Consider the following 1,114,932-nt stretch of genomic DNA (forward strand, 5'->3'; position numbering starts at 1 on the left):
CCCAGACACCTTCAGCATGGCTTTGTTTTGAAGCCTTGGAATCAAACCACTCGGCCAAAGAAAAGCACTTGATTATATTTGGTATTTCTTTAACTACTGGACTGCGAAGAGCGGCATCATAAGTGCGAAAGTGTGAATAAAAGTGCGGGAATAAATCAAATCACTTTAGTGTCTTCAGAGCACTTATTCTCTGATTTACAAAGAATAAGTGCCCCGAAGACACCTACCCTATTTGATGCCATTGCGCACTTTTATTGGCATTTCCGTACTTGTAAAAACTTTTGCGATAGTCCAGTGGTGAAAGAAATGTGCAATATTACTTACATTCTAGTTTGTGACCGCTCACTTCAAGGCCACAATAAAATATTTGTTGGAAAGGTCAGTCAGAAGTTTAGCTCAAATATTTTATTATTTATGTAATGTGCCGTATTGAAAAAGTAAATGTCCAAATTTGAAATAAAAGTCTGTCTCCATTTTATTGATGTTTGAGTGACGTTTATTTCACATTTATTTGCTTTTTGGTTGATGTCTTCTTAGAACTATTTTTATTTGTTCATTTTGCTCAGATAGCACAGTACTGTCTTTAGCGAAGTTTCAGTACTAAGTACGATTTACCTTTAGGAGTTGAGGATCATTCATTTAGTTGAGAACTTGGTCGAGGGCGCTTTTTCGGATTTACACTATATGAACCTTGAGGGATAAGGATGCAACTCCTGCAGTGTGGGAATCGCGATGTGAATCGAATTGATTAGCCCACGGAAACTAAGAAGATCAAGAGAAGAAGAACACCAAAAAAAGAAATAGAAGAAGAAAAAAAAGAAGCCCGGAAGAAATGCCCACAAGGACATCCAGAGAACCAGCATGTCGACCAACCCAACGATCGGCCGCAACGGTGAGCGCTGTAATTGTAAGTAAATGGCTAACCAAAGTTATTTACTTTATTGATGATTTAAATAATAAATAATTATATAAGGCCTGCTAAACTCTGCTGTGTGTACGTTAATTTATTGTGTAAAGAAATTCTTGTTTCCGCCATTTTGTATTTGTATTGACCGCTTTGCCACCAAATATTGTTGGGAAAATTATGTGGTAGCACCGTATCAAACTACCCTGAAAAGGTTTGTTGAAAACCGCTGTTTCGTTGAATTTCCCTGTAGCAGAGATTCCCACCACGCTTTGGTAGAGTATCAAGTTTTACCCTTCAGCTCTTCCAGAGGAACAAATTAAACAACCATCCTTATCCTAAAGGGCAAAAACGAAAAAACACATTTAGCTTACTTTTAAATCTCATGTATTTATTGGATATAAACAGGGGGCCTTCCTTAACCGAGTGGTTAGAGTTCGCGGCTACAAAGCAATGCCATGCTAAAGGTGTCTAGGTTCGATTCCTGGTCGGTCCAGGATCTTTTCGTAAAATAAATTTCCTTGATTTCCCTATCATCGTATCTGCCACACGATATACAATCAGTTAATAACTGTGGATGTGCTCATAAGAACACTAATCTGAGAAGCAGGCTCTGTCCCGGAGAGGACGTAATGCCAAGAAGAAAAAGAAAAGGAAGAAGAAGAAGAAGAAGAAGAAATTGCAGGGCAGTTTCATATACGTATTAGGCCTTTTGGTGCATCATCGCAAAACGGCTTCCTCTACAATCATTAACATAGTGTTATGGTAATATTGGTATTTGCAGCATCGATAAAATATAACTGCCCATCACCTGATTTTATGGATAATTTATACGAAAAAAAAATGCTTCAGGTTGTATTACAATATTTAATGCACACAACTACACTTGTAAATAGAGTACGCTTACCTTTTTCATTGTAGTTGTGCAGCAAACATTTGTGTTTTGGATTTCATATTGCGTTCACAACACTTCCACTAGACAAATCTTTCATTCACTTGCCTTAAAGGAGCACATTTCAAACGAGAATCAAATATTTATATAGTTTTGTTAACCGCAGCTCTCAAAACTATGATTGCGGTGATTTTCACTTGCTGCAAATCGACCACGTCGCCGCACACTGATATATGCCTATGTTTATTACATAAAATTTCCAACATTTTCATTTTTTTTCAGCTCAGAAAGGTTGGGCAAAGCATGGAAACTTGAAATTCATACGTTATTTGTTTCCAATTGTTTCAAATTACAGAAACCAGCTCTACGAAGCATAAAATCATTCCAAGACTTTAGCAATTTGGACCACTCAAAACAGGCTAGACAAACGTCACCGTCAAATGGAAAAAGTCGGCGACGAAACTAAAAGAAGCGTCGTCATCGTCACTCAACCAGCGTCGGATGACGATTTGCCGCAGAGTTCCGCTCCATAGACTCAGCGTCATGACGAACGAATACGATTCCTTCGTTACGGGCGAATCTTCGTTCGGGAGCACTGAGCCGACTAAAAATATGAATCGTGTCTTCGATAGATTATGAGCATTTTTTGAATAGATAAAGCAAACACAAAAGAACAAAACGCGTCTGGAATCTAACACACGATCTCTGAACCGTCAACTCCACGCGCTTACCAACAGAGCTATTGAAGAATCATGAGGAGGGTGGGTTCATTTGCCAATACAAGCAATTATGTGATGGTAAACGCCTTCTTCTTGTGAGTAAGGGTAGGAAGCGGAATGAAGAAAGGTTTGCTCGTTGACAATTTTGGATTGAACTTAGTCGTGCATTCTTTTGTCGATGCCGAGACGACGACCTGGCTGAGTTGTTATGGATGACGATGTCTTTTTTTATTTCGTCGCCGCACGCCGCACGGTGACGAATCTGACGATTGTCTGCCCTGACTTTAATAATGACAAGCTCTACACTGAAATGAATTTTATTGTAGAAACTACTGAATCCATGGTAAAATTAAGAACTACACCAACGATTTTCAACCGACTACATTAATCTGTTAACTCTACCAAAACATAGTCAACATCACTACACAAGAAAATTTCTTCTGTTGATTTAACCAGAGTTGTAGTATTTTTGACTAGAAACATTCTTGATTTGAGAAGTTTAGCATCATACTTTTGACCACACTGTGTTGTACGGTGTGTGTCACGGATTGAAATACAATGCTTTGTAGTGGATGCTACTATGGACATAGTCAAATTTACTGCACTGCTCAGTGATTTTCACCAGATTATAGTAAACTTAACAGATTTTTGTAGTCGGTTGAAAATCGTTGGTGCAGTTCTTAATTCTACCATGGATTAGGTAGATTATGCAACAAAATTTGTTTGCGTGTACAGTGCGATGCGTCGGGACGCGTCTACCGTGTGTACACAATCATCGCGATTGTTGAGCGCAGTGATGTCAGAGTTGCTAACTGTAAAATCATAGCATTTATTGTGAATTGATCACAAAAAATCATTTAAAATGTATTAAATCAGTGATCTTGTGATGAAAACAATTTGTAAAATGATAAGTTTTAATTGGTAGAAAAATCTGTCACCAGCCACATGGCACCACCGTCATCTCTTGCAAACATAAACCGTGCCGGTGGATAACAAAAATATGCGATAAATCCAATAAAAACAGCGAAATTCAAGAGAAATTCCATTGCCCTTAATTAAATTATAATGTATTCCTTTTGATATGCACGATTGAAGAGCAGGTTTTGATTACCAATACTCGTCAATCTACTAAATTTCCCATGTGTTTACATAAAAATATGCTAAACACAAATGTTATATTTTTTGTATGTTTGTTTTGAAAATGTATTTGGAAAAGCGATGATTCTGATGATTCTTTGAGTTACACGCCGCTTCACCTTAAGAATAATTGGTTGAAACTATATCCGGCCAAAATAGTGGCTTTTTATTGTGCTGCTCTAAAAAATGGCAAGAGACGTTTTTGGAGGCATTCAGTCTTGAAAATTTCACCATTGATGATGCCTGTTGTGACGAAAATTTCACTTCGCTTTCCACAGGTGAGATGGTCTGCAAAATGAGGTATCATCCACCTTGAATTTATCTTTTCCGATGTAAAATTCATGCCCTGGCATTTGTTGGATGTCAGCTTTAACGTATGTTTCGTCATCCATCACACAGCAACTGTCTTTAGGCAGTGTAGAGCTTCCTTGTACGGTCTTGGCCACAGTTTGCTGCCTTTCATCGCGGTTTGGGAAGTTTCGAACCTTAAGATGAAGATAAATCGAAGCCAAACCTCAAATTTTCAAGAGCACAAATTTGGAGAACCAACCATCAGTTTAAGCTGAAAACCTTATCGACATGCTGGTGGTGACCAATCGAATAAGTTCTTATCTTAAACGGATGTTTGGTTCTCCAGATTTCTGCCCTTGAAAATTTGAGGTTTGGCTTCGATGCATCTTCACCTTAAATGTATATAATCCAGCTCTTGTCTTCATCTTCTGGATGTAAGTTTGCAAAACGCTGCCCTTTCTGGCTACATCACGTGTTGAAATGTTCGTATTTCGGCTAAATTGATCCTTAACCTTCTGCTGACATGCTGCTTCGCGCTTGTGATCGATAGTCAACCGGTCGTTGAACCTTTTTATTACTCTTGAGACGGTTGGATTACAGGTTTCCAGTGTTTTTTCCCAAAGTTCGATGGGACTTATTTTGCATGTGAGCGTACAAATTTGTTCCACCCGTCTCCACTTGACTCACTTCTATCTTTGCCGCAAGATACTACACAACTAAGCAATTCACAGGATGTGAACAATACACTTCAAAGATAAACTTTTGAAGTTTGGGTAATTTCTGTCCAGTGGGTAAAAAAAGTTATAGCCAGCCAGACAACCAGAAGTCGCATAAAAGATAACGCAATAACTCGTTTATTCATACAACTTACATCAAAGCCGCAAAACACGATGGATAACATCGTTAGATTGATGAGTTTCCTCGCATAAAACGTTTTTTTTCCTGAGGTTATTTGTACATTTTGTTTCGTCCCGTACACTCGTACAAAGTAAGTCGAATCAATCCGTAGCAGCTGTCAAATCAACATTTGTTATCATAAGTTAAGTCACATAAGATCACAGGTTAGTTCGGTACAAAATTTATACACTCGCATTGTATGCTTTTATTCATCACACAATGTATACACGTATATCGCCTCCACTTTTGTGCGTAGAAGGCCTTTTCCCGACATCTTATAAGTGAAATTTTGCACAAAGCCTCCAGGTGATTTTATTTATAAGTACATTCTGTTTGTCTGGGTAGTTGTAAGTGTTGCAAGAATTTCGTGTTCGCCATTTATTTCTATGAGTCAACAACTAATCTACTTCAATAAGCCATTTTACGAGACGTCGAAATACGTTTGTTTCGTATTGAGAACAAATGTTGAAACAAAATGTAAGAACCTTTCGTAAAACATTATGAATGTTTCAGCTTTTGTTCATTCAACCGGTTCATGTGTTTATCAAAAAAACGATAGGATGGGTTAAAAGCCAAGTGTTTCTACTAAATGAGTCTACGGAACCATTTCGTTGCAGAAAACAATGAATATTTCATAAAGTTGCTGATCCTAGAGATTGTGTCACGTGCAAATATTTCGTATTGTGAACAAAAATGGTGGAGGACATTTAAAAAATACGAAACATAGATTGCAGTGCGTAAGAATGTTTTACCCGAAAAGATCCTCGTCTGGCCGAGATTTGAACCCATCATCGTTTGATTGGGCCACAAATAGACGCAAATAATTACATATGTGATTTAACATAATTAGTTTGTCTGTGACGGGTAAGCACTTTCAATTATGTCTTAATATATATCGAACTAAAACGGGCAAATTCTTGAGTTCCCGACCAAATAAATCAAGAGAACACTGGCCTAGAAAACTTTTGCAGACATCGCAAAACCATCTATGCAGCAACTGACGCAAGAATTCGCAAATAGACACATCAATTATGTTCCCCAGCCGAACACTAACCATTAACTGGCGTTGTACGTGTCGTGTTAGGAGAGTACCATTTTTTTGAGGACGTGATTCTAGGGAAGCCTTTTAACAGTTATTGTGTGCTCAATATTCGACCCCGAACACATAACTCTATCTAGAAAACAAAGTTTTCAACTTGGGAATGGAATGGAAATTCACAGTAATAATATTCAATATGTTTTTAAGCCAGCTTAGCAGTGCACATTTTTGCAGGTTTATCATACCAAACCAACAAAAGGCATTCGTTCGCACGAATCAATCAGCCGACAAACTTTGGCATGAAATGTGCGCACCGAGAAAAGCTTTTTATCAATCATCCTTGAAAAAAAGGTGGGTTGGCTTAAGAAAGCAGGGAACTCAATAAATAAGCAATATTGAAGAAGAAACGTGTCACAATATCAAGCATATGAATCCGAACCACACATAAGACACATTCATAAATTACGTTACGTTAAAATAGTTTTCTGTGTTACGTAAGTTGGGCCCAATACAGATCTGGAGAAGGAAATGAGGGCCAAAAGATATGCGTATGCTTCCATTGCCACCAGAACTACGAATCTCGTCAACTGATGTCCTCAATCGGAACGTTCAATGCCATGCCGTAAATCGTATCTGTACCCTTATCTTTTTCCTGTTGGCTGGGCCTACGTGTTCGTCCTTCTTTGACTGTGATATATACGCCCGAGGAAGTTTAATTTCTTTGCCACTCCACTGTAGCTGGCCCATGAGAAATGGTGGCAATCGTTAGATGGAATCATCATCAAGGTCACACGATAATTCTGGTCCATCACTTGCAATCGTTTGTGGAAGGAATACATCAAGCTCATTCAGGATTGGTTGCGAAAAGGTTTTTTGTGTTGACCAAGACGTATAATAATGCTAAATTTGCTGGGCATGCTGTTAAAAGACATCAAATGTTTCGCAATCGCATAATTTTATAGGTGTATTGAATTAACCTGCTCGTAAGAGAGAACAATAACTTTTTAATAAACTTAACCTAACTCAACTTTAATTCATAAAGAACTGGCAATAGAAGTTGGCAAAGAATTTTGTCTAAACATTGTTGATAGTTCTACTCAACATTTTCTCCAATGTTTTAACATTGACAATTCCTGCAACACTTTCAAGCGTCAATCAACCAAAAACATCGAAATCATTCATTACTAATTTCAATCAGTTCAACCTTTTGGTAGTAGCATCCTAGATTAAAACTTTCTTCTGTCATGTTGTTCAATGATCCAATTTTGTCATTTTTTCGGCACAAATTTACTAGCAGAATTGCAGAAAACTTGTTTGAGCAGAACTTCAATTTTGTTTATTACACTCAAACCTCAATACCTTTTTTTATTATCGGTATGCCAATGAACCAAAATTCAAAGCACTGACATGTAGTTCTTTCGACATTGATTTGATTAGAAAGAAAAATTGGAGATTACACTCAAAACTTATTTAGATTCAAAATTTTTAAAAAATCCTATTTTTTAGCCTGTTTGTTAATGAATTAAATTGCAAAGCGATGACATGTAGTTTTTCGACATAAATTGAATTTTACATGTTGGAGAGTTGTGTTTGATCCTTCGACCTTGACGCTTGCTCCTGCGGGGGCCGGCGATGAGGGCAGGATCAAACATGTAGCGCGTCGGTCGAGTGAAAGTGAAAAAGTGACGTGATCGCTTAGTCGTGTTTGATTCTTCGACCTTAATGCTTGCTCCTGTGGGGGCGGGTGATGAGGGCAGGATCAAACAGGATCAATGTGCATTTTCACTGACTTCGGTCAATCACGGAATAGCAACCATTGATATGTGTAGCTTAGCTTAGCTTAGCTTAGCTAAGCTAAGCTAAGCTAAGCTATAAATTGAATTTTACATGTTGGAGCAGAAATAAACATTTTAGATCACACTCAAAACTTACTCTACTGAAAACCTACGAAAAACTTTAAATTTTCATCACGTTTGCCTGTAAAAGTTTCAGTTGAGTCAGTCGTCGGGTGTAGACGCATTTTAAGCGCTCCGTAGTTATTTTAAATTATTTTTTTTTTTGCTGTTTACAAACATCGCGCGCGACCGGTAAAAATGCAGTGTAGTGTTAAATCATGCAACATCAGTGACGATCGCTTCCTATGGAAGTGCGAGTTCTGCTGTAAAAATTACCACGCGGCATGCATTGGTGTGCAACGCCATCAGGAGAGTTTTATTTTATCATTTATGATACCTCTCTGCGGTGATTGCCAGCATCATTTGAAAAACGGAATTGACACCCGCAAAGTGCTCCATCAACAGCAGCAGCTAATCGATTCAATTAGGGCACAAACTGACGCCAATCTTCGAGTAGCCGCCGATCTAAAAAAGCTCAGTGCAATGGGGGATTTATTTGACCAAATTGAGCTTCACCTAAAGGAATCGGTGCTAAGTATTAACAACAACACATCGTCGATCGTCTCAAATGCTGTGTCGGCATTATCGCGTGTGGCTGAAAAAAACTCAACAATAAAAAATGATACGCCCAACAGTGATTTACTCGCAATAAAAAATCATTTGACCGGGCTTTTAGACATATCTATGAAATCTTCAAAACAGCACATTGAAGATTTTGTTGAAACGTTGACTACAGATCTAACCAGCGAACTAAAAAAGATCTGTTCTGAAGTCCAGTCACTGAGCAGTCTAACCATTGAGATGGCTGCTCATTGCAACGATCATAATGCCAGTCAGCCACACATGACAACGGATGCGATAGTTGAAATGCAATCGATCGGCAATGAAATTTTGAGTGAAGTTAAAGTTTTAATCGATACTGTTAACTCACCACAAACCAACATTGGCGCTGTTCGATTCGTGGAAGATGAGTCACCCCCTAGCCTTTTAGATGAGTTGGCTGATCAAGGAATCGAAACTTTGAACCCAGGCCGAAATTCGAATGGCACTGCAGGTTGGCGTTTGCTAGGAGCAAAAAAGGTTTGGCGCTCTGATTGGACAGAATATGACAATCGTCAGCAGCGTCGTGCATCACAGCAAAAAACTAAGGAAAAGGCCCAAAAACGGAAGAAAGCGAACAAACACAGAGGCTATAACAGCAGTACCAATCGAAAAACAAACTCTATTTTTTCAAAAACTCCCTCCAAGCACACCAGAAGTAAAAATGAACGTGAAAATATGAAAAACAATACCTCTCAAAAATGGAATAATGGTGTATGGGAAAGTTGTAGATCTAGTTAAATTCTACATCTTTGCTGAAGACAGCACGCCCTTTTTTTAAATCTTGTGAGTTACAAGTGAATTTCGAATTTTTCAATTGTATTTTTGAAGTGAATTTTCGCAATTTACAAAGATTACGTTCTCACAGTTTTTGCATCAAAAGTTGCCTATTGTATGGCCTTTCTAATGTCATTAAAAGAAAAAAAAATTATCGAACCAACTCCATCAGTTATGGGCATCTAAAGATTTCATAGTTTTTAACTTAAATTTGCTCATAACTTCAAAGTCACAAGAATCACAAACTTGCGATGTTCAGCATAAATGTGTATCTTTACTTCCTCAGCAACTCTTCCGAAGACCACATTCACGTGAAACTGAAAATAAAAAAAGTTAGATCAAAATAACTGATTTTTTGGGTCCACCCTAAGTTAAAACTTTCAAAATCAATTTACTTAGTTCAAATGAAGAGTTAGATCAAAAGTGTTTTCGACAAAGTTGTTCAAAATAACATTTTCTAGAAGTTCGCAGAAGAGCGCAGCCACAAATTTCATCAAATAAAAAAGTTTGAGTCAAAATTTTAACCTAAATAAGGGCCACCCTATTCAATTTTTTTCTTAAAAGTTGCAAAACTCAATGACGAATAACATCTAAAATCGAGAACAGAGAAAACACTTGTTTCCGGATAAATTGTCGATTCGGTCCATTGTGCACTGCAAATTCAGATGGACAGCTCTCCAACGATCTCCCATGCTGCTATAGCAGTGCAGTGGTTATCCAGCAAAGCAGGTAGCCACGAATGTTTGTTTACCATTGTCTGCTATTCATAGCCTGCATGGCTACTGTTATATCCTGCAAATAAAGAATAAAATAATATGTTAATCAGTCCACAGTCCGGGAAGTCTCCATTTTTGTGCCTACGGTAGCCAGTATTTATAGCTCAGAAATTCCGTAGGTACGAACAAGTAAAAGGTACCAGAGTCATAAGGCATATCACTTGAGATAGGTAGACATGACAGCTACCTGCCTGCCTACCTGCCAAGGAATTCCTGGGTCCCTGGGAGGAAATGTGAATGAATTAAAAACATGTACAGGCAGAGAAATTCTCGCAGGGTTTCTTGAAAAAAAAAAATGCCCTTATGCTATTTTTTCGAAAACTCTGAAATAGTTCTTTGTAGATTTCTCGGAAAAATACTTTGGAAATCTTTGGAAGATCTCCTACTGTAACAACTGGAGAATTCGGTTGAAGGATTTGTAAAAAATATCTGGAGGAAATTCTGGGATAGTTTTGGAAAAAAAAAATCATAATAATATCTGAGGGAACTACTGGAGGCAGTTGCTTTGGAGTTCTGAATCAGCCAAGGACTTCTTGACACTCTGGGAATTTTATAGGAATTGTTCTGAAAATCGTTAAGAGGTTCAGCAATGCTTTGATAGATTATATCAAGAGTGATCACACGTTCAGATATCGCTAGTACCACCACACTCGTGCTTTGTAAAACACGATGCGACTGGTCTTGAATTAATTTAAAGCTTCTTTCAAAGATGGTTCAAGAATCTTCTGATAATTCTTTATGAATATTTCAAAAATATCTGATCAACTACTTCCAGGAATTCTCACGCGAATTTGCCCCAGGACATACACAGGGTTGGTCGTTGATAATTTTAAGAAACCATCCATTGATTCATTCAGAAATGCCATAGAGGATTGTTCCATTAGTTTTTCTAACGATTAAAATAGTTTCTTGCAACAATTCTTACAGTTAGTTTCCCAAGATATACAATATAGATATTCTCAATTGTTCTTCTGACGAGCCAGTATATTTTGAGAGTCATGCACAAAACATATCACGATATCAGATGATAACTAGTTTAACTTATTTTTCAAGCTGTCTGCTGATCTTGTTTTGATTTTCTATATGTTGAATCGTGGGTAGGACAATACTTTGACCGGATTTGATTGTGCGTAGTACATGTCCTTCCTGTCCTACCTACTTCCCGCGCCACTGGTTATCGCCATAAACTACAAGTTGAGTGCGTACAATCGCAAAATTTCGATTTTTTAGGACTTCCTCTGTTGTTTTAGTAGTACAAATCAAACAATTGATTCTAAAATAATTTCAAAAATTGCACATGAGCCCGTACATTTTTGTAGGTGTCAAAATTTTGTTAATTGAGCTTAGATAAGCTGAGAAATAGTGGGTTGAATTTAGTGTTCCAGCTGATTTTAAGGCTCCATCGTCCGTGTAAGTAACTGCAAGTGTTATGGAGGGTAGCGAATCAGGAACACCATGGCAAAACAAGTTGTAACGGAGCAAACATTTTAAGGAAAATGATTTTTTTTTTCTATTATTTTCTAAGCATTTTTTGAGGTTTCTAAGAATGTTTCCGTATATTTAAAGCCATTTAACGAGCACTAAACAATTGGCAACCATTTGGGTCGTAAAACGATTTCCATAGCCCGGGGCGGCGAATACTGGTACACCTTCGTTGATGGGTAATGCATATGTAAATGTTGAAAACATATTTAAAATAATTTATTCGCTTTGATATCAGAGATTCGTCTTCTAAGCATTGTTGATGTTACGTATATATAACAGGTTATGAGATGGACATTCATTAATATGAAATAGTTTTCATCCATCTTAAAGTGTTATGATCTATGACAAACAAAAATAGTAAATTTTAAAGGGCATTGTTTTCAAGCACTTTTCAAATATTCATTTGAAATAAACCACTTGTCCCATATTTTGATGGGTATCTTTTTCCATCTTAAAACAAAACATCATTATAATCATATGATAATATTATTACCACCTTGACCTATTGTCACCTCCATCGACGGTTTCCAATTATGGTATAATATCAAAATATAGGATGCAATAGACAGGCGCTTGTTATGCATCCCTGCTCGGGTAAGTCTAATTTCAAGTTTTAGAGCTATTTACTATACATAATCAAAAATAACAATGTTGTTGAGTGAAACAGAAAAGAGCATCTCAATTGATTCCGTTCCAGGAAAGTAGTCCAAAGTAAACCTCCAATCACCAAATGCATTTCATTTCACCGAGTAATCCTTGGTTGTCACTCCCACTGCAAATAACATGCCCAGCAGTTGACCGTGATTACCTTCCTGAATATAACATATTCCCAGGAGTTAAAAGTTTACCAACGAAATGATAGGAGAAAAGTGATTACATGAGTGCCAAACTGTTGTTCTCTCGATAGCTTCGCCATGCTTTCCTAGTTGATGCTAGGTATCTGGAAATCAAATTACAACTTTTATATCCCATGAAAATTGAATGTAGTACTACTTCCACGGCGACCGATTGTCACTTGTCACTCCTTGAATATCCTACGATCCGACTTCCGGCTGTTGTTCCATCCGCATTGCCTGTACCTACATTTGTAGGAGGTAGCTGTGGGATTTGCGAGCGGCAGTGGTAAGTCTGAGCCAAATGTGAAATGCCGAAAGAGTAACTGCTGCTATTTTTCCACCCAATTTCAGCATGACAGCCACTATCAGCAGGAAAAATTCTCCGTGGGACCAGATGAACTGGGAAGCATTAGCGTTAGCAAGTACAGTCGTATGTCGGTTTGCATATATGTATGTTGAAGCGGAAAAAGTGCTCCGTTCATGTCTGTGACACGAAGACAAGGTTTGTTCCGCAGAGGAAAGGAGAAAATATTGAACCTTATTTTTATAGTTGGATTCTAGGATCGTTTGCTTGTCCGTTGGCGTTGGAATCAGGGCTGGCTGGAAGAACAATGTTTTGTATGTAGATACTCGAATTGACGAGTGTAATCTTCACAAGTACTGATCATCGATTTAGAGAAAGAAAAAAATAGCATGATATCGTCTAGGGTAAAGTTTACTATGCATGATTGAAAGGTGGCACTGAACATTATGGATTTCTCATTCGATTTGATAGAGAAATTCATAGTTATACTGAACTATCGTGGGGAAATTTTCCACTCCAGCATATTCTAAAAGATATTTTATGTGTTTTGCCCACATATTCTTTCAAAATAAAATTAACTGAAGCCAATACTAAACTGACATGCCAAAGACGCCATCTTTCTAAGTGGTCAGGCAGGCAATTCTTCATAATAACACAGATAAAAATATTTAATTGTCAATGTTGTGTAAACTGAACAGTACTGTAAAAATAAGCAAAATTCATGAACTTTCAGAGCATTAGGTAATCCTATATGAATATACATTTACTTTTTAAATAAGAATGCTCAAATGTTACATGATCGTGTAAATTCAAAGTGAATATAATTGAAAAATAAAAGATTGGTCGTTGAAATTTTTGCTCTTTTTGATGCTCCAAATTCACAACTTTTTTTTAGCTGCGAAATGTGGTAAAATCAGTGCGCATCGTTGCTGTGCGTTCACAACTTCTTTCTGCTCTCGGAAGTTTTCAAAACTATTCAAAGCAATTAAACCGTACTGCTCACTGCTAAAAAAACAGTACTGTTCAGTGCTTCAAAACAGTATTTTTCAGTGCTATGTGTTCTACTATTTATCCCATTTCGATCCGTGCCATTTTGGTTGGAGCACCAAGTGCTCCGCGGAGCACGATATGAAAACCGCTGGTCTACCGAAAATTCTAATGGGAAATCATCAGACAATGTACCCACTTCAAGTGATATGTCTGCCCCTGATTTTAATTTTCTAACTGAACAATTGAATCTAATGATTGATGCAATGTTTAAAGCCACCACTATGACTGAAGCAGTCCAACTTGGTATAAAATTTACTAATCAAATTGTTATTGGATTACGTTTTTCTAATGGATCCAAATAATAATTTAAATATTTTAAATTGGAATGCTCGTTCTCTGAATAGTAAAAAGGACGAGCTGTTTAATTTTTTTTACAGTTACACGCAACCCGAGCCTGTAAGATTTCATTACAATTCTGCATGATTCTAATACAGAAATTGTATTAGATCGTTGCATATACAGAAATTGTAATGGTCGACAATACAAGGCATTGTATAACAAAGAACATGGAAAGAAGCGGAAGAAATCGGAAAAATACGCTTGTGTCCGCGCCGAGTTTGAGATGCATGATAAACAGGTTGGCTGCGTAATGACGCAGCCATGAGGCGTTTAAATTATTTAAAAAAAGATTTAGATGCCGCGGTCGGGAATCGAACCGGGAGTCTTGGCTTTATCATCCATCATATGGCGCCCCATCTATCACGGCTATATCAGTCTCTTAACGAGACCAAGTTTGAAGACTATTATAAACAACACCCGGCTGCTGTTGGCGAAATCGGAGAGTGGAAGTAACTACAGTCAGGTCTCCAATTAAACACACGGTTGAGGAGCGTAATAAATATCAGGGTTATATATGGGATTTCATCTTCGACAATATTCCCAAAATATCTTATATGTATTAGAAGATAGTTCAGTACTGTCTGTGGCGATGTTTTAGTACACGATGCGACCTACTTTGAAGACTTGAGGATAATCCTTTTAGCTGAGAACTTGGCCAGTAAGAGTGCTGCTTCTAAATAGATTAATATGAACCTTACAGGCGAAGTATTTTCTTCTTTTTTCAGTTTGAAAAATTGCCAAGCACACGGAGTTCCATAGCCCAACTTAGTAAGTATAGATATTATATGTTACATACATGTCCCATACTGCCCATAACTGCATATTTGCAACATTCGATAAAAGTAGGCATGGAGTAAATGGAATACCAAGTGTGCATTATACGGCAGTATGGGAGGAAACTTAAATTCATAAAAATTACCATGAACTCAAAAGTGCTTATTCGAGGCTGAAATGTTGTACATTTCATATCGTATACTAGGTGAATAGTCAAAAAATAATTCTGATTGAACTTTCATTGCTACTACATTATGAGGCTCATTATAATCTCAATGTGACTGTTATGCAGTTACAATTACAAAACACCTTGGTATTTTAAGAACAATCTCACAGATTTCAGTAAGTTGATCGAAAGTATTTATCATTTGATGACTCTCCACGGTATGAACCCAAAATTGTCAAAAATGGTGAATGTGACAACTATGCAGCATAAGAATCTTATAAAATCATATAAGGCCAAGTTCTCAATTTAAATGATGATTTTCACTCTTAAAATTAAAACGTACTGATTATTGAAACTTCTCAGATATAGTACTGTGCTATCTTATATCACATACGAGTTATTCGATAATGAAACCTCTGAAAACCTCCGAAACGATGAAATCCCAAATTCACTGGTTTTGAATTTCGCGTTGTGAGAATGCGTTCAATAGGAGGCGCGACTGATTTGAAAAGCGGAGCAGAGTTGTTTTTAGATATGAATTCGTGCGTTCCACGCTGTAAGGGAATGTTTGCATGTTAGCGATGGACGATTTTGAATCGATGTTCCGAACATCGATTTTTTCGTTTAGATTAATCGATTTTTTTAATCGATGTTAGGATCACTCAAAATCGAATGAATCGATTTTCTTCATACGATTTTTTGTTTCGATTCAACAAATATGAAATTGATTAGAATTTTACAATGAGTTGATAAATCTTAAGCATTGAATGCATAATCTTTAATTTCAAACGTTATTAAATTGAAGGAATTAAATACTCAAATACAATAGCATTTGGTCTTATTTAAGGAACTTTTTTTTGTAGATTTTTATACGAGCTTTAAAATTGAATCGATTTGAAAACATCGATTAAAATGATTCGATTAAATCGATGTTCTGGTTAAATTTACCCAACGCTATTGCATGTATTGGATAAAATGGAATAAAACTTCAAATATGAAGAGCTACCGGAGGACACAATACAATTCTTGTATAATTCTTATGCAGGAATTGTAGTAGATAGGACCTTGCATCTTTTGTAAGCTACCGCGAGGCAAGTGGGTAAATGGGGAAAGTGAAATTAATATTTTACTGAATATGTGAATATACGTTTTAAAATCTTGAGTAGACCTTTGACACCATTTATATAATTACGATAGGTAAGTGATTCTTGAGATTTTAAACCATTATTGCATAATAAGAAATAATTGTCTGCCTGTCAACTATTACTCCGTAACAAGTTGGCATCGTGCAATCTTATTTTAAGATTTTCAGTGGAAAAAAGATGCGGAAAATAATTTTCTGTACCACTTTTAAGTTGCCTCTCTGACAGTTTTAAACAGAAATAAAAAAAGTTTTAGAATTAATTTGACGTTGAACCAAAAATAACTAGATTAAAACACCGTCAATTTTCTAATCACTTGGGGTAAATGAAAAGTGTAGTATTAGAAATTGAATTTGTGTTTGCTCTTTATGCAGCTATAAGTAAACAAGGTTTGCAATTATCATAGAAAAAAAAGAACGTGCTGATAATCCAAGAAGCACTTTACTCAAGCCTTCAAAGCTTTTAGAAATCATAGAACTTCTCTAAAAGAGGTTGCCAAACATTACGATATTAATGTGTCTACTTCGGACAGCCAATTGAAAAGAAGACGTTGATTGAAAAAATCCAACATAAGAGAACACATGGAAATAACGTAAAGCTATTCCAAAGCATAAAATGGGGTATAGATCTATCAATATAAGAAAGGTTCTAAGTACTTTATTAAATGATTCCGTTCCAAGAAACGAAGAAACGATCTCTTTCAAAGAGTTATCCGACGTCAAATCCAACTTTCGTAAAAGCAATTAACAGATAAATAAAAATCTACAGAGCAGGAATGCAATTGCTGTCTCATGATGTAAGAAATAACATTGAAAATGTTGTAGTAATGTTGTTGTCGAATCACTTAAACATACATAATTAAACAGAAGAAAACTTAACTGACAAGAATAACATTACATAACATCTTTGTTTACAAGTTATTAATGTGATTGTTTTTTTTTGGGATTCCTTAACAAATGTTAAAGTTGATAGAAATCGTAAATATAACTGTTGGTATTTAAATTTATTGTTCAAAATGATAAACTTAGGGGGGTCCGTAGCCTTGAGGTAACGCTTTCGCTTCATAAGCGGAAGGTCATGGATTCAATTCCCAGCCCCTCCAAAAAAAGTAACCCGTCCAGCCACCAGAAGAGGCCGCACGGAGGACCGTGCTTAGGAGGGGAGCACATCCATCCTCCGTCAGTTTCAGATGGTGACTGAGACAAACTGACCCACTTCGCAGGCAGCTAGCCTCAAACGACTCAGGAACACGGCAAAACGAACCACCGCAAGAGCAATTGACTATGGCTTATGGAAATCGATTGGACCAACAGCAGAGCACTCTCCTACCTGCTCGGTGTGAGAGCAAAAAAGCAGAAGAGAGTGAAAGCAGATGTAAATATAGATTAGCTAAAAATAGAACTGTATCGGTAAGGAAGATACAGATAAACTGATTCCGGCACAGTAGTGGCCACGAGCACGGAATGCCTTAAAAAAAAAAAAAAAAAAAAAAAAAAAAAAAAAAAAAAAAAATGATAAACTTTTGAAATTGCTCCATTTATGAGACAAATGAAAAGAAGGGATATATTTTTTAAAAGCTTTGTCTGCATTTTTTCAATTTTACATAAAAATCAATTTCAGCATACCGCTTATATTTGGTGATAGTCAAGTTAAAAAATAAACACGACCTTATTTATTTGAACTTAAAGTCTTTAGAATTGGAAGAATCTCAACTATACACTTTCCATTACATCACTTGCCCCATGGTACCTTATTAGCTTTTTATTTTGCGTCTACATGTTCCTTTCATTATTTCCTTGCTGACATTACGTCCCTGCTGGGACAAAGCCGGCTTCTCAGCTTAGCGTTCGTATGAGCCCTTTCACTGTTATTAACTGTTGGGGCCCCATACATATATATTATAGTTATATATATTATGTTGGAAACAGTACCCCTAAAGGCCAAGCTCTCAACTTAATCATCCGATCATTAACTCTTTAAGGTAGATCCAAAGAGTACTGAAACTCCATCGAAGATAGCATTGAGCTATCTCTTAGCACGTACGAGATAAAATTAATTCTCATAAGTTCTAATGTTCGCGTAGTAGTAGTGCGCTTAATTGGAGACCCGACTGTATTCGAATGTCAACGAGACACGAAAGAAGGAAAACAAACTGTGGAGCTGATGTATCACAAAATGCTATCCCACTTCGTCCTGAAGAGAATCGAAGTTATTTTTAGACATGGCTGTGTGCTTTTAAGTTTAAAGGGGGATGTTTGCATGTGTTGGATAAAATGAAGTAAAACATTATAATACAATGAGCTGCCGGTAGGCACATTACAATTATTGTATTGTTCTTATGCAGAGATTGTATTAGGTGGGACCTTGCAATTTTTGTAAGAGATTTTTATTTTGCGTGTAATAACGTGCATATAGTAGTTATTACTGAAACGCATTTAAAACCTGGATCTAAACTCAAAAGAGTTCCTAACTTTTTTGTTTATCGTAATGATCGACTTGATGGGGCATGTGGGGGAGTTGCAATCATCATTCATAGGCGTATAAAATATCAATATTTTTGAAACTTTAGGTGTTTCAGTTGAAACACAACTTGGTAAATATACTTTCATAGCTGCCTATTTGCCTTTTCAATGCTCTGGACAGCAAGTTAATTTGCTCCAAACTGACTTACGAAAATTGACTCGCAATAAGTCAAATTTTTTTGTCATTGGTGACTTTAATGCCAAACATCGGTCATGGAATAATTCTTGAAGTAGTTCCATTGGCAGAATTTTATTTGATGAGTGCTCTTCAGGATATTTATCAATTTAATACCCTGATAGCCCTACGTGTTTTCCTCTTCTAGAAATCCATCTACGATTGATTTGGTCTTAACCGACTCTAGTCATCTTTGTAGCCAATTAGTTACTCATGCTGCTCATGTCCTTGTTACAATTCAAATATCCCATGAAGCGATTCTAAATCCTATCAGCTCCACTTTCAGTTACTTTCGCCGACTGGAATATATATGAAACATATATTGACTCTAATCTTGATGTTAACAGTTCATTACAAACTTGAAGGTTTCAAATAAAGAGCTTTTGGTTTATGTGGGAATATTATTAGTTGAGTTTTGGAAGCATTAGGAGAAATCTTCCATTTTTGCAAGTATGAAGAAAAAATATCCAAACTTTTTTGCAATCGACTACAGATGACACGCAGGCTTCGACCTTTGGCGGAGAGGCCTGTGTCATCCGCAAATAAAGATTTTTGACATCCCTGAGGTAGCTCAGGTAAGTCAGATGTGAAAATATTGTATAATATTGGTCCCAAAATGCTGCCGTGAGGAACACCAGCTCTTACAGGAAGTCTTTCAGATCTGGAGTTCTGATAATTAACCTGAAGTGTACGATTTGACAGATAACTTTGAATTATTCTAACAATGTATGTTGGAAAATTAAAGTTTTTTAATTTTACAATCAAACCTTCATGCCAAACACTGTCGAATGCTTTTTCTATGTCTAGAAGAGCAAGACCAGTAGAATAGCCTTCAGATTTGTTGGAACGGATCAAATTTGTTACACGTAAAAGTTGATGAGTGGTCGAATGTCCATGGCGGAATCCGAACTGTTCATTGGCAAAAATTGAATTTTCGTTGATGTGGGCCATCATTCTGTTCAAAATAACCTTTTCAAAAAGTTTACTGATGGAGGAAAGCAAACTGATTGGACGATAGCTAGAAGCTTCTGAAGGATTTTTGTCTGGTTTTAAAATTGGAACAACCTTAGCATTTTTCCATTTGTCAGGAAAATATGCTAATTGAAAACATTTGTTAAATAAATCAACTAAAAATGATAAGCTACTTTCTGGAAGTTTCTTGATGAGGATGCAGAAAATTCCATCATCGCCAGGAGCTTTCATGTTTTTGAATTTTTTTAATAATAGTTCTTACCTCTTCCAAATCAGTCTCCCAGGCATTTTCGAAAACGTTCTCTTGATTGAGAATATTTTCGAACTCTTGAGTAACTTCATTTTCAATTGGACTAGTAAGTCCTAAATTAAAATTGTGCGCACTTTCAAACTGCATAGCAAGTTTTTGAGCTTTTTCGCAATTAGTTAGTAATAATTTGTTTTCCTCTTTCAATGCCGGTATTGGCTTCTGAGGTTTTTTCAAGATTTTAGATAATTTCCAAAAGGGCTTAGAGCCAGGGTCCAATTGAGAAATTTTATTTTCAAAATTTTTGTTTCTTAATTGAGCAAAACGTTTTTTGATTTCTTTCTGCAAATCCTGCCATATAATTTTCATAGCAGGATCGCGAGTGCGTTGAAATTGCCTTCTCCTCACGTTTTTAAGACGGATCAAAAGTTTAAGATCATCGTCTATAATCACGGATTCAAATTTTACTTCACATTTTGGAATTGCAATGCGCCGGGCTTCAACAATGGAATTTGTTAAAGTTTCAAGAGCATTGTCAATATCAAGTTTAGTTTCTAAAGAAATGTTAACATCAAGATTAGAGTCAACATACGTTGTATATATAGGGGAACTTACGTATTGTCGGCAGCCTAAGCAGCTGAACTTTTAAGAAGGCAATTTTACGCAACAATGGAGCACAACAATTAGCAGGAGACACCTGAACTACACTTGAGCACTCTTCGTTTATTGATTGTTATACTTAAAACACTATTTTATTCTCTTAATCTTCTATTTTTCCTCACCAAAGTCACGAGGCACTTGTTCTTTTATCGGCAATGCAATTACTATTGTCGGCAACAAAAATGTTCACTTCGGCAATCCAAAACTGCGCAAAAACTAGTTTATGTATTGGTAACGTTTCGTATTTGTTGACAATTCCTGACATTAAACGTCACTCATTATGTTCTACTCGTTGAAAGGGCCAATGCAGAAAAATACAGACTACACTGAGAAAATAATTGCATTTAGAAATAAAATAGCGGAGATTCAAATTAAATACACAACGCCATTAAATTTATGCAGACTAAGGCGCCGTCCACATATTTCGTAACGCTCTAGGGGGAGAGGGAGTAGGCTCAAACGTTGCGGCTCAAACACAATTTTTTTTTTATGCAAAGACCGTTGCGGAGGGGGAATGGTCGAAAACTGTACATTTTAACGTTATGTCATAAATGGACACTGCCTAATTTCATTTTCATTTATTTTATCGAATAAATTTTGTATTCAATCTCACTATGGCAGCATTTCGGCTTTAAAAATTGCCATGTCATGGTAATAAACTTGCAGCAGGTGCGAATCCAACCTAGAAGTTGCAGCGTGACGTCAAGGTTAATTGATTCATAATATTGTGCTCTGCAAGAAAAATCCACGGAACGCGATTTTCGGATTACTTGAATTTCAGAGTTGCGTTTGTATGAGTTACATGCATGCTCCTATTTGCTACTCGCACATGCGCTACAGTCTATTTAGGGTGCGGCTTATTTTTCAAAAGTTCTCAAAACCAAAAATTCGTGTACTCTTCTGAATTTGAATCATATTAGTAGAGAAACCTCGAAGTTTGAGCCAAAAATATTAAAATTTAGAGGTGCAAGCGTCTTGGAGGTGAATTTTCAAGTTATAAAAAATGGCCTTCAGTGAAGTCACCATAACTTCGGTAATTTCAGCACCATTACCTTAAAAATTATTTTTTTTTTTTGAAAACTTTGTAGAACATCAAATTTGTGTAAAATCAAAACTAGTTTCAATAAAAAGTAGTTTACTCCAATTTTTTTTTATTTTACTGAAAAAATATCTTTGTTTGACCATAATTTCATGAATACTCAACCGATACCAAATCTTTTTGCATGGTTTTGAAGATTATTTAATTGTGTTCAAACTTTGCATACACCGCATTTTACGGTTTTGACCAAGTTATTCAACATTTTAATTTTTATCAGTTAAACAATATTCTTAAAGCTGAAACTGGTTTTCCTTATTTGTTAAACTTTTGAAAAGGACTTGGCAACATTTTTTAAATAATTTTGAAACAATGATATATTTGCACATGTTAAAAAAATACACTATTCAACTTGTAATTCAAACAAAATGCATTAGAAACATAAGTTTTATATGAAACATGTAATATTCGGCAAAAAAAACTTAAATAATCCAAAGATTTTTTCTTTAAAAAATCATGTTTTTGGATAGTTTTTGTTACAAAACTAAGCAAGGTCCTTGGTTCGATTCCAGGTTGCCGCGAAAACTATTTTTGTTTTCAAATTTCGGTTCCATGACGTAAATTTATGAATTTCAATCCAATTTCTTGTGGCGAATTTTCATATGGGGTTCCTATGTTTATCGATAGTTCGTTTTCCTGAGTGTAGTTTGTTTGGCCCAATGTCACCTTCTCGAAGGGGTGAGTTTGGGCCAAATTTCAAATGATTCCTATTTAAAGGAAAATAATCAGATTTCAATTATTTGTTCAGCATTTGCAACGTATTCTCATATTTAACCGAACATATCAAGTCAAATTGCGGAAGTTATTTAAAAATAAATGAGAACTTACGCATTTTTGGCCAAATCTCACCCCCAACGATGGTACTTGCATAGTTGTTTTCATTTGTTTTAAAGTCAAGAATTTAACCGTGAATTGAACTATTCACTGACAAGCTGAATGACTCGATATAGTTTTGGTATGTAAAGGTTGCTGCTCTTGAACGCTCTTTCACCAAGTTATTACCGAGAGAATGAATGGTGTTACAGTCCAACCTCTTTTTACGACCGTTTTTTTACCGACGGTTCGTTTTACGACCACTTTTTAACGACCGAAATTCAGATTAACGACCGTTTTTATGTAGTCAGGCCTATGTAGTCAGGATCCCGCAAAACAAAAGTTTCATGCTCACTAGCGTCGCCAGGAGGCAAAATTTTGAATCGTATAGCTTTTATAATGATAGCGCTTGAGTTTCTGAATAACTTTGCCGAAGGCGCCATCTTTCTAAGTGGCCAAGATCCTGAGACATCCGCAAAACAAAAAAATATCGTGCTTACTAGCGCTGCCTGGTGGGAAAAACCTTATATCTTTTGACAAAAATAATGATAGCCCTTGGCAAAATTTTGAATCGCATAGCTTTTATAATGATAGCGCTTGAGCTTCTGAACAACTTCGCCGAAGGCGTTATTTTTCTAAGTGGTCAGGATCCTGAGATATCCAAAAACAAAACAAAAATTCTACGCTCACTAGCGCCGCCTGATGGCCAAATCTCGAATCTCTTGGACAGAATAATGATAGTCCTTGAGCTACTGAATAACTTTGCCGAAGACGCCATCTTTCTAAGTGGTCAGGATCCTGAAATAACCGCAAAACAAAAATTCTACGCTCACTAGCGCCGCCTGGTGGACAAATCTCGAACCTCTTGGCCAGAATTATGATAGTCCTTGAGCTACTGAATAACTTTGCCGAAGACGCCATCTTTCTAAGTGGTCAGGATCCTGAGATATCCGCAAAACAAAAGTTGCATGCACACTTGTACTGCCGGTGACGCAATTTCACGTAAGCAGTGTTGCCAGCTACGACAAAATTTTGAACACTTCATGAAAAACTGGATTACAGTTGAAGAGTATTGCTATGTTGCTAAGCATTCTATTTTTCTGTTCCGCTCAAGTTTTATGGTTTTGATCTTTTCTTTATTCTTCTTGAACAGTGCTGCCAGCCATGAACATTTGTGATTCGGCCGACTGTATAGCACGCAACACTTCCTTCAACTTTGGTCAACATTCGGTACCGTCATCTTTGAAATTTTTTGGTATTTGCATATCACACCCCCATAAAATTGGCTCTTTTGATAACAATCGAGCAGTGTTGCCATCTATTACCAAAATATGAAAACTTGAACGGCCATTTTGGAAAGTTCTCAACCCATGCTTCAACTTTGCCGAATATCCCGAATCAGTATTTCCGCATATAGACGTTGCATTTTTCAAAAACATAATTATTACCCAGATTTTTTTTACGACCCCCCGATAACGGTCGTAAAAAGAGGTTGGGGTGTATTAAAAAAAATCCGATTGCGATTGTCCCAGGATTTAATTTTTTTTTGTTTTTGAATATCACTCTCCGAATATGGTTCGATCAGCAAATTCGCATTAATTTATGGCAAACCTTGCCATTAATTTTTAAGGTTCATATTCTTCTCAGTGTGTGAGAAAATCAGAATAGACCCTTTTCAAATCTACTCACTTTTGATTTGACACAATCACATCATCCACTGATTGCCTGTAGAACAACAGGTGTGTTGCCAAAATAGTTAACCTATTAAAAGACGTATATTTTATATGTTTCTCAGTATTTTGAAGTTTATGCGCTAAAATCTTCAAATAAGGAAGGCATTGTAAGACTCAATTATTACCCATGCATGCTTTGTTGCATAATTCCAATAAATCAATTAGTTGTGTTCGATCTTTTCTGTGAATTTAAATCGTCAATAATAATTACACCGCAATTGAATATGGTTTTCTGGCAACCTGGTGCAGTAATAAAAAGTGATTGCCGAGGAAAACAAAGTTCATTAATTTTTACTTGTGATTTGAAGCATAAAAATTAAGTATTTTCGAGTGCTTTATAGACCAATCAAAAGTTTAATTGTGCATAAGTGATCGGTGCATAGATTTTGTGAAAAAATTGGCATTGGAGCGGAGAATTGGACCTTTCGAAGTAATGAGTTTTTCCTAAGCTGTTCTTGTGTTGTTCTGTTCGGCAGCTCACGAATGACGATGATTTCGTAAGCATTTATTTCATTTAATAATAAAACCCATGTTATATAATATTTTCGTCAAGAATGTGATTTATATGGAAGATTATAGTTCAAGGAACATGTTGAGTACATTGAAAGTAACCCTTGTTCCGTAGATAAATTCTAACAAGGACGATAAGTTAGTGTTGCCGAAAATACCCTCAGGGTGCCGAAGCCATCATTTACCCTATTCCAGTCAGCTCGTAAATAATTGAAAGTGGAGCTGATAGGATTGAGAATCGCTTCTTGGGATATTTGAAATGTAACAGGGACATGATCAGAATCAAAATCAGCATGAGTAATCAGTTGGCTACAAAGATGACTAGAGTCGGTTAAGACCAAATCAATCGTAGATGGATTTCTAGAAGAGGAAAAACATGTGGGGCTATCAGGGTATTGTATTGAGAAATATCCTGAAGAGCACTCATCAAATAAAATTCTGCCGTTGGAATTACTTTGAGAATTATTCCATGACCGATGTTTGGCATTAAAGTCACCAATGACAAAAAATTTTGACTTATTGCGAGTCAATTTACGCAAGTCAGTTTGGAGCAAATAAACTTGCTGCCCAGAGCATTGAAAAGGCAAATAGGCAGCTATGAAAGTATATTTACCAAACTGTGTTTCAACAGAAACACCTAAAGTTTCAAAAACTTTAGTTTCAAATGATGAAAACAGTTGATGTTTTATACGCCTATGAATGATGATTGCAACTCCCCCACATGCCCCATCAAGTCGATCATTACGATAAACAAAAAAGTTAGGATCTCTTTTGAGTTTAGATCCAGGTTTTAAATACGTTTCGGTAATAACTGCTATATGCACGTTATTAACCGTAAGAAAATTAAACAGCTCGTCCTCTTTACCATTCAGAGAACGAGCATTCCAATTTAAAATATTTAAATTATTATTTGGATCCATTAGAAAAACGTAATCCAATAACAATTTGATTTGTAAATTTTACACCTACTTGGACAGCTTCAGTCATAGTGGTGGCTTTGAACATTGCATCAATCATTAGATTCAATTGTTCAGTTAGAAAATTAAAATCAGAGGCAGACATGTCATGTGATTTCCCATTGGAATTTCCGGTAGACGAAGAAGCGGAGTTACCTGTGGCGGTAGGGTTTTTTACATTTGATTTGAAACAAGTAGAATGGGTACCCATGGATCGAACAGGGGAGGAGTTCGAATTTCCTGCTACGATATCGGCAAAGGATTTACCGTGGGTAGATACATTCGAAATTGAAAGATTCGAACGGCTACCCGACGGATTAAAATTTGTTTGTGAATGAGCATGATTATGATCTTCCTGATGGGTATGATTCATGATCAAGCGATCGTTAACTGAAAAATGAGCATTGTTCGATACTCTACTAGGCAAATTCCGGAAACGACCGTTATCGTAACGGATATTATCTTTCATCTGCCTGGCACGAGCCTCAATGACCCTTTTGCGTGAAGGACAATTCCAAAAATTGGACTTATGGTTAGCCCCGCAATTACAGCATATGAATTTGGTGGTATCTTCCTTCACTGGACAGACGTCTTTGGCGTGAGAAGAACCTCCGCAAATCATGCATTTAGCATCCATGCGACAATTTTTTGTACCATGACCCCACTTTTGGCACCGACGGCACTGAGTGGGGTTCTGGTAATTTCCTCCAGGTTTCTGGAAATGTTCCCATGTCACACGGACATCAAACAAAAGTTTTGCTTTTTCTAAAGCTTTAATATTATTTAGTTCTTTTTTGTTAAAGTGAACTAAATAAAATTCTTGAGAAAGCCCTTTCCGAACAATGCCAGATTGGGTTCTCTTTTTAATAATGATTACTTGAACTGGGGAAAATCCAAGTAAATCATTTATTCTATTTTTGATCTCTTCAGGTGATTTATAGTCACTTGAGAGACCTTTCAAGACAACTTTGAACAAACGTTCAGTTTTGTCGTCATAAGTAAAAAATTTGTGCTTCTTCTCTTCAAGATGTTTGAGAAGAAGTTCACGATCTTTAAGAGTTTCCGGCAAAACGCGACAGTCTCCTTTCTTTGCGATTTGGAAGGAAACCTTGATTCCCCTAATGGAGTTCAAGATCTCCTGCCTAAATCCCGCAAATTCGGAACAACTGACCACGATAGGCGGCACTCTTTGCTTCCTCACTTGAATCAAAGAGCCTGGGCTAGAGGCTGCTTCGATTTGGTGTTCGGAAAATTTGTCTAGAGCATCGAACTGATTGCTCATTTCGATACAATTATTCATTTCACCCTTGGAAGAAAGTTCGCATTCCGGGGAAACGTCCTTTCTTCCATTCTTGCCACGTGTAGTGACAGTTTTAAAACCCACTTTTTTGGAAGGAAGTAGTGAATTCAGAGATTCACCCTTCCTTTTGTTTGTTGTTGATACCATGTTTAGTTAATAAACGAAAGTAGACGTGACCTTCGAGAGGTTTTTTCCCTAGACGGTGTCCAACAAGGATTACCACCGCTAGCTTTCGCCAACGGGTCCAACGAAAAATCGAAGGCACGGGTCCAAACAAGGATCGTAAAGGGATCAATAGTAGAAAAAATAGTACTGAAAAGTACTGTTTTAGTAGCACTGAAAAGTACCGTTTTTAATTTTAGCACTGAAAAGTACTGTTTATTTAGCACTGAAAAGTACTGTTTTTGTAGCACTGAAAAGTACTGTTTTATTGCTTTAGGTAGTTTTTAAGAAAACTTCCAAGAGCAGAGAGAATTCGTGTACGCACAGCACGAAGGTACGATGCGCACTGCACAAACAAAACTTGATATTGACAATGCTCTTGAAACTTTAACATATTCCATTGTTGAAGCCAGGAGCATTGCAATTCCAAAATGTGAAGTAAAACTTGAATCCGTGATTACAGACGATGATCTTAAACTGTTGATCCGTCTTAAAAACGTGAGAAGAAGGCAATTTCAACGCACTCGCGATCCTTTTGAAAATAAGATTTCTGAATTGGATCCTGGCTCTAAGCCCTTTTGGAAATTATCAAAAATTTTGAAATAACCTCAGAAGCCAATACTGGCATGGAAAGAGAAATACAAATTATTACTAACTATTCGTGAAAAAGTTCAAAAATTTGCTATGCAGTTTGAAAGCGCGCACAATTTTAATTTAGGACTTACTAGTGAGTAACTTCTCAGGGCTTCGAAAATATTCTAAATCAAGAGAACGATTTCGAAAATTCCTGGGAACCCGATTTGGAAGAAGTGAGAACTATTACTAAAAAATTCAAAATATGAAAACTCCTAGCGAAGATGGAATTTTTAACAACCTCATCAAGAAACTTCCAGAGAGTACACACCAAAAAATCTTACAAAGCAGCTCGGTTTACATGATTTTCACGCTGAAAATTCAATCGAATATAATGCACATGGAATGACAAGCCGTCGATCCATCCATGTGCATTAATTTTGATAAAATATTCAGCGTAGGATCATGTAAACCGCGCATTCTTGTTTGCAATTTCACTTTCAAGATCAAGAAAGCATACAATATTGGCGAATGTTGGATGTAAGATCCTGAAATGTTTCAGTTTCACTCAAGATTGCAAGCATTTTCGAATGCAATGGGACAGTTTACATTAATTATCGTTGAATGTTCAGTTGCAACTCCTTTTACATGATTATCATAAAAAATTACGTGCCATGTAAATTTGATTTTTTTTTGCTGTGTAGCTTATCATTTTTGGTTGATATAATTTACAAATGTTTGCAGTTGGCATATTTTCCTGACAAATGGAAAAATGCCAAGGTTGTACCAATTTTAAAACCAGACAAAAATCCTGCAGAAGCTTCTAGCTATCGTTCAATCAGTTTGACTTCCTCAATCAGTAATCTTTTTGAAAAGATCATTTTGAACAGTATGATGATCCACATCAACGAAAATTCAATTTTTGCCAATGAATAGTTGGGATTTCGCCATGGACATTCGTCCACTCATCAACTGTAACAAATTTGATTCGTTCCAACAAATCTGAAGACTATTTTACTGGTCTTGCTCTTCTAGACATAAAAAAAGCATTCGACAGTGTTTGGCATGAAGGTTTGATCGTAAAATTTAAAAAACTTTAATTTTCCAACATACATTATTAGAATAATTTAAAGTTATTTGTCAAATCGTACACTTCAGGTTAATTAGCAGAACTCCAGGTCTGAAAGACTTCCTGTAAGAGCTGGTGTTCCTCACGGCAGCATTTTAGGACCCATATTATACAATATTTTCACATCTGACTTACCTGAGTTACCTCAGGGATGTCAAAAATCCTTGTTTGCGGATCACACAGGCCTCTCTGTCAAAGGACGAAGTCGATTGCAAAAAAGTTTGGATATTTTTACTTCATACTTGCAAAAATGGAAGATTTCTCCTAATGCTTCCAAAACTCAAATAATAAAATTTCCACATAAACCAAAGGCTCCGATGCTTGTGAAAAATGTTATTGAGCAGAGACTATTCGGAAATTTTGCTCGTTTTTGTTATTATTGTTATTCCTTTACGTGTTAATCAACGTCGCCTTGTCCTTTGGTGTTCATTGAATAACTTTTTTCACATGTGTCGGATTGTTTCGGGGTCTTCGGCAACATTCTTCATCGTAAAAATACCTATCGGGGTCTGTGTTCAGAATTTTTATAGAGGTCAATGGGCGACCTCTGGCGATTTTTCTTTGCAAAAGTAAGTTTTCCCATAGTAAATCCCATACAAACTTTGAACGGCTGGCGCTAAAATATAGTTTCTCCAATCGAGCTGAAATTTTGCACAGTTGTTATGGGATCTAAATGCAATCCAAAAAGCGGACTGGAGCGGGAATCTACATTTTGTCCCACACTAATGTCCATGGCGGAATCCGAACTGTTCATTGGCAAAAATGGAATTTTCGTTGATGTGGGCCATCATTCTGTTCATAATGACCTTATCAAAAAGTTTACTGATGGAGGAAAGCAAACTGATTGGACGATAGCTAGAAGCTTCTGCAGAATTTTTGTCTGGTTTTAAAATTGGAACAACCTTGGCATTTTTCCATTTGTCAGGAAAATATGCTAATTGAAAACATATGTTAAATATATCAACTAAAAATGATAAGCTACTTTCTGGAAGTTTCTTGATGAGGATGTAGAAAGTTCCATCATCGCCAGGAGCTTTCATATATTTGATTTTTTTTAATAATAGTTCTCACTTCTTCCAAATCAGTCTCCCAGGCATTTTCGAAAACATTCTCTTGATTGAGAATATTTTCGAAGTCCTGAGTAACTTGATTTTCAATTGGACTAGTGAGTCTTAAATTAAAATTGTGCGCGCTTTAAAACTGCATAGCAAGTTTTTGAGATTTTTTGCAATTAGTTAAGGCCTGTTCATTTTATAAAGTGGACACTTTGTTTATGCTATACCGGGGGCTACTTTGGACACTCACCTTTTGTATTTATTTGCAGCGTAAATATTAATCTGAGAAATGTTGTGTCTTCAGCACTTTTATTAACCAATGTAAGCTCTACCACTAGGCATGATTTGTTTTTGGAACAACATCAACAATAACAGGATAAACAAGAAAACATTTAAAAAAAAGTCCGAATAAATATTCACAAGGTATAAAACATTGGCTATGCAAACATTGTATGAATTTTTCCCATGTCGTGGAATGTTATTGGGAGAACCACAAAACTATCGAATGGTCATGTTTCATAAAAATCTTGAGATTTGTTTTGCTTAAAATTGTTGTTTTACTAAAATAATTGATCAAAGGTCTTATTGAGACGGCCCGTCCCTTTCCTCGTACTTTGTAGTTTGATATCTCTCACTTGCTTCTATCTTCCATTCTAAATATATCACACTCAAACTATTCGTTCATAGCAAACGCTAGAACCAGAGACGGACATGAAACCGTTTCCCTAACGCTTCCTACTTCCACGCGCACGCCTTTCTTACGCCTGATACATGGGCAGTCTGCTAACCACAAAAGCAAACCTCTCTGCCATGCCTTTTCCCCAATCCATACACTCCCGCATGAACTGGCGTGGATGCAGTGGAATATACGGTCTACGTGGGAGCCAGTTCAATGCATCATCAATTCCTCCCCCTTCGCCGCATTGGTCTGCATTCTGACGTGGCAGGTGCCATTGTTGCCTAAAAATAGAAGATCACCAGCACTTATACACTGAGGATGCCTGTTAGTCCCAAGCAGTCATTCGGTTGGTTCCTTGTGTAAGTGCAGCTGATCTGGCGATACTGGAGTGCATCCACGGGCGGCCAATCAAGCTCAAGCTCAAGCTCAAGCTCAATAATCGATCAAAGGTCTTATTTTTACGACTTTCATTTTATTATAATATTTTGTTCTATATATTTTACAACATAAAAAAAAAATAAATATTTGGAAACGTGAACAGATATAGAACACACATATTTCAATACGTACCAATGACAAATTCACAACATAATCTCTAAAAAAATATTTTCCGTCGTATTTCAAATGAATTTGCAGTACAAAACAATTGCATTCTTCAATTGCTAAAATAAACTACTTTCAAGCCAACTCTAAACTGTTAAGAAGCTAAAAGCATATTATAAAAGCAAACTTTTACTTCTCTGCCAGCTTTACTTCATAGGTTCATTGCGTTTGTAATGAAAATTACTTTTTTGTTACAGGTATTAATGTGATCCTCCTGCACATCGTTCATATAACAGTAAGAATAGAAAAAGACAGTACATAACTCACCAATCATCGCAGTATCTAGTAGTTACATCATTTGTTTATGTCAACTTGAAAATCAAGCATTCGTAACTGATAGTTCCATTCAAGAGGAAGTTGAAAATTTAAGTCTCATACTACAAATTGAAAATAGTGAATATCATGTTTCACTGAAATTTGTTATATAAGTGTAATTGTTTCGAGCTTTGCTTTGCAATCATTCTAAATTATGTTTATCATTGAAAAAACGATCAATAACATCACAATGGACGATAATCTATAAAACCAGTTTGAAATTTGTGAAGGAAAATCATTTCATTATCATATTGTGAAAATGTCCAAAGTAGCCTCTTTTTTGTCTTGAAGGACACGTTTTTTTTTCGTTTTTCAAACATTTTTGTTATTCCTTGATGGATTTGCCTCATATTTTGCACATTTGTTACTTACATATACAACTTAAATATATGCAAGAATCATCAATGTCCATTCATAATTCTAAGAGTTACAAATCCTCAAAGTGGAAGAATGTGGAAATAATGTCAAAAGAAGCCCCGTTTGACGGTATCTTTTTTATTTATTGATAAAATCGTAATCGGGTTTCTGTGTATCGTTGAACTATTTTCTAAAATGCTATGAAAATATAAAATCTTTGAAAATGCTTTTGGTTGAAGAGCTAAATATTTTTTCCAAAAACTCTTAAAAAAAGCTGTCCGTCAAAGTTTAACATTATTTTTCGCAAAACAAAAATCCTTATTTTTATGAACAAATTGTATGTTTGTATCCTCTACTATTCTACTAAAGGTAAAGCTTTAAAAATATCAATTATATTCCACCATTCTATGACATTAGGTAACTTTAGTGATTTACCCATTTATGGCCAAATTTGCTGATACACCATCCTTTCACTCCCAGCAAAAAAGAAAAGTAAAAAGCGTGTTCAAAACTAGTTTGGATTACTAAAGAAACTATATTAGTATAAACGAAAGCTAAATCGTGGGACTGTAGCTTAGTCTTAAGCATAAATTTTACTGTTTATGGTAGTTTTACTAAAAAGTCTCATACTTTTAAAATCATGTACGCATATTTATCGATCTACAGCAAATTGTAAACAGTTTTCTCCTAATTTTTCAATTGGTAATCTCAGAATAACATATTATGAAAATAATATGTGGAAAATAAAATCGATTTTATTACAGCAGTGTTGCCAATTTTGATGATTGTCAATGTACTTTGATAGGTCTTCTAAGAATAAAACAATTGTGTTTCTGTTGTGCTTTGAATGTGACGTGGGGACTTACTAAGTAACTCTATGAAGGCGTAAGTTATTTTTCATATTAATACTATATTAGGACTTCCGTCAGGACGTACTTTTACACAAAAAATTCTACTCATATCAATTCCCATCAAATTTAAAAAAAAATTCTTTAAAAATATACGGGAAAATTGATTTTATTATATCTGTAAAATTGTTGCTCCAAAAATAACTTGATTTTTTCCATCAGGCTTCTGATTGATGATGCTTTCGAAGAACAAGCCTTTTTTGAAAATAGAAAATATAAATTATCGAATTTTCCAGCCAATTTCTTACAATCATTGATTTTGATAACCTCAAAAAATCGACCGATCTAATCGTTGTTTCATATTCGTGTGAAATTTAATTATTTTGGAGAATTTTTATTATCACAACATTGTACAATACTAGTCGAACGATGTGCAAAAAACCGATTGAAATTTCATTGATTAATAAGAAAGATACAGCATGCACAAGGTGTCCACTTTATAAAATGAACAATCCTTAGTAATAATTTGTTTTTTCATTTATTCTAATAAGACCGAGTGTAGGTCGACCCTGGCTAGAACAGTATACAGAAGAAGCTATCCCGGTAAGAGCATTAAGATACGAGCAGGTTAGATGAAAGATATCAAAACAATTGTTCTAACGGGTTTTTTCGCTTTTGGTGACACACTCGACAAACGCGACGTCGAAAATTATTTATTGACACAAATGCTTGGAATTTGTTTCGTCTTTCGAATTGATCTTTAAAACTCGCTGCTTTTAGCAGATTGTCACCATTGAGCAAATTTTACCTTCCGGAATCAAATTAACTTTCATGTGAAATATGTAAACCGTAATGTATCCTATCACACGCTCTACGTCCTATTTGCTCCACAGTAAGTTGTGTAGCAAATGAAAGGGCAAAATTTCCATTTGATTCGTAAAAGTCGTTACACAACATTCAATTAGTTTGTCCCTCGTTTGGCAAACTACTATGCAGGGGACCTGGGTAAAATGTAACTTTCCGATTTATAACGGCATCATTTATTTTCATTGTCATTGGCAGTCAGTCAGGGTAGGCGAACGGGACGTCATAGATGGTAGTTGATGACCCATTTAGAGAAGATAGCAGAAGTTTTCAAGCACATAGTGAAGATACGGTGGCTGCAGAGAGCGGTTTGCTTTAGGCCTGAAGAGGGAAATAAGTGTGCTTTTTAAACGAATTGCTCTGCAGGATATTTCTATTGAAAATGTCTAATCAGTCAACTACATTTGACATCGTACATAAATTACATATAAGTTTTTAACTCGATATGAGTGCGAAATCCTCAATGAAAAATAATTTATCAGTTTATAATTTTACTGAAAACACTTCCACATTTATTATCGAAAGACTTTTCTTGCTAAAGTTGCAAATTTTGCATTGGTTGTTGTTGTTTGAGGGGGACTTTAACCCAAAGGTCATTTGTACATTGCAATCTACCTACCTTGTACCTAGATGGCTCTTGAGCAGCTCCTTTCGAGGACTGCTGGAGTAGTGTTGAAGCAGCCATTTGAGCAGGTTGGTTCGATGAGGAGCGTCAGACGGTTTTGGACGAGAAGAATGCAGCGATAATGCTACAGCAAGTTTCCCATCAATATGAGGAACGATACAAACGGAAGTTAAGTGTAGCATATTATCTTTCAACCTTTTTCCAATAACTAAAATTAAACATGCAACTATCTCAAATTCCATGGAGATCTGCTTTTAGCAGACCCTCCAAGTTGACATGTAAATTGTAAACTTATAACAACAAATAGCAAGTATCTTCCGCACTTGCTGTCCCAGAAAAACTGTCACATTTGAAATTATTGTTACCAAATGTTTCTTTTCCGGTGGTCTAGAATGCAAGACCCAAACCCAGCACGATTGTTGTAATAACATTACCCACATTTCTTGCCAACTTCTTTTGGTAACCTTCGTCACCAACACTTACGGAAAACATACGGGATTGGTTGACCATGTTTTGAACCATCTTTTGTAAACCGACTTAAGTACCCCCTCCTAGAATAAGCTGTCTATAATTAAGCTTCGTAGGTTAATACTTTATGAATAAAAATCATTCGAATTCACCACGTAAACCTGTGCGTAAAAGTATATCACAGCCAGACGTTACATGGCGACCGTAAAAGTATATCACAGCAAGACGTTACAAAAGGCAGCGAACACATCTATTCCGGGAAAAATGCGTCGCCTGGAAGAGTTAGAGTGCGAAGGGATGAATCATCTGTATCATTTCAAGAAACGCGTAAGATCTACAAGAAACTCAATGCATTCCGCAAAGACTTTTGGGCCGCGAGCCGAAATGTACACGAACGTGAGGTGATTGTAAGGTGGAAGCAGCAGTAAGATGAACACTTGAATGGCGCAGAGGCAGCATAAGTTATGGCTTCATCGGTACGGTGGGGAAGAATGAGGGAGACGTGCTAACTCCCACAATTAGTGAAGTTTGGGTTGCTATCGAACAGCTCTAGAGCAACAAAGAAGCTGGGAAGAATGGTGTTAGAGTGGAACATATTAAAATGGACCTGGATAAATTGGCTACTTATTTATTTGGTTTTACATCAATTAGCTTGATAAAACCTCGCCAACAATATTTCGCCAATTCTTTTGGTTCATGGCCGCTTTTCTCCATCCTCGACTTCGTCCCACGCTCTTCAGGTCCTAGAGCACCAATCCACCTGCTTTAGCCACCTTCAGGATACTGGGTTCGCCGTAGAGTTGGACGAGCTCGTGGTTTTTCTTTCTCCGCCGTTTTAGTCATTGACCAAATTGAATGGGCTTCTCTACGAACAGTAAAAGCCACTTAGGCCTTAGTCTGACCAGTTAGATAATATAACAGACGAAGAAATTTATATAGATAGAATATTTCCTCCAGGGTACCTGGAATTTGAATCACTGTCCCCCTGAACTTCTTCAGCTGCATAATTCCATCCTGTGTGTGGCTTTCATTGATAACATCCTACATTATAATATCATTACATGAGTATATTGAGTTGAGAAGTATTGTAAGTCTGTAAAATATATGAATACAATGCAATATGCAACGGTAATCTTTATACTAGGAAAAGTCCTGCATCTGTTTACGTGCAACCACATAGAGCAACAGCTCTACCTGCGCGTTTGATTGGAAAATGTTGTTTCTTCTAGAAGCTGCGGTGTTACACTTCCTTCACTAGCACAAAAATAACCTTCAGGGTAGGTGTAACAATCCACATCGTTCATTGTTAACATTAAACTCCTTGCAGCAGCAGGATTGTCAGGGGTTTTTGTGTAACCGGTAGCATCCATTATTCCTTACAGTGAAACATTATCACCCGCAGATATACATGTACGATTACTTTTTATCCCAGAGGCTACCACGAAACTAAAATTCTCATTCTCGTTCCGATGCATCCATATGCCGTTATGTTTTTTTTTCGTATGAATCCAGATTTGACGTGCATGCCTTTGCATCCATTGGCGCCTAATAAGTATCCCTACACTGGTTAATTGGTAATTTTACTTTCAAATCACAAAAGTGGTTTTCAGTCTCATAGTTTATTCTGAATTAATTTCTCTATAATGGTCAACTGGACACCAATAGCTTCACACATCATCCAATCACTATTTTGCGCTCAATTTTATAGGCGATAGTGATGCGGAAATATTCGAAGCATTAAAATTGTTTTGCACCCGGTAGTTCGCATCATCATACTTTGAATTTTTGCCGTCACATCGAACTGGCGTAGGATTGGGGTAAATTGTATGGCAAGTGCTTGCTACACAGCAAAAATTAAATCGTAATATTCAGTCGTTTTCGCTGCACATCATTCGAGTTGCGATTATTACGCAAAAATTGCACTAGAATGATTGTAATATGAAAATAATTTTACGAAATGATCTCGATGTGAGCGATGTGCAACGAAAACGACGTGATATTACAGTTTATATTTTGGTGTGTGCACGGAAATCATGAATATCTACGTACATGCATATGAGAATCAGCCTCCTGACACCGCCCATACAACCCCATTGGAAAATAACGAGCAAACATCTCTGGTTCCCACTGGGAAGTGGTTCCCACTGACAGCTCAATGTTTGTAAACAAATAGTCGTTTAAGGACTAACCATCGAGGAAGGCGTAATCTTTTTTGCCGAAAAATTTATTTTTCTCACAATAACAGTTATATCAGCACAAACAAACGGTTGAAAACTATTCGTTTGCAGTACAGCAAGTTAATTACAGTTGATATGGTGAGCGTGGCACTCATTCAAATATCGGAGAAAAATGTCCCTAATATGATTACGCCAATGTACGTTGTTGTTCTCGAGTTTGATGCTGACCTCGAAAACATGGCTGCCTAGCACCAGGCTGATGAGAATACCTACATGTTTGCAAAATGGATTTCCACTGTCGGTTGATGGAAAGGATAGCAAAAGTGCAAATAAAATGAATTAGCATTTACCTATATGCCAGTTGTAGATGCTATAGATTCTATAGATATGCAGACATAAGGTGGGAAGTATTCATATTTCTTTACGTTTCAGGTGACATTCACTATCCATCTACCGAACTTAACATTAGCTGAATATTAAATTTCCTTGATTGTATGGGATGAACCGCAGTTCTATCAACTCTCAAGTGTCTATAATGCTAATATGTCGCTAGCATCGCCTCGGAAGGGGATAAAATGGGCTTCCTGTTTAATCAAGCGAATAAAAAGCTTTCCCGATTAATTTTGTCCCGTTGGTGTTGAGATTAGTGGCATTGATTTACTGTCCGGCACGATTTTTATCGGGGTGTGAATATGATTTATTGGCATTAATGATTGTATTATGATTGCGAAATATTTAATTTATCATGATATATTAGCTGCCACCAGTATCTGTTATAATAGGCTTATTGATTCAAAGCATTAGTAACAAAAGTTCATACTTCATGTCGAACTATATAAAAAACGTTTCTAGAAGAACGACATTTAAGTTTTTTAGTAGTGTAGAGTATGTTAAGTGTAATATTTTACCTTTAATATAATGAATCATAATAAGAATGTCAGTATATTCAGTTAGGGTTTCCAGTGATGTAGAAGCAACGACGGATTAACGAAGTGATCTCGAATTTTGCCACTTTTTTGCGAGCAGGATGGCTGGCTGTAAATTGAGCACTCCCCACACTTGACCCTGTTTTTGTTTTCCCCCTCCATCCACGTGACTAGGAAAGTAGGAAATAAATACAGCGCTGTAGGAAAAACAAGTTTAAAAATGGACGGAAATCCATTTGGAAAAGCGAGAGTAAAATACTGGAATGTGCTGGTCAAGTGAGGAAAAACGCCATAACAATAAAAATTATGTTGTTCGTTTTTCTTTCTCGTTCTGCCGAATACGGGAGCTGTCCATTTGTTGGTCGGAAAGTGGCTCGAAATGGTTTCAAAAACTACTTTATATGTAAACATTAGCTAATTGATTAGTACGATCAAAATTTATGATAATAAATCTTCGAGTTGTTTATGTGAAATACCTATAAATAAATGAAAAACCGAGTTTAGTACTATACCATTTAATTTTACTAGAGTTTGTATCCTTTGACAGATACGCGTATTTTGACCTCAACTGTAAGGCCTTCAGTGTCGTATACTAGACACGACTCAAATTCATCACAAAATCAGTTATAAATGAACTCAATAATTTCAATAATAAACACTACACCAAAATATAAGACGTAATGTGAAATCTATATTTTATGCTTACATTTGAACAGAATTTCCATTCATTTATTTGGTTAAAATATGAACATATAACACTAAATTACTATCCAACATTCTTGCTACATGCCCTGCTTCCGTATTCTTTCAGCTCTCGCTCTGAATACTGGGGTCGCCGTAAAGTTGTTCCCGCACGAGGTTTATCCCTGCCGCCATACAGATGGTGCTCAGCACCCGACGTTCGAAAAGCCGAAGAGCTTGCAGATCATCGTCACCTATTCGGTCGACAATACCTATATCATTCGTGAAGCAAACAAGTTGACTAGATCGGTGGAAAATCCTGAAAATTTAATGCGTCCGAATGCAGGTCAATTTGGGAATGGGAGGAAAATGTTGACGTGTTACTTGCTTTATGGAAGCCGAGGAGTCATCTGCACTTCCACAAGAAAACATTGGGAGTTTGGATATGGGAAAGGATTCGTTTTGGTAAACGATAAAGATGTAATTTTAAGAAAAATGTTTCACTCCCGTCAAAATTAACATTTTCATTCCATTTCTTAGTTTTTTTAAACTGTAAACTATATACATCTATTGAAATGGGAGTGTTGAGTAGTGTGTCCTGTAAATGAAAAATGAAACGAGATTCAAGTGACTTTTGTTTGTGTTTTTCGTGCTGTGATCAATGTTGAGTTTCGGCCTACGATTCGGATGACATTATGTTCCAGAGGCTGCAGAAATCAATTGGTGCCATTCAAATAATTTGGTGAGTTTGTTTCATTGTAACAAGGCCTACGATCAGTTTAACCATTGCAAAAGTGAAGTACTGAAAATGCTAAATTTAAAGGACGAATAGGAGTAATTTTTAAATAACATTCATTATTGTTTTGATAAGACTGCGTTTCTACCCATCGGCACATTTTCGCGTTTTTCGGTTACGGAATGCATATGCAGGAACAGAGATTAAAATGGCAGGGCGTTGTAGATCTTCGGACCGGGATTTTTTTTTTGTTTGGCCGTTCAATTGTCAAAAATCTGGAAGATACTCGTAGCTTCTGGACAGAAAAGTTTTGTTTTTGTTTTTGGTATTCATGTACGCAGATTGTTTCGTATTTTTAGTTTTTTTTCCCATACGTTTGTGAAATAACCCGGTATTTTCTTTTTCGCAATTCACTAACTAGTAATCAATCAGTACTACGCCAAATATAACTATCCAATCTATAACTAAAAGTCAGTTTTCTTTTGATTGTCGGCATTCAAAAGATTAAATAAGTAACACCTAAACAACAAATGCATCGTGTCTATCGCCAGCTTTTCAGGCGAATCCCGACCAAATACCCCTCTCAACCCCTAACTCCGTAGCACTTATGAGGGTGTCACTGAGTCGGAGGCCTCTCATTGAGTAAGTGCTACAACAACATTTCCTTCCCCTATCCCAAGTTGCGGTAAAGATGGGCGTGGCCAGGAATAGCGATATTTATGCTTTTGGTATTCTTGTTGAAGATTGATTCAAGGTTCACTCCCCAGCCTTGTTCCTGAAAGTAGTCTAGATGAGATTATCGAAAGAAACATAAATGTTGTTAGTATCCAATCTACGAAGTATACTGTAACTACGCTAACGCTAACGATAAAGATATGATTTTAAATTTATACGTGAACATATACACAGATGATCGATACCGATAGTGCGGTTACTATGCGAACCGGACACGATCCAAATTCCGTCGCTCGCCCTCAAAGGAGCATGCAACAGATTCAACGAATCAAACACTACTGACCCGTCTTTCCTTTTTTTCACTCCCTAATAATAGCACAATATCGACCAAAAAGATCAAAACTCATTTGTTTGCTTCACTGATAACATAGATACCGTGCACCCCCGCTAAGTTGAACAGCTTTGCAAACCATAGGGGCTCATTTTTAATTTAAACTTCTTGTCACCCCACAAAAAAAAAAACAGAATATTGTGCTCCTGATTCCTCTTTGGCTGTTTTGTTTCGATTCTGCGTTCCATTCCACAAAGTTTCGTTTAACTTTACTCTGTGCCATGAGTTTAAATAATTTTTAATCTGAACGATGTGCAGATTAATGGGGTACAAATTATTATTAAATGTGGTCAAACCAACGGAAGTATTCGGTACTAAACTCGACCATTTCAATTCATTCCATATTAAAAAAAAAAAAAAAATCATTAGTCAAATAGTATTTGGCCACATGGTTTCAGAGTTGTTATTGCATGCAGTGTGGGTTTTGAGCGCAGAGAACTGTGAACACTACTCGGTGGGAACTATATAACACTTAACGTTAGGCGATTTTGAATTGATTTTCCGAAAATCGATATTTTCATTCCGATTAATCGATTTTTTGAATCGATGTTTCAAGAATGCAAAATCGGATGAATCGATTCTCTTCATTCGATTTTTCGATTCGATTCATTGTGTTGAAATCGATAAGTATTTCTCATTGAGCTGCTGGAAAAGAAAACAAATTTTGAAATAGCCTTAAAGTAGTAAACCTGTTCATTTGATTTTCTTAACTAATTTGATTGAAAGATGTCAAAATCGAAATCAAATGCTTTTGGTCTCATTCCAACCTTCATAAATTTCAATTTGCATCCGATTCGAAAACATCGAAAACATGTGAAGGATTCGATTAAATCGGTGAATCGATTCGGCAGTTCAAATGTGAATTGATTCAGTAACATCGATGTTCTGGAAAATAAATGCCCAACGCTAATAACACTGTGTGAAGAAGATGCATGAATCACGAATTATATCAAGCGTATAAAGATGCGAATATTAACCCGTAAAGTGGCAGGACGGACCTTAGTTCACAAATATGCTTCGATATCAATCAATAATCACCCGATGCCAATTCTTTAAAAAGTTATCGAAAGGGGATTTGACAGGAAACCCTTAGGATTATGATTTTTGAGGCGCTGGAAGTTGACGCATCCCCCTTAACCCATTCCCCTACATGTGTAATTTGGAGTATCATGACGCCAATCCTACATTTAACGAACAGTCAGTCACAAATGTGACTACTCTAAACATACCAATCGAAATGGAAACACTTATTAGTTTGGGACCAAAATTTGCACTTCCTACCAACGATCATCAACCCAGTCCTTTTTACCATCTCATTGCTGATGTAGAGTCTATTTTACAACTCTCATCGGAAGATTCAGTACAAAATCGCAATAGATGCAAAATCGTAAGCTCCGGTACAAAAATTCTGCATGGAAGCTGTACAAATCACAAAACGATTCCTCGTCGAACACGACAATGTGGTAATCCTGGAATCGGACAAAGGCAAGAAATTGGTTATGATGTATAGAGAAGAGGCGCGGTAAATGGCTGGGCATGGCGTACCATTGGTACCTCGCGTACCTGCAGGAATAAAATAGACCCCTTTGTGCGGTCCTTAGCCTCTTGCCCAGCAACTCCTATCCCTACCTCCTCGTGGTACTGGCCGGGGTACGAGTAACCTTGGGGAAGATCGGGTAACCAACCCCCGGTGGGAACTTTGGTCGTATGCTGACAGGGAAGGGGGGGTTTGCTTTTGCAAACCTGGAGCGTCTGTACTCCACGTTAGGAGCGGCTCACAACAGCGTCTGTTTCCCATGTCAGGGGCGGCTGATCATCGTCCGAGTGCCAGAGAAGGACTCTAAGCTAAACTGCGCACTATGGCCCTCCGAACATTTAGGGGGAATGGTCCTCCGGTTATCTAGGGGGTTGGTGTCAGGCCCTGCAAGCCAACCGTAAAAACACATCAGAACAGGAACGTCAACGAGAGAATACGGACCGGAACAATCGGCAAAGACCACAGCGACGAAAATGGACTAGCGATTGGAAACTCGGTACGTGGAACTGCAAATCTCTCAACTTCATTGGAAGTACTCGCATACTCTCCGATGTACTGAAGACCCGCGGTTTCGACATCGTAGCGCTGCAGGAGGTGTGCTGGACAGGAGCATTGGTGCGCACGTTTAGAGGTAATCATACCATCTACCAGAGCTGCGGCAACACACGCGAGTTGGGAACAGCTTTCATAGTGATGGGTGATATGCAAAGGCGCGTGATCGGGTGGTGGCCGATCAATGAACGAATGTGCAAGTTAAGAATCAAAGGCCGATTCTTTAACTTCAGCATAATCAACGTGCATAGCCCACACTCCGGTAGCACTGATGATGACAAGGACGCATTTTACGCGCAGCTCGAACGCGAGTACGACCGCTGCCCAAGCCACGACGTCAAGATCATCATAGGAGATTTGAACGCTCAGGTTGGCCAGGAGGAGGAGTTCAGACCGACAATTGGAAAGTTCATCGCCCACCGGCTGACGAACGAGAACGGCCTACGACTGATAGATTTTGCCGCCTCCAAGAACATGGCCATTCGTAGCACCTATTTCCAGCACAGCCTCCCGTATCGGTACACCTGGAGATCACCTCAGCAGACAGAATCGCAAATCGACCACGTTTTGATCGATGGACGACATAACCGACGTCAGAACCTATCGTGGCGCCAACATTGACTCCGACCACTGATGGTGAAACTGCGCCCAAAACTATCCGTCATCAACAATGTACGGTACCGACGCCCACCCCGGTACAATCTCGAGCGGCTGAAACAACCGGATGTCGCCAATGCGTACGCGCAGCATCTTGAGGCAGCGTTGCCGGATGAGGGCGAGCTCGATAGGGTCCCTCTTGAGGACTGCTGGAGGACAGTCAAAGCAGCCATTAACGACGCTGCCGAAAGCGTTGTCGGATATGTGGAACGGAGCTCAAGAAACGATTGGTTCGACGAGGAGTGCCAGGAGGTTTTAGAGGAGAAGAATGCAGCGCGGGCTGCAATGCTGCAGCATGGTACGCGGCAAAACGTGGAACGATACAGACTGAAGCGGAAACAGCAAACCCGCCTATTCCGGGACAAAAAGCGCCGCCTGGAAGAGATGGAATGCCAAGAGATGGAGTTGCTGTACTGTTCTCAAGAAACGCGGAAGTTCTATCAGAAGCTCAACACATCCCGCAAAGGCTTCGTGCCGCGAGCCGAAATGTGCCGGGATAAGGATGAGAGCATCTCGACGGACGGACGCGAGGTGATCGAAAGATAGAAGCAGCACTACGATGAACACCTGAATGGCGCAGAGAACACAGGCACAGAAGGTCAGGACAGCGAAGGCGATGGCTACGTCAGCACAGCGGACAGCGGAAATCAACCAGCTCCCACGATGGGGGAAGTTAAGGATGCCATTCAACAGCTCAAGAACAACAAAGCCGCTGGCAAGGATGGTATCGGAGCCGAACTCATCAAGATGGGCCCGGACAGGTTGGCCGCTTGTCTGCATCGGCTGAAAGTCAGAATCTGGGAAACGGAACAGCTACCGGAAATGTGGAAGCAAGGCGTTATATGCCCTATCTACAAAAAGGGCGACAAACTGGAGTGTGAAAATTATCGTGCAATCACCATCCTAAACGCCGCCTATAAAGTGCTATCCCAGATTCTCTTCCGTCGTCTATCACCTATAGCAAACGAGTTCGTGGGAAGTAATTAAGCAGGTTTCATCGACGGCCGCTCGACAACGGACCAGATCTTTTCCGTGCGGCAAATCCTCTAGAAATGCCGTGAGTACCAGGTCCCTACGCACCATTTGTTCATCGATTTCAAGGCGGCATACGATAGTATCGACCGCATAGAGCTATGGAAAAACATGGACGAGAACTGCTTTCCCGGGAAGCTCACAAGATTGATCAGAGCAACGATGGACGGTGTGCAAAACTGCGTGAAGATCTCGGGCGAACACTCCAGTTCGTTCGAGTCTCGGCGGGGACTACGACAGGGCGACGGACTTTCGTGGCTGTTGTTCAATATTTCGCTTGAAGGTGTCATACGGAGAGCCGGACTTAACAGTCGAGGCACGATTTTCACGAGATCTGGACAATTTGTTTGCTTCGCGGACGACATGGATATTATTGAGAGAAAATTTGAAACGGTGGCAGATTTGTTCACCTGCCTGAAACGCGAAGCAACAAGAGTCGGGCTAATGGTGAATGCGTCGAAAACAAAGTACATGCTGGTTGGCGGAACTGAGCGCGACAGGGCCCGCCTAGGAAGCAGTGTTACGATAGACGGGGATATCTTCGAGGTGGTGGACGAGTTCGTCTACCTCGGATCCTTGGTGACGGCTGACAACAATGTTAGTCGAAAAAAAACGAAGACGCATCATCAGCGGAAGTCGTGCCTACCATGGGCTCCAGAAGAAACTGCGGTCAAGAAAGATTCACCCCCGCACCAAATGCACGATGTACAAAACGCTCATAAGACCGGTAGTCCTCTATGGGCATGAGGCATGGACTATGCTCGAGGAGGACTTGCAAGTTCTTGGGGTTTTCGAACGCCGAGTGCTAAGGACGATCTTCAGTGGCGTGCAGGAGAACGGCATGTGGCGGCGAAGGATGAACCACGAGCTCGCTGAACTCTACGGCGAACCCAGTATCGTGAAGGTAGCTAAAGCTGGAAGGGTACGCTGGGCAGGGCATGTTGCAAGAATGCCGGACAACAACCCTGCAAAGATGGTGTTTGCAACGAATCCGGTCGGAACAAGAAGGCGTGGGGCGCAGCGAGCTAGGTGGATTGACCAGGTACACCAGGACCTGGAGAGCATGGGTCACAGTCGAGGATGGAGAGAAGCGGCCATGAACCGAGGGAATTGGCGAAATATTGTTGGCGAGGCTTTATCAAGATAATTGATGTAAATCCAAATAAGTAAGTAAGTTAGTAAGTAAGTATAGAGAAGAATATGATAGGAAAATGATAGCACTACTAAATGACTCCACCTACAAAATCGTACCAAAAGACCCAACATCAACAATACAAACAGCCAACAATAGACTTATATCTAGACTACTAGATCTCAAACTCATAGACAAGTTGATAGCAAGAAACCTCAAATCAACCACGGCAGCACGGCATAAAAATTAACAAGGCAGGCTCTTTACTGATGTAAATATCAAGTTTGATTGTAAACATGTGACGTCACTCCTATCGTACCATATATCTTCCGGACCACTAGATCATTTTTTTCGCAAATTTGTTCGAGGTGGATAGGAATGACGTCGTCAAGTAGCTGTCAGTTTTCGGAATATATCACCTTCTCAATGTAGTACACCGTGCACGGCAGTATGTCCAAGGATTTATGGTCAACAGAAGGCACACAAACCAGAACTACCCGTACGTCCAGTAGTGCCAAACTTGTCAGCCCCCACATACAAACTCTCCAAATACATGGCATCCATCCTACAAAAGTCTGCACCAAACAATTTCAACATCAATGACAGTTTTGAGTTTGTAAGAGACATATCCACCATCAAACTTCCACCAGGATACGTTCTAGTTTCTTTTGATGTCGTGTCCTTATTCACGAATATCCCCAAAGAACTGGTAATAAGGGACATCATTATGACCTGGCATAACATCAAGAATATCACCTAGACCTCTTCTTAGAAATCATAGAATTCTGTCTTGATAGTTCGTATTTCCGCTTTCGAGATAAATTCTATGTACAAACATTCGGAACTGCGATGGGAAGTCCGCTATCACCGATACTTGCCGATCTTGTAATGGATACCTTACTGTGTACTGTCATCAAACTAGTTCCATTTCCAATACCCATCCTTAAAAAGTTTGTCGACGACTTACTACTTGCATTACCAATGGATCAGATACAAACAATACTGGACCTCTTCAACAACTATAACCCCCATCTGCAGTTTACGTTTGAAACAGAAAACAACAACAGACTACCATTTCTGGACACAATAATAACCCGGCATATCAGTTGCTCTCCAACAATCAACGAGATCAGTCGTGTTCGTTTTCTCTCTTTCTTCCCAATTTGGTTTATTTTGCCGTGAATATGCCGGTGCAAAGGAAAATTTGTGTCGTGATAGATATATCGGTGCTCCCAAAACGACCGAGCTTTGGCGAAATCAAGACATTTCTAGAAGATGAACTTCAATTAGATATGTCCGTCGTCAAAACCGTTCAGTCACACAATGTTAAAAACATTGTGTACATCAGCTTTCTTAGTGAGGATGTGGCCACCAGAATTGCTTCGAGTCACCATTCGGATTAGCCTGAAGAGATGGATAATCTCGTCATCGTAAATCATATGCGACAATATGGCGAGGTCATTGGAATAAGAAGTGAGGTATGGAGAGACTTCTTTCCGGGCCTTAGCAATGGCGTACTTTACTGTGGTGTGGTTAGAATGAAAATTGAGAAACCAATCCCATCATACATCACGGTGGACCAGGAAATAACTATGGTGAGTCATCTTAACCAGATTCGCACCTGTATAAATTGCGATCGTAAATCCCACCCAAAACAGCGCTGCACAGAAATTGTTGCCGCCGAAAAACAGCGTATCATTTCTAAAACCGCGATACCAGCCACCAAACAAAACTCCGTCGAACAACCACTGGTTGTAAATGAAAAAGAATGGCCACATCTCTCCAAACCAACCACTGCGAATGATGACAAAGGGACCAGCAAACCCTCAGCGTTAAATAGGAAATCCGAAACAAAGCGACAACTATCACACGATTCAGATACCGACAAGCAAGTAGCGAAAAAAACACCACCGGCACCTCAAACCTCAAGTGGAAGCAAAAGCAGCGTAACAACAGTACCTGAAACTGCACCGTATCCCGAGGAGGAAAGAATAACTCACCAATAACTTATGCATACCATATTTTGGTATCATACCACAATTAGGTATTGTTCAGTTATCAATACCTCATTTTGATATTATAATGGTATTTGAAAAAAATGTTAAAAACAATTAAAAATACTTCATTTTGGTATTCGACAGCTATTGAGGACTGCTGGAGGTATTGAACTAGTATTGAAAAATTTCACTTTTATATGAAAATCCATCAAGTATTATTTAGGTATTACAATACCTGATCTAGTTATCGGCTTGGTATTTGTAGAATATGCAGAAGGTATTATTTGAGGTATTTTACCTCTTATGCAGGGCTCATTCATACCTCATTCAGGTTGTAAGTATTGGAAATTATCTGGTATGGAATACCTCAATTTGGTATTCAGTAGTTATTTTCTTCTGCTCGGGATGGCTATCGGACTTGGAGGCCCAACTCATTTTCGTTTGTAGAGGATGAAAGCTTCGACAGGAATACATTGATGAGGAATCCAGACGTATTGAGGAAATCATCAGACAGCAAAATATGATGTAATAATAATTATATCCAGTTTCTCGGCTCCGTTATGCTTTCCCGCGCTTGAGCCTTTAAAATAAATGTTTAAGAAAAAAAAACCCGGCATATCGATCAGTTACTTAGCACCAGTTGGTACTGCAAACCAATTGCGTCAGGACGACTGATAAACTATCATTCCTTCCACCCGACCGCTCTAAACATGAACGTTGCCTCAAATTTTATCGACCGGGTAACGAAACTCTCAACGAACCAGGATATCCAACGTCAAAAACAAACAATTTCCCAACACCTCCGCCGCAACAATTTTCCATCAGCCCTCATCAATAGAATGATAAACCGCAAACTTCCGATAGTCCTACAAAACACAACAATTAGAGACGCAAAACCATCCAATCAAACATCACCTCAGCTCAACACCAGATCGATGACGAACGGACAACATCAACTCCCATTAGCATCACCGGTCAACATGATACAACCATTCCAGAATCCGACGACACAAGCCAGCGAAAACAACAACTCAAATCAACAAAGACACACCACCCATTCAACAGTGCTCCCAAATTCTTCACCGACTCAGATAACATACAGATCCATACCGTTTATCCCACAACTATCAACAAACATAGCCCATATCTTGAAAACCGACTTCCCCCACGTAAAGTTAGCATACCGTACGATCAAAACAACTAAAAGTCTACTCAAACCAGTAAAGGATCCGATTCCAAAAATACAACACTCTCAAATAATTTATAGCATTCCATGTAACGATTGCAGTGAATCACAGAACAGATATAGACAATCTAAACACAGCTTACGCAGGTGTATTACACTCTCTCAAAAACCAACAAAGCAGAAAAAATCGATAAATTATACAAACACAAACACACTGACCATAGTATAAAAGCACAAATAAGCTCAAACAACCATAAAGCTTGAATAGAAACTCACCATTTTGAAACAACCGTTAGTAGTAAGTGCAAGTTTAGATTGTGACCAAAATCAAATGAAGTTACTTCTCAGACAAATAGTACAAAAGTAAGATTTAAAATAGTGCAAATTGACAGAAAATTTACGTTCACACTTTTTAAAAATTCTACAGAAGCAATGACCACAAAAAACTGACAGAAGAAACGACGATTTCAACCAGGACAGAACGATAGACAATGTAAGACAAACTAGACTATATTAACTAAGCTATATATATTAACTGTGTTTCGTACACAATAGTTTATCCTTGAAAAAGGCCAAAATCCGTGGCCGAAACGTCGGGCAGAATTAAATAAAATCGTTGTGAAACATTAAGACTGAGATAGCCGAATAAATTAGGAGGTTTATAATTATGATTTTTTGTGCTGACCTATAGAAATTATGCTTATCACCGCAAATAGGTTTACACGCATATCTACCACGCATTCATGGCATTTATGACCTGCCTGGTCCATCTGGAACTGATCTAAGCAGCAGTAAATACGGATTTATTTAGAAGTGCTTATATGGATGGCTATATTATTGTAAATACTTCATAATGGACGGGAAATCCATTTGCTAATAATGTCGGAGAAATCACGTCGTGCCTGCTGGAGGCTCCAAAGTTTACTGACTTTGACGGAAAGCATTCGCACTCGGGTTCTGCATCACGACGACAGACACGATCATCACGCCAACAATTGAACTGTCAAAGATCTCTTATTCGCAGATGGCATTGGAGACTGGACGAAGAAGCCTAGTATACACCTCACAATTTTGATCATAAGTTATCTGAATTCATTTATCCAAAAACATTCGGAAGGTACGTTGTAGGTCTACTTTTAGAAGAGTGCGAGTCCAATAGGAAGTATTGCATCCGTTAGGGATTCTGTATCATGTAGAGTATTTTTGGAGTCCTGTAGATATTTTGAAATACTTATTATCTATTACCTATTACAGAGTCCTTCCGATGATACTGGAAGAAATCATAGTGGGGAAGTTTGGGGGCTCCTGATTCCAATGCCAATTTCCCTAGGATTTCGGTTAGGTTTTCTGCGGCTCAGGTTGGAGTTCTGTGAATCTGGTTGGAGGTTGGTATTTTTGTAGGAGTTCTGAAATATCGAAGAACATTCGGAAACATTGGAGATAGTTTTGTGATTCCGAAGAGAATCCTGTGGTTTCAAAGGAAATCTTGGAATTTTGGAAGCTATGATGGAATTTTGGTAGAAATCTTTCTACTTCTGAAGGACACCAGAACTACCGACCTACGGATGTTTTTAGATTCTGTTTGAATATTCTACGATTTCAGTAGAAGTTATTCTGAAATTTCGGTATGATTTCTTGGGATTTCTGGTGGATCTCTTGGGATTCCAACTGGCCTTCTGCAGTTCCAATGAACATCCTTGACCCTGGAAGAAATACTGGGATTTAAATGGGAATTCTGAAACATAGTTCTTGGGATTCAGATGAACTACACGGATAAAAATCTGATTCCCTAATCATGATTTACAAATCATGAAATTCATAATTTGGTTATGTCATAATACCAGGACCACAAATCAGTGTTGACCAGACTCATTTCCCCGAAATTCGAATTGTGAAGCCATGAACTTCTATAACTGTGCGTTGTATTCCTGAGATGGAGGGGGTGGTGGTTGGACTTGAGTGTTGCACATGGGATCCGACAGTTTCGATCTCGGTGGGCCGCAATTTAAGTTTCGGTGAAATGATTCGCACTCACTCATTCACTCATTTCATTTCACCGAAACTTGAATTGTGGCTCTCTAGGATCAAAATTGATCGATTTTGTGTGCAGTACTCAAGCTTAACCATCTGCTTTTCTATCTTAGGAGGATAGAGCATGGTTCTAATAGTTCGGAAAATGTTATTTTCGGGGAAATGAGTCTGAGAAACACTACCACAAATCATGGTTCCTGGAGTCATAATCATGATTCCTCAAGCGTAACATGCAGAGTGGCAACACTAAACGTGGTGCATTGCATGATTTCATTCGTTTCGATCATCTGCATTTAAACATGTTAAAGTGGTAGTGTGGCATGGTACGGGTCTCTCAATCAAAAGGTTCTAGATTCGAATATCGCTATAGCTTTTTTTGTTTTTCTAATGTTGTCGATCATAAACGAAGCGCGACTCATTTTAGGCATGTGATTCATGATTCCAAGCAATCCGCAACAAAAACATAACGCGTGTGTTGAGTTACGGCAATCTGACTCATGATATCATGAGTCCAAATCATGGTGTATTTTCATAAGCTGAAAACACTCTGAAATAATGATATCATGAGTCATAATCCTGTTTTTTTATTCTGATTTCTACCCGTGTACAGAGCAAGTTCGAATTTTAGTGGATGTTTAATAACTTCGTGAAGACTACTGAAAATCCTATAGATTTTTATACAATTTGAGACCCTGAGATTTCAATACGAGTTTTTGCATTCCGGAAGCAATTCGGTTCGATTCTTGAATTCCGATAAGAGTTCTAAGATTTAAAAGAGGCTTGAGATTTCGGTAGGAGCTCCTGTGATTTCCATAAAATCTACTGGTTACCGAAAGTTATTCTGGTAAGATTTAAGATATAGTTTTTGTAAAAATGACAGTCTGGAGTTGTGTACGAAATTGTATGATTCTGATCATCATTCCTGAATTTCGGAGGGAATGCTAAACTGTCAAAGAGAATCCTTCCATTTCAATAGCAACCCTGGAATTATGAGAGAAATCCCGAGTTTTCACTGCACGATTGCAATTTGCGATTTCAGTGGTAATTTCGATGGAAGTTCTTGTTTTATGATGTCCACCATTGATATTTATGTGAGAATGCTTTAATTCCGATAAGTAGTGTAATTTGAATGGTAATGTTATTAGAAGGAATCCTAGGATTTCGAAAGGAACTCCTGATTATTCGATTGGTTCTTGATTTATTCAAGAATTTTTGGATTTCGGTTCTGGAAGTCTAACAAGAATTATTACTGAGAATTTTTGGAACGAATGTGGGGCCCAAATGGCCGTAGCGGTAAACGCGCTGCTGTTCAGCATGACCATGCTGAGGGTCGTGGGTTCGAATCCCGCTGGTCGAGGATCTTTTCGTAAAGAAAATTTTCTCGATTCCCAGGACATAGAGTATCTTCGTACCCTGCCACACGATATACACATGCAAAAATGGTCAATCGGCAAAGAAAGCTCTCAGTTAATAACTGGAAGTGCTCATAAGAACTGTTACCGGCAACACTGTTGACCGCGTAACGGTAGTGGACCGCATCCCAAACCATGCGGGTTTTATTTGGTTTCTTTGGATTGATCACTACACCCAAAGGTATATACCATACTCGGTGGGGTTTCAGACTGTCGACTTCTTCCTGCGATGATTTACTGATGTACTGCTTTTGCTCATAACTGTCGATCTGTTCATTCATCCTTCTTCGAAGCTCCGGGTCTCTGGACAAACGCTTCTCCAGTCCTAAGAGCCTATTCTTTGCCGGAAACTGAACATCATTATTGCGCAGTAAACCTGTCTCGATTCTTGATCCACGATGTACACACTCAATCTGTTCGGTAAAAATAACTGGGTTTTTGAACTACCGAAAAAGTCAGTAAACTAAAAAAAAATGTCAGAAATCGAAAAACAGAGATTTTTCACTGAAATTTTGCAGCGAGCCTTCTTTTTATATCATATATCGATAAAAAATAAAACATGGTGAAATTTGCTTTTCAATTACGCGTGGCGACAGTTTTCATTTTACTGACTTTTTCGGTAGTTCCAAAACCCAGTAACATTTTACCGACCCCAGTAATTTAATCTAAGTGTGTACTGTTGTTGCTTGCATGATACTGCGAGCTTGTTTGTCTTGTTCGGATTCAATTGTCGATGTCACTGCAGCTTCCTCGACGGCGAAAAACTTTTTCATAGAATCGTACAAGTCACTGTTGCTCATTTCTTGTCCGATTTGTAGGTTTAACTGTTCTACGGATGCTTCGCTTCCGGAATTCCTTCCGTAGATGCACCAGCCGAGGCGAGTCTTCGTAGCCACTGGATCACTTCTCCCACCTTCACGAATCTTCAGACTGGTTATGAGATGCACGTGCTCGATACCGATGATCATTCCAGGTTTTGCATCGGTATAACTGCTGACTGGAAGACCCTGTAGATGTGGATAAGCTCTCGACAAATCGGTGTAGTTCACTACTCCCTGAGAAGACGTGTAACTTTTTCGCAAAACTTCACATCAATCGCAAAACTTCACATCATTTAACCCAATTGCAAAGTATATGTAATGTTTAGCTTTTCGGTAGTTGTTAAACTTCCACTCGGCTGGTTAGCTGTAAACCACGATTCATAATTAAAAACAAGTTTAAAATATTTTAAAAATCAGTGGGGGTTGTGTACAAGACACGACCGCATGACATTAACTACGCCATGTGATTCACTGCATTTGAATTCAAGTCTATTGTCATAATTGCAACCTTGCTTTAGTTATGATTTAAAATGTAATGGTTTGTGAATTTAAGAACAGTGAGGAGTAGAGATGGGCGACTCACTCGTGAATCGTTCAAAAAAATCGACTCTCAAAAATGAGTGAACGAATCACGATTCTTTTCAAGAGAGTCGCGATTCTCTAGCCTTGCAATATTTGGAAGGGAGTTTAAAAACTAACCTGTATAACATTTTTGAGTTGGATTTATCGTAATCAAGAGTACTAGACATGTATAAATGTTTTGGAGTTGCTTCATACATAAAAATAATATCATTCAGAAAATATGACGTTATGTTATGTTATGTTGTCATGATTTATTTTTGAGTTTTTTAAATGAGTCACTGAATCGATCAAAAGAGTCGATTCACTTTTGTGAGTGAGTCACCCACGATTCGCTCCCAAAATTGGACCAATTTGTCCATCTCTAGTGAGGAGCTCTCCGTCCGGAGAAGTGCCCCAGTCATCCATATCATCATCGCCACCGTAAATTTCAATTTGCCGTATAGTCAATTTTTCTTCTTCTTGGCATAACCTCCTCGTTGGGACAAAGCCTGCTTCTCAGCTTAATGTTCAATGAGCTCTGCCACAGTTATTAACTGAGAGCTTTCTTTGCCAAAGTTGCCATTTTCGCATTCGTACATCGTGTGGCATGAGTACGATGAGACTTTATGCCCAAGGAGATCAAGTAAATTTCAATTACGAAAAATCTACACATTAGGGAATATTACACAATTAACTCTTTAGTACATATTTGTTGGCCCTGAAAAGGGCCGATAGAACGGTGATATTTGAGTAACACGGACACACATTTTGACGGTGCATATGTTGGAATCCTCCTTATCCGATGAGGTTTGCGGTGGCGATGACGATGGGTGTTTCTACGAGCGGCTTTGGCTGATTTTCTTCAGCCATCTCGTACAATCTTGCGTTGGCGTTGCGATTCCTGAAGGGCCAATTCTGGAAGCGCGAGTCAATCTACAAATCTTGCACTATTTCACAAACCTGGATTTGCAGATCAAGAGCTCTGTGGCACAGGTAGATAGGAGCTGAGTAGGTTCGACGGACTCTTATCAGCTCGAAAGCGAAAATGGGATGAAGCCGAATTCGACAAAGGTGGTATTAGAAACAGCAACGAAGGGCACTGATCTTTCAGCAGGGCATTAATAAAGCATTGCTGTTTGCACATGCTATAAAGCTATAAGTTTATTTTTAATTACAGTAAGTTTTAAAAATACATCACATTTAGGGCCGATTTCTTCACCATGGCTTAAGCCGTAAACCATACTTAACCATATAGTTAAACTAGGTTTAAGGCCTTAGTGGTGGTGAAGAAATCGGCCCTTAGTTACTTACAACTTCGGTGGTTTTGCCTCGGAACAGGAAAGTTGGTTCCATTGCACCCGTGCTGTTTCTTGTATCCTTACTTCTGTTGTCAAACAGCACTTAATGCAAGCAAAACCACCGAAGAGTATGCTCCTTCGCTATCTATATCTGTGCCTGAGAATCACGTCCGGTCAGAGCAAGCCGGACTCGTTTGGCTGCTGAGATGCAATCCAAGCGGAGAGTGAAAAGCAAATGATGCCAACTTTTCTCTAGCACCCCTATTTATAAATTTGCTTACAATCAACGTTCTCTTAAACAGTTATTAAACTATTTGGACAGGTATGTGGGTTTCAGTTAGTAATCGACATGAACCTTTGATGCCTTGTGTTTCGATTGAGTTGCTAATCAAGGAATGTCGTTAAGGTGAAGGTTCATTGAGCACGTAAACATAATGTTGCCACCCTAACCACCCTCTCGAGCCACCCAACACGGCGGAGCACAATGTTATGAGCGTCGGCCAAAAATAAATCATCATGTATACCTACACCAACAGAATTATGTAGGCAGTATTTACTTGCATACGTTTCATACAAATGTATTATTGTCGATATGAATTCTTCAATAACTTTCTTAAAGCTCAAAATCACAATTAATTTCATTTGGTAGTGGAAACATGTTTTTTGACCAAAATTATAAGCATTTTTCATACCATGCGTGTGTTGTTTACTTTTTTTGGCAGTTTTCTCCTCTTTTCTCTCGCTTCTCACGGACTGAGAAAGTTGCCATCAGTATGCATTTGAATTCTACAGTCAATTGGACCGTATAATATCTAATATCAATTATTGCCGTTAAATTGGGTCGTACATTGTTTTTCTCACGCTTAAGAATGTTTTGCAACACTTGTGACATTGTGTACACCTTTTGAGCGTTTTGAAATTGTATATTACGAGGTTGAATCAAGCGTATGAATATCCAAACAATTTTAATTCCAAACATAAAAACTAACATCACTTTCAATCAGTGAGAGCTGCGCATCCGATTCATAAACAATGTTAGCCCAGTGAATTTTTCGAGCACAATTCGGTGAACTTAAGTGTTTTATTGCTACTAGGAGCACGGCGCGAGAAAACATAAAGTGTTACAAGTATCGCATCAGATTTTTGAATTGTCACGGTGAGTAGAAATACCATGAAAAGTGAATTTTAGAACGGGCACCGAAAAGCCTTCAAACAACAACACGGTGCATGAAGAAGAAGTGATTCGGTAGAGCGTGAGATTTTACAACACAAATCAGAGCAATAACTACTTGTTTGCATTCAAAAACAGGTGATTTGTGAAAAACACATTATGGATGCTTTCAGTTAAGAAATCACCGCTCTACAATAAGGTTAGCAACTTCAAATAATCATTTTGTGTGATCGCTCTCCAAAACACTGTGAGAAGCGTGGGAGGAGGTAGTGGAAAGTGAAGGGGGAAGTAAGGTGCCATATTAGAGGCCATTTTGGTACCCATGGAGATATGTCCTTAAGCCAGCAAAAAGTTATAAACGTTTAAAATATGTCATGCCAACGTAACGCTCTTGGTTTTGAAATTCCAATTTCATTCCTGTATAGAGAAGAAAGACGTAGTCCTACGTCAAAACAAAACCGCGATAGAATTCAATTTGCATCTGATCAGGTGAAGTATGTAAGCATCATTCTAGATGTCTATTCCTAGACACCGTACATCGAATTCAGAACAAAGCCTTCGATTAATGCCTGTGCTCTCCAGGACTTTTGGTTCTACGCAGGATTAAACGCTAATTCGCTGGATTTATTTTTCAAACATTTAAATTCAAATTAACATAAATGTGGACCACTGTACCCTGGTGGCGTAGCTGAATCCTAGCAATAGGATACATCCGGAAGTGGAGGCAAAGTGGCAAAAAAAAGAGCATCTAGCAGTATGTATTGCAAACGATCATGAGTATGAGCTCCACCGGAGTAGATGCAGAGACACGATTGAGAGCGGAAGGTGAAACGATTTCCTCCGCGACACCCTCATGAATCATGTAAAACGAGAAGCATAAAGTTTTTATTTTCATTGTCTGAAATTATACCGCGTAACTTTCTAAATCACATCTCACGACTGGTGTTCAGCTTCGCGATGCAGTTTTCTTTTGGATGGCCATAGTTTTATTTTATCTAGTTTTTTTCTAGAGATGGGTTTATTAGATTAAAAGTTTATTGTTCAATTTTTAGGTAAAAATGGGGAATTCATCAATCGATAATGTTTTTGCAAGTAATCGCTTCGGTATATCGGTTTCAGTAAAAAAATCCGTTGTTCTTGATACGGTTATTATATTCTCATGTATGATATAGGGGAACTTACGTATTCTCGGCAGCTTAAGCCGATGCCGTGCTTCATTTGTAATTTTCTCGGACATCAGCAGATAAATTTCATGTTTGTCTATTTACATTTATGCGTTGCTCAATCCTCTATCGATTCACACCGACAGACTTGTCAAAATGCTTTTGGAAACGTTTTTACAACGCTGCGAAAATCTCTTGTCAGTGTGACTATTGTCGGTAGCCTCATTCTCTTCGGCAACTTTCCCATAACAACTGCTTGTGAATCACTTCGGCAGCTCCAAATCAGTCGCATTTTGAGGCGTGCTCATTTGAATTGATGGTATCTCCGGCGATATTGTTTGTTTAGTCTCGGAAATCTCGCCAGCGGGAAGCGGGCAGAACAAGGAATCATCTGAATGTTTCCACTGATGTGTTTTGATAGATAAATACTGTGTACTTGGCGTTTGAAATTTGGTTGCCGATAATAGTCGAATGGTGCCGAAGCCGTAAGTCTCCCTATTTGAAACACTAATTGAATTTTAACACTTCACTCTACTTTTGCAAAAGATAAAAGAAAATGCTTAAGTGATTTTTAGTATTTTGGTAAGGCGAGCAAATGCTATCTAGTGATAGATAATGCTTATCTAGTGACATATAGGCCTATTTCATCTGCGACTTACAGAGTCGAGCACTCAACTTTAAGACGTCTGATCAAGACGCTCACCTTTCAATTCATAATCTAGACATATGATACGTTACAAAGGATAAATTCTTATCCCTAAGGCTGTATGTAGTGAAAGTTAGAAAAAGCATACCTACCGGCTTAACCCTTAACTAAAAGGACGATCATCATTCTCAATGGTAGATCGTAGTGCCGAACACATTATTACTGTGCTACATCTTCACGCATACGAGATATTGAACTCCAAATTGATAAATATCCCATAAGCCCTGGGTCTCATACAACGTTGAACTGTTTGAAGGAAATGCGTTCAATAGGTGACCCGTCTGTATAATCACTCGTGAGTCTATGATTACGAAATAGGCGACAGGAAAAGAAACATTCTTTATGAATCCCAGTAAATCTTATTAAAACACATCGAAGTCGTTCGTTTTCCAGCCAAAAACATGAAAGAAATATTCTCACTTTTTTCTCTTAATAATCATAACTATGGTGCTTGACTGAACCAAGTTAAATTTTCAAATATATGTGTCTCACCATACCAACGCTTATCGTCTCGTTATGTGCATGCTTTGCGGAACACTCGAGGGACCTGTTAATGGGAGGAATCCCTCAGTGACCTCGATCAGGCGAAATGTGTTTGAAGGAAAAGGAAAATCCACACCCGTATGCATTCCATCGTTCGGTAAGATGCCTGGGAATGTATACTGCTTCCAGTGGCTCCTATGGAAAGCTGAGGCGAGACGACAACCCCAAGATTAGAGAGCCAACTTTGGAAGAAATTGTAGACAAACAAAAACACTCGGAACATTATGAAGGCGAGTCAACGTACAAACACACATTAGGGTGCGGCTTATATCTCAGAAATTCTCAAAACCATAAGTTCGTGTGCTCTTTTGGAATCAAATCAAATAAAAAGAGAAACCAATTTTGTGTAACTTCATCCAAGCGTGAATAGTTAAAAACATAAATCGTGAAGAGCGTTAGAACCATAGAATTGCTTTCAAGCTAAATTTCGGAAAGTTTTCTCCTAATGCTTCCAAAACTCAACTTATAGTATTCCCACACAAACCAAAAGCTTTTTATTTGAAACCTTCATGTAGACATGTTGTCACTATGAGAGGGGTTCCAATAAATTGGTTCAATGAAGGACTCATGCTAGGCAGAAAATAATCTTTCATAAATCACATCATAGACCTGATATCTTCCACATTATATTTCGGAATTCACTCACCAGGTGGCACTTCGAGGAAGCCCAAGCATAAGTATTCGTTCTATTCTTGTGTCTTCGGTGGTTCGGTTCTCTTTTCTCTGTTTGCGCGCTATTTGCTGGGCCGTGAGGTAGTGTGTGGTCGTTTGAATCTGTTACATGTTCCTCTTGAGCGCGCGATGGAATCAAGGTCAATCGTGTCCGGTTCGCGTTGTGCGAGTGCGAAAAGATATTCGTGTTCAGTTGAGGATGGATTAACAACTGGTGAGCTCGTTTCATGTTTATGACTACACGTTTATATCGACGCAACGTTTTGTATTTTTGTATTTTACAAACAAACTATAGATGGTTCGTCACTACAAGTTTTAGCATATAGCCTTGTTTTGTTCTAAATCATTTTAGTATACATTTTTTTTTTCGTTTTTCGTCATTTTAATAACCGTTGAGTAGTTCGACATAATGAATGTTGTAGTACTATAGGTTACGTTTTCTTAAAGATAAGCTATACGGTTTCTTTTTAAATTTTTATGACTACTTCACTAATTTAAATTGAACTGCATTGAATTAAGAAGATTGATTAGTGTTTAAAGCTTATTTTTTAAAATTTTATCATTATCGTTCTTGTATTTTTCAAACTAACTACGGATGGTTCGTTACATCAAGTGTCATCAGTGGCATAAACCCTTATTCTTATGCAATATAATTTTATGATACACAGCTTTCTTTTCATTTTGAATGTCGACGAATTTTCATAATCTTGTATCTAAAAATATCTTTTCACCGCGAGATAAAATGCAAAAATAGTTTTAAGTTAAAGTCGTATTCTTCCTCCTTATCCATGGAACGCATCACCGACCAAAGGTGACTCCTAGATCTTTTTCCTGCCTCACTAATAAACACCCTTCCTGTGGTGATTACGGAGATGCAGAGGTTTTCTCGGTCTTTAGAAGCAATTATGATTACATCCTAACATTCCTACCCATCCCAACTGACTGTAAGGTCTTTGCCGGCGCCGTTATTGATCAATAATAAGATCTGCTAAAATTCTACTTCGAGAGTAAGCGGAAACTGCCATCCCTTATTTATTTGGATCGAAGTGAAATTCTTACCAGTTCCGATCAATCACGGAGTAGCAACCATTGACATGTTCAGTCAGTTTATGCTATGCTATTATATTTCGAAATTCACTCACCAGGTGATACCTGTACATTAGGCCGTCCCTTATTTTTAGAAATTGCAAAATGTTATAGGTTTGTCATTGTAAAGTGCTTTTTTTATAAGAAAAAAAAAAAAAATCAGGTGAAAATTTGAAGTCCGTGCGTGGCCGCTAAGTGGTCCTCCAACGACCCTAAAAATATTATGTGTAGATAACCCCTGTGCGCCAAATCGAGCACGCTGCTCTAGTGTACGCAACACGAGTACGGAAAGCTACTAGTAACAAATTGATAATCAGCATTGAATTTTAAGTGAAATAATATTTTATACTGTGGATATCTTCATAACACTCCACGCTGACATAAAATTTATAACTACGAAGGGATCGTTCAAATACTACGTAACGCAACAGGGGGAGTAATCTACGTCATGGACGTAGGCATCTTTGGCTCGGCCTATTCTTCCAGCAGTACACAGTATATTGAAAACCTGAACGCCAGAGAATTCGAAGCAGAGTATCCACGAGCAACAGCAGCCATCGTTCATCGCCACTACGTGGACGATTACCTGGATACCTTCGGAACAGTTGGGGAAGCAGTGAAGATCGGACACTAAGTGAAGAATATTCACGCCGAAGGTGGGTTTGAGATCCGCAGTTTCTAGTCAAAGAACCCGACGATTGCAGCACGAGTTGGCGACGAATCATCAGAAGCGGAGAAGCGTATCCACGTAGAGAAGAACGAGCGGATCGAATCCGTACTGGGCATGAAGTGGATCCCAAGCAGCGTCATCTTCACATTCACCGTTTTCTTACGAGACAATCTTCACTTTACTTTGCTTTTGCTGGCTTTACGTCCTTCAAGACATGACCTGCGCCACAATGTTACGCCAAATAACTCGGTCTATGGCTGCTAGCTTCCAGTTTCTCGATCGTCCGACACTTCCAAGATCATGCTCCACTTGGTCAAACCTTGGCTTCCCTTCGTCTTGAACCGGCCGGATTTGAGGTGAACACCATTTTTGCGGGATTGTTGTCTGGCATTCTCACATCGTGTCCCGCCCATCGTACCCTTCCAGCTTTGGCGACTTTCTGGATACTGGGTTCACCGTAGAGTTGCGCAAGCTCCGCCGAAGATCGTTCTAAGCACACGCCGTTCAAAAACTCCTAGCGCTTGCAGGTCCTCTTCGAGCATTCTCCACGTCTCATGCCCGTAGAGGACTACCGGTCTTATCAGCGTATTGTACACGACAAACTTCAGCATGTCCTGAATAGGTTGAATGTTCTTACGCGAAACGAGAAGTCTTGCGCAACGTAATGAGTTTTTTCGACCCGCAGGGACTGATCTCGTTCCATCTGGCTCACGGGCGCATTTTGGTGCAAGACATTTGGGCGATTGGTATTGGTTGAGACGACCCGATCAACTAGAAGATCTGCATGCAGTGGAAGAAGTGGATCGATCTTACCCCAGAGTTGAGCAATCTCCGCATTCCGCGTTGCTACATCCGGCCAGAAGATTGTTGGGACGTTGTGAGCCTTCAGAAGAGGAAGCAGCCGCTTCTGGAGGCACTCTTTCATGTACACCTGTCCATTCATCGTGTCCTGGGTCACGAAAGGTGCACTCCGCTTCCCGCACGTGCAGATGGCTTGCCAAACCAGGAGTTTCTTCGCAAATTTGGACATCTTCTGAACGCGGACATGCTCTGGAACGCTGAACTTATTCTTGGCCGTGAAAAACAGGTTGCCGGGGATCTGTTTGAAGTCGGCCTTCACATATAATAATCACAGGGCTATCGTGATTGGACTTCAAAAAAAAAAAAAAGATTTAATCACTGTTACATTTACTTTATCGACAATTGTTCAATTTTACACAATTAATCAACACAATTCGACTATCTTCACATAATAACCACTGATAACTGCCTGATTGGAATCCTATCGGCCCTATTTAATAGCTTAATCTGCTGATTCTGCATGAAGCCTAAAATGTTGACCAACCGATGATGCGTCGTCGTTGTCGTCGTCACTCGTCCCCGAGCAGAAGAAAATAACTAGGGTAAAAGCACCGGTTTTGGCCAGCCTAAGAGAAAATGTCAATAAAAACTGAATGGGAAGCCGTATTTATACAACAAATATGTCAAATGCAAGCTTTCAATCCATATTATATGTGTAAAATATCAAAACTGAGCCAAAACCATTTTTTGGCTTTGAAAATCCCGTTGGTCAATATAGGCCAACGGAACTAGTTTCGGCCAGAGATTTAACTTCGGTTCCTAAATTGGCCAATTGCATTGATTTCTCATGAGAGTGGCCAAATAAGGAGTGCCCTGGCCAAATTAGGTGTATGGGAGTTAAAATTATAAGGAAAATTAATTGTTTTTCTTATGTTTTGAATCGATTTGGACAAGTAAATGAATATAGCTCTATCATATGAATGTGATCTACTGCACACAAAAGGTTTCATGCTGATTGGCTTTGTAAAACGGTGTATAATCCACTATGGCTACAACTGGCGTATGGCCAAAACCGGTGCTTCTACCCTACTGAATACTAAATTGAGGTAGTCCATACCAGATAATTTCCAATACTTACACCCTGAATGAGGTATGAATGAGCCCTGCATAAGAGGTAAAATTCCTCAAATAATATCTCAAGCAGATTCCACGAACACCAAACTGATAATTAGATCAGGTATTGTAATACCTCAATAATACTTGATGGATTTTCACATAAAAGTGAAATTTTTCAATAGTAGTTCAATACCTCCAGCAGTCCTCAATAGCTGGCGAATACCTCAGTTAAGTATTATGATTTTTTTAAAAGATTTGTTTTCAATACCATCTTACTACCAAATTGAGGTATTGAGTACTGGACAATACCTAATTATGGTATGATACCAAAATATGGTATTCATATGTTATTGCCAAGTTATTCCTTCCTACTCGGGTCGTTGTTGCTAGGTGCGCAAGGTGCTTACAATGCATCTAGTCGCATGTTGTGCATCGGGGTTAGCTGCCGGTACTGGTGGAGTGTCCACGGTAACTATATGTTTCGTCGTCAATGATGCAGAATTCAACTTTCGTCTGCATGTTGAGGTACAACTTCCTGGCACGGGTTTTGGCGGACTTGTTCTGCTTCTCGTCGCGATTGGGGGCCTTTTGTACCTTGAACGTTCGAAGCCCAGCCTTAGTTTTGGCCTTCTGGACAAAACTTCGGCTTAGGTGCAGGTTCTTAGCCACATCCCGAACGGAGGCGTTCGGGTTTCGTTTGAAGGCCCCAACTACGCGGTTGTGATTTTTGGTGTTGTACAAAATAGTTTTTCCTTCACTTCTGGGCTTCCGATCGGTGGTCAGTCGTTCCTCGAACCGCTTAATCACTTGCGACACCGTGGAATTCGCGATTCCCAACGTTTCAGCAATGGAACGATGCGAGAGGTCCTTGTTCTCGTAATGAATGCGCAAGATTTTATCACGCTCGAGCTGTTCTTTCGACTCCATTTCCGCGAGTTTTGATCACTGGACTTTAAAACTTTCAGGATGTTAAAAATGCACTATGAACTTAATCCACCCAAATTTTCATTAAATTCTACCCAACGGTTAATAAGTTATTGCAATTTCATAGTGTTGCAATTTCATCGTGGACACCCTTTTATAGTAGTGAAAGCCGTTTCTCATACAAAATGCTCAACTTTGGCATGCTGTAACATTGTTTCCACATGAGCAATCGGCATGAAATTTCGGCAGTGAACTACAAATATACTCAATTTTATTAGCACAAGATTTGAAAATATTCACACTACCGGCTTAAAAGTTAGGCACCAGGTGAAATCGCTCAAAATAATAATAGTTTTAATAATTTAAATATCTGCTGCATTTTGAGTTTTTGAATTTTTCTTTATTCATCGTTTCAACCATTTCCAACCAAGCTATAAATGTATAAACAACAATTTTTTACAAAATTGTTGCTAAACAAAGACAAAAATTTATAAAAGAAAAAATCCTATTATTTAGAACGATTTGGTGCTTAACTTTTTAGCCGATAGTGCGAAAATTTCCAAATATTGTGATAATGAAATTGAATATATTTGTAGTTCACTGCCAAAATTTTTTGCCGATTGCTCATATGGAAACACAGTTACAGCATACCAAAGTTGAGTATTTTGTATGAAAATCGACTTTCACTACTATTATTCTGAACACAACTGTATGTCAGTGATAGAGTGTAAGTGTCTTCGGAAGAAATGTCAAAAATGTGTCAATGAACATTTTTTCAGAACATTTATTTTGCTTGGACGTTCCTGTCAAAAGATAAAAGTGATCAAAATTATCTAGATTAAATCCTAATAAGTCAAAATATACTACAAATTATTCTAAAATATTTTTTCGAAAACACCAAACCTCTAGGATGCATATTAGCGATGGGCATATTTGACCAGAACATCGATGTTACTGAATCGATTCAAATTCGATGTGTCGAATCGATTCACCGATTTAATCGAATCATTTGAATCGATGTTTTTGAATCGATTCAATTTTTGAACTCATATGGAAATTTACAAAAACCATGATCTCAAAATAAGACCAAATTCAATCATAAAATTTCATCAATTAAATAACGTTAGAAATTGGAAATTATACATTAACCGCTTCAAGGCAGGATCAAAACTAGGTTTACGGTTTATCAACTCATTAAAAAAAATTAATTAATTCCATTCTTTTGAATCGAAATAAAAAATCGAATGAAGAAAATTGATTCGCTCGATTTTAAGTGATCTTAACATCGATTCAGAAAATCTATTAATCGGAACAAAAAAATCGATGTTCGAAACATCGATTCAAAATGGCCCATCGCTAATGCATATCCAGAGTAGTAGAAGTTTTGGCCGTTGTAAACAGCGATCTGCTCCAGTGTGCGACGTGCTGGACGAGATTTGTATAGTGCGTGTCATGGGTAAAAAACAGATTTTGAATGATTTAGTTGTTAATGCATGGGAAGCTGTTTGAACTTTGATTCAGTTAAAAGTAGTTTTTACAAAATTATTTCTATTTTTTTTTCATGTGATTTGTTTTGAGAAGAGCACACTCACTTTTGTTTCGAGAAAGCCGCACCCTAATACAAATTCACATGAACCATGGAAAGTGTGTCGATTGCGGGACGACGGTTGGGGAAAATTTCTCGTTTGAACAATTAACAACCCTTTCTTCCGGCTTGTTTCTTTGGCGTTGGCGTGTGTACGAAGCACTCGATTGCTCGTTACCAACAGAATATGTGGCGGATATACACAACACCGAAGAGTGGTGTTCTACTGGTCCATCCGTAAGCCATACGTTAGTGGGAATATCTTAATCTATAATGATGGCGCCCACATTTTTCCCGGTTCTTGGGTCGGTATTGATCAGCAGAAGTAGGAATTCCTTTTAAGGTTCTAGCAACCGTTTGGTTATGAATGTGAATGGGATTAGTTATCATAGACGTATCCTTTTTCACTAGAAGAAGGAAGCTTCCACTTACTGGTAGTATAGCAGAAGCACTGTTGAGTGTACTTATGTTTAAGCATTATGGAATGTCATTCTCCAATTGGTTTAGTTCAAATATAGAGTAAGTCGGGGCAAAAGTTCACTGTGAGCTCTTTTAAGCACAATATAAGATACTTTGGCAACATTCAATCGATTTTACACAAATATCGTGCTCTGTATTTCGTTTTTTCGTGAAATCAGTAAACAACAAAGCCACTAAACGTTAAAAGCCTGTGTCGTCAGAAATTTAGTCGCATCGCGTCATAGAGCATGGAGTCGATTCTCACTTGAGTTCTGGAAACTTTTAGTGAGAAATGTTTAATGTGCGGATTAACGCGCAGCTATTCAGCTAGACCTCGCTAATTGTCATGGGTTTGAAACTCACCCTTTGATGATTTTCTTGGGTCAGGAATTAGTCGAACATTTAGTCAGGGCATAGAGTACCATTGTGCTTACTATACAAAATACGCAATGCAAAAATGGTCGGTTGTCCAAGAATGCTCTCAGTTAATAACAGTGAAAGTGCTTATAACAACACTAAACTGAGCAACACGCTTCGTCCAATTCGATGCGTAATCGAGTTTTCATCGAATGTCTCATTTTTACACCATAACACGCCTACGTTTGAAAACCACATTTATTTAAGATTTGAGATTCAAACGTATTATGGGTGAGCTAGGGCCACTGCATGGATTTTCCTCAAGTCGACAACAGTAATGTAAATCTTCAACACTTTTCTGTTTATCTTGCCTGAGTTCCGAGCCCTAAATCGAACGTGTAAGAGTAACATACAGTTCCTGCTGGTGTGGAAAAGCGTACGACAAGGAGCTACTTCAAACATCGGCATTAACACCGTTCAAGGAGAAAGACCAAACCAAGGAAGAAATAGAAAGGTAATGGTGCGAGTAAAGTATAGATAACTGAAACGATAGATTCAGTCGGTCGATAGGAATAACCAGAAAGGTAGTAGATTAAATCGTCGGATTCATTAACCCATTTATGCGCCCTGGTGAGAAGGATTCCCTCGTCTGTGCGCTAGGGATATTCGAAATGGAATGCATAATCCCTGGAACGACAATCAAAGGATGTTTCAGATGAAACATTTTCTACTGCATGCCTTCGATTTTGATTGTTGCCTTCATGTTGATAGATAATTGCAAAGATACATTCGTCTGAACTCATTTGCAATATTGCTAATCTTCTGAAACAGTAGCATTGTCGATTAAATATGGGTCTTGGAAATAGGAAAGATGAGAAACCAAATCAATGCACCGATGCACGAGTTCACTAATTTCACGTTTGAGCAGTGCCGAATTTGCTCGTTGCCATGGTCACGTAAATAACACGGCACCGCTCAAACGTCAAATAGTGAACTCGTGCATCGGTCCATTCATACGATTTTGGCCTGCTTTATATTTGAATCCCAATTTCCGGATTCTTGTACATCGAAAATTAGTGCTTGTCCATTAGGATTATTCACGATGCATGAGTTCACTAATTTGACGTTTGAGCGGTGCCAAATTCACTGGTTTCCATGGTCACATAAATAACACGCACCGCTAAAACGTCAAATAGTGAACCCGTGCATAGGTCCATTGTTTGTAATGAATCTCAAAGCTGAATTCCAAAGAACAGGTAGGCCTTAAGGCGAAGTAGGCCGTCATTGAAATTTGTATGCGTCGTTAATGATTGTTATTTATTCATTTCACGATTTCGAATCGAAGAAAATCAGTTGGTTTTGCACTGACACAGTTGAAAAAGTATCAGCATACTTTATGCATGTAAGGGCGTAGAGTGATACTTTTTCAAGTCAATATAAACTATTAAGACTGAGTTTTATCAATTTGAAATGCAAGCTGAAAAGTAATCATTGTTGCCAAAACGAATGATGAGCTACTTAGCCTTAGAGAAGCATAAATCATCATTGTGTTCTTTAGTGTTAGTTCAAGGAATAGCCATTGCTGAAAGTAGAACATTCTAAATGTACGATATTACATATTTCTCGATTACTTTTTCAAAACGACGTAAGTAACTTCCATACGCTTTTGAGAAAATTAATTCAGAAGAATCACAACCTGTCTTCTAAAACTGTTTTGAAATGAATCACTTTTTTGACATATTTTTACCGTGTTCATTGCTTAAATTTTGCATACAATGACCTCGCGTTCAAAAGCTACGGTTCTAAACGTGAAAAATCGAGTTGATTCAGATCAAAACGTGCAGATTTTCGTCTGCGAAACACGTAGAATCGATAAAGTAAGTTTGTTCACTTTTTTGACTTGAGTCTGTTTGAATAAGTTTTCTAGATTTGATGCTTAAAAACTTCCGAGGCAAATGTTTGAAAAGGGCCTGTAGCGAAATATGGCGTTTTGTCATTAATGATGTATATAAGCCACCAATGTGATTGGTTAGAGTCCGCGGCTACCCATACTAAAGGTTTCTGGGTTTGATTCCCGGTTGGTCCAGGATCTTCTCGTAATGGAAATTTCCTTAACTTCCCTGGGCATAGAGTATAATCGTACTTACTACACGATATACGAATTCGAAAATGGCAACTTTGGCAGAGAAAGCTCTCAGTTAATAATTGTGGAAGTGCTCATAAGAACACTAAGCTGAGAAGCAGGCCCTGTCCCACCCAGACAACCAGAAATCGCATGAATGTTCACGTTATAACTCGTTTATTCATACTAATTTCATCAAACCCGCACAACACCGTGGATAAACTCGTCAGATTCATGAGTTTCCTCGCATAAAACACTGTTTTTCTGATTTCATTTGTACATTTTGTTTCGTCCCGTACACTCGTACAAAGTAAATCGAATCAATCCGTAGCAGCTGTCAAATCAACATTTGTTATCATAAGTTAAGTCGCATTAGATCACAGGTTAGTTCGGTAGAATATTTTTACACTCGCATTGTATGTTATTATTCATCACATAATATATGCACGCATATCGCCTCCACTTTTGTACGTAGAAGGCCCTTTCGCGACATCTTATAAGTGAAATTTTGCACATACAAAGCCTCCAGGTGATTTCGTTATACGTACATTTTGGTTGTCTGGGCAGTGCGGACTTAATGCCAAGAAGAGAAAGAAGAAGATCATGCAAAAGTTCAAGCCTTATTTTGTTCTCTCGTTGGATCGATTTATCAATGTTTTTCATGAACCATGGAGTAAATTAATTTCAAACATAAATAACCTATAAAAAATGTGACGCGCTGGAGCATTTTTGAAAACGGCAACGGATTCAGCAACTCCAAATTTAATAGAGACACATTATTTGATTTTCGAGACACAAGAAAATTAAATATGTGTTCCACTTTGTTATCAGTATTTTTAATAACATCCCGAATAGCAGATCATATCAAAATTATACCACAAATATATCATATTGAGTTATACATATCTCCTTTTGATGAAATTTAGATATGATGTTCTATTTTTCCAATGGTTCATAACAAGATAATATCACAATGTGTTACAATTATTTTTAATTTCAAATACGTCAGTGTCTTATTTGGTGAATGTCGATCACAGTGTCATCGTTTTCGTGTCCTTTATCATGTAAAATTACATGTTTTGTTCAATACATCTTCAAGAATACGTTTTTGTTTCGTTCCATCCCTTACATTATGCGTCATTCAGTCGTAACGTGAATTACGTCCACAGTAATTTTCATTATTTTTAAGAGTGTAATTGTGTTGTATTGTATAAAGAATATTTACCAAGAATGAGTAAGTTTATCGTTTATATACGTCATTAACTGTGACGTCATGTTTTTCAGCTCAGACGCAGGAGCAAATTGAAAAACACCAAGTTCATTCATATGGGCTGAGTAGCGCCTGTAGTAGCATCTGTTGGTTCCCTGTTTAAGTACAGCTGAGCTTGCAATAACGCAGTAGCAACTGCGAGCGGTCAATCATGCTCATGCTCATGCTCACTCATAGCCTCAATAGGGGCGGCAGGTTCATTTCAGTGGTTTGGTACATGTCTCGGTTTGATTCCCGTTAATGATTTTTTTTTAAAACAATGTAATACTTTTTTTATTTCTGTCATTTAAAAAAAAAACACTAACACACTTCAGTTTCAAAATCGAGTGCTGATTTGTGGAAGTTCAGAAGTGGTTTTAAATTCATGAATATAAAACATTTACCGAAATCCTGGTTTTTTTTAACGTGAAAACACCTAACAAGTTAAATAAAACTTTCATCATTTAAGATGATTTTTTGTTTTATGTTGTTTAAATAAAAATTAGTCGGAAATGAAGCTACTAGTGAAAAGACCACAATATTTTAATTCGGATCTTCTTTGTTATTATGAGTTTCAAATGATAGTATATAATGTATATTTGAAGCTGCTCGGAAATCCTATCGATGTTTCGAAAATTGCCTTAAAAAGATCTACCTAGGTAAGAAATGAACAAATATTATTTTGATTTGAAGAAGTTATCTATGAGTGTTCAATCCAAAACGTCAATAAAGCATAGTTTAGTCGCAAGCGCTATTATTCATTGTATCTAACATGAAATGTTCCACTACGGCGGATGTTCGAACTTACCTATAGATTCATTTTTCAAGTATAGTTTTGTGAAAGTTTTTGATGGTACGTTCACTTGTTCACCAAAAAATCAGTAAAACTACTGTATTTAGAAAAAAAAAGAAAAAAAATGGGGTTGCTCAATTCATTACCGTTTTCAAAAATATCACAAAATTTGACTATTTCAGTGAACTTGCAAGCAAGTTTGCCAGCTTGTATGTAGGGTTACATATTTCTCAGGAGTACATAAATGTACTAACGAGTCTCCAGCCAAGCCGTCTCTCAGCTCATCGGAATCCGTGATGTGCTCCCAGGGAGACTCGTCTCATGCGTTGCTTGGTGCTACGGCTCGCTATCGGTATCCAAGTTGTGAAACAACGGCTTAGTGACGGAAAGTCTCTACAACTATTTTCACTTCATTAAGCAGGTGTCAAGATGGTCTACATGGTAAGGTCGAAGACTCGCGATCCGAAAGTTGCAATTTCGATCCTCGTTGGAAAATTTTGTCATCACTTCAATTATTGCGCAGACTTTTAAACAGAACATGTGACGGAGCGCATGAGATCGCATTGAGACACATCTCAAGAAAAATGAGGCGCACCAAAAAAGGTCTCACAATGAACAGCGCTCCCGTGCGCTTGCAAGTAATGAGGCTCCTGCACCTAAGGCTACATCACGTGCACAGTAACTCTACTTGTATGTCAATTTATTTGATTAATTTTCCTCAGAATTCAAACTGCATGTGTTAAACAATACTTATCAACAAAAATAATAATGTTTTCGATGCTTAAAAGTTATTTTTGATGGTTGAGAAAAGTATTGAATTTTGCCATACAAGAGAAACGGAAAAAATTGTATTGAGACTGCAAACATGTGGAAAAAGTCGATTTAAGCAAGGGTTAACCCTGAAATTTAAATCAAATTATATCCTAAAAATAGTTGCTGTTGTATTCTGCATGTTTAATGCATTAGATCAAGAAAAAAAATAAGATAAATCATACTTACAATTTCATGTAAACATCAATGAAACCAGTGTTTTATAAAATTTTGGCGACCGGTAGCTCATAATTGTGATTTGTGTATTCCACCAGAATAGATTCAGATTCTGCAACACCGAATCTACTAGAAACACATCATTTGCTTATTGAAATTAGCGAAAATGTTATTAAACGTAAACAAAGTTTTTCATTCGTCCGGTCTGGACTGAGAAAAAACTTGTAGGTACGCAACAATCTGTGAGTGATGTTTGGCGCAAAACACGATTTCTTTGATTGTTATTGTTTTCGCTGCACTGAGAGCCATCATGCATTTGTTCGGTCAAAAGTAGTTGTGCTGATCCGCTTGGGCCAAAGAATTTCAAGCTAAATCTACATAGTTTATCATGCTGTAGGATTGGAGGAGGATGCCCGAAGATGTAAATAATTTAATTAAACATTCTATTATAACGGTTTTTGACCACTCATTATATAAAAACTGATTACGATCGATTTTAAAATGGATACGACGAATGTAGGTAAAGGTAAGAAATAATTTCATTGCATTATTTCTACTAATCGGTCAAGATTTAATAAAATCTTATAGCACAATGCGAAAGCCGTCTTGAGAAAGAATTAATTGGCATCGGTTTGTATCAGCATCATTCACTCCAATAATTAAAATATTATAGGTTCTCACTGATCAAAGCTTAATGCGATGAATATTAGCACATCACCCTAATTGAGATAAAATCGATTTAAGGCTGCCTTCTATGTTCATAGGTGATCTTGTGGTAACGCGTCTGTAGCTTGATTCACACAGAGAAGATGTGCATTCAGAAATAAATATAGTCATTAAATTACTAAAGTTTATGACTATTTTCTATCTGCCTCTCTTTCATTCTGCTGTGAATTTTTACACTTACTGTCATTTCGACTGGGTTCAGGCTTAGCGATGCCTTAACTCAGGTGAATTGACAAATATTATAAAAAATCCAAGCAGAGATCCAGATATTACTAAAATTTATTCGTTCTGTGACTTCCCGTGTTTCTGAGTGTGTTACTTTTTAGCAAATGTCACTTAAATTCAATCCAATTGCAAAGTGTGTGAAATGTCCTGATTTTTGGTAGGTAATTATTAGAACTTCCACTCTGCTGGTTAGCCGGGAGCGCGCTCGATAAAACTTACAACACGCGATCTAAACCTAGTCAGACTATAATCAAACGAAAATTTCAACAAACGCATATCCCCCTGAAGGCTACCTGTAGTAGTTTAAAAGTAATTCGGAGGATTGAAAAACGAGCAAATGTTTTCAGACATATTTTATGCTACGATCAATCATTCATCCCCCGGAACGAGAGAATAGGCCCGTGTGGGTGGAGGATGTTCGTGGCTTTGGTGAAGCGGATAGCTACAGCAACAATAGGGTGCAGAGCTACATGGGCACTTCCATGATTCACTTTGGCATGGGGGGTTTTTCTCGGCAAAATTAACTCAAACTTTGCAATAAAAAGCGCTTCAGTACGACGCATACTGTGGCCAAATATGAGCTCCATAGTTTTTGAAAAACCCCTCTGCCGAAGTGAATTAAAAGTGCCAAGAATAGGATCCGGCTCCCTATGTGTGGAAATATTGGCGAGCCCTTGCTGCTCACCTGCCTGTTTCAGCAATCCTGATCTGAATTGGCAAAAGGATTTCAATTTCATATTTTGAATGAATAAATAAGCATCACATCCGTATACACGTACTGGACAGAGACGACCATAAATGAAGTAACTCGATAAGGTCTAATTGTTACAGTTATCACAAACATTCTATTAGCCAAGCGAAAAATGTACCAATGAGGAAGAAACGGTAGACAAAGCTGTTACGTCATTTATGACCTGCGATACGCTGCTATGGCACTAAAGGTAACACAAACTATCTTGGAAAATCGAAAGGAATAGTATGTAGTCGTATCTGACTAAGCTCTGTTTTAGTTCGATATCGAAAAAATGGTGCTATGTTTGCTTTTCGGGTTTGAGGCTACTGAAATGTGAAGAAAGTGTTTAAATATTTATTTTACTCCCTATTTTTACATCCCATCACCATCATCATCATCTTCATTCGATTCTCGTTTGCTTCGTTCGCGTTTCGCCATCAGATTATAGGTACCCACAGTGTAGCGGTAGCGGTTTGGTTTGGGAAAGCTTTTCGTTCGATTATGAACAATTCACATGCTTCAATCAACTTCGTTTTTGGCATACTTTGCATTCTTTGTGGTGTTTTATATATTAATTTTCATCGAATATGGAATTGGATGAATCGTTTTGTCAAGTTCATGTGTATATTTTATGCGAGTCTGTGTATAGTAATGACAAATTAATAATACATTTATACGTGTTAGACATAATACTCAAAAGGAACTGTTTCAGGATCATCTTCATAATTTTTATTGTGTAGAAAAAATCAATTTTTAGTCCCCGCTAAATTAACCCGTATAGGCCTGAGTGAAAGAAAAATTACTAAAACTCTCACCGCTCAGTGCATACTTAACGGATTTAACGATCAACGCTCCGTCATCCTAATCATCGTCATCATCGAAACTTCAAAAGCAGTTTATCTGTTCATTGTGTTTCGATTGGAGAATAGAATACAGTGAACACATTTTCCTGTAAATTTTATTGATTTTGAACGAATAAACTGCTTTTGAAAATTCCGAAATCAATGACGGATCCTGCCCCCTTAAATTATTTTTTGTTAATATACGGGTACACACATCTAGTTTCTAAAAGTGGCCAAAGGATTTCGGGAATGTTCATGGGTCCGGAGTTATTCAGGCGGGTTACTGGGTCAGGTCGGCTGAAAAGGATTCTGTACTTCTGTGCCCCAGAAGGTAGGCACATTACAAGTAACAGATAATTCCCTGAATCGGCTATAATGTGGCCACTATATCAAGGAATTTTAAGAAAAACGCATCAGCGTAAACCAGTTGAGAAAATATTGAATTGGATAACCTTGTGTCCTGCATTTGTTTGACCCTTAAAATAACCATTTTGGGTCCCCAGGATGCCTCAAATTTACGACAAAGTGGTTAATTTGTATCTAAACATATGTGTCAAGCCCAGGGGAACATATTTCAGTAAATTATTATGTTTAATCTCTACTGTTACAAATCTATAGCCGGTTCTTTAGGGCATTAATCCATAAACCTGCTCTCTCGGTTTGATAATTTAATGTAAAACTCTACTCAGATTTTCGATGCCCAATTCGACTCTACTAAGCGTGCCTACGAATAACAGTGAGAGATCTTATCTAAAAGAGCCGAAAGAGATGTAGGGTTGTGAAGGAAAATATGGGGTCGTGACGGACTTTCAGGTTGGCCGATTGCGCTGCAGAATCGTTTCCCGTTCTGTGACGTAGTAGGCTAACGCGCCCAGTCTAGCGTATTGGGAGTCGTGGGATCGAAGCCCACCAGAACGATTCTATAATTTTTCAAAATTTTACATCTCAATTAGTCCAAATTGACATTTGTGACCTTCAGGTTTTTCAAAAAAAAAAAAAAAATGCAATCTACGAAATACTTTGTTACTACGCAACGCAACCTTCAGGTTTGTCCAAAATACTGTCGGCTGATTTAAGCCGTAATAGACATGACATCCCTAGTTGCGTAAAATCGAGCGGCGATCTCTCTATCGCAGAAGAAGGCGATTTGACCAGGGCAGACAATCGCCACCGTCAAATGGGAAAACGTCGGTGACGAAACTAAAAGAAGCATCGTTATCGTCACTCAACCAGCGTCGGATGATGATTTGCCGCAGAGATTCGATCACATAGGCTCGACGTCATGACGAACATATACGATTCCTTCGTTACGGGTGAATCTTCGTTTGGGAGCACTGAGCCGACTAAAAATATGAATCGTCATTATTGTTATTAGCTTTATTAGGGAGATTTTCAGCCCGTGGCTGGTTTATCTCCAAAGAATATGAATCGTGTCTTCGACAGATTAAGAGCATTTTTTTGAAAAAAAAAAAATTAAAACAAAACAGCAAAATGCGTCTGGAATCGAACAAACGATCTTTGAATCGTCAACTCCACGCGCTTTCCAAAAGAGCTATTGTAGTGTTATGAGGAGAACGGGTTCTCTTGCCAATACAAGCAATTATGTGATTGGAGGTTGGTGCAAAGCAAGCGAATATACAGTAGACGGCTTCTTCTTGTGAGTAAAGGTAACAAGCGGAATGAAGAAAAATTTGCTCGTTAACGATTTTGGATCGAAGTTAGTCGTGCATTCTTTCGTCGTCTATGACGAGACGACAACCTGCTAGAGTTATTATACTGGATGACGATGTCTTTTTTTATTTCGTCTCCGCACGATGACGAATCTGACGATTGTCTGCCCTGGATTTGACGACGAAAGGCGGCAGAGGAGGTACGCCTACCGTTCATGTTTTGTGAGTGCGTTAGTGTGGCTAACAGTGAATCAATTGTCACCCAACACGCAACAACAAAGACATTGTCCTCTCCGCTTCTTGTTGCAACAATTTTATTCCGCAACACCAGTTTATCATCACTTGAACAGAATATGACAATGATCGATCACCACGAGCGCAGCGATTTTCTGGGCTTCGCATTGTAATTTTCGAGAACTTTCTCCGTGTTGGTAAACATTGACACATTATCGAACAACATCCATAAGACAAATTTGGTTTTGTGTTTAAAATAACTGATTAATCGAAAGTTGAAAAGGTTGCAACAATGTTGCGCCCAGTGATTGTCATGACAATTTTGCTTTTGATTGTATACCTATCCGCAAAAGTTGGGACACACGGTTGTGAGCGAGCTTGCTTTGTTGTTTGTTTTTCGTCTGTTTTGATGACAATTTGCTTCACTGGTGGCTAATAACGCTGCTAGACATCCCGTTTGTAGAATGATGAAAAGCATCTGCGTTTGCTGCCTAGCTTGGCCCTGCGTGCTGTTTGGACCGGCCCGCGTAAGAGATGATTGTTACGCGAGCTTTGTTTGTAGTTGACAGTCATATACCCACCCTGAAAGCCGGACCCATACTAACTATTTCATTGAGCCAACGTTCACACTTAAAATAAATCGTAGTATACTGTGAAATAAATCATCGAATATGAACTGTAAACAACAAACATACAGATTTTCCTGCTAAATCTAGAATTTTACCGACAAAATCTGTGAACACAAACAAATGTACCATAATTCAGTAAAATACCAACGAACGGTTCGGCATTATTTTCACCGAACTTCTGTGAAATCATTTGACAGCCGCTCTGGTAGGCACGATCTCCTTTTGTTCCACTTTTTGCACCCCACTTATTTATTTATTTATTTATTTCATAATTCATCGAACAAAAATGTCTACATGAATATTCTTAATTTTAACATTAAACATCACAAATTTCTAGAATATAAACGATTACGGAAGACATCAATACTCATATTAAAATCAAACAGGTCATACACACAGTTAAAAACTTCGCACATTCTTCGAATTGGCTCATGCTGAGCGTAGTCAGTTCGTTGGAAATCCAGCCTAAGGAAATTTCGAGTACGTAGAGGTCTGGGTACTACATTCAAATTGATTCTGGATAGAATAAAAGGAGCATCAATGTTCGCGGTAATGATTTTTCCAGCGAAAACGGCTATCATCATCTTTCTCCGTTTTTCAAGTGTGTCCAGTTCCAACAAGCGGCATCGGTTCTCATATGGAGGAAGCTCATCAGGGTTGCTCCATGGAAGAAACCGCAATGCGTACAGGATAAATTTAGCCTGTATGGACTCGATTCGCTTTATCCAGACGTTGTGGTACGGACTCCACACAGTTGAAGCGGTTTCAAGAGTTGAACGTACCAAAGAACAGTAGAGAGCCTTTAAACAATGTGGATCGGTGAACTCCTTAGACAGACGAAAGATAAATCCTAAGCTCCTGTTGGCTTTAGCAATAATGTACGAGTAGTGTTCTCTGAATGTAAGCTGACTATCAAGAATCACCCCGAGGTCTCTAAAGCTTGCAACTCTTTCAATCGCATTTCCTCTGATTGTGTAAGGCCATATCAAAAGATTCCTACATCGTGAGAATGATATCACAGCACATTTTCCAACGCTTATGCACATAAAGTTGGCCTCGCACCACTGGGAACAGTGGTAACAAGCCTGCTTCCTGATCGGTAGGTCGAGAGTTCAATTCTCGATCGAGCCATTTTCGTGTTTTTCTTTATGATTTTGTTCAACGATTTCACAGATTGTTCGGTGAATTTTCACCGAATTTTCAGCTGTTGAGATTTCGGTGAAATTTCACAGGAATCCGTAAAAAAAGTGTGATTGGCCTATGAGTAGTGTGGTACAAGCAAGGCAACGGTGCGGCGCTGAAAATAAAATCTCTCACTGTTGTTCGTAGGCCGAATAGGAGAGTTGAACTGGGCATTTAAGAGAGCCGAAGGAGATGTAGGGTTGTGAAGGAGAATATGGGGTCGTGACCAGGGTGGGTATACGACTGTCAACTACGAACGAAGCTCATCTCTCACGCGGCCGACCCAAACAGTACAGGTCGTAAACGCGGGCAAAGTTTTTCAGAATGTCGAGGACATTCGGAACACAGACAGTTTAGTTCACCATTTTGCCGCTAGGTGGCACTAGTGAATATGTAAAATTGGGCATTTTAAGCAAGTTCTGTCATGTGATCTACATAAGATAGAATGTTCATGTTTTCGGCATAGTTCAGCAGGCCAAAGACACCCAAAAAGTAGACATTTTAATTCAAAAAAATTCTGGCTGGTGTCACTAGAGATAAAATAAAATTAAGAATTTCAAGCGAGTTATATCTTCTAATCTAGATAGTATAGAAAATTGGAGTCTTGAAATTCCTATGATTTAATTTAAACCAGAATCACTAGGAAATGAAGTAAATCAAGACTGAATCACTAATGGATCCAAATAATAATTTAAATATTTTAAATTGGAATGCTCGTTCTCTGAATGGTAAAGAGGACGAGCTGTTTAATTTTCTTACGGTTAATAACGTGCATATAGCAGTTATTACCGAAACATATTTAAAACCTGGATCTAAACTCAAAATTGATCCTAACTTTTTTGTTTATCGTAATGATCGACTTGATGGGGCATGTGGGGGAGTTGCAATCATCATTCATAGGCGTATAAAACATCAACTGTTTTCATCATTTGAAACTAAAGTTTTTGAAACTTTAGGTGTTTCTGTTGAAACACAGTTTGGTAAATATACTTTCATAGCTGCCTATTTGCCTTTTCAATGCTCTGGACAGCAAGTTTATTTGCTCCAAACTGACTAGCGTAAATTGACTCGCAATAAGTCAAAATTGTTTGTCATTGGTGACTTTAATGCCAAACATCGGTCATGGAATAATTCTCAAAGTAATTCCAACGGCAGAATTTTATTTGATGAGTGCTCTTCAGGATATTTCTCAATTCAATACCCTGATAGCCCTACATGTTTTTCCTCTTCTAGAAATCCATCTACGATTGACTTGGTCTTAACCGACTCTAGTCATCTTTGTAGCCAATTAGTTACTCATGCTCATTTTGATTATGGTCATGTCCCTGTTACATTTCAAATATCCCAAGAAGCGATTCTCAATCCTTTCAGCTCCACTTTCAATTATTTACGAGCCGACTGGAATAAACATAAAACGTATGTTGACTCTAATCTTGATGTAAACATTTCTTTAGAAACTAAACTTGATATTGACAATGCTGAAACTTTAAACTTTAAACTTTAATAAATTCCATTGTTGAATCCAGAAGCATTGCAATTCCAAAATGTGAAGTAAAATTTGAATCCGTGATTATAGACGATGCTCTTAAACTCTTGATCCGTCTTAGAAACGTGAGGAGAAGGCAATTTCAACGCACTCGCGATCCTGCTATGAAAATTATATGGCAGGATTTGCAGAAAGAAATCAAAAAGCGTTTTGCTCAATTAAGAAACAAAAATTTTGAAAATAAAATTTCTCAATTGGACCCTGAAAAAACCTCAGAAGCCTATACCGGCATTGAAAGAGGAAAACAAATTATTACTAACTAATTGCGAAAAAGCTCAAAAACTTGCTATGCAGTTTGAAAGTGCGCACAATTTTAATTTAGGACTTACTAGTCCAATTGAAAATGAAGTTACTCAGGAGTTCGAAAATATTCTCAATCAAGAGAACGTTTTCGAAAATGCCTGGGAGACTGATTTGGAAGAAGTGAGAACTATTATTAAAAAATTCAAAAATATGAAAGCTCCTGGCAATGATGGAATTTTCTACATCCTCATCAAGATACTTCCAGAAAGTAGCTTATCATTTCTAGTTGATATATTTAACAAATGTTTTCAATTACCATATTTTCCTGACAAATGGAAAAATGCTAAGGTTGTTCCAATTTAAAAACCAGACAAAAATCCTGCAGAAGCTTCTAGCTATCGTCCAATCAGTTTGCTTTCCTCCATCAGTAAACTTTTTGAAAAGGTTATTTTGAACAGAATGATGGCCCACATCAACGAAAATTCAATTGTTGCCAATGAACAATTCGGATTCCGCCATGGACATTCGACCACTCATCAACTTTTACGTGTAACAAATTTGATCCGTTCCAACAAATCTGAAGGCTATTCTACTGGTCTTGCTCTTCTAGACATAGAAAAAGCATTCGACAGTGTTTGGCATGAAGGTTTGATTGAAAAATAAAAAACTTCAATTTTCCAACATACATTGTTAGAATAATTCAAAGTTATCTGTCAAATCGTACACTTCAGGTTAATTATCAGAACTCCAGATCTGAAAGACTTCCTGTAAGAGCTGGTGTTCCTCAAGGCAGCATTTTGGGACCAATATTATACAATATTTTCACATCTGACTTACCTGAGTTACCTCAGGGGTGTCAAAAATCTTTGTTTGCGGATGACACAGGCCTCTCCGGCAAAGGTCGAAGCCTGCGTGTCATCTGTAGTCGATTGCAAAAAAGTTTGGATATTTATTCTTCATACTTGCAAAAATGGAAGATTTCTCCTAATGCTTCCAAAACTCAACTAATAATATTCCCACATAAACCAAAAGCTCTTTATTTGAAACCTTCAAGTAGACATATTGTCAGGATGAGAGGGGTTCCAATAAATTGGTCAGATGAAGTTAAGTATTTAGGGCTCATGCTGGATAAGAACTTAACTTTCAAAAATCACATTGAGGGCATTCAAGCCAAATGTAATAAATATGTAAAATGTCTCTATCTCCTTATTAATAGAAAATCAAAACTTTGTCTTAAGAACAAGCTTTTGATATTCAAACAAATTTCCAGGCCAGCCATGTTGTATGCTGTACCAATATGGACTAGCTGTTGTAATACTAGGAAGAAAGCTCTGCAGAGAATTCAAAATAAAATTTTGAAAATGATTCTGAGGCTTCCTCCCTGGTATAGTACCAATAAGTTACATAGAATATCCAATGTTGAAACATTGGAACAAATGTCAAATAGAATAATAAATAATTTCAGGCAAAAATCGTTACAATCTTCTATTACCACGATTAATGCGTTATATGTTTAAGTTAAGTTAGGTTAAGTATATTTAAAGCATTTTTTTTTCTCTTATAAGCAGGTGAAATCAACTCACCTGTAAAAAATCTGAACTGCTACGGCAAATGAAATGTAATATGTTGTTAACAAAATGTTAATAAAATCTTAAATTTGTTTTACCAAATTAGGATGATAGTGTTGTCTAATAACACAGAACATCTAGATATAAGAAATAAATGTAATGTTTGGAATGATACTAATAAAGAAATTAAAAAAAAAAGACTGAATCATTGGAATATTAAGTGAATCATACCTATTTTTTCTGTAACTGCTTGGAAGATATCTTCTTCTTCTTCTTCTTCTTTCTTCTTTTTTCTTCTTCTTCTTCTTGGGCATTACATCCCCACTGGGACAGAGCCTGCTTCTCAGCTTAGTGTACTTATGAGCACTTCCACAGTTATTAACTGAGAGCTTTCTATGCCAAAGTTGCCATTTTCGCATTCGTTTATCGTGTGGCAGGAATGATAATACTCCATGCCCAGGGAAGTCAAGGAAATTTCCATTACGAAAAGATCCTGGACCGACCAGGACTCGAACCCAGGCACCTTCAGCATAGCTTTGCTTTGTGGCCGCGGACTCTAACCACTCGGCTTACGAAGGCATAAAGAAAGACATAAATCACTGGAAAATGCAGTTGCCAAAAATAAATTACTTAAACTCGAAATGAATCAGACCTAAATTACTTGAATATGAAGTAATGCAGATCTATAAAGTGAATCATACCTGATGTTCTTGAACACGCAATGAATCCGACTTGACCAATTGGATATGGAGCGAATCTAACATGAATCACTTGATTATGAAGTGAATTTGTCCTGAATCACTTGAATATAAAGCGAAACTGACTTGAATCACTTGTATTTGAAGTGAATCTGACCTGAATATCTCAAGTATGCAGTATGCAGACCAAAAACATTTAAATATAGTAATCAGCCCTAAACAGCTTAAACATGAAGTTAATCATACCTGAACAACTGTAAAATGCAGTGACACGAAACAGAATGACCTAAATACTAGGTGAATCGAACCCGAACTACTTGAATATCAAGTATTTCGTACTTGAAACAGAGAAATATGAAGTAATTCAGACCTGAATCATTTGCATATGCAGTGAATTCGACATTTATCACAATCACTTGTTATTGTTATTATTAGCTTTATTAGGGAGATTTTCAGCCCGTGGCTGGCTCATCTCCGAAATTTGTCACTTGTATATGGAACGAATCTATCATAAATCTCTGGAATATAAAGTGAATCAATCCTAAATCACTTGAATATGAAGTGAATCAACCCTGAATCATTTGAACTTGGGGAAAATCAGGTCTGAATCATTTGAACATAAAGTGATTCCAACATGAAACCAGTGATGGAAAGTGACGAAAATCTCTGCCACACTGGAACGAAAACAAAACCAAATGCTCCCGAACGTCAGAGTGCTGCTTTACTCGCTTCCCCTCCGAGATCTCTGGTTTTCAAGGGTTTTTGACTACAAACTGGTAGTTTACTGTCGATTTGTTAGTTGTACAATTAATTTGTCTGTCAAAACAATAAGTAATCACACCTTGCTCGGTTGCTCGCGAGTAAACGTTCCCGAGCTTGTCGCTACTTCTTTTGATATGTTCTCCCGAGCAGACGGGTGCGGACTTTCTCACACCTAGCCTGTTCGCGAGTCTGTCATGTTTGCTATGCTTTGGTATACACTCGTGAGCTGCTTTGTGATGCGAACTTTCTCACCACTGCATGAAACACCGAAAATGAATCACTTAAAATCATTTGAATATTGAGGGAAACCTGCAACAGTTGAATATTGAGTGGATCAGATATGAATCACTTGGATATAGAGCTAATCAAATCATTTGGAAATGAATCAATTATGAAGTGAATTGATCCAAAATCACTTGGATATGAGGTTAATCTGACGTGAATCACGTGGATATGGAGCGAACCGATCCTGAATCACAAGAATATGAAGTGAATCAGTCTTGAGTCACTTGGACATGCAGTGAATCTGACGTGATTTATTTATCATGGAGAGAATCAAATCCGAAACACATGAATATAATCACTTGGGTATGGAGTGAATCACTTAAATATAAAGTCAATCAATCATGAATCATATCATTATATGAAGAGGTTCTGACTTGAATAACTTGAATCATTCGCTTATGAAGAAAATATACCTGAATCCTCAAAAGATATCAGATCTGAAATACTTGAATATAATATGACTCTGACCTTAATCACGTCATATTCCGAATTCCCAAAAGCTTCCTGAACAACATTCTGGGCATTCTATCTTTTTTAATCATTAGATTTAATAGCAGTCAACCCTAATAACTTGATGTATCTCGACAGAGAGTTGAACAACCAGATAAAAGTTGGTTTTTGTGGCAACCTCGGACCTCAATAACACTGATTATGTGTTTTATACCGGGATCATCCCTCTAATTTTAAGTTCATGATGCTCAATTCCACATGCTCATTAGCGCCACCAAGCGAGAGAATAACGCATCGAACTATTTGCCGTCCAGATTACCGCGGACTCTAACCACTCGGCTAAGGAAGGCCCCAACAGATGTAATTTGGTTAGCTTGATTATCAATGTTTTCTGTTTAATTCATACCCGAGCATACCAAGTTAAGCTGTTGAAAACTCAGTGGAACCGAACTAGAAAATCAAAATTTTCCATGTATGGTTACATACATTTTAATAAATGTTTGTGCAAATTTTCATGGAGTAATATGATTGATCGAAATTCAAATAAATTTACCAAACAATTATATATTTGCAATGAAAACAGTTTCATACAATAGGTCACGTATTTTAAGAGGTCGTTTATGTCGAACGTTTGTTCTACGAAATGTTGAACTTTCATCTATGGGGGGACGCAGTATATCCATAGACAAACTTCCATCGGATCATGTGGCCCAATTTGTTCAATAATAAAAAAAGTTCATTCAATAGAGCATCGAGTTCGTTTATGAGTTAGGATTTATTGGTACAGAAAACTATTTTCTACGCCATTACGGTTTGGTGCATAAAACATTATGAATCCAAAATCCCCCGGTTCAATGACATCACTCCCGTTTAATCCGACCCAACAACCAGTGCGAAAATCCCTTAACAATTTCACTCCGTGTGTGGCCAATGCTGCACCCATTCGTTTCGGTTAGTGTCGGTGAAAATTGGGTGAAGGACATTGCACACACTTTTTTTCATGCTCTCTCTCACCACCCATTTCAGTGTAGCTAGAGTTAGGTATTTATGTACACAACAGATTTTCTCTGCATAGGACGAACCGCTACCTACAGCAAGTCCATACAGATGCCCAATCTCTACCATAACAATACTGTGGAGCATTTCCAGCTCAAAACGCAAATATAAATGACATTTTCAGACTGACTTTTCTCTATGTAAACGAAACTTTGCGAATGTATTAGTAACTATTAAATATGAAAATTCCTATAGAAAATTTTGTTGTTTTTTAAATTACGTTTTGAAAAATATCTATCAAAAAATACGATTTTTATAATATAAAATTATCTAACTTGACCGCGACCGCCTTTTTATTGATCAGAAAATTCCTCTCTCTTGCATTGCACATGGAACCCAGATAACTAGAAGTCGCATAACAGTTAACGAACAAAGTCGTTTATTTATACAACTTGCATCACTCTCGCACTACATAATGGATGAAATCGTTTGATTGATGAGTTGAAATCAACTCAAATCGCATAAAGGTACAAATTAGTACGCAGTAAAATCTTCACACTCGCATAGCATGCTATTTTTCATCATATAAAATATGCAAGTATATCGTCTCCACTTTTGTACGTATAAAGCCTTTTCCCAGCATCTTTTACGTGAAACATTCTGGTTGTCTGGGAACGCCATTAACCGTTGCATAAAATCTCAGCATATCGTTCCTGTTCAGTATCATCAATGTTCATCCAGTATTCATACGGATTCTGGTGACATTCTTCATGCCTGTCACTCTATGGCATTCTTTATCGAACCAGTTGTATCGTCTTCTTCGTTGATCAGTGCCAATCACTTCCCATGCCGTTGTTGCCGCAATTTCATGGATAGACTCCCATAGTCTTTTGACATCTCCAGAAACTTTGATTCTTCCCAACTACTCGTCTAACTGCTGGCAATACTGTGCAGCTACCCCATCCTTCAACAAACGTTGAACATTGAAGCGCGTCGTTCTGTGCCTTCTGGTACTCGTGATGCTGGATAACCGCGCTCGATATAATGATCCGAGTCAATATTAGGGTCCCGAAAGGTCCTGACATCCATGGCACCTGAAAAATGTCGCCAATTAATCAGAATATGTTATATTTTACAATTACTGACTTGTGTGCAATATTTGGTTGGAGTGCAATAATTGGTGATTCACCCTAATACATGTACAAAGTTTCAATCAATTCGGGAAAGGTAGCATCTACGTGATTTTCGTTTAAAGCTGGAAATGCTCTGTAGTGATTTGCTCTAGGGCAAATGATTGCCTTCCAATGTACCAATGTGTAGTTCATCGTAAGGCGGGATTCATTCGGTAAATGGTGTGTATCGGGGTTCATTCTGATAACAGCGAGCTTATCAGTGATAACGCCTTTGGAAGAAGCGGCCAAAACAAACACCGTTCCGTCTGGGATGGGCTCCGAAGCATGCGCAGCTTCTGCACGTGGTCTGTCCTCTCGAGAGGACCGTTCGGGATCGTGCCCACTTCGAAAGTTCATTTTCGAAATTGTAGTTTGGGAGCGGGAAAATCTCAAAAGAGAGAATTTTCCCGAATGCTAAGGATGCTGTGTGAGGGCCTAGTGGTCCGAAAAAATGTGTGCTGCAACCTTGGGTGCTGCCGTTGGTCGTTTTGCGAGTGAGTCTCGTGTTTGCATCATTGTCGGTCACGCAGTTTTCGTTTGCTCCGGTGCGACCACATGGGAGGATAATTGAAGACGGCCTCTAGGAAGGCGTTATCGGTGCTGCTGCTAATTGGTGTGGGTGGTTCTAGGAATTTGGTGACACTGACTGTTGGTGATGTAATTGAGAGTGATAGTTTTGTTTCCGGGATTTCAGCGGAATTCGATCCTATGGTTAATATAGAAGATTGTATACACTTGCAAAGAAATAATATGTAATCTAGTGTGAAAAAAAAGTTCTCGGTAATAAAAGTGTTGTGTGAAAAGAGTTTCCAAACGGACTTGTTTCACTCACACAGTAGCAGTCGAATCAATTGTCAAAAACAATATTTCTTTTTACTAGTGACACACAAAAAGCAATGAGGATGCATCAGTGATTCGCAACCGTTTGCAAACCTTGATCGAGTTGTACACATCAAAATGTAATTTGACTGTGAGGAGAATTGTTGTGAATGATGAAGTCATTTCAGCGATAAACTATACAGTTACTCACTTCAATAATCGTAAAGGGTGTCCTAGATCAAGTTGTATCTCGGAAGAGCTTTGTAGTTGACAGATACCGTTTTGATTCATATTACGGACAGCTTTTAATTCCGGGCACTCTTCTTTGTATGGGAAACATTTCACACGAAATGTTTCAATTTCTGCCATTCAAAAGTTCGCACTTAGGGGCGGTCCATTAATTACGTAAGGGTTTATGGGGGGAGCGGGGGTCTGAGATTTCTTACGTGCCATACAAATTATTTTAAATTTTCATACAAAAATTCTTACCATGGGGGGAGGGGGGTTTAAAAAACCCCGAAAAATGTCTTACGTAATAAATGGACAGCCCCTTATGTAGCTCGTTTTAATAAGCATTTTTCATCGGTATCTATGAAAATTAATATTGCTCAATAGCATTACACGTTTGTTTAGTGGTTTAACGATTTCAATTCATGATTTAACTTCTCGATTTATGGTTTTCATGAGCTGTCCGGAATTTGAATCAAAGTGTCTGGAATTCAAAGCAAAAGTAAGGAAGCGTCCGGAATAAGAATCATGGAAAGTCCACACATTTGTATTTATTTAAAATTATTCACGTTACGAAATCAAAATCTTCGCCCACAATTCGAAAGCTAAGTGTTTTCAAGGCTTGATAATGCGGAGGAATCATATAAACTGATTTATTTTAAATGCTTTTAGATCAGTTATACTCCACTGAGGCCTTAAGTGTCCGTAATATGAATCAAAACGGTACTTTTTGAAGTTTCAGACAATAAAATATAACTTTTATAGCATAACAATTCGCATCACTCCACTCATTAAGTTCTGTACAACATCTGGCTTTAGGTTCTCCTGTACGGAAATATACTTTTTTTTATCGTTTGCCGAATCACGCATTTCTTGGAATGCTTTGAAATTCTCTGCTTCCCTACTTCCTTCGGGTCATCAAACTTGTTTTTGGCGGTGAAGAACAGTAGCACAAACTTGTGCTGGGCGGTGAAGGAAATAGCCGGAAGTCCACCTTGACGTAAGTCTCATCATCCATGTTCATCATTCAATCACACGACTCAACGTTGACTGTAAGATTCAGATTAGTTCTCCGATATTCTGATGAAAGAGTTCAAGATTTTTCAGGTACTTGCGCGAAATTTGTAACGTTGCATTTCCGGTGACGCCATTCATTTTTAATTTATCGAAAAACTGTTAACGATTAAAACCAGTGTGAACAATACACTCTTAACTTCTTCTACCCAAATTATCAAGGAAAAGTACGCAATGGTAATTTTTGTACAGCGTTTTCTTCGTGGGACACTCTTTACAGGGCACGTCACGTAAAGTTGCTAAAAAACCATCAAACTATGTATCAAACTCAAAATACTTTATCCATTTATGGACTTCGTGGCCGTGCGGCTAGTGTCGTCAGGCAGTTAAGCGTATCGTGTCATGGGGTGTGGGTCCGATTCCGCTTCGGCCATTGAAATTTTTCGTCAGGAAAGTTACTCATCTGTGCCACTGAAGCATACTTTTTTTTTCTATCTTTATTAACGAGATTTTTAGTGGTTTTCATCCAATTTAATGTTTGATTTGGGAATGCCGGGATTCTCGGGACGTCAGAACATGTATCCAGGCAAACGGAAAATCCCGTAACTTGTCAAATTTCGGGATTTTTGTCCCAGGATGCCCCGGGATGGACACTCCACAAAATACTAAACGAAATGACGTGTTTTCTGTTAATCAATTAAGCAAAACGAATGCGGAATTGGAGAGCCTTTCATGTTAGCGCTATTTTCCTTGCAATCGAGAACATTTGAGGTTTTATAATCATATATTAAAAATTGATGAGATTTCACCGTTTCTGAAACACTTACAAACAATCGGTACCACGATCACTATTTGATGAAGTTTTCAAAATTTCGTCATTTATCCTTGACAGCCTAGTAAAACTTTTAAAAAATCGCTTAGTGAGAACAATCTTACAGGTTGTAGCCAATTTTGTAATAAAAGTAATGAATTTCCATACACTGTGAAATGCCTAAAGGTATGTAATACCATATACACTTATTGTTATCGATTTAATTTTCTTCAAAATATGCTTACTTTTGTTGCATAAATAATTGATTTATGATGAATTCAATATTGAAACACGAGAATTAATCGATATCTATTCAGATATATAATTGTATACAAATTTTGTACAGCCTCATAATGGTGTTTATGAACTAAAACACTTTTGTAGGTGATCTATTTTCAATAATTTTTGTACTTTAACCTTCGGGCTGCTACGTTGTAGTACTTTGTACAACAGTTGTGATTCGTATGCTATCATTTCACGACAAAGGTATCTATCGACACCAAACCAAAAAGTATTCATCTAGAATTTTCTTAAGAACAATATTCGACAGATTTTATGTATAGAATGGCCCTTTATAATACGGTAAAATCAACAAATGTACATGAGAGTCGCATAACAATGAACGCACTATGTACGGTTCGAGTAAACCACAGTTTGAAATCGGTGTATCTCAAAATCCAGATAATATAGAAACATGGGCTCTTTAGTAAATATGTTCTGGAGGTGAAGTGCTATCTGATAGTACCTCATTTAATTCGGAATTTGACCACATGGTGGCACTAGTGGGCATGGAAGTTTTACTTTTGTTTTGCAGATATTTCAAGATCCTGACCATCTAGAAGGATGGCGTCTTTGGCAAAGTTGTTTAGTAAGTTAAGGACTATCATTGTTCGAATGATTCCCACCCTTATTTATATCGCTGGAATCATGGAAGGACATCCACTTAACTTAAACACATTTACTTCCCGAAGTTCTCCAAAATGAGCTAAAAGTCTTAATAGGAAAACAATATTCAAATTGCTCTCGCGAGAACTCCGTCATTGCGACGTGACGAAGTGAGCATAAGAAATATAGCGTCGTCTAGTGACAGTGAGAAGACTCGTTTCATCAGTGCCGCAAGTCAGTCATGACTTAACAGTCCTGACTCCAATCCTCAGTCCATCATCTTTGATTTCTTCTTTGTGTAAATGTTACTTTGATAACTGACATGTACTAATCTAATAGATAGTGCATTTAGTTTTTCAACTACTTTTTTTACACTCATTCTTATCCACCTATTGACATTCGGCGGCAGCAAATTAAATTTATTTATTAGTTCAACATCTTTGGCGAAAGCCACACAGACTGCTTAAAATTTGGCCTGCGAAAAAGATCATGCCTACATACAATACTCCACAAAAACATCCGCAAATTGCAAAAGTTGTACTTTTTATAAGACATATGATTCATTAGCCGAGTGGTTAGAGTCCGCGGCTACAAAGCAAAGCCATGCTGAAGGTGTGTGGGATGGATTCCCGGGCGGGACAGGATCTTTTCGTAATAGAAATTTCCTTGGGGGAACATTGGCAAAGAAAGCTGTCAGTTAATAATTTTGGAAGTGCTCTTAAAACACTATGTTGAGTAGCCGGCTCTGTCCAAGTGGGACGTTAATGTCAAGAAGAAGAAGAAGATGATTCATTTATCATAGCAATAATATAAAATTCATTAACAATTTTTTATATTCAATTCTCAATGTCAATGCCTCTAGTTGAAATTGAATATTGAAAAGACACTAACTGTGGGAGACTTTGAATGGTGCGTGTGTTCGTACCCTATCTCTCTCTCTGCCCGCCACACGACTTGCACATGTACAAATGGTCAATTGACAAATTAAGCATCCAGTGAATAACTGTGGAAGCAGGCAGTGCCTCAGTTGGGACCTGAATCCAGAAAGAAGAAGACAAGGGCGTTGCATATCTCTAGGCGTTCAAAATATGTATGAAAATAAATGAGTGCGAGCACATGATTGTTCTCAAATCATAAAAATGCTTATTGATAACAGATTGAAAGCCGATCTCTAGGCATCTACTATGTGTGATTTATCGAGAACAATTGACGAATCCTCGAATAGAATATCTAATATCAATCAAAGTGCAGTTTGTTTTAAGGCATCACTGAAATGGATGGATGCCACAAATTTTTGTTTGAATAAAATGCTTTGAATACCTTAGATTCCAATTAAAATTTATCATATTTGGATATGTACATGTAATGACACAGCCGAGTAACAAATCTTATGATCACAATCATTCGGTCGACAATGATTGAAATGGGAATCGAACCCATACCCTATGACAACTATTACCTACCATAATTCGGATTGAAGTTGATCGGTACAGTAAAATGCATCACTTCGACACCCACGTGTATTGATGTTCTGTAATTTCTGCTCTCCTGGTATCAATTCAAAAGCTAGAACCTGTGACGTTTCATCACTGTTTACTAAAGATATGGACGTCAGTGAATTATCTTTTTGCGTAATGCTGGTTCTATGTTAAATGTATTCCAAAAATCTATACCAAGAATAAGATATTTACAAATTTTTGGCACTATTACTGTGGGAACTATATGAGTAACCGAATTGAATGTATACGGAATATTTGCATATCCTAAACACTCATGTGCTGTCTTGTCAGCAGTGCTTATCTTGATATTTGTGGGGAGAATTTTCAAATAAAGTTTATTAATTAAATCCAGCGAACTATTACTGAAACTGCAGCTCCAGAATCTAAAAGGGCTTCGCAAGTTAAGCCTAAAATGTTGACGTATGTATGTGGGCATTTATTTGTATTTACAGCAATCCTGAACACTTGGCCTTCGAAAATTTGGGGCAGTTTAAGTGCACACAGGGAATGACTACCCCTTGTCTTTCCCATACTCAGTTTTTTGGAGAAGAAGGTAACTGAAAGTCCCTTTCCTCATCATTATTATTTGGTGCACCCTGTGGCAGAGACAAGTGATAATCGAGTTGATGAACTGGATAAGCCACATATTGTACTCCACTCTCTGGTTCGCAAAATTCCAAAACATGAATGTTGCGTGATGGCTGAAATCTTTGATTTTGCGTAATACTGGCTGGTCCTGAAACTCTATTGCCCCCCTGCATTGATGGGTGGTTCAGATTTGCCGTTGATCTACTAGCTGTTTGCGAAAATGTCCTAGTTTGATAAACCGGATTGCTAGGAATAAACGCCAAATTAGGTTGACTCTGGCTCCGATTGCTCGTTAGTCTAACCGGTGGCAACGCTGATTGACTGACTGGATTGAACGAAATATGGTTTTCGCACGTATTGGCTGTCCTACCGGGATTTCCACACAAATGACAAAAAATAATCTTTTGTGCAAGACAAACACTCCACAAATGCCCTGTTCGGTTACAGTTCCAACAAATCATCCTTTCCTGATACTGAGGCGTGTTTTGAATCAGTAAATTAGGAGAGTTCCCTTGTTGAGAGGATCTTAGCTGAGCCAGGTTATTCCTAATTGGTATTATTGCATGTACGTTCTGCTCCCCTGTTATGTCAAATCGATCTGCTAGTCAGTGGCGTAGCTAGAGTTTTGGGGGCCCGGTGCGGAGGAAGATTTGGGGGCCCTTCAAATAGAGGTTTGCCAAATATGACACTTATTGCCAAACTCGTTCCCTCAACATATTTTTCGAAAACGTTAGTAGAATATTTCGCGGTTAAATACTTAATAGTTATATACTTCTACAGTTCTGCCCATACAAGGGTGCAGTCAAGATTTTCTCCAAGAAGTAGTTTTTGATGCTAGTCTTTTAAAATCAAAAATATATATAAAGGTTTTGTTTCAGAAGTTTCTATATGTTTCAATTTAAAAGAATCTTCGAAGGTATTCTCGAATAACTGTCTTTATATTGTACGTACATGTACGGTATTATATTACCGGCTATTCCTAGTTGAACTCTAGGACACACGTGAGAAAAATCATGAAACAATTCATGGGAAAATATCTAGTAAAATCGCTGAATAAATTCCTTAAATTCTAGCATTGAGCGAATCATTGAAAATCTTTTGTTGCCAATTCTAAATTATTTTTAAGAAACTTCTTATAAAAAAGTCTTAGAAGATATCTTGCAGGACTATTTAAATACACCGACACGTAAATGCTTCCAGTGGACGGATTTGCCCTTTGAAGGAAGCACCATACTAGACAACGGACTAGCATACAATGCCCAGTGGCACAGTCAAAATACATTCCTGACGTTTCCGGACTGAAGCGGGTATCGAACCCACACCCCTTGACTCGATGCGGCTAAATGCTTGGTAACAATAACCGCACGGCCACGAAGCCCACTAAAAAAATATGGAAAAAAAACTGGTGGAATCTTAAAACAGTTTTTGGAAAAAATCACTGCTTGAATAACTCCTTGCAGTAATGAACGAATCCAAGAAGAGCTCACCGGAAAATAATGAAGGACGAATCTTATAGGATTTCCAATTATCTGAGGAACTAAAACTTCTAAAATGCATACCAGAAAAAAATTCTTCAAATAAACCTCAAAGAGTACATTTGAAGTAAGTAAAATAATTCCTGGAAGATTCCCTGGAGTTATCAATGTAGAGAAACTTGTGTAAAACTCGGGATATATTAGTCAAGGGAAATCCATTCAGAAAATGCTCAAAGGTCTTTTAAGAGAAATTCTTAGTTAAACCTTGATGAATTCATAGAATGATTCCTGTAGGAATTCTTAAAGAATCCTTGAGAAATCCGGGTAGAAATATTTGGAATCTCTGTGACAATTTCTTTAAAAATCCTTTGACGAAATGACGTCTATATAGAGGCGCCCATAGCAATATTATGGTAATTTTACGCCCACAGCATTGTTTTTTTCTTAAAAAAAAACTAAGAAAAATTCTGGTTGCAGTACTTAGAACATTCTGAAAAGATTTTTAGTCATGAGTCATGGGAGTCATGAAAGCACTTGAAAAAAGTTAGAATTTCTGCAAAAATTCCTGAAAGAATTTTTAAACAAATTCTTGGAAATATATTCTCCTTTTTGCAATGAAATCTTAGAGGAATATTTGGATACGTTTGATAAAAATATGTCGGTAAAATCTATGGCATCCATGGTAAAATTCATATTCATATAAATTACAGGAGCAGTTGTTTAAGAAATTTCCTAATGAATTGTTTATGGTCACCCGAAAATTAATTTAGACGGTTTTTTGGTAGGTATGATCTACAAAATTATACCAGAAAGAATTCCAATTTACATACACTGTTTAAAATAAAAACTTAAAACTATCTTTTTTAGAATCAACATTTTAGTATTTTATTTGATTGTACGCAAGTTTGAACCCTAAATATTTTTTCCCCGCCTCGAAGCTACCAAGTGGTCTTGGACATACAAGAAAATTAATAGTTACCTTAGTAAATAAAAAATCAAAATCTTTGGCTGGTTCATTCTACAAAGTTGATGATTTTGAAAATATCTCAAACGTTGAAATCCAAAATAAAGGTGCACCTTCAACTCACGTAAACAGGTACCATCAGTGCACCGGATTCCGATCATTTAAGGAAAGATATGTGTTCAAATATTTAGTTTAATATAACAATTGTGTCAATCAATACTATTTTTATGGCACAATGTAGCCCCAAGTATAGGTAATCACCTGCAAAATAAAAAATAATTTGAAAACCTTTCATAAAAAAAATATTTAATGGACCATTGAAGGTAGTTTTTGTCAGTGCTCACCGCATCAAAATAAAGGCGCCACTGTATATGGGATTTAACATTGTGACAGCATTACTGTTCTGTCAAACGCACAAGGCTACGGTGGTGCTATCTATGCTTTCCATAGCGGCCGTTTTGGTTATTTTAATGATCCATTGCATTTGGTAATGAATCTAAGTGTTCCTATTTCCACTCACGGTAAACAGATTTCGTGACGAACTTACTAAAAATGCATTATTTTGAATTTCGTTATTTAACCTGATATTTTTGTACGGTCAAACCATAGCTACAACTGCAATAAAGAATGCTGTATGCTAAAATCGACATTTCTTTAAAATTTTGTTCAATTTTTTTGCATCAGTGGTTATTGGAACACACAAAAATACCTTGTGTCCCAGTAACCGCTCACGAGGACTTGTGTTTTCAAAATAAAGAATTATTTTATCAAATGAAAATAATGTCAGACGACTACATTTGAAAGTTGTTAATATTGCTAGAATGTATCCGTGCGAAAAATGTTGATTTTTGACACGAAAAATCCATTTTTACACTTCTTCTTCTTCTTTCTGGCATTACGTCCCAACTGGGACAAAGCCTGCTTCTCAGATTAGTGTTCTTATGAGCACATCCACAGTTATTAACTGAGAGCTTTCTTTGCCGATTGACCATTTTTGCATGTGTATATCGTGTGGCAGGTACGAAGATACTCTATGCCCTGGGAATCGAGAAAATTTCCTTCACGAAAAGATCCTCGACCAGCGGGATTTGAACCCACGACCCTCAGCATGGTCATGCTGAATAGCTGTGCGTTTACCGCTACGGCTATCTGGGCCCCATTACACTAGTGAGCGCAAATAGGGGCATGAGCGAGCACTGGTATACTGATGGTACTATTGAGAACCATAGCGATGGGAATGGTTCAAATCGTCAAAAAATGTATACAAGTTGGAGGCTCACCAATGTCCCAGGTTTTTGGAGGTTTGCAAAATTGAGTAGATTTGACTGGAAATCAGAATTCATGCATTATTATATAAATATATAACTGTCCATAACTCGATATTGAAGGGACCATCGAGTTATAAAAAACAAAACCAGTGCAATTGCGATCCAAATGACCATCAAGGTAGCCATTGAATCTAAGCAATCAAATGGTTCTCTAACTCGATATTGAGATACTGAATATCGAGTGAGGGGCAGTTGACTGTATTTATGAATTCAAACTCGTAATTCGACTCAACATCTTTAAAATAGGTACATATCCAAGCCTACTTAATTGTCTACATCGAGGCCGCTTCTAGCTATTAAAATGCTTAGTTCTCTTATGTGTGCAATCGATTGAACAGCAATAAGGAAAATAACCTACAAAACAGATATTTTTGAAGGTCCCAGAAATGTGGGGACCCAAAACCATGGACTCACGGGGCCCTTGTCCCATTCTAAACCTAACACTTAAAATATTACAAATAAGGTAAAATCAAGGGGCTCCTGTTCATAGCCGATCCAAGTCTCCTCCAAAACTTTATACTCATTTTCTTTTTGGGATCTTACAAATTGTCAATTTTCTATAAGCTATGTCGCTATGTGCTATGAAAAATTCGCACTGTGATTTTGGGGCCCCTAGGAGTTCGGGGCCCGGTGCGGGCCGCACCCACCGCACCCCCCTAGCTACGCTACTGCTGCTAGTGTTAAGTTCTGCACGTTTTTACTTAATTCCTCTGATTCTGTTTTCTTCTGTGAAAATAAGTAGTTTACTGATTTCTTGCTAGTTTCTTGTTCTTTTTTCTTCAAATTCTGGTCTTCTGCATCAATTTTAATGCAAAGTTTAATAAGGTGGGTCAAATTTCTCACCTTAACCAAAGCAAGGTCTTTTTTGTAAGGTGGTCTCATATTTCTCCAAATTATTTTGAATTTTTCATCTTCTCCTAATTTTTTATTTGCTTTAAAATTTCCCTTACTTTTTAACTTATTTGTATAAGTATAAACTTCAGAGGTTTCAACTAACTTTCTTATGAACGCACTAAATTTTTGGTGAAAATAATTTGGACCAACTTGTCGCTTCTAGATGAAGTTTAGAAATGGACGAGTTTTAAGAATTTGGAGATAGATGTGGTCCATCTGACCATGAAATTTTACTGATACGAACGCGATCGTTGGCGGAAGTTCATCATTTTCCTTTTTTTTATCAACAGTTGTCCTTCTTCCTCCAACATGCTATTGAACCTGTTCCCGATTGCCTGTCTCGTTTTAAATTTTAGTTTTTTGTCCAAATCTCGTCGCGAACCCCAATACATTGGTGCCCCATATAAGTTATTTGATCATAGGTAGATTTTTTTTAGTATTTTAAAGTGCTCACGCCTACATGTAGGTTATTCGAATGAATCTGTTATACATTCGAGCTGCCCGATTATACATGGTTATTTTCGCTATAAAATTCATCGATTTTTAATTTCGGCGTTTTCTGGCAAACAGTAAACGCCTGATTTTTCAACTGTTACAGTTCAAAGGTGCTTGTTCAAAGGTGTTTTAAATCATCAAATTGGAGACTACTCTTTTGTATAGTTGTTTTGAAAATGTGTGATGGATTGGCCAAGTCCATGTCAAGGTTTGTTTAAATTGACCCATTTAGGTTTAAAGTTGATTTTCGGACAAATCTTTAGTCTTATCGTGAACAGGTTGTCGCTTTTAACATTCACAGTACTGGGATTAAAAGATTAAAATTGATCAGGTTTTGTGCTCTTGAAAATTTGCGGTTTGGCTTCTATTCATTTTCACCTTAAATTCGCCATCATTCGGTCGATTTTGATTAAATATTTGGAGAAAATCACAGATGAGGCATATTTATGATGAATGCATTCATTGTATTGTATTCGTTGATGGTCTCAGATAAAGAGCCAATTTTTTTTGGGGTACCTAGTATTTCGAAATGAAAATGGTGGAAAAACGCAAGAAAACCTCATCAAGTACTTAAAAATATCAATACAATTTTATATACTTGACAGAATGTTACACCTGTTTCAGTTTTTTAGACTATGACATACACAATAGTTTTTAACGATTGCTAAATCTATAATAGAAAATTATGGCTTCAGCATCGAGACAATTAAAATACTGCTAATTTATCTGGTCTAACGTTTGAGACCATCTTCAGGGACTCGATTCAACAGATTTCTCTTCTGGTGTTAAATCATGTCACTGAAGAAGGTAACAATCAAACCGAGACGTTGGACAAGACAATATAGCAGTATTTTAATTTTGTCGAAACTGGGAAGCCACAATATTGTATTATTGCGTACAAATGCAAATAATGATTTATTTTAATATTATGCTCTCAGATCATTAATACTCGAAACACCAAGTTCTTTCAGGACACAAAATTTCAACTTGAAAACATATGTCACGTTAATCTCAACCAATCTTGACAAGGTCCAGTTTTTAATGTAATTTTCTAACATGCATATATTCGAAAAGTCATAATTTGGTATAATTTGTGTACCATCCCTCAGAACAGATCATGTGACAGCTTTTTCGGCATGATTTTTAATAAGAAGGCTTCCAAAGCATTTGAACGATCCTTGGTAACATTGGCTCTTTTCTGGAATCATTGAGAGGCCCTTAGGGAACCTGTGACAAAGGATATTGTCGTTTCGACACCAAAGCATGACATACCACAGCTTTTGCTTCATGACCTTTCTTAAGATGACTTTCAATGTATTCGGACAAAATAATTGGCAACATTGGCCGTATCTGGCATTACAAGAGTTCCTCCAGGGATCCTTTGACAGAGGAGATTTTTGTTTCTTTACTAAAACAGGCTTGACAGCTTTTTCTTCATGATATTTTATGAAAAGGCTTTTAAACGATTTGAAGAGAATCATTATGGGCACGATGGCTGCTGCGTACTACCGAGATGCCCTCAGGAGACTGCTTCAAGGGGACAGTTGTATTTTTTAACTCAATAGGTCTTGAGACAACTTTGCTTGTTCTTCTGTGAAAAAAAATACATTCAAATTTTTTGTATAGGATCATTGGCGACGTTCGTCATTTTTGAGACTACCAGAATGCTCTCAGGGAATTGCTTCAAAGAGTTGATTTAACTTCTGTATGGAAAATCATGAAATTCAAGCTGTCACATGAAAACGGAACATGAGGTGTCAAATAGTCGGTGACAAAAGTCAGTAACCAAAAGCTGTTATTTCATACAAAATGCTCAAGTTTAGGGATCTGTATCACAGCTTCTGGTAGTCCCAATTGGCTGAAATGTGGATGACGAACTACAATTAAGCTGAAGTTTTGTGTATACTGAGCTTATTGAATTTCAATCATTTTCCAAAGAGTTTCAGAGGGTTGTTCAAAGAAAAAAGTAAGTAGGGTCGGTGTTCCCTTAGTGGACAGTCCCCTATAGTCGCACTAGTGGTTTTTTACGGCCGTTTTGCTATAAATCTATTCAAAACATTTTTTGACATGAATGTTAGGAGCTATTTATCTAAGTACCATTGATACACATATTGATTTTGTTCAAAAAATGATCGAAATAATTAGTTTTGCTTAAAATTTAAGCTCCCTTGCGCCTATAGTAAACCTATTGTTCCTATAGAAGCACTACTGAGAGAAACTATTTTTTATCATACAAAATAATTGATGAATTAAGAACTTTTTTTTACACCAAACGAATGCTTTTGATCCACACTTTGTAGGAAAAATATAAAAGTTTTGTTAAAATACGGTTTTGATAAGTATTTTGCCAACGCCGTGATGCTAGTGCTACTATAGGAACAGAAATTAGAAATAGTGCTACTATAGGCACATGTATTCCTATAGTGGCACACGTGATAATAAATACAAACATTTGAGTTTTCGTAGTTTTCATATTTTTCCCACAAAACCAAGATAAAAAAACTTTCAGATGATGTAAAAATAATGACGCTAACGTTATTTTTCGATTATATACGAATTTTTGTTCTTAGCTATGCGGCTATTGGTACATTGACCCTATCCGAGATATTTTTCGATTTAATTAAGAAACAATGAGCTGTAAGTTGTTTGCGTGTTCTGCAAGTTTATGTTACTTCCGAAAGTGAACAACTTTGCAGAAGAAACTAACCAAATCAAACTTACCTTTTTTAATTAAATCGAAGAATCTTTCGGTTAGGTAATCTTTCGGTTAGGTTTTCTATTTGACCAACCATCTGAAACTTAGTGAACTCAGTATATACAAAATTTCAGGTTATTTGTAGTTTGTCATCAAAATTTTAGCCAATTTGGACTACCAGCTTATATTCTTCTTCTTCTTTCTGGCGTTACGTCCCAACTGGGACAAAGCCTGCTTCTCAGATTAGTGTTCTTATGAGCACTTCCACAGTTATTAACTGAGAGCTTACTTTGCCGATTGACCATTTTTGCATGTGTATATCGTGTGGCAGGTACGAAGATACTCTATGCCCTGGGAATCGAGGAAATTTTCTTTACGAAATGATCCTCGACCAGCGGGATTCGAACCCACGACCCTCAGCTTGGTCATGCTGAATAGCTGCGCGTTTACCGCTACGGCTATCTGGACCATATCACCTGATATATAGATGCCCGAACTTGGGCATTTTGCATGAAAAAAACAGCATTTGGTTACTAACATTTGCTCCTGACTGTAAATGTCAATTTTGAGTGGACATTCTGGAAGGGTCCTTACAGCAACTGATACTGCGTGACCATTTTCCCTGAAAAAAAAAAAAAAACAAACAGAAACAGAAAGTGATACGTTCTGTCAAGTTTATAGTTTTTGTTACGGTTTCTTGCGTTTTCCCCATTATTTCCATTTCGTGATACCCTAGGTACCCCTTAAAATGTAGACTTTAATCCGAAACCATCACCAAATTCAAAATGTTTAATATATGATTCATATCTAGGTATAAATCATTTGTGATTTCTCCAAGAAATTTCAACAGAATCGATCGAATGCGAAATCACAGAATAATGAAACTTTGATATCGGCACCCAGTACTGTAAAAGTTACAGAAAATTTCCTACATTTAGGTGTTTAATGTAGTTTATTCTGTGATTCACAAAACTCAATCCTAAAACTTTCAAAGAGTAAACTCTTCGTTCTCCATGGCTTTAATAACTTTCCCAAAGCGCCTAGTAAGACCTGCCTGCGATTGGAAACCGCTGGCTAGAGCAAAACACATCTCTTGCATTTCCCCAGCATCCACCCATCGGGGGCCCACCATCGACCAGCTGTGCTTTTCGATGTGTACGTGCGTCCTAGCAGTCAATGTGGGGCTGTTGTTCGAAAGAGTGCGCATCCAGAACGCTAGATGGTGTTGGTGTGCCCCAACAACGTATACCGTATACTTAGTGAATTAAGAGTTCTGGAGCGCGCCCGAAAGTCTGCACAAGTCGGTCGCGTGTAAATCAGTTCGCTCGTGATCCTTGCCGCAGTTGGTCGTGTTTTTTATCCTGGCCTGAGAACTCGGTCGGTGGAAGGCCCAAACCCATTGGTTTACCACACCCCGGTACTTGGTGGTACTTAGTCCTTGAGATAGAGACACCTACAATAGATGGGGCTGGAAATAAAGTGTAGTGTCTTCTTCGTGCAGGTCCAGAGACGTGCAGCTTTTTGACTACATTTAGGAGGAAAAGTGTGATAAAAACGGTTCACGTTCTAGTTCGCTTGCTGCTGGAGATTCCAACTAGGACAAAGTTGCTGAACCCAGTGAAGAATCGCGTGTGTTGGTCTCATTATGGTGTGGTATTAAAAATTGTTTAAAACCGGAAAAAAGTGCTACCAGATAATAGCAACTACCAGTGTACACGTTGGCGTAATGCTAGTTGCATGATTCCAGGCGAATCTTTTTCTTCTTGCCAACAGTGAGTTTGGTGTGGTGCATGAGTGTCTAAGGTGAATAACATGGGGATTATTATATCAAAAGTATAAGAAGCAGTTTGTGAAGAAATTGGAAAATATAAAATTGAGCACGCCAGCGGTCAAACCATCGTCTGCAGTGGGAAATTGTGGTTCGATAGTTCAAAGTGACGTGACTACCGTTAATGCAGCCATAGCACCGTTTGATGGAAAGTGAATATGAGGAGAAGCATTTTTGGGAAGGAAATCCGCTTTCATGCAGCGTGTGAACGCTATAGGGAAAACTGAATAGCGAATTTTCTGACGCAGCGAAGTGGAGTGTGTAGTGAAAGTATATATACATTGTTTGAAGCTGGCGAGAGAACGCCATCGCCAATGTAGGCAGAAGCACAGATCTGTGGTAATTGTATCTGAATGGCTGGGTGAATGGTTTTGGTGATTAGTGCAATTAGTCGACGAGATTTTCCTGCGCTTAACGCAATTGGTGTAATTATTAACTTAAACTAATTGGTAATAGTAACTACTAGCTGCGTCACCTGTGACAGCAGATTTAATTGATGGTACCGGTTACAGGACTGCTCCGTGACTAGATAAGGTAAGCAAGTGTTGTGAAAATGTCATTAGCAACATTTACATTTAAATCCGATTTAAATCCGATGCGTTGAATTTATTAAAAGCAGGGATGAAAGAAGTGAAATTAAACCTAGAACCTACTCCATTTGTTGATTGAAGCACGTTGGATTTCCAACTAGGGTGGGATTTATCGAGGATTTTCAGAGGATTTTTCGGCAGTACGCTTTTTTGGCATTACGTCCTCACTGGGCTGTCCCAGCCTGCTTCTGAGCTTAGTGTCCAGTGAGCACTTCCACAGTTATTAACTGAGAGCTTTCTTTGTCTAAGTTGCCATTTTTGCATTCGTATATCGTGTGGCAGGTTCATACGATGATACTCTATGTCCAGGGAAGTCAAGGAAATTTCCATTACGAAAATACCCTGGACCAACCGGGAATCGAACCCAGACACCTTCAACATGCTTGTAGTCGCGCACTCTTACCACTAGGTTAAAGTTTTTTCGCCACAACCTTACTTTTGCATTAAACGCCGAGAAATAGTGTTTCTTTTTTGCACAGTTTTTGAATTTTTGAACTGACATCTTTTTTTGCACGGTACGCATCCTTCGTGCCAAAACAGAATCGGGTGTACTTGTTTATAATCATAGGCCTACTACACCAGTTAATACTTCTGAGAGACCCGCTGATTTTTTTTTTCAATAAAAACATGAAATATTAAAAAAAATATGTATGCTAATACTCCCGTCAGGAAAATCTTTCCAGAAATCCTCAAAAGCATCCACCTAGATCATCCATTACGAATTTCTCTAAAAAGATTTCCATAAGGAATTTCGACAGTAGCTTCTCCATGGATTTATCTAGAAATTTCTTTTGTATCGTCAGACAGTTAAAGACTGGAACGCGCAAAAGTTGATCGACCAAAAATCGTATCTTTCTAATCTAAGGACTGTTCATTTTATAAAGTGGACACTTTGTTTATGCTATATCTTTTTTATTTATTGATAAAATCGTCATCGGTTTTCTGTGTATCGTTGACCTATTGTTCTAAAATGCTATGAAAATATAAAATCTTTGAGAATGCTTTTGGTTGAAGAGCTAAATAGTTTTTCCAAAAACTCTTAAAAAAAGCTGTCCGTCAAAGTTTAACATTATTTTTCGCAAAACAAAAATCCTTAGTTTTATGAACAAATTGTATGTTTGTATCCTTTACTATTCTAGTAAAGGTAAAGCTTTAAAAATATCAATTATATTCCACCATTCTATGACATTAGGTAACTTTAGTGATTTACCCATTTATGGCCAAATTAACTGAAACACCATCCTTTCACTCCCAGCAAAAGAGAAAAGTAAAAAGCGTGTTCAAAACTATTTTTTATTACTAAAGAAACTATATTAGTATAAACGAAAGCTAAATCGTGAGATTAAACTACAGTCTTAAGTATAAATTTTACTGTTTATGGTAGTTTTACTAAAAAGTCTCATACTTTTAAAATCATGTACGCATATTTATCGATCTACAGCAAATTGTAAACAGTTTTCTCCGAAATTTTCAATTGGTAATCTCAGAATAACATATTATGAAAATAATATGTGGAAAATAAAATCGATTTTTTTACAGCAGTGTTGCCAATTTTGATGATTGTCAATGTACTTTGATAGGTCTTCTAAGAATAAAACAATTGTGTTTCTGTTGTGCTTTGAATGTGACGTGGGGACTTACTAAGTAACTCTATGAAGGCGTAAGTTATTTTTCATATTAATACTATATTAGGACTTCCGTCAGGACGTACTTTTACACAAAAAATTCTACTCATATCAATTCCCATCAAATTAAAAAAAAAATCTTTAAAAATATACGGGAAAATTGATTATATTATATCTGTAAAATTGTTGCTCCAAAAAAAACTTGATTTTTTCCATCAGGCTTCTGATTGATGATACTTTCGAAGAACAAGCCTTTTTTGAAAATAGAAAATATAAATTATCGAATTTTCCAGCCAATTTCTTACAATCATTGATTTTGATAACCTCAAAAAATCGACCGATCTAATTGTTGTTCCATATTCGTGTGAAATTTAATTATTTTGGAGAATTTTTACTATCACAACATTGTACAATACTAGTCAAACGATGTGCAAAAAACCGATTGAAATTTCATTGATTAATAAGAAAGATACAGCATGCACAAGGTGTCCACTTTATAAAATGAACAGTCCTTAATCTAAGCGCTTGCACAGCCAATATAGAAAAGCAGCCTGGAAATACTGGAAATTATTCCAGTATTTTCTAGTCAACATTATTAATTGCAGCATACCGTCAATATGTTACAAATATTAAAATGGCCAGGCCCACTGTGCAGACTTGGCTTTGAAGATAATCAAAAAATTACGGCGAACAGATTATTCACGTATGAAACACGTGATTGACGAAAAAATTTCAATTTTATGAGAGAAGAAACGGGGACTACTGTACCAACCGTTTCATTTAAGGGGAGGTGATGGGACATAGGTATTTCTCCTTCGTGTCCTGGCTGGAAAAGCCTAGGCTATAGCGCCACTGATCGCTCTCTGAAACGAAAAGAAATCGATCCCTCGACCTTTAAACAGCAATTATTTATCCCCTTAAACATTTCAACAATCAATTTTTATGCAAAAAAAATATATACGCTGCTAGTTAAATTAAATTCAATGGTAGTTTCGAACTATGTCGGAAGGATCTCACCCTTTATACTAATACATCCAAATTCCTTCTTGCCGATGAACACGTTGCGCTCGGCCGTTGTAATTTGCCTCGCCTACCTCTTGGTTTATTGAATATCATCCGCTTTTGTCACTTCACAAGGTTTTTTCTTCAAATCATTATCCGGGTGGTATAGCGCCATCAGCCGTTTCAATGTCTTTCCGGCCGAATAAAAAAAAATAATAATCGCGAGACCGAGTTAAAAGCGACAGAAAATTTTCGATTGACAAAAAATCGTAAACCTGATGTTGTTTTTTTGGTAGTTCAAATCATATATTTAAAGGAAATACATTCGATTTTTTGGTTTGCCAAATCCGAGTTGTCGTGCCTTCAGGTTAACCCCTTCCATAAAAATTTGCACAGTGGTCTCATCGACCTTATTCGCCGCCAAACGCCTGTTATTTTTACTGCTGCTCGTTTTGCATGGATTTATAACTTTTTTGAAATTTCATCAGACCAAGATCCTTCGAAAGAGCGGAATTCTGGGCTACTATGAGGGTTGTGGTCTATGGGTACCAAAACCACATTGTTCGCATTGTACCACTCGATTGCCTTTTTCTCATAGTGGCAGCTCGTCATATCTGGCCAGAGCAGCACAGGTCTAACATGTTGCTTCAGGGATGGTAGCAGCCGCTTTTCGAGGTATTCCTAGACATAGATCTCTTGATTGGTGGTTCCCGTAGTGATAAAAATGTCACTTTTTAGAACACACGTGCATATGGCATGCCGAACGAGTTAGATAGTTTTGAAAATTTCAGCCACCTTCTCTTATCCTGATGCGGTATAAAACTCTTGTCCCGGAATTTCTTATATTTAAGTGTTCACTGTTATTAGACAACACAATCATCCTAATTTGGTAAAACAAATTTATGATTTTATTAACATTTTGTTAACAACATATTACATTTCATTTGCCGTAGCAGTTCAGATTTTTTACAGGTGAGTTGATTTCACCTGCTAATAGAAGAAAAAACACGTTTTCAATTTATTTAACCTTACTTAACCTAAATATATAACGCATTAATCGTGGCAATAGAAGATTGTAACGATTTTTGCCCGAATTTATTAATAATTTTATTTGACATTTGTTCTAATGTTTCAACATTGGATATTCTATTTAACTCATTGGTACTATACCAGGGAGGAACCCTCAGAATCATTTTCAAAATTTTATTTTGAATTCTCTGCAGAACTTTCTTCCTAGTACCTATTACAACAGCTAGTCCATATTGGTATAGCATACAACATGGCTGACCTGACAATTTGTTTGAATATCAAAAGCTTGTCCTTAAGACAAAGTTTTGATTTTCTTTTTATAAGGGGATAGACACATTTTACATATTTGTTACATTTGGCTTGAATGCCCTTAATGTGATTTTTGAAAGTTAAATTCTTATCTAGTATGAGCCCTAGATACTTAACTTCATCTGACCAATTTATTGGAACTCCTCTCATCGTGACAACTTGAAGGTTTCAAATAAAAAGCTTTTGGTTTATGTGGGAATATTATTAGTTGAGTTTTGGAAGCATTAGGAGAAATCTTCCATTTTTGCAAGTATGAAGAAAAAATATCCAAACTTTTTTGCAATCGACTACATATGACACGCAGGCTTCGTCCTTTGGCGGAGAGGCTTGTGTCATCCGCAAACAAGGATTTTTGACATCCCTAACTCAGGTAAGTCAGATGTGAAAATATTGTATAATATTGGTCCCAAAATGCTGCCTTGGGGAACACCAGCTCTTACAGAAAGTCTTTCAGACCTGGAGTTCTGATAATTAACCTGAAGTGTACGATTTGACAGATAACTTTGAATTATTCTAACAATGTATGTTGGAAAAATAAAGTTATTTTAATTTTACAATCAAACCTTCATGCCAAACACTGTCGAATGCTTTTTCTATGTCTAGAAGAGCAAGACCAGTAGAATAGCCTTCAGATTTGTTGGAACGGATCAAATTTGTTACACGTAAAAGTTGATGAGTGGTCAAATGTCCATGGTGGAAAGCCAACTGATTGGACGATAGCTAGAAGCTTCTGCAGGATTTTTGTCTGGTTTTAAAATTGGAAGTCGACTGTAACTGCTATATATAGAGTAAGCTCAATTCAAAACCAAACTTAGAAATGTCATGGTGGTTCGAATGCTATTCAAATAAGAGACTTTCACTCCAAATATCATAAAAATCGATTGAGATTTGGAAAAGTTATGGCTATTTGTTGTTCTTCGACCTAATATTGTAATATTTGGTCAAACTTTCGATGCATGGAACCAAATGAAGCTAACATATTTTTCAATATTTTATGTAAGAGCGTTTCTAGGCCTATCATAAGGATGGTTTGACGTGTATTAGTTTTTGCATAAATGCTTGGAAACAATTTTTGGTCCATAGCGGGGCAAAAGTTCGAATCTGCGGAGCAAAAGCTCGACCCATGTATAAACTCATGGACAAATGTTCAGATTGCCTAAAATCCATATATTATCTTCAAATTTAGCGGAATTTGCCTGATCGTGCGAAAAGTGACATAAAAATTTTACATTTCCGCTTAGTTTTGTGAAAAACTGCTTTTTTTGGGTGTATTACAATTAACCCTGTTTTGGGCATTTTTTCGATGAAAATTTAGTGTGTATTTTTCGGCAAACATAAGTTTACGGCGTGTACAAAGTATGCCTGTCATAAAAGTATTGATATTTTGTGCTTTAGCCAACGAACTTTTGCCCCAAACTAGATTCGAACTCTTGCGCCACCGGTGGGGCAAAAGTTAGTTTAAGACAATCCATTTAGAAACTGTTATAAATAAAAATGTTTAAATATTTTGACACAAGTTTGTTCAGCAAAATTATAGCCAATATGTTGAAGGTTCGCTGTATGGTATTTGTTTTGTTGCATCTGCTATTGATTATACTTTGATTATACGGTTTATGGACAAAAGGTCGAAAGGACAAAAGGTCGAAAACGATTTGCATGGTGGGAAATTTTTCCTTCTTTGAAAAAAGATTTTCGACCTTTTGTCCCTTCATTTTTGTTCTTCGACCTTTTGTCCATTCGACCTTTTGTCTTTCGACCTTTTATCCTTTCGACCTTTTGTCATAGATTCGATTATACCACTAAGGTCGAACTTTTGCCCTACCTTACTCTATGTTATTATCAGTTAGAAAATTAAACAGCTCGTCCTTTTCACCATTTACAGAACGAGTTTTCTAATGCAAAATTAAACTATACTTGGATCCATGAGTGACACGTTATCCAATAACAATTCTATTAGTATAATTTACTCCACCTTGGACTGCTTCAGTCATAGCGGTGGTTTTGAACGTTGCATCAATCATTTGATTGAATTGTTCAATTAGAAAATCAAAATCAGAGAGAGACATGTTACTAGAAGTAGGTGCATTTTCTGATGTTTTTCCGATGATGAAAACACAGAAAAAAAATTACCTGCAGTGGCATAAGCCGTGGTGTTTCCATTTGCTTTGAAACAATTCTCGTATGAGCCTTATATTCGTTTACGAGAAGGTCAACCCCAATAGTTAGATTGGGATTGCCCCGCAATTTACGTATTAACACTTTTTGGTATCTTCCTTCACATGACAGACGACTTTAGCGGGAGCAGAACCTCCAATACGATAACCTGAAAATTATAATTTTCGTGTAATTATAATATGGCTCTCATACAAGTATCGATATTTTGTGATTCAGCCAGCGCACTTTTGCCCCACACTCGATTTGAACTCTTGCCCCATCGGTTGGAGGAATAGGCTAAAACGTTGCGGCTTATAGAGAAATTTTAAGAGTGTCGAAAATTTTCAATTATATTGTTACGTAATAAATGGACGCTGCCTTAGAGTACACTATCAGAAACAATTGTGTGATGAGTAGATTTAGATTGAAATTCGGTGTAATTTTTTTTTTTGAATCAGTATTTAATGTTACATGTTAGTATTTCGTAAGATTCATTTCATAACTAATGTAACGATTTCTCAGATTTGAAGTCCAAATAGGTGTCGAACCAAATTTAGTTTAGAGGTTGTCCATTAACCACGAGTTGAATGAGAGTTGGTAGTCGATTAACGATATTTAAAACGAATGGTTTGTTTTTGGTGCGCAGTAAATTTATTTGTTTCGGTGGGTTTTTTATTAGTGATCAGTGTCTTAGTTTACCAAATAGCTTGGTCTGGCAGTGTGTGAATTTTAGTAGTTCGGTGGCAATAGGGTCCTAAAGCTCTGTCCCAATTTTAGGGTCAAACGTTTAAGTTTTTTTTGTTTTCATTGTGTGGGGCTAAATCTTCACTTTTTATGTATCGTTTTAGCATCTCGGCACATTGAATGGTCGATAGCCGTGTGGTGTACGCACGGGCCTATCAGTCGTAAGGTTTTTGGTTCAATTCCAGGTTGTTGCTTATTTTTTGATTTCAAATTCTGGTTTCGCGTAAGACAATTCTACGAATTTTAACATGTTTTTTGTGGCAAATTTTCATAAGGGATATTTAAGTATTTCTATAGTCTACTTGCCTGAGGAAGGGAAAGATAATAAATAGAGCAATGAAATCTTGCGATGAAGCATTGAGTAAGATGGCGCAATGAAGCATTGAATGGTGACCGTACACTCAGGCAAATGGATTATCGAAATACATAAGAATCCCTTATGAAAATTCGCCACAAAGAATCGGGTTGAAATTCATAAATTTGCCTTATGAAACCAAAATTTCAAAACCAAAAATGTTCTCGCTGCAACCTGGAATTGAACCAAGAGCCTTGCGATCGATAAGCCCGTACGTATACCACGGGACGGTACATAAAGCGCTCGTATTGCAATAATCGTTCCGCCTTTCATAAGGCAAAATTTATGAATTTCGATAGTCCAGTTTGCTGCGTGTATATCACCCATTAATGCACATTTCATTGCTACAATACAACAATGCTACATTGCATTCATAAAATGGAATTAAAGCATTACTGCACGCATATTGCAGAATAAAAGCAATGATGCATTGCACTCGTTGAATTTAAGTTGAAATACGGTAATACCCTAATGCTTGTGATTACTTGGGTCTTGACAAACATTAGAAAAGGGCACATCGAAATTGGTAAACAATGGCTTTGCACGACGCTGTTGAGCCCAGTTCAACTCAATCACCCTTACCAATACCACTATCAGGAAGAGCTAAAACTAATCTTCCTGGTAGTGGTGTCAGTTTGCGTTGGCTAAATATTTCTTGAGCCCTGTTCACATGTTTGTACAGAATTGATTTATTTGATATAAATTATAAGTATAGTTGGTGTTTGTCTAATTCAAAATGATGTTCGATCGGAGTTATTTCAATCATATCCACATGTGGTTATGTTTCAAAAAATTTGAAAGGGAAATAAATTGAACTTATATCGACTGATAAACTACTAGTTGTTTGTTAATTGTGGTATGCGTATCATGATGCGATTCGTCTTAAAATGGAAACCGAGTTGAGTTTTATTTGTTTTTAAAAGATGTTGGATTATGTTTGTATTATTTAATTTGACAACTACCGAAAAACCAAACATTACATATACTTTGCAATTGGATTAAATGGACAAATTGATGTTAAGTTTTTGCGAAAAAGTTACTTGTCTTCTCGGTGAGAATCGAACTCACGACTCCCTGATCTTTGGTTAGGGAGCGTTACCCCTACGGCCTGCAGAAGTTAACATGAATTCGATTTCAGCACAACAATCACGTGGTCCTTTTGGTTAGCCGTAAACCACGAATCATTATTTATTTAAAAACAAATTATTTAATTTATTTAACGTGCTGAAAAAAGTAAATGTGGTACATTCAAAAGCAGGGTCGTCGTGGTAGTAGAGTATCTGTACAAGCGAATATATTTTATCCCGTATATACGTATATATTGCGGTTATTAAGATTTTTTGGTTTACAGAAGCTTTTCATTTAGCCGTAACACGGAGTTTTCTTTCTTCATTTAGAAACAACAGTAATAGAGCAAATTGGTCTCACGTGGTTGTGAAGCAAAACAGTCTTGAATAATGAAATACTTTTTAAGCGGATATGCAAATAAAAAACACAAATCGTGAAGCATATATTCCAATGAAAAAGTAAAATAAAATAAAAATGGAGCGTATTTCTTTAGAATGATAATTAGAGCGAGTAAGTCTCTACATAAAACAAATCGAAGTGAATAGGTCTCCCATGAGCAAAAAAAAAAAGATATCGTAGAGCGAGCAGGTCTCCTCTCAAAAAAACGAGACAAGTTGGTCTCCTGTGGAAATGAAATTGTAGTACGACCTTTTGTCATAGATTCATAATATGTAGCGAGTAGGTCTTCCATTAAAATTGAAATTAAAGAACAATTTTCTGGCTTTGTGCTTCATGGAGTCTTCCGGAACCTGCAAAGCTCCATTCAAGAGAGCAAACCAAAATCAGCTCTAAAGTTATGTAACAGACAGTAGAATATGTGAATAATTTGGAGAAGAAATTAAAAACATTTGAAGTTTCTTGATTTTTTGCTTCATGGAATTTTATGTAGCCTGATAAGCTCCATCCTAGAGAAAAAAAACAAGCCAAAGTCAGCTATTGTTGTATCACAGTTAGTAATTTGAATATTCAGTAAAAGACACCGACACGTTAATGCTTCCAGTGGACGATTTGCCCTTTGAAGGAAGCACCACACTAGACAACGGACTAGCATGCAACGCCCAGTGGCACAGTCGAAAAACTTTCCTGACGAAATTTTTTCCGGACTGAAGCGGGAATCGAACCCACACCCCTTCACTCGATGCGGCTAAATGCTTGGTAACACTAACCGCACGGCCACGAAGCCCCCAGTAGCAGAATACATTTGAATATTAGTGAATTTAAGTGGATCGGCAGCAATTATGGTTTGTGTACTATAGATATCTCCCCGAAATTTCACCATAAATTATCAGATCTAGAGGTTGCTTATGGGTTCCATGAGAGACAATTATAGCACAGACAAACAGACGTAACACTTAGATCAAATCCCGATCAACATCATACCACAGACAAACAGACGTCACACTCTCATCATTGTCCATCGACCACCTTTTTAACGGTCGATTCAAAAATATGGTAGGTGGCCAATCCGCCACCCGCAGCGCTCGCATCGTTTTTGTTCGCGTTTGACGTTTGCACACTACCGCCATCTGTTGGCCCGTCGGCCAAATACAATAATTTTAGCATTGGGCGCACATGTCCTCGTAACTATGATTTTGATCGAGATTTGTTCTAAGTGTTACGTCTGTTTGTCTGTGATCATAGTCACGAGGACATATACGCCCAATGCTGAAATCGGTGTATTTGGCCGACAGGCCAACAGATGGTGGTAGTGTGTAAACGTCAAACACGAACAAAAACGACGCGAGCGCTGCAGGTAGCGGATTGGCCACCTACAATATTTTTGAATCGACCGTTAAAAAGGTGGTCGATGAACAATGATGAGAGTGTGACGTCTGTTTGTCTGTGATTATAGGTTATGCAGAAATATGCCTATAAACAGGCTATATGTCTATAAACTGGCTAAAAACATGTCAGGAAACCTTGTTAGATGTTGAAAACTGCGCACAAATCTACCAAAGATCATATGCTGATCAATAATTTTACAAACAAATCTTAATGATAGATTTGTGGGAGATGGTTTGGTGGAAGCAGAATTCTAAATGCTTTGAATCCTTCTCATAACCACTAGAGTCTTGAGGATTTCTTAGAGGTCCTCGCCAGAAAGCTGGCAAAATATTCTATGGATTAAGTTGAAGACATATAAGCGTTTTCGTTTGAACACTTCCAGTAAGGATCTTCCCTTTTAGTTAGCAAAAACACACCACTTAGCGTCAGAACAGTTGCACGTTCCTGACGTGCAATTTTTAGGTGGCTCGATTATATTAAAAGTATTTTCAGGTATTTGCACATTCACAAAAAAAGCATTTTACATTTTCAAAAATATTATTAATATCATTTTAAAAATATTATTAATATCAATGATAAGTTCCAGAATATGGAACTCGGTGTAAATGCTCTCTTGAAAACAAGCTTCCCGACTAGAAGTACATAACTAAAATATAATAAAATTTTATCAAAATATGATATGCATATTTTATTATGATATAATTTTGTTAGACACCGTTATCCGCAGGAATTTTTGAAACAAAAATATATCATATTGTGTAATATTTATTTGAAATATATTTCCTTTTGTTTATTTTTAACAATTTTATAATAAAATTAAATACACATCTGTGCATTTTAATCAACTTGAATTTTTGAATCAAGCGAAATATATATTTTTGACAATAATGAAAAAAAAAAACATTTTTTTTTGGGTTTGTAGAACCAGCCAAGCGGTAACAAAATGGTATGATCTTAATTTAATTATTCACTAATTGCACGTGATTAAAAAGTGACTTGTTGCGACTTTGAATTTCATATAATGTATTGCACCGTATATGAAGTTTTACTAGAATTTTTATATATGTAATTGATAAAAAAAACTGGTTATTACCATATATGTTTCTGTCTATTGCACGGAATATCATTTTTTGTTAGAATTTTCCTTTTTATGATCAAAAAGCTCGTAACTTAATGAGTTACCCCGTATATTATACAGTATTATTATTTTGATACTTTGTATCAAAAATTATAACTGGACTTGTTATGTTATTGATAGATTAAAATACATTTTGTTATATTGATGTTACAATTCATAGAACTTTTTGTTATACATTTAGTGATTTTAACAAGATTCTGCATCAACATTGAAACAACTTATGTTCGATAAAATCTTCGTATCATAAAAACATAAGCTGATATAATTTTGTTATGTACCCATAGTCGGGTTGGTAAGAGATTCCTTTTTACTATTCGATCAAGAAAAATAACACTTATTCTTAATGGCTTCTCGGACTCCCTAGAGATCCTTGAAACACCGGTTGGGACGCCCTGATACAAAATGTATGGACATTAACATATTTTGAAAGAAGAACTTGATGAGCAAAATGTGTATATTTGTACTGCAACACTTGCGCAAATCAATCAATTTTAATAACGTATTTGCGAATTGTATTCCACGCTCGGTCCTGCCTTTGGTTTCCTGAGATTGAACCGTTTAGGCCGTAAATTGTCATGTTAAGCGCAGTTAACATATTTTCCGTGCTCTGTTTGCCCATATATTCAACCGTACAATGACCCCCATTTGCCGTGCTATTCGCTGGTTGGGTTGGATGGACCACTCTCGTCTCGAAAACCCGAACAAATGGCCTTTTGTGGAGAACCCTCCAGGGAAAACTCCTTGAGCAAACATTATTATTTCTTCTATGCGCTACACTTTTCACCAGCAGGCGCTTGCACAGTCGGAGTCGAGTCGTACGCACGCACGAAATAACATAATTTGCATTCGTGCTGGAGGGAATAAGCTCGCAGGAAAGCGTAGGAAATATGTTTTGGTGACGATGGTTGGAGTGCTTTCTGATTGTTCACGACCGTTAAAATAAGATTGCGAGTTAACCGAGCGATGAAGAAACTGCATGTAACTGCCGGAAACAAATGGAATTTTAATGGGGGAGCTTTGCCCAGTTTGGAATGGGGATGTGTTTGTTTGAGTTAAGTGCTCTTATGGAAAGTTGCATTGCCCATAATTGCATATTAGAAACATTTAAATACATTTGACATAGGCATAGAGGAAATATATGAGCAGTAAATACTTGTGTTGAAAATTCAAGCTTTACTCAAATTAACGTTGACAATATAACTCCGTATGAGCTCAAAACTTCACATGGCATTTAACCGAAATTATATCCTTATCAATCGTGATTCTCTCCTGGGGTTCTGGTCTCTTTCTGTTTTCCTTTTTTTTCGGAGAGCACAAACATGTTCAGTATGACACCGCGAAATAAACGGTGTGAAAAAGTTTCTCTTGTGTACCCAGCCTCATGAATGTACTACGCGACCCGGGCAACCAAAGAGTTCGTTTGTTTTTTCGACGAGTTTCCTCCTCAGAGATTTCCGATCAAAAATGAACGACCGGGATACAAGCCTCTACATGCATGTACAATAACAGAGAAGGTCATTTAAAAATTAATAGAATAATAAAATAATGCTGAAGTCACGTTTTGGCACATTTGCGGAGAGCAATCCGTACGAACCTTCCGTTAGAGCCTACCTTAGCCTAGCAGTAAATTTCACAGCCACAAAGCTAAGTTATGCTGAAGGTCTAGGTTCGACCTCCAGCCGGTCCAGGATTTATTCGTAATATTTCCATTACATTACATTTCTTTCACTTCCCTGGGCATAGAGTGTCATTGCACCTGAAATATGTTATACAACGCTAAAATGGCTAACTTTGGAAGTGTTGATTGAGCACTAAGCTGATGAACAGGCTCTGTCCCAGTGGGGACGTATTTCAAAGAAGAAGAATCCGTTCGAACTTGTATGAAATAAAGAACTATTTGGATACTTTCATGATTTACTTCAGCATGAACGGTTTTTTTGACGAATTGTCAGAGCTTTAGAAGAAGATTTAAGAATTAAGAAGTACTTAATACGTCTCATACTGTGGAAGAAATCAACTCAAATAAGTGAATTGATTTGCAAAGGGCCTATTCTGATTTTCTCATACACTGAGAATAATAGAAACGCAAATTAATTTTACTGGCAAACGTGGAACATCGCAATCGGATTTTTTTTAAGCTACCATTCATTCTCTCGGTAATAACTTGATGATAGAGCGTTCAAGAGCAGCAACCTTTAGAGACCACAACCATATCGAGCCATTCAGCGTGTCAGCGAATAGTTCAATTCACGGTAAAATTTCGAATTTAAAGAATTTTGAAAACAAATGTGCAAGTACCGTCGTTGGGGGTGAAATTTGGCCAAAAATGTGTAAGTCCTCATTTATTTTTGAACAAATTTCGCAATTTGACTGGATGTGTTCGGCTAAATATGAGAATACATTGAAAATTCTGAACCAATAATTGAACTATCGATAAACATAGGAAACCCTTATGAAAATTCGCCACAAGAAGAAGGATTGAAGCATAGCATAGCATAGCATAGACTGACTGTACATGTCAATGGTTGCTACTCCGTGATTGATCGGAACTGGTATGAATTGCACTACGATCCAAATGAATAAGGGATGGGAGTTTCCGTTACTCTCGAAGTGCAATTTTTGCAGATCTAATATTATTGATCAAAAACGGCGCCGGCCAAGTCCTTACAGTCAGTTGGGAGGGGAAGGAATGTTAGGGTGTAATGATTGTTGCTTCTAGAGACCGAGAATACCTCTGCATCTCCACAATCACCACGGGAAGGGTGTTTATTAGTGAGGGAGGAAAAGATCTGGGAGTCACCTTTGGTCGGTGATGCGATCCATGGACGAGGGGGAAATATACGACTTATATTTAAAGCTTGTTTTGTATTCTTGTCTCGAGAAGTTTTTGGTAGAAGATTAAAAACATACGTCAACATCTATAATGTCGAACAATTCAAAATAAGTTTTTATTAAAAGCAAAAGCTGAGAATTACATGTATATATTTTAAATCATATGAAAAAGGATTAATGCCGACTTGTAGTGACAAACAATACATAGTTTGATTGAAAATTAAATATGAGTATTACTGTGCATTTTTGTCTCGAGATGGTAGAAGTTTTAAAAAATACGTCAACATTCACAATGTCGAACAATTCAAAAGATATTTTTAATAATGTCAAAAAGAGAATAATATGTGTATATTGAAATTTTATAAAACAAGCATAATGCCGACACTTATAGTGACGAACCATACAAAGTTTGTTTTAATATTACATAAAAGTTATTCTTTCAAGAAAAAAATGTGTTATCATAAGCATGAAACGAACTCACCAGTTGGTAATCCATCCTCGACTGAACACAAATATATCTTCGCACTCACACTGTGCGAACAGAAAACTTCTTGGCGTCCCGAAAACAAACAGTCTTGCTTGGGCTTTCCCAAATACCTCCCCAGCAAGACGCGTAAACAAGGAGAAAAGAAGTTCTCCGGTAATGAAAACACGCGCGAAACCGAGAACAAAACCTATCCGACGACGCAACAACGAACCATTCTGCTTGGGCTTCCAATTCGCCACAAGAAGAAGGATTGAAATTCATAAATTTACGTTATAACACCAAATTTGAAAACAGAAATATATTTCACGGCAACACATCAACACAATTATCACATCTATCTTTTGATACTATCAAACACTATGGGTAGTGATAGGGATACTATCACTTCTTGAAAAATGATGAATATAAGATAGAGCTAAGCTAGACTATATTATCTCTATCAATTGATAGACGGATGGATATACTATCAGCATTTTTTCATCACTTATGGATCACGCATATCGTTATCAACTATCTTTGGGGAAAAATAAACTATCTACAAAATTCTATAGCTATCCCTATCCTATATGATAGTATATTGATACAAAAAGCGAAATCAAAATCTTGCGCATAATGGAAAAAGCTAATAGAAATAACTCAAGGTATGTTCTCATGGGTATTTTCGGACCGGGCACGTTGAGAGGATGACGGAAATCGATGTCCGATGCCATTTTGAAATCCAAGATGGCGGCCTCCGGTTAAGGAAAATTGTTGGAAACCCATGCAATATGAGTATTTTTGAAACGGGCGCGACGGAGGGATGACGGAAATCGATGTGCGACGCCATTTTTAAATCCAAGATGGCAGCCTCCGGTTTGGTAAAATCATTGAAACCCCATGCAATATGAGTATTTTCGGAACGGGCACGATGAGGGGATGACGGAAGTCATAAATCATTCATAAATCATGTTTTTGATAAAAAAAAATGGAAAAAATTAATGGGAGCCAAACAAAGTTACGTTATATTGAGGTAAAAATAACGTTATATCGAGGTATGACTGTAATTACAATCCCTAGCTGTTACAGCTGTTGGACGTAGCTAGGAATAGGGGATTTGAAAAAAGGGTTTTTTGTGTATGCTGATAAAAAAAAATATTTTGTTTTCGGGGCCCTAATGCTCCTACTCCCATAATTATCCGGAGCAAAAAAAAATCGATACTCCGGATAATCGAGTCCGACCTGTATAGGAATTAATACCTACGTTACAAGTGATACTACCATAATGTCGAAAATTCAACTCTGAGGCATTAGAAAAACATAAGGCTTGCTTCAAAATAAGTATTAAGTTTACCTTTAAACATTCCGAAAAATAAAAAAAATTCAATATTTTGGTGTTGATAAAAACGGAATACATTGTGAAAGAAATCGGAACGTGACGAAAACGGAACATACCTGTATTGCATGAGAAGTGGTGCTACTATAGGAACAACAGGTCTACTAGCGGTTCAAGGGAGCTTAAATTTTAAGCAAAACTATTTTTTCGATATTTGTTGTTAACAAAATCGTGCTGTGAACCAGTTGCACTTACAAAAATAGCTCCGGACCTTCATGTCGAAAATATTTTGCAACGGTTCAGTGGCGTAGCTAGGGTTTACGAGGCACTAGGCAGAGTCAGATATGGAGACCCTTCGAAATAGGAGTGTATGCCGCTAAGCCAACATACAATCGACATGTGACTATCAATTAATCGAAATTATAATACACTTTCAACAAATATCAAGATTTGATTAAAAATAATGAATTTTATGTTCATTTATTGTTGAATTCATTGTAAGCTCAGATTTCTCAGAGATTCCGAAAAGACATCTCTCAAAGTGTATCTAGGTATTAAAGTTTCTGTGGGAATAACGTTAAGTCAGAAATCGCTACATATGATAAATGGTGTTCTCAGAAATTTAATCGGAATGTTATTCAGGAGTTTGCCTAAAGTTTGCATCAGCTATTAATATAAAGATTTCTATGAGCGATTATGTCCCAAACTTTTCAACTTTCCAGAATTAAACCAGATTTTTTTAATGATACTCTCAGTTTCTTTCCAATGATACCCTTAAAAAATTACCGGAATTTGTCGAAGGTGATAAAGAAACTTTCAAAGAAAAAATTGGTGAGAATTTCCAAAAATTATCCGGTGGATATTTTTAAACAAAACTCTCATGACATCATTGATAAAATACTTAAAAATCCCCACCAGAACGAAGTTTAAAGGTTAATTTAAAGAGAATCTCTTAAAATAATTATTGCAAAATTTACCAAACGAAACCTTGCATAATTTCCTGCAGGATTTTTTAGAGCAAATCCCTGGAAAATCTCGACTGGAACTTTTGGAAGAATCATAGGAATAATTTCTGTAGCATTTTGTGGTTTTGAACGTAAATAAATTTTTAATTTGAAGAATCAATGTAGATTAAACTTTTAAAATAATTCAAGAAATCTTTGAAAAACATCGAAATAGTAGGAGAAATTTATGAGGAAAATCCTGTTATCATTTATATAATTCTTGAAGGATTTGTTTTGAAAACGACTGGTAGTATATCTAAAAACTGCCATGAAAGGGTTAATCTTAGAATAAATCTTTATTTGTTTGACCTGGAAAAAAATCTGTAGGATTATTTTCAAGGTATCTCAGAGTAATTACCATAAAAATCAATACACACATTTTTGAAAGAATCTTTCTATGAAATGCTGTAAGAGTTTCTGAGTTGAAATTTCATTCTTGGGCTGCCGAAGGATTTTCTAGAGAAAAAAATGAAGAAATTCCTCTTAGCATATCTTGAGCAATCTATTGAAAAATTTCAAGATGAATTCCTTAAGGAATCTTTAAAATAATTTCTAGAGCAGTCTTTGTTTCAGGCATTTTCGAAAACGTTCTCTTGATTGAGAATATTTTCGAAGTCCTGAGTAACTTGATTTTCAATTGGACTAGTAAGTCCTAAATTAAAATTGTGCGCGCTTTCAAACTGCTTAGCAAGTTTTTGAGCTTTTTCGCAATTAGTGTGTAATAATTTGTTTTCCTTTTTCAATGCCGGTATTGGCTTCTGAGGTTTTTTCAAAATTTTAGATAATTTCCAAAAGGGCTTAGAACCAGGGTTCAGTTGAGAAATTTTGTTTTCAAAATTTTTGTTTCTTAATTGTGCAAAACGTTTCTTGATTTTTTTCTGCAAATCTTGCCAAATAATTTTCATAGCAGGATCGCGAGTGCGTTGAAATTGCCTTCTCCTCACGTTTTTAAGGCGGATCAAGAGTTTAAGATCATCGTCTATAACCACGGATTCAAATTTTCACATTTTGGAATTGCAATTCTCCTGGCTTCAACAATGGAATTTGTTAAAGTTCAAGAGCATTGTTTGTAAAGAAATGTTAACATCAAGATTAGAGTCAATATACGATTCATATATATTCCAGTCGGCTCGAAAATAATTGAAAGTGGAGCTGATAGGATTGAGAATCGCTTTATGAGATATTTGAAATGTAACAGGGACATGATCAGAATAAAATTCAGCATGAGTAACTATTTGGTTACAAAGATCACTAGAGTCGGTTAAGACCAAGTCAATCATAGATAAGTTTCTAGAAGAGGAAAAACATGTAGGGCTATCAGGGTATTGAATTGAGAAATATCCTGAAGAGCACTCATCAAATAAAAATCTGCCGTTGGAATTACTTTGAGAATTATTCCATGACCGATGTTTGGCAAACTTTCAATGATTGTGTAAGCACTCTCAAGACCCCTCCAACTTTAAAACGCTTTATTCCAAACGAAACTTATACATATTTTATCAACCAATATTGAAGTTCAATCTATTTCCAATTCAGAGGGTAATGACAGCTGTTAATTGTGAAAGTTATTAAAAAAATCGCCAAGAAATTCTTACGTAAGATTTCTCCCGAACCCCCCATCCCAACCTGCCTGGTAAGAAGAAGTAAGATTTTTCACCACTCTTTGGTGTATATTTGGGAAAAACATTGAACCAGCAGTGAGTTCAGTGAAAAAGATCTAAACAGCGACCATTCCCGGCAAGTGGAATCAAGTTGACGCCAGAGACGGCAGCGGCGAATGGGTGTGAAAGGAAAATCTTGTTCCGGAAAAGAGCGTGTAAACATCGATTCTTGTCAAGCAACTTTGAAGGTAGAGGCAAAGCCAAAGGCTTTTATCCAAGTTGTGTACTTGACGAGAAGCATTTCTTTTCTTTTTTGCTGGCTCTTATCTCATCGGTTTTCTATGACTACACGAAGAAAGCACTTATGCTCCGCCATGTTACGCTATATATTTACATGATTTTCATATTCGTTTTGCTGCATGAAGTACTTTTAGCGTTTCGGCGAATGATGCAGACGCTATAAAAGCGAGCAGATAGAAAGCGTTGTTTTGGTCGATGGTATCTAAGATATTAAATTTTATCGGGAAAGTTATTTATGTGCTGACCATTTTTTCGTAACCACCCGCTGAACCAGTCCATGTGATGAATGTTCCTGCTTCTAAGCAGAGTCATACATAAAATTATGATATTCATCAAATAATATCCCAGAGCATCTAGCCAACCATGAACGACGCGCACGTAAATCTATAAATTTAAGTTGGTCGATTCCCTGGTCTATTCTCAGACCCATCAGCTCACGGAATTAGGATATCATCTACTTTATGTGTGAATATAGTGCTAGCTATTATTGTCGTAAATGCAGCTTGCGTAAGACTTTTAATAATAGTAGTACACTAAGCCTCGTGTAATGAAAAGTTTTTTAACATAATTACGATTCACGTAACTTTTTTAGGAACGAAGTTGAAGTTACGTTGCAGAATATTTTCAAGTTTCACCATGCAGCCATCGTGTTCAATATTTTGGTGATTGCAGGAAATAATAAGATTGAGATGTAATTTTTCCAATAGTTTATTGCGTAATGGTCATTGTCAGTCATTAGTCTGAGACAATGCCTATTTCAATTCAGATTCATTCACCAAAGTCTACTACAACTCGGCCATTCTGACACTCGATGTCCTCGATGTCCTCATACAGGCAACATTAATAAACTGCTATTAGGAATTCAGTATTTCTTTAGGAAATTGCCTACCTTTAGGCGTATTCCGTAATTCAAAGTGTTATTCTTTTTAAAATAACTCAAAAAGTAAATGACTTGTAAGAGTTTGGTCTTCATATTTTATCATATTTATGATTTAGGTAAGTAACAACATTTTTAATATTACCGAACGTTGTTTACATGGGTGATCAATGTTACCCTATATTGGCTGAATCAAAAAATCACATAAAACATTTACTCAAACCAGAAGACAGTATTTTGTTATTTGCGATGGATACCAGTACTTGTTTTAAACATATAAAACAGGTGACATTTGCATTTCCAAATGGAAAATTTAAGAAATATCCATAAAACTGATCAATGTTACTGTCACTAAACGTGGCAAGAATGGAAGATAGGACGTTTCTCCGGAATGCGAACTTTCTCCCAAGGGTGGGTAATGGGTAATGTTGATAATTACATCGAAATGAGCAATTAGTTCGATGCTCTAGACAAATTTTCTGAACACCGAATTTTCCCAATCGAAGCAGTCTCTAGCCCAGGCTCTGTCGCGTTTTGCCGGAAACTCTTAAAGATCGCGAACTTCTTCTCAAACATCTTGAAGAGAAGAAGCACATTTTTTTACCTATGACGACAAAACTGAACGTTTGTTCAAAGTCGTCTTGAAGGGTCTCTCAAGTGACTGTAAGTCACCTGAAGAGATCAAAAATGGAATAAATGGTTTACTTAGATTTTCCCCAGTCCATGTAATCATTATGAAAAAGAGAACCCAATCTGGCATTGTTCTGAAAGGGCTTTCTCAAGAATATTATTTTGTTCACTTTAACTTTTTTACCCGACCTGACCCAGTGACTCACCGGAATAACTCCGGCCATAGGAATATTTCTGCGTACCTCTGTCCACTTCTAAAAACTAGATATGTGTGCCAGTATACTGACAAAAAATCATTCGAATCCATTAAAAATTCGCTGAGCGGTGAGGGTTTTAGAATTTTTGCCTTCACTCAGGCCTATACGGGTTAATATTAGACTGGATTAATGGTCCAATTGCTACCGCTTCTGCTTCATAAGCAGAAGGCCATGGGTTCAATCCCAGGCCCGTTTTTCTCCTCGTACTTTGTAGTTGCATCTTTCACTTGCTAATATCTTCTACTCTCAGTATATCACAGTTAATCTGTACATTCATAGCATTTGCAAGAACCAGAAACGGGCGAAAAAAAAAAGTTTCTCTACGTTTCCGTTTTTCTACCATTATAGCACGCCACTCCTTACGCCTGATACATAGGCAGTCTACTAAGGGGTGGTCCATTTATTACGTAAGGCAATTTTAGAGATTTTTCAACCTCCTTTCCCCATAATAAGATTTTTTTGTCATCCTGCATCATAAAGTGTTTCGAAAATCGGTTGAATTTCGTTCACTAATTCAAAGAGAAAGCCAATGAAGAGAAATAGAGCACTGCGGTTACCTCTATATGTTAGCATACGCTAGATTTTATTGAATAGGCGATAGGTCATTATAAGGATGAAGCAGCACGACGAATACCCGAACGACGTGAAGACCTAAATAATTGATTTGAAATGTTTGGTTGTCTAGATTTGTGCTTCATCAAATTTAAGCTGTGGGTTTGATTCATCTTAGCTCAACAACAATTTGTAACAAAATACATTGTTATCAACAATTTTTGGAAAAATATATTTGCAGAATATATCATATTTGGTATGCCTTACATTTTCCTCACCGATTTATACTGCTTGTTTGTGTACAATTGAGGGCGATGCCATTTTCCCACACATGTCAAGATAAATACAGTCAAGCAACAAAGTTACACAAAAACCATCATCTGCTGGTCTGCGTCTGGTCTGGCCGTCTAAATAACGCAAAAATATGAATCACAACGTTGGAGCAAAAAATATTTTGCTGCATGCTTTTTCCTCCCTTATAGCTACTATGGGTGTTACAGAGCCGGTCCCTGTGTCGTGTGTTTTGCGGACGAATATGAAAAAGGCGCAATGTCCTCGGCGGATGAATATCTTTCCATAAGAGTGGCCCAGTTTTACATGAAAAAAAAACAACTTGAAAAATCTTAAGTTAAACCCTCAAATTTGTTCATTTGGGGGTGCAACCCAGAAGATACTGTGATAATTTGAGCGGAATCCGTTTCATATATTTGGTCAATATTCTTAATACAAACTTCAAGCTCATTTTGACGGATTCTGCTCAAATTTTCACAGTAGCTTCTGGGGGTCCAAATGAACAAATTTGTGACGTGTTACTTAAGATTTTTGTAGTTTGATCCTTATGGGCCACCCTACTTTCCGTACACATGCCAGGCTCGTCTTTCTCGTTATCATTGCTGGTGCGGCTCGGAGTAGCCAGCATTGGAGAGTTTCAGAGTGGAAGTGTCTTTTCGCATTTACATTGGGGTTTCTAGGTCAGCCACAGCCTCCCAGTCAGCGGCTGTAATATGTAAACGTAAAGATAGAAGAGGACGCTGAACGAGGAGTAAATGTTGCTGATGGTGCCTAATAAGTTTAGGGCCCACATGCCGACGCGGAACGAAAGAACGAACGTGAGATAAACGTCTGAAGATGGTTCTGGATGTTGCTAACGTCAAACAAAACATTAAACTGATTGTATGCTGTCTAATACAGTTATCTGAGAGGCTTTATTTGCGGGACTAGTACAAAATATTCAATGGGGTGCGCAGACCTTAAATTGGACTAGTACGATATGATCTTGATACCTACGTGTCTGACGACAAATTTAATCAAAGTTTTCATTTTCAATATTATGTTTCTCAGCCGTCTTTCTACGAGATTGTGTCAAATTTACAGCGTCGAACACACATTTGTTTTGAATGGTATTTCAGATACATAGTGTTTGAGTCAATTCAGTCAACCAGAAATTCCTGTTTTTTCAATTTTTCTAATTCCTATATATTTCCTCAAGTATTTCCTTTGCCAATAAACATAGGAATCATCTCAGTCATTTACAAGGACTTCGTGAGCAAAACCATGAAAATTGATATGTTACAACCTAGGTGAATAAATTTGGAAAGCTACCACTGGGAAGCTGGGGATTGCCATCAGATATCTAAAACAATCAGGATGCTGCCGATCCATCTGAATGTTCACGAATTGACCTTCTCCAGTAATGGTTTTCCAAATCATGAAAATTGATAAGGCGCAAGGCAGGTTTCAGATCCGTTAATGAAGCATTAACCTACTTCCTCGGGGAAGAAAACGGTGCAAAGGCCCTTACTTACCTTACCAGTCAGGCTAAGGCCTGGGTGGCCTCTGCTGTACGTAGGAGACGTCTTCATTCGACTCGGTCCATGGCTGCCCGTCGCCAGCCACGCATTCTGCGAAGGGTCCGCAGATCGTCCTCAACTTGATCGACCCATCTTGCTCGCTGCGCACCACGTCGTCTTGTGCCTGTCGGATTGTTTTCGAGAACCATTTTCACCGGGTTGGTATCCGACATTCTGGTGACATGCCCGGCCCACCGCAGCCTCCCAATTTTTGCGAGGTGGACAATGGTTGGTTCTCCCAGCAGCTGGTGCAATTCATGGTTCATCCGCCTTCTCCACGTTCCGTCTTCCATCTGCACTCCGCCGTAGATGGTCCGCAACACCTTCCGTTCGAAAACACCAAGGGCGCGTTGATCCTTGATAGTTTAACGAAGTGTGGTTGAGAACCCCTGTAGGCTTGAGCTCCACTGCTCTGTATTGTTTTCCACTAGACAGAGGTTCACAGCACACTTTTCACGGGTCGTGTTAATTGGGCGATCTGAGGAGAAACTTCAACCCATTAGGTGGACTTTCAACCCACTTACCGGTAGTTTTCAGCACATAAACTAACAACAAAAAAAAGATGGCAGCTTGAATTGTGGGGACCATGCAATTTAAAGGGCTTGTTTGGAACAAAGAAAATGCTTAAATTATGTTTTTTTTTACTTGCGCATTTTATTCACTTGCGAACCACTGTGAATGATCGTTGCGGCCGATGTGATGCTCGTTGGTCGACATGTTCCACTGGGAGACGCTTCAAGGTGCAGGGGTGATGCTGGGACGGACGCAGCCGGCGAGGGGTTTCAACCGGATCCCTTTACGTTTTGGACAGGGAGTCCAGATTTTCTGCGGCAACTCGGCCCGTGTAACGGTGGGCCTGGCGTTTCACTTCAGTTTGGGCCCGGGGAACGGTACCGTGTGCACTTTTTCTTTCGCGAGTGTCTTTTGCCAATCGAGTGGGATTTAACTGTTTGGTCGGGATTACATGCGGTTTTTCCCTCCAGTGGTTCTACTGTTCGTGTCTCTTCTACCAATTGTTCGACACACACTATGCCAGTACCGCTTCTGGCAAGCACTTCCTCGACCTTTTACACTCACGACGTATGGCGTACGATTTCAGTTTTTCTGGAACCACTGGATTCGAACTTCACTTCACACTAATCCCACTCGATGAATCGGTTAGAAATTTAACGATTTCGTGTGGCTTCGCTAACCGATACTACCTTAACTTTAACGTTTTCGAAACGCGTGGTCACTAAAGTTCACTATGTGACGAACGCTGCCGCTGTCTTCGTTCCTCCGGGCCAAATCACAAATTACAAGAGGACGCTTGGGAGTCCCAAGGTCTTATATATCTTTCCAGATCCCAAAAATCCGCCATATCATCTCCATGTCATATCCGTTCCGATGGTCCTTGCACCACCCCAGAGCGTTGATGACAGTTGATGCTGGTTGACATTTCTCCATACAAACGACGAGGGTATACATTCATTCAGTTGGTGCCATTTCAAATTTGAATATGTTGTATGCAAGTTCTTCTTATAATGTTGCAACATAATTTTAAGGAATTTAATTTTAATTTTAATTTAATAGTATTTTAAATTGAATAACAAAATGACAAATAATATAAACAAACAACGGAAATAATATTAACATTAAAAAGGGAATATTGGCACCAACATAGGCTAATAAATATATAATTAATGTCACCCAAGTAACACCAAATACTTCTTTCTAAGCAGCAAGCATAATATCTTGTTATATAAGAGCTTTATTGGTGAAATCAGGATAGCTTGTGTATCATAAAAGCAATAAAAGTGTTATCAAAATACATATCACGTTTAAATACTAGACCAAAAAGTCACAAATTGTTTAGGTAGTAATATCGCTATATGAACGTTATTATAACTTCATTCAGATTTATGCCTCACTAGTAAACATAAACAATATATAAGCTGTAATAGTGTATTCTAAAATATTTTTCAGCTATGTTCAAACATCCGCATACAGATGGATAACCATCGAAAAATTATTCCATTGACCCGGACTGTTCCCCACTCATTTTTGCAATGCTTTACGTAGTACCAGTAGCCACCAATCTGATGTTTTTGCGAGGATTTTTGAGAGGGGGAGATAAAGCTCATCTAGCACAAACTCTACAGAGGACAAGCTGTCATGCATCTTTTCGAGGCATTCGAATCTCTGCTGAAGTATTATTATCAGGTCGGATCAGGAGACCCACAGCGTTTCTTGCATGTGATCAACCAGTTCCTTTTCCCGCTTTTTTCCCGACCCTTCGACAATTGTGTGACGATAATCAATGGACAGGCGTTTTGCGTTTGCCGGTAAATCCACGATTCAGCTTCAGACACTTGGGTTTGACTAGTTCCATGATAATATTTGCGTCTGTTGCCGTGTCACCCGCGTTCCATTATTTTTTGGATTCGTGTACCACACTCACGTTTGGTTTGGTTAGACCTTTGCATTTTGCGATGAATAAGTCTCTATTTTTATTTGCTCGTTTCGATTGTTTAATCTTTTACGCTTTAGAAGCATTTTTTTTTTCAACTAAAATCAAAATACTGTACTAGTTACACCCGTATTTGTATTTACAATGTTTGTAAACAAATTAAATTTTGACGTTTTGATACATTTTGATCAGTTGGAAAAGAAGCTGTAATGAGGTTATTTTGATGTTATTTGGATCATCAAAAAACGAAACAGTAACTTATTTTGAAGCATATTGTGGATATGCTGTAAAAGTGTATTATAAACTTATATTGTAAGCTTTTCAACACATTTAATGAAGCTGCTCCAAAAACATTATTGAAACGTTATTTTAACCTATTTTTAAATCTCTTAGGAATTGTTAATTTGGCAAATGTGTAGATAACAGTGTTGGCTAAAAATATGACATCATGTCACGAGAAAGGAATATTTTGGTTATCTGGATTTGATGAGGAGATGCCATCAAGTATTGAGATATTTATTTTAAATTCAGTAACAGTGTTCGACACAATCAATGTATTTGAATTTATTGGAACGTAATAGTTTTTTTTTCCGTACATAAAATAAGTATCCAATTACTTTCAGATTTTAATATCTGCTTTTGTTGGAAATGTTAGCCTTTCCAAACATATATGAATGGCACTGTAAGCTTCGTAGACAAGACGCCATATTATTTCTCCATGCGGATCAGAACAAATCTCACAAAATAACAGAATTTCAATAATTCTATTCTTAATTTTTCCATTTAAAATGCTGGCGCGTAAGTTTTTTAAGAGTTCAAATGGGTGTTTCACCATAAATTTTGAGCCGCATTGAAAATATCACTACACATTGCTGATGATATGCATTTTAACATCTCGTATTGTTATCCGAATTACTATTTAGGTCATCACTTTTCGGATTAAGGTAGCCATATATTTCGAAACACATTTTCAATTCTTTGTTTTCGTGCTTCAAATATAGTTGGATTTACAAATGATTCGCTTGTCATACAAAAGTATTCTGCAAGTTAAATCACTAGCAAATAGCCATTTTCCAACTAATATGTCTGGCTGTAATAAAAAATAATCAGTTTGTTATATAGATGAGTTTTGCTAGTAATAGCACTTGCAAACTGCTCGATTTCAACAAATAAATGTGGAAGATGTATACAAGTTTTTTGCAAGTATTGATTGCTGCCAAATAGCATTATTATATCTTGTTATTACTCTTGATCCAATGTATATTTATAATATGTTGAAAATACGTTCGTGAATCGCCCGTTGGATTGATTTCGTATATCTTTTGAGATGTTATATAAGCCGCCATTTTTTGCGCTTTTTCAGTTATACAAGTGTAAAATATTAAATCATAAATGCTATAAAAATACTACCGAATATGTTTGTAACGTTAATTTTAAACTCTTATATAACAAGCTGTGTTACTTGGGCACTCAAACGTTTATGAAACGGATCACAAACATTAATTTTATATTTAAACATTTACTAACAATAATATTTACAAAAAAAAATACAATTTATTTAAACAAATTCAAGCTGTTTAAGCTGAAAACTATGGTTGAATTGTAACCATAAAAACGGTTGGTTACATCCTCTGCACGTAGGGTCCATGTTTCGTACCCATAGAGGAGTACCGGTCTAATCAGCGTCTTGTAGATGGTCAACTTCGTGCGATGGCGAACTTTGCTCGATCGGAGCGTTCTGCGGAGTCCAAAGTAGGCACGATTTCCAGCAACGATGCGTCTCTGGATTTCTCTGCTGGTGTCGTTGTCGGCGGTCACCAGTGAGCCCATGTACACGAAATCTTCGACAACCTCGATTTCATCACCGTCAATATGAACTCGAGGTGGGGGGCGTGCCGTGTCTTCTCTTGAGCCCCTCGCTATCATGTACTTCGTCTTTGACACATTGATGTTCAGTCCGATTCGCCTAGCTTCAGCCCTTAGTCGGATGTACGTGTCCGCCATCGTCTCAAAGTTGCGTGCAACAATATCAATGTCGCCGGCGAAACCAAGTAACTGAACGGACTTTCTGAAAATCGTGCCACTCGTGTCTATCCCCGCTTTTCTTATCACACCCTCTAAAGCAATGTTGAACAGTAAACACGAAAGGCCATCACCTTGCCGTAACCCTCTGCGAGATTCGAAGGGACTCGAGAGTGTCCCTGATACTCGGACTACGCACATCACTCGCTCCATCGTCGCCTTGATCAATCTTATAAGTTTGTCCGGGAAACCGTATTCGTGCATAATCTGCCATAGCTGTTCTCGATCGATTGTATCATAGGCCGATTTAAAATCGATGAATAAATGATGTGTGGGTACATTGTTTTCGCGGCATTTCTGCAACACCTGGCGGATGGCGAATATCTGGTCCGTTGTTGCTTGTTCGCCCATAAATCCTGCCTGATATTGTCCAACGAATTCTCTAGCAATTGGTGATAGACGGCGGCATAGAATTTGGGAGAGTACCTTGTAGGCGGCGCTCAAAATTGTGAGCGCACGATAATTGGCGCAATCCAACTTGTCGCCCTTTTTGTAGATGGGACACACGACACCTTCCATCCACTCCTCCGGCAATACTTCCTCCTCCCAAATCTTGGAAATAACCCAGTGCAGCGCTCTTGCCAGTGCATCACCACCGTATTTTAGCAACTCGCTCGGAAGTTGGTCCACTCCAGCGGCTTTGTTGTTTTTCAACCGTCTAATCTCCGTTTCTACCTCTTGGAGATCTGGAGGCGGAAGTCTTTCGTCGTCCACGCGTGCTCCCAAAGTTATTTCCGTGCCACCTCCGGTACTGGCCACATCACCATTAAGGTGCTCGTCGTAGTGCTGCCGCCACCTTTCGACCACCTCACGTTCGTTCGTGAGAAGATTTCCGTCACAGTCTCTGCACATGTCGGCTTGTGACACAAAGCCTTTGCGCGAACGGTTAAGCTTCTCGTAGAACTTCCGTGTGTCTTTAGCGCGGAACAGCTCTTCCATCGCTTCGCGATCTCGTTCTTCTAGATGGCGCTTTTTTCTTCGGAAGATCGAGTTTTGTCTGTTCCGCGCCTGTTTATACCGTGCCTCGTTCGCTCTCGTGCGGTGTTGCAGCATTCTCGCCCATGCTGCATTCTTCTCATTCTTCAACTGCTCGCATTCGCCGTCGTACCAGTCGTTTCTCTGATTCGGGCCCGCTGGACCTAGTGCTGCTGTTGCGGTGCTACCTATGGCGGATCTTATGTGCCTCCAGCCATCTTCAAGAGTGGTGGCGCCAAGCTGCTCTTCCGTTGGTAGGGCCACATGCAACTGCTGCGCGTATTCTTGGGCTACTTCTGAGTCCCGAAGCCGCTCGATGTTAAGCCGCGGCGTTTGGCTTCGACGCGAGTTGTTAACCGTCGAAAGTTTTGAGCGCATACATACAGCAACTAGATAGTGATCCGAATCTATATTCGCACTGCGGTATGTGCGAACATTGGTAATGTCAGAGAAGAATTTTCCGTCGATTAGAACGTGGTCGATTTGGTTCTCGGTTAGGTTATCGGGTGATCTCCAGGTGGTCTTATGGATATCTTTGCGGGGGAAGAAGGTGCTTCGGACAACCATACCACGAGAGGCTGCAAAGTTGACGCATCGTTGGCCGTTGTCGTTAGATACGGCATGCAGACTGTTCCGCCCGTGCAAAGGCCCATATTGATATAATTCCATACATGTTTTTAATTGGTCACTTCTCCCAGGGCCCATGGAATCTACTATAGAGTGATCAGCATATCTAATTGTCCGGGCTATGCTCTCGGAAGCTTCATCTTGAAGTTTGAGGCCCAGTTGGATATGGTTTTGGATAATATATACGTCACAGTGGTTCAAAAAATCGTTTTCATTCCCCACCGATTATTCGATTCTAAATTAAATTCCTGATTTATTTTTCATCATTTATTTAGTGATGAGCATGAGCATATATGACCGTACAATTCGTAGTTGCTACTCCGTGATTGACTAGAGCAATCGAAGTTGCACAGGGAATTAATGAATGGGGCTTGGGATTAGCTAACCATTCTTCAATGTGCACAAATCGAGAGCTCAAATTTTAAAAGTCAATAACGGCGCCGGCCACGTCCTTACGGTCATCGGGGAAGGGAAGGAATGTTAGCTAGACAACCGTTGCTACTAGAGACCGAAGAATCTTCTGCATCTCCACAGTTGTCATGGAAAGGATATTGGGTTAGTGGGATAAGGTAAAGATCTGGGAGTCACCAGCGATTGGTGATGCGATCCATGATACATTCACGCCTAACCCGTTTAACGCCACTGTTTATTCATGCCGCGCGAGCGACGCGCAACACGATTGATCCTGCTCACATCACCCGCCCCCGCAGGAGCAAGCGACGCGAGCAAAGGATCAAACACTACTGACCCTATCCGCGAATCACGCCACTATTTATTCATGCCGCGCGAGCGACGCGCAACACGATTGATCCTGCTCACATCACCCGCCCCCGCAGGAGCAAGCGACGCGAGCAAAGGATCAAACACTACTGACCCTATCCGCGAATCACGCCACTATTTATTCATGCCGCGCGAGCGACGCGCAACACGATTGATCCTGCTCACATCACCCGCCCCCGCAGGAGCAAGCGACGCGAGCAAAGGATCAAACACTACTGACCCTATCCGTGAATCACGCCACTATTTATTCATGCCGCGCGAGCGACGCGCAACACGATTGATCCTGCTCACATCACCCGCCCCCGCAGGAGCAAGCGACGCGAACAAAGGATCTAACACTACTGACCCTATCCGCGAATCACGCCACTTTTTATTCATGCCGCGCGAGCGACGCGCAACACGATTGATCCTGCTCACATCACCCGCCCCCGCAGGAGCAAGCGACGCGAGCAAAGGATCAAACACTACTGACCCTATCCGCGAATCACGCCACTGTTTATTCATGCCGCGCGAGCGACGCGCAACACGATTGATCCTGCTCACATCACCCGCCCCCGCAGGAGCAAGCGACGCGAGCAAAGGATCAAACACTACTGACCCTATCCGCGAATCACGCCACTATTTATTCATGCCGCGCGAGCGACGCGCAACACGATTGATCCTGCTCACATCACCCGCCCCCGCAGGAGCAAGCGACGCGAGCAAAGGATCAAACACTACTGACCCTATCCGCGAATCACGCCACTATTTATTCATGCCGCGCGAGCGACGCGCAACACGATTGATCCTGCTCACATCACCCGCCCCCGCAGGAGCAAGCGACGCGAGCAAAGGATCAAACACTACTGACCCTATCCGTGAATCACGCCACTATTTATTCATGCCGCGCGAGCGACGCGCAACACGATTGATCCTGCTCACATCACCCGCCCCCGCAGGAGCAAGCGACGCGAGCAAAGGATCAAACACTACTCTATTTTTCATCATTTATTTAGTTAACATCTAAACAGATAATACTGAATCAACAATTTCACGCCACAATACTCGGTTCGTGGCCGAATCCCTCCATCCTCGGTTCTGCCCCACGCTCGCCAAATCGAAGCGCACTTGATCCTCCCACCTAGCTCGCTGCACTCCACGCCTTCTTGTACCAACCGGATCCGACGCGAACACCATCTTTGCAAGGTTATTGTCCAGCATTCTTGCAACATGCCCTGCCCATCGTATTCTTCCAGCTTTGGCCACCTTCTGGATACTGGGTTCGCCGTAGACTTGCGCGAGCTCGTGGTTCATCCTTCTAAGCCACACACCGTTTTCCTGCACACCGTAAAATATCGTCCTAAGTACCCGACGTTCAAAGACTCCAAGTGCTTGCAAGTCCTCCTCGAGCATCGTTAACGTTTCATGCCCGTAGAGGACTACCGTCCTTTTAGGCGTTTTTACATGGTACATTTGGTGCGGCTGTGAAATTTTGACCGCAGCTTCTTGTGGAGGACATAGTAGGCCCAACTACCATTGATGATGCGTTTCCGTATTTCACGGCTAACATTATTGTCAGCCATTAGCAAGGATCCAAGGTAGACGAACTCGTCGACCACCTCGAACGCCACATTTTCAAATGTTCGGCCGACAATGTCCATATCATCCGCGAAGCAAACAAATTGACCGGATTCCGTAAAAATCGTGTCCCGGCTGTTGAGCCCGGCTCTCCGCATAACACCTTCTAGCGCAATATTGAAAAACAGGCACGAAAGTCCATCACCGTCGTCGTAGTCTCCGGCGGGATCCAAACGAACTGGAATGTTCGCCTGAAACCTTCACACAATTTTGCACACTTTCCATCGTCGCTCTTATTAGTATTGTGAGCTTCCCGGGAAAGCTGTTCTCGCTAATTGTCCATAGCTCTACGATGTTGATATTGATATCGTATGCTGCCTTGAAATCGATGAAAAGGTTATGCGTTGGCCCCTGGTATCCACGGAAGTTTTGAAGGATTTGCCGTACAGCAAAGATCTGGTCCGTTGTCGATCGACCGTCAACGAAACCGGCTTGATAACATCCCAAGAACTTGTTTACTACAGGTGACAGACGACGGAAGATGATCTGAAATAAAACTTTGTATGCCGCATTTAGAATGGTGATCGCTCGGAAGTTCTCACAATCTAACTTGTCGCCTTTCTTGTAGATGGGGCATATTACCCCTTCCTTCCACTCCTCCGGTAGCTGTTCTGTTTCCCAGATTGTGTCAATCAGCCGGTGCAGACAAATAGCCAGCCTCTCTGGGCCCATCTTAATGAGTTCAGCTCCGATATCATCCTTACCAACAGCTTTATTGTTCTTGAGCTGGTGAATGGCACCCTTAACCTCCCTCAAAGTGGGGCTGGTTGGTTTCCATCGCCCGCAGTACTGACGAAGGCATTTCGTCCGTTGTCCCGTCCTTCATTGCCTGTGCTCTTAGCGCCATTCAGGTGTTCGTCGAAGTGCTGCTTCCACCTTTCGATCACCTCACGCTCGTCCGTCAATGGCTCCCACCCTTATTCCTGTACATCTTGGCTCGCGGCACGAAGCCGTTGCGGGATGCGTTGAACTTCTGATTTGGCTTATGTGTTTCTTGAGACCGGCGCAGCTGTTACATCTCCTCCAGGCGGCGTTTTTTCTCCCGAAAGAGGCCGGTCTGCTTTTGCCGTATCCGTCTATAACGCTCCACGTACTACCGGGTTCCTTCTGCAGCATGACCGCCCGCGCTGCATTCTTCTCCTCCAGGATCTGCCTACATTCCTCGTCGAACCAATCGTTCCGTCGACTCCGTCCCACGTACCTGACGTTGCTCTCAGCTACATTGTTGATGGCTGCTTTCACTGTTCTTCAGCAGTCCTTAAGAGGGGCTTCATCCAGCTTACCCTCTTTTGGTAATGCACCCTCGTGGTGCTGCGCGTATGCCGGTACCGTACATGTTCTTAACGACGTCGATAATGTCGGAGAAGTGCCGTCTATCAATCAGAACGTGGTCAAATTGTGATTCTGTCTGCTGTGGTGATCTCCAGGTGTATCGGCATGGAAGGCTGTGCTGAAAGTAGGTGCTACGAATGGCCATATTCTTGGAGGCCACATTGGTACAGTTTCGAAAAATAATTGCAGAAATAGCGCATTCTCAATATTTCATTATGTTGAGCCATTACAAGTGTTTTGGGACATGATTTAGGGCTGAAGACTTTATTTTGGGCATAGTCACAATATTTTGGTTGTCATAGGGTAAAATTTTAACAAACATGCTGTTCATACGTTTTTTGGCTCTCAACTTTTTCAAACAACTATCGTTTATGCAAACTTAGGCAAGAAGAATCTTCTTCAATCGATTCCTTAGTCTTGAACGCACGTTTGAGCAAAATATCTCCGCGGGGAGTGGCGGGGAACGATTTTTATGGTATAAAGAAGCTCTTGCAGGGCCTGACACCAACCTCCTAGATTTCCGGAGAACCATTCCCCCTAAATTTTTGGAGGACCATAGTGCGCACACGGATAAAAATCTGATCTCCACACCATGATTTACAAATCATGAAATTCATAAATTGGTTAGGTCATAATATCAGGATCACAAATCATGGTTCCTGGAGTCATAATCATGATTCCTCATAAGCGTAACATCCAGTGTGAAAACACTAAGTGGCGCACTTTGCTTCATCTCATTCGTATCGATCCCTCGAAATTCAAGATGACGAAGTGGTTAAGTGGTAGAGTACGTGGCTCACAAACGAAAGGTTCTTGGCTCGAATCTTAATGTATGCTATTTTTAACTTTTTTTTTATTTTGTCGATCATAAACGGATGCGCGACTCAGCATTTTTGGCATTTGAATCATGATTCCGAGCATTCAGCTACAAAAACCTAACGCGTGTGTTGCGTTACGGCAATCTGACTCATGATATCATGAGTCCAAATCATGGTGTATTTTCATAAGACGAAAACACGCTGGAATCATAATATCATGAGTCATAATCTTGTTTTTGGATTCTGATTTCTACCCGTGCAGTTTAGCTTAGAATTCTTCTCTGGTACTCGAACGATGATCAGCCCTGACATGGGGAACAGACGCTGTTGTGAGCCGCCCCTAACAAGGAGTACAGACGCTCCAGGTTTGCTGAAGCAAACGCTAAAGCAAACCCCCCATTCCCTGTCAGCATTCGAAAAAAGTTCCCACCGGGGTTGGTTACCAGATCTTCCCCAAGGTTACTCGTACCCCGGCCAGTACCACGAGGAAGTAGGGATAGGAGTTGCTGGGCAAGAGGCTAAGGATCACACAAAGGAGTCTATTTTATTCATGCAGGTACGCGAGGTGCCAATGGTTCGCCATGCCCAGCCATTTCCCAACCATGATTGAACTTAATATGTATTGAATTAAAGAAATTGCTATTGAGTTAATTAGAAGCTATTTATCAGATAGAAGACAATTCGTAACGTTAAACAGGATCTGTAGCAACCTGCGTAATGTAAATATTGGATTGCCTCAAAAGAGCAAGTTAGACCCTCTATTATCCCTAGTCTTCATTAACGATTTTCTTTATCCACATGTGGGTACCCAATCTATAGCACAAGCCACTGAGTCAGACCTCGTGAATTTCGTTAAATTCATTAGCTGTAATCTACTCTCCTTAAATATGTCCAAAACAAAATATATGGTTTTCCATTCGGTGAGAAAAAAAAACGCAGCTCATACTAGGGTAAGTGTTCCCTTAGTTGTGGGTGCTCCTATAGTTGCGGTAGTGCCGTTTTCACTGATTTTATTGCATTAGTCACATAACCGACACTGCCAATCGACGTATTGGCTTGTTGATGCACAGAATATGAATGAATATCACTAAAATTGATAAACTTTTTCTAACTTGTACCAATAGTTGCGGTAAAGTGCTCCTATAGTGGAGGATCCCATTAGAAAACAACGGATACCGCAACTATAGGAACACAAATTAAAAATATACCGCAACTAAAGGAACAGTGTACCAATAGTGGAAGTATTATTTTTCACTGACATGCCGTGGATTACTGCGATGAAATTATTTTTCTCATTGAGTAAATGGGCGTTACTTCCTGTTACAACATTAGTTTGTACATTAATTGCGCTTCTTGAATTTAGGCGTTTGAATGAAGTTCAATCGTGCTTAATACCTCCACTATTGGTACATCTACCCTAATCCATGCGACGGGAATCTACGCATTGAAAAATTTCAACGCTTCAATACTTCGGTCTACACTTGGACTCTTGTCTATCATGGTACAGTCATATACTTCACATGTCCTATAAAGTTTCTTCTCAATGTGGACTCACGAAGAGGGTGCGTTCCTCTCTGCCAATTGAAGCACTTTTGCGTTTTTATTACGCTAGTATTCACTTCATGCTGCAATATTGTATTATTTTTTGGGGTGACACTGCAAAATCAGAACTGAAAACAAACTTAAGTCATTACATGTTGTTTAAAAATAATATTTGATTTGCCTCATTTATTCTCAACGGTTTTACTATATAATTCCACAGATCACAAAGTCTGCTCTATTCTAGGCTTACGTGATTCTAAATTAATTATATTTTTACATTTTTCATTAAATAAAATAAAATTTCATCGTAATCTTGTTTTCCCCCTTTTCAATTCTGGAATAACTAAGCAGGCTAATGAACTTCTGAGAAGCAATGCATGTATCAACATGGGCTCTGCGCAGATTACCAACAATGGCGCGTTGAAGTTTAATTAATTGAAAAAACATCTAGTAATATTATTTTCAAAAGCAAGCTGAAACAACATATCGTAAGAAATGTGAATGAATATATTCTCTAATCGTGTCAACCTTTTGGGCATGCAGGTTTTAGTTTTTAGCTTATATTTTTTTTGTTTCTTGTTACATTATTAGTTTGTAGTCACAATTGTGATTGCTGAGTTATTTATTTTAATTATTTACTTATATTTTGATTCATGAGACCTTCAAAGGAACTAATATTCCACTGGGATGCCACTTTAGTTTTTGTCGTTTTTATTTTTTCTCTCCGCGTTCTTACATTTGCTTCGTTTGCAGTGTACACGACCAATGAGTTCTCCGCGCACTGTTCGGTATGGGGATCATAGCAGGGTATTAGGGGAAGACGGGGTAAGAGCGCCCGCCGGGGTAAGACGGGCCACCTTCAGTTTGGCATGAAAATGGCAATTTTTTTAATAGTTCACCAAGCACTTTCCATAAACACAAGACTTTTTGACATTCCAGAGCATTTAGTGTGATATTTACATCACATTTTTCATAACAAATGTCAAAAACAAAGTTTCTGCTCGTCGATATTGAATTTGATCTAAATTTAACAAATGCTCACTTAAGGATTTCGGAAGGGATTTTTTTGGAAAAACATAACAAATTACCCGTCCATGCTTTAACAAAAATGTAAAATATGCTTCGGTGAAGTGAAATATGAATTGTAAATATTAAGCTTTGAAATAAGGCCATAGTTGTGAAAATTGCGCAAGCGGGGTAAAACCGACCACTGTTGACGGGGTAAGACCACCACCCCTAATTTATACCAAATAACTGTATAAACCGTTTTGAAAATTGTAACTACGTTGTACATTACTGTTCAAGTAAAATGAAATCAATTTCGTGAAAAATACAAGCCAAATCCACATATTTTTTCTAAAATATGGGTGTCTCAAGGTAATAATAAGTATATATTTAAGTTTTTTTGAAATAATTGACCCTAAAAATGATTCAATATCCACGTTAATCCATGTACAATTCATAAAACATTATACTTTTTAGAATCACAGGGAACATATATATATTTTTTTTGCAAAATTGTGTACGAAAATCGTGGTGGTCGCTCTTACCCCGTGCTGGCGGTTTTACCCCGTCGCTAAAAATAATCGTGATAAGACATCACTTTTATAAAGCTTCAAGAAATAAATATTTTTTAGAAATACAACACCTGTGATATTTTTTGATCATGCCTAAGGCTTCAAAAAACGACATGCTGCAACGAAAAAGGATTTATTGATTCTTGATTTTGACATATAAATTATATTGCTTAGGCGGGCGGTCTTACCCCGTCTTCCCCTATAAGAAAATGTACCTTATATATTCTAGATAATCTACTCAACTAGGTATTCTACTCAATGTTTCAAAGCCATCAAGTCTCGTATTGATGCATATTTCCGTTTCTTCTTTTGACATATACGTCTCTCTGTTTGCCGGTACATTATTTTACAGCTAATATCTGATCAACGTACATTATGCACGGTCTATGAAATTGACTGTCAGTGTAACTCGAAATCCATTAATTAACTTTATATAAAATTCCGAAACCGCAAATATAACTGTTATTTATTAAAAATAATCGAAAATCAAACAATTGCAGGTAACTACTAAGCTTATAACTGAGTTTATTTAGGTTTTATGATCAATTGATTACAGTTGCAAGATTGCATAACAATTCACACGGACATATATTTTTGCATATAATCAAAAGTAAATTCTCGATTTTTGTGTAACTTTGATAATGGATATGTAAAGACTGGAAAAATTAGTTGCGCAAATATTGGTTGACAAGGAAATCGTATCTTTCAGTCAAAAATCGTAGTACAAAAACCTTCTTTTTTTGTTTTGGTAGCTCAATTCATATATTTAAAGAAAAAAAAAAGAAAATAGCAGGAAGCAGCTTGAAAATCGACTTCACATAAGTTTCGTGTGAAAACTTCGGATTTTCTTACTGCGCGAGCAAAATTTTGACACGCTGCTCCTCTTACTTGAACGTAAATTTGAAAACTGAAGTGCAAATGGTGAAAACTCATCGAAGCAACCATTGTATATACACTCAACTTTCATACGCAGCATTTCAGGTTTCTTAAATGCATTTTCAATACAAATACATTAATTTGAAGTTGACCAATTTTTGCACGTTCCAGTCTTTAAGCATATGGAACATCGAATCTATGACATTTGATCGAATGACATTTTGTCGAATGACGTTTGGTCGAATGACGTTTAGTCGAAAGTAAATTTGGTCAAATGGACATTTCGTCGAATGTAAATTATTTCGTTTGGTCGGAAATAATTTAATTGCTTCAAGAAGCATATGATATTTGGTTGAAAGGATTTTTATTCGAAAATTTAGTCGAATATAAATTTCTCAAATTACACTGCGGAACACGTTTTTGTCTTAAGCACCAAAATACCAATATTTACTTTATTAAGAGTTGCTGAATCCATTGCCGTTCTCATAAATATCATAGCACGTCTGGTTTTTGAGATATTAGCTGTTGAAAATGTGAAATTTGGCTATTTCAGCCAACTTGCATGCAAGTTTGCCATCTTGTATGGCAATTTAATTGTTTAATTTGCAACAGAAATGAAACTTAAGGTGTATAACAATACATATCAACAAAGCTTCTAATACTTTTTTTGATGATTTAGAAAAGTATTGTATTTTGCCATACAAGCGTAACGAAGAATTTTGTATGTAGACTGCAAGTATGTTGAAAAAATCGATTTAATCTTAATTTTATCGTGAAATTTCAACCAACTTATATCAAAAAATGAAAGTTAAAGTCCTATTTTGCATGCTTGGTAGATTAAACCGTAAAAAAAATTTGAAAAATCCTACCTTAAATTTCATGTCAACATCAATGAAACCAGTATTTTATACAACTTTGGCGACCTGCAGCTAAAAATTGTGACGTGCTGGAACATTTCTGAGAACGACATAAATTCAACGATCCCAAATCTACTGAAGACATATAATTTGATCCTTGCGACACGCAAAAATGTCATTTTTGTTACGCTGTGTTATATGTCAGAGTGTCATTTTGACGTTAATACATAGAGATTGAGTCATCTAAAAGGGGGAAATGGTGCTATTACTGGAGATCGCATATGCTAGGAAAACATGTTAGAGTGCAAGAAATCCGCATTGGTGTACAGGTATTTTTTGAACAATTTTCAAGGCTTCTATATGCGACGACTAATATTTTGGGATTCCAGTCACCCAGACTCCCGTGCATAACCAAACTTATTATCAATCGAAGTCATTGACGCCATTATCGAAGCCTTATGTTTGTCCAAGCAATGTAATCTAGATTGAAGTCGCAATAAAAACAATAATTCACCATAAGTAGGAAAACGTATCCCATTTACAAACTTTTGATGTACTTCGTCAAAATCCTTTCCTGAACACTCATTCTGGAAAATTTCATTGGATACTTTGGATAAAAATCAGCTGATTTATATGAAGAACGATGCAATTTTGAAAGAATAATAAATTCATCAATGTTTAATATACCCATAAAAGAGCGACGAAAATATTTAGGAACAAGAAATATACCAAAGAATGATGATATTTTGACAGAATAATAAATTCAACAGATCATTATGTTGCCAACGTTGAGCAACAAATGAGCATGAACATGAGCATAGATGACCGTACAATTCGTAGTTGCTACTCCGTGATTGACCAGAACAATCGAAGTTGCACAGGGAATTAATGAATGGGGCTTGGGATTAGTTTACCATTCTTCACTGTGCACAAATGGAGAGCTCAAATATTAAAAGTCAATAACGGCGCCGGCCACGTCCTTACGGTCATCGGGGAAGGGAAGGAATATTAGTTAGACAACCGTTGTTACTAGAGACCGAGTATACCTCTGCATCTCCACAGTTGTCATGGAAAGGATATCGGGTTAGTGGGATAAGGTAAAGATCTGGGAGTAACCAATAATTGGTGATGCGATCCATGATATAACCACGCCTAATCGAAATCGCGAAATAATTCGATTATCGCATTGTACGCCGAACAAGTGTTTATCACTCGGCCATGCAGGAGCAAGCGACGCGATCAATAGATCAAATACTACTACTTATTAAGATCCGCGGTGCTTTTTCGTTTCAGTACGCGAACAACGCGCGACATGTTCGATCCTGCCCTCATCACCCGCCCCCGCAAGGGCAAGCGTCAAGGTCGAAGGATCAAACACAACTCCCAACGTTGAGCAACAAATGATTCATAAACTTCTACAAAATTTTGGTTAAATAAAACGTCCCGTCTTCCAATCCAAAAATGGTTGAAGAATTAAAAAAAAAAAAATCAGGTATAATATATCCTAAATAAATTGTAGTACCTGTTTTATCCAGCGTAAAAGCTGATGAACCGAACGATTTTGCGATCAACTAAAACCAAATAATTTTTCGACGAAATTTTTTAGCCATTCGAACAAACGTCCAAATGTACTTTCGACCAAATGTCATTCGATCAAACGTCATTCGACCAAATGTATTTTGACCAAATGTCCTAAATCTATGTATTTGTTAGTGATTTAAAGTTATGTCAATATCTAGGATTTCGATGAGTATTCAAATGACCCTTTTAGAAGTAGGTTTTTGTACATTGACTGAAGTTTTTAGATAGAGTGAATTTATTATTCATTTAAAATATCATCATTCTTTGCCAAACTGATCAACGATGTAAACATGATGATTTGTTGAATTCATTACTTTTTTTAAATGTCATCGTTCTTCGTAATGAACTGCTGATCTTCATCTGATAGAAACATTCAATTTCGGATCTTGCAGCTGACGAACGTGGGTAAGATTATTGAATATGGAAATCAGACTTAAAACGGCAGGAAAAATTTGCTTCATGGAAAATCTTTATGGCTAAGTGAATGTTATGTGTCGGTAACTCTACTTATGGCCAATTGGCATATTGTGACTTCCAGCTTAATAACATTCCTCAAGCAAATATATGACTTTGCTCTCGGTGTTGATGACATTGGGTGCACTATAGAGTTTGCGGTAGAAGCCCTGAATAATTGAACCAGAAAATTGTATTTATTCTATGTATCGGGTAAGAATAGACGAGTTTGCTGAGGTGACAAAAGTTGGCTTGTCTCTATTTAAGATCATCTTATTCCAACTCGCAGAACATACCTAAATGAAAAAGCATGCTGTTGATCAGTATGATGGAAGAGTAGGGCCCATCATATTGAATAACAAAATTTTGCTAGCCGTATATAGATTGTTGGTAAAATGGTCGATACTTGTTTCAATTATTCAATCACTCTGTGTATTAGCGACAAAATGCTACTCTCGACGATAATGAGACTAAACGTAAAACTCTGGTTCCATACTATTTAGATTCTACCACATGTTCTTTCCACGTAATGTCGGTTCGATCAAATGTCTTATGATTTGTGTTACAATTAAACTTTTTCGACCAAACGTAATTTGAATAAATGTCATTCGACCACGTGTCTTTCGACCAAATGTCATAGATTCTAGATTTTATGCGTTTCTAGAATTTCTAGAAAAAAAAAACTACAAACGGATTTAAGTTGAAACACATAAGTGTGTTAGAATTTGTATTAAATTATTTTGTGAATACCTATATATCGGTTGAATATCTTGTTTAGATATCGACACATCGGCAGCTGTATGGCAGTTAAGTCAAATTTGGATTATTTCATGGAAGAGCCGAATCGAGCAAAGAAAAGAAGTCAATTTTAGGTTGATTTGTAGCTTGGTATAATGTTAATCCCTAGATTTATCCTCGAGTTATCGCCTTCTTTGCAATTCGTTAAAAAGCTGAGTACGATTTACCGAAACCACTCAAATAATGGTAGCAGTGAGCTGTCATTACGTTTTCCGTCCGAAATTTTACTTTTGTGATTTTTATTGATTTCTCGCATTTTAGAGGTGGAAAAAAAATCTGAAAATTATACTGTTGTCCCAGGAAACGTTAAGCTAGCAGGTGGAAATAAAATTTAATAACTTTTAAAAAGTCAAAAACCCAATTGCGGTGAGCGTAAAGTTGGTGGTTGCAGACCTGAATGTAAAACGTTGCTCCTTCGCAATCGAACAGACTATCATCACTTACAAAATAGTTTTTTTTTTGGTTGAAGGAAGTGCTTCCTTAGAGTAGAATTTTCACGCGACATCGCTATTTAAAGGTATGAACAAAAAGTATTTAGTTTACAGGCGTTCTGGTACGAATTCAAGCTACTGCTACCAGAATAGCAGAACCGAGTTCATAGTCCATACCGTTGCGGTGTCTTGTCTATAAGAGCATCCCCCCAAAGCTTTGATCCAGCGACAAACGACAGCGTCGCAGGAGACAATGAAAAATGGCAAACCGATGGGAGGAGGGACAACTTTTTTTTGCAATAAATATTTGAACATTCTGTGAAAGTGCTTTAGCAGCACAAAATGCATTTCGTTGTACACAAACGTCGTCGAAGAGCTTTCGCAAAAAGAGGGTGGAAAAAATGGATTCCATTCAATCAGCGTAATGCTGACAATGGCAAGTTCACATTCTCTTGTCGGGAGCTGCTTGATGAAGCAAATTTGTAAAATTGTAAGAGTTCTGATTCGTGTGCGATATACTGATACGGAGTAGAGTGGTATAATAAAAATCTCAACTACAGCATGTGTGAGTTGTGTGAGCTCGTGAACCAGACAGAGGATGTTTGAACTTGCATACGGCATGCCGGCTGAAGCGTATCATACATAATGCAGTACAGATTTTTAAATTTGTTTGCTCTTTGCTTCTGGTGTACTTTCATACCCATTTCTGCAAGAGAAACACGAGACACAAAATAAAGGAAACTCCGAGGAACATTTTCAGCATCACAACACATCGCTTCTTATCCCATAATATAAAAAGCTTTCCTCATGGAGTACAATACGATACATATTACGGAATAAAATGGTAATTCTCATGAATGAATGTGCACTTGACATGGGGCCGATGGGAAGCACGTTGCAATGGTTGTGATTCAGTCTTCAAAAAATCTCACTCCAAGAGCTGCTGAGATTCAAAACCACCAGAGCAGGATTTATTCCGCGCGCATTTTTGATTCAAATCCAGGCATGCAATGAATCATGCCACGTGTATGCGAGGATTGAATCCCAGGATTCAATCCTTGATTGATTGTTTGCTGGCAAAAATATCTAGTCGGCATTGATATTTCCGTCAGTTTTAATTGGAAATTTCTGCCTGACAAAACACTTGGAATGTGAAAGATGTTAACAGGAACAGTTGATTCTAGAGAACTATATCTGGGATATGACCTTCAGACTTCCGTCAATATCTGTTGGCCTCCTGATCTGCACGATTGCAACGCAACTCTCATGTAGACGGAACTCCTTGCTTCTAAACAAAGAGTATACATAAGATTTTATTAGACGGTTAGAGTGCTGAAGTATGTCAAGCAGGAGTAAAGATGTGACGGACAAATCCTGGACTAAATAATGTTTACCGATTTTGGTGATGACAATTTTCAGATATGTGATGCTATTTAAATGTTTCTAATGACCGATATAATTTAATTGCATTCATTACTAACCTACACCGCCTCCCGTTTGGTAGACTTTATTTCTTCTTATTCCCTATGAACTGTCTAACTTTCACATTCAAGACGGAGAGGATTCTATAATCATTCGATTGATTGCCCATGAGCTCAATGACAGGGATTCAATCTTCGGATTGAATCCGTGCACAAATCGCGCATGCTGAGATTTGAAAAATCAGGATTCAAAACGATCCCGCTCATTGAGATGAATTCAAAGCATGCTTGTTTGAATCTTGGAGTAGAAGGATGCTCTTGGAAGACTGGTTGTGATATGTAATGATGGGGAGTAATGAATGATTCCATTCGTACTGTTGGCAAAATATTTGTAGTGCACTACTGGTTAAAAGCTTCCTTTTCTTCCGTTATGAACTAAATTTACTCTAGGGTGAACTTTTTAATACAAGTGACACTCTTCAACTCTTTTATGATGTATCTGTGGTCATCGTGGCTAACTGATAGGAAATCCAAAAACTCCATTGACAAAATTTTAAAATTGTTTGCTTGATTTATGGACTGTTCTTCAAAATGTGACAGGGTTGGTGATCTAATCGCTACCGCTTCTGCTTTATAAGCAGAAGGTCATGGGTTCAATCCCAGGCTCGTACTTTTTAGTTGTATCTTACATTTGCTTCTATCTTCCACTCTTAATCTATCTCAGTTGATCATTTTCAGTTCACCAGATCTCCTGGAACAGACGAGTCTGCTGCTTCCGATTATGTCTTTAACTTTCCACGTTTTGTCGAGCACCTTGCTGAAGTATTTCTGCCGCGCTCATACCGAGGTGGGCGTCTGTACCGTACGGAGAATTTTGGGTAGTTTTACCATTACCAGGTAGTGGTTGGAGTCGATGTCAGCGCCACGATAGGTCCTGAGGTACATCAATCAGAACGTGGTCGTTTTGCAATTCTGTATGTATGCAATGTATCGGTAAGGATGGCTATGTTGGAAGTAGGTGCTATAAATGGCCATATTCTTGGAGGTCGTGAAATCAATCAGCCGTAGGCCATTATCTTTCGTCAGCCGGTGAACGCTAAACTTTCCAATCGTCGGTCTGAGCTCCTCCTCTTGGCCAACCTGAGGGTTGAAATCTTCTATGATGATCTTAATGTCGTGGCTTGGGAAGCGAACGTTTTCACGTTCAAGCTGCGCGTAAAAGCATCTTTATCATCATCAGTGCTTCCGAAGTGTAGGCTATGCACGTGGATTATGCTGATGTTGAAGAATCGGCCCTTGATTCTTAATCTGCAAATTCTTTCATTGATTGTCACCAAACCACGCGCTTTTGCATGTCGCTCATCACGATGAAAGCTGTCCTCAGCTCGTGTATGTTGCATCAGCTCCTACAGCGCTACAATGACGAACTTGCGGTCCTTCAATTCATCGGAGAGTATGCGGGTGCTTACGATGAAGTTGAGGGATTTACAATTCCACTTACCGAGTTTCCAATCGTTAGTCCTTTTTCGTCGCATGCTGATTATGTCGGTCCGTATTATTCTGTTGACGTTCCTGTGCTTGTTATTTTGCTGACACCTACCTTCTAGATTTCCAAAGGACTTTACTAGATGTTTGTGAACAGCCGATCGCTCATTTTTTGAATGAAATTTTGACAGATGTTTAGAGAACCATAGTGCGTAGTTAAAACTAGATATACACTGAAAATTAAAATACATAGAGTGCCGGTACCAATGGTTGTAATGTACCAATAGATTGGACTATGGAATAGAACGTAGATTTTTCGATAAAAACGGCTTGCGATATTTTTGGTGGATATATCGCTTCTAGTTTAGTCGATTTGCCAAATTTCAGCTTTTTATTATATCAAATAGCCATATAAAAAATTAAGTTCACGCAAAAAAAATGCTCTCTTGCACCAGTAGTTGCCGTCGTGTTCTAATAGTGGATCAACTGACCGAAGCAGTTTTTAAAATAAATATATCCACTACTGGAGCACTAGCGTAACTATCGGAACACGTGTACCAATAGTGGCTCAAGCGATTTTATGCTCAAAAAATAATTTTATCGCTCTTTACATACCTTTTCCCATATAGTAGAGGTTGAAATCTTTCTGTTGACGCCATAAGATCTCTGTTAAGACTTTTCGTTATTATGTTATGATTTTTTTTACCTTAGGTAGTCCACTTATGGCACCGGACCCATGAATCTTTTTTCAATGGTCATTTATTATACTGTCTTGAAATAGTAATCACCATGTAATACACAAGAAGAAATGTGCGGTGTTTCCCTCGAATAACAATTGTTCACGAGGAGCAATGAAAGTGTGATTGTCATATAAAATGGATGTTTATCTGGAGGTGGTAAAATTAATCAGCCATGGGCATGAACGTGATACCATATGTCATATTTGGCCGACGCTTATAGCGAGTAAATCATGTAAAACCATGTTAAGAATCTGGTAGTTATTCGGTACACACAACTCTTTCATTTGGTAATCAAAAATTGCATTCTGTATGTATTTTTGTACATGGTTATGAAACTTTACATTGGTAAGTGATCATAATTCCTTGGAAATATAAAACAAATCTCAGATCGGATCTTTCTTGAAGCCAATATTTATTACTAATGCCAATAACGCTAACACATTACCGTTTAAAATCAATCACATCCTCACATTAGGAAACTCCAAATTACATTCGATAAAAGTTGTTATGAGTCAATGCTTTCCACTGATGCTCACTGACCGACCGAAAATTGCGACAATAAAAGCAAGCTCTAATGCCCTCCCAACAAACTCCCGAGTGGTCTTGTGGCCATCACCAGAAACCGCCACCGAACGATAACCTTGAATTACACGCCATTATCCTTTACACTTGCCATATCATGGTCCTTGCTCCGCTAGAGCTAGTCCCCGGGTTTGATTCTAGAGCTACGTCACACAGAAGCCACTTCAATCATCCTCGCATGGTTACCCACAGAGCACTCGAAAATGGTATGGCTTATAAAAGAATTGCTGCTGAAAGCCACACGTTTTGCGAAAAACACGCTGACCATCCCGATGTGACATGTGGAGAACGAAAAACCGTCCCCAAGTGAAGCGGGTCGAACGATACCGTGATTTCGGGTGAAATGGATTACTTGTCAATGCGATTATTATTAGCTTTAAAATACTGTGAAAAATATCTTAATGCAGGCAATATTCTAAGCGAAGAATTTTACTATATCCAACAGAAATTCTATTATTATTATTCTATTATTTCAATAAAATGTGCGAACTGGTATGAATTTTGATAGTACTATCTAAATAAGTTTTTTGAGGTTGTATTTCAAGCATCCTCACAAACTTTCAGGTGTCATGTTCAAATCCTTGTATCGAACCTGAAGTGTATGTATATATGTATATGTGTGTATGGCAGTATTGAACATGATTCTGGATTTTTACATTATTTTCATGAACACAAAAAATACTTCACAACTCATAGTTCTACATAAAATTGGACAAACAAGTTTCATTTGCTATACTGCCCATAACTGCATAACAGTCACATTCGACATTTTTGACAAATTTGAGTTAATACCGTGGAGAGCCATCAAATGATAAATACTTTCGATCAACTTACTGAAATCTGTGAGATTATTCTAGAAAATTCGAAAAAAATACCAAGTTGTTTTGTCACATTGGTAATTATAACCGCATAACAGTCATATTGAGATTATAAATGAGTCTCGTAATGTAATAGCAATGAAATTACAATCAGAATTATTTTCTGGCTATTCACTTAGTATGCGATATTAGTTGTACAAAATATCAGCCTCAAATGAGCGTTTTTGAGTTCCTGGTAATTTTTAGAAATTTTAGTTTCCTCCCATACTGCCATAAAATGCACACTTTGTATTCGATTGACTCAATGCCTACTTTTGTCGAATGTTACAGATATGCAGTTATGGGCAGTATAGTTGTAATGATATTTGTGCTCTATTAGTAAAAATAAAATCGTGTGACACGGGCATCAATTTCACCAAAATTTACGGTACCAGTCTCGAAGACAGGCGGCAACATCAAGGGAGGCGGAGAAAAACATTAGGTATAGCAGTAACGGAGCATGTTTACCAACCAAGAATGGTTACTTTATTTCACTTTGTGCATATTTTAGCCATCATTTCAATGCTCTTTAAACAAAAACTATCATCTAAGCTACGGAACGGTGCACCCTTCTTTCTGGTTCTGCTGCACCGTTTACTGCACATAAGGGTGGCACAAAACAGAAAAACTGTAAAATATTTGTGGAATTTAAATAGACGTATCCGAATAGTTTTCGGATTATTATTATTTACGTTTATAAACATTTTACTCAATTAAAAAAACAAGAAGTATAAGAATAAAATTAATCAATTGGAGCTTGGTTCTAAGCCCATTTGAAAATTGTCTAAAATTAAAAAAAAAAACTAAGTGCGAACAAACTCAAAAACTGCGCGCATAGTTCAATTTAGGAATCACTTGTCCAATTTAAAGTCAAGTTACTCAGATTTCGAAAGCATTCTCAATCAAGAGAACGTTTTCCAAAAATTCCTGGGCGACTGATTTGGAAGAAGTGGGAACTATTGTTAAAATAATCAAAAATATGAAAGCCACTAGGATGATGTTTGTTTGATGGATGTATCCTCATCAAGAAAATTTTAGAGAGTAGCTTATCATTAATGGTTGATGTATTTAACTTTTTTTCAGTTCCTGACAATTGGAAAATTCCAATGTTGTACCAATTTGAAAACCGGATGAAAATCCTGCAGAAAAAAAAAACGATAGTGTTTGGCATGAAGTTATATTTCGCACGAAATATTCGGCAAAACACTAAGATTATGAGGGCTCTCTTTCGGGGATTATTCTGAGCAGTCATCGATATAGGAATGGCTATGGGAGTTTGTTTTTCTAACATTCTATCCAGAATCTTTTAAAGGTTTCCTTTAGCTATCCTACTCTGAAGTTTTTCCAGGAATCTATGGGTTATACTAGGGATTCCACTAAAAATTTTTCTTGGAATTCTACTAGGAGTTTCATCAACAAATCCTCTAGAAATTTATTCATAGATTCAACCAGAAATTTCTTCGGGAATAATCCTTTAGGTATACCTTTAGGGAGCATTCTTTCAGAAATTCCTCCAAATGATTCTCTACAAATTATTCAGGATTTCATCCACTGATTCCTTCAAAAATCAATCCAAAAAATTCTGCAAGTAGTTTTCTTAGCAATTCTTCTGGAATTATTTCCACGCAGCCTCCAGTTATTTATCCAGAGATTACTATAGCAATTTCTTCAAAGATTTCTTCAGGATTTCCTCCAGAAGTTACTTCTAATGGTTCCATCACTCATTACCCAGAAATCTCATCACGAATTCTATCAGATACTTCTCAAGGGATTCCTTAAGAAATTCATCACCAGAAATTCCCCCAAAAATTTCACCAGGATTTTTTTTAGGTCTTCCTCCTTGGATTCTTCCTTAAATTCCACAACGAGTTGCTTCAGGACTTCCACCATGAATTTCTCCAGCAGTTCTTTCTAGTAAATTTTCTACACATTCCTCTAGGGATTTGTAAAAAAACTTCCGGAGGGATTTCTTCAGTGATTCATTCAATGCTTCGTTCAAGAATTCCTACAGCGAAACTTCAAAAATTTCGAAGCAGATTCTATCATGATTTTTTTCTGCGATTCCACCAGGAATTCCTCAAGATTCTTAAAGAAATTGCTAAAAAAGCCCCTTCCAATAAATTAATACAGGAATTCCATCAATAATTTCCATCAGGTGTTGCTCCTATGAAATATTGTCCAGTGTTTTTTTTTGTGATTTCCTCAGGGATTTCTCCATAGATTCCATCGGAAGTTCCTCTAGGGATTTCATCAGAAGTTTATTTAGGGTTTTCATCGGAAGTTCCAATAGGGATTCCATCAAGAGTTCTTCTGGGGATTTTATCAGGGGCTGTCCATAAACCACGTGGACATTTTTGTATGGACAAATGACCACGAGGGGGAGGGGGGGCTTAGCCTGAAAATTCAAAAAATGACAACGTGGTTGACGGACAACCCCTGATAAAATCCCCAGAATAACTCTTGATGGAATCCCTATTGGAACTTCCGATGAAATCCCTATAGAAACTTCTGATGAAATCCCTAGAGGAACTTCCGATGGAATCGCTAGAGGGACTGCTGATGGAAGGAGCTCTAGATAGAATCCTTCGTTGAATTCATGATTGAATTTTTAAACGTACTTCTCATGGAATTCCTGGACGCACCCTTGAATAACTCTTGAACTCTAGAGGAACAACTGATGGAATCTTTATAGGAACTCCTGATGAAATCCTTGGAGGAAATTTTGATGGCGTTCCTGGTAAAATCCTCTCAATAATTTCTGATGAAAAATTTTGAAGTTCTCCTGATGGAATCCCTGAAAGCTTTTTTCTTCAAGGAATCCTTAGAAGAAATCCTGATGGAATCCCATGAGGAATTCCAGGTGAACTGTCGGAAGGAATTTCTGAAGGTATTCTTACAAGATTTCTTTGTTAAATCACTGGACAAGACCTTGATTCTGGAAGAAAACCTGATGGAATCATGCAGGAATTTTGGTAGAATTCCTAAAGAAATCCCTGCAGCTTTACCTGTAGTAATTCCTGGTAAAATACCTGATAGATACCTTATAGGAATTCCTGGTACAATCCCTGGAGGAATTCCTTATTGAGCTTTTGGAAGAGTCACAGGTAGAACTGCTGGTAGATTTGCTAGAGAAATAGGTTAAAGATTGTGGGAAATCTAGAGCGCACATTTGCTAAACAACCATTGCGATGACGCTGCGTAAATTCACCCATTATGACTTGCCACCCATCTGCATCGGCAGTTGATGGGACGTCGACGCCTCAAATTGACATGCAGACGTCGATGTTCGTGCAAAATTCCTACACACAGTACGATCAATTCGTCAAACATTTGGGTCCACCCACCGGTGGTTTGAGCAAAATCAAATTCGTTTACCATACAGGATATATATATTTAAAAACGGTCAAGCCGTTTTGCCAAGCATTCAGCCAAGCACCAGCATCCATCTGAATGTGGATCACTCTAATGAATTCATATCGCAAAAAAATCACATACTGCATCACCAACATTAGGGACGGCAGTTCTACCAGAGGATATGGGCTTTCGCTCCGGTGCTGTATGTGACCGCAGGGCGATATGGGCAGGCTGAATTGGCTGGATGTTTATAATGCTACAGATCCATATGTGGCAAACGATGCGGCGGCGGGCTAAACATGATGGTTTTCAAACAATGGTGAAAAATAACAATAGCAGGTATCTTTCTTTTAACGCCGTATTTATGTAAAATCCCGACTTTTAGTGCATCCGAAACATTGGTACATGGTTTGAACATGGAAATTGTGACAACAAATGCTATACTATTTATATGTTGTCTATTTCGACTATATTCCTCGCATAATGTATGAAAACGCACTGAAAGTCAATAGTAACAAAGTCTGTCTCACGTTGGTTTTGAGTAAATCCTTCATTCATTTCTAGCGCAGCGAACTAGATGGACCCATCTAGTTTGCTGCGCTCTAAGTCTAGTTGTACCAACCGGATCTGAAGCGAACATTCGTTGGTTCTCATCTGAGAGAGACTCGCGAAGAGGAAAAATATCAACGTCATATGCAGCCCAGATTCCCCTCTCACGAAACTTCAAATGCAGCCCACCGTTTTTATGGCTGAAAAAGTGAAAAGTTTTGTGTTCAAAGTAAACTGTTATTAAGAAGTTCAGTCGGCGGAGCAGTTTTTTCCAAAGTTGCTGATAAATCTTAGTAGAAGATTAATTATTTTTAATGTCTGCTACGTTTGCTGGCATGAAATTTCACTCAAACGGCTATTTATGATTCGATGTGATGCAAACTCAATCATTTTTTGCTGAGAGGTTCATGTGAGGATTTGAACAGCATGCGCATAATTGGTATAATCACAAAGTGGAATAAGAAAAATCTCAGCAATCATAGAAAAAGAAGACCGTCTTCGCGAGTCTCGTCTCAGGTTCTCATCACTCACTGATCCGACGTAGATCTTTATTATCATATTGCCATTCAAGTGTTTATCGAAGTGGTGCTTCCACCTTTTGATCACTTCATCTTCGTCCGTCAAGATGCTCTCATCTTTATCTCTGCACAAAAACTCGCTGCATGAATTGCCAAGGAGTCATTGAGAACACCTTGTCAACGCTAGGAAAATCTTACAAAGCCCTAAGGATTGTCTAAGCTCTGCTGATGAATCCTTGAGAACCCCTAATCGGTTCATAAATCCTTGGAAAATGTGACTCGCAAATCACAAACAGAGAAGTTTAAAGCTTAATAAAATTATTGAAATAAAAATAAAATGAAATGCGGTCTTGCTGCTGAGTGTTTTATTTTGTTTTGTTAACCTACATAGGCGTTAGCACGCGAAAATGTTTATTCCGTTGACTCCCAGTTTCAAAACACACTTTAACAGAGAGAGGCAAATATCAGAATTTGTTAAGATTTTGCAATCATCGCTTCAATCGTCAAAATTGTCGTGGCAGTACCGTAACTGAAGCACCAAAGCAATATGAAGGCATTTCTCGCAAATTCTCGCACCCTGGAAGACTGAGACAAAGTTCAAACAGCACTCAGGACCTTCGAGTGACAAAGGAATAAAATCGTTTGAATTGTAGATTTCTCGTCAAACGCTCCGGCTTGGCAGAAGGAAGAAATTCGATGCGCGAAGAGTTCGGAAAAAATATGCTATCCACGCTGGGGATGGAATATTAAATAGTCGTCGATGAAGAAGGAGGGAGACGAGATTTGAAGAATTTAAATTATCTTTAAAACGGGTGAGCAATTTCAAAACTATTTCATAGATGAGACTGATAGGATGTTGATAGAGAACGGATTTCGGGATTTCGTTTCAACTTCATAATCGGATGGTTGTGTCTCCCAGCTTAGTCTTTTGCGTTTACCGCTACGGCTATCTATGTCTCTGTAAATTTCTATGTTATGGAATTCGGGATAATGGCACTCCGGGTAATAGGGTAGAATCTCCTGTAGACATATATTCTATAGGTTTCTAAAACTCAGGGCAGGTATAACCAAAAATATTTATAACTAGATATCATAGTTCTGGATCAAAAAAAAAAACCCTACATAACGTTAAGGATTGCCAGATTTTATATGAGGTTCAATGTTCTTAATTTCAATGCTGTACGAATATTCATTTAAACAGATCTTAATAGTTTATGACAGTAAAATATCATTGAAGTATCACGGAGAAAATATTCAGGTGTGTAAATTAAAATCTTATAAAATCGATCAAAATCCACTAAAATACAATGCCATATTCTTGATGACACTTCAAAAAGCTTTCAACGGTACGTCCTTCAAAATGTTATAAATAAACTGTAAAATAGATGTGCTATCTCCATTTATTCTTTCTCTTAGTAGGAGTGCTAAACTTCCACGATGAAGGACCCCCATTGCAGTAAGGAATGATCCGGTCCGCCATCGCCAAGGAAGCAATGGTGGCTGCTGAGGGTAAAAGAAAGTGAAAAAGCACAATAGTTTATAACCCATCCATCCATGCCCATCCGCATTAACCCATCCATCGGTATTGGGTCTTGGGGAAGAATTCTTTCTCTGCACTATGGGCCAGAAATTAAAATTTCACGACAATGGCTCATTTTTTTCAAATCAGTTTTATGAGACGAATTTCTTATTATTGAGTCTACAATTCTTAAAAAAATATGCTCTGTTATTAAAAATGTCCAGAGTAATTGTTGTGCGAACATTTTTGGGATGCTTTTTAAAGTGTTTTGTATATCTGATATAAAGGGAACTTAAATTTAGATATTATCATGCATAATACAATTTAACTCACGTTATAGTTTTATAGTTAAAAGTTATAGTTTTCTGCCGTATTCGGCTTACAACTTTAGTTTGTATTACTTTGTGGTTGAAATTTGTTTATAATAAAAGTGCTCAGAATTTTGTCGTGGAATGTTTATTTCAGGCCCATAGTTCTCTGGCGACAAAAGCTCTTCGACTGGAGCGCTCTTGGATTTTCGCGAGGTGCTTCTCCAACACCAACACAAATTGAAAAGCGTCGATGTACCTAGACATGAGTTGACCGTCAATACTGACGGGTTTGTACGGAAATCCGAGACAGCGAAAGAGAGAGAGTGACAGCGAACGAACGGCTTTCACCAAAGCATATCTAAACAAAAGGGAAATCAAGTAGGAAGGAAATGTGTAAAAGTTATGAATAGGACCTTTTATCTGTCAAAAGCAGAGCTCTCTTCGGCAGCCGGCCCCATCCTACATACCTATCTACTCATCTTAACAATTTTCCCGTTCTTTTGAGTCTCGATTTCATCACCATCATTCGCATCGACATGGATGAGTGGATTGGTGTCTTGCAGACTGACTTTAGCGCCTGCCGTGCCTTTCCGGTGAAGTCGTCCGACCTTGCGAAGCTTTTCTTTTATTATTTTTATGAATATGCGGCGCACACATTGGCAATTCCAGGAAAGCGCGACTTAGAGGGACATGGTAGGTATCTCATGCTGATATTATTGCAAAACAATTTTGAAAACAGCATGATATAAATTTGTGTTTCTTCATACACAAATTCATCTCATGCTGTGGGTAAAATTAAAATGCAATTTTTTGATGTGATATTTGGGTAAGGATGTACAGTAAGGTCTTAAGTTACACCCTCGATACGGAGTCTCAGAAGTTACTGTTGTATATATTGAGTGCACTGCAATATATTGTAAGTATAAGTAATAGTATAAGTATAAAGGCAAGCCCCCAGAGTTTGGAATTTGTATTAGAAAACGGGCGCTTTCGATGGAATTTTTTTGTTAGTGACTTGAAGATTCCACAATCAACAGAAAAAGCAGCAATGAATAGAAAATTTGAAAATAACTCTTCCTAAATAGTTGTTCGTTTTCCTTCTTTGAGAAGTACTATCAATCAATATGCATTCAAAAATATCGAAAATCAGATGAGGCCCTCGTTATCAAAACGGAGGAAGCGAAATACGCCGAGGTTCTGAAGGCAATGCGAAGCACGTAGAAGTTGTCGCCATGGCGCGCAGATGTTCGAAGCATAAGGCGGATGGAGATGAGGATTGGTGAAATGATCCTAGTCTTAAAGAAGGATGCCAAGCAAATGGGTTCAGTCTATAAACAACTGACACAAGAAGTACTTGGCGACGAAGTTGATGTAAAATCCCTGACAGCAGAAGCGACTCCCAAGTCGTTGCCCTCAAAGAGCAGTGTGACATCGACATAGCCAGATAGGCAATCAACTTTAAAAAGTGCCCTCATGGAACCCAGATGGCGGCAATCAGGCTGCTGGTTGCAGAGTCAAACAAAGCGAAGAGCTTGGGCATATTCAAGGTAGGACGGTTTGTCGGCTGAGCGAGCATGCAACAGCTTTCTGAAGTTTGCTTCAAGTGTTTCGGGAAGGGCCATAAGTCGAGGAAATGCAATAGTCCCGACAGAATCACCCGACAGGCAAATCGACAACCAGTAGTGTGAGCCAGTAGAGGTAGCCGCTGCACCAATCAAAAAGGCCAACAGGCCGTCAGCGTACTGATGGTGCGAATCTATTGCAAATCTTCGAGCGATCTGCCTTTGAACTAGACGAAGAATGCAACGCGCACGCACAGAAGCACAAAGAGAAGAACGTGGTGCAGCATTCAGTGAGGCAACGTTAGCTCGCAAAAAGGAAATCAAGAGTCGAAAACGGGCATGCATTGATAGTCTATGCGAGAGTGCCATTTCGAGTCCGTGGGGTGATGCCTACAGAGTGGTAATAGCTAAGACCAGAGGTGCCATGGCGCCCCAAGAGAAGTCGCTCGAGTTGCTGCAATTAATAATCGATGTACTCTTTCCGTACCATCCCACAAGCCCATGGCCCCCAGCGCCGTATGCGGCAGATGAAGGAGAAGAAGTGGCGAGAGTGACGAACGAAGAGATGGCAGAAGTCGTGAAATCATTCACATCAAACAAGGCACCGAGACCCGATGGTATCCCAAATGTTGCCTTAAAAGCGGCAGTGAATGCGGATTCCGGATGTTCAGAACCACGATGCAACGCTGTATAGATCAAGGAATCTTCCCGGGTGTATGGAAGCGACAGAAATTGGTGCTACTACCAATGGCAGGGAAACCACCAGGTGACCCGTCGGCATATAGACCTATGTGACTACTAGATACGACAGGCAAGAAGTTGGAGTGGTTGATCCTCAATAGGCTAGCACCATATATGGAGGGTGTGGACGGTCTGTCTAAGAACCAGTTTGGAATCTGGACGCTATTCAGTTAGTCATTTGAACTGCTGTGGTGGCAATTGAGCATAAAAAAAGTGGCACTCGTTACTGCGCGATAGTCACTCTGGATGAAAAATACGTTCAACAGCGCAAACTAGGAAACGATAGTCCACTCAATTCACCGCCTCAAGGTACCGGTGCAGTTGTAACTGACGGTATTATAAAACATTTGCCTATGTCCTTGACGAATTTGTAGAATTCAGGATCGGTTAGCTTTGGCTTCAATCCAGCAGCACGCACTACCTTCTGCAGTGATTCTCCCATGGCAAGGAAGAGCAATAGGGTGCGTTGAGCAGGGTCATTAGCGTTGCTGAATGTAGCGGAAATTTCAAATGTAAACTACGGCAAGTTTCCCACATTTCTTTACACGGAACAAAATTGGGGATCGGCTTGATATCTTCTTCTCCTTCCACAGTTATTAACTGAGAGCTTTCTTTGCCTAAGTTGGCATTTTCGCATTCGTATATCGTGTGGCAGTTACGATTATACTCTATGGCCAGGAAAGTCAAGGAAATTTCCATTAAGAAAAGATCCTGGACCGACCGGTTGTCGAACCCAGACACCTTCAGCATGGCTTTGCTTTGTAGTCGCTAACTCTAACCACACGGCTAACGAAGGGCCTTTTATCGGCTTGATATGATCCAAGCATATATTATGGACTGGCTCATGGCTTGTTCCGACCATACTTGGCACACGTCAAGGGCTCTCAATGTTCCTGGTGGATAGCGTAATAGCACGTCTTTCGGTCGAACCATGGTTTTCCAGGATAGCTTCTGTCAAGCCCACAAAAGCTCATTCCAGGCGACCCATTCTCTCGGTTACAGCCGTATCTACTACATTTGCTAAACTTTCCGTTTGATGGCTGTAATTTCTTATGTCCAATTCGAGACTATACCCTTCCACCGTCTTTAAACTTACTTGCCTCTTAAGTTGGCTGCTCGTTGTCAAATCGTACACTGACGCCATCAGAGAGGGCGCGTACATAGCGTCCGTCAGCCATTACCACTTACGTATCCTAAACTGAAAAAATATGATATTGGTGCAAGAGGGGGGATATTGCATTCAAATATCCTTTCCGACAAATAAACTTCATTTTATTCATTTAGTTAACATCTAAACAGATAACAATGAATCAACAATTTCACGCCACAATACTCGGTTCGATGCTGCATCTCTCCTTCCTCGGTTTTGCCCACGCTCGCCAAATCGATATGTACTTGATCCGCCCACCTAACTCGCTGCGCTTTATGCCTTCTAGTACCAACCGGATCCGAAGCGAACACCATCTTTGCAGGGTTGCTGTCTGGTATTCTTTGCATCATGCCCTGCCCATCGTATCCTTCCAGCTTAAGCTACCTTCAGGAGTCGCCGTAGAGTTGAACGAGCTAGTGCTTAATCCATCGCCTCCACACACCGTTTTTATGCACACCACCAAAGATCGTCCTAAGCATCCGACGTTCGAAGACTCCGAATGCTTGCAAGTCCTCTTCGAGCATCGTCCACTTTTCATGTCCGTAGAGGACTATCGGCTTTATGAGCGTTTTATACATGGTACATTTGGTGCGGGTGTGAATATTTTTTGACCGCAGCTTCTTGTGGAGGCCATAGTAGACCCGACATTCACTGATGATGCGCCTCCGTATTTCACGAGCAACGTTATTGTCAGCCGTCAGCAAGGATCCAAGGTAGATGAACTCGTCGACCACCTCGAACGTATCCCCGTCTATCGTAACACTGCTACCTAGGCGAGCCCTGTCGCGCTCGGTCCCACCAGCTAGCATGTACTTTGTCTTGGTCGTGTTCGCCACCATTCCAACTTTTGCTGCCTTGCGTTTTGGGCAAGACAATGTTTATACCATCCGCAAAGCAAACAAATTTACTGGATCTCGTACCCCGGTTGTTGACCCCGGCTCTCCGCATAACACTTTCTAACGCAATATTGAACAACAGGCACGACATTCCTTCACCATCGTCGCTCTTATCAGTCTTGTGCGCTTCCCGGAAAAGCTGTTCTCGTCCATGATTTTCCATAGCTCTACGCTGTCGATACTGTCGTATGCCGCCTTGAAATCGATGAAAAGGTGATCCGTTGGAACTTGATATTGAATTGATGATCTACGCGGTCGATACTATCGTATGCCGCCTTGAAATCGATGAAAAGGTGATGCGTTAGAACTTGATGATGAAAGCTGTTGATGGATTTTCCGTAAGTGTTAAGATCTGGTCCGTTGTCGATCGACCGTCAACGAAGCTGGCTTGATAATTTCCCACAAACTCGATCACCTCACGCTCTCCTTCAAATTGCTCCCATCCTTATCCCTGCACATCTCGGCTGGCGGCACGAAACCGTTACAGGATGCGTTTAACTTCTGATAGAACTTACGTGTTTCTTGACACCGGAATAGCTGTTCCATCTCCTCGCACTCCGTTTCCTCCAGGCGGCGTTTATTTCTCCCGAAGAGGCGGGTCTGCTGTTGCCGTTTCCATCTATAACGCTCCGCATTCTACCGGGTCCCTTGCTGCAGCATAACCGCCCGCGATGCATTCTTCTCCTCTAGAATCTGCCTATATTCCTCGTCGAACCAATCGTTCCGTCGACTTCGTCCCACGTACCCGACGTTGTTCTCGGTTGCATTGTTGATGGCTGTCTTCGCTGTTCTCCAGCAGTGCTCAAGAGGGGCTTAATCCAGCTCACCCTCTTTCAGTAATGCAACCTTGATGTGCTGCGCGTATGCCGCTGCGACATTCGATTGCTCTAGATTATACTGGTGCGGCCGTCGATACCGTACGTTGTTAACGACGGAGAGTTCTGGGCGCATCAAAAGATAGTGGTCAGAGTCGATGTTAGCGTCACGATAGGTCGATTTGTGTTTCTTTCTGCTGTGATGATCTACAGATGTATCGGTATAGAAGGGTGCACCAGGTGCTACGATTGGGGCGGCGAAATCAATTAGTCGTGAGCCGTTTTCGTTCGTCAGCCGGTGGGCGCTGAACTTTCCAATAGTTGGTCTGATCTCCTCCTAATGGCCAATCTGAGCGTTTAGATCTCATAGGATGTTTATGACGTCATGGCTTGGGCAGCTGTCGTACTCGCGTTCGAGCTGCGCGTAAAAAGCGTCTCTGTCATCATCAGTGCTTTCGGAGTGAGGGCTGTGCACGTATATAATGCTTAAGTTGAAGAACCGGCTTTTGATCCTCAACTTGAACATTCTTTCGTTGATCGGCCACCTCCCAATCCCGCGCCTTTGCATATCACCCATCACGATGAAAGCTGTTCCCAGCTAGTGTGTGTTGCCGCATCTCTGGTAGATGGTATGGTTACCTCTAAACGTTCGCACCATTGATCCCACCGGGATCCCACTAAAGTTCCCACCGGGGTTAGCTACCAGATCTTCCCTAAGGTTACTCGTACCCCGGCCAGTACCACGAGGAGGTAGGGATAAGAGTTGCTGGGCACGCAAATTATACCTTCAGATACGCGAGGTACCAATGGTACGCCATGCCCAGCCATTTACCGTGCCTGGAAATCTATGCAATATGGGTATTTTCGGAACGGGCACGACGAGGGGATGACGAAAATCAATTGACGTCACTTTTTTACGAAGTAAATTTAAGAACATCAGTACAGATCAGTAAGTTTATCCATTTGCTTATATGAGGAGTCAAGAATTAATTCCATAACTAAGTATCATCAATAAACAACTACTTACGTTTGTAGGCCTATATTCCGTGGAGTCCTTGAAGTCCAAGAACCTCGACACATCTCAATACAATACTTCGTTTACTTATATGGATAGTTAGAGCCCTTCGCAATATTAAAGTACTATCTATTGATAATTGCTAACGCTTGTAGATCCAAAGGCCTATATTTAATATAAATCTTGGAGGATCAAGAACATCGGCACAAATTAATACAATACACCGTTTACTCACATGAATGGTTAGTGGCCTTTGGAGTATTTGGTAACTAATCTTAAATCACTTATTACGGTTGTATATAAGGCCTGTATTCAATAGAGTTCTTGGAGGACCAAAAACTTCCGATTAATCCAACAAAATATTCCGATGACATAAAAGTAAGGTTAAAGGTCTGTGCCATATTGAAAAACTATCGATGGGCCATTGATCACGCTTGTAGATCTTAATGCCTATATTCGGTGAAGTCCTTGAAGGACCTAGGATATTAGTTCAAATTATGACAATACTCATTTTACTGCTATAAAGAGATAAGCGTCTGTGTCATATCAAAAACTATGTTGAAGAATCGCTAAATACGCCAGTACATTGCAGGTATATATTCCAGGAAGTTTTTGGATGAACTAGAATACCTGTTGTACTCACTTAGTTACCAAAACTCAGATCTGACAATACAAAAACTTCTTCAAAATATAACAGTCTTCGAGGTTCTAGTATTGTGAGATATTTTTCTACATAGAAATGATAAATTGATTTTCATTAACTCATGTAAAACATATGCCCAAACTCCAAAGAGTTCTTCTTCTTAACTTGCACATATTCTAGCCGGATTAAGAACCAAATAAATCAAAAATATGTTAATAATACTAAAAGAGCATAATTTCAAAATAAAAATAAGTAATCAAGAAGACTTCAAAAGGCAAAACCGCGTTAGGCAAACTAAGCTCCCTCGTTTTACGCACTGATTCAATTGACGCACACCCGATCTAGTTCGTAAATTGAGGTTACAGTCTACCGTAAGGTAGGTCGGGGAAATAAGGGTTCAATGCAGAACATGGTTTAAATGGGTCGGCATTGGTGCACTGTACCCACACTTCTTCTGTTTTCAGAATTTCCACTTGAAACGGGTCGTCCATTAATTACGTAAGTGTTTATGGGGGGAGGGGGATCTGAGATTTCTTACGCGCCTTACGATTTATATATAAACTAGTGGTCCCGGCAAACTTCGTCTTGCCATCAAGTATGCTGTTGAAAAACGCTACGGATTGTCCCATGCAAAATGACAGTTCCGTTCACTCTCGGTTTTCAGACTTTCGCGATGAATATCCTGGGATTTTTATACACACAAATACGTCGGAACCCTTGACGAACAAAACGGAAAATGAATCATTCAAATTTGTTGACCCGTTCGTAAGTCATTTCGAGACATACAAACTCCATTCCATTTTAATTTTTATAAATTCCTTACAAAAACTCTTACAATGGGGGGAGTGGGGGGTGGTTTAGTTGGAAAACCCCGAAAATTGCCTTACGTAATCAATAGACCGTCCCTTAAAAAGATCTGTCTATTAGTCAGGTTTGATAGAAACTTTGCCGTTTTTCTGAGGAGAAAATATTGAACTCAGAATTTTCAACACAGATCCTCAAGTAATTCGAGTGAGAGTGCAAAAACATGCGAGGATTTTTTCTGGTACTCTCTCTCTCTCTCTCTCTCTCTCTCTCTCTCTCTCTCTCTCTCTCTCTCTCTCTCTCTCTCTCTCTCTCTCTCTCTCTCTCTCTCTCTCTCTCTCTCTCTCTCTCTCTCTCTCTCTCTCTCTCTCTCTCTCTCTCTCTCTCTCTCTCTCTCTCTCTCTCTCTCTCTCTCTCTCTCTCTCTCTCTCTCTCTCTCTCTCTCTCTCTCTCTCTCTCTCTCTCTCTCTCTCTCTCTCTCTCGCTTGTTGCGATGCTCCCCTTTACTCACACTTCAAAAGAACTCTTGAGTGTGCCGCCCGACCAAGGCAGTTCTCGAAGAGTTGTTATGGCAATCTTTTTATGGAATTTCACTCTGGTGTGTTTTGTGCTGCATCTTCCTCGCTCATTTTTCGTTGCCTCTCTACTTAGCATTTTTTGGCTCTCTCGCAAAGAGGCAAAGGCAGCACGCTGCTCTAGAGTATGTCACTGATCTCTGATGATGTTGAGGAGTATTATCAAGCCTGTTCTTAGCAAGACTATAAGTCTTCGTTGAACAGCCAATATTGGGAGTCTTTTTAAATTAACTGGATCGTTTGCCTGAAAATCGATCAAAAAACATTTATGGTTCCTTGAACTGAGCATTTGTAATATCCTCATCCTCATGAGCTGAGAAAAGAGGTTCATAATAAAAATTACAACCTAGAATATGTAGCGATGTGTCTGATAGCCAGTTCCCAGCAACATGAATCATGAATTGTAAAATAAACGACCTTCAAACGTCCTGATTCGTCGTGGAAGGAGATAAGGATTTGAAAATGGATAAGCCCCAGAAACAGCGCTACGAGTAGGAAGTGACTGTCAAAATTTGCCATTCTGTTAATACTATCACATGATACTTCACTATTCTGATTCCACCTATGGGTTAACATTTCTCGCACATTTCTCGCTTCCTTACAAAGAGTACTGGAACCGTCGTGCCTTTCATCCGGTCTGTCTTCGTTTTACCCATATCATCTCAAGGATAAATCCGTTGACATGCATATCGATGATGTTGGTAATGATGATGGTGATGCCTACTGCTTCTAGGCCGTTCTGCTTTTGACGGATTTAACCAAGGTATAAAGCAGCTTTTCCAATCTGGCCGCCAAGCGGAAACCGTTGACATGCAGATATAAATAGCACCATCATTCGTTCAATCGCGGGGTATGGATTACTTTCCCGTACGTGTCTTAAGCCATCAATGAGTCGATCTGAGTGATTAATGTTAGTCGTTAACTAGGTTTTTATAGAGCTTCCAGTTATATTCGAAAGCATAAGTATACCATAGAAAATAGTACTATAGGACGAATCCACTGTAAAATCGATCAGACACCGAAATCGACTATCATGGATCTAGATTAAATTTTAGACATATATGATATGTTTAAATATTCGCCCGTCAAAAGCATCCACTTACGAGGTTCATTTTATTAAGCATTTTTAATAGATTTTGATATAAACATTTTTTAATTTAGTTAACTGAAATTTAACTTTAAATTGTAACATTTAGAAAAAAGCACACTGAAAAAATATGGCTTACTTTTTCAGCATTGGATCGAATAAAATTTTAAATTAATGCGCCATTAGAATCGAAATCTCTCATTTTATCTTATTTCAGGACATCAGAAAAGTATTTGCATTCTGTGGTGTATAAATGAGAATTCGCTCAATGTATCCAATACTCTTCTTATCCCCAAGCTTATATCCTTGGTACCAAATGATAAATATATTCAGCATTTTCAACATAATATCAAGTTGCTTTGTCACTCTAGCACGTTTTCTCATTTCACTTACTTTTCAACGCAATACTGCATTACGATATAAATTTTCCATTATGATTTGATTCGAAGAAAGCAAATCATTTACGAAAAAGAAACCCGCAACCCCTATCTGCTTTGCAAACATCATTTTGATGGCGGTACCAGATGATAATTCTCCTGACTTCATTGCTAGATTATCGCAGGGCTGAAACCCGATATCTTCCTCAGTCAGTCGGACAGTTATGAAAAATGAAGTGAAACTCCCGCACTCGGGGGACGAACCCAAGTCGGGTTTGTTGAACAACGGCAAACTTAACTATGTAAATTGAAACAGTTTCTACGACCCGTTAAGGCTCTTCCGAACATTTCGAAGACTCTAAAGTAGGTCCTAGAGAGTGACGAAGTATATTGAATCAGAATAAATTGTTTTCTGTCAAATCCTGTCCAGCCCTGTAACGAGATCTCCGAACCGTTGTCATGGGACCACTTTGTCAATATATAGCGAATCTGTGTTTCTCAAACGAGAGTGTCTCAGAGACTTCTAAACCCGAGCGGAAAACCATAACAAACGAATTCCTTACTATTGCACTAAAATTGAATACAAACATTGCTGTTGTTGATCGGATATCCGCGACTGCATCTAATTCTTCTCAAAGAAGGGCACTTTGCGAAAAAGGACGACGTGATTATTGAGTAGAAATCGAATTCAGGTTTACTTCTGCGTTCATGGGTACTTTCGTGGCGTAGCGCTAACTCGCCTCGTCTTGTTAATTGCAAGTTGTAAGTTCCATTCTGATGGTTAAATTTCATTGAAGATTTTTCAAATTTTACAGAGGTGCAAAACTAATTGCTTGTGGACAAATTCATGAAACAGTCCGAGTGAAAATAGTCGATAGTGATTGTGGACTTATTTCGTAGAAAATTCGTGTTCAAATGTCAAAATAGTTAGTTAGCATTTCTGACATACTAAAAAAAAAACAGGGTTCTCTAGAGAAATTTGTACCACAATTCCAGAAAAATGTGAGTTTCTTCTCCTCTTATCTGCGAAGCGCTTTCAATATAAACCGAATCAGGTGAGTTGAAAGCATTAAGAATTAGTAAACAACTCTATGCATATAAGAAACATGTTGATTTCAATTGGTTGTTGCAATAATCATTTAATTGAAAATAATCTTTTTATCATTGAATTTTGCAACAATTTTTGTTGAAGTGCTTCTTATAGAAACACGTTTTTGGTAGGAACAGAGAAAGACGTGTGAAATAAAGGGACTTAGACAGCGTATAAATGTTTGCTCATGTGCTGCATTTTATAGTTCAATTTCTGATACCTACTATTTTTAGAAAACTACCGAAGAATACTGATTTCTAAAATAAAATTCAAGCGTAATACCTAGACGAGTTGAGGAAGAACTATTTAAATAATGTTTGATTGAAATCACCTTCTGAGTTTTCAGAGGTTCTTCAAAAAAGTAAGTTTAGGATTTCTTTTGACTTACAACCAAAAATCCTTGGAAAAACTGAATTTTCACTAGCTTTTCATTCAGCAGGTCTATTTGGAATTAACCTGGTTCTTGCCGTAAAAAAATGAAATATGTTTTCAAAATTTTGCTTGAATTTCCCCACAAAAATCAAACTTTCCTGAAAAATTTTCTACAGAATATTCAACTCAAAGTTTCTTTAGAATTTACTGTTTGAGTTTGAGAAGCTAAAATAATGCACATAAAGGGAATGCCAGATTTGTCGCAAAATTTACATGACACATCGTGTAACCTCACATCACTTACATTTTGGGGCCGGCCGCACACCTGGGCCATGTGAGATTTATGTTGATAGATGTTCCTGTGCTTGTGGTTCTCTGGGCTCCATGGCGCTGCTCGTCAAGCTGTTCGGGCGGACCGGTTCGCCCCGATGACCCAAAGCCGGCGATTCGTGATCGATACTACTGGGCGTAGTTCCCGATGGTGAAGCTAGCCGATGGTGAGTTGCCCAACGGATGAATATCTCCCGAAACCGGGAATGTTACGCGTTGTTCATACTCCGTTGTTGTCCGGTAGAGTGCCGAAGTCGGCCCAGCGATTCCGATTGGAGGATGGCTTCCGGTTCACTGATGCTCCGACGACTCAAGCCAATGATACGCTCGTATTACTTAGAATAGCCCACAACAGTGGATATATTCTCCTCCAACGAAGATTTTGTGGACGGTGGATGATCTCCCGACCCGATGCTATCCGGTCAAATGCCGAGGATGCGAAGGACGCTTTCGGTTCACAGGTGCCCCGACGATCATTTGCCGATGCTACTACGCGATTTACGCAGCTAGTCCCCAATGGTGGACTTAGCCTACTCCGAAGCTGGCCGGGCAAGTGACGAGATTACGGTGAACGGAATCTTCCGGTTCTCAGGCGCCCCGACTACCGTTTGCCAGTGCTGTTTCGTGATCTACTTTGCTAGTTTCCGGTGGAGGATCTAACCTACTCCGACTCTATGATGGTCGATTCTGCAATTTTGGTTGGAGGATGACTTCCGGTTTGCAGGCGCCTCGACGACCTATTACCGATACTACGTTACGCTCGTTCTACTGTGTCCGGTCCCCGACGGAGGGTCTAGTGCCGAAGTTGGTCCGACGATTCCGGTGTCGTCCGGTTCATCGGCACCCCGACAAACCGACCTCAAGCGCTGCTCTCTGCGTCTCGTTCCACTGCTCTGCTCGCCAGTTGTGCTGTAAGCCAGACATTATTTGCTCCATCATGTCGGTCCGCATTTTCCAAAGATCGGGATCGCTTATCATTCCGTGTACCACTTCTTCTACTCTGAAGTACTCACTAAAAGTTCCGACGTTTCTTCCATCTCCATAAACTCAGGACAAAATGGGGAAAACCCATGGCCGAATTAATATAGATACTGCTTGAAGCAGCAACTTGAAGCAGGAACTGTGTCAGGTGGAAGTTCACTTCCCGGTGCTCCCTGTTCAACCAGGCCGATAGATTCGGGATGTGCCTATGAGTCCACCTTCCTTTCTTGGTGGCATCCCATTCTTGCTGCCACTTAGCCAGCAAACAAATTCTTGCCAACTTGATCGCCTGCCTAGTGTCTCTTCGCTGATTGCAGTTGATATCTTCGGACAAATTGATGCTGATCGGGATCATTCCAGCAATTACGCATGCCACACTGTTTAACTTCACCCGATTGTGCATGGTCTACAGCGCCGCGCCTCAGGTTGTTACATCGTATCTTGTTGATACGTTGATACGCCAGCCAGAAGACGCCTCTTACTGCTTATAGGACCACCTATGTTGGGCATAGTTCTTGTGAGCGCATTGCTCGCCTTCATCACCTTATCACATGCATAATCGACGTGACTGTTGAAGTTCAGCCGATCGTTTAGCTTTACACCCAGGTGTTTTAGCGTTCGCTGTGATGCTATGGCATGATCCTTTACAGTGATCTCCCGTGCATAACTGCTTTGCCGTTGCTTACTAGTTGCACCTCTGTTTTGTGGTGGGCTGTCCTCAGCTTAACTTCCTCCATCGCATCCCTCAGCCTTGGACCCAGTAAGGAGTCTTGTGGGACTCCAGTCGTCATTCTTAACTCCTTCGGTTTCATACCTCAGTACTCGGTTTTGATAGTAGCTTTTCAAAATCTGGCACACGTAGTCAGAACCCGCATTCTATATAACGTTGTAGCAATGGCCACGGCTGGCGCTGTTGAACGCGCTCTCCACATCTATCGTGACCAAAGCACAGTGACGATCCCCTCTAGGCTTTTGTTTCAATGCTTTCTCGGTCCTCTCCAGCTCCGTCTGAATACCGTTCACCGTCGACCTTCCTCTCCGGAAACCAATCTGGCTTTCTGATAGTTCGTTCCAAAAGTTTACCGAGCGTATCTAGTAAACACATAGGCCTATCTGGTCCTGGATCCCCGGATGGTTTTCCTGGCTTCGGAAACAGTACCAGTTTTTGAATTTCTCATGTTTCTGGAAATTGACCTTCGTCCAGGCATTTCTGCGTAATCTTCTTAGCCATATCTGGATACGCAAGAACTGCTGCTGCAGGTGCCCATCTGGACTCGGAGCCTTGTTCAGCTTCAGCGCTTTCACCGCTGCTATAAGCGTATCGTTGAAGATCTGACGAGCTTAAGCATTTCCTACCTCTTCATTGCCATATAGAGTGGCCGGCCACATGCTTTGGGAATAGACCCTCGACGATGACTCTCAGTTTGACCGTATGCGTTCCGGCCAGCGTCAACAGGCTCTTGATTTTCGCTATTATCATTCGTCAGGCTTCCCCACAAGGATTGGCATCAGCTGCTCGGCACAGCTCTTTGAAGCAGTTAGACTTGCTCAGCTTAATCTCAACCCCTCTCTGGCTTGCTGGAACATAATTCTCCGCTCTTATCGGAAAACCCCGTTTATCGCACTCTGATATCGTCTCCTGGCTTGAAGTCAAGCGGCGGGAAGAGATCAGAGTACCTCTTTCCACCATTAAACGGGACGTCGGTTGTTTGGTGGCTTCCGTTTTTCGGCATTGTCATGTCACACCCTGACCATCATCCTTGTCAGCTCAACCGCATTGAGATCCGGGATATTGCTGTCCACACGAAGTGTTTTGACGAAAACGTCCTTGTCGAAGGCCTTCGTTTTCCACTGCTGCACGATAGTCGTGTTTCTCGGCGTTACCGCGAAGTCCCGTCGGCTAATGGTATAGCGGATTGCCTGGTGATCGCTATGGGTGTACTTCTCGCTTACCCTCCAGTTCGCCACTTACCCTTCCAGCCGCCAGTAATGGGCTACACCATGTAAATCGATGATCGATTGTCGTCCATTTTTCTTAAATGTGCTAACGGTAGTTTCATTGCATAGTTGGAGCGTATGGCAGCGTCCATTTATTACGTAACGCTAAAATTGAAATTTTTTAACCCCTCCCCCCCCTCCGTAACGCTTTTTGTATGAAAATTTTCAAAATTTTGTATGAGTCGTAACGCTTGTGCCTACTCCCCCCCTCCCCCTAGAGCGTTACGTAATTTGTGGATGCCGCCTATGGCGTCTCTCTTCGACCACTCACGCCGAGGGCGGCAAGTCACTTTCTTCGTACCCTCCTTTTTCTTTTCACTTCCTTCACCGTGTTTCTACTCTCTGTTCTTGTGGCTCCTGATGGATTCTTCATCCTTTTCTTCTCCGTGTAGCAGGTAGTTACCCTGTTTTTTCGAGCCCGCTTATTCTCCTGGAGAGTCTTTATTACGCTTCTTCAACGGCTTGTTGGCATGTGCCTTAGTGGTTTTATGCGTGTCAGCAACTGTTTGTTCCTTAGCATTTTGTACACGATAAACTTGCTCTGCTCAAAGATGAGTGCCGAGCGCACAAAATCAGCCTCTTTTCGCGCAGCACAGATTCTGTGCAAAGGGGGCTGTACACAGTTTTGTTCAAACGGTGGTAAACAAAACTGAATGAGTGAAATGCGCGCATAAGAGGAACGCTTGAAATGCGAAATTTGCTTCCATTTTTGTTTTGCTTCTGAAAACATTTAAAAAAACATTCCAATTTTCAAGTTTTTCAGAGATATTTTCATTTGAATAGCCGAAGCGGAAGCAAATGGGGAAAAACCTTTCGTATTTGAGACCAATTTACGGCTTTTCGCTAGAAAAAAATCCCAGGAAACTCCACATCTTACCAAAGGCCAACTGTTTGCTGCCGCGTGGGAGATGAGTGACTGTTCCGTTTCCATCTATCCCCGCACAGCCGAAGGCCAACACGTCGGCTTCTCACAGAATGAGTGCGACCTACATAGAATTTTCACTCAGTCAGCCAGTTCTACATTGGTTGCCTCATAATGTATAGTTTTAACACATGCGCTGCGTGGAGCAGGCTTAGCGTGTAGTGCCGTTTTGGCTGCCTCGGCTCTCATTTTTAGCACTTTCTGTTCATTTTCGGCTGCGTTTATGGTGGATTATACGCCCATTACTAGATTCCTAATCTTAAGAGGCACATTAGCCCTGTCCTTCATGTACTCATAGAGTTCATTGACTTTCTTTTTGACCTCCATCAACTTCGAATTCCCCATGAGGCCTTCCTGGAAAATTTCGGTGTGAATGAGGGGCTTTAAAACGCTAGTCCTTTTTGGAGTTTAGAATTCTCCCCTTGTAACACCCTGCTGCTACTTGCTGGTGTCTCCTGCTGTGCTACTGGCGAACGTTGTAGCTTTCCGCTTCTCGCGATCCCGTTTGCGTTCTCACCCTCTGCTGCTTCAACCTCCATTACGGTATTGTCTGAGATGTTCTCCATTTTGTTGTATCCCCCTCCAAGCCGATATCTTCCTCCGTCGTAAGTAGTCGCCTTTGCGATCCCATGGTGATCTTTGCAAGCAGTGAGAGCCATGCTAGGGTTGACACGGTCCTTCATGGGATACCGAGTCAACTCTAGTAATCGTGTCCATGTTGATTGCGGCCAGTATACCATAATCAGGAATCCATCCAGATGTGCCGGTTGGAATGCCAGGCGGTTAAGGCACTTTGAAAGTGGTAACAGGTCGCTTGTTCAGAGCTACTGTTTTTTTTTGCAGATTCACCACGGTCACCTCCCAGAGGAAGTGCCAAAGGTGGTATTCCATACGGCTGTATGTATGAATTTCGCTTAGAAAAGGCAAGAATCCCAAGCTCCCACCTAATCAGTTAATAACTGTAGAAGTGCTCTTTGAACACTTAGCTTAGAAGCAGGCTCTGTCCTAGTGAGGACGTAATGCCATAAAGAAGATCAAACAACATGCGTGTACTGTTATCAAACAATGATTTTTTTTCGCACGTAGATCCTATGAAATATCTTTCCGGAAGTTATTGGAATATTTAGAACTTCTGTTGTATTTACCAAGATGCGCAATTCAATTTTGAGCATGTACCAAATTCAAAATTCCCAAAATGTAACAAATTATGTCCGTTGGTTTGAAAAACTATATTTTTGGAAGTTCTTGGAAGACCGTAATTGCCCACAAATAATATTTTAAAGATATACATAATAATATTTAGGTTTCATTAAACATACTTCATTGAATTACTAAGAGTGTGTACTACATCATTAATAATCCAATATTTAACTGAACACCTATATTCCATCTAGTTTTTAGATGACTCAGAACATCTCCTCAATGAAACACAACAATTCAACAACAAAATCCAAACAACATGTTGCTCTGAACTCTTTTGCATATGCAAAGATTTCAAAAATTCATAGACCAAGCTTGTAGATCTAGAGATCCAGAGTACAGGCTTTGTAAATTGAGGTTTTAGTGTATGGTCTTCATCAGATCTTTATACTTACCCTAATAATAGCTAATCAAAAACAAGTCGAAATATCATACCTCACTCCGGTATGTGGTTGTTATAAACATGTCATTTTCTTCTGCTCGGGAAGACGTTTCCATCCCATCGACAACGACACACATCCACAAGTTCAGTGCTGCAGTTTGTTGTTCGGCATCATCGGAGAGAATCTGATTTAAGATACGGTACCGAATGGACCGAACCAGACCATCCGACCTGCAGCCATGAGGGAGAAAGTAAATAAATCAGTAAATCTCTTTGATCAAAATTTCAAATTTATTGCTCCACCAGCAGCGAATTTCCTTTTGGGGATGGCAAACGTTGGCTGGTTGGTCGGTCTACCGCCTTTGGTCGAAGGCACTTCTCGAAACGGTGCGGTGGTTTGTTTCCATCGTAAACTACACTTAGCTGCCGTTGCTTCTGCTGCAAGGATTCAAAGTTCGAAGAAACAAGAGACGAGTAAGTTTTCGGATAATGTGGTTTTTTTCTGAGCAAAGCAAAATCCATTTACCTTAGTTTGTGTTCTTATTTGCTTCAATCAGCATACATCAAATTGCATATTCGCATAATGTCGTTTTATGTTAATACATCAAAAGGAAGCAATTCGTAACAAAATGGTCTTATAATCGCAATATTTTTCGGATTTGGGTGATGAAATTATTACATCCACAGATATTGTTTCAATTCCAACTAAAATTAAACATCCTATCCCAAGAATTTCCTCAGATTCCCGCTTCCCAGAAAGTATTTATCGGTTTCCCTGGATGTCTGAATTTTCTGGGAAGTTTTCTTTGGAATCGGACATCCTATATTCAGACAATTGTTATCGTATAATCTGCTCCTACTCAACCAGTATCTTCACTAGAAACTTAAATTTTATACGGTTTCGAAGTTGGTCAATTTGATAAAACCTCATGACCGATGTTACGCCAATTGACTCAGTCCATGGCTGCGTCCCTCCAACTTCGATTTTGGCCCACGCTCTCCAGATCCTGTGCACCTGATCAAGCCATCTCACTCGCTGTGCTCTACACTTCTCGACGCGAACACCATTTTTGCAGAGTTGTTTTCTGGTAGTTTTGCAACATGCCCTGCCCTACGCACCCTTCCAGCTTTCGCAACTTTCTGGATACATGGTACGCCGTAGAGCCTGGCGATTTTGTGGTTCATTCTCTTCCGCCATACACCGTTCTCCTGCACAACATCAAAGATAGCTTAAAAGTCGAAATAATCAAAATTTCACCATTTTTTATAATCAGCTGATTCTGACAGCGTGCGACGGAAGATAATCTGGGATAGCTCTTTGTAGGTGGCATTCAGGATAGTGATCGCATGATAGTTTTCACATTCCAGTTTTTCGCCCTTTTTGTAGATGGGGCATGTTCCGTCTCCCAGATTCTGACAATCAGTCGGTGCAGACAAGCGGTCAACCTCCCCAGGCCCATTTTGATAATTTCAGCAGCAATATCATCCTTACCAGCTGCCTCGCTTTTCATGAGTTGGTTGATGTCATAACTCCCCTGAATGTGGGAACAGGTTGGTTTTGTTTATCCGCTGTGCTGACCTAGTCATTTCCTACGCTGCGGTTACCCTCTGCGCCTGTGTCCTCTGTTCCATTAAGGTGTTCGTCGTAGTACTGCTTCCACCTTTTGATCTGCTCACATCCATCCGTCAAGATGCTTCCATCCAAACCCCTGTTCATTTCTGTTCGCAACACGAAGCTCTTCCGGGATGCGTTAAGCTTCTCTATAACCATCTGACACTCCTTGTCAAACCAACCGTTTTGTCGATTTTTTTCCACGAACCCAATGGTACGTTCTGCTGCATTGCTAATGGCTACATAAACACTAACCCATTAGTCCTCAAGAGTAGCTTCGATGAGCTCTCCCTAATTCGGCAACGCTGCTTGAAGACTTTGCGCGTAATCAGATGCGACTTCGGGTAGCTTGCGTCGAAGGACAATCGTGCATGGAGAATAGACGCTATTTTGAGACGCTTTCAACACAGATAACAGACGTTCTGACGAGTTACACTCTCCGAAGACAAGAGCCTCCCTTCCCAGACCACATACGACGGAGGTTCCACCGGGATTGTTTACCCAATCTTTTCTATAGTTACTAGATCCCTTAGGCAGCCCATCTAGGAGATAGGGATAGGTGTTGGTGGACAAGTACCGTAAATTCGGGTGAAATTGATCAGTAGGGTGAAATTGATCACCATGTCACTCGATTTTATTTCTTCCTAATGGAGCACAAATATCAATGTAACCTGCAGTGAATGAACGTTGTTTGTCGTAACTATTGTTGAATTGTGTTTTGTTAAGTGTTTTGCATTAAAGAATGTTTATTTCTATGAAAATAATGTAAAATTCCAATATCATGTGCGGTGAAATATTGACGAACATCCATACACTTCTAGTTCTAAACAAGGATTTGAACATGGTATAAACCTGAAAGTTTGTGAGGATGTTTGAGATATATCCCCAAACCAGATTTCATAACCAAAACTCGTACCTATTTGGTCATTCGGTGGAAATAATTGAATTTCTGTTAGATATCGAGATATTCCTTAGGAAATTGCATACATTTAGGCGTTTTTCGCGTATTCTTCAAATTTAACCATTCATTATTTCTATAATTATTGTATTGTTAAGAATTTAGCAAGCATATTTGGATTCAGGGACCTCAAATTTATTATATAGAGTTGGTTTGAAAACTAACAATAATCTCATTGACAAGTGATCAATTTCACCCCGAAATGAGATTTCCCGATTTTTTATTTTAGAGATATTTCTTAGCACTAAAATTACATTTGTTAGAAAATTTTGGTACATGAGTCAATGAGACTCACCTTCGTATTTGTTTTGCTGCATTCAATTGTTTGGCATTGTCAACATTATAGAAAACGGACAAGAAAAACCGTGAAAAATGATCAATTTCACCCGAAATTACGGTAACTAAGGACCACAAGTTGGGTTATTTCGTACCTGCAGGAACGTGAAGTACCAATGCATGGGTACGCAATATCTAGGAATTTATCAACTAACTGAAATCCAACAGGATATTGCAGGAGGAGGAAAATCTCCAGGCTCATGGCGGCGCAGCCTCGACATTAAAATATAAGAGGCCGGATAAATTTTGACTTGGCAACATGTCGAGGCCACAGCAGCAATCCTCCAAGATGGAAATCTTTATCAACCTATGTATCACTAGGAGTGCCCAGGATTAGTCAGGATTCGAGAAACTTAAGAATCTAGGGGACATACACTCTTTCTACAAAACGAGCGACAATATTGAATATTAGAACTATCTAGCGATAACTAAGCCTTTCTATGACACTTATATGGTGATTGCGCAGACAAATTGGTGTAACCAAGTATGACGGAATTTCCATCAACAGAATTTCGTGCAACATGATCACCCGGATAGCCGTAGCGGTAAATGCGCAGCTATTCAGCAAGACCAAGCTGAGGGTCATGGGTTCGAATCCCACCGGTCGAGGATCTTTTCGGGTTGGAAATTTTCTCGATTTCCTAGGGCATAGAGTACCATTGTTCCTGCCACACGATATACACATGCAAAAATTGTCATTGGCATAGTAAGCTCTCTGTTAATAACTGTGGAAGTGCTCATAAGAACACTAAGCTGAGAAGCAGGCTCTGTTCCAGTGGGGACGTAACGTCAGAAAGAAGAAGATGATCACCAGGTGATGATAGTGTGAAACCGGGCGATGGATTTTAATGAAATTTGTTCCAAGTGATACGTCTATTTGTCTGTGGTGATTGTGTCTTGATAACATTTTCGAGTCTCTTTGTAAGGCAGAGCTGTTAAATTAATGCAAGAGGTGAACTTTTCCTATTTTAAGTTTATTAATTCAGCGTGAAAGGCGTGCGTTCTAACCACTATTCTAGTCCCTCCCCAGCCATATTAGCTTTATATTGTTAAGAAGAGTTTTTATTTTAGGAATATAGATTTTGACAAAAAAAAACATTAATGAGAACTTCTGCAAGTGTTTAGCAAATCAAAAACTGCCTTGAGCGAAAACTACGTTTTACACACTACATATTTAATCGGTCTAAATTATGACACATCTATCAAAGACGATGTGTGCCGCCTGTTCTTTTGTAATGCGCTAATGAAATAACTGTTGCGGGAATAACTTTATTATAACATTAATCCCCATCCAGCAGTGTCGACAACATTTGTACCTATAACACCACACCATAATACTATAAGCAGCAATTTCACCAAATTTAACTCATCCGCATAGTACGCGTACGCTGCTGCACACAAGTTTCTAATTTATTCAACATTACAACGGGTAACAAGCAATTCTGTTATTGCTCTACTGTTCCACTAAATTACACCACGCCTGGCAGACGTTGTGCCAAAAAAGCAGGTGCAAATACTCCGTGACGATATGCAGCAGCCACATTTACTCCAGTAAAGTTCGCCGTCTGCCATGCCAGCTTTCTCCCGGTCTTGGCGAATGATACAACAAAATATACAAACCGTAATTCATGGACAGACGGAAAACTTTAGAAAAATAAAATTGCGCCAAGTCACTAAATTGAAAGCGAGAAAAAGCAATTTCCAAAAGGCACCAGAAAACTGTTCTGCGAATCTATCCGGGTGGTGTGCAGGAAAAAGTAGAACTCGAAACTGGGCGTGATTCCTCCAGGAATACGTTTCGCAGCTTCATTGTCTGATTGAAGAAAATACTCCTGTCTACCTTTCTGGAATTTTAAATAGGCTGGCGGACAAGAATCATACCCATAGATTCAAGGTAAGTCAATTTTATTCAGCTTGGAAGAAAGTTTTCGTAGTTACAAACAAGGTGAATTTGAATTTTCGATAGATCTGCCATTGAGTTATATATGTAGAGCTACTTTTGCAATCCTCACATGTGAACATTGATATGAAGTTTTCTTCTTCTTCCTGGCGTTACGTTTTAACTAGAACAAAGCCCGCTTCATAGCTTCGCTTTCTTAGGAGTACTTCCGCAAACACTAACTGAGCTTCTTATTTTTGCATTAAAAATTACAAATTTTGTATCCCGAGAAGCACTTGCAACATATTTCAAGATGCCGTTTCCCAAACATTGTTTCAATTATGTTTCATTGAAGATACCCGGATCATTCTTTGTCTCAGTTCTGTTGTCAACAAGTTTTAGTTTTTCAACTTAGTTTAACTGAAATTGCAATTCACGTTTTTGATATAAACAATCTTTACGTTGTAGAGGCGGGTCTTAGATGTTTAATACAAACAGCAATACAGTTTCAGAAGATGCGTCATACACAACACTGCAATATCAAGCCCCACTGAACCTCCAACATCTTTAAAAATGCAGTTTCCCACGAACTAATACCGTTTATGATATAGAGACTTCATAAGATAATCCATAACTTCCGTTGCACCTAGTATCTGGGATTGGCACAGAGTAGCTATTCCCTTACTAAATTTCAACAACTTGGAGATTGTTTTGTGAAGAAAGTTGCCTTATATTGATAGAGTCTTTAACAATCAGCGTGAGTGGATTGTTCTTTCAAGTGATTATTTTTGAGAAAGGTCCAAGTGTCAAATTTCCCTTTCAATCATCGAAATGAACAACAGCAGATGTTGGCCATTGTATTAAAGTGTCATTGTCTTACCACCGATTCATCCATCTCTCTCAATCACATCTATAAGAACTTCAAAATCGAAAAGATTCAACGGGCACTTTGTCGGCTGTGACATTTGTCAACCGTTTGACATAATGTTAATTTCGGTGATAAACCTCTCCATTGCTGTCTAACCTTTTCAATTTCCTCGAGAGGCTCAATACATCAAACCCACCTTTCCAGTTGTCACCGTTCTTCTACCGGAGCACAGCCAAAAAGGGACAACCATTTCGGTTTCCTTATCAGCCGTAGCGACCAAAAAGGAAATTAGCCAACAAGCGGCAAGAGAAAAATCCATTAATTTTCGACGGTGGTCGGCTGCCCCGCAAGGCTTCAAGCGCGTGTCCCGCAAAGCTCCCAGTTTGTAGTGAAAGCCGCTTCAGTTTGGAAAAAGATCTCTTGGGAAAAGAAACAATACAATGGACTCCTGTTCGCACCATTTTTCTTTCGACCGTCTGGGTTGAAAGGAAAACATGGATCTATTTAACCTTAATCCAGGAGATTTTAGGTAACATTGATGCGCGTTTGACGCAACATTTTTAAACCCAGAGATGGATTACTATATAAACCATTAAATTTTATGTTGGCTAATACAGACACTTTCTTAATTCTTAATAATAAAAAATCGATGCAATAATATGCAGACCTCATTTACATCGCTTTGTTTCAGGCCTATCTAATCATGCTAGTTCATTACTTGCTATAATTTCAGTAACTAGCTGTGATGTTAAATTCACCAAAATGGCTTTGGTGAGTGAATTTGACGGATAGCGCCGACAATTTTTGTTGCATAGGATTCATCGAATGTAATACGGTTGTTGCACCGTGACCAGATTCATTTCCCGAGCACGTGCACGGAAAGAAATAACAATTGTGATTGAAAACAAATCTGTAAGGGGAAATCAACTGATGATTTTTGGGGCCCATTCACATATTTCATAACGATAAAGGAAGTGGGTGTCTTCAAGATGTTACAGGTCATACAAAATTCGGAAAATATTTTTACAAAATGCGTTATGAGAGGGTGGGTGGACACGGTGTCTCGGCATGTCTCAAATTTGGACCAATGAAAGACAAGACCTTCCTTTTTCATTTGCTGCTAAAATGAAAATAATCAATCGTGCAATTTTGTTTTTTTTTGAAATTTTGTTATTTGTAATATTATTTTAAATGCACCGTAAATTAATAAATTTTGGTGAGGTGAACTGCTGAAACGGATTTAGATGAAAATATTGCAAAAATCTAGTGTCAATATCTTGTTGATTATATTCTAGACAGCTCTAGACCTAAAAATTTACAGGCCGAGGCCGAAATTTAAATTTTTGAGTTGCCTCTCTTTTGCTTTCATCCATTGTTGAAATTTGCATTGCTTTTAAAACTAAGTATGTAAAACAACCTGTTTTCAATTTTCATTTGTAACTCAAGATATAATATTCATCTTTCTGACTTGGTATAGGAACAAGCGATCGAAAGACAAAAGGTCGAAAGGACAATAAGTCGAAAGACAAAAGGAAGACAAGACAAATGGTCGAAAATGCAAAAGTTCAAAAGGACCAATTACAGGTTTTCCGGTGGTCGTTTCGGTGGTCCAAAAGGACCAGAATAACCATCAATTCATTCTTTTGGCAAAATACATTCAACAATAATAAACCGTTATGAGTTGGACACAAGTCATTTGGTTTTTTGGCATCAATCCGAGTAATTTCATCGAATTGTCCAGATTGGGTACCTTCCGGGTCTCCAGGAACCGGTTCTGCATGGACCATACTGGACCGAGTTTTTCAAGGGATGTGCACCGGTAATTGGTTCCTTATTACAGAGAAATTTTATGACAAAATAACCATCAATTGAATAGTACCGATGTGAATTACATACACAAAACTGCGATGGAAACTTACTTTTCGGATGTTCCGGGTTTCCAGAACCGGGTATGAATAACTAAATGATTTGAGAATGTCTATTTACAGTCCACGTTAATACCTATTCAACAATATGAGGACGGTTCAGATTACTTGTTTAGTTACGGAACTACAGGTTGTCAAAGTAAGGGTATCTAAAGGGACTTTTTTTTCAGATGTGGCAGGCTGCCGGTGGCCACCGTGTCGCAATTCCGGATCTCCGGATGGGTTTCCGAAAATCGACATATGTACCTTTCATTTCAGCCCAACAGTACTAAATTAGGTCAACACACTGATTTTTCGTGCTCTTTGAATTTTGTAACTTTTATTAATGGAAGCTCATCCTTTTGTCTCCGAAAAAATAAATGTTCCCACAAAAAAATTGTCAGAAAACGTCAAATTGCAAGGTTATTTTAATCAAAAGTTACAATGATGTGAATTTTGAAATGGGTCGAAAACGACCCAAGGTCCTTACTAAGGTTAAGTTATATCTCAAACTCGGTAAAAAAAATTGAAAAAAAAAAAAATTGTTCTAGACCCCCCGACCGATTATTTTCGTTTTGGTCGCAAATGCTTTCTTGTGTCAAAATTTCAGACATGCCGAATTTTTTGTTTTGAAATTGCTCTACGAAACACACCGTGTGGATGTTAAAAAAGACGATTTTTGGCGTTATGAAATTTGTGAATAAACCCTTGTCGTTCTACTATTATCACACTTTGCGTGAAAAATTAATGCAAACAATATTATAAATAAAAACAAAATGCTTTTAAAAGTGCGCAGCAATGATAAATCGGTCTGATGTATTCTGCGCAGTTCATACTTACTTGCCACACGCTCTCTTATAATTGTTTTTAATCTACTTCGATTCACCCCCAAACCGGATGGTGTACAAATCACTCAGCTCGCCGCATGTAACCACAGATGTTACTTTCATGTACGTGACGTATATATATGCAATATGTTAAAAATATGTTAATATATTAGATGTGGTGCTAGACGACTTCCTGAAAATCCACTGAAATTAATATATGTAGTTATTTTCCAGATCGCTCTGAAACCTCCTTGGGGCTCCCTATTGGATTATCCCGAAAACCCCTCGTGGGTTATTATGAAAATCCTTTCAGGATTCTTCCGTAAAATTTCACCTGGAATTCTACCGAAAATGATTTTATGATTGCTTTCTGTCGGCGAGTTCGACGACCATTCCATCTCAGGCGTCGTCTCCGCGGGCGAAACCGATCGTGCGAAGTCGGATCCAGTCGTACAAACTCGACTCGGATGACGGAAGCGATCACGAGAAAATTGTACAAATTGCTATATATCTATTTTAAAAATATGGGTTACTTCCTCGGGATTTCTTCTGGTAGTCCATCCGAAATTATTATTTTAATCTTTCTGATATTTTACCCGAAATCCTTCAGTAGTTCTTTCGTGAATCTCTTAGAAATTTCTTCGAACATCCCTCTGAGATTCTTCTAGAAACATCTGGAATACTCTCGGAAAGACGTCTGAGACTATAATAAAAAAATCTATTATTTCACTTGGAATGGAATTCTTCCAGAAATCCCTGTGAAATACTTCCAAAAATCCTGTTTAGAAACTTCCAGATTTCCCTCAGGGATTTTTTGGAAATCTTTTTATATGGAAATCCCTCCGAAATTTTATACGAAATTTCTCTGAAATTCATCCGAAAATTCACCTGAAATTTTTTGGAAATCCTAATAGCACCTTTCAAGAAATCCTTCTTATATTCTAACAGAAATCATGATTTATTGTTTCAAGAAATCTGCCTGAGATAATTTTGAATACTAGGAAATTCCTTCGTGATTCTTGAGAATTTTTTTCCAAGGTTCTTTGAAAAAAAACTCTAGTATTCTTCTGGAAATACGTAAGGAAGGGTGCTTGATTTTTTTTCGTGATTTATCAGTTAATTTGCTTGGAAATTTTCTGAGATCCTTGGCGAAGTCTTATGAAAATTACTTTCGAGTTCAAATAGAAGTCCCTCAGGAAAACTTCTGGACCGCCCTCTGGGACTTTTAAAGAATAACTATAAGATTCTTTGATGATTTTTTTTTCCGAGAATTTTGTGGAAGTTACATTAAAATGGTTCCGGAAATTCTTCTTGACATTATTCCGTAAATCGTTCTGGAGTTCTTCTGGACATCGGAATTATTCCGGAAAATATTCAGGAAAACTTCTGTATGTCTGTAAATCTTCTTTAAATCTTTCAGGGATTCTAGCGAAATAACTTCTTGGGTTCTTGTGGATATCACTGTAAAAAAAACATTCAAAATCCATTTGTAATTCTCATGTTATTGTTTTAGATATTTACCAAAATCCTTAAATAATTCTTTTAGAAATCTCCCTGATAATATTTTAGTGATTTCTTTGTGATTCTTCTGTATGGCAACCTGGGATTCTTCCAGAAATCCTTCCATAATCCCAAAGCAATTTCCAGAAGAATTTTCAGTAGAAATTTTTTAATAATGCTTGATATTTTTCCGAGTGAATCTTAATGCAATTTCTGGGAAAATACTAATAATAATTTCACGAAAACTTCTGCTTGAATGATGTCCGGAAAAATTCCATAATTCCATTTTATTTTCAGATGAATCTCAGCAGAACTTACGGAAAAATTCCAGCAGGAATTTTTGTAAAATTCCAGTGAAATTTCTGGAAGAATTTCCCAAAGATATTTTGAAGCCTTCCAGCAGGATAACAGAAAGAAATCTGGGGGTATTTCAGAAGAATATCCGGAAGAATCCTAGAAACAATAATCACAGAGTTTTTTTTGAAAAGTTCAGGATGCTCCTGCATCCTAGAAGTAATTTGGGAAGAATTTCTGCAGGAATTTTTCAAAAAATCTAGAAGAATGAATTAAAAGGATCCTCAGAAAGATTTTCGAAAGAATCCCAGAAAGTTTCCCGAAAGAATCCTAGAAAGATATCCGGAAGAATTCCAACAGGTTTTTTTGGAAGAGTCCCAGAAGTATTTCCAAGATTTTGACGTAAAAATCTCAGTGGAATTTCTAGAAGGATTTCATAAAGATTTTCGGAAACATCCTCAAAAGTATTCAAAAGGATTTCTGAAAGCATCTTAGGTGATTTCCGGAAGAATAGCAGAGACATGCTCATAAGAATCCCAGAAGTATTTCAGAAAAAAAATCAGAGATATTTTCGGAGGAATTCCCGAAGAATTTCTGGTACCATTTTTTGGCAAAATCCTTTAAAAATATCCAGAAGAATTGCATCAGATTTTTTGGTAGAATCTTCCCGAGGGGCGGGACAGCTTTGCACAGAGCAACACTTTTGACATTGAGCAAGCTTGAGTTACTCACATTTTGCTCAAAATTATGTGCGATTACTTGGATCTCAATACCAATCGACATAAATTGTATGCAGTAGTCAATCTGTCAAATCGGTTTTTCGATAACATTGATTAGTACTCAATGCAAAGTTCCTAATATTGATGCAGAATATCTTGTGAAGGTAAAATCTTTCACGCCAGCCAATGTAAGTAAACCGGAAAATTATTTGAAATTAAATCAAAAACTGATCAAAACTCATTGGTGTCTTATTTTTCAGCTGGCTTATACTTGTATGAAATCTATGTCGGTCTTAACAGAGGCAACAAGAGCTATAAGCTGAGGCAGATACAGTACCGCGAAGATCGCCTGTCTCGTACCAATGAAATCCAAACTAAACTCACCAAACTCGTGCGCGATCTGATCCATGAGGTCGTCGTACATGCCACATTCAAGAAGAAAGACATGCTATTGCTAAAGGTGTTCCAGGATAAGCTTGCCCTGAGGTTTATGAGTGGCCCATCGCACATACGCGCCTAGAGTCAACATGAGGAACTGTCCAACATCCTGACCCATATGTGGAAGACTACCCGAGGAGGAACAAATAACTCCCCAATAACTTATGCATACCATTTTTTGGTATCATACCAAAATTAGGTATTGTTCAGTTGTCAATACCTCAATTTGGTATTAAAATGGTATTGAAAAAAATCTTTAAAACAATTAAAAATACTTCATTGAGGTATTAAACAGCTATTGAGGTCTGCTGGAGGTATTGAACTATAATTGAAAAATTTCATTTTTATATGAAAATCCATCAAGTATTATTGAGGTATTACAATACCTGATCTAGTTATCAGTTTGGTGTTCGTAGAATATGCTTGAGATATTATTTGAGGTATTTTACCTCTTATGCAGGGCTAATTCATACCTCATTCAGGTATTTAGTATTGGAAATCATCTGGTATGGAATACCTCAATTTGGTATTCAGTAGTTATTTTCTTCTGCTCGGGTACCCACAAGTAAATGACAGCTTCGGTTCTTATTTGTGAGATTTAACCATTCTCTCCTCTCTGAAATTGAAGGAATCTTTCTGGGAAGAAAAAACACTTTTGAAGTAGCAATGGGACATTCAAAGTGTGTAATAAATTCACGTCAATAAAATGATGAATTGTGAGAAAAAATCTGAAACATGAATGGTTTTTAATTTTACCCTACAGGAAAATCGCACTATGCAACGTAATACTCCACTGCACTGTGACGTCACGCATCAATTTTGACAGGTACTGGTCCTGTTGTTTACAGTTTGGACTTAGTACTTTTTTCGAATCATTCTTAATTTCGTGAAAATTTGCTGCGAGGAGAGGTCAAATCCACTGCAGATACCCACGGATCGTATTATTCTATCTTCCTACCGTGGAAAATTTTCACCATCAGCATGCTGGTGATAGAAGTGCGAAGATGAAAAAATGATGGAAAAAACGACTAAGTCCGAAACGTAAACAACAGGACCATCAGCTGTCAAATAAGTGAGGTTAGGCTCGTCATATGCAGCGCTCTATAGCGTGTAAGACTCAATTGGAACAGCCAGGAAAGGTTACGTTTTTAACAATATGTTTTTCGGAATGAGGTTAGCGTTCTATCCCCACATTAATTAAGAGATAAACATGAATTACGCGATACAATTATCTATAAGAGTAGTCTAGGGAACAGCTGGGAGGGAGAAACCGATACGAAATTTATGTACGTCAAGGTGAGCCGAGATTCTGCTGTCACGAACTGTCACTGTGAGCCCAGATCTAAAACAATGGACAAACATTTGTAATTGATTTAAACATATTTTTGCATTTCATCAAATGTGACAAAAAATCGATTGAAAAGCTATTCATGCTTATTCAAAAGTAATGTCACAATAGCACTTTTTATTCTGATTGAATACAAAGTATTGAAATATTCCTAATTTTTAATTTTTCCAATGAAAACGAAAATGAAATGCATAGAAAACTTTCGCCCTTTTTCCATGTTTGTCCAGAACGATCGAAGGAACACAACAAAAGAAAACTAGCGATTTTCATCAAGTCTGCCTTGATTGTCGTTGGCAAGCTGGAGTTTTCTTGCAGTTCAAAATAACTTTGTGTCATATTTCGTGTGTAGTATCGGTGCCTCCCTCCCAGGGGAACAGAATATTTTTTGGAAAAGTCAGCCATTTCAGAGAAGATCTCGCTGTTTGGTTTTATTCAGCCAGTTCATATGATGTGGTCATTAAATGTCAACTGACAATTCGTGCGTAAATGTAAACCTCTACGCTAATCCCTTTTGATAGAAAAGCGAAACTCGAGTCAAAGGCAGTGTCCGAACTTAAGTAAACGAAACTATATTCTTCAATGCTCAATTCTCATTGACGCATTTGTTTTCATTACACTAACGGCAGGTTACTACATGGGTTGCTATGCGCGCTTGATATCGAGCAACAAGAGTTACTCAGAGTTACTCTGTGTCGAGCTCAAGAGCTTGCTCAAAAGCAAAAGCTGTCCCGCCCCTAGAATCTTCCAAAGTATTTCCGAAATAATTTTCAAGAATTTCGAAGAATTTAATTTCTATGATTTCAAAAGTAATCCTTAAGGAGATACACGCAAAATCACATACAGATTTCTGCAAAAATTCCAAAAAGATGTGCAGAAAAATCATAAAGGGATATCCAGAAGAAAGAAGTCATACCGGAATGGTAACGGTTATGAATCCCAAAGCGATATCTGGAAGGATTCTGTGATTTCTAGAAGAACTTAGAGAAAAATCAGAAATTATCTCTAGATTTCCAAAACAATCCCAGAGAGGATTTGAAGGATCCATGAGTGATTTAAGGAAGAAACCTGGGAGAAACTCCCAAAAAATTCTAGAGAAATTTCTGGAACAATATATTTTTTAAATACTTTGATTCAAATTTATTTCTTGTATAGCATTAAGGTTTACTATAGACACAGCTCGTAACATCAATAGTAAATTTAATTTATAAATCTTTATCGAGGTGAATTTAAGCGCATCCAAATTAAATAACAGTTCAAAGAGTAAAACACCATGCTCATGAGTTTTCGAGGAAAAATATATGTTTGTTATATGATATTTAAATACTATAATTACGATATTTCAATATTTACAAGTAATTTTAATAAATAAGTATGTATGGAACAATAAAAAATAATGTTTCCCAATAACTGAACGAAAATTTTAATTAGAATGAGCTTCCACTACATAATCTCTCTCAGGAGGATTTTGATTCTCAATAAATATTGTTTTGCGGTGATTTAGAATTGAACATATCAAAAGTCTATTGTAATCACAAACTTGCATGTGTTGTTATTCAATATTTAAAATGAAATTCGTTAAGCCGAACATGTTGATGCTTCGACTAGATCCAACAACGAGCATTGCTGTAAGTAATGAGATTGTTTCGTAATACACAACCAGCATAAACGTTCTCCACCTTTTGTTTATTTACTAATTATAACTTCACATCATTTTAATTAAATTAGTTATGCTGTCTACTATTATACATGGCAACATGTTGCAAAATAAGTGGAGCTGCTTTTAAAACAAACTTTTTCATCGATCAATTAAACCATAGAACATCCAATAGAGCTTAGTGACATTTGAACACACGTAGACTAGCATAGGCTTGTCATACACAGTTTGTTTTTGTTTTCCTCAAAGAAACTTGCACACACTTTCCAGACTCATCAAATTGTATATGTAGAGATTACCCAATTTGAAAAATTTACACCCGGATTCTGGGTGTTTTTCGAGACAGAGTGCATATTGGTTTCCTCGAAGGTTCACAACTACATCTACACTAGGGCACCCATACCATTGGGCGTGATAACCACTATAGCGGAAAAATAATAATAACCGATCAGTTCAAATCGAGCCGACTGTCGCTCATCCCGTGCGCGTGCGCTTTCTGCAGAGCTGTCAAAACAGACTTTTGTGCCTTCCTTCTTTTCGCTCTCCTTCAACTCAACAACTCAGCACGATCCACCTCGGGGTGGATTGGTGAGCTGTCTGGTTGTTGCAGATGAACACTTATCGTGTAGCGCGACCAAGATCACAACTCACCAGAAAACGATAGGTATAATTAACAACTGCCTTACTATCTTGCTGACAGAGTTCCACGTGTTTCCAACTCTGCCTTTACCGCTTTCTACCGCTGTTCATCATTTTCGTTTCTTTTTCTTTTTTCTCCTGACGCTCTCAGCGTTAGAAGTGGTTGACCATTTAGGATTGCGGAGACGTCCGTACTGTCGGGCTAGGTATACAAACTTGTCTACAATCTCAAATTTATCGCCATCGATTGTCACACTTTACCCAATACGAGTTCTGTCGCGTTCAGTTCCTTCTGGCAGAAGATACTTAGTCATCGACGCATTTACTATCTCTGCTTCTCAGCCTAGAATACTCTCCAGCTCTTTCCAGCACCAATTGCGCCCACCTACGGCCTTCTTTCCGGCCTTCTTCTTTCTGGCGTTACGTCCCCACTGGGACAGAGCCTGCTTCCCTGCTTAATGTTCTTATGAGCACTTCCACAGTTATTAACTGAGAGCTTACCATGACAATGACCATTTTTGCATGTGTATATCGTGTGGCAGGTACGAAGATACTCTTTGTCCTGGGAAGCCGAAAAAATTTCCAACCCGAAAAGATCCTCGACCGGTGGGATTCGAACCCACGACCCTCAGCATGGTCTTGCTGAATAGCTGCGCGTTTACCGCTACGGCTATCTGGGCCCCAAAGGTTCTTTCCGGCCCCAGAACTTCTATTCCGGTAGTCCGTTTTTACTATTTGAACATTTAATTTCCCGGGTATAACCCGTTCCAAAAATTTGTCGAGTCTGAATTTCGCGTTTTTAAATTGCAAAGGCCATTAGAAACCACTCGTTGTACGGTTGTTTCCTTTCTCCGGCTTACAGAGTAAGCACATTGGTCGTTTCGAGCCATGTTTCCCAGAGTGCCTTTTTCCACCCAACGTTACACTAAGGTCGGGCCTTTACAGCTTCGGATCATTCACGCTTCGCTACATTTGACCTACCATTTGACGGTGGTTGCGTACGCGCACGTCACTCATGAGTGATTGTTGACATCAGTGAGTGACCGCGCACTGCTATAGCAGTATACTGGTTTCGGATGGGTTGAATGCTGCTGGTGATGATGTTGCTCCCGCATTTGACGTTTCTCCTCATGCAAGGAGTGTAGGGAACAGTGGGGCAATTTTTCCCGGGCTGGCCGCACAATTCGTATCGTATAGTCCATTTTGCGAAACTACAACACTGATGATATTGCTGTTACTTTCACACGTTACGACACCGCTTCATGTCAAAATTTGATTCATAAAATAAGCGATCAGCTGTTCAAAAACGTCTCGTAAAATGGACTATACGCATGCCGCCTCCGACGATACAGTTCTGTACGCGCTCACCACTCGCACTCGCAATACATGCTGGTAGGCGGAACTGAGCGCAACAGGGCTCGCCTAAGCAGCATTGCCACGATAGAGAAGGGTAATTTCGAGGTGGTGGACGAGATCGTCTACCTCGGATCCTCACTGACGGCTGACAACAATATTATTCGGGAATTACGAACTCACATCATCAGTGGAAGTCGTGCCTACTATGGGCTCCAAAAGAAACTGTGGTCGAGAAAGATTCACCTCCGGACCACATGCACGCTGTACCAGACGCTTATAAGACCGGTAGTCCTCTACGGCATAAGACGAGGGCTATGCTAACTCTTGGGGTTTTCGAAAGCCGAGTACCAAGGTCGATCTTCGGTGGCGTTCAAGAGAACGGTGTGTTGTGTAGCGGCGAAGAATGAATCACGAGCTCGCCTAACTCTACGGTGAACCAGTATCTTGAAGGTGGCTTAAGGTAGAAGGATACGCTGAGCAGGGCATGTTTCAAGAATGCAGGAAAACAATGCCTTGTTCGCGCTGGTTTTCGCTTCGAATCCGGTCGGAACAAGGAGTCGTGGGGTGCAGCGAGCTAGGTGGATTGACCAGGTGCACTAGGACCTGCGTTGTCCGCAGTAGAGGATGGAGAGAGGGGGCCATAAACCGAGGTTTTATCAAGTTTATTGATGTAGAACCAAATCAATAATATAAATAAATAAATATCATAAACAAGAACACAACCGAATGCAGTTTCTTAATTTACTCTTCAGGATGATTAAATTTTCATTTACAAGTGTAAATAGTAGTCCGGTTTCAGCGATAATTGCTCATATTGAATGATTGGAAAAACTTTTGCAAATAGTAGTATTTCCCGTTTATCTCTGGCGTATTTTGTCAAACACCCGAAAAATCCTACTCAAACAGATAGAGTCGACTCCGAGTTGGTAGGATGAATTTACAAAAATAGGTTGAAATGCGCATATCGTAGATAAGGAAGCTTTGATTTGCAATGGTTGTTTCAGCATCTTCACATGTTTGTTTAAAATTTGATTTTACTGACAATGACATGTCAATTTATCGAATGCTCGCATACTTCATAAATATTAAACTTCAGCTACTTTGCTGATTTACACACTAATAAGTGAGTCATTAGATTCTTAATGGCTCAAACTTTATGAAACGAAAATTTATCCTTCAATGATGTTCCAATTCCTGTACCTTCCTCTATGTTAAGTGTGAAAACGCCTGCCGTAAATCTTCCGGTGTTACTCCAGAACACATAAGCCGAGCAAAAGGCCCATTTTGCTCTCGCTAACGCGGTCACCGAGGGCTACGATTAAAAACAAGAGCCGAGAATGATAAATAGATTTGATAAAGTTATATAATCCCGCCACTCAACGGTTCGGATGGGTTCACGCACCAAAAAGAAAGGCGGAGGCCGCAGCTGCCTGTCGTGCTTAATCCAGCCATTTTCGCAGAATAACATCCCTCAGGCAGAGTGTGCGGAAGTGGCGGTGCTTTGTTTGTGCAAGGCGAGGGCGACTTTCGCAAGGACTGAGGGCAAAAGTGGCTCCATAATTTTGCTCTGGACCGTATGGTGTGTTGTTTGTAGTACGGATGTACACAAACTGAGCGCTGGTGCTAGGTGCTGGCCATGTCAACCTCCACCAGGCCTGATTATGGTTGATGATGTTTCAACAGATTGAAGGACAACCGTCAAGCACTGACGCCTGCAACATTAGCTTTTTTTTATTTTTAAAGAACATAGATTGTAGACGAAAGATGCTTTCTTATGTATACTGGTCATAGTATGTATGTTTATAGAAACATTTTGTTTTATATTTTGCAGGTAAATGTCGTCTCAACGATTGAGATCCACGAAGATTCACGTATGTATTTATGAATTTGTTTAAAATATTTATTTTTACTGTTATTGGTAAAACAAGATACAGAGCTTCTCATAAAAGTATGTGACACTCAACATGTTACTTAAAAAAATTATGTGACAATTTGGTAAAATATTTAAATGCTTGTAGGGTCGGTGTACCTTTAATAGGCAGCCCCCTATAGACGCACTTGTGTATTTTTACGGCTATTGTGCTATAAATCGTTGTAAATATTCTTCACTTGATGATCAGATGGTTTCTATCTAATAACCATCGATTCACAGCTTGATTTTGTTCAAAAAATGGTCGAAATAAATAATTTCGATTGAAATTGTAGCTCACTTGCATTTATAGTAGACCTAATGCGGCGCTACTGAGAGAAACTATTTTTTTTAAACAAAACAAAAGAAGAATTAAGAACATTTTACATCGATCGAAAGTTTTTGATTCATTCTTCACAGGGAAATATTGTTTTTTGTAAAAATACAACTTTGATTTGCGCTTTGCCTACGCCGGGGGCCAGGCTGCCTCCCCTTCAGAATTTTTCCAAGATATATGAAATGATTTCATGCATATTTCGTTACTTTTTTATAACAGCATCTCTAGGAACATTTCGAAACTCTTCTAAATATTCATCCTGTAATTCGATTTAACATAAATGACACTTTTAGTTGGAGCTCTTCAAGTATTTAAAACACTGTTTTCCATAATATAGCATGTTTTTACACATGTTCCCAAATCCCACAAACAGCATTCAGCAGTTCTTGAAATTTATTGGATTTTGAAACAATTAATCTTTACACAAATTTGACTGGAGGAATTTTTAACAAAACCACATACAAAACAAGAGCATGCTAAGAAATTCCACAGGGATATCGGTAATGAAAATTATATGTATTACATTGTTTTAGGAATTGCACCACTCAAAGTATTTCACTAGATTTTTATTTCATATTTCTCTCTGTATTTCTTTGAATATGTTCAACAAATCCGACTAGAAGTCACTTCACAATTTTTTTCAATCTTTCAAAAGAAAGTACATTAGAAATGTTTTTAAGCTCCTACTATGTATGATTATTCAAATTTCAAAACTCTACCAATATGTGAATCCCTTAGAAATCTTACAGAATTTTATTAAAAAATATTGTACTAAAAATTCTCTTACAAATCTTGATGATTAAAATAACAAAAAATGTCAAAAATATTACATCACATCCTTTTTAAATCTTAAATTATTGGAAAAAATTCTGGATTACTGATAAATCCCAGGAGAATTCTGAAGTTCAATGAAGGAATCTGGCAAATATCTTTTTAGAAATCGAGAAGTAATAACGTAGTCTTCAAGTAATTTTAGATGTTTTCATTAATGTTTGGTTGAACTTCTGAAGGAGCCACATAACTCTCCATAATCCATAAAGAGCTGTTTCCAGCTATTTCAATCAAATAGATACCTACTTTTGCCTTTCTTGGTTGGTGAAGGGTCTTCGATGGGCCACCTAATCAGGGTTGCGCTTCCTACATCATGCTGAAGGGGCTGCCTCCTCGGTGCTGACACGATACAGCATTGTCCGTTTGTTCTTTACATGATGACCACGGTCATAGCGATCACAACCATCCACCTTTATCAGGGCTTTGGACCTGTAGCTCTGGTTCTCAATAAATTCAAATTCTTCCGGACATGCTACTATGGTGAGTCGTCATGCGCTAGCGGAAGAATTAGTTCATAATCACAAAATAGTTTGTGCTATAAGTTCTATAATTTTTATTTGGTTATTCCATCAGGAACTTTGAGAGGTGACTCTTCCCCAGATATGTTTTGATAATCACATCAAGTTATTGGTTCAAGATTTCATCACAAAAACTGGCAAAATGTTGTCAAAAAAATCTCAAATAAGATCACCAGGAATTTTAAGAAAAAAGATTAAACCAAATTCAATCATTGTATGAGGATCGCGTCCTTCCCGTCCGATACTAAAGTTAGAGATTTGTGATTAACATCTGACTCTTATGCAGCCCATAGACGGTCAGACGGTTCGACTAACATTGATTTCATCAGATGTTCGTCTAGGGATTCCATCAGGAGTTCCTTCAGAGATTTCATTAGAAGTTCCTCTAGGTAGTTTCTGCAGGGATTCCATTCTTTTCATGGGTTCCATTAGAAAAACTTTCAAGATTTAATTTCAGAAGTACTTTCAGTGATTCTATCAGGAATTCTTTTGAAGATTCCTGCAGGAATCCCTCTAGGGTTGTTCTGGGTTTCAACAGTCTATTCATTACGGATTGTTCTTCTTCTTCTTTTCTGGCGTTACGTTCCCACTGGGACAGAGCCTGCTTCTCAGCTTAGTGTTCTTGTGAGCACTTCCACAGTTATTAACTGAGAGCTTACTATGCCAATGACCATTTTTGCATGCGTATATCGTGTGGCAGGTACGAAGATACTCTATGCCCTGGGAATTCGAGAAAATTTCCAACCCGAAAAGAACCTCGACCGGTGGGATTCGAACCCACGACCCTCAGCTTGGTCTTGCTGAATAGCTGCGCGTTTACCGCTACGGCTATCTGGGCCCCATTACGGATACTTTCCGGAATTTATTGGAGGATTCTACCAGAATTTTCTTCTAGGGGTTTCTCAAGGAAATTTTTCAAGAGATTCATCCAAGAACTTCTCAAGGTAGTCTTCCCGGAATTCCTAAAACGATTTCTCCCGGAATAAATCAAGGAAGGCCTCCCGAATTTTCTGAAGGAGTTGATCCTTAAGGAGTTCCTCCCGGAATATTTCCAATTATTAAATTTATTTTTTCCAATAATGATATTTTACTTGAAAAAGAACTCCAGGGATTCTTGGGAATTAACTGTTATTTACTCAAAGTATAAAAAAAAAAACATTTCTCTGAATGCCTTCAGGTTGAATTTCTGAAGTGGACCTGACAGAATAACTGGAGGAAGTTCCTGAGAATTCCATGGTTATGTTCCTTAATATATTTCTGGAAGAACTTCCAAAGCAATCCCTGAAGGATTCTCTAATGTAGTTCCTGGTGGATTCCTTGGTAAAAATCCTAAAAGGAATTGATGGGTAAATTCTTCAAGAAATCCTCGGAGAAAATTTTGGTAGATTCTTTATGTAACTTGCAGAAATCCCAGGATGAATGCTTCGTAGGATCCCTTCAGAGATATACGAAAGAATATTTGAAGGAAACATTGATGAAATTAAAGGAATATATTGAAGATTCCCTAGAAGAATACCGGAAATTAACGTGAAGAAACCTATCAAAAAATTGCAAGCGGAATCTCTAGAGGAAATCCTGCTGATATCACGAGAAAAAAATTCTGATGAATTCTTTTGCAATATTTCTCGTGGATTCCTTGAAGGTTTCCTGAAGAATCCTTGAAGGAATTCTTGGTGGAATCCCTGGAAGAACTCTTTGATGGATTAGTTCTGGGTAAAAGCATTGTTAGAAATCCTGGAGTTAATTCCGTAGGAATTTTTGAATGAATTTGTAATTAAAAACAGTGAAGCATTTTCTGGAGGAATCGGTGGAGATATTAATAGAAGAAATCACTGGAATTATTGATAGGAGCAATCCCTGGTGGAATTTTGGACAGTATCCCTCTATTAATTTCTTGGACGGGATTTTTATAGTAATCTCTTTAAGAATATCATTAGGAATTCTTGGTGGAATCGCGAAAAAATCTTGATATAATCTGTTCAGGAATTCCTGAAATTTCGCTGGAGGAATTCTTTAATAAGTCTTTGGAGGATTTTTGTTGTATTTTTTGAAGAAATCATTGGATTAATTACTTAATCCCTCAAAATGGGACGAATCACTGAAATCCCTCAGGAAGTTTTTGTATTAGTCCCTGGAGGAATCTGTAGAAAAAATACTAGAAAGAATCACTGAAAGAATCCTGGTGGAAATTCTGAAGCAACTCCTTATGGAATTTAAGGAGAAATCATAGAAGAAAGCCCTAAAAAAAGTCCTTGTGAAATCTTTGGGGGAATTTCTGGGAATAAATTTATTGAGGAATCCCTTGAGAAGCATCTGAAACAATTCATGAAGTGATTCCTGGGTAACGCGTAATGGAATCCTTGAAACTAACTTCTAGAAGAATTCCTGAAAGATTATCCTCGGAGGAATTTCTGGTTGAATCTGTGGATAAATTTCTAGAAGAATTATTGATAAAATTCCTGGTAGAATCCCAGGAAGCATTTTTAGTGGAATCCTAAAAGTATACCCCATGGATTCCTGGAAAAAATTCAAAGTAGAATAACATGAGAAAACCACTAAGAGATTCTGTATAGAAAGCTTGAAAACAATTCCCGTAGCCATTCCATATCGATGACTGCTCAGAATTTTCTCGGACAGAGACCCCTCTGAATTTTAGAGATTTGACGGAATACTTCGTGCGAATAATAACTGGAAGTCCTCAATAACATTCATTTCTCCCACTGCTTAAATGTTGGAAGTTCTGCTTTTCCTTACTACGAACACTGCAAAAAAAATCGTAGAAATATTCTCCCCCACAGCCACGAAATTCGAAACAAATAACAATCACATATTCACTGGACTAGCTGACATCATTTAAAACATGCGAAGAAATGTCGTGCTACTGCAACGAGCTCTGACAGTCAGTTGTATCAATATACATTGGTTCGACTTATTTGGGGGCGGAGTCAATGTTGGTCAAATCGTCTGAGCGTCTGTGGGCTGCATTAGACAAGATTGATGCATCCTCCAACAGTCGGGAGCTGTCCTGACCACGTCTTTGCGAATGCTGGAGGAAATGGGAAGGAATGGATAATTGAACACCTACCTAAGAACGATGCAGAAAACTCTACAACCTCTCATAGGTGTTACTCCGTTGAAAACAAATCAACCAAAATGATAATTGATAAATAAATTAATCAATTAATCAATAAAAGTAATAGATAAAATGTCTCAGGCTGTTACTCTTTTACGTCGAATGCATTTTTGTGACCCGTTTTGTTTGAAATTGTGCCACAATTAAATTTATGCGCGTTCTCCACGGATACGACGAGTCAGTTAGATGTCCTTCGTCATGATGCAGACTCAAACAAACCGATCAGTTAGGCCACTCGCTTCCTGCAGGACCATGACGGCCGAGCTCTGGAATCGTAGATTTGCCTCTACATTTTCCTGGATACCACGACGAAGCAGAAGTAGTTCTTCATGGTGCGGAACTTCTTCGAGTATCAAAATGAGATCATGCCAATCATCGTGGCTGGCAACTTTAACATCGATTTGAGCAAAGAGGAGAACATGGAGCTCGCGGACTTCATGGAGAAGTACCTCAACCTCAAACTGGCTTCGGAACCCACTAAAGCAACCAATCTTAGTGGATCATGCGTGGACCTAACGTTCAATCGGAATATTTGTATGGGGAGCAAGAGTGTGTTGAAGTGTTAATCGAACCAACCAAATAATAACACACAATGTCCATTATAGATCAGAATTGACTTGCAACAAATAGTGTTGAGTGTAGTATATTACTGGCCAAATCAATACAACCCTAGATAGGTAGGATTCGATGTTTTTGTAGAGTTTCTCGTTTATCATATGTCCTTATCACTCTGTGTATCATTGTATTGTACCCCAATAACGACATTACCCGAACCCGAAGATACGATCGATACGACTTAGCTAAGGAAAACGAATAATTAATAAATCAATTGGCTCTTGACCACCGCATGTTACGGTCGTTTTATTGAAGTCCGCGAGTATCATTTCAGTGCCGTCCGAGTGTCCCGAGTTCCTCAGTTTTCCGTGGCCACTGTCTACGCCGCATGTGCTGCTATTGCGAAGTGGTGAACATATAAAAGTGGTCCTTCGAGCCGGATTTGACCGGTGGATCTGTGCCGGACATTTGAGGCAGTTTGGTGAAGTGACCACAAAAAACGTGGAACTCGGACGGGAGTGCATGGGCATTGTGCGATTGTGAAATGGACGCTGGACATTGTGCGCCTTTTGTGTGCTGTGGAAGTGAACAATTGAACAATTGAAAAATCGAACGTTCAACAAAAAATTGAATCGATTGGATGCATGAGTGCTTGTGGAAAGAGTGAAAAATCAATGTACAGAGAGTGGGAAAACGTGCTGGGAAGGTCAGAAGTCTGCGGTGTTGTGCGCCATTGACAATTCTAGCTGGATCGCCGCGTAGTTTGATCGCTGATGCATGTATGTCTTTCATGCCTTTCAGGTCGGTCCTAAGTGAAATTGGTAAGGTTAGAAATCAGGTAATATCGTGCAAGTGGGTGCGTTGTTTCCGGAATAAAATAGCCAACAATGGCCGCCGAGAAAAAGATTCTCTTGTCCTTATATTCTCGCATGATGGACAGTATTGAGTCCCGTGCCAGCAAATTGCTCATTTTCGTTCGTTCTTTCGATTCCGAGAAGCAAGACAAGTCTCTTCTCGAAGATAAGCTACAGTCGGTTGATTAAATGCGTTCCTTTTTTCATGCGACAGAAGTGAAGTTGTACGGATTGCTAAAAGAAGACGAGGTAGAAGATTGGCAAATGACCAGTGAAAGGGTAGATGGAGATCCGCCATCTTATTCGTAGCCAGCTTCGTGATTTAGATCCCCCGAAACCCGTTTCTGCTCAAATTTCTGGGACCACGGCTCCGGTTTCCCATCCCAAACTGCCAGATATACCCCCACCCAGGTTCAACGGTCAACTCGAAGATTGGACCAGTTTCAAAAGCCAGTTCAATGCCCTTGTGAAGCACAATTGTGCTGGTCCGTCCCCAAGGCGGTCGATGTTCGAAAAAATAAATATATTTTTTTTTATTTTCTCTTTAAATTGTTCCAGTCATACCTTTTTGAAAAATTTTGGACCCGTATTTTTTATTTCTTCATTAGGGTGCTCTTTCGTGAAAAAGGGCGACCCAAAAATTCAGAAATAATTTTGTTTTTTTTTTATATGCATTAAAATTTAAAAAAAAAATACTGTAATTACATGTGATTAATATATATATGATTTTTTTTATAAATGGATCGAAAACAATGTACGAGATATGAAAACTCTTCATATTCCCTCTAAGATTCAAAGCATTAGGTGACGATGACCTTTATCGCTTTAATTCAAGAACTAGTCTACGTCATAGAAAAATGGGTAAACATACATGTGTGAAAACTTATTGTCTCAACCAAACCAACTTGGTTTTGCTATGTTTGTTAATATCCTCAATAATTGTATGAGATTTTTTTTCTCAAAAATAATTCATGGAATAAAATTAAAATTGAAAATAATTATAAAGCTTCGAATTGTTTAGTGGAATACTTATGAATAAATGAAAACCGAATTTAGTTCTATACCATTTAATTCCACTAGAGTTTGTATCTTTTGACAGATACGCGTAATTTGACCTCGAGTTTAAGGCCGATATCAGAGTCATGTACTAGACTCGAAAAGTAAGTTTATTTTTTTAGAGACACTTGGACCCTTGCCCGACAGCTTGGACGTTGATTACCAAGACGCATTTTTAAGCGTAAATAATTACCATCAAATTTCTTCTTCTTTCTGACGTTACAGAAGCCTGCTTCTCTACTACTCATGAGAACTTCCACAGTTATTAACTGACAGCTCTCTTTGTCAATCGACCAATTTTGCATGTGTATATCGTGTGACAGGTACGATCATACTCTACGCTCAGGGAAGTCAGGAAAATTTCCTTTACGAAAAGATCCTCGACCGGCTGGACTCTAACGTACGACCCTCAGCATGGTCTTGCTGAGTTTACTATTATGGCTACCTAGCCTCCAATATCAAATTTACTTTATTTTATTTTTTACATCGAGTATTTTGCTTGAAATTGAATTGACGTCATTATAATATTAGTTTTAAGTACTTGGTAGGAGTGAAAGAACTAAAACGAATAGCTAACATATAACAGGGAATTCAAAAACCCTTTTAAAAACGCATTGTCCAAATCAGGTCATTAACCATATTGAAGCATGAATTTGCTTTTTAAAATTGTTACATCTATTTCAGCTATTTGGAAAATTACATGAAACAATCAATTTTTTTTCGAATGTATTATATTATTTGGAATTTATCAGATTTGGAAATAAATAAACTGACAATGCTTCTAATAAGACAATCCATAAGACAGCTGCGATCAGCAGGCTTTTTTGTTTGCCATGAATTTTTAAAGTTGAGCAATCGGTGTGACCGTTAGATTACAAAAGAAAATGTTAAGCTCTGAGGGACGATTCAAATATGACGTCCATTGTTTTTCAGGATTTCTAGACCCCCCCTCCCCCATCTCTCACGCTTTTTGAATACCTAATTTTTTTAACCTAATACCTAACCACACTTTCATTGAACCCCCCCGCCCCTTCCTCTAAATGATGAACGTAATTTTTAATGACCCCTGACCATACTTGTAAGTTTTGATTTCCTTTTCGTTTCGGTTACATGGGTACTTCTAGCTGTCAACCCTACCATGGAAAGTTTCCTGGTAAGCATTATGCACGATTATGACCTTTGAAGAGAGCATCAAACGAATCAACGGACTAGCATGCAATGCCAAATGGCACAGTTTCTGACAAAAAACCGAGCTTAAGCGGGAATTTAGCCCACACTTCTTTGATCGATGCAGCTAGTTAGTTTGCAACACTATACGCACGGCAATGAAGTCCAGATTTTGTTGTTTTTTATTTATCTTTACCGCCTGAGGCGGAATTCGATTTAGTGAAGATTTTAATTTTCAATATATCAGTCTCAACAATAATCTAGGCTCTAGAACTTCATACATTGCTTTATAGTTTAGTTGAGTATTTCATAGTACTGCGAAAGCTTAAAGTTTGCCAGTTTAAAACAATATTTTGCAAGTAAAACCAGCATGGGCTGCATACATCAATAGAACGCCATTTAAAAGACTGCAGTTCAGAAGCAAATAGTAAGTAAAGGTTTTAAGCTCCAGTTGTCCAACTTCATAAATATTATAGCAGATATTAAACCAGCATGCATTGTAGAACACCAAAATGGATTATCGATTCAACATGGTATTGACAGATTATCAAAGCAAAGGGACATTCAAATATTACGTCCATTGTTTTTAAGTATATCTAAATCCTTCTTATGCTCACTGTCACGCTTTTTTCAAACAAATTTTCAGGCCAGCCATGTTGTATGCTGTACCAATATGGACTAGCTGTTGTAATACCAGGAAGAAAGCTCTGCAGAGAATTCAAAATAAAATTTTGAAAATGATTCTGAGGCTTCCTCCCTGGTATAGTACCAATGAGTTACATAGAATATCCAATGTTGAAACATTGGAACAAATGTCAAATTAAATAATAAATAATTTCAGGCAAAAATCGTTACAATCTTCTATTGCCACGATTAATGCGTTATATGTTTAGGTTAAGTTAGGTTAAGTATATTTAAAGCGTTTTTAGCTCTTATAAGCAGGTGAAATCAACTCACCTGTAAAAAATCAGAACTGCTACGGCAAATGAAATGTAATATGTTGTTAACAAAATGTTAATAAAATCTTAAATTTGTTTTACCAAATTAGGATGATAGTGTTGTCTAATAACACAGAACACCTAGATATAAAAAAAGAATGTAATGTTTGGAATAATACTAATAAAGAAATTAAAAAAAAATTGTCTCACTTTCGTACACCCCCACTCTCCTAAATGATAGACGTAATTTTTGAACGTTCCCCATAAAATTTACTGCTTCTTAACTTTGCAACAGGCGATTTAAGACAATAAATGTGATTCCCAATCTATTTCAAATATGGACTTATAAAAAAAGGTTTTAAACCAAAGCTATGGTTTTCTGTTACATAGTTTTTGTACGGTAGGGGAATTAGGGGCATAATGGACACGTTAAGCAAATGTTCGTTTTAAGACCCTTAAATGGCAATGTTTATAATTTACCCCCGGCTAGTTTTCAAGTTTGATGTTAGTACGACGTGCCACATTCATTCATAGTGATAAAAATCATATCATATGTCAGAAAAGCGAGATAGAAAATTGGGTCGAAAACAAGGCTGGTAAAAAGGTATCGGGGCGAAATGAACACCTGTATGAAATTTAGTTATTCCAACATATTCAATGACTGTCAATCATTCCGATATGCAAAAGGACTCTCCCTCAATCATAATAGCTAAAAAGAACCTTTCTGGGTTCGTTACTTTGCTCAAAAATTAGATGCTTCCACGGTCTTGCTTATATGCCAATTTGAAACTGAGAAAAATTTTAATTCAAATTTTAAAGAACAATTGAAGCAAAAAATATTTTTTTTACCGTCAAGCATTTCAAATGCATTACAGATTTCATGCAGTGAATGAACTTTTAATGAAATATGTGTATTATCAGATATTGAGAGGGTGTCCATTTCGCCCCGTATGTTCATTATGCCCCTAATCCCCCTACATAATTTTTATGATTCGTATGTAATCACTCATTCATGTTCCAATACTATATTATGCACTATTGTGGACATTAGAACCAGATTCAACCACTTAACTTGATCAAAATACTGAAAATGAAAATTTGTAGTCCACAACGAACATCGACCGGGTAAGGGCCGGCACCAGCACAATTGTGCTGGTCCCACTTTGTCTCTCCAGAATTTTTTGCTGTGTGAATTAATCACATTTGGTCTTCACCATTTCAAAGAATGACTCTTTCACTCTTGATTAATATCTGTGCATACCTAGAAAAAACGAATTGTTGAAAAGTTGCGACAGATAACACTTTTTCAATTCTTACGATGTTTGTTTACATTTTGTTTACCCTGAGCTTGTGTTTTCTAAACACGATGTAAACAAAAGTTTTTGCGCTTAATTACAAGTATCAATGATAATTCAATAATCGAAATCAAAAAAGTTTGGTAAAACAATGATTTATTGGCTTAAATAATCATTCTATGTCATGGGTGCCGAACAGCACAATTGTGCTGGTTCGTCCCGAAAGGGATATGGGCGATTTTTTGAGCGGAGCGGACACAATAGAAGAAGCAGTGGCGATGCAAGCAGAATTCGTCGAAATGATGGCGTCCGGAGGATTTGTATTGCACAAATGGGCCTCCAATCACCCAGCGTTGTTGCAATCCGTTCCCAATTCCGACACCGAACAAATCGCATTCTTCGAAGATGAGAAAACCACTCGAGCTTTAGGGTTGACCTGGCAACCCAAAAACGTCGTTTTTCTGACGAAGCTTCACGAGATCCAATTCCAAACCGGCCAGCCGAAACGATCTGTGTATTCGGACATTGCAAAATTGTACAACCCTCTAGGTTTGCTGGGTCCATTGATATTTGCTGCAAAAGTGAAACTGCAAAAACTGTGGCATCTGGAATCAGACTGGGATGAAACCTTGAGCACCGACGAAGCCGAATCTTGGGAATGTTTTCGCAACCAAATCATCTGAATGGGCGAAATCTCAATTCCCCGTTGTATTCTACCGTACAAATCACCAACGCAAATTGAATTACATGGCTTTTGCGATGTGTCCGAACTGGGGTACGGCGCATATGCTTATATTCGATCTGTGGATTGGACTGAAGATTGTTCGATACTCTTGCTCACTTCTAAGTCTCGAATCGCACCCCTTAAGAACGCAAAACTGACTACCGCACGTCTAGAACTATGCGGTGCGCTTGTACTTGCAGGATTGATTTCTAACATAACGCAAAACCTGAGCTTTACCTTTTCTAGAATCACCCTCTGGTCCGATTCCACGACCGCTTTAGCTTGGATTAGGACCGACCCAAGCAGACTAAAAACCTTCGTCTCCAACCGTGTTATCGACATCCAAAATCTGACTCCTAATATGGAATGGAGGTACGTCAACACCCACGACAACCCTGCTGATGTCCTTTCCCGAGGTCTAGTACCAAGTGAGATCAAAGACTGCGAACAATGGTGGACAGGACCACCGTTTCTACGCAAAACCGAGACCTTTTGGTCGTGCCGACCCCAGAACACACCCGCAGAGCAGCTCCCGGAAACGAAAAACATTGAACCAGTGATGCATTTTGAACTGAACGCGAGCCAAAAGTTAACGGATCCCGAGCCATATCTGCACTTGAACGCAGTAGTCAATGAATTTACGAGCAAGAGCCTGCCGTTGCTCAAGAACAGCCCGTTCAGTTCGCAATTATGATTGAAGCTCCCAGTTGGGAAATTAGTATATTAATCGTCGTAAATTATCATGAACAGAAAAAAAACATTCAGCCCTTGATATTATGTATATCAAAAATATAACTTTGACATAGATTTTTATTGTAAATCAGCCAAAACTAATTGGGTTCAATTTTTGGCTCGCACGGGTTTATATTTTTGAACTGATCAATGTTCAAGCCTACTTGATCGCTGAATTCAATAAAATGAACTGGAACGCGAAATGAACGCGTTCAAATGCATCACTGCATTGAACTAAGCCTCACAGTCACTGATCCTCCTGTACCGTTCCGGCTGTTCGAGACCGAAAGCGAGTTCCGGAAAATGCAACGAAAAATGGCATGGGTGCTACGATTCATCGACCACGTTTGTAAGGGAAACAAGCGAGAGCATCGACATGGAGAGCTGACTGTTCCTGAGCTCCAACAAGCAACAGTGGCGCTGACCAGCATTGCGCAGAGAGAGGCATTCCCAGATGGCATCAAACGCCTACAATCTGGAAAGGTAATTCATCCTAAAAGCAAACTAATCACCTCTTCTCTTCTTCTTAGAAGAGTCTCAGTTCAACGTTCTCCGAGTCAGTGGAAGAATCCCCCATGCAACTCTCCCCGTGGGTCAGAAACATCCCCCAAACATGGTCCTTCCATCTGGTCATCCGTTCACGCTGGCTTTGATCAGAGCATACCACGTCGAGATGCTGCACGCCCCTCAGCAAATGCTGAGCAAAAGCAAAAGCAGTGGCGATGCAAGCAGAATTCGTCGAAATGATGGCGTCCGGAGGATTTGTATTGCACAAATGGGCCTCCAATCACCCAGCGTTGTTGCAATCCGTTCCCAATTCCGACACCGAACAAATCGCATTCTTCGAAGATGAGAAAACCACTCGAGCTTTAGGGTTGACCTGGCAACCCAAAAACGTCGTTTTTCTGACGAAGCTTCACGAGATCCAATTCCAAACCGGCCAGCCGAAACGATCTGTGTATTCGGACATTGCAAAATTGTACAACCCTCTAGGTTTGCTGGGTCCATTGATATTTGCTGCAAAAGTGAAACTGCAAAAACTGTGGCATCTGGAATCAGACTGGGATGAAACCTTGAGCACCGACGAAGCCGAATCTTGGGAATGTTTTCGCAACCAAATCATCTGAATGGGCGAAATCTCAATTCCCCGTTGTATTCTACCGTACAAATCACCAACGCAAATTGAATTACATGGCTTTTGCGATGTGTCCGAACTGGGGTACGGCGCATATGCTTATATTCGATCTGTGGATTGGACTGAAGATTGTTCGATACTCTTGCTCACTTCTAAGTCTCGAATCGCACCCCTTAAGAACGCAAAACTGACTACCGCACGTCTAGAACTATGCGGTGCGCTTGTACTTGCAGGATTGATTTCTAACATAACGCAAAACCTGAGCTTTACCTTTTCTAGAATCACCCTCTGGTCCGATTCCACGACCGCTTTAGCTTGGATTAGGACCGACCCAAGCAGACTAAAAACCTTCGTCTCCAACCGTGTTATCGACATCCAAAATCTGACTCCTAATATGGAATGGAGGTACGTCAACACCCACGACAACCCTGCTGATGTCCTTTCCCGAGGTCTAGTACCAAGTGAGATCAAAGACTGCGAACAATGGTGGACAGGACCACCGTTTCTACGCAAAACCGAGACCTTTTGGTCGTGCCGACCCCAGAACACACCCGCAGAGCAGCTCCCGGAAACGAAAAACATTGAACCAGTGATGCATTTTGAACTGAACGCGAGCCAAAAGTTAACGGATCCCGAGCCATATCTGCACTTGAACGCAGTAGTCAATGAATTTACGAGCAAGAGCCTGCCGTTGCTCAAGAACAGCCCGTTCAGTTCGCAATTATGATTGAAGCTCCCAGTTGGGAAATTAGTATATTAATCGTCGTAAATTATCATGAACAGAAAAAAAACATTCAGCCCTTGATATTATGTATATCAAAAATATAACTTTGACATAGATTTTTATTGTAAATCAGCCAAAACTAATTGGGTTCAATTTTTGGCTCGCACGGGTTTATATTTTTGAACTGATCAATGTTCAAGCCTACTTGATCGCTGAATTCAATAAAATGAACTGGAACGCGAAATGAACGCGTTCAAATGCATCACTGCATTGAACTAAGCCTCACAGTCACTGATCCTCCTGTACCGTTCCGGCTGTTCGAGACCGAAAGCGAGTTCCGGAAAATGCAACGAAAAATGGCATGGGTGCTACGATTCATCGACCACGTTTGTAAGGGAAACAAGCGAGAGCATCGACATGGAGAGCTGACTGTTCCTGAGCTCCAACAAGCAACAGTGGCGCTGACCAGCATTGCGCAGAGAGAGGCATTCCCAGATGGCATCAAACGCCTACAATCTGGAAAGGTAATTCATCCTAAAAGCAAACTAATCACCTCTTCTCTTCTTCTTAGAAGAGTCTCAGTTCAACGTTCTCCGAGTCAGTGGAAGAATCCCCCATGCAACTCTCCCCGTGGGTCAGAAACATCCCCCAAACATGGTCCTTCCATCTGGTCATCCGTTCACGCTGGCTTTGATCAGAGCATACCACGTCGAGATGCTGCACGCCCCTCAGCAAATGCTGCTTGCAACACTACCCGAGCAGAAGAAAATAACTTTTTTTTTTTTTATTTTTTTATTAGTATCATTCCAAACATTACAATTATTTCTTATATCTAGGTGTGCTGTGTTATTAGACAGCACTATCATCCTAATTTGGTAAAACAAATTTAAGATTTTATTAACATATTACATTTCATTTGCCGTAGCAGTTCAGATTTTTAACAGGTGAGTTGATTTCACCTGCTTATAAGAGAAAAAAAAAGTTTTTAAAGAAGAAAATAACTTCTGAATACCAAACTAAGGTATTCCATACCAGATAATTTCCAATACTTACAACCTGAATGAGGTATGAATAGCCCTGCATAAGAGGTAAAATACCTCAAATAATATCTGAGGCATATTCTACGAACACCAAACTGATAACTAGATCAGGTATTGTAATACCTCAATAATACTTGATGGATATTCATATAAAATTGAAATTTTTCAATAGTAGTTCAATACCTCTAGCAGACCTCAATAGCTGTTTAATACCTCAATGAAGTATTTTTAATTCTTTTGAAGATTTTTTTCAATACCATTATAATACCAAATTGAGGTATTGACAACTGAACAATACCTAATTTTGGTATGATACCAAAATATGGTATGCATAAGTTATTGGGGAGTTATTTGTTCCTCCTCGGGTACGACGACAATTTTGGGTTCTTCACGGTCGCAGCATGGTCCGACAAGTCATCCGAAAGTGCGTCACGTGCTTCAGAGCGAAACCAATTTCGATCAGAGTTGCTTGCTGTCACTATCAACGCGCGAAATTAGCTGATTTGTACAGGCCGACTGCGATACAATTCGGATCATCCCATATCACATCAACGGTTGCTCTCTACTCCATCACCAGTGCATTGATGGCGATAGACTTTGGATATCACTGATGGCCCAAGTTTAGCCTTAAATTAAGCATCTAAATTGGCAATTTATCAGTACGATATTCTTGATAGTGCTGCAGACGGATTGAAACTGTGTGTTGGTCACTGAAAAACATTAATAGCGTGGGTAATTACCACGTGATCACTCATTCTGCTGTGATTGTGATCTAGAGTGCGATGTCGCATCACAGCTGTAGGTTTTCAGATCCAATTGATATTGATAGTTCGCAACTGATATTGATAGTTTTAGTCCATCAGCCATCAGCTGATATGACCGATATTGTGCAACTCTAATTTCGATGCAGCAGAAAATGGGAGATCTACCGAAATCTCGTTTGGAAGGAGTCTATCCTTTTCTCAACACTGGTGTGGACTTTTGTGGGCCAATTTAAATCCGTCAGCACAACAAGCGATCACCTACAAGGCATACGTAGCGGTATTTGTGTGTTTCGCTACCTGCGCCATACACCTAGAGCTGGTAGGAGATCTTAACGCAGACGCTTTCATCTCCGCTTTACATCGTTTTGTATCCCGAAGAGGTAAATGTTCCAAAATGTGTTCGGATAACGGTCTTAATTTCGTCGGCAGTAAGAACAAGCTCAATCAGATGTACGACATGTTCCGGTCTCAGCAACTGAAGGGCAAGCTAGATGACTTCTGCCCCAAATCAGCGATTGAATGGAACCTAATCCCCCCTCCGCCCCACACTTTGGAGGATTGTGGGAGGCCGGTGTGCGTTCTGCCAAATATCATTTGAAACGAATCACTGGCACAGCCAACATGAACTTCGAGGAGTACACTACCGTGTTCACCCGCATAGAAGCCCTGCTGAATTCTCGACCGATTATTGCATTTGCAAAAGACCCAAGTGACATCAGCCCGCTAACTCCTGGCCACTTTCTGGTGGGACGTTCGTTGACCGACATCGCCGAGCCTGACCTGACCAACCGCAAGGAGACTACACTATCACGCTGGCAACGTCAATCACAGATGGTGCAACATTTCTGGGCTCGTTGGTCGAATGATTATTACATCACAACACTGCAGAACCGGAATAAATGGCACAACCCTTTCCCAGTGAAGCCTGGACAGTTGGTGATCATCAGAGAAGACAATCAGCCACCGATGAGCTGGAAGCTAGGACGGATCGAGCTAGTATTCCCTGGTCCCGATGGATTGATACGAGTGGCCGATGTACGATCAAATGGCAAGCTGGTTCGGAGGCCGATCGCGATGCTATGTCTACTGCCGGTCGACGACAACGATGCGCAGCCTGACGATGACCTTCACGCAGAAGCAGACGATGGCGAATGACGAGATTGAAATGTGTTAATTTCAATGGGGGCAGCATGTTGAGTGTAGTATTACTGGCCAAATCAATACAACCAATACAGGTAGGATTCGATGTTTTTGTAGAGTTTCTCGTTTATCATTTGTCCTTATCACTCTGTGTATCAATGTATTGTGCCCCAATAACGACATTACCCGAACCCGAAGATACGATCGATAAGACTTAGCTAAAGAAAACGAATAATTAATAAATCAATTGGCTCTTGACCACCGCACGTTACGGTCGTTTTATTGAAGTCCGCGAGTATCATTTCAGTGCCGTCCGAGTGTCCCGAGTTCCTTAGTTTTCCGTGGCCACTGGCACTGTCTATGCCGCGTGTGCAGCTATTGCGAAGTGTTAAACAAATAGTATGAAAATTGATTGGATTTTTATCAGTAGAAATCTTTCATAAGTTCGTGACGGTCTCAAGCCAAGAAATAGAAGAAGTTAACATTATCCAACGTCAACTTGGCGGTTGTATCTCGGAAACAACTTCTTACTTTTTTTTGATAGTTAATGATAGCACTGCGGAACACGTTTTTGTCTCAAGCACCAAAATGCCGCTATTCATTCAATAAGGGGTGCTGAATCCATCGCCGTCTTCAAAAATATCATAGCACGTCTTGTTTTTGAGATATTGCCAACTTGCATGCAAGTTTGTCAGCTTGTAAGGCAATTTATTTGATTAAATTGCCACAGAATTCAAACTTTATGCGTAAAACAATACTTATCAACAAAGTTTATAATACTTTCGATGCGGAAAAGTTGTTCCGTTGCAAATCAATCAACTTTTAATTGAGAAGTTGATCAACAAAACGGCCTACTTTTCCTACTAAAAAAAAAACAATGCAGAAAAGTGCTACTTTTCAGCATTGCTGTTCTGTCAAACACACAAGGCTACGGTGGCGCTATCTATGCTTTCCATAGCGGCCGTTTTGGTTATTTTAATGTTCCATTGTCCCTCATTCGACTCGTATCGCCTCACATGCCGCGCAGAATAAGCATAATTGCATCTGTTTCTAGATCCGTTGTGCGATCTGATTCCGACAGGGGCTGTCCATTAACCACGTGATCGGTTTTTTTGTGATTTCAGGCCACCCCCCCTCCCTCCTCGTGGTCATTTGTCAATAGACAAATTTATAAAATTCGTATGGACCGTGATCATTGGCCAGACCCTCCCTCTCCCCATGAATGAATATGTGATTTATGGACGATCCACACAGACTGGCGATTCTGATTTGGAATCGAATAGTCCAACATTTGTGCTGTGCTGTCTTACCTGATATCAATGGGAGCATGAAAACTTGTGACATTCATGGGTAGAGGTACTACTGTATCACGGCCTACGTGATTGAAAAATACTGAATTGATACTACGCATGGATGTGTGCCCATGTGGGTTCTCTTGAAATGTTTGTTTGTGCTTTTAGAGTTCATCCAGCTGAAATTTCATTTTTCGAAATAGCAAAAAATGTTGTAGGCAACTCGTTGCAAAACTCGATTTTTTCAGCACTCGTTGTATTTATCCAACTCGGCCAGCCTCGTTGGATATATGTACAACTCGTGCTGAAAAAATCATCATTTTGCAACTTGTTGCCTAAATAACTATTTTGATGTTTTAAAAAAGTTTTGTATTTTTCCATAGAAGAGAAACGAAGAATTTTGTATAGAGACATTCAACATGTTGAAAAAATCAGTTTATTCTAAATTTAGTCGTGCGATTTCAACCAAATTATGTCTAAAATGAAAGTTTAAGTGCAACATCGCATTCTTGTTGGATTAGATCACAGAAAAGTTTGATAAATTATATATTTCACTAGATATATATTTTTCTTCTTTGCCTTCAACTCAATGGTTGCACAGACTGTAGCTTAAATTAATTATCTTATCCTACTTTTGAATGTCGTCTTTGTTATATTAAAATCGAACTTGTCATGAACTTCATTGAAATATCTACAGCAGCTATGGAGTGGATTATTATGACCGTAAAGAGTACGATGCGTCGGTAGATAAAATAACGTATTTTGTCGTAGACGACGAACCGGAGCATGGAAATTCATCTGTCGAAGAAGATTTGCGCAGTCGATGTTTCCTGTCAGTAAGTCAAAGCAGAAGATTCGTTGTGCCATAACTCTTCTCGACGCTAACGTGTCCAATCCTATTAGCCTGCAACGGTGATCGTAGGGAGGTAATCTGATGGGATCATTCCACGGTAATTGACGCAAAACATAACGCACAAAAGATCTCTGCACCCGTTCGATTCTGTCAGCTTGAACTTGATGATACGGTGCCCAGACTTGTACGGCGTACTCCAACACACTGCGAACTACTGAACAGTAGATCGATTTCATCGCATAAACATCCCGAAACGATTTTGTGATCCTTCGTACGAATCCTAGTAAGGAAAACGCTTTCGCCGTAGTAGTAGCAATATGCTCATTAAAGTTCATCCTGCTATCGACAATCACTCCAAGATCCTTAATAGAACTGACACGTTCAAGTGTTTGAGATGCCATTTCGTAATTTTGTTGCATCGGGGAACGTGAGCGTGAAAATAAAATACACTTACATTTGTCTGCATTTACTTCCATTCCGTTGGCGTGACACCACTTCACGATCGTATCCAAATCTCGTTGTATAATACAACAGTCGATACGGGATAGTATCGCTCGGAAGATTTTCAGGTCATCGGCGAAAAACAATTTTTCTGATTGAATTAGACCACACAGATCGGCAGTGAACAAAATGAAAAGCAGCGGTCCCAGATGACTTCCCTGAGGAACACCCGAAGGTATCCTGAAACGGGATGACTTACTACCATCAATTTTGACGAAAGCCCAGCGTGCAGTCAAATATGAGCGTAACCAAGATGTTGCCCACTCGGGGAGGCCCATTTTTTGTAGCTTTGCAATAAGTAATTCATGAGGTACTCTATCGAAAGCCTTTGCAAAATCGATATATACAGCTTCGACTTGACGATTTTTTTCCATTTTGGTTCTAACACTAGTCACAAACGTCATTAGATTCGTCGTTGTAGATCTGTTCTTGACAAAACCGTGCTGTACCTCCGGAATGACTGGCAAAACGGCTCGATACAAGGCCTCATGGAAGAAGCATTCGAGAATCTTGGAAAAACAGCTCAGTATTGAAATACCACGGTAATTTTCAGCATTCGTTAGGTTGCCCGATTTGTGAATTGGAGTAATAGATGCTTCTTTCCAAAAAGCAGGAAAAACGCAATTCGTAAGCGATCGATTAAAGAGAATTGATAAAGGTAGGGCAAGCGATTCGGCGCACTGCTTAATAAACAGCGGTGGAATTTCATCGGGACCTGGACCTTTAGTGGTATCCAAGTCAGATAAACGCTGGTAAACTTCGTCTACAGTTACCTCCATGGGTGGCATACGCAAATCATACGACAAAACACCATCGAGCACCTCGTGAGTAACTTGAGTCGAATTTTCGTTATACACACTTTTGAAAAATGCGGCTAAAAGATTGGCTGAGTCTGTTGCGGAACTAGCATGCTCATTCTGGAAAGATATCTCACGAGGCACGCTGTTTGGTTTGCGTTGATTTTTCACAAACTTCCAAAATGACGAAGGATCGCTTTTCGCTTTGTGTTCCAAGCCTGATATATACTCACGGAAACCTGTGCGACGCATGGATGAATACTCCCGTTCCATTGACTGAAGTGTAATCCAGTTCTCTTCGGATCTATGTTTAAAATACCTTTTACGGATTTTGCGTAGCCTGTTTCGAAAGTGTCGAAGATCGTCGTTCCACCACGGTTGATTGAAGCTGCGAGCTGCTTGGTTGTTTTTGCGAGGCACATGTTCACGGATGATGTCGTGGATTAGATTGTAAAACACGATGACTGCGTCGTCCACAGAGTTCTCATTCAGAGTTACATTCCAGTTGATGGCGGTTATACTCCTACAGACAGCACTGACGTAATAATGACGAAAATCGAGTCGGATGTCGTAATAATCCGTATCGTCATTTTTCAACGGTAGGTGAAAATTTAGGAGGATCGGCTTGTGGTGCTGGTCAACTTTTAACAGAGGCATAGGCGGCTCCAATACTTCCACACTTTGAGCATCATTTACAAACGCCAAATCGAGTAAACGACCATTTTGATTAAGGACGTTCAGCACTTGAAAGAGTCCGACTGAAAGCACTGATTCCGTCAACGTGATCTCTGATTCAGAAGATGCATTTGTCGGTAGGTACGCGTTGATTTCGTCATCATAACTCCAAATGAGATGCGGTAGATTGTAGTCGCCCAACAAAACTATGGTGTCGTTGATCGATGCTTTCTCGCAAACCACTCGTATGCAGGAAGCATGTTGGTCATAGATTGATGAATCGGAGCTGGGACTAATGTAGATACAGCAAACATAGACCGATTTTGATGGAAGCTTAATACGTACAGCAACTTGCTCAAGGCCGAACCCCTGACCGAATGAAACTATCTCGCATCGATGGTGCTTCTTAACAGCTATCATGACGCCACCCCCTCGTTGAAGATTGCTTGTCGAGGCGTTCCGATCACACCGATACAAATTGTATGCAGAGGACAGCTCTGAATTGGCAATACCTGGATGCAACCAAGTTTCCGTAAAAGCCAAAACCTCATAATCGCAGTCACTTAATTGTACAAACAGATCGCTCGTCTTTGTTCTTAGACCACGAACATTTTGGTAATACACAAGAAAGGAGGACAGGACAGACGACGTACGTGGCGGTTCGGTATCGGAATTCAGCATTAACCCATGCTCGGTTGCTGGGGGTCTGGTATGATGATCGTTTGTGGAACCGTAATCACGGGAACAGATGTTGGTCTCCAAAAATTCTGGCGTGTTAGGCTATGATCTTCAAACTCACGAAAACGAATTCCTCTGGGCCAGGTATCAGCAGACATTGCCTTTTCCCTCAAATCAGCAGAGACTCCAACTTTGAAAGAGACAAACGATAACGTTCGAAGATCTCTATTCCTTGGAATCAGCTTCACTACTTTCAGGTCGTTCGTCGCTAGGCTCTCCTGCACCATGTGACGCACCTGATCCTCTTCGACGTCGGGTTGAATACCAGACAAATACAACCAAAACTCTGGTGTTGTAAACATCGATAAAATCAATATTTTATACAACTTTGGCGACCTGTAGCTAAAAATTATGACGTGCTGGAACATTTCTGAAAATGGCAACAGATTCAGTAACCCCAAATCTACTTGAGACACATAATTTGGTCCTTGAGACACGCAAAAATGTCATTTTTGTTACGCTGTGTAGCTTGTGGCAAGTCATATAGTAAAAGAAAGACTCACATAAACTACAGAGGAAGTCTTCGGACGAGAAAGATTCCCTGAAGTTAGATTATGAAGCAAAGAAAGGTGTCCCCAAATGAAAGTATCGATCTTACCCCGAGTGGACACTTATTTTTCAATAGCATTTTCAGCTGTCGAAAAACCAAAATTTAAATTCTCCTCCATGTTGTATGAACGTAATAATAGTAAATGATGATGTAGACGCAGAACAAATAATGACATTTTAAAAATTTCACATGCGAAATAGTTGAGGAATAACAGTGAAATATTGCAACTGCTGTTGCTTCTATGTTATCCAATATGATTTTGTTGTTTATTGGTAGAGTCAGTTGTAATGTCATCCGAAACACAACATTTCACAAGTATAGGTAGAGCGTGGTGGAAACTGCATAAAAGTCTGCTCAAAACATGAAAAATCAAAGGGTGTCGATCTTACCCACAGTGTCGGTTTTACCCTGATTTCCCCTAGATTCGGAAATCAACCTCGGTCAATGGATTTGCCGAGAGCCCAACGCCCAGTTCACACCATCATCATCTGGTGAGCATGTTGCTTGAAATGCTGTTTTATGCAACAATACCGAAAGGAGGCGCAATACAAGATAGTCCTACTTCTTCTTCTTCTTGGCACTACGTCCTCTCTGGAGCAGAGTCTGCTTTACAGCAGTGTGCAATTATCACTTCCACTGTTATTAACTGTGTGCTTTCTTTGCCTAAATTGCCATATTTTTAATCGTTTATCATGTAACAGGTACGACGATACTCTATGGCCAGGTAATCAAGGAAATTTCCATTACAAAAAAAATCTGAACCGACCGGAAATCAAGTCCCAACATCTTTGGCATGGGTTTGCTTGGTAGCCGCGGATGTTACCGCTAGTCTAAGGAAGACCCTTAGGCCTACTATAAAATGCTCAATTGTGAACGCTCACTAACGCCACGTTATGGCAGAATTCCAGACCAAACTGTTTTCCTTTTGGTTGTCTTTAATCTTCGCTAAAACTCAAGATAACCAAAATTTTAAGATAAGGCCCACCCGGAAAAAGGTACAGTTTCAATGACTTGACTTCAATGTCTAGGTTTGGTCCAAAAATAGAATCCGCAACAATCGATTGAAAATTTGAGCTGTTTGCTAATTAAGAAAACTGGAGACTTTTAAATATAGAAATCTTATCTCATTCATTTTGTGGCACAGTTTATTTCTATCCACAGCGTGCTCCGTATATTAATTCGCAGCCATGACTTTGCGAAGCAACCCTTTGCTTAGCATCGCAAGGAGCCATACTTTAAAAACTATACCAAGACGCCAAAGCTTTAATAGTATGCCCCCAAGCGTACTCTCGTGCCAAGCTAATTGGGATTATGTTTTGCTGCTGCAATCTTCCCTGTAATCACCCTCATTTAGACGTACAGTCAGCTCACGGATTCCATATCTTTGCTGTCGATAAAATAACAACAGTTAATCCTCTAGCAAAAGGGGGAGACATCTACACCAACATCAGTCCCCTTCTAAATTCCATTGTCGCCGTATTTTCTCGCTTCGGCTGCAAGAGTGGATGTAGGGCAAAGTGGTTCAAAGTGCACTGATGGAGTAAAATGGCTTAGTTAACCTTTTAATCGAATTCAAGGGAAGGAAATACCGTAATTTCGGGTAAAATTGATCATTTTTCACAACTGAATGCTGGAAAAAAGTACGGCGGTGAGCGTCATTGAATCATATATCAAAATTTTCTAACAAATGTAGTTTTAGTGCTAAAAATTATATCAAAAATAAAAATTCGGGTGATCCCATTTCGGGGTGAAATAGATCACTTGTCAATGCGATTATGGTTAGTTTTGAAAACAACTTTACTTTCGTAATTACCTATTAGTACGCTACGTTCCTCATCTTTAAATTTCAAATTCTATTATGACATCAAAGTGACTTTTCGAACCATCTTCCCCTACTTCGAGCAACTCGACGTCGCCAGTTCGTACGCCGCCCCCCAGTTGTCCGTACTTATAATGTAATACGAAAGTTATATGGCATCTAGGCTCGGAGGCCGTCTTCACAGATTCACACCACACACCGGGCGCAGCTTTTCCAGACGAGGAGGCTGGCTTTCGATCCTCGCAAGTGTTTCCCTCTATTAGCATTTACAATGCAAAATAAGGTCCCATTTCCAGCAACCAACAACGACGATGGGGCTTCTTCTGCTGGGGGTGTATGAAGCAAAAATATTTGAAAAGATAATTGTTTCTCACCCCATAAACCAGCCACGGTGCGTGTATGCGCGCCACAAGGATCGTCACATAACTTTATGCCTCTTGATGTCATTGAAAGGGGACGTCAGACGTAGCGAATGTATTTTGCGGGAACTGGAGAAGAAAATTTCTTTTTTGGACGCCGCCGGGTATTGGATGGCACCAGAAATGGATGAATGAGTCTACTTTACGTGACAGCGATTTACCGATCCCGGCAGTGTGCGAGTAAGTTATTAAGAATGGAAGAGAGGTTTTAACATTTGACAGGAGTGATTAACTTCATAAAACGAATGATCCATAAAGTGCAGACAGAGGCGAAATAATAAGAAAATCGTTGGTTCCACTGATTAAGTTTTTAGGTATATTGTCAACTCTCCCTTACTCAATATTTTGTACATATCTCGATATTTCCTCTAACTCGATGAAATCCGCGGTCTCTTCTATTTAGCATACTTTGATCCCTCTGTAAGTCGATACTCTCAGGTCGATGTAGGGGAAGTGGTGGTAAAATGAACACCCTGACTTTTATCGAGAAAAATCTAATTTCGATGAATTTTTATCACGCACGGACGATTTATAGCATGAATCAGAGTGTTCGAGTTGATACGTAGGTCAATTGAAGTGAAAATCTCAACAAAAACTAATATTTTGGAAAATCATCATCATGCTAATAGTAAAATTTAGGGGCTTAACTTGTTTCAGGGTGATATGACTTTAAATTTTTGCTAACTATTCATAAGGTGTAAAGTAGGTGAATGAGTCAAAATTCTATTATTTTTAACGTTGAAATAACTATTTTGAATGTGTTTTGTAAAATTTACTGGGTTCGGTTACAATTACATTTTCGCGTGTCTTAAATATCAAAATATGTGTCTCAAGAGAATATGATGCCTTTCTGAGAAATGTTGCAGAACGTCACAATTTTGAGCAACAGGCCAGCAAAACTATTATTTATTTTATTTTATCTTTATTAAGGAGATTTTCAGCCAGTGGCTGGTTCGTCTCCGTCACCAGCCAGCAAAACTGTTTTTTTTATGTTCACATTAAATTTAGTGTATGAATTATCAATCTTTGTTGTGGTCTTATCCACCATACAAGCAAAATAGGACTCCAACTTTTATTGAAGATATAATTTAGTTAAAAATGCACGATCAAATTTAGAATACATCATCTTAGCATGCTTGCAGTCTCCATATTCAATTTTTAGTTTCTCCTATATGACGAAATAAAATACTTTTCTAAACCATTATAAAATTACTTTTGAGAATCGAAAGTATCATCAGCTTTGTTGATACGTGTTGTTTAACACATAGATTTTGGATTCTAATGCATTTTCGGAAAAAAAATTAGCATACAAGCTGCAAATTTCGCATTATAAAAGCCAATGTATCAAAAACTAGACATTTTATGATATTTTTGAAAACGGCATCGGACTTATCAACTCTAAATAAAGTAAGCTGTAAATTGGTGCTTGAGACAAAAAAGTGTTCCGCAGTGTTACCGATCAGTCCAGAATGTTTTTTCGAAATGTTTTTCCCTGAACATAGAATATCATCGTGCCTATCATAACTACCACATACCTGCTTGATACTTCTGGGCAAAAATTTCTTGCTCTTGCGTTGAATCTAGGCCCAGCCTACCGCTGCTTGCCGTGTTTTATACTCTTAGCAATATCCAATTCATATGACGCCGCAATGTGGTGGACACTGTGTACTCTAACCACAACACCAGGCCAGTCCCCAAAGATCATTGTTCTCTATTGCTGATTCATTACTGATTCACTTAGCCAATTTCTGAGAGTGAATTTCTTGAACACTTTAGATAAACTAGTATATGTGGTTTCCTTACACACCACAGAATCCAACCTTTCCAGTTGCCCCGACATTTTTTTTTTCATTTCACTCTATCTACGCAATTTTTATTACTCATTATATAACATTGCGGACTTTCCTCAGACAATTTTTATTACCTGTCTGTGGGAGTTGTCCCGACATGTCATTTTATTGGTAGGTTTTCATTACACATCCATTTTCAGATGGTTTCCATTACACACCATATTTTTTCAGGTGGTTTTCATTACAATTTTTTTTTTTCTGGTGATTTGAATTTTTTTTCTGAAGTGGTTTTTCATTACACACCCATTAATTCTCAGGTGGATTTTCACTATAAACCCTATTTTCCCGAGTGGTTTCCATTACACATCCTATTTCTTTCCGGGTTATCTTGCATTACACACCCTGTCATTTTCGAGTAGTTTCCATTACACACCACATTTTTTTCAGAGGGTTTCGAATACACTTTTTATTTTTATCAGGTGGTTTCCATTATAAACCCTGTTTTCAAAGATGGTTTTCATTACACACCATATTTGTTGAACTCAAGTGGTTTTCATTGCACACCCTTTTTTCTCAGGTGGTTTTCATTACAAATTATATTTTTTCCGAGTGGTTGTCATTACACACCCTTATTATTATTATTGTCTTTATAAAAGAGACTTTCAGCCCTTGGCTGGTTCGTCTATATAACACACCCTATTTTTCACGGGTGCTTCTCATTACATATCCTTTTCTCATCAGGTAGCTCTTATTACTCAACATATTTTTTCCCTAGGTGGTTTTCACTACTCACACTATTTTCATTGGGTGGTTTTCATTACGCACCCTTTTCTCCAGGTGGTTTTCATTACACGCCCTATTTTTCGGGTGGTTTTCATTACGCACCCTATTTTACCCGGCTAGTTTTCATTGCACACCCTATTTTTCCCGGGTGGTTTTCATTACGCACTTCAAACGGGCCTACTGTTGAAGTACGACGTCATCGAGTTTCCAGATAGTTACGTCATCACGGTGAAAAGGCTGGAGTACTTAGAACGCGACTAGAGTTGGTGACTAACCTGAAGAACCAAATATCAGAGTACTAGCAGAAAAACATGCACATCCAGCGACGCGGAAAGAGTAGCCGCAAACACATCCAAAGCGCGTGTTGAGCGTGGTAACGAATCCACGGAAACCGGACAAATCTCGGTTCATATGGGACGCGGCTGCCAAAGTGGATTGAATATTCTTGAGCAGCATGGAGTGCTCAAAGGTCCAGACCAGCTTACCACGCTTCCTGCAGTTCTATCAAGTTTTCGTCAGTTCAAGGTGATCATTTCTGCAGCATTAGAGAAATGTTCAACCAGCTATGGATCTATGAGCACGATCGTCATAACCTATTCCAACAAAACCAATAGAAATCTATTTAATGGATGAGACAATTTTCGGATCTACGTGTTCAGTTCACCTGCTTCGGCTCAAAATTTTAAAAACGAGAACGTCGAAAAAAATGTTGATGGTTTTCCGCGAGCTGGCAGAGGAATTCTGGGAAATCACTACGAGGAGAGGAGGCTGAACGAGTGTCGAGAGAAATCGGACCAATACATCAAAGAGGAGAGTTTCAACTCGATGTGGGGTATTAGGAAGTGCAGTCGAAGCATCAAATTAGTATTTGTTATAACTTCAGTTTTGAAGTGGAAGCTGTGCGTTGCCAACTTCGGCAAGCCGAGAATTCACGAAGTTGCCAAAGATGACGTTATGTTTGGTAGGTTTCGAACAAAACTTTTAGCATGCTTGTCGTCATCATCAGCTGATCGTTTTGTTTACATCTTTTTGGTCACTATTACAAGCAAACACATACTAAGAACTGGACCTGTTCTATAGGGCATTGGTGTCAACTCAGAAATTGGCTGGTGAATAGCGCCGTAGTTCTGCGATAAGGTTCTGGTCATGCAGTAGCAGACTGCTGAAGAATCAGGGATACACCGCACGTTGCCAAGTTTCCGGTGATCCTTCCTAGGAAACGTCTAGAAACGAAACTTCGGGTGGACGATTTCCATAGAGCCTTTCATCACGGTAAGTCCAAGACAGTTGTGAACGAGATTTGCAGGTATTGTTACATCTTGTAATTAAGAACCATACTGCATACCAAATGGTGCAAGGTAATGACAGCGGCTCCTTAAGTCCTGATAATGCCATCGCTACCTGCGACACGTTTGTCGGTGTTTGCTCGTCCATTTACGTACACCGGAATTGATAGTTTCGATCTGCTGCTGTTGAATATGGGTTCTACATATTCGCGTGCCTGACTACTAAGCCGTCCCTTATTTTTCGAAAATGCGAAATGTTGTAAGTTCGGCATTGTAAAGTACTCGTTTTGATAAGAAAAAAATCAGGTAAAAATTTGAAGTCCGTACGTGGACGCTAAGTGGTCCTCCAACGGCCCTGAAAGTATTAGGCGTAGATGATCCCGTGTGCAAAATCGAGCTCGCTGCTCTAGTGCACGCAGCATGAGTACGAAAAGCTACCAGTAACAAATTGCCAGGGTCGGTTCTGAAATTCCAGTTGGAGGCAGTGTTGTGAAAAACTCAATTTCTCATAGCTCACGCTTGAGATTTTTCATGAGTGAGTTGTCAATCGCGCAACTCAACAGTCATAAAATCATGGATGAGTTGGCTCACCTTTTTGACTCATTGTCTCGTTTTTTCACAGTTTACTTACACACGGCAATAATTTTTTGTTAGTCTGGTAAAATGAAAGTAATCCTTTCTAACGTAAACAACAACATTCGGGTTTCATGAGTTTTTGACGGGTTTTGTGATTGAATCATTTTTACGGTTTGAGTTGATTGAGTGATTTTGCATCAAAATCTCAAGCGTGAGATTTGCGAAGCTGATATCTAATGAGTTTGCTCTCACGGGAGAGCGTATTGATTGAGATTTGAGTGTGAGTCTATCAACACTGGTTGGAGGATGACTTTCGGTTTGCAGACGCCCCGACGACTTATTATCGATACTACGCCCGCTCTTTTCGGTCTACCCCCCGACGGAGGATCCAACTATCTCGACTCCATTCGGAAGTGTCAAGGTTAGCACTATGTTATACATCATATTCCACAGTGTTGGACCAAATATGGATCCCTGTGGAACTCCCGCCGTTAGTTCAATTGACATCCGTCCCCGGTTTGTGTCGTAAACCAGTACCCGGTTCTGAAAGTAACTTTGCAGAACTTTACAAAGATATTCGGGAAACCGCATTTTGTGTAGGGCTGTCGGCAATAGCATCCACCGTCGAAGTATTTTTATGGAATCCGAACCTGCCGTTCTCGCCTTCCGTGTAGATCGTCAGCCTGCCGAGAATGACCTTCTCCAGATGTTTGCCAAGAGTATCCAGCAAGCATATTGGTCTATACGAAGCAGGATCTTCTGGCAGTTTTCCCGGTTTTGGCAGCAACACCAGCTTCTGCACCTTCCATCTGTCTGGGAAGCAGTCTTCCACTAGACACTTCTGCAACGCTGTCCCGAATATGTCTGGGAACGCCAAGATTGCTGCCCTTAGCGCTACGTTAGGGATGCCATCTGGTCCGGGAGCTATGTTCAGCTTCAATTCTTTCGCAACCGTTATCAGCTTGGCGTTAGACACTTGGATACCGGCATTCTCTTCATCTACGTCAGCGTACGGTGTTGGCGGCCACGCGGTTGGAGCATGCGTAGGAAAGAAACCGTCCACTATCGCCTTCAGTTTGTCGGGGCACATTTCAGCTGGGGTAACTGGGCCCTTGATCTTCGCCATCACTACTCGGTAGGCGTTGCCCCAGGGATTTGCGTCAGCTTCCCGGTACAACTCCTTGTAGCAGTTCATTTTACTCGTTGCTATTTCCCATTTGAACGCGGCTTTGGCCAGCCGGTGGGTCCCCTTACGATCCTCCATGCTGGCTTCCGATCTTGCTCTCTGCACGCGTCTTTTGACTCTCAAGCAGGCTGCACGGAGGGTGCTGAGTCTGTCGTTCCACCAGTATGCAAAACGCCGCTGATTCCTTGGCTTCAATTTTCTCGGCATAGTTGCGTCACACGCTCTCGCCAACGCTTCTGTCAGCTCTCCTGCTCTCCTCCAGGTTTAGGGCGTCGCCTACTGCTCGGAGTGCTTCGTCGAAAAGATTCTTGTCGAAATGTTTCGTCTTTCGTCTTCGAGCTCATCCTAAGTTGTCACAGTCAGAGTATGGGCTGGTTTGAGTGGGTTGTCGGTATTGCAGCATCACCGCACTCCCTGAGTTATCTTCTCAGACGTATTTGTCTGGTTGCAGATTTTCCAATGGCACAAACAAGGGTTGAATTCTGAGAAAACTGAGAGTATATCTTACTTATCGCTCTCTGTAACAATTATGAGCCACTACACATCATGATGGTCTGTTTATCGTCTACTGAACAGCTCTGATTATGTTAGGGGCTAACAGTTTATGATAAAACCCATCTAAACAAGCTACTGACCAGGAGGACACTTTTGCTATCAGATTTTTATCATGTCAGTAGAGTAAAACACCTACCCTCAGTGGTGAATAAGCGAGAAAATGGGGTTTATCATCGCTCTTTCTTTGGGGCTCTCCATTTCTGCTGCTATTTATCATATTTGTGACAACTTGCAAAACATTGTCGATCATGGACCGATACAGATGGAATGTTTTTCTTCGCTTGCTTTGATCGTGCTTCGAAATTAATTGGCCGGTGTTCAGACAGACCGGACTAGATGAAGTAGGGGAAGTGGTGGTAAAATGAACAGGGGTGGTAAAATGAATTTTTATCACGCACGGACGATTTAGAGCATAAATCTGAGTGTTCGAGTTGATACTCAGGTCAATTGAAGTGAAAATATCAACGAAAACCAAGATTTTAGAAAACCACGTTTAAAAATTAGAACTGACGTAACTTTTAGCTCGGAAGACTTGAGGTTTTTCAGTGAGGTGAATATCGTTATGATATGATGTCAAATCTAATAGCTTTAGAATTCTTTTTGAATGTGTTACAATCATTAATGGATGTACGTTCGGTAGGGCAATGAAAATTTTCAAAAATATTTGTTTTGCTCACGTTTTTTGCGTGGTGTTCATTTTACCACCAACCGCTGTTCATTTTACCCACATAGTGCAGGTAAAATGAACATTTGCATCCCTTTTTGATAACGATGAAAATATGTGAAAATTTAGCTATTTTAGTCATAATCCTTGTCGTTGCTATAGATTACATCCCTATTTTTGATGTTGTGCGATAGAACTATGAAAAAAACTCATTTCTCTATCAGAAACAAAATGATTTCCTTAAGGTGTTCATTTTACCACCCCTTCCCCTATTGGTGTTCTGAAGACACTTTAAGGACTCCTGAAATGCTGTTATTTTCCTATGCGATTTTGATACAGAAGAATTATTGAATAGATAAGTTCCAGTGTTACATCAAATAATGCTAATATTTTGACTTTTCGATTACCCAGGGAACGTTTTCCTTAAATAATTTAAAACAATTTTGTCCAGTCTGTCTAAACACAGACCAATTGAGAACGCATTCTGCAATTTCTGGGCACAAGTTTTCCTTTTGGCGGCTGTATACCTGATACCTGAACTAAAGTAGGAAAAAGGAAAATATAGGTTGTAACCTGAGAGAGAGGAAACAGCTCACTGACAGATGGTATGTTTTCTTATTTTCTTTGTCTTCTTCCTTTAATATTTAGGTTGTGCACAACTGTCACATGAACATAATTTTGTTCAAAATTATTTTCACTCCTTATTCACTTTGACCCGACAAACCTTGTTTTGTTACGCAGTAGGCTTTTTGGTAATGCGAATAGAATTTTAACTAAAAAGTGTCAGTTTTATTATCCTGTTTTTCAAACTTTTACCGTAGAGTTCCTTGACTTTTTGTAAACACAAACACGTCGGAACACTGTGTAAGAATCAGGTAAATCCGCTGACTCGTTCTCAAGCTATTTGTTCCTCTGAATGAGGTCGCGAAAAATTAAAAACCGGCATAAACTCTCTACCTTATATCTAAACATTCTCAAATCTACAATCTGTAAACTCAGAGTTGCAGAAACGCAATCAAGCTACAATATGCCGAAGAAAAGATAGGCTAATTCGGTTCTTTCGGAAACAAATGCCTCAGTATGTCGTGCAATCACGTTATTACTCGTTATGCAATTTGAACCAACGGAGCTAATATGACGACATGTAGCACTGAATCCATACGAGGTAGGTGGGAGAAACAATTAAAATTTTATGCTTCCCCATATCCTGCCCCATATTTCCGCGTTACTGCAGTACACGTGTTACCCAGTGGATACACATGTTCGACTTCCGAACGGAATGCTGCCTTCCCAAAAAGTTATGCAAACATCCCTCCTACATGGTTCAGTCAATACACTGCACTGTCTGCAGCAGACAGAAGATACTTACAGCCATGCATAGTTTGAATATCATTGTCCCATTGCAGCTAAACTCAAACTCGATCGTATCCAGCTCCAGAACCGCAAAGGTCCCCAGGGTAGCCTAATCGCTCATGTAGGTCAGATTCCCTCCCCCTATCCCCATTGCTGGCTGCATTCTTGGCATAGGACAAAATGTGTGCGGAATCCGGGGTAAACATTAAATCTTTGTTCACCGACAGAATCCCATCGTCAAAAAGATAGTTGCGGTGCCTCTTATTGTCTTTGCTGCAGCTGCTTTGTGGATAAGGAGCAGCTTAATTTTCCTAAATCACAAATACTGACCGCCCACCCACCGGCTTTCGTTTTGCCGCCCAAGCAGGATGTTACGGTTGGTCAATGGTCAAATAATCTTGCAGCTCCTTGCTTCTCTTCTGAAAGTGTTCGTCGTGAATGATGAGAATGTGGAAAATTGCATTGCTCTCCGGGATGCATGCATGGCACAGTGGGCTAAAACATTCAAAGCAACAACTAATAGAAGATGCTTTTTTGACTTTTAAGGTGAAGATGAATCGAAGCCAAACCTCAAATTTTCAAGAGCACGAACCTGGAGAACCAAGCATCCGTTTAAGCTGAAAACTTTATCGATTGGTCACTAGCTGGGTGTGACCAATCGATTAAGTTTTCAGCTCAAATGGGTATTCGGTTCTCCAGATTCGTGCTCTTGAAAATTTGAGGTTTGGCTTCGATTTATCTTCACCTTAATGATCTTTATTTTCATGTTTTAGTTTAATTTTACATAACTGTTCATTTCAAATGATTCAGGGGAACCTTTTCATCTTTAGTTGTCGTGTTTTAAAAAGGAATAATCAAAATAATAAGGCAAGCTATTTAATACAAGTGTTAACCGCAAATATGCGATTGGTGGAATTTGGAAAATGTAAACTTAAAACTACTAAATACACCATGAATCTAACCTAATCTACTATATACAAAGTGCTTTTAAAAGCATGTTCAGATATACTACATTTATGTACAAATTTGTCTGTAATATCTCTAATTTTGAGACTGATTGAGGGGCATTTTGCCTCCTCATGTAGGTCGATGATCTCTGTGCCATAAGGGCTACCAGAGATCACCCTTAGCGCACGATTTTGTGCAACCTGGAGCCTGTTTTTGTGGGTATGCGATTGTTGTTCCCACACCGGAGCTGCATATAATAGTACAGGAGATATTATTAGCTTGTAGACCGCCAGTTTATTAACCCTCGAGAGGCGAGATCTACGGCAAATACGGCAAATAGCGAATACAGGCTTCTGGTTAGGGCGGAACATTTAGTCAGGGTTTTATCGACATGCGAGCGGAACAGTAGTTTGTCGTCGAACAGCAATCCAAGGTAAAATACCTCTGACGACCACTCGACCCTTGTGCCATCCATGATCACAGTGCAGTTTAGTGGGGGTTTCAGTCTGTAAAACATTCGATGAAGGGACATTACAGCCAGGGATTTGAACGCATTGATCTTAATCTTCCAGGTGGAAGCATATTCAACAAAGGCGTCAAGGCATCGTTGAAGTTTGACGGTGATTTCGGTACACGCTAACTTTGTAGTACCCTATAATGAGTATTTCGTACCCATTTCTAAGAAAAGTGGCATAACTCATTTAATGGGTATTGGCTATTTACTCATTAAAGAGTATTTGCCTCGAACTTCAAAACATGGGTATTATTTACCCCTCATCGATTTTACAAAAATGGGTAAAAAATACCCCCCTCTTGCCGGCACATACGGGAAAAATACGGTTTCAGATGAAGTTTTACAATCTTTCAGGGCCCAAAATAATACAGTGTAATGAAAATCATTCTATTAAATCACTTATAAAGGGTCAATTCGAACATTAATATGGTGACTTGCGCGTTAGTCCATCTGTATTCCTGCGTCTTGCTGTGTATCTTCCGATTCCAGATCCCGGATGAAAATTAATCCTTAAATTGCCGCTTCTCATGCTTCTTTCAGGGTTCTGCTGTAGAGAGAAGTCAAGTTAGTCCTTAATGTAAATAGTTTGTTCAAAAAATAGCTTCTTACCATTGTTCTTTCAATTGATTAATAAAATATGATCCGCGGCAAAAAAAAATCAATGTGGCTGCTCCAAATAACGACCAGTGACTTTTTTACCCATTATTGTTGACGGAGCTCATTTGTTTATTTGTTTATTTGTTTATTTGGAGCAGGGAAAAGCCCATTTGAGCAGAGCAATATTTAGCTCTTTCTCAAATGGGCGCAAACCCCTTTCTTCTTTTCGTATCAACAGACTATTACATTTGTTTCCAACTGATACAAAGATTACTTAAATCTACTTAATAACTATGACTAATTTAAACCTAGCTTGCCAGAACCAGATGAAATTTTTTACGAAGAGTTGAACGGGAAAGATGAAAATCAAATTCATTGAAACAACGGTTGAACGATCGGCACATACTTTTAAATGGTTCGTGATGCCCGTAATTTGTGCGAGCACCGTGCAAAAATAGGAAGGAGTTCGATCGAAGTTGACGGTATGGAACATTTATATTGAGGAGAGATAATAGTTGAGCGCAATTTATTCTCGATTGGAGAAGGTCGGAAACAAAGAGACTTTTTGAAACTTCACGGCGAACACTCAACAACTCTAAGCCGATTAACTTGCAAAGATCTTCATAACTGGGCAAGTTAATTGGATCGTTCCATGGGAGATGTCGCAGAGCAAAGCGCAGAAATTTCCGTTGAATTGCTTCAATACGAAATATGTTATTTTGATAGTACGGTGCCCAAACAACTGACGAATATTCAAGAATAGACCTTACCAAAGAACAGTACAATGATTTTAAGCATTGAATATTTCTGATATTTTTAGCGACGCCCAAACGTCAGTTTTGGGTCCAGTAACACACCAAGGTCCTTAATGACAGACTCTCTTTTGAGAGATGTGGATCTAATTTTATAGTCGTAATCTATTAAAATGCGTTTTCGGGAGAACGATATTACAGAGCATTTCAAAGCGTTTAGGTGCATGCGATTAGTTTCACACCAATTGGTAAATATCCCGAGCTGAGATTGCAAAAATAATGCATCATCTACATTATTTACAATCCAATACAGTTTGAAGTCGTCGGCAAAAGAAAGTTTGAAAGATTTAAGTAGAAGATTAACGTCATTGAGATACACGAGAAATATCAACGATCCTAGATGACTTCCTTGTGGTACCCCGGATGAAACGTGGAAGTAGGATGAAACAGCATCACCTAATTTAATGGCCATTTTTCGGCCGTTCAAGTAGGAGTGAAGCCAACTAAGAAAATATCCGGAGAAACCGAGACGTTCTAATTTTGCAATAGCTATCTGATGATTGATTCTATCAAACGCGGCCGAGAAATCGGTGTAGATAGAATCTACTTGCTTCCCTTTCTGTAGAGCTTTAGCGATGAAAGATTCTTCAAGAAGAATAAAATGTACCCTTATTCTGACAACTCAGTACTAGCAATAAAAATGGGTACAAGAAACCCATTAAATGGGTACTTCAAAGTTAGCGTGTAGGCATCGTCCCTTTGACAGCTATTGCGGTGTCATCTGCGAACAGAAAAAACACACAAGGTAACACCACCATAGCACGACACCAGTCAAGTAAAGGGCGAACACGAAGTTATTGCGACACATTCAGCAGGGCATAACTTTTCTATCATTGGGTAAAAATCAACCAAATTTTGCACACTTTCTCATAGATGTGTATTGTTTACATGCTGTCAAACTCGAAGTCGTGTTTTTCGATTCAACGAAAATGTAGGTGAACCAACGCGAGTCGAGAGAACAAATTCTTTCCAAACACCTGGAATTTCCTGACCTGTCGCACCGGCAGTTGGGAAAAATGTTGAACATTCACCATTCAACCGTCTTCAGGGCTTTGGAGCGGTTCCAGGAGCGGTTGACGTTGGACCACGGCAAAGGAGCTGGAAGAAAACCGGGACCGGAGAACAAAAAGACGGAGGGAAAGGTGAAGCGGATGATTAAAGCAAATCCCAACGTCTCAATCCGTGATTTGGCTAAAAAGATCGGCATGTCGCAGAGCTACGTCCAGAATGCAAAGAAGAGCCCTGGACTACATACATACAAGGTACAGAACTTCCCAAACCGCGATGCGTGGCTACAATCGACGGCTAAAACTTGGGCACGGAAGCTCTACGAGAAGATGCAAATTCCGGGGTTGGAATTTTTCACCGGCAAGAGCAAGTTCGATGTGGACGACAAATTTAAGAAGAAGATAATGTCGCAGTTCGCCTCCAAATGCTCTTGCGGACTGAAGAGTGAGTCTTTCTTGACAAAGGGCACAGTAAATGGCGAGATCTACAAATCTCAGTGCCTCGAGAAGCGCCTTTTGCCGTTCTTGCAGCAGCACGACGAAGCTCCGCTATTTTGGCCAGATTTGGCATCACTATTCTAAAAGTGTCCTGAAGTGGTATGAGGCCAATTCTGTCCATTTTGTACCAAATGACATGAATCCGCCAAACTGTCCGGAGCTGCGCCCGGTGGAGCAGTACTGGGCAATAATGAAGCGGGATTTTCGGAAGAGCAAGAAGGCAGTCAAAGACAAGAAGGACATGTTAAGAAAATGAAAAAAAAAAAAAAAAACTGAGAAACTGGTACCGGATGACACTTGATGGAGGACATCAAGTGGAAATGCCTTCAATATTACACTCAAGGCCAGGCTTGATAGAAACTCCTCTGCGAGGCAAAGAGGAGGCGATTTTGCCGTTTTTCTGAGGAGAAAAAAATAAACTCAAAATTTTCAACACAGATCCTCAAGCGATTCGAGTGAGAGTGCAGAAAAATGCGAGGATTTTTTCAGCCACTCTCTCTCTCTCTCTCGTTGCGATGCTCACCATCACTCACACTTCAAACGAACTCTCGAGTCTGCCGCCCGAACAGACAGTCCTCGGGGAGTTGTGAGAGCACCCTTTTTTGATGGAATTTAACTCGGTTTTTTTGTGTGCTGCTTCTTCCTCGCTCATTTTTCGTTGCCTCGCTGCTTAGCATTTTTTGGCTCCCTCGCAAAGAGGCACTGGCAGCACGCTGCTCTAGAGTATGTCACCGAATTCTGATGATGTTGAGGAGAATTATCAAGCCTGCTCAAGGCTCCATCGATCAACTTTTCTTTTGATTTTTGAAGTTAATATATGTATAAAACTATCCTAAAATTTTGGTTTGATTCTGAAAATTATAAAAAAAATGGGAATGACATTATATTTTTTTTTTAAATTAAGTTTTAGATCATAATTTATTAACTCACAGCCATCGTCAAGGGGAGGATGTGTAAATGCTGTAGAGCAGCGAACCAAGCAGGCTGCCTTGCGGTACTCCTGCTGGTATTGGGAAGGCGTTAGACAAATAGCCATTCAACTTCGGATAATTTTGATCTAGTGAGGTGGAAAGTTGAAGTTACAAAGCTTATATACAAGCCCGTCATGCCATACATTGTCAAACGCCTTCTCGTCGTCTAACAAGGCCATGGCAGAGGACTTGGATACAGCTTTGTTACTTCTGATGGTGTTCATCACCCTCACGAGTTGGTGAGTTGTGGAATGCTCCTTCCTGAACCCGAACTGCTCCGGCAGGAGAATGTTCCGTTCATCGACAAACTTAACGAGGCGGTTGAAGATGAGCTTTTCAAAGAGTTTGCTCAGCGCTGAGAGCAGGCGGATAGGCCTACAGCTCAATGGTAGAGTGGGGTCCTTCCCGGGTTTGCGGATCGGTATGATCTTGGCAACTTTCCAAGAGCTTGGAAAGCAGTGCAATTCCAAGCATCTGTTGAAGATGGCGCTCAAAAGTTCGTAAACTTAGATGTTTAAATGTTTGAGGATGAGGTTGAAGATCCCATCAAACCCGGAGGCCTTCATGTTTTTGGTTTGCCTCAGCGCTGAGGAGATTTGTTCAGAGGTGATCTTGTCTTCTGGTTGGACAGCATATATCGTGGACCCTTTGAGCAACCTGGTCTTCCATTGGACTGTAGATTTGCGATCCAAGCAGATGGGATGAAACAATGTGATCACCAATTGCATTGACTTTTTCGAGCGGAGCGATCAGAAGCGAATCACCGACATTGAGAGGTGGAACAGGTTTTGGGTGGGTTTTGAGGACTTTGGCTACCTTCTAGAATGGTCTAGATCGGTCAACAAAGTTTTGGATAACACGTCCGAGTCTTTCATTGCGGATTGACGCCATTATGGAAGCAATTTGCCTGTTCAGATGGGCTGTCTCTCTTTCTTTACACATATCTCTAGTCCTCTGGAACTGGCGTCTACGTATATTGCGCAGACGGATAAGCATTTGGGTGTGGGAATCAATGGCAACAAACTGAGGAGGGGTACTCACTGGAACTCGCATCACACACGTCTCGTCGGCCACGGTTATGGCTTGATGAAGCCCCTCCAGGGCCCGGTCGATGTCCTCCTCGGTGTCCAATGACTGGTTCTCGTCAACGCGGCGGTCCACCATTCGCGTGTATCCCACCCAGTTGGTCAGAGCTGAAGTCGTTGAGCGCCACAGGCTTGGAAAGTTGGACGATGGCCAGGAAAAAGGTTCAGGATTGAGGGATTTCCTGCCGGTGGGATGAAGGTGGGTTCGTCCAGGAATTGCACCGTGTACAATCTATGTTTTTCGTGGTCGAAGACAGCTTTCCGTTCTGGTTTCGCCGATAGCTCCGCCAAGCTTTGTGGCGGGCATTCAGGTCGTTACCGATGACAAAGCGATAGTTTGTCCTGGTGTGGGCAGTCAGCTCGTTCTTGAAGCTAGTTCCCAGGCCGTTGCTATCGGTACACTGGCAAGGACAGTACACCGCTGTGCATCGGATGCTCCCCGTCGATGTTTCCACCTCCACGCTGAGTGCCTTCAAGACAGACACGAGAATGTGGAGTAGAATGGAGAACTTAATGCCTTTCTTGGCAATAATCGCAACGCCACACCCCCTGGAGTTGGTGCGATCAAGGCGGATGATGTTGTGATCCGGCAGCCAGAAACTTTCGCCGGATTTGAGGTGGGTTCCGGTGATGAGCCCCACGTCGATGCTGTGCTTGCCGACGAAATCAGCAATCTCGATGGTTTTTGCCCTTACAAAGCAAGCACGCAGCTGCTCTGACTGGGTCCTGCAGGATCGCTTGATGAGCACCTCGGAGACCAACATGACCAGCTCCTCGTCGGATAGCAGGGATTCATCCGTGGCCTCACCGGACGGTTGATTCGCAGCGGCAGGGTAGGGATGCCGATGCGGCCAGGTGGGAGGCTCCTGCAGAAAATTGCCGCCTGCTGGAAGCGGCGGGAAATCCTCAGGCCTGAACGCCAGAGCCTTTTCCTTTCTTCGTCCCCGCTTGTTTGATGTTGAAGCCACCTTTCGGAATTGCTTGAATGTTTCTCGTTTTGGGCACCTGGGTATTCTTGCAGCGAGGCCGCAGGTGGCAATTTCTGGTGCCGTGCCCAAAGTTGAGGCACCGCTTACACTGGGTAACATCGCGGCGGCCTCCGCGATAGAGTTCCCAGCTGACGATGATGTTTCCGATGGTACGCACCGCCTGAACAGCGTTCAGCGAAGCCCTTACGAAAATGCACCAGATAAGCTCATAAGCTCATCACGCCGAGCCATTCTGTAGACGGCAATAGCGTCCAGCTTGTAGTGGTTCCGAAGCTCCGCTCGGATTCTCTTCGGGTCGGTGTTGTCCATGACCCTGATAACAGCCTAGAAGGGTTTGTCACCAAGGATGTCGTGGGTGTGGTCCACCCCTGCGTCCTTCAGGTTGGAACACACTCTATCGTATTCAGTTTTCGTGTGCACCATCACCTTGGTGCAAATCCTGGTAAGCTTGAATTCGCGGAGACGCGGAGAGCGGACATCTTTTTGGCTAGCTGTTCAATGGCAAGTTTTTTACCACCAGCGGAGGCAGCTTATCCTTCACGTTGTCGGCGACTGCTTGATGTTGGGTGGATGAGCGGGAAGGCGATTCCTCACGCTGGATTTTGACTTCGAGCTCCTCGCCGAAGCCTCTCAGGTCGCTGTCGTTGAGAGCGATGGCACCGGTGCTGTACCGGTTGATGGAGAGGAGCGATTCCATTATGAAAGCTTCATCGTCCATCCTCTTCTTCTCCGCCAGCTCTGGGGTGCTGACTGTGGTGTTTGCCGACTGATACGCGTCGGCCTTCTTGCAACGACGGCCCATGCTGTCGACGATTCGCACTAACTAACTACTTTACTTTCCCTAGCTATTGACTAATGCGTCCGTCACGGTCAATGAAAGATGCTACAGTCGCCTCTTCACATCTCGATATCGAAGGGACCATCGAGATAAGGAGAGATCGAGACAAAGAACGAATTTTTGAAGAATACTAGATTAAAAACACTCCGTTGCCAAGACAGTAATACACAAACAGACGTCATATTGCGCTCCTAATTTGTTTTGAATCCCAAAGCTTTGGTCTTGTAACGAAAGCTTTTTGCACTTAACAGCAGCAGTTTAAGCGCCACTCCCCTATGGAGAGACTGCTGTTGCTTTTTATAGAGGCCCGGCTTGAGACACTCGTTTGGGCGGGTCAATAGGCTCAAACAGTCGTCAATCTCAGCGTCACCAACAGACCAACAAAAATCTTTATACCTAACGGAATCTAAACGGAATGAAAAAAGAGGAAACTCAATATCGGGGCAAGAATCTTCAGCATCAATATCCCAATCACCCTGAGTGGAGGCGTAAATTACTGTCTTAGCACAACTAAACTGTCTAAAATTCTGAATTCAACATGTTCTATATTCTAGTTTTTAAATTTACCTAAGTGACGTCACTTGCTTTACATGGAGTTCTTCGAGCTCATTATGGTTCATAAAAAAATCAGATCTGACCTGTTATCCTGTTTTGGCGCAGAAGATCGGCAGCAGCAATCGGAAGCAGCGTGGCGGGAAGCATCTTGGTGGTGAAATCGTGGTAGATGGCGTGGTACTCGTTAACCCAGATACCAATAGGACTGGGCCCGAGTCGGAATGGCGGGTTGATATTCAAACGAGCGTGATGAAGGGCATCGATCAGCGGGCACCATTCATCCAACTGAAAGAGCGTGGTGGTAGTAGTCGTAACGCAGCGACCAATGGGCCGGGTGTCGGAAAGGCTGGCAGGTGATATTGGACTTGAATACGAAGACGGGCTTCGATCAGCGGGCACCGTACATCCAACTGAACGTAGTGTTGCACAATTCCTGCTCCGTGTGCACTAACGTGATGCAGACCCCTGGTCGGCGATTCCAGCAGATTCGGCTATCGAGCGGATCGGCTGATTATGTTGCGCTATTAGGTAGGCAACCCGTGTGACGTGTCGAGCAGTGAAACGCTTGGAGAATACTGCTGGTTCCTATGTTGGCCACCAGTGGCGCGGCCGTCTCTAGTAATGCGGTAGTAGACGATGCTCCCAAACGCTTCCACTCAGAATTTCCCCGGATGGGAGTGGGGTGGCTTGTCAGGAGGGAAAGCGATTAGGGTGGTCCTTCTGGATTGCTTATCGGATGTTTAACGGGTATCCGAACAACTTTCTGGTCCCAGACTGGCACCCACGTTGAGCAGTGGGGGTAATACCTGTTCAACGTGTCAATTTATGAATTTAAATCCTACCAACGCCATAGTACTAAATCTTACCAGCGAATACGGTTTTAGCCAGCTCGTCCTGTCTTTCCAGAACAGCTAAATCCCGATAGAGATCTTTTGGGCCTACATTGATTTGAAATCCAATCTAATCACCACTTTTGAATTCAAGAAACCAAACTTATTCTTACCCGTGAGTTGGGTTTTTCCAGCACGTGTTTTTCGCAACCCTATTCAATTTAAAGATTTGCCTATCACTTGGCTCTGCCGTACCTAAATTAATTTAATAATTAATTCTCAAAACGTTTGAACTTATTTTAATCACTACCTTGTTAAGATGTTCAATTCAATTTCACTTGGTATTAACTTTCAATACTCAGTTTTTTCCGATGTGCACTTGTTCACGATCTCCACTCGAATAAATTTAAAAAACCCATGCCAACTAAATTCTGCATTCAAACAGTGACCTTGAACACTGGACGCTATTGAAATTCCCATCTTTTCATAAAAAATCTACCTAAATTGAGGCTGTCTCATTCTGTTTTATATGCATGATGGACTTATACATTTTTTTAGTCCGTTTTCCACTGGTTTGTTTTTGAGTGCCAGCCTATCTTTTTCTAAAAATTTTGGATGGTTTGTTGCAACGTTGTGAGATCGCAACGGTACTCACGCCGCAGCCAAAAAGCTTTTGATTTGTTTTTTTTTTTCACAGGGAGGTGGCGCTACGCTTGTAAAGAAGCTAAATGCTTTCGTGCAGAAAGCTGCTCTAAACAGGGGTTATTCGATTTCAGTACAGTCTAGTTACCTTCGATATTGGTCATATCGACATACGGAGAGAAAATTGAGAACAAACAATCAACAGAAACACATCGAGATATGGAGATATCGACATAAGGAGGATATCGAGATATAAAGAGAGAAAATGTATGCAGACTGAAGGGACCTATGAAATCATCGACATAGGAAGAGATATTGAGATGTAGAACATCGAGATGTGGAGAGTCGACTGTAATTGAGAATGTTATAATATACACTCCCGAAAGATTGGATGCCCCCCCTCCCCAAAAGAACATACAAAAGTAATTTGTTTTGTGATAACACGTCTAAATGAAACTTTTTATGGCTCATTCGAAAGATTCGAAAGGCTATGAGTTATTCTCCGAAGGTATTTTTCCAACACACATTTTTTGATGTTTTTATACTAAATTTTCACTTAAAGTTGGGACCTTTTTCAAAAAAAACATGGTTAATTTCTTCAGCATTGGATCAATGAAAAAATCAATAAAACAGTTATTCAAGTCATCGTGCAAAAGTTTGAAGTGTGCTTCAAAGAATATAATATTACGATTCGAATGATGCATTTATTCAAAATTTTGTTCGATCCAGTGCTGATTTTTAGGTGTATTTTTTAAAAATGTCACAACTTTATGTAGAAATTTAGTAAACAAAATCCAAAAACTGTTTTTCAAAATACCTACAATGTAAGAATTACTCGTTGTTTTCCTAATGCGCCATAGAGAGCTTCAATTAGACGAGTTATCACAGAGTTAGCATAGCATAGCATAGACTGACTGTACATGTCAATGGTTGCTACTCCGTGATTGATCCGAACCGGTAAGAATTGCACTTCAATCCAAATGAATAAGGGATGGGATATTCCGCATATTCTCGAAGTGCAATTTTAGCAGTTCTCATATTATTGATTAATAACGGCGCCGGCCAAGTCCTTACAGTCAGTTTGGAAGGATAAGGAACGTTATTGTGTAATGGTCGTTGCTTCTAAAGACCGAGAATACCTCTGCATCTCCACAATCATCACGGAACAGGTGTAATTAGTGAGGGAGGAAAAAGATCTGGGAGTCACCTTTGGTCGGTGATGCGGTTCATGGATTAGGAGGGAGAATACGAAACTTAAAACTAGTGTTGCATTTTTGTATCGCAGTAAAAATATATTGAAAGAAATAATAAAAAAGTCGACATTCATAATATCGAACTATTCAAAGGTTATTTTTAGTAATGACGAAGACAGAAAGGATTGTGTATTTTAAAAGGGTATGTAACAGAAATGAGGGTATTGTCGACACATGTAATGACGAACCATTCAATGTATGTTTGAAAATTAAAATAAAATTGAAAAAGTTACGTAGCAACAAAAAAATGTCTTAAGTCGATATTCATAATTTCGAACTATTCAAAAGTTATTTTGACCAATGACGAAAACACCATTATGTTTAAATGAAACGCAAAAAAGTCGACACTTGTAGTGACGAACCATTCATAGCTTGTTTGAAAATACAGGGTGTCCGCAAATTATCCGAACAGCAAAATATTGGAAAGATGATCTCGCATTGAAAACATTGAAAAATCTATGTCCATGTACCTTTTATAATACTTCTATGTGATAACACAAAATTCAACTATAAAAAATTTCGAAATGATTGCTTTTCACTGAGATAGACACATTTATTTTTTTCGGAGACGTTTTGCCTGAGGGCCGCTAGTCATACTGGAGATGTGTTACCCCTAAAATCTAAAAGAGATGAATCCAAATGTCCTATTATTATTTGATGTTAACTGCAGTTTAGTGGCTTCAAGTTAAACTGGAAATAAAAAAATGTACGGTTCAAATCCAGTGAGTTCTATGGACATTTCTCTTCCGTCATGAAGCTTGAAAAACAGCTCATTTTAAGACACCTTAATACATTTGGCTTGGTTTTGCAAATATATCAAATCGAAAATGTGTCAAACGTATTTCTTAAGAATATAATAAGTCAATGTTTAAAACCGTGCGAGAATATTGAATTTATTATGCTTGATTGTACAGAGCCATGTCTTCAAAGCTTGTACGGATAATTTGCGGACACCCTGTAAAATAAAAGCTACTTATAGCAACGATAAAAATAAATTATCATAAGCACGAAACGATCTTACCAGTACTTCATCCTCGGCTGAACACGAAGCTTTTCGCACTTGATCACCACGAACCGAACACGATTGGTCTTGACTCCGTTGCGCGTCCCACCGGAACATGCAACCGAATCAAAAGACCACGCACTATGGACCGATGCACGAGTTCACTAATTTGACTTTTGAGCGGTGCCGAATTCACTGGTTTCCATGGTCACATAAATAACACGGCACCGCTAAAACGTCAGATAATGAACTCGTGCATAGGTCCATTGTTGATTTTTTTCTCCGCACTTGAATGACGTGAACCTATCACGATTTGTTTTGATTCCGAGTGCGCGAAAATTAATCGGACTGCTTGGATCTTCGCAAAGCACTGGGCAAACGAACGAAGCCAGCGAAAATACACTCCGAGCGCGCGAAAATGAATCGGACTGCTTGGGTCTTCGCAAAGCACTCTCAATGGACCGATGTACGAGTTCACTATCTGACGTTTGAGCGGTGCCGTGTTATTTACGTGACCATGGTAACGAGTGAATTTAGCACCGCTCAAACGTCAGATTAGTGAACTCGTGCATTGGTCCATTAGACGAGTTATCACAGAGTTAAGGCTAAGTAGCCCGTCATTCGTTTCGGCAACAATGATGATTTTTCAGCTTGCATTTCGAAGTGATAAAACTCAATATTGATAGTTTAAATTGACTTGAAAAAGTATCACTGTACGCGCTAACATGCATAAAGTATGCTGATACTTTTTCAGCTGTGTCAGTGCAAAACCAACTGATTTTCTTTGATTCGAAATCGTGAGATGAATTAGCAACAATCATCAACGACGCGTACAAATTCCAATGACTTTGCCTTAAGGACAAAACACTTTTGTATGTTTTTGAGGGGGGATGTACCCAAACATGTGCACGGGAGTGTATGTTCTTTTGATCGAATTTCATAGGCAAAACAGAGAACTCTTCAAACTTCAAGCATAATATGAAACTAACATCAATCGATTTCTTGCGATTTATTAACAAAACTTTGACGGAATAGATATATGATAAACTTTTTAGCCAACGGCTTCAGAAATTTGCGATTTTTGGTCCGCTTTTTTGCCCACTGTGCACTGTAGCAAGCACACATCATGAAACAGCACCACGTGGGAGGAGGCGAGATTGTGCTGAACACATGAATCAGTGACTATGGAAATGTACGTAGGTATCTGCCCAACCGAACACGTAACGTGTAGCCAACCGAAACGGAAATGGATAAGTGAAGAAAAGTGGATATCATCAGCTGAATTTTAAATTAGGGCGTGCCTCTTTCCCGAGGGAGAGGTTCGCTTGCTGGCTGCACTTGCTCGTTTAATGAAATCTGGATTCAATTCCGGCTGTCGAGCTGTGTTGATGGCGAACTGCATGCGGTTCAATCCGTGTGGTGATGTTTGTATAGGATGTAATGTATTTTAATGTCTGCCGTAAAAATTGCATCTAAAGTTCAAACTTTAAGCTGAATGAGCTTTTTCAAAAACCATTAGCTAATTGTAATTGACTTTCTCATGTCCACGAAATGGTTCGTAAAAGCTGGGCAAGGCGTACCATTGGTACCTCGCGTACCTGCAGGAATAAATAAGATCCCTTTGTGTGGTCCTTAGCGTCCTGCCCAACAAATCCTATCCCTATCTCCTCGTGGTACTGGCCGGCGTACGAGCAACCCTAGGGAAGATCGAGTAATTCACCCCGGTGGGAACTTTGTCGTATGCTAACATGGAGTTTGTACTCTATGTTAGGAGCGGCTCACAACAGCGTCTGTTTCACATGTCAGGGGCAGCTGATCATCTTCCGAGTGCCAGGGAAGGACTCTAAGCTAAACTGTGCACTATGGCGCTCCGAAAATTTAAGGGGAATGGTTCTCCGGAAATCTAGGGGGTTGATATCGGGCCCTGCAAGCTAGGAAGGAATCAATGGAGTCTATAGGTAACCATACCAGAGCTGTGCTACCGATACACCTGGAGATCACCACAGCAGACAGAATCACAAATCGACCACGTTCTGATTGATGGACGACATTATCTACGCCAGGACCTATCGTGGCGCTTAAATCGCCTCTGACCACTATCAGGTGATGGTGCAACTGCGTCCTAAATTCTCCGTCGTTAACAACGCACGGTACCGACGGCCGCCTCGGTTTGAATATGTAACGTAAATTTCTATTTTGGCAAAATAGTAAGGGTAACACATAGATTAACGTGAATTTGATAGTTAATGTCTTAAAACTGCGTCATTCTTGTACAGTTAAGTTCAATATGACTGAAAAGTTATGTGATTCGAACTAAATGAAATTCAATACAAAGTGAAATAGCTAACTTTTCTAAGTGAATATATTTATTGATTCGCATGTCTGTAATTATTTACTTTTCATATATATTTTTTTCAAAAATATTTAAGAGTTTACTGAAACGGTGATCGATAGAGTCAGAATAAAGCAATAATCATTTTGTAAGCTGCAACACCCGCCCCGACCATTTAACGCGATATTGCGAACAAGACACTTCTCGTGCGAACTTTGCCATAAGTGCTCTTCATGACATGCAATCACTTTTATGCTACTTCAATTGTTGCTCCAACTTCCACCACTGATGTGTACAGCGAAAAATAAAAACTGAAATTATACTTATCGCCCTTGTACACACATTTTCCGTACGGTCAACAGTCGAAACACCACGTTAATTGAATCGTTCATGTGCCATCGTTACACCGACATATTGAATCGCACCGTAGAACCACAGTTGGGCAATGCAGGTATGTGTACCCGAGCAGTGGATTACAACAGAATTGTATGACTATTATAAAAAAATGGTTACAAACAATAAATTTTGCTCCAATTTTGTAAGAAATACACTGCACTATTTCCCTCCCTATTAAACCTTTGACGCAAAACTCGCTGTATTTGCAAATACTATTTTAAATTTTGTTTAATTCAAAATACTACTATACCTAAAATATCCTAAACGTGCCAGAGAGCAATTTATTTTACAAGTGCAGCAAATGCAACGCAAACGTTACGTTGAATAATTTGTCAAATTGATACAAAACTTTACTAAGTGCATTAAAACACGTTCAAACATTTTTTTTCGTGTTTCAAATCTTTGAAATCTGGAGATTTAAGCTATTTCACAAGAAATTATCGATGCGCACAAATTTGTCAACTCCGAAATACACGTAAAACGTTTTTATTAAGATTCAGAGAATAACAAAATTTGATACAATTCATATGTGGGAAATGACACATTCTGTTATAATTTAATCTTATACCACCCTATTTTATGCTACTAAATAAATTTACAGCTTCTTTAAATTTGAACACAATATATCACAATATTGTTTTGTGAAGAGGGAATTTCGTTATTATTTTTGTTATTTTAACAACCAATTAGCCAAAATTCTAACACATTTCGTTAAAAATAAAGGCCGATGTAAAATAAAATGCCTGTTACAAATCTATTTCAATTCACTGGTCGGGTAAGAACGCCACAACGCCACAGCTGCAACACATGGTTCATGTTTATGGTATGTCGGGATGAAAACGTCAACAGTGCTTGAAGTCGTGCACTGAAAGAAGGATCCCACATAAACAGAATTGCAGTGTTCAACAACTTTAATCGAGCTAAATTGCCTGATACGAAAATACTCTTTATAAGAAGTATATGGAAGTTATAATAATTATTGGTAAAATAGATAAGAGCACCGAATGACCTTTGAAGAAACCAGGCTCAAATATGTCAACTAACTTATCAACTAATATCGGATGATCTATCATAAAATAACTCATGTAATCCACCAAAGTGCTGGGGTATCTGTGCCAACGATAGAGGCAAAGTAACGGATTGTGGAAGACAAAATCACCAAAAACAACGGAAGCTCGTTTTCCGTATTTGGATATGTCATTCGAAAGCTTTTCTATTCTTCTTCTTCTTCTTGGCATTAACGTCCCCACTGAGACAGAGCTTCTCAGCTTAGTGTTCTTATGAGCACTTCCACAGTTATTAACTGAGAGCTTTCTATGCAAAGTTGCCATTTTCGCATTCGTATATCGTATGGCAGGTACGATTATACTCTATGCCCAGGGAAATCAAGGAAATTTTTCATGGCTTTGCTTTCTAGCCACGGACTCTAACCGCTCGGCTAAGGAAGGCCACGCTTTTCTATTCTATTTCACGTAAAAAATATTCTTCGAGCGATAAAATCATTGAATTTTTTGAACAAGCATTTCCTCCATTACTGGAACATGTTCCAGTGATAGTGGTATTTGCTAGCTTCTGTTCCTATAATAGTGGTTTACATTGATTTCCCATTGAGATTCACTATTATAGGAACGCCCCACTATTACTGATGCAAAGTAGCAAAAAGTTAAGGTTTTTAATTGTTTTCTACTATTTTCTTACTAACTTCCAGATTTTTTTTGCACATTCATATCATTTTGACTAGGGCCATGTTAGAAAAATACTCACAATCACACCACAATGACCAAATATGAGCTAAGTAGCTTTTAAAACAAATAAATAATATAAAAATAAATGTGTCAAAGGTGCCAATAATAGTTTGTTTGTTTGTTTTATTAACGACACTGTACACCAAACGTTTGTGTCAGAATAACAATAAATACATTTTACAATACATTTTCTTACATTATTTACAATATTTAGCAATGAACTTCTCTTGCCCTAGCTTCCTAGTGGTCATTGTATTGCTTTGACTATAATTAAATTCTTAGGGTAAAACCTCACACAACAAATATTAAATAGTAATAACACGTCGTTTTCTCACTTTTTCTTTCTAGGTAAACCCACGAAACTAGTGGATGGACCAACTGGTGCTGCGTCGTCAGGTATCAAATTCTCATATATACTGTATATACCATCAATCCAACAAGTGGAGATATGAATTTTAGAAACTGAATGGAATATAATGTTGAAGTCTTATCATTGCTCTTTCACTTGTCAGCACTCGAGTATGGCATTTCATATATATTAAATATATCCACAATTAAGACAGATGATGCCATTACTACGATAAACCACTAGAGAAAGAGACCACTTTTAATACCAAGTGCGCCAGTTAAACCAGTTTAATAGCAGTTTTAAATACCAAGTTTGAATACCAGGATAACAGTATCTTGTAATAGTTCATTGGCATATTTTATATCGAGGAATCGCCTTAAATATGTTACAGTGGCCCAATTTTGAATTCATACAGGACACTGTTTTCACATCAAGTTGGTAAAATACTAATGAATGATGTATTGAGTTTAAAATATTTTATTAATATTGAAGGTCAAAGCTGTCATCTATTACTTGCCAATCATCATTTTTTTCCATTCATTCTTGGATCAATGAAAAAGTATTGAATTTGTGTCTAAAATTCATCCAATTCCAAATTCGTGCACGTATCAAATATTAAACAAACAACATTCAAAACTTAATTTTAATGCTTATTATTTTATAGCTGTAGTCCTTTATTATGTTGTTCAGATGTACTAAAGTACACTTGGACAATTTATCAGCGGACATATATGAGACTTAGGTAAAATTATGAGGAATACCAGCTTTCTAATGATTTTTGCCACAAAACCCAATAACTCGAGCAATAACGTTAATTTTTGTTGTTGGATCCAATCTATATACTATATACTTAAGCACTGAAAGAAGTCTAGTGGCAGTGTATTCAGATTACAAAAATTATAAGTAGTTTTTTATTTTTAATCAATGTATACCATATTTTCGTTCTAAGCAACAGGTTTATATTAATTTTGAACTTGTCTATAAAAAAGAAATAGTATCACGAACATTTTTTGCAACAAACTACCCAACACTACGTTGTAATACCTCCATATAATTGATGTTATCTCAATAGTCAGTTGTTTTTGAATTCATATTCAAATTATACTCAAAATAGGACCCTTTTTTGCAGTTTATTGATAAAAAAATCAAAAGAATTAGGATGAGCGGACAGCGTTTATACATGTTTCTACTAGAGTATATCTTGTAGCTTTCATCATTTCCAATAACGTTTGAGTTGCGGTAACGGCAACAATATTTATTCTATCAATCTCTATAATAATGTTTGGTAGTAAACTGGAAAACCAAAATAAAAGTTACGCAATGTTTCGATAGGAACATTAACTATGGATCATGCATATCCATTTAAGAGCCAAACTGAGAAAAATTGATTTCGGATTTGTTGTAAATGTTATATTATCCTAGATTCTAAAGTAATAGATGCCGATATTCACTCGTAGCTACTCTGAAACTGATTATAGGTTTTTGAAACTTGTTCAGTATTCGCAGTAACCATTTTCAAGGCGGTGATCTTGAAAAAAAGTACATTATTTTTGGACTCTCTGGCTTTGTTTAGCAGAAAACATTAATAAAGAGGTATTTTTTTTTAAGTTTCAAATATGTCCGCTTATTAATTGTTCAAAGGTACTCTACTACATCTAAACAACGCAATGAAGAACTTGAGCAGTCATCTGGCCCATTAAAAATGAATTTTGGAAGCTGTATGTTTGATTTTTGTTAGGTGTACAAATATGGAATTGGGTCAATTTCAGACACAAATCCAATATTTTCTCACTATTCCAAAGATTTCAGCAAATGGATACAGTTTATGATTGCCGAACAATAGATGACTCCCATGACCTCCGTTAATGATAAAGCATATCAAAATCCATAGATTCTTCAATAGTTTTATACCAACTTGACATGAAAACAGTGCCCCGTACGAAAATAGATTTGAGTCAATGTATAAAAAAAATCGGATAAACTGCGTTTAGTTTTAACCCGCATTTGGGTTGTCTCTCTCGCAAAAGCAGTCTGTTGATAACAACACCAAATAAGAAGCCGGGGAGCACTGAATTTCAAAGCCATTTATTGAGCGCTTCAAAGCCATTTATTGAGCGCTTCAAAGCTTAATTTCAATTAGAAGTTAGGAAAACGAATGAAGCGATTATTGTGTTGAGACAACCAATTGGCACCGACTTCGATTCCGTTCTATATAAATTAAATTCAAGACCTAGGGAATTGTAAGTGATCAATAGTACCATAATATTTCTAAACGTGTAACCAATATTTACCTTCTTTAAGCTTTTACGATTGGGAACTGCTAATAGCTATTTCACCCTGATTTAGCCTGTAATCAAATCTATTGTAATTCATGGCCAGTATTTCGAATTTTGTACCACTTACCTTAACTTCAATCAAACAAACTGTTTAGTAAACTTATATGAGTTTATTGCGATCTAATATTGTGGTTTCATATACGACATTGCACAAATTTGCCAGTCATTCTGTCATACAACAGGTATCTACTTCACCTCATCTGACAATTCGCATAAAACGACTCAACGATAACGCATGATGGTATTCTACGTATTAAATTTTGGTGTATGTGGCCGGGATGTCAAATCGTCCGCAGTTGTGGCAACATCCTCTTACAGATGGAACCCGCTGCCTTCCTCGGTTCCTTCTGCTTTGGCCACATCAAGGACAGCCATTCTGGCTACTGCTCGTCTTTGAATCCCTTTCGACGATTGAGCAATTACCTGACGAACTTTACCATCAGACGCAGTTATTGGTTCACCAGGCAACCAGAAGTCGCATAAGAATAAATGTTAAAACTCGTTTACTTGTACGAATAATATCACACTCGCACAAAACGTTGACAGAAATCGTTTTAGTGACGAGTTTCCTTGCATAGAATGCTCTTTTCTGAGTTCATCAGTGTATTTTGTTTCGTTCCATATAAACGTACAAAGTAAGTCGATTCAATCCGTAGCAGCTGTCGAATAAACTTTGTTGTCATGAATTAAGTCGCATAAGAGTACAGAAGAGTTCGCAATTAAATCTATTCACTCGCATTGCATGTCGACTTTCATCATATAATTTATGCACATATATCGCCTCCATTTTTGTACGTACATATAAGGCCTTTTCACGAGATCTTTTTTTTTTTTTTCTATCTTTATTAACGAGATTTTTAGCCCTGGGCTAGTTCATCTCGGGACCAACGGCTCTACTTCCCTTCCGAAGGAAGTCGTCACTGAATTTTTTAGTGACTATCTCGGGGATGGGATTCGATCCCAGGTCCTCGGCGTGAGAGGCGTGTGTTCTGACCACTACACCAGGTCCGTCCCTTCACGAGATCTTGTACGTGAAACTTTGCACATCATAGCATCGCATAACACAGAAGGTGATTTCCTTTTACGTACATTCTGGTTGTTTTGATTCCAATACAACCATTTCTTCTTCATTCATCGATTATGATGACCAAATCACCAGCTAGCACGTTTCTTGTAGGTCCGAACCATTTGGTCCTTTTCGTCAAAGTTGGCATATATTCTCGCACCCAACGTCTCCAGAATGCGTTGAGATAAAAATAAATAAATAAAAAGATTGGGCGTTATCACTTCTTGTTCAGCGGAGTCCAAGGGAATATATGTTAACGATCGACTCTGCTCCAGCGATCATTTTGTATAGGGCTTCGTCATCCATCTTATCGTTGTTGTACGTCGCTGTCAACGCCGTTTTTACCGATCGGACCAACCTCTTCAAATTGGTGCCGTTGTCGCTATGGATTTTTATAGGAGTAACTCTCGCTGAGACCGGCCCACTATTTATATGACATCCATCGTTTTTCAAAATTTCTTGACTCACTCCCTCCTCTCTCACGCTTTCTCCAATACCTAATACATGCACTTTCGTTGACTCCCTCCCCGCTCAAATTATGGACGTCATTTTTGGATGACCGCTAGCACCAACGTTTATAATATCTTATGTAAAACATCGTAGAGGGATTTTTGTGAAGCTTCTATGTTTTCTCTATCCAAAACCATGTTATTGTGGACAGGGTTGGAAAAAAATCTGAAATTCACTCTACAGTAGTCAAACAAAGCCAATCACAGTCAGCGAAGCCAGTGAAACTCACGCCCATCGCTGCTGTAGGCAAAGAGCCTTGAAAATTGCAAAAAACCCGTTGCTAAGGGCAACCCAAAATTACTGTAGAAAAATGTTCTATTTCCCGCTGCATTTCCCGCATTTAGAGCCTTCAATGACACTTCTGATTTAGAGAAATTCATATACCCAATATAGGCTACTTGATGAGATTCACGATTTTAAACTACTGTAGTGAGAGGTCCACAAGTAGAAGCATTAACCTAAGAATGCTAATGTCGCTACTGTTCGTGTTACCAACATCTAGTTTGCCACGCGCTGACAGCTTGAGTACCGGTCCTCAAAGTGTCAAATCAATTTTAAAATCATCCACTACAACATGGCATCGAACAAACAATGAAAACATACAGTCAAAGGTGATAAAACACTAATTCAGTTTTGTGAGAACTGCGCCATTAGCGTTCTACTACTAATATTTCTATTGGTCCACATGATTTTCGCGAAATTCAAGCCTACTACTATTACCATTCCCAGCACTGATTGTGAGGGAGTTGTTGAAGAAATTGCTGAGTTATGGCAGTTTGAGTGAGCCAAGCATTGTCAAAAATCGAGGTGTCATCAAAAACTATTTCAATTATAACTACCGAAGTGTCCATTAATTTGGTCAACCGAATGCAGTTTCTTTACTTACTCGACAGGAGCTTTAAATTAACCATAAATTTGAACATTTTGAAAAACCAAGTGTGGGCGGTCTTAGTGAGAATTACTCACCGGGATACTTCGGCGGCATAAAAAGCGACGAACACATGCAATACATGACTCGGTCGTGTGCCACTTCACGGCTCGCACGGTCATGCAGGTAAAAAGCGCAATCTACCTTTTAGAATGACTGCGCCCTACCTTTACCGATAATGGTCCAAAGTAATCATGCCCAACGTAGGTAAATGGACGGATAAATGGTGACAGTCTAGCTTGTGGTAATGAGGCCATTTGAGGGACGGTCGAGCTCTTCGAGTCTGGCATATTCCATCGGTAAACGATGGAACTTACAAAACTTCACAACTTCGGTATGCAGAACCGCTGCCGAATCTCGTTAACCAGGGTGTCTTTGTCATTTCTGAAGTTGACGATGTAGGTGCTCGGTTAACAAACTTGTCACATGGTGTTTTCTCAGTAGAATTACAGGATGTTTGACGTCGGCGATTGCGCGTTCCGCCGCTGCAATTCTTCCTTCCACACGGAGAATTTGCTGTTCGTCCAGTATTGGGGTCATCTTGAAGAAGGGAATGACTTTTTTGCAATTTCTCATCGTAATAGGCTGTTTTTCATCACGTCAATCTGTCATGAAACGGCCTACTTTCCTGCACTGAAGTATGCAGTGCGGGGATAGTCATTACCTAACTGAAACCAGTGCTGTAATGATTCATTACGCAACGCATTTTCATTACGCAACTGTTTTGAGTTGCGTAATGAATTATAACTCAACACTTTTCAGAAATTGTAAAACAACGGTGGATGCATTCCGATATAATTTCTGATACCCTCAAGTGGTATTCTACGAAATTGCAAAAAATGTTGTACGTAACTCGTTGCAGAACTCGATTTTTACAGCACTTGTCGTAATTATTCTACTCGGCAAGCCTCGTAGGATAAATTTACGACTCGTGCTGTAAAATCATCATTCTGCAACTTGTTCCGTAAACTACTATTCCAAGACACGTTGTTGACTTGGTGATAGAAGTCATCAAAGTTACCATTGCCATTGGTTCAACCGAAAAATCGAAGTTTCGGCTTTCTGCAGTTCGAATTTCTGCAATGGATCATTGTAGCGTTTTTTGTAACGACAGTTGTTGATAAATCTGTGGACAGATTACATTGCAGGCTGCAGACGCGTCCATTTGGAAAACCCGCTGATATCCACAATGTTTTGTGGGATAGGTTATTCCCGATGAATATAGCACACTCGTAGCACTTTATGTCCCACTGCATCGAGTGCACGTCTGATTTTTTTCTTGCCTTCTTGTCTTCTTGTCTTCTTGTCTTCTTGTCTTCTTGTCTTCTTGTCTTCTTGTCTTCTTGTCTTCTTGTCTTCTTGTCTTCTTGTCTTCTTGTCTTCTTGTCTTCTTGTCTTCTTGTCTTCTTGTCTTCTTGTCTTCTTGTCTTCTTGTCTTCTTGTCTTCTTGTCTTCTTGTCTTCTTGTCTTCTTGTCTTCTTGTCTTCTTGTCTTCTTGTCTTCTTGTCTTCTTGTCTTCTTGTCTTCTTGTCTTCTTGTCTTCTTGTCTTCTACCCATAATATAAGCTTTTTTTCTATTTACTTCAAATAAATTATTTATATTTCGTGGTCCTTGAATTGTTGCAAGCTGCCATCTTTATTTTGTTTTTAGATTAGTCCTTTTCGCATGTTTTTTTTTGGTTTATGTGCTGGAAACTATCGGTAAACGGGTTGAAAGTCCACCTAATGTATTGAAGTTTCCCCTCAGATCGCCCATATAACGAACCTGCTGAAAAGTGTGCTGTGAACCCCTGTCTAGTGGAATACAATACAGGGCGGTGGCGCTCAAGCCTATAGAGATTCTTCACCTCATTTCCTTATACAGGTCGTACTCGATTACCCGGAGACTCGGTTATTCGGGGACTCGATTATCCGGGATTCGATTATCCGGAATTTGTTTTTTGATGTTCTTGTTTTTTTTTAATTTTTCAACATAAATCAGAGATAATTTGGTATTGCAATTTACAATACCAATGGTTTTGCAGTTTAGAACGTATTTAAGGTGAAGGTAAATTGAAGCCTAAGTTCAAATTTTCAAAAGCACGAATCTGGAGAACCAAACATCTGTTTGAGCCGAAAACCTAATCGATTGGTCACCACCAGCTAGTGACTAATCGATTAAGTTTTCAGCTGAAACGTTTGTTTGGTTCTCCAGATCCGTGCTCTTGAAAATTTTGGCTTCGATTCATCTTCACCTTTAGAAAAGGGGAGTTAAAAAAGTGTTTTTTTTTTTTTGTTAAGACCCCTACTGTTCCTAGAAAAAATATCTGGCTACGCCACCGCATCATATAAATAAAAAAATGAAAAAAAAAAAAAATGTTTGAGTTCTTTTATCAAAGATATCCTTTTTTCCTAGTGATTCAATTATCCGGAGTGAAAAAAATCGATACTCCGGATAATCGAGTCCGACCTGTACTATCATTTCGAAAGATCAAAGATTCTGAAATTCCTGATGTACTGAAAGGGTTCTGGTAGAACCCCTGGAATCCTAGAAGGATTCTGATGAATATCCTGAAACGATGCTTTGCAGAACCCCGAAGGTATTTTTGAGATATTCCTAGCAGAACCACGATGATAAACCTGGAAAATTATTATGAGAATCCTGGAAAGGTTATGATGAGAAATCTGGATGGATTCTGATGAGAGTCGAGGAAGGGTTCTGATGAAAGTTCTGAAAGGATTTTGGTGAGAATCCGAGGAAGAATCAGATAAGACTCCGAAAAAATTTGAATGAGTATCCCGAAAGAATTTTGTTGAGAATCTGCAGACAAAAGGTTCTGTTGAGAAGTTTTAAAAGATTCGAATGAGCATACTGGAAAATTTCTGTTGAGAATTTTGAGCAGAGTACTTTGAGAAATTTGAAAAGATTTCTATGAAGATGAATCTAATGTTGATTTACTTAAATAAGTTTTCCTTTAATTAAAATAAAGTAGAAAAAATAATGAAAACTCAGGAAGAATTCTGAAAGGATTCTGATGAGAATCCTGGGAAAATTCTGATGAGAATCCGGAGAGTATTCGGATGAGTATTTCAAGAAGATGCTGATAGAAATACCGAAAGGATTATGATGAAAACCACACCCCCCTCCATAAGATATCGATGAGAATCCAGAGTTTCGGTATGATTATCGAACTATCCAATATACTCCAAATAATCTCCGGATTATTTCACCTTTACGAAACAGTTGGATTGAATATCTCTCATGATGAGGAAAATCTTTAAATTCGCATTGCACTTTTGACACAAGATTATTAATCCTTAAAAATAAATTTTTATTCCATAATCAAATACAGGAACTTTGATTTAAACCCAAAATACGTCCGGAATGTACCCACTTTTTCTCCAATAGTTTTTTTCCAACCTCAAATCCTTTTTTCAAACAAATATTTTCACCATATGGTATACGATGCCTGAAATAGATTGATTCCTACCTTTGTATGAATTACTATTCCAACGACTATTCATCCTAGTCTAAGAATCCATCGAACGTTCTCAAAACTTAATTACGTGTTTCGGATTTAATTCCAATGAAACTCTCCACATTAAGATAAGGTCCCCGAACCAATTCCTTCCCTGTCGTGTACATACGTAAAACCTGCACATCACAATCCGAACAAACGACTGAAGTTGAAAAGGCGATCATAAATATGTAAATGCGTTGGCACGCAGATGCACTTGGTCGTACGTTGTACGTGAAGAAGTGCACGCTCGTTCGTTTCGGAGGGTTGTATGTAGTTAGTTCGTGCGGAGAGCTTTTCACGTTCGCCCGTGTCGTGCATCATTATGAACTTTAATTTATTCATTTTGTTTTGGGAACTTACTGCATCACAACTACCGGTATAAATTTTCCCTTTTCGGGGATAAAGTTTAATAAACTGGAATTTCGCCATCATTAAGTAATGCTGCCATAAATTTGCTTACTACTTTGAGAGCAATTCATTTGAATTGACATTGTCATCGCTTTATTAATTTTTGAAACTTTGTCAATAAATTTTAATGAAAACGTTAGATAATTACAATATTTTAATTGAGCTTAATTCGAATAAAAGCTAATTTTGCGATGTATCAACACTCTCTCAGACAAATTTAAGCCTTATCAAACTAGTATGTAGAAACATTTGACTGGATTATTAACCGCGCTGAACCTCCAAGGATCTTTAAGTTTTGGTTAAATGGCACTGGTTTAATTGTTAATTATCATCCCAATTGCATCATTACCAGCACGCAAATGCAGTACAGTAATTCCCCAACTAGTGCGAATAACAAAAACTACACACTTAAATTATTTTACGGATTCCTGTATAATCTCAACAGCTGAACAGTTCGGTGAAATAAATTAACGAGTACGGTAAATTTTTACAGTATTCGGTGAAAAATCACCGGAATCCGTAAAATTTCGACGGAATTACGGTGTTTTATTTCACCGAACTGTTCAGCTGTTGAGATTACGGTGAAATTCACCGTAAGAGCTTAGTGTGTATGGTTTAGTGATATGCGTTTCTCGTTTTCTATCTAAATTCACTGTGACAAAGATTGATGTCTCCTCAAAAACTTACTTCGCTACTAACCTTACTTACTTCACTTTTGATGGTCCCACGTGCCTCAGCTTTTTACTCCAAAATGGTTGCAACGATTTGTTTCATTTTTCCACATCAGATTCTTATCATGTAAACTTTGGTTATGGATACGCGTCAGCCCCCAAGGGATTTCAAAATCGATATAGATTCTTAAGTAACTAGGATATTCATAAACATCTGAATAAATGCTGCATAAATATATTTAAAACAAAAATCAACAAGATTTAAACATTTGTGTAGCTAAGTAATGATACTGGCGAATTCAGAATGCAGAAAGATCAACCAAGTAGATTGCGTGGCCTTTAAACTTTTAAAAACGTTATTAACATCACATTTAATTCACCGCACAATTGGCTCAAAACCTGTACCTAAGATTCAGTCTGTGGGCCGACCATATGCTCCGTCTTTTGTCTGGCGCTAAGTAGACGTCTCTTGAAAACCGCAAAAGCATGAAACGTTATACCTGCCGGCGGCACAATGCGGTTGGCATTTAAATTATTAATTCCTTGGTTCCTCCTCCACGCTGCTCCGAAGCCAACTCCTTAATTCTGCATTATTTCCACTCTTGATTAAGTTAACCCAATAATCTCGACATCACCTTAAGGTGTGCAGCACATTATATTTACACTGGTGAAGGTGCACAGATCCTGGTTAGTTTCCGGGAGGGTATTGGCATCACGTACGGAAACGTTGACAGGAGAGACGGCGTGTTCAACTGCATTACCAATTAAAGTGCTGAGCTGAAATTAGTAATCGGCGTCATGGTAAGAGATGAAACGATACCTTCAATATCGATTATTTTACTTGAAACTAGTATTGGAAGAATGTATCGATACCAACAAAATATCGAATCAAAAGGGCTTAGTTAGGCCTATCATAAGGATGATTTAAAGTGTATTTTTTAAAAATGTTTGGAAACCAATTATGCCCATAGTGGAATAAAAGCTCGAATCATTGGCTGTTATCTCACATAAAAGCACACAACTTTTTCAAGCAAAATTGTAGCAAATATGTTAAAGGTCCACTGCGCGGTATTCATTTCTTTTCAAGTTGTTGCGGTGGATGAGACAGCAGCCTTTCAAGCAAAACTCGTAAGGAAAATGCTTTAAGCTGCGGGGTTTTTATTTGAATTAGTTTTAAGTTTCAATTATAAACATTTTAATGATAACTTACATTTGTAGTCACTATTTTAGTTTGTTTGTCCTCTTTCTGTTTTCCGCAATCAATTCTAGTTCCCTGTGTTGTACAATTATTTCAATAAATTTCAATTCAAGAGTGTGTTATATATCTGTACTTACAGTTCAATTTCAAAATTAATAAGTTTTAATCAAATTTTTCATTAATTTTAGGGTAATAAAGAAATAATTGTAATCGAGTTCACGTTCCTACTTTCAGTTTGTTGTTTTTTCCGTTTTTGTTTTGTACAACTGTACCACTGCACTGACAGTAACACTATGCATGGTCTAGGTATCGAAGGTTTGACCCAGACAACCAGAAATCGCATGAAAGTTCACGTTAAAACTCGTTTATTCATACTAATTACATCAAACCCGCAAAGCACCGTAGATCTCGGCAAATTGATGAGTTTCCTCGCATAAAACACTTTTTTTCTGTGTTCATTTGTACATTTTGTTTCTTTCCGTACACATGTACAAGGTAAGTCGAATCAATTCGTAGCAGCTGTCAAATCAACATTTGTTATCATAAGTTAAGTCGCATAAGATAACAGGTTAGTTCGGAAGAATATTTATACACTCGCATTGTATGTTATTAATCATCACATAATAAATGCACGCATATCGCCTCCACTTTTGTACGTAGAAGGCCTTTTCGCGACATCTTATAAGTGAAATTTTGCACATATAAAGCCTCCAGGTGATTTCGTTATGCGTACATTTTGGTTGTCTGGGGAACTATATCCACCGGAATAGTGGTAGTGCTCAAAGTGGACTCAATCCTGTACATTCCCCGACCCGTATTGCTGGTAGTCATCCACAGCCATACCTCCTGTAGCCACATCGAGTACAGCCACTTTGGTAACAGGTCGCTGAATCATTCCGTTTCCAGCCTGTGCCTCTAATCTTCGTATTCTACCATCGTTGCCAAGAATAGCCTTAAGTACTTTTCCACGGATCCAGCTGTTTAGCACGCCTTCATCGACTATCACCACCAAGTCTATCACCTTTACGGGCTTGGTGTCGTTGAACCATTTGGTGCGACGGCAGATGATCGGCAGGTATCCCTTAATCCACTTTTTCCAAAACTCGTCCAGCAGGCTTTGGAGCTGGTTCCAGTTAGCTTTGAGTGCTCGCCCGCTTTGTTCCATCGGAGCTTACGGCGGGTGCACTACACCACTTGAGCTCAGTATAAGGAAGTGGTTGGGTGTCAGCGCTTCAGCTTCCTCCGACTCCAACGGCGTGAATGCAGCGGCCTGGAGTTGACTATTCCTTCGACCTCGATCAAAAGTGTTTGGAATGTCTCTTCATCCGGTGTTCTACTGACCGATAGAGTTCCCAATGAAGATTTCACCGATCGTACCAGGCGTTCCCATACACCGCCCATGTGGGGAGCCGCCAGTGGGTTGAATCGCCATTGAGTGCCACGGTTGGTGAATGTTCCGGCCAAGAGACGATTGACTGTCGTCGAAATTCGTCCCGTAATCACTGTAGATCTCCTTCGGGGCACCTCTTCTAGCTATGAATCGCCTGATTGCCAGTTTGCATGATATGATATGATTCGCTTGACATACTGCTGGCCACCTCCAGATGTATGGCTCGTACCGTCAGGCATGTGAAGACTATACTCGTATACGACCCAACGCTTCACATTGATCCTTCCGAGGCGTATCAGAGAAGGTCCACAGTAATCGATGCCAATGAACGTGAACGGACGAACTTACGGAGTCACTCTTGCGGCAGGAAGGGGTGCCATTCGTGGTGCTTTGGGAACAGCTCGGTACACTACACACCATGAACATTTCTTGGCTACCTTTCTGATATGGTCCTTAAGCTGGGAATGTGGAAAAACTGACGTATTTCGTTTATCACTCTACAAGTAACTCGGTTAAACGATGCGTTTTTGGAAGGACGACGTGATAGTTTGGTCGATATTCGACGAATTTTGCGCACCCAATCCGACTTTCCATACACAGGACTTCATTTTGGTCGAGGAACACTGACAGCTTCTTCAGTGGACTGCTATTTGCCAAACGTCTACGCTAGCATCACGGCACACGCAGTCTGTCCTTTTCGACATTAACCAATAAAGCGAAGTACATAACCCATCGTTCGTAGCAGCCGTTGATATTTGGAGAAGCGATGATAGGCGATCAGAGATTGCTGAGCAACACGATGGTGAGCATGAACGGATCGCATTTCTTGTGGAGTATCCGGTGGCGAGATCTCTTGCTTAGGCCATTCTGATTCGTCGTTGTAAAGAAATTCGGGTCCGATAAACCAACGTCTATTAGGTTGAAGGTTGCTGCCTCACTTGCGTCCACAAATACGTGGAGTTTCAAGCTACGAAGACTATGAGGATCATATCCCGGAAAGTAGCAGCGAGGTACCTTCACATGCTTGAGATGATGAAGCACCTCCATCCAACACCGCCACTGAATGACCAACTCGGACTCGTCCCAGTCCACGCCGGCACGCCAAGTATCCAGCATTAGGCACTTTCCATGAACAACAAACGGTACTACAAATCCGAGTGGGTCAAAAATACTCATCACGACTCTAAGCTTGTGTGCGCAGCCCTTCATTTGATAATCGTGAATCTGCTGTCTGACGTAAGCGTAGACTTCTGGTTTCTTCGACAGGCATCGTTCCAAACACGTCAATCGCTTTCCTGCCACGAATCGGCTTTCTGGGAACTCAAAGTAGTCGAATTTCCATAGAAGTCTTGTTTGAAACCGTCCGGATTGAGTGCGAATAGTCGTACGTTCCAGTATCTCACGTGATCTACGGTCTTCATCAGCTTCAACTTGTGGAACTAAGGCCACGCCAACATTCTCGATAGAGAAAAAGTCCTCAACTGCGTCATGCAACTGCTGATCGGTCGAATGGACATAAACGTGAAGAACACGGTGCTCAGATGAAACAGGTATACCCTCCGCTTTGCCGTAAATGGTCCATCCAATTCGTGTTTTCGCGGCAACAGGTTCGCAGTACTTCCCTTCTCGTTTCTTTAAGGTTAGAAATAGCTTTGCATTGTCGGCACCGATCAAGATGCGAGGAGCCGCAGTCGAATAGCTGGTGATTGGAAGTCCTTTGAGGTAGTCGAACTTATGCGCCAGCTTTTCATAGTTCAAACATTGCGGAGGGAGGTTCAAACTGTAAACCGTTCGCACATGGTCCAACGTGTGCTTGCGGGTTTACCGATACCAGCGATATCTAACCGGACGTTCTGCGAAAATTGTTCCGTTCGTTTGATATTGCTAGTCCACTGCAAGCATAGAGGTTCCCCTTCACCTCCAACACCTAGTTCGTGAGCTAAATCCTTCTTGACAAGTGTGTGCGATGAACGTTAAAGTATTAACCGATGTGTTTTTTCCATGAAGAATTACAGGAAGTATCCGGAAAAGAACCGGACACGGAAGATGTCGGTGAACGTTTAAGGTTGCCGATGACATTGATGTAGATTGGCTTCTCGTTGGTGCTGCCAAGCATGGGAAAAATCACTCACTCACCCGAACGCCACCGATAAAAAATAGTAAAAAATCTGCTGCTACCGCCCAGTGAACCACGTATCGTATAAGAATGTGTGCCAAAAATCTCATATTCATACGTCAAAAATCAGAATCGCACAATATGCCAAATCATAACGAATAAATGTTAACACAAATTGTATATAATTCTCCACTACGATTCATTGTCGACAAACTTTGTTGACAACAAACCATGCCGTAAATAGTATAATCTAGAATCGCGTCAAGTTGTATAAACTGACAGATCATATATCAATGCAGACTAGCATCAAATGAAATCGCAATAACTTGGCGAAATTTACCACCCGAGGTTGGTATCTTTTGGCGGTGGGCTTCAAAGAACAACAAAGCGTGTGTGTTGTAGAGCAAACTTCCTTTCATATTGGCAAATAATCACTCTACTGGGTAGGGATGCAAAGGTCTGGTGTTCGAGTCTCGCTGGGAACTTTTTTTTTTATTTTATCGGAATTTTGTGGCACCGTATTGCTGACCATAGAAAGTCTGAAAAAGTCGTGGGAAGTGCGTATATGGCCTCCACTTTGGCCTTTGGTGTGTATATAGCGTTTTCATGCATTTTATACGAATGATATGATTCATATAGAATGATGTATAGCAAAAAATATACCAGCCAAAATGTTTACTGGGCGAGCATTCAGTGATAGCTGAATCGTACTGGGTGGAGTGTAGCATGAAAACGTCAAAATCGATTGTCCAAAAGCAAGAATCAGAAGGAACACGAAGAGAAGTGAATACGAATACACTTGTATCTGCGAGGCACGAGTGAAAGCATCAAGCATCCATTCTCGAATGCATGGAACTGAGTGAGCGGATTCCCACTCACTGAATCATTCCGTGCTGCTACTCCGGTAGTTAATGCTTGGGGATCCCCAGGGTGAAGTAACTTATGGTGACGTGCTTCGCAACTTTCTGTGCCACAAATCGTAGTCTTGCACGGCCATTTTCCGTGAGGAATCAGGCAGTGACGGCAAAGACTTAACTGATAAGCGGTCTTCCATCGATTCTCCAGCGACAATTGCTTAAAACTGTTGCACCCCCTCACTTTGCGCCCAATCTCCTTGCACATAAAACACGGCTTTGGTTGGTATGCTACATTCAAATCTACTTTCTCTTTTTTGGCTTCACTATCAGCTCTCAGATCAGGTTCCGCTGCATGAGTATTGACGAAACCCTTAGACTTCTCTAGCTTTCTCGATGGCTCGGCATAGAGCGCAACGTTACTTGCGGCACACACAATCGTCGTCATGCATGCGCTGTAAGCGCGCAAATCAATTACAGGTAGATGTCGTTGGTACATGGCCCAATCCAGCTTAGCGTTGACCGGCAGCAACGGATTGGATAAATGAGCTTCCATGCCCATGGACTGCAACTGGCTGCATAGATTCTGCACAACAAGACCGAAACTGATGATTGTCTCCAACTTGTCTAATTTTGGTGCCGGGGTTGAGTACACTTTAGCCATCAGACACTTGACAATTAACTCCGGGCGACCGTACAGCGTCTCCAGGGTTGTCATAATCTGTGTCACGGACGATGGATGGAATAGATGTCCCCTCACTGCTTCTTTCGCATTGCCCTTCAGACAACGTTGAAGTCGCTTGAAGTTTTCACATGCGCGTCGACTTGTAGTAAATACTCACAAATAGCGGCCTGTTTATGGGATCGCCAGCGAACTCAGGTAACTCCTAAATTTGCTGAGAGTTTGGCACACACCCTGAAGCTGGCAGGTCATTGCACTCTCTGCGCGTAACCATCGGAGTGACAATGGGATTAGGCACACTTGGTACACTTGCGACGAATGGATGAGATGGAGCACCTACCGGAAATGCCGATTGCTGGTTGATCGGATGATAAACACTTCTTTCATTTGTACTCAACGGGAACGAAGGAGCACCAACCGGAAAAGGCGGCCAATGAGAATTTGATTCACGCTGTTGGGGCACAACGTGTTAGAATTCCTTTTTTGGGCCAGCCTAATGTGGCCTTCTTGGGGACTCAGGGTCGTTCAAAATTACTCCGGTGAGGAAATCGGGTGATGGCGGAAAACCTTCCCTTAAAAAAACAATGGAATGACTGGTGGACTACGCACAAAAGATAGTAGAAAACAAGGCTCAGCGGTTAGAAAATGATAGACAATAAATAGGGTATTTAAATAACTTTTTTTTTTCTATATAATCATGCGCAATTCGATTGATGGAAATAGGGAAGGTAAATTAAGCACTTTACCGGGCTACGACGATCATGTGTTGCGACATTCGAGCCAAACGGCGACGGGCTTCTTCCATCGGGACCAGTCTAGACACGGGACGAGCTAGCCCTTCTTCTCGGGGCATTGATCATCTTCAACCGTCGGGGCATGTATCGGGCCGGGCTATACTCGGATCCGCTGTCGCGCCGGAGTCGGACTGTGGCTTCTCCGTCACTTCACTGATTTTCTTCCGTCGACCGGGCCTGGTTTGGAACACCGGCAACTTCTCCTCCGCACTGGTTCCGGAATATCTTTCAGCCGTCACTGCCGGGCCAATCGACTTCTGGCTCTTCCTACATGTACTTCTAACTATTCCGGATTGGCACAAGGCGTTCACTGCACAGGAGAAATAAAACGAGTTAAAACCGCGCACTGTTGCGATGACGATGGTGTTTCACCTATTGGCTTATATGACATATAACCTGACGAACCCATCTAGTTTCAATGGGGCAAAAAGCTGGACCTTGAGATAGTGTCTTGCGTGGTACAATTCGTTGCTAAACTAAAGCTAGCCTGAGTTACTGCGATACCTACTTCTGGGGCCATTTTGACCGGAGCATACGAGTTTGACGTACCTGTGCTTTTGCTTAGACTGGTTGTTACCGCTGTTCCTGGAAGCAGAACGCGGATGATTTTGACCAGCCATCAATCTCTTCAGGTCCGCTAACTGCTGCAGTACTTCCGGAACCTCATGCTCGAGTTCCGCTCTAGACTTCTCACTGGCGGTGGGTGAAGATATATTAATATTAGACATCAACGGTTCTCCTTTCTGTAACGTGGTGAGCGGTGAGATGCTAACTGCTGCAAATGCATTAACGGTCCGGGAAGCGTGTGCCTCGTATACCGGCGTGCTGGAATCTTGACCAGAAGTTGTTGGTAGCGATTGGGCTGGAGTCGGCACCGAATCTGCTGCATCCTATCCTGTCGATTGTATAGACCAGTAGCTACACCTACTCTGTGCTCATTGAGGACGTCAGATTGGGTAGACGTTTTCGGCCGCGGTCCATTTCCTGAGCTTCCGGCGGCTATGCTTTTAGGGTCAGCATCAGTGGCATGGAATTGGTTGGGTCTCCGTTGATCCCGAATTCAGTTTCCATAACCATGTCATGATTCTCGACCCAACTTCGCACGTTGCTAAGCATGCTGCGAGAGCTGGAATGACTTTTCCAGCTTCTACTATCGTTTGAATACTCCTTCTCCTGAAGCACTTCGTACTTCCTCGTAAGGTAACGCTTCGCTATCTCTAGCCTCTCATGCAAAGTCGACTTCATTCGCTCCATTTCCTCCTTCATAGCCTTCTTTTTGAGAGCAGCTTCGCCGCCTGTTCTGCCAGAAGCTTTTCCTGCAGTTCCTTTTCCTCTTCTAATCGTAGGAGTCCTCGTAGAGCTGGTACTGGATGCAATTGATCTAGTGGATTCTTTGCCGTGTCTGATAGCACAGGCAACACACGCAAAGCTGCGGTCTTTAACACTCTCATCAACCCGGGCACAAGAGAAGTGGAACCATCTCTCGTACAGGTCACACTGCACCATCCATTTATCGACCACATCTGTGCGATCGCAAGACGGGCAACGAGCGGTCTCTAAGCTTTCTTCCACCGTCAGCTGTCGGATGACACTGCGACGGTTGCCAGTCTTCTTTGAGGCACCTGACATTGATTTGTGAGGTAACAAACCTTAAAGTTTGTTGCGGTAGATGAGACAGCAGGACAATTCAGGACGCCTTTTTAGTAAAACTCGTATATTTGTTAGGGTTTCGTTCTACTTCGTTGTAAGAGCTACTATTCGTCGTATCAAACTTAAAATGTTCCACTACGGCGGATATTCCAACTTACCTGCAACATAGATTCATTTTCCAAATGTAATTTTGTGAAAGCTTTTATGATTCGTCCACCTGTACACGAAAAATGCAATGAAACTACTGTATTTCGATAAATAACATCAGTTCAATTATCCACTTTACACTTTTCCACCGAAATGGCATAGTGATCGACATCAGTCACACCACTTTCCAACACAAGTTTCTTCCTGCCCCTGTGGGTGGCTTACTTCACCGGACACTTAGTTTCACTATGGAAAACCTTCGTACTTCTTCACTGAAGGATTTCATTCCAATCACACGCCGTAAAACTTCAATAAATGAGCAAAGTTTACGAAATTTCCTCAACCGCCGCGTATAATTGAGAATGTAAATAAAGTTAAATCCGTCGTACTGAGAAAAAAAAGCTTGTGCGCATCAATGTGTGCGCGGCACTCGTCGTAAAAATACGGTTCCTTTGATTGTGTTGTTTTCGCTGTACTGTGAGCAAATGCCATAATTGTACGGTCAAAAGGAATTGCGTTCATATGTTTGGGCTGAATTTTGATGACGAACAATTAATTTTAAGGGGGCAGGATCCGTCATTGATTTAGGAATTTTCAAAACTAGTTTTTTCGTTCAAAATCAAAAAAAATTACAGGAAAATGTGTTCACTGTATTCTGTTCTCCAACCGAAACACAGTGAACACATTTTCATCTAATAATTTTTAGTTTTGAACAGAAAAACTGCTCTTGAAGTTTCGATGATGACGATGATTACGATGACGGAGCGTTGATCGTTAAAGGAAATTAGTATATTCCATCATGCTGAAGGAATGGAGGGAGATGCCCGTAGATCTATATATTCTAGTAAAACATTTTATTATAGCGTTGATATATTGTGTTTTAACCATTCAATACATCACAGTGAGCCGTAAGTTGTGAGACGAATCTGGAAACTGATTGCGACGGAGTTGAAAATGATACGACGGATTGAGAATACGGTAAGATGCATTTTCTTTGCATTATTTCCAAAAATAGATCAAGATTTATCAAAATGTTATTATGCAATGCTAAAGCCGTTTTGAGAAAGAATTGTTTGGCATCGGTTTGTATCAGCATCATTCACTGCAATACTGGGAAAATTTCAGTTCTTACTGATCAATGCTTAATACGATGGATAGTAGCACATCACCCTAGGAGAATGCTTCAAGCTACGAGGTTTTTATTTGAATTAGTTATAAGTTTCAATTATAAACATTGTAATGATAACTTACGTTTGTAGTCCTTATTTTAGTTTGTTTGTCTTCTCTTTGTTTTCCGCAATCAATTTTGTGTTGTACATTTATTTCATTACATTTTAATTTAAGAATGTGTTTTATATATCATTACTTACAGTACAATTTCGAAATTTAAAAGTTGTAATCAAATTTTTATTTAATTTTAGGGTTATGAAAAAATAATGATAATCGAGTTCACGTTCCATGTTTTTGTTTTTCACAACTGTACCACTGAGAGTTATACTATGAATGGTCCAGGTATCGAAGGTTTGAACTATATCCACCGGAATAGTGGTAGTGCTCACAGTGGACTCAATCATGTACACAAGTGTTATAGTGTTTTTGGAAATGTCGATTATATCACTAAGGTCGAACTTTTGCCCCACCTTACTCTTATTAGCAATCTACCCAAAATCTTGATGATTAAGCAATGGCCAGCTTACATACATTTTTTTCTTAGCAAAAGATTAGTACCATTTCCCCCATCTTTATCTCAATCGCTCGGTAAGACCACGTGTTACTGCTCTGATAAGGCTTAATCCGCAATGATGATGGCACTGTTGCCATACGCTTTTAACGTTTTGTTGAGAACTATTCGATGTTTGGCAAACATGACATTCCTGTTCGCATCATGAAAAATTTATTTTAATGATTGTGTAATTATGTTCGGCACCCTAAATGTTCGCCGCACAAACAAACCGAAAGGACGAAAACGACTGCCGCGATGAATCTGCAATATTCGCTGGGTATCTTCCGGCCCTGAGGAGTAGAGAGACTGCGATATGCTTTTAGCGTTCCAATCACAATATATGTGCGTCGGAATGGGGAGCCACTACTGGAGCCAACCATCAATGTCGTCGTCTTCCGGCCGTCTCGTCAAACTCTTCACTTGGTTAATGTGCCATAAACATAAAAATAAGGATCCTCACAAATTGGGCTTTGGGTATTGGGAGCTCCGCAGTGCTGGCAAACCGGTATACATCTGTGGGTAGTACAGTTAGGTATCCTAATAGAAGGCGCCACCCACTTTACGTCCATTGCGACGTCTCAGCTGTTATCCAATCCATTGGAGTGAAATCTGGTAGGAAATAAGTTCATATTATGTCCCAGCGACAAACGAAAAATCAGCTTCATCTCATCAACAACTGCTAAAAGAATTCTATGAGAGGGTAGTGGGTGGCAACATCTTATAGGAGACCCGACTGCATTGTGTGCGTTGTGTGGCGAGAAGCCACCGGATCCAAGAATCGTCCCGTCACTGCACCATTTCGAGTCCAACGAACGAATGAACCATCATTAAACGCATAAAGTGTATGTCGTGTGCTTGGTGGAAAATGTAATAAAATTAATCAATCTGGCGAAAGTGGGTTTATTTAAAGTGTTTGTGATCTTACTGCGTTAATGTCAAATTTAATGAAGGTAATAATAATGCGATTATCTATCTGCAACGATTTATGTGCAGATAATTTGGATAATGAAATAATCGATTTACATTAAAACAGAACAAAAGAAACCATATGATTTTTTTTGTAATGTCGTTCTCAGTTTTACGGAGTAGTGCAACATTAAAGTTACAATTCTATACTCTGATAGAACCTGACCACTTCTCATCGCACCCCAAATTTGTCGTTTTTGGAGTTGTTTTCTAAGAGAGTCATTGAACGCCCACAAACGACTAACTTTTCCATTACACGTTGGGCGTAGAACATTTCCTAAGAATTTATAATCAAAAACTGAACACCGATTACGGCTCTAACGAAGCAACTTCATCCAGAGTGATTTGAATTAACAAGCTTCTATTCTGTATCGCTGCTTGTTAGTATCGTTCAATGCCCCATCAATTTGCAATCGAAATCGTTTTACAGCCCGTTGGCACAGTTGATCCAGGCTGACAAAAATATCCCATTACATTCACACAGAGAGCGCACCTGGCAGTTGATGTTTGCTTTTTATCTCATCAACGTATCGGGCAACTGGGGACAAGCAGCCTTGGGGTCATTTACTGAACGGTATTTACCCACCTAGTCCCATCTGGACCGCCGAAATAATCTCCCAAAGACTGATCGTAAGGGTGCGGCTGAATTTAATTCACATAAGAGGAGAAACCTCCAAGTTTGAGTCATAGATATCAAGGTCAAGGCGTCAAAAGTGACTTGATGATGAGCTTTCACGATACAAAACATGAACTTCGGTTATTTATTAACATTTCGTTTTACAATTCATGTTGTTTTAAATTTGCTTGTACAACCCTCAGGGGTGCGGTCTCGAACATTTTGGTCTTTCAATTTGAACAATAATTTTTCTAGCAGCGCTAATTGTTGTTTGTTAGTTTGTCTCGCAGGAAACCATTTTCATGACGCACACTTAAAATACTTCACACAAAGCTTCTGCATTTTAATGCAGGTAATAAGTCCAATAAATCAGCTAAATCAGATAGTTTCTGACCGTATGTTAGTTAAAAATATGTTTTGCAAAAGTTCTGAAAAACTTGCGTATCAATAAGACCAATTAAACGTTTTTCCAACAGTTGATAGTTTTTGTGTCACATAAAATGCATACCAGTTTTTAACGTGACTAAGTAATGGCTACACATTCCTTGGCATACTCGGATAATTTTGATGAAAATTTCAGCTCGACAGCAGCCAGGCTGCTTGTTGATATCCAGTGCGCACCCCCTAGGTACAACCTAGTATCGTGCAAAAAAGTTAATAATTTCTCAATGACGTTTTCTTCACTTCCTAGGGCGTCTCGCAGTGTTGACCAGACACATTTCCCCGAAATTCGAATTGTGAAGCCATGAACTGTTATAACTGTGCGTTGTATTCCTGAGATGGAGGGGGAGGTGGTTGGGCTTGAGTGTTGCACATGGGATCCGACAGTTTCGATCTCGGTGGGCCGCAATTCAAGTTTCGGTGAAATGATTCGCACTCACTCACTCACTCATTTCATTTCACCGAAACTTGAATTGTGGCTCTCTGGGATCAAAATTGATCGATTTTGTGTGCAGTACTCAAGCTTAACCATCTGCTTTTCTATCTTAGGAGGATAGAGCATGGTTGTAGTAGTTCGTGGCTTCGTAGTTCGGAAAATGTTATTTTCGGGGAAATGAGTCTGAGCAACACTGGCGTCTCGCAAACTAGTTAAACTTATATCATTTCCAGTCTTTCACTGTCGTATATTCTGTAGTGTAGAATAAGGTGCCGTACGTCCACCGTTGTTCCACAACATTCGCAGGTTGGTGGGGTTTTTTTTTTTTTTAACAAGAACGTAAGGCGTAAGGCGCGTATGGCCGAACACACGATGGTCAGCTGCGCTGCCGTGTTCCGTCCATCGAAGTGTATCTTGCTTCACTTCCCGAAGCTTTGAATCACAAGTGTTGAACCACTGGTCATTCCATTCGCGCCGTATTAGTTGCTTGACAGCTCTCAACGCTTCCTCTCCTGGTATGGAATTATCGATGCCTCCTAGCCTCATTGGCCAGTCGGTCGGCTTCGCTGTTTCCACTGACACCTGCATGTCCAGGGATCCAACAGAATCGGACCCGTTTGGTCCTCGCTACTCGCTTGATGTAATTCGGCCTTTTTGCTGCAATTCGAATGGCCGACTGCGCTGCGGACTGTACCGCTAGAAAGTCAAATGGAAAAGTTCCTGCCTCGGCTATGACCGATGTAATCGGGCTGGTCACAAACGCACCAGATGCGAACCGAATCATCTTGTAGTCCTAGTCTGATCCCGTAGATTAGTTTCGATGTGACCAGTGCCGAACCAACCTAGAGCAGGGAAGATCGGTTGCCACGAGGAAGTTTAGCACCGATCATTTGCAGTATCCGCAGCCGCGACTCACACGCTTTCTTAACAGTCTGGCAGTGGGGTTTGAAGGTAAGCGTCCGATCCAGGGTTATGCCAAGGATTCTTAGACGGTTAGTCTTCGGGACGGCGGTTCGATTAATGGTAATTTCTTTAGCAGGCTTTCGGCGCGCATTCAGGCTACAATAGAATATATGTGACTTTGTCGCAGATATACCGAAACCCACACTCTTTGCCCACTTGACAACCGCTTTAAAGGCGATCTGAAGTTTATGGTGCAAACCTTCGTTTTTCGCTCCAAGCATAACGAGGAGATTGTCGTCGGCATATAAAAGGACTTCTACTCCAGTCGGTATGATCCGAATGATGTGTTGCATTGCGACAAGGAACAGTGTCACGGATAATACGGAACCCTGCGGCACCCAGTACTTAAGTTGGTGAGACAGATGTCCTCCTACTGACACCTGAAAAGTTCGCTCCGAGAGGAAGCTTTTTAGAATGTTGATCATTCGACCACATATTCGCCATGACTTTAAGTTACAGTGTCGCCAAGTCGTGTCATACGCCTTCGACAAATCCAAGGAGGCTATGAGGCAGTGCTCGTCAAGGTTTGGAAGCGGTCTCTCCAGCTCAGCAAAGTAGATATCAGTGCCACGTACCGCACGAAAAGTATGATTGTGTTTGTCGAGCCGCCCACTCGACTCTAGCTCTGTTAACAAACGACGGTTAATGATGCGCTCGAACAACTTCGCCATGCAACTGGTAAGCGAGATTGACCGGAATGCAGCCGGTCCGGAATCCTGACAATTCGGTTTTGGGATAGGAAGACGATAGCATTCCGCCAGCTGACGGGGAATTCACCACTTCGCCAGATTTTGTTGAGGAGCTCAAGAAGCGTCATCTTCACAGACAGAGGGAGACGTTGAAGAAGAGGTACCCTATAGAGTCAGCACCTGTTGAGGTGCCTCGTCCTTTGTCAAAGGTCCACAGATGTTCAGCTAGGGTGATATCGATGTTATATACATCGCCGGTGTTAGGCGAAAAATCCATGGACTCCTGTTCAGCTGCCGATTTCGTCATCTGGAAGGATGGAGGGTAGCTTGAAGTCGCCGATCTTTCGCTGTAATATTTCGCCAGTTCTTCCGCTTCTTCTTCGGGATTTTCTATAAACTACTCTCTTGAGTATAACCGGTCGCTGCTGCCGGCTGCCGCGTAATGTGTTGACCGTCCGCCACAGTTCAGTCGTTGTGTTGCTGGGTGATATTTTTGCCACGAAATCTTAACATGATCGTTGTTTTGCTTGATTATCCGCATTTTTCGCTGCTGCTCTAGCTTCCTGGAAGCTCGCCAGTGCTTCGGGTTGGCTCGGATCAAGTTGCTGGAGACGTCGGAGGGAGCGCAGACACTTTCGTCGTCGTTAAGTTGCCGCCTTTGCTTCTGGGCATCACCACGGTACCGATTTTGGTCCGATTCGTCCGCTGGTTGGCGGAATGGACTTCTTCGCTGCTGCAATTATCTTCTCCGTGAAGCTTTCAGCGTCCCACTCGACATCTGGGCGAATGGTTTCCGTCGTGAAACGTTCGTACAGCGACCAATCAGCTTGGTCGTACAGCCACTTCTGTCGTGTTGTTCGATGATTGGACCATCCGGGGATACTCACCGTTATCGGAAAGTGGTCGTGATCAACGGGTTGGGATAAGACGTCCCGCATGACTTCTTCAACCTGCCATACCTGCGTCGTGAGAGGTACTACACTTGTCCTGCTTCCGAACCGATTTATTTCGTTGTCCATATTCGTGCGAGGGTTGTCAATGTTGTCCAAACGGGATCTGAGAGTAGAATAATCGAAGACGCTGGTTAGGGAGTGTCTCCGATACCTCAGACTCTTAGCCGGAATACTCCATTTGCGTGAGGTCCTGTGTACTGGTTGCGGTCTTCTTTGGAGGTGGCGATGTAGCCGGATTGGAGAAGTTGAATTTCGTAGGTCTTCCGCGCATGGTCTCTTGGACGGCCGGGGAGTTGTTCCTCGACCGAGTTACTGGGCCACTCGTCTTGTGGGCCATTCGTTGCTCTCCGCCGTGACGAGGCTTCTCTGCGACGATGGTTTACTGGCATGGTGCGTTCGCTCTGGGTTTTAACTGCTGCTTCATTTGTTTGATGAAGGCCATCATCTGCTCGATCCTATCGTCCTTCCGCTTGCCCTCTTCCTGCAGTTTGGCGATCTCTTTATCTTTAGCGAGCATAGCCGCTTCCAGTTCCTTAAGTTTTTTCTCGAGCACACTCTGTTGAGCGGCTACTTGGGCGTAGCTACCTGACTGTTGCTCCATTCGTTTTCTCGCATCCAGAAAACTCAGGATTTCATTCACCTTCACTTTAATCACTTCTACTTCTTTCTTATACACTGGGCACTGGCGATTGTATTGCCGATGGTCACCCTTACAGTTCCGGCACGACGGAGCATCACCGCAATCTTCCCCGTGGAAGTTTTGCGAACAGTTTACGCAGCGTTGGGGTCCTGGACATCGGACGCGGGTGTGACCGTAGCTAAAGCAAGCCGTGACAAAACATGGGGTTGGGGAAATACGGCCGAGTTGAAACTCGCAGCAAGCCAACTTTGATGTATTCCGGGTATGTAGTCTTACAGAAAGTAAGAATCAACGCCGGAGTGTTCACTCTTCTGCCTCCTTCATTACGAGTGATCCATTGTACATGGATAACTTTCTTGCTTATCATCTCTTGTCCTCCATTTGGATCAGGTCGGTGCAAGAGATAACGCACCTGCTGACGTTCAAATTCGGGTGAGGAATAACTTCTACCTCGGTTCCGTCGATGAGCTGCTTGACGACTTGAGCTGGGTCCCGCATTCTCAAAGTGTATTTTGTACCCTGGGCTTCAGATTTCGCACATTCTAATGCGCCACCAGCGCAAGCCTCGACCGATTTTCCGATAATGTACGGATTGATCGGTGAAGCAGCACGATTCTTCCTCGTCAATTGCAAATAAGTTAACTCGCCTAATTGATTGGTCGGATCCATATACTCCGGCCTTCTTCGTCTGGCAGACCCACCTGGGTCACCGCTACTAGCGGCCGCCATTTTGGCTTACGTTGGAACTTCTCTCGTCACCCGTTACCTACCCCAAATGAACGAATAAGAAATAGAAAATGAAAAGATCCTACCTTATATGTTCCTTAAACGTGAAAACAGTACGGGTGTTCGAATATTTTCGTGCCGCACTGTAGGCACACTCACACGGAATGCACTGTAGTCTAGGGTGGAGCTTATTTCCAAAAATCTTCCGTAGTGAGGATTTACAAAGTGTAAAATGATCATCGGTCCCAAAATAACATCCCGTGAAAAAATGAGAATTTTTGGTGAAGGTTTAGAGGTTACAACGCAAAGGGAGTAAGTGCAGTTTTCCCATTTTAGTGAACTCTGGTATGCTTTTCAGCTTGTTTTGATGAAAACACTAAGGGCAAAAAAACACCTCAAAATTTAGGTGATATTTGACGAAATATATTTATGCATGCGATTTTTGGCCCTTGAATAGGTTACGCTGACTGATTACTATGAACCCGAATAAGCATATGCATAGCTGGGGAGGATTTCCTTTCCTAGTAGAATGTAACAAAGAGCAAAGAAGAGTGACAGAAAGAACAAAGAACACAGAACAATGTAAGGTGGGGTGGGTTAAACTGGAGGGATGGCCGTTTTTCTACCAATTTTTACGAAACCTTCACTGTGCCGTGTTTCTTCACTACCGCAACCACTGGTTCACACACGTTTCGACCGCGGAAAACTAGGAAAAGGACCTGGTTTATATCGTGAGCGCGCACAATGACAACCGGTCAAGACGGTGTGTCGGAACGTGATGGACCTTCGTCTACTTTCTTATCAATTTCGATTTTTTCCAAAATGAAAACAAGTCTTGTTACCTGATTTCAATAACATTTTTTTCACAACACCACTTGAATAGTGTTTCATGAACTATACTGGGAACCCAAGTTGGAACGTCAGTTCCGTATTTATACGGATATCTCGTGGGGTCTGTCCGAAGGTCATTTGAGACATTTTCATAATTATTTTGGGGTGGGCGTCGGTTAGGAGCGGCTAACAACAGCGTCTTTTACCATGTCAAGGGCGACTGACATTGTGCGACTGCCAGAGAAGGACTGTAAGCTAAACTGTGCACTGACCCTCCGAACATTCAGGGGGCATGGTCCTCCGGAAATCTAGGGAGTTGGTGCGAACGTTTAGAGGTAATCATACCATCTTCCAGAACTGCGGCACCACTCGTAATAGGCGATAGATATGTGAACTCTAACTCTAGCTTAATCAACGTGCATAGCCCACACTCCGGGACCCACATAGCCGTAGCGGTAAACGCGTAGCTATTCAGCAAGACCAAGCTGAGGGTCGTGGGTTCGAGTCCCACCGGTCGAGGATCTTTTCGGGTTGGACATTTTCTCGACTTCCCAGGGCATAGAGTATCTTCGTAACTGCCACACGATATACGCATGCAAAAATGGTCATTGGCATAGTAAGCTCTCAGATAATAACTGTGGAAGTGCTCATAAGAATTCTAAGCTGAGAAGCAGGCTCTGTCCCAGTGGGGACGTAACGCCAGAAAGAAGAAGAAGAAGATGCCCACACTCCGGAGGAGGTAAGAGCTAGCTAGGGACTTGTTCCCTAGTGTCAATGAAAACCAACCAATTGGCTTGACCGGGCCCTGGATCCGGTTTCCAGCCAGCCCAAGGGAAGGTTGCCTAGCACGTGAAATTTCAATGCAGGGCTCCTTTGAACTCCTACAAAACCCACAAGTCCGCAAGCACGTCACCGTACAAGCGACCCGTTCAGCTTTCAAGGAACTTTAACCCATCACAAGGAGCTCATTAGGATCCAGCTTATCGATATTATGATCATGGAAGACTGGCAGCATGAGAACATGGATACGACTACGGACCATGCATAGGAACCACGCTACAGAGCTGACAACCGTGCTATTCTACAGTCTACACCCTTAGTAAGGATGGATGACATCTCCCTGAACGGCGAGTGGGTTAATGGAACGATTGCTTCGTCCCATGGCAGGCCTCCAAGTGCATTCTATACCCGCCACCTTACCTGGTGTAAGTAGGCTCAGTTGGACCTTTCATGACTTGCGCCGATCTGGCTATGAACTTGACACCCCATAAGGGGCGAGTCAATCCTAGTAGGGCATTATTGCTTGCCAACATCACCATGTTGATCCCATGGCGAATATTTACGACGGGAGAGGATAGCGGCTTAGAGAGGGGACCCACTAAAATGGAGAATTCCTAAAACAATGCCGATACAATGGAGCTCAACACAGCAGGAGCAGAGCGGAGAAAACGTGGTTAGAACGCGGCGCAGTGACCTAACGATCAAGTGCTCGGCCGATCAGGAGCTAGTCGCGAAATCTTTGGCGAACGAGGCGGACGTAAGAGTACTTACTCAGGAAGCAGTTGTTGAGTGCGGATATCTGAACGGATGTTATCGTGGAGAGGGTGATTGAGGAGGAAGTCGTACTACGGCACATTGTCAGCGACAATTCGGCTACCAGTTGACATGACGAGAAAACTAATGAAGATGAAAATTTAATAAGATATGCCCACTGAGACTCGTCACACGAGCAGATAGGCCACTGATGCGATACTTCAAGTGCATGGTCTTTGGACACCCGGTGACGAGTTGTAAAGGTCCGGGCAGAACCGAACTGTGCAGGAAATGTGGAGAAAGACGTCACTTTGGGAAAGACTGCAAGAATCGGCCAAGATGCTTACTGTGCTCACCAGAGGAAAGAAACACCCATTCGACGGGCAGCTTTAATTGCCGTGCATATTAAAAGGCGATGACAGCTCAACAGTAACGGAGATAACGCAGATTAACATGAATCACTGCGACACCGCACAGCAACTGTTATGGCAGTCGAACCGTACAACGCCAATTGGGTGGCGGATAGCCCAGGCGCAGCAGAAATACAAGTGACGCATGGGTTTCCTATCCAGGAAGTGGATGCCAATTCAAACGCGGGGTTCGTGATCGCCAAAATCAACGGAATCTACCTTGTAGCTGCTACGTGCCTTCAAGATGGATGCTCAAAGAATTTAGTCGGATTTTGAAGGAGTTGATCGACGAGATAGTCGGTCAAAAACCGGTGCTGATTGGAGGTGACTTCAATGCATGGGCCGTGGAGTGAGGTTGCATGGTAACCAATGCCAGAGGTTGGCGGGAAACATGTTTCTGGAGCTGGCCTTCTGATACTGGAGGCTTTAGCAAAGCCGTGCCGAACCGCTGACGCTAACCCCTGTGGGTCATGGCGAAAGTCAAGGGTCAATCAATGCCGGTTGAAACGTGTGCTGAAAAGCTGAGCGTTATTGTCGATGGTCTCTTCCCAACACATAATATGACACCGTACCCGAGCAGAAGAAAATAACTACTGAATACCAAATTGAGGTATTCCATACCAGATAATTTCCAATACCTACAACCTGAATGAGGTTTGAATGAGCCCTGCATAAGAGGTAAAATACCTCAAATAATACCTTCAGCATATTCTACAAATACCAAGCTGATCATACATGATGGATTTTTATATAAAAGTGATTTTTTTTTTCAAAAATAGTTCAATACCTCCAGCAGTCCTCAATAGCCATCAAATACCAAAATGAAGTATTTTTGATTGTTTTAAACATATTTTTCAAATACTATTAAAATACCAAATTGAAGTATTGATAACTGAACAATACCTAATTATGGTATGATACCAAAATATGGTATGCATAAGTTATTGCGAGTTATTCTTTCCTCCTCGGGTAGCCACCCACACCGTATGTCGACGAGGAAGAAGCAAACGCCGAAGATCGTCAGGTCTCCGATGACGAGCTTTTAGCAGCGGCGCATAAAATATGAAAAAGGCCTCCGGAGCGGATGGGCATTTAAAGCGGCGATCCTAGCGTACCCGGATATGTTCTGGAAGGGGCTGCAGAAATGTCTGGAAGAAGATCACTTCACAGATATATGGAAGATCCAGAAGCTTGTGCTGTTACCGGAGCCAGGAGCTCAGAAAAGCATACGAACTTTTGGATTTTATAACTTTCGAAATATAAGTCGCACCCTACTATTCGGTGGTTCTGTTCTGCTCACTGAAAGTAAATGGGAAGAATGGAACACGAGATGAAGTCATATTTAATTTGCAAAAGAACGGTAACGGAGTGAGTAAAATCCCCAGGCTCATGAAAAAAAGGCAAAAACTTACACACAAACAGCTAGACCAACCTAACTGGAGCATTTGGAGCTTAACCGTGGAGATTGGGTTTGGCAGTGGGCAGAGGGACATGAAATAATCAATTGGTTTGTCTCTTTTCTTCGAAACGGTCGCACTTAAATCAATTTCCCGTGCCAAGGCGCTCGAATTCCAATTCCACTTTGGGCGGGCGAGAAAGGTACCCAGCTAGACTGTTACGTACCGCTTCGGTTCGGTGGCTTCTTCGGTTCAGTCTCCAGAGTTGGCAGCTGTAGGCGACAAGTCTCCTGTCCTGAGTTGGCACGTTTCCGATGTCAACGACGTGTTTGTTGGATGCGCATAGCAAAATTCTATTATAGGATGCGACCCAAAACTGAAATGTTCTGGGCAAAGTCGGTGCAAATAATTGCTGATTTCTTAATGCAAGACTAATGTCGTTGTCGTCTTGATTAAGTTTTATCTCACAGAAACTTTTCGTTCGAGGGAAGGTGAAAAAACATGAGATGACTCCCAAGCTTACGAGACAAAAGCGAGCGTATTAACTTTTAATTGAATTTACAGACATAAAAACGGAGGATTTATACGATGGGGAGATGAGCTAATTCCAGTCGTTTTAAGCAGGGATCAGTGAGTACCTACTATTCCCCTGTTTTGCAATGAATGATGCTAATGCTAAGGGACGATTCAAATATGACGTCCATCGTTTTTCGGGATTTCTAGACCCCCCCTCTGTCACGCTTTTTCCAATACCTATTGCACATACTGTCACACTTCCATAGAAACCCCCCCCCTCCCCCAAATGATGGACGTCATTTTTGAATGACCCCTAAACAATATTTTCACAAGATGACTTTCTCATTATGACATTAGATTCTGATAAATCCTGATCGTTTTTCATTCGAATGTAATTATCACTTACCGTCGCCTATTTCTGTAATATTCATTTCTATTACGGCCACCTTCATTTTCAATTCTTAATTAAGGCGTCGGCCACGGTAGACGCGTCACGCGAAGCGAATAGAAAAAAAAATCTCTGGAGTTTGACATTTCTTTATTATTAATTGATATTCCTTCCCATGCTATTTTCGCTTCGCTTCGCGTGACACGTTAGTTAAAAAGTTTACAAGATTCTTCATATTCTCTTTATTTGAATCCAATTCTTTATGTCGGAATACACAGAAAATTCACAAATCGATCTCGAATCGAAAAAAAAAACTGTATTGACCGCAGGGCCTGAAAGAATCCCAGCTGAATAAACGTGGATTGAAAATCTCATGTGAATCACGAGTGTGTTTGTGCGTATAGGCACGCATCCAGTCCTGGTAGCCAAGAGAAACGCAAATCGAACAGCACCCGATAATGTTTGTTTTTTGTTCGACTCTTGCCTCGACTTTGCAGAGATGACCAGCAATACGCCGAATACCCCGCTGGTGACAGTTTTTCGCAAATCAGATTTGCGAAGGCGGGATAAAATGGCATAAACGATTTCCAATCCCCATGCTGTTGAGACGCCTGCGGGCATCTCGGATCATACTCCAAAAACAGCAATCAAATAGCTTTTTTTGTCCTGATTAAAACATGGAACCAATACCCCAGCAGGAACAGTTGACTGGCCCTGGAGCACACCATTTTCTCGCTTTATAGCGTAATTAATTTTCGAGGGCCCAAATAGCCGTAGCAGTGGACGAGCAGATTTCGAACAAGACTATGCTGAGGATCGAGGGTTCGAATCTCGTCGATTTTACTTGTCACGCCGATAACACAAATGCAAAATTTGTGTTCTGGCAGTCAATAACTATTTAATTCCATTAGAGTTTGTATCCTTTGACTAAGTCGAGTCTAGTACACGACACTGAAAACGGCCTTACAGTTGAGGTCGAAATACGCGTATCTGTCAAAGGATACAAACTCTAGTGGAATTAAATGGTATAGTACTAAATTCGGTTTTTTCATCTACTTATAGGTATTCTACTAAACAGCTCGAAGATTTATTATAGTCAATTACTGTAAAAATGCTCACAGAGCTGAAAAACAGGCTCTGTACTAGTTGAGGTGTAAAGCCAGAAAGAAAAAGCACAAGAAGAAAACAACATCATAATTAGTTTCTATTCTGACGATGTTTCTTCTTGGTATCGTGACAATACCAAAAATATCTGTTTGTTATCGAATAATGCTTGAGGTTATTATTGTTGACGTTATTAGAGTGGCTTTTCGCCATTGGCAAATTTGCAACTTCTGCTTGAGATGTTATGTCGATTGTAGAACCACGCATTTTATCCAGCATTTGCAAATTGTTGGACCATTCTTTTTTAAGCTTTACGGTTATTTATTCATTTGTTTTTCATCACTATTCTTCAACTTTATATTATATTATGCTAAGGGATTCATATATTGTCATCTTAGTTCTAGCGAAATCAATACTTCATTGATCTTTATTAATGTACGTAAGTGATTTTTTATGAAATAACATTGAATATATCATAATACTAGCTTGAACAGTGTCGGGGCCGTACTAGGCTCCGGGAAACGCACGATTGACTTCCATGCTCTCTTGTGACACGTCGAAACACGTCAGGAAAGGAGATGGTGCCGCTCAAGCAGAAAGCCGGGAAAGGGCGAATGTTCTTCTCGGGAGCTTGTGGGGGAGGGAACAAACAACTCTTCTTGCACTCAAAAGGACGGATTGGATTCCACAAGTCCGTCGAAGCAAAACAACTCGATCGCCGGTGGACTGTAAACACTGCATGGAATTCTCCTCGTCGGGTGGTCTGCTCCTCAAGGAAGACGCCGAAAGAAAACTAGCCACTTCACTTCACTTTACTGAACATTTTATTCTTTCCGATGTTTACAGTTTGAAATTTGAAAAAAGACTGATACGCGCAACGCTACCTGCACTGGTGTTATACTCTGCCGGTCGTTATTGCTTCATCTTCTTCTTCCGTCCGGTTGTCGTTGCATGCCAGATGGGCGGAGCTAACGTCGAATGGTTGCGCAACATGGTATTCGCTCTCGCTGACTGGCGGCTGTCAGTCGTCGTTCACGTTTGGGCGTGAACAAATAGTAAACATTGAAAATAACCAACTGGGTGATGACTATACAAAAACAAGTTTAGGAATAAAAAAAAATGCTCTTCTTCTAAATTTGGGTCGCCAAATTCAGAAAATGAAATGACATCAAACTTCTTATAACTATGTTTGTTATGATGTACGATCTTAAACTCATACAGCTTAACAAACATAGATTTTTCACAAGTGTCGAATTGTTTCGCGGTCTTCGACAATATTGTCCATCGTAAAAATACCTATGGAGGTCTGTATTCAGAATTTTTATAGAGGACAATGGGCGTAAAATTAAGTTTTCCCATAGTAAATCCCATGCAAACTTTGAACGGCTGGCACTAAAATATAGTTTCTCAGATCGAGCTGAAATTTTGCACAGTTTTTATGGGACCTAAATGCAATTTTAAAAGTGGACTGGAGCGAGAATCTAAATTTTGTCCCACACTAATGTCCACCCCACAGTTGTGGATCCAACTTTGTAATTAATTTGTTAGGTTCTCCATGTACGATATAGCAGATCCAGATTTTTTTTTAATTGTCTTCGCATCCCTGTGTGGATTACTGGGAGAGGAGTACCGTAATCCGGGGTAACATTGATCAGCGGGGTAAAATTGATCGCAATGACCCTCTACGTAAAAAGCTCGAATCAACATTTGTTGATGAAATATTTTCAATGCATGAATGGTGATTCTCTTTATTCTAATCATGAGCTAATAAACAATAAGGTTTTTGCGAAAATAAAGTTGTGTTCATGCGTAAATTTTTCAGCTTTTGTAAACAATGATTTTCATGATTATGGATGACACCATAAAAGAATCATGTCTAACATGAGTTCTGTAAACGATATAAGCAAGAGAAATACGGTTGTTACTAAAAATGACATCGTCGAAAACGACTCCGTTGTCAAAATTTTCATAAATATGTTCAATAAAACATAATTCACAAATTATTATAAAGCGTGAAGAATTTCCTTAGGAAATTGCATACATTTAGGCGTATTCCACAATTCAAGGTGTTTTTAATTTTAAAATAACCTCAAAAAGTAAATGACTTATAAGAGTTTGACCTTCATATTCGGCTTCAGGGACCATGATTTTAGTAAGTAATGATATTTTCAATATTACCGAACGATGTTTTCATGGTGTGATCAATGTTACCCCATATCATCTAAATCAAAAACTCACTTAAAACATTTGTTTATACATGCTTTAAACTTTCAGAAAACAAAATACAGTACATAAACACGAACAATGGGTGGCAGTACTTGTTTTAAAAATATAAAATTTGCAACACATGCATTTTCAAATCAAATGTTTAAGAAATATTCAAAAAAATGATCAATGTTACCCCGGATTACGGTATCTCTATTATGGTTCAAATCGACTCATATGATGGATTGAAACACTATAACAGCAATTTATCTGCGAGGTACAGTCGAATTTCGTTCGTTGCACTACGTTTAATTGCACTTCGTTTTAATTGGGCTCCCGTTAAGTGGGCTATAGCCCACCTAAAACGAAGGCAAACGTCACTTTCTGACATAAACCGTAATTTGTCAATGTTGGTAGCGCTGAATTTCTATTGTAATCGGTTATTTGACAGCCCAAAACTTAGCCCGATTAGTGAAAGTCTTTCACTAGGAGGGCCACGGGTTTAGTGCAACGAACGAAAGTTGACTGTAAATGAATGGTGCGTTAGTGAAAGCATCCGTTTTGGCGTTTCTTTCGAAATCGTCTTATCATTGATTCATAACTGTGGTATGGTTTTCAATGCCCCACAATTATAAATTAACGCTTCTGGGAATACGGATGACATTTTATTTCCTACGAATGGAAAAAATATGCTTAAGTATATTTTGAATGATTGCGATGCTGTACAGATTTATGGTTCACGTAGGTAAAATGTGTTCTGTGTAATATAAATTTTATTTATATTTCCGTTTTAAACCAACTTTGATACATATTTTTGTGCTATCCATAACTGTGGAGTGACTGTAAGATCCAGATCGTTGTGTAAGATCTGTTGGTAAAAATTTAATCAAATTCTATACTTAACTAAGCTACCGATGATTACTTTTCCATCAATAAAATTACGGCTCCCTCTAGATGCTCCGTCAACCTCGATGACTATTTTATAACAATTGCTGTTTTAATTCTGCTAATATGAGCATTCTTGCTATAGAGCCTGAAACTTACGATTGAAACTAATTTCAGCAGCTTTACAGAAGTCTCCTTCCAATGTCCTGAATCCAATCATTTTTGGAAATGACCGCGAAAGATTATTTACAGTTGCCAACTGTAGGATGCCAAGCTGGACCTTTTTATTCGTTTTTCACTCGCAACAATGTTTTTCTTTGGTGATTCAGCAGTATTTTCGGCTTACATTATCGACTAATCCTTAGTTGTAAATACCATTGGATGCATTCTTCTTGTGATTACAGCTTTCCTCCGCTTTGCAGAAAATCTTTCCAATTCCTGTCTAGATAACCTGCAGCCGAGTATTTTATTTTTTCTGCGAGCACCGTCGTTTAATTCCAAAAATAATAACAGAAAAAGCATTCCAAAAATAATAACACAAGCACGAATGAAGCACTTATACTGCACAACAACCAACCAAATTTAGCATTTTCCCCAACCCCCCCGCGAAGTGACAGATAACGCAATTTTCACGTACCTACTTTCAACGTAAACAATGGGGCCATCCATCGCTGCCGGCACAATTTTTCACTATGGCAGATCGGAATTTTGTTTCGTTGTTGACGGGTGCAAAACAACGAATGGAATGAAATGAAATAAGGGCGAGTCTGATATTTTCGTCTGCCAATGGAAATAAATTTCATAAAATCACCAAGTTTAGGCACCAAATGAACTTAAGAGCGTACCAATTCGTTCGGTGAAAAGATTAAATGACGTGTTAGTGCTTTGTTTTGCGGAGAAGTAATCTATAAGAAATTACTTACAATACAGCCTAACTGATTTGTGGATCGCTTTTATGCCCTAAAAAGAAAGCGCTGGCCGTAACATAAAATAAAATAAAATATTGTGGGCCTCGTGGCCGTGCGGTTAGTGTCGTTAGGCATTTAAGCGCATCGTGTCATTGGGTGTGGGTTCGATTTCCGCTTCAGCCATTAAAACGTTTCGTCAGGAATGTTTCTGAACTGTGCCACTGGAGCATCCTTATCCATTGTCTAGTGTTAAGTTACTTTCCACGCAGCTAAATGGCTGAAGACGGTGTCCTTATCTTTTTATTTAAAATCGAATCATGTCGAAAAGTGATATTTATTTTTATTTGCAGTTTTTTTCTATGCGGATTAGAACACTTTTTCTCATACTCACCACCAGAGGTCTAAGTTTCAATCAAATAAGCCGATGAACTAATATACTTTCAGCGTGAAGAAAACCTTTACTGCGGGCGATGTATACAGAAAAATAAACAATTTCATCCACGCATTTTTCATCCGGTGAACATTCGTCCCAGACAACCAGAAATCGCATAAAAGTTTACGTTATAACTCGTTTATTCATACTAATTACATCAAACCCGCAAAACACCGTGGATAAAATCGTCAGATTGATGAGTTTCCTCGCATAAAACGCTTTTTTTCTGAGTTCATTTGCACATTTTGTTTCGTCCCGTACACTCGTACAAAGTAAATCGAATCAATCCGTAGCAGCTGTCAAATGGACATTTGTTATCATAAATTAAGTCGCACAAGACCACAGGTTAGTTCGGTAGAATATTTATACACTCACATTGTATGTTATTATTCACCACATAATATATGCACGCATATCACCTCCACTTTTGTACGTAGAAGACCTTTTCGCGACATCTTATAGGTGAAATTTTGCACATACAAAGCCTCCAGGTGATTTCGTTATACGTACATTTTGGTTGTCTGGGGTGTTTTCGTGGATGGCATTTTATGTAAACATATTTAGATAGGAAAAAATCAACAAGAAAAGAAGACCGTGGATAAGCCCATTGGATGAACTATCCAGCTTTTTAGAAGTGGTAATGGCCGCCAAAAGTTAGCTTACTTTCTGGTAGGGATCCAACATATTGACGTTTGGCTTTGGTCCGGTCAATTGACTTGTCCACCGGTGTGATAAATTCACTCGGTTAAAGAATTTTGACACTTTAGCGGGTCATGTAGATGCTTCCCACGTGTTTCGGTCAAGTGTCAAAATTCTTGGACTGAGTAAATTTAGTGTACCGGTGGATAAGTCCATGGGGCTTTGCACAAAAATCATGCCATCTCTTTCACTCCTTCATGGAATTAGTAAACAACAAGGCCAGTAAACGTCAAAATCCCGTACAAAATCAAAACAGTGCAGAGCCCCATATCAAGCGACCCAAGTCAAACGTCAGATCACTAGACCCCTTTTTGTAAAAGTGGGCTAATTTTTGGTGATATTAGCGATTGAAACTTAGACATCTGGTGGTGAGTATGAGAAAAAAAAGTGTTCAAATCCGCAAAAGAAAATGTACTGCGAGTTGATATGATCTCAGATTGATTTCAAGCTTATAACTACAGTCAATTTCCCATAAATTAATGATTATATTAATTATCTAAGGGATGATTCAAATATTACGTAACGAAGAAATTTGCCAATTTAAACCCCCTCCCTCCCTGAAGTAACAGGTTTTATATGGAAAATTTCAATTTATTGTATGGACTGAAACACTACAAAACATCCCTTACCTCCCCTTGTTGTGTTACGTAATATTTGAACGATCTCTAACAAATTTGTCTTGCTTTGAATTGTCAAGTGGTCAAAAAATAATTTCGTAAACAAAGGAACGCCCAAGTAACCAATAAGCCGTTAAAATCTGCAGTAAGCCGGTTCTATAGTCGATTTAAAGGCTTTGTCGACAGAGCTAATTGGAACTATATCGTAATTAACGGCTGTAATAAAGCCACTTTTGGCGAATTATTTGGCTGATAAACAGCCTACTCGTACTTTGTCTCTGAAATGAGTGATGTCAAAATTTTATAGCAAGTGGCAAAATAAAATAAACATAATAATTTTTTATCTTTCGTATGATTTTCTTTTCTTTCATGCTCCCTCTGAATACATTTTTTTCCATTTTGCTGTGGGACCCAGGCGCAAACTGCTGTCGTCGAAGTTCATATTTAAGATTCCCGTCGCATTTTCCATCTGCTCCATCGATGCACGAGTGGATTGAGATGCTTAACGTCGTATTTAAAAGAGAAATGTTTGCAGCGATGTGTCTATTTTTATCCTGTTGAATCACGAGTGATGCTGGCGATGCCGGCAAGGCATTTGACCATATAGCTATGTGCATAGCAGGGCAAAAGAAGCAAAATTCACAGAAAAAAAATTCGATAATGGATCAGCATTACCCCACCACAATCTTTTACAAACGATTTACGAATCTGTTCATATCTTAGAGCATCTTATATAAAAAAAAAAACATTCATGGAACGCCATTCATCGCAGGTTCGTTTTGGTTGAATTTCGAGACATCCAAGGTCCCCTGATACATTGCTTTATTCGCTTTATTTTCTGCGGTGAGAGAAAAAGAGGCGGAGAGATGTGTTGCGCTTCATTCTATCGCATGTTGACATTTGCGTACGATCTTTTTCATAGGTGCAAGCGGGATATGAAATGTCTTTCAACGTCGTAATCCCGATTCAGTTTTGTTATGGTTGATAAACGTCAAGGCACTAGGCCGTTTAGAAGCATTGACGGTCTTTGTGTACGGCTTATTGGCACAGGGCTTACAAGCACTAAAATAAAGCGTTATATACTCATATACGGCCAATAACAGTACCTGAGGGTCACAGTGCCTATAAGCATTCGAAAATGTTTTATGAAGCTAATAGGCACTGAAAATCCATTAAATGGCTCATATACCGCTTATAACAGTGCTTGTTGGTTACCTGGGCGGTTACTATAAGCAACTTACAGCATGAGGACCACATCACACCACTATTCAAACCTCGCTCGTGTGCCATACAAAATCTTCCCAATGACCGTACAAATCCTTTTAGAGAATCGCTATTTAGTGATCACTCGTTTATAATGATGTTACAAATGCCAAACAAAAAATGTAAAACTTTTTTATATGTCCATCAAACATAATTCTAGTTTACGCCCTATTTTGAGCACACTCCATGATTTCATTGAGTTTGACAGTACCACGGACCAAAATTTTTCGGTACATTGACGTTGTACTGCAGCTGTCATGATGCTCCCGGGTTGATTTTCCCAAACTTATAATTCTCATGGAATGAAACTTACTGATTGAAAGATTGCGTTCACTTGCAGATATCTTGTACAATCATTTATTGCGCGATGCGTGCAGTACAGGAATGACAAAATGGGTGAATATAATCATGGATGAACGCTGTCAAAGTGTTTAACCCTGTGTTGTGTTTCAATCTTTCACATGAATGCTTAACTCTCCAAATGTAGAGTTGCCAGAATTGTTTTCCTTATCAGGATAAGGTTCATGAAAGTTCCGATCCTTGGTTTTGATTCTACCCCTAATTGCTCAATTAACGAATGATTTACGTTTATAGGAATGTCAAGGCATATCTTCATGACACTACCACATCAAGACATATTCTTTGTTCTTTTAGCTCTGACTAAGATTGTCTGTCTGTCACTTGAAAGAGGGTCCTTTCTTTTCCCAAGGTGTTGAATTTCCGACCTGGCACCATCCTACTCGTAAGCCATGTTATGATATTTAATTCAATTTCATTTGCTCTTTGGTAGGTATGATTCATTTCACAACTTCTTTCCAACAGAGCAGATGCAAATGAAATCATTAGAGTGTTTCACTGCTATTCGCCTGGATTGAGTTGCACATCGCTCCGGCTTATTGAGTTGCAGTTGTTTTTCTTTTCCTGAAAAGAGTTTTCTTTTAGCAACCTAGAAATGACACTGCCAGTCTACTGTTGGTCGTTTTAGTCGTGTCGGAAATGAAGAAGAAAACGGATAGGGAAGACTAGGGTTCGTTTAGCCCACCATATTATCTCGGAATCTAAAACAGTTTTATTTTAAGCTTGCACTACTTCGTTTGTACGAAAGACAATGACAGAACAGAAAATTCTATCAGATTGTATTACAAACTAGTGGTCCCGGCAAACTTCGTCTTGCCATCAAGTAGGCTGTTGAAAAACGTCATGAAACGCCCCGTGCAAAATGGAAGTTCCGTTCACTCCTGTTTTCTCAACTTTCCCGTTAAATATCCTTTGCTTTTTATGCACACAAACACGTCGGAACACTTTAGGAACATAACTATGGAACAACTTTCAAAATCCAATAGCCCGTTCTCAAGCCATTTCGTGACATACAAACACCATTCCATTTTTATTTATATAGATAATATTCAAGAAGTTTAAGTTTGGTTTTAACCCATATAGGTCTGAGTGAAAGCAAAAATACTGAAACCCTCACCGCTCAGCGATTTTTTAACGGATTCAAATGATTTTTTGTCAGTATACTGGCCCACATATCTAGTTCCTAGAAGTGGCCAGAGGAACTCGAAAATATTCCTGTGGCCGGAGTTATTCTGGTGGGTCACTGGGTCAAGTCGGGTAAAAAAGGGTTATATTTTGGGACATATAAAGTTACTTTTATTTATTTGCAATGACAATCATTTTAATTTGCATAAATCATTAAGATATGATATTCAACATTATAAATGAAGAGTTTTACAGCATTTAAAACATACCGGATGTGGCCATTTGGACGTAATGCCCGGAAGAACCGGCTGTAGATTTGTTGGATATTTAATCGTTTCAATTCTCGAAAAGTAGAAATCAAACATAATTGTGCACTAAAATGCCTTCCCGTAAACTTTGCACAGATGTTCAGATACAAATTGACTACTTTATCGTAAGTTTGAGGCGTCCCGGGACCCGGAAATGGTCGTTTGTTGGATTATTCAAATGCAAAACTCATAGTTATCCAATTCAACCGTTTCTCAAAAGGTTTACACTGATGCAATTTTCTTTAAATTCCGCCATGTAGTGCCACATTATAGCCGATTCCGGAAATTACCTGTGATATGAAATTTGCCTACCTTCAGGGGCACAAACGCACTGTACCTTTCTCACCCGACCTGACCCAGTGATCCACCGGAATAACTCCGACCACCTGAATATTTCCACGTTCCTCTGTCCACTTCTAAAACTAGATATGTGTGCCAGTATCGCTGAGCAGTGTGGGTTTTAGAATTTTTGCTTTCACTCAGGCCTATACGGGTTAATTACTCAAAATAAACTTCAATAGAAATCTTTTGAACGGCTTCGAAAAATCCTTATAACCTTGTTTACCGTTCTGCTTTAAGTTCCCTACAGCCTCAAATTCTGGACACCCTAGTTGGTTTGGGAAATATTTCATATGAACTATTATAGTATTTGCCGGTCAAAAGTCCCCACTTTGGTGGTCCGTTCTAATAAACATATTCCTAAAATGGTTATGCTACTTTTCCCCGAACGCCAGTAAAGCTGCATTCAGAAGAAGGGATCAAGTCTCCCCAGTCTCCCCTTCCAAACCAATGTTGAAGAACAAGACAATTGCTGCAAACAGATTTTTATGAAATTCCAATCAGTCACCAGAGTGGAAAACGGAGAGTTATACCAGTCAGTAGTCAGTGTTTGTTGTTGTTCCGTTGGCCAATGGACCGGAACAAGCGGCTTCACAAGAACCATTCTGGGTCTGGGGTGGCTCATCTGGTTCGATGGAATTTTTTATGATCGTAAATCCAAATTTCGTTCGTTTTTATATGTTTCGTTTCCTATTTGGGGCATCGGCTGTTTTTTTTTCCATTTGGCTGGCAGTCTGCATGAAACTTTATGCTCTGCTTATCTATTGTGGTGCGACGATGACGCCAATGACGAAGACGACGCAGCATATGGCCATAAACTTTTCCACCAAAAGCGCTGCCGCCAGTTGCTCAAGGGAAACTTGAGACTACATCACATTCCACATGTTTATTAGCTATGGGTATAGATCGATGAAAGCCTGTTCTTTTATTTCAAAGCGTGCCACTTGAAAACTCTGGTATGATGATCATCTAATTTTGATGAAAGTCTTCTTCTAGTTCTACATGGCATTACATCCTAGCTGGAACAAACTCTTCGTCTTAGTTCAATGACCAACTCTACATATTAGGGTGTTCCAGAAGATATCTATGTCAGAAAACCTGAAATCAACCTGAAAGAATGGAAGAAATGATTTTTTTTTTCTGTCGTTTCTGGCAGAAGGCCTGTGCTCGAAAAAAATGCACCATTTTTATCCGTGTGTAATTTTTTTGTTCGTGGGTAAAAATTGATGAAAATCTTGGTATAACTATATTGGAGTGTATTGTTTACATGTACAAAATTTCATCGGAAGACAATTGGGAATCACCCATACAACTGTCTCTCGGGTGGTAAAATCTTTTAAGGAGTCCCAGACGACCGAGCGGCGGGCTGGAAGTGGAAGTAAATCAGCAGTAAAACAGCTGACCCTGTGAAGGCCCGGAAGGTGTTGGATTATTTTAAGCGTAATCCGAACCTTTCAATTCGCGACGCGGCTCTGAAGGCCAAATGTTCCACTTGGTTCGTTCAGCAAATCATGAAACGAGCTGGGCTTCGTGTATTCCAGGTCCGGAAGGCACCAAGCCGGCGTGAACAACAAAACACGGCGGCCAAATCCCGCGCAATGAAGCTGTATCGAGAGTGGTTAATGAAACTGAAATGTGTGTATATGGTTGACGAAACCTACATCAAGGCAGACGCAAAGCAAATACCAGGGCTGGAGTTCTACGTTGCCAAATTTCGGTATGATGTCCCGGAAGACATAAGGAAGGAAAAAATGGACAAATTCGCCGAATAATACTTGCTTTGGCAGGTCATATGCCAATGCGGTAAACTGAGTAAATCGTACATTATAACGGGTACCATCAACAGCGAAATTCACTGCACTGAGTGCCTCAAGAAGCCTATGTTGCCCTTCCTGCAGTCTCACGCAGGCGAGACATTATTTTGGCCAGATTTGGCATCATGCTATTACGCGCGATCGACGTTGGATTGGTACAGAGACAATAACGTTGTTTTTGTACCAAAAGCCGCCAACCCCCCAAATTCACCAGAAATTCATCCAATGGAAAGATTTCGGGCTATGATGAAAGCCAAAGTTCGAAAATCATACAAGGGGTTTGTTACGGTAAAATTGAGGGGTTTTCGAGGCTCACAGCCAAATTCTTCAAAGCAGCTCGCAAACTCCGTTGTGTGAGTGCAAATCAGCTTAAAGCTACAATTTATTCAATCATTAGGATTACAATTACGAACATTTCTTTGTAGGTTACATCCATAATTTGGTTTAAGGCATAATCTTGGATAATTATTCAATTCACTCGTAACATTTGCATGTCTTCTCCTGTGATTATAACTATTAGGTTAGAATATTAAATTTCAATAGCTCTTACTAACTTACTGCGATAGTTAGTTTAGTTCAGTTCATTTTAATTTATTTTAGTATTTTAAGAAGTCGCTGTAAATAGATTTATATAAATCAATGAATTAGATAAATTATTAAATCACACTATCTCAAATTACACTGGCATGACTTTGCATTCTAGTGCTCAGTATATTTCTCTCTTACAAATTCTATGTCATATCTCTCCGTCGAATTCAATCCTAATAGCAATGTCATCACTGGGCAGTGTTGACAGCAACAGTGTTTGAAAACGAGCTGGAATTGAAGAAAGCATGGATGAAAGTGACCAAAAAGGTTGGCTCCACCATTGCACAAAATGTAATGAGGGGTCTTAAGGGAATGGTGATGGCTTTCAGCGAAGGAAAGGACATTGAATAAAGTAATTATGCCAAAACATAATGCATATGTATTAGTTCAATCTCTGGAAATTTCAAGAAAATCCGACGTAAAATAAATTATTGGCGAATACTTTTGTCTAATGCATTTTTTTCGAGTACAGGTCTTAGATGCCTATTTTGCTTGACCAACATTTCTAGCGCTTTAGGGATACTTCCAAGAGGTATAATGCCTTTGGGAAATTATTTTGGGTCCTTTCAAATCTTGTTCATTGAAATGCTTATGAGAAAATTCCAAAGAAGCGTGTCATTTTGAATATCGCTTTTTGACAAAGAATAGAAACACCGGTTCTTAGGCCATAGCACCAATTGTAGCTTTAATGGAATAAGTAATGTTCTTCTTCTATATAGAGTTATGGCATACATGGGACAGAGCCTGTTTCTTTGCTTGCTCTGCTTATAAGAGCTTCTACAGTTATTTGCTGAAAGCTTCCTTCGCTGATTGATCATTTTTGCATGTGTATATCGTGTGCCAGGTACGAAGATACTTTATGACCTGAGAAGTCTATAACATTTGAAACCCGAAAAGTTTCTTAACCTAAACTTGGTCAAACTGAATTGCTGCGCGTTTACCGCTACGGCTATCTAGGCCCCAAAAACAAAGTAAATCTGTATGAATCGTTTCAGGTTTATTAGACCACAGTACAGTTACATTCCTGAGTCGTCCAAATTTGTTAAAACAATATTATTAAAAAAATGATTTTCATTCAAATTCTAACTGACATACGCCCAATTTGAGCAAGGTATTACTAATTCGGCCACTTCCGAAAGAAATCAATGATTTTGACCAATTTTGGAAACGAAGTTAAAAATTTGGATGAAACTGGTTCAGGTGGCCTATATTAACCCCTCTACCGGCAGCTTCATTTTTTCACCACAAAAAAATATTCAAACTGCGATAACTTTTACATTTTTTGATGTTTTTGCACCATTTTTTCATAAGCCCTCAAAAAACTCTTCTATTTTGAGAATCTAGGCTGATATTGATCATAAGTCATCTAGATCTAAAGATATTCCGAAAATTCTTGGGGGACCGACTTTTTTCTACAATCTACGTGAATATCTCAGGCTACAGATTTTTTCTTATTTTCGGTCATTCGCTATTCGAAAGAATACTTCAATAAGAGTTTGTTGCAAAAAAATGAAGCAAATTTATGCAACCGTTTTGGAGTAACGAACATTTATGTGTCTGGTACCAATCTGGCCGTATAAAGATCTTAAAAACTTCAAAAAACGTCTTTTTGTAATTTTCAGATTTCTTGAAGCCTACTCACCCGATTTGTATGATTTTTTCAGTGAAGCTCCTTATAACCTGACATTGTATAGCCCATATTTTAGTTTTTTGATAAATTGACAAGAAACAAAATGGCTCCCAAATAATTTTTGTATGGGAAATGTCGGTCCCCCAAGGAACATCTGAATATCTTCAAAACCATATGACCAATGTTCAATATTGATACAAACTCTTAAAATAGAAGAGTTTTTTGAGAGCTTGTGAGAAAATGGTGCAAAAATATCGAAAATCAAAAAAGTTATCGCTGTTTGAATATTTTTTTGTGGTGAAAAAATGAAGCTACCGGTAGAGTGGTTAATCAACGCAAAAAAAAAAATCTGCTCAGCTCCAATATTTGTCATACAGAATCTAGAATGAAAGCACTCAGTTGACGTATGTAATGTAGTACTTTTTGTATATCTTTAAGAAATATTTCCTCTTAGGCTAGCCAAAACCGGTGCTGCTACCCTAAAAAGAAATATTGTGTAAAATAAGGTTTGACTGTATATTTCTTCAGTCTTAAAATGATTTTTTCAATTTTTTAACTTTATCTATGTTTTTTAATGTGCTACCCAAACTACAGTAAACTCTTCACAACTCGATATTAAAGGGACCATCGAATTGAGGAAGTATCGACGTATATAATTCAAAACTAGTGCAATTGCGATCCAAAGAACCATCGAGTTAGTCATGAAAACCCACTTTATTATGGTTCCCTTACACGATATCGAGATACGGTATATCAAGTTAGGGAGAATTTACTGTATTTTGAAACTGTCATGAATCAAAAAGTAGCATCTAATTTATCCATTCATTTCGTCTGGAACATATATTGTGCAGTAAAAAACTCACACCATTTTGATCACACACTTTGAAGTTATCGCAAATGTCCCATATTGAAAGAAATGTCAAAATTTGTTTTGATATTCCGTAAAACGGGGTAACTTTGATAGCTATCGATTGCAGTTGTTCCTAGCTATAGATTGGAGTTGATAGATGGCTTAAAGATTTATTTTGATTGTATATATAATTTTTCTAATAATCAAAACTCGGTTTTCCATTTTGGGGTTTCTTTGATAATGGGTTACACAGCATAACAAAAATGACATTTTTGCGTGTCTCAAGGATCAAATTATGTGTTTCTAGTAGATTTGGGGTTGCTTAATCTGGTGCCATTCTCAGAAATGTTCCAGCACGTCACAATTTTTAGCTACAGGTCGCCAAAGTTGTATAAAATACTGGTTTTATTAATGTTTACATGAAATTTAAAATACAATTTATCAAACTTTTTTATAATCTAATCCACCAAACATGCAAAATAGAACTTGAACTTTCATTTCAGACATAATTTGATTGAAATTGCGCGATTAAATTTCGATTAAACCGATTTTTTCAACATGCTTGCAGTCTCCATACAAAATTCTTCGTTTCTTCTATATGGCAAAATACAACAATCCTCTAAACCATCAAAAAATAACTTTTCCGCTTCGAAAGTATTACAAACTCTGATGATAAGTATTGTTATACATATAAAGTTTGAATTCTGTGGCAAATTAAGCCAATATATTACCTTACAAGCTGACAAACTTGCATGCAAGTTGGCTGAGATAGTCTTTTTTTTGCATTTTCAACAGTCAATATCTCAAAAACTAGACGTGCTATGATATTTCTAAAAACGGCAATGGATTCAGCAACCCTTAATAAAGTGAATAGCGGTATTTTGATGCTGGAGACAAAAACGTGTTCCGCAGTGTTATAAATCGAACAAAGTTGAATGAATTACTTAACACTTATAGGGCATTGCATACCCCTAGGCGTTTAATGTCATATGGAAATATCTGACTTAGATTACAAAAATGGTCCCAGTTTGTGAAAAAGCTTTTCGCTAAGAGATTTGAGATCATATACAAGTTCCATAATAACTAGGCTGTTAAATATAAGTGACCAACTATTCAAAACTACTTCAAATAGTGATCGTAGAACTGTTTGTTTGTAAGCGTTCGTTTCGAAAGTGCTAAGATCGTATCAACTTTTAATATTCGTATACAAAGCCTCAAATGTTCTCGATTCAAATGAAAACAGCTCTTACATCAAGTTTCCTTCTAACACTTTACTTTTGCAGTCGTTTTGCTTAACCGATCAACAGAAATTCTGACATTTCGTTTAGTATATGGTGGGTAACGCACTATCAAAGTTACCCGTATTATCAAAGATACCTCGCATAACTTCTGATCTCGCCCTAAAAGCCATTGGTAACCATGTGTGTAGCTCATTGTTACTGAGCATCTGAATGGATTTTCATGTTATTCAATAACGCAATGGGGAAGAAAGGATCAATATCTACCTGCCCGTGATGTTGGTTTCGATGCTTATTCCTTCATTTGCTCAGAAACAACGAGCTACGCTCGTGGTTACCAATGGCTTTTAGGGCGTTATCTCAGAGTATGCGAGATACCCCGTTTTACGGAATTTTGGAAGTATGAATTTTACAGAAAAAATAATATTCTTCATATTTGTTTCTCTTGTTAAATCAAACATTTTTGCCAAAGGGTATATTGCTCTAAATCCTTTCGTTTCAAAAATAGATCAGAATTTAGCATTTTTAGCAACTTTGAATTTTTTACTGCACGGTTCAAGTTATTTCCTAGATTTTAGATAGACAGAAGGTCGAAAAACATAGAATCAGGCTCAAAGGGGGAACAATCTAATTTCAAGGAAGCAAAAATTAGCCAAAAGGCAACTAGGGTTATCATGTCTATTACGGCTTAAACCAGCCGACGATGTTTTGAAAAAAACTGAAGTTCGTAGACGCAAAAAATAAAATTGACTTTTGTGTCTGCGAACTTTAGGCTTGTGTAGCCAATAGTTTGAATGTCTACTATACGGATTTGTCGTATTCTTTCAAAATCAAACACTTTTTTCATGGCGTCACCAGGTAATTTATATATTTTTCCCAAATTATTTCATTTTCACCTCGCGCGAACTGAACTCAAACCGTCCGCGTCAAAAATCGTTATTAGACTGAGGAGCATGCGCAACGACATCGACCAGTCTTACTGCGTCACACACCCCTGTCTCTTTTCCTCCTTCACTTCGCATCATTCCATTCCATTCAGTACCAGTGCCAGTCGTAGCGTCAATCGACGTATTTCTCTTCTGCATCCATTCAGCTCAACCCCTCTGTCTCGGAGCGGAGACTCTCCGCTTCCGTTTGCGTTCTTCGCATCGTTCGCATACATTCTCTTGTTCTGTTTACTTGCGCTGGGAGCGAATGCAAAACTTACGACTACACTGAACGAAATGTTCTAGAGATTGAAATATGAAAAGTTTTCTTTTAGCGACAAACTTAATGATTTTGTTTCCTTACGATAGAATTTACTTCTTTCCAACTAGGATAGGATTTTACTTCTTTCCAACTGTTATATTGTTTTCTAGAAATACTGATTATTTCACCAAGCTTTTGCCTCCCCTTATTATACAGTTAAGCTCACGCTCAGAATTGAGTGCGACTCACACAAAATCGGCAATTTCTGAACCAATACACGCATAAACTATTATAGGTTACCTAGTCACGATTATTAGTCAGTCTGTTCCAACTCATTGGGGAGCTGAACCTATTGTTTATCGTCATAATCTACGGGATGGAGCATGTGGTGGAGTTGCTATCATCATTCATAGGCGTATAAAACATAACTTTTTTCGTCATTTGATAACACATTTTTTGAAACTTTGGGTGTTTTCGTTGAAACACAGATTAGTAAATATACTTCCATAGTTGCCTACCCAAGTAGCACTTGTAACTAATTCATCAGATAAGAAAAATTAAAAGAGTTACATAAAAATTACACTTAAGGTACAATGAAGCATATGGAATTTGGTTTCGTTACAGCAGTGTTGTCATTCTGTTTCGAGAAAACTTCGGAAAAATGTCAGCAATTAAGCAATTTCAAAACGGTCACTGAGTAACATTGTAGAAACTCACGAAATTTGTATGTTACTGTGCAGTTTTTGCTGTTACAGGATAACCAATCATTGCAGACTGGCTATATCACAACTAAGTAAAGTTGATAATTTCTTGTTTTAGGTCACTTTACCACAGACAAACAGACGTAACACTTTGAACAAATCTCGATCCAAATCATAGTCACGAGGACATGTACGCCCAATGCTAGAGTTAGTGTATTTGGCCGACGGGCCAACAGATGGCGGTAGTGTGTAAACGTCAAACGCGAACAAAAACGATGCAAGCGCTGCGGGTGGCGGATTGGCCACCTACCATATTTTTGAATCGACCGTTGAAAAGGTGGTCGATGGACAATGATGAGAGTGTGACGTCTGTTTGTCTGTGACTTTACATAGAAATAACAGATTTCGTCAGTGTATTTTGCACAAACAATGACAAATCATACTATAGAACAAATGGCGTAGCACAGTGAAATTTCTTTAATCGAAGAATAGCTTTGCACTTTTTGCCATTTCTTACCTCTGTGAACTCGTTCTGCATTAGACTTCTGGAAACAGCTTTCTTTGCCCAATTTCATTACCTGATCGATATTCAGATGCGGTCAATTTAGAGAACAATAGCAGAAATCACTTTTTACACTCTTTCAAAATATTCTTAAATCATTTTGTTTGATGCATATACAATTTCATTATCTTCATTCATCTATCATCTTTGAAGAACACTTGTAAACAAATATCTGGTGAGTGATTTAAATCCACTTAATAATAAACCGAGAAAGTTGCTGCTGCGTTACAGCATACATCTTAAAAGATTATTGAGGTTGCCCAGTAACCATTTTGACATATTTGCAACAATATTGCAACATGTTATTATATTGCACAATGGGCTATACCTGAGAGAGACTCGCGAAGAGGAAAAATATCAACGTCATATGCAGCCCAGATTCCCCTCTCACGAAACGTCAAATGCAGCCCACCGTTTTTATGGCTGAAAATGTGAAAAGTATTGTGTTCAAAGTAAATGCTTATTAAAAACCTCAGTCGGCGGAGCAGTTTTTTCTAAAGTTGCTGATAAATCTAAGCAGAAGATTAATTATTTCTAATGTCTGCTACGTTTGCTGGCATGAAATTTCACTCAAACGGCTATTTATGATTCGATGTGATGCAAACTCAATCATTTTTTGCTGAGAGGTTCATGTGAGAGTTTGAACAGCATGAGCATAATTGGTATAAACACAAAGTGGAATAAGAAAAAAAACTCAGCAATCACAGAAAAAGAAGACCGTCTTCGCGAGTCTCGTCTCAGGGCTATACTATCGTTTTTCTAGGATAGAATATTATTTTTTAATAATGAATTAAAATGATAAGCTTTGCTTAAATTCAAGGAGTAGATGTGTTTATTCATTCTTCTCTTTAAAGTTTGAAGTAATGGCATAATTAATGTTAAACTCATCGGAATATAATATGAACAGAACGTTGCAAACAGCTACCAAATATTTTTTTCTAATATATAACAGATTTAAATTCCTAATCTTTATATTAGTACATAATAAGTTTTGAACATTCACACAACAACAATACCATACAAAATACTATTGAGTGTAAGTACTAATTGGATCCTATTTTTAATTATTTTCCCATTGGGCATGACATTCTGATACTCCTCTCAGAATGCACAGAGTTCTTTTGTCGTTACAGAGCATCTTAATAGTTTACATGTAACCTGATACAGTTTGGAATTGGTGACAACAAAACTCCATGATTCGTTGCAAAGAAATTTAATACAGGTCAAGGAACAACCTTCGATCACAAGCGACTAATATGAAACTGGACAGTGATATGATTTATTTCACCACACTATTGGTCATAAATTTTTGTGTATCTAGATGTCTTTGTAATTGGATTATATTTATTGTTCATAATTAATTCAAGTTACTGACGATAAATATATTTAAAACTTCAATATTTTTTAATATTATTTTTTTTTAACAAACTCTGCTATAACTTATTTTGATTATTAGAAATTCAAAGAGGATCTATTTATGTACATCTGTGTCCAAACCTTTTGGAAGGTAGTGCATGTGAGATGGCGCAGAGCTTATCGAAAAGAGATCAGTTCCGTATACATTTTGCATGCGCTGATCATCAATATTTTAAGAATGTTGGTAGAAATGATTTATTATCTTGAGGCGCTTGAGTTATTCCTAAATATCATATAAATTTTCACGATAAAATTTAAATCGTTTTAAAATTTGGATTAACATATGTGTGAAAATAAGTATGGTGAACCTAAAATGATTAGCATCCACCATTTTCCTTCTTCATTTTGTTTTGGTTTTGCAAATTTCTATAAAGCTGGACAACAATTTAACGACATGTGTTTGATAACATTTTGTTCAGAATTCTGAAACATAATTTGTTATGTATGTGTGTTACATAGATGTAGCAACTTAGGCGATTGCAATTTAAAGGCGACTAGTGGCAATTTTCCTCAGTGGTTACATAATGGCTCCACCTCCTGCGCTTTTTTCGTTACATAGCTGTTAAATATTTCATTGCAATAGCTTGTCCGTTTTCTCTGAAAATGTTACACACAAATTGCTGTAATTTCAATAAAACAAAGTGTGCTGCTTGGGTATTTGCCTTTTCAATGAAGCGGGCAGCAAGTTGATTTGCTTCAAACTGACTAGCGGAAATTGATTCGCAATAAGTCGATTTTTTGGTCATTGGTGACTTCATTGCAAAACATCTTTTTTGGAATAATTCGCAAAGTAGTTCTAACGGCAGAATTTTATTTGATGAGTGCTTTTAAGGATATTTCTCAGTTCAATACCTTGATAGCCAGCCCTACATATTTTTCCTTTTCTATGAACTTTTCTACGATTGATTTGGTCTTAATCGACTCTAGTCATTTTTGTAGCCAACTGGTTACTCATGCTGATTTTGATTCTGATTATGTCCCTGTTACATTTCAAATCCCATCAGCTCCAAGTTGATTTTTTTTTTGAACCGACTGAAATACATTTGAAACATATATCTATAGTAATCTAGATGTTGCCATTTCTTAGCAAACAATTATTGACAATGTTCTCGAAACTTTAACAAATTTCATGGTTAAAGCAAGGGGTATTGCAATATCAAAATGTAACGTAAAATTTGCCGTGATTATAGGCAATCATTTTAAACCTTTTATTCGTTTAAGAAACGTGAGGAGAAACAAATTTCAACATTCTCGCGACCGTGCTTTAAAAGTTATGCGGCAGGGAAATCTTCAAAATGAATCATCTGCGACAATGCACTTAAAAACGCGTTTTCCAATAAAGAAACAACATTTTTTTTGGAAAGTATCCAAAATTTGTTGGGGAAAAAACACATAAGTCGATTCCGGTGTTGAAAGAGGAAAAAAAATATTCTCACTGATAAGACGTGTAACTTTTTCGCAAATCTTCACATAAATTTGTCCATCTAATCCAATTGCAAATTATATGTAAAGTTTAGCTTTTCGGTAGTTGTTAAAAAAATATTTTTTTTATTACGAAAAAGCACAAAAAACTTGTAATGCAGTTTGAGAGCGGATTCGCTAGCCCAATTGAAAATCAATTTGCTCAGGATTTTGAAAGCATTTTCAATCAATAGAACGTTTTCTAAAATTCCTGGTGAACTGATTTGGAAGAAGTGCGAACTATTATTAAAAACAATCAAAAATATGAAGGGTCCTGGTGTAATGGAATTTTTTACATCCCCATTATGAAAATTCCAGAGAAGACGTATCCATTCTTGATATATTTAACAAATGTTTTCTGTTGACATATTTTTCTGACAAATGGAAAATGCCTATGTTGAACCAATTTTTAAAACTAGACAAAAATCCTGCTGAAGTTTTTAGCTATCGTCTAATCAGCTTGGTTTCCTCCATCAGTAAACTTTTTGAAAAGGTCATTTTGACCAGAATCATGGCCCACATAAATGAAAATTCTATTTTTGCCTATGATTAGTTTGAATTCCGACATGGACATAGACAAATTTTACATTTTCCTAAACCATAATCTCAAAACCTAAGCGTGCTATGATATTTTTGAGAACAGCAATGGATCCAGCAACTCTTAATTAATTTAATAGTGGTATATTGGTGTTTAAGACAAAAAGGTGATCCCCAGCGATTATACAATATTTTCACATCTGACTTACCTGAGTTACCTCAGGGATACCAAAAATCTTTGTTTTGCGGATGACATAGGCCTCTCCACCAAAGGATGAAGCCTGCGTGTCAACTGTAGTAGATCGCAAAAAAAATGGATATTTTTTCTTCATACTTGCATAAATGGAAGATTTCTTCTAATGCTTCTAAAAACTCAACCTTTAAGCTTATACACATTTACAGGCCTGCCATGTTGTATGCTGTGCTAATATGGACAGCTGTGGTAATACCAGCAAGAAAGCTCGGCAGAGGGTTCAAAATATAAAATGAAATTTGAAAATGATTCTGAAGCTTTCTCCTTGGAAGAACACAAATGTTGACTAAATTATTTATAATTTCAGGCAAAAATCATTACAATCTTATACTACTAAGATTAATGCATTTTACAATTATGTAATGTTAGGTTAATTTAATAAGAAGCGTTTTTTCATGATCATGTGGGATAAACTCACTCGTTAAAATTCTAAACTGCTACGGTGAATAAAATGTAATCTGTTGTAACAAAATGTCAATAAAACCTTAACTAAGTTTTACCAAACTAAAATGATAGTGTAGTCTAAACATTTATATATAAGAAGTAAATGTAATGCTAGAAATGATACTTGTTGAAAGAATAGCTGCGGTAATCGCCAAAATTACCAAGTTCATCAACACTTTATTGTATTAAAGAGTTACAAATTCCTAGAAATTCGATATTATTAGATATTATATAAATATCTTGATTGAGTATGCAACTTACTTTTAGTAATTTTACTACTCTTCAACGAACTCGTCCTTAGCATTCCAATTGCTCGGTGAGCAGATTTAGCTGTTACACAATACATACAATTGTAGTAGGTGATTTGTTTAATTACTGATAATTTACTAATGTCAGATTCTTACCGTTATTGTGGAAAAATGTAAGATGATTACTTCGACTAGTGTACTGCAGCCGTTGACGGCTGAGAGCTATGAACAAAAAAAAAATACACCAATAAGTACACTTTCCGTGTTGCATGTAAAAATCTTCTCACCTGAGATACGTTTAGTTTAAGATTAACTTTATAATCTAAGTGGGTAAATTCAAGTAGATCTTATGAAATTCACGTATTACATAATAATAGTTTAAGTTAAACAGTAGATTTAGGATATTTTAGAAAAGCACTTAGTAGATAGTCTGCACGTTTTCTGCAATCATTAACGTTTGACATCGACGTCAAAGGGTGTTGTCATACGGATGGTAGTCCTTCTGGGTAGCACGTTGGCAGACGAAGCACAATGGGCTCGATGATCTGCGGGCGCGCTTACAGTCCCCCCAGAATGCGCGAAAGGTCATCCTGAAGCGTCTTGGTTTCTAACGCCTACGTCGAGCACTGCGAGCTTTACAGAAGGACGCTCATAGATACCGTTACTGGTTTGCACTGTGGCGCTTCTCACTTGGCCGTCTGGTCCTGATCTTGTCGCAATGATACGTCCTAGCGGCCAGTTGTTGCGAGGAGCCTTCGGGTCTACAATAACCACTACGTCGTCCACTCTGATTGGGTTCACCTTGGTGAACCACTTGCTGCGTCGAGTAATTACGGGTAAGTAGTCTCTCAACCACCTTTGCCAGAATTCTGTAGCCATGATCTGCGACTGCTTGAAACAGTTTCGGAGTACAGTTGCACTATCGCTGAATGGTACCCACGGTTTCATTCCATTAGAAGTCCCCAACAGGAAATGGTTAGGGGTTAGTACCGGGGACTCGTCATCGTCGTCTATTGGGATGTCAGTTAATGGTCTTGAATCAATCACATTCTCGATCTCAATTAAAGTGCTGTTCAGCACTTCATCCGTAGGTGACCTTCTCCATTGCAGTTTGGACAAATTGGTTTTTACGCTACGGATCAGGCGCTCCCACGCACCGCCCATGTGCGGAGACGCTGGTGGAATGAAGCTCCATTCAGTATTAGGCGTGGTAAATTCCTTGATAAGTTGTTCTTGATCAATATTCTGTAAGGCTTCTTTTAACTCTTTACTGGCACCTTGAAAATTTGTGCCGCGGTCACTGAAAATGACAGCGGGCGTTCCTCTTCTGGCCATAATGTTTCGTAACGCCAGGATACATGAGTCGGTTGTCAGTGTGTGGGCTAGTTCTATGTGGATGGCGCGTATCGTGAGGCATGTTGCCAGAACTCCCCATCGTTTTTCTGAGCGGCGTCCAACGGTGAAGATCATAGGGCCGAAGTAGTCGACTCCCATGAATGTGAACGGTCGTGAGAAAGCAGCGAGACGTTGCGGAGGCAAATCGCTCATGAGAGGAGGTTGGGGAGTGGCATAGTTATTCTTACACTCTTGACACTCTCTACGAATCTTTCTATACGCTACTTTCAGTTTGGGAATTCTGAAACGTTGACGTATTTCGTTGATAATTGTTTGATGATTCTGATGATTGAATCGCCTGTGAAAGTCCAGGAGAATGAGCTTGGTGATCGGATGATCGCGAGGAAGGACGATTGGTTCTACGGCGTCGCGTGCGATGAATAGACAGGCTTGCGTTCTACCTCGAATTCTGATGATATTCGCTTCGTCTAGAAAGACGCACTGGCGAAAGAGCGGACTGCTTTTTGGTAGGCGTTTGTCCGGATTTTTGGAGTTCCGATCTCTGGATAAAACGGCAATTTCATCTGAATAGGCCGTCTTTTGCGCTTCACGATAAAGGTAGCTTACTGCATCCCTCAGCTCTTGTTGGTTCAACGGTCCGTAGATTCGGTTCAACTTTTTCGTGCAGAATCCCAAATTGCGTATGTAGCGAAAAACGTAGGCTGTACAACGGAGCAGTTTTCGCCAATCAGAGAAGCGGGCAATGTCAACAGGACACGCAACAACCGTGGTGTGAAGTAGCAAATGTGGGCGTAATTCTTCGTTGGTGCTTCCTATGCGGTGTTTGGATTCGGGCCAACACTCAATTGTTTTCCACAAAAAATCAGGTCCCCGAAACCAGCGGCTTGACGCAGACATATCCGGGTTACGGTGCCACTTAGTACCCTCATCCGCCACGTTTTGTTTGGTTGGAATCCAATTCCATTCCTGCACATCTGAAGATTCTAAGACTTCACTCACTCGAAAGGCGACAAACTGACTATATCGACGGTGATCGGAGTTTAGCCAGCACAAAACGTCCTTAGAGTCTGTCCAGAAGAATCGTTGACGCACTTTGAACGATAATGAGTTACAGATAGTCTCTGCTAAACGGACGCCAAGAACAGCAGCTTGAAGCTCGGAACGAGGAATGGACAGGAACTTTAACGGTGAGACTCTTGTCTTTGATCCCAGTAACGCACATTCGATGATCGATCCTTCGTTGAACCTTAGGTACGCCACCGCAGCGAATCCTGCTTCGCTAGCATCGACGAAGATATGTAGTTGGATTATGTTCGCTTCAGATGTGGACGTTTTTTTTTTTTTTTTTTTTTTTTTTTTTTTTTTTTTTTTTTTTTTTTTTTTTTTTATTAGTATCATTCCAAACATTACATTCATTTCTTATATCTAGGTGTTCTGTGTTATTTGACAACACTATCATCCTAATTTGGTAAAACAAATTTAAGATTTAATTAACATTTTGTTAACAACATATTACATTCCATTTGCCGTAGCAGTTCAGTTATTTTTTACAGGTGAGTTGATGTCACCTGCTTATAAGAGAAAAAAAAAAATGTTTTTAATATACTTAACCTAACTTAACCTAAACATATAACGCATTAATCGTGGCAATAGAAGATTGTAACGATTTTTGCCTGAAATTATTAATGATTGTATTTGACATTTGTTCCAATGTTTCAACATTTGATATTCTATGTAACTCATTGGTACTATACCAGGGAGGAAGCCTCAGAATCATTTTCAAAATTTTATTTTGAATTCTCTGCAGAGCTTTCTTCCTGGTATTACAACAGCTAGTCCATATTGGTACAGCATACAACATGGCTGGCCTGAAAATTTGTTTGAATATCAACAGCTTGTTCTTAAGACAAAGTTTTACATATTTTACATATTTATTACATTTGGCTTGAATGCCCTCAATGTGATTTTTGAAAGTTAAATTCTTATCTAGCATGAGCCCTAGATACTTAACTTCATCTGACCAATTTATTGGAACCCCTCTCATCGTGACAACATGTCTACTTGAAGGTTTCAAATAAAGAGCTTTTGGTTTATGTGGGAATATTATTAGTTGAGTTTTGGAAGCATTAGGAGAAATCTTCCATTTTTGCAAGTATGAAGAAAAAATATCCAAACTTTTTTGCAATCGACTACAGATGACACGCAGGCTTCGTCCTTTGGCGGAGAGGCCTGTGTCATCCGCAAACAAAGATTTTTGACATCCCTGAGGTAGCTCAGGTAAGTCAGATGTGAAAATATTGTATAATATTGGTCCCAAAATGCTGCCTTGAGGAACACCAGCTCTTACAGGAAGTCTTTCAGATCTGGAGTTCTGATAATTAACCTGAAGTGTACGATTTGACAGATAACTTTGAATTATTCTAACAATGTATGTTGGAAAATGAAAGTTTTTTAATTTTACAATCAAACCTTCATGCCAAACACTGTCGAATGCTTTTTCTATGTCTAGAAGAGCAAGACCAGTAGAATAGCCTTCAGATTTGTTGGAACGGATCAAATTTTGTTACACGTAAAAGTTGATGAGTGGTCGAATGTCCATGGCGGAATCCGAACTGTTCATTGGCAAAAATTGAATTTTCGTTGATGTGGGCCATCATTCTGTTCAAAATAACCTTTTCAAAAAGTTTACTGATGGAGGAAAGCAAACTGATTGGACGATAGCTAGAAGCTTCTGCAGGATTTTTGTCTGGTTTTAAAATTGGAACAACCTTAGCATTTTTCCATTTGTCAGGAAAATATGCTAATTGAAAACATTTGTTAAATATATCAACTAAAAATGATAAGCTACTTTCTGGAAGTTTCTTGATGAGGATGTAGAAAATTCCATCATCGCCAGGAGCTTTCATGTTTTTGAATTTTTTAATAATAGTTCTCACTTCTTCCAAATCAGTCTCCCAGGCATTTTCGAAAACGTTCTCTTGATTGAGAATATTTTCGAACTCCTGAGTAACTTGATTTTCAATTGGACTAGTAAGTCCTAAATTAAAATTGTGCGCACTTTCAAACTGCATAGCAAGTTTTTGAGCTTTTTCGCAATTAGTTAGTAATAATTTGTTTTCCTCTTTCAATGCCGGTATTGGCTTCTGAGGTTTTTTCAAGATTTTCGATAATTTCCAAAAGGGCTTAGAGCCAGGGTCCAATTGAGAAATTTTATTTTCAAAATTTTTGTTTCTTAATTGAGCAAAACGTTTCTTGATTTCTTTCTGCAAATCCTGCCATATAATTTTCATAGCAGGATCGCGAGTGCGTTGAAATTGCCTTCTCCTCACGTTTTTAAGACGGATCAAGAGTTTAAGATCATCGTCTATAATCACGGATTCAAATTTTACTTCACATTTTGGAATTGCAATGCTCCGGGCTTCAACAATGGAATTTGTTAAAGTTTCAAGAGCATTGTCAATATCAAGTTTAGTTTCTAAAGAAATGTTAACATCAAGATTGGAGTCAACATACGTTTTATATATATATTCCAGTCGGCTCGTAAATAATTGAAAGTGGAGCTGATAGGATTGAGAATCGCTTCTTGAGATATTTGAAATGTAACAGGGACATGATCAGAATCAAAATCAGCATGAGTAATCAGTTGGCTACAAAGATGACTAGAGTCGGTTAAGACCAAATCAATCGTAGATGGATTTCTAGAAGAGGAAAAACATGTGGGGCTATCAGGGTATTGAATTGAGAAATATCCTGAAGAGCACTCATCAAATAAAATTCTGCCGTTGGAATTACTTTGAGAATTATTCCATGATCGATGTTTGGCATTAAAGTAACCAATGACAAAAAATTTTGACTTATTGCGAGTCAATTTACGCAAGTCAGTTTGGAGCAAATTAACTTGCTGCCCAGAGCATTGAAAAGGCAAATAGGCAGCTATGAAAGTATATTTACCAAACTGTGTTTCAACAGAAACACCTAAAGTTTCAAAAACTTTAGTTTCAAATGATGAAAACAGTTGATGTTTTATACGCCTATGAATGATGATTGCAACTCCCCCACATGCCCCATCAAGTCGATCATTACGATAAACAAAAAAGTTAGGATCTCTTTTGAGTTTAGATCCAGGTTTTAAATACGTTTCGGTAATAACTGCTATATGCACGTTATTAACCGTAAGAAAATTAAATAGCTCGTCCTCTTTACCATTCAGAGAACGAGCATTCCAATTTAAAATATTTAAATTATTATTTGGATCCATTAGAAAAACGTAATCCAATAACAATTTGATTTGTAAATTTTACACCTACTTGGACTGCTTCAGTCATAGTGGTGGCTTTGAACATTGCATCAATCATTAGATTCAATTGTTCAGTTAGAAAATTAAAATCAGAGGCAGACATGTCATGTGATTTCCCATTGGAATTTCCGGTACCAGATGTGGACGTTAGTGAACGGTAACATCGAGGTATCAATAGTTCTGTTATTGTAGGAAGAACTGCGCACCAGGTTGACCACTTTTCAAAGTGTTCGTCGTTGATCATGTCATCCCATCCAACCGAAGAGCGCCAAATTTCTTGAAGAAGCGTCTTTAACAGCATCATAAAGTGGCCAATAAGGCCTAGCGGATCGAAAACCATCATCAAGGACCGTAGAACTTGACGCTTCGTTGGCCGACGATCACCTGATAGTAGTTGCTTGTCTATACGGTCGGAGATCTTGAAAGTGAAGTGATCTGAAGATGTGTTCCACCATATACCAAGAATTTTCTCGACCACACTATCTTCGCTGAAGCTCTTTTCTGCCGTAGAAGGTTCGTTCAACTGCTCCAATACCGCAGATGAATTGGATGCCCAATTGCGGATTTCGAAGCCTTCTGACGCATGGATTTGCTTTACGTCTCGTGTCAGGTTTTTCACGTACTGCGCCGTACTTGGGTGAACAACAGGCTCCGAAAGTCATAACTTGTACAATGTATGTACTTGGCTCGGCATCAGTGCTGTTTTCCTTCCAAAAGAAGCGCTGGCATTGCTGGTCATCTTTTCGCATTTGAACCTGATGATACATTTCACGAATGTCACCACAAATAGCAATTTTATACTCCCGAAATTGTATCATCACTGAAAGCAGAGAGGTCAGTTGATCTGGTCCTTTCAACAGTACGGAGTTCAATGAAATTCCATGGGCGGTTGCCGCTGCATCCCAAACCAGCCTGGTTTTACTAGGTTTGTTTGGGTTGACTACCGGAAACATCGGCAAATACCATATGCGTGGATATTCTGCCTGAACTTCCTCGTTGGTCAATTTCCGAATATATCCTTTAGCTAGGTGATCATGGACTTTATTCCTTACGGCGTCTGCCAATTGCGGGTCGTGTTTCATTCTTCTTTCCAGACATTCCCATCTTTTCAGCGCCATTGCTTTACTGTCTGGGAGACGGACATTGTCGTACTTCCATAGAAGTCCGGATTCGTATCGTCCGTTTCTTTGTTTCGTGAGCGATTTCAAGAGCAACTGTGCTCGCTGATCGTCTTGCGACTGCGGCATCCTGTCCGGTTTAACAATCCCAATGCTGTCGAGGGAAAGGTAGCTTTTTACTGTTTGGTGGAGATCTTCATCGGTGTACTGATTGCATTGACAAATCTGAAGAGCGTGATAGTTTACGGAATGTGTAGTAGTATCCTTGAATGCACAGCTGCCGTAGACAGTCCAGCCAAGGCGTGTCTTAACGGCTATCGGCTCGTATGGCCGACCCTCCTGGCTTTTCAGCGGATGGCCGAGGTTCAAATTGTCCAGGCCTATTAGAATCCTTGGGCAAGCGTTCTTGTATGATTCTATTGGCAGCCCAGCGAGATGCTGATACACTTCCTGGATATCTGCATACATCAATGTCTGCGGACGTATCTGTAGGCTCTCTACGGTTTGTACGATGGTCCGTAGAGAACAACTGGGAGAATTCGAAAAAGGAGTTTTGACTGGCATTGATGAATGTTACAACTCGGTTGGGCTGTTTCGGCAGGCGCCGTAGTTTCAGTTATCGCCGCTGCCGATCTATCAGTTTGCTGCCTTGCAGTGGTGTGAAGAAGAGAATGATGTAGATATGTACAACCGTTAGTGCCGCACGGCCTCTGTTGTCTGCATGAGCCATTATGCTTACGCAAGCACTTCCGGCACAGTTTACATTCACGAACGGCGGCCCACCTTGAATCGATGCTGAATTCTGCAAAACGCTTGCATTTTACGACGGTCTGACATCCGCCCTTACATATAGGGCACTGTTTTTCCGATATGCAGGGAGTCGTTTGCTTCGCTGTCTGTGACCCTAGTTGAAGCTTGCTCTTACCGGATTCGCTTTCCACGTGTACATTTAGAAAACCATCCTTCTTATTGAATCGTGGCTTCGAATCTCCACTAGCCGATGCCATGACTGCACTGGCGTCTTCTGCCATTGAATACATCCAAGTGCTGAAGTCCAGTAAGTTGGGATTAGGTGTGTTCCTGGAGTATTTGGCCCAATCGAGCTTCAACGACGAAGGAAGCCTTTCGACCAATTCGTAACGCAGCGATGCGTTGTAGACGAAGTCGTTTACTCCGCATGCCTGAATTGTTGCAACCAAGTTCTCTACAGTGAGCGCGAAGTTGACCACCGTCTCTAACCGGTCGATGTTCGGCGATGGTAGGGCTCGAACCTTCTTTACGATCGCCTGTACAATAGCTTCAGGCCTACCGTACAACATTCTCAGCGTGGACATCACGCCTGTGACATTGGTTGGATGAAGCAGACGACATCTGACTGCTTCTAGTGCCCTTCCTTTCAAACATTTTCGAAGGCGCAACATGTTTTCCTCGTTGGAAAATCCGCACATTTGAGTGGAACTATTGAAGACTGAGAAGAACAAGGGCCAGTCTTCCGGATTTCCACTAAATTCCGGAAGCTCTTTTGATACTGCTTGTCTTGCAGCTAACTGGCTTCGATTAAGAATGCAAATAGGGTTGTCGCAAATTAATCGATTATTTCGATTAATCGATTAATCGACTCACTAATCGATTAATTTTTCATCGATACCTGGCTCACTCAATAATCGAGATAATCGATTAACTGACGTCGATTATTTGTCGATTTTTCCAAAATAAAATGTCCAATTCAAACTACAGTGATGTTTTCCTGTAAAACACTGTTTTGTGTTAGGTTGTGTACGAAAATTTATCGCACAGGCAATCATAAAACCACGAATATGTTTATAGATCTAGCAGTTATTCATTTCGATATTATCTGTACATTAACTCCAAATTGTCGTTTTCCAAGATCACCGGTGCGAGAATTGTTTTCGTTAAACACAGTCCTATACTGCCGTGAATCGCAAGGCAGCTTGCATTTTTGTCCTATTTTAGTTTATAAAAGTTTTCAACATATATGCCTATGATCTTTCAGCTACACTAACGAGACTATTAATTTGTTCGGTAAAATTTTTAAAACAAAAACACCAAGTCGAATTGCCCCATAATGAAATGTGCCCTCATTACATAGTTTTGTAACGTATTATACAAAAGTTACCGGTGCTTTGATCATCTTAATATTTATCTCAAAAGGTAACAGAATGGTAGGCAAATTGTGAAACTTTTATTGATATCCAAACATGTTTCAATCTCATCAACTTATTTTTGTTGAAACTCGCTATTACAGTAGAACACCCGCCAGCCGAACCGGACTTACTACGGGACTTTCACGTGATTGGAAGAAGACACCATGAATACAGAATGAAACTATATCTATCTTTATTACGGTTAATAATTACACGGAGCACTTTACATCGACTTGATAGACTCACTGCTAAACACAACAAAACGAACAGCGCGCCAATTCGGTTGACACCGAGGGGCAGCACACTCACATTCAAAGCACTAGACTACAAGGGGTCGGACACTACCTTTCTCCCAACAATTTTTGTATTTGTTTGGATGGATGGATGCGACTCACTTGCGATTTACAGCAGTATATTGTCTATCAATTAATTGGTCATGGATCATTATTTCATTGCCCACGCTACAAATTTTTACTAACGTTTCCATGTTTTACATCCACATTCAGCGTTTTCTTAGTCTTCCCAAAGTATCTCTTGAGATTCTCCCACATTTTTAAACGAATGTTTACAATTAAGTCATGGACGATTGGTTTTGGCCATGTGATTTCGGTTCTCGTAGATCTTTGTGTGGACATTTTCTGAATATCATGTTGTACCATCGACAGCTCAAAGTACATGATTTTCATCCACATTCAGAGAGACGTCATACCATAGACAATATTAAATAGGTTATATTCGAATTCTTCATTTTATGACAAAACACGAAGATATAACGAAATTTATATTTTTTTTATACAAAATTAAAATAAACGTAAACTCTGCGATCAATAGATTATGGAATTGATACAGATAGAGCTACAAAAATTTCTCCAGAATTTAAACAAATATTGCATGAGAATTTCCAGAGTTATTCTCCCGTCAATTTATCCAGGAATTCCTGGATTAATAAACTTGTATGGAACTTTCCATAGATTAATTCAAAAATTGCTCCAGGAATCACACTGCGAACAAGAGATCTCTAGGATTTTTTGTAGCTGTGTAATCGCTGTAGTTGTCTCTAGGAATTCAATATCAAGCTCAAACATGAGATTCCTTCATATTTTTCAGTGATTGCTTCAGAAATTCCTTCATGGATTCTTTCCCAAATTATTTCGTGATTCATACATTTCTTTCATACTATTATTTCGTGATTCTAGACATTTCTTCAAATGATTCTTGGAATTTGTCCAGGAAGATGGTAGAGATTATCCCGAATTTCATTTCAAGCAATCAATTAGGAATTTTTGTAGAGATTCCTTCAGGAGCTCCTACAGTAATACCAAAGACAAATTCAAGACCTCCTTGTTCCTTGCAGTTGCCCAACATTTTATGGCTCATTAGGTAATCTAAAATGCCGTGAAAAGTGTACTGCGATCTGTCAAACTTGGGCACTACCGAGGAACCAAATGCAGTACTAGAAGTGGTACCCAATCTGAGACCGAGTGGGACGGACCTGGTAATACCGCTTTTATTAATTCCAAGACTCCTTCAGGCATTACCCCAGCAACACACATGTTATAATTGTGTATTATCGACTGATATATGACCAAAACTAGTCATATTAGAGTTGATAATACACAATTATAACATGTGTGTTACTCGGGTATTTTCAAGACGACTCCTCCAGGCATTTTTCAAAAAGACAAAAAAAAAACTGTCGAATTAATCTCGAGCGATTCCCAAAAACATTCCAGAATATTTCTCTATCACTTCCATCTAGGATTCCTATGGAACGCTCTACTAGGAACCCCTCATGAAACCGTACACGACGTCCTCTATATTCACCTGCAATATTTGCCCTAAGAATCCTTACAGAAAATGCTCCACGAATTCCACCAGGAGTCGTCCACAGATTCCTCCTGATTTTTTCTAGAAATTGTTCAAATGATTCCTTCAAAAAATTCTATTAGGATTCCTGCGAGAATTCCTTCAGAAATTCCTCCAGACGTTACTAAGAGATTTTTTCTACGATTTCAACCAGGGTATCTAATAAAAACTCTAAGAAAACCCCGAAGAAATAATTGGAGAAATTCCGAAGGAGAAGAAAACTGTCCAAAACTGCGTTTCCAGATTTATCATTGTAATGGAAGAGTTTTTACAGGTATTCTTCAAAGAATTTCAGGAATAATACTTGTTGTTTTTTTTTAATAAAGAAACCTTGTAAGAAATTTCAGTATGAATTATTTGAGGAATAATCGGTAGACTTCATGGAAATCTTGTAAAAACAAATAAGGGATTCCTGAAATAAAAAAAAAATCGAGATTCTGGCCGATTTTAGGAGGAATGACTGTAAAAAAAAACAGATAGAATCGCTTGAAAAAAATCTGTAGCAATTCCTAGAATAAGGCGTAGAGGAATCGCTGGATAAATTTATAAGGGAAAATCGTTGGAATTTGTGTTTGAACACACCCAAGCCGTTCCCAAGGGGACGTTAGCCACAAGGAAGGACGTTTCAAGTAATACTGTTTCATATGGTATGCCCTCTTCAACATCTAATCCAATTTCTCTCGCCGTTCCCTTCGGTACCTATCCATCTAGTATTCATTGCTTTCTTCTCCATGATCCCTCCTACTTCGAGCAAAATAGACCGATATGCCGATAAACAAATTCAATATAATTATCACGGTCGATACCTTTGTATGTTAATATTTGCCTATAAATCCTCAAATGTACTTGATTCCAACGAAAATAGCTTGGACATGAAGTACCATTCTATAACTCTTTATTTTTGCATTCGTTTTTTTTTAACTAATTAACAGAAACTTCGTTGTTTCGTTTAGTATGTTGTGGTCAAGCACTATCAAAGTTACCCCGTTTTACGGTACTCAAAAAACGGTTGAACCGATTTGCTTCATTTTTTCACAACAGACTCTCGTCAATGTACAGTTTTGAAAAGCAAGTTACCGAACATGAGAAAAAACTGTAACGTGAGATATTAACGTGAGTCATGGCTACGCGAATAAGGATATTAAAATAGAAGAGTTTTTTGAGAACTTGTGGTGGTGCAAATATATTGAGAAACAAAAAAGTTATAGCGATTTGAATATTTATTTATGGCAGAATATTGAAGCTGCTGACACAAAATGCCTAGGAAAATCTTCGGTAGACTTTTTGAAAAAAAAAAAACGCGAAAGCAATAACTGATAAAAAATTTCTGGAGCAAAATCTGGAATAATCCCCTGTAATATTTCCAAAAAAAATCCTGATAGAACCTGCGAGAAATATCTGGAACAAATCCTTGTAGAATGAATAATGGTGAAATTATGGGTAAAATCCCTAAAAAAAATCTGTCGGTAGCATCCCTGGTGGAATTCCTATAAGAGTCACTGGATGAATTCCTGCTGCAATTGTTTCAAAATCATTGGCCATTTTCGCCCTCAACGCATGATGTGAAATTTTAACGTTTTAACCTTAACAAAGGACCATAACAAAATATCCAGGTTTCCTGAGGAAAAGGGGAAATATCCAGGTCTTACTCCAAGAATTCTGCCAGAAGTTTCCATTAATATTCGCCCCTATTTAATTATTGAAATTTTTAAAATGAATTCATAAAGGATTCAATTCTAAAAATTTATTCAACATTTTCCTCAGAGATTTTCTTTGAAGATTTCTGCAGCTGTTTTGCCTGAACATTTTCACGTGTCAAAAGTCTTTCAAAAGTATCAAGAAATTTATTCGTAAACTATCGTCAAGCTACCATTTCCCGTGCATTTAAAAAAAATCTGCACTTGAAAAAATTGTATATTTTTTCCAAATAATTTCCAAAAAAATATTCAAAAACTGTATTTACAAATTTCATGTTAAAATCGCCTCGTACCGTTCTATGTGACTATTTACCGTGCTTCTAGTTTTCGTCAATAAAAATTTCTTCAGAATTTACCCCCAGATTTATTTTAAAAAATAATCTAATAATTTCCAAGTCGTGTCTAGTACACGACACTAAAGACGGCCTTACAGTTGAGGGTGAAATTCGCGTACCTGTCAAAGCATACAAACACTAGTGGCATTAAATGGTATAGTACTAAATTCGGTTTTTCATTTACTAATAATTCCTAAAAAAAATCCTAGACGTTTCTCTGGAGACTTTGAAAAATGACTGGAAAATTTTCTTTATATTTATCTGACATTCCTAGTGAAAATCATGACGAAATGCATACAGTAATACAGATGGATAATACGAAAAGTAACACTTTTGGTAATGTCACGAGAAATGCCAAAAAATCTTCAAAATACTCTTAAAGAAATTCCTGGCCTGATTTTATGATAAATGGATCTCACATCCCCTATTTCCTGTTCAGTTTCTCTTTGTTTTCTTAATATTTGTTTGGTTCCTTATTGTTTTCTTCTGGTTCCAGTTTGGTGCCTTTTTTCAGGAAAGAACTAAAAAGTTCCAGTCCTATACCAGTCCTGGTCAAGAGTTAACATGAGAACGGGTCAACGGATTTGCATTTTTTTTTGTTCACTGATTTGTCCAGGACTCCGACGCATTCGTGCGAGGGAAAATTCAATAAACTTTAAAGATAACGTTAGGAAATTGTGTGTTGTACTTTGTATAATAAACGCCCATAAACGCGCAGTATGCCAAGATAGCTAGGTTGTAATGTGAAAAAAAAGAATGGATTAATAGCAAAAATTATTTTAATCTTTGCCGTTTTCCTCCTTGCAGAATTGTGAAAAAATATTCAGATGGTAGAAAATTCTGAAGTAACCTGAACAGAGCTTACCTGAGTTAACTGAATATCGCCGAAGTTAGCTAGAAATTCCCGAGCCAATCTAAAAATGTTCAGTAGATATAAAAACATCTTGAAAAATGAATCAAAAGTTCATTTGAAAATCGTGCAGGAACTCATTCCAAAATATCCCTAAAATTTTGTGACAATTCCGTAAACATTCAAGTGCTTCTGATTAATACGAATTGTTTTACAATTTCTTCAAGTTATTCCCTATAAATTACAATTAATCATGACACAAAATATCAATGGAAATTCAATCAAATTATTCTCCAGGAATAAGGAAACAAAACATAAATTTTCTACGAAGCTCGTTCATGTATGTTTTGCATAAATGGTTCAGTTCTATGTGCTTGATTTTTCATTTCCATAATGTAAATCATGCAAAACGGGAGAGGGAGGGATTAGCTTCAGAATTATAAATGTTAACCATTGGTTCACCGAAGTTGTATACTACCCAGTGAACCACGTATCGTATAAGAATGTGCATCCAAAATCACATATTCGTACGTCAAAAATCAGAATCGCACAACATGCCAAATAAGGCATTATCAATGTCAACACAAGTTGTATATAAATCCCTAATACGATTCATAAACGACAATCTGTGTTGACAAACTAAACATTATATATAGAGCATCACAAAATCGCGTTATGTTGTATAAACTGACAGATCATATATCAATCCAGAAAGCATCATATGAAATCACAATAACTTAGCAAAAATTGCCTCCCAAACTTGGTATCTGCTGACGATGGGCCTCACAGAACAACATAGCAAGTGTCGCTGAACATGAAACATGCGTTAATATTGGCAAATAATCACCACTCTGTTATATGATCCTTGGTGGTACAGTAGTAAGGTGTCCGCTCCCTAATCCAGAGGTCGCACGTTTGAGGCTTACTGGAGACTTTTTTTTATTTTCATTCAAATTTTGTGGCGTCGTATTTCTGATCAGAGAAAGTCTGAAAAAGTCGTGCTAAGTACGCATATAGCATCTGTTTGTCTGTGCATACAGCTTCCACTTTAGTACGTATATAGCCTTTTCGTGCATTCTATACGATTGAATTGATTCATATAGAATGATGTATAACAAAAGTTATACCTACCAAAATGTTGGCTGGGTAATAACATACTGAAATTCATCTTGATTTGAAAAAAAAATTGCTCAAAGAAACAATTTACTAAGCCATGAACCTCAACTTCATGCTTCGAAAATTGGATTAGTTCTATTAAATTTTAGAAGAATTTCACCGTGCACGTCGATCCGTATTTACAAGGATTTATCTATTAGGAGCAATTCTCAAAACTGTTTAATTTAAATTTCGAGCAAGTTAGCACGGCTGGGGTTACATGAAATGTAAAATTTCGTAATAATGTAAAATTTTACTACAGAAACATTGTGCTAATAAATGAAACAAACTTTAAAGAACGAAATACCTGCTAACACCTATTGTCATCATGTTTAAAACTTAGTACCTATTTCATTTTGCCCCACCCGTTTTAGCTTACTCCGGTGTACTTTATAGCAGTAATATCTTAAATTTTCAAAAAAAAAATGTCAATTAATTCGATTAATCGAAAAATACAAGTCGATTAATCGTTATCGATAATCGTCATTCTTGGACAGTAATCGATTACCAACTAATCGATTAATTGAGATTTTGCGACAACCCTAAATGCAAATCGTGTCATCACCAACTAATTGCACTGGCTGAACCCCTTGTTGATGGTCGTATCTCATTGGCGTTGATCGTTGTTCTGGGATGAATTGATTCGGATGTACGGTTGTCTCCGTCCTCATATGCGATTCTAGTGGCTGCGCCCGTTGCGCTAGACGATTTCTCACCGAAGGTGAATTGACGAACTGCAGACCTCGTCCTGGCGGTTGACCTTGTTGATAATTTGGTTGATCGACGTTATATCCGAGATTTTGAGCAGAATGCTCTGCAGGCCTACGCGAGTTAATCACCACTGGCCCATCCACCTCGTCCGCTAGACCGGAATCTACGTCGACACCAAAACGATCTGTATCGGCCATCCACTGTTCGATCTTCGAAGCGTTATCGAAAATCGATTCACTGTCGCTTGCTACCGCTGACGATTCACTGCCGAACTCTAGAAGCGCCTCGAATTTCTTCTCCAGGTATTCCTTTTCTAGCCTTTTCTCCTCTTCGATTTTCAGAAGCTGTAACTTTAGCCTCCTCCTAGCCTCACTTTGCATACTCTTCCCGCTACTCCTTGATCGCTGCGATGGATTTTGAAGTTGTTGCTTTTTAACCTCTGAGGTTTGACCCGCAGCGGAGCGAGCCAACGATTGACAGGGGAAGGCAACGCATTTGGTACAGCGCCAAGACTCATTCTCGATTTCATCCGTTAACTCCACACATTCACAATGAAACCATCCTCTACACGCATCACACTGAATCATGTTCATATTATCTAGCCCATCACACAACTGACAACTAGACTGACGATTTGGACGTGCGTCTCGCGGCGGATTACGTCTAGGAAGACTGACGGCACTACCAGGTTTATTCGCTATATTCTTTGGGATGGTACCCGTCTTGTGATAAGCAGAGATCCCCATATCTAAGTTTACCTAAGTAGCGGAGCCTACCGCATTGTCCGCCGGAAGCCCGGCTACAGATTGACTGATCATTGCCGTTGCTCTCGCATCGTCCCTGGATCCGGCCTTGGAATGCTTCGACATCTCTCAATTGGTAAAAGAATTTGTAAATTGTTGAAAGAATAGCTGCGGTGGTCGCCAAAATTACCAAGTTCATCAACACTTTATTGTATTAAAGAGTTACAAATTCCTAGAAATTCGATATTATTAGATATTATATAAATATCTTGATTGAGTATGCAACTTACTTTTAGTAATTTTACTACTCTTCAACGAACTCGTCCTTAGCATTCCAATTGCTCGGTGAGCAGATTTAGCTGTTACACAATACATACAGTTGTAGTAGGTGATTTGTTTAATTACTGATAATTTACTAATGTCAGATTCTTACCGTTATTGTGGAAAAATGTAAGATGATTACTTCGACTAGTGTACTGCAGCCGTTGACGGCTGAGAGCTATGAACAAAAAAAAATACACCAATAAGTACACTTTCCGTGTTGCATGTAATAATCTTCTCACCTGAGATACGTTTAGTTTAAGATTAACTTTATAGTCTAAGTGGGTAAATTCAAGTAGATCTTATGAAATTCACGTATTACATAATAATAGTTTAAGTTAAACAGTAGATTTAGGATATTTTAGAAAAGCACTTAGTAGATAGTCTGCACGTTTTCTGCAATCATTAACGTTTGACATCGACGTCAAAGGGTGTTGTCATACGGATGGTAGTCCTTCTGGGTAGCACGTTGGCAGACGAAGCACAATGGGCTCGATGATCGGCGGGCGCGCTTACAATACTTATAAAGGAATTGTGAAAAAGTTACTCTGCTCCAAATGCAATTCAAATGCAAATGAGCCACTGTGACCACTGTACAAAAGTTGTGTATTTTTCATACATCCTGGGAAAAAAACTGCAGTGCCTTAATTCTTCTTGTTCTTATATTATTTTATTCACAGGAATGCTCGATATAACGAATTATTTGAGTATGTCATTCTCTGTAACCTTGTTAAGCGTGCTGTTGACTATTGAGACTCATCTTAACAGAGCACTTACCTTATCTGTAGGTTACAGTAGGGGATTTTTTTTTATTTCCGTACGGGTTTGGGCCGAAAGGTATCAGATTTTTATGAAACTTTTTCCACAGGCAGGGCTCATCAATATATGAATAAAAAAAAATGAGAAAAAATTCAGGGTCGCCTATTTTTCCGGAAAACTCAGTTGGAATTTTTTTGTTTTGCCCTGACACTACTTACTTTGAAAAATCATAACTCAAGAACGAAGCATCGTAGAAACAAAGATTTTTTATGAAAATGAAAGAAAATTTTCTCAGGAATAAAAGAAAATATTAACTGGAAACAGTTTTCTATAAAATTTTCCACCGTTGAGTAAATTCGTAAAGGAAAGCCGGGAAAACTATGTTTCAATAAGTGAAAACTTTCAAAAATATATTTTTGAGAAGGTAATTTCATAAGCTTTAATCGCTGAAATTTTTGAAATGTACTTTTTTTTCGTTTTTGAGTTATGGCCAATTTTGTGGAAAATAACCATATAAGCCTTTTCTTCGAAAACCCATATTTCAATCGAAGCATCGGAAAAACAAAGATTATTCATCAAAGCAATTGCAAATTTTCTAAAACATCTGAAAAAGAGACATGGGATTGGTTTTAATGAAGTATAAGTCGGAATGGATGATATTTTTCATGAAAAATTACACCTCTAAGAAAAACTGAAAAAAAAACTGTTTCTGCCTCAATTTTTCGGTACACTGAAAAGGGATTCTTTCTTTTCTATGGAACAAATAAGATTATTATTATTATTTTTAATTTTATTTATACAATTATTCAGTATATAACTTACATTTTCATCTTAATACTATCTATTTTTTTAACCGGGAAGATTGTCTTTGGTTGCTAACACTAGAAGATTTTCGTTTCTTTGTATTATTAAGAACAAAGCATGCTGTATTTTCTTGGTTTTCATGTGCATCTGAGAAGAATTAAGAACAAAGCATGCTGTATTTTCTTGGTTTTCATGTGCATCTGAGAATTCACTAGCAAAAATGCTTCGTTCGTCTTTTGGTATAAATAAATGATATTATTTTGTTCCAGGAATTGGAACAAGGTTAGAAAATCTCTCCTGAATAAATTTTTCAGCCTCTGAATAGTCATTTTCAGTTGCATAGATAAATTCCCAATCTTTTTTAAATTGGTCTTTCACCTTTTGCGACACAGCCCAGTCGAAAAATTGTTTGGCGTTAATAATTTCTGCTGACTTTCTAATACTAGCATCTCTAGTCATTCGCTTAATGTTGCCACCGATACCATCACAAGGACCTTTTCCATGTAAGGTTGGGAAAAAGTTCAATCTGCTTCAATTTTGAAATCATTTTCATGGTTGCATACATTTTTGAAATTTGATTTATTTTTGTATAGCTCTCCACAACCATCAGAAAGATAAATTATTTTTTCAAGCTCCGGAAATTTGCTTCTTTCTTGAGTTATGATTTTTCAAAGAAAAGGCTCAAAATGGCACATTTGCACATTTTTTACAAAATTGGTCATAACTCAAAAACGAAAAATAAAAAATCATTTCAAAAATTTAAGCGATTAAAGCTTATGAAATTATTTTCTCAAAAGTATTTTTTTGAAAATTTTCCACGAGTTGGAGCATAGTTTTTCCGGCTTTTCTTTACGAATTTTCTCAACAGTGGAAAATTTTGTGGAAAACTGTTTCCAGTTAATATTTTTTTCATTCATGAGAAAATTTGCTTTAATTTTTATAAATAAACTTTGTTTCTACGATGCTTCGTTCTTGAGTTATGATTTTCCAAAGTAAGTTGTGTCAGAGGGAAACAAAAAAATCCAACTGAGTTTTCCAGGAAAATAAGCGACCCTGAATTTTTCTCAATGTTTCTTATTCATATATTGATGAGCCCTGCCTGTGGATAAAGTTTCATGAAAATCTGAGATCCTTCGGCCCACTTTGTACGGAAATAAAAAAAATCCCCAGTACCGATGTGCACGATGATTAAAGCAGGTTACCACCGCAATAGTACCCTATACATACTTTGAACAACGATGCATAAAACAAAATCTTCATGGCAAAGCACGCAAGAAACGAATTACTTGCGGAAAACGTGACGAAAAACATAAGCATGTCAGTACATCAACCGCAAACTTGGCTTTGACTCAGCCCAGAACCCAGCAAACATTTTGCGAGATAGAAACTTAGTCAGCAACTTTTTAATACCATCACATTCACAAAGTAAGGGAGAAAAAAAAACAGTAACACTGGGAAAGCGCAAGAAATGCCCATCTAAAGCTGCCACCGAGAAAAACGTGAATGATGAAATGAGCGCTGATGTGTGTCAATTTGGTAAGTAAACTGCTGGTTGCTGGGAAAGTACGGAAAACCGGCGAAAAATGAGTTGCCATATAGATAGCTCCGCTTTCCGTACCCGCAGAAGCATGTCCGGGAAAATAGAGCACAAATCGACCCGTACAGCACCCAGAAGTAGAGGAAGGTGGGGCTGAAGGTTGACCTTGGTGGGGTGTGGAGTGAAATTAATGCAGTACTAAACTTTTAAACTTACTTTTTGCTGAACAATCTTGTTTAAAAAAAAATATCCATTTTTCATTATAACAGCTTTGAAATGGATTTTCAATTACTTTTTATGACTTTTTCAAATCTCAATCAATTTCTATAATATTTGGAACGAAATTCTCTTACTTTAATAGCATCCGAACCACCATTACATTGAGGGTTCATTCACATATTTCATAACGCTGAAAACGTCAATTTTCGATACCCACCCACCACCTTCAGCGTTATAACATTTGTGAATAAGCTCTTACAAAATTTGTTTTGATTTGAGCTAGAAAACTTAGAAAGATATTTCTTCCCCACTTTACTCTACGGTCGGCAACCCTGGCTGCGAGAAGGAGGATGGACCTGATCATGAAAAATTGCTGTCATTAGATATAAATCTTCGCTGCTGGGTTGCTGCGGAAGATGGCGGTGCGACCGAAAGAAGAACTTTGGTTCGATCATTTTTAATGCAGCTCAATATATTTCTGTTCGGTTTCTATTTTAGACCAATTTTATGACATAATGGGACGCCACCGATTGCGAGAAATAAATGATGGAGGCTCTTCCAGCGATAGCTACCGGACTTGGGAATCGCACCCTCAAGGTTGTGCTCCTGGTCCATCAAGTGGCACATTCTGAATGCGAATTTTCTATTCTTCAAGCAACGGTTCAATCTAGCCTTCGAGTCTGGATGGTCTAGGTACAGGATGTGCCTGTAAAATTGATGCTCGCAGTTTGAGTTCGTCACAGCTGGAAAAAAATATGTTTACTACCACTCGTCACTCCTTGTCACATGCTTGTTGATCAACTGTGAACACAGTTGGTGGTACTGTCTGATGGATGTTTCAATTGGTTTACTGCCAGTTTGGAGAGGTACGCCATGTGTGATTTACTTTCATCAGATAGAGCAACGGTTCACTTGGGATCGAATGTTGTTTCTCAATTTTTTTAGATATTATCACAGATAAATTATTTGTTGAATTGAGTGATAAATAGAGATGTCCAAGCGCAAAGGGGTGTCAGTGCCATTTGGTCGGTTTTGAGTTAACTACGATAAATAATTCCACTGTTTTCAAACTATCCAATGGTATTTTAGTGGCTGGTTGGGCACGTCAGAAATTAATCATATTTATTTACTTCGTTTTCCCGATCAGCCTAGATAGTCGCATAGTGTCGGTAGCGGTTGTTTCAATTGGATACGAATTCACACTACGGACTGGCTGTTCGGGTGGTAAAAGTCCACCTCACAGGTGACCCCTAATTCATTGTGTGATGCGTATCGTGCCTAGGAATGAATGGTTAGGGGGGTCTAAATAAAAACTAACCACTAATGGAGTCTGAGGAGTATGATTATAACCCGTATAGGCCTGAGTGAAAGCAAAAATACTGAAACCCTCACCGCTCACAGAATTCTTAACGGATTCAAATGATTTTTTGTCAGTTCACTGGCCCGCATATCAAGTTTCTAGAAGAGGCCAGAGGAACTCGGAAATATTCATGTGATCTGAGTTATTCCGGTAGGTTACTGGGTCAAGTCGGGTGAAAAAATGCTATTTATTGGGACATGCAAGTTACCTTTATGTATATTCAATGACAATCATTTTAATTTGCATAAATCATTAAGATCTTATATTCAACATTATAAATGAAGAATCTTGCACCGTTTAAAATATACCGGATGTGGCCATTCGGTCGTAATGCTCGGAAAAACCGGCTTTAGTTTTGTTGGATACTAAACATTTCAATTCTCGAAAAGTAGAAATCAAACATAATTGTGCACTAAAATGCATTCCCATAAGCTTGGCACAGATGTTCAGATACAAATTGACCACTTTATCATAAGTTTGAGGCGTCCAACGACTCGAAAATGGTCATTTGTAAGATTAATAAAATGCAAAACTAATAGTTATCCAATTTAATAGTTTTACACTCATGCAATTTTCTTAAAATTCCGTCATGTAGTGGCCACATTATAAACGATTCCGGAAATTATCTGTGACTTGAAATTTGCCTACCTCCAGGGGCCCAAACGCACAGTAACCTACTCATCCGACCTGACCCAGTGATTCACCGGAATAACTCCGACCATATGAATATTTCCGCGTTCCTCTGTCCACTTCTAGAAACAAGATATGTGTGCCAGTATACTGACAAAAATCATTTGAATCCATTAAGAATCCGCTGAGCGGTGAGGGTTTTAGAATTTTCGCTTTCACTCAGGCCTATACGGGTTAATTTAAATTATCACCTATATGGTTTCGCATTATGCGTTTTACACAGTGTATTCTGTGTTTTTTGCCTATGGTGACTTTCAATAGATACCGACCTGGATTTTTCGCTGCTGATCTTTTTCGTGCTGAGATTGCAAAAAGCTCTATCCTGCCTAGTTTGGGTAGTGGCTACGGTTAGGATAGCTCAGATCATGCAAAATGGTACAGCCCATGTGGTGCCAGTTCAAGAACCCTACTTTTGTAGAGGGAACTTCAATCAAGGCAACCTTGTGGACCCAGTTTTTGCTACTTTCAGCAAACTTGAAATGGCAAACTCACGCTTCATACCCCACCCGCACATGTGTGCTCGTTAATAACGCAATCGGCGTTGCTACACTCATTTCTGAGTTAATTACCACCGTGCTACTGTGCTGTCACAATCGATGTTTCTGTTGGCGACCTCAACAAGAAATAGCATATTTAACACATGATGAACCATCTCCAACGGATGATTTCAAACGAATTGTCGTACACTGCTTAACAAAAGGCCTTCCGCTGATTGTGCCAATGCTCATTATATTATCTGGGACAGCTCAGATATCAATTTGAGAGGATCCAGTCTGATGGAATACTTAAGTAATACAGATCTTGGATTATTAAACATAAGCAATCGCCCAATCTTCATGGTATCTAATAGATAAGAAGTGCTAGACAAAACGCTCTGCTCGAATAGAATCAGTCACGAGTTAATGAATTGGCATGTATCAGATGAGGAACCATTATCTGATCATCACTACATCTTCTTTGAACATTGTAATGTGACTGCGCAAGCTTTGCCTTTTAGGAATCAAGGTCAACAAACTGGGAACTCTACACTGAATTGGTTGCGACCAAATTTCATGGATATTCTCCGTCCATTGAAAATCCAAGTGATGTGATGATGGATGTGATACTACAACATCATACATTATGAAAACTTTCGAAGAAGCATGTCCTCTGCGGTCTGTGAAGACTACAAGAGGGACCTCATGGTGGAATTCCGATCTGGCTAGGCTCAGGAAACAATATAGAAGGAGTTGGAACAGACGCCGCTCAGCTTGATCAGTGTCGTTCAAGTGGGCTTGCAAGGCTTACAAGAAGGCTCTTTGTTCTGCTGCACGATCCGGCTGGAAAAACCTTTGTACAAATGTTTCCAGTTTGAGTGAAGTTAGTCAGCTGAACAAAATCCTTGCAAAATCAAAGGATTTCCATGTGAACGAAATTCGCTTACCTAATGGTGACTTTACCATCTATGGATGAACCAAATGTCTTTTCATATAGTTACAAGTCTCTGGATTTAGCTCGCAGTATCGTAACTACTAAATTGATTCAATGTGCACTCAATGTGATTCATCCTTTTCTGCTCCAGAAGTGATTTGAATTTATCAAACATGTTTTTAAAATATTACTTGTCAGCAGTAGACTGGCCCAGCTCAGTATGGGAGAAAAATAAAGTTGTATAATTCTACGGGGCACCCCCCAGAATTATTCCTTAGGGTTGGAGGAAGGCTTCCTGAAAATTTCAGCTCATTTGGTTGTTCCATGAGCTGGCGCATTTGAATTGAAGTTAATATGGGATTTCCTGCTCAAACATATGAAAAACAATACATCATCTACTGTTTGATTCAGGATAATTGTTGATCGCGTTCAATTGAACCCACACGGTGTGTTTCGTAGAACAAGTTTATTACAAAAAAATAGGTAAGTTTGAAACTTCTCCACAATAAAGTCTAGGTTTCTCGCGTTCATTTGCTGCTAAAACCAAAATAATCGGTCGGGGGGTCCAGAGTAATTTTTTTTATGATTTAGAGAGACTTGCACATATGTTTGAATTTGCCTATTTATGTGTTTATGTACATTGGGGCGGTTCAAAATTAAAAAATGTTTGAGAATTCAATCTCACATATGTTCTTTACTATCCTTACTTTAAAAATAGTGTTCTGTGAAATTCGCAGCTTTCTAGGTGGTGATTTAAGGTGGCCCAAAGACAATGTAGGTTTATATGGAAATTACTATGAAGAAATTTTGAGGTATGTTCCAAACACGCTTGTACTGTAATGTAAGTACAAACTTATTATCCCATTGTAAAAGCTCATTCTTGAAACCATAATAAAGAAATTTGCTGAAGAGAGAAATTCAATTCGACAGATAGCAGAAGAGATATCATGAGTTTGTTTGTTATTATTTAGCTTAACCCCTCTACCGGCAGCTTCATTTTTTCAGCACAAAAATATATTTGAATCGCGATAACTTTTTTGTTTCTCAATATTTTTCCACCATTTTTTCACAACTTCTCAAAAAACTCTTCTGCTTTTGGAATCTATGTCGGAATCGACCATTGGTCAACTTGTTTTAAAAATATTTCGGTGTTCCTTGGGGGACCGACACTTCCCATATAAAATTTCAATATGATGTTTTAAGAAGTTTTCAAGATCTCGTTACGGCTAGAGTGGTACCAAAAACATAAAAGCTCATTGCTCAAAAACAGTAGCACCGATTTATTTAATTTCTTCACAATAGACTTTCATGAAAGTTTAGTTTTGAAAAGCGAATAACCGAATATAAGAAAAAATCTGTAGCCAGAGATAATTACGAGAGTTATGGCTATGCGTCGGTCCCCAAGGAATTTTGGTATATCTCCGAATAAAGATGACCAATGCTCAAAACCAATACAGATTCTGAAAATAAGAGAGTTTTTTGAGAAGTTGTGGATTTTTTTTTTCAAAAATATTGAGAAAAAAAAAGTTATCGCGATTTGAATATTTTGAAAAAATGAAGGTGCCGGTAGAGGGGTTAATATGGGGTTATAGTACTGCAAACAAGTACAAAAATCCCAAACCCATTTTAGCCTTATGATGTTAGTTTCTGATCTTTTCATAAGCACTGTGCCATAAAGAAAGTAACATAAAAATATAAGATTTGAAACTTCTCAAATACCATACAAATTAGCGTATTTTTCAGCACCATGGGGCAAGTATATTACATGCCTTATAACAAGGTTTATCACATGCGAAGCCCTCTACTAGTTAATTCGAATAACTCAAATTGTGTTGTTTGAAAGGCGGATAAGTCACTTTTGTAACGAGTAAAAAGAGAAATCTCGCATAATTTATGATCTCGTCCTAAAAGCCATAGCTTGTTATTACTGAGCAAACGAATAGATTTACACTTTATTTCACAATGCTACTGAAGAGAAGAGAAGAGAAATAAATAAATTATATAATAAACTCACTGAAATGAAAAACTAATAATCATCGTGTAGCTTTCTTATTTTACAATTCCGAAAAAAGAAACAAACAAATTCCCCACAACCCTCGTACATTTGCCTAGAATTTCGAATACTCAGCGTATCAGCAAAAAAAAAAAAAAAGAAAAAGGCGCGCAATTCATTGTCCAATAGGGGAATTTGAAAATTTCCCCTCCACTAGACTGATATCTGATCGGGTATAAATATGCCCAGCACTCCGGTACTGAGCTCATTCTACATTCGGACGCGGACACGATTGTGACTTCTCCTACAAGTCAACATTCGACTAGCCACCAGCCAGCACGCACAGAAATCGGCGCGAAACCCAATCGGACGAGCCAGCCAACCGACGCGAAAAGCGTCGCGTAACCACCACATGAGCGAGGGGCCATCCGGCTACAAAACCACCAGTTTGAGGCCCACGCGAGTTATTCGGAAATCAAACGGCGCAGCAGAAGCATCAGAGCAGCAGCAAGTCTTCAAGAGGCAAACACCCCCTCGAGTGTGAGATCGATCACCTGACGGACAGCCAGCCAAAGCGGGACGCGAAAAAAAAAAAAAACCGCGCAATTCGCGGTTGCTAGGGCAACCAACGCGTGGGCAGCCAGCGCTCTCATCGAAGCAAGAACGGATCGGATCGAATCATCGCGTGTGTGCAACCGAAGGCGCGAAAATTGAAACACGTGCTTCTGGAGAAGGTAGTCAGCTGGGTACGAGCGGTATCAGTAGTATTCATACTACAAATAGCTTTTCCTGATCTATTAGTTCTTCTAAGAACTTTTTAGATTAGGACTAGCATAAAGAGTTATAAGGTTTTTTCTAAAAAGAGTTGTTACGGTTTTCACTAAAGAGTTCTTGGATACTATTCCTACGCAAAATAGTTTTCCTCGGAAAATTATTGCGAACAAAAAGAGTTGCAAAAAAAAAAAAATAAAAATATTCCCAACAGCGCAGCAAGGGTCGAATTATCCCCTAATCCACCAAACCGGTGCGGCACGATGGATCACGTGGAACGAGCTCGCAGCGGCGATGAGGACATCGAACCTAGTCGCAAACCGCGAGTTCACGACAGCTACGACGAAGAGAAGATCCTCCTCTGTCTCCCAGCGGTGACAGTATTTATTTTGGTACGTTTATCTGCTTAATAACAACGAGCTACACACTCGGTTATCAATGGTTTTAAGGGTGAATATACATAGAAGCCAAACCTCGAATTTTCAAAAGCACAAGTCTAGAGAAGCAGACAACCGGTAACTCACTGGTCACTCGCTGGTGGCGACTAATCAATAAAATGTTCAACGCAAAAGGTTGTCAGGTTCTCAAGATACAAATCTACAAACAAGCTTTTGAAAATTCGAGGTTTGATATCGATGCATCTTCACCTATTAAAAATATTTTCTAATAACTTCTTACATCATTATGACCAATTTAAGTACGATTTTTAAGGTTTTTCGTGGAAAATAACTAAAATGACGTTTGAGACAATTTTGCAATTATGCGTATATCATATGTCATATATGCTTATTACAGCTCTTTTGAGCAAGAACAACTTTACCTTCCAAGCCAAGGTGTTCAAATGGTTTGACCTTGCAGTTTGTCCCGTATCTATGTTCAACGCAATGTGTGTCGGTAAAAAAAAACACATATTCATGAATACTTCACACAAAATAAAAAAAAAATGTTCCGGACCCCCCGACCGATTATTTTGATTTTAGTCGCAAATGAAAAAGCAAAGTCTAATTGTTTTAAGTTCGAAATTTCAGACTTACCTACTTTTTTGTAATAAAGTTACTCCACAAAGACACCGTGACCCAGAATGTTAAAAACACTATTTGATACTATAGCGAACAATATTGTAGAAGGCTGTATCATGATTAAAATTGATAAAGTTGGTGTTTTAACTATCTGAAGTAGATCTGCAATACAGCTCTGTATTTCTTCAACATAGCATGATGGTTACCACTAGGCGCATCATAGCCACCTATGACGCTGGGCGAGCTGCTGCGCAAGGCGCATGCATAAATGTGACTGTACGGGAGTTCTGATCTAAGCCTAACTTTCAACAACTGAAAGGGTAATGAAAATGAGCTTACATCCAGATACAACCTTCTGCAATTATGTTCATTAGGGTATCAACAAGTGTATTTGTCATTCTGGACCCAATTGAACACGATCAATTAGTATACAGAACAAAACCGTGACAAAGGGTCAATTTTCAATATATTTGAAACGAATATCCCATAAAAACTTCGAATTGAATGCGCCAGCTGGTGGCGCAACCAAATGAGTTGAAATTTTGAGAAACCTTTTTTCTTACCCTAAGGCATCTATCTAAGGGGTGCCCCGTTAAATTTTACAACTTTTTTTGTTTTAGGGCCAGTCTAGTCAGCAGTTTTGATATCGGGTATATTCCCAGATTCTGACGTGATATTACTGTAAAGTTCATCCCGGAAGGAGAAAGTGCGTCGTATGAAGAAGCGAAGAGTTTTAGATTAACCAGTCTGACCTCTTTTCTTCTGCAATGTCTGGGGAGTCTTGTCATCACTTTTGTGGAATCTCGTAGCAGATACACTATTGAGGCTACTCAATAATAGCGGTTTTTCAACTTATGGATTTGCCGACGACTATCTATCTTTGATATTATAATAAATCTTCGAGCTGTTTATTAGAATACCTATAAGTAGATAAAAAAAAACCTCGACTTCAAAGTCGAGTCTAGTACACGACAGTGTTGACCAGACTCATTTCCCCGAAATTCGAATTGTGAAGCCATGAACTGTTATAACTGTGCGTTGTATTCCTGAGATGGAGGGGGAGGTGGTTGGGCTTGAGTGTTGCACATGGGATCCGACAGTTTCGATCTCGGTGGGCCGCAATTCAAGTTTCGGTGAAATGATTCGCACTCACTCACTCACTCATTTCATTTCACCGAAACTTGAATTGTGGCTCTCTGGGATCAAAATTGATCGATTTTGTGTGCAGTATTCAAGCTTAACCATCTGCTTTTCTATCTTAGGAGGATAGAGCATGGTTGTAGTAGTTCGTGGCTTCGTAGTTCGAAAAATGTTATTTTCGGGGAAATGAGTCTGAACAACACTGGTACACGACACGGAAGAAGTTGAGTTGAAATACGCGTATCTGTCAAAGGATACAAAATCTAGTGGAATTAAATGGTATAGTACTAAATTCGTTTTTTTTTTTTTTTTTTTTTTTTTTTTTTTTTTTTTTTTTTTTTTTTTTTTTTTTTTTTTTTAAGGCACTCCGTGCTCGTGGCCACTACTGTGCCGGAATCAGTTTATCTGTATCTTCCTTACCGATACAGTTCTATTTTTAGCTAATCTATATTTACATCTGCTCACTCTCTTCTGCTCTTTTGCTCTCACACCGAGCAGGTAGGATAGTGCACTGCTGTTGGTCCAATCGATTTCCATAAGCCATAGTCAATTGCTCTTGCGGTGGTTCGTTTTTGCCGTGTTCCTGAGTCGTTTGAGGCTAGCTGCCTGCGAAGTGGGTCAGTTTGTCTCAGTCACCATCTGATACTGACGGAGGATGGATGTGTTCCCCTAAGCACGGTCCTCCGTGCGGCGTCTTCTGGTGGCTGGACGGGTTATTTTTTTGGAGGGGCTGGGAATTGAATCCATGACCTTCCGCTTATGAAGCGGAAGCGTTACCTCAAGGCTACGGACCCCCCTAACTAAATTCGTTTTGTTCATCTACTTACACTACCCGTCATAAAAGAGTTACGAGTTTTTTAACATATAGTACACAAATTTGTATGAAAAAACTCATTTAAAACATTTTTGTTTATAATTTGTTACTTAAATTTTTAATATTTTTCATGTCCTTAACAAAGTTCTTAAACATCATGAAACGCGTGTTTTTGCTGAACATCGCACCTCTCTATCTCTTAAAGTGAAAGAATTATCAGTCGAATTCGTTATAACAAGGCTTATTTGTTTGATAGTGAAAACCCATGCAAAGACGCTAATAGACAACAGTTTTTATCAACTGCCGAAAGGGGAGATATGGTACTTTCATGATTTATAAGAGTTGTCTGCGCCATTTTGCGCCGAAGCTAGTTATAGAGGCCTAAACAACCTCTTGAAAAAAGAGTAATTCATGAATAACTTTGTTACTTCCAAAGATAGGAAGATGATATGTTCAGCAAAAACACGGGTTTTTATGACAAACAACTTTGTAGAAAACACAAAAAATGTTAAAAATCTTGGAAAAGAGTTATGATAAAATATATGATTTTTAGGGGTCATTCACATACAACGGCGTATATCTCAAAAGGTATAAGAAATAGAAAAATCGTGTCTTCGACAAAGTTGTTTCAAATTGCCAATTGTACAACTTTGATGAAGACACCATATGTCTATCTAAATGTTTTGAAAAAATAGTTTTTCTATCTCACTGCTAGGTGGATTGGTGACAAAACTTTTTTCGTCAAAAGTTGCGCTTTAATATACCAAGTAACTTCTCCGAACAAACTGTACTGCTAAAATCAACGGTTTGGGCGCTATTCAAAAAGCGCGAGAAAATAAAACACAGTGCATTGATACCATAAGAGTACGATGCATAGCTTTTTGGTTAATTAAAATGTAATACAGGCTTCTCTCGTCAGAGCTGAGTGTTTTGGATGCTATACTACACCAAACATGTTTCCAACATATTTCTGGATGTTTCTGCATGATTTTTGGAATGATGACTTTTTCTAAAAATGCGTTCATAATCTATTTTGGGGAGGGATGACTTTCGAATTGCTCTAGCAGATAAGTTACTTCCTGCACTATTGATTGTAAACAAGGACAGTTTGAAGGAATACTTCTTACGTTTATTTAGAAACCTTTCTTACATACCTAGATATGTAGGGTTACCTTTGTTTTCTAGGTATGCAAAGTAGAAAGGCATCGAATCTATCTCTTTCAAGTGTCTACTTATTGGCAATGCTTTGCATTTAAATCCTGGTAGCTGTAATTTCAAACCTCCTTCTTCAACATCCAGAGCTAACTAATTGATGGGAATTCTATTACTGCAGCCTGACCATAACAAAGTGCTCATGAATGTGGTCAGTTTTGCTATATGCAATTTGTTAATGTGTACAATGGATGCGACATACCAAATTTTGGAACTACCATAGCTGTTTAGTAAAACGATTTTCTGATGCAACGAAAGCAGGCGCATTTTGTGCATCCAAAATTGTTGAGCGAACTTGGAGATCAATGGATCCCAGCTGAAATTGGTCATCAAACGCACCGAATTCGTGAACACGATACCAAGGATCTTGTATCTGTCCACGATATTATCAACCGATTGTTATCGCTTATTAAACCCACATCGAGTGAAATCGTTTTGGAAAGGTTTAGGCAAGCTCCAGATGATTTACCAAATTGATCGAAAAGCAATTTGGCTCGAATATACGGAAGTTTGAAAGAGTGCCTATCTTAGGAAGCAATTCTATCAGATTAGCATTAATACCAAGAGAACTCATGGAATCGAATAGAAACGTTCGGTTAACGCGATCGAATGCACTCTCTAGGTGGAATGAAACTAGCTTACCACAACGTTTATTCTTTCGGAGGTGTGCTATGTGATTCTTCAACATCAATGTGGCTTGGTATATGTTTCGTTTGTGTTTGGAACATTTTTGATAGCTTATGATAATCGAATGTTGCCTGAAGTTCTTGGATTTGAGATAAAAGTTTGAAGTCTACGTTTAAAAGAGAAATAGGCCGAAAGGATTTGACCTTGTTATTGGTGCCTTTCTTTTTAATAAGGTTTATCACACCGTTTGTGAAATCAGAGATGAATTCACCCCATTAGTGTTTCGTTTAGTATGAGGTTAAGTTGAACGTGGATAATATCGAAGGCCTTAGCATAAAACTCCTTCGGCAGTCCATCTGGACCTGCGCTTCCTTTTATAGAAAAGTAAATTTCCTCCGTAGAAATAGGATTCATGCACTTTGCATTCGCCATACTATCGTCTGGAAAACATTTGTCCATCTGAAATTCGGTGTTGATAGTTTCCTCTCATTGAGAGTACATCTCTCGGAAGTGTTCGCAGACATGGTTTTCTATCTCTGTAGAATCCTCTATGTATTCAGTATCGGATAGATCGAGTCGATTGATAGTGGTTCTTCTCAGTGCTATTAAATGTATATTCATGACACGTGACTTTGACATTTATATATTGCCAATATCATCCTTCCCCGTGGAAAATGTAATCGGAAAATGTTTTCCTGGTAACCATTTTTAAATTACTATCGGTTGGCCAAATTTGCTAATGCTGGATTCCGCATGGAAAAACGCTCTACGCTTTTGAATTTTTCCAAAATTTTGACAATTGACAGCACTGGTTCTTCTACGTCTACTTTCTCCCACCTGGAAGGCTGAGATTGGCTCACCAGATACAAAGCTTTCATCGCATGTACGAACATTTTGCTGAACTCACTTTGTAAACGTAGCATCTTACCAGGTGCGTCCCACTCGGGCACAGATTGGGTACCACTTCTGGTACTGCATTTGGTGTCATGGTACTGCAAAAGGTACCCAAGTTTGACAGATTGCAGTACACTTTTCACGACATTCTAGATTTTGCTCTATTACCTTATGTGCCATAAAATTTTGAACAACTACAAGGGACATGGAGGTCTTTATTTCGTCTTTGATCTTACCTTTGATAAGGTTTATTGTTGGAAGTACCGAACAGTCTGCAAAATAGCGATCGTATGCTATACGAAGCTGTGAATTCAAATACTGATATCGATCGTGAAATTCATCACACTTAAGTTGGGTTTTACATCGAAAAAACAATCTTTTCTAATGTTTTGCAAAGGATAACTGCCTTTGATAATTGTGCCTCCGACGTGTCCAATAGTCCCGCTTTAATTGACACTCATCCATGTTTTCAACAGTTAACAGTTAATCAAGTTAACCAAGATTTGATAAGCATAGTCTGCGTTGACACATGGTGGTTCGTAAAAGAACACACATGTGTATGTACGTTTCTCCGATGCTCCAGCAGTCCAGTTCACACGTATCTACGGCCGATTCTGGAAGCTGTATTATGGGTGATGTTTGTGTGCTGAACGAGCCTTCGGCGCAAACGATCTTATATATCATGAATCTAAGTTTGTTGTACGGTATTTTTGAGAGAGAGAGGCTGAAGTTACTTTCGCCAGTAGCGTCTTTTGGTTGTATTATCGCATTAAAATCTCTGCCAATAATCACTTGCTCTGTACTACGACGCAGATGATAAGCTAACGTTGTGTTAATAAAAGCTTCTCGAGATGCCCTGTTATGTGTGTTATGGAGCGTAAATGTTAATAATGGTTACTTTAAAATGAATCTTAACGGATATCAGTCTTGAATCTAAGCTTTGTTTTACTTGAGTGAATTTCATTTGACTTTTTAGCGCGATCACAGTGCCTCTGCGATTATGATCCACATTAAAAATAATGTTAAGTCCTTGAATTGAAATACTGCTGTTTTCCACCTCTTGGAGAAGTAGGATGTCCACATCTTGTGATCTCACAAAATGATGAGAGCTTCTAATTTGGTATTGTTTGTAATGTTGTTAATATTAACGGTACCTATAATGTAGCTTGAGGAATCCATTCCAGAAAATTGCGAGTGTCTGCTTACCAACGACAGTGAATGCGCTAGATAGAATCTTCACTGGTACTACCGTCTTCCTGTTTTGCGCCTCATTTTCGGTCGATGGGATACATAACAGCGCTTGCATAAAGGCTCTTCCAAATCTACGCGACTTTTTACGGCGACAGCGACAAAAAAATCGTGGCGATTTCGTTGTCGTGTCGCTGCAAGCACTCTTCTGTGGAACATGACCAGGTGACGAAGGAGCTGCCTCTGATTCCGGCTGCTGTGCTGGAACGGATTGATGGTAGGGACCCGATCCTTCTACAGATCCATATTCGGACGCTGTATCAGTACCATGCTCATCAGATACCGTGCTGGCCTGAGCGATGTAGCCGATATCTGGAGCTTGATTTGAACGATCGTTTGGGTCATCCGCGCTCTCACCCGCAGCGTTGTTGGTGTTGCCCGTTTTCATTTCTACGTCTGCTCTCAATCCAACGGACTCTCCTGAAACTTCCTGTACATAAACAGCCGGCGTCGGTAGTCTATGCAGAAACCAATGCTGTATTGTTTCCCTGATGTGTTGATGCTGTTTCAACCGGATTGCCTCTCACAGCTCCAGCATAGGAAGCTTTCTCGAGCCGATCGTTCAAACCGGCCTTCTGTGCCAAAAGCTTTTTATTTTGGTCACAGGATATTCCTGTGTGGAGGAGTTAACGAAAACTCCTCATCAAACAAACCCACACGGACGCCAACACCTTTCAACCCAAGACGAACCGGACAATCACCACCAGAAGGAACATGCTGACCATGCACCGTTGCACCGATCGTCACCACGTGCCGACGTAGCACCACTGCATGGCAACAAAGACGGACGAGTCACCTGATCGCGGAATTTGCAGAGTCAGGAGCGTTAGGGAAATAGGTAGGTCCAACTCAGACTAGAGAAGGGAACAATAAATTAATTCGTGTCTGTACGTTGTGGAGTGCACTTGTGATTCCGAAATCCTCCTGTTAAATTAGACTTAGTTTTTTAAAAAGTCTTTTCAGAAGATAAATGACTTAAGTGGCGCAGTCATGCGGATTTTTTTTTAAGTATCGTAACTCGGAATAGTCCATCCACGAACGCATATCGTGGATTAGTGGTTACATCGTTAAAAAAATTTCGCGAACCTTACGTAGAAAACATCCAGTGCTACCCGGAATTTCCTCCAAGATCGAACGGATATCGATCTTTTGCGGTAAGTAACCCCTTTTTCTATTAACTATCTAACTTCCTTCTTGTATATAAAAATCTTCTTAAAATCTGGGGATTGACGTTTTCTGGAAAAAAATAAAAACGTCATTCCTTTGAACAAACAAATAAACCATACTAATTCAGAGAGAGGAGGACCGACCCACGGTATCCGATTCTCTAAAATATCACAAACCAAGAAAGAAAAACTAACTTAAAACCCAACAAAAAAAATAATAAAAGCTGATAGTGATAGTGATAGTGATAGTGATAAATACAGGGAGATGCCAGAAACAAGAAACAGGAAAATGGCCTCTATCGAAGAGGAACATTCGAACCTAAGTAACGAAGATACTGGAATCTCTGAAAGTGAGCAATTCGCCCGTCTAAGCGAAGGGCCTTCCTCGCGGACGGAGCACCAAACAACAATTGATGCATTGAAGAGAGAGGTGGCTCATCTTACAGCCCAGCTGAGCCTCCTCAGCTCAAAATTATTAGACAATACTCCTAACAACAACACTGTTGCTAGGATCAGAAATGTGATGGCAGACGAGGACGTTTTCAAAAGCCTCCAAACGCCATCGACATTGAGAGATTTGATTCCGTTTGATGGGAATCCAATAAAACTGAACCAATTTCTCAAGGCTGTGGATAGGATTATGCCTATCCTAGAGCAGGCGAGAGATACACCTCAGTTTGACGTATGGATGCAAACCATACGATCGAAAATAATCGGTGACGCCGACACAATTCTTGAGCTGTACGGCACCGAGTTAGATTGGGACGAGATTAAGAATAATCTCATAGCCCATTATCACGACAAGAGAGATGAGGTTTCTCTAATTAGAGACCTTTTCTTGCTGAAGCAAACGGGAACGGTGCAGGAACTTTATGAAAAAATTTCCCACATAACTTCCCTACTTATGAACCAGTTAAATCTGAATGAGAAAAATACCAATGTTAGGCTTGCAAAACAGCAGAATTATCAAGCCATAGGCTTAAAAGTGTTTGTAGCAGGGCTATTTCCTCCATTAGGTCCCATCATCAGGGCACGGCAACCAAAAACATTAAAGGAAGCTTTACGTTTTTGTAGTGAAGAAGACAATTATAACTATGTTCAAAACTTCGCAAAATCGTTCAATAAAATACCTGCTAGTTCGACGCAAAATCAACAGAAACCGCCCACGCCCCCATTTAAACAATCACCTCATTCGAATTTTAAACCACCAGGCTTTTTCAACAAACCAGTCTACTTCGAAACAAAACAGTTTAATCCACCCCATCAGATTAAACCACCTGGCTTCTCTAGTAATTCAAACCCAAATCCATTTTATAGATCAAATAATAATAATACTCAATCTAACGGGTTTTCTCCTAACAAATTTGGCAACAATCAGCAACAAAGTCCATCGGGCGCAAGGCCATATCAAAACTTCTATAAAAAACCTCTATCAGGTAGAACACATGTAGGGTATCAAAATCAAAACCCAAACTTCCAAATAGAAGAGGAACACTCTCAATGTAACGAACCTTGTAATACTCAGTATGATGGAGCTTATTATTACAATGACCAAGATCAACCTTATTCGAACTACGATGAAATGGAAGCTAACCCACAACATTTTTACTCACATAACACAAACGTAGCTCCCTGCGAACCCGATACTCCAGAAGATGAATTAAATTTTCATATAGCCGAGGAAGCAGCGATGAAAAGATAAACAATTTCTTACCGTTTATCAAAATATTTACGAATAAAGGACCCCTGAAATTTTTAGTTGACACTGGTGCTAATAGAAATTACATTAGCCCCAAACACGTCAATTGGGACAAATGTAGACAAACTCAGCCAGTGAAAATCAAAAACATTAGTGGTAACCATCTCACTAACAAATATGTGGAGCTTGACCCTTTTCCAACTATTCCAGGTTCAAGCAAACAAAAATTCCTTGTCTTCGACTTTCACGATTACTTTGACGGTCTCATTGGATATGAGACGCTAAGATCTTTGAAAGCAGATATTCTTACAAACGAAAACAAACTTCAATTCCCCACCGGCGAGGTAAACATGTATAGAAAATATCCAGACTCAGCGGTCGTACAACTAAATTGCAACGAAACTCGAGTCGTGTGTTTACCAACAGACGAGAGTGATGGTGAATTTTACTTGGAGGAAGATATCTCACTAACGCCTCAAGTAATAATTCATGCCGGAGTGTATAGTTGCTCAGACAATCGCGTCTTTGCCACTGTATCAAATATCTCAAATGAGCCAACTAAGGTTGTGATTAATGACCCACTGATAGTGGAGTTGAATAATTTCACCACAACTCAAGCAACCCCAGATGAAAATTTGGATGGAAGTAGAGGCCGAGTCTTTGATCAATTGAGACTAGATCACCTCAATAGTGAGGAAAAGATCAACCTATTGAAATTGATAGCTGAATATGAACATATCTTTTATGCCGAAAATCAGCAATTAACGTTTACAAATGCCATTAAACATAAGATTAATACTAAAGATGAGATACCTATACACACTAAGTCTTACCGGTACCCGTTCTGTCACAGAGCGGAAGTACAGAGACAAATTTCAAAGATGCTCGATCAGGGAATAATAGGAACATTATCAGAAATTGGCCACTCCCGAAGAATGAAAAGGAACTTAGAGGGTTCCTAGGTGTTTTGGGCTATTATCGAAAGTTCATACGGGACTTTGCGAAAATAGCAAAACCGTTAACCCAAACATTGAGAAAGGGAGAGAAAATCATACACACTAAGGATTTCATAGACGCATTTCAACGTTGTAGAAATATCTTAACGTCAAGTGATATTCTCCAATATCCCGATCTGGAAAAACCATTTATTCTAACAACAGATGCCTCCAATTACGCCGTTGGCGCTGTCTTATCACAAGGCATAATTGGCAAGGACAAGCCAGTCGCTTTTGCTTCTAGGACTCTCAATAAGTCAGAGGAGAAATACTCTGCCATTGAGAAAGAACTATTGGCAATTGTCTGGGCTTGTAGATATTTCAGGCCGTATCTTTATGGGCGAAAATTTACGCTATATACGGACCATCAACCATTGACCTACGGACTGAATCTAAAGGATACAAACCACAGGCTCATTCACTGGAGGTTATCTCTAGAAGAATTCAATTATGACATAAAATATAGACCCGGAAAGCAAAACATTGTGGCTGACGGTCTTTCTAGGGTTCGAGAAGAATTGAATGCAAACGACATGGATGAAACATCTTCTAACGAATCTTCATCTGAAGATGACTCCGCAGAAACAGTACATTCCGCTGACACGGACGATTCTGCCTTCATACCATGTACATTACACCCACTTAATAAATTCAGTAACCAAATTATTTTAAAATTAGGAGTCAATGAAAATGAAACCTACGAGGAAATATTTCCTCGAATGTTTAGGCGTACCATCACAAAAATTTATTTTGGAGTACCCTATTTAATAAAAATGTTCAAAGAATACATGGACGTAAAAAGATCCAATTGTATTTTCTGTCCAGAGAGCGTTATTAAAACATTGCAAATAGTTTACAAAAATTACTTCAGCAGGGGGAAACCATTTAAAGTCTGCATTAGTCAAAAACTACTGATAGACCTAAAAACCTTGGAAGACCAAAACCTGGTAATAGAGCAAACACATACCAACGGACACCGCAGCGTCTGGGAGAATAACCAATAGATAGCCAGTCGCTATTATTTCCCATCGATGAAAACCACAATCCAACGGTTTATAAGGCTCTGTCGAATTTGTAATAAAAACAAATACGAGAGACACCCTTACAAGATAAAGTATGGCTCTACACCTAATCCAAAAAAATCATTAGAAATAGTACATTTAGATATTTTTATAAAAAACCCTAATATATTTTTATCTTTCGTAGACAAATTTTCCCGATTTGCAACGATCATACCGATCAAATCCCGCAACATAAACGATGTAAGAAATGGGCTTACGAAATACTTTTCCTTGATTGGTACTCCAAATTTGCTCATATCAGATAATGAACCTGCAATGCGTTCTATCGAGATAAGAACCCTTTTGGAAAATGTAAATGTCCAAATACATTTCACTCCACCAAACCACAGTAAAAGTAATGGAACCGTCGAAAGATTCCACTCAACGTTAGGTGAAATCTATCGATGCTTAAAACCCGCATACCCCGATCTAAATGATAAAGAACTTTTCAGAATAGCATGCACTACATACAATAATACAGTGCATTCAGCTTTAAAATTAAAACCAAGGGAAATCATGTATGCAAGAAGAGACGGAGAGGAAATGCCTTTGGACATGAACAAAATTATAGAGAATAGAAATAAATTTTATCAAGAGGTCAGTGCTCAATCGAAGTCAACCCAGAATAAAAATTTGGAGTATCACAACAAGGCGAGAGAGGAACCACCCATCCTACTGGAAGAAGGCACCGTGTACAACAAGGTGCAGGGTGTGCGGAATAAGGGTCGAGAAAGATACCTCCCTGTCACAGTGGTCCAAGATAACGGTAGAACGTTTGAAGACCACTATGGCCGAGAGATCCATAAAGACAACATTCGGCGTACCTGAATCCACTACAAAATTCTTGCATTCACAATTTCAGATGTGGATTCACCTAACGACTCTGACATGCCTGATCATTACGACTACATTATCACAAACTATACAGCTATACGACCTCACGAGAAACCCTGGACTACTAACGATACAATCTGGTAACACACTCATAAAGACAGGACGACACCGCATCTATCATGCCATTGATTTAAACAAATACAAACCACTTTTGGACAACATCGAACTCGCTGTCGATGGACTCAAAATTTTCACCGACTTCGACGACCTGACATCCATGCTAAGAACAAAGTTGGAAGATGTTAAAACCTCATATAGGAAACTAAACCCATTAAAACACAGTAGACGGAGGCGAGGAGCTTTCAACCTGCTAGGATCAGCCATAAAAGCCATAACTGGAAATCTAGACGAAAATGATTTGCATCAAATAAATAATGATATCGAAGAACTAAGAGGTAGCAATCAAGATTTAGTCAGACAAAATAACATTCAAGTAAAATTAAATAGACATTTAGAGAATAGAATCAATAAAATCATAGACACGGTTAATAGAGAACAGAGTATCATCAAACGGCAAATAATAATAGCTAGACAGTCATTTATAAATAACAAACTGATAAATCAGAACTTTACGACTATCCGACAGGCTTTTAAAATTTCCTATTACCTTGACCTTTTACAGAAACACCTAGATTCAATTTTTGAAGTTATTCAGTTATCAAAAATCCACATTATATCAAAGAACTTCTTGGAAACAGAGGAAATTAAATTTATCTCAGAGAAATTAGAAGAACAGGGCATAACAGTTTTGAATCCCGATCAGGTCTACGATTATCTGGACATCCGTGCTCTTTTTAAGGGCTCAACACTCTACTTAATAATCGGCATCCCACAAATTTCGCCCTTGTATTTCAATAATTTGATACTGGAACCCCTACCAATCAACGGTAGAACTATTAAATTACCCTGGAATCAAGCAATAATACACAACAACCTGACCTACTTTCTCAAAGATGAATGTCAAAATATTGGAGGAAGCTCTCTTTGCAAGGAAGATACACTTGAAGACATCTCAGGCGATGAATGTTTCTCAAAAATCATAAGAGGACTCCCCGGACAATGCAGCTTTACAACCTATAGAAGTCTTGACCATGTTACTAGACTAACAGATAACCACGTCATAGTTAAAAACGCATCGGTCACACTATCACTAGCTGCCTGCAAAACAAGCGAAAGCTTTTTGGCACAACCTTAATATTCTTCTCAAACTGTACCATTTCAATAGATGGGAAGAATTTCACAACTACTGCATTTTCATCGAAAACGCTACCAACAATAATACCCATGGACGGAGTAAAAATTCAGCAGACAGACTTTGAATCAACCATAGATCTCAAAGATCTGGAAAAATTGCACATCGAAACCCGAGAACAACTTCAGATCATCAAATACCAACATTCTCTCCGAACATCCACCAGTTTGGGGCTATCTTCCATTTGTATCATTCTAGGCATTTACATCATTATCTACACTCGGTGTAAGAGAAAGACGTCGCCGGAAGATTCCAGCTTGATCATCAACGTAGACACACGAGACAACACAAAAACGACAAACTGCAGCAAAATTGTATCGGGACGATCCAATCTTCAGGAGGGGCTAGTTAACGAAAACTCCTCATCAAACAAACCCACACGGACGCCAACACCTTTCAACCCAAGACGAACCGGACAATCACCACCAGAAGGAACATGCTGACCATGCACCGTTGCACCGATCGTCACCACGTGCCGACGTAGCACCACTGCATGGCAACAAAGACGGACGAGTCACCTGATCGCGGAATTTGCAGAGTCAGGAGCGTTAGGGAAATAGGTAGGTCCAACTCAGACTAGAGAAGGGAACAATAAATTAATTCGTGTCTGTACGTTGTGGAGTGCACTTGTGATTCCGAAATCCTCCTGTTAAATTAGACTTAGTTTTTTAAAAAGTCTTTTCAGAAGACAAATGACTTAAGTGAGGTATTCTCCAGAATTGCGACACGTTTGTCTTTGTCTTGGGTATGTGACCAGCCTAGATTCTTCGTCTATCACGATGCACGATTTTATTGGCTCTCTGAGAACCATCCTCACTAGGCGAATACCTGATGAGAGTCCTGAAAAGTGGTGTTTGTCACTCCATAACAGTTCCTGTACGAACAGAACATCACCGTAAAACTCCATGTGTCTCCGGATCTGTTCGTTTGTAGTGTTCTCTGACAGATCGTGGAGCCTCACATCCACGCATTCGTCCGCCGTACGGAGCCGTAGCTTATATTTGACACCCTTGACGTCGAAATCGAGCTGGTTGTCGTATTGGTCCACTACCCGCTGAGCGATTGATTGTTTAACGATAAACTTGAGACGATCGACCGAGGTTGGTTTTTTGGTAGTTTTGCGAATTCTACTCGAACCGTCGTCCGAGATGCTCACACTGTGTAACGATTTTCCGGCACCGGACTCGGGCCAACTTGAACGTTGTTCACCGACGGCACTTCACTTAAAATCACCGATTGACGAGCTATCAAAACGACGGGTTAACGCTTCGGTGGTCGAAGCCCTACTGAACATTTCTTTGATCGTAGTACGTAGTTGTGAAAAAATATCATTTAATATGGAGCTCTCTGTGGGAAATTGCTCAAGGAATTTCATTACTTTTCTTGAGCGAAACATCATCCTTGGCGTATAGATCTAGAGGCCAGTGTTGAATAGAGTTATTTGATTATCTTGTATAGCCGTTGAACTTAAACATGGTAGAACTTAACTATATAAGCCGGTACGGGTTCAATCAATGTTGTGAAAGGTCATTCGTTACGTTTATAGATCTGGTGACCTATTTTTCAAATAGTTCATGAATATTCTTAGACGGACGTTGTGCTATTATAATTAAGTAAATCTGTATGGGTATCAACCTTTTTGATAACCCTTAGAAAGCCACTGATTTCGCTTGTGGATCTGAAGGCCTGTTTACCATGGAATTCATGGTTGCATAAGCATGAGCATGAGCATGAGCATTGATGACCGTACAATTCGTAGTTGCTACTCCGTGATTGACAAGACTCATCGAAATCGTACAGGGAACCATCAGATGTAGCTTGGGAGTAGCATACCATCTTCAATGTACATTTTTGAGGACTCTGAAATCAGTAATGTCAATAACGGCGCCGGCCACGTCCTTACGGTCATCGGGGAAGGGAAGGAATGTTAGTGTGACATTGTTACTAAAGACCGAGCATCTTCATGGTTGCCACGTGAAGGAGTTTTGTTAGTGGGAGGGCTTCAAAGCTACATGATCAGGATTCACCTTGGTAAGTGATGCGATTCATGTAACTTCTGTTTAAAAAGTTATCTATCAATGCGTCGACATCTTAAACATCGAACTATTTAAAGGTTTTAATCTCGAAATTTTGTAAAACATGAATAAGCGCTTATGTAAACACTTAAAGTGACGAACCATTCATAGTTTGTTCAACAAATTCATAAAAAATACATGTTATGATACAATTGAGCTGTTACAAGCATGTAACGAGCTCACCAATTGGTAATCCAACCCCGGCTGAACTGCGATTGTACAGCGTCAACACGCATAAGCAGGAATATAAAATAACTCCGATGGCGCGCGATTGAAGTGCTAACTGAAAAAAAAAAAAACACTCCGAGCGCACGAAAAATGAATCGGACGGCTTGGGTTTTCGCAAGGCACTGGGCAAACGAACAAAGCCAGCGAAAATCACTCCGAGCGCGCGAAAATGAATCGGACGGCTTGGGCCTTCGCAAAGCACTGGGCAAACGAACGAAGGTACCGAAAATCACTCCGAGCGCGTTTACCATGGAATTCATGGTTGATCTAAAAAGTTGAGATAAATTTGTCTATTCAGGGACATAGTTGCTTGAGTACCAAAATGGCCCCTAATATGACACCTCACCTCCCCCTTCACTTTCCGCTCCCCCTCCCATACTTCTCACAGTGCTATCGAGAGCGATCACAAAAAAGATTATTTGTAGTTACTAACCTTATCGTAGAGGGGTGGTTTCTTAACTGAAAGCATTCCATAGTGAATTTTTCATAATTTATTAGTTTTTGAACGCGAACACATAGTTATTTATGTGATTTGTGCTGTAAAATACCATTCTCTACCGATTCACTTCTTCTTCACGCATCGTGTTATTGTTTGTTGGCTCTTCTATGCCCGTACTAAAAGCCACTTTTAATTGTATTTCTAATCACCGTAACAATTCAAAAATTTGATACGATACTTGAAACACTTTGATTTTTCACGCAACGTGCTCCTAGGAGCAATCAATCACCTAAATTCATCAATTTGTGCTCGAAAAACAGCACAGGAACGCGAATTCAATGAGCCAATGTTGATTATGAAAGGAGAGCGCAATTCTAACTGATTGGAAGTGATGTCAGTTTGTATGTTTGGAATTTACATTATTTGGATATTCATGCGCTTGCTTCAACCACGTATTCTACAATTTCTGAACATTCAAAAGGTGTACATGAACGTACAAAAGGTGTACGTGAGAAAAACAATAAAGAACGCAATATAACAGCAAAAATGAATGTAGGACATGATACACTATAATTGACCGTACAATTCAAATACATACTGATGGCAACTTCTTCCGTCTTTGTAAAGCGAGAGAAGAGAGGAAAAAATGTCAAAAAAGGTAAATAAAATCACGCATGGTGCGAAAAATGCTTAAAATTTTGGTCAAAACACTATTCCCTCTACAAAATTAAATAAATTGCAATTTTGAGCTTTTTTAAAGGTGTTGATGAATTCATATAGACAATAATACCTTAGTATGCAACGTGCTCAAGTAAAAATACCTACTTAATTCTGTGGAAGGAGGTATACACGGAATATTATGATTTATTTCTGGCCGGCGCACAAAACACTGTGCTCCGTCTTGTTGGGTGTCTCGAGAGAGTGATTTAGTGAGTAATTCGATTGGGTGGCAACATTATGTTTACGTACTCAATGTACTTTCACCTTAATATAATTTACAACATTTCATACAAACTTCTATTTACGTAAAACTTAATTCACGATCCGTTTTGACTCATTTTCCGAACACTTAAGGTTACCAGTGACTTCAAATGCACCTGGTAGGCATAAATTAGCTGATATTTATGAAAATTCTAGTTTCTTTGCAATGTCTCACTGTTAGCTGTTGGGTGTACTGATAGAAATATTCATTTGAGCTTGTTTAGTATTGTTTTTACGTAAAAGTATGGAATTAACAATTGACTGCCATTTCATAGTAATTTGATTATATATTTCAGCGGAACATTTCAACCTTATCACCATACATAAAGCGAGTGTTTGGAATATGAGACTGTTCGGAATTTGACACAAAACGGAATACCCAATCCAGTTTGTAAATAAAAGATTTGGTGTAGCTGGAATTTAGAGGTACTGTACTAAATTCGCCAATTTTCCATCTAAACCAACTGTGGATAGCTTTGAGACCAATGAGCTGAGAAAGGTTCTGCATTGTAATGACTGCTTCCAAAAAGAAAATAAATAAAATACTATACGTTCTGTCCAATGGGGCACAATGATATATCAATTGTGTGCCATAAATCTTCTGAATAATTTGCGTGTCACATTTAATTTAATATGATTTCAAAAAATTCTCACCCTGGGGAGCGTTTTCCCTAATGGCACATCTTGTACTCTGGTCAACCAACAGTCGGCCTAGACAAGCAACCTATTTAATTTTCCGAATTCGTTTACATTTTGCTGTGTACACTCTCTCTATCTCTCAACGAGTTTATTTTGTAAAGGATAACAACGTCTGTTTAGATAGAGAAATAACTTTTTGGGGGGCTTGTGTCGAACGGTTGCGGCCATTCGGTGGGACACCACCACGAGTATCGAAGTTAGAATATGCCTTCTTGCCAGCGAGAGAATTCGTGGGATGGGGGGCGAAATGGAAATGCGAGCACGAAATTAAGGATGCCACAACTGATTTCATGTAAAACGACTTGAGCTTGATGAAATTCGATTTAAGTTTGGTTAAATTTGCATGCTTTTGAAGTGGGAGAGGGTTCGTGCCGAATCAAATGGCCCAAACAGATTTCACTGAGTATCTGCTGTTCAAACAGAAACTTAAGCAATTAGCATGCATTTTTGACTCAACATGACCAATGTTTTAGTTATTCTTTTGAATTTTGTTTTAAAAATAACGTTGAAATTATGTGCATACAATTACCGAAAAGTAAAAATCTCATAATTCATTTAGAAATTCCTTCCGAACACCTTACAATTATTCATCTATGTTGTTACGTCTCCGCGGATTTGTCTAGAAATTCTTTCAACAATTGAACATATTTCTAAATAGAGTTTTCAATCCCGCGGGAACATTTCCCGGGATTTCCGTTTTCCGGGAAATGATTTTCTATTTCCCGGGATTCCCGTATTTCTAGGGAAGCTCTGCCTCAATGAAGAATTGAGCATATATATTCAAGTAAACTATCGCACAATTTACTTTTCACATCATACCAACAAATGTCCTCACTAGATTACTAATTATACTTTGATGTTTATTGGTATTTTTTCGTAATCAAATAGTTATTAATAAAAGCATATATTTTTGACGATATGTTTTTCCAAGAAAGTTTATATGCAATACAATATAAAGGAAAGTAATTCCAATGAGTGCTCTTCAGGATATTTCTCAATTCAATACCCTGATAGCCCTACATGTTTTTCCTCTTCTAGAAATCCATCTACAATTGATTTGGTCTTAACCGACTCTAGTCATCTTTGTAGCCAATTAGTTACTCATGCTGATTTTGATTCTGATCATGTGCCTGTTACAATTCAAATATCCCATGAAGCGATTCTCAATCCTATCAGCTCCACTTTTAATTATTTACGAGCCGACTGGAATACATATGAAACGTATATTGACTCTAATCTTGATGTTAACATTTCTTTAGAAACTAATGTTTAGGTTAAGTTAGGTTAAATATATTGAAAACGTTTTTTTTTCTCTTATAAGCAGGTGAAATCAACACACCTGTAAAAAATCTGAACAGCTACGGCAAATGAAATGTAATATGTTGTTAACAAAATGTTTATAAAATCTTAGATTTGTTTTACCAAATGGATGATAGTGTTGTCTAATAACACAGAACACCTAGATATAAGAAATAATGAATGTAATGTTTGGAATGATACTTATAATAAAAAAAAAACAATATAAAGGAACATTCGAGGGATTTATTCCATGATTTGAATAGGTTTATTGACTTTTTATGATTTCTATATTTTTATATGCTTTCTATACGAGCTCGGACCTCGTTGATCCATCTCGCTTACGGTTTCTATCAAATGTAACAATCACAATTTTTAGCGAAAGGCTCTAGTTGGTTTTTATTATAGTGTTTGAAATGATTGTCTATTTTATAAGTCGAGTCGATCAAAAACAACTCGACTGGAGTCACTGTCGACCAAAAAATTTTACTCGACACGACTCTGTCACTCGAATTATTCGACAGCTGTCCACTCTATGTGACAGAATTTATATGGTAGTCGATGGGTGACTTCTGAAATATGCATGCCTACTGTGTTCGACAGTGACTGCAGACGAGTCACATCAAATGGTTCGATTTACAAAAATAGACTCCTAAATGTTGGCAAGTATTATTTTAATTTAAGATAATTTGTCTAGCATGACCTGATGATGGCTTCAACTATCAAAAAACGAAGCCTACAGAATTTTTGTGGAAACATAGATAAATTACTCACAAATAAGAGAAATAATCGTGCTTATTTACTGTTCTAAAATATAGGGGTCTATTTTAAAAATCGAGCAATCTCAAGTGACTCATCTGTTGCCATTGTCGATCAAAGTAAGCATGCATATTTCGGATGTCACACGTCGACTGCCATAGTAATCCGGTCACATAGAATGACTACTGTTGAAAAACTCGAGTGACAGAGCCGTGTCGAGCGAATTTTTTGGTCGACAGTGATTTCAGTCGAGTCATTTCGATCGACACGACTTATAAAATAGGGCCCATAATATACTGCATCAAATTAGCTTAATTTACAGGTTTTAAGGATTTCCCGGAATCCCGGGAAATAACAATTTTATTTCCCGTTTCTCGGGAAGTCAAATCCCGGGAAAATTGAAAACTCTATTTCTAAAGTTACTGTTATGATTGTTTTAATAACGTAAAGGTTAATAAAGATAAAAAAAAAACGTAAAGGTTCACCTATGAGTGATTGATTGATTGCAAAATCACAAAGATAGATAATAAAAGTCGTCACGGCGAGAGGTGCTTCAAATGCTGATAGATTGATGTGAATCACTGTAATTTGCATGGAATCAGTTACTTCCATTATCAACATTATCATCATTGTCGAAAAAACCCGTAACTGCAATGGACCATGAATTTCTTACCTAGTCCAAGTAATGATGGTTTAAGTTGCTTGTTGTCTTGTAACTTTATCCAACCCATGGCTCTCGTCCATCCCCAAAGTATCAAAGTGGTTGCAGTAATCACCTCGATTTATCGCCACCCAGGCCAACAAAGTTATCCGTACGGTGTGATGGGCACTCAATTTTTCCCTGTTTTGCTACTCATCATCACGAACTTTCTTCTGTAGGCCCCCGTTGTTGCGGCAAATTCGGTCCACAAGGTAAGATCGGCATCAGCAGTTTATTGTTAACCGATTTTCTATTATCCTTGTCCAGCTCCGGCACCTGCTCGTCAGAAGAGCCCGAGCCATAAACAAGGAGCCAACACTTAACTTTTGCGCTTGTTGAAGCAATTTTCTCCGAGCTCGTTCTCATTTTTTTACATCGTGTCAGTTTTTCTTTTAACTTATTGTTTTCCTGCTGGCCGTTGTTGGGGGAAGAATTATGAAATTGCAGATACTTGAAAAAACCGGCCGACCGAAGTGGTCAAACTTTTAAAAACTTTTGTTGCTCTCGAAACTTGGCCACGAAAACAAGCCGTGCGTTAGAATGGAGCTCTAAGTTGAGGGTTTATCATTGCAAAGGGGAGAGAGTATGTTTGGAAGCTGTTAAATTTTGATTGATATTGGAACATTGCAATCATATTTAAGGTTTTTAGACTTGTAGGTGAAATTTATCATTTAGCTGAAACGCTTCATTGCACTCACAGTACGTTCAAACAACTGATGACCTTAATTACAGGGCCACGAAGCCCACAATTTTACCAATTCAAAGAAGATGCTGTAATTTTTTTTCACCGAATATTGAACATTTTGTATTTTGATTGTGAATCAGCTATTCTGAATGTATATGAACTGTCCATTAACCACGTGGTCATTTTTTTTAAATTCCAGACGCCCACTTCCCCTCGTGGTCATTTGCCCATAAAAAAATTGTGTGGACCGTGGTCATTGGCCAGAATCTCCTTTCCCTCAATCAATGTCCACGTGGTTTATGGCCGACCCGTACAAACTTGACAATTATGCTGAAACTGATGAAATGGATGATATTTGCATAGCAGGGTTAGATCTGAGATATTTAAAGATAAATTTGCATGAATATTCACAGTTTTTCAGACTTTACATGCTTTGCATTATATATTTTTAAGTTATTTTTCTAATCACAAGTTCACCGTAGTGATTTTTTATTATGAGCAAATAAGCTTATGATGGTTTTTGTGTGGAGCTACCTTATTTTTGGATAAATCGTTTATAAGTTTTCGTCTAAAATTTCACCTTAGTCAAGTTGTTTTTACAATTGAAGTTGTGCATGGAAAAATTACTCAAAAATATATGTTGAAATTTAAGTTATGCCTGACACGCTGTGAAAATTTCATTTATATCCGTCAGTAAATAACTGAGAACTAGCCTGCCCAAGTTGACCATTTGGTATGGAAAATTGAAAAAGTTGCAAATATATTGTCCAAATGTCCATAATACTTACATATGGCATAAAATATGTCAAATATATGATTTCAACTATTTTTTAAGAGAGTTTGAGTTTTTGGCCGACATTTGTTCTAGATCGAACCACTCCGGCCGCAGGAATATACCCGAGTTCCTCTGGTCACTTCTAGAACATAGATCTCTGAGCGGTGAGGGTTTTAATATTTTTGCTTCCACTCAGGCCTATACGGGTTAAGTGGGTTTATCATACTTGTGAAGCATTTTAGATGTCTTTTCGTCTCGTTTGCATCATATTTCATTAATATTTTTCAGCTGTGAATGATTTTGCAATCATATTCTCAAAAACAAGTTATTTCAATCACAGTGACCCAATGTCACCCCCTCTATTATGGGGTGAGATTGGGCATATATTTTTCTTTAATTTTTTGGACTGTTGTAAATGAACCATCAAAGTACATACACCATATTTGGAGTTTATTAAAGTTAAATTGCGATAGTTTTTCAATAAACAATTCATTATTATCTTTTTTTGACCCATTTTCACCCTCTACGACGGTATGTCAAAGGGATATCATCATTCAATATAGTGATTTTTTTTTGTGGTGTATTCATGAGGAGTTCAACTAATTTATCTAGAATCCCAGAGCAGTTAATAGCTAAATTATTTGATGTTATTGATAAATATTTCGAAGTTCACGACAGATTATTGGTAACATTCTTGCAAAACGTACTTAGGATTCTTGTTGGATTTCTGATGATGTTCCGAACAATGTCCTGGTAGACTCCTTATTAGATTTCTTTTCAGTTCTCTGCTGAGTTTCAATTAGTTGCTCAGTGCATTCCTGGGAAGGTTATTCCAGAGGCGCGTCCACATTCGAAACCATGGGCAGGGCAAATGTAGACAAATATTTTGTGCACAGTGAAGCTAAGAAAATGTTAAAACCTATGGAAGCCTAGGCTCCAAATTGAAAGTGACTGTATTTGAGGGGTTTAAACACAAAGGGGTGTTAGTGTCATTTTGGTCGGATTTTGATAGAGTATATAAAAATAGCAGATAATTTTTCCGGTTAACAGAAAAAAATACCATTTTTCTTTGAAAACTGGCTTATCGACATATAGTTTGTATAGAATGAAAAATTGCTATTTAAACTTGAAAGTAGATTTTTCAAAACTAGGTCTTTGTCACTGACATCCCTTTGCTCCATGCTAGTCGTTACCACAAGACTAAGAAAGCTTATTGTCTTTATAGATTAATCTATTACTTCTGGAAATTTAGCGTGACATAATTTGTGTACCATCCCAAAGAGTACATAAAGAACTTAAATTCGTGTAGTATTTTGTGTTATCTCGTCTGATAACTCCAAGATAAATTCGTCAAAAGCATTACCAGTCCAATAATTCGAGTGGAAACATTCAAAAACCACAGAAGAAAAATGCAAAGAATTTCAGTATGAGTCAGTCCAACTCAAAATTTTCAAACAAAAACAAAATTTTCCAAAGATTTCATCAACTCTTAAAATTTTGAAGAAATGCACTTTCATCGAGAATTGCTTTGATATAGAAATTCATTTTTGTTAGCTCATATGTGTCAATTATTAAAATTAGATATTTTTGGTAAATACTTTTTTAATAACTTTTTGACTTTTCATCAAAATCAACACTTTTTGTTGAAATGGCCCCACGGACCCCAGAGGTCGTCACGACCTCCTACGGAACGCTACCATTGAGGATTGCACCATTAGCTTTCGTAACGGTTAACACTTCAGTCGTCGCGCTGTTGTATTTTGTACTACACAGCTGACAAAAGCTCGTTATTCGTTCACAACAGCAGCGCGGTGGTTCTGACGGTGGCAAACCGCGCGACGATTGGAAGGTTAAAGAAGTTTCTTGTAACAATTCTTATCGTTAATGTCCCAGGATCTTCACTATAGATATTCCTAATCGTTCATCAAACGAAGTTATGGGGGTCATACCATGTCACATTTCACTATGCATAATAAACCTTGAAAACATCGGTATCTTTCATCCTCTATAAGAATAAGTACGACCCTGATCAAGTTATTGAACAGATGGTAAACAGTTCAATAGATTTATCAACCTTTCTGCTGATTTTCTTTTGTTTTTTTTTTTACATGTCCTACCCACTTTCCGCGCCACTGTTATTGGCGTATTCATGAAGATCTGCATGACAGATTTTTCAAAAATCGTAGTAACCATCCGTTCTGAGAGATCTTGCCTATGACTCCATCCGTGAAGAGAAGCCACATCAGTGTGTATGCATTTCATCATTTATTTATTTGAATACTTTTAATAATTTATTATACCTCACCCGTGGCGCTTAATGATTGGTCCATATAGGGTAGAAGCACCGGTTTTGGCCATACGCCAGTTGTAGCCATAGTGGATTATACACCGTTTTACATAGCCAATCATCATAAAACCTTTTGTGTTTAGTGGATCACATTCATATGATAGAGCTTCATTCATTTACTCATCCAAATTGATTCAAAACATGAGAAAAACAATTAATTTTCCTTATAATTTTAACTCCCATACACCTAATTTGGCCAGGGCACTCCTAAGTTGGCCACTCTCGTGAGAAATCAATGCAATTGGCCAATTTAGGAATCGAAGTTAACTCTCTGGCCGAAACTGGTTCCGTTGGCCTATATTGACCAACGGGATTTTGAAAGCGAAAAAATGGTTTAAGCTCAGTTTTGATATTTACACACATAATATGGATTGAAAGCTTGCTTTTGACATATTTGTAGTATAAATACGACTTCCCATTTAAGAGGAAAATAACCATCATCGTTTTGAAAATTTTCAAAACCAGTGTTTTGCATTAAATCTAAGCAATGCTAATGAAAATCTATCATTGCATTTCACTTACTATCTGTAATGCAATGATAGATTTTCTCGAGGATTCCTTCAAATTTGAACGTTAAAACTGGTTTTTAATTTTGGATGACTGCTGATGATTGAATGATGGATTCTTGAGCCTTAATTTATATTGACATTTTCTCTTAGACTGGCCAAAACCGGTGCTTTTACCCTAACGGAAAAAAATCAAAAGACATTTGGTGGAACCCTGAGACGAGACTCGCGAAGTCGGTCTTCTTTTTCTACGGTTGCTAAGATTTTCTTCTTCGATTCTGTGTTTACACAAATTTGTGAGCAAGATGTTCAAGCTTTGACATGAACTCAATGGCAAAGATGAATTGCGATTGCATCGTTCCAAGTTCAGAAAACCTTTTCAAGTTAAATTTCACATCCGCAAACGCAGTAAACATTGCAATAACAAATGTTTTGCTTGTATCGATTTAGTTTCGTCAGCGCAAATCAAATGGAATATTTCGCTGAATTATTTTTTTTATTAATGATTCCAATACTCTCCACATATTCGCCCACAAAATCAACTGGCTGCATCTGACAGCGAAATCTGGGCTGCATATGACGTTGCTTTTTTTCCTCTTCGCGAGTCTCGTCTCAGGTGGAACCTATTCCTTGAGCACTGGATATAACAGAAATATAGCAAAATAGGCCTGGTCTTGTCTAAGAGGGGAATTGCTACGAAGTCTCCAAAATCATAGACACACAATAAATGTATCAGAAGTGTTTTTTCCTCACAGAACTGTTTGTTTAAATTGAAATTGAAAAAAAAAATCCACAATAACGAAAATAAATATGTCTTAAAAAGTGATCACAAAACAAACAAAAAATCAATTCTAAGTTATTAAAAGTGAAGCTATTGCAAAAGTAGTGCGAACAGATTACCAAGTTTTATAACAATTTATCGTAAGATGTTTGTGTGAGTCCATGGTTCTCACAATGCTGCAGTTTAAATGAATGAAATTAGCAATTTTTTTTTAGCAAAGTTCCATGTTTAAAAATGACCCATGAAATTTAGCAGAATTCCTTCCTTGACTTCTGGATTCCTAAGAATTCTGACAGAAAACATCTATGAGTTCCGCCTAGTGATTGCATAAGAATTCAATCCCAGGATATGGATTCTATCAATAATTGATAAAACAATTTTTGAAGAAATATTTTAAGGAAGATCCTTACAAATCTCTCTATTAATATCTTATTAAATCCCTTTCACCTTCCCAGTTTGTTAAATGTTTTCCCACAGATTTCTTTACCGTTGTGCTACCTTTGGAAGTGAAAGTGCTCCTGGGTTTCTTCAACAAATTTCCTCTGAAGATTCGAAGACAAGAGACATTTCTTAAACACTTTCGTAGATAATTCGGGGATTTAAAGAAGTTTTCACAAAAAAAAAAAAAACAAACATTCTGACACAATGTGTAATGTATTTTGAAAATATTTGATGAACTTGTGGGTTTAGTGGCCATGCGGTTAGTGTTACCAAGGTTTTCGTCAGGAAATTATTTCGACTGTGTCACTAGGCGTTGCAAGCTAGTTTTTTTGTCTAGTGTAGTGCTTGCTTCAAATCGTTCACTGAAAGCATTAACGTGTCAGTGTTTTTTTAAACTTCACAAAAAATGTGATATATTTTTGGAAATTATTTGAAGGAATTTACAGAGGGATTTCCAGTAGAACTTTCAGCGAAATATATCGGTGTAAGATTTGAAAGAATCAATGATTTTTTGGAGGAATTGCGAAGGAAAGTTTTGAACTTTTAAATGATTATTTGTTTTAGTTGAATCCGAACATATTTTAGGCAAAAAGCAAAATTATTTGACTTTTTTTCGAGAGGCAAATGTTCTGAAACCACCCTTCGACATTACTTGAAAATAAGATGTCATGAGAATTGTTTTAAAAGGTTGTTCTTCACGTTAGAGTCATGGTATTTTTTTTTCAATTTTTATATTAACTAACATTCGAAATTCTGGGGGTGGGGTGTTCTGAATTATTTTATCTATTTGTATTTTTACAATGTTTCGTTTTGCACAATAGTAACTAGGTTCATTCAAAATAAATAATGTAACAAATATTTTGTTTCTTCTATTGCAGGTAATTTCTTGGACTTTCCACTTTGATTTGTGAGAAAAACACGTGAGTAAGTAAATAGGTTCTATTATTATTATGCTAACTGACAAACCAAAAACAAATATAACAAATAGTCATTTATATGGCAGTTAAAGTAATTTAATGAGGCCGCATGTAAAAAATGTTATCAAACAGAATATCATTGCCTTATCAATTGAAATAAATAAATTGCCGTTAAGAAAAGTAAAACAACACGCCAGAGATTTGTTTCCATGCTTTCCGTCCAGGTAAACCAATCCTAAATTCGGAAAATCGACCGTTTTACCAGTTAAACGTTCAACTTCATAAAGTTTTCCACTAGATTTCACAAAACCATAAATGCCATTCATATTTCACCACCTGCAGCATAGTAAACGAACTAACTTTCTCGACCAGCCAGAACCAGGTCCAATTTACGATGGAGGTGCTTCTCTGTAGCATAAAAAAAATCGCTACCTGCCTGACCGACGAAGAAATCGAGAAATTACCAGCTTGTTGCTTTTCCTAGCCTCTCCGCTCTTGGGAGTTCAATTGCAAGAAAACCGTCACGCAACTATCCCTAAATCAAACTCCAATTCACCCCACGAAAGGAAGTGAAAACAATGCCATATTTCTCTGCCACCCTATGAATGCTATTTGCGCTCTGTAGCCAGCCATTCAAATCCTGCCCGTGTTGTGAAAGTTCGTCTCGGATACGTAGAGTAAGGTGGGGAGAAATGGCTACCTTACTGGTATACATATTACAGTACGAACGAAACCTGTAATATGGACCAGTGCACGAGTTCACTATCTGACGTATGAGCGGTGCCGTGTTATTTATGTGACCATGGCAACGAGTGAATTCGGCACCGCTAAAACGTCAAATTCGTGAAATCATGCACTGATCCATAGCGAGTCAAATGTAACAAAAGAACTCCATCATATATGATGGATATTTATGTGAGATCTTAAAATTACATTGCTGCTGGTTTGAAAATGAGCTATAATTAGCTACCAAACTAAATGAATATATAAAAAAGTTCTAAACGGGAATTGAATTCGCGACCTCTGGAGCGATAGCTACACGCCCGAGCTCTGGTGAAAGTGGAACACGTTCTGCGTAAAATAAGTGTATCACAGAATTGCTTCGACAGTTGGCGGTTTCATCGAGAAGTGATTGAAAGAGCAGTCAACAATGCGGAGCGTTCTCTCGGTCTCGTGATTGTTGAGCGTGGCTGGGTTTGTTTTGTGACAGATTCATGTAAATTTCTAGCGGATTTAACTGAAATATAGTTGGAAGGCCCTGATTGGTTGACAGATGGTCTTATTTGCTTCAGCTGTTGGCTAACGCTTGTAATTTTCAAATGCCTGCCATAATTTTCCGTCGATATCCAAATTGCGTGCTGCTTAATATCCAAAAATTTTTGCTGATATTTTTTTTAGAAAATGGTCTTCAATATATTAACTACAATTTTGCCAAACAAACTTAAAAAATATTTATCCATGTTAAATTCTAACAATTTTAAAACAGAATGGCTTAAACGAATGTTTGCCCTACCTAAGGGGCAACTTTTACTAATCTCAATGGAATTCTACAACTACTTGAATAGCAATTGAGTCACTATGACAATTAAAAAAAGACACTACACGTTAAATGCTTCCAGTGGGCTATTTGCCCTTTGAAGGAAGCACCACACTAGACAACGGACTAGCATGCAACGCCCAGTGGCACGCACAGTCAGAAAACATTCCTCTCGAAAAGTTTTTCGGCCTGAGGCGGGAATCGAACCCACACTCCTTAGCACGATGTGGCTTAATGCTTCGGTGAGACTAACCGCACGGCTACGAAGCCCACAAATGCCTATTATAATATTTTTTTCGGATTGAGCTAGAAATATTGTAAAGAAATCTTTGCCCCACCTCACTCTAAGGAAGACGCAAGCAGAGCGCTTAAGCTTTTACTGCCAGGAAGCGAATGTACTCAGTGCTTTTCCCAGACGCCAGTGGAAATAATAACAGTTTTCATATTAGTTTCCTTTCGCTGGCGACATATTCCATTTCCGAGTTTGTTTTCTTTTTGCGATTCTGTCGAGCACTGGGTACTTGCCTGACTATGGTTTCATGTTTCGCTGACTGTTTTTTTCTTCTTCTTGCGGGCGCTATATAGCAAACAAGAAGTGGGGTGGTTGATGGCTTTGCTTTCGTTATTCACCTTTGTTTCCCACATCCCGTCGTTGTTCTACGGTAGGAACCGTAAAAAGGGATAACTTTGATAGTGAACGAAATGACATATTTTCTGATAATAAGTTAAGCAAAACGAATGCAATCGTTAAAAGTAACATAATGACACTTCATGTTAGAGCTATTTTTCGTTGGAATCGAGAACATTTGAGACTTTATATTCGATTATTGAAATCTGATGATAATTTAGCATGTTTTAATGTTAATGTTTTGATGCATAACATCTAATTTCCATGTGTCTACAAATCCATTATTAAAGTTATCGCAGTATCGAAAATCGACTTTCAATTATACGCAAAATTATAGGTGCATTCGAAATTAATCATTATGCCGTCTTTTGACTTCTATCGATAACGAAAAAAACAGTGCCTACTCATCAAAAAAATTTAAATAATAATCGCAATGCAACAAATAATAGAGCGCAATGCAAGAAAAAAAAAATCAAATTTTCCTCCAAACCAGCATTTAAAATTACCCCATTTTACGGTACTCACTTTCCCGCTGTGTCGCGCCGGTAGTGGTCTTCCTTCTCAGCTGCCCACCTACTATAGACCACCCCACCAAGAAGTGAATGTCAGTCTACGGCCACCGCAACAATCGCAGCTCAGTACGAGCTTATGCCAGCACGCGATTTTCCACCCATCAGCAACAGCAATTTGATGCCACTTTGAAGCGCGGATCGTACAGTTGGGCACTGGGTTAGAAAAGGGGCAAACTTTTGCAAAGATTGGGAAATCAATTTTCCATTCATGTCCTGAACGTCCACTCAAAAAAATATAATAGTTTCATATCGTTTTCGAACTTTTCTGTAAGAATAATTAATTTTTTGTATGAAACGCAAAACTGCTAATGTTTGGAAGAGAAGTGATTGTGAAAAGTTCAACTGCTTAAATGTAGTTTCAAATTAATGGAATTGTCTTTAAGTTTGAAAATAAGTATTGGTTTTAATGACATATCTTTTCCAATGAGAATATTAACAGACTGAACAATAAAAACTCTATCAATGAACCTGTTCAAAAGTTCCTTACAGTACAGGGATTCCTTACAGTAAATGTCATTCATTTTTCGATTTTGATTCACATTCTGATGGTATTTTTCAAAACTCGCTTAGCGTAAGCGTAGTTACGGTATACTTTGTAGATAGGATTTAACAAAACCCATGTTCCTTTTGACAATTTCATCAAGACTGCTTTCAAGAATATGGCTGGGGTGTACTTTGAACCAATCTTAATATAGAATACTTACCTTATCAGTCAGGTTAAGGCTTGGATGGCCTGTACTGTACATAGAAGACGTCTCCATCCGACTCGGTCCATTGCTGCTTGTCGCCAACCACACATTCTGCGAAAAGTACGCAGATCGTCATCAATTTGATTGACGCATCTCGCTCGGCTTCCTTAGCCGAGAGGTTAGAGTCCGCGGCTAGCAAAGCAAAGCCATGCTGAAGGTGTCCGGGTTCGATTCCCGGTCGGTCCAGGATTTTTTCGTAATGGAAATTTCCTTGACTTCCCTGGGCAGAGAGTATCATCGTACCTGCCACACGATATACGAATGCGAAAATGGCAACTATGGCAAAGCAAGCTCTCAGTTAATAACTGTGGAAGTGCTCGTAAGAACACTAAGCTGAGAAGCAGGCTCTGTCCCAGTGAGGACGTTAATGCCAAGAAGAAGAATCTCGCTCGTTGCGCACCACGTCGTCTTGTGCCGGTCGGATTGTTCTAGGGAACCATTTTCACAGGATTGTTAACCCACATTCTTAGCCAGGCATGTTACGGTCGACCGCAATCTACCATTTTTTGCGAGGATGACGATGGTTGGTTATTCCAACAGCTGGTGCAGTTCATGATACATCGCCTTTCATCTACACTCCTCCGTAGATGGTCCGCAACACCTTCCGTTCGAAAACACCAAGGGTACATTGATCCTCTGTTTCTCTGAACCATGTTTCGTGCTCATAGCGAGGTACCAGTTTAATCAGCGTCCTGTAGATGATTAACTTCGTGCGATGGCAAACTTTGCTCTATCGAAGAGTTTTGCGAAGTCCAAAGTAGCCACGTTTTCCAGCAAAGATGCGTCTCTGGATTTCTCTGATGGTGTCATTGTCTGCGATCACCAGTAAGCCCAAGTACATGAATTATTGAATCACCTCGATTTCATCCCAGTTAATATGAACTCGAGGTAGGCGCCCCCATCATGTCCTCTCTTGAGCCTCTCGCTATCGTGTACTTCGTCTTTGACACATTGATTTTCAGTCCGATTCACCTAGCTTCAGCCCTTAGTCGGATGTACGTATTCGCCATTATCTCAAAGTTCCGTGCTACAATATCAATGTCGTCGGCGAAACCAATTAACTAAACGGACTTTCTGAAGATCGTTCTACTCGTGTCTAGCCCCGCTCTACTTGTCACATTCTTTAACGCAATGTTGAACAGTAAAACGGAACGCCATCACCTTGCAGTAACTCTACGCGAGATTCTAAGGGACTCTAGAGTAACCCTGATACGCACATCACTCGTCCAATCTCCGTCTCTACCTTTTGGATATCTGAAGGTGGAAGTCTTTCATTCTCCACGCATGCTCCCAAAGTTATTTCCGCGCCACCTTCGCTACTGGCCACATCACCATTCCGGTGCTCGTCGTAGTGCTGCCGCCACCTTTCGATCATCTCACGTTCATTCGTGACAAGATTTCCGTCACAGTCTCTGCACATGTCAGCTTGTGGCACAAAGCCTTCACACAAGCGGATCAGCTTCTCGTAAAATTGTCATTTGTCTTTAGCGCGGAACAGCTCTTCCATCGCTTCGCAATTTCGTTCTTCTTGCTGGCGCTTCTTCCTCCGGTCAATCGAGTTTTATCTATTCAGTGCCTGTTTATACCGAGCCTTGTTCGCTCTCGTGCGGTATTGTAGCATTATCGCCCATGCTGTATTCTTCTCATTCTTCCTCTGCTCGCATTCGTCGTCGTACCAGTCGTTTCTCTAATGTGAGGTCGCTGAACCTAGTTCTGCTGTTGCGGTGCTAACTATGGCGGATCGTATGTGAATCCAGCCAAGCTGCTCTTCCGTTGATAGGGCCACATCCAGCAGCTACGCGTATTCTTGGGCTACTGCTGAGTCCCATAGCCGTGGCGTTCGGTTCAACGCGAGCTGGTCTCCGTCGAAAGTATTGATCGCATACATATAGCAACTAGGTCACTGTTTCTCAATCTTGGTAACCACGAAAAAACGGGACGCTGTAAAGTGCTCGTTTCAGCTAGCTTCTGTCATGGTCGGGGGTCCGCGGTCCCTCTGTTGGGTGAACAAGGTAGTGATCCGAATCTATATTCGCACTTGCGGTATGCACACCCATTGGTGATGTCGAAGAAGAATTTTTCCTTCAATTAGAACGTGGTCGATTTGGTTTTCGATTAGATTATCCGATGACCTTATGGAAATCTTTGAGGAGGATATCTTTGAGGAGGAAGAAAGTGCTTAGAACTACCACACCACAAGAGGCCGCAAAGCTGACGTGTCGTTGGCCGTTGTCGTTCGATACGGTGTGCAGGCTATTCCGCCATCGCCATCGTGTGCGCGGCGTAACGCGAAATCGACGGCCCCATTCGGGTTCTCTACTGAATATTGCTAGTTGCACCACGTGACCAGCGCAACCTAGTCTACCATGTTTTATGAGCTTGATGATATCCATTCCTTTATATACTTGGTACAATGGCACGGTAAATGGCAGGGCATGGCGTACCATTGGTAGGTACTACAGGAATAAAAAGTAAGAGGTTGTTTCCGAGATACGACCGCCAAGTTGACGTTGGATAACGTTAGCTTCTTTTTTTTCCCGTCACAAAATTATGTAAGATTTCTACTTATAAAAATCCAATCAATTTTTATACTATTTGTTGCATGTCAATTCTGACGTATTATGGGCATTGTGTGTTATTATTTTGGTGGTTCGGTTACCACTTCAACACCGATAGAATCGGTCGATGTAAGAAGAAGCATGAGCGGTAACTCTTGCTCCCTAACAAAGATTTCGGTTGAACGTTAGGTCCACGCATAATCCACTAATTTTGATAATTATAAAAATGTAAACAATCAATTTTTGACATTTGAACCCCGCTCAGGTTGGATCGCAAAAAATCGACAGAGCGAACCTCGTTGTGTTTGGGTCGAACCTGGGGTGGATCTGGGTTTGACCCGACCCAATAAAAAAACGTTCTGACAGCTGTTAGAGCGGATCCAGGGTGAACCTAGGTTCGCCCCAGCAATAAACGAAAACGCCATAAGATTGGCTGCTTTAGTGAGTTTCGAAGCCAGTTTGAGGTTAAGGTACTTCTCCATGAACCGCGAACTCTATGTTCTCCTCTTTGCTGAAATCGATGTTAAAGTTGCGAACCGTAAAACGGGGTAACTTTGATAATGCGGGTAACTTTGATAGTGCGAGACCCACAACATGCTTAACAAAATAACGACGTTTATTTTAATCAGTTAAGCAAAACGAATGCAAAAGTGAAGAGTATTAGTATGACACTTCATGTCAAAGCTATTTTTGTTGGAATCAAGTACATTTGAGATTTTATATGCAAATATTGAAAATTTACAAGATTTTAGCATTTTTGCAACGCTTACAAACAATCTGTTCTACGATCACTATTTGATGAAGTCATAATGAGTTCGTCACTTATTCTTGACAGCCTAGTTGTAGTAGAACATTAATTCGGTCTCAAATCTTTTAGCGAAAACCATTTTTACAAACTGGGGTCATTTTTGTAATCTAAGTAAGAAATTTCCATATAGCGTTAAACGCTTCTTCTTCTTTCTGGCGTTACGTCCCCACTGGGACAGAGCCTGCTTCTCAGCTTAGTGTTCTTATGAGCACTTCCACAGTTATTAACTGAGAGCTTACTATGCCAATGACCATTTTTGCATGCGTATATCGTGTGGCAGGTACGATGATACTTTATGCCCTGGGAAGTCGAGAAAATTTCCAACCCGAAAAGATCCTCGACCAGTGGGATTCGAACCCACGACCCTCAGCTTGGTGTTGCTGAAGAGCTGCGCGTTAACCGCTACGGCTATCTGGGCCCCCCGTTAAACGCCTAGAGGTAAAAAAAGGTATGCAACGTCCTATAAATGTTCCGTAGTTCATTCAATTTTGTTCGATTTGTTCTCCATTATCAAAGTTACCCCAAAACAGAAAACCAACTTTCGATTTCATGAAAAAATATATGTCCATTCAGAATAAATCTTTTGGCCATCTATCAACTGCAATCGATAGCTAGGATGCCAGTACTTGTTTTAAAAATATAAATTATAATTCTTTGAAACAGCATGCATAAATATTCATGTTTTCTTTGAAAAAACTATCAAAGTTGCCCCGTTTTACGGCACATGTAAACTTCAAAACGTCAAAACCTTATAACAGCAAGAAAAATGTGCTTTTCTATGAAAAATAAGACATATCTCGATATTTCCCAATTTTTCAATAGTTTAGTCATGAGAATCAATAGTTTTCACTGTTGGAGTAGATTTGTAGAAAGATTTCCAATCGATTGGTGCACGAATCTTGAAAATCTATCCCAGCGTTAGTAAGTTATGAACAGTCAAAATCTAACCACTTTTCGTGACGCGAGCGATTTTTCGTTTTTCGAAATTGTACCCCAGTATGTTACCGTAAGACGTTATCCTACGTCAAAAAGACCCCATTGTGTGCTCCTTAGCCTCTTGCCCAGCAACTCCTATCCCTACCTCCTCGTGGTACTGGCTGGGGTATGAGTAATCTTGGGGAAGTTCGGGTAACCAACCCCCGGTGGGAACTTTGGTCGTATGCTGACAGGGAAGGGAAGATTTGCTTTTGCTCTTGCTTCTGCAAACCTTGAGCGTCTGTACTCCATGTAAGGAGCGGCTCACAACAGCGTCTGTTCCTCATGTCAGGGCCGGCTGATCATCATCCGAGTGCCAGAGAAGGACTCTAAGCTAAACTGCGCACTATGGCCCTCCGAACATTTAGGGGGAATGGTCCTCCGGGGGTTGGTGTCAGGCCCTGCAAGCCAGCCGTAAACATACACCAGCACAGGAACGTCAACGAGAGAATACGGACCGGAACAATCGGCAAAGACCACAGCGACGAAAATGAACTAGCGATTGGAAACTCGGTACGTGGAACTGCAAATCTCTCAACTTCATCGGAAGCACACGCATACTCTCCGATGTACTGAAGATTCGCGGTTTCGACATCGTAGCGCTGCAGGAGGTGTGCTGGACAGGTTCGATGGTGCGAACGTTTAGAGGTAATCATACTGTCTACCAGAGCTGCGGCAACACACGTGAGCTGGGAACAGCTTTTATAGTGATGGGTGATATGCAAAGGCGCGTGATCAGGTCGTGGCCGATCAACGAAAGAATGTGCAAGTTGAGGCCGGTTCTTCAACTTCAGCATCATAAACGTGCATAGTCCACACTCCGGAAGCACTGATGATGACAAAGACGCATTTTACGCGTAGCTTGAACGCGAGTACGACCGCTGCTCAAGCCACGACGTCAAGATCACCATAGGAGATTTGAACGCTTAAGTTGGCCAGGAAGAGGAGTTCAGACCTACGATTGAAAAGTTCAGCGCCCACCGGCTGACGAACAAGAACGGCCTACAACTGATAGATTTTGCCGCCTCCAAGAACATGGCCATTCGCAGCACCTACTTCCAGCAATGCTTCCCGTATCGATACACTTGGAGATCACCACTGCAGACAGAATCACAAATCGACTTCTCCGATATTACCGACGTCAGAACCTATCGTGGCGCTGACATTGACTCTGACCACTATCTAGTGATGGTGAAACTGCGCCAAAAACTATCCGTCATCAACAATGTACGGTATCGACGCCCGCCTCGGTATAACCTAGCGCGACTGGCCCAACCGAACGTCGCTGCCGCATACGCGGAGCATCTCGAGGTAGCGTTGCCGGAAGAGGACTGCTGGAGCAACATAAAAGCAGCCGAGAGCATCGTCGGGTACGTGGAAAGGTGGACATGTAACGATTGGTTCGACGAAAAATGCAGGCAGGTTTTGGAGGAGAAGGATGCAGCGCGAGCTGCAATTCTACGGCAAGGAACGCGACAAAACGTGGAGCGATATAACAGAAAACGAAAGCAGAAAACTCGCCTATTCCGGGACAAAAAGCGCTGCCTGGGAGAAGCGGAATGTGAAGAAATGGAACAGCTGCATCGTTCACAAGAAACGCGAAAGTTCTACGAGAAGCTTAACGCATCCCGAAAAGGCTTGTGCCGAAATGTGTAGGGATAAGGATGGAAGCATCTTGACGAACGGACGTGAGGTGATTGAAAGGTGAAAGCAGCACTACGATGAACACCTGAATGGCACGGAGAACACAGGCGCCGAGGGCCACGACAACGGAGGAAGGGACTACGTCATTTTATTTGTTTTTTCATTTCATTTAATTTTTATTTTCCATACACATAAGACACAGTCTTTTCTGTTAAGCGTAGATTGAGCGTATAAGAAGACATATTAAAAAAAACTTTCTACGAAAATTAATATCTATTCATGATTAAAGAATTGTAAACATGTTTTCTTAAACTGTCAGCACGGCGAATGAAGGAAACCAACCTGCCCCCACATTGAGGGAAGTTAAGCATGCCATCAACCAGCTCAACAAGGCCGCTGGTAAGGATGGTATTGGAGCTGAACTCATCAAAATGAGCCCGGAGAGGTTGGCCGCCTGTCTGCACCGGCTGATTGTCAGAATCTGGGAAACAGAACAGCTGCCGGAGGAGTGGAAGCAAGGGATCATATGCCCCATCTACAAGAAGGGCGACACACTAGAATGTGAAAACTATCGTGCGATCACTATCCTGAATGCCGCCTACAAAGTGCTATCCCAGATTATATTCCGTCGTCTATCACCAATAACAAATGAGTTTGTGGGAAGTTATCAAGCTGGTTTCATCAACGGCCGCTCGACAACGGACCAAATCTTCACTGTACGGCAAATCCTCCAGAAATGCCGTGAATACCAAGTCCCAACGCATCACCTGTTCATCGACTTCAAAGCGACTTATGATAGCATCGATCGCGAAGAGCTATGGAAAATCATGGACGAGTACAGCTTTCCCGGGAAGCTCACAAGACTAATAAGAGCAACGATGGACGGTGTGCAGAATAGCGTGAAGATTTCGGGTGAACATTCCAGTTCGTTCAAATCCCGCTGGGGACTTTGACAGGGTGATGGACTTTCGTGCCTGCTGTTCAACATCGCTCTAGAAGGTGTCATGCGGAGAGCCGGGTTCAATAACCGAGGTACGATTTCCACAAGATCCAGCCAATTTGTTTGCTTCGCGGATGATATGGATATTGTCGGCAGAACATTTGGAACGGTGGCAGACCTGTACATCCGCCTGAAACGTGAAGCGACAAAAGTCGGCCTGGTGGTGAATGCGTCAAAAACAAAGTACTTGCTGATAGGCGGAACCGAGCGCGATAGAGCCCGCCTGGGATGCAGTGCTACGATAGACGGGGATACTTTTGAGGTGGTTGATGAGTTCGTCTACCTCGGATCCTTGTTAACGGCTGATAACAACGTTAGTCGTGAAATACGGAGACGCATCATCGGTGGAAGTCACGCCTACTATGAGCTCCAGAAGAAGCTGCGGTCGAGAAAGATTAACCCCCGCACCAAATGTACCATGTACAAAACGCTTATAAGACCGGTGGTCCTCTATGGACATGAATCATGGACCATGCTGGAAGAGGACCTGCAAGCACTTGGAGTGTTCGAACGAAGGGTGCTAAGGATGATCTTTGGCGGAGTGCAGGAGAACGGTGTGTGGCGACGGAGAATGACCCACGAGCTCGCTAGGCTCTACGGCGAACCCAGTATCCAGAAGGTTGCGAAAGCCGGAAGGGTGCGCTGGGCAGGGCATGTTGCAAGTCTACCGGACAACAACCCTGCAAAGATGGTGTTTGCGTCGAATCCGGTTGGCACAGGAAGGCGGGAAGCACAGCGAGCGAGGTGGCTTGATCAGGTGCAACAAGATCTGGAGAGCGTGGGCCAAAATCGAAGTTGGAGGGACACAACCATAGACCGAATAAATCGGCGTAACATCGTTAACGAGGTTTTATCAAATTAATTGATGTAACACCAACTAAATAAATAAATAAAACTTGATACAATTCATCATTCATGCGGCGCCGCCAGATGTCATTTTCTTGTTCACAGACGAGTATCGTTCGTTGCGCCATTCATTCGAAAACCCCGAACGCTTTCCGGTTGACCTCTTTTAACGTCCAGGATGCTGGCCGTATAGAGCAACCGGAAGGATCAGTGTCTTGTATAGCGCTAATTTTATTTTCGTATGCAGGCTACGGGACTTCAGCTGGTTACGGAGCCCGTAAAAAGCCCTATTTGCAGCTGCTAGACGCCTTTTCATTTCGAGGGTAAAAGGTCATTATCGCACGTCACTAGAGTACCAAGGTTAACCAATGGTTCCACTACTTCAAATCGTTTACCACCCAGCAACACTTCACTACCAATATCTCGATTAAAACCACACTGTCTACGGGCAATCATGTACTTAGCTTTGCTGGTATTGATGGTAAATCCAATTCTCGTAGTCTCCCCTTTAAAAGTCACAAATGCCTCTCGCACGGCTCGACGATCGAAACCTAGGAGCATATGAGACCGCGTGACGATGGTACCGCTTATTTATTTATTTATTTATTTCGTCAATCATTTGTAGACTACATAGTTACATAGTTTCTTATATTCTAAGATTTCCTAGTGAGTTAAAATATGATTTCAATTTGGTCCGGGGCATACTTAGATCAATCAATTTAACAGTGCTCATTGTAAACAGACATCATTTGATTTAGAGGACTAAATTTGGCGTAGTTTGTACGATAACGATCTAAAGTAAACAAATTTCTGTGACGCAATTGTCGATTAGGAGCTTAAAAGTTTAATTTGGATAATAGCTTGGTTGAGTCAATACTTTGTGAAACGATATCGTTAACAAATGCGACCATGGCATATTCTCGTCGCTGTTTTAATGTCTGAATGTTTATCAACATGCATCGTGCTTTATATGGCGGAAGAGGAAATACAGTCCATCCTAATTTGCGGAGTGCGTATAGTAAAAACTGCTTTTGAATCGACTCTATTCGTTCTTCATGTGATTTCAAATATGGGGACCAGACAACACTACAATACTCTAATATGGATCTCACATAAGCAATGTAAAGGGTTTTGATCGTATAAGGGTCATTGCATTGGTGGCGGAGTGAAGGCTCTCCGTACCAATTATTGGACGGAAAAGGTCCTCTCTTCCGACCTGAGAATTGGCATCCCCGATACAAATGTTCACGTCATATTTTTAGGCATTCTCCGCAGTCTTGTCAAGACAATTATAAAACGCATTCTTCATGTCGTCGTGTTTATCATTTGTTGGCGCATAGATGTTGATCAGACTGTGGTTGACGAATTTGCCCCGTATCCTCAATACACAGAAACGTTCATTAATCCGTTTTCTACCTCATAACACGCTTCATCTGCTCCCCGATCACTAAGAATCATACATCATGTTCTGCCTTATCGCTTCCACTATATCTACCATAGTGTTAGTGCAGGAAAAATCAAGAACGAACACAAACTTCGCTCAACTATTTCACGCGACCAAAACGTCGCTGGATTCTGACGACCTTTTCATGTTAGTGCTTGAGCGACACAGGATATTTCAATGCGTCGCTCGAGCACTAAACTGCAAAGCGCTTGCCAGTCCAGCGACGCGATAGTTGAGCGACAGTGCAGTGATTACTCGGATGCACAATATTTGAAAGTTGTATTGGCGACGGGATCCACTGCCCTGAATTCACGTTCTCCAGATCTGGACCATCTTTCTTCCTGAATAGCAGCCACGCTTACACCAACATTGTGCAATTTTTGAGCCAAAAAGCTCACTCCTATGGGTTCATTTGACGTCCTGAGATTCCAGGTACCGATTTTCCAATCATAGTCCATATTTCGTTGCATCGGTTGTAAAAAAGATATTCATGCTCATTTCGATCAAAATACCGAAAATACACATTGAAGGTTGGAAGATTTTTTTTCAAGTCGTAGGAAGCTAAACGTCTATCTAAACTAAACTAAACTTCAAATATATATGATGTGAAATTTTGATATTTTGCAATATCAATTTGTGATAAGGAACTCTCAGAAGATTACATTAATATTTCTACATTAAATGTCTATGCTGTTTCAAATGTGTCATACACAGTGATTTATTTTATCAATTTCATGATCAAAATAGAATAACTTCAAACTGTTAATTTTAGATGTTTGGTGTCTTCGGTGGTTTCTTGATATTTGAAGGCGCATCTTTTGGTATTATGTGAAAGTGAGATAATATTTTGTTAATTAAGTTAGAGATTTGAATTTTTCGAGTAGCTAGGTAGAGTAGGTATGTAATTACAAACAACTTTGTCGAAAACGCAAAATTTCTATATATTCGCGGTAATGAGGTATGGAGCGTTTTGTCTTCAACATTCCTTAAAACTTGTTTTTTTGTACATAACTTTTTAATAGAATTTTTCCTATTCTTCGCATCTTCTACAAAGTTGTTTATACACATTTTTGCTGAACATGAAAACCTTCAATCTTTTATCGTTAAAAAGTTATACTCAAATTTATGTTAAATTTTAGTCCACTTTCACCTTAAAAAACTTCATTCTACGCAAAAGGACGTAGCAAATTTCATGGCAACTTGAAGTTCTAACTTTCAACTTTTGCCTGCAGGTAATAACTTTTGGAAACAGAAGGTTTTTTGCATTATTTTTCTCACAAGATATATCGTTAATTTTTAACTTTAAACTCTCCCTGTTAACTACAATTTTCTTGTCAAGGTACATCGGAGCCACTAAGAATACTGGACTATTAACACCTTGTCACAACTTCAATTGAATAAAATTGTCAGGTTTGTTTTACAAGCTAGATAAAGATGTGGTGATATGTTTGATACAAACATTTTTGGATTACAATACAATGCATAACATGTACCAGTTCTCACTGTTGCACCATTTTCATAACGCAACGAAAATTGAAGCATTATGCGTTTTTCTTTTGTAATACTAGTCAACTATTTTTTAGTTAGACTTTTAGCCCTAGTAAACTTATTGTGTAAGTATTTGGGGCAGAAATATGGAGTGTTTTGTTATCAATTTTGTTTTTGATTTTCGAATCCTACTATCAAAATTTAAGAAATGGAATTAGGGAGTTTTGAATGAATTGTTCACAAGGCCTTTCTTAGCCTAGGTGAAGTCCACAGCTGCAAAGCGAAGTCATACTTAGGTTTTTGGATTCGATTCCCGGTCGATCCATGATTTTTTCGTTTCAGAAATAGAGTATCACCATTCCTGACACACGGATGAACCGATTCGATTCAGTACGAAAAAATACTCGATACTTTTGAACGATATCAAGTAAAATTTTAATCAATACTTTTCATTACGATACCAAGGAGGTATCGAATGAAACTACTTGAATAAAATAAGTGCTTTCTTATGTACATGTTTTTAAAGGCTGGTGCAGACTTTGAGCAATCCTGTTTTATTCACAAAAAATTATTGAGAATTTGGGTTCAGAAGTTTTTTTAAGCCTTTAAAAATATCTACCGAAATCGTTGTAGTTCTATGTTTCCTTTATGATAAAAAATCAGGGGGGGTTGTGTACAAGACACGACCGCATGACGTTAACTACGCCAAGTGATTTTCTGCATTTGAATTTTAGTCGATTGTCATAGTTTCAGCCTTAATTTAGTTCAAACTCTAACATAATATCGTAACGGTCGCAACATTATAGATTTTCAATTGACACCCAGTATATTGCCGTAAGACGTAGTTAACGTCAATATATTGCATTACAACGGCACAGCAGCAGCGTCCTCGGAAACATCCTCAAATTGCCGGATTGTCAATTATTCGTAATAAATTAATTATTGTATGCTGCTATGCGATGAATTGAGAAATTATAGCAAGTATGTGGTAAATACATTAGGGAATATTACACAATCAACTCTTTAAAACACATTTGTTGGCTCCGGAAAGTGCCGATTGAATTGTTGAATTTGCGTAACACGGACACATTTTGACGGCGCAATGGTTGCAATCCTCCTCGCCCGATGAGATTTTCGGTGCTGATGACGATGTGCGCTTCAACAAGCGGCTTTGGTCGATTTTCTACAGCCATCTCGAACAAATTAAGGAATATTACAAATCAACTCTTTAAAACACATTTGTTGGCTCTGGAAAGGGTCGATTGAATTGTTGAATTTGCGTAACACGAACACATTTCGGCGGCTTTAGTCGATTTTCTTCAGCCATCTCGAACAAATTAAGGAATATTACAAATCAACTCTTTATAACACATTTGTTGGCTCTGAAAAGGGCCGATTGAATTGTTGAATTTGCGTAACACGGACACACTTTGACGGAACACTGGTAGCAATCCTCCTCGCCCGATGAGATTTGCGGTGCGGATGGCGATGTGCGCTTCAACAAGCGGCTTTGGTCGATTTTCTTCAGCCATCTCGTACAAACAGCTTGCCTCTGGTAGCGAGGAGCTGAGCAGGTTTGGAGGAGCTCTTACCAGCTCGAAAGCGAAAACAGAATGAAACCGAATTCAACGAAGAAGGGATGCTTTATACCCTTAGAATAGCAGGTGATGCTCCTCCTTTCAAATTCTTCGTTTTCTTATCTGGGAAATAGGCTATATGAAACTGATGTCTGGGTAAGGGAATTACAAGACTAGCATTAGCTGTTATTGCATCCCGACGGCACTGCAGCAGCGTCTTCGGAAACATCCTCAAATTGCCGTATTGTCAATTATTCGTAATAAATCAATTATTGTATGCTGCTATGAGATGAATTAAGAAATTATAGCAAGTATGTGGTAAACACATTAGGGAATATTACACAATTAACTCTTTAAAACACATTTGTTGGCTCCGGAAAGAGCCTATTGAATTGTTGAATTTGCGTAACACGGACACATTTCGGCGGCTTTGGTCGATTTTCTTCAGCCATCTCGAACAAATTAAAGAATATTACACAATCAACTCTTTAAAACACATTTGTTGGCTCTGAAAAGTGCCGATTGAATTGTTGAATTTGCGTAACACGGACACATTTTGACGGCGCACTGGTAGCAATCCTCCTCGCCCGATGAGGTTTGCGGTGGCAATGACGATGTGCGCTTCAACAAGCGGCTTCAGTCGTGGCGGCGTGTTGTTGTTCCATTCGCGTTCCATTGAAAACTGAGCTGAGAATGCGAAAGGCACTCGAGACTTGCTCGCTGACCATGTTCACAGTCTGACGGCAAAAAGAAGAATGAGCGAAGAAGCAGGAATCGGTCTGCTTTTATAGTGCGAAGCGGAACGCAAAAGAAGCGTGGAAAACTGCTTGCACGTGATTGGTTGCGTAAGAAAGGGGTCGACATTTTCCAAATTTTCAATAGTTTATTGTCGATATTCAATAGTTTTCTCCTTTCGAGAAAATTGCTGTATACATTTCCGACCGATTGGTGGGAAAATTTTTAAAATCTATAGATAAATGACTGAGTTATTAGCGTTCAAAATCTTTCATAATTTCGTGACGGTCGCAACATTTTAGATTTTCAATTGACACCCAGTATATTGCCGTAAGACGTAGTTAACGTCAAAACTACTTATATGATTGAAGTAGGCATCGATACTTTTCTCCAATACTACTTTCTGTTCGGATTACTACACAAAGTTTAATCAACTTGGTGGACATGTTTCAGCTGTAAGAACAAGAAAAAAAAACAAAATTATCGCGAGCATCAGAGTACTGATATACTCGCATCTGCCGTGTTCGCGAGTAAACAAAGCTAAAGAGATTCTTACTCACAAAATGTCTGTTCGCGAGTCTGTCATGTTTGTTTTGCGTTGGTTTACGCTCGTGACGCGTATATTTCCACCAGTGACTTTCTGCTGAATCAAAAATAGCAACCCGACCAAATAATTTGTTGAAGAGAAAATCGATGAAGAACAATCGATCACTGCAGTTAAATATTTAAGACACTGAACGTGATATATAATTTGAATTTCCACGAATAAACATGCTGCGTCGTACTTAAAACTTGAAAACTAACAGAGGATAACTGCAAAGAATTTATATTTTATAATCTATTTGAAAATAAGAAATTGCTAAATGTTTGCATTTGCAAGAACATAATCCCCTGTTTCGGCATATTTTCTTCTACCTTGTAAGACACTTTCTGATAATATTATTTCATTGAGTTTGTACCATGGCGTTGATTGTCTAGTATTATTACTTGCTCCGATGTATCTTAACAAGAAAATTGAAGTTAACATGGAGAGTTTAAAGCTTCAAATTTTAAATGAACGATGTATCATCTGTGAAAAACACTGCAAAAAACCTATTGTTTCTAAAAGTAACCTGCAGACAAAAGTAGAAAGTTAGAACTATTTTTTCGCAAATTCATGTCTCAATTTGTCAAACAAACACACTGTATCTTCTGGTTACAAGCTCCCAAAACTTAGAACTTCAAGTTGTCATGAAACATTTTGCGTAGAATGGAGTTTTTTAAGGTGAAAGTGGACTAAAATTCAACATAAATTTGTATATAATTTCTCAACGATATGAGATAGAAGCTTTTCATGCGTATTTTATTGCCCCGAACAACTTTGTAGAAGATACGAAAAATGGGAAAATTCTATTAACAAGTTATGAATAAAAAACATATTTTAAGGGGAGTTGAAGACAAAACGCTCCATATCTCATTACCGCGAATATATAGAAATTTTACATCTTCGGCAAAGTTGCTTGTAATTATATAAGGTACCGTGGGGTAAGTGGATACAGAAAAAGCAATAGTCAACTTCATTGTTATGTACAGCTAACGTGAATAATGTAATTCAAACTTTTTTCTGTGGATAACAAAGGAGGGACTCATATACTTCAAATCAACGAATATTTTGATTTTTCTGATTGTTATTTATTGAGTATGAGGGACTTAAAAATTTGCGCCAAATGATCCACTTGCCCCACCATGGTGGGGTAAGTGGATCACCAAAAGAAAACAATCTGTTCTCAGAACAAATGTGATGTAAAAATGTATAGTAAGAATGATATTACTCTCGTTCTTATTATAAGTGCTAGTAATTGTACATTTTAATACTTTACAATTAAAAAGTATCTTTATTTAATCAAAATATATTTAAAAATATGCATACATTAGTTCACACTGATTCGCACAACAAAAAATCATTGTAATTAGAATAATTTGGAGAAAATTGATCAATTTATACACATAAGTTATACAGAAGTATTGTAGGGTTATTCTTATCGATGTTTTCGAATAACACTCGTAGTTTGAAAATATTAGTTACATTTATTTTTGAATAACAAACCGAAATCTTTTTATTCTATTTATGAATATGTTTGTATCATAAGTCTAGAATAATTTATATGGTCAAATAAGGTACGATAATATGCTTTCAATTGGAAAATCAGTATATTGTGCTCTTTTGCTACTCAGCTTAGATAAACCACAAAAAGTTTCGTGTGAGTTTTGAAATTATTATTATTTTATATTTTTTGATACCAGAAAGGGTAAAAAAAACTTTTAGGTGGATTAACTCAAATTCTCTATGGTCAATTTGACAAATTTAAGCTGGGAATGAAAAAATAAAGGAAAACAACATTTGCGAATATTAAAACTTATTAAAATTCTGGTAAGCAGTCTGCCAATAAATGACAATAATACTTGATCCACTTACCCCACCCCATTTAAAAGTAGGGGTAAGTGTACGATGTACAATATATCTGAATTTATTTATAAAAATCACATCTTTTTCATTATGATTCATTCAATTAGAACTGAAATGGCCACCATGTGTCGAAAAAACTAATAGAATTCGATTTTAGACAGAGATACAATGGATTTTTGATTGCTGGAAAACAATTTTGAAATTAATTAATATTTGCCGCTAACAAGTTTGCTTGTGTTAGTGTACGTGTTTTACCAGTTTTTCAATAGTATTAGTGTGGACGTAAGAATATAACCTAAAACGAAGCAATGGTGCGAAAACATTCAACATATTTAAGTATTTATGCTTAATATTGACGAATGATCCACTTACCCCACTGATACACTTCCCCCACTGTACCTTACTCTAGAAGACTTCAAATCTCTAACTCATTTTTTGAAAAAAATATTTGTTTTCTCATTTTTTTATCTAACTCACAATACCAAAAGAAGCGACATTCAATATCATGAAACTTCAACGAAGACACCAAATATCTAGAACCAATAGTTTTGAAGTTATTCTGTTTTGATCGTGAAATGGATGAAATAAATCACTGTGGCATAGATTTTGCCAACAATTCATCAAGATGATGCAACATACATCTAGACCAACATAAGCGAACAACGTATGTCGAAAATGTGAACATATAGTGATTTTTTTCCGGAAGTGATGAATCTTATAGAGGACTAATCGTTGCATCAAGAATCATTATTAAAAAAAAAAAACATCAAATTCCTTCCCTGCAGAATTTATTTGTATGAGTTACTGTAAAAATGATAATTTTAACATCGTTTTTTTTCGTTCATCAGATTTGTAAAAAAAAGTGTTTTTAAATGTTAGTAAAGATGATAATGTTGTTAGGAGGAATCTACTAAAAATTTTCCAGAAAATTACCTATTTATCTATCATGAATTACTCTAAGTCATCCAGACTTTTACTAAGATTTCGCTAAGAGTTTTGACCATCATCTAAAGTTTGCAGCAATACATAGAATACGGAGTTGGTGGATACGGGGTTGGTGGTCTGACGGCTACCGCTTCTGCTTCATAAGCAGAAGGTCATGGGTTCAATCCCAGGCCCGTCCCTTTCCTCGTACTTTATAGTTGTATCTTTCACTTGCTTCTATCTACCACTCTTAATTATCACAGTTGATGTATCTATCACAGTTCATAGCATTTGCTAGAACCAGAGATGGACAGAAATAAACCGTTTTCCTACGCTTCCATTCGTTCATCATTATAGCATGCCTTCCTTTACGTCTGATACATAGGCAGTCTGCTAACCAAACCAGCAAGCCTCTCTGCCATACAAATTACCCCACCCTTTCACCCTTCCCGCATAAACTGGCGTTGACGCAGTGGTTTATACGGTCAACCGTGGGAGTCAGTTGAATGCATCATTAATTCCTTCCCCTTCCCCTTATTGGTCTGCATTCTGACGTGGCAGGCACCATTGTTGCCTAAAAATAGAAGAGGGCGGCCAACCAAGCTCAAGCTCAAGCTCTCATCTAAAGTTTGCAGCAATACATAGAATATTTCAAGAGTGAAATAAAGTTAAACAAAAGATTCTTATAGAGATTTTTAGCTTGATTTGAAAAATGTAATGGTAGTTCGAGTGCGCGACTTGCACTGCATAATTCATAAAAAATCAACCGAAAATCGGAAAAATATGTTTTTTTGACGCAAAACTTGTAATTTTCAATATATCTTCATGCATGATGATATATCACATGCATGATGGAACAAAATAAAAATTAAACTTATTAGGTGTTTTATGTAAGGGCGTTTTTAGGCCTATCTTAAAGATGCTCTGAGATGTATTATTGTTTGCACAAATGTTTCAAACCTGTTTTTGGCCCATAATGGGGCAGAAGTTCTAATCAGTGTGGCAACAGTTGAAGCCATATGTTATTTTATGTACAAAATATGATTCATTATGCGAAAAAAGTCACGTTTTTACTTTTTTTTGTGAAAAACTGCTATTTATAGGAATATTACAACAAACCCAGTTTTGAACAATATAAATTGATGTTAATTTTGATTGTATTTTTCAGCAAACATACCTTAATGGCGAGTATAAAGAAGCGAACTTTTGCCCCACACTACATTCAAACTCTTGTCCCACCGGTGGGGCAAGAGTTAGTTTTAGACAATCAGTTTTAAAACAGTTATAACTAAAAATGTTTTGCTCATCAAAATTGTAGCCTCCAACACATTGGCTCCACAGTCCACAGTGTAGTATTTTTTTCTTCTCAAAGGCTATAGTTGGGGGGTCCGTAGCCTTGAGGTTACGCTTTCGCTTCATAAGCGGAAGGTCATGGATTCAATTCCCAGCCCCTCCAAAAAATAACCCGTCCAGCCACCAGAAGACGCCGCACGGAAGACCGTGCTTAGGGGAACACATCCATCCTCCGTCAGTATCAGATGGTAACTGAGACAAACTGACCCACTTCGCAGGCAGCTAGCCTCAAACGACTCAGGAACACGGCAAAACGAACCAACGCAAGAGCAATGGACTATGGCTTATGGAAATCGATTGGACCAACAGCAGAGCACTCTCCTACCTGCTCGGTGTGAGAGCAAAAGAGCAGAAGAGAGTGAAAGCAGATGTAAATATAGATTAGTTAAAAATAGAACTGTATCGGTAAAGAAGATACAGATAAACTGATTCCGGCACAGTAGTGGCCACGAGCACGGAGTGCCTTAAAAAAAAAGGCTATAGTTTTCTGGAAATACAGATTCATCCACTAAATGAAATCAAGATTTAGGATCTTTGTTTAACTTCGATTATTCTTACCAATCACAGAGTAGTAACTGAGAATTGTACATACGGCCATCTATGTATTGCTTATGCTTATGCCGCCTATGGTTAAAATGAGAAATGAAATTGAAACAAAAATCAAAATACTTAAGCGTTTGAATAAAGAAGTTATCTACCTTCAGGATATGATAAATATCTTTCGAGGCGATTCTTCAAAATTCGAAATTTGTGACGATCCCAAATAGGTTCACACCAGCCATATTAAAACAAGAACAATAATTCTGTGACATTTTGTCAAATGAACTATAATAACAAAACAGTATTTCAACCCTCTATTACAAAACCATGCCACGTTCTCACGATATCACATTCCTACAAAGTGTCCTATGCACGTTGCACATATGGAGAACCAGCTTGTGACAGCTAATGATAGCAATTTTCGCTGAGAAAAATAGGAAAAAAAATCGCACATACGCGACGTCTAGCTAGTCAACGAGGATATCTTACATTCTTCCAGCATTTCTGCATTTTCTCTCCACATCCCTTTAGCCCGGTCGTATCCATTTCCATTCCATTGAGCTGAACTTTCCGCCGCCGATAGTTTCAGTTCGCCTTTGCCTACTCCAGAGCGATGGACCAGATGTGGATCTGCGGCTTGGCAATCAATGTATATTCCGAAACTTTTTCCTTTGCAGCGCCAGGGCCACTATAGATAGGAAAATTGCAATTTGGGATCGAAATTTCATTTGTCCCGGTCCTTGATTGGAGTTTTTTACGAGTGTTTGGACTAGGTCTTCAATCATCTTTTTTCTTCGTGGTTCCGCGTTCGTTTAGGAATAATGCGGACAGTAATTTTTGGAATAAATTCAGGAAACATATTTAGCAGTGAAAGAAGCTCTTTGTGAATCATTTTGGTTGTAAAATTTGCTAATTTTGATGCAGGTCTCTTTCTAGAGACTTGGTCACTATTTTTAAATATTAAATGGAAGACCTCTTATTTACTTTTAATGGCACTACGTCTTTCAAGACATGACAACCATGTTACGCATACATACTCGGTTCATTGCTGCTTGCCACTAGTTTCTCAATCGTCTTACTCTTCCAAGATCCTGCTCCACTTCGCCAAAACACCCAGCTCTTTGCATCCCTCTAAATCTTATATCGGCTGGATTCGAGGTGAACACCATTTTTGCGGGATTGTTGTCCGACAGTGTTTCCCGCCCATCGTACCCTTTCAACTTAGGTGATTTTCTGGATATTCGGTTCATCGAAAAGTTGTGTAAGCTCGTGGTTTATTCTTCAACTCCACATGCTGTTTCCACATACTCGGTCAAAGATCGTCCTAAGCACACGTCGTTCAAAAACTCCTGGCGCTTGCAGGTCCTCTTCATGCATTGTCTATGTCTCATGCCCGTTGAGGACTACCGGTCTTATCAGCGTCTTGTACATGGTACACTTAGAACGGAACTGTAGTATACCAGACTCTATGGTCTTGTGGAGTCCAACGCAAAGTGAGCACGACTTCTGGCAATGATACGTCTTCGAATTTGTCTGCTACAGTTATTATCCGACGTTACCAATGATCCGAGGTAGACAAAATCATCCACCACCTCAAACTTTCCTCCCTCGATCAACTCACGTCTGCCAATGCGAGCTCTAACGCGCTCAGTTCTTCCAAGCAGCAGATATTTCGTCTTCGGTGTATTTACCTTCATTCCAATTCTTTTGTGGTTCACGTGTCAGCCTGGGTCACTGCTCAGCAACCACCTGGAACTTTTTCCCGATAATGTCCACGTCAACAGATGAACGAGTTGGAATTATTGAAGATTTGAAGATTTTGAAGATCATCCGTTTCATAACACTTTATAGTACATATGATATGACCTGAAAAACGGTGCAGTTTCTACCAAGCAAATAAAACTGATTCAGCCTTTGCTCACGAGAATATTCACCTGCACCAGCTTTACCTTCAAGAAGGGACTTATTAGTGTAACATACTATATTGTTTGATATACTTCTTTCCATGTAGCCAGACGTCCACTCTTCCCGTGAAGGGAATTGTGTAGTAAATGTCCTGTAAGGAAAGTGACAAGCAATTGTGAGATCACTTGGAGCTAGGACAATTTTGTCCCAATTCACCAAAAGTGGAAACAACGAAGTGTGTGTAGATCTTCGATTCACTGGATTTTTCTCCAGTAGATCCAGTACCCATAAACAGTAAGAGCAAGAAAGTGCTTCTTGTTTAAGATGTATGTGTAGTAGTGCAACGTCAAAAAAGGCCTCGAGCGGTGCCGTGGGAGTCGTAAAGAACGCACCAGACATCGCCATCAAGCACATCCTTTGGAGATGGCCCAAATTCGATTGGATTGTTCTTACTTCGCCGTTTTGCCACCACACAAGACATCCATATGCCAATATTAGTCGAATAACTGTTGTGTAAATCCATTTGATATACTTGGGTTTGAGGCCCCAGGATTTACCAAAGGTTCGCCGGCATTGACCGAAGGCCATGCAAGCTTTTTTGACTCTGAAATCAATGTGAGATGTGCAAGAAAGTTTGGAATATAGAACGACTCCGATTTACTTTACCTGATCATTAATCGCAGTGCCAAAGACGATTCTACCCCATTACCCCGAATCCCATTACCCTGAATTCCATTAACCCGAACGCCATTACCCCGAATTCCAAAACCCCGAACGACATTACCCAGAATTACAAAATCATGGGGAAATGTCATCAATATCATCATGTCAAGATAATTGTGAATTCGGGAAAGTAGCATTCGGGGTGATGGAATTCGGGGTAATGGTACATTTGGGGTAATGGAATTCAGGGTGATGGGATTCGGGGTAATGGCATTCGGGGTAATGGGGTAGAATCGCCAAAGACGTAAAAGTCGAATTCCATAGCGGTTTCGTCTTTCCGTAAAAAGAACAATGTTTTATTCGGGTTAACCGAAAGGCCATATTGGCGACACCAACTCTCGACTACCTGAAGAGCACTTTGCATCAGGTCGAATAGGGTGCTGACCAGGCATTGCAGAAATCGCTCTCATTTGAGTATGAAGCACGATCAAAGCAAGCAAAGAAAAACATCCCATCTGTTGCGGTCCGCGATCGTCATTGTATCGCAAGGTGTAACAAGTCTGATAAATGGAAGCAGCGAGCGAGAGCCCCAAAGAGAGAGCGATGATGAAATCCATTTTTCTCGCTAGTTTGCCGTTGGGGATAGGTGTTTTTCTTTACTGGCACGATAAACAATCCACGAACTTTCAATAGCAATAGTGTCCCCCAGGCTTGGAGCATGTTTAGGGGGGTTTTATCATACACTACTATCCCCCCAATCTGATCAAAGCTGTAGCAGTATACGATAAACAGTCTCTCATAATGTGCAGCATGTTATGATAGTTACAGAGAGCGATACGCGAGAGATTCTCTCAGTTTTCTCAGGATTCAATCCCTGGTGCTGACGCACATACCAACTATCAAAGCTAGATAGTCGTAAACTTTACAGCAATATCACGCCAGGATCTCGAAATATACCTGGTAGAAAAACTGCTTACAAGCAGCTTTTTCAAAATATGTTTGATTAACTCAAATCCCTTCTGGAACAGAACAGGATAAATCCCATCCACTCCTGAGGATTTGAAAGGAGCTAAACTATTAAGTGCCCATTGAATCGATCAGTAGTTACGATACTGCGAGCCGAAGCAAGAGACTCGTAACTACATGAAAAGACATTTGGTGCATCCGTAGATGCTTTGTCCTCACATACGGGGAAGTGTGTATTAATAAACATTCTAAAACTTCTTCATCAGAAGAAGTAAAGTCACCATTAGGTAAGCGAATTTCGTTCACTTGGAAATCCTTAGATATTGCAAGGATTTTGTTCAGCCGACTGACTTCACTCAAACGGAAACATTTGTACAAAGGTTTTTCCAGCCGGATCGTTCAGCAGAAAGAAGAACCTTTTTGTAAGCTTTGCGAGTCAATTTGAACGACCCTGATCCAGCTGAACGGCGTCTGTTCCAACTCCTTCTACATTGTTTCCTGAGTCTAGTCAGATCAAAATTCCACCATGGGGTCCTTCTTGTAGTCTTAACAGACCGCAGAGGACATACTTCTTCAAAAGCTTCCATAATGTAGGATGTTGTAGTATCAACGGCATCATCCAAACCACTTGGATTTTCAATAGACGGGGAATGTCCATAAAATATGATCGCAACCAATCCAATATAGGGTTCTTGAGTTCTTCGAGTTTGCCATTTCAAGTTTGCTGAAAGTAGCAAAAACTGGGTTTACAAGGTTACCTAGATAGATGTTCCCTCTACGAAAGTAGGGTTCTTGAACTAGCGCCACTTGGGATGTACCATTTTGCATGAGTCTGCAATGATTGATCGTTGCTGTTTTTTATACTGAAGATTGAGCTGAGCTAACCTAACCGTAGCCACTACCCAAACTAGGCAGGATTAAGCTTTTTGCAATCTCAGCACGAAAATACCACCAGCGAAAAAAAACTGATCGGTATCTATTGAATGTCGCCAAAGGCGAAAAAGCACAGAATACACTGTGTGAAACACATAATTCGAAACCATCTAGGTGATAATTTAAAGTAAATAACAACATATTCATAATCCCACCCTTATTTAGCCTCATAATCGCACCCTTTATTTAGCCTCAGGCTAGAGACTGAAGACGAGCAGCTGATTATCTCGGAAAAACACAAGGTCACCTGCGCCATTGCTCCGGGTAGCACAGGAAGGGCACGATACTGCAGAGGGCGCCCTGGTACTCCACAGCCTCGTTTGCGGTTAGGTTTTATTTAGACCCCCTTTACTATTCATTCCTAGGCACGGTACGCATTACACCGTAAATTAGGGGTCACCTGTAAGGTGGACTTTTACCTCTGGAACAGGCAGTCCGTAGTATTAATTCTTAACCAGTTGAAGCAACCGCTACCGACACTACGCGGCTATCTAGGCTGCTCGGGAAAAGGAGGCTAATATTGATGAATAACGTGCCCAAACAGCCAGCAGCCAGCAAGAGTCCCAAAATCCACACAAGATATCCAGAATCCATTTGTAATCCTAGGTTCCACACTAAAATCCAAGGATCCTTACTAGAAATTCAACATCCACATTAATATCCCAATATATACACTGAAATCCTAGAATTCACACCGGAAACCTGGGATCCACACTGGAATCCAAGGATTCACATTAGAAACCAAGGACCTATGTTTCCAAGATCCACACTAGAATTCCAAGGTAGACTGGAGCCTCAAGATCCCACTGAATCTCAAGATCCTCACTGAAATCTTAGGGTTCACACTAGGTCGTGCCCAAGATACATTTCGAGGGTTCAAACTGGAATACCAGGATTCGCACTTATTCCCAATATCCACACTGGAATTCCAAGGTGCACACTGACAAACTACGATTTAAATAACAGTCTAAGGATCTACACTGAAATACAACAAACTACGCTTAAATCCCAATACAGTGTCTTACCGTCAACAAGGCGTGATTTATATGTTGTCAAATTGGGAATGTTGCCAAAATCGGAAATTTAGAAATGTTTATGTTTTTTATCATTTTATTCTCTAAAAGTATCAAGAAATGCATGTAAACTGTTACAAATGATGTGAACAATGTCTGGGAGCCTTCTTCAGTTCAGCTTTTAACCCTTATTATTGGAAACAACATCGAGAAACACAAAAAAAAGTCAATTCAATGTCGTCTGACACGACGACAATGCATAAATCATAAACAACATGAATAAATTGATCTTGCTTGTTTTGTAAAATGAAAACAGCGCATATAACGAAAAATGAGAGAAACAAACAAAACCGTGACGTTTCCTAGCAAAGTTAACATAGTCTTGGTATTCAATTGACATTTTTCTTTCCAACATTCGTTTGACCGCTCGTGTTGGGAAGCGCTGCCGAATATCAGCGAAAACGTGTCGACTACCGTGATAGCTTACAACACTGATGTGGTCAAAAAAACTCTTGAATGCTGAAGAAGCGTGAATCTGGTCTAGCTCACTAAAGATAATTTCAAAATGAATAAATAGAGTGTGCGAGGAAAACACACAATTTTCAACAATGTTCATAGAATTTTGAACATGAGCTCTTTTTAATTCGTTCTTCTCCATAAACGTTTTTCAATAACTACCTCAAAACCCATTCTCAACATTAAACTTTTACCAAAAGTGTCATCTTGAGTTATGAACAAAGTTTCTCAATGTTTTCCGAAACAACTGTTATTGAAATGTCGACAGAAATATATGAAAGAAATCACTCATCAATTGTTCAATATTTTTTTACGGATTAACTTATCAATGATCACGACATAATTCGAATATATTTTCGGGCTCATTAGACGGCCACACATAATCCTATTGAAATGTTGAAAAATACAAGCACGATAACAACAAAACATATACGATCAACACAGTATTCCTGTTCATCTGCTTTCATTACACTTGATTTAATGTCGATTACCATCGTATTCCACCAATTTATGATGCCTTTCATACTATGTAGCAATAATTTATACAGTTTGCTTGCTTTATAAGACTTCTCCTATACGTTAAACAATAACTTTGCAATTCTATGTTCCACATCACGTTTATTAGCTCGCAATGGTCACCACCATTTTCATTTTGACTTATTTTCACTTTATTTTAACTAAAAATGTTAAGTTTCAGTAATTAATAATCAATTAAAAATATTTGTCAATGTGTTGCCAAAATCAGGAAGAAAATGTTGCCAAAAACGGGTGTTGCTAAAATCGGGAGTAGACAAAATCGGATGTTGTTAAAATCGAGAAGGCACTGTATACACATAAAAAACCAGTAACACAATCTACACTAGAATCCCAGAATCCACACCGAAACCTTAGGATCCATATTTCAATCGCAGGATCCACACTGGAATCCCAGGATCCATTTGGATTCCTAGGATCCATACTCCATAATCCTAGGATTAACACTGGAATGCCTGAATCTACACTGAAATCCCAAAATCCACATTGCAATCTCAGAACCCACACTGGAATCACAGTATCTACACCAGAACCCCAACATTCGCCATGAAATACCAGAATTTAATCTCAGGATCCACACTAGAAAGTATGTATGCATTCTGGAGTTCAAAGCTCTACACTGGAAAACCAGGATCCACAATGGAAACCTATGTATGCAAAAATTTTAAAATCCACACTGGACAACCATTATCCACAATATAAACTCTAAATCGACACTGAAATTCTAGAATCTACATTGGCTTCCGAGGATCCATATATAAATTCAAAGATCCACACAGGAATTCCAGTATCCACTTTAGATTGCCTATATCTACACTGAAATCTTAGGATTCACACTGAAATACCAGAATCTACCTGAACTACCAGGATTCATTCAGGAACCCCAGCATCCACACTGGAATACCAACAACCACACTGAAATCCTAGAATTCACACTTGAATACCATTATCCACACTGAAATCCTAGAACCTACACTGGAATCTCAGCATTCACACATGAATCCTAGAATCCACACTGGAATCTAAGGATTTACATTGGAAATTTAAGATTCCTGCTCCATCCATTGAAATCTAGTGATTCACATTACAATTGCAGAGTTCACATCGAAATCCCACGATCCACATTGAAATCTCAAGATCCACATTGTAATCCCAAAAATTCCGCGACTACCAGAAGTCGCATAAGAATTTACATAAAAAGTCATTATTTGGTATAAATTACTTCGCACCCGCAAAACACGGTGAAGGAAATCGTGTGATTGACGAGCTTCCTCGAAAAAGACGTCATTTTCCGAGTTCGTTAGTGAATTTTATTTCGTCCCGCATACACGTTCAAAGTAAGTCGGATCAGTCCGTAGCAGCTGTCAAATATATTTTTTTATCATAAATGAAGTCGCATAAGATTAAAAATTTATTCGTAACTAGTGGTCCCGGCAAACTTCGTCTTGCCATCAAGTAGGCTGCTGAAAAACGCTATGGGGCTCTGCACAAAAATCTATCTCTCTCTTTCACTCTAGCTTGGAATTTGTAAACTACAAGGCCAGTAAACGTCAAAATCCCTAACAAAATCAAAACAGTGAAGTGCCCCATGGTTCGTCCCTGGGAGGGAGAAACCAATACAAAATTTCTGTACGTCATAGTGAGCCGGGATTCCGCTGCCACGAACTGTCCCTGTGAGCCCAGATCTCAAACATTGGACTAACATGGAAGCGCGTAACTGATTGAAACGCATTTTCACATTTCATCAAAAGTGACAAAAATCGAATGAAAATCAATTCATGCACACAATGCAAGTAATGTCACGTGAGCACCTTTCAATCTGATTTATTATAAAGTATTGAAAAACGCATCGTTTTACTTTTTCCAATGAAAATGAATGTTTAGTGCATAGAAAACTGTGACCCTTTTTCCATGTTTGTCAGGAAGGATCGAAAGTACACAACAAATGAAAACTAGCGATTTTCCCCAAGCCTGCCTTGATTGTTGTTGGCAAGCTGGAGTTATCTTGCAGTTCAAACAAACGTTGTTCTATATTTCGTGTGTAGTATCTGTGCCTCCCTCCCAGGTTCGTCCCATACAAAATGACAGTTCCGTTCCCTCTTGTTTTTTTTTGTCAATTTCCCGGTGAACATTCTAGGATTTTTATACACCCAAACACGTCGGTACCCTTGACTTAGGGTTTATTCACAAATTTCATAACGCCAAAAATGGACATTTTTGACACCCACCCACCCCCTCGTAACGCTTTTTGTATGAATATTTAACAAATTTTGTATTTGTTATTTGTATTTGTAATTTTGTAACCCACCCACCCCCTTCAGCGTTATGAAATTTGTGAATGGGCCCTTACAAAACGCAGAATGTATCATTTAAATCCGTTGACCCGTTTGTAAGTCATTTCGTGACATATAAACACCATTCCATTTTTATTTATATAGAAGATACAATTTATACACTCGTATAGTATGCTAGTTTTCATCATATTAAATATGCACATATATCGCCTCCGCTTTTATACTATAAAGCCTTTTTACGGAATCAAAAGATCCACACTGGAATGTCAGAATCCATTCTGAAAGCTCAGACTGTCCTTGAGCTCTTCCACAACGTTGTCAAAAATACCACCCATCAATTATGTCTGAAAAAACAACTGTATTCATAAAAGTAACTGAACTCAAACTAGATCATTAAGCGTTCGAGGCGGCTGATCTCAAAATAGATCTTCATTATATTTTTTTTATTTGTCATTATCTAAATTTATCATAAAAAAACAAAAGGAGAGTATCGTAAAAAAATAACATCCCATGAGAATTTGAAATAATTTATTCCACGTGAGGTTGCAATTTCTTATTGAACATATTTCAAGCATGTGCTAGAATAAGGGCGTAAGTCGCTTGATCGATTTCTTTTTATCGATCCTCTCTTTTTAATAAAGGTGACACGATGCAAGCTTGTTATCAGGTTTTCACTTCAAACCGCTTAGCAGCGATGCAGTCTTGCGTCCTGAGGTGAAAAAATGCTGACAAATTTGCATCTTGTCACCTTTATTCACAGAAAAGAGGATCAATGAAGAGAAATCGATCATGTGACTTACGCCCTTTTTCTAGCACAAGTTTGATTTATGAACTCAATTAATAATAAAGGACAACCCACTCAACAAAAAAGCACAATTTTCTCCAAGTGCTGCACTAAATATTATCATAAGTTTAATAACTTTCGAATATATCATCCAAACCACGCTAGCAAGATTAAAATCAGCTTCGTCAATATTCTTCTCCCATGTCCATCGGGCCGTAACGAAAAGCACTTACCCAGCATTCCATCAGCAGCCGAGGCTATAGATATATAGAACAGAATGGATCCCCCGCCTTCGGGAAGCGATGAGAAAATGGATTTTCCTGATTCTTGCCCCGGTTAACCTCCGCACCACCGGGTGTCTGCCCCCAGGACCGCAATCGTTCTCATTTGTATTAAATGTAGCGAACGGACGAAAAACATGGGAATTGAAGAATTTTGAATAATCCACCACGAGGTAGCAGAGATTTAGAGAGGATTCGCTCCTCATAAATCATTTATATATGCATATTCATTTCATTCATAGCCTCCAGAACGCGGCGGGCGGCGGCTTGGATCAGGGCACTACCAAACAAAGAATGACGTCGGACAGCCTGAGGGGTTGTCGTGCTCTGTCCAAGTAGGGTTGCCCTTCATCGCCACCTGGGATAGGGATCTATGGTATAGTGTTCGGGTTAGCAAATGAATAGGTGAGGGAACACAGCTGGCAAAGGAAAATGCGAATTGTTGTTCATCTTCACATGGCGTTCTTCTACATGAAAAGGAAGGATTTTGCCATTTCTTTCTATCAAAAGACTACATTTTTATTCCATTTATTTATTGATAAATAAATGTTGCTTTCGCAAGATTAAAAAAGCTATGGAGAATGAAAAAGGAATTAATCTGACCAAATATTAGCATATTCAGTAACGCTTGGCGTAGTGCAAAGCCGACTGTATGGAAAGAGATAACGACTTTACATATTTACAAAGATTTGGATTGAATTTAAAATGGTGAGCTTCAGTTCAATTCATTCAGCATGATAAATTCAAAGTTTTGTTCAAGAGATTCAAAAACAGGCTCGTCATAATCGCTGCAATTGCATCACAGTGATGTCAAAAACTCAAAGTCTCATAAGTAACTCACGGCTGCGATTTTTCATGCGAGAGTTTTCAATCACGCAACTCAGCAGTCAAATATATCATGGGTGAGTTGGCTCATCTATTTGACTCACTGCCTCGTATTTCCACAGTTTTCTTCAATGCAATGCAATGATTTCCTGTTAGTCTTGTAGAATTGTAATAATTCTTTCTAACATAAAAACAATATTCGGTTTTTATGAGTTTTTGACGGGATTTGAGATTGAATCTTTTTTTACGGCTAGAGTGTGATTGAGTAATTTTGCATGAAAATCCCAAGCACCTATCAAATATAAGAGAGCCTTCGTTTAATTTGGTCTTTAGAGCTATAATGAAAAACTTCTCGAAAGCTTTAGTATTGCACTGTTATGTAACTCACGACTGTTCACCGGCAGCTACAGTCAGTTTATGGAGGGTTCACAGAAGGTGAATCAAGGTATTACTGCCTTTCACAACTGAGTGCTCCAAATTATACCTGTGTCCTCCAAACACCACACTCACTGTCCCACCTCTATCACTGTTGGGAATATTTGGGCAAATGGCCGATCGTAGCTACTGCGGAGCTCCAGAATATAAATCATGACTTGCTACCAATGATTGCTCTGATGGAATTTAGGCAGAGTCCTCTATTGGTCGGTGGCTTCAAGTTAAGGTGGCATTTGGCAGGTTGCGTACCGATCGGGTGACTACACGGAGAAATCAGACTACCCAAAAATTAAGTTCTTTTTACTCAAATTTGGGTAAAAAGCATTCAGTTTTTACCCACGTTTGGGATGTTTTGCCTCTCTCGCAACAGCAATGTTGTTAAAAACAGAGAGAGAGACACACCGACCCAGCGTCGAAGTTCAATGGAATAAGCCAAATTTGGGTTCTTTCGAGTTTACCTAACGTTAAGTTCTCGCGGAACATTATTAAAGGACCTATCTAACATTGAGAGGCTCTCTTTGTTTTCTTTCTCTTTCATTAATAACTGAGTCACATTAACCTCTTCTGTTGCGTTTTTTGTATGAAACGCTAGTCAAGGAAATTGACTTTCGATCTATAGTGAAAAACTTCCCAAAATCTTAAGTATTCCACTGTTATAATCGAAAGAGAACGAGAAATGAGAGAATCTCTCATTTGTACATAGGTTTTTTAGTAATGTTCCGCGAGAGTTGTTTTAACCTATCACGGCGACTTCGAAAGCTAACGCTGGGTAGATTTTTTTTACACTGAGTTGTTTGTTTTGCCGCTGTCAAATGGAAACAACCTAATGATAGGTATATATCAGTTAACCCAAATTTGGGTTATCCCACGGAAGAGCCGAATTGCGTCAAAAGAAGTCAAAGTTGGGTTGATTTGCTGCTCCGTGTAAACATAGAGCAGAAACACACAACACAAACACTTTCCTGAATTATAAAAATTCAAATGGCACGAAAACTAATGTAATGATGCCTGCAGAACAGTCCAAAAATTATAGCCAAAGTTTTACAACTCATTTTAAAATAAATAACTAATTACTGGAGCGTCCGATTTGAAAACGGTTTTCGGCAAAGTTGTAGCAGATGAATGTATCTCACAGTATCAACGTAGTTCTAATCCCCAAGAGCGCATGGGCACACACTATGACCGATTGAATGAATTGCTTGCTTTTCCCAAATTAATTCCCTTATAAACTTTAAATGACTTGTGCAGTCTCAGTTTTCATCCGAATGAGCTCAAATTTTGGGAGGACACTTAGAATTTGATCGGTGTGGAGCAAAAACGATTTTTTGAACCGTTTTAATACCCAGTTTTGCAATTTCAGTGGTAGCGGCTGTACCGTCTTCGATCTTAGCGCACTGGTCAATTATGATTCGAACGACCGTTCTCCAACTGGCCAATTTCTGATTCGCGACTCCGAGACTATCCGGATTGCACTTATGGGCGATTACTCTGGTGATGAATCCCGCACACGGATGGGCAGATTTCTTTCTACCGCCCAAGCAAAATACCTTCCATCCTGCTTTCTTCAAACAACCGTTATGGTACGAATTTGCTGACGACAGCTTTTTTTTTTGAATACAAAAAAACCTTCAATTCTTCAATATGATACGGTAGCCAAGCAGTTTTAGGATTTAAAGTTTTTAACTCTAACAAAAAAGGTATTATTCAATCCTATGATCAAATTTCGATTTCGAGAGGCTTAGAGAAATGAATCGTTCGCTACAGAAATACTGAGCAACAATAATCCATATTTTCAAACTAGCAAGCGTTTTTTTCAAAGGCTTGGGTTTTTTTACTTGTCGGCTTCAAGAGGTTAGAATTTCACATTGATTTTGAACTTTAATTGAACAGATGCATTTAAATCTTTATCTTGTTTTATAAATTTCCAAAAATACTAGTTTAAATCGAATTGGAAAGGTAAATCCTGATTATAGTCTGCTTTTAAATCCTTGTATTCTGTTCGAGATCTATTAGATTGGGTTGAATACGTCATCTTGGCAATATAAAGCAAGAAAAAAAAAAGATTTTTAAATACGTTTACTATTTTCCATAAAAGTGACATTTGGTAACTAAGAAAGTTGATCAATCGGTTTTGGACGATTTTCTGGTTTTGATCTACCTCTGTATGAAATTGCGTATAGTGGCGCATCGGTTCACAAATATTATCGAAACAAGCATTATTAAGTTATATAAATCCTTTACGACTTTTTTCTCTCATGAGAAGGGGCCGTGGCCCCCCTCAAGTCTGATGGCTATTTACGCCCATGTGTACGAATATGGAATTGGGATAATTTTAGACATAAATTCAATACTTTTCCATTAATCCAAAGATGAATGTAAATGTAAACATTTTGTGATTGGCAAATAATAGATGACACCTATTACCTTCAATGTGGATAAAGTATTTTGAACTCAATACATCATTTAATAGTTTTTACTAACTTGATGTGTACGAATATGAAACTGGGCCACTTTTGCCCCACGAGTTGATTAAAGTTTAAGTCCTTCAATACGCTTTTTAAGGTTGAATTCAACACTTTTTTCGCATGTAATACAAACTATGGGAATGCACAAGTCGAATCTCGGTGATAGTTTCAAAAGTTTTGTTTTTTATCGGCCGGAAAAATGGCCGATTTATGCCAGGAAAACACTTAAAAATATATATAGAGAAGCATTTTAATACATTTTCCATTGTCTCGTCTGAAAAACAGCGTCCCAAAGCACGTCGTTCGTTCAAACTCCAACGGCGCATTTTACACCCAGTTCCCCTACGTAGTTCACTAGCGATGCATAAACTTTCAACTGAATTGCGCTAGGATGAATGAGCTTACGAATGAATGGATACAAGAGGAAACAGTAAAAGAATGAATGTTCTGTTAATAGGATTAGTGAAAGCTTCCTCAAGCGTTAGACTACTAAATGCTCGTTCGTATATCATAATGAAAGCTAGTCTACGTCACATTTGAGATACCTGATTAAAAATGAATAAATAATTATAACAATAATGAATTTACAATTATCTCCCTTCTTTTCTACTAATCGACATTTGAAATTTTGTGCCAAACTTAAACAGAGATTTTTTTTCATAAATTTTGTGTTTATTTTCCTAAAAAATAAGAATATTGATTGTACTTCCAACCAAAAACTGTGTGGTATTCTCTTTCGTCCAACAACATTTGTGTGTCAAAAATCGAAAGTGCTGCATCTACCCAATGAGTCCCATTGTGTTTAGCCCAATAAGCTAAACTTGGGTAAATGCAACATTCTTATGTTTGGTTGAAAGAACTCAATTTTGCGCAAAATCAATCCGAAATTGAGTTTTTTTTTATGAAATTAAAAACAAACTACCAAGTTATTGCGTTGCGTTGAAACAATCCAAAACTGTCTCCGTGAATGTAAACTCTTCTCCCTTATATAAACGAAACGAAAAAAAACAGCGCTGATGAACTCAGAAAATAGCGTTTTATGCGATGGAATCCGTCATTTAAACGATTTCTATCACCGTTATCACTGTTATCACTGATTTCAAGTTGATATCTTAACGCGTATCATCAGTCTTTTATTATATTATGGTCACAAATCACAGAAAAATAGAGGGATGAGTGTTCTGGCTTGAACCAACGCTCCATACAATTTTTGAAAAAAAAAATGTATGATGAAAAATCTACTTTGTTTATTAACACATGCTTTACAAAAAGGTTATGGGAAAGATGTGTGATGACATATTTTGTTATCAACCTGTTATCAAACGTATATGTCATGGGTACAATGATAACAAATTTTGTTATCATTCGGTTATCATTGATAACAGAATATCATAGTGATAACAGCGATACCAAAATGTGTTATCCATTTGATATCATTCAGTTACGGGCCCAGATAGCCGTAGTGGTAAACGCGCAGCTATTCCGCTTGACCATGCTGAGGGTCGTGGGTTCGAATCCTGCTAGTCGAGGATCTTTTCGTAAAGGAAATTTTCTCGATTCCTGGGGCATAGAGTATCTTCGTATTTTCCACACGATATACACATGCAAAAATGGTCAATCGGCAAAGAAAGCTCTCAGTCAATAACTGTGGAAGTGCTCATAAGAACACTAATCTGAGAAGCAGGCTTTGTCCCAGTTGAGACGTAATGCCAAAAAAGAAGAAAGAGAAGATCATTCAGTTATCCGCCTTTGCTCGGGTCACGTCCTGTCCTAGCGAAAAACTTGTCATTGCACTCCGACGTTACTATAGGAATCAGGCGTCGAAGATGTGCCATGCCTGCTAGATTGTTTGTGGTGCGATCCGATGCTACATTCTCGGAGTTCTCTCAATGGTCCTATGTACGTGTTCACTATTACTCGATTACTTTTTCAAATCGACGTAAGTAACTTCCATACGGTTTTGAGAAAATTAATTCAGAAGAATCACAACCTGTCTTCTAAACTGTTTTGAAAAGAATCACCTTTTTGACATTTTTTCGCCGTGTACATAGCTTAAATTTTGCATACTATAAGCTCGCATTCAAAAACTAGGGAGTTCCTGTTATTTCCCACAGAAATTTTATTACAAAATGATAAGCCGATTCATTCAGTTACTTTCGACGTTTTTCTACCAGTGTAAAATCAACTCAAGTAGTGTTTTGTTTCGATTCGTGGTTAAGTCACTTTGTCTCTCCATACAGCGGAGCGGCGAAAGTAGTGGTTAGGTAGCGAAAGTTGTTAATCTTACTTTCGTCGTTTTGTAAATCCGGAAAGTAAACGTTCTAAAAGTGAAAAATCGAATTGGTTTAGAGCAAAATGTGTAGAATTTCGTCTGCGAAACACGCAGAATCGATAAAGCAAGTTTATATACTTTTTTGACTTGAGTCTGTTTGAATAAGTTTTCGAGATTTGACGTTTTTGCGGTGCCGTGTTATTTATGTGACCATGGAAACCAGTGAATTCGGTACCGTTCGAACGTCGAGCTAGTGAACTCGTGCACTGGTCCATAGGCTTTTTTTAAGTCAGCTATCACAACAGGATTGGAAGCCAAGATCCATGACAATGTCCATTTTTTCCATATGGAGATGAACCAGCCACGAGTTGAAGTCTCCCTTATACAGCTAATAATAATGATAATAATGTCCATTCATTGCCACGCAGATTTCTAGTTTTTTTTGGTGGTACAGCAACATTAAAGTCGCCAGCTATCACTTCTAGTTACTGTTTAGCTAGTTCGGCTATCATGCTGTCGACCATATGGGAAAATTCCTTAATCGATCACCTTGATTTGCTGCAATAGACATCTGAATCGCGTTGAGAGCACAGGCACGAAGATTCTAGGCAACGGGAAACATGACTGACTTTCCGTCACGCAAACCCATCAAGAAACGGCGCACTTTTCCGCATCAAGTTATGAATTGTCGAGTGATTTCATTACGTTACGCTTGTTCGTTATGCAATCCTTAGAAAGTTTTCAATTTCTGAAAAAACATTGTGCATTTCGCAGCACAAATTGTCAACATATTTCAAATTAAAGAAAAGTGTCTCGTAATGAGTAATTGTAGGTTAATGAAAAGGGGGCCATCCTTAGCCGAGTGGTTTGAGTCTGCGGCTATAAACAATGAGAATATATACCGAGGTGTGGAAAAGACATTTAGTGTGCGTGACATCCGTGTACGGTGCAAAATGTTTCACGACTACAAGCGAGTGAGCTTCCATAAGAAGTGGTGTAAATTAGTGACGTAGTTATTTTTGTTTACGTTTTTTCTCCTTATTAATACATAGTCTTTGCTTCTTCTTCCACACCTTGATATCTATCCTCATTGGACAATAAAGCAAAGCCATGCTGAAGCTGTCTGTGTTCGATTCCCGGTCAACTTTGGCATAGAAAGCTCTCTGTCGCTGTGGGGTATTTAGAGGTGTGGACGAACATCAATATTTTGGATATATTTTCTTCATACTTGCAAAAATGGAAGATTTCTCCTAATGCTTCCAAAACTCAACTAATAATATTCCCATATAAACCAAAAGCTCTTTATTTGAAACCTTCAAGTGGACATATTGTCACAATGAGAGGGGTTCCAATAAATTGGTCAGATGAAGTTAAGTATCCAGGGCTCATGCTAGATAAGAGTTTAACTTTCAAAAATCACATTGAGGGCATTCAAGCCAAATGTAACAAATATGTAAAATGTCTCTATCCCCGTATTAATAGAAAATCAAAACTTTGTCTCAAGAACAAACTTTTGATATTCAAACAAATTTTCAGGCCAGCCATGTTGTATGCTGTACCAATATGGACTAGCTGTTGTAATACCAGGAAGAAAGCTCTGCAGAGAATTCAAAATAAAATTTTGAAAATGATTCTGAGGCTTCCTCCCTGGTATAGTACCAATGAGTTACATAGAATATCCAATGTTGAAAAATTGGAACAAATGTCAACAAAAATAATTAATAATTTCAGGCAAAAATCGTTACAATCTTCTATTGCCACGATTAATGCGTTATATGTTTAGATTGAGTTAGGTTAAGTATATTAAAAACGTCTTTTTTTCTCTTATAAGTACGTGAAATCAACTCACCTGTAAAAAACTGAACTGCTACGGCAAATGAAATGTAATATGTTGTTAACAAAATGTTAATAAAATCTTAGATTTGTTTTACCAAATTAGGATGATAGTGTTGTCTAATAACACAGAACACCTAGATATAAGAAATAATGAATGTAATGTTTGGAACGATACTGATAAAGAAATTAAAAATAAAAGTATTTGTGATAACAACAGTTTTGAAGTGGTAGTTGTGCAATGTCAACTTCGGCGAGCCGAAAGTTCACGAAGTAGCCGAAGATGACGTCACGTTGAGAAAACTGCGAACAAAATTTTTCGCAGCCTTGTCACCATCAGCTGATCGTTTTGTTGACATCTTTTTCGTGACTAATACAAGCAAACACATACTAAGAGCCGGACCTGTTATATATAACATTGGCTCTCTGTTCATAACTGTGGAAGTGCTCATTCAACATTAAGCTGAGAAGCAGGCTCTGTACTATTGAGGACGTATTGCCAAAAAGAAGATGGCTAATGAATCATGCAAGACCGTTTCATTTGCGTGATTGAAAACAATCTACTAAGATAAGAAATTCAAAAAATAAACTGGATCTTGTACTGCAAATTAAGCATTTTTTTAAGTGGGCCTGAATATCTATTTTTAGAAACATGTATCTTCTGAAACGGAGTCTTTTACAAATATATTTTTTCGGGAGGAGGTTGGGACTGGCCAAGAAAGTAAGGACTACTCAATGGGGTCTTTTTCATTCTTTCACCAACCCATTCTATTGTTTATCTCTCAAAGATTGTACAGCATAGATACACACCAATTAGAAATAAAGCTGCATTATGCGACAAAATTTGCTGGTAGAAATTTAATCTGCCATCGCTACATTTCTTTCTCTCAAATCAGTTGACCAGCAAGCTTCAGAATCTGCAACGGTTCCACTCTTATGCGGCTGCTGCTCCATTCCGTAAAAATTGGGTGGAAGTGATGCCCTAAAACGATTGCTGAAATATATAACTGTTCTCCATTTATTCAAAACCGTTTATTGAGCGTAAGCTGCTTTATTCTTGGGAAATGCAACCCGTCACTAGGGTAGGTTGGCCACTGATGGATGCAATATGTCAGCAGTAAAACAAAAATAAGATTTTGGCCGTGTTTCTTAAACGTAAGAATGACTTGTTTATGTTAATTACTAGTTTAGCTAGACTTGAATTGCAAAATAGATGAAATAAAAAATAATAGTATTTAATTGACTTTTAGCTTCTAAACATTGGTTTTAGAAATTGCTGTCTTTGCACCAGCTATGGCAAAAGAGATCCTAAAAGTTGTCACACAAGAGCAGCAATTATGAAGTATCAATATTTGCACAAAATTAACTAAAATGCCATTCTGAGCGATTGATAATGCAACGCTGAAAAGTAAGAGAGTGAGTGCTCAAAACATTTTTTCGAAATTGTGATAAATTGATATTAGTTCAACCTAAAGAAAATGGGTGATGGAAGCAAATATGTTTTCTAAAAGATGCCGAAATGGCGTGCAAATTAAAAATATGCTGTAGTAATGAACCCAAATATCTTCGCGGTTCGTGGTTTTCTTGACTGACCATTTTCCCCGGAAAATGTTTATTGCACGAATATTCTTATCAAGGCCTAGTTTTACTCGACAACAAATAGTTTTATCATTCCTGTGGATATTTGCTATTATATTCCCATTGCACAATGAAACAAATCTCGTTTATTTTTCATTATTGCAATAGTTAGCCATAATTGGCACATCCACCCTACTCGGACTGCTTCAGTTTCTTTCTGCTTTCCAGCGTTCCTCACCGGAAAACCACAGAACATTCCAATTTTGCCGAACAATAACGGCGCGGTAGTCATTCTCCCAGGGGCGGCGACAGAGAAACCGAAATCACTTTATTTTAATTTAATTTTGTATTCCTTCTGCAACGATGGGTTTCAATTGCCGGCCTCTGTTCTAGCGGAATTGAATAAAGACTTACGGATTGAGAGGCTCTGTCCACTGATGATGATAATGGTCTTGTTATTTTTTTTTTTTTTTTCGTTGGCAGCACTGCATCCCTCTACGGGTGTTGGACTCGTGCGTTCGAACGCCAGAAAGCTTTTATTTCACAGCCTTAGAAGAAAAATATGAAATATGAATATTTTCTTTTAATCGCTGAGCTGAATAAATAATAACTACAGTCTTTGTGTTAGAGATTCTCGCCGAGTGAACAAAGTCATGGCTGGAAGATTTCGAGCTCAGGCTGAACGGCGAATGTGGCGTTGGCTCGGTCGATGAATAGAATGGAAAATTAATTCTCGTTGAAAGCAAAATATGATTTGATGACTCTATTTGCCGTTAGCTGCGGCAGATCGTTTGAAATCATTAGGAGAAGTTCTTGATTTTAGAGATGATATAAATCTCCCAATGTTCTCTACAGGGATTTTCTTTTGAACAGTTGTAGAGGTATTATACTGCCCAATAAATATTATTCATTGCTTCATGCTGTAGTAAATACACTGTCTTTCAGAAGAATACACGACGAAAGTTAAATAAGTAAGAAAGAGTAAATATTCAAGGTATTGACATTATGAACATATTTTGAGTGGTTACGAGTTCAAAAGAACCCGGCAATGGCATATAATATATGTATATACAGTATTGGACAAAACATTTGCAACTTTTTTGATTTTTCATACAAAATGACCAACTTTGGTAAGTTATATCTCAGTTATTTAACAACCGATTTGAATGAAATTTTGGCAGAACATCAGACATAACTTGAATTTTAACATATATTTTTGAGTAAATTTTCCAATCACAAGTTCAAAAGCATTAACGATTTAACTAAAGTCAATTTTTTGACGATTTTTTCTAAATGACATAACTAAACATATTGAAGGAATAGCTTCATGGTATTTTCAGCAAAGTTGTAGATTTTAATGAGGTGAACATGTTTGCTGAAGACAGTTTTTGTGTAGGGCTATCAGATTTTGAGATAAATAGTTCTGAATTTTTCTTCGAAAATTACACTTTAGATAAACCGTTATAATTTATAAACCCGTGATTGGAAAAATAACTCAAAAATATATGTTAAAATTCAAGTTATATCTGATGTTCTGTGAAAATTTCATTCAAATCGGTCTATAAATAACTGAGATATAGCTTACCAAAGTTGGTCATTTTGTATGGAAAATCGAAAAAGTTGCAAATGTTTTGTCCAATACTGTATCTATCAGTGCAAACCGTACTTGAGTAGTGTATCCTTCGACCTTGATGCTTGCTCCTACGGGGGCGGGCGACAAGGGCAGGATCGAATATGTCGCGCGTCGTTCGCGTTAAGGCTCCCTCAGATCTAAGCGACTTTTTACGGCGACAGCGACAAAAAATCAAGAGCTAACAACACTTTATTGAATGCGAAAACAAACAATAATTTACTGCCGTTAACACGGCCGTTCGGCAATGTGTAGATCGCGATGGTTTACTTATGTCAGCTGACTTGCTGGCAGGCGATCGAGAAGCGATCGAGAAGCGATCGCAAGGTAAATTTACATACAATAGGCCTATTCACATGACGTTCAAAAACAGCTGATCGGGGAGCTCTTTGACAGTTCTTCTATGAAAATGACAGCCTCGTGTAAGCACCGGTCCTCCACCGATGTAAACAAATGCATATACGGACCTGCCACATGAAAAGGCCTATACAGAAACAGCACACGAATTAGAGGGACAGACTGACCAGACGCGTGCAGCAGAAAAAGACACTCTACCTTCGGTCAGTGATGGAAAGTGACGAACGTTTCTGCTGAACTGGAACAAAAACAAAACCAAATACTCCCAAGCGTCACAGCGCTGGTTTATTCGCATCTGTCGTGCTCCCGAGTAACCGAAGCTAAAAGTAATTCGCGAACGTGTGTGGAGCTGTTCAGAGTCATATTGTGTTTTTGGGAAAAAAGCTGCTTCCCCTCCGAGATTTATGGTTTCCAAGGGTTTTTGACAACAAACTTGTAGTTAACTGTCGATTTGATGGTTATACAACTAATTTGTCTGTCAAAACCATAATAAATCACACCTTGCTCGGTTACTCGCGAGTAAACGTTCCCAAGCTTGTTGCTACTTCTTTTGACATGTTTTCTCGAGCAGACGGGTGCGGACTTACTCACACCTAGCCAGTTCGCGAGTCTGTGATGTTTGTTGTGCGTTGGTATGAGCCTCTGTACGTGCCATAAATTCTTTTGTTCTCATGACTTTTACTGTGCGCCGTGTGTTGGTGCCGTCTCGCTCTCTCTCATGGCCAACTTGAAAACAGGGCGCACAGTAAAAGTCAAACGTTTTATAGCATGCATAGGCTCATCCAGCTTTTTACGCTAGTTTGCTATAAACTTTGAATCACCCCCTTTTGACTTTTCTTGTCCACACTATAATATTTTTATGGTAAAATCAAAGCAAACCTCGCGATGTTGGAATTTTTTTCAACGTTGTTTGTTTGAAACGTCAAAAAATATTTTCGTTGCAGTAAATGGAAATCATTAAACTATTTTACAAATTTTCTGTTTAATACTTATGTTTTTATCATTTTAGGATTGTATTTAGCAGACATATATGTTGGATTGGTTCCTGTTGATTTTTGAGATAAATTAGTCCCTTAGTCCCTTGAAATTAGTGCATTTAAAGAGTTCATGTGATAGTCTCACTTGATGAACAGCTCAAGTTCTGATTGCAGTGGTTCCGGGCCTTCTTTACACTATTGCTGGCGTTGAATGCAATGAAAAAAAAAATATTTACACTTTACCATACTTTGTCATGTTTTCTACATCCAACACATAGATTAAAAGCTAATTTCTCGGCAAGCCGGAATTGTTTGAGTCATATGAAAGCATGTAAATATTTCACTGTTCAGACCTTGACGAAGATCTGAATTTGAACATCTCAAACCACACATATATTTTTCAAAAAGTGCATGTAATCCATTAGTCCCTTTTACTCTACGAAGGCTTACGGGAGGTATCAAAAATCTATCGTCCGTGCCCGTCAGAGTTTCGTTGTGTTTGCTGACTGCGTTTGTTAGAATAAGTCAGTTCAATGATTATGTACAAAATGTTGCTCATTTAAAATTCTTCATCTCCATTAGTTTGGCTTAGAAACTCATTCCATGTGTATAATTGTGGTTTAATGATACCTTAAATAAAATGAATAAAGTTAAAATACGATTGTACCCCGTTTGGCATAAAGTCGTTTGGCATAAAGCCGTTTGGCATAAAGTCGTTTGGCATAATGGTCGTTTGGCATAATGGTCGTTTGGCATAATGGCCGTTTGGCATAATAGTCGTTTGGCATAATGATTGAGTAAGAATGAATATTGGCATTTACGAATCTTTCACCGAGATCAACACCACTGAGCCCATAGCAAATTTTTTTTGTAGTTTCTCAATGAGCGTGGTGGTCGTTCAGAGATAATCCAAGCTATGAATGTTATAAATTGTAGTGACATTAGAGAGCATAACTAAATAAAACTCGTGACGGGTCTGGTGGAAGATCTTTTCGGAACAATAATTTTCTTCACATCCCAGAACATAAAGTATTGTTGAATTGTTGCGATATAGATAATTGAAAATAGTAAATTGGCAAAGAAAGTTTGCAGTTATTAATAGAGGGAATGCACATCTATTATTGCAGCATAATGCAAATATAGCCTATATAAAAGAGCAGATTTTTTTTCGTTTAAAATGTTTAAGGCTGTAACACTAAATATCTTCTCACAACATAACTCAAATGAACAACACATTCAATATAAATTTAAATTTTGAAAGTGTACATCAAAAACACTGGCTATTATCGAAGGGGGGAAAATGTGTGATTGAAACAATATTTTTCCAGCATATCTTGAAAGTAGATCTTGTGTTTGCAAAAAAAAATATGTTGAATATTTACAGGTTTTAAAGTAATTATTATTCTAACAGCACATCTGGCAAGAATTGCGAAATATATAAATGGTGAACATTTATCTTGACTGAATAATAAAATTTAAAACAGTATAAATATAAAGAACAGCCTATTTTTAGAAGAAGGCAAAATAAATGATTAAATCAATAGAAGATTGGACGCCAAAAACTATATCGGCATAATAAAACGAAAAGACATCAAAAATTGCGTTCAGAATCATAGCTCTTGTCCTTCCCCGAATGTCGTTTCTCTGAATGTCGGTTCTCCGAATGCCAGTTCCTAGAATGACTCGTTTCCCCGAAAAGTGATGCAGTTTGAATAGGTGCTATAATAGTCTTTAGTGGCTGGAAGGTGAACGAGCAAGAACGATAAGCAATCAAAAGAAGTAGGTATTCTGTCATTCTTGGCTATACACATGTTGGCAAACATATTGAGGACGGTAGAACTCGAAAGAACCATCAATTAAATAAAGAAGGGTGCATATCAGATGGCCAGTTCGTTCACCACCCTGAAATGTTTAAAGTTACGACAAGTATGATTGACACAAACTTTTCGGGGAAGTGGACTTTTTGTTGAAGCGGGATATTCTGGGAACTGGTATTCGGGATACTGGCGTTCGGGGTAACGACATTCGGGGAACCGACATTACGGGAAAAGTAGCACAACCCATCTAAGTAACTCCAGTAATCGATTTCTCTTTTCGCTGATAACTTGAGCAGATCAATGTCATCAATTGCTGCCATTTTGTCAGTTGGGAACAACGAAATCTTAAAAGATTGATTGACTCTTTATTAAGGGGAAATTCAGCCCGAGGCTGGTTCATCCCCGCTCTTAAGAGAACAGCCTATGTATAAAAGAAGGTAAAATTTGTTTCAATTTCAAATCAACAGTTTTTATGCCTATAATTTGGTTACATCACATTTAAAAGAAATCCCATGTTTGAAAGAAGGGTAAATTAGTGCTAAATCTATCAAAATCTTCAGTGCAAAAAAAATATTCCAATAGCGGAACTCAAAAGAAAAATTAATATTTTAAAGAAAGGTAATTTCTGCATAAATTATAAAATATTATTGACAATAACTTTTCTTATATGCTTTAGATTATTCAAGAGCATATGATTGTTGAATAAAGTGACATTTTGTATCAATTATTGTCAATTATTGACTCCGCAACAAGCCTAATATCATCAGAAAGATTCAAAAGAAACGTAAAAACGAATCTCATCTTAAGAAATTCTTGGTTTCAGACTTATTATGCCAAACGACTATTATGCCAAACGACCATTATGCCAAACGACCGTTATGCCAAACGACTTTATGCCAAATGACCATTATGCCAAACGACTTTATGCCAAACGGCTTTATGCCAAACGACTTTATGCCAAATGACCTACCACCTTAAAATACAATGGATCGATATTGCAATACATAAAAAAACGCCGCTGCAAAACAAATTCAGTGAAAATTATTGATAATTCAATCAACAATCTAAAATTATTGCCTACTAAGACTAAACTATAAACTCGGTTGGTAAGAAATGTCAAAGTCAAATCACCCCTCGTTTTTTCATAGCTAGCGTTAAAAGCTGGATACACTCGTGAGCTGCTTCGTGATGCGAACTTTTCCACCACTGCCTTCGGTAGATTGAGGCCTTCCTTAGCCGAGTGGTTAGAATTCGCGGCTACAAAGCAATGCCATACTGAAGGAGACTGGGTTCGATTCCCGATCGGTCCAGGATCTTTTCGTAATGGAAATTTTCTTGACTTCCCTGGGCATAGAGTATCATCGTACCTGCCACACGAATGCGAAAATGTCAACTTTAGCAAAAAAAGGCTCTCTGTTCATAACTGTGGAAGTATTGATTGAACACTAAGCTGAGAAACAAGCTTTGTCCCCGTCGGTTGGGCAACAGTGGCTGTTAGCCAACTTCACCATGCAAGATAAATAGTGAGATGTGTAGATAAAAATGTAACTTTCAAAAATCACATTGAAGATATTTAATCACAATGTGACAAGCACATAAAATCTCTGTATTCACTTTTTAACAGAAAAATCAAAACATCGTCATAGACAATGTCTAAGCAACAATCTGCAAAAGTTTTGTCAATTTTAAACCTGTGCATTTTGAATAAAATACTAATAAAATATTCGAAAAAAAAGAAACATATTGTTGTTTCGTTTCTCCTGTTCTTCCGATTAAAGTGAAACATATTGGGATATGAAAATGACAATTTTACTTGTTTACTAACTTTTTATAGCACTAAACCAAAAAAGAGTAAACCAACAATCTCGATCTTCTACTGTGCATCTTTCTTCTTCTGACATAGCTGAAACGGAAATGAGGATGTTGCTTGTTGTTTCCTTTGTGAGATTTGTGTCACTGAAGTTGATACAATATTAGAATTGAGTTCTCAGCTGTTTCACTTTAATCTGTTCCATATAATTCAAACTTGCATGACTCTTCTATCCACTTGCTGGTGGTGGAGAATAATATTGAATTGATGCCGGCGTAAATCACTCGAGGCTAGACAGGGCTAATCATAAACCAATCTTTCCTCCACACTTCCTAATGATGCCATTCTTCCATACAATGGCGACGAACTGTATTGTGTGGATATTCCAGCTGTAAAACTCTTGGAAGCGCGACACGTAGCATCGGATGCAATAAAGGGACGTCTCAACCACTTCGTCGACAACTACCTACTACAACAACGGTGGTGGTGGTGGTTACAATGGTGAAATGGCCCCCAGGGTTGGGGCCACTGTTGTGGCAATCCACAGAATTGCACTCTTCACTGACCTCTCCGGAACTCACCCTTGAGTCTATCGTCAACAGTCGCAGCTCTGTACCCATTGAAAAGCGGCCCTGTTTGTACAATTCTTGAACGTGACGCGAACCAGACTCTTACCTTCTGAGCGATTCCAGCTCAAAATGCAAATCAACAACTGAACTGAACTGAACGGAATTGTATATTTCAGTGTGTTTTGCAAATCATAAAAAATTGAAACAAATCGGTTGAGGTAACACGGGGTACCTATTTTCCCTATCTTTTGTCTCACTCTAACAATATTCATCAAAACTTTGCAGAAGCAAATCTCGAGTTTTAGTGAACCAATGAAGCTGTACATTTTAAGGGGGGTTTTGAACTACATATATAGAATTATATGATAAATTTTTCACATCGATATATGGAGTAGTACTTAAGATTTGCTCCTTCAAATGGATAGGATGATTATAATGACGCCCTGTGCGGCCTTAATAAGATATAATTGTTATTTTAACTTTGAGCTTGACTTCAAAAACATGTCATTTCTATTCGAGTTTTGAGCTGGGAAAACCTCTTCTGCAGCAGAACCTAAGCCAACGCGCTGCCACCGGTTCCAAAGCTAGGCAGGAATGCACATTATGCATAACGTTGCATTGCATACAATTTTCAGCGATATAAGTTGCCTCCATTGGTTTTTGCTTTGGGTATGAAACGTAGCAGCCAGTAGCAAAAGCCTGGTCCAAAATATGGCACTAGTAGTCTAGTAAAACGTGAGAGTTTCCTCGTTAGAGCAGAGCCCCGGCGATGATGTTGGCCATAAGTAGTGAACGGAGTCCGCCGCCACTGGAAGATGTGTTATTTGAGTGGATCTTGAGCAACAAAGTGAAGATTGGCGTTTAGCGAATGGTTTTGCCTGGGACGTTGTTCTACACAACAAGCAACACCGGAAAAACATACCGAAGCGCACCAAAGTCTGAAAGCGATGAGAGCAAGCTGAACTTCATGCTTCATAAAATAGGAAGTGGCATGACCTATTCCCGATAGACTACAACCGGAGTGAGTTGAAGCCCGAATTAAAGTGAACTTGGGAGGAAATATTGTCCGCGAGAATTCAAGTACCTAGCTTGCTGGAATTTTGATAACTCATTTCTCCGTCGAAATTTCACTGGCATAATTTGATGCATTCTGTGCTTGGTGTAGTTCTGAAAATCTTAAGTGGTCTACAATCTCTCTACATATTAATCTTTACTGACAACATCATTTTTCTCCTACAAAAAAAAAAATCAAATCACGATAACTTTTTTATTAATGAGCCCATTTTTATACTATATGGAAACTTTTATATTTTTAGAATCTGTGTCGATTTGATCATTGGTCATCTGGTTCCGAAGATATTCCGAAATTCCTTGGAGGACCGACGCGTATCATCATCTAAATATCTGAGGCAACAATTTGGTGCATTCGTTTTTAAGTAAATTAACAATGCATGTTATCACTCTGACCGTATTAAGATCTTAAACATTTACTATCTTCTATAATATTTTATTTTGAAACCTTCGTTTTACCTGACATAACACAATGGTCCGATTCGACAATTTAGCAGGAAAAAAGTATTTTCTCTGTTCTCGATGATATTATACGTATAATGTCTACAGAGAAGTTGTTTGTAATCTTTCTAGGAATAAGGTGGTCCTTATTTAAGTTCTTATTTTTGAACCATTTTTTTTGTTCGATAAAATATTACTGTCAATAACTAACAACTGAACTGAGCTGAACTGAACTAACAGCTGAAGTCACTTTTGATTTAACTCTTCATTTGAGCATAGTAAATTCATTCTGAAAGTTTTTGCTGAGGGTGGACTTTTTCTGGTATCACTTTTTTGTTTTCAGTTTCACATGAATGTTGTCTTCAAAAGAGAAAAAAATAATGAAACACATTTTTGGTAAACATTGCCGGTTTCATTTTGAAGTAATATGCAAAATATGTATATAAATCTATGAAATATATAAATGCTCATAACTCATGGAGTTGGTTTTTTATTTTTGTTTTAGTAGCAGTTATAATAATATTCTCTCAATAAATTCATAAACCTGTACACCTTTTGGGAACTTTGGCTTCTTCACTGATGTTTAATTATTCCTCCGCTGCCGCAGCTCTGTACCTCATAACACAACTGTATGAAAGTGTTCAAAATAAGTGTATGGAAAGGGCAAGTGATTTTTTTCAAACATCGCGTATCGAATTAAATACCTGTTTGTCTCATATTCCGAACAAGGTCTATCTCAAAAGCAAGAATCGATAGTTTCATAACATTTAAATGTAGAGAACTTGCATTACAGAAAAATTGATCATCCTGTGAGGAAATTTAAGCTATTTTCTTTAATTTTGTTTTAAAGTTGAGTATTTTATTAAGAGTCATGTTCGGCATTTGAAGCAAAACGGTTCAAGGTGGCCTACATCTGAATAGTATAATCATTTCTTCATTTTCTGTTTAACATTTTCCAAAAATATATATAAGAAAAAATATAAATTTAGTGAAAACCTTCAACTTTGCTTTTTAAAGTGTTTCGGGATATTTATGAAGTGAATTTCCTCAATTTAAAGAAAGATAGGGATCCGGATCCTATTCTTGGCACATTTGATTCATTTCGGCAGTGGGGTTTTTTTGAAAGCTACCGAGCTCATATTTGGCCACAATATGCATCGTACTAATGCGCTTCTTATCGCAAAGTTTCAGACAATTCGACCCAGAAACCCCCCCCATGCTAAAGTGAATCATGAAAGTGCCCAAGTAGCTCTGCACCCTACGTTTGTACAGTTTTTGCAGCAAAAGATGCTTAATACATGGTCTTTTGAATGCCGTTAAAAATTTCATTGAACCAACTCCATGAGTTATGATGATCTGAATATTTCAATGTTTCTCACATCTATTTGCTTATAACTTCAAAACGACAGGAACACAAATTCGCAATGATCAGCGAAATAGTGTATCAGTAATTTCCCTACTCTTCTTTTGAAGACTATGTCCACGTAAAACTGAAAAAAATCAAACAAAAATAAACTGTTTCTTTGGGTTTACCCTGAGTTGAAACTTTTATAAATTCACCAAAACTTGTATGGGTTTTAGGCAAATGATTTTGAAAGGAATTCATCATAGGTATCAAATGAAATAGACTAATTCTTTAAGAAGAATTTAATTCTTAAACATTGAATTCGTTCAGATATTTCTCTGGGCGTTACTTTAGAAATTTTTCTAGAGATACCTTCAAAATTTGTTATAATCTTCTTTTTTCTAACGGTTTACTGATTTTTTTGTCGAAACATTTTAGAAGATTTTGATTTGAATTTTTCAAGTACCGTAATCTGGGGTAACATTGATGATTTTTTTTTTCAGAAATCCCTGGAAGAACCACTAGAATGACTAACTTAGTAAACGTTAGAGAGAAATATCTTGTGGTTCATTTCATCTATTTAGTAAACATCTGAAAAGATAACACTGAAAAAAAAATGCGCACTTGATCCGCCCACCTAGCTCGCTGCACTTCACGCCTTCTTGTAACAACCGAATCCGAAGCGAACACCATCTTTGCAGGGTTGCTATCTGACATTCTTGCAACATGCCATGCCCATCGTATCCTTCCAGCTATGGCCATCTTCTGGATACTGGGTTCGCCGTAGAGTTGGGCGAGGTCGTGGTTCATCCTTCGCCGCCAAACACCGTTTTTTTGCACACCGAAAAAGATCGTCCTAAGCATCCGACGTTCGAAGACTTCGAATGCTTGCAAGTCCTCCTCGAGCATCGTTCACGTTTCATGCCCGTGGAGGACTACCGGCCATATGAGCGTTTTGTACATGGTGCGTTTAGTGCGGGTGTGTATCTTTTTTGACCACAGCTTCTTGTGGAGGCCATAGTAGGTACGACTTCTACTGAAGATGCACCTCCGTATTTCATGGCTAACGTTGTTGTCAGCCGTCAGTAAGGATCCAAGGTAGACGAACTCGTCAACCACCTTGAACGTATCCCCGTCTATCGTGACACTAAACCTAGGCGAGCCCTGTCGCGCTCGCCTCACCGACTAGCATGTACATTGTCTTGGACGCATCCACCATCAGTCCAATTTTTGCTGCCTCGCGTTTCAGACGGGTGTACAGGTCTGCCACCTTTTCAAATCCACAAAGCAAACAAATTGACTGGACCTCGTGAAAATCGTACCCCAGGTGTTGAGCCCGGCTCTCCGCAAGACACCTTTTAGCGCAATATTGAACAACAGGCACGAAAGTCTATCACCTTGTCGTTGTCCCCGGACGAATCCAAACGAATAGGAATGCAGGAATAAAATAGACCCCTTTGTGCGGTCCTTAGACTTTTGCCCCCTTTTTGCCTATTCCTACCTCATCGTGGTACTGGCCGGGGTACGAGTAACCTTAGGAAAGATCTGGTAACCAACCCCGGGGGGAACTATGCTGACAGGTAAGGGGGGTTAGCTTTAGATTTTACTTCAGCAAACCTGAAGCGTTTGTACTCCATGTTAGGAGCGGCTCACAACAGTGTCTGTTCCCCATGTCAGGGGCGGTTGATCATCGTCCGAGTGCCATAGAAGGACTTTAAGCTAAATTGCGCACTATGGTCCTCCGAATATTAAGGGGGAATGGTCCTCCGGAAATCTAAGGGGTTGGTGTTCAGGCCCTGCAAGCCAACCGTAAGAACACATCAGCACAGGAACGTCAACGAGAGACTACGGACCGGAACAATCGCAAAGGCTACAGCAACGGAAATGGACTAGCGATTGGAAAATCGGTACGTTGAACTGCAAATCTCTCAATTTCATCGGAAGCGCTCGCATACTCTTCGATGTACTGAAGATCCGCGGTTTCGGTATCGTAGCGCTGCAGGAGGTGTGCTGGACAGAAGCAATCGTGCGAACGTTTAGAGGTAGCCATACCATATATTAGAGCTACGGCAACACACGTGAGCTGGGAACAGCTTTCATAGTGATGGGTGAGAATTAAAGGCCGATTCTTCAACTTCAGCATAATCAAAGTACATAGCCCACAATCCGGAAGCATTGATGATAACAAGGACGCATTTTACGCGCAGCTCAAAAGCGAGTACGACCTCTGTCCAAGCCACGACGTCAAGATCATCATAGGAGATTTGAACTCTCAGGTTGGTCAGGAGGAGGCGTTCAGACCGACGATTGGAAAGTTCAGCGCCCACCGGCTGACGAACTAGAACGGCCTACGACTGGTAGATTTCGCCGCCTCCAAAAATATGGCCATTAGACTGATGCAAATTTTGAAGTTTTTGCTCCCCTATGCTTAAACGATGTCAATTATGATAAAAATCATTCTCCCAAAATTTGAAGTGATTTGGATGAAATTTGGTTGTGCACACGCCATTCGAAGTTTATTTGGAAATTACTATGGAAAATCCGAACCTTTTGTGCTCAGTCTTCTATCTGCTCGTAATAATAATCTATGGAAAAGTGGACAAACTCTTCTCATGTGAAATCTTCCCAGCTTCATCTTTGCCGAACACCACATTTTGATTGGACGTAAGGATAATTTGTTATCATTGATAACAAAGTTTAAATCATTAAAGTTGTAGCTGAAAGGATTTCACATCAGAAGAGTTTGTTCAAAATATGATGATGGAGAGATAGAGGGCTGAACACAAAATTTTGGCGTTTTCCATAGTAATTTTCATATGGCGTGTGCGCAGTCAAATTTCTTCCAAATCATTTCAAACTTTGGGAGAATGCTATTTACGATAAGAGAATCGTTAAAGCATAGGGAAGCCAACATTTAAAAATTTGCATCACTCTAATAACCATTCGTAGCACCTATTTCCAGCACAGTCTCCCGAATCGGTACACCTGAAGATCACCTCAGCAGACAGAATCGCAAATCGACCATGTTTTGATCGATGGGCGGTATTTCTCCAACATGATTGTGCTACTTTTCCCCGAACGCTAGTTCCCCGAATGACCCGTTTCCCCGAATGACCCGTTTCCCCGAAAAGTGAAACAGTTCAAATAGGCGCAATAATAGTTTCCAGTGACAGGATGGTGAATTAGAAAGAACGATAAGCAATCGAAATAAGGAGGTTTTATTGGGTCATTTTTGGCTTTACACATGTTGCCAAAAATGCTGAGGACGGTGATACTCGTAAGAACCACTAATCAAATAAAGAAGGGTGCATATCAGATAACCAGTACGTTCACCACCATGAAATGTATAAAGATATGACAATTATGAGTTCCAAAAACTTTTCGGGGAACTGGTTTATTCGAGGAAACGGGATATTCGAGGAACTGGCATTCGGGGAACTGGCGTTCGGGGGAAACGACATTCGGGGAACCGATATTCGGGGAAATGTAGCACAACCACGCGCACCATCTAGAGGCAGCGTTGCCGGATGAGGGCGAACTAGATAGAGCCCCTCTTGAGGACTGCTGGAGGACAGTCAAAGCAGCCATTAACGACGCTGCCGAAAACATTGTCGGATAAGTGAAACGGAGCTCAAGAAACGATTGGTTCGACTAAGAGTGCCATGAGGTTTTAGAGGAGAAGAATGCAGCGTGGACTGCAATGCTGCAGCATGGTACGCGGCAAAACGTGGTACGATACAGACTGAAGCGGAAACAGCAAACCCGCCTATTCCGGGACAAAAAGCGCCGCATGGAAGAGGTGGAATGCCAAGAGATGGAGTTGCTGCACCGTTCTCGAGAAATACGTAAGTTCTATCAGAAGCTCAACACATCCTACACAGGCTTCGTGCCGCGAGCTGAAATGTGCCGGGATAAGGATGGGAGCATCTTGACGGGTGAAGGCGAGGTGATCGAAAGGTGGAAGCAGCACTACGATGAACACATGAATGGCGCAGAGAACACAGGCACAGAAGGTCAGGACAACGAAGGCGATGGTCCAAATAGCCGTAGCGGTAAACGCGCAGCTATTCAGCAAGACCAAGCTGAGGGTCGTGGGTTCGAATCCCACCGGTCGAGGATCTTTTCGGGTTGGAAATTTTCTCGACTTCCCTGGGCATAGAGTATGTTCGTACCTGCCACACGATATACGCATGCAAAAATGGTCATTGGCATAGTAAGCTTTCAGTTAATAACTGTGGAAGTGCTCATAAGAACACTAAGCTCTGTCCCAGTGGGGACGTAACGCCAGAAAAAGAAAGAAGAAGAAGAAGGCTACGTCAGCACAGCGGAAACCAATTAGCTCCCACGATGGGGGAAGTTAAGGATGCCATTGAACAGCTAAAGAACAACAAGGCTGCTGGCAAGGATGGTATCGGAGCTGAACTCATCAAGATGGGCCCGGACAAGTTGGCCGCTTGTCTGCATCGGATAATAGTCAGAATCTGGGAAACGGAACAGCTACCGGAAGAGTGGAAGCAAGGCGTTATATGCCCAAGAAGGGCGACAAACTGGAGTATGAAAATTATCGTGCATTCACTATCCTTAACGCCGCCTACAAAGTGATAACCCAGATTCTCTTCCGTCGTCTATAACCTATAGCAAACGAGTTCGTGGGAAGTTATCAAGCAAGTTTCATCGACGGCCGCTCGACAACGGACCAGATCTTTTCCGTGCGGCAAATCCTCCAAAAATGTCGTGAGTACCAAGTCCCTACGCACTATTTGTTTATCGATTTCAAGGCGGCATACGAGAGTATTGACCATGTAGAGCTAAAGAAAATCATGGACGAGAACAGCTTTCCCGGGAAGCTCACAAGATTGATCAGAGCAACGATGGATGGTGTGCAAAACTGCGTGTAGATCTCGGGCGAACACTTCAATTCGTTCGAGTCTCGGTGGGGACTACGACAGGGCGACGGACTTTCGTGCATGTTGTTTAATATTGCGCTTGAAGGTCTCATGCGGAGAGCCGGACTTAATAGTCGAGCCACGATTTTCACGAGATCCGGACAATTTGTTTGCTTCGCGGACCACATGGAAATTATTGGGAGAAAATATGAAACAGGAGAAGGCGTGTGGCGCTGCAATCCAGGTGGATTGACCAGGTGCACCAGGACCTGGAGAGCGTGAGTCGCAGTCGACGAAGGAAAGAAGCGGCCATGAACCGAGTGAATTGGTGAAATATTGCGAGGTTTTATTATTTATTTTATTATTTAGGATGTAAACCAAATAAATAAATAAATAATAACGTGATTAGCATAAGTATTGGAGAGTAGAGACCTCAGACTTTTACACGATAATTGTGTCAAAATACCTACAAAGTATGTACGATTTACTCATTACCATTCGAACGAAACAGACAGAGTTTCAGTTAGACGTGTAACCGCATAGATGTGGACAAAACGTTTTTGTACCCTACCAGTGGATTACAACAAAATTATTGCACAATTATATCAAGATTTGTTACAAACAACAAATGTTGTTTCATTTCTGTTAGAAGCAGTTTGAGTTGATAGAGGAAATTATAACATAATTGAAACAAAATCAGTTACAATAACTAAGGCTGTTTCAAATTTGTTCCAATTCAAAACATATTCCTAACACAAATTGTTATTAAAAAATCAGGGGGGGTTGTGTACAAGACACGACCGCATGACGTTAACTACGCCAAGTGATTTTCTGCATTTGAATTTTAGTCGATTGTCATAGTTTCAGCCTTAATTTAGTTCAAACTCTAACATAATATCGTAACGGTCGCAACATTATAGATTTTCAATTGACACCCAGTATATTGCCGTAAGACGTAGTTAACGTCAATATATTGCATTACAACGGCACAGCAGCAGCGTCCTCGGAAACATCCTCAAATTGCCGGATTGTCAATTATTCGTAATAAATTAATTATTGTATGCTGCTATGCGATGAATTGAGAAATTATAGCAAGTATGTGGTAAACACATTAGGGAATATTACACAATCAACTCTTTAAAACACATTTGTTGGCTCCGGAAAGTGCCGATTGAATTGTTGAATTTGCGTAACACGGACACATTTTGACGGCGCAATGGTTGCAATCCTCCTCGCCCGGTGAGATTTTCGGTGCTGATGACGATGTGCGCTTCAACAAGCGGCTTTGGTCGATTTTCTACAGCCATCTCGAACAAATTAAGGAATATTACAAATCAACTCTTTAAAACACATTTGTTGGCTCTGGAAAGGGTCGATTGAATTGTTGAATTTGCGTAACACGAACACATTTCGGCGGCTTTAGTCGATTTTCTTCAGCCATCTCGAACAAATTAAGGAATATTACACAATCAACTCTTTATAACACATTTGTTGGCTCTGAAAAGGGCCGATTGAATTGTTGAATTTGCGTAACACGGACACACTTTGACGGAACACTGGTAGCAATCCTCCTCGCCCGATGAGATTTGCGGTGCGGATGGCGATGTGCGCTTCAACAAGCGGCTTTGGTCGATTTTCTTCAGCCATCTCGTACAAACAGCTTGCCTCTGGTAGCGAGGAGCTGAGCAGGTTTGGAGGAGCTCTTACCAGCTCGAAAGCGAAAACAGAATGAAACCGAATGCAACGAAGAAGGGATGCTTTATACCCTTAGAATAGCAGGTGATGCTCCTCCTTTCAAATTCTTCGTTTTCTTATCTGGGAAATAGGCTATATGAAACTGATGTCTGGGTAAGGGAATTACAAGACTAGCATTATGCTGTTATTGCATCCCGACGGCACTGCAGCAGCGTCTTCGGAAACATCCTCAAATTGCCGTATTGTCAATTATTCGTAATAAATCAATTATTGTATGCTGCTATGAGATGAATTAAGAAATTATAGCAAGTATGTGGTAAACACATTAGGGAATATTACACAATTAACTCTTTAAAACACATTTGTTGGCTCCGGAAAGAGCCTATTGAATTGTTGAATTTGCGTAACACGGACACATTTCGGCGGCTTTGGTCGATTTTCTTCAGCCATCTCGAACAAATTAAAGAATATTACACAATCAACTCTTTAAAACACATTTGTTGGCTCTGAAAAGTGCCGATTGAATTGTTGAATTTGCGTAACACGGACACATTTTGACGGCGCACTGGTAGCAATCCTCCTCGCCCGATGAGGTTTGCGGTGGCAATGACGATGTGCGCTTCAACAAGCGGCTTCAGTCGTGGCGGCGTGTTGTTGTTCCATTCGCGTTCCATTGAAAACTGAGCTGAGAATGCGAAAGGCACTCGAGACTTGCTCGCTGACCATGTTCACAGTCTGACGGCAAAAAGAAGAATGAGCGAAGAAGCAGGAATCGGTCTGCTTTTATAGTGCGAAGCGGAACGCAAAAGAAGCGTGGAAAACTGCTTGCACGTGATTGGTTGCGAAAGAAAGGGGTCGACATTTTCCAAATTTTCAATAGTTTATTGTCGATATTCAATAGTTTTCTCCATTCGAGAAAATTGCTGTATACATTTCCGACCGATTGGTGGGAAAATTTTTAAAATCTATAGATAAATGACTGAGTTATTAGCGTTCAAAATCTTTCATAATTTCGTGACGGTCGCAACATTTTAGATTTTCAATTGACACCCAGTATATTGCCGTAAGACGTAGTTAACGTCAAAATTGAGAGCAATTTTTTATGATTCAGTTATAGGAAATAACCAAATTAGTAATTTTTTTGTTTGATTTGAAACATTATAGGTTACACATTTGTGTTCAAATTATAACATATTTTGTTACAATTTTGGGTAGTGTAGAGGAAATTGTGTTATATTTTTTGTTATTTCAACTTATAACCAGCCAAAATTATAACATATTTTGTAAGAAATATAGCTCAACTGTATAAAAAAATCTGTTACAACTCTGTTGTAATCCACTGGTCGGGTATGTTTTAGGAGGTAACCGCAAACTTTGGTACGGGCATTAATATCTCCATTACTATGCATGATAAATTAGCTCTTCCATTTCACGTTGCCTAAGCCAAAACTCACAATTTCTTTTTCCTAAGAATGCTAGCATTGAAATTCGGCAAGAATCCTCGAAAATCCTCAAGAGCTTTCGATTTGCTCCACAGTGGAACTTAAGAGCTGCGGTGAGTGAACAGTTTTTGTCGTCAAACTTTACAGCTATCCTCAGTAATTTCCAAAAAGTTTCCACACAGAACTGGAGTGCACGGCGATGAAACTTCGTCTTCCTTTGTTCGACCTGACCTGGTCTCCAGAGTGCACTCAACAAATTCAGGTCGAGCCCCCAGAAATGCACCGAACAGTGACTGTGATTGTGAGTGAGCGTTACCGTTAATGTGCGCTGTCCAATGCGGGTGGGGCAAAATTCACCCATTTACAAATTATCGACCCGGAATTGAGCAAGCGTCGAAAGAAAATATAAACTGTTTCTAGTTGTTTTCAAATAGATTAAATGCTTATTCAATCACACAAGAAATTAAGTGCTCAGCTAAAGATCGCTAAACTAAATAATAATCACATTATTGCAGTATTGACCTTTAACCCTATAAGGCTTCGATGGTTAATTTCCCATAAAAAACTTTCTAGCACAATGTAAGCTGCCGATGATGGAACCAGAAAGTAAGAAACTGCAAATGGTTCAAATAGTTCGGGTAACCTCCTACCAGAAGCAGCAGCTCTCTGAAACTTCGAGTCAGAAGACGTAAGTAAGCAAACAAGATAAATGTGTAGATAGAATTCACATCACTTCGGGCAGTGAGCCGTGAAATTTCCCCTGAGACAGATTTATTGTTTCTTCCTGGACGCCCACCCGTAGCTATAGAGAGATATAGAGCGCCCACGTGGTGCTCCCCAGACCATTATTAGCAAAAAAAAAACACCAGTCATTTTCTATGACTAAGCTTCATGTCTTTCAAAAACATCGTTGGGCACGTTTCCAAGTTACGCTCTTTTGATGGCGTAAGTGTACAAATACAAAGGATATCAGAGATATAAAAGCAGGTGTCTATTAATCGTGATTATCAGTTGTTTTGTTTAGTAATGTGTTCCTGTGAACGAAGTTTTATTTAAAAATATCTGCAAAATTTTAATTATAACAACTTAAAAAAAATGTTTCAAAGTGCATATACTTCTTCTGGAAATCAAGATTAATAAAACTCGTTTAAATAACTCTGATTTCCTTTCATTTTGTGGATTTTCGTCATCAAAATGGCGTATCTTCATGATGGGCCTTTCGAGCCATAGAAACAGACGCGATGGAGATTTTTGTCCTAATAATGACGGTATGGGAAGCACCGCGGTCCAACTTCGTATTTCCGACTGTGTTGGATCTGTATCAATGTGGCGAGATAACGTCAGAACGAGATATCCACCATAGGCGGCGGAAAACTGCACAGTAGGAGATTTTCACAGTCAGACAAACAATCATCGGGCGGTCGGAATCGGACGGAGGCACGACTTTGAAGTAATTGAAATTCGAATTGGACGGATAATTTGCTACAAGTTGCAGAGCGAAAGCGGCCAGAGCTGGGAATTGGATTGATCTCCGGTAAACGCTAGATTTGCTGGCGATATTCATGCATTCACCTGGAATGAATGCTATATTTATAGGTTTACCTATATTGGCTGTATATCCTGGGGCATGGAGAACTTAAAAGATGTATGTGCTTCCAGATCGGTAGCTTTCATTTGCTTCGTTTATCTTAGATCGAGTTTGTAATCTGAGTTGAGCTGCATCATAATTTGGTAGAAACATTTATTTGACAACATTATTCCTTGCCTTTTTTTTTAATTCTATATAAGTATTACTCCAAACATTACATTCATTTCTTATATCTAGGTGTTCTGTGTTATTAGACAACATTATCATCCTAATTTGGTAAAACAAATTTAAGATTTTATTAATATTTTGTTAACAACATATTACATTTCATTTGCCGTAGCAGTGCAGATTTTTTACAGGTGAGTTGATTCCACCTGCTTACAAGAAAAAAAAACACGTTTTCAATTTACTCAACCTAACTTAACCTAAATATATAACGCATTCATCGTGGCAATAGAGATTGTAACTAAGCCGTTGGATTGGATATTCTATGTAACTCATTGGTACTATACCAGGGAGGAAGGTTCAGAATCATTTTCAAAACTTTATTTTGAATCCTCTGCAGAGCTCTCTTCCTGGTATTACAACAGCTATATTGGTACAGCATACAACATGGCTGGCCTGAAAATTTGTTTGAATATCAAAAGCTTCTTCTTAAGACAAAGTTTTGATTTTCTATTAATAAGGGGATAGAGACATTTTACATTTTTGTTACATTTGGCTTGAATGCCCTCAATGTGATTTTTGAAAGTTATAAGAAGAATTGACTTTAACTAGCATGAGCCCTAGATACTTAACTTCATCTGATCAATTAATTGGAGCCCCTCTCATTGTTACAACATATCATCTTGAAGGTTTCAAAAAGAGAGCTTTTGGTTTAAGTGGAAATGCTATTAGTCGAGTTTTGGAAGCATTAGGAGATAGCTTCCATTTATGCAAGTATGAAGAAAAATATCCAAACTTTTCTGCAATCTACTACACTGCCCATAACTGCATATTTGTAACATTCGACAAAAGTAGGCATTGAGTAAAATGGATAACAAGTTTTTATTTTATTGCAGTATGGGGGGAAACCAAAATTTCAAAAAATCACTAGGAATTTAAAAGTGCTTATTTGAGGCTGAAATTTTGTACATCTCATATCGCATATTGGATGAATAGCCAGAAAAAAATTCTGATGGAAATTTCGTTGCTACTGCATCTTGAGGCTCATGTATAATCTCAATGTGACTGTTATGCGGTATCAATTGCCAATGTGACAAAACAACTTGGTATTTTTTTCAAATTTTCTAGAACAATCTCACAGATTTCAGTAAGTTGATCGAAAGTATTTGTCATTTGATGACTCTACATTAGACCTGTTCATATTAGAAAAAAATGTCTGGAAATCTTCCGGTCAAGCAGTATTCGGAATTCTCATGCAAAGAACAATGGCTAGTCAAATTTTCAACTCATTCGATAAAGATTTAAATATGCTTCAAGTTAAAAATGTGTTTTAGGGCTTATTTTAAGGTTTGAAAAATCATAACTAGCATGTGGAACATCACAATCACTTGTTATTACCACTATTTGAAAGTTCAATCTATGCTGTTGAATTTTGTCGAACACGCTATTGAGATTAAATTGAGTTTTAACATTGTTTGAGCGAGATATGTTCTCCATAGTACCCAGAAATCACAGTTTTCTGAATATATATGGTTTAATAAACACACATTGACATTAGTTTTTCAGGCCCTAGTAAACGGGAATCGGAAGTAATTAATCTATGAAATCATCAACCATCAACAGCTTACATGTTGCTTGAGGCAATAAATTACAGAAAATGCCCAAAGATCGAACACCGCATCGCAACCTGCTGATTGATAAATCGCGCATGACACATGTACCGACGAATGAATGAATTGAACAAGTTAGCATTGCTTTTTCTTTTCGAGTGATGATTGTTTTGATCGCATTTCATTGACGATTCAGAACGATTTGAAAACAATCATCGTCATCGACTGAGAAAAAGCAATGCTAACGTGTTCATTTTTTTCATTTTTCAAAGCTCACGGTGGTTCTCTTGGCTCACCCACATCGAATTTACAAATGTGCTTCCTAATTTCTCATTTTTTACAATTTATTTTTGTTAGATAAACTGTAACTTTAAACGTGATTGAGTTTAAGATGTGTAAAGTTATCATGTTCTGGAAATTGAAAGTCAAAAATTTGCATGCAGGTATGTTTTTCTGAGAGAACACTCCCCAAAATTGGTGATTTTCAAGAGCCTCGAAGCGCAAACCTCAACCAAACTATGTTAAAACTTGCTCCAATCATAAAATTGTGTTCGGCAAAAGTTCGTAGAATTGAATCAACTACTATGAAGAGGTATTTTCGATCATTTTAGTTGTTCCGTTTGGTAGTTATGAATTTTTAAAGCTTGAAATTAGCCCAAAAACATATAATTGATTTGAAGCACACCTAAATTTTCTCCAAATTGACTGAAATTTTGACCAGAAGTTCATTTAGACATGAAAAATCGAAATATTGGTTGACTGGGAAATTTCCAGACATTTTCTAAAATATGAATAGGTCTACTCTACATGGTATTAACTCCATTTTGTCAAAAATGTCGAATGTGACTGTTTTGCAGTTATGGGCAGTACAGATGTCCATTGGCGTAGCTAGGAACTCCTGGAGGATGCCTGAGGGGGCCAGCAAACTTTGGTTTTACAGAGGTAAGGTCGGTCGCAATAATCACGATTTTCACAAATTTTGTGCATTGATTTGTATTGATTTTATTTGTTTGTTATTTTATCTCATACCGCTCTACTGCATTGATATTTTAAAATTTCAATTTCTACTAAGGAATATATTTATTTTATGTTCAATCCAGGTAAAAAAGTTTTCACGTATGCTTCCAAAGAACTCATTAGGTATATCACTTATTAATTCTTCCAAGAGCTTTCAGGTATGCTATTCAACCATGTGCTTTCGAGAAATTATTCTGAGAACACCTATGGTGATTTCTTCATGAATTATTTCCGTACTTTTTCAGTTCTTTCTCCAAGAACTCCTTTTTCAGTTAAAACTGAGTTCCTCCTGGGATTCCCAGTTCCCACCGAAACACAATTCCTGAATTATAAATTTTTATTTAACCAATTCTTCCTGCAGTTTCTTAGACATTCTGATCTCACCAGATTTTTTTTTTCGGAGATTATCATCAAATAGCTTAAAAATCCTTTGAAAAATTCCGTAAGAGAAAGCTACAGAAAATCTACACTTTTTTAAATGTTATAAAGGGATTTTTAGAGTATGTTAATTAGTAGTATTTTCTTTTAGAAAATCTTTTTAACATTTCTTCAGAAGTAAACGTACTTCTTCTTGACATTACGTCCTCACTGAGACAGAGCCTGCTTCTCAGCTTAGTGTTAAATGACCACTTCCACAGTTATCAACTGAGAACGTTCTTAATAATCAGTTAAGGATTTTCTGAAAGAGGATTTTTCCGAGAAATAGTGCAAACAAGTCAAGGAGTCTCACCTGGATTGCGATTTAAATCACTAAGCAAGGATTCTTTCCACAAATTCTTCAAAGAGTTCACTAAAAGTGATTACAACTTTGACGTTGATTTTTTTTCCTAAAGTTTTCCTTCAGGTTCTATTAAATATTCTCTCTGAAAATTTCTCGGAATTTCTGCAAGAATGGCTTAGAAAATTCGCAGCAAAAATATCCTGGACTTCATGCAAAGAAACATTGAATGATTCTTCAAGGTGTTACTCTGAAGATGCCTCCTAGTATTTCACAAACTTTTCATACGCAATTAAACATGATTCAACTGTTGGAAAATGTTCTTAGCAATTTTTCAGAGAAGTTGTCTGTAGTTTTCTCCACATATCTTCAACACTCTCAGGAAAATTATATTTTTAAATTTCTTCTAGGATGCCTGCATATTTATTTTGAAATTACTTTATTAATCAATCCGTATCCATTTCAAGTTTAAAAAAAGACAATTTACACCGTCTTCAGCCAAAGGCTGCACAGACTGAACAATCACGAACATTAGGCAACGGACAACACAGAACACCCAGTAGTCCAGTGATGAATTTTTCGTTTGACGAAATGTTTCCACCGACTGGAGTGGGAATCGAACCCACGCTTCGTGGCACAATACGCCTAAACGGCTGACGCCGCTAACCGCACGGCCACGAAGCCCAGACTTCTAGAGTAACACAGGTAAAAACAAGAAAGAATTTCTTGAGAAATTTGATAGATAAATTCCGCCTTAATTGAAATTGGAAATAATACTAATTTCTTACTTGACAGAAAGGCTTAACCCTCTAATACCCAAATTTTTATTTTCGATTTAAGTATTATTTTTCGTTATCTAAAATCGTTCTAAACACGTTTTGGGCAATTATTTTTTTTATTTGCAAATTTTCAAATTTTGGTTTTTGATTTTTATAATTTTTATTTTTGAACATCCCTAGATTTTTTCATTTTTTCATGAAGCGTTTTCTAGTTGTTGATTTTTGGCAATAATAAAAATTTAAATTTTTACGGTGTTTTTAAAAACATTAAATTTTTAATTTTTTTTCGGAGCGTATTTTATTTTCCGTGTAACTAACGGAAAAAAACAGGTTTGAAATTATATTAATACCACCCGGCTCTTCTTTTGTGATAGTTTGATCGTAGAAAAATATAAAAGGTACGATTTTTTATATTACACGTTAAATGAATTCCAGGCTTTTGTAGGTTATATAAGAATGCAATTTTTCAAACAATTTTTAAAAATACAAAAAAGTTTCAAAAGTCATAAAAAACTTTTCTTATATGCGTGTTATGGTTCAAGGTGTAAGCCAAAAATAAAATCATTTTGATTTCCGAGCTACGAAAAAATACACAAAATTCCAAAGTGTACCCCGTCCAAAGACCCGGTTGGGTATTAGAGGGTTAAGTGGTCTACTACAAAATATCTTGTTCTTTTCCCTTAGTCTCTTGTAATGGATAACCATTGCCGTTAAAAGGGATGAAATTATTACTGAGATATTTGTATCATACATCTTAGGAAACGTTTTGCATGAACTCCAAAGTTACATGATTCTTTTGGATCAGATTGATATAAACATTTTTTTTCTACTTGCAGAAGTTCCAAACAAACTTTTTTGGATGGACTATTTTTCATTATTGGGGTATGAAATATATAAAATTATCGATGATATTTTTCAATATCATTGCCTTAGATGTGTTGTGGTTATTTTTCTTTATTATTGAGATTTTCAGCCCTAGGCTGGTTTATCTCATGTACATAAATGTCTTGTGGTAAAATTTGGAATGTAAGATTTTACTGAATCTTGGAGGGAATTTTTGAATTACTTTAAGCATTTGTTGAGGAATTTTTGATTGAACTTCTGATATCAGAAACCAAACGAATAAAAATTCTGCATTTTTTGAACTCCTGAAATTCACTTTGTTTTTAAGATTCTTTGAAATGTGTTTTATTTTTGTTGGAGTTAAAGAGATTTTTGTTTTAAGTTCCTCAAGCATGTGTCAATTTAACGAAAGTCAAGTGATCATTTATTTTTTCTTGAGATGAATGGAATAAAATAACACATTTTTTTGAGAAATAACTTATGAATATTTTTGAGAAATATTTTTGGATCCTTCAGAACTCTGCCAGAAAGCCTCTAAGAATTTCACACTGGAATCGGACAAGTATTCAATCCCAAGAATGGGTACTCATAGTACGAGCAGGGGAGGAGTTCAAATTACCTGTTACGATATCGGCAAAGGATTTTCCGTGGGTAAATGCATTCAAAATTAAGGGATTCGAACGGCTACCCGATGGATTAAAATTAGTTTGTGAATCAGCATGATTATGATCTTCCTGATGGGTATGATTCTTGATCAAGCGATCGTTAACTGAAAAATGAGAATTATTCGATACTCTACCAGGAAAATTCCGGAAACGACCGTTATCGTAACGGACATAACCGTTCATCTGCCTGGCACGAGCCCCGACGACTCGCCTACGCGTAGGGCAAGCCAAAAATTTGACCTATGAGGACCTTTGCAATTTGCGCATTCAAACTTACTGGTACCATCCTTCACATGACAGACGTACTTAGCGTAAGAACCTTCGCAAATCTTGCATTTATCATCCATGCGACAATGTTTTGTTCTATGACCCCACTTTTGGTACCGACGGCACTGAATGGAGTTCTGGAAATTTCATCCAGGTTTCTGGAAATGTTCCCATAGCACACGGTCATTGAATATAAGTCTTGATTTTTCTAAAGCTTTAATATTATTTAGATCTCTTTTTTTAAACTTGGGGACGGGCCTGGTGTAGTGATTAGAACACACGCCTCTCACGCCGAGGACCTGGGATTGAATCCCATCCCCGAGATAGTCACTTATGACGTAAAGGTCATAGTGATGACTTCTTTCGGAAGGAAAGTAAAGCCGTTGGTCCCGAGAGGAACTAGCCCGGGGCTAAAAATCTCGTTAATAAAGATAGAAAAAAAAATCTTTTGTTAAAGTGAACTAAATAATATTCTTGAGATAGCCCTTTCGGAACAATTCTAGATTGGGTTCTCTATTTCATAATGATTAGTTGGACTGGGGAAAATCCAAGTAAATCATTTATTCCATTTTTGATCTCTTCAAGTGACTTATAGTCACTTGAAAGACCTTTCGAGACGACTTTGAATAAACGTTCAGTTTCGCAGTCATAATTAAAAAATTGTGCTTCTTCTCTTCAAGATGTTTGAGAAGAAGTTCGCGATCTTTGAGAGTTTCCGGCAAAACGCGACAGTCTCCTTTCTTTTCCATTTGGAAGGAAACCTTGATTTCCCTAATAGAGTTCAAGATATCCTGCCTAAATCCCCCAAATTCGGATTTGATGTTCGGAGATTTGTCTAGAGCATCGAACTGATTGCTCATTTCGATGCAATTATCAACATTAACCATTACACTCTTGGGAGAGAGCGTGCATTCCGGAGAAACATCCTCTCTTCCATTTTTGCCACGTTTAGTGACGCAGTATGCGTACTCTTCAAAAAGTTTGGTATCCTTCAATGTTCAATAGATATATACTTTTGGAAATTCTACGCAAACAGCTTCAACGCTATGACGCAGCAATTATTATTACAGCTTGAGGAGATTTGTGTTACCTTAAGGTGTGTTTATTTGCCGTTAACTGCTCGACGCCATGAAATTCTTGCTCATTGCCATTCGCACGTCGGAAAAAGGCATCCTTCCATGGTGCATTATTACCCGAGCGCTACATTTTTTCCCCATTTTCCATCTCTCGCAAGAATCGACCGTGAGACGAACCGGTACTAACCCATCGTAAATTAATGGCACACGGCCGACTCAGACGTTCTCAGAAGACATCTCGTGGGATAGAAAAAAAATGACGGTGCTTTAACCCACGTTTATCAGCGTTGCACAGTGGCGCATCATCGGGACAAACCTTAAAAATTGGCATTAAACACGATTGTTAATATTCTTTATAGATATTGAGTATCCCAAATGTTGAGACAGATTGTAACTTTTCGATTTTTGAAAGTACTTCAAACGTGGAAAGCCAAGAAAATTTGACCGCTTGAAATTCATGAACTATTGTTCACTAAACAAACTTCATAAAGCTGTGTCTCTACTAAATCAAATCCAATATCAGTGAACTTTTTGGAAAAGTTAGTAAAAACAGAATTATTAGCCACATGAAAAAAAATCAATTTTTGCTGCTGAACTCTTATTACAACATAGACATTCGACCACTCATAAACTTTTACATACAACGAATTTGACTCGTTCCAACAAATTTGAATTCTACTGGTCTTGCTTTTCTATACATAGAAAAAGCATTCGATAGTGTTAGGCATGAAGGCTTGATTGGATATTGAATAAAAAAAATACTTTAATTTCCAAACATACATTCTTAGAATAGTCCAAAGTTATCTGTCAAATCGTAAACTTCCTTACACGTTCTCCTGTCTGAAAAAAATCTTGTGAGAACTGGTGTTCCTCAAAACAGCATTCTGGGACCAATATTATACAATACATTTCCTTCCCAAAAATCAAAAATAGTAAAAAAAATCTGTGTTTGCGGATGACACAGGCTTCTCTACTAAAGAACGAAGCCTGCGTGTCATATGTAGTGGATTTCACAAAAAAATGTATACTGTATAATGTATGTTTTTCCGTACTTTCAGTGATTGAAGATTTATCCTAATGTTCCAAAACTGCGAACTGAACGCCTTGTAAATAAAGTTAATAACACATAATATTAACAACTTTAATAATTCCGATCTATCATATGTAGCACCGCAAAAGCAGCGCTGCAACGGCTCCAAATCAGAGAACGAATGTATGACGGCGAATGCGAGCAGCTGAAGAATTAGAGGATGCAGCATGGGCGCGGTAAATGGCTGGGCATAGCGTACCATTGGTACCTCGCGTACCTAAAGGAATAAAATAGACCCCTTTGTGTGGTCCTTAGCCTCTTGCCCAGCAACTCCTATTCCTACCTACTCGTGGTACTGGCCGGGGTACGAGTAACCTTAAGGAAGATCGGGTAACCAACCCCCGGTGGAAACTTTGGTCGTATGCTGACAGGGAAGGGGGGGTTTGCTTTTGCCTTTGCAAACCTGGAGCGTCTGTATTCCATGTTAGGAGCGGCTCACAGCAGCGTCTGTTCCCCATGTCAGGGGCGGCTGATCATCATCCGAGTGCCAGAGAAAAACTCTAAGCTAAACTGCGCACTATGGCTTTCCGAACATTTAGGGGGAATGGTCCTCCGGAAATCTAGGGGGTTGGTGTCAGGCCCTGCAAGCCAACCGTAAAAACACATCAGCGTCAACGAGAGAACACGGACCGAAACAATCAGCAAAGACCACAGCGACGAAAATGGACTAGCTATTGGAAACTCGGTACGTGGAACTGCAAATCTCTCAACTTCATTGGAAGTACTCGCATACTCTCCGATGTAGGGGATTTTTTTTTTATTATCGTACAAATTGGGCCGAAGGGTCTCAGATTTTCATGAAACTTTTTCCACAGGCAGGGCTCATGGATATGAGAATAAAAAAAAATTGAGAAAAATTCAAGGTCGCCTATTTTCCCGGAAAACTCAGGTGGAAATTTTTTGTTTTCCCTTGACACTACTTACTTTGAAAAATCATAACTCAAGAACGAAGCATCGTAGAAACAAAGTTTTTATATGAAAATTTAAGCAAATTTTTTCAAAAATCCAAAAAAAATATGAACTGGAAAAAGTTTTCCACAAAATTTTCTACCGTTGGGAAAATTCGTAAAGAAAAGCCGGAAAAACTATGCCCGAACTCGTGGAAAATTTTCAAAAAAATATTTTCGAGAAGGTAATTTTATAAGCTTTAATCACTGAAATTTTTGGAATGCACTTTTTTTTCGTTTTTGAGTTATGGCCAATTTTGTGAAAAAAGTCCAGATGTGCCATATAAGACTTTTCTTTGAAAAATCATAACTCAAGAACGAAACATTGTAGAAACAAACAATCACCATTCTAAATGCCGCCTACAAAGAGCTATCCCAGATTTCTTCCGTCGTCTATCACCTATAGCAAACGAGTTCGTGGGAAGTTATCAAGCAGGTTTCATCGACGGCCGCTCGACAACGGACCAGATCTTTTCTGTGCGGCAAATCCTCTAGAAATGCCGTGAGTACCAGGTCCCTACGCACCATTTGTTCATCGATTTCAAGGCGGCATACGATAGTATCGACCGCGTAGAGCTATGGAAAATCATGGACGAGAACAGCTTTACCGGGAAGCTCACAAGATTGATCAGAGCGGTGTGCAAAACTGCGTGAAGATCTCGGGCGAACACTCCAGTTCGTTCGAGTCTCGGCGGAGACTACGACAGGGCGACGGACTTTCGTGCCTGTTGTTCAATATTGCGCTTGAAGGTGTTATGCGGAGAGCCGGACTTAACAGTCGAGGCACGATTTTCACGAGATCCGGACAATTTGTTTGCTATCCATTATTGGGAGAAAATTTGAAACGGTGGTAGATTTTTTCACCCGCCTAAAACGCGAATCAACAAGAGTCGGGCTAATGGTGAATGCGTCGAAAACAAAGTACATGCTGGTTGGCGGAACTGATCGCGACTGGACCCGCCTAGGAAACAGTGTTACGATAGACGGAGATACCTTCGAGGTGGTGGACGAGTTCGTCTACCTCGGATCCTTGTTGACGGCTGACAACAATGTTAGTCGGGAAATACGGAGGCGCATCATCAGCGGAAGTCGTGCCTACTATGGGCTCCAGAAGAAACTACGGTCAAGAAAGATTGACCCCCGCACCAAATGTACGATATACAAAACGCTCATAAGACCGGTAGTCCTCTATAGGCATGAGGCGTGGACTATGCTCGAGGAGAACTTGCAAGCTTTTGGGGTTTTCGAACGCCGAGTGCTAAGGACGATCTTCGGCGGCATGCAGGAGAACGGTGTGTGGCGGCGAAGGATGAACCACGAGCTCGCTCAACTCTACGGCGAACCCAGTATCGTGAAGGTAGCTAAAGCTGGAAGGATACGCTGGGCAGGGCATGTTGCAAGAATGCCGAACACCAACCCTGTAAAGATGGTGTTCACTACGAATCCGATCGGAACAAGAAGGCGTGGGGCGCAGCGAGCTAGGTGGATTGACCAGGTGCACCAGGACCTGGAGAGCGTGGGTCACAGTCGAGGATGGAGAGAAGCGGCCAAAAACCGAGTGAATTGGCGAATTATTGTTGGTGAGGCTTTATCAAGATAATTGATGTAAAGCCAAATTAGTAAGTAAGTAGCATGGGCGAGAATGCTGTAACAGGAGAGCAAACAAAGCACGGCATAAACCGCACAGAACAGACAAAACTCGATTTTCGGTAGAAAGAAGCGCTAGGAAAAAGAACAGGATCGATCGAAGAACTGTTCCGCGCTAAGAACACACGGAAGTTTAAGAAAAACTAAACCGCTCGCGTAAAGCTTAGCCACACAAGCTGACATGTTCAGAGATTGTGACGGAAATGTTGTCACGACCGAACGTGAGTTTTTTTTTTAGTGACACTTTACACCGCGCTGATGCATTCGTGGCATTGGAAATTCAATTTTATTTGTACATCATTTTACATTTTGCATATCACACTTCGCACAGCTTTTGTTTTTTTCTGGACTCTCACCTTAATGGTGATGTCGCCAATAGCGAAGGTACGGAAATAATTTTGGGTGCACACGCGGGGGACGAAAGACTTCCGGTTCTAGATCTGTCTCCCCTTTCTGGGTGCGCCGCGTTCTAACCACTTTTTCTCCGAGGTTCTTCAGGTTCGAATCGTCCTTAACTCTCTGAAGGATATCTGGGCACGTTGTTTGGTCTACGCAGCGAACATACGCAAACGACGAGCTCGACAGTATTGTTTGTACTGCAAACCTCGCAAACCCGGTGGAAATGTATTCCTACTAGGTTGTGGGAAACCCTTGTAGTTCTTATCTGGAGATTAATTTTTAGTCCTTCATTGGTTTCAGGTCCGTGCAAGCATCAACGCATTCCTTCGTTTTTCGTAGGTAGGCTCCTCGTGAGTTAGTCCACTTCGTCTGCCATGCTCAGCGCACTGTTGATTTTACCCAACGTCGAATATCGGCCAGCGGAACCGTTGTTGTATACCGGCGGCTGGAATAGCCGGATCCGGCTAGGTGATCGGCTGTACTATTCCCCAGAATGGCACAGTACCCTGAAACCCATGATGGTTACATCGGATTATATATACCTGATTATCCCCTGATCCCCCCACGGATGACGGGGAGCTTCCGACTGAAGGGCGAAGTAGCAACTGGTTGATTCGGTTATTATCATGATCGGGCGAGTGATTGGTTTAGTTGCGGCAAAGAAAGTAGCCGCGGCTTCGGCTTTCACCGGGAAGACTTAGACTTACCGCAAGTTTATCGTCTGCGATGCCTATTTCAACCCATTGCACATAGAGAGAGCCATATGTATAGCGCCGCTGATGTGCTGCAGAGTCTGTCCGCAAGACTTCAGCGACAGATTGTAGCAGCCGCATTGACGAGTCTCCTGCCCTGAAGTTGTCTTTTATTCCACCTTCGAATTTGAGTGATGAGTAGTGCCAGTCACGCTCGTCGTACCAGTGAACCTTGGCGACTGGAAGGAGTTTCGTGCCAGCTATGCTGTCAAGCAGAATGAGAGGCCGACCTCTTCTAGAAGGCGGTTTCTGGCATTACCAGCAGTCCTCTCTTTTAAGGCAGCCTTCATGCAAAGTGTCGCAGTAATTAAGTAACGGAAAGGCAAAAGGCCGACTTCCGCGCAGACTGCGTCGGCGGGGGTAGATAGGAGGAGACCCGAAACTATTGGCACGTAGCGGTTATAGATGGGAGACAGTGTGTCAATCAGTCTGTTCATCGCCAAGAAAGTGGTTTCTCGACCGTAAAACAGTCGACTGTCAATAAGAGCGGCGGCGAGACGGAATCGAATAGCTTGGTTGTTACTGCGGTGCGGTTTTTTACTGTCCTACGATAAGGGATGGTTTGGTTGTTTATTACGATCGGAGGCACACTGAAACCTACGGTGGTAGCGGCATTTGACCACACGAGAGACGGCTGCTTGTGCTTTTCTGCGTGTGACTACAATTGTCGGTCCAGATACTACGATGACTATATCGTCCACATAGACGAAAATTTGCTCTCCTGTTGGCAGGTCTTCGAATATCCCAGACAACCAGAAATCGCATGAAAGTTTACGTTACAACTCGTTTATTCATACTAATTACATCAAACCCGCAAAACACGGTGGATAAACTCGTCAGATTGATGAGTTTCCTCGCATAAAATACTTCTTTTCTGAGTTCATTTGTACATTTTGTTTCGTCCCGTACACTTGTACAAAGTAAGTCGAATCAATCCGTAGCAGCTGTCAAATCAACATATGTTATCATAAGTTAAGTCGCATAAGATTACAGGTTAGTTCCATAGAATATTTATCCACTCGCATTGTATGTTATCATTCTTCACATAACATATGCACGCATATCGCCTCCACTTTTGTACGTAGAAGGCCTTTTCGCGACATCTTATAAGTGAAATTTTGCACATACATAGCCTCCAGGTGATTTCGTTGTACGTACATTTTGGTTGTCTGGGATGCCGTCCATCATGACCAGAAATAAAGTTACCGATATGACGGACCCCAGTGGTACGCCGGTGTTCATTGAAGGTGGTGGACTTGGCATTCCCTATAACCACCCTAAAGGATCAGTTGGTGAGGAAGTTCTTTATGAAGTGCAGGATGTGACCAGTTTTGTCCCAGCGGACTAGTCTCTCTAGAACGAATGGTGTCCGCTTTTGAGATGTCCAGTGAGATCATCTCAGTGTGGTAGTTTTTATTATTTGTCTCTTGCAGGACTTCACGAGTGCTGCAAAGTAGGTGTTCGTGCCATACCCAGACCGGAAAGCGTGCTGCCGGTGGTCGAGTAGATCGTGTTGCTGTAAATGGTTTGTTAGTCGGTGGTTCACCATTCGCTCTGCTTCCTTCGAGAGGCAGCAAGTGAGAGCAATCGGACGGTAGCTTGGTTCTAGGCAACTGATTTCCGGGCTGAGGTATCGGAACAACGAAACTCTCTCGCCACTCTGGGACAGTTTGCCATCCGCCATCGTTCCCGTCCACCTTTTCCTTGCTCGTTGCGCTTCTTTTTTGAGACTTCCTCTTCTCCTTGTGCCTCTCTGTCTCGCTTCTTCGTAGGTTTGTAGCCTCGTACCTTCGAGGTCCTAAGCCTGCCAGCCGCTGCTTGCTCCGTAACTCCATTTTTCGGCATTGTTTTGGAAGTTCTCCATTTCAGTGGGTTCCCCTCTCTAAGCTGCTATCCTCGCCCGTCGTTAGTAGTCGCCTTCGTGATCCCATGCTGATGTTGGCAAGCAGTGACGTCATGCTAGGGTTGTCGGCCCTTTATGGGGTGCCAATTCCAGAGCCATGTCGGTGTAAGTCAGGAAAGGTTCAACTGGGCCTACTTCCACCAGCTAAGGTAGCGGGCTTAGAACGTACCTGGAAGTTAGCCAAGATTTAATGGGACGGATTCATCATTCATTTATTGGTATTACATTGTTATTATAATAAAACCGCGTCAAAAATTCCACGCCATACAACTCGGTTCGCAGCTGCCTCCCTCCATCCTCGGCTGCGGCCCACACTCGGCAGATCTTGCGGCACCTGGTCAGCCCATTGTGCCCACTGCGCTCTTCGCCTTCTTGTACCTGCTGGATCGGAAGCGAACACCATTTTTGCAGGGTTGTTGTCCAGCATTCTTACAACATGCCCTGCCCATCGTATCCTTCCAGCTTTGGCCACCTTCTGGATACTGGGTTCACTGTAGAGTTGGGCGAGCTCGTGGTTCATCCTTCGTCGCCACACACCGTTCTCTTGCACACCGCCAAAGATCGTCCTAAGCATCCGACGTTCGAAGACTCCGAGGGCTTGCAGGTCCTCCTCGAGCATTGTCCTCGTTTCATGCTCGTAAAGGACCACCGGTCTAATCAGCGTTTTGTACATGGTACATTTTGTGCGGGGATGAATCTTTTTTGACCGCAGGTTATTCTGGAGCCCATAGTAGGCACGACTTCCACAGATGATGCGTCGCCGTATTTCACGGCTAAAATTATTGTCTGCCGTCAGCAAGGATCCAAGGTAAATGAATTCATCTACCACCTCGAAGGTTTCCCCATCAATTGTAACGCTGGTTCTTAGGTGAGTCCTGTCGCGTTCGGTTCAGCCAGCATGAACTTTGTTTTTCGATGCATTCACCACCAGTCAGACTCTTGTTGCTTCGCGTTTTAGGCAGGTGTACATTTCTACCACCGTTTCAAATGTTCTTCCGATTATATCCATGTCATCAGCAAAGCAAACGAATTGACTAGACCTTGTGAAAATCATGCCTCGGCTATTAAAGCCGGCTCTCCGCATGACACTAGCGCAATGTTGAACAACAGGCACGAAAGTCCATCACCTTGTCATAGCCACTGAAAAGACTCGAACGAACTGGAGGGTTCGCCCGGGACGAGGGCAACCGTACCATTAACCCACTCGTCGTTTCAGGGAGGCGTCATCCATCCTGACTAAGGGTGTAGAATAGCACGGCTGTCAGCTCTGATCATAGTTTCTATGCGTGGTCCGTAGTTGCATCCATGTTCTTATGCCATAAACAGGATCTCGCTGGCCTGGATCCTAGTGCGCCGGGTGGCGCTCATGGTGATGGGCTAAAGTACTTTAAAAGCGATACTGGTTGCTTGTATGGAGATGTGCTTGCGGACCTGTGTGTTTATGTAGGCATTCAAAAGAGTCCTGCATGGAACCCCCGCCAAGTCCTAGGCAACCCTTGGGCTGACTGGAAACCGGTAAACCGGATCCAGGGCTCGGTCAAGCAAACCGGTGGTTTTTCTTTCGGCGCTAGGGTACAAGTCCCTAGCTCCCAGCGCTTTATATATTTGTGCTATCCATAACTGTGTGGCGACGGTTTTGAAGAAACGTAATGATTATAGGGGTCTATTTTGTAAATCGAGCAGATTCATGTGACTCGTCTGTAGTCATTGTCGATCAAAGTAAGCACGCATATTATAGATGTCACCGTCGACTGCCATAGTAATCTAGTCACATTAAGTGACAACTGTCGAAAAACTCGAGTGGCAGAGCCGTGTCGAGCGAATTTTTCGGTCGACAGTGACTCAGGTCGAGTCATTTTGATCGTTTCGACTTATAAAATAGGGCCCATAATTTTCAATCAATTCTGGACATATTTGAGGTTTGTCCGAACTTTTGTTGAAGACGCGCTTCTGTGTCGTCGTCCCGGATGGAAGCACTTGTTCCCTCGTTGTACGACTCCTGCCTGGGTATGAATAATTAAATAATTTTAATTGAAAATGCTCCACGTCAACCTCATTTTCTTGTCCGTTCTCTCTATGTTAGTGTTGCGCAGATAGTTTTTTGTTATCGCGGCTTATGACAGGAATTGTCATATTTTTAGTCACAAAAGTCGTCCACCGGTAGCGGTAATAAACGAATAAAATGGAGAAATAACAAGATGATGTGCATCAGAGGGAAATCACGGTTCGAAAAAACTATGTTGGTACAAAGAACAGACAAAATGGTTGAGATAGGCATTTTTGTCCACATTTATTACAACTACGAAAGAACAATCGATGATACAAGTTCAGGAAATACATGACGAAATATGTGCTTAGTCGAGAATGGTAAAATATCTCATCTTTCTTTTGCTTGTCCTTCTTCATAGTTAACCACCGTGTCACTATTGACTATTCTTCGAAGCAACATAAGATCGATCGCATTTATTTTCAATTTTTGAAGCACACCTTAAAATTGCAATATTACATATAATTTAAATGAGTAACTCAATAATAATGATCAACTGCTATGCTGTGTAGTATTTGGTCCTTTGATTGCGTTGCTTGCTCCTGCAGGAAAACGTTTTCGAATGAAGTAAGTCACAAATCCTTACGTTATGCCGCTAAGCCAACATTTTTTTCCATGACAACTGTGGAGATGCAAAGGTATCCTCGGTTTGTAGTAACAATGTTTGTTTAACTAAATTTTAGCATACTAACAAAATAACTAATCAGTGTATAAATGAACGTACATTCGTATTGTTACTCCGTGCATTACTTACAATTAGTAGTGTAGGAAAACCTGATAAACGTAAGGACCTGGCTGGTTCTGATTCCTTTTCAATGTTGTGCTCTCGACATTGAGCAAAATTAGCTATTCAAAACTCATATTCTTTTGGTCTATGTGTAACTTTGATTGTTCTGGCCAATCATGGAGCTTATCTTTGGTGATGTCCATGCAATTATGATTAACTGATTCCTTCTTGATCCATGTTCGTATTATGCGGAATTTTCGGTGAAGTGTATTTTGCGTCATCCTTCCCAACACGTAATAAAAAGTGAGCGCCTCTGGTTGTTGAGTTTTTGCATAAGTTTGTACAAACAAGATAACAGCTTTGCTCAACGACGCTCAACCAAGGCGAGAATGGAACACAATGTTGCAGAAAAAAAAACCTTTGCAGATAGGTTCTGACTGACTGCTGAAGCAACGAAGCGGTAGCAAAACGTTGAGTAGAGCTAGAAATGGATTGCCATTTTGGAGGATTCGCCTTTTTTGCCTTGGACTCTTGTTGCACACATCCACCACCGACTGCAAAGAATGAACGTCAACATTAAGTGGTGGCTTAGATGGATGCTCGTTCCTGCTTAGCTAGGGTTATCCATCAACCTCAACCTGGCGGGACTCGAGACGAGCGATGTAATAGACAATTTTGAGGGTAAAAGGGATCCACGCTAAGCGACGGTGCCTGTCAAAGTCATGTTGAATAAATTTGCCACGATGTAGATACGAGGTTGTGCTACTGGTATGATTGACAGGTAAATTTATAGGATATGAAGTATCAAGAGCAAACATCGTGTTGTGATACGACTTCATCATAAATTTCATTTTCAGTCATCTGGCTCATTGTGTAATGCAGATTTTTCTAACGTCTTCTATTTTTTTTCTTATTACAGGTACAGTTGCGCCAATAGCTACAAGACAGGTAAAATTACAGGTTCATAAATTTATACTTCTTCACAATCAATCCATGTCAAGAACATGCAGGAATGTTAGAACTCTCTCTAGTGGAAATTGAGACTATTGGACGCATCTATAAATTAAGTGACTCTGATCGTTGAACTTTTCTGCCTAATCTTTCACTGCTTCAATTTACATTCATATTCATTCTAAGACATGTACTATATACCAAGTTAATTGAAATAAACAGTATTGACAATGTACTGTGAAGTTAAAAATGGTTCTTTCCCGGATAATCCGGGACGTCTGGACACTTTATCGTAACAACATGCCTATTTGAAAGGTTTCAAAATCATGCGATTTGATTTCTCTGGTGATATAATAATGTTATGTTTTTGGTCGGACTATTGCTGAATAAATCCAGTTTACCATATTAGGTCGCAGTCCCCAAGTTTTTCCTAGGGCTTTATTGCAGACCCATAGGGCATTAGTACCCTTACTTATGACCTTGCTCAGATGGACCAAAAATTAGTTATGCTTCACTGGTATGGTGGCCCAAGACAGATGAGGTAACCGCTCAGAAGAAGCTGGCTAAGTTGCAGAGACTTGCTTGTATATCAATGACAGGGGCAATGAAAAGTACACCATCGGTTGCCTTGGATGCCCTTCTTAATATACTGCCTTTGCATCAATTCATTAAACTGCAAGCTGCAAAAAATGCCTTGCAGTTTATTCGTTATAATAAAATACTAGATGGTGATTTGATTGGTCACATGAAAATCATCAAGGAATTCAATTTGAATTCAGATAACAAAACAATAGAAGATTGGATGACAACGAAGACCAACTATGATGATCCCTTTAAAGTGGTTAAACCAAGCCGCTATACTTGGGATTCTGGTGGGCCAAGTTTACGTGCAGGTTCTATTGTGTTTTATACCGACGGGTCAAAGATGGGCGACAATACCGGAGCTGGAGTTTTCGGCCCTGGTATCAGCAAGGTAATCGCTATGGGGCGCAGTCCCACTGTGTTCCAAGCTGAAATACAAGCCATCATTGACTGTACAAATGTTTGTCTCAAAAGAAACTATAGGTTTGCAAAGATCTGTATTTTCTCAGACAGTCAAGCAGCTTTGAATGCTCTAAAGGCATTCACATGTAGATCAAAGTTAGTGTGGGAATGCATTCTTTCTTTGAAGCAATTGGCCAGTAGGAACGAAGTTACATTGTACTGGGTGCCCGGCCATTGTGGAATTGAGGGGAATGAAATCGCCGACAATCTAGCAAGACAGGGTGCAGCTTCGAGCTTTGTCGGCCCTGAACCGTTCTGTGGTATTCCTGAGTGCACTCTCAGGATGAAACTGAAAAATTGGGAAATGTCCATGGTAGAATCCAATTGGAACGCCACGGATACATCCAAGCAAGCGAAAATCATCTTAAAAATATAGATCCTCTGAGTGTCGTTTTTGTCAAGCTGAAGACGAAACTGCTGAGCATTTACTCTGCAACTGCGGAGCATTGCTTAATCAAAGAACGTTAACATTTGGAAAAGGGTTATTAGAGCCCTTGGAAATTTGGCAAGGTAGTCCTAATAGGGTAATAGACTTTATAAAACGAGTTGTGCCCAGTTGGGACAGTGTGACACATCAACCAATGTCTATCACATCTCAATTGTGAAAGGATATTTGATGAGCACCAAATAAAATATGGGTCATACCACAATATTCCTAAATAATGGAAGCAGTGGTTGAAAGGCTCTACAGATGAGGGAAAAAAAAATGTTATGTTTTAGAAGCAATAGACAAAATCCTCCATTCTGCAAGTATCTTGAAAACATATCCAAAATTGTGTGCAATCTACTACAGGTGACACGCAGGCTACAATCTTTGGCGGAGAGGCCTGTGTCTACTAAGTGTGACTAACTACAGTGAAATACTTCTGCTATCATTGAACGATTGAATGGGGATATTTTTATGGAACTAATTCAGGGGTCTATTTATGTCACCCCATAGTCACGGCATAAAAATAAACAAGGCAGGCTCTTTACTGATGTAAATGTCAAGTTTGTTTGTAAACATGTGATGTCATTTCTATCGTACCATTTACCTTCCGAACCACTAGATCATTTTTTTTTTGCTAATTTGTTCGAGGTGGATAGGAATGACGTCGTAAATTAGCTGTCAGTTTTCGAAATATATCACCTTTTTAATAAAGTACACCGTGCCCATAGTAATCCAGTCACATAGAGTGGCAACAGTAGGGGGGCTGGGGGCAAGAAGGACACTTTAAGATATATAGGTTCAAATCATGGTTGATTCGCACAATTTTTGAAGATTATTCCAGTGTAGGGGCAAGCTCACCTCTTGTTCTAAATGATGTTATCGATAGATTTCAAAAATATAAGAAACACATGATGATTTGAGATTTCTGAAGATGTCCCTTCTTATGAGGTTTTTAAACGAGGCACGGGGCAAGAGTGCCACTCGTATGGGGCAAGAAGACCACCAGAGCAAAATGCCACAAATTTCGTATATTATTATTTCCCCGCCTAAACGATAAATTGTAGAGTAAGTAAAGATAAAACTGAGGGATAAAAGTTGACTTATAATTAAAAAGTAATTTTATGAAATTAATTTAGTTTTCATCTTATTTGACTGTAACAATAATAGAAAAAAATTCAGAAACCATTTTGAATGTCCAAGATGGTTTATTTTGATTTTATTTAGTAGGAAGCATTGATTTAATGCAATATTAAACAAAAAAAATAAATGTTCGTTTGATTTTATATGAGAAAATTGCATAGACATACTGTTATAATATATGTAAAATTTAATGTCAAAAGGACTTTTTCGAAAAAAAAGTTCCTCACAGCTATATTAAACAATTGAAAATCATCAATACTGTTCGAAAAAATCAATATGTTTTGTATTTATTGGGAGTCAAACCTTGTTTTCTTGTCTTACATTCTTATAATATTTCGTATATTTTACGCTGGTGAGTTAAAGACATTTTTCTATTTTTTTGTACTAAACATTTTTAATTGTAATATTTACACAACCCTCGATTAGTACTCAATTTTTACTTATCCTGCGTTAAACATCAAAAAATTTATTTGAACTACGTGAAATTAGAGGTGGCACTTTTGCCCCGGGCGTCCTTCTTGCCCCATGTCCCCCTAACTGTCGATAAACTCGAGTGACAGAGCCAAGTCGAGTGAATTTTTTGGTCGACACAGTCATTTTGATCGACTCGACATATAAAATAGGGTCCTGTCAACATATAAAATGCATGGCTTACTACTTCCTACTACTCCTCCTCAATAAGAAGACCAAGTTTGATTCGGAAAAACCTGGGAGGGAGGCACCGATACTACACACGGAATATAAGACAACTTTATTTTGAACTGCAAGATAACTCCAGCTTGCCAACAACAATCAAGGCAGGCTTCGAGAAAATCGGTAGTTTCCTTTTGTTGTGCACCTTCGATCTTTCCTGACAAACATGAAAAAAGGGCCGCAGTATTCTATGCACTAAGGCTGTGAACCGTTTCACCAGTTCGTTTGACTATTAGTTAAAATTTGACATTTCAATAGTTATTTTCCCCTCAAATGGTTAAATTGAACATCGCAGTCGACCCATTTGAGCTTTGACAGTCGAGTAGTTATTTCAGAACAAAGTTGACAGATGGTTAGTTATTCTCAAATTCACGGGAGCAAAAAATAACCTTCGAACTGTCAAGTTTAACCATGCTCCAGAGCAGGGTTATTTCTAACCGGAGGGGAAACAACTATCGAGCTGTCAAATTTTAACTAAAAGTTAAACGAACTGGTGAAACGGTTCACAGCCTAAATATTCATTTTCATTGGAAAAAGTAGAACGATGCGTTTTTCAATGCTTTATGTTCAATCAGATTAAATGGTGCTCACCACGTGACATTACTTGCCACGGTGCTCCAATTACCGTTATTATCAAATAAAATATACCTTTCAAACGGCAGTCAGCAGTTGATTCCTGACGTTGTTCTGCACCTCTGGGCCGATTTTTAAAAAAATCCTTAGGCTGAATTTTGAGTTACGCCCTTTTGAAGTTTATATGATAGAAATCACACGAAATATGCCACTTTAACTTGTTTAAACAAAGAGATTATAATAAAATTTTGTAGTTTTAATTTTTTATATGGTTTTAGATATTGAAAAATACATTTTTCTAAAATTTTTCTCGACCGACATTTGAAAAGGGCCAATGCTTTTTTTTTTTATTATTACTAATAAGCCAATACACGAAAAATGATATCTACCAAATTAACGCCTGTTAGTGATTTTAGGAAATTGTCCAAAGCATTCAAATTTGTATGAAAAATTCTTGGACAGGATATGCAGATACGCCCTTTTGAAATGTATGGAAAGAATATGGAATATGGGATATAGTGGATTCTGCTCCATATGTAATCAACGGTTAGCTAGGTGCATACATAATCATTACACTTTTGCGGTTGTTCTTATTTCATTCAATTTAGCAAGTTGCATAGAAGGAATGATTCAAATTGTATTCAAATGTAACGCAGAATTTTCCAATTTGAGACCACCTTTCCTCCCCCACGTTACAGCTTTTGTATGGAAAATGTATGAACCGTAACACAACCGAACCTCCTCGTTACGTAACATTTGAACGATTCCAAATTTACACGTACACATGTTGTCTATACTGACATTGAAAAAGGATCAAAGTATAATTGAAATATACACATTTCAATATAGCTGAACAATGACTGTATTAAAGTTGACCGGAACACTCGAACATCACTTATCTTTATCTATATTATATATTCATACATACATACTTCTATTCTAATCTGTTCTATTCTATTCAATTATACTCTACTTAAATTTATTCTACTCTGATAAACCCTACTTGCTCTTATACATATTTTTACAAATAGACACTGTAAAAATTACCAACTGCGCGCAAAAGATTTGAACGGTACTCTTTCGATATTTGTACGGCTTTTTAGAGCTCCCAGCTCTGCTAAACAAAAAATGCTATGCACAGATTCTGACTCCTAATGCGTGCTTCTCATATGATCCATAAAAATGAAGATTTGAATTATTATTTCACAAGGGTTTCAACTTATATATGATAGTTTTTAAATATTTTAAGGAATTTAAGCTTTTTGTATTAAATGCTTTTCATTTGAGCTGGATCCTCGTTTTAAAGGTAATTTGAACAAGTTTGTCGAGGGATGGGAAGAGCAGAGTCTGACAAAATCTTCGAAATATCATATCACCATGTTTAATGTAAAAGACTTCTGCAATGCAACTGGTCGAGGACTAGGCTGACATAATGAGCTGGCGTCGGATAACGCTGTTTCACAGACCTGTCTGCGCTATAAAGTCGAACAAACATCGAAAGTGTATCGTTAAATTCTTTTGCGCGCAGTTTTTGATTACAACATTGGCATTTGTAAAAATATGTATAAGAACAAGTAGGGTGGATCAGAATAGAATAAATTTAAGTAGAGTAAAATTGAATAGAATAGAACAGATTAGAATAGAAGAGAATTAAATAGAATTGAATAGAATATAGAATATAGAATTATGTAGATACAGATATATAATGTTCGAATGTTGCGATCAACTTTGATGTTCAGCTATATTGATGTGTATATATTTCAATAATACTTTGGCCCTTTTATAATGTCAATCTAGACAATATGTGTACGTGTAAATTTTGTGCAACTTGCTAAATTGAATGAAATAAGAACAACCGCAGAGGTATAATGATTATGCATGCACCTAACCGTTGATTATAGATGAAACGGGATTCACCATGCAATATTATTTCCATAAACTTCAAAAGGGCGTATCTGCATATCCTGTCCAAGAATTATTCATTCATATTTGAATGCTTTGGACAATTTCCTAAAATCACTATCAGGCGTTAGATTGTTAGATATAATTGTTCGTGTATTGGTTGATAAGCAATAACTTATCATAGCATTGGCCCTTTCCAAATGTCGGTCTAGATTTTTTTTTATGAAAATGATTTTCAATATATAAAACCAGATAAAAAATCAAAACTACATTTTTTGTATGATCTCTTTGTTTAAACAAGTAAAAATGACATATTTTCAGTGATTTCTATCATATAAACTTCAAAAGGGCGTAACTCAAAATTCTGCCTAAGGATTTTTTTCAAAATCGGGCCAGAGGTGCAGAACAACGTTAGGAATCAACTGCTGACTGCCGTTTGAATGGTATATTTTATTTGATAATAACGGTAATTGGAGCACCGTGCTTGCGTTATGTGCATGAATTGATTTTCATTCGATTGTTATCACTTTTGAAGAAATACGAAAATGTGTTTTAATCAGTTACACGCTTTTTTCATGTTAGTCCAATGTTTGAGATCTGGGCTCACAGTGACAGTTCGTGACAGTGGAATCTCGGCTCACTATGACGTACAGAAATTTTGTATTGATTTCTCCCTCCCAGGGAAATACTACAGCTTGAGCTTGTTCAGGGTATCAGTCACCATCTTGTTTGTTGGGATGTAGGAAACTGCAATTGTTTCATTTCGGTAGAGGTCCTTGATGAACTGAAATCGGGTGTCCACGTGCTTCGAGCGTTGATGGACGAATTCTTGTTTCAGCTGCTTTATACAACTTTGGTTGTCCTCTCCAATGGTAACCGGATACGTGACTTCTGAAATTTTTGCTAGTTAATTAGGTGTTAGATATTGCAGTATTGCAGGATATCACATTGGCGATCCTGCCATGTAAATAGTCTACTAGTTTTAATAGAAGATCGAAGGAAATATGAAAGGTTTTGGTTTGGAAGGCAAAGGAGAAGCAGATTTTTCTTCCAGCTGTGAGTATGGTGACTGCTACATACCTATACAAAATGAGTGAACATTCTTTTGTCATGGTTGCCAGAATTTAAAATAAAAATAAAAAGGATAAAAGAGGATGACTTGAGTAGAGTTTAGCTCATTGCCAAGCATCATGGTGAGTTTTTAAGCTGGTGAAGTCCAAGGTTAATGTATGTATTGAGTCGAGTTTAGCTCATGGCCAATACGAGAAAACAAACGTAAATCTTGCGCAGAGTTCGAGCTCATTACCAAGAATTTTGAAGGTTGAGTCGGGTAAAGCCCATGGCCAACGTATATATTGCGCCGAGTTTAGCTCATGGCCAATAGGTTAAGCCTGCAAAATGATCAGTTTTGTAAAATATAAAAAATATACAGAAGTTGAGTCGGGTTAAGCCCATGGCCAACAAAACTGAATAGAAATAGCAAATGATCAATAATAATATTTTAATGAGTAAGCAGCTAGATTAGCATCATGGAAAATTATTTTGAATGTTGAGCAAAACGTGTATCTATTAGTGCGAAAGTACGTCATTACGAGTATTTGAAAATAATTTGGAATAAATTGAAAATTTTCCACAACGAAATCATTGACCGATCGTTTTCTGTGGCGTGCAAGTGGCGTGAAAAACAAAGTATTTTACGCAAAATCTGAATTGGTATGCCTTGATTATTATATAAATTATTGGCTCTTAGTTTTTGAATGTTTTAAAACTGGTAATCCAAAATATGGTTATCTGCTTGCACTGCTCAAGCTCAGCTACTGAAATACAAGAAACCCGAAAGAGATATGGATTCATCGTTTGGGTGATGTTCATTTTTCAAGCGTTTGGATGTGTGCGAGAATTGGCGAACAGCGCAGCAAAGTTTTCGGTCTAAAGTTGCGGCTGTATGTTGCTGCGAGCTGATTTCGGCGATTTCGGCTTGCTCTCACTCTCTGTTTAAGCTAGAGTTTTGATTGTATGGACCGACCACAACAAAACAGATGCGTCGGATGCGTATAGATTACATAATGATGTTGAGGTGTGTTGAAGCAGCGATGTAATTGAGAGGGTTTGATACACTAGCACTCAGTAGTCGTGCTGTTATATGTTGTACAAATCATGTGAGAAAGCCTCGCTTATTCGTACACATCATCAGCGCGGTGCTTCTGGCGGTAGCAGGGGGTATGTAACGAGGTAGGTCTACCAGGTCTACCGTTCATGTTTTGTGAGTGTGTCGCACAACGCTGCTAGAGATCCCATTGATTGAGTGCTGAAAAGCATCAACGTTTACTGTTTGGCATGGCCCGTGTTTTCGAGCCGTGCTGTTTGGGCCGGCCCGCGTAAGAGATGACTATTAGGCGAGCTTTCTTCGTAGTTGACAATCGTATACCCACCCTGGGCGGTAGTCAACCGTGCAACGACCGGAAGGTCAATAAGTGCTAGATACACATCGTGAATTGAAACGGATTGTTAGCAATATAGATTTTAACTTTATTTTGCAAAGCGAATGAAGTTATTTGCGCCTTTTGTATCAAGTTGGGGTTTATTAACAAGACATGCTTACCGTCATGGCACAACATTTTTATGGAGTGCATATTGCCTTCTCAACGTTGACATTATTGGAGAATTTTAGATAGATGATGATTTGATTTTTCAGTGAAAACTTGCTCTCTTGCTATTGCTAGTCGGCCACATGTAATAAATACTTTAATGATGTCATAGTCAGGATATGACACCGACTTGTGATAAGGAATAAATCAATTAAACGGTACGGTTGCTCAATAACATTGGATTGTGAACTTAAATATCACTCAAAGATCACCGAGATTTAAAATGTGCGTGCTTGTTACGATTGGGATTTGAATCATGAGGAATTTGCTTACAAATTTGAAGCAACAAGTTTATTTTAGTGACAAGTTAAGTTTTCTCTATATACCACTTATTTTTTTCAGCAATTTACAGCTGTGCTGCTTATAAATAGGTTCTTTTTCAAAAGGTGTTTCACTTCGTTTTAAGAAGGTAACATATTAATTTTACTTTTGATTTCTTGTTATGGCTATTGAAAGGTTGCTTGGAAGAGTGCAGTTATGAGTCGTCAATTCGTCCCGACTAGTTAGAAAACACAACAAGTGTGGGGCGGAAACGAAAATGAATTCATCGACTCTGCAGGTTAGGATGATATAAGCAAATATGAGAATGTAATAAAGAGATATTTATTTCTCCAGGTTTTAATGGTTTCTCTGGATTAGTGAAGTTGCAAAACTCTTAGCGTCTACCTATTGGATTGGACGATTGTAAGCAGATTTTCGATGGATTCGCTTGCGTTTTGACACAAGCAGGTGGTTTAAGATTCTAGGATTTTGGAGTGCCCATATAAATTCGAAGTCAAATCTTATCAAAAGGGAGGTATAGGTGTCTTACTCAATGATGGCATTTCTCCGGAGGCAGATATTACTTTAGCATTAGTACGATATGCTATTGACAATGGTCACGGTTTAGAAACAATATAGTAAAGCCATAGTTGAAGACGTTTCAAAAAACAGTGGATGCAGAAAATGAGGTTTTCACTGTAGGAAAGATTTAGAAATCCAGGTAGATTCATTTTTTGTAATGGTTCACTAAGTCTGTTCTCTTGCATTATTTGCATGATAATACAATTGATTAACTATGATCACTCTGGCGTAGGCTTATCTCATAACACATGTTAGAGAGTTGCAGGGATGATTGAAACATTTTCTGGAAAGGGAGGATGTGGCATCCTAAGATGTGTGAGGGAGTGTACGGGAGTGGTTTTGCATAGATGGAAGAACATTGAGGGAGTGGAGATTTGCCCGGTGCTTAAGTGTGTTTTCTTGGCATAAATTGCTAGTTAATTAGGTGTTAGATATTGCAGTATTGCAGGATATCACATCCCCCTCCCGTTACGTAATTAGTGGATGCCGCCTAAGATCCAAAGTAGTTCCTGGCCACTCTTTGCCAAAGATATATACTCTGCTCCAGTGCTAAACATGTATGCTTCCGTGCTACGCATGCAATTGGTGCTCCGCCTAGTTGAAACAGAAATCCGGTGTTCGATTTCCAGCCCAGTCTGCGTCTGCATAACAAGCTAGCATGTCGTCATCACACTCCAATCGTAGATTCAGATTAGATGTCATGTTCAGGTACCGAAAAGTACGCTTTGCCTCATTCCAATCTCCCGTTATTGGGCAACTCACCTTTCTTCCGAGAATCGATGTTGAAATAGCGATATCCGGCCGACTGTTCACTGCAACATACAGCAGACCACAGACTCAACTTTGGTATTAGTCCGCCTCCTTGAGCTAGATAAAGTCAGGCTCTATCGTTCATGTTTAAAGGCAGGCCAGGCATGTTCGTGTTTGAATTATGCTATCACTCGGACATCGTTTCGTAGATGGGCAACATCGAACCCTAAACCGGACGGCTAAAAAGATAACTTTAACTTATTTTAATCAATTTTAGAGGTTGGTAAATGGCTGGGCACAGCGTACCATAGGTACCTCACGTACTTGAAAGCTAAACTGTGTACTATGGCCCTCCGAACATTTAGGAGGAATGGTCCTACGGAAAACTAGGGGGATGGTGTCAAGCCCTGCAAGCCAGCCGTAAAAAAATCAAGCAACGAATAATCAACGAGAGAATACGAACCGGGACAATCGGCGAAGACCACAGCGACGTAAGGGAACTAGTGATTGGAAGCTCGGCAAGTGGATTTGTAAATCTCTCAACTTCATCGGGAGCACACGCAAACTTGCCGACGTGCTAAAGGACCGCGGATTCGGCATCGTAGCGTTGCAGGAAGTGTGTTGGAAAGGATCAATGGTGCGATCGTTTAGAGGTAACCATACCATCAACCAGAGCTGCGGCAACACACACGAGCTGGGAACAGCTTTTATAGTGATGGGTGGTATGTAGAGGTGCGTGATCGAGTGGTAGCCGATCAATGAGAGAATGTGCAAGTTGAGGCTCATTGGCCGGTTCTTCAACTTTTACAAAACGTGCACAGTCCTCACTCCGGAAGCACTGAAGATGATAAAGACGCAGCTCGAACGCGAGTACGACAGCAAGCCATGACGTCAAAATCATCATAGGGATCGAAACGTTCAGGTTGGCCTGGAGGACCACAGCAGACGGAATCGCAAATCGACATCGACTCTGACCACTATCTGGTGATGGTTAAACTGCGCCCAAAACTCTCCGCCGTTAACAACGTACGATACCGACGGCCACCCCGGTACGATCTAAAGCGGCTCAAGCAACCGGATGTCGCAGCGGCATACGCGCAGCACCTCGAGGCTGCATTACCGAAAGTGGGTGAGCTGGATGAAGCCCCTCTTGAGGACTGCTGGAGAACAGTGTAAGTAACCATCAACAATGCAGCTGAGCAACGTCGAGTACGAGGAACGGAGTCGACGGAACGATTGGTTTGACGAGGAATGTAGGCAGATTCTGGAGGAGAAGAATGCAGCGCGGGCGGTCATGGTACAGGGACCCGACAGAACGTGGAACGTTATAGACGGAAACGGCAACAGCAGACCCACCTCTTTCGGGAGAAAAAACGCCGCCTGGAGGAGACGGAGTGCGAGGAGATGGAACAGCTTTGCTGATCTCAAGAAACACGTAAGTTCTATCAGAAGCTCAACGCAACAGCTTCGTGCCACGAGTCGAGATGTGCAGGGATAAGGCTGGGATCATTTTGACGGACGAGCGTGAAGTGATCGAAAGGTGGAAGCAGCTCTTCGACGAACACCCGAATTGCGCTGAGAGCACACGCACTGAAGGACGGGACATAGAAGGAAATGCCTTCGTCAGTACTGCGGGCGATGGAAACCAACCAGCCCCCACTTTGAGGGAGGTTAAGGATGCCATCCACCAGCTTAATAACAACAAAGCTGCTGGTACGGATGGTATTGCAACTGAACTCATAAAGATGGGCCTGGAGAGGCTGTCCATGAGTCTGCACCGACTGATAGGCACAATCTGGGAAACAGAACAGCTACCGGAGGAGTGGAAGGAAGCGGTAATATACTCCATCTACAAGATAGGCGACAAGCTGGATTGTGAAAACTTTCGAGCGATCACCATTCTAAATGCTGCCTACAAAGTATTGTCCCAGATCATCTTCCATTGTCTGTCACCTATTATCAAGCCGGCTTCGTTGACGGCCGATCGTTAACGGACCAGATCTTTACGGTACGGCAAATCCTCCAAAAAATATCGTGAATACTTAGTCCCAACGCATCACCTTTTCATCGATTTATAGGCGGCATACGATAATATCGACCGCGTATAGCTATGGAACATCATGGACAACAGCATTTCCGGGAAGCTCACGGGACTGATAAGAGCGACGATGGAAGGTGTGCTCAATTGTGTGAAGGTTTCAGGTGACAGGGGACTACGACTTTCATGTATGTTGTTTAATATTGCGCTAGAAGGTGTTATGCAGAGAGCCGGGCTTTTCAGCCGGGGTACGATTTTTACGAAATCCTGTCAATTTGTTTGCTTTACGGATGAGATGGACATTGTCGGCCGAATAAGGTGGCAGACCTGTACACCAGCCTGAAACGCGAGGCAGCAAAAGTTTGACTGGTGGTGAATGCCACCAAGACAAAGTACATGCTAGCTGGTGGGGCCGAGTGCGACAGGGCTCGCCTAGGTAGCAGTGTTACTCTGGACGGGGATACTTTCGAGGTGGTCGACGAGTTCCTCTACCTTGGATCCTTGCTGACGGCTGACAATAACGTTAGCCGTGAAATACGGAGGCGCATCATCAGTGGAAGTCTGGCCTACTATGGCCTCCACAAGAAGCTGCGGCCAAAAAAGATTCATACTCGTACCAAATGTACCATGTACAAAACGCTCAGAAGACCGGAACTTAGTCCTCTACGGGCATGAAACGTGGACAAAGCTCGGGGAGGACTAGCAAGTACTTGGAGTCTTCGAACGTCGGGTGCTTAGGATGATCTTTGGTGGTGTGCAGGAAAACGATGTGTGGCGGCGAAGTATGAATCACGAGCTCGCCCAACTCTACGGCGTATCCAGTATCCAGAAGATGGCCAAAGCTGGAAGGATACAATGAGCAGGGCATGTTGCAAGAATGCCGGACAGCAACCCTGCAAAGAAAGTGTTCGCTTCGGATCTGGTTGGCACAAGAAGGCGTAGAGCGCAGGATGGAGAGATGCGGCCACGAATCGAGTATTGTGGCGTGAAATTGTTGATTCAGTGTTATCTGTTGGGACGTTAACTGAATAAATGAATATGAAATGAAAATATCTGGCCTAAATCCTAAAAATTCGGAGCAACTGATCACGATTGGTGGCACCCTTTGTTTCCTTACTTAAATCAAAGAGCTTGGGCTAGAGGCTGCTTCGATTTGAAGTTCGAAAAATATGTCTAAAGCATCGAACCGATTGCACATTTCTATGCAATATTTAACATTATCCATTATAACCTTGTAGAAAAGCGTGCAAAAATATTCTATTTTTATTTGTGCCAAGTTTATCGACAGTTTTAAGTTCTTGGTTTTTTAAAGATAGTTGTTAATTCAGGGATTTATTGTTTCTTTTGTTCGTGGTAGCAGTCATGTATAATGAATTGCTTTAAATAAGTCCGAGAGACTTCAGAATATCATTATATTAGACTTATGACAATTCAAGAATGAGTAGAAGGGGTAATCAATCCTGTCAATGCTGTTGAATAAGAAAAGAACTCCATCTCGTAATAGTTTATGTGACAACTGTTGCAGTATACAGTTTTCCATCACTAATTTACGATTTGTGAGACCTAGTGATGAAATTAACTTACCTGTCCATTCGCTATGCAACATCAAAGCTCTATTTTCCTATTTAAATTTACTTCATCCAAATCTCCAATAACTGCCTTGAAGCAGAGCGATAATTTATTCGCAACAATTGTGCACATTTTGCCTGCATCCGTTCCGCGTGTAGTCTGACCACCATCACGTTGAGCTGTATCTCAATTGACAAATTAATAAGTGCACTGCAACACATATGCACCAACTCTGCCGGTTTTCAGAACTAAGGTTCGTCGTCACGTCTCTCAACTGAATGATGATGCTGAATTTCGGCTTCTGCCCCGAGCAGGGAAAAAGTTTAACTGAAATTGTTCGGTATTGTATGCGAACATATTATTTATACACCATAAATAAGGATTTTATAAAATTTGCACTTAGTTCTTCATTTGATAAAGTATTTGGCAGGAACAATAATTTTGACTCCATTTTTATTTCGTTTTAACTGCTTCAAATAATTGATAAAACTATAATAAAATTAGGATTCGGGCACATTTTATTATTCGGACCCAACGTACAAATCCAATAACTCTAGTCCAGCCTGCAGATTTCGAAGCAAACCACTTTTAATAAACCGCCGGTATTATGATTTATTTTTTCCATCCTGATCGAGCGAGAGGTGGCTGGCTGGATTCGCTTTGGCGTATCATCGGCCTGTTCTGCGGTGTCCACAAATATTGCACGCTTTATTGCACTGGCCGACTTCAATGGCGGCATGGCATCATCTGAGGGCAGAACCGCCGGATCAGGATCAGATGGTTCCAATTTTACATTGTATCGAATAACGAGCAAAGCGGGTCAGCGACGGGTTCACCATAAGCGCCCAACCACAACGGCATCAATGCGCTCCGGAATTCAAACACCACATAAATTACTGGCGGCAGCTCTTTTTCCCGTCCTGCCTAGGCCGAACAAAGCTTTCACTGGCTGGTCATCCACATGCCCCGGATTGCGTATCAGCCAGTGGCCGCTTCAAAGGCACGTACGGAGCGCGATGGATGAGATCTCCAGAGGCACGTTTTGTGGATGTTACACGGCACTCAATGCTCCGCGGTTGATTGCTTCATCCCGGTCTAAGCATTGTTGCAAGAATGCCTAACCAAACATTATTTTAATGCTTATTGCTATGTCGGTCAATTTGAATTGGTTTAAATTTTAATTACAAATCGAGATTTGTTTATTTTACACTTTGCTCTAAAGAGCTGCAGCAATATCCTAAAAGTTGATAAGCGATAAATGTCCTGATGAAATTTTGAATCCATTTTCACTTAATGAAAGAGCATAATGAATTCGAAATTACGAACTACAGTAAAAAACGGCAAGCAAACTTACCTACCAACATACAAACAAAAGAAATCAACTAACTAACTATAAATATGCTTGTTCAACCAATGTGCACTGTAGCAAAACAATCGTATTGCAGGTGAAGTATAGGATAATCAACTTGTATTTTTTTTTCGATTTTTCATTCTTTTGGTCAATTTTGGTAGCCTAGCTATCTGTTGAGGAATGAGTCAAAATCCCCATCCACACTGCGAGGAATATGCGTGTACAACACAATTAGGACTTCTCACTTCCGTAAGCTCCAAATAATATCAACGGGGGGATAGTGGATGGGGATTTTGATTCATTCCTCAACACTATCAGTAAGTCGAGTCTAGTACACGACACTGAAGACGGCCTTAGAGTAAAGTGGGGCAAAAGTTCGAGTGGGGTAAGAGTTTCTTTTTAAGATTTCTAGCTCAATTCAAAACAAATCTTATAAATGTCATGGTGGTTCGAATGCTATTCAAGTAAGAGACTTTCACTCCAAATATCATAAAAATCGATTGAGATTTGGAAAAGTTATGACTATTTGTTGTTTTTCGACGTGAATATTGTAATTTTTGGTCAAACTTTCGTTGCATGGAACCAATTGAAGATAAAATCTTTTTCAATATTTTATGTAAGGGCGTTTCTAGGCCTATCATAAGGTTGCTTTGAGGTGTATCCAGCTTTTTACGCTCGCCATAAAAACAATATGCTATAAAATATTTGACAGATGCTGACTATCAGCACTGAACTGAAACTTAGAAATATATCCTCAGCATGCCTTGACGAACCGTCAAATTTCATTGTTTTTCTTTCTGTCAATCAAACGAAAAGTTTGTTTGAATTTGCGGAAATAATCTCATTCCTTATTGGCCCTGTTCTTTGGTTCAGAAAGGGGTATGGGCGTGTTATGCTAACTCGGTCGAGGCAGATTTCTTGTGTGAACAAGTTACAACATAGACGTTCTAAACTGCCAGAATGAAGTGTTGTGCTTGTGGGGAACACTTGAAGATGGGATGTAAGGTCATTACTTCGCGTTCGTGCTTTACTTCTGCTTATCTAAAAAGTTATATACAATAACCGACCCTTAGCTTAACTATCTAAATTAACAGTTGCAAATACAATAATCGTTCTGAGCTTACTAACATGTCGTCGCGTTAATTCTATCATAATGATCTTTTATCTACTTCAGTCGAACCATTCTGAATGGCCGTTGTGAGAATATCACCAAGCACTTCTCACATGCAATAAAGCTGGATTGTCCTACATTGAAACATCAAAGTTTTCACTCTTTAGGATTCATTTTTTGTTGTTTATCATTACTTTCAGGGATGGTTATCGTGGGAATCCAAAGAGCGAATTTTGTATAACTTCAATGTAGACCAACACTGCAATAAAGCATGTAACAATCACTAACATTCCTTCTCTTTTTATCCTTGTTTTCATATCTAACCCAACTGTTTCAACTGTTGTAACACTGACATGTCCCATTAAATTAGATCAAATAATAAAATTATGTAAATTGATTGCAATTAGGAGTTAGGAAAAAAAACTGTACATTTTTCTTTATAAATTTGCCCTGAGAAGCACCGTCACTTAATCCTCGCTCATCAAAGCACACTCCTTACCTCGGCTAAGCTGGAGAATTAGACGAGAATGGGATAAGCGAGAAGATTAGCCGAGTCGCAGAATCCCCATCCGGGATCAAGTCCCCGAGATCGCTCTCTTTTGTGCCAACCTTCAAAGCGAGTAGATGGTGAAATAGTCGGATTGGGAGATAACCTTCGAGCCGCGATATATCCGGGTGCCAAGAAGTCCATACCGCGAGTGAGATTCATTTTTATAACCGCCTCGGTGTGATTTGGGGAGAAGAAAACGTAAAGCCCCGGGTGTGGGTGACCGCGAGTGCGATAACGATTTGTGGAGACCGAACGGGTCCGAAAATCTATCCGCGTGTATGCTAGATCAATGTGCGATTCTGGAGTGCCCTAAAACCCAGAACAACCGCATCAGGAGGCCCAAAAGTGTGGCAAATTGTTGGTCTCCGCTTTATAAAAGCCCTTAAAAGGTGAAACCCAAAATATATCCCAACCGCGTGGGCCGGGCCCGAGCAATCTTTAAGACCCCAGTGTGTGTGTGCGCGAGTGAGTGTGTCTATCACACCAAGGAAGCATCCCTCAGCGACGTGACGGTCTAGGGCCACCCTAACGTTAAACTCTCAATAGCTAGAAGCCCCTGGGATGAGACTAAAAGGTAAGTCGCATACTTCATCTAATTAGTCGACTAAAACTCGAACTTACACTGTCCGCAGAGGGAAAACTGGAACGTCTGTTGAGTTCCTGCGATTTGGGAGACATGCGGCCAACGCACCTCCTCGTGAAAATGATGGAGCTTGCCGCCGGATTGAATGTCACGGATGACCTTCTCAAGATGTTGTTTTGTATTTCGAAGACGGTCGTTATAGCTCGAATCGGACTCTTCGAATTCACGCGAATACAGTTCGGTTACGCCACAATCTAAATAAAACCTACAATAAAACAAAATAGATTGATGATTAAGCGATTAAAGCATTATCTATGCAAATCTGAATTAGATTTTAGTTTGAGTGACAGAAAAGCAACGATAATTATTTCAGTGAGTGATGGGTTACTATGATTTGTTTTCGAGTTTCAGTTCAGTGGTGATCAGGGATTGAATCTTGAGAAAATTGAGAGAATCTCTCACGTATCGCTCTCTGTAACTATCATAACATGCTGCACATTATGAGAGACTGTTTATCGTATACTGCTACAAGTTTGATCAGATTGGGGGGATAGAAGTGCATGATAAAACCCCTCTAAACATGCTCCAAGCCTGGGGGCACTGTTGTTATTGGAAGTTCGTGGATTGTTTATCGTGCCAGTAAAGAAAAACACCTATCCCCAACGGTAAACAAGCGAGAAAAATGGATTTTATCATCGCTCTCTCGTTGGGGCTCTCGCTCGCTGCTTCCATTTATCAGACTTGTTACACCTTGCGATACAATGACGATCGTGGACCGCAACAGATGGGATGTTTTTCTTTGCTTGCTTTGATCGTGCTTCATTCTCAAATGAGAGCGAATTCTGCAACGCCTGGTGGTGATAGTCAGCTTCTGTCAAAGATTTTATAGCATGGCAAGCGTAAAAAGCTGGATTAGTTTTTGCATAAATACTTGAAAACAATTTTTGGCCCATAGTGGGGCAAAAGTTCGAATCAGCGGGGCAAAAGTTCGACACATGTATAAAATCACGGAAAAATTTGCAAATTGCCTAAAATCCACATATTATCTTCAAATTTAGTTAAATTTGCCTGATCGTGTGAAAATTGTCACAAAAATTTTAAATTTTCACTTAGTTTTGCGAAAAACTGCTATTTTTGAGTGTATTACAATTAACTCGGTTTTGGGCAATTTTTTGATGAAAATTTAGTGTGTATTTTTCGTTAAACTTAGGTTAACGGCTGGTGTAAGGTATGCCTGTCATTAAAGGATCAATATTTTGTGTTTTAGCCAGCGAACTTTTGCCCCACACTAGATTCGAACTCTTGCCCCACCGGTGGGGCAAAAGTTCGAATAAGACAATCAATTTTGAAACTGTTATAACTAAAAATGAGTAAATATTTTGACACAAGTTTTTTCAGCAAAGTTATAGCCAATATGTTGAAGGTTCACTGTATGGTATTTGTTTTGTTTTAACTGCTATTGTTTTCCTGGAAACTTTGATTATACCACTAAGGTCGAACTTTTGCCCCACCTTACTCTACAGTTGAGGTCGAAATACGCGTATCTGTCAAAGAATACAAACTCTAGTGGAATTAAATGGTATAGGGTAGGTGTACCAGTTATAAACATAATGGTTCCCTATTTCGCCATTCGTGATAATTTGATTATTTTAAAATTTTTAATCATTCTGTTTGTTTTAATAGTTTGATATCAATCGGATCTTGCTGTTAAAACATTCGAAAATATTCAAAATGTGAAAGTTTTTGAGAAAACACATATGGCCAAATAGGGAAAAATATTTGGTAGTGTCGAATACTGTCGTTATTGTCACGTTTCGATTTTGCCACGTTCCGAATTCTCCAACAAATTATTCCATTTTTATCAACAAACTTTTTTTTTCTTTTTGGGATGCTTTCAATGTAAACTGAAGACTTATTTTGTAGCAAGCCAATTGCCGCCCGCAATTCAATTAGTGTTTTTGAACATAACTTGAGCTTTTAGATTAGATAGACGCATCTTTCAATAGTAGACAATGGCCCTGGCTACATCCTAGTGACAACTTGAGATTGGGATTAGTTGAATACGTATGTAAGACAGTTGTTGAGACCTCTGCTGTTTCTTGTGAATGTGATAGACGTATACGTTCAGTCATGCACAGTACGAACGCCACTCCACTGGAGAAGGAGTGGCTAAAAGTCATTGGCGGAAGAGAGAAAAACCAGCAAAAGCAGACGGAGGTACAGGAAATGGAGCAGAAGAAGAAAGAAAAGCCTCCGCATCGGCAGATGCCGTCGTAGAGGGACGCCGTACTCGTCAAGGCTAACAATGCTATGACTTACGTAGCGCTTCTCAAAAGCTTTAGATAAGACCCGATGTTAAGGGATTTGGGCGAAAACGTGGTCAAAGCCATACGTATCCAAAAAGATGAGATGCTCTTTGAGTTGAAGGAGAATCCTACAAGTGACAGTTTGGCTATTCACGAGCGCATGGCGCAATCTCTGGGTGATAAGACAGAAGTGAAGGATTTATGCCTGGAAATTGTACTAGTCTGCAAGGATCTGGACGAAGTTACGTCAGAAGAAGAGCTGAATGCACTCAAGTCACAGTGTAACTTAGACGACATGCAAATGACGATCCGATTGAGGAAGTTCTCAGAAACTTGTTCTGAACCATCTGGAGGTTAAGATGATATGTTTTAGCGAAGCTCTCCCAGACCGGCATGCCGTACTCAATCACGGGCCGTTTTGTCAACTTGTTGTCGAAAGATCAGCTTGCTGTCCAAAGTCAAACCAAGATAATCGGCCTCGTTGGACCATTCCACTGCTGTGCCGTTTAGAGTGATTTTGCAATCCTCAGCCGGAACAAATCTGGGGGACTTGGATGGAGAGGATGACCTAGGTCTTCGCCGCGTTAATACATATCTTCCAGCTGGTGAGGTATTCTGTCAAGACATCCAGGCCTCGTTGGAGTTTTGCCGTGAGCCGATGATGGCATGGTGGGGACACCTGGTGTATGGGTTAGAACACACGCCTCTCACGCCGAGGACCTGGGATCGAATCCCATCCCCGAGATAGTCACTAAAAATTTCAGTGACGACCGCCGCCGCCGAGTTAGCTTGGTGATGTCCTGCCATAGGGCCGTTGCCGACCCATCGTTTAGGTTCGCTTGCGTTGGGTAGTATGCAGCGATGATTGCAATCGGGCCGTCCGAAACATGCACTTCTACTCCTACGGCCTCTATGAGTTTGAGCTGCAGTTCATATTGTGGCGCAAAGCGATGGCGACTCCCCCACCTTCAAAGCCGGACCGATCTGATCGCACAAGTGGATGGTTGTGAATGAAGACGCTCAACTCAGGCTTGAGGTGCGTCTCCGTGATGATGGCGATATCGATGCTTTTCCCTTCGGGATAATCGACGAATTCGATAGTTTTGTTCCGGAGGGAACAAGCATACCAGTTTGCGATCCTGGTGATGGCCTCACGGCCATATTTGGAGAGGAAAGCAAATACCTGCGCGCAGCCGTTGGAACAAGTTCCTGGTATATTCCAACATTTGCTCCGGTGTGTACAGGGAGCCGTCGTCGGAGGGAGGAGTGCCGGGAACACTGGGTCTAGGATTCCCCCACTCTTTGCACCGGTGGAGCAGCAGCGACGGCCGCAAAGCGATGCTGAACGGAGGGGAACGGCTGGTGGGATGCCTGCCGGTGGGTTGGTGGATGCGGCGGCAGATTAGGCACCTGGTAGCGAGGAGTTGGAAAGTGTTCCTCAGTCAGCGATGGGGGAAGCCGGCGCTGGCGCTGTCGTCCCTGCTTCTTGGCGGATGCTTGCTGGCGGATTGGCAGGAACTCCGCTCGTTTGGGGCAATTACGGCTGCTGCCCTCGTAGTTGGAACCGCAGTTGGCACACTTCGGTTCGGTGCCCTCCTCCATTGGTTGGCATGTCGTTGCATGCGCGCCGGCCCATTTGCCACAGCGGGGCTTCATATCGCAGTGCCTTGTCCCGTGACCAAACGCGAGGCAGTTGCCGCACTGCGTCACGTCTCTTCGAGCGGTAGTGCTCCCATTCAACCACGATGTTGAAGAGCGCTCTAACCTTCGTCAGGTCCGCCATGGCGATGGATCCTTTCTTCAGGTAGAGGCTGTCCCGATGCCTTCCTCCTTGCACTCGCCGGATGCGGAACATGTTCGTCGGCTCCAGTCCGGCCAACATCATCTCCTTGATAATTGCCTCCGAGGTGTATTCCGGAAGCCCTCGAATGAGCACACCTTCATCGGCTTGCTATCGGGGGCATCGTGGGTGTGAAACTCCAACCCCTTTGCCTTCAGTAGCTTGCCGGCCTTCTCAAAGTCATTGCGGGAGTCGCAAATGACCTTCGTGCCAGTGTGCCGCGAACAAGGGGGTAACCTTTACATTCTGGGGGACTTGGTCCACTGGCAGGGAGGCAAACTGGTTGATTGCCAGCAACCTGTTGTTGTTAGCCGCCAGGTTGGCATCTCGTTTCGCGCGCGCTTTGGCGCACTCGTTTGCCCGGCCAGCGGGGCAGGGTGTGAGGCGGGATCCGCCTTCTGCTTTCGCTTGCGACCCATCGCAAATGCTATGGGCCGTGGTTGGTCTGCTGCTACTTGCCGCAGGGACATGCTCTCGCTCACACCAAGAAGGTATGATAGCTCCGGGGAGCAGTCACGGGAACGCCAAATCTCGAAGAGCATGGAAAGTGCACTTGCACACAAACTAAAATGGAACTTCGGAAACGAGCAATCAAAAAAAAAAAAAACGTTCGAATCGTACGACAGTCCGAAACAAAATGAAGTTGTCTACTGCTCGATTCATATGGGTTTTGTTTACCATTGACAATGAGGGTTCGATGTCTTTAATTAGAGTCAACGAAGGTACGGTGCTGCCATCTGGAAAAAGTTTACTCGGGAAAATTTTAAATGCTTGTATAAAATTAACTACAATAGTTGTTTAAAATATTTTCAGTACTTGTTGATAAACTTTAGATGGGCTACATTATAGACACATTATTTTGATTTCTATATTTTTTTTTCTCAATATTCCATGGGTTCTATATAGCTTATCATAAATCAAACCCCGTGCACTTTTTTAGAAGGATTTGAAAATTGACTTCCTATGTAAAGAAATTGGAGCCTCACGCATAGGGTCATCTGTGGTAATTGCCTTCTTCATCGCGAATACTTGATATACCACTTGCCAGCTGCTCGAAGTTGGTACAACTTTTTAACTCGCTTTCACTTCTTAGTTCCACAGTTGATTTCCGGTCGACTCACATTTTGTCGGTTGAGCTTCATACTGCCAGTAACACGGACACAAATATGATCCACTGAGTTTTGACGGCGCACTAGTTGATATCCTTCTCGCACAGGTTGACAGCTCCTCGCCCGATGACATTTGGTGGCGATAACGATGACGATGGCTGGGGCACTTCCCCTAGCGGCGAGTTGGTCTTCTTCGCAAGGCTCTTATCGAACCTTGCGTCCTCCGCATTAACGTCTAAGGCCGATGACATAGTAACGCGTTTGCGTGCGCGAACGCGTTGTGATCAAACAATAGCATTCTGCTTTACGGGTTTGCATACGCGCACGCGTCGCATGACGCGTTTACTATGGCAGCACCCTTAAACAGAACTCAGACGCGTGTTCAAAAGCAAAACGAGAATGAGTCGTCCGATCGTGGTCGCAGACCTACAGCAAAAAAAATAATAAGCGAAGAAGCAGGAATTGGTCTGCTTTTATATAGTGCAAAGCGGAACCCAAAGAAATGTGAAAAACTGCTTGAACGTGATTGGTTGCATAAGAAGGGATTGAAATTGTTCCAGTTTTCAATATTTTATTGTCGTTAATCAATAGTTTTCTTCCATTCTATTTCAATTTTAGTTTGTATTAAAGTCCGACAGATTGGTGGGAAAATATTAAAAACACATCTATAAATGGCCACGGGTAAAAATCAGAATCCAAAATCATGATTATGCACCCGGATATCATGATTCCAGTGTGTTTCATCTTATGAAAATACACCATTCGTTTCGGATCTATTTATAATCCTGTCAGTCAACCCGATAAAATGAAAACAAAAAAAAAACAAAATTTTCTAGAGCAAGATTCGATCCAAGAACCTTCAGATTGAGAGCCACGTACTTTACCACAGTACCAATCTATCGTGATGAATGATGGGTGATTGATGCGAATGAATGCAGCAAAGTGCACCGCTTTGTGATGTCGCTCTGGATGTTACGTTAATGAGGAATCATGATTACACGCAGCGAACTGGACTATCGAATTTCATACATTTTGCCTTATGAAAGGTGGAACGGTTATTGCAATACGAACGCTTTATGTATCGTTTTAGCATCAATGCACATCAAGGCGTCGATAGGCGCGTGGGGTACGCTCGGGCCTATCGATCGCGAGATTCTTGGTTCGATTCCAGGATGCCGCTTAAACGTTTTTTGTTTTCAAATTCTGGTTTCATAAGGCAAATTTATGAATTTCAATTCGATTTCTTGTGGCAAATTTTCATAAGGGGTTCCTATGTTTATCGCTAGTCCATTTTCCTGAGTGTATGACTCCAGAAACCATGATTTGTCGTCCTGATATCACGACCTAATCAATTTATAAATTTCATGACTTGTAAATCATGGTGTGGGAATCAGATTTTTATCCGTGTAGCATTCTCTAGCCTACATTATTTGGTGACGGCCGCAAAATTATGGATTTTCTATTCACACCCAGTATATTGCCGTAAGACGTAGTTAACGTCAACAAAAAACTGTGGAAATACATGACAATGAGTCGGAAGGATGAGCCAATCCATGCATTATGTATTATTGGTTGTTGAGTTGCGTGAGATCAAGCGTGAAAATATCAAACATGAGGTCACTGTGTCCAGTTGTAACAAATATTAGTCCAATTTAGCTTCACACTACAGTTCATGAATCTTTAATATGTGAAAAACTTTATCATATTGTGCCAAAATTTCATTGAAATCGATTGAAAACTGAAAACTAGAGCCAAAAGATCACGAAAATTGTTAGTAAAAAATGGATAAGGAACGCAAAGGTTAAGTTTGGAATTAAAATCACATTGTTTTATGCGCCCATTATATGTCATAAATTCTGGGTTTTTCATTTTAATTTTTCATAGCATTAAACTAAATAGAATGAATCTAGCTCAAGCTTTATTTGCACAGATGATTCGGAATGGTTATCAATCAATCAAAATAAAACTAACGATTTCGCCATAATCCAACCACACTTCGCCTCTTCCAATAGAGCTGCACTGAACGAATCAGTCGTTTACCAACCACTCTCCCTCAAAACACACACACCGGACTGGATGTGCTAATATTTCACTCAAATAAAGTCCTCAATTGTTTGGTCATAAATTATGACTAATTGTCTCCGCTTCAAATAACCATTAAAGCTCAATAAATCAGGAAAACATTCTGCAAAGCGGCTGACAACCCACACTGACTGACACATGTGGATAGATAATCCAAAGCCCACAAATCTCGCAGATCGCTGACCTCAAACCCGGGCATCCTTCCGTGGAGAGAGAGAGAGATTGAGGGTGGAATGCATTGCGAAAGACTGGTGAGGGCTGTTTATTTTATAAAGTGGACACTTTGTGCGTGAAGTGTCTTTTTATTATTGAAATTTCATTCGGGTTTCTGGTTTCTGTACGTCGTTCGAATACTATGGTGGAATGGTAAAATTATTGAAACTCTAAAAAACACTTTCTCAATCATTGGTATTTGCTAACTTTTCTTCCTATAATAAATATGCCTATTAAGACTCATTATTAAGGAACTCATTACTACTACTGGTGTAAAGGAGCACACAAGGTCAGGTTTTTGATTGTTTTCTACTGTTTCCTCACTAAATTCCAAGATTTTTTACATTTTTTTAGATTCATTACATTTCGATAAGTGCCATGTTAGAAAACTATCCATAAAAATAAATATTTCCAATAACATGCTATAAACTACCACCACTATTATTGGACACCCTTGAACTTTCATATAAAATACAACCTACGCTTTCAAAGTGTTGTTGGTTTAGACTCCACGATGTAGTAAAACCTTATTTTATTTTCTATGTGTTACCGGGAACTGGCGTTCGGGGAAACGGCACTCGAGGAAGACTAGCACAACCATCATGAACAAGGTGTCCACTTTATACAATGAACAGTCTTTACATTCGGTGCATGGCACCAATATTGGTGGTCGGCCTTCCGTTCATCGGTAGGTGGATGGTTTGATTTGGTGTTTCGGTTTGCATTGCATGCGGTTGCTACTGTTGAGTGTGTACCGTAGAGTGACATTTGACTGACATCAATTAGCCAAAACCGAAAGGTGTAGTTGGTCGAACTGTATGTGATCTGCTCCATGGGTCACCGTAGCTGGCCACAAATCTGGTTACGTGAGTAGGTATGACTTTGATAGAGTCCATGATATTCCAAGAAGGTGTGGTGTGTAAATGTCGGCTAATGCTCTCCAGATGAAAGTGCGTTGAAATTCAATGATTTCAAATGCAGCTTTGATGGAATAATCATCACCACCGGTAATTATGGCATCACGATCCACGGTAATTATTTATAATTTTTGCTTTGACACGGACCAACCACCGGTAGAGTGACCGAGTCGCTGCTCCATGTGGGACGCTGTATCAGGGAATCCTTTTTGCTGACTTTTCCCAACACGGTGCTTCATTTACCGTTGTTTTGAAAAAAAAATAATAAAAGTTAGAAGATATACCAAGTTACGCCATTATGACGCGTAATAGTTTAAATCGTTGATTTGTAGAGCATCAACCTTGTATTCCAATGAGATAGTCTATGATTGTTTTAATATACATGAAATATTTAAATTTAACAAATAATTACCATAATTGCTTATTTATGTAATGGTTCAAGCGCTCTCAGGCATAACAGAGCTGACTTCATTCATACTTAGTCCCAACGCATCACCTTTTTATCGATTTCCAAGTGCCATACGATAGTATCGACCGCGTACAGCTATGGAAAATCATGGACGAGAACAGCTTTCCCGGGAAGCTCTCGAAACTAATAAGAGCGACGATGGAAGATGTGCAAAATTGTGTGAAGGTTTCAGGCGAACATTCCAGTTCGTTTGAATCCCGCCGGGGACTACGACAAGGTGATGGACTTTCGTGCCTGCTGGCCAATATTGCGCAAGAAGGTGTTATGTGGAGAGCCGGGCTCAACAGCTGGGGTACGATTTTTATGAGATCCGGACAATTTGTTTGCTTCGCGGATCATACAGACATTGTCGGCAGAACATTTGAAAACGTGGCAGACATATACATCCGCCTGAAACGCGAGGCAGCAAAAGTCGGACTGGTGGTGAATGTGGCCAAGACAAAGTACATGCTAGTTGGTGTGGTCGAGCGCGACAGAACTCGCCTAGGTAGCAGTGTTACGATGGACGGGGATACGTTCGAGGTGGTCGACAAGTTCGTCTACCTTGGATCCTTGTTGACGGCTGACAATAACGTTAGCCATGAAATACGGAGGCGCATCATCAGTTGAAGTCGGGCCTACTTTGGCCTCCACGAGAAGCTGCGGTCAGAAAAGATTCTCAACCGTACCAAATGTATCATGTACAAAACGCTCATAAGGCCGGTAGTCCTCTACGGGCATGAAACGTGGACGATGTTCGAGGAGGACTTGCAAGCACTTGGAGTCTTCGAACGTTGAGTGCTCAGGACGATCTTTGACAGTGTGCAGGGAAACTGTGTGTGGCGGCGAAGGATGAACCACGAGCTCGCCCAACTCTACGGCGAACCCAGTATCCAGAAGATGGCCAAAGCTGGAAGGATATGATGGGCAATTCATGTTGCAAGAATGCCGGACAGCAACTCAGCAAAGATGGTGTTCGCTTCGGATCCGGTCGGCACAAGAAGGCGTGGAGTGCAGCGAGCTAGGTGGGCGAATCAAATGCATATCGATTTGGCGAGCGTCGGGCAGAACTGAGGATGGAAAGATGCGGCCACAAACCGAGTATTGTGGTGTGAAATTGTTGATTCAGTGTTATCTGTTAAGATGTTAACTAAATAAATGAATGAAATGCCCGTATCCACAATCAGTGTTAGTAGACTCACAGTCTCAATCAACAAAGCATAAGTGCTTTGCATTGCACAGCATAGACCGTACATGTTAATGATTGCTATTGTCAATGGTTAGGAACTGGTAACAATTGCACTTCTTACCACATTAATAAGGAATGGGATTTTGGAACAACTGACCACGATAGGCGGCACTCTTTGTTTGCTCACTTGAATCAAAGAGCCTGGGCTAGAGACTGCTTGCTGTTCGAAAACAATTGTCTAGAGCCTCGAACTGATTGCTCATTCCGTTGCAATTATCAGCATCAACCATTTCACCATTGGAAGAAAGTGCGCATATCGGAAAAACGACCTTTCTTCCACTTTTGCAGCGTTTATTGACAGTTTGTAATCCAACTTTTTTGGAAGGAAGTTGTGAGTTCAGAGATTCATCCTTCCTTTTGTTCGTGGTTGCAACCATGTTTAGTGAACAAACGAAATACAAAGAGACCTTCTAAGACGTTTTTTTCGAAGACGATATCCAAGAAGGATTATCACCGCTAGATTTCGCCAACGGGTCCAACTAAAAAACCAAAGGCATGGGTCCTAACAAGTATCGTAAAGGGATCAATAGCACTGAAAAGTACTTTTTTTTGTAGCACTGAGAAATACTGTTTTATTGCTCTAGGTTGTTTTTTAAAACTTCCAAGTTGAGAAAGAATTTATGTACGCACAGCACGAACAAAAATATAGCACAGTATGAGTCAAGTTCACTTCATCATCACTCAATTACGATTAGTGTTCCATTCCCTTAGGAGTTACAAGCTTTGACGACTTTGTTTTGTTATAATAACGGTAAACGAAGCACCGTGCATCCGTGGTTGTCAATCATGCAGATTACAATCGAAAAGGTCAACATCGGATACTACTCCGAATCCGGCCAGCCTGTATCAGCAATCCATCGTTTCCTGGGTCGTGTGACATGTGCGCTGAACAGGACATGAGCCTGTCTCATTAGCATGTTTCTGCCGTCAAAATCGAACGATTTGTCATGATGGGGGCAGAAGCTACCCGAGCAGTCAATGGTAAAGGCAATCGTAACTAATTGGAATTGCTTGCGCGGAGAGAAAGGCTATCTGCAGTAGTACGACATGTCTACTTTGGGAAAATTTAATTGACGTTGCCGCAGTAAAATCTATGTAATTTTAGAATCAGATCGTTATGAAACATTTCAACGGTTTGGTGTTCCAAACCAGCTTTTCTTGTTGTGCCATTAAGGTTTATTACTAAATGACTGTCTGCGCTATAAAAATAACACGCCATTTTGATACACAAAAAAATATACATGAACCGATTTAGCCGACGGCGGCGGACTTCCACAGGAATTGAGAATGATTGGTGATGTCATTAGAATCTGCGACTAATGGCATCGGGTGTCACTGGTCCCGGATGTGTCAGAGCTTTTACATAATGATAACAGCTAGCAACAAAGGAAAATGCGATGAAAGAGGAACGATTTATTTCCCAAAGAACACAAAAAAGGAATAATGCGTGACTATGATGGAACGGTTCGACGTTTCCGAGAATCGTTGAATTTGTACAAGGTGTGATGTTCGTGCACGATTTTTGGGTGGAAATTCAAATCAAGTGCAAGCGCGTTTTCAACCATCGTCCAGTGTTGGTTGAGAGACAAAATTTCGATAGACAAAACGCCGAATCCTAAAACGGAGGTTCCTCATGTAAGTCAGATGTAGAAATGTTGTATAATATTGGCCCCAAATACTACCTTGAGGAATACCAGCTCTTACAGGAAGACTTGCAGACTTGAAGTTCTGGTAATAAACCTGAAGCATGTGACCATTTGACAGATAACTTTGAATTATTCTAACAATGTATGTTGGAAAATTAAAGTTTTTTAATTTTACAATGAAGCACTGTTTTTTTTTGTCTGGAAAAGCAAGACCACACACTTGGAAAATATAATGATTACGGTGAAATTTCACCGTTATCTCAACAGCTGAACGCTCGGTGTAAAATCACCGAACAATCTGTTAAATCGTTGGACTAAATCATAAAGAAAAACAAGAAAATGGCTCCACCAGGAATCGAACTCCTTACCTACCGATAAGGAAGCAAGCTTGCTACCTCTAAGCCAGCTTTCACTGCTTGTTAGTGGTGTGCAAAAACTGAAATAAAAGGAAGCTCATGCCTGCCAGAGCGACTATCACACGATTTCACAGAAGTTCGGTGAAAATAAAGCTTTTACCGAATTGTTCGTTAGTATTTCACAGGGTTACAGTAAAATGGTTTGTTTCGCGGATTTTTTCCGGTAAAATAGTAGATTTCGCCGATTTTCTCCGGTAAAATAGTAGATTTCACAGGAAAATCTGTATTTAATTGTTTACAGTTCAAATTCGGTGATTTATTTCGCGGGATGCAGTACTCACAAAAAGCAGCCGCCACCGTATCTCGTACTATATTGAACCTCGGGCAGTCGAAGGCAACATGATCTGAAGTTTCTCAAATCTCCATGCACTCAGGACAAAATGTTGAAAACGCATGGCCGAATCGATACAGATACTGCTTGAAGCATTCGTGACCTGGCAGGAACTGTGTCAGGTGGAAGTTCACTTCTCCATGCTCCCTGCTCACCCAGGCCGATAGATTCGGGTTGAGCCTGTGAGTCGACAGTGATCTCGCCGTGCATGACTGCTTTGTTGTTGCTTACTAGTAGCGCCTCCATTTTGTGGTTTGACCAGACCAATTGCCTCCGTTGCCAGCATGTCTACTTCCACCTGCGACTCATCTATTGCCGTTAGGCTGGGTAGCTCCAGCGATAGGACCCCGTCGCATTCCACAGCGTTGATAGCTAGAAAGGATTATTCTTAACTCCCTCGAGCCGGCGTCGGTTTCTTACCTCAGTACTTGGTTTTAGTAGTAGTTCTTCAAAATCTGGCACAAGAAGTCGGGAACACGCATTCTGCGCTATGACAATGGCCGTCCATCTGGTGCTGTTAAATGCGTTCTTCACATCACAGCACAGTAACGATCCCTCAACGTTTTTGTTTCAATGCTTTCTCGGCCCAGCACCATCCGAATTGCGTCTACCGTTAATCTTCCGTTCTCGCTCTCTGTGCATTTCAACACCAAGAGTTTACCAAGTGAATCCAGTAAAGATATAGGCCTATATGATCCTGGATTCCCGGATTGTTTTTCCTGGCTTCGACAACAGTACCAGTTTCCGAATTTTCCATATTTCTGAAAATTGACCTTCGTCCAGGCGTTTCTGCAGAACCTAGCAAGCAACGCTGCTTTTAGTACCACGTTGAGGTTTCCGTCCGGACCCGGGGCCTTGTTCAGCTTCAGCGCTTTCACAGCTGCTATAAGCTCCTCGTTGGAGATCTGACAAGCGCATCGGCATTTCCTACCTCTTCATTGCCATATGATAAGGCCGGCCACATTGTATGGTCATGCTTTGGGAATAGACCATCGACAATGACTCTCAGTTGGTCTGCACACGTTTCGACCGGCGTCAACGGGCCCTTAATTTCCGCCATTATGACTCGGTAGGCATCATCTCCCCCAAGGATTAGCATCAGCTGCTCGGAACAGCTCTTTGAAGCAGTTGGACTTGCTCAGCTTGAACGCCGCTCTGGCTTGCTGGAACACAATTCTCTGCTCTTCTCGAACATCCTATCTCCTATATGGTCTCCTGGCCTTAAGACAAGCAGCGCGAAGAGTGTTTTTTTTTTTTTTTTTTTTTTTCTTCTAAGCAATGGGGGGATAATCTGCTCAACAGACGCCGTGTGGGGTTAGGGACCATTTACTACATGCAAGCAGTAAACAGGACTACACCCCCGACCCACTAAACCATTTCCATTGCCGCCAAACCCTTCGTCTCTCCGGGACCACCAAGAAGGCATTGCTTCGAAGAGGGGCTATTGCACATCGCATCCTCCAGGTTAGCTGCGTAGCCATGCAGCAACGAACATCGATGACACGCTTAGGGGGGTCCACCAAGGTAGCATGCTGGCGCTTTGCCAGCTTCCCAAGTGGTCCTCACCTCCCGTTGTCCGCTGAAAGCGGGCAGGGTCGACCACTACGCCCGCGCCCAGCTGCACCGCAGGTATCAAGAACTGATACTGCGGGCTTCGCAATTTGACCTACTGAAGGCTCAGGCCCTATCAGCTAGCACCAGCTGGGATTGCTGACGAAGGGGTCTCCACCTGCCCCGAACAACCAGAGGCTCGTATCCACCCAGTAGGCCGGCGCCACGACAGCAGCGCTACCAGGATGTTCTCCCCGCGGCCACTTAATCGCTGTAAGGGTCGATTTCGACCGTAGGGCACCGGTATGACCTACGTGGCCGACTGCGAACCCTTGGACCACCTGTTGTTTAGCGTCTGCACTAGCCACTCCTCGAGTCCACTCGCCACCTCCTTTGCAGTTCCGAGACGATGTGGGTGATAGCCGATGAAACGGCATTCCAGCCAAACTCGTCTTCACACATCCTCTGGACCAAATTGTCCGGAGTCGTGTCCCGACCGCATGTGGCTAACATGCGGTCACGCATTGTGCGGAAACGCGGGCACACGAACAAAACGTGTTCCGCCGTTTCCTCTAAACCTGCACAAACTGGACATTCGGGAGAACCCGCATGACCGAAACGGTGTAGATACTGTCTAAAGCAACCATGGCCCGAAAGGACCTGTGTCAGGTGGAATGTTAGTTCCCCATGGCGCCTATTGACCCAGATATCTAACCTCGGAATCAACCTGTGAGTCCACACTCCCTTGGTGGAACTGTCCCACGCACGCTGCCATTTGACCATGGAGGCCAGTCTGGCAGTCCTGCGTATGCCTCTTGTGCCGCGCATTTCGAAGCACTCTATGTCTTCCATAATAAGGATACCAATAGGCACCATACCGGTGATGACGCAGAGTGCATCGTGTGACACGGTACGGTACGCGCTCGCAACCCTCAGGCACATTAGCCTATAAGTACTCTCTAGCTTGCTACGGTAGCTCTTGGTACTTAAGGCCGTGCCCCAAGCCGGGCCACCATACCTCAGTATGGACGAGGCGACACTGGCCAGAAGCTTTCGCTTGCTGGCGTACACCGCAGAGCTATTGGACATCATCCGGGACAGTGCCACAATAGCTGTGGAGGCTCTCTTGCAGGCATAATCGACGTGGCTACCGAAGGTAAGCTTATCGTCGATCATCACCCCCAAGTGTTTGACGGAGCGCTTCGAAGTGATCGTGCAGTCGCCTACACTGATCACCGCTTGCTGCACCGACTTTCGGTTGTTGACAACAACCGCCTCAGTTTTGTGGTGAGCCAATTCCAGTTTCCTGGAGCTCATCCACTCCTCCACAATTGCGATCGAGTGGGCTGCAGTCAATTCCACTTCTTCGATCGATTCACCGTAGACCTCCAGCGTAATATCGTCGGCAAAGCCAACGATGACCACACCCGCCGGGAATTTTAATCTCAACACCTCGTCGTACATGACATTCCATAACACCGGGCCCAGGATGGAACCTTGCGGGACTCCTGAGGTTATGTGAAAGCACTTCCGACCCACCTCTGTGTCATAGACTAATACCCGATTCTGGAAGTAACTTCCGAGAATCTTGTACAGGTACTCGGGTATCCCCAGACGCAGGAGCGCATCGGCAATAGCCGCCCAACTGGCACTATTAAATGCGTTCCTTACATCCAGAGTCACTACTGCGCAGTAGCGAATCCCCCTCCTCTTACGCTGGAGTGCTATCTCAGCGGTTTTCTTAACCGTCAGAATAGCGTCTACGGTGGACTTCCCTTTCCGGAAGCCGAACTGGTTGCTTGAGAGACCATTTACACTCTCAGTGTACCTCAACAGTCTGTTGAGGATGATCTTCTCGAGCACCTTCCCCGCCGTGTCAATCAAGCATATTGGTCTATACGCCGACGGGTCACCAGGTGGTTTCCCCGCCTTTGGCAATAGTACCAGGCTCTGCCTCTTCCACGCATCTGGAAATACTCCCTCGTCCAGGCATATCTGCATAGCAGATCTGAACATACCGGGAGCCTCCAAGATTGCGACTTTGAGGGCCAGGTTTGGAACTCCGTCCGGACCTGGTGCCTTCCCCATGCTTAGGGATTTTGCAATCCCTACAAGTTCCTCATCGGTTACTCTATCCTCATCGCCAGCCCCAATCCCCGGCTGTCCTACAAAAGGAGGCCATGGGCTAGGGTTGTGGCGCGGAAAGAGCCCCTCGATGATCCCCTCCAGCATCTGTGGAGATTGCTCCGTAGGAGCAATTGCACCTCTTGTCTTCGCCATAACGATCCTGTAGGCATCACCCCACGGGTTCACGTTGGCACTCTGACAGAGTCTCTCAAAGCAGGCCTTTTTGCTTGCCCTTATCTCGGACTTCAGCGCGACTTTGGCAGCGGTGAACACCGCCCGTCGTTCTTCACGCTCCTGCTCGGTACGTGCTCGCTGCATCCGCCTCCTGGCCCGTAGGCAGGCACGGCGCAGGTTCGCAATTGCTTGAGTCCACCAGTACGTCGGTGGTCTCCCATTTCTAGGGTGGACTTTCCTAGGCATGGTCGCATCGCACGCACGCGAAAGCACCGCTACCAGTTCGTCCCCGCTTAGGCCGAGTAGGTTACGCTCACGACGGAGCGCCTCCCTAAGTACTTCGTCATTGAAGTACGATGTCTTCCACCTACGAGGGCTTGGCCGTGACCTAGCCGCTTCCTCTACGCGCTGCCTGCTGTTGTTGTAGTCGATACTGTAGCGAACCGCCAGGTGGTCGCTGTGAGTGTAGGCATTGTCTACCCTCCAGTTCGAACTACTCGTTAGGCCAGGACTACAAAAAGTAACGTCGATAATCGACTCCGCTCCGTTTCGGCTGAAGGTACTTTTGGTACCAACATTAGCCAGATCGACATCTAGCACGGCCAGTGCCTCTAGCAGGATTTGACCTCGCTGGTTCGTGATGCGGCTTCCCCATTCCACGGCCCAGGCATTGAAGTCACCCGCTATTACTACTGGCCTTCGCCCTGTCAACACGGTCGTCATGCAGTCCAGCATCTGCGTGAACCGCTCGGTCGACCAACTCGGAGGCGCATAGCAGCTACAAAAGAGGACCCCGTTTACCTTGGCGATCACGAAGCCCTCGTAGGTAGTAGACACCAACTCCTGGACGGGGTATTTACCCGTCGTCCATATCGCCGCCATTTTTCCGGATCCATCCACGACCCAGTTGCCGTTGCCGGCGGGTACTCGGTATGGGTCCGATATGATGGCGATGTCCGTCCCCCACTCAGCAACTGCCTGGTACAGCAGTTGCTGAGCTGCGTCACAGTGGTTCAGGTTCAGCTGCGTTACCTGCACTGTGACTTTTCGTTAATGGCTCGTTTGAAGGTCGGGCACCTTGAGCCTCCCGTTGGATGATTGTTGTTCACGGACTTGCCGGAACAAATCAAGCACTTGGGAGGGTTCTTGCAGCCTAGTGCCTTATGACCTTCCTCACCACAACGCCTACACAACTTGGTCCTATCAGGGCCTTTACAGCCCCAGGACTTGTGTCCTGGTTCCCTACACCTAAAGCAGATCACCGGTTGCTCATGTATGTTCAGTGAGCATACTGACCAACCAACCTTGATCTTGCCTACCTTAGCGGACTTATTTGCGTCCGCCACAGGTAGGTGTACTAAGGCCACCTGAGTACCTGCCGGACCTTTCCGTAGCTGAACGGCAGCGGTGGGCACCTGAATCTCGCACTGTTGCCGCAGTGCTGTGACGAGCTCTTCTGCGTTGGTGATCTCGTCAAGGTTCATCACCTTCAGAGTCACTGACTGCGTCAGAGCCCTCACTTCGACACCCTCGCCAAGGACCTCTTCCGCCAAACTTTTGTAGGCGGCGCCCTTGCGCTCCTTGTCGCGCTTAAGCTCGAGAATCATTTCACCTGTACGAGTGCGTCTGACACTGCGTACGTCGGCACCAAGATCTGCGAGCTTCGCGTCACTGCGCATCGCCTTCAGGACTTCCGAGTACTTGGACTCTTCCGTCTTGATGATGATCGCATCACCCTTTTCGCGCTTGGCACCTACCCTCCTACTTTTCTTAGGCCTGGTATCCCTGCGCTCCTGAACTTCCTGCTTCTCCTTCTTCTTCTTTCTCACTACGGTTGTCCAGGGGGCGTCCCCCCCCTGATCCGCCCTAACCTGTGGTGATTGAGGACCTCTCAAAGGTCGCAACCCCCTGTTCCCATCACTCCGTGAGGGGCCAGCCTTTTCGGGCCCACCCTTCTCGGCTTTCCGGGACGCCTGGCTGGGGTCCGATTTTCCGGCACTTCTGCCGGTTTTCGGGGTTAATATCCGCCTGGCCTTGCGAGCGCCGCCGGGTAGCTCCTCCCCTGACGGCTGCCTCGCGCGCTTCTGCGATTGCTTGTTGTAAGCATTCGCTTCCGCACTTTTGGGGCTACCCGCGAAGACGAAGGGCTCCGTCTGGGTAGACTTCGGCACCTTCAATTTCACGGGTTCTGCCGCAGCCACAGTCGCCATGGGTTCAGCATGGTTCTGCTTGGCCGCGAACATCGACTTACGAAGTCTGAACAGGGCCTGCTTGAGGTCCTTGCTGATGTTAGACTTCGAGGACGCAAAGTCAATTATGGAGTCGAGCTGCTGTGCAGCCACTTCCATCGCAGAGAGCCCATCTCTACTTTTATTGATGGCCCTCATCAACCACGCTCCATCCATAACCTCACCCGATGCGTTAGCCGGGGATGAAATATGGTTTCCAGCACTGGCACTACGTGCACTGCTGCCTCCTCCTGCTTCCGCTCTCCTCAACGGAGACCTAGCTAACCCACTTCTTGCGAAGGGGTTCGCTTCCCTACTACTGCTACTACCTGCACTACTACTATTATTTTGATTTTGGTTTAAGTTTGTATTCATGATTGGATCCCACGAGTAGCACGGGAAAAGAGGTCCACCACGCCAGAGCCCTGCATTAACGCGGTAAGGGACAAAATACTGTGAGGGGTGCCCAGGTGCCCCACAGGCTCCGTTAACGGCCGAACATCTTTTTCACCCCTTCGACCATTCATTCCTCAGCACGGTTTTTCGCATCACACCTTGAATTGGGGTTACCCCGTTTGGTGGACTCTTACCACCGGAACAGGTCGTCCGTAGTTCTATTCTATACGCCGGAACTACACGGCGCGAAGAGTGTGCCTCATTCCATTCGGGACGCCGGTTGTTTAGTGGATTCCGTTTTCTCGACATTGTTATGTCACACGCCCTGACTATCGTCCTTGTCAGCTCCTCAGCATCGAGATCTGGGATATTGCTGTCTACACGAAGTGCTTCGACGATGCACGAAGTGCTTGCCGAAGGCCTTCTTCTTCCACTGCTGCACGATAGTCGTGTTTCTCGGCGTTGCCTTACAGTCCTGTCTGCTAATGGTACAGTGGATTGCCTGGTGATCGCTATGGGTATACTCCTCTCTTACCTTCCAGTTCATGTTGCCCACCAGCGATGGGCTATACCATGTAAGATCGATGATCGATTCTCGTTCGTGTTCCTAAATGTGCTTTCGGTACCTTCAATGCACAGTTGGAGATCTAGCTTTGTCAAGGCCTCCAGCAGGCTGTAACTGCTGGCATTAGTTACCTTGCTACCACACTGCACGTTCCATGTATTGAAGTCTCCTCCAATTCTCCTCCGACAAGCTCATCGATCAATTCCTCTAACATCCACCTAAATTCGTCAAGCGTCCACCTTGGAAAAGCGTGAATCTTTCTTTGATGCATGAAACTACTTCTTGGATTGGAAACCTACCAAACTCGTATACGATAGCGTATACGAGTACAAAAGTGGAGGCGACATACGTACATATGCCATTAGGCTGCGTGCAAATGGTACGTATATCGCCTCCACATTTGTACTCTTATATCCTATTACATACGATCGTGTGTTTACTGGGCTATCACTTTTATCGCCGCTATTCCCGTGCTGTTTCTGTTTCTGTTTCTGTTTCTGTTTCTGTTTCTGTTTCTGTTTCTGTTTCTGTTTCTGTTTCTGTTTCTGTTTCTGTTTCTGTTTCTGTTTCTGTTTCTGTTTCTGTTTCTGTTTCTGTTTCTGTTTCTGTTTCTGTTTCTGTTTCTGTTTCTGTTTCTGTTTCTGTTTCTGTTTCTGTTTCTGTTTCTGTTTCTGTTTCTGTTTCTGTTTCTGTTCTGTTTCTGTTTCTGTTTCTGTTTCTGTTTCTGTTTCTGTTTCTGTTTCTGTTTCTGTTTCTGTTTCTGTTTCTGTTTCTGTTTCTGTTTCTGTTTCTGTTTCTGTTTCTGTTCTGTTTCTGTTTCTGTTTCTGTTTCTGTTTCTGTTTCTGTTTCTGTTTCTGTTTCTGTTTCTGTTTCTGTTTCTGTTTCTGTTTCTGTTTCTGTTTCTGTTTCTGTTTCTGTTTCTGTTTCTGTTTCTGTTTCTGTTTCTGTTTCTGTTTCTGTTTCTGCTTGTGTTGCAGAATTTGGACGGAAAAATCTGGAAAAAAGCCAATACAGGTCGGACTTGATCATTCGGAGTATCGATTTTTTTTTTCACTCCGGATAATCGAATCACTAAGAAAAAAAAAAAAGAAATCTCTGATAAAAGAACTTAAATACTATGTTTTTTCGTTATTTTATTTATATGATGCGGTGGCGTAGCCAGAATTTTTTTCTAGGGACAGTAGGGGTCTTTACAAGAAAAAAAAAAAATGAACGGCATACACAAAAAAAAAACACTTTTTCAACCCTCCCTTTTTTTTAAATACGTTCTAAACTGCATAACCATTCATATTGTATATTGCAATACCAAATTTCTCAGATTTATGCATAAAAATTGAAAAACAAGAACATCAAAAAACAAATTCCGGATAATCGAGTCTAAAATTCCGGATAATCGAATCCCAGATAATCGAGTCTCCGGATAATCGAGTCCAACCTGTATTAATGAAAAAGTCATTCAAGTCATCGTGCAAAAGTTTTGTTCACCTACGAAGCAGGTAAATCATTTTTGATAATATCTCTGTCATTTCTCGACCATCTTAAAAAGTCTCTGGCCTATTTAAACGTTAATAATGTAGTTTAACTAATTAGAAATTTCTTTCTCTTAATAATACCAATGTACTTAAGCCTTTGAATTTTACATTATACTGTGGTTATGTTTGTTGTTATTCCTGCTTGAAAAAGTATTTTTCATTTCAACTCACTGCTTCAACCAAAGAAATTGTATCAAAACATCGCAATATTCAATACACAACAGTGATGTTAGATATACATTCGGCGCCACAACTCATGCTTCGATTTGAAAATAAAACAAAATTCCCCGATATTACTTTTCAAGTTAGACGGGTACGGTAGAATAGTACAAAATGCATCAACGAGGTAAAATATTTCGAGAGAAAATATGTATATATTTTACACAGCCAACAGCAGTGCAGTGTATTCAAGTGAAAATAATTGGTTTCTTAGCTTAATGATTGGTTACTTATTTGTTGTTACATTTATAAATGTGACTGCTTTTCCTACCAAGCTTCCTAATGACTAGGAAATGATCACAAGAAACTTAATCAGTGCGTTCTCCAACATCCTTCTCTAGCAATTTCGTTTTCCTCCCACTGCTTAAGATCAAACGAGACGTTAGCCTTGGTCTTGGCCGTCTTCTGGAGGAAGCGTCTGCGGTAGCTGCAATAATTTTTCTTTCCTCACCCTAGGCGAGGATTGATTGATCCGCTTATTTTCCTCTTTTCCAGACTTCCGTTACAACTAAGCACAGGAAGCCAATCGCAAAAAAAAGAAGCAATAAAGAAAGCTGATCGCAATTTATTAAAATACCTCTGCTTGCGTGCCAGCATTAGCATAAAACGAAAGAAAAAGTCTATGCTTTGCAGACGACGACGTTGGACGGCAGCCTGTGCAATGCACCAGTAAGAAATTTAAAAGACTTCATAGAAAATTGAAACATGATTCCACAATAAAACCGATTTTGTGACACATTCCATAAATAACATTCCATAAATAGATTTCTCTATGTATAACTAAAGTGGTTCCGATAAAAAAATATATTTATTTTTAATTTAAAGTGGAAGTAATGCCAGTTATATTAAGTTATAGTTAAATTCAAAATACACCATAAACATAAACGAATGACACTCTGACCGGTTTTAAGTCGGATTGGGCCTATTATTTTTTTTTCTTGAAACTTACTGTACGCATTGAAATACATAATAATCACTTATACAGCAAAAAATAAATTGTAATATCCCTTAATTTTAGCTGTACATCCGTCTCGTAGCAAATATAATGCACTATAACATCGTTGAAAAGCTAAAAAAGCCAGTGACTGCTGAAAATCGGAGTTTAGCTATCGACAGAACTGGTTAAAGAAGTTAACAAAAAAGATATGAACCAGATATGATACCTTTCGATCAGCTCACCGTGCTGAGAGTAGCAAGTTCAATTTGCTATTAGTTTTGTGTTGCGACTCGAAATGGGTTTTTGGCATTTTGTAGTTGTACAATTTTTCACTTTAAATTGGAAAATGTGTGGTTTTTCTTTTGTCACTGATGTTATTTATTAAGCAAATATGTTTTTCATGAAACATAATATAAATTGTGATAGTAACTAGCATCATATATCATGGAGAAGTTTTTAATTTTCTTTGGGCAAAAACCTTTCGCCACGCTGACCGGCAGTGAAAAAATATTACGGCTCCTGCTTTCATCCTTTAACCGACGAAGGGACAATACACCCTCAACATTACTTGTCGCTCGTTAAGCCATTCACTGGAAAAAAGGGTGGAATGAAATTGTTGCTCCGTCTTGGAAGGTTTCGTCATATCTATGGGTCCAGGACCAGACCGAGCCGAGAGTGACCTACAGCCATCAAACTCCGAACCGGATATTATGATTGTGGGATACCGCCAACAGCACACGATCAGTTTGTGCTTCAAAGTATGCTCCCAGAATTGTGTGAACCTTGATGAAACAAACTTTCCACAGTGTACCTTTTTGCCTTCAATTGGGTCCTAAAATTTTCAATGAAATCTTGTTTTTATTTAATAACACAAAAAAGCATGTTACTGTAACTACTTTAGCAATTTCTCCCGCTCAAATAATGGCTATACCATGTTTAAACTTTAATTTAAAAATTTGGTCCATAAATGAACCTTGACACTTTTGATCATGTTTGACGTTCGCTTAGTCGACAAAAACACCACAGGGGTTTTAGTTCGACCACTGGGGTTGTTCCTATCTGACATTTCGTAAGGGACACGGAAAACAAAATACACCCAAAATTTGAGTTTAAGCCAAAGGATGTGACAAAATCTAAAAAAATGTTTTTTGGGCTTGAACCAACGGAAAACATTAGAAAATTGAGTAAACATGTGTTTTTGGCCTAAACTTAAGCGTTTGGCACTAAAATTGGGACAGGGCTTTAGGACCCTATTTGCACCATTTTTATGAGTTCTGGAAGAGAATCCTGAAAAAAAAACTGGGGATGATTACGCTGAGCAACGTGCTATAAATTAGAAATTCTAATTACTTTGTTTGCAACGCAAAGCTGGCAAATTGAAGGTTATTAGCATGGGTAGTCCGATATTTTTCCTGTCTCATTTCATATTTTGTCAATTAATAAGGTTATTAATTTTGGCAAGGTTGTAAATTAATTTCTGGAAATTTAATGTCAAGGTTGATTCGGGGAAACATAAGGACTCAATCTGGGTGCTGTCAATACCCTGTGTTTCGGTTTAATTAATCTAGGTATGTTTGAAGCTTTAACTTTTTTGTTGACTGTCTGTTAGCTGGAATTTCGTGAGTATTTTCTGTACTTGCAGGAATAAAATAGACGCTACTAAGAAACATACACTTTTGCCAACATATTGGGTAGCATTTAAAAAAGACATATGTATACGCATGTAGAGCTTATATTAGGCTTGTTTATTGTTAGCGTGCTTATTTTTCAAAGAAATCTTTTAGAAGGAAAAAATCTAAAAAAACAGATCACCAAGAAAAAGCTCAGGGAATGTGAGGATGATGCAACTCCGCTGACAGAGTAAAAGCAGCTTATGTTCTGCATTGTGGTATACAGAGAGTAGAAATTATCTCCCTTGACCTCTACCCAGAATCACATGATGGCGTCAGGTGGAAGTTCACTTCCCCATGGTTTATTTTATACCAATTTCACGGTTCGTTATTGTCAAACAAAAATATCCATTAAAACTTCAAACGCTAAATAGTTCATATCCTTAGACAAAATTTTGAGTTACACCCTTTTCGCCTTTAAAAACGTCAGCTGTTTTCAATCGATTTTTGATGAATTAACAATGTATTTTAATACTGGGAGCTGGTTTGGAATGTTTTCTATTGCATAAAATCATTCATTTTATAGGAATTTACCACTATTAACTGATTAGGGGTCATGCACAAACTACGTCACGCTCCAAGGGGGAGGGGGAGGTGGTCGAGCCAAGCGTGACAACCCTTACATAATTTCCGGAGCACTCATACAAAAAGTGTGACATAGGGGGGGGGGGTCAAAAAAGTTGAAATTTAGCGTGACATAATTTGTGTACCATCCCTTATGTGCATGCACAAATGCTATAAGGCATAACGGAGCTGATATAATTTTGTATACACTAACAAACTCCATTTCCGACCCACGCTCTCCAGGTCCTGGTGCATCTGGTCAATCCACCTAGCTTGCTGCGCCCCACGCCTTCTTGTTTCGACCAGATTCGTAGCGGACACCATCTTTACAGGGCTGCTGTCCGGCATTCTTGCAACATGCTCTGCCCAGCGTTTCCTTCCAGCTTTAGCTACCTTCAGGATATTGAAATCCTTGTAGAGTTGGGCGAGCTCATGGTATGTCTAATACTTCTTCTCTAGCAGATGCCATGAAAATTGGGCGATTGCCTATAATAAGTAATCCCAGATCTGTACTACTTATGTATTCAATCAGATTGGAGCTTCTCTGCCGTGTAGTTTCCGGCTTAGAATAGAACTACGGATAACCTGTTCCGGTGGTAAGAGTCCACCAAACAGGGTAACCCCAATTCAAGGTGTGAAGCGAAAAACCGTGCTGTGGAATGAGTGGTCGAACCCGTTCGCAATAAGTGGGTTAGCTAGGTCTCCGTTGAGGAGAGTGGAAGCAGGAGGAGGCAGCAGTGCACGTAGTTCCAGTGCTGGACATCCCCGGCTAACGCATCGGGTGAGGTTATGGATGGAGCGTGGTTGATGAGGGCCATCAATAAAAGTAGAGATGAGCTCTCTGCGATGGAAGTGGCTGCACAGCAGCTTGACTCCATCATTGACTTTGCGTCCTCGAAGTCTAACATCAGCAAAGGCCTCAAGCAGGCCCTGTTCAGACTTCGTAAGTCCATGTTGGCGGCCAAGCAGAATCATGCTGATCCCATGGCGACTGTAGCAGCGGCAGAACCCGTGGAATTGAAGGTGCCGAAGTCTACCCAGACGGAGCCCTTCATTTTCGCGGGTAGCCCTAAGAGTGCGGAAGCGAATGCTTACAACAAGCAATCGCAGAAGCGTGCGAGGCAGCCGCCAGGGGAGGAGCTACCCGGCGGCGCTCACAAGGCCAGGCGAATACTGACCCCGAAAGTCGGCAGAAGTGCCGGAAAATCGGACCGCAGCCAGGCATCCCGGAAAGCCGAGAAGCGTGGGCCCGAAAAGGCTGGTCCCTCACGGATTTATGGGAACAGGGGGTTGCGACCATTGAGAGGTCCTCAATCACCACAGGTTAGGGCAGATCAGGGGGGGAGGCGCCCCCTGGACAACCGTAGAGCGAAAGAAGAGTAACAAGAAGCATGAAGTGCAGGAGCGTAGGGATACCAGGCCAAAGAAAGGTAAGAGGGTAGGTGCCAAGCGCGAAAAGGGTGATGCGATCATCATCAAGACGGTAGAGTCCTAGTACCCGGTAGTCTTGAAGGCGATGCGCAGCGACGCAAAGCTCGCAGATCTAGGAGCCGACGTACGCAGTGTCAGACGCACTCGTGCAGGTGATATGATCCTCGAGCTTAAGCGTGACAAGGAGCGCAAGGGCGCCGTCTACAAAAGTTTGGCGGAAGAGTTCCTTGGCGAGGGTGTCAAGGTGAGGGCTCTAACGCAGTCAGTGACTCTGAAGGTGATGAACCTTGACGAGATCACCGACGCAGAAGAGCTCGTCACGGCACTACGGCAACAGTGCGAGATACAGGTGCCCTCCGCAACCGTTCGGTCCGGCAGGAACTCAGGTGGCCTTAGTACAGCTACTTGTGGCGGACGCTAATAAGTCCGCTAAGGTAGGAAAGATCAAGGTGGGTTGGTCAGTATGCTCAATGACCATACACGAGCAACCGGTGATCTGCTTCAGGTGTAGGGAACCAGGACACAAGTCCTGGGGCTGTAAAGGCCCTGATAGGACCAAGTTGTGTAGGCGATGTGGCGAGGAAGGTCATTAGGCACTAGGCTGCAAGAACCCTCCCAAGTGCTTGATTTGTTCCGGGGAGTCCGTGAACAACAAGCATCCAACGGGAGGCTCAAAGTGCCCGACCTTCAAAAGAGCCATAAATGAAAAGTCTCAGTGCAGGTAACGCAGCTGAACCTGAACCACTGTGACACAGCTCAGCAATTGCTGTGTCAGGCCGTTGCTGAGTGGGGGCGGATGTCGCCATCATATCGGACCCATACCGAGTACCCGCCGGCAACGGCAACTGGGTCGTGGATGGATCCGGGAAAATGGCGGCGATATGGACAACGGGTAAATACCCCGTCCAGGAGTTGGTGTCTACTACCTACGAGGGCTTAGTGATCGCCAAGGTAAACGGGGTTCTCTTCTGTAGCTGCTATGCGCCTCCGAGTTGGTCGACCGAGCGGTTCACGCAGATGCTGGACTGTATGACGACCGTGCTGACAGGGCGAAGGCCAGTAGTAATATGGGGTGACTTCAATGCCTGGGATGTGGAATCGGGAAGCCGTATCACGAACCAGAGGGGTCTCATCCTGCAAGAGGCACTGGCCGTGCTAGATGTCGATCTGCCTAATGTCGGTACTAAAAGTACCTTTAGCCGAAACGGAGCGGAGTCGATTATCGTCGTTACTTTTTGTAGTCCTGGCCTAACGAGTAGTTCGAACTGGAGGGTAGACAATGCCTACACTCACAACGACCACCTGGCAGTTCGCTACAGTATCGACTACAACAACAGCAGGCAGCGAGTAGAGGAAGCGGCTAGATCAAGGCCAAGCCCTCGTAGGTGGAAGACATCGTACTTCAATGACGAAGTACTTAGAGAGGCGCTCCGCCGTGAGCGTAACCTACTCGGCCTAAGCGGGGATGAACTGGTAGCGGTGCTCTCGCGTGCATGCGATGCGACCATGCCTAGAAAAGTCCACCCTAGGAATGGGAGACCACCGACAGTACGGTGGACTCAAGCGGTTGCGAACCTGCGCCGTGCCTGCCTACGGGCCAGGAGGCGGATGCAACGAGCACGTGCTGAGGAGGAGCGTGATGAACGACGGGTGGTGTTCACCGCTGCCAAAGTCGCGCTGAAGTCCGAGATAAGGGCAAGCAAAAAGGCCTGCTTTGAGGGACTCTGTCAGAGTGCCAACGTGAATCCGTGGGGCGATGCCTTCAGGATCGTTATGGCGAAGGCAAGAGGTGCAATGGCTCTTACAGAGCAATCTCCAGAGATGCTGGAGGGGATCATCGAGGGGCTCTTTCCGCGCCACAACCCTAGCCCATGGCCTCCTTTCGTAGGACAGCCGGGGATTGGGGCTGGCGATGAGGGGAGGGTAACCGATGAGGAACTTGTAGGGATTGCAAAATCCCTCAGTATAGGTAAGGCAACGGGTCCGGACGGAGTTCCAAACCTGGCCCTCAAAGTCGCAATCTTGGAGGCTCCCGGGATGTTCAGATCTGCTATGCAGATATGCCTGGACGAGAGAGTTTTTCCAGACGTGTGGAAGAGGCAGAGCCTGGTACTATTGCCAAAGGCGGGAAACCACCCGGTGACCCGTCGCCGTATATACCAATATGCTTAATCGACACGGCGGGGAAGGTGCTCGAGAAGATCATCCTCAACAGACTGTTGAGGTACACCGAGGGTGTAAATGGTCTCTCAAGCAACCAGTTTGGCTTCCGGAAAGGGAGGTCCACCGTATACGCTATTCTGACGGTTAAGAAAACCCCTGAGACAGCACTCCAGCGTAAGAGGAGGGGTATTCGCTACTGCGCAGTAGTGACTCTGAATGTAAGGAACGCATTTAAAAGTGCTAGTTGGGCGGCTATTGCTGATGCGCTCCTGCGTCTGAGGATACCCGAGTACCTGTACAAGATTCTCGGAAGTTACTTCCACAATCGGGTACTAGTCTACGACACATAGGTGGGTCGGAAGTGCTTTCACATAAACTCAGGAGTCCCGCAAGGTTCCATCCTGGGTCCGGTGTTATGGAATGTCATGACCGACGAGGTGTTGAGATTAAGATTCTCAGCGGGTGTGCTCATTGTTGGCTTTGCCGATGATATTACGCTGGAGGTCTACGGTGAATCGATCGAAGAAGTGGAATTGACTGCAGCCCACTCGATCGCGATTGTGGAGGAGTGGATGAGCTCCAGAAAACTGGAATTGGCTCACCACAAAACTGAGGCGGTTGTTGTCAACAACCGAAAGTCGGTGCAGCAAGCGGTGATCAGTGTAGGCGACTTCACGATCACTTCGAAGCGCTCCGTCAAACACTTGGGGGTGATGATCGACGATAAGCTTACCTTCGGTAGCCACGTCGATTATGCCTGCAAGAGAGCCTCCAGAGCTATTGTGGCACTGTCCCGGATGATGTCCAATAGCTCTGGGGAACTTACATTCCATTTGACACAGGTCCTTTCGGGCCATGGTTGCTTTAGACAGTATCTACACCGTTTCGGTCATGCGGGTTCTCCCGAACGTCCAGTTTGTGCAGGTTTAGAGGAAACGGCGGAATACGTTTTGTTCGGGTGCCCGCGTTTCCGCAAATGTGTGACCGCATGTTTGCCACATGTGGTTGGAACACGACTCCGTACAATCTGGTTCAGAGGCTATCACCCACATCGTCTTGGAACTACAAAGGAGGTGGCGAGTGGACTCGAGAAGTGGCTAGTGCAGACGCTAAACAACAGGGTGTCCAAGGGTTCACAGTCGGCTACGTAGGTCATACCGGTGCCCTACGGTCGAAATCGACCCTTACAGCGATTAAGTGGCCGCGGGGAGAACATCCTGGTAGCGTTACTGTCGTGGCGCCGGCCTACTGGGTTGGATTCGAGCCTCTGGATGTTCGGGGCAGGTGGAGGCTCCTTCGTCAGCAATTCCAGCTGGTGTATGACGTGTGTTGAGGTTACCGGTTACCACAAAGCTGGTTCCGCTGGTGAGCTTCTCGAGGTCCTCTGAGAATTGGACGGTTGTGCCGTTGTTATCCGTACACTGTCGAGGAGCATAGACAGCATATAGAGAGATGTCACCACTGAGTGCAATGTTCACCCCGATTGCCTCGAAGACGCTGGATTTCGTATACGGCAGGATTTCGTAGCGGATGCTCTGCTTGATAAGGACAGCCACTCCGCCTCCACCACTTGGGATGGGCCGATCAACCTGGACCATGGTGTGTGTCGGAAGCGAGAAGTTGAACGATGGGTTGAGTCGGGTCAAGATTTTCCATAGACCACTAGTGAGATGCCCACAATTTTAAAACCCGTCGGAAGGGGCAGCCTCAGTACGTCATCGCATTCCATAACATCGGGCCTACGTTTGAACATTGAGGTACTCACGCGGTATTTCGAACGCTTCTCTGCCCCTCTTCTGTGTCATGCAGTAGAATTGTCCCATCAAAATAGCCATCTAGAAGCTTACACAGCTGTACTGGTACTTTAAGGCGATGAAGTGCGTGAGCTATCGCTCTCCAGCTTGCGCTGTTAAACGCATTCTCCACATCCAGAGTGACAACTGCATAGTAACGGATGCCGCTCCTTTTGTGCTCGATTGCTACCTTAGCTGTCTGAACGACCGGCTGGACAGCGTCCAGAGTGTATTTACCCTTCCTGAATCAAAACTAGTTGTTGGACAGGCCGTCTGCACCTTCCGTATACGGTAGTAGCCTGTTGAGGATCAACCTCTCCAATGCCTGTCGTATCTAGTAGATAGTAGGTCTATACGTCGACGGGTCACCTAGTGGTTTGTCCGCCTTTGGTACTTGCACCAATTTCTGTGGCTTGCATACATCCGAGAAGATTCCGTGATGTGTGCAGCGTTGCATCGCGGTTATGAACATATCAGGAACCGCGTTGAATTCCGGTATCGAGGTAACATTCCGGATATCAACGGGTCCTTGGAAGCACGATTCTGAATACCGCTGTGTCGTAAAAAAAAACAATCATCTATCGTTGATTGCCCGTTGATTCTCAATAGCTATCCAGGATAAGCTCAACAAAAAAACTTCTTCCATGGTTCAAGGGTTGAGAAACAAATTGTGTGACAGTATTCCTAAATCTTTGTTCCGAAGAATAATCCCTCTGTTATTGATGCCCTCCATTCCATGCTCATTAACTTCGTTTCCATCATTATTCAAATTAACTGTGTGTATCGCATAAACTAACCCACGGTGGCGGTAATGTTTCACACCCAGGAAACTGAACCGGCATCTCCGGAAAATCAAGTGCACAACAATTGGATTGTAAAACTGTAATTAGATCCACTCTAATGCGTACGCATTCACCCAATCAGAATTGAATTGATTCTGCAACATTTTTCCCTCGCTCTTCGTTTTGTGCACAATTGTCCCGGCGGTGGGACTCTATGGATATTGCTGTAGGTCACGAGTTTTGAGTGGAAGAAGTAGCGAGGATATCGAAGCCTAACCAATCAGAATCAGGTTTTATTGTTCATTATACGTTTGAGAAGAGTATTCAAGCATCGTAAAACGGGAAAAATCGTTGATTTCTGCGTTAAACAAATTGTGCTAGTCGATAAGAAGATCTCATCTCTCAAGTTTTTGAAGTTTTATGTTCTTCAGTTTTCGTTCAGCAAAATCAACAGAAAAAGAATGAACTTTGGTTGAAAACGAACAATCAGTATAAAGGGTTTTTTTTTTTTTGTGTACAGTTCATACTTGGATTACATGTTCATTTTCCTTATCTAAATCTTATTTCTATGTACTTTTCAACATATATTCAAATTATTTCCAAAGTGTTTTACAAAAAGTTTTCGATTGATCCATCTTAGCTCTCTTAATTGCTTTTTAAAAACAAACAAATTAGGAACGGATCCTGCTAAATTGAACGAAATCACGCGTAAAGTCAACCATAATGCAGCTTTCTGTTTTTGTGATCGCAAACATATCGTTTGTGAAAGAAACTCTTCTAAATCATCTACGTTACAACCAATTCGTGTCCGAATAATCTGACTACACCATTGCCATACAATTTTGGCATTTGGACAAACCTTAAGCCTGTGAGTTATATTATCTACTCCTCCACATATATCACAAACTGCTGCTTTACGAACATTGTAGGCATAGAGTTTTTCTCCTGTAGCTATCAAATTGTTTACAAAACAGAACACTTTGGAACGATCATTCAAAGAAATAAAATTGTGATTTAAATTTTCCCATAATGTCGGCCAATCAATATCGATCTTTTCTTCAATTTTTGGTACAGAATTGTTCATACCAACAAAATAGTCGTATAATAACTTTGTTGAATTTAACTGAGGTCTAGATTTAACTTCAATAGCGTTTGCTATCCATTCTCGAGCATTTTTCGTTATTCTTTGAGGTGTTCTTAATTGAAGTAAATAGTTTTCCTCTAAGAAGTCTCCATTCATGTCTTCATTATAGAGTAAATTTTTTATGAAAAGCGCTTTCATTTTTGCCTCGGGATCAATTAATCTTAATCCTCCCTTGAAATAATCAAGATAAAGTTGATTCCTTTCCACTCTAAATATCAAACCATTCCAGATAAAGTTTCCACAAATTTTCCTAATTTCAGCAATATGTCGATTGAGTGGCGGAAAAACCTGAGCAATATACCAAAGCTTTGATAAGATGAAGGTATTTAAAACCATACATCTTTCATAACTCAAGTTTTTTAAGCTTTATGTTCTTCAGTTTTCGTTCAGCAAAATCAACAGAAAAAGAAAGAACTTTGGTTGAAAATGAACAATCAGTATAAAGGGTTCAATCACGATTGAAGTTCATTTTACTGAAGCCGAAAACGGCAATTGGACTTTAAAATATATTCCATCCGATAAGCATCGATAGAAAGATCAAGACTCTCCAAACGTGAATTTACATATTACGGGTTAAAAAATTCTCTCGACATTCCAACCCTGTGGTAACGCATTGTTCGTTAGTTTGCATCTGCTGGATACGCAATAAGGTGTTCCATTTTTAAATGGAAAAAATCAAGCTGTGAAAGTTTCACCCCTCAAATTTGTTCTTTTTGACCCCCAGAAGCTACTGTGAAAGTTTGAACCGAATTCATCAAGTCTATTGGGAGTGTTCGCAACGAGTTTGAAGTTTGTACACTCCTTCGTAAAAAAATCTGTTGTGAAAATTAAGTTATAATAATATTTTTTTCAAAATGTAACGATATTTTCCAAAATAACCATTCAAGTTTTAATTGTTTGCTTGATTGTTATCAAAAGCCATTTTTATAGGGGTGTAAAATGTAGATTTTATAAAAAAATTTAAGATAACTATGTTCAATGTTCATTAAAATTGAAGAGAGTAATGCATGCTATGCATTCTGCCGATGTACAAATGTTCATGTAGCTGGCAACACTATTTAAAAAAAGATACAAATCCTAAAACTTTAGCGAGTTTGAAAAGTAGATCTTTTAGTACGGTTGCAATAAACTTTCACTGTAATCCAAATTGTAATTTAGGTTTCAATGCTGGCAACACTGTTCAAGCCAACTATAAACAAAAAATCAAAATATAACATTTTCTGCTGGTTATTTAAGTCGAACCTCACCTACTTGGAAAGATGACGTCTTCGGCAAAGCTGTTCAGTAGCTCAAATGCTTGAAATTTTTCCACCAGGTCCAAATAAACAAATTTAGGGAATGCAGCATACGCTTTTTGCACTTCAATGACAATGGGCCACCTAACAGCACAAGCCGTCGACCGAAACCGACACCAATAAACCACCCTCAGCCCAGTATCAGCACCGAAAATCTCTCGCCCGGATCCTGGGTACCGATCACCGCTGCTGCCGGGGAATGCAATCCTTGGTAAAACAAACAAAAATTAATTAATCAAGCAAATTTCGATTCGGTTTCGGAGCAGTAGATTCAATTAGTGGTGCTCGCAAAGTCTGGAGCAGCGAGCGAGTTGCGATTGTTTTTCACACGTTGTGCGATTTGAATCCGGTGAACTACGGAGCTCGTAGCATTCATTGCCTTGCAAGCTGGCTGGCTGGGAAAGCAATTGCAGTTGGAAGAACCTTTTCCAATGGAGGATGCGGGTCAAAAGGGCGAAAGAAATTTAGATGAAAAGATTTTAGTGATTACGCGTTCGACGTTGGGCTGCTGTTCGACAATAGCAACCGACGACGATGAATTCCAGTTGTAGGTGAGAGAAAGGCGTCATGCAAGGATGGTTTCATTTTCTAATAGTGCTGATTCAGTAGTTACTACAGTCAAGACTTGTATAGTTCGAATATCTTAAACCGCTGCGTGATATTCGTGCCCATCCTAACATACTGCATCCAAACCTTCTTCTTCAAACTGTATCTGGAGCGAACAACTTTTTTGCAGCGTAATTGTCTGGCATTCTAGCAGCATGTCCTGCCCATCATGTGTTTCTTAGATCTTCTCACCGTCAAACATCGCACTACATTCAAATACCGTAATACCGTATTTTCCCGGTGATTCCATTTCGTAACCTACCTCTGGTCTCACAGGTTATGGGTCCAGGTGGAAGTTCCGATGAATAAGTGTTTTCTCGGTCGAATTTTCATGAAGAAAGTTGGTCGCCATTTGGCTCGTTTTCGGCGGGTACTTCCGCGGTCCATTTATGTGCGTGTGATTTGCCGGACCGAAAAACTGTTTCGTTCGTGTGTGTCGGGATGGAAGCGCTGAGCAAATTCTCCAAATTGAACTATCAAAACTAGCAGTCATGGAAGTTCAGAATGGAGATGCTCTAGATTCGCGAAGAGCTTTGGTATGTGGTGGAAGATCCAAAGCCGGAGCCCTAAGTGTCTGTTCCATTACCGCGGGGTTGACGTAGGACTACTATCGACACAAGTTCGATCAAATGTGGGTTAGACTCTAACAACAGTGCGGTAGCTTTTTGCAGATGATAGGATGTTTGATGATAGATGATAGGTGCTGTGATTGTGAGTATTCAATAGCGTTATGGTTTTAAGGGAGATCTGTCATTTGGTTTGGAAGCTTTTTCAGAGTGTCGGATTTCAAAGTAAACTAATTTTAAAAAATCTTTTAAAAGTTCGTTGATGGCGAACTTCAGGTCGATCAAGCAACGTATTAAATAAATAATTATTCTAATTATCATATTTTCAGCATTAAGGATGGTTTATCTCCGTACATAAAAACGTTAGAGGTTCACTCATTATTTACATCTTATTTCCATTAAAATTATGTTTTGGAACAAATCTAAAGTAATGTAGTTGAGCGAAAATGATCTAGCTGTTCCTATGGTTACCAACAGGAAAACCCTATTACAGTCGATTCTCCACAACTCGATGTTCTATAACTCGATATATTCTATAACTCGATGGATTTTGCGGTCCCTTCAAATTCCCATACATCATGCTCTTCATAAGTCGATATTTCTATAACTCGATGTCTCCACTAGTCAATGTCACGTGGGAGGAAAATTTTCCTCCATAATCCGATATCCATTTGAAAACGCTTTTTTATACAAGGAAACATGGATCATATCTGGTTTGGCAGTGAATAAAGGACTTGCAATATGTAATAAAAGTTAAAAAACATAAAAATAAAAACATTTTTTTTAGTAAAATAAGGGATTTTTTGAGCATTTCGAAATAAGTTTCCAAAGATATTTTTCAAAATGTTATCAACAAAGTAGTATTGTTTGCTTACAGAAGTGGTCATAAAAGTATTGGAAATATAGAAATTTGAACCTTTGATTGTATGTTCTTTAACTCGATAATTCTATAAGTCGATGGTCCTTCAATATCGAGTTATGGAGAGTCGACTGTATTGATTATCTTATACAAATGAAGCTGCTAATGGTGAATAACAAGTTTTCAAGACAACTAGGCACAAATATGAAAAAAAGGGTTCCAGGATACTTACGGCACAAAGATGAATAAAAATTGTTTGGCAAAATTCGTGTATTACGAGTCTGTAAGTTCAAAGCTAAATGTTTGTTGACATTCCATGATGCATGAGCAACCATCCGGATGGACCCAGAAAGAGCTTACTTCGTGTCTTAAAGTTAAACACTCATATTCTTGTTTACGTTCGAATGCTCTTTCGGTCGAAAACCGCTTTGAATTCCCATTTACGTCAGCAAAATCAAGTGGGCCGTGGGTTCGAATGAATAGGATTCTATCGAAAGTTGGATCCGTCATAAACAAGAGTGAGGGTGAATATTACTCAATATATCGGCAACATTTTCGAAATTCATATAAAACGCATAACTGTGGATGGTTTAAGGGCAGATTTGAATGCATGTGGTCCACCACTTCAGATAAAACTTGAGTTTCATCACATATTTTTGAGTATTTCATCATTTATAACTCATGACTAGAATGATCTACTCATTATTATTGAAAGAGCATAATTAATTAATGTTATAATTCATAATAATGAAGAATATGCTGGATAATATTTGAAAAAGTAGCAAATTCGTTGTTCAATACTGTATGGTATATGATCATTGCAAAAAAAAATCTCCGGAGAACAGGTACTCGTCAAAAGGGTTCGGTACTAGGAACTCTAATCGATATCGTCATCGTCATCGCCACCGTAAATTTCAATTTGCCGTATTGTCAATTCTTATTCTTCTTCTTGGCATAACGTCCTCTCTGCGAGGGAGCCTGCTTCTCAGCCTAGTGTTCGAGTTACCTAGTCTTAGTAACTCGAGTTATCTAGGGGAAAAGCACCAATGTTCGACCCATCCATAAGAGTTTGGCCTACTTTGTATGAAAATCCGAAAATTGGCACAGAATTCTAGTAGGTCGAAAATTAGTGCTTTTTCCCTAGTTTTAGCACAAAATACGTTTGTTCTACGTTGAGATATCGTGTTTTGAAAATATACTATAACTTTTATAATTTTAAATCGCTCGTTTATGAGCTTTGGATATGTTATAGAGCTAGTTTTGAGCAATATTTTGGTATAGAAAATAGAAAAAAAAATCTTCCCGATTTTAATATCTAATAATATTAGAATACAATTGTTCAAAAAGTGATAGTGGAAAAAATGAAGAAGGGAAAAGTGATTTCGTTGACTCGTGTTCTAGGTACTGTGAATCAAATGGTTTTTGGCTACTCCATGCTTTGCAACGAACCGTCCGGAAGTTACATGTAACACAGGATTTCAGAGAATCAATCCGGTGAGTTTGCTCCAGTTTGATACTTTTTCTTTTGTAAGTTTTAAGGATCGTATTTTTTCGTGCGTTGTGGAACTTCTGGTCGTTTCTTGAACGAAAAATGTTTTTTCGGATTTTGACATTTTTGTTCGGTTTGCGTGTTCTGTTAAAATACTATTTATACAATAAATAAACTGTTGCTTTCTCTTTTGATTGCCGGCATTCAATAGACTAAATAATTACCACCTAATCACAAATACTCTAGCTTTTCGGGCGAATCCTGACGTGACCTCATACAGTTATAAACGTTTAAAATATGTCATGCCAACGTAACGCTCTTGGTTTTTGAAATTCCAATTTCACTCCTGTATAGAAAAGAAAGACGTAGTCCTACGTCGAAAACTGGCTAATAAGAAATGCAGCTCTAACTGGATCATGTGTTGACTGGCGGGAAGAGCACACATGATAGAGACAACCTCTCTGACTATGTGTTAATTACCAATCATCGATCGATAGAACCGTTAGGTTGATAGCCAACAGTAAATGAGCACATTGAAGCCTCCTGTATTTTGCCTGTGTTGATAGCAAAGCTCAAAGCTTTGAACCAACCCTTTTCCAGTAGAGAAACTAGGTAGAATACAGGACGCTTCGACGCTTACTGACTTTAAAACGGCTTGCTCAATTTTCACCACCTAATAAAATTTCAATATTGTCGCTTCCTTGCGACGCCTATCCACCTATTCATTTCATTCATTTTGTAAAAATCTTCTATAGACTCACTTAACCTTTGAGTTGCATGACTGCTATAGCCATGAACAAAAATAATTTGAAGTTGTAGTGCAATCTTAGAATTTGTTTTCAAACTGTTTCACCTTAAGCGTCATGTAGAACATTTGCATTTCTTGTGAACGATACAGCTGCTCCATTTCTTCACAATATAACAGGGAACAATATGATATTTCATCAGGCACCAGTGAACCGGATGTTCTCTCAAAAAATGGAAAATCGACCTCGTAGCCTGACAAATCGACAGTGATTACAATAGAATTCTCTGCCCTATTATGCTAGTCCACGTCTGAGAACCATGCTTAATAGTGAGCGTTTTTGAAGAATCGCTTGATCTGCGTGTCGGAGCGCCAGTGGACATGAAGCCATACATAATCAGGAACCATCGAACCAACTGCAGTACCTTACCGAATGTGTCTTGGTTCGATTCTCGCTCGGTCAGGATCTTTTTGTAATGAAAATTTCTTATATTTTCCTGGGTATAGAATACCATCGTGCCTGTCATACGATATACGAATGTGAATTTTGGCAACTATGGACCGGTGCACGAGTTCATTATTTGACGTTTGAGCGGTGTCGTGTTATTTATGTGACCATGGTAACTAGTGAATTCGGCACTTAGAATTCTAAACTAAAAAGTTGGCTCTGTCTTAGTTGACACTTAATACCAAAAAGAGAAGTAAGGGACATAAAACCGAGATAATATTTCCTAGTGAAATATAAATATAATGAGTTGTAACCAATTTGTTGGAAAACGCTTCTCTGGTTATTCAACCGAATGCCCTTTTATCGAACTACTGGAAAAGTCAACTTCAAATGTTTTTCTTTCCTTTCCCTGCTCCATGACTACACACAGCGCTCTCATTATTAATTCCTCAAGAACGTATTCTTTCGTGCTGAAAAGTTTTTCAAAGTCATTCACAATCGAGAGCAGCTCATTAGATCTTACGAGTATAATCGCTCATCTGCGGTGGATACGGTTCACCATCCGACGGTAAACAGTTCTGGTTTATCTCGACGAAGAAGAGCGCACTTTCCACCGATATCGTATCTCAAAGCTAATTACCATATGTGTGGGCGTATCGAAAAGTGGATGATGCGCAAATAGCAAAAGCGCTTCATTAGCGCTGCCTCTGATGATAAAAATTGCAATGAAAGGGGAAGTGTGTTAAAAATTGTGAGGTGACAATAGTAGTTTACGGAACAAGTTGCAGAATGATGATTTTTACAGCACGAGTCGTAAATTTATCCTACGAGGCTTGCCGAGTAGGATAATTACGACGAGTGCTGTAAAAATCGATTTCTGCACCGAGTTACGTACAACATTTTTTGCAATTTCGTAGAAGACCACTTGAGGGTATTAGAAATTATATCAGAATGCATTCACCATTATTTTACAATTTCTGAGAAATTGTTGTGTTATGATTCATTACGCAACTCAAAACAGTTGCGTAATGAGAAAGCGTTGCGTAATGAATCATTACAGCATTGGTTTCAGTTAGGTAATGACTATTCCCGCACTGCATATTTCAGTGCAGGAAAGTAGGCCGTTTCATGACAGATTGGCGTAATGAAAAACAGCCTATTACGATGAGAAATTGCAAAAACAAATTTATGCGTTTCATTCTATGTGTTGGTTACTGTGGAAATTCGTTTTGAAAATATCCTATTGGTACGAGATGTTTCAAAAGGTTCATTAATAAACTTACCAACCCGGCGCATCTAAATTTGCGGAATTTTATATCAAATTGATCCAATACGTTGCTGTCTGAGAATGACAATATTGACCACATGGGTTACCATGGCAGATTCTTGGGTTCCCATAGGAGTCTTGAGAAAGTGATCAATTCTTTCATTTGATAGAACCATATCATGCGACACATCAAACATTTCAGGATTCGAAATTCATGAGATATTCATTTATTTACCTTAGTCAATGTAAGTCACCCTGTGGTTCCGTTACAGGTTCCAGGATTCCGGAGAAGTGCCCATTCCAAACAGTCGATAGAACTGAGCCGTGCGGCACATCAAAATATGCAGAATTCCTTAGAAAATTCATCGGAGATATCTTCAAAAATCAAAAGCAGCATTGGCCACCTAGTGATTCCGCAAAATGTTCCGGGATTCCCGAGTCAATTCAATCATTTGATGCAACCGTATCATGCAATACATCGAACTTTTAAAAAATTTGTACAGAACCCATTAGAGATTCAGAAAAGAGATATTTCGTGGATAAAACGAATTCAATCATTCGATATAACTGAGCCGTGTGGCACAAAAAAAAACAGAATTCCATAGAGAATTCATTTGAGATATTTTCAGTACCTTTGGTCACTTAGCGGATCCATAACACTTTCCGGAATTCTCAAAAATGTGGCCAATTCAAATTCAAATTCTCCATGGATACTTAAAACTCTGATGTGCCACATTGCTTGGTACTATTCAATGTTTGAATTTGGTACTTATCCAAGTGAACTTCAACCGCAAACACAGCAAGCACAATCCTAAACACCAACACACCAGACAGCATCCACCACAACCCGTAACGAACCTTCCACTTCATTATCAATTGTCCAGACACATTCATATAACACCAACCCACAGCTCGTCACAGATCAATCGAACACATTGCAAAACACTGTATCCCTCCCATCGCACACGAAAACTTCTTCGCAACAAATTCTTCTATCAACTGCCATTGTGAGGATATGTGATGGTGACGGGCGTACGATGCTGACCAGAGCGTTTTTAGATTCATGCTCGCAGTATTGCTTCGTCACATCCGATTTTTGTCGACGAATGAGCCTCAAGGAGCTCCCGATAGTTCACGGTCAAGGGAATCGGAGGATTTTCAAACGTCTGCAACAAGGCAGTTAGCGGCTTGGTCAGCCCGCGCTTCGCAAGCATCTCTAACTTCGAGGAAGAAATGCGATTAAACATCCTACCGAGATTCCACTCCCATGTGAAGGCTTCGACATTAGCCAGTGGAATCTGCCAGATCATATCGTGCTAGCGGATCCAGATTTATACCAAACGTCGGACATCGATATCATTATCAGTGCTGAATACTACCTCGACCTGCTGCAAGAGGGAAGATTTCGACTGGACGACGATGGACCTACCTTCCAGAATACGGTGTTTGGATGGATTGTGTCAGGCTGCGTTACTGATTCTGGAACAACCGTACCAGTGATTTCCACATCGTTGTGTTCTACGGCAGATCTTCAAGAGCAGTTCACGCGATTCTGGGAGCTTGAAAGCTTGTAGTCTTAGTGGAAGAATCCACTTGCGAAGAAATTTTCCGGATAACAACTGTTCGGGATAGCGACGGCCGTTTCATAGTGACGTTGTCGAGGAAGCAAGACATTATCGAACGATTGGGAGATTCCAGAAACATCGCAGAAAAGAGGTTTGCGAGCCTGCAAAGGCGATTCGCTGTAAATCAGCAGCTGAAGCAACTGTATTTGAAGTTCATGACAAAATACGAGTTGATGGGTCGCATGAAGAGAGTAGACGAAAAGGAGTTGGCTGTTGGTGTTATTATTACTTGCCGCATCACGCCGTATTGAAACCGGACAGTACTACTACAAAACTGCGCAAAGTGTTTGACGCTTCGTGCAAAACCACGTCTGGCATTTCGCTCAACGGCTGAACGATGGTCGGGCCTGTAGTTCAAGACGACCTCGTTTCAATTCACGCTTGATTTCGCTTGCACCGGATCGGCATTGTGGCCGAAGTAGCAAAAATGTATCGGATGATCAACATGTGCTCTCGAGACCAGAAGTTGCAGCTGATTTTATGGAGGAAGTCCCCGGAAGAGCCAATCCAGATCTATCAGTTGACGACCGTTACATACGGTACCGCGTCAGCTTCGTTTCTCGCAACGCACTGCTTGGTGCAGCTGGCCAAGAAAGGAGAATAAACGCATATCGGCATTAAATCCCAAGCTCAGAGATGAATTACTACGCATTGGTGGCCGGCTGCAGAACGCACCAATTTCGGGAAACCGGAAGCATCCAGTTAGGGCTGTGCATGATGAGGATTTATCGGTATCGGCGATATCATATTGATTCAATATCGGTATCGGCGATATATCGGATTGGACATTATCGATATCGAACCGATATCCGATAAATTGAAAGAGAGATATTTCAATGCCAAACCGACAAATAAGGCTTTATTTGACAACCAAATTTGCATTATGCAGTCCATTACTTGCATTTCGAAGTGATTTTATGTCGTACCCCTCGAATATTTGAAATAACATAGAATAAGTTTCGTTTATGTAATAAAATCAATAAATTTTCTTCCGAATATCGGATTTGTTATCAGACGACAAAAAAATTATCGATACCGGAAAATATCTGGTCGAGAGTTATCGGATATCGTATCGATAAAATTGACCCGATAATATCGATATTATCGATAAAATCGATAAATGCACAGCCCTACATCCAGTGATCATCGACCATCGTCATCCCCTCGCTCCGATGATTATCCAGCGCTTTGATGCTTCATTCCGGACAGCAAGTGGTCATCGCCAGCACCAGAGAAAGATTCAATTTTGAATTTCCGAATTTGAATTTATTGAACATCCGGAAGCTAGTGCGAAAAGTCCTTTACGAATGTGTCACCTGTTTCCGAGCGAGACCAAGATGCCAGGAACAGCGAATGGCAGAACTGCCACCGGAAAGAGTAAATCCGGCACCGCCATTCCTCAAGGTTGGAGTGAATTATTGTGGACGGTCGCAGCCCTCCTGTGAAATTCTTTGTAGCTGCATTTGTTGGTCAAAGCCGTCCCCGTTGAGCTAGTCAGCAATCTTACCACTGAGGCATTCCTGGCAGCCCTGAAGCGTTTCACCGCCCGTCGAGGTCGCCCAGCGATGATAATGTGCAACAATGCTATGAATTTCGTCGGAGCCAAGCGGGAACTTCGAAAATTGTTTAACCTATTCAAGCAACAGCAGTTCGAGAACGCCGTCGCCTGCAACGCCGCAGCTGAGCAGATTGAATTCAAATTCATCCCTGCCAGATCGCCCAACTTTGCCGTGCAGCCGTGAAGAGCAGCCGTGAAGAGCTTCAAGATCACCTTCAAGAAGATTATTGGAACACGAACGTTGTTGTACGACGAAATGCAGACGGTACTCACGCAGGTTGAGGTGGTGTTGAACTCCAGATCGCTCACTCCCGATTTGAAAACCATCCCGGCAAATCGTCTATCCGTCTGGCAAAAAGCACAGGATTACACGCAGAATCTGTGGAAGAAGTGGACTACACAGTACTTTTTCGACTTGCACAACCGGACGAAGTGGACAAGGCAACGTGACAACATCGCCGTTGGAACAATGGTTTTGTTGATGGACGAGCGGCTTCCGCCGTTAAAATAGAGACTCGACCGTGTTACTGAGGCTTTTCGAGGATCGGAGGATAATATCCGTGTGGTAGACGTGCGCACCAGCAATTTCAATAATTTGCGTGCTCCCGACCAGGGACAACGCAACGTCGTCAAACGAAGGGACATAACTCTGCCTCCACCGGTGGTGCTTCGGCACCCGCGGAGGTCCATGTGGCCTCCGCATTCCAGTAAGTTTTTGATTTTGTCAATCATTCAAAAAAAGTAACCGAAGTATCATACCCTATAGCCGCTGTTCTACCCGGTTCCGGGTCACCGGGAAATTCCGCCATCCGAATTCAACCATCGCCCGTCCATGATCTCGTTTCTAAGTCCCACGTTTCGAGGTAAATGCATGTTGGTGAAGGTAGCTGTGGTCGTCATCAAAACCTATGAAGTCCGTCAAAGCATAGATGCTCCCCAAGCAGTGGACTTTTCCTTTCGTTTCTGGGTCCATCGACTCAACCTACGACCGTACGCTAATCAGGTTTTGTCTCTCTGATAACCCTCCCATGGTCCAGCAATCCATAGCGTCAGTCGGAGTTTGGACAACTCAAAGATCGGCACTGTAGCAACCGGATCATGGTCACCCTAGAAGCGGTAAGAGCTCACCGCAACAGTCAGGATATTCTCGGCATACGAGGTGATATGTACAGCATCCCATTTTCATCCATGGGGTCATCATCATCGCCACTGATAGCGGCTGCGGAGGCCATGAGGGCTTCCGTTCCAGACAAGTCTTTGTAAAGTTCTTAAATCCAGTTGAAAAAGCACCCTCCCATTTGTAGCAACGTGTGATGCCCCACCCCATCATCGTTGAGGACGACTTCAGCACAACCTCTGATGAGTACGCGCTGTCGATCGATGTCCTTCGTCCGTGTAAAAAAGGAATCGAGCGAAATTCGAGCATCAACCCGATCAATCCGTCAGCAACAACCATCCCGTCAACGTTATCGACCAAGTCGCTGATTCAGCAGAAATTCGAAGAAGTTCTCCGTGAAACCATAAAGATTCCGTGCCAGCAACCAGGAGAAAGATCGCTCACAAACCATGCAGAACTACCGAAGAGAAGCAAGAGTCAGGAGAAGAAAACAATGTAAATTCGATTAGATGTAATCAACTAGAACAGTAAATTTCGTTAGATTAGTTAGTTAGTATGCAACTAACAGATATTGACATCCGTAGGTTTCAAGGCGGCCGGCTATGGTTGCGCCAAAAGTTTATGTAATTATTTGAATTTATGTTGGGAGTGCCACCCTAGCGCGTGATCACTCACTCTCAGTGTGCCGAACCCAACACCAGCAGGCACAGCTGATTACTGCATACTATTGCCCACGAGCACAGATAGGCTATGTATAATTTATTAATAAACTAAAATACTTTTTCTGGATTTCTATATAACAATGACATGTAAAAAAGTCATATATCTGTTAGTGCAAGTAGTGAGAAATTAACAGACCAAATTTTTTAACTAAACAATACTTGGTATCTTCGTAACACATTTTCTTTGAAATGAAACACAAACTAGACACGTGCAAATGCATGCGTTTGGAATACATATTAAAGTATTTGTGATAATTTTCTTATGGGACACCCTCAGTAGAAGCGCCCCCAGGGCTATAGCTACGCCCCCCTTAAAAGGGGACGACTAAGGAGCTCAAATTTTACGACGACAGAACTGAATGGCAACCATTTCCACTCGACTGAAAAAGGCTTAAGAACGCACTTTACAATTACCTGCATCCACATCTAGCTATCCACAGCTTCGCATTCGTACAGTGTTCGAAAAAATCACGTGGTAGTTTTAGCAGAAGATTGTCTCTGTTCGAATCGAAAGTTTATCAGGATAAAATATCGCTTATAAAATAATGAAAACTACACCAAATGCAAACTTCGTATGTGTGATATAAACATTAAGGCTTAGTTATGTAAATTCAAAACTAATATCTATTATTTTTTACATTTTTGTCATATCAGTGGCTTTATTTGATATGACATTAAAGTTTACATACCATATAAAGTAAAAATTGAAGAAATCTCATGCATTATAAATCTGTGCATTATAAGTCATAGAAATTTATATGTTTCATATGAGTACCATAGTAGTACCTTGTAGTCTATTGTCGAAACACAATTTTTGCGCATGTTTAAACAACATACGTTTTATTGTCGTACTTTCAGTACTAATTTTCAAACTTTTTGAAATGGCTTACTTTGCTATCTGAAATAAACAAGAGGATGACTATTTTGGGAATCACGCTAACGAATGAGAATGGCGCTTACCACCTTTTTCAACAAATCATGACACTTTCAGTATCGAATAACTTTATAGCCTAAAATGAACGACAGCAAAAAAGTTTTGCTTACTGCTGAATTTTGCATTCGGGATCATTGTGCATCGGGTGGTGGTGCACTGAGCACGATCCCACGAGAACGATGACCATTATCGATGATGTCGGCCGAGAACGACCAGTCGAAAGCGAGTAATTAAATTAATTAATCTATAGCTTTCAGCCGGCATTGGATTCAATTATGGTGGATGTTGATTTTTCTTTTCCTTCTTCGTAGCCATACTGCGAACTCATCCTGAGTGGTCAAAGTATATTGATGAAGATTGATTTTTAAAGAAATTGCTGCTCGCGTAGTACATGAACATGAGGTAACCATTGATATATTAGAATTAGATGTTGAATAATACAGAGCTAAATTTCAGTTCAATAAACGAATTGAGTTATTGGCACACCAAAACATTTTTCAACAGTTCAACAGAAACTTACTCGATTTCAGTATAAAATTCAAGTTTATTTACTATTCAGACATAAGTCTATTTGAATACTTTTCTGAGTTTTATTTTAAAAAAGTTCCAGAAGAAAAGTTATGATATTTTCGAATTTGTTATCTAAACTTTATGAAAATTTCTTAGTTTGATTGAAAAAGTATTCGAGAAATAGTGTCATGAGAATAACATTTAATTATCTTTTCGTTACAGGTATGCAAAAGCGGTGGTACAATAAAACTCGGGTAAATATTTTTTCATATAGGTGCACAAAAAATCATATGTTGATTACCATTACATAGACTACAATTATGATAACAATTTCCACCACACTTGTTATTAATGCCAAACAAGTTAAATCTTCCTGAACGAAATCATCTCGTTTGTGCCAATCTTTGCCAGCAAGTGTTAAAGAAAAAGCGATACATCCGTGACCACCATCCGGATGCCAGCAAAAAGTTCGCCGGTTCAGTTTCCCACGTGGCATGCCCTCCACTGGATCCGACGAGGAAACCCCACCCGTCGGCATTGGATAAAATAAACATTGGCTTCCGGGAACATGTGTTTTTGCTGCGAACGAGAACGCCCGGAACTGAGAACTGGGCTGTGCTGTCCGTTTTAATTGAGCCGTTAATTTGATTACCACTGTAATGTTCACTTGACACCGCACTAATGAGGTAAATTTTCTCAGTTTCCATATGGACTGCTGCTGTGCTGCTACTGTGGTGCGCTAATGGGAAGAAACAATTGTGCCAGCTTGATTTTTTCGCGATGATCATTCGGGAAAAGTTTTGTTTAGTGTTAAAGTTTTCATTGATATATTTGAGTATGCATGTTTAGCAAAACGTATCATAGCAGTAATTGCTAGACATAAAATGAAGTGAAATAAAATCATGGGAGTTATAAAACTGATGTTCTTGTTTTATTTGTTGTGCTAATACAATTTAAACCATAACAATCAATTCTTATACAATCATTCCATGAAAAACCGATCTAGTGGGTCACCGGATTCCGTGAAAATTTTGCTATTTTGTTCCTTATCCGAGATGAGGATCAGTGGCGCAACCAAGGGGGGTTTTGGGAGTCAAAACCCCCCCTAGAACAAAATAAATTATATGGCTTACCATACTGCAATCTACAAACACCGGAGCACTGGGTTGTCTTTAAAGTTATATGCTTCTATGTTGTGCCTTTTTTATTATTCGATCCCGAAGAGTTTCATAAAAATACATAGTTGTCTACTTTTACTGATAAATACACTGCAGGCTTTTGACGAGATATTTTTCAAAAATACAAGTATACATCTACTATAGATACAGTATTGGACAAATCATTTGCAACTTTTTCGATTTTAACCAACTTTGGTAAGCTAGATCTCAGTTATTTATGGACCGATTCAAATGAAACTTTCACAGAATATATATCAGATCAGATCAGATATAATCAGATATAACTTGAATTTTAACATATAATTTTGAATAATTTTTCCAATCACGAGTTTATAAATAATAACGGTTTAAGGCCGCATGGGACGTCATCATAATCACTGTCGGGGTGTATGTGGGGCCTACCAACCAAACGCTTCCGATTCCAGGTAGAATTCCAATCGCCCTTCCTGCGATCTAATGGGTTTGATGTGGACTGTATGAGGATACACAGTCCCGACACTGGCGAATTTTCCACAAACCGGCTCTTCCTTTCTCAAGATTAAATATAACTTCACACGCGACGTACAGCAATTACACCATTTATTTGGACGGAAACAACACACTACAGTTCACTTTTATTGCAACTTAAACTCTAACATTGAAACTTACGACTAACAGTTTAAAACTTAGACTCTAACATCGAGTTTATGTGACCGCGCGATCGGACTATATGGAGCTAACTGATTACATATCTCATCTCATCAACCCACTAACCCATTTGCTCAACCTCGAGCCTAACTCCGACACCCGAACCTTCTACCTGACGTCATCGATTCGAATCGGTTCAGGTACCGAAGTAGTTATATCGTAGTAGCTTCTCCACATCTCTCAGCTACGTAGGTCCAAAGATCTCTCTCAGCAGACCCAGGTTCATAGGCGTAGCTAGGCATCTGAATCCTCTTCAACATGCTCGCCCATCCTGAAAGCGCGGTGATTTCTGAAAATATAAAACCTCTTCGACCAGAATTGCTGCGAGTTGCGTAAGGAACTTATGGTTGGACTGCGACGTCTTGGTTTGGTAACGGGAGTAGGCAAATCCTTTCAACAGGACGTTTCAAATAGCCATTGCTAGTCTTAAGAGTGACTACCCTAACGACCCCATCATCACCAGGGTGAAGCTGATGAATCCTAGCCATCTTCCAACGTAAAGGGGGTTGATTATCATCTTGGATAATGACTAGTTTCCCAGTCTCGATTTCTACAGGTGGTTTCCACCTTTTCATCCTGCCTTGCAATTGAGCTAAATACTCCTTCTTCCATCTTCTCCAGAAATGTTGAAATTTTTGTTGGACAGCGTGCCATTGTTTAAGTCGGTTAAAGGGGATTTCAGTGTAGTCATACTCGGGAAGGCCTTGTAGTGATGAACCAACGAGGAAATGGGCTGGCGTTAAAGGAGTTAAATCTTCAGGATCTTCGGTTAACTGTGTTAAAGGCCGTGAGTTCAAGCAACTCTCTATTTGAACAATGAGAGTATTCATATCCTCGAAGGTCAAAACGTTTTCGCCAAGCACCTTGAGCAGATGTTTTTTCGCAGAACGTACTGCGGCTTCCCAGAGGCCGCCAAAATGTGGCCCACTGGGGGGACTAAAATGCCACTGTATACCCTCTGCGTTACATTCCTTGGATATCTTCTCGTGGCAGTCTCGATTTTTCAGCAATGCCATCAATTCGGTCAGCTGATTTCTCTCTCCAACGAAATTGGTTCCGTTATCGGAGAAAATGTCGCTTGGTTTCCCTCTGCGTGAAATAAATCGTCTCAAGGCCTGGAGAACAAAAAAGGTAAGTAGGCCTTGACCGGCTTGGATGGTCTTTTTTCTGCTTGTCATTTTTTTTCAATTTTCAGATACGAGTTTTCAAGATTTTTCAATTATTGTGACCTGGTGAATCTGTTTATCTGTGGAATTGTATCAGGAGTTGCTGATTGGCGTGCTTTTGAAGTGATATTCGGTGGATACTGAAGTAGCTGAAACGATTGAAAATTCCGGTGTTTCTTGGATTCAGTTTGTCGTCCGTTAAGTATTTTTATTTCTATTTTTTTGTTAGCTTAGATCTTTTTTTTTTTAGTTATTTATTCAGTCCCCACGTTCAATTTTCATCATGGAAATTGACGGGGGTGTGCAAAACTCAGGTACTAATAATGATTTAGTACCTTCAACTTCAAAACCTTTTCGTGTAAAAGTTTATCCCTCAACATTTGCTGGTCCATTTCCTGTATATTTCCGCAAGAAAGAACGACCTATAAATGTTCTTTTAATTTCATCGGAAGTTTACAAGAAGTACAAATCAGTTAAGGAAATTAAAAAAATTTCCTTAGATAAACTTCGGGTAGTTTTTGGTAATAGAGAAGATGCCAATTCCCTTTTGGAGTCTAAATTATTTAATGAATTTTATCGTGTTTATGCTCCGTGTGATTCTTGCGAAATCAGCGGAGTCATTTATGATGAATCATTAAATTGTGATGATATTCGATCACATGGTTCTGGTATTTTCAGAAATCAATCGATTTCGCCAGTTAAAATTTTAGATTGTGAACGATTATCAAAATTATTCTTTGATGACAAAGGAATTTCTAAATATATTCATTCCAATTGCATCAAAATTACTTTTTCTGGGTCAGTTTTACCAGATTTTGTTAACATAGATAATGTTTTGTTTCGTGTAAGGCTTTACTTTCCGAAACTTATGCACTGTAATCGGTGTTTATTGTTTGGGCATACATCAAATTTTTGTTCGAACAAACAAAAGTGCTCAAAATGTGGAGATTTTCATTCTGCAGATGATTGTAAATTAATTTCTGATAATTGTGTTTATTGTAAACAAAAACATTTTTCGATTAAAAATTGTTCAGTATACATGACAAATCAAAAAAACCTCAATGAAAAAATAAAAAATCAAAATAAATTTTCTTATTCGGAAATTTTAAAAACTTCTGAAGACTTTAGTTCACCTAATGTATATGAAACATTATCAGATATTAAAAATGATACTTCATTAGATAATCATAATAAATATATTTACAAACCTCCTAGTAAAAGAAAAAGGCTTAATATTTCATCAATTCATGATGATGATATGTCTTATACTTATTCTTCGAACCAGTTTGAAAAAAAATTCCCTCCCTTAAATATTGCATCAACTTCTAAAAACATTCCTGGTTTTCAGAAAATAAATACACCTTCTAGGTCACCGAATGATTGTAGTAATGACGTAACTAAAAATAATAACAATAGCAATAATAATAATAACAACAATTCAGGTGATAATGAGAAAAATGATTTTTCTATTTTGAGCATTTTGGAAGAAATTTTAAATTTATTAGGTATGAGTGATTTTTGGAAAAATTTAATAAAACGATTTTTACCATTTCTTGCGAATCTTTTTGAAAAACTCAATTCATTTGGTCCCTTTTTGTCTTCATTATTTACGTAATGGCTTCTACAAGTTTAGAAGATTTGAATATTTTACAATGGAATTGCCATAGTATTTTTCCAAAAATTGATAGGCTTAAAGCCATGTTGATTGATTATAATTTTGATATATTTTGTTTGAGTGAGACTTGGTTGACTGAGGATAAATTCTTTCGTGTTCCTTCATATAGATAGAAATGTACCTTATGGAGGAGTATTAATTGGTATCCGTGATAATATTGAATTTAAATATTTGGATATAACATTTAATACAAATATTGAATGTGTTGCTATTTCTGTAAATTGTAATGGTTTACAATTTTCAATTATTTGTATATACATTCCTCCAAATGTTTCATTTTCATTACTTGATATTAAACATATTTTGGAAAATGTTCCCTCTCCTTTTTACATTCTTGGAGATTTTAATGCTCATAATTTTGCATGGGGAAGCGATAAAATTGATGGTAGAGGATCTTTGTTGATGGATTTGATAGATGACCTAAATTTAATTATAATGAATGATGGATCATTCACTAGAATTGCAGTTCCTCCGGCTCATAATTCAGCAATTGATTTATCACTTTGCACTAGTAATTTATCATTTATTTCCTCTTGGAAAACATTAAATGATCCAAATGGCAGTGATCATTTACCCATTTTAATACAAATTCATGGTTCTAAAAGTAAATCTGAATATGTTTCAACAAATTCTCCTGATTTGTGTAAAAATGTTGATTGGAATAAATTTTCAGATCTTGTTTCTTTTTCTTTAATTCAGTTTGATTATTCCTCTACTCCACTTGAAAATTACAAATTATTTTTGAAGTTATTAACAGAAGCTTTGATGAGATCACAAATTAAACATAATGCTTCCTATTCTTTTGTTAAAAAACGTCCGACATTTTGGTGGGATAATGATTGTTCTTTTGCACCTCAAAAAATAAATTTCAAAACTCATCAAAAATTCAACTATTTCCCAGAGCTTTGTAGTTTATTTTCTCTGGAAGAAATGAATTTGGCTTTATCTGTTACTCATAATACTTCTCCAGGAATTGATAAAATTAAATTTATTGTATTACAAAATTTACCATTTGAAGGAAAAATGCATTTACTATCATTGTATAATAGCTTTCTTCTTCTAAATATTTTCCCACCAGAATGACGTTTTGTAAAAGTTATAAGTTTATTGAAACCAGGTAAAAATCCTTCATTGGCTGACAGTCGACGGCCTATTAGTTTATTTTCATGTGTACGTAAACTCATGGAAAGAATGATTTTAAATCGCCTAGAATTATGAGCTGAGAGGAATAACATTTTATCTTCATCACAATATGGTTTTAGAAAAGGTTGTGGTACACGGGATTGTACTGCACTTCTAGCATCGCAAATTTATTTATCTTTTAATAGAAAACAAGATACGGTTTCATCTTTTCTTGATGTTTCTGGAGCATATGATTCTGTTCTTATTGATTTATTATATGAAAAAATGATAAATTTCAAAATTCCAATTGTATTATCAAATTTTATATGTAATATGTTTTCTTTCAAAATCATGTATTTTTACCACAATGGATCATCCAAAATGATTCGTCATAGTTATTTTGGTCTTCCTCAAGGATCTTGCTTGAGTCCTTTTTTATATAATGTGTTTACAAGTGATTTAGCATCTGTTATACCAAATGGTTGTTACTTTTATCAATTTGCTGATGATAAAGTTATTTCTATTAGTGGCAAAAATAGAGAAACAATTCGTCATTTTATGCAATGTCTTCTTCTTTCTGGCGTTACGTCCCCACTGGAACAAAGCCTGCTTCTCAGCTTAGTGTTCTTGTGAGCACTTCCACAGTTATTAACCGAGAGCTTACTATGCCAATGACCATTTTTGCATGCGTATATCGTGTGGCAGGTACGATGATACTCTATGCCCTGGGAAGTCGAGAAAATTTACAACCCGAAAAGATCCTCGACCGGTGGTTTATGCAATGTGCACTTGATAATATTTATGATTGGGCACATAATAATGGTTTTACGTTTTCAGTGGCTAAAACAAAATTTATAATTTTTTCACGTAAACATTCTTATATTAATATTAATTTATTTTTCAATAATATTGAAATTGAACAAGTTGATGTATACAAATATCTAATACAAATAGTTGATGTATACAAATATTTTTTGATTCTAAGTTAACGTGGAAATTTCATATACAACAAATTAAAAAAACTTGCTCAAAACGGATAAATTTCTTGGCACTTGGTGGGGTGCTCATCCTTCTGATATGTTAACACTTTATAAAACAACAATTCGATCTGTTCTAGAATACGGTTGTTTTACTTTTGGATGTGCTGCTCATACACATTTTTCTAAAATTGAAAAAATTCAATATCGTTGTTTAAGAATTTGTTTAAAATTAATGAATTCCACTCACACAATGTCTGTGGAAGTTTTAACAGGAATTGTTCCATTAAAAAATCGATTTCATGAATTAAATTGTAAGTATATTACTCAATGTATTTCGAACAATCATCCTATAATAACAATTTTGAAATCCTTAGCAGAAATTAATCATACGAGTAAAATTTTAGATTCCTTCAATTATTGCATGGAGCAAAACATTATACCTGTTTCTTCAAGCGTTTTTTATAAACATGAAATTGAAATTCACTCACTGCAACCTTCCATTGATTTATCTTTACATGAAGAATTGAAACAAATTTCATGTCATGACTATTCTCGGTTTGCTAGATTGTTTTTTCATCGAAAATTTGTTGGAGTAAATGTTGATCAATTTTATTTTTCAGATGGATCATTAATCAATGATATTGCAGGATTTGGAGTGTATAATCATTTCTCAGCACATTTTTTCAAATTACAATCCCCGTGTACCATTTTTATTGCTGAATTAACTGCATTATATTTTGCATGTAGTTTGATAAAATCTCGTTCACCAAACATATTTTTTATTTGTTCCGATAGTTTTAGTTGTCTTAAAGCTATTCGTTCAGTAAACTTTCATTCTAAAACTCATCATCTTATTCTAATGATAAAGCAATTATTACTTGAATTAAATTTATTAGGATTTATTATTAAATTTGTATGGGTTCCAGCTCATTCACAAATTTACGGTTATGAACAAGCTGATTCTTTAGCTAAATTAGGTGTTCGTTGTGGAAGTACATATAATCGCATTATTTCAGGATCTGAATATTTTCCAAAACTAAAAAAATCTTCTTTGTATAATTGGCAAGTGTCTTGGGACACTAGTGATAAAGAGCGTTGGTGTCATTCTATTCATCCAAAAGTTAATCTAAATCCATGGTTTAAAAATTTATCAGTTAGTAGAAATTTTATTTGCTGTATTTCAAGATTGATTTCAAACCATTATAATTGTAATAGTCATTTATATCGCATTAACATAAAAGATTCCAATTTATGTGACTGTGGTGAATCCTATGAAGACATAGATCATATAATTTTTCATTGTACTCGATACATCTTACCAAGAAATACATTTTTAAAACAAATTCAAAATACAGGTTATCCCATTCCAATATCTGTTCGAGATATTTTAGGAAATATGTTTCTGCCAATTTTGAAACTTCTATTTCAGTTTTTAAATGAAATCTCATATTATGTGTGATATTTTCTTTTTCTTCGTATGTTTCTTTTCAGATGTGAAGAATTTTTTACTGTGTGTGGTATCTCAATAATCCTGGACGTTTCCCATTTTCAAGAAACTGGCTCTGCTATGGATCATTACCGTTTGAGCCTTTTATTATTAAGATTGTTGATTTTATAATGTATTCAGAAAAGATAAAGAGGTTTTGTGCCTTTTTGAGAAAGATTTTAATTAAAAATCACTCAAAGGGGCTTTTCCCTCTTTCAAAATTTGAAGTTAAAAAATAAAATAAATGAATAAATAAATAAGGCCTGGAGAAACCTCTCCGTGGACAAATCTGTCACCAATTCCATATGGATGGCCTTGGTGCAAAAACATACAAGAAGAGCCACGTATGCCTTTACAACGGTTCGCCTTGGACCAAGTCTTACATAGACAGGACCAAAATAGTCCACTCCAACCCGAGAAAATGGTCTCGATACAGTCACCCTTGACGATGGTAAATCTCCCATAAATTGTTGGACAGTCGACGGTTGCGACCGATAGCATCTAAGGCATTTATGTACCAACTGACGAGCAAGACTTCTTCCACCTAAAGGCCAATAATGAAGCCTTACTGTTGCTAACAACAACTGTAGCCCAGCGTGCAAAAGTCTCTCATGGAACGACTGGAGAAGTTTCCGAGTGAATATATGACGGGCTGGAAGAATTGGTGGGTGCTTCTTATTTTCAGGCTCTTGTGAATGATTGAGCCTTCCTCCAAAGCGCAGAAGTCCATCCTCTTTGGAGATGTAGGGGTGGAACCATCTTAACGGTGATTTAACAGACACAGACGACCCTTTCGACAACGCCTTCCATTCTTCTGGAAACGCTTCCATTTGAACACGACGAATGAGAACCTGTTCGGCCCTTTTCCTTTCGACGATAGTCAAAAACTCCTCGTTTTTCCTCTGATCTTTCGGTTGCTTGAGTAATTCCATCATTCTCAACCAATAAGCGGTACGCCGAATCAAATCGTCGTACGAATCAAACTTAGCAATGTACCACTGGTTGAACTCATCACACGTTGACACGGTATTAGCTGTAGCACATCGACGTCGTTCTTCCTCTCCTTCTTCGTTGGTTCCCGCATCTCTTACCGGCCACTGTTCCTGGGAATGTTGAAGCCAGAAAAGTCCCGACCACCACAGAGCGTTATCGATGATATTGGAGGCGTTCAGCCCGCGGGAAATCAGGTCCGCAGGACTCTCGGTACCCTTCACATGTCCCCAATGACATCCATCTGATAGAGCTTGGATTTTGGACACCCTATTAGCCACAAATGTTGTCCATATCGCCGGAGTTGCGGCTATCCAGCGCAAGACACATGTTGAGTCGGTCCAAAAGAAAATCTCTCCTTTGAAACGAATTGCTTCACGCATTTTATGACAGAGTTGAGTTCCAAGTAGCGCCCCACAAAGTTCTAACCTGGGTAGAGATTGGGTTTTTAAAGGTGCCACCTTGGAACGTGATGCCATCAGCCGTACAAGAATATTTCCTGACGAATCTTGACTCCGCAAATATATGCAAGCCCCATAAGCCTTCATTGAAGCATCGGAAAAACAATGAACCTCTACAATGACTGCAGCTGGGATGATTACACACCGATGGACTTCGACCTCTTGCAACCGTGGTAGATGTTCATAGAATTTGCACCATTCCTCGCCCACCTTCGGCGGTACCGGCTGATCCCAATCCAGTCGTTGACCATCTTCACCTTCTATCGTCCATAAACGCTGCATGAATATTTTTGCTTCTACGACCACAGCTCCTATGAGTCCAGTGGGATCGAAAAGTGGGGCGATCGTAGACAGTATTTTTCGTTTTGTCAACAATTCTGCTGGATTAAGTTGTGGAACTTGGAATTTGAATCTTAATTTGTCCGTTCCTGGCACCCACACCAGGCCAAGTGTAGTAACCGATGGATTCGACTCGAGAGTGATTTCTTAGGTGTTGGGAATAGCCAAATTTTCGACGGGGACGCCCTCTAACACCCTTGAACAATTGGACGCCCATTTTCGGAGATGAAAACCACCTGCTTCCATCATATCTTGTAGTTCGCAACGCAATCTTGTTGCATCCTCCACGTTATCCGCTCCAGTGATTACATCGTCCATGTAAGTGTCTTCTCTCACAGCGACTGCTGCCGATGGAAACCGACGACCTTCGTCGGTGGCAAGTTGCTGTAGTGTCCTCGTAGCCAGAAATGGAGCAGGTTTGGTTCCGTAGGTAACCGTATTTAGCTCATAGGTTCTGACGTCTTCCATGGGTGAAGAACGCCAAAGAATGCATTGAAGATGCCGGACGTATCCAAATTTGGCGGAACATCTTCTCCACGTCTGCCACAACCATGATCTGCCGAGTTCGCCCACGAATGATGATCGCTCGTAAATCCTCCTGAATAACCGAACCAGCATAGAGCGCATCGTTGAGTGATATGCCATTGGACGTCCTACAGGATGCGTCAAACACGACCCGTACCTTGGTTGTCGTGGACGCCTCCTTCACTACAGGATGGTGTGGTAGGTAACACCGTTTGCTACCTTCGCTTGCTATTTCCTGAACCTCCTTCATATGTCGTAGCTGTAGGTATTCGTCCATGAATGCTACATATTGCTGACGTAAATTGGAATCCCTATCCAATCTTCGTTCCGTACTGTAGAAACGACGCAAGGCTATGTCCCTTGACTCGCCAAGTCGCTGCAGTTTAACACCGTCCATGGGAAGACCAACGATGTATCTACCGTCTTCAGCTCTTTTGACTGATTCCTGATATTGTTCCTCGCAAAGCGTCTCTTCAGGTGAAGATTTGATTTGATCTGCGACCTCTTCGCATTCCCAAAACCGTATGAGTAAGTTTTCAAGACGATCCTTCACCGAAAGATTACAGTTGACCTGGGATATCGCCTTGGGCATTGCCATGGTGCCGCACACCACCCAACCAAACACCGAATCGATCAACGTGGGCATATTGTCTCCGAGCGATATTTTGCGATCGATATCGAACAAGCTGAAGAAGAGTTCAATACCTAGAACCATGTCTACTCCACTTGATTTGAAGAAACCTGGGTCCGCTAGCCGTACGCCTTCAGGAATGACCAATTCCCGAGTGTCCACAGTAGTAGTAGGAAGGTTAACGGTTACCTTCGGTAAAACCAGAAAATTCACCGACCGAGCGAATGATGAAACCCTTGATCGAACCTTGATCTGGACCTGATGTTTCACCAGTGATGTAGTTTGACCGATTCCTTGTACCCTGACGCCAGTCTTTAATCGAACCACCTTGAGAAGCTGACAAAGCCTTTCCAAAACAAAGTTGCATTCGGATCCAGAGTCCAAAAGCGCACGCGCTCCATATTCGTTGCCTTCGTTGTCCTCGACAAGTATTAACGTTGTAGCCAAGAAAACTTGCGATGCTGCCCCTGACGCATTGCATACAGATATCTCCGAAGTCGCCACGCTCGCTACTGTATTCGTTCCAGGACATGATGGCTCTCCGTTATCTGGAGGACAATTTGAAACACTATTTCCAACCGTAGAAACAGTGTCCGCATTTTGCTTGAAGCAAACTAGTGTATGATGTCGCCCCTTACATGTTCGACAGGAGTACTTCGACCGACAATCCTTCCCTTGGTGTCCAAATCTGAAGCAGTTTCGGCATAACGAGTGCTTCCGTAGCACACCCTCGCGATCCTTAACTGACAGTCCTTGGAATGCCGGACAGCTATACAAGAAATGGTTCTCCGAACAGCATACGCAACTGGTAGACGATTGTGACGCAGAATTTAAGCTAGCCTTCACCACGGCCCTCTGCCGTGATGCATTGGTTGATGAAACCTTGGAGTCCGATGATCGTGCCGGTATCGATGCCAATACTTGTATACGACGTTGCAAGAAATCAACCAAATCCTTGAACGTATCCTTGTCCTTTGTAGATGACTGTTCTTCCCATGATCGACGAGTAATAGGGTCTAATCGACTAGACAGAATGTTGACCAAAAGTAAATCCTTGTATTCCGCTACCTCAACAACCTGGTCAAGGGTCTGGACAATCCTCTCAAAACCTTCGACTAAAGGTTGCAGTTCCGAAACCGATTCCTTGGCAATATAGGGCATATTCAAAAGGGCTTGGATTTGTCGTTTCCTAAGTTGCTTGCTGTTATCGTAACGTTTAGTGATCAGGTTCCAAGCAACATTATAATTGGCTGCGGTAATTGCTAGAGGGTCGATTAATCCCTTGGGTTCACCCATCAAGCACCCCTTCAAATAATGTAACTTCTCGACGTCAGGTAAATCCGTACGAGAATGAATGAGCGAAATGAACAAATCTCGAAAACTAATCCATTCGTCTATATCTCCCTTAAAGGTTTGCAATTTGATCTGCGGTAACCTAACGTGTTCCGATATGTTCAACGTAGAGCTGTCATGGACATTAGTTGAATGATCCATTGCCGCTCGTTGGATCTGCTCTAATTTCTCCAAAAGGAATGCCTTAATGTTATAATACTGAGCGCTAAACTGCTGTCTTTCCTTAGCATACTTTTCCTCATCTGCTACATAATCCTCATGCGACATAATCTCAACCAAGGTATCGCTAAACATTTTCCACAACTCATCTACCTTGCTTAATCTAACCTGAATCTGAACTGCGCTAGTATCTGCTCTATATTTAGAGACGAAATGCTGAATATCATTGAACATCAGCAGGACCTCCTTGAGCTTGAGCTGCAATGCTCGTAGGCTCGGCGACTTCCCAGCTCCAAGCATGATGATTGTTGGTTCTCACACGTTCGGGGTAAATCGAAAAAAGGTTCAGGTGTAGTAGCAAAATAAATGTCTAGTCTCGGCTAGACATATACTCAGTAAGACTGACCTGACGGAACAGTCACATCGACCAAAAGGTTTCGAAATGCTGAAGAAAATCCAAGTCCAATTCCAAAATATATCCAAATCGCATTAGCAGTCCAACCGATCGATCAAGTGTCGCATCCACGGTGACGACTCGAACAGCAGTGATCAAAGAGTGCAAAATAAGCAATGTAGTATCCAAAATAAACCTAACTTCGGCAGGCCATATACTGTAGCACAAACATTCACAAAAGCTACGGTGCGCTGTTGGCCTTCTCACGAAGTATAGTGCAGCAGTATGGTAGGTAAAATCAGTCCAAATCCAATACAATCTCGATCAAGCAAACATGTGTAAGGGGAAGATTCATGTAGTATCAAAATGAGTCGGCCTCGGCTGGCCATATACTGCAGTAACTAACCTTACAGGAAAGTTGTCTGCAAAATAGCAGAATAGGTACCGAATCTCGATCCAGACGTAAACAAGTTTTCGATCCAGACGTAAACAAGTTCTTTGTTCTCAAGGCTCATGCAGTGTGCAAACGGTCAACAACAATACCGGTCGAAGAGGATTATATAATTAAAATGTGTATATAGTCTGCAATGTCCAGGCTGGCTGAACACATACTATTGTTCACTAACCTGACAGACCATTTACGCTGGCCTCCTCTTCGATCGATGTGTTGTGCAGGCCTTCCGTATGGTGTTTATTTCCCCCGTCACCAATAGCAAGCGATATCTCGATAGTCCGACGAAGCCGTTGCCGATGTAGATGATATGCCAGAGAGCCTCTCTCGGTGACCACGTTGTAATGATGACGTCGTACCAAACGCACGTGCTCGATGTCCCGAAGTAGTCGAATGTTGTTGTCTTCGATGACGAATGATGATTATGCAAGGGTATCCCCGATGACGTTGCTTCCAGTGGTTCTCAACGCATAGGAAAATCGAAGTGTGGTGTTAGTACTTGCACGAATTGCTCCGGCTGGACATATACATAGTACATTCATGCAGTTACCTTAGAAAATGTTACTGCCAACAGGTCCAGCGCAAGTCCGAAGTCCAATGATGTCTTCAAAGCGGTCGAATGTGAACCTTCCAAGCCGAAAGAGTGTGTTCCAGGGCATAGGGTTGTTTCCGATCCAATGAATATTCCAGGGGATTTACAGGTGCTCGTACGTCGTTGTCGTTGGATTCCGTGTTACCAATAGAGAAGTGTTAGAAGGAGTCCGGAATGTCCAGCTTCGGCAGGACATATACAGTAGCTATACTGACCTACACAATAGCCAACGGTGCTGATGTCCAAGCCAGATGTAGCGTCCAAGATGGTGACACCGTCCTCTGTTCCATACAGATGATGGCGTTATCCTTTGTATCCAACGACAATAGGCGACAATTGATGCGACAATTTGGCGGTTGCAAATGGCGTTCCAGCGGATGGCGTTTTAGTGATAATGAGCGGGTTTGTGGGTTCCAAAGTCCTACCGGGGGTCCCTAATCCGGCTCGAAGGACCAAATGTCGGGGTGTATGTGGGGCCTACCAACCAAACGCTTCCGATTCCAGGTAGAATTCCAATCGCCCTTCCTGCGATCTAATGGGTTTGATGTGGACTGTATGAGGATACACAGTCCCGACACTGGCGAATTTTCCACAAACCGGCTCTTCCTTTCTCAAGATTAAATATAACTTCACACGCGACGTACAGCAATTACACCATTTATTTGGACGGAAACAACACACTACAGTTCACTTTTATTGCAACTTAAACTCTAACATTGAAACTTACGACTAACAGTTTAAAACTTAGACTCTAACATCGAGTTTATGTGACCGCGCGATCGGACTATATGGAGCTAACTGATTACATATCTCATCTCATCAACCCACTAACCCATTTGCTCAACCTCGAGCCTAACTCCGACACCCGAACCTTCTACCTGACGTCATCGATTCGAATCGGTTCAGGTACCGAAGTAGTTATATCGTAGTAGCTTCTCCACATCTCTCAGCTACGTAGGTCCAAAGATCTCTCTCAGCAGACCCAGGTTCATAGGCGTAGCTAGGCATCTGAATCCTCTTCAACAATCACCCTATCCATTTCAAAAAGCAAATCCCAAGAACCACTCCGTATATCGATGCGAAAATGTATCACTATGATTTTATATATGTAGTGCACAACCCAATAAATTTTCAGCTTAATCGGTTCACTAAAACTCGAGATTTGCTTCCACAAAGTTTTGATGATAATTGTTAGAGTGAGACGAAAGATAGGGAAAATAACATGGTCTCCCGTGTCCCCTTAACTAGAGTGTAAATTTTGATGAAAAATTCAATACTATTTATCTCAAAATCTGATAGCCCTACACAAAAACTGTCTTGAGCAAACTTATTCATCTCGTTAAAATCTGCAACTTTACTGAAGATACTATGAAGCTATTCCTTCAATACGTTAAGTTATGTCAATTATAAAAAATTGTCAAAAAATTCACTTTAGTCCAACCGTTACTGCTTTTGAACTTATGATTGGAAAAATGACTCAAAAATATATGTTAAAATTCAATTTATGTATGATGTTCTGCCAAAATTTCATTCAAATTGGTCCAAAACAACTGAGATTTAATTTACCAAAATTGGTCATTTTGTATGGAAAATCGAAAAAGTTCCAAATGTTTTGTCTAATACTGTATATTGTTAGCAGTTGATTGATGTAACATCCGAAGCTTCAAAAATATTTTAATTGACCTTGAATTTAGCCAAACCTTATGACCTTATTGGCACGTGAATTGTTGGAGCAGCATTTCTTTTGTTTCAATGATAAAGAATAAAATCCTAGTCCTAGAAAAGTTCAAAGGAGTTGGAGCTTCCGCTGAAAAATCATCAATCGATACTGTTCCTCAAAGGATTAACTGACATAAGCGATTTCTCCTCATCGATGTTCTCTTTCGCTAGTAATATATCCTGTGGAACACGAAGCTTTTTTCTCCCAGTACAGGCGTATTTCAGAAAGTTTTGGAAAATTATAACAGGCACTAATGACTCTTTTTAACTAGTGGTGCAAGTTTATACAAAAGGGCATGAAACTAAAATTTGCAAATGTTGTTTTATCCTTTTTGTAAATTTTAGTCCAGAAACATTTATATTTTTTCTGTTTTGATTCCTGTTCAATCGTACAAAACCCCCCCTAGAGCCAAATCCTGGTTGTGCTACTGATAAGGATACACGTGTTTTTGGATTTTTTGATTAGGGTGACCATTTCCGAAATAGGGTGACCAGAAAAATAGCGATTTTGCAAAATTTTTATTTTTCGAAATATAATTACTTTTTAACCGCTTGATCGATTTTTAATTTTCTTGGACGAAATGAAAGCAAAAGATATTGAGTTTCAAGAATAATATAAAATTTCACAAAAAAAGTTTTTTACATGAATAAAAATCGTTTTTTGTGTTTTGAAGGCCTCGGGACAAAAGGGGCTATTGCTGTTCTCTTTTTTTTTTGAACATTCAGTAAATTTTACCTTTATTGTTAATAGTTTTTGAGAATAAAAATCAGTCATTTTTCATTGGCACACACTGTAGGTCTCAGCGCGTTTGTTTTTTATTTCTAAAAATCATAACTTTTGAACAGCTCAATCGATTTCCAATCTTTTTAAGGAATAAAAGCTTAAGATTTCAAATTAAAAAAATATAGAAACCTGTTTTTTTTTTTTTCATTTTAACATATTTTTTAGGAAGTTTTAATATATTTTCATGTGAAAATATTTTTTTCAGAGTTCTATATATTTTTTTGAAAAGTTTAAATCTTAAGCTTTCATTCCATGGTACAAGATTGGAAATGTTCAAAAGTTATGATGTTTTTTAAAAATAAAAAATCTAATGCGCTGAGACCTACAGTGTGCGCCGCTGAAAAATGTCTAATTTTTTGTATTCAAATAAATATATCTCAAAAATTAAAAACATATATCGTTGAAAAATTTGACAGCAAACGTAGAATTTTCTGAACATTCAAGAAAAAATGAGAACATCAATAGCCCCTTTTGTTCTAAGGCCTTTAAAACACGAAAAAACGGAAATTTTTGATTTGTTTTATGTAAAAAACATTTGTTGTGAAAAGTCAAAATCTTTAGCTTTCATTTCGTCCAAGAAAATTGAAAATCGGTCAAGCGGTTTAAAGTTATAATTTCTTATAAATACAAATTATCACTCTATTTCGGAAATGGTCACCCAAAATTTCAGTCATAATATTTACCCATTTTTAGTTATAACAATTTCAAAATGGGTCAAATGGGTCTAAATTTTAGAGGAAGTAGAGATGTTTTTAAATCGACCCATTTTTAAATGTTTGCATGTTGACCTGAGAGAAAGTATAATTGAAAATATCAAAAGTTTCGTTATATTTAAATGAACATTGAAAAAAATATATCCATTACTCTATTTATGACATTCTCCCTCAGATTAACATTGTGCAGCAAACTTTCCAATGTGATTAATCTTGAAACAGTCAACAGAGCGTCCAACGAAGTTTTCGAAGGTCACAGGGCGTAAAGTTTATCTTCCCAACGTCATAAGTTGTTGCGCGCTGAAACTTACGACAGTTTCATTAACTTGCACGACTGACTGATCTCAGACACGAAGTTTTTCCGCCCCGCCCTGGCGTCCTATTAAATGCACAGTGCATCCGTAATATAACATTTACCACGTTTCTCATTCTGCCATAATTTCTTGCTCATGGTTCCCGGGTTGACGAGGACGACAACGACGAGGACTCCTCTGATGGCTGACTATGAGAAACAGTTTAGCCATTCATCTTTTCCGAATTACATAACATAGTCTCATCCAGGGCTGCTAGAGCGCACAGTGGGATGAAACTAGAAAAAAAGACGGTCAGGTTGTCTCCGGGATGATTTTTTGAAATAGCATTTTGAAAAATAATTAACATTTCAGGTTAGAAAAAGCGGTATCAATTTTCAGAGACAGTCTCAAAATTTAACATGTTGAGTGCCAGCAAGGTGAAAACTCATTCTACTAATTAAAATCGAGATCTCGTCAAAATTGTTTCAAGATTAGACCCACTGTGCCATCGTTTGCATGAAAACCCCCCGGCCGAATGGAAGAGCGAAGCACACTTCAGAATGTCCACCGAAAAACAGCCATCCCTGCGAAGAGTGTGCCAGCATGTTCGGTGTCGTATAAAGATGAAGCAACATGACAAACGTGACAAACAGCAAGTCTAGTGCGTTAAGATCCAGCATGGCATGGCGGTAGAGTAGGTACCTTCAACTGTGGTGACGCGACGTGGGCGAGAAAAAAAGGACAGCTAAACGAGGAAAAATCATCATAGCCGACTGTCGTTTCTTCCTTGATAGGGTATGGCACGTTGCTGCTTAACATTTGCGGAATATTTATTAGGACCTTAATTTGATACAGGTGTGCCTTCCAAGTCGAATATCGAGTGCCGCTTTTCTATGAAGTGTAGTTGAGGATCTGGTCAGCTTGGTTTTATTCGTAGAGTAGGAAATAGAGTAAAGCTACTTCCAGCGTTTCATTATGTGGTGGCATTTATAAATGGGAAAATCAAACTGTAAAATTTCAAGTTCTTGTACTTCTTCATCTTGACATTACGTCCCTACTGGTACATTGCTTATTTTTAAACTTACATTTCCACAGTTATAAACTGAGAGCTAGAGAAAGCCCCAAAATCATAAGGTACACCTCCCCAAAACAAGTTCATTGTCGGCCAAAGTTGCATGATCAATTTCTTTCGTTTTCGTCTAGAATCAGAAAAAGTTATCACCCACATTCTTGTTTACGGCGGATCCAACTTTCCCAGACAAACAAAATGTACGCATAACGAAATCACCTGGAGGCTTTGTATGTGCAAAATTTCACTTATAAGACGTCGCGAAAAGGCTTTCTACGTACCTACAAAAGTGGAGGCGATATGCGTGCATATATTATGTGATGAATAATAACATACAATGCGAGTGTATAAATATTCCACTGAACTAACCTGTGATTTTATGCGACTTAACTTATGATAACAAATGTTGATTTGACAGCTGCTACGAATTTATTCGACTTACTTTGTACGAGTGTACGGGACGAAACAAAATGTTCAAATGAACTCAGAAAAAAAGTGTATTATGCGAGGAAACTCATCAATTTGACGAGTTTATCCACGGTGTTTTGCGAGTTTGATATAATTAGTATGAATAAACGAGTTAAAACGCGAACTTTCATGCGATTTCTGGTTGTCTGGGTTCTTTCGAATCCATAGCCCACTTGATTTTGCTGGCGTAAACGGGAATACAAAACGCTTTTCGATCAAAAGAGCATTCAAATAGGAGTTGCTCCGGGGTAAAACAGGCAACTATATAGAAAATAGTAGTTTACGCAATAAGTAGCAAAATGATGATTTTTATTGCAAGAGTCGTCCATTGCGATGAGTGCTGTAAAAATCGTGTTCTGCAACGAGATGCGAACAACATTTTTTGCAATTTCGTAGAAGACTACTGGAGGGTCAGAAATCATATCGGACTGAATTCGCCATTATTTTACAATTTCTGAATCAAAATGTGCAATGATTCATTGCGCAACTCAAAACAGTTGCGTAATGAGAAAGCGATGCATACTAAATCATTACAGCATTGGTTTTAATTGCGTAATGACTATTAACACTGTATAATTCAGTGCAGGAAAGTAGGCCGTTTCGTGACAGTTTGGCGTGATGAAAAACAGCCTATTACGATAAGAAATTGCAAAAAGTTATTTTTAAATTTCTTATTTAGAGTGAGGCAAATTATACCTCAACATATTCACCCCTATTCTTGTTTACGTTCGAATGCTCTTTCGATCGAAAACCGTTTTGCATTCCCGTTTACGCCAGCAAAATCAAATGGGCCTTGGAATCGAACGAATAGGATTCGATCGGAAGTTGGATTCGCCGTTAAAAAGAATGAGGGTGTGTGACTTGCAAATAGTTTATGAAGATTATATTTTAACTCGTCTACTGAGTCATGAGATCGCAGCAAACTATGTGCGCGCGGGTGAATGCGTTTTTAAGCTAGTTATCACGTTTTGTTTTGGTTCCGCATTGATTTTGATTACGCGGGTGAAATACTAGGGGGTGACTTTGACCGACTCTTTCGATGCATCTCATGGTTAGTAGGAACGCCAAAAACTAATATATGACCATCTAAGGGCTATTTATAACGTATTCTTGAAACTTGACACATTGTTTTCATTATTATGCTATTCACCCTACACGAAAAGGACAATATAAGTGAAAATGTATGTGAAGTTATGCTCGACAAAGCTGCAATCGGGCGTATTTTGTATTCGTGTTCGAGGTTATTCGTCTATTTCCCGTTTTTTTTCGGCTCAGTCAGGAATTTCACTGCTTTTCAGGCGAACCCTGACCTATTACCCTTTCCAACTCCCAACTCCGTTGCACTTATGAGGGTGAGGCTGAGTCGATTGCCTCTCATTAAGTAAGTGCTACATGATCATTTCCTTCCCCTATCCCATGTTACGGTAGAGATGGGCGTGGCCAGAAATAGCGATATTCATGGTTTTTGTATTATTATTTAAGGTTGAATCAAGGTTAACTCCCATGCCTTGTTTATTAAAATTATATAATTGGGACTATTGAAGAAAAATATAAATAATGCTAGTATTTAATCTACGAAGTATACCGTAGCTACGCTAACGCCAAACTCATCTACTTTTCCTGCTCACGGAACCCTGATGGTGTATAGGGCCAACGATTACCTTCCAAGACGATTGGTTTTCTATTGGCTTGACCTGTTGCCTATCAAATTTTCATCGACTTCTTTTATTTCTTTGTAGAGGCGGCGCCACCATGAGCCTCTGCGTCTGCCTCTGCATCTGCCTCTGCTGCGATGTCCTGATGGGTTTCAGTCTAACGCCTGCTTGCAGATTTCGTTTCCGCTCCTTCGTAGAGTGTGACCGGCCCACTTCAACTTCCGTTCACGATTTTCTGTTGTAATTGGCTTCTGGTCGCATCGACGATGGAGCTCAACATTGGTGATCCAGTTGTGAGGCCACTAAGCAGGCATCTATTGATAAACACGTATAGCTGTTAAGTGTTTTTTGCTGATACACACCAGGTCTCACTGGCGTATAGCTGGTGTCGAATATTCGGATCCAAGTGCGTTGACTAATCTAAAGCCCTTGCCTTCACTGAACGAAATCTCCCGCCATATATTGAATGATTTTTGCCTCATCCGAGCCCCATACCTATTTTCAGACACATTCAAGATGATTTTCATCTTTGGTGAAATCATCTGTTTACAAATCGTACTGTATGGAAATCATCCTATCTTGAAAGTATTTTCATCCTTTCAAAAGATGCTTGATTTTGAATGATTTTCATACGTCAATGTTAACAACCCCCATCACATGCTTGGTTTAAATAAAAATATTCAAATCGACTTCAAACAATAATAACTTTAATGATTGTATACACATTCTATTTTGTTGTAAGTTATCAACATCAAAAATTCTCATTAATCCAGGAATAATTGATCTCATGACCGCATGAGCCGCAGGCACCTGCATGAAGCGGCTGGTGATGTGAATCCAGAATTTGAACGGAAGGCCTTGGGTTTCACGATTTGTGGTTTTGTGCATTTTAAAGCAAGCTTGAAAGTAAGAAAACATAATTTCAATAGAAATAATTCTGGATAAATCGTTCACAAAATGCAATTACCTGTAAAATCCACGAGGCAAAACTTGAAACACCACGCTGCTGCCACCATATTTTCGGTAAACATTTCAAGAGTAATTTGACGTTTAGGATCGTTAGTTTTCCGTATGATATTTAAGTCGATAGGTGAATGATTTTTGATTTGGGGCATGGTATAAAACAAAACCCGTCAATTATTGGATGTTACTCATTTGTGGTGTCTTAATTCAACTGTCTACTTATTGTCATACGGAATTTTAGTAAAAGTCATTTCAGGATTGGATGATTTTTGTTTAGTAGTCGGTGGATGTGTCATATTCTTCAATAGTCATTCAATATAAGGAATATGAATATTTACGGCCATGTGTATTACAAATCATTCAATATAAGGAAGGAACTTTCGTTCAGTGTTCTTGATCCGTGCACCTATATCGATCTTGGTGCCGCCGGGTGACGCCATCTGACCACCAAGATATTGAAAGCATTCGACATTCTCTTTTGTTTGCCCAGTTACCGTGAAGTTAGAAGCACTAGATGTGTTCACATCCAACGGTTTGGTCTGAATGACGTTGATTTTTAGACCTGCGTTCAGAAGCGTTCGGCAAGATCATCTAGCTTATTCTGAATATCCGAGCGTCGTTGTGCCAATAGAGCAACATCATCAGCCAATTCTTAGTCATTTAGATGCTTCATGCTAATGAGTTGCCACAATAACCCTCGGATTGGTTAACGATCAAAAGCTTCAACCAAGATCTCATCGATTACGATGAGGAATTGTAGGTGCGATAGAAAACATCCTTGCCTCACTTTAGCTACGACCTGTGTAGGGTCGGACAATACGCAAATGTGCAAAACTCTACATGTGAACGCCTCGTACTGTGCTACTGACCGGCGATTTCATGGCCGACCATTTTCATGGTTGAGCCGCTCAAAAGCTTTTTCGTAGTCAATGAACACCAAATATAGGGACTCTTGGAATTAATTGACCTGCTCAAAGATGATGCGGAGAGTGACAATATGGTCCAAACAGGATCGTCCGGCACGGAATCCTGCCTGCTGCCGCCGAAGAGTCGCGTCAATCTTTTCCTGTATCTGGTTCAGGATTACTTTGCACAGAACTTTGTCAGTTGTGCAGATGGCCGTTTCTATCTCAAGCACTGATACACTGACGGAGTTTCGGCGTTGACACTTGGCACGAGTAATGCGTCGAATCCTTGACAAGTCGTGCCGAGAGGTTGGAGGCGTAGTTTACACTTCTAAAAGATTTTCCGAAATTCTCGAACCAGTGTTTTTGTTGGTCAGCTGGGTGTCCAGACCTATCTTTAACGGGCTACGTTGCGTGAATCTGCCCACGCTCGTTTTTCCCGTGTGCATGAGCGTTTCACTTCATTTCCTAGAGCCGAGTATTGCTGACGGGCTGAAGCTTTAGTTCCACGGGGTTTCTCTCGCTCTATCGCGGTTTTAGCATCCTCTATTTTCCTCGATGCGTCATCCTTGATCCACTGCTTTATCTGAGTGCGCAATTCACCCAAATTATTCTCGCAGGTAGCGCTGAAGGCGTTCTTGATGGCGATCAATTGTTCTTCCATGCTGCCACCTTCGGGAATTTTCGCAGCGCGAGTCCCCAAATCTTCGATGAAGGACCTCTTTACTACGACGTCTTCCAGTCGGTGTGCGTTGAATCGTCGTCCAATTTACTCCTCCTGACGATGGATCTGCGCGATACGCAGTCAGATCTCACCAACGAGAAGATGAGGGTCAGATGCGATGTCGGCACTGCTTATATTCCGTACATCAAGAAGACCTCGTCTCCATTTACGGCTGATGCAGATTTGGTTTTCTGTAAAGCCTGCACGGGAAACTCACGTGATCTTCTGCACTTGCCGATGGGGAAGAGCGAACTCCCGACCATAATGTCCCATGACGCGCTCATAGGCAGAGTTATTGGAATTAAAGTCGCCCATGTAGATATTGATATCAGTTTTTTTGAATTTTATTTTATTAGTAGATTGTAAAAGTAATCTTTATCTTGCATTTCGGCAGCATCGGTTGGCGCATGAGATTAGATTGTGGAAAGGTTGCTGTTGAGGCTCTCGCAGGAAAGAGCACACTGATCCGGCTCGAAAGACCAAATGTTGAGGCGCCGCAGTACCTCAAACAGGATTTTTCATTCCATCGAGAAAGGAAACACGGGTGGGTTTAACTTTTACTCAATACCTTATTCACTGCACTTACAGAGCTTTAGCCAGCTCAATTATACTTAAGACTTATCACTTCAACTTGACCGTTAGCCGGGTCAGATTATACTATTCGTCAATACGACGTTTCCTCTAGCTTTATATATCCTCCCCGAAGACATCTAGAATATTCCATTCTTCTCTAGATTAGAACATTCTATATAAATCGAGAATCTGGGTGCACTGCCGCTCACGCCGTCGTAATCCATTGCGCGCGATGATGATGATGACGTTGAGCATCAGTTGACAGCGGTTGCGTGCGCGCGCGTCACTCATGAGTGATTGTTGACGTCAGTGAGTGACCGCGCACTTCTGCTGATTGCTGTAGGGGACAGTGGGGCAATATTTCCACCGGAGTGATCGATTCGGGCGCGAATATACTCCCCCCGGACTGGCAAGAACTCGTATCAAAGCTCTGGCATAATGAATACAGTTGTCTTCTCGGGGTTCCGTTTGATGATTGCAGCAGAGTCTTTCTTCCTTCATCGTTTGAAGGACAGAAGACGGTACTGGGTTGGTTCCGACGATGGACGACTCCCCATCGACCAGTCGGAGATCTCCACATGGATTCGTTGAGCTACACACCAGGATTGTCCATTTTCGAGCTGGTGCAAGAATCGTCACGGCTCACTTTGCGGTTGCGCAGCATAACACAACTGATCCATTGGATGCATGTTGTAGTACGCCCTTTGCTCGATGAAATGCAGCTGAATTCTACTCCAAAACCCTTCGGAAATTGACGCTGGATGACACGTTGCTATGTGCCCGTTAATGTCTCCGATCGTCCCTTCCTTGGTGAGCGCACACTGACGCTGATCGAGAGCTGTAAGACGCAAGCCATTGCTACTCGATGCCGGGCTTCCTGAGTTGATATTTCTCACTTCCGGTGTACTCAACGGCTTGGAAGGAGTCGTCTTGCTGTTCATCAGACTCAGCCCGATCAACACGTTGCTCCTCTGCTTGATCAATCCTTGGAGATGCAAGCTGCGGCATTCCTCTCGATCTCCTGGACAAGCCGGTTGGGAAACACAGTGTGCGCTACATCAAATTTCGGATGAGTGAAGAGCATCAGGCGACTTGGTGATGTCTTCACGTTCTCTTGTTGGTCGGTGGGCTCCTCCTGAGCAAGCTCCATTTTGTTGGTAGCTGTTGTTACACACAATGTCTTTACAAACAACAGCCTGCAGTGCTCATCCTGAGCGAACTCGAATTATTGGTAGCTGTCGTAGCACACAATGGCTTTACATACGACAGCCTAGAGTACTCCTCTGGAATGGGCTCAATTTGGTTGGTATTGTCCACAGTGTCATCCCTCGGATTCTCACTGAATGCCAGGTAACGCTCTTCATAGTCGAACTCCGGTTGTACAGCAGATGTCTCCTCGGGAAGAAGTTGGGTCGCACAGGATTCAACAGAAAGTTCCTACCGAATAGACTCTGATATCTCCTTGCAAGCCGGAGAATCGTTGGTAACCATATCGGGATACATTGGCACCATTTTGAACTGATTGGGTCTGCTGTACTCTTTCGGAATGAAATCCAGTTTATCGACGGAAGTCACAGTGTGGAAGGGCTGGTTCACACTGGACAGATCAGAGAGCTCCACCACTCCGGATTTACCATAGCTGCAGCTATCCCTATCACAGTACCAGCGGCTGCATTGTGTGACTGCTCTTTTCTGGAATGCGCGGACTGCTCCTTGGTAGCGGGTGTAGTGTAATTATTTAACCTTAACATCCCCACAACATTATTAAATCAAATCGCTTGCGCTTAGCAACGCTCAACCATTTTTCATTAAATCAGCACTTTATCATTTCCATAGAATTCTACGTTTTGAAGCTTTCTCACGACCATAAGTCTTCAACGGAAAATGTCTCCAGTTTCACAGTCTACACGCGCCATTCTAGTTGCGCTAAGAATGCTAACGTAGTAGAAAACCATACGTGGGAATGTAGTATTTTTCGAGTCTCATTTAATCCACATTCCATCAATATGTAACGACAGAACTAATGGATAAAATAAACGACACTTGTGTTTTAACTTAAAACCGAGGCAGATGTGTATCATCCGAAATCCACGGAACAATTATTCGCGACGGTTCACCACACGGGTCCTACTTGGTCGGCACATGTCACTCCACCGATCGATGAATCCACATCTGGCTGTTCGGACGCCTCTTCTCGAGTCGACTCCTGACGGTGTTCAAGACAATCACTTCGCTGATGTGTCCTGGTTGCTGGTATGTTGGACGTCACAGTACGTTTTGGTGATTCTACTCTGAGCAAATCGGAGAATACTTGCTCCTCTTGAGCTTTCTTTGGTACGATGTCGGTCGGGACGCGTTCGAGAGAGTCGGCACTGCATGACTCGGAGACCTCTTCTTCGGCGGGCTCTGACAAAGGATGAATCCGAAAGGCCTCTGGAAGTTGGTACACTTCGCTAGCATGAGACTTGGCTGCTCGAGCAAATGCCGCTGATTTACTCGGTACCTCCGCGTAAGACAGGTTGAAGTATCCTTTTCGAGCAGACTCCGTCTGGTACCGATTCCGGAACCTATCCGAAAATCGATCTTCGCTGACTGTAGATTCAATGAGCTTGCTTACGCTGGACGGCTTCGACTGGATATTGGCTTTCGCAGCGATGTACGGCGTCTTCGCTTTTTTTACTTAATCATTTATTTATTAGGTTCATGCGCCAATAGGCATTACGCAGCCGAGTTCTTTTGATTTTATTTACCAATTCTTAATTTTCTATTTTAGTTTTGGGGAACCCGAAAACACGCGATTTTGTCGAGGTTAGGGGTAACAATAATTTCAAGGAAGGGATAGGACACTGGGATCGTTCCTTTGGCGTTTTCGCTCTTTGTGTGAGAGAGCTCTCTGTGAGCGGTCTCTGACAGCAGTCTATCTCGCGATTCGGCTGGTGGCTTGCTAGGAATTCCAGTGCGGTACGGTTGCTTCCTGCTGGACTGGTGAGAGTACTTAGACTCCATTTGGTTTGGTCGTCGCAACGTGATTTGGCGTTTTCACGCTGGACGTGTCAGAGCGCTTCTCATGGCCGTACTCTGACCGCTGTCTATTTTAGGAGCCTTCCAAACCTAGGCGTTCACTCTCACCTATTGGCAACTTACCAGCCAGGCTCGCGGTTAGCTGCTCGATCCTCAGCACAGATTCGGTATGAAGCTGGTTGAACCTTAGACGCTGCTCATCATGTCCTTCGAACTCCGTCGTTGGAACCCATTTCAAGATCTCCTGATGAAGGTTGGTGTACTCTCGATAGTACATATCCAGCTTCTTCTCATAGGCCCGGAGCAGGGATGATATTGTCTTGGATAGGTCAACCTTCGCCTCCTCCAGGTTACGGATGATGTACGTGACCTTGCGGGTGACTTGATCGCGTAGATGCATAAATTTCTGTATCTCATCCATGCTCTTCGCAAGTAGTAGCTCATGGGGTAGATCGACCAAGAATCCTTACTGTCAGTTGGCTCACTGACTAGTTGGGCTTTCTCGAATGGTCACCTTGTTGACGACCATTTTAAATTTGGCCGCCATCTTGAATTTTGTTAGAAAAACCATTTTTTCACCATCAGCGCACCGCTCGTAGAACATAGAAACAAGTTTTCAATCGTTGGTAGTTTCTTCGAGTCGAGTGAAGAATAAGAGCATTAATTTAAGTGAAAAAATTGGCGGCCATCTTGGATTTTGACGCCATCTTGATTTTAAGTAGTAGAAAAAGTGTTTCAACTTGTTAGTACTTGTTGAATTTTAAGGATACCGTATCGCTTACTCTTCTTGTCCTTATTTTCCTGGCATTACGTGTTTACTGGAACCAGAAATCGATCCCAGACACTTTCAGCATGGCTTTGCTTTGTAGCCACGTACGATACCACAACGAACGCCTCCGAACACAACATATCTCGGAAAATGTTTCCTCGCTTTGCTTCGAGATGCTAGGGTTAGTCTGTATTTCGTTGAATGAAACAGAAATTGCTAATTATCTTGGTAATTATAAGCCCAGATACAATCAGGCAACTTGTGGAGATGCGTTCGTTGTAGAAAAGGAACGACCAGATAAATTAGAAAAGTAAAAATGAGAATAATTTATCTGGCAAAATATGAGAGGATAAGCATCCATAAATTTGCTGGCCGCATTTGAACGTTTCACGCTTCGTTCCTAAAAATCCGACCCCCATATTTTCAAAGAACTCCATCCACCCGCAAAATTAAAATATAAAATATCTCCTCCAAAAGTGCTTTTGTCAGTCATTTCACCAAAACTAAAGACAAGATCAGATTCCTGGTTCGTGTTTCGGGAGACTCGCTGTTCAGCAACATCATCCCGAACATATTCCCATTCGAGAGGCATTGGCCCGTATCGTGTGTATCTGAAACTTCACCTCAATGACATCGAACCTCCGACAGGGTGTGCTTTCCGTTTAGGGTAGGGCGAGGCACGACGAGCACCCTTGGGATGCACCGCCGTATCGTAGATGTGACCAAAGTTGATCTCTCCCGTACCACAGGAAGATGCTCTAGTTAATGTTCTAATGCTTTGATAATTTAACCATATTTTATAGTTCTTATTGTTTTATTATAAATTGTTAAGGAAAGTAGTAGAATGAACTTCAATTTAACAAGGCAAGTGATCATCTTGCCCCTTCCTACCCTATAAATATTTTCTTTCATCCTGCTAATGCCGCTGCTGCTTCACATTTTCTGGGTCCCGTTTTTTTGCTCGATTCTACCGCCTCGCACCGATGGATGGGTGGTTTGGTATGTTGAGCCAACTTCCGATGATGCCCTGCAGATATAATGCCCCGTCTGGTATTTGTGGTCAAAAGGGAAGAGGACGAGGAGGGCAAACTGTCGTCACGGTCATAAGCTTATCGATTTGGCTTCTGGCGGCGTCTTCGCTTCAATAATTGATGCTTTCTGAAGCGCACACAATGACACATGACGCGAGCTTAATTAGTTTATTATGTGCGGGGGGGAGAGATGCCCTTTTCGCCGGGTTGCTTGCGGTTTTCATCAGGTTTCTGAAGATATGCATATAATTCCTTATTGGCTTCATATTATGGATCACGACCCTTGACAGAACAGTTTCAAATGTTCAACTTTCTTTGGCTCACGTTGAACTTTCTAATAGTCGGCGTGATCTCCTCCCTCCTGGCCAGCCTGAGCGTTTAGATTTCGCATGATGATTTTGACGTCGTGGCTTGGGTAGCTGTTGTACTCGCGTTTGAGCTGCGTGTAAAAAGCGTCTTTAACTTCATCAATGCTTCCGGAGTGAGGGCTGTGCACGTAAGTTGAAGAACCGGCCTTTAATACTCAACTTGTACATTCTCTCGGTACGGTAAATGGCTGGGCATGGTGTACCATTGGTACCTCGCGTACCTACAGGATAAAAATAGACCCCATTGTGTGGTCCTTAGCCTCTTACCCAGCAACTCCTATCCTTACCTCCTCGTGATACTGGCCGGGGTACGAGTAACCTTAGGGAAGATCGGGTAACCAACCCCGGTGGGTGCTTAGGTTGTATGCCGACAGGGGAGGGGGGGGGATGTTGCATCTGCAAACCTGGAGCGTCTGTACTCCATGTTAGGCGCGGTTCACAACAGCGTATGTTCCCCTTGTAAGGGGCGGCTAATCATCGTTCGAGTTTCAGAGAAGAACTTAAGTTAAACTGCGCACTATGATCCTCTGAACATTAAGGGGGAATGGTCCTCCGGCAATCTAGGGGGTTGGTGTCAGGCCCTGCAAGCCAACCGTAAAAATACACCTGCACAGGAACGACAACGGGAGAATACGGACCAGAACAATCAGCAAAGACCACAGCGACGGAAATGGACTAGCGATTGGAACCTCGGTACGTGGAATTGCAAATCTCTCAACTTCATCGGAAAGCACATGCATACTCTCCGATGTACTGAAGATCCGCGGTTTCGACATCGTAGCTCTGCAGGAGGTGTGCTGGATAGGTTCGATGATGAGAACGTTTAGAAGTAATCACACCATCTACCAGAGCTGTGGCAACAAACGGTAGCTGGGAACAGCTTTTATAGTGATGCAAAGGCGAGTAATCGGGTGGTGGCCGATCAACGAAAGAATGTGCAAGTTGAGGCTCAAAGGCCGGTTCTTCAACTTCAGCATCATAAACGTACATGGCCCTCACTCCGAAAGCACTGGTGATGACAAGGACGCATTTTATGCGCAGCTCGAACGCAAGTACGACCGCTGCCCAAGCCACGACGTCAAGATCATCATAGGAGATTGAACGCTCAGGTTGGCCAGGAGGAGGAGTTCAGACCGGAAAGTTCAGCACCTACCGGCTGACGAACGAAAACGGCCTGCGACTGATAGATTCTGCCGCCTTCGAGAACATGGCCATTTGCAGTACCTACTTCCAGCACAGCCTCCCGTATCAATACACCTGGAGATCACCACAGCAAACAGAATCACAAATCTATCAAGTTTTGATCGATGGACGGCACTTTTCCGATATAACCGACGTCAGAACCTATCGTGGCGCTTACATTGACTCTGACCACTATCTGGTGATGGTCAAACTGCGCCCAAAACTCTCCGTCATCAACAATGTACGGTATCGACGCCCGCTTCGGTACAACCTAGCGTGACTGGCCCAACCGAACGTCGCCGTCGCATACGCGCAGCATCTCGAGGTAGCGTTGCCGGAAAAGGGCGAGCTTGACGAAAGCCCCTCTTGAGGACTGTTGGAGCAACATAAAAGCAGCCATCAACAACGCAGCCGAGAGCATCGTCAGGTACGTGGAAAGGAGGACATGTAACGATTGGTTCGACGAAGAATGCAGGCAGATTTTGGAGGAGAAGAATGCAGCAAAGAACACGACAAAACGTGGAGCGATATAAAAGGAAACGAAAGCAGCAAACCCGCCTATTCTGGGACAAAAAGCGCCGCCTGGAAGAAGCGGAATGTGAAGAAATGGAACAGCTGAATCGTTCACAAGGAACGCGAAAGTTCTACGAGAAACTTAACGCATCCCGAAAAGGCTTCGTGCCGCGAGTCTAAATATGTAGGGATAAGGACGGAAGCATCTTGACGGACGGACGTGAGGTGCTTGAAAGATGGAAGCCGCACTACGATGAACACCTGAATGGCACGGAGAACACAGGCGCAGAGGGTCACGACAGCGGAGGAAGTGACTACCTCAGCACGGCGGATAAAGGAAACCAACCTGCCCCCACATTGAGGGAAGTTAAGGATGCCATCAACCAGCTCAAGAATAACAAGGCCGCTGGTAAGGATGGTATTGGAGCTGAACTCATCAAAAGGGGCTCGGAGAGGTTGGCTGCCTGTCTGCACCGGCTGATTGTCAGAATCTGGGAAACGGAACAGCTGCCGGAGGAGTGGAAGCAAGGGATCATATGCCCTATCTACAAGAAGGGCGACAAACTGGAATGTGAAAACTATCGTGCGATCACTATCTTGAATGCCGCCTACAAAGTGCTATCCCAGATATTCTTCCGTCGTCTATCACCAATTGCAAATGAGTTTGTGGGAAGTTATCGAGCTGGTTTCATCAACGGCCGTTCGACGACGGACTAAATCTATACTGTACGGCAAATCCTCCAGAAATGCCGTGAATACCAAGTCCCAAAGCATCACCTGTTCATCGATTTTAAAGCGGCTTATAATAGCATCGACCGCGAAGAACTATGGGAAATCATGGACGAGTACAGCTTTCCAGGGAAGCTCACAAGACTAATAAGAGATGCTCTTGGACGGTGGGCAGAATAGCGTGAAGATTTCGGGCGAACATTTCAGTTTGTTCGAATCCCACCGGGGACTTCGACAGGGTGATGGACTTTCGTGCCTGCTGTTCAACATCGCGCTAGAAGGTGTCATGCGGAGAGCCGGGTTCAATAATCGAGGAATGATTTTCACAAGATCCAGCCAATTTGTTTGCTTCGCGGATGATATGGATATTGTCGGCAGAACATTTGGAACGGTGGCAGACCTGTACACCCGCCTGAAACGTGAAGCAACAAAAGTCGGTCTGGTGGTGAACGCATCAAAAACAAAGTACATGCTGATAAGCGGAACCGAACACGACAGAGCCCGCCTAGGAAGCAGAGTTACGATAGACGGGGATACTTTTGAGGTGGTTGATGAGTTCGTCTACCTCGGATCCTTGTTAACGGCTGTTAACAACGTTAGTCGTGAAATACGGAGACGCATCATCAGTGTAATTCGTGCCTACTATTGGCTCTAGAAGAAGCTGTGGTCGAGAAAGATTCACCCCCGCACCAAATGTACCATGTACAAAACGCTTATAAGACCGGTGGTCCTCTATGGACATGAAGCATGGACCATGCTGGAAGAGGACCTGCAAGCACTTGGAGTGTTCAAACGAAGGGTGCTTAGGACCATCATTGGCGGAGTGCTGCAGGAGAGCGGTGTGTGGCGGCGGAGAATGAACCACGAGATCGCTAGGCTCTACGGCGAACCCAGTATCCAGAAGATGGCGAAAGCCGGAAGAGTGCGCTGGGCAGGGCATGTTGCAAGACTACCGGACAACAATCCTGCAAAGATGGTGTTCGCGTAGAATCCAGTTGGCACAGGAAGGCGGGAAGCACAGCGAGCGAGGTGGCTTGATCAGGTGCAACAAGATCTGGAGAGCGTGGGCCAAAATCGAAGTTGGAGGGACACAGCCATAGACCGAATAAATCGGCGTATCATCGCTAATGAGGTTTTATTAAATTGTGTAACACCAACTAAATAAACAAATAATAATCAGATGAGGAATCATTGTCTGATCATCGCTACATCTTCTCTGAACATTCAAATGTAAATTTGCGCAGACTTTGCGTTTCAGTAATCCTCGGTCAACAAACTAAAAGTTCTATACTGAGTTAATAGCGACTTAATTTTATGAATACTCTCCTTCCATTGAAACCCCAAGTAATTTGTATGATATTGCAGATACTACAACATACAACATTATGGAAGCTTTTGAAGAAGCATGTCCTCTGCAGTCTGTGAAGACTACAAGATGGATCCTAAGGTGGAATTCCGATCTGACTAGACTCAGGAAACAATGTTGAAGGAGTTGGAACAGACGCCGTTCAGCTGGATCAGAGTCGTTCAAGTCGGCTCGCAAGGCTTACAAGAAGGCTCTTCGATCTTCTGAACAATCCGGCTGGAAAACCCTTTGTAGAAATGTTTCCAGTTTTAGTGAAGTCAGCCAGCTGACTAAAATCCTTACCTAATAGTGACTCCACTTCTTCTGGTGAAGAAGTTTCAGAATTAAAATTTATTTTAGAATTAAAATTTCCATAGATGACATATCTAGCATCTTTGGATGAAGCAATTGTCTTTCCATGTTTTTGCAAGTCACTGGCTTCTCGCAGTATCGTAACTACTGAATTTATTAAATAGGCAATTAATAGTTTTGTTCCTTTCAAATCTCCAGAACTCTTTTATTAATTTCAAGACCCTGAGCATTTAAAAAGTACCTGTGTAGTTTTTTTTTTTCAGGCGAGTCCTTCTGGATTATTCCATCTACCGAACTGGAAATTAAACCATCAAGAGAAACGTATGGAATGAATCTATAGAAGACCATCGTCTCCTTTACAATGAAAAGAAATTGTCACCAGTCCTTGGAAATGATTCAGCATTTCTCATTGGATACGAAGAGAACATATATGATACCATCATTGGCACATATTAAAGGTATCTTGTATGGTGCTTACCATCTGTTTGCATCGATTTTGCGCTAGAATAGAACGCGGGCTTATTTGAGCGACCAAATGATGAATTATTGGGCTGTATAAATAAAAGATGAGTTGCGCCAGAAACGTGAGCATTTCATGCGTATATTTTGGAGAGCTCCCGTATACGTGTTTTTTTTTTTGTCTCGGGGTAGCTAGAGGCTCTAGGCTAGATCCGTTGCGACACGGTTCCAAAGAGTCAGCTCCAACGTCGGATGGTTTTTACCACTTTTTACCATATAAATAAACTAATCTGAATGACGTGACGGAGCAAAGGTGTGCCGTAAATGGAAAATGGTAATAGTTTTCCGTGAATTTAATTCCATCAGCTTAGCGTTCGTGATCTAATGTGCATGAGTGCGCTGAAATATTGGTCAGATTAAAATTGGGCATTGAGCAGGTGACTGAGAGCAGGATTGCTAAAAGCAAGATGACAAGATTATGAAATGGTGAAGTTGCCGATAAAAACAGGATTTATATTGAGGCATGGTTATGTTGAAGGAAAAATATCTTTCATAAAATATCAGCGTTATTGAGAGCTTTGCTATAATTTGCTACGATAAAAATGAATTAACTTCACTTTTATAACTAATTACTTTCTAGAAAGTATGAATGGTAATAAATCAATTCAAAACTTATTTTGCAAAGCTGTCCTATAGGGGTGTATGCATTTCCCTCGAGAGAGCCAGTTTGTGGTTCAAGCCGAATACTGTTGAAAAAAAAGATGTGATTCCAATTCTTTATACGTAGTTATAGAATACATAGGTCGATATCATTGTTTATGCTTTGTAGAACATTTCGAGTTGATGCTGTCATTGTAAGGATAGAAAGATCACAAGTGGCTAGAATACCAAATGTAGCACATACATACATAAGTAGCATGAATATCAATGAAATAAAAGCATTATCAAAAATGTATGACCTTCTGCACTTAACCCCCAATTAGTTTCCATTCGAATCCAATCCCACGCCCTCCATCCCCGACTATGTGCAATAAGACATTGATTTCAAGCGCTTCAGCAATTTGCAGTATTTCAATTATTCCTTATCATGTCGGTTTCCCTCGTTTCACAATCCGCTTTCGTTGCGGCTTCCATCAGAGCAGCCGCTGATGGCGCTGGTTTCCTACCAACCAATCGGGGAGAATTATTCATCGTTGCGGAAAGTTTTGTCTCACTCCCGCCAACTTCGCATTTTCATTTGAATTCTGGACTGCACGTACCTTTGTCTTCGCTTGTCAGCTGTCGGGAAGAGCTCATTTGAAGACTTCATGCTCCATCCATAGGCGAGTTCAGCAGAAAGCTTCATCATCTACACCTCACAGCTATGATGTATACCTACCTACTTGTCGCACTATCGCCGTTTTGCATTTGTCACAGTTTGAGAATAGCTAGGATGATGGGCACCGGCAGGTGACAATGAACTATGTACGTGGAAACAGCACTTTGCAATAAGCGAACTACGATTATAATGTGAAGCACCATATGTGAATATATCTGGACTGAGACGTGATTTGCGGGGCAAATGTAGACATAAAGTAAGGTGGGGCATAAGTTCGACCTTAGAGGAATAATCAACATTTCCAGGAAAACTATTGTGGTTGAAATGGAACAAATACCACACACTGGACCTTTCTTTTGAAAAACGAAGACTGCGTTGTTCATCCTTAGGTTTTGAGGATTACATAGGACATGCCGTCATCTGCTCAGCCGAGTTGAATTTTCTTATGTGCCTTTTCGTAATCTCTTCAGTTGGGGACTTTTTTGAAATTGGTATCTATTGGACGCCTATCATTTTATCGTCGAAGTAATGCTTTAAATTGTAAAATAAAAAAAATACTTAAATTCGGGAAATATCCCGACTTTAGCGAACTCTTATGAACAACTGTGTTTCGACTGCCGTAATCTCAGGGAAGCAAGTTCTTGGAATCCGGAATTCCAAGTCAGATTCAGGAGTTGTAAAACATCACTTTGTCATCAATCGACTCCAGTGTCGAGAGGATGGTAGCTAGCCAAATTGATGGTTCGGAGTAACCTTTTCGTATCGAACCAGATAACAACCACTATTCACAGTTTTAGAAACACTGCATATCGTTTATTGGCACCTTTCTTTTTTTTTTTTTTTTTAGTTTTAGAAGGTGGTAAATTACATTTACGAACTAACCCAGCGTTTCACGTTCGATATGGAGGCTAGTCATATCGAATTCGTCCATCGTGCGCCAGAGTGTCGGACTCTTTTATACCGACTAAAGTCCACCTTCGCCCACGAGCCAGTCCCCCCGAAACTGCCTCTTGGCATTACTTCATGGGGGAGGCTATTGTGCTAACCACTGCACTGCTCCTTGCTTCTTACGCTCCTGTACTTCCCTTGCTCTCTTCGTACTGCTGGCATCACGCCAGGGCCATGTTTCTACTGCCGCTTCGTCATTGCTACGCTTCGTTGCTCTACTGCGACGTGTTTGGGGCTGGCATCTCGCCAGAGCCCTGCGCAACTTTTGCACCTGCTGCTAATCCGCCGATTCTCGAGTTCTCCAGGTTGGACCAGTTGGATGCCGAGGTCGGTCCAGCGATTCCGGTTGGAGGGTAGCTTCCGGTTCACTGGCGCCCCGACGACCCAAAACTGGTGGTTGTCACGATCGCTACTCGGTATAGTCCCCGACGGTGGATCTAGCCTACTCCAGCGGAGAGTTCCTAACGTAGGAATGTCTCCCGAAACCGTTAACGTTACGCGTTTGTTCCCGCTTCACTGCTGCTGACCGGTGAAGTGCCGAGGTCGATCCAGCGATTCCGGTTGGAGGATGGCTTCCGGTTCACTGGTGCCCCGACGACTTAAGCCGGTGACTCGCTACGGACTACTCAGAATAGTCCCCGACGGTGGATCTATCCTACTCCGACGAAGATTTCCCCGACGGCGGAAGATCTCCCGAACCGATGCTTTCCGGGCTGATGCCGAGGTCGGTTCTGCGATTTCGGTGGAGAGAAACTTCCGGTTCACAGGCGCCTCGACGACCATTTGCCGGTGCAACTACGCGTTCTACTCAGTTAGTCCCCGACGGTGAACTTAACCTACTCCGAAGCTGACCGGGCAGATGCCGAGGTCGGCCCTGCGATTCCGGTGGAGGGAAACTTCCGGTTCACAGGCGCCCCGACGACCATTTGCCGGAGCTGTTTCGCGATCTACTCGGTTAGTCCCCGGCGGAAGGACATAGCCTACTCCGACGCGATGTTGATCGGTAAGTGCCGAGGTCGGTCCTGCAATTCCGGTTGGAGGATGACTTCCGGTTTGCAGGCGCCTCGACGACTTATTACCGATATTACGTTACTCCCGCTCTACTCGGTCTAGTCCCCGGCGGAGGATCTAGCCTACTCCGGTCGCGCCCGTAGGTCTCCTTCATATGCTCGCTTCAACAGGCTGACTTGTCAAGCGCCAAGGTCGGTCCGCCGATTCCGGCTGCCCCAACGATTCAGAGCCATGTGCTGTCCGCTGTGTTGAGTTCCGCTGCTCCTCTCGCCATCTTCGTTGTAAAAGAGACATCATCTGAACGATAGTCGTGTTTACCGCGTCCCATTTCTCTTCGTCGGCACACATTCGTTGGACGATATTGTGCACATTAACGTCATTTCTGACGACGGATGTCATCTCGGCTCGCTCATGCTCGAAGCGCGGACATTCGAAGACAACGTGCTCAGGAGTTTCGTCAGCATCGCCGCACCCGGTGCATAACGGCGATCTTGCGTGTCCAAACCTATTGAGGTATTTCTTGAAACAGCCATGACCAGACAAAAACTGCGTCAAGTGGAAATTCACTTCTCCGTGTTTTCTGTTTACCCACGTCGACAGGCACGGAATTAGACGGTGGGTCCATCTACCGTTCTCAGCGCTATCCCACTGCTGTTGCCATTTCCTCATGGTTTCATCCCGGGCTCTTTTCCGAATTCCCCGCGTGCTTCGGTCCCTGTAGCACTCGCTGTCCTCTTCGAGTTGAAGGCTTAGAGGGATCAATCCTGCAATCACACAGACTGCCTCTGATGAAATCGTACGATACGCGCTCGCCACACGCATGGCCATCAGTCTGAACGTACTGTTCAGCCGGGAGCGGTTCCTCTTCGTCTGCAATGCTGTCACCCACACGGGGCCAGCGTATCTGAGTACCGACGTCGACACGCTCGCCAGTAGTCGCTTCTTGCTGCTGCTGATCGCTGAATCGTTGGGCATGATCCGGGATAGAGCTGATATCACCTTCACGGCTCTCTCACATGTATAATCGACATGATTGTTGACGTTCCGCCAATCATCGATCATCACTCCTAGGTGTCTGACTTCCCGCTTTGAGTCGATGGTACACTGTCCAACCGAGATTCTCGCCTTCTGCACTGCCTTTCGGTTGCTTATCATCACAACTTCGGTTTTGTGATGGGCTAACACAAGCTTCTTCCCTCGCATCTATTCTTCCACGGCGTCTACTGCTTCGGTAGCAAGTATCTCTACTTCCTCTAGTGATTCGCCGATGACTACGAGCACCACGTCATCCGCGAAGCCGACGATCTTCACACCCCGGGGGAAGCTCAGCTTCAACACTCCATCATACATAGCGTTCCAGAGAGTCGGGCCAAGAATAGAACCCTGTGGGACGCCCGCTGTGACTGTCGTGCACCTTTTCCCAGCGTCTGTTTCATAGATCAGTGTACGATTTTGAAAGTAGCTCCTCAAAATCTTACAAAGATACTCGGGGACCTCCAATCTGTGCAGCGATTCGGCGATCGCAGCCCAACTGGCACTGTTGAAGGCATTTTTTACGTCTAGAGTGACCACACCGCAGTACCAATTACCTCTCCTCTTTTGCTTCCGCGCCGTATCCATAGCTTCCACGACCTTTCGGATGGCATCAACGGTGGATCTACCTTTCCGAAAGCCGAACTGCATGTCGCACAGGCCGTTTTCTCATTCCGTGTATTTCGTAAGCCTGTTTAGGATTACTCGCTCCAGCACTTTGCCAACTGTGTCCAGCAGACATATCGGTCTATATGCTGAAGGATCTCCAGGAGGCTTGCCTGGTTTAGGCAGCAGCACCAGCTTTTGTCGCTTCCAAATGTCGAGGAAGTTACCCTCCTCGATACATTTTTGCAGTACGATCCTGAACATATCTGGGTTTTCTTGGATTGCTGCTTGCAGAGCTACGTTGGGGATACCGTCTGGTCCCGGAGCCTTCCTGGTTTTTAAGGCTTTCGCCACCGCGATCAGCTCATCGTTCGTTACCTGGGCTTCTTCTACGTCGTTATCCTGAGCTCCGTAAGGTGTGGACGGCCAGCTCGTCGGTTCGTGCCGGGGGAATAGCGCTTCAATGATGGTCTTCATCTTCTCCGGACACCTATCGGGTGGTACAGCTGGGCCCCTCAACTTCGCCATTGCAACTCTGTAGGCGTCACCCCACGGGTTTGAATTGGCGTTGCGACAGAGCTCCTCCAGACAGGCTTTCTTGCTGAGCCGGATTTCCCTGTTGAGAGCGGTTTTCACCGCCTTGTACGCTGGTCTTCGATCTGCTCTTTCAGCGTCGTTGCGGGCTCTCTGCATGATTCTCCTAGCCCGAAAGCAGCTTGTACGCAGATCGGCAATCGTCGAGTTCCACCAGTAAGCTGGGCGGCGACCATGTCGCGGTTTACCTTCCCTCTGCATGGTTGCATCGCACGCTCGTGCTAATGCCGCTGTCAACTCATTCGCAGTAGCGTGTTGAGCATTGCGCTCCAATCTCAACGCCTCAACAAACACCTCCTTGTCGAACTGCGACGTTTTCCACCTCCGCTCTTTCGATGGGATCGCACGCGCTTCCAACTGCCGTCCGCTACCAATATTGTACCGAAGCGCTTGGTGGTCACTGTGCGTATACTCCTCACTCACTCGCCAGTTCAAACTTCCTGACAGCCCAGGGCTACAGAAAGTTACGTCAATAATTGACTCTCGACCATCCCAACGGTATGTGCTGGTGGTACCATCGTTGGCAACATCGACGTTTAGCCTTGCCAAGGCCTCCAGTAGACTGCTCCCTCTTGAGTTGGTGAAGCGACTGCCCCATTCTATGGCCCACGCGTTGAAATCGCCGGCTATGACGACTGGTCTGCGGTCTGTGAGCTCTTCCGTCAGCTTGTCGAGCATCTCATTGAACTGGTCAATAGACCATCGCGGGGGTGCGTAGCAGCTACAGAAGAAGACTCCGTTAATTTTGGCTATAACAAAGCCTTCATCTGCACGATGTACCACTTCCTGGAAAGGATATCTTCCCACCGTCCATATCGCCACTGATTTTGCGTTGTCTGCTATCCAGTTCCCATCGCCGGCCGGGACACGGTATGGCTTCGAGATGATAGCCACATCGCACTTGTACTCCGCCACAGATTGCCTCAGCAAGTGTTGTGCTGTGTCACAGTGGTTGAGGTTAATTTGAATTACCTCCACTGTGGTTTGGTAGCAGTCGCCTTTATGAAGGCCGGGCATCGCAGGCCTCCTGTAACGTGGTTGTTATTCTCTCCGTTAGCGCAGATCATGCACTTTGGAGGCTTCCGGCAGGCTTGCGCCTTGTGGCCTTCTTCTCCGCACCTTCTGCATAAATTACCTCTGTCAGGCCCCTTGCAGAATCTCGCAAGATGGCCGTACTCGTGGCATCTATAGCACGCTTCCGGTTTCTGAGAGACGCTCAGTGGACATACCGACCAGCCTACTTTAATCTTCTCCGTTTTTAGTGCCTTGACGGCCGCTTCAATCGGAAGCCTAAGTGATGCTATTAGCATTCCGGATGGCCCCTTCCTTATGCGGATCTGCATCTGCACTTCCCCTAGCTTGCACTGCTCTTTCATTCTTTCACCCTTACATCGTCGTCCGTAGAGATTGCGTCCAAGTTCTTGCATTCAAGGACTGCCTCCGGACACACGGCTCTCACTTCTACCGTATTACCCATGGCTTTCTCGGCGAGCTCTTTGTAGGAAGAGCTGCTGGCCATCGGGTCTCGTTTTAGCTCCAGGATCATATCTCCGGTGCGGGTGCGCCTGACTTTCCGCACGTCTGACCCCAGCTGTTCGAGCTCCGGGTTTGTCCGCATTGCACGGAGAACCTTCTCGTACGAGTCATCGCTTGCCTTGACTATAAGCGCCTCGCCTCTCTTCCGGCCCTTGAAGAGGCTTTGTTTTTCGGACCTGCTCTTGGTTTTCGTCTTCCGATTTTTTGCCTTGACGATTTCCCATGGGGTATCGTTGCCTTCCTTGGTGGTTGCTGCGTTCGCTGGGCCTGACTCGTTGACGCGAGTGTCCTTTTGTTTTTTGGAACCACCCGGTCTTGCATCTCCTGGTGATGCTCTTGGTCTCTTCGGTGTGAAGGGCACGCTCTCCGTCCTCTGGGATTTGTCCCTCTTTGCGTTGGTTTCCCTCGCAAAAGTAATTGGCACCGCCGTTTGTTGAATCGGCACTTGCCTTATTTCTAAGGCAGTCTTGGCCGCCGACAACTCCTTCTCAGTCGATTCCACTTTCTGTGCAACGGCCGTCCATTCCTTGACAGCTATTCCAAGGGTTCCTTGGATCTTCAACACCAAAGTCTTGATGTCTTTGTGCACATTACTTCTTTTATCGACGAACTCGTGCAATTCGTCCACCAGTTTCTTGGCTGCTACAACTCTCGGTAGCTTTGGCACCTTCGACCATGCACTGACCTGAGCCTGTTGCTGCTGCTGAAGCTGTTGCTGCTGCTCTCGAGGCTGCTGCTGCTGCTGTTGAAGCTGCCGCTGTATCTGCTGCTCCTCCTGGCACTTAACTTTTTTTTTTTTTCCTTCTAAGCAATGGGGGGATAATCTGCTCAACAGACTCCGGACCGAGGTCCGGGAGTGTGGGGTTGGGGACCATTTACTACGTACAAGCAGTAAACAGGACTACACCCCCGACCCACTAAACCATTTCCATTGCCGCCAAACCCTTCGTCTCTCCGGGACCACCAAGAAGGCATTGCTTCGGAGAGGGGCTATTGCACATCGCATCCTCCAGGTTAGCTGCGTAGCCATGCAGCAACGAACATCGATGACACGCTTTTGGGGGTCCACCAAGGTAGCATGCTGGCGCATTGCCAGCTTCCCGGGTGGTCCTCACCTCCCATTGTCCGCTGAAGGCGGGCAGGGTCGACCACTAAGCCCGCGCCCAGCTGCACCGCAGGTATCAGGAACTGATACTGCGGGCTTCGCAATTTGACCTACTGAAGGCTCAGGCCCTATCAGCTAGCATCAGCTGGGATTGCTGACGAAGGGGCCTCCACCTGCCCCGAACAACCAGAGGCTCGTATCCACCCAGTAGGCCAGCGCCACGACAGCAGCGCTACCAGGATGTTCTCCCGCGGCCACTTAATCGCTGTAAGGGTCGATCTCGACCGTAGGGCACCGGTATGACCTACGTAGCCGACTGCGAACCCTTGGACCACCTGTTGATTAGCGTCTGCACTAGTCACTCCTCGAGTCCACACGCCACCTCCTTTGGAGTTCCGAGACGATGTGGGTGATAGCCGATGAAACGGCATTCCAGCCAAACTCGTCTGCACACATCCTCTGGACCAAATTGTCCGGAGTCGTGTCCCGACCGCATGTGGCAAACATGCGGTCACGCATTGTGCGGAAACGCGGGCACACGAACAAAACGTGTTCCGCCGTTTCCTCTAAACCTGCACAAACTGGACATTCGGGAGAACCCGCATGACCGAAACGATGTAGATATTGTCTAAAGCATCCATGACCCGAAAGGACCTGTGTTAGGCGCCATGGCGCCTATTGACCCAGATATCTAACCTCGGAATCAACCTGTGAGTCCACACTCCCTTGGTGGAACTGTCCCACGCACGCTGCCATTTGACCATGGAGGCCAGTCTGGCAGTCCTGCGTATGCCTCTTGTGCCGCGCATTTCGAAGCACTCTATGTCTTCCATGATAAGGATACCAATAGGCATCATACCGGTGATGACACAAAGTGCATCGTGTGACACGGTACGGTACGCGCTCGCAACCCTCAGGCACATTAGCCTATAAGTACTCTCTAGCTTGCTACGGTAGCTATCGGTACTCAAAGCCGTGCCCCAAGCCGGGCCACCATACCTCAGTATGGACCAGGCGACACTGGCCAGAAGCTTACGCTTGCTGGCGTACACCGCAGAGCTATTGGACATCATCCGGGACAGTGCCACAATAGCTGTGGAGGCTCTCTTGCAGGCATAATCGACATGGCTACCGAAGGTAAGCTTGTCGTCGATCATCACCCCCAAGTGTTTGACGGAGCGCTTCGAAGTGATTGTGCAGTCGCCTACACTGATCACCGCTTGCTGCACCGACTTTCGGTTGTTGACAACAACAGCCTCGGTTTTGTGGTGAGCCAATTCCAGTTTCCTGGAGCTCATCCACTCCTCCACAATTGCGATCGAGTGGGCTGCAGTCAATTCCACTTCTTCGATCGATTCACCGTAGACCTCCAGCGTAATATCGTCGGCAAAGCCAACGATGACCACACCCGCCGGGAATTTTAATCTCAACACCTCGTCGTACATGACATTCTATAACACCGGACCCAGGATGGAACCTTGCGGGACTCCTGAGGTTATGTGAAAGCACTTCCGACCCACCTCTGTGTCATAGACTAATACCCGATTCTGGAAGTAACTTCCGAGAATCTTGTACAGGTACTCGGGTATCCCCAGACGCAGGAGCGCATCAGCAATAGCCGCCCAACTGGCACTATTAAATGCATTCCTTACATCCAGAGTCACTACTGCGCAGTAGCGAATACCCCTCCTCTTACGCTGGAGTGCTATCTCAGCGGTTTTCTTAACCGTCAGAATAGCGTCTACAGTGGACCTCCCTTTCCGGAAGCCAAACTGGTTGCCTGAGAGACCATTTACACCCTCGGTGTACCTCGACAGTCTGTTGAGGATGATCTTCTCGAGCACTTTCCCCACCGTGTCAATCAAGCATATTGGTCTATACGCCGACGGGTCACCGGGTGGTTTCCCCGCCTTTGGCAATAGTACCAGGCTCTGCCTCTTCCACGCATCTGGAAATACTCCCTCATCCAGGCATATCTGCATAGCAGATCTGAACATACCGGGAGCCTCCAAGATTGCGACTTTGAGGGCCAGGTTTGGAACTCCGTCCGGACCTGGTGCCTTCCCCATGCTTAGGGATTTTGCAATCCCTACAAGTTCCTCATCAGTTACTCTATCCTCATCGCCAGCCCCAATCCCCGGCTGTCCTACAAAAGGAGGCCATGGGCTAGGGTTGTGGCGCGGAAAGAGCCCCTCGATGATCCCCTCCAGCATCTGTGGAGATTGCTCCGTAGGAGCAGTTGCACCTCTTGTCTTCGCCATTACGATCCTGTAGGCATCACCCCACGGGTTCGCGTTGGCACTCTGACAGAGTCCCTCGAAGCAGGCCTTTTTGCTTGCCCTTATCTCAGACTTCAGCGCGACTTTGGCAGCGGTGAACACCGCCCGTCGTTCTTCACGCTCCTGCTCGGTACGTGCTCGCTGCATCCGTCTCCTGGCCCGTAGGCAGGCACGGCGCAGGTTCGCAATAGCTTGAGTCCACCAGTATGTCGGTGGTCTCCCATTCCTAGGGTGGACTTTTCTAGGCATGGTCGCATCGCATGCACGCGTAAGCACCGCTACCAGTTCGTCCCCGCTTAGGCCGAGTAGGTTACGCTCACGGCGGAGCGCCTCCCTAAGTACTTCATCATTGAAGTACGATGTCTTCCACCTACGAGGGCTTGGCCTTGACCTAGCCGCTTCCTCAACCCGCTGTTTGCTGTTGTTGTAGTCGATACTGTAGCGAACCGCCAGGTGGTCGCTGTGAGTGTAGGCATCGTCTACCCTCCAGTTCGAACTACTCGTTAGGCCAGGACTACAAAAAGTAACGTGATAATCGACTCCGCTCCGTTACGGCTGAAGGTACTTTTGGCACCAACATTAGCCAGATCGACATCTAGCACGGCCAGTGCCTCTAGCAGGATTTGACCTCGCTGGTTCGTGTTACGGCTTCCCCATTCCACGGCCCAGGCATTGAAGTCACCCGCTATTACAACTGGCCTTCGCCCTGTCAGCGCGGTCGTCATACAGTCCAGCATCTGCGTGAACCGCTCGGTCGACCAACTCGGAGGCGCATAGCAGCTACAGAAGAGGACCCCGTTTACTTTGGCGATCACGAAGCCCTCGTAGGTAGTAGACACCAACTGCTGGACAGGGTATTTACCCGTTGTCCATATCGCCGCCATTTTTCCGGATCCATCCACGACCCAGTTGCCGTTGCCGGCGGGTACTCGGTATGGGTCCGATATGATGGCGACATCCGTCCCCCACTCAGCAACTGACTGGTACAGCAGTTGCTGAGCTGCGTCACAGTGGTTCAGGTTCAGCTGCGTTACCTGCACTGTGATTTTTCGTTGATGGCTCGTTTGAAGGTCGGGCACCTTGAACCTCCCGTTGGGTGATTGTTGTTCACGGACTTGCCGGAACAAATCAAGCACTTGGGAGGGTTCTTGCAGCCTAGTGCCTTATGACCTTCCTCACCACAACGCCTGCACAACTTAGTCCTATCAGGGCCTTTACAGCCCCAGGACTTGTGTCCAGGTTCCCTGCACCTAAAGCAGATCACTGGTTGCTCATGTATGTTCAGTGAACATACTGACCAACCAACCTTGATCTTACCTACCTTAGCGGACTTATTTGCGTCTGCCACAGGTAGGTGTACTAAGGCCACCTGAGTACCTGCCGGACCTTTCCGTAGCTGAACGGCGGTGGTGGGCACCTGCACTTTGCACTGTTGCCGCAGTGCCGTGACGAGCTCTTCTGCGTTAGTGATCTCGTCAAGGTTCATCACCTTCAGAGTCACTGACTGCGTCAGAGCCCTCACTTCAACACCAGCGCCAAGGACCTCTTCCGCCAAACTTTTGTAGGCGGCGCCCTTGCGCTCCTTGTCGCGCTTAAGCTCGAGGATCATTTCACCTGTACGAGTGCGTCTGACACTGCGTACGTCGGCTCCTAGATCCGCAAGCTTCGCGTCACTGCGCATCGCCTTCAGGACTTCCGAGTACTTGGACTCTTCCGTCTTGATGATGATCGCATCACCCTTTTCGCGCTTGGCACCTACCCTCCTACCTTTCTTAGGTCTGGTATCCCTGCGCTCCTGTTTCTTCTTCTTCTTCTTCCTCACTACGGTTGTCCAGGGGGCGTCCCCCCCCTGCTCCGCCCTGACCTGTGGTGATGGAGGACCTCTCAAAGGTCGCAACCCCCTGTTCCCATCACTCCGTGAGGGGCCAGCCTTTTCGGGCCCACCCTTCTCGGCTTTCCGGGACGCCTGGCTGGGGTCCGATTTTCCGGCACTTCTGCCGGTTTTCGGGGTCAGTATCCGCCTGGCCTTACGAGCGCCGCCGGGTAGCTCCTCCCCTGACGGCTGCCTCGCGCGCTTCTGCGATTGCTTGCTGTAAGCATTCGCTTCCACGCTTTTGGGGCTGCCCGCGAAAACGAAGGGTTCCGTCTGGGTAGACTTCGGCACCTTCAGTTCCACGGGTTCTGCCGCAGCCACAGTCACCATGGGTTCAGCATGGTTCTGCTTGGCCGCCAACATTGACTTACGAAGTCTAAGCAAGGCCCGCTTGAGGTCCTTGCTGATGTTAGACTTCGAGGACGCAAAGTCAATTATGGAGTCGAGCTGCTGTGCAGCCACTTCCATCGCAGAGAGCCCATCTCTACTTTTATTGATGGCCCTCATCAACCACGCTCCATCCATAACTTCACCCGATGCGTTAGCCGGGGATGAAATATGGGTTCCAGCACTGGCACTACGTGCACTGCTGCCTCCTCCTGCTTCTACTCTCCTCAACGGAGATCTAGCTAGCCCACTTCTTGCGAATGGGTTCGCTTCCCTACTACTGCAACTACCTGCACTACCACTACTAATCTGATTGTTGTTTGAATTTGTACTCATTTTGGATCCCACGAGTAGCACGGGAAAAGAGGTCAACCACGCCAGAGCCCTGCATTAACGCGGTAAGGGACAAATACTGTGAGGGGTGCCCAGGTGCCCCACAGGCTCCGTTAATGGCCGAACATCTTTTTCACCCCTTCGACCATTCATTCCTCAGCACGGTTTTTCGCATCACACCTTGAATTGGGGTTACCCCGTTTGGTGGACTCTTACCACCGGAACGGGTTGTCCGTAGTTCTATTCTGGACGCCGGAACTACACGGCCATGGCACTTAACTTTAGATTCATTTATTCGTACTTGAGTATACTACTAATCAGAAATTTTATTGCTAACACTTAACATCTTCACAATTGCTCACACTAACGACTTAACATACCGATCCCGGCGAGGTGTAAATGCGTACTGTCTGTCTTTCGGTTTTCCTGACGATTCGCTGGCTCATCTATCGAGAATGTACTACGTGCTCTCGTTGAGGATCGTACGTTCTCCCGCTCTGGATGATAAAGTACATAGTAACTCGCAGCTAGTACTCAGAGACTATGAGCACTAAGATAAACTGATTCGAAGCCCGTTGAAGATCCAACAACTCGTAGATCCGACGACTCAGGGTGGTGCGACATCCAATCTAAATCGACATGTTGCATCGCTCGTCGAGTATAATACCGTACCACTTCGCATTTGTACGCAAACAGGAGTTTTACCTGCAGCTACATCGGCGTTGGGTACAGTAGTTACTGTAGCTCCTATCATGACGTCGCATATTGGCTCAAGTGGTCTGATGCCTACAGTTTACGGAAGTCACCAGTACTATGTTACCCTCTCACAAAGGCGCGTCCACGCTCGAAACCATGGGTAGGACAAGCGTTAGCAAATATTTTGTGTACAGTGAAGCTAAGATTTTTTTTCTCTGGACTGGGAATTGAAAGTTACCATATTTGAGGGGTTCAAACGCAAACGGGGTGTAAGAGACATTTTGGTCGGTTTTGAGTTGAGTAAATTCTACTGTTTCCAAGCGATCTAACAATATTTTCAGGTGATTTTCCGCTCAACAGTAAAAAACGACATAATTCTTAAAAGACTGAATTGAAGTAGATTTTCTTAAAACTAGGTTTTTGTCACTGACACCCCTTTAGTTCTAACCCTCTTATTTTCATGCCAGTCGTTACCCCAAGATTAAAAAAGCTTTTTTTTTCGGGCTGGTGGCGACTGAGTGCTTTTAAAATAGGAAATTGAAGACCTTTTGCCAGAAAAAATTGACCTCAAACTAGCCACAAAAAGGCCGAAAAGAGACCAAACAGGAACCAAGAAAACAAAACGAAACCTAATAGAAGCCAGGAGATAAGAGTTTGAGTAATAGCAGACATTTCTCTAAGATCTAAGACTTTTTTTTGAGAATTCCTCGTGACAATACAACAAGTATAACTGAATGTGTTTGTTAATGATTTTCTCCAGGAATGATTTTTAGTTCATTTCAGTTCATGATTTTTTCCAGAAAGCAATTATTTACGTATTTGCCCGAATGTTCAAATAATTACTGAGGAAACTTCTACGAATTTTCTTAGGATTTCTTCAAAAATGTTGTCTAGGGTGCCTCAAGAATCCAACCTGGATTTTCCCAAGGAGAACCACAGAAATGGAATTACTCCAACGATTGGTTCAGAAACTAGCTGAATTCCTCCAAAAATACTTTGAGACTTTTGTCAAGAAAGTCCGACAAGATTTTATGCACCAATCGGTCAATATTTCTTTGAAAATTCGATGTTATTGATCTCCAGAAATTTCCCGGAATTTTCTTTAAAATTGTTTCTCAGGATATATATAATTTTAAACTCCAAGCAAGTGCTCTAAAGATTGCTTTTAATATTTCTACAGAAACTCTTCCAGTTATTCTTTGATATTTTCTCAGATTAGTCTTGAATTTTTTGTATAAGGAATGTCTCCATGAAAATGCCAAGTAATTTTTTTCTAAAAAATAAATCAATGCAGCAATTCTAAGGAAAATCCTAGAGTCACCTTTGATAGAACTTGGGTAGGTTTTAAAGTCACCCTAAATAAACAAGAATCTTTGAAATAACTCCTGGACTCTTGAGAAATTTTTAGATGATAACGTTCGTAAACAATACCGGCAACATTTTTGCGTTAAAACTTTACAGTGTTACAAAATAATCGATAACAGACCCTTCAAAAAAGTTTGTTGGGAAATTCTAAAGGTAGAAAAAAAAGTTCTTTCTTCATCAATATGTTCACCATGGTACCATAAAACTTCGGAGTTAAGCTTTGTAAGAACTATCTAAGATATTAGTTACAAATACTTTCAATAAAAATTCCATCTGTTTTAACACTAATAATTTTCTATTATAGACGAAGAAAATAGAACAAGATTATTTGTAGTAAATCCTACAAGGACCACTTAAGCTATTCTGTTGAAATTCGACGGTTTAATTCTTTAATTTTGCCACAGAAATTCAGTAGTTTTTTTTTCGAATTATATTTAATCTGCAATAATTCAAAAAACTACTGACAAAGTTCTTTCAAACCTTTTCTTGTATGTGTTTCTCTAGAAATCTGATAAAAAGTCAGTCGTAGAGATATTTTTGGGTGGTAAATGACTGGACAATGCGTACCATTGGTACTTCGCGTACCTGCAGGTATAAAATAGGCCCCATTTGTGGTCCTTAGCCTCTTGTCCAGTAACTCCTATCCCTACCTCCCCGTGGTGCCGCCTGGGATACGAGTAACCGTAGGGAAGATCGGGTAACCAACCCTGGTGGGACCTTGGTCGTATGCTGACAGGGAAGGGGGGCTCCTCTCTTCTGAGGGTGTAGCTTATCAGAGCGTCTGTTCTCCATGTTAGGGGCGGCTCAAAACAGTGTCTGTTCTTCATGGTAGGAGCGGCTGATCATCGTCCTAGTGCCAGCGTGGGACTCTAAACAGTGCTGTGCACGATGATCCTCCGGCGAGACAGGGGGTTGGTGCAGGCCTTACAAGCCAGCCGTAAAAACCATCAGTACAGGAAGCATACAATGTAAATTCGGAACGGTTGGTTCGACGAGGAATGTCGGACGGTTTTGGACGAGAAGAATGCAGTGCGGGCGATGATGCTGCAGCAAGGTACCCGTCAAAACGTGGAACGATACAAACAGAAGCGAAGACAGCAATCCCATATATTCCAGGATAAAAAGCGCCGCCTGGGAGAATTGAAGTGCGGAAGAGATGGAGCAGCTCTATCGTTCTCAAGAAACACGAAAGTTCTACAAGAAACTCAATGCATCCCGCAAAGGCTTTGTGCCGCGAGCCGAAATGTGCCGGGATAAGGATGGAGGTATCTTGACGGACGAACGTGAGGTGGAAGCAGCATTACGATGAACACCTGAACGGCGCAGAGGAGGAAGATCAAGATAGCAGGAGGAATGGCTTCATCAGTACGGCGGATGAAGGAGCAGTGCCAACTCCCACAATAGGTGAAGTTAAGGATGCTATCAAACAGCTCAAGAACAACAAAGCAGCTGGGAAGGATGGTATTGGAGCGGAACTTATTAAAATGGGCCCGGATAGGTTGGCCACTTGTCTGCACCGATTGATAGCCATGATCTGGGATACAGAACAGCTACCGGAGGAGTGGAAGGAGGGAATAATATACCCAATATACAAAAAGGGTGACAAGTTAGAATGTGAGAACTATCGAGCGATCACGATAACGATCTTCAATAAATTCAGCCAGTTCATCTGCTTTGCTGATGACGTGGACATTGTCGGAAGAACGTTCCATGTGGTTTCTGAACAGTATACCAGGCTGAAACGTGAAGCAGATCGGGTTGGATTGAAGGTAAATACGTCGAAGACGAAATATCTGCTGGCTGGAGGAACCGAGCGCGATAGAGCTCGCATTGGCAGATGCGTGATGATCGACGGGGATGAGTTCGAGGTGCGGTCTGGTAAACTTTACTTCCGTACTAAGTGTACCATTACAAGACGCTGATAAGACCGGTAGTCCTCTGCGGGCATGAGACGTGGACAATGCTCGAAGAGGACCTGCAAGCGCTAGGAGTTTTTGAACGACGTGTGCTTAGGACGATCTTCGGCGGAGTATGTGAGAACGGCGTATGGAGGAGAAGGATGAACCACGAGCTTGCGCAACTCTACGGTGAACCCAGTATCCAGAAGGTCGCCAAAGCTGGAAGGGTACGATGGGTGGAACACGTTGTGAGAATGCCGGACAACAATCCCGCAAAAATGGTGATCAACTCAAATCCGGCCGGTACACTCCTGGAGTAGTTTTTCACCAAAAAAAAAAATGAAGAGTGGATAAATTTTCAATTGTTTTTTTTTTTGGAAGAATCCTGAGAAGGAAGAAAATGATTTATTTCTAGAACCTGAAACAATACTTCATGGAACTTCTGGAGAAAGTTTTCGAGAAGTTCAAGAACTGCCAAATTATAGTACATAAATCTGATGAGAATTTTAAAGAAAAAAAAAACTGTAGAAAATACTTAGATGAATCTCTGGTAAATATTTCGGGAGAATCTTAGCCAAACAACAATATAATTCTCTAAGAAATCCTTAAAAAAATTACTTGGAAAATCTGAATGTTTTCGCGGAAGAGTTTCTGAAAGAAAGGTTGAACGTATTCCACTAAGATCTTTGCAGGAATGTTAGAATTCTTTTAACATTTCTAAGTTAGGTATTTCTGAAAAAAAAATCGAGTTTTAAAAGGAATGCGGGATGTTGCACCATGATTTCAGGGTAATTTTAAAAAATAATCATCTAAGAAAAAAATGCAGATAGATCTGCGGAGAATTTAATTGAGATATCATGAATAAAATTTTCCTAGTTGAATTCTCTTTACTTGGTCATAAAATTCTTGAGGAATATCACGAGGAATCCTTAGAGTAACACCTGGAAGAATCATTTTTATTTTTGCAGGAATTATGGATAATTGTTGCTGCGAGTTTTTCAAACAATCCTGTAGAAAAACTTTAGGAAGAATTTCAAAAGCAAAATTGGAAAAACTGTTGGCAAACTCTCTGAAGAATTTGAGGAATAAATCCTAGCTTGGTTGCCTTGAAAACATGTTTTTTGAGACTTCTAGAATTTTTTTGTACTTTCTTAAACAAATTATTATTGAACAACTGGAGTTAATATGTAATGAGTTCGTAGAAGACCTACCAGGAGAAATGATTAGAAGAAGTTCTAAAGCGTTCTCTGACTCAAGAGATTTTTCAGCAATTTGGTAGAGATTCTTGTAGAAATTTTTTCAAGAATTCTTGAAGGATTTTTGGCTGGCGAAAATTGAAATTAACAAATATCACTGATGTGCCGTGAAATAAAATAAAATAACAAATAAATGAAATCAATACACATCTATTAAAACTACGAAATTTGCGCAAATCTTAATTATTGCGACCGACATTACTTCTGTAAAACAAGTATTTTCTAGACCGATTCTACCCCATTACCCCGAATCCCATTACCCCGAATGCCATTAACCCGAACGCCATTACCCCGAATTCCAAAACCCCGAACGACCCATCACCCCGAATGACATCACCCCGAATTCCACAATCATGGGGAAATGTCATCAATATCATCATGTTAAGATAATTGTGAATTCGGGGAAATATCATTCGGGGTGATGGAATTCGGGGTAATGGTACATTCGGGGTAATGGAATTCGGGGTGATGGGATTCGGGGAAATGGCATTCGGGGTAATGGGGTAGAATCTTCTAGACCCCCTTCAGCAAAAAAAAATCCTTGCTATGCCAATACCACAAATTAGATGAAAATGAAAGGGCCTTTGGGTTGAATCCTTGATTTTCGGCTTATAAAGCAGAAACGATAGCCATTAGACCATCTAGTACCACAGTAAGTTACTTAGCTTAGCTTAGCTTATACTGACTACACATATCAATGGTTGCTATTCCGTGATTGACCGAAGTCAGTGAAAATGCACAAAGAATCAACTAGAAGTTCGGCTGGGATTGGCCATAATCTTTTTCAGTGCCTCTATTAATACATGTTCAATAACGGCGCCGGCCACGTCCTTGCAGTCAAGTGGGATTGGGGAAAGGAATGTTAGTGTGTAACCTTTGCTATTTGGAGACCGTGTTTGCCTCTGCATCTCCACAAAGGTTACTGGGAGGGATGTTTGTTAATGGGAAGGATCGTTGGGTCACAGGATTCACTTTGATAAGCGATTAGACCATGATAAATAATGATTTGTGAGATATCTTCTTCTTTTTTCTGGCGTTACGTCCCAACTGGGACATAGCCTGCTTCTCAGATTAGTGTTCTTATGACCACTTCCACAGTTATTAACTGAGAGCTTTCTTAGCCGATTGACCATTTTTGCATGTGTTTATCGTGTGGCAGGTACGAAGATACTTGTATGCCCTGGGAAGCGAGAAAATTTCCTTTACAAAAAGATCCTCGACCAGTGGGATTCGAACCCACGACCCTCAGCATGGTCATGCTGAATAGCTACGCGTTTACCACTACGGCTATCTGTGCCCCGAGATATATACATGCTTATATGAAAATATAATATTTTCATTTGATATGAACAATTTCTATGTAGAGGAAAACTAAGTCGACACTTGAGGTGACGAACCATTCAAAGTTTGTTGAACAAATACCTAAATGTTACAATCCTACAGTAGGGCGATTCAAATTTTAAAAATGTTTGCAAATCCAATCTCCCATATGCTCGTTACCATCCTTACCATAAAAATAGCGTTCTATGAAATTTACAGCTTTCTAGGTGGTGATTTAAAGGTGGTCCAAAGACATTATAGGTTTATATGGAAATTACTATGGAGAAATGTTCCATACACGCTTGTACTGTTATTTAAGTAGAAACTTTTCATCCCATATTAAAAACGCATTCTTAAAACTTTAATGAAGGATGTTGCTGAAGACACAACCCCCTTTCGAGATTATTTTGTTTGGGATTTTTGTACATGTTAATCCCATACAGTGGCGAACCATCCAAAGTTTGTTGAATAAAGTGAACCTCTCGCAAGTCTACACTTGTAATGTCAAACCATTCAAAGTTTTTTTTTTAATTACAAAAATAAAGGTAAAAAAGGAATGTTTTGAAAATAAAAAAAAAATGGTCAACATAAATACAGTGATCCCTCCATGAGTCGATGATCCATAACTCGATAGAGACTCATAGAACCATACTGGAAGCAAAATTTCATGGTTACTATGATGGACCCTTCAAACAGCTTTCCAAAGGATTGCTGTTCCATGACTCGATATGTCCATAAGTCGATGGTCCCTTCAATATCGATTCATGGAGGTTTCACTGTAATTCATTAATCATGAGTTTGTGTCGACACTCACTGTGACGAACCATTCATAGTTTGTAGAAAAATCATATACACGTCCCAACATTGTAACGATTAAATGTGCAGTCATACATATTTTATGGATTAGAAATAGTAGCATGAAACAAGCTCACCAATTGATCCGTTATCCTTGAATGAGCAGCCACAATACACTCTCAGCTTTACTCGTTTGCTCGGCTATATAAAAGCACTCAGAAAAAAAATAGGCGTGCGACCCGAAAAGGAAAAAAAAACTGACGACTGCTCGGGCTTTCTTGACGCACTACCCAGGAGCAAGCATCAAAGTCGAAGGATCAAAAAGAACTAACCGATTGCGGCACTTTTCACTTACTCTAACCGATCACGCCACTTTTTCGCGCGACATGTTTGATCCTGCCTTCGTCACTCGCCCCCGCAGGAGCAAGCATCAAGGTCGAAGAATCAAACAGAACTCCATCTAGTACCACAGTAAGTTACTACCTAAAAAATGAATGTTGGTAAAGGATCGACTTTTGGAATTGCTTATCATTCCGTGTAATGAAATATATTGTGACTGAGATAGGTAATGGCTCACTTACCGTGGGCTGAGAATGGTTATATTTTCAAAGAAGCAAGGCAATATGTATGTACATATTTGAATCTTCCTTCTTGAAGTTTCAATCCCCCCTAGAACATTCCAAGCACTTTACTCCTGACATAGCTATCTTCTGATTTACGCACACATCCTGGAACACCTTTCCTGGTTTTCCTGTTCCGTCGACAGTTCCGCTCCGGTTCTTGTTGTGTATCGGAGGAGCATCACCGGGCTTGAATAATTTATCTGCTTGTCATTAAAATTGATTGAGTATTCTGCCCCTTTTATTACATGCCCTTCTCGGGGGCTAGGTTAATGTGCTTTTCCACTAGGTAGACCATCGCCGGCGTCGCTTCACCGGGTTGTCGGTCGGAATCTGCTCTAGTCTAGCAGGAGGGCGTATCGTTGTTGGGTTAGTCTGCAATTATACACCGTATCGTTTCTCGATGGGAGGTCTGCCCGTAAGCTATCGCATTCCTTAGTGGTGTTGGCAGCACGTGGAAAACCGTTCTTCCGGCAACGAACATCCGAGCGACCCGTCCATGATGACTTTAATTATCGCCCCCTATAAGTCATGATTTTTAACCGCCGGTGCAGCGATAAGGAATGATTTTATGAGGGAGGCTCCATGTAGCGATATTGGATAGCAGTGCCGAGTGGAATCTAGCAGGATTAAAGTGTGAAACGTACTGAAGGGTTGTGAAACGAGCAATACATGACAAATTATTGAATTAATATTGGCTATTTACAACCTGCTTGCAAACTTAATGAAACTCATTAGGGTAAAGATGTAACGAAGCTAAACGTCATATGTTCAAGAGCACAAATCTTGAGAATCAAACAGCCGTTTTAGCAGGAAATTCAATCGATTGGACACATGCTGGTGGTGATCAATCGATTGAGTTTTAAACTTTTTTGTTATCGTAATGATCGACTTGATGGGACATGTGGATTAGTTGCAATCATCATTCATAGGCGTATAAAACATCAACTGATAGCATCATTTGAAACTGAAGTTTTTGAAACTTTAATCGTTTCTGTTGAAACACAGCTTGGTGAATATATTTTTAAAGCTGCCTATTTGCCTTTTCAAAGCTCTGGACAGCAAGTTAAATTGCTTCAAACTGACTTGCGGAACTTGGCTCGCAATAAGTCAACATTTTAAGTTATTGGTGACTTTAATGCCAAGCATCGGTCATGGAATAATTCGCAAAGTAGTTCAAACGGCAGAATATTATTTGATGAGTGTACTTCAGGGTATTTCTCAATTCGATACCCTGATAGCCCAACATGTTTTTCCTCTTCTAGAAACCAATCTACGATTGGTTTGGTCTTTACCAACTCTAGTCATATTTGTAGCCAACTGGTTACTCATGCAGATTTGGATTCTGATCATGTCCCTGCTGTATTTAAAATATCCCATCAAGCGTTTCTCAATCCTATCAGCTCCACATTCAATTATATTTGAGCCGACTTGAATACATATGAAACATACATCGATAGTTATCTTGATGTTAACATTTCTTTACAATCAAAACTTGACACTGACAATGCTCTTGAAACTTAAACAAATTCCATTGTTGAAGCCAGGTGATTTGTAATCCCAAAATATGACGTAAAATTTGAATCCGTGATTATAAACGATGATCTTAAACTCTTGATCCAGCTTAAAAACGGGAGGAGAAGGTGATTTGAATGCACTTGTGATCTTGCTATGAAAATTATATATCAGGATCTACAGAAGAAATTAGAAAACGATTTTCACATTTAAGAAACAAAAATTTGAAAATTTAATTTCTCAATTGGACCTCTAAGCCCTTTGGGAAATTATCTAAAACTAAAAAAAAACTTAAAAGCAAAGCCGGCATTGCTAGAGGAAAAAAAATATTACTAACTAATTGCGCCCAAAAACATGCTATGCAGTTTGAAAGCGCGCACAATTTTAATTTCGGATTTACAAGTCCAATAGAAAATCAAGTTACTCAGGACGAAAATATTCTCAATCAAGAGAACGTTTTCTAAAATTCATGGGTAACTGAATTGGAAGAAGTGAGAACTATTATTAAAAAATAAAAATGTGAAAGCCCCTGGCGATGATGACATTTTTTCAAGAAACTTCCAGAAAGTTGTTTATCATTTTTAGTTGATATATTTAACAAATGTTTTCAATTAGCATACTTTCCTTTCTACATCTGACTTACATAAGTTACCTCAGGGATGTCAAAAATCCTTGTTTGCTAATGACACAGGCCTCTTCGCCAAAAGACAAAGCCGGCGTGTCATCTGTAGTAGATTGCAAAAAAATTTTTTTTTTCTTGATGCTTGTGTAACGTTTGTCCCTGTTACGGCAGTCTACGGCTTAAGCGCCACCTTCCAAATTAGAAGGACCGTAGACTGTGATCCAATCCCGGCATGAGATTTCTCTACTCAAGGCAGGTTATATTTATTCCAGTATACAACTTTACTAATTTGAACGAACCAACCGAACGCTTTGCAGTTTACGGAGGCATTTAGAACGACATCGGGCTCCGTCTAACCACATTAATGCCTATCTCATCGTGGCAGAAGTGTGCATGAACCAAAACTACTTCATGTTTAGGGGTAAGTTTTATAAACAAACCTTTGGGCTCAGCATGGGTAGTAAGCTCTCGCCACTATTGGCTGACATTTTCATGAGCGATTTTGAAACAGACCTTCAAAAAAAAAAAAAAAGAAAAACTTTTCCCTCGAATTTGGAGACGCTACGTTGACGATATTTTCGCAGTAGTGAAAGAACGCTGTTTGTCACAAATTCTCGAAATGTTTAACTCCCGACACACCACCATCAAATTCACGGTTGAGAAAGAGATGGATGGAAAACTCCCTTTCTTGGATTTGATGATCACCATGAAAGAGTATAACACCCTAAAATTCGGTATCTACCGAAAACCTACATCCACCGATCGGTATATATCGTCCAATTCTAACCACTACGAAGCACAAAAACAAGCCGCGTTCCACTCAATGACACACCGCCTTTTCAATATTCCCATGGAAAAAGAAGAATTCGTTGAGGAGAGAATGAAGATTCATGAAGCTGCAGCATTAAATGGCTACGATGGAGAATTTGTCAAACAAAATACTTAGGAAACATGAACGGAAAAAACATCGCCAAATGGCTACTACACTGCAACCCCAAAAGAGGAACCTCTACGGATATGTTTGCCGTTTTATTCAAAATTAAATAACCCCATAAAAGGTATTCTGAAACAGCACGGAATGCAGGCAGCCTACAAAAGTGGTCCGAAGCTGTTTTGCTCTCTTCTATGTAATCAGTTGGACATCGTCCTGTAGATGGGCAACATCGAGCCCGAAACCGGTCGACAAAAAAAAAGGTAAATGTTTAAATACTTTTTATGTTTGTAAGAACAATAAGTGTTGTGTACAGTCTCGCGTCGCGTTTTGTGAGTGTACTATAGTTCTTACGTTTAGCACAAAATCTTAAAAATGAGTGAACCAACTAAAGCCAATTCAATCACGTTCCAAACTCACCAACGCAATACGCCTCCTACACATGAGATGTCCCCGGAAAGGTAGAGTCCTGAGCCTTAGAACGTGGCTCAAAGCGCACAACTTGACGTCACGGGACACACGAAGCACTATTGTGGCTTGAAGGTGATTCGATGCTCTTCTGCTCAATTCCCACGTGTCTCGACTAACGGTCGAGCAGTTCGAATGGTTCGCCTCCTCGATGAACGGTATTCGTAGTTCGGTAGTAGGGACACATAAGTTGGAACGGTCCACGATCATTTTATGGCATTTTGTAGGCAGCTAACCGGCAGAATCTGGGAACGAAGAATGCGGAATGAATCCACGTGGTCAGGATCGCGTAAAGACCGACCAGGATCTACCAGAAACGGGCTTAGGTATTCCGTTTGAACCGCCGAAAACTGACTGCCCTCATTGATTGGGCTATGCCTAAACAACGTGGTATTTTATAATAACTCACTTCTTCACCAATTAGGTCACATTAGAGCTTACCTGATTCAAGTCACACACTAAGGCACAGTGTGGAAAACTACCTATTTGTTCACCAACAAAAACTACCAGAACTCAAAAAAGGTAAACCTTCTGCAATTCAAATTTCAAATTAGAATTCATAACAAGATTTAAATTTATTCGCGGAATTACTTCGAATTTAGCTATAAAAATTTAAATGATATTTTCCATTATTTGAAACTCGATTTTACTTGTTCTAATCGGACTGTTCACTTTGAGAACTCTACTTGAAATGATGGTCGATCGCGTTCGGATTGGTATATTATTTAAAACTAAGGCGCAATTTCCCTCACGATGGTGTACTGAGAGCGTACAACGTAATTTTTGATTGGATATCGTGATAATACAAAGTGAAAATAGCTCTCAGTTCCGTTCAAATATTCTCTACTGCGCAATTAAATAATGGAATTTTCCACTGGAATCAAGTTTCGAGCAAACCGCCTGAATATAGATTCACTCATGTACTATGGATTTTTTCATACCGATTTGAATCACAGGTACCGCTTGTTTTTCACAGGTGGCGTATTATAAAAAGATTTTTAAACATGTACTACACGATTACAAGTTAAACAAAAGATACAACGTAAGAACAATTCAAAATGGAATGGTACAGAATGATCGTTTCACTTGCAGAAATGGAAGATTTCTTCTAATGCTTCCAAAACTTAACTAATAATATTTTCACATAAACCAAAATCTCTTTATTTGAAACCTCAAGTAGACATGTTGTCACGATGAGAGGGATTCCAATAAATTGGTCAGATGAAGTTAAGTATCTAGGGCTCATGCTTGATAAAAATTTAACTTTCAAAAATCACATTGAGGGCATGCAAGCCAAATGTAACAGATATGTAAAATGTCTCTATCCCCTTATTAATAGAAAATCAAAACTTTGTCTTAAAAACAAGCTTTTGATCTTCAAACAAATTTTTAGGTCAGCCATGTTGTATGCTGTACCAATATGGACTAGCTATTGTAATACCAGGAAGAAAGCTCTGCAGAGGATTCAAATAAAATTTTGAAAATGATTCTGAAGTTTTCTCCCTAGTATAGTACCAATGAGTTACATAGAATATCTAATGTTGAAACATTGGGACAAATGTCAAATAAAATAATTAATAATTCCAGGCAAAAATCGTTACAATCTTCTATTGCCTCGATTAATGCGTTATATATTTATGTTAAGTAAATTGAAAGCGTTTTTTTTTCTCTTATAAGCAGATAAAATCAACTCACCTGTAAAAAATCTGAACTGCTACGGCAAATTAAATGTGATACGTTATTAACAAAATGTTAATAAAATCTTAAATTTGTTTTACCAAATTAGGATTATAGTGTTGTCTAATAACATAGAACACCTAGATATAAGAAATGAATGTAATGTTTGGAATGATACTAATAAAGAAAATACAATAAAAAAAACTATACCATATGTAACAATATCCATCATGAACTAAAATACCTGTTAGATTAAAAAAAAAATTCTTCCATTCTAGAGGGGCCTTTTGAAAGTATAGATAGTTTCTTCTTGATGCAACATTTAAAAATATTCTATGAAAGACCAATGTTGATGCATGCATTCGGTTCAATTTGGGAGTAGTGTGAACTTTCATCAATATCAAAAAAATTAATAAAAAATAGATTTTTTAATTAATATGGAATAAGAATTCAATTTTTGTACCGCAAAAATAGAGACGATCGCAACTATGGGCAAACTTTTCTATTATTGATTTTCGGTATTCTGCCTCTGAATAGCATACTACTGTTTTTCTGCTCGGCTAAAATTTCTACTCATATTTGCTTTTTGAGCTGGAAGAGCTTTATAATATTTTCAATCAGAATAAATGATAGATTACCCTATCTATTCTTCTACTCTTGTTTGAATCTCATTATCACTTTAGTTTAACGCATCATGCTAGGTATCGTGGAAGAGTTTCTCTATGAAACCAAAAACTGCTCGTTCACAGCCCTGAAGCAATACAACAAACATACGTTCTCGTATACTCCCAATTCCATCCCATCACCTTCCAGGACACACATATCTCCAGTCGCTCACTCAGTCACAGGCATCCAAAAGGACGCAGAAACTAGGATCATTCCGCCCGCAAATGAGAAAACTTTCCCGAGCAGCTCTTGCCACTGGATGCCCGGGATGTACGCAATACTGAAAATTCAATTTCACATCAGAGATGATGACTTTTTGCTTTCGTGCTACTCTTTCACTCGTTTTGCCGTCGATCCCTGGGTTGGGCGGATGTTGGGCTTTGTCTTTGACTTTTGAAAAAAGAAACTTTTTGCTCCATTTCCTCGGTTGAATCAAGGCGCCGCTCGTCTCTTCTGCTTCCGTACACTTCTGACTTCTGGCACTACGCGCCGGTACTTGTCGGAATGAATACTCCCCGGAAGAGTTTCCTTCTCCATCAGTGATGTTATAGTGGAAGCAACCTGTCATCTTTTATGTTTTATTCAAACAAAATAGAACGGAACACGTTAGTCGCTGCACGGATCCATTAGACAGTGGAATTATTTTTCAATTACCGTGTGCTTATTTTGTTTCGCTCTGACTCTTAAACGGTATAGCATGGCAAATTAAGGAGCTTATTTATATTTGTTGTCTTACTCTTCGTCCTTCTGAGTCTACGCTTCCACAGGAACTAGACAAGCCTCTTCTTGCACAGTTTAAATTTGGCGGCTGCTTGGGCAGGTCAGGAGCTAATCACCACTACCAACCTCCTTTCCCGATCAGCCTGCATAACCTCGTAGTGTCAGTAGCGATTGTCACAATTGGCTAAGAATTAACACTACGGACTATCTGATCCAATTATAAAAGTACGAGGGCACCATCTACAGTATTGTGCCCTTCCTGTACTACTCGGATAAATGATGCATACGACCTTGTGTGCCTCCGAGATAACCGGCTGCGTTTCTTCAGTCTCAAGTTTGGGGCTAAATAAGGGTAGGATTATTATGAATATGTTAAATTAATTTAAATTTTCACCTTTATGGCTTTGCATTATGCGTTTTACATAGTGTACATTATGCTTTTTCGCCATTGACGACAAAAAGTTTAATCTTGGCTTGTTTGGGTAGTGGCTAAGATAGCTAAGATCATTCATTAGCATAAAAGAACAGCAACCGGTGCAAAGTGCAACCGGTAAGCAGCACTAGTTCAAGAACCATACTTTTGATAGGGGAACCTCTATCTAGGTAACCTTGTGGACTCAGTTTTTACTACTTTCGTAAAACAAGAAGTGGAAAATTCGCATGCCATGCCTCGTGCATGTGAGCTCGTTAATAAGGCATTCGTTGCTACACTTATTTCTGAGTTAACTACCAGAGATGTACCTACGTGCTGTCAAAATCGATTGCTTCTATTGGTAACCTCAAAAGGAAACGGCATTCGCTTACCTAATGGTGTATTTAAGAAGTTTTAGAATGTTTATTCAATACTCACTTCCCCGAATGTGTGGGCATACATACCATCTACGGATGAACCGTTCACCATGAACGAAATGTAATCACATTTGTTCACTATATTTCACTGCTAGAGATGGGAAATGTACTGTAGCGAACATTTACCACTTCAACATTCTCATGTTTCTACACGACCATCGAAATCCGAAGCAAACCATGACCGTTCAAAACAAAAAATGTCACGGCTCTTCAAAACGGTAATCTTCTTCTTCCCAACGTTTATTCAACCCCGAGTGCGAAAAGACTCAAGCATAGGTTGATGTGCTAGTATCCATTGTATTAAGCATTGATCAGTGAGAACTGCAATTTTCCCAGTATTGCAGTGAGTGATGCTGAAACAAACCGATGCCAAACAATTCTTTCTCAAAACAGCTTTGGCATTGTACAATAAGATTTAAAGTAGATTAAAAAACCGAATTTAGAACTATACCATTTAATTCCACTAGAGTTTGTATCCTTTGACAGATACGCGTATTTCGACCTCAACTGTAAGTCTAGTACACGACACTGAAGACGGCCTTACAGTTGAGGTCGAAATATGCGTATCTGTCAAAGGATACAAACTCTAGTGGAATTAAATGGTATAGTACTAAATTCGGTTTTTTAATCTACTTATAGGTATTCTACTAAACAGCTCGAAGATTTATTATAATAAGATTTTGATAAATCTTGATCTCTTTTTGGAAATAACGTAAAGAAAATGCATCTTGCCGTATTCTCAATCCGTCGTATCGTTTTCATTTCTGTCGCAATAAGTTTCCAGATCCGTCCTTGGATCAGGTCCGTCACACTCGAGCTCAGATTGGGTACCACTTCTAGTACTGCATTTGGTCCCTCGGTAGTGCAAAAGGTACCCAAGTTTGACAGATCGCAGTACACTTTTCACGGCATTCTAGACTACCTTATGAGCCATAAAATTTTGGGCAACTGCAAGGGACATGGAGGTTTTTAATTTGTCTTTGCTTGGATGGTATTGATGCTGCTGCTGCTTTGTGTTTTGGTTGACTGGCAGAATCAATGAACTGTGGTAAATTGTGGTCACAGTTCCCAAGCCTGTTCACTGCATGTAGTTACGAGTCTCTGGCTCGCAGTATTCGTCGGCTGATTTGTGAAATTTAATCGTAATCTCAACAACTGAAAGCTCGGTGAAAAATCACAGATCAATCTGTAAAATATGATAAATATGAAGTAAAACCATAAAAAAGCTCAAAAATGGCCCAACCGGGAATCGATCTTTTCCGGTAAAAAGTAGGTTTCACGGTTAAACAGTAGATCATACAGGAAAATCTGTATTTTTATTTTCAATAGTTCAATTTCGGTGATTTCTTTCACAGCATACTGCGATTAGGATAGGACAGGGTTAAAACATGATTTTTTAAGGCAATTCGAAAAAAGGTCTTCGAAACAAAAAAATCGTTTTTTTCTGGTTCGTTTGGCAGTTTCTATTTAAAATTAGCATACTTCCCAATTTTACTTTATTAAATTGTATCAATATCAACATTTATTGAAACGTTATTATTTGCATGCCAATTTAAAGTTGAATATCGTAGGTAAACTTTTCGTCGTTTTTGAATTTATTTGGAAACTGATGTTGATCAGAAAATTCGATCTCTAAAACAAGTCCGATGATCTGAAGGTCAAATTTACCATTTAAAAAAAAATGAATGTTCATGTCTTGGTGCATGCAAATGAGGCCATAGTACATCGAATACTTTATAATATTTGTGACACATTAAGTGGTAAACTATCTTTTAAGAGCGTTTTCTTGATATCTTACATTGAACATCTTAGCATGGCAACATTGTAAGTTTTTTTAAGAAGTTCAATATAATACATTTGTTAACGTTCTGAAATAGTAAACATGTCAAATACGATACAAAATATCTTCAAAATAAAGGATAAAGTCCATTTTTTTATGAGACCAGTTATGCCATGTTTGGTTCAGTTTTAGTACTGAAACCGCCGATTTGCAGGAACAATATCCACTAATTCAGATAAATTTGAGAGGGTCACTTTTGGTTGACAATTTTACAGTTCGCATGATGTGAAAAACCGAAATTTTTGGGGTATTCATATTCAGTACTGAAGAAAGCAAAATTACATGGAAATGAATCGCATACTTCATTTTTTTTCTTCTTTTTGTCAGCTTTGTGCCTATTGAGAGATGATATTGGCAATTTCGATAACCTGAAGCCAAACACTGTTCTCTACATTGTATAGAGTTGCTCCTCTCTCTCCCTCCGCTGCAGTGTTTTAATCTGGACCACTGCCCTGTACGCCCAACGCCCAGGAAAAAGCGCTAGTTCATGAAGCCAGCCACCATATGCGTGGCAGTAGTGCTGAGTAAACAAATTTTGGCTTCACCCGCGGTAGCGACAAATGTTGCATGAGAAAAAAATACTTTTAATAATCGTTGATCATTGTGCCTAACCAAGTGTTACTATATTATCTTGAAATTACAGTAAAATGGAGAAAGTACTCAAACTAACAATTAGCTCATATGCAGTGATGGAAAGTGAGGAACATTACTTCTGAACTGGAACAAAAACAAAACCAAACGCTCCCGAGCGTCAGAGTGCTGGTTTACTCGCATCTGTCAGCTCCCGAGTAACTGAAGCTAAAAGTGATTCGCGAACCTGTTCGGAGCTTTCCATAGTCATATTGTGTTTTTGGAAAAAATAAAAAGCTGCTTCCCCTCCGAGATTTATGGTTTCCAAGGGCTTTTGACTACAAACTAGTGGTTTGCTGTCGATATTATGGTTATACAATTAATTTGTCTATCAAAACCACAATAAATCACACCTTGCTCGGTTACTCGCGAGTAAACGCTCCCGAGCTTGTTAGTACTTCTTTTGACATGTTCTCCCGAGCTGACGGATGCGAACTTACTCACATCTAGCCAGTTCCCGATTCTGTGATGTTTGTTATGCGTTGGTATACACTCGTGAGCTGCTTCGTGATGCGAATTTTTCCAGCACTGCTCATATGTAAACATTCTTCAAAGCTTTCTTTATATGGCTTTCTGCTAAGTGAACGCGCTGTTCATACAAACGAAAGCTGCTATGCGATCTTTTTATCAACAAATCTGGCGAATCTACTCATCACTAGTTGACGTTCCTGTGCTGGTGTGTGTTTTTACGGTTGGCTTGCAGGGCCTGACATCAACCCCCTAGATTTCTGGAGGACCATTCCCCCTAAATGTTCGGAGGGCCATAGTGCAAAGTTTAGTTTAGAGTCCTTCTCTGGCACTTGGACGATAACCAGCCACTCCTGACATGGGAAACAGACGCTGTTGTGCTGTCAACGTGCTGCATCTGATTCTAATCATCTCTCGTACGTTTCTGATGTCTAATTGCTGGTAGCACACGATACGTTCCGTCAATGTGATGTAAATGGGGATCATACCGGCATCGTTTTTTACGCACTCAGACTCGCACTGCTATTAAACAAAAGGCTTCATACGGCTTTTCGTGGTTCCGCTTTGTTTCCAGTACCTTGCCCGAGCTTCATACCGCAGTATCGATTATTAGAAATAAGCTAGCAGAGACGCTTCCCTGACTGCCTACGTTTGGTATGACTCTTGCTATTGTATTCATTGTCTTCTCCAATTTTTTTCCGACATGCGTAAAGTTCAGTTGATTGGTGATCATCACTCCCAGGTGCTCCAATGCGCGCTTTAGTGCAATGACATACCCTTCGACGTTCACCTCCATCCGCTGGACCGCCCTGCAGTTGGTGACTAGCAGTATCTCTGTTTTATGGTGAGCTATCTGTAGTTTGACTCCGCCCATCTTCCGCAAAACCAACAATCTTCTCCTTCCTGGGCAATTGCACTCTACATCCCGTTCCAAAGAGTTGGACCAAAAATGGAACATTGAGAGACGTTCGCCGTCTCTGGCATTGACTTATGCCCTTCATTCATCTCGTACTACAAGATTCTGCTCTAGAATAAGCTCTTCATTATCTTGCTCAGAGAGTTGTGGACCCGCAATCTGTGCAGTGCTGCGGCGATGGCCTCGCAGCGGACGCTGTTAAATGCAGTATGGCATGCCACTATTCTCTACCGTGATTGAAAAGATCGGTCGGAAGCTCGTTGTTTCCAGCAGCTTTACTGTTCTTTAACTCTCTGATAGCTTTTTTTAACCTTTATGGGTACTCACGCTTTCTCGGGATGTCCCCTGTCCGTTAGAGTAGTACGAGACACTAAAATCCGTTCTCTGGCAACATCTTTCTTAAACGTCGTTTTCTGGCAATTCTCAACAAACCGAACGTAAATGAGTTATCTGTGAACAGCATCTATCAGGCCATGTACATAGGGCAGATGGCAATAATTCCTCTTGATTCTTTTACATATAAGGTTACGAAAAAGCTTCAAAAGCATGGGCGTAAATAGCCATCAGACTTGAGGGGGGCCACGGCCTCTTCTCATGAGAGATAAAAGTCGTAAAGGATTTAGATAATTTAACGATGCTTGTTTGGATAATATTTGTGAACCGATTATAGTGGCGCACTTTCATACAGAGGTAGATCAAAACCTAAAAATCGTCCAAAACCGATTGATCAACTTTCTTAGATACCAAATGTCACTTATATGGAAAAATAGTTAACATTTATTTAAAAAATTTTGTTTTCGTTTTAGATTGCCAAGATGACGTATTCAACCCAATCTTATACAGTTAAACCTCCATGAGTCGATGTTCCATTACTCGATATCGACTCATGGAACCATACTAAAAATAAAATTTCATGGTTACTATGATGGTCCCCTCAAACAGCTTCCCATAGCATTGCTGTTCCATGACTCGATATTTCCAGGAGTCGATGGTCCCTTCAATATCGACTCATGGAGGGTTGACTGTAGATCTCGAATAGAACACAAGGATTTAAAAGCAGATTATAATCAAGATTTACCTTTCAAATTCGATTTGAACTAGATGTTTGCAAAGTTATAAAACAAGATAAATATTTAAATGTATCACCTAAGCCTTTGAAAAAAAATGCCTGCTAGTTTGAAAATATGGATTATTGTTGCTCAGCATTTCTGATTTATTTCTCTAAACCTCTTGAAACATGGTCGCAGTGGTTTAAATCCCAACACAAAAAAAAATCTTCTTGAAACCAACATTTGTACATAGGATTGATATTAGTTTTTGTTAGAGTTAAGAACTTTAAATCCTAAAGTTGCTTGGCTACCATCATATTGGAAGATTGAAGTTTTTTTTGTATTCAAATAAAGCTGGCAGAGCAGAAGTTCGATCTTAGTGGTATAATCATTTAAAAAAAAAAAACAATAGCAGTTGAAAATAAATACCATTCAGTGAACCTTCAACATATTTGCTATTATTTCGATGATTGTCTTAAACAAACTTCTGCCCCATCGGTGGGGTTCGACACTTTTGCGACAGACATACTTTATATAAACTTATGTTAACAGATAAATACACTCTAATTTTTCATCAAAAAATTGCCCAAAGCCCAAAAAACCGTTTTTCGCAAAACTAGGTGAAAATGTAAAATGTTGGTGACTTTTTTCGCACGATCAGCCAAATTTCGCTAAAGTTGAAGATAATATGTGAATTTGGGGTAATTTGTAAATTTCTCTGCTAGGTCGAACTTTTGGCCCGCTGATTTGAACACACTATGGGCCAAAAATTGATTCCAAGCAATTATGTAGTAACTAATACACCTCAAAGCATCCTTATGATGCATAAAAACGCCCTTACATAAAAAATCAAAGAAGATTTTATTCTCATTTATTTCCTTGCAATGAAAGTTTGATAAAAAATTATAATGTTCACGTCAAAAAAAACAACAAATAGCCATTATTTTTCCAAATCTCAATCGAATCTTATGATATTTGTAGTGAAAGTCTCTCACTTGAACACTATGGCATTTATAAGCTTTTATTTGATTTGAGCTAGAAATCCTAAACATTTGATATCTTATCCTTAATCTAGAAACAAGTTTTATCTGTTTTTCTTACAAATAACGCAACTTCTTCTAATTACAGAAATTTTACATGAATACATATATATTTATAACGAAAAAAAAACATCTCTGAACCGAATTGATGTGGTGACGGACCTGGTGTAGAAAACACGACGAGGGCCTGGGATCGAATCCCATTCTGGAGGTAGTCACATATGACTCAAAAAGTTATAGTGGCGACTTTATTTGGAAGGGAAGCGAAGCTGTTGGTATCGAAATGAACTAGCCCAGGGTTGAAAATCTCGTTTCCAAAAAAAAAAAACGAAAAAAATTGATGTAATGTCCATATAAACTACTTAGGACGCCGAAAAAATTGACGCAAGAAAAAATAATAAAAATAAATAAAAAAAAAGAGTCAAATTATAAATACTTATAGAAGAATTAAAAGCGTGTTTTAAACCAATCTTCTGTATGAATAAGGTTTAGCGTTTATTCTAAAGAAACAAATAGTAACATGGTCTTATTATCTTTTCAATCTAAAAACTTCAGAAAATTGATGTCAACATAACATTGAAAAAAAAATGTTGCGACATCTACGATTTTACACGGTTCGATGAGATTTTTTGTACGAATCCACCACTATCTTACTATATGTAAAGGAATTTCAATGTTCACAGTTTTGCTGTAACATTTTAATGCAACTGCTTCACTGTCGTCTACTTACTAGCAGTTTATATCTGTTCCCGACGTCTCTGAGACAAACTTATCGAATGACTCATCAATTTGAATATAAAACATTGACTGCCCATAAACGCATAATTGTCCCATGTGAATGGGAAATCCAGCAAACATGGGACTGACTTGCATTTATGGGCAGTTTTAAAGTTCGCGAAAAATGTATACAAAAAAAAAGTTCGCTTACTGCACCATTGTTTATTTTCGAGATTTTGTTTTGTAAAACTCTACCATAACTCTCATACACAAACATTTCCCAGTAACAACGATTCGTTCTAGATAATTGATCACAAAATATCGCAGCTTGTTTTAAAAAATGAAAAGACTTTGGTTTTCTAATTAACATTACCACTACAAATGGATCAAGCAAGTTCTTCTAATTCTAAAACATGCTTCAATGAATTTCAATATCGGGAAAGGCAAAAAGGAAACAGTATGGCAGTATGTGACGTTTTAAAATCACTTATTGCTATTGCCTGTCAAACAATTATCATCCATAAATTTATATTCAAAACGCATCTAATGCGTCTAGTATCCATACTAAAAACTAGTTTTAACTGTATTGTCATTTCTTCTCCATTTTTTTCGAGGGGGGCAAGCCCATGGTTCAGGGGGGCCAGGCCCCCCCTGGCCCCTCCCTATTTACGCCAATGTTCAAAAGCCTGGTTGGTAGTGAAATGACATGGTATGGGATACTCGAAAGGCTTGCAAAAACACTTAAAATAATGGGAGAGGGCTGTGCCCATGCACTTTTGGGCTGATGCGCATAGTCAATCTTAACCCCTGTTGTCATTAACGCTGCGACATCTCATTTCACCCATTGGCGACTGAACCTCGCTGGAATTTTGGGATGCTTCTCGAGCAACAACGCGTTCTTTGAGTAGGGCCGGCATTACGCTGAAGCTCTGCACAACTTCTACTAGACACTCATGTGTTTGCGAACTTAACTTCGTTGCTCTGCGACAAAGTATTTTACGCTTTGGACCGACGTCATGCCGGAGCCCTGCACTGGCAGCCTCTGTGTTGGCTGTATAAGCCTTATTACTCTGCAGAAACTTGCTGCTGATTCACCGCTTCACGATATCTCCTGACTGGCCGATTGTATGCCGAGGTCAGACAAGCGAGTCCGGTAGTAGGATGACATCTGGTTTACTGGCGCCTCCGACGCCATAAGTGTGGCAGTAAAAAGGTCTTCGGCAGGGGTTCCATCCTTTCCCCGATTTAACCCGAACCGATGCTATCCGGGCAGGTGCTGAGGCCAGGCCAGTGATTCCCCTTTTGATTTCCAGTCACTCTGGCGACTATTTGCCGGTGCTGTTTAGAGATCTACTCAATAAGTCCTTAGAACTTGGTCTACCCCGATCGGTATCTCGATGCTGGTTAAACTGGTGAATTGTGCGATTTCAAGTGGCGACTAACTTCCAGTTCCCATGTTAAACCCGTAGTTACGGACAGTCTGTCTGTAAGTCCTTAGGAACTGAGCTGAACAAAATCTGTACTCAAGTTCTCAGACAATCCCAAAAATGAATAAGTATCCACAACAAACAAAAATGCTAAGAAGCCACAAATGCGATTGCTGAACTGACTGGAAACGAAAGAATTTAATCATGTTAACAAACCATAGTCAGTTAAATTTCGGGTCAGCGGACCTCCGTGGAGTGCACTCAAAAGATTTTCCACCAAAACTGTTTCTTCACCTCAGCCGAGTTTATTGCTGCGATGGTAAAACTTTGGCACGAAACTGGAAACGAAAGAAAACGCAAACTTTACTTGTTAATGTTTGCACAGAGGAGTCGTTACTACTTACCGCCTCATAAGGAAAAGCATTAAATTGGATTGCTTCCTAGTGCTGAGTCGTTTACTTTCGGCCCACCGGTGGCCAAACCAGGAGTTCATGGTTATATTTCCGATTTTACTTGAGGGTAGCCAACCAACACCGAACAACCAAAAACAGGAAATGAGAACTTAAACTTTAAGCTTGCACCAACTTTTGCTGACCAGCTTCGGTTGTTGAGGAGATTCCGACTTTTTTTTGGTTGCTCCGTCTGGTTCACATTGATGCTTTTTGTGTCCGACTTTTGGCTGTGTAGTTCTCGGTCAACATTCCCATGATTGAAACGTAAGCAGACCAGCTCAAAAGCCACTTGTTCGGGCACAGGATAAGCTACACTGGAGCCTCATTTTACGAACAGGATTGGGGGTTCGTAAATCGAATCAGCTCTTAAAACGAGGGATACGTTGAATCTACTGGTGTGATAAGTGAATCATAGATGTTATATACCGATGACCCACTAGAATCAGCCCATGCACTGTACTTGAACAATTCTTGTTGAAATGCTCAAGTGATGTACAGTGCACCAACATAACCCTTGGCCTCAGATCCTCCCCAGAACCACCTTACGGTATTTCTTCGGGGATGGTCGTTGTTTGGACTTGCGGTTGTTGACAATCACCAACTTGTGACGGGCCAGTCCTAGCTGCTGTCAACCCTACTTCCTCCATCGATTCACCATAGACCACTAGGATGATATCGTCGACGAAGCCAACAATCTTAAAACCCGTCGGAAGAGGCAGCCTCAGTACGTCATCGAACATCGCATTCCATAACATCGGGTCCATGATTGAACCTTGAGGTACTCCTGCGGTAATTCGAGCGCATTTCTGCCCCATCCTCTGTGTCATAAAGTAGAATCCTACCATCTAAATAGCTTTCTAGAAGCTTACCCAACTGCACCGGTATTTTGAGGTGGTTAAGTGCGTGGGTAAATCGGTGTTGCTTGCGGTGTTGAACGCATTTTTTGCATCCAGAGTGACAACTGCGCAGTAACGGATGCCGCTCCTTTCATGCTCGATGTCTGAATGACCGACTGAATAGCGAATAAATTTACCTTTCCTGAACCCAAACTGGTTGTTGGACAGGCCGTCCGCACCTTCCATATACGGTACCAGCCTGTTAAGGATCAACCTCACCCGTCCTATATAGTATCAAGATAGCTCTCACTGCCGCTTTTAAGGCAACATTCGGGATACCATCGGGTCCCGGTGCCTTGTTTGGCGCGAATGATTTCACGACTTCTGCCAGCTCTTTGTTCGTCACCCTCGCCACTTCTTCTCGTTCATTTTCCGCATACGGCGCTGGGGCCATGGTCTTGTGGGTTGATGCGGGAAGTACATCTCTAATCAATCGCAGCAACTCGGGCGACTTCTTTTGGGGTGCTATGGGGCTCTGCAGTGTTTTGGTTTGGTATGGGTTTTTGACGTTTACTGGCTTTGTTGTTTACTAATTTAATGAAGGTGTGAAAGAGAGCGAATGATTTTTGTGCAGAGCCCTATGGTACCTTTGATCTTAGCCTTCGGTACCACATTTTCTGCACAGCTCACTTCTGTCGGGACCATTGCAATTCCACGACTTATGGCCCATCTCAAAACACTTGAAGCAAACATCAGGAAGCTGTTGAATGCTCATCCGGAAAACTGTCCAGCCTACCTTGAGTATGCCCAAGGTCTTCGCTTTGTTGGCATCTGCAACCGGCAGCCTGATCGCAGCCTCCTGGGTGCCCTGCGGGCCCTTTCTAAGGTGGAAGGCCGTACTGGCTACGTCGATGTCACACTGCTCTTTGAGGGCATCCGAGACCTCTGCGGAATCGATGACCTCATCCAGATTTTTTACACTGGAGAGTCGCTTCTGCAGTCAGAAATCTTACATCAACCTCGTCGCCAAGTACTTCTTGTGTCGATTGCATCCTTTTGCTTGGCATCCTTCTTTAAGACTAGGATCATTTCACCAATCCTAGTCCGCCTTATGCTCCGCACATTTGCGCCCAATGGCGATAACTTCTCCGTGCTTCGCATCGCCCTCAGAACCTCGGCGTATTTCGCTTCCTCTGTTTTGATAACGATGACCTCGCATGAATTCCTACGTTCCTCTGTTTTCGATTTTTAAAAAGACACTACACGTTAATGCTTCCAGTGGGCTGTTTGCCCTTTGAAGGAAGCACCACACTAGACAACGGACTAGCATGCAACACCCAGTGGCACAGTCGGAAAACATTCCTCTCGAAAAGTTTTCAGCCTGAGGCGGGAATAGAACCCACACTCCTTAGCACGATGCGGCTAAATGCCTCGGTGACACTAACCGCACGGCTACGAAGCCCACATTCATTCTCCTTGGCCTCTGTTTTCGGTTTTCTCCTTTCCTTTTCCGGTACTGGTTGCTGTTGCATTGCGCATGTGGTTCCTGTGGATGCACTGCCTTGTTCCTATTCCGTGGCTCATATTCTTTGGCTTTCCTGGCCTTAGGCTTGGTGTTGACCTCTCCACTTTTGCCATGTCCTGTTGATTGCGGAGCTTAGCTCGTGCCAGCTTTTCCACTCTGGAGGATGGCTGCGTGGGTCACTTTTCCCTTAGCAACCATACGTTTTTTCGCCACGTATTTATCCTCGGAAGGTCCTCTCTTGATGATGGGGTAGTTGTACAGTACCGCAAGCAGCTAGACGAGCAGTTGGGAAGAATCAACCTTTCTGCGGATATCAAAACAGCTGGTGGGACCCTATCCACGTAGCTGTGACAACAACGGCGCGGAAAGTGATTGGCACTGGTCAACGACGAAGACGAAACGACTGGTTCTATGAAGAGTGCCGGAGAGTGACAAACGTGAAGAATGTCCCCAAAAGCTGAATGCTTGTGACCGATATCCGAGAGAACAGAGAGCGGTACAAGGCAGCAAGAGCCGAAGAAAGGCGGATCCACAACAAAAAGAAAAGGTAGCACGAAGAAAATGTGGTAGCTGAAGCTCAAGGTAGCATAAATCGGAACGATACGCGGAGATTTTATTTATAACGGTCAATGAGGTGTAGCACAATACCGTACCAGTGCCCGCCATGTTCAATGATCGAGAAGCAAATTTGCTGACCGATAAAACGATGGTGGCACTTCCAGCAGTTGTTGAATGGAGAGAATGGAAATGTGGCGTGAAACATCATGAACATTGATGATGACGATCAAACTATGGACTCACCGACCATAGCAGAGTTTAAAAAGCTATCAGTGAACTGAAAAACGGTAAGGCTGCTGGGAATAAAGAGATTCCGGGCGAGCCTCTTATACCCGAAAGTGAGAAGTTTTACCAGTCGATCCACCGAGGTATGGGAGGACGAAGAAATGCTCAGTGGCTAGTTGGGTGGCTTTATACGCCCAATCTACTAGGAAGGGCACAGACTGAAGTGTGTCAATTACAGAGGAATTCTGTAATTCCCTGGTGAATTTGTTGTGCAAGATACTGTCACGCATCCTGTTTAACATACTGAGACCACTCGAAGAGTCCTTTACGGATAATACCAAGCTGATTTTCTTGAGTACCGCTCGATAACGAATCAGATTTTTACCTTGCTAACGATCTTAGATAAAGTCCGGGAGTATAACTTGCAGCCTGTTCATTGATTTCAAGGCAGCGTACGATTCTGAGAAAACAAATGAGCTGTAGCAGATAATGCCTGAACATGGATTTCCGACGAAACTAATTAGGCTGATACGTGCTACGCTGGATGATTCGAAATCAAGTGTTCGGATTGCAGACGAGGTGTCAACTTTATTTGTGACGTTAGACGGATTGAAGCTGAGAGACGCACTTTCGAGTTCACTGTTCAACATTGCACTCGAGGGTGCTATTAGGAGATCTAGCGTGCAGAGAAACGGCACTATCATCGCACGGTCGCACATGCTCCTTAACTTTGTGGACGATATTGACTTTATTGGAATCGATCGTAGGTCAGCGGTAGAGGCCTTCATTGCTCTGAAGAGGGTGTTCGCGCCCGAACTGACCGCTCTGGCAACAATGTTAAGTAACGATTTTCCTCAACATCAACCGATCACAGCAACTGACATTTTGACATTTTGTACATTAGATAGTAATCCACCCGATGTACATAAGGAACCAAGCATCTAGGAATCGACGTCGTCACCATAGCAGCAGCCTTCTAGAAGGATCCAAACAACCGTTTTGGGCTATAAAAACGGGCCCTATGGAACGCTGCGGTATACAATTTCGATCGACCTGGCAAAGGGTCAAGTTAGTGAATAAAAGTAGATGAAGTGATATCCCGTTTTCTTTCTTGTTGAAAGACCAACCCCTAACCGTTTCGCTTGAGGCAACCAGGCGCCCTAACAGAGGGAGACTACGAATACGCTGACTGTATGCAGAGAAAGAGGACCTGGGGACCCTAAACATTCGGGGCAACTAGAGAAGTATCGCCCAGAACCGATTCTATAATACACTCAGCAATGACGTGGCACTGTAGCCATCAAGGTATAAGATAGCTTACGGCACCTGCCAAGTTCTTATGATCATTGGAAAAGGGAAGGAATGTTAGCTAGGCAACAATTGTTTCTAGAGACCGATGAACTCCATAGTTGACGATCAAAGGATCAAACACTACACTTTAAGAAGTTCTTGAATGACCCAAATTGTCCACAAACTATTTTTCCAACGAACTATATTCAGATTTCACCATCTAACTTTATTGAATCACTAAGAGCACGCACTGCATTGATAATCTTCCAATACGTCACTTATTACGTATATTAAGATATTAAGATCTTTATTCCAGAAAGTACTTGGTTGGCTCCGAAAATCTCTTGAATACAACACAACAATACAAAAACAAAATACACATTGCTCTGAACATCCTTGCATAAACAAAGAACTTCAAAATTCATAGATCGTGCTTGTAGATCTGAAGACTACACAGTTAAAAATAATGAAGATTACACGTCATGTAAACTTCATTTATGCGATGTAAACATGACGTCATGTAAATTTATGTTTGAAATCATGTAAAAATGTGTTATATGTCATGTCATCACTCAGGATCCTGCTAGATTACATGACATATAATTGAAGTTTACATGACATAACATGTAAAAATCCATGATATTCCACGCTCCAATTATGTGCATTATATGTCTCAGAAATTTACACGTTTCGTTAGAACTGTGTATATTCAAATAATTATAAGACTGTATTCTATAGTATTCTGAAGCACGGGGCTTGTATGATCAATACTCTGAATTAATATTTCAAAGCATGAACATGTCAAAGCTAATTTATAGAGCTTCAGGTTAAAGCAATGCACATTATTTCCGCAAAACACACAAACTCTAATTCCACTAGAATGGTATAGTACTTAATTCAGTTTTTCCTTCTAGGGAAAGTGTACCAGTTATGGCTATAGTGGTTCCCTATTAAGCCTTATGTGTTTTCTGGAAAACTTTCACATATTGATTATTTTTAAATGTATTAACATTAAGATTCATTTGATATCAAACTACTAAAACACACAGAATAATAAAACATTTGAAAATAATCAAATTATCACGTATGGTGAAATAGGGAACTATTATGTCCATAACTGGTACATCTACCCTATTTATCATACATTCCAATACATAATTTCCATTCGAATCGTCTTTACTGAATTTGCGAACATCGTGAAAAAGATTACGTTGATTGATTTTACGTAAAAAAAAATCTATAGACGAGATATTAGTGTACCATCGTTCTATTTCTCGTTCACCATCTGCCAACCGACCAATCGACTGGAAATCATACCAAGGTGGGGGAGGGGGGTATGATAGGGAAGCCAAGGGAATTGGGGATTAAAGTGATGTTTTTCTTTGCAAGTCCGCCAGAGCAGCAGCAGTTGTGTTGTGGCGAGTTGCTGTCTAGCTGTCCGTCAGTCAGACAGAGCTGAAGGTATTCATGCATGTTTAAGAGGATCTCTACGGAGGAGAATTGAAAGGGAGCAAAACAACCGATTATGGCTTTTGAAATCTCTAGTCTTTTGCTACGACTCATTCCACAATTCTGCTCACCGATGGCTTTCAAGTGTAGCGTACGCTGCCGGCCAAATTGGACAGAACGATGATTACTTATTGGCTGCACAATGCAGTGCACATACGGACATCTATATGGGACAAATGTGAAGCATGCTAAAAGCTCTACAGGGGAAGGGGTTTGATTTGCAAATCGACAGGGCACTCGTACCGGAAATGATTGGGAAATGTCAATCATGGGTGGCTTGACAAATAGAGTGCAATAAATATGTTAAACTATTTGCGAGCATTTCAGTTTTGTACACACTGTTGGGATACAATTGACTTGATTTGCTCTTAGACAATCAATGGTTGCCTATATACCATGTGGCCATTCAGAGTTTGTTCCCCCAGGACCCGATGGTATCCTGAATTTCGCCTTAAAAGTGGCACTCAATGTGAATCCGGACATGTTCAGAAACGAAATGCAACGCTGCATACATCAAGGAATCTTACCAGTTGTATAAAAGCAATAGAAATTGTTGTTATTACCAATGGCGGGGAAACCACCAGCTGACCCGTCAGCGTATGGACCTATTTGTCTACTAGATATGACGGGCAAGTTTTTGGAGAGGTTTATCCTTAACAGGCTAGTGCGCATACAAGACACGACGCAAGACAAGACATAACACTTATCGTTCTTACAATCGTCAAAAAAGTTTAAAAAAAAATTTACCTTTTGTCGACCGGTTTCGGGCGCGATGTAGCCCATCTACAGGACAATGTCCGGGTCGGAAATTTTTTTTAACCTTTTTTGACGATTGTAAAAACGATAAGTGTTATGTCTTGTCTCGCGTCGCATCTTGAATGTGTCGTTTAGTTCTTACGTTAGCACACACCACAAAATGAGGCTAATGCGATCTCCTCCAAGCATCTTGAGGTAACGAAAAGGCATCTACGGTTACAGCGGCTTTTTCGAGGATGATGTACAACAATTTCGAGCAATAATCAATGTACCATTTAACCGGTGGTCCTTCTTAGACATTTGGCCTGGACCAAGCACTTGGAGTTTTCGAACCGTGAAGAATGAAGCTCGCTCAACGTTGCGGTGATCCCAGCATGTTAAGCGTGGCTTAAGATACCCTCTCATGTTGAGCAGGTCATGTTGTAAGAATGCCGGCCAGCAACACTGTTAAAAAAAGTGTTCACTTTGAATCCAGTTGGATCAAGGAGGCGTGGAACGAAGCAAGCTTGGTGCACCAGGGTTTAGAGAACGTAGTTCGTAGTCGAGGACGAGGCTGTCATGAATCAAGTGAATTGACAAAATCAAGATTATTATAATGACAGGTTTACCGATCTCAGCAGTCAGTGGGTGCGCGGTGTGGTTAGCTGCGGGGAAGGCGGAAGTGACAGTTGGCGAGTTGGCTAGCTGGCGGGTTTGTGTACTCAACCGTTTCTATGGGGTTGTTAGGGAATGTTTATTCCAACAAACATAAACACAGTGAAGTGAAAATTTTATCCAGCATTTTGTCGCGAATCAAATTTTTTCTTTAATGTAGTATTCCGGTGTTTTGTGTCGAAGAAAAGCCGATTATTTGAAAAATTGGTTTACAATTGCATGTAATGCATGTAAATGTGGAAATTTCGAATAGTGCAGCGGGTAAAAGCCACCCACCACCGATGGTCTACTGATGAAAGAGCGGATGCGCCACGGTGTCGCCGTCTGACGATGACGGTTGTATTCTTGTAACTTTATCTCGTAAGTTAAGTCATTCTACTATCTGTGCATTACACAGTGAAGTAAATTCAGATACTTTGCCGCGTATACCACACAGATGTGGGTGTAAAAGAAACATTCGATACCAACTTTGTCACGCCATGCATCTGATATCCATACAACCAAAACAAACTCGACAGCTGTCACTTGGCATTTCAAAATGGCGAAATGGGAAATCTGACACATTGGGTTACCTCCCTTCTAGATACCTTGGACAAAATATTGTTTATGAGGTTTTATTAAGATAATTGATGTAGCCATTGCTAATTATTATGAAATTTAACTAAAGAAAAACAAGAGAAACGCGCAAATAAACTTTCCACCTGTAACTAAGGCGAGATAAGTAAAAAAAAACTTGATAAATTATTAACGAAAATTGTTCTTATTGCCTTGCTAAGTTTGCCAACATCCAGTTCCAATTACGAGGGCATCGGAATAAATTTTCTGCCTAAGATCCACGTCACCGGATTTTCATTATTTCGGAAGAATCCCATCAGCGTTGATAAGTAAGCGAAGCAGCAGAGAGATTTACATGCGATTGAATTACATTACCTAACACTCCCCGCGTAGCTTGGTGGGAACGTTTTTGCATACTTTCCACCCCGTAAGCATAAGGGAACGGGGGAGAAAGCGACGGCGAGCTTATCACTGAACTGAAACAGTGTGGTTTGAGAGACGCTGCTGGTGGCTTCCTCGATGGCAAGTATTCAAGAAAGTATCCAAACCACTGGAAATTCGGTCAAAACAGCTTCACGATTTATGTCTTGCGAAGCCGCTTTTGAGGTGTTTATTGAAAGGAAGATTGGCGTGAGAAAATCCCATAAGCGAAGCTGGGATTATGGCCGTTGTAAAGTGCTTCTCATGAATCGGTTACATCTGATTAAAGAAAGTCAATTAGAGAGACTTCTGAGAGCGAGTATTTGTTTTCGAAACAACAACTTCGGAAGATAAACCGGTCTGAACAATCTGTTTTCGTTTGCGAAAAGTTTATGTAATTGATTGAAATATAGTCTTTATTCAAACAAACTCTTCTCTTCGAAATAAGCATGAAACAGAATAAGTGAAACTTGAATCGTTGTTTACCAACCCATCCATAGCATGGGCGAAATTGGGATTTTTTACCAGGGGGTGCACGACTCCCGAGCAAAGCTTGAGATCATATTGAAAACTAATTGTGATGTTGTGGTGTCGCGAATTTTGATAGCTCTGATAAGTTTGCTGTCATTTTGGTCGTTTTAACGGTTAGAATATCAAAACCGAGATCAGAAAAATGTTCCCATGAAATCAAATTGAAAACTATTTTTGCAATCAGTTACAGCAAATTGAAAACTGTTTCTGCCATCATGGAGGGCAAATTGAGAACTCATTGAGATGTACATATTTTTGATTGGTATTGAAACGAGTCTGCGACAAAATAAATGCTCCATTTTTATACTCTCATAGTGTTTATACATGTAGCACGAATAAATTTATAATTATATATAAAAAACATTTCCGAAAATTTAAAACGATAGCAAAACGAAAACAAAATATGATATCGAATATTTCAATGACAAATTGATATCAAATTATGATATCAACTTGATGCTGAAAAAAAATATGTTTTCGGCTAGTTTTCTTTTTGATGTTGGACTTTGCTCGAGCTGCACGATATCGCGCAATCCAACTGATAACTCCGTATTGTAACTTAAACTTTAGTAAGAGCTCGGCTACGGACATCTGCTGAAATGCTCCCTACTGTATACATACATATATGTAACGTTCCAAGAAAATTCAGTTTTAAGAAATTTTTTTGATTTAAATTAAATCATCGATCAATCATTGCTAAATTTGATTTTGATCATGTCTCTGTTACATTTCAAATTTCCCACGAGGTGATTCTCAATTCTATCAATCCTAACTACAATTATTTAAGAGTTGACTAGAACGTCATTTAATTTTTCTCAGCTTTTGACAGTCCAAATTTTCTGAAATTTGAATGGCGAACTACAAACAACCCGAAGCTTTGTAGTGAATTCATTGAACTTCAGATATTAAAAAAAAGTTTCATTGGATTGTACAAAGACATTAGAATGCGTCATTGAAATTTAAGGCAATTCGGATCACCTAAAATTGATATAAAGATGCTCGTACTTCAGCATTCTGTACTTATAAAAAAACAGCATTTGGTTACTAGATCTTGTCACCGACTATAGGTCTCACTTCTTCCAAATTCGTCGCACAAGCATGAAAACGTTATTTTGATTGAAAATGCTTGAGTAACATGATTTTGATTAGACAAGTGAGTCCAAAATAAAAACTGTGCGCGCATTAAAACTATTGAGCATGATTTTGAATATTTCGCAGATATTTAATAATATTTTGATTTTCACTTTCAATGCCGGAATCAACTTTTAAGACTTTTTGTGAACATAACGCCTAAACCATGAGGAAATACTTGTATTTTATGTGAAACTGTCTAAGGAATCGAATGAAAATGGTTCTTATAGCGGTTGCTTCAAGTATCTGCATCGATTCGGCCTCGCGTCTTCACCATTTTGTCCTGAGTGTACTTAAGCGTAGCAGGTGTGATACAAGGAATGATAAACGATCCCGATCTTTGGAATATGATGGGGACAATGGAAATTCGCGGCAAAATTCTTGAAATTTCGCGAGTGACTCAGGCGATAAATTACAAATTTCGCGGGTTTGTCGCGGCCCCGTATTTGACCATACTTTACACAAAAATACACAATTCCAGTAAAAGAAAAAGCCTTTATATGTGTTAATTTCATGGAATTTCAATCATTTGTTTTTTCTACAAATTTAGATTATATGTTTGAAATAAGGGTGTTTTTTGCAAAATTTAAAACGAAAAAAACTAGCAGGACAACGTAGAAGTTAAAACTAAACAGTTATAAATTTTTTATGGAACTTCGATACCAAGATGAATAAACCATTTTTAGAAGCAATAAACTGGAATTTACCTTGATTATCATACAAATTCTTCAAATTTAACTATTTTCGCGGCATTTCGTGGGATTTCCTGAATTTTGCGGCGAAGCCCAAATTTCGCGGAATTCGCGGCTTCCGCGAAATCGCGAATTCCCATTGTCCCTAATGATGACCAACATGGTGGTGCAAATAATATCTGGTTTACAGCGCAACTGGCAAGCAGAGCAGCGGAACAAGACGCACAGAACAGCGCTTGACGTCGGGTCGTCGGGGCGCTGATGATCCGGAAGCCAACCTCCTGCCGGAATTGTCAGACCGACCTTGGCACTCGACAAGTCAGTCTGTTGATGAGAAGAGACCATCGGACGCGATCGTTGTAGGCTAGATCCTCCGTCGGGGACTAGATCGAGTAGAATGAACGTAACGTAGGCATCTCCCAGCCAGCGTCAGGCTAAGTTCACAGCCGGTGACAAGCTTTGAAATTTTACATTATTTTCATATAAACACTCAATGCGATAATCGAATTATTTCGCGTTTCCGATTAGGCGTGATTATATCATGGATCGCATCATCAACCATTGGTGACTCCCAGATCTTTACCTTATTCAACTTACCTAATATCCTTTCTATGACAACTGTGGAGATCCAGAGGTATACTCGGTCTCTAGTAACAACGGTTGTCTAACTAATATTCCTTCCCTTCCCCGATGACCGTAAGGACGTGGCCAGCGCCGTTATTGACTTTTAATATTAGAGTTCTCAATTTGTGCACATTGAAGAATGGTAAGCTAATCCTAAACATGACACTCCATAACACCGAACCCAGGATGGAACCTTGAGGGACTCCTGAGGTTATGTGAAAGCACTTCCGACCCACCTCTGTGTCATAGACTAATACCCGATTCTGGAAGTAACATCCGAGAATCTTGTACAGGTACTCGGGTATCCCCAGACGCAGGAGCGCATCAGCAATAGCCGCCCAACTGGCACTATTGAATGCGTTCCTTACATCCAGAGTCACTACTGAGCAGTAGCGAATCCCCGTCCTCTTACGCTGGAGTGCTATCTCAGCGGTTTTCTTAACCGTCAGAATAGCGTCTACGGTGGACCTCCCTTTCCGGAAGCCGAACTGGTACCTCAACAGTCTGTTGAGGATGATCTTCTCGAGCACCTTCCCCGCCGTGTCAATCAAGCATATTGGTCTAGACGCCGACGGGTCACCGGGTGGTTTTCCCGCCTTTGGCAATAGTACCAGGCTCTGCCTCTTCCACACATCTGGAAATACTCCCTCGTACAAGCATATCTGCATAGCAGATCTGAACATCCCGGGAGCCTCCAAGATTGCGACTTTGAGGGCCAGGTTTGGAACTCCGTCCGGACCTGGTGCCTTACCTTACTGAGGGATTTTGCAATCCCTACAAGATCCTCATCGGTTACCCTCTCCTCATCGCCAGCCAAAATCCCCGGCTGTCCTACGAAAGGAGGCCAAGGGCTAGGGCTGTGGCGCGGAAAGAGCCCCTCGATGATCCCCTCCAGCATCTCTGGAGATTGCTCTGTAGGAGCCATTGCACCTCTTGTCTTTGCCATAACGATCCTGTAGGCATCACCCCACGGATTCGCGTTGGCACTCTGACAGAGTCCCTCAAAGCAGACCTTCTTGCTCGGACTTCAGCGCGACTTTGGCAGCGGTGAACACCACCCGTCGTTCTTCACGCTCCTCCTCGGTACGTGCTCGCTGCATCCACCTCCTGGCCCGTAAGCAGGCACGGCGCAGGTTCGCAATCGCTTGAGTCCACCAGTACGTCGGTGGTCTCCCATTCCTAGGGTGGACTTGCCTAGGCATGGTTGCATCGCATGCACGCGAGAGCACCGCTACCAGTTAATCCCCGCTTAGGCCGAGTAGGTTACGCTCACGGCGGAGCGCAACTCTATGTACTTCGTCATTGAAATACGATGTCTTCCACCTACGAAGGCTTGGCCTTGACCTAGCCGCTTCCTTTACTCGCTGCCTGCTGTTGTTGTAGTCGATACTGTAGCGAACAGCCAGGTGGTCACTGTGAGTGTAGGCATCTACCCTCCAGTTCGAACTACTCGTTAGGCCATAACTACAAAAAGTAACGTCGATAATCGACTCCGCTCCGTTTCGGCTAACGGTACATTTGGTACCAACATTAGCCTTCGCCCTGTCAGCACGGTCGTCCCTAATTCGTAATTAATTCCCTGTGTAGTTTCGATTGTTCTGGTAAATCATGGAGTAGCAACTACGAATTGTACGGTCATCTATGCTCATGCTCAAAAATTAATAGTACACCCAGTATATAGGCCTTTGCATGTGACAGGTCCGTCTATGCATTTGTTTACATCGGTGGAGGACCAGTGCTAACACGGGCCAGTCATCTCCATAGAAGTACTGTCAAAGAGCTTCTCGATCAGCTGATTTGAAACGTCTCGTGAATGGGCCTATTGTCGTAAGACGTAGTTAACGTCAAAACTTTGCAACACACAATTCCACAATAGTTAAGACTACCGGGTACCCCCGTTGGTTTGACCACATTTAATCTGAACACTTTTTAATTTGTACCCCGCTAATTTGCACATCGTTCAGATTAAAAATGGTTCAAACGTCGTAGAGTTCATGGAACGGAGTAAAGTGGAATGGAACGCTGTGGAACGGAACGCAGAATAAAAACAAAACAGTGAAAGAGGTAACCAGAAGCACGTTTCTAGGGTGACTAGATGTTCAAATTAAAAATGAACCCAGATGGTTTGCATGAGGTATCGTTCAAATTAACGGGGGTATTACTATTATTTACTATAGTTTACATTCATATAAGTGCTCTATCTGCTGGAAATAAAATTATGTGACATGATGATATACGGTACTCTTGATTTTTCTAAATTTGCATTGACATTCAATTCATTCAATTAAATCATAGGGCGCCTGTACCAGTGACAGAGGCTATAGTAACGGGTTGAGGAATAAAAAATCGTTAAAAATATAACAGAAGCTCGTTTTTCATATCTGAATACGTCATTCGAAAGCTTTTCTATTATATTTCACGAAAAAAATAATCTCAGAACGATAAGCTCATTGAATCTTTCAAAAACTCATTTCCCCCATTAATGGAACATGTTCCAGTGATAGTGGTATTTGCTAACAGCTGTTCCTTTAATAGTGGTTTACATTGATTTCCCACTGAGACTCACTATTATAGGAACGCCCTACTATGACTGGAGCAAAGGATTTGAAAATTTAGGGTTTTTAATTTTTTTTTTTCTGGTACCTTACTAATTTCCAAGATTTTTTTACGCATTCATACCATTTTGACAAGGACCATGTTAAAAAAATACACATATTGATAAAAATTGACTACAACACGCTTGAAACCGCACTACTACTATTATTGGGACACACACTACCAGTGGATCAGCCACCCTACCATGAAAAAACTGTTTTTTGAAGAAATGTTCTCCAGCAAACAATTAACTATAGCCAAGGCTATTTAGAGACACTATTGAAATTACATTACAGTTTTGTTTTCTGTAACTAGGATAAAAATATCATTTTAAGAAAACAAATACAGTAGTTTTTTTTTTGTGAACAAGAAAGCGCTTACCATTAGGCGTTTGATGTGGTTTATTATCGCTGGGGGTGAGAATGGGTAAAAAAAGGATATGTACGATTTATTTATTGAATAATTTTCTCATCATCTTCTTGGCATTAACGTCCTCACTGGGACAAAGCCTGCTTCTCAGCTTAGTGTTCAATGAGCACTTCCACAGTTATTAACTGAGAGCTGTCTTTGCCAAGGTTGCCATTTTCGCATTCGTATATCGTGTGGCAGGTACGATAATACTCTATGCCCAGGAAAGTCAAGGAAATTTCCATTACGAAAAGATCCTTGCCCGACCGGGAATCGAACCCAGACACCTTCAGCATGACTTTGCTTTGTAGCCGCGGACTCTAACCACACGGCTAAGGAAGGCCCCCAATAATTTTCTCAATTTAACTTCAATAAACTCAAAATTTGGTATGTATGTACTTTGATGATACTTTAATAACTGTGCAAATAATTATAGAAAAATATTTATTCACTGCGGCGCTACAAGTGAATGAAAAATGACCCAATCTCACCCCATAGAGGGGGTAACATTGGGTCACTGTAATTGAAATAACTTGTTTTTGAGAATATGATGTCAAAACCATTCACTGATGAAAAATAATAATGATATACCATGCAAACAAGACGGAAAGACATCTAAGATGTTTCACAAGTATGATAAACCAACTTAAAAGACCGATTATGGGAAACAATTGAAGAGCTATGAGAAAAATTATGTAAATACTGGGTTATCGTTAAATTTACACAACTTTTTTTTGTTTTTCTCCTCAAATTATTTTCAAAGTCTCATCCCCATTGCCATAAAGCCTATTCAGTTTCCCCAAAGGTGTACAGAAACAGTGATTATTTTAAACCTTCGCAATTAGTTATATTTCGGTGCGACATTCCACGAAAAAAATATTTTAGGCAGATGTTGACGTCATAATCCCGGTATTGAAACGATCCAACTCATTTGTACTTCCGTGCGATGTTTCTATAATATAAAAACACTAAGAAATTATCAAGTTTAAAAAAAAATCCATTTGATAAAATATTACGATGTTATTACGCACGAAAACTAGTTGCTGGTTTGAGAAGTTGTCAAAATGCGTTGCATTGTTATTCAATGAATGGAATCCTAAACTAGACTTGTTTGATGTTTCAGCGATGCTGTATTTAGAAAAAATAAACACATCTTAATGAGGAAAGAGTACACATTGCACCGTAAAAGGACAAAAAAAGTAGACTTGTGATTTAATTTACCATCGTTCTTCCTTGACCCAATCTCACCCCCATTTCCAATGTTTTAGACACCGTACCGAAAAATATGAAATTTTTGTGGTGAAATCAAATAGATTCCGGAAAACACTTGTGAAGTGTATTGAAAAGACTTTCAACCTTCTATTAATATAGCAATAGAGATTAAAGTACATGCGTTATACTTTGCACAGGAGAAATTTAAAGTTGTTAATTTTGTCTAGTTTCAACATACAAGTTTATTGATATATTAAACAAAAACTACCATTTCCTTAAATGTATATTGTGATTAATTAAATGGTTTTGTTTTCAGAAAGTTTTAACATGTTTATACAAATGTTGAAATTGATTTTTTGATTTTGCTTTTCAGTGTTCGGTAGTGTTCAAAATGCCATAACCAACTATACCATGGCCTTTGATAGATTCTACAATCTATGACAATAGGTCGAAAGACGCAAGGTCTTTGTTCGAAGAAGGGAAAATTCCTCACCATGCAAATCATTTTCGACCTTTTTTTCCGTAAACCAATGTGTGAAGCTCTCAGGCATCAAATGACTACCTACCCTATATGCGCGTAAAATGCTATAATTATCTCACATTGTCCTGCTTACTGGTCGTCCATAAACCACGTGGATATTTTTAAGAGATCTTTAAGATTAAGGGATATCTGGACAATAACCACACCCCACACAAATTTTTAATTTTTTATATGGATAAAAAACCACGAGGGGAGAGAAGGGAGTCTGATCTGAAACAATATTTCCCCGTGGTTTATGAACTACTTAGGGATGGTACACAAATAATGTCACGCTAAAATTCAACTCCCCTCTTTGTCACTTTTTTTGTATGAGTCCTCCGAATCTTTTGTAAGGCTTGTCACGCTTGGCTTGACCACCCCCCCCCCCCCCTCTCGGAGTGTGACGTAATTTATACATGATCCCTTACTTGGATAGCAAGTGATACGGCATCCCAACATTAATTGAGATACTTTCACAGGGTTCTGATTGCAGATTTCCCCTTTGTAAAAAGGGGGTGCACCCCTGTTCGTTACGCCTATGATCCCCGAAAGCATTATCCAAATAATTCATTCCGTTCAAAGTCGCTGGCAATAAATTGAAAATTTCAATTGATAAACTCCGTCCTTGCCAAATCGTCTCACCCTTTCTTTTCTTTCCATTTCGAATTTACAGACAAACATGATCGTGTCTTGACCGGAAATTGCTTTTTCCCATCCATTGGCAAGTGAACTCAGGAGAACGCAGCAGCGAAAGAAGAGTGCACAACAACAGTGTGACAATTGGCAGTCCGGGCAGGCCAGAGAAGACAGACCAGCACCAGCCAGTTTAGATTCCATTCATCATTAAGGCGGTTGTTGGTCGACTTTCAGTTCTAACGGCCGGCGACAGAAAAAAACGTCAAAATTGTCGCCCCCACGGCAACTCGTCGACGGTGGTGGTGGTGGAGGTCGGTGGAGTCGGTGGACTGGGTGGCCACTGGCAGCAGAAGTAGAAGCAGAGGGCAGAAGTGGTCAGTAGCAGTGCTGTTCCGTGGACCGCTCGGTCTTCCGTTGCGCAACAACGCTGGCTTGCACGCAGGGAGATGAGATGAGGCTGCTACACGGCGTTAGTTTCATCATATTCGCTGCCGTTTCAGGTGAGTAGGGGCGTGAAATTTTTTTATCGTTCTATCCCCCAAAGGGTTACCGTTTTGGGCACTGGTCCATATTTCAACAGCTTTTTTCCCCACAGCAGACGTTGGAATTACGCCAGCCACGGCAAGAGCTCGGTTTTATCGCTCGTTGCGTGGTGGTTGCAATGACGACCCTACTCTGGTGTAGATGACTGAAAACTGAACAAAATTTTGCATTGCGAGCTGATCTAAGGCTTTCGGGTGTCGGCTTGTCTCATGCTTGGGGTACTGTGGAATCCGTTTTCAGTGCTCAAATATTAAGCACCATTTGTTGACGTTCATTGGCTTTCAATCCTGAAAGCTGATTTTAAATCATGATATGTTTTTCATGGATATAGGTACCTCACAATTCACAAATAATAACGGGAAATTGACGATTTTAATTTTAACTAGTTTTGACCTTAGTGAAATGAGCATGATTATTGATAATCGTATAGCTTTTAGTTGCTACTTTGGATTGACCAGAACAATTGGAGTCACATAGAGATCCAATGAATGGGGATCGTGATTAGCTAACCATTCTCAATGTGCACAAATCGGGAACTCAAAGTTAAAATGCAATAACGGCGACGGCCATGTCCTTACGGTCATCGGGAAAGGGAAGTAATATCAGTTAGACAATGACTCTTACTAAAGAGCGAGTATATTTCTGCATCTCTACTTATGATTAGTGGATGTTCATGGGCTTATTGATTTTGTGTAAAAAGCTTGCACCGGATTCTATTTCTTAAAATACTTAAATACTGTTTTTTTTGTTCTACGACATAAAATGTTTTGCAATATGAGGTTGTTTCAGAAATTGACAACAATACGGTAGACTTTCTCCGTAAATTTAAACAACCACTTTAGTTGTAAACTGGTTTATTTGTGATCGTTAAATTTTCTTTTGATAAAATAATAGTAATAGCCGATGGGGGCTCATTGGTAGCAGTGGCGCATTCGCAGATTGCGGAACTTCCCTTCCCACAAGTACGCAGGGAACAGAGACCAAAACTGCGAGCTTCACTGTAGGGCGGTCGTAGATGTTGAATGGCGTCTTTATCATTGCGTTGCGCACCTGATCATTCTAACAGATGACGCCCACGACGCGGCCTTTTGGCTACGTGTTCCTCGGTAGCTCTGGGTAGACAATCACCACCACATCTTCGATCTGGATTGGCTTCACTGAATAATGCCACTTCGTCCGCCGAGTGATCGTCGGGATATATTCACGCGTTTCTGGACCTGGTTGGCGTCGATATGGGAAGTCCTCCAGTTAATCGCTGTTGCTGATGAACCGGACTACGAATGCCGTCATACTCAAAAGCTTTCACCAGCTGGAGTACTAAGTAAAGCTTAGGATGGGTCCGTGTACCGCGTGACCATTAACTGAAGAATATATTTCGGCCGTGGTTATGCCGTGGATTGTCGGATGAGTGTCGTAAATTCTTCAATAATTCATATCGTCAATCCCGAAATCAGTGGAATTATAATAGCTTGAAAATGATTCTACCCCATTACCCCGAATGCCATTTCCCAGAATGCCACCACCCCGAATTCCATTACCCCCAATGTACCATTACCCCGAATTCCATCACCCTGAATGCTTTTTCCCCGAATTTATAATTATCTTCACATGATGATATTGATGACATTTCCCCATGATATTGGAATTCGGGGTAATGTCATTCGGGGTGATGGATCATTCGGGGTTTTGGAATTCGGGGTAATGGCGTTCGGGTTAATGGCATTCGGGGTAATGGGATTCGGGGTAATGGGGTAGAATCCTTGAAAATAAAGGTTTTGCAGGGTCGGGCATTGAAGACTAGAAATATTAAAACAATTGTTCAGTCAGAGTGGACCAAGTAAAAGTCTTGAGAACCGACCAAAATATACTGGTCCAATACGCGGGTTCTAGGACATTCCATACATACACCATAGAACTGCCATTAACTTCTATCGGACTCTGAATTCATTCATTATTTGATTAACATCTAAACAGATAACACTGAATCAACAATGTTGGATCTAGCATTTGCGAGTAAAGAGTTACTAACCATTGTTGGCATAGCTGAAGCTCCGGCACCTTTAGTGAAATACTGCCAACATCATCCTCCTCTGCAGCTCACTATTCAAGCGTCGATTCGAAGTTCGAACGACATAGTCGAGGATTTTTTTTTTATGACTACAACAATGCAAACTATGAGGGTATGAATCGATTGTTATGCAATATAAACTGGAATGCTCTTCTACCCAATCGAGATGTTAATGACGCAGCAGTTGTATTCTCCAATATCATGCTGTACTCTATTGATCAGTACGTTCCAAAGAAGATCGTGAAAGGTCCGAAGCATCCAGCATGGTCCAATTCAAAGTTGAGAAAGCTGAAAAGCAAAAAACGACGTGCCCTAAGAGATTATACGAGACACCGCACTTTGTTGAACAAACGACGATACGTTACGATTAACAACAACTATAAGCGTATGAATGAAAAACTCTACTTAATTCACCAAACTGAAATTCAACGTAAATTGAAAGCTCACCCTAAGAGCTTCTGGCAGCATGTAAATGAACAGCGTAAGGATTCGGGCATTCCTTCTACCATGGTGTTAGACGATGTTGAGGCATCATCAATTGAAGATATTGCAGAACTTTTTCGCGTGCATTTCTGTAGCGTATTCGTCGATGAACAGCTATCGGATGAAGAAGTTCTCATGGCTGCTTCTAATATCTCGCAGCGATTAGCTTTTGACCAAATGCCAGAAGTTTCTTGTCAACTTGTCGAAACGATCGGTAATAATTTGAAAATCTCTACGAATCCTGGTCCTGATGGTATACCGTCTATCGTGTTCAGAAAATGCATATCCTCAATCGCACAGCCATTAGCGCAAATTTTCAACATGTCTCTAAAGAATGGTGTTTTTCCATGTAATTGGAAGGAATCCTTCGTTTTCCCGGTTTTCAAAAAAGGGAATAAACGGGTCGTTTCAAACTATCGAGGAATTGCATCTCAGAGCGCAGCTTCGAAACTGTTTGAAAAGCTTGTCCTGGAGTACATGATGCATAATTGTTCAGGTTTAATTTCCGAGGATCAACATGGATTTACCCCGAAAAGATCAACGTTGACCAGCCTGGTTCTTTACACCAACTCAATTATCCGCCAAATAGAAAGTGGCCACCAGACCGACGCTATTTACACCGATTTCTCAGCGGCGTTCGACAAAATAAATCACCAGATCATAGTTGCAAAACTTGCCCGTCTCGGATTTAGCGGAACTATTCTCAAGTGGCTGGAATCATATCTCCTCGACCGTTCTATGTCTGTGAAAATCGGCATTTACAACTCATCTGCGTTTAAAGTAACTTCGGGTGTTCCGCAAGGGAGTCATCTAGGACCGTTCATATTCCTGCTATACCTTAACGATGTGAACCTTCGTCTTAAATGCTTTAAACTTTCATTTGCCGATGATTTCAAACTGTATTCCACCGTAAAAAGAGCAGCAGATGCAGCCTTCCTCCAGGATCAACTCAACGAATTCTCCGACTGGTGCGATATTAACCGAATGATTCTGAACCCCGAGAAATGTTGTGTAATAACATTTACACGCAAACGTCAACCAATTCTGCATGACTACAGCCTAAAGAGGATCGTCCTGAAGAGGGAATCGGTTGTCAAGGATTTGGGAATATTATTGGATTCAAAAATGACTTTTAAAGACCACATATCATATGTTACAGCAAAGGCATCAGCTCAATTAGGTTTTATTTTCCGGGTGGCTAAGTCGTTCCGAGATGTTCATTGTTTGAAGTCCCTGTATTGTTGTTTAGTGCGCTCAATTCTTGAATATGGATCGGTTGTTTGGTCTCCGTTTTACCAGAATGGAATTCAGAGGGTTGAGACCGTGCAAAGGAAATTTGTTAGATATGCGTTAAGATTTTTACCGTGGAATGATCCTTACAATCTCCCTAGCTATGAAAATCGATGTAAACTAATTGATCTTGATTTGCTCGAAATGCGCCGAAATGTATCAAAAGCAACCTTTATCTCGGATTTACTTAGTTCCAGAATTGACTGCCCCAGTTTACTGAGTCAACTTAAAATTAATATACGGAGTCGAACCATGCGTAGTAATGATTTCATACGTTTACCGTTCTCGAGAACTAACTATTGTTACCATGCACCATTAACTAGTATGTGTCGTATTTTTAATAAGTGTTACAGTGTGTTTGATTTTCATTTGTCTAGGACTACAATTAAGAAGTATTTTATGCAAATTTTGTCTCTCTTCACGTGATAGATTTTAAGAATTTTATTTGATAAGATTATAGTTTTTGTTATATGTGTATTGTAAAGCTGATTGTATCATTGGGAATGTAATTCTGTTGATGCGAAAAGATGAGGAGGTTTTGCGCCCGTTTGAGAGAGAGCAATAGTAAAAACCGCTCAACTCAAATAGGCTTTTCCCTGCTCCAAATAAATAAATAAATAAATAAATAAACAATTTCATGCCACAATACTCGGTTCGTGGCCGCATCTCTCCATCCTCGGTTCTGCCTCACGCTCGCCATATCAATACGCACTTGATCCGCCCACCTAGCTCGCTGCTCTCCACGCCTTCTTGTACCAACCGGATCCGACGCGAACACCATCTTTGCAGGGTTGCTGTCCGGCGTTCTTGCAACATGCCCTGCCCATCGTATGCTTCCAGCTTTGGCCACTTTCTGGATACTGGGTTCGCCGGAGAGTTAGGCGAGCTCGTGGTTCATCCTTCGCCGCCACACACCGTTTTCTTGCACAAAGATCACAAAGATCGTCCTAAGCACCCGACGTTCGAAGACTCCAAGTGCTTGCAAGTCCTGCTCAGGTATCAGGTACCAGAAGGCCGGCTCCAAAGGCACGTTCCCCACCATTTGGGAGATTTGTGCCATCGCCATATTTGAGTCTATTTCATCATCTACCCGATGGGAGAGAAAAGGGAAGGGAAAGATGGGAGGAAATAGGAGTGAGATCCCTTGAAGAGGGAAGATCGCATGAGCGAAATGAGAGCATGTAGCTCCATACCACAGTGGGTTCGAACAGCGCCCTAAAAAGGGCACTGCAAAACGCATGAGCGTAAAAAGAGCCTATAGCTCATTACCACAGCGGGTTAAGAATAACAGAATGTCCTGAAGATTCAAGCTTCTGGATTCAGTTTCACTTAATAAGTGTTTACCAAATAATTGGAATCGCATTTGTGCAAAAACTGGACAAGTGACACGCTGAATATTTGCCATGGGATAGTTGAGTCGGCAGTGGCCTGTCAACGCTCTGATCAAGAGACTGCAATTCTGCTTTGAGCTTGACCTTGATTGGCCGCCCGTGGTTGCTACTCCAGTATCGCCTGATCAGCTACACTTACACAAGGAACCAACCGGATGACTGCTTGGGATTAACAGACACTTTCAGTGTATAAGTGCTGGTGATCTTCTATTTTTAAGCAACATGTCAGAATGCAGACCAATGAGGGGAAGGGGGAGGAATTGATGATGCATTAAACAGGCTCCCACGTAGACCGTATATACCACTGCGTCCACGCCAGTTCATGCGGGAGTGTATGGGTTGGGGGAAAGGCATGGCAGAGAGGTTTGCTCTTTGGTTAGCAGACTGCCTATGTATCAGGCGTAAGGAAAGGCATGCTATAATGATGATAGAGTGAAGCGTAGGGAAACGGTTTCTTGTCCTTTTCTGGTTCTAGCGTTTGCTATGAACGAGTAGGGTTTGAGTGTGAGAGATTGAGAGTGGAAGATAGAAGCTAGTGAAAGATACAAAAACAAAGTACGAGGGAAAGGGACGGGCCTGGGATTAACCCATGACCTTCTGCATATGAAGCAGAAGCGGGGTGTAGCGTATATGTTTAAGCGCACATCACTGTAAAATATAAACATTCAATGTCAATGCCACTAAGGGCAATATCTTATGCAACACACAGCTGGTTGCAATTGAATGAGACCCTTTTCATGCTCGCACTCTCGCTTCTCGCCTACCCACTATGTGTGGTCTAAGCTGAAGCATGATTGTAGGCAAAGTGTCAAGTGACACATGCCGGGCACTGGGCGCGTTCAACTTACAAACAGCTGAGGGTGCATTTTTACCAAATTCTGTCGTTCCAATTGTATTCAATCAATAGCTTTCCTGTTCTACTGTCCCACTCCAACCAATAATGTAAATGCACGTTTTGTTTGTAGAGTCTAAAGGTTGGAGACTTTTCGGCATGTAAATTAAGATATAAAAGCAACCGGAAAATAAAGCAAAGCAGAGTATGACTTTAACCTTCAATCTGGACTCACTCTTTTGCGATCCCTAGTGGACACCGAGAAAGAAAGTCCTTATGCGATCCCAAAAGGGACACCGCTCCAAAACGCTAGTTCCGCACTAAGGTGAATACGTCGCGAGCACTATAGGGGGCCATTAGACCACCAACGCCGTCCAGCAATTCTGCTTTGACAGATTTGTTAAATACTTCGCCACGCTTGGAGATTGCTCAGTAATGTACAATTTTGCTTGACGAAACGACTTCAAACTATTCCAATACTGCTTGTGCTGAGTATACGCCCAAGAATTTATCTGAAGCTTCAGCCAGCACTTCAAAATTAGAATAGCTGGCTTAAGACCGATGAAGTCATGCGATGCTCCATCGCGAGCTAGCTCATCAGCCAATTCATTTCCAGCGATGGATGAATGGCCAGGTACCCATACAAGGATTACAGAGTTGACTGAATTCAGTTTCTCAATTTGAGTTCGATTTGCGATAACAAGCTTCGACCTTGAGTTGGCCTTAAGTATTTTTTTCTTAAAGAAATCTACATAAAACAATGCCCTTTTTGTCTACAGAATCACGCCAACGAATCTTTCGATGGCGATCTTAGCGCTTCCTGAAGCCTTGATTACACAGTGTGCGCTATGCACGAACATTTGTGCAAGTTGCACGAATGTTTGCGCGAACTGTGTAATATGTGAACGAACTACAAGCAAACATTTTATTGGAACATATTCGTGCATTCAAATATGTTGGTTCGTCGGACTTGCGTTGCATAGCAACCGTAGAATGTTGTGTAGAACAACAGGAAAACAAATTACTCATTTGGTCAGATTGATAATGAAAACATTGGTGACGGAAAAAAATCTCCAGAGTCTTCAGGATGGTTCTGAAGTTCTCCCCAGGGATGTTATAGAAACTTCTACAGTGATCCTAACAGCGATTTTCCAGGGATTCCACAAAGAATTTTGCCAGAGATTCCTCTAGGAAGAACTTTTAATCATACCCAGATTTTTTCCAGACCGGCTCAGATAGGGCTCCAGGAGTACCTTGCAATTCTTATCAGAAGTTTCTTCACGGATTTCACCAAGGATTATTCCAAAGATACCTCCAGAAATATTTTTAGAGTATTACACAAGGAGTAATTTATGAAGTTCCTACAGGAATGCCTCCAGTGATTCCTTCATTCTTCCAGGGATTTTTCAAGCAATTTCTTATGATGTCTCCTCAGAAATTTCTCCAGGAATACTTCCGTAGACTAATATAAAGATTATTTTAAAGATTCCCCTAGGAAGAATATGTAATAACCTTCATTTTTTTCAGACCGGCTCAGATAGAACTCCAAGAGTACCTTTAGCAATTCCTCTAGGAATTATACCAGAAGCTTCTTCACGGATTTCTCCAAGGATTATTCCAAAGATCCCTCCAGAAATATATTTACAGGGATTCCGCTAGAGATTACACAAGGAGTTTCTTAAGGAGTTCCTGCAGAAATGCCTCCATAGATTTAATATTTTAAATAATATTCCTCTATAAGTTTTTTAGTAGCTTGTACAAGGATTCCTCCATGGATTCTTTCGGGGATTTTTCAAGCGCTTTCTCATGATGTTCCCTCAGAGATTTCTCCAGGCATCTTGCGAAGATTGCTCCAAAGATTCCTCCAGAAAAATCTTTCTGGGTTTCTTCAGGAAATCCTTCAAGGATTACAGCAGAGCAACTTCTTCTAGTATTACTATAGACATTACTCCAGAAATCTCTCCAAATAATTGTTCTGAGCCGAGCCTCAAACAAACAGAAATTCCTCCAGAGATTAGAACATGAATTCCACCCGAATTTAATCAGAGGATTATCAAAGGACGTTTTTGGAGAAATTCTTAGATATATTCCAGGAGCAATCCCTAGAGCATCCTCGATCCGTCAGTGCTTCGCTTTGTATGTACAATAAAAAGCGAGGTGACGAGGCGTTGGGGGTTCTCAGGTCTGGGAAACTATGCCCTAGAAAAACCACTGAAAAAAATATTATTATTATTTATCTTTATTTGAGTGGCTTTTCGCTCTTGGCGAGTTCGCCACTTAAAAAAAATGAATCCCTTGCGAGAATTCATGGAAGAATCTCTGGTTAAATCTTTGGAAAACAAATCCTGGAGAAATTCTGGAATACCTGGGAAAATCTCTGGGGGAATTGCTGACAAAATTCCTAGAACAACTTTCGAAGGAATAATAAAAAGAGTTTTCTGATGTAATCTCTGGGGAAATTCCTTAAGAAATTGCTGGAGAAATCTAAGGGGGATTACCTGAGTAAATTGTAAATTAGTAAATCCCTGGAGTATGCTCAGACGATTCTACCCCATTACCCCGAATCCCATTACCCCGAATGTCATTGACCCGAACTCGAAAACCCCGAGAATGACATTACTCCGAATTCCAATATATGGGGAAATGCCATCAATATAAGGGTTCATTCAAATATTACGTAACGCAATAGGGGGAGGGAGGGGGTCGTCCATGATGTTACGGTCCATACGAAAATTTTAAATTCTCCATACAAAAGCAGTTCCGTGGGGGGAGGGGGTCTCAAATTGGCAAATTTTGTGTTACGTAATATTTGAATGATCCCTAATCATGTCAAGCTAAATGTTAATTCGAGGAAATCACATTCGATGGAATTCGGGGTAATGGAATTCGGAGTGATGGCATTCAGGGTAATGGGGTAGAATTTCCCTGGAATAATCCTTGGACGAGTTATGGATTTTATGGAGAAATACCAGGAAACATCTCTTAAAATATTACTGGAGGAATCAAGGGACGAATGACCCTCGGGTTAAAGTCCCCCTCATCAAACAACAACTGGATAAATCACCGGAGGAGTCTCTGGAAGAATTATTAAGAGAAATTCTTGGGAGTATTGCAATAGAGCTCTATTGGAACTGGTTTAGAATATACGGTTGTGATTGAAAGTTCTTCCTAAAGGAATACCTAGATTATTGTTTTGAGAAATTCATTGAAAAAATATTTAGAGGAATCCCAGGAGAAATAGATATTGTAGAGATTTGAAGAAAATTTTGAATAATGAAACGACCTACTGGGTGGCTTAACTTTAACGTTAGTCGGGTAACTAGCATCTGAAAAATCCATAAAACAGTAAAGTTTTTGAAAGTATCTTTGTAAATATATCGTAAAAGTGCATTGATTTTGAAGAAGTTTTCAAAGGAATATATTAAGTTAGGTAAAGAACGTTTCCAAGTAAAATCCATGAATAGATAATAAAATCCAAAAGAAAGCTATAGAATGTGAGGTTTCTTTATCAAACATTTTAAATTGAAAATCTTTCCTACAATTTTCCAATTTAAAATATTCAGCAGATTAGTAGATTACAAAAAGCTGCATAATGACTTAATTATTATTTCCACGTGAAAATAAAAACATGAATTTTTCCAAGAACTTATCGCAGGATGTTTTTAAAAATACTTTTCTTCTTAAATCAGTCCAAAATATGGCAAATAACTCGAAGGTGCTCAATACTTCAGGAATTCAATTCAATTATTTTTGTTATTCATCCAAGAGTGGTTTTAGGAGTTCTACCAGAATTTTTCCCTGTTTTTTTCAACAAATAGCTACTAGTATAACTCTAGAAATTCATTATGGGTCCTTTCTACAATTCTTACAGAGAATAACCCCTCCAACCTCGATTTCGTTTGGAAGCTACATACGAGGTGAGCTTAAATTAGTAAAATTTATCAGTAAACCTTTATTCTAGAGCTGATCCTGGTGTAAGAACACCTGGCCTGTAAAATTCTCTGAAATACATGTGTTATCAGAAGGCCGGCTCCAAAGGCACGTTCCCCACCAGTTGGGAGATTTGTGCCATCGCCATATTTGAGCCTATTTCATCATCTACCCGATGGGAGAGGAAAGGGAAGGGAAAGATGGGAGGAAATAGGAGTGGGGTCCCTTGAAGAGGGAAGATCGCATAAGCGAAATGAGAGCATGTAGCTCCATACCACAATGGGTTCGAACAGCGCCCTTAAAAGGGCACTGCAAAACGCACGAGCGTAAAGAGAGCCTATAGCTCATTACCACAGCGGGTTAAGAATAACAGGCTGTCCTGAAGATTCAGGCTTCGGTATTCAGTGTCAGTGTTTACCAAGTAATTGGAATCGCATTTGCGCAAAAACTGGACAGTTACATATCAGGTGATACGAAGTTCCATAATCGGAGTCACAACTATCACACACAAATGAGTCAGCACGCTGAATATTTGCCATGTGATAGTTGAGTCGGCAGTGGCCTGTCAACGCTCTGACCAAGAGACTGCAATTCTGCTTTGACAGATTTGTTAAATACTTCGCCACCTTTGGGGATGGCTCGGTAATATACAATTTTGTTTGACGACACGACTCCAAACTATTCCAATATTGCTTGTGCTGAGTTGCCGCCCAAGAGTTTATCTGAAGCTTCACCCAGCACTTCGAAATTGGAATAGCCGGCTCAGGGCCAATGAAGTCATGCGATGCTCCATCGCGAGCTAGCTCATCAGCCAATTCATTTCCAGCGATGGAAGAATGGCCAGGTACCCATACAAGGTTTACAGAGTTGACTGAATTCAGTTCCTCAATTTGAGTTCGACATGCGATAACAAGCTTCGACCTTGAGTTGGCCGAAGCGAGAGCTTTTATAGCAGCCTGACTATCTGAACAGAAGTATATGACTTTACCCATTACGCGCTGTTGAAGTGCTGATTGCACTCCACACATAAGAGCAAATATTTCCGCCTGAAAAACGGTGCAGTTTCTACCAAGTGAGTAAAACTGATTCAGCCTTAGCTCACGAGAATATACTCCTGCACCAGCTCTACCTTCAAGAAGGGAGCCATCAGTGTAACATACTATATTGTTTGATATACTTCTTTCCAAATAGCCAGACGTCCACTCTTCCCGTGAAGGGAATTGTGTGGTAAATGTCCTGTAAGGAAAGTTACAAGCAATTGTGAGATCACTTGGAGCAAGGACAATTTTGTCCCAATTCACCAAAAGTGGAAACAACGAAGTGTGTGTAGATCTACGATTCACTGGATTTTTCTCCAGTAGATCCAGTACCCATAAACGGTAAGAGCAAGAAAGTGCTTCTTGTTTAAGATATATGTGTAGTGGCGCAACGTCGAAAAGGGCCTCGAGCGCTGCTGTGGGAGTTGTAGAGAACGCACCAGACATCGCCATCAAGCACATCCTTTGGAGATGGCCCAATTTTGATTGGATTGTTCTCACTTCGCCCTTTTGCCACCACACAAGACATCCATATGCCAATATTGGTCGAACAACTGTTGTGTAAATCCATTTGATATATTTGGGTTTGAGGCCCCAAGTTTTACCGAAGGTTCGCCGGCATTGACCGAAGGCCATACAAGCTTTTTTGACTCTGAAATCAATGTGAGCTGTCCATAAAAGTTTGGAATCTAGAATGACTCCGACATACTTTACTTGATCAGTCACATTAATCTCAGTGCCAAAAAAACGTAAAGGTCGAATTCCATCGCGGTTTCGTCTTTCCGTAAAAAGAACAATAGATGTTTAATTCGGGTTAACCGAAAGGCCATATTGGCGACACCAACTCTCGACTGTCTGAAGAGCACTTTGCATCAGGTCGAATAGGGTGCTTATGCACATACCAACTATCAGAGCTAGATAGTCGTCGGCAAATCCATAAGTTTGATAACCGCAATTATTGGGTTGCCTCAATAGCGTATCTGCTACGAGATTCCACAAAAGTGGTGACAAGACTCCCCCTTGGGGGCATCCGCAAACACTCAATTTTCGAATCGCTGCTTGACGCAATGTCGAGAAGAGATGTCGGTTTTGAGCATTTGATGAATCCAATTGGTAATCATTGTAGGTAGCCCATGGTTTCGTGCGGCTTCCAATATGGCATCGAAAGACACGTTATCAAAGGCACCCTCAATATCCAAGAAAACACCCAAGCACGATTGCTTCTGAGCGAATGCTTTCTCGATATCGTATACAACTTTGTGTATGAGAGTCACAGTGGACTTTCCAGATTGGTAAGCATGTTGATTCACATGAAGAGGCATGTTTGCCAAATAAACATCACGGATGTGATGATCGATAATGCGTTCCAGACATTTCAGAAGAAAAGAGGTCAGACTGATTGGTCTAAAACTCTTCGCTTCCTCATACGACGCACGTCCTCCTTTTGGGATACACTTTACAGTAATATCACGCCAGGATTTGGGAATGTACCCGGTAGCAAAACTGCTTACAAGTAGCTTTTTCAAAACATGTTTGATAAACTCAAATCCCTTTTGGAGCAGAACAGGATAAATCCCATCCGCTCCTGGAGATTTGAAAGGAGCAAAACTATTAAGTGCCCATTGAATCGATTCAGTAGTTACGATACTGCGAGCCGAGGCCAGAGACTCGTAACTACATGAAAAGACATTTGGTTCATCCGTAGATGCTATGTCCACACATCCGGGGAAGTGTGTATTGAATAAACATTCTAAAACTTCTTCATCGGAAGAAGTAAAGTCACCATTAGGTAAGCGAATCTCGTTCACTTGGAAATCCTTAGATTTTGCAAGAATTTTGTTCAACCGACTGACTTCACTCAAACTGGAAACATTTGTACAAAGGTTTTTCCAGCCGGATCGTTCAGCAGAACGAAGAGCCTTCTTGTAAGCCTTGCGAGCTGACTTGAACGACTCTGATCCAGCTGAACGGCGTCTGTTCCAACTCCTTCTACATTGTTTCCTGAGTCTAGTCAGATCGGAATTTCACCATGGGGTCCCTCTTGTAGTCTTTACAGACCGCAGAGGACATGCTTCTTCAAAAGCTTCCATAATGTAGGATGTTGTAGTATCAACGGCATTATCCAGATCACTTGGATTTTCAATGGACGGAGAATATCCATGAAATTTGGTCGCAACCAATTCAATGTAGAGTTCCCAGTTTGTTGACCGGGGATTCCTAAAACGCAAAGTCTGCGCAGTTACATTTGAATGTTCAAAGAAGATGTAGCGATGATCAGATAATGATTCCTTATCTGATACATGCCAATTCGTCAACTCGTGACTGATTCTATTCGAGCAGAGCGTTATGTCTAACACTTCTTCTCTATTAGAAACCATGAAGGTTGGGCGATTGCCTATGTTAAGTAATCCAAGGTCTGTACTACTTAAGTATTCCATCAGACTGGAGCCTCTCAAATTGATATCCAGGCTGCCCCAGATGATGTGATGAGCATTGGCATCACTGCCCACAATCAGCGGAAGGCCTTTTGTTACGCAGTGTACGACAACTCGTTTGAAGTCATCCGTTGGGGATGGTTCATCATGTGGTAAATATACCGAACAATAGACGTATTTCCTGTTGAGGTCACCAACAGAAACATCGATTGTGACAGCACATACATCTCTGGTAGTTAACTCTGGTAGTTAACTGAGTGTAGCAACGATTGCTTTATTAACGGGCACGCATGCGCGGGGCATGGAGCGCGAGTTTGCCATTTCAAGCTTGCTAAAAGTAGCAAAAACTGGGTCCACAAAGTTACCTAGATAGAAGTTCCCTCTACGAAAGTAGGGTTCTTGAACTAGCGCCACTTGGGCTGCACCATTTTGCATGAGTCTGCAAAGATTGGTCGTTGCTGTTCTTTTATGCTGAAGATTGATCTGAGCTAACCTAACCGTAGCCACTACCCAAACTAGGCAGGATTAAGCTTTTCGCAATCTCAGCACGAAAAAGACCAGTAACGAAAAAACCAGATCGGTATCTATTTAAAGTCGCCAAAGGCGAAAGAGCACAGAATACACTGTGTAAAACGCATAATGCGAATCCATATAGGTGATAATTTAAATTAAATGTCAACATATTCATAATCCCACCCTTATTAAGCCTCAAGATAGAGACTGAAGAAGGGCAGCCGAGTATCTCGGAGAAACACAAGGTCACCTGCACCATTGCTCCGGGTAGCACAGGAAGGACTCAATACTGTGGAGGGCGCCCTGGCTCCGTTTGCGGTTAGGTTTTATTTAGACCCCCCTAACCATTCATTCTTAGGCACGGTACGCATCACACCATAAATTAGGGGTCACCTGTGAGGTGGACTTTTACCACCGGAACAGGCAATCCGTAGTGTTAATTCTTAGCCAGTTGAAACAACCGCTACCGACACTACGCGGCTATCTAGGCTGCTCGGGAAAAGGAGGTTAATATTGATGATTAACTCCTGACGTGCCCAAGCAGCCATTATGGGTCCTTTCTACAATTCTTACAGAGAATAACCCCTCCAACCTCGATTTCGTTTGGAAGCTACATACGAGGTGAGCTTAAATTAGTAAAATTTATCAGTAAACCTTTATTCTAGAGCTGATCCTGGTGTAAGAACACCTGGCCTGTAAAATTCTCTGAAATACATGTGTTAACATTTTTGAAAAAAAAACGGTGGAAATTTTCTAGAGCAATTACAGCTTATGCTCGATAACTGGGCTGAGAGAACCTTCCAGTTAGCGAGCAGTGCTCGATAACTGGACTGCCATTCCAACGCACACACACATTCAAATAAAAATCGAGGGGGACTTAGATGCAAAGTTTTGGTTGGCGTCATTCGGTTTTGGAATCGCGTCGTGGTTCGTGTCATTCCGTCATTGAATTCGCGTTTTAATCGTACCGTCTTGTAAATTTTGAGGTGAATTAAACAGTTTTCGTTCCTGCAATGGACATCCTACCGGGCACCAACCGCAAACGGAAACAAAAAACCCTTACGTTGGTGGAAAAAGTTAAAATTATCGACGATTTCGAAAGAGGAGGTGGATCGCACGAGTCGCTCGCCAGAAAATATGGCGTAGGATCTTCCTCGGTGACTCGCTTCCTAAAACACCGAAAAGAATTACGACAAAAACTGGATCACTATAGAGAACATGGCGTGGAAAACAGGAAAACCATGAAGGAACAGTCGTTTCCTTTAATGATTTATTTCTCATTTCGACATATTGCACATTGAATTGAAAAAAAAAATAAAATCTAAATGAAAAAAGACAAATTTACAATTAAAAAAATAATGCCGAAACCTTATTTTGCATTTGCACGCCCCTCGTCAGTTACGGGATGGTGAAAGTTTTTGACGTTTAACTGTTTTTTAACTGGGCTACAGCCCAGTTAGCGAGCACCCAGTTAAAAAGCAGCCCAGTTAAATAGCACCCAGTTATCGAGCATTAGCTGTAATTACAAATTCACTGAAACTATAAATTAAAATAATTCATGAAGAAATTCTTGATGGAATCTCAAGAAAATTCATCGCTTATGTGTCCAAGGAAATCTTTGAGGAATCTCGAGAAGATATTAAAAATCTTTAGCGAATGAAAAGAAACAATGATTAAGGAATTGCAGTAAATATTTATGAAATGAAGAATTTATATTGGCGTTCAGGAAACACTAGTAGATTTTTCTGTGGAAATATTTGTTTGCAGATTTTCGCGAAAAAGTTCTCTAAGAAAGTTTTCTTAATTAATTTCGTAATATTTTAACGTTGAAAAATCCGTCATCGAAACTTCAGATTGTTCAGAAGAAGTTGTTCTGCTCCCTATTGAAAAGAATAATATATAGTGAACACTTTTTAATGAAAATGTTGTCGATTTCAAATGAGAAAAAAAAAATCTGCTTTTATAAATCCTAAAATTAATGCCGGATCCTGTCCGATTAATGATTTTTTTTTTTTTTTTAAGGATTCCTCAAATAATCTGGATCCGCAATGCTCCATTAGTTTTTCAAATACATTATTGAATTCAATTTTGAAAATTCTATTCCATTCCAAACAGAGTCCTCGAAAAAGTGACATTCTAAAAAAGTGGATATTTTTGGTAGAAAGCCAGGTAGTCTACTCTAGGATAATTATGAGAAATATTAGAGCACTGGAGGAAACTCTTGAAATATTTGTAGATCTACCAAGATAATTCTGAAGGAATGCGATGTAGCAGTACCTAGTACAGTTAACTCTCCCTTACTCGATATTGAAGGGACCATCGAGTTAGGGAGGTAACGAGATACAGAACACATATTTTTCAAATTTCAAACTTATCTCTAATTTGACTAAATACATTAAAAATAGTAACTTTAACGTGAAAATAATACATTTTTACCACATTTACCTGTGTGACACTTTTTTACCGGTCTGCAAAAATTGAATATTTTGTCACCCAGAAATGGGCAGTAAATCTATATTTTATTATCAATTTAATCATAATATTCAAATTTATGAAATTTATTAACATTTGCAGAACATTTGCAAATTTTCATGAAAATATCGAGTTAGAGAGGTAAACTCATTTGGGAAACGGAAACAGATAGCATCGAGTTAGGGAACATCGAGTTAGAGAGGTATCGACTTACAGAGGCATCAAAGCATGCTAGATTGAAGGGACTGCGCATTTAATCGAGTTAAGGGAAATATCGAGATACAGAATATCGAGTAAGGGAGAGATGACTGTATATATATATTTGTGTAACTTTTCTTCAGATTACAAACTTTTATGTATCTGAGAAATGCACAGGATAAGTATATAAGAAATTTACAAAAATATTCCCGTATACATCTCTACAAACGTTCAATGAAGTTCTTCACAGTTTTTTAGACGATGGCCTTGAAATATAAGGACGGATTCGTGAGGTATCTTCTAGAAGTAACTGACAAAGAATGTTGAAAAACCGGAAAATAGTTTTGATTTATGTCTTGAAGATTTACAGAGCGAATTTCTGGAGGATTTGTTGGATTGATTCAAATAAAATATGTAAAATCACAGCAAAACTTTTTGGAAACAATCTTGACGAAAACGCAGGAGAAATTTAGCACGAAGTCTGTAACTGGGTTTTGAAAGGAATCGCTGCAAGTTCAATAGACGATATCCCGGAGGAATTTCTAAAAACCATGCAATTTCCAAGTTCCGAACGAAATTTCCAAAGCACTTCCTTGACATTATTATTGCGTCATTCATTAAGGCAATTCTGAAAATTCTTGCATTCCTTTTTGGAAGGGCCTATGAAGGCATTCATCGGAGAATTTGAATTCATACCTAAAAATAAAGAAGGATTAGTTGAGGGAAAACATTTGTTAACAATATAAGGCCGGTTTGCTACTGACAAGAAAAGGAATCGCCTATCTCGATGCGTGGAAAATTTCTCCCAAGAAATGGTCAAGAAAATCACTTTTTTCTGATCGCAGTACGCAGTTGCGAAGAAATGTCACTTCAAAGGGGGCTCTCTGTAGGAAATTTCTTGACCCTTTCAGTCAAGGAATTTCTTTACTTTTCTTGAGCGAAACAGCATACTTAGCTATACTCCAATAACAGCAACAGCAGTAGCGACATTTTGACAAACAATTAACACATTGGTTGTTACAGGTTGCTACGACCATGAGTCATGGAACTTGAACTTACGTGATTGTTCGAACTGTGTATACACGCGTGTAATATATAAACGAACAGTTCGTACTTACAAAACCACGAACAGTTCGCGCAAATATTAAACGAACATTTTTGAGCGAACGTTCGTGCATTACGCGCGTAGTGTAATCAAGACTAATGAGAATTCAAAACTAAAACAGTTACTTTATGTAACAAATTTTATTTAACAATTTCTAACCATAATTTTACTTAAAACAAGAAAAACGTCAAACCGTTTTTCTTTCACTTCAATTAAACTAAAATTCAAAATATATTAAGAAAACTCAACAAATTCAAAGTAAAATTATTTTGCTTAAAAAGAATTAGAAACGTTCCAACGTTCCAAAATAACGTTTTTTGAGCGCCCTGTCTATCATTGTGGTGCTCATTTTTAATCCACATTTTTAATATCACACACAAGTATGGTTTATGTAAGCTTGGACTTTTTCGTTCCTCAAGCACGCGGGTGTTCCAAATTTGCTAAATCTAAAACATTTGGTGATTTTATTATCACTGCGACGGTATCGACATTTTGCGCATTCCGTGGATTTTTCTTGCAGAACTTAATATACAATTCAGACATCAAAAATACGTTTTGGACACTTTTATGTGAATGTAATTTGGACAGGGGATTATCTCAATATTCATAAGATGTTTTTAAATGACGGTTACAACCTGCTACAACATAAAGATTAGAACGCCAAGTTGAGAAGTAGGCTCTGCTCAAGTTGAGAATGGCAAAAAGAAAACGTTACCTAGAGGTAACAATAATTCAAAATATTCGATTCCTATTCGTGTTTCTACCAAAAGTGTTTGATCATCATTATATTGTTACTTTCTTGCAAAGAAAGCTTCCTTCCTAGAAGTACAGCGATAAAAGCTTATCAGGCTGAGTTTACATCAAGGAGAGGTAAACCTACTTTTACGAGCCTGCTAATAACCGTCGTCAGCATAAGATAAGGACGCTCCAAGCATTTTCGTTCCACATTTACACACTCGTCATCTTTTGTTCCAGAGTCCATCATCGTCGTCGCCATGAAGTACGTGTATCTTTCTTTTAATGTTTCCACAAGTATGTAGTGCTGAAAGCTACAGGAAAGCATGAAGTTTTTATCACTGGGTCCACCAACGAAATTATTCTCTCAGAGCTTTCTGCCCTGCAAAGCGTTCTTTGGCTAGCAAAAGGTAGAGCTGTCAACTATCCCCAGGCTGTGTGCACTCGTCGTTTATTCTTCTCCCTTTATGGGGGGCCCATATTCAACCACCAGTCGAGAGGCTGGTTTCCCGGCTTTCTCCCCATCGGATTTGAACAGGTCCGTTTGACAGCCACTAGTTCGGTCAGTAGCGTAGCCTGGGGTTTTATGAGCCCGGTGTGGACGCCATACCAACGTGAAATCGACAGTTCAAATAGTCGATTACCGTTTTGACTCATATTCCGAACACTTAAGGCCAGCAGTGACTTCAAATGCATCTGGCAGGCATAAATTAACTGATATTTGTAAAAGTTTTAATTTCTTCGGAAAGCCTAACTGTTAGCTGTGTAGTGTGCTGATAAAAATGTTTATTTGAACTTGTTTAGTATTGTTTTAACGTAAAAGTATGGAACAAAATTTTGATTCAAATGCCGAACACTGCGTTCATTCTGTCTCATATTCCGAACACCTTGATTCAAATTCCGAACAGCACGAATAAAGCGTATTCAAATGAATAATTTCGCAAATAAATTTATTCAGGCCTGTTTTACTGGTCTTGAACTAAAGAATCATCAATACTCCCGAGGTATAAAATACATTTAAAGACGTTAAAACTGAATTGCAATCGACTGCCATTTCCTGGTTATTTGATGACTTATTTCAGCGAAACATTTCAACCGTATCGCCATACAAAAACGGAGTGTTCGGAATATGAGTCTGTTCGGAATTTGAGACAAAACGGTATGATTAAGAGAGAAGGAACTTGTGTACCGTTTTGACTCATATTCCGAACACTTAAGGCCAACAGTGACTTCAAATGCATCTGATTGGCATAAATTGGCTGATATTTGTGTCAATTTTAATTCATTCGCAAAGTCTAACTGTTAGCTGTTGGGTGTACCAATAATAATGTTGATTTAATTACTTTTAATATGGTTTTCACGTAAAAGTATGGAACAACATTTTGATTCAAATGCCGAACATTGTGTTCATTTTGTCTCATATTCCGAACACCTTGATTCAAATTCCGAACAGCACGAATAAATCGTATTAAAATGAATAATAAATTTATCTGAGCTTATTCTACAGGTCTCAAACTAGAGAATCATAACTACTCCCGCGGTAGAAATTATATTAGAGACGTTAAAATTGAATTGCAATTGACTATCATTTCCTTGATATTTGGTGACATATTTCAGCGAATCATTTCAACCAAATCGCCATACAAAAACCGAGTGTTCGGAATATGAGTCTGTTCGGAATTTGAGACAAAACGGTACATTTGTCTCAATGACTTCAGAACACTATAGTGGCTAAAATTTCAAATAATGAGGACACAATTCTTCTTTCTTAGTTCAGAATACATTAGTTTATCAAAAATTCTCGAGAGAACTTCCAATTAATTGCTCTGAAAAGTAATTAATTTGTAAACCAATACATCTTCTTAGCTTCAATATAACAAGTGATAAACAATTTAATTAGTGATGCTTTGTAAAACATCTTTGACACATACTTATATGTTCTAATGATGTATTGGGAAACATCTTCTGTGACATGAAAGAAGTGGTTACTTTTACCACAAACCACACTGATCGCACCCCCTAGCTGCGTTACTGAATTCGATACTTTAGTCGGACGACTATCAGGATACTGAATGTGTATTTTCCGCTGGTAGGCGGCTTGACAAATCTTTAAACAAACAGCTCTCGGTTATTTGGCTTTTCAAGAATTCAACCCCATTCAAGTGTTAAGGTACTGGCAGTAATAGTTCAGACGGGTCGTTTCTTGATTAATTTGGAAGCTTAACGTGGAACTGAAATTATTGAACTGTTTAATAAATGTAATAAATGAGCCTAAAATACCATAAACATTACTTCAACCAGCAAAGTCACTGAATCAAATCCAATGGAACTTTCCAATCAAGTTTAGGTGTGATGGACATTCCTCAGAAAATGGGATCCATTTTCACAATAACTCAGATTTCTCCGATTTCAATTATTCCTTAACTCAAGGCGCTGAAAACTTTCTTTCCCCCGCAATGGAATCTTCCATTTGAATGGTTCTTCTGGCGGACAAAGTTGTCCTTTGATGTGTCACTTCTCGTGTAGGTATCTCTCATGGCAGCCGACGAGATCTCTTGAAGATAATTGTTTCTGAGAACAGTTTCCTATAGATAAAGAAAGGAAAGTCTTATTAGGTGGCACAAAGGAAGATAAACATGCAAAGAAGAACATGCCGGCTGACGGCATTTATCGGTAATACTAATGATGCATCATCGGACCGGTGCAAAATGCATGGAATTAGGAAATTCTCTGAATATAGCAACTGAAAAAAGCAATTGAAAACGAACGAAACGAACGCAAAGGGAAATAATAATGAATAATTTAAAACATTGTTTTTTTACTAGGTGAATTCCCTCTTCGATGGTATTTAATTTATTCAGAGGTGGGAATTGTCCATCCATGAAACTCATTTCATTTTAATATCAAGAAGTATCACTGAATCACTTAAGTGTTTTATATTTTCAAAAAACATATGCTCTGCTACAAACTCGTCAGATTTAAAGAAATACATGCATGTAAAAATTTAATATAAACGTGCATTTTCATCGAACAATCTTTTTTTCTATTGCAATTGAAAAAAAAACAGACCAACGAAACTGTTTCAACACTAAACAAAAAATGTTTACAAAAAACATGAAGGAAAATTAACGTATTCTCGGCAGTCTAAGCTAGTTTCGTGCTTGTCTTGTCATTATCTCTGACATACGAAGCCAAATTAGGATGAAATTCCAATTCTTGCACAAGCCTTGAATCGATTAAATTATTGCACATTCATGAGAAATTGTGCGTTATCTATCCTGTTTGTCTGTCTGCTTACACATATGAACTAGCTAATCCTCTACACCTGCAATAGCCAGTCTTTTTGACTCGTGGAACACTTTTTAAAATATAATTGTTGCATGGAGCATTTATTCTTTACTCCGTTAGCTATCTGGATTGTTCGTCTAATTCCTAAAAAACATCGTGAAGTATGATTTATGTTAGTCAATCTTTGATTCAATTTGATTTTGCTCAAAACTTTTTTATATAATATAAAAAGATTTGTTTTATTTAAAAGTGTACGTTTTTTTCATGACCATCTAAATGGGGGAACTGTGGGTAAAATGAACAGGGGGGTGAAATGAACAGGTTTGTGTTTTACGGTAATTATGCTATATATCTATGCAAAATATTGCACCATCCTGAATTCTCAGACTAAGGAACTATTTCGACAACTCTAGCGCGATCTAGAACTGTCACAAGCTGGAAAAGTAAACAAAAACAAAGTACGCCTCTCCGTTTTCTCATGCGATGTAAATTTTCACTCCTGGAATTTAAGGTTTTTATGACTAAAATCATCAAAAATCTATTTGACTGCGTAACACATCATATCTTTAAAGTATTTATGATAAGTAGACGGAAATTGAAAGTATTATTATGTTCTAATTTCGTAGAACAAATGATTTGAAAATGTTGATTCTTTGGGGGTAAAGTGAACCACTTGAGATGGGGATAATATGAACACCATTGCAGGGTAAATACTACTGGATTTTATTTCAGATGCCGAGAGTTTTCCTTAGAAAATACAGAGACATACATGAACAGCATCCAAATGGTCGCGGCTTAACGTTCCATCGATTCCGGATTGTCCGTGAGATATTGAACATGCACCAGATGCCGAGCATCATGCCGCAACCCGTTCAATTTCAAAGGTGTTCATTTTACCCCCACTACATGTTCATTTCACCCCCAATTGTATGTTCATTTTACCCCCAAGTATATGTTCATATTACCCCCGTTACTTGTTCATTTTACCCACATGTTTGGAACATTGACTCTGTGGAAAGAAATTTTCAAAATTATAATAATGTTTTTTTTTTTTTTTTTTAATTTCTTTATTAGTATCATTCCAAACATAACATTCATTTCTTATACCTAGGTGTTCTGTGTTATTTGACAACACTATCATCCTAATTTGGTAAAACAAATTTAAGATTTAATTAACATTTTGTTAACAACATATTACATTTCATTTGCCGTAGCAGTTCAGTTTTATTTACAGGTGAGTTGATTTCACCTGCTTATAAGAGAAAAAAATACGTTTTTAATATACTTAACCTAACTTAACCTAAACATATAACTCATTAATCGTGGCAATAGAAGATTGTAACGATTTTTGCCTGAAATTATTAATGATTGTATTTGACATATGTTCCAATGTTTCAACATTGGATATTCTATGTAACTCATTGGTACTATACCAGGGAGGAAGCCTCAGAATCATTTTCAAAATTTTATTTTGAATTCTCTGCAGAGCTTTCTTCCTGGTATTACAACAGCTAGTCCATATTGGTACAGCATACAACATGGCTGGCCTGAAAATTTGTTTGAATATCAACAGCTTGTTCTTAAGACAAAGTTTTGATTTTCTATGAATAAGGGGATAGAGACATTTTACATATTTATTACATTTGGCTTGAATGCCCTCAATGTGATTTTTGAAAGTTAAATTCTTATCTAGCATGAGCCCTAGATACTTAACTTCATCTGACCAATTTATTGGAACCCCTCTCATCGTGACAACATGTCTACTTGAAGGGTTCAAATAAAGAGCTTTTGGTTTATTTGGGAATATTATTAGTTGAGTTTTGGAAGCATTAGGAGAAATCTTCCATTTTTGCAAGTATGAAGAAAAAATATCCAAACTTTTTTGCAATCGACTACAGATGACACGCAGGCTTCGTCCTTTGCGGAGAGGCCTGTGTCATCCGCAAACAAAGATTTTTGACATCCCTGAGGTAGCTCAGGTAAGTCAGATGTGAAAATATTGTATAATATTGGTCCCAAAATGCTGCCTTGAGGAACACCAGCTCTTACAGGAAGTCTTTCAGATCTGGAGTTCTGATAATTAACCTGAAGTGTACGATTTGACGGATAACTTTGAATTATTCTAACAATGTAAGTTGGAAAATTAAAGTTTTTTAATTTTACAATCAAACCTTCATGCCAAACACTGTCGAATGCTTTTTCTATGTCTAGAAGAGCAAGACCAGTAGAATAGCCTTCAGATTTGTTGGAACGGATCAAATTTGTTACACGTAAAAGTTGATGAGTGGTCGAATGTCCATTGCGGAATCCGAACTGTTCATTGGCAAAAATTTAATTTTCGTTGATGTGGACCATCATTCTGTTCAAAATAAACTTCTCAAAAAGTTTACTGATGGAGGAAAGCAAACTGATTGGACGATAGCTAGAAGCTTCTGCAGGATTTTTTTCTGGTTTTAAAATTGGAACAAACTTAGCATTTTTCCATTTGTCAGGAAAATATGCTAATTTAAAACATTTGTTAAATATATCAACTAAAAATGATAAGCTACTTTCTGGAAGTTTCTTGATGAGGATGTAGAAAATTCCATCATCGCCAGGAGCTTTCATGTTTTTGAATTTTTTAATAATAGTTCTCACTTCTTCCAAATCAGTCTCCCAGGCATTTTCGAAAACGTTCTCTTGATTGAGAATATTTTCGAACTCCTGAGTAACTTCATTTTCAATTGGACTAGTGAGTCCTAAATTAAAATTGTGCGCACTTTCAAACTGCATAGCAAGTTTTTGAGCTTTATCGCAATTAGTTAGTAATAATTTGTTTTCCTCTTTCAATGCCGGTATTGGCTTCTGAGGTTTTTTCAAGATTTTAGATAATTTCCAAAAGGGCTTAGAGCCAGGGTCCAATTGAGAAATTTTATTTTCAAAATTTTTGTTTCTTAATTGAGCAAAACGTTTCTTGATTTCTTTCTGCAAATCCTGCCATATAATTTTCATAGCAGGATCGCAAGTACGTTGAAATTGTCTTCTCCTCACGTTTTTAAGACGGATCAAGAGTTTAAGATCATCGTCTATAATCATGGATTCAAATTTTATTTCACATTTTGGAATTGCAATGCTCCGGGCTTCAACAATGGAATTTGTTAAAGTTTCAAGAGCATTGTCAATATCAAGTTTAGTTTCTAAAGAAATGTTAACATCAAGATTAGAGTCAACATACGTTTTATATATATTCCAGTCGGCTCGTAAATAATTGAAAGTGGAGCTGATAGGATTGAGAATCGCTTCTTGGGATATTTGAAATGTAACAGGGACATGATCAGAATCAAAATCAGCATGAGTTACTAATTGGCTACATAGATGACTAGAGTCGGTTAAGACTAAGTCAATCGTAGATGGATTTCTAAAAGAGGAAAAACATGTAGGGCTATCAGGGTATTGAATTGAGAAATATCCTGAAGAGCACTCATCTATTCTGCCGTTGGAATTACTTTGAGAATTATTCCATGATTTTCGCAAGTCAGTTTGGAGCAAATTAACTTGCTGCCCAGAGCATTGAAAAGGCAAATAGGCAGCTATGAAAGTATATTTACCAAATTGTGTTTCAACAGAAACATCTAAAGTTTCAAAAACTTTAGTTTCAAATGATGAAAACAATTGATGTTTTATACGCCTATGAATGATGATTGCAACTCCCCCACATGCCCCATCAAGTCGATCATTACGATAAACAAAAAAGTTAGGATCTCTTTTGAGTTTAGATCCAGGTTTTAAATACGTTTCGGTAATAACTGCTATATGCACGTTATTAACCGTAAGAAAATTAAACAACTCGTCCTCTTTACCATTCAGAGAACGAGCATTCCAATTTAAAATATTTAAATTATTATTTGGATCCATTAGAAAAAAACGTAATCCAATAACAATTTGATTTGTAAATTTTACACCTACTTGGACTGCTTCAGTCATAGTGGTGGTTTTGAACATTGCATCAATCATTAGATTCAATTGTTCAGTTAGAAAATTAAAATCAGAGGCAGACATGTCATGTGATTTCCCATTGGAATTTCCGGTAGACGAAGAAGCGGAGTTACCTGTGGCGGTAGGGTTTTTTCCATTTGATTTGAAACAAGTAGAATGGGTACCCATGGATCGAACAGGGGAGGAGTTCGAATTTCCTGCTACGATATCGGCAAAGGATTTACCGTGGGTAGATACATTCGAAATTGAAAGATTCGAACCCGACGGATTAAAATTAGTTTGTGAATGAGCATGATTATGATCTTCCTGATGGGTATGATTCATGATCAAGCGATCGTTAACTGAAAAATGAGCATTGTTCGATACTCTACCAGGCAAATTCCGGAAACGACCGTTATCGTAACGGATATTATCTTTCATCTGCCTGGCACGAGCCTCAATGACCCTTTTGCGTGAAGGACAATTCCAAAAATTGGACTTATGGTTAGCCCCGCAATTACAGCATATGAATTTGGTGGTATCTTCCTTCACTTGACATACGTCTTTGGCGTGAGAAGAACCTCCGCAAATCATGCATTTAGCATCCATGCGACAATTTTTTGTACCATGACCCCACTTTTGGCACCGCCGGCACTGAGTGGGGTTCTGGTAATTTCCTCCAGGTTTCTGGAAATGTTCCCATGTCACACGGACATCAAACAAAAGTTTTGCTTTTTCTAAAGCTTTAATATTATTTAGTTCTTTTTTGTTAAAGTGAACTAAATAAAATTCTTGAGAAAGCCCTTTCCGAACAATGCCAGATTGGGTTCTCTTTTTCATAATGATTACTTGGACTGGGGAAAATCCAAGTATATCATTTATTCCATTTTTGATCTCTTCAGGTGATTTATAGTCACTTGAGAGACCTTTCAAGACAACTTTGAACAAACGTTCAGTTTTGTCGTCATGAGTAAAAAATTGTGCTTCTTCTCTTCAAGATGTTTGAGAAGAAGTTCACGATCTTCAATAGTTTCCGGCAAAACGCGACAGTCTCCTTTCTTTGCGATTTGGAAGGAAACCTTGATTCCCCTAATGGAGTTCAAGATCTCCTGCCTAAATCCCCCAAATTCGGAACAACTGACCACGATAGGCGGCACTCTTTGCTTCCTCACTTGAATCAAAGAGCCTGGGCTAGAGGCTGCTTCGATTTGGTGTTCGGAAAATTTGTCTAGAGTATCGAACTGATTGCTCATTTCGATACAATTATTCATTTCACCCTTGGAAGAAAGTTCGCATTCCGGGGAAACGTCCTTTCTTCCATTCTTGCCACGTGTAGTGACAGTTTTAAAACCCACTTTTTTGGAAGGAAGTAGTGAATTCAGAGATTCACCCTTCCTTTTGTTTGTTGTTGATACCATGTTTAGTTAATAAACGAAAGAAGACGTGACCTTCGAGAGGTTTTTTCCCAAGACGGTGTCCAAGAAGGATTACCACCGCTAGCTTTCGCCAACGGGTCCAACGAAAAATCGAAGGCACGGGTCCAAACAAGGATCGTAAAGGGATCAATAGTAAAAAAAATAGTACTGAAAAGTACTGTTTTTGTAGCACTGAAAAGTACTGTTTTATTGCTTTAGGTAGTTTTTAAGAAAACTTCCAAGAGCAGAGAGAATTCGTGTACGCACAGCACGAAGGTACGATGCGCACTGATTATAATAATGTTGATAAAATTTTAATTCCATCACAATTTTTCAACTTGTTACATTGCATAAACATCCTTCTTCAATTCTAAGCAATTGAAAAATAATCTGACAGCTTCATACACAGTCCCGTTCGTTATTGGCAGAAAAAAACCGTTCGATGCTGGCAATATATAAATCTATCCCGTTAATCTAAATATTTCTGTAGATCTTTTAAAGTGGTAAGCTACATCGACGATGATACTCCAATCACGTATTATCCTCGATTTTGTCAAGCACTTAACGATGTTATCCTTAATTTTTATTCCGTTATTAACTTTAGTGCTCCGATTTTGGAGCCCTAAGGTTATTCCGGGATTAACATAAAAGTGGCTACGTGCTTGATTCGGATCACACGCACACAATCAAGCCTTCATAGAAACGTCAAAAATAGTTTTTACTTTGTTATTGCCTGAGATTGCTTGCATCCACTTTTCAATATATTTATTTCATCATAAGGTTAGTTTAAAAATGTTTATTATACAAAATCTACAATTTACCTGACTAACTTTTAGGTTTCCAGATTTGTGACAAAACAGGACGTTCGTATTCCAGACGTGTCGAGAAGAAAATTTCATCATACACACTTAGAACAAATTACCGAAGTCGGTAATTTATTTACCGAAATCTCAACAGCTGAACAATCGGTAATCGATTCGGTAAATGAAAAGATTACCGAACGATCCGTAATTTGCGTTTGGGATGGCAGCTGTCAAAATTACTGACCAATCGGTAATTTTTCTACCGAACAACTGTAGCTTCGGACTAGCGATGTTTCCCGAGAAAATGTTTTCAACAAGAATAAGAGCAAACACATTGTCATATTCAACTGAACTTTATTTCTTGAAGAATCCAATATATACTTGTCAATTACATTGCTAGTATTATCGAAATTCTATTATTGAGAAGCTGAAACGACATGCCGCTGCTGCATATGTCGATTTCGATGGAACGCAGAAGATGAAACTGAATTGAACAGCCTTTGGTGTTATGCTGCAAAACAGCAGCGGAAAGGCAGCAGACGGGCGTGAACATGTGCTGTAAATGAGTTAAAATAGTATATTCAACACGAGCTTAACATTTTGATTTACTTACCTTAACGTAATATCAGCAATAGCACCAAATTTTTGAAACTTTTGTGCTGGTAGATGGAATCAAACTCCACTTGTGAATTGCAGAAGTGTTGTTTTGACGTTTCGAGCGAGCCAGATTACTGAACGCTCGGTTGTTCCACTCATAGATTACCGATTTGTCAGTGGAATATTTTACAGACTTCGGTGATATCGAAGATTTACAAAATTTTCGGTGATTTTATTCCACAGCTTACCGAAATTCAGTAATTTTGTTTATGACGCACTGTCAAAAGCTGGTCAATTACCGAAACGTCTGTATTCTTAAGAGTTACAGATCAGTTTCGGTAATTTCATTTACCGAACTCATAAAGTCTGTTTAAGTGTGTACGGTGGCTGAGGTTAGTATGGAATGGCTTTTCCAAATGATCAACATCGTTACCAGACCCGTCTGGTCTAATCGTCATCGGAGTCTAAGGTATTCTTGGATGATGGTATCTCAATGCGGTGACTAGTGGAAGCGGTCGGCATTCTGCGGAGGCGGATGCAGTCATAAACAATAGGCAAATATAACGCGCCACCATCATATAGGTCGCTGGGAAAGAAGGAGAGAAATGTAACTGAAAATGTTTGTTTACGTCCAAATTTCAATTTTTCAACTCAAAAATTTGGTCATAAAAAATTAATTATTGAAATTATCAAAAATTAGGTCATAAACAATTAATTATTGAACAATTTCCTTTGGCATAATCATTTTAAACCATTATTCTTGCGATACGCGTGATTTTACAACAAATTAAATCACTAACAAAGAATCCGGAAGTTTATAACCTACGTTGCCAAACACCAATTTTCCAATTTTACCCCACTAATCGTACATGAGGACTGATCGGATCTGCACATTTTCGAAAGAAAAAAAGTTTATCATGTTTTTCAATGCTCTCTGATTGTGTACAAAATAACTATTCCGAGAAAAAGTGAGTTCTCAACCCAATCTCTTTTTTTACGGGTTTCCTACAAGCCACCAGATGTCGAAGTGTTCGTTTAGCTTTGAAAATATTAGCCTATACTACTGCTAGTTCCTGTTATTTTTCCACAACGACTACGGCTACGCCAGAGGCTCACCATGTCGAAAATTGGTTGTATTACATTTGCCAGAAAGTCGTTTGCCAGAATCAATTTGCCAGAATGGATCATTTGCCAGAAAACCATTTGCCTGAATGGACCATTCCTCAGAAAGTAATTCCCCAGAAAGACCATTTCCCAGAAAAATATATTACTTCATTACAAAGCATAGTTTGTATTGCAATATTCAGATTTGTAAAATACTTCGATTTCTAATGATTTTCAGCGTACGATATATTATTATATGAAAAATAATTGTTTCGGAAGATTTTTAACTTTTTGTTTCATGAAACTTATTATGTTATTATAGACCCTGGGAGCAAGCTGTAGGGGTAAACGTGCAGCTATTTAGCTACACACTCAATCTGTTCGGTAAAAATAACTGGGTTTTGGAACTACCGAAAAAGTCAGTAAACTACAAAAAAAATGTCAGAAATCTAAAAGCAGAGATCTTTCACTGAAATTTTGCAGAGAGCTTTTTTAATATCATATATCGATAACAAATAAAACATGGTAAAATTTGCCTTTCAATTACGCGTGGCGACAGTTTCCATTTTACTGGCTTTTTCTGTAGTTACAAAACCCAGTAAAATTTTACCGACCCCAGTAATTTAATCTAAGTGTGTAGTTCCAGCTGAAAAACGTGGGTTCAAATCCCACCGGCCGAGGATGATTTCGAATTGGAAATTTTCTCGATTTCCCAGGGCATACAGTATGTTCGAACCTGAAATATGATATACGAATGCAAAAATGGTCAAATGGCAATGAACGCTCTCAGTTAATAACTATAGAAGTACTCGTAAGAACACTAAGCTGAGAAGTAGGCTCTGCCCCGTTGGGACGTAACGCTAAATAAGAAGAAAAAGATACTGTAGACCTTCGAGGTTTTCATAGTTTCTAGAAAAAAAAAACTATTTTAATGTTATGATGACCATCTTCCAGACTATTTTATAAGCAACTGTATTTTCTACATTATATTAATGATTTTCCATTCTTTGTATATTTAGCTATTCTTCAGGGCTAACTAATACAAGGATTTATACGCCTAGGAGAATTACTTTTCTTTTGATAATCGGATGTTCTTCATAATTGTAAAAGTGTTTTACTGCCTACAGATAACAGAAGAAATGGAAATTATATAAACAATATTGTGTCATCTCAATTTTAAAACAATTCAAAGAAAATGTGGTAAATATAACAATTAAAACGTCTGCAAAGAGGATAAAAGTTAAAATTAATTGCAAAAATCGGGAAATGGGCAGTCAACATCTGTCCCCGAGTAAAGAAGCTATATTGGAAGTGAGTCGATCATGGAATGTTAACCATGACGTTTATCTAATTTGTAATCTTAAACGACTTTCAAAGGCATAAATGTTCATAACCGACTTGTTTCGTTTAGTAAGTGACGGAATATAAGAAAAAAAAATATTTGTGAGTTGTTCGTTTTCCACGTGAATCATCGCCACGTGGCAGTCATCCAAGAGATTTCCAAATATATCCGGTACCACATAGCTGAAATTAACAATCAGGGTAAATACTGAAAACTGAAGATTTTTTCAACAACCTGTTGCGAATGGTTTTAAAATATTTCAAAACAAAAAATAACGTGGTTCCAATTATTTTCAAGAGCTAAAAAGTTCAACGTTCTTTTCAAGGACTGAATAATGAATATAAATATTTAACCGTTAGAAGTTTGCCCGAGTCATCAGAGTTATACTGTTAAAATAATTATTGGCTCTAAACTGATCATATTTCAAACATAATTTTCCCTTCCTTTAATTAAAGGCTGTTCTTTTTAGTTGTATTGTGATATTTGCAAAGATGCACTGTTCAGTAATATATGTATTTGATTGATCTAATTCGTACCATACGTCTCAGCTCTTTTTTTTGTCAGGTAAGCTATAAAGCAAAAAACGTAATCTTATCTGAATTCCGCCATACATCTGGCATGTATTTACTGGCGCTAAATTTTAACCAGTATAGGCCTGAGTGAAAGCATAAATACTGAAACCTTTACCGCAAAGAGAATTCTTAACGGATTCAAATGTTTTTTTTGTCGGTTCACTGGCCCACATATCTAGTTTCTAGAAGTGGCCAGAGGAACTCGGAAATATTTCTGTGGCCGGAGTTTTACTGATGGGTCACTGGTGGGCTCGATCCTGGGCCAATCGCCGCCAATCGCCCTGAACGTTAAGTGTCCTGAAGTCCTTCTCAACTGCAAAAAGTCACCGTGTGCGCGGCCTACCAAAAAGTCGGTGGTTTTGTCCGGGTTTTCTGTTAAATATTATCTTTGCTTGTCGTTCTTTCGGCATACAGGCAATGCCACCAGCCCAACGCAGCTTGCCGTGTTTTATGACCTTGAAAATATCCATCTCTTTATAACTTGATACAACTCGTGATTCATGTGACGCCGCCAGATGCCGTTTTCTAATTTTACATTACAAAGCCTGTATAAAGTCGGACTCGCAGTTACAATATACTTCGTCTTTCTGATGTGCCTGAGCAATTACTGCTTCTTCATTCTTCTTTTTTTTGCGATGGATTCGTTTTTTCAGACACAAACATCCGGCTTCTAGTCACGTTCTTCCCATCCGTCATCCTCTGGCACTCTTCGTCGGAACAATCGTTCCATGGTCTTCGTTGAGCAGTATCTACCACTTCTCGCGCTACTGTACTCACCGCTCCGTGAACTCACAGATCGCTGAGGTTGATGTTCTCGTTGATTTAGCTTATCCGCTCGTCGAGCTTCTGATGGTATTCCGCTTACACACAATCTGCTGACAGGCGTTGGATATTGAAACGCAATGGTTGCCTATTTGTAGAACTCAATCCGGTTGACAACCGCGCTCGATAGTGGTCTGAGTCGATATTAGGACCCCTGAAAGTGCTTACAACGATGACGACGGAAAAATTTCGGCCGTCTACCCGATGAAAAGTGTGCGATTTGGGTGTTGCCAGGTGTGTTTACGGATATCCTCGCGTGAAAAGTAAGTACTACTGATGACCATCCCTCTGGTGGCAGCAAAATTCGCTAAATGTAGACCGTTGTCGTAGGTAATGGAGTGTAGGCTCTCCGTACCAATTATGGGGCGGAATAAATCTTCTCTTCCGACCTGCGCATTAGCGTCGCCGACATTCGTAAAACGCATGCTTCATGTCATCGGGTCTGTTATTTGTCGGTGCATAGACGTTGATCAGGCTGTAGTTGAAAAACTTGCCCCGAATCCTCAATACCGGGTACCCCCGTTGGTTTGACCACATTTAATCTGAACACTTTTTAATCTGTACCCCGCTAATTTGCACATCGTTCAGATTAAAAATGGTTCAAACGTCATTTAGCTCATGGAACGGAGTGAAGTGAGATGGAACGCTGTGGAACGTAACGCACAATCAAAACAAAACAGTGAAAAAGGTAACCAGAAACACGTTTCTAGGGTGACTAGATGTTCAAATTAAAAATGAACCCCGATGGTTTGCATGAGGTACCGTTCAAATTAGCGGGGGTGCACGGTAAGCAGATCTGCTCTTTGATCGGCATCCACCTAGTATCACGCTTCATCTGCTCGGTTGCCGAAAATAACCTTTGTTTCTTTTTCTTTCTCCATTTTTCGTCGTGGTTAATGAAATCGGTACGCTATCTAACCGGGGTCACGCTACCTACACCATCTCCGTGATGTAGGTAGCGCGGCCCCGGTTAGGTAGTACAGTAATGACCCGATTTTGTCAGCCCTCGATTTTGTCCACCCCCGATTTTATCTACCCCCGAGTTTAGCATCCTTTTTTCCAGATTTTGTCAGCCTAAATTATATATTTATTTTAATTAAACTAAATACATCAACACTGGCAATATTGGGTGCATAAAATCAAATATGACCTTGGCCACGTCTATACAATCATTTTAAGTTCGAATTTTTGAAATTTGAAATTCTTAATAATTATCCAAGAAACTTATCAATGTTACCTTGGATTACTGTACATAGAAAATGGAAGTAAAAAAATAACACTGCGGAACACGTTTTTGTCTCAAGCACCAAAATACCACTATTTACTCAATTAGGGGTTGCTGAATCCATTGCCATTTTCAAAAATATACTAGCACGTCTAGTTTTTGAGATACTGACTGCTGAAAATGCTGAATTTGACGATTTCAGCCAACTTGCATGCAAGTTTTCCAACTTGTATGGCAAATTATTTGCCTAATTTGCCACAAAATTCAAACTTCATGGGTTAAACAATAGTTTTCAACAAAGTTTATAATACTTCTGCTGGTAAAAAGTTATTTTTTGATGGATCTGAAAAATATTGTATTATGCCATATAAAAGAAACGAAGAATTTTATATGAAGACGGCAAGCATGTTGAAAAATCGCTTCAAACTAAATTTAATCGTGAAATTTTCAAACAAATTATATCTGAATTGGAAGTTCAAGTCTTGTTTTGCATGCTTGGTGGATTTATTCACAATAAAGTTTGATAAATCATACTTTAAATTTCATGTAAACATGAATAAAACCTGTGTTTAATACAACTTTGGCGACCTGTAGCTAAAAATTGTGACGTGCTGGAACATTTGCTCCAACATTTACTAGAGACACATAATTTGATCCTTGAGACACGCAAAGATGTAATTTTTGTTACGCTGTGTAATGTTTATATTAACAAAATCATTAAACTACCCGAGTAACATTGGTAGCTGAACAACAGTTTATTCATCTAAAATGCTGTTTATACAACCTCTTTTCAGCTGAACAAACTGTTATTCAGCTACCAATGTGACCTGGGTAAGTCCTTAATTTAAAATAAAACTTGAAACTAGTCGAAAAATGTTATCCCGATTTTAGCTCTCTCTCGATTTTGTCAACCCTAAATGCAGCATGGGGCTGACAAAATCGGGACATTACTGTATACCAATTTCATTAAACACAACGAAAATTGAAGAAAGAAGAAAAAACTCAGGTTATTTTCGGCAACCGACCTGACAATGAAATAAGTCTGCCACCTGCCTGCTGACGTGATACAGCATTTCATACTCTGCCGTTGGTTGTCCGAACAGACGCTGTTTGAGCCGCACTTCCTTGGTGAACAGCCGCTCGGGAAGCACCTCCTCAGCCGATGTCAGAAGGATAGAAGTGCCCAGATTACACTACCAACTAAGTCGCAACCCTTAGCTGGCGGTGTTTATCATCATTTGATCGGTGGAAGCGTGAGGTAGGAACTTGTGAGGACCAGAGCTATGTTGTTCGCTGCTTCCCGATTATCGACACACCGTTTTGCAGCCCATCATATTGTTTTATCATATATCATATTATATTAATATATTAGGCTGATACAAATATTAATTTTCTTTTATGTCACCGGGGGGGGCCCTTCAAAAATCCGAAAATTTTGAGGGGGGAGAAAAAAAATGATTCATCATTTTTTTGACATCAGTTAGGTTTTTTAATTTTTAAAACTAAAAACAGGTAAAATAATGATCCAGATGACAACTGAAAAAAGTTTTATAACTATCGTTACAAATAAAAATTTGAAAAAAATAACTTTTTATATCATTTTTATTTTTTTGTTCCTTATTTATTTTTATCCCCCCCCTCGTACCTTCCAAGTGGTCTCGGACATAAAAGAAAATAAATATTTGTATCAGCCTTAATAGGAAGTAACAAACAGAATTATTGCGCCTTAAAAGATTTTTTTACGGGTTATATTTTCCCGAACACCGCAGGAAGGTTAAGCTTTTTTACAGCAAGAATGAATAATAGCGAAAACCAATATCGATATCCATGAAGAGACGCCCAGAGCGAGCACAGAAAACACTGAGTAAACGCATAAAGCGAAACCTCTAATTAAGGCTCGGGTTTGATACTGAAGTAGGGCAGCCGAATGTGTTGGATTATGCACCTGGACCAATGCTTCGGATAGAATTTTATTTCCAGTCTTATACTGGAGCGACACACTTGGTGTCAATTTCCGACAAAAAAATGGTAAACACACATTGATACCTTATCCACGAGGTCATGCATCAAAAATGGAATCAGAATGTGCTACTTCAACCTCTAAATGTCCACATAACTAACATACCGTGATCCTGAATTGAATCTATATGATTGAAGGAGGCACAAACAAATTAATCTTCAAACAAATCAAGGTGTAAAAATTCCTTAAAAAAAGTTGAATTCACCGTCGTTTGTTTTTTTTTTCTTCTTGGTAATACATTACCCGTATATGTCCAACAAACTTAACATCAAGGGAGAAAGAATACAAATTTCATAATTGGGTTTTTCTTTGAAAAAAGTTTTGGGTCACTCGGCCATCATTATCACACACCGCACATTTACCGTAGCCAACCGGAACATCCAGACCTTTCTCCAAGAAAAACTGTAATAAAGGAGAAAAGATTGTTTTTTCGTTCTTCCATATACGCAATCGCCGCGGTAATGTTGCCCTCTGTATCTATATCGAAAAGGCGTTTATTGTTTTAACATTTGGCTCAAATTTTCCCCAGCCGTTCGGGTTGTGCGGGTAGATAAAACCAGAAGCCCTGGAAAAGGTTATGAGGTGGGACGAGGCGTATAACGGAATCAAATCACGCCAGAGAGACAGCTGGCGTGGATAAGGGAAGGCGATAGAAGGGGTGTGTATCGCTTACGTTGTTTTCCAGAGAGATGACATCCGAGAAATTGATACATTCAATTGTTTAGCCCATTTCCACCCACATTGCTTGTAAAGCGTTCGAAGCTTTGCCATACTTGCTCCGCTCGCTTACTGGCTTATCAGTTATGTAGTCGCCGAGGAGAGCGGTGCTCCTGAGCCAAATGGAGCAGATCGTTTCAGAGATATCGAAATTTTATTTGTTTCTTCACATTTTTTGTGGCTAAGTTTATAGATTACAGTGCTGCTTGGGGCTTCCTCCTTTGTTTGATGGATCGGATAATAATTTCGTCTATGGGCTGGTTTTATTGTTTTGTTCCCGGTACAATTGTGTTCGAGTGGGTGGATGGGAAATTTAGCGGAAAAGTCGATCAATATATTTGAGTGAAAGGGGAAGCTAGCGTTTTAAATTAGGTTCATAGGGCGTAGCAGTTCCATCACATGGGCACCTACGTTTTTTTTTTCGTTACATGAATATGGCTTCATTCTTATCTATCCGATCATAGTACTCATTCAAAGCTAGAAAAAAGTGTCAGTTTGAGCAGTATAGAAATTGTATAAATATCGAAAAAGTATTCAATCAGACTTATCTTTGACTAGCATGAGCATTTGCATAAGCATGAGCGCCAGTAATTGCTACTCCGTTATTGCAAAAACAGCTGTACTTACACAGAGAACCAACATACGCTACTCAGGATCAGTAGCATATTCAATTTGTAAGCAGTGGGGCTCTTTTTATTACAACAAACAATAACTGTACCAAAAGCGTTTGAATGCAATTCAATTTTGGATGGGAGAGAAATATAAGGTAACTCGGTGTAATACGCCCCAACGGGGCATTTTCACGGGATTGAGGCTTCTTTCACACGTAAATATGATTACGTATCTTAAATATTCGAGAAAAAATGATGTTCCACATATATGTTCTTTAAAAAGTATAAACAATCTATAGAAATGTTATGTTTTTAGTATGTTTCCATGAGTCGATATCGAGCAAAGGAACATCGACTCATGGAGGGATGACTGTAGACTTCTAGAGCTGACCAATCGGAATATGCGTACAAAACAAAAAGTACATGATAAGGAAGAAATGACGTCGTAGCTTAATGGCTCGAGCAAATTTATTAAGCACGTTCCATTTTATTCTGGTGGAGTCGGTTAAAGTGTAAGAATCATTTTTCTAAATAGTGGGCTTTTTCCGAAAGTGAAGAGAAGTTATTAAAGTGAGCTTTTCGCTGAATGTTCGAATATTTTAAATCTGAATTCGAAGTAAGTCCGCAAGTTTTCAGTAATTACTCGAACAAATTGATTAATCGAGCTTCTTAGTAATTTTGAATTTTCAGAGTTCGAATAGTTTGACCAGAGATAAATTAAATAGTTGCGAACGACTCATTTCGTCAAAATGTTCGTTTCGTCGGTAAAATCATTTTTTCTATAGAGCGGTTCCACGCGAAATCGTCAATGCTGAAATCTGACATGTACCATTCCGATTTGGATGAAACTGCGCAGATGTATTAAGTATATGAGACGAAAATTATCTCATATAATTGGGGATCGTTTAGAATCGAGAGGAACTTCTGATAAGGGCGTATGTATTTTTGGCACCACCATTTAAAAAAAAATGTACCTCGGAAACCGTTTGATATAGAGATATAGTGTCTGAGGAGGGATGATAGACAATCAAATAGGCTTTGTAAAAAAATATACACTGAAAAAAAAAACTTTTATTTTCATGAAAAAATCAAAATTTAACCTTAAAACACAAATTGCAAAAAATAGGTATCTTCGATTTTTTTCAATTTTTTTCTGTAAAATCTCAATGTAAAACCAGATGTTTTAAGCACAGTTTCAACATGGTGCAATCTAAAATAAAAAAGTTTTTCTAAGAGCAACTTTTGGTGCATTTCTGAAAATTCAATTTCTGGCCGTAGAAAAGACGTTTTGATGCTGTAATATGATTCTTCATCCAAAAACAATTCAAAATGCTAATAACAATGATCTTCCTAAAACTAGCCGTTTTCTAGATATTTAGGATTCAATTATATTGATATCATAAAACTTAAGAAAATACGCCCGTTTCATAAGTTACTCCAGATGCTCCACCAACAATGTTACGTTTATCTCTTTCCACATTAATATCCCATGTTTTAAGGGCAGTTTCAACATGGTGCAATTTACAATAACAAATTTTTTCTAAGGGCAACTTTTGATGTATTTCTGAAAATTTAATTTCTGGTTATAGAAAAGGCGTTTTGATGCTGCAATATAATTTTTTATCCAAAAACAATTCAAAATTGTACGGGTTAGCAAAATGGGAGGTACTTCGAGTAAGAAAAAAATTGAGAGTGGGTAGATAGAAAAGTTCGATAGAATCCGCTATAAAAGGCAGGGAACGATCAGGCTCTGGGCATTCTTGTGTAGATTGTGGTCGAGATGTGACGTACGGTCATGACATCTAGATAGGAAACGCATATAAAAAATCTAGTTCAAGCACTAAGAGAACAAAGAATTCGTTGAAGTATGTATGTATCGCTATGTATCCGCTAGTGTTTCGAGCGAAACAGAGAATGTGCCCCGAGCGAGCCGAGCGCTTGATCAACTATTGTTTTCATTGCCTCCGTATTTGTCTTGGTTTGTTTGTCGGATCATTTTGGAGGGATTGGTGGCGGCTAATAATATTGTTACATATTGTTATTGTTACTTCTCAACAATTTATTGTTGACTTCTCAACAATTTGTGTAGGTGTCAAAGATAAAGTTGATGGGATATTATTGCGCATTTCATTCACCACTGGACTCCGCAGTTATTTTTTATAAGTGAGGGAAGGAAAATAAAAGTGCGTTTCTGCATCCAACCTTGTTGATGTCTTCAGCGCACTCATTCATTATAAATCGTAGAATAAGTGCGCTGAAGACACCAACAAGATTTGATGCAGGATCGCACTTTTATTTACATTCTCGCACTTATGAAAACTGACTGCGCAGTCCAGTTGTGAACGAAATACCCAATAATGTGGGAAGAGATTAACTTAACATTTTTGATGGAGCATCTGGAATAATGCGTATTTTCTTAAGTTTTATGATATTAATATAGTTAAATCCCAAATATCTTGAAGCGGTTACTTATAGGAAGATCATTGATATTAGAATTTTGAATTGTTTTTGGATAAAAAATCATATTGCAGCATCAAAACGCCTTTTCTATAACCAGAAATTGAATTTTCAGAAATACATCAAAAGTTGCCCTTAGAAAAACTTTTTTATTTTAAATTGCACCATGTTGAAACTGTCCTTAAAACATGGGATATTAATGTGGAAAGAGATAAACGTAACATTGTTGGTGGAGCTTCTGGAACTTATGAAACAGGCGTATTTTCTTATGTTTTATGATATTAATATAATTGAATCCTAAATATCTTGAAAACGGCTAGTTTTAGGAAGATCATTGTTATTAGCATTTTGAATTGTTTTTGGATGAAGAATCATATTACAGCATCAAAACGTCTTTTCTACGGCCAGAAATTGAATTTTCAGAAATGCACCAAAAGTTGCTCTTAGAAAAACTTTTTTTATTTTAGATTGCACCATGTTGAAACTGTGCTTAAAACATCTGGTTTTACATTGAAATTTTACAGAAAAAAATTTGAAAAAAAATCGAAGATACCTATTTTTTGCAATTTGTGTTTTAAGGTTAAATTTCGATTTTTTCATGAAAATAAAAGTTTTTTTTTTCAGTGTATATTTTTTTTACAAAGCCTATTTGATTGTCTACCATCCCTCCTCAGACATTTTTTCTCTATAACAAACGGTTTCCGAGGTACAATTTTTTTAAATGGTGATGCTAAAAATGCTTACGCCCTTATCAGAAGTTACTCTTGATTTTAAATGATCTCTCCACCAGTGGAAAAAACTTATTCTATTATATCGAAACTATGTGCAAAATTCCATTTGAATCCAAGGTAGTCGAGTTTCATCGTTTACCAATTTGACGTGGAACCGCTCTATAATAAAATCGTTTTAATTTTACATTGTTTTATAATACACTCCTTTAGGTATGATCTAATATGATTTATTTAAAGGCGCAGTCCATTGAATTATTATGTGACCTTCTTCTATGAGTATTAATATTACTAAAGGCACAAAAATACAAAAAAAATAACAAAATAACTGTTTCAAATAGTTTTACGATTGAATTTTACAGATACTTATCGATTACTTTTATCTTTTTCGCATCGCACAGCATACAAAAATATCACATAGTCATTTTATAGTACAAAACAAGTCAAAACCATTACCTCTACTATTAAAGTTTTCTCCACTGAAGGACCCTTCACCATAATTGATGGTTACACTCATTCATTCATATTCGTCCCTCACGAATTTCGATCGCCCCTTATGATCTTAGTTTCATGGGTATGAAATGTCTGATTGTGCTACTTTTCCTCGAATGATCCGTTTTCCCGGCGCTATAATAGTTTTCAGTGGCAGGATGGTGAATTAGATAGAACGATAAGCAATTAAAAGAAGGAGTTATTTGGTCATTCTCGGTTATACACATGTTTCCAAAAATGCTGAGGACGGTAAAAATCGTAAGAACTGCCAATCAAATAAAGTAGGGTGCATATCAGATGACTAGCAGGGAAGTGGGTTATTCGGGGGACTGGAATTCGGGGAAACGATATTCGGGGAAAAGTAGCACAACCAAAATATCTTGCCTCTGAAAGCTGATAATCGATCGCCCCATACGATTACTTTTCTTGTCCCTCACAAGTATTGGTCAACCCTCATGATAATTATTGCATTTTGTACAAAACTGGACCCACACCAGTATCCAGCTTTTTACGCTAGCTATAAAACTGACAGGGGTGATTCGACTTTGACTTTTCTTGCCAACAGATGTTATAGTATGATCCAAGTAAGCTGAAGTTTGAAATTGTTGATTAGATTGTCAAAGTTTTTCACTATTTGTTCTGCAGCTGGGTACGATTATATTAGAAAGTTTATTCTTAAATATTGATGACTTTTTCTAAATAATTCCATTTCTCCCACAATGTTTTAGGCACTTGAAAAACTTGGAATTACTCACATTGGTGTAAAGAATCATGGTTGATACAATAACGTTGACTCATTACTTCTCTCAAATGAGACATCCTCAGCAACAAAGGCACCATACGGAGCGAGTATTTGACAGGGTTCTCACACCAATTTGAAAATCGCATACTACAGTCGACTCTCCACATGTCGATGTTCTACATCTCGATATCTCTCCCTATGTCGATGATTTCATAAGTCCCTTCAGTCTGCATACATTTTCACGCTCCATATCTCGATATCCTCCTTATCTCAATATCTCCATATCTCGATGTGTTTCTGTTGACTTTTCGTTCTCAATTTTATCTCCGTATGTCGATATGATCAATATCGAAGGTTACTAGACCAAAGTTTTGGGATTAAAAACAAATTAGGAGCGCAAAATGACGTTTGTTTGTGTTTTACTTTCTTGGCAACGGAGTGTTTTTCAATCTAGTTTTCATCAAAAAATTGTTATTTGTCACGATCTCTCCCTATCTCGATGGTCCCTTTGATATCGAGATGTGGAGAGGCGACTGTAGAACGAAATAAAGGAGACAAAATCCCATGAAGTGATAAGTTTGAAAATTAGTCTGTTATGTTTTTTGAAAAGCGCCATACATCACTATGTGGTTTACACATTGAATTGGAACTTGTTCTCCAGCTTTTTCGAAAACTTCTTCCAACCATCAGAGGATTGAAGTGTATATGCTTTGTAAGAGAGATGGGTGCATGGCGGGAGATTGGTGCAATCCATGCCTTCGGATTTGATTCCTACTTAAAAAATGAACTCAACGTTAATCGGCATTAAAATAAGAAGCTATCATTTTGAATTTTAAATCAGGATAAAACTGTGAGGAACTGTAATGGCTGCGCCCAGAGTAATATCTTGTTCTGAGTTAGTATGTTCTCCAAACTGTTATATCATAAAGAACTGTGTTTCGCGCGGACATATCTTCTAATGGGCGGACACATTTTGGAATTTGATCATGCCAGCTGCCATTGATTGTTCTTCATTTATCTAGAAAAGAAAACAGTTTTAAATGAAATAGAAAACATGGAGAAAATCAATTTCCATATCACAGTAACAATATAGAAAACTTTTGACGTTCCACGTCCTAATTTTTTCTATATTCAAAGCTTACTTTGATCTAGCCATACAAATTATAGTGTTTGCAAGAAACGTCAATGAGGGGCGATTCAGAAATTATGGCATGTTAGCGTAAAAAGCTGGATTCAATCTCAGCTGAATTAACGATCAACCCGTACGATGTTTTTCCTCTTATCTCCCACAAACATTTGTGAACTTTCAGGACGTTTGATTCAACTATTATGATTAACACAATTATGTGTCTCCTGAAGCTCTTGGTTAGAACACGAAATTTCTTATTAATCATCATAAACGTTTTGTGTATTCCAGCACGAATGTCATTGTTCATTTGTTTCATATTCAAATTCAATTTGCTATTTTGTATTGATTCTAACACAATTATTATATGATCACCCCAATGTCAGCTTTCTAATTATGAAGCTTTCTCTCAATAATTGGAGAGATTCTTCTCAATCACTTGTCTCAGAGATTCCACTACCAACACATGTACACCCTTTTGCAACACACAACCCAACGACGATTTTTTTTTTCTATTGACGACGCCATGTTTTCTCGAGGAATGCAAAAACATGCGCCAGAAATATTTTAGCCATTTCTAGTTAACACTTCCCGAAACATCAGAATAAATGCCTACCTTGAATTCACCTTCGTCTCCAAATTGTAGAAGAAACAATACTTCGGATTTATCACTTAAATTCACTGTAGTTACTACGATAATCAAGAGCCCGGTTTATTCACGTCTTTACTCTTCACACTCTGACATTTTTCTCCCCTTCCATTTCCTACTCCCCTATCAACCTCCCCACAGAAGTCACAGCGTGTTGCTCCAACTACCTTCATGTCTCACTAATTCTAGAAGTGTTCCCAGACCTTACACCATGTAACGACTTTTGCATAGAAAATTTTAAACCGTTTTTTATGGACCGTAACACTACCTCCATGTCCCTTGCAGTTGCTCAAAATTTTATGGCTCATAAGGTAATCTAGAATGCCGTGAAAAGTGTACTGCGATCTGTCAAACTTGGGTACCTTTTGCACCTGAGACGAGACTCGCGAAAACGGTCTTCTTTTTCTGTGTTTGCTGAGTTTTTTTTCTTATTCCACTTTGTGTTTATACCAATTATGCGCAAGCCGTTCAAACCCTCACATGAACCTCTCAGCAAAAAATGATTGAGTTTGCATCACATCGAATCATAAATAGCCATTTGAGTGAAATTTCATGCCAGCAAACGAAGCAGACATTAGAAATAATTAATCTTCTGCTTAGATTTATTAGCAACTTTGGAAAAAACTGCTCCGCCGACTGAGGTTTTTAATAAAAGTTTACTTTGAACACAATACTTTTCACTTTTTCAGTCATAAAAACGGTGGGCTGCATTTGACGTTTCGTGAGAGGGGAATCTAGGCTGCATATGACGTTGATATTTTTCCTCTTCGCGAGTCTCTCTCAGTTTTGCACTACCGAGGGACCACATGCAGTACTAGAAGTGGTACCCAATCTGAGCCCGAGTCGGACGGACCTGTTCTCCCTTTCCCTGTAGCGTTACTTAATATTTGAACGATCAGATTTCCCAAAGGAGATAAAGATAGCGATTTTTCCATATACCCTATATGGAGGGACATTGCGACGTAATTACGAAACAAAACAAATTATCTCACTCATACAGGCGTATCTGCAGTGATTGATTTCCCTTCATCGGCTCTCTTTTTGGATTAGTATTGGAAATTCAATCGATTTTCGGAACATTGTATGATGCTGTATGACGAAGGACGATGAATACTTTCTGAACCAACCATATAAGTTGGAAACATTCTTCCGAACATCGATTAAGATAACGCCAGTTATGCGCTAATGATACTGAACGCGATACCGATACAAATCCATCGTATATAATTGAACCAACCAGTGTATCATTTTGTCACCCAGTTTTTTTTTGTTGTTTTCGTGGGAAAATAAGAGAAAATCTGAATTTTGAACGCGAACTGATTGTACAATTAGCGATGTACACGACACAATGTTTTAATAGGGATTAATTTTGAAACGGTTCTAGATATAAGCTCTTGTTTCTTCTCAATTATTTTCTCGGAACCGTATGAAAGTTACCTAATTTGATTTGAAAAATAATCAAGAATCCGTTATTTGCAATGCATTTTTGTTTTACTTTTCATACATAACGACGTTATTTTTGGCTATGTATCATTCGTTCAAAGAGTTAAGAGCGTTTAAATAGGGATCGCTAGAGGTGGCATATCATATCCTGCTTTAGTAAGATCTTATCAATAGCTGCGAGCTATTCATCAGATCTTCAAACATCAAATTTTGCAGTTCCAACGAACAAAATTTTGATATTATCCTTAATATCTCATCATTTATGTCAATCATGTCAATATCACGTTTTGATTGTCAGAATTCGGTTAGTCATTTCCTGAGGTATTCCGAAATCCTGCGTCCTTCATAGAAATTGACAGTTTTGAATTCTGAGCCCTTTCTTGCATCACGGCTAGAAGGATAAATAGGGACTTTTCTTTCAATTCTTTACAAAAAAACGCGAGGGTTAAGGGTTGTGTTCTGAAACCAAAACGTGAAAGTAACGAGTCATTCCAAAGGACCTTCAACTCGGCAGTGGGCAGGAAATAAATGTTAAATGAAGAGATTGTGCGGATTCATTAATTTAAACGATATGTCATGGTTTTTACGGGAGGTACTACAACTCTTTGGCAGGATGCTCCACCAACTTACTAACCCAGGCAACCTTTCACCAAAGGGAAATGATATTTCACCAAGGAAGAGAGAGAGAGAGAGAGAGAGAGAGAGAGAGAGAGAGAGAGAGAGAGAGAGAGAGAGAGAGAGAGAGAGAGAGAGAGAGAGAGAGAGAGAGAGAGAGAGAGAGAGAGAGAGAGAGAGAGAGAGAGAGAGAGAGAGAGAGAGAGAGAGAGAGAGAGAGAGAGAGAGAGAGAGAGAGAGAGAGAGAGAGAGAGAGAGAGAGAGAGAGAGAGAGAGAGAGAGAGAGAGAGAGAGAGAGAGAGAGAGAGAGAGAGAGAGAGAGAGAGAGAGAGAGAGAGAGAGAGAGAGAGAGAGAGAGAGAGAGAGAGAGAGAGAGAGAGAGAGAGAGAGAGAGAGAGAGAGAGAGAGAGAGAGAGAGAGAGAGAGAGAGAGAGAGAGAGAGAGAGAGAGAGAGAGAGAGAGAGAGAGAGAGAGAGAGAGAGAGAGAGAGAGAGAGAGAGAGAGAGAGAGAGAGAGAGAGAGAGAGAGAGAGAGAGAGAGAGAGAGAGAGAGAGAGAGAGAGAGAGAGAGAGAGAGAGAGAGAGAGAGAGAGAGAGAGGAGAGAGAGAGAGAGGAGAGAGAGAGAGAGAGAGAGAGAGAGAGAGAAAGAAGAGAGAGAGAGAGAGAGAGGAGAGAGAAGAGAGAGAGAGAGCCAACCTTTCGAAAGCATATTTTTTTTATTTGGCAGAGGGTGAGCAGCCGTCTTGGCCCTACAGGGCGAGCCTTTGGGTACTACTTAGTAAATTAAGAAGTTCATTCTTCGAGATGCAATCAACAAAAGTATGCATGACAGTAGTACGAGTGGGACAGACAGAAAATACATTAAAATTGAGAAGTAGAAAGTGGCACTTTGTAATGCTTCGAATCCAGCTCTTAATTGCCACACGTGCGAAACGTCTATATTATTTTTATTGAAGATCATGGGCCTAGAATGGCACCAAGGGTGCTACGGCTCTGGGAAAGCTTGTTTTGTCGCGGCTCGATGAAGTGTAGAGTAACCTTTCCACTACAGCGAGGTTTCGGAGCACCAGCGGTGGCCTTCCCAGGGGGCAGCCTTTGGGGTTAAGTACCTTCAGGCTCTGGATAAGCCAAAGGCTGGATTTGTGCCAGGACAGGAGGATGCTGGTGCCACTGGGCATTTCCATCCACAGCGGCCGAGCTCGAAGGGAAGTGTAGCTGATGTTTCATGGCTGTTTGTATTATTAATTATTCTAAAATCATTACCGTGGGAGTAATCAGTTTAAAAAGGTCGCCGGAGTTTATCTTCGCCTCGTCAGTCAAGGGTAGTGCTGTCGCTGTCAGTGAGTAATATTTTCATTAGTGATGACGTTTTTAACGAGATTTTAACTGCTTATGGGACATTACCAAGATCGACGATAAATTTGTATGGTTTGGAACGTTAACGCTGAGGAAGTTGATACTTACTAGCGCTAGGAATCAATGCCCATCGTACCTTCGTGCTGTGCGTACACAAGTTCTCTCTGCTCTTTGAAGTTTTTTTTAAACTACCTAAAGCAATAAAACAGTACTTTTCAGTGCTACAAAAACAGTACTTTTCAGTGCTAAAATTAAAAACGGCACTTTTCAGTGCAATTTTTTCTACTATTGATCCCTTTACGATCCTTGTTTGGACCCGTGCATTTGATTTTTCATTGGACCTGTTGGCGAAAAATAGCGGTGGTAATCTTTCTTGGGAAAAAACCTCTTAGGAGGTCACGTCTTCTTTCGTTTTTTTTTTCACTAAACATGGTTGCAACTACAAATAAAAGGAAGGGTGAATCTCTGAATTCATAACTTCCATCCAAAAAAGTGGGATTTAAAACTGTCACTAAACCTGGCAAGAATGGAAGACATTGCGTTTCTCCGGAATGCGAACTTTCTTCCAAGGGTGAAATGAATAATGTTGATAATTGTATCGAAATGAACAATCAGTTCGATGCTTTAGACAAATTTTCCGAACACCAAATCGAAGCAGTCTCTAGCTCAGGCTCTTTGATTGAAGTGAGAAAGCAAAGAGTGCCGCCTATCGTGGTCAGTTGTTCCGAATTTGGAGGATTTAGGCAGGAGATTTTGAACTCCATTAGGGGAATCAAGGTATCCTTCCAAATTGCAAAGAGAGGAGACTGTCGCGTTTTGCCGGAAACTCTTAAAGATCGCGAACTTATTCTCAAACATCTTGAAAAGAAGAAGCACATTTTTTTTACTTATGACAACAAAACTGAACGTTTGTTCAAAGTCTTGAAAGGTCTCTCAAGTGACTATAAGTCACCTGAAGAGATCAATGGATTATTTCGTGGTAACAATGAGCCAGAGTGGTCATTCATCTAAAACTGAGTCACAGGTATCCAGAATCAGAAAAAATGAGCTGTCGCATGCCTAGTTTTGGTACAAAAACTAAAATATTCCACAATACGGGCGTTTCCGGCGGTCATTCCTGGTTTATATCGGTGGACCAGAAGAACCAAAGTGGTCATTCATCAATAATTGAACTATCAGAGTCACAGGTATTCAAAATCATGAAGAATGAGCTGTCGCATGCCTAACTTTGGTACAAAAACCGAAGTGTCCCACAATACGGGTATTTCCGGTAGTCATTTTTGGGTTATTTTGGTGGACCAGAAGAACCAACGTGGTCACTGGTCATTCATCAATAATTGAACTAAAAGAGTAACAGGAATGCAAAATCATGAAGATTGAGCTGTCGCATGCCTACTTTAGTGCTTAAACTGTGTGGTCCCATATTACGGGTTTCCGGGTGGCCATTCCCGTGCTCATTCTTTCTTTTGGCAAAATGCATCCAAACATAAAAAAATCGGTGCCCATTGTTTCTTTTGGCAAAATGCATCCAATCATAAAAAATCGTAAAGAATAGGACACATTTCATTTGGTTTTGGGGTTCAAATCTGAGTAAGTTCATCGAATTGTCCAGATTGGCCACCTACCGGGACTCCAGGAACCGGTTCCGCATGGACCATACTGGACCGAATTTTTCAGGAAATGTGCGCCGGTAATTGGTTCCTTAATACAGAAAAAATATGCCAAAATATCCATCATCCGCAGAGTGCAGATGTGAATTACATATACAGAACTGCGATGGAAACTTACTTTTTGGATGTTTCGGGTTTCCGGAACCGGGTATGAATAACTAAGTGATTTGAGAATCTCTACTCACAGTCCACGTGAATACCTGTTCAACAATATGAGGACGGTTAAGATTAATTGTTTAGTTACGAAACTACAGGTCGTCAAAGTAAGGGTCTCTGAAGGGACTTTTTTCATGATTTTTGCGAGCTATTTGAATTTTTGAGTCGGGTAATTGTCAGAAAGTTTCAAATTGCTGGGTTATTTCAATCAAAAGTTACATTGATTTTAATTTTGAAATGGGGTAAAAAACACCCAAGGTCCTAACTAAGGTTAAAAAAATCTGTTCATGGATTTCTACAGATTTCTCCATGTAATCTTGCAAAGAATATTTCAGAGATTTCAACCAAAAAAAAGCGAGAAATCCCTATACAGATTTCTGTAGGGATTTTTTCAGCAAAATCTCTGCAATGATTCTTCTAGGGATTGCTCCATAGATAATTCCGGGAAATTTTCCAGATTCCAGATTCCTCCAACGATTCCCTCCACAAGTTATCCAGGAAATTCTTCTGAAATTCTTTCATCAATATAGCCAGGAACCCATCAATGATTCCTTCAGAAATTTATTCAGCTAATCCTTCATAGATTCCAACAGAAATTTCACCAGAGACTCCTCCAGAGATTTCTCCAATGATTATCCCCTAAATTCTCTACATGGGTTCCTCTCATCTCATTCCAGAGATTTTACCAGAAAGTCATTTAAAGATTTTCTCGCCTATCCCTCCAGAGAGTCTTGTAAGAATTTCTCTGGGTTTTCCTCAAGGGATTCTTCCAGGAATTGCTCTAGCGATTCCTCCAAGAAATTTAAAATGGATTTTAGCTTAGCTTAGCTTAGCTTAGCTTCGACTGACTACACATATCAATGGTTGCTATTCCGTGATTGACCGAAGTCAGTGAATATGCACAAAGAATTAACTAGAAGTTTGGCTGGGATTGGCCATAATCTTCTTCAGTATGCATAATTCAATGCCTCTTTTTATACAGGGTCAATAACGGCACCGGCCACGTCCTTGCAGTCAGGTGGGATTGGGGGAAGGAATGTTAGTGTGTAACCTTTGCTATTTGCCACAAAGCTTACTGGGAGGGATGGTCGTTAATGGGGAGGATCGTTTGGTCACAGGATTCACTTTGATAAGCGATTAGACCATGATAAACGATCATTTGTGAGATATAAACATACATAGGAATAAAATATTTTCAATTGACATGAAAAAATTTCAAATATGAGAAAATAATGTCGTTACTTGAAGCAACATTCCTACAGCTTTTAGGATATTTTATTGCTGTGTGCGTTTAAAATGCAAATATCAATTGCGGGAACACCAAATGCGGTAAGATTTTCCACAAGAAATGCGGTGTCAAAGATAGGCTTTTCTATCTAGGTCAGCGGTGATTTAGATAATCGTTGCTAGGAGTCCTTTAATTGGTTTGTGTTACCGCATTTTTAGGACATTAAGTCAAGATTTGCACCTCAAATGCAAACAGCAATAGTCAAATTGAAGAAAAAAATCGATTGGCTGGACCATCGCATAATATTCTTATGCCGACACTTACAGTGGCGAACCATTCAAAGTCTTCTGAATAAAATGAACGTTTTGCAAGTCTACACTTCTAGCAAAGACAAACAGACCGAACCATTCAAAGCCTTTTTTTATTTATAAGGGATTTTACATAACAATATAAAACAAAAAAGTTATGAATAAGAATTTATGCCGACACTTACAGTGAGGAACCATTCATAGTTTGTTGAAAAATCATATTTATGTAACGATTGAATGTGCGGTCATACATATTTTACAGATTTCAAAGAAGGCATGAAACGAGCTCACCAATTGATCCTTTATCCTAAAATAACTCGGGCTTTCTCCATGCACTCCAAAAAAAAGCGCAACCCGAGAAAAAAAAACTGACGACTTCTCGGGCGTTCTCAACGCAATGTGATATAGTATTATATCACATTGTTCTCGACGCACTGCCCGGCAGAAAAGATCGCGTCACCCAAGAGGGAAAAACTGACGACTTCTCGGGCGTTCTCGACGCACTGCACCCCTCCAAGAAATTAAAAATGGATTTCTCCATAAATTTTTCGAGAGGTTCCTCCAGGGATTGATCTAGGAATTAACCGTCGAATAGTGTCGATATTTGTGTTCAATTCAGCGCAATTTTGCGCCACATATGGGGCAAAAGTTTGTTTTAGACAATAAATTTTGAAACTATTATAACTTAAAAAAAGAAAATATTTTGCCACAAGTTTCTTCACCAAAATTGTAGCAACAGGTTCATTGTGTGGTATTTATTTCTATTCAACTGATAGTTTTGTTTGGAAATGTTTATTATTCGACCCATCTTATTCTATTAATTTAGAAATTGATTCCATTTTCAGTTTTCTATGAAGATCGGTTGAAATATGGATGCTGTTTGGAAATCCAATCTCCCATTACTTCCTCACCATCCTTACCATAAAACTAGTATTATGTGAAATTTTCAGCTTTTTCAATGGTGATTTCAAGGTGGCTTAAAGGCAATATAGGTTTATATGGAAATTACTATGGAGAAATATTGAAAAAATGTTCCAAACACGTTAGTACTGGCATGTAAGTCCAAATTTATCATCTCATAGTAAAAATTCATTCTTCAAACATTAATGAAGGTTGTTTCTGAAACAACAAATCCTTTCGGAGCTTATTTTGTTTGGGACTTTATCAGAAGTTTGCAGGACTATAATCCCATGTGGAGCTAAATAATGGCAAACAAATTCATTCATATTTCTTCTCCCATCCAACGGATTGAATTGCTCTGTTTAGCAACTTTCTTTGTTATGGTTTGAAGAATAAGTTTCCACTGTGAGATGATATGTTTGTACTTATATTCCAGTACTAACGTATATGGAACATTTTCCTAAATTTCTCCATATAACCTCACGGTGCTCCCCTGACCGTTACTATCAGAAAAAAATCTCCATCAAATCTGTGCTCACCAGTCGTTTTCTATAGTTAAGCTGCATGTCTGGGCAAAATTTTAAAAAAATCGTAGGGCCCGTTTTGAAATTACGACCTTTTGATTGTATAAGTCCACAAATTCAAAGGAAATCTGAGATATTTCATCGGATTTTTAATGGCCGTGATTATCAGAAGAAATATACCATCAAAATTTGGTTCAAATTCGGTGTTTTTAGTTATTTGCATCTTCTAGATGGAGTGTTTAATGAGAAGATCAACAAAATATGGAGTTACGCCCTTTTGGAGGTGTAACTATTGAAGACACTAATTTTTAATATATTAATTAGGAATTATAATATCATTGAGCATGTAGAAATGTTTTCAATGACACATTGATCTTACATTCCGGAAAAGTCTTTCACAATTATCAGATTTTTCACAGGCTCAAGTGTTATAAGGCATTACGGAGCCAATTACATCATGTAACCAAATTAGTTTTTATACAACAATATTCTGAATAGTTTGGTGAAGCAATGAACTCGTTGAATTGAAAATGCAATTCATGTTGTATATCGAAGCGCAAGTTGACGGTCATGGATATCAGGGTATGGAATAAAATCAAATTAAAGATGTAGGAATCCGCGATACAAAATGGAAAAAAATAATGCAAAGTTTAGAACATCCGTTATTATTTTGTTTATTGAAATTTTAAATCGTAGCACTTACAGAGCTTAATTCTAAATGTTTGTCTTTGTCACCTATGAAAAGTTTGTTTAGCAAAGTATGATTTTATTTTATTTATTTTCGTTTGTCTTCATTGATTAAAGCAGCGGGTGAGTCCTTACTTCATAGGCACAGTTCGCGCTAAAACAATGGAAATTTACAGATATATCATCAGTTTGTGCAGGATTCAAAACCTGTCATGGTACATAGATAAGCAAGTCCAACACGGCCGCAGAACAATTTAAGATTTTCTGGTAACAAAAACTGGAAGTGAAGTCTTTTTAAAACTATACCCCTCTGAATTTCATTACCCTGAATACCATGAACCTGAAGACCATAACCTCATGTTCCAGTTCATAGAATGGTGTTATTTCGAATTTCATTATCACGGGGTAATGTCTTTCAAGGTAATTTTTAAGACAATGTCATTCACCATTATGATGTGTTCAGGTTGATGACTCTCGGGATAATGACATTCGGAGTTATGGGGTAGAATCTTTTCAAGATAGGTTTGATTTTAGTTTTGAGTTTTAAGGAAGACATATTCAATTAATCTCTGCAAGTGTAACGATTTAACATCAATTAATCCAAACAATACCAAATATTTTTCACTTTTCTTAAACGTATTTCAAGTATTGAGGCTTACTCTTCACGAGAATGGCTTGAGAATAGCTTGATTGGTTTATACAATTTTTTCACTATTATATTTATCCAGGACTCTTACGTGTTGGTGAGATCGAAAAGACCGGGAGATCTACAGATAAAATTAAAGATTTGTGAAAAATCTAAATGCTGTCGAAAAATCTAAATACTACAAATGGTCACAAAAGTATTGATAGTGGTCTAGAGTGCAATAGTTTGGCCAATAGTACATTACCCAGCAATTGAGTTTTAAGTTCTGGGACAGTACCAAGTTAGCCAGAACAGCTGAGGGGCAGCTTGTTGGGTTATAACAATATTTTATTATTAATAATAACATTACAAAATCGGCTCCATAATGCCTTATATCGCTTGAGCCTATGAAAAATCAGTCAATTGTGAACAAATTTGACCGCATGTAAGTGCAATATGTCATTGAAAACATTTAAACATGCTTACCGGTATTAGAATGCCCAACTAATATATTTTAAATTAGTGATTTTAATAGCTACACTTCTAAAGGGGCGTAGCTCAAAATTTCGACAATCATCTTATTCAAAACTCCGCCCAGAGGTTACAAATAACTAAAAACACCTACTTTGAACCTATTTTTTATGGTTTCTTCTTCTTCTTCTTCTTGGCATTACGTCCTCACAGGGACAAAGCCTGCTTCTCAGCTTAGTGGTCAATGAGCAATTCCACAGTTGTTAACTGAGAGCTTTCTTTGCCAAAGTTGCCATTTTCGCATTCGTATATCGTGTGGCAGGTAGGATGATACTTTATGCCCAGGGAAGTCAAGGAAATTTCCATTACGAAAGATCCTGGACCGACCGGGAATTGAACCCAGACACCTTCAGCATGGCTTTGCTTTGTAGCCGCGGACTCTAACCACTCGGCTAAGGAAGGCCCCAACATGGTTATGGTTTATTTCTTTTGATAATCACGGACAATAAAAATCCGTTTAAATATCCTAGATTTCCTCTGAACTTGTGGACTTATACAATCAAAAGTACGTAACTTCAAAACGGGCCCTACGATTTTTTTTTTAATTTTGCCCAGACATGCAGCTTAACTATAGAAAACGACTGGTGAGCTCAGATTTGATGGTGATTTTTTTCTGATAATAACGGTCAGGGGAGCACCGTGAACCTACGTTGTCTCCATCGAAAAAGCTGAAAATTTTGCAGAACCAGTGTTGTGGAAAACTCAATTTCTCATAACTCACGCTTGAGATTTTTCATGCGTGAGTTGTATATCACGCAACTCAGCAGTCAAAAAATCATGGATGAGTTGACTCACCTTTTTGACTCATTGTCTTGTATTTCCACAGCTTACTTACACACGGCATTAATTTCTTATTAGTCTGATAAAATTATAGTAATCCTTTCTAACGTAAACAACAACATTCGGGTTTCACAAGTTTTTGCCGGGTTTTGCGACTGAATCATGTTTTACGGTTTGAGTTGAATGAGTGATTTTTGCATCAAAATTTCAAGCGTGACATTTGCGAAGCAGATCTCTAATGAGTTTGCTCTCACGGGAGAGCGTATTGATTGAGATTTGAGTGTGAGTCTATCAACATTTTTATGGTAAGCATGGTAATGAAGATATGGGAGGTTGGATTTTCAATCTTTATTGAATTTTTAACCGCCCTTATGTTACATCTTGAATGCAAAACCCGTTCAAGAACTCCCCATCTTCCCCTACGGTTTCTTTCCTAGACCTATATTTCAATTCGGCCGAACCTCTACATGGGCAAGTTTTAAAGCATCGATAAAACAAATTACGTTTTCAATTAAATCTGACTACATTCGACATCGACGAAGTTTTCCGCATCCTACATTTCACCAGCATCATTCTCACAATCCACATAACAGATTCCATAAAATTGTTTTAACGGCGTGCAAACACATCCGGCTCCGGAACAATTCCCCGTGGAATGCTTGTGTCTATCTGTCTGACTGACGGTCTATTCCACTGCCACCGTGTAGGACGGAAATGGAAATCACGACTACCGACCAGCTTCTACTTGGACAACTCCCCGGGAGTCCTGAGGCCGACAAAGAATGAATATTAAAAATTATTGCCGGCAATTTGGATACTTAAGTCACAGCGGCAGAGTGCCTGGAAGTGAGCAGCCAGCTCTTCAAATCGTGTTGACGATGAAAAGGAACGCTTGTAGACTGCTGTCGACGTCGACCGGTTGTTATAAACTGCTGTCTCATAACGATCCTTATGAATGGATGGCCCCAGAAGGATTGCTTTCTCAACAGAAGGAAACCGTGATTATGGCTTTATCTTTTTCGGCCGAAATTAACCTCCGTGGAAGACAACAGTTTAAATACATGACTTTTGGAGAAGTTTGACATCGCTTTTGGCATTTCGTGATTTGAAATGGTTATGTGTGAAGGTCTGGTAGCTCAAAAATGGATCGGTCACATTTGATAATAGTAGAGCTTAGGCATGTAAAGAAATATTCTTCAAAATTATAATAATTTTTTCAAATAGGATGGTATGGAATCCATTAGATAGCTTCACGCTTAAGACGGGCATATATTAGAGTTTCTTATTTGTCTGTCTTGAGTGATAATGTCTGTTGCATCCTTAGCTTACATTCTCTGCATATGAACCTTGGTTTCACAGATTTTTCTTCCGACAATCGTAGATAGAGACTAGCCTACTGAAGTCTGCCGTATGTTATACGTTTAGTGAAATCCTTTTTTTTCGTAAATTTGAAGTACTCATTTATGAACATAGCAAGCGCATCTCATAACGAAATATTATTCCAGGATTCTTAAAACAATCGTTCTAGAGTCGTTCCAGAATTCTCATCAGAATTATTTCAGAATTCTCATCACAATAGTTCCGGAGTTCTCTACAATGTCGCTCCAGGATTCTCGTACAAATCTTTCCAGATATTCATAAGCATCCAGTATTTTCATATTCCATACTTTAGTATTCTCATAAGATTTCTTTTAAAGTTCTCAACAGAATCTTTTCACGCTTCTCATCAGAATTTATGCATGAATATCGTTAGGTTCTTCCAATATTTTTATCACAATACTTTCAGGGTTCTCATCGGAATCTTTCCAGAAATTTGATCTAACCACCAGAGTTTTTATGAGAATTCCTACCAGGGTTTAAATGAGCATTCTTCGTGTATTCTCATCAGAATTCTTTCTTGGTTCAAATTAAAAATCTTTCCCGTATTTTCACCAATTTCTTCTTGAATTTTCATCATACTCCTTTCAGTACTCTCATCGATGCTTTCTAGGATTCTCATCAGAAAATAGGATTGTCATCACAATCCTTCTAGGTTTCTCAACAAGATATTTCCTAGAATCTCATCAGAATCTTTCCTGGGTTTTCATCATGGACGTCCATCTTGAATTCTTGTCTAAATCATTCCAAGATTCTTATTGGACTCAACTTTTCTAGGATTCTTATCAGATTTTTTTTCTCAAAATTCTCATCAGAATTCATGCTCATGCTCATGCTCATTCATCCATGCTCAACAATATTATTTTAATTTTTCATCAGAATAATTTCACGATTCTTATTAGAAATGTTTAAGGATTCTCATCAGAATACTTCCAGGATCGTCATTAGAATTTTCATTGCAATCCTTCCACGTTTTTCAACAATAATCTTCCAGGATGAAACACTGCTAGAATTTTTATCAGACTACTTCTAGGATTCTCATCTGAATTCTTCCGCGATTCTCCTCGGAAGCCTACCATTATTGTCACTAGCACCTTTCAGAATTTTTATTAGAAATCCTTTAGGAAGCTCATTGGAAAACTTTTAGGGATCTTTTTTAGCCTTACAGCCTTCTTTCCAAGATACTCACTAGAGCACTATTAGTTTATCTAGAATTTTTAAACACAAAGCATCGATTTTTGCTACTAAACCTGATTTTCAGTATAATGATCGAGGATATCCAAAATACTCATATGTAGCTCTTGTCAATCTTACCTTTACAAAAAGTGGAGTTTAGTAATTTTAGAGATAAAAAAATTCTTCAAATTTGCTTTTATGAGGAACAAGATAATTGAAGACTCCATAACAAAACTGATTCATTTTGTAAAACAAATAATTTTGCCAAATATAATTTTCTGCGCATGGTCTAATCGCTTATCAAAGTGAATCCTATGAACCAACGATCCTCCCCATTGACAAACTTCCCTCCCAGTAACCTTGTGGAGATGCAGAGGAAAACACGGTCTCCAAATAGCAAAGGTTACACACTAACATTTTTTCCCCCAATCCCACCTGACTGCAAGGACGTGGCCGGCGCCGTTATTGATCCTGTATAAATAGAGGCACTGAATCATGCACACTGAAAAAGATTATGGCCAATCCCAGCCGAACTTCTAGTTGATTCTTTGTGCATTTTCACTGACTTCGATCAATCACGGAATAGCAACCATTGATATGCAGCCATTCCATGAAAAACCGATCTAGTGGGTCACCGGATTCCGTGAAAATTTGCTATTTTGTTCCTTATCCAAAATAAGGATACACGTATTTTTGGATTTTTTGATTAGGGTGACCATTTCCGAAATAGGGTGACCAGAAAAATCGCAATTTTGCAAAATTTTTATTTTTAAAAAAAAATTATAACTTTTGAACCGTTCGAACCGATTTTCAATCTTTTTGGACGAAATGAAGGCTATAAATTTTGACTTTTCAGGAAAAATATAGAAGTTCACAAAAAGTGTGTTTTTTACATAAAAAAACTCAATAGTTTTTTTGTGTTTTGAAGGCCTCGGGACCAAAGGGGCTATTGCTGTTCTCATTTTTTCTTGAAAGTTCAGAAAATTTTACGTCCACTGTCAAATTTTCAACGAAGTATGTTTTTAGATTTTGAGATATATTTTTTTGAAAATAAAAAATCAGTCATTTTTCATCGGCACACACTGTAGGTGCATTAGATTTTTTATTTAAAAAAAAATCATAACTTTTGAACAGCTTAACCGATTTCCAATCTTTTTTTATGGAATGAAAGCTTAAAATTTCAATTTTTCAGACAAAATTGAAAAATCTGATAAAAATATGTTTAAACGAGAAAATATTTAAAAATTTCTAGTTTTATTTTAGAAAATTTCTTATATTTTAATAGAAAATTTAATAACTTTTCAAAGTTTTCTATTTTTTTCTTTTTTTTCTGAAAAGTTGAAATCTTAAGCTTTCATTCCATAAAATAAGATTGGAAATCCGTTGAGCTGTTCAAAAGTTATGATTTTTTTAAACATTAAAAATTTAATGCGCTGAGATCTACAGTGTGTGCCGATAAAAAATGACTGATTTTTTATTTTCAAAAGAATATTTCTCAAAAACTAAAAAACATACATCGCTGAAAATTTGACAGTAAACGTAAAATTTTCTGAACTTTCAAGAAAAAATGAGAACAGCAATAGCCCCTTTGGTCCCGAGGCCTTCAAAACACGAAAAAACGGAAACTATTGAGTTTTTCCATGTAAAAACACATTTTTTGTGAAATTTTATATTTTTCCTGAAAAGTCAAAATCTCTAGCCTTCATTTCGTCTAAAAAGATTGAAAATCGGTCGAACGGTTCAAAAGTTATAATTGTTTTAAAAATAAAAATTTGGCAAAATCGCGATTTTTCTGGTCACCCTATTTTGGAAATGGTCACCCTAATTAAAAAATCCAAAAATACGTGTATCCTTATTTCGGACTAGTGGTCCCGGCAAACTTCGTCTTGCCATCAAGTAGGCTGTTGAAATACGCTATGGATCGTCCCATACAAAATGACAGTTCCGTTCACGATCGTTTTTTCGAATTTCCCGGTGAATATATTGTGATTTTTATACATACAAACACGTTGGAACCCTTAACGAACAAAACTGAGAAAAAATCATTCAAATCCGTTTACCCGTTCGGAAGCCATTTCGTGACATACAAACACCACTCCATTTTTATTTATATAGATAAGGAACAAAATAGCAAATTTTCACGGAATTAGGTGACTCACTAGATCGGTTTTTCATGGAATGGCTGTATGTGTAGTCAGTCTAAGCTAAGCTGAGCTAAGCTAAGAATCCTTGAAGAAATCTGAAGAGAATCCTGCGAATCTTCTGACGGAAATCATGAAAAGATGAGAATACTGAACAGGGAGGAAATCCTGAGAGTATTCGGATGAGAATCCGGATAAGAATCCGATGAGAATCTTTGAAGGGTTCTCATCAGAATCCTGAGAGGATTCTGATGAACATCCAAAGAAGATGATGATGAGCATCCTGAAAGAATTCTGATGGGAGTCCTAAGAGGATTCTGATAACAATCCTGAGAGGATTCTGACGAAAATCCTGAGAGGATTCTGACAAAAAACCCTGTGAGGGTTTCAATGAGAATCCTATGAAGATACTGATGAGAATCCTGATAGGATACTGATGAAAATGCTTATAGGATTATGATTCTGACTAAAACCACAATAGGATTTTGGAGTGAATCTTGGAAGGAAACTGATTAGAATCCTGCAAGGATTCTGATGGAAATCATGAACAGATAGGAATACGGAATAGTTTCTGGAGGGCATTCTGATTAGAATCTTAAGAGGTTTATGAAGATATTCCTGAGAAGGTTCTGATGACAATCCTGATAGGACTCTTATGAGAATTCCGATAGGATTCTGAGAGGATTTCCTGAAGAGACTCCGAAGGGAATTCTGAAGAGAATTCTGAGAGAATTCTGACGAAAACCACAAGAGGGTTTTGGTGAAAATCCTAAGAGGAATCTGATGAGAACAGATGATAATTCTAAGAAGATTTCGGAGAGAACTCTTCTGAAAATCCTTAAAGGGTTCTGATGAGAATCCTAGAAGGATTCTGATGAGATTTTTGCGAGGAATTTGATGAAAATCCTTAAAATATTTTGATGAGAATCCTGAGAAGATACAGATGATAAGCCTAATAGTGTTACGACGAGAATGCCGATAGGATTCTGATGAGAATTCTGACGAGAACCACAAGATGATTTTGGTGAGAATCCTGAGAGGATAGGATTTGATGAGAATCCTGCAAGAAACCTGATGGGAATCCTGCAAGGATTCTGATGAAAATCTTAGAAAGATGAGAATCCTAAGCAGATTCCAAGGAAAGGAAGAGAATTCTGATGAAGATGCTGAGAGTATTCTGATGAGAATCCTGCTAGGATTCTGATGGGAATCCTGATAGGATTCTGATGAAAATTTTAAGAGGATTCTGATGAAAATCCTGAATGGGTTGTGTTGACAATCCTGAGAAGATTCTGAAGAGAATCCTGAGAGGGTTTTGATGAAAATTCTTAGAGGATTTTGATGAGAATCATGAGAGGATTCAAATGAAAATCCTGATGAGAATCCTGGAAGGATTTTGTTGAGAATCCGGAAAGGATTCAGATAAGAATCCTGAGGCAATTCTGACGAGAATTCTGAGGGAATTCTGATGAAAAATCTGAGAGGATTCTGATGAGAATCCTGAGAGTATTCTGTTGAGAATTCTGAACGATTTCAAATAAAAATCCTTAGTGAATTTTGATGAGAAACCTGAGAGGATTCTGATGAGAAACCTGAGAGGATTCTGATGAAAATCCTGAGTGGATTCTGATGAAAGTTCTGAGAGGATTCTGATGAGAACCCTGAGAGGATTTTGATGAGAATCCTCAGAGGATTCTGATGAGAATCTCGAGAGGAGTTTGATGAGAATCTTGAAAGAATTCCGATGGAAATCCTGAGAAGGTACTAATGAGTACCTCTAGAGGATTTTGATGAAAATTATGAGAAGATTCTGATGAGAAACTTTAAAGGATACGGTTGAGAATCCTGAGACGATTCTGATGAGAATCTTGAGAGCATGCAAATTTTCTAAATTTGATTTATTTATTTTATTTTATTAAAGCATTTTCATGAGGATCTTGAGAGGATTCTGATGGGAATCATTGTAGGAATCAGTTGAGACTTCTGGAAGGATTCTATTGAGAATCCTGACAGGGTTGTCATGAGGATCCTGAGAGGATTTTGTTGAGAACTCCGAGAGGATTCTGTTGAGAATCTTGAGAGGATTCTGATGGATTCTGATGGTTATCCTGAAAGGATTCGGGTGAGAATGCTGAGAGGATTCGAATGAGAATGCTGAGAGGGTTTTGATGAGATACTGATTGGTTTCTGATGAGAATCCGGAGTAAATTCTGATGAGAATCCTGAGAGAATTCTGCTGAGAACCTCGAGACGATTCTGTTGAGAATCCTAAGAGAATTCTGATGAAAGTTCTGAGAGGATTCTGGTGAGAAACTTGAGAGGATACGGTTGAAAATCTTGAGTGGATTCTGATGAGAATTCAGAGAGGATTCTGATATTAATCTTGAGAGAATTCTTATAAAATCCTGGTAGGATTCTGATAAAAATCCCTAAAGGGTTTTCATGGGGATCATGAGAGTATTCTGATGGGAATTCTTATAGGATTCTGATAAGAATCCTTAGAGGATTCTGTTGAGTATCCTGAGAGGATTCTGGCCGACAGGATCTTTGCAGTAACTAAATTCAAATAGTTCGGTCCGTTTATGGCCTAAACCTTAATTTCATCCATCTAGGAACTATATTTTTAACCGAGTCGTGAGTGCTACCGTCAGTTTCTTATACTAGTGCCAAGGTAGTGTGCTAAAGGCTGAGAATCTTTGATCGATTGGAGCCAACACCCGAACGAAGTATAGTACGGAGCTAAGCCATCCAGATCCGGCATAAGGTGACTCGGAGGCAAAGTTACTGACGAAAGGAAACGGCAGGTGATGTTAATTGTGCATCCTTTATTACCCTATGAATTCCATCCCAAAACTGTAAATATTAAATAAATGAATCGTTTAACCCCTCTACCGGCAGCTTCATTTTTTACCGCAAAAAATATTCAAATCAATATAACTTTTTTGTTTTTTAATATTTTTGCACCATTTTTTCACAAGTTCTCAAACAACTCTTCTAGTTTAAGGATCTATGTCGATATTAATTATTGGTGATCTGGTTTTAAAGATATTCCGATATACCTTGGGGGACCGACATTTTCCATATAAAATGCCTTTGGCGGCCATTTTGTTTTTGATAAATTTATCAAAAAGATAAAATGTGGGCTATATAATGCCAGGTAATAAGGAGCTTCTCTGAAAAAATCATACAAATCGGTTTAGTATTCTTGGAGATATCTGAAAATTACGATATGATGTTTTTTGAAGTTTTTAAGATCTTTATTTGACCAGCGTGGTTCCAGAAACCTAAATGGTCATTACTTTAAGACGGCTGCATCAAATTGCTTCATTTTTTCACAACATACTCTTATTTATGTATTGTTCCGAAGAGTGAATATCCGAATACGATTAAAATTCTGTAGCCTGAGAAATTAACGGGAGGTTCTAGTTACGGGTCGGTCCCCCAAGGAATTTTGGAATATCTTCAAAACCAGATGACCAATGATCAATATCGACACAGATCCTTAAACTAGAAGAGTTTTTTGAGAGCTTGTGAAAAAATGGTGCAAAAATATTGAAAAACAAAAAAGTTTTAACGATTTGAATTTGAGTTTTGCGGTAAAAAATGAAGCTGCCGGTAGAGGGGTTAAAAGTTGAATTTCAAATTTATAGTGTCCAAGCCTAACTATTTAAAAAAAAAGTGCAATTCCTTTTTACCTTCTTTCGTTGTGATTACAGTTTTTCTCGATAAAGCAAGTGTGGGTTGTGAGTCCGCCCCTGAACGATTCTCCCGGATAGACCCTGAGAGGGCTGAAGTGTAAATAGTTTTTAAAAATTTGCTTATTAATTATTTTTTTTTAAATTTGGAATTGAAGTTTTTTGAAGTTTTTTTCTTAGTGTTAATTTCCTTAGTTTTTCTAGTCTAGTTTTCTTATTATTATTCTTAAATTTAAATACCAAATCAATTAGTAACAACCGTTGATCTGAATCCTCTGTTTCCGTATTAAAAGTAACACATTCACAAAATAAATTACTAACTTTCAGTAAAGATGACAACAAATCATTGACACATGATCAAATTTTGCATGGCATATTATATCTTTTGAATCATTGAAGAAAAACATACATGTACCCAGTTTTAGTGTGCACTTTCCTCTACATTACTCGATATCAACTCAATGAACTGCTCTAAAACTGAATTTCATGGCTACTATTATGGCTTATTTAAACAGTTTTCTAAAAGTGTTTGTTCCATGACGCATTATTTCGAAAAGTTGACATTTTGACATCCGTTTCATCTAGTATTGTTCTACGTTGCCTGAAAATTTTAGCTTGCGGAGAATGGTTCACAAATTGTCCTATTTTTCAAGTTTTTTCATTATTTCTTAATTTTTAAACATCGTATTATTATTTTTTTCCACCAGAGTTTATGATTGTTTTATTTTTAGCAGCAAAAAATATTATATGACATGTTTCCGTCAAAAAAAATATTATATGACATGACGTTTTTATTCACGAATTCGGTCTTATTTTGCCAATAACTCGGAATCAGTATGCTGTGTAATTTCAACGTCTTCCAGAGAGTTGTTTATTTTATCAAAATGAACAACTTTTCCGAACATACCAAGTCTCTAGAACGTCACAGTAAAAAGGTTAGATTGTGGCGCCATCTATGCGGATTGTGGATGAGTTTGGAGGTGCTACTAGTCTCATGCACAAAATTGTTAAAATTTTGAGAATCAGCCAGTTGAGTCAAAAAATATGAGGAAAAAAGTACAACAAAGTCGTCCGCGCATTCTAAGGTTAAGATGGATCAAAACCGTACCTCAAATCTTCAAGAGCATAATTCTTGAGAACCAGGTAACTATTCTAACTGAAAATTTTCTCAATTGGTCACCACCATCGAATAATCAATCTATCAAGCTTTCAGCTAGAATAGTCGTCTGGTTCTCTAGATTTATGCACTTGAAGATTTGGGATATGGCTTCGATTCATCTTCGCCTGAAAGGCTAAATAAGTCATTTTACTTCACTATTCACACCAGCTTTAAACGAGAGCAGAACACTTTCACATTAAAACATTTCCCACGTTCTACTCAGACAAAAACTGGGAAAGCGGTTAAAGTTGTAGCAGTAACCGAACAGTCTTTAGTCTTTTGTTCTAGCCCTCTTCTTTGGCCATTTGGTCGATTTCAGCCCGAATCGAAGAAGAGAAGACCGGTGAATGTCACCCAAAAACCATTGTCGTCCGGTGATGATATGAGTGTAGTCGTAGGCCCCAAAACGTGCAAATTTAACTTGAAAATGGCACCCAAGTGGAATGGGTTTTTGCTCAGTTCAATAGTTGTATTGTTTTGGGATTATCATCCATTCAGTGGTGGTGGTGGTGGTGAATTGTTTGTGGTCTCCTTTGGGACAATGTTGAGCTAGAAAGGGGTTCAAGCTCACAATATTCCCGTTCCCATTCTATGTTAATCGGATCAATTTTAGGATACTCACACTCCATTTACCATGCATAGTTTGGTTCATGCTTCATTCCTGGTGACCACAAGAGTTATATCAATTTGTGAGAGGAAAAAATGTAGCGATAGAACAGACGGCGCAATTTTCTTTAGACCACAAAATCCTAAATTGGTGATCTTCTGTGGTCAAACTATAAGAGATGATTTATTTTTTCTATGAGAAAGCAAAATTAGCACCCATTCATTTTATTGGTATGAATAAAATATTGTACATGGTTCTCACCATTTACGTTAGTAAAAAATATCATACAAAACAGATGCTTGTATTATATTCCAATGTACAGTATTCGACAAAACATTTGCAAATTTCTCGATTTTCCTTACAAAATTATCAACTATGGTAAGCCAGATCACAGTGGTTTATGAACAGATTTGAAAGAAATTTTCACTGCATGTCAGGCTGAGCTTGAGATTACAATTCTTTTTGAGTAATTTTTCCAATCAGGAATTCAAAAGTCATTACGTTTTGACTAGATTCCACTGTGAATGAAATATTACAAACAGTTGATCTAAATACATGAAGCTAACATTGAGCAATTCTCGCTCAAACCAGGCCGCCATCGGCACCCATCGTTAGAATTCCAATTTTATGTCACTGATCGCTAGTTTTCGATAAAACTTAGGGTTGGTCCTTTCTGTTTTCTCAAATTGATGGACCCCACGTACGCCAGCTAGCTGAATAGTTTGCGAAAAAGCCCATTTTTAAATAAATCTTGGATATTTCTTCACGGGATATGTCTTATATTTCACTTGGAACACATTGCAAATATAGTAGCATCGTATAGAGAAAGGATATAGCTTTCATTTAAACTTGAAAAAAAAAATTGGCGGCCATTTTGAATTTGGCCGCCATCTTGAATTTTGTTATAAAAATCGATTTTTCACCATTAGCGCACCGCTAGTTTTGAATTCTGAGATCACCATCAGAAAGCTGAGGAAAAATTGCGTAGTATAGGCTACAAAAACTAAGTGAGCAATGGTATTTACCCTATCAAATGAACGATTTTCTAAATCATGTTATACGATTTTGACGTATATGGCGGGTGCAATCAATGCAAACATTATTTTTTGTACAACAAAGAAACAAGTTTTCAACCTTTGGTGTTTTATTTGAGTCGAGTAAAGAATACGATTAGAATTATTTTTAGTGAAAAAATCTGGCGGCCATCTTGGATTTTGACGCCATCTTGATTTTAGGTAGTAGAATTTTTTCACCTTGATAGCACGTAGCATGTCGAATTTAGAAGCTATCAATAAATAAAGTTACGTATACTCTTCTTCTTATTATTCTTCATTTTACTGACATTACGTCCCTACTGGAACCGAGCCTGATACTTAGCTTAATAAGTTATAAATCCAGGTTATTAAACAGGTATTTTCTTTTTTAATGCGATTTCTGACAACAGAATAATTATTCGACATATCTTTGGATTTAGTGGTAGGAGAAGGTATCGACCGTGATTGTTTTTATTTTAATTGTTTTTTTTTATGGCTTTAGCGGTCATGCGACTCAAAGCTAAAGGGAGTCAATAGAAGCAAATGATGGAAATGAATAAATGGATAGGCGTCGCAAGGGAGCGACAAGATTGAAATTTAATTACGTGGTGAAAGTTGAGCAAGCCATTTTGAAGTCTGTAAGCATCGAAGCGTCCTGTATTTTGCCTAGCTTCTCTACTGGAAAAGGGTTGGCTTAAAGCTTTGAGCTTTGCTACCAACACAGTAATTGAAGTTAGTAATAATGAATAAATAAATTCAATAAATGAAAACCGTCAAAAAACGTTGATTGTATTAAACAAACATTGTTTTACCCTATGCATTGTTGTTTATTGTATGAAGTTTATAGATTGCGTGTCGGGACATTAGTAAGCCTTGTGGTAATATCTGTAGTTCTAACGTAAAACATTGACAAAAGTGCATTAATTTATAATGAAAGTCTTAAATTTTGAAGCAAAAACATCCTTGATTTTCTAAGTCATAAAGTATCGTTTTTAGTACCGCCCAACATGCATGTGAAAAATAGCGAAATTTAATGATGAGAAGCAGGTTTTGTTCTAATGTGGACGTAATGCCGAAACGCAGGTGTATAATTTCGAGGTTAGAAAAACTGGCGGCCATCTTGACTTTCGACGCCATCTTGGTTTTTAGCAGTTGCATGATTTTTTTACAATCTCAGTGCTCATCATGTTGAATTATAAGGCCTCCATTAAAAAAACAATCAGATTCTATCTTTCTTATCTCAGCTGTTCAACTGATTGTTCATTTGTATCAATGGTTTTAGACCAAATAAATAAAAGAAATAATGCTATTTTACAACTCGAAGATATGCAGAAGAATCATTCAGGTTGCAAATAAGCGTTAAAAAATCCTATTTGATAATTTGTTTTTAAAACTAGTTAAGCTGAAGGGCTGGCTCTGTTCCAGTAGGGACGTAACGTGAGGAAAAAGAAGAACAAGAAGAAGAATAAGTGTAACGGTAGCATTGAAATTCAACATGTTGAGTGCTAACAAGGTGAAAACTCATTCTACTACTTAAAACCAAGATGGCGACAAAATCCAAGATGGCCGCCAGATTTTTTCACTCAAATTAATACTCCTATTCTTCATCTGTCTCAAATAATACACCAACGATCGAAAACTTGTTTCTATGTTTGCATTGATTACACTTGCCATATACGTCAAAATAGCAGAACATGATTTAGAAAATCGTTCATATCATAGGGTGAATACATTTTGTAGCCTTACGCAATTTTTCCTCAGCTTTCTGATGGTGATCTCAGAATTCAAAACTAGCGGTGCGCTAATGGTGAAAAATCGATTTTTCTAACAAAATTCAAGATGACGGCCAAATTCAAAATGGCCGCCAAAATTTTTCAAGTTTAAAAGAAAGCTATATCCCTTCTCTATACGATGCCACTAAGTTTGCAATGTGTTCCAAGCGAAATATGAGACATATCACGTGAATAAATACCCAAGATTTATCAAAAAATGGGCTTTTTCGCAAACTGTTCAGCTAGCTGGCGTACGAGGGGTCCACCAATTTGAGAAAACAGAAAGGACGACCCTTAAGTTTTATCGAAAACTAACGATCAGTGACATAAAATTGGAATTCTAACGATGGCGGCCTGGTTTCAGCAAGAATTGCTCATTATGCTATTCATTGAATTTCTTGAGTTATATCAAATATTGAAATTTTTCGAAATATTCACCTTGAAACCGTTATTGCTTTTGAACTCGTGATTAGAACCACTCAAAAAATATGGGGAATTTCGAGTTCATAAGTAACTAAGATGGGTTCATAAGTAACTAAGATCAAACCTTGTAAACTCAATTATTTTGTACGGAAAATCGAAAAAGTCGCAAATGTATTGTAATGTACAATAATACCCTATATCCAGTTTTGTCCATTCATAACATTTCGAACGCACGCGCGTTATTTAGAAGCATATATTTTAACAAAACAAGGCATATCGTCTCTCCCAATTTTTTTCACAATTGGCCTTTTGATGTTCCAACTAACACCTTTGGAACGACGTTTGGATCTACAAACCTAGACACCCAATGTAGCATTCACAAAAAACAATTGTATTTTTCAAATAAGGTGCCAGTGCCATTAGTGGACTACCTAAGCTATAAAAAAATCATAACTTAATAACGAAAAGCCTAAACAGAGATCTTTTGGCGTTAACAGAAAGATTTAAACCTCTACTGTATGTGTAAAATATGAAAAAGAGTGATATAATTATTGTTTGAGCATAAAATCACTTGAGCCCAGAGTGTCGTATTTCTCATGTATACATACATGAGCTAGTGTGCCATGCGATATCCCATTAGAGTGATGCAATTTTTTAAGTTTTTGCTCCCTTTTGCTTAAACGATGTCAATTATGATGAAAATGATCCTCCCAAAGTTTGAAGTGATTCGGTAGAAATTTGACTGTGCACACGCCATTTGAAGTTTATATGGAGATTACTATGAAAAACGCCAATCTTTTGTGTTCAGCCCTCTATCTCTTCGTCATAATAATCTATGGAAAAGTGAACAAATTCTTCTAATGTGAAATCCTCTCAGCTACAACTTTGCCGAAGACACTTTTTGATCGGACGTCAGGAAAAATTGTTATTCATCTTCATAAAGTTGGTTTGCATGTAGTATGCTTCACCAACTGTTCGGCAGGCAACAGTGGTGCTCCTGGCGGGAAGAATAGATCAAAGTAATCCAGGTTACTATGTTCTACAGCAAAAAAGCAGTGTTGCTCTGAAAGTAATTGAATGATCATCTCAGCATGATATAGACTTTGTTATCAATAATAACAAATTATCCATACGTCCCATCAAAATGTGGACTTCGGCAAAGTTGTAGCTGGGAAGTTTTCACATGAGATGAGCGTGTTCACTTTTCTATAGATTATTATGACAAGCAGTAAGAGGACTGAACACAAAAGGTTTGCCTTTTCCATAGTAATTTCCATATAAACTTGAAATAGCGTGTGCACAACCAAATTTCATCAGAATCACTTCAAATTTTTGGAGGATCATTTTCATCATAATTGACATCGTTTAAGCATAGGGAAGCAAAAACTTCAAAATTTGCATCAGTCTAATATCCCATATCGCAGCTTACAGATTATATGAGACACGAGATGCAGATACGTACAAAATATATCTTAGTGAGTGAGTCTCATTCGACATCTCGTGAGGCTCGTCACATGCACTTACAAGGAGTACTTTTATGCAGTTATGTTTGCCTAGTACAATATCCCCACGGAAGCATACGGCTTTGGTCTATGCCTATGCTTCTTCGGTGAACAGCACAAGTTTTTCCATTCAAATTCTAGAAACTCAACCGCATTGAACCGCGTCAGTCTTTTCAAACTGCTTACAGGCAGTTCAATCAAAAATTTAATCCCTTTTAAATGCTTTTGAAACCTTCGCCTGCGAGTCTCAAATGCACTGTCACATTGAGATTTGCTCATGAGACGACGCATGAGCCAGTGCAGATGTGATCGTTTGAACTAGTACATTGCAAGTTGAGCCACTTTTGGTACACGTGTTCCAGTAGTTGCGATAGTGCTCCAGTAGTAGACGTTCGGGAATGATACAAGGAATTTTAAGCATAATAGTTAATTTTTACATAGGATTAATATTTTCCCTCGGGTTGCTGTTCCGATATCTTTCGAATGAAGCATAAAGATCATCTTTGGGACTTTTTTCCATTCTAAAATCTGCTTCCATTCGTTGATCCACTACTGGAACATGACGACAAGGAAGTATTTTTTTGCGGAAACTTAATTAATTATATGACTTTTTGATAAGATAAACAACTGAAATTTGGCAAATCCACTAAACTAGAAGCGATCTATCCACCAAAACTAGCGCATGTTGTTTTTATCGAAAAATGTTCGTATTATTCCATAGTCCAATCTACTGGTACATTACAACCATTGGTACCGGCACCCAAGTTGATCACTTAAAGTTTTGAATTTCTAGATTTGTTGTCTAGACATGTTATTATTTCCAATGGGTATCACTTCTTATGATTCTGTAATTGTTGATTATTTCAAGCTATCAATTTAAATGGGATTTTACAGTCACAATTACCGATTCCCTAGAGGCAAACCTTTCATCAAAACATTCACCTTGTGTCTTCTGTGAGAAACTATAAGATGTGCATCTACAGGATAACAATGTTGCTATCGAAAGACATAACATTTCCTAAAAACCGCTGACAACAGTCGCTCTTCTCGACTCTTCACAGCGCGAACCTTTCTTCGAATTGAACCTTCCACCTTTGGATGAACAGCCATCCCGTGGCATGGAATCCATGAGTTCCATTTTACGTGGGTGGGACCGACATCGTCATTTTCCGAATTGACAAGCGATAGGAATGATGATGCGGATAAAGTTTGAAGCCCCTCAAGGGGGTGTTCAGTGGCATCGTAAACCGCAATTTGATGCTCATCAAAAAGTGCACCTTTGTGCGATGGAAAGATCGATTGCCCATCTGGCGGTTGAACTTTTCAAGAGAGATTGGCTCAAAACGCTACATTAGTGTAGTAAGCATACAGTTCGTGGAGGATTTTTCTTGCAGTCTAATCGGGGACTGAAGAAACAAGATTGTAACAGAATTATATTTGTTCATATCAGTAGTCGCTATAAATCATAAGCACTAGTAGTAAAAATTACGAAAATTCTAACAATATCTTTGTGAAATCAAATAAGAATATGGGTAATGTTGACGTAGGACTACTATGGACAATCCTTCGATCAATTCTGGGTCAGACTCTAACAACAGTGCGGTAGTTTTTGCAGATGATAGGATGTTTGATAATAGATGATAGGTGCTATGATTGTGAGTATTCAATTACGTTATGGTTTTAAGGGAGATTTGTCATTTGGTTTGGAAGCTTTTTCAGAGTTTCGGATTTCAAAGTAAAATATTAAAAAAAAATCAGTGGGAATTGTGTACAACACACGACCGCATACCGTAACTACGCCATGTGATTTACTGCATTTGAATTTAAGTCAATTGTCGTAATTGCAACCTGCATTTAGTTATACTTCAGAAAGTAATAGTTTGTGAATTTATGAACAATGAGGAGCGCTCCGTTTGAAGAAGTGCCCCAGTCATCGATATCGTCGTTTCTCTTCTTTTTGGCATAACGTCCTCACTGAGACAGAGCCTGCTTCTCAGCTTAGTGTCCAATGAGCACTTCCTCTGTTATAATTAATAATATAATGCCAATTTCGCATTCATACATTGTGTGGCAGGTAGCATGAGACTTTATGTCCACAGAAGTCAAGGAAATTCCAATTACGAAAAGATCTTGGGCCGACCGGGAATCGAACACAAACAATTTCAGCATGGCTTTGTTTTGTAGCCGCGGACTCTAACCACTCGGCTAAGGAAGGCCCCAATTGGCAATTGTGAATTTTTCATAACAAATAAGATATTGTATGATGCTACGAGAAGAATTAAGAGATTATAGCAAGTATGTGGTACACACATTGGGAAATATTACACAATTAACTCTTTGGTACACATGTGTTGGCCCTGAAAAGGGCCGATTGAACAGTGACATTCGAGTAACACGGACACACTTTTTGACGGCGAACATGTTGGAATCCTCCTCGTCCGTTGAGATTTACGGTGGCGATGACGATGGACACTTCTACGAGCGACTTTGGCTGATTTTCTTCAGTCATCTAGCACAGATTCTGCAGCCAATTCTGGAAGCACGAGTCAATCTACAAAAAATCCAATTTGATAATTTGTCTTTGAAGCTAGTGAAGCTGAGGGCTTGCTATGTTCTAGTAGGGACGTTACGTCAGGAAACAGAAGAACAAGAAGAAGAGTAAGTGTAACGGTAGCATTAAAATTAAACATCTCAATCTACTACTTAAAACCAACATCTCAATCTACTACTTAAAACCAAGTTGGCGTCAAAATACAAGATGGCCGCCAGATTTTATCACTCATCTGAATCGAATTAAACACCAACGATTGATAACTTGTTTCTTTGTTGTTGTTGTTAATGTTCGACAACTGGCAACACTGTTACCTTTCCGCTCTTGCTATTTTTCGGTGCTCGATTTTGTATGTTTTTGTCGTGCAATTTATGTCGAAAATTATCAGTGACTGCTGATTCCGGCGTACAGTAGTAGTCTTTTTAAGTGTGTAGTGATTGTTCTCCCATTACAACGCCGTGCAAGTGTTTATTTTGTGATCTGAGTTGTTATTGTTTACTATAACACACTCCCGAAAGCGACATCTGGCGGCAATATTTGGAAGCTATTCGGCTGTATTGGATACAAGTGGTAGCATAGTTTCATACAAGTTGCAAATCCCTGACTTGGAATAGTCTACCAAAAGGCGTTTGCGGAGTCGTATCGAAACGTTTTGCGACGAAGGAAGCCTGTCATGCTTGTTCAACCCTAGGGGCGATCCATTAATTACGTAAGACAATTTTCAGGGTTTTTCAACCCCCCCCTCCCCCCATGGTAAGATTTTTTGTATGAAAATTAGAAATAAGTTGTATGGCGCGTAAGAAATCTCAAACCCCCCCTCTTCCCATAAACTCTTACATAATTAATGGACAGCCCCCTAATGGAATCGGGTAGGATAATAAATTGCAATGGAACATGTGGCCGGCTTTACCATTTTACTTGTGTAGGGATGAGTAAATCCCAATATACCGCGTGGACGGCAAAAATTGGTTTATATTGGTTCTGCGAATCCTGCCGTCTAAACTTCGAGCCGGCTGTGTACGATCGGAATAAAACTATTATGAAGGCTCTACGCGAGTTGCTTATTCGCACAAATTCCATGGACACGCGTCTAGCCAGCTACGGAGAAAATCTGCGTAAAATAAACAGTACGATATTTGGACCAAAGCAACAATCTAAATCGTCAACGGACTCCCTTAATCAGTCAAACTTTTTGCAACAAATTGATGAGATGACTTTGGACGATACGACTGATGACGAGGTCTTGCGAAAATACTTCATTTTTTGAGGTGCTGGATGAAGTGAATGGCTCTATTGCCCTCCTACCAGATAAGTTTGTCGTCGGTGCGAATAAACGAGTGCAAATTATCGCAAACCCGTCCAGTGGCTCAGGAAGTAGTGAAAATTCACCTCGTATCACTGTTTCCACTCCTGCCGCTACCAACAAGCAAACGTTTGCTCAAAATGACCGACCTTCTCGTCGACATACGGATAGGATCACCAATCCTTCCGTACTCCCCGGTGATAGGATGTCGGTGACGAATTCTGATAGATCGCAGAATGGAGTGTCTAGGACTCAACCTGAAGCTCCATCGTTGAAAGTCGCCAACATCACATCAGATTCCCACGAACTGGAGTCCTTCTACGTCACTCCTTTCGCACCTGATCAAAACGAGGATGAAGTAAAACGTTATGTCAGAGAAATTTCCAATATCCACACATCTTTGGTGAACGTGGTCAAACTGGTACCGTAAAATGGGGTGTTAAGGACTCGTGGGGTTTTAAGGGATTGAACTTCTCAATCAAGTTCGACAAATCACAGAAACCTCGAAAATCGATGTATAAGTCATCTATAATGCTTGATTTGTTCAGAGGATTGTGAACTGCATTATGTAATAGGAGCTGTCTATTAATATGAAGTATTGTGGTTTCTAGAATTTGAAAACCTTTCAAAACATTTTTATTCGAATTTTATGGGCTAAATACATTTATCTACAAAACCATGAAATATATTTGAGAAAAATTCGCGAGTAAGGTAGAAGATAAGGAAATTTAATTGAGATCATAGCACAGACAAAAACTTCATAAAATTATGTTTGGGTTTCAATTTTTAGAAACTTTTATGAGAAAAGTCTCGTTTTGAAAATATGTGGGGTGTAAAGGAATTATCTATTCTAACATTTCTAAGTAACTAAACTCATTAAATTTATGCCGTAATATATTTCAATATAGTTTTGAGTTGTTCCGTCAAGTTTAACTACAATGTGAAGTTAAGGGATCTATTTAGTAAGTCACTAAATAGCTCCAAAAATGACTTATTTCAAAATTTGATAAAAGAAATAGGAAAACCTAAATAAAACTGATTAATGTGAATATGTTTTTTTTATGATAATTTTTTCAAAAGTTGTTCCATCACATTGGAGAAAAGTTTGCAAATAGGAATGATTATCTTATTTGAAATGGTTTTGGAGCTATTAATTCTTTTAAGTTTTGAGATTTATTGGCGTAATTTCGGTCCACGGGTTACATTAATAAACAATCGTTTTGATTAAAGCCGACGTTTCGAGCATTTATTTGCTCATCTTCAGGGCAAACTACAATTTACAAAAATATACTATTTGTCTGATCAAGTCCAAACATTAATTAATAATGTGGGCTTCGTGGCCGTGCGGTTAGCGGCGTCAGTCTTTTAGGCGTATTGTGTCACGGGGCGTGGGTTCGATTCCCGCTCCAGTCGGTGAAAACTTTTCGTCAAACGAAAAAATCATCGCTGGGCTACTGGGTGTTTCGTGTTGTCCGTTGCAGCCTATGTGCTGAAGACGGTGTAAATTGTCTTTTTTAAAATACTACTTACATCATTGATTTGTTTTTAAGTCAAGTGGGTTTGGACAAACATTGATTGAACGGCTAACCACATTACACTGCAATTACAAATAAATTTCGGACATAATAACTTAACTCACATAATTTTAATTTGAACGGAGCACTAACTTACACAGCTTTCACCCGAGCACATCTAAACCGGTTTGACCTAAATTATGCCAATAAATCTCAAAATCAGTCTAGACGGTCGATATTCCATCAAATTATTTTAAGTTTTACCTAGGTCCTAGATAAACAATTAAAGTATAAGATTTTTCCGAGCTTTTTTTTGGAAAATATATAGTGTGCGGTATAGTGTGAGCGATTCCACTCTGTATTGGAAACTTTTCGTTAGGATTTTTCCCGATCATGCAACTTGGTGTTACATGCAAATCCGTTATTTGGTGTGGTGCTTTATTCAAAAGGCAAATTGGACACTTACCCTATCCACATTTAAAGCTTGTTGAAATTATCCATCTTTTGACAAGTCATGAGAAGATTGCTCTGCACTGTTATAGAATACGAATACTGCATATAAGTATAAAAATCTTTTCAAGACAATTGTGCGATGCACTGATAGCTTGCTTGAAAATAGAATCAATAGGTATGAGAGATTTAGCAGTTAAAATAAAATGATTAGCGTTTTCAGGAGTTCCAACTTGAATTATATTGAAGTAATATCATCTTTAGATTTAATAAGACCTTTAGAGTTGAAGGGACACATCAACGATGTTGACCAAAACAATGTTTTTTTTGCTGTTGGCAAAATATAGTTTTATATACAAAGCTCAAATTCCTTAACACCCCATTTTGCATTTTCGTCAAAAATCACACATATTTATGATTATCTCAGAAATCTGCCATAGGATCATCTTCATTGTAATTGGCTTTTGATATACACGCCGGGAGAATGGTAGGACTGTATTTTGTTCAATTACTGGCATAATAGAAGTTGCTCGAATTTTAAGTGGAATTTTTTTTTCATCCCTTAACACCCCATTTTACTGTACCTAGGGGTAGGAACGCCGAAGATCTTTCTTTCGTGTCGTTTAAAGTGACTGTCAGTAAGAATGTCTCGAATGTGGTCGGTGATCCCTGGTATTGGCCGGAAGGAGTTACTGTACGTACTTTTGAACCCAATCCAAAAAACGGTTCCGCACAACGTCTTCCAGTAATTCAATAAATTTAGAAACTACGAATCTCCCACAACTCACGTTATCTGTTGTTAAGCGTCCGCCGTGAAATTTCAAAATCTTTGTTTGTATCAGATCTTTTGCAATTGAAAATTGATTGTCCACATTAACTGTCGCTTCTCAATTTCAACGTACCTCATCGTCCTCTTCGTTCTAGTACTTTCATATTTCTCCATGGTGCTCGTACTAATTACGGATATAACGAACCGTTTTCCGCTATGTGTCGTTCCTTCAATCGTTGCTCACATGAATTCGATTTTCATATCCCCGCTCCGAACGAAATTCTCTCATCAAAATTCTTGTTGACCTCTTTTTAAGGCTAGCAAATTAAATCGTTTTAATGTTATTATTAAGAAAATAAGTGTATAGTATTAAGTTAAATTTTATCATTTGGATTGTATGTTTTTCTGTTGGTACTAAAAGATGAGGAGGTTTTGCGCCCATTTGAGATAGAGCTGAGGTGCTCAACTCAAACGGGCTTTTCCCTGCTCCAAATAAAGAATAATAAAGAAAGAATAAAGAAAGAATAATGTTTGCATTATTTGCACCGCCCTATACGTCAAAATCGTGGAACATGATTTAGAAAATCGTTCATTTCATAGGGTAAATAACATTGCCCACCTAGTTTTTGTAGCCTATCTTTCACAATTTTTTCTCAGCTTTCTGATGGTGATCTCAGAATTCAAAACGAGCGGTGTGCTAATGGTGAAAAATCGATTTTTCTAACAAAATTCAAGATGGCCGCCATTTTTTTTTAACTTCAAATGAAAACTATGTCCTTTCTCTATATGAAGCCACTAAATTTGCTATGTGTGCCAAGGGTAATATGAGACATATCACGTGAAGAAATACCTAAGATTTATCAAAATATGGGCTTTTCGCAAATTGTTTGGCCAGCTGGCGTATGAGGGGCTACCAATTTGAGAAAACCGAAAGAACCATCCTTAAGTTTTATCGAAAACTAGCGATTGGTGGCATAAAATTGGAATTCTAACGATGGGTGACGATGGCAGCCTGGTTTCAGCAAGAATTGCTCAGAGGAACCTTTGAGCTTGCCAATCACTATGTCTGACCAGCAGCTGATGGAACATTTGACGAACGTCTCCTACTACAGCGTACTGTCGTTGCCGAAATCCATTACCTTCAGCAGTGGCGTTAAAAGATCAGGCCCCGCTAGTAGCATACAGTTAATTAATGTTTCTCCTATCCAGGCTGCTGCATCCCATACAATGCGTCCTTTTCCCGATTTACACGGGTGCTGGACGACACCCAAGGGTAGATATCAAACATGGCGTGGTTCCGAGTCTCGTAGTTCATCTCCAGTAGCTTTGTGTGCATATCCGCGTTCCAGATATTCCTCAATCTGCTCCATAAAATTTCTTTTAAATTCTGGTATACTGCTGAGTTTCTTCTTCAAACAAACTAGACGACGCTCAGCCATCTTGTAGCTATTGGGGAATTCGAAGTCGTCATTTTCTCATGGAAGACCACATTCGAACGTCCCAGATTCAGTTCTTCGAGTAGTCTGCGCCACGAGCCGCCTAGCGTGCTGATTTTCGGGTGATTCCAACGGTGGCATAGAGTTCACTCTAATGGACTCTACGGGAAAGTAGTCGTAAACGAGACTGTGAAGTTTTTCATCTTCAGTGCAGTTGCACACATGAAGCATTACGTTGGCGCTACGTTGCGTTCTTCGTCCACCTCCAAAAATCGTTAAACCAAGTCGCGTTTTCGCTGCTATAGGCTCTCCGCTTCGTCGCTCACGTTTGTCCAAGGCCACTTTCAACGATGCATTATCAAAACCAATGAGAATGCGAGGCACTGCATTGGTGTAGCTTGTCAGGCAGTCCTCGCAAATGCGGGATATGATTGGATAGTGCTTGATAATCCAGGCTTTGTTGAGGTAATTCAAGGCGAGGCACTGTTTGTACCTTCGAGATGGCGTAGTCTGGTCCACCGTTAACGCCAGAAATGTTCAAATTCACTTGACGTGACGTTGGTTCCTTCCTAGTAACGCATCCAGTCCACTGTATACACAGCGTGTTAATACTGCCACTCAATCCCAGATCTTCCGCTATTTCTTGCTCGATCAATGTGACGTTCGATCCATCATCCAAAAACGCGAAGGTCGACACGGTTTTCTCATTGCTGGTAAGAATGAAGGGTAATACTTTGAACAGAATGCCCGCTTGGCGAGGGCAGTGAGCGGAGATGACTCCAGATGAACTCGCTTGTAGAACAGCGTTAGTTGGCTTGGGATTCGCAGTATGAAGTGGCTGATGGTAAGGTTCCTTGCAACCGTCAACTTTGCAGAATTGCTTACTACGGAATGGCTAGCGAACTTTACACAACTTCGGAGTTTGTGATCGGTTTTGTTGCACGCATGGCATGACTTGAAAGCAGAAAATTCAATTTTAGCTCGAAACTCTGTTTTCTAGTTCGAGACGTAACCGGTTCTGTTGGCCTCGACGATATGCGCATTTACAAAACCACCTTTTTCCTTCTTTCCTCGGTGGTTGTCGTCGTAGTGTTGGTTGCACTCTTAACCGATGAAGCGTAATCACTGAATGCCTTCAGTGTCACGTGAGCAACATTTTGGAGCCGTATGGAGCCCCCAGTCCAGTCGCAAACTTGGGGGAAGCTTCCCTACTAGCTCCGACAGCGGCTATTTGAAAGGTGATTCTGTAGGTTTACACCTTCAATGTAGGTTACCAGGTTCCTTACTTCTCGGCTAAAAGTGATGAGAGTTTCGAGCCTGTTCACGTTCGGCGATGGAGCGTGACGAATCTTCGCAAGCAGGCAGTGAACTAATTGTTATGGTCGTCCACATTCGTCACGTAACGTCTCAAGAATCACAGGGATTGCCGCAGGTAGAGTTAGTATACTTTGGGCCTTCTCCCGAGCCGACCCTACGAGACTTTTATGCAGTCTGGCTAAGTTCTCGTCTGGCTGAATCCCGCACATGGCCGTTGTGGACTCCAGAGCGTTGATGAACATTGGCCACTCCAAGGGAACACCCGAAAGCTTTGACAAAACCCGCGACACAACTTGACGTACAGCAAGCTGTTGAGCAGTCAAAACTCCTTCAGCAGCTGTTCTAGGATGAAAGCTCGAAACTTGGCCTGGAAATGTCTGCCGAATGTTTTGTGCTTGATCGTGCTGCGTTTGCGAGGCGTAGACTCCTGGGACAGCTCTTACTGCTGTGCTTGATAACGGGTTTTGCGGTAATCTGGTGGATGCAGGGACGTTTGGCCACGCAGGGTAGTACGATGGCTGGTAGAGGCTCATCGGATATGAGGCATTGATAGGAGGCCCAACCGGCATCTGGTTGGCTGTTGAGGACTGTTGCTTCACGAAACTCGAACTGTTGTTTTGTTACTACTGTGCCGGAAACGAGGAAGCTTTTTGTGGCGAAGCATTTTGGTTTGGCGGCATATCGTAGCCAATATGACCACCATTCTGACATTGAGGCTGCTGCTGTCGCTCCGATTGGACCTTCACTACAATTTTGAGCAGGAACATGACTATCCATGTCTGCTAGTACTGACTCCTTCGGGCCTGACTGACACGTCGGTGGAAGTTGTTGCTCCGGTGGACACGATGGATGTTGTCTCTGCTGGAACTGTTTAAAGGCTTCTAGATGCGGTACTGACGATGATTACTTAGACGGATTACTGGCAGCCGCTTTTATCACTACTTTTGGTGACTCATTGGTGGCAATTGAAACTTTCGTTTGATTGCATTTCAGTTCTTGGAGGAAGCATTGATGAGGCTTGTATATCTCTGGGTTTCATGAGGGGAGGCTGAATGAGTTCCCATCGGATGATGTCGTAGAACTGGAGAAACGCCTCGTTGGGACTGTCAGTGCCAGGATCCCGGTGGTGGTAACAATAGGGGTTGATATTGCCGCTCCAGATTGTTGATGTCCGGCTTTGCAGGCGTGTCCGCCGACTGGTTGATCCAGGTTCTTATCTCATTCTTGTAGCTGTGACGACTTCTACCGCTGTATCGGTTTCTGAAGCTCGATGTACTTCCTCTTAGACGTCTTTCAGCCTGGATTTCCGCCTCTATTTGGTGCTTCTCGACTAGAAAGGCTCGCTCCCGTTCCGCTTGCTGCAGAAGAAGACGGTCGTCCAAAGCTTTCGACTCTAGTCTAGTTGCCATAGACGTAGTTGTGCACTAGAACTTCCCGAGCTGACGACAATTGCCGACTTGCTACTGGCAGCTCCACGACTGGAGCAATAGCCACAGCACCAATGGATATCCTTTACCGAAGACGTCACTCCCGCACAAGTAATGAAACCAGGTCCCGCGGGCGACCATATCTTCAACGCTATCCGGCCTGTTGCAGACTTTGCAACAGCTGGGAGACGGCATTCCAAAACTACTTATGATTGGCTGGAAACTTCGTGGACGTAGTAATTTTTAAGAATGACACAGAAAAAAACCGAACTACGGAAAGTTTTACAACACATACATTGCCATCTCAGTTGTCTGACAGTATCGCATGTAAAGGGAAGGGTGTAAATATACACAGTCGTTTAGAGTAAAATTCAAAACAATAAGCTATGAACAAATAGTTTTCAGCAGGGAACGTTTCACTTTTATCCATCGTTACATCAACATTATATTGAAATTTATTTTATACTTTTCATTCCATTGAACTAGGCTTACTGACTTAAGCCATTCAAAAATAAACATACTTAAACCAGTTCGTTATATCAAGTCAGTTGAAAACATTTCTTATTTTAACAAACGGCAACTTTTTGGGAATTTTCTTGAATTTTTAGCCAAAAACTTCAATTCTAAATTTCTTGAGATTCCTCCAAGTTTTTTTTTCAATTGGCTAAAAGGTTCAGAATGATCACAATCGAGCCATATGGACATTTATATAATAATGGACATTTTTTATAACAACGGTCTGTCAAGGCACCGTGATTTTTGAAAATCAAAAGCTATTTTTTATGCTTTCAAAAAGTATTATATCTTTCCAAACCGTTTTGATTCATACTACGGACACTTAAGTGCTTAGTGAAGTAGAACTCATAGAGGCCTATAAATTAAATCATTTTGTATACTATACACTCTAACTTCTAACACTCAACCTTCTTTGAATTTGTCCATAATTTCACTCATAACTTATACATTTTACCACGCGTAATCAGTATTTCACACAACTGTTACGATCTTTACTTACAAATTGTGACGTTTTGGAGATTCAACAACCCCAAATTCACTAGGGATACATGATTATTATGATATTTGTACCCAAATGTGAACATGTGTAATTATTACTTGGGCTTAGGAATAAATATAATTTTCTGTAATTCGAAGACACAGGCTTCGTCTATCCAAACTGTCTCTAATTAAGAATACAAGACAGCAGGAAGAAAGTATTTGCCATTCGATCAATGATTTAATAACAAATACCTACGTAAGCGACAAGTTGTACACACATAAGCAATATGTATTATGTCCTGTCAATCCCAAACTACGACCGACCTGCAAGTACATTTTCTTATAAACTCAAACCGACTGTAATACCACCGCTTTCAACTTCCAACTACAAGCAAAAGGTGGAGCAAAAATGTTTTCCAACAAGAAATCCCTAAATTCAATTCCACCTTAATTGTGTCACATTGGTGGTGATGGAGAGACGATCAGCGAGTCGCACAACTTCTGAAAGGATGGGCGTGGGACAGTTTTCTCCAGGAACTTGAAATTTATCGTTTCGGGGGAAAGTTTTGCCGGAAGCATAACTTTCGGCTATCTCCAGTGCCACGGTTGGGAAAATTTAAAATGCCGGCCACATCAGTGCGGGCTGCGATTGAGTGGGATGGAAAAGTTTTTGAAGACGGTTGACCAGTGTTGCCAAGTGGATGCTGTGAGCTCACTGCGCACAGATTTGTGCTTATCTAATTTGGGAAAAACTTTTTTTTCTGCTTGACTCGACTTTCTTATTCTCTCTCTCTCTTTCTTTTTGTTTCGTTTCAGTATGCGCCGGAAATCCTGATGCAAAACGACTCTACGATGACCTGCTCAGCAACTACAACAAACTAGTTCGGCCCGTTGTTAACGTTACAGACGCACTAACCGTAAAAATCAAACTAAAACTGTCGCAGCTAATTGATGTGGTAAGTTGAACTTTCCGTCCGCTTCTGTCGATTATTTATTACGGTCTACCAGTTGTGGTTTCACTTTGATGAGCTTTAAATTTGTTTGCGTTGATTGAGTGGATGAAAGTAATCAAAACTTTCTTTTTCGAGCCTTCTGTGTCTGGCGAAGGAGTGACAGGCGATGTTAATGAAAACGTTATGATGGGCATAACAGTTCGTAGCGTTTGATATGAAAATAGGTGCAAAACAATTCATAGCTCAAGAATTACAAATAATTTGCTACATCAGACCATTTTAAATAGGGGAACTTACGTATTCTCGGCAGTCTAAGCCGATGCCACGCTTCTTTTGTAATATTCTCGGACATCAGCAGATAAATTCCGTGTTTGTCTGTTTACATTAATGCGTTGCTCAATCCTTTATCGATTCATACCGACAGACTTGTCAAAATGCTTTTGGAAACGTTATTACAACGCTGCGAACACCTCTTGTCAGTGTGACTATTGTCGGCAGCCTCATTCTGTTCGGCAACTTTCCCATAAGAACTGCTGATGAAACACTTCGGCAGCTCCAAATCAGTTGCATTTTGAGACGTGTTCATTTGAATTGATGACATCTCTGGCGGTATTGTTTGTTCAGTCTCTGAAATCTCGTCAGTGAGAAGCGGACAGAACAAAGAATCATCCAAATGTTTTCATTGACGTGTTTTGATAGAATAATACTGTGAATTTAGCGTTTGAAATTTGGTTGCCGATAATAGTCGAATGGTGCCGAAGCCGTAAGTCTCCCTACTTATTGCATTTATAATGATCAAAAACATGTGAAATACTGAAGGAGAGATTTGAAGGTTTGGATTATCCGCTTGAGTTGCCTTCTGAGTTGAAGGGCCACCGATAAAATAGTTCAGATGCATGGATGTGGATGATTCGAATCGTCTATGGTAAATCGATGAAGGAATAGTTGACCGCAGCACACTTCATCTTCATATTTGAGGAACGGATGAGCTTTAGAAAACTAGTCTATCAGGTGGTGGTGGTGGTCAACAATCGCAAGTCCAAGTAAAGGACGCATATCTTGGTAGGTGATTGCATCATACAGTCCAAGCGATCTCTGAAGCATCTTGGGGCAATGATCGATTACCAGGCCAGCTTCGATGTCTAATAGCTATGTTGTAATTACCAGGAAACGCAAGCTCATGGAAGGCGTGGCGCTATCCATACTGAGATATGAAGGATTAATCTGGTCTAATATGCTTGAAACGAACGAAAACCTAAAGCAGTTGGATAGCAAATATAGAATAGACGGGATGACGCCCGTCGGGCTCATCATCAAGTAAGATGTTCAATGCTCCAACCAAAAAGCTATCAGTGGGGTCCGTAACACGTGTAAAGATACAACGCTCAGAGGATAGCAACATAAATGAAATTAGTCCACTAAAGTTAGATGGACCCATCAGCAAACCAATTATGTCAGATTGTATAAAATGGTGGAGTTATGTAGTGTCAGCCCCCTGGTAAGGTATGTTTGAGAGCAGTGTTGACAATCTCCTGTATGAAAGATGATAATCACTAGAGAGTGAGTGTGTATTAGCCGACTCCCGAGTAAGGATGGGTGATACCAACTTGAGACGGCGATAAGGGTAATAGTGCGATTGCCTCCGTCCCGGTAAAACCTTGGCAGGCCTCTTGAAACGTTCGGAATCCACCCATCTTAAGTGATGAGTACTAGGCTCGGTCAAATCGCGATCTACGCCGATCCGGCTTTGAACACGATTCTCATAAGGGATCGTGTCAACCATTTCATGACCTCCCGGCTTGTATAGATAACCATGGGATCATAAAAGGCGACTACGTACGGCGGGAAATGATAGCGGTCCAGAGGGGGAAAGAAGAAAGAAAGAAAGATTAATATAAATAGAAGAAAGCGCGAAGAAACCTTTAGCCAAAGGTGACATAGTAAGATCACCACCATCGCAGCTAGGGCAACAGCAGCACGATAAGGAGGAATAGCAGCAACATCAGCAGCAGCAGCAGTAGCAGCTTTAACAGCAGCAACAATAGGCTCAGGTCAGCGCATGGTTGAAAGTACCAATGCTACCGAGAGTTGTAGCAGCTAAGAAACTGTTGGACGAATTGCACGAATTCAAGACATTGGTGCTGAAGATCCCAGGTACCCTTGGACTAGCTGTCAAGGCCGTTGCACAGAAAGCGGAATCGTCTGAGAAAGAGTTGTCGGCGGCCAAAATTGCCATAGAAATAAGAGGGCCAAAAGTGCCTTAGAAATGAAACGGAAATCAACGCAAAGAGGGACAAACCCCAGAGGACGGAAAGCGTGCCCTTCACGCTGAAGAGGCCAAGAGCATCACCAGGAGATGCAAGACCGAGCGGTTCCAAGAAACACAAGGACGCTCGGAAGAGAGACGAGGCGCTTATAGTCAAAGTAATCGATGACTCGTACGAGAAGGTTCTCCGTGCCATGTGGACAAACCCGAAGCTAGAACAGCTAGGTGCAGACGTGCGGAAAGTCAGGCGCACCCGTAGCGGAGATATGAACCTGGAGCTAAAAAGAGACCCGACGGCCAGCAGCTCTTCCTACAAAGAGCTCACCGAGAAAGCCATGAGTAATACGGTACAAGTGAACCCGGAGGCGGTCTTTGAATGCAAGAACCTGGATGAAATATCTACGAACGAAGATGTAAGAGTTGCCATGAAGGAGCCGTGCGAGTTAGGGAAGTGACCCCAGTAGCACACAAGTTATAATTGTGGTAGAATAACTCTTATATGACCAGATCTGGTCATATAAGAGTTATTCTGCCTCAATTATAACATGTGTGCTACTAGGGGAGATGCAGGTCCGCAAAAGGAAGGGGCCATCCGGAATGCTAATAGCATCAATTAGACTTCCGATTGAAGCGACTATCAAGGCACTTATAATGGCACTAAGTGCCTCTCAGAAACTTGAAGCATACTATAGATGCCTCGAGTACAGCCATCTTGCTAGATTCTGCAAGGGGCCTGACAGAGGTAATTTATGCAGAAGGTGTGGAGAAGACGGCCACAAAGCGCAAGCCTGCCGGAAGCCTCTAAATTATATAATCTGCGCTAACGGAAAGTTTAACTTTTTACGTACAATCACGTAACAGGAGGCCTGCGATGTCTGGCCTGCATAAAGGCGACTGCTACGAAACCACAGTAGAGGTAATTCAAATTAACCTCAACCGCTGTGACACAGCACAACATTTGCTGAGGCAATCTGTGGCGAAGTACAAGTGTGATGTGCAGGCGTTGCAGAATTTTCTCTCATTTGAGTATGAAGCACGATCAAAGCAAGCAAAGACAAACATCCCATCTGTTGCGGTCCACGATCGTCATTGTATCGCAAGGTGTAACAAGTCTGATAAATGGAAGCAGCGAGCGAGAGCCCCAATGAGAGAGCAATGATAAAATCCATTTTTCTCGCTTGTTTACCGTTGGGGATAGGTGTTTTTCTTTACTGGCACGATAAACAATCCACGAACTTCCAATAGCAATAGTGTCCCCTAGGCTTGGAGCATGTTTAGAGGGGTTTTATCATGCACTACTATCCCCCCAATCTGATCAAAGTTGTAGCAGTATACGATAAACAGTCTCTCATAATGTGCAGCATGTTATGATAGTTACAGAGAGCGATACATGAGAGATTCTCTCAATTTTCTCAGGATTCAATCCCTGGTGATGTGGCTATCATATTGGAGCAATACCGTGTCCCGGCTGGCGATGGGAGCAGTATAGCAGACAACGCGAAAATGGTGCAGATGGAGACTTTGTTATAGCCAATATTAACGTAGTATTCTTCTGTAGCTGCTACGCACCCCCACGAAGGTCTATTCACCAGTTCAATGAGATGCTCGACAAGCTGACTGAAGAGCTCACAGACCGTAGACCAGTCGTCATAGCATAGGCGATATATACGCGTGGGCCATAGAATGTGGCAGTCGTTTCACCAACTCATGAGGGAGCAGTTTACTGGAGGCCTTAGCAAGGCTAAACTTAGATGTTGCCAACGATAGCACCACCAGCACATACCGTCAGGATGGCCGAGAGTCAATTATTGACGTAACTTTTTGTAGACCTGGGCTGTCAGGAAGTTTCAACAGGCGAGTGAGTGAGGACCCAGACAACCAGAATGTATAACCTTTTGCAATATGCGATACTTATACGTTCAAAGTTTCACGCATAAGATGTCGCGAAAAGGCCTTATACGTACAAAAGTGGAGACGATATACGTGCATATTCTATATGATGAAAACGAGCATGCAATACGAGTGTGTAAATTTTATTGCGAACTAATCTATACTTTTATGTGACTTAATTTATGATAACAAAGTTGATTTGACGGCTGCTACCAATTGATCCGGCTTACTTTGTACGAGTAAGCGGGACGAAACGAAATATACATTTGAACTCATAAAATAGCGTATTATGTGAGGAAAGTCATTGATCAAACGATTACATCCACTATGTAGTGCGGATGTGATGCAATTTGTATAAATGAACAACTTCGTTCGCCAACTGTTACCGTAAAATAGGATGAAGTTGATGACTTTCGAGCGATTTTGTTCTATAACTCCTAGTAGAATTCATGTATTATTATCCAAATATTTTTAAAACATGTACTGGTTGGATATCTATCGAATTATACAAACGAAATTTTGACGAAATGTTCACTTAATAACAAAAACATTTATTTTAAATCAAAAAGTGAAGTTTATGATTCTTGGGTGAAGTTGATCAATTATTGCGATAAGTTTCCTGAAATAAAGAGAAATGATATTCACTAAATTTGGGGTCACTGAATCTAGAAGAATCTGGAGAAGAACCCTTCAACAGTTCATCAAACATTTCATAAAAAATCTGTTTTTCCATGGTATAATTATCTTGAATGTCAATCCGAACTTAGGAATATCAACAGCAGCCATCAGGTTATACGACGTCACAGAAATTGTGCTAATTGAAATCAAATCATAGCTCTATTGACAGTTTATACATGTGGGTACATGAATGATCAACTTCTCCCCACTGATCAACTACACCCCGAATTACGGTATGTGACTTCTTGTTGTCTGGGAATATATGCACAGTTGAACACCAAGCGTTTTGGTACAATATTGGTAACGGACGGCAGTTGGAAGCGTGTGCGACTCTTCCAAAAGAGCGGAGGTGGAAAACGTCGCTGTTTAAGGGTGGAGCGGAATGCTCATCACTTTACAGCGAATGAGTTGACAGCGGCATTAGCAGGTCCGTCCCACTCGGGCTCAGATTGGGTACCACTTCTAGTACTGCATTTGGTCCCTTGGTAGTGCAAAAGGTACCCAAGTTTGACAGATCACAGTACACTTTTCACGGCATTCTAGATTACCTTAAGAGCCATAAAATTTTGGGCAACTTCAAAAGACATGGGGGTCTTTAATTTGTCTTTGGCATTAGCATGAGCGTGCAATGCAACCATGCCTAGGGAGGGTAAACCGAGACATGGCCGCCGCCCAGCCTACTGGTGGAAATCGACGATTGTCGATCTGCGTGCAAGCTGCTTACGGGCTAGAAGAAGGACGCGGAGAGCCAGCAACGACGCTGAAACAGCAGATTGAAGACCAGCGAACAAGGTGGCAAAAACCGCTCTTAATCAATCCGGTATCCCCCAACGTAGCTCTGAAAGCAGCAATCCAAGAAAATCCGGATATGTTCAGGATCGTGCTGCAAAAATATATCGATGAGGGTAACTTCCCCGACATTTGGAAGCGACAAAAGCTGGTGATGCTGCTAAAACCAAGCAAGCCTCCTGGAGATCCTTCAGCATATAGACCGTTATGTCTGCTGGACACAGTTGGCCAAGTGCTGGAACGAGTAATCCTAAACAGGCTTACGAAATACATGGAGGAAGAAAACGGCTTGTGCGACATGCTGTTCGGCTTTCGGTAGGGTAGACCCACCGTTAATGCCATTTAAAAGGTCGTGGAAGCTATGGAGACGGCGCGGAAGCAAAAGAGATATTCGGTACTGCGGACGTAAAAAATGAGTTCAACGGTGATTTCGGTCCCACACGGTATCAACGTTTGCAGCTGCCAAGCGCCTCCAGTTTCGACGTTCGATGAATTCAGTCAAATGTTAGATGAATTAACTGATCAATAGTGTGTATCGTGAAGCCAAAGACGAAATAAAAACCTTCATGTCAATTGAAGTTGAACCGTGCAATGGGTGATTTCCTGGTAGAGTTTCACTAGAGACGAATAGATACATAGTAGTCGGTTTCAGATAGGGTACCACTTCTGGTACTGCATTTGGTCCCTCGGTACTGCAAAAGGTACCCAAGTTTGACAGATCGCCGCACACTTTTCACGGCATTCTAAATTTTGCTCTTAAAAGAAAGAAGCCATAAAATTTTTGGTAACTGGAACATGGAAGTCTTTATTTTGTATTGCTGTCGCATTTGGAACGCATTTGAACAAGATTTTCACGTCAAACGCAAACAGCAATATTTGCTCTAATCACTTGGACAAGAAAGGGATCGTAGCTAGCCATGACATTTTCTGTCATGAAAAATTAAGTTTCCTATGGACCAATGCAAGAGTTCACTAATTTGACGTTTTAGCGGTGCCGAATTCACTAGTTTCCATGGTCACATATATAACACGGCACCGCTAAAACGTCAAATAGTGAACGCGTGCATTGGTCCATAGGAACCGGTGCTATGAAGAAGTGAATTCCGAAGACTGAAGAACAATTTCTGAAGTTCCAAGGCGATCGTGCTCGTATTGCTATGAAGAAGTGGATTCAAGTAGAGCAGGCATGAATAAATGAAAAAAAGTCCTGTTATGATAATGGTACGTAACAACTTACAGTCATAAAATAAAACCCTGACTGAGTAATTTATTCTGCCAGATTAGACTCTACTATTCGGGTATATTCTGTCAGATATGAAGGAGGCCGCTTTAATCGATTGGGCCACTCGCTCACATCGCCGCTCTCATTTGTGGGATGTACGGATGTCGCAGAACCGCTAGATTGTCCAGGAGGAACAGTATCCCGCCATTGCCGGATTTTTTTGGTTTGCGAAATATGGCGTCTCAGCCGCTGCCCCTCTGAATAACAGGTGACCAATCATCCGTTTTTTCCTGTAAGGTAGAAGCACTAATTTTCGACCTACAAGAATTCTGTGCCAATTTTCGGATTTCCATACAAAGTCGTATGGATGGGCCGGAAGTTAGTGCTTTTCCCCTATCACTGTGTAGTGCTCAGGACCAAACCTGCTGTTACCTTGACTTCTATATGGACGTATACTTCTATATCTGAGACGAGACTCGCAAAGACGGTCTTCTTTTTCTGTGATTGCTGAGTTTTTTTCTTATTCCACTTTGTGTTTATATCAATTATGCGCATGCTGTTCAAATCCTCACATGAACCTCTCAGCAAAAAATGATTAAGTTTGCATCACATCGAATCATAAACAGCCATTTGAGTGAAATTTTATGCCAGCAAACGTAGCTGACATTAGAAATAATTAATCTTCTGCTTAGATTTATCAGCAACTTTGGAAAAAACTGCTCCGCCGACTGAGGTTTATAATAACAGTTTACTTTGAACACAATACTTTTCACTTTTTCAGCCATAAAAACGGTGGGCTGCATTTGACGTTCCGTGAGAGGGGAATCTAGGCTGCATATGACGTTGATATTTTTCCTCTTCGCGAGTCTCTCTCAGTTCTATATGGATTTATACTTCTTCTTCTTGGCATTGCGTCCTTACTGGGACAGAGCCTGCTTTTCAGGTAAGTGTTCAATGAGTACTTCCACTGAGAGCTTTTTTCGCATTCGTATATCGTGTGGTAGGTACAATGACATTTTATGCCAAAGGAAGTCAAGGGAAATTACATTACGAAAAGATCCTGGACCGACCAGGATTCGAACCCAGACACCTTCAGCATGGTTTTGCTTTGTAGCCGCGGATTCTAACTACTCGGCTAAGGAAGGCCCCAATATACCTTGATATATCTCCTAGTTTATTATATGGAGGATTAAAGTCGAGGGCGATGGTTTCTCATACACATTTAGGGGCGAATGCTCTTCGCATGACTTCATGTTTTACCCAATTCTCTACATCGCCAGACATTCTGGGCCACAAAACTTGTCTACGCATAATGCTTATCATTTTTATCTCATGCGGGTGTCCTGCTTGCGCTATTTCTGGTGTTTTATCTCTAAGCAATTGTGGGATGACCACCCAACAATTATTTTTACGAGAACTCCATCGGAAAAATGCAACTCAGTCGCAATAAACTTAGGGGAAGTGGTGGTAAAATAAACACCGTTCCTTTTACCAAGATAAAACAAATTTCGGTGGATTTTTATCACGCACGGACGATTTAGAACATAAACCTGAGTGTTCGAGTTGATACGGATGTCAATTGAAGTCAAAATATCAACGAAAACTAAGATTTTAGAAAACCACGTTTGAAAACTAGAACTGACGTAACTTTGAGCTCGGAAGACTTGAGGTTTTTCAGTGAGGTGAATATCGTTATGATATGATGTCTAATCTGATACCTTCACAATTATTTTTCAATGGGTTACAATCATTAATTGATGTATTTTCGGTGGGGCAATGAAATTTTTCAGATATATTTGTTTTACTCACGTTTTTTGCGAGGTGTTCATTTAACTACCAACCGCTGTTCATTTTACCCACATAGTGCAGGTAAAATGAACATTTGCATCGCTTTTTGATAGCGATGAAAATATGTGAAAATTCAGTTATTTTAGTCTGAATCCATGTCGCTGCTATAGATTACTTCCCTATTTTTTGATGTTGTGATGATGGCATGAACAACCTTTGTTTGCAACAATAAACAAATCAAGTAAATAGTCTGTCGTTTTTATAAAAAAAAGTAATTTGGGTTTATTCTACGAGTGGCGTGAGGAGAGAATTCTTGTCGGTATCGTACAGCGAGGTGACAATTCTCGACTCGAGCGAAGTTATTCGCCGTGTAAATCAAATTACAATTCTCACTTCACGCCACTCGTAGAATAAACCCAATTAGCTTCATCAGGGTCTCACCTAGCTGAATGTAGTCGTGAATCTGTTTTTTCTCAGTGAGAATTTCATAACTATGTTTTTCTAAAGAGCAGAAGGTATACTAAATAGCATTTTGGCTATTACAATTTTGTTCAAATATTTTCGATGGCATCAGTCTTAGTATAAGCCGGCATTGTTAGCACGAAATATTCTAAATGTCTTTATTCTTACTGTATTCAAGTACTAGATATTATATTACCTGTTTTAAATCCATTCTATTCAACAGAATCTGAAAAATCAAATCATGACTACGAATCTGTGGGTGGAGCAAACGTGGTACGATTACAAACTCAAGTGGGAACCGAAGGAGTACGGCGGAGTGGAGATGTTGCACGTCCCTTCGGATCACATATGGCGGCCGGATATCGTGCTGTACAACAACGCGGACGGCAACTTCGAGGTGACGCTGGCGACGAAAGCCACCCTCAACTATACCGGACGGGTCGAGTGGCGACCGCCGGCCATTTACAAAAGTTCCTGCGAGATCGATGTGGAGTATTTTCCCTTCGACGAGCAAACGTGTGTGATGAAATTCGGGAGCTGGACGTACGATGGGTTTCAGGTAAGTTAGAGCGGTTTTTATCTACGTTTATTGAGTGTGGAGTTGTTCGTAAACCACAAGGCCCTTTATTGAATATTCATAGTCCTACAACACCCCCGTGAACATTTCACAAAAAAGTGCTTTTAGAATTGGTAGGGGAACATGATCGAATACGCACTGATGGGATAAAATGCCGCGACAAATTAAAACACTCATAGAATGATACAATAGGTTAATGTACCTCAGTGTTACCCGAGGAGGAACAAATAACTCCCCAATAACTTATGCATACCATTTTTTGGTATCATACCAAAATTAGGTATTGTTCAGTTGTCAATACCTCAATTTGGTATTAAAATGGTATTGAAAAAAATCTTTAAAACAATTAAAAATACTTCATTGAGGTATTAAACAGCTATTGAGGTCTGCTGGAGGTATTGAACTATAATTGAAAAATTTCATTTTTATATGAAAATCCATCAAGTATTATTGAGGTATTACAATACCTGATCTAGTTATCAGTTTGGTGTTCGTAGAATATGCTTGAGATATTATTTGAGGTATTTTACCTCTTATGCAGGGCTAATTCATACCTCATTCAGGTATTTAGTATTGGAAATCATCTGGTATGGAATACCTCAATTTGGTATTCAGTAGTTATTTTCTTCTGCTCGGGTAATAGAGAATACATCAACTGTGATAGATTAAGAGCGGAAGATAGAAGCATGTGAATGATACAACTACAAAGTACGGGGAAATGGACAGGCCTGGGATTGAGCCCATGACCTTCTGCTTATGACGCAGTAGCGATAGCCATTAGGCCGACAAGCCCATCCTATGAGTAATAGGGTAATTTAAAAACAGTTTCAAAAACGGACCGACAACGATACCAACTCAATATCGATTCAAAAGTATTCATACTTATTTTAATCATATGAGTATTTCCAATTTTGAAGAAAACATTGAATGAAAACTATAGTGTTTTTTATTATTGGCACTGTTAAATCTTTTTTAAAATAAAACTGTCTTCAAATCAAAAGACTAGATATTTGTTTTGAAAAAAATAATCATTTATTTTTGTAATTCGATGTACATCTCTACATTACGGTTGCATCATCAATCGGTAGCTATTTGGTATCCGCACTGACAAACTTCAATTACAATTTCACTTGCTGTCCAATCAAAAGTATCGAGTATTTGCCCGTATTTACTTGAATCTAATAATGCCTTCTTGAGTTAGTAGCAAGCAAGGATAATTTTACATAGGATTTAACTGAAATATTTAACTGTTCAGTCAGTTGTTTCACCACAGTATGGTACCGTAGAGTTCATCCAAATATTATGATTTATATCCTACTCGTTAAATAAAAGTACTCCATACTTGAACATAAAATTTACAATTTTCGCACAATCCATACCTTAATTACGATAGAACACTCGCCTCTCACGCCGAGGACCTGGGATCGAATCCCATCCCCGACATAGTCACTTATGACGTAAAAAGTTGTAATGACGACTTCCTTCGGAAGGGAAGTAAAGCCGTTGGTCCCGAGATGAACTAGCCCAGGGCTAAAAATCTCGTTAATAAAGTCAAACCAACCAACCAACCTTAATTACGAGTGCAGCATACGTTAACGATAGCACCAATTATCCACTTCTGGTATTCGTTCAAGTGCACTGCCATGTGGTTCGTTCGCTCAGCGAGGAATAAAAATAGTTAAATCTGTTTTACTTTTGTTTCCTAGACCTACATTATGGTGCTTCACCGTTTATGATGAAGACTATTATTACGTAAGGTAATATAAAATGCTCCAGCGCGTTTTCCCCGAAAGTCGAGTATATTGCCGTCACGATCGAAAAATTCAAGCTTTTATATCTGGCAGGTTTGACGTCAATCGGACTCGATTATGTCTCGTTCTCGGGCCATGATTGAGCTACTCAGTGATTATGTATTTTAATATTTCTTGCCTTTTTCGTTTGCGAAATCTCAGAGCCGTTCTCGATGGTCGATTGTATAAATGGTCTATACCCGAAATGGTAATAGCAAGCCATCATTCGTCTGCCTAAACTCAATAACCCTAAATGATAACGAGCTGCTCCTCCTCCTTCTTGAAGACCAAGAGACTGAGAAGCAGACGGTCATGTGAAAACAAAAGCACACGAAAATGGCCAAACACAATCTCAAACACATACCTGAATGGAAATACTGTGAGCCTTTAGTTCGGATGGGCATCCCCCATCCCAAACGTTTAAACCTTCCGACCAGCACAATATATTATTAACGAGATGTTGTCCATCTCATGTGACCAGCTCATGGTTCGGGCGTTGTAATGCCGTTTCTTGAGTCTCAATCAGGCTCAGACGAATTATCTTCGTCATTCATTAGCACAAAGATGATTGTACCTCGTCCAAAACTTGTTCAGATAATCGGCTTACATACATGTTAAAAATAATGAAAAGTTCTTAGAGAAATTCTCTTAGAATGTTTTGAAGCGGAAAAACCGATTTTCAAATCCAAAATGTCTCACTCACGCTCTTCTTAAACATAAGCCTTCTTACCGAAGACGATCTTCGACGAAAAATACCTGATCTTCAACATGCAGACTTGTAGTTATCATGGAAGATATTCCATGATCCATTGAGCGATTGAGCGCTCAGATTGTTTGGATAAGTTCCAGTTTCAGCGTGCTATTGCCCGCATAATAAAACAATTCGGGGTGAATGCGTCTTGCTCTTCAGGAGTCTCATAATGATTCCCAATGTACATGTTTTGCAAAAACATGAAGTTTGATGTGTCGCAAGATAGGTTTTGCTCGTTTCTGCAAAGTGTCCTCTTCCTCGGGGGCACCAGGTTCCCGTAGTGCCCATGATAGTGGCCAAATATGGTCAAAAAGTCTCATAATGATTCCCAATGTACATGTTTTGCAAAAACATGAAGTTTGATACGTCGCAAGATAGGTTTTGCTCGTTTCTGCAAAGTGTCCTCTTCCTCGGGGGCACCAGGTTCCCGGAGTGCCCATGATAGTGGCCAAATATGGTCAAAAAGTCTCATAATGATTACCGATGTACATTTTTTGCAAAAACATGTAGTTTGATACGTCGCAAGATCGATTTTGTTCATTTCTGCAAAGTGTCCTCTTCCCCGGGGGCACCAGGTTCCCGGAGTGTCCATGTCAGTGCCCAATGTGGCCAAAAGTCTCACAATGAATCCTAATGTGCATATTTTGCAAAATCGTGAAGTTTCATGTGTCACAAGCGGGGTTTTAGATGCGATCAAAAAATGGCCAACTTCACGGCAAAGGAGGTTACCCCAGTACTCCCCTGAATATATCCGGAACCACGGTCATTACCAGAATGTCGAACTCAGTCCCTGAAACTAAAAGAATTTTGTGACCGATCCATGAAAAAAATTTCAAAATCCGTCAAAAAACGGCTGAGAACCATCAATTTGAATTTTAAAATTATAGTCGAAAAGGGGGTTGGGGAAGTAAGTGTTAACTATCATCCCGTCGACCATGTGGGAAAATTCCTTAATCGACCACCTTGGGGGCGCATAACAACTGCAATTGAACACGCCGTAGATTTTTGCTATCTCAAAACCGTCATTTGAGGTAGAGACTACTTCTTGGATTGTGTTTCGTCCTGTCGTCCCTATAGCTGCTAGCTGTTGAGACCTATTCGCCACCCAGTTTCCGTTGTTGGCTGGTATGGGTCCGATAGTAACACCAAAGACACACCACGTCAGTTTTGGTTTCCGTGATTGACTGCCAAAGCAGCTGCTGAGCTGCATCACAGTGGCTCACATTTAACTGTGTTAATTCCGTTTTGACTGCTGTGATGCTCTGCTTGAGCCCGGACATTTGGGTCCGCCCGTTAAGTGTCCGTTGTCTGCTCTGTCGACACATATTAGGCACTTAGCGATCTGCTTACAATCGCTTGCCCTATGGCCTTCGGTGCCGCATTTTCTGCACATCTTACTTCTGTCGGGACCATTGCAATTCTACGACTTATGACCCTTCCCGAAACACTTGAACTTCAGGAGGTTGCTCAGCCGGCAAACCGACCAGCCTATCTTGAGTATTCCCGAAATCTTCGCTTTGTTGGCCTCTGCAACCAGCAGACTGATCGCCACCACCTGGGTGTCCTGCGGGCCCTTTCTAAGGTGGATAGCCGGTTTTCTCTGTTTTTTTTTCTTTATTTCCAACTCGTATACACGGGTTGCTGTTGCCTTGTAACCGTGGTTCCTGTGGATGCACTGCCTGGTTTGGGTTATCCCGCCACGCATTCATTCTCGGAAGGTCCTCTCTTTCGCATCGCGTGTCGAATAATATAATCAGATATATTCGCGTTGCCTGTGAAGGAAAACGCTTTGGTCTGACACAACTTACTGTCTCTTTTGCCTTCTACCTTGCCAAGTTCTGCCTTGGCTTTTTCGTAGTCCTGCTTTGCAGCTATGACTGATTGTCGCTATTTCAGAAGACTTGTTTTCAAGTCTTTACTGCTTTTGCTCTTAACAAACTCGGTGATGACATCGAGTTGCTCAGCAGCTACCTGCATACTCCCTATTCCGATCCATGGGCTCGATTAGTCTCGGGCCATCGGTCACCTCACATGTTGCACTGAAGCGGCCAGTGCGTGCCGCCGTCACAGTGTCAAGGGTTTTGTCCATACTGTTCTCACTTAAGGTGAAGATGAATCGAAGCCAAAGTTCAAATATTCAACAGCACGAATCTGGAGAACCAAACATCCGTTTAAGCTGAAAACTTAATCGATTGGTCACTAGCTGGTGGTGACCAATCGAATAGGTTTTCAGCTCAAACGGATGTTTAGTTCTCCAGATCCGTGCTCTTGAAAATTTGTACTTTGGCTTCGATTCATCTTCACCTTAAGTCGATGTTTGTCGCCCTCTTTCTTGGCGGAAACCTTAGCCGGTTACTGATGGGTCCAGAAGCCCCTCCTTCACATGCCGCTAATTGTTTGTTTTGGTTGATCATCTCTTATGGGTACCCTTAAGAGCCGCTATCTAACTCCGCTGGAATAGTCGCCTTTATGATCCCATGGTTATCTATGCAAGCAGGGAGGCCATGCTAGGGTTGACATAGTCCTTCATGGGGTACTATGTTAAAACCCGGATCGGTACAAGTCAGGTAATGGCATCTGAGCCTACTCCCGCCCAGATGGAACAACCAGGCGACGGATTTGGAACGTAATATAAGGCCTGCCACGGTTTTACGGGACGGGGGCAGCCTGCGCCATTAGCTCTCTGGCCATTTCGTGCCAGTGTCACCCGAAGGGAGAAGAATGTCGCAGCTGTCAGCCTCAACGCATACTATCCAGTACACTCTCGGTTAAGGTAAGCTGTATGCAGATTTATCCAGTTTTGAAGTATTGATTCGCCACCGAAATGAAAGTAGGTTGAATTTATCGGTAGTCTTATTTTCCGTTTTTCAACGCGCTACAATTTCACGTTTCACTGCTGGCTGCCCAACTAACTGACGAACAGATAGCCGCGTGATGCACTATTCTGATTCCACGCGTGTGATCAGGCTGAAAAATAATTTCCTGCCAGACTTCGTTGCAGCAATAAATGAGCGCAGATTGTTCATCCATCCATATTGACACAGGCCGCTTTTGGGTGATAGGATGTTAGAAGTAAGTGGTGCATTTGGTGCACTCATAAGCTTTCACAGTGCAGTGCAGGGCGAGAGGCTACTGGCGAATTCGCGAAACCCGTATAACAAACACAATCCAATAAAAATATAAATAATCCTATCAGTGAAAGCTTTATGAAATCGAAACAGAATCGGAAAATGATTACGCTGGAGAATTTAATAAACAGCTCGCCTGCACTGCTGTGGTTGAATTGGTCTGTTGCAAAAAAGGACGTTTTTTCGTTGAAATTATGCGATCTGACAAAAGTAGGGTGGCCCATAATGATCAACCCACAAAAACTTTGAGTTATACCTCAAATGTGTTCATTTGGACCGTCAGAAGCTACTGTGAAAATTTGAGAATCCGTCAAATCTCAGGGGATCTAAACAATATTGAAGTTTGTATGGAGAAAACTGTCTAAATATATGGGATACCAATTCAAATTTTATTTTCGACTATAGATGGCGCTGTAGTCGATTTATTTTACTATTAAACACCGAATTTCATTTTTCCTAGGTATAACAATTTTGTTTCTTAATGAAAAGACTTCCGGATTGGTTCAGTCTCTTCTATATTGTTTGGAGAATCTTCAAATCAATTATGAAAGAAATTTGTCAACTACAGCGCCATCTATTGTCGAACATACTACTGGAACCGTTTTGCCCATATATTTTTTTGGCAGATTTAAGACACCCCTTTCCGCCATCACATCCTATTTTCCTAATACATGGTTCTTTACGTAATCGTAGACTCCCCTCTCCCGCCTAAAATACTACGTCATTTATATACGGTCCCTTAGAGTTGACGAATTCCGCTTAAACTTTCGCACTAGCTTTTGGGGGAAGAATTAAGTATTTTACAGTTTGATATCTCTGACATAAAAATGGACCACCTAAGTGAGTATTCCCGTCACAACTGGCTGCTGCTGGCTGTCGGGCTTCAATGTCGGTGCTTCAATTACGCGTGTGATAAATGGCTGAGAAATCAGTCCTTTATTATCTGTATTTTTGTGTGATGTTTCGTTCTCATAACTCGAAAAAAGAGTTTGACAGGGTAATTGCAATGCCCCCGGTAATTTATATCTTTGGTTTTTACATGTGGCTCTGAAGTTTATTTGTATTGCCATGATACGGAGAAATTCAAATTAACATTTTGTGTTTTAAAAAATGCTCTGTTAACGAAGCATCACAAAAGTCATGCAACAATTACAATAAAGAAAAGCTTATACCTATCTCATACGTGGATGGTGGATTACAGAGTCACATCTGGTACGCGTCGTCGAGTGCCACAACCATTCCGCTTGTCAACGTTTTCGCAAGTGTTTTCCAACCACAAATTTATTTTCCCACTCTTTCAACCGTATGTTTTATGCGTATAGTTGTGTTGAGTCAACCTCGTTTTTCGGCACTCGTTTCAGGCGTAAACGTTTTCTGTTTTATATAAATGATTATAAAGTATCTGCTTTTTATTGTTCTTCCGCAAATAGCATGAATTAATGTATATTTCATACTGCATATCCCTTACTGTCCGAGTTGTGAAACTTACATAATACACATTGAAAGAATTAAGCTATTGGTTACGTAGTGATAGATGTGTGGGACGCTCGATAAAAATATTTTTAATTTCATTTCCGAGAGGGGAAGATAATTCAATCAGCGTAAAGAGAACTTATTGATTTCAATTAACACATGTTTCATAATATGGAACACAGACAAATATCAACAGCCGTAAACGTTGATGTAGAATATGTTTCAGAATTATAGTGGCTTGAGTTAACGTTACTCGTACTTACTAGGGTAACCATGACAAAGCCAAAAGGGGAGTAAGATGGGGAACCGTTTCACACATTAAATTCATTTCTTATATCTAGGTGTAAAAGAAACACTATCATCCTAATTTGGTAAAACTAAATTGAGCTTTTATCAACGTTTTGTTAACAATGTATTGCGTCACATTTTCTGTAGCAGTTCAGAATGTTTACAGGCAAAAAACAATTCTGTATGGGCGTCCATGCGTCAAAAAATTGATTTTCATGGGATTTAGTATAAAAAATGACTAAAAAGTGGAAAAAATCAAAATTTTACCGATGGAATATTTTAAAACTTTCCGATTATGAAAATATAACCCAAATACTAAACTCTAGCGTAAAAAAATCAGATGTACATTCGATTTTTATAATCGTCTGGTTCAGACATAGCGTGAGCTGGAAGGATTTCACATGAGCAGAGGTCGTTTGTTTTTTCCATAAAATATTATGTCGAAGAGATAGAGGCCTGGACACAAAGAGTTGGCGTTTTCCATAGTAATCTCCAAATAAACTTCAAATTGCTTGTGCACAGTCAAATTTCTTCCAAACCATTTCAAAGTATGGGAGGATGCTATTTACCATAACATAAATTGTTTTAAGCATAGGGGAGCCAACATTTTAAAATTTGCATCACTCTAGTGTACATGTGGGGGCCTTCCTTAGCCGAATGGTTAGAGTACGTGGCTACTATATGTAACTACGAAATTACAAGTACTCCATCGAGTAACACGTAATGCAGTCCCTAATCAGGCACCAGCGCCTGCCACATTTCCGCATCGACGTCAGATTTTCCGAACCTCAATGGTGCTCGAACAAGGCTCATTATCACATCCACCACAATAAACGCCAATGCACAGGAAATAATTATTTATCTCTGTTCATCCTTTTTTGACCAGTTGAGTTGCCGCCGGACAATTGGCCTTCCTGTTCGCCGGCACCGTCATCGTTCGCATCCAACTGCTGACCAACATTTTCTCCATTGTGAAGTTGTTCTCAATCAACTATTGATCCATAAAGCAACGGAGCATTATGACGGCCTCACTCATTGATAGGAAGCAAATGGAATGATTTTATGAGGTTCTTTCCTAATTGTCTGTGAGTTTTTCGCTCGTTTCTTGTGTTTTTTTTTTTGCTACGTCAAGTCTTGCCACTATGCTATACAGATAACAGATTATGCGTATATTTGCTCCAATGACGTCGGATAATTTATGGTCTCTGAATGCGCACACACTAAACGCCTCATATGTCTGGGAAAACGCCGCTCCCCAGATATGAGAAGACAAAAGCGTCTTCCATTTCATTAAGCCTTTCCACTTGTTTTTCCTGTGTGCTTACAGTTTCCACGAAACATTCTACCAATTGCCAAAAGAAGAGGGTGCCCCAGAAAAAATCCATCATCGCCAGGGGCTTTCATATTCTTGATTTTTTTTCTTCTTCCATAAAAAAACTTGATTTTCAATTGGACTAGTGAGTCATAAATTAAAACTGTGCGTGCTCGAAAACTGCATAGCAAGTTTTTGCGCTTTTCTGCAATTAGCTAGTAATAATTTGTTTTTTTCTTTCAATACCGGAAATTGCTTTTGAGTTTTTTTTTTAACTTAAAATAATTTCCAGAAGGGCTTAGAGGTCTAATTCGGAAGTTTTATTTTCAAATTTGTTGTTTCTTAATTAAAAAAAAAGTTATTCAATTCATGTTTGCAGATCCTGCCATAAAATTTTTATAGCAGGATCGTGGCTGCGTTGAAAGATGTTTCTTGTAGAGGAAAAAAAGAGGGCCCTGATAGCCTGAAATGTTATTCAATTCAGAAATATCCTTAAGAGCATTCATCAAATAAAATTCTGCCGCTGGATTCGTTTTGCAAATTATGTTTCGAGCTATGTTTGATATTACCAATTTGATACTTACCATTCTTCTATATCGGTGAATACGCGGCAAAATATTGATTGATTAACAAATCGTGCATAAATCTTAGTTTTCCCATTTACTCAAACCACAATAAAGGATAGCGGTTTCAGATACTGAAATATATATCGTACATATGGTCCAGATAGAAAATTTAATACAAAAATATGAACAAAAAAATCGTGTCTTATGGATTTTAAACAGTTTTGCAGAAAAACGAATGAAATATTTAAAAAAAACAAGTACTGCACAAATGCTAAATAATGCTTATATAAAGATAAAAATTGTCAGAAAAATGTTTTAAAATATTGGCACAAAATTTATTCAAAATGGCCATTTTAATAAATCGATCGGGCGGAACCTCCAAATGATTTTTTGGAAAGTTCATATGTTCTACAAAAATGCATATCCTTGATTATAGGGTCGAACACTGATTTTTTTATGGGATACCCTACTGAGGAGGTACGGGAAACACAATCGTATCGCCAGCCCAAATTGGCCTTTGTGTTTCGTCAAAGTACTGTGCCTAGATTATGGGGCTTACTGTTAGATATAATTTCATTTCGACACGGGTATCTGGGTATATTACACAAATAGCGTAGATGAGTATATACATATATGAGTAGCTTATGCTGTAAAATCAGGTGGGACGTTGTTTGTTTGCCCTTTTCCCCAATAATCAACGTTGTCGTCTATTCTCATAACGAGAAGAGATCCATGGGCTTTTAAAGAGAGTGTAGTTATTGGCCAATGTCTTAGTTTCACACATTATTTTAAACATTTTGTAAGAAAAAAAATGCACATGGTGGTACTTTGAGAGGCAAGGGAAAGATCAACCCGATTATTGGAAAGTTCATCAACATTAACAATGGATGAGTAGGGGAACTGGGGGTAAAATGAACACCCTAAGCAATTTTCATAATTTCAATAAAGCTGTCAGGTTCTTTCTAAATTGCTTAGAATTGGAGAAGGATGTTATGCAAAGTAACAAGTTGAAATATTGAGAAGGAAATAAAATTGTATCAAAATTATTATAGTTTTGAAAATTTCTTTCCACAGAGCCAATGTTTCAAACATGGGTAAAATGAACATATATTTGGGGGTAAAATGAACATGTGACCGGGGGTAATATGAACATATACTGGGGGTAGAATAAACACCATTCAAATTGAACGGGCTGCGGTATGATTCTCGGAATCTAGTAAATAATACCGTCAAACGTATACCGTCTTTTTACATTATTTCCATATTTTCAACTTCTAAGAATTATGGATAGATTTCGATAATTCTTGCATTTATCTAAGTTGTATATGTACGTAACAAATGTGCAACATATGAGGGAAATACATCAAGAAATAAAAAAATCGCTTTAATAAGGCTCGTCCGGTCATTGTGATCAAGCCAAAAGAGTCCAACCAGAGTAGCGAAGATACTCGCAAAATTTTGATTAACAAATTGGATCCGAAAAAACACAAAATAAGTAACTTGAGACACGGGGAAGATGGCTCTATTATTGCTGAGTGTGCAACAGGATACAATGTTAATGTTGTGAAAGATGGCATTCAAAGCGATTTGGGTGAAAACTATAACGCTGTTGTTCCCTCATCGGTGCCAAGACTTGTAGTGAAGGGCATGAGCGATCAGTTTTCCTCCGATGAATTCATTCGGATTTTAAAAGATCAGAATGAAGACATCGCGATAAATGAAGTCAAAGTAATAAGGATGTATGAAAATCCACATTTCAAGTACAAAAAGTACAATGTTGTTATAGAAGTTGACAAAGAGACGCATAGTTGTTTGTTAACGGCGCAACAAGTGTATGTTAAATTTGATCGGTGTCGTGTTGTTCCAGAGATTAGTGTTTTGAGATGTTTCAAATGTGGAGAATTCGGGCAAATGAGCATGAATTGTAAAAATTGCGATGCATGCTGTAGGTGCAGTGGAAGTCACAAGACATCCGAATGTACGTCAACTGTTTTGAAATGTATCAATTGTATAAAAATGAATAAAGAACGTAAAATGAACTTGGACGTCAACCACGGAGAATTCAGTTATGAATGTGAAGTCTTTAAGAATTTGTATCAAAGGAAAAAGAGCAGCCTACATTTCAATGAATAGCAACCAAGTTCCAGAAGTAATGTGAATCAGTTCGATATCTTGTATTTAAATATAGCCGGTTTATCTACAAACTACGTTGAATTACGTCAGATTGTAGAAGAAAAACGTCCATATCTAGTATTTTTATCAGAAACGCATATTGTTGACATAGATGCATTTGATCAATATAGTATTCCGGGTTATAATGTGGCTGCATGTTTATCACATTCGAGACACACAGGCGGAGTTGCTATTTATGTCAAAGAATCAGTTCAGTACAGGCTTCAATTGAACGAGGTTTGTGAAGGTAATTGGTTCTTGGGCATCGCAGTTGATCGTGGCATGAAGATGGGTAATTACGGTGTATTGTATCACTCTCCCAGTTCAAGTGACCAGCGTTTTATTGAAATTTTGGAAAACTGGCTTGAGATGTTTGTAGATTGTAGTAAATTAAATGTTCTTGCGGGTGACTTTAATATTAATTGGTGTGACAATTCGAATTCGAATCATTTGAAACGATTAGCTGACTTTTTTAATTTAAAACAAAAGGTAAATGTTTATACACGTATTTCCAGACATAGTCAAACTTTAATTGATCATGTTTATTCTAATTTGGATTCTGTTAGTGTTATTAAAAATTCTGATTTAAAAGTAACTGACCATGAAACATTAGTTATTAATATTGATGACAATAGTAGATATAAAAGTGACTTTGTAAAATTAAAGTGTTGGAAAAAGTATTCAAAACATGCTGTTTCAAGTCTTGTCGAAAGAAGTGTTGATTTTCATACAAACGACGGTTCGTTAGATCAAAAGTCAGCTGTTCTAACTGATGTTTTAAAAACCTGTACCAATAAATTAGTCGAACATAAATATGTTTCGTTGAAAAATTCGAACAGCTGGTACAATTTGGATTTGTTGCGTTGTAAACGCAATAGGGACAAACTGTACAAAAAATGGCGTAGAAATAATAATAATACAAATTGGAATAGGTACAAGGTCGCGCGTAATAAATACTCGCAAATGGTTAAACAAACTCGTTGCGAGTATATTCAGAGGAAAATTGATCAGCATCAAAACAACAGCAAAGAGTTATGAAAAATTTTGAAATCCTTGTTAAAACCTAGTAATTGTAAACCGCGGTCCATAACTTTCAATGGCACATTAGAAGAATCAGAACAAGTAATAGCATGTAAATTTAATGAGTATTTTGTGGACAGTGTTTCATCAATTAACCAATCCATTGAGTTAGTAGATGAACCTGACGAAATAAAACAGCCGATTAACAATAATTGCACATTTGAATGTTTTCACCCAATAACGTTGGAAGACCTACGAAATATTTGCTTTTCTATGGGAAAAACGGCTGGCGTAGATAACGTTAATGCGAGAGTAATACAAGATTGCTTTGATGTCATCGGACACAAGCTGCTGGACCTGATTAATGAATCGTTACAAACTGGGCACGTGCCACAAGTTTGGAAGGAATCACTTGTGATTCCTATTCAAAAAGTTGCTGGGACGATTAAAGCCGAAGAGTTTCGTCCCATCAACATGTTGCACACATTAGAGAAAATTTTAGAACTTGTTGTTGTTACTTGATGTTCTTTATTCCACAAAATCCAACAGGAGAAAGAGGCTGAGCCTCTCGTTACAATCCCTTTTATAGTAGTAAACCGGAAATACAATTCATGTCAAGATAATTGTTATCTTCAAGATAGTACTTATACAAGTTCATCTACCACAGTTTATCTAGATCTTATGACGAGGGATCTATTATAACTATTTAACACCTCCCTGCTTAAATTCGGTTCTATACAATCATAACGAACCTACTACTAATCTCTCCGGCTTCTTTACTACTCTTCTAGTCCTACGAACTTCTATTGTTTTATCAGGAGAACTTCTCGGAGAATCAACACTAACACTAATCTGGGTTCCTTGGGGGTTCTCACTGGAACTCTTTTTTCAATTCCAACTTTAGGGTAGATGTAGTCATTCTTTTTTGAGAACTCTGGGTTTCAACTGATTTCTACTAGCTAATTTTACCGCTCCATTGATGTCAACATAAAACGTATTAGTACTATTCACTCCCACAATTTCTGCTTCCAGCCAAGATCTGGTGGACCTAACCTCACTTTTATACCACACTAGATCACCTACTTTATATTTTGGTGGGCAACTCCTTCCACCATCTTTTAAAGTTTCCTGATCGTTTACGTCTAAATTAAACCTAAGTTTCTTCTTCAACTGTTCGAATTTCATACCCAAATTAGAGTCCAGATCCGTTTTCGGAATAAACGAAAATACCTTACTAGCAGGCGTACAATCGATAGCCTGACTATAACTGTTACGATAACTAAATAAAAATATATCTACAATCGCCAGCAACTTCATGTGATTAAACTTCGGATCGACAAGTAGCTTCTTAATCCCACTCTTAGCAGTCTGGACTGCTCGCTCTGCAAGCCCATTACTTTCTGGCGAGTAAGGCGGGCTTTTCAACAACTCAATTTTCATCGATTTTGCGTACTTCAAGAAGGCATTACTATTAAACGGAGGACCATTGTCACTGACTATGTTATCGCAAACCCCAAAAATTCTAAACACCGAGTTAAGCGCGTCAATCAACGCTTCTGCATCCGTACTTTGCATCATCGTAATATCCATCCATTTAGAGTAGGCATCAATTAAAATCAGAAACGTCTTCCCTGCTAAGTGGAAAAAATCCAAATGTATTCGACCAAACGGGCGAAGAGCTTTTGGCCATTCAGAGAACTTTTTCTTAACTGATCGTCCCATACTACTACACTCCTCACACTGCTGAACGAATTCTTCGATTTCCTTATCCAAACCCTGCCAAAACACATACCTTCGAGCCGACTGTTTCATGCGAATAACACCAAGATGGCATCCATGCAACAACTCTAAAGTACGTTTCCGACAAGACATTGGAACAATTACTCTCTCCGAATACATCACACAGTTCCTGTACAACGACAAACAGCTCTGATTCGAAAAGTAGAATTTCAAATCTGCTGGAACCGCACTCTCGTTCCATCCGCTCTTCACACTCACATAAAGCTCTCTCATTCTCGGATCATCTTGAATGGCCTGACCGATCATCTCCAGATCAATAATTTCTGCTTCGTCACTCAACCAACGGAGATCCGCAACATCTTCCACTCCTGTCTCATCCTGAATGGGCAACCTACTCAAAGCATCAGCGTTCGTTACTTTCGAACCCGGCCGGTACTCAATTTCGAAATCAAATATTGACAACATGTGGACATACTTCTGCAACCTAGTGACGGTCAATGACGGAATACCCTTCCTAAAATCAAAAATGCTTGCCAACGGTTTGTTATCGGTAACAACTGTGAACTTTTTCCCGTAAATGTATTTGAAGAACTTCGTCAATCCAAATACTACCGCAAGCGCCTCACGATGAAGATTCGGATAATTTTTCTCTGACGCAGAGAGAGTACCCGACCAGATGTAAGAAACAAGATTATAACAGAATGTGTTCCCCTGATACGATTTTTTTTATATCACCAGTTGTTATAAAACATGAACCGTTAGTAGTTAAAATAACAAAAATTCTAACAAAATTTGAACCAAATCAAACTAAAATATAACAATCCCTGTTACAATTATATCAAAACTATTACAGAATGTGTTGCAATGATGTTACAAAATAACAAAATTTTTGCAAACTATGTTACTGTTTATGACATCGGATGTTTTTTGCAACAAACTTATAAATGCGATGTCAAAAATATAACAAATGATGTTATAAATGTATTACTAAAAATATAACAAGTTGAGAACAAAGCCATCTTGATAACAAAATTTTATCAACTTCTGTTATTTTTAACTGCTGCTGATAGGAATTTGTTCTAATTTTGTTATGTGATTCTGGTCAGGTACTAGACACATAGAAGACTGGTTTCTCGAATTCCCCTACTCTATGACACAACACTGCTCCGACCCCATTTGAGCTCGCATCATAAATAATAACGATCGGTAACTCAGGATTATACAACTCTAGCAGGTTGTGACTCAGCAAAAGCTTTTTGCACTCAGTGAAAGCTTTTTCACACTGTTCATTCCATTCAAAGCGCACATTTTTCTTTAGCAGTGCCTAGAGTGGACTAAGCTTCATCAACAAGTTTGGAACGAACTTCGAATAATAATTAATCATCCCTAAAAACGATTTCAATTGCAACACATCTCTAGGTCGAGGAGCTTCCGCGATTGCTTTAACCTTTTCCGCCGATGGACTAAGTCCCTTTACCGACACCTTGTGACCCAAATAACCTATCTCCTGAACTATGAATTCGCTTTTACTCAAGTTGACCTTTACCTTGTGCCTCTGCAGCTGATCAAGTACTTTGTACAGTGTAGCAATCAATCCTTCAATAGTATTGTTACCCATCAAAATGTCATCCAGATAACAATGCACTCCCTCTATATCAGCCAGAATTTCATCCATAATTCTTTGGAAAGTCGACGCTGCACTTGAAATACCGAACGGCAATCTCGTAAACGCATACAGGCCTTTGTGAGTATTTACAACCAAATACTTCTGCGACTCTTCCGTAACCTTAATCTGCATGTACGCACCCTGTAGATCCAGCTTAGCAAAATACTTATAACCACTCAGATTGGCGAACACATCGTTGATGTTAGGCAACGGATAATGTTCATTGCAAATGACCTTGTTCACTGTCACCTTACAATCCATACAGATTCTCACACTACCATCTGGTTTAGGAACCACCACAATGGGCGTAGCCCAATCACTATGCCGCACTGGCCTTAGAATATTCTCACTGATCAACCTATTCAACTCATCTGAGACTTTTTCTCTGAGCGTGTACGGCACCTCATACGGTTTATAGAACAACGGAGAAGCATGGTCTCTCACGCGAATTCTAGCTTCAAAGCCCTCCACTGCAGTGGATGCTGCAGATTATCCGTAAAAAGCTCCCGGTACCTTGTTTTCAACACAGCGAGTAACTTACTCTTTTCTCTCTCACACTTCTGGTCACTCACTGACACATTCATATTCGCACTATCGCCTAATTCGTGAACAAAAAAGCTTCGCCATTTGGGATACAATAGACTTAGCCAATCTCGACCCATCAACGGACGAAATCTATCCCCGTCGACAATAATCAACGATAAAACGTGAGAACGATCTCCTATGCCCCTAACCTCAACTCTAATCGATCCTGCTATCTTTAGAAAGCTTCCAGAAATCACCTTCAATTCCCTCCAGTGCACTGGATGCTGCAGATTATCCGGAAAAAGCTCCCGGTACCTTGTTTTCAACACAGCGAGTAACTTACTCTTTTCTCTCTCACACTTCTGGTCACTCACTGACACATTCATATTCGCACTATCGCCTAATTCGTGAACAAAAAAGCTTCGCCATTTGGGATACAATAGACTTAGCCAATCTCGACCCATCAACGGACGAAATCTATCCCCGTCGACAATAATCAACGATAAAACGTGAGAACGATCTCCTATGCCCCTAACCTCAACTCTAATCGATCCTGCTATCTTTAGAAAGCTTCCAGAAATCACCTTCAACTTTGCCTCACTTCTTCGAAGCCGCAAATCGGAAAAATTCTCTATATAATCATACTTGCTCATAACCGTATACGTTGCTCCTGTGTCGATCTCGAAATAAAACCACTTACCGTTTAGTCATACCTTTCTATACAGGGGAAGATTTGTCACGTGGTGCAGCTCACTCTCGCTTCCGGTCTGCCGCAGGTCGCTCTCATCATCGCTGCTCGCCAGTCCGTTCATGTTTCGTTTCCTCCAACAATTCCTAACGATGTGCCCCTTCTTACCGCAGCCAAAGCACGTTATCACCTTCCTACCTTGATTCCTTGAGCTCTTCCTGGAAAAGAACCGTCTCTCCCGGCTTCCTTGCTGACTGTGCTTACCATCATCTTGGCCACGTGTTTTCGAACGGCTTCGTCGCATGTACTGCCCCGCGTTGATCCGATTGGTGTACTCCTGTTTGCTCTTCATCTTCACCAAATCCGCCTCGATTTGCTCCAGGTTTTTCGCCTTGGATACTGCTCGTTCAAACGTGGTGTCGTCGTCGCTGTTCAACAACTCGCCTTGGATTTTGGCGTTCCGAAGGCCAGCTATGAACTTATCCCTGAGCGCCTTGTCCAGATACTCTCCAAAAACGCAGTGCTTTGAAAGTGCTTGTAGCTCAACCGCGAAATCCGCCACATTCTCGAATTCTTTCTGATTTCGCTTGAAAAACTCCACCGATTGGGCTATTCGGTTCTTCTTGGGACTGAAGTAAGACTTAAGCTTCTCTTTTACAGTTTCGTAGGTCACATCCCTGTGTGTGTCGGGATACAAAAACTGCTGCAGCTTTTTCAACGCAGGCAATCCGATGAAGTGGACAATCAGCTTCCGTTTGAACGTATCATCCTTGTGGGCTTCGTGGCCTTGCGGTTAGCGGCGTCAGTCGTCTAGGCGTATTGTGCCACGGGGTGTGGGTTCGATTCCCGCTCCAATCGGTGGAAACTTTTCGTCAAACGAAAAATTCATCGCTGGGCTACTGGGTGTTTCGTGTTGTCCGTTGCCTAATGTTAGTGATCGTTCAGTCTGTGCAGCTTATGTGCTGAAGACGGTGTAAATTGTCTTTGATGTCGTTCAGCTCGAAGAAATTTTCCGCTCTCTCCAGGTAATCGTTGAAGTCCGCACTTGGAACGAAGTTTTCCAGTGTTCCGATCAGCTTCACTCCACTGACTGCTTCCACTTTCGCAGCCTGAGACCCGGATACGGAAGGCACTACTTCTTTCGGCATCTCCTAGCGATTACTTTACTGTGCACACCGTAGATTCAAACGACACTCGCGACCACGTGCTCTTGCACCACTTGCACTTTTCGAAACGATAGACTATTTATCCACACGCGCTCACCGCAAACTTTTTGCTATTTTCTCGTCGCCACTGTTACTTGATGTTCTTTATTCCACAAAATCCAACAGGAGAAAGAGGCTGAGCCTCTCGTTACAATCCCTTTTATAGTAGTAAACCGGAAATACAATTCATGTCAAGATAATTGTTATCTTCAAGATAGTACTTATACAAGTTCATCTACCACAGTTTATCTAGATCTTATGACGAGGGATCTATTATAACTATTTAACAGTTGTAAAAGGCCAGCTGTTAACATATTTAAATAGTAATAATTTGCTAATACCAGAGCAATCGGGATATCGGGAAGGTCATTCCTGTGAAACCGCATTGAACCTGGTGTTGGCAAAGTGGAAAGAAAACATAGAGCGTAAAGATACGCTTGCTGCTGTTTTTTTGGATCTCAAACGCGCTTTTGAAACGATTTCTCGGCCCTTGTTGTTAAGAACAATCAAGCGCATTGGATTTTCGTGTTCTGCATATAGATGGTTTGAAAGCTATTTAACTGATAGAACCCAACGGACTGCTTTCAATGATTCTGTTTCGAGCCCCGTGGTGAACAGCCTTGGCGTACCACAGGGGAGTGTATTAGGGCCCGTTTTATTCATTATGTATATAAATGACATGCGACGAGTTTTACGTTTTTGTGACATTAATCTTTTTGCAGATGATACCGTGATATTCATTGCGGCTAAAAATCTTGATGATGCCGTTGCACATATGAATGCAGATTTACGTTCTCTGAGTAGATGGTTGAAGTACAAACAGTTGAAATTGAATATAAGTAAAACTAAATTTATGTTGATATCGCGGAATCGAACAAATATAGACGTCTCAATACAAATTGATGATGAGACAATTGATCGCGTGCGCGAAATTAAATATCTTGGCGTGATTATTGATGACAGATTAAAGTTCGACGCTCACATCGACAATGTTATCAAGAAAATAGCCAAGAAGTATGGAATTCTCTGCCGATTAAAAAACGATTTAACGATTGCTAGTAAAATACATTTGTACAAATCAATCATCTCTCCACATCTGGAGTTTTGTGCTTCCATTTTGTTTTTAGCAAATGAAACACAAATATCGAGAATGCAGCGTTTGCAAAATAAAATAATGCGTTTGATTTTGAGATGCAACAGATTCACTTCCTCGTCTTTCTTATTAGATGCTCTTCAGTGGTTATCGGTGAAGCAAAGAATTGTATTCTTGACGATGGTGTTTATTTTTAAAGTAATTAACGGTTTATTGCCTCGATATTTGTGTGATCGAATTGAAAGAGGAAGTGACATTCATAGATATAATACTAGAAACGCGACTGAATTAAGAACACCACAGTTTTTGTACGGTGCTTTACAAAACTCTTTGTTTTTTAAAGGAATAAATGTTTTCAATTCGATGCCTATACACATCAAACATGCTGCAACTCTATCACAGTTTAAGAGACTATGTATTTCACACGTCAAAGCTGCCTTCTGAACAGCTACATGTTAACTTTTTTGTACTTGACTAATACTGTATCTTGACGAAGTTTTGACTAACGGATATTTTGTATTGACTATATTGTAAAATATGTTTAATAATTATTGGGGCACAAATAAACTACGATGTTCGCCTCGATGATGATGATGGATTTTTTATATATTGACGTAGTTATAGCTTATTCCTTTTTATGTGTAGTCTACGGAGGTTTGAGTCCCGCGCGCGGTACACAGGTATAAACGACTGTTTGATTATTTATCATTTGAATTGACAATTTAGGCTGTTGGTGGATGCCATGCATTAGTAGTAAGTTTTCTGGTTGAATGTCGGAAATTTCTTGAAAATTCAAATGTTTCCGATAGTTTTGACATCATCGGCGGGGTTATCAATTCTGGCAATGTTTTGGATTTTGTTGAACTTCCTTGATCACTATTAAAACTTATGAAAAGTGTGGTTGAGACCAACAGATTTGTTTACCATTTTTTTTTGCTGTATAGTATGGGAACTTGTAATGTTGTTTATATCTGTTGAAATAATCAGACCGTTTATTGTTTGCAAATCTGGTTAACATTGATCATAATTAATTATCTTAAAGATATATCGTCTCGCTCAAACCTTTGTAGGGGTATGTGGTGCGACCATCATCATCATCATCATCATAATAGTGAAAAAATGCGTCTTTCACAAAAAGGGCCACTTTAGACCTTTTAAGATATCAAATTGATAATAAAATGCTTGTTTCGCATAAATTTCAAACTGATTCTATAGGTTTTCGTTCATTAGGGTGGGTTTGAACCTCCCCACGGTGAGGTGATCGAAAGGTGGATGCAGGACTTCCAAGAGCACCTGAATGGCGCGGGGGACAGGCAATGAAGGTCGAGGCAACGGAGTGAATTCTTTCGCCAGTACTGCGGACGATCATAACCAATTTGCTCCACTTCACTTTGAGGGAGGTTAAGTATACCATTCACCAGCTCAAGAACAATAAAGCTGCTGGTGCGGATGGTATCGGAGTTGATCTCATAAAGATAAGCCCGGAGAGCCTGGCCATTTGTCTGCACCGGCTGATAGGCACAATCTGGGAAACAGAACAGCTACCGGAGGAGTGGAAGGAAGCGGTAGTATACACCATCTACAAGAAAGGCGACAAGTTAGATTGTGTGAAATTTTGAGCGATCACCATTCTTAAAGCGGCCTACAAAGTATTACCCTTCGTCTGTCATCTTCAGTAAACGAGTTCGTGGGAAGTTATCAAGCCGGCTTCGTTGACGGCCGATCGACAACGGACCAGATCTTTACTATACGGCCAATCCTCCAAAAATGGGGTGAATACCAGGTCCCAACGTATCACCTTTTCATCAATTTCAAGGCGGCCTACAATAGTATCAACCGCATAGACCCGTGGTCACTAAAGTGTGGCCCGCGGGCCGCACCCAACCTCTGTATCTCTTAAATCTGATAAGTTTCGCAATTTTTTCTTCGGGAAGCTGTTCTACTCCCAAAGTTATCAACATCATGAAACAAAATAATTACGAGAACTATCCGCTATAAGAAATAAAAATGGTTTAAAAAAGGGGCTCAGGATCACTGGCGTAGACCTAGCGGAATTTGGGGCAAGTGTGCCACCTTAAGCAAATTGTTCTCTAACTTTGCCTAAACCTTATAAAATCCACTTATTTAGCCTCATGATGTAAGTTTCACATCTTTTCATAACCATAAAATTTTCGTCCTAATATTACTTACAAAGCATACGCTAATCGATAATTCAAAAAAATAATTTAAGTTTACCGTAACAAGGGGATGATTTATAACAAGATTCAAAACATGCCTAGCTCTCTATAACTCAATTCGAATAACTTAAATGGTTGTTTTTGTCTCCATTCAATAGAATATATGTATTACCCTTATATTACGGCGAATATGTATAATACTACATCAGCTAGATACTAGATCAGCACTATATAACGGTAAAATATTGATGTAGATATGTAAAACGGTACTCAATAGGTAGCCTAGGTAGCAGTGAGGTGGTCGACGAGCTTGTCTACCTTGGATCCTTGCTGACGGCTGACAATAACGTTAGCCGTGAAATGCGGAGGAGCATCAGTGCGAATCCAATCTTATTCGACTGTCGTATTGAGGGCAATACTCTTCTCAGAGTTTCCAGCGTGCACGATCTGGGGATTCAGCTAGATTCAAGATTGACGAAGGCAAAACGTCAGTTAGGATTAATCTCTAGAGTGGCGAGAAATGTTTTCGGATCCTCACTGCTGGAAATCGCTATACTGTGCTCTTGTTCGTTCAATACTTGAAAATGTGTCCGTTGTATGCAACACGTCACGTGGTGTCTGAGGATTGAAAGAATTCATAAATGATTCGTTCGCTCTGCCTTGAGGAACCTGCCATGGAGAGATCGTGCCAACTTACCGCCATATCCAGATAGGTGTAGACTTCTTGGGCTTGATACCCTGGAACATCGACGGAAAATCCAGCAATCGCTGCTTGTTTCAAAAGTATTGACCAGCGAAATTGATAGCCCAGATCTCTTGTCACTGATCTACTTTCGAGTATCGAACTGATCGCGTTCGGGTATAATGAGCATATAACTACTTGTATCCGTGAGTTTACGGCTGTTGAAGGTCTGTTCAATTTTGGCGAACCAACTGAACGATTTGCAAATCAAATTGGGTCTGTAGTAACTTAGTATAGTTTTTTTTTTATTAAGACGAAATATTGTCAGATGAATTATTTTAAATACAAATACTCCAAATACCTCCACAAGAAACTGCGCTCAAAAAAGTTTCACACCCGCACCAAATGTACCATGTACAAAACGCTCATAAGGCCGGCAGTCTTCTACGGGCATGAAACATGGACGATGCTCAAAGAGGACTTGCAAGCACTTGAGTCTTCGAAATTCGGATACTTAGGATGGCGATGGCGATGTGCAGGAAAACGGTGTGTGGCGGCGAAGGATGAACCACGAGCCCACCCAATTCTACGGCGAACCCAGTATCCAGAAGGGGCCAAAACTGGAAGGATACGATGAGCAGGGCATGTTGTAAGAATGTCGGACAGCAACCCTGCAAAAATGGTGTTCGTATCGGATCCGGATGACCAGGTACACCAGGACCTGGAGAGTGTGTGTTGAAGTCGAGGATGGAGAAAGGCGGCCATGAACCGAGTGAAATGGTGATATATTATTGGCGAGGTACAAATACAAATACAAATAACTGGGAAAACACGTTATGACACTAGTGGGTGGTACTGAACATTTATCTTTGTACTAATCGTCCAAACAAGATTAAACAATAAAATGTCATTTCCAGAGATTATTCAAAAGTGTTTAATATTATCCCAACACCAACAAAACGTCATTACAGCCCTCACCATGAGGCGTTTAACTTGTGATAACCACCACGGCGCAAAGATTCCGATTACTACATTATGAGGCGGAACTCCAACTCAAAGCAATGAAAAGAGATTTCACCCAAAGTGAAATAAAATGCGATAGCGAGAACAATGAATGGAGACGAAATAAAATTCTCAGCCCCAGCTGCCGGGGGTGTTTGATTCTGGCAGTTTGCCTTTCCCAGATGTCTACCAAGAATTACATAGAAAGGGGAAGGAAAGCGTCTTGACACAATCTGGAGGATGTGATTTTTATTGTCACACCATTTTCTGTTCAGTGTTCGTTCACTTGCCTATCTCACCGCACTGTCATCATCGTCATTCCTTAAGCTCTAGCTTTTTATGAGCAGTACTGGGCTTATATCCAGCATCCAACTGGTCTAGGATCTGACGACTGGCTCAGGTTAGACTTCTGTTCATCATTGGACAAGTGGGTTGTTACCGTGGCTATGTCATACTGTAGTTTGCGTATCCATTCCTACCAGTCAGTGCATTGTCTTGATGGAAAAAATCATTGTTCCTTATCTGAAGATGGAGTATTCTTGTAGTGAAAAATATATGACCCAAAACATCTTTTGTCCATTTTCAGGTTGATCTTCGACATATCGATGAGGTCAACGATACGAACGTGGTGGAAGTAGGTGTGGATTTGTCGGAGTTCTACACGTCAGTAGAGTGGGATATTTTAGAAGTTCCTGCGGTCAGGTAAGATTCAATCAGCAAACGACAATCTGGGTAAATAGTTTTTTTTTATAATCATCATTATTCATTTCGCAAATGGAATCTACAAATATTTGCTGATGGTATTCAGCCAATTCACACGGTTCATGGTACCGTAGTGACTTTCTCTTTATTTTTGGATTTGGGCCATGTAGTTATAATCTGCAGTACCAATTGTACCTGAACCATTCATCACATGCACACCTTCTTGTCAAATCAAATGCGGTTGAACACGATTTGGAAGATTTTCATGTAACATTTTTCTACATAATCCATAGATCTCGTAGTTCTATTACATATTATTCCTCACATCTACTAAATGGAATGATGATGTTATGTCTTCATCCTACAACTCTGGCGATAAATCGCTTATGAATCTTTTCGGAACGTGATTTTCCAACTAATAATGAAATTATTTTCTACTTCAATCCGTTCAAAAACAATCCTCTTTGTCAATACTATATTCTGCATTCAACCAAAACAATAAAAAAACGAGTGTCACGAGAATAACGCAAACATTCAACAAATTGCTAAAGCAATTCGTCACTCCATGAACCCGGTTAAAATTATTTAAATTGAATTCCATCAAATTTTCCACCCTCACCGCGTGTCCGAATGTCACCGAAGCCTGAACAATTGTTATGTGAAAATCCACTTTTATTTGCCTTTTCCATTTTCATGCTTGCCAATTTTATCCTGAACACTGGACCATTGGACTACTGGATCGGATCGGTTGGAACGTGCCGTACATCATCAACAACGATACACCCGTCTCATGCTACCCATTTCTGTCAACTGCGGCCATATTTTTCGCCCACCCGGACGGACACAAACCCAAACCGAATCGTATCGTTAACGCCCGACAACCAGAAATGAAAAATTCTACACATGTTGTGATGAACCGTATCTGGATATCACCTTCAACATAACGATGCGCCGTAAAACGTTGTTTTATACCGTAAATTTAATTATCCCCTGCATGGGCATCAGCTTCCTTACGATATTGGTGTTCTACCTGCCGTCGGACAGTGGCGAGAAGGTAAGTGTACAATGGAATGCATATCGTCTTTTTTGTTGGATGGATCTTTTCTGAGCAATGGCATAGCACTACACTTTTTTTGTTTCGAATTGTTACACCCAGAGATGTCATGGTGGTTACTCAAAGTTACTCACGAAGTAATAAAATAATTTTTTTTTTTTGCAATTTTGTTTTCAAACTCTAGCACCACCTTTTTGAAAGATAAATATTATCTAATGAACATTGTACCCCTATAATTCTGGAAAATGGTTGGGAAATTTATTCCGCTCACCTCTGAATAGTGTGAAATCATAAAATGAAATTTGCGCCCATATGATTGAGCAAAAATGAAAAAAACGCCAACCTTCTTGAAATGTAAAATCCTCAGTACTATCATATGTAGCGCATTGTGCCCCATACCTTATCATTGTTTCGTGTGATTAGGCAGTTTTCCGCCATAAGGGGGTGGACTTAAACTGTTGTATCGAAATGGTGCATCGTTCAACTATGAAAAAAAAAAGATTTTTACAACTTCCACGAAACACCTATAGGCCACCTGGCTACGCCACTGCATCATATAAATAAAACAACAAAAAGAGATAATATTTAAGTTCTTTTATCAAAGATTTAAATTTTTTTCTTAGTGATTTTATTATCCGGAGGATTCGATTATCCGGAATGAAAAAAAAATCGATACTCCGGATAATCGAGTCCGACCTGTAATATTGCAATTTTAGAGATAACCTTCCGTTCTACGGTTGAACAGAAAGCTACCGCAGCAGTCACATTACTGATTTTCACAAAGCATCATCGATCAGCTGCGATGATCCCTTGGAAACCAGACTGATAATTGTTGTTTTCGGCTGTTTTTCAAAACTTTGGACTTTACTAGCATTCTTTGATTAGATGGTTGCGTTCAATGATACAATGATTCTCAAGGCTGCGGTAAAACTTTGAGAGCTGCGGTAGAACTTGGCGGAACGGAAAATTTTCAAAAGAACCGTAATATCATATCATAAAATTTACGCCCCTTGTGTTCTATTTCCTTACGAAAAGTGCGCTCCTATGATAAAATAAATACAAATGAGATTATTTGCCTACCACCTGAATCAATCATGTGATGGCAATTGCGCCCATTGGTTCGGTAACTATAAAAGAAGAATCTTCAACTACTCAAAAATTTTCTCTCAACTAATGAAAATTGCTCCCCTATGATCCCAACCACTTTCCTACAGGTCGCTGGAATTTAATGATAATTGCGCCCATTTTATCCAGGAGTTATGACAATTTTTCCGCCCACCTCCGCTATGTAAAATACCATCTTATGAAAACTGCGCTTCGGAATTATGGCAATTTTTAATTAACTCAACTCTAAAGTATTCTTCTATCATATAAAATTCGGCAACAATCATACAGGAATAATGTAAAAAAAAAACTTCAAGCTTCTTCCATAGAATGCTACCATGACATAATTGCACTCTAATAATCCATGAAGTGTGGCAATTTTGCCACCTATCTTCGGTCATTGAGTTAAATCATCTAATGAAAATTACGCCCATTTGATTCAGAAATTATAACCCTTTTTCTCTAGCTTCCTCTTTTAAATTTCAATTATATGACAGAAATTAGGCCTTTACTATTCTTGAATTCCGTTTTTTTTTCAATCCACCACTTAAACTTCTTCCGCCTCCCCAATGAACAATATCAAGTTATAAAAATCGCGCCCCATAGTTCAGTATCATGAAAATTGTACCCTTATGATTCTATAATAAGGGTCCCATAATCCAACTAAAATAGCGCCCTTATGATCCCATATATCTCCTTATGAATTATGACATTTTTTTCCGCTCAGTTCTTAATTCTATAATTTCATGCGAGGAAAATTGCGCCCTTGCTGGTCAGGTGTCCTCCCTTTATTGAAAATAACGAAGTATGAGAATTTTTCCGCCCACTCTAAGGAGTTATATAAATATAATTATAAAAAATCTATATTCTCATAAAAACTGCGCCCCTATAACCCCATCCACTAGTGAATAGGTCACTGTAATCTGATGAGAATTGCGCCCCTCATATCCAGGAATTAAGACAATTTTCCCGTCCACCTTATTTAATTAAAATTGCGTAAATTGTGACATATTTTCTGTCCATCTCCTTTCATTGAGTAATATCATCCAATCATTTGATTTACGATTTATAACTTTTTTGTCCGCCCGCTTCACCAATTATAGAATTGCATTTTGATTATATAATGAAAATTGTGCTCTTATGATATTGGAATTCTCACACCTTTTTAATCATAGTTCAGACTTCTCATAAGGGTTTTATCATGTTGTGCAAATTGCGCCCTTATTATTCAGAAAATATGACTATTTTTCCGCCCACCTACCTTTATTTAATAGTATTGTATAACAAAAATTGCACTCTTATGATTCGGGAATTAACTTCTCAAAAGCGTTCTATTATGCAATGAAAATAGCGCCCTCAAGATCCAAGAATTGTGAAAACTGCGACCCTAGGGCTCAGGAATTCTGACGATTTATTTTACTCTCTACTCAAAAGGGTATTCTCTTCTAATGACAATTGCGCTTCGTACACTACAAAACAGAATACGGCAAACAAAGGAGGACTGCGCCCCTATGATTCAGGAATTATGACATTTTTCCCGCCCACTTTCACTTATCGACTAGTACCATATAATTGAAATTGCGCACTTTAGATTATGTATTCATGACCTTTGAAGTTATTCAATGTAATTTGTTATAATACCTTGATCATAGGGGCGGTATTTCGTATATGGAATGTAATATAAATGTTTATGTCCACCTTTACATTGAACAACTTCATGTTATGAAAATTGCGTCCATATAAAGTAGGAGTTATTGCAATTATATCATGTACTGAATATTGCGTTCATATTGTTCAGAAAGGGGCCCAGATAGCCGTAGCGGTAAACGCGCAGTTATTCAGCAAGACCTAGCTGAGGGTCGTGGTTTCGAATCCCACCGGTCGATGATCTTTTTGGGTTGGAAATTTTCTCGACTTGCTTGGGCATAGAGTATCTTCGTACCTGCCACACGATATACACATGCAAAAATAGTCATTGGCATAGTAAGCTCTCAGTTGATAACTGTGGAAGTGCTCATTAGAACACTACCCAGTAAACACACGATCTTATATAATAGGATATAAGAGTACAAATGTGGAGGCGATATACGTACATTTTGCATGTAGCCTAATGGCGCATGTACGTATATCGCCTCCACTTTTGTACTCATATGCGCTATCGTATACGAGTTTGTGTTTACTGGGTAAGCTGAGAAGCAGGCTCTGTCCCAGTGGAAACGTAACGCCAGAAAGAAGAAGATTGTTCAGAAATTATGAAAATTTTCCATGTCACCTCCCCTTATTTAAAATTATGACGCTACGATTACGGAAGTATGACGATTTTTCCGACCATCTTAAGAAGCTATATAATATCAGAGCATTTACGCCCCTTTGATTCAGAGATAATGACCAATTTTATCATTCACTTCTTCAATGGGTTCTATTTTAATGAATGAATTTATTTTTTTCCTTCATCTTTTCCTCCATTGAATTATATCATGTAATGAAAATTGCGCCTTTTTGGTTTAGTAATTCTGACATATTTTTCATAAAATATTTAAAAGTATATTCTATCATCTAATTAAAATTTCACCCCCATTGATACCATATACTAGTCAATGGGTTACTGTAACCTCATGAGAATTGTGCACCTATTATACAAGAATAAAAACAATTTTCCACCAACCGCCTATTTGTTAAATATAATTTGAAGAAAATTGCGCCCCTATGCTTCAAAGAATAGAGTAATTGTTTTCATTCACTACTTGAAATGTTCTTCTACCCTATAAATTTCGCCCCAATAAGACACGAATTACATTCAAGGGTTTTATCGTGTTATGAAAATTGAGCCCTCATTATTCAGGAAATATGACCATTTTTCCGCCCACCTACCTTTATTGAATAGTATCGTATAACGAAAATTGTACTCTTATGATTCGGGAATTAACTTCTCAAAAGGGTTCTATTATTCAATGAAAATAACACCCTCAAGATGAAGAAATTGTAAAGTTTTTCCACTTACCACCTGATTGTATGCAAATATATAAGAAAGAAAAATTGCGCCCTTAGAGGTCAGGAGTTCTAACGATCTATTCTACTCACTTCTCAAAAGAACCCCCCCCCCCACTTCTTCTCAGGAAATTTCGCTCCGTTCACTTCACAATAGAATACTGCCATTTAACTAGAACTACGCCCCCATAATTCAGGAATTATGACTTTTTTCCCACTTTTCCTTAGCAACTAGTTTAATATAATTGAATTTGCACCCATTTCATTCTGTAGTTATGATCTATTATTTTATTTTATCTATTATTTGGAAATGGCGTTGGTCAGAAATTACTACAATTTTATGGCCACTTCCGCTTATTAATAATTATCATGTTATGAAAATTTCGCCCCTGTTATTGTGAAAGTATGAACATTTTTCCGCCCATTTCAAGGAGTAATATCATATTATTTTTAATCAGGGATAACGACGAATCTTTTTTGTTGACTTGTAGTGAAAATTGCTCCACATTGTTTCAGTAGTTATGACATTTTTTTCAGTAACAAGTCAAAAAATGTCTGTCATGTAGAGAAAATTGCACCCCTATGATCGAATCCTCTACTCAACAGGTCATTGTAGTCCTTTAAAAATTACACCCTTATTATCCAAGGTTAATAATTTTTTTTTGCCCACCTTCTCATTGTAAAATATCGTCAAATGAAAATTCCGCTTTATGTTCAAAAAATTTTATTCTTTCACTTCACTCATTAATTAAAGCCTGTCCACGTTAAATTTCGGACACCCAAATAATGGCAGCAAAAAAAAGTTACTCATAATTCAACAAAAACAATTGTTTATTTCAGAATAAAAGAGTTATATCTACAAAATAAACAGTTGACAAGGATGTTAATCCTTCTTTCTGTAAAATTCTCGAACTTTCTGTGGTACACCCGCCATCCGCGTCCGAAATTTATCGTGGACAGGCTTTAATATCATTCAAGATTGAAATAATTTATAGAACATTCAGGAAAATTTTCAACAAACAAAAGAGTCAAATCAAAACATCGCAGAAGGCCTTTCCAATAGTCAAATCAATGATAAGAAGGTTAATTTAAAAATTGTGTTCAGTATGCTTGGTAACTCGCGCCCATACGAAACTTGGGCGAAAACTGCTTTTAAAAATTCATAAATCTCGTCCAGTAAACGATACTGAAGACGGATTTACAATTGAGAACGATATAGGCGCATCATTCGAAGGAACATATTTTAAAGTTTTCTAATTCAGTAACAAAAACGGTTTCTTAATTTAATTTACAAAATATCACCTATTATAGCATTATAATTATAATGCTATTATAATAGCATGTAAAACAAGCGCTTCGGAAGTGTTCAGTTCAAAGCAGTTGTGTTCATTATAAACAATTTGAAATGTATCATGATGGCGATATTTATAGATTCCAATTTATTGATTTTAATAAATTAAAAAGTATTTCAGTACTTGGGGCGCACCTTTGTGATAATATTCATAAGAACGCACCAATATGAGAGAAAACAAAATTTCAAAATCTTGGGTAACCTGCTCCGAATTTTTTACCAAATTTTTACTTAAAGTTGTGACATTTTTCAAAAAATACATGTAAAAATATGGCTGGTTTTTCAGCATTGGATCGACCGAAATTTTGAAACAATATGATATTAGAACCGTAACCTTATATTCTTTTACGTGCATTTGCAGAAATTTAACGAAAAATACTAAAACCTATTCAATATTGATGAAAAAGTTAATCTAAACTTTTGCACGATACACCACACTAAGGGGTAAGCCCAAACTTTTGCACGAAGACGTCAATGTCTATTTTATAATAATTAAATAGTTTTCAAATTTTTCCGCCAAAATTTTGCAAGTGTTCTCTAAAGAGTTTATGACAACGAACGCACTAATTTAAAATTTTGATCAACACAATGCTGAGAAAATCAGCCATGTTTTTCAGTGCGTTTTTTGAAAAATGTCACAAATATAAGTAAAATAGTAAGCAAAATTCAAAAACTTGTTGTCAAAATACCCACGAAGCAAGAATTACTCATGGTCTTTCGAATGCGCTAGGGCTAGAGAGAGTCAATTGGACGTATAATCTCAGAGATAGACAAAACATCTTTGTTTGTTTTAGAGGGGGTGAACACAATTTTTTGTACGGGAGTGTACTGCCGTGAACAGCAAGTCAGTCCCATCTGTAAAAAGTAGGCATTGAGAAAATGGGCTGTGAAGTTTCCAAACTCGTTTTCCATACAAATATTCAAAAAATTCCAGGATATTGAAACATGTTCAAATTTAAATGAAACTTTCAGAAATTGCTTTTCACTCTGATACCTTTCCGTAAAAAATATAAAGATGATCAAAACACTGTTTAATTTTGTGTTACACGGTGAGGAAATCTGTAGTGGGACTGATATGCGGTTACTTTTCATTAGGGGACAATCCGACTTGGTGTTTTTTCCTGATTTTACTGAACAAAATGTGGTGTCTCGTTAGTGCCGGAAGAACTGATATCAACTCTATTTTGACCAAAATGCAGATGGGACTGACTTGCGATTCACGGTAGTGGATTAAAACAAAAACCTTCAAGTTTGTCGTGGATATCTGATAGTTGCACAGAATTTATTTTGCGTTTTATAAACTCGTTAACGCCCAGCGTCCTATTCTGAGAAAAGATGCGCCGAACGCCCAGTGATGACAGTGATTTTCGCAAATAACTTGAAAATGACTCAATATATAATAATATTATGTTTGGAGAACTTGTTCATAGACCTGATATCTTCCACTCAGTGGTAATTATATTTTAGAATTCACTTACCAGGTAGCGCCACAGCATGATCGTTTGTTTACTTCTGCACCTGAAAAAGTCGGAAATCCAACTTTGACAATGCATATCTTTGTTGTTTTCGAAGCGATTTCGAAAAATCTTTCAACAATTGAACCAAGCATCATGCAAGATACTCAGGGACCTCCAATCTGTGCAGCGATTCGGCGATCGCAGCCCAACAGGGACTATTGAAGGCATTTTTTACGCCCAGAGTGACCACTCCGCAGTACCGTTTACCTCTCCTATTTTTCTTCCGCGCCGTCTCCATAGTTTCCGTTTGGATGGCATCAACGATGGTTCTACCTTTCCGAAAGCCGAACTGCAAGACGCACAAGCCGTTTTATCCCTCCGTGTATTTCGTAAGCCTGTTTGGAATTACTCGCTCCAGCACTTTGCCAACTGTGTCCAGCAGACATATCGGTCTATAAGCTGAAGGATCTCCAAGAGACTTGCCTGGTTTCGGCAGCAGCACCAGCTTTTGTCGCTTCTAAATGTCGGGGAAGTTACCCTCATCGATATTTTTTTGCAGTACGATCCTGAACATATCCGGGTTTTCTTGTATTGCTTCTTTCAGAGCTACATTGGGGATACCGTCTGGACCCGGAGCTTTCCTAGTTTTAAGACTCTCGCCACCGGGGTCTGTTCATCGTTAATTACCTGGGCTTCTTCTTCATCGTCATCATGAGCTCCGTATGGTGTGGACGGCCAGCTCCTTGGTTCGTGCCGCGGGACTAGCGCTTCAATTATAGTACGCATCTTCTCCGGAGGATACATATCGGGCGGTACAACTGGTCCCCTTAACTTCGTCATTGCAACTCTGTAGGCGTCACCCCACGGGTTTGAATTGGCATTGCGATAGAGCTCCTCCAGACAGGCCTTCTTGCTGAGCGTGATTTTCCCTGTTGAGAGCGGTATTTGACGGCTTGTACGCTGGTCTTAGATCTGCTCTTTCAGCGTCGTTGCGGGCTCTCTGCATCCTTCTCCTAGCTCGTAAGCAGCTTGCACGCAGATCGGCAATCGTAGAATTCCACCAACAGGCTTGGCGGCGACTATGTCTCGGTTTACCCTCCCTCGGCATGGTTGCATCGCACGTTCGTGCTGATGCCGCTGTCAACTCACTCGCAGTATTGCGCTCCAACCTCAACACCTCCTTGTCAAACTGCGATGTTTACCACCTCCTCTCCTTTGATTGAGTCGCACGCACTTCCAACTGATGTCCGCTACCAATATAATACCTATTCGCTTGGTGGTCACTGTGGGTGTACTCCTCCCTCACTCGCCAGTTCAAATTTACTGACAGCCCAGGGCTACAGAAGCTTACGTCAATAATTGACTCTCGACCATTCCGACGGTATGTGCTGGTAATACCATCGTTGGCAACATCTACGTTAAGCCTTGCTAAGGCCTCCAGTAGACTGCTCCCTCTTGAGTTGATGAAGCGACTGCCTCATTATATGGCCCACGCGATGAAATCGCCGGCTTTGGCGACTGGTTTGCAATCTATGAGCTCTTCAGTCAGCTTGTCGAGCATCTCGTTGAATTGGTCAATAGTCCATCGCGGAGGTGCGTAACAGCTACAGAAGAAGACTCCGTTAATTTTGGCTATTCTTGGAAAGGATATTTTCCCACCGTCCATATAGCCATTAACTTCGCGTTGTTTGTTATCCAGTTCCTATCGCCGGTTGGGACACTGTATGGCTCTGATATAATAGCCACATCGCACTGGTACTCTGCCACAGATTGCCTCAGCAAGTGTTGTACTGTTGTGCTATAGGCTCTCTTTGCGCTCATGCGTTTTGCAGTGTCCTTTTTAGGGCGCTGTTTGAACCCATTGTGGTATGGAGCTACATGCTCTCAATTCGCTTATGCGATTTTCCCTCTTCAAGGGACCCCACTCCTATTTCCTCCCATCTTTCGCTTCCCTTTCCTCTCCCATCGGGTAGATGATGAAATAGGCTCAAATATGGCGATGGCACAAATCTCCCAACTGGTGGGGAACGTGCCTTTGGAGCCGGCCTTCTGATACCTGATACCTGATAACCCTAAAACTTCGTCCGTGGGACAAGACAGCTCTGCAGCCTTTCTTTTGCGTATTACTCTTAGCTAGAGATTCAATCGCCGTCGGTAAGATAGCTTGAACTAGGTTTCATTATTTGTCCTAATACAATATGTCTAAACAGGTTGAACCCGCTCGCTGAAAACACGTAATAGTAGCGTAATACGTTAACGCTGTAGCTAGGATCTCGTCCGGTAATTCTAATTGCTTCTCCTAAACGATAATCTATTTTGAAACGGAAATCCAATTACAGAAGCTAAACTCCAAAGTACATAGGGTGAACAGAAAACTTAAACAGAAATAAGAACACTAAACGTAAGCTATGAATATGTACAAACATATGTTCAACTCACTCAAATTGTACTTGTTTTACAGGAATTTTTTAATTACATATTATTTGTCATTAAAAACTTGGACGTTCTTATTACTGGCGTGCTGTCACCAACAATTTAAAAAATTCGTTTATACTACGACCGTCTGCAAGTGAAAATGCCTAACCGCTCTCGGGCATCTGTAGGCAGTCTACAATCCCAGGAAGTTTTGAGCTCTACGCGAACAGAAAAATGCAATATCTGCAACAGTGCGGGCCAAGGTCGTTTGTGGAAATGCTGTGTATGCCGTAACTGCAAACATCCCACCTGCATCGGTCTAGAATCAGACGAAGACAACCACCAATTCGTCTGTCCACAATGCCAACCACCCTCCGGTGGGGTGACGCAAGCCTTGGCTCCAGTACCTTCAGGTATGCCCACACAAACAGTTCCGCTAGAATACGTGAATTTGTCATGGTCGCAAATATCACCAGTCACGACAGGAGCCTCATCGTCGGTTCCCATGTACATGCCACCAAACGCAGTCGGCTATTCCCATACCGTCATGCCAAGATACTCGACTGCTCCGTCATACTCGTATGCAGCACCGTTTCCTCCAAACAACTACGCATTCCCAGGTAATCTATCAGGATTTTGCAACCCCGCCCAAGCACAACCGCCGTACACAAATACATCGCTGCCGATGTTGATACGTCACCCATTGCCTATATTGTCAGATGCAACCCCAATCACTACCGGATCGATTCGAGAATCCACAGTGGTACCAACAATTCTTCCTCCACCAGGTTTCCCGGCACAATCCTCAGTGAATCAACTGACACCACAAGTTCCAACTGCTGTTGCATCTATCGGAAAACCCATGCCAATAGCTCCGACGCTGCCTTCATGCGTTCCGCAGAACACGTCTTTAGCTCAAGCGGATGTCAAAAGTCAAAGCTCCAAGGCTACAAGTTCCAGGCGATCCACCAAGCAGCAACAAAAACAGTTGGAATTAGAAATGTTGGATGAAGAAAGGAAGCTGCAGGAGAAGGAAGAAGCAAGTAAGCGGGATTACCTTCGACGACGATACGAGCTGCTGCATGAAATCGTCAGCGAGACATCGTCAACATCGGGGATCAGTGAAGTAGATGACGGATGTAACGAGAAGGTCAACTCATGGTTGCAGAGTGGAATACCGAACAGGAACGTAACTCATACTATTGCACCTGCCTCGCAAGCATTCGGGTATATTCGGCCTGCACCCGCTATACCGCAGGCTATACCGCCACAAACCGCAGATCCCTTCGTGCAAAACGCGACACGTATCCAACCAGCGGAAAGTGGACTTCAGTTTGCACAAGATGACAGCCAACGCCCAATAAGAAGCATACGATTTGCCGATATGAGTGCTCCAGGCAGTGCACCAAACTTCAACCCAGTACAGCGATCAACTCCAAGGCAAATAACAACCCAGATCGAGTACGGTCAAAATCTATCACAGAAGCAAGTAGCCGCAAGACAAGCTGTATCTCGTGAATTGCCTCCTTTCAGCGGCACACCGGAAGACTGGCCCCTATTTTTCTCAACCTTCAACTCCACAACGGAAATGTGTGGATACACGATGGAAGAAAACCTGATACGCCTGCAGAAATGCCTTAAGAGCAAGGCTTATGATGCTGTTAAATGCAGACTTATGCATCCAACTAACGTCCCTGGGATCATCGGTACACTGAAAATGCTCTATGGCAATCCTGAGGTTATTATTCACAATATAATAGCGAAGATTCATGCTGCTCCCGCTCCTAAAGCTGAAAAGCTCGATACTGTTATCGAATTTGCACTTACAGTTCAAAATTTACGTGCGACGATAGAAGCATGCGAGCTCTTGGAGTACTCATACAACGTTGCACTACTAACAGAGCTTGTCGACAAACTTCCACCACCACTCAAATTAGATTGGGCAAAACATCGACGTACACTTTCCACAGTTCATCTTTCTACGTTTGCTGACTGGCTTTATGATCTTGCCGAAACTCTATGCCCGATTGCATCACTTAACGCCGCACGCGCTGCTAAAAATGGTCCAGCTTTTCTCAATGCTCACTCTGAAGAGCTTAACGATGCATCAGCAATGGGAAGCAACTCCATGGCTCTGAATATATCTACAAAAGGCTGCCCAGCGTGCAATAGCAACTGTGTCAGCCTCGATAAGTGCCAGCGGTTCTTAGACCTCGGGTACAACGCAAGATGGGCAGTGGTTAAGGACGGCGGAGTTTGTAGAAAGTGTTTGAAGAAACACAAGGGAAGTTGCAAAGTGCAACAGACATGCGGAAGAAACGGGTGTAGCTTCAAGCACCATCAATTACTCCATAACAGCAAACGTGACGCTGCTGAACCATCTGGTAACCAGAATCACAAACCGGATGACGAAGTCTTAAGCAAAACATCTTCTAAAGAGCGGGATTGCAATGCTCATCACAGCTCCGCTGCAAAGACACTGTTTCGCGTCGTCCCAGTCATGCTATATGGACGCGACAGGATGGTTAAAACCTACGCCTTTCTTGATGATGGCTCTTCGTGGACCCTAATGGACGCAGATCTGGGAGCAGAGCTGAATTTGGACGGTAAACCTGCACCTATAAAGCCTGTCCACGATAAATTTCGGACACGGATGGCGGGTGTACCACAGAAAGTTCGAGAATTTTACAGAAAGAAGGATTAACATCCTTGTCAACTGTTTATTTTGTAGATATAACTCTTTTATTCTGAAATAAACAATTGTTTTTGTTGAATTATGAGTAACTTTTTTTTGCTGCCATTATTTGGGTGTCCGAAATTTAACGTGGACAGGCTTTATGCCTGAGATGGACTGGAGACAAACAACGATACGAGAAGGATTCGAAACTGGTAGATGTTGATATTTCTGGGACTGGAGAAAACTGTAAAAAGTACCCGTTACGAGAAGTTTATACGGTTCCAAATCTCGGTCTTTTCCACCAATCGCTATGCATGCATGATTTAGTGCACCAATACCGTCACCTTAAAGGAATACCAGCTGAATCTTATGAAGATGTACAGCCACGAAACCTCATCGGAGTGAATAACGCCAATCTTGGGCATCCACAGAAGAGCAGGGAAGGAGCTATGTACGAACCACTTGCTACAAAGACTCGCCTCGGATGGATCATTCATGGTGGCTCAGATAGTGGTGAATTCACTGGACATCATAGCTTGAGTGTCTGTGATTGCAGCGAAAACAGCAACGAAAATCTGCATCGAGCAATGCAAGAGTACTTCTCACTCGATAGTGTAGGTATATCAAAAGCAAATAATCTCGTAATCTCAGCGGAGGATCAACGTGCTCAAGCAATCCTACAAACAATGTCTCGAGCGGACAATGGTCGATTCGTGTCGCCTCTACTGTGGAAATTTGATGAGTTTCGTCTTCCAAACAGCAAGCCAGTAGCACTTCACCGTCTACGATGCCTCGAAGCTAGACTTAAAAGAGAGCCTAAGCTAGCGGAAGCAATGGCACAGAAGATGAAAGACTACGTTGAACAAGGATATATTCGAAAGTTAACTGAAGCGGAGCTAAAACAACCAAAAGCACGGATATGGTACCTCCCAATATTCCCAGTTTTCAACCCAAACAAACCGGGAAAACTTAGAATTGTTTGGGACGCAGCAGCGAAATCTCAAGGGATATCTCTAAACATGATGCTGCTCAAAGGACCTGACCAACTAACTTCCTTAAATGCTGTCCTTTATAAGTTCAGGGAAAACAATGTGGCCATTTGCGGAGACATTAAGGAGATGTTCCACCAAACAGTGATCAAAGAGGAGGATCAAAATTGTCAACGTTTTTTGTGGAGGGAGCATCCAAACGATCTGGAGCCAAGCACATTCGTAATGCAGGTGATGACCTTTGGAGCATGCTGCTCACCCAGCTGTGCCCAGTACGCCAAAAACGTAAACGCGAGGGAACATGAAGAAGAGTACCCCGACGCTGCTGAAGCGATAATTAAAAAACACTACGTGGACGACATGTTAGCCAGTGTGGAGACCGAAGATGAGGCTATCAAGTTAGCTCAGGATGTGCGACACGTGCATGCTAAAGCGGGGTATGAGATGCGAAACTGGCTTTCAAACTCCTCAACCGTTCTCAACTCACTAAATGAAGGCAAAGAATGCGAGAAAAACCTGAACCTGACATCAGGGCTGGCAACGGAAAAAATATTAGGTATGTGGTGGTGCACGGCAACCGACACCTTCACCTACAAATTGTCTCCAAAACATGATAGCGACCTGCTAGCCAGGAAGCGAATGCCTACGAAACGAGAGATGCTGCGTACGTTAATGGCGATATTTGATCCTTTGGGACTCATCTCCAATCTGCTAATCTTCCTAAAAATTCTTCTGGCGATCCCGCGTTGGCTGGGATGATCAGATACCCGATGAGCTGAAGGATAAATGGGAGTTGTGGCTGCGTTATTTTCCGGCGGTACACTCCGTAAGCATACCCCGCTGTTACCGAGCGATGGTCCGCTTAGAAGACGATACGAACGTTCAGCTTCACACCTTTGTGGATGCTAGCGAACTTGGGTATGCAACTGTCATCTATCTACGATTCGAGCAGCAAGGCAAGGTGGAATGCATGATAGTTTCAGCCAAGGCAAGAGTAGCACCGTTGCAGTTTGTCTCAATCCCGAGACTAGAGCTACAAGCGGCCGTAATTGGTTCCAGACTGGCTGAAACCATCGTAAACTCGCTATCGTTCAAAGTTAATCAACGCTTCTACTGGACGGATTCACTCGACGTTCTTTGTTGGATACGATCAGATCATAGACGATACTCACAGTTTGTTGGATTCCGAGTGAGTGAACTTCTTGAAACGACAACCATTTCCAGCTGGAATTGGGTAGGTTCCAAAGACAACGTCGCTGACGAAGCAACGAAGCAACAACAACCGAATCTGGAAAACAGTAGCAGATGGTTCAACGGACCAGATTTTCTTCACCAGGACTCCTTATACTGGCCAAAGGAACCAGTACATAATGGAAATACGATAGAAGAACTACGCGCACATCTGCTTCACCAAGGAAACACTTCAGTATCCGCTGTTGATTTCAACTACTTTGATTGCTGGGTGCGTCTACTACGCGTGACTGCTATGCTTCTTAGATATATGGGTAACCTTCGTAAAACAGCGACTAAGCAGGATCGAACAGGTGGCCCGTTGTTAAAGTCAGAGCTACAGTCTGCCTCGTTTTACATCTACAAGCATATACAACGAGAGGTGTATTACGAGGAAATAAACCTACTTACAAACTCCAACAAGCCCCGTCTACCAAAATCCAGTCCAATATACTCCTTTACACCATTTTTGGATGAACATGGAATACTACGAATGCGGGGGCGAATAGGAAACTGTGAATTTGCAACAATGGATGTGAAGAATCCTATTATACTTCCAAAGGATCACCATGTAACTAGGCTGATCGTGCTGGACTACCACGTACGGTATCAGCATGGCAATCATGAGACGGTTGTGAACGAGCTGCGACAAAAGTACCGTATTCCAAGGCTCAGGGTGCTATACAAAAGTGTCAAATCGAGCTGCCAAGTGTGTAAGAACGAAAAAGCCAAACCAAATCCTCCACTGATGGGAGATCTACCTTTTGCTAGATTAGCAGCGTTCACTAGGCCATTTTCGTTCATCGGTGTGGACTATTTCGGGCCATTGTACGTGACAGTTGGAAGACGACTAGAGAAAAGGTGGGGCGTACTTGTAACATGCTTAACCGTACGTGCCATTCACGTTGAAATTGCACACTCACTCAACGCTGATTCATGCATCATGGCTTTGCGTAACTTCATGGCTAGACGAGGCGTACCGATACGAATCTTTGGTGATCGTGGCACAAATTTTGTGGCATCTAGCAAAGAACTCGAAGCTGCTTTAAGAGAGATGGATCAGGACAAAGTGATACATGAGATCGTGAGCCCTGACACGGAGTGGGAATTTCTGCCACCAGCATCTCCGCACATGGGCGGCTGCTGGGAGCGTCTTGTCCGTTCGGTAAAGGTAAACCTACAGAAGATGAAACCACAACGGAACCACTCGGATGAATCTCTACGCAACACGCTAACTGAAATCGAAAATATCATTAATTCACGACCGTTGACGTTTGTATCCGTTGATGACCCCGATGATTCAGTATTGACTCCGAACCATTTTCTCTTGGGGTCGTCCAACGGGTTGAAACCAGCAGCACCCTTAGATGACAGCGGACGTAGCTTGAGGCGAGCATGGCGAGCGTCACAAGTCGAGGCGAACCTTTTTTGGCAACGATGGGTGCGTTCCTACTTGCCTGAACTGACTAAACGCTCAAAATGGTTTGAAAAGGTCAAACCTATTACCATCGATGACATTGTAGTTGTGGTTGACCCAGGACTACCCAGGAACTGTTGGACTTTAGGACGCATAATCTCGGTCAAGAAGGGCAAGGACGAACAGGTCAGAACAGCTACGGTGCAGACCAAGAACGGTATCTACGAGCGCCCAGCTACGAAGCTGGCCGTTCTGGACGTTCGACGCGATTTACAGGTAAGCCAGGACACTGGCGTACCTGGGGAGGGCTGTAACGACCCCTCGGTCGGCGCTTCTCACTACACTGGAGATGGTCAGCTGTGGTAACTACAAACTTCATTGTGACAGGCGGCCTGTCACTGAATCTACGCTGTTCGGCGAAATAATAGAAGAGAGCGGAGGAAAATAAAACGTTGATTCGTGCTAGAAGTTCGTCAAAATAACTATTTGCCAACTATTTTCAACATTTTCGTAGGATTTCTTTAGAGTTTATTGTTCTATAGTGTCGAGGAATAGTCGCCAAGTGAATTGCACAAGGGTATAATTGAATTTATAAAAAATAATCGATGAATTTGCCTAAACTAAATACTTCTCCTTAAGATAACCCTAAAACTTCGTCCGTGGGACAAGACAGCTCTGCAGCCTTTCTTTTGCGTATTACTCTTAGCTAGAGATTCAATCGCCGTCGGTAAGATAGCTTGAACTAGGTTTCATTATTTGTCCTAATACAATATGTCTAAACAGGTTGAACCCGCTCGCTGAAAACACGTAATAGTAGCGTAATACGTTAACGCTGTAGCTAGGATCTCGTCCGGTAATTCTAATTGCTTCTCCTAAACGATAATCTATTTTGAAACGGAAATCCAATTACAGAAGCTAAACTCCAAAGTACATAGGGTGAACAGAAAACTTAAACAGAAATAAGAACACTAAACGTAAGCTATGAATATGTACAAACATAAGTTCAACTCACTCAAATTGTACTTGTTTTACAGGAATTTTTTAATTACATATTATTTGTCATTAAAAACTTGGACGTTCCTATTACTGGCGTGCTGTCACCAACAAGCATTCTTCCTGAACTATCAGATTTTTTTTTCCAATATGGAATATATACGGTTGTTCCGGGTTAGTTTAGGAATCATAAAATGACCATAATGGTCAAACATCTATATAACTTAATTCGACATTTAAGAATACTTAATTAAAACAAACATAGAACATAGAACCTATCAAAACATTTTTTTTTTTTTCAATTTAACGGATGTTCCGGGTTAATTACGGAACCATAAGATGGTCATAGTGATCAAACATTTATATCACTAAATCCAATATGTTAGAATACTTAATTTTAATCAACAAGGAACATATGAATAATCTTTTTTTTTTCAATATGGAAAATTTTACAGATGTTCCGGGTTAGTTCCGGAACCATAAAATGGCCGTAATGGGCAAACATTCAGATTATTAAATACAAATTGTAAGAATACTTATTTCTAACAAACAAGAGACAAAGGAACTATCAGAATATATTTTTTTTTAATATTGCCAATTTTACGGATGTTCCGGGTTTGCTTCGGAACCATAAAATGGCCATAACGGTCAATCATTCATTTCACTAAATCCCCTATGTAAGAATATTTTCGTGTGCGGCTTCGCAGCAAAACGTAATCATGACAGTTTATTTCAGTTCCATTAATCCTACATGCTGTAAGGAACTCAGGATGATTCCAGGGCTCTAGGAGGCCAGGGCGAAGTCTCCGGTCAATGGGACCACCACCAATCGATTCAGAAGACTTTTTCCGATCTAGAATGGCCAAAATCATTTCCTGGAACCGTTACCCAGCTGAGATATTGCATTTAGTCGCGTTTTGGAGCTCGATTTTCTCACTGTGCAGTGGTTGAGGTTAATTTGTTTTACCTCCAGTGTGGTTTGGTAGCAGTCGCCTTTATGAAGGCTGGACATCGCAGGCTTCCTGTAACGTGGTTGTTACTCTCTCCGTTAGCGCAGATCAAAGACTTTGACAGGCTTGCGCCTAAATGTTTTCTTCTCTGCACCTTCTGCAGCATAAATTACCTCTGTCAGTCCCCCTGTAAAATCTAGCAAGATGACCGTACTTGTGGCATCTATAGCATGCTTCCGGTTTCTGAGAGACACTCAGTGGACATACCGACCAGCCTCTTTTATCTTTTCCGTCTTTAGTGTTTTGATGTCCACTTCAATCGGAAGCCTAATTGATGCTATCAACATTCCTGATTGCCCCTTCCTTATGCAGATCTGCATCTGTGCTTCCTCTAGCGCGCACTGCTCCTTCATGGCAACTCTGACATCTTCGTCCATAGAGATTGCATCCAGGTTCATGCATTAAAAGAGCGCCTCCGGGCACATGGCTCTCACTTGTTCTGTATTACCTATTGCTTTTTCGGTGAGCTCTTTGTAAGAAGAGCTGCTGGCCATCGGGTTTCGTTTTAGTTCCAGGATCATAAAGCTGGATGCTAAGAGAAGCGCTCTGAGGCTAAAAAGACCAATAAACGACAAATAACCGGTCACCTAAGCATACTAAACGAATTTTCTCTAAATCCAATTGTAGAAAAATGCAGTGACTGGATGGAAATCGTTGTGAATTATGACATACCATATACGGTGTTCATTCCCTCTCGCCAAGAGTGGTAAGAAGGTGGACCGAGTATTCCTTCAGGCTCAATCAAATTCTACACTGATGGATCGACAATAAATAATCGTTCTGGATCTGAAGTGCACGGACCAAGAACTAAAATCTCTGTCCCTCTCGGACAGTGGCCTACAGTTTTTCAGGCTGAAGTGTATGTTATCATTGAAAGTGAGCAGCTCAGCGTAAAGAGGAATTACAGAAATGCCACAATCTGTATTTTCTCCGACAGCCAAGCAGCTCTTCATGCTCTGAAAGCTTACACTTTTACCTCAAAATTAGTGTGGGAATGTGTTCTTGCTCTAAAAACCCTAGCCATCCGCAATCGAGTTAAACTATATTGGATCCCGGAGTATACGGGTCTAGAGGGTAATGAAATTGCCGATGAGCTAGCCAGGAATGGATCGGCCAATACATTGATTGGTCCTGGGCCATTCTTTGGCATATCAAACTGCTCACAAAATATTGAACTGAACAGCTGGTTGTCCAGTCAAATTTAATCCAATTGGAAAACAGTTTCCAATGCGAATCACTCCAAGAGATTCGTCACAATTAATTCGAAACAAACACAAAAACGCATTGGTCTCAATATATAACGAAGGTCCAAAATATTTGACAAGCCCTTTTTGGAGCCGGCCGGTATTTGGAACGCATCCCCCAGGGAAGTGGTCGGCTTTATCAGGCTGATCTTACCAGATTGGGGGATTCACAATGCTGCAACTTAGGACTTCTGTCCATCAATGGCAGATGACTAAGAGTTCAGTCACCGCGCAAAGTATTCCAGTGGCCTTTTCGCCACTGAGGGTCTTTATAAAAGCAAAAGGGTATATCACAATAGTTCTAAGAAATGGACACAGTGATCTCACACCCGACAGAAACGGACGGACGGATGCCAAAACATAGCTAATATTGAAAAATGATTTTGGTGATCACTTTTGTGTGTCTCATTTTTATCCGAGTTCAGTTTTTAAACAAAGTCATGCTGAATGAATATGGGCTCGATTTTTTGTCCAACGAAAATCTTAGACAAAAACTTTGAGTTTTGTCAGTGATCTAAGCCGAGAAGCAGACTGTCACAGTGGGGGTGTAATGTCAAGCCAAGAAATAAAAACAAGATCTGCCTCATTATATTCTACCGCTGATGCCACACAGTTTCAGCCGAAATGAAGTGGCTTCCATGATGCTCCATATTCAACTCTTGACACGCAGCTGTGAAGCCACAATTTAAAACACTGGTTGTTGAAAGCAGTTGACACCATCATCATCATCATCGACCAACGCAACTCTTTTCCCCGGTGGAATTTCCTCAGCTTCAATCGCCCTGTCACGCACTCCTGCCATGTTATACTAACGCCCCACCAGGATCCGACACGGATAGACAGACTCGTTGATGCAAAACGAGCGACGACGGGAAGTTCGATTATAATTAAATAATTTACGAGATTGCGCCTCAACGAGGGGGCATCGCATTACTGAAACACCACTACAACTGGCTGTGCTGTGTGGAACGACAAAAAAGTTTTTGGCGACTATACAAAGTGGTAATGCTTCATACAAAATCAAAAACTGCTCAAAACATTTAAACTAACTATACCATGACAAATTGGAGCCTTCCTCAGCCGAGTGGATAGAGTCCGCGGCTTCAAAGCAATGCCATGCTGAAAGTGTCTGGGTTCGATTCCCTGTCGGTCCAGGATCTTTTCGTAATGGAAAGTTCCTTGACTTCGCTGGGCATAAAGTACCATCGCACCTGCCACACGATATACAAATGCGAAAATGGCAAAGAAAGCTGAAAGTTAATAATTGTGGAAGTGCTTATTGAACACTTAAATGAAAAAGCAGGCTTTGGTCCAGTGAGGACGTAATACCAAAAAGAGGAAGAACCATACAAATTGAATCTGCTCCATAAATAATACCAACGTTTTACCATAAACTTTTCAATATCCAACTATCTAATTGACCACAAAATCATGTACTTACTCAGTTACTTTGTCCGAAAATTTTGGGGGCTCAATCTCAAAATGATAGCTAAGGATATGATAATCAAACTTTTGTACACGAGCAAATCTGAGTAATGACGTTCAGATATTGTTCCAATGGAGCATTTTCAATATGTTTAGAGTTTAGAGTTTAAAGGTATTTGCTCGCCTTAGTGATTTTAGTATTTTATTTTTTTTTTGCAAAAAGTGAAGTGTTAAAGTTCATTTGTAGTTCAATATGTTATTGGTGCATTGGATAGACTGCCACGATACGGTCACGAGTCGTTGAAGTGTTCCGACGGGGATGCCGAAGCATCCACTTAGCGCCATCAACAATCCACCACCGACCAAACAGGTCCTGTAGAGTCCTGGCTTGGTGGGGGTAACGATTATGCTGATGGCGCTGGTGATGCTTTCCCAATAGCCGGGAAAACTGTGCAGGGGGTTGTGGGGCCGGGTCTAAGGGGGAAGTCCCTACTCTTAATAGCTAATAAGCGCTGTTTTATAATGAGTATCGGTAATTGAAGAAATCGTTACCACGATTGATGGCGGTGCCGCAGTAGTGGAATGGTGTTAAATGGATAGCTTGCGTAATGTTGCGCTTATCCTTCCGTTACGGTTTCCAAGCGAGGCAATGATCCCATAAATTTTGTAAGATTAAAGGTCAAGCAGTTTGGACCTTATTCGCCTGTTGGAATGGTCAATGTTTAACTATTTTAAATCCTTGCAAATTCCCATCTGTTTGGTTTTCTTCATTTTCTTCTTCTTGGCATTAACGTCATCATTGGGACAGAGCCTGCTTCTCAACTTAGTGTTCTTATGAGCACTTCAACAGTTAGCTTTTTTTTCCAAAGCTGCCATTTTCGCATTCGTATATCGTGTGGCGGTACGATTATACTCTATGCCCAAGGAAGTCAAGGAAATTTCCATTACAAAAAGATCCTCGACCGACCAGGAATCGAACCCAGACAGTTTCAGCATGGATTTGCGTTGTAGCCGCGGACTCTAACCTAAGGAAGGCCCCTAAAACATACTGTAACCTAATGAGTTTGTTTTTATTTCATAGTATAACTCGTTTTTGTTTTAAGGATAGCAGAAACATTATTCCACTCCACATTAACCAGTTTTTTCGCTCAAAATCGAAGCAATTTTCATGAAAATCTATCGTTGCATTGCACTCACTATTTGTAATTCAATGATAGATTTTCATGAGGATATCTTTAAATTTGAACGAAAAAACTGGTTTTTAGTTTTCGATGATTGCTGATGATTGAATGATGGATTCTTGAGCCTTTATTGGTAAATCTAAACTATTGAATTCAAAGTACAATTCTCACTCAAAACGTTAACTAATGCTACCCAGACAACCAAAATGTACGCATAACGAAATCACCACAAATGTCACTTATAAGATGTCGCGAAAAGGCCTTCTACGTACAAAAGTGGAGGCGATATGCGTGCATATATTATGTGATGAATAATAGCATACAATGCGAGTGTATAAATTTTCTACCGAAATAATTTGTGATCTTATGCGACTTAGCTTATGATAACAAATGTTCATTTGACAGCTGCTACGGAATGATTCGACTTACTTTGTACAAGTGTACGAGACGAAACAAAATGTGCAAATGAACTCTGAAAAGAAGCGTTTTATACGATGTATGTATGTATGTATATTTATTAGAGACCGTTTAACCATTTGGTCATTCCGGTCGTTGATTTTATGTTAAATACAATTTGGTCTTATTATGTTGTTCACTTCTTAATTCTAACACTTTTTAAAAGGTTCTATGTTCCATTTGTTTCCGTGGTTGGAGATTTTGCAGCTTTTATTGCGGTTTTCTTCCACTGTTTCCTTAGGATAGTGAGGATGCCGATGAGCAGTTGTATTGTTGAGATTACAAGGATCAGGTTAATCTTCCATTCGTGGTCTTCTAGAAGTCCGGAGTGGACTTCCTGATTCTCGATGATGGTGACGTCCTGGTCACCGTTTTGGGTGGGTTTCTTGGAGTTGTCGTTGCCTATGATGTTGATGAGGTTTGGTTTTACAATGTTGGCTTGATGGTGGATGGCTTTTGCAGCTTAATGTTGGATCGGCATTGGTGTGCGTTTTTGGTGTTTTTTGTAGGTTTCAGCTTGTCGAGTTTGCAGTCTTTCAGAAATTGTTTTGTTTTATCAAGGGTGCTCGTGTCGTTCCCCAACAGTTCATGCAGGGAATTGCCGAGTTTGTAATTTCTGCGTTCTGTTTCGTAGAGACGACATTTGATTAGTATGTGGCTTACGGTGATTGGTTCACCGCATGTTCTACAAATTGCTGGATCTTGTAGTTCGGCGGTTTGGCTTCTGAGGCCATTACAGTTCCATTGGATTAATTCTGCTGTTGTTTGATGTATAATAGAGGGGTCCATATTCAGTTCCTTTGTTTGTTGAGCTAGTCTTCTTCAATGATTGAATCATCAGATTCAATCACTAATGACTGTGTGTCCATTTTTTTGCAGGATTTTTTTCTTAATGGTGACGTTTGATAGTCTGAGCTTTGCCTTCCATGTTTCGTTCCGGATTCAATGTTTTGAGCTTGTGTTTTTTTTCCTTTCGGTGGATTGAATCCACTTCGAAAGGTCGTCGTATTCTTTCTCTGCGCGTTTCCGAGCTGTTCTTTCTTCCGTCATCCTGTTTAGTGCCTTTTGGTAATTTTCGTTAATTTTTTGAACTTCCATTTCCAGTGACTTGATTTTGTTTTCGTATGCTTTGATCATTTCCTTGAACTCGTTTTCTCTTTGCAATGCAGCTTTCTCGTTAACCTCTGCTGTCGCTTGTTTAACTTGTTCCGCATAGCTTTTCTTCTGTTCTGCTTCAATTAACTTTTTGGCTTCCCAGTAGCTTATTCTCTTATCTACTTTCAGCTTCGTGATTTTAACTTGTTCTTGGTATTTTTCGCACTCGTTGCTGAGAGCATTGTGTTTGCCCTTGCAGTTTATGCATTTTTCTTCTTCTTCACAGGATTCACTGTGATAAACTTGGCTGCACTTTCTACATGTTTTTTCTCTCGAACTGTAGACAGTTGAAGCATCTTAGTGGCCTTGGATAATACGGCCTTGCTACCACTGATAGATATCCAATTTTAAAGTTTGATGGGGGGACACTGGCTTTCACGTGTACAATGAAGGATGAGGTTTTTTGGAGTTCCGCATCCCTTTTCCTCATAATTCGTTCCACTTTTGTCACGCCTTGTGGTTTCAGTACTTTTTCGATTTCCGAGTCTTCTTCGTACAGCAGTTCTCTATCTGAGATCACTACGCGACAGGTGTTGAGCGACCTGTGCTCAACAACCGACACTTCGTAATTTCCCATTTTGTCCAACTTCATCATCACTTTTGCTTGTTTTTCCGATTTTGTCAACACCAAGATTTTGCCATCGCTAGTTTTTTTCATAGATTGCACTTCACTGCATGTGGCTTTGACGGTTTTTTCCACCAGAATTGGAGAAGCTTTGGCAAGGTTTTCGTCTTCGGATTTGCACTGAATTACAAGATAAGTCCCGTTTGATTTGTTCGGGTTTTCTCCCAAGACGGGAAAGGCCCCAGTTCCGCCGCTGGGAGGCGGCATTGCGGAATTTGATCCCCCCTGAGGGGTGTATGGTTCTTGATTTATTATTTATGCACTAATTTGTTCGCTATGTCACCTCGCGGTCACCTGCTTGCACTGCGTAATTTGATCCCTCCCGATGGTTGGTGTCGGCGAAGTTAAATTTAATTGCTTTATCGCACCGATTTGTATGCACGTCCGAATGCACCGGATAGTTAAACTCTACTGGTTTTATACGATGAAACTCATCAGTCTGACGAATTTATCCACCGTGTTTTGCGGGTTTGATGTGATTTGCATGAGTAAATGAGTTTTTAAATGCACTTTTTTGCGACTTCTGGTTGTCTGGGTAATTAATTAGGGTTCACCGTAGAGCATGGAGAGTTTGTGATTCATTCTTCGCCACCAAACACCGTTCTCCTGCATACCGTCAGAGATGGTTCACGTTTCATATCCATAGAGGACCACCAGTCTTATTAGCGTTTTGTACATGGTACATTTGGTGAGAGGGTGGATCTTTCTCGTTCGCAGTTTCTTCTGGAGCTCATAGTAGGCACGACTTCCACTGATGATGCGTCTCCGTATTTCACTAAAAGTATCCCCGTCTATCGTAACACTGCTTCTTAGGCGGGCTCTGTCGTGCTCGGTTCCGCTTATCAGCATGTACTTTGTTTTTGGCGCATTCACCGCCAAACCGACTTTTGTCGCTTCACGTTTCAGGCGGGTGTACACTGTACTGGTACTCCACCGTTCCAAATGTTCTGCCGACAATATCTTTATCATCCGCGATGCATACAAAATGGCTAGATCTCGTGAAAATCGTACCTCGTACGCGTAATACTTTTAAGCACGATGAACGAAAGTAAATTTGAAAAAAAAAATACCTGAAAAGAAATTTGCAAACATAACTTTTTGAGTTTTAGCCAGCTTTGCGTCACTGCGGGTCGAAAATATGATGTGCAATTACATATTTAAAACGTATGAACTAGCTGGCGATTGCAGAAAATCGGGGTCTAGCAATGGATAAAACCTATTTTGGGAATTGTCACAATAGATGTAAAAGTTATAAGTTCTCTTTTTTGGTCCCGGAACCTCACCGCTCGTTTTCAGAAGGAAAACGGCCTACTTACAGACCCAGGCCGCTTGTCTAGAGCCAACGTCAGCCTCCAGGGTGGGCACTCACGGCTTCTTCTGGTTCCGGGTCTCAGGGTTTGTGTGCACCGGGGGAGTTTTCGGAGTGCAGGAACCTAAATTAAACCCAGGTACTTACGGTCAACCGGTTTATTAGGCGTTGTAAATAGCCCTGTGATTCACTGGCCGGGGGATTCCCGACGATGACGAGAGGGTGGCTTTGATGGAGGATCACTACGGCGACAGAGGGATGGCTCCGATGATGAACGGTGTGGCGGCGAAGGTGCGAGGCGTGAACCAGTGGCGCGGTAAGTGGGTAGAACAGGTAGGACCAGAGTTTTATATTATTTTGAAAAGTTGAAATCTTAAGCTTTTACTCTATGAAAAAAAGACTGGAAATCGGTTGAGCTGTTCAAAAGATATGATTTGTTTTTATTAAATACAAAATCTAATGCGCTGAGACCTACAGTGTGTGCCAATGAAAAATGACTGATTTTTTATTTTCAAAAAAATATATCTCAAAAACTAAAAAACATACATCACTGGAAATTTGACAGTAAACGTAACATTTTCTGAACTCTCAAGAAAAAATTTAAAAAGCAATATAGGTATGTTCCGTTCTTATCAACACGATCGGCTATTTTCAGTTGACAAAAACGGAACCGTGACAAAAACGGAATATTTTTCTAGGACAAAATGTTTTACAAATTTGAAAAGAGAATTGCAGTTTTGTCAGGATAATACACATTTTCATTATATAAATGCACAGTATTGATGTTTGGGAGCTGTGAAGAGCATTAAGATTGTTGATTTTCGTAGGTTCATAATGAGAGTTAATTGCAAACTCCTATCAATCAATATGATATTATAATAAATTATCAAAAGTTTTTTTTTCTTGATTCTACTTTCAATAAATGTAATAAAAAATATCAAAAAGATAATCACATAAATGTCCTTTGCATCATAAGATGCGTCATATTTGTAAAAATAACTATAAGGAAGTGGGTCAAGCTGATCATTGTTTTTTTGTTCTCATGAGAGATTAAACAAGAAACAATTTCTTTTTCTACTGTTCATCCTGCTTTTTCTTCTTTTGTATGGCAATACGTCTCAACTGAGAAAGAGCCTTCTTCTCAGCTTAGTGTTCTTATAAACACTTCCGCAGTTATCAACTGAGAGCTTATTTGCTACTGTGCATTTTATGGCATCCTTGGCCACACCCGATTGGCGATTAAATGCGGAGTAAGGTTGAGGAAAATTTATCAATAACTATTTGCTATAATTGTAATGCTGTCGACGTTGAGAGATACAAAATAATGTACAAAATATGATGGGATCGACAGTCTTATCGAAAATAAAATAAACTTGATCATGTCTCTTGCCGTTGCCCAAACATTCTTGAGTTCATTCCGAAGTACATCCCTTATCTTTTTATAAAATAAGAACTGAACATACATGGGATCGTCCATTAATCACGTAAGGGGTAATGGGGGGAGGAGGGGTTTGAAATATCTTACGTGCCTTACAAATCATTTTTTATTTTCATACAAAAAATCATACCAATGGACAGTCAATGGACAGTCCTTTTGTCTATCAAATTTACATAGAAATTTTTTTGATGGCATTTTATATAAGAAAAAGGAGAGGTCCCTGCTTCTCTCTTAAGTACGTTTTCAACTAATCATAAATGCCAGTTGTTACTAGGACGTGGCCAGATAAACTCTCGGTTGTTGAAGGATGGGTCTACCTTATCCGACAGACCATGCTAGGTTTGAAAACTCAAATTGATTAGCGGATAGAAAGGAGTCGTACCTTATTGAATCGTATATGAACTAACACCTACCATGTATCGTAGGTGCTCAACATTGACATAGAGTCGAAAATTCAACTGAAAAGCATTTACATTAGTTCAAAATGAGTATGTAGTTTAAAATCTAAACATTTTGCAAAATTAAAAACAATATTTTTTGTGTTGATTAAAACGGAATAGTTTGTTAACAAAATCGGAACGTGATAAAAACGGAACATACCTGTAGCCACTTTTGTACAGAGGCCTTCAAAACACAAAAAATGGAAATTATCTTATTTTTGAAATTTTTGGAAATTGAAAATCGGTCAAGTATTTCAAGGGTTATAATTTTTGAAAAAATAAAAATTTTGAAATGTCGCGATTTTTCTGGTTTCGGAAATGATCACCCTAATCAAAAAATCCACAAACACGTGTATCCTTATTTCGGATAAGGAACAAGATATCAAATTTTCACGGAATTCGGTGACCCATTAGATCGGTTTTTCTTGGAATGGTTGTATATGAATAAATTGTTGTGATGAAAAAATGCTGCTGTTAGGAGAGTGGATAATCAAGCGATCGCAAATTGAAGATTGAGAATTGTTGGAGATTCTACGGGTACGATATACGTTCCCATTAATCTGCCTGGTACGAGCCTCCACAATTCGCTTGCGTGAAGGGCAATCCCATAAATTGGACTAAGCATTCGTAAATCGTGGGACAGTTACGATGATACTTTATGCCTAGGGAAGTCAAGGAAATTTCCTTTACGAAAGATCCTGGACTAACCGTGAATCAGACCCAGACAAATTCAGCATGGTTTTGTTTTATAGCAGCAGATATGGACTGAGGGATTGTTCACATATTACGTAACGCAACAGGAGGAAAGAGGTGGTCTTTCGTAGTGTTCCGGTCCATACAAAACTTTTAAATATTGCCATACAAAAGCTGTTATTTGAGGGAGCATATTTTGCAAAACGTAATATTTTAATCATAAGGAAGGATTTTCAACAAGCATCGGAGGAGAAGAATATATATAAAAAGCAGCATTGAAATGTACTGTTCAGGCTCTACTGAAATACTATTGGTCTATGGTTTTAGATAATACCAAAATCGACAGAAAGAATTTGTGTGCGACGCGCACTAGTAAATAAAAGATTGTTCTGCAAACATAATGAAATACCAACCCAAATAAGCTCTCAGCTTCACTTGTTATTTAGTTAATCTCCATTACAACCGGTTGACGATACCCTAAACAAATTTCTTCGACGCAGTCCTCAAATAATAATGAAAGTCTCGATGTTTCACTGGAAACGAAACGAAACCAATAAAGAATTCTCAGCTCTGCGGAGACGAATCATTAATAATGTATAGCACACTCTTAGTGCTTATTGGGTTACTTCTGCCATGGAGATAAATAGATTAGCCTTATCTTAGCAGCAAACAGCGACAGCCTCCATCAGCTACCAAACAACATCAAGTCGGGGGCGTACACCCAAAAGCAGCATGCTCAAATTTATGGTGATATGCAGAAAAGCGGAATATTGTTCAGCACTGATGCAGACATTGAAATGTACGGTTGCTTCTTGCGTTTTCATCTAAGTTATCTGCTTTGGGTGTAAGATTACAGTGTGAGGTCAATATTGTCACAAGTGTCACTTTACTTCTAGTGTGGTTAAGATATGAGAACACACAGGATTAGATTTATGCCCTGTCACCAGCATGGGAAACATTGCAGCTTCTGAGCAGTCAAGGTGTTTTGACCAAGTTTGATGTCACTAATGAGATAACATTTTCCCTGTGCATTAATTAAGCAATGCTGCTTAGTGAATAACGGTTGAATTATTGAAGCCTTTCAATGAGGTCTACCTCATCTTGACACAAGATTAGTAGTGTTCGGAAAAATAAGTTATTAACGCCCGTATTATTTCGTATTACGTTTACATTATGTTTGCCGTTTATATTTTTGATGGTTGTAGAGTTTATTTATTTCGCATTTTGCAGAATTCTAGGTCGAATAAGGTTTTTATTTGCCCCCGTGTCTATTAGAAGCTTAAGTTGGTTTGTTTGTAGGTATGGTAAAAAATTTAATTTGGATTTTTGTTTTGTTGTGTCACACAAAAATTTACTTCCGGCGACTCATCTTCATCTTTTCGTCCGAATTCGAGCTGTTTTCCGGATCGTGAGAAGTTTCATTATTGTGGACCACTTTTTTGAAGCTCAATATGCTTCTTAGAGAAGGATCAATTTCCATTGGTTCGGAAGTTTCTATTTCCTTCTTAAATGTTGAATCATGCTTAAATTTTGATTTTTGATCGTTATTTTGAGTATTTTTGAATGGTTTCTGGTTTCCAAAGGATTTGTTCTGGTTCCCTCTATTTGAACTTTCTCCCATGTTGTTTGCCGTGATTTCTTGTGATTTGAATTTGCACAAAAACGCATATGCGTCTTCGATATCTTTGGGTCGCGCGGCTTGAGCATGTCCGAAATATTTACCGCGGAGTCCAGATATAAAGGCAGCTAGAGCGTCTTCATCGATGAAGTTGTTTATCGCGTCCCAATGGTTTTGGTACTTGTTTTTTTTTTGGCTATGGTTTTAATGTTTTGCACAATTTTTTTGGTTTTATTATAATATTTGTGAATGCTCATATGTTCTTGCATTATATTTTGCTACAATTGGCATTTATAAGTTGAAAGCTCTTGGCGGTCTCCGAGAGCGGCCGGTGAAATCTTGTGGGTTTCCGGCGAGACACAAAATGTATTTAGCCTTACCATACATTTCATAAATTTGATCACTTACTATTGGTTTAAAACGGTTGAGCGTATTCTCCACGATTGTAATTGTTTTCGATTACCCTCGTAACTAGGGATAGATTTTATGAGATCGGGAATTTTGAATAAGTCTCCCATTGTGATTCCGATATAAGATGCGTTATGTGCTCCTAGTGCACCTGGAGCGTGGGTTTCCATCTGTTCTTGCTTCTGCTGAAGCATGACGATGGCAGCCATCATCTCAGACATTTTGTCGACGATTTCTTGCATCTCGTCTGTATCAGTGTCTGATTCTGATTCGAAAATGTGGGTATCAGCTGTTTTATTTGCTTTTGCCCAACGAAATAATTTGATACGGTCTACCTTTTTTCCTTCTAAGCAATGGGGGGATAATCTGCTCAACAGACTCCGGACCAAGGTCCGGAAGTGTGGAGTTGGGGACCATTTACTACATGCAAGCAGTAAACAGGACTACACCCCGACCCACTAAACCATTCCCATTGCCGTACCCTTCGTCTCTCCGGGACCACCAAGAAAGCATTGCTTCGGAGAGAGGCTATTGCACATCGCAACCTCCAGGTTAGCTGCGTAGCCATGCAGCAACGAACATCGATGACACGCTTAGGGCGGTCCACCAAGGTAGCATTCTGGCGCTTTGCCAGCTTCCCAGGTGGTCCTCACCTCCCGTTGTCCGCTGAAGGCGGGCAGGGTCGACCACAACGCCCACGCCCAGCTGCACCGCAGGTATCAAGAACTGATACTGCGGGCTTCGCAATTTGACCTACTGAAGGCTAAGGCCCTATCAGCTAGCACCAGCTGGGATTGCTGATCAAGGGGCCTCCACCTGCCCCGAACAACCAGAGGCTCGTATCCAACCCAGTAGGCCGGCACCACGACAGCAACGTACCAGGATGTTCTCCCCGCGGCCACTTAATCGCTGTAAGGGTCGATTTCGACCGTAGGGCACCGGTATGACCTACGTAGCCGACTGCGAACCCTTGGACCACCTGTTGTTTAGCGTCTGCACTAGCCACTCCTCGAGTCCACGCGCCACCTTCTTTGTAGTTCCGAGACGATGTGGGTGATAGCCGATGGCATTCCAGCCAAACTCGTCTTCACACATCCTCTGAACCAAATTGTCCGGAGTCGTGTCCCGACCGCATGTGGCAAACATGCGGTCACGCATTGTGTGGAAACGCGGGCACACGAACAAAACGTGTTCCGCCGTTTCCTCTAAACCTGCACAAACTGGACATTCGGGAGAACCCGCATGACCGAAACGGTGTAGATACTGTCTAAAGCAACCATGGCCCGAAAGGACCTGTGTCAGGTGAAATGTTAGTTCCCCATGGCGCCTATTGACCCAGATATCTAACCTCGGAATCAACTTGTGAGTCCATACTCCCTTGGTGGAACTGTCCCACGCACGCTGCCATTTGACCATGGAGGCCAGTCTGGCAGTCCTGCGTATGCCTCTTGTGCCGCGCCTTTCGAAGCACTTTATGTCTTCCATGATAAGGATTCCAATAGGCACCATACCGGTGATGACGCAGAGTGCATCGTGTGACACGGTACGGTATGCGCTCGCAACCCTCAGGCACATTAGCCTATAAGTACTCTCTAGCTTGCTACGGTAGCTATTGGTACTTACAGCCGTGCCCCAAGCCGGGCCACCATACCTCAGTATGGACGAGGCGACACTGACCAGAAGCTTACGCTTACTGGCGTACACCGCAGAGCTATTGGACATCATCCGGGTCAGTGCCACAATAGCTGTGGAGGCTCTCTTACAGGCATAATCAACGTGAAGCTCTGGGTGTGTTGAGCGTTTACTCCTTTGGTGGGATTTTTCGTGGCACTGTCTCGTTTCCTTGTGGTGCCGGCTTGACTGCGGTTGGCGGACGTTCCGAATCGTTGTGCAGGATGATGACAAAGTTGGCACCCTTGCGCAATACAACGCCCTGACGATCGACATGGCTTCCTTCCGTGCTTTCCAAGACAGATCCGGCAAAGAAAATGATTGTGAATGGCTTTCCATCGAAAGTCAGGATCCATCTTCTTAAAGACTTCGCACTCCTTCACTCGACTAAACACAGATCAACGGACAAAAACAAGCTTCCACTTGAAGCACGCTGGGAGCATGTCCACAAGCTCTTGGAGTAGCACAAATTATCCGCCTTCGGAACCGGAACTTGTCGCACCTTCTGCAGCAGCCCGTAAATAATTTGCTCCAGACGCCCATACAACATCTGCAGTGTCTGCATCACTTGTAGCATGGATGTAGGTAACAGCAACCGGCTACGAACCGCTTCCAATGCACCGCCCTTCAAGACACGCTGAAGTCTGCCGAGATTTTCCACATTGCTGTAGCCGCATGCTTCCGTGGAGGTGTTAAACGCGCTGTAAAACACTGACACTCTTCCGGATTGCCACTGAACAACAATAGTTTCTTCGGTATAACGTGGCGTGCCGCGAGTTGACGAGAAGTAGGTGCTGATTGATCGATATGCGACGCGGAAATATTTTAAGCAGCGAATGCTGTTTGCGAAAAGTGTCGGTTGGCATTAGGAAGGCTCATCGGGAGGGGAATGAGAGCGTAGGCCGAGTGCATACTGCGAACAAGCTACCTGACCTACTGGTAAGTAATTGCTTATGCTACTTGTTGCCTGGTGTGGTTGGCTTACGTGACCCGATTGTATCGGGTACCTGCCAAATTGTCCGATTGAGCTGATCGACTGTGGTAGATACTGGGTTAGAGATTTTCCCAATTCGCTGTGGTGATCGGTGTCGACGATCCCGGACGGTTGGAAATCGTGCATGAAGCTGGTAGTGCTTGTCATCGGATGAGTGCTTGTAGATCGATGGCTTGTTTGCAGGTTCGCTTGCGTCGAAATACCATTGGGAGCTGGCTGGGAGGCTTGACCTAAATCGCAGTCAAAGAGCGACGTTGTTATGGGTAGCAACGAGCTTGTTTGCATAACTGAGGGCATTCCTCCGGTAGCTTGATGCAGCGGCCTTGTACCGGAAATCATAGTCGGAACCATCACCATACACGCCGGTGCAGAAATTTGCTGATTCTGGCTGACTGCGACCTGGTTCAATCGAGTAATCCAGACTCCAAGACCACTGGTGTTCCCTTCACCATTGGTTGCATCACACCTCGCATTTACGATGTCGTAGGGCACTTTCCACGCCTCCTTCTCCAACTGCAATTTTCGCTGTTCCAGCTGGGCCGCTTGCTGCATCTCGATCTCCTTCATCAAAAAATCCTTCCGTTTCTTTAGCAATTCGAGGTTAAGTTCAGCGAGCTCACTGATCGAATCCCCTCCCCTGAACGTCCATCTGCTGCTGTCCGCCACTGACTTGAGCATTGGAATTTCCGGGGTTTTCGCCGATGGACGAATTGTTGGCACTTTCAGTGTTCCTCCGTCTTGCCATCCTCGAAGCCGACGCAGCCGTAGTGTGACCACTTGCTGTATCCTTCGCACTGCACCATGTGGTCGATATTGTTGGCCAGATCGCACATCTGGCAGTCGAAGCGATCGATCTCCGGCATCATGTATGTCCCGTTCCGACGTGGGTCGCAACAAATCTTTGAGTTGATCTGTACTGGAATCATAGGATCCATACTGCAATCAAAGGATCAACACTGGAATCAAAGGATCCATACTAAAATACAACAATGCACACTGGTGTCCCAGTATCAACACTAGATTCCTAAGATCCAAAGGGTCCACATTTGAATCCAAGGATCCGCACTACGATCACAAAATCCACACTGGAACCAAAAGATCTACACTGAAATACCAGGATCCACACTGGAGTCCCAGAACAGATAGCCGTCTTAGAACAATAGCTAATAAATTTAAATACTTTAAATTTTCCTAGATTCATGACAACTGAATTTTCAAAATAAACTGGAAACGTTGGTGTAATTCATAGAATTATCCTACAGTCAAACCTCCATGTCGATATTGAAGGGACCATCGGCTCATGGAAATATCGAGTCATGGAACAGCTATTCTTTGGAAAGCTGTTTGAAGGGACCATCATAGTAACCATGATTTTATTTTTTTAGTATGGTTCCATGAGTCGATATCGAGTAATGGAACATCGACTCATGGAGGGATGACTGTATATACAGTTGTAATTTGAATGCTCTCTTTGTCCATCTATCAATTTTTGCATTTGTAGGGCAAGCACGAAGATACTTTGGGCCGTGGGAAATCTAAAATATGCATGGCTATGGAATGGATGAATTTAACAGGGAATTCTTGAGAAGTGTCTTACAACTGATTGCTGAAAGTTCGAAGTCGAAAAAGAATGCATGGAACAATTTCTTGAATAAGGAATCCCTTAGACGAAATTTGAGGTATATATACAAATTTTACTAATAAGTTTAGAAGTAATCTTTACAGTGACAATTCTTTAAGTTTAAGTGCCTTAGAAGCCATATTTTTTTATTAACTTCAAGATGTTTTTTTTTATTTAGAGTAAAGTGGAACCAATTGAAGATAAAATCTTTTTCAATATTTTATGTAAGGGCGTTTCTAGGCCTATCATAAGGTTGCTTTGAGGTGTATTCGTTTTTGCATAAATGCTTGAAAACAATTTTTGGCCCATAGTGGGGCAAAAGTTCGAATCAGCGGGGCAAAAGTTCGACCCATGTATAAAATCACGGAAAAATTTGCAAATTGCTTAAAATCCACAAATTATCTTCAAATTCAGTTAAATTTGTGTGATCGTGTGAAAACTGCTACCAAAATTTAACATTTTCACTTAGTTTTGCGAAAAACTGCTATTTTTGAGTATATTACAATTAACTCGGTTTTGGTCATTTTTTGATGAAAATTTAGTGTGTATTTTTCGTCAAACTTAAGTTTACGGCTGGTGTAAAGTATTTCTGTCATAAAAGAATCGATAGTTTGTGTTTTCGCCAGCGAACTTTTGCCCCACACTAGATTCGAACTCTTGCCCCACCGGTGGGGCAAATGTTCGAATAAGACAATCAATTTTGAAACTGTTATAACTAAAAATGGGTAAATATTTTAACACAAGTTTGTTCAGCAAAATTATAGCCAATATGTTGAAGGTTCATTGTATGGTATTTGTTTTGTTTTCACTGCTATTGTTTTCTTGGAAACTTTGATTATACCTCTAAGGTCGAACTTTTGCCCCACCTTACTCTAACAGTTAATGTAAGATTATTTTGAAAACCATCTCTAAGAGACTTGTCTGAAGACTTCCTGGATAGAATAATTTCGAGATAAACAGTAGTTTTGCAGGCGTGATTCTTGACAGTAGTAACAACTTGTAACTTACAAGAGTTTCATAACAAATTGGGAGATTTCAAGATCTGTTACAGATGTTTCACTACGGGTGATTCTGGTAAAACACTTGACAGAAAACAAAATAGGATAAAAATTTCCCACTGTGATCATATGCATGAGCGAAAACTGGACGTAGGTGAATGCCTTTTTAATGTCGAGTAGTGTTTTCTGTCATCAAGAGTACTTTTCAAATCTCTGGACCCCAATATCGAAATCCATCAATCAACTCCACCCAGCTCCTCAAAAATATCATAATGCATCGTTAAATCCTTCCGGATGGATCTTGAAGTGCAAAAAAAGGGTATTTTCACCAGCATGACATAGCGATAATTCAAAAGTGTTATCTCTCGCATGAAAGGAAGTGAAAAAGTTAACGAGAAATAAATAACAGCCACAATAAAGTGAAATGTTTCGCTCGGTACCGAAGAAAGTTAAAAAAGGTGTTTTTGTCGAAAATTCAATCATGCCAACTCCCAACCCAAGAAACTGGAGCAAGCAAGAATAAAAAAAATCAAAGCATCGACCGATTTGCTCGGAGTTCTTTAGGATGGGTGGTGGGTAATGAATGGTATACACGGCGATGCGATGGGCAACTTGGCTGGGCCTGAATTTTCGAGCAGACAGCAGTCCACAAGGTACACGGGTATCTGTAGTTCCTGCAGCCTCCAGCTTCTTTGATTTATAACCCATAAAATTCGATAACGTTATTTTGCCATCCTGCAACGAACGGTTCGGCGGTAGCGATAAAGCGTCTTTCTTTACACAATAACAACCTGAAAAATATCGAAACCATACTGCCAGCAATCGCGGAGCAACTCGAGTAAACACATTCAACCATATATGTTGACGTTGAACTTTGAGCTGGTGTAACCTATCTGGAATAACAATAAAATAGGAACCCCATCAGCACCATGGACAGATGTGATAGTCAAACGGTCTTTAAAAATGTTGTACAGTGGTCTTAAATGTGAGTGAAATTTGGCAAAACTTAATCTAGAGTTCCTTATCAGGTATCGGGTATCATGTATCAGAAGGTCGATTGAAGAGGCACTTTTCTCGCCAACTAGGAAATTTGTGCCATTGTCATATGACGGATTTCACGCCAACTCGACACGTGATTGGCAGCACCCCTTTCAGAATTCAATGAAACTTTCTGGATGTCAAAAGTATGTGAAACTAAGATACTTTGCATATTTTGTTTTTTCAAAATCGATCTAGACTAACATTTGGAAAGGGTCAAAGTTTTTTTTACTTTTTTATAAACCCATATAACTCGAAACGGTAAGATCTACAAAAAAAAGTGCTGTATGGGGGACTGTCGTGAAATTTCCTGAAGTTTTAGAAAAAATATTGTAAAAATAAAAAACATTTTCTACACTTAAAAAAAATGATTCAACACTTTTAAGTCGATTTAGAAATAAACGGCCATTTCAGATTTTACTCATCCTTAAGCAAAAAGTTTCGTAATTAAATTTACTAAAAGTCCATACAATGCAAATTGGGTATATTTTAGGTAAAAAAGTTTTTCTAACATCGACTTTTTCAGGTCCAAAATGATTTTTTATTTTATATCTGTTTCGTTTTTAATAGTCTAGTATGATCATATTTTCAAGTGATAAATGAGTTTTGATCACAAAATAGATTATATTTGTTTTATTGGGAGTAGTTAAAAGAAATAAAACGGAATTATACAGTTTTTTTTTACTTAAATACAATTGATCTCGCACGAAACCGCTTATGAGAAAATCAACTCCGTCTAACAATCCGATGGGTTTTTTATGGTTGGAAAGATATCACAATAATATTTAATTTCTTATTTGGTCAAAGCCAATCTTAACAGGTGTCTGTAAAGGGTCAATATTATGCTTATGAAAAAAAGTCGTGGTTTGTTTTTATCATGCATTATTACTTATTGCTATATATCCTAAAACGTAGTATCTGCACATGAATATTTACATTATTTTTGGGCTTAACTGAATAAATTGAATATTTTTGGTTCATCCTCTGAATTGGTATACTGTTTGGCTGCAATTTGTGTATCACTAATAGGCATATAACAATGATATTTTTGGGTACCAGGAACAGTTTTAACCTTATCAAACAATTCCACCAATACCTCTGACATTTTAACATATTATCTAAATATATCTAAATAACAGAAATTTAATTTGGTGATACATGTATCAGTTTGTTTCACTGCCCAGTCAAATAGTTCTCGTGGAGTTGCGATTGTGTTTCCATAGTCTTTTGCAAGAATTGCTCTTTTTGCCATTCGCTTGAGAGTGCCACTCTGCTTCCAATCCATGTATTTTCTTGAAATTACATAAGCTGGCTATTTTTAATTTTTATAATGAACTGCAGCTCCATCTGACATAAAAATAACTTCTGAGAAATTTACTTTTTGTTGATGAAAATTTATCAATTTTGAAATAAATAGCTGAACTGCTACTGTGTCATGGGTCAACACCTCCAATTTACATTTTCCAATTTATTATCTTTCTTGTGGTAAATCTTGAATGGGTATTCCGTTCTTGGGAATTATTCCAGTGATATCCTTGAGCAGCGTTTTGTATGATGAAACTATAATTTTCAGAAAAGTCACTAATTACCAGTATTCCACCTTGTTTTAAGGAGTCTTTTTTATTTCGTAGAAAAGAAGACTGTTCATTGCAAATAAAATTATGAGTTATAATCTTATCAACTTTCTCCACGAAACACGTACGAAATAAATACGGCTTAGATAAAATGAAAAGAGTTTTATTGACTCGGTGGTTGTTGAGTAACTCAGGTCGTTAACGGACATTCTAGGTAGATAACAATACAAACATATTCATTATTTCTTATTCATCTGGCGTGTAACACAGGTACGTTTAGCAAGCTTTCCATTCACAAAACTTTTTCTAGAAGAGAAAATGGGGTATGGGTAAGGTTGTTACTTTTCAATGTTTGCAATATTGTTGTGATATCTAAAATATAGAAAATATCTAAAGATATATAAAAAATACGTCGGATTATTAGATGGAGTTGATTTTCTCATAGGTAGAGGCGAAGTCCATTGATTGCCTTCATTTAAAAAAAAAAACATAATCACTGTATAGTTTCGTTTTTTTAACTATTCTCATTAAAAATACAATCTATTTTCTAATTCAAACTCATTTATCACTTGAAAACACGATCATATTTGACGGCTTAAAACAAAATTAAAAAAAATCAGTTTTGGACTTGAAAAATTCGTTGTTAGAAAAACTGTTTTCCCTTATATATGCCCAATTTGCAATGTATGGACGACTTTTAGTAAACTTAATTGCAAAAATTTTTACCTAAGAACGATCAAAATCTGAAATGGCCGTTTTTTTATTCGATTTTATAATTTTGAATCATTGTCTTTTCAGTGTAGAAAATGTTTTTTTTTTTTCAATATTTTTTCTAAAACTTCAGGGAATTTCACGACAGTTCCCCATACAACACTTTTTTATAGGTTTTACCATTCTCGAGTTAAACGGGTTTATAAAAAAAGTAAAAAAAAAAACTTTGACTCTTTCCAAATATTAGTCTATATCGATTATAAAAAAAAAACAAAGTATGTAAAGTATCTTAGTTCCACATAGTCTTCACCAGTGCTGGGAATGGTAATGGTAGTAGGCTTGAGTTTTTGCGAAAATCACGTGGCTCTTCTAATACAGTACAGTGATACCTCCATGAGTCGATGTTCCATGACTCGATATCGACTCATGGAACCATACTAAAAACAAAATTTCATGGTTACTACGATGGTCCCTAGAAGCAGCTATCCAAAGGATTGCTGTTCCATGACTCGATATTTCCATGAGTCGATGGTCCCTTCAATATCGACTCATGTAAGTTTCACAGTAGTTCAAAATTGTGAATCTCATCAAGTAGCCAATGTTGGGTATATGAATTTCCTAAATCAGTAGTATCATTAAAGGCTTTAAATGCGGGAAATGCAGCGGGAAATAGAACATTTTTCTACAGTAGTTTAGGGTTGCCCTTAGCAACGGGTGTTTTGCTATTTTCAAAGCATTTTGCCTACAGCAGCGATACGCGTGAGTTTCACTGGCTCCGCTGATTGTGATTTGCTACGCTTGCATAATTGTAGTGTGAATTTCAGAACTTTTCCCAACTCTGGTCTTCACATCCAGAAAGTTTCGTTGAATTCTGAAGGAGTGCTGCCAATCCCTTTGTCGAGTTGGCGTGAAATCCGTCATATTTGAGCCTGTTTCACAATCTCTCCGATGGAAAAGGAAAAAAAAGGAAATATTTGAGATAATAGATGTGCCTATACATCACTGTTCGCTCCAACGCGAAGTTTCTGTGTTGTGAGTGCTTCCCACCTCTGTCCCATCTAACCTCAAGCCGCCACGAGTATTTCAGCCTCTCATCCCGACCACTAACAACCACCCCACACACACACGTTTCCAGTGCACAAAAAGGATAACAAGCGCAATTTTGAAAATTACCGCGGTGTAACATCACTGTGTGCCTGCTTCAAGATTTTCGAGATTATCATGAATGACATGTTGTTTGCTTCTTGCAAAAACTACATCACCCCAGATCAACATGGGTTTTTTCCTAAAAGATCAACTACCACAAATTTTGTCCGGTTTGTTCAATTCTGCTTATGTAACTTGGACTCTGGGTCGCAAATAGATGCAGTATATACGGACTTGAAATCCGCCTTCGATCGTGTGAACCATGGGATACTACTCGCTTGGCTTGAGAAACTTGGCGTGATATCATTCACTGATTCAAATCATACCTCACGGATCGTCAACTCATTCTGAAAATTTGATTGAACTCATCCGAACCGTTTTCCAATTTGTCCGGAGTGTCACAAGGGAGCAACTTGGGTCCTCTGCTGTTCTCCATATTCATCAACGAGCTTTCTAGTGTGCTTCCAGCCGGATGCCGTTTATTCTATGCAGATGATGTGAAGTTATACATGGATATCAACTGTCTCCAAGACTGTCTTTATCTCCAACAGTCCATTAATCACTTCGTCGACTGGTGCAACAGGAGCATGTTAACAGTGAGTCTACAAAATGCCATGTTATATCGTTCCATCGTAAGCGAACGCCCATCACTTTTGACTATTCGATCGCTGATCAACCTCTAACACGTGTAACCGAGGAACGTGACTTAAGCGTAACTTTAGATACTGCCTTAACCTTTCGGGTGCACTATAACGATACGATCTCCAGAGCTAATCGGCAGCTCGGGTTTATCACCACACAAGACATCCATATGCCAATATTGGTCTTACAACTGTTGTGTAAATCCATTTGATATACTTGGGTTAGAGGCCCCAAGTTTTACCAAAGGTTCGCCTGCATTGACCGGAGGCCATGCAAGGTTTTTGGACTCTGAAATCAATGTGAGATGTCCAAGAAAGTTTGGAATCTAGAACGACTCCGACATACTTTACCTGATCAGTTAGGTACCTTAATCTCAGTGCCAAAAAGACAAAAAGGTCGAATTCCAACGCGGTTTCGTCTTTCCGTAAAAAGAACAATAGATGTTTTATTCAGGTTAATCAGGTTAACCATAAGTTAGAAAACCGCTATTATTGAGTTGCCTCAATAGCGTATTTGCTACGAGATTCCACAAAAGTGGTGACAAGTCTTCCCCTTGGAGGCATCCGCAAACACTTAATTTTCGAATCGCTGATAGACACAATGTCGAGAAGAGATGTCGGTTTTGAGTATTTGATTAAGGGCCTATTCTGTTCCAACTCCTTCTACATTGTTTCCTGAGCCTAGTCAGATCGGAATTCCACCATAGAGTCCCTTTTATAGTCTTCACAGACCGCAGAGGACATGCTTCTTCAAAGGCTTCCATAATGAAGGATGTTGTAGTATCAACGGCATCATCCAAATCACTTGGATTTTCAATGAACGGAGAGTGTTCATGGGATATGGTTCCCAGTTAATTGACCGTGAATTCCTAAAAGTTACATTCGAATGTTCAAAGCAGATCTATAGATGATCAGATAATGATTTTTCATCTGATACATGATTCGTGACTGATACTCTTTGAGTATTATGTCTAACACTTCTTCTCTAGTAGATACCATGAAGGTTGGGCGATTGCCTATATTAAGTGATCCAAGATCTGTACCACTGAAGTATTTCATCAGACTGGAGCCTCTCAAATTAACATCTGAGCTGCCCAGATGATGTGATGAGTATAAGCAACACTGCTGATTTGCTTTATTAACGAGCACGCATGCACGGGGTTTTCCATTTCATGATTGCTGAAAGCTGCAGTACCTGGGTCCAGGAGGTAACCTAGATAGAAGTTTACCTTACGAAAGTAAGGTTGTTGAGCTAGAGTTGCTTGAGCTGTACTATTTTGCATAAGTCTACAAATATTGATCGTTACTGTTCTTCTATTCTGCAGATTGTAATCTGAGCTGTCCTTACGGTAGCCACTAACCAACCTGCTCACACTTTCTGTGACTCTTAACAACATGCTACGATGTGGCTCTCAGCGAGGCTCAATATCTTTATTTGTGACAAATAGCACCCATTCTGGACCACTGCAACCGTATCAACGAGAAGGATAAAAAGCCGAAAAAATCGCGAAGCTTTCCACGGCAAACATTGAGCAGCGGCAAAAGGTGACTTATCTCCTGCTTCGATGGTTTTTGGATGTGCTGTTTACGGAAGTTGCTATTGAATGGAAACGAAAAATGTGAAGATGACGCTGAGCACAAGGTGTGCGATTTGTTTGCCACATGTCATGCCACCTGGCTTGGTTGGTGGAGCGCAGTAACGATGGAGAAGACTGCGCCTCGAAGTATGTAGATACTTCCGTCTTTAAGGGAAGTTTAAAAAAACTTTCCATATCTAATAAGTAACGCTGAATAATTAAATGATTTTCTAAATACAAAATGAATTTAGATTTCAGTCATTCCACAGTTATGTATCAACTTGGGTTCATTTTTAATAATAAAATATGATTGACACGGTAAATGGCTGGGCATGGCGTACCATTGGTACCTCGCGTACCTACAGGAATAAAATAGACCCCATTGTGTGGGCTTTAGTCTCTTGCCCAGCAACTCCTATCCCTACCTCCTCGTGGTACTGGCCGGGGTACGAGTAACCTTGGGGAAGATCGGGTAATCAACCCCCGGTGGGAACTTTGGTCGTATGCTGACAGGGAAGTGGGGGTTTGCTTCTGCAAACCTTGAGCGTCTGTACTCCATGTTAGGAGCGGCTCACAACAGCTTCTGTTCCCCATGCCAGGGGCGGCTGATCATCGTCTGAGTGCCAGAGAAGGACTCTAAGCTAAACTGCGCACTATGGCCCTGAGAACATTTAGGGGGAATGGTCCTCCGGAAATCTAGGGAGTTGGTGTCAGGCCCAGCAAGCCAGCCGTAAAAATACACCAGCACAGGAACGTCAACGAGAGAATACGGACCGGAACAATCGGCAAAGACCACAGCGACGAAAATGGACTAGCGATTGGAAACTCGGTACGTGGAACTGCAAATCTCTCAACTTCATCGGAAGCACACGCATACTCTCCGATGTACTGAAGATCCGCGGTTTCGACATCGTAGCGCTGCAGGAGGTGTGCTGGACAGGTTCAATGGTGCGAACGTTTAGAGGTAATCAATACCAGATCTGCGGCAACATACGGGAGCTGGGAACAGCTTTTATAGTGATGGGTGATATGCAGAGGCGCGTGATCGGGTGGTGGCCGATCAACGAAAGAATGTGCAAGTTGAGGCTCAAAGGCCGGTTCTTCAACTTCAGCATCATGAACGTGCATAGCCCTCACTCCGAAAGCACTGATGATGACAAGGACATTTTGCGCGCAGCTCGAACGCGAGTACGACCGCTGCCCAAGCCATGACGTCAAGATCATCATAGGAGACTTAAACGCTCAGGTTGGCCAGGAGGAGGAGTTCAGACCGACGATTGGAAAGTTTAGCGCCCACCGGCTGACGAACGAGAACGGCCTACGACTGATAGATTTTGCCGCCTCCAAGAACATGGCCATTCGCAGCACCTACTTCCAGCACAGCCTCCCGTATCGATACATCTGGAGATCACCACTGCAGACGGAATCACAAATCGACCACGTTTTGATCGATGGACGGCACTTCTCCGATATTACCGACGTCAGAACCTATCGTGGCGCTAACATTGACTCCGACCACTACCTGGTGATGATGAAACTGCGCCAAAAACTATCCGTCATTAACAATGTACGGTATCGACGCCCGCCTCGGTATAACCTAACGCGACTGGCCCAACCGAACGTCGCTGCCGCATACGCGCAGCATCTCGAGGTAGCGTTGCCGGAAGAGGGCGAGCTTAATGAAGCCCCTCTTGAGGACTGCTGGAGCAACATAAAAGCAGCCATCAACAACGAAGCTGCGAGCATCGTCGGGTACGTGGAAAGGAGGACATGTGACGATTGGTTCGACGAAGAATGCAGGCAGGTTTTGGAGGAGAAGGATGCAGCGCGGCTGATTGTCAGATTCTGGGAAACGGAACAGCTGCCGGAGGAGTGGAAGCAAGGGGTCATATGTCCCATCTACAAGAAGGGCGACAAACTGGAATGTGAAAACTATCGTGCGATCACTATCCTGAATGCCGCCTACAGAGTACTATCCCAGATTATCTTCCGTCGTCTATCACCAATAACAAATGAGTTTGTGGGAAGTTATCAAGCTGGTTTCATCAACGGCTGCTCGACAACGGGCTAAATCTACACTGTACGGCAAATCCTCCAGAAATGCTGTGAATACCAAGTCCCAACGTATCACCTGTTCATCGATTTTAAAGCGGCTTATGATAGTATCGACCGCGAAGAACTACGGGAAATCATGGACGAGTACAGCTTTCCCGGGAAGCTCACAAGACTAATAAGAGATGCTCTTGGACGGTGTGCAGAATAGCATGAAGATTTCGGGCGAACATTCCAGTTTGTTCGAATCCCGCCGGGAATTTCGACAGGGGGATGGACTTTCGTGCCTGCTGTTTAACATCGCGCTAGAAGGTGTCATGCGGAGAGCCGGGTTCAATAACCGAGGTACGATTTTCACAAGATCCAGCCAATTTGTTTGCTTCGCGGATGATATGGATATTGTCGGCAGAACATTTGGAACGGTGGCAGACCTGTACAGCCGCCTTAAACGTAAAACGACAATAGTGGTGGTGAACGCATCAAAAACAAAGTACATGCTGATAGGCGGAACCGAGCGCGACAGAGCCCGCCTAGGAAGCAGTGTTATGATAGACGGGGATGTTCCCGTGGATACGATCCGGTAGGGAATAATTAACACGGAGAGATACGTTCGAATTCACGGTTTATTTCAGACTGATTTGATACATAGTATTTTGCCCTATATATAGTCCTTCACCCTATTGTACTTGCATAGAATATTCTCGATGCGCATTGTTGTATACAATAATGAGTTGTGTCTTAACTGTTATACAATTGACGGATTGAATATTCTCGAACTGTCAGACAATGACACAATGCATGATAGATAAACAATAACAATGCAAATTCAATGTTTGGATCTGGCATGATCTCGATGGTAAGTAGTTTTACTTTGCCTATTTTTATATACTTATCTAATGTTTTGTTTATTTCAGGTATGATGAGTAACTTGATGATCAGGTGAGTAACAGTGTTGCTGGTTTGGTGGTGAATTTGTCTAGTGTTTGTGGCCTCAACATGAGGCATGTTCGTCCACTGGTGTGGTGCGGAATGAAGCACACCGGTGGCTTGTTGTTGGCCACAACAGGGATACTTTTGAGGTGGTTGATGAGTTCGTCTACCTCGGATCCTTGTTAACGGCTGATAACAACGTTAGTCGTGAAATACGAAGACGTATCATCAGTGGAAGTCTCGCCTACTATGGGCTCCAGAAGAAGCTGCGGTCAAGAAAGATTCACCCTCGCACCAAATGTACCATGTACAAAACGCTTATAAGACCGGTGGTCCTCTAAGGACATGAAGCATGGACCATGCTGGAAGAGGACCTGCAAGCACTTGGAGTGTTCGAACGAAGGGTGCTTAGGACGATCTTTGGCGGAGTACAGGGAAACGGTGTGTGGCGGCGGAGAATGAACCACGAGCTCGCTAGGCTCTACGGCGAACCCAGTATCCAGAAGGTTGCGAAAGCCGGAAGGGTGCGCTGGGCAGGACAAGTTGCAAGACTACCGGACAACAATCCTGCAAAGATGGTGTACGCGTCGAATCCGGTTGACACAAGAAGGCGAGGAGCACAGCGAGCGAGGTGGCTTGATCAGGTGCAACAAGATCTGGAGAACGTGGGCCAAAATCGAAGTTGGAGAGACACAGCCATGGACCGAGTAAATTGGCGTAACATCGTTAACGAGGTTTTATCAAATTAATTGATGTAACACCAACTAAATAAAATAAATAATAATTATTGAAAATCATGGTGCGGCTGCACAAACATAATCACCTCACTGGCACTTCAGAATACAGATCTTTACAGAAATACACCCCAAAATTTGCGATTATTAACAAAAAAGTGTTGATGTTAATGAAAATATTTAAAACGTTGACTTTCTTACAGATGTAGATCAGCGTGAGAAGTTGATCTATTTATTCAATATTTATCAACGAGATTTTTCGCCCTGGGCTACTTCATCTTGAGACCAACGGCTTTACTTCCCTTCCAAAGGAAGTCATCATTAGAACTTTTAAGTCATAAGTGACTATCTCAGGGATGGAATTCGATCCCAAGTTCGTGACGTGAGAGACGTCCCAGACAACCAGAATGTACATAAAACGTACTTTTGCGTTATGCGATGCTTTAATGTGCAAAGTTTCACATATAAGACGTCGCGAAAATGCCTTATACGTACAAAAGGGGAGGCGATATGTGTTATTTTTTACAGGTTATGTAACAATACTATGATGCAGAGAAGATTTTCCTCTATCTCCCAGTGGTGATACTTTTCATCTTTGCTCAGTCATTTGCTTAAAAATAACGAGCTACACTCTCGGTTACCAATGACTTTCAGGGCAAGATAATAAGTTATGTGAAATATTATAATTGATTGCTGTATATTTAGATTTAAGGTAATATGTTTTTTGCATTCTCGCAACATTATTTGATAAACTATTCTCAGCTTAATTCGACTCTGATCCATATCTGTGTGCTTTCCATAACTGTGGGGCGACTGTACATTTCGTTGAAAAAATAACAAAACCATACATATTTATTCATAACTCGCTGCTCCTCAAGTGCCGTTTAGCGTAGAAACTTCTCAGATACGTTGTTTGCCCCATGAAACGACCAAAGTTAGTAACTGATGCCAAAGCGTTGCCACAAATCATTTTTGCCTTGACGATGGTTAACCGTGATAACGTTTGCTGTAATTGGTTACATGCGAAAACAAATTTGTCATACTAATGCCGAGTTCGACAGTATGTAGCCAGTCACAGACACTCCCAGATGATAACATCTTTAAGCAATTCTCCTGCTGTGCCATAACTCACGTCGCGCCGTATCGGCAGAAAGCGTTTCCTCTACTCTGTGGGAGAAGGACCGACCTTCCTCGGAAAATGGAATCCCGTCAAAGCTGTCAATTGGGGAAGACACATCGTTATAAATCTTGATTTTATTTGACACCTTTGTGGAGTGGTAGTTGCTAGTAATCACTATGTCTTCGCTCCTCCGTTGCGGTAAACTGGCATTTACTGGGAACTTCCTTAATTCCCTGAATGGCAAAAAGGGTGGATGTCATTGCCATGCAGACGACATTGTCAAACACCCATTATCGCACTCGTGCACATCCCATCTGAGCATATATACTGGGGAGAAATTACACGATTCAAATGCTAAGAAGATGTTCTAAATCTAAATGGAATGACCTTTCCTTCATGAGTTGCATTGGCAGATACCAATTAAAGTTATCTTAAGGCTCAAGAATCCATCATTCAATCATCAGCAATCATCAAAAATTAAAAACCATTTTTTTCGTTCAAATTTCCATGAATCCGCATGAAAATCTATCATTGCATTTGAGACAGCAAGTGTAGTGCAATGATAGATTTTCTTGAACATTTCTTCAATATTGAGCAAAAAAACTGGTTTTGAAAATTTGTAAAACGATGATGGTTATTTTCCTCTTAAACTGGGTAAAATTTATCACTGTTCATTACATTTTTTTCTTAAATATCCTTAAGAATTGAGATAAATCCAACTTCATTTCCACAAAAACAAGTACTTCATTGATCTCTAGCAATTTACGTAATTGATTTTTCATGAAATTACATTTAATATTTCATAACATTAGCTTGAATATTCAAAATTTTTAATGATACTCGGAGGCGAAATTGATCATCAAATAACAAGACAAGTTTGACAACGAAAACAAAAAATCCTCGTCTACTAAATTTGGGTCTCTTGTGTATTTGATCATTTTATTACAATGTTATACTTTAAAAATCAATAAGTCGAGTCTAGTATACTACACTGAAGACGGGCTTACAGTTGAGGTCGAAATACGCGTATCTGTCAAAGGATACATACTCCAGTGGAATTAAATGGTATAGTACAAAATTCTGTTTTTCATTTTCCAATAAATAACGCCCAAATGTAGGCAATTTACTTTGAAATAAGCACGATTTTCGAGCATAAACGGTTTTATGATTGACAAACTATGCCTGCTATTCTGTATGATTTCAATAATTAGTTTTGTAGTTCATAATTAAGCTTTGCAAGCTTAATATACTCAAACTTTGCATAAATTCTTAGCACTAGCGGACTGTTTAGTACTTACTATTCCAACAAGACTGTTAACAGTTACAAGAATTTGTGAATATTCGAGTTGTTAGACTGTCCAGCCGATGTGGAATTGATGGAAATGATTTCCTTCACCATCAGCTGCTACATGTAAAACTTAACACAGCCATCAAGCCTGCTGGGTCGTCAACGGAGGATCATGTTCAACACCATTGTGGCCAATCCATACTCTTCCGAATCGTTCCCGTAACATAGCACGGAAAATGCAAGTCAGTAAACGCGTTCGCCTTCTGATTCAACGGCCAGCAGTACCGCTGAGTCTCAGGTTGATCACTAACATTACGAGAAGCTAGGGCGAGTTACAGATTGTAAAGTTTACAAAAATGGAGTTAACTTAGTTAAAGTTAACTGGAGTTAACGGAAAATAAATTGCGAACGCAAACACTACGATTCGCTGTGCTGCAAGCAAGCCACATGAAAGGAATGCATATTCAGAGCAACGAGGTACACCGAAGATATTATTCGACCAACGAAACCTACAGCTGGGTATCCCGCAGAAGATCAAGGAAGGGAACAGTGGCGAAGACTCGTTTAAGATGGTGCATCTATGGAAGTTTGAATAAGTTTGAAAAACGGACGAAAATAGCTACCACGTGTGCGAGTGCGAATACGAGGAAAAACTGGATCGCCTTATGAAAAGTTACTTCAACGCCGAAGATTGTCCGACCAACTATTCAGAGAAGCTGAAATGCAAGGAAGAATCAAAAGCACGACGATTCATGGAGGAAACGACGATAAGGGCGAGCGATCCATTTGCGACGGGACTTCTCTGGAGATCCAATCTTGTAGAGTGGCCGAACAGTTACTTCATGACCCTTCGACGCTTGTAATGCAGTGAGAGGCGAATGACTCGCGATCGCCTTTTGAATCCATCAGAAAATCAGCGACTACCAGGGGAAGAAGTCTGCTCATCGAGCGACTACAATGGGCTTACGAATGCTGATCCCTGACGGACCTGGTATCTTCCGCTAGGCGCTGTGTACAACTCTAATAAACCAGGAAAGGCGCGCCTTATTTGGGATGCAGCAGCAAAAGTCGACGGGACTGACATCGCTCCCTTCCGTGCAGTTCCGGTTCCGACAGTACCCAGTGCACTATGGTCCTGAACAGGCATTGCAGAATTCGCTCTCATTTGAGTATGAAAGCACGATCAAAGCAAGCAAAGAAAAACATCCCATCTGTTGCGGTCCACGATCGCCATTGTATCGCAAGGTGTAACAAGTCTGATAAATGGAAGCAGCGAGCGAGAGCCCCAAAGAGGAAGCGATGATAAAATCCATTTTTCTCGCTTGTTTACCGTTGGAGATAGGTGTTTTTCTTTACTGGTACGATAAACAATCCACGAACTTCCAATAGCAATAGTGTCTTCCAGGCTTGGAGCATGTTTTGAGGGGTTTTATCATGCACTACTATTCCCCAATCTGATCAAAGTTGTAGCTTATTTACGAATATCTTATAGTATTTATATACTAAACTCATAAAATATTAACTTTTCCTTCATTTATTAAGGGAATAAATGAAAGTAAGTATACGATAAACAGTCTCTCGTAATGTGCAGCATGTTATGATGGTTACAGAGAGCGATACGTGAAAGATTCTCTCAATTTTCTCAGGATTCAATCCCTGATCATGACTAAGGATTCTGAAATCATGAACTCATTTAATGAAAACAACCATTACACGATAATTAATTTTTTTTTTTTTTTTTTTTGAGTAAAGTGTACCGGCCGCTTGGGCACGTCAGGAGTTAATCATCAATATTAACCTCCTTTTCCCAAGCAGCCTAGATAGCCGCGTAGTGTCGGTAGCGGTTTTTTTTTTTCCAACTGGCTAAGAATTAACACTACGGAATGGGGGGACGGACCTGGTGTAGTGGTTAGAACACTCGCCTCTCACGCCGAGGACCTGGGATCGAATCCCATCCCCGACATAGTCACTTATGACGTAAAAAGTTATAGTGACGACTTTCTTCGGAAGGGAAGTAAAGCCGTTGGTCCCGAGATGAACTAGCCCAGGGCTAAAAATCTCGTTAATAAAGTCAAACCAACCAACCAACACTACGGACTGCCTGTTCCGGTGGTAAAAGTCCACCTCACAGGTGACCTCTAATTTATGGTGTGATGCGTACCGTGCCTAGGAATGAATGGTTAGGGGGGTCTAAATAAAACCTAACCGCTAACGGAGCCTGTGGGGTACCAGGGCGCCCTCCACAGTATTGAGTCCTTCCTGTGCTACCCGGAGCAATGGTGCAGGTGACCTTGTGTTTCTCCGAGATAATCGGCTGCCCTTCTTCATTTCTGAGTTAACTACTAGAGATGTATGTGCTGTCACAATCGATGTTTCTGTTGGTGACCTCAACAGGAAATACGTCTATTGTTCGGTATATTTACCACATGATGAACCATCCCCAACGGATGACTTCAAACGAGTTGTCGTACATTGCGTAACAAAAGGCCTTCCGCTGATTGTGGGCAGTGATGCTAATGCTCATCACCAAGGATGGAAAAAAATCACCTCTAGCGACTAACAACATAGTATTTGAATGGTCGAAGAGGGCCGTTGCTCTTGCAGAAGCATGATTTGAACAGCTCATCACGCGCGCATAGTAAGGATAAATGGAGCATCTGATGAACTGTTTGTCGCGGGACAAACCGTTTGTCGGATGTTGTAACAAACCGCGATTAACATGAATCAGAACGCGTTCACGGCATAATTTTTCACCCAAACCATACCCGAATGACATTCGAATCTTAAATGACATACCACAAAGCAGATCGCAGAATAAAAACGTAAGAATCCCCCAAAAGTTATGACTTTGGTTTGCGAACAATTGATCGTTAGCACACATGCCGAGCGATTCATTTTTTGCGGAGCGGAGTTTGTTGTTAGGACTTGACGACTAACGATTAATCGTTGTTGCTATGATCGCACGATAAAGAACAACCGCGATGCATCATTTATTTTGTCATGATCACTAGATTTCCATCCTTGCTCATCACATCATCTGGGGCAGCTCAGATATCAATTTGAGAGGCTCCAGTCTGATGGAATACTTAAGTAGTACAGACCTTGGATTACTTAACATAGGCAATCGCCCAACCTTCATGGTTTCCAATAGAGAAGAAGTGTTAGACATAACGCTCTGCTCGAATACAATCAGTCACGAGTTGACGAATTGGCATGTATCAGATGAGGAATCATTATCTGATCATCGCTACATCTTCTTTGAACATTCAAATGTAACTGCACAGACTTTGCGTTTTAGGAATCCCCGGTCAACAAACTGGGAACTCTATATTGAATTGGTTGCGACCAAATTTCATGGATATTCTCCGTCCATTGAAAATCCAAGTGATCTGAATGATGCAGTTAATACTACAACATCCTACATTATGGAAGCTTTTGAAGAAGCATGTCCTCTGCGGTCTGTAAAGACTACAAGAGGGACCCCATGGTGGAATTCCGATCTGACTAGACTCAGGAAACAATGTAGAAGGAGTTGGAACAGACGCCGTTCAGCTGGATCAGAGTCGTTCAAGTCAGCTCGCAAGGCTTACAAGAAGGCTCTTCGTTCTGCTGAACGATCCGGCTGGAAAAACCTTTGTACAAATGTTTCCAGTTTGAGTGAAGTCAGTCGGCTGAACAAAATCCTGCAAAATCTAAGGATTTCCAAGTGAACGAAATTCGATTACATAATGGTGACTTTACTTCTTCCGATGAAGAAGTTTTAGAATGTTTATTCAATACACACTTCCCCGGATGTGTGGACATAGCATCTACGGATGAACCAAATGTCTTTTCATGTAGTTACGAGTCTCTGGCCTCGGCTCGCAGTATCGTAACTACTGAATCGATTCAATGGGCACTTAATAGTTTTGCTCCTTTCAAATCTCCAGGAGCGGATGGGATTTATCCTGTTCTGCTCCAAAAGGGATTTGAGTTTATCAAACATGTTTTGAAACAGCTACTTGTAAGAAGTTTTGCTACCGGGTACATTCCCAGATCCTGGCGTGATATTACTGTAAAGTTTATCCCGAAAGGAGGACGTGCGTCGTATGAAGAAGCGAAGAGTTTTAGACCAATCAGTCTGACCTCTTTTCTTCTGAAATGTCTGGAACGCATTATCGACCATCACATCCGTGATGTTTATTTGGCAAACATGCCTCTTTATGTGAATCAACATGCTTAAAAATCTGGAAAGTCCACTGTGACTCTCATACACAAAGTTGTTTACGATATCGAGAAAGCATTCGCTCAGAAGCAATCCTGCTTGGGTGTTTTCTTGGATATTGAGGGTGCCTTTGATAACGTGTCTTTCGATGCCATATTGGAAGCCGCACGAAACCATGGGCTACCTACAATGATTTCCAATTGGATTCATCAAATGCTCAAAAACCGACATCTCTTCTCGACATTGCGTCAAGCAGCGATTCGAAAATTGAGTGTTGGCAGATGCCCCCAAGTCTTATCACCACTTTTGTGGAATCTCGTAGCAGATACGCTATTGAGGCAACTCAATAATTGCGGTTTTCCAACTTATGGATTTGCCGACGACTATCTATCTTTGATAGTTGGTATGTGCATAAGCACCCTATTCGACCTGATGCAAAGTGCACTTCAGGTAGTCGAGAGTTGGTGTCGCCAATATGGCCTTTCGGTTAACCCGAATAAAACATCTATTGTTCTTTTTACGGAAAAACGAAACCGCGATGGAATTCGACCTTTACGTCTTTTTGGCACTGAGATTAATGTGACTGATCAAGTAAAGTATGTCGGAGTCATTCTAGATTCCAAACTTTCATGGACACCTCACATTGATTTCAGAGTCAAAAAAAGCTTGCATGGCCTTCGGTCAATGCCGGCGAACCGTTGGTAAAACTTGGGGCCTCAAACCCAAATATATCAAATGGATTTACACAACAGTTGTTCGACCAATATTGGCATATGGATGTCTTGTGTGGTGGCAAAAGGGTGAAGTGAGAATAATCCAGTCAAAATTGGGCCATCTCCAAAGGATGTGCTTGATGGCGATGTCTGGTGCGTTCTCTCCCACAGCAGCGCTCGAGGCCCTTTTCGACGTTGCGCCACTACACATACATCTTAAACAAGAAGCACTTTCTTGCTCTTACCGTTTATGGGTACTGGATCTACTGGAGAAAAATCCAGTTAATCGTAGATCTACACACACTTTGTTGTTTCCACTTTTGGTGAATTGGGACAAAATTGTCCTTGCTCCAAGTGATCTCACAATTGCTTGTCACTTTCCTTACAGGACATTTACCACACAATTCCCTTCACGGGAAGAGTGGACGTCTGGCTATTTGGAAAGAAGTATATCAAACAATATAGTATGTTACACTGATGTCTCCCTTCTTGAAGGTAGAGCTGGTGCAAGAGTATACTCTCGTGAGCTAAGGCTGAATCAGTTTTACTCACTTGGTAGAAACTGCACCGTTTTTCAGGCGGAAATATTTGCTCTTTTGTGTAGAGTGCAATCAGCACTTCAACAGCGCGTAATGGGTAAAGTCATATACTTCTGTTCAGATAGTCAGGCTGCTATAAAAGCTCTTGCTTCGGCCAACTCAAGGTCGAAGCTTGTTATCGCATGTCGAACTCAAATTGATTCCAATTACTTGGTAAACACTTATTAAGTGAAACTGAATTCAGAAGCCTGAATCTTCAGGATATTCTGTTATTCTTAACCCGCTGTGGTAATGAGCTATAGGCTCTCTTTACGCTCATGCGTTTTGCAGTGTCCTTTTTAGGGCGCTGTTCGAACCCATTGTGGTATGGAGCTACATGCTCTCATTTCGCTTATGCGAGCTTCCCTCTTCAAGGGACCCCACTCCTATTTCCTCCCATCTTTCCCTTCCCTTTCCTCTCCCATCGGGTAGATGATGAAATAGGCTCAAATATGGCGATGGCACAAATCTCCCAACTGGTGGGGAACGTGCCTTTGGAGCCGGCCTTCTGATACCTGATACCTGATCATGACTAAGGATTCTGAAATCATGAACTCATTTTATGAAAACAACCATTACACGATAATCAATTTTTCAGTTTCGGAATAAACCTTATTCAAGCCAAACGAGTGCCACATCTCTAACAGGAACGCGAAACATCTAATGATTTGGAAAATCTTCCCTGAACTCACAAAACCCTGGGCAATTGTGTTGGCGATAGGACAGTCCTTGACCCGCCAAGAATACCATCAAAATGATGGCAAAGATCTGAATAGCATGGTCTCCACTAACCCTTTTTCACGTATGTTTTTTTATACCGAATTACATTTCCAATATTGATTTATATTGAAATCAATGTCAAAAACAGGAATTAATCGATATGTATTTAGAAGTTTAATGACACAAACGTGGTTGTATATTTAAATTGGTGTTTGTTATATTTGTTTTAACTGAAAACACTTTCGTTTGTGATTTTTTCCTACAAAAGTGTTTCTAAACCAGGAGGTGCGGTTCAAATAGCGCATGTTCTGGCATTCGGCGGCTGAGTATGAAATGTTATATTACGTCAACTAAAACTAAAGTGGCAGCCCCCTCAACGTGATGTAAGTAGCGCGACCTCGGTAAGGAAGCATACATAATTCATTAAACACCAAGAACAATTGAGAAAAAGAGACAAACCTTATTTTCGGCAATCGACAAGGACTACGATTGGAAACTCGGTACCTGGAACGTCAGGACCTTAAATGAACCTGGACGAGTAAGCCTGTAGGCCAGTGTTTCCCAAACTTTTTTAACTTTCGCCCCCTTGAGGCCAATATATTTTTGCAATCGCCCCCCTGATACACTTTTGAAATTTGATCGATATATTACCATAAGTGTACCGAAAATTGATTAAGTTATCAAGTCTACTGGTGTAATATGTTAAACATGTGTGGTTTTGAAGTATATTATACTCCCAAAAATTTCCTCGACTCAATTATCGACAAACCTATTTGACATACTTTTTTAATTTCAATACTTACAATAATTGATTCAATATATAATATAATACTAACCTAGATGTGTATTACAGACTACTGGGCCTGTTTGCACTGCAATAAATAGATTTGGCCCATTTTTTGTATTGCGAAACTCAATTATTCGATTGGTTGAAAGTTACTTTCTTTTGAAAAAGCAGTTTTTTTTAATTACGCCAGTACAAGTTTCTCCTACTTGATGATCCCTTCAAGTTATGGAGAGTTGACTGTAGGTTTCAGAAGCTTCGAATAATAAGTGTTTGAAAATTTTAACAAATCCAAAACTTTGAAAAACCTTTGGAAAATCCAGAAAATTTTCAAAACCTTTTTTCCCTGCAATGTAAAATTTTGTAGAAATTTTAGTTAAAAGAAATCCAAATTTTTATCTAAAATTCTACGAATTTCAATCCGTTTTTGATAATTAGTGATTTTTGTTGTGTTATATTATTTCTGAAATTTGCTCATAAGGTAGTATTTACTATAGTAAGGGCACCAAAACTCGTAACATTGACTTCCAAATTTTGCAATGCTTCAACCAAATTAAACATTAAACATCAAATTATTCTTTTTATATTTTAGAACCAATTTCTAAAAAATTATATAAATTTTCACATGTTGTTTATTTTTAACCTCTCTCTCCGCAAAATAAATATTCAAATCGTTATAACTTTTTTGTTTTTCAATATTTTTGCACCATTTTTTCACAAGTTCTCAAAAAACTCTTCTATTTTATAAATCCGTGTCGATATTAATTATTGGTATTCTGGTTTTAAAGATATTCCGATGTTTCTTGGGGGACCGACATTTTCCATATAAAATGGCTTTGGCGGCCATTTTGTTTTTGATCAATTTATCAAAAAAATAAAATGTGGGTTATATAATGCCAGGTAATAAGGAGCTTTTCTGAAAAAATCATACAAATCGGTTCAGTAATCTTGGAGATATCTGAAAATTACGATATGATGTTTTTTGAAGTTTTTAAGATCTTTATTTGTCCAGCGTGGTTCCAGATACCTAAATGGCCATTACTTAGAAATGGCTGCACCAAATTGCTTCATATTTTCACAACATACTCTCATTAATGTATTATTCCGTAGAGTGAATATCCGAATACGATTGGAATTCTGTAGCCTGAGAAATTTACGGGGGGTTCTAATTACCGGTCGGTCCCTCATGGAATTTTGGAATATCTTCAAAACCAGATGACCAATGATCAATATCGACACAGATACTAAAACTAGAAGAGTTTTTTGAGAGCTTGTGAAAAAATAATGCAAAAATATTGAAAAACAAAAAAGTTATAACGATTTGAATTTGAATTTTGCGGTAAAAAATGAAGCTGCCGGTAGAGGGGTTAAAACACCTTCAATGCTATCTGTGACTACAAAAAGATACAAAAAATGTTTTTTGAAAAAAATCATTTATCAATTTGTAATTCTAGTGTTAAAATAGTGAATTAATATTTGTTTGATATATATGATCGTAATATGAGCACGTTAAGAGGTACACATAGAGGGAAATAGATAGATGTGGAATCAATTGTTATTCAGAGTATTGGAGCGTAATCCTCTATTAAATTGAGTGATTTCTTCAAATGTTATGAATCATTGTTTTTAGTTTATCACATTTTCGCCCCCTTTTTATTCTTTTCGCCCCCCAAATTCCATTTTACAATTAATCGCCCCCCTGGAACTGAAAATGGCCCCCAGGGGGGCGAATTCGCCCACTTTGGGAATCACTGCTGTAGGCTCTTGAAATGCGAAAAGTTAACGTCTGCGTGGCTGTTATTCAGGAAGCGGTGGCTAAAATCTGAAGAACGTGAATTCGGTGGATCCCGTCGTTAACACTGCTTTCAAATATGACATCTACCACAGCCGTGGCGTTAAAACTGAACACGGAGTCAGTTTCATAGTGATCGGGAAGCAGATGAAGCGTGATATTAGGTGAAAGCCAGTCAACAAGCGGATCTGCGTATTGAGGATTCGGGGCAAGCTCTTCAACTACAACCTGATCAAAGTCTATGCCCCCACTAAAGACAAACTCGATGATGTGAAGGATGTGTTTTACGAATGTCTCGGTAATACCTATGGAGAATGTCCAAAACACGGCGTGAAAATTGCCATCGGCGACAGTAATGCGCAGGTCGGCAGAGAAAACTTCTTCTGCCCTATCATTGTTACGGAGTGCCTTCACTCCGTTACTATCGATAACAGCCTACTTTTAGTGAACTTTGCTGCCACCAGGGGGATGGCCATCAGTGGCACCTATTTTGCACGCAAGGGTAAGCACACATGACTACACCCAAAAGGCGAACTTTGCAACTAAATCGACCATGTTCTGGTAGTCGACCGACATTTTTCCAACGATCGAAATTTCAGGTGTCATAATATCGACTCAGACCACTATCTAAGCAAAATCCGAGCACGGTTGGCGATCGGCATTCGTTGCGTTTCAATATTTAATGACACATTCCAGCGTAACGCGACACCACGAGGAACCGACTTTCATTATCAAATTAGGCATGTTCTCGGAAATATGCCTTGTGACCATGTGATAAAACAGGTTTTATATCATGCATATTAAATGTACTTGATGTTGTGACATTCATTTTGAAACATAACTTTTTAAATTAAATAAAAAGTAATTAAAAGCAGTTGCATTTCGTAACGCGACACCATCGCTGAAATGCACTTTTTCAAACGTCACTCTAAAATCGCCTAGCGGAATTTGGGGCAAGTGTGCCATCTTAAGCAAATTGTTCTCTAACTTTGCCTAAAGCTTATAAAATCCACTAATTTAGCCTCATGACGTTAGTTTCACATCTTTTCATAACCACTGTGCCATTTAAAAAGAAAATAATTTCAAAAAGTATTAGTTTTGGAGCCTTTCAAATATCGTCCAAAATAACCGATTTTTTGACACTATGGGGCAAGTGTGCCACCCATATGGGGCAAGACGGCCATCGAATGAACATCGCATGTAATTCTACTTGAAATGAAATTTTATTTATTTTCTATTAATATTACTTACAAAGCAGACGCTAATCGATAATTCAATAAATAATTTTAAGTTTACCGTTATAAGGGGATGCTTTATAACAAGGTTCAAAACATGCGTAATTCTTTATTACTCAATTCGTATAACTAAAATGGTTATTTTTTTCTCCATTCAATACAATATATGTTTATCGCTTACATTACGGCGAATATCTGTAAAATTAAACTAGATCAACACTAAATAACGGTAAAATAGTGATATGGATATATAAAACGGTACTTAATAAGCCGAAAAACATGTTGTTATTGAATATTTTGAGAAAAAACACTTTGGGGGGCCAAAATGTCAGTTATTTCTCTACTGAACTTCAGAAACTACTACTGGTGCCTCATTTTGGTTTATTATTATGATTTTTGTTTACTAAATAGGTGGCACACTTGCCCCAATAAGTATACATTTCAACCAAACTGGATTTCGTATGTAAAACTAATTAATTTTTTCGTTCAAATGCCACAATAACTTACACATTTGAATAGTTTAACGATGTACAGTACGTTAGAAAAATCTGTTAATAATTTACCCTTCACCATGCTATTTAGATACAACAAAATCTTATAAAAATCCACTCAAATTTGGTTGCATTTCCACAAGTCGATGTAAATATGTGAAAAATAGAGCAATTTTCATCATATTTTGATCATTGTAGTATGAATTATAAGGGAACATATTGTTAAGCTCAAAAATAAAATATATATTGTAGTTTTTATAAAAAGCAGGGGTGGCACACTTGCCCCTATGGCACACTTGCCCCAAAGTCCGCTATATCTGCTCTGCTATAATTTTTACAATCCGGGTTTGTCCTAGGCAATCCTTCTATGTATTGATAAGAATCAGAGTGTGACTTCAAACTCGATGGAAATATTGAATAATTGCAGAAATCATTGATTTCATTTTATGAGCGCCGCGTTACGTTTATCTTCCAACAGGGTTCTGCAAATGGTGTCGCGTTACGCAAAAAGCATTTTTTATTTTTATTGATAAAATCGGTAATGTTGCTTTCGGGTTTCAGAAAAAATGTATATCTAGTATTGTTATTTGTTTAATACATTCGACATTCTGCCCCACAGTGGGGTAATTTGATCCGACACTGGTTAAAATTAATTTAATGTTTCTGTGAAACCTTTTGAGAATGTCGTGCTTTGTAAAAGCGTAGATGGCACTTGTGGTCACCTTATAAAATTGACTGAATTCTTTGCAATAATGTTAAGATATTTCTGTGATTTTTAAAGAATGTTTCTGGTACAGTGCTTTCGAATGGCGGCGCGAATAATCTTGAGCTTTGATACATGTTATAATGATTGAATATGATTGTAAAATAAAATTATGTGAACCTTTCAACGATGTACTTTTAAAAGTATACTTTCGGCAAAGTCGACAAGCAGACATTTATGATTGTCGGAACTATCCGATATTTAATAACACAGTGGAGTTAATGGATCTGATAAATGGTTAAAATTATTAAAAAGATTCAATAAATTATTTTGAGAATATTGTTTCAGAAATCTGTAGACGACCATAAAAGCTTCCATGATGGGACGAAAAATATGTAGAGCTGCTGTACAGTGAGGTAATTGTACTTTTTTTTGGGTTAAATTTTTAACCGTTCCTTTTGAAGATGATGAGAATATCCGATGTACATTCGATTTTTAAAATCTGCTGGTTCAGACAGACCGTGTGCAAGTGTTTATGATTTACTAATGGTGGTCTGAAGGATACAGAATTTTGTGGCACAGGGGTGTAATTGAACCAGATATTGGGCCAATAAAATTTCAACGTAGCCATGTAGTATTTTGAGGATCATGTTTTAGCAAAATTTTTAAGGACGTTTATGGTCTCAAAATAGTGATCTGAATATCATGGAATTCTACCGCACAGAAGAGTTATTAAATCAGATTATTAGGCAAATCTGTGAATACATTTTAACTCATAAAATTCAGTTCCTCAATTATTCAACCGATTGATTTAAGCGTTGGCACAATTCTTCTGCAACCTTCCACGTTTTAGTGAGAGGTAAATAGGGTAGGTGTACCAGTTATGGACATTGTGAGTCCCTATTTCGCCATACGTGATCACTTTAATGTCTTCAAATTTTGAAAATGTTTGTGTGTTGTAGTAGTTAGATTTAACATATATCTTGATGTAAAAACATTCAGAAAGATTTAAAATGTGATAGTTATTAAAATTTTATATATGGCCAAATAGGGAACTACTATGGCCATAACTGGTACACTTTCCCTATGTTTCTTTTTTTTTCTTCTTTGCACAAAGCTCTGGTTTTAGGTCTGGTTTTAAGAATGGTTGGTTAATATTCATAAAAATTATCAATTTATAAAATTATCCAATCAGGGCATAAAATCCACAAAACTCTCGCATACTCTGAGATAACGCCCTAAAAGCCATTGGTAGCCACGTGTGTAGTTCATTGTTTCTAAGCCAAAGGAAGAATAAGCATCCAAACCAACATCACGGGCAGGTAGATAATGATCCTTTCTTTTCCATAGCGTTGTTAAATAACATGAGAATCCATTCTAATGCTCAGAAACAACGAGCTACACACATGGTTACCAATGGCTTTTAGGGCGAGATCAGAAGTTATGCGAGAACTGGTCGTAAAAATCATCCTAGATCACTGCGCGTTTTTTTAACACGTAAAAAATCATAATTAGAGAACATATAAAATTTGTAATACACGTATAATTGGGGGCATTTCTTAGCCGAGTGGTTAAAGTCCGCGGTTACAAAGCAAAGCCATGTTTGGGTTCGATTCCCGGTCGGTCCAGGATCTTTTCGTAAAGGAAATTTACTTGACTTCCCTGTGCATAGAGTATAATCGTACCTGCCACACGATATACGAATGTGAAAATTACAACTTTGGCAAAGAAAGCTCTCAGTTAACAACTGTGGATGTATCATAAGAACACTAAACTGAGAAGCAGGCTCTGTCCCAGTGAGGACGTTACGCCAGGAAGAAGAAGAAGTATAATTTGTATTGAAACTAAACACCACCTTGATCACCGAAGTTTATTGCAAAATTAATCAAATTAATTTTTATACAACGTAAAGGATGAACGTTAACATAGATAATTGAAAAAGAAAACTACGTGTCTAAGTTGATTTGTACGAGTTGACCATTTTTTACGGTTGCTGTAGATCCTCTCAAGAGCTTTATAATGGCCACCTATATCCAAGAACAATCTCAATCATCCGTTATGTTTAGTAATAGATTTCTGTTATGTTTTGAAAAAAAAAGCGCACTGATCTAGGATGATTTTCACGAAATGACCATGTTTACGGATGTTCCGGATCTTCCGGAGGTCATTATTGTGACCACCTAGGTCCATGAACAATACAAATAATCTATTGCGTTTTATAATAAGGAGTTCTGGTGAGTTTGCAAAAAAAAAACTGTCTTGGATTATTTTCATGAATTGACCATTTTTACGGATATTCCGGATTATCCGCTGGAGAACCACGTTGTTTACCATCGAAGCCAAGTATTCCACAACATGTAAGAGACTATTCCTGCACTAAACGGCACCTGTCTGATAAGATTTGGGTCACTAGCCAGAGCTACTTGAGCAGATTTGAGTGAAAAACAAGAGAAAACAGACATACCCAAATTTTACAAAAACGGGGAGGGTTTTAGTAGGGTGGCACCAACGCTGAAAGCTAGTATAAGTATTTCCATCTACTAAAAATCAAAAATTTTGAAAATCGGTCTTAGCATTGCTGAGAACGAGCATTTTGAAATTTGTAGTTTCATCCTGAAAATTTACGGTGAAAATTACCGTAACGCGATACCAAAACTTTGCACCTAGTGTAACTTTTCGAAGAATGGTCCGATTTTAAATCTTTTTTTATGGAAACACGTATCTTGACGAATAGAAAGAGAATCCAAAATATTGTCTTTCATGTTCTGCATAGCTTTGGAAATATTTCAGAGTTTGAATTTTTGATATTCTGGCGTAGATGTGCGTGGAATGTGTCTAATGCTTATTAGAAGATGGTGTAGTAGCGGACTACCATCAGAAGCTCAACGAGCGGATTAGTGAAATCAACGAGTACATCAATCTCAGCGATATGTGGGAGTCAGTCCATGGAGCGGTGAGCAGAGAAGCACAAACAGAACTGCTCAATGAAGACCTAGGAACAAATGGTTCGACTAAGAGTGCCAGAGAATGACGGACGAAACGAACGTGGCTAGAAGCTGGATGGTGGTTTCTGGTACCCGTCAGAGCAGAGAGCGGTACAAGGAAGCAAAGGGAGCCAAAAAACGAATCCATCGCAGGAAGAACATGAAGCATGTAGAGGCAGTAATTGCTCAGGCGCAAGAAGCTGAGGGACAGAACGATATGCTACGGTTCTACGAATCTGTCATGTCATGTCATCTGTGTGAGGGAGGAAAAAAACAACGCCGTCTCCCGTCAAGTGCAATCAAAATCATATTTACTTCTTATTGCTCACTATGAAACACATATGAACATCAAGAAATCAATAGCAGATTGCCAACTATATATAGGTATTCAACTTATTAAAATGTGAAATCATTTAAAAACACCTAGAAATTTTAATTACGTTTACCTGAATTTTGACGAATTATCAGTTGAAGACAGGTTCCCTTAACTTTTGGGAGCTCGCAATCTAAGCCAGCTGTCTTTACTCTCTCTTTCTCAGGATAAGATTCTGCACCGGCCAGAAACAAGTTACGTACACTGATGATTGATTCAGTTCATCAAAATACTTGATATCCCTATATTTATGTTTATGCAATACGTGCAGTGTAAAAAAATATCACAGATCGCCTTCCTAGCAAATTGAATTATGTTTTGCTGTGTGCGTTTGAAATGCAAATATCAAATGCGGGAACACCAAATACGGTAAGATTTTCAACAAGAAAGGCGAAGTCAAAATTCGATTTTCTTTGCTAAATTGGCGGTGATATGCATCATGGTTGCTAAGTATCCTTTGGTTAGTGTTACCGCATTTGAAGCTTAGTTAGATTCGATTTGCACGTCAAACGCAAACAGCAATATCATAATTAACACATAACCATATATTTTTAATGTTGTTAATGTTCAACTGATTGCTGGCAACGATTAAACACTTATATTTTATAGGTACCGCTTGCCTGCACACAAGAACACTGTTATCGTTCCACTGCTCGGAAGCACATTGCAAACAACCATCAATTTTATTGCTTCGTTATTCTCTCCCGCATAATGATGGAAAGGACACAAGATGCTTTATTGCTTCAGGCGGATATCATACGGTTTTTTTGCTGGATTTCCTATTTATATGTAGGGTTGCGACTATGGACAGTCCGATCTTTACGAACAGGATAAATCAAATCACAGAAACAGTCCTCCTAATCTAGTTTAGGAAGTAAAAAAAAATGAACGGCTTTCAATGAAATTTTAAACAATGAAAGGAAAACACAGGTGGTGTGTGATGCCAAATTGCTTTAAGCTCTAATATGCTACATAGGTATTTAAAAATATGTTTCTTTTCCTCAACTGTGACACTTCTCGTGCTAAGTTTTCGTAATCTTCTTTTTTCTCAACGGCAGAAAAGTGTGTTCCAGTGCCTATTAGAAAATTGGAAGCTTTATCGGCTTGACGACAAGAGCACCCTTGGATGAGATAAGATGAGAAGAGAGCTAAAATCCTTGTTGAGCGCTGGCTGGTGGAGTTTGATTAATTTAATTGCTTGCGTATCTGGATCTCAATACAGCTATTATGTAAATAATCGACTAAGTGACTTCGATCATCTGGCTTTACAGTCAGCTTTTGAAACTTTGATAACTTATATCTAGATACCAATGTTTTTGACCACATTTACATTGATCTAGTGTTACATATCTCGATATTTTGTTAAATATTCCTTTCAGGTACTTTGCTTGATGGTGGGTTTTTAGATATTCTTTGGCGTTCTGTTTAAAATTTGCTTCCTTTTTATACTGACTGTTGCTCTACAGTTCCATTGTCACGTTCATGTTCGTTTAGCTTAATGACGAAATCAGCTTAAATGTTTATGGAAGCTCCAATTCACATAGTACACTACTTAAAAGTTAATTGAATACTCTCAAATTGTATCGGTCATCATCATCCCCTGTATCTGCTCATCAACAAGTCAATAAACGAACCTTCTACAATAAACGGTCAAAAAACCAAAATAATGGAGAGAAAGCAAACAGAAACGAAAAAAACGCCGTAAGATGATTACCAGTGACAGACATTTCTACTTTCCCGCCAGAACCAGCATTAAGGTTGGCGAAAGCCATAATTCCCCCATCCATAGCAAATGACAAAAAACGTTTGCCAGTCGCACATCTCTCGGTGAACTAAGCCACTTCGAAGCATTTCATTTATTCGATAAAACGTAATTACATTTCCTTTTCGTATCTTCTCTCGTTTCATTTCCTAACCTAACCATCTTCTCATTTTCCTGCTCTGTTCTCTTTTTCTGATTTTTTTAAAGGTATCGTTAAGCATATCCATCCTGCTGTCGTTGACTGTGTTCTTCTTGCTGCTGGCGGAAATCATTCCACCCACCTCGCTAGTGGTGCCTCTGCTGGGAAAATTTGTGCTCTTCACCATGATCCTCGATACATTCAGGTAAGCCGATTTTACCCACAATTTCCTATTCACACACATACACACAAACCACAGCACAGTGGCGCATGGACGGAGAAACTTTAAAAACTTATGTTTTTAAAAACTCTCTTTAACAATTTTTACCAATGAACGATGATTTCCCATAATTATAGATTGATTAGTTTTGTTTTAGAGTGTTGGCAGCTTCATATAGGGGAATTAGGGGCATAATGGACACGTTAAGCAAATGTTCGTTTTGAGACCATAAAATGCCAATATATTTAATTTACCCGTCGCTATTTTTAAGTTTGATGTTAGTATGACGTGCTACATTCATTCATGATGATAAAAATCATATCATATGTCAGAAAAGCGAGATAGAAAATTTGGTCGAAAACAAGGCTGGTAAAAAGGTATCGGGGCGAAATGAACACCTGCATGAAATTTAGTGATTCCAATATATTTAATGACTGTCAATCGTTCCAATATGTAAAAGGGCTCTTCCTCAAACATAATAACTAAAAAGAACCTTTCTGGGTTCGTTACTTTGCACAAAAATTGGATTTTTCCTCGGACTTGCTTATGTGTCAATTTGAAACTGAGAAAAACTTCAAGTCAAATTTTGAAGGACAATTGAAGCAAAAAATAATCGTTTATACCGTCAAACCCTTCAAATGCAATACAGATTTCATGCGGTGTATGAACTTTTGATGAAGTATGCATATTCTCAGATATTGAGGGGGTGTCCATTTCGCCCCGTATGTTCATTATGCCCCTAATCCCCCTACTAACAAACCACAAACAGCTGTTTCTCAATAAAATCATAACCGATTTGAGCTCAAAAGGTTTCATTTGAAATCGTACACTCTTAAATTATTTTACAGGTTCCTGTAAAATCTCAACAGCTGAACAGTTTAGTGAAATAAATTAACAGAGTACGGAAAATTTTTACAGTATTCGTTAAAAATTCACCGGAACCTGTAAAATTTCGACGAAATTACGGTGTTTTATTTTACCGAACTGTTCAGCTGTTGAGATCACGGTGAAATTTTTCCGTTAAAATGAGCTGAGTGTGTAGTTCTAGGTCTTCGATATGACGATATCACTATACAAATCTCGTCCAGCACATCGTTGATGAGCAGTATGTGGATTTTCAATATCTTATAAATAATTCTCTCTCACCTATAAATAAAAAAAACGTTGTTTTGGATGAGCAATCATTACTCGTTTGAAATTTAACTGTATTTACAAGAAAAAAGCTGAATATGTGTCTCTAGTGAAAAAAATTGCAACAACAAAATGTTATGTAATAATAGACCATGTATCCTATTGGATGAACAAAAAATCTAGAAAAAATGTACTAGAAAATCAAATTTCCAATATGATGTTAATGATTTTCAATCGATTTAAGGTTTTTTCCCAACCTTTGTATAAAAGCGCGCCACTGTGCACCGACTGAATGGGCCGTTTCACTGTCTGGGAGTCTGGAAGCATTTGAGTGGCTGGAGATGACGATGTGCCGGTGAATGTGCGCACACAAATAATTAATTTTATTTTACGCCTAATTGAATTTCCTCGCCCCAGTGTTACACCTCTTGCGGTAGTGTCTCTCAATTAAATGGTAAATTGATTTTACTAAATCACAACGCTCGCGTAATTCTGTTCAACACCCAGTACAAAAACTGGAAAATAATACAGTTCTTTGCGAAGTAACTGTATTGGCGAATTACACACAACTGTATGGAACAATGTTTACGAATTTGTGCAAATACCACTACCAGTGTGAATATGCATTTTTCCTTCAATTATACTTTCTAAGATTCCTTTTGAAAACACTCCAGCTTTTGGAATTTCTCCTAGAATGCCTCTAACGAAAACGTTTACAGGGTTTGTTCCAGGAATTTCCAGTGATTCCATCCGGAAGTTATTCAGATATTCAAATCCAAGAATTTTTAATTCCTTCACTAATATTTCGGAGGATTTTTTCATACCGTTTTGATTCATATTACGGACACTTAAGGCCTCAGTGAAGTATAACCCAGCTTGGACCATACAAAATAAATCATTCGGTATGATTTTTTAGCGTTATCGAGCGTCGGAAGCCCTTAACTTTCGGATGGTGGGTAAAGAATACGCGTCCGCAACTAGAATCATTTTAAATAAATCAAAACGTGTGGCCTTTTCATGATTCTTATTCCGGACGCTTCCTCACTTTTGCCTCATATTCCGGACGCTTTGATTCGAATTACGGACAGCTCATGATAATCATTAATGGAACAGTCAAATCATCAATTGAAATCGTTCAACCACTTAAGAGACGTCTAAGGTAGTTGGGCATTATAAATTAGCAATGATATTTATGGAAAAAACTTAATAAAACGAGCCTCGAAAATGAGAACTTTTGGACGGCGAAAATTGAAACATTTCGTGTGAAATGTTTCCCATACAAAGGAGAGTGTCCGGAATTTGAAGCTGTCCGTAATATGAATCAAAACGGTACACTCCTAAAAAAAAAATCGTTGTTAGATGCTTTGTTTTCAGAGGTTAAAATTGCACCCGGCAACACCTGTGTTTAATCACCTTATTTCATCTGAACTCATGCTTACATGTTTCATCTATCTTCTCCCAACAAACCAGCATATGTGTCACCGTTATTGTGCTCAACATCCACTTCCGATCGCCTCAAACGCACACGATGGCCCCGTGGGTCCGAACGATCTTCATCAACCACCTGCCGAAGCTGCTGGTAATGCGCCGCCCCATCTACCAGCCCCTGCATCATTTTAGGTGAGTATCCGAAACTTGGCCGAACCAAGCCCATCCAATTATGATTCTCAATCGTTCATATTGTTTTTTTTTTTTTTTTTCATTTTGTGTTTCCAATTTTCTGTTCTGTTCTATGACAAGGTTGGGAGCAAAATCAATGTAGGCTCCCAGCTTGTGGATATTACTCGAACTAAGATGGATGTTTATGTTTGTCTCAACAAATTGATGAGATTGAGACTTTATGTTATTTCAATACTGAGTTTCAGCAGCATGAGCGTCTTAATGAAACATGAAAATCAAAGTTGAGTCTAGTACACGACACTAAAAATGGCCTTACAGTTTGGGTGGAAATACGTGTATCTGTCAAAGGATACAAACTCTTGCGGAATAAAATGATATAGTACTAAATTTGTTTTTCGTTTAATTATGAAAATCATACCTCACTGCAGTTTAATTTGATCACATGAAGTTTTTTTTTGCACTTTTGATGCAAAAATGTTTGGATACAAATTTTAGAAAGCACTTTGTTTGATCAGACAGACTAACTTTTGACCAAAGTCTGTCAAAATTCGGAACATTCATTAAGTTACACGACTGTCAAAACTCAAATGGGTTGACCGCGAAGTTTAATTTGACCATTTGAGGGGAAAATAACTACCGAAATATCAAATTTTAACTAAAAGTTGAACGAATCGGTGAACCTTTCACAGCCTCCACCGACGAATCTTCTACCTGAGGTGCGACACTACCTCTAGTCCAACACATTATTACTTGCACAACATTTTTCATCGAGTTAATAAAAAGTTCGTGTAATAAGATTATTAAGATACAAAAAAAATTATGTTCTAGTTAAGCAATAAGCTTTAATCACAGACAAACAGACGTAACACTTAGAACAAATTTCGATCAAAACCATAGTCACGAGGACATGTACGCCCAATGCTTAAATCGGTGTGTTTGGCCGACAGGCCAACAGATGATGGTAGTGTGTAAACGTCAAACACGAACAAAATCGATGCGAGCGCTACGGGTGGTGGATTAACCACCTACAATATTTTTGAATTGACCGTTAAAAAGATGGTCGATGGACAATGATGCGAGTGTGACGTTTGTTTGTCTGTGCTTTTATTGTAATTTCAAATTTATGATTAGAATAAATAAAAACAATATTCAAATGATGCCTAAGTTTTCTAGCGATCCACACACTCTGGGCTTCGAGCACCACTGCCCTAAAATTCTAAGAAAACACACTGTACTCAGAACTAAAAATGGTCACAGAATTACTAAAGTACTAATGTGCATCCATGACTATTTTTTATCTGCCTCTCTTTCATATGGGTTTGACGGAACAGGATTCAGTGGATTACGTGACCGGTAGGAAGGAAATCGACGGGAAAATCTCGGAAAATAATCGGACCAAAATAAGAACGCACGCGGTACTCTCGAATGGCGTTTTGTTAGATAATAACAACAATCAAAATACATCATACTGAAAGGTTTACCACACAATGTGGTTTATGCTCTGGTATGGCAGATGCCCTGCCTGGTGTAGAGGGATGACACGTTGTACTCCAAACACTCCTCCTCAACGGTCAGCCCTCGGAGGTCGAAGTCCAAGTAACTCCGAGAACCGACGGTGTTTCACAGCCCCAAGTGGCATTGTCAGCACGTCGGCTCTCATTTCGTCGGTTTGGCAATACTTCAGCTTTACGGTTCCTCGTTCACACAAATCCTTGACGAAACAACGCTTAGTCTCGACATGTTCCGACCTTTGTTGATCTTTTCCGATTGTGCAAACGCTAGACAAGCGTGGTTGTCCTCATGGACGACATTCACGGTCAACTGGCTTTCCCCCAAATATCCCAACAAGCGTTTCATCCACAGAGCTTCCTGGCAAGTTTCTCCCAACGCAATTATCTCCGCCTGACGGCGACTGACCCATGATGCGATACCTCCGGCAAAGAACGTTGCAAATCCTATCATTGACTTACGCATCTGTGGGTCTCCTGCCCAATCAGCGTATGCAACAAACTCGTTGGTCTCGACGCCTCCTAGCTTCAAGCTCCAGTCTACGGTGCCCTTAAGGTAACGGATCACTCTCTTAGCAGCCGTCCAGTCATACTCAGCGCTGACTGAGCAAATTTTCTCCCTTAAAATCGACGCTCGTGCAGCTACAGTATCGGACATATAAAATGCACCAAAGCCGTTTCCCCACACAAAATAGTCAACTTCAGAGAGCTATATCTCTGCCGTTTCTCAACCGATCCTTTTCATTTTTTCTGTGACGAACTACAAATTTCCTCAGTTTTTGAAAACTATTGAAAAGTTGTGTGAAAGCTATTGATTCAAAAGTTACAGATGGGTTGAGCTTTGACATAACAACTGCACCAAGACACAAAGAGATGTAGCAGAAAAACTATGCGTCGTAGCATCTTGGTGTCTTGAGCACATTTGTTAATTGCATGATGAGGACCAAATGCGCTGAAGACACCAAAAGGATACGACGCATAGTTTGTCTGATACATTACTTTTCGCCTTGGTGCATTTTTTATGTCAAAATTCAACCTATCTGTAACTTTTAAACCAATTGTTTTCACACAACTTTTTCAATAGTTATCAAAAATTTGTAGTTCGTCACAGAGAAAAATCGGTTGAGAAACGGCGGAGATATAGCTCTCTAAAGTTGACCATTTTGTATGGGAAAACGGCTATGGTGCATTTTATATGTTCGATACTGTATGTCGGGTCTTGCACACACTGCAACGTACATCAGTGCTTCGTCGATGCTCTGGTACTTCGAACTGTCTTCCAATATTTCGCTTGTAGCTGTGTTCTTGAGGAATCCAACTTTCACAACAAGTTTCTCGATTGTTAACTATAGACTCCGTCAGAGCCTCGCTGTACTTCCAGATCCAAGAAATGCTTCGCTTCGCCGAGCCAGCTTATCTCGAAGTTCTTCCTCAAAGCCTCGTTGACACGCTTGATTTCAGCCTCACTCTCGCAAGCGACGAGAAGATCTTCGACGTATACGATGAGATAAATCCTGATTCCGTTCCTTACCATAGTGAACAAACTTCGTTGCTTCGTTAAAGTTCACCGGTTCCTTCACCGTGTGGGTAGCAATACCCACCTCATAATCTCCGATATGCTTCGGTAACTTGCCACGAGTCTTCCGAGTCGTGCCAAATTTGGAACGCTCGCTGGAACATCTTCTTGCTCAACTGGTTTTTCAGGTGGCTCCACATTCACTATCCGCTTCGCTTGAATCATCCTCGGCTTCATTCATATCTTGCTGCTCATCAGCCGGCGCCAAATTTCACATCGGCATCCAGTTCACCTCGTCGTCTGTAGGCTCCGAAACAGTCTTCGGCTGCGACACAGCTTCCTCCTCCTCAAGCTCGACGAACTTGGCATCATGACTAATCGTAAACTTCTCGGTCTCCAGATGCATAAAACGGTAGGCCTTGTGCTGTTCGGCGTAACCGATGAACGTGTGCTTACGAGCCGGAACGTGAACCCATGCCTTACAGCCAAACACCTTCAAGTCGGGTTTCCGCCCAAACCACTACTCAAAAGGCGTGCTGTCCACCGATCGCGACGGTAATCGATTTTGCAAGTGAGCAGCCGTCATCGCCGCCTCACCCCAATACTTGTTGTCCAGCTTGGCGTCAAGGCGACAGCCACCCATCTCCTGCAGTAACGGTTTCTCCTTTCAGCGACGCCGTTTTGTTGAGGAGTATAGGCAGTCGTATACTGTGCCTTTATACCCTCTCGCTCAAAGAAACTCTTCAAACGTTCGTTGCAGTATTCCCCGACGCCATCCAACCTGGCAACTTTCGGCTTTCTTCCAAAAGAGTTTCAACGGACCTGACGTACTCCATCAGTCGATCCGGGGCGTCGGATTTCTTTTCCAATAGGTATTGCGAATCTTTACTTAAATCCACAGACTGTCCAACAAGTTGCGCGCCGGTGGCCCATGCGCCGACTTGTGCGCCAGCCAAAAAGTAAATAAAGAAGTGTCAAAATATCTCACCGATGAAGTGAATCACTTTTAGGGCTCGAGTCCTAAACTGGAGAGTGAGTATCATTGTTAAATCGATACGGAACGAACGGAATAAAAACGTACGGAATAAAATTGTTCGCACGTTCTTGTTTTCAACTTGAAAGCGATTTAAATTGTTTTAATGACTCACAACTCGGCTCATAACCGATCGACGCGCAACTTATTTGGTGGTCTACGATTTTGAGAAAAGATTCGCAAAGTGCCCAACTAGTACCAAACCGTGGCGCGTAACACAAGAAGTATATAGTAAGTGATCGAAATGCTAAAAATTCTCGAGAAGCTCAATACACAACAGTATATCTACTGTGATCGTCGATGACAATCATTTAAAACGGCTTCCACTCGGCGTGGGGATTCGCATCGGACTGCACAAGTCCGTGTGCACGAGGTCCAAAACTTGCTTGGTCTTCTTCGTAGCTGCCTACGGTATCGGTGTCCTGGAGAGCTTCACTTCAATACACGGCTTACACGTCATACGGTCGCCGCAGTCCTTAAGCACCATTCCATCGCAAAGCCTCTCTTTATATATCTTCTCTACAACCGACGGTTCCCGGTGTCCGAACCATCTGAGCCATTGGTGTTGGCACCACTCGCTATGCCGCTTGCATTGCACCTCCATCGCAGACTCGGGAATCCTCAGAACGTACAAACTTCAACTACGATCGCCCTTGGCAACAACTTGTCCAGCGACGTTAACGATTTCGCAGCCGTCCCACTTAAATCCAACGGTCAGTCAACTGTGCCACCGACAACAACCTGCTATTCAGCGTTGGCACGAAGAGAACGTCTTTCAGGGTGATTTCCGATAAAGCGATTTGCTGTTTGTCATGTGTCGATTAGCACCGCTATCGATTACCCAGCAGCTTTTCGGTTGCTCCTCACCGACAAGAAAAAGAACTGCATTCGAATGCTCCGTGGTAGCCTGCTCTTCTGCTTTTGGATAGTACATCGCGGGGAGGGGATTTTGTGAAAAAAAAGAATCCAAAAATAGTGAGTTTTTGATTAATAAAAAATAAATAAATAAATAAATTAATTAATTAACTAATAATATCTCAGAACAAGTTTTATACATAATTATGCTTTCTTCGATGAAGATATTCAACTGGGACAGGGCTACTATAGTATACAGTGGTTAGTTGGGAATTTCATCGCATAATGGCGCTAGCTCAAACACATGGTATTCTGATTCCCCTAAGCGCATATGATGTTCTGTAACTAGATCCTAGGATTGTCCTAAATTCTAATGATTTGGAATATTGATATCTTCGGCAAAGTTGCTCATTAGTCTAAAGGCTATGAATAACATGTTTGCTTTGTTCAACATTCTACAACTAGGAGGCGCTAGCAAGCTTCAAACATTTCCTACTCACGTGTCTCATGATGCAGATGAGCTTGAAAGTATTTTCGCAAAACTTGTTTGTTGGGTATAGAACTATGTGCAGGCACATTTAGTTCGGTATTGTTTAACTATGAGACGCTACTGAGCGTAGAAAATTTAAAGCTTGAAAATTGGCTTATGTAATTTTGAAAGGAGTCAGTTGTTTTCGGTAAAGTTGTACGTTAGATCAACGGCCATACGCTGCATGTATAAATTGTTAATCATTATGCCGCTAGGAGGCGCTAGTGAGCATCACATATTTTCAACTTATATCTCACGATGCAAAACAGCTTTTAAGCTAATGTTAACAGCAGAATTGTTCGTTAGGTTTAGGACTTTATGTTATTACGTTATTCTGCCACTAAAAGATGCTAGTAAGCATCAAAATTATGATTTTTTTATATCTACCGATGCAGATCAGTAGTCAAGACATAGTCTTCTAACATAACTCAAACTTGAGATTTATGAGTTTTTAATATTTGAAGCTCATCAGCGCCTGCTAGTGACAGTTTGTTGAGTTTAGCAGACATGCAGCGTATAGCCCTTGATTGAATTAGCAACTTTGCTGAACTTATAAGTCTTCTGTATCTTGACATATATTTAATCGCATAGCTCATATTATGAGCTTCATTTTGTAACATTTTCTGAGCTACTGCCTTCCTAAGGGGTGCGGTCTCGAACATTTTGGTCATTCAATTTGAACACAAATTTTTCCACCAGTGCTGACCGTGGTTTGTTTGCTTGTATCGCAGGAAACCATTTTCAAGGTGCACACATACAATACTTCAAACTTAGCTTCTGCAATTTGATGAGAGCAATAAGTCCAATAAATCAGCTGATACAGATAATTTCTGACCGTATGTTGGTTAAAATTTATTTCACAAAAAATCTGAAAACATTACGCATCAATAAGACCAAGTAGAACGTTTCTTCAACAGTTGGTTGTTTCTGTGTCTCATAAAATGTATAACATTTTTTAACGTGACAAAATAATGACCGCACACTCCTAGGCATACACGGATCGTTTTGATGAAAATTTGAGCTTGACAGCAGCCTGGCTTGTTGATATCCAGTTCGCACCCTCAGGTGCCTTCATACGGTAATATTTCCAACGTACCACTGTAAACTATGGTGGCTCTATCTCTATTGCAAATCTCCACCGAAGAAAGTATAATTTTATACAATCGTATCACCGGATAATCGAGTCCGAACTGCATTGAAAATCGTACGCAAATGCATTTGGCCTAGTTTTGAGCTTTTTTCCAGGAATTTCAAACAAACCTGAAAATCGAATCGATTTAGACTGGCTTCATATAGGGTTGGTGTACCCTTAGTAGACAGTCCCTTTAAGTCGCACCAGTGGCTTTTTACGGACGTTTTGCCATGATTTTTTATACAATTCGACTATTGTTCCTACATGCTACTATAGGTATATACTGTATATAATAAGAGAAACAAAACAATTCAAGCTTTTTAGTGGAATACCTATTACGCGTATCTATCAGAGAATACAAACTTCAGCGGAATCAAATGGTAAAGTACAAAACCCTGTTTTCCATTTATTTAATATGTTCTATTGAACAAAAGAAAGAAATAATTTGAAACTTTTTTGCATCTCGAAAGCTTTTGATCCGTTTTTTGTTTTGCTATACAGGTTTTGTGAAAAAATGATTTTGAACTATGTTTTGCCTACGCCGCGAAGCTAGTGCTACTATACGCACACGTGTTCGTATAGTGACACAAGCGATAAAATGTGCGATTTCGTAGTTTTCATAGTTTTTTTCCACAAAACCATGATAAAATGCTTTCAGATGGTGTAAAACTAATGCCGTAGGCTTTATTTTTCGATTTTATACAAATAGGGTGCAGAACTACTTCCATGATTCATTTTGGCATGGGGTTTTTTTCTCGGCCGAATCATCTGAAACTTTGCATTAAAAGGCTCTTCAATATGACGCATATTGTGGCCAAATATGTGCTCAGTAGCTTGCAAAAAAAAACTCCACCGCCGAAGTAAATTAAAAGTGCCAAGAATAGGATCCGACACCCTATTTGTTCTTAGATGTGTGGTTATTGAAATACGGATCGAATGAAACTATATTGCTCTACAGCACAACGGTGCATAAAACTTGTGATCTAGTTGATTAGAAATAAGATTTTGACAACGTGTCCTTGTTCACCTTTTTTTAAATTAAGATGTTCTAAATGCTGCTTTAACTCAGAAATAATATTAAACGTTCTATTGTTATTTAAATATCTATTCATAATTATTTAATTTATATTTTAACGATTTTTATCCGGTAAATTATTTACTTATTTGTCAATCAACATTACCGTTCTATCTATTACTAAATTTCTAATGTATTTCACTATACACATCGACAATACATGAACGATTTCTGCTGCTCCACAAAAACCACACCACATTTCTCGAAACCGAAATTCGTCTCACGCGTGTGCATAAATCATACTGCCGAAAAAACCGTCATCAACACATCCTCACTAATCATCGAACAAATGATTACGGCATGACACAAAAATCGTCAAATCCGCCCTTATGCCAAATCCCACGAATCTCTTGTCCTTTCCCGGGGTGCGGTACGACGGTCCTGTGGCCATTCCTTGCATTTCTCCGGTTTGCGGCAACGCGTCAAAATGAACAATGACCGCTCCGGCGACAACCGACCAATCCGCAATTTGCACTCGTCCTCTCGAAATTTCCATTTTCGGCACTCTCGCCGGTCGTCGTCATCATCAACCAACCAAAATGTGGAACGAACGAATGGACGAACGAACGCAAAAAAAAATGATACCGACCCATTTCGTATCGGCAACCGTCGCAGTGCTGCTTCGCAAAGATTTATGTTGCGCTCGTGCACTGGAATGGGCGACAACATCCCACCGTTGCCACCGACGATTGTTTTCGATCCCTCGGTGCTGCTCGATCATCATCTGCTCGATTCCAGTGACAGGTAGGTTTCACCGCGGACCAAACTCCCTCAAACTCAAGCCATCAACCTGCATTATACACGCGCATTGGCGACGGGCACTGTGGTCGAAAGCGGGATAATTCGTGACAGAATTCGGTTGTTATAGGGAAATTGAAACGAATATCCAGCACATTGATATCAATAGAAATTGTGCTAATTAACGATTGACTGGATGGAGCATGTGGTGGAGTTGCTATCACCGTTCATACGCGTTTAAAACATCAACTTTTTTCGTCATTTTACACCAATTTTTTTTAAACTCTGAATGTTTTTGTTGAAATACAGCTTGGTACCTTCATAGCTGGCCTATTTGCCTTTTCAATGCACTGTGCAGCAAGTTAATTTGCATCAAACAGACTTGCGGAAGTTGTCTCGCAATAAATCAAAAATGAAGATATTTATTTTATGAGTGCTCTTCATGATATTTCTTAATCCTCTTTTAGAAACATTCCTACGATTGATTTGGTCTTAACCTACTCTAGTCACTTTTGTAGCCAACAGGTTACTCACGCTGATTTTGAATCTGACCATGGCCAATCGCTCATTTGAATTTGAAATGAGATACTAGTTGCCTACAAAGTTCACTAAAGTCGGTTAAGACCAAATCAATCGTAGAAGGGTTTCTAGAAGAGGAAAAACAAGTAGGGCTAACATGGCTTTGAATTGTGAAATATCTTGAAGAGCACTCATCAAATAAAATTCTGCCGTTAAAATTGCTCTGTGAATTATTCCATGAGCGATGTTCGGCATTAAAATCACCAATGACAACAAATTTTGACTCATTGCGAGTCAACTTCCACAAGTCATTTCGAAGCAAATTAACTTGCAGCCAGGGTTGAGAAAAATTCTGAAATTCACTCTACAGTAGCCAAACAAAGTCAATCACAGTCAGCGAAGCCAGTGAAACTCACGGCCTTCGCTGCTGTAGGCAAAATGCCTTGAAAATTGCAAAACAACCGTTGCTAAGGGCAACCCAAAATTACTGTAGAAAATTGTTCTATTTCCCGCTGCATTTCCCGCATTTAGAGCCTTCAATGACATTAATGATTAAGAAAACTCGTGCACCCAACAGAGGCTACTTGATGAGATTCACGTTTTTGAACAACTGTACTGAGAGGACCACGTGATTTTCGTGAAAATTCAAGCCTACTACTATTACCATTCCCAGCACTGCAAATTGCAGCCCAGTGCATTGATAAGGCAAATAGGCAGCTATGAAAGTACAGTTAAACTTTCATGAGTTTATGCTCCATTACTCGATATCGACTCATGGAACCATACTAAAAACCTAATTTCATGGTTACTATGATGGTCCCCTCAAACAGCTTTCCATAGCAATGCTGTTCCATGACTCGATATTTCCATGAGTCGATGGTCCCTTCAATATCGACTCATGGAGGAATGACTGCATATTTCCCCAGTTATGTTTTAACAGAAACACCTAAAGTTTCAAAAATTTTAGTTTAAAATGACGACAAAAGTTCATATTTTATACGCCTGTGAATGATGATGGCAACTTCATCACATGCTCCATTCAATCGATCAATACGATAAACGATAAAGTTTGGATCTGTTTTGAGTTTGGATCGAAATCAAATCGCTACAAAACATTATCGAAAGTAATTATTTTTTAATCAACCGTCAAAAATGTTATTGATGGCTCATGAGTAGGGTCTAAGTATGTTCGTCTGTAGTATTTATTTCAAAATGTCTTTATTATTTGTTCATGCATTTTTGTTTTGGTTGTATAACTCAGGTAACTTTCGTATTCAACATTATGCATTTACAATCAATTTTGCTGCAAAATAGCCCTTCCTCGACCACAGTGCACCGATTGCCGCTCATCCAAATTGATCCTGTGTTGATTGTTGGATGTTTGGATTAGACTGGCCGTTTGTGATGTCTTCATGCGTTCATTCCAGAGCTTCCTGTGCGTTTTTTGTTATTCTTGATTGTTGACTCGTTCGTTTGAATGTACCCACACGTTACCTTGCCGCCGCTGATTACATTGATCTCCCGGAGACACTTCGTTTAGTTAAGAATGGTGTTTTTTGTGTTGCAAGTCGTGTCGCTGCATGGATTAAGCTATGATTGTTGAAGTTGGTGTTACTGTTGAACTTCGGGAATCAGTCATACTTTACAACAAGTCTTAAATTAAGAATTTAGAAAAAAAAGCTTTAGTACAATACATTTCCCTTCATTGCTTCATAGCTCCAAGAACTGAAGAGTGTTATGTATTATGGAAGTTATGAATCAATCAAGGGAAATTTATTGTACGTTACCCAATGTCTGTTATTGTAAATCATCAGATTTTTCAAGTCCTGCTCAAATTGATATTTTCGAGAAAAAAAAAATATATAAATAGATAGAGATTTTTTCCAAGTATTTATATGCTGTCAATCAATAGGTAGACCAATGTTCTCATCAATAGCAATAATTACAGTAAGATGCGCATTGTATGGAGTTCATTTGTATTGATTGCTGTGGGGAAAGTTTCATAATAAATATCACAGCAGGACATCGCTCAAAACACCAATTTTGTATCACTGAACTCAGTAAAATTTTGCTGAATTTTGTCTTGCTGGAATTTTTAGCGAAATTAAGCTGAATTTTCCAGCAAATTCTGCTGACAATCAACATTGATTTGCCAAATTTCAGCAATTCGGATTGCTGAACACTTCAGCTAGAAATTTTTTTTCAAAGTATTGCTGAATGGATTTTGTGTGTATAGGCAAATTTAATGCGCCACCAGCATAGAGGTCGCTAGGTAAGAAGGAGAGAAATGTCATTGAAAATGTTTGTTTACGTCCAAAATTCAATTTTTCGACCCAAAAATTAGCTCACAATCAATTGATTATTAAACTATTTTCCATTGGCATAATCATTTTGACCCTTTATTCTTGCGATACGCATGATTTCACAACAAATTTAGCCACAAACAAAGAATCCGGATGTTTATAACCTATGTAGTCAAACACCAATTTTCCAATTTTATCCCACAAATCGTACATGAGCACTGACCGGATCTGTACATTTTGGAAGGAAAAAAAGTTTATCATGTTTTTCAATGCTCTCTGATCGTCTACAACATAACTATTTCGAGAAAAAGTGTAATATGTGTGCTCCTTCCTATGCTGCACATGGTGCGTTCTCAACCCAACCTCTTTTATGACGGTTCTCCTATTAGCCACCAGATGTCGAAGTGATCGTTCAGCTTTGAAAATATTAGCCTATTGATTTATATATTTTGGCGTTGTTTAAACAACAAAGATTCATATTTAGCTGTTCTATAAGTTTATTTTCGAGATTAATCAAATATATTTTCATGCTCTTCGACCCATTACAATGTAAACAAGTGTGATACAGAGTAAAATTTAGGATGATGAATATGGCAAAATTACGTCACTCAACGTAATTTATGGACGTACCCTGATAAAGAAAATACAACATAAAGAATAAAAATTTCAGAGGCGAAAGATGCATGCCAGAACTAAATCATTTAATGACTTCAATTCAATTTTCTACTTTACCACGTATGTAAGATACAGACATACATACATTTCCATATAAATCTTACGTCAAATATTTTGATTATAAAAAAAATAACTACAGATGTTTCAGAATAGTCTTCAAAAAGATTCTTTAAAACTTGCCAGCTGATAATGAAAACATAACTATCAAAATAGTTTTTCTGGGTCAAGTTTTAAGTATACAATTTTGCTCGGATCTGACGGCGATTGAAATATATATTTGGCAATATCAGAATTTCGTTAGTGCTAATCAAAAGTTAGTCCTTCAGTCAGATGACAGTCTAGTATTGGACTCCGACTATTACATGCTTTAGGGGACGGACCTGGTGTAGTGGTTAGAACACTCGCCACTCACGCCGAGGACCTGGGATCGAATCCCATCCCCGACATAGTCACTTATGACGTAAAAAAATATAGTGACGACTTCCTTCGGAAGGGAAGTAAAGCCGTTGGTCCCGAGATGAACTAGCCTAGGGCTAAAAATCTCGTTAATAAAGTCAAACCAACCAACCTATTACATGCTTTATGGACGTGAATATTTGAAGCCAACATTATTCGTCTATAATGTTGAAGTTACTGCATCACTGATGCATATGGTTTTATCCACCGATAGAACCGAATCCAAGCAGTCCAAGATTTTTGACACTAGAGCGGGCCAGAATCACAGGACTGAAACGGCTGTCATCCACGAACAACTGAAGTGCAGCCAAAAATTTGGTGCTGGAGAAGGTGCTGATTTGACTGTTCGTCCAAAATTACAATTTTTAGGCACGAGGCATACTCGTTTTCGAATGCGACATTCATATTTTAGCTATCAATCTGGTGTTAAGTACGTACTACTTTATCCAGTTTTTTTCTGTAATTGCTAGATAATTTAGCCACATTTTATTAGACACAACGATAAACGATTATCAATAGTATGTTTTTCTCATACGACATTTGTCGCTTCCGCTCGGGGTTTGATGAGGACAAAGCCTAAATTCGTTTACTTCAATATAGCGCCACACAGATGGTAGTGGGCTTCAAGAACTAGGGATTTCTTCGGGGTGTTGGCCAGAATACCTAGGGAGCATACGGGAGCGTGACCGCTCAAATGTCAGCAAGGAAGGCTATTTACTGCTACCTCAACGTGTCGATGGTTCTACAAAGTAAACAACCATGCAACGATACGACCAAACGATGGTGAAGGCGTAATCATTTTTCTCGAAAACATTCATTTTGGGAATTTAGTAGAGTTTTCTGATTAAATTGTCAACAACTCCCTGCAGTAGCGCGTAGTAAATACTGCTGGCAAACAATATCTTTCAAGCGCATTTATTATACCTGTAATTTTGCGAATAATAATTTTTACTTTTCCACGTTAAGTCATAAAACTGGTTCTGGACTTAGGTTGGCGGCTATTCAATTTTACTCTCATTTGACAGCCGCCCTTCACCATTGGAGTTCAGTTCATGGATGGATTTAGTCAAAGGATCTAAATGGTGTCAAGGTTCATCTAAAAATGTAAGGAGCATTGCATCCGCAATAAGCGATTGTTGCTCGAATCGATAGTAAGTATCCATTGTTTTGATCTAGGCAGACCAATTTCTTATAGGTTGTTTCCTTGATGTTTCGCACATAAAAGCAATTCCCAGCTAATATGTTTTTTTTTGCGAAAATATCTCCTTTAGTTGATCATCGTTTTCGAAGATACCAAATTTTTCATCACTGGACTTCAATCGTGAGAATGACTTTTGAACTAAGAAGGTTTTAGGCGAATAGCTTTCTTTGGATTTAATCAGTGGACTGATATATAAACGAAAAGAAATGTGTGCCCAGTAGCGACATTAAAATAAAATATTTGACCACTAGCGCCACCTTGTGAGTGTTTTCCGAACTAATATGGTTTTAGGCGAATAGGATTCATTTAGTTGTTCAACATTGTCCATAACGATTGTACCCCGTTTGGCATAAAGTCGTTTGGCATAAAGCCGTTTGGCATAAAGTCGTTTGGCATAATGGTCGTTTGGCATAATGGCCGTTTGGCATAATGGTCATTTGGCATAATGGCCGTTTGGCATAATGATTGACTGAGAATTAATATCGGCATTTTTGAAGCGTTTTCCGAGTTCAACACCACCGAGCCCATAGCAAAAATGTTTGGTAGGTTCTAAACAAGCGTGGTGTTCGTTCAAAGATTTTCCAAGCTATGAATGTCAAAAATTGTTGTGACATTAGAGAGCATAACTAAATAAAACTCGTGATGGGTCTGGTGGAAGATGTTTTCGGAATAACAGTTTTCTCTACATCCCAGACCATAGAGTATCTTTGAGCTTTTTGTGATAAACATAATTGAAAATCGTAAATTGTCAAAGAAAGTTCGCTGTTATTAATAAAAGGAATACTCAAAGAATAATTCGCTGCAGATCAAGCTCTGTCCCAGTTTGGACGTAACACTTGATGAAAACTACTTGAAAAAAGAGGGGAAAATTGATTTGCAAAATATTAAAAGATCTCTTACTGCAGCATAATGCAAAATAGCTTATAAGTTATTTTTCGTTTAAAATGTTTAAGGCTCTAATGAAAAAAAATCTTCTCACAGAATAACTCAAATGAACAACACATTTTTAAAAGAAAATATTTGCGGCAAAACTTTTCAACAACTTAATATAAATTTTAATTTTGGAAGTGTACATCAAAAATACCGTCTTTTATCGAAAGAAGGGAAAATTTGTGATTGAGATATATATTTTTACATTTTAATTTTAATATTTTTATAGCACGTTTGCAAGAATTGACAAAACAGCCAAATATAAAAATGGTTCACATTTAGCTTTACTAAATCTGGACTTAGGTTGGCGGCTATTCAATTTTACTCTCATTTGACACCCTTGGAGTTCAGTTCATGGATGGATAAGTCAATTTGTTGGTTTTTTCGTTCTACACTCCCTGCAAAAGATCAAAAGATCTAAATGGTGTCAAGGTTCATCTAAAAATGTAAGCAGCATTGCATACGAAATAAGCGATTGTTGCTCGAATCGATAGTAAGTATCCATTGTTTTGATCCAGGCAGACCAATTTCTTATAGGTTGTTTCCTTGATGTTTCGCACATAAAAGCAATTCCCAGCTAATATGTTTTTTTCTTGCGAAAATATCTCCTTTAGTTGATCATCGTTTTCGAAGATACCAAATTTTTCATCACTGGACTTCAATAAAGGCGAATAAAAAATTTGCCGTCTAGCGCTATCATGAGAATGACTTCCAAACTAAGAAGGTTTTAGGCGAATAGCTTTCTTTGGATTTAATCAGTGGACTGATATATAAGCGAATAAAATGTGTGCCCAGTAGTGCCATTTAGGTGATTTCCGAAGTAATAAATTTCCAGGCGAATAGGTCTCATTTAGTTCTTCAACTTTGTCAAAAACACTAACTTTGTATCCAATCACTGGATTGAGATATAGGTAAATAATATGTTTGTCTACTAGCGCCACCTTGGGAGAGTTTTCTAAACTACTATGTTTCTGGGCGAATAGATCCCATTTAGTTGAACACTTTTGTCGAAGACACCAATTTCGAATCTCATCGCTGGACTGATATAAAAAAATATATATATTTGACCACTAGCGACACCTTGCGAGCGTTTTCCGAACTAATATGGTTTCAGGCGAATAGGATCCATTTAGTTGTTCAACATTGTTCAAGACACAAACTTTGTATTTAATTACTTGACTGAGATATTTGCAAATAAAATCTTTGCCCACTAGCGCCATCTTGTGAGTGTTATAAAGTTTTATGCGACTAAGAATCGTTTAGTTGTTCAACATTGTCGAAGACACCAATTTTGTATCTCATAACTGGACTAAGATATAATAAAATAAAGTTTTGGCTCACTAGCTAGCGCCATCTTTTAAGTGTATTCCGAACTAAAAAGGTTTTAGGCGAATAGGTCTCATTAAGTTGATCAACTTTGTCGAAGACACCAATTTTGTATCTCATCGCTGGACTGAGATATAAGGGGCGTCCATTAATTACATAAGGGGTTATGGGGGGAGGGAGGGTTTGAGATTTCTTACGGGCCATACAATTAATTTTGGATTTTCATACAAAAAATCTTATCATAAGGGGAGGGGGGGTTGAAAAATCCCGAAAACTGTCTTACGTAATTAGTTGACCGCCCCTAAACGAAGCAAATATTTGTATGCTGGAAAGTTATTTCATATGTTGCTTATATATGCGACATTTGTTGGCGTCTGTGCGCCACCTGGTGAGTTAATTCTGAATCAAAATAAATACTAAGTGGAAGTCAGCAGTCCTGTGATCAACTTTTCAAAAAACAGTTTTCTCCTAAACCTCTTTGTTTTCAAGATATTTGCACTACAAGTACTGTCCTATTTATAGGACGCTGGGCGGAAATAGTTCTGATATGAAGTGTCATACTAATACTCTTTACTTCTGCATACTGATTAACAGAAATTATGTTATTTCATTTGGTACGTTTAGATTCCCCAACTATCAAAGCTACTCCGTTGTACGGTACCTCATTTGTAACAAACAAAATCGTGTGACAAATTAAGCAATCTTACCCAATGTTACGGTATTAAAGACATTCCTGCTTGAAAATCCAAACTGCATCATTCATCATCATTCTCCAGGTAATCCCATTAAAAACTTCATCAGAATTCCCATCCAATTTTTCATGAGAATTCCGCCAGGTTCCAAGGTTATCCAGCAATACTCCCAAACCCTTCGTAAATTGCTTAGGGGTCTGTCTAGAACAAATGTATTTATATTCGATTTCTCAAGCCGAAAATCCAGGTTTAAGAGCCAATATTTGCTTTCAGAAAAACTTGAAAAAATTTTACCGACAATTCCAACAAAAAAGGCTCAGTTAGGAATGCTTGGATGCATGATTCCCAGCAGAAATTTATCAAATTACGGATACAAAAACTGCTCCTATGGTGTTCAAATTTCTCCTGCAGCAATTGAACCAGTTAGATTTTTTTTGTTAGCTGAAACTGCATGACAATCATATCAAATCTTATCGAAAAATTATTTTAAGTTCCATTGAATTCAAATAACCGAGAAAAATAAAAATAATAACACCTAAATTTAAAAAAAAAAATATTTCGAGTATCAAAAAATGACAAAAATTCCTCATTGATCAACATGACAGAAGGGAGTTTTTAACTAGGACGTTCCTATGAAGGGATAGATCAGTTATAAGTAATCTAGATCTAATCCAAAGGGATCAAAATGTAGTGCAACTTATTCCAAAATACTTTGTCGAAGATTCCAAACCTCTAGTATGCATATCCAGAGCACTAAAGATTTTGGCGTGCGGTTCGAAATAAGGATACACGATTTTTTGGATCTTTTTATTAGGGTGACCATTTCCAAAATAGGATGACCAGAAAAATCGCGATTTCGCAAAATTTTTATTTATAAAAAATCTTTTTTTTTGTTTTTTGACATGAAAAAAAAATCGAAAATCGCGTTTTGAAGGCCTCGGGACAAAAGGGGCTATTGCTGTTCTAATTTTTTCTCTAAATAAGTTTTCAACATATATATTTTTTGAAAATAAAATATCAGTCATTTTTAATCGGCACACACTGTATGTCTTAGCGCGTTCGATTTTTATATTTAAAAAAAATCATAACTTTTGAAAAGCTCAACCGATTTCCAATACTTTTTCTGGAACGGAAGCTTAAGATGTCAACTTTTCAGAAAAAAGATATAAAACTCTGACTAAAAAAATTTAGCTTAGCTTAGCTTAGCTTAGCTTAGACTGACTACACATATCAATGGTTGCTATTCCGTGATTGACCAAAGTCAGTGAAAATGCACAAAGAATCAACTAGAAGTTCGGATGGGATTGGCCATAATCTTCTTCAGTGTGCATAATTCAGTGCCTCTATTTATACAGGGTCAATAACGGCGCCGGCCACGTCCTTGCAGTCAGGTGGGATTGGGGGAAGGAATATTAGTGTGTAACCTTTGCTATTTGGAGACCGTGTTTGCCTCTGCATCTCCACAAAGGTTACTGGGAGGGATGTTTGTTAATGGGGAGGATCGTTGGGTCATAGGATTCACTTTGATAAGCGATTAGACCATGATAAACAATGATTTGTGAGATATATACATGCTTATACGTAAATATAATATTTTCATTTGATATGAACAATTTCTATGTAGAGGAAAATTATGCCGACACTTGAGGTGACGAACCATTCAAAGTTTGTTGAACAAATACCTAAATGTAACATTCCTACAGCTGTCAGGACGAAAGCATGTGTTATTATATTTTACTCATTTGAAAAGAAACAAAAAAACTCGATTGGTTGGGACATCATAGAACACTCTTATTCTTATGCCGACACTTACAGTGGCGAACCATCCAAAGTTTGTTGAATAAAGTGAACCTTTCGCAAGTCTACACTTGTAGTGTCGAACCATTCAAAGTTTTTTTTTAATTACAAAAATAAAGGTATATAAGAGGTGTTCTGAAAAAAAAATGTTAAACATAAATAAATCATGAATCAGAGTTTGTGTCGACACTCACAGTGACGAACCATCCATAGTTTGTTGAAAAATCATATTTACATCCCACCATTGTAACGATTGAATGTGCAGTCATACATATTTTATAGATTAGAAATACTAGCATGAAACGAGCTCACCAATTGATCCGTTATCCTTGACTGAGCAGCCACAATCCACTTTCGGCTTCACTCGTTTGCTCGGCTATAAAAAAGCACTCAGGAAAAAAAATAATAAGCGCGCGACCCAAAAAGAATAAAAAAACTGTTCGGGCTTTCTTGACGCACTGCCCAGGTCGCAAGCGTCAAGGTCGAAGGATCAAACAGAACTAACCGATCGCGGCACTTTTTCAGTTACTCCAACCGAACTCACCGATCACGCCACTTTTTCACTTACTAGACCAACGCGCGACATGTTTGATCCTGCCCTCGTCGCTTGCCCCGGGAAAAGCAAGTGTCAATGTCAAAAGATCAAACAGAACTAATAGATCGCGGCACTTTTTCACTTTCTTCAACCGAACTCACCGATCACGCCACTTTTTCACTTACGAGACCGACGCGCGACATGTTTGATCCTGCCCTCGTCGCTCGCCCCGGGAAAAGCAAGTGTCAAGGTCGAAAGATCAAACAGAACTAACCGATCGCGGCACTTTTTCACTTTCCTAAAACTCTGACTAAAAAAATTTAGATGATAAAATATAAAAAATTCTAGTAATTTTGTAATAATAAGAAAAATTTGAGACGAACTCGAATAGGCATCCACTAAGAACCGAAAAAGAAGAACTGGACGGATGAACGAGGAAAGAAATACGTTCTTTGAATCACAACCGATGCTGAATGGACCGCTGCTAGCAAAGGAAAAGAAAGAGGAAATCATGAGTACGACGCTCGCGGTGTATGGTCATTTTCCACAAAATTGGCCATAACTCAAAAACGATAAAAAAAAGTACATTTCAAAAATTTCAGCGATTCAAGCTTATGTGGTGATTGATGGAACATCCGATTACCACTATATCATCTATATAAACGAATGCACATTCAGGTGTCAAACCTGCCATGGCAATCGTCATCATGCGTTGAAAACTATTTGGACTTATATTTAGTCCAAATGGTAAACGCGTAAAAGCATAATGTCCAGAGGTTGTCGAGAATGCGGTGAACCTTCTGGAATTAGAATCAAGAGGGATTTGATGGAATCCTGCCATTAAATCCAATGTGCTGAAATATTTGGCTCTCCCTAACTGATCCAATATGGTATCAATCCTGGGAAGCGGAAATCGGTCAGCTAAAATCTTTTTGTTTAATTGTCTGAAATCTATTACTAACCTCCATTTTTTTTCATTTGTGCTCGATTTTTTAGGTACCAATAAAATTGGTGAATTGTAAGCCGATACAGAATGTTCAATAATTTTGTTGTCTAGCATTTTTTTAACTTGGGATTCAATTTCTTCATTGTGTGCATGAATACTCCTGTAATTTGGAATGTAAACAGGCACACTGTCACTTAATTCGATATTTTGCGTATAGAAATTGTTTGTAGTCAAATTATCTTCCCCTAATGCAAAAATATCATTATATTCTTCGATAAGGGTTTCAAAAGGTTTCATGGCAGTTAGAGGTAAATTTGAAACACTTATTTTCTGCTTAATTTTTTCAACTCGTGTAGGAACGTTATTATTTTTATCAATTTTTGCTACGATGAAATTTTTTAAAGGTATCATCATAGGTGTGAATGGTCTGATTAATGCGGGCTTATCAGTTGTGTTTATAAATTTTACATATTGTGCTGAAGGTGATGCTAATGTGTTTCCGCAGAAGATTCCTGGCTGAATCTCTTGAGAACATACCAACATGTCTTCAGTTATATTTAAGTAATTTAAATTTCTTATAACTTCACTTCGTTCGAGGAGTATGATTCCTTCATTTAAATTGTCTTCAATTGGGATATTTACTTCTTCATTGTTGTGTCTAAAATTTAATGTCCATGATTCATAATCTATGGTACATCGAAATTTTGCTAAAAAGTCTCGGCCTAGTATGCCATCTGTGAATATTGGAAATTGTTCATCTACTAATTGGAATTCATGTTCTAATGTAAATGAATTCTGAAATGTAAGCTGAGTTGTTGTTGATGCAAGGGTTTCAATCTTATTTCCAGATATACCTGAGATCATGCATTTTTGATCTTGGTGTAATAGTTGATTATTTCGAACTTTGTTCAGTTTAAATATAGAAATGTCAGCTCCAGAATCAACCATAAAGGTGCATGTTGAATTAGACATTCTAACATGTGCCTCAATGAAGTTTGAAGCTGATGTATTTATTGTGTATATCTTTGAAGTTGTCCTAAAAAATTAGGTTGTTGTTGTGTGTTTGGTTGTATATTTGGTTGTTGAGTTTGGTTATTTTGTCTATTCTGTGTTGGTGTTGGTGGTGCATTTTGTTCATTATCGGTATTTGCGTAGAAGATACGTGATTGCGTGTTACCACGATACGATCCTCTACCGCGTTGGAAACGTGGGTTTTGGAAATTATGTTGGTAATTTCCTTGACCACGGTAGTTGGAAAAATTCCCGCGATTACTAAAATTGGAGTAATTTCCGCGATTGGAGAAATTTCCGCGATTTCTATTGTAGTTTTCGTGGCCTCCTTGACGATTGCTATTGGAGTTTCCGTAATGTTTTTTGTAACCATGGCGGTTAGTAAACATGATCTGATTTATGTGTGTTGTTGCGATAGGTTCATTTTCTGTTGCTTTTAATATTGCTGCGGACAGTGTAGAAAATTGTCCGGCTTTTAAAATAAGCTTGGTGTCGTTATTACGAATGCCTGAGCAGAGAGCTTTGACGCCCTGCTTTGTAGCCATTTTGCTAGCAACATCTAATGGAATGTTATCGGTTACTAGTGACCTTTCGAGAAGAAGAGTTAGATTTTCAACTTCCGTGGTGAATTTGTTAATATCACCAGTTTGCTTTATATGATTTAATTTTGATATGTAAACGTCCGGAGATGTGGCTAAACCACATTTATCCTTCAACTTGTCAATAATATCGTTTATTGTTGGTGAGTTATCCCCAACGGCTGCTCTAGCCTTTCCTGTAAGTCTTGTTTTTATAAATCTTATCAGTGTTGCTAGAGCTGCTGCTTTTTGGTCAGCAGTTGCCGTATTGAAATCCGTATTAACGGAATCTTCAAAAAGTCGGACTGAGTCGATAAACGCTCCTAATCCTTCTTGATTTCCATCATAAATTGGTATAATTGATGTTCCCAATTTTAAATCAACTTTTGGAACTGCCATTTTTTTGTGCTTTTTATATAAACTATTAAAAAATATGACCAAATGAGTTACAGTTTTTAGTTTTATTAAGTGGCCTGTCGCAGTGTCCAGGCGCGTATCAATTGTAATTTTTATTTTACTAAAAAGATTCCTAGCTTCTGATAATAGCAATTTTTGCTGTGTTTGTGGAAAATTTTCTACAAGATATAAGATATCCTCGTAAATTTCCCTAGCTCTTTTTCCTTTTGAGACTAATGTTTGTTTTAAATATCTCCTTGAAGGAGCTTTTTTTAAAATTTAAAATGATTGCTTCTAATTCTTCAAGAAGTTTATGCACTTGTTTTTCCATTAAGGAATTTTAAGGTAATTACCTGTGGTACTACGGCGGAGGCGCTCTCCTCTACGCTCGTTGTTGTTGCTTATGATGATGACGGCGGAGGCGCTCTCCTCTACGCTCGTTGTTGTTGCTTATGATGAGTTGTGCTGTTACTCAGCCTTGGTAACGAATCCTTGTGGCTGGTTTCTTCATAGTGGTTTTGAGTTTGGCAGCCAGTGCCTTTACTTTTTCTATGTCCACCTTAACTTGTTTTCCCCACTGTACGATGTTTTGTTGAGTCTCGTTTTCAATTTTTATGATTTGAATAGGTTGTTTTGATTTCATAGAGTTTGATTTTTTCACTTCTGATTGTCCTTTATCTTGTTTTGGTTGTTTTTCTTTTTCATGACAAAAAACCTTTTTTAAATGTTCTCTTTTTTCACTTACTGCACTAAGTGTCAGGCTATGATATGCCTGCACATTGGACACTCTTTGTTTTACCATTTTCGTCTGTTCTCTTATTCACTTAGATAATAGTTTGTTAGCCACATAAAAAGGCTATAGAATGTCACTAGTTCTAAAATTGCTGCTGTCATGAATAGGGAAAGACTGAGTTTATCCATTATTTTCACACGACGAAGTTTTTTTTTTTCTCACATAATCACGTTTCTGTTGCTGATGTTCTTGAGTTTTTTTTTTTTTTTTTTACACAATGGTTGCCACTGTAGGAGAACGACGGCTGCGGTTTTCAATCTCTCGCATTAGAATTTGCCAGATAACTCGCAATAATAGTGCAGCGATAATAATCACCATGCATGTAGCGATTACGTGTACTGGACCAATTCCTGATGCCACCGGTAATGACTGTTGCTGTTGTCCTGTTTGCTGCTGCTGCTGCTGCTGCTGCTGGACCACTATTTCCTCTCGGGATTCTGAACTTCCCATCTTCCTTTTGTATTTCGTATGTTTTTATCCGTTTTTCATTTGCTTTAGCGATAATTAGCGTATTTCTGGAGACGGATTGGCGGATTAACGGAGAAAGCTGCTCTATCACCCTAACAGGCTGCTTTTGGTCTGTTGTCCGTTGATATCGTTGCTTATACGGGATCGCCCGTGTTAAGGTTCCCTCCGGGGCGTGCTCTGCGATTTGCTGTTCCGGTGCTTCCGTTGGCTTCTATGCGTCCTCCAGGGCCTTGTAGGTTCCGATTAGTCCGGTCGCCATGAGGTAGGCTACTTGCCTACTAGTAGACTTAGTGGTGGATCCGGGATGGTGGTGATATTTTACTTAATTAAAAGGCTCAATTAAGTGATGATCTGAGACCATCGAATGGAACTGCCTGTATTTGGCTGATCAGGGGTATTTTATACCCGTCCAGCACTTCAAAAGTGTCGCACTTTTGGTCTATCGGAAGACTTCTGGAGTGATTTGTGCTTTGGTCAGCGCGTGACAATTAAAGTCCATCAAGTGGATGGCTCATAGCAAACGAACATATTGCAATCGAACTGTGCCCCCAATGGGGCGACGGTTCGATGCAGTCTTTCGCGCGCGTAAGCATAACTATTTGGTAGGTGCTATGTGTTAGCACCGAATTTAAATATTGCGCATGGGCACATGTTTTCACAAGTACACCACATTACCTTCTCAAAAATATATGTTTGAAAGTTTTCCACTAATTGGAACATAGTTTTTCCGGCTTTTCTTTACGAATTTACTCAACGGTGGAAAATTTTGTGGAAAACTGTTTCCAGTCAATTTTATTTTTTTTTATTCCTGAGAAAATTTGCTTTCATTTTCATATAAAACATTTGTTTCTACAATGCTTCTTTCTTGAGTTATGATTTTTCAAAGTAAGTAGTGTCAGGGGAAAACAAAAAAATTCTAACTGAGTTTTCCGGGAAAATAGGCGACCCTGAATTTTTCTCAATTTTTTTATTTATATATTGATGAGCCCTACCTGTGGAAAAAGTTTCATGAAAATCTGAGACCTTTCGGCCCAAACCTGTACGGAAAAAAAGCAAATTGAAGCAAATTCGGAAAATTCATGGAACTTGTGATTTTCTAACGCATTCTACAAAAATAATGAAAACGTTCCTGTAAACATCCTTTGAAAAATCATGATCTTCTTCTTCTTGGTATTACGTCCTCACTGGGACAGAGCCTGCTTCTCAGCGTAGTGTTGTTATGAGCACTTCCACAGTTGTTAACTGAGAGCTTTCTTTGCCAAAGTTGCCATTTTCGCATTCGTATCTCGTGTGGCAGGTACGATGATACTCTATGCCCAGGGAAGTCAAGGAAATTTCCATTACGAAAAGATCCTGGACCGACCGGGATTCGAACCCAGACACCTTCAGCATGGCTTTGCTTTGTAGCCGCGGACTCTAACCACTCGGCTAAGGAAGGCCCCGAAAAATCATGATGATGCTCTTTAATACTTTTTGGACATATCCTCGAAAGAAATCCGAGAGAAATTCCACAAAATGTTGTTTGAAACTCACTGAGAATATGTGTTAAATAAAAAAATTATAATAGTTGAAAATTTTCCAATGGTCTTCTTTGGGGAATTTTTCAAAGAATTTCTGAAGACATTAGTTTTGAAAAGATCACTTAAAATATGTTCTGTGAGATTGAAAATTGTAAGCATATTGCTGTGGAATTATCCGTAGGTATTTTTGAAATATTTTTTGTTCACTGAACTATCGGTTCAATAAAATATCTGTTTGACACTAAACAAATATTGATAATGTCAAATAAATGTTTGTATTGCTGAAAGATCTTTTTCAAATGTATGACATGTACTGATAGTTTTAATACTATCGTGTTTTTGGGGATGTTCATTTGTTACGTAAAACAATGTTTTCAACAACCCCTCGTTCCCAGTCTACGGTATTTTGTGAGAAACTACAACATGAATTGTGGCGCAAAAAACATCAAACAACTCCTCATAAACTCTTATGTAATCAATTGATGAACCCTTTACTAGGTTATCTTCTTCTTCTTCTTGGCATTACGTCCTTACTAAGACTGAGTCTGCTTCTCAGCTTAGTATTCTTATAAGCACTTCCACAGTTATTAACTGAGAGTTTTCTTTGCCAAAGTTGCCATTTCCGCATTCGTATATCGTGTAGCAAGTACGATGATATTCTATGCCCAGGGAAGTCAAGGACATTTCCATAACGAAAAGATCCTGGACCGATCGGAAATTGAACCCGTTGCACCTTCAGCAAGGCTTTGCTTTGTAGCCGCGGACTCTAACCACTCAGCTAAGGAAGGCCCCACTACTGGGTTATGCATCACTCCAATAGATAGAAACTTCCAATTTTGAATTACTCGGATGAGAATAAATGTTTCATCCATCTTCAAACTTAAACAACAACAGCATTAGAAGAACAATCAAACTATTTCATTCAAACAATATGCCATCCGCAAGGATGCATGCAATAAACCAAATATTTTTCTATTATTCTGGTCCAGTATGATGACAAGCCTACATATATAATATAAGTATAAATGTCTAGTAAAATAACTTTTATCAAATATCTGTACAAAGGTGGTTCTCAGTAAGTTAGTCCGTAAGAGTTCATTATAGTCTATAGAATTGTATCTGTGTTAATGAAAAATAATTTGTGTGAAAGTCATTGCGTTATCCCCATTTGTCTAGATTCAATGTAAATATTGCTCATTCATCCATTGTATATTCAAACGTATGTTGCTTCAAAAAGTCCCCCTGTACTCCCATTGTATTCCTAAATGAATTGCATGATTCATGTCCAGCAGAATGTTAATATGTTTCAACACTGGTTGTTTGCTGGTATCCAAATTACAGGGAGCAACTTCTAATTTGTCCGGTTACTGTTTCCGTTTCAGCATTAACACGTGCCGGCTGCATGGAAGCCCGACGCATCACCATCATCATCATCACGGAGGCGGCCACCATCATCACCATCATCACGGCCTGCGTGGAATAGACCTGATGGATGACTTACCACTGCCCTATCAAGATCACAACCATCACAATTCCCCGATGTCGCCGATAAATTTAAATCTCCTGTCATCGACGTCCAGCACGGCCGTCCCAATTCCGGCAACCGGTGGCCTATCGAGTGCCGGGGCAGCCCTCCTCGATCCCCACAGTACCTTTCAAACGAGCCTGGCCGGTGGAATGGTCGGGGGATCCAGCAAAACTAGCACAAATGTGATAATTAACACTGCAACTAACACTACTACTACTAGGAGTAATCTAAGCTGTTGTAATAATCTTTTCCTCAACGACGGTCGAACTGGGTTAGATAGTAGCGTTCAATTACCGAGCAGTAACATCGTGGGTGGTGTCGCTGACTCGTCAACGGCCGTTCCAACGGTGCCCATTATCAACACCACGGACAGTGGTCTAGGAGGAAGCGGCGGGGGAGGAAGCGGAGGAGGCACCGATGGGAAGGACAAATCCACGCGACATCGGTGGCTCACATGCCCGGAGCTGCACAAGGCGATGGACGGAGTCACGTACATCGCCGACCACACGCGGAAGGAAGAGGAGAGTACGAGGGTAAGTGCACGAAACCTACAATGTGTCCTTCCTTTCTATGCGCCGCCTGTAGCAGCTGGATCGGTTTGAACTGACTCTGGCTGGATCGCTCCTAGTTAACTTGTCATTGAATGTCACTTTTGATTTTCAGTCGAACACGAGCTTCTTATTGAGCACTGGCAGTTAATTGAAATACTCTGCCAGTCATTCAAAATAAAATGGAAAGTGATTTTTGGCTAACTGGTGGTTAGTTTCCTATTGCGATAGTCAATACGGGCTATTGAATATTAGAATAGTGAATTTACCTCCAACAAGCCTTCCACTTCATTGAATGGTAGACTTTTTTGCAAAATGTCCTAATAAATAAGCTCAGAATAATCGAAAATTGTTTTTAAATACGATTATCCTATTAAAGCGATTTTGAACAGTTTAAGTTGATTAACGTACATACTGCAATATTAGTTTAATAACTAATATAATTCAGGAAACATAAGTCATCAAAACCTTGAAAACAGGTTACAAATAAGTTATGCACATCGAACTGTTCAACTCATATGCAATAGAACATCCAATCATTAGCTGGTGAAAAACATCCCATTATTCAAATCATTCGATTGCCTCTGTTCCCCTCTACCCAACCTTTCTAATCTGTTCCATCTGATTGGGCGAAGTAAACGTTCAACCTTAGCTACGCTCATCACAAGTCCTCACAACTATGCTTAAGAATCCAACATTCCCACTGCAGACTTTTCTCTGATTCCCCAGTCGAACGACATTCCACCCGAGACTGTAGGAATTTCCAAAGTAATTCAAACGCACATGGCTGGCCAACAAATGCGTCTTAACATGTTTAAAATATCATTGCAACATGAACTTCGCTTGTTCATTCCAACAACCGATATTGTCTTTGAATATCACAATTTCATGAACAAATAATTTTTAATTAGGGTAGATGTACCAGTTATGGACATAATGGTTCCCTATTTCGCCATACGTGATAATTTGATTATAATCAAATTTTTAATCATTCTGTGTGTTTTAGTAGTTTGACATCAAATGGACCATGATGTTAAAACATTGAAAAATATTCAAAATGTGAAAGTTTTAGAGAAAACACAGCAGTTCACAGGTGAGTTGATTTCACCTGCTTATAAGAGAAAAACAACACGATTTCAATTTACTCAACCTAACTTAACCTAAACATATAACGCATTAATCGTGGCAATTTAAGATTGTAACGATTTTTGCCTGAAATTATTAATTATTTTATTTGACATTTGTTCCAATGTTTCAACATTGGATATTCTATGTAGCTCATTGGTACTATACCAGGGAGGAAGCTTTAGAATCATTTTATTCTGAATTCTCTGCAGAGCTTTCTTTCTGCTATTACAACAGCTAGTCCATATTGGTACAGCATGCAACATGGCTGGCCTGAAAATTTGTTTGAATACCAAAAGCTTGTTTTTAAGACAAAGTTTTGCTCTTCTATTAATAAGGGGATAGAGACATTTTACATATTGTTACATTTGGCATAGAATGCCCTCAATGTGATTTTTGAAAGTTAAATTCTTATCTAACATGAGCCCTAGATACTTAACTTCATCTGACCAATTTATTGGAATTTATTGAAGAAAAAATATCCAAACTTTTTTGCAATCGACTACAGATGACATGCAGACATCGTCCTTTGGCGGAAAGGCTTGTGTCATCCGCAAACAAGGATTTTTGACATCCCTGAGGTACCGTTTTGATTCATATTACGGACAGCTTCAAATTCCGGACACTCTCGTTTGTATGGGAAACATTTCACACGAAATGTTTCAATTTTCACCGTCCAAAAGTTCTCATTTTCGTGGCTCGTTTTATCAGGTTTTTTCTATAAATATCATTGCAAATATATAATGCCCAACTACCTTAGACGTATCTTAAGTGGTTAAACGATTTCAATTGATAATTTGACTGTTCCATTAATGATTATCATGAGCTGTCCGTAATTCGAATCAAAGCGTCCGGAATATGAGGCAAAAGTGAGGGAGCGTCCGGAATAAGAATCATGAAAAGGCCACACGTTTTGATTTATTTAAAATTATTCAAGTTGCGGACGCGTATTCTTTACCCACCATCCGAAAGTTAAGGGCTTCCGACGCTCGATAACGCTAAAAAATCATACATAATGATTTATTTTGTATGGTCCAAGCTGGGTTATACTTCACTGAGGCCTTAAGTGTCCGTAATATGAATCAAAACGGTAACTCAGGTAAGTCAGATGTGAAAACATTGTATAATATTGTTCCCAAAATGCTGCCTTGAGGAACACCAGCTCTTACAGGAAGTCTTTCAGATCTGGAGTTCTGATAATTAACCTGAAGTGTACGATTTGACAGATAACTTTGAATTATTCTAACAATGTATGTTGGAAAAGTTTTTTAATTTTACGAACACACAAACACTGTCGAATGCTTTTTCTATGTCTAGAAGAGCAAGACCAGTAGAAAAGCCTTCAGGTTTGTTGGAATGGATCAATTTTTTTACACGTAAAAGTTGATGAGTGGTTGAATGTCCATGGCGGAATCCGAACTGTTCATTGGCAAAAACTGAATTTTTGTTGATGTGGGCCATCATTATGTTCGAAATGACCATTTCAAAAAGTTTACTGATGGAGGAAAGCAAACTGATTGGACGATAGCTAGACTACCCATACTCGCATAACAGTCCCATATTATACGGGATTTCCTATATAAATGGGACTGTTATGCGAGTATGGGCAGTAGAAACTTCTGTAGGATTTTTGCCTGGTTTTAAAATTTGTACAACCTTAGCATTTTTCCATTTGCCAGGAAAATATGCTAATTGAAAACTTAAATATATCTTAAATATATATTTCTTAAATATATCAACTAAGAATGATAAGCTACATTCTGGAAGTTTCTTGATGAGGATGTAGAAAATTCCATCATCGCCTGGAGCTTTCGTATTTTTGATTTTTTTAATAATAGTTCTCACTTCTTCCAAATCAGTCTCCCAGGAATTTTCGAAAACGTTCTCTTGATTGAGAATATTTTCGAAGTCCTGAGTAACTTGATTTTCAATTGGACTAGTAAGTCCTTAATTAAAATTGTGCGCGTTTTCAACTGCAAGTTTTTGAGCTTTTTCGCAATAGTTTAGTAATAAATTGTTTTCCTCTTTCAATGTCCGTATTGGCTACTGAGGTTTTTTCAAAATTTTAGATAATTTCCAATGTTGCACTGTTTGATATAAGTAAACACTTCATGTAAGGTTTAGCATACTCCCACCAGTATCAGAACAAATACCATCTCCTACATCGCTTATCCGGCAAGCAAAAATCTACCGTTCGGTCCGGGGGAAAGTCACTCTCACATTCAATCGGCTGACAGGACAGCAAGACCTGTGCGTGTCTAGCGATAAAAGCACACATAATATTTCTCCAACACTTGAGCAGCTTCGTCGCAAAGTTTGTTTAAATGATAAGTGTCGTGTTTACGGTATGTTCATCTGGGATCTAACGCTTCAGCCAGACACGTCCTCGTTAGAGCTGTTGGGATATGCATACACAACAATCCATTTCAGAGTACGTATTAGGATCGTCTTCTTAGCTTCAGATGCGTGATAGAACACACGACTTCGCACAGCTGTGCCACAATAAAATTCTCTCCAACCTATAGGAGCGAAAAGCTTCCATTGGGAAGCCGCTTAGAAAGTTCTAGACTGAAGGTTGTTTTTATGGGGAAATAATTTTAATGACATTATTTCCCACCTTCTAAACGTGCCACTGTAAATGGGTTGATGCATAGTAATTAGTGTTGACCTTTATTCGAGTTTGACTCCCATTTCGGCACCAGTGACAATGATTGTCTTGTATAGTCGTTTTACGATTCGTCCAAATATTGTATTCATGGATCAACGGGTATTGTTTTCAACGGGACCATAATGTCCATGTTGACAAAGTTTTTATGACATTATTTATGGGTCGGTGGCATATCGTGGAAAAGAACTTCCGTTAATCTCGTGATAATATACGATGGTATGACGACTGTCTTTCAGCTGGAATTAATCGATGGTGTTGAGCAAACTGATGAGATGAACTGTAAATGACATGTCGTCAATCAAATAATCAATGGGTTATAGTAAGACCATAGACTATGCACATTGCACACTCCTGTGCAAATTTTGAGTTCACTTGGTGTTAAGTAAGTGAAGTGGTGTTAAGTAAGTTAAGTGGTGTTAAGTTAACATACAAAAGTGTTTTGTCCATATCTCTCTAATTACACGTTTAATTGAAACCCTCTATGGCGCATTCTTACCTCTTCAATATTTTTTCCAAAAAAACCCCTTTTTTTAACTTTGTATAACACTCTGTAACCAAACTTTTACACAATGACTTGAAAGACTGTTTCGATGATTTTAAAAAGCATTCAGATTTTTCCGCCAAAATTATAATTTTATAATTTTGGTCAATGCAATGCTGGTACATGGCTGGGCATGGCGTACCATTGGTGCATCGCGTACCTGAAGGAATAAAAAAGACTCCTCTGTGCGGTCCTTAGCCTGTCGCGCAGCAACTCCTATCCATACCTCCTCGCGGTACTGGCCGGGGTATGAGTAACCTTATGGATGATCGGGTAACCAACCCCGGTGGGAGTTCTGGTCGTATGCCGACAAAGAAGGGGGGGTTGCTTTGCTTTTGCTCCTGCAAACCTTGAGCGTCTGTTCTCCATGTCAGAGGCGGCTGACCATCGTCCGGGTGCCAGAGAAGTACTCTAAGCTAAACTGTGCACTATGGCCCTCCGAATATTTAGGGGGAATGGTCCTCCGGAAATCTAGGGGTTTGGTGTCAGGCCCTGCAAGCCTGAGGCTCAAAGGCCGGTTCTTCAACTTCAGCTTAATAAACGTGTGCAGCTCTCACTCCGGAAGCACTGATGATCATAAAGGTGCTTTTTACGCGCAGTTCGAACGCAAGTACGACAGCTGCCCAAGCCACGATGTCAAAATCATCATAGGAGATCTAAACGCTCAGGTTGGCCAGGAGGAGGAATTCAGACAGACTATTGGAAAGTTCAGCGCCCACCGGCTGACGATCGAAAACAGCCTACGACTAATTGATTTCGCCGCCTCCAAGAATAGCACCTACTTCCAGAACACCCTACCATACCGATACACCTGGGATCACTTCAGCAGGCAGAATCACAAATCAACCACGTTCTGATTGATGGACGGCACTTCTCCGGCATTATCGACGTCAGAATCTATCGTAGCGCTAACATCGACTCTGACCACTTTCTGATGATGGTCAAACTGCGCCCAAAACTCTCCGTCGTTAACAACGCACGGTACCGACGACTGCTTCGGTACGACCTAGAGCGGCTTAAGCAACCGGATGTCACGGCTGCATAAGCACGGCACGTCAAGGTTGTATTACTGGAAGAGGGTGAGCTGGATGAAGCCCCTCTTGAGGACTGCTGCAGAACAGTGAAAGTAGCCATCAACGATGCAGCTGAGAGCAACGTTGGGTACGTGGGACGGAGTCGACGGAATGATTGGTTCGACGAGGAATGTAGGCAGATTCTGGAGGAGAAGAATGCAGCGCGGGCAGTCATGCTGCAGATAGGGATCCGGCAGAACGTGGAACGTTATAGACGGAAAAGGCAACAACAGACACGCCTCTTTCAGGGGAAAACACGCCGCCTGGAGGAGATGGAGTGCGAGGAGATGGAACAGCTGTGCCGGTCTCCTCAAGAAACACGAAGCTTAACGCATCCCCCAAGGGCTTTGTGCCGCGAGCCGAGATGTGCAGGGACAAGGATAGGAGTATTTAAACAGACGAGCGTGAGGTGATCGAAAGATGGAAGCAGCACTTTGACGAACACATGAGTGGCACAGAGAGCACAGGCAATGGATATCAGGACAACGGAGGAAATGCCTTCGTCAGTACTGCGGAAGATGGAAACTAAGCAGCCCCCACTTTGAAGGAGGTTAAGGATGCCATTCACCAGCTCAAGAACAATAAAGCTGCTGGTAAGGATGGTATCGGAGCTCAACTCATAAAGATGGGCCCGCAGAGGCTGGCCATTTGTCTGCACCGGCTGATAGGCACAATGTGGGGAACATAACAGCTACCGGAGGAGTGGAAGGAAGGGGTTATATGGTCCATCTACATAAAAGGCGGCAAGTTAAATGATCGATCGAGCGATCACCATTCTAAATGCAGCCTACAAAGTATTATTCCAGACCATCTCCCATCGTCTGTGCCCTGTAGTAAACGAGCTCGTGGGAAGTTATCAAGCCGGCTTTGTTAACGGCCGTTCGACAACGGTCAAGATCATTACTGTACGGCAAATCCTCAAAAAATGTCGTAAATATTAGGTCCCAACGCATCACTTTTTCATCGAATTCAAGGTGGCATACGACAGTATCGACCGCATAAAGCTATGGAAAATCGTGGACGAGAACAGCTCTCCCGGGAAGCTCGCGAGACTGATAAGAGCGACGATTGAAGGTGTGCAAAATTGTGTGAAGGTTTCAGGCTAACACTCCAGTTCGTTTCGATCCCGCCTGGGACTACGGCAAGGTGATGGACTTTCGTGCCTGTTGTTCAATATTGCGCTAGAAGGTGTTATGTGGAGAGCCGGGGTACGATTTTTACGAGATCCAGTCAATTTGTTTGCTTCGCGGATGATATGGACATCGTCGGCCGAACATTTGAAAAGGTGGCAGACCTGTACACCCGCCTGAAACGCGAGGCAGCAAAAGTTGGCCTGGTGGTGAATGCGGCCAAGACAAAGTACATGCTAGCTGGTGGGGCCGAGCGCGACAGGGCTCGCCTAGGTAGCAGTGTTACGATAGACGGGGATACGTTCGAGGTGGTCGACGAGTTCGTCTACCTTGTATTTTTGATGATGGCTGACAATAACGTTAGCCGTGAAATACGGAGGCGCATCATCAGTGGAAGTCGGGCCTACTATGGCCTCCACAAGAAGCTGCGGTCAAAAAAGATTCACCCCCGCACCAAATGTACCATGTACAAAACGCTCATAAGGCCGGTAGTCCTCTACGGGCATGAAACGTGGACGATGCTCGAAGCGGACCTACAAGCACTTGAAGTCTTCAAACGTCGGGTGCTTAGGACGATCTTTGGCAGTGTGCAGGAAAACGGTGTGTGGCGGCGAAGGATGAACCACGAGCTCTACGGCGAACCCAGTATCCAGAATGTGGCCAAAGCTGGGAGGATGGGCAGGGCATGTTGCAAGAATGCCAAACAGCAACCCTGCAAAGATGGTGTTCGCTTCGGATCCAGTTGGTATAAGAAGGCGTGGAGCGCAGCGAGCTAGGTGTGCGAATAAGTGCGCACCGATTTAGCGAGTGTGGGGCAGACAATTGATTAAAAAAAAACTCCTCATGGTTTTGACTCTTGTATACCTAAAAATGCAAGGGTATTCGTAATTTGGCGACTCTCATCAGAATTCAATGTGGTTGGCCAATTTAAGAACCCATGTTAAGAATGTGGCTGAAATTGGTTCTGGTAGCCTATAATAACCAACGCGTTTTTCAATGTCAAAATAAGGTTTATGCTCAGTTCTGACATTTTTCACCCATTATATGGATTGAAAGCTTTCATTAAGCGTACTTGCAGTACGTGCGGGATTTTTCATATATTTTTTCAAAATATTCTCTCAGGCTGGCCAAAACCGGTGCTTTTATCCTATATGAATTCACGAAGTAATGAAAAAGCTGGAAAACTGACTGAAATAATCGGCATAATAACTCCTTAGGAAGTTTCGTAGAGGTTCCTGGAAAACCCTACAAGGAATTTCTTGAAACCCTCTGGAATAAACCTGTAGGAATTTTTGGAAGATTTTCTTGAGCAACTACTGGAAATAATGTATGCAAAGCTGGAATTGGAGTATAAATCCCTATGGGAAATCTTGGAACTGTATTTTGCAAAATTTCCAGGGCAATCTCTGTGCAAATTCCTGGTAAGTTGTTTCGTATCGGAGTTCACTACAAGGAGAAGGAAAATAGTGACTTCAGAGACCATTTTTATTAAAAAAGAAACATAAGAGACCTGCCATTGCATTACAATTAAAACTAGGTCTCTTAAAACAGACCTGCTACTAGCCCCGGGAAGTTGGTGAATTTAGGACCCCATTTCAAACATTGCGGAGCACGTGTTTGTCTCAAGCACCAAATACCACTATTTACTTTATTAATGTTACTGAATCCATTGACGTTCTCAAAAATATTATGACGCGTCTCATTTTTGCGATATTAGTTGTTGAAATTGCAAAATTTGATTATTTCAGCCAACTTACATGCAACTTTGCTAGCTTGTGTGACAGCTTGTATTTGCTTGATTTGCGACAAAATTCAAACTTTATGTGTAGGGTCGATGTACCAATAGCCGCATAGCTTTTAGCTTAGCTTAGCTTAGCTTAGACTGACTACACATATCAATGGTTGCTATTCCGTGATTGACCGAAGTCAGTGAAAATGCACAAAGAATCAACTAGAAGTTCGGCTGGGATTGGCCATAATCTTCTTCAGCGTGCATAATTCAGTGCCTCTATTTATACAGGGTCAATAACGGCGCCGGCCACGTCCTTGCAGTCAGGTGGGATTGGAGGAAGGAATGTTAGTGTGTAACCTTTGCTATATGGAGACCGTGTTTACCTCTGCATCTCCACAAAGGTTACTGGGAGGGATGTTTGTTAATGGGGAGGATCGTTGGGTCACAGGATTCACTTTGATAAGCGATTAGACCATGATAAATTATTTGACGCGAGCTAAGGATCGAACACTACCAACCTGCTTCGCGAACCGCGCCACTAATAAATCATGCCACGCGAGCGACGCGCGACACGATTGATCCTGCGACGCGAGCAAAGGATCAAGCACAACTAACCTGCTTCGCGATCCGCGACACTAATAAATCATGCCACGCGAGCGACGCGCGACACGATTGATCCTGCTCACATCACCCGCCCCCGCAGGAGCAAGTGACGCGAGCAAAGGATCAAACACTACTAACCTGCTTCGCGATCCGCGACACTAATAAATCATGCCACGCGAGCGACGCGCGACACGATTGATCCTGCTCACATCACCCGCCCCCGCAGGAGCAAGCGACGCGAGCAAAGGATCAAACACAACTAACCTGCTTCGCGAACCGCGCCACTAATAGATCATGCCACGCGAGCGACGCGCGACACGATTGATCCTGCGACGCGAGCAAAGGATCAAGCACAACTAACCTGCTTCGCGATCCGCGACACTAATAAATCATGCCACGCGAGCGACGCGCGACACGATTGATCCTGCTCACATCACCCGCCCCCGCAGGAGCAAGCGACGCGAGCAAAGGATCAAACACTACTAACCTGCTTCGCGATCCGCGCCACTAATAAATCATGCCACGCGAGCGACGCGCGACACGATTGATCCTGCTCACATCACCCGCCCCCGCAGGAGCAAGCGACGCGAGCAAAGGATCAAACACTACTAACCTGCTTCGCGATCCGCGCCACTAATAAATCATGCCACGCGAGCGACGCGCGACACGATTGATCCTGCTCACATCACCCGCCCCCGCAGGAGCAAGCGACGCGAGCAAAGGATCAAACACTACTAACCTGCTTCGCGAACCGCGCCACTAATAGATCATGCCACGCGAGCGACGCGCGACACGATTGATCCTGCTCACATCACCCGCCCCCGCAGGAGCAAGTGACGCGAGCAAAGGATCAAACACTACTAACCTGCTTCGCGATCCGCGACACTAATAAATCATGCCACGCGAGCGACGCGCGACACGATTGATCCTGCTCACATCACCCGCCCCCGCAGGAGCAAGCGACGCGAGCAAAGGATCAAACACTACTAACCTGCTTCGCGAACCGCGCCACTAATAGATCATGCCACGCGAGCGACGCGCGACACGATTGATCCTGCGACGCGAGCAAAGGATCAAGCACAACTAACCTGCTTCGCGATCCGCGACACTAATAAATCATGCCACGCGAGCGACGCGCGACACGATTGATCCTGCTCACATCACCCGCCCCCGCAGGAGCAAGCGACGCGAGCAAAGGATCAAACACTACTAACCTGCTTCGCGATCCGCGCCACTAATAAATCATGCCACGCGAGCGACGCGCGACACGATTGATCCTGCTCACATCACCCGCCCCCGCAGGAGCAAGCGACGCGAGCAAAGGATCAAGCACAACTCTGTACCAATAGCCGCATAGCTAAGAACAAAAATTCGTATAAAATCAAAAAATTACGCTAGCGTCATTATTTTTACATCATCTGACAGCTTTTTATCTTAGTTTTTTTTGGGAAAAATATGAAACTACGAAAACTCATATGTTTGCATTCATTATCGCGTGTGCCACTAAAGGTATACATGTGCCTATAGTAGCACTATTTCTAATTTCTGTTCATATAGTAGAACTAGCAACTCGGCGTTGGCAAAATACTGATCAAAAACGTGTTTTTTTGAACTTCTATATTTTTCCTACAAAGTGTGGTTCAAAAGCTTTCGTTTGATGTAAAAAAAGTTCTTAATTCATTAATTATTTCGAATAATAAAAAATAGTTTCTCTAAGTAGTGCTACTATAGGATCAATAGGATTACTAAAGGCGCAAGGGAGCTCATATTTTAAGCAAAACTAATTATTTCGATCATTTTTTGAACAAAATCAAGCTGTGTATCAATGGTACTTAGATAAATAGCTCCTGACCTTCGTGTCAAAACATGTTTTTTGCAAAACGGCCGTAAAAAGCCACTAGTGCGACTATAGGGGACTGTCCACTAAGGGAACACCGACCCTATACCAATACTAATCAACAAAGATCGAAACTTTTCGATGCTCAAAAGCTATTTTATATGGTTCTAAAATTACTGTATTTTGTCATTAAAAAAAGAATTTTGTATGGAGACTGCAAGCATGTTGAAAAAATCGATTCATTCGGAATGTTATCGTGTAATGGTTCAACCAAATTATATCTGAAATGAAAATTAAAGTCTTGTTTTGTATACTTGATGGATTCATAAATCATAAAAAAGTTCGATAAATCATACTTGTAAACATTAGTAAAATCAGTATTTTATACAACTTTGGTTGTGACGCGCTGAAACATTTCTGAAACCGGCTTCAGATTCAGCGACCTCAAATCTACTAGACACATTATTTAAAGCTTGAAATTCGCAAAATTGTCATTTTTATTACGCTGCGCTGTTTCATTGAAAGTCAGTTTCCAATTTTAGGGTTCAAAAAATTTAACCATTGACATATAAACTTATCCGGTTTTTTTTTATTTTCAACCATCCATTCTGCAGGTAAAGGAAGACTGGAAGTTCGTGGCCATGGTGCTGGACCGGTTGTTCCTGTGGATTTTCACCATAGCGGTAGTGTTCGGGACGGCCGGAATCATCCTGCAGGCGCCCACCCTCTACGACACCCGAGTGCCGATCGATATCAAGATGTCGGAGATTGCAACAACGACTGCGAAACCGTACATTGCCAAACCTGTGTTATAATCAAGAAACACGCCATCCGGCGCCACTTCCCGGCAGCAGTTTCCGTCTTCGTTATCATGGACCGAACGCACCGTGGCAGGAAAGCGCCCCTTCCGTTTCCGATTCCACTGTTTCGTTTGCTAGAGAAAAGATTTAATTCCCGGCGGAACCACAACGTCTATATCAAAGTTGAAGCTGCACGTCGACAGAAATATAAAGCATCGCTGTACTTAGTAGGACAAAGAGATCCAACCACGTGGCAGGCGCTGGAGAGAAAGTTTATAAAGAATTTTTTAATTCCTCTCAAGTGGTTCCATGACGGGTGCAAAACGTGCGAAAAGGGCACCGAACGAGTGGGAATAAAGGGAGAGAAGTCTTGTTTTTGTTGTTTATTAAGAGGACTGAACTGTTTAAAATTTTATTAATGTTTTAAACTTGAGGTAGAGATTTTTCGAGCGACTAATTGAGATCGTCTAGATTTTTTTCTATTCGCGCGAAGCAAAGAAGAAAACTTAGAAAAAAGTTAAAATGTTGTATTTAGGTCATTGTTGAGAAGAGAACAAATTGTTGTCATCGTAGCGGACAAGTCGTAGCGTCTTCGGAGGAAATGATCGAAAAGGGAGTGATGAGAGCTTTATAAGGGATCATCCAAAAATGACGTCCATCATTAGGGGGAGGGGGGGTCTACGAAAGTGTGACAGTACGTGTAGAAGGTATTGGAAAAAGCGTGACAGAGGGGGGAGGGGGGGTCTAGAAATCTCAAAAAACGATGGACGTCATATTTGAATCGTCTCTAATTATGATTTGTTCATACCATACCAAAGGTTTCAAGTCTGTCATTTTGGTATACTTTTCCTGTTCCTATTTTGAGATCAGTAAAAATGCTCAAATAAAAATAGCCTGTCAATTTTATGTGGGTAATCAAAAAACAATCATTTTTCGTAATTTAAATTATTTTTTTATTTTTATTAAAACTACGTAGTGATATAAATGGCTCAAGTTTTATTTCGTCATTATCATCGCGTCTAATCTGAGTGATGTGCCATAAGTAGGTAATTCAAACTCGCAAACATATCCTTCCTTTTTTTATTCGTGCTTATGTCATCATTATTTTGCTTTACATCAATTATCTTAATAAAGCCTCGCCAACAATATTTCGCCAATTCACTCGGTTTATGGCCGCTTCTCTCCATCCTCGACTGTGACCCACGCTCTCCAGGTCCTGGTGCACTTGGTCAATCCATCAAGCTCGCTGCGCCCCACGCCTTCTTGTTCCGACCGGATTCGTAGCGCACACCATCTTTACAGGGTTGTTGTCCGGCATTCTTGCAACATGCCCTGCCCAGCGTATCCTTCCAGTTTTAGCTTCCTTCACGATACTGGGTTCGCCGTAGAATTGAGCGAGCTTGTGGTTCATCCCTCGCCGCCACACGCCGTTCTTCTGCACGCCGCCGAAGATCGTCCTTAGCTCTCGGCGTTCGAAAACCCCAAGAGCTTGCAAGTCCTCTTCGAGCATAGTCCACGTCTCATACCCATAGAGAACTACCGGTCTTATGAGCGTTTTGAACATCGTGGTGCGGGGGTGAATCTTTCTTGACCGCAGTTTCTTCTGGAGCCCATAGTAGGCACGACTTCCGTTGATGATGCGCCTTCGTATTTCCCGATTAACGAACTCGTCCACCACCTTGAAGGTATCCCCGTCTATCGTGACACTGCTTCCTAGGCGGGCCCTGTCGCGCTCAGCTCCGCCAACCAGCATGTACTTTGTTTTCGAATTCACCATTAGCCCGACTCTTGTAGCTTCGCGTTTGAGGCGGGTGAACAAATCTGCCACCGTTTCAAATTTTCTCCCTATAATATCCATGTCCTCCGCGATGCAGACAAATTGTCCGGATCTCGTAAAAATCGTGCCTCGACTGTTAAGCTCGGCTCTCCGCATTACACCTTCTAGCGCAATATTGAACAGAATACACGAAAGTCCATCGCCCTGTCGTAGTCCCTGCCGAGACTCAAACGAACTGAAGTGTCCGCCCGAGATCTTCACGCAGTTTTGTACACCGTCCAACGTTGCTCTGATCAATCTAGTGAGCTCCCCAGGAAAACTGTTCTCGTCCATGATTTTCCATAGATCTACGTGGTCGATACTGTCGTATGCCTCCTTGAAATCGATGAACAGGGACCTGGTACTCACGGCATTTCTGGAGGATTTACCGCACGGAAAAGATCTGGTCCGTTGTCGAGTAGCCGTCGATGAAACCTGCTTGATAACTTCCCACGAACTCGTTTGCTATAAGTGGTAGACAACGGAAGAGAATCTGGGATAGCACTTTGTAGGCGGCGTTTAGGATAGTGATTGCACGATAATTTTCACACTCCAGTTCGTCGCCTTTTTTGTAGATAGGTCATATAACGCCTTGCTTCCACTTCTCCGGTAGGTGTTCCGTTTCCCAGATTCTGACTATCAGTCGATGCAGACAAGCGGCCAACCTGTCCGGGCCCATCTTGATGAGTTCGGCTCCGATACTATCCTTGCCAGCGGCCTTGTTGTTCTTGAGCTGTTGAATGGCATCCTTAACTTCCCCCATCGTGGGAGCTGGTTGGTTTCCGCTATCCGCTGTGCTGACGTAGCCATCGCCTTCTCTGTCCTGACATTCTGTGCCTGCGCCATTCAGGTGTTCATCGTAGTGCTGTTTTCACCTTTCGATCACCTCGCGTCCGTCCGTCAAGATGCTCCCATCCTTATCCCAGCACATTTCAGCTCGTGGCACGAAGCCTTTGCGGGATGTGTTGAGCTTCTGATCTTGCTTCTGATAGAACTTCCGCGTTTCTTGAGAACGGTACAGCAACTCCATCTCTTGGCATTCCACCTCTTCCAGGCGGCGCTTTTTATTCCGGAGTAGGCTGGTTTGCTGTTTCCGCTTCAGTCTGTATCGTTCCACGTTTTGTCGCGTACCATGCTGTAGCATTGCAGCCCGCGCTGTATTCTTCTCCTCTAATACCTCCTGGCACTTTTCGTCGAACCAATAGTTTCTTGAGCTCCGTTCCACATATCCGACAATGCTTTCGGCAGCGTCGTTAATGGCTGCTTTGAATGGCCTCCAGCAGTCCTCAAGAGGGGCCCTATCGAGCTCGCCCTCATTCGGCAACGCTGCCTCAAGATGCTGTGCGTACGCATTGGCAACATCCGGTTGTTTCAGTCGCACTAGATTGTACCGAGGCGGGCGTCGGTACCGTACATCGTTGATGACGGATAGTTTTGGGCGCAGTTTCACCATCACCAGGTAGTGGTCGGAGTCAATGTTAGCGCCACGATAGGTCCTGACGTCCGTTATGTCAGAGAAGTGCCGTCCATCGATCAAAACGTGGTCGATTTAAGATTCTGTCTGCTGTGGTGATCTCCAGGTGTACTGATACGGGAGGCTGTGCTGGAAATAGGTGCTACGAATGGCCATATACTTGGAGGTGGCAAAATCTATCAGTAACGTAGGCCGTTCTCGTTAGTCAGCCGGTGGGCGCTTAACTCTCCTATCGTCGGTCTGAACTCCTCCTCCTGGCCAACCTGAGCGTTCAAATCTCCTATGATGATCTTGACGTCATGGCTTGGGCAGCTGTCGTACTCGCGTTCGAGCTGCGCGTAAAATACGTCCTTGTCATCATCAGTGCTTCCGGAGTGTTGTCTATGCACGTTGATTATGCTGAAGTTAAAGAATCGGCATTAAGATTCTCAACTTACACATTCGTTCATTGATCGGCCACCACCCGATCACGCGCCTTTGCATATCACCCATAATGCGCAGTTTAGCTTAGAGTCCTTCTCTGGCACTCGGACGATGATCAGCCGCCCCTGCCATGGGAACAGACGCTGTTGTGAGCCGCTCCTAACATGGAATACAGATGCTCAAGGTTTGCAGAAGCAAAAGCAAAAGCAAACCTTCCCTTCCCTGTCAGCATACGACCAGAGTTCCCATCGGGGTTGGTTACTCGATCTTCCCTAAGGTTACTCGTACCCCGGCCAGTACCGCGAGGAGGTAGGGATAGGAGTTGCTGGGCAAGAGGCTAAGGACCGCACAGAGGGGTGTATTTTATTCCTTCAGATACTGAAGGATCAGTCGGATGGAAAAGATCTGGTCACAATCTAGTTTCTTTCACTGCTCTGGTAGCTGTTTCATCTTCCAGGATCTGATTATCAGTCGATGTACGCAAGTGACCGCCCTCTCCAGTTCCATTTTGATGATTTTGGCTCCTACTTTCCTTGTCAGCGGTTTTGTTGTTCTTGAGCTTTTCAATGATGTCCTCAGCTTTTCTCATCGTGGATGCTGATTGGTTACCACTGTTGTTCGCTTTCCTGACTTTTGTGTCTGTGTCATCTGCACTATTCAGCTGTTTGTCGAAGTGCTGCTTCCACCTTACAATCATCTCTCGTCCGACTGTCGATACAAAGCGTGCGCATTTTCTGTTTCTGTCTGCTGTGGTTATCTCAAGGGGTATCAATACGGGAGACTCTGCTGGAAAAACAGTTTTACGAGTTTTTGCATTTGGCGATTCTTACATTGATAAGCTATATTTTAAAATTAAAGTATTCTATTAAACCATCTTTATTTTTGTATTTATTCAAATAGTAAGAGTTGATGGGTTAATAGTATCCAACATTGACATGTGGTCAATAGATGGCCTAATTTGAAAGTTTTCAATCTTTATTTCAACATAAAATACCAATTCATAAATAAATATTTAATTAATATGGTCTTAAAACCATCAGCTGAAATGCCTTTTTTTCAAGTTCAAGTTGGTTTTGAATTAGAGAAAGATCAATGCTTAGTTAGATTTACTGTTGCTCAGTATTCAATCAGAAGGCCTAAATTTGTTTTGTCATTTTTATATGGTATATCAATAGATCATAATGTGTTTTTACAATATTGTTTTGTAATTTTCGCTCCGGAACAATTCTTTCACGTTACGAACGTCCAACGCGAAACTCATTAAGAATTTAAGAGACTTGAATGTTTATAAAACGCACACAAACAGCAAAACCACATTGTCGTCGCAGGACAGTTCTGTTGAACAGCTCAAATATTCGAAGCGTTTCATGTCGTCTTGTGAAACAAGTAAAACTTTCTTGACCACAGTTAAGTAGCCAACTAGTCTACATTATTGAACATTCGGAATAGGAAATTCACTCCATTCACACTCACACACTCATACAAGTGTAGCACACACACACATTCTGGACACCATATTGTAACTGTAAACTGCGAATCATCAACAACAAACCCTGAGAAACATTGTTGGATACGCGAATTACAACCAATCTATCTAAAGAAAAAAAGAAAACTATTGCTCTTATACCTTAATCTTTCACTCTTGGCACGATTTTTTCACAACTCACTCATTAAAAGTAAATCATCACATTTAACTAATTCCCAATTATAGAGAAGATGTTACATCACCCGGTCATAACTTTCCTTAGACACTTTCCACATCTAAACAAATTTGTTAACGCGAAATCGATCACACACATTTCAGTAGAAAAAAAAAGAAACAAAATAATTGCATGAGCTAGGAACGAGTAAACTAATAACCACACATGTTTTGTCGACAAATGAGGGAGAACGGTAGGAGCAAATTCGTGGTTAAAGATGAAAGTCGTCTAACACTAAGAACAAAATTGAAATAAAAGGTTAACTTCTAACGGAAACAAAAATAGAATTATTCAAATATTTTATTTTTTGAAAGCAAACAAAAGAGAGAGAACTATAAAAATGAAAAGGGAAGAAAATACGTTTATACAAATAGGTATAATAAAATAAAGAAGAAAAACTGTAAAAAAGGAATAATAGATATCGACATTAGGCAAAACATGCATAACATAATTCAAAACAGTAACAACAAAAGCAACAGCAACAACATACACATTAAAAAAAACAAAACAAGAAGATATAGAAACGAACGTATTACATTTAAGGATAGACGAAGATTTCTTTTAAGAGCATTTTTGTACAATTTTACTCGAGTACGCGAGACCGATTTTGAGAAACTTAAACCATTTAATACCGGACACTCTGGCAGCAGTCGAAAAATTGGGAGATCAATCTAGAATAAACTAATGTGTACCGACCGGGATAGAAAAAAAATGGAAGCCGCCAATTACGGGAAATGTGGAAAAACTGGCGGCCCGTTAGTTTTTATTACTGTTATTTAACGTGCTATCGCCGCTCCACGCTCGGATAGTGCTCATCTGGCTGTGTTGATCGCGTCTTAAAGCATTCTTGGGCGTAGTCAGGAGGCAGGGGCCCCTTCTTTAAAAACGTTTCGAGCTCAACTCACCAAAAGTCATTGGAAATTCATACTCAGCAAATCTGCCAAAAAAATCTGTTATGGAACCTTAGCGGTTCTTGCCAAGCATCTGTTAAGCTATCTTGAAAAAAAAAAACACAAATTGTCCAGGAATTCTTCAAAGAATTCACCAAGGAATTCGACAAGGAAAATCTCCACATATTCACCAGGAATTCTCTTTGAGATACGTCTTTATTTTCCATTTTTTTCAGATTCTTCAAGGTATTTCTTCAATTATCATTCCAACAATTCATCCCAGAAATCGTTTTCGGGAGAAGCTAGAATATTTCAAGTTATTTTTCTTTATCTCAATGTTTTCCTGAAGTTGGTCCATGATTTAATCCAAGATTTTTTATGAAATCTATAAAATTCATCTATGGAATTCTGAAAAAAAAATGTTTTGTTATTGCATTATGAATTGTTTAAGTTTTTCTTTAAAAATCATACTGGAAAGTTTTGCAGCCTAAAATACTACCTTCGGGAATTTTCCTAAATATGTCTTGAAAATTCCTTCATGCATTTCCTGTTGAACTTAAACGGAAATTGCACCCCTAATTACGTTTCAAAAATAATATATTCTCAAGAATCTTTTTTGCTTTTTCCTTCTTAAATAACTCAATTTTTTCATTTACATAAATGATCCGATTTTGTCCGCCCCCTTTTCAAATCTTCTTTCGGTATTATCTCTGTCTCATGTTATGCACGTTCAAAGTAAGTTTAACAGGACTGTAATTTATTTGGAATAAAATTGATAATCAAACGGTGACAACAAAAAATCTGACAAAATCATCCCTCTTAGCTTGATCCCTCAAGCCATTATAAAGAAATCGATGTTGATAACTATCTAAGAATCTTACATTTAAACGTTCCTTCAAAAAACAATTTTCTAGAAATTGTCTCTGGAACCCCTCGATGAAATACAGACTTTGTTCAGAGAAACCTTCGAGAACTTTTCTAAGAACTGTTTCAGAAACTCTCCCAGAAATTCTATTCCCTGAGAACATCTCTAAACAAATCCTTAGACAGGGATTTGCTTTAGTACTGGCCTTCCAATAATATGTCTTAGGAAGTTAAAATATTTCTTCTGGAGTGCAGATTGGGCTTCTACATAGAATTTTGCGGAATTCTTCCTATAATTTGAATTTGTTATTGAATTGTTCCTATTTATTTTTCCATCATTCCATCTTGATTAATTTTAGGAATTACAACAGGTATTACATGTAACGGGTATTATAATAATTTCTTTACTAATTTATCCAGATTTTGCTAGAATCCTACCAGATATTTTTATGAGAATTTCATCTTCAAATTAATCCTGGAATGATTCTGAGGATTTATTGAAAATCCCCCAAGAAATCATATAGAAATTTGCGAAATATTTTCGTTTTCATTGCTTCCAGGTATCATGATAAAATTCACGTTAAACATTTCGCATTGATTTCTCCGGGAATTAATCCCATACCTACCCCAGAATATTATTTTCAAAATTTCTCAGAATATTGAACAGGAATTCATCCAAGAACTCATATGAAAATATATTAATATTTATTTTCCAAGATTTCATCCAACGATTCCTTCGAATTTTAGTACAATTAATCAATGAATATCCCTGAAAGCACATCCAAAAATTATTCTGCAAGACCTAAAGGACATTTCTCAGGGTAAAACGTCCTAGATTTCACAAATTTATTTAAGGGTTATTTTGAGAAACAATGCTTGATGCATCTGGAAAAAAAAAATCTGAAGTATTTTTAAAAACAAAAATCCTGGCAAAACTCCGGGATGAATTTTTATGTGGAAATGTAACGAAGAAATTGATGAAATTTATGTAGAAATCTTTAGATAAAATTCAGAAGAAATAATTTGAATTGTGCTTAAAAAAATGTCGTCTCAGCATAAAAGAGAAAATAATTGTTAGGAGGGAAGAGATTAATTATTTGAGAATTTATTGTTAGCTGGGAGTTTATAGAAAAGCCATTATATGAATTTTTGTAGGAATTTCGACGATCTATGACTGGTTCTGATTGATTCTGTTGGTACTGATTCTGATGTAATCCTAGCAAGTATGCAAGTAATAACATGAAAAAAACGAATATTTTTCTGGGAGATATTCTTGAAATCCTGACCTGACCTTATACCCTTCCCAACCCCCACCACCGTAGCACTTATGAGGGCGTCGCGTCGCTGAGTCGGTGGCCTCTTATTAAGTAAGTGCTGCATAAACATTTCCTTCCCCTATCCCAAGTTACGGTAAAGATGGGCGTGGCCAGGAATAGCAGTACTCATGGTTTTGGTAATATTGTTTAAGATTGGCCAAGGTTTACTCCCCAGCCTTATTCATGAAAGCAGTCTGGATGAGATTATCAAATGACACATGAATATTGCTCCAACCCAATCTACGAAGTGTACCGTAACAACGCTAACGCTAATTTTAAGCAAAACGTAAATCTTCCGAATGGCTCAATCAGGCTTGATAGAAACTCCTCTGAGAGGCAAAGAGGAGGCGATTTTGCCGTTTTTCTGAAGACTAAACTAAACGCAAAATTTTCAACACAGATCCTCAAGCGATTCGAGTGAGAGTGATTTTTTGATGGAATTGTGTGTTGTGCTGCATCTTCCTCACTCATTTTTCGTTGCCTCTCTGCTTAGCATTTTTTGCTCTCTCGCAAAGAGCAAAGCCAGCAAGCTGCTCTAGAGTATTTCACCGAACTCTAATGATGTTGAGGAGCATTATCAAGCCTGGGCTCAACAGCGTATTCGTCTGTGAGAGTTGCTGCTCTTGAATGCTCTCCTGTCACGTACCAAGCGAGAGAGTGAATATCAAAATACATACAGTTCACCGATTGCAATGTGCCACGATCTGTTATGTTTTTTTATAATTGTTACACTCTCCGCTTATTCGGATCAAAATCAAATAGAGTATCTTCGTACCTGTCACACAATATACACATAAAAAAATGGTCGGGCAAATAAAGCTTTCAGTTAATTACTGTGGACGTACTCATAAGAACACTGAGAGCTGATAAACTGACTCTGTCGCAGTAGGGACGTAATGCCAGAAAAAAGAAGATGCAGGAAACTCCGACGGAATCGGCGACGTTGCTTTTGATGACCCTTTGCTACAAGGAAACGGATCAGTTGGACAAAAATTTCTAGATTTATACGAGTGCTTCAAAACAAATGCCAGGCAATGAGGAACTGCTGTACCAGTTGTTCATTTCCCATTTTAGAGTGAACGATTTTAAAGCTCTACAAGCGGTCGCTATGCAGTTGTACTAGTTGAAACCGACAAATCCGTTCTATTTCTGCGTGTGCACTACACGGAATCAAAATAGATCCACTGAAGAAGCTGAAAAAGTGGGAGAACTTGAATTAGCTGATAAAGTAGTTGCTCACGGTAGGTCCGGTTCGATACGATGAATTACATTCAATCGACCATTGAGATGATACAGAGCATGGACGACCTCGAAAAGGGATCACACGATCAACATGTGCCATGACTTTATAGCCGGAATCACGGTAAAAAGAAGCAAGGTATTATACTCCGAAAAATGACATTTGGCAGTGACGTCATTCAGTAGAACCATTAACCTAAGAATGCTAATGTCGCTGCTGTTCGTGTTACCAACATCTAGTTTGCCACGAACTGACAGTGTGAGTACCGGGCATCAAAGTGTCAAATTAATTATAAAAACCAATACAACGACATGGTATTGAACAAACAATGAAAAACCATAATTTGAGGTAATAATAATTAAAATCAGTTTTGTGAGAACAGCGCTTCTAGCGTTCTACTACTAATATTTCTATTCGTCATTCCTATCGCAAACTCGAACGAGTGCAAAAGAAAGCAAGGCCTGCTCTCCTTTACTATCCTCAAGGCCTCATGCTTGACGATAGGAATGACGACATCTGTTTTGATGGAAGATCGTTGTTTACACGTGGGAATAGCCTACCTTGTTGTGTCTACCGTGAGCCGGAATTAATCAATCACAGCCGCGGAAGAAGACGGGTCGTATTTGACGCAACTGGAGCTCGTACATGGTACATGGTCATTAGAGTGATGCAAAATTTGAAATTTTTGCTCCCCTATGCTTAAACCATTTAAATTATGGTAAAAAGCATCCTCCCAAAATTTGAAATGATTTGGAAGAAAGTTGACTGTGCACACGCCATTTGAAGTTTATATGAAGATTACTATGGAAAACGCCAACCTTTTGTGTTCAGCCCTATATCTCTTCGTCATAATATTTTATGGAAAAGTGAACACACTCTTATCATGTCAAATTCTTCCAGCTACAACTTTGCCGAAGACCACATTTTGATTGGACGTCAGGAAAAATTGTTATTCATCATCATAAAGTGGTTTTGCCTTCAGTAAGCTTTACCAACTATTCGGCAGGCAACCGTGGTGCTCCTGGCGGGAAGAATAGATCAAAGTAATCCAGGCTACTATGTTCTACAGCAAAAAAGCAGTGTTGCTCTGAAAGTAATTGAATGATCATCTCAGCATTGTTTAGACTTTGGAATCAAGAATAACAAATTATCCTTACGTCCTAACAAAATATGGTCTTCGGCAAAGTTGTAGCTGGGAAGATTTTACATGGGATAAGTGTGTTCGCTTTTTCACATATTATTATGACGAGCGAATAGAAGACTGAACACACAAGTTTTGGCTTTTCCATAGTAATTTCCATATAAACTACAAATGGCATGTGCACAACCAAATTTCTTCCAAATCACTTCAAATTTTGGGAGAATGATTTTCATCATAATTGACACCGTTTAAGCATAGGGGAGCAAAAACTTCAAAATTTACATCAGTCTAATGGTCATGGTAAAGCACAAATTTGACAAATACCAATAGTTTGGGGAGCCGACGGATTACTCCTGCAAGTTTGGCGACAAAACGTGCTGTGCCAACGATCTTAAGCTGTTTTCGGAGTATGTCTGACTGACGAAAAGACCTGGGTTTGACGTTCAGTTTATGCAGGAGTGTCGAATCAATCCGGTAACACTGCCGAGTAACATTTGCACAACACGCTTCAGATAGCGCGCTTCTGTGGTGGTCTAGCGGCCTTGAGTGAGGAACATCTGTTGGCTCTGTATATTGTCCTGAGATTGCAGTACGAACGTGGCAACAACACGTTTGGACAAGGGTTGGTGCCAACGGATTTGGGCCCTTCAGAAGCTGCATCGGTCGGAACCCCTGGTGGAAGCCTTATATCTGCTGAATCACCTGTTCTCGAACAGGATCTATAACATTCACGGCAAGCTTCTCAAACTTCAGCTGTACCATCTGTTAAGTTTGGCCGAGGAGGCCTTCCGAGCGTGCGAATCACTCGACATCAAGAACTTCTAGCTGGACTCGCTCGATTATCTGCACTGCAGCCACTTATGCAACGGAGGTTTCCCGGCGCTGGTCAAGTAGATCTTCTACCAGACGCTGCATTTCTTCATCAACGATCACTAGAACAGTGTCGAATTCTTTAAAGCGTCCTACAACTCGGTTCATTTTCGGCGCTGATCGAGATCCCTGAGATTGACTCTCTACCCGGTTGACACCTTGCTACTGGAAATGGTGTCCTTCAGTGGAACGCTGGCGCAAAATCTGCCCGCCTATCGATTGATTCGAATCAATCCACAAGAGGACCGAATCAAGTGAGGCGACATGAGCGACAATCGTGATCTGACGATATTGGTTCACTGGGATCCGGTGGTAGACTACTCCAAGGTATTGTCCCCGGAAGGTGACGACTCCTCGCTGAAAAACAACAAAAACTATTCCGTCGTTTTGGAGTCCAAGGCTGTCGAAAAGTTGCGCGAGGAATGTCAAAAGAACTGGAATTGCTCCAGCTGCGTTCGGGCTAATTTATCGAGGAAACCAGTCTCGGACAGCCTTTGGTGAACAAGGGTGGCCACGAAGTGTACCAAACAGCTCTAATTGTGATTCGCCAGTAGGAGGAGCTATTCGTAACGGCGCGAACCAAGAATCGACAACCGGCTTGCGAACGATTTCTAGTCAAATTATTACTGTCTCGATTGCACTCGGTGCTAGCCATGTCATATGAGGCCGTGTTCCGCGATTTGACACGCTTTTAGCTATCGTTGTGAAAGGGCGAGAAGGACGACCAGATGTGATCCGATGCTGAGAGGTGCACGAAGCACGTCAATGATCTGTTTGAACTGATTACTGGCTCGTTCAAGACCTACAACAGCTTCGGCGATTTGCTGCGGAACCGAAAGAAGGCTCAGGATATTTCTGAGAATTCTTGCGTCGAGATTACAGCAGGTTCTGATGAAGGAAATGAACCGACTTCAGCTCGTGGTGAATGTACTGGTTCTCAAAACGTGCTTTCGTCCTGAGAGCTGTCGCTGTTGTCGGACTCGTTAGCGATCGCCCTTAAACAGCGCCCTCGGTGCCAAGGGCAAAAGGGCCGTACGGTTGCAAGTCATGGACTCCCATCTGGGTGAGATTTGGGAACTGAAGAAGTTGTTAGAAGCCAAACTATCGGGAATGCTATTGGTTTTTAAATTCGATAAACGATTAATCTATTATTAGAGGGAAGTTGTTGATCTCGCACAATCAAAGTTATCCACATTATCAAAGAAACCCTATCTTACGGTATCCCTGAAACAATCCCTAGACGAATTCCGACTGTAATTCCTGAAGGACTTTAAGAGGAAATATTCGCAGGAATCTGCTAAGAAATTTGTGAAAATTTATCAATAGTGAATCTATTACAAAAAATATTGAGAGGAATCCAAAAAAATATGATTGAGAAATCTTTGGAGTAGTTTACTGAAGAATACTTTGCATAGAATGATAGTATTAAAACAATCATTAACTCATGCCTTGTGTTTTTGATGTTATACATTTGATAAAATACATAACCGTAGGAAAAATTAAAAAGATTTTCCGAAAAAATATCTACAGACATTTTCTAAGGGAGTTACTGATTAATGCCTTGAAAGAATAAACTGCAAAACTAATTTAGGCCAAATGAAAACCGAAATTTAGTACTTTGCCATTTAATTCCACTACAGTTTGTATCCTTTGACAGATACCGTTTTGACTCATATTCCGAACGCTTAAGATCAACAGTGACTTTAAATGCATCTGATAGTCATAAATTAGCTGACATTTGGGAGAATTTTTAATTCTTCGCAAAGTCCAAGTGTTAACTGTTGGGTGTGCTTATATTTTTTTTTGTTACTTGTTTAGTATTATTTTTACGTAAAAGTATGCAACAACATATTGATTCAAATGCCGAACACTGTGTTCATTCTGCCTCATATTCTGAACAGCTTGATTCGAATGCCGAACAGCACAAATAAATCGTATTCAAATAAATAATTTCGCAAACAAATTTATCTGAGCTACTTTTATTGACCTCAAACTAGAGAATCAGCACTACTTCCGAGGTATAAAATAAATTGAAAGATATAAAATTCAATTGCATTCGACTGCCACTTTAAACTAATTTGATGACATATTTCGGCGAAACATTTCAACCAAATCGCCATACAAAAACCGAATGTTTGGAATATGAGTCTGTTCGGGATTTGGGACAAAACGGTACTCGAATTTTGACCTCAACTGTCGTCTTTAGTGGCGTGTACTTGTTATCTCTCGTGTCAATAACTGGTCAGGATACAAAGGAGGTTCCCGAACATTTAATTTTCCTAAATGTTGATGAGCAGGTCCATTAGAAAAAAAAATGGAACAAGACGTATTTTTGGATGGATGTTCTTCATAGCATAACGTTTTATGCAAAAAGAGTGTATAGGTTACGTATAATGATCGTCTTTGTGTGAAATTCGTGAATGAACTTTTCAGGTCGCATGACCCCTCCCCGAACATCCTTTCGACGCCCATGATACTATTCCTTAAGTTGCGGGTCTCAAGGGAGGCTGCCTATGGGAGGGCTAATCTGAAGACAGTGATGATGATTGATGGCTCCTAGCGAGCAAGCAAGAAAAATCTAAAGATCCTGGCGTTTACTTTAGGTATTTCGACTCATACGATTGTCCACATACGACACGGTTAGCTCCCAGAAATGTTTCCACTCACAGCTTGAAGACGCACTTCCGGTCCACATGGGGGAACACGAGCGTGCAGCGGAACGAGGAAAATGAAATCACAAGAACACGAAAACTTATTTCTTAGCCAATAGAAATCGGGTGACAGATGTGTGAAGCAACAGCAACGCAAAAAGAAAAAATAATACGTGTGCGAGAGGAAAAATGATAAGTGATTTTATTGTAAATGGGGAACGTGGAGCAGAAAAAATGAGACAGAGAAAAACACAAGAGGAAAATAAATGAACCTGTAAAGTAAAACTATGATTGTTAGTTTTTTCGTCCGTAGATTAATGGTCACAAAGCAGCAAGAGCCAAATATGCGTCATTATTCATTCAATGGCTACACTGTAATCACTGGAGGAAGTAATTCTTGATTAATTTTTATTGGGGTTTAGTTTATTAACCCGTATAGGCCTGAGTGAAAGCAAACATTCTAAAACACTCACCGCTCAGCGAATTCTTAATGGATTCAAATGATTTTCTGTCAGTGTCTTGGCACACATATCTAGTTTCTATAGGTGGAAGAAGAACGCGGAAATATTCCTGTGGTCGGAGTTATTCGGGTGGATCACTGGGTCAGGTCGGGTGAGAAGAGTACTGTGCGTTTGTGCCCCTGGAGGTAGGCAAATTTCAAGTCACAGATAATTTCCGGAATCGGTTAAAATGTGGCCAATACATGACGGAATTTTAAGAAAATTGCATCAGTGTAAACCTTATGAGAAACAATTGAATGGGATAACTATGAGTTTTACATTTGATTAATCCTACAAATGACCATTTTCGGGTCCCGGGACACCTCAAACTTACGATAAAGTGGCCAGTCTGTATCTGAACATCTGTGCCAAGCTCATGGAAACGCATTTTGATGCACAATTATGTTTGATTTCTACTTTTAGAGAATTGAAGCGGTTTAGTATCCAACAATTCTATTGCCGGTTCTTCCGGACATTACGTCCGAATGGCCACATCCGGTATATTCATTGGCGTAAATACGGGGGGTCTAGGGGGATCTTAGCCCCCCCTAGAAAAGCTCCAGCCCCCCCTAGAAAATTTTAACTCTCATACTAAGTATGCACCTTGCTAAAGAGATTTTGTTTATCGTGTGAGTCAAGCCCCCTCTAGATTTAAGTTACGCTAATGGGTATATTTTAAACGGTGCAAAAATCTTCATTTATAATGTTGATTATCAGCTCTTAACGATTTATGCAAATTAAAATGATTGTCATTGCAAATAAATAAAGGTAATTTGGCATGTCCCAAAAAATTGCCTTTTTTTACCCGACTTGACCCAGTGACCCACCGGAATAACTCCGGCCACAGGAATATTTCCGAGTTCCTCTGGCCACTTCTAGAAACTAGATATGTGGGCCAGTGAACTGACAAAAAATTATTTGAATCCGTTAAGAATTCGAATGTGAACTAAAACAATTTGTGGTATGTACAGAGAATCTCAAATTAAGCGTTGAATAGTTTGCTTCATCAAACATTATCAAACTATTAAATTGATAGTACAGTCACCCCACAGTTATGGATAGCACACAGATATGGATCAAAGTTGGCTTAAACGGAGAATATCTCAATTATTCTCAGAAGCGTTGATTCATAACTGTGGGCAATGAAAACCATACCACAGTTAAGGGGGGTCCATTAATTACGTAAGACATTTTTTTGGGTTTTTCAACCCCCCCTCCCCCCATGGTAAGATTTTTTGTATGAAAATTAAAAATAAATTGTATGGCGCGTAAGAAATCTCAGACACCCCCTCCCCCCATAAACCCTTACGTAATTAATGGACAGTCCCTAAGAATCAAAGATAAACCAATTCCGAAACAAACGCCAAAACGTATGCTTTCACTAGCACACCATTCCACTATGGTCCAGGAATCAGTTTTACGCGGAAAGATGCATTCTGAGCTTTAGAATGAAACATTAAACAAAAACGGTCTTCTACAAAGTTGTTTCTATTAGTTGAGCCCTTTGTTTGGTTTTATTGAAAATTAGGGTGAACCACATTTTCATAGAAATGTTTAAACTAACTTTCTTATTTGTAGAAATTATATTATACATGCTTCAGCAAAGTTGTAGACCATTCAATTTCAAGCAACTTTGCCAAAAAAAGTTTTTTTGTATCTCTTAAATTGACCGATTTAGAGCTTTTTTCCTACGGTGACATAGGGTGGTCCGAACAAAGCTGGTTTTCTGGCTCTAGAGTTTTCAATTCAAGTTTCTCATCAAAGTGGTCTATGAAACACTTTTAGAGCTTTGAAAAATGCGTAATTTGGTGAGTGAAGAAACTCGCTATCTCCTTTCGTTTAGGAGTTATTGTTGTTTTTCTTCCAAAAACATGCCTACTTTGATTGTAAATTTCTCTGATTGGGGCAAACATAAAAAATATCTTTTGACGACGTTCAAAAGACAAAATAAAGTTGTATATTGTATCAAAAAATTACAGATGTGTTATTTTTGTAACTCTAATAAAATGCCTTGAAAAACAAAGGTTTTTAAGCAGAAAAACAAAATGCATCTTTCCGCGTAAAACTGATTCCTGGACCACTGTGCATTCGTTTATCTCGCATGTAAATTGCTGTTATAGTGTTTTGATCCATAATATAAGTCGATTTGATCCATCATAGGGTACCGTAAAACGGGGTAACTTTGATAGTTTTTTCGAAGAAAACTAGAATATTTTTGCTGTTTCAAAGATTTACAATTTATATTTTTAAAACAAGTACTGGCATCCTAACTATCGATTACAGTCGATAAATTGGTAAAAGATTTATATTGATTGGATATATAATTTTTCATATAATCGAAAGTTGGTTTTCTGTTTTGGGGTAACTTTGATAATGGAGTATGATTCGAACTAAATTGAATGAATAGCGAACATTTGTAGGGCATTGCAGACCTCTAGGCGTTTAACGTTATATGGAAATTTTTGACTTAGATTACAAAAATGGTCCCAGTTTGTGAAAATGCTTTTCGCTAAGAGATTTGAGACCGTATTCAAGTTCTATGATAACTAGGCTATCAAAGATAAGTAGCCAACTATTCAAAACTACATCAAATAGTGATCGTAGAACAGATTGTTTGTAAGCGTTTCAAAAATGTTAAAATTGTGTAAATTTTTTAAATTCGTATAAAAAGCCTAAAATGTTCTTGATTCAAATGAAAACCGCTCTTACATGAAGTGTCATACTAATATTCTTTAGTTTTGCATTCGTTTTGCTTAACCGATTTACAGAAATTATGATATTTCGTTTAGTATGCGGTGGGTTACGCACTATCAAAGTTACCCCGTTTTACGGTACCTTCTCTCCCACTGATCGACATCTGTGGGGTGGACATCGTTCGAAATTTCTATCGAAACCGACACTTTTTCGAAACTAATCGGGAATTTTGAGGTTGAATCCCAAAAACAACTATATTCTGCAGGGCCTGGGAGGTAATTTTGTTTTGTACAGCGTCACCATTTTGTTAAATCATATTTTGTTCTGAAAAATGACCCTTAGTTGATCCATAACTGTGGGGTGACTGTACTTGTTTGTTATTGAGAGTTATTGGATTTCACACAAAAAGATAAGCTTAAAATGACATTAATATATTTTTCCGTTAGTATCAGTTTAAAGAAAGCTCTCATTTAAACACAAACTAAAACTTTCACCGCTCAGCGAATACTTAAGGTGAAGATGAATCGAAGCCAATCCTCAAATTTCCAAGAGCACAAATCTGGAGAACCAAACATCCGTTTAAGCTGAAAACGTAATCGATTGGTTACTAGGCTGGTGGGAAAGAGGTGGGTCAGCTGTTGCCGTTTCCGTCTATAACGTTTCACGTTCTGCCGGGTCCCTTGCTGCAGCATGAACGGCCACGCTGCACTCTTCTCTTCTAGAATCTGCCTACATTCCTCGTCGAACTAATCGTCCCGTCGACTCTGTCCCACGTACCCGACGTTGCTCTCAACTGCATTGTTGATAGCTGTTTTCATTGTTCTCCAGCAGTCCTCAAGAGGGGTTTCATCCAGCTCACCCTCTTCCGGTAATGCAGCTTCGAGGTGCTGGCGGTACGTAGTTGTGACATTCGCTTGCTTAAGTCGCTCTAGGTCATACCGAGGCGGTCGTCGGTACCGTACGTTGTTGATGCCGAATAGTTTTGGGCGCAGTTTGACCACCACCAGATAGTGGTCAGAGTCGATGTTAGCGCCACGATAGGTCCTAACGTCGATAACACAGCGTAATAAAAATGACATTTTTGCGTGTCTCAAGAACCAAATTATGTGTCTCTAGTAGATTTGGGGTTGCTGAATCTAATGCCGTTCTCAGAAATGTTCCAGCACGTCACAATTTTTAGCTACAGGTCGTCAAAGTTGTATGAAATACAGTTTTTATTGATGTTTACACAAAATTTAAAGTATGATTTACCAAACTTTTTTGTAATCTTATCCATCAAGCATGCATAATAGGACTTGAACTTTTATTTTAAATATAATTTGTTTGAAATTGAACGATTAAATTTAGATTTAATCGATTTTTTCAACATGCTTACATTCTCCATACAAAATTCTTCGTTTCTCTTATATGGAAAAATATAATTCTTTTCTAAACCATCAAAAAATAACATTTGAGCATCGACAATATCATATACTCTTTTGATAAGAGTTGTTTAACACATGAAGTTTGAATTCTGTGGTAAATTAAGCAAATGAATTGCCATACAAGCTGACAAACTTGCATGCAAGTTGGTCGATATAGTCAATTTTTGCGTTTTCAACAGGGATTATCTCAAAAACTAGACGTGCTATGATATTTTTGAAAACGGCAATGAATTTAGCAACCCTTAATTAAGTAAGTAGTGGTATTTTGATGCTTGAGACAAAAACGTGTTCCGCAGTGTAATGTCGGAAAAGTGCCGTACATCAATCAGAACGTGATCGATTTGTGATTCTGTCTGCTGTGGTGATCTTCAGGTGTATTGGTATGGAAGTCTGTGCTGAAAGTAGGTGCTACGAATGGCTATAATCTTGGAGGCGGCAAAATCAATTAGTCGTAAGCCGGTGGGCGCTGAACTTTCCAATAGTCGGTCTGAACTCCTCCTCCTGGCCAACCTGAGCGTTTAGATCTCCTATGATGATTTTGACGTCGTGGATTGCGCAGCTGTCGTACTCGCGTTCAAGCTGCGCGTAAAAAGCGTCTTTATCATCATCAGTGCTTCCGGAATGAGGGCTATACACGTTTATTATGCTGAAGTTGAAGAACCGGCCTTTGAGCCTCAACTTGCACATTCTCTTATTGATCGGCCACCACCCGATCACTCTCCTCTGCATATCACCCATCACTATAAAAGCTGTTCCCAGCTCGTGTGTGTTGCCGCAGCTCTGGTAGATGTTATGATTACCTCTAAACGTTCGCAACATCGAACCTGTCCAGCACATCTCCTGCAGCGCTACGATGTTGAAACTGCGGATCTTCAGTACATCGGAGAGTATGCGTGTGCTTCCGATGAAGTTGAGAGATTTGCAGTTCCACGTACCGATTTTCCAATCGCTAGTCCATTTCCGTCGCTGCACAGTGGCAGTCCTTCATACAAAGGTCGGGCAAAACCTCAAATACGTCTCAAAATGCTTGATAATGGTAATGTAATAATTATCTTGCATACCTGATATCATCCCGTTGGAAATAACAGTCAAATTGAAAATTCGATTTTCTTGTGAAATTGGTCCAAATAGAGTTTTTTCATCTAATCGTATAAAAAGGCTATTACTACAATTTTTTTTGTTGTAATTCAGAAATTTGTGGATAAACCCAAACTAGAGATACAACTTTAACTTCCTTTTAGTAATTCCACTAAAGTTTCAAACGAATTATGACAAATTATATAGATTTGAATGATGAAATCGATAAATAATAATATAAAATGAAAATGGAATTTTCATCTCTAGGGGCAAAGAGGGGCAAGAAAAACTATTGCACGTTTGAAAGTATGGATGATTAGCTGCTTCATAGTGAGTGACTCATTTTTCCGAAACACTTCACAAAAAACGTACGAAGTTTTGAAAATTTAACAAAATGTTGGAGAAAGATTGTTTAAAACTTTTTTTGCTACAAATAACAACTTGATATGTTAAAATTTATATAATTATAGCTAAAACTAAGGCTTATAACTACCGCTTTCAAATGGAACCTATTGAGCCTCAATCGGTTATGATTTCGTTGAGATACAGCTGTTTGAAGTTTGCTAGGTGAATCATAGTTGATGAATTTCGAGCAGTCCAACTTAGCTGACTTTCCCACACTAACGATGCTGCCAAAAATCGAAAACAGAACAGATCAATCTCAAATTTTGAGAAATTGTCGCTCAATAGTATAGAAGTCTATAAAAAATATTGACGAGTGATTTTGAGAACATGAACTTTTGAGGTTTTGTCCGGCCATGCGCCACTGTGCGCTGTAGTCTTTACCGATTGTTCCGGTCCGTATTCTCTCGTTGAAGTTCCTGTGCTGATGTGTTTTTACGGTTGGCTTGCAGGGCCTGACACCAACCCCCTAGATTTTCGGAGGACCATAATGCGCAGTTTAGCTTAGAGTCCTTCTCTGGCACTCGGACGATGATCAGCCGCCCCTGACATAGGGAACAGGCGCTTCTGTGAGCCGCTCCTAACATGGAGTACAGACGCTCCAGCTTTGCAGAAGCAAAATCAAATCTAAAGCAAAACCACCCCCCCCCCCCCCTTCCCTGTCAGCATACGACCAAAGTTCTCACCGATGTTGGTTACCCGATCTTCCCTGAGGTTACTCGTACCCCGGCCCAGTACCACGAGGAGGTGAGGATAGGAGTTACTAAGCAAGAGGCTAAGGACCACACAAAGGGATCTATTTTATTCATGCAAGTACACGAGGTACCAATAGTACGCCATGCCCAGCCATTTACCATTTTACAATATCACCTTAGGATCTGGAAATATATTCGGTATAAAGGCATTTGTTCAACCAATAATGGATTTTCAAGCCGAATATTTCAGCAGATAAAAAACTTTCTTGAAAACTTGAAAACCAACTTGAACGGTTCAGCTGAACAGCGTCTATTCCAACTCGTTCTACATTGTTTCTTTAGCCCATTCTTACCAGAAACTCAGAGGCCAAGCTTCTTCAAAAGCTTTTACAATTTTAGAACGTTATAGTATGAACCGTATCATCTAAATCACTTGGATGTTTAATGAACGGACAATATCCATGCAATTTTATCACAAATAATTCAATATTGAGTTCGGTGAAGTTACATGCAAATGAACACTTTCAAAAAGATGTAACAATGGTCAGATAATGATTCCACTTCTTATACGTGGTAATTTGTCAACTCGTGACTGATTCTGTTAGAGCAGAGCATTATGTGTAACACTTCTCTTCTCTTGTAAATACCAAGAAGGATGGACGATTGCCTATATGAAGTAATCCAAGATCTGTCCTACTTAAGTATTCCATCAGACTGGAGTTTCTCAGCTGTCTCAAATGATGTGGCGAGCATTAGAAGGTCACCTGTGTCCAACTCGTAAAGATCATCGACCGGTGGACCGTTATTTGATGTTGTTGAGTAGTTCAGCTTTTACTACTACGACTATTGGAACCCCTAAAGAGAGATAATCATCGGCTTTTACTTATGTGTTATCATAACTACATAATCCCGCAAATAAAACGACATATTTTCGTGTACAGAGCTACTTTTATTTACATGTTTACCTAAAGTAATAACATCGTTGGCAATCTGGGCTTACAATAATTTGTAAGATTTCGGCTTCAAATCACCTACTGTTCTAAGTTTAGTCACACAATTTGGTTTATGCAACAAAGGAAACCTGCTTCAATGAGATCTATCTGTGTTACCTGTTAGCAATGAATTCCTCATTTTGAAAAGCAGCTGCGGCGGTGCTATTTAATGAATGAACGTTTTTACAGTGCGTTTACAGCCGTTTGAAAAGTTTTGGGAGTGGAGGAATTGTGTAATGTGCAATGTCCAATATTTGGAAGTGAAATTAATTTACAAAAGATAATGTTTCAGGAGAAAGTAGAATGATCTAGGTCGACGTAAGAATGAAATGATCGACTTTTCAACTATGAAGTGCAATCCATTTAAAACTTTTGTGTTGTCTTTAAATAAGAACTCGTTAATTCTAGATAGGAATCATTCAACAATGCTTCTACGGAAGCATCAAATTACACAAAAATAAAACACTGCGGCGTATTAAGATTCATGGTGAACATGGTAACTACAGATGCGTAACAACAATGTCCTCTTCGAGCTCATCCTTCTCGTCGTCTTCCTCGATCTCTTTGCGCTCGGCTTCGGTCTGCTGCTGCTTTGGTGTGTCCTCCAGCTTCTTGAGGCGACGTTCCTGCAAATGAAGAATAGTGAGTTAATAATACATAGGTTTCGATTTTTTTTTAACATGGACTCGGAAGTTTTTTGATAGAAATGATGAATTTCTCTTACCTTATTTAGGTGTCGGATTTCTACAATGGCATATCCAACCATTCCGAGGGCCAAAACTGCGAACAGGATGTAGAGCTTCATCCGTGCGCACAGTTGGGTAGAGTAGGCGTAAGCAATCACAAATCCAGCCGATTCCCACAGTCGGTAGTTGGAGAAGGCGGCTTCCTTGTTTCGTCGGAACAGAGCTCCGTAGATACCTTGAGGAAAACGAAATACAATGAGCAACTTTTTAACGAATTTAAGTGAAAGGAGTAATTACCATTGATTTGAGTTTGCCATACGGCATCTCCAACTCCCCACAATCCAGAAATGGCGAAGAAGACCAACGCGTGATCTGGATGCGGCTTCCAGAACAAACAATAGATGATGACTCCACCATGGACGAGAGCACCTGTCGAATCATAATGAATTAGAAACCATTCCAAAGAATATGAATTTCAACACTTACCCAGTAGAATAATCGGAATACGTCCGATATACTTCATGATCGATCCAAAGATAATGGAACAGATAGCGTTGACCACTCCGAAGCAGATCATGACGTATCCGATCTGGTGAATTCCCAGAGCACACGACACGTAAGCCTGGGTGAACTCGGCACCGATGAAGGCTTGTTCCATACCGATGAAAACGGTAATCAAAATCAGAAGCTGCTGGTTGACCTTCTTGAGCTGCTTAAACGTAGCCGACAGAAGCTGTACTCCGGAAACTTCAATAGCGGAGATTGAACCACGGCGCTTCTCACCATATCTGGTAATTTTGGGAATAAATTATTGACTTTGTTTCATTTATTTAGACATCATGGTGTAATCTTACCGTGAAAGCGGATCCATGAACAATGCAATGATCACAACAGCAGCAATGATACAGGACAAATAGATGGCTGAGATTTCGAAAATTTCATTATCTGGCGGTCGTTGAAGGTTGGCGTTGTCGTCGGTTTCCACTACGCAGAAATTGGCACCACACTTGGCCAATGCCAAATCTCCCATCGAGGTTTCATTGTCGGAATGTACCGAACCACCTCCGTGAGCTCCGCTGGACAGCACTGTGGGTCAAAAAATTGATTAGTCAACTCCCAAATAATTCGGCTTCCAAAGTTCGGTCTAGATACTAACCCAGGCTGGAAATCAGGTTTCCCCACAATTCAGCGGTTTGCCAGGCCAGGAAGAAGAATCCGAAGAACCGTACGATGATTGCCTCCACCGATTGTTCCGTCAGCTTGGCGTAGACCTGACCCAACTGGGTCAAGTATGTAGCTTTACTGGCCCACATGGGCGCTGCACCCAGACCGACCAATATCCCGGCCGGTACCAACGTGTAGAACGTGGGATAGAACTGAGCAGCAATGTACGGAGCATAGCACAGCATGCTCACACAGAGAGTCCATTTGGCCGTTAGTTTCCTAATCACCAATGTGGGAAGGAATATGCAGGACACCACCAGGGCGGCGTAGATCGCACTAAGTGACACCGTTCCCAAGCCATCCTTGGCGTTGATCGATGACTGCAGGTTAGCAGTTCCCTGTTAGGGTGGAAAATGAAACAACATTAGGAAGTGTTCTTGATAGAATCGTCAAATCTGTCCAATATCGCATTCAGTGGTGAACTTGCCATGGGCGAAAAGTCAAGTTAGTAGAGATAAATAATAATAATAATAATAAATCTGTATAATACATTACCTGGAAGGCAGTAAACTGCACCATGAAAGCGAACGATACCGTGGTGATATTCTTCAAAATTCGCCATTTTTCACTTCTGTCCAAGGTGACCTTGTCTCGCAGGGAAACGGAGTCGTTCTGTGGAGGATAAAGAGTTTCGAGTCAATTAATTCAGTCAACGAGTGCCATAAAAACTGCAAACCTTGTCTGGATCAAATCCTCCGTGCATTTTGGATGGATTATTTGATTACATCTGTAATGGAGAAAATGAAGCGTGTTAAAAATCACTATATGGAGATAATGCTTCTAGTTTCAAATTAATGTTTAGATTTTATGTATCAAATGCATGACCTCTTTTTTTTGAATCCCCTCTCAATACCTTGATACCACTCTTATTTATAGTTTTCGCCATTAAGCCTTGCTGAAGACGCTCCTATTCCATTTCCTGCACAAGATCTGTTCAGGTACTAAATGTGATTGACTACTTTGTAGTCTACCACATACTTTCCATAACTCGATATTCCGTATCTCGATAACGAGTTAAAGGACCATTGTACTAAATGTTGGTCATGGCTTCCCCGCTGGTCCCTTTAGCCGCAACTGAGTTGCTTTTGTGTTCTCTAACTCGATGGTCTCTTCAATGTGAAAAATTTACTATAGTATCACTGTTTTTCGTTATCTATCAGCCAAGTTGTATTTGGGTTTGACTCGTACAGTTGTATTTAGATTTGAAAATCAAAAAATCCTTATATTTCACATTTTCTTCATATTATACAATCAACTCTCCATTACTCAATATCGCGTAAGAGAATCATAGAAAAGTTTATTTCCATGGCTACCTCGATGGCTCTTTGGATCGTATTTTCACTCGTTTTGTGTTTAAAAATTCGATATCTCCCTAAACGGAGTTACAGAGACTTTACTGCACTAATATTTTTCACTTAAATCTTAAAGATAATATTATTTCACGGTTGTCTACAAAAGAATTCCAAGTTTTCCACAAACTTCCATTGCCTAATGACTCATACTGTAGTGTTCTACCGTAAAGCATTATCCGCTTAGTCGCTTTCCTCGCAAGCCTACCTTGTTGCTTGACCTCCTAATCCCGCTGTGTTGCTTTGCAACCCGGCGTCCAATGTGCTTTGTTTTAGAAACGAAATAACCGAAATCACAGCCAAATGCGTCTTCATTTGTCTTCAGCGTCCAATTACCAACTGACCTTCCCGACCGAAATGTTCCTCAACATATAGCTACTTTCTCAGATACCTCCCAACTTGAGCCGTGTACTTCCCAAGTCATACAAAGTCGTTAGAAACGAGTTACCCAATTCACCACGCACCTGACCCGGTCGGAACTTTCCGTCGCTCCGTTTTCAGTCCGTTCCCGGTTCGGTTTTCGGACAAGACGAGCCCTCGCCAGTCCAATCCAAAGAGAACTGAACCATTCCGCAGAGAACTGTGCTCATCCGTGCTTTCTTTTACCTGACAAAATTGACGGAGTAGGCTTAGCCGTAATAATTGTGGCGACCTTTTTACGCTCAAAACAACACGTGCCGATTACTTGTCTGAGTTCAATGGATTATGTCTGCTGATTAGGCAGCCTGGCCCGGCGTTTCAACAACTATTCGGATCTAATAATTCATTCTGAAAATATATCAGAACACAGTGCAAATTGAGAAGACATCCTGCATTTGCCTATCGGTTTTCATCCTGCACATGAAGATTATGCAGTACCGTATTGGAAATTAATGGCAGGCGTCTTAATAATTCAAAACAACAAAAATATAATTTTGTTCCATGTTTAGGAATCACATGAAAAAATGTTTGTGAAGAATAATTAGATCTACATCTGATAATTTTCTATTAAAAGTAACTGACGATTAATCGCCTCGTGAATATTTTAACGAGATAACTCGGAATTCAAAATTTAGGGTAGGCAACGTGAACTTCAAAACGTTAAAACCTTATAACAATTGAAAATTTGATAGTTTCCAAAAGCGGAGATTTACCACAGAGAATATAATTAGAACTATAATTAGTAAAAAAGAGACTTTTGTTTTGGACACATTGAACTTTTGTGTTCTAGTTGTAGCATTTAGGTGACGACAAAAATAGGACAACATTCAACAGACATGTAGCTACTTACTTATAAGTTCAATTCAAACTTGTAACATTGGGTTCGGAATAACGAGAGAATGTGAGAATGTGTCCGAATGTTTAAGTGAATAGTGAACAGCTTTCAGTCGACAGGAAGATTAATGAATCAAGTAGTTTATTTTCAAAAAAATACATGAACTATTTCTTCATTTTTTTTTTTGCAAAAAAACACCTTGGTACTTTCAAATTATGATCAGGATATAAATTGTTTTTGCTAAGTTGCTTTATAACCATTAGTAGAAGACTTATCAGCTTTATTCCTATTGCGAAACATTCCCAGTTCTTCCGACATAATGTGTCCAAATGTGTCAATTCTGACCCATTTCAAAATCAGTTAGAAATAATTTTACCTGTTTTTTTTTTGGAAATTTGTAATATCACTCTTGTGAAAAAGTTTAATGTCACTTAAAAATACATACAAATGTTTTTTGTCCATATATCCAAACATCCTGGAACAGAGTAAGCTACAATTTTTTTCTAATTGTAGGGTAACCAATATATTTTGGACCCCTATATATTTTGGCCCCTTGGGCCATTTTCCTGCAAATTTCCCAGTTTACATCGAAAGACCAACTCAATTCGCATGCCATTTGGAAAGATAGGACTATTCCGCACTTGCATCAACTGTTTGTACAAAGGAAATGTGTTTACATTATATGAAATTCAATTAATTTAATCGGTTCACCAATGCAACCGTTACAACACGTTACACGCAGAAATTGAAGCCGTCAGAAATTTTTCAAATGTAAACAAAAACTTTTTTCAAAATTCTGAACTAAGAGCGTAGAATTTCTTCGGTTTTCCATTGTCAATCGATTGATTAGACTATGGGCGAGCATATTATACAACCAGTGTCGTGGGCTTTGTCGCCAAACGATAAAAAATGCCGGGGGTCCAAAATATATACTTTGAGGGTCCAAAATGTATTGGTATGTTCAAAATAATGAAAAACAGTGCTTCACAATTCAATTATTTATGACGTTTTTTAGATCCTTCATGACCGTATGAGCATTTAAATCTTGTAGAGGAAGTTTTTCTCTACATTTTGGCATGTTCTTTGACTTGGTTACGCTGTGCAATTAATTAATTGGGACAAAAAACTGAAAACACTTCCTTAGGGGGTCCAAAATACGACCGTTACCCTATTCGTTGAAACATTGACAAATATTTTTTTGTTCGGGAGCTCTATTAAAATTACATTACACGAAGAAAAAAGTGATTCTTAAATCATGATTTACAAGTCATGAAATTCCTAAATTGGTTAGGTCATGATATCAGGACTATAATTAATGTTTTCCGGAGTCTTCAATTCGTATCGATCACCCACAATTGGGAAACGACTGTTTATTTTGATCTTAATCGCTAACAGTTGGCGCCAGCGGCTAAAAGTACGGTGGTAGGTCATTTGGCATAAAGTCGTTTGGCATAAAGCCGTTTGGCATAAAGTCGTTTGGCATAATGGTCATTTGGCATAAAGTCGTTTGGCATTACGGTCGTTTGGCATAATGGTCGTTTGGCATAATAGTCGTTTGGCATAATGAGTCTGAAAACAAGAATTTCTTAAGATGGAGTTAGTTTGTTAGTTTTGGAGTCAATTGAAACAAAATAACACACTATTCAACAATCATATGCTCTTGAATAAACTTTAGCATATTAGGAAAGTTATTACTAATAGTTTTTTATTATTTATCCAGAAATTACCCTTCTTTCAAATATTAATGCTTCTCTTGAGTTTCGCTATTGGAATATTTTTTTTTGCACTGAAGATTCGATGTATTTAGCACAAATTTACCCTTCTTTGAAACATTCTATGTTTTTTCTTCGAAACATGATGGAACCATAATCATAGGTATAAAGAGTGTTGGTTTAAAATTTTAATAAATTTCACCTTTTTTTATACATAGGCAGTTCTTTGGAGCTATATTTGTTCCCAATTGACAGAAGGGCGGCAATCGATAACATTGATCTGCTCAAGTCATTGACGAAAAGAGAAATCGATTACTGCAGTTACTTCGGAGGGTTGTGCTACTTTTCTCCGAATGTCGTTTCCCTGAACGCCAGTTCCCCGAATGCCAGTTCCCTGAATATCCCGTTTCCCCGATTAGCCCACGCCCCGAAAAGTTTTTGCAACTCCTAATTGTCGTAACTTTATACATTTAAGGGTGGTGAACGAACTAGCCATCTAATATACACCCTTCTTTTTTTATTGGCGGTTCTTTCGAGTTTTACCGTCCTCAGCATTTTTGCTACATGTGCATAGCTAATAAAAACATAATACCTCCTTCTTTTGATTGCTTATCGTTCTTTTTCGTTCACTATCCAGCCACTGAAGACTATTATAGGTTCTATTCAAATTGTACCACTTTTCGGGGAAACCGGTCATTCGGGGAACTGGCAGTCGGGGAACCGATGATTCTGAAGGCAATTTTTCATGTCTTTTCGTTGTATTATTCCGCGATTAATTTTGGCGTCTTCTTCTATATTTAATCATAAATGTTGCCTTCTTTGAAAAAGAGGCTGCTCTTTATATTTATACTGTTTTAAATTTTTATTCATTGGTAAAGCTAAATGGTAACCTTTTTTTATATTTTGCTGTATTATCAATTCTTGCAAGACGTGCTGTAAGAATGATAATTACTTAAGAACCTGCCAATAATCAACATATTTTTATTCTTGCGAACACATGATCTCTTTTCCCTTCTTTCGATGATAGACGGTGTTTTTGACGTACACTTCCGAAATTAAAAATAATATTGAATCGTTCAAATGTTTTGCCACACATATTTTTTAAATGTGTTGTTCATTTGAGTTATGCTGTGGAAAAACTTTTTTTGCGTTAGTGCCTCAAACATTTTAAACGAAAAATTATCTGCTCTCGTATAAAGGCCATTTTTGCATTATGCTGTAATAATAGGTCTTTGGATTAGAGCTTTAAATATTTTGCAAATAAATTTTAAGCTTTTGTCAAAAACTCTAATCGATGAACTAGCAACACGGCCAGGCTAGCAACAAAGTGTCCTGTTGCAATCCAACTCAGCGACGTGAAAGTAGGCCAAAACGACCAATGAGAAGTGGTCTTTTTTGACAGACAATTGGTTTCGTTTTTGTACTTTGACCTGTCACGTCTTGTCTTAGCAACACAGATCACATTTCTCTCGCTGGCCGTCAAGCGGCGACATTAATGTGTGTATTCCACTCACTGATCGCGCTACGCTGGATTCTCAAATTTCAAACACAAGTGCTTGCACGAATAGTAGCCGAGAAGTGTCAAAGCGTTTGGAAAATAATGAAAAACGTAAATTACTTGCAGTGGTTCATTTTGCCGTGTTCCTGAGTCGTTTGAGGCTAGCCGCCTGCGAAAATGGTCAATTTATCTCAGTCATTATGTGATACTGACAAAGGATGAATGTGCCCCCCCAAGCCCGGTCCTCCGTGCGACGTCTTCTGGTAACTGGACGTTTTTTTTTGAGAAGGGGATGGGAATCTAACCTATGACCATCCGTTTATGAAGCGAATGTATAATAGACTGGCCCAGCTCAGTATGGTAGAAAAATAAAGATGTATAATTCCACGGGGCACCCCCCAGGATTATTCCTTAGGGTTAGAGGAAGACTTCCTGAAAATTTCAGCTCATTTGGTCGTTCCATGAGCTGGCGCAATTGAATTGAAGTTAATATGGGAATATCAGCTCAAACATATGGGAAATAGAACATCATCTCATGTTCGGGTCAGGAAAATTGATGATCGCGTTCAATTGAACTCAGATTGTCAAAAACACTACTTGATACCATAGTGAACAATATTGTAGAAGGTTGTATGATGATTAGAATTGAGAAAGTTGGTTTTTTAGCTAACTGAAGTAGATTTGCAATACTGCTTAGTATTTTTGCAACATTGCTGGGTGGTAGCCACTAAGCGAATCATAGCCACCTATGACGTTGGGCGAGCTGCGGTAAAAGGTGCATGCATATAAGTGATTGTACGGGAGTATTGATCTTAGCCTCACTTTCAACAACTGAAAGGTTAATGAAAATGGGCTTAAATCCAGGTACAACCTTCTGCAACTATGTTCATTAGGGTTTCAACTAGTGAATTTGTCATTCTGGGCTCAATTGAACGCGAACATCTAGTATACGGAACGAAACAGTAACATGGGGTCAATTTTCAATATATTTGAAACGTATATTCCATACAATTTTCGAATTGAATGCGCCAGCTGGGGGAGCAACCAAATGAGTTGAAATTTTCAGAGAGCATTTTTCTTACCCTGTGGCACATATCTAGGGGGTGCCCCGTCGAGTTTTACAACTTTTTTGTTTAAGGGCCAGTCTAATGTTGATAGAGTATTGATGGGCTACATATAGACACATTATTTTAATTTTTATATTTTTTCCTCAATATTCTGCGGATTCTATAGCTTATCATAAATCTAAACCCGTACACTTAACAGAATTTAATTGAATTTAGTTTCTAATTTTTTAGAAGCATTTGAAAATTGACTTCCTATGCTTTGCCATGTAAAGAAATCGCAGCTTCACGCATAGGATCAACTGTGGTAATTGCCTCCGTCATCGCGAATACCTTCTCGGTGTGAGAATAAAAGAGTAGAAGAGAGTAGTAGATGTTAAGTACAGATTAGTTGAAAATAGAATATGTATCGGTAAAGAAGATAAAGATGAACTATGATTCTGGCATTTAATTTGAATAATTTACAAAAATTGAAGGCAATAATACATTCTCGTGAAAAATGTATGGCTTGATGCAAAATAAAAGTATTTATATCTACTATGGGTCATATAATCAACGAATAAAAAATACTAGTATTACCAGTTTACCATAATTAACAGTGAAGAAAAATAAACAAATTATATATAAAACAAGTATTAACGATCATGTGTTTGGATACTTATGTCTTTTTCGTTTTAAGGAACTGGAATTATTCAAAATAGTTTACTAAAATCGAAGATTTGGCAACATTGTTTCAATTTTTTATTATCTATTATTATTTTTACTCCTAATCAGTCCATAAGAATAGGGGGGTCCGTAGCCTTGAGGTAACGCTTTCGCTTCATAAGCGGAAGGTCATGGATTCAATTCCCAGCCCCTCCAAAAAAAAAAAATAACCCGTCCAGCCACCAGAAGACGCCGCACGGAGGACCGTGCTTAGGGGAACACATTCATCCTCCGTCAGTATCAGATGGTGACTGAGACAAACTGACCCACTTCGCAGGCAGCTAGCCTCAAACGACTCAGGAACACGGCAAAACGAACCACCGCAAGAGCAATTGACTATGGCTTATGGAAATCGATTGGACCAACAGCAGAGCACTCTCCTACCTGCTCGGTGTGAGAGCAAAAGAGCAGAAGAGAGTGAAAGCAGATGTAAATATAGATTAGCTAAAAATAGAACTGTATCGGTAAGGAAGATACAGATAAACTGATTCCGGCACAGTAGTGGCCACGAGCACGGAGTGCCTTAAAAAAAAAAAAAAAAAAAAAAAAAAAAAAAAAAAAAAAAAAAAAAAAAAAAGTCCATAAGAATAAAGGTTTTCGTACAATTATCACTCACGGGGTGGTCTCATGGTCCAGGGGCAATTCAACCGAGTGAATGAACGTTTTTGATAATTTCAGTGAAATCCGTGGTTCGATTACGCGTTTGTTCTTATTTTGTATTCATTTCGTATATAATGATCCCTTTACTATCCTTGTTATCTTAGTGCCCTTTAATTATTCAAAACAATAATCGTAAAAGTTGCACAGTTCGCAATCGCTTCAAATATCGAGCACTTGAAAAGGAACAAACGAGGCGCTAAAACAATTCACCATTATAACAGTACCGCCCATAGCGAAACAATCGAAACAAGATAAAGCTTTCCGCAGCATAACGCCATCAAAAGCAAGCGTCAAAAATCGTATTAATCTTAGAACTTTTTGCCCACCTGGTACAAATTGCCCCTAATCGTAAGCAATAATTTTCGCATACGGGCAAGTGTCATCATTCGCCCCCTTATACGTACGCCGCTTACCGGTTGCGCATCATCTTTTCAATCGGAAGGTAGCTAGCTGGAAGACGGGGGGCCGAACGTCGTTCAAGACTGTTCCATTATTTTGTCATAAACAAAAGTTTGTCCCACGCTTTTTACGTCTCACCGCACCGACCGACGCAACCACCCATCAGAGCCGGCCGGTTGCAATATGTTAGTATCGTACCGTAATTCGGGGTGTAGTTGATCAGTGGGTAGTAGTTGACCCCTCAGGTAGCCACGTGTAGAGACTGCGTGGAGGCCTGAGTGAAAGAGTAAAAGTTTATGAGTAGTCGAACGTCCATGTCGGAATCAAAACTGTTCATTGGCAGAAATTGAATTTTCGTTCACATGAACCACATAGAAAAGAAAGCTGATTGTGCAGCTCCTAGTTGCTTTGGCAGGATTTTGGTCCAGTTTGAAAATTGGTATGCCTTTGAAATTTTTCATTTGTCGATAAAATATGCCAACTAAAAATATATGTTAAATATAGCGACCATGAATAATAATTTAGTTCTCTTGATGAGGATGTAAAAATTCCATCTTGGCCATGGACTTTTTTGAACTCTCGTGCTTTTCAATAATAGTTTTCACTTCTTCCAAATCAGTCCCCGAAGAATAGTCGAAAACGTTCTATTGATTGAGAATGCTTTCAAAATCTTCAGTAGCTTGACTCTCGTAGGACTTTTGTGACTTTACTCAACAATTTACAAAAATTGATCAACTCCCACTCCATTTGACGGTAAAGGCGACAATAGGGTTCCTCTTATTTGCAGGAACAAAACACACGAACAATCGTCATATGTTGGGAACATTACCCCTTCGGATCGGTTATCACGTGCATTGCTTATGTATACTACCGGAAATGTTAATTATACATGATACTACTGCCTGGCCGCGGAGACAATACATCTATCACATTGACAGTGCAATGTAAATCAACCGGTAGCGGGAAAAGAGTGCAGTCTCAGAATAAAACGCCAAACATGAGTGAATTTCCATATCACGGGCTGCCATCATTTTTTTTTTTTTGTTGATGCGGGTCCATTGTGGATGCTTATATGCAACGTGGTATGGATATTCATTGAGAAAAATCTCGGCGGCTCGCGTGATCTGCGATCAGCACTTGTCATACAAACGATGGATGTGTGGCTAACTGCTGGAACATCAAACTGAACTGATAACGTGAATCATGATTCGAGAAGTAAATCGCACGACGACGGTGAAATGTTCTGCCCCATTTGCAATCGATCCATTCAGCTAGTTTGGCTAGGGCTTGTTTCCGTTAGTCGGAAGCATTGTTGAACATTCGCACTTATCGCACTGATTGCCATTAGTGGAGTGGTCATCTACTTGACCTGCACTGTGGGATGTGTCATTTCTTAGTAAGGGAATTCCCAATGATGTGAATGATTGCTTTTCAAAGCTTTTCATTCAGATTAAACTTGAGGGAAAAATTCACAAGACAGTTGGCGAACAGAAAAAAACTTTTGAAGTGACCTCCCACAACATACATCAAGAGCTCTTGAAAAATGCACTTCAAATAAAATTGAAGATCTCCCTTGAAAACTGTTTGAGAGAAGAAGTTTGCGCCGATACTCATATAACAGTCACATAACAGTCATGACTCTATGGAATACCCCGAAACTTCAACATTTACATCATGCAAAGTTTGGTCATATAGAGACTCCAGGAATGTTGTACAGATTGGCATGCTTCCTTAGAAAAGCTGATTTGAATCTGGGAGGGAGGCACCGATACTACACACGAAATATAGAACAATGTTTGTTTGAACTGCAAGATAACTCCAGCTTGCCAACAACAATCAAGGCAGGCTTGGGGAAAATCGCTAGTTTTCTTTTGTTGTGTACTTTCAATTTTTCCTGACAAACATGGAAAAAGGGCCACAGTTTTCTATGCACTAAATATTCATTTTTATTGGAAAAAGTAAAACGATGCGTTTTTCAATGCTTTATATTCAATCCGATTGAAAGGTGCTCACGTGACATTACTTGCATTGTGTGCATGAATTGATTTTCATTCGATTTTTGTCACTTTTGATGAAATGCGAAAATGTGTTTTAATCAGTTACGCGCTTTTTCCATGTTAGTCCAATGTTTGAGATCTGGGCTCACAGTGACAATTCGTGACAGCGGAATCCCGGCTCACTATGACGTACAGAAATTTTGTATTGGTTTCTCCCTCCCAGATTTGAATTAGCCTGTCACTCGACACTTAACGTGCACTCGACACTGATTCTGTAAGTCGTTGACGAAATAAACTTATTTATCTGTCACAAGATAAGCATCATATTAGAATAAAACGGAATTTGTTTCTTAATACTTGTGATTTTTAATAGTCTAATCTTGTTCCTTTTTTTCTGTGCAGAATTAGGTATAAAATGAAGTGAAGTGTTGACATTTTATTGGTCAAAACAAGATGAGAGGATCTCATATGTTACTGACCTGGCCTTTTTTCATAAGAACAGCCCCATACCTATAAGAGAAATATCATATGAAATGCTTGCAGTTATGATGTCAGTAATCACTTAATTAAAACATGAATCTAAGGAACGATCCAAAGCATAGAAGAAGATACTTTCTTTTCGATGCAAATTTTGCCAGGAGCTTATTGGGCACCGTTGATTACATCCAGCATACATTAGAGACGTGGTAAGCTCTGTATTACAGTACCGTTGACGTTTTAAGCTCTCACTAACTTTGGGTAATAGCTTATTCGGGGTAACGGGGAGGAGCCAACATTCATTTGTGCTGGCGGCAGTGCGCATCGTACCTTCGTGCTGTGCGTACACGAATTCTCTCTGCTCTTGGAAGTTTTCTTAAAAACTACCTAAAGCAATAAAACAGTGGGGGGACGGACCTGGTGTAGGGGTTAGAACACACGCCTCTCACGCCGAGGACCTGGGATCGAATCCCATCCCGAGATAGTCACTAAAAAATCTCAGTAGTGACAACTTCCTTCGGAAGGGAAGTAAAGCCGTTGGTCCCGAGATGAACTTAGCCCAGGGCTAAAAATCTCGTTTATAAAGATAGAAAAAAAAACAGTATTTTTTAGTGCTACATAAACAGTACTTTTCAGTGCTAAAATTAAAAACGTTACTTTTCAGTGCTACTAAAACAGTACTTTTCAGTACTATTTTTTCTACTATTGATCCCTTTTCGATCCTTGTTTGGACCCGTGCCTTCGATTTTTTTCGTTGGACCCGTTGGCGAAAGCTAGCGGTGGTAATCCTTCTTGGACACCGTCTTGGGAAAAAAAACCTCTCGAAGGTCACGTTTTCTTTCGTTTATTAACTAAACATGGTTTCAAAAACTAACAAAAGGAAGGGTGAATCTCTGAATTCAAAACTTCCTTCCAAAAAAGTTGGATTTAAAACTGTCACTATACGTGGCAAGAATGGAAAAATTCCTCGGGGTTTCTTCTAGAAATCCCTCCGAAATTATTATTTTAATCCTTCTGATATTTCACCCGAAATCCTTCAGTATATTCTTACAGAAATCACGATTTATTGTTTAAAGAAATCTGCCTGAGATATATTTAATATCTGGATTTTTTCCGGAAATCCCTTCGTAATTTGAGATTCTTGGGAATTTTTCTAAGATTTAAAAAAAAAACTCTGGTATTCTTCTGGAAATTCATAAGGAAGTGTTCTTGATTTTTTGTCGTGATTTATCAGCTAATTTCCTTGGAAATTTTCTGAGATCCTTGGCGGAGTCTTATGAAAATTCCTCTTGAGTTCAAATGGAAAACTCTCAAGAAAACTACCGGACCGCCCTCTGGAACTAAAATTAAATGGTCCCGTAAATTCCTTTTAAAATTATTCCGTAAATCTTTCTAGATTTCTTCAAGACATCGCAATTATTTCGGAAAATATTCACGAAATCTTCTGGATGTCTGTGAATCTTCTTTAAATATTCCAGGGCTTTTTGCGAAATAACTTCTTGGATTCTTTTGAATATCACTGTAAAAGTCATTCAAAATCCATTTTGAATTCTCATGGGATTGTTTCAGATACTTACGAAAATCCTTAAATAATTCCTTTAGAAAACTCTTTGATAGCATTTTAATGAAAAAAAATGTTTGTCTAAACTTTTTCACTGTGACTCGACCTGGGATTCTTCCGGAAAACCTTCAATAATCCCAAGGCAGTTTCCATAGGAGTTAGAGATAAGAGTCCTAGATATTTTTTCCTGAAGGTTCTTAATGCAATTTCCGGAAAAAAATACCAAAACGATTAACGGTTGAATCTCACGAAAACTTCCGATAGAATTCTTGAATGCTTGAATGCTATCCGGAAGAATTCCAGTCGTATTTCCAAATGAATCTGAGCAGATTTTACGGAAGAATCCCAGCGAGATTTCTTTAAAATTCCAGCAAAATTTCTAGAAGAATCTCTGATAGATATTTTGAAGCCTTTCAGCAGAATAACAGAAAGAAATCTGGGGGTATTTTAGAATAATTCCCTAAAGGCTCCTAAGAAAATGCTCAAAAGAATAATCAAAAATCAAGATTTTTTTTTGAAAAATTCAGGATGCTCCAGGATTCTAGAGGTCAAGCATGGGAAACACTCACTCAGTTTTTGTGTTTCCCTCACTCGCTTCCACGCACAGTCGGGAGCGAGAAAGTCGTTTCTCTAACCAAGCCGAACGTTTCAATTTCCAGTGCCCATTCTGCTTCTTCGGCGAACGCCAAGCGAAACAAAAAACGGCAACTGATTGAGTCGCTACCGATTCTAAAAGCCGAAGGCAACCGAATGCATACCGAATGATTTTTTACATTCTGATTCCGTTGGAGTGGCATTCGGATTTGAGTGCTGATGAGTGTGCACTGACTGGCAATCCACACCACGGAATGATTCAGTGAGTGGGAATCCGCTCACTCAGTTCAATGCATTCGGCGAATGGATGCTTAATGCTTTCACTCGTGCCTCGCAGATACAAGTGTATTGGTATTCACTTCTCTTCGTGTTCCTTCCGATTCTTGCTTTTACACAATCGGTTTTGACGCTTTCATGCTACACTCCACCCAGTACGATTCAGCTATCACTGAATGTTCGGTAGCAGCAGATTTTTTGCTATTTTTTATCGGTGGCGTTCGGGTGAGTGAATGAATTTTCCCATGCTTGCTAGAGGTAATTCGGGAAGAATTTCTGCAGAAATCCTAAAAAAAAATTAATATGAAGGATTTGAAGGATCCTCAGAGAGTTTACCGAAAGAATCCTAGAAGGTTTTCCGAAAGAATCCTAGTAAGATATGTGGAAGAATTCCAACAGGATTTTTGGAAGAGTCCCATAAGTATTTCAATAATATTGAAGCAAAAATCTCAGTGGCATTTCTAGAAGAATTTCTGAAAGATTTTTGGAAGCATCCTCGAAAGTATTCTAAAAGTATTTCCGAAAGCATCTCAGGTGATTTCCGGAAGAATACCAGAGGCATTCTCATAAGAATTCCAGAAGTATTTCCAAAAAAAAATCCAGAGTTATTTTCGGAGGAATTCCCGACGTATTTCTAGTACATTTTTGACAAAATTTTCTAAAAAAAAACCAAAAGAATTGCATTAGGATTTTTGGTAGAATCTGCCTTAGTATTTCCGAAAGAATCTTCAAGAATTTCGAAGAATTTTTTTCCAGGATTTCAAAAGTATTTCTTAGAAAAAGTACCGGAATGATAACGATTTTTTTGGATGAATCTCAGAGATATGATCAAAAGTGTCATGGTTCATATTTGGAACCTTTTTTTTTTAAATTAAAGTTTAAGTATGATATAGTCGTTATATGAGCGAAAAAAAAGCTAAAGTAGTTTTAAGAACATCAAGGTTTTATTAAAAAGTTTAGGACCCTATTTATATCACCTCTACAATTTGATACCCGTATGGGGCTCGGCACAAAAATGTACCTCTTCCCTTCACTCTTTCATGAAATTTGTAAACAACAAGGCCAGTAAAAGTCAAAATCCCATACAAAACCAAAACAATGCAGAGGCCTATAGTTGATAACCTATAAGGGGCTCCGCGGCTACAGAAGCAAAGCCATGCTGAAGGTGTCTGGGTTCGATTCCCGATCGGTCCAGGAACTTTTCGTGATGGAAACTTTCTTGACTTCCCTGGGCATAGAGTATAATCGTACCGTAATCTGGGGGCAAATTGATCAGTGGGGTGAATTTGATCAAGTCGGTACCAAATAGCATTTCCTTTCAAGGATGCATAATACTTTCACAGATATTCAATGTTTTCTAGTTTATAGATGTCTAATGATGATTTCAAACTATTTTATTTTTATTATTTTTATTAATGTATTAACAATACTGTTGGAAATGTTGGTACTAAACAATCTGCTGGTGCTAAGCCTGCATCCAAACTTTGAGTGTTATAAATGTTGTGTAGGCTTCAGGGTGAACTGCTGAACTCATTTTTGAAATCGTATAGCATTACACGAATAATTTTTTGCTCATAAAACCGTTTATTGTTGAGTAACGTGCTTATTTCAAAGGAAATTGCATACATTTAGGCGTATTATGCAGATTTTCAAAGTTTAATTTCGCAATAAAATGATAATATAAGGTACCGTGGGGCAAGTGGGTAATGGAATTCGCATAGTTGAGATTCTTCAAATTCTAGAGACTTTAAATTGAAACAAATGAGGTCGTGTTTTTTTTTTTTTAGCTTGACTCCCACCAAATATAAGCAGCATGCTGAAATTGATTTTTATGAAAAATTGAAGAAAAAAATACAGAAAAAGTTTTTGAAAAATGTCTCCTTACTGTTCACTTGCCCCAAAAGTGGGGCAAGTGAAAAGTTTACCGTTTTGAACAATAAATTCAAAAACAAACAGTTTTATCCACGATTTAAATAAGCTTTAACATTTGTTAAGGCTTCCCAATGAACAATAACATAAGTAATATGTAAACAAAGAAAATGTTATTCTTTTCATTTGAATTTTCTTCTGTTCAGTTATGTTAGTTGAAATGATTCGACAACATTATAACTGCATCATTTCCAATGTTAGTTCTTACATTATAGGACAGCAATTCTCGATTACTTTTTCAAATCGACGTAAGTAACTTCCATACGGTTTTGAGAAAATTAATTCAGAAGAATCACAACCTGTCTTCTAAAACTGTTTTAAAATGAATCACCTTTTTAACATTTTTTCGACGTGTACATTTCTTAAATTTTGCATACAATGAGCTCGCGTTAAAAAACTATGGAGTTCCTATTATTTCATACAAGAATTTTATGACAAAATTATAAGCCGATTTATTCAGTCACTTGCGACGTTTTTCTACCAGTGTAAAATCGACTAAAGTAGTGTTTTGTTTTGATTCGGGGTTAAGTCACTTTGTCTCTCCATACAGCTGGTCGGCGAAAGTAGTGGTTAGGTTGCGAAAGTTGAAAATCTTACTTTCGTCGTTTTGTAAATCCGGAAATTAAACGTTCTTAAAGTGAAAAATCGAGTTGGTTCTGAGCGAAACCTGTACAATTTCGTCTGCGAAACACGTAGGATCGATAAAGCAAGTTTGTATACTTTTTCACTTGAGTCTGCATGAATACGTTTTCGAGAATTGCATTTCTGCTCTGTATAATTCCCACCGCTCGTTATTTGTTTTTGAGAAAGTCGGATATGACGTCGGATAAATCTTCGGGAGAAATCAAACGGAATCCTTCAATAACGTATTTAGAATCTTTTTTATGTGGATAGACCTATATCCCATTTTTATGTTTTGAACTAGCTTTACATAGACATTCCACGAGATTTCCGTGTGTTCTCTAATATTGCAACTTTTCAGTCAACGTCTTCCTTTTAATTGGCTGCCCGAAGTAGACATATTAATATTGTAATGTTTGGCAACATCTTTTAGAGAAGTTCCACGATTTCTAATAGCTTTTAACGCTTGAGTACAGTGTTTCTTGAATTATCAGCACGTTATGTTTTTCTATGATAATTGCGAACCATGTTTACTTATGGCTACTTAAAGAGAAAACACAAATTCAATCTCTAATGATAAACTTTTCACTAGCCCCACCTGATAAGAAAATTGACGGTGTTTAAATTTAGTTATTTTTAGGTCTACGTCGAATTAATTCTAAAACTTTTTTATTGCAGTTTGAAACTGTCACAGGGGACAACTAAGAAGTGGTACAGAAAATTTTTTTCCTCAACTTTTTTCCACTGAAAATATTAAAATAAGATTGTACGCCGCCAACTTGTTACGGAGTAACAGTTGACAGGTTAACAATTTTTCGCTCTATTATGCAATAATGGCTGAAAAATCTCAGAAATATCTTACCTTTCGTAATGTTCTCAATGGCCTCAAAGGTTTACGCATGAGTTCAAAACGTTATTTCACATATTCAGTGAAATATATCAATTGTTTTCACTTACACCATTTACCCACTTGCCCCGCGGTACCTTACACGAGTTATAAGAATTTTGACATCATTTTTGGATTCAGGACAACCAAATTAAGTAGATAGGGAAATTTTACATTCTAAAATGTTCTTTATTGTCTAGTGATCAATTTCACTCCAATGTGTCATTTTGAACTTTTGATATTAAAATAATTTTATGATATGTTAAATTTTATTTCATAAAAAATCGATTACATAAACTGATAGAGATCAATGAAGTACTGATTTTACCGAAATAAATTTGACAATATTTGAATTCCAAAGGATAACATTACAAAAAGTTGTGAAATAATGATCAATTTGCCTTACGGTACCTGCCACATGATTTACGAATGCGAAAATGGCAAGCTGAGAAGCAGGCTCTGTTCCAACTGGGAAGTATTGTCAGAAAGCAGAAGAATATGAATACTTCCGTCAGTACGCAACGCTTAACGGTCATCGCGTACTGCGTTTTCTGCTCATATGGCAACATTATCACGCTCCTGTTCCGTTGCAGCCATTCAGCACCTCGTAATAGGCGTTGCTCTGGGTGCCGTCAATGGACTCGTACCTGGGAGATCGTACAGCAGACGAACCTACCGTAGCGTAGCCTACTTGGGCAATCAAGATGCGTACTGTTTTGCAAACGGAATGGTAATGGCGCTTTCGGCTTATACCAAGGTCGAAGATGAAAGACCCCCTCTAGTCGTAAGTCACTATACGTCGATCGCTACCGGTATTGGACATAACCGAGCCCAGCTGAGTTCATTACAATATTTATTTTATTTTCTTCTTCCTGGTGTCACGTTTTAGCTGATATTGATCCTATTTCTCAGCTGTTTGCAGTTTTTGGCTGAGAGCCCACGTTCAAAAACAAAGGTAATGGCTGTATCTGCATTACTTACTTGATATAATCCTTAGACATTAGGCCACTTATCGGCGTGTAATAAATGGGATTCATAACAACAAATCTGAAGGCTATTCAACTGGAATTGCTCTTCTAGATAAAGAAAAAGTATTTGATAGTGTTTGGTATGAGGATGTGATCGTTAAAAATAATAAAAAAAAACAATGTTAAGAAATTCAAAGTTGAAAAAGTACAAATGCTGGATGAACTCCAAATCTAACAGACAGAAGTTAGAGCTGGTGTTCTTCAAGGCCACTATTGTACAAAATCTTACAAAATAGGCTAATTTCTGCCAAAAGACGAAGCCTGCATGTCATCTGTAGTAGATTGCAAGAGAGCTTGAAAATGATTTCTTCATATCTACAAAAAATGAAAAATTTCTAAGCCAAAGCGCATTATTTGAAATCTTTAACAAGACATGCGAGAGGGGTTTCAATACATTGGTCAGATGAAGTTAAGTACCTAGAGCTCATGCCCAATACAAAAATTAACTTTCAAAAATAACAGTTGAATTTCGCTCCACTTTCATTATTCCCATCTGCTCGGGAAGTAAAACGGTAAACCACAATATCGACAGTGCACAATCTTTCTCCCTATGGCGTACAAGTGAGCAGTCTGTATCACCAAAGTGGGGTCATTTCCGTACTGATTAGGTTATTCATTGCGCGTATCGCGCCGGGGTGGACACAAAACATGAGCTGCGTGCGGTGGAAACAAAAATAATAAAAGCTCGTTGTTACAGAAATCGGTTTGATTAGCAGTGGGTGATCAAGAGTTATTTCACATTCTGGGCACATTTCGCGCCGAGTCAATTACCGTTCTTTGTGCCCGCGCTCATCGCGTGCGGCATATCGTGACCTTTCTCAATGGGCAGATTTTTCCAGTTGGGGTAGTTAATGCGGGATGGCGATCAATTGTGTGAACTGTTTCGGTGTCTTGATATTTCGATTTGCAATATTTAAGGATAACACAATTTAAGGGAGAAATGTGAATTCAAGTTCTACCTGTGATCAAAATAGATGTTCAACACATAAAATTGTAGAGCTTCGCTTTGAATATCAATTAATACTGAAGCTAGCAGCTTACTTGTTATTCCGGTCCACTGTTCTTATATTATTTCATGCAGTTTTTGCTATTTGGAATAATGAAATACTTGCTACTTTTTTCCTCCTTCTTGGCGTTGTTTCCTCTCTGGGACAGAGCCAGCTTCTTAAATCATAAATGCTTTTATTCACCAAATGCATATTATGCTCACTATGTCCCACCTTCCCCTGAAGTAAATTTGTTCGTTTTTTACACATTTTGGCGGTAAAATAGTAGATTTTACTGGGTAATCTTAAATTTGATTGTTTACAATCTATTTTTTTACAGCATACGGCTATTTATTCGAAGTGTATACTATGCTTTGCAAGAAATATCTACGGAACGCGAATATCTGGAAGAGGTAAAAATATAATAGTAAAAAATGTTTAGCTTTACAAATGCATCAACATTGAATCTTTACATACCAAGCTAATGAACCAAGAAGGTCATCAAAAATCCAAGCCAAAGTAAAAGTTAAAAGTTGGAAGTTAAAAGCTAGAAGCTAGAAGCTGGGAGTTAGAAGCTAGAAGCTAGCAGCTAGTAGCTGGAAGCTAGAAGCTAGTAGCTGGAGGCTAGAAGCTAGAAACTAGAAGCAAGAAGCTAGTAGCTGGAAACTAGAAGCTGGAAGATGTAAGCTAGAAGCTAGAAGCTTGTAGCTGGAAACTGGAAGCTACAAGCTAGCAGCTAGCAGCTAGAAGCTGGAAGCTAGCAGCTAGAAGCTGAAAGCTAGAAGTTGGAAGCTAGCAGCTAGAAGCTGGAAGTTATAAGCTAGAAGCTTGTAGCTGGAAGCTGGACGCTAGAAGCTAGCAAAATTTGTAAACTGAGCTGATTTTTTTTTCTGTTCGGATGCGCCACTGCGACCAGTATTTAGATCTATTGTGGCATTACCCGTATCCTTAGTGTATAGTGCATGTCGCATTACTCCATTTCCATTGATAGGTAATGAAGCATCGATTTCTGTACAGTTCTTGTTTTGATTCCTCAGATTTTGATACAAATCGACTATGATGAAAAGGTCCCGCTATTTACACCCTTCATAGAAATTTACATCTCAGCGAAGGCGCGCCCCTTAGCAAACATAATCGATTAAATCTCTGAGAAACCAAATCGGTACTACTGATATTTGACCATGCAACGGAACTCTAGTCCCATCCTTGTTTCGCTTTTAGTTTAGTCCCAGAAAAATACTAGAAAAAAGGGGCTTTATGCTAGCAGCAAAACCGAATCAAGCTAAAAAATTTGTTTAGTAATCAGAATTCACGTGAGTCCTTGAATTACCAGTACTTACAGTCCTTGTTGAGTTAACACTCATGATTGTTATCCTGGCTTCAAGTGTAGTCTCGGGACTGGTCAACTCCGAGTCTTTAACCATATGCTAGGTAAAATAGATTAATTTTCAGAAGCTGTTGCCAGTAACAAGGACTTTGTACCGCGAATCCTTGAATTACCAGAACATATTACCCTAGCCCGACAAACAAGATGAGACTAGGGTTCAAATTGGTAGATCTTACCCCGTAACGCACCACGAAAAAGGTGATCTACCCGCGTTACGGGTAAACTGAGCTGATTAAAACAATTTCGATATTAAGCTAGTAGCTGGAAGCTAGAAGCTAGTAGCTGGAAGCTAGAAGCTAGTAGCTGGAAGCTGGAAGCTAGAAGCTAGCAGCAAAGCTGTAAGCTAGAAGCTAAAAACTAGCAGCTATAAGCTGGATGTTATAAGCTAGAAGCTAAAAGCTAGAAGCTTGTAGCTGGCAGCTGGACGCTAAAAGCTGAGTTAGAAGCTAGAAGCTAGAAGCTGGAAGCTAGAAACTAGAATCCAGAAGCTAGTAGCTGGAAGCTAGAAACTGGAAGCTGGAAGCTAGAAGCTAAAAGCTAGAAGCTTGTAGCTGGAAACTGGAAGCTAGAAGCTAAAAGCTAGAAGCTAAAAACTAGCAGCTAGAAGCTGGAAGCTAGCAGCTAGAAGCTGGAAGCTAGCAGCTAGAAGCTGGAAGTTATAAGCAAGAAGCTTGTAGCTGGAAGCTGGACGCTTGTAGCTAGAAGCTAGTTGCTGGAAGCTGGCAGCCAGAAGCTAGAAGCTAGTAGATGGAAGCTGGAAGCTAGAAGCCAGCAGCTGGAAACTAGAAGCCAGCTGGTGATGTATTGGCTTTTCAGTCTTGACAAAATTAAAAACTGTTATATTATTTTGAAGCTAGCAGCTGGAAGCTAGAAGCTGGAAGCTAGCAGCTAGAAGCTACCAGCTGGAAACTAGTAGCTAGAAGCTAGAAGCTAGAAGCTACTAGCTAGAAGCTAGAAGCTGGAAACTGTTAGTTGGAAGATGGAAGCTAGAATCAAGCAGCTAGAAGCTGGAAGCTAGAAGCTAGAGCTATTAGCAAGAAGCTAGCAGCTTGAAGATAGAAACTAGAAGCTAGAAGCTAGAAGCTAGTAGCTAGAAGCTAGAAGCTAAAAGCTAGAAACTTTAAGCTAGAAGCAAGAAACTAAAAGCTAGAAGCTAGAAACTGGAAGCTGAAGGCTAGAAGCTAAAACAAGATGCTAGACGCTAGAAGCTAGAAGCTTGAAGCTAGAATATAGGAGCTAGAAGATAGAAGATAAAAGATATATAGATATCAATAAAAACGAGAAAGTTTTCTTCACAGAAAAAAAGTACTGAATCTAGAATTGAATCGGAAAATTAAATCCCTGCTACTGGATTGGCTATCATAGGTTTTACCAACTAGACTAATTTGGTGCTGAAAATGCTTCAATTTCCTAATTCCCAAGTGAAGAAATCGTAGCATACGCACGCCAATTCACTTCATATATTTAGGCTAAAAATATGACCAAGATGTTCAATCAAGCGATTGAATACGATACGTTGATTATTGTAAGCCGAAAAATGTGTATTGCTATTCTAGGCTCACACCGAAAAAAAACAGTAGAGCCAAGCCGCATACTGCATTGTTGATTCAGGTGTTCCGTAAAACATTCACTCTGTTGGCTTATACACACTACCCACCGAAGGTATGGGATCGTTGCAATTCTGAGTATAGCAACAATTACTTAAATTTTCATTTTTATAATTGGCCAAGTTTGAAGGCCTCAAAATGGTATAGTTTGAAGGCCTGGATCTTGGTTTCTAGAGCTCAGATTGACCTGAAACTTTTACCGCAGCTGGAAGAAATGACTTGAAATTTGCTCAGATAAAGATGCACAGCTTTTCATATACAGACTTTGGAGTTATCATAAATCTTCAACTTTGAAAAAAAGGTGGAATTTTTTGATAGCAATAATTTTTAAATGGTCAAATTGTTAAATTAAAGACAATGCAACCTGTACCAAAATGATTTATTTGATAAATTTGTAGAACAATATTTTATTTTCTTTTTTTTTTCAATTTATTTCAGAATGAGAGTAATTCTGTGTTCCATAAAATAAAAGATTTTTGATTACTGAAAAGTTTCTGTTTGAAGTTTTATTTCCTGCAGAGTAAAATATTGCTAATTTATTAGCTGCGATAAAAACTTTATCTCAACCAGATCACTAGGAGCATAAAACCACGATCCAAACACCCAACTCGTCCATCTTATATGAAGAACTGTCAATGAGTACTTTATTCTGTTCAGTATTGTATTTAGATTATGTTAAACTTCTTGACAACTGCAGTATTCATTAGTTATGAGTGATATGATGTTCGATTCTTTACTTTCTATGGGTCGTGTATACTGTGTTACAATCCGTTTTTTTACTGTTTAAGCCTAAATCATCTGTACAAAATTTGTTTCGTCTGTGAGAATTTATACGAAAAAAACTGCTCTTTGCTGTTTTTTATGCGCTAATTTTGTTTTGACCATCACACAAAATATGCAAAGTGTCTTGGGGCTTACAACTGCAGAAAAAAGCAAGCTCTCTAAAATTAGAACAAATTCCATTAAAATCCATCGCCCACTTTACACCATGTTGCACGAAACACTGTTTTTTGCAACAAGATTTGCAGATGGCGGTAGTGTAAAACGTCAAACACGAAGAAAAATTATGCGCGCTCCTCTGGTTGTGAGATTTGTAACATAACGAATTAAAAATGATCGTTAAATACGTGATCGATGGAAGTTTCTTCAGTGTTACGTCTGCTTGTATGTGCTATTTCTCTTGGTTGTCGTCAGTGTTGGCAATATAAGTAATTTTAACTATACCTGTTAAACCACCAATATTTGGAGGGCTGTATATTTTTTCAGTGTAATTTTAGCACATTTCTTTTCTTTAGCAAAGTCCCAAAGAACATTCAAAACTACTTTTTAGAACTATTTGTGGTACGATTTCATAAAATGTAGAAATAAGCAGATTTTTCAACAAAAAATCTCATACAAATTTAAATTACGATGCGATCTCATTCCAGTAGCATCGTAGACGAAACGATTACCCCCAAATTTTGCACGGTTAGGGTTTCCAATTTTCTTGGAAAACAGGAAATAAAATTTTACAAAGTAAATTCGACGCTATTTTGAAAAAAATCTCCATATTCTATCTTTAGTATAATTTATTCTAGTGAATCTTTCTTGTTATTCTTGTTTTCCAACATACTCATTTTTCCTGAAAAAAAATACACTAGCTTTATTTAGGGAAACAGGCCTGTCAAACACCGACCCGCTGAAGATGACTTTTAATTCAACTTTTTAATTCAACAATTCAACGGCTTCAACATTTCAAAAGGGCGTATTTTTTTTATTTTAAGCTTAATCCAATCGAGCTAATGAAAAGATAATGATTTTATCTTTCTAGTAGCACCGAGAGAGTGCATAAGTAGGCTTTAATACTTTCCATAACAACGTTTAAAAATCAAAAATATCAACTTATTCAAGTAACTTATTTACTCATTGATAATCAATAGTGTTTTCAGAAAAAAATCAACATAAACTTGAGAAAAAAAAAGCTAACGGAAACCACATGCAGAGAATCCGTTCTTTAAGGTTTCTTTTCAATGAATGTTGTGCACACAAGTACTATGAACAGAGTTCAAAAATCGGATCAAATGTTATCGAAAAACTAAGCACTTTGTTCAATATTTTTTAACATAAAAACCGAAATGTACAACAGCTGTTCTTTGAATATAAATGGTCAACTCTCTATTGAAATCAAACTTTGCGGGAAATCCGGTAATCCCAGGGAACAGATTTTTTCCCGGGAACCAGGAAACCCGCGAAGTTGCAATTCCCGGGATTGAAAATCTTGTGCACAGCTGTTTGGAATTCAAAATGGATCCAATACAACCTTGATCTGAAAAAAATGGTTGGTGAAATAAGACAATATACAAAATGTTAAGGTGAAGATGCATGGAAGGCAAACCTCCAATTTTCAAGAGCACAAATCTAGAGAACCAGACAACCGTTTGTGTTTAACATTTTACTCACTGGTTACCACCAGCGAGTGACTATTGAGTTAAATGTTCAGCACAAACGGTTGTCTGGTTCTCTAGATTTAACCTCTTGAAAATTCGAGGTTTGGCTTCCATGCATCTTTACCTTAAGCCAGATCTTAAGCTTTTCTGGTCGTTTGAACCAAGTTTCTTTGTTATAAAATTAGACACTTAAGGGTAAACCTTGGAGTTCTAAATCCACTCTCGTAGCCAAATGTTGCATTCTAATATAGGCTGCGTTTTCTTAGGCAGCCTTTTCTCCTTAAAAAAAAACCCTACGCTGCAGCGCGCTGCAAGCCTTGAATCTTATTGACTTTGTTGGCACATCGCAGTAGGACAAACCTACTCCCAAAACAACCTCCAGCCAAACCTGTTCAAAGCCGCGATCCCCCGACAGTACAGTACATTATTTTACTGCCGACTCATTCGACAATCTCATTCCAGTAGCATACGTAAACCTGATCAACTTTTATCACAGCCAACCATTCCATTTCTCATTTTATCTATTTTCGCAACACAGCTTCCTTGGGCTTTCCCCAAGTTTAATCCACATCAAACTAGACTTTTCCGACGGAATCCAACACAAGCTACCACGAACGAGATTCACCAGAGATAACGAACCTCTATCGCGGAGTGCAATCAAAGCTACGGGGTCGCACTCAAGATGTTCATCATTCGCAAACTCTATCGCGCATCAACAGATGGACACGAAACGAAAAAAAAAACTCCACTCACGATGAACGCGCGCAGATAACATGGAAAGACGTTCGCTCCGCAAACACGTGCTTTGTCATCGCTGTCAGGCTGCGCCGACGGTGAGCTAATTTGAATGCTCGCTGACAGGTTTCAATTGACATTTTGCAAACAATAGTGATCGCGTAGCAAATAATAAGGATGGCGATAGAAGATCGATTGGGAAAACTGCGACATGGTTTTTAATTTGGTTCGAACATCATTCAGCTTTGTCACTGTGCTGTTTTGGCAGAGGGAAAACGCTTGTCTAGATAAATATCGTCGGAAGGCGCATCATCTTACCGGCACTTTCATTTTATTTGGTCTGTGGTGTTTTTTACAAAAGGGAAATCTGCAGTCAGACCCCTGAGAAGGTAACTCAGGTGTTTACCATTGGTGTTTATCGGAAGCTTTTCAGCTTCGTTTCATACTTGGATAAAAGTGCAACATGTAGATAACATAGCATCTTATTGTCGAATTTCAACCAATGTGATCGAGGAAATCGACCACCTTTTATGAAAAAGGTTAAACGTTGTTCAAACTTATTTATTAGCCAACTGTCACAAGGATGTGATCAGGGCAGCTCTAGATTTTGTAATAATCTTAATAGAAGGATATTTATTTAAAAACCAGTCACTCAAAATGTCCTTCATTACAGTTTTCATCTGTTTCTAGGGTGTACGTCCTATTATGGAGGACCTATGCACGGCGTTCAGTGTTCAAAAACTAAATAGTTTAGAATGTGAAGTGAATGCGAAGTATTGTCACAAAACAGTATCTCAATAATAAATAACATGTTTTTATCAACATGTTACATTTAGCACAAAATTTCGATTTTTTTTAATGTCATGGTTCCTTATGTAAGTGCAACTGATGATTGTCCGACATTTCCCCGAATGATTTTCCCCGAAGGATTTACTCCCGTAAACCAACCGAATGCACTGTTTCCCCGAATGTACTATTTCCCCTAAAGCTTTCTGCAAACACATTTTTCATTTTTTTTTTTTCCACTATCAGAGTAGTAGACTGAATTCAGTTAGTCAGATAATCGCTTCAAACTAATGATTCTCTTATGAATGATTTGAATCGAGAAAAGACATACGAGATATTTGGATTGGAAATCGATGACAGTTTTTATTGGAAGCCCTGCTTTTAAAAATATGTTAAACATTAAGTTCAGTATTAAAATTTGGGATGCGAATGCCGTTAGACCGAATGTCTTTAGGCCTAAGGCCAGTAGGCCGAAAGCCGTTAGGCCGAAAGGGTAACATTTGATCATTTACTTTTATTTCATAAGGCGGCATCCACAAATTACATAACGCTCTAGGGGGAGGGGGGAGTAGGCCTAAGCGTTACGGCTCATACAAAAATTTGAAATTTTTCATACAAAAAGCGTTACGGAGGGGGGGGAGGGGGCCAAAAAATTAAAATTTTAGCGTTACGTAATAAATGGATGCTGCCTAAGGCTAATACATTCATCAGTGTTTTTTCCTTCTTTTAATCAAAGGCTGTTCTTTCTAGTTATATTTCACAGCGGATATTGTGGGCTTCTAGGTAATGCAAATTATCCTGATCGAAAACTAACAATCCGTTCGACCTTACAATTCATTCGGCGGCTTCTAGGTAACGCAAATCAGCCTGAACAATCCCTGTTAGGTATCCATTCGACCTTACAGTTCATTAGAACTATCGATCATTTTCGGCCTAATTACCCTTTCGTCCTAACGGCATTCGGCCTAATGACCTTCGGCCTAACGACATTCGGCCTAGCGGTATTCCGCCCTAACGGGATAGAACCAAAGTTTTATTATACTAAGACTAGCAATAAAAATGTAGAAAATGTTGAAGGTGGGTTTTTAAAGATTATCCAAGAGGTGAGCAAATCTGATGCCTTATGTCTTTTGTCTGAACGTAATTTATCTTGAAGACATCTGGCTGAACGGGCATCGATAAAATTATTAAATAATTTTACTGATTGAAAACTTTGTGCAGGATTCAAAGGCGTGACTCAAAATGAACATCTTGATCTTCTCTGCTTCTCTGCTCATTTAAAAAAAAAATAGTCGATAATTTTGTCTGGGACGCATTTGACAGATTAGTACATCGTTTCGAGGCTATTATTCGATAATTGATTCCGCATTAGTAGTTTGTGTCCCATAAAGCATAGGCAATTGTTCTATTTTTTTCTGTAAAAATAAATTGATACCATAAAAGTTGCTTGTTTTAAATTTTGTAAATATCCCTTCTTAAAGCATAGGTTGTTCTTCTTTATTTTACTGCTCTAATAATCATTTACTTTTTTCTGTTAGGAACATAAACCACTGCGACTAATATTTGATCTATTATAGTATTTCTCGTGTCCTTTGTTTAGTGCATGTCGTATAACTTTGTCATTATCGAGGTTCAATGGTAGATTTTTACCCCATAACGCACCACGAAAAGGTGATAATTTTAATGCTAGGCTTTTCTTTTTCAATCGTAGGCAGTTCTTTGAAGCTTTGCTGTGTTAATATTGTTGTGTTAATATTCTTTAATAAGAAGGCAATTCTTCATAGATAAATATATACATAAATAATGACAGAGCTACTAAACTTGGAGCAAATTTTGTTCTGGTAATTATATGCTATTTCTTCAATTTTTATTGTAAATGCAAATATAACGGATTCTAATGTGTTGAACCAACATTTTCAATGCTTCCGATCAACCCTTGGTGAAGATTTTTCATTGAATAGGCATTTTTTTCTATTTAAGTAGTGATTATTAGCATTTTGGGTATTCATTATTGACATGCTCATTTCATTGGATGTTTTCGGCTATTAGTTTTAGGTCATTTTCTACTAATTTGTTTCTAATGAAGACATTTATCATTAAACTGATTTATTGTCAGAAAATTGAAATAGAAGCATGGTGTTGCGTCCTTTTAAAAGTTTCTAGTAGGAAAAATCGATGTCTAGTTATGTAGGGCAAGATATAATGGATTATTCAATTAGCCTACCGTACTAAAGCTTGGCTTAAGTATTGTAGTTACAGTCGTGTATGACACGCTTAGTATTATGAACGAATAATCGTTTTACTAAATGAATACATGGCAACATTTAACATTTAACCGAATAATGAATCTTTGCAAAATTTTCTGAAATAATTTGAAAGAACAGCCTATCATTTAAAGAAGGGAAAATTCAAATTGAAATATTATCAGCTAATTGCCAATAATTATTGAAACAGTTTAAATAAAATAATAGCCCACAATTCTAAGAAGGCATAACTCAGCCAAATGTCCATTCGCCCAAATGTCCATTCGCCAAAATGTCCATAAGCCAAACATTCATAAGCTAATCATATCGCTTACAATGAATTGCCTATCATAAGCGATTTTTAAGTGGCTTTGAGTATAATGCACGCGGCACTCCACTTTAAACACCAGTTACCTCAGACACATGGATTTTATAACAAATGTAACAAATTTTCATCTAACCTTACATCAGCTAGCACGTTAAACACCTTTTGGCAATAGGATTATGAATAACTTTAAGTATGCAGCTAACGTTAAGATTTTTTCGGGGAAATGGTACATTCGGGAAAAAGATTTCGGGGATGTGGTTCATTCGGGAATACGTCATTCGGGAAAATGTCGGACAATTGCAACTGATCTGACCAGAGCCGGATTTTCAAATGTGGGGGCCCGGAGACAATTGTCTTGTGGGGACCCTTACCCCAGAAAAACTTTTTGATACTTCAGAATAGTCTAGATATTTTAAATGTTATTGTAAGGTTTGCTTTAAACGCCTAATGAACGATTCTATCCCATTACCCTGAATCCCATTTCCCCGAATTCCATTACCCCGAATGTACCATTACCTCGAATGCTATTTCCCCGAATTTACGATTATGTTGACATGATGACATTGGTGACATTTCCCAATGATTTTGGAGTTCGGGGTAATGTCATTCGGGGTTTTGGGTTGTTCAGGGTTTTGATTTCGGAGTAATGACATTCGGGTTAATGGCATTCGGGGTGATAGCATTCGGGTTAATGGGGTATAATCGTTTACAGGGCTTATTCATCGACAACATAATTCATTTGACTATTTCCTTTTTATTGGTGTCTTAATTCAAATTATGCGCATTCTGTTCATGCTTTCATATTCAAGTTGTTGAACATAGAGATTTACTCAACAGTTTTGCGTTGAAAAAATTGGTGTAGGGCTGGTAGCAGGTCTTTTTCTAGAAACTTTGTCTCAATTTTAATGAAAGTCTATAAATTTGAAAGAAAGTCTATAATTTAAACAAATTGGTTTCTCAAGTTTCCTTTTTCCTCATTATGATTGCAGTGAATCCTGATGCAAAATTCAACAGCGCGGCTACTCAGCAAGTTTTTTAAGAATTCCGTCTCATATATCTCAAGGGAATGCTTCAATAATCTTCTTGTGATTTGACCGAAGATTTCATCTGATTTTTTTAGAGACTCATACAGGTATATCTCTAGGAAGATTCCTCTACCAATTCACCCAGAAGTTCTTCCACCGATTTCTGAAAGGATAATTAGAGGATTTTCTCCAGATGTTTCACCAGAAAATCCTTGAGCACTTCAACGATACAACATTTAGTTAATTCCTCTGAGATTATCCTAATTTTTTTCCAAAGACTATACTTGGAGTTCCTCCAGATATTTTTTTCACAAATCCTCCATCCGAATTCATCAGTTGTTAGTCTTACAAACATTTTTAAAAGATGTTCTCAAAGTAAATCTTGGAGGATATACTTAGGAAATCGATGGGAGAATAATCGGCAAATATCCTGAAGAATCTTTGGAGAAATTCTTAATAGATCTCTTAGCTAATTGCTATAGTTGTGCTTGGAAAAATTCAGGTCATATTCTTAAGACAGGTCATATTCTTAAGAATCAAAATTCTTATAGGTTTTTTAAAGGGAAATTCTTGGAGGAATTCCAAGAGAAATAATTAGTTAGTGAACTCCTGGAGAAATATTCGGAATGATCTCTGAATCTTCAGAAAAATACATTAATTCTCACGAAATTCTTAGAGAAAATCATGGAGAAATATATACATAGTAATACGAGCAGTAACATTGTAGTAGTGTTACGAGAAATTAAAAAAAAGGGAAATGTCTGGGTTCTTTTTTAAATCAGTTTTCAGTCAGTTCCTTTCTGATCCCTTTTTTCAAGCTGGAGGTCTCTAGAGTTCCTCATTTTTGAGGCACTTAAACACTACTAGCCCTACAGTGTGATCGCTAGAGTCATTTTCGAAATAAATATTTATTTTTTTAAATTCTTCTTAATTGTCTAAAGAATTATGAATTGCATTCGAACCTAGTCTCAAACTTCGTTTAAAAAGTTTTCGTCATAGTTGAAAAAGTCATGTTAGGAATTTAAGCAAAATGATGGCACTCTACTTATTTATCCAAATCGTTTTTGAACCTTTCTTGATCTTCTTGTTTCTCATGGAGTCATCGAAATTCCATTCTGAATGTTCTAATGTTTTATTTTAGTAATTTTATTTGAGTTTATTTGTATAAATTTCGCCCATTATTTCGGATTTAATAAAAAAATCTTTCAAATCATATGATGCGATTCCAAAAAGTGTGTCCTACTGCATTGATGTTAATTATTCGCAAAAGTTCAATTATAAATATGTTTGTCGAGATTTTTGGGGGCCCCTAAAATGTGGGGGCCCGAGGGTCGTTTTAAAAGCTTTCGTCACAAAGATGTTGAACTCGATCACTGCATCATAAAATTTGAAGATGTGCTTCGAATGCCTCTCTATTAAGAAGAAAGTAATAGATTAAAATCATGCTCAGAGAGAACAATCGAATGATATCGAGTTTCAATACAAAATTTAATTCTTTGAACAGCTCGAAAAAAACTATTACGTCAAACACTAAAAATATTTCAAAACCAAATGCTCTAAATAAACATTAAACATCGAGATCTTATGGCATCTCGAAAATAACTTCAGGGGTATTATTTTAACAAAGTATCTGAAATCAGTAACAGATTAAAGTAAATGAGGAAAACCTTCAGGAAAAAAGATTTTATTGAATTTGCTATTGCGTCTAAGTATTCTCATTCTCTCACGCTAACAATATTCTATTGTATTGTGTACCGTAATCCGGGGTATCATTGATCAGCGGGGTAAAATTGATCGGAATGAACCATCTCGTAAAAAGTTCGTATCATCATTTGTTGATGAAATATTTCCAAAGCATGAATTGCGCTTCTCCTTCTTATATTCATGAGCTAATGAAAATTAAGATGTTTTCGAAAATTGTATTTACTTCATGCGTAAATTTAACAACTTTTTGAAACAACGATTTCTATTGTTAAGGAAGACACTACCGTAGATTCATGTCTCACATAAGTTGTGCAAAGGGGGCCCAGATAGCCGTAGCGGTAAACGCGCAGCTATTCAGCATGACCATGCTGAGGGTTCTGGGTTCGAATCCCGCTGGTCGAGGATCTTTTCGTAAAGGAAATTTTCTCGATTCCCAGGGCATAGAGTATCTTTGTACCTGCCACACGATATACACATGCAAAAAATGGTCAATCGGCAAAGAAAGCACTCAGTTAATAACTGTGGAAATGCTCATAAGAACACTAAACTGAGAAGCAGGCTTTGTCCCAGTTGGAACGTAACGCCAGAAAGAAGAAGATAAGTTGTGCAAGCGATATGAGCAAGGAAAATGTAATTCTTACTAAAAATTACATCGCCAAAAGCGATTCCATTGTAGAAACATTCATAAGAATGTTCAATTATGCAACATTTACGAATTACTGTTAAGAATGTAGAATTTCCTTAGGAAATTGCCTACCTTTAGGCGTATTCCGCGGTTCGAGGTATTATTATTTTTGAAATAACTCAAAAAGTAAATGACTTGTAAGAGTTTGGTTTTCATATTCGACTTCAGGGGCCATGATTTAAGTAAGTAACGACATTTTCAATTTAACCGAATGTTGTTTACATGGGTGATCAATGTTACCCCATATCAGCTAAATCAAAAAATCACTTTAAACATTTATTTAAACATACTTAAATCTTTTGAAAACAAAAAAATCAGTTTGCAGAAACGAGCGGTGGGTACCCGTACTAGTTTTAAAATTAAAAAATTTGCGACATTTGGATTTTCAAATGAAACATTTAAGAAATATCTCAAAAACTGATCAATGTTACCCCGGATTACGGTACCACACTCTTAAAAATAATGAAAATTACGGTGGATACATGGATGTATGTGAAAGAACGATACAAAACCGTATTCTTGAAGATTCATTGAACAAAACATTTAATTTTACATAGTAAAGGACACGACAACGATGGCACTGTGATCGACGATTCCTGAATCAGGCACTAACGTAATTCAAATTCGTTACAAATTTACGTCATTTGGCTCGCATCTTTTATGTGCGTCCAAAGGATGTAAAATCACATGACTTTTTGGGAGTGTGTTGACTCGACTAAAAAGACCCTACAGTTGAAATCAAAACATGTACGCGTATCTGCATACATTATTTCGGATTTCGTCACTTATTGTGATTTTTTTGTCAAACCTTAGCAAACAAAAATTAAGAAACCTGTATACAAAAGCCGACAAGTTTTTAAAATGTTGGGCAATTTTTTTGTACGAGCGCTTATTGGATCATAAAAATAGATACATGCTGACCCAAACGCCGCTCACATGTTCTTGTGTTTTGATGTATTTATATTTAAATGTTTTACCCTAATCATTTGAAGAAACAAATCTTAAGTTCAACTCCAAACAACTATTTTTGAATTGTATCACTCTATGCATATAGTTCACAACTAGTACATCTTCAGCTTCTTCGGTCCACTAAAACTCGACATTTGTTTCTCAAACGTTTTGATGATAATTGATAGAATGAGACAAAAGACAAGAAAAATAGCATTGTCTCCCATGTAACCTTAAAAATAGTTGGATGAGCATATTACCATTCCAGTTAGCATAATTGTGAATGCATTCTAAATAAGATGTTTAGGTCTATACTTCCCGTTATAGAAAACCAACGCTAAATGAACTATGTTGCCCTTTTAACTAGACCCCAAATCTGCTCGAGAGTAGCACTGATTGGTTGGCGAGACTGCAACACAAGCGCTAAGTACGATCAAGGCATGACCATTCAACGATCCATCAGCGTTTTCATCGTAATTATAAAAACACTTCGAAAAACATGTGTTCTTACAATGAACATACATCGATTGTAGAATGAAATACAATGAAACATATTTTCAGGAAATTTCTTATTTATTTATTTATTTATCTTCGATATAAAAAATACATCGCACAGACAAAAGTAACTTATGAACTAATCCTTAACTTGAACACATTTTTGGACATTTCAAAATCAAAAATATCAGCTACTTCGTTGAAACGGGTACAGCAAACCTCTAGAGGATTGTGCATTCCATATGCAGTACGATGGAAAGGTCGGCGAAAGAAATCAGGTTCACGAGTTGATCTTAGAGGGGCGTTGAAACGGAGTTTACATAGCAAATCGGCACAATCAATGCGATCTGTCAAGATATCGAACACGAGCATGCGCTGGAGAAAGATTCTTCTGCTTGATAAGGTGGGCAAATTTATCAGTAAGCATCGATTTTCGTAAGGTGGTAAGTTGGCCCTATCTCTCCAATTCAGACCTCTTAAAGCGTACCGCACAAAATGCCTTTGAATCCGTTCTAATCGCTGGATGTGTACTTCATGGTATGGGGCCCACACTTGTACGCCATATTCCAGAACACTACGCACAAGCGAGCAATATAGCGTCTTTAGGCAGTACACATCTCTAAACTCTTTCGAGTTGCGTTTCAGAAACCCCAACATAGCGTACGCCTTAGCCGTTACTGCAGATATATGTTCTGTGAACCTTAACTTGCTGTCGATCAGAATCCCCAAGTCCTTGACCGTGTGTGTACGGTTCAAGCTTGTTGTTGCTGTCCTGTAATCGAAAGTTACCGGTGTGCGTGATCGAGAAAATGAAATCACACAGCACTTATTGAAGTTGACTTCCATTCCATTAGAATCGCACCATTTCAGAAGCATGTCAATGTCGGTTTGTAGCGCACAGCAATCTACTAACGTAGTGATTACCCGGTAAAACTTCAGATCATCAGCATACAAAGATTTTGGAGATTTAAGCATCGTGCAAAGATCGTTGACGAATAGCACAAACAGCAAGGGTCCTAGGATACTGCCTTGAGGTATTCCGGATCCAATCTGGAACGGGCTGAGAGTGTCTCACCAAATTTAACAGAAGAACTGCGTCCAGTGAGATAAGAAAAAATCCATTTCGTTAACCAGTCTGGAAATCCCATTCTTTTGAGTTTTTCAACTGCAACAACGTGTGGTACTTTATCGAAAGCTTTAGCAAAGTCAACATACACAGCGTCGACTTGCTGTCTTTTCTCCATTTTTTCCACAAGAGTTGAAACATAACTCAACATGTTGGTCGTAGTTGATCGCTTCTTCATAAAACCGTGTTGATCAGCAGATATGATATTTTTGACGGACTGATACAATACATCATGTACTAGGCTTTCGAAGATTTTCGGTAAACAATTGATAATATAGATCCCGCGATAATTCTCCACATCGTTGCGAGAGCCTGATTTATGAATCGGTGTTATCGATGCTGATTTCCAAACGCTGGGAAAATGTTTCTCATCAATTGAGCGGTTGAACAAAATGCTCGCAGGTAAGGCGAGCGAATTTGCACAGGGTTTGACGAGAAAGGGAGGTAGTTGATCAGGGCCAGGGCCTTTCGTCGTGTCGATGGATTGCAGCTTGACCAGGACATCGTGTGTTGAGAAAATCATCCGGGGCACATTCACGTCATGTTGCTGAATACTGCTCGAGTACGTTTCTGACAAAGGTGGTGAGTTGTTACTTGACACACTTTGAAAGAAAGACGAGAACATATTCGCAGACTCCAGCGGCGAGTTAGCAGTCACTCCACGGTAGCGCATGTTCGGAGGTATTCCGTTCGTCGACTTTCGGTCATTAACGTAAGTCCAGAATGATTTCGGATCAGCTTTAACATTATCTTCGATGTGATGGATGTAGTCACGAAAACATCTTGCGTTCAAAGAGTTATATTGGGCCTCTATTTCCCCCTCTATTTTTTTATTATTTCGAACCAAAATGCTGCCGTCCATGAGGTTAACATAGAACATGAGACAAGTATACAATGCGTAATTTTCAATAGAGATAAACTTTTCATCTAAGGGCCCAGATAGCCGTAGCGGTAAACTCGCATCAATTCAGCAAGACCAAGCTGAGGGTCGTGGGTTCGAATTCCGCTGGTCAAGGATCTTTCGTAAAGGAATTTGTTCGACTTCCCTGGGCAAAGGGTATCTTCGTACTTGCAACATAATGTACTGCATATATATAAAATGTTCAATTGGCAAAAAAAAGCTCTCAGTTTATAACTGAGGAAAACCTCGTAAGAACACTACGTTAAGGAGCAGGCTCTGTCCCAGTTGGGCGTAACTTAAGGAGAAGAAACATGTCAACTCTAATTATGTGATTATATTACAGTTTCAGAGTCTCTTCAGTTTCAAAAGAATTTTGTTTTGATTTGTTTTGATAACAACTTGTTTACTTATTCATTTGCTACCTTTTTTTTCCTGAGATAACATATTGTTTGCTTTAAACTGTTTGTTTGGAGTTATTTATGAAAAATTCATCCATAAAGTTGTTTACTCTTGAGTCGTGCGTTTTTAAGTATGGAAATAGCCAACTCAACACAAAGTGACAAACAGTATGGAATTTCAAGTTTCAATTAATGTACAATCATGGGTGGACGAAAATACCCTAAAATGGTAGAGATGATTTATGATTGTCATTGTATATTACTAGGACAGGACGTGACAGCTCAACTAAGACTGCCCCGTTGTTTTTCAGTCGATAACCTAGACGATACAGAAGCCAGTGTTGCCAGTATCTTTTTTAAAGCAAATCTTGTGAACAAATTCAAATATCAAGGCTTATAATTTACTGTTTCATATACAACATATTTTTAGCTGTGTAGTTTAGTTTTTGGTGAGTTTCAGTTTAGATTGAGTTTATTTCAACTTGAAGCGTGAGTCAAGTCAATTATTGCGACTCACACAAACTTGCGTAACATATTTCATACTAGACCGAAATTGACATAAATTACGACCAATTTATCTTTGGAGTGTATTGTTTATGTTGCTCACTTTCGCAGTACACGCTAACATAAAAGTACCCATTAAATGGGTTTCTTGTACCCATTTTTATAGCCTGTATGAAGTTGTCAGAAAGAGGGTATTTTTCAGTGACATAAAAAAGGGTACTTTAACCTCATGATGAAGTATCTTTACTGGCAACAATAATGGGTATTTAGTACACTTGATACTTTTCAAAGCAACATCGCCATTTTTCGATTTCAGTTTCTTGCCTTTCGGAGCTAGTGAAAAATATCAAAGTCGGAATTACGATTCTTCGAGAAGTAAGTTATATAACTGTTTATTTTCTGGTAAGTCAATTGTTATGAAAATCGCTTTTCTTGTTGCAGATGTTGAACGATCACGAGGATAATAAGTTGCAGCGAATCCTACGATGCCTACGTTGTTATGTGGAGATTTCATCATTTCATTCGGCATTCGATTTCCGGAAAGATGTTTGGGAGCAGCTCGAGAAGTCCTTGTGAACAGAGTTAATAGCGAAACTTACGTTAATGAAATCTTACAATAAAATCCATGACAAAATGTTGTAAATAAATATAATACGTGGTAAAAACTCTGTATCTGCAGCCTAGCTTATGGAAAAATGGGGCTTTAGTACCCTTTTTCATTCTAAAGTCCCTTTATTTGAAGTTTGCAGCGAATACCCTTTAATGAGTAAACCGACTTTGTTACTCTTTTAATGAGTTAAGCCACTTTTCTTGGAAATGAGTACCATTTTACCCATTAATGGGTACTTTCATGGTAGCGTGTAGTGCCAGTAAAATTCCGATTGAGATGAAAACAAAAATCAGCAAACCGTTCGCTAAACGTTTTTGTTTACCCACAGGCAAAATCCTGTTGGACAAGCATCGTGTCTTGGGCAAAACTTACAAATATACATCATTTAACCGTCTCAGAAGTTCTCCACAAATTCGAGTAACAGATGGCAGTGGATCACAAGTCAGTAGCTGGAGGAAAACCGGCAACAAGATGCGACAAATGGAGAAAAAACTGATTCTCATTTCAAGCGGAATTTTAACATTTTTATGCGGAACTACACACTTATTTCCAGTTTATCCGTTCGGTAATTTTTTTTACAGATGTACATCTGTAAATCACTAAAATTACTGAGTTTTCAGCACTTCGATGTAAGATCACCGATGTACAGCAATATTTTTTCCATTTTACTGAATTCGGTAGCTATCACTACTGATCATTCAGCTATATTGAAATTTTACCGGAACGACTCAGTAAGATTCAAAAGTCAGTGAAATTAAATTACTGAATTTCGGTGCTCATATTTTTTTAACTGTGTTTTTTCGGTAAAATGAAATGATAGAAATAAGAAATAAAAACAACCCAGCCACAGTGATCTGCTATGTTGATGACTTCTTCCGGAAAAGAACTTTGCGTTTTAGAAGCAGTTTCCTGCGTTTTTATTACCTGCTATTGTACGTGGTAAGTAATCGTATATCGGCAATAGATTGGTAATTTCAATAAACGTGAACAATGAATTCGTGACGCGTTCGTTGTTCTAAAACTACTCTGATTAGGGATCACAACCCCCAGAGCAAACATGTTGAGGTTAGGGCGGTTATTTCCATATAAATTTGCAGCCTGTTTAATATTCCTTGGAATTACAATTCTGCACCTGACTCTTTATTAGGTAGAGCAAAGACCCGTACTTTGAAGTGATTGATATTTCGTTTATCCGTGGGAAGGTTCCGGATGGTAGGGTAATTTGTTCTTAATGATTGACCATGCATGAATAAAAAACATTCAGGGAAAAGTTAAAGGAGCTCCCGGAAGGGCTGGGCTTTAGAAACTGAAAAACTCTTCAATTTGAGGTAAACAAATATTTTTTGCAGAAAAAATTAGTTCAAAATGTACATTATACTTTACTGACTAAATCGGCTACTATTGACAGCAGGTAAGCATATCGAATTACGGAGTTTTCAGTACGAATGTGAATTACCGAGTTAACTCTGCTGTACCCAGTAAAATTTTACCGACTTCGGTAATAAAATCTTAGTGTGTAGGCCAAAACCATTGATGTTTCGCTAAATATCGTCCAGGAGGTCGAGAAACGGAATCAATCGCAGCTGAAGATGTCCTAATACTGCCCGATACATATTTATCCTTTTTTTACTGAGTTCTAAACACAGAATTCGATTCATTGGAAGATGGTGGAATGTTTCATTGTGGTACTAGAAGTTCCACGCAGCTGCATGAGTTCATGATTAAGGGTGTCTTATGCTAATGTTCCAGAACATAACTAACCCTACCAAGTACGGATTTATAACTTGTCTCCTAAGGCTGTACTGCCCATAACTGCATATTTGTAACATTCGAAAAAAGTAGGCATTGAGTAAATGGAATACCAAGTATGCATTTTTTCGCAGTATGGGAGAAAACTAAAATTTCTAAAAATTACCAGAAACTCAAAAGTGCTTATTTGGGGCTGATATTTTGTACAACTCATATCGCATACTAGATGAAAAGTCAGAAAATAATTCTGATAGATATTTAGAAAGACAATAGAAAGACAATTTACACCGTCTTCAGCCAAAGGCTGCACAGACTGAACAATCACGAACATTAGGCAACGGACAACACGAAACATCCAGTGGCTCAGCAATGAATTTTTCGTTTGACGAAAAGTTTTCACCGACTGGAGCGGGAATCGAACCCACACCCCGTGGCACAATACGCCTAGACGACTGACGCCGCTAACCGCAAGACCACGAAGCCCATATTTCTTTGCTATTACGTTGCGAGGCTTATTTATAATCTCAATGTGACTGTTATGCGGTTATAATAGCCAATGTGACAAAACAACTTGGTATTTTTTCAAGTTTTCTAGAAAAACCTCACAGATTTCATTAAGTTGTTCGAAAGTATGCATCATTTGATGACTCTTCACGGTATTAACTCCAATTTGTCAAAAATGTCGAATGTGACTGTTATGCGGTTACAGGCAGTGTCTAAAGTGTTATCGTCAACAATAACGAGAAGGGTGATCATTGCGAAGCAAAGGAAACGAAGCATGGTGTGCATCAACTACAATAAGACAGTAGTGGGAGATTTGTGCCACCTTAACTGAACTGAAGCTATTTGTAGAAACTGTGTAGAGGTTTCATTATGGAACACCAATTAATTACTTAAAAGTTTATTGGGGTGAGGGGTGCTTTACGATATCCTATGTGCCATACAAATTGTGTTTGATATACAATTGAAAAATCTTATTTTGGTGGGAAAGGGGGTTGTAGACCCACCAAAATAGGAAGCCGGTTTCTCTTTTTGGTACTTATGATTTACTTTGGCAGGGGGATTTTTGAAATATACTGAGCTCGTATTTGGCCACAATGTGCGTCGCATCAATGTGCTTCTTTTTGCAAAGTTTCAAATATATCGGTCGAGAAAAAAAACATGTTAAAACCAAAGAATCATGGAATTCCATGGAAGTGCCCAAGTAATTCTACACCCTATAATATTCTTCGATAATTTACATAAAGTTGAACTTCTCCAAATTTTCATTGCAGTTTTTTTTTTCTAGTATACCAATCAATTTGTGACAAACAAGAAATATTCCAATTTTTAGTTATCTTGATATTTTTGAAAAAATCATCTTATAGGAATTAAATCTTCGTTCTTCGTTCTTATCTTGTGGATGAAATTTAGTGCATGTAATAACTATAAAAAGTTTGCTGAATTTTTTGGATTACCATACTACACTAACTAAATTGTCAATATTTTTACAATACACCATACAATGTCCGAAGATGATGAACATTGGAAAAACTTGGAACCTCCAATAACAGGCAAAATATCCCAAAATGTTTTAAAAGTATGTCGGTTATATATACAGTAATGGACAAAACATTTGCAACTTTTTCGATTTTCCATACAAAATACAACTTTTCCATACAATTCACTTTGGTCAAACTGTTATTGCTGTTAAAATCCTGATTAGAAATCTCTCAAAAATATATGTTAAAATTCAAGTTATGTCTGACGTACTGTGAAAATTTCGTTCAAATCGGTCCACAAATAACTGAGATCCAAGCCCCCAAATTTGACCATTCTGTATGGAAAATCGAAAAAGTTGCAAATGATTTGTCTAATACTGTACAATATTTATGCCAATTATACCATTGGATAATTGATGCACTCGCCAAAGATGAAAACCTTTTTCCTCTTCTGTTTCTTTCTGGCGTTACATTTCAACGAGAACAGAGGTTGCTTCTCCACAGTTATTGACTGTGAGCTTTATGTGCCACTCGAGCATTTTTGTCAATTGACCAATTGTGCTTTAAAAACCACCCAAATATAAATAATGCAGATGAGTCCTTTTGACCCTACCAACTAAGCCCTTTATAAATGCATGAAACATTAATGGTTGTACCATACGAATCCATCATATCCGTAGAATACACCTAGCAAGAACATTGCATTTTAATTTGTTTGAAAACGAAGTTCCAACAACTGGCAACCTCGAAAATTGAGTGAGTTCACTGGAACCGCTTGCCCTATGAGGATTGTGAAAAATAAAACGAAATAAACCGCCAAGATGAGCCACGCAAACAAAAAAAAAACAACTTACAAACTCGTGAATTCGTTTTCGCGCTGAACCGCGACTTGCGGACACCTATCCATTTTTATTTATAGAGATATACCCAGTTTAATCCAGTTACTGGATGGTCTTATTCGACTGTGCGGAAAGATGGAAACAGAAGGTACCGAATCGGAGTTGCAGCAAAGACGCTGAGTAACTGAAGGTTGATATAGGTAACTGCTGTTATTTTTTAAGGAAGCAAAGCACGAACCGCTTAAAGCTTCCCGGATTCACTTTTTAGGACCGTAGATAAAAAAGGACTGTGTTTGATAATAGAAAAAAATGCACTGAAAATAGAATAGGGAATAAATCAAATTCATCAATAGTTATGCAATACATATTCGAATATTTGAAAAATATTGAAGCAAATTACAATAGCTTTGACTCAAAAATTTATCAAAATTTAAATCATTATTGTATAAGTCAAACTCGGACAGCTCTGGGATCTCTTAATACGAATTCATTTATGAGACCTTCCTGAGTCTAGCGGTAACGTCCACGGCTACAAAACAAAGTCATGCTGAAAGTATCTGGTTTCGATTCCCGGTCGGTCTAAGATCTTTTCGTAATGGAAAAATCCTTGACAACCCTATCAATTTTCAAAGGAGACTTTTCAAATAAATCTTGCAGGTAAGAATTGTGGAAGTGCTCTTTAAACACTTAACTGAGAAACAGGCTTTGTCTCAGTAGGGATGTAATGCCATAAAGAAGTAGAAAGAATATTTAGGGAATAGTTTCATTTAAATGAAAATTACATTACTATTGTTGAAAAAATGTTTTATCAATAATTTTAGTAAGAAGCTTCAAAAGCTTACTGGCAAATTTAAAAGATATTTGATAATTTCGGTCCAATGCATGGCCGTCAGAATATCAGTTTATTTTTAAATCCTCAATTTTCAAGAGCACAGATTTCGACACCTAGGTTCTAGAAGAGCTTGGCCAACTGTTTTGAGAAAAGCAATTCCATGTATTTGAGAATCATGTCTAAAAATATGTAAGCAATTAATCCGCGTAAAATTTATTGCATGCTCAGGGGGTCTGTGAGAATCATCCTTATTATTTAATAATTTATTGTTTGCCTTTAACTTGTTGTCGACAAAATTTGTACGAACTTGATATAAATTCAATTTTTTCTATTGGTCTAAGAAAGTTATTGATTCATGCTGAGGTCGGGATCGAATCCCAAGTTACAGACTCTCACCGATTGTCATCGGAATCACCTAGATTCCTACCGGTATTTAAAAAGTCTAGACTAGAATGTCAAATATTATCAAGTGAATTCCAAGGTTTACATCCACAAATTCTCACCAGAGTTTCCCGAAATCCATCTGAAATTTTAAAAATTCCAAAGAAATATCTCAGATTTCCACATGGCTTCAAAAGATTCAAAACCAATATTCCAAAGATTTCCACCGGTCTTCCAAAATTTTTACTGAAATTCTGAATTTCGTTCACGAATCCCACAATTCCTAACAAGAATCCCATAATTTAAGAAAGTCATTAGAGATTTCTTATACTTAATCATAATAAAATTATTATTATTATTATAACTTTTGAGAGAATGAAACGTTTGAATGATCAAATAATAAATCAAGCAAATTTAGGACGATCAGAAAATAATGTAAGAATCTTCAATATTAGAAAGCTTGGAAAATACAGTAAAACCTAAATAAACCTTGGAATATTCAAATATCAAGTTGATAGAGCGACAAAAGGATAAAATATGAGAAGAGTATTAGCTTTTTCCGTGTGTTGAGCAGGCCTGATATAACACAATGTGTTATTTTACATAACTGAATTACAACAAAATTTATTTTGCTGATATTAAGATTGGACTACGAAAAAATGCGACTATTTGTTTTGGGTGTAACTTTTTATCGCGTGTGTAAAAAATAATGAAATTTGGGTAATACTAGTTCAATGTGTTATGTTTATGTGTGCAAAATTATCGCGATCTGTCAAGTAGTTTTCAAGATGCATTCGATACAAGAAGAGCTACGCCAACAAATCTTGGGGGTGGCGATCGATAATCCTGGTCAGTCGCACAGATGGGTCGGCAAAAGGCTTGGAGTCCACCATTCCACCGTGTCCCGCGTTTTGAAGTTGTTACAGGAGACGAAGACCATCGAGTGGTGTGCTGGAAACGGCCAACAACCGAAAACGGAATACCAAGTGGCTGAGCAAGCCAGGCTGTCTCTTCATGGACGACGAGACATACATCAAGGATGACACCTAACATTTTTTGGGTTTGTATTTAAAAAATAAATTATGCCAAAACATAGCTAATATATATTTATTTAATCCCTGAAGATTTGAGAAATATCTGATTTTAAATGAGTTTTTGGTGAGCATTTTTCCCGATCCCGGTCTTTAAAATAAAACTTTCCCTGCATAAACAATTACTCTAAGATCCATAACAACAAATTATGTTGTAATTAAGTTTTAATTAAAATAAATATATACTTTATATAAACTTTTGTTGTTGTGAATTGTTATTTGTTTCAGATGTTGATGCAAGTTTGTTGTAATCCACTAGTCCCGTACCTCTTCCTCCATCCATCGGATTGAATAACTCTCTTATGCAATTTTGTTTATAATGGTTTGATAAATGAATTTCCAGTTTGATATGATAAACTTGTATTTACATTACAGTACTAACGTGTTTGCAACATTTTTCAAAATTTCTCATTGTTAAGGTCTCTATGTACAGTATTGGACTACATGGTGTTCTTCGCAAAATTAAAGATATTGATGAGACTAAAAAGTTTACTGAAGACACTTTTTATGTAATACTTTTAGATTTTGAGATAAGTCGTTTATATGTTTTTGTCAAAAACTTCACTTCAGTCAAACTATTATCCTTTTCGCAACTACGATAGAAAAAAAAACTCAAAAATATGGGTTTTTGTTAATGTTGCCTTTGAAATACTGTGGACATTTCATTAAAATCGGTCCACTTACAACTGACTTCCAGTCATCCAAAGTTGACCATTGGAATGGTGCAAGGGATGCCATTCAAAAAATGGCTAATCCTTGATCCGTTTGGCGCCGATTGTAGACCGTCAAATCCGGCCAATCTTAGTTTCCAGCTCAGATTCATAACATTCATGAGTAAACGATGCTTTAGAGTATAACATGTTTAAGTTGTTTAAGACCAGTATGCAATGTTTTTGTGGTAACCTTCAAAAACATAGTAAAATTTTGATTTTTTGTCAAAAAACAGTTTTAGACACTTTCTATAGATTACCAAAAAGCCTGTAAATTTAGCGAAACTCTAATTTTATGTTAAGCATTATATACAGTGTATACGATGTTGTCAAAATCATTGTGTCTTTTAACGAAATTAAGCGTTCGGATAGATCTACATATGATTGAGAGTTAGTCAAAATGATTGAGATACGATTTTTTTTCTAAGCTCAAATGTTCATATTCAAAAAAAAAAGATGAAATTGGATGCATCAGAAAGCATTTGACGGTAAATTTGGTCTAGTTTCAGTAACTTGCTTGTGCATTAGGGTGCGGCTTATTTTTAAAAGTTGTCAAAACCAAAAATTCGTATGCTCAAATGAATATAATTCAAACTGAAAGAGAAACCTCAAAGTTTAAGCTAAACATATTAAGATTTAGAGGTGGCACAAGCGTCTTGAAGACGAATTTTCAAGTTTTTAAAAATGGCCTTCAGTGAAATCACCATAACTTCGTTATCTTCTAACCTCTTTTGAAACATTTAGCACCATTATCTTCAAAATTAAATTAATGAAAATATTGTAGAACATAAAATTTGTCAAGAATCTAAACTAGACTTAGTTAAAAAAATTCTTCCTCATTTTACTAAATAGTTCATCTATGTTTGGCCATAACTTCAAAAATACTCAATCGATTCCAAAGCTTTCTATATGTTTTTGAATCAAATTTAGTTGTTTTAAAACGGTTCATACAACACATTTTTCTTAAAAATGGGTTTGACTTAGTTATTTATTAAAAACTACCCAAAAACAATACTTTTTATAAAAAAATCTAATTTCTTTAGAATTTTTAGGTTCTATTTTTTTGTCGGAAATTGCATCTTTGCTATGAAACTTAAATTCATAAAGCATCGAGTTATTTACAAGTTGAAAAGAGCATATATTTTTAACATGTGCAAGTATATTTTTGTTTCACAAATATTTAAAAATTGTTGCAAAGTTCTTTTCAAATGTTTGGCAAATGAGAAAACCCAGCTTTAGAAATAATGTTTGACCGGCTAAAAAAAACTGGCGTTCTTCGTGAAAAAGTGATGTTTTTTAAGTTTTTGTTGAAAACCTTGGTCAAAACAATTTTTAAGTGAAATGTGTTGTATGAACAGTTTCAAAACAACTAAATTCGCTTCAAAACCATGTAAAAACATTTGGAATCGATTGAGTATTTATGAAGTTATGGTCAAACAGAGATGAAATTTAAAGTAAAATGAGAAAAAAATTGGAGTACACTACTTTTAACTAAAACTAGTTTTGATTTTAGACGAATTTGATGTTCTACAAAGTTTTCATAATATAATTTTGAAGAGAATGACGCTCAAAGTTTTAAAATTGGTCGAAAAATAACAAAGTTTTGTTTTCTTCACTGAAAATCATTTTTTATAACTTTAAAATTCACCTTCAAGTCGCTTGCGCCACCTCTAAATATTAATAGTTTTAGCTAAAATTTTGAAGGTTCACTTTTTATGTGATTTGAATTCGGAAGAGCACACGTAATTTTCATTTTGAGAACTTTTGAAAAACAAGTTGCACCCTATTGTGTATGAATATTTGCCACCGGATACCGGAGATGTCCTGGATTTTCGGGGGTCATGTACAAAACACATTTTTCTGTCGTATTTTTGTGTAGTGTGATGTTTTATTGATGTTCATAATTCTTCTAGAAACTAGAACCATTTGAAGTTTGAATGCCCGTGGACGCCCTAAGATTTGTTTCAAACAAAACAGAACAAAAAATGAGTTTTGGACATGACAAGCAGGTTGCTGAAAGTAAACAAAATTTGTCGAATGCTTTCTTATACATCCAATATCATCAATTAAAAAAATGTGAATATTTGAATTTAGACAAAATGTTGCCTAATCTACGGAATACAAAATTACGCAAAAATACAATATATGTTTTGACAATTTCGTAAAACTTACACGTGCCCCGTGAAACTGATAGCTTGTAGGATATATGGGACACTATATGTTCAGATTTTTGTAATTTGCACTTCCCAACTACCGATAGAATCCACCGATAACCGTTAGTATTTCTGCTCCGCGTGAATTTGTTTCACCAAAAATTAAAACAGTTCTTCCTCATGATTTTTAATGCACTTATTTGTAGTTTGAGAAGATTGAAACTTTTGAGTTGAACAACACTATATAATTGGTCGTAACGCGCAACTACTCCATAAAATGATGCTATCGACTTGGAAAATTTGAAATTCAATAAATGCGATCAACTTTTCCATACAATCTCTAAAAGTTTGAACCAATTATCAATACCTGCAATTTTGTATTTTTTTGTCGATTCACTACTACCATTTGCAGTTACTAAGAATCCATGCTACACTAGAGAGAATTTCAAACACTATTTGAACACTTGAACCCTTTCGAATTGATCACTAGAATGTCCCATATGAATTGTCCTTAACAGCAAATAAAACAGATCGTATCCTTCTAGCACTCACCAACTGCGGCAGCTCACAAAGCACCGAACACCTTTCGCGCGCCCGAGGTGATCGAGAGAACAGCTTTCGCGTCGATTATCTGAGCAGATTTGAACCCAACGAACCGTGCCAATTTTCCTCGGAGCTTTCGGCGGTCACGCTGCAAAAGTATGGGGCGACTGGGGTTTCATCTACCTAGATATTGCACTGAACCGGAAATACAGCACTGTGGAACAGACTGACTGGTAGACCTAGTCGACAGATAGACACTGACTGGGAGGTTTCACGTTCTCAGCAGCGCACCCAAGAGGCGAATCTTCATTCTCCGACTAACGACAAATGACTGAAATCTCTGATAGCGCTGTCTTCCGCAGGTAAGCTTTTTTTTCGCACAGATTCCCGCGCCCGCACATCGGGCTTTATCAGAGCGGGTGCCCATCTTCCCGTGTACGAAAAAAAAGCGAGAGACAAATGTATATGAAAATATAATTATTCATCACTGCATGTCACATATTTTATTATGTCACTACACACGATCGCTGTATGCATAGGTACTACTGTCGTCGGTTGTGATCGCTTAAAGTCCGCTTGTGCACGGCTACTGGGTATACACCTTTTGATAGGAAGGAGGTGTATTCGCTGTATGGAGCGATCTGTTCGAGCCAGAGCGTGGGTGTACACACTTACACAAAGGATAATATTCGATTCTGTATGATCATCGCGCATCGATTCTATTGACAACCTTGGCTATACAGTATTGTGCACAATATCCTGACGAAGTACAAGGGCCTTGGATAAGGACTATAGTCCTATAGTATTTGAAGAGCATGACTCCCGAACTCGTTGATTGTGCTTTCACCACTTGATGATCGAAATGGAAGGCGATCTTCATACCAAAACAACAAGTTTGATGAATGCTTCAGTTCCCTTCTCTTGTCGTATTTTCTGTTAATTGTTTTCTCAGCTTAGTGTTCTTATGATTGAGTAGGGCAGGTGTATTTTCCATCAGATTTTCTAGTTTAAATGAAAAGATCACCTCAATTCACAAAGGCATTTGGAAAGAATAGGGCTGTTTCACACTTGCGTCAACCATTTACACATAAAATGATTGAAAGTAGTTCAATTTAATTGGCTGTTTAAAATAAGCGCTTTCTAAAAGAGAGGAAACACGCACAGACAGTCTTAGTGCATCATATTGTAGCATTTTTATTAAGCTTCAAGGGAAAACTATATAAAAAAAAACAATTTCTAAGCTTTTTAGTTGAGTTTTCTTTTTTTTTGCTGAATTCCACTCATGAATAAAGCTTTCACCGCTTGATGATGGAAATCTTTATACCATATGAACAAGTTTGATGAATGGTTTCAGTTACCTTCTCCTGTTGTATTTTTTTCTTGTTGTTTTTTTCTCAGCTTAGTGTTTTTATGATTGAGTAGGGCAAGTGTACCAATAGTGGAGCAACAAAGGAAAAACGCTCATAAGAGGTTAGCCAATATTATTTGGAGCACTATGTCTTAGACATCCTCGACCGTTATTCACCAAATTTTCTAGTTTAATTCAACAGACTAAATCCATTCGCAAGCCATTTGGAAAAATATGCCTGTTTCACACTTGTATCAACCATTTTCATATAGAACTTTTTTTATAATGACCGAAATGAATTTAATTCAATTGGCCGTACAAAATAAGCGTTTTCTCCAAGAGGAAAAAACCCAAACAATCTTAACGTATCATTTTACAGCATTTTTATTATGCTTTAACCCTTTAATACCCAAATTTTTATTTTCGATCTAAATATCATTTTTAGTTATCTAAAATCGTTCTAAACACGTTTTGGGCAATTATTTATTTTTATTCGCAAATCTATGAATTTTGGTTTTTGATTTTTATAATTTTTATTTTTGAACATCCCTACCCTTTTTCATTTTTTGAAGCCTTTTCTAATTGATTTTTTGCAATAATAAAAATTCAACTTTTTACGGTACTTTTGTACAATATTAAATTTTTAATTTTTTTTTCTGGGAATATTTTTATTTTCCGTGCAATTAACGGAAAAACAGGTTTGAAATTATTTTAATACCACCAAGCTCTTCTTATGTGATAGGTTGATCGTAGAAAAATATAAAAGGTACGATTTTTTATATTACACGTTAAATGAACCCCGGGCATTTATAGGTTATATAAGAATACAATTTTTTAGACAATTTTTAAAAATACAAAAAAGTTTCAAAAGTCACAAAAAACTTTTCTTATTTGCATGTTATGAGTCAAGGTTTAAGCCAAAAATAATATCATTTTAATTTCCGAGCTACGAAAAAATACACAAAATTCCAAAGTGTACCCCGTCTTAGGGAGGGGTTGGGTATTAGAGGGTTAAAGACCAAATGTAATAAAAAATATGTCTCAGCTTCTCAGTTGAGTTTGACAACTTTTCGCTGAATTCCTTCCATAAATTCTAGCAGCGATTTTTTTCCAGAATATTTCTATATCAGATGGTGTTTCCATTTTTTTCGTCCAGCATTTGTAGTCAGCTACTGTATGTGCTGTCGGACCTGTTTTTTACCTCAAATAGAGAATATAGACCTATATGATACCAATGGGAGCGAGAAAATTTGTGACATCCATGGGTATTACTGTATCACAGCCTACGTGATTGAAAAATACTGAATTGAAATACGCGTGGTGGTATGCAGTAGAAGCATTAACCTAAGAATGCTAATGTCGCTGCTGTTCGTGTGACCAACATCTAGTTTGCTGCGATGTGACAGCGTGAGCACCGGGCCTCAAAGTGTCAAAGGCCAAAACAAAGCATTCTCTATTGCGTGGGATCGATCAATTAATGAAAAATAGCAATTAAAGGTAATAATTAGTTAAATCAGTTTTGTGACAACAGCGCAACTAGGATTCTACTACTAATATTTCTATTTGGCATGCCCATGTGGGTTCTCTTGAAATTATTGTTTGTACTTTTAGAGTTCATCCAGCTGAAACGGCATTTTTGGAAATAGTAAAATATGTTGCATGAAACTCGTTGCAATTCTCGATTTTTCCAGCACTCGTTGTATTTATGTACAACTCGTGCTGAAAAAATTATCATTTTGCAACTTGTTGCATAAATAACTATTTTCGATTTCTGAGATTTGGTCACACCCCTTGGTTAAAACTTAATTTTAGGGTAATATTGTGCTATCGGGTCCCTTCCGAAATGTCAGAAAGGTACAATCCCAGCTTGAGCTTGATTGGCCGCCCGTGGTTGCTGCTCCAGTATCGCCAGATCAGCTGCACTTACACAATGAACCAACCAGATGACTGCTTGGGATTAACAGACACCCTCAGTGTATAAGTGCTGGTGATCTTCTATTTTTTAGGCAACAATGGTGCCTGCCACGTCAGAATGCAGACCAATGAGGGGAAGGGGAAGGAATTGATGATGCATTCAACTGGTTCCCACGGTTGACCGCATATACCACTGCGTCAACGCCAGTTCATGCGGGAAGGGTGAAAGGGTGGGGTAAGTTTTATGGCAGAAAGGCTTGCTGGTTTGGTTAGCAGACTGCCTATGTATCAGGCGTAAAGGAAGGCATGCTATAATGATGAACGAATGGAAGCGTAGGGAAACGGTTTATTTCTGTCCGTCTCGGGTTCTAGCAAATGCTATAAACTGTGACAAATACATCAACTGTGATATATGAAGAGTGGTAGATAGAAGCAAGTGAAAGATACAACTACAAAGTATGAGGAAAGGGACGGGCCTGGGATTGAACCCATGACTTTCTGCTTATGAAGCAGAAGCGGTAGCCATTAGACTACCAACCCCGTCTGTCAGAAAGGTACAACCCCAGTGTTAAAAAGTAAAACAACTATGGTGTTTAGCATGAAAAACATTCACCATAAAAGCAACTTTCACTACTGCTCGATACATATTTTTAATTATTTAACTTTAAACGTAATCAATGCAGCAAATTATTAAATCACTAAATATTATAAAACTGAGAGTTCTAGAATTTGACGGGCAAAAAATTTTCACGTCCTATGTTGTCCACATCATACTTCGACCTCATAACAATATAAACCATAACTGAAACAAAATTATAACAGATATTGATACGACTATTTCAAAATTATAACACATTTTGTTACATGTAATACATTGGGAAATACAAATTTGGGTAAATTTTAACTTTTCTTTTTGTAATACTTTATAGAGTGTCATTTCATTTGAAGAATATCACAATCCAACTTTTTACAAGCACCAAATAGCCTCGCTTTCTAGTAGGGATAAATCAATATGATGTTTGGTTTAAGTCCATCCAATAGAAACGACCCAAGTCAAATTTAAGCCAGTTTTAGGCGGTTTTTGAACTCGGGCTTGCAACATGTCCGAAATCGCCTCTACTATCAAGGCTATCAACGCACATGAGGGAGGAGTTGATATGAATTTTAGCAGTTCTATGTATTACAAGTATTTCTGATTCCGACATCTTCAATTCCACCCCTCAGCATTACAGTCACTCTATTTATTGTTTGGCAAATAGATAATCCCAAGAACTTGCAGCGTGATAATCTCACTAAAATCGCTGGCAACTGCACGAAAAGCTCAAGCGAAACGAACAATTAAAAAATAATATTTTTTTCTCGATTACCCAATATACTTCACTATGGTCAAATTTCGCCGAGTACTTTTGAACTGCACTTTGTTTTAATACCAATAATTTTTTGGTAATTTTTCCTGTAATGCGAATGATTTCTTATTTTTTGATGATTTAATTATTTCTACGGTCACAATACTCCTCACTTATTCAAGCACTCTCTACCTGTCATAATTCTACTCAGCATGTCTGTTCCGCGCTATTAGGCATTTCACGGCGAAATTCTCTCTCTTTCGCTCTTCAACAAAACTTGAAAACAATGGTACCAGTATCTGTCAACTTTGACAGATACTGGTACCGTTGTTTTCCGAAGATTTTCCGAAGGAGGGAAAAAGAGCGATTTTCTGATGACGTCACCGTGCAATGGGCAATGGACTTATCCACGGTCTTCTTTTATTTTCGATTTTCTTTTTCTTCTCCGCTCTAAATGCGGGCCGTGTTTACATAAAATAACATCCGGATCAACATCCAGTGAAGGAATGTTCACTGGATGAACATTGAGTGGATGAATGTGTAGCAAAATCGTTCATTTTCTGTAAACACGGCTTGCAGTAAGGTTTTCTTCCCGCTGGAAGTTGCAGCGTGACGTCATCGTAGATTAGTTCCTTAGGCATTTCACGGTGAAATTTTCTCTCTTTTGCTCTTTAACAAAACTTGAAAACAATGGTACCAGTCAGTACCTGTCAACTTTGACAGGTACTGGCACCGTTGTTTTCAGATTTCCCGAAGGATGGAAAGAGAGCGATTTTCTGATGACGTCACCGTGCAATGGGAAATGAGCCTCTGTACGTGCCATAAATTTAGGGGCCTTCCTTAGCCGAGTCGTTAGAGCCCACGGCTACAAAGCAAAGCCATGCTGAAGGTGTCTGGGTTCGATTCCCGATCGGTCCAGGATCTTTTCGTAACGGAAATTTCCTTGACTTCCCTGGGCATAGAGCATCTTCGTACTTGCCACACGATATACGAATGCGAAAATGGCAACTTTGGCAAAGAAAGCTCTCAGTTAATAACTGTGGAAGTGCTCATAAGAACACTAAGCTGAGAAGCCGGCTCTGTCCCAGTGGGGACGTTAATGCCAAGAAGAAGAAGAAGAACGTGCCATAAATTCCTTTGTTCTTTTGAATTTACTGTGCGCTGTGTGTTGGTGCTGTCTCGCTCTCTCTCACGAGCAACTCGAAACCAGGGCGCACAGTAAAAGTCAATCGTTTTATAGCATGCAAAGGCTCATAGACTAGCGTTCAATGATGGGTAGAGGGCCGATTAGTTCACAAATGGAACATATGGGCTGAAATCCACCTAATATGTCTACCATGTTGAGTTAAATTGTACCTGATGTTGGATCAATGTCAGATCGACATCGGATGAAAAATGGATCACTGTCCGGTTGGTAATCAAAATTTAGTTCGGTCGATGTCGAATATTGTTCGAGCTAAATCCAACCTATTTTGAGTGTATCTATACACAGGACCTCTACTGTTCAATGTATTAAACAAAAGTTATAACTCATTTAGTTATAATTATGTTAATATTATGGGGCCTTCCTTAGCCGAGTAGTTAGAGTCCGCGGCTACAAAGCAAAGCCATGCTGAAGGTGAACGATTCCCGGTCGGTCCCGGATCTTTTCGTTATGGAAATTTCCTTGACTTCCCTGGGCATAAAGTATCATCGTATATACGAATGCGAAATTTCAACTTTGGCAAATAAAGCTCTCAGTTAATAACTGTGGAAGTGCTCATTGAACTCTAAACTGTCCCAGTGAGGACGTAATGCAAAGAATAAGAAGAAGAAGGTGATGAAATGTTTGCAGAACACGTTTCATGACTCATGAGTGCTCGAGCCTATATGAATTAAACAAAACTTCATATAAGTATCAACAGTTGATATTATAATGGATCATTAAAATAACCAAAACGGCCGCTATGGAAAGCATAGAAAGCGCCACCGTAGCCTTGTGTGTTTGACAGAACAACAATGCTGTCACAATGTTAAGCCCTATGTACAGTGGCGCCTTTGTTTTGATGCGGTGAGCACTACAAAACAAACTTCAATGATCCATTGTCTCGCTGTGACTTCTAGAGATGCCACAGAAATTTAAAAGAAGTGGCCAAATACATAGTGGCACAAACTTTATTTACGGATTTTAGAACCCCACTTCTTTGCTCATACAAAAATTTAACAATTTGTCGAACTGTGATCCATGGCTCGACCTCAACCACCTCTCCGCTCATCCTGTCAATGGACATCATATATAAATTTCTGGACTACAAGCGTAAAATTCCAAGCATAATGAACAAACAGTATCACACACTATTTCTCTAATTAAATGTAAATTCTGGGTGTCGAAAATGTATACATTGAAGGTCCAAAATTTATTGGGTAAATAATGGAAAACAGAAATAGGTAGAATTTAATAGAAGGCATATATGCGAAACGTCCTTATGCGAAACTTCCTTATGCGAAACGTCTTTATGCGAAGCGTCCCACCCCCGAATGTGTGAGCAATTTTATCTCACAGGGAAACTTTATCTACATCTTGGTATGTTTTATGACTTGGTTATGCTATTTATTTAATTAATTACTTGAGATAAAAAAAAATATTTTTTTAAGATATTCATAATACGACAATTACCCTACACTTTTAAAAACATACGGATTACGGTGATATCTCAACAGCTGAACGTTTGGTGCAGAGTCACCGAACAAGCTGTGAAATAATTGAACCAAATCGAGCCTTCTGTGTTCAGTTTGCTTACCCCGTATCCGCCCAACAAATATCAATTGCTGCAATTTAGGCTATTCTTGACGAATTTCTTTCGTCTCAGCTCGAATTTAATCCGTTTTTAGGAATATTTGAAAATAAAGTTTAACACCCCAAATTCAAATTAACACATCATGCAGGAAGGTATACGAGTGAAGTAGTTTTGTGGCAGAGAGGCTTGTTTCTTTTTGTATTTAACTGCTTTTGTATCAGGCATAAGAAAAAGCGTGCTATTATTATGGAAGAACGGAAGCGTAGGAAAACGGTGTCTTGTCCGTCTCTGGGTCTAGCGATAGCTATGAACGAAAACTTTTAAGTTTAAGAGTGGAAGATAGAAGCAAAAGAAAAATACAAGTACAAAGTACGAGGAAAGGGATAGACCTAGGAATGAACCCATGACCCCATCTTCTGGTTATGTAGCAGAAGCGGTAGCCATTAGACCCCCAACTTCGTCTCTCACTGCTTTCACAAAACTTTCTGCATCAAAAAGCTTTCTGATCATTCTGAACATCCAAACATGAAAACAACTTTATCTCGCTGTTCAAATAGCACACGAAATCGACAAAAAACACTATGGAGAAAGGGTTAATGAAAAGTCCTCGTGGACATCGTTTATTTGTCAAACGAAATTAATTCATTCAAATCCCAACTTCAAGCCATTTTATTGGTCAATCTAGTTGTTTATATAATAGTTCTGGAGTTCTTTAGGTTTCGTTGAACCAAAGGCAGTGTTTTACCACAGACAAACAGACGTAACACTTAGAACAAATCGCGATCAAAATCATAGTCGCGAGAACATGTACGCCCAATGCTAAAATCACTGTGTTTGGCCGATGGGCCAACAGGTGGCGGTAGTGCGTAAACGTCAAACACGAACAAAAATGATGCGAGCGCTGCGGGTGGTGGATTGGCCACCTATCATATATTTGAATCGACCGTTAAAAAGGTGGTCGATGGACATCGATGAGAGTGTGACGTCTGTTTGTCTGTGGTTTTACTTAAAACATAGGAACACGAAACGTTTTTATTTTATTTTACTAAGGCTGATTTTCAACAGTTGGATATTGTTGTACTTTTGAATAAAGGTGTATCGTAAGGGCGTTTGGCATAATGGATGATTCGCATGAGTTTCATAAAAAGTCATTTGAAGAGGTCGTTCACACCAAACTTCTGTTCCGCGAAGTATTTGAACTTTTGGTAATTGTTCGCGAAGCCGCCCTTGCCCTTATTTGGCAACTTCCCGTCTAATAATGGTAGCCGTTTCTAAAACCGACGAAACCAAGTGTCAGAAAACAGGAGAGCTATTAGACAGAATGTTTACAGAATGATACGTGTAATGAAGCACATGCAGTAAATTAGTTATCTTCAATCTTAAATCATTCTTTAGTCGAGTGGTTAGAATCCGTGGCTACAAAGCAAAGCCATGCTGAATGTGTTTGGGTTCGATTCCCGGTCGGTCCAGGATCTTTTTGTAATGGAAATTTCCTTGACTTCCCTGTGCATAGAGTATATTATCGTACTTGCCTTGCCACACGATATACGTGTGCGAAAATGGCAACTTTGGCAAAGAAGAACACTAAGCTGAGAAGCAGGCTTAGTACCAGTTGAGACGTAACGCTAAGAAGAAGAAAAGAAATCTTAAATCCTATGCTAAATGATTATATTTCCTAATTATCGAATTAACTTACCTATATCTAGGTGAAGAATTAGTTGAGCTTTGAGTTGCATTAAAATTCGAATGAGTGGCAGTGAATAAATTAGACATGTGTTGATAGATGTTGAGCCACAATTGAATTGAGGTTACATGTAGACAATATTGAGTTCAAAGGTACTTGTTTCCGAAAATCAACCCGCAAATAGCCTTCGATCAGTCTGGGATTCGTACCCACCTTCCTTTGTATGGTGTGATTAGCTGTGCTTCAACCGCTACGGCTATTTGAACATGTCCTTCATTTATTTAAACGAGCTAAACGACTATTTCTGCAAATCAATTGATTGACTAAGCTGTATTGGACAACCATCGCGCAGTCACGGATTTTAATTGACTATATCATCACGTGCGTTTCTCTTCCAGGTGGATTCAACACACATAATCATCTGATTGAAACTGCATCTCATTGCTCTCTTTCGCTTTGAGCAGCTATGACCACTATAACCAATCAACAAACTAAAATTAAATTTACACGGTCTTAACCTGTCTGCACGTATTCAAATATAGCAAACAAGAAAAAAAAGTGCAGTGCCAATGATCATCTAAAATGTGCGGTAGACTAACGGATACATGATATGGATAAACCAACCCACGACTGATGCGCGGTTATTCCCCAAATAAAAGCCGAGCAATTATTGGCGCTTCTTACCTCCTACAATCTGTTATTTTTATAGTTGCCACACCTACAAAGCCATTCTTAAGATGTAAAGAACGACAAACAAAATACACGTGTGCTTATCTGCCCATAACTGCATAACAGTCACATTCGACATTTTTGACAAATTGGAGTTAATACCATGGAGAGTCATCAAATGATAAATACTTTCGATCAACTTACTAAAATCTGTGAGATTTTTCTAGAAAATTCGAAAAAAAATACCAAGTTGTTTTGTCACATTGGCAATTGTAACCGCATAACAGTCACATTGAGATTATACATGAGCCTCATAATGAAGTAGCAACGAAATTTCTATCAGAATTGTTTTCTGACTATTCACCCAATATGCGATATGAGTTGTACAAAATTTCAGCCTCAAATAAGCTCTTTTGAATTCTTAATGATTTTTTGAAATTTTAGTTTCCTCCCATACTGCAGTAAAATGCAAACATTGTATCCCATTTACTCAATGCCTACTTTTATCGAATGTTACAAATATGCAGTTATGGTATGGTTTATAGAGAAAATGCCAGATATTCAGTTTAGTTGTAAATTAATTTCTCGCACCTTTACAGTATCTAGCTCAATGGGGCTTAAAAATCCCTAAACGGAGAAAGACGGCTCTAGCACAAGTCCACAATAAGGGAAATGAAGTTTTAAAAGGCGAACCACCTGTACTGCAACTTTCAACTTCAAGATTTTAAAAACTAACAAATTAGTTCAAGATAATCGTCAATTAATAGATAAGATTGCCTTGCAATTCGAAGAGATAAGAATAAATTACTGTAAGATTAAGATTAAGTCATGGATTGAATTCCGATAAAATTGAGAGTATCTCTTTGAGTCTATTGAGTCTAAGTCCGATAGATGTCCAGGGGCTAGCCAAACCATTCACACGATCATCAAAAAGGGTATACAAACATATCTCGCGTTGAGTATTATACAGACGTATCTGTATAATACTACAATTTGATCACTGCAGTGATCGATTGCTCTTCGTCGGGTTTCTCTTTGCATTATTACACGAAATTAAATCGATTTTCGAGACATTTTACGATAGGTGATGAGCACTTTCGACTAAACCAAAAATATCAGTGCCCGGCCAATAAATTAGCTAAAGAGAAAATTGATGAAGAGAAATCGATCATTGCAGTTACGTCCCTATGATAGTGAACGCGAGATATGTCGATTTCAAATCTATGTTTTATGTAATAAATGCATTCCTTTTTGTTTTCTAGATTTACATTACCTACCTGTGAACATAATCTCATATATGAAGTTATATATAATGTCAAATTATTAATGTTATCCAACGTCTACGTTATCTACGAAAATCGCGTCATATGCGATTCAGACCCATCCTTTATACACTAAATTTCGGATATCGATCTTGGTAAACGGGTTGACGAGATAGTTTAGATCTCAGTAATTATTTGCCGAATCTCGGTAAAGTTTCCACCGAGATCTCCGTAAATGTTTACCGCATCTCGGCAACGTTCACCGAAACCTAATAAGAATAATTTGGTTTTCCGAAATCTCGGATAAATAGGTACCGATATTCGGTATTGAAAATTATCAAATTCTCAGCTGTTAGATTTTTGGCGAATTGTTTTGCTGAGGTCGGTGAAATAATTGAGGTATGAAACCCGACAATAGTATTGTAAATACCGATTGATTGCCAAAAGGAAGCTGAAAACAGTTGCGTTGCTTACGTCACTTCACACCAGATTACGTCAATATGTAGGTAATTGATATCGATCTGCTAGTATCAATCGATAAGATTTCGTCTGGTATTGCTCGAAGAATAATCATTTGTTATTTTGTCGTTTAATGAATGGAAATCGTCATCAGTGGTTATCAACCTAACAATCCAAAATGCATTGTAAATCGCAAAAAAAATATTCAGTTTAAGTAGTTGGATTATGTTCTTTTATAATTTACACAATTCTAAACTGGTTAATATTCATTATTGATGCAATAGATTTATTTGGAGCAAAAAATACAAATCGATCTTTTATTATGGAATACCATTTTTGCTATTTATCATCGTAATAGGCTGTTTTTCATCACACCAATCTGTCATGAAACGGCCTACTTTGTACTGAAGTATGCAGTGCGGGAATAGTCATTACGCAACTGAAACCAATGCTGTAATGATTCATTACGCAATGCTTTCTCATTACTCAACTGTTTTACGTTGCGTAATGAATCATTACACAACATTTTTTGTTGAAATTGTAAAATGATGGTGAATGCATTCTGATATAATTTTTGGTACACTCAAGTGGTCTTCTACGAAATTGCAAAAAAAAAAATGTTGTACGTAACTCGTTGCAAAACGCGATTTTTATAGCAGTCGTCGTAAGCCTCGTAGGCAGGCTTTGCAGAATTCGCTCTCATTTGAGTATGAAGCACGATCAAAGCAAGCAAAGAAAAACATCCCATCTGTTGCGGTCCACGATCGTCATTGTATCGCAAGGTGTAACAAGTCTGATAAAAGGAAGCAGCGAGCGAGAGCCCCAAAGAGAGAGCTATGATAAAACCCATTTTACTCGCTCGTTTACCGTTGGGGATAGGTGCTTTTCTTTACTGGCACGATAAACAATCCACGAACTTTCAATAGCAATAGTGTCCTCCAGGCTTGGAGCATGTTTAGAGGGGTTTTATCATACACTACTGTCCCCCCAATCTGATCAAAGTTGTAGCAGTATACGATAAACAGTCTCTCATAATGTGCAGCATGTTATGATAATTACAAAGAGCGATACGTGAGCGATTCTCTCAATTTTCTCAGGATTCAATCCCTGCTCGTAGGATAAATTTACGACTCGTGCTGTAAAAATCATCATTCTGCAACTTGTTCCGTAAACTACTATTTCAGTTTTCCTCAAAGAAATACTTCAATTTTATACAGTATTCATTTTTTCATCACCTTAGCCTTGGTCTTCACTGTGACAGGCTCTGCTTCTCATCTTAGTGTTCAATGAACACTTCCACCGTTATCAACTGAGAGCTTTCTTTCAGAAGACATTATACATTTATGGTGTTTAATATTTATCTCGAATATTATAAATCAGAAAACCAGTACTGAGCGTTAGTCAACTTAAAATAAGTTGTCCAATAGTTGTTTTAAAAAATCTGCCTTTTTTGTTCATAAAAACAAAATATCATGTAATTTATCGTCAATTAAGTTGTATCGCAACATTTCAAAAGAAATAGTAAAACGCACTGTGCGTCATTTGTAGATAAACAATATTTTCACTGTTCAAATAGATTATTTTGATTCGGAACTTCTGCGTGCTGACGTCAAAAACGATTGTCCATGCTAAAGGAGCACTATTCTCCCGATGGAAGACACTTTTCCGATAACTTGAATAATCGTAATGGGTTTTGTATCATAACAGCCTATCTGTGACGTGCTGAAATTCATTAGCAATTTCTCATTAGCTTATCTGTATCAGCATCGCCATCGGAGTAGACGTCATCAAACAAGATGACATCTAGAGATGATATAGCTGTTATCAGTTGCATATCAATGTCGAAAATTAAAACGTGATTCGTAGACTCGATAGTAAAGTTCTTCGAACTTGACTATTTAATGATATACCATGGAGCATTTCAAAATATTCGCTAATGTATGTGTGAGAATCCTTAAGGTCAGATGCACAAAAACTTACTTCTAAATGTATCAATCTACAATGCAATGCTTACAATCAAGATGCTCTACTAGGTCATAATCAAAATGTTGATTTATTTTTAATTCCAATCCCATTATAAATCTCAATTGGCACATGAAACTTGATCACTAGTTCTAAGATAAGTTGCCAAAGAATAGATATCGTAAATGCTGAAAGAAGCAAATACAATATGGCAGACTTCAGTGAGCTGGTCACTTATTTCGAAAGTCAAAAGAATGCATTGGTAAAATGGTAGGTATTTGTACTCGCAAGATTCTCATGGAAGAAGCTGGATAAATGCCTCTAAGATCTATTGCCGCGAGTCGACATGTGTAAGAATAAAGATGAGGCGGAATGTTCGACAGGCGAATGCAGCACTACAACAAGCACTTGAATGGGACACAGGACAGTCGGTTAAAACAGCTGAGAAAGTGACTTTTCCAGCACCGTGGGTAATGGAAACTAACCTGATGGAAGTTAAGGGTGTAATTGGCTTAAGAACAACAAGACAGTTGAAAAGCATGATATCTAAGACAAACTCATCGAGATTCCGACAAATTGGCTGTTGTTGACACCGGCAAACAATCAGAATCTGGAAGATGGATCGTCTACTGAAAAAAGGCGAGAGTTTACAAACAAGTCGATATGTTTCACCTTAACGGTGAGAGTTTTAGTACTTTAATAACTTTCACTCAGAGCTTACCCGTATAATAAAACAGTATCATCAGAAACTTTTCAAAAAACGATCTGCTGAAATTCCTCCATTAACACAGCGGAACAAACAAATTTTTTCGCGTGTCTCGAAGGCCTAGTAATGTGTCTCCACAAAATTTGGGGTTGCTGAACCTGTTGCCGTGTTGCCGTAGAAATGCTCCAGCATTTCAAAATATTTGTCGACAGGTCCTCAATTTTGTATAAAATATCAATTTTATTTATGTTAAGAAGAAATTGAAACTCTGATTTATGAAAAATTTCTAGCGGAAGGCTGCTTCCCAGACAGATGGAAGGTGCAGAAGCTGGTGTTACTGCCAAAACCGGGAAAACCGCCAGGAGATCCGGCCTCATATAGACCAATATGCTTGCTGGATACTCTTGGCAATCTTCTGGAGAAGGTCATCCTCGGCAGGCTGACGATCTACACGGAAGGCGAGAACGGATTGTCGAAAAGGCAGTTCGGATTCCGTAAAAAGACTTCGACGGTGGATGCTATTCGGGCAGTCATCGCGTGCGCGGAGAAAGCGTCCAAGCAGAAGAGGAGAGGCAATCGATACTGCGCAGTGGTAACAATAGATGTCAAGAACGCGTTCAACAGTGCCAGTTGGGAGGCTATCGCCGCAGCCCTACACAGAATGCGGGTTCCCGGATATCTGTGTAAAGTTCTGCAAAGATACTTTCAGAACCGGGTACTGGTCTACGACACAAACCAGGGACGGATGTCAATTGAAGTCACGACGGGAGTTCCACAGGGATCCATACTTGTGGAACATGATTTATGATGAAGTGCTAACCTTGTCACTGCCGAATGAAGTCGAGATCATCGGGTTCGCAGATGACGTCGTTCTTGCGATAACTGGTGAGACTGCGGAGGAGGTGGAGATGCTGACGGCGGAATCGCTAGACACCATTGAATCGTGGATGACTGGAGTCAAGCTGCAGTTGGCTCATCATAAAACGGAGGTGGTGCTGGTCAGCAACTGCAAGGTGGTTCAGCAGTTGGAGATCAACGTCGGAGGGCACGCAATCCCATCGAAGCGCTCTCTAAAGCATCTTGGAGTAATGGTCGACGGCTAAACATGGGCAGGGATCGGGTGATGACGACGGGAGCGCTTGGGGACGGCGGTGGGAGGCGTTCTCAACCACGATGGGGCATGTGGTCGGTGCCACGCACCGGGCTTCTCCGGTGTGATGATGCGGGACACAAATCTGGACACTCACATGTGGATTGACGAGAAGTCACTGGGTGGTCGCTCGATCCTTTTTACTAATTCCGTTCTAAAGGGGCGTGTGGCACGTGTTTGTCCCGATTGACAGCGGTTTTGGGCAATCGCAAACATGATGGGAACCCACTCATTTCATGGTTTTATCATTATATTTTAACTCTTTTCCCTTAGGTGTACCACTAATAATACGCTTGCCCTATTCAAATGTCCCTTATTGCAAAATTTAATACAATTAGGCCGAGAACCCCATGCCAAAACGTGTTATGGAAGTTTTAATGTAATTTTTTAACCTATCTTGAGGATTGGTCGAAATGTATCTGTGACGTGAGAAACTTCGAGATGCAAAGGTTGTTCTGCCCTTCCCACATGTTAGTCTAGAGAAATTATCTTCTGGCATGTAAATATTACGCGTTGCAAGAAAAATTTTGATTCCTGGAAAATCAGGGGAGTTTGAATGGGAAATTTCCCACGAAAAAGATCATAGACAGCCTTGCTCGTAGTTAGGTGTGATTGTTTTGATTGAAGTGACATTGCGGATCAAATTTGGGAAATTACTGAATATAAGACTTAATCATTATTGAGTCATGATACATGATCGACAAAATAGTATTACATTGCTCATGTCCATTCAACTACAGCAGTTCCAGCCGGGGGACGCAATTCTGCTTGATTAATGCATTTAGTTTCGACATATTCTATTGCGGTACCATATTGAATCGCATACTTGAAAACCCGTATAACATATGGAATCTGTACCAATGAATTCATACAGTAACATTGTGAGCAATCTGATTCCGTGTTTTTGGTCCATCGCCCATTGATTGGAAAGCAAAGTGTATGATGCAACGTTGAAATCTCTAATCAATAATCGAGTGTCTATCACACAAATTTCTAAATATTTGAGTCCCACATAAAAGATCGGATCTTTTAGCAGCATTGGACATTTTCAAGCTGCCGTAGGAAGCCTTCTTCGGTGACCTAAGTTTTGATTTTGATGACGTCTCATGTAGCGACAAGGTTGATGATCTTTTTTTTTTTCAATTAGCAGTCAACGCACACTGTGTGATTTTTGTTCTGTGCGGAGATAGCCCACTGCGCGTTATTTCCGCGAAGCAATCCAAATTTTTAAATTTCCCCGCAATATCACCAATAGAAATTAAACTTTTCTTTTTTTTGCATTAAGACCCACAGGGACTGAGCCTATTTCTCAGAATACTTTCGCAGTTGTAAAGAGAATTTTCGTTGCCAAATTTGCCATTTTTAACGTGTGGCAGATACTAGGTACTTGGTCTTGGTCTTGGAAATTCCCATAACGAAGAGATCTTGGACTGCCTATGATTCAAACACAGTCACCTTCAGCACATGTAAGGCACCATACAACGATGCCGAGAGCATTCGTCGACGCTCTAGAGCTGACAAGAAGGATGGTGGAAGCTTGGGGCGCAACAATGTCGAAAACTAAAGCCCAGTAACAAATAGTGTCTTGCAAACTAGTAGAACGCTCAGCACGCTGTTTATCTCAACGCCAGAAAGTGGGTTCAGAAAGCAAGAATGAGAATGGATAGAGAGAAGCACAAAGCGACTTCCCCTGAAGTTAGGGCTGCATTCAAAAGGGAGATTAAGTTTAATAGGTCAAGCTGCTACAACAAGCTGTGCTGAGATGCAGACTCCATACCTGGGGTAACGCGATTAAGGGTCATTAGCCCATACAAGCTGGAGATATTCGTGGGTCTCTTTCCTGAAAAGAAGATTCGATTCGCTGAAGATTCGTGGGTCTCTTTCCAAGAATGCATTCAAGACGTCAGCTGGTAGGCCATTGTTGCACAAAATGCAGATCTATGCCAATTCTTAAAGAGTTACTTCCTTAACAGAGTTCTCGTGCTTCAACGAGACGAATGAATGCCAGAAGTCAATGCGTATGACAGCGGGTGTCCCTCAAGGTTCCATTCTCGGTCAGACTACTTGGACGTGATAGCTTAACATCCGTTCGCAATGTTTACAATATATTTTGTTCCATTGATTAGCTCTGTTTTTATGGGATTTCAATTTGATGATGAGACAACTCACTCTGGCAGTGCAATGCTCAGCTTGTTGAGCCGTTGCACTATGGGACAGGGACGCAATCTGGCGGGACAAAATTAATAACTCGGTAACGAACCGTTTCCGGTATTTGGTGTCTTCGGCAAAGTTTTTTGTAACAACGAGGACCATCTACTGACATAAACTGATAGTTCCTAAATCGTCCGCATAGGTGGCGCCACAATCTAACTTTTTACTGTGACGTTCTAGAGACTTGGCATGTTCTGCAAAGTTGTTCATTTTGATAAAATAAACAACTCTCTCGAAGACGTCAAAATTCCACAGCCTACTGTTTTCGAGTTATTGGCGAAATTAGAAAAAATTAGTAAAAAAACGATTTTCTCCCCGAATTTGACATTTTTCCTAAGAACCATGTCATATAATATTTTTTGCTGATAAATAAATAACAAACGCAAGCTCTGGTGGAAAAATTTTAATAATACGACGCATAAAAATTGAGAAATTATGAAAAAACCTGAAAAATAGAGCATTTTATGAACCTTAATATCTCCAAAAACGCAAAAAATCGCAAGCTCAAATTTTCAGGCAACATAGAGCAATACTTGATGAAACGGATGTCAAAATTCCAGAGAAGTATATTTTGGTGTTTTTGAGATCTATCATTTTTTTTACAATGATTATATTTCTCCAATACAGTTAATTTCCATGAGGAACCTGAAGGGACGATCGACTTCAAGAAATAACGAGTCCTGGAACAAAAACTTTCAGAAAACTGTTTAAAAAAGCCATCATAGTAGCCATGAAATTCAGTTTAAGAGCAGTTCCTTGAGTTGATATCGAGTAATGTAGATGAAAGTGTAGATTGAAACTGGGTACATAATTGTTTTTCTTCAATAATTCAAATGATATAGTATGCCATGAAAGACTTGATCATGTGTCAGTTAATTGTTGTCATCATGGTTCGAGGTGAGCAATTTATTTTGTGAATGTGTAATTTTTAACACGGAAAATCAAACTTTAAAGCATATTCATGTCGATATCTCTAAATACTAAAATTTCAGAGCGCACGATCTCTTGTCCGGAGCTTGTAGATTTGTTTTAAAGCGAAAAGAATGTTGATTCTTTGATGTTTCGAAACAGAGGATACAGATCAAAGGTATCAATTTGCAGATTCCTTCGATTTTGAGAACTGTTAGGTTGTTTAACCTTAAATATGTGTATAATCACCGGATTTGCTTAAATTTTGATCTTCCGGAAAACTGTGACAACGAAATCGAGATGAAATCCAAAGCCAGCTTGTACTGTGAGCAGATATAATAATTTCATGAAATAATAAAATATATTTTTCCAATAATATAAACATACACTTAAATATTTGCCATGACAATATCAATCGCGTAATGGAAAGGAAACCGTAAAAAAATAAAAAATCTCAAAAACACCAAAATATACCTCTCTGGAATTTTGACATCCGTTTCATCAAGTATTGCTCTATGTTGCCTGAGAATTTGAGCTTGCGATTTTTTGCGCTTTTGGAGATACTAAGGTGTAAAAATTGCTCTATTTTTCAAGTTTTTTCAAAATTTCTTAGGTTTTATGCGTCGTATTATTATTTTTTTTTTTTCACCAGAGCATGCGTTCGTTGTATATTTATCAGCAAAAAATATTATATGACATGGTTCTTAGGAAAAATATCAAATTCGGGGAAAAAAAAACGTTTTTTTTACTATTTTTTTCTAATTTCGCCAATAACTCGAAAACAGTAGGCTGTTTAAAATGAACAACTTTGCAGAACATGCCAAGTCTCTAGAACGTCACGGTAAAAAGTTAGATTGTGGCGCCACCTATGCGGACGATTTACGAACTATCCGTTTATGTCAGTAGATGGTTCTCGTTGTTACAAAAAACTTTACCGAAGACACCAAATACCGGAAACGGTTCGTTACGGAGTTATTAATTTTGTCCCGCCAGATTGCGTCCCTGTCCCATAGTGCGTTGGGCGTGTTGGGCGTCTATACAGTATACACCCTTCGTTAGGCCTAGTTCACTTAACATTGACAAAAAGGAGATGAAACGTGGTCTGGTACCGCTAGTGCGCCAACATGTATTAGCGCCACCAGTGCACCTTCACCTTACTAATTTGTACATAAATCATCTTAGGTACTGTACACAAATTACGGAACCCTTAAATTTTTAATTTCTGATTCATTCACTCTCCCCTTTTGTAGCGCTTTTTCTATGGAAAGATTATTTTTGTGTGAATCGTAACGCAACGGTCGACTCTTCACTTCCTCCTATAAATTTACGTAATTTGTGAAGATAACTTAAAAATTTTATAAAACAAAATAATTATAACGACTTCGGATATGCAACCAGTTGCATCAAATGGTCGGAAGTGTTTGGCAACGCACAACGAGCGGATCAAACAATCCAGATAAAAGCAGTTCCAGGCTTTCACGTCTATTTCGGCAGTAGGTATTCCACCTTAACTTATAGCTCAATAAACCGTTTGGGTCCACCTTCACCGGTTCATACTCGTTCACGAACAGGTTCTCAATGGGCTGATTCACGATCTGTTGTAGCATATGATTATACGCGTATGGGCATAACCACAAACAGATATGAAACTCTACTCAATCGTAATTAGTAGATGCCAGAACAGTCATTTTGAAAATAAAGATCAGTTCTGACTGTGCTCATATTTGTAATGGTTGCTCTGTAATTCTTAAAATGTATTTTTCAGTTAGGTATTATTACGAACACTAACAAACAGATATTTGTAATGGTTGCTCTGTAATTCTTAAAATGTATTTTTCAGTTAGGTATTATTACGAACACTAACAAACAGAGTTACAGCACGGAGTATGCAAATGAGATGTGAATACATTACATATAATTCGGGAGCTGCCATAGTTGCTGAAGCCTTTGATATAAACTTTTCATTAGTGTTTTGTCCGTTTCTCTATGGGATAACTATATGCAATACGTTTGATATCAATGGACGCGATGTTGCAGTCGAGTTTTGTTTTGGATGTTTAGTTCATTGATCCGAGCGTAACAGCGGTTATCCATTAGAAAAATATTTTCTTCTTGGAATTAGAAAAGTTCTAAGGCCTTAACAGGTATTGATTTCAGATTCATAAGCAATTACACATACCAGTACAACATTTGTACTCTTAGAGATCGTTTTTAAATTACATCAAGCAACATTTTGCCAGCAAAAAATAAATTGTAATATTACTTTTTTCTTGTTGCTCATCACTCGCTTAAGGTGATAGATCTATTTACGTTGTTTCTACTTTATTTTATTACAGTAATTCAATCATAATTCAATGTAGGGGAACTGTGGGTAAAATGAACAGGGGGGTAAAATGAACAGGTTTGTGTTTTACGGTAATAATGCTATTAATATATGCAAAACATAGTACCATTCTTGATCTTCAGACTAAGGAGCTATTTCGACAACTCTAGAACGATCTTGAACTATCAAAAGCTGGAAAAGTAAACAAAAACAAAGTACGCCTCTCCGTTTTCTCATATGATGTAAATTTTCACTCGTAGAATTTAAGGTTTTTATGACTAAAATCATTAAAAATCTATTGAACTGCGTAGTTCATCATATCTTTAAAGTATTTATGAGAAGTAGACGGAAATTGAAAGTATTTTTATCTTCTAAATTCTTAGAACAAATGATTTGGATATGTTGATTCTTTGGGAGTAAAATGAACCACCCAAGATGGGGGTAATATGAACACCATGGCAGGACGAATACTACCGGATTTTATTTCAAATGCCGAGAGTTTTCCGGAGGAAATATAAAAACAGACATGGACAGCCATCCAAATGGTCGCAGCTAAACGTTCCATCGATTCCGGAATATCTGTGTGATATGCATTGATCATGTACCAGATGCCGAAAATCATGCCGCATCCCGTTCAATTTGAATGGTGTTCACTTGATCCCCACTACATGTTCATTTTACCCCCAGTATATGTTCATATTACCCCCATTGTATGTTCATTTTACCCCCAAGTATATGTTCATATGGGGCTCTGCACAAAAATCTTTCCCTCTCTTTCACCCCTTCACAAAATTTGTAAACAACAAGGCCAGTAAACGTCAAAATCCCATGCAAAATCAAAACAGTGCAGAGCCCCATTACCCCCGTTACATGTTCATTTTACCCACATGTTTGGAACATTGACTCTGTGGAAAGAAATTTTCAAAATTATAATAATGTTGATAAAATTCCATTTCTATCACAATATTTCAACTTGTTCCATTGCATAAATATCTTTCTTCAATTCTGAGCAATTGAAAAAGAATCTGAAAGCTTCATAAGCAAGAAAACATGAAAATTGCTTAGGGTGTTCATTTTACCCCCAGTTCATCTAATATTCACAACCCGAATGATTTGCAATGAAATCGTGATATCACAATTTATTATTTACATAGTGTCGAATCATGATGGCGATCAAGAGTGCGTTGCTCAGCAATTGTCATGTTATCACTTGAGACGGTGAAAAGTTTGTCGAGACTAGTTTTTAATACTATTATATCACAGTGATATGGGTACTGGGAAAGATTCTCCTGATTCACTACTTCCACAATGCTATAAGCTGGGTCAGTAATGAAAAGGTAGTATCATAAATATTTGAATGGCGGTTGACGTTTGTAACGTGTAACGCAATAAATGTTTTGTCTTACGGACTTCGAAAATAAAAACAATCAACTCAAATGCGCGTTGTACTCTTGTGATATGCGCACACAATTTCTTTTTGCTGATGGAAATTTTGAAACTACCTAGTACAATTGAACAATTCTTCTCAGTACAAAAGAGTAATAATACTTGGACTTTTCGGTATTATTTCCAATATTTAAATACAAGATTTAAATCCATGTAAGGACCCGTGGTTGACATTGATAAGATTCAAAATTGCATCAAAATTATTAATAAGCTCCATGCTATAGACAAATTTGTTGAGCAATAAATCGAAGCAGCATCTAACCCAGGCTCTTTTACCTTTTACTTGGTGGTGCGTTATGGAGTAAAGATCTACCAGTGAACCCTAGTCCTGACCTGGGAGGGAGAAACCAATACGAAATTTGTGTGCGTCAAAGTGAGCCGAGATTCTGCTGTCACGAACTGTCAGTGTGAGCCGCCTACTAAAACAATGGACTAACATGATAAAAGCGCGTAATTAATTAAAGCATATTTAACTTATAATATTCCCACATAAAGCAAAAGCTCTTTATATAAAACCTTCAATTAGCAATATTGTCACGATGAGAGGGGTTCCAATAAATTGGTCAAATAAAGTTAAATATCTAGGTAGACAAGATAAAAATTTAACTTTTAAAAATAACATTGAGGATATTCAATCAAAATGTAACAAATACATAAAAAGTTTTATCCCCTTAATACCAGAAAATCGTATTTTTTTTGTCTAGAAAATAAGCTTTTGGTCGTCAAGCAAAATTTCAGGCCAGCCATGTTGTATGCTTTACCATATAAATCTGCACGCAGAGGCTGACATCAATATTCAAATAGCAATAATTACCTACAATTTTTTATAACAACCGTTAGTGCTTATTCCAATACGATTTGAGGAATCAAGGCTCCACATTTTTAAATTGTATTCAGCTATGAACTTTGAATTACCATAATCCAGCGTTTTGCTAGGTTCATATAAAGTATAACATGCTTCGGTCGGTACGAACTGCACGAAACTGGATCTTCTGAATCTGTCCCTGAAGGACATTTACGTAAGTGTAGGAATCTGCGTTCGCTTTGCCTGGTGTGGCATATCGTTTCCAAAGTTTCAACCGAGGATCACAAGCCAACATGATTTATTTCAGCTTAGATAAACAGGACAGCGTTTTATCTATGTATGAACAGGCTTAGCCAGTTGACGTTACAATAACATCGTGCCCATCGTGACGACGGTTGAAGATCACGTTGTTCAGTGAAAATGGAGATTATTTTGTTGGCTACTGGAGAATGCGTACAACGAGATTGCGTGATTGTGGGAATCCGACAGCCTGATAACGGGTGTAGTAGATATAAGCGAAGGATGCTGATAAAGGACTAGATTGATGTTTTCTGTGATCTACGGCGCTTCTAAGCTAGTGAGCGCGCCACTATCATTTTTAGAAAGATGGTAATTATGGATAGATCAGATTAATTACAGTCAGTAAAAGTTTGAGATTTGATTTCAAGTTTTTTGGGGTTTTAAATAGTGCCTCTATAAAAAAGATTTCAAAGATTATAATTTATTCAATTATTATGGAGTTTTAGTAAATTTTGCATATGATTTCCGGGACTAGACTTGAGTGCTTGGACTAGCTCGTTCTTAGATCAATAATAATTTAAACAATAAAATTTTTAAAACTCCGTGGAGCCCATTCATAAATTTCAAAACGCCAAAAGCGGTAGGTGGGTGTCGTCGTGATGTTACAGCTCACATAAAATTTGTAAAATATTCATACAAAAAGTATTACGAGGGGGTGGATGCGTATCGAAAATAAACATTTTCGCCGTTATGACATATGTGAAGTGTTTCGAAAAAAAATGAGTTACATACTGTTGAGCAGCAAATGGTTCATACTTTCAGGCCTTGCATTGTTTTCTGTTTGTTCAAATTTCATTTTCATATTCCATTAGGGGTCATCCATTTATAATGTAACATTTTAGAGGGCGGAGGAAGTGAAAAACGATTCATATAGGGCAGTAAAACAATTAGGTACATACTGGGAGGAGCTTACCACCAATAGAGTGACAAAATTATACATTAATTCGAGTTATACAGTCATGTTGGGCAAATTGTTTGGTCGACAGTGTCTCTAGGCGAAAAATTTGATCGATTCGACTTACAAATTAGGCCCCTACATCAGCATGTATATACCTAACTGCAGGTGGGAGCATAATTATCCCATGATACAGAATTCGTAATACAGTAAATCAAATCCGAAGGTCAAAATGTGTTTTACATTCATTGTGATATTCTTATGATCAAAGATGTTCTAACGACTTAAAATTTTCCATACGACCATTAGTTTTTGTTTCCGGGCAACTTCTGATTGATTTACTATTATAGTGCGACATTCATGCATCCATTCTTTTATTGAGACAAACCAGAGTCACATTTTTCAAACATGTTTTAAAATTAACAATATTATCCCAAAAATAACACATATTCCATTATAAGCACTTACAAAATCTCGAGATTGTTAAATTCATATTGGGACAGAGATGCTTCCACCGGCAGCTAAATGCTTCGAAAGCATTATTTTTTTCTACGTAACCTTTACAAACTACTTAAGGTACTGGGGCAAGTGGTACAAAAAAAAAAACAATAATCCAAACAAATTGTTCAATAAAATTTTCAAATGTCAATATTTTCCAAATCAAACAAAACAAACACATTTTGGCAAGATATTTGCTGGTATGTGCATGAAACTGATTGAATAATTTCGAAATTGTGAAAACCTCAGAAGAAAGTTGTAGAATGAGCCATTAGACGCAGTAACCTCGCTAAACGGGGCAAGTGGGACACATCCAGTTTCATGCGTCAATCCACATCAGTAAGTCAACCATTACAATAAAAGGATTGATAAATCGTAGATTTTTTCATTTTGAGTACATTTTTGATGTACACAAGGGGTCAACCATAAAATACGTAACGCTTTAGGAACGTTTATTTAATAGTATATTACATTGCACTTAATATTATCTGAAAATTTATCAATAAAAGCGTAAATAGGAATAAACCATGTTCAAAATATATAATTTATAAGTAATTGATTAAAAAGTAGTTAATACACTTTCAATAATTGACGAAATTATAAATATGTCTATTTATCATTTATATGCATGGTAGAAAACCACTTAATGGGGTGGAAATGTTTTCCGTAACTACTAAATTTGGTAGAAATAACAAATACAGTTCAAATAAAATAGAAAATAAATTGCTCCCATGATGCATTTGAAATTTCATCTCTGTCTTTGTTTTTTTGTATTGCAAAACTTAAAAAAAAACGTTATAAAAGAATTACACATTTCTTCTCCCTCTTATGCAATTACGTAATTTAAGATTGGTCTTTTTTGATAAAAATCTTTTGTTTGAATGTTTTAGTGCTACTCTCTAGGAAAATGTTTGCAACGTGTAGGAAAAGTTTTGATTCTGGTTTTGTTTTGCTAGGTCTCTCTTTTATCCCGGGTATAACAATTGGGATTAGTTAGACCATCGAAAATTTCATATGAAATTAAAACAAAATATTAGCAGCTTGTAATAATACTAAAAATTGTAGCTTACTGATGGAAATTCAATTTAAAACACATTATTTTTTTTGCTAGTCAATGATTAGGGTTACCATATTTGCTCTCATTGAAAAGAGTACATTTTTTCAACTCTATAAAAGAGTACCGAAATCCGGGGGCAAATTGATCACTGGCTCAGATCGGTACCAAAAAACATTTCCTTCCAAGGATGCTGGAAATTTCGTTGGCACCACAGACATTGAATGTTTTCTAGTTCATAGATGTCTAATGATGATTTTGAACTATTTTATTTTTATTAGGGTCAGTTTTGCATAGAAACATTCACACTTTTTGAAGGTGTAAGCAATACAGTTGAAAATGTTGGTGCCAAACAATCCAGTGGTGCTATGCCTACATGTCAATTTTGAGTGTTTAAAATGTTGTGTAAGCTTAAGTATGAACTACTGAATTCATTTTTGATATCATACAGCATAGCAAGTATATATTTTGCTCATGAAACCTTTTATTTTCAAAACATGTGCTTATTTCAAGTGAAATTGCTTACATTTAGGCGTATTAGGCAGTTTTTCAAAGTTTAATTTTACAATAAAATGATTAAATATTCGAGTTGTAAGAATTTTGACATTATTTTCAGATTTAGTAGACCCAAATTTTGTAGATAGGGAAGTTTTTTATTCTTAAACCTGCTTTGTTGAATTATGATCAATTTCGCCCCAATGTGTCATTTTAATTTCTTGTTAATATCAAGAGCTATTTTTTTTATGACGTGTTACATATTATTTCATGAAAAGTCTTTTACATAAACTGATAAAGATCAATAAAGTACTAATTTTATCGAAATTTTTTTGACAATATTTGAATTCTGAAGGACAACACAGTCAACAGTCGCAAAATAGTGATCAATTTGCCCCCGGATTACGGTACTTAAGAGTACACTTAGCCTACCGTGAAAATTTTTAAATGCACTACTAATTAATAATTTGAACATTTTCTTTCAAAAAAAATGTCTGATTATTAATCACAGCCACTTTTCCTACTTTTCAATCAAAGTTAAATTTTTCAAGTGGACATTATTCTCAACTTTTCATCAAAGATTTTACGAAATTTCACTCTTATTTTACTCATCAATTCTGTTATACGCTTTCTTACTGTATTGAACAGTGACTCTGAGTGAATTTATTTTTTCAATCAATACTTCCTTTAATTACATTTACTATACCGAAATTCATCTTTCAAATGAGGTTTGTTGGAAAAAAAATCTTTCCTTAATACTTAGCAAGAATATTATTAAGAAAATGTAGAATAATATGAGTTTTTGAAGAAATCATAAGAACATGAATCATGAGAAAAGTGAAACGTGGATCTTAAATGAGCCTCAAGCATTGTCTTTGATTTAAATTTGATCAATAACTTGTTAAAACATTATGAAATATAGAAACCAGATTGATTTTTGTGATTTCCATACTACACTTCAAAGTGAAACCAAAATAGAAACCTTCCCACAGCTTTGTTCATGAAAAATTGCATCGCCATAACGACGTTTCTAGAAAAAATGCTTGAGAAAAATTTGCTTCAATAAGATTTAATTGTTCGAAACAAAGTGATTTTAAAGTTTACCTGACTTTTTTATGGATTAACTGCTTTGCTCATGGCCACAGTTGATCAGCCGAAGTTTTCTCATTTCATTTTGTATGAGGAAAGGCATCTAACATCAAATTTCTCGAAAATGAAAGCTTCAATCGAAAAAAAATATTTGGTAGGCACGAAAGCCATTATCATTACGCACAACCGATACCAAACATTTTTTCGAAAATAGTTCCCGATTTTTGAGAAATAACTCGTTAGATGCATTTCACTATACAAATATTTGTATTGCAAGTTTGAACAAATCTAGAAAGACTAACTCCTAACGATTTTCTGTATGTAAGTTACACTAACATTTGAATTTTATGCATGTAAAATCACAAAATATTCTTTAATTTCTCTTGATTATTTCTCAGATTCCTTATTTTACCAAGTCCAATCAAACAGTCGTTTGTTAGGCCACCTTTACTTACATCTATGTCAGTTTCCTGTATAAAAACTGATTTTTTCAAAAATGAGCTTATGTATTTTTCAGTAAATATATATTTCTCAGTCGTACATTTATATTTTGAAACCGGTCAGAATTCTTTTTTGATTTTCACTAGCCCAAAACTGAACAATAGAGTAAAGTGGGGCAAAGGTTCGAGTTTGACAAGAGTTTCTTTTTAAGATTTCTAGCTCAATTCAAATCAAAGCTTATAAATGCCATGGTGATTCAAGTAAGAGACTTTCACTACAAATTTCATAAAAATCGATTGAGATTTGGAAAAGTTATGGGTATTTGTTGTTTTTGACGTAAAAATTGTAATATTTGGATTTTTGAAAAAAAAAAAAAAGATAACATCTTTTTCGATTTTTTATGTAAGGGCGTTTCTCTTAGGTGTATTAGTTATAACATAAATGCATGGAATCAATTTTTAGCCCATAGTGGGGCAAAAATTCGAATTTTCGGGGGTTCAAAAGTTCGACCCACGAAAAACTGATATTTTGGGTATATTACAATTAACACTGTTTTGGGCAACTTTTTGATGAACATTTAGTGTGTATTTATCTCTAAACATAAGTTTATGGCTGGTTTAAAGTATGTCGTTTGTAAAAGTGTCGATGTTTTGTGTTTTGGCCAGCGAACTTTTGTCCCACACTAGATTTGAATTCTTCGTTTAAGTTCGTTTAAGACAATCAATTTTGAAACTATTTTAACTAAACATGGGTAAATATTTTGATACAAGTTTGTTCAGCACAATTATAGCAAAAATGTGGAAGGTTCACTGAGTTATATTTATTTCTTTTCAACTGCTATCGTTTAAACGGAAATTTTGATTATACTCTAATGGGATATTATTAAATCCTTGAGCAAAATACTGTTCATCTTGTTTTCTTCAACCAACTGTTATATTACGAATTTGGTGACGACAGCTTTATTTGATTCAACCCTTCAATATGATGATACCCAAGCAGCTTTCGGATGTAAAGTCTTTAACTCTAACAAACAATGTATTATTCAATCCTGTTCAAATTTTGGTTTCGAGAGGTTGAAATCGCTCGCTACAGAAATGCTGAGCAACAATAATCCATATTTTCAAACGAGCAAGCTTTTTTTATCTTTAAACGCTTGTTTTTTGGCTTTTCGGCTTCAAGAGGGGAATTTCACATTTATCTTGAACCTTAATTGAGATTGGTTTGGATACGTCATCTTGGCAATATAACACAAAAAAATAGAATTTTAAATACCGTCGTTGGGGGTGAGAATGGGTCAAACAGGGATATGTACGATTTATTTATTGAATAACTATCGCAATTTAACTCCAGTAAACTTCAAATTTTGTGTGTAGGTACTTTGATGATACATTGACAACTGCTCAAAAAATTAAACAAAAATATTTATTCACAGCGGAACCACAAGTCAATGAAAAATGACCCAATCTCACCCCATAGAGGGGATGACATTGGGTCACTGTAATTGGTTGGTTGGTTTGACTTTATTAACGAGATTTTTAGCCCTGGGCTAGTTCATCTCGGGACCAACGGCTTTACTTCCCTTCCGAAGGAAGTCGTCACTATAACTTTTTATGTCATAAGTGACTATGTCGGGGATGGGATTCGATCCCAGGTCCTCGGCGTGAGAGGCGAGTGTTTTAACCACTACACCAGGTCCGTCCCCGTCACTGTAATTGAAATAACTTGTTTTTGAGAATATGATTGCAAAACCATCCACAGCTGAAAAATATTGATGAAATACAATGCAAACAAGACGAAAAGATATCTAAGATGTTTCACAAGTATGATAAACCCACTTGAAAGAACGATTATGCCAAAAAATAGAAGAGCTATGAGAAAAAAGATGTAAACCCAACATTTATCGTCAAGTTCACATAAATTTTCTTATTTTTTCCCCTCAAATTGTCTACAAAGTCTCATCCCCATTGCCATAAAGCCTATTCAGTTTCCTCAAAAGTGTACTGAAACAGTGATTATTTTAAACCTTCGCAGTTAAATTTTGGTGCGACATTCCACGATCAATACATTTCAGGCAGATGTTGACGTCATAATCACGGTATTTCAGCGATCCAACTCATTTATGCTTCCGGGAGATGTTTCTATAATATGAAAACACTGATGAATAATTAAATTAAAAAAAAAACAATCCATTTAATAAAATTTTACGATGTTGCTGCGCACGAAACAAAGTTACTGGTTTGAGAAGTTTTTTTTTTCTATCTTTATTAACGAGATTTTTAGCCCTGAGCTAGTTCATCTCGGGAATTTGAGAAGTTGTCAAATGCATTGCATTGTTTTTCAATGCACGGAATCCTCAAGTAGACGTGTTTGATGTTTCAGAGATGCTGTATTTAGAAAGAATAAACACATCTTAACCGATAAAGAGAACACCCGGCACCGTAAAACGTGAAAAACAGTTGACTTGCAATTTAATTTACAATCGTTCATGCTTGACCCAATCTCACCCCCTTTTTTGATGTTTTAGACACCGTACCGCAAATTTTTTTTTTTTTTTGTAGAAAGTCAAATAGATTCCGTAAAATACTTGTGAAGGATAATGAAAAGACTTTCCACCTTCTACTTATATAACGATAGAGGTTAAAGTACATGCGTGATACTTTGCACAGGAGAAATTTAATGTTAATTTTATCTAGTTTCAACATACAAGTTTATTGACATAGTAAATAAAAACTACTAGCTCTAAAAATGTATATTGTGATAAACTATGTGTTATAATATGTTCCCTATCATACGAATTATTAATTTTAGTAATATCAGCGTTATTAGCTGAAATAGTTCATTAATCATATTTTTCCGTTTTGACCCAATCTCACCCCTAGACCCATTGTCACCCCCATCGACGGTGAACTAAACTAAAAAAATATTACTGTAAATCTACTGAAATTCAGCGTTAATACGAATATAAGTTACTGATCCAAAATTGTAGGATGTGTTATAATGAATTTAAAAAATGTACTTACACTGATAGGCAAAATAAAGTGCCCACTTTACCAGTGTTAGAATTTCTCTCAAACTCAAACTTAAATATGATCATTCGCAAAACGAAAACCTTTATTTTTATGAACAAATTATATGTCGGTATCGGGGCCTTCCTTAGCCGAGTGGTTAGAGTTCGCGGCTACAAAGCAAAGTCATGCTGAAGGTGTCTGGGTTCGATTCCCGGTCGGACCAGGATCTTTTCGTTGTATCAAACCGAACCCGATACATGGAAATTTGCATTGATATAATCGTACCTGCCACACAATATACGAATGCAAAATGGCAACTTAGGAAAAGAAAGCTCCCAGTGAATAATTGTGGAAGTGCTCATAAGAAGCTGAGAAGCAGGCTCTGCCCCAGTGGGGAAGTAATGCCAATAAAAAGAAGATGTCAGTATCCTCTAGAGCATCGATTCCCAAACTTGGCTTTCGCGACCCCCCGACCTGTCAGTGCCTCGCTTTGGTCGTACAATAAAAAGCGAGGTGACGAGGCGTTGGGGGGTCACGAAACCCAAGTTTGGGAAACGATGCTCTAGAGAAGGTAGAGCTTTAAAACCACCAATAATATTCCACCAATCTCTGACACTAAGTCACTTAAGTTTTTTTTTTCCTTTATTTTAGTGTTTTAAGCTAGGTATGCTGTTCCGCTCAAGAAAAGTAAAAATTTTTGCGCAACAAATGATCAAGAAATTTTCTACAGTGAGCATTGACATTTCTTTTCAACTGCGATCAAAGAAAAATGCTTTTCTTGAGGATTTCTTGCAAGAAATTCCCCAAATTAGCTTAAACTGTGTTAACTTGTATCACTTAAATCATTTAAGTTAAATTAATTATTCATTTATAGTAAAATTTGCTAAAATATCATCCTTTTACTCCGAGTAAGAAAGTGAAGTAAAAAGTGTTTTAAAATTCTTTTGGATTACTATGGAAACTATATTTGTATAATAGAGAGCTAAATGATGAGTTTTATCCGCATTCTTAAGTATACATATCACTCTTTGTAGTCTTTTGATTGAAAAATCTTATAATTTTTCTAAGCCAATTACTTAGTACTTCCGCCAGTCTCCTTAAAAAAAATTGTTGCAATGATATCTGGAAAATGGCTGACCCAAAAATAACATGATTTGTTTTAAGAGGCTTCTTATGCTGCAAACCGTTTAAAAGGTGTGTGGCGAAGATTTCCCAAATCTTAATGAAGCAGACCTTATGTTGTGGGTTAAGCTTTAAGCTAAAAATAGAATTATATTTAGTGATTCATTTTCAACAAGTTACAGAGGTCGTCTTACAATTTTGGTGAAAATCCCAGGAAAACTTTTGCGGATCGTGTCACAGACTGACTGCTACGAAGACCTAATTGAATAATTGTAGGTTAATTCAAAGCTACCTTAGTTCTAGTTCTATGTAATTACCTCGAGTCTTCTATATATTCAATTTGAAAGGTATAATAATCGAATTCACTGATTGAATATTCTTAGAGCATAACTACAAAGGGCAAAGAGTGAAGATATAAATAAACAATTTGTATAGGAGATCATTCGTAGATTACATACATAATTTCATAATTTCATCCACTGTCTTTAAACTACTTGTACATCAAGTATCACTAACAATTCGAATGGGATCAATTTTAGATAATAGGTACTTTTACGTATAGTATGTAGATTAGGTAAGTTGTTGGTAATATGCTTCAATTTCTGCGAATCACTCTAGTCTGACAACGCACGTATGGTAACGTCAACGACGGCTCAGGTTGACAGCTCGGCTTTCGAAGCGCTGCTTGTTGTTTGCAGCTTTGACGCGACGAGGGGTTTCATCGTGACTTCCCCCTTCCCGTAAATCCTGCTGATGATTCACCAGGTCATCGTGTTCACTGCTGGGTTTACCATTACCGTTGACGTCGAGAATAGCTAAGCGCACTGCTGGTCTTCGCAATACACCGGACGACGTGCGAACTAGAGCTTGACGCACTCTTCCGTCACGCCCGTATACCACCTTCTCCACTCGGCCACGAGTCCATTGATTTCTCGAAGTACCGCCTACTATGAGGACTAAGTCCCCCTCCTTTAACTCCCTTACTTCTTCGAACCATTTACTTCTTCTGGTTATAATGGGTAAGTATTCTTTAATCCACCTACTCCATAAATGATTGGTAATGTGTTGCGCTAACTTCCAACTACTTCGGAGTACCGCAGGCTTACTTGGGGTTTCTAATGGTGCTATCTTTACTCCTGATGAACTTCCTAGAAGAAAATGGTTGGGTGTTAGTGCTTCATCATTTGCTGATTCAAGTGGCACATATGTAAGAGGCCTAGCATTAACCATCGCTTCCGCATCAAGAACTATAGTTTCAAGTGTCTCGTCGTCAGGTTTGCGACAAGACTCATTGATCGACGCGATCGCAACTTTAACAGAACGCACCAGGCGTTCCCAAAACGCCTCCCATATGTGACGCAGCTGGTGGAATAAATTTCCATGAGGTGTTTGTGCTGGTGAACGTTAAGGCCAGTGCATCATTTATCTCCCTTTGCAGCTCATTGCTAGCTCCCTGGAAGCACGTTGCGTTGTCAGAGTATATCTCCACGGGCGGGCCACGTCGTGCAACAAATCGTTTGACTGCCATTATACACGACTCTGTTGAAATACTATGTACGACTTCTAGGTGTATGGCGCGAATGGAAAGACACGTAAATAGTGCTATCCAGCGATTTGCAGTACTCCTGCCAACCCGTACCAGAACTGGCCCAAAATAATCGAGCCCAACGAACGTAAACGGTCGATCAGACGTCGACAGCCGAGCCTCAGGAGGAGATGCCATTGGAGGATACTCGGGTGTAGCCTTTGTTAGGCGGCATTTGACACAGTTCTTTATTATTTTACCAATGAGAGCCCAAAGCTTAGAAATTTCAAATCGTTGGCGAATTTCATTTACTATTGTCTCCCGATTGGCATGTTGGTATCGTCGGTGATACCACTCGATAATTAGTGTAGTTATACGATGTTGCCTTGGGAAAATCGCAGGGTATCGGGCTTCGACTGGAATGTAGAATGCTGAACCAAGTCTGCCTCGCATGCGCACTACACCATCACTGTCCTTAAAGGGCCAGCTTCTGTAGATTGAACTTGATTTTGCAACTGTTGGATGACGTTCTTCTGGTGGTCCACGTGTCTTGGAGAGAGACTCAACTTCCACCGGAAAAGCTTCTAGTTTTGCAATTTTCCATAAACTTTGTTCCGACCTAACCAATTCCTCATGTTGAAGTAGTCCAATAACCAATGGTTGACGATTCCTCTTTCGACGTAGGTTATCTATAAACCGGAGAACGTAAGCCATAGCCCGGTGTAATCTTGTCCACTGACTAAATCTGCTCACGTCGATTAGAGGACTCGGAGTCCAATGTGTGTGACAACGTTTAATCTCCTCTTGGGTTGTGGAAATTGTTCGTTGTTGAGGCCATGTTAGTTCGGGATCGTATAGAAAGTTTGGCCCCTTGAACCATTCGCTGTCATTTTGAAATCTTAGACCTTTGTTCCTCTTTGTTGCATGGTCCGCTACGTTGATTTTGGAAGGAACCCATTTCCAATCACAGGGATCACTCAGCATCAGGATTTCACCGATTCGTAGCTCAACAAATTTATTGTACTGCCTGTGGTCTGATCTGATCCATGCAATAACAGTACTCGAATCGCTCCAGTAATATTTCTGCGATACATCAAAGGTGTGATTGGCTTGATTCCATGAAGCGCGCCCCCAGTACTACTGCTTTAAGTTCTAGTCGAGGGATTGATAAGGTCTTCAGTGGAGCGACCTTAGTTTTGGCGCCAATTAACGACACTTGAATTCCTGATTCGGAATCCAAACGAAAGTAGCCAACACATGAATAGGCTGCTTCGCTAGCATCAACGAATATATGAATTTGTAGATTGATGAACTCAGTCGGAATCGCTGAAGAGAAGTAGCTTCTTGGTATCCTCAACTTTACTAGCTGGTCGAACATTTTTGTCCATCGATGCCAACGTTCGCAAATTTCATCTTTTATAGTTTGATCCCAATGTGATCCTGAGGCCGAAATCTCTTGAATCAACACTTTACCATGTACCATGCCCACACAGTTACGGATCACCCACAGTGAAGGATCACTTTGGCGTTCAACATCGGATAACTCGCTCAAAACATAAACGTTGACGTAGAACATATTTTTCCCATGTTATACTATTTGTCTTCTACCATTTGTAATGTTAAGAACAACATTCAACCGCTAAATAACGGTGTATTTGACAAATGTTTAGTTGGTACCACACATCTATCATTATATGGTCGTTTTCTGTAAGATGTGTCGTCAACATTCATAAGCTCCCAAAGGTGGTAAAATTCAAATGTTATAGCATAAAACATGCTCGTTCGCTTCGATTTAGTATGAATTCATCTTTGGAAAACATTTTTCTTGATTGTCGATTCTAAATACCGAATATTAGCACCTCTAACAAGTGATCCATAATATGGACCAGGAAATGATTGTTTACCACGGTTATGGATCACTTCCAAATAATGTAGATTTCTGCCATTTTAAACATTGGATCCGACATTTTCAGACAAAAGGACTAAGAATAAAACTAGTAAAACATCAAGGTTTGCAAATTTCATTTTTTAGCAGACAAAAATGGGTGAAAAACTTGGTGTTGAGCGAAAACAGTTCACGTCTCAGTTACTACAATGCAGTATCACAATAAAAAAGGCATTTTACCCATGTTTCCAGCTCTAACATTGCTATTTTTGCAGTTATATGTGATAAATTGTTAACTTTCGCCAACTCATGCAATACAGATGCATTGAGTTGAAAATCTCTTGATTTTGCGCACTGATCCGTATTATGTCACAATTTGATCCATAATATGATTGATCCATAATATGGTTTTCAGAAACCGATACAATTTTTATTTTTTATGCAATCCTATGTAAATATTTCACTCAAAACAGTTTACTATCCGAAGTTCCAATCTGAAACGATTCAATTCGTGCTTTTAAATTACAATTTTACGTTTTCCATGTCGTTATATTGAATTTTATAGGTTGGACTCCACACTGTTTGATCCATAACTGTGGGGTCATGGTACAAGATAAAATGATGCAAAGCCCAATGGATCAAACAGGCTCATTACTATTTTCAAAACCTCTCGCTTCGTTGGAACATGTTCGGGGCAGAGAATTTGGTGGAATTCTTTACGTGGAGCGAAAGCGTAAATGAAGACATCTTCTTTGGGAATCCACTTCATCCCGAGTACTGACTCGATTGATTCTCCTCTTTCTAGCAACAGATCTTTACATTCATCGTTCGCGAGCTCTCCTATTCCGCGCAGTACGGCGACTTCATTGCTTTTAAATTTCTTCAACTGGAAACCTCCCTTTGAATGAATATGTTTCACCTCATTCACTGTGCGGATCGCATCCTCCACCGTGGCAAAACTATCGAGGTAGTCGTCCACGTGATGGTTTTCTAAAATTGCTCCTGCTGCACGTGGGTACTCGGATGCGAACTCTGATGCGTTAAGGTTCTTAACGTATTGTGCTGACGAGGGTGAGGAAGTTGAGCCAAACGTTAAAACGTCCATCACGTAGATGTGTGGTTCTCCTGCAGGATCTTCACGCCAAAGGAATCTTTGTGCTTGCTGGTCTGGTTCGATGACTGTGAGTTGATGAAACATCTCTCTTATGTCTCCACTTACTGCCACGGGGTACTGGCGGAAACGAGAGAGCACTGTTGGCAATGGTGTCAGCAAGTCCGGGCCTTTTAGGAGTTTGGAGTTGAGCGACACACCGTCGGATTTAGCTGAGGCATCCCAGATGAGCCTAATCTTATCTGGTTTCTTGGGATTTGTAACAATCCCCAACGGGAGATACCAGACACGAGACGGATCCGACGATTGGATTTCATTTTGTGTATTCGTGAATCAGTTCATTTACACGTTCTCTGAGAGTCGGTTCTTTCGATAGTCTTCTTTCAAGTGATTGTAGACGACGTAGTGCTGTCAAATAACTATTTGGAAAAATTGGATTGTCGGTGTTCCAAAGTAGCCCTGTTTCAAACAGGGGGGGTATACGCAACGAGGTTCGCCTACCGTTCATGTTTTGTGGGTGTATTCGTTTGGCATCAGCATTAGCTGTCTGGCATGGCCCGCGTTCCACCTGTGCTGTTTGGGTCGGCCCGCGTGAGAGATGATGCTGTTTGGGACGGCCCGCCCGAGAGATGATTGTTAGGCGAGCTTTGTTTGTAGTTGACAGCCGTACACCCACCCTGGTTTCAAATCCTCGCAACGTCCGCCGTGTGGTTTCCTTTAGTATACGCATCGCTCTTTTGTTTTCGTCTGATTCTGGTTTTTCACCTGCTCCTGATACTCCTGACACGTCTAAGGCGAAATAGTCCCGTAATTGCTCGTTTAACTGACGATCGGAATATGATGCGACACTCACATGGAAATTCAGAACGGGTTTATTTCCGGAAGGTGCTAGGGCGCATCCATAAATTCCCCAACCAAGGCTACATTTTGCTGCGATTGGCACCCCAGCCGCGCCTTCTCGAATGGCTATCGGTACAGCAAGTCGCAGGTTTTCCAAACCGATCAGCAGCTTAGGTTGTACCTGTTCTTGATCTTCTATTGGTAACCCCCGTAGATAAGGAAATTGTTTAGCCAGTTCTTGATATCGAAATGATTGGGTAGGCAGCAATAATCCATCGACCGTATGCACACTGATAAGCTTATGATAGGTGCCAATACCCTTTCCTGCTACATCTAGTTGAATTATTTGCGATTCGTTTTCTTCTCGGGTAATATTTCCAGTCCATTGTAGGGTAAGTGCCTCTGTTGGTGCGACCACTTGTAGTTGTTCTGCAATGGACTTTTCCAGGAGAGTCAACTAGCGCGAAAACCATTTCGGAGCGACCTCTGTTTCTCAACACAACCGGGATAATTCGAAATATTGGAAACAATTTTTCATTACTAGCAGAGCAGTTAGAAGAGATATTTACCGAATGAGATACTGCTGTGGTGGGTGGATGGAGCAATGTATGATGTTTAAGGCGGCAGTCCTGAGAAGCCCCTTTTGTTGGACGAATTTCCATTGTTCATCCACATCGAACGTTCTAAATTGTGGGCATTCATGTAGTCGATGTCCCTCGCGTTCACATAATGCACATGGTTTGCTGACTTTCCGACTATCACGATTCGGGCGTTCCGTGCTGTACTGCACTGCAGTATGTGCTTGCACTATTCCCCACTCTTTCGACTTGATTTTCTCGTTTCTGGCTGGCTTGCTGTGTACCGGTAGATCGTATGTCACCTCGCTCGCTGCAGTAACCAATCTAGACATGAAGCCACCGAAGGTCCTCAGTGTAACGTTTGGATGTTGGCTTTTGTAAACTGCCCAATCTAGCCTTAGAGGTCCTGGAAGCTTTTCCACTAACTCTTGCATGAGTGTAGGATTAGCAAGATGATTCTCTTGGTGCGCCGCCGTGAGATGGTCGACTAAATTTTGCACCGCGAGACCAAATTCCATGATAGTTTCCAGTCTATCTTGTTTCGGTGCTGGAACACGGTGTACTTTCGCTATCAAGGAACGAACCAGTAATTCAAGTCGACCGTATAGTATCCTCAGCGTGCTAATAACGTGAGGTACACTCGATGGGAGTAGCAGACGACTCCGAACGGACTCCAAAGCATGGCCCTTCAGACTTCTTTCCGAATATCCACAAGCGTCTGTTGATTGTTCAAAACAGCTTATGAATATCGGCCAATCTTCAGCACTTCCTCCAAACGTAGGCAATTCTTTGCCTATAACTTGTCGTGCAGCGAAATGTTGTGTGCTCAGTGCAGTCGGATTTGAACTCTTAGAAGTACGAAACGGTGTTATTGTTTCCTCTTCTTGTACAGGCGATTGAGCTTGAAACCCCGGTCTGTGTGATCTGTTCTCCGACATCGGAGCCGCAGGCAACGCCGTTCCTCCACCGTTGTTTCGCTCTTGTTGATTTACTATGTGGGGGGCACCAGCACCACAATCATACGCGTCTTCGTCAACCACGGCGTGCTGCTGTGCCAGCCAACTGGAAACTTTTCCGCGTGAATCTACAACTGATCCGGGTCGACTACTAGCCTCTGCTATCTGGCGGAGTAGTTCATGTTTCTTATCGAGTGACTGCTGCCTTATGAGCTGCTGCTTTGCTTGGAACGCTTGCTCTTCTTGAAGCTGACGCTCTCGTAGTTGATTTTCTTCCTCTGCTAGTCGTCGTTTGTCATCCAATTGACGGCGCTCTTCCTCTATCTGCTTGACTCTTATCGCTTCCTGTTCCCTTAACGCTTGCTCTTCTAGAAGTTGTCGTTCTTCTATCATCTTCATCTGTGCCTCCAACAGAGCTTCTCGGACACTGGAGGTCATGCTGGGCACGGGTGTGTTCAAATTTTTCTTGGTTCCCTTCGATGATTTCGTGGATTTGTTGTCCGCACCAGGTGGCTTGAGTTGTTGCATTCCTCTTGCGACTCCTTCCAAAGCTTCACATGCATTGCATACGTATTTATGATCTTTAATGGACTCGTCGACTCCAGCACATCCGAAGTGGGTCCATACATGACACTGATCGCAAGCCACCATATGGGTATCTGCCGAATCTCTCCGATTGCATTTTTTGCAATGATAGTTTCCAGCAGTCGTATCGTGACGTCCAGTTTCCATAGCTCCACGTACAAAATTCTTAAAGGAATTTGTGGCGAAGATTTCCCAAATCTTAATGAAGCAGACCTTATGTTGTGGGTTAAGCTTTAAGCTAAAAATAGAATTATATTTAGTGATTCATTTTCAACAAATTACAGAGCTCGTCTTACAATTTTGGTGAAAATCCCAGGAAAACTTTTGCGGATCGTGTCACAGACTGACTGCTACGAAGACCTAATTGAATAATTCTCGCATACTCTGAGATAACGCCCTAAAAGCCATTGGTAACCATGTGTGTAGCTCATTGTTTCTTAGCAAGTGAATGAATAAGCATCCAAACCAACATCACTGGCAGGTAGATAATGATCCTTTCTTCATCATAAAGTTGTTAAACAACGTATAAATCCATTCACATGCTCAGAAACAATGAGCTACACACATGGTTACCAATGGCTTTCAGGGCGAGATCATAAGTTATGCGAGAATTGTAGGTTAATTCAAAGCTACCTTAGTTCTAGTTCTATGTAATTACCTCGAGTCTTCTATATATTCAATTTGAAAGGTATAATAATCGAATTCACTGATTGAATATTCTTAGAGCATAACTACAAAGGGCAAAGAGTGAAGATATAAATAAACAATTTGTATAGGAGATCATTCGTAGATTACATACATAATTTCATAATTTCATCCACTGTCTTTAAACTACTTGTACATCAAGTATCACTAACAATTCGAATGGGATCAATTTTAGATAATAGGTACTTTTACGTATAGTATGTAGATTAGGTAAGTTGTTGGTAATATGCTTCAATTTCTGCGAATCACTCTAGTCCACGGTGTACTAAATTAAGAAGGTGATATACTCCGAAAACTGACAGCTACTTGACGACGTCATTCCTATCCACCTCGAACAAAATTCCGAAAAAAATGATCTAGTGGTCCGGAAGGTATATGGTACGATAGGAGTGACGTCACATGTTTACAACCAAATTCGTTGTTTACATCAGTAAAGAGCCTGCCTTGTTAATTTTTATGCCGTGCTCTAGTCTGACAACGCACGTATGGTAACGTCAACGACGGCTCAGGTTGACAGCTCGGCTTTCGAAGCGCTGCTTGTTGTTTGCAGCTTTGACGCGACGAGGGGTTTCATCATGACAAGGTGAATTTAACTTTTAGTTAAAATTTGACAGCCCGATAGTCATTTTCCCCTCAAATTGTTAAATTAACTAACATTTTGTTTTTTTTTTCAGCACGTGTCGTGCATTTATCCAACGAGGCTTGCCGAGGGGGTGGGTGTTAGAAAAAACGGCGTTATGAAATATGTGAATGAACCCTTTCACTGCTGATTCTATTTAAAGGCACACCATGTTCATGTGCTGTATTGCCCGCACTAATCGCCACATAAAGCTCCCGGAATTTTTGAAAGTGAACTGACTAGCTCTACTGCCTCCACTACGTCCAGAAGACGATCTGTTTCCAACTCAGAATCCATCCCTCACTGTCAACTATCTTTTAAATCTACGTAGATCCATTGGATCTACGTACGTCGATTGGATGATCCGAATCTGACTCAATTCGGATTGTCCAATATAGAATCAGAACCTTGCATATAATGAGGTCCGTCCCACTCGGGCTGAGATTGGGTACCACTTCTAGTACTGCATTTGGTCCCTCGGTAGTGCAAAAGGTACCAAAGTTTGACAGATCGCAGTACACTTTGAACGGCATTCTAGATTACCCTATGAGCCATAAAATTTTGGGCAACTGCAAGGGACATGGAGGTCTTTAATTTGTCTTTGATATAACAGTACAGAAAAAGGCTACTTTTCGATACCAACATTAGTTCTAAAAAGTAGAACTTTTCAGCACGGTTTTTTTTTTTTTGTTGGAAAAGCAGGCCGTTATGTTGTCCATTTTATATATATATTACTTTTTTGAATGTTGCTGAATAATTCAGGCCCATGACAACCATATACCGATACACAGTGTTCTTCGTAGCCAGGATGTCCCGGGCGATAAGTGAATATCGCCTACTGTCAGTTGTAAGAACTGTAAAAATAAAGACCATTGTTTTGTTTAATTGTTTGCTATGGTTTGATTATCAATTTTTGATATTGTTAAATCAGCTAATAATGTGTCAAAAAGATAGCGTTAGCGTTAGCGTTAACGTTAGCGTAGTTACGGTATACTTCGTAGAATGGATACTAGCAACATTCATGTTTCTTTATAATAATCTCATCCTGACTACTTTCAAGAACAAGGCAGGGGAGTATACCTTGTTCAAATCATAAACAAGAAAACAAGAATATCGCTATTCCCGGCCACGCCCATCTTCACCGTAACTTGGGAAAGGAGAAGGAAATGTTGATGTAGCACTTACTTAATGAGAGGCCACCGACTCAGCGACACCCTCATAAGTGCTACGGAGTTGGAGGTTGGGGAAGGTATATTGTCAGGATTCGCCTAGAAAGCTGGCGATAGACCATAAATATTTGTTGTTTAAGCGTTTTCAAATTAATCTTTTGAATGCCGGCAATCAAAAGAGAAAACAATAGCTTATTTATAGTATAAATAGTATTTCGCGAAATGCTTGTCGATTGTGCAGTAATATTTTTGCTCAATAACCAGTAAAAAGCAAAACCGATCCCTCCAGGGTCATCGGGTTGTATAAAATAACGAAACGCGTGAAAAAAAAATCTCCGGCGACAAAAACACGCGCGAAACCGTGAGCAAAATCTATCTGACGACGCAAAACCGAACTGTCCTGCTTGGGCTTTACGAAGCACTACCCAGCAAGACGCTCCAAAACAGGAAAAAAAAATCTCCGGTGACGAAAACATGCGCGGAACCGTGAGCCAAATCTATCGGACCGCTAATAATGTGCCAAAAAGTTGAAGCACATTCAACATTTCGATGGTTTTGGAAGGAGAGCAAACGTTAAAAGGCATCCTGCAAGCCTCCAAACAAGCAATCAGTGATTTGATTCCGAAACTTGCTCGATTATAGGCCTCCAAGCGTGAAACGCAACATACTGTTAGCCATCTATTCGTAGGTAGCGCAACTAGTCAGATGATGAGAGATTTGATTTTTCCCGCATCCATCACATGCCGCTGGGGGGAAAATGTTTTATTTTCCTGCTAAAAGATGGTTAACAGTAATCAAATAGGCGGAAAAGGTAGGAATATCCATTCTCTTTGTTCTACATACGTTTGTTTTTTTTTTTGTATTATTGCATTACTTTCATAGAAATTGAGATCCGGCTGGTAGGAGCACTAGTTTGAGGTTGGAAAACCAGGATATGTGAGGTTAGTTTCATTGAAACTTTCACCTGCGCGATTTTTGCGCTTAAAAAAAACACGTTTCGGAACATTCTCCGCTGCCTCTAAAAATACCATTGGATAGTGAAATGAGTTTTCTATCATTGGATTTCATTCAATTTCATACATTACTTCACTTAAACAGTGAAAATAAATATATTCTTCCGAATGTTTTGAAACCATGAATGGGTTTGACATTGCTTTCGGAAACCATCATCATGACGACAGCAGCACACCTCAGCGGACGAATTGTCGTCTTGGGAGCGAATGGATCATAAACATTAAACAAAACTTCGCATTCTGATTACACTCTCGATTCAAATCACCCGAAAATGAGTAAACACATGGAGATGTTGACTACGCTGAAAGTCGTCTCGTGCCATGAGCCTGGAATAATTTATAAACACAGACAAACAGACGTCACACTCTCATCGTTGTCCATCGACCACCTTTTTAACGGTCGATTCAAAAATATGGTAGGTGGCCGACCCGCCACCCGCAGCGCTCGTATCGTTTTTGTTCGTGTTTGATGTTTACACACTACCGCCATCTGTTGGCCCGTCGGCCAAACACACCGATTATAGCATTGGGCGTACATGTCTTCGTGACTATGATTTTGATTAAGATTTGTTCTAAGTGTTACGTCTGTTTGTCTGTGTTATAAAGTTTTGAAAATTTGCATACAAAAAGCGTTATATAGAGGGAGGGAGTTTAAAAATTTCCTGTTTTATCGTTACGTAATAAATGGAGATACGGAATATCGAGAGTCAACTGATTTTGCACTGGTTTTGTGTTCTATTCGATACCTCCCTAACTCGATGGTCCTTCCAAAATCAAGTTATGGCTATCAACCTTGCAAGGTTGGTCGTAGAATTTCATTTCGGTAAACTAAAATGACGAATTCAGCCGGTAAAACATATTTTTATCGAAATCTCGTTCAGTTTTGACAGACGAGTGATATTGACAGATGCAAATCGACGAAAATTAATTAAGTTTACATAAATAACCGAGACCGGCAATCTTATTTGCCGCAAAAATCAGCAAACAAATCTTTTTACTGAATTTCGGCAAATTGCATCTGTCAAAACCGAAAAATCAGAGCTGCCGGACACAACATTTCCTTAAAATGTTTTTAAACGTTCTTAGAAAGAGGAAGAGCACCTACATGTAAGTGTTCACATGAAAAATGTTTTATGGCGTATATTTGTGCGTAATAATGATGCATTCAGACGAGTCAGCTCATATAATGCTATTTTTATTACATTTTCAGAAATATTTCCTGGAACTTTTACTCCTTCATGGTCGTGCTTGAAATGAAAAAGAACGAAATTTACTCAAATTTAATGAAAGGTGGGATGTTTACAGTGATGGTGTTTTGTAACGCAATTGTACATTTGTTTTGAATAAATTTGTTTTGATTATTGAAATTTGTATGTTTTTTTTTTATTTCTTCTTCCAATTAAAAATATTATCGTTTTGCCGAATTTCGGTAGTGGTGTGTCGAGATTTTCAGCAATTTTGACAGCTGGGTTGATTTAACATTTTGCAGCTCAATCGGCACTTTGAACTTTTACCGAGATTTTTGCCGAAATCTCAGCTGTTGAGTTCTCGGCAATTATTTTTGCCGGCCTCGGCGAAATAAATTAAGTGTGTGTTACAACCATACATTCTTTTGTTCTTTTGACTTTACTGTGCGCCGTGTGTTGGTGTTATCTCACTCTCTCTCACGGGCAACTTAGAAACAGTAATAGTCAAACGTTTTAGGGTTTCTCGCATAACTTATGATCTCGCCCTAAAAGCCATTGGTAACCATGTGTGTAGCTCGTTGTTTCTGAGCATTTGAATGGAGTTACACGTTATTTAACAACGCTATGGCGAAGAAATGATCATTATCTACCTGCCAGTGGTGATGATTTGGATGTTTATTCATTCATTTGCTCAGAAACAACGAGCTACACGTAGTTACCAATGGCTTTTAGGGCGTTATCTCAGATTATGCGAGCACAGACAAACAGACGTAACACATAGAACAAATCTCGATCAAAATCATAGTCACGAGGACATGTACGCCCAATGCTAAAATCAGCGTGTTTGGCCGACGGGCCAACAGATGGCGGTAGTGTGTAAACGTCAAACACGAACAAAAAACAAGGCAAGCGCTGCGGGTGGCGGATTGGCCACCTAACATATTTTTGAACCGACCGTTAAAAAGGTGGTCGATGGACAATGATGAGAGTGTGACGTCTGTTTGTCTGTGATGCGAGGTTTATTCACAAATTTCATAACGCCAAAAATGGGCATTTTTGTCACCCACTCACCCCCTCGTAACGCATTTTGTATGAATATTTTTTTTAATTTTGTATGAATTCTCGCATAATCTGAGATAACGCCCTAAAAGCCATTGGTAACCAGCTGTGAAGCTCGTTGTTTCTGAGTAAATGAATGAATAAGCATCCAAACCAACACCACTGGCAGGTAGAGAATGATCCTTGCTTCACCATAGAGTTGTTAAATAACGTGTAAATCCATTCAAATACTCAGAAATAACGAGCTACACACATGGTTACCAATGGCTTTTAGGGCGAGATCATAAGTTATGCGAGAACTGTAACATTTCAAGGACACCCACCCACCCCCATTAGTGTTATGAAATATGTGAATGGGCCCTTATAGCATGCATAGGCTCATTTGTAATGAATATAAGCAAAATAAAAACCTTTCAAAATATTAGCGGATGCAATAAGAGCCACCCTAGTATTGCACACTCTTGAATAATTTTGCTCAGACAACGAGCTGGTCCGACTCCATAAATGGAAAATTATTATTTACAATCCGTTGGTTATTTATTTAATTTCCTTCAAAGGTGCGATAGCTTCTTGGTTGTCGCAATTTTTATGAAAAATTTAGTCGATAAACAAAAAGAGAGCATAATTCTTGTTTATTCAGCAAGACGGAGTCCTAATGAATGAGTAGAAGTTTTTCAACGGCCGAGTGGAATTGCGGCGAAACAAAATCGAGCGAAATAGAAAGTGGCAAAAAAACGTGCAGAATCCAACTACCAAACGTCACATTCATTCATTTGGTGTGCGATCGCTTGCGGCAGACATCCCCTAGTTTGTAAGTAACATTTTTCACGATTATTGCCTGATTTTCTACTAAAATTCTTCGTATAATAACGTTTTAGCCATTACGTACGTCGGATCGAATAATACCGCTCGAAAATGACTGCCTGGAGAGCCGCTGGTTTGAAGTAAGTACCCGAAAAAGTGATGTTTTCATTTTGGCCGACTGCAATGCAATTTGTTCCTTACGTAACCTCTTACGAAGATTTTCTGAAAACCGGGAGGCTGGAAGGTCCGGAATCCAGGGCTGGTATCCGGGCTCTTTCTAGAGACTTCGTCTCCATTTTTAATGAAAATCTTTTGCAATGGATGGTCCACTAAAGCCTCTTTTCAACAAAAATGGTCTCTAACACAGGGTTGGTAGCGAGTCACTTTTTTTAAAAGCCGGTCATTTGAATTGAAGTCTCCTTTTTAAAGCATTTTTTACTGAAGTCACTTTCATTGGCCACAAGTGCAACTATTTTGAGCAACTTGATTTTCAATTGGACTAGTGAGTAATAAATTAAAATTGTACGCGCTTTCAAACTGCATAGCAAGTTTTTGAGCTTTTTCGCAATTGCATTCTGAAGTTTTTTTAATTTCAGGTAATTTCCTAGAGGGCTTAGAGCTAGGGTCCAATTGAGAAATTTTATTTTCAAAATTGTTGTTTCTCAATTGAAAAAAACGTTTTTAATTCATTTTTGGAGATTTTGCCATATAGCTTCCATAGCAGGATTGCGAATGCGTTGAAATTGTCTTCTTCTTACTTTTTTAAGCGGGATCAGTTTAAGATCATCGTCTATTATTACGGATTCGAATTTTACAGAGGTTTTTTCACCGATCTCTATAATTGGTAGTTACTATAGCAAATCTTTCAAAGATTCCTACAGCTCTCACAAGAAGTTTTTGAAGCAATTCGTTAAGGTATTTTTCTAGGAAAAACCTCAAGAATGCCCCCAAGATTATTCATATGGATTCCTTCCCGAATGCATATTGTTTTCCAGGGGTTATTCCAGGAAATCTATTAAGAGTTCTTCCAAGAACTTCTGAATAAATTCGACCAGGGTTTGCTTATTGAAGTCCCCCAGTATTTGTTCTACTGATTTCTCCAACATTCCTTTCACGAATTACTCTTGCAGTTCTTCCAAACATTTCACGAATAATTTTCGAATAAAATCTTCAAATTTTCTTCCAAATTTCATTCAAAGTTTCACATCAGCAAATACTACAGCATTCTACACATTATTTTCGGGATTGCGTTCAATGTTTTTCTAGAAATTCTTCCAGAAAGCCTACAAGATGTCAACCAGGAATTCGATTGTTTATTTTCTAAAATAAAATAATAGATATCTTAGCAATTTATCTAGAAAATCAACCACAATTTTCTCGTGGTTTACTTTCAGAAGTTCTTTCAAGAGTTCATCTAAAATTTCTACAAAAGTTTGACCAGAGATTACTATAGGACTTGTTTTAGCAAGGGCCTCCGATTTTTTAAGGAGTTTCTTCCAAAAATTTTGAAAAACAAAACTATTCGCAATTCCCTGGTATTCTTCGTCTTGGAACTGAGACAGAGCCTGCTTATCAGCTTAGTGTTTATTGAGCACTTCCACAGTTATCAACTGATAGCTTTCTTTGCCAAAATTGCCATTTTCACATTCGTACATTGTGTGGCTGGTACGATAATACTCTATGCCCAGGGAAGTCAAGGAAATTTCCATTACGAAAAGATCCTGGACCGACCGGGAATCGAACTCAGATGCCTTCAGCATGGCTTTGCTTTGTAGTTGCGGACTCTAGCCACTCGGCTAAGGAAAGCCCCAGTTTCCTGGGATCATTCTTGGATAAATGCCGTCAGTATTTTCTTGGGAAATTTCTCAAAGATTTTCTGGAAGACTGAAAATCTGAAATAATCTTATGAGGAGTCGCTGGAGTAATTCCTAAAGGTATTCATAGAGAAATTTCTGGTTGAAATCTAAAAAATATCCTGATCAACAATTTCGGAGGGAATCTTAAAAAAAATATGAATCGTTGAAGAAATTATTGATTGAATTTATGAGGATGTCATAAACGGGAATCCTGGACAAAATCACCTGGAAGACTTTGAATTTTTTTCAAAAAAAAAAACGAAAAACTATTTCTAGAAATTCTGCAGTAATTTCTGGATTTAAACTTTAAAAAAATCCAATTCTCGATTGAATTCTTAAAATAATCTTGAACAAAATTCATGAAGAATTTCCAAACAATCAATAAATGCATTTCTGAAGAAATCTTCGGCGTAATACCTGAAGGAAATTTTTAGTACATTTCTGATTTTTTTCTGAACCTTTAAAAAATGCATTTAATAATATCGATGATTAGTACTTGTCGCAATTAAAAAAATAGATGTATACATAGACAAATGTCTGACCGGATTTTTGTTTAAATTTCCCTTAAAAACTCTTATCTTCGGGTTTCTGTATGGTCTTTATTTTGTTCCTGTGAGCTCTCTTTTTGATTCCAGTTTGTTCTCTTTTTGTCACCATTTCTAGCATGAGGTCTCGTAAATTTCCTATTTTTTTTAGACATTAGCACTGCGAATCAATCACAAAATGCTAAACCTTTTCTATTGTTTCGTTTAGCTACATCAACTACTCCAACATTGCTGCCCGTCTGGTCCGCAAGGCTCTGAAGCCGGAACAGCGAGCTCAAGCCGTTCGGCGAGACGAGTCCCACATCAAGTTCACCAAATGGGTCAACGGAAAGCCAGAAAGTGAGTATCGATTTGAAAAGACATTATTTGCCATTTCTTCTATTGTTTCAGGTTAACAATTACAATGTCGTCGATCTTCAATTAACCGTTTCAATCAATATTAAATTGCAGATGAAAAGTAAACTGCCACCCCTAATTTTATCTCTCTTGGGGATATATGGTTAACAAGTAGGGATTGTAAGTTCCGGGTGACCCCTGACCTAACTCGAAATGTGTGCTTCTTGCTAACATTAGAAATTGCCGGCCTTGTGTATGAGCAAAATTGAATCGTTTCGGTTTTCCGCCCTTTCAGTAACCGGATTGTCAAAATTCACTCATTTGGAATCGTTATTCAAATTAACTGTTGATATCTTTAAGTCATCCAGGTTTTCTAATGCTTTTTCTCTTTTCTTTTTGTATTTTTACAGAGGCTGGTGAAGTTGTTTAGATTCGGAATTAGGTCGTCTGTATCTGATTCGGTTCAATGTTAATAAAAAGTCAAGATTCTACGATGAAGAAAAGGTAAATTTCAGAACTTGACTTTATTTCATGTACCTACATATGTTGAAAGAAAGCCGTTATTCACCACCTATCTGTTTGTAGGCGTCTTCAAGATTAAGCAATCAGGCCCGGCTCTAGAGGCACTTTCCCCACCAATTGCAAGGCTGGTAGCAGATCTTTTTGAGATGAATGTCTCGTAAAAGTCACTTTTGAATAGAAGGTTTTCAAAGTATTTTTTAATCAAAATAGTCTCTATGGTCACTTTTTTCTTTATTCTGCTTACTGCGAATCCAGGTGCAAAATTCTAGAAGTTCACGTAGGGCTGGTAGCAGGTCTCTTCTTAGAGACTTGGTATTCATTCTAATGCAGGTCTCTAATGAGCCTATTTGAATTAAAGGTCTAAGATCTCTGTCGATAAGCAAAGTTATATTTTAAGCTACTTTTTTCGGTCCAGGTCCTTTCGTAATGAAAATTTCTTTGACTTCATTAGAAAAGAAAACTCAAAGTTAATAACTGTGGAAGTGCTCTTAGAAAAGTGCTTAAACTGAGATGCAGGACGTAATGCCAAGAAGAAGATATTCTTACGCGACCATTGCATAAATTTTCCAGGAATACTCTCACATATTCCTTAAGATGAAGGAGAATCCATAACTCCGGGGATTTGTTCATACATAAATAAATCTAACAATTTCTCCAGGAGTTCCACTCGAAATTATTACAATAATTTCTCAAGTCGAAATTTGAAGATTTTTTTTTCATAAAATCCATCAAATAATTCCAACATTTATACCACCAGCTTCGTGGCTGTGCGGTTAGCGGCGTCAGTCGCTTAGGCGTATTGTGCCACGAAGTGTGGGTTCGATTCCCTCTCCAGCCGGTGGAAAATTTTCGTCAAACGAAAAATTCATCACTGGGTTACTGGGTGTTACGTGCTGTCCATTGCCTAATGTTTGTGTTCGTTCAGTTTGTGTAGCCTTTGGCTGAAGACGGTATAAACTGTCTTTTTCGTTTTAAAATTTACCAGGGATATCCTTCAGTTTTTTTTAGGAATCCTTTTATCAATTTCTTCAGTCATTACTCTAGAATATAAAAATGCGCAAAATCTTTCCAATGAGTCCTAGGGGAATGTGGGGCAAGATGAGCACCCGGGGCAAGATGGGCACCCCTAGTTTGTGTCGTTCCTACCTATTCTGTTCATTAAATTATTTGGGGTTCTGATGAATATCATTAAAATGATATGATGATCATAAAAATCAACTAAAAAATCAACAGCACAGCGTAAATATTGTCAAAAATACATAGAAGTAAAAAATTTACCTTTTTATATAAGATTTGTTCTTTTAAAAGTGATATTTTTGTTGCGTAAACAAATTTATTCATACGTTTTTGGTCGTATAGTTATAGAATAATCTTCTGTAGGTAATCAGGAGCAAAACTTTTATCAAATTTAAAAAATATTTCAACTGTTTTGATTATATTAATAAATTTACACCCTTGGGGCAAGATGAGCACCATGTTCAAAATTAAGTAAAAGTGTGAAATTATAGAACCACATTTAGCTGTGGGCTTGACTTACGGAAGATACCGCAAGATTGCACAAAACAATTTTTCTAAAAAATATATAAACAAACAACAAATTAAATCGTTTTTTAAGCAAAATCTTAGCAATTTATGGAAAGTTATTTATTTTTTGATAAAAGTTTTAAAAACTAAGCTAGTCGAAGATAAATATTATCAGATATTATAGATAATATCTTGGGATATTGCAAGCATTGAAAAATAATAGTTTTCTTTAGTAAATTGCATCTTTTTATGGGGGTGCCCATCTTGCCCCGCAATTTTTTTGACCGATGATAAAAAAGCTATTTTTTAGCGTGTTATTTGTAAAACTATTTATCATTTTTTAAAACTTTTGATGGTTGGAGGTCAAAGTAATAATGTAAAAGATAAGGATGGTTACCAATTTTACCAAAATAAGAACGTTTAAGTAGGCTTAAATCGCGCTTATCCTTAGGGTGCCCATCTTGCCCCGCCTGACCCTACATGTATTGTTCCAAGACAATATAGAAAGGTTTATTACAGGTTTGATAAAATTTGGACTAAAATCACTCCAGAATTTTCCTATATTGATATCTTTAGTCAATTTAAAAAGATTTCCACAGTTCTTCCGGAATTTGATCCATGGATTCCTCCAGAGATTATTCCACAAAATCTTTTAGGGCGATACATGTTTAACACTTCAGTCGTCGCGCTGTTGTATTTTGTACAACACTGTTGAAAAAACCCCGCTTTTCGTTCACAACGGCAGCGTGGTGGTTCTGATTAGAGATGGGCAAAAAGAATCGGAGCCGTTCAAAAGATCCGGATCACTCAAAAGAACGAGTGATCCGTGGCTCTTTTTGGGCGAGAGTCGATTCATTGGATCAGCACGGATTAGATAAAAAAAATAGTCCGGAAAAAGAACGAAGCAATTAAATTTTCCCCTATTCTCCTTCGTTCGTTTCTCGGCTGGATTGAAACGCTTGCTTTGCGTGCCACGCCACACATGCAAGCTGCACCGTGCTCTCTGCGCTCTCAGCATAGACAGATCCTGCCCACTTGCACACAGGAAGATGTAAGATAGAGAGTAAAAGTGCCAACTTGAATGGCAAGCACATTTTTCGCTTCTTCCTTTTGGTTCAGGTAGGTGAAATCGGTCGAGTGTTTCGGAGGTTTTGGGGAAGAGTGAGAGAAGGGTACAAAAGGAGAGACACATGCCGCGCAACAGGGAATAAGCCGCTCTTTTTCCGTATGCTCGGTTCAGTTCGCTCTTCTTTTGCGAGCCGCTGAGCCACTGAACCGTTCATAAGATCCGGTTCACTCAAATGATTGATTCGGATCGGATCCGTCCATTGAAATGAGCCGTTTTGCCCAGCCCTGGGCCGGCTTTAAACAAAAGCTATTTAGTATTGTTTTCAAGAAGATTCTTGAGGAATACATTTTGGTTTGGTGTCGATAGATATCTTTGATGTAAAATGACAGCATATAAATCACAACTGTTATACAAAGTACAACAGCGCGACAACCCGAAGGTTAACGTAATCAAATAATATTTTGTCAGTATACTGGTGCACATATCTAGTTTCTAGAAATGGCCAAAGGAACTCGAGTATATTCCTATGGCCGGAGCTATTCCGGTGCGTCACTGTGTCAGGACGGGTAAAAAATGGGTATTTTTTCAGGACATGCCAAATAACTTTATCTATTTGCAATGGCAAACATTTTAATTTGCATAAATCATTAAGATTCGATATTCAACATTATAAATAAAGATTCTAAACGGTGCAATTTAGAATGTACCGAATGTGGCCACTCCGCCTCAAAGAACCGGCTATAGTTTTGTTGGATACTAAACCGTTACAGTTATCGAAAAGTAAAGATCAAACATGAAAGTTTACGTAAATACGTTCCCATAAGCTTGCCACCTATGTTTAGATATGAATCGGCCACTTTATCGTAAATTCGAGGCGTGTCAGGGCCGGAAATGTTCATTTGTTGGACCAATCAAATGCAAGAAAAATGGTTACTCGTTTATCAAAAGGTTCACACTGATGCGTTTTTCTTGAAACTCCATGATTTAGTGGATATAGTTTCTAAAAGTGGCCAAACGGTCTCGAGAATGCTCCTGTGGACGGAGTTATTCCGGTGAGTCACTGGGTCAGGTCAGGTGCTCCTGGAGGTAGGCAAATCTATAGTCTATAATCTATAGTCAGATAATTTTCAGAATCGGCTATAATGCCAATCATAAAACTATCGTTTCCAGTTGAACATTTTTCCAAATACTATTCTAGGACTTTTGAAAAAAAATCTCTGAACAATTATTTTAAAAAGCTCTGGAATAAAATCTTGTAAATTATCTTGGAAGAATTTGTGTAGGTATCCTGAAAAAACAATTAGCGAATTCGATCAAAGGATTAGTCGATTAGTAAATAGTAAACCCTCCAGATCTCTTAATCGACTAATTTTATCCTACGCCTTTTCATCCACGATTACTCTCAGGATTTTATCAAAATATGTCTCGACAGGTTATTCGAGGAAATCTATAAAATAACTTTTCAAGAATTCCTCGATATGATTCATCGTTTAGTGACTCTAATGAATTCTCCAGCATTTCATCCTGGGATTACTTCTTCAGTTGTTTCAAAAATGTCTCAATGGATTTACTACACTACCGTTTTTTTTTTTTCATTCTCTCTGATCATTTCGTTAGAGATACCGTCTGGTGTTTTACAAAGATTTCCTTCAGAAAATCCTACTGGATACTATCCAGAAATTCTATGTATTTTTTTTTCAATTAGCTTAGCAAATTATCTTTATAATAAATCTTCGAGCTGTTTAGTATTATAAGTACTGTAAGTAAATGATAACCGAAAGTTATCTAGAAAATCGTGTAAAACTTTCTCTTTCACGAGTTCTTTCAGAAACGCTCACTCATCAAAGGTGACTTTAGAATTTCAACAAGTTTCATCAGAGCTTTATTGTAAATTTACTTTAGAAATACCTCACAGATTTTTTCCCTAGATTTCTCTAACCATTTTCTAATGACAATTATTTTCTTGACATTTCTTTGGCGACATGCCTGGAAAAGCTCCTGGAAGAATGGAAGAAAGAAATCTAAAGGCATCTCCGCATGAGTTTGTGGTTGGATTTTTGAAGATGTTCTAAACCGGAAGTCTTGAAGGTGGTCTGAAAAATCGATGCTTCCATCACCGAATAAAATCCTGGAGAACTTATCCTATCTAAAGGATCTTTGAAAGAATGCCTGATAGATTTTGTATTGTAAATCCTGTGATTATCTCTGCGAAAATCCAGGTAGTAGGGTGGAAGTTTCAATTATCGCTTTTACGTCAAAGCAGTCTTTGAACGACTTTTAGTACTTAAAAAAATGCAAATTTTCTTGCAAAATATTGATGGTATCTATTTAAATTCAAAAGTTATTGATGTTTTTCTGCTAAAAATCCTTTGTTTTTGTCATGTCTACCTATCTTAAGTGATATTCATTATTTTTTATACACATTTATATACATACACTACGTCATAAATACGGACTCACTAAAATAAGTATTGCAACACTCAGCTAAACATTGAATCACCCCCCTCAAAACAGGTAAATTCACATTGCTCTATCTCGAAATCCTTACGACTTGCAAAGAAGCGATCTTCAGCAGAAGGTCATGGACATTCAGAAGACAAACAGTTTGGTTCTAGATATCGCCGCTAGGTGGCGCTAGTGAACATGTAAAATTGAGCATTTCAAACTAGTTCTAGCTTGTGATCAACAAGAGATGGAAAGTTCGAGTCTTCGGCAAAGTTGTTCAGAAAATGAAGGACATCCGAATAGCAAACCGTTTGATTCCTAATTTTGCCACTAGGTTGCACTAGTACGCATATCTAATTGAATATATGAAACAAATTCTATCTTTTGAGCCAGATGAGATGGAAATAAAATAAATTCTATCTTTTGAGCCAGATGAGATGGAAAGTTTGAGTCTTCGGCAAAGTTGTTCGAAAAGTCAAGGGCATCCAGGAAACAGTTTGAATTATAATTATGCCATCATATAATGCTATTGATCATGTTTAAATGAGTATTTTTACTAGCTCTATTTCTTGATTTCACTACGGTCCAGATTTGCTATGAAAACCAACTTTCAATCTGGTTCTGGAGAGATGACCTTATGAATTTGATTTAATATAATCTCCCGAATGCTGTTCAGAAAGTCTTTGGCATTTGGAAGTTGAAGTGAACAGGGACAGGATCATATTAAATTAAAGTGATACCGATCTTCAAGTGTATCAGATCTGATTCATATTCTTGTGATTTTGGTATGACTTAATCCATAAGGGAGCGACTCAGTCAGGACTCATATTCATCATATTCAAATTATTCAACTCAGAATCTCTTCATATAGGTGGTTCAAGTTCGATTGACTTCATATCAAAGTGATTGATGTCTGATTCTCTTTATATTCAAGTGATTCAGGTTTAATTCGCTTTCTATTCAAGTGCTGCAGGTCTGAATCACTTCATATACACATACATCATACATTCATATCATGTCTACAAGGGCCATGTTAGAAAAATACACATAAAAATAAAAATGGGCTACAACACGCTTGAAATTCCACTACCACTATTATTGAGACACACATACTACCAAGGGATCAGCCACCCTAAAATGTAATAGAGTCAATTTTTACAAGAACCTCAACAAGTGCCCATCTACTTTATTCAAACATACCACTCCGAAGTTAGTTCGTTCTCGTCTCCGGTTAGCCTGTGAATCTAGTAAAAAGATCTAAAATCATCAAAGCAATGCTATAATTTAATACTAAAACTGTTTGCAAGGTTCCAAACTGGTAATCACCATCAACAAGTAATACTTAAGTTTTGAAAAGGCGGTTAAAATTTATTTTTTGTCCAAACTGTTGACTTATTGCATCCATAATTGGTACACCTACCCTATTTTTAAGGTTACCGAAACAAAATTCTCATGCATTTCCGATCCCAACTATGCGAAATTCATTACCCACTTGCCCCACGGTACCTTACATGTAATTTTCAGTTTTCGTCATTAATAAAAACGTCTTTTGAATTGTTCGACATTAGATGTTGACGTATTTTTTAAAGCTTCTACCAAAAACTTCTCGGGACAAAAATACAAAACTAACTTTAAATATAAGTCGTATATTTCCCCCTTGTCTATGGATCGCATCACCGACCAGAGGTGACTCCCAGATCTTTTCCTCCCTCACTAATAAAAACCCTTCCCGTGGTGATTTTGGAGATGCAGAGGTATTCTCGGTCTCTAGAAGCAACAATCATTACACCCTAACATTCCTTCCTCATCCCAACTGACTGTAAGGACTTGGCCGGTGCCGTTATTGATTAATAATATTAGATCTGCTAAAATTGCACTTCGAGAGTAAGCGGAAACTCCCATCCCTTATTCATTTGGATCGTAGTGCAATTCTTACCAGTTCCGATCAACACGGAGTAGCAACCATTGACAGTCAGTCTATGCTATGATATGCTATGCTAAAGAAATCTTCGGAGTTATATCTGAGTCAATTACCTAAATTATTTTCTGATGAAATTCCTATGGAAAATCATAGAAAATGGATACAGTAATACGAGCAGTATTACTTGTCGCTATGCCACGAAGAATCCCCAAAAAAGGTCTTAAAAACATACTTAGAGAAATGTTTAATCTGATTCAATAAGGAATCAAACCCCTATCTCCTGATCCCTGTTAGATTTCGTTTTGTTTTCTTGATTCCTGTTTTGTCTCTTCCGGTCTCTTTTTTCAGGCCTCTAAAGTTCCTGTTTTCGAAACATTCAGTCGCTACCAGCCTTGTCAACATTTCTAATGCTTTTGTTTTTCTCTTTGCTTTCTTTTATTCGGCAGAGGCTGGTGAAATTGTTTAGATCGGGAAGTGAGTCATCTGTATTCCATTCGATTCAATGTTAATAAAAAGTCAGGATTCTCCGATGAAGAAATGGTAAATTTCAGAACTTCAATTTATTTCAAGTTGGATGTATGTTTGTAGAAAGAAAGCCGTTATCCATCACCACATATTCGATTAGTAGACGATTTCGAGACTATACTAATAATTACACCTAATCAATTCGCTTCGGTCCCTCTCCAACTTTGGTGTTGATGATGTATTTCAGCAGATTATTCCCACTGGCAGTGAACTCTGCCTGTGCTTCTGGCAGTTCTGATAGGTCTACAGCAATCCCCTTGATATATTCCGGATCACCGAGTTTGTCATTTGGGAAGACTTTGTTTACCACTGCCAGTACCTCCGGGACGTCCTTCTCCAACAAGTAAAGGCACGCATTCGGACCGGCATCGAAGGTATATGCCACTTTGACTTCCTTCTTCAGGGCGTTAAACTGGTGCACCATATTGACAACGGCAAATGAAATATCGTTCATGTAGACACATGGCGGATAGGTATCTAGGCAGACCGCGTGGAATTGATTGCTATCCTGCATGGTGATTTTACCGAACGTTTCAAAGTCTTTTTTGTTCAATGCCTACGTGTAGAGCAAAACATTAGTTATCTCTCGATAAATGTTAATTAGATAAGTTATACAAACCTCCACCAAATCTTTGGTATGCTTTGGAACGCACTCTTCCACACGATACTTCAACAGCTTGGAAGTTTTCACGCTGGTTGACATTCCGCCAGTGGAACTAGTCTTCTTCCGCGCGTCGTTCACCACCAAAACGATGATTCGCATTTCCGGCCAAAAGTCATGGGGCACCAACTGAACGGCCACTGAATCGCTACCATCTGGGTGCTCGCCTTTTTGCCACTGCACAAATCCAGAGTGTAGACTACGGCAAGCCGAACCACTTCCCTGGCGAGCGATCGAGCTGATTTCCTCGTTTTCAATTCCATACAGACAGGCCAGGGTGTACACTAGAATATGGAAATTATAATTTAATGAAAAGAAAAAACGAAAAAAGGTGATACTAACCCAAACAAGCATATCCGGAAGCGCTGGAGGCCAAACCCGCGGCAGTGGGGAAATTATTTTCAGTCTTCACATGCACATTCCATTTGAGTATTTCCGGTTTACATTTGTTGGATGCCTTTGCTCGCTTTTTAACTGGAATTAAAAAAAACCTAGTGAAGCAATGTTGAAACAAATTGGTGCCTATTTCAAGGCATAAGGTCAAAAAGGATTTGGATATTTGATAGAGATGTACCGAATAGCACTATTCGGCCTTTGGCCGAATACCGAATAGTTGTAATATTATTATTCGGCCAAACGAATATTCGGCCGAACATTTGGCCGAATAATGACTTAATATTCGGTCAAATAAAACCTAAATATTCGGCCGAATAACACCCGTATGTGCAGTTTTTTAAGTAGGGAAAGCTAAACAATTAAACGAAGTATAAATGGAAATGAATGATTGTCTTCTTGAGGTTTTGAAATCGTTTGCAGAAATCATAAGTTCTGAAGATTTCTGTATTTCTGAAGCTAGGAAGCTGTATCCTATTGTTGATTTTAGTTTAAGAAATTTGGTTTACTATTCAACCGACTTTTGGAAGTGTTTCATAAAAATTGAGGCAAATTGACGGCAGACCCCTGACTCTCATAATAATAGAAGAACGTAATCAGTAGGTTTTGCAAAGAATATAGAACGTAGATAAAGTCCTGATAATTGACGGACTTTAAGGTGAGGATGCATCGAAGCCAAACCTGCATCGAAGAGCATAAATCTAGAGAATCTGACAGCCGTTCGCGCTGAATATTGGAATGATTGGTCAACACCAGCGATTGACCAGAAAGTTAAATTTTCAGCACAAACGGTTGTCTGGTTCTCTAGATTTGTGCTCTTGAAAATGATGGGTTTAGCTTCGATGCATCTATACCTTGAAAACAATTTTTCAAACGCTTCTAACTAGCCAAGCGGTACGTTACAGCTCCTGCAAGATGAGATACAATTTGATTTGCAGAAAATGGTAACGCCATAGAACAGAGAAATTCTCACTTTTTCAATATTTGACATCGAAGTCTATTCAAGGTATCCATAAAAAGAAAAATACGGTCATCATTTGAATAAATTATTGATTTTTTAAATTTTCCTTACATAAACATAATATTTTTTTTTACAGTTTAGTTTATTTTGTTATTATTCGGTCACTATTCGGCCTATTCGGCCGAATAACGGATTTTATTATTCGGCAGAACGAATATTCGGCAAAATTAAAAAAATCGAGATATTCGGCCCGAATATTCGGCCGGCCGAATATTCGGTACATCTCTAATATTTGACTCACGTAGCTACCAAACGCATTTATGCGACCCAATAGAGCAATGGTTCTCAGTCTTACTGATCATGTGGTGTTAGTAGGTAGCGACTTTTATTTGTACATAGTGGCTCTTAAGTGACATGGACGAAAATAGTGACCAAGTCATCAAAAAGTGACTTGTCTCCAGTCCTGATTCTATATACGTTAGAGCTGGATCTGTAAGTAATGGAGGAATGTTGACGATTCCTTGACTTATGTTATCCTTTTTGTTAGATATTAGAATATTCCTAGGTCCATGTTTGCACTTTAAATTCATTGACAAGCAGCACTGGCATAAATGCATCAATCTTACGGATGTGATCCAACGGTTATCCTGTTACCAGGCATCGGGGTAACAGGAGCCGTAGCCACGGTTTGATGCAGATAGGTTAGATTTTGTTTAAATGGTTATAATGTTGACTAATGATGAGAATGACTAAGGATCCATCGAGTAGAATGTGACCGAAATGTCAATTTGTTATGCTTCTCTCATTAAAATCATATTGCGGCGCTCATTTTAAATCCACATCCAGCGGCGGCGGTAACGCGCAGAAGATATGCGCGCAATTCAAACGCAACGTCAAAACCCAAGTAGGCTTGGATTTGTTCGTTCTTCAAGGACGCAAATGTTTCAAATTTGCTTAATCTGAAACATTTGGTGATTTTTATTATCATTGCGACGGTATATCGACATTTTCAGATAATCGCATTACGTGGATTTATCTTGCAGAGCACAATAATAAAAAACCACATTTATTATGTTGGTATAATAAAACTACAACAACTTCATTCTCGCAAAATTATAATAAATAGATAGGGCTTAGGTGCGATGAAGCTTCATTTTGTCACCGAAAAGTGGATCCGGACAATAAAAAATGACTTTCTGGTGGTGGTTGGTCCCTAGTGATAAATCCTACCTCCGTTCTGGTCACGATCTTCAGATTATCGTGATTCGTCAACATTCTTATTGATAAAGTGGGGGGACAGGCTTGAAATGGGGTTTGAAAAAAAAGAATGTCAGAACAGGTATCCACCGGCGACGCCAAACGGACCAACGTAATGTGGTGTAATCTGGGATTTGTGGATTGAATACTGATATTTTTTGTCAAGCATCAATATGGGTGACTTCCGAGGATAGCGAAACGTAAGAGGGGTTATGACAAGGTTGTGGGTAAATCCATCACATTGGGGTTGTGACTCTGTGTCTTGTCAGGAATAGGGTCTGATTGGTATTGTAGTATGCAGTAGAGTTCGGAATTGATAGACAGACTTTGAGGAAAGAAGTTTTGAACGTAAGGCAGCAGCACCTTGGATCTTGGAGGGCGTTGGTCTGGAGAGTTGGGCAGCTGTTTATGCTGGGTTACATTACGTAGAAAGTGGAATCTGTTATGCTTCGCATAAATTATGGGAAGTATTTGAAAATGGTTTCTTGTTCAGATTGTGTAACGCAAGAAAGAATCTTTAGCTCGGCGTTATATTAGGAGGTTATTATAGTGCAGGGTCGAAGAGAGGATGAATATTTGATCTCTTAAACTTTACGCTGCAAGATATTCGTAGTAGTTTTTCGTTTTTTTTCTGATGTACAGGTATAAACAGGAATATTTAGCCTAAATAATGAACAGTCATACGCGTAGAGTCTACGGGTCATGAAGTTAGGATTGAAATCAAAATAATATTGGGCATTTCTTTCACACCACAGGATTATCGCAGAAGTTTTTACATGTGCGGAGGTGCCGGTAGAGGTGCGCGATTGCGTCGAGTCGGGTCGGTGTTTTCAGCGGACTCATATTTCGCAAATCGAAGAATGAGTGCTCTGAGGGCATCAACATGATTCGATGCGGTCCCACACTTTTATTTGTGCTTTTGCACTTGTCTTATTAAATAGGAATACTTTGTGTTAGGGAAAGTGGAGGAGAATAAATTATGATTTATTAGAATTTTCTAATAGAGGCAGAGTTCACATGTTACTTAGGTATTTGAAAGCAAATGAGAACCACATTAAATAATAGATAAACACTAATGCTCATATTTTTATATTTTTCATTTCATCACGGTCCTCATTGCCCGAGCGGAGTCGACAAAACTCGAGGTGGATAGAATCGACGGAACTACGATACGGAAAAGAAACAGATGAGAAACTATCGATACATTTATTCAACTATAAAAATCACGTTTTAACGTAATAACATTATTTCTTTCTTCTCGTTCCAGCAATCCAACAGCCAAACCATTTCTACTATCTTTTTATTTATTTATTTATTTCTACCATTTCTACTATCTTTTCATTTCCTCTTCGTTATATTTATAGTCCCTCTGGTACTGAATCTAATGGCGCATTCCGCTTTTATTAGCGCTGTCTTTGCTGTACGTTGAGCATGGTGTCGGAGGTGGTGTGCTCTGTAGAACATCTGATGTGCTACACGGCACGCCACTTCCGACATTTTGTTTGGTGTGCGGGATGGGCAGTGCTGGTGATGAGGTGGAGGGCGCTATTCGGTTTAGTGGCAGAGGGACTATATCTATTTACAGGATGGCCACCGAACCGGGAAAAACGGTAAAAGCGGGAAAAAGACGGGAATTTGAATCCACCGGGAAAAAGACGGGAAAAACCGGGAATTTGAGAAGATCACCGGGAAAATCTTCAAGCTGTAATCTACAAACCAACCTCCAAAATAAGTTATAGAAAGTAGTTATGTTTAATGATATTGAAATGAGGCATCCGTAATTTTGAACAAATATCTTTCAAACATCAATGATTTAATTTCTACATATTTCTTAAAAAATGTTTCACTCTTTTGCTAGCAATGTTTCATTTTTTTTTTGAATTTTGGTCTTGTACTGTCAGGGCTAATGTTTTTTCAACTTTTATCTAACTTTTTGTACTCGACTTTTTGAATCGAAGTTTAATTACTTATTGCAAATTGGTTTAGCACTCTTCTATAATTGCTGAATACCACAACTTGAGTGAGCTCTTAGTAAGTGCTTCTATATGTGTGGCCTTGTTTCATCCATACCTTGAACTTATTTGCTTTAGAGAACTCTTTATTTTTATAAAGAAAATTCAAAGGATTAAGAATTGAAATAATTTCAATGACGGTAAAGAACTACTTGGGCATCTTGATGATTTACTTAGGCACCTGGGGCTTTTGTCGACCAAATTATCTGAAATTCAGCACTAAGATGCACTTAAGATGATTATACACCAAAGCCAAACCTTGAAATTTCAAGAGAACGAGTCTAGAGAACCAAACAGCTGAAATTTTGATCGTTTTATAATCACCAGGATGCAACCAATCCATCAAATTTTCAAAGCGAACGGTTTTCAGGTTCTCTAGATCTTGAAACTTGAACATGAAAATTTGAAGCTTGGCCTAAATGTTATATTGTAGGTACATTTATGGTTATTGCATTCAAATTAAATTTAATTCAATTTCATGTCGTGTAGGATCTGTTTTTTAGCGCAATTGACAATCTCTTTCTTATGATATAAAGCTCCAGAGCTCCATTGATTTTCGACGAACGCGAGACAAATCGATTCAGATGAATACTATACTATGCCATAGTTTTCAGAATAACATTCTATATTAGAACAATCTAAATCAAATTACTATGGAAAAACAACTAAAAAAAATTAAACTGATTTAAAAAAATGTTGCGGTGGTTTTCATACAAACGATTTAGGAAAAGTCAATTAAAGTCGTTGGAAAGAATAGGTCAAAAACCGGGAAAATTTTGCAAAATATACCGGGAAAACCGGGAAAAAAGCGGGAATTTTAAAATCGAAATTGGGTGGCCACCCTGTATTTAATGTATCTGAAACTTGTGGGACCGCTTTAATTCCGGCGCCTGCTTGTGGAAGAACCCGGTGTGCTAAACGGTATATGACATGTTAACGGGGGAGGCTTGGTAGGTCCTCACCCAGCCCGTGTCTAGATTGGCGGATAATTGTCTGCCAGGGTGTGGATTGAGCAATTACAAATTACAAATTACGAAAAGTGGATCCGGACAATAAAAAATGACTTTCTATTTCTTTATTATTTCTAGTATAGTTTCTAACACATAGAAATGTATTTACGACGATTCTAAATGAAAACAGACAAGACCAGATTTGAATATGAATAGATGTATAAAACAAACTGATCAAAATCATTATTGATCAACATGACAAAAGTAGTAAACTTAAAATATTCAACTTGTCCAAGTACTAATAAACATGTTAAAAAGGACCTTTAGCAATACTGATTAACGGGACTGAGAAAAAACTAGATCAACAGTCAACACATAAAGTTTCCGATGTCGTTGACTATAATCAGCGATGTAGTCAAACGTAATTCAATGAAAACTCACTAAATCCTGTTTATTCCTAATACTAATAGCTTTCCTTCTTTCTTTCTTTTCATGTATAACAACTAACAACACCATCACGAGGGAGCAAGTGGTCTGTCGTATGTAGCAAACGTCGTGTTAGGAGCCGAACCACATAGATCAGCACGGACACGGATCGAATTAACATCAAACTGAGGTAAAAACGATTCATATGCGTTTGTGGGTATACTAAGAAAGGAATTAGTAACATTTTTAATTTTTTGCGAACGCATATTGTATACCATTTCAGCCCCCCTATATATTCATAATACCGTACCAATAACTTTGTCTATTTAATCTGTAAACTAACTTGAGACATTATTCAATTGAATTCTCATTTTGAGAAGACCTCAGAACAATAACAATAAGACGAACATAAAGCACATCGATGACCAAACCAAACACATTTACAGTACATTTAGATTTGATACTTCTCCTCATATTAATTATCTACAACTTGGATTCGGTACTACAAGATGGCAACATAGACAGTCATCTCTCCTAGAAAAGTATTGTATTGATTAGCATTCCAGTACGACCTTCGGAAGATAAAGACTATTTAAAACCAAACACTTGATTCATATTTTGAAATTTATTCATATAGTATAACACATCACGTTTCAAACTAGTAGCATAAACGACTAAAATACTAGAGAATACATGACGTACAATGACGAGGCACTTCAGATAGTTCTTGTTCGCGTATAGATGGAAGTACATTTCATGTTTTTCACTTCAATAACCTTCATTCCATTCGGGAAAAAGGATCTCCCTATCGCTATCGTTTGATATACGACCGCATTCTGTATAATTATCATTTTCTGTCTATCATTGTCAAAAGATGCTTGGAGATGACATCTGTGCTACAATTTGTCAACATAGACTACTACAACATAGCTCTGTATGTTATTTCCAAGAAATGCATTAATTTATAACATATATTTTCATGTCGCTTCTCCATGCGTAAACAAGAATTCGATTGCCCAGAACTAAAGGATGACTATACAAACATGACTATGGGAGTGAAACTGAAGCAAAAACAATTTAATAAAACTACTTCTGCACAATATTCAAACAAAATAGTGTTAAAGCGGGCAACATAGCCTATTCCGTCTAAATATTGGCACAAGTAGAGGTAAAAATTTGCACTACGGGGTCCAGCACAGACAACGAAGCTGTCATGCAGCTCCAGCTGAGTACACCATAAAAAAAAAGTTTTCGCGGCAATCTGGAATCGAACCAAGAACCTTGCGATCGATAGGCTCGTGCGTACACCTGTGTGTGATGCTAAAACGATACATAAAGCGTTCGTATTGCGATAATCGTTCCATCTTTCATAAGGCAAAATGTATGAATTTCGGTAGTCCAGTTCGCTGCGTGTAGGATAAACTTACGACTCGTGCTGTAAAAATCATAATTCTGCAACTTGTTCCGTTAACTACTATTTCCCAACCCTGGACCCAATGCGCCATCTATCAACGTCATTCAATAAGCCAATGCATATGATTCTAATAATTGATCATTTTTTTCAATCAACAATTTAAGACCAAATAAATGAAACAATGAATTCTAATCCAGACTTCAACGGCAACTTCTACAGTACGGCAAAAACAAAGAGGATAACACCACAATAGATCAACTTAATGGTCGCAGTGGTATCATGTCCCCACAGAGGAAAAAAAATCCAGACTTCAAACATATGCCGAAGAATCATACCGACAGCAAAAAAAAAATAAGAACATTTCTGTTTAAGGGGAAGTAGGCCGTCATTTCGTACGCAACATTGATGATTGCAGCTGATTCAGCTCATGATTACGAATTGAAGAAAATCTGTTGGTCTTGCACTGACATAACTGAAAAAAGCATCAGCTTACTTTCTGCATGTAAGCGTACACGGGAAAAAATTCTGTGGTAAAAATGACTATTTTAGCTGACTACGCCCATTCTTGAAACTACCATGCAATTTCAGACCAATTTACTTTGTTTACGGTACATCCCACCACATTACTGGTACATTTGACAGCAATAATTTACAACAATCTGATTTCGACTACAGACATGGTAAAATCAAGCGCATTTCTGGTCTGCTGAAAATTGCCGGTGCGAGCGCTTAAGTTAACCCCCTAATATGGTAGGTTTTACCGCACAATTTTTTTGCGTGTATATAGTAATACATTTTCGAATCAATATTAACAATGGGGCCTGAGTTTTATCACTTTAAATTTATAAACTGCTTAGTCTATTTGGCTGCTAAAACTATCCGAGAAATCCGAGAAAATCCTGGGAATAACAAATGACCAGAAAAATACGTGAAATATCAGGGAATTAAGAGAACACGCCGGAGAGATCGTTACTGGAATCCTTACGGATATTGAACCGATAATTGACCAATTTCGTGAAAGTTCTTTCTGAGAGATCACTAAAATTGTTACAGTAAATAGCTTTTATGGTTGTCAGTGAGTATTAGACTAGACTCTTGCCTGATACTGCTTGAAATGATTAGTAGAAAGCTAAACCAAAAAAATATTTGGCATATTACTTGCCAAATATGTTTTTTTGAAATCATTGTAAATTTAATTAAGAATTCTTTTAGGAGGATTTCTTTGATTATTGGTGAAGCATTTAAACATTGTTGAACAAATTAAACTAAGCGTTGTAACTGTTTTTGAGCAATGAGCTTTTATGCTTCTTAAAACATCATATTGAAATTTTATAGGACCGACACTTCCCCCCAATTTCGATTACTAATTGGAGTAATCCTTGATCTATAATAATGAGGCCTTGATCTATAATTATGAGGCCCTTAAGGTGAAACATCTCGGAATGCAAAGATGACCGGCACAATGGCCGACTTCTCCACCTACTCACGTTTTCAAAGGCACAAAACTGGATGAATATTTGGCAAATGTTCCTGATCTTCTTATTTTAAGCTTTCTGCTAGTGCACAAAGCCAAAATAAAAAGTGCACTGTTGTGGGATACTTTCTTCGCGAGATTTGTGCCTTTGAAGTTTTAGTGCAATCTTAGAAGTTGATTTTAAACTGTTTCACCTTAAAGAGATTTTGAATGGATTTCTTCATATTTACAAACTTCTTGAATTCTTCTTTTGTGAATTCATGGAAACTCTGATGGATAAATAAATAGCGCGGACCTTTAGGTATTCTAAGCCAGATTGTTGATTCACGCGATTCTTGGTAGATGCGATTGGATTTATGACAAAAGTGTTAGCCAACTTCACTGCCCTTAACTGCATCTTTGTAACATTCGACTTTCGAGGTTTCTATAACTAACTTGTTGTTCCGGTATACGTTGTACGGCCCAGTAGGCTATGAAACAAGTCCTACACGAAATGTTAAATTTGTAATTTTCGCTGTTCCATGATTCTTAATGGAATTTTACAAACATCTCCTTCTTCTTCTGGGCATTAACGTCCCCACTGGGACAGAGCCGGCTACTCAACGTAGTGTTCTAAGAGCACTTCCACATTTATTAACTGAGAGCTTTCTTTGCCTAAATTTCGTATTTGTATATCGTGTGGCAGGTACGATGATACTCTATGCCCACACGCAAAAAAATTGTGCGGTAAAAACTACCATTTTAGGGGGTTAACTTAAGCGCTCGCACCGGCAATTTTCAGCAGACCAGAAATGCGCTTGATTTTACCATGCCTGTAGTCGAAATCAGATTGTTGTAAATTATTTCTGTCAAATGTATCAGTAATCTGTTGAGATGTACCGTAAACATAGTAAATTGGCCTGAAATTCCATGGTAGTTTCAAGAATGGGCGTAGTCAGCTAAAATAGTAATTTTTACCACAGATTTTTTTCCCGTGCAGGGAAGTCAAGGAAATTTCCATTACGAAAAGAATCTAAACCGATCGGGAATTAAACCCAGACACCTTCAGCATGACTTTGCTTTGTAGCCGTGGACGCTAACCACTCGGCTAAGGAAGGCTCCTACAGACATTATTCCACGAATTCACCAATCATGCAGAATTTGGCATAATCTTTAATGAAGAATATAGCTATCAGAAGGCCGGCTCCAAAGGCCAAAGGCTCCCCACCAGCTGGGAGATTTGTGCCATCGCCATATTTGAGCCTATTTCATCATCTACCCGATGGGAGAGGAAAGGGAAAGGAAAGATGGGAGGAAATAGGAGTGGGATCCCTTTCGCATAAGCGAAATGAGATCATGTAGCTGCATACCACAATGGGTTCGAACAGCGCCCTAAAAAGAGCACTGCAAAACGCATGAGCATAAAGAGCGCCTGTAGCTCATTACCACAGCGGGTTAAGAATAACAGAATGTCCTGAAGATTCAGGCTTCTGAATTTAGTTTCACTTAATAAGTGTTTACCAAGTAATTGGAATCTCATTTGCGCAATATCAGTTACATATCAGGTGATACGAAGTTCCATAATCGGAGTCACAACTATCACACACAAATGAGTCAGCACGCTGAATATTTGCCATGTGATAGTTGAGTCGGCAGTGGCCTGTCAACGCTCTGACCAAGAGACTGCAATTCTGCTTTGACAGATTTGTTTCGCCACCCTTGGAGATGGCTCAGTAATGTACAATTTTGTTTGACGACATGACTCCAAACTATTCCAATATTGCTTGTGCTGAGTTGCCGCCCAAGAGTTTATCTTAAGCTTCACCCAGCACTTCGAAATTGGAATAGCCGGCTCAGGGCCAATGAAGTCATGCGATGCTCCATCGCGAGCTAGCTCATCAGCCAATTCATTTCCAGCGATGGAAGAATGGCCAGGTACCCATACAAGTTTTACAGAGTTGACTGATTTCAGTTCCTCAATTTGAGTTCGACATGCGATAACAAGCTTCGACCTTGAGTTGGCCGAAGCAAGAGCTTTTATAGCAGCCTGACTATCTGAACAGAAGTATATGACTTTACCCATTACGCGCTGTTGAAGTGCTGATTGCACTCCACACATAAGAGCAAATATTTCTGCCTGAAAAACGGTGCAGTTTCTACCAAGTGAGTAAAACTGATTCAGCCGTAGCTCACGAGAATATACTCCTGCACCAGCTCTACCTTCAAGAAGAGAGCCATCAGTGTAATATACTATATTGTTTAATCCAAATAGCCAGACGTCCACTGTTCCCGTGAAGGAAATTTTGTGGTAAATGTCCTGTAAGGAAAGTGACAAGCAATTGTAAGATCACTTGGAGCAAGGAAAACTTTGTCCCAATTCACCAAAAGTGGAAACAAAGAAGTGTGTGTAGATCTACGATTCACTGGATTTTTCTCCAGTAGATCCAGTACCCATAAACGGTAAGAGCAGGAAAGTGCTTCTTGTTTAGGATATATGTGTAGTGACGCAACGTCGAAAAGAACCTCGAGCGCGGCTGTGGGAGTTGTAGAAAACGCAACAGACATCGCCATCAAGCACATCCTTTGGAGATGGCCCAATTTTGATTGGATTGTTCTCACTTCGCCCTTTTGCCACCACACAAGATATTGATATATTTTGGTTTGGGGCCCCAAGTTTTACCAAAGGTTCGTCGGCATTGACCGAAGGCCATGCAAGCTTTTTTGACTCTGAAATCAATGTGAGGTGTCCATGAAAGTTTGGAATCTAGAATGACTCCGACATACTTTACTTGATCAGACACGTTAATCTCAGTGCCAAAAAGACGTATAGGTCGAATTCCATCGCGGTTTCGTCTTTCCGTAAAAAGAACAATAGATGTTTTATTCGGATTAACCGAAAGGCCATATTGGCGACACCAACTCTCGACTACCTGAAGAGCACTTTGCATCAGGTCGAATAGAGTGCTTATGCACATACCAACTATCAGAGCTATATAAAATGACAGTTTCGTTCGCGGTCGTTTTTTCAACTTTCCCGGTGAATATCCTGGGATTTTTCTGCACACAAACACGTCGGAACCCTTGACGAACAAAACTGAGAAAGAATCATTCAAATCCGTTGACCCGTTCGTGACATACAAACACCATTCTATTTTTATTTATATAGATGTATACAGCCATTCCATGAAAAACCGATCTAGTGGGTCTCCGAATTCCGTGCGAATTTGCTATTTTGTTACTTATCCGAAATAAGGATACACGTATTTTTGGATTTTTTGATTAGGGTGACCATTTCCGAAATAGGGTGACCAGAAAAATCGCGATTTTGCAAAATTTTTATTCAAAAAAAAATTATAACTTTTGAACCGTTTGACCGATTTTCAATCTTTTTGGACGAAATGAAGGCTAAAGATTTCGACTTTTCGGGAAAAATATAACATTTCACAAAAAATGTGTTTTTACATGAAAAACTCAATAGTTTCCGTTTTTCGTGTTTTGAAGGCCTCGGGACCAAAGGGGCTATTGCTGCTCTCATTTTTTCTTAAAAGTTCAGAAAATTTTTCGTCAACTGTCAAATTTTCAGCGATGTATGTTTTTTAGTTTTTGAAATATATTTTTTTAAAAATAAAAATTCAGTCATTTTTCATCGGCACACACTGTAGATCTCAGCGCATTAGATTTGTAATGTTTAAAAAAAAATCATAACTTTTGAACAGCTCAACCGATTTCCAATCGAACCAATTTCCATGCGTGTACTCAGTACAGGCATGCGACCGATTTAGGATCATTATGTGTTAAAATAATTGCTCTATAAATTTGCGAAAAGAAAGATATTCATACCAAGATCTCTAAAGTTAATAATAAGTTAGAATTACATGTGAATATCGGGCGTTTTATGATTCATAGAAATTTTATGACGGAGAGAAAACCATTGAAGAAATCAGGTCAAAACTATACTCTTATAAACATCAACTGAAACATTTTGAAAAACATCTTAAATATACTCACTTTCTTCGAGGCACCGCAACAGACGAGGATTATCAAACGACTCTTCCTTTCCGTTCAGAATGATTTTATTTTCGGCGAAACTCTCGCACGTGGTTATTGTCGTTTTCGTACAAAGCTAAAATAAATTTACATTGCTAATGAGCTAATCTGTAGATCATTTATCACATTGTTAACAACTAGTAGGAAAGCATTCATAAATGACGTACATATAATTTCTAGGAGTTATACTTTATTCTGTAATGAGCCATGTATCTGTGACATGGCAATTCGATACGATAATTTCCAAAATAATCCAAAGCTGAGTCATTTGTAAATGCTCCCTAATAGCAGAACAGGATTTGCCCTTACGTGATCAGTGGACAGCGTTGCACTAACGGAGTCATTCAGCGGTAAAATTAGGTCTTCATCGCGCTTTCCCCCTAGTGATGGAAAATTTTAAGGTCAATCAATCAATTTCCAATAAATGTTATACGAAACAAGACTTACAATATTTAATTACGGCTATATTAACAGGAGCAATGCAGGTAACAGAGAGCATTTTCAAAGTTGATTTCTCGAAAATGGGATCGACTACGTGGCTACGGTATGAGTAAGTATCGAACCGAACGCTGCTGGCTTCAATGCGTCCGTGTTTAGGAAGACCACACAAGAGACTGAATGTTGTATTTACATCGCTGATTATCAATTTCTCTTTCAGCTTTCTGCTTTTTTGGTGTTCTGGAATGTAAACAGTTTGCCGGCATTATGCGTGGTAATGTATGAACGATGAGTGTAACGCTTGTGCGATGGTATTGGGGTTCTATCGAAAAATTATTTTTCTTCCTTTTCAGATGATGGATCTAGCGTTGGGCAAATTTGTTCAGAACATCGATGTTACTGAATCGATTCACATTTGAACTGCCGAATCGATTCACCGATTTAATCGAATCCTTTGAATCGATGTTTTCGAATCGATTCGAATCGGATGAAAACTGACATTTATGAAGCTTAAAATGAGACCAAATGCATTTGCAATCGATTTCAACATCTTCCAATCAAATCAGTTTCGAAAATCAATCGACTAGATTTACTACTTCAAGATTAATTCAAAAAAGTTTTTTTTCACAAACTTGTTAAAAAATATTCAACGATTTCAACAAAATGAATCGAATCAAAGAATCGAATGAAAAAAATCGATTCATCCGATTTTAGGTGCTCCAAACATCGATTCAAAAAATCGATTAATCGGAAAGCAAACATCGATTTTCGGAACATCGATTCAAAATCGCCCAACGCTAGATGGATCCAAGCAGTCGTACAGTCAAAATAACAATCCTCTCAAGTCATATGGAGAAGACGAGTTAGGAAAGTAGCTGCTATTAGTTGGTCTTATTAAACATGAAGAATAGATCAAAGTATTCTTCTAAATTACTGAACTATTTCGAAGAAATTGGCTTAAACCTGTGGCTTAAAAAAAATAGCGTCAAAGATTCACTCTTCTTTTATATCCTGCAAATTAAGAATAAAATAATATGTTAATCAGTCCACAGTCCGGGAAGTCTCTCCTCTGCGCCTACGGCAGCCATTACATGAGATAGGTAGACATGACATCTTCCAGTAATGTCAAATCGAGATTTCAAGTTTCCGTGGCGTTCCCGATAGCAATTCTTATCTACACATTTGGCAAATCTTCAAGATATCTGCGTTCCTGATATTCGCATCAATCCATTTATAGGTATTTTGTTTCACTGTGCATTGCGTGATAAATTCTCACTGCAATAAACTTGAATACCGTAAATCGGGGTATCTTTAATTTTTGATGGGACATATTAAACGAAATGTCATAATTTCTGTTAACGGATTAAGCAAAACGAATGCAAAACTAAAGAATATTAGTATGACACTTAAAGTCAGAACTGTTTTCATTTGAATCGAGAACCTATAAAAGTTATGTAGTTCATTCAATTTTGTTCAATTTATACCCCATTATCAAAGTAACCCCAAAACAGAAAACCGACTTTCGAATATGTGAAAAATTATATATCAATTCAAAATAAATCTTTTGACAATTTATTAATTGCAATCGATAGCTAGGATGTCAGCATTTGTTTTCAAAAAATAAATTATAATTCTTTGAAACAGCATGCATAAATATTCAAGTTTTCTTCGAAAAAACTATCAAAGATACCCCGTTTTACGGTACCTCTAAAAATGCTCGTAGATAGTCGCAACCTGAGACGAGACTCGCGAAGACGGTCTTCTTTTTCTGTGATTGCTGAGTTTTTTTCTTATTCCACTTTGTGCATACCAATTATGCGCATGCGCATACCAATTATGCGCATGCTGTTCAAATCCTCACATGAACCTCTCAGCAAAAAATGATTAAGTTTGCATCACATCGAATCATAAATAGCCATTTGAGTGAAATTTCATGCCAGCAAACGTAGCAGACATTAGAAATAATTAATCTTCTGCTTAGATTTATCAGCAACTTTGGAAAAAACTGCTCCGCCGACTGAGGTTTTTAATAACAGTTTACTTTGAACACAATACTTTTCACTATTTCAGCCATAAAAACGGTGGGCTGCATTTGACGTTTCGTGAGAGGGGAATCTGGGCTGCATATGACGTTGATATTTTTCCTCTTCGCGAGTCTCTCTCAGGTCGCAACTACTTAAAAGTTTATGAAAGAAGCGGCAATCAATACATTTCGAACGATCCAAACTTTGTAGATGGCTACTATGATGCAAGCAAGTAGTAAACTTTCGTCGTTTAACGGAAGAATCAGAGCCTAATTGAATTTCAACGTAGCGTTTATACTACGATATTGTTACAAGCGTCGCATATATAATTTTAGCATTCGCAACTGGATTGAGCATCTTACAGCCAATACGATTACCTGTCAAACTGACAGTGACGGTAACGTATCGATGTGTGTTACATTTGAAACAGGGGTGCGACAAATTTAAAACGCACGTGCTTTTCAACCCTCTGCGCTTGTGCAACGTGCATTTGTTTACATCCAACCGACCAATCAGAGTGTTTGTTGTTGTTTTCCCGGCCAGCTGATTTTGACGTACCGTGCAGCTTCGTCGGTATCGATTTTTCAAATTTCATCGATTCGATCGACGAAGCTGGAAAAGTGTGAAAACAGTCTTAGGACTTCGCAACGGTGAAAATTTTCGTGCGTAGAAAATTTGAGAAAAGTGATGATATTTTGGGGCTTTCGTTACTGAATGAATTTCCAGCGTGTTCTTCATGATGGAACTACTGGATGCTGGTAGATATAGTGAGAGTTTTCATGAGATTTTCGTTAAAAATCTCGCAAACAGGTATTTTCTTTAATGGACGACTGGTTTCCTTCATCCATGCAATCTCATTCTAATATCTCATAATTAACCGCATGTTTGCGACATAACACACATTTCATCTATTTAAAAACGCTTCAGGAAATGTAAGGATGATAAAATTAAGCGTAAGGAACGTGGTATTCAGGTAATTCTGGTAAGACGTATTTTTCCAATTTTAACTTTGTTGCAAAAATGGCCGCCATTTTTAAACTGAATTCTCACCCTCTTATTTTCAACCACCCCTTTTGTGCTGTCAAACGGGGTGGTGTAAGAGGGTGAGAAAGTTCATTGGACTTTTTGATCGATTGTTTTGGTTTTGGCAGTGATGCCAGTTATTTTAAGTTGCATTGGAAGTGTTTTGGCGGGAAAACTAATTTGAATATGATACAACAGGACGGCGAAACGTTATCATCGTGGATCGAAGTCGCGCCCAATGCGTCCAAGTTCGCCATCTACAATGCAATCCGATCGATTGTACTGGAGGCCGAAACCAAGAACGCCAGACTGAATCTGTCGGGTGGATCATCGAGTAAGCTGGTCAAATCATTTTGTTACCATCAAAACTCCGGAAATGATAACGAACAAAATTGCCTGTCGTGCAAAGAGAAGGTCAAGGATGTCGGCTCGTTCAAAGATACGGAAGTTCCGGAATTCGATTTCGAAGATAACTTCGAACCCGAGGAACTACAAACGTTTAACGTTCCTAAGGTTAGACTTCGTCGTCGACCCTAAGATCGAACTGTTAATTATAATGTATCTTTACTTGTAGATCGTTGGAGCAGGGTTGGAAAGTTTGTTTGAAATCATATCGGAGACGAGAACGGAACATCCCAGAATATGCACCAAGGCACTGAAATCTCTGTATGATATAATTCAAGGTAGGTACAACGTTATACTTATTGGGTCACATCGGTATATGATCGGAGATATACTATCTTTGATGCTGAAATTATAGCCTCAATCGAGGATGGATTACCAACTAGTGAGCTCTTTTGATGCTTGTAATAACACAAATTTGTATCGTGGCAATAATACATATATTTAATCGTTATACAATTTATGGATACTTCGCCACAAGTGTCGGCAGAAGCCCTTATTCCTGTTTTATAAAAAAGAGATACACGTACCTATTATTTTATTTATTTGTCATAATTACTAAAAACAACTTTTGAATAGTTCGACATTAAAAATGTCGACGCGCTCAAAGATAACTTTTTAAATTGACGCCGTTATTGACGTTACTAAGTTTGGAGTTCTCGAAATTGTACATTGAAGATGGTATGCTACTCCCAAGCTGCATCTGTTGATTCCCTGTACAATTTTGATTATTTCGGTCAATCACGAAGTAGCAGCTACGAATTGGAGGTCATCAATGCCTATGCCTATGGTCGAGATATGTTCTCAGTTTTGATTGTTTGATTCTAATAAGGCAGCTGAATCGATACATCAAACCAAGAGCTTCATTTCGTCCAATATAGCTTTCCGAAAACGTCAAGGAAACTTTCAACAATTCCTGTAGAAAATACTTGCGTGGATTCATTCGTGGATAGTAACAAAATAATATCTTCAGTAGAGTAGTGTGTGGTCTTCCGATTCCATGGCATGCTCTTGCAGGGCGAGCGACGGAATCAAGACCAATCGTTTTCGGTCCGTGTGGCGCGACTGCGAAAAGAGATTCGCGTTAGTAGTGTGCGGTCTTCCGATTCCATGGCACTTCTCAGTTAGTATGTATTAGACCTGTTCATATTTAAAAAAATGTCTGGAAATCTACCGGTCAAGCAGTATTCGGAATTCTCATGCTAAGAACAATGTCTGGTCAAATTTTCAGGTCATTTGATAAAGATTTCAGTATGCTTCAAATTGAAAATGTGTTTTTGGTCTTATTTCAAGGTTTGAAAAATCATAACTAGCATGTGGAAAATCAAAACCACTTGCTATTACCACTATTTGAAAGCTAATTCTATTCTGTTAAAGTTTGTCGAACACGCTAACAAGATTAAATTGAGTTTTAACATTGTTTGATCCAAAATTGTACTCCGCAGTACCCAGAAATTACAGTTTTCTTAATATACATGGCATATAAAACATGCATTGGTGTTCTTTTTCAGGCCCTAGTCAACGGGAATCAAACATAATACATTTATGAATTCATTGACCATCAACAGATTACATGTTGCTAAAGGCAATAAATTACAATAAATTGCCCAAAGATCGAGCACCGCATCGCAACCTGATGATAGTTAAATCATGCATGACACATGTACCGGAAACGAATGAATTGAACAAGTTAGCATTGCTTTTTCTTTCCGAGTGATGATTGTTTTGATCGCATTTCACTGATCATTTAGAACGATTTGAAAACAATCATTATCATCGACTGAGAAAAGACAGTGCTAACGTGTTCATTTTTTGTATTCATTGAAGCTCACGGTGGTGCTCTTGGCTCACCCACAGTGGATTTACAAATGTGCTTCATAATTACCTATATTTTACAATTCATTTTCGTAAGATAAATGGTTACTTTGAACGCGATTGACTTTTAGATATGCATTGTCATCATGTCTGGAAATTAAAAATCCGAAATTTTCATGCAGGCATGCTGTTCAGTAAAAACAATTCCCGAAATAAATTTTGATGTTTCGTTCGATAGTTATGATTTTTTAAAGCTCGAAAATAGCCCAAAAACACATAATTGATTTGAAGTACAACTAAATTTACTCTAAATTTAGTGAAATTTTGGCCAGAAGTTCATTTCGCAATGAAAAATCAAAGTATTGGTTGACTGGGGAGTTTCCAGACATTTTTGAAAATATGAATAGGTCTAGTATGTATGCTTCAAATAAAACTGAAAATTGTGGCTGCTCAATCAAGGATGAAGGATCAATTGGTGAGCTCGTTTCATGCTTTTTTCTAAATCTATAAAATATATATGACCGCACATTTAATCGTTACAACAAAAGTATAGACTTGCAAAACACTTTGAATGGTTCGTCACTGTAAGTGTCGGCATAAGAATATTATGTGATGGTCCAGCCAATCGATCGATGTAGGAATATTGCTTTTAGCTATTTGTTCAACAAACTTTGAATGGTTCGTCACTTCAAGTAACGACATTATTTACTCCTATTTGGAAATTTTCCATGTCAATTGAAAATATTATATTCCTAAGCATGTTTATATCTCACAAATAATCGTTTATCATGGTCTAATCGCTTATCAAAAGTAAATCCTGTGACCCAACATGGGGAGGATCCCATTAACAACCATCCCTCCCAGTAGCCTCTGTGGAGATGCAGAGGAAAACACGGTCTCCAAATAGCAAAGGTTACACACTAACATTCCTTCCCTCAATCCCACCTGACTGCAAGGACGTGGCCGTTATTGATCATGTATGAATAGAGGCACTGAATTATGCACACTGAAGAAGATTATGGTCAATCCCAGCTGAACTTCTAGTTGATTCTTTGTGAATTTTCACTGATCAATCGCGGAATAGCAACCATTGATATGTGTAGTCAGTCTAAGCTAAGCTAAGCTAAGCTAGTAACAAAATAATATCTTCAGTAATCAAACGAAAATTTGTGCAACAATTCGTAAAAGAATTCAGCATTCTCAGCATCTCGAGTAGAGAACTAGACTTTTTGTGTTAAAATTCACATTAATAAAGATAAAAAAATCTGTATCCCTTTAGGGGAAGAGTTAATGGATACATTCTTGAAAACTGAGAACCTCATTAAACAAACAGGAACAATTTTTGGAATCATCTTTAGATATTCTTAAAGGTCCCTTGAACAAAAATTTTGAAGAAATTTCTTGGGGAATTGATGGCGCATTGGTAAAATTACTTCAGTATCTGCTTCGTCCTTCAGATTCGAAGCCTTACCATCTGGTGCAGAAAAGTGGCCAAACTTTCCAGGCCTAGATCAGCACCGATATTTGCCAGCGACTTTTTTGTCTTCAAGCTATTGAATGACATACTTCACCATTCAGCTGTTCATCATAAAGTTGATTCCACCTTTCGATCACCTCACGTCCGATTGATCTGCTGCTCCCGAATTTCCACGGACAAGTCCAAATCCGCTCCCGGGCCCGTGATTTCCCTAGGGGATAGGAACGCTCATCACTCTGCTTGGGGATCAAATCGTGCAGACCCCAGAGGGACTACTCTCCTAGATCTTTTAGAAGAACTCGACTTAGTAATACTCAACGATGGTTCCGACACTTTCTACAACGGTTACTACTCGAGCGTTACCAACGTCACCGCAGTGGCACACCATTCCTGATCTTCACGGAAGTGATCATCATCAGATCCAGATCACCATATCTGCTCTTCGATCGTTACTTGTCGTCGTAGATGGTTGTATGAACGTGCTAACTAGGAGATACAGAATGCTTCTGTTCCTAAAGCACTTCGGGCTGATTTTCCAACCAATATCCCGGACTTTAACGAACTCCGCAAAGCAGCTGAAGCTGCAGTTCCTATATCGAGCAATAAGTTCGGACGAAAAGCATTTCATTGGTGGACGGATGACACGCGAAAAGCTGTGAAGGCTAGAAGCGCTTCGTGCTGCAAAACGGGTGCCACAAGACAACCCTGAGGAAGAAAGCATGCTTAATCGCTATCAAATCTACACATCCAGTGTACACAAATTATCAGGAATGCTGAACGCACTAGTTGGGAAGTTTCTGGAAGGTACGAACGTCTCACAAACTTCCGCGGAACTTTGGAACCGAGTGAACGCACTGAGCGGCAAAATAAACCTCGCACCGGTATCAACACAGTTACAGGATAAATTAGTCACCGATCCCGTACACTGATGGCTTCGTAACGAACCGCGTGGCGTGGGAATCGGCATCTCTGGAATGAACGTTTCGAGAAGCCTAAGTCAAGAGAGAAACGTTGTTCCATCTAGTGTAGTATCAGCTCTTCAGTCCGAGTCTCCCGCCTATCAATGGCTTCAAGGTATTCTACGGATTGCCCCACCTTTGCGTGGCCTGGATATTGTGGTGTACCTGGAAACACAGCTGCTGATCGCCTCGCTGGGACAGGATACGCGTCAACAAGGGGGCTACCCCGTTTGGCATAAAGCCATTTGGCATAAAGTCGTTTGGCATAAATGTCATTTCGCATAATGGTCATTTGGCATAATGGACGTTTGGCATAAAAGAAAAGAAATTAGAAATTTAAATAGTGCTACTTAAAAGAAGATCTGGTGATCAAAAGAAGGGAAAATCGTCGATGAAAATGTTAGTAGTTATAATGCCAACGTAGGAAAGAAGACAAAATTGTCAATAAAAATGTTAGAAGTCACAATGCAAACCACTAGTTTTACAACGTAATGCGAAAGAACAGCCTATGACCAAAAGAAGGGAAAATCACATATGAGAATGTTAGCAATGGTAATGCCAAAAGCATAGCAACTCAGTTTTTAATGATTATGCCAAACGTCCATTATGCCAAATGACTAGTATGCCAAACGACCGTTATGCCAAATTTTTTTATACCAAATGGCGTCCCCCCGTCAACAAGGTATACAAACAAGGTTCCTCTCACAGTTGCTATCCATCTCCCAACCGTACAACACGCGTTCGATTTTTTGTGCTCTTTTTTTCGCTTCAATCATGCCGGTGACGAGAAAGAATTGTATTGTGCTAGACACTTCTGTTCTTCCAAAGCGACCCTGTATTGCCGATCTAAAGCAGTTTCTCAATGGTGAACTGAATTTGAACATGACGTTGGTGAAGGGTATCTATACTCATAAAGTCAAAAATGTGGTTTATTTGACTGTGCATTGTGAAGAGACAATTGGTACAATAAACGGACCCAGATGGCTCTTGTTCAGCGGGATATGAGAGTAACAGGGTGGCCACCGAACCGGGAAAAACGGGAAAAGCGGGAAAAAGACGGGAATTTGAATCCGACGCGAAAAACCGAAAATTTGAGATCTTCGGGCCGTTTAGACCGAACAGCGTCAAGCTGTAATCTTCAAACCAACCTCCATAATAAGTTATAAAAAGTAGTTATGTTTACTGACATTGCCATGAGACATCCGCAATTTAGAACCAATATCTTTCACAGGGCCCAGATAGCCGTAGCGGTAAACGCGCAGCTATTCAGCAAGACCAAGCTGAGGGTCGTGGGTTCGAGTCCCACCGGTCGAGGATCTTTTCAGGTTGGAAATTTTCTCGACTTCCCAGGGCATAGAGTATCTTCGTATCTGCCACACGATATACGCATGCAAAAATGGTCATTGGCATAGTAAGCTCTCAGTAAATAACTGTGGAAGTGCTCATAAGAACACTAAGCTGAGAAGCAGGCTCTGTCCCAGTGGGGACGTAACGCCAGAAAGAAGAAGAAGAAGAAGATCTTTCACAACAGCCTTGTAGCCTTGTTTTATCCATACCTTGATGATTTACTTAGACACCTGGGGGTTTTGTAGGCCAAAATATCTGAAATTCAGCTTTATACACTTAAGACGATTATAAACCAAAGGAAAACCTAGAAATTTCAAGAGCACGAGTCTAGAGAACCAATCAGAGCTCCGAGCTGAAATTTTGATCGTTTTGTCATCACAATCCATCTTTTTTTTTAACGCGAACAGTTGTCAGGTTCTCTAGATCTTAAAACTTGAATTTGCAAATTCGAAATTTGGCTTGAAGAGCTTATTGTTGTTAAATATGGTTCAAATAGCATTCACATTAAACCCCTGTCGTGTCAAGAGAAGGATCTGTTTTATTAGCACAATTACCCAACTCTTTTCCATGATAGATAGCTCGAGAGCTCCATTGATGTTCGCGAACGCGAAATAAATCGATTCAGATGAAAATAGTATGCCATATTTTTCAGAATATGATTCTCATAGTCAACTTATTGTTCCAATAGTGAAACTATAGATAAACAATGGGTTACTGGGTCAAATCAGGTAGAAAAAGGCGATTTTTTGGGACATGCCAAGTTATCTTTATTTATTTCCAATGGCAATTATTTTAATTTGCATAAATCATTAAATTGATAGTTTTGCACCGTTTCGAGTGTAGCAGATGCGGCCACTCGGATTTACTGAACTGAAGAATCGGATTTAGATTTGTAAGGTACTGAACCGTTTCATATTTTTAAAAGTATAGATCGAACATAATAGAGCTTAGTGTCATTTGAACACACGTAGACTAGCATACGCTCGTCATACACAGTTTGTTTTTGTTTTCCTCAAAGAAACTTACACTCGCTTTCCAGACTCATCAAAATGAGTATGGAAATATTACCCACTTTGAAAAATGTATACCCGGATTGTGGGTGTTTTTTGATACAGAGTGCATATTGTTTTCCTCTAAGGTTCACAACTACATCTACACTAGAGCACCCATACCATGGGGCGTGATAACCACTATAGTTCTCTAAAGTGCGTTCCCATAAGCTTGACACAAATGTTAAGATACAAATTGTGCACTTTATCATAAATTTGAGGCATTCTGGGGACCTGAAAATGGTCATTTGTAGGATCAATCAAATGCAATTAACATAATTATTTAATTATTTATTTTAATCGATTACCAGAAGGTTTACGCTGATGCGTTTTTCTTAAAACTCCTTGATATAGTGGCCACATTATAGCCGATTCTGGAAATTATCTGTGACTTGAAATTTGCCTACCTCCAGGAGCACAGAACCCTTGTCACCCGACCTGACCCAGAGATCCACCGCAATAACTCCGGACACATGAACATTACCGAGATACTTTGACAACTTTTAGAAACAACAGATGTGTACGAGTATACTGACAAAAAATAATTGAAATCCGTCAAGCATTCGCTGAGCGATGAGAGTTTTAATAATTTTTCTTTCACTCAGGCCTATACGGGTTAAAAACCTGGAAAACGGATCAAAGGAAAGAATGGATTAAAAACCGGGAAAATTATGTAAAATATACCGGGAAAAAAGTGGGAAATTTCAAAATCAAATTTTGGTGGCCACCCTGGAGTAGGCTGTCACCCTTTCAGTATGTAGCATTTCATGTTGTAAGGTGTCTTGTGTTGTATCATCGCATCTAATTTTTGACGCTTTGGAATATTTAAGCTGTGACCCCATAGACAACGAAATACGAGTATAATACAATTGTAATTATTCATTACCTACCCGTTTTTCTATATCCGTAATTTCAGGACAAGATCCCGAAAGTTTCCGCAATGAACCGGACAAGCTGTTCAACTCGCTGTACGATATTTTGCTCGAGCTAGCCACTATGCACAGCCAATCACCTGCCAATGCTAGCCTTCATAGCCAAAAAGATGCCAACTGGTCTTCGATCAGTTGTTCGACACTGTTGGCGCTCTGCATCGCCAAGGGGGACACCGGCAAAGTCCTGAAGGCCATCACCTCTATCCTAATGTCACCGAAGATACTCTCGGGGCAGTTGATTCAACTGCCGCTCAGTATCATCAAATTGCAACGTAGCGTTCACTCGGTTGCACTAGGCAAGATGAACATTCCGGATTACTTTGCTTACGGGGTTTCGCAAAATAGTTTAATCGATTACGTAAGGGCTTTCTTACAAGTGACTAGCCATGGATAATCAAATTTCATTTTCCAACAGTTTACCATTAAGGATTACATGTTCGTGGAGAAGGTTTTCAATCCGAACTGTATCGCTTCCGATGGAAGATACATTTACATATTGATCGCTAAGTCGTTGGTGAAAATTGGATCCGGTTTCAACGGGACGGTACCGGGATTCATCTACGGCATTGCCAAAGACTTTGGCAAAGATCGCAACGAGTGGATAGGATTTTGCAATGTAAGCAACGATGAAGTCAGGTAGTGGGAAATAGCTGAATACCTGTTGATTCTCTTTCAGAACAAATTATTCTACAAAAAACTGACGAAACGGAACATGGATAACCTTCTAATAGTTGACACCGAAACTCTTCAAATAACCGGTTCAGTACAAACACAGACATCGGTATCGATGAAGGATGGTAACAATTGTTTGCTGTTTTCCGATGGCGAGTCGATATGTTGCATCTGTACGTCTTCAGGCAGCGTAAGTATTCTTTTTATACGAGTTTTGCACTTACGTGTGACCATTTCTGTTATAAATTATTCACGATTTCGAAGTTGAGCGAATGCTAACTCTCTTATGAGTCACGTTCGTTTGTAAAGTTACAACAGATTACGACGGCGGTGAATTCGAGGTTTTAGACGAATCCTCACACCTAGAATCATTAGTGACGTCGGATAACAACTGTAGCACTGAAATTGCTGAAAGTCCAATAATGGCCTACGAGACATAGTGCAGGCCCCCCGACTATCAAGATCCTGAAGAGCTACTGGCAGAGCAGAATATTGGTGTACGAAACAAAAGAAGGGCAGAAGTCAATGCAAGTGACAGCGGGCGTCCCTCAAGATTCCATTCGCAATTCAATGTTTGTAACGGGATGTATGATGGAGTATTGACACTGCGGCTGCCCTGGAACGTAAAGATTTTTGGTTTTGCAGATGATGTGTCAGTAACGGTAAATGGCGAGACGCTGGGAAAAGTGGAGATGTCGGTGATGGAAACAATTGACCCAATCGAGGGCTGGATGAGCGGAGTCAAACCAGTCAAGCTCACCACAAAACAGAGGTGATGCTTGTCAGCAACTGTAAGGCGCTTCAGCAGATGGAGGTCAACGTCGTAAGATATGTGATAGCACCGAAGCGCGTATTGAAGCACCTAACAGTAATGATCGCCGATCGGCTGAATTTCAACAGGCACGTTCACTACGCATGCGAAAAGTCCGAGAAGGCAATGAAATGCTAAAGGGAGAATCATACAAAACTTAGGCGGTCCAAGCAGCAGTACAGGGCGTCTGTTAGCTAATGTTTCGTCATCGCTACTGAGGTATGGAGTTCCTGCTTGGGGCAAAGCACTGGAAACAAAGCGGAACTGCGAAACGTTGAACAGAGTGTTTCGGCTGATGACAGTGCGAATAGAACGATATCGTCAGATGCTGTATGCGTCATAACCGGCATGATCCCCATTTGCATCAATTTAGTGGAGGATATCGAGTGCCACCAACGAAGAGACGTCAGATACATACGGAAGATGATCAGAGTAGAATCTTTGGTGAGATGGCACGCGGTGAATAGAAGGATAACGCAAATCATGTCGTCACTGCAAAAATGGGGAGAAAACCAGAGGGCCTCGAGCCGCGATCGGAATAGGCTAGATTCTCCATCGGGGAATAGGCCGAGTAGTTCGAGCGTCACGTAGTATCGTAGTCGGGGCACCTGCGAACCGGAAGTCTTCCTCCACCGGAATTGCAGGACTTCGACACCAAACCGACCAGCATCGTGTTAACGGTCGAAGCAGACTAGGTCCGCCGTCGAGGACTAGTTGAGTAGACCGCGAATTAGCACCGGTAAATGGTTGTTGGGGTGCCTTTAAACCGGAAGTTTCCTTCCTCCGGAATCGCAGGACCGATTTCGGCATCTGCCCCTCCACTGTCGAGAACTAGTTGAGTAGATCGTAATACCGGCAAAATGTCTTTGGGGCGCCTGTGAACCGGAAGATTCCCTCCACCATAAAGGCAGGACCGACCTCAGCATCTATCCGGCCAGCTTCTGAGTAGACTAAGTTCACCGTCGGAGACTAGTTGAGTAGAACGCAAAAAAGCACCGATAAAAGTTCATCGGGACGCCAGTGAACCGAAAGCTTCCCCCCAGCGGAATCGCAGGACCGAGCTCAGCATATGCCCGGATAGCACCGGTTCGGAAGATCTTCCGCCGCCGAGGAAATCTTTGTCGGAGTAAGATAGATCCACCGCCGTGGTCTATTCTTAGTACGTCGGAATGTCAGTGAACCGGAATCACTGGGCCGACTTCGACACTACCGGCCAACAACGGAGTAAGAGCAACGAGTAACGTTACCGGTTTCGGGAGATATTCCTCCGTCGGGGAACTCTCCATCGCAGTAGGCTAGCTTTACCGTCGATAACTACGCTGAGTAGTATCGACCACGATGCACCGCTGGCTTTGGGTCGTCGAGGCGTTTGTCTATCGGAAGTCACCCCTCAACCGGAATTGCAAGATCGACCTCGGCAGCAAGAAGAGCAAGACGAGCAGCGCAGTGGAGTCCAGAGAACCAACAAGCACAGGAGCATCTATCATAAAAAGTCACTTCTTCTTCTTGGCATTACATCCCCTTTGGAACAAAGCCTGCTTCTCAGCTAAGTGTTCGATGAGCACTACCACAGTTATTTACTGTGAGCTTTATATACGAAAGTTGCCATTTTCGCATTCGTATACCGATGATACTCTATGCCCAGGGAAGTCAAGAAAATTTCCATTGAAAAAGATCCTGGATCGACCGGGAATCGAACCCAGACGTCTTCAGCATGGATTTGCTTTGTAACCGCGGACTCTAACTACTAGGCTAAGGAAAGCCCGTCACATGGCCTCCAAAATGTTAGTGACGTGTTAGAAACAAATCGCAACCAGAACGAATAGAGGTTACAAAAATTCCTTGAGGCATCAACAAGCCCTCAACCCCCTTAAGTAATACTATGAGGTAGTTCTGGGGGACATCGGACTTGAAGCCCAAGCCAAATAAATGTGGCGTAGTACAGAGTCGTGTTCCCCTTTTTTCTCTGTACCACCCTCAAGACGTGCATCCGTAATAGACCGTTGAGTGAGAACCATATTTGGTTGCTAAAACCTCATTAGCTCCCCAGATAGTCGGGTTATGTGAAAGTATCTAGGTTTGCTAGAAGTGCGAAAATCCTAAAAGAAACATGAGGTGGTGGGTGAGATTATATACATCGGATTCCTGCTGTAGGTATATATCCGGGCGAACAACAACGCTGGCCGTGAAATACGAAGGCGCATCATCTGTGGAAGTGTGCAATATAGTATAGTGAAAGTACAAGTAGTACAATGGATTCCAGAAGAGCCTGCAGTCAAAGAAGGTTCATCCCTCACAAAATGTACCGTGTAGCTTATAAGATAGGAAATCCTCTACGAGCATGAAACGTGGACTATGCTCGAGAAGAAGCTGCAAGCGACGATCTTAGACGGTTTGCACAAGAACGGTGTGTAGTGGCGAAGGATGAATAACGGGATCGCTAAACTCCACAGCAAACCTAAACCCCTGAAGGTTGCCAAAGCTGGAAGAATAAGTTAGGCGGGACATATCGTAAGAATGCTGGAAAAGATTGTGCTCGCTTCTGATCCTGCAGGTATGAGTAAAGGTTCAGTCTAGAGGTTTTGATGAACAGCTGCGGATAGTAAGCGTGAAACTGTTAACGCGGTTTTATTGTAATTACAATGATATTTATATGATTACTACAAAAAAATGTGCCTTTGTTTCTTCAAAGCATTTGATCAATGAAACTAAATCGTGTTTGGTATTTCCTCAACTACTTTCAGGACAACTTATTGGTAAAACAGCTTTACTCGAAAAACTCCTTCGCCTTCGATCTCAGTCTCAAGCTGGCAAAGAATGGATTCCAAACCTTAGGATATTCTATCACAGAAGAGGAAATTTTGAGCGAAAATCAATTGAAGAAAATTCAAAGTTCGTGCAACAATTTCATTCCTGCCTTGCCCAACGATGTTAATCTGAACGGTATTTCGTGCGGCAAAGAGTTCGGACTGGTACTGGGAAGTAACGGGAAGGTTTACTACTACGGAAAAGGAGCCAGTCTTGGTTTGAAGGCGGTTGGGAAAAATCCTAGTCTGAAACTGAACGAGATCATCATCTCGAAAACAACCAACTTCACTCAGGTTGCTGTTGGGCACGATGGAGTTCACGCCCTGCTCTTGAATGAGGATGGAACAGTTTACTTTGCTGGTGAGATAAGGAATATTCGTGAAATGTGTGTTGATTTAACAATAGATTTATGTTTAGGAACTGCCCGTAGAGGAGAGGATGGCGAGCAATCAAAAAATCGTCGACAACTTAAAGCGGTCAAACCAAAGAAAGTCAGTAGAATCGATGGATATTTTGTCACTCACATATCCTGCAACAATGGTTAGACATAATAATTAGTAAACCATCGCCAAATCTAACAGTTTTCTACCTATAGGAACATCCGCATTCGTTACTAAAGATGGCAAGCTGATCATGTTCGGCAAAGATACAAACTACTGTGATTCAGCGGGCATTGTCACTGGGCTAAATGAAGTGACAATTGTAAAAGTTGGACTGGGAAAAGCACACTGCGTAGCTTTGGATGCTAAAGGACAACTGTATACTTTTGGCCTTAATAATAAGGGTCAATGTGGAAGAAAGTTCACCAAAGACCGCAGTGGTAAAAATGTTAAGAGGTTTTGATAATTTTATCAAGCTTTTGATGTGTTTCTTTTTGCAGACGATACTTTCGATCCAAAACCAAAGCTGCCTACATTCAAGCCAATGTGCCCCATAGATGAACACACCATCGTTGACGGGAAATGCAGGGTAGGATAGACTTCAAATCGGTACAGGCTTAGCATGATATTTATAATGTTTCTTGTAGATTTGTAATGTTTGTCGGGAGTGTACTGGTTACAACACTGCTTGTGTTTCTACCAAGAAAACCTTCGTAAACGAACGAATTCCTGGAACGTAAGTAGCTACGAGATGTACTTCACTTTGCATAACTGATATCTTACAAGTTATCCATTTTTTGTTACAGACCTTGTGCATGTGGTCATGGAAGCGCTGGATGCTCAAAATGCGGCAGTTGTAGTACGTGTGTGGCATCACAAGAAAGCGGATCTTTGCCTTTCGGTAAGTTAATAGAGTATTCCAACTGATAGCCAACATTTGATACCATGTGCTACTTTGATCCTCAGAAAACAATGCTGAAGTTCAGACCAACGCGGAAAAGGTGAAGGAAATTTTACAGCGGAGATACGAGAACCTCAGGCATGGCGAAGAAGGAAATCAGTTCTCCGACGCCGATACTCCTCGTGTGGTTCCCGTTCCGCCTCAAAGAGTTGAACTGGCTACGAAAAGCCCAATCGTTCAAATTAGTTGCGGCCTCCATCACACTGTGGTGCTGACGTTGTCCGGAGAGGTATTCACCTTCGGTAGCAATCAATACGGGCAACTGGGAACCGGTGATTTGCAACCCATCTCCGGAGCTCACCTGGTCAAGATACCGCACATGGTAAGCCAAGTGGCTGCCGGAAGTAATCATACGGTTATTCTAACGACCAAAGGGATCGTGTACACGTTCGGAAACTACCAGAAGGGACAGCTTGGTAGATTACCGGGAGAAACTAATTTGGGCGGCGGAGTGGACTTGTTTGGTGGGCCCAATTCGTCAAGCAGAGCAGATCAAGCGAATGAGCGACCATCGGTGGCAGATATTCTGCTTCAAAGGCAGAAATTTCTTTGGAACTGTTCACCCGGAGCTGTCACGTGAGTGTTTTCTTGAATCCAAGCACATATTCTGGCATCTTTACATGGCTTTTCTTTTATAATTACTTTCTCACGCATGTGAGATGCAGAACTATTGTAATTCTTCTTACCCTATCGATCATGCTAAGGGCTCAATACGTGTCTGTCGATCGACCCATCTTGCTCGCTGGGCACCCGTTGAGCCGTTCAAGATGTTTTCAAGAACCAATTTCACCGGATTGTTATCCGGCATTCACCATTATGCCCGGCCCACCGTAATCTTCCAATATTACGGTTTGAACAATAGTTAGTTCTCCAAGTAGCTCATGAAATTCATGGTTCGTTCACTTCCTCCCCGTTTTGTCTTCTATCTGCACTTCGCCATGAAGATGAGGTTGGTGGTCTAATAACTACCGATTCTGCTTCATAAGCAGAAGGTCATGGGTTCTATACCCGGCGCGTTCCTTTCCTCGTACATTGTATTTGTATCTTTCACTTGCATTTATCTTCTAATTTTATCGATCGCCCTTGAAACTCTTCGTTAATAGCCATCGCTAGAACCAGAGATGGACAAGAACTGTTTGCCTACGCGTCCAATATTCCATCATTATAACACGCCTTTCCTTACGCCTGATACATAGGCAATCTACTAATCAAAAAGCAAATCTCTCTGTCATTCCTATACACTTCGCTTGAATTGGTGTAGATGCAGTCGGACCCCACTTCCTTCTGCTCATTGGTCTGCATTCTGACGTGGCAGGCGCCATTGTTTATTAAAATAGAATATCATCAGCATTTACACACTGAGGATGCCTGTTAGTCCAAAGTAGCCGTCTGGTTAGTTCCTTGTGTAAGTACAGCTGATCTTGCGATACTGGACCATGGGCAACCATGGGCGGCCAATCAAGCTCAAACTAAAGTTATCTGCACTTTCGTGACAATTCTGCTTTATTTTGACGACGTTATTCTCGTTATCGTATGCAGATGACCTGAAAATATGTTTACGGTTATGCTCAAACGTCGAATGTTTATACCTGCAATCAGGCTTCATAAAAACTCCTCTGCAATGCAAAGATGAGGCGATTTTGCCATTTTTTTTTTATTTTTTTGAGGAGCAAAAGCTGAACTCAAAATTTAGGACACAGATCTTCAAGCAATGGATCATTGAAGGTAATTTTTGTCAGTGCTCACCGCATCAAAACAAAGGCGCCACTGTATATGGGATTTAACATTGTGACAGCATGGCTGTTCTGTCAAACACACAAGGCTACGGTGGCGCTATCTATGCTTCCCATAGCGGCCGTTTTGGTTATTTTAATGATCCATTCATCACTCTCACGTAAAAATACGAGTATTTTTGCTGGTACTTTCTCTCTCATGTTGCGATGCTAACCTTTACTCACGCTTCAAAAGAACTCTTAAGTGTCCCGCCCGAACAAGACAGTCCTCAGGGAGTTGTGATGGCACTCTGTTTTGATGGAATTTTACTCTGTTGTGTTTTGTGCTGCATCATCTTCGCTCATGTTTCGTTGCCTCTCTGCTGAGCATTTTTTGTTTCGCTCCCTCGCAAAGAGGCAAAGGCAGCACACTGCTCTAGAATATATGTCACCGAACTCTGAAGGCTGAGGAGTATTACCAAGCTTGCCTGCAACAGCAACTCGATCGTTTTACCAGCTGGTGCTCGCTGAATAGAATTGTGGTGAACCTTACAAATTTAAAGGTGGTCGATAGGCAATGATAAGAGTGTGACGTCTGTTCGTCTGTGCTATCAGTGAAGCGTCAACGACTTTGGGATTCACCTTTAAAATTGCCAAGAATATCTAATGTTTAAAATTGTGCGTTCCATGTTGGAACATGCTTCCGAAGTTTGAAGCCCTATCTATAATAATGGTGCAGAAATTGTTCTTATTGTGTTATGCTACCTCGCTAACAATATTTCGCCAATTCACTCGATTCATGACCGCTTCTCTCCATCCTCGCTCTCCAGGTCCTGGTGCAATGGGTCAATCCACCTAGCTTGCTGCGTCCCACGCATTTTTTTTTCCAACCGGATACGTAGCGAACACCATCTTTACAGTGCTGTTGTCTTATACGCCCTGCCGTGCGTATCTTTCCAGCTTTAACCACCTTTTGGATACTGGGTTCGCCGTAGAGCTGAGCGAATTCGTGGTTCATTCTTCGCCGCCACACACCGTTCTCCTGCACGCCGCCGAAGATCATCCTTAGCACTTGGCGTTCCTCGCGCAAAGTCAACGTCTCATACCCGTAGAGGACTACCGGTCTTATGAGCGTTTTGTACATCGTACATTTGGTGCGGGGGTGAATCATTCTTGACCGCAATTTCCCATAGTAGGCACGACTTCCACTGATGATGCGCCTTCGTATTTCCCGACTAACATTGTTTGTCAGCTGTCAGCAAAGATCCGAGGTAGACGAACATGTCCACCACCTCGAAGGTATCCCCGTCTATCGTGAAACTGCTTCCTAGGCGGGCCTTGTCGCGCTCAGTTCCGCCTACCAGCATGTACTTTGTTTTCGACGCATTCTCCATTAGCCCGACTCTTGTTACTTCGCGTTTCAGGCGGGTGCCACCGTTTCAAATTTTCTCCAAACAAATGGTCCGGATCTCGTGAAAATCGTGCCTCGACTGTTAAGTCCGGCTTTCCGCATGACAACTTCAAGCCAATATTGAACAACAGGCACGAAAGTCCATCGCCCTGTCGTAGTCCCCGTCCATCGTTGCTCTGATCAATCTTGTGAGTTTCCCGGGAAAGCTGTTCACGTCCATGATCTTCCATAGCTCTACACGGTCAATACTGTCGTATGCCGCCTTGAAATCTATGAACAGATGTTGCGTAGAAACGGCATTTTTGGAGGATTTGCCACACGGAGAAGATCTGGTCCGTTGTCGAGCGGCCGTCGATGAAACCAGCTTGATATTTTCCCACGAACTCGTTTGCTATAGGTTATAGACGACGGAAGAGAATCTGAAATAGCACTTTGTGGGCGGCGTTTAGGATAGTGATTGCACGACGATGTTCACACTCCAGTTTGTCGCCCTTTTAGTAGATACGGTATATGACGCCTTGCTTCCAATCCTCCGGTAGCTGTTCCGTCTCCCAGGTTCTGACTATCAGCCGATACAGACAAGCGACCAACCTGTACGCCATTGCCAGCGGCCTTGTTGGTTTTGAGCTTCCCCCATCGTGGGTGCTGGTTGGTTTCCACTGTCCGATTTGCTGACGTAGCCATCAACTTGGCTGTCGTGACCTTCTGTGCTTGCTCTCTGCGCCATTCAGGTGTTTATCGTAGTGCTGCTTTCACCTTTTGATCACCACGCGTCCGTCCGTCAAGATCCCATCCTTATCCCAGCACATTGTAGCTCGCGGCACGACGCCTGGGCGGGATGTGTAGAGCTTCTGATAGAACTTCCGCGTTTCTCGAGAATGGAACAGCCACTCCATCTCTTAGTATTCTTCCAGGCGGCGGTGTTTGTCCTGGAATAGGCGGATTTGCTGTTTCCGGTTCAGTCTGTATCGTTCCACGTTTTACGCTGCAGCATAGCAGCCCACGTCTCTACCAAAACTTCCTGACACTCCTCGTCGAACCAACCGTTTCTTGATCCCCGTTCCACATATCCGACAATGCTTTCGGCAGCGTCGTTAATGGCTGCTTTGACTGTCCTCCATATCGGGCTTGCCCTAATCGGGCAACTCTGCCTCAATATGCTGCGTGTACGCATTGGCGACATCTGCTTGTTTCAGTCGCGCTAGATTGTAACGTGGTGGGCGTCGGTACCGTACATCGTTGATGAGGGATAGTTTTGGCCGCAGTTTCACCATCACCAGGTAGTGGTCGGAGTCAATGTTACCGCCACGATAGGTTCTGATATCGGTTATGTCGGAGTAGTGCCGTCCATCGATCAAAACGTGGTCAATTTGCGATTCTGTCTGTTGAGGTGATGTCCAGGTGTACCGATACGGGAGGCTGTGCTGGAAATAGATGCTAAGAATGGCCATATTCTTGGAGGCGACGAAATCTATTAGTCGTTGGCCGTTCTCGTTCGTCAGTCAGTGGGCGCTGAAGTTTTCAATCGTCGGTCTGAACTGTTCCCTCTGGCCAACCTGAGCGATCAAATCTCCTATGATGATTTTGATGTTGTAGCTTGGGCAGCGGTCGTACTCGCGTTCGAGCTGCGCGCAAAAAGCGTCCTTGTCATCATAATTCATCAGTGCTTCCGGAGTGAGGGCTATGCAGGTTAATTATGCTGAAGTTAAAGAACCGGCATTTGATTCTTAACTTGCTCATTCTTTCATCGATCGTCCACCACTCGATCACGCGCCTTCGCATATCGCTCTGCACTATAATAGTTTTGCCCACCTCTCGTGTGTTGCCGCAGCTCTGGCAGATGGTATGGCTACCTCTAAACGTTCGCACCATTGATTCCTTCCAACACACTTCCTGCAACGCTATGATTCCAAAACCGTGGACCTTCAGTACATTGGAGAGTATGCGTATGCTTATAATGAAGTTGAGAGGGTTGCAGTTCCACGTACCGAGTTTCCAATCGCTAGTCGATGTTGCAAGTTCCCGACCCGGTAGAGCAGAACTACCATTATCAAAAGGGGATTCGGCACAAACACTGAAGGCAAAGGGCTCCAACTCAATCACAAAACGAGTAATTCATTTTAAATGCATATATTGGGTGCCATCATGACTACCTGACACCTAAACTTGACCTCGAGGCCTATCTTCTATCCCTTCTTACATGTAGTGGCTTAATCCTAGATTGCTGGTACTCACGGCACCGGCCATTATGCTCCCGCCGCCTTTAGCTCCACCAGCCTCCGCATCCTTTCTGACGGTCTGCGCTCGCCGTCGTCGCACGCTCTGTGCTCCTGCACCACCTCAGCTGAAGCGGCTAGCTCTCGACGGTCATTCACCGCCGACGACCTTGCACTACTGTGTTGGGAACCCCTGGTCGTGAGTCACAGTCCGCTTTTCCTCCGATGTGCCAAATGTCAAATGCTGATGTGGCTGCGGACGATCCTCCACCGCGGTGTTGGGAACCCCTGAGTGTAGACTCGCTGGGCCTTCCTTCGATGAGCCAAAGAACGAAACTGCAACGAAAAAACCCTGTTGTTCTGCCGGTTAGTGACTGCTCGTTCTTGATTGCCGGCTACACATACCCAATAAGGGGTTTCTCGTCGTGTGTGGGTGCTTCGAGGGAAGCGACAGCCAACCTGGCTCGCTTCGAGGTCCTCCTACGGCTCTTGCAGTGGCTATGCGCTATTGGTGGATGCAAAATCGTCCCTAAATCAGGAACGGATTAGTCGGCCATTTTGCCCACACAATGTAGCGTACCTACCCCCTTTCTTTCCGTCGGAATCACGATCCGAGCAGTAGCGTCAGCAGACAATGGATTTGCGGCGTTCTTATTGTTGAACAATGCGTGCCCGTCCTGATGCCAGCGATGATCTCGTGATCGGACAATCACGTCGGTTTCGAAGCGGTTGGCCTGAATGATGTACAAAATTAGCTCCCACTTCGTTGTCAATCTACAATTTGACTCACCACTCTAAAATGCTTCTTCGTGCCTTCTAGGTCGTCGATATTTGCCGCGAAAACCGTGATCCTTCACAGTTAAAAATAATGAAGATTACACGTCATCTAAACTCCATTTATGCGATGTAAACATGACGTCATGTAAATTTATGTCTGGAATCATGTAAATATCTGTTATATGTCACGTAATCACACAGGATCCTGTTGAATTACATGATATGTAATAAAAGTTTACATGACATATCATGTAAACATCCATGATATACCACGCTCCAATTATGTGCATTATATGTCTCAGATATTTACACGTTTCGTTCGAACTGTGTTCCTTTCACCGTATGGCCACGTGACGATGATGAGCTCTGGCGCCTTTCGCGTCCGGATGTTTTCCGCCACGGCCGGTAACAACTATGTAACCTTTCACTATGGAAAACTGCAAAAGTTTTCTTTCGCCGGCTTTAAACGGCACTAACTTTTTGTGGCAAAATCCGCTTATTAAACCGAACCGACCGATCGCATCATGGGGACTGACAATGGAACGACGATGAAAAATCTTTCTCGCCCTAGCTCAATCGTGCTGGCTTTGGTTGGCGTGTGTGTGTGTCGGCCTTCGGACAATCACTCTCCCGCATATGCTGAGCAACGTCACCGTAGAGATCGCTTCTTCTCCTACGGCTCTTCCATCCGTGCTGTTAGGTGTGGAGTTGTTTCGTCTTCGTTCCCTTATGTACTTGAGTGCGCTTATGTATTGAGAATGATTTGCTGTGCTGATGTTATTTGGCAGGCTGGTGACGGATGGTTGTCGCAGTGGTGCTTAAACTTTGACTGGCGGAGCAATGCCTTACTGTTTTTGTGTTATAATCTTACTGGTTGTCAAAGTTTTCTCCTGATACAATATCGCTAAACATACAAAACGTAACACAACTCTACCGTAGCGGAAGAATTTTTCATGAATTGGTGATCAAACAATTCATGAAAAATTCCAACAAATCTTTAATCATCCTCCCAGGATGATGGTCAGAGACAAGTCGGTCAACTAAGCTCTTGAGCAGACCTCAAGTTACATCGTGTGCTTAACTCTACTAAACTTCATCATACGCAAGCCTCGGCTGCTTGCCAAATCAGATCTTCACTATCGCCTTAATTACATAATATTAATCTATACCAAATTTTACGCCAGCTGCGCCTGGCAGATTTTTCGACCTCTCAAATCGTCTCTGACCAAAGTCCTTGTCCAGCTTCATCAAATCCTACGGCAAATCATCATTCAAATTGGATTCTAGCCTATTGTGTTGACTAGAATAGGCTTAATTGCACACTAAACATTAAGAAGCTATATTTACAGACTAAGGAAAAATGGTTTTGTTTTGGTTTGTGCGGATATACTGAGAAAAGAAGCATTTCCGCGACTAAATCGTCATGGGCCCGAGAAATAGGGTTTTACCGCGCCCCTGGTCGCGTTACCGTTGGGATGAAGATTCCATGACGACCCCCAGATCTTTAACCCTTGGCCACGCATTCGAATTGACTGGAAACACTTGAGGGTTCGTGTGCACCGCTCCAGTCGTGGATTGGCTGGATTGCCGAGATCGTGTTTCGTTTCTTCGTAGTGGTGCCACTCATAGCTCTGTGTAGTGAGGGTGGTCGTATTGTTGATGATGTGCTCGATTTGTCACGATCGGCTAACGGCCTGACCACTAGGTGTGTTTATATGTGAGTGTTTCTCTTCCTGGTTGGCATGATGCTGCCGACATGGCTTGATGATGGTGCTTCTCGGGATGTCGCTACGCTTGATTCATTGTCCTGTTTTTGGTATCTGGAGCCTCCCTACTCACGACGGTTTTCAGGGTCCCAGTCTCCCTTGCCCGCTGTAGGCCGTCGATTTGCTAGGTGCTTGTAATGGTATTTGGAGCCTCCCTACTCACGATGGCTTTCAGGGTCCCAATCTCCCTCGCCCGCTGTAGGCTGATGTCTTGCTGCGTTCTCCTTGTTGGTATTTGGAGCCTCCCTACTCACGATGGCTTTCAGGGTCCCAATCTCCCTCGACTCCTCCTCTCTCAGTGATACCAGATGCGATTTCGCCGCGCCTGATAGTGGCCGTAAGCTTTGAGCCGCGTCGAACCGATGGTTGGTCGTCGATCTCCGACTCTCCACTCCTCCTATCCGAAAGCCAGCTGGTGCACTGCAGAGATCCCTGCTCCCCGTTTCCAAAGACACAGGGTGCGATTTCTCCCGCTTCGCGAACGGCGCGCGGTACGCTTCCTGGCGCGATGGAAGTATTTCGGTACCGCTTGTTGTTTCTCCTGCCTGCTACTGTGCCTGTCCTGATTTCTGAAGGATGGGATCGCAAATCGTGTACTGTCTCTAGCGTTGATCGTGATCTACAACAAAGCTGACGAATCTGTCGAGGTGGAGAGGTAGTCGTATTGAAGTTATTGCTCATCACACCTGACTTTTGCCATTTTCCCGCTTGGTACGTGTTTTTGAAGCTTGGTACTCATGGTTGACAGGCACTGCCTGTGGACATAGCTTTATCGTTGTGGAACCTCGCTCGGATGAACGGAAATCCTTGCTGTCGACTCACAATCGGTGTTGCTGAGGTGAGTGATATTGCAGCGGTTCGTCTCACTCAGTCTTCGTGGTTGATGCTCCCAAAATGGTGTTTTTGATCGCTACTGTTGTTGGTCTACAGGCACCGCCTGGGTACATAGCTCGACCGGTCCGGAATCTCGCTTCTAGGAACGAAGATCCCCGTGGATGATGTCTTCAAATCGATGTAACGGAAGTGCAGAGTCAGGATCGATCTTCTCTGCCCTCCTGGTCGCTGTAATTGTGCCCAATGATGGTGTTTTCTTCAGCGTTTTGCTTGCTCGTTGACAGGCACCGCCTGTTTGCATAGCTTGAACACATTCGCTTAGTCTGCCTTGATGTCCTTCGCGTGGAATCTTCCTTTCTTGCCGCTTAGAACATCTTCCAACACGTAGAGGTTCGCCCCGAGGATTTCCTTCACGATCGCCGGAACGAATTTCGGCTCTAGCTTGCTGTTGATCTGATCCGCCTTTGACGAGAGAACGAACGATCGTCGCCAAACCAAATCTCCTGCCTTGAACGCTACTGTTCTTGTGCGAAGGTTGTATCGCTGCTTCGCCCGCTGGTGGCTGTTCTTGATCCGCTCGATGATCAGCTTCTGGATTCGACGAATTGCTGAGAGTCTCAGGTCCTGCGCTACCTTCGGATCTTCTGGCGTGTTGAGCTCCTGCTGTGTGTAGAGGTCTGTGTGCAACAACAGGTTTCGCCCAAAGTTGGCTTCGTGCGGACTCACACCCGTCGCCTCGTGCCGAGCTGCGTTTATCGCCGCCGTGATTGCCGGTAGCTTTTCGTCCCACTCTCGGTGATCGCCGTCCAGCAACGCCCGAATACAGGTTACTACGACGCGGTTGACGCGTTCTGCGTTGTTGACCTGTGGACAGTAGAAAGCCGTCTTCATATGTCCGATCTTGTGCTTCGCCAACCAGGATTTGAAGACCATCGATTCGAATTGCTTCCCGTTGTCAGACAGTATTAACCGTGGGCGAGAGAACTTTAGACAAACTTCTTCTTCTAGGAACTCAACCATCTTCTGCGAATCCGCTGCGCGCATTGGCTTAACGATCACGTACTTGCTCACCCAATCTACTACTACTAACAGCACCGTGTTTCCTCGTTTGGAACGTGTAAGCGGACCGACAAAATCCACCGAAATCATCTCCCAAGGAGTCTTCGCCGGCTTCGGGTTTCCCATCTGCGGCATCATTCTCTTCCCTGGTGCTTTGCACGCTTTACAGGTCGCACAGTTCCTCACGTAGTCGTTAATCTCCAGCTGCATTTGCGGCCAGTAGTAGTGGGCTTGGAGCTTGTGCCAGGTTTTGTAGAAGCCTAGATGCGCTGCTGCTGGCTCGTCGTGGAATCGTCGGATCAACTGAAGTCTCTCCTCTTTCGGAACGCATTGCTTCCACTTGTGATAGACCGCTCCTACTTCGTCCTTGCAGCGGCAGTTCTTGAACAGCGTATCGTTTGCAATGCGAAAGTCCGGGAACTGATCTCCTTCGCTCTTTACCCTTTCGATTAGCTGCTTGTACCACGGATCTTGCACCTGATCAACCGTGAACACCGCTTCAGCCACCGTTCTCGAGAGAGCATCTGGAACAACGTTGATAGATCCCTTCCTGTACCGGATCTCAAAGTCGAACGCGTTCAGACGTAGCAGCCAACGACTCATCAGCGCCGTCGGGTTCTTCATGGACTTCAGGTAGCTGAGCGCTGCATGATCGCAGTGCACGACGAATCGGATTCCTTCTACGTATCCTCTAAACTTCTCGATCGCTCGGATCACCGCAAGACACTCTCGCTCCGTGACTGAGTACTTTCTTTCCGACGCTGACAGCTTCTGCGAGAAATAGCTGATTGGGTGCTCCTCGTCGTTAATCTCCTGCGTTAGCACCGCTCCAATTGCAGTATCACTGGCATCGCACGCTATGGCGAATGGCTTGCTGTAGTCGGGCATCGCTAGCACCGGCGCCGAAACTAGGGCTGCTTTTAGTTTGAGGAACGCTTCTTCGGCGATCGGATTCCAGCGGAACTTGGTCTTGCCTGACGTCAGGTTCGTTAACGGAGCCGCCAGTTGCGAGAATCCGGCGATAAAGCGTCGGTACCAATTGCAGACACCGAGAAAACGCTGTACTTCTTTCCTCGTAGTTGGAGTTGGAAACTGCACGATCGCTTGGATCTTCTCATCATCTACACACCAGCCTTGCTCGTCAATCACGTAGCCGAGGTACTTCATGCTCTTCCTGCAGAACTTGGATTTTTCCGCCGAAATCGTGAGATTTGCTTGGCACAGCCGGCGGGCAACTTCTTCAAGAAGTGCTATGTGTTCTTCGAAGGTCTCGGAGCAGATAATGATGTCATCGAGGTAATGAAATACCAGCGGTTCTAAGTCGGCGAACAGGTGTGTCATAAGTCGCGCCAGAGCTTGGCTAGCTGTACATAGTCCGAATGGCACCACCTTAAACTAGAAGTGGCCTCTGGATGGGACGGTGAATGCTGTTAGCGGCCTCAAACCGGAATGGAGAGGTAGTTGCCAGAAGGCATCCTTGAGGTCGATGGACGAGATATACTTGCTGCTTCGGAGGTTGTTGGTAATCGCCGCGATCTGGGGAATCGGGTAGCCCTCGTTCACCATGATGGAGTTGAGGTGTCTAGCGTCCAAGCAAACGCGATATTGCCCAGTCTTCTTCTTGACGGCGACCAGTGGGTTGTTCCATGGCGAGAACTGCGCCTCCTCGATCACGTCCAGCGCTAACATTCGGTCGATCTCTCTATTCACCTCCTGCAGAACATACGGCGACATGGGATAGTGCCGTTGCTTCCGTGGCGGTGCGTTTCCTACGTCTATTCGATGCTCGTACAGCCTGGTACGTCCTAGCTTGCCTTCAACCGCTTTCAGGAACTTTTGGATCGCCTGCTCTAGACGTCTCTTCTGTTCGGGACTCAGCTGCTTCATCTCTTGTTCTTCGCTGCCTTCTTCCTCTTCCTGCTGAGATTCGACTGTGCAACACACCGCTTTAACTCCAAACTTTTCCCAGAAGTTCATTCCGAGAATGATGCAGTCCGGAATGGAAGGCACCAGTAGCACTGGAAGAACTTCGTTGCGGTTGTTGTATACGATAGGAAGATAGACGAAATTTGTTATTCTATGTTTTGTGCCGTCCGCCGTTTTTATTCCACCACAGACGGTTCCTTTCTGCAAACCGCATTGCTCTGCTAGCTTGGCTCTTGCTCCTCCTAGCAGAGAGCAGTTCGCTCCGCTGTCCAGCAAAGCTGTGAGTTCCTTTCCTAGCACTGAAATAACGGCGTGCGGTCTATTGTCGCTTCCGAGATTGATGATGACGGAGTTGATGTTGTCGAATTCGGGTATAACGGAGGGGTCTCCGAAGTTGTGCGGAGAGCTGCTCCCCTCTACTGCTGGTTCTCCGCTGGATAGTTTACCGCGTCCGTGCGGCATGTGAAGCAACTGCGCAACGAGTAGCCTTTCCGCCCACACCGGTAGCAGAAGAGGATCGCTTGCGGCTTCGGACAGTCCATGAATCTGTGACCTTCCTCGTCGCAGTTCCAGCAAACCATCGCTAGCCGCTGATTGTTCGGAGCTCCTTGCTGTTCTTCATGGTGATTTTCCGGTTGGCTGACCGGTTCTGGCTGTAGACGGTAGCTTCTTCGATTGTTTTCGTTCGATTCCTCTACCGTGCGAAAAGTCCACTGTCGTGCTTGCCAGCCCTGTCCTCTTTGAACCTGTTCTGGCTGCTGTTGTGGCTGACGTGGTTCATATGGTACGGCTTGCGGTCGCTGCTGCTGTGCTTGCGTCTCTCTTGCTTGCTGCCGCCCTGCCCCCAAAACGTTAGCTTCGGTTCGGTTGAGCCTGTCTGTCGATCTGAATTGTCTTTCGTCGCGTGTGGTAAAACTTGGCCTCGTCGATCTTCGCTCCAGGTTCATCTTAAGCGCGTTGACTTGTTCAACAAGCTCGTCGATGGTGTGTTGCCATGCGTCTTCACACTGCTCTTCCCCTGCTTCTCTTTCATGGTGGTTTTCTTCCAGCTCCACCACATGGACCCTGCTGAACCGGTGTAGCTGCTGCTGATGCTGAATCGGTGGTGGTCTGTTGGTTGCTACTGGCGTGGCGAAGTTCGGCTCGAGAAGCGCGCTGTGCGGAATTGGAATACGGCGTTGCCTATTCAGGAGCATCTTTGTCTCGTCGTAACCGGTGTCTTCCAGTGAACGTGGTCTTGCTGCTGTGACGATAGCTGCGTAGTTCTCGTTCATGTTCTTCTTTACCAGGAAGAACTTCTCATCGTCCGGAATTGGTGGATCCACGAAGCGGAAGAGCGCCGAAATGTCGCGGTAGAATTTCGCGAAGGATTCCTCCCTTCCTTGGAATCTGAAGCTGGCCTCCAGACGAAGAATTTGGGAGTAACCGCTGGGCAAAAATTCTCTGCGGATCTCTCGCTTGAACTGGTCCCAGGTCCGCAAAAGGTTCTGTGACGTTGCTCGCGCATACCAGTCAATGGCGTCCTCTTGAAGAAGGTGCTTGATAGAGCTCAGAAGAGTAGCGTCGCTCATTCCTTCCGACCTCGCAAAAGTCTCCACACGATCCAGAAACACGTTGAGTGACGTCGTGTCCTTCTCGCCTCGGAACTTGAATGGCCAGTTGTGCACCGCCTTCTGGATTCTCCTTTCGTCCGCTCGCTCCGGCGCAGGTCGTTCTCGGCGAATCAACCGCTCCAAATCATCTCGCATTCGGTAGTATTCTTCGCGCATCCGCTGTTCTCTCTCCTGCATCTCCGTGATCCTTGCTTGCAGTTCACGGGTTTCTAGCGACTGGTGTTCCCGTGTCGTGGAGTTCCATGGATTGCGATCCCGGGGATGGTAGGGAGGTGGTGGTGATGCGGCTTGCTGTCCAAACTCCCTTTCCCCAGTGTCTTCGTTGCCTCGGTCTCGAAACGAACTCGAAAACAGCAATCCTCGTCCTTGTCCACCAGAGAATGACGTCACCGGTGGTGGTGTGGAGTCTTGCCTCGAAGAATCGCCTACCGGAATCGTGGCATCCGTCGTTCCTCCAACTGCTCCTTCGTTCTCGCCACTGCTTCGTCTCACTGCACCGGTCGACGGTGCTTGACTCACAACACTCTCACTCCTTGGTACACCACTCACTACACTTGTCCCGTAGATTTTGTTCAACAACACGTCGACATGCACGGTTAGCATGCCATGCGTCTCCCGCAACTCACTCGGAGGGCGGATTAGCTTCAAACGGTCGCGATAGTGGTAAAGACGTGTCCGGATATGACTCAAGCATATATTGGGTGCCATCATGACTACCTGACACCTAAACTTGACCTCGAGGCCTATCTTCTATCCCTTCTTACATGTAGTGGCTTAATCCTAGATTGCTGGTACTCACGGCACCGGCCATTATGCTCCCGCCGCCTTTAGCTCCACCAGCCTCCGCATCCTTTCTGACGGTCTGCGCTCGCCGTCGTCGCACGCTCTGTGCTCCTGCACCACCTCAGCTGAAGCGGCTAGCTCTCGACGGTCATTCACCGCCGACGACCTTGCACTACTGTGTTGGGAACCCCTGGTCGTGAGTCACAGTCCGCTTTTCCTCCGATGTGCCAAATGTCAAATGCTGATGTGGCTGCGGACGATCCTCCACCGCGGTGTTGGGAACCCCTGAGTGTAGACTCGCTGGGCCTTCCTTCGATGAGCCAAAGAACGAAACTGCAACGAAAAAACCCTGTTGTTCTGCCGGTTAGTGACTGCTCGTTCTTGATTGCCGGCTACACATACCCAATAAGGGGTTTCTCGTCGTGTGTGGGTGCTTCGAGGGAAGCGACAGCCAACCTGGCTCGCTTCGAGGTCCTCCTACGGCTCTTGCAGTGGCTATGCGCTATTGGTGGATGCAAAATCGTCCCTAAATCAGGAACGGATTAGTCGGCCATTTTGCCCACACAATGTAGCGTACCTACCCCCTTTCTTTCCGTCGGAATCACGATCCGAGCAGTAGCGTCAGCAGACAATGGATTTGCGGCGTTCTTATTGTTGAACAATGCGTGCCCGTCCTGATGCCAGCGATGATCTCGTGATCGGACAATCACGTCGGTTTCGAAGCGGTTGGCCTGAATGATGTACAAAATTAGCTCCCACTTCGTTGTCAATCTACAATTTGACTCACCACTCTAAAATGCTTCTTCGTGCCTTCTAGGTCGTCGATATTTGCCGCGAAAACCGTGATCCTTCCTTTCACCGTATGGCCACGTGACGATGATGAGCTCTGGCGCCTTTCGCGTCCGGATGTTTTCCGCCACGGCCGGTAACAACTATGTAACCTTTCACTATGGAAAACTGCAAAAGTTTTCTTTCGCCGGCTTTAAACGGCACTAACTTTTTGTGGCAAAATCCGCTTATTAAACCGAACCGACCGATCGCATCATGGGGACTGACAATGGAACGACGATGAAAAATCTTTCTCGCCCTAGCTCAATCGTGCTGGCTTTGGTTGGCGTGTGTGTGTGTCACTCTCCCGCATATGCTGAGCAACGTCACCGTACACGCAAAAAAAATTGTGCGGTAAAAACTACCATTTTAGGGGGTTAACTTAAGCGCTCGCACCGGCAATTTTCAGCAGACCAGAAATGCGCTTGATTTTACCATGTCTGTAGTTGAAATCAGATTGTTGTAAATTATTTCTGTCAAATGTACCAGTAATGCGGTGGGGTGTACCGTAAATATAGTAAATTGGTCTGAATTTCCATGGTACTTTTAAGAATTGACGTAGTCAGCTAAAATAGTTATTTTTACTACAGAATTTTTTCCCGTGTAGAGATCGCTTCTTCTCCTACGGCTCTTCCATCCGTGCTGTTAGGTGTGGAGTTGTTTCGTCTTCGTTCCCTTATGTACTTAAATGCGCTTATGTATTGAGAATGATTTGCTGTGCTGATGTTATTTGGCAGGCTGGTGACGGATGGTTGTCGCAGTGGTGCTTAAACTTTGACTGGCGGAGCAATGCCTTACTGTTTTTGTGTTATAATCTTACTGGTTGTCAAAGTTTTCTCCTGATACAATATCGCTAAACATACAAAACGTAACATCGATTTCCGTAGCTGTGGTCTTTGCCAATTGTTCTGGTCCGTATAATCTCATTGACGTTCCTGTGCTGTGTATTGTTACGGCTGGCTTGCAGTGCCTGACACCAACCCCGTAGATTCCCGGAGGACCATTCCCCCTCAATGTTCGGAAGGCCGTAGTACGCAGTTTAGCTTAGAGTCCATCTCTGGCACTCGGATGATGATCCTCCACCACTAACATGGGGGACAGACGCTGTTAAGAGCCGCTCCCAACATGGAGTACTAAGGTGGCGTCTTCATCAGCACACAAGTTAGCCATCCCGCTTTTGGAATAGAACATATCCAAGGGCCCAGATAGCCGTAGCGGTAAACGCGCAGCTATTCAGCATGACCATGCTGAGGGTCGTGGGTTCGAATCCCACTGGTCGAGGGTCTTTTCGAAAAAGGAAATTTTCTCGATTCCTGCCACACGATATACACATGCAAAAATGGTCAATAGGCAAAGAAAGCTCTCAGTTAATAACTGTGGAAGTGCTCATTAGAACACTAAGCTGAGAAGCAGGCTCTGTCCCAGGAAGGACGTAATGCCAGAAAGAAGAAAGCTCGTTTAAATTGCCTCTCAACGGACATATTGCAATAACCCAATTCTTAAGCTTCATCTCTCCAATTTTTAGTCCAAAGTTGATCGTCACTCGGGTAGGTGAATTCAGGGCTACATTTTCTTCGAAGAAAAATTATTTTCCTCGAAGAAAATCCGCGTCGGAATTCGCCTACGGCCTATAGGTCATACGCTTCATCGATAGCAAGTTTGCTCGCAAGTCCGGGATAAATAGTTTGTCATAAATAGTCATACTCACTCCTTAATAATTCACTCCACAGCCATGGACTGGCCTTCGTTTGTCACACCATTTATGAGTGGTTGTTCGAGCTTCTCCAGTGACTTGAATACCTTCTTATCATTAACAAAATCATAAACAAAACAGAATCCAGCTTTAACGTCACTTTGTTCTTCTTCTTCTTGGCATTAACGTCCCCACTGGGACAGAGCCGGCTACTCAGCGTAGTGTTCTAAGAGCATTTCCACAGTTATCAACTGAGAGCTTTCTTTGTCGTAGTTGCCATTTTCGCATTCGTATATTGTGTGGCAGATACGATGATACTCTATGCCCAGGGAAGTCAAAGAAATTTCCATTACAAAAAGATCCTGCACCGACCGGGAATCGAACCCAGACACCTTCAGCATGGCTTTGCTTTATAGCCGCGGACTCTAACCACTCGGCTAAGGAAGGCCCGTCATTTTGTTACACCTGGTATTTACAGCATTCTTGCGACCTCCTATGAAAGCAACTCCCTCGGTTCCAGCGACTACGTTGGCTAAACGTTCCAACTTGACACGGCAATCCTTCGCCATATGGCCCTTCATTTGGCATCTATTACATTTCCCAGTGAACTTACGTTGTTTCCGCTTGAATTCGGCAGACTGCAGGTTTCTCCTCATCCGTATCTGCCATTCTATCAGACTTCTTCAGCTCTTCAGCCAGTATTCGCTCACGTACAACAACATGAGGTGATGCTACAACGATACATAAAGCATTCGTATCCCAATAAACGTTCCACCTTTCATAAGGCAAAAGGCATTAATTTCGATAGTCTAGTTTGCAGCGTGTCGTTCGCTCTCGTGTAATACAGCAGCATTCTAGCCGCATGTTCTATCTCTTCACCTTTTGGTAGCGGTCCACAGTTCGACGGTTTCGCTGCTCCAATGCATTGCAATGGATCCCAATGGAACGCTGTTGATGATTGCTTCAATGTTTCTCCAGCAGCCCTCGAGAAAGACTCTCATCAACTCTCATTTGTCCGGCATAGTCGTTCAAGGTCTGAAAGTCTGGTGTCATGTCAACCCGGTCAACCAGTCAGTGATTTTCGATAGCGATCTATACCGATTCGTTTTGGATCGTTGGTGATCGCCATCGTTGGACAAAGATCTATAAAGAAATCGGAAGACTGATTGGTTGGGAATGTATCTGAGTCTGTTTTCGTTTGAAATCCGGTATGCAAAAGGCTTTCCTATAACACAGCGTAACAAAAATTACATTTTTGCGTGTCTCAAGGATCAATTTATGTGTCTCTAGTAGATTTGGAAATGCTGTATCTGATGCCGTTCTCAGAAATGTTCCAGCACGTCACAATTTTGAGTTACAGGTCGCCAAATTGGTATAAAACACTGTTTTAATGATGTTTACATCAAATTTAAAGCATGATTTATGAATTTGTTTGTGATCTTATCCACCAAACATGCAAAATAGGACTTTAACTTTCATTTCAGTTATAATTTTGTTGAAATTGTACGGCTAAATTTCGAATAAATCGATTTTTCAAACATGTTTGCAGTCTCCATGTAAAATTCTTCGTTTCTCTTATATGGCACAATACAATACTTTTCTAAACCTTCAAAAACTAACTTTTGAGCATCAAAAGTATTATGAACTTTGTTGATAAGTATTGTTATATACATGAAGTTTGATTAATGTAGCAAATTAAGCAAATAAATTGCCATACTAGCAGGCAAACTTGCATGCAAGTTGGCTATTTTGAATTTTCAATAGCCAATATCTCAAAAACTAGACGTACTATAATATTTTTGAACACGGCAATGGATTCAGCAACCCTTGATTGAGTAGATAGCGGTAATTTGGTGCTTGAGACAAAAGAGGGGTTCCGCAGTGTAATCGGTGTTAAAAAGAGAGTAATTAACGTAGAGAATGACTTCAGAGTTGCTTTAGTGCAATATATGTAAATATACCTACATTTATTGGACCACTTTGTCAATTTCGTGTGTAATGGATCAAATTATCTCTTATTCACAGCGGCATTGGACCATCAACGGGAAAGAAAGCTTCCTGGATTGGAGCTAGCGGGGATCAGACATTCATCAAGATTGACGAATCCCTTGTGAATGCTTCGATGCTTTCTAAATTCAGTGTCGTGGCCGATAAAAACACTATTCTGTTGATTCCGAACAACCAGTACACTTTGAACTCGATTGCCATCAACCGACGGAATGGTAGTTGTAAAGCCCATAACATCAACCAATTCGACTTCAGAACGTGGCTTGACAAAATTGATGAGAAAGATAACTTGGCAGGGAGGAAGAAGGCAAAGGCTCAGCAACAGCAACAACAGCAACAGCCTTACCACAATGTGGAAGCAATTCATGAGAACCTGGAACTTGCCCTATCAGATTCAGATTTGTGCTTTGAGTCCAAATATGGCATAGATGGGAGTAAGCAGCCGAATGTCAATCTCGCATTTGCAATGGATCCATGCTTCGGAGTTCTGTGGGGTTTTGATAGTGTTTCGAAGACTATGATGTTTTTCAACGTGATTGCTTCGGAAATATCACCCAATGCAGAGGTATGTTTGGAAGTATATTGGGCAAGTTTTAGAATTTGATTGTGTTGTTACTGTTTCAGAATGCAAAAGATTTAGTTGCGATCCTAACGCCGGAAATTGCCCTTCCAACACAACCGGATTACGAGGTGACTCGCTACCAGGCCTCGCTTAACATTCTTGCTACTCTTGATATCCTGACAACAAATCAAAAGAATCTGTGAGTTTTATGATTAATTGTACATCTATGATACAATTATAATACTGCTTAAACTTTATTTCAGTAAAAAATGTTTCGTGCCTTCAGAAGTGGGACTGAAGATAAGCGTGGATGGTAAAGAAAATTGCGAATACAATACAGTCTGCCGGTTCGAAAATTTTGGCGGAGGGTGGGGCTATTCCAGCTACAGTGTTGAAGCTATTCGTTTCATGTGTGACTCGGATGTTATCATAGGTAAGCAATCATTTATGTAAATCTTGCAAATTTCTTAATAAGATTGCTAATTTCATAATAGCTGGCTTCGGTATGTATGGAGGACGCGGTGAATACACATGCAAATTGAAACTTTTCGATCAGGGATACGATGGAGGTGCCAACGAAAAAGATGGCGTACTGATATCTGAAGTAGAAGAGGTTCCCTTTGAATGTCCTTCGAAGTGTAAATTCAACATAACGCTGCCCAGTCCGGTTACAATCAGCGCAAAGCGTTGGTATTTGGTGCTGGCCAAAATTTCTGGTCCGTCTTCGGATTGCGGTTCATCCGGGCAGTCTAGTGTTACCACCTCGGACAACGTGGTGTTCCATTTCAAAACGTCCAAGAAAGCCAACAACGGAACAAATGTTAACTCAGGACAAATACCGTCCATCCTGTATCGAACCGTATCTCAGAACAGTAAAGTCGTTTTCCCAACTGTTGCTGCAGACCCCGTTTGTAAGCTTTCCAAAGTGTTCGCCAATACGCTGACAAAGGATTGCTTCGAAAGCCTCGTTATGCTGTTGAATTGGTCTTGGAGCTCGTTCAAAGTATCCACCACGGATTTACTAGAAACGGTATATCAAAGTATATTTGTCTACATATTTCACTCAAACATATTGTTTGTCTATTTCAGCGAAAAACCAATCAAAACGTAATATCTCTAAACCGATTAGTTTACATCTGCAAAGCTAGTTTGAGACTTCTTAGGAAATACATCAATGAGATTTATCCGTACAAAGGGTTTAACAATGGCGAGAGAACTCCAACTAAGACTAAAACTGTACCTTCAAGACCCGATTCAAAACTGGAAAAATCACCTAAGAACAAAGGATATGATGGGAATGCATTGTTATCATCTGTCGACAGCAAATCAGATCTTCTCAAAGTCAATGACATCAACATTATGGAAATCAACACACCAATGTCAAATAAGAAAATTGCATCGGAAAGCATTCAGCTAGCCGAGTGCATTGGAGACGTAAGAGCTTTGCTAACTCAGATTCTATGCGATGAACTTCCTTACCAGTCGGGCAATGATATCTGCTCTATGATCTTGGATGTTCTTGACGAATGTCACACAACGTTCGTTAGCTGCTTCAATGCATTTTATCCAACGTCTTTCCTCAAATGGAACTGCATCTGCAATCTTCTAGCCCAAATCGATAAAGGTATTTTGCATTCGCGCCTCCTAAGTGGTGTACTCGCAGGGTTATGTGACCCGAACATCAATTTACGATCAACATTCTCTGTACTGTCTCCCAATGTCGAGTACAAATCTCTGATAAGTCCAAGCGACAATTTGGGATTCCCAATGTTGGTCAGCTCAGAAAATTACCAATATCCCATTCTCGTGGAGCAGATGCTATATCGAACGCAGAAGGAGAAAACCATAACCGGCATCTCGTGGACGTTCAAGGAAGTGCTGAGCCGTTTGCTCGACATCATCTCCAAACCGATACGCCTGAAGATTGAGAACATATATAACAACCAGGGCGCTGATATCTACAATGGAGATGGCATGAAACGGCGTTTGAACAATAATCTCATCACAAATTCGTGTCGTCTGCTGTCGAAAGTTTTGGCCGAAATCATTTATCAAAATTGCACAATTGATGTAAGTAGAAATTAGTTCCTAATCGCAAATGTAACTTTGACGTAATTTGTACATCTCGTTACCTTCAGACCGAAACAGCAATTGTCCCATCGAATGTTTTGCATTCAAGCGGAAATCGCTTTGCCAAGGTAGACGTGAGCAAAACTTGGAATACAGGAAATTTCGGGCCTGATGCAATCGCTTTCACAGTCGATCGTCCGGGAATTTCGATCGCCGGAGCATGTGTTAGTAAAAATCTATCATGTTTAAAGGGCATCTCATCTGAACTTATGTTGCCACTATCTTTGTAGGTTTATTCTGGATCCGGGAGCTACGAATACCAACTGGAGCTGCTGTATGATGTAAGTAATTTAATCTTGTATATTATAAAAAATGGGGCTTTTAAGCTATTGACGATGCAGCTAAGAACAACGTTGGATACGTGGGACGTAGTCGACGGAACTAATGATTCGACAAGTAGCGTAGGCAGATTCTTGAGGAACACAATGCTGCGCGAGTGGTCATGCTATAGCAAAATTCTTTTTCGACAAAAAATATAACGCCGCCTGGAAAAACGGAGTTCGAGGATATGGAGTGTCGGTTTCAAGAAACGCTGAAGTTCTGCCAGAAGCTCAACAATTTGTGCATTTGTGCCATGAGTCGAAACGGACGAACGTGAGGTGATCGAAACGTGGAAGCAGCACTTCGATGAACACCTGAATGGTGCTGATAGTGTAAGCAATGAGATGCGGGTTCCCGAATATCTGTGGAAAGTTCTGCAAAGTTGCTTTCAGATCCGGGTACTGGTTCACGACACAAACCAGGGACGGATGTCAATTGAAGTAATGGCGGGAGTTCCATGGGGATCCACACTTGGTTCAACACTGTGGAACATGAAGTATGATGTGCTAACCTTGACACTGCCCAATGGAGTCGAGATCGTCGGGTTCGCAGATGACGTTGTTCTTACGATAACTGGCGAGTATGCAGAGGAGGTGGAGATCCTGACGGCGAATTCGCTAAACACCATTAAATCGTGGATGACTGGAGTCAAGCTGCAGTCGGCTCCTCACAAAACGGAGGTGGTGCAGGTCAGCAACTGCAAGGCTGTTCAGCAGCTCGATATCAACTTCGGAGGACATGCAGTCTCAGCGAAGCGCTCTCGAAAGCACCTTAGAGTAATGGTCGACGGCAAAACTTTAACAGCCACGTAGATTATGCCTGCGAAAAGGCAGCGAAAGCACAGTAGCTAGGATCATGCCCAACATTGGACGACCAAGAAGCAATACGAGGCGTCTTCTGGCGACCGTATCATCGTTCATACTAAGGTACGGAGTCCCGGCTTGGTCTGCAGCGTTGGGAACCAAACGTAACCGAGAGAAGCTGGCAGGTACGTTCCAGTTCATGAACAGGTGGCGAGTGCGTACCGCACTATATCGTCGGAGGCAGTGTGCGGTATCGCCGGAATGATCCTCATCTGCATCACTCTGGCTGAGGACATAGCATGCTACCAGCAAAGGGACACAATGAATGTGAGGAAAACCATCAAAATGGATACAATGGCGAGGTGGCAGCAAGAGTGGAATAACTCGGAGAAAGGAAGGTGGAGCCACAGGCTAATTCCTAACGTGTCGGTGTGGACGACCAGAAAACATGGAGAAGTTAACTTCCTGATACAGTTTTCGTCAGACAATGGTCAGATTCAGAAATTCAGAGTCTTCACATTGTCCGGCCTGTCCAAATATCGGGGAGATCCCGGAGACCCTCGATTCAGGGATATACGAAGCGAGCTGATGTCAGATACCATAGGATAAATCCGGACAACATCGTGCGGAACATGTGCCAGCATAAAATCACTTGGAATGCGGTGAACAGGAGGATAACGCAGATTATGGCGTTGCTGCAAAGGAGACGGCGAGAAGACCAGAGAGCTCCGGGTCGCGATTGAAATAGGCTAGATTCTCCGTCGGGGACTAGACCGAGTACAGCGGGCGTAGGGTAGTATCGGTAATAAGTCGTCGGGGCGCCTGCAAACCGGAAGTTATCGTCCAACCGGAATTACAGAACCGACCCTGGCACTTGGCCAACCAACGTCGAGTCGGAGTAAGCTGAGTCATCCGCCTGATTCTAGCTGAATAATTCGCGAAACAGCACCGGTCGTCAAGGCGCCTGGGAACCGGAAGTTTCCCTCCACCGGAATCGCAGGACCGATCTCGGCATCTGCCCGGCCAGCTTCGGAGTAGGCTAAGTCCACCGACGGGTTCTAGTATAGTAGACTGCGTAGCAGCACCAGTTAAAGGTCGATGGGGCTTCCTGTGAACCGGAAGTTTCCCTCCACCGGAATCGCAGGACCGACCTCGGCATCTGCCCGGCCAGCTTCGGAGTTGGCTTAATCCACCGTCGGGGACTAGTTGAATAGATTGCGTTGTTGCACCGGCAAATGATCGTCGGGGCGCCTGTGAACCGGAAGCTTCCCACCACCGGAATTGCAGGACCGACCTCGGCATCTGCCTGGATAGCATCGGTTCGGGAGATCCTCCGCCGTCGGGAAAATCATCGCCGGAGTAGGATAGATCCACTGCCGCGGACTACTCTGAGTAGTACGTAGCATATCACCGGCTTGAGTCGTCGGAGCGCCAGTGGACCGGAAGCCATCCCCCAACTAAAGATCCACGGATTACGGATCGACTTCGGCACTCTACCGGCCAATATCGAAGCATGAAGTAGCGTATAGCTGGAGTAGGCTAGCTCTACCGTCGGGGACTAGGCCGAGCATTGATCGTCACAAACCAGTTTTGGGTCATCGGGGCGCCAGTAAACCTGAATTCGTCCTCTAACCGGAATCGCTGGACCGACGTCGACATTTAACTGGTCAACCAGGAGCGCTCGAACAGCAGCAGCGGAAAACGAATCATAGTAGAGCAACTAAGTGCACATGAGCGTCCAATAGAAGTTCAACAGGGCTCTGACGCTAGGCCAGCCCAAGGGAAGTATGTGTCGTCTCACAGAAAGCTGTTCAAAGCCCCGGCGAGTTCTTAAACCGCCAATCGGTCAAAACGAGTAGTCGCAGAGACACCGTAGAAATGTCGTAGTGAGCAGCGTTTTTGACGGCATTAATCTCCAACATCGAACTAACAGAACAGCTAGAAGCTGGGATTGACGAATTTCATGAGCACCGCCCTCCACCGATGAAGTAGCGTGAAGTAGTTCCGGGGAATATCGAGGCACAGGAGTAGTGGGAAAAGTTTTTTAGTGGTTAAGCACGCCTAACGTGAGTCCCACACCGTGCCAATACACGACAGGCCAGGCTTTTGAAGCTTTTCTGTACACTACCATAAATAAAAAATACCATGTACCAGAGCTGCGGCAACACACACGAGCTAGGAACTGCTTTTATAGTGACGGGTGATATTCAGAGGCGCGTGATCGAGTGGTGGCCGATCAATGAGAGAATGTGCAACTTGAAGATCAAAGGTCGGTTCTTCAACGTCAGCATAATAAACGTGCACAGCCCTCATTCCGGTAGCACGGATGATGATAAAGACGCTTTTCACGCGCAGATCAAACGCGATATGACAGCTGCGCAAGATACGACGTTAATATCATCATAAGAGATCTAAACGCTCAGGTTGATCAGTAGGAGGAGTTTAGATCGACTATTGGGAAGTTCAGCGCTCACCGGCTGACGAACGAAAACGTCCTAAGACTGATTTATTTCGCCGCTTCCAAGAATATGACCATTCATGGCATCAACTTCAAGCCCAGTTTTCCGTGCCGATACACCTGGAGATCACTACAGCAGACAAAATCGCAAATCGACCAAATTCTGATTGATGGACGGCACCGATCCAATCCGGTGATAACTAAACTGCGTCCAAAACTCTTCGTCATTAAACCGACGGCCGCCCCGGTATGATCTAGAGTGGCTTAAGCAATTGGCTACATTACTGGAAGAGGATGAACTGGATGAAGTCCCTCTTGGGGACTGCTGTAATACAGTGAAAGTAGCCATCAACTATGCAGCTGAGAGGAACATCGGGTACATGGGAGGGAGTCGACAAGGAATGTAGGTAGATTCTGCAGTTCGGGCGGTCATGATGCAGTAAAAGACCCGGCAGAACGTGATACGTTATAGACGGAAATGGCAACAACAGATTCCCGCCTGAAGGAGACGAAGTGCGAGGAGATGACCAACTGGCCCGGTCTCAAGTAATGCGGAAGTTTTGAATAATGGCTTTGTGCCGCGTGCCGAGAAGTGCCGGGTTAATGATGAGAGCATCTTGACGGACGAACGTGATGTGATCGAAATATGGTTGCAATACTTTGACGAACAACTGAATGACGCAATGAAGATCGATACAACGGAGGAAATGCCTTCGTCGGTATTGCGGAGGATGGGAACCAACCAGCCTTCACTTTAAGGGAGGTTAAGGATGTCATACATCAACTCAAGAACAATAAATCTGCTGGTATGGACGGCATCGGAGATGAACTCATCAAGATAGACCCAGAGAAGCTGGCTATTTGTCTGCACTGTGGTTGATAGGCAAATTCTGGGAAACAGAATTGCTACCGGAGGAGTGAAAGCGTATTACAGTCGCCTCTCCATATCTCGATATCGAAGGGACCATCGAGCGATCATCATCCTAAATGCGGCCTACAAAATGTTATTCCAGGCCATCTCCGTCGTCTTTCACTTGTAGTAAATAGGTTCGTGAGAAGTTATCAAGCCGGCGGTTCCAAGGCATCACCTTTTCATCGATTTCAAGGCGGCATACTATACTATGACCACGTAGAGATATGGAAAATGATGGACGAGAACAGCTTTCCCGGAAAACTCACATGACTAATAAGAGCGACGATGGAAGGTGTGTAATTGTATAAAGATGCCAGTTTGTTTGAATCCCGCCGGGGACTACCACAAGGTGATGGACTTTCGTACCACTTGTTCTATGATCCAGTCCATTTGTTTGCTTCGCGGATGATATGGACGGCACATCTTTGCTGACGACTGATGACAACGTTATCAATGAAATATGTACGCGCATCATCTGTGGAAGTTATACCTACTATGAGCTTCAAAACGAACTTTGCGGTCGAAAGAGATCCATGTACCATATACAAAATGCTCATAAGACCGATACGATACGCTACGTGCATTAGACGCATTAAGCATATTGCTAGAGAAGAACCTACCTCACTGGGCAATACTTTATACAGGAATATAAATGTTTTCACATTATTTATCTCATACCTATTATAATCGTTTTTTTTTTTCAGAGCATGGAGTCAAAGAGCCAACTACAACACAAGTGGGAAGTCATCGAATCAGTGGTTGGAGCCTACGAACAAAGCATGGTCAAAAACTTTATGACCGAAATTAAGTTTGATCGCGCGATCAACATCAAGGAGAACGTACGATACGCTCTTCGCCTTTGCTCACAAGGAGCTCGCACGTGCTCCGGCGATGGAGGGTTTGCTGCAATCCGTGGTCCGTGTGGGGTTACATTTAAATTCTATCCCTGCGATCTGAGTTTCAATGGAACAACCCCATCCAGGGGACAGATTCCCTGTATACTGTATTACAGCATTCCATCGATCAACGATAGCTACTCGGGAAAGTATAGCAAAGAATCACATGCCCGCGACATCGCACTTCAAATATCGACAGACGTTACGTCCAGATGCAAAGACCTGTTGATTCATGCCCGAAATGCCATAGCATTTTCGTCAACTTCAAGCGATAAGAGCTCAAATTCGTCCCATAATACGCATACTGTGGACTCGGAGCACAACATTACTCCAATCGAGGAGCATTTAGATATTGCTTGGATCAACAACTCAGATATCGCCAATGTTAACAACGTTACAAGTAGTAGCTTTGACCATAACAACTCTTCAACTGCAAAGGACATAACGAAAAGAATTGAGAACTTTTCGAAAGGTATAATCGAAACCTTGAAGTTTGATAAGAAGTCAAGAAACTCGATAGATTTCGACATCGAAATCGAAATTGGGGCTGAAGAGATCACGCCGAACGATTACATTGACGATCGGAACAATAAACTGGATTCAATATCGAATGGGAATGCTTCTGGGTTAGGTATGCACAGCAAAGCCGATAATTTTTCCATTCTCAACGATGCCGGAAGTGACGCGGAAGAGTTCAATCATCAACTCAACCAAGAGCGTATTATTCAATTGTTTTCTGCAGAAGATTCCTGCTTGTTCACGATGCTACTGCCACTAACGTTTGCACACATTGGACCACTTGTATGCAGCAATCTGAAAAGTTCTGTTGAAGTATTGGGTCTGATTCGTGGCATTTTGCCACATGTGTCGGCCCTGAATCAAATAAATAATTTCAAACTCTACGATCTTGGCAAACCGGACATGGGTGAAGCTATTCGGAAAAGTATGAGCACAGATCAGAACGATCTTTGTACGACCAGCCACTACTATTGCATTGTCGAAAGTGATCATCCCTACAAATCCAGTACCGTGGCAAATTATCGCGTTGAGTTTCCTCAAAACGTTCGTTGGATGACGGTCGAGTTCGATCCGCAATGCGGCACGGTGCAACCGGAAGATTATGTCTACTTGAAAGTCCCACAGGATCCCGAGCGAAGTGGAAGCGATGCGGCACCATTCATAAATGACAATTACAACTCAACGATCAACTCTCGCAAAAGTAAGGAAGTTAAGTTGGAAGGTACTGTGAAGACGGGAGGAGCAGTTAAAGCCAAGAAGACGGAAATTGAGTGGATCAATGTTAAGAAATTTAACACGTGAGTCAACACATCAATATCAAAATTAACAGCACGACTAATTGAAAACCTTTTATAGTTCCCAGAATTGGTGCAACAACGCTATAGTTCTGCCGGGTAATAAGCTAGAAATATCTTTGGAAACGGCATCAACTTACGTGCGAGAGCAAAAAGGAAACAAATATGGATTCAAATGTTTAGTCATAGGCTATGACAACAAAAATATCATGAAGTACCCAAGCACGTCGCTGATACACTTGGAATATGAATTATCGTATCTAGGGGGTCTATGCAGTGCAAATCTACTGAAGAAGGATTTAGTATTCTCTGGTGAGTGAAAACTGAACTTGAATATCTCAATCTTTCCAAAATCTCTCAATTTGTATCCTAGATGATCTCACGGAAAATATGACAAACATCGAAGACACTCTCAAGAAGCATACAGCACTTCTTTCGAAAGGATTGATGGTAGCTGACTCTGTTCTGACCATAAACAACGCATTGGAATCCAACTTGCCGATCACGTAAGTACCACCAAAAATTGATGAACAAAGATGTAACACAAGGTTAACAAGTCAACTAACTCGTGCATGCAGACTTAAACCATGATTACGTTGGCTTTTTTTTCTATCTTTATTAACGAGATTTTTAGCCCTAAGCTAGTTCATCTCGGAACCAACGGCTGTACTTCCCTTCCGAAGGAAGTCGTCACTGAAATTTTTAGCGACTATCTCGGGAATGGGATTCGATCCCAGGTTGCGCCCTAAAAATGATGTCATTTGAGCTGTTTTGCTACGGAAAACTAATACCTAATTGTTTGTAGCAGTTCCAGCTGGGTATCTTTCATAAGCAAATGAAATAATTATTTTTTTTAGAAGAAGATTAAATATTACAACAGGTACGAGGTCACAGGTCTCGTTTTAAAGGCTTGGTTACTATTTTAATACATGTCTCTAAAAAGTGCATATGTTTGGGTCTAGTATCTTACGAAATTTAATCAATATGGTCTCTACTCTCTAGAGTCACTTTTTGGCTTAACACTTTCTTTCCAATGGTAGCTCCAGAACTCCATTAATATTCAACGAATTTGAGACAAACCGAACCAGATGAATACTAAATTTGATTCTATAATCATCAGATTAATTCAAAAGTCAACAAACTGTTCGAATAATAAAGCTATTGACGAACAATCAATTTACTATTGTAAAACAATCAAAAAAAATTCAACTGATTTAAAAAAATAAGCTGTTTGAAACATTGTTTGTTCAATTACTTTTTATAAAAACGCTTTTTCATAAAGAAATAGTCTATCAAAGTCGTAGGAAAGAGAGGGTTGATCTGCTTGCAGTTGATTTTGGTGCAACATTCTAGAGGCTCCAGAAAAACGTTCAGAAACGTACCTATTACGTTACTATTTCTCCAAAGATTTCTGCTGGAATACATTCAAGAACTCCATCAGGGATGCAACCAGCAATTTTTCAATGTATGCTTAGAGAAAATTCAAAATTTGGTCCAGAAAATTCTAGAGCACTCCTACGCTATTACTATTCTAGTTATTTTCACAGAGATTACTCTGAAGAAAAAAATCTCAGTATTTCCTCTAGATGTTTTCCTAATGATTCTTTCAACGATTTATCCAAGTGTTACTGCTATGATTTTTCCCACAGGTCCTCCAGAAATTCTTTTCCAAAGGTTTATTGCAGAGTTTTCGAAGTAAACCGATATTTTTATAAGAAACCGTACAATAATTCCAACGCCTTTTTTCATTTGATCCAGCCATTTTTTTATGAAATATTTCAAAAATTCATCCACAACAACTCTCTGGAATTACTCAAAACTTGTTTAAAGCATTATTACAATGAAATCTATTATGAACTTTTCCAAGAATTCCTCGATAAACTGCACCTGGGATTCCTCATTTGGTTCCTCTAGAAATTTCTCCAGCATTTCATCAAAATATTGTTGCTGCGGTTCAAACACTTCACTTGTATTTTTTCAAATACAATTTTCAAATTAATCAATTATTACAGTTATTGCAGGATTCAATTCGAATTAATTCAAAAAGCTTTGTAAGACATTATTCAGAGCTTCGATTTCATAATCTTAGCAATTTATCAAGAAAATCTTAGAAAAAATACATCAATAATCCAGGAGTTCTTTCAGAGACCCTCATAATAATTCATCATTATAATTTACACAACTTTCATCGTAAATTACACTACGATTTTCTTTAGAAATTACTCGCGAATTTTTCAAAATTTTCCATACAAAATCTGAATTTTTTTTTGTTGACATTTCCCTGAAGACAATCCAGGATGAATAGCTGGAAAAAATCTTTGTAGACTTCCTGGAGATCCTTAAAAAAGGGTAGGTCCTAGGGAAAATTATAAATTTCCGGAGAAATTGGGACTTTCTTGAAAAAATGTTTGAAACAATTGTTGGGGCAATTCCTGATAGAATCATCGAAGTAATTAATTGCTTTGCCATGAGAAAGAACCAACCATTTTGATGATCATTGAGGTAAAATCATGGCTCGTATAAAGAAAACTGTAGAAAACCATCCGTGGTAGATGTAGGGGTATAGTTTTAATCAGTGTTGGTAGACTCACACTCAAATATCAATCAATACGCTCTCCCGTGAGAGCAAACTCATTAATCTCACGCTTGAGATTTTGACGCAAAATCACTCCACCAACTTAAACCTTAAAAAATGAAACCCGAATGTTGTTCTTCACGTTAGAAAAGATTACTATAATTTTACCAGAATAACTAGACATTATTGCCATGTCTGAGTAAACTGTGGAAATACGAGACAATGAGTCAAAAAGGTGAGCCAACTCATCCATGATTTTTTGACTGCTGAGTTGCGTGATTGACAATTCACGCATGAAAAACTTCAAACGTGAGTTATGAGAAACGAGTTTTTCACAACACTGGTTTTAATGAAATAGCGTGGTTTTTCTTAGATAAAAAATCGGTTGATTTTTTTAAGGTATCTTAACGATTCTTCGAAGAATTACATAAAAGGTTCGTAAAAATCACAGAACAAACTCCTGAAGAGCTCTTCGGAATAATATGTGGAAGAAATTCACAGTAAAACGAGCAGTAATACTTGTTATAATTTCACGAGGAAGTCTTAGAAATACTCTAGAATGTCTATTCAAATGAAGAACCAAAATCTCATGTCGTGGTTCATGTTAGGTTCATTTTTATGTTCATAATTCATAGATGGTTTATTTTTAGTTCATGATTGTTTTATGTTTCAGGCTATTTTCAGTTCTATAAAATTCTATTTCTAAAACTATCAGTCGCTACCAGCCCTCATTTCCCCATGATGTCTTCTAGGAAAAAGTACAAAACGGCCTTCAGAGAGATATTCTGTGTACGTCGCTGGATATTTCTAAATAGTAATCCAATTTTAATAGAAAGGTTATTTTTTCTTCAAGATCAAATAGAATATTTTACATAAGGTACCGCGGGGCAAGTGGGTAAATGGGGTAAGTGAAAATAATTGGTATATTTCACTGAATATGTGAATCAACGTTTAAAACTCATGCGTAACTTTCAGATCTTTTTATAATCATTTTTGTTTTACGTGGAAAATAAATAATTGAATAAACCAAATTTCTCTGAATGTTTCGTATGTTGCTTACGCATTTAGAACAAACAGATTTATAGATTATTTATTGAAGTGAAAACAACTTCGAAATTTATCGTTAGATTTTTTTGTTTGAGTCTTTCGAAGCCAAACTAACTATTTTTGGAAACAAATGTTTAATTATCTATATTTAATCATTCGTCAATCATTTATGAATTTTAGAGAATTTCTCACAACTGGAATTATTTTTTTAAATCTGGGAAAACCTGGAAATATCAGGGAATTTAATTTCTGTAAATGGGTATACACCATGTTATTGCTGTGTGCGTTTGAAATGCAAATATCAAATGCGGGAACACCAAACGCGGTAAGATTTTTTACAAGAAATGCGATGTCAAAGATAGATTTTTCTTGCTAGGGCGGCGATGATTTATTTAATCGTTGCTAGGTGTCCTTTGATTGTTTTGTGTTACCGCATTTGGAGGACGTTTAGTCTAGATTTGCATCCCAAATGCAAACAGCAATATTCATGGTAGTGTTGAAAAATAGGCAATTCCTCGAAATGTAGACAAAAAAATTTTTTTTTCTGGTTTCAATAGTACTCAACTAGTCCTGCAACCTACAGTAAATCACGACTATTTTCTTCGTAACACAATGTAATTGAATTGAAACTAAACTGATTACTGGTTTCAGAACCATGAGACACTATTTTCGCAAACCTGATCGCGAAAATAAGTATTTGTGTCCCCACTTTTCTCTTCCAACGCTCTACTTGTGTATGAATCATCAACACTAATCAACCAATTTGAGATATTTTCTCATTATCATTTTTTCAATTAAAAAATAAATTAACATTTATTTGTCATAACTGTAATTTTCTATTTACACGTGTATCTTACAATATCAGCAGCCTATTTTTGACGATTATTTTATTCAGAGATCTGTTTTCAACAGACCGTGATTCTCTATTTGCATTACTATTTGAGTTTCCCGGTAAGTTCGAGGTTCTGGCATAACTACTTGCAGTTTGCGTTGTTTCTTTCTCTTCTGTGCCACACAGTACCACGATACTAGTAACGCGATGATAACTAATACTATTGAGCCTGCAACAGCGCCAATGATGAGAAAGAACCAAAACCTGTCCTCGGCGCATCGGAACCGTTTGATATCTTGGAAGGATTTGAAATCGTTTCCATCGTGAGACGAACCGAAATATATTTCATCCGGATGGTTCGCCAGGATACTGGACTCTTTTAGTGTAATCATTTGGCTACAGTCGATGCTTTGTTCGACGTAGATGGCTCTGAAGTTCACATCAAAATCGTCCGAAAATATCAGCAGCTTCTCGCCGTTTATTCGTCCTATTCTATTGTTGTGAAATTGCAACGTTGGTCGTTCGGAGTTTCGACTGTAGTAGGAACTATCCAGATTTATGCCTGAATTGACAATGCTGATTTAAAAAAATGCTTTGCAAACACATAATATTAAAAAACGTTACCTCTCAGAACCGTATCCTCAATTTTTGCGAAATAGTTTCCGACAATCGAAACACTTTTCTTGATCTGCAGAACAAAGGACTCTCCAGCAGCATCATTAAATTCGTTATTTCTAATGTTCAGTTTGGTGACATCTTAAAGTAGTAAATTAGTTAGTCCATGTAAAATAATTTTAAAGATAAAATGGTTAATACTTTTGAAAGCAAATGCACTAGGAAGAATTGCATTGAATGAGCAGTTTGTGATGAGGAAGCTTTCTAAAACTTCTACCTCGTAGAAGCTTTGAGAGGGTATCGATGATATGAATTTGCTTCCATTCAGCGTGAGCTGGCTAACTTCGAATCGTTTGAACGCATGGCGTTCAATCCTGTTGATGAGACTTTCTACAATCTTCAGACTGTACAACTGCTCGTGAACACTTGCTATACTGAACGGTTTGAAAACACCAATTCGACAGCGAATGAAAGATATCTCCGCTATGGGTCCTTTTACCAAATGGGATGGTACTTCTTCGATTGCGTTCTGAAAATGAAAGAATGTATAATACTATTACTTGCGATTTATCACGTTCCACCAATTCTATACTTACATTAATAAGCTCGATTTTCAATCGGGCTGAAGGTGCATCACGGGTAAAATCTAAGGAACTCGATTCCAGTACTAGGTCTTCTACGTTGATGATGGTCAGTTTAGTCAACTGGAACAGCTGTGAGAATGTTTCCCTTCGAACTCGAAGCGATTTACAATTCGCTATTTCGATTTCCGTTGTGCTTCCATCGAATTGTGGTGTTACAAAGTCCTGGAGGGAACAAAAATAGATTACATATTTCAATTGGTCAGTGAGAGTCAGTCATTTCGGGAAGGCGATGTCGACAGTGTAATAGCGATAGCTTGAGAATTGTGCTAACCTGCGGGTGCTATGCTAACCAAGCAGTGTCTAATACCAGCTCCGCCCTTTTGACCCCCTCCCCCGTAACGCTGTTTGTACGAAAAATTTTCTCAGCTTCAAATTGGTACATAAGCAAGGCGGAGAAAGGATTTAATTTTCGATAATGATTAAGGAGAAGATCTTTTACATATTGCAGGGTTGGTAGTTTTGTGATTTGATCCCTTTTTTCGACCAGTAGGCGAATTCCGGCGCGTATTTTCTTCGAAGAAAAGCAATTTTTTTGTGCTGGTGATTTATGGAAGAAAATTTCTTCTCTTCGAAGAAAATGTGCGCCGGAATTCACCTACTGGTCACCAAAAAGCCACTAAAGTCACTTTTTTTTCAGAAAAATGGTCACTAAAGTCACTAGTTTCGTGATCTGTTGATATTGAAATTTGAGCCAGGATCAGCTTTTCATACTTAAACAGCAAGAAATAGAAATTTGTTATCATAAAGACAAATATACCAAAGTGAACTTTCTGGATGAATTCAGGTGAATTTTGCGTAGACATTAGAAAATGTAAAAAAAAATTCTAGCGGAATTTCTGAAGAAGATTCTAGCAAAACTTAAGAAGCGAAATTGGGTTGTGAATAAATTTCAGCAACAGATATACATCTAATAAATAGAGATTTCTTAAAAATGACTATTACAAAAGTTTATTCTTTACTTTACTTTATACCTTTCGACCGGCAGCTTCATATTTTCACTACAAAAAAATATTCAAATAGAGATAACTTTTTTTATTTCTCAATATTTTTGCACCATTTTTTCACAAGTTCTTAAAAAACTTCTATTTTTAGAATCTATGTCAATAGCCTTCTGGTATATATTCCAATATTCCTTGGGAAACCGACATTTTCCACACCAAATTTATTTGACCGCCATTTTGCCTTTATTCAATTTATCAAAAAATAAGTTATGACTATATAATGTGAGGTGATAAGGAACTCCTCTGAAAAAAATATACAAATCGGATGAGTTGTCTCCAAGAAATTTAAAAATGACAAAATGCTGTTTTTTGTAGTCTTTAAGATCTTGTTTGGACGAAGTGGCACCAGAAACATAAATGCTCATTGCTCCAAAACAGTTGCACCAGTTTGTTCAGTTTTTTCACAACAGACTCACATCAACGCATTTTTTCGAAAAGCGAATAACTGAACATGAGTAAAATTCTGTAGCCTGAGATATTTACGTGAGTTATGACTACGCGAATATAATATCTTCGGATCCAAATGTCCAATGATCAAAATCAACACAAATAATAAAAGTAATGTTTGGAGGTTTTTTTAAAACTTGTGAAAAAATGGTGCAAAAATATCAAAAACAAACAAGATGGCGACTGCTGGTTTGTCAAAATCACTTGGATTCCATAATAGCGTCAGACATCGATTTCCGTCATCTACTCGTCGGTCCCGTTTCGAAAATACCCATGTAACATGGGCCATGTTATGAGGCAAAAAGAGCCAAACACACTTCGAACATGTTTTACCAAAACACTCGGTCAGCGTAATTTGCGTAATTGCTTACACCAGGCCTGTCCAACCTTTTTATCTCATTGACATAAATGGTTGGTGCGTTCGCAGTAATAGTCCGATATGAGAAATTTTTACCTCAAATGGAAGCTCTGTTGTATATCTAACAAATCCATGAAGTAAAGTTAAAATTTATATTATTTTAGGCTACCGATAAAATTTAGTCGAAAAAATCGTGCGGCCCGCAGGCCGGGCTGATTTTTGCCTTCATTTGTCTCATTGCTTGCCTTCATTTGTCTGTTCAAATGTTTATACCTGGATTAGGGTAATTTGCCCATTATTGCGGTATTTCCTATTATTACGGTATGATAATTAAACCTTCATCATTAATCGAAAACTCTATTTTCTATGCATATTATTGATGATGATGAAAGCTTATAGTATTCCCAAGCTGTACCAGATGAATGCTTTAAAAATTAAACGATTTTGATCGTTGAAAGAACAGTTTTAAATGATGCATCAACAAATATCCTATATCTTTAACCAGTCTCTCTATCTACGGGCGAGTTTTCATAAGCTTAAATTTTTAAGTTTAGAACCAACACAATTATATGTAGCGGGTATATCAGTTCAGTATGGATGTAGTTACATGATAATTTTGAGTTATTCATACATTTATTTAGTCAAACAAAAGATTTATGTTTATCTTTACCCTGTAGTTCCTCTTATTTACAAATATTTTGCAAATAAACACAATGTTTTACCAAAAAATCACGTAAACTGACTGAAAATCGGAACACATGCCAAAAATACGTTGAAAAACTAAGATACAAGATGATCGCAAGGAAGCGATCCTTTAAAATTGTGTTGCTAGTGGAAAATATTTTTAAAAGGATCAAAATTGTAGTCAAAAATTCATTTCTTATATAGCGACTAGTGGTCTCAGATGGAAGAACCGTGTCTATTCACTTTAACATTGTCCACCTATGACGAAAGAGGAGACGAAACCGGCAGAAAATTATTCGATTCTGTTGATTTGTTTTCGAATCGTGACATAAAGTAATGAATTAGTTTTCCTCAAAGATATGTCCATAGTCATACAAATTGATAGTACCGTGCAGTGTCATTAACATGGAGAGAGCATAATTTCAATGCTCGAGCATTGTGTAGTATTGAATGTAATAAAATCTATGATTTTTGGTATACCGCAATAATAGGACAAAATACCGCAATAATAGGACAGAGGAAGAGCTTCAGATTTATGTCAAAAAATGTATGTATGATTCCAAAAATTACTTTTTTACTTCACTATACTCCAGATCAGTGATTCCCAAAGTGGTCGAATTCGCCCCCGGGGGGCGAAAAATCCACAAAGGGGGCGAAAAAGCATTAGAAAATAATTACTCATAACCTTTGGAGGAGACACATATGAACTTTTCCAATTCCAAACTTGACTAATTCCAGGAATATTTTACCTTAGATCGTTATATCTCTAATCATGGTTGATGATTGTCAAACACAAAATGTTTGTTTTATGCATTCAGGGTTTTTAATATCATGTTAGTTTTAAAAATGGTCGATATTTGAAATTTTTTGTTTAGGAATAAATGAGCTTTTTTGCATGGGAATTTTGAGGTTAGTAAGCTAATATTTTTTTCATTGGCATCCAGGTTTTACGGAAAAAATCTACAGTACCCATTTCGAATATTCGGTTACACACATTCTTACTCTTTCATTTTAGAAACAAATTTAGAAAAAAATAGCAAACAAAAATCGGGTACAACGATAAACCGCTTGATGCCACAGATTAAGAAGACTTTAAAAATAGATTTGTAGAAATATCATGGATGCGTCGGATTCAAACCTTTGGAACGTTCGAAAAAAATTGAGTTATAATGCACCCAAAATATTGTTAAAATTGCTATTATAAATTATAGTGTAGTAAATCATTCCTTATAATTGTGAGTTATCAATATTTATGAACATATTTTTTAATGTACAAAATTGCATTTTTGCAACGTTTACAAACAATCTGTTCTAAGATCACTATTTGATAAAGTCATAATGAGTTCGTCACTTATTCTCGACAGCCTAGTTATAGTAGAACATGAATTCGGTCTCAAATCTCTTAACGAAAACCATTTTTACAAACTGGGACCATTTTTGTAATCCAAGTCAGAAATTTCCATATAGCGTTAAACGCCTAAAGGTATGCACCACCCTATAAATGTAACGTAGTTCATTCAATTTTGTTCGATTTATACTCCATTATCAAAGTTACCCCAAAACAGAAAACCGACTTTCGATTGTATGAAAAATAATATATCCAGAATAAATCCTTTGGCAATCTATCAAGAGCAATCGATATCTAGGATGTCAGTACTTGTTTCAAAAATATAAATTGTAATTCTTTGAAACAGCATGCATAAATATTGAAGTTCTCTTCGAAAAAACTATCAAAGTTACCCCGTTTTACGGTAGTTCTTTTGTAGCAAAATTAAATTTCTTTTTGCATAGCTTCCATTTTCAACTATTCAAACGCATATTCAGTTTTTTCTGGGTAGGCGTCCTTCTTAAATTTATTATCATATGATGACTGATCATTGTTATGGAAGAACCGAAGCCAAACGTTCACTAGAATATGTCTTGCCATTACATTAATTTGTGCAATAAACAATAAATTACAATAAAGCACTTATGCTTGAGAAATTATGGCTTCTATTGGTTAGCAAGGTAACCTTGTTGTTCTGCAATCTTTACAAGATTTAAAGGTTTGTTATGAAAGCATAAAAGCGCATGTAGTAGTCAGAATAATGCAACGTACTTCTTAAGTATTGGTTTTGCTAAAATAAATCCACTCAAACTTCTGCACTTACTTCATTGCGATATCCACAGTCACATATTCTTTTACCAAATCGTGGGGCTGAATCATGCACACAGTGTACCAGAGCCTCTTCTTCGCGATTCACAAATTCATGAAAATCATCTTCGGCAGAGCACAAACAGCAGCATGCAGCGATCAATCCCAAGCACAAGATAAACGAAAACCCTTTGTGCTTCATTTTGTCACATTATAATCACTATGTGAAATTGATATAATTAAATTAGGAATTCTTCGCGCGCTGGTTGGTCTTATTCGAAAAATGCTATTACTAATGAATGCGTTCCCTAGTCGATCTGATAACTGTAGTAGGTGTACTGACTTAGTTGCCATCGAATCAGCGACCATTCTTGCTGACTGTCGCTGAATTGTAGATATGAAATGTGGTTCCTCGCCCAGCAGATAACATATCGGCGATAACGCAGAAAATAAACATCTGTTTAGTTTACGTTGCATTGCTGGCTGGCAGTGGATGTGTTTAATACAAATAAAAATCTACTTACCTGCAATCGTTTTCCGATGTGTGAGCAATAACGTATGAGACATATCGCAATTGTTTATTACTTACTATTGCCAGTGATGTAGTCTTACAATTGTGATACCGTGAAATGGGGTAAATAGAAAATGTAGGGCGAATAGCAAAAAAGCGAGAAACAGGTAGAAATATGATGAGATGATTTTTTCATTTATTCCATACCAAAAGCGTTTCACTAAACCATTTTCATATCCAATAATTTGGCTATATTATAAAAATGAGAAGAAACATTTAAAATTTTTGTGATAGCTTGAAGCATCCGCCAGTTTTTACGATTTCTAACATGATTATTAGGTTACATAATTTTTAATCATTTTAATTATTTATTTTACAAAATTAACACATTCTTATGATTTTACAAGGTGCGTTTGAAAAAATGTTAATTTTTCCATAAGATTAAAAAAAAGGGATTGGTTTGTTCTGAAAAATGTATGTATACACCGTAATGCGGGGTAAACCGAAACATACAGCAGAACATTTTAATGAACAAGAGTAAAACATAATTATTATTGTAAAACAGTAATTAGGGTCGCAACTAAGAAAGATGTCACCCACAACTAAAACTAATGAAATTAGTTGCTCGCATTCAAATATGCCGCAAGTGTGTCTATTCGCCCGCAAGCAATTAAATACTAAGAGAGGAGAATTTATCAATCTGCTTGACATTAACGTCCTCACTGGGACAAAGCCTGCTTCTCAGCTTAGTGTTCTTATGAACACTTCCACATTTATTAACTGAGAGCTTTCTTTGCCAAAGTTGCCATTTTAGCATTCGTGTATCTTGTTGCAGGTACGATTATACTCTCTGCCCAGGGAAGTCAAGGAAATTTCCATTACGAAAAGATCCTGGACCGACCGAGAATAGAACTCAGACACCTTCAGCATGGCTTTGCTTTGTAGCCGCGGACTCTAATCACTCGGCTAAGGAAGGCTAAGAATTTATCAATAATGTGAGGTATTACGGGAATTTAACTTTCCAAAAATCGAAACAAAGTATCTAGTACGAAGTCTTTTATTAGTAGAATATTTCCTAATACTTACACCGCTTTCCACTAACTCGATAACTTACTAAACCACTTGACTTGTTGTTATGCTTATCGTCATACTATAAAATACATTCTGTACTAAATTAATATCACCTTTCGAGAACTTACTACTTCCGGACACACAAAATTAGACAATTTTTGGACGTTTCGTATTGATAAAAAATAACATTGGACTTGAACTCTGCTTGCTTATAACTGCTACGCGTCCGCGAACTCAACGATATCATCTATTTTAACGGTAATATCACTGCCACCCGAGTGCTCAGAGTGGTCGGAATTGGACGTCGATGAGCCGTTGTCGGACTCTACTGTTGGCTCCCGGCGGAGGGCAGGCTTTGGCGGTGGAACTTTCTTCACTGGCAGCGTGTACTCGGGTATTTCCCTACTGCTCGTTGGCGATCGGTCCATGTACCGGAGCGGTTCCGATACGGCTATGGCATTTGGTTGAGAGGCACCAGCAGTGCTGCTATTGCTGCTGCCGCTGTTTGAGTTGAGAATATCGGGCAGATTGCGTGAAGGTCCCGGTTGCTGGTGCATCATGCTTTCACCAATGTTGTTTCCTATGGCATACGGAGTTATGAGCGTTCGGGCGTTGTCTGGAAAGAAATGTGATTCTGGATCAATTTATGAAATGCTGCATGCATGAGACACGTTGGTTTTATGGAGGGAGAGGGTTCTAAGTTCCCTGGAAAAACCTTACGGTATTACTTCGGGGAGGGGCCAAGTACATTGTCTGAAGTAGCTTAGGTAAGCTACTCCTCCTAGTCGACTTTGTTACGAGCTTATTATTAGCTTTGACAGGGTTAATCCTCTCAAAATCCTCTCAAGCCGACCATGGATCGCAGTAGGCAGCGCGCGCGAACTGTTGATTGATTGATCTGTCACGTTTTTATCGCCTCCGCAAATTATTAGATTCGACTGGTGAAACGACTGATGGAATTTGGGAAACAAGTGTCTTTAGCGGAAATTAATTAATTAATTAATTAATAAACCATTTTATTGTGCTGGTTCTGCTGGGCAGTGCTTCTTTAAAACCCAGAAGGTGTAGATGCATCGAGTCTGAAGAGCCGGATAGGGGATCGGGCTGAGGGCTTGATCGAATGGTCACTCGCTGGTGGTGACCAAACGATCAGGTTTCCAGCTTGAATCGCTGTCTGGTGCTCTAGAATTGTGCTCTTTGGTGGTTTGAGCTTTAGGGTTCTTTTTAAATATTTGTTCGTCGCGCCGGCGATGTTTTTTTCTCTTTGCACGCGTTCTGAGTGCAATCGAGTTCAGGTTTTCGAGTCGCCGGAGTGATATGTTGCTTTTGTGTAATGAACATGAATAAATCAAGGATGGATGATCAAATTGGGAATTATATTTAAATGAATTGGAAGGTTTACCAGAAGCTCAACGCATTCTGATTCTTGATATGGTTTCGAGCCGCGAGCCGGAGGATGCACGGGTATAAGAATGGGAGCATCTTCACGGACGATCAATCGAAAGGTGGGAGGAGCATTTCGATAAACCTTGCGTGGTATTGAGAGCACAAACAGCCAGGAAGAAGGCAATGGAGGAAATGTCTACATCAGTACTGCGGGCGATGGAACCCAACCAGCCCCCACTCTAAGGGAGGTTTAGGATGTTCACCTTTTCATTGATTTCAAGGCAGCATACGATGATAGTATAAAACACGTTGAGCTATGGAAAGTTATAGACGAGTGCAGCTTTCCAGAAAAGCTTACATTAGTGATAAGAGCAAAGATGGAAGGACTGAAAAATTGTATGAAAATTTTAGGTTAACATTCTAGTTAATTTGAAACCCTTCTGGTACTACGACAGGGTAATGGACATAAATCATTTGACATTGTGTTTTCCTTTTCGTTTTGGTTCTAGAAACCCATTTAATTTGGACTGACTCTTCAAACTATTGTTCTTAGTTAATAATTTAAATACTTTCTTCTACTTGCACTGATTAAAATTTTGGCATGCATGACAATCACAATGATACACTGTGCTCAAAAAGATCTTCGACCACACGGTCGGACCTGCTATTTACTAGTCTAACAAGAAATTCTTCAAGGTGTTATATATAACAATAACCTTACCTTTAGCAACAATCTGCACCGGCTCCGAATAATGGGAATCACTCAAATCCATCGGTGCGGAGTATTCATTGATGAGTAGGGGTTGCGCCGCACTGGTCAACTCGGCATAAATGTGGTCGGGCGATCCCGCTCCCTGAATAATGGTTGTACCTTCCTGCGGGGCTGACGGTTCAGCGTAAATGGTTTCGTGCGGTGTGGGACTATTGCTCGGCGCTAGATGACGGTACAGTATATCGGTAAATGCAACAAAATCATCGCCGCTGTTCTCGCATTCGTTCAACCGCCGAACGATTTCGCCAATCGTCAGCACCTTCTCAGTCTCGGTGAAATTACCATCCAAAAGTTTCTTCGTGTGAATGAAAATGGCCTCATACATTTCTGCCGATTGCTTTTCCTTGATTGTTTCCAGCGTTTGATTGATAATCTTTTTGTCATCCTTAGAAAATGCCTTCGATGGCTTATGTGTCATGGTGAAAGAGGCGTTCGATATCACGTCTCCGGACTCATCCGATCGTCTTCTACTGCAAACTTTGTAGAAAACTATTGACAGAATTATTATCACTAGCAAAACTATAACAGCCACGCCACTGATAACGTAGTAATAGTAATCGTTGTAGTGCAGTGTCTCGATTTCATCCGGGCTCACAAAATGTGGTTCCACTTTCTTCTCCTTTTGACTGCGCGAGCAATCGATTGTTCGTGTTGTTTCATCACAGACCTGTTTCATGTACACTTTCACATTGAATGTGGAGGCGTTGAAACAGTATTTCAACGTTTCATCTATCCTACAATAGCTCTCCTTGAGTAGTTTGTCATAATCCTGGAAATACAGCTCTTTCAACCAATGCTCGTCGCAGTTGCACAGTTTGTTGAACGAAATTTCACTCAGAGAGCACTCCTTGTGCTGGAAGAAGCTAAAACTGCGGATGGCCGGATACGTAACGGAATTTCCTTGGAATTTGCAAACCTCTGGGGATGACGTTCTCTCCAGTGTAAAGTAGTTGAACTCTCCGAACGAGTTGTTTAGAAATTCCACACTCGTCCAGTCTTGCTTTTGGAAGAACCAATTCTTTCCCGTCATCTTGATCACGTTGTTGATGATTTTGCTCGAAATTCCCGTAAATTTGATGGCATCGGCAGCGATTTCATCAATTCTGAAAAAAAATAAGAGAAAAGAATTAAACTTGGATCGACATTCTTCATTAAAAAAACGCACATTGCCGAAAATTCTACGTACAGAGTGGTTGCTGATTGTATGCAAGTAATGATTAGCATTTTCAGCGCGCATAACAGTCCCATGTTCTATGGGATTTCCTGTATAAATGGGACTGTTATGTGAGTATATCCGATATCACGCCCCCAAAATAGTCGCCTATGACTTAAAAAGTTATAGTGACGACTTCCATCGGAAGGGAAGTAAAGCCGTTGGTTCCGAGATGAACTAACCCAGGGGTTAAAATGTCGTTAATAAAGATAAAAAAATAAAAAAAGCTCCAAACCTGGGAAGGGGCGATCTATTAATTACGTTTGGGTTTATGGGGGAGGGGGGGTCTGAGATTTCTTACTTGCCATACAATTTATTTTTCATTTTCATACAAAAAATCTTACCATGGGGGAGGGGGGTTGAAAAAGCCCGAAAATTGTCTTACGTAATTAATGGACAGCCCCGAAGCACTATTGCTATAAAATATTCGGGAATTTAGTTATCATGACAGTGAAGTAAAACACTTACACCCAATAAGCGAGAAAAATGGGTTTTATTATCGCTCTCTCTTTGGGACTCTCTTTCGTTGCTGCAATTTATCAAGCTTGTTACAACTTGTGAAATATGGTCGATCATGGACCGATACGAATGCGATGTTTTTCTTCGCTTGCTTTGATAGTGCTGCGAAATCAATTGAAAACGAATTCTGCAATGCCTGTAGGTACATGACTCGATATTTCCATGAGGTAATAGTCCCTTCAAGGCTCATGGCAATTTGATTCTACATATTGCATTACCCATATTATAAGCTAGTTAATACAGTAGCTAATTTCGAGCTTTCAAAATGTTTCGCCCATGAATGATTATTTTAATAACATCACTTAAACCTAGTCAATCAGCTAACATGTCATGCCAACTACATATTTACTTACACGTTATTTTGCATGGTGAAATTCATCATTCCACTGTCGGCTATGAAGCTTCTCTCGATCTTCCTGATCTTGCAGTTGGTCATGGTGAAAGATTTGCAAAACAGCTGTAATGGACAGAGTAATAGTGGATGTGAATGTGAATTCTTCAATCTTGCGTACATGCGGTTCGCATATATTACCTTTTCTGTGATTGCCTGCGACTTCAGCGTGTCTATCCTGCAGTTTTCAAATATCAAAGAATCAATTTTGTTCACATCAAACGCTTTAGCTGAGATCTCGTCGATGGTGCTGTTTGTGAACTTTATCTGCCGGAACGACGCCCTCAGCTCAAACAGGGTTTTGATTGCACTATTAACAATGTCGATCTGTTTGAAATAAATAATTCACATCAGTAAGGTATTCACATATCAGTTTGGATTGGTCTTGCGTTATTACCATTGTTGAAATCGAATTTCTGAAAGCATCCTCTTGTATTCGGATGTCCTTTACGCCATTGAAACGAATCGCACTCTCTGTCACGGAAAATGCCTCGGGCATGATGATCACCTCTCTAGCTCTCGTTACATTGAGCTCAAATTCTTCTACGGTTCAAAATTATAAAAAAAAATCGTTAATCTGAAGATCCAAATATATATATTCATTCGACTTACGACAGAACGTATGCTTGTGGAACACAACCGTGTGGATGTTGTACACTTCCAGCTGCGGATAGGTGCCATTATTTCGACAGAACGCTTCATCGAGAAACTCCACATGCTCGCGGCCATCGTTTCCAGCGAAATTGCCCTGGATAAGCACCCGGTTCAACAAGCTGCTGTCGAACTGTTTCGTGTGGACCAGTAGTCGTGCGTGGCGCTGCACTAGCTGCAGATTGAGACTTTTAGCCTCCTTGGGAATGTAATACTGGCCCGGATAGCACCAACTGAAACAGAAAAAAGAGGAAAAAAATGATAATAAACAAGCTGATGGATAATTCAAAAAATATTGGCTTTATTCTACGAGTGGCGTGAGTTGAGAATTGTCGGTCTCGTATAGCGAGGTGACAATACTCGAGTCGAGTGAAGTGACTCTCCATTTGATTTACACGGTAAATAACTTCACTCGAGTCGAGAATTGTCACCTCGCTATACTAGACCCAGAATCTCACCTCACCCTACTTGTAGAATAAACCCATATGATATTTCAAGCGTGTTTCAGAATAAGGGCGTAAGTCGCATTATCGATTTCTTTTCATCGTTCCTCTCTTCTGTGAATAAAAGTGACAAGATGCAAATTTGTTCACATAAAAGACGCGACGCGTGACAAGACATAACACTTAGAGTCGTCAATTTTTTTTTAAATTTTACCTTTTGTCGACCGGTTTCGGGTGCGATGTAGCCCATCTACATCGTGCCCGAAAGCGGTCCACAAAAGGTGAAATTTTCAAAACTTTTTTGACGACTGTAATACCGATAAGTGTTATGTCTTGTCTCGCGTCGCGTCTTAGCATCAATGCAATCTTGCATCCTAAAGTGGAAAAATGCTGACTAATTTGCATCTTGTCACCCTTATTCACAGAAGAGAGGATCGATGAAGAGAAATCGATCATGCGACTTATGCCCTCATTCTAGCACACGCTTGATTTAGTCGAATGCGTATTCTACAAAAATTAGGTGATTTACGTCTTCAGCTGCTAGTAATTCTATTGCTGGCTCTCAATTTCCGGCGGATACTTTTTTTTTAAATTTTATCATGTTTGTAATAAAAAGTGTAAACTAGAATGATCATATTCAAAACATCTGCATCAGCTCATTTGAGTTTGGCCTAAATTTGGTCTATTACCTACTCTGGCGTATGGCTAACGATTCTTTGATTAGTGAATGGTTCAGAGTAGTGCCTAGCGATACATAATAAAATTAATAATTATAAAATATGAATTATAAAATTATGTTTTCCGACTATAATTACCACAAACTTAGATTATTTCGCAGAAATTTCATCGCAATCTCAACTGGTGAACGTTCGGTGAAAAATCTTCCGAACCATCTGTAAAATCATTCACCACAATCATAAAGAAATCTCGCATTGAGTATCAAACAGGCGTATCTGCAGTGATTGATTACTCTTCTTCGATTTTCTCTTTGACCTTTTACACGAAACTTAATCGATTTGCGGAACATTTTACGATGTTACGTAACGAAGGACTTAAGGACTTATGTTAACTACAATCTACTAAAATAAACATAGCAGTCGACAACAGTCGCCCGGCAAAGTAAATCGCCTAAGAGAAAATCTACGAAGAGAAATCGATCACTACAGATACGCCCTTATGATACTGACCAGGAATTAAACTCTTTTTCCCAGGAACCAAGAAAAAATAACAAATAGGAACTAGGAAACAAGATTTTTTAACCGATTTCAGCATAGATTTCTGTAGTACTGTTTGATAACTTCTAGGGTAACATTATTTAACCTTATTATTAGGAATTCCTTTGAAAATTCATCCACAGTTTCTCTCAGGAATTGTTCCAAAAATTCCTTCAAGAGAAACTTTTTCGACCACAGATTCCTCATCAAGTTCCTGCAGAAATTTCGCTAGAAATTTCTCCAGTTTTCAATACAATATTACTACTGCAATTGTTCCAAGCCTTTCTCAGAGTGATTTCTCAAGTAAATTGATTTTTCCGACGGTATTTTGATACAAATGTATTATCAAATATATAAGTATGGAGGCATTTCAGGTGGGATCTGTTCTTCGTAATTTCTGAGATGACTGAGAACAAAGTTATATTGAACTATTAAAGATAGCTTGAACGAAAATCTTCGAGGAAGCTTGTAAAAAAATCATTCAATGAGCTCCAGAAGAAATAATCTGACAAGAAAGGGTCACGATAGCGCCCCGGGGTTTTCAACCGGACGATTTTTGTAGGATTCTATATGTCAAAATATGGAAAAATCCAGTCTCTCTGGTGATGCCAGTGGTATAGCCAGAAGGGGCTCTTAAAGGGGCACATTTTTGCACATATTATTGTAATTTTTGTTATTCAACTCAAACTATGATTTAATGCTGATTATGGTAGTTACAAGGAGAATAAATATTAATGTATATAATTGATGCCTATTTACTATATCAGAGGCGTAGTCAGGGTGAATACTTTTGGAAAACTGCTAAGGGGCCATCCATAAACCACTTGGTGACAGGAGGAGTGGAGTGTCAACCAAAAAACCACACTCCATAAATATTTTAATTTTTTTTGTAAGAACAATAGACCACAAGAGGGTAGGGATGTCAGCAAATCCGAAAAAAATGACCACTTAGTTGATGGACAGCCATTAAGTATATTTGTATTTAAATCGATACGGACAATAACAATATTTTAAAGAAGATGAATTAATCGTTTGCTATCAAATCAAGACATTTGATTGAATAATATGTTACAGTGGAGTGGATATCAATGGAGGCGATTTGCATTACTTTACTTCAGTGGCTGACAAATAAACACCGTTGCCTCACATCAAAAAAAAAATTGTCAAACGTGTGGTCGCATTTGGTTGGAACATAGAAAGTTCTTCTATTGATTGATTCTTCGATCACAGAAAAAGATGTCCAGTATAAATCGACAGTCCTTAAAAACGTTAAATTCATCAAGAAATGTACTTTTATCGTGCAACCGCCCGAGGTGTACATGCCCGGTTTGTGACAGATACACTGTTGCTAGCTAAAAACAGCGTCAATATTTGGCACAGGGACTATGTTCTTCGAATTAAATATTTTGAACCCTATCGATTTACTATCAAACCGTTTGGAAATCTCTGATTATTGCCCATAATGTCTTATGATATGCCTGAAGAAAATCAAGAAAAATACACACAATACGAGCAGTCATACTTGCAATGTCTCGTAGAACACCATAAACTATTCGAGATATTCCTTAGATCTGATTTTCTTAGGAATTCTTATCTCCTGATTCCTATTTGGTTTTTCGTTATTCTCTTGGTTCCTGTTTGTTCTCTTTACTAAGGCATGAAGTCTCTAAAGGTTATATTTTTATTCAACTCGGTCGCTACCAGCCCTGTGATTGTTTTACACAAAAACTATGCTGAACATTGTAATAAGTTGCCAACATCCGCCATTCATACAAAAATCCTTACGAAGGGAGGGAGAGAGGTCGTCTAATATTGCCAGTTTAAGCGTTCCGTAATAAATGTACGAAGCCTAAACTAGAAATTGATCGAAAGTAGGGTAGATGTACCAGTATTCGCCACCCTTTGGAAAAAATATTGTTTATATATCAATCAAAAGACTTTTGAATACCTACTTTATTACATTAATTAATTCATAACGCGTGGTAAAGATGGATAAATTATGGGTGAAATTATGGATTAAATCCACGTGCTCGGCTGGGATTCAAACCCAGGACTCTTCTATGTTAGACAAGCGCTTTACAAACTAAGCTATCGAACTGGCGAGCGGTTACCGAGATGGCTTCAAATTCAAACCCCCACATATCACGCAGACCCTTTTCATAACCCATATCCATCTATCTCATGTGTTGTTGGGTCATCAAGTGGCTCGGTAGCTTAGTTGGTAAAGCGCTCGTGTAGCATACAAGAGTCCTGGGTTCGAATTCCAGCGGAGCACGTGGATTTTTTTCATAATTTTACCCATAATTTATCCATCTTTACCACGCGTAAAGAGTTAATTAATTTGAAAACCATTCGGATTGGATTACCGAACAGCGTCAATTTACTTTAATACGTTGAACATAATATAAACGTAATACGTTAATTGAAACACGTTTAGCAGAAAACAAATATAAAAATGGGCCACCCTAACGGTTATGTGCAAAAACACTTGAAAGATATACTGTGCAACTATCGAATAACTTAATTTACGCCATCTAACCGCTGGAAGTTTAGTGTATAGCTTGTTCCGATGTTGGTGGCCGTCGTCGTTGGACAAACAGCGACACTCTGTCAGCTCATAATGTGCCATCATGTCACAGAAAGAAGCTCTTGTTGATCGCAGCCGACTGAAGAACATAAATTGATTATTATGCCTTATGCGGGCGGAAACAAGCAAGTGTTGAAAATGCAGCTTATGTAATCGCGCAGACATACCTACATGTGTGCATGGCAATTCCAGCAGTCGGGTCAACCGCGTGCTATGTTGTGTAGGCCCAGAACAAAATTTTATTAAGCACAATTTACCTACCACGCTTAGGTTGTATCGTTTGTTGAAGGTTTCCGGTTTATCCGGGTGTATTCACCCTTTCAACGAATTAAAGAGCTAGGCGAGGATGTTTGCGTCTTGTTTAAATATTTCCTGATAGATATTCGTTCTGGAACTGAGTCATATAGTAGGGAAGGCTGGTTAAATTTGATCCACTGACTAGGCTAATTATGAGCCACACACTGTTATAGGTCAATTCTATGTGTGAAAACTTCGATGCACTATTTTGTGAATGAATGATTAACAGTTATGTATTAACTGTAACGATTGTGCTTTTCTTCTGTTTGGCTTTATATCCCAACTGAATGGGATAGAGCCAGTTTTTTTTTTATGAAATATTATAAAACACTCAAAATACCAACTTTCGCGGTACAATATGTTCTTGTTTTGATTTCCATCTTAATCAATAAGAGTAATGAAAAATGACAATAAAATTCCAAGAAATAATTCTAGCTGAATGATTCCTTCGTCCGTCTGTTTCCTCTTGCGAGGCTGACGATACTCTTTCCATTTATCTTTCATGAATGGTGAAGTGAAACGACCTTCCCGGCATTTCCATCATTCGTTTTGCTATATCGTGTCTGGTGCGCTTTCTAGGGATTCTATTTTTGACTGGTAACTTGAACACACCATTCGTGTGTACTTGTAGAAGTTCTATTCCTCTTGATACAAGTAACACAAAATGAGAAAAAAAATACAACACAATAAAAATAATATTATGAAAATTTTAATATTCATATATACTAATTTTGCCCTTTCGTCGTACAAAAAAAAACAAAATTAAAATATACCTATTTTATGAAGTTTTTTTTTCATATTCCTTCAGGAATTAAACTTCTACATCAAACATTTCTTCATTGCTTTTCTTCTTTGTCAGAATCCAGATGATTCTTCATAAAAATTGAAAACATAAACTAGAAATTGCATAAGGAACGCCTCCAAGTATTTGACAAGGAATTCTTTTGAGAATATCTAAGTAATATCTAAAGGAAACGGATATGAATTTCTCAAATACCATAATTTATGGTTTCCTTTATTGCAATTTTGAAGAACTCTGAAAAAAAAACTATATGAGGAGCTCCTAGGAAAATCACATAAGCATAAGCATAAGCATAAGCATAGATGACCGTACAATTCGTAGTTGCTACTCCGTGATTGACCAGAACAATCGAAGTTGCACAGGGAATTAATGAATGGGGCTTGGGATTAGCTTACCATTCTTCAATGTGCACAAATCGAGAGCTCAAATTTAAAAGTCAATAACGGCGCCGGCCACGTCCTTACGGTCATCGGGGAAGGGAAGGAATGTTAGTGTGACTACCGTTGTTACTAAAGACCGAGATCACCTCTGCATCTCCACGGCTGTCATGGAAAGGATATTGAGTTAGTGGGATAAGGTAGAGATCTGGGAGTCACCAATGTTTGGTGATGCGATCCATGATAGAATCACGCCTAACCGGATTCGCGAATAATTCGATAATCGCATTGTACGCCGAAAAAGTGTTCGTCACTCGCCCACGCAAAAGCAAGCGACACGATCAATAGATCAAACACTATTAACGATCCGCGGCGCTTTTACATTTCTCTGAGCGAACGACGCGCGACAAGTTTGATCCTGCCCTCATCACTCGCCCCCGCAGGAGCAAGCGTCAAGGTCGAAGGATCAAACACTACTAACGAACCGATCCTTCCCATCATACTTACATTTCCAACACTATAGCGCTACGAACGTGCAATTTAACCGCGTTTAGCGACATTGTTAACTGATCGCCTGCGCACTTTTGCCGATTTTCACTTCGATAAACCCCGCAAGGAGCAAGCGTCAAAGGTCGAAGGATCATCGATCACAGTACTTCATATGCAGGATGCTCCGAGGATCAAAGATCGTGAGATAATTTCCTAGAGAAATCAATTGGCGACAACTGTTTTAACAAACTCCTGGTTATATTCCTACAATAAAGAAAACCCTTAAAAGTTTCCGGGAATTTTCTAGTTTTTTTTTGCGTTCTTCAGGAGAACTCCTATAGAAATACTTAGATATAATTGTAAAAGAAATAAAGAATCGTCTTGTACAAATCAATGTAGGAAATCGCTGAAGTTATGCCTGATGCAAGTTCTGGAAGACACTGATGAATAATTGGAGGAATTCAGAAAAAAAAATCCAAGCATGCACTTTAAAGGAAACCAAACAAATAGTTTCTTGTATTTGTGGACGTAAATTCTTTCACAATGTCAATAAAGTATAGCAATTTTTTTTCCCCTATTATTAATGATTCCCTATTTGCAGAACTGGTTGCTAATCACCTTCAAGTCACTTTTTTGATGTAAGGTACTAAAAAATCTCTTTTAGATATTTCTACAAAAGTCACTTGTTTCGACAAAAAGTCACTTTTTCAATCCTGTTGGCCAAAAACACCGAAAAAAATCACAGTATTTTTTATATTGAGTTTAATTTTTAAATCCCCACATAACCTCCATAGCCATATTGAAATATTTGCTCAAGGAATTTAAAAAAAGTTAATCTTAGATACAGTTTTCAATTTCTAAAGGTTTCTAACAGAGTTATTGTTAACCCTCAAAGCCCCGGGACAGACCTTTTATTTTCAATCGACTGGTGCTCAGATACAAATAAGTTTAACGAAATGTGGTTTTCACTATGATCGATGGGATGAGTTAGACTTCCTGCGAGTGGGGTTTTCAATCCGGAAGTTCAGGTTTGGACATGTTTTTCAACCGGTGTTCCCTAGTCACATATTTTACAACTTCTACAACGAAATCAAAGTTTAAAGGTAAGTTTTGGCCATTTTTGGACTTTATGTAACGGATCAAGGCATGAATACACTATTTGGTTGATTTTCATGCATGAAACGAAAGCCGGAACCTGGTTCCGGAAGTACTTTACGGGTAGTAGCCGAGGCTAAGGAATACATGTAAATTTAACCCGAAGCAACATATGCGGCTACTTGAACGTCATGAAATCATCTCAGTCAGTAATATTCTTTTATTCAAAAAGTTGACGTCGACATTTTTCTATTTTAAGGGTTACGACATATTTTTGTATGCAAATCTTGTGCGTTAAGTTAGACAAACAGTGTTCCTTATTATTTGCTTTTTTTTAAGCATGTTTTGTTGGATCGAAAATAGGAAAAGAAATATTTGCATTCAAAAAGTAATGCACAACGATTCATAAAAAAATACGCACTTGAGAGGGGTTGAAAATGGTAAAATTTAGCGCGATTTTTGGATGTCCCCTAGTTTCATGGGAGCTTCAATGAATCACGTCACGAGACGAGGTGTTGGGTCAATGGTTGGTTTAGTAAAATGTATACAATAGTGTCTATAAGATACGTGACACAAAAACATACAATTTTCTTTTACAAACCAGACCCATCCGCCCTACGCCACACTTTGTATATGGAACCTTCGAAAAAATTCCATGAATCGTCACATCTTGCAGAACACATCCTTCCCCCTAATGCCATGACGCACTTAATGGATGACCCCATATATGGTTCTCAATCGTTTTTCCAAAAGTTCAAACTTTTATGTTCACTCTAAAGCGTTTTTACCAGTCAATTAAGCTATTGAATTCTAAAACTCTTGCATATTTTAAACTTTCCCAATTATTTTCTAGTGCATCAAATAAGGAACATAGTGCGTCAAATTAGGCAAATTTAAGAAGTGATGCGTCAATTAAGGAACCTAATGTGTTCCACAAAAAGTCATTAGAACATGAAGAAAGAAACGTTCATATATTGTTACTGATTTGTCTCTAATTTTTTAATAGTTAAGCTAACATAGCTTCAATTCAAAATCAAAGAGATTCTGACGATTTGACAATTGTTTGAATTTAAAATTTTCTTAACCGCGTCAAATATGGTAAGTCCACGGTATGCGGTTATATTTAGCAATGTGACAAAACAACTTGACATTTTTTCTAACTTTCTGGAATAATCTCACAGATTTAATTAGAATGGTCGAAAGTTTTTATGATTTGATAACGTTCTACGGTATTAACTCGAAATCGTCAAATAGTTCATTATCTTATATAATTGTTACTTCTATCGCAGAAATTATAAAATCATATTTTTTTTACCTACTAAACATTGTTATTCTCCGGAAACCCTCTTAACGATATTTTTTTTGAGTTAATTATAGAGGTTAGTAATCTTAACGATATAGAAATATATAGCAAAACAATTTTAGAATTGCTCTTGTAAGATCTTCGTCATTGTGACATGAGATAGCGAGCTCATGATAGTTACATAGTTCGAACGAAACATGTAAATTTCTAAGACATATAATGCACATAATTAAAGCGTGGAATATCATGGATATTTACATGATATGTCATGTAAATTTCAATTATATGTCATGTAATCCAGCAGGACTCTGTGTGATTACATGATATATAACACATTTTTACATTATTTCAGACTTAAATTTACATGACGTCACGTTTAACTGTGTAGTTTCGTCTCGCGACAGTGATAAAAATGTGTTATCCAAAGCATGGAACGAGCTCACCAGTCGGTAATTCATCCTTGACTGGACACGAATATATTTTTGCATTCGCATCTTGGTTTCGTCACTCCGCTCCACAGAAACATGCAAAAGAATCAAAAAGCCACACATCACTCTACTATCTAAGATTTACTATAGAAACACAGTATACTGTCTTGAATCGAAGTTTTCGGATGCTTCAAATCCCGGACACCGGCCTTAAATCACCCAAAAATTATGTTTTCGACAACTTTTGTGCATGAAGAATGAACAAGACATCTTAATTATGGATTTTAGGCGAAAAAATTGGGATTTGGTCCATAAACACCGTGAAAAAGGCCAGTGTCTGGCTTTCGAAGCGTCCGGCAATTCGGAGCAGCATGGTATTTAACGTTAGAAACTTGGTTGCTGAGAGTTGCAATCTTGCGACAGTTTTGTGACCCGACCGTTTGCCTTTGTTGAAGGTAAATTTTCGACCGTGAACAGGGACTGCAATTCATGGTTAAACAAATCAAGTGAAAGGGTTCTTAAAAGGCGAACAAAATCTCTACACAGGGAGATGCAAACTCAAACAGTTCGAGAAGCTGATGATGTTTTTACAATACAGTTCCACAGCGATAGAATAATTTGAATCAATAATTTGTTTTTAATTGAGTAATTGATATTTCTTAACGTACCTCTCTGTCATGCACTTCGCAATCGATGGCCAGGATTGGCTGATTCAGGCAGCTACAACCCTCCATGTTGCATAAACTCTGAGATCCAGTTTGTCCAGTGCTTCCGCCAATCGATCGCTTAGGCCTTGGCCAGAAGTTGGCTGACTCATTACCGGTGAAACTATTCTTGGCACCTTGTTTACCGAAACCCATAGTTTCCGAACGGACGGCGCTTCTGCCGGCTTCTCCAGCATGTGAATGATTCGCGTCACTGGGAGTGGCAGTTGTTCCCTCATGGCCGCCATCATCAGTGCGACGAAAAACAGCTGGATGCTGCTCAGCGTGTTCTCTTGTATCAATACTGTTAATTTGGTACACAAGAATGGCGGTGAAGATGAGTTGAAACTTTGTCGATCCCATACTGGCAGGGTACATTTCATCCACTCGAATGACTCACAGTGTATTAAACCTTTTAAGTTATATTCTTCAAATTGCGCTGCATCGCCAACACATTGAATCGATTTAATCACATGTCCCAACTAGCAAAACATCCTTCTCAGCTCTATCCATACACTTTTCCGAAGAGATACGCAGTCGATTCTCACTCAGTTGTTGATAGGTCGTTAGTTCACAGTCGGTCACCACCACACTAATTGACGTTATTAAATTTTCTAAATCAACTCAATACACATCTCGGCTGACCCCCAGTCGAGCTCACATTTTCTTAACAATTTTTTTCGACGCTTTCTCATCTTCGAACGGTTCTACTGCATTTTCTGATATTTTCATATACGCGCAAGTGGCATCATTTCATATCTCTTGTGTGATGCACTTTATACTACTCTATACACTTCACAATTCCGCTATAGCTGGCTCGAAATACACTTTTATCTACGCTAGATTGATAAGCGGACACGACACCATGCAAGATTCTGATTTCAACACGTTTCGTGACACGGTCGCAGATAATGACAGCTTTCGTCGCTACGCGGTGATATTAGTCGGCAGCCTGCAATAAAATAGAAATATATTGTTAAGTTAGTATAAACATCTCTACATATTTAAGAACTATATATTTTTTTAATTATCCTTTCTCATTTTAACAAAAGTGCCATAACAATGATTCCTTAAGCTTAACTCCTTCACGTATTGAGTGATTCTCGCTGAGCCCAACTTACTGTTTAAACTTGGTCTTTCGAAATGTTCAAAATAGGGTAATGACTGTTTATTTTGTTCTCAAACGCTAACAGTTGGCGCTACCGGCAAAAATTTCAGACAACAACCTTTCGAACATTCAGTTTGTCTTACCGGCCGCCGAGCGGCGACACTGATGTTTGTATTTCACTCAATGATCGCGTTACGCTGGATTCTCAAATTTCTCAAACTTTCAACACAAGCGCATGGAAGAATGGTAGTCGGAGAACTGTCAAAACGTATGGAAAATAATGAAAATCGTAAATTGCTTGCAATTAGGAAACTGGATCAAAAAAGTAGTGATAAGAGATCAAGTGTAAAGTGAATACATAATTTTTTGTGTTTAGTTCATCTTCCATGGAGCTTTCTTTGCTTCAGGATTTCGTTTTTACTACCATTGAAAAAGAGCCATCTATTGCCTTTTCAGTTTTGAATATCGCCCTATTATGCTCGTTCAATTGTTCCTTTCGAGTAAGTAAAAAATCTTTTGATCAAATTTCGCTAGTTATATTTAGATAAAACCTTAAACATTTAAACTACCATAACTCCCATTTTTTTTCGACGGCTGCTACACAATAAAATATTAAAAAAAAACTAGGAGCTAAACCTAGGAACCTTTATTTGCAAAAACACAGAAAGTTTTACATAAATATTAAAAAATCAGATGTATGTTTTTCAATTATTTTTTTTTACAATTTTGTGAAACATTTCGTATCGCGTTGAACCATTTTGCGAGCACATAATGGTGCGAAAGTCGATATAACCTCCACTACACGTGTTTAAATTTATGGAGGGATTATTAGAGTATGTTTAAGAAAACCACTAATTGAACTTTAACACTTCACTTCACTTTTGCAAAACAAAAAATAAAATACCAAAAATCACTAGTAAGGCAAACACCTTTAAACTCTAATATGTTGCTTATCTTGACAGATAGGCCTATTTCGTCTGCGACTTACGAGTTCACGAAATAGACCTATTTGTCAAGATAAGCAACATATTAGAGTTTAAAGCTATTAGCTCGCCTTACTAGTCGTGTTTTGTCGTGAATTGTGATTTATAGCCGATATAATCTTGCAAACAATTAATAGGGTTATGACTGTTTATTTTGTTCTCAAACGCTAACAGTTGGCGCCAGCGGCAAATATTACAGACAACAACCTTTCGAACATTCAGTTTCTCTTACCGGCCGCCGAGCGACGACACTGTTGTTTGTATTCCACCCACTGATCGCGCTACGCTGGATTCTTAAATTTCTCAAACTTTCAACACAAGCCCATGGAAGAATGGTAGTCGGAGAACTGTCAAAACGAATGGAAAATAATGAAAAAGGAAAATACTTGCAAATAGGCCTATTCACATGACGTTCCAAAACAGCTGATCGGGAAGCTGTTTCACAGTTCTTCTATGAAAATGACAGCCTCGTGTATGCACCGGTCCTCCACCGGTATAAACAAATGCATAGACGGACCTGTCACATGAAAAGGCCTATAGGAAACTAGATCAGAAAAGTAGTGATTAGAAATCAAGTGTAGAGTGAATACATAACTTTTTGTGTTTAGTTCATCTTCCGTGGTGCTTTCTTTGCTTCAGGATTACGTTTTTCCTACCACTGAAAAAGAGCCAGCTATTGCCTTTTCAGTTTTGGATATCGCTCTATTCTGTCATAGATTAAGGACTATTGAAACTAGTAATACAGACAAGGCTTCATCCTTAATCAGTATCATCGGTAACTCCAGGAACCATCAATCGGAATTCTTAATAAACTTGGTTGAATTTTAAAAAATGTCACAAATTTCGAAATTGTTTTTAGCTCAGCTATTCGTCAACCGCTACAAATTATTGGCATGCGCTATGCTTGATTGAAACTACAGTGAATAAAAATCTATTTGTTAACACGCACCTTCTCGTTACAAGATGAAAACATTAACATAGGAAACTTTTATAACAACATGAATTGTTTGAATGTCTCGACATCTATCAAAATTCCATATAGAACTGATTATATTCTTGCAAAATTTAAAATTTTCCAATTATGTGAAACTTCCACGAGTAGATGTCCTATTGCTCAACATTGGCTCTCGGAACCACACGGGATCAATATTTCTATTATAATCTTTGTTGCATGCACTTGCAAATTTCTTTCACACCCTGAAAGTTTAAAAATATTCTGTCGGAGAAAATGAAATATTTTCAAATTTAAGGGTTATTTTACATACAAAATACAAGCAAAGCAAATTTTGCAGCTAAAACAGTCCCATACCAAATGCATGGGAAATTTTCTTCGACAGAATATGTTATGTTCTTCCAACCATAAAGTCATGGAGCATGAAAGTTTGCTAGCATTTAAAAAAATCATCTAAGGATCTTCTCTAGAATCCACTAAAAACCTTACAAGCAATCTACCAATAACCTTTTTAGTCATCTCTCAAAGAACTTTTAAGAAACTGGCTAATTACTTCCTCGATTCCTGTGGAGATTTTTGCAAAGATTTTTTTTTTTTGTAAAACAAAAATTCGCGACTTTCGCGTCATGATTTGATGAATCCGCGATTTTCGCGACAGTATTTCATGCACTCGCGATTTTCGCGACTGGCGGAACAAATCCGCTACAATTCCGCGAAAATCGAGAATTTCGTGACTGTTGTAACAGACCTGCAATTATTATAATTAATTATTATATTTAATTAATATAATAATAATTTTAATGTATTTGTATTTTTGTCGTGAATTGTAACCGGTAATAATTGTTAAACTATAATAAGCTTGGAACTGTTTTGTCTGTTGATGACATGTAACTTTTTTAACATCAGTTAGCTTATAGAAGTTCAGTGAAAATTTCTGGGTAATTTTTTTTTTTGTTCTACTCAAATTTAGTTCACTAGAATTACGAAAAAGTATTTTTGTAACTGTTTGTTTTTTAACCAAAATTCAATGCGAATACTTGGATACTTGTTCATTTCTGTTGAAACATCTTATGCACATAAATGTGAGAAAAAACAACAACTAATCGCTTTGAGTTTTGATTTACAGTAAAAAATGGTTAAATACTTCGATGTTCCCTAGTTTTTTAAGTAAAATAAATTTTGAGTGTTATCTACAATTTCTATTCTTGCTCAAACATGTTCACTAGACATCTAAAGGCATACTATTGTCAAAACATAATACAGTCGCCTCTCCACATCTCGATATCGAAGGGACCATCGAGATAGGGAGAGATCGAGACAAAGAACAAATTTTAAATGAATACTAGATTGAAAAACACTCTTTTAACAAGAAAATAATAAACAATCAGTGGGCTTCATAGCCGTGCGTTTAGTGTCACCAGGCATTTGACCGCATCGTGCTAGGGAGTGTGGGTTCAATTCCCGCCCCAGGCTGGTAAACTTTTCGTAAGAAATGTTTTCCGACTGTGCCACTGGGCGTTGCATGCTAGTCCGTTGTCTAGTGTGGTGCTTCCTTCAAAGGGCATAAATGCCCACTGGAAGCATTAACGTGTCAGTGTCTTTAAGACAATCTGAAGTTTCAAATCTATCCCAAACATTTTCACCGAACTTTTACAAGCAAATAAATGCCATAAACATATGTGTCATAACTTTGAATTTCGATTTATGGGCTAACAAGTTCGAAACGATTGTATAACATTTCCCAGAAACCCAATACCCAGAACGACATTCCCCAGAAAGCCATTTCCCAGAAAAAATAAAAGATTCTAGGACTGTTAAAATCAAGGAAAAATGGACACCGATAGTATAGGGGACGTGCACCAATTTTCGAGCTAGCATTAGTTTTCAACCCATCCACACGATTCTGGTCTACTTTGCATAAAAATCAGAAAATTGGTACAAATCTAGGTCGAAAATAAGAGCTTTTCTCCTACAACAGCATTTAGCTGGAATTAATACAATACTATAATAATGTTCTTATTAGGATGGTCCATTCCTATATGGAAAAAAAATCAACTTGAAAAAATCTCAAGTTAGTTACCCCCCAAATTAATTCATTTGGATCTTCAGAAGCTACTCTACTACTAAAGCACTTATTTTCGACCTACAAGAATTCTGTGCCAATTTAGCATAGCATAGCATAAACTGACTGTACATGTCAATGGTTGCTACTCCGTGATTGATCCGAACCGGTAAGAATTGCACTTCGATCCAAATGAATAAGGGATGGGATTTTCCGCATATTCTCGAAGTGCAATTTTAACAGATCTCATATTATTGATCAATAACGGCGCCGGCCAAGTCCTTACAGTCAGTTGAGAAGGGTAAGGAACGTTATTGTGTAATGATCGTTGCTTCTAAAGACCGAGAATACCTCTGCATCTCCACAATCATTACGGGCCAGGTGTGGTTAGTGAGGGAGGAAAAAGATCTGGGAGTCACCTTTGGTCGGTGATGCGATCCATGGATTAGGAGGAAAAATACGAAACTTAAAACTAGTGTTGCATTTTTGTATCGCAGTAGCAAATATATTGAAAGAAATTATAAAAAAGTCGACATTCATAATATCGAACTATTCAAAGGTTATTTTAAGTAATGACGAAGGTTATTTTTAGTAATGACGAAGGCAGAAAGGATTGTGTATTTTAAAAGTGTATGTAACAGAAATAAGGGTATTGTCGACACATGTAATGAAGAACCATTCAAAGTATGTTTGAAAATTAAAATAAAATTAAAAAAAAAGTTACGTTGCAACAAAAAAAAATATCTTACGTCGACATTAATAATGTCGAACTATTCAAAGGTTATTTTGACCAATGACGAAAACATAATGGTATATTAAGTTTAAATGAAACGCGAAAAAGTCGACACTTGTAGTGACGAACCATTCATAGCTTGTTTGAAAATAAAATAAAAGCTACTTATATCAACGATAAAAATGAATTATCATTAGCATGAAACGATCTCACCAGTACTTCATCCTCGGCTGAACACGAAGCTTTTCGCACTTGATCAACACGAACCGAACACGATTGGTCTTGGCTCCGTTGCGCGTCCCAGCAGAACATGCAACCGAATCAAAAGACCACGCACTATTGTCGATTTTTTTCCGCACTTGAATGACGCGAACCGAACACGATTTGTTTTGATTCCGTCGCGCGTTCCATCGGAACACGCAACCAAATCAAAAGACCACGCGCTCTACTCTGGCCTTCGCAAAGTACAACCCAATCGAACAAAGCCATCGAAAACACACTCCGAGCGCGCGAAAATGAATCGGACTGCCTACAAGATTTCTGTGCCAATTTGCATACAAAGTAGGCTGAAATCATATGAATGGGTCGAATACTAGTGCTGTGTCGAAAATTGGTACTCTTCCCCTTCTACTAATTAGAGTGAAATCCGTTAATTCAAATTCGTTTAGCCTCTCCTTAGAGTTGATAGATTCCGCGATCGGACCTTCGGGTTAAAGTCCCTCTCAAACAACAACAACGATGGATTCCGCTCAAACAGCAGCACAGCAGCCAAGTGGTTTTTGTTTGTCTCGTTCCATAAATGCCATACAAGGCTTCCGCAATAAATTCTACTTGTTCTTCAAAGACAGATATAAAATAAAAATGCGATTCTCAAAGCATTTCAAGAAGAAAAACAGACTATATAAGATATTTGCAGGCTGAATATTGTGTGATACCTTGGACAGATGTCTAGTATATATTCCATTGCACAAGTTGTCAAACAAATTATTCCAAGGTTGACTCATACTGATAATTGTCTTCAATAATTATCAGTATGAGACTCATTTCAAGATAATTGTACCATACTACGTATACCACCATAAGTATAAAAAGAGTGAATAAAGAAATATTGAACAAAATAAAAACTGCAACGAACTAACGCAAAGCTGAAAAAAGATTACAAGACAGCATTCAAGGAATCGCATAAATCTTGACTAAAATTGAGACAAGGGACTTTCAAACGGTATTTTTGGACTCAACTCCTTTTTTTTGCTTGGGAAACTGAGCACAACCAAATGTATTTGATGTTTTCTGCGTTAGAACGATTCTGGGAAATGTCCTATTCTAGGGAATGTCCCATTCTAGGACTGGATTGCTGGGAAATGTCCTACAACCGTTCAAAACTAGGGTTTCTTGTAGTTTTTTCAGCAAAAGAAATTTTGAGTGTGTAGCCAAAACTGTTTCTTTCTGCTCAAATATAATCTCTTTTTTTGTACAATCAAATATATTACTAAAAACTACCGGGTACCCCCGTTGGTTTGACCAAATTTAATCTGAACACTTAAAAAAACAACATTCAAAATAAAAATGGTTCAAACGTCATTTAGCTCATGGAACGGAGTGAAGTAAAATGGAACACTGTGGAACGGAACGTAGAATCAAAACAAAACAGTGAAAAAGGTATCCAGAAACACGATTCTAGGGTGACTAGATGTTGAAATTAAAAATGAACCCCGATGGTTTGCATGAGGTACCGTTCAAATTACCGGGGGTGTACGGTAGATGCCATTGCTTTGCAACTCGATTTATGAGCAAACGGTTATAAAAATAAGTTTTTACATTGTTTTTTTTTTTTGTAGTAATATAAATTTTGAGTGGTATCAAAATTTAGGGGAAGGTGGTCCAATTCGGACCCTGTTCTTTTTCGGACCATCAAACATTTCTCAATACTGGCGCTATTGTAAAGATCATGTTTATCGTTTTTCTACCCACCGTCTGGCTAGGATCTAACACAAAACATTTGACGCCTTCCAATTAATTCGTTTGATCTTTATGGTAGTTTGTTGTTTTGAAGTGCTCTACTGTGCTATCGGTTAGCATTATTTCCAAGCCTCTGGAATTGACAATAATTCTCCAATCTTTCTGTGTTATTTCATATTCGAATCCCCCAAGCCTAAGCTTTCATCTGACCATATGGTTTTCAAATGTCTATGCGATGTTTGTGCTCAACTCGTTTGAATATCTCAAAATGTGCATTGGTCCAATTTGGACCTTTTGATGTGGTTTAATACGGACCTCTTGCTTTTTCAACGAACGAAGTCTATTTCAAAAGCTCCAATCCGTGAAAGTCTTATCGACTTGCCAGAAAATGACAGAAGTTGTAATATTTAAGGATGGCGCCTTTGTTCCTGTTGCGGTAAGTAAAAGTCTTCGAAAAATCTATGAAATACGGTAGTACACAAAAAAAAGTAATCAATAAATCAGCTACTTGAAAAGAATCTCTATTAATACCACTGCCTATTTTGGATACAGCGTTCCAAATTTGTATGGCAATACGAGAAAAAACGTTTATGAGTGCTCAGAACAATACAATCAACTTTCTCTAACCCGATATAATGTTTTTTTTTTTAACATGAAAATAATCACTTTAATATAGCGTATTTTGACCCTAAAATGTAAGTATGTCGATACTTCTCCAATTCGATGTCCCAAGATTCGATGCTGTCTCCTTCAGTTTCGCGAACAAGTTAACCTTTTCAACCTGATATTTTCATGTCATGATTTTCACTCTTTTTCTAACTTTATTCACGAGATTATAAGTCCTGAGCTAGTTCATTTCGGTACCAACGGCTTTACTTCTCTTCCGAAGGAAGTCGTCACTTTTTACATCATACGTGACTACCCTTGGGGATGGGATTCAATCCCAGGTCCTCGGCGTGAGAGGCGTGTTTTCCAACCACTACATCAAGTTCGTCACTGATATGATTCTATATTTGTTGAAATTTTACTATATTTTAAGCAAAAAAAGCTTATTACAATGTTTTTTGTCAAAATAACAAAAAGCTCCATAATTTAAAAAAATATTTTCTTTATCTCGATATGTCCAATACACAATGTTCAGTTTAAAATCGAGTTAGGAAAAGTTCACTGTAATAAATTTTGAATTAGTTTCAGATTTCACCCATGTTTTTTTTTAATGACATTCACATTTTACTTGAGCTGATTCTGACTCGAACTAAATTGGAATTTTTCTCGCATTGAATTCATTTGTTATGCTTGCTCTTATTAAAGAAGTTCAACAAGCTTCGATACCAAACAAATCGGTATTTTATTTTATAACTACCATATCAAAAAACGATAAAATATAGGGTGGTCCGAATTAGCACATAGGGTGTCCGAATTGGAACTGGGTTGGTCCAAATCGGACCTTTTGCAGAACTTCGTTCAAACATGTCTAGCCATGTCCTGGTAGGAGATATCACAAAACTCTCTGAGAGAAAAGTCCGCGCGCTAAATCAGGCTTCCAAGAAAACATTAAACTTTTCATGCCGTACATCATGCTGAAAAGATATGGCCAAAAAACTGTTACTAGGTCCGAATTGGACCATGTTCCCCTACTATTTCTTCCCAAACATATTCACTGAATTTCTACAAGTGAGTGCATGCAAAATTTATATCGAAAAAGCTATATATCATCACTATGAATTTTGATTGACATGGAAACCTAAAGTATTTCGTAGTTTTTTGAATGAAACAAATGTTGAGTGTATATAATAATTTTCATTTTTATCTAAAAATGTTCACTGAATTACGGCAGTCAAATTTATTTCTAAGAAACTACATTTCATTGCTTTGAATTTAGTTTTATAAGCAAATAGTTCAAAATAAAGAGTGTTTATTTATTTTTTTTCAAATGAAATAGATATTAGAGTGTAACCAAAAATATATGTTTCTGCTAAAACATTTTCACTACACTTCTACAATAACTTTCATGTCGAAAACAAAAAATGTAATCGCTTTGAATTTAGTTCTATTGTTAAATGTATTATCCAAAATGCTAGGAAGTGTCTATTGCTTAATAACTTCGGATATACCGTTTTGCCTCATATTCCGAACGCTTAAGGCCAACAGTAAGGGAAGATCCAAATATGACGTCCATCGTATTGTAATTTCTAGACCCCCCCCCCCCTCCCCCTCTGTCGCGCTTTTTACAATACCTAATACATGCACTGTCACAGAGTGTTTCGGAGAGCCCAAGCAAGACGCTTTGTTTTCGGGACGCCGGGAGTTGTTTTTCGTTTCGCGAGTTTTGCTGGGCAGTGTTTCGGAGAGCCCAAGCAGGACGCTTTGTTTTCGGGACGCCGGGAGTTGTTTTTCGTTTCGCGAGTTTTGCTGGGCAGTGTTTCGGAGAGCCCAAGCAAGACGCTTTGTTTTCGGGACGCCGGGAGTTGTTTTTCGTTTCGCGAGTTTTGCTGGGCAGTGTTTTAGAGGGCCCAAGCAGGACGCTTTGTTTTCGGGACGCCGGGAGTCGTTTTTTGTTTCCCGATTTTTGCTGGGCAGTGTTTCGGAAAGATGAAGCAAGCCGGTTTGTTTTTGGGACGCCAGGAGATTGCTTTTCGTTTCGCGAGTTTTGCTGGGCAGTCTTTCGGAGAGCCCAAGCAAGACGGTTTATTTTCGGGACGCCAGGAGATTGTTTTTCGTTTCGCGAGTTTTGCTGGGCAGCGTTTCGGAGAGCCCAAACAAGACGGTTCGTTTTCGGGACGCCGAGAAGCTTTACGGTTCGCGTTGTGTGAGTGCGAAAAGATATCCGTGTTAAGTCGAGGATGGATTACCAACTGGTGAGCTCGTTTCATGCTTATAATGACTCATATTTTCATGAAAACGTTATTTTTTTTTAATGTTCAAATAAACTTTGAATGGTTCGTCACTACAAGTGTCGGCATTATGCCTGTTTTATATAATTTCAATAAACATATATTTTCTCTCTTTAACATTACTAAAAACATCTTTTGAATGGTTCGACATTTTGGATGTTGACGTATATTTTAAAACTCCTATCAAAAACTTTTCATCTCGAGACAATAATGTACAGCGTTACTCTTCTGTTATTTTCAAACAAACTATGTTTGGTTCGTCACTAAAAGTGTCGGCATCGTTCCTTTTTCATATTATTTAAAATATATACATATATATTTTTCTTTTTGCCATTACTTAAAACATCTTTTGAATGGTTCGACATAATGGATGTTGACGTATATTTTATATCTTCTACCGAAAACTTCTCGAGACAAAATGCAAAACTAGCTTTAAGTTTAAGTTGTATTTTCCCTCCTTATCCATGGATCGCATCACTGACCAATGGTGACTCCCAGATCTTTTCCTCCCTCACTAATAAACACCCTCCCCGTGGTGATTGTGGAGATGCAGAGGTATTCTCGGTCTCTAGAAGCAACAATCATCACACCCTAACATTCCTTCCCCATCCCAACTGACTGTAAGGACTTGGCCGGCGCCGTTATTGATCAATAATATTAGATCTGCTAAAATTGTACTTCGAAAATAAGCGGAAACTCCCATCCCTTATTCATTTGGATCGTAGTGCAATTCTTACCAGTTCCGATCAATCACGGAGCAGCAACCATTGACATGTACAGCCAGTCTATGCTATGCTATGCTATGCTACCTAATACATGCACTGTCACACTTTCGTAGACTGCCTTGTTTTTGTAGGAAAAAAGTTGAAATGTGAAAAATGTATAATGGTACCGAATGACATGTATGCCAATGATACAGGTTTAGGGCGCCATTCACCGCTCATCCTAAGTATGAGGCCCTATTGACAGCACTAGTTGGAATCAATTTACTTTAATTAGCTGAATGTTATCTTTGTACTATAGTACGACAACATATTTAACATTAGCAGCTTAGAAGCATTTTTTGATCTGTCAAAGTAAAATTGTTGTTGAACTCATATGTATTGCCTTAAACAGCCTAATATTATTTGGGGCCCAGATAGCCGTAGCGGTAAACGCGCAGCTATTCAGCAAGACCAAGCTGAGGGTCGTGGGTTCGAATCCCACCGGTCGAGGATCTTTTCGGTTTGGAAATTTTCTCGACTTCCCAGGGCATAGAGTATCTTCGTACCTGCCACACGATATACACATGCAAAAATGGTCATTGGCATAGTAAGCTCTCAGTTAATAACTGTGGAAGTGCTCATAAGAACATTAAGCTGAGAAGCAGGCTCTGTCCCAGTGGGGACGTAACGCCAGAAAGAAGAATTATTTTAAAAAAAATGTATAATATAAAATCATATAAATTTCATTCTGATACAACCTTTTTTGGTATACCAATACATGCTAACAACTTAACAACAAAAATTTGTTCAGATTTTTTAAAACAACTCAATGAGCGGTGAATGGTGCATGAGCGGTGAATGGCGTCCTTACGGTAGTATTGTTTTTACGTTATAGATCAACATTTTGATTCAAATGCCGAACACTGTGTTCATTCTGTTTCATATTCCGAACACCTTGATTCAAATTCCGAACCGCACGAATAAATTGTATCAAGTGAATAATTTCGCGAATGAATTTATCTGAACAGGCTCTACTGACCTAGAACTTGAGAATCATCACTACTCCCGGGATATAAAATGGATTGGAAGACGACAAAATTCAATTGCAATAGACTCCCATTTTCCGGAAATTTGATGACTTATTTCAGCGAAACATTTCAATCAAATCGCCATACAAAAACAGAGTGTTCGGAATTTGAGCCCAACGGTACGCATTTCTTTAGAGACAATTAAAATCAACGTTCGTCTGGAATGGTACTCGGTTCCATTGCTGAAAGAATTTTCGAAATCGCTTCGAAAACAACAGAGATATACATTATCAAAGTTTGACTTCCGACTTTTTCAGAGGGTTGGATGTGCAGGTGTAAGGTACATTTGATCATGCTATATCGCCACCTGGTGAGTGAATTCCGAAATATGATGTGCACTCAGTATAAGATGCCAGGTCTATGGACAAGTTCTGCAAACATGATGCCATCATATTTTGTATAGTTTCCAAGTTATTTCCGCAAATAACTGTCTTCAATTAAGGACGCTAAGCGTTCAGCGAATCTGTCCTCAAAATAGGACGCTGGGCGTTACCGGATAAGGTTCTAAAACTAACTAACAAATCTGGGCAAACAATGGATCTTGACATTGGAAAACAATTTGGAAACTGCAAAGTTGATGGCCAAACCTGGAGATCCTATATATAATAAATTTATCAAGGATCCCAAGTCAAATCCATAAATGTTATTCCATTTTACGGCACTTGCTTGGTTTTTGATGTTTGTCGAACAAGTGCTCCCGTATCATCACGTGTGATATTAGTACCCCATATAGATGTGCATACATCGAACACATGTTCGAGACGCGGCTTGTTTATATCCCATGTGTTATACCTGTTGAGCTGAGTGAACACCGCGCGCCCGGCTCTCGTCGATCCGAATTTGTTTATTGCCACAATTTCAAACATAACCTTTGCGGCAAACGTCCATAAATTTGTCCCAATCCGTGAGGGCTTAAGCGTTCTAGACTGCTGTACATTATCATGTCTATACAGGCGAAAGCATGCTCACATAAATAGCTAAGCCACTGATTGATGCTCCGAATATCTCTGTTTAAGCTAAACATTCGATTCTGGAACTCTGGAAATGGAAACTGGCCCCAGATTATAGCATTTATCTGCACTGTAAAACAAAATATTGTTCTTCCCGTCAGGGTCTGCGTTGGCTTGATTGTTGGCATATGGCGTGGCATTCGCTTCTCCATTATATTCCCAATACGTTATTCTGAGTTTTGAGGCATATACAGTATTGGACGAAATATTTGTCACTTTTTTTATACAAAATGGCCAAGGGTTGGATTTGAGCGATTTATGGACAGCCAAAACTTAAATTTCAATTTTAGTAACTCAAAAAATTGCAGGAATAGCTTCATGATGTCTTCTGTAAAGTTTTAGACAACTCTCTTATTTTCGAAAAAGTTTAAAATTTTTCGTCATGATTTAACTTTGGTCAAATCGTTATAACTTTTGAAATCGTGGATGGAAGAATTACTCAAAAATATATGTTGAAATTCAATGCTGACACGCTGTGAAGATTTGATTCACATCGGTCAACAAATTATTGAGATCTAGACTACCAAAGTTGATCATTTTGTATGAAAATTCTCAAAAGTTTTAAGTTTATTGTCCAATACTGTACATATAACGGCCCAGACGAGCGGTTGTTCTTCAATGGGCCCCGTATACATGTGTTTGCGTTGAAACTGCCTTATGCTTTGTTTATCTTATGGTGGATCGGCTCTATTTGTTTATGCTGATAACGTGTTGCAAGTAGTGACTCAATTCAATGTTTCAAATATGTTTCAAGCTCATCTAGTGCAATGTCGCTTGATGTTTAACAGATGGTACTGTTGATGGCAATTTGGCACTTTTGAACGACAATTGTGTACCGTTTTCGCTGGTTTATTTAACCAAACGAACATGTTTTATATCTCGACAAACAACACAAAATCTTCTCGCACCTTTTGCATCAATATGTGATCGAACAATTAGCGGCCGTTTCGAAATGTTGTACACCTTGGTGCGAGAAAATAAGAAAAATCCACACGATTGTGTGTTAACGATAAAATCAGAGGATATCTTCTAATGTTTCATCTGTCCAGTGGCGTGGGATGGCAATTTCCCTCTCAATGATCACGCCAACCGCAGACACAAGCGACAGTATCAAGTAGCACTTAATACCGAATAAAACGCTCGTTTTACAGAATGATACACACGATCAAGCTGATTGCAACAAGTGTAGACTAAAAGAACAATGTGCTACAAATAAGTGGGCATGTTCGTGGTAATTTTGTGATTCAGTGGCTTCCTTTTTTGAAACAATTGTTCATTCATGCTTGGTTTAGACTTAAATACTTGCTAAGCATATCATTTCCTACTTTTGGAACCGTTATTGAGAGTAAGACTGGGCCAAAATTGCCAAAATCCGTTGAAATGTTGATACGTTGTTTGGCAAACAAGCAACATTTTTCAGGTTTGTTTAAATCTCGCGTTGAGTATCATACAGGCGTATCTGCAGTCATCTATTTCTCTTCGTCGATTTTCTCTTTGCATTATTAAACGACATTCCATCGATTTTCGTAACAATTTTACGGTGTAGTACGACGAAGGACGATGAGTACTTTCTACTGAGTGAAAAATAGCATTCGAATAAAGTAACCCGGTCAAGTAATTACCCAAAGAGAAAATCGATGAAGAGAAATCGATCACTGCAGTTACGCCCTCATGATACTGAACGCGAGAAATGATTTATGTAAGATGGGCTACGGCTATCCGGTTGGGAATTACTGAATTTTGCAACAGTGCTTCAAACGTGGTTATTCTTCGCATGGCGCCAAATCCGAAAATTAATATCTTGACCTCCACAAATTTTTATCGCGTAATCCACGTAACTCGTTTCAGGTTTGCGGATCCTCAGGTATTTATTGGATTCGTAAATTCCTAGAGATACCGTAATGCGGGGTAACATTGATCAATTTCATGGATATTTCTTCAAAATTTCAAACGCAAATATTGCAAATCGTACACACTTAAACAGACCGCCTGTGCTCGGTAAAATAAATCACCGGAATAAATCGGTAATCGAAAAATTTACAGATTAACCGGTATTTTCTAGTCTAATTACCGACATCTGTAAATCGAAAAACCGAAACGTCAGTGATTTCTGACACATTTAACGAACACGGTGAAATATTTTACCGATATGTCTGTAAAACAGCTAAATTACCAAATTCGGCGAAATTATTAACTGTTTTTCGGTAATCGAACTCGTTCATTACCGAGATCGGTAAACTGGCAGCAAGAAACGTCAAGTCCACCATATTACTCTTGCGAGCTCTTGGGTTCCAGTCAAATTTATCTGTCTTATAACAAGTCGTGTGCTGATGGTAATTTTACAAATTTACAAAGAAAGTATTGTGCAAAATAGAAGCGGCCATGTGGTTAGGTAAGATGAAAGAAATAAAATCAGTTTCATTTTATACATAAAACATAATATTTCAGGTGGCGAGCAGCTGGGCGGTTGTTAGTTCCGGGTTTTTTTTTATTGCTACGGGTTCATTCACAAGAAGCAACTCACTGAGCGGTAATGGAACCGTGATATTTTTGTGTTTTTCATTCTTAATAATCATGTGGAACAAGACTGGAAATTACAAATCTATCGGTAATTTATGATTTCCACAATGAAAATACAGTTTTCTCGGTAAAATGTATTAGTATCGTTTACCGAACCAATTACCGACCGCTCAGCTGTTGAGATTCCGGTAAACAAATTACCGAAGTCGGTATTTTGTTCTAAGTGTGTATATTCTTAAAACAAGTACTGGCACCCATTGCTTGTGACTACTGTGTTTTGTTTTCTGAAAGTTTAAATCGTGTTTAAAAAAACTGTTTAAAGTGATTTTTAATTTAGCTGATTTGGGTTAACATCACTTATTTAAACAATATTCGATAACATTGACAATACCATAACATACTAATATTAAGGTCCCTGATGCGGAATATGATAGCCCAACTCTTAAAAGTCATTTAAAAAGACATTTTAAAAGACACCGACACGTTAATGCTTCCAGTGGACGATTTGTCATTTGAAGGTAGCACCACACTAGACAACGGACTAGCATTCAGCGGAAATCGAACCCACACTCCTTAACACGATGCGGCTAAATGCCTGGTGACACTAACCGCCAGGCTACGAAGACCGTCTTCAGCCAAAGGCTGCACAGACTGAACGATCGCTAACATAAGGCAGTGATGAATTTTTTGTTTGACAAAAAGTTTTCACCGACTGGAGCGGGAGTCGAACCCACGCCTCGGGGCATAATACGTCTTAACCACTGACGCCGCTAACCGCACAGCCACGAAACCCACAAATTTACTTTTTGAGGTATTTTAAATTTAAACCACTCTGAACCGCGAAATACTCCTAAATGCAGGCAATTCCCTAAGAAATGTGGTTCGTTGTTTTTTCTGAAATACACATACTTATAAAAATTTTGACAGTGGTATCGTTTTCGGTGGTGCCAGTTTTAGTAAAAAAAACATATTTCCCTGGTAATATAATTTGCAAAACTCATGAGATGTATGAATCTTAGGTAGTGTGATCCATAATCATGAGAATCACTGTTTCGAAAATTTGGAACATTTTTCGCATGAACAAACTTCAAGAAGTTTATATTTCTTAAGCTCATGAATAAAAGAAAGAGAAGCACCATTCATGCATTGATTTATATTCCAACGCTACAATATGATAGCATAGCATAGCTGCTCTTTGCGTAACATATTTTTGCGCTGTAGGATGGAGAATCACTATATCTTACTTCATTAACATAAAATATTACAGATTTATCAAATTTAGCTAAGTTATTAGCGAAAGAAAGGAACGGTGAAGAGAAATCTCACATGTCAGTTAGGCCCTATTTAAGTAACATTATTGCGGTATAAGAATTAAGTCCTCATTATTAACCCTCTAAATTTAAATTTTTTCAGTACTTTTGAAAATATTATTTATTTTTTTCTGGAGCATTTTTCATTTTCCGTGTAACTAAGGGAAAACAAGTTTGAACCGAATTTAATACCACCAGGATCTTCATCTGTGGTAGGTTGATTGTAGACAAATATAAAAGGTATGTTTTTGTATTGAACATAAAAAAAAACCCCAGGCATTCGTAGGTTATAAAAAAATACAATTTTCATACTTTTCAAAAATCCAATCAGTACAGTCTCTCACTCTCACGATAATGGATTTATCCCTCAACGCAATTTTCAGCGATAAGCTGCCTTGCGATTTTAGCCGTCCACAAAAAAAGCGAAAATAGATAATAATTATCTAAAATGTGCAATTATTGCACATTTCCACAGCTGTTAGAAGTTTATTTTCTATTTTTCCTATACATGGAGAACTTCTCCAGTATCCATCGCCACGAGCAGCAGTTGCTTTTATGCACCGAATTAACCACTACATTCGTCAAGTTGGTGTGGTAGCATGGTTAGCGTGCACGCATCGCGGTTGTTTTTAGGTTCGAATCTCGTCGCGGGCACTACTTTTTGTTTGTTCACATAATTATAATTCTCGGGAGCAGTTGGTGAGCGAAAATATGATGGAATGAAAAAGAAATTATCCCCATAGTGGAATGTTTTTCGGTTATCCTCCATCGTAACTCTAGGAAAAAAGATGTTCGCATGAGGAAGCAAAGAAGCATTCTCCTTACGTGCGAAAAACCGTAGATTTCGCAATGCCTGCTTTGGGAATTTGAAAATGAGCGAATAGAAAGCAATTTTTTTAAACCTTCGTCAAAAATAAAACTATAATACGGAGAAAACAGCGAATGTTGAAATAACAAAAAATCCTGCGTGGTTAATTTTTGCTCCGTATTGTTTGAAATTGACACACATAGAAAAACTTTACTTTTCATACCATCAGCACAGTGGTTTATTCACAAATTTCATAACGCCAAAAATGGTCATTTTTGACATCCACCGACCCCCTTGTAACGCATTTTGTATTTATGTCTTTCGAAATTCGTATGAGCTGTAACATCTCAAGGACACCCACTCACCCCCTTCAGCGTTATGAAATTTGTTAATGGGCCCTTGACAGCCGGAAAGTTAAGTTTCGCAAAGACAAGCATTCAAAAAATTAAAAAAATAGTCAACTTTTAAACCATATTGAAATTTGCTTTCATGGCTACTTCGATGGTCCCTTGGAACGTATTTATACTGATTTTGTGTTTTATAACTCGGTACCTACCCTAGTCGGTGGCCCCATCAATATCGAGTTATGGGGAATTGACTGTAATTATGAAGTAAAGTATGCAGAAACTGATACTTTATTCAAGGGCTACACAAATTTATTGTAAAAGTGACTTTTTGAAGCAGATTTTATTGCAATAAATGAGCTGTTTTGGGACCAAAAAATTGATTTGTACCATACTTTTACTGCCCATAACTGCATAACAGTCACATTCGACATTTTTGACAAATTGGAGTTAATACCATGGAGAGTCATCACATGATAAATACTTTCGGTCAACTAACTGAAATCTGTGAGATTGTTCTAGAAAATTCGAAAAAAAAAAATACCAAGTTGATTTGTCACATTGGTAATTATAACTGCATAACAGTCACATTGAGATTACAAATGAGCCTCATAATGTAATAGCAATGAAATTTCTATCAGAATTATTTTCTGACTATTCATCTAGTATGCGATATGAGTTGTACAAAATGTCAGCTTCAAAGAAGTACTTTTGAGCTCCTGGTATTTTTTAGAAATTTTAGTTTTCTCCCATACTTCCATAAAATACACACTTGGTATTCCATTTACTCAATGCCTACTTTTGTCGAATTTTACAAATATGCAGTTATGGGCAGTTTAGGTGTCATATAATGTTAACCGATAGAAATACCTTTTCTTCAATTTTTGTGTATCGATATACATTTTATTCACTATAAGACGTATTCAAAATGCCATTTTGCAAGATTTTGTTTTTTGCTTGAAAAAAATGTTTGTGAAAGGTCAACTAACTTCAGGCAAATTTTGGTTTGGTTTGGTCGAATCTGTTCGGGATGAGGTTGAAACTGTAGTTCAGGACGGATTTCACCAGCTCCAATCTAGGTTCAAAAACGAATTCGATATAAGTCAAGAAAGTATCGTAATGAGAAGAAATCAAGGTAAATCGAGAAAAGTCGAAAGAAGGGCTATTGAGAATGCAGTGTCAAATGTAATTATTTGGATTATTTGAATTTATATTTCATGCAAACAAACAGTACAAATGATGTTTTCCAGTTCTATTCTGACATGTTAGAGTTACCAATCCGTTTTCGCATAGTGCCAATTAGACACCACGTAGACATTCATTTAAATAAAATGTAATTTTCAATATCTTTTCAACTTTATAAATATGTATGGACTGTATACCAGTTTGGACATCGACATACCTCCAAGTGCTGTTATTCTCATAAGCCCGTGTGCCCTAAGCTATTCCGTTCCGCCGCATACGGTCTTCAGACGACAGCCAGCGATTTCCGGTGACAAATTTATAAATTTCAATTATGCGTCGTGTCCCTATAGTAGGTATAGACCAGAGTGTTGTTTATTTTTCATTCATTTCATTTTCTCTTCACGGACAGCGCCGTCAGAATGCGTACTAATTTTATGCTACCGCTGTATTCTTCAACTTAGTAATGCAATGAATGATTGGCTGGCGAGACAAGAGCGTGTTGTTGATTCTATGATTTCTTCTCGTTTCGACCCATTTGAATCAAATAAAAATTTCAGTTCTGGTATGATAGGTAGTCTCAGACTTCTATATAACCAGCTCTGAATCATCCATCATTCAATGCCTAAGTAATTGAATTGCGTTGATATCGGTTGATAACAACCCTTTCAAACAGGCAGCACAAAGGGAAACTGGGTGAAGCTGCGACATATATGGGCAGTATTTAGCTGTACTTGCACTCTGAAACGGTACTTACAATTTCGAGATGGTATAGATCCACTTTCAGTCGTCTTCACATCCGTTTTATTTTTAAATCACATTTTCACGTATAGTTACGGAACATCTTCAAAATTCCTTCTGTCTGTGCTGTGTCCCGAAGTGTGAAGGCTTATTCAAAAAATAGACTCTGTAAAGATCAGATTATGCAGCTATATTGCACGACAATTCGAACGTACGGAGCGGACGCGCATTGACTTCTCCGAGGCCTATCCCAGTTCGCCGTTCGGTTTCCTCCTTCTACACACGTCTGTTTGTTTCTTTATTTCATTTTCTGTCACCAGCGGTTCCCACGGTCCACGAAGCGAAACCCACTCGTACTTATTCGCGCCCGGTCGTTATAAGTGCTTGCGCCTATCCCACAAAGCAGACTGAGTTGAGATCTGCCTGCGCAAGTGGAGAATCGCCCCCGAGACTACGAGAGAGAGACTTGTCGTCGAACACATTCTCAGAGCCTGCATATGAATGCAGTCGTAATAAATCCGGGAGATCTACGCTTTCGGTTGATGTGTTAGTGATGTTCAAACCATTTCATGGACTGTTGTGTTGTGGATTATTATTTTCCATTTAACTTAATTTGTTCAAATGATCTATTGATCTTATGTTATTTTTTCAGATCACGCAATACATTTATCTTGCTTCACGCGCATATCTTATTGGTCAGCCTTGTAATTTTAGAGGGTTGGATCTGATATATTCAAGAGCTTATGACAATTTTACAGAATTATATACATCTCTAAATGCCATAACAGAAATGTCTGAGTACATAGGATATTTCAGACTTTCAATAATCTTGAAATGCGTACCATGAAAATGTACAGATTCAACAGAGTTCAATATGATGATTTTGTTTTATCATTTAATTAAATTGTGCTCAAAAGCGTAGTAATACATAGGAAAGTTTAATCTACATGAATATGATATACTTAAGGGCATGTGTTTTTTTTCTTTTTCAATTTTTTAGTATCATTCCAAACATTAAATTCATTTCTTATATTCAGGTGTTCTGTGTTAGACAACACTGTTATCCTAATTTGGGATTACAAAATTATGCTTTTGCTAACATTTTGTTAACCTTCCAGTCGTCACGCGGTGTGCCACCGTCAAAGCCACCGCGCTGCTGTTATGAACTAAAAGCGAGGTTTTTTCAGCAGTGTTGTACAAAATACAACAGCGCGACGACTGAAGTGTTAACAACATATTACATTTCATTTGCCGTAGCAGTTGGGGATTTTTTACAGGTGAGTTGATTTCACCTGCTTATAAGAGAAAAAAATACATTTTACTTAATCTAAATATATAACGCACTATTCGTGGCAATAGAAGATTGCAACAAATTTTGTCTAAAATTATTAATTATTTTATTTGACATTTGTTCCAATGTTTCAACAATGGATATTCTATGTAACTCATTAGTACCATAGGGTACTATAGGAAGCTTCAGAATCAGTTTAAAAATTTAATTTTGAATCCTCTGCATAGCTTTCTTCCTGGTATTACAACAACTAGTCCATATGGGTACAGCATACAACATGGCAAGCCTGAAAATTTGTTTGAAGATCAAAAACTTGTTCTTAGGACAAACACACTTAAATCATTTCACAGTAATCCGTGAATTTCACCGTAATCTCAACAGCTGAAAAGTTCGGTGGAATAAATTAACGGAGTAGGGTAGATGTACCAATAGTGAAGGTACTAAGCACGATTGAACTTCATTTAAACGTCCAAATTTAAGATGCGCAATTGATGTACATGTTAATGTTGTAACGGGATGTAACGACCGTTGAATTAATGGGAAAAATAATTTCATCGCAGTAATCCACGGCATGTCAGTGAAAAGTAATACCTCCACTATTGGTACACTGTTCCTTTAGTTGCGGTATATTTTTAATTTGTGTTCCTATAGTTGCGGTATCCGTTGTTTTCTTATGGGATCCTCCACTATAGGAACACTTTACCGCAACTATTGGTACAAGCAAGTAAGGTTTTAGCAATTTTACTGATATTTCATCAGTTTTCAAGCAATTTGAACGCACTTTTCAACTATTCCGCGTATCAAAAAGCCAATACGTCGATTGGCAGTGTCGGTTCTGTGGTTGATGTAATAAAATCAGTGAAAACGGCACTACCGCAACTATAGGAACACCCACAGCTAAGGGAACACTTACCCTACGGTCATTTTTTACAGTTTTCGTTAAATTTTTACCGGAATCCGTTAAATTTCGACGGAATTACGGTGTTTCATTTTACCGAACTGTTCAGCTGTTGAGATTACGGTGAAATTCACGGATTACGGTAAAATAATTTAAGTGTGAAGTTTCGAATAACTTTTAAAAAGTGGATCTGGATACAGATATTTGATATATTTGTTAGATTTGGCTTAAATGCTCTCAATGTGATTTTAGAAAGTTTAATTGTTATCTAGCATGTTAACTTCATCTGACCAACTTATTGGAACCCCTCTCATCGTAACTGTATTTTTTTGTTTAGTTTAAGCGTCCCCAAAGCTGTTCTTCGACAGTTTTACAAAATATGGCAGTTTTTGGCAGCTTTTGCGTTTTGTGTGTGGGTGAACTGGTTATACTAACCGTTTGCATAAGACACCTAAAACCTTAACCTTCTATTACAGTGGATAAAGTGGAGTTCAACGTGCGACTAAATTTAATTTCTCGACAAGGTAATTCTAGATATATTCTTTTTTTTCTTCATGATACCACAGCGACCATTAAGTTGATCTAAGTAAAAGGTTCGTTGAGGGGTTTAGAAGGAATGAAAAAAATATGAAGATATGATTTGTGGTGACAAAAGTGGTCCGAAATCAACCTTTAAAAAACTTTAAGAGAAATCCATTGGAGGTTTATTCAGAATATCGGTAGATATCCAGTAAAAAAAATCTTTAAAAAATCCTCCAAGGAAGTTGAGACTACCCTAGGTACAAAAACCTCTAGGTATCCCAGCAGAGGGAATGACTTTTTCCGGGAATTTGAGCAAAGATTCCTCCATAAACCATTTCAAGGATGTATTTAGTAATTTAGTATCCAAAGTATTTGTCAATTATTCCACTTTTGAATTTACTTGTGAGTCATACCCGGAATTTATCTAAGAAGTATATCAAAAATACCACAAAGGATACCGCGTGGTATTTTTTTTCAGGAATCAATGTATGATTTTTTTAATATATACATGAAACTTCATAGGGTTGTATGAGATATCCTCAGAATATTTTACTCCATGAATGCCTCATTTGATTCCTTTTCTTTATTCTTTATTAGGAGATTCTTACGGAAACACATCTAAACATTAGTCCGAAGATACCTATCAGTGCTTCTTTGAATTTTTATTTAGAGTTGTTTCCTTGAATTCTTTCAGAATTAACACCAGTCGCTAAGAAAGTGCTTCAAAATACTAACAGAATTTTTTTAAGAAGCTCCTCTTGAGATTCTGTCAGCCGTTCCATCATACATTTCAAGATTAATTTTCCCAAGATCTCCCAGAGATATTCACAAGTAGTTTCTTAAGGAAGTCAGAATTGTTCCAAAATTTCAGAAGTAACATTTTATGGAATTATTTTCTATTCTTGGTTTAATTTTAATGCGTATTTGAAGGAACTAAACTAGTTGAATTATTTGAGCGATCGTCAAACAATCTAGGGAAATCACTGGAATCATTTCTGCAGTCATGGGAAAATGTCGGTATAAATTCTGAAGGACTTCAAGATAAAATTCTTCGAATAATACCAGAAAAAGAACTTCTTTACTTATTACTGGATCAGTTCCGAGATGAAAAATCTCAATCTTGAATAAAATAAAACAGAATAGATTCCCACAATCCCTTTAAAATTTTATTAATAGACTTCTAAAGGATTCCACATAGAACGTCAGGCAAAAATCTTACAAGAGACTTTTGGAAAAAAAAAACTTTTGGTGTAATCATTGATTAGCCCTTAGAGAAATTTATACCTTTATATCTGTAAAACTTTTTAGCTGTAATGCAACGATTTTTTCCTGAATGAATCCGAAAAGATAAAAATGTAAAATAATCAAGAAAAATCCCTTTATAAAATCAAAATTGTAAGGATAATGCCAGAAATATTTTTTGGAGAAGTTTATAAAGTGATATATAAAAATTTTCTAGAGAAATTCCAAGAAAAATGGCTTTAATAACTCTTAAAGTAGGTACCCTAATTCAAGGAAGAGTGCTTTAAAAATATCCTGATGGCTGTTCTTGAGAAATGCTTTGAGATAGAAATACACCGTTTATTCGGGTGCCATAGTATTCGGCCAGATATCAAACGATTTTTGCAGATAACATGTTTCTCAGTTGATTGTCGGCCGGTTTGAAGGCGAAAAATAATTGATAACTAGAAATGTTTACTATAGAAGAGTCGAATATCAATATTCGGTGCATCACTACTTAAAAATATAGTTAGTGATTACGAAGTTTATGAATAACTTTCTTCGTGCAGTTTTCTCCGTCAATAAATCCCATGTTAGTCCGTAGTATACTGCCGTGAATCGCAAGTCAGTCCCATCTGTAAAAAGTAGGCATTGAGAAGATGGGCTGTGAAGTTTCTAATAGTTATTTATGCAACAAGATGCAAAATGAAGAGTAAATGAAACACCAAGTGTGCATTTTATGGCAGTATGGGAAGAAACTAAAATTTCAAAAAATTACCAAGAACTCAAAAGTGCTTATTTGAAGTTGAAAATTTGTACAGCTCATGTCGTATATTAAATGAATAGTCAGAAAATAATTCTGATAGAAATTTCTTTGCTACTACATTACGAAGCTCATGCATAATCTCAATGTGACAGTTATGCCGTTATAATTACCAATGTGACAAAACAACTTGGTATTTTTTTCAAATTTTCTAGAACAAAATCACAGATTTTAATAGGTTCAGCGAAAGTATACATCATTTGATGACTCTCCACGGTATTAACTCGAAATTGTCAAAAATGTCGAATGTGACTGATATGCAGTTATGGGCAGCATAGGGTGTCACCATCAACCACCCAACACAGGTAGAGGAATAAACAGAATAGATTGGTAGCTAAAAAAGCAAATAAACGGTAACCAAGATGGACGGTCTAGCGGGCACAATGATCTCACAGAGGCGACACTAGGACTAAAATGACAACGACCCAAATTTAATATAATCACTTGTATTGCACCCTTCAACCGAAAATAATCAAAGCGTAAACTCGTGAAAAAGTATGAATCTATTTGAACATGGAAAGAAGCAGAAGAATTGAGTGAAGTAAAATGGGACAGCAGAACCTCGCTGTTTTGAACAGAACTTCGGTTCTGGACGTCCACAACCCCTCTCCCCCTTTGCGTTGGGTAGTTCCGGCAAGATACGCCGTTGACCGAGCCCGTCATCTTATTCCGAGGCCCGGGAAATCGCCATCGCCATGCCAAAATTGTAACTGGATAAGAAAGTCCGGAATAAATGTAATTTGTGTCGAAACTAGTGTGACGTGAGTTTTCTATGTATGACAGTGCGATCATTCCCTGCCTCGCGGAAGACTGTAGTGATCAAGCATGCCGACCTTGAGGTTATGTTTCAGGGAGTCTCAGGAAGGCTCCCCTCTGAATTACCAATAGTTACACATGATAAACTATCCTAAAACATCCGCAGCGTTTGCAGCGTGTTAAGATGGGTTTTGTCATGCACTATTATCCCTCCGATCTAATCAGAGCTGTAGCAGAAGATGATAAACAAATTCTAATGATTGTAGAGAGCGATAACACAGCGGTACTTTTTTGTCTCAAGCGCCAAAATACCGCTATTCGCTTAATTTGGAGTTGCTGCATCCATTGCCGTTTTCAAAAATATCATATCGTGTCTAGACAATTTGAGATGAAATCTCAATTTGTCCTAATTGACTTTTGTGTCTACGAACTTCAGTTTTTATTACAAAACACCATCGGCTGGTGTTGTGAAACGATCTTGCTGGGTTGAAAGGGGCAAGAATCGGTCCGGCTAACCACATAAAACGCCACAAAATGCAATATTAGTGTGCAAACATTTTATTTACTTTTCCTTAACCTGTCTCATGCTCCTACTCTTCTGGACCCTAACATTCTAGCTCTTCTTTCACTCTATGCCACTTTCTTCATAGTACTCACGGTCACCGCTTCATTGCTGCTTGTGGGCGAGCGCCTCCGCTTCGGCCAGTGGCCCATCTACCACCGTAATCCCCGGCATCCACGATCACCCGCCTCTCCGTGCCGAATCCCGGCCCTGTTTGGGATCTACGCTGTCGATGAGCCTCGATCGTGTGACAGCCCGTACCTTGCTGATGGATTGGTCGCGGTCCAGAGTCCTCCGCCGAATGAGTCTGAAGGCCAATAGAAGCTGTAGAAAAAAAAGAGCCCTGTTGGACAACGCATATTAGTTTCTATATGCAATCCCGTCCTGTATATGCAGGTTTAGGGACAAAATGTCGGAAAACCCAACCAAACGTCGAATGCCAAAATGTCGAATCCCAACACGTCGAAAGGGACAAAACGTCGAATAGACAAAACGTCGAAAGCAATGTTTTTTTTTTATTTTTCTAGCGGAGGTTTTTGTTATTGGAGATAACTAGCGTTACTAAGTAATAAATGGTTGCGATGCAAAAGGCGTTGGAAACAGCAAAATTTTCAATTTTTATCAAAGTAAGCATCGAATAAATTTTCAGAAAAATGTCAATCTAACATCCTTTCCTGACTGGAGAAGCAGCAGTGCAGCACTTCAAGAAACAAATTGAAACTGAAGCCTGAACTGTGATGACTACATCAGTTGTTATGAAGACAAGAAGCCTCTGGAGTCACGCAACAGCAGATGAAGGGAATGTCAATTGGTTTTTTTTCTACTAGTAGTGTGAGGTGAGAATACGAGATCGACTCGTATAGCGAAGTGACAATAACCGACATTATTTAAGTGAATCTCCATTTGATTTACACGGCGAGTCACTTCACTCGAATCGAGAATTGTCACCTCACATTACGAGACCGAATATCCTCATCCTCACCTCACGCCACTCATAGAATGGGCCCAAATAACAGTGCTCAATTTTTCTTTTTCTACTAAGTACTCGTGGTTCAACAAATTTTTTTATGCACCGAAGCAATATGTATCAGAATAAGAGAAATCGATCATCGATATTTTTTCCTTATTTAAAATAAGATCTATTTACCACAATAAGCTACTTCTCGAAAATCGATGTAAAAATTGTGTATAGGTGAATTGAATTTACTGTTGAAAAGTGTATTATTTATTCTTATAAAATACACTCATTCTTTAAACAAACTAGTGATAATAATTCAATCAAATTTTGGCAACTAGCATATTTTTTATTCTTAAAATACTTACTTATTCTTTTATTGAATACGTACAAATAAATTGATTTTTTGATTTGCTTTTTGGAATAAATATCTTTACCAGGGGATTCAGAATGTTTTTAATACGTACTTTCGAATAGTCTTCTAAACATTGATTTTTTGGTTGTGTTGAAAATGTATACAGTTTTTTTCGTTTAAACACTAAATAGTTAAAACAATACAAGTATCAACTGAAAGTTTTATGTCAAAGCACAACCCTCCCATCTCTTTTTTGAATGTTTGACTTAAACTTGATGCGATTTTGTAAAATTGGTGAGAGACAAAATCTTAAGCAATTCCCACAAGTTCAAAGTATTTTCAATATGATTTTTTTTATTATCTTCAAGACCAGCTTAAAATTACGGTACCATCATGACAATTTTAACTGTTCAAACCATTGTTTAAGGTGAAACATCTCGGAATCCAAAGATGGCCGGCACAATGGCCGACTTCTCCCCCTACTCACGTTTTTGAAGGCACAAAACTGGAGAAATAGTTGGCAAACGTTCCTGATCTTCTTATTTTAAGCTTTCTGCTAGTGCACAAAGCCAAAATAAAAAGTTCACTGTTGTTGGATGCTTTCTTCGCGAGATTTGTGCCTTTGAAGTTTTAGTGCAATCTTAAGAGTTGATTCCAAACTGTGTCACCTTAATTTGACGTTACATTTTATCGATTTCTTCGTATTCCTTATTGTCGACGTTTTGTCATATATTATCGCATTTTTTTTTCTTTTCGACGGGTTGTCGTGTTCGACGTTCTATGCTTTCGACGTTTTGGCTTTCGACGTTTTGGCATTCGACGTTTTGGCATTCGACATTTTGTCCTTTCGACGTTTTGTCCCTTCGGCGTTTTGTCCTTTCGACGTTTTGGCATTCGACGTTTTGGCATTCGACATTTTGTCTTTCGACATTTTGTCACCCAACCGTATATGCAACCTACTTGTAAGGCTCTCTTGTTTCGCTGGTCGGGTTGTTCCAACAGGTCTATTCGGAACTTCAGCACGTCCTTCGTACGCCCTAGTGTTCTGTAAGGCAAACAAATTAGGATTCTGCCATTTTGACGCTCGTTGCATCGCTTACCGAGTCCCTTTCCTGATCCTATTACCGGATGATCGACGTCAGTGGACCTACGGATCCAACGAAGGGGATGCTTGCTGCTAAATCTCGTGACGCAGTTTGCTTGGGCGACGAGTACGTCCCGAAGAATCTCAAGGTGCTTTTCACAATGCCCGATTGTCCTGCAAGACAATGGTGTCAGTGCTGTCATCGTAAAATTCCATGATTTTCCTTACCAGGTAATCTGAATTGTTTTCCTAAGCTGAATGGCTCTCCAAAGAAATGCCGGCTCCCTTCGGCGAAGGCTGTGCGGACCAGTTAATCACTCGTGGCTGGTTTTTTCCGGGACACCGAGGATGGTCCCTCGTGTGGATGAGTTTCCGAGTGGTGGCTAATTTTTACTTCGATTCCGACGGTTTATTTTAATCACCGACCGATGTCTCCCACGGTCACACTCTTTGCCAACCGTATTTTAAGCGGGCGTTTCTGTTTCGCGAACTTTTCTAATCGGTACGCGGTAGCCTTTTCCACGACCAGTCGACACGAAGGCTTCTTTTTTATCCTCGCTGATGGTCCGATGGAGTGACTGCATTCCAATGCGGAAGCAGTTTTTGACAGCTGGTATGCTGTATATTCGCAAGTCAATTTATCGACTAATCTTTGCTTTCAAGCAAATTGTCCCTCGCAGCATAATCTTCACTCTCAATACAGTTTGCACACAAAATGTAACTGGCTAATATTGCAAGTATGTTTCTAACGTAACACAACCTTACCACAGGCGCAGAGTTTTTTGTGAGCGCTGGTAGGCAGCTCACAAAAAACTCTCAGACTCACTTCTACAAGAAGTCGCAAAGAGACTGGAGCAGATCTGAAGGGGATCTCTAAGCAGACCTTAGGATGTAGATAACTGCAGCAAAACTAACAACGTGAGCAATATTGCTCACCAGATCCAAAAGCTCAAACATAAACAAAACAAACATAACGGCAGCGAGTCCTGCCAAAGGTGATCTGAACGCTCACTAATGAGCAAATTTCTCTGCGCTAGTTCTTGTTCCATCTTCTGTGCATTGCCGTTCCTGTGGCAAACACTCAAGACGATCTATGCTAGTTTTAAGAGCTACAATAAAACTAGAGATCAAAACATGTAACAAAATTTACATTTAATGTTGGCTAATATTAGAACGATAATAGTGGATTTTGTCAGTTACGATTGAGAAAAGGTCGCATTTCCTCGACCTAAATCACTACGAGCCCAGATAGGTGGCTTTACCGCGCCCCCCGGTCGCGTTACTTTAGAGAGAGATTTCGTAGTGACCCCCATGCAACCGACTACCACTTCGTTCAAGACCTGTGCCTGAAGATCAGTCAATGCTACTCGGTTGGATTCATTCCTCCGATAGCGATATTTCCGATCGGTTGATCGGCAACATGCGCGCGCTTCAGGTCCGACGACTTGTGGTCGACTGCAATGGGCTCCAAACTGACGATTGCTTGATGGCTCGTTGAGTTGGCGGTTCAGACCGTGTTCGACAGCTGATACTGTTGTGTTGGTCCACTGGTACGCAAAGAACGGCGAGGTTTCGTTTGGTGATATTGGTCCTCTAGCTTCTGCCGCAGAACGTGTTTTGGTGAAGCGTATGCTCGTTGTCAACAGCTCCTTACCCGCTGTCTGCATAGCTTGTCCGGCATTTGGAGCCACCTTACTAGTTTTTTGAGTCCCAATTTCCCTCGCCGGCTGTGATCTCCGACTTCCCTTGCACCGACGCTGTTTCTGGTATTTGGGGCCATCCTCTAACTTTCAGGGTTCCAATCCCCCTTGCCTTCCGTAGGCTCTGAACTTTTCTGGCGTAGTGTCTTGGTTGTCTCTGTTCTTTCTTGGTATTTGGGGCCTCCCTACTTGCCAGTTAGCTTTCAGGGTCCCAATCTCCCGAGCCTTCCATAGGCTTCGTGCTTTTGCCGCGTTGTTGCTGTTTCTGGTATTTGGAGCCTCCCTACTGACTTGGTCGCTTTCGGGGTCCCAATCTCCCAAGCCTGCCGTAGGCTCCGCTGCGAACTCCTCCTCTCTTAGTACAGACCAGGTGCGATTCCGCTGCGCCTGATAGTGGCCGTAAGCTTCGAATCCGCGTCGAACCGAACTCAATCGTCGATCTCCGGCTCTCCACTCCTCCTATCCAGAAGCCAGCTGGTGTACTGCAGAGATCCCTGCCTCCCGTTTCCAGAAATGCAAGGTGCGATTTCTCCCGCTTCGCGAACGGCGCGCGGTATACTTTCTGGCGCGATGAAAGTGTTGGTGTACCGCTGAATGATCCCCTTAAACTACCGGAGAATTCTGTTATATGCCGCAATGCGTATGTTCTTTCCTTCTCGGTGAAGGCAGTTGTCTGCAAAAGTCTTTGCTTTCATAGCTGAGCGCTGGTCAAGGTGGAGAGGTAGGCTAAAAGAATGTTGTTGCTCATCACACCTGACGGACAATGCTGGGTTCAGCTTAGCTTCGAACTTCTTCGGCTGGAAAATGCCGCTGAACGATGGCTTCGATTCTGGTGCAGAGAGATGAAACTTGTGCGGAGCAGCACCGTCTAGGTCCTCCGTAATTCCGGAGCGCGTTGAGTTGATTTTTCACTGCGTTCCTTCTGCTACCCATGGGCGTTGTCTGCTAATCGTTCTGCACACAGGAATCTCGACCGCTTTGCGTGTTTTGCTGATTCTCCGTAGATCATCTGTGGTTGGCAGCTGTTGCTGCTTACATAGCTTGATAAAAAGGCATCACTAGTTCGGTTTTATGTCCTTGGCATGGTACTATCCACGTTTGCCATCCCTGACGTCTTCCAGCATGTACAAGTTGCTCCCCAAGACCTTAATCACTGTAGCCGGAATAAACTTGGAGTCGAGTTTGCGATCAATGTGATCTACCTTGGATGACTGCGTGAACGTTCTTCGCCATACGAGATCTCCGACCTTGAATACGATGTCCCTTGTTCTCATATTGTACCGCTGCTTTGTCTTTTCGTGCTTGTTCTTGATGCGCTGGATAATGAATTCGTGGATACGGCGGATCGCAGAGAGACGTACTTCTTGCGCTACCTTCGGATCATCGGGCGTGTTCAACTCCTGCTGTGTATAGAGGTCAGTGTGCAGTATTAGCTCTCTACCGAAGTTTGCAACGTGCGGACTGACACCGGTGGCCTCATGTTTTGCTCCGTTGATAGCTGCTACGATGGCTTGTAGGTTTTCGTCCCATCCACGATGGTCTTCGTCTAACAGGGCTCGTATGCAAGTGATCAGGACTCTGTTCACCCTTTCCGCATTGTTCACCATCGGACAGTAGAACGCAGTCTTCATATGGATGATGTTATGCTTGGAGATTAAAGCCTTGAATGCTGCTGATAGGAATTGTTTCCCATTGTCCGAGAGGATGATACGAGGTCGAGAGTACCGCAAGAAGACGTGCTGTTCTAGGAAGTCTACCATTTTCACCGAATCTGCTGAACGCATGGGATGAACGACGACGTACTTGGTCATCCAGTCTACCACGACAAGCATCACTGTGTTTCCGGCGCGAGAACGGGTGAATGGGCCTACGAAGTCTACCGAAACCAATTCCCATGGCACGCGCGCAGGTTTAGGGCCCCCCATGTTCGGCATCATCGTTCTGTTTGGCGCCTTGCTTGCTTTGCATGTCTCGCACACCCTAACGTACCGTGCTACGTCCTCCATCATTTTCGGCCAATAGAAGTGGTTCTGCAGCTTCTGCCATGTCTTTTGGAAGCCAAGGTGAGCTCCTGAGGCTGAATCATGGAACTTCGCAATCACTCCAGCTCGCTGGTTGAGCGGCACGACCTTCTTCCACTTGTGTGTCAAGGCTCCTTCTTCATTTTTGCTGCTGCAGTTCTTGTAAAGCTCTTGGTTTACCACACGAAAATCCGGAAATTTGTCTCCGGATTCCTGCACTCTCTCCATTAGCTTCTGATACCACTGATCGACGGCGGCATCTGCGGAAAACACCAGTGTACTAACAATTCTGGAAAGCGCGTCCGGAACAATGTTGATTTCGCCCTTCCGGTATTTTATATCGAAATCGAATGCGTTTAGTCTCAGTATCCACCGGCTCAAGAGCGCTGTTGGGTTTTTCATCGACTGCAAATAGCTCAAGGCTGAGTGGTCGCAGTGTACAGTAAATTTTGTGCCTTCTACGTACCCTCGAAATTTCTCTATTGCTCTTATCACGGCTAGACATTCTCTTTCGGTTACTGAGTACTTCCGCTCCGAGGACGACAGTTTCTGAGAGAAATAAGCAATTGGGTGCTCTTCTCCGTCTGTTTCCTGTGTCAACACCGCCCCAATGGCTACGTCGCTCGCGTCGCATGCAATTGCAAATGGTTTGGAGTGATCCGGCATCGCTAGCACCGGCGCTGATACGAGTGCTGACTTTAGTTTCAAGAACGCATCTTCTGCATCCTTCGTCCATCGGAACTTTGTTTTTGTTTTGGTCAGCTCTGTCAGCGGTACTGCTATTTTGGAGAAGTTCGCTATGAACCTGCGGTACCAATTGCACATCCCTAGGAATCGCTGCACCTCTTTCCGGCATTGAGGAGCTGGGAAGCGCACGATGCACTCGATCTTCTCTTGATCTACATTCCATCCGCTCTGATTCAACACATAGCCCAGATACTTCATCTCCTCCAAGCAAAACTTGGATTTTTCTGTGGATATGGTCAAACCGGCATCCCTCAGCCGCTTAGCCACCATTTCAAGCATCACAATGTGTTCTTCGATCGATCTTGAACAGATGATGATATCATCGAGGTAGTGGAACACATGAGGCTCCAGATCTGCGAATAGATGGGTCATCAGCCGCGCCAGTGCCTGACTCGCTGTGCATAACCCAAATGGTACCACTTAAAATTGGAAATGACCTCTTTGCGGCACCGTGAACGCTGTCATCGGACGGGATTTCTCTTCTAAAGGCAGTTGCCAGAATGCATCCTTGAGGTCGATCGCTGATATGTAGTTGCATCCGCAGAGGTTATTCATGATCGCAGATATCTGTGGAATGGGATACCCCTCGTTCACCATCACCGAGTTTAGGTGGCGGGCATCCAGGCAGACTCTGTACTGGCCGGTCTTCTTTTTTACTGCCACTAGAGGATTATTCCATGGTGAATACAGCGCTTCCTCTATCACGTCGAGTTCCAGCATCCTGTCAATCCTATCCCCTAGCACGTACTTCGACATGGGATAGTACCGTTGCTTCCGAGGCTTTGCATCTCCGACATCAATGCGATGGACGTATCGGTCCGTTCTTCCCAGCTTCCTGGGTTCTGCTTTTGGGAAGTGGCTTATGGCTTCTTCCAATCTTCGCTTTTCTTCTTCGGACAGCGACTTCATCGAGACTTGCTGAGGATCACCTTCCATGCCAGGCTCCAGGTTTATCGTGCAGCAGACCGGTTTGATGCTGAATGCGTTCCAGAAGTTCATTCCGAAGATCACACATGTCGGCAGCGTGGGGAGTAGCAACATCGTCACGACTTCATTCTTGTTGTTGTAGGCTATGGGCAAACGAGTGTATGATTGGATGCGATGCTCCGTGCCATCTGCTGTTCTTATGCCTCCAATTAGTGCTATCTTCTGCAAGCCCAGTTCTTGAGCCATCTTCACGTTGTCGCCTCCTAAAATGGAGCAGTTGGCTCCGCTGTCCAGGAGGCCAGTAACTTGCTTTCCTAGTACTTCCACCACTGCATGCGGACGATTGTCATTGTCTGGATTGATAATCAGTGAACTGATTTGGACTAAGTCTTGTATTATCGAGGGATCGTTATGGTAAAGCGAGGACTCTATACCCTCGGTTACTGGTTCCCCGCTTGCACGTTTCCCGAGCGTTGACGACAGGTCGGGCAACTTCGCAGCGAGAATCCCTTCTGACCACAGCGGTAGCAGAACAGCACTGCTTGTGGTTTGGCGCAGTCCATGAAACGGTGTCCTTCTTCATCACAGTTCCAGCACATTATTACTGCTGGGGATGGCCGTGCATTTGATGCATCAGCGGCTTGTTGGTTGCTGGAATTGGCTACTGGTTGTTGTGGAAATTGGTTGGACAGCTGTCTTGCTCCTGCTTCTCGTCGATCGAACCTTAGTTTGAGCGCGTTCACTTGCTGGAGTATAGCTTCCATTCGCTGCTCCACCTTCTCTTCCTCATGCATTGACTGCTCGGTTTCCGGAATGCACGATGGCAGCGACCCGTTGTCCCCATAGCTTTGCAGCTTCTCCGTCTCCAACGCATGGACCTTTCCAAATCTTTGAAGTGGTTGTTGAAGCTTTGATGAACGCAATGAAGAATGCGGTGTGGCTAGTGCTGGCTCGATAAGTGCTCCATATGGCAAGGAGATTCTTCGTTGGTGATGTTGCAGTTTTCGAAGTTCATCTAATTCCTTGCACGCCTTTACCAGCAAGCGTGTGGAGTGGTGCGACGCTGCGATGGGAGCGTAGGTGGAGTTCATATTCTTCTTGATGATGAACAGCTTCTCAGGATCGGTCATCGGAGGGTCTACGTACTGGAATAGAGTGGTAATGTCTTGATAGAACTTGCTGAACGGCTCGTCCTCTCCCTGCAGACGATGGTAGGCCTCTGCTCTCAGGATATAGGCGTAGCTCGCTGGAAGGAATTCGTACCTGATTAGGCGCTTGAAATCATCCCAGGATACTAACTCGCCAGTCACGTAAACGTTGCTGTACCAGTCGAGCGCGTCGTCCATTAGCAGGTGCTTAACGTTCTTCAACAATACGTCCTCAGGAACTCCCTCGGATGCTGCGAAGATTTCTACACGTTGTAGAAAAGTATTCAGCGATGATCCGTCTTTCTCGCCTTTGTACCTAAATGGCCAATTGTGGATTGCCTTCAATGTTCTTCTTTCCTCCAACAACGGCCTTGGGAGGTATTCTTGTGGTCGCTGGTTCAGCTGTCGTAAAAGATCGGCTCGGAGTTGGTAGTAATCTTCTCTGGCGTCAGCTTCACCTGCTTCTGCTCTAGGTGGTTCGTACGGCGGAGGTGGTATGCTGCTAATCGTTGGTTCACGCCGGCCGAAATCTTTCTCCATGGTGAATCTGTTGTTGGTTGCCACCCGCTGCCTTAACGCTCCCCGACCTCTTCCTCGGTTGGCAGACAAAGCTTCCAAGGACTCTGCTCCCCTTTCGTTGTCGTGTTGAGTTGAGTTCATCCGCTGCGGCCGATTCTCCAACGCTTCAATCCCTGGAGATGAAGACTGCCTTTGCGGATGTCCAGCTTGCTCGATGCCCGCATGATTCGACGAATTTGAACGAAACGACGGGTTTCCCTCTGCGTCGAATCCTCGGAAATCTGCCTCGGCGAATATCGAAGTCTGGCTGGTCCTTTTCGGAATTGCACCGGTGCTGCTTTGGTTCACACTTTCACTATTCACGGGTCTAGCACTTTTTCTCGTTCTTCCCAGCGCATCGTCCACATCCTCCAACGAAAACTGCACTAGTAGTGATAATGTGGCGTGCGTGTCGACGAAAACCTCCGGCGGATCGATAATTGCCAGTCTATCTCGATAGTGAATCAATCGCGATCGTATCAGACGCACGGCCGGGAGATCCCCGCGTTTCATCGCTGCTTCCACTTCTGGTAATAATTCGCGCACACGAGTTTGACATTGACTGATATTGTCCCCCGCATCCATAACGTGGGAGGAACTGTCATAAATAATGCCTCTAATCTCATCTTCCTGCATAAGAGCACGCAAGCGAACGGCCCTTGCCCTGCGAGGAAGTGCTCCAAGATTGTTAACATGGCGCAACGCCAATTCGTAACAGATCTCCTCTTCAGACAGGCTTGCTGGATCCATGATCCAAATGGTCTTAATTAGCCAACTAGACAAGAACTAATAAAATGGTAGGTTCTACAAATGTGTTACTAAATAACAGAATTGTGCTTCAAACTCAACAAGTTCTAAAAACCACAAACCACAAACCAAAATGGTTCGTTTTGTTGGGCGCCAATGTTGTGAAACGATCTTGCTGGGTTGGAAGGGGCAAGAATCGGTCCGGCTAACCACATAAAACGCCACAAAATGCAATATTAGTGTGCAAACATTTTATTTACTTTTCCTTAACCTGTCTCATGCTCCTACTCTTCTGGACCCTAACATTCTAGCTCTTCTTTCACTCTATGCCACTTTCTTCATAGTACCCGTCCCTTCATTGCTGCTTGTGGGCGAGCGCGTCCGCTTCGGCCAGTGGCCCATCTACCACCGTAATCCCCGGCATCCACGATCACCCGCCTCTCCGTGCCGAATCCCGGCCCTGTTTGGGATCTACGCTGTCGATGAGCCTCGATCGTGTGACAGCCCGTACCTTGCTGATGGATTGGTCGCGGTCCAGAGTCCTCCGCCGAATGAGTCTGAAGGCCAATAGAAGCTGTAGAAAAAAAAGAGCCCTGTTGGACAACGCATATTAGTTTCTATATGCAATCCCGTCCTGTATATGCAACCTACTTGTAAGGCTCTCTTGTTTCGCTGGTCGGGTTGTTCCAACAGGTCTATTCGGCACTTCAGCACGTCCTTCGTACGCCCTAGTGTTCTGTAAGGCAAACAAATTAGGATTCTGCCATTTTGACGCTCGTTGCATCGCTTACCGAGTCCCTTTCCTGATCCTATTACCGGATGATCGACGTCAGTGGACCTACGGATCCAACGAAGGGGATGCTTGCTGCTAAATCTCGTGACGCAGTTTGCTTGGGCGACGAGTACGTCCCGAAGAATCTCAAGGTGCTTTTCACAATGCCCGATTGTCCTGCAAGACAATGGTGTCAGTGCTGTCATCGTAAAATTCCATGATTTTCCTTACCAGGTAATCTGAATTGTTTTCCTAAGCTGAATGGCTCTCCAAAGAAATGCCGGCTCCCTTCGGCGAAGGCTGTGCGGACCAGTTAATCACTCGTGGCTGGTTTTTTCCGGGACACCGAGGATGGTCCCTCGTGTGGATGAGTTTCCGAGTGGTGGCTAATTTTTACTTCGATTCCGACGGTTTATTTTAATCACCGACCGATGTCTCCCACGGTCACACTCTTTGCCAACCGTATTTTAAGCGGGCGTTTCTGTTTCGCGAACTTTTCTAATCGGTACGCGGTAGCCTTTTCCACGACCAGTCGACACGAAGGCTTCTTTTTTATCCTCGCTGATGGTCCGATGGAGTGACTGCATTCCAATGCGGAAGCAGTTTTTGACAGCTGGTATGCTGTATATTCGCAAGTCAATTTATCGACTAATCTTTGCTTTCAAGCAAATTGTCCCTCGCAGCATAATCTTCACTCTCAATACAGTTTGCACACAAAATGTAACTGGCTAATATTGCAAGTATGTTTCTAACGTAACACTGGTTTAAGTCGTAATAGACATAACAATCCTAGTTGCGTAGATCGTAGACGTGATGTCTAGTTTTTGAGATATTTGCTGTTGGAAATGCATTTTCAACGATTTCAGTCAACTTGTATGCAATATGCTTAAATTGCCACAAAATTCAAACTTCAAGAGTTAAACAATACTTATCAACAAAGTTCATAATACTTTCCATAATCAAAAGTTATTATTTGATGATTTTTAAAAGTATTGTTTATTTTTGTTTTTCATATAAGGGGTCATGCACAAATTACGTCACGCTCCAAGGGGGGAGAGGGGGTCAAGCCAAAAAACGTGACAAAGGGGGGGGGGGGTGGTTCAAAAAAGTCGAAATTTAGCGTGACATAATTTGTGTACCATCCCTAAGAGAAACGAAGTATTTCGTATGGATTCTGCAAGTGTGTTGAAAAAGTCGATTTTATTTGAATTCAATTGAGCAATTCAAACCAAATGAAAGTTGAAGTCCTGTTTAGCATGCTCGGTGGTTAGATCACTAAGAAGTTTGACAAATAATAGTTAAAATTTTATGTAAATATCGATGCAACTAGTATTTTATACAATTTAGGCAACCTGTAGATTAAAATTGTGGCATGCTGGAACATTTCTGAGAACGGCATCACATTCAGCAACTCCTAGAGACACATAAAAGGTTACCGTTCCGAGCACTAAAATACCGTTCTCCGCAACAATTTTATTAAAATCAAGGACTAAGTGGATATACTCAGTTAACTAAGAACTAATAAAATTTCTTCCTGACACAACTATTTACACGGCTATGTTTTTGTAATGTGACAATGGATGTTACTGCAAGATTAAAACCACTATCATCCGACTTATTGTTGTCATTTTTCTTGCAAATCTTTTATCCCTAACGTGTGAGATAATATACAAACGCAAAGTTTCGTTGATAACTACGACAGTCAGCACCAACTATGAAGAAAGATTGGATAGGAATCTTGGAAATTGTGGTTTGAATAGCATTTTCACTTCGTTCCAAAATCACGAAGCGTTGTTTCAGGAAATCGATCATCTGTTCGTACTTTGAAAATTCGACCTGGTTGATGAAAGCTTTCCAGAGTTCACGGATTTGGTCGTCCAAAACACGTGTCAATTAGGTCACCAAGAATAGCTGCGACATTCCGGTTAACTGCTGATCCAGCTTGATCAGATTGTATACAGTCACCCCACGCAGTTGAATCACCCACAATTTATGAATCAGCTGATTTCAAAAGACAAAATTATTATCAAACTTATCACAAAACATCACAGAATCATTTTTACTGATAAGTAACACATAGTGTTCACCATTTCAAGGCTTTTTATCTCAGTAAAATAGCTCTTGATCGCGGTATGAACCAACAATATTACTGAATTCTTTTTGTAGCTATTTGGGATGAATTTTTTGCCAACTTCGTAAGCCGTGTCCCTGTTGACGCCTAACTAGAAACGACGTTTTAAAGTTTGTTTCAAAGATTTGTTGTGACAGATTGAGCCCCAGACAACATTTACAGATTCAATATATGGCCATACAAATTGTGGGCGTTGTTTATGTAATTGAGGCCTTACATTATTATGTTGAATAAATTAGGGATAAATAAAAAACCCTAAATTTGTGAGGAACAAAAAGAAATAGTATAGATGTAAAAAATGTAAAGTTTTTTTTTTACACCCGATAGGTTGTTCCTAATTTTGCTATAAAACGTATTTTTTTTTAGATTAACTCCCAGTCTAAACTGTTGGCTCTTCTGCCAGACACATAGAGAAGTGCCACCATATAATAGCTATATAATATTGGAATCCTCACACTAAGAAAAATGTACACGTTATGGTCGTGTGTTTAACTTATAGATTTGCGCAATGAGGAAAACCACATGACTTATTGGGTAGCTATATGGGTTTCGTCATTGACTTCACGGTATAATAACATGTGTATCAACATTAAGTTGTCATGTGAAGCAAACATGAATGTCTAATTATTAAATCATGAAAACCTACTGATTTGCTTATTAGATTCGAAATGTAGTGGCTTTAGATAGCCATGTGTGACAGAACATGAATCTGAAAGAAGAAATATGGCGAAGAACTCTTGCTCCCCAGAATATGGATTCAAGGCTCCTCAGCTTGTTGCAAGCTCACTTGATCGTTTTTTTTTTCGTACAAGTGAGTCAGCAATAAGCGGGGCGCCATAATTTGGGAAGCTCAGGATTAGCATATTCCATTTTTTTTTTTCAAAAACCAGGAAAATCTGTTATTGGAATCCGATTTTTCGTCTAAACCATACATTACATTCCATGTTTTTATAAAAAGGTAGAATCCTCTTATATCGGACAACTTCTCTAGTGAAAGAAAAATCGAATTCACAAATTGTCATCTAACATTTCCAGCTTCAAAATTTGCTTCTTATCATTGGAAGCATGATGATGACTGTCGTTCGACACGAGGTCCAACCGCAGTTCACTTCAATATGGGTTGATTACAAACAATTTAGAAGTTTTGAACATGGAAAGCGATAGCAAAACTCGACGATTTCATCATAACAAACGCATTTCGCAAATCGAATAATTGACCATCTGGAACATGATGATCATGACACAAGCTAACCATAAACAAAACACACTGAATCCGTGTTGGGTGATGATCTATGCGTCCATAGGTTGACGCATACGAATCTGAAGGGAAGCTTCAGGAACTTATGTGGAAAAATATGGAATCCCTGTTATCAATCCATGCAGCAAAACAAAGGAATTTAATGTGTAAGACACGAATTTTGCAAGAAAATCACTGCAATGGACGTTCATGAATCGATTCATAATTTTAAGCACACAGATCGAACGTGTGAATTTTTATCAGTGCAGTAAAGGCAGTCGAAGAGTCAAGCATTTACGAGTTCTGCCATCTAGATCTAACGATTGTCTGATTACACTACCTGCTATCATCCTCCAAATAAACATGCTCCAGAAGCATATAAATCCACAAATTCAATGTTCACTAGGCCCGCTCAGTACCAAAATTAAAAATCAAGCAATGTCGTGCAGATTCTTGAAATAGTTGGTTCCGGTTCACCCCCGGATATAATTAACGTTGTCTGAGACAGTGTTCTAATAAACATATGAACTATATAGCATTTAATTGTAAAATAATTGAAAGTAAACAACTGATTCATAAATCGTGTTCACATTGATTCATATTTGTGGACAACTTTTTTGCCGATTCATAAATTGTTGTTTAAGACAATGTTCAAATAAGTGAAAATTTGAAATGTTTCTATTAACTTTAATGATAACATTGTGCATTAACCCTCTAATACCCAAATTTTTATTTTCGATTTAAGTATTATTTTTTGTTATCTAAAATCATTCTAAACACGTTTTGGCATTTATTTATTTTTATTCGCAAATTTTTAAATTTTGGTTTTTGATTTTTATAATATTTATTTTTGAACATCCCTAGCTTTTTTCATTTTTTCTTGAAGCCTTTTCTAGTTGTTGATTTTTGGCAATTGTTACGGTATTTTGAAAAATATTAAATTTTTAATTTTTTTTCGGAGCATATTTTATTTTCCGTATAACTAACGGAAAAACAGGTTTGAAATGATTTTAATACCACCAGGCTCTTCGTTTGTGATAGGTTAATCGTAGAAAAATATAAAAGGTATGATTTTTTATTTTACACGTTAAATGAAGCCCAGGCATTTGTAGGTTATGTAAGAATGCAATTTTTCAAACAATTTCTAAAAATACAAAAAAAGTTTCAAAAGTCATAAAAAACTTTTCTTATATGCGTGTTATGAGTCAAGGTATAAGCCAAAAATAAAATCATTTTGATTTCCGAGCTACGAAAAAATACACAAAATTCCAAAGTGTACCCCGTCTAAAGGCGGGGTTGGGTATTAGAGGGTTAACTACTGGTATATACCCCACTTTACCATTCGGCATTGGTTTCATAAAAAAATATTGTTTAGTTTGCTCTATATAATTTTTCAAATTCAAACAGAGCCTTAAATGATTCATAACTGTAGGACCAGTGTACGTGACAGAAGCACTCATCTACCAGATTGTGAAAAATTCTTATGAAAACTTTTTGGAAATCTTTTACATATCCAGGAGGTCAAGTATGTGGGACTCAATGATCAGCCGCTTTATATTAAAACGATCTTCAAGAATCTCTCATTTTCAGTTTCGCCTCTCAACGTGTTTTCCAAATGGTACAAATTTCAATACTTTTCCGTCATTAAACATATGTTCCGCATCTACAAGTGTAGCATACAAACAGTACACTATACAAACGAAATTCCAATCAGAATAAACACAAAAGTATGGTATGTCATTCCCATATATTGTATGCGGAGTTATACAGATTGCATGTATAGGTGGTATTTTTCGTTCTGTTCGCTTAGGGTTCACTGAGTTTGTATGGTCTACGGCACGGTCGGGTCGGACCTCTGAGAATCAAAGCCCAAACAGTCCGCTTATTATTATGCACCGGCCCATTTCTCTCGTTCTCCACATCTTTCGTCGGGCAATTACCTATTTGGTTACATCAGGCCTAGACAAGCGGACAAGTTGTACGATTATCACATTTGGATGAATCACGCTGGCCTATACCAGTTTACCGTATACCTACCAACCTTCAGACATACACACAGATAGAGCAGGCAACCAATTCTCGGGGATTGTTGACTTGATTGTCGGTTTCTGGCATCTTTTGTTGTTCGATTTAATCGACAACGGTTTGGAGAGGCCACAACAGGGAGCCAGGTCAATCAATTTCAAACCGTTCTGATTTTCATGCTTCAAATGCGACTGGTATTTGCATAATAGTCTTATGTGGTGATTCAATTTCATACATATTTGGGAACATCATTCAAGGCATCGGACTATTATACGAATCAACCTAATTAGATACAATACACATCTGAATGACTGTGTCCATCGAATCGTATTAATCCGGTAGAAATATCATGACCCTAGAAGCTGTTACACATATGAAGAAAAAACGAGAAGATAAAAAAAACTAATGAATGGATTTCTCTCTGCAGTACTGCATGGCTTTACACACTTGCCCTTTTTGTGTCGGGTCTCTGGGTGCACTTGTCGACGACGAGTTGTTCTCCCTTTCCACGGTTGTTTTATATATGCTTTAAAAATCGTGGAGCACTGGGCAAAGTCTAGTGAATGGGTAAAACTGGTTTTTCTCTGTTGCTGGCAGGAGGAAATTGTAGTTCAAAATTTACATAAACATTGTTCTACGAAAACTGTGTGTGAGAAGAGAACTGATCGAGTCTTGTTTACACTGGTTGATTGCATAAAAAGACGTTGGATACGTTCTTTGTGTCAGACCACGTTGATTGCTACTTGTGGAGAAAGTGATAGCTATTACTCTCGTTTTAAAAGCTTACGTTATAATTCAATATTATGTAAACGTGGGGCTGTAGCTGTCACCATGAAGCAAACCATTGAACATTTACTACTCGTTGTGCGGAAAATTCTCGCCGCAACGATCTTGAGAACGCTCGTTGATCTCTAGTAGCAACAAATTGTTTTGGTGTCTTCTGTGCAATTATTCCAAATTGTTCGAGGAATGATCGCGTGGAAGTCAAGGTGGGAAAAGGAAATAGGAAGAGGTTTCTTTGAAAAAGGAAATCGAATAATCTAAATGAGAGCATGTACCTCTATACCATAATGGGATCAAACATCCCATTTGAATAGACACAACACCAACCAAAGGTGACTTCCTGATTTTTCCCAAAACACAAACTTCCTTCCATGACAACTTTGAAGATGCAGAGGTGATCTCGGTCTCTAGTACCAAAAATCTTCTAACTAACATTCCGTTCGTTTCCCGATAGCCGTGAGGATGCAACTAACCTCGTTATTGACTTTCAAATTGGGCTCCAAATCCAATGACGCAAAATTAAGATCTCTGTGCAATCAATCACGCAGTAGCAACTACGAGTTTTAGGTCATGCATGGGATACGGGTCATGATCTTATGGGATCCAAACTACTGATAAAAAGTATAATTGGATTGATGACAGCCGAGATAAAACGATGGGTGGAATTTGTGCGACATATGTATATAACCGAAGTGCGAGTTTAGCAGTCAAGGGGTTAGTTTCGTTTGGCATTTAGGCGCATTGTGCTAAGGCCTGAGATCAGGAACATTTCTTGATGAATGTTTCCCAATTATGCCGTTCAGCGATGTCTAGTGTGATGTTTTCTTCAAATAGTCCAAAATACGAAAGGCTCGAGTCGGATTCGGTTTCAAAATTTAATATTTTTCGGATTTGGGTTCGGGTCGGGATTGGAAGTCTTAAAGAGTATTGTATCGTAACCCATTAATGCCCATTTTATTCGATCTTAATATCATTTGACGTTATTAAAAAATCTATCTAAGCACGTTTCGTGTAATGATTTATACTTATTTGCAAATTTATAGAATTTTGTTTTTGATTTTCTAATTTTTATTTTTGAACATCCCTATTCTTTTTCATTTTTTATAGCCTTTTCCAGTTATCGAATGAATGAATATTTTAACTTTCACGGTACTTTTGAATATACGAAAATTTTGTTTTTTTCTTGAGCATATTTTCTTTTCCATGTAATTAACGAAAAAAAAATATTTTCAAAAATACAAAAATGTTTAAAAAAAAGTCATAAAAACATTCTTAATTTGCATGTTATGGGTCAAGATTTAAGACAAAATTAAAATAATTTTGATCTCGCAGCTATGCAAAAATACAAACAAATCCAAAGTGTACCCCGTCTGAAGGCGGGGTTGGGTATTAGAGGGTTAAAGAGTTAAATTATATTCTTATTCTTATAACACGACATTGTTAAGTCAACTATTTCGCTCTGTTGATTGTATAAACCCATCATTCGATTTTGATTAGACTCAATTTGTTCGGTGATGATTAGTTGAAAATTAATTACGATTTCTCAAATGCTGAGAAAGAGTATACAAATTCAAACTGTATAATAGGTTGGGAGCACCAATACGATGCGAAACAACTTTGCTCACGAATGAGATCATAGCGCATTAGCGTCACAATTTCATGCATTCTAATTCATAAGATGGAAGAGTCCAATCCAATTTAAGAAGAGCATATAACAAAAATTACTTTCGAACTGATTCAATACGTTCTTCATGCGTTTTCATAAATGAAGACATTACATTACAATACTACCAATACTCAATTGAGTATTGTAGTATTGATAATTTTTCACATATCAAATCCATCACAGCAAGCGTAATCGCAATAGCACCATTATGTGACCGCCAATTTCATCAGCACGATAAGAAATGTTTTACAAACTCGCACAAAATTTTGATCAAAAAAACATACACCTCTGATTTTTTTTTCATATTTTGCGTAAAACTAGCTCAGCTTTTCAATGATGCAAAAATAAATTAAAATCAGTGTTTGCGAACACCATGAAAATTCAGTTTTTCTGATAAAATCCAATATGGCGGCCAAATATTTTTGGCTTTTTGGCATTGAATAAATTTTTACACAACTATTTTTATCAACTTTAAACTACCAATATGATCGATTTTCACCTGGATATACTTACCTACGGTGATTGTTACTACTCGCAATCGATTTGGTTAAAAAAATTAATTACAATCTGATAACGAAATTATCGTTACATCGTTATCTATTATTCGATCTTAATATCATTTGACGTTATTAAAAAATCTATCTAAGCACGTTTCGTGTAATGTTTTATACTTATTTGCAAATTTATAGAATTTTGTTTTTGATTTTCTAATTTTTATTTTTGAACATCCCTATTCTTTTTCATTTTTTATAGCCTTTTCCAGTTATCGATTTTTGACAATCATGAATATTTTAACTTTCACGGTACTTTTGAATATACGAAAATTTTGTTTTTTTCTTGAGCATATTTTCTTTTCCATGTAATTAACGAAAAAAAAATATTTTCAAAAATACAAAAATGTTTAAAAAAAGTCATAAAAACATTCTTAATTTGCATGTTATGGGTCAAGATTTAAGACAAAATTAAAATAATTTTGATCTCGCAGCTATGCAAAAATACAAACAAATCCAAAGTGTACCCCGTCTGAAGGCGGGGTTGGGTATTAGAGGGTTAAAGAGTTAAATTATATTCTTATTCTTACAACACGACATTGTTAAGTCAACTATTTCGCTCTGTTGATTGTATAAACCCATCATTCGATTTTGATTAGACTCAATTTGTTCGGTGATGATTAGTTGAAAATTAATTACGATTTCTCAAATGCTGAGAAAGAGTATACAAATTCAAACTGTATAATAGGTTGGGAGCACCAATACGATGCGAAACAACTTTGCTCACGAATGAGATCATAGCGCATTAGCGTCACAATTTCATGCATTCTAATTCATAAGATGGAAGAGTCCAATCCAATTTAAGAAGAGCATATAACAAAAATTACTTTCGAACTGATTCAATACGTTCTTCATGCGTTTTCATAAATGAAGACATTACATTACAATACTACCAATACTCAATTGAGTATTGTAGTATTGATAATTTTTCACATATCAAATCCATCACAGCAAGCGTAATCGCAATAGCACCATTATGTGACCGCCAATTTCATCAGCACGATAAGAAATGTTTTACAAACTCGCACAAAATTTTGATCAAAAAAACATACACCTCTGATTTTTTTTTCATATTTTGCGTAAAACTAGCTCAGCTTTTCAATGATGCAAAAATAAATTAAAATCAGTGTTTGCGAACACCATGAAAATTCAGTTTTTCTGATAAAATCCAATATGGCGGCCAAATATTTTTGGCTTTTTGGCATTGAATAAATTTTTACACAACTATTTTTATCAACTTTAAACTACCAATATGATCGATTTTCACCTGGATATACTTACCTACGGTGATTGTTACTACTCGCAATCGATTTGGTTAAAAAAATTAATTACAATCTGATAACGAAATTATCGTTACATCGTTATCTAGAACCAAGTCATTATCAAACTTGAGTGAACCTTAAATTTTCCTTCGCAGGGATTTAGTTTAACTTTTAGAAAATCCTTGATTCAAAATATTCTATAAGTGAAAAATAAAAATATTAAACAAGTTTAAATATTTTATACACTGGTCCCACAGTAATGAATCATTTAAGGCTCTGCTTAAATTTGAAAAATAATAGAGAGCAACATAAATAATATTTTTTGATGAAATCAATGCCGAATGGTAAATTGGGATATATACCTGTAGTTCATGCACAATGTTGTCACAAAAATTATTGAAAACATTTGAAATTTTCATTTATTTGAACATGTTTTAAAACCACAATTTATGAATCGGCTAAAAAGTTGTCCACAAATACGAATCAATATGAACACGATTTATGAATCAGTTGTTTACATTCAATTATTTCACAATTAAATGCAATATAGTTCATATGTTTAAAAGAACACCTCCTCGGACAACATTAATTATATCCGGGGGTGAACCGGAACCAAGCATTTCAAGAATCTGCATGACATTGCTTGACTTTTAATTTTGCTACCTAGAGCGGGCCTAGTGAACATTGAATTTGTGGATTTATTCTGGAGCATGTTTATTTGGAGGACGATCGCAGGTAGTGTAATTAGACAATAATTAGATCTAGATGGCAGAACTCGTAAATGCTTGTCTCTTCGTCTGCCTTTACTGAGGATTCCAATATTATATGGCGATTATATGGTGGCTCATTACGCACGTGAAAAAAAACGATACTCCATGACCTCTGATTTTTTGGTTTTTTTAAAGTGTGAATACCTTTTACTTCTCCATGTGTCTGATAGAAAAGACAACAGTTCAGCCTGAGAGTTAATCTAAAGAAACTTACGTGCAACATAAGTGATCATAAAATATGACAAACAATTGATATTGATATCGATTAGGGAGGATGCACATCATTTCTTTTGCTTCCCACTCGTTGATTTTGGTCCTTCTGCAGAAGCAATACTCCGTTTTTATAGCAAAATTAGGAAGAACCTATCAGGTGTAATTAAAAAAGTCTTTAAATTTTACATCTTACTTTTTGTTCCTCACAAATTTAGGATTTTTTATTTGTCTATACATTATTCAACATAATAATCTTTTAGGCCTTACATAAACCACGTCCACAGTTTTTATGGCCAAATAAGACCATAATCCTCCTAAATAACAAGTACTGGCATCAATTATTCGTAAACATATACTGTATTTTTTGAAACATTTAAGCTAGTTTAAAAAAATGTTTCAGGTAGTTTTTTGATTTTGTTGGTATGGGGTAACATTGATCATCCATCTAAATAATGATCGGTAATTTTAAAAATGTCGTATCTTACTGAAATCATGTCCCTTGCAGCCGAATATGAAGTCCAAACTCTTACAAGTCCCTTACTTTTTTAGTAATTTGAAAAAATTAAAAACTCCTTGAACCGTTGAATACGCCTAAACAGTCTTCAAAGATCATCATTGCTGCACAGATATTTTGAAAAGCATGCTTTGAAAATATCAATGCTATGCATAGGATTCGCGCCTTTTCAATTCAATTGCTCCTGTGCTCACTTGATCAAAAATAATGCATCATTGATTCAAATCATTTCAACGCAAACTGCATAATCTAGACCTCGGATTGCCAGCCTCGGTAAGCATAAAAACAACCCCTTTGAAAAATAGTGGTTTTCAACGAGCTTTCAATCGGAAACAACCTATCTAAAGGGCTATATAAACAGTATCGTAAATAAATAAAAGTGTTGTAGGTACCACCATGGATGTAAACTTAAACCTATATGTGAATAATATCATTCGTTTAAATATTAGCTCTTTCTATGAAAAAGCAGTTTGATGTAAAAGGTCAATTTCGCTAGTTGAGGTCATTTATGTCGCCAGTATTCTGCTGGTTATGCAGTATTAGCTTATCATAAAATAATTCAGAAACATTTTTTCTATTGGCAAGAGGCAATCTATATGTTTAAAAACGTTGCAGGTCAGACTTAACCATTCGGGCATAACAGAACTTGCTTAGCGAATACAATTGACTTAAATAGGGAAACTTTCGATTTGTTTGTTTAATTTGGAGTAAGAATAGAGCTTGGTTTTTAAACTATCAATACTTAAATGATTTGGTTTGGCAACCAGTCTTATGAAATCAGAAAAATTACATTGCGCCATAACGCCGCAAAATAGTAAATCGCTGTTTATTTATTATTTTATAAGACTGAATCCCAAATTAATGCAAATAAGGTTAGAGCAGAGGCATATATTACAGGTAAAAACTTATTTTTCGTTATGATAGAACTTTCCCAAAGATAGATTTATTGTCATTAATCATGCGATAACATATTATTAAGTATTGAATTACAATGTGTCGAACAGGGTCCATTCCATAAATCACATGCAGATTTGTAACGATCTATACCGCGATCCAACAGCGCTACAGAGTTGATGCTCCAGTCCGTAAATGACGCCAATGTCGAAAGAATGCATACATGTATGATGAAACATCACATCATTTTCTTCGGGAGCATTTGAAACTGATTGCCTATAATATAAAAAGATTAAACTAACATCTTCAAGGCTTTTTGACAAATCAATTGAAACTCAACAGTAGCTTCAGGAGAATCCCTTTGTTCACACAAAATAGTTCACCTTTTAGAGTAGCAGGGAAATTTTCAACTGGGTACTGAAAAAAACATTGTTGGTTGCTAAGCCTACCAACAATGTTTGTTATCCTCCTGCAGCGTAGTGCGCTAAGTCGAAGAAGCCACAAATGATTCAGATAAATGATGCAGTATTTTCACCGAAATGATTGGAGCAAATCAAAGCCTTGTTGGATTGGAAAATAAGGATCGTGCATTCTCTTTCTCCTTGTTTTATGAATCAAAGCAACGAAATGCAAAGGCAATTTTGAAGACTGCGCCTAAAGGTATGCAACTTCCTAAGGAAATTCAGCATTCTTTATAGTAATTCATTAATTTAGATTAGTTGAACATACTTATGAGAGCTTTGACTATGGAATCATTTTCAGTGAAGCTATTTGAAGTAAAAATCGTATTTTCTTTGACCGTGTCGCTTGCAGATCTCATGTGAGACACGAATCTTCGGTAGTGTAATAGAATTTGATAGAAATCGTTGTTTCGAAAAGTTTAAAAGTTTTGCGTTTGAATAATCTTAATTTTCGCAAAAACCATAATTGTTATTACCTTATGAATATAAAAGAATGAAGATGCTTTGAAAATATCCCATCAATAAATGTTGAATCGAGCCGTTTTTATCAATGTTACCCCGGATTACGGTATATTCAAATTCCTTTTCCACAAAAAAAAATTGCATATTTTATGTACGGTCCCAAACCACTTTTGCTCTCCCGTAACTAAACTGTACATTGGGAATTATTTGAAACTAAAAAACATTAAAAAAAACTAAGTACTAGTAGTTTGAACGCTGACTCATAAATTGTGACTGGTGTGTATATTTCCCACAATTTATTGATCAAGTATTTTACTCAAAAATCTCAGCCAAATCCGTATAAATACGCATTTAACTCTCAAAGCTATGTTTATTAAGTCTATAAATGTTGTCTGGGGCTCATTCTCTCACAAAAAATCTTTGAAACAAACTTTAAAACGTCGTTTCTAGCTAGGCATCAATAGGCACACGGCTTACAAATTTGGCCAAAAATGCAGCTAAAATAGCTACAAAAAGAATTTAGTACTATTGTTGGTTCATACCGCGATCAAGTGCTGTTTTACTGAGATAAAAAGCATTGAAATGGCTGAACACTATATGTTGCTTATCAGTAAAAATGATTCTGTGATGTTTTGTGGTAAGTTTGATAATAATTTTGTCTTTTGAAATCAGCTGATTCATAAATTGTGGGTGATTCAACTGCGTGGGGTGACTGTATAAAGAAGTCCTAGGTGGGCGATGCATTAGACAAAGTTTGAGAGTATCTTGAATTACTGTTAGCTTCTAAATGTCTTAACCCTATCCCGCCCATGACTTGTTTTCATGGCTAAAAATAGAAATGTACATTTTTGCGCCAAATCGTAGAACAAAACCTTGTTTTTGAACTATGAATTCGTGTTCAAGGTAACTTAAAATCAAATATAAGGTGGTGCTCTGATGCACCAACAGGAACTTAGAGTACTTTATGGCACCAACGTATTTTTTCAGATGAGCTTCCTTCCAACACTTTTGTAATTGTCGTTTCTTATTTTTTCATTTACCTAACTCGTTACATGAGTATAATCCAATTCTTCGATGTTTTCTGGCAGTAGAAGTACCGTAACCTGGATAACTTTAGCTTCATCATTGCTCATATCCAAATTCTTCACTTCCGTTTTATCTCCTTCGGGACAATGATAAAGTATCGTACGCTGTAATATCTGTATAATATGTAATATAGCGCTTTAATACATAGAGTCTGTATATATTCTGCTTACAATACGATTCTAATTTTGAACTTACTTCTGGATCTAATCGATTTCGTAGTACGCTTAGAGATTTTCGCTGTTTCATTAGTAACTTCGTCAAATCCATTCAAAGCATCCGAATCTTCATCCAAAAATCCGATAAAATCACTTTCTGCACCGCTTTCGGAAAGACTTGTCTTATTTCTTGACGATTTTTCAGTAAAATTTGTAAACTGAGCTGATTAAAACAATTTCGATATTACGCTTTTTTGTGTGCCGTGCGCCCAGTGGTGCATATGTGCACCATTCAAGTTCCATCAAATTCAACAATTGCGAAACTAAATTGAGCATTTGTGAACATATGTTAGAGCAAATAAAGAGTAAATCTATTGGGGAATATTTTTATTGCTACCATGGAAATCAATTCTCTTTGTTATATCAGGCTTTGATATAATGTACTATTTTTCGACCAGTAAAACCCATTCCTTCATACATAATTTTCTTAAAGAAACATGTTAAATGTGTTGGCATCCCTAAAATAAGGCATTAAAGTGAAAGAGGAGATGTGTAATTATGAAGTAGCGTGAAAACAATTTAATTTTATTCGTTATTTTTCAAGATACAAAGGTTGGAAGTTTTGGTGCTCTACAGACACCATGAGTGGGAGAGGGTTAAACAATCTTAAACAAAGTAAAGAAGATTAGAAGAATAAAAATTGAGCATTTCATTACTCTTTATTTAAGGCTCATGAAGCATATAGAATTACGAAGCCGAATAAATTTCAACATTATATATTATGTCACCATCGTAGCTTAGCTATCTATAATAGTTTTAAAAATCGATCTACTCGATGTCTTCACCCACATAAACGAGTCAATAAGAATTTCAAAAGCTAACCGTTACTATATATTTTCTTCATCATTCATCCAATTTACAGCGTTCTGTTGAATAAGTTGTAATTGCTAAATAATGAATAATGGATTCATGCATGAATTGCATCTAGAGATCATCAGCTGCATCGCTGAGCACATTTTGTGATATACAGAACACAATAATCTCTGGTTTGCATATGATTGTGCTTAGTATGCGCTAGTTTCACCAACGCATCTTTGGATCTATAATACGATGGTATCTTAAAATCTTATTGTCCCCAAGAACGTAGTTTTTGTTTTGATAACCTATATCATACATGTAGTAGCTCTTTATCAATCCTATGCAATAAAAATACAACTTACTGGTTTCCTAACAAAAAACATGATAAAAGTGATAATTCGTGGTCCTCAGGATTTTTTTTGAATATGCCCATTGGAGAATTGCTATATAGATCAAAAGTAACGATTAACTGGAAGTGCTGGTGAATACCATCAGGGCACCAGTATCCGCTCATGTCCCTATTTTTGCTAACTACTTAGCGTAAAAATTTATTTTTCGTGTCAAAACCCAACAATTTTCGCACGGATATTCAACTGAAGTCGTTTGACATTATTTTCATTTGAAAAAAAATATTCTTTATATTGAAAACACAAGACCTCGTTAGGAGGTATTGGATCACTAGTATTTTTGTATGTTCCAATAACCGCTCATACAAAAAATAAACAAAATTTTGAAGAAATGTCGATTTCAGTATACAGCCTTCTTTATTGCAGTAGTAGCTATGTTTTAACCATAAAAAATATCAGGATAAATAACAAAATTCGAAATAATACCATTTTTAAGTAAGTTCGTCACGAAATCTTTTTACCGTGAGCGGAAATAGGAACAAATCCAATATTTTTTTTCAAATTCTTTTTACTTTGCCTATACTTGAACCTACATTGTGACATTAGAATAGTATTGATCGACACAATAATTATTTTATAATGAACATTCGAACACATAACTTCTCTTGAATGAGCGGAATCTGGTGCACTGATGGTATATTAGTGCTATTGAAAGGTGTTCCTTGCCAAACATTTTGTAGATTACTTACATAATCCTTTTTGAAACTCTGATTAACCTTTGAAAAGATACTTGAAAAAATCACGAAAGAACCTAAAATAATCTCCACAAAAATATTTGAAGAATTTTTTATAACAGAAATTTGTGATGTTTATTGTGAAGGAATCCCAGGTGGAATATGTTGTTGGTTGAAGTCCCAGTAAAAAGTTCATTCATAGCTCATTCATTTCGGTCTTATCACTATTATTAAACCATCATATTTTTTCGTTTATTCACCAGAGAACAAAGTTACGAGAAGCAATTCCTCAAGGATTTCATCTACGTGGCGGCCGGATCTCCGGGAGCTCGATTGGCCGCATGGCTTCAGCCCGAGTCGCGTCTGGATCCCAACAAATGCGAAATAAAAATGTCCCAAGAGCCGCTCCGCTGCGGATGGCCTTCCCACTTCATAATCGAAACACGCGATCAGTATGGTGATGAAATTTTCGTACCGGGAATCAAGGTAATTAGTTGCCTCGTTTGCAGGCGTAGGAGACACCAAAATGTGATGACCAATTAAAACAATATTTTACAGATTGAAGTGAAAGCCACGCTCGGTAGTAATCTCATTTCCGAAAGCAACCGTAAACTGCACATAAAGTCACGGAATGATTCGCTTTATTTGGGGGGTGCCACCTTGCCACCGAAGATCAGCTACGAGTGCACCTTCAAGGAGAAGGAGAAAAGCTGCTTAAAAGCAATAACCGCAATGAAACCCTATCAGCCGTATTCGTTTGAAGAGTTGCGCTATTGCAACTCGATCCAGAGCAAAACCACTGAGATGCTAACCGCAAACGATTTAGGAAACAACACCTACGGTGTGTTCTGGACGCCAAGCGTCCCGGGAAACTACAGCCTAACGATCACCATAGACGGCGTTTGTGTGGAGGAGATTTACCGGGTGGACGTGATCGACGCCGGTTTGCCACCGTTATCGCAAGAAACCACACTGAAGAAGGTTCAACCACCGACTAAGCTACGCAAATTTATTGCAAAGAATTCTGCCGGCTTGCGGGTAAGGCTGCACCCTACTCTGCAGTCGGATCAGATCGGAATCGTCAAGCTGAACGGTATTGTTTCGTACATTGATGAGGTAAGCCATTTACGAAAAAATCTGTCAAAACGAAATGCGTATTGATGCTGATAGGTTGTACGTTTATTAAAGATTAAGGAATTGCAACACGTTTGCATATAAATATTTACCTTTCATAACGTTGTTACATCATTAAATTTTCAGACAAATACGTTATTTTCAAAGTACAGAAACGATCAGACGCGAATGACCTGCTATGGTTAAAGCGTCTATAATTCAAAAAAAAGTACAGATTTAAATCTTTAAAATGATTTACCCGTTTTGTTGTAAATCAACAGTTTGGTTTTTGATTACTACTGTCACTACTAAAACTATCAGATAGTAATGGAATAAAACTATTGAGTATCGTAATGTGCCATAAGTGATGCATCTCTATCAATAATAATTTGATTCATTGATCTAGTCTCTGAAAGCATTGAATTATTGAATAATTATTATGCCCAGACCTTGCAAAGTCAATCGTTTCCCAATTCTGGTGGCATGCGTTCATTATCATTAGTTTTGGGCTGTCTATTAATTACATAATATTTGGCTGTTTTTACAGTCCAGGAAATTTTCTGCCCGAAAAGATCCTAAGCCAAATCGAGATTTGATCCCAGACGTAATGTTGTTAATAATAATACACCCGATTCTGTTTTTGCACGGGGGATGCGTACCGGGCAAAAAAAGTTTTCAGTTCAAAATTTCAAAAACCGTGCAAAAAAAGTAACACCATTTCTCGACGTTTCATGCAAAAATAAGGTTTTGGCAAAAAAAAAATGTATGAAAACTTTTTTTGCACGGCCGTGTAAAAAAAAAAAACCGTGCAAAAATAGAATCGGGTGTAATCCAATTAGCCTGTATGCATTGGTATACACTCAAAATAATCCAAACGTCATTGTTACGTGAAAACATACGTGATTTTTTTCCATCGCACTTTCCACGTAGCTCTTACGTTAATCATAGGTAGCCCAGAATGAACGCATGAACTTTTGAACTTCGTCCATTCCACCGTCGCTAAACGTAAGAGCTACGTGGATTTTCCGGTAGCCTTTACGAAGCGTTTCAATAGGACCTAGATGGTTTTGCAATAAATTTAACTGTAATAAAGACTTATTTCTAATAGGCTTTGGAAGAAAACTAATTCCCAATGTAAACAAACTTAAAAGATTGTGATATTTTTATTGTCAATCTGAGCATTTTGAATCCTGTCCCCAATTTTGTGAGTTTGGTCTGCCTTGTTGTAGCCTTCGCGTGCTATAATTGATAGAGGTTATAAATCACGTATAAAATATGAAGTAAAGCAGGGATTCTTCGGTATTCAAAGCATATTTACCTTGAAATCAATCTTACACAATGTTTAAAGCATCATCAGCTTTTGAAGTTCTTCAAAAATCAAGCGGGCGCCATCTTAGGATTTGAGCTCAACACCGAATGTACGTACACTATGCCAATGTCAAAATGAACTCAGACACCTACGTGAATTCCACGTGAGCGCAATAGGTAACCTCAGTAAACATTACCGAGTCAGTATTTGGTGGTTATGAATGGTTTAGTGATCTTTATCTTAGTCAGGTGAAGTGGAGGTAAAATGAATTTGGAATGATCTACGTGATTTTTCACGTAGCAATGACGTTTGGATTTTTTTGAGTGTAATTGTATAAAAAAATAAATGTTGAAAAAAAAATAAACTGTTTGACTATAGTAAACATTACACTAAAATGATAGGACCAAGAATACATTATTCAATCATCAAAAAAAAAATTTTTTTTTTTTCGTTCAAATTTAACACGTCAATCATCGCGCTGTTGTATTTTGTACAACACTGTTGAAAAAATCTCGCTTTTCGTGTACAACTGCGGCATGGTGGTACTGACGGTGGCAAACCGCGCGACGACTGGAAGGTTAAAGAAACCCTCATGAAAATCTATCACCATATTACAGATGGGAAATGCAATGTATTAATAAATTTTCGTGAACGTTGCTTCGATTTTGAGCAAAAACAAAACTTGAAAATGTATAAAACAATGATGGTTATTTTCATGTTAAATCCGTTTAGGTATGTTATAAACCGCCACCATTTTTTTTTTCTCAAATTCAGATGGAAAACGATGATGGCCTGTGGGTGCGCTTGTCAACGGAATCGATTCGCGAGCACTGCACGTCCAGTTGGTTCCCCACCGAAGCTTGGTGCTTGCAGTACAACCAACACCTAGGGAAGACCTTGCTACACCCGATTCTGGAGTCGAGCTCAACCAAAGCTTTGATGGAACAGGTAGATCAAAGCAGTCCCACAACTTCTGATGCTAACGAAGAAAATGAGAACACTATTGATTATTTTGATTTTATGAAGACGGATCGTCCCGGTGATGAGGGACCTGGGTCTGCAAATGGCGAGGAACCGGCCACTGTCAAAATGCTACCGATCACTGACGCGTCGGAAGACAGTTCCGGCAGTGCGCCCAACATCAACATTGCCAACTTGAACCAGTCTAACATCGGGGCTGCCATAGCGGGGGTGGTCGGCGGAGGCGCCAAGAAGATGCAAGCCCTTCAAAAGTGGCTCAAAGGGGATAGCTTCGATGAGAATGACTCGCCGAGAAAGCGTAGGAACGATGGAGGCGATATGAGAGCAAATGGCAATAGATCATTCGATCGAAGCAGAAGTGTTAGCCCGGAGATATTCTCATGTATGTCTAAATTACTTAAATGTAAATCGATATTTCTTGTTAACTATTATGTTTTTCAGTAAGACGATGTGATTCTGCTAGTAGTACTAAATCAGATGCTTCGAAAAACTTAACGCCCAAAGCAGCACTAAAATCGGATGATATTACTGAGGTGAGTAATGTTTGTCATAGTTATTATTATTATTAAGTGCTTTATCAAAGTGGCTTATCGTCCTTGGCTAGTTTTCCATTTTTGCCATTACATAGTCACGAATTGTTTAGTTTATGATGTAAGCTAGTGTGACTTCAGAACAGGTGAACAAAAGAAGATATGAATGTTAATGCTCAGTGACCACTAATAACTAATTAACTAATAACTAAAGACCACTAATAACGCTTTTAGATCTTACAACCTATACTCTATATAGTCTATGAAGGACTTTTGGAAGTCTTCGACATATTAAGAAAACGTTCATGGATTACTTATTACGCTTGTAGATCCTATGACCTATATTCTAAACCCTAGAACATCCGTACATCTCTATACGATATTCCTTTTACTTATATAAATGGTTAAATAATTGTGTCGTTTTAAATAACATGAACTAATTACTGAATACGGCTTATGATCCACATTTCTGGGGAAATGTGTTAGATTACATACATTTTCACATGAGCATATTTTTTTAAACATTCTGTTTTAGGATCGAAAGTCAACGGAAAACCTATCGGTTCCCGAGACAGGATTTGCTTCGGCCATACCGTTCAACAATAAATCGTTGAAAATAGAATCCAAAGAGTTGCCCAAACGAGCGCTTTCTCCTTCGATTGCGGAAACTCTTAGAGCGGTATTTTCCGCTTTCCTATGGCACGAAGGTTTAGTTCATGATGCCATGGCGTGTGCATCGTTTCTTAAGTTCCACCCCAGCATATCGAAAAAGGAAAGTGAAAACATGCCTGTAGGGAACCCTCACGAAAACCTGCTTACCAGGGAGCAAAAGGTTCTTCAAAGACATTCTGTAGAAATATCCAACGCTGGGTCATATCTGAATATAAGGCCGTCTACCCTGGAGACGCTTGCAAAAATTGGGAACTGCTGTGTTCATAATCGGAAGCTGCGTAATCGGAATGTAAGTCATGAACTTGTTTTCCCGATCAAACTAGTCAATCATCGCTTTTCATTTCAGGCGGATATCTTTTCTTCGAAGGACGGCGAATACCCTCAACCTAGTGCATTACCGCCGGCTCTCCGTTGCCTTGTATATGTATGGGATCAGCTGTGCTGCAATTTTATTCATTTGGTGGAAACCAATTCTAATGATAAGGAAAATGATTTGTAAGAATCTCTATTCAAAGGTTCCGAAATAGATAAAAACTTGAATCTTTTTTCCAGTAGCTCTCTGAAGTCGAACAAATCGGGTGAGGAGAAATCCTCAAATGCGCCGAAAGTACCCGGACAGAAAAAAGTGGAAGATGGGTGCTGGTGTGAGCTGTGCGACGTGTTCTTGCCCATCCCCGTGACCTACCATATGCGTATCGTACATCCTGGCTGTGGGAAGTACGCAAAAGGAAAGGGGTACAATTCTATCGGTGTGTATTGCGAGGGATGGGCCGGAAACTGTGGCGACGGAGGTCAAGGTGTCTCCAGTTGGTATCTGATGTGCGAAAAATGCAGACAGAAGTAAGTATTCCTTGTATGGCTTTCTAAAACTATTTTATCAACGGTCTTGATTCTACTACAGATATGTCAATTCAGCGAAAGTTTCCAATAATGTGAATTATAATGGTGCAAGTAATAAAACGGAAGGAGGATCAAATGTTTTGATAGGTTTTGGAGCAGAATCAACTATTCCTTCGGAACTGTTTACGATCATGAAGGAAAACTCTTTTTTCTTGTTGGAGTTGAATTCCTACAATGGAGGTAGGTGCATTATTGCAATCATAATCCATGAGTGGGAATCTTAAAAATAATAATAAATCGTCTATTTCAGGTCTCATTAATAAATCTTCCAATAATGCATCTGATGGTGCTGCTTTACAAGAGCAATCCAGTAATCGATATAAAACGGGGGATCTGAATGATTCGTATGATTCAAGTTATTTTATTGAGGACAAAAACATCAATTGGACTGGAGGAGGTAAGATATTATCTGTAGTTTAGGTAGTTATCGTAATAACGCGCTTTCATACTGTTTTAATGTGACATGTTGAAAATGAGACAACAAGAGACGTCTCATAGAAACCTCATATTTATGGCCTATTGCCTGTTTTTGTGATGTTGAAAGAAATTGAATATGTTCTTATCTTTCAAAAATAAGAGACAAACAAAATATTTCAAACTGAAGAACCTTTCTTCGCATAATTGTTTTGAAGAAAGGAGCATTTTCATCAGTTATTGAACGGTGAAAATGAAAATATAGCGAGAATTAGGATGAATTTTGATGAAGTTGGTCAAACTGTGGACCAACCGGACATAAGAGAGGTTAAAAAGGCTGTCAGCGAGCTGAAGAACAGCTATATTCGGCGTACAAAATACTGTTGCACATACTATTTAATAAACTGAGACCACTCGAGGAGTCCTCCTTCGGCGAATACCAACCTGATTTTCATAAGTGCCACTCGACAACGGATCAGACGTTTACCTTGCAAATGATCCTAGATAAATTCTGGGAGGATAACTTGCAAACTCACCATCTGTTGATTGATTTCAAGGCAGCGCAGGATTCAGTGAACGAAATGAGCTGTGTCAAATGGTTGTGCTACTTTTCCCCGAATGTCGGTTCCCCGAATGTCGTTTCCCCGAATGCCTGTTCCCCGAATATCCCGTTTCCCCGAATAACCCACTTCCCCGAACAGTTTTTGGCAATCATAATTGTCATAACTTTTTACTTTTCAGGTAAGTGAACGTACTGGTCATCTGATATGCACCCTTCTTTATTTGATTGGCGGTTCTTAGCAGTTTTACCGTCCTCAGCATTTTTGGCAATAGGTGTATAGTCGAGAAAGACCAAATACCTCCTTCTTTCGATTGCCTATCGTTCTTTCTAGTTCACCATCTTGCTACTAAAAACTATTAGAGCTCCTATTCGAACAGTACCACTTTTCGGGGAACTGGGTCATTCGGGGAAATAGCATTCGGGGAGAAGGGTCATTCGGGGAACTGGCGTTCGGGGAACCGACATTCGGGGATACGACATTCGGGGAAAAGTAGCACAATCGTGTCAAATAATGTCTGAACATGGTTGTTCGGCGAAACTAATTAGGCTGATACTGCAACGCTATTACTACAACGATTGCAGATGAGGTGTCAACCTCGTTTGTGGCGTTAGACGGATTGAAACAAGGCGACACACTTTCGAATTTACTGTTCAACATTGCACTCGAGTGCTATTAGGAGATCTAGCGTGGCACTATCATCACACGGTCCCATATGCTCCTTGGCTATGCGGACGATATAGACCTTATTGTAAACGATCGCAAGTCAGGGAGGAGGCCTTCGTGCCTCTGAATAGGGAGACAGCGACGATAGGCCTGACCATTAATTCCACCAAAACAAATTACATGGTTGCAGGCAAAGATAAAGGTAGGGCTAGTGGTATTAGTGCTGAGGTAGTGTTTGATGGGGATGTGTTTGAAATTGTTAAAGAGCAACTTGAAAACGGAAACAAAATGTACCAGGTGTAAAAAATTATTCTTCCGGTGGTTCTCAACGGTCACGCAACGTTGAAAATATTAAACCAGCAAGCCTTCAGTGTTTTTGAGCGTGAAGTGTTGCGCAGAAGCATGAATCACTAGTTTTATCAAATGTATGAAGATTCGAATATTATTAAGAGTGTAAAATACGACAGACTTCCGTGGGCTGATCACGTAGTTCGAATGTTTGAAGAAATAATTGCGCAAATAATATTCAGCAGGGAGGCAGGTAAAGGTAGGCGACTACGTGGAAGACCACAAATATGCTGGCTGTACGCCGTACAAGAGGGCCTGATGATCCTAAACGTTCGAGGCAACTGGAGAAGTATCGCCCAAGACTGATGAAGATGGCGTGACGCTACGCTGTAGCCATCAAGGTATCAAGGTATTGAACAAATCTCATAGAACATGGCAGTCATACGAAGAAAGACAGTAAAGCGACGGATAGCTTTTAAAGTGATGGTGACATGCGAAAGCGCGTGATCGTGTGGTGGCTGATCAAAGAAAGAATGTGCAAGTTGACGACCTAAGGCCTTATCTTCAACTTTAGCATAATAACCGTGCAAGTCTATACTCCGGAAGTATGATTAAGGGCAAGAACGCATTTTACGCGAACAAAATACGACCCCTGCCCAAGATCGTTATAAGATATTGAAACGCTCAGGTTGATCCGAAGAGCAATTAGAAAGTTTATCACCCATCATTTGACAAACGAAAACGGCACACGGCTGTTTGATTTCGTCGCCTCCCGACAATTCGTAGGCCCTAATTCCAGCACAGTCTACATCATCAAAACGTTTAAAGTTCACCACGAAACGGAGTCGATAAAACGATTGGTTTGATGGAGAACTCCTCAGCAGATTCTGGAGAAAAACAGAAATGTGGGGTGTATTGCGATCATATTGTAGTAAGGAAATCGTAGAAACGTGGACGCTATAGACGAAAGCGGAAATAACATACACGCTTTTTTTGAAGAAAACATTTCTTGGAAGACTTAAATTGCGATGAAATCGAGCAACTGTGCCATTCTCAAAAGACACGCTATCAAAAGCACAATGTATCCCGTGAAAATTACACGCTGCGAGCGAAAATGTATTCTGATCAGAATGAGAGCATCTGGATGGAAGATGGTGCAATGAAAGGTAGAAAGCAACACTTCTATAAATACCTGAATGGCGCTGAGGGACTAGCCAAAAAGTGTCAAAACAATGAAAGGAATGTCTACGTGAGTTTAACTCAGCTCCATATTTCCAAGTGTCATTCAAAAGCTCAGGGATAAAAAACAGCTGGTCAAGATGCTATCGTAGCATAATTGATGACTTTTGCTCCGGTGGCATATCTACCAGTTTTTTTTTTATTCTTGAGTTTTTGAATGAACCTGGAGAAGCTGGTTACTTTTCTGCATTGACTGATGTACAGAATCTAGGAAGCTTTGCATGTACCAAAGGAGTAAAGGAAAAGGTTCAAATTCTCCTTGTACAAAAGAGGCGGACTTTAAAATGTATAAAGGAAGGATTAATTCCCTACGCAAACCTTCTTTATCGATTTCAAAGCGGCATACGATAGTATTGGAAACGAAGAGCTAAGGAGCCAGGTGTCAATAAACGCGCGGTATTTTAAAGATCAAGGTAAGAAAGCGCCACCTGGGAGAATTCGAGTGCGAAGAGATGGAGCAGCTGTATGCTTCTTAAGAAACGCGTGAGTTCTACAAGTAACATCCCGCAGAGGCTTTGTGCCGCGAGCCGAAATGTGACGGCATAAGGATGGAGGTATCTTGAGTGACGAACTTGAGGCAATTGAAAGGTGGAAGCAGCACTACGATAAACACCTGAATGGCTCTGCGCCAAGGCAGCAGAAGTTGGTACGTCCCACTGTAGGTGAAGTTGAGGAAGCTATCAAACAGCTCAAGAACAACAAAGCAGTTGGAAATGATGTTATTGGAGCGAAACTTATTAAAATGGTCCGGGCAGTTTGCCTAATTTTCAGCATAGATTGATAGCCATGATCTGAGATACAGAACAGCTACCGGAGGAGTGGAAGGAATGAAACAAACGAAAAGGGTGACCTTTTAGAATGTGAGAACTATCGAGCGATCATCATATTTAACACAGCCTATAAAATGCTTTCCCAGATCATCTTCCACCGTATATCACCGCTAGCAGATTTGTGGGAAGTTATTTCGAGCGATCGATAACGGACCAAATATTTATGTTTTTTTTACCAATATTTATTCATCTGACTTCAAGGTTTTAATAAATGAACTAATTACAAAGAAATCACAAAATGAACTAGTAATCTTGTAATCTGCCTTGTAGCAATGATCGCTGCCGGATAGGTCGTTGAGCAGCCCGAATGTCTAGCCTGGAAAGCAGTCGTGGACAATCAATTGCGTTGCTCAGGAGTTTAGCTAAAAAAAACCCTGTTGAATTCTACGCCTTTTCTCAAGGGTGTCCATATTTAGTAGCTTGCTCCGAGCAGAATATTCTAGAAGATTCAGTGGATCACGCCAGGGTAGATGACGCAGGGCCATCCGGATGAACCTTCGTTGGACACGTTCGATCCCCAATGTCCAAGAAACATCATTTGGCGTACAAACAATGGAAGCAGTTTTACGAATTGGCCGTACCACCGCGCAATATAATGATTTCAAACAGTACGGGTCTGTAAAATCTTTGGCTATTTTCGAGATGAAGCCCAGTTGTCGATTTGCCTTGGCTTGGTAGCGGCAGATCCTCCAATAGTGTCGCGAATATCAAGTTTCTACGCACCACATATTCATCAATTTCAAAGCGGCCTATGATATCTTTGACCGCGAAGAGCTATGGAAGATTATGGACGAGAATGGTTTTCCCGGGAAACTGACTAGACTGATCAAGGCAGCGATGGATAGTGTACAGTGCTGTGTGAAGATATCTGGTGCATTAACGGACCCGTTTGAAACACTTCGACTTCGACAAGGCGATGGTCTTTTCTGCCTCCTGTTCTATATTGCGCTAGAAGGTGTTATGGAACGGGCGGGCTTCAACATGCGGGGCACGATCTTCAATAAATCCAGCCAATTTATGGGTTTCGCTGACGACGTGGACATTGTCGGAAGAACGTTCCAGGTGATTGCTGAGCAGTATACCAGGCTGAAGCGTGAAACAGAACGAGCTAGTATATGCTGCATGGAGGAACCGAGCGTGATAGAGCTCGCATAGGCAGACGTGTGATGATCGACGGAAATGAGTTCTAGGTGGTCTTCGGATAACAACTATAGCAAAGAAATTCTAAGATGTATCATTGCAGATGTATGCTTACTACGGACTCCACAAGACCTTGTGGTTTGGTAAACTTCACTTCATATTAAATGCACCATGTAGAAGACGCTGATAAATCCAGTAGCCCTCTACGGGCATTAGACGTGGACAATGCTCGAAAAGGATCTACAAGAGCTAGAAGTTTTTGAACGACGTGTGCTTAGGACGATTAGGCGGAGTATGTGAGAACGGCGCAAGGAGACGAAGAATGAACCACGAGCTTGCGCAACTCTACGGTGAACTCAGTAGCCAGAAAGTCGCCAAAGCTGGAAGGGCATAGAATAGCTTCGTACCTGCCACATGATATGTGTATAAATGATCAATCAGCAAAGAAATCTCTCAGTCAATAACTTTGGAAGTGCTCATGAAAACACTGGGCTGACAAACAGGCTCTGTCCCATTTGGGACGTAAAACTAGTAGACGAGAACAATTCACCCGGGATGCTTACGACATTGATGAAAATGACAATGGACGGTGTGCACAACTGTATGAAGATCGAACACTCTTATTCGCTCGAACCCCGCCAAAGTCTACGCCAAAGAGATGAACTTCCTTGCTAATTGTTCAATATTGGTCTAGATGTTGTTATTGGGAGAGCAAGCTTCAATAGCCGGGGAATGATTTTCAACATATCCAGTCAATTTGCTTGCTTCGCGAGTGAAACGTTGACTATAACTATAACGTTGAAGGACCTGCAAACGCTTAGGGATGGCATGTTCTTATAGGCATCCCTGGCCTTGGCGATGGGCAGTAGAACGATGTGAGAAAGGACGCGGCTATAGGAGAACCACAAGCACGCCCCACGCCGGACAGCAAACCTGCAAAGATTGTATTCACTGATGAATCGGTTTGGTAGGTACAAGAAGGAGTGAGACGTAATGAACTAAGTGGACAGATCAAGTGCATTTCACTTTGGAGAGCGTGCATCCATAGAACATAGTTAACCTTTCAGTCGTCGCGCGGTTTGCCGCCGCCAGAACCACACTGATGTTGTGTACGATAAGCGAGTTTTTTCACCACTGTTGTACAAAATACAACAGCGCGACAACTGAAGTGTTAATAGTTTAGGGCAATTTATAATTTAGCCTAAATTTATATGCTTATAAGGCTGATACAAATATTAATTTTCTTTTATGTCCGGAACCACTTGGAAGGTACGAGGGGGTAATAAAAATAAATAAGGAACAAAAAAATAAAAATGAAAAAAAAGTAATTTTTCCGAATTTTTATTTTTAACGATACTTGTTAAACTTTTTTCAATCGTCATCTGGATCATTTTTTTATCTGTTTTTTATTTTAAAAATTTAAAAAACCTAACTGATGTCAAATAAATGATGAATCTTTTTTTTTTCTCCCCTTCAAAATTTTATGATTTTTGTAGGGGGGGGGGGTTTACACAAAAGAAAATTAATATTTGTATCAGCCTAAGTGGCTCTGCTTATGAGCCCGAATAATCTCGTTTGGCCCTGCATACAGCAGTGTATCTTCTTCTATATAAATAAAAATGGAATGGTGTTTGTATGTCACGAAATGGCTTATGAATGGGTGAACGGCTCGGGATGATTCTTTATCCGCTTTGTTCGTCAAGGGTTCCGACGTGTTTGTCTGTATAAAAATCCCATGATATTCACCAGGAAAATTGGAAAAAACGAGAGTGAACAGAACTGTCATTTTGTATGGGACGATTCATAGCATTTTTCAACAGCCTACTTGATGGCAAGACGAAGTTTGCCGGGACCACTAGTCTATATAAATAAAAATGGAATGGTGTTTGTATGTCACGAAATGGCTTCAGAACGGGTCAACGGATTCGAATGATTATTTTTCCGTTTTGTTCGTCAAGTGTTCCGACGTGTTTGTGTGTATAAGAACCCCAGGATTCTCATCGGGAAAGTCCAAAAAACGAGCGTGATCGGAACTGTCATTTTGTATGGGACGATCTTAAGCGTTTTTCAACAGCCTACTTGATGGCAAGACGAAGTTTGCCGGGACCACTAGTCTATATAATCTATATAAATAAAAATGGAGTGGTGTTTGTATGTCACGAAATGGCTTGAGAACGGTCCAACGGATTACCGCAAGATTTTCACTGTTGCACTCCTCAAGGGATGCGACGTGTTCGTGCGAAGAAAAAATTTGGGAAAGTCGCCGGGTTTATCGGGAAAACGGGAGAAGACTAAGGTGTAATTTGTATGGGGAATTTCTTGACGTTTTCCAACAGCCTACTTGATGGCAAAACGAAGTTTGCCGGGACCACTAGTCTATCTATATAAATAAAAATGGAGTGGTGTTTGTATGACTCTTTCTCCGTTTTGTTCGTCAAGGGTTCCGACGTGTTCATGTGTATTAAAATCCCAGGATATTCACCGGGAAAGTTTAAAAAATGAGAGTGCACGGAACTGTCATTTTGTATGGGACGATCCTTAGCGTTTTTCAACAGCCTACTTGATGGCAAGACGAAGTTTGCCGGGACCACTAGTTATAAATAAAAATGGAATGGTGTTTGTATGTCACGAAATGGCTCACGAACGGGGCAACGGATTTGAATGATTCTTTTTCCATTTTGTTCGTCAAGGGTTCCGACGTGTTTGTGTGTATAAAAGTTCCAGGATGTTCACCGGGAAAGTAGGAAAAACGGGACTGAACGGAACTGTCATTTTGTATGGGACGATTCATAGCGGTTTTCAACAGCCTACTTGATGGCAAGACGAAGTTTGCCGGGACCACTAGTATTGAATATAAATGGATCGTGAGATTTTCTAGTAATTGTCGAGTGGTGCAAATTGCATTTGAAACTTTCTTAAGCGTGAGAGAAATCATATTTTTACACAGCGTAATATAAATAATATATTTGCGTGTCTTAAGGATTAAATCATGTGCATCTTGAAAAATTGGGATTACTGAATCTGTTGCAGCACGTCGCATTTTTTGAGCTAAAGGTTGCCAATCTATATTAATAAAAATGGAGTGGTGTTTGTATGTCACGAAATGGCTTCCGAACGGGTAAACGGATTTGAATGATTTTTTCTCAGTTTTGTTCGTTAAGGGTTCCGACGTGTTTGTGTGTATAAAAATCATAGAATATTCACCGGGAAAGTCGAAAAAACGAGCGTGAACGGAACTGTCATTTTGTATGGGACGATCCATAGCGTATTTCAGCAGCCTACTTGATGGCAAGACGAAGTTTGCCGGGACCACTAGTGTTGAATAAAATATTGCTTTTGTTAACATTTGTACTGTGATTTATCAAACTTTTAAGCGACAAACACACCAAAACAAATAGCGTTTTAAAATGAAATCATTAAATGATAAATTTTTAATAGCCTATGTTTCAAAAACTAAATGTGCTATGATACTTCTAAAACGACAATAGTATTTTGGCGCCAGAGATAAAAAAATGTACTGTTAATAGCGTTTAATTACACAGCGATCTCGTTTTTTTTAGGGAATATTGTTTGTACTTCACAGAAACAAATAGGGTGCCGGTGCCATTAGTGGACTACCTAAGCTATAAAAAATCATAACAAGATAACGAAAAGCCCTAACAGAGATTTTTTGGCGTCAACAGAAAGATTTCAACCTCTACTATATGGGAAAAATATAGAAAGAGTGATGAAACTATTTTTTTAACATAAAATCGCTTGAGCCACTATTGGTACACGTGTTCCAGTAGTTGCGCTAGTGCTCCAGTAGTAGACGTTCAGGAATTATACAAGGAATTTTAAACAAAATAGTAAATTTTTACATAGGTTTAACATTTTTCCCTCGGAACAGCAATTAATATCTTTCGAATGAAGCATAAAGATCATCTCTAGGGCTTTTCTTCATTTTTATACATACATTTTAAAAACTGCTTCCAACCGTTGATCCACTATTGGAACACGACGGCTACTATTGGTGCAAGGGAGCCAATTTTTTACGTAAACTTAATTATTTATATGACTTTTTGATAAGATAAAAAGCTGAAATTTGACAAATCGACTAAACTAGAGGCGATCTATCCACCAAAAATAGCACATGTCGATTTTATCGAAAAATGTACGTCCAATCTACTGGTACATTACAACCATTGGTACCGGCACCCTATGGGTGTGAAGGACTGACTTTTATATGGGTTCTTCCCTATTGTATAATGTTGATAATTTTACTCTTTGCAGTGAAAAAGGATTCATACAAAAATCTTTACGAATCATCTTCGGAACTACTGTGGCCACCGCCGGAAATGTTATCCTGTTTGGAAACTCTTGGTGCAAAAAGCAACAATGATCTATCCTACAATCTATTAGGGATGAACATGACCGACATGCATGCCTTTGATTTCAAGGTTTGTGTGCCTAATTTTATTGTACATAGCTAACTTTTTAGATTAATCTCATCATATTTTACTAGGTTATCGAAGACGTTTCTATGGAAGTGACTGAATCCTACATTAAAAATTTACAAACTTCACCAGCCATTCCATCGACTAGCAAATTTCATCGGAGTTTTTCCATGGGCCAAGGTTGGAACACGCCACAGAACAAACTGATCAGTGACTACAATCAGCACAGTAAACTGGAAAATGGAGCAAAAAACGAAGGAACACCAAATGTGGTGTTGAGACGTAAAAAGCAGTGCACGTGTACGAGCGGAGACTCCAACCTGTTGAACTATCCTTCTGTTAATCTGCAAAAGCTGGTACCCGACCACCTTCTTAACAACAGTTTTTCCAAAGAATCAACTCCTAACAGTAGAAGCAAGAACAAAGTTAATAGCAAGATCAATGATAAGAACAACATTCAAACTAATCCCCGAGCTGCGCTGATGGCCAATGGAAAGCGAGCGGAGGATATAAACTTTTCCGAGTTTTTAGAACTGTATCATAACACATCTCGAGAGAGTACTGAGAAGATTAAAAATGCAGACGACAAATCGGATGGGAGTGGTTCGAACGGTTCCAACTCAGCGTACAAGCTAGACCTGCATGCTGGAGCACTCTCTCTACTCAATAGACCATCCATGACATTTATGTTAGAGAAGCACGACTTGAAGAAATTGCGATATTCCATGACTAGAAATCTTAGGAAAACTGTTTGCAATATTTACAGCCTACAGGCTTTAAATTGGCTTCTGCGATCGGTCACGCAACCTATCGGATTACACGATATAATGTGGTGGTTCATATCTTCCTTGTCGTACTCTACCCACGACAGTGAAGACGAACCAAAGCTCGACGAAGGAGTACTCGGTCTCGAACATCCTGGTTCAAATCAATTCAATGGCCCGCTCTCTCAAACGTTATCCCAAAGTCTACACTGTCTACTGCAAACTATTGCCGATCTCACATTGCTGCTGCCGTCAGGGTCATCTCTTCAGAAAACTGCCGTCCAGTGCTTCGGTCTGAAGTTCAAACAGTCCGATCATCAGTTCCTACACAGATCCCATGTGTTCGGTAATATCTCCAAAATATTGTCGAAATCGGAAGAACAAAATGACGACAACCTTGCGCCATCCGTCGCAATGCTGAACTCCTATTCCAATGCGGCGGATCAGGATGAGTCAATTAGGATAAGTTTACTCAGCGATGTAACGATCGCCTTCGATGTAAGTAGATTTTTCTAGTGAGAAGCTGGACTCAATTCTGATGATTCAACTATTTCTTACAGCTTATTGTATCGTCTAGGCCAGCTTTGGCCGGTTCTCTTCTCGACAATTCGACCGAAACGTTTTGGGAAAGTGATGAGGAAGATCGCAACAAGCCCAAAATCGTCGAGCTTTCCATGAACAGGCCGAACTATAAGTGCAAAGCAATTTGCATACACATCGACAACAGTCGCGACATTGGGGTGAGTTTGCGGTTACGCTCATAAAAAATTATAACCATTCATTCATGGCCATTTCTTTGACTTGAACTGAAAAAAAAATGTTTTAATTTTTTTAGCTGATAATTAAATTATGATTCTTGAACCTTAAAAGTAAAGAAACTACAACATTTCAACGAACTTTTACAAGGCCGATTTCAGATACCCCGTTTCCAGCTCTGTCGTGCAGGTGGTTGTAGGTTTAATCCGCAAAACCAACAAATTGACTGGATCGTATGAATGTAGTTGCTGGACAAATTAATGAGGCAAAACCTCGCCTGTGTAATAGAGAGGATCACCTTTTCGTAGCTCATTACACGATTGCTACAGCGTAGCTTCAAGCCATTGCCGGGCGTATTGTTAAGCTCCATCCGGGTGGGTCTTGAGCGATACTTCTCCTTTAGGGTTCGCAGATCATGCACTCAAAATAATCCAAACGTCATTGTTACGTGAAAACATACGTGATTTTTTTCCATCGCACTTTCCACGTAGCTCTTACGTTAATCATAGGTAACCCAGAATGAACGCATGAACTTTTGAAGTTCGTCCATTCCACCGCCGCTAAACGTAAGAGCTACGTGGATTTTCCGGTAGCCTTTACGAAGCGTTTCAATAGGACCTAGATGGTTTTGCATTAAATTTAACTGTAATAAAGACCAATCTTATTTCTAATAGGCTTTGGAAGAAAACTAATTCCCAATGTAAACAAACTTAAAAGATTGTGATATTTTTATTGTCAAAGCATTTTGAATCCTGTTTCCCCAATTTTGTGAGTTTGGTCTGACATGTTGAAGCCTTCACGTGCTATAATTGATAGAAGTTATAAATCAAAATCACGTATAAAATATGAAGTAATGCAGGGATTCTTCTGTATTCAAAGCATATTTACCTTGAAATCAATCTTACACATTGTTTAAAGCAGCAGCAGCTTCTGAAGTTCTTCAAAAATCAAGCGGGCGCCATCTTAGGATTTGAGCTCCACAGCGAATGTACGTACACTATGCAAATGTCAAAATGAACTCAGGCACCTACGTGAATTCCACGTAAGCGCGATAGGTAACCTCAGTAAACATTACCGAGTCACTATTTGGTGGTTATGAATGGTTTAGTGATCTTTATCTTAGTCAGGTGAAGTGAAGGTAAAATGAATTTGGAATGATCTACGTGATTTTTCACGTAGCAATGACGTTTGGATTTTTTTGAGTGTGAGACAACGCATTCGTAGCCTTCAATGGGAAAAAATATAATTAAATCTAAAAATTTTGCTAGTGAATGATATAAATTTACTTTGTTATAGTTAAGCTTCTAATACTTGATGACAAAAAATGTTTAAATATTTTTTTTTATGAAAAAATGGTCAAAATCGATTTTTTGACTGTTTTTACTAAATTGTCATATATCGTAATCCACGTCAGTGATATAGTGTAAGTGTCTTCCGAAGAAATGTCAAAAATGCCTCAATGAACAACTTTGCAGAAGAAAGTTTTTTGTTAGGACGCTCCTATCAAAAGATAAAACTGACTAGATCAGTTTTCACTTATCTAGATCAAATCTGAATGTGTCAAAATATAGTACAAGTTATTCCAAAACACTTTGTCGAAGACATCAAACCTCTAGGGTGCATATTTAGTGTACTAGAGGTTTTGGCCGTCGAAAACAGCGATCTGCCCCAGTGTGCGACCTCTACCTGATTCTCTTACTTAGTTTTGATGGCGCTACGCCCTTCAAGGCATGACATGTATCACAAATGTTACGCCTACTAACACGGTCCATGGCTGCTAGCTTCCAGTTTCTCGATCGCCCCACACTTCTAAGATCCTGTTCCACTTGGTCAAACCACCTAGATCGTTGCGCTGCTTTTCGTCTGGTACCGACTGGATTCGAGGTGAACACCATTTTTGCGGGATTTTTGTCCGGCATTCTCACAACGTGCCCCGCCCATCGTCCCCTTCTAGTTTTGGCGACTTTCTGGATACTGGTTTCACCGTACGTCGTTCTCACATACTCCCAAAGATCGTCGATTTTTATCAATATCTGAGGAATCAAAACAAAAACTGTACAGAAATCGATGCTTCATTACCTATCAATGGAAATGGAGTAATGCGACATGCACTACACACTAAGGATACGGGTAATGGCACAATAGATCTAAATACTGGTCGCAGTGGCGCATCCGAACAGAGAAAAAAAAAAGTTGGCTGATCTTCCATCGCGATGAATTCCTCCCAGGCAGTGCGAAGAGCGTCGTCTAACTTGTCCTTCAGCAATTCGTATAAAATGGAACTTAGCTGATCGACGGGCTTGCCTGGTTGTTCGAGGACCTTGGTATGGCGTTCACAATCCGATGCAGGGTGTCATGCTCGCAGCATTGCTTATTGAGATGCATTAAACTAGTACAACTTTCGCATTTCTTATAAACGATGTAGCCGATCTAATCCTTCTTTTTGAAATCAGACATTTTCTGATCTCCGTTTCACGTAAACAACGTTACGCGTAAAGCTCTGGGCTTTAACTGTTATCCAACAGCCCTAAGGAGGGACCCAACCTGAGAGGGAGAAACCAATACAAAATTTCTGTACGTCATAGTGAGCCGGGATTCCGCTGTCACGAACTGTCACTGTGAGCCCAGATCTCAAACATTGGACTAACATGGAAAAAGCGCGTAACTGATTAAAACACATTTTCACATTTCATCAAAAGTGACAAAAATTGAATGAAAATCAATTCATGCACATCATGCAAGTAATGTTACGTGAGCACCTTTCAACTGATTGAATATAAAGCATTGAAAAACGCATCGTTTTACTTTTTCCAATGAAAATTAATATTTGGTGCATAGAAAACTGTGGCCCTTTTTCCATGTTTGTCAGGAAAGATCGAAAGTACACAGCAAAAGAAAACTAGCGGTTTTCCCCAAGCCTACCTTGATTGTTGTTGGCAAGCTGGAGTTATCTTGCAGTTCAAACAAACGTTGTTCTATATTTCGTGTGTAGTATCGGTGCCTCCCTCCCAGGACCCAACCAACCTTTGCCATCACCCGGCAACTCTGTCTTGAGAGATCGCTATACACATGATCTGCGCACCACGCTTTCTTGCACCAACCGAATCCGAAGCCAATACTATATTTGCCGGACATTCTTGCATCGTGACCTGCCCATTGTATCCTTCCAGCTTTGCCTACTTTCTGGATATTGGGTTCGCCGTAGAGTTGGGCGAGCTCGTAGTTCATCCTTCGCCACCACACACAGTTCTTCTGTATCCCGCCAAAGATCGACTTAAGCTCTCGGCGTTCGACAACCCCAAGAGCTTGCAGGTCCTCCTCGAGCATAGTCCACGTTTCATGCCCGTAGAGAACTACCGATCTTATAAGCGTTTTGTACATGGTACACTTGGTGCGGGGTGAATATTTTTTGGCCACAGCTTCTTCTAGAGCCCACTTACACTGATGGTGCGCCTTTCTAGGCGAACTGGTTCGCGCTCGGCTTCACCTAGCTACTAACATGTACTTTGTCTTGGACGCATCAACCAGCAGTACAACTTTTGCTGTCTCGCCTTTAGGCGGTTGTACACTAGACTGATGCAAATTTTGAAGTTTTTGCTCCGCTATGCTAAAATGATGTCAATTATGATGAAAATGATCCTCCCAAAATTTGAAGTGATTCGGAAGAAATTTGGTTGTGCACACGCTATTTGAAGTTTATATGGAAATTACTATGGAAAAGGCAAATCTTTTGTGTTCAATCCTCTAACTGCTCGTCATAATAATATATGGAAAAGTGAACACACTCATCTCATGTGAAAACTTCCCAGCTACAACTTTGCCAAAAACCACATTTCGATGGGACGTAAGGATAATTTGTTATTTTTGATAACAAAGTGTAAATCATGCTGAGATGATCATTCAATTACTTTCAGAGCAAACACTTTGTTGTAGAACATAGTAGCCTGGATTACTTTGATCTATTCTTTCCGCCAAGAGCAGGGTGGGGAAAAAATCTGAAATTCACTCTACAGTAGCCAAGCAAAGCCAATCACAGTCAACGAAGCCAGTGAAACTCACTCCCATCGCTGCTGTAGGCAAAATGCCTTGAAAATAGCAAAACACCCGTTGCTAAGGGCAACCCAAAACTACTGTAGAAAAATGTTCTATTTCCCGCTGCATTTCCCGCATTTAGAGCCTTCAATGACACTCACGATTTAGAAAATTCGTGCACCTAACATAGGCTACTTGATGAGATTCACGTTTATGAACTACTGTACTGGGAGAGCCACGTGATTTTCGCGAAAATTCAAGCCTACTACTATTACCATTCCCAGCACTGGCCAAGAGCACCATTGTTGCCTGCCGAACAAACCAACTTTATGATGATGAATAACAATTTATCCTGAGGTACAATCAAAAAGTGGTCTTCGGCAAAGTTGTTGCTGGGAGAATTTCACATTAGAAGAATTTGTTCACTTTTCTATAAAATATCATGACGAAGAAATAGAGGGCTAAACACAAAAGATTGGCATTTTCCATAGTAATTTCCATATAAACTTCAAATGGCGTGTGCACAGTCAAATTTCTTCCGAATCACTTCAATCTTTGGGAGGATGCTATTTACCATAATCAAAATCGTTTAAGCATAGGGGAGCAAACATTTCAAAATTTGCATCACTCTATTGTACACTGCCGTGATTCATAAGTCAGTCCCATCTGCATTTTCGTCAAAATTGAGTTAAGCTCAGTTTTCAACATATCTTTTAATGCTCTTTCGGCTGTACTAATGAGAGAATATGATTTGCTCGTAAAAAGTCAAATTGTCCCATAATGAAAAGTAACCGCAAATCAGTCCCACTACAGATTTCCGCACCGTGTAACACAAAAAAGAATCGTTTTTTGAACATCTTTTTATTTTTCTCGGTAAGATATCGTAGTCAAAATCAAATTGTGAAAGTTTCATCAAGACTTGAACATGCTCCAATTTTTTAGAATTTTTTGAATATTCTTAAGGAAAACGTGTTTGGAAAATTCACAGTCCATTTTCTCAGTGCGTACTTTTACAAATGGGACTGACTTGTGATTCACGGCAACACAGGTCTGCCTGTACATTATCAAATGTTCGGCCGACAATGTCCATATCATCCGCAAAGCAAACAAAATGACTGAATCTTTACATATTGTTTTTCACACAACGTTGCTGTCATCAGTCTTGTGAGCTTCAAGGAAAAACTGTACTCGCCCATGATTCTTTATATATCTAGGCGATCGATACTATCGATACTTGAAATCGATGAAAAGGTGATGCGTTTGGACCTGGTATTCACGACATTTTGGAGGATTTGTCGTAAAAAGAAGGTCGTGTTTATTGTCGATCGGCTGTCAACGAAGCCAGCTTGATCACTTCGCACGACCTCGTTGACTACAGGTGACGGACGACGGAAGATGATCTGGGATACAACTTTGTAGGTCGTATTTAGTATTGTGATCGCTCGGAAGTTCTCACAATCCAACTTAGCCTTGTATCTATACAAACATCAGACTGTTGAAGCGATAACTTGATGATTTAATCATAATTTGAGAAAAGCAAAACGGGATATGGGGAAAATGAAGCAAATTCGTGAAAAAGTGAATCGATCTTATGTTTTATATTTCAGAGTAAAGTGTCCAGCATCCAGCTATTCGGTGGAAGTTCATTCGGCGAAACCTCACTGCTCAAGACAATTGATGTTGATCCGCTGGCATGTTGCTGGATTACGGTGCCAGTTACGGAAGCAGAGTGCACCCATTATCGGTTGGAATTTCGCGGGCCGGAAGCCACTCTTCGCGTGAGACAGCTGAAGTTGTTCGGATACTCTGTCGAAGATAAGGCAGCACAGCTCAAGCAGAACATTAAGTCAACTAGTGCAAACTACATTCAGCAGAAAAATTGTGAGGCGGAAACTTTGAGGGTGTTCCGTTTACTCACTGGGCAGGTAAGAGACAAGCTTTCACGCGCATTCATAAACATTGCAAGACTGTTTTGTTCTTCTACAGGTTTTCGGAAAATTGATCCTCGAAAGCGGCAAAAGCTTCGGTTATAACACACCTACCTCATCCAAAATCAACGAATCGGCGGTCATTTCTTCATCAACTGAGTCACTGGACTTGCGGGAGCACATGGTCGGAATTCTGTTCAGTCGCAGCAAGTTGAGTCACCTTCAAAAGCAAATTATCGTGCACATTGTGCACGCCATACAGAAGGAAGCGCTTCGCTCTCGAGAGGAATGGGAGCACAATGTCATGTTCAGCGCCGACAATGAAACAGACTTCGAGGAGAATCTCAAAATTAACGATACTTACTGTTTCGAAATGTTGAGCATGGTGCTTGCCCTGTCCGGGAGTGCCGTGGGGCGTTCGTATTTGTCTCACCAGCACGGTCTTCTGAAGGACCTGTTTTCTCTGTTGCACACTGGAAGCGATCGGGTTCAGCGCCAAGTAACTGCACTGATTCGCCGTATTTTGCCTGAAATTTCTCCGGAAACGTTGTGTGAGCTACTTGGAGTAGAGAAAGTTCCAGAAACGGATTTCAATCTACTTAGCCAGAACAATGAAACTTTCAATATGAACAAGTAAGTATAGGGACGATAGGGGCAGTATGAGTCACATAATGATACAGGCTTGAAAAGCATGGAAAACCAACACAAATTGATCCGCCTATAGGGTTGATTCGTAGTTTGAAGCGTCTAGAAAATAGTGTCTTGAAAGACACAATTTTGCAGGACAAGGTTTAGATATTAGTTCATTTCAGCATGAATCAAAGCTCCATTTTTTAGCATAATTACCGTGAACGTACCATATTTGACAAATTTTCTAATTCATTTCATCATAAATTAACTCCAGTTCCGAACAGCACTCGAAAATCAGTCACTTAATGTTCATTTACAGGTTTTTGAAGAAAAAAGTTTATTTTTAATTAATAATACGCAAAATATTAAAATGTTTGTATCAATTGCTCGATCGACACTTTGTCCTGGCTGGTAAGTGTGCCATTAGACTGGTCGATTGGATTGTTGTTAACTGTTATACTACGGGTTAAAATCTGTTTTTCAGGCTCAAATTGTGGTGACCCATTATACCCCTTATGACCATATTGCCCCGCCTACCCCTTGAACCTCTTGCAATAAAATATTTTGTTTGTAGATGCGGAATTCTGGACATTTTCTTAGCCGTCATCGCCAAGGCTCTCCAGGTGCAGATAAAAGTCAAGAACAACTCCAACAAAAATCCCCCCTCAATGAAGCTTTGGCGATATATGAACATTTGCAAGATAGACGAGTACGAGAAATCTACGTTGAACAAGCTTTCACTGACCAACTCCCAGATTAGCAGTACGGACCCGGAACGTCCAACGACGACGCTCGCTACCAAGGGAAGCAACAGTCCGGCAGTGGAGCAATACGACTTTGAGGTTTCCAGCTCGGATTTTCTCGACGACAAAACCAACGATGAAAATTCCGTTGACTTTGATGAGGCAATAAAATCCAAGCCGGGAATTCGAGTTGAACCCGTTATCAAACCTCGTTGGTTCTTGAATGGGACGATTTCGTCCAAACAAGCAGAAAACATCATGATATTGATACGTGACATGGCACATGGGAAACTGTCGGACAAGTGGTCCATGATTACGAAGGCCGCCATCGCTGAGTGTATCTTGAACATCACTCGGCTATCGGATGTATACCGTGTTCCGGAAACTTGCATGACGACGCCAACGCTGTGGCTGGCTTTGGCTAGTTTGTGTGTTCTGGATCGTGATCATGTGGAAAAGTAAGTAATATCAATTTTTCGTGCATCGTGCCATATATTCAGATATAATTTTCATTTTCAGGTTGTCTTCAAGTCAATGGTCGAAACAGTCGGAATCTCGTCCGCTGTGTTCAAATCATGATGACGATGTTACATATGCCATGATCATATGCAGTCTATGCGGTTCGTTGTGCTCGGATTGCGATCGTTTTCTACACTTGAACAGAAAAACGCGGAACCATTATCGTACGGTAGGTTTACTAGCTTAACTAACGTAATACAGATTTCGTCCTGCAGTAAGCATTTTTTTTATTGTTGATTATGACCCAAATGCTCATTAGGGGTGATCGGGGCAATATGGGCCGCCTAAGGAAAACGTCATGGAATGCATAGAAAAACAGCAAAAATTATGGTTTAAATGCAAGTGACTTGTACTATAAAATGTTATCTTCCATGTTACGTCGATAATTAATGTTAACATTAACTTGGAAATTATTTTACTAACTTTTTGGAAAACCATGTTTTTCTACGTGGTCACCAACCATATGGGGCATTATGAGCCACCCTACGGGGCAGTATGAGCCACCTCATTCAATCGAATGATTTTTATTTAAAACAGTATAGAGAAGAGTTAGTGGTGAAGAGTACATTATTGGAAGGGTAATTTTATTAGCTTTGCTGGAATTTATTAATTCTAGCGGCTTATTTTTCGAAGATACATAATGCATAGTAAACAGATCATGTTATACTAGTACTAAATTGCGAAACTTGGTTCAACGTATTTTATAGCAAAGTGTTCCACTTGTAATGATGCATAAAGATGACTATGCAGTAGAACAATAATCTGGAATATTTAAGCAATGCATTTTTATGTTCAAAACATCGTTTATTTTGCTTAAATCTAGGTGGCTCATATTGCCCCGCCCCTTCATCTTGAAAATAATATATTGTTTTTCAATAATTTTGTTCACGAACAAATCTTATTTTGCTCACGAACTGTTCATTATGATCAGAAGTTTCAATGGATTGGTAAAACTTACCAGAATTATAAATATAATTTTCGTATAGGCTTAATTAAAAACTGCCAAAATTATAAGCTTTTCATGACATAGGACAAATTTGTACATTTTTGTTAATATCTTGAGTGTTTAAACGAATATTCTTACGGTTTTTATTGTGGTGGCTATTTGAAGCATCCTTCAGCAGATCATAATGACACTAGACATTAAACACTGTTTTTGAGGTCAAAACCGGGGTGGCTCATATTGCCCCGTATGTTCATATTGCCCCCATTGCCCCTATACGGTATAGACTAGCACAGACATAAATGATAGAAAAAAATTCTTGCATTTCATCTCACAAAGCGTGATTCATAAAGATTAAAACAAAAAGTCAAAGATACGATGCACCAACTATTAAAAATGCCATTAAACAAAATGTTCTCAAAAACATTCGGAAAAAAAAGAAAAAAAAATGGCATGTATCCGACGAAATTTCTTTGTCTGATTACAAGCAATAATGTTTGAATATGAGGCTGGTCATAAAAATTACAAGGAAAAAAACTGGGAGCTTTGCAATTTACTACTTTACCGGTCAAGCAAACGCAACAGTGGGATTAAAAATACAAAAATCCATCAGACGATATATGTAACAAAGAAATGAATTGAAATGAAGAGGGAGGATAAATTGGCACATCAACTACAAAATCCTTCTCGCCGATACTTTTATCGTCCATTATATTTGAAATGACGAAAAAAACAATAGACAAATGCACTGTCTATAAAAGCATAATTGTTGGGCGAGCTCGTGGTTCATCCTTCGCCGCCACAAACTGTTTTCCTGCACACCGCCAAAGATCGTTCTAAGCACCCGACGGCTGCTACCCGGGCAAGCCATGTAGCGCTCGGTCCCACCAGCTAGCATGTACTTTTTCTTGGACGCATTCACCACCAGTCCAACTTTTGCTGCCTCGCTTTTCAGGCGGGTGTACAGGTCTGCCAACTTTTCAAATGTTCGGCCGAAAATGTCCATACCATCCGCGAGGCAAACAAATTGACTGGCTCTCGTTAAAATCGTACCCCGGCTGTTGAGCCCGGCTCTCCGCATGACACATCCTAGCGCAATGTTGAACATCAGGCACAAAAATCCATCACCTTGTCGTAATCACCGGCGGGATCCAAACGAACTGGAATGTTCGCCTGAAACTTTCACACAATTTTGCACACCTTCCATCGTCCTTCTTATCAGTCTCGTCAGCTTCCCGGAAAAGTTGTTCTCGTCCATGATTTTCCATAGCTCTACGCGGTCGATACTGTCGTATGCCACCTTGAAATCGATAAAAATGTGATGCGTTGGGACCTGGTATTCACGACATTTTTGGAGGATTTGCTGTACAGTAGGGATCTGGTCCGTTGTCGATCGGCCGGCAACGAAGCCGGCTTCATAACTTCCCACGAACTCGCTTACTATAGGTGACAAACGACGGAAGATGATCTGGGATAATACTTTGTAGGCCACATTTAGAATGGTGATCGCTCGAAAGTTCTCACAATCTAACTTGTCGCTTTTCTTGTAGATGGGGCATATCACCCCTTCCTTCCACTCCTCCGGTAGCTGTTCTGTTTCCCAGATTGTGCCATCCTTACCAGCAGCTTTATTGTTCTTGAGCTGGTGAATGGCATCATTAACCTCCCTCAAAGTGAGGGCTGGTTGGTTTCCATCCTCCGCAGTACCGAAGAAGGCATTTCCTCCGTTGTCCCGACCTTCATTGTCTGTGCTCTCAGCGCCATTCAGATGTTCATCGAAGTGCTACTTGCATTTTTCGATCACGTCACGCTCGTCCGTCGAAATGCTCCCGTCATGCTATAATATCTTTTGCTCTATGCACTTCTAAACATGTTTGAGAGTGTATTCAATCACTCCAACCTTGAATTACAAAAAAAAAACAGGTAAAACTGCTCTAGTACATTCTGTGATTGAAAGTAACGAACGCTGAACAATTTTGTGTTGTACTTATATGCAGAGGCGCGTCCACGTTCGGAACCATGGGTAGGACAAACGTTGGCAAATATTTTGATCACAGTGAAGCTAAGAAGAAAAAAAATAACCCTACGGTAATTAAAAAATTATCCAAAACTGAAAATTGAAAGTTACTATATTTGAGGGGCTAACGTAAAGGGGTGTAAGTGACATTTTGTTCGGGTTTGAGTTGAGTTGAGGAAATTCTAATATTCCAAGTGTTTGAACGATATTTTCAGGTGATTTTTTTGCTCAACAGAAAACATAACACAATTTTTAGAAGACTGTTTTTTTGACTTCCAAACAATTTGTATAAAATGAAAAATTGCTGAAAAAACTTCGGAGTAATTTTTCTACCAACCTATCATCTGTTTTATCAAGATTTTCTCTAGAAGTTTCATCAGAAATTTATTCAGGTATTTGCCCAAGTTATTGATCCGAAATTTTTTGAAGAAGTTCGTTTAGTGATTAATTCCTGGATTTTCACAAGGAGAACCACATGATTGGAATTTCTCCAAAGATTATTTCAGAAATCATCTGAATTCCACCAACGATTCTCCTCCAAGAATTTATGTAGCGATTCATCTGTCGATTTTCCTGAGACATTATCCAAGATTCACGGTCCAAACGTCTTTTAAAATTCAACAACTTCTCAAAAGATATCTAGGAATTTACTTTAAGGAATCGAAGGATAAGTGAAAAAGTCTTCTTCTTCATGGCATAAACGTCCTAAAGACAGAGCATGCTAATAAAGACAGAGCCTGCTTCTCAGCTTAGTGTTCTTATGAGCACTTCCACAGTTATTAACTGAGAGCTTTCTTTGCCGAAATTGCCATTTTCGCATTCGTATATCGTGTGGCAGGTACGATTATACTCTATGCCCAGGGAAGCCAAGAAAATTTCCATTACGAAAAAATCCTGAACCGACCGGGAATCGAACCCAGACACCTTCAGCATGGCTTTGCTTTGTAGCCGCGGACTCTAACCACTCGGCAAAGGAAGGCCCCTAGTGAAAAAGTATCTGAAGGAAATTCTAGAATAGTTTTGGAAAACATGAAAATAATACCTGAAGAAATTACTGGAATCCTCACGAGTTTCTAGGAGCGAATTCTGGAGAAATTCTTGTAAGCATTCTTTGAAAAAATGCTGGAAGAATTTCTGGAAGGAAGAAAATAGAAAAAATGTCTAGAAGAATTTCTGATCCCTCCCTTGCTGGAATTCTTCAACAATTCTGCGAAAAATCTTTAGAAAAAATCGGCATCTGTCAATAGTCATCGTCAAATCTAATCTGCTCTTATTATTTTAATGAATGATGTCGCAAACTATTAGGAGAACTTTAATCAAATCATTGTTCAGGAAATAGGTAACTAAGAACTACTCCCAGAAATGTCTACGGGAATTATGAATCAGCCAAAAACTTCTTGAGAGTGTGCTATGGAAGTTCTATAGGAATTGCTTTGAAATTAGTCAAGAGAATCAGCAATGCTTTGATAGATTATATAAAGAGTGATCGCACATTCAGAATTCGCAATGTTTCAGTACATACACAGTGTTGGTCGTAGCTATTTTTAACCCGTATAGGCCTGAGTGAAAGCAAAAATTCTGAAACCCTCATTTCTCAGTGAATTCTTAATGGATTCAAATGATTTTTTGTCAGTATATTGGCACACATATCTAGTTTCTAGAAGTGGACAGAGGAACGCGGAAATATTATTGTGGCCGAAGTTATTCCTGTGAATCACTGGGTCAGGTCGGGTGAGAAGGGTCTTGTGAGTTTGTGCCCCTGAAGGTAGGCAAATTTCAAGTCACAGATAATTTCCGGAATCGGCTATAATGTGCCCGGTACATAACGGAATTTTAAGAAAATTACATCAGTGTAAACCTTTTGAGAAAAGAATGAATTGGATAACTATGAGTTTTGCTTTTGGTTTATCTTACAAATGGCCATTTTCGAGTCCCAGGACGCCTCAAACTAATGATAAAGTGGACAATTTGTATCTGAACATCTGTGCCAAGCTTATGGGAACGCATTTTAGTGCACAATTTTGTTTGATTTCTACTTTTCGAGAGATGAAACGGTTTAGTATCTAACAAATCTACAGCCGGTTTTCCGGGCATTACGTCCCAATGGCCACATCAGGTATATTTGAAACAGTGCAAAACTTTTCATTTATAATGTTGAATATCGGATCTTAATGATTTATGCAAATTAAAATAATGGTCATTGCAAATAAATAAAGGTAACTTGGCATGTCCCAAAAAATAGCCCTTTTATACCCGACTTGACCCATTGACCCACCGGAATAACTCCGGCCACAGGAATATTTCCGAGTTCCTCTGGCCACTTCCAGAAACTAGATATGTGGGCCAGTGAACTGACAAAAAATCATTTGGATCCGTTAAGAATTTGCTGAGTGGTGAGGGTTTCAGTATTTTTGCTTTCACTCAGGCCTACACGGGTTAAGAAACAATATTAAACAGTTGATGAGTGGTTCAATTTATTTTTCAAACTTTTAGCTGATCTTGTTTTATTTTGATGAATCATGGGTAGGACAATCCATTGACTGTCCTACCCAGGTATTGTTATGCGTAGTACTTGTCCTACCTGTCCTACCCACTTCCCGCACCACTGCTCATATGATTGCTTTACATAATGATGCACAAATCATGGGAATATGCGAAAATAATATCCAACTTAGAAAACTACAACTGGTTACAGTGACTCAGATATCTTAAGAAATACAAAAAAATAAAGAACATTATCATTTAAGTTTAACGAATATATTACAGCTACTCCATTTGAAATTTTCCAGGTCTGCAAGGAGGAAGAAGAGGCGATTCGCGTGGAGCTACATGAAAGTTGCGGACGTGCCAAACTTTTCTGGCTGCTGGCGCTCGTTGATTCGAAAACGTTGAAAGGGATGCTGGAGTTCCGCAATGGGAACAATACGCTTGTGTGTGATCCCCCAAATGCCATCGGGGTATGTCGATTCTGCGGCGTAACCGGCAATACGGGGTTGCTAGCCGTGGGAAATGTATGCGTTGACCAGCAGTGCCAGGAATATGCTGCGAGCGCATGTACCAAAGTGCATCACTGTGGCCACCTGTGCGGCGGTATTATCAACGAGGAAAAGTGTCTGCCCTGTTTGCAGCAGAAATGTCTAACGTCGGAGAGCAAAGCCAACGGAAAGGAACCGAAGCTGACCCAGGACGCGGATGATATGTGCATGATCTGCTTTACCGAAGCCCTCTCTTCGGCGCCGTCGATACAGCTGGACTGTGGCCATGTGTTCCATTTCCACTGTTGCAAGGCCGTCCTCACCAGACGGTGGAATGGTCCGAGGATAAGTTTTGGCTTCTCGCAGTGTCCTATCTGCAAAATGGACATTCAGCATTCGGCGCTGGGAGATATTTTGGAATCGATCGTTTCGTTGAAAGCGGACGTCAAACGGAAGGCTCTCATGAGATTGGAATATGAAGGCTTGGCGAAGAACTTGGACAGCAAGGATCTGGCGGCGTATGCGATGGAACGTTATGCGTACTACGTGTGCAGTCAGTGTGAAAAGGTTGGTAGAAAAATTATTTCCAGGTAGTTTAATTTATGTCTATCAGATGTCTTTGAAGTCACTGTTGGTCATAAGTGTTCGGAATATGAGTCAAAACGGTACAATGCTCATCTTCGAATAGTCACCGTAAGCGTCATTGATATTTTAAACATTCTAACTACATTGTATAGCGCAAATACAGTAAACTTTCCATAAGTCGATGCTGAATGGGTCATCGATTTAGGGAGGTATCGAGTTATGGAACTGAGCATCAGTATAACGGCGGTTCAAGGGCAAAAGCTCGAGATCATATAAAAAACTAATTGTGATGTGATGTCGCGAATTTTGATGACTCGGTTTGCTGTCATTTTGGTCGTTTTAACGGTTAAAATATCAAAACTAAGAGCAGTAAAATGGTCCCATGAAATCAAATTGAAATTTATTTTACAATCAGTTACAGCATAGTATAAAAACGAGTCTGCGAGTTGCGACACAATAAATGCTTCATTTTTACATTGCCGATCATGGACTGCAACAGATGGGATATTTTTCTTCGCTTGCTTTGATCGTGCTTCAAAATCAAATGAGAATGAATTCGGCAATGCCTAATGTTGAATGAAAGCAATATAAATAATAAACTATAGAAGAAGAATGTCGCTGGCGTCGCTGTCGGAACATATTTTGCTGGCGAAGATAGGCGGGGCTATAAATGTCAACGCGAAAATGTATGCAGTTTGACAGTTATGTACCCGACATGTTTTTGAGCGAGAACAATGGGAACAGCAGCGACATTCTTCCTCTATAGTTTTCTATCTCTATTATGAAAGCCTTCATTCCATATTACCGGACTTTGGGGGAAGTATGCCATATGGGCAAGTGTGCCACCCTGCTTTCTATAAAAATAAAGTATATAAAGTAGGGTAGAAGCACCGGTTTTGACCATACGCCAGTTGTAGCCATAGGGGATTATACACCGTTTTACATAGCCAATCAACATGGGACCCTTTTGTGTTTAGTAGATCACATTCACATGATAGAGCTACATTCATTTGCGCGTCCAAATTGATTCAAAATATAAGAAAAACAATCCGCTTTTCTTCAACTTCTTCATTATCACCAGAAGCTTTTTGATCGGACGAAGTTCTGGTGTATTTGGCGAGTTCACCTCCTTCGAGACCACATTAACGTCCTTCGCTTCGTACCATTCCATTACATTGGCGTAATGACACGAAGCAAGATCCGACCAGAACAGCGCCGGACCACGGTGAGAGCGGAAGAAGGGAAGCAAGCGCTTCTGCAAGCATCCCTTTTGATAAATGGTGCCGGTTGTAACGGCTTGCTGTACCGTCCGCACTCGCAGATCGCCTGCCACAACAGGTTCTTCTTTGCAAATTTGTTCATCTGTCTTTTTCGGGAAGTACCGACAAAAAACTCGAGGCCGGGGATTTGTTTGGTGTCCGCCTTGATGTATGTATAGGCCTATTCACATGACGTCTCAAATCAGCTGATCGGGAAGCACTTTGACAGTTCTTCTATGAAAATGACAGGCCCGTGTTAGCACCGGTCCTCCACCGATGTAAACAAATGCATAGACGGATCTGTCACATGAAAAGGCCTATGACGACGGTCCATGGCTTGACGACCCCCTCACGGTACAGCTTCCGCGTACGCAATTTGGGCACCGTGTTTTGCTTGTCAGTCCGGTTTGGCGCCTTCTGACCTTAAAAACACGTAGCCTAGCTCGCTTCAAGGACAACATTAAAACTGTTATTTTGTCAAGACTGAAAAGCCCATCTATCATCATTTTTAAAGTACTGCCTTATCTTCTGCGCCATCTCTGAGTATTCCGTTTTCGGTTTTCGGTCGCTTCCAGCGTGCCGCTCGATGGTCTTCGTCTCCTAGAACATCTCCACAACGCGAAACACGGTGGAATGGTAGATTCCAAGCCGATCCATCTGTGCGACTGATAAGGATGATCGATCACCACGCTTTTCTTATTTCGAACGCATCTTGAAAACTACTTGATAAAATTTTGCACACATAAGCACAAAACTCTTAACTAGTATTACCCAACATTGCATCAATTTTTACCCACGCAATAAAAAGTTACACCCAAAACAAAGTGTCGCTTTTTTCCGAGTCCAATTTTTAAGGAAAATCCAGGAAAATCAAGGAAAATTTACAGTTGAATCGATCGATGGCATATTGTGTTGGGCTCGCAGTTCTGATGAAAAATAGCGGTTTGACCCGCAATATGCTACAATGCAGCTTGAGCACCACTGCATTAGTGTATGCCGTAAACGTGACGAAAAGTAACAAAGCGACCAGTTGGAAATATATTACTATTACTATTAAAAAACTTCAAAAACCTACTAAAATACATTGCTTCTACAAGTTCTCTAACAGAGTATCTTTAAACTTATTTCCAATTAAATGCAACATTTTTCATAACAAAAATATAATAAGAGAATATTAATATTTCATGATTGAGAATTGAGTTGGTTGTATATAGAAATTCGCCATACAGCTTGGACAGTTTATCCACATTGTTATCTTCGGTTTATAAGAACACGAAATGGTAATTTGCTTTGTAAAACAGTATATACCATTAACATTTTGATTAAATAAATTAGATACTCATTGAGAAAAAGGGATTCTAAATTTTCAGTATTCCTAATCTTCCTTTTCATCATTTCAGGCATATTATGGAGGTGAAGCACGTTGCGATGCAGAACTTGGAGAAAACTACAATCCGCAAGAGCTAGTTTGCGGTGGCTGTAGTGATGTAGTCAAAGCCAAGGTAACATAAGAATGTGAAATTTTTCACTGGATTTTTCCTTAAAGTCTTGCTTATTCTTCAGATGTGCCCGAAGCATGGAACCGATTTCCTGGAGTACAAGTGTCGCTACTGCTGCTCGGTGGCTGTATTTTTCTGCTTTGGAACGACGCACTTTTGCGACACGTGCCACGACGACTTCCAACGGTTGACCAACATTCCGAAGAACAAGCTACCCAAATGCCCGGCCGGTCCAAAGGCAAAGCAACTGATTGGGGAAGAGTGCCCGCTGCACGTGATTCATCCACCCACGGGAGAGGAGTTCGCACTTGGGTGTGGCATCTGCCGTAATGCTCATACGTTCTGAGAGGATTGATCTAAATGATACTGATATTGTCGAATAGATGAACTTATTAGTTTGAAATCGAGGATTGTTTTTTGTTAAGGCTTGGACCCAATTACTTTTTATAAGGTATGAAATTATTTAAATAGTTGTTGTAACGTTCTAGGATAAAACAATAGTAAGATAATAAATGTACGCTGATCGACACTAGATACCTAACTGAAGGCTTTCTTTCTATGAAACTATAGAACGGCAAGTATTAGATCTCGCGATCTGTATTCATTTTCACACTAAACGTAAAGTCTATTATGTACACACTTCGGCAAGCAGAAATGAAACCGTTCTAGCTACAATACAATATGTGTAACAATCTACCACTTCATTTCAGTAGTCTCTAACGCGCGAATAAACTCTTCAAAGTTCGCAAACACATGTCCGGGATTAATCTCTGGATCCGAAAGAACTCCCTGTTGACCGTCGCAAGTAACGTTAACCAAAATACTGGCCCAACCAGCACGTTTCGCGCCAACATAGTCCAGCTTAGGAGTATTGCCAAAGTGCAGTGCTTCGCTTGGAAGCACCGGTGGATTGCAGAGATTCAACGCATAATCGAATATTTCCGGACAAGGTTTCTGAATCCCCACATCATAGCTCGTCACGATAAAGTCAGTCGGAATCTTCATAGCCTCCAGGATGTAGCTTAACCTAGGATCAAAGTTCGATATTATCCCTACCTGTTTGCCATGGACCCGCGCCAAATCCACCATACGTTCGGCCATCTCGATCTTGGTCCAGCAGTCTTGTGTTGCGTAGTCTTCTATGAGCTGATCGGCAACGCGTCCCAGCATTGCCTCACTCAGGTGTCGATGCGAATCGCGGAATATGTCCATGACTAGCGTTCGCCACCACCAACGCCAGTCGTACTTTGATCCCTTGCCAAAGTTAGGGTAATCACGAGCCATTCGCTTGAAATGCTTCCCGAAGCAAACGGACAGCGCTTGTTCCTCGATGTTCTGGCATCCGAGATGGCGAGCTGCCATTGCGTATTGCATTTCCGGTGGGCGGGAGAATCTCAACAAGGTATCGGTCACATCGAAAGTGACCAACTTGAACCGGGACAAGTTCTTCGACACGAGCCGCGAATTGATATTCATTGTTGTCGCTGAGAGATAACAAAGAGAATGGGATTTTTATCAATCCTTCAAGAAACAAATATAAAGCAACTTACTTTTGTAGTACTAACTTTAATTATACAATCTCCACATCACATTAAAACACAGCACCGTCATTTTAAATTCATGTTGAATAATTTTTAAGTTTTCTAAGCTTAATAGCACCGCAGAAAAGTGGAAGCTTTGAGTGAAGTCGGTTTACATCACAGTCGAATGAAATAATTGTGAACTCACTTTGTTTACAAGATTTGCAATGCATTTTGTTATCTTTTTTCGCGTGCCCCTTTTGCGACCCCTCGGACGTAAACGTCATGCATGATGTGCACTGAGAAGGATGCGAGCACCGCTAGTTGCATACATTGCGGGATTAATGAGAGATGAGCGTCACGAATAAGTGAACGCTAATCAAATGCTACTCAACGGAGCACAGGTTTGTGTGATGCTAACTTTATATCAGGGCTGCCCAACGTACGACCCGCGGGCCGCATCCGGCCTCATTTTGTGCGGCCCGCGGAGGGTTCGAAGATTCTTATCATATTTATCCTGTTGACTGTTCTACCAGCCCGAACAGAACATACCAAAACTAACTGTTTAAGTTTTCAAATCAATTTGAAGCTAATATTTTAGCTCGGTAATGATTGAAATTGCATTTTTTTTTCAAACCTTCTTAAATTCTTGATTTTTAATGTGATTCATATTCTTAATCTCAAATTCTGGATTTTTAAAAATGTCCATTGCAGTCTCTGACTTGAGAAAATAGATTTGAGGTTTATCATAAAAAATATATGAGATTAATATCATTGGCATTACAACTACAATATTTGTACCACGAATTCCTTCAATATTCTATAAATGAAGCCTGAACAAAACTCATTGCCAAAAGCCTAAATTTTCAAACATAAGTTCAGTAAGCAAATATCGGAGCGCAGAGGCGCGTCCACGTTCGAAACCATGGGTAGGACAAACCGTTCGCAAATATTTTGTGCACAGTGGAGCTATCATTTTTTTAAATTCTGGACCGGAAATTGAAAGTTAAAATGTATGAGTAGCTCAAACGTGAAGGAGTGTGACATTTTGGGTGGTTATAAGTGTTGAGAAAATTCTACTCTTTTCAAGCGTTCTAACGATACTATCACTTGATTTTTTCTCTGATAAACTGAAAGAAATAACATAATTCTTTGAAGACTGACTTCATTATTTTTTTGATTCACATACAATTAGTGTATAATGAAAAATTGCTGAATAAACTTCAAAATAGATTCTCTAAAATTCAATTTCATGCCAATAGTTACCACAAGACTAGGAAAGCTTTTTATTTTTATAGGGCAAAAAAACGAAACCTAATAGGAGCCAGGATATAAGTGTTTGATTCTTTATAGCACCAGAGTAGACATTTCTTTGAGATCTGACTTTTTTTTAAGACAATTCCTAGTGACATTACGACAAGTATTATTGTATGTGTTTTTCATGTTTTTCCTTAGGAAGTTCATAAGAAATTTTTTCAGGTATTTGTCCAAATTGTCAGATACTACACCGAAAATTTCTAAAGGAGTTCATTTATTGATTATTTCCCAAGGAACTTCTTCATGAATTTTCCTAGGGAATTTCTCCATGAATTTTGTTCAGGATACCTCAAGAACTCAACCAGGGTTTTTCCCACGGAGAACTACAGGAATGAATTAATACAAAGATTATATCAGAAACCATCCGAAATCTTCTTGAAAATCTTTCAAAAAACTCAAGAAAACCCTAATTTCTCCAAGATTTTTTCCAGTGATTCATCCAGTGATTTCTCTGGAACATACTCCAAGATTACAAGTCAAAACGTTTTCTAAAATTCAATCGAAACTCTCCAAAAATTAAAATTTAAAATTGTCGTTTAGGATTTATATAAGATTTCAACTAGGAATTTCTCTAAAGATACAGGTATGCTCCAAAGATTTTATCTAAGATTTGTACAGAAATTTCTCCACTAATTATTTGAATCTCAAGTAAAACTTGATTTTTTTTATTTAGGAAATCTTCTAGGAATGTCTCCAAGGAAATAGGGTCCTAAAATGTTTAATGAAATCTTTTTTTTCATTTCATAACACGAAAAAGCATGTAACTGCAACTACTTTAGCATTTTTTCCGCTGAAATAACGGATATATCATATTACAACTTCAATTTAAAAATTGGATTCATAAATGAACCTTGACACTTGATTTCATGTTTGACGTTCGCTTAGTTGACAAAAATACCACAGGGGTTTTAGTTTTAACACTGAGGTTGCTCCTATCTGACATTTCGGAAGGAACACGGAAAACAAAATACACCCAAAATTTGAGTTTAAACCAAAGGATATGACAAAATCTATAAAAACATAAAAAAAAGTTTTATTGTACTTAAATAAACGAAAAACATTACAAAATTGAGTAAACATGTGTTTTTGACCTAAACTTAAGCGTTTTACACTAAAGTTGGGACATGGCTTTAGGACCCTATTCCAAGTAAATTTTTCTGACATAATAATCTGGTAGGTATTTCTAAATGAACAAGGAACTCTGACTCTTGAGGAAGTTCTAGAAGATTTCCTAGGTAATTTGCTAAATAATCGAGACAAAATCAATCGAATCTCGGGATAGTATTCCACAGGATTTAATATAAATTTTATTTCGAAATACATTAGACAGAATCTCTACAGAAATTTGTATAGGAATGATCGGAGGAACAATTGGAAAAATTACTGTAGTGTAAAATGGTGAAAAAAAAAATTACATGGGAATAGTTTGGCAAAACTGCAGGAGTAATAGTTACTTGAATGGAATGCTAGAAAAAATAGACTTGTTCGAAGAACACTTTAAGGAATATTTGATTTCTGGGAGGAAACGTGGGTGAATCCTCGAAGAAATCCACATAAACAAGCGGAGGAATTTTTGCAGGGTTTCTTGAAAACAAAAACCTTTAGCTGTTTTCCAAACATTCTGTAGTAAATCTTTGTAGGTTTCCTCGGAAGAAATGCGGTACAAATCTTTGGAATATCTCCTAGAGGAATTCCGAATTCGGTTGAAGGATTAGTGAAAAAAATATCTGGAAGAAATTCTAGGATAGTTTTAGGAAACAAATCAAAGTAACACCTAAGGTAATTATTGAATGTAGTAGCTTTGGAGTTCTCAAGAATTTTCTGAATCAAATCTGGGGATATTCTTCAAAGCATTCTTGAAAAATCGATGGAAGAATTTCTGGGAGAATTAGGTAGATAAATCACTAAAAAAAATGTCTTGGGAGATCCCTGTAGGAGACCCTGAAAGTATTCGTAATGAAATAACTATGCTAACTCCTGAAGTTTTTCCTGGGGGAATCGGAGACGAAATTATTCAAGATCCTGTTGAACCCGGTATAGTCTCTAAAGGTTTCTTTGGAGCCTGTGCATTTTTGCATCAGGATTTGAATCATCAGGAATTTTGGTTAAAATAAATATTTTAGGGACCTTGCATTAGAAACCCAAGGATCATTCATCAGATCAACTTTTATTATCATTCATATTAAATAATATGAATAACCTTCATAATTATCCTTTTGAAATCAATTTTATCAAACAAGTTTGATAAAAAATAGACCAAACTGCTTGCCTTTACAGTGCGGTGAAGCGAAGTTGTTCTAATTTTCTCATCTTTTTCTAGATAACAAATGAATGAATCGTGGGTAGGACAATCCTTTGACTGTCCTACCCAGGTGTTTTTGTGCGTAGTACATGTCTTACCTGTTCTACCCACTCCCCGCGCCACTGTCGGAGCGTATTAAACACAACATCCTTGACAAGATTATAAAACAGACAGGCTTTCCACAAAATCTTGAACTTGGATTTTTAAAGAAATCGGTAAGCGACTTTCACGTATAACAGCATGTTTCTTTCGAAATACTGTTTAGCTTTCTCAAAGATTTCAAAGTAGGATTTCGAAACAATTATCGGATGAGATTCTTAAGAAACCCTAGGCACGATTCTTGTATAATCCCGGAAATTCTGACGAAGATTTTAGTAAAAGCTTGGTCAGAATTTCAATACACTTTGGGTCATTATTATAATACTTGGTCAGATTCTGACGGAATTCGGAGTATGATTTTTATAACATGCTAGGCATTATTTTCACGGGGTTCTCAATATATTCTGGACTAGATTATTATACAAGGGACCTTCACAATAACCAGTTGGATCCTTAGCAGCAATAATTTTTCGATTTCTTAACATGAAACTTGCTTTATTAACTTTTTTGTCAGAGGAATTTAATTATTTTTGAATTTTGTCAAACTTTATGTGAAAATTTGTGCATTTAAAAATGTGGCCCGCCATACAAAATTGTTTCTGTGATTTGGCCCGCGGGTCAAAAAGGTTGGACAGGCCTGCTTTACCGTGATGCATCAATACCCGGACGCTTAAGTAGACAGAAATGCTCTAATTGTAAAAAGAGTGTGTTGTTTAAAAAAAATCCTAATGTAATATTGTTTAAATTATTGTTTCAAGTCAGGTCTTTACGAAACATATGAACTTTCTGAAAAAAAAACATGATTTTAGCACAAAAATCATTAAAATATTGAAGCATATATTGTCTATAAATCCGGACACCTGATGCAAACGATGTCTTCAAATCCGGACGCTTTTGGATCAAAATCCGGACAACTGTACAATGGCATGTAATATCCGTTTAATTTGAATGAAACCCATATCACAGACAAACATACGTCACACTCTCATCGCTGTCCATCTACCAACTTTTTAACGATCGATTCAAATATTGGATAGGTGGTCAATCGACCACCCGCCGCGCTCGCGTCGTTTTTGTTCGTCTTTGACGTTTACACACTACCGCCATCTGTAGGTCCATCGGCCAACTACAGTGTTTTTAGCATTGAAGATATACACACTTCATTTAACACTCAATTGATTTCTGTTAACTCACTAAGCTTTCCATAGTTGTTTTTCAAGTTTCTTCTATATTTTCCTTATTTTAAATTCACTTACACTAGTTAAACTTTGGTCTTTTAGATGATGTCCGGATCTTGAAACACTTACTATTGCCGGACAGTCTCTTTAAACACCAAACAATATATATTTCCAACATATTTAACTGCAGTGGGGTCCCAAAACGTTCAAAATATTTCTTTTCTAGCACTAGTGATTAAAACTTTCTATAAAAATATATTGTTGTTTGTATTTGAGATGCGAATCTTGACAAAACGTCCTCCAAATGCGGTAACACAAAACAATCAAAGGATACCTAGCAACGATTATAGAAATCACCGCCGCCCTAGCAAGAAAAATCTATATTTGACATCGCATTTCTTGTGAAAAATCTTACCGCGATTGGTGTTCCCGCATTTGATATTTGAATTTCAAACGCACACAGCAATATTTCACAAACTAAGGTAACGGTCGTATTTTGGACCCCCTTCTTCTTCTTCTTCTTCTTCTTCTTGGCATTAACGTCCCCACTGGGACAGAACCGGCTTCTCAGCTTAGTGTTCTTATTAGCACTTCCACAGTTATTAACTGAGAGCTTTCTTTGCCAAAGTTGCCATTTTCGCATTCGTATATCGTGTGGCAAGTACGAAGATACTCTATGCCCAGGGAAGTCAAGGAAATTTCCATTACGAAAAGATCCTGGACCGACCGGGAATTGAACCCAGGACACCTTCAGCATGGCTTTGCTTTGTAGCCGCGGACTCTAACCACTCGGCTAAGGAAGGTCCCTTTGGAGCCCCTAAGGAAGTGATTTTAGTTTTTTTTTCTAAATTAATTTCCAATTAATAAATTGCACAGCGTAACCAAGTCAAAGAACATGCCAAAATGTAGCAAAAAGCTTCTTCTACGAGATAAAAATGCCCATACAGTATGATCCAAAAACGTCGAAAATAATTGAATTGTGAAGCATTGTCTGTCATTATTTTGGACCCCTGGCATTGTTTTATTGTTTGGCGACAAAGTCCACGACACTGGTTGTATAATACGCTTGCTCATAGCCTAATCCAGTGCTTCCCAAAGTGGGCAAATTCGCCCCCCTGGGGGCGATTTTTAGGTCCAGGGGGGCGAAAATGCTAAAAAAAAGGGGCGAAAGCGAGAGCAATTGAAAAACAAATATAGAATCAAAGTTTTTAAGAGACACTCATATTTTAATGATAGCATATACATCTGACGAAGAATTTATATTACACCTAACTATTTCATCGATTCCTTACTCTAAACGCGCTCGTTTTTAAATTATGATAGACAAATTTGACGATTGTCATTGAAATCTGAATGATTTTTGCTGAAAAAAAAAAACATTTAATGCATTTTCAAAGCAGAAACTTTTGGCGATGTTTGAAATTTATTTATAAGGCCAAAGTAAAGTTTGGTGACTTTTTGTTAGGGGATCTTTAGAATGAGGCAGATTTCTCACATATTTGATAAACTTGTCATTTTGATATTTTGTGGACCCGTATACTAATAAGTATTTAAAGTACAAACCATTTTATTAAAAAAATATGTGACTTTGGTAGACGAAAATCGAGTTCCAAAGATAAAATCTCTGAATCCCATATACGTAAATCATCCTACTTGATAATAGGCCTGAGAGACATAAAATTGCATGGATCAAAGCTTTAAAAACATCTAAATTAAACGTTACATTTAAGTAAAAGATGAGTTGAAAAAAGTTTGGTTTTTTTTCTTATATTTTGTAAATAGATTGGACTGTTTTCAGAACAGACAAAAATGTATTACCCAATTTTCCATAAAATTATTAACTTAAGAAACATTGAAAAAGGACAAAAAAAAAAAAACAGAAAGTGAGCTAAACATTTTTTGTTGATCGCACATAAATCAGGATAGATTTGTTGATACAAAAACAATTTATGCATATGATACATATGACTCTTTTACTGATATACAAGTAGAAGACACTCTTTTTGGGGTATTTTTATAGAAGCATTATGCTGATTGACTGCTATACCCTTTTAAATTTGAATAATTTTTGGTATACTTATGGTGAAATATTGATCAATACTAGCGTATAACGTAAGTATAACGCTTAATACAAATGTTGAAATTTCATATCAGGGGGGCGATTCTAAAAAATATTGGTCTCAAGGGGGCGAAAGTCAAAAAAGTTTGGGAAACACTGAATCAATCGATTGACAATGGAAAACCGAAGAAATTCTACGCTTTTAGTTCATAAATTTGAAAAAAGTTTTTGTTTACATATGAAAAATTTCTGACGGCTTCGATTTCTGTGTGTAACGTGTTGTAACGGTTGCATGGATAAACCGATTAAATTTAATTAATTTCAGATAGAATAAACACATTTGCTATGTACTAACGCTTGATGCAAGTGCGGAATAGTTCTATCACAGAGAAACAGACGTAACACTTAGAGCAAATCTCGATCAAAATCATAGTCGCGAAACCATGTACGCCCAATGCTAAAAACACTGTAGTTGGCCGATGGACCTACAGATGGCGGTAGTGTGTAAACGTCAAAGACGAACAAAAACGACGCGAGCGCGGCGGGTGGTCGATTGACCACCTATCCAATATTTGAATCGATCGTTAAAAAGTTGGAAGATGGACAGCGATGAGAATGTGACGTCTGTTTGTCTGTGGTTCTATCTTTCCAAATGGCATGCGAATTAAGTTGGTCTTTCGATTTAAACTGGGAAATTTGCAGGAAAATGTCCCAGGGGGTCCAAAATATATAGGGGTCCAAAATATATTGGTTACCCTATTCCTTCAACCAAACATTGATCGCGCGTTCAGCGACCGATGAACTTTCATTCGAATGAAACCGCGACGAAATGACGTCCAAAATGAACAAATTATTTGTTTTTATTTTTTTTATTATTTGGCAGTGGTTATTAGATTAAAAATAAATGTAAAATAATTAGCAATGTTAATTTCCAAACATATTTGCACTTAATTTTAGCTCTTTATATTAAATATAAATCTCGCATAACTTCTGATCTCGCCCTAAAAGCCATTGGTAACCATGTGTGTAGCTCGTTGTTTCTGAGCATTTGAATGGATTTTCATGTTATTTAACAACGCTATGGGGAAGAAAGGATCAATATCTACCAGCCCGTGATGTTGGTTTGGATGCTATTTCTTTCATTTGCTCAGAAGCAACGAGCTACGCTCGTGGTTACCAATGGATTTTAGGGCGTTATCTCAGAGTATGCGAGAAATGTAATCTTTTTACAAACTTCATTCCACCTGATAAGAACAGAAACATATTTTGTTTGTTTGTGGCAGTGGCTAGTTCTTTACTGAAAACTATGTTTTCAGTTTGATAAAACCAAATTTTCGCGGCATTGTCCCGGTTCCATAGTTTTGACCACATTTCAAATAGAAATTCATCTTAACAGTGAAAATATTCTTTATATGTGTTAATGTCACGGATTTTCAAAAAATAAGGAGCCGTAGCCTATTTCTTCCAAAGTAAACCATAGAAATGCCCAAGTAGCTCTGCACCCTACAGTACAGTCAACTCTACATATCTTGATATTGAATAGATCATCGATTTAGGGAGCTGGGTTAGGAAAAATCTAGAAAATTCACTCTACAGTAGCCAAGCAAGGCAAATCACAGTCAGCGAAGCCAGTGAAACTCACACCAATTGCTGCTGTAGGCAAAAAGCCTCGAAAATAGCAAAATACCCGTTGCTAAGGGCAATCCAAAATTACTGTAGAAGAATGTTTCATTTCTCGCTGAATTCCCCGCATTTGGAGCCTTCAATGGTATTGCGGGGAAATTTAAAAATTTGGAATGCTTCGCGGCAATAACGCGCAGTGAGCAATCCCCGCAAAGAGAAAACGAACCACAGTAAGCATTGCAGTTTGAAGCAAAATTCAACTACCTAATTGACAATTTGCACCAAACTTCATGTGAAGTGTGGAATGAGAATGAAGTATTATCTAAGAGATTTTACAAAATTAAAACTTTTGATGGCTGTGAATCATGTTTCGTAGATGCTCGAATCTTGTAGATTACGGTCAGACATGTATACGGTTCAAGCATGGGTAACAATGTGCAGGTTCATGTGAAAACCGAGGAATTTAACGAAATATGTGGAAATCATACATTTCACGGTGACAGCAGACGCAACATAAACAGCGTCAAAGTCATCGGTGACTATGATAATTTAGGAGAAAAATTTTGGTGATCAATAGCTCTGGATTTTCCAGGAATCAAAAATTTTCTTGCACCGCGTAATATTGTGCTCTGCAAGATAAATCCACGTGATGCGATTATCTGAAAATGTCGATATACCGTCGCAGTGATAATGAAAATCACCAAATGTTTCAGATTTAGCAAAAAGTCCCTCTCAAACAACAACAACAGTCATGGATTCGAATGTATAAAATTCGATCGAAAGTTGGATGAGCCGTTAACAAGATTGAGGGTGATAGTCTTGATTTCAACTGGAACATTTTTAATTTTGGGCTGATGATTTATTTTACGCAACATTCACGAAGTGATGTGGGTATACTCAAATTCGAGTAATGTTAAATTTTTTTAGTTTTCCAGATATTTTGTTTCATAATGCTAAACTTTCCTATGCTTGGCGTTTTCCGCTCATTTTATACCTAGGGTCCCCGTAAAAAGATCTGCCTCCGAAGCCCAAATTTTGAACTGTATGACACAACTATCACAAATGGCGGGAAACATGCATCCGAAGTCAAGAGCCTTCTCATTATTATTAGCATATATTTATAGATGGCATCATTGTAAAAGATAAGGCAACCACATGATTGGTTTCATAAGTAAATTTAAATGGATTTGTGAAATAAGATTTGCGTCATACAAGTCATTTTTTCGACCCTGCCATTTAAAGGGCAACTAATGAACCTCACGTGGTGCAATGATCTTAAGACACAACGCCCGAGTGAGATGCATTTATGGTGTGCGCGGTGCCACTCTCGCTCTCGCAGTCATCTCTTGCTCTCTCATCGCGCCTGAGGAAAGCAACAAAAGGAAAACCCAAACAAACACGTTTTCTTCGGTGGGTCTCTTGCGCATGTTTCGCCTCACATTCTAGCGCGCGCGACGCGTCATGCGCCCGAGCTTTTAAAAATTTCCTCTCCCCGTCTGCTGAAGGTGTCTTTCGTTCGATTCGGCCTCAAGACGATCGATTTGTGCTCACCTGAACCGAAATTTCTTTTTTCACGAGATGCATCCAGTCAGCTGGGTCAAATTGGATACCATCAGATTACCAACGGAGGCAGGTAATCACCCGTGTGGGGAGAGTAAAAGAGCAACATATTGTGGGTATGTGTGTCAGACCGTTGCGTTTGTGGATCCGCGCTGTTTTTTTTTACTCAAACGACTTTTGGAAGCTTTTTGCGCTGAGAGCATGATGAACGATTCCAGGGCTGGAAGCGACTGAGGGTTTTGAAAATAGGAACTTTAGAGACCTAAAATGAGAGATCAAACAGGAACCAACACGCTTAAGTTCGGTTACACATTGAATGTGTCATTTCACGCAGATGTCAAATATACTTTTGTCTTTTTACGCAATTGTAAGTTAGGCGTGAAGATAATACAACTAAAAGAAGTGTAACAGGCAGGGTTGGGAAAAATCTTGAAAATAGCAGAACACCCGTTGCTAAGGGCAAACCAAAACTACACTGTAGAAAAATGTTCTATTTCCCGCTGCATTTCCCGCATTTAGAACCTTTAATGACACCAATGATTTGGAAAATTCATGCACCCAACATAGGCTACTTGATGAGATTCACGTTTTTGAACGACTGTACTGGGAAGAGCCACGTGATTTTTGCGAAGTTCAAGCCTAGGTACTACTATTACCATTCCCAGCACTGATAACAGGAACCAGGGCATAGGCTGCCGTTATTCGCATAATTGTCCCATGTTACTTTTCGGCATTTTTGAGTTTTTGTAGCCAAATAGTCTATGTTAACCTATACTATTAGAAAACAATCTAAAATATATACTTTGTTCGAAGACTCTATGAAAAGCATACCAAGTCAATTTGTTCCACTGTTGAATTTCAACGCATATCTGTCCCACTATGTATTTCTCTGCTCAATCTCAGAGAAAGTGCTAAATTTATAGGTTTTAGGCTATGTAAAATTGTGTTCATATAATCTTTTTACTTTGGCTTTACATCCTATGTAGAAAATTACCTGTTTCACACCATATAGAACACTATGAAACAGTTCAAGGGATAGGCAAAACTTTGCCTAAATTCAAATGCTCATAACTTTTTTTTTTAATTGATGAAAATGGATGTATCCGAAAGCGTTAGACGGCAAATTTGTTTCAGTAGCTTACTTGTCCATGCATATTGGCAACCGGACTCCGGGTTTCCGAGTTCATGCCTAAATCACATTCCTTCTGTCACTTGTGTTTATGTACGGTGTGAAGTATTAATGTCTTGATGTTGACGATTTTCCAATAAAACAAAAACTAATTGAAAATTGAATACCCGCGGACGCACTAACGTTTGTTCGATATCTTTCATATTCGAATTATGGCCATTTCTGTAAAACAGATTCCGGAAAATATGGTCAGTCATGTATTTCCAAATTCAATCATGTATATATTATCCGGAACCATTTTCAATGGGCATCATACTTCAAGAAGATGCTTTTGATCTATAGTAGGTTGAATTGAATTGAATTACTTTTTATTGAAGGGATTTTCTGCCGTAGGCAGGTTCATCCTCAATTCTTTAGTAGGTTCCAGATGCGCTGGCTAGAGAAGCCGCACCACAGATGACACACTAAAACCAGTACATAAACTGTAAGTGGTATACAGAATGCACCGATATTACCCTTCGCCTCAGACCCTTTTCTCTTGAGTGAATTTGTCTCCACTCAAACGCAAAATTAAGAAGTGAATTCAGACGATCCATATCAAGGCGGGTTCACTCTCTAAAAAGTAGGTATAATGCATGCACCTTAATCCATATTCGCATTTTTTCTCCTTCTTACACACGACTTTTCCACAACTTTGCATTGCCTTTTTAACCACATTCATATAAGGTACCCCGGGGCAAGTGAGAATACGGGGTAAGTGGGACCTTCCGTCATAGCTCGTTTAGGAAAAGTTTTTCAAGGGGGTATTCTTCTAGAAAGTTGAAGATACAATAATAAGGAATGTATTTAGTACAAAAAATTTCGTTATTTTTATTACCATGTGCTTCTTGTAACAGTTGTCAGCTCAGCGTCCTTTTCAACTTGCATGATAAATTGTGACACGTTTCACGTTCTGCATTGGCTCGCAAAAAAATAATTTTGTCATAAATCGAATTACCATCGGTAAGTTACATCTTAAAGTATTATTACAAGCTGCTTACGGTAAACAGGTATTTTCTTTTTATTTCATATGAAAATTTCTATGGTCTAACTTATCCCAAAATATCTTAATACCCGGGGTAAGTGGGACTTATCAAAACAAGCACCAGAATTTAAACTTTTCCTACACGTTTCAAACATTTTCTTAGAAAGTAGCATTAAAACATTCAAACGAATGATATTTATCCAAAAAAATCGATCTTATATTACGTAATTGCTGAAAGGGACGGAAAAAAGCAAATTTTTTCTAAATATTATTTGTTTATTTTATTTTTTCTGAAAAACGAATTCAAAATTGGGCGGAGTTAGAAATAAAATTTAAAATACATCATGAGAACAATTACTTTTCTATTTTTATTGAACTTTATTTGCTATTCATATCAAAATCAGTAGTTGCGGAAAACATTTCCATCCCATTAAATGGTGTTCTGCCATGCATAACAATTATAATAGAACATATTCAAAAATTCGTCAATTATTGAAAGTTTACTTGCTGCATTTCAATTGATAACTTATAAATGATATATTTTAAAAAAGTGAACATGCTTTTTGTGATAAATTTTCAGTTAAAATTAAATGCGATGAGACATTTTATTAAATGAGGGGGTTTCTTCCTAAAACGTTACGTATTTTATGGTTGATCCTTTATGTACATCAAATATGTACTCAAAATAAAATATCTATGATTTATCAATCCTATAATTGCAACGGTTGACTTACTGAAGTGATTTTACGCACAAAACTGGGTGTGTCCCACTTGCCCCGTTTAGCGAGGCAACTGCGTCTAATGGCTCATGTACATCTTTCTTCTAAGGTTTTCACAATTTCGAAATTATTCGATCAAATTCATGCACACACCAGCAAATATGTTGCCACAATGTGACCGTGTTGTTGGATTTGTAAAATATTGACATTTGAAAATTATTCTGAACAATTTGTTTGAACTATCGTTTTTTTATGTCCCACTTGCCCCGCGGTACCTTACATACCCTCAGGAGACGTCTCCATTCGACTCGGTCCATGGCTGCTCGTTGCCAGCCACGCATTCTGCGAAGGGTCCGCAGATCGTCCTCAACTTGATCGACCCATCTTGCTCGCTGTGCACCACGTCGTCTTGTGCCGGTCGGATTGTTTTCGAGAACCATTTTCACCGGGTTGGTATCCGACATTCTGGTGATATGCCCGGCCCACAGCAGCCTCCCAATTTTTGCGAGGTGGACAATGGTTGGTTCTCCCAGCAGCTGGTGCAATTCATGGTTCGTCCGCCTTCTCCACGTTCCGTTTTCCATCTGCACTCCGCCGTAGATGGTCCGCAACACCTTCCGTTCAAAAACACCAAGGGTGCGTTGATCCTCTGCACGTAGGGTCCATGTTTCGTGCCCATAGAGGAGTACCGGTCTAATCAGTGTCTTGTAGATGGTTAACTTCGTGCGATGGCGAACTTTGCTCGATCGGAGCGTTCTGCGGAGTCCAAAGTAGGCACGATTTCCAGCAACGATGCGTCTCTGGATTTCACTGCTGGTGTCGTTGTCAGCGGTCACCAGTGAGCCCAAGTACACGAATTCTTCGACAACCTCGATTTCATCACCGTCAATATGAACTCGAGGTGGGGGCGTGCCGTGTCTTCTCTTGAGCCCCTCGCTATCATGTACTTCGTCTTGATGTTCAGTCCGATTCGCCTAGCTTCAGCCCTTAGTCGGATGTACGTGTCCGCCATCGTCTCAAAGTTGCGTGCAACAATATCAATGTCGTCGGCGAAACCAAGTAACTGAAGTACTTTCTGAAAATCGTGCCACTCGTGTCTATCCCCGCTCTTCTTATCACACCCTCTAAAGCAAAGTTGAACAGTAAACACGAAAGGCCATCACCTTGCCGTAACCCTCTGCGAGATTCGAAGGGACTCGAGAGTGTCCCTGATACTCGGACTACGCACATCACTCGCTCCATCGTCGCCTTGATAAATCTTATCAGTTTGTCCGGGAAACCGTATTCGTGCATAATCTGCCATAGCTGTTCTCGATCGATTGTATCATAGGCCGATTTAAAATCGATGAATAAATGATGTGTGGGTACATTGTATTCGCGGCATTTCTGCAACACCTGGCGGATGGCGAATATCTGGTCCGTTGTTGCTCGTTCGCCCATAAATCCTGCCTGATATTGTCCAACGAATTCTCTAGCAATTGGTGATAGACGGTGGCAAAGAATTTGGGAGAGTACCTTGTAGGCGGCGCTCAGAATTGTGATCGCACGATAATTGGAGTAATTCAACTTGTCGCCCTTTTTTTAGATTAGACACACGACACACGACACCGTATTTTAGCAACTCGCTCGGAAGTTGGTCAACTCCAGCGGCTTTGTTGTTTTTCAACTGTCTAATCTCCGTTTATACCTTTTGGAGATATGGAGGCGGAAATCTTTCGTCGTCCACGCGCGCTCCCAAAGTTATTTCCGTGCCACCTTCGCTACTGGCCACATCACCATTAAGGTGCTCGTCGTAGTGCTGTCGCTACCTTTCGACCACCTCACGTTCGTTCGTGAGAAGATTTCCGTCACAGTCTCTGCACATGTCGG

At 39.6% G+C, this 1,114,932-nt stretch overlaps 8 protein-coding genes, 4 long non-coding RNA genes and 1 pseudogene across 15 annotated transcripts; 4 read left to right on the forward strand and 9 right to left on the reverse strand.

The window, feature by feature from the left end:
- Positions 1-99,877: 99,877 nt before the first annotated feature.
- Positions 99,878-798,523, forward strand: LOC5564067 (acetylcholine receptor subunit alpha-like). Its single transcript, XM_021848318.1, has 11 exons — positions 99,878-100,909; positions 576,400-576,862; positions 658,347-658,486; positions 667,802-668,137; positions 692,020-692,135; positions 693,021-693,189; positions 757,454-757,590; positions 760,207-760,356; positions 768,620-768,748; positions 786,271-786,949; positions 798,288-798,523. The coding sequence occupies exons 2-11, from the start codon at positions 576,814-576,816 to the stop codon at positions 798,486-798,488; spliced, it is 2,106 nt and encodes a 701-aa protein (XP_021704010.1). The 5' UTR covers positions 99,878-100,909; positions 576,400-576,813; the 3' UTR covers positions 798,489-798,523.
- A 9,246-nt stretch (positions 798,524-807,769) lies between these two features.
- LOC110674287 lies at positions 807,770-811,687 on the forward strand (annotated as a pseudogene).
- Positions 811,688-820,578: 8,891 nt separating this feature from the next.
- On the reverse strand, positions 820,579-869,583 carry LOC5564054 (UNC93-like protein). The gene is made up of 9 exons (XM_001648331.2): positions 869,246-869,583; positions 823,229-823,279; positions 823,048-823,164; positions 822,485-822,890; positions 822,183-822,414; positions 821,815-822,116; positions 821,626-821,757; positions 821,367-821,563; positions 820,579-821,268 (listed from the first exon to the last, which is right to left on the reverse strand). Exons 2-9 carry the CDS (start codon positions 823,253-823,255, stop codon positions 821,143-821,145), a joined length of 1,539 nt encoding a protein of 512 aa, XP_001648381.1. The 5' UTR covers positions 823,256-823,279; positions 869,246-869,583; the 3' UTR covers positions 820,579-821,142.
- A 45,410-nt stretch (positions 869,584-914,993) lies between these two features.
- On the forward strand, positions 914,994-918,391 carry LOC5564053 (protein stunted). 2 transcript variants are annotated; one of them, XR_002501051.1, is made up of 5 exons: positions 914,994-915,152; positions 915,220-915,285; positions 917,755-917,885; positions 917,997-918,062; positions 918,293-918,391. XR_002501051.1 is itself a non-coding variant. In XM_001648333.2 (4 exons), exons 2-4 carry the CDS (start codon positions 915,257-915,259, stop codon positions 918,310-918,312), a joined length of 180 nt encoding a protein of 59 aa, XP_001648383.1. In that variant the 5' UTR covers positions 914,994-915,152; positions 915,220-915,256; the 3' UTR covers positions 918,313-918,391. The 2 variants fall into 2 exon arrangements, 1 of the variants encoding a protein (XP_001648383.1); XM_001648333.2 differs by lacking the exon at positions 917,997-918,062.
- A 7,494-nt stretch (positions 918,392-925,885) lies between these two features.
- LOC5564040 (diphosphomevalonate decarboxylase) lies at positions 925,886-940,231 on the reverse strand. Its single transcript, XM_001648334.2, has 6 exons — positions 939,910-940,231; positions 939,772-939,842; positions 939,424-939,538; positions 926,892-927,023; positions 926,508-926,833; positions 925,886-926,444 (listed from the first exon to the last, which is right to left on the reverse strand). Exons 1-6 carry the CDS (start codon positions 939,959-939,961, stop codon positions 926,022-926,024), a joined length of 1,119 nt encoding a protein of 372 aa, XP_001648384.2. The 5' UTR covers positions 939,962-940,231; the 3' UTR covers positions 925,886-926,021.
- A 565-nt stretch (positions 940,232-940,796) lies between these two features.
- Positions 940,797-941,289, reverse strand: LOC110674501. The gene is made up of 2 exons (XR_002498925.1): positions 941,012-941,289; positions 940,797-940,896 (listed from the first exon to the last, which is right to left on the reverse strand). It is a non-coding gene; the product is annotated as an uncharacterized LOC110674501 (long non-coding RNA).
- Positions 941,290-942,525: 1,236 nt separating this feature from the next.
- LOC5564066 (E3 ubiquitin-protein ligase highwire) lies at positions 942,526-1,099,287 on the forward strand. Its single transcript, XM_021848352.1, is given in 41 exon segments — positions 942,526-942,734; positions 942,852-942,906; positions 943,146-943,460; positions 943,522-943,630; positions 950,913-951,286; positions 951,344-951,544; positions 951,605-951,790; positions 955,156-955,579; positions 955,637-955,759; positions 955,815-956,188; positions 956,247-956,335; positions 956,406-956,500; positions 956,566-957,136; positions 975,204-975,750; positions 975,810-975,946; positions 976,011-976,180; positions 976,242-976,777; positions 976,837-977,817; positions 977,886-978,041; positions 978,108-978,158; positions 983,077-984,584; positions 984,643-984,893; positions 984,955-985,087; positions 1,065,069-1,065,921; positions 1,068,002-1,068,590; positions 1,068,650-1,068,741; positions 1,069,274-1,069,699; positions 1,069,757-1,069,905; positions 1,069,963-1,070,250; positions 1,070,312-1,070,490; positions 1,070,561-1,070,707; positions 1,079,720-1,079,886; positions 1,079,952-1,081,145; positions 1,081,208-1,081,387; positions 1,087,043-1,087,360; positions 1,087,422-1,087,996; positions 1,088,568-1,089,194; positions 1,089,256-1,089,424; positions 1,095,005-1,095,757; positions 1,098,435-1,098,536; positions 1,098,598-1,099,287. Coding segments are annotated over 41 exon segments (14,550 nt in total). The 5' UTR covers positions 942,526-942,660; the 3' UTR covers positions 1,098,880-1,099,287.
- LOC5564052 lies at positions 989,016-995,319 on the reverse strand. The gene is made up of 5 exons (XM_001648336.2): positions 994,935-995,319; positions 990,247-990,456; positions 989,852-990,179; positions 989,660-989,791; positions 989,016-989,597 (listed from the first exon to the last, which is right to left on the reverse strand). The coding sequence occupies exons 1-5, from the start codon at positions 995,118-995,120 to the stop codon at positions 989,095-989,097; spliced, it is 1,359 nt and encodes a 452-aa protein (XP_001648386.2). The 5' UTR covers positions 995,121-995,319; the 3' UTR covers positions 989,016-989,094.
- On the reverse strand, positions 996,471-1,032,018 carry LOC5564033. 2 transcript variants are annotated; one of them, XM_021848369.1, is made up of 9 exons: positions 1,031,586-1,031,987; positions 1,011,833-1,012,123; positions 1,011,136-1,011,763; positions 1,001,394-1,001,665; positions 1,001,179-1,001,324; positions 1,000,923-1,001,108; positions 1,000,744-1,000,847; positions 998,608-999,761; positions 996,471-997,116 (listed from the first exon to the last, which is right to left on the reverse strand). In XM_021848369.1, exons 3-9 carry the CDS (start codon positions 1,011,144-1,011,146, stop codon positions 996,719-996,721), a joined length of 2,271 nt encoding a protein of 756 aa, XP_021704061.1. In that variant the 5' UTR covers positions 1,011,147-1,011,763; positions 1,011,833-1,012,123; positions 1,031,586-1,031,987; the 3' UTR covers positions 996,471-996,718. The 2 variants fall into 2 exon arrangements, with proteins under 2 accessions (XP_021704061.1, XP_001648388.2); XM_001648338.2 differs by having other exon boundaries at positions 1,011,136-1,012,123; positions 1,031,586-1,032,018.
- Positions 1,039,861-1,040,852, reverse strand: LOC110677259. The gene is made up of 3 exons (XR_002501068.1): positions 1,040,265-1,040,852; positions 1,040,053-1,040,210; positions 1,039,861-1,039,997 (listed from the first exon to the last, which is right to left on the reverse strand). It is a non-coding gene; the product is annotated as an uncharacterized LOC110677259 (long non-coding RNA).
- Positions 1,048,245-1,049,409, reverse strand: LOC110677256. The gene is made up of 3 exons (XR_002501062.1): positions 1,048,888-1,049,409; positions 1,048,676-1,048,833; positions 1,048,245-1,048,620 (listed from the first exon to the last, which is right to left on the reverse strand). It is a non-coding gene; the product is annotated as an uncharacterized LOC110677256 (long non-coding RNA).
- LOC110677265 lies at positions 1,053,753-1,054,848 on the reverse strand. Its single transcript, XR_002501071.1, has 3 exons — positions 1,054,497-1,054,848; positions 1,054,062-1,054,411; positions 1,053,753-1,053,983 (listed from the first exon to the last, which is right to left on the reverse strand). It is a non-coding gene; the product is annotated as an uncharacterized LOC110677265 (long non-coding RNA).
- LOC5579306 (rhythmically expressed gene 2 protein) lies at positions 1,099,115-1,100,277 on the reverse strand. Of its 2 annotated transcripts, none has more exons than XM_021848391.1 (2): positions 1,100,099-1,100,277; positions 1,099,115-1,100,017 (listed from the first exon to the last, which is right to left on the reverse strand). In XM_021848391.1, the coding sequence occupies exon 2, from the start codon at positions 1,100,007-1,100,009 to the stop codon at positions 1,099,227-1,099,229; it is 783 nt and encodes a 260-aa protein (XP_021704083.1). In that variant the 5' UTR covers positions 1,100,010-1,100,017; positions 1,100,099-1,100,277; the 3' UTR covers positions 1,099,115-1,099,226. The 2 variants fall into 2 exon arrangements, with proteins under 2 accessions (XP_021704083.1, XP_001647614.2); XM_001647564.2 differs by having other exon boundaries at positions 1,100,084-1,100,277.
- Between the last annotated feature and the right edge of the window lie 14,655 nt (positions 1,100,278-1,114,932).

The sequence above is a fragment of the Aedes aegypti genome, chromosome 1, assembly GCF_002204515.2.
Source record: "Aedes aegypti strain LVP_AGWG chromosome 1, AaegL5.0 Primary Assembly, whole genome shotgun sequence".
In the NCBI taxonomy this organism is placed as follows: Eukaryota; Metazoa; Arthropoda; class Insecta; order Diptera; family Culicidae; genus Aedes; species Aedes aegypti.

Coding starts and splice junctions, on each gene's coding strand:
- LOC5564067 (XM_021848318.1), top strand. CDS start 576,814: ATGAGGCTGCTACACGGCGTTAGTTTCATCATATTCGCTGCCGTTTCA. Junction 658,487..667,801: donor TGTCGCAGCTAATTGATGTG/GTAAGTTGAACT, acceptor TCTATTCAACAG/AATCTGAAAAATCAAATCAT. Junction 760,357..768,619: donor CAGCCCCTGCATCATTTTAG/GTGAGTATCCGA, acceptor CAACCGTCGCAG/TGCTGCTTCGCAAAGATTTA.
- LOC5564054 (XM_001648331.2), bottom strand. CDS start 823,255: ATGCACGGAGGATTTGATCCAGACAAG. Junction 822,415..822,484: donor AAACCTGATTTCCAGCCTGG/GTTAGTATCTAG, acceptor TTTGACCCACAG/TGCTGTCCAGCGGAGCTCAC. Junction 821,269..821,366: donor AAATCCGACACCTAAATAAG/GTAAGAGAAATT, acceptor CTTCATTTGCAG/GAACGTCGCCTCAAGAAGCT.
- LOC5564053 (XM_001648333.2), top strand. CDS start 915,257: ATGACTGCCTGGAGAGCCGCTGGTTTGAA. Junction 915,286..917,754: donor TGGAGAGCCGCTGGTTTGAA/GTAAGTACCCGA, acceptor TGTTTCGTTTAG/CTACATCAACTACTCCAACA. Junction 917,886..918,292: donor GGTCAACGGAAAGCCAGAAA/GTGAGTATCGAT, acceptor GTATTTTTACAG/AGGCTGGTGAAGTTGTTTAG.
- LOC5564040 (XM_001648334.2), bottom strand. CDS start 939,961: ATGCTCTCTGTTACCTGCATTGCTCCTGTTAATATAGCCGTAATTAAA. Junction 939,843..939,909: donor TATAGCCGTAATTAAATATT/GTAAGTCTTGTT, acceptor TTCCATCACTAG/GGGGAAAGCGCGATGAAGAC. Junction 926,834..926,891: donor TTCCGGATATGCTTGTTTGG/GTTAGTATCACC, acceptor TCCATATTCTAG/TGTACACCCTGGCCTGTCTG.
- LOC5564052 (XM_001648336.2), bottom strand. CDS start 995,120: ATGAAGCACAAAGGGTTTTCGTTTATCTTGTGCTTGGGATTGATCGCT. Junction 990,457..994,934: donor ACTGTGGATATCGCAATGAA/GTAAGTGCAGAA, acceptor TGTTCCCTCCAG/GACTTTGTAACACCACAATT. Junction 989,598..989,659: donor TGAGGATACGGTTCTGAGAG/GTAACGTTTTTT, acceptor TTGTCAATTCAG/GCATAAATCTGGATAGTTCC.
- LOC5564033 (XM_001648338.2), bottom strand. Junction 1,001,109..1,001,178: donor GAAATTCGATTTCAACAATG/GTAATAACGCAA, acceptor TATTTCAAACAG/ATCGACATTGTTAATAGTGC. Junction 997,117..998,607: donor GGTGCAGATTGTTGCTAAAG/GTAAGGTTATTG, acceptor ATTTCTTTCCAG/ACAACGCCCGAACGCTCATA.
- LOC5579306 (XM_021848391.1), bottom strand. CDS start 1,100,009: ATGAATATCAATTCGCGGCTCGTGTCGAAGAACTTGTCCCGGTTCAAG.